The sequence below is a fragment of the Schistocerca cancellata genome, chromosome 4 (assembly GCF_023864275.1).
Source record: "Schistocerca cancellata isolate TAMUIC-IGC-003103 chromosome 4, iqSchCanc2.1, whole genome shotgun sequence".
NCBI classification, from domain to species: domain Eukaryota; kingdom Metazoa; phylum Arthropoda; class Insecta; order Orthoptera; family Acrididae; genus Schistocerca; species Schistocerca cancellata.
This window is the reverse complement of record NC_064629.1, coordinates 103,050,951-104,204,383: the sequence shown is the minus strand read 5'-3', so window position 1 is coordinate 104,204,383 and position 1,153,433 is coordinate 103,050,951. Positions and strand designations below refer to the sequence as shown.

The 1,153,433-nt window shown below is 43.4% G+C and overlaps 1 protein-coding gene and 1 pseudogene across 2 annotated transcripts; one reads left to right on the top strand and one right to left on the bottom strand.

Moving 5' to 3' along the window:
- Nucleotides 1-543,667: 543,667 nt before the first annotated feature.
- LOC126183785 (b(0,+)-type amino acid transporter 1) lies at nt 543,668-1,117,549 on the top strand. Of its 2 annotated transcripts, none has more exons than XM_049926022.1 (12): nt 543,668-543,732; nt 840,995-841,204; nt 843,514-843,615; nt 900,791-901,033; nt 980,370-980,495; nt 997,724-997,868; nt 1,004,515-1,004,638; nt 1,048,467-1,048,570; nt 1,052,644-1,052,740; nt 1,067,513-1,067,662; nt 1,113,187-1,113,355; nt 1,115,988-1,117,549. In XM_049926022.1, exons 1-12 carry the CDS (start codon nt 543,705-543,707, stop codon nt 1,116,050-1,116,052), a joined length of 1,563 nt encoding a protein of 520 aa, XP_049781979.1. In that variant the 5' UTR covers nt 543,668-543,704; the 3' UTR covers nt 1,116,053-1,117,549. The 2 variants fall into 2 exon arrangements, with proteins under 2 accessions (XP_049781979.1, XP_049781978.1); XM_049926021.1 differs by lacking the exon at nt 543,668-543,732 and adding an exon at nt 801,778-801,891.
- On the bottom strand, nt 916,068-916,185 carry LOC126185480 (5S ribosomal RNA; annotated as a pseudogene).
- Nucleotides 1,117,550-1,153,433: the final 35,884 nt, after the last annotated feature.

Below are 1,153,433 nucleotides of genomic sequence, written 5' to 3'. Positions count from 1 at the left end.
AAGACTATGAACAGCCGTTACACCCTGGTTGGACAGGTAGTGTTGAATTTCCTCATCGGACAATCCGTCAAGGGAGCATGTATAAACAACCCCACATGATGAATTTAAAGCGCGGTCCACTTCCACTCTGACAGGGAAGGTGTGTAGCAGTGAAGTACGCAGCAATTTTTGTGCCTGGAGGGCACTGACTGTTTCTAACAACAAGGTGCCATTTCTTAATCTGGAAGAAGACTTTACAGGACCTGCTATTGCATCAACACCTTTCTGAATAATGAAAGGGTTGACCATGGAGAAGTCGTGACCTTCGTCAGACCGAGAAACAACAAGGAACTGTGGCAACAATGGAAGGACTGTCTGTGGCCGAGACTCATTGACCTTATGATTGTGAGCAGACATAGTAGAAGATGAGAAAACCATTGTGAAAGTATCCCCCATGATTACCGGCGTCTCCGATGGCACGCTCCTTCCTTGTGGGGGCCCTCTCTGAGGGCACTCCCGCCTTAGGTGATAGTTCACACCTCAGGTCAGACCGCCTGAGAAATGGACAGAGGGACCAATCGGCACTTTCGGAAGGTATCAGCTCAGGTAATCACCCCTACCTGGGCCTGGCAGTTACCAGGGGGTACGTACGTGTCCTACCTGTCTACCCAGGGCAGGGCATTACGCGTTACCCCGTCACTGGTTAAGCATGGAATTGCATGGGTCGTCTTTCAGACACACACAGGGAGGAAAAATAAAGAAAGGGAAAAATAAAGAAAGGGAAAAATAAAGAAAGGGAAAAATAAAGAAAGGGAAAAATAAAGAAAGGGAAAAATAAAGAAAGGGAAAAATAAAGAAAGGGAAAAATAAAGAAAGGGAAAAATAAAGAAAGGGAAAAATAAAGAAAGGGAAAAATAAAGAAAGGGAAAAATAAAGAAAGGGAAAAATAAAGAAAGGGAAAAATAAAGAAAGGGAAAAATAAAGAAAGGGAAAAATAAAGAAAGGGAAAGGAAAGAAGAGAGGTCTCAAACACCACAGTGGAGATAAGGGTAAAGAGAAGAGATAAGGGTAAAGAGAAGAGATAAGGGTAAAGAGAAGAGATAAGGGTAAAGAGAAGAGATAAGGGTAAAGAGAAGAGATAAGGGTAAAGAGAAGAGATAAGGACAAAGGAAGGACAAAGGAAGGATAAAGGAAGGACAAAGGAAGGACAAAGGAAGGACAAAGGAAGGACAAAGGAAGGACAAAGGAAGGACAAAGACTTGCCAGCAGAGAAAGTGAAGAAGAGAGACTGTGGTAAAGTTTTGAGCGTCCGTCTCCGGACGTAGGCACAAAACATACTCCCAGAGGGGGAGAAAGGGAAGGAAAGAGGCAGAGGTGAGGAAAGAGGGTGAAGATGGGGGATGGGGAAGGATGTGGAAAGGGAAGGTATGCAGCCCGGAAAGGAAGAAAGGCCACATTAGCTCGGGGTCCCGTGCTTGCTACGCACGTATCCACAAAAAGGGTTGTGGACCCCCTGGGGGGAAGAGAGTTTCTTGTTTTAAATTAAGCACCAGTATATGATTGGTCTTTGAGAAATGTTTTGGATCATTTAGCAGGTAATTTAGACTTCAGATACCATTTCAGTTACTAGTGCAAAAGAAGTTGCAAAGTTTGTGAAGTCAGGAAAACAACTGCCATGGGGAATACAATGTGACTGGAATGGAGATGAATAGGATATGAATAAAGGAGTTTATTTGATTAAGTAAGTGGGTAGTGTGCAGAGTAGCACAGAAGAGGAGGAAGTATTGTAATGGCTCAAAGCCCTGAGCTGATTAAATATGTCCTCACCCTGGAAGGAGGCCAGAACCAAACTATTTGCTACTGGTGAAAATCACACTTGCTCTGCCAGTCTCATACATGCTGCCACTACTTTCACTCACCTGAGCGATACGACGTGTGCCTTCCTCCTCAACAGGGCCTGATTGACAAAAAAGAATTTGCATGTTAATATAAAAACTACTTTATCTGCACAAGTAAACCAAACTAGTGATAAACTACGAGTGGTTCAACATGAAATGACAAAGAAGAGAATCAATTGTTTCTCTCTTTTAGAGAGCCTATGGATTAGTGAATAATTGAGCATCTAATCTACTCAATTATCTATGACAATTAATATTACTGACTTCCAGAAAGCCAGAACTTTATTCCAGTTGCAGGCTGGCTATCTGAAGACTGTCAGGGAGAAATAAATGTTTATTGTCATCATTTCAGATAATTATTGATCATATTTTAAAATTTAAAATCCTGTAGTAATCTACTTAGTAAAACATACAGTCTTATGTTACACAGTTAACACTCTGTGGCAAGTTTAACAGTTAGGAACTGTGTGTATGCCTGTGTATGCAGCTTCACTCATTGCAGGCATATACCGACATTATATTCATCCAGTATGACAATGAGCGCACTTAGTGTTTTGCAGAAAAGTTCAATAATTTCAAATTATCATGAATTTTTCTCATGGATACCCCACAGAGAGTAATAGCAAAAATGTTTATCACTTACCACATTTTTGCTGTTTGTGCAGTAAAAATGCCACCTCAAACACATTCAGTGTAACACTCCTTTCTTTACTTATGGATGGGTACAAGTACTGAGGAGAATCAGTTGAGACAGAAAGAAAATCTGATGGGTATAGGAACAGGATGGATTAGGAGACATAATAGGAATGAGGTGGAAGTGGGTGGTGTAGCATCTGGCTGGTGCTTTACAATCCTGCCTTATGCCACACAACAGAGGTATGTCAGTTGCTGGTGTGTTAACAGGCCTGAAACAAACTCGTCCTCAGTGGAGCTGATCTCACTAGTGACAGCCACTGCATGGTTTCCACACTGGAGACATGTGACACTGGACAACTTAACAGTATTTTTCCACTGCACAGCCTTTGTAGGAGAATTTCAGTGGCTCACCAGCCAACCAAAGTTCTAGACTTGACATCAACTATATACTTCAGAGTGCCATGACTATATTAATAAGAATACAGCCCACAATATTGGCATTGCAGGTACAACCTACACTGAAGGTGCCTACAGCAGTGTTTGTCAGTTGTTACAGACAGAGTGCTCAACTGGAAGCTTCAAGAATATTTTTCATATTAGTGGCAATCTTTTTGTGCATCATGGCATTCTCTACCTTGCCTTCACCAAAACATTGTTTCATTTGCTGCATGTTGGCATGTACAATCTGTGCTGCAATGAAACTCTATTCCTCTTCTCTACTCAGGAACATCTCTCTTCTTGTGCTTTTCTCATTACTTTTTGTATCTGGAAACTTTTTACCAGTTTCTTGCGATCTATTAGGTAGCCTTCATCTCTGTGTTCAAGTGCTTCTGCATAGTGTTTGAATGGTTTTGCTCCACGTACAAATGTCTTATGCCACTTCATTCCTTTATCCTGGTGTCTTTCTGCCTGCACCATTCCCCAACATCGTCCCTCGTTACTGATGTCATGGCCTCATTTCTGTATTTTTCTTCCAGGTGTGCGCCTCATGGATGGCACTGCCATCTCGTCCATGGGGATGACAGTTCATACTTTTGGCTGCTGTTACAGTCACAACTGAGCACAAGAACATGGGAATCTAGGACGTCGCCAGAGCAGCTTGCAGTGCTCAGCTTAGCTCATATTAGTGACAACCTTACAGCACATCAGGACTATTTTTATGTTGCTTGCACTATGAAGCTGTTTCACTTGCCCAACATAATCCTGTGCCTTCTGTGTTGCAATGAAGTTCTAACGTTCATGGCTACCCGAGCACATTTCTCTCCTTGTGCATGGATCATCCACATTAGGTGGGACATATGACCACGAGTGTGGGTGGCAGATGGGGCAAGGCAGCTCCCTGCTGGACTCCCTGTAGAGAGGTGAGGCAGAAAGACAAACAGGTTGGTCTGGGATCAAACTGTAGTGAAACTCTTGATGGGAAATATTTTATGGACAAAGGTACTGGCACCAGAGACAAATCTAGTGAACAGAAAATGATACTGTATTATCAGCCATTCTCTCCACATGTATTGACACATGTCGCACGTGCTTCAGTTGTTTCCACTCTACAATGTACTCCCAGCATCTTCATTTCAGAGGTGATCAGCTTTTATTTGTTATAAAGTAGATCACAGAAACCTTATTTCTGCTGACTGGATTCTTCATAACCACCCTACCCTTAATTCAAAAGACAGCTCCATAAATAATTGTAAACAATTTATTCCAAAAAACTACTGAAACATCCAAGACAAAATAAGGAAAAGAAAACAAATGTCTCCAGTACACTATCTCATGAGAAAGAAGAAAAACAATACATCAAAAGAACAGTATCTGTACATTTGTGGTGGCAGATCTCCAACTAGTCACGATTTTGATATGGTTTTCATTAATAAAGACATGCATTAATTTTAGTTACAAGACACAGACATCAGTTTTCTTCAAGAATAAGTTATCAGTGAAAATATATGTCAAATAGTATGTACCTAGCAAATAATGTAACAAAAATAAATAGTATCTACACTGTCTTTTCCACCCACAGTTAAGCAAAAGATAGGAAGCTCCTTCTACAAAACATACTATACTCACTTCTGTACCAACAAAGAAAAAACACATTCTAGCATCACCTGTCAGCTTCTGGGTTCAAATTTTACATAAACTGAACAACAGATCACAGTATGCAATGAAATGGGAAATTCCTATGTTTGTGCAGACTCTGAAACAAACATTTTGGCAGGACCTTTATGTCTGATTGATCACAGAAAGATTAAGGCAGCCGCTGTAAATGTTAGTATCAAGTAACTCATATGGTAGTGCTGAACGTATCAGCTATGGCCATTTATAAACTAGATTCACACCCTAATATTTCATTTAAGTTACTACCCTAATAGGGTGTACATAAATGTTCAGTTTTGAAATACAAATCATCCTCAGCTGCTTCTCCTCACATCATCATTCATTGGAGTCCCACTGTTTGATTAAGCCTCTTCCCTGGCTTCTCCCGGTATTCTGGTCTCAAGCTACAGGCATTGCTGCTTGTAGTCCATGTAGACTGATATCCACTCAATGCCTCGCACCAGACTGTCACCTCGATGTTCCTCCCACTCACCTCTCTAGGATAGGAGCATGTAATTGTCTCATCCTATCTGTCACTCACTCCCTCACTCACTACATGTATCACTCATCTCCACTACCTTCCCACTATGTCTCCAACTCCTGCCTGTTCCCTGTCCATTTGTCTGTTTCCTTTTCCCTCCCAGTAATTTTCAGCACATGTATTTCCACTGCTATATAAGCAAACTTTGTATTTCTGTAAGTCAGTAACTACCTGCCCCAAATCAAAGTTCTCTATATTCAAAGACTTAATTATAGTACAATATATTGTGATTTCTAGATTCTAATTCAATTGTGTATGGTGGACTGACTAAGGGGTTGCAGAAATAACATAGTTCTTATCTATCAACACACTATCCACTCAAAATACCTGGGCACCCTTATGTAACAGGGAACTGAGCACTTTACTTCAATGAGAGGTGGAACTACCATTATAGGAAGTGGCAGGTAATACTGTAAGCAGAATTCATCAGTCAGGGATCTGAGTACACTGAACATGGACTTGTCTTTGCATTCCACCTGAATAATTAGTACAGGGATGCATTTCAGCCCTTCCAAACTTGCAAAAGTCAGCTGTCAGTGATGTGACAGTTAAGTGGAAATGTGAAGGAACAGCCAATGCCAAATGAAGTCCTGGCACGTACAGTATGCTGATGGACAAGTGCTTCTTGCATTGTGGTAGGAAATAGGAAAAACCAGCTTGCTATTAGCTGCTGCAGTCACTCTTCAGTTTTGAAGTGCAGCTAGGAGCCCCCTAAGGAAATGGCTGTGTACAGGGAGTTAGAAAAACTAGTTACTTTGGCTGAGCAGCTTCTGGAAACAACATATTTCTGTTCAACATAAAACCACACTGAGTATAGCATACAAATCTATGACTACTGGGGAGTGGATGAGTGGCAACAAGATTTGGGGTGACAAACAGTGCTATACTCCGTGGCTATCTGATGGAAGAATTTGGATGTGGTGACTACTAAGTGAACATTATCTGCCATTTTCTCTACTGCCAACAATGCAGTGCAGAGCAGGCATTGTAACAATATGCAATTTCTCCTCCTTAACTTGTTCTCCCCTTATTGCACTTCAGGATATGATAAATGCAGAAGGGTAAGTACATATTTGACAGTATTGTGTACTATACACAGCAGAGGAACAGTTCACAGACAATGACTGATTTTATCAGCTCAACAATGGTGCCTCTCATGAATCAGCATTGCTAGGCAAAGGCTTATAACCAGTGGCATTCCTGAAGAATGCTTGCCTACCAATGTTCCAACCTGAAAGCAATGGATCAAATTAGGAATTAGTTATAATGGCATCTTCACTCCATACCCTGTTTCCAATATTTCTACCTTCTCTGGTATCAGCTATCAAGAAAGAATGGGCTGGCATCCACCCACAGAGATTTCGAAATGTCAGAGTGTCCCCAGAAGAGTTTAAAATCTTCATAAAGGAGAACACACAATCTTAATGTCCAATAATAGGTGTCCAGGTACATTTGATTCACTAGTATACAGAGCAGGAATGTAAGCCTCGCACAGTGGGCTCTTACTCTTACGCACCAGGTGACTTTGCTGCACGTATGTCCCCAGTACTGGGTCCAGCCTCTGGTAACTGTAGCTGCTGTGGCTCTGCACTGCCTACTATTGAACATGCAGGGAGGAAAACATCTTAAGTACTTTATGTACTGCTTTAGTGACATGCTCTTAAATTATGGCTGCAATTATGGGCAAATTTACTCTTACTCACCAGGTGACTTTGCTGCAGGTATGTCCCAAGGCCCAGTACTGGGTCCAGCCTCTGGTGTCTGTACCTGTTGTGGCTCTGCACTGCCTACTACTGAACATGCAGGGAGGAAAACATCTTAAGTACTTTATGTACTGCTTTAGTGACATGCTCTTAAATTATGGCTACAATTATGGGCAAATTTACTCTTACTCACCAGGTGACTTTGCTGCAGGTATGTCCCCAGGCCCAGTACTGGGTCCAGCCTCTGGTGTCCGTACCCGTTGTGACTCTACACTGCCTACTATTGAACATGCAGAGAGGAAAACATCTTAAGTACTTTATGTACTGCTTTAGTGACATGCTCTTAAAATATGGCTGCAATTAAAGGTAAATTTGCGTATTTTTTCATGGAAAATGCTGTACTGAGGATATAACCAATCTCATAAGCTGTAGTTATGAAAAGAAATCCACATTCATGGCAGATGGAAAAAAAATTTAAAATAACTTTTGACTGCGTTCACTGGGACACCATGTTCACAGACTGTGCTTGTACGTACTACTCCAGAGGAGAGATGCACATATCAATGACCTCTGATCAATGAATGCCATTTTTAAAGATGTGTTATGTACATATTATGAAAAGAGTAACAGAAAACAACATGTCGAACATAAATGTACAGATATTGTTCATTAGTGTTATTTCTATTTTGTGTGTGGTGACTTACATCGGGGGACAATATGCACCTTCAGCACTGTACAGATATCGCAGCAGCTTTGGGTGAGAAACTATATGCTGTGTAAATAAGTATTCTGTGGTGTCACCACACTGTCCTGTAATGGCATAGGCTGCCAAAGGAGAGTTAGTTCAACAACTGATATATGTTGTGAGACACAGAAGAGGTACCTTCAAAGTTATTGTGAGTCTTTTTTTACTGAATGAAGGTGATATTTTAGTGTAGTTCACGAGTGTGATGATGAAGGGAATAAATAATTTGTTGAGTCAAAAGTGGCATAGTAAGTTATTTATAAAAATGTGATGCATCAAAGACATCAATTTTTATTTTTAAAGTAATTATAACAGAGTTTGAGAAGAAGTATAGAAGATAAGGTACAGAATATAATACATCATTGTATTAAATAGTTACACCTCATGACACCTGACTGCAGTGTTAGGTGACAAATGACATGAAAGGGAAGCTGTGTTGACAGAGGAGTGAGACAAGTGTCAGAGCCCTGCACAACTGAGTAAGCAAGTACAAAATGTGAGATCAGGTGACCGCAGCCTAACGTGATAGGCTGCCCACACCACCTGTCATAGCCATGCACAGAAGTTGTGACTGAGCCTTATATAATTTACAGATATAGTTTAAATCCTTTTGGTCACACATAATATAAACTTACCAGTCAGTACAGTAGGCAAAATGCCAAAGGTGGTGGTGTATGCATTTATCTAAATCCCAAGCTTAAATTTAAGTTAAGATACGAGGCTGAACCATTAATAATAGAAAAGGATTTTGAAGCAGTCACCATTCAGTTATATAGTTTAAAGAAGAAAATAATTGTTGCAGCAATTTACAGATCACCATCTGGAGATACTGAAGTCTTTCTTAAGAATTTGGAAGAAATGCTCAACACTTTCTCAAATGAGAACTCAACCAAAATTCTCTGTGGTGACTAATATTAATCTCTCGGTCCATAGTTCAGTAAAAAACAAGTTTTTAGACATGCTAAAAAGCTTCAACATGTTCCCCCACATATCAGTTCCCACTAGAACATCAGATTTTAGTGAAAGCCTAATACATAACATCTTCTCAAATATGATCACACATGAAGTTGCAGTTACAAATGTGAATATAGGATTATCAGATCATAATGCACTAACCGTTAATCTCACTGCAATGCCCAAGGAGGAGGAAAATAAAAAGGAGTACAAATGATTTATCTCTACTGAAAATTGTAATCAGTTCAAAAATAATTTAAAAAATGCAGTTTGGTCAGAGGTCTTGGCACAAACAAACACAAATGATGCTTACAATACATTTGCTTCCACTTCTATGACATACTTTGAAATGTGTTTCCCAAAAAGGCTTTTAAGTTATAGATCATCTGGATCCAAAGGGACCTGGATTACACCCGGAATTAAAAAGTCAAGTGAAACCATTAAATTACTAAGTTTAAAGTTAAAATGGATTAAATGGCTCTGAGCACTATGCGACTTAACTTCTGAGGTCATCAGTCACCTAGAACTTAGAACCAATTAAACCTAACTAACCTAAGGACATCACACACATCCATGCCCGAGGCAGGATTCGAACCTGTGACTGTAGCGGTCGCTCAGTTCCAGAATGTAGCGCGTAGAACTGCACGGCCACTCCGGCTGGCATTTAAAATTAAAAACATGTCATGTTCAACAGTTTGTTGAGTATGTGAGGACATACAAAAGCCCTTACCGCAAAGTAATAGTGAAAGCTAAATTATTAAGTAATGATAGATTAATAAGGCAGGCTAGGAACAAGTCCAGAATGATATGGAAAATGGTAAAAAAAAATGGGGGTCAAACTAAAGAACAGGAAATCAATCTTAAAAATAATGAAAATATCTCCATAGAAAAAGATGCCATGGCAAACAAAGTAAACAATTATTTTGTAAATATTCCCCTTACTTTAAGTAGTAAATTTAAGCAACAACCAATAGTGATGACTCCAATGGTAAATACCAGCATGATGGCAATCGCAACAGATGAGCATGAAGTTCTAAAAGTCATTAAATGCTTGAAATCCAAAATGTCCTCTGGGTTGGATGATATACCTGTATCAATAATTAAGGAAATTGCTCCATGTGTTGTCAAACCTATAGTGCACATAGCAAACTTGTCCCTTACTGAAGGGATATTTCCAGATAGACTTAAAATCTCTAAAGTGATACCTCTATACAAAAATGGTGACAGACATAAAATAGAAAATTACCAACCTATATCTGTCCTCCCAGCCTTCTCCAAAGTACTTGAGGAATTAATGAAAATCAGGGTTACAAAATATCTAGAAAAACAAACTAATAAATAAGAGTCAACATGGTTTTCGAGCAGGGCACAGTACAGAAACAGCCATATTGGACTACACAACAGAAAAAGTAAGAAATTTGGAGTCAAATAAACAGGTTGTTGGAATTAATCTAGATTTATCCAAAGCCTTCGATACTGTGAACCATGCAATATTACTAGGGAAACTTTAAGCAATAGGCATCAGGGGTACTGTTAAAAATGGTTTGAATCTTATCTGCAAAACAGGTCACAAGTTGTTGAGCTGAGGTCATCCAGCAATCTTCACAATTTTAAACTCATATCTGAACCAAAACAAATTGAAATAGGTGTTCCACAGGGCAGCATTCTGGATGCATTGTTATTTCTAATTTATATCAATGACATACAGGCTCCAGACAGCTCAGCCAAAATTCTACTATTTGCAGATGACACAAGTATCATAATTAGTGATAAAAAGAATCACTGTGTACTACAGCAGAAAAAATGCTCTCATACATACAGTAATGGTTTTATTGAAATAAGCTGAAATTAAATACAAAGAAAACAAACTTTATACAGTATGGAAGCAAGTGTCAAGGGGACAATATGTGCCTTATGCTGGATAGCAAACAAATAAAAAAAGTGTGCACCACATAGTTTCTGGGAATGTGAATTAACCAAGATTTAAACTGGAATGAACACAGTGTATATCTTACTCAGAAACTTAGCTAAGCATGTTTTGCCTCAAGAATAATATCCAAGGTATGTAGCAAGGAATGTATTAGAGTGGTGTACTTTAGTTATTTCCAATCAGTTGCAAGCTATGGCATACGCTTTTGGGGAAAAACCAGGTCAAGACTAAATGAAATTTTTATTATGCAAAAAAGAGCTATTCTTATCATGACACACAGCCCACCACAAACTCACTGTAGACCCATATTCAGACAACTAAAGATACTGACAATACCATTGATATATATTTTTAAATGCCTGGAAATGATCAGTAAAAATAACTGCAATCTCCAAACCAAACTCAAGCTACTATGATCACAATACAAGGCATTGTAAAGACTTCCTCATTCCCTATGTAGCAAAAACTAGAAGTCAGAAACATGTTAGCCACTTAGGAATAAAGTTTTTAAATGCACTTTCATCTCAAATTAAAGAATTGAAAGGCAAAAATAATTTCAAGCATGAAATTAAAAAAAAATGCTTGATGGAAAAATGCTACTACCGAGTAAATGAATATCTGTCTCAGACTGTGGATTGAAACCTGTACTTATTTTTAAAAAATTTAAACTAATTTAATTATGTTTTCAAATTCAGAATTATGGTACTTACAGAAAATCTGTTAAACATCCATAATACGTTTTGTGTATAAGGCGTAATTCATGATCTATAATTGTTTATCATGAGCAGATACTTTTGTTTTTGTGTAATAAGTTCTTGTACACTATTTATGTACTGTGTGTATGTAATTTGTTTTGCTGTTTGTATGTGTTTGTCCATTTATTATGTGTATGTGTTGTTAGGTGTTACATGTAATCAAATGACAAATCCTATATCACATGTGTGATATATTGGATGCTACATAAATAAATAAATAAATAAACAAACAAACATCCAAAGGAACAGACACCACACTTTTATAAATATTCATGCCTGATGTAATATTGGCCTGTCAGTCCAAATGCACTGCAATGTCAGATATCCCACAGGAGTACAGTAGACCTGCAAGCAAACAAGAGTAATATATAGGGTACACTACTGTGGAGATTTGGGTTAGGAAGGAAACAGACTGATACCCAGAGTGCTAAAGAAATTTTCATCTGTCACTATTCAGTTGTTTCAATGTGATATTGCAGTAGAAGTCAAATTTCTTTCATCACGCCTCGATAATGTTTCACTCCAAAGACATTCAATATGTCTATAATGCTTGGCTACATCCAGCAATGTCTTCTCATTTATGTGTAAATAATCTTGCAACATGAGACAGCCAATGCAGTGAGGACTAAGACTGGAATCAATGCATACACATTGAGGAAGTAAATAGGGGGGATCTAATCAGTGAAGTATAGAGTGCATTTTGATTGGTTAGGGATGGAAACATCAAGTCTAGTAGGTACGTATTCCACATATACAGCTTTGCATTATTGTGTTTCCAGTCAGGAACCACTCATTTAAAGTAACACATTTGTGATAAAACCCACACTGACACAGCTCCTTCAAGGATAGTGGAAGTAATAAACAATAGTATAACACAGAAGTGTGTTGCAATGTGTGCCAAAGACACGAGACCTCATAAAGCTGTTTCTGATGAAGGTTGCAAAGAACTAGGCCAATGATTAACACATTTAGGTGCACAGTATAAAGAATTCTGTAGTTCAGATGCCATACTGCATGCCATCTCTTGTGAACTTGGTTTTCTTTACACCTAAATTTCTGGATTTAGGAGCACACGAGTAAATGTTATGAAAATCAAAGGAGAGGAATGCTGTTTAGAACATTTCACTGGACATGTTTCACAATTTTCTTACTGTCTCCAACCAGGATACCAGAACAGTAAAACTTTTTGGAAAACCACAAAAGGATTTTTTGCTTTGTTCTGATCTCTATGTTGTTTGTTATAATTTAAAATTGAAGTAATCACTGAATAAAACAGGATTCTGAGTCTTTTACATTTATTAACCTTCAAAATAAGCTAGGTGTTCCACCAAAATAGCAGCGTTCTCAGTGTTCCATAACAGCCATAAACCACTCTCAACTATAATGATCACACCATTCCCCTCCCCACACTTTCCCATGTGCTGAAATCACAATAATTTGTTTCAAGACAAAATTAACATAAACACTAAAAATCAGGTAATGTGACTCATTTGTGGAACATCTGGAGTGCTTACCATAATCAGGGTCCCTGGGGAGCACACAGAGTATAATTATTTTTTTCAGCTGCTTCACTCGCATTTCCTTCTCATCTATATCATTAATTTGTGAACAGCATGTTTCACAGAGCATTCCTTTTCTGTCAATTGCTACATTCCACATGTGTATAATTTCACCCAGCTTCTGGCTGAGGCTGATTCTGCTGGTACTGGTGAGGGCAGTCATGGGAGTCCCTATAATTCCCACCAGTTCATGGCATAAAAAACAGCTACTCTCCCTGGCTGGTAGATGTTCTTGGAACTGGAAGTAAAAGCAAACACAAACCTGTGTTAAGTATTTGTCAATATTCATTTGTGTTACACTGGACTACAGTACTGCATACCGTAAAAGGAGTACCTGTAACTACTATAACCAGTTATATTTGTGACAGTCTTTTTGTTGTGCCATCTCCAACTCAGCATCTCTGTTATATGGTGAGTAGCAACTTTCCTTTCCAGGGCAACTTGGGGACAATCTACTTAATTTTAGGTGTATGTGCAATGCTGTGCTCTAATATGAAAAGTCACAGTGAACTACTTATCCAATTGTTTGACATGAGCTCTTCTATCCTACTGTGTTTTAATTACTCCATTGAAACTCCACATTTTGGAAGACACAACACAGTCCACCTCCAAGTTTACACTGGAGCAGTAGGTGACTATTTCATTCTCCTTGCAACAAAATTCAACCATATGACACTCATCACTTAAATTACATTTCACATGGAAATCTAGCACATAGTCAGTCAGCTTGAGCATCAATACGAACTGCATAAAAGAACATGTTTGACCTGCTGCTGGAAGGTATGTTGCTGCTCACAGTGTTCATCCTCATACAATAGCCACACTGAAGACAACCTTGGAAGAAAGTGGAACTGTCTCCCACTTTGGAGGTCAGTAAGACAACCCTGCAGTTGTCATATAGGCTAAATCAGTAAATATAAATGAAATATTGAAATCATCTTTAAAAATTCAGTCAATGCCAATGACAAATTGGGACAGGCAGTACAAAGTTTTCATGATCTCAGATGAGAATCAGAATGCAGAAGAGAGACAGGAGGCCAAATGGAGGAGTAAAACAACAAACTGGTAGTGTGAGGGATCTGACAGGAAAACAAGATCTAAACCCTGTCAATGACACTGATTTTATATTATGGTACTTACTGTCTTTCAATGTCCCACCTCTTCACTAAGTTTGAAAAGGAATTTCAATTTCTTGAGTCTTAGTTAGAGAAACAAGACACCATTGAATGAATATATCCAAGTTTAACAACTTATACAAACTAAACGCATTTTTGCAGTAAGAATTAATGGTTTGTGGATTTACTAATGTGCTAGTAATTCAGGTCATCTTTTATTATTCATTAAAAAGACAATATTCAGAATTAAAATCAGTTATATTGCTACAAGTCCAACTGTGATGAAGTAAGATAGATCAGCATAGATCTGCTCGGTTTTCCTGAAAGTCTGTAAGAGGGGTGGCCCAGAAGCAGATGGCTAACAATCTAATGCCATTCAATTGTCACTTACAGTACAATGCTGATTCATAATCTTAGTCGTCAGTGCATGTGTCAAGAGGAACTGTTATGCAGATAATTCAAGGCTGTTCAGCAATACTGTCATTGTTAAAAGGCAAAGGACTGATAAATATTTATTGCAAAATATAACCCAATTTGCTCAATTTTACCACTACAATGTAATAGAACAAATATGTTATTGCAGTTTATGAACTATTTTACTTTTAAATTACCTAAGTATGTCATTTAGCTAAGTACATCTTTCACTTATTTTTCCTTTATTCTTCCCCTAAAAAATGGTTAAAGTAAAAGGATTGTAAGCCATAAGTTATGGCCACAAAGGAGCAAGAAGGTTCTGAAAATACAGATCAAAAGGTGCCAATGGAATTACTTTATTTGATTTACATCAGCTACATTAACTATTTTTGCCCCATTTCCAGGGTTCTGTTATATCAGATTACACAAATCACTTCAGTTTTTCACACTAAGTCATGGACACTTTGAGTTCAACAGTTCCTTATACATGAAGAAACACTGCTTCACTTCTAAAGAACCCAATTGTGCATTTCCTGTCAGCACTCATAAAGGGAGTCCAGTCAAAGCTGCAAAAGGGTTCCACATCTGAAATCTTAATGAAATTCAATTTGAATTTGAATTTGTTTTTAGAAACCCCATCAAGTATATTCTTAACACTTTGATTGTTTTATTTGTTTTATTCTAGGGCACAAGAACAACTAAGGTCATATGTGCCCATGGCAGAGCATCTGAAATCTAAGACAAAAAGGATTTTTTTTTTTTTTTTTTTTTTTTTTTTTTTTTTTTTTTTTTTTTTTTTTTTTTTTTTTTTGTGGTTATAGGGCGCACAACTTCAATGGTCATTAGCGCCCTGACTACTGTAAGAATGCACCGCGAGGCACAAGTTGACAACAACAACTAAAAGGGAAAACACAATAAAAGACAGACTGACAGGCATAGGATTAAAAAACAGCATCATCAAATATCCTTAGAGAGGTTTGTCAAATTGATAAAACGAAGAACACGAGCAGCTGCTCGTGGGTCATCCGCTAAAATGGCATCGAAAGTACTTGGCAGGTTAAGATCTAGACGCAGTGTGTTAAAATCTGGACAGGACATTAAAATGTGTCTAACCGTCAGCAAGTGCCCACATGGGCAGAACGGCGCCGGCGCAGCCGTCAGCAGATGGCGATGGCTGAACCGGCAGTGTCCAATTCTTAACCGGGCCAAAACTACCTCCTCCCGCCGAGAAGGGCGTGAGGAGGACAACCAAGCCACAGGAAGAGGTTTTAAGGCCCGAAGCTTGTTGTCTGTAAGTGCAGCCCAATCGGCATGCCACAGCGATAAAATGCGCCAACAAATGACCCTGCTAAAATCGGCCGAAGGGACACAACAAGAAGCTGTCCGAGGCTGGAGGACCGCAGCCTTGGCCGCGGCATCTGCAGCTTCGTTCCCAGGGATACCGACATGGCCAGGAACCCACATAAAGCTAACCGGAGAACCGACGTCCACCAGCTGCTGAAGAGAGCGTTGGATCCGGTGTATGAAAGGGTGAACCGGGAACGGATCACTGAGGCTCTGGATGGCGCTCAGGGAATCGGAGCAGGTGACATAAGCAGAATGTCGGTGGCGGCAGATGTAAAGAACAGCCTGGTAGAGGGCAAAGAGCTCAGCTGTGAAGACCGAACAATGGCCATGGAGCCGGTATTTGAAACTTTGTGCCCCGACAATAAAGGAACACCCGACCCCGTCATTGGTCTTAGAGCCATCGGTATAAATGAAAGTCATGTTGATGAACTTCGAACGAAGTTCCAAAAAACGGGAGTGGTAGACCGAACCGGGGGTAACCTCTTTTGGGAGCGAGCTGAGGTCAAGGTGAACGCGGACCTGAGCCTGGAGCCAAGGTGGCGTGTGGCTCTCGCCCACTCGAAAGGTTGCAGGGAGTGAAAAATTAAGGTGTTGAAGGAGGCGATGAAAGCGAACTCCAGGGGGTAGCAGGGCAGACACATACAACCCGTATTGACGGTCGAGAGAGTCGTCAAAAAAGTAACGATAAGACGGATGGTCGGGCATTGACAGTAGCCGACAGCCATACCGACAAAGCAGTATATCGCGCCGGTAGGTGAGTGGCAATTCGCCAGCGTCAGCATGAAGGCTCTCTACAGGACTAGTATAAAATGCTCCGATCGCAAGTCGTAAACCCCGATGTTGTATGGAGTTGAGGCGGCGTAAGATGGATGGCCGTGCAGAGGAGTATACGAAGCTCCCATAATCCAGCTTGGAGCGGACGATCGACCGATATAGACGAAGTAGGACGGTTCGATCCGCTCCCCACGACATACCACTGAGAACACGGAGGACATTTAAAGAATGGGTACAACGGGCGGCCAAATATGACACATGTGGAGACCAGCTAAGTTTCCTGTCAAATGTAAGGCCTAAAAATTTGGTTGTCTCCACGATTGGGAGAGCAACGGGACCGAGTCTTAAGGACGGTGGGAGAAACTCTTTGTAGCGCCAGAAGTTAATACAGACTGTCTTCTCGGCAGAAAAACGGAAGCCATTGGCGACACTCCAGGAGTAAAGACAGTCAAGAGAACGCTGAAGACAGCGCTCCAGGACATGTGTACACTGCGCGCTGCAATAGATGGTAAAATCGTCCACAAAAAGGGAGCCTGATACATCAGCTGGGAGGCAATCCATTATTGGATTGATCGCGATGGCGAAGAGACCGACGCACAAAACTGAGCCCTGTGGCACCCCATTCTCCTGGCGAAAGGTGTCGGACAGGACAGAACCCACACATACCCTGAATTGTCGATCCATTAAAAAGGAACGAATAAAAAGAGGGAGGCGACCGCGAAGGCCCCATGTATGCATGGTGCGGAGAATGCCCGCCCTCCAACAGGTGTCGTAAGCCTTCTCCAAATCAAAGAACACAGCCGTGGTCGGGCGCTTCCGCAAGAAGTTATTCATAATGAAGGTCGACAAGGTAACCAGATGGTCAACAGCAGAGCGGCGCCTACGTCGAGACTCGAGCAGCCAAACCAATCGAGAGTTAACCATTCGCTCCATCACTTTACAGACACAGATGGTAAGCGAGATAGGTCGATAACTGGAAGGCAAGTGCTTGTCCTTCCCCGGCTTAGGAATCGGGACAACAATAGACTCACGCCAGCATGCGGGAACATGTCCCTCAATCCAGATGCGATTGTATGTACGAAGAAGAAAATCTTTACCCGCAGGAGAAAGGTTCTTCAGCATCTGAATATGAATAGAATCAGGCCCTGGAGCCGAGGACCATGATCGGCCAAGTGCGTTTTCGAGTTCCCGCATGGTGAATGGGGCATTATAACTTTCACAATTCGAGGAGTGGAAGTTAGGTGGCCTAGCCTCCTCTCCCTGTTTGCGGGGAAGGAAGGCAGGGTGGTAATGAGCGGAGCTCGAAACCTCTGCGAAAAAGCAGCCGAAGGCATTGGAGACAGCCTCAGGGGCCACAAGGACGTCATTCGCGACCTTCAAGCCAGAAACTGGTGAGTGGACCTTAGTGCCAGATAGCCGGCGCAGGCTACCCCAGACAACAGAAGAAGGAGTAAAACTGTTGAAGGTGCTTGTGAAAGCAGCCCAGCTGGCTTTCTTGCTTTCTTTGATAATACGTCGACACTGAGCACGTAATCGTTTATTATTGATACAATTCGCCACTGTAGGGTGGCGTTTAAATGTGCGTAAAGCACGTCGACGAGCACATGAAGTGTCTCTACATGCTGCGGTCCACCAGGGGACCGGTACGCGATGTGGAGAAGAAGTAGGGTGAGGGATGGAATATTCAGCAGCAGCGAGAATGACTTCCATGAGGTGTGCGACCTGACGACCACAGCTTGTGAAGGTTTGATCCTGAAAGCTCACCCTGGAAGAGAAGAGCCCCCAGTCTGCCTTGGAGATGGTCCAACTAGAGGAGCACGGAGAGGGGGTATGCTGCAGGAGATGGATAACACACGGGAAGTGGTTGCTCGAATATGTATCAGCAAGTGCATACCACTCAAACCGGCGTGCAAGTTGGGGAGTACATATAGAGAGGTCTAAATGGGAATGGGTGTGAGATGTGTCCGAAAGAAAAGTAGGGGCGCCAGTATTGAGGCAGACAAGATTGAGCTGGTTGAAAAGTTCTGCTAACAAGGAGCCCCTCGGGCAGGATGCTGGAGAGCCCCAAAGGGGATGGTGGGCATTGAAGTCTCCAGTTAACAAAAATGGTGCAGGTAGCTGAGCAATAAGTTGCATCATGTCTGCCCTGGTAACGGCAGATGACGATGGAGTGTAAACGGTACAAAAGGAAAACGTAAAAGTGGGGAGAGTAATGCGGAAGGCAACTGCCTGCAGGCCGGTGTGCAACGTGATGGGATCATAGTATATATCATCCCGGATCAGCAACATAAGCCCTCCATGAGCTGGGACACCTACCACAGGGGGTAGGTCAAAACGCACAGAAGTGTAGTGTGCCAAGGCAATTTGATCGCATGGGCGTAGCTTCGTTTCCTGGAGGGCTACGACGAGCGGACGGTGCAAGCGGAGCAGCAACTTCAAGTCCTCTCGGTTGGAGCGAATGCTGCGAATATTCCAGTGAATAAGTGCCATCGTAAGAAAAGGAAGATGAAAGTAGGGGTCACCTCGAAGGCCGCTGAGGGCCTGGCTTCGAGCGAGCACTGCCGCCGCTATCAGTAGGCGGACAGTCATCGTCCATTGGGTCTATAGGTTCATTGGCCATCTCGGGAGGATGGCCGGGAGGGGGAGCTTCCTCCGCCGGTGAACGGCCAGATGTTCGGCTACCAGCGGTGCGGCCAGGCGAAATGGATGACGGCCTGGGGCGGCAACCGCTGGGTGGCGCAGGAGAAGAAATGCGCCGTGGCGGAGAAGGAGAACTGTGCTTCCTATGAGCCTTTTTGGAAGGACGTTTGGTGGAAGTACTGGTCGAAGGCTGGGAGGTCGAGGTACATAGGAAGTCTGCACGGGATGGTTCCTTCTTGAAGGCCCGTGCATCTGACTTAGGGGTCTTCGTCTTAGCAGAAGCTGATGAAGGGGCTGGTGTCTGTGGGGTGATGGGAGGAAGAGGAGACGTCGACCGCGCGATCTTAGCACTGGCCGAACGGACGACCGTGGTGCTGAAGGTCAGATCGCATGTCTGGGTTGCTACCTCCCTGGTAGTCCGAGGAGAGGCGAGGACAGTACTGTATTTCCCCGCTGGGAGCAGCGCGGGCTTCCTACTAGCCAATAGCTTGCGAGCAGCCGAGGTGGACACTTTCTCTTTGACCCGAATTTCTTGGATACAGCGTTCTTCCTTATAGACAGGACAGTCGCGGGAGGATGCGGCATGGTCACCCTGACAGTTCACACAATGAGGAGACGGAGGTGGACAGTCACCCTCATGGGCATCCCTGCCACAAGTGACACATTTAGCCGCATTGGAACAAGACTGTCGAGTGTGATTGAAATGCTGACACTGGTGGCAGCGCGTAGGTGTCGGGACATAACAGAAATAACCTCGTAGCCCGCCTTGATGCGCGATGGCAGCTTAACACTATCGAAGGTCAAGAAAAGTGTCCGGGTCGGTACAAGGTCATTGTTGACCTTTTTCATGACCCTATGGACAGCCGTCACGCCCTGCTCAGCGAGGAAAGATTGAATCTCCTCGTCAGTCAATCCGTCATGGGAGCTAGTATAGACTACACCACGAGACGAATTCAAAGTTTGGTGGGCCTCCACCCGGACAGGGAACGTGTACAGGAGTGTGGCCCGAAGCAGTTTTTGTGCCTGAAAGGCACTCTCAGTTGCTAGTAAGAAGGTACCGTTACGCAACCTGGTACAAGATTTGACAGATCCGGCTATGGCATCTACGCCCTTCTGGATAACAAAAGGGTTGACAGAGGAAAAATCCTTTCCATCCTCAGATCGAGAAACGACAAGGAACTGTGGGGCAGGCGGTAGTACTTTTGTCACTGGTGGCTGGTCACGTTTCCGTTTTTGGGCAGAAGTCGAGAGAGATGGAGTAGAATCCATTGCGGAGGAATCCCCCATGATTGCCAGCGTCTCCGATGGCGCGCTCCTTCCTTGTGGGGACCCTCTCAGAGGGCACTCCCGCCTTAGGTGAATGTTTACACCTCAGGTCACACCTCGCGAGAAACAGACGGAGGGACCAATCGGCATGGTCAGAAGGTATCAGCTCAGGCAATCACCCCTCCCCGGGCCTGGCCTTTACCAGGGGGTACGCGCGTGCCTTACATGTCTACCCAGGGCGGGGAATTACGCGTTACCCCGTCACCGGCTACGCGTGCGAACGCGTGGGTTGGCCTTCAGGCACGCACAGGGAGGACGGAAGGAGAGGAAAAAGAGGAGAGGGAGAAAGAGGACAGACTGTCTCAAACGCCGAGGCGGAGACCAGAGAAGGCAAGGAGAATATGGCAATGAGACGGCAAGGAGAAGAAGGCAATGAGAAGGCAAGGAGAAGAAGGCAATGAGAAGGCAAGGAGAAGTCGAGGGAAAGAGTAAGGAAGACAGTGAGGTGGAGAAGAGCAAAGAAAGGAACCAACAAAAGGAAGGAAGAAACGAAAAGTGAAAAACCAAAAAGACCACAATCATAGGTCGTGGAACCGTCCGTCTCTGGATGCAGGCGCTAACTACCCCCGTGAGGGGGATGGACTCCTTTTAGTCACCTCGTACGACAGGCAGGAATACCTCTGGCCTATTCTAATCCCCGGACCCGCAGGGGGGAGACAAAAAGGAGATAAAAGTAAGTGCTCATTAAGTTGAATCTACAGAAGAGAGACAGTTAAAAGTGAAAAATTCCTTGTGGAGAAAGTTGCATAAAATTTCCCATAGAGACAACAGAGATCCTGAACTAAATATTAAATGTCATTTGCTGTATTGCTACGATAGATGAAAGGTAAGACAGGGTCAACTGCCTGTGCAGCTTTTGCAAAAATGGGTAATAACTCAGGCAGCAAACATAAATGAGAAGATAAGTGGTTGAAAAAAGGGAATTCCGCCTGTGCAGCTTTCACTAAAATGGGTAATAACTCAGGCAGCAAACATAAATGAGAAGATAAGTGGTTGAAAAAAAAGGGGATTCTGTCAGGAAATGCCAAACTGTCAAAGGCTGATGACAAGCAGCTGGACTTTCCTGGAGCTTGTTCCCATGAAGGGGGGACCAGTGGTGATGCCCAAGGGTACCACCTGTGGACTGATGGCAACACAGAGATCATCAGACGGTATGGAAGAACTAGCAGGCTGAGGTAGTCTGTTGCCTTGGCAGCAACAAGAGAAGCTGCATTTCTGATCAGACCGAGATGACCAGGTACCCACATAAACATCACAGTAGCTCCATAAAGAGTGAGCAAGTGGAAGTTTTCTTCAACCAGTTGCACTAAGGGATGGACCTTGTGCAGCACACAGAGGATCTGAAGGGATACGAGAGAACTGGAGCAGATGACAATTGAAAAGCCTGCATTGCCAAATGTAATGTGTGGCTTGATACAGAACAAAAAGCTCTGCTGTAAATACTTAGCTGTGTTCTGGAAGCTGGTACCGAAATTTGTCAACGCAAATGACAAAGGCACCCGTGACACCACAATCAGTCTGACGGCCATCAGTGTACACAAATGTACTATTGCTATGTTCCGTGCGAAGGTTGAGAAACTTATGCAATAGATCAAATCTGGATTAGTGTTCTTATGAAGTCTGGAGTGAACACAGGCTGCCGCAAGAAGCCGAGGTTGGTAAAGTGTCAGGTAGCATGTATTTAAGCAGCTGGAGTAATAGCCAAAATGGGAAGTAACAGAAGAAGGATGCACCTAACACTGATGGTGAAAAGAATCATAAAAAAAGAGGGCAGAGGATGGGTAGCCAGGCCTGGCAGACGAACACCATGTGCACCTGTTGAGGAAAACATCACACCAGTCTGACTGTGGTAATTCAGCAGCTTCTGCATTCATACTCTCAATTGGGCTAGCATAAAATGCTTCAGTAGCCAAACAGATGTGATGATGGTGTAAGACGGATGGATCAAAAGAACACCGATAGCCTAGTTTTGAATGGACAAGGGATCTGTAGAACTGGAGGAGGAAGGTCCAATCCACTCCCCAGGAAGTGCTGTTGATGGGACATTGAGGGACAGGGTATAGCAGGCAGCCAAGTAAGATGTGGGAGGACTAAGAAAATTTCCTATCAAGCATGAGCCCCAGGAATTTCACAGTTTCAGCAGACAGAAGCGCAACAGGCTAAAGATGTAAAGACAGTGGAAGAAACCCATTGCACTGCCAGAAATTCATAGAAACAGTTTTGACAGTTGAAAAGCAAAAGCCTTTGTCTTTACTCATGGAGCATTGACAATCAAGACATCACTGAAGACGCTGCTCAATGAGACCAGTCTGTGGGAAAGTGCAATAGATCGAAAAATCATCAATGAAAAGGGAGCCGGATTTTCCCTGCGACATACAGGCCACAACAGTATCAAAGGTGACAGCAAGGAGGACAACACTCAGGATGGATCCCTGAGGCACAGCATTTTCCTGGATAAATGGGTTTGACAAGCCAAAACCCTTATGTACCTTGAAAGGTGTCTTTTAAAAATTCCTGAAGGGAATGGTGCAGGTGGCCTTAGAAGCCCCATGTGTAGAGAGTATGGAGTATACCAGTCCTCCAGCATGTATTTTACATTTTCTCCAGGTCAAAAAATGCAGGTACAGTGTTATTTCCGCAGAAATGACACGGGTTGACAAGGTTATGAGATGGTCAACTGCAGGATGGTGTGTTGGAAATTCACATTGTGCAGTGGTTAGTAGATTTCGAGACCTGAATCACATGTACCAACACCTTGCGAACACGGATGGTGAGAAATGGGGCTAGAACTAGAAGGAAGGTGCTTGTCCTTACAAGGGCTTAGGTGTGGGTATGACAGTGGCTTTACACCAATGTCTGGGAAATGTGCCATCTGTCCAGATGCGTCTGTATACATGACGGAGAAAGTGCTTGCCCACAAGAGAAGAGTGCTGCACCATCAGAACATTAACATTGTCTGGTCTTGAGGCAGCTATCAGGAGGAATTAAGAGCATGATCTAGCTCCCCCATAGTAAAAGTGTCATTTTAGCATTCACAATTCTGAGAAAAGAATGGTATTACGCAAGCCTCCTCCACACCAATGGAGAAGGCGGGGTGAAAAGTGCGTGGAGCTTGAAATCCTCAAAATAGTCGCCCAACGTGTTGGAGATAGCAATAAGGTCCATTATGATATCATCTGCTGTAGTCAGGCAGGAAATTTAAGAATGGATCTTGCTCCCACAGAGCCACTGCAGAGTGGCCCACACAGTGGAAGATGAAATGGAACTGTTAAAAGGACTAGTAAGGCAAATGCACCTAGCTCTTCTGCTTTCCCGAAAAATGCAACGACACTGTGTATGCAACTGTTTATGAAGAGTGTAGCTTCCCATCACTGGATGATTGTTAAAAATGTGGAGAGCACGTCTCCAGGGGCGAATTGCATCACAGCATGCCTCAGTCCACCAAAGGACCAGGACACAGCACGGAAGAGATGAGATGTGAGGACAGCAATGTTCTGCAGCAGTAAGAATAATGTGGGTAGGGTACTCTACCTGGTCATGACAACTGAGGAAATCATGTTTATCTAAGGGCACCGGGGAGGAGTAAAGCCTCCTGAAAGCCTTAAAAACCTGCCATTTGTGTTTACATGTAGGTGGGGTAGGAGTCCACAAATGGAAATGGTAACTTGAGTATGTGTCAAAGAGAACACACCAGTCGAGGAGACTGGCAAGCTGGACAGTGCCAAATGTGAAGTCCAAGTGGGAAGGTGTGTGTGGATTCTGGAAGGAACATGAGTGCCCCAGTGTTAAAGTAGATGCCGTTGAGTAGATTGAGGTGATCAGCTCAAAGGGCACCTATCTGACAGGTCCTGTGAGAGCTCCAAAGGGGATGGTGACAATGTCACTGAGCACAAAAAGGGATGGGGGAGTTGCCAAATAAGCTGGAGGAAGGCTGCCCATGTGACACTAAGTGATGGAGAGATGTAGATGGTACAAAGGAAGGAAAATGCAGGCTGCAACAGCTTGCACCCGGGTGTTCAGAGAGATGGTGTGACTACGAACGTCACCCCGCATGAGCAGCATGACTCCCCATGAGGTAGAATGCCATCCTTGGCCAGGAAGATCAAAGTGGACTGTAAAAACTGGAAGTGGCCAAAGGAATGCAATTTTGTTTCCTAGAGGCAGAGAACAAATTGGCACTGCAATTAAAGAGCAGCCATAATTCCTCCTCATTGGAGGAAAGTCATGTCAGGGTAAGGGCAGGAGGGAAAAAATTAAGGGGGGGGGGGGGGGGGTCACCCAGACAGCTGCCAAGTGCCAGACTTTGAAGAATTACTGCTACACGGCACAGGGGCTGAAGGATTCTCCTTCACGAGCTCCACAGGGGTGTCAGCATTCTCCCTTGCTCTACCTGCAGATTCCAGGGCAGAAACACAGTTGGTGGTGGCCATTTGCCTTTGTTTGGTTTCTTGGATCCTTTGCAGCTGACAGATGGGGAGTTCGATGTTTGTTGGCTGGAGGGACATAGAAGTCTTCGTATGAGTATTCCTTTTATCCTTTCTGGCTTGCTGGTTATCTAGCAGGTGATTTTATTGCTGGAGGTGAAAATTTAATGGCTTTTTGCACAGATGGTGGAGAAAAAGATGGGGATAAACCATGGTGATGAACTTAATGTTGCAAGTCTGCATGCCCATGTCCTTTGTGGAGCAAGGTATACCAGGAATGGTACTGTAAGTTCCAGATGGTAAAATGCAGGCCTGTTGACTAGCCAAGAACATGTGAGCGACAGGATAAGGCACTTTTTCCTTGATCCTGATCCCATGGATGGTCCACTCATTAAGATACATTGGACAATCTCTGGAGGAGACAGCACGGTCAAAATTGCAATTGATACAGTGGAAGGAGGCAGCGGGCAGTATCACATTTGAGCATCCCTACCATAAGTAACATATTTGACCAGGTTTCAATGGGAGATTCAAGTGTGTGTGTGTGTGTGTGTGTGTGTGTGTGTGTGTGTGTGGGCACGTGGGGGGGGAGGGGGGTGCGGCAGGCACACAGCTCTGACTGGACATCACATTGTATAACCCCACTAGATATCAAGTTATGTTTGCAATCGACAAACTATGTGGCTGAGCGTTCCTTAGTGTTTTCCATGTTTGCAGGTCATCCTTACCCTATCCCACACTACTTACCAATGAAAATGTGACATTACTGTCACAAAGACAAATTGAAATGTTGGTTTGTCCATTCTTGAACCATTCCCTAATCTTTCTATTCTCGCACTGTAGCTCACTAAGCAAATTCTGGTCAGTACACTGAGCTTGTTGCTATCTAGGCCTTAACTCTCTTTCATTTTGGTTTCTCAGTTTTCAAGCAATGCTCACCACCAGCATTACATTAAATTCTGCTGAGTAGACAGTTAATTATTCAACATCCTTTCCAAAGAAACTACAATGAAATGTTATACGATAGTGTCAAGACTGTAGTGAAGTAATTTTTTAAAAGTAATTTGACAAAGATGTGTGTAAATGATTTTTTATAGCTTAATACAGTTATGAAGAGCATCCCAGAGGGCACAAACAGTCATCAGTGCATACTGATGACAGCCAACATCTCACTACTGACATGGGAACTATTGCAAGTTCATACACCTACAACCAACTACAAACATTCTTAAAACATGGTGATGTACCCCTCCAAGTGGCTATCTACAGTATTCACCCATAACAACAAATATGGGACTGCTAGCATCAGTGTACTGGCCTCACTGCATTGTAACTGTACACACAGTACAAACGAGGCCACTGCTGTGTTTGGTAGTGTATCAACAGATGGAAGTCATTTAACCCATAACTCAAGAGGTGACTTTTCTGTAACATATGCCACGAGCTCCACAGCTCATGGTATCGCGGCAGCGTTCTCGCTTCCCGAGCATTGGGTCCCAGGTTCGATTCCCGGCGGGGTCAGGGATTTTTCACCTGCCCCGAGATGACTGGTTGTTGTTGTGTCCCCATCATCATCATCATCATCATCATCATCATCCATCCATCCCCATTACTGTTGGAGGAAGGCAATGGCAAACCACCTCCATTAGGACCCTGCCTAGTATGGTCTCCTGCATTGTTCCCTTATGCTCTGTCATGACGCGTGGAAATTTTTTTTCCATTTCATACCACAAGGAGGGGTCTCTGGGAGCCCGATGTTTAAACTGGGATCAAGCCAAAATTGATTTGAAATTTTTAATTTATGCTATATAACATTTATTTTTACAATTATATAAGTGTTGTCTAAATGCTTCTAGTTTATTTTACTGCACTAAACAAAGCCTGCAGCATTTGACTATTCATCACACAAAAGCACATAATTTTGTGTGATTCTTTTAAATAGTACACATAAACAGACTGTTAGAGTACTGAATTTTACATCCTGTGAAATTCTACAATCTCTGTAGCAAATAAATTTACAAATAAAACTAATGTCCAGGGTTTAAAATTGCACATAAAAAGTCCACCTGATAGGGACAAAAAAAACTTTTTCAAATTGAAATTAATTGCTTGGAACAATTTTTTCTTATCACCACTCCGAACACATTTTATTTTAACAGATTAAGTATTTCCTTGAAGAAACAGACATCCTCATTGCAGCTTTCCGGAAGTTCTTCCTCCGAATGATACTCTAGTTCAATAGCAGAACTGTGGTTACTGGCTTATGTAAAATCACTGTCTTCATTTATTTCTTGATCTGTATCACTGACACGTTCCTCCATAGACCAACTAACAATTTCATCAAATTCGGGACACAATCGCACCAACACATTTTGGGCTATACGGCATGTAGTTCATGAGGCATGGCCCAGGAGACTCCAATGCCAAGCAGTAACACATGTCAACAATAAACACAGAAGGCAATAATGCAATCGACAACAAAACATCATAGGCTTGGTAATTTAAGGAGGTTAGGTGGAGTATAGAAGCATTCCACCACAACTGGCCTTTGAGAGAGTTCAAAATTTCCGTTCGCTCTGAGAGACCACACCTAATGAGTTGAGGGTTAATCCTGTGAATATTGTTAACATGCTGTGCGAAAACCTAAGTCAGATTTACACATTCAATTGTGAAGATGTAAGCAGAGTGGAGGGTGGGATGTTATATGATATAATGGAAAAGTATTATGGGTCATTAATTAAACTTCCAGGCTAAGAGGCCATGGTTGAACAGTAGAAATTCTTCCTCCTGATGTTTTATTGCCAACTGCAGGCAACATCATCTGAGATGAGCCATGTCTGTCTACGAGGGTTTGGAGGTCCAGTTTATAGATAGAGGATGCCTCTACTCAGTGTATGCTTTTGCAGTAAAACTCACTCTAACAACATTACTCTCAATCAAAGATAATCTACTGTCACATCATCGGTACAAAGCCAACACCATACCTTATCCAACTTTAAGCCTTCATTTTCGCTAAAATTATTGTGGTGTTTATAAATCTCTATGGCTTTTTCTGTACATACATGCATAATAATGTGATGTCTTAGCTAACACACTCATTTCACTAAATTTTATTTTGTGATCGCCATCTTGAAGAACCATGTTCTGGTAAAGCTGATTTGTTAGTTTGTGTTCTGTTAAGAGCAAATTAACACTTCCTTTTGTTGTTCCAATATAAACCTTTCACAACAACACACAATTTTATACACCCCAGGTGTTGCAATAGGGTGCTGTGCATCTTTCGAAAAAGTTAAACATTCACTAATCTGCTTGGTGGGTCAGAAGAGTGGCCAGAACTTTCCCAATATGCTCCATAATGTTGTAAATAAATGGAAGAAAAAAACAGTGGTGGTTGTTGGATGTTTTTGAACACCTTTCTTCTATAATGGAGTGCTCGATCTCTCTTATCAGTGTATTTGTTATTCTTAAAAGCTGTTGACAAATGATTTAGTTCCTCTCGCAAATAAACTGGCTCTCAGATTTTGTCAGCTCTGTTCACCCAATGTTTTAATGACACCTCTCTTCGGCCTGGGATGACGGTCCGAATCCTTATGGAACTAACGATTGGTACGTGTATCTTTCCTTTATACTTTATGACCTGAAGTCCTATTTGCCTATTTAGTTATTAAAGCATCCCAAAAATTAAGCTGTCCATTACTTTCTGTCTCCACAGTAAATTGTATCTTTGGATTAATACTATTTAAATGCACCAAGAAACAATTCACTTCACCCTGATTACATGACACAAAATGGGACTGAGTGTGTATCATCTATCATCATCGACAGCGGCTAGATTGGGCTCCATAAAGACTGGGACTTTCTATGGGCACTGATTACCATGCAGCTGAGTGCCACACAAACCAATCACCACTACCACCACCACCACCACCACCACCACCCAAAAGTGTTATCCATATACTGATACCATTTCAAAGGACTTATTGGCTCGCTGCAGTGTCTGCTGTTCAAAAATTTAGCTGGACTTAGAGGGCTCCAAATTGCCACTCTTTCAGTTTTCTACTGATATGTGTCATGGACAGTATAAAGGGACACCCTCCTCTAGCATTACTTTTCCTCAAGAGAAGTAGGTGATACCAAAAGATATTTACAAATTTGTAAGAAGGTTAATATTATCTCACTTTTTTTTTAAAGAAGAAAAAGGGTTATATCTGATTTTGTACATGATACATTATATTTCAGGCTAAAATGTATAAAAAGAAATTGTTTTTGTTGTTACAATGTACAGTTAAAATTACCTTTTTTTTTAGAAATATTTGAAATTATGAAATATCCGGTGTACTTAAAATTCCTATTAATAATTGCCCAATCTGATGATATTTATCAAATTTACTTCTGGATTCATTTATAAAATAATGAAAAATTGGTAAAGATCCATTTTTCAAGAAAATTATAAATTATTTGGAATATTTTTAGTACCACAGAATGGAGTAGTAGTGGGCATTGATCAGACATGTTTTTATTTCTGGCAGTAACAATGTAGTTTTCGGTTTTGAAGTGGAAATTGTAAAGACAGTGTGATCTAGAAAAATGTGAGAGAATAAAATTAAGTATTCAGGCAATTCTTTTGGAGTTACCACATCACTTGGAACCATGAGAACCTACGATATCAAAAATTTTAGCTTCAAGAACCAACCCCTAGAAGTGAAGGAATGGAACAACGTTTTAGCTCAACAGATTAGAAGATAATCAGCAGGTTTAATGTAGATCCCTTTTTCCACTGCCTTTTAATACATTGCACCATCCAAAATGCAGCACTACTGTGAATGCAATTCTCAAACATGGGACAAGTTGGTTTACATTTGTAAGCAGCTAGAAATTGCTCTGACTAGTGACAAACGATTGACAGCTGCTGTGAATTGGTGTTGGAAGAGCTCCCAAGAGTGGTGTACCTGTGATATGTCTATCAGAGGTACCTCAAGTACCATGCTCTCCTGTGGACCCTGCCTCCTCAGCAGAAAGTACAGGATCTGTTATTACCCATCCACTCAACTGTGAGTGTTATGTTTATGGCAGTATCTAGGCATACTGTACAGGGTGGGCAGGGACCACAGACAATTCAGAGTGTTGGGCCGATCCCCTAAACCAAGTTTGAGATGCTGTCTTTTAGTTAAACTGAAACTGGCCAATTGTGAATAATGTCACCTGTCGCATGGAAACCTGCCCGTTGTCAGGAGGAGGCAAACACAAAAGGGTAAGGTTCCATTAATCGTCAGCAGTTCAAACATATGGAAAATGCCTCAGGGACATGGCAGTAAGGGACAGCAAAGGATACCAGGTGCACTCAGTGGGCATGCTTGGGGCCTCATTCAACATGTTGAATTCCATTGCAGCACCCATTGAGGGAACAGGGTGCTACCTATTGCAGACTGTGGTACACATTGGATGTGAAGAGAGTGTCAGCTGGGCTCTGAAGTCATTCCTGGATCATTCCAGTGACTGGCAGAAAAGGTTGAGAATACCAGCTTTGTGCGTGTAGTTTCCACGAAGCTCAGAATTTGCAGCATTGTCCCTACAACTGATCGTGGCCCTCTGGTTCTGAGTAGAGTGGAAGGACTGAACCAGAGACTTAGAAAGTTCTACGATAAGCTAGGCTGCGACTTCCTGGACTTGCGCCATAAGGTTGAGAACTGAACGGTCCCCCGAAATAGGATGTGTGTGCTACACATCAGAGGCTGCTACTCGTGTAGCTGACTGAGTGGGTAGCACATAACTGTTTCTTAGATTAGGCAACTCTCCATCCAATGCAGATAATGATAGCTGTGGGAAACACAGAAGTATTAGTGTGAGATCAAAAGAAAAGCCTCCCCACAGGTGAGAGTATTAAAATCCTAATAGTAAACTGCCAGATATTTGCAAAGAAGTGCAAGAGTTAGTAGACCTCATTAAAAGCAGTGAAATGCTCATAATACTAGATACAGAAAGCCAGTCAAAACTTGAAATTGACAGCAGTGAGATTTTATGGCAAAAATTTAAATGTATATCAGAAGGATATCATGATGACAATGATGATGATTGTTTGAGGCAAGAGGCTCTCAGCATCATGGTCATCAGTGCCCTGACAAAAAGTGTTACGGGTGGGGACAGAGGTAGTCCCCACATGTGGAGCAGGTTATAAGGTATTTAAATCTGCCTCCCTTCCCCACCAATTTAGGGATGAGGCCTGAAAGTTCACACAATCTCGCCCTGTTGTAACATTGGAATCAGTACTGGTATGGATGGTGGGCAAATCTCCATTGAGAAAGAGCTACCCTAATATCAGTATGTAGGACACACGTTGCCAAAATATGCTGAGGAGGAAACCACCTGTTAAAGTGCTGTGTCTGATGCAGAGCCTGCTAAGCAGAATCTTGATCCAGTGGTGAGGCTGACATGCCTGTGTGGTTGATTTGAGCAGCTGCACTGGTCTCTAAGCCAATGGTCTAGGGGTAGAGTGTTTGATCAGTAAAAAAAAATTTCATCTATTCTGGGCTCAAAACCTGCCACTTGTGTAGCTGTACAGTAGTGGATTTCTTTTCTTATATATGAGCAATATGTTGCATTTATTTACATTCAGGGTCAACTGCCAGAGTCTGCACAGTTCATCAATTCTCTGCAGGTCATTCTGCAAATTCTTACTATCTTCTGGCATTGCTACTCTGTATAAACAACTGAATCATCTGCAAATAGCCTTAAAGAGCATCCAATACTTTCTACTAGATCATTTATGTATACTGTGAATAGCAATTGCCCTATAATACTTCCTTGTGGCACTTTGGATATTACCTTTACCTCTGTCAATTTAGTTACATTATGAGCGACATGTTGAGTTCTATCTGCAAGAAAGTCTTGAAACCAATCACAGGTCTGGTTGGTTGGTCAGTTTGTTTAAAGGCAGGATAAGGGACCAAACTACCAGGTCATCGGTCCCTTGTTCCTAATAAAACAATGCCACAAGTGTGAGAATAAAATGGACTAAACATATAACACAAAACGGAAAGAAATGAAAAGATACAAGAATGAAGGGAAGGCAACAAACACTAAAAGGAACAGAAGAGGACAAGAAAACAACAGAGAAACTAGAAACAGAAGAGAGTAAAACATGAAAGCAGATCACAGTGGCTGGCAAACCACAATAATAAAGAGGGAAAGCTAGCCACTCTGCTACACCTTGAAAACCTCAAACCTAAAAGCAGTATGGTAAAGGACACAGAGGGACAAAGGACATGCGCTAAAACCTACATAGAAGTATAAAACCCATTCTCACAAATAAAACATGAGACTAAAGATGCTTTGGAGGCATTGTCATCCAACACTGAAGGCTGGGTGCTGGGAAAGTTAAAAGTCTGCTGCAGAGCGGCTAAAAGTGTGTAGTCCAGCAAGAGGTGGACAACTGTCATTTGGGAGCCACAGCGACACTGAGGTAGGTACTTGCACCGGAGTAGGTACCCACATGTTAGCCACGTATGGCCAATGTGGAGCCGGCAGGTGACAACTGATTCCCTGCGAGAGGCCTGCATGGAAGACTTCCACATATTCATAGCCTCCTTAATGACATACAGTTTGTTTTGCGTGCTGTTATGCCATTCCATCTCCCAAAGCTGGAAAACCCTGCAGGTCAGCTTCAGAGATGCCTATCTCCAGAAGCAGTTTGTGCATCGCCTGTTTGGCCAGCCTGTCTGCAAGTTTGTTGCCGGGGATTCTGACATGTCCTGGGGTCCACACAAACACCAAGGAATGGTGGGACGGTTCCAGGGCATAGATGGACTCCCAAATGGACGCTACCAGAGAGTGGAGTGGGTAGCACTGATGGATAGCTTGTAGGCTGCTCATTGAGTCAGTAAACAGGAGAAATTACTCTCCAGGGCATGGGTGGATGTACTCAAGAGCACGAGATATGGCCACCAGCTCTGCAGTGAAAACACTGCAACCAACTGGCAAGGAGTGGTGCTCAACTTGCCCTCCATGAAAATATGTGAAGCCTACGTGACCATCAGCCATTGAGTTGTCAATGTAAACCACTTCAGAGTCTTGGAACACATCAAGAATCGAGAGGAAGTGACAGCAGAGAGTGGCGGGGTTAACGGAGTACTTAGCACCATGCAACAGGTCCAGACAAAGCTGTGTCCGAAGCATACACCCTGGAGGTGCATGTGAATAGACCTCAAGTAGAGGTGGTAAAGGGAAGGACTCCAGTTCAGAGAGAAGGGACCACACGTGAACCACAATCGTTAGGCCCAATCTGGGCCGCCGATGTGGGAGTTTGACTGCCGCAGGTGGTAAAAGGAGATGTTAATCTGGATGCTCAGGTGAACTATGAATGTGTGCTGTGTAACTGAGGGGCAGTTGCGCACGTCTGATCTGCAGTGGAGGGACACCAGCCTCCACCAGTACACTGGTCACAGGACTAGTCCTAAAAGGTCCTAAAAGCTGCTGTCGCTAATTTAACCCCACAGTGGTGCACAGGGTCGAGTAAATGCAATGCTGAATGCGCTACCAAACCATAAACCACACTCCCATAGTCAATTTGGGATTGGACAAGGGCTCTGTAGAACTGCAGTGGCGTACAGCGATCTGCAACCAAATTGCAATGATCAGGCAATGGAGGGCATTGAGGTGCTGCCAGCAGTTCTGCTTAAGCTGATGAAGATGAGGCAGCCAAGTAATCGATCATCGACAACCAGTCCTAGGAATTGATATGTCTCCGCTACAGTGAGTGGATTGTCATTAAGGTAAATTGAGTGTTCCAGATGGGGTACAATGCCAACAGAAGTGCATGACACACGACTTTGCAGCAGGAAACGAAGCCGTGGGATAGAGCCCATGACTGCACTTTGTGGATCGCTCTCTGGAGGGGCTGCTCAGCAACAACAGTGCTGGAGCAGCAGTACAAAATGCCGAAGTCATATGCATACAGAGTACGTGAGATGGAGGGTCTGAGAGCTGCTGCAAGAATGTTAATGGCCACTAAAAATAGAGAGACACTTAATACAGAGCCCTGTGTGATTCCATTCTCGTGGATATGAATGGAACTATGGGAGTCACCAACTTGGACACGGAAAGTATGGAGTTAGAGGAAGTTTGGGATAAAAGTCTGGAGTGGTCCCCGGAGACCCCACTCATGCAATGTGGCAAGGATGTGATGTCACTGAGTCGTGTCGTATGCTTTACGCAAGTCAAAAAAGACGGCAGTCAGGTGTTGTCATCTGGAGAAGACTGTTCGGATGGCAGACTCAATCGACACAAGATTATCAGTGGTAGAGCGACCCTGGTGGAAGCCACCATGACATGGAGCCAGCAAGCCACGTGACTCCAGGATGCAGCCCATCTGCTAACATACCATACGTTACAGCAGCTTAGGAAGAACGTTGGTGAGGGTGATGGTCTTATAGTTACACACATCAAGAGGGTTTTTTACTGGATTTGAGCACCAGAATGATGGTGCTCTCCCACCATTGCCGTGGAAAGACACCATCACACCAGAGATATTTAAGATGACGAGAAGATGTTGCTTGTAGTCAGACGAGAGATGTTTGAACATCTGGCTGTGGATACGATCAGGCATAGGAGTTGTGTCGGGGCAATTTGAAAGGGCACTGAGGAGTTCCCACTCTGTCATTGGGGCGTATAGGATTCAGTGTGGCGTGTAGTGAATGAGAGAACATTCTCTTCCTGCAGTCGCTTGAGTATGTGAAAGGCTGGGGGTAATTCTCCGACGCAGAGGCTCAGGTAAAGCCCTCGGCAAACGCATTTGCGTCTGTACAGAACTTGCTATTTATGGTAACCCAGGGACAGCCTGCTACCTGAAAAGACATTTGATCTTTCCCCAGACTTTGGAAGGTGACATGTGCCACCCAATGGAGACAAATCGCTTCCAACACTCCTTCTCCCATTGTTTGTTATGGTAGCGAACACAGGCACAGAACCGGTTAAAGGCTATGAGGTGCTTCAGGGAAGGGTGTCACTAATGCTGCTGCAAAGCTCGATAACACTCCTTAATTGCTTCAGTGACTTCCGGCGACCACCAAGGGACTACCTCACACCTCAGGCACCCTAAAGAGTGAGGGATCATGTTTTCTGCTACAGAAACAATTGTGCTAGTCACCTGCTCAACCATTACATCGATGTTACCATGTGGGGAAGATTCAGCGGTGACAGCAGAGGTGAAGTTCTGCAGTCCGCCTTGTTCAAAGTCCATCTGGGCAGGCGTCCATGTGCCTGATGATGGAGCAGTGACAGGAAGATCGGGAAGTGTTCACTACCAAACAGGTTGTCATGTGCTTTCCAGTGGATAGATGGGAGAAGTCCTGGGCTGCAAATTGATAAATCAATGGCAGAGTAACTACCATGAGCCACACTGCCTCTTGAGTACTGGGACCGCCACACATTCCAGAGGTCGAATTGCGACAGTGAAGTTTCAACGTCTATGCCTTGGCCAATATGTTTGGTACCACCCCACAAGGGGTTATGGGCGTTAAAATCTCCCAGAAGTAGGAGAAGTTTAGGGAGTTGATCAATCCGTGCAACTAATACATTCAGGGGTACTGTACCATCTAGAGGGAGGTATACATTGCGCACAGTTATTTCCCATGTCTTCCTTATTCTGACAACCACAGCTTCAGCTACAGACCGAGTTTAGGACATAAATGCCAACTCCACCTGATACTCGATTGTAGTCACTATGGTTCATATAATACCCCTTATAGCTGTGGAAGACAGGGATTTGCATTTCTGGGAACCAGGTTTCCTGGAGAGCAATGCAGGTATCAGGTGTAAAGTGTAACAGTTGCCATAGCTCTGCCTCCACTGGAGGATGATATCTTGAGACTGGGAAGGCATGGAACATTCAATGAGGCAGTTTACACCTCAGTCACGCGCTGCCACCGATTTATTGCCTAAGCAGTCTATACCCATTGTGTCTGAGGTTCTGGTGAGATCTAGGTTCTCAGCAGACACCAGAACCTCCACCCCATCCTCAGCTACAGAGCTTGTAGGTAGTGGTGGTTTGGGTGCCACCACAGTTTCCTTGGACTTGGGGGTTTTCCTTTCGGATTTCTCTCGCTGGTCCTTGGGTTTCCCTGGCTGGGAGGACTTCACTGGCTCAGTGACCGGGACTGAGGGTGAGCGTGAAGCCCTACAACCAGCTGCTTTTGGGCTCTTCAGACACTGGCGGGTGTCATCTTTCCCACTAGAAGAAACCTGGGAATGGAGTGTCCCAAGGGACCCCTCCTAGTGATAGAACCCAAAGAAGACTTAACGCTTCTCCAGATTATAAATGGGGACGGAGGTCCCTGATGATTGAGAGGGTGTTGCTCCTAAAGTAGGTGGTGCAGGAGCAACAGAGACGGAAATGCCCCCCACCGTCAAGGGGGCAAGTGTACTCTTCTGGCTCTGAGAGGTGACCTGGGTTGGCGGAGCTGATGGTGCCAAAACTGTTGTAGCGGTTGCCTAAGATGTCATAGGCACAGGATGCAGATGTTCAAATTTTCTATTAGCCTCAGTGTAGTTCAGTCGGTCCAGGGTATTGTACTCCACGATTTTCCTTTCTTTCTGAAGAATCCTGCAGTCAGAGGAGCAAGGCGAATGGTATTCTCTGCAGCCGACACAGATGGGAGGTGGGGCACATGGAGTATTAGGATGTGATGGGCGTCCACAATCTTGGCATGTGACGCTGGAAGTACAGCAGGAACACACATGACCAAACTTACAGCACTTAAAGCACCACATTGGGTGAGGGATATAGAGCTTTACATCACACTGGTACACCATCACCTTGACCTTCTTGAGCAACGTATCACCCTCAAAGGCACTGGTGGCAACCTGATTATCCTTCCAACCCCAGTGGGCACGCCAGATGAAATATACACCTCGCTGCTCTAAATTGGCATGCAGCTCATCGTCTGACTGCAAAAGGTCTCTCTGATACCCTGGACCATATTTAAGCTCTTATGGGGCTCGATGGTTACAGAAACATTCCCCAGCATGTCAGAAGCGAATAACTCCCATGACGGGGCAGAGGACTCTGTTTTGATCAAAACTGACACAGATCTCATTTTCAACAAGCCCTCCACCTCCCTGAATTTGTCCTCTAAACGCTCAACAAAAAACTGAGGCTTCATCGTCATGAAATATTCCTCATCAGCTCTTGAACATACAAGGTACCGGGGCAAATAAGATCTGCTGCCATCCTTAGCCTGATGTTCCTCCCATGGTGTGGCCAGGGAGGAGAATGATTTGGGGTCATACTTCTGTGCATTGAATCGAGTTTGTCATTGCTTAGAGACCAGCCAGAGATGATGGACTACACTTCATCGCATGTCATCTGCCCTGATGCCACCCACTCTGACCAGGGGCCCTCCCCATGGGCACCACCTAGCTGCAGCAAAGGCCACCTGTCAGGGTGGGCATTATTGGGAGTCTTGGTGCCCCAGGGGGCTGGGAATCTACCCCTTGGTATACGTGAGGAGTTAACAGTGTAGGCATCAGCAGAGCAATCCCTCAGTGGTCAAGGGGCTACAACCAACAGGATACTGACGGCCCCACCACTACGGACTGGCTACCGTGCTGGATATCAGGTGCAAAGAAGTCCATGTTCATCATTGACACAGAAATCAACGATGCATAGTGAATTGTGGAAAACGCACCCACGAAGGTGTCCTCACCCACGAGATGGAGAATGGGCAGGACTACAATGCGATGACGAGAAAGTGTGCTGAAGATGTCAATGCATGATGGACAAGATACTCCTTGTAAGGCGCCCTTCCCCAGTTGACTCGCTCTTTGAAAAAATTTTGAAGAATGGAGGTCAAACCCTACAAGGGACCATCGAATAGAGGCTGAAATGAGTGAAACTCCTTTTAGTCACCTCGTATGACAGGCAGGAATACATTGGGCCTATGCTAACCCCCGGACCCACAGCGGGGCCATATCTGTTCTGATACTCCGTAAGCTCGAATTTTTTTCCCCTCCCCCTTCATTAAATGGCAATGCGGCATGCTGTCAAATGCCTTACTGAAGTCAAAGAACATAGCATCAGCCTGAGCGCCATTGTCCACTGCGCTGTGGATCTCGTGGAGGAACAGAGCCAGCCGAGTTTTGCATGTTCTGTGTTTGTGGAATCCATGTTGATTTTCTTCCAAGAAGTCATAATTTTTTAGCATAAAACATGTTCCATAATTCTAAAACAGATTGACATCAATGATATAGGTCTATAAGTATGTGGATCTGTCTTACAGCCTTTCTTAAAAATGGGAATGAGATGCACTTTTTTTCATTTGTTTGGTACTTTTCATTGTTCAAATGATCTATGATGAATTACTGCTAGGAACGGGAGAAAGTTCTTTTGCATAATCTTTATAGAATCTCATAGGTATCTCATCTGGTCCTACAACCTTTCCACTACTAAGCAATTGTAGCCGCTTTTCAATATCGCTATCGATTATCTCAAATCTGCCATTTCGACATTCGCACAATGATTGATAGGAGGGACAGTGTTATGATCTTCCATGGTGAAACAACTTTGGAAGACCAAATTCAGTATTTTGGCCTTCTCTCTGTTATCTTCCGTTTTGGTGCCAGTGTGAGCACAGAGAATAGCAGATGATTTTGACCCACTTACTGATTTTACACATGACCAAAATCTCTTACGGTTTTTACTCAGGTTGGTTGACAACATCTTACTTTTGAAATCATTGAACACTTCTCTCATTGCTCTCCTTACGCTAATTTTTGCTTTGTTCAGCTTTTGTTTGTCAGCTAGGTTTTTACTTCTCTTGAATCTGAGATGAAGTGCTGTTTGTTTACATAGCACTTTTCTAACATGGCTATTAAACCATGGTGGATCTTTCCCATCCCTTAAAACCTAACTCAGAACATACTTGCCTAGGGCATATTGAATGATGCCTTTGAATTTTTTCCATTTGATCTCCATCTCTTCATCCTCATCACCGAATATTTGTTGCAGACTGCCAAGTATCTTGAATTTGTATCCTGTCTGCCTTGCTGAGGAAAAATATCTTCCTACTTTTCTTGATGTTCCTTGTATGACCAGTCATAGATGCTGTCTCAGCCTTGTTGAAGAGGGCGGAGGAGTCGACAGATTTTCAGAACACTCTCTTGTCCTTGGGTACAAAGCTGCTCCTAAAGGTGAAAGAATCAGCAATGATCAATGTCATGAGGATGCAGAAGACAATGTAAACCTCTGTATTAAATACACATAGTGTGTATTCACAGAACATGTGGCCTGTAATTGACATAGTGTCATGATCTCTCCAATGCCAAAATATTCTGGACTAGGCCCCCATTCGGATCTCCAGGATGGGACTGTCAAAGGGGAGGTGACCATGAGAAAAAGACTGAATGATCAATGAAAACATAACATCCTGCATCCCAGGGCATGGAATGTAAGAAGCTTGAATGTGGTAGGGAAGCTAGAAAATCTGAAAAGGAAAATGCAAAGGCTCAATCTACATATAGTAGTGGTCAGCGAAATTAAATGGAAAGACAAGGATTTCTGGTCAGATGAGTATAAGGTAATATAAACAGTGGCAGAGAATCGTATAACAGGTGTAGGATTCATTATGAATAGGACGGTATGTCAGAGAGTGTGTAATAGTGAACAGTTCAGTGATAGGTTTGTTCTTGTCATAATCGACAGCAAATTGACACCAGCAACAATAGTTCTGGTATACGTACTGATGCCACAACCTGAAGATGAAAATACAGACAAAGTGCGTGAGAATGTTGAAAGGGTAATACAGTACATTAAGGGGGATGAAAATAAAATAGTCATCGGGGACTGGAATGAAGTTTTAGGGGATGGAGTAGAAGAAAAGGTTACAGGAGAATATGGGCCTGGGACAAGGAAAGTAAGAGGAGAAAGACTAATTGAGTTCTGTAATAAATTTCACCTAGTAATAGCAAATACTCTGTTCAAGAATCACAAGAAGTGGAGGTCTACTTGGAAAAGGCATGCAGATAAGGAAAGATCTCAAGTAGATTACATCATGGCCATCCAGAGATTCGGAAATCGGATACTGGACTGTAAGGCATACCCAGGAACAGATACAGACTCTGATCACAGTGTATTGGAATAGTGACGAAGAGTAGTCTGAAGTTCAAGAGATTAGTCAGGAAGAATCAATACTCAAAGAAGTGGGATACAGATATACTAAGGGATGATGAAATGCAATTTTAAGTTCTATAAGGCTATAGATAGCACAGCGAGCAGTAGCTCAGTAGGCAATACAGCTGAAGAGGGATGAACATCTCTTAAAAGGGCAATCACAGAAGTTGGAAAGAAAAACAGAGGTACAAAGAAGGTAACTGCGAAGAAACCATGAGTACGGAAGAAATACTTTAGTTGATCGATGAATGAAAGAAGTACAAAAATGTTCAGGGAAACAGGAATATAGAGGTACAAGTCATTGAGGAAGGAAATAAATAGGAACCACAGGGAACCAAGACAAAAAGGCTGCATGGAAATTCTGAATAAATCAAAAAAGAAATGATTGTCATCAGTTGCCTAGACTTGGAGCTATTTAAACCTAACTAACCTAAGGACATCACACACATCCATGCCCAAGGCAGGATTCAAACCTGCGACTGTAGCAGCAGCACGGTTCTGAACTGAAGTGCCTAGAACCGCTTGCCCACAACTGCCGGCAGAAATGATTGTTGGAAGGGCTAGTTCAGCATACAGGAAAGTCACAACAACCTTTGGTGACACAAAAAACAAGGGTGGTAATATGAAGAATGCAATGGGAATTCCACTGTTAAATGCAGAGGTGAGAGCAGATAGGTGGAAAGGGTACATTGAAGGCCTCTATGAGGGGAAAGATTTTTCAGATGTGATAGAAGAAGAACCACGAGTCAATTTAGAAGAGATAGGGGATCCACTAATAGAATCAGAATTTAAGACGGCTTCGGAAGACTTGAGATTAAGTAAGGCATAAGGGACAGATAACATTCCATCAGAATTTCTAAAATCATTGGGAGAAGTGGCAACAAATTGACTGTTCACATTGGTGTCTAGAATGTATGAGTCTGGTGACATACCATCTGACTTTCAGGAAAATATCATCCACTCAATTCAGGAGACTGCAAGAGTTGACAAGTGCAAGAATTATCACACAATCAGCTTAGCAGCTCAGGCACCCATGTTTCTGACAACAATTATACACAGAAGAGTTGAAAATAAAATTGGGGATGTGCTAGATGCCGATCAGTTTATCTTTACAAAAGGTAAAGGCAGCAGAGAGAGGCAATCTTGACATTGCAGTTGATAATGGAAGGAAGACCAAGCAAACATCAAGACACACTCATAGAATTTGTTGACATGCAAAAAGCATTCGACAATGTAAACTGGTCAAGATGTTCGAAATTCTGAGAAAAATAGGGGTAAGCTATAGGGACAGAGGCTAATATACAATATATACAAGAGCCAAGAAAGAATAATAAGAGAGGACGACCAAAAATGAAGTTCTCAGATTAAAAAGGGCGAAAGACAAGATGTAGACTTTCCTCCCTACTGTTCAATCTGTACATCAAAGAAGCAATGATAGAAATAAAAGAATGCTTCAGGAATGAAATCAAAATTCAAGGCAAAAGGATATCAATGATAAGATTCACTGATGACATTGTTATTCTGAGTGAAATTGAAGATGAATTGCATGATAAGCTGAATGGAATGAATAATGTAATGAGTACATAATATGGATTGAGAGTAAATCAAAGAAAGATGAAAGTAATGAAAAGTAGCAGAAATGAGAAGAGTGAAAAACTTAACATCAAGACTGATGGGCATGAAGTAAATGAAGTTAAGGAATTCTGCTACCTAGACAGCAAAATAACCAATTACCAGGGGAGCAAGGAGGAAATCAAAAGCAGACTAGCCCTGTCATAAAGGGCATTTGTGGGTAACAGAAGTCTACTAGTATCAAACATAAGCCTTAATATGAGGAGGAAATTTTTCAGAATGTACATCTGAAACAGTGTTGTATGTCAGTGAAAACGGACTGTGGGAAAACCATAACAGAAGGGAATCAATCAAGCATTTGAGATATGGTGCTGCAGATGAATGTTGAAAATTATGTGGAGTGATAAGGTAAGGAATGAAGAGGTTATGCTTAGAAATGGAGGGGAAAGGAATACATGGGAAACACTAAAAGGAGAAGGGACAGGATAATAAGACATCTGTAAAGACATCAGGGAATGACTTCCATAGTACTAGAGGAAGCTGTAGAGGACAAACCTGTAGAGGAAGACAGAGATTGGAATACATCCAACAAATAATTGAGGACATAGCTTGCAAGTGCTACTTTGAGATGAAGGGGTAGGCACAAAGGAGGAATTTGCGATGGGCTACATAAAACCAGTCAGAAGACAGATGACAAAAGTTTGTTTTGTGTCACATGCAACCATTTAGTCTCCTACTAACACATAATGCATTTGACAGAAAATGAGATTATGGCATGCAACAAAATGGGACACTGATGAACAGCAGCATTCTAACATGAATCCTCAGTGGCTTTTGTTGACCATGTAGTTTCCTTGTATCATAATGTGGCCAGGTACCCAGCAAAGTCTCACTTCCTTGCCACAGTGTTGGCATCACTATAGTGAGTCATGGATGTGTTGAATCAACTGGTCTTCATGATTTCCAGGTACATTTGGTGAAGTGCTTGTAGTAAACTAAGCAAGTCGAAACAGACAAGAAACCTTGTACGGTGATGTCTGTATCCTCTTCAGTGCCATCAGAATATCATTTAACTCTGCATCATAATTTGTGAATTATTCTGGAAGACACACTTTGAAAACCCATTGAGGGAAAACAGCAAAACAACTGAAGACATTCTTTTGCTGTGATCCATCTGTATAAACAATGATAAAACTGTGGTATGTGCTTAAAATGGATGAAACCAAAGTTGGGACACAGATTTTCAGCACCTGTCAAGCCAAATCCAGAGAGACTGAAATGGACTGGTCCAAAGGGCTCCAGTCAATATCAGATTATCCTCGTGGTGGACAGCATCTAACACCTTGAGATAGGAAATATGGACTGATCTATAGACCATGCTGCCGTAAACTAAAAGTGATTGAACAAATGCCGTATAAAACTGCAAGAGGGAGGATCTGTCAAGCCACCCATATTTGTATGCTAAGGCATTTTGAAGTATTCAATGACTGGAATCCCTTTGTTCATATGTCAAAAATGGCTCTGAGCACTATGGGACTCAACTGCTGAGGTCATTAGTCCCCTAGAACTTAGAACTAGTTAAACCTAACTAACCTAAGAACATCATAAACATCCATGCCCGAGGCAGGATTCGAACCTGCGACCATAGCGGTCTTGCGGTTCCAGACTGCAGCGCCTTTAACCGCACGGCCACTTCGGCTGGCGTTCATATGTCTTTCAAGTTAATTTTGAGTCAAATAATAAACCCAAAAAGCGCTCAGTTTCTTGAAAACGTAAAATATTGTCCCTCATTGTGAATACAGGTTGGTTAAAACTTTAAGGACAGTTAAATAGGCATGTTTAGTCTTCTCTGGTGATAATCAAAAACCAGTAGTCCTGGTTCAGGTTTTCAGCTGCATCATCACTGTTGTAAGACCAGAGGAAGAGTAGAAGATTGCAAAGTCATCCACAAACAAAGAGTATTTGACAGTTCTCCTGACTGTGGAGGAAATGCCACTGACAGTGATGGTGAATGGTGTGACAATGAGTACACTGGATGAGATTTTCACTCTGCAGCAGAGTGTGCGTAAGTCATGCTTGGGTAGCTCAGATGGTAGAGCACTTGCACGCGAAAGGAAAAGGTCTCGAGTTCAAGTCTCGGTCTGACACACAGTTTTAATCTGCCAGGAAATTTCACTGAGTATACTGCCTAGCATGACAATTCTCTTTAACATATTAGTCAGCCGAGGCATTTGCAATGTGGTATAAAAAATGCCAGTCCTCAAGAAAGAACTGGATAGGAAGTGGCAGATGTCCATGTAGTCCCCATTCATGAAGTTGGCAAAGGATGTTGTGCCTGCAAAGTTTCATACTTTCTGGAGGTTTAAAAAGTCTCAAACCAAATGGTTTCAGCATAAGAAGGATTCCTGTATTGCTGTCTCCAGTAAATTTGGATTGTCAAGAGTGGAATTGTAGTGCATGAAATAACAGCAGTAGGGGATCAGGTGACCTCACGACACAAGCAACCAGAGGAGGCGGCAGTTGACCATGCGTTCAAGAGTCTTACCCATACCACTTGTAAGGGCAACACCCCAGTAACTGTTAGGGACACTAAGGTCTTTGCCTGGTTTCCAGAATGGAATTAATATTGCCTCCTTCAAATTCATGGAGTAGTGTCCACAAAACCAGATCTGACTAAAACAACAGAGGAGACATCCTTTCAGTTCAGAGCACTGATGACAAAGCCTGGCATAGTGGATCTTATCACATCCTGGAGCTGTGTCTCTGGCTACAGGCAAAGCTAATTCCAGTTGCCACATGGAGAACAGAAGGTTATGGACTTCCTCATTACGTGGCAAGAAATTGAATTTCCTCATCTCTGCAATCCTATGGAACACCTGAAAAACAGGAGCTTGTCTGGATGACTTGGTGACACTAAAAATGTTTTCAGCTAAAACCTGAGCCATGGTTTGTCATGTCGATCAACACCAAATTCCTTGACAAGCCCGTAAGGGGACTGCGCTTGCCTGAAATCCACTTTACTGAGTCCCAAACTTGCACAGTGGAAGTGGACCAATTAATGGAAGTCGAGAATTCCTTCCAGGAAGACCTGTTCTTTTATCACTCACCCCGCATGTGCTCTCACAGATCTGTAGGCATGAAGGTTTCCTGTACTTGGATGGTGTTTGAAGTTCTGCGGAGCTGTTCCTTTGGCCCTGATTGCCAGTCTAGTCTTAATTCCACCAAGGCTCAGGCCATCATCTGTGGTGGCTACTAGACTGGGGGATGGACTCTGCAGCAGCTGATTGTATCTCACAACTGATATGGGCCACTGTGTCCTGTGCACAATCCTTTTGTTCAAAAATATCCTATCAACTATATTGCAACCAATTTGTCCTTTCTATCATCCATCTGCGTGGTCTCCTGTCAGCCACTGTCAGCAGACAGATCCACACTGGGAAGAGGTCACTGGAATGTGAATCTGTAGCCACTTCCCACTGAACTCAGTCTGCAACAGCTGGGGAACAATAACAAAGGTCAATGGCTGAAAAAGACATTGGAGCTGTGGAAAAGTGAGTCATCTGACCCAAGTTCAGAAAGCAGATATTCTCATAACGCATGAATCGCTAGATCATCTGACCCCTGGAGCAGTTGATAGGTGAGCCCTACAACACAATGTGTGCACTTAAGTCCCCCATGAGGAATGGGTGTGGGAGTGCCTGAAGACTTCTGTCAGTATGTTTGCAACCAAATCATCATTAGGAGGAAGGCACAAAGAACACGCTGTGATATTAAAAGGTGTGAGAACTTTCTCAGCAATTACTGCCATGGTCGTGGTAAGAGGGATAGGAGAGGAGGGGTATCTGTTATGAACGAGAACAACCACTCCACCTTTAGCTCTGCCTCCAGTATCATCATCTTTCCTGTAGGGGTGGTAACCTCATAATGCTGATGTGTCTGCGACTTCAAAATGAGTATCTTGTAAGCAGATGCAGAAGTGTTTCTCCTGGACCAGGAGCTGTCATTCTTCCAAACGTGAGCGGTATCGATTTAAATACTACTGCAATGCAGAAGTCCCTGTGGCAGCCATTGTTTAGTGATGGTTGGTATTTTCTTTCTCCTTCAGAGGTGATTTGCTGGAGAGATCAGGGGGAATGTTAGCCAGTTCTCAGCTCTCTGGTTCCTGTGACTGGAAGGCCATATCTTCCAAAGCTTAGTTCCCACCAGAGAGGGAGAGAGATCACCAATCTGAAGGTTTACCTACCACTTTCTTGGACTTTGAATTACTTTTTGAATGACTTTTTTCTTTACAGATGGGTTTGAGGTATGGCTTAGTTCGCTTCTGATGGTGGGTAGTGGTATGTGCCTTAGGTGGTGATGCCCACTGCTGATGGCTTTCGAAGACTTTTGTTTCAACTGGAGTGTTTCCCCCACAGGTTCTCCAATAAGTGCATGAGCTCATACTTTAATCTGTGGTCCAAGATTGTGTAGAGGCATCACACTCACTCAGTGATTGGCGTCTTAAGGGCTCATGTGAAAGAAGTAGCAAGAACATGAGGTTGCGTAGCTTTGAAAGCTTTTATAGCTTCACCATAGGGTATGCATCCATTGACTTTCAACTCCTGAATTTTCCATTCCCTGTTGTAAAACCTTGCACTTCTTGCTCCACACTGGGTGATCCTTGGAGCAGTTCACATATTTTGCAAGAAGTATACAATAATTGCCTGTTTTGTGAGCTGAGCCTCAGCAATGGCCACATGTAGCACTCCCATTACATCCCATTGAGGTACAGCCAAATTCTTCCAATTTTTAGCATCGCTCTGTGTTAGGAACAAATGGACAAACCTTGAGACAGATATAGCCTGCATGGCTATGTTCAGGTAATTCTGGAGTACTAAATGCTAGGATAAATTTTGCAGATTTTTCCAACTTGCCATTGACTCAGCTCACATGGTTCTGCACTTCCATAATGCCCATAATTTTCTGTTCTTTGTGTAGCTCGGTGGGCTCTGCCTTCATTATATTGAAGCAAGTAACAACACCCTCACTAAAGTTAAGGCCTCTAGTGGGTATTCATCTAAGGCCTTACATCCCGAAAGCTTAGATACCTAGGTTGAATTAGCAGTTTCAACTAGAAGTGTTTCTTTACATAGTTATTTTACTCTTTTTTTTGGGACCAAGCAATACCTTTCCTTGCCTTGAGAATATAGAAAGGGAAGGCCTTCTCAAAGGTTCCTCCTGTTCTCCTGATTACAATGAAAGTGTTAGTGCACACTAATGCCCTGTTACTATGATTCAGACTTCTTTTTGGGAGGACTGGCCAACTAAGCTCTCTCTGATGAGTGGGCATAGGTACTATCTGATGGTACACCTGTTCCATAGGGATCCCAGCAGATGCTAGAGAAACAACCGTCAACCCAGGCAGAGCCCTGCATGCCTGAGAAAGCATTATACAACTGCAGGGCAGCAGGCACCCAATAGGTTGCCCATTGGAGACTGTGTTCCTCAACAGTCATTCACCTCACCAGCACATAGCACACCATTTTTTAGAGGTGTGTACCTTCCTGGCAGTCCAGGTGGTGAAGCCAAGGCCCCCATTCTCCAAAACACACAACATTCCAGAGCTGCAATGCAGCATTGTCACTGAAGCATGCCCGGAACTTACAGTAACAGAGGACTGATGGCACTCACCAGTCCCCAGCTCAGGAACTCAGGACTGTCAAGCTTTTTCCCAGCAACCAAAATGTTGAGCCCCAGGAGGAGGAGGAGGAGGAGGAGGAGGAGGAGGAGGAGGTGTATATGTCACAACAGACAAAAACAATCAAATCCACCAAGACAAACTGTGAAGCTGCACGTGGGATTGTTTGGGCAATGCTCAGTATCAGCGATGGGCATAAAATGATAATAGGATCCTTCTATCACCCACCAGACTTATCTGCTGGTGCAACTGAAAACTCCACAGAATACCTCAATTCACTTGTATGCAAGTTCCCTAATCACACTGTAATCATTGGTGGAGACTTTAATGGTCCAATTATTAACTGCAAAAATTACAATTTTGTAAATGGTGGGCATGATAAGACATACTGCAAAACTTCACTAAATGCCTTCTCTGAAAACTACCTAGAACAGATAGTTAGGAACCCTACTCACGATGAAAATACATTGGATCTGCTGACAGCAAACAGACCTGATCTCTCTGAGGATGTTGACAAAGAAACTTATGTCAGTGAACTGATGTGGTTGTAGCAACAATGATTTCCAAAGTACAAAGGACAACTACAACGAGCAGAAAGATATGTTGAGTAAATTAGATAAACATCAGTAGTGTCATATCTCAGGAGGAACTTTAAGCTTTCAGCATGGGTCAGGAGCATCTAGAGGAACTATGGCACAAGTTCAAAAGAATAATTGACCATGCACTGTATAGATATTTACCTAGTAGAACAGTTCAGTTCATAGTGGGAGGACTCTCCATGGTATGCAGCAACTGTAAAGAAACTTCTAAAGAAGCAGACTGCTGCAGAATAGGTGTAAAACAAAACACTGGAGTATAGACAGAGAGATGCTGAATGAACACATTTGGCTCTCAAGAGAGCAATGCATATTACCTTCAATGACTACCATAGCATAATATTGTCAAATGACATTTAAAAAATCCAAAGTAATTCTGCTCATATGTAAAGGCTGTAAGTGGCACTGAAGTTCAGATCCATGTACCATTGAAAAGATGAATTAAATGAACAGTACTTCAAGCCTGATGGAATCCCCACCATATTCTATATTGAATTTGCAGCTGAGTTAGCCCCTATTCTCACTACACTATCATATCTGCCCCGAGCAAAAAATCATGCCCACTAATTGGAGAATGACACAGGTCACACCTGTCTATGAGAAGGGTAGTAGACATGACCCATTGAACTACCATCCAACATCCTTGATGTTAATTTGATGTAGACCCATAGAACATACTCTGACCTCAAACCTTGAACAGAAAAACCTCCTCAATGCCAACCAGCTCGGTTTTCGAAAACACTGATCATGTGTAAACCAACTCACACTTTGCTCACATGACATACTGAAAGCTTTGGATCAAGTCAACTTTTTTTTTATTGGTTTTAGGGCGCAAAGCTGCTATGGTCATTAGCACCCGGTCCGTGACTCAGGAAACAGTAAAAAACCGAAAATGGAAACCAGCAGCAATGGGAACGAAAGTCATAAAATTGGAAAAACTAAAAGCAGAAGGAAGGCTTAAAAATCCACTACAGAAAGGGGTTGGTTGTCCCCAAAAGAAGCTTCAAATGACTGACGTCATTTCACTGGCACTAATAAACTCGAGAACGTGATCAGCCGAGCGCGTGTCATGTGCAAAAATTGACGATATATCGGGCGACAGCTGTAGACGGGCGCATAATGGATTAAAATTGGGGCACTCAATTAAAAGGTGTCTTACCGTCCACAGCTGAGAGCAGTGGGGACAGAGTGGGGGAGGATCGCCGCTTAAAAGATGTCTATGGCTAAAAAGACAGTGCCCTATCCAGAGTCTAGTTAAAATTCCATCCTCCCGACGACGTGTTTAGGAGGAAGAGGTCCAAGCACAAGGAAAAGTTTTCACGTCCCGTAATTTATTATGGGGTAGTGTCGACCAATGTGCGTGCCATAAAAAAACAACACGACAACATAAAAAGCTCCTTAGATTGGTGAAGGGAATCGATTGAATAGCTGGCCGAAGAAGAGAGACTGCAGCCTTGGCTGCTATATCGGCCGCCTCATTTCCACAGATACCAACGTGTCCCAGGAGCCAGTGGAACGCCACCGAGACCCCCCAGGTGGAGCAAGCGCAGACAGTCCTGAATCCGGTGGACCAGAGGGTGCACAGGGTAAAGAGGTTGGAGACTGAGGAGAGAGCTGAGAGAATCTGAGCAGATAACGTACTGTATCCGCTGATGGTGGCGGATGGAGCGGACAGCCTGGAGAACAGCGTAAAGCTCCGCAGTATAAACCGAACACTGGTCGGGAAGCCGAAAGTGATTTGAGGTGTTGCCAACAATATAGGCACTCCCTACACTTAACGATGTTTTCGAGCCATCAATGTAAATAAATGTGGCTTCTGTCATTTGTGCACATAGAGCAGCAAATGCCAGACGATAAACAAGTGAAGGGGTACCATCCTTGGGAAATCGACAAAGGTCACTGAGCAGGCAGATCCGGGGACGGAGCCAAGACGGTGCTGTACCCCAAGTTGTCGAGAAGGTTTTAGGAAAGCGGAAGGAAAGAGAATGGAGCAGTTGACGGAAGCGGACTCTCGGTGGTAGTAGGGAGGAAGGGCGGCCTGCATACCCTACATCAAAGGAGGCGGCGATAAAAATTTCATGGGCTGGATTAGCAGGCATGGAAGACAGATGGCTAGCATAACGACTCAGAAGGACAGCTCGCCAATTGGACAGCAGAGGTTCAGCAGTCTCAGCATAAAGGCTTTCCACAGGGCTGGTGTAAAAAGCTCCAGACACTAAACGTAATCCACAGTGGTGGATAGAGTTGAGACGCCAAAGAATAGGCCGAAGAATAGACGGCCGAGCAGAGGAGTAGACTATGCTTCCATAGTCCAATTTCGAGAGCACTAAGGCGCGATAGAGGCGGAGAAGGACCACTCGGTCCGCTCCCCAGGATGTACCATTCAGGACACGGAGGGTGTTGAGGGATCGCAGACAGCGAGCCGAAAGATAGGAAATGTGGGAGAACCAGCAGTTTTCTGTCAAACATAAGACCTAAGAATTTAGCGACGTCTGAAAATGGAAGGTTGACAGGTCCTAGACGTAAGGAGGGTGGAAGAAACTCCTTACGTCGCCAAAAATTAACACAAATAGTCTTACTGGGAGAAAAACGGAAGCCGGCTTCGATGCTCCAAGAGTGGAGGCGATTGAGACATCCTTGAAGGCGTCGTTCAAGAAGGCTGGTCTGTTCAGAGCTGTAGTAGATCGCAAATTCGTCCACAAAGAGGGAGCCCGAGACATCAGGAAGGAGACAATCCATAATTGGATTTATGGCAATGGCAAACAGTACAACACTCAGCACGGAGCCCTGGGGTACCCCGTTTTTTTGGGAGAAAGTACAGGAGAGAGTAATGTTCACCCGCACCCTAAATGTGCGCTCTGCCATAAATTCGCGAAGAAAAAGGGGCAGCCGACCACAAAAGTCCCAAGAGAACAGTGTGCGGAGGATGCCTGTCCTCCAACAAGTATCGTATGCTCTCTCCAGATCAAAAAATATTGCTACTGTTTGGCGTTTCCGGAGAAAATTGTTCATGATATAAGTGGAGAGAGCAACAAGATGGTCAACGGCAGAACGATGCTTTCGGAATCCGCAATGGGCAGGTGTTAAAAGACTGCGGGATTCCAGCCACCAAGCCAAACGGTAATTCACCATATGCTCCAAAACATTACAGACACTACTCGTGAGAGAAATGGGGAGATAGCTAGAGGGGAGATGTTTGTCCTATCCAGGGTTCGGAACAGGAACAACGATAGCTTCCCGCCATTGTCTGGGAAAAGTTCTGTCGGTCCAAATTCGGTTATAAAGGCGAAGGAGGTAACGCAGACTATGGGTTGATAAATGCAGCAACATTTGGACGTGGATACCATCCGGTCCTGGGGCGGAGGAGCGAGAAGAAGAGAGTGCATGTTGGAGTTCCCGCGTGGAGAAAACAGTATTATAGCTTTCGCGATTTTGAGAGGAGAAAGCAAGATGTCGCGCTTCCGCTGCACGTTTCTTCGGGAGAAACGCTGGCGGGTAATTTGAAGAGCTCGAAATCTCAGCAAAGTGCTGACCCAATGAGTTACAAATTGCAACGGAGTCCACTAATGTATCATGCACGACAGTGAGCCCAGAGACCAGGGAGAAACTAGGCGCGCCTGAGAACTGTCGAAGCCGACTCCAAACTTCCGAGGAGGGAGTGAAGGTCTTAAATGAGCTAATAAAGAATTTCCAGCTTGCCTTCTTGCTATCACGGATGACAAGACGGCATCGCGTATGGAACTGCTTATAGCGGATACAGTTTGCCAAAGTAGGATGGTGGCGGAAAACGCGAAGAGCATGTCGCCGCTCACGTATTGCGTCACGGCATGCCTCGTTCCAACAAGGAACTGGGGGGCGCCGGGACAATTCGGAGGTGCGTGGTATTGAATGTTCCGCAGCTGTAAGAATAACGTCAGTTATATGTGTGACCTCATCGTCCACGCTGGGAAAGCGACGATCATCGAATGTTGCTAGAGACGAAAAAAGTGTCCAATCGGCTTGGGCAAACTTCCTGCATCGCGGGCACATATAGTTCAGTTGAGGCTGCAGTCTAAGGACACATGGAAAGTGGTCACTCGAGTGTGTATCATCAAGGGCAAACCATTCAAAGCACCGAGCTAGCGGAACAGTACCGACCGCAAGGTCCAAATGAGATAAATTTGTCGTGGAAGCAGACAAGAATGTAGGGACCCCTGTGTTGAGGCAAACTAGATCCGTTTGGTGGAAGACGTCTAGCAATAGTGAGCCACGTGGACAAGGATGTGGAGATCCCCAAAGCAGGTGGTGGGCATTGAAGTCCCCAACCAACAAATAGGGGGGGTGGAAGCTGACCAAGAAGATGAAGATCAGCTCGTGCCATTGGTGTGGACGATGGAATGTATAAAGTACAAAGAGAGAACGTGTATCCAGAAAGGGAAATACGGACGGCGACAGCTTGGAAGGAAGTGTTTAAGTGGATTGTGTGATAATGGAGAGTATCATGGAGAAGAATCACGAGTCCTCCATGGGCTGGAGTGCCTTCAACAGAGGGGAGATCATATCGGACAGACTGAAAATGAGTGAGAACAAAGCGGTCATGGGGACGCAGCTTTGTTTCCTGGAGACAGAAGATGACCGGCAAGTAGGATCGTAAGAGGATCGACACCTCATCCCGATTGGCTCGAATGCCGCGGATATTCCGGTGGATAATGGACATAGGGTGAACAGAAAATGGAGGAATGTGACCAAGGTTGCTGTCAATGACTGCTCAGAGCTTGCGACCGACAGCATGGAATGGCATTCAGCCGAAGGCAGAAGGCCCTGATCCATGGGTTGTTCAGGAGCAGCTCCTGCCACCAGCGATTGGCCGGTTGATCGGCCACCAGGAGTGCGCCTCGGCAACACAGAAGATGGCAGAGGGCGATTTCTGCCAGGTGGTGCTGTAGATGGGACACGCCTTGGCGGAGAAGGAGAGGTACTGGGTTTCTTTGTAGCCTTCTTGGAAATATGATGTTTAGAAGGAGGAAGAACCAATGGTTGTGAAGTTGGGGTACGTAAAAAATCTTCACGATTATGTTCTTTCTTCGAAGTCTTGGTGTCTGATTTTTGGGCTCGAGATTTAGCAGAACCCGATGAAGGGTGAGCCATAGAGTGGGCAGGCGAAAGTGGTGACGTTGAACGGGCGATCTTTGCGCTGGCCGATCTGACAACCATGGCACTAAAGGTGAGGTCGCAAGTCTGCGTGGCCGCCTCCTTTGTTGGCCGAGGAGAAGCAAGGACAGTGCTGTATTTTCCTGTCTGAGGCACGGTGGGCTGTCGACTGGCGAATAATTTTCGAGCAGCAAAGGTCGACACCTTTTCCTTCACTCTGATTTCCTGGATGAGCTTTTCGTCCTTAAAAGCGGGGCAATCTCGAGAGGAAGCAGCGTGGTCACCCACACATTTGATGGAGCGAGGGGATGGAGGTGGACAAGCATCCTCAAAGGCATCCTTGCCACACATAACACATTTGGCTGGATCGGAACAGGACTGGCTGGTGTGATTGAACTGCTGACACCGATAGCAACGTGTAGGGTTTGGGACGTAAGGGCGAACGGAAATTATCTCATAGCCTGCTTTGATTTTCGATGGGAGTTGAACTTTGTCAAATGCCAAGAAGATAGTATGGGTTGGACTGATGTTCGTGTCAACCCTTTTCATAACTCTTTGAACAGCCGTTACGCCCTGGTCAGACAGGTAGTGCTGAATTTCTTCGTCAGACATACCCTTGAGGGAGCATGTATAAACGACTCCACACGAGGAATTTAAAGTGCGGTGCGCTTCAACCCGGACAGGGAAGGTGTGGAGCAGTGAAGTACGCAGCAATTTTTGTGCCTGGAGGGCAATGTGTTTCTAACAACAAGGTGCCATTCCGTAATCTGGAACAAGACTTTACAGGACCTGCAACTGCATCGACACCTTTCTGAATAATGAAAGGGTTGACCGTGGAGAAGTCGTGACCTTCGTCAGACCGAGAAACAACAAGGAACTGTGGCAATGATGGGAGAACTGTCTGTGGCTGAGACTCACTGAACTTACGCTTGTGAGCAGACATAGTGGAAGGGGAGGAAACCATTGCGGATGAATCCCCCATGATTACCAGCGTCTCCGAATGCGCGCTCCTCCCTTGTGGGGGCCCTCTCGGAGGGCACTCCCACCTCAGGTGATTGTTCACACCTCAGGTCACACCTCCTGACAAACGGATGGAGGGACCAATCGGCACTTTCAGAAGGTATCAGCTCGGGTAATCACCCCTCCCTGGGCCTGGCTGTTACCAGGGGGTACGTACATGTCCTACCTGTCCACCCAGGGCAGGGAATTACACGTTACCCCGTCACCGGCTACGCACAAAAATGTGTAGGTCGGCCTTCAGACACGCACAGGGAGGAAGAAAGAGAAAGGGAAAAACAAAGAAAGAGAAAGGAAAGAGGAGAGTTCTCAAATGGCACAGCGGAGAAAAGGGTAAAGAGAAGAGGTAAGGAAAAGAGAAGGACAAAGGAAGGATGAAGACATACAAGCAGAGAAGGCGAAGAATGCGTTACATTTACGAGAATCCATCTCCGGACGTAGGCACAAACCATACTCCCAGAGGGTGAGAAAGGGATGGAAAGAGCCAGAGGTGAGGGGGGGAGGGGCGAAGATGGGGGAGAGGGAAGGATGCGGAAAAGGAAGGTATGCAGCCCAGAAAGGAAAGAGGGCCACATTAGCTCGGGGTCCCGTGCTCGCTAGGCACATATCCACAAAAGATTTGTGGACCCCCTGGGCAGGGGGGGGGATCAAGTCAATCATTTAGATGCCATGTTTCTTGATTGTCAAGAAGCATTTGACTCACCTATGCTTATTTTCAAAAGTATGATCATATGGGGTACAAAGTTAAATTTGTGACTGTATTGAGGACTTTTTGGTAGGAATGGCACAGCATGTTACCTTGGATGGAGACTCATCAGATGTAGAAGTAACTTGGGGTGTGCCCCAGGGTAGTGTGTTGGGACCCTGGCTGTTCTTGCTGTATATTAATGACCTCACAGGCAATATTAATAGTAAAACCTGGCTTTTTCCCATAAGATGCAGTTATCTATAATGAAGCACTATCTGAGAGAAGCTGCATAAATATTCAGTCAGATCCGGAAAAGTTTTCAACATGGTGCAGAGATCGACAACTTGCTCTAAATGTTCACAAATGTACAATTTTGCACTTCACAAAACGAGAAAACATAGTATCCTTGGATGACAATATCAATGAGTCAACTAGAATCAGCCAACTTATACAAATACCTTAACACTTTGTTAGGGTACGAAATGGGATGATCAGCGGGTGAAGTAGCTGCTAGACTTCAGTTTATTGGTAGAATACTGGAGACGTGCAATCACTCTACGAAACATACTGCTTACAAATCACTCTTGCAATCAATTCAAGAGTACTGTTCAAGTGTGTGTGACTTATACCAGATGGGACTAACAGGGGATATTGAATGTATACAGAGAATGGCAGCACAAATGGTCACAGGTTGGTTTAATCCATGAGGGAGTGTCAGATACTGAAGGAACTGAAATGGCAGACTTTTGAAGACAAACTACGCTGAGATAGACTATTAACAAAGTTTTGAGAACCAGCTTTAAATGGTTACTCTAGGAATATACTTACAAACATCTATGTACTGTTCGAACAAGGATTGTGAGGATAAGATGACCATAATTATCACATGCTCAGAGGCATTCACACAGTCTTTCTTCTCACATTCCATACATGGATGGAACAGGAAGATACCTTAATAATGGGTAAAATGGGATGTACCCTCTGCCGTGCACCTCACATTGGTTTACAGAATATAGAAAGGGAAACATGACATCAAAACTGAGGGCTCAAAGTTAATGTGTAAGAGTGCAGCTCAACAGAGCTACCATCAATGGATGAATTCTCTATTGTTGGCACATTAAAGCATGTAATACGGAAACTGCTAGATCAGTTGCTCTGTACAATTTTAAGGCTTCTTCACATTTTGTCCACGCAAATCACTATGGTGTGCAGGGCACAACGGGACTGAGGCAACCAGGGAACTAGGGGGTACACTGGCACCCCCAACAAGGAAATAATTAAATAATGAAAAATTAAAATGCGTCTAGAATATACATCATATGTAAACTGTGTACTGTAAAATCCACCTTCCTTCAGGAAATGAATTGCTTTCTTAGCTACTATCTCATAATCCCATGTATTTGGGGTAGTGTGGTAGACAAGTTGATGGCTCATCTCACATCAAGAAGCAGGGCACATTCTACAGAAATATGAGTTGGCATAAGATGATCAGCACAGTTGCATCAAGGGGTGTCCTCTATTAAAAAGGAACCTGTGGGAAACTGTGTAGTGGTCACTATGCAGTCGACAGTAAAATTGCACCTTTCTGAGTGGCCGGGAGTGACATATACCACAGTGGTCCCATCAGTTACTCTCAGCTCGCTGAGGGTTGTTGTAGCCTGCCATTCATATCCTAGGCTTTCAAAATGTTATGTTGCAGCTGAGATCTTAGGTCTCTCTCTCTCCAGTACACATATTCAAGCTTGCCTCTTGTGGTTGCCTCTTTAGCCGATTTCTCAGGTCATTTCACAGAAAACCCACATTGCTCTGTGTCCAGATGAATGTTAGTACTCTTTACCTGTGAAGGTCATCTACTAAGACTTGGATGTTCACTTCTGAAATGTACATGAGGTGATATGTCCTTTGTAAGCAGTTCACGTAGTCCCTAGAAACCAGTTGTCCTTTGTGGTGATTTTTTCAATAAACTGCAGAGCCTGGCCATGATGACCAACTCTCCAGTGTGTACACTGTATGCGTGAGGTAGGAAATACATTCTGCATGTGAAAAACCACAACCAAACCTGCCATTAACTTTCAGTCTGTCCATGTACATGCTCGTCGAATTAGGGTAGTTGTGGGGAACTGAACACTAGTTACCTGAGGGTGGTTGATCTGCATTTTTCTTATGGCCACAAAAGAGATCTACTTTAATCATAAGGCTGGAGACATATCGCAGGAGATGCTGAGAAGGAGTTATGTAAACAGACAAGTAGGGCCCGGTCCTCGCATACAGTTTCCAATGTTATCTAAACTAGTTTAACCATTTTTGGAGGATTCAGAATGAATATGAACAGTTAGTTGTGAAACAGAGTTGACTAATCTAGATGTTTAAGCACGTGCCAAATTTAGATTGAATTCTTCACCAAGAGCTGCTGGCACTTGAGCCTCAATAGTGGGATACCAACTCCCAGCAGTATTTTGTGTATGGGACTCTTCACAGAAAGCACCAGCTGCCAACTGCACACCATTGAAATGGATACCGGTAAGGTCTAACAAACTCAGTATTTATGTGGTATTGACTCACAAGCAACACATCCATTGATCAGGTGGGATAAAACCAAAGCTCTGCAAAATTGTAGGAGAGCTGTGCAGTGGGGGCTCCAGGTAGTGATTCTGAAAAATCTGAGGGTATTGAGTTTCTTTGTGCAATTTGGAGAAATTACTAAGAAACACACAACCATCCACCATACTGAAACATCTGAAGTTCAATCTTCATACAAAGTCAAATATTATGTGGACACAGTGAAGAATTACATACCACAGGCAATGTCAACACAATGAAAAGTGTAACTTTGGAGAACTTTAAATCCTCTTGGGACAAAGCGATTCATAATGTACATAATGTGGGAACTGTTGTGTATCACAGTAAGTGAAACTAAAGATAAAAGTATCATTTATGGATGGCTGAGTTAGAGTAGTGTTGGGTGAGGGACATCAAATATCCTTCTGACTTTCTTAAATGAAGTAAGATGAGGTATATCAGTTCAACATCATGTCTCAGTAGAAAATAATTTCTGTAATGACACAGTAGCAAGATAAGAGATGCGGTTTTGAAAACTTTGATGATGCACCAGTGGATGTTGAAGATAAAACTGATATGCCTGGGAAAAAATGTAGTACATTTTAATACAGCTGATGTTCCATTGCTGGAAAATTTGTAATTTATTTGTGTGAAACATCTGATCACATGCATTGCATTTCGTAGTACAACAAACACAGCAGTATACAATCTATGTTATAAAAGGTACTGAAGTATACACTAAATTGTTTTGCATAATAATATATTAAATTTTAGTGTCTATGGTAGGCTCTAGTAGCATTGCTCAGTGAGCTATGATTTTCAATGCATTTAGAATTTTTGAGTAATTAACAGCTGGGCATTGAAATATTTTGCTCCTTTAGTGTATGGACAATTTGCAATTCTTTTTCAGTCTCTGTCTGCCACATGGTAATTTTCTACTTGTACAGAGTTATGTTCATGAATTTCTGTTTTATGACATGTATATTTCTTGTCTTCTATAGCCAGTACTATTGCTTCAAATACATACATTGAACAGATAGTCATTATTTTAAAATCTATTAATCCCTGAAAGATGTTCTTGCATCTTTCTTACCTAATATTCTCAAAGCTCATTTCTGCAGCTTAAAAACTCTGTCCAAATGATGTATTGAAGACCCACACAACAATACTGAAGCATATGGAAGAAAGGGCTGCATTAAACTGAAATACATTAGGCCTACCCTCATTGTTGGGTGTTGACATATGGAGCTATTCTTCTTGAAACATGTAAGCTGGATATTAGTCTAACAAACACACATTGCCAACTTCTTGTGTCCGTAACTGTTTTCTGTCTACACTTATACCTACAAACTTACACTCACTGCAGATTTTCCCTAACACATTATATCTTGACTATTGGTACAATTTTGGTTTGGGTTGTTTGGGGAAGGAGACCAGACAGCGAGGTCGTCGGTCTCATTGGATTAGGGAAGGATGGGGAAGGAAGTCGGCCGTGCCCTTTCAAAGGAACCATCCTGGCATTTGCCTGGAACGATTTAGGGAAATCACGGAAAACCTAAATCAGGATGGCCGGACGCGGGATTGAACCATCGTCCTCCCGAATGCGAGTCCAGTGTCTAACCAGTACAATTTTCCAAGTCCCCAACATTGAACGAAATTATACTTCTTTTTTGTGAGTTGACTTAAAATGTTATTTTCAAACTCTGACTTTGCCGTATGTATAAAATTTTTTACCTTCATGACAACATTAAACATACAATTTCCCCAATAAATTCTGAACCGTCATCTGCATAAATTTTAATGAAGGTACCAGTTTTGAATTTATTTGGGAACTCACTGGAATAGCGTACATAAAGGAGGGCATCAATTATCAATCCCTCATGATCACAGTATTTAATATTCCTGGCCCTTGATGTGTAGCTTTTTAATATTTCTCCATTATTGTGTGGGATTTTGGTAAACTGTCTTCTGTTTTCTAATATGACGTATGAAGGTGCAAAAGTTTTCCACTGATGCCATCTCTGGCCAGTTTTGACCAGAGTACCTCTTTATCAACCCTATCAAAAGTCTGTGATAGATCTAGGAAAACTCAAGCTCCTTGCATGCCTTCATTGATTTTCTCAAGAAATTTCAGCACAAATTGTAGTGCTGCTGTCATGGCCCTGTGACCACTTGTAAAGCCCTGCTGAAAATCTCTCAGGAGTTTGTGCATATTATACTACTCTAACACATTTCAGAATGATTTTGTTGACTGACTTACTAAAAACAGAAGCTGAAGTGAGTGGTCTGTAATTTTCTACTAACTGTTTATCACCTTTTCTCTAGGGAGGTTTAATGGTGGGTAATTTTAGTCTATCACAGACCATTCCTCCTTTTAAGATGCTATTTACCAGAGCCATCAAATGATATGCTAGATTATATTGGCACTGTGTAAGTAAAAATGGAGAAATTTCATCCCAGCCAGCAGATTTTATGTTTTTACATTCTCTGATGAGCTGCAAAGTGTCCTTGAGTTCAAGTTCATGGAGTTGATCAGGTTTAGATTAGATTAGATTACATTACATTACATTAGATTAATACTAGTTCCATGGATCATTAATATGATATTTCGTAATGATGTGGAACGAGTCAAATTTTCCAATACATGACATAAGTTAATTTAACAACATAATTAAGTTGTTATATCAACTTTTTAATTTTTTTTTAATTTTTATAATTTTTTTCTTTTTTTTTTTTCTTTTTCCTTAATTTATATCTAAAAATTCCTCTACGGAGTAGAAGGAGCTGTCATTCAGAAATTCTTTTAATTTCTTCTTAAATACTTGTTGGTTATCTGTCAGACTTTTGATACTATTTGGTAAGTGACCAAAGACTTTAGTGGCAGTATAATTCACCCCTTTCTGTGCCAAAGTTAGATTTAATCTTTAATAGTGAAAATCATCCTTTCTCCTAGTATTGCAGTTATGCACACTGCTAATACTTTTGAATTTGGTTTGGTTGTTAATAACAAATTTCATAAGAGAGTATATATACTGAGAAGCTACTGTGAATATCCCTAGATCCTTAAATAAATGTCTGCAGGATGATCTTGGGTGGACTTCAGGTATTATTCTGATTACACGCTTTCGTGCAATAAATAGTTTATTCCTCAGTGATGAATTACCCCAAAATATGATGCCATATGCAAGCAATAAGTGAAAATAGGCATAGTAAGATAATTTACTAAGATGTTTGTCACCAAAATTTGCAATGACCCTTATTGCATAAGTAGCTGAACTCAAACATGCAGCAGATCATCAATGTGTTTCTTCCAATTTAATCTCTCATCAATGGACACACCTAAAAATTTGGAATATTCTACCTTAGCTATATGCTTCTGATTAAGGTCTATATTTATTTATGGCATCATACCATTTACTGTACAGAACTGTATGTACTCTGTCTTATCAAAATTCAGTGAGAGTTCGTTTACAAGGAACCACTTAGTAATTTTCTGAAAGACATTATTGACAATTTCATGAGTTAATTCTTGTTTGTCAGGTGTGATTACTATACTTGTATCATCAGCGAAGAGAATAACTGAGTTGACCTCAGTTGAGGCCCATGAGAAAGACAGGCCGCGGCGCAGAGGTCACTAATGTAGGCTTGAGTGCACTCACTCACGTAACTCAGCATACAAACTGTGTTTTTAGACCTGTTAGCTCTCAACTGGGTGTATGTGTACTAACAAGAATTGCATTTTCTACTGGAATCTGCTATTATGAGGTCTCACTTATTACTAGTCGTACAATGAAACAAGATCAGTTCTCATCAAACAGCACAATGGTTTGTTTATAGCATTTAGTCTCTTCTGATTAAGAGTCCTCATTTCATGCAAGATGTAGAGCCTTATGCAACAGATAGTAATTTAGGCATGATTTTAATTTTATTATACCACAGTACCACCATAACAAATTATCAGTAACCTTGTGGACTTACTATCACTGTAGGACTAGTAACAGTAAGACTTCATAGTAGTGACTCCCAGTAGAAGATGCAATTCTTGTTTATACATACACGTCTAGTTACTAGTTAATAGGTGTATAAATGCAGTTTGTGTGCTGAGTTGAGTGAGCTTGGCCTACCGTCGGGATCTACGTGCCATGGCCTCTTTCTCGTGGGCCTCGCCTCGGTGCGATTTCCAACATTTACTTTATCTGCAGTACAGAAGTCAGATTCTGCAATGTGTATGAGGTAATCATTAAACTTATTACTTAGCCCCTCTCAATTGGTGACAATATTGTTATTAGATATCAGTTATTAGATTCTAAAGGTGGTAGGAGTAAAATACAGGGAGCGAAAGGCTATTTACAATTTGTGCAGAAACCACGTGGCAGTTATAAGAGTCGAGGGACATGAAAGGGAAGCAGTGGTTGGGAAGGGAGTGAGACAGGGTTTAGGCTCTCCCCAATGTTATTCAATCTATATATTGATCAAGCAGTAAAGGAAACAAAAGAAAAATTTGGAGTAGGTATTAAAATCCATGGAGAAGAAATAAAAACTGAGGTTCGACGATGGCATTGTAATTCTGTCAGAGACAGCAGAGAACTTGGAAGAGCAGTTGAACAGAATTGACAGTGTCATGAAAGGAGGGTATAAGATGAACATCAACAAAAGCAAATCGAGGACAATGGAATGTAGTCAAATTAAATTGGGTGATGCTGAGGGAATTAGATTAGGAAATGAGAAACGTATAGTAGTAAAGGAGTTTTGCTATTTGGGGAGCAAAATAACTGATGATGGTCAAAGTAGAGAGGATATAAAATGTAGACTTGCAATGGCAAGGAAAGCGTTTCTGAAGAATTGAAATTTGTTAACATTGAGTATAGATTTAAGTGTCAGGAAGTCGTTTCTGAAAGTATTTGTATGGAGTGTAGCCATGTATGGAAATGAAACATGGACGACAAATAGTTTGGACAAGAAGAGAATAGAAGCTTTCGAAATGTGGTGCTACAGAAGAATGCTGAAGATTAGATGGGTAGATCACATAACTAATGATGAAGTATTGAATAGAATAGTGGAGAAGAGGAGTTTGTGGCACAACTTGACCAGAAGAAGGGATCAGTTGGTAGGACATGTTCCAAGGCATCAAGGGATCACAAGTTTAGCATTGGAGGGCAGCGTGGAGGGTAAAAATAGTAGAGGGAGACCAAGAGATGAATACACTAAACAGATTCAGAAGGACGTAAGCTGGAGTATGTGCTGGGAGATGAAGCAGCTTGCACAGGACAGAGTAGCATGGAAAGCTACATCAAACCAGCCTCAGGACTGAAGACCACAACAACAAACAACCATCTCATCCAACAGTTGTGATGTTACACATTTTGACTTTCTAGCATCAGAGATAAATTTGTGCAGTGAGGCAGGAAACACTCTTGTGACTGGATCAGTGGTACTTGAGCTTAGTATCATTGAAGATGATATTAATTCTTTGAAGATAAAAAAGAGTTCAATGATACAGGCACTGTCATTAGTGCAGTGCCACAATGTGAATTTTGAGTGGATATCAAGATCAGTCATAATGTTACAACACTGAATAACAGAGACAAAATGTTTCCACTGTTAACACACCGAGCATTTTTGTGTCAAACTTTGCAAATGAATTGTGTTCATTGTTATATGAAGTATCTGCCAAGAGCTACATCTGTAAATAATGAAAGTTGAAATTAAAATCATTAATTTTTCAGGAGAACAATATTAATTTGTCAACTGTTTGCTGGCCTTTATCATCCCTACTTCATGTTTCCTTTTCTCACACAATATACTGTGAAATTTCAAATGAGCAATGCTTTCTAAATATCATGCTAATTTGTGGACATAAGCTTCTCAGTCTCAAGAAAGTTCATGATATTTGAATTGAGAATATGTCCATGAATTCTGCATCAAACTGATAAGGTTATTGGTCTGTAATTTTTGGATCCATTCTTTCACCCTGTATATATATATACAAGAGTCACCTGTGCTGTTTACATCACTTGGGACTTTGCACTAAGCGAAAAATTCACGACAAATCAAAGCTAAGCTAAGCAAAGTGCCAATTCCATAATATACTCTTTGTAAAACCAAATTGGGATTCAACCTCGACCTGATGACTTCTTTGTTTCCAACCCTTTCAGTTGTTTCTCTACTCTTGGGATGCTTACTACTATGTTATCCATATGGGACATTGTGTGATGATCAAGCAATGGTGGGTTTGTACAATTAATTCTCCTGCATGAATGCTTTCTTCAACAAAAAATTCAAAATTTCAGCTTTTATTTTTCTATTTTAAACTGCCACACTGAACTGGTCAATAAATGACTGCCAAGAAGCTTTAACCGCAGACACTGATTTTACATAGAACCAGTATTTTCTTAGATCTCCTGACATCTTTTTTTGCGACAGTAACTGGTAGTAACTGTACACTTCACACACATATCTTTTCATAGATGCATGAATCTTTCCACTTACCTTTGCTTCAGTATTTTCCTGACCCAGTAGGTCTTTCCCAAACTTAATTCACTTAATAGGCACCTATTTCTCCAGAGCACAACTAGCAATCTGCTTAAACTTCGCTTGTAATACCTCTACAACCATCATAAGGGAAATAAGCGATTTCAATTCACTGCCAAGTGATATACTAACAGCTGCTTACCTGCCATTTCTCCACTGGCCTTCTTGACTGTTTTACACACTGCTACATGGGCAGATTCCCTTTTGTTAAGCAATGAGGTGCACCAAAAGCAGAGTGAAACAGGTGACACCCAAGGTGTCCCACGCGATACACCAGATTGCCTGCTACTGCTACAACCTGAGGCAGCAGTCTGAAAGTGGCTGACCATACACATACATGCATTCAGCTGTTTGCTAGCTGTGGCCAGCTCCACCTGCATCCACACACAGTATGCACCCATCCTACTAGCAAGACTAACTGAAGATGTTAACAGTAACAACTGAAAAATCTAAAATGTAACTTGCTACCTCCCCCCTCCCCCCAACATTTCACCAATCTACACATGGCTTACTGAGCTGTGTACCTGGCTATTGAGAAGAGATGAAAACAGCACTCAAGACGGTCTGAATTAATATTTACAGTTAAAAACATGAGCTTAAACCTCTTAAATAGAAGAAGATGCACAAAACTTAAGAAATATACTACCATTAGGAAAACACTGGAAAACCTGTTATGTTCTCCCTAAATAAATAAAAACCAGTGTTATGACACATACCTCCTTTAGAACTTTCACTTTACAACTGACCCTAAACTTAAAATATTACAAATTTGGATGAGAAAACCACCACAGTGCAGCAAGACTCAGCCCAATGTCCACTGAAGTGACAGGGAGAGTAGTGAGAGTCCTCAAAGTTTTGTCAGTTATGTGAGAGGCAGTTAGGTCACAACAAACAAAATCAGTGATTTAAAAGAAATCTCTGAACATAACTGGGCAACCTGCCATTACTGTTGCATTTTTCTTTCTTACTGTACATTTTCCTGTCACCTCAAAATCAGCAGTATTAGTATCAGTATTTAAGTGTTCAAAAAACATTTGATATGAAAGAATAGCTGAAGTTAAGGTGAAACAGTTTTGGGGACTGGACAATGATAACTGCAGGTGAGTGACAACTTAGTTACCAGTACATGGTTAATTTGTTAAAAAGTAATTTTCCAGTATTTTCAAGTGTAAAAGATAATGTCCATCTGAGATAAAAGTTTCTAATGTGATAAATATTGAACAAAGTGCTTCTTTTAGTAGATAGTGCCCTTCATGGAGGTACTGCTGAGTGTGTATACACAGATTTCATTGATGGAAGTGAAAGTAAATACAATGAAAAAGCAATTTAAAACAACTGAGCATTGGCAGCATCTGTGGAATATTACAAACAGTAGTAACTTGGCAATAACAACATTTTTATGGGTTTCCACTGCTGGATTTGATATCTTCTGAGGTGCAACATTTTCCTTTGGCATTCTATATTAATGAAGAATATAGAGGAAGAATTATCACAAAACTGGAAAACTTTGCCAGAGTTACTTTCTTCTTACAACAGAAGAAAATAATGATTATTTTAAGAACTCTGTTGTTGAGGATACTGTTTCAAGTGGTGCCCAAATCAATGGCTATGGGGCTCACATGCTGACTGAGAAATCATAGTCCATAGAGAGTGGGCAACAGGTTGACTGACACTGTGCCTGAGGACAGCTGGAATTGGGGTCTTGGAAGAAAACAGTGGTCAAATCAACCATTGAACATCAAACAGTACAAAATCCCTACATGAGACTTTTTCAGATTTGATTCAGGTAGCAACATGCACAACAAAATTACTGTAATTCATTAACTGACTAATATCAAGTAGGTACAAATATCCTGATATTTAACATGCTCTCTTGATTTATGTTTCCTTAAACAAAAGTTAATTTTTTATGAAACTGGGATACTGTTTGTGGGTGTCTGCTGTGTAGGGAAGTTCCAGACAGAGAACCCACAAGGACATATTGTGGTGTGTCTCCTCGGGTCTGCCACAATACACTAACTTGTCAATGTATGAGCCAGTGTGAGGAGTGTTCTCTCACTGTAAGATAAAATCAAGAGCGAACCCAGTATGGGCATTCCAATCTGCCTAAAGTAATAACATATTTTCCACAATGGTTGGTAGTGGTTTTTGCATCCATTCTCAAACTATCAAGGGCAGTAGAAGTTTAGCAATCCCTATACCAAACCTTCAGAATTACAAGCTTTCCTTGTTTCTTAAGTCAGTACCAACTATTCTGACATCTATTAATTCACTCTTACCCATTTCCTCAGTAAGTTGGTCAGTGAACTCTTTCCTGGTATACTGATGTGCCTCAGTCACCATTCGATAACATATTTGCAAAGCCAGCCCTTAATTATTTCCCAAGCAATTGCCAGGTTTGTCAAAAGTATTGTTTCTATAATTATTTGTGTTAATTTCATTATTTAAAAAATAATTTGGTCTGACTTTTCTGATAGAAGAAACTGTTAAAAAAGATGGAATTTTTCAATAGATTCAGTTAATTGAATGAGTTAGGTTTTAAATGTCATTTCTATAACAAACATCAAACAAAGTATACTTACAGTATCTATTATTGTGAGGATATATAAAGACCCGATTATTAGTCCTGAGACAATCAGACCATGGCCAATTTTCAAACGAGACACCTATATTGCTTTGATCAACAACAATGCATCAACTTGATCATGAAATTAGTGCAACACAAATAAGCATGTGTTAAAATAATGATAGTGTCTGTTCAATAGTGTCACACATACCATATTATTCTGCAAGAACTGTGTGGTTAGGGTGTAACTGCTCATAGACGTTCAGTGGTAAACTATTGTAGCAGTATGCTGATGTGTGCCTGCAAACTATTAATGAGGATTATCAAAAGTTAACCAATAGCAAACTGGCCATATTAACTGTGTAATATTGGGGGGGGGGGGGGGGGGTTGTGAGTGAACTGTGAAATGCAACTGTGCAACTGTCAGCTACATCATTTACAGTAGTCAGTGTTGAACTTCCATCCCCAATTTTTCAGCGTGTATAACAACGCAATACTTTGACTCCAAGAACTATCAAAGAAGACATAAAGCAGGCAAATGTCAAAATGGGGTAGTGCTGGCTAATAACTTGAAGGTAGCACAATGAGCCACACCAAGACAGGAACTTCTAATTGTCATTGGTTCTGTTGGCTCCAAAGTAAATGTGCTGCATATATTTGGCAGGGACTGTAGTTTGTAGTTACCAATGTACAAAAACACTTACTGAACGCCACTATTAGTTCAGTAGGTGGGTGGGGTATGTAGAAAGGAAATTAATTGATGACATATATTGTGGCTGTTACCAGAGATAATACACTTCTGAAGGGGAACATTTAGTCTCAGATTAAAAAAAATAGAGAAAGGTATACCAGCACACAAAAGGAAGGCCTATTGTAATCACTTGGAGCTCCATGCACATGAAAACTGTGAGTGCCCTGAAAGGAAAACAAGAATGATTGTGGGGCTAACCATATGCTACTGACAAAACTCACAATTACTGCTTCTTTTTCTCCTAATTCTTCTTTTTCTTCTTCCTCTCCTCTCTCACCACCAGTCTCCTCTCTGGCTGGTTGTTGGGCTCCTGATCGCCATGGAAAAAAAATATCATTTTTGAGTTACTGTCAAAATTTAGGCACAAATATATGACAAGTAAAAGACAAACTAAGGATGTCTCATCATGGAATAAAATGGCACTAATTAAACAGTAGAAAAGACAAGTTGGTATATTAACAACATTCTGAAGAAGATAGATTGCTATCCACCATAAAGATGACATGTTGAGCTGCAGACAGGCACAATTTTGTGTGTGTGTGTGTGTGTGTGTGTTTTCTGAAATGCAAGGTGAACTACTGCATGCCATCATTTTACAAGGTGTGGCCTTCTACTAACCTCTGCCTACATAAGAATGGCCTCCAAGCCAGAGATATTGCCCATCTCTGCAGTAGCAGATGAATGGGCAGCTTTGGGATATAAAATGGTGAAGGCAGCAGAAGATCAGTTATGTAACAAGGCAAGGCTTAGTAGAAATCTTTGGAAAACAGAAGAGAACAGAATTTAATTGATAAAAGAAAGGAAATATAAAAAGGCAGCAAATGAAGCATGTAAAAGTGAACACAAACATCTACAAATGATGTGACAGGCAGTACAAAATTGCTAAGGAGAAAGGCTAGAGTTCAAATTTAAGGATTTAGAAGCATATGTCACAAGGCAAAAGATTGGCACTGCCAACACGAAAATCTTGGAAGTAACAGAAGCAGCTGTATGAATATCAAGAACTGAAATAGACAGAAACAAGTAAGTAAAGAAGGTAATACTGCAAGGAGTATAATAGAGGGTCTATACATAGGAGGTGAAGCTGTAAGCAATTTTATGGAATCGGAAGACTATATAGATGAAGATGGGATGGGACATATGACACAGCAGGAGGAATTTGACAGAGCAATGAAGGACCCAAGTCAAAACAACGTCCCTGGAGTACACAACATCCAATCAGAACTACTGATAACCATGGGAGAGCAGCCTCGACAAAATAAAACTATTCCATCTGATGAGCAAGGTGTATGAGACAGGAGAAACACCATCAGACTACAAGAAGAGTGTAATGATTCCATTTTCAAAGAAAGCAGGTACTGACAGGTGAGAGTACCTCATGGCTGCAAAATACTAACACTAATTCTTAGCAGAAGAATGGAAAAGCTGTTAGAATCCAACCCCAGGGAAGGTCTGTTTGGGTTACAGAAAACAACACAAATGACACAGGAATGCTAAATGAAAACACGCAAAGAAAGAGATGGAAAAAATGCTGAGATGGTAGGGAAATTTAAGAACATGAGCAATATTGCGGTAAGTGACACATGATGATGCCCCAGCCCTGCTGCCAACCCATCCCAGTCCCCACACCATAGTATGACTGACAACACCAGTGGAAGAAGAAATGTGGAAAGGTGAAGCAAAATGGCACAAAGAACCAGACAACATGTAGGGGAAAGGGGAGGGAGGAGGGCAGGAATCAACCCCATCCTCACAGCTTTACTGGAGACGAGATACTGGCAGAAGTAAAGCTGTGAGAACAGGGTGTCAGTCATACTTGCGTAGCTCAGACGGTAGAGCACTTTACAGTGAAAGGCAAAGGTCCCAAGTTCGAGTCTCGGTCCAGTGCACAGTTTTAATCTGCCAGGAAGTTTCAAGAAAGGTATTAAATTTGCTAGTTTTTGGAGCCAGTGGCTCCTCCTCCTGGCAGAAGTGTTCAAGAGTAAGGATGTGTTGCGAAGGATAAGGACTAGAAAGAGATTTAGGAAAAGACGCAGAGTACAGAAAAGTCAGCCTGAACCCCAGGTCAGGGGAGGCTTAGCAGACAGAATGAGAAGGAAAGCCTCTTTCCTTCTCATGCCATCTGGTCATTGATCTGGTGGGAGTAAGTGCATGACAAAAGTATTGTGTTGGAGAGGAAGTGAAAGTGAAGAGAGAGAAAGACAAGGCACAGGACAGGGGCAGAGGTGGATGTGTGTCTGGGACAGGAGCTGGTGAAGACTGACATGGAGGATTCTGAGACTGAAAGCAATGACAAGGCAAAACCCTCTACTTATATCAGGGAATCTGATATAGGAGATGAGGGCAGTGATGAGGCGGGAATGCTTGGGAACTCAGATGCCATGGATTATGAAGTGAGGTAATAGCTGAGTATCGCTTTCTTGGCAGAATATTCTGCCACTGTTTAGTCAATCTTGCTCTTTGCTGCAATTCGAGATGGCCCCTGAACAGCTGTTTGGTGATCCAGTTCAGGTTAAACATGATATGGAAGTTACAGCACAGCTGGTATACACTATGATTTTTATGAATGGCCCTGCCTCTGATAATGTAGAACATAACTCTGAAGCTGCCGTAAATTCCTCTAAATGAACTGCAATATGATCAGTCACGTTGTTGCATAAGGCCGGTCTCGCATTTCGTTATTCCAGAGGGGCATGACTGACACTGCTACGGATTGGGACGAAGTACGACAATGACAGACCAGGTTATTTGATATGCCAGTTAAGTGGCAAATTTCCACTGAGAGAGAGAGAGAGAGAGAGAGAGAGAGAGAGAGAGAGAGAGACAGAGAGAGAGACAGAGAGAGAGAGAGAGAGACAGAGAGAGAGACAGAGAGAGAGAGAGAGAGAGAGAGAGAGAGAGAGAGAGAGAGAGACAGAGAGAGAGAGAGAGAGAGAGACAGAGAGAGAGAGAGAGAGAGAGACAGAGACAGAGACAGAGAGAGAGACAGAGACAGAGAGAGAGAGACAGAGACAGAGACAGAGAGAGAGAGAGAGACAGAGACAGAGACAGAGACAGAGACAGAGACAGAGAGAGAGAGAGAGAGAGAGAGACAGAGACAGAGACAGAGAGACAGAGACAGAGACAGAGAGACAGAGAGAGAGAGAGACAGAGAGACAGAGAGACAGAGAGACAGAGAGAGAGAGACAGAGAGACAGAGAGAGAGAGACCTAACTTAGGGTATAGTCAATAGATGTAATCTATAATTCACCAACACACACCACCATTGCTGTAATTAAAAATTAGCCTTGAGCAGTCTAATAAGCCACACTAACAATCTTATTGGTGTACAAATTTTCAGTGGTATAAACTGTGCAAAACATGCTGTGTAAGGAATCAGCAGAGAAGTTCATCATATGATTATACTGAAATGTACTGACATTTATCACAATAGCAGGGGCAATAACTGCAATACAGTAATAAACTTGATAATTTGTCAAACATGAAATATACATGGAAATGTGTTCAGGTGGAGGGGGGAGGGGAAGTGTCAAGGAAGCTAAGAGGAGTGCCTAGTACACAACAGGAAGATTTGGGTTGTAGAACCTCAGCTCGCGTCTTTGAGACAATTTTCACAACTATAGTTTTGACACAAATTCAAATGGCCCACTTGGACCACCAGTCACTCTCACGCATTCATCCCTGCTGAAAGCTTAGCAGTGTCATGCTGACACAGGGAACTGAACACTGGTTCTTAGGTCAGTTTGAGTGCGACAAGAGCTTCCAGCCCCAATATGAGGACAGAAAGCAGCAAAAAGACTTCCCACTGAACTGCCGAAGTTGCCAATGAAAAGCTTTTTTGTGTGTCCAGTTAACAGTAGATATGATGGATCTCCTTTCAGAATGTCTTGTACTTTACTGAAAAATCGATATAGTGAATAAATTTGTTTGACAAGTTAATGAGACCTCTGATTTCTTCCACATTAATCAAAGCTGCTGCTGCTTCTGGACTGAGCCTCTGTCGTAAATATAAGTGAAGACAGTGATTCGAGTCACTGGTGTAATGAGTTATTGTTTGAAAGTTACTTGTAATACAAGTGTCAAGATTACAACCAAAACAAAAATTTGATCTGGAAAGAATCACTGTCTGCTTAGCACTGAAAAGATGAGTGGAATAAGTATGAGGGTGAGTCAAATGAAACCTTCAATATTTTTTAAAATATTATTTACTCTGCAGAAATGGTACAAAGCTGTCTGACTTTTCAACATAATCTCACCCACGCTCAATCCAAGTCCTCCAGCACTTACAAAGCGTATAAATTCTTTTAGAAAAAAATCCTTTGGTAGTCCGCGCAACCAATCATGCACTGCGTGGTGTACCTCTTCATCAGAATGGAACTTCTTTCCTCCCATTGCGTGTTTGAGTGGTCCAAACATATGGAAATCACTTGGTGATGAGGAATGGTGCCATTCCTTGCTGGCTTTCTTCATTTCCAGCTGGTGGAAGCGAACCCAGGTTTTGTCCCCAGTAACGATTCTTGCAAGGAAGCCATCACCTTCTCATTCAAAGGGCTCAAGAAGATCTTCACAAGCATCAACATGTCATTAACTCATTTCAGGAGTCAGTTGCCATGGGACCCATCTTGCAGATACTTTGTAAAACTGGAGCACATCATGCATAATATGGTGTGCTGACCCATGACTAATCTGTAAACATGCTGCATTGTCATTCATCGTCACTTCACTATGGCTTGAACTGGTGCAATGTTTGGTGGAGTCACAACTCATTGTGCATGCCTGACCTGGACGAGGAGCATCTTCCACTGAAGTCACACCATTTGTGAACTTCCTACTTCATTCGAAAACTTGCTGCTGTGACAAACATGCATCCCCTTACTGAACCTTCATTCATCCATGAATTTAAATAGGTTTCACACCTTCACTACGCAAAAACTGAATAAAAGAATGCTGTTCTTCCCTGGTGCGAGTCACAAGTGGGGCGGCCGTTTTTATACTCATACTGTGATGGTATGTGTGCATCTGCACTATGCTGCCACCTACAGGCCATTCTGCACGCTATTGGTAGCACACTTACCAAATTACAGGATAACAGTGCAAAATTTCAATTTGTTATTACATATTTTAGGTTTTAATTTGAGTCACCCTCTTATTAGCTTCAATGGTGTTCATAGATAGCTGAAGTTCAAAGAACTGAACCAAGCTCCAGATCCAGTCAATCCATTGCTGTTCCTATACTGAATTTGCAGGTGATTTAGCCCCTCTTAACTATAATAATATCATCGATACCAGGAAGAGAAAACAGTACTGAGTAGTCCGAGTGTAGGTCGCACCTGTCTATGAGAAGGGTAGAAGAATTTATCCACAAAACTACCATCCTACATCCAAGACACTGATTTGTTGTAGAACATTGAAACACATTCTCAGCTCAGACATAATGAGATAGCCCTAGCAGAATAATATCCATGCCAGCCACATGTATTCTGATAGCAATGCTCATTTGAAAATCAACTCATTTTTCGCATGACATGCTGGAAGCTTTGGATGGAGGCAATGAAGTAGCGACAGTATTTTTTAATTTCCAAAATGAATTTCTGTTAATACCACATTTACACTTGTTATCAAAAGTATGATTGTTAGGGAGCATCAAGCAAAAAATTTGACTGGATTGACTACATATTTTATGGAAGGACATGGTAAGAGTCATCAACAGATGTCGAGGTAAATTTGGGTGTGCCACAGAGAAGTTAATTGCGGATGTTGCTGTTCAGATCTTATATGAATTACCTTGCAAACATTATTACTAGTGTCATAACATCTTTTTCAGGTGATTGATTTAGCTATACACTGAGGCGACAAGAGTCATGGGATACCTCCTAATGCTGCATCAGACCACCTTTTGTGTGGCACAGTACAACATCTCAGCATGGCATGGATTTGACAAGTCACCGGAAATCCCCTGCAGAAATACTGCACCATGCTGCTTCTACAACCATCCATAACTGCAGAAGTGGTGCCACCGCAGGATTTTGTGAACAAACTGACCTCTCAATTATGTCCCATAAATGTTCAGTGGGGTTCACATCAGGCAATGTGGGTAGAAAAATCCTTCATTGGAATTGCCCAGAATGTTCTGACATGGCACAGTGTCATCCATAAAAATTCTTACGTTGTTTGGAAACATGAAGTCCATGAATGGCTGCCAGTAATCTCCAACTAGCCGAACAAAACCATTTCCAGTTCATGATCAGTTCAGTTGGACCACAGAACCCAGTCCGCTATATGTTGACAGCGTCCACACCATTATGGAGCCGCCAACAGGTTACACAGTGCCTTGTTGAGAACTTGGGTCCATGGCTTTGTCGGGTCCATGCCACACACTAATCCTATCATGTGATCTTACCAAAAGAATTCTGGACAGTTTTCCGGTCATATTCTGTCCAAGTGACATAGTCACAAGTGCAGGAGAGGTGCTGCAGGCATTGCTGTGCTGTTAGCAAAGTCACTCTTGTCAGTCATCTGCTTGCATAGTCCAATAACGCCCAATTTCAAGGCACTGTCTTAACAGGTGCATTTGTCATAGATCACAAATAGATTTATGTGGTTATTTCATGCACTATTGCTTGTCTATTAGTACTGACAACTCTACACAAACACCGCTGCTGTGTTGTTGAGTGAAGCCCACTCACCACTGCATTGTCTGTGGTGAGAGAGGATGCCTTAAATTTGCTATTTTGGCATGCTCTTGACACTGTTGGTATTTTAATATTCAATTCCTTATTAATTTCAGAAATGGGTGCTCCATACATCAAATTCTAACTACCCTCCCGTGTTCAAAGTCTTAATTCCCATCACTTTGCCAGAATCATGCTTGATACCACTTCACACGAATGACTTTTGTAAAAATGACAGCTCCACCAATGTACAGGCCTTTTATACCTTGCATATGCAAAACTACTGCCATTTTTATATGTGCTTATCGCTACCCCACAACTCTCGTCACCTCAGTGTAAAGATGTACAGTGTGACACAAGTGACATCAATGTTCAGTTACAGCCTGATAAGATTTAAAACTGGTGCAAAGAATGGCACCTTGTTTTAAACGTTGAGAAATTAAAAACTGTGCACTTCACAAAATGAAAAACTTAGTAATACAATATTATCATATAAAGATGTTGAAGTTCTGTCAGGTTAAAGCTCGCAGCAGACTTCAATTTATTGGTAGTATACTAGGGAAATCCAGTCAGTCTACAAAGGAGATTGCTTGTAAATCACCCATCCTAAAATACTGCTGAAGTGTATGGGACCCATATCAAATAGGACCCAACAGGTGATACTGAACACATACAGAGAAGGGTTGCACAAATGGTCACAGGTTTGTTTGATCCATGGGAGAGCATCACAGAACAGCTAAAAAAATGAGCTAGCACACTCTTTAAGATGGACATGAATTATTCCAAGAAAGCCTGCTGACAAAGTATTAGGAACTGGATACAAATTATGCCACTCAGAACATATTACAACCCCATATATACCACTTCCACAGGAATTCTCAGGAGGTGGTTAGATTAATTACAGCTTGTGTGGAGACATTAAAACAATTATTCTTCTTGCACCCCATACACAAATGGAACAGGGGAAGAAGTCCTAATAACTGGCAGTGAGGCGTACCCCCTGTTATGAACTATATAGTTGTTTGCAGAGTGTAGATGTAGAGAGTAGATAATGTTATTAGATGGGCAGATCCACAAACAGCATGGTGTCAAGTAACCACCAGCAAATATATAGTCTAACACAGGTGGCTTGAGGTAAATGAAGTAATGAATAAATGCCAAACATGAAAGTGAATTCTTACATTCTAGAAAATTCAGAAATTTATTTTCACTTCTAATGACCTGATTTCAGGAATGCAGACAGCTCTAAAAGAAATTCCCAACATAAACCATGAACAACACTTTTGTTTGCTTTTTCCTGGGACAGGAATATGAATTGCCAAGTGGGTGAGAAGTGCCACTTATGTAATGGAGAATCACTTCCCATTTGCTGAGTATGGAAGATCACATTTCACAGAATTATCATAACATAGACATTGCAGTAGCATGTAAACAGCTTACCTGCGCTATCACTTCGTCTTCGCTTTCTACGAGACTCTGATGAGTCGCCATCGCCATCGTCAGATTTTCTTTTCTGAAAGAAAAGAAAGTTCAGCACTTAAATAAATGTAAATCAACAAAATTTGAGTGTAAATCACTATCACAAAGACTGCAATATGTCTACATATATACTCTGCAAACCACTGTAATAAGAATAGAAGAGGGCTCCTCTCACTATACTATTTGTTAGGGTTATGGTTCAAAATGGCTCTGAGCACTATGGGACTCAACATCTTAGGTCATAAGTCCCCTAGAACTTAGAACTACTTAAACCTAACTAACCTAAGGACATCACACACACCCATGCCCGAGGCAGGATTCGAACCTGCGACCGTAGCAGTCCCGCGGTTCCGGACTGCAGCGCCAGTGTTAGGGTTATGGGAGAAGAAGTTTTACAATGGAGATAAAGTCTCAAACAATAGGCATATGTGTAAATATTACATCCTTTACTAGTGCTGGAGCAACCAAAGAGTGTTTGGACAGTATAGAAAGTCTCTTCTTTCACTTGCCTCTATCCTCTCACTCCATTTCCATTTTGTCAACACCACTCACACTGGTTGGGAGAGTTAGTTAAGACCCTTTGACAGATGTGGAAATAGGAAGTGTGTGTCAGCGCATTCCATAGGTCAGCACTGTTAGTTCAAGCAAACATGGGTCAAGCACTAAAAGGGAATCAAGAAATTTATTACCTGCCTGTTGGCAGGGAGGCGCTTCCACAATAATGTCTGCTGAACTCTGGCCCATGAGTTTAAAAAAAGAAAAAAAACCTGTAAGAACATTCAATCATTTGATAAAGTGATGCACTAGATAAATGAAGTATGAAATTTTGGATGGAGACTCATCAACCCAAGTAAGAATAACTTCTGACTTGCACCAGATGACAGTGCTGGAACTCTAGTCATTCTTATTTTATGTTAATGAGCTGACCAGCAGTACTATTGGCAATCCCAGACTTTTCACAAATGATACTTACCAATAATGAATTATTGACACGAAAGATTTGCAGAAATAATCAATCAGATATGAAAAAGAATTCAAAGTGGGGCAAAGATTGACAACTTGATTTGATGGATAGAAAGGTAAAACTCTGGATTTCACAAAATGAATAAAAAAGGTCATACACTTTTACTACGTTAACAATGATTCAAAATTATGAACAGTAAACTAAGACAATAACAATTTTCAGGAAATCAAAATGAAACAGTTTTACAGGGTCCATAACAGGTGGATTACTCCAGTTCATGTGTGTGGCCAAACTTAGATAATTGCTAAAAGTGTGAGGGATCAGACCGTTTGTTCAACTGACTGAACATATACAAAGAAGGATGTCACAGATGGTCACAGGTTTGCTTTACTGATGGGAGCAATAATCCTGAGAAAACAGATACAAATTATTCCACATAAGTCATCTTATGAGAATACAAGAACCAGTATTAGTGAAGAATCTAGAAATATTCTTCAGCCTCATGCATTAGCTCTCTTACAAACTCTGTAGACCAAATTAGGCTATTTACTGTACACATAAAGGCAGTTAATAATCCATTATTCACTCAGTCCATACTCAATTGCAATGAGGAAAAATCCTAACACATGGTGCCTTCCAAAATACCCTCTGCCACACACTTCAGAGTAGTTTGAGGAATATTTATGCCAACACAAATATTTATGCACACACACTTCTCAACTGATATTAGAAGAGAGGAAAAATAAAAGAAAGTACTCGAGTCTCAGGAGATTATATAAAGAAAAATTATTTAAATACAAGACAGAATTAATCCTAAATTTTTCAGCTTATTTTGGTACTAACCATTTCGTCCTATTGCATATGAAATGCTGTAACACTAGAACCATGGCTGGGTCACTCGTGACCCACTTGATAATTCTTTTGTTTGTCACTCTTTTGTATTGTTGCCTAGAGTGTTACATTTCTGTGACTTTTTATGAAATAATGTAATTAGTGATTATACTTCATTTCACATTTTATGGTGAAAACATAAAAGAGAAATATGAAGATGCACCTACAACTGCGGAAGGGTCAGTTCTGACCTGTCCAGTGCAGTCGCTATAACATTCGCATTTTTCATCTAGCTTCATGCCTATTGTTAGTGTGTGTTTGGTCAACAATCGCGAAATTCATTTTTACTTTACTGTTGGCTGTCATTCCAGTTTTCAGCAGGGGATGAGAGGGTGAGAAGTTCTTGTCTGCAGATATTGCGCACCCAGAGCTTTGTACCATGCAATCGGGTTTAGTAGTGCTTTCTGTCTGTGTAGATAGTGCTTGTAACTTACAAATATATTATGGCCAAATTTCTACGCACAGAAGCGGACATTATAAATGCTCTAAATGAGATTTTAAATAATGAATCTGAGGGTGAGCCACTGGAGTCTTTATCTGAGGAAGAATTTCTATCACCAATAGTTCCAGATTCTTCATCAGCAGACAATGTTACTACTGAGAAGGTTCTACTGAATGCTGATGAGAAAGGTATGTTTGTTTATGTGTTTGTTTTATAATAATTTTTGTTTATGTATATGTTGTGTAGACAGTAATTTGAATTGCAACACTTATGTTTATACATTGTTTCCTGTTGAATTTTTACAAGTTATATATTACATTTAGGAAGGTGTTTTTGTTCTAATATTACACAATATATTCAATATTATGTCATGTTCTAATATGTATAACTACTATTACAGGAACAGCTGCCACAAAGACTAAGTCAACTCGAGGAAGTGGATGTCCTGAAGGTCGGTGTGGACAATGAACTGCCCAGGGTTCTGGACTACATCAGTTTCCTTCAGGTAGCGATATTGTAGCACCCAATGGAACAACCTGGAAAGTTGGAGTAATAGGTGACTGTTCAGCTGGAAGATATTGACAACAGAATGTTTTCAAAGATAGGACAGGGCCACCTCCGCATGCAAAATGAAACGTGCGTGAGACCTGTTAGAGTGCACAGCATGTAATGATAATGGACAAAATTTTGAAACACATTGTAAAATGTACAGAAACTGAAGCACCTTGTGTACTGAGCTCAGATGAGTGGACTATAAAAATTGAAGAACTGGAAGCTTTTATAGCTATATTGTACGTCCATGGTGCTATTGGAGCTAAGAACTTAGAACTGGACACATTGTGGTCAGTGAAGTGGGGAAATAATTTTGTGAAATCAACAATGGCTCATGACAGATTCGGAGATATAATGCATTATCTCAGATTTGACATTAGATCCACAAGATCAGAATGACTAAGAGAAGACATGTTTGCTTTGGTAACAGAAATCTGGAATGAGTTCATTGCGGATGCACAGTCTAGCTACATACCGGGTCCATATATAACAATCGCTGAACAGCTTTTTCCTTCAAAGTGCCGTTGCACATTCACACAGTTTATGGCATCAAAACCAGACAAATACGGGCAAAAGTATTGGATGGTGGTACATAAAGACTCAAATATATTTTGAATGCTATCCCTTATATAGGAAAGGATGACACTAGGTGGTGTGATGAGTGTCTTGGTGGCTATGTTGTAAAAAAATTTATGCAATCTTACCTCAAAAAATGAATAAATGTCACATGTGACAATTTTTTCACCTCCTTAGAACTCTCTGAGACACTGAAAGCTAATTCTACGAGTCTTGTGGGCACAATAAATTGATCTCGCAGGGAAATGCCAGTCTGTATCAAGAAGGCAAGAGAACAGTTATAAAGCACAGTATTGTTGAAAAAAGATGATACCACACTTGACTGTTTATCATTGTAAGAGCAACAAGAATGTCCTGATTCTGAGCACTATGCATCCTTATGTGACAATTGAGGATGGTATAAAAAGAAGCCACATACTGTTACGTTTTATAACTGCTCTAAATATGGAGTGGACATGGTCAACCAAATGGCTCACAAATACTCTGTCAAAGCACCATCGAGACGTTGGCCTGTTCACACATTTTACAACTTGCTGGATTTGGCTGGGATTGATCAATTCTCTAAATGAGAAAATATTGAAACGCAGGGATTTCATCCTGCAGCTGGGGGAGGAGCTTGCTGAGAAGTACGCAGCGACTAGAAAGACTAGCATCCCTGTCAGACCTGAAGATATTCCTGACAGACAAAAAACGCAAACACGCTGCCTTGTAAAGTCTAACTATGAAGGAAAGAAATCATTTGTTAAGTGTCACACCTGCAAGAAAACTGTGTGCAACAAATGTACATCAAAAGACTATTATTTGTGTTCATTATGTAACAGTAGCCAGTAAAAACACTCAGCATATACATGTAAGTTTTAAAATATTAATTATAATTTGTGTAAACATGGTTTCTTTTTGTTAACTTCATTCTAAATATCTTAGTGCTTCTAACAATAGATTCATTGGCAGTAACATTAACCCACTGACATAGGGGAAATAAAGGAAAAGATCGCAGGTCATTAGTGACCCAGCTGTGGTTCTTGGTATGTCAAAATATCAGCGGTTCTAGTGTTAAAGAACTTCATTTTTGTTACTGCACAATGGGACTACATACTTTTCACAATAAACACACATAAATTCATTATATTCAGGAAATTTGCATCTCTGCCTTACTTCCAAGTGACATACGTCGTCCTGTCTTATATCCTTTGGTGGCGCATGAGCTGTTCGTACTCTACTGTTATTTACTTGGATGTTTGATCCACTTCATTGCTTGATCTCCCTCATTTTGCTGCAGTGGTACCTATCTGGTATAAGAATTCATCAACCTCCACACAAAATTGCGTCCTGAGACCCAAAGAGCCAACACAGCTGCTGCCTCACCCTGCATTCATGAAAATTACAGAGAGCAGTTTCAGTACTGGGACAAATATACTTTCTTGCCATTGTGTTATGAACTTGCCCTCACCCCTGATGCTGTTAAAGATAGTAAAGCTATGACACCAACAATACCCTGATAGACGTTTAATCACTTGAATGTGGATGTGGTCTGGCGTTAGGGATGTATCAGGGCAGTGGACTAAGACACCGACAAATTCCCACTTGCTGAATGGAGCATTACATGGCTCCAGTGGTGTGTAGTGAAAGATAATTGCTTTTGCTCCATCCACTCTTTCAGGGCACAAATGGCAGGTTGATAATTCTCAGTTGAAGATGTCCGGGCATAAGGATGAGCAGGATGTTCAGCAATGGCATCTGGGTCGGTGCAGACAGTGCCATTCAAGGTAATACGAGGCACATCTGTAGGATTCTGGTATCCGTAGAGACCTCTGATCGTAGCCCAAACCTCAAAGGACAGGTACTTAGTCTGATGGTTTAAAGATTCCATTGCCAGCACACTTATTTCCACCGTTTTATTAGGTGGCAGGTCCGAACATGAAGCTGCTTACAGGCTATAAGGTGCTTTGTTGGAGAGTGCTGCTTAGAGCATTGGAGAGCCAACATACAATTTCTAATGGCCTCTGTGTCTTTTAATGACCACCAAGGTACTGTCTTCTTTTGGGGCAGGTCCACGAACAGGGGATCACCAATTCAGCTGCCAAAGATTGAGTGCAGTCTTATTCTCAGCTGCCTCATCAATATCTCCATGCAGCAGGGAGCCCAGGGTGACCAGAGATGTGAAAGTACTCTGGTCAACACTGTTGAGAGCCCATCTCATCAGAGAAGGGCATCAGGAAGTCGTCACCACATGTCATCGTGGACTCTCTGGGGGATGGATGGATGGATGGATGGGAGAGGACAAGGAATGCAGATACGAAGGTAAATAACCAAGAAAGTTGCACGCACCAAGCTGAAGTTTGTGGGACTACCAGAAATCAGTAGGCAAAGGTCAGGTTGTGGCTGTACACTTTCACTTTCATGGTCTTTGCCATGGCCAATGATTGTAGTTCCACCCCAAAAAGAGTTATGGGCGTTGAAATCCCAAAGACGGTGGGGGAAGCTTAGAAACCAATGATTACAGTATATTCTGATACACTTTACCGTTGGGGGTGGGGGAGGTTAACACTGCAGTAGGTGATATTCTGAAATGCCCTTACTCAAACAGCAAGAACCTCTAAAGGTGCATTAAGAGGATTAAGTTCACTACAAAGAGTGTCCTGAACATATGTGCAAACTCTGCCTGACTCCCTGTCATAGGGAGCAGGAGTCTTATAATGCCCCCGCTATCAATGAAGGGCCAGGGTATGTGTTGGTGGAAACCGCGTCTCCTGAAGGGGAATATGAAAGGCAGGGGAAGTGTTTGAAAGATGTCATAGCTCAGCCTGGAGGTGGAAAAAACTGCTATAGATCCACTGGAGAATAATAATGTTGAAGTACTGTGGGACCGTAAAGCGACCAAGGAGGTGGCTTATGCCTTAGGGTCATGTGCTGCCATAGCTTGAGGGGTTATAGCATCAGTATACACAGGTTCTGGGTTCCACTATATGGTACAAACTGGGCCTCATGGGCCACCAGAATCTCTTCCTTGGTCACAGGAATGGAACAGGTGGGATTTGGTGGTGTCGGGGCTACCAGAATTTTCTTGTTTGAGGACTTTTGATATTTCTTCTTCTTAGTGTTTGCAGACCAGTGGAAACAATGGAAGCCAGTGTCCCATGTCCCAAGGGACCTCTTTCTGGCTAGGCAAGCCAGAGGAACATGACTTGTCTAGCTGGGAGGTGGGGGACCAATGTCCCTGATTAGATTAGATTAGATTAGATTAGATTAGATTTACTTTCATTCCAATTGATCCGTAGTGAGGAGGTCCTCCAGGATGTGGAACATGTCAGAAAAACAACAATACATGACAAATATTTACAACTAAAACAAATAAGCTAATTTACCATTCCACAGGTCCCAAGTGGAATGATCGTCATTTTTTAATGAACACTAAGAGTCATTTTACAAATACTATTGCACTGAATTTAAAATAAAGTTTTTTATTTATTTATAAGGTAAGAAACATGTAATACAACTACTGTAATACTTATTTACAATGAACACATTACTGCACTGAAATGGTGATGGGTGGGAAGTCCATGATTTTCAAGTAGGTGAGGTGGAAGTAGCAGGAGGAGAGTTGCCAACTATGGGTGGGGGCCGGGGGGCAGAGGGGTGGTGGTGGTGGGGGGGGGGGGGTAGGCTTGGTCAAGCAGCCCTGAAGCCCCACTGTAGGAGACGTAGCTGGTGACAGTACTGTTGCCAAAACATGCAAGGTCATGACAGCTGCAGCATATGACATTTATAAGTGTTGGGTGCAAACACTAATACTTTGCCTCTTGATAAGTTAGTTCATCCAGGGTCTCATATTCTTGTCTTTGTTGTCTCTGGAAATTGGTGCATTCTGGTGAGCAGGGAGGAATGGTGCATTCCACAGTTGACACTTTAAGCACTGGATGGTGGAAGGAGGGAGGGGGGGCATACAGTTTCACATCAGATATCGGTATATAATCACCTTGACCTTTTCAGGCAATTAATTGCCCTCACAGGCCAAGATGAAGGCACCTATAGCAACCCATTGTCCTTTGGTCCCCTATGTTCATGATGAACGAAGTGTACACCCCTCACCCCAAACTGGTGCATAGCTCATCAGATTCCAAGAGCAGGTCTTGGCGGAAAATGATGCCCTGAATTATATTTCGACTGTTATGGAGGAGTGACAGTCAGCTGTATGTCACCCAGCATGTTGCAAGCAAGCAGCACCTGTGACTGGGCAGGGGATGCTGTTTTTATCGAAACTGACCCACTATTCATTACAGAGCTGACTGCCACTTACACAAACTTGTCTTGTAAGTTCTTTTTGTGGCCAACAAGGAATCCCCCATCAGTCCTTACGCAAACCATGTGTTGGAGAGAATCTCTCTCTGCTTGTCACTTAGCCTTATGGTTCTCCCCTTCGCACAGCCAAGGAAGGGAACATTTTAGGGTCATATCTCTATGCATGAAGTCAGGCCTTTCATTCACCAGAGACTGCTGGGCTGTATGACCGCCAGTGGAAGATGACTTCATCTACTACATTTGCAGCTCATCTGCTGTGGTGACACCATTCTGAATTGAAACTCTTCCCATGCGCACCACCCAGCCTCACCAATGGCTACCTGGCCAGTAATGCATTGCGAAGGGTGCAAAGATGGAAAGACACAAAATGGGAGCATACACTGCATTGGGTGACTTTCCCTGCATGATCTGCACTTCCGGAGAACTTTGGAAATAGGTGGAAAGTTAAACCCAAGAATGGGGACTATGTTTTTATTTAATTATAAGTTACAGAAAATTTCTGAATTGAAAACTCGATTCCCTTCCATAAACCAGGTCCCAGCAAGGTGTGAACCAAGGAAAACCATCTGGGGAGGCAGAGGGGGGGGGGTGAGGGGGGAATAATGGAAGCATTTATTCGGAAGAGCTGTGAACCCTCTGGGGGTTCAGATCACCAGTACTTCACAGTACTTTCTCAATAGAGAATGCTGCTGTATTTAACTGATTTTTGTGGAACAAACTGTTACTTAACTAAGTCATCAGACAACAATTCAGCTACCCATTGCGTTAAATGAACCAGCAAGCCATCTGATGAAAACCAAGAATAGTCCTCTCTAAATAAAAACTGTGACTCGTCAATGATGCGATTATGGTTACAGGAAGAAAATTTCCTAACCTGCAGAGTACTGGCAATGAATGATCTTATTGGAGGTAGTGTTGTAATGCTCCACAACGAAATAGGTTTCAATAGTTCCACACATCAGATCTAACCACGCATGTCGTATACATTCCACTCGAAACAATAATTCATGATATCACACCACCAGAAATTTTAAAACGGTTTAACACTGACTAAAATTCGTCCGAAACTGGTGCAATATTACGAAATGTCCACTGCCACAATAACGGCAGTTCAGAAATGGTCGACTGAAGGGGATTCAGAAGGTGCAATCACACATTAACATATCGACAAAGTGCAGAGTGATCTACTACACAATCAACAATTCATGTCATCGTGGACACTCTTGGGGATGGATGGATGGATGTATGGGAGAGGACAAGGAATGCAGATACGAAGGTAAATAACCAAGAAAGTTGCACGCACCAAGCTGAAGTTTGTGGGGCACTGCTGACGTTAACCTTGTCTCTGATTAACACTCGCCGTCGAGAACGATGTACTGGGCTCTTTTACTTACGAAGCCTTCGTGCCACTCTCTCATACCTAGGAACCTATTGCACATACTCTGACCTTCGTTAACAGTGTTTGTAGAATCCTGTAGCCTACTCGTTCCTTTCACCACACGTGAGATTATGTACAAAACTGAGGTTGCGTGTGAAAACTTAATTGACGTGAGACATACGAAAAGTCATTCTCTGAATGGATTAGCAAATCTTAGTGTTTATCACCACACACCACCGGGCAAGCTTACAAGGGAAGGTTCCCATCTGAATCTAAATCTGAGACAGATGGCGAACATGACAGAAGGGAACTATGGATATGACTCCCGCTCTGGACCAAGAACTGCCTCACTATAAATAACCAAGCACTTAAGTTTTCATCCTCTTGTTTTCTTGGTAAGTCTCCGAATAAACACCATAAATGTATTTTTGGATTGCGCAGACGTTTGCAGCTTGCTTACACACTAGCGAGCCTTGCTTACTCCAGCCCACAAATCCGCCCCTTTAGAGTAAACAAAGATGTGAACAGCATATGTTTAGAGCCTTCCAGTGTCATCCATGTATGTGAATTATTCTTCTGCTCGATTTGTCAGGTTTCCTCCACACAAGCCATCGACAGTGCACGTCCGCGTGTTAAGTTGAGTCATTTCCAATTCATGCACAGTATTTCGACGACCGACATGATCGTCCCCTCTCAGTGCCACAAGTTTAGTCGTCTCATGTCCTCGCCACCCAGACTCAACCCTAAGAAAATGATCTGGTCGGTCGTCAAAATATCGTAAACAGAACGGGTTGGCCGAATACACAGACACATATCGTTAATTGTCTATATGTAAACGGCGTGCAGCTCCTGAACACGACAAACCTCGAGAGGCTCTCAGGGAGATCGCTTATGAGGGGCAGTGCACGCTAGGAATGGCTCTGTGATGTTACACGGACGCTTTGATTAAACGGATACTTCAGTTATAATAAAAGTTATTTCGAGGCTTAAGAGGTGCAACCGGCCGATTAGCAACGAAGTTATTTCCAAGCCATTATGATTAAGAAAACAACAAATTGGTTCTTCCTTTAGGATGACAGTTCTCATAGCAAAGTAACGAAAAATCGAGGTGTTTTGGTGGATTTGGACCACCACGCATGTGTCTGTGGTAAGAAACTTTATCCAAACCCTTATGGGAATCCATAGCCCTGTTTCTCTTTCACTGTGTGTGGTTGGGGGTGAGGGGGGGGGGTGAGAAGGGGGGGAGGAGGGGAGGGGAGAGATGAGGAGTAAATCTTATAAAATGACACCCATTCGCTCACTCCCACATCACGTTGAGACACACAACCACTCGATCTCACAGGCCTTTCATACAACAGAGCAGGTGAAAGGTGCTACACCTGGGAACAGAAGTAAAACCACAGGAGCTGAACGAAAGGTACGAGGAATGCGTCTGGCTGACCAGTTACAAAAATCGTGGGCGAGGCAATCGCCCAGATAACACGTTAAGAACAGCTCCCTAAATTTTTTGGAGAGAAGTCGAACAGATCTCTGAACCTTAAAACTCTTGCCACATTCGTTTGAATGTTGCTCAAAATAGAGGGCACGTCTGTCAGGAAATTCGCTTCTGCCCTCTGCTCTGAAAGTAACACACAGTCTAATAAAATGTGGTGCACGGTGATCTGTATGCCACAAGCAGCTCATGTCGGAGGGTCCTCTCGCCTGAGCAAGAAGTCATGCGACAGAGCTGTGGCTATGTGTAGACAAGTAAGGAGAACCTCGTCCCGCCTATGTGGATGGAAGGTGGTACAGTGTGGCCACATAGTGGTCTTCACTATGAGCAGCTTGTCAGCTGCCAGTTCCTACCACTCCTCTTTCCGTCGATGCACGACTCTTCACCTCAGCAGTGAGACAATAGCAAGCAAGGGGAATGGCACACGAGACTAACCAAGGACTACAACACGACGACTCCTCGGCTGCTACAGCCGCTCTTTCGTTCCCCACAATAACCGTATGCCCTGGCGCCCAGCAGAGTGTCGCTTCCGTTTGCAGGCTTTGTGGCCAGAGGAAGGCTTTCTGGCCATCCTGGACTGCATTATCAGTTGGATACGGGCATTGTAGAGACTGGAGGCTACTCAGGGGGAGGGGGGGGGGGTTGAAACACATGAGGAATTTAGCAGGCATGGCACATCTCGTCTCCTCCAAGGCCCTAAGGACCATGGAAATTTGCCATCGAATACAGTGAAGTCTGGAGACAACCGAATTTAGAGGACAAACTGTGGGAAAACGGAGGAACAAAAAGAGTCCCTCTGTTTAGCCCCATCCGTGCATGCAGCCCCATAGTTGGAGTGCTCATTTAAAATGTCAGCGAACAGCGTATTAAAACAGAAGCTTGAATTAATCTCTCCTGTACTGCACTAAATCTGGAATTACTCAGAGCCCATGCAGTAACCAGGGTGGGAGTCAGTTAAACCACAGATCTTGAGTCCATACGAACCCCACACCGAGAGACTGCAACAAACATTTTGCACAGATCCCAAATGGCCTCGCTGCCCACAGACGATTAGTAAGGAGGCGTTTCATAGCCAGACAGTATTGGTACAGTATGCATGGGAAGTGGGTGTAGCAAGGGACCTTCACTGCTAATGCAGTGCGAGAAGTTGCCGCCCGATGGTAAGTGGTAGTTCCCCAGCATCTCATCAGCACAGAATGGGTATGGCTCTTGTCCTGTAACTGCACGTAGCCAGCCACAACCCCTCATGGTGGAGATTGTCACCGATTTTCAGGTACAAACGCCTCGCTGACCTGTAAACTGTGCACCAAAGTCAAGTCAGGCCTGCATGTAAGCCCTGTAAAACTAGAGCAGACATATCTCACACGTGCCCCAAAACCTGTGGCTAAGAAAGTTTAAAATGTTTAGTGTCTTCTGGGAACTTGCCTTCAGGTGTGGTAACCACAATAGTGTGGAGTAAAAAATGAGGCATAGAAATTGCACAGGCTTTAAAAGCGAGAATGGTGTTCCACATATGCAATTCAAGTAAATTAAAAATACACACACACACACACACACTATTCTCTGCAGAAAATGTAAAGGTGGTGTTTGCAGCCCGCTCCTAAGCCTTTCTACTTTCACTTGGAACTGACAAGTTGCTGTTGCAATACCGAAGGAGGAACAGAACACTGCAAAATCATTCACAAATAACGAACATTGTATGTCACTCTTTACCACACATATGATACTGTTTATGGATATGGCGAAGATAGTAGCAATTACAACACTGCCTTGAGCGACATCCTCCTACTCGATACTATTCGACAACATGTCACCGACTTGGAACTGAAAAAAGTGCTCTAATGAAAATGACGGCATAAATAAAGGGAGATCACCACAGAAGCCCCATTGGTGGGGCTGCCTTACAATATGGTGTCTCCAAGTCGTGTCGTATATCTTACTGGTAAAGAATGAGGCTATTTGCACAGGAAACCCTGCTGTATAGCGGCCTCTTGCAGGGTCTCGTTGCCGACAGTGGATAGCTATCTCCTGAATCGACACTGAGAGCGACTTACGAGCTGCCTTGTATCTAACACCCAGACCAGACCACCGTTAACCATTCGCTCCAAGGTTTTGCCTATACAGCTCGTTAAGGCGACGCTCCAGTAACCACTGGGAAACGTTTGGTACTTTCCCGGTTTGGGAAGAGGCACCAAAAGTCACTCCTTCCATTTGCTGGAAAAGTTGCTTGTCTGCCTTAACAAATTAGACCACTTCGGAGGACTTTCTTTGACGCTGGTTGCAAGTTTTGCAGCATGCTGTACGGGTTTTGTCGTGACTGGACACGATATCACAAGCTGCTGACAGTGCAGAGTCCAACTCTCTCACGCAAAGTAGGCAATTTTAGACCTCCTAACTGTCAGACCTTATGTCCAACTCAGCGTTTTCCGTGGTGTAGCGGTAACGACAGAATGTTGTATCCCGGCTGACAGTGGCACTAGTCAGCGCTAATTGCTCTGCCATTGTCTGAAAAAAATGTTTCCAGATGATGTCATAGCCCTGCAGGAGTCGCAGCCCGGCAGGAGTCACAGAACAGTTAGCTCTGCCACTAGCACAGACCCAGGCAGCACATTGGAACCGTAATTGTTAACGTAGGAGACACTGTACTTCTTCAGCGGTGAGGCTGAGGACTATCCTGAAGAGCTTGTACCACAACGAATACCTATTGAGTTAAGTAAACTTTCCATTCTTATGAATGAAGAACCCACTTAATCTGTGTGTGCAGTTTGTGTTATTGGAAGAGTATACCAGCCGCCAAACAACATCCTCTCCTTGCTCCTCATTAGTCTAGACGACATGAAAGTCAGACTATTTCCTTCCTGTCTCCATTAGCAGCCAGTTCTTTGACGTCTATTTTTGTTTTTCTTGGGTAGGTTCCGGAGCCACAACCACCAAGATGGTAGACGCAGTGCTGGATGGTGGGCCAGTTCAAACCTTTGGAGGTTCAGGGAGCTCTGCAGCATCGGCACCTGCTGCATTTTCTGGCGTTCTGGGAGGAGGTATGGGCTACGAACTAGCTCCAGCACTCAAGTGCATTGAAAAACACAGCTGGTAGTAGTAGTATTAGCTATAGGGATCTTCGCTCATGTAGCAACATCGGTTTTCCGGATTGGATGCTGAGAACTGAAGTAAAGGAGGCAGTTGCATAGCCTTATAGGTCTTTTTGGCTTCACCATATGGGAGGCACTTTGATGTTTTTATCTTCTGCATCTTCCTTTCTTCAAAGAAGACACTGCAATTCATACTCCAGGCCAGGAGATCCGCAGAGCAATTTACAAACTTCCAAAGAGATGAACAACCGACTCCTTCAACGGCAGTCTTACAGTATTTGCCCCAAGTGGCGTCTCCCTTTCAGGAACAGTAGTTAGTTCCAAGTGCAGGTATTTAAAACGGCGCATTGTGTTCATGAGAAAAAAAATCCACACATCTAGACTAAGGAATACTGCCTTAACATGCTCTGGAAGTTTCGTGTTGTTGATAGTGTAAATGAGTCTGATTGCACTGTATCACCACCCATCCATTCAATTAGGTTTATCACACCAAAAATACCTTCCTGGCTCACCCACTGTGCACTTCATTTTCTATTGCATACTCTACAGGGCATTGAGCTGGATGTCGTTCACTTGTTGGAAACTAGACGTTTCTACCAACAGCGTCCCATTTGGAGAGCGTTTGACAGATTTTAAGTTTCAGCAAAACACACTAAACCTCTTTATACACAGAATAGTGGAACTTTATCAAAGCTACTCTTTGCATTTAACTATTACAAACACATTCAGACAACCAGCATGCATTCTGTTACTGTTAACAGAGCCTGCTGGACTTGCTGGCTGAGCCCTGTTATTAGACTGGGAGTTGGTACCTACGAGTGGTCCATCCATTCCAGTGGAGGAGGAAGAGAAAAATTGGAAGGCTCCATCTCGGTCCCAGGAACAACTAGTTAAATAAAAGTCTATAGATACAGTCCTGTGTGCCTAGGTAGACTTTATACAACTGAGGCGCAGCAGGTCCCTCAAAGGTTGCCCGCTAACGACTATTCCATCTCCACAGCCATGCATCTCTTTGGCACACAGCCCACCTCAAGACTGAGGCGCTATTTATAGAGGTTTTCACCATCCTCATAACGTGTGTGGCCAAGCCAAGATCCCATTACCTGTGATACACCACATTCCACCATCGTGGTGTGAGATGACATTCATCGAGCAGCACTAGTCAAACAGTGCATGCAATCCACAGTTACGAGAATATGTGGACAGTGTAGGTGAAGCACAATTACTCTCCAATCAAACAATATTATTTACTTTGATACATATTTTGAGATTCTGTTAGGGTGTGTTGATGCAAGGATGCTGAGAATGTCAAAATGTGTAATTTACACCTTATAAAATCTCGGATGGGGCAACAATATCAAATAGGATGGATTACAACTCACCACATGGAAGTGATGTTGGGCATCAACCAAGCACATTGTAGGAACACAGGGTTTTTTGAGCTACAGAGCTTAATCCTCCATAAAATGATGAAAGAGAAAAACCATGCACACACACACAGAAGGGTAGTAAGGCCTAAACGTGGAGAACAGCTATTTCAGCTGATGTGGCTGTACACAAGAAATGTGTCATGGGGATGGAGGGCAGTATGAGGAAAGGGTGGGGTAGGATGCTGCAGTGCTGCCTGTGGGAGGAAGCATATATATTGTTGTGACAGGACGGTTGGATGGGGAAGGGGGGGGGAAGGGTTGGGGAGAGTAGCAGAAAAGGTGAAAAAACTGCAGGTGCACTGGGGGGCGACAGAAGGCGTGCGTAGAGCTGGAGTGGGAGCAGGCGTTGGGACAGAAGCAGGTGTAGATGAGGCCCGAGCAGTGACAGCGCAGACCTCGAAACAGTCGAAGCCTAGCACATCAGGTCAGGCAGCCAACTCAAACTGGGCGGTCCAGCTGCCTCTCAGCCAGTCTAGCAGTGGCCATTCACAGTGACAAACTGCTCGTCAGAGGAGATGCTCACATAGAATGCGGACAGTTTATTTCTTTTTGGCGCAGAAACAACCGGGGTCATATTCGCACACGGCAAAACTATTGGGCACGAAGACAGAGAGGTGTTAAAAATGACTAAACGTCATTCCCAATTGACATAATAGAAGACAGTGAAAAACAGGGACGTGGAGAAAGAGCTACTAAAGACACCACACAGAAACGGAGGTCCAAAACTAAAAATTAAATGCCCTTCACGGACAGAAAGTAAGTCGCGATCGACAACCCACGCGTCAATTGCTAAAACGGTCCATAAGTCAGACGGCAAGTGGGAACATAAACGGTTAAGAAATGGACTTTCATCCAGGAAGAAGCGGACAGTTAAAATTTGGGCGCAGAGTAGAAAGTAGTGGGGGAGCGCCACTTATCAAATGATGGTGGCTAAAGAGACAGTGCCCAATACGCAACCGAGTTAAAATGACTTCCTCCAGCCGGGAGAGCCGAGGGGAGGTCGCCCATGCCACTGGGAGAAGCTGAATAATCTTGAGCTTATTCCCTTAAGGAAAGGCCAATGGCGATGCCGAAGGGACACCACCTCCTGACGTACAGCAACACAGTGATCATTGGTGGGAATATAGAAACTAGCGGCCTGAGATAAGAGGACTGCAGCCTTGGCAGCAGCGTCAGTAGCCTCGTTTCCTGGCAGACCGACCTTACCAGGAATCCACATAAACTTCCCAGTGGCTCCAACAGGAGTGATCAAGTAACAGTTTTCCTGAACCCGTTGCACTAAGGGATGGGCGGTGTAAAACGCACAGAGACTTTGAAGGGCGCTGAGTGAGTCTGAGCACGACAATTTAATAGTCTGTGACGATAGATGTGCTGTGTGGCCTGATACAAGGCGAAGAACTCGTCTGTAAATACTGAGCAGTGTGTCGGAAACCGACAACTAAAGACGTGAGTGCCAATGAAGGCACATCTGACCCTACAGTCAGTTTGAGAGCCATCAGTGTACACAAATATACTATCGCGAAATTCCGTGCGAAACCAACGAAACTGAAGGCTATAGAGTAAGGCTGGAGTAGTGTCCTTACTAAGTCAATGAAGGCCAAGGTTAACGAGGGCCACTTCACGAAGCGAAATTGGTGAAGCATTCGCACCCACTCGGGAAGTTGCAGGTAGTTTGAAATTAAGCTGCCGAAGCAAGCGCCGAAAACGGACTCCAGGAGGTAACAGAGAAGCGGTATGTGCCCCGTACTGGCGATCGAAGTAAGCATCGAACGAGGAGGCATAGGATGGGTGGCCACGCACAGCAGACAAACAGCACGCCTGAGGAGAAAGTCATGGCGGTAGGATAGTGGTAGTTCAGCAGCTTCAGCATATAGGCTCTCAATTGGGGTAGTGTAAAAGGCGCCAGTGGGCAAATGGATAACATGATGGTGCATGTGTCCATATGGCGTAAGAGGCTGGACGTGCAGATGCATAAAGCACCCACAGTCTAGTTTCGGATGTAAAATGGATCGGTACAAACGGAGGTTCGATCAGCACGGCATGAGGTACCATTGAGGACACGTAGGACATTGAGGACACGTAGGACATTGAGGAACCACGTAACACGGGCTGCCAAGTAAGACACATGAGAGGACCGAGAGTTTCCTAGCGAGCATGAGCATCATGAATTTCGTAGTTTCAACGAACGGAAGGAAGGAGAAACCATTTGCGCCGCCAGAAATTCATACCGATTGGTTTGTCAGTGGAAAAACGAAAACCATTGTCGGTACTCCAGGAGTACAGACCATCGAGACATGCCATTATAGGGTAAATGGCGATAGCTAATAGGCTGATGCTCAGGAGAGAACCCTGAGGCGCACCGTCTTCCTGGATAAAGGTGTTCTACAAGGCAGAACCCACATGCACCTTAAGAACTCTGCCTTCTCAAAATTCCTGTAGGAAACGGGGCAGGCAGCCACATAAGCGCCACATGTAAAGAGTTCTCCAGCAGGTGTTTTAGCCTTCACCAAATCGAAAAACACGCCCAAAGTCTGGGATTTGCGCAAAAACCATTCATGATACGGGTGGAAAAACTAACGAGATAGTCAACTGCACGACAGCACACACTAAATCCACACTGTGCAGTCGTTAGTAAATAATGACACTCGAGCCGGGCGTGATTCATACGTCACCTTGCAAATACTGTCGGTGGGAGAAATGGGGCGTAAGCTAGAAGGAAGGTTTTTATCCTTACTGGGCTTGGGTGTGAGGGTGACAGTGACTTAATGGCAATGGCCAGGAAATGTGCCCTCTGCCCAGATGCGGTTGTACATGTTAAGTAGGAAATACCTGCCCACAAGAGAGAGGTGCTGCAAGATCAGGCATTAATTTTGCTTGCCGTTCTTCACTGTTGAGTACACTACACTCGTCTTTGTGATATGTATTGTGTCTTTCAATTGAAAACTTACACTAGCCGCTTATTATTCGGCGGCACAGCATACACTGTGAGTTTTCACCAACGGCTACAAAAAAGAATTGCAGTTCCCAGTCATTTTTAAACGACTGAGAACATAGATCTCCTGTCATTTGATTTTTCACAGTATTTGCCATTTCTCAGTACTTCTCTGTTAAGGTTACGGTTACCAGGGGTAAACGAGACTGGGAATGTTGCGCTCTTGCTTGTACCACATTAACAGGGAAGTGGAGCCCCCTCCGTTCATTTAGGACACATGTCTAATAACAGATGTCGCTGTCGCACATGTGCACACATGTGCAGCATTTCCGCACGTCTGCACACTGTGCAGCGTTTGGCGGCCCTGGTATAAAAAGTGCATTATTTGACACAGCACATTACGTAAGCACAGATTGGTCTCTTGTGAATAACGTTCTATTTATAACCGAATTCCCGGACGTTAAGCTGACAGGAGTAAATACAGGGTGTATAAGAGAATAAGAAAAAAGATTCCCGGATTTCTCGGTTAAAATTACTTTCTCCCGGGTGAAAATACACTTTTTCCTTGTTAAGTGACAGGGTACTTTTCCTCGAAACTGTAAAATTTATCAATCCTTTGAAGGTTATGGTTTTATACATCAGTGTAGTACTTCTCGGCCCTTTAGAAAACCACATTCAGTAAAAAAAAAATTGGAAACGTGTACGCTGCATATTTTCGTATTACGTGATGCTCAGTTAATGAATAAACGTGATGCTGCACATAGGGCCTTCAAGCGTAACCCAACTCCCGAGGCGTACGAAGCTTATAGGAAACTCCGAAATAGAACCAAGCAAAGCGTGAGGAATGCCAAAATCAGACATGCCCGCTCTGTCGTATGCGGTATAACAAAACCTGCTGCACTGTGGAAAAAGCTGCGCAGTTTCGGTATAGGGAAGCGAAGATCCGACGCTGTTTATCAAGCGTCTGCAGAAGAATTCAATGATTTCTTCTCAACAGCTATAAACTGCCACGCAGCGACAAATTACCAGCCCCAAGATATCAATCTCTCGAGAGACAAGTTTTACCTAAAACATGTAACTACTGGCACAGTACACAAGGCAATTATGAGAATCTCTTCCGAGGCAGTAGGAAATGATGGAGTGAGCATTGGCATGATTAAGAACGTCGTAGACACTATTACTCCAGTTATCACAGACATCTTCAACCTGTCTCTTGTCAGTAGTACATATCCTACTGAGTGGAAGCAAAGTTTAATTCAACCTATACCCAAGACTGACAACCCTAAGTCGCCAGGTGATTACAGGCCGATCAGCATACTACCTGCAATATCTAAAGCCCTAGAATACATCGTCCATGAACAGCTGACGGATTACCTCAAAACTCATAACATCCACAACAAATATCAGTCAGGCTTTCGAAAGCACCATAGTACAGCAACTGCATTAATCAAAGTAACTGATGACATTAAACATGCTATGGACAGACGTGAAGCTACCATCCTAACACTGCTTGACTTTAGCAAGGCTTTTGATACAGTTGACTTTGATATATTACTAATTAAAATGAAACAGCTGAATTTCTCAAACAGCGCTATACACTGGTTCGACAGCTACCTCAAAAACAGAAGTCAACAAGTCATTTGTGGGTCGGAAAAGTCTTCATGGAAAAACGTGCGCTCTGGAGTTCCCCAAGGCTCCGTCCTTGGTCCATTACTCTTCTCACTGTACATTAACGATATTTCTTCAGTGATTCACTCCTGCAACTACCATCTATATGCCGACGACATCCAACTGTACATAAGTGCAAGCCCCAAGAACATTGCTGACGCAGTAGCGAGTATGAACGCAGATCTTTGCTCTGTTTCTCGATGGGCACAGAATCTAGGTCTGAAACTAAACCCCAAGAAATCCCAGGTCATACTTATATCTCATCCAAAGTTAATCAGTCGGTACTTTCGCGAAACAGTCCCTCAAATACTCCTCAATGGTACCCAACTACCATACCAAAAAACAGTAAAAGACCTTGGAATAATCTTGGATGAACACCTAAACTGGGAAGAACAAACAGTCACAGCTTGCCGGAAATCGCTCTCCTCCCTACATGCAATTCAAAAATTTAGAAAAATATTTCCAACCCATGTTAAACAAAAATTAGTCCAAACACTAGTCTTGCCTAATCTTTACTACTGTGATGTAGTTCAACACGGCACAAATAGTGGAAATTCGAGATGCCTCGAGCTAGTGATGAATGCTTGCGTTAGATACGTATGCAATATACGGTTGTATGATCATATCAGTCCTTCATACTCCCAGCTAGGTTGGATACGCCCACATAAGGCACGCGATCTCCACACGATGTGCTTACTTCAACGATTTCTTAGCCAATGGTGCCCCCAATACTTATCTTCTCACATTAAACACCTATCATCATTCCATAACCGCAATACCAGATCGGATACATCTAGCATCTTGGCTGTACCTTTACATAACACAAAATCTTTCTCTGTGTCATTCTCCATCTCTGCCATACGACTATGGAACGCGCTCCCCTGTGATCTGCGTCTTATCCAGAACCACTTAACATTCAAGAGGGAACTCAAGACTTACATATTAGGGACGGTATAGCCACCATTGTCGTGCCCCTCTCATCTTTTTCTTTCTCCTCTCCATCATAGCTTCGAATTTTACCATTCTATTTCTCCTCCTCTAACTTATCTAACTTTTCTATATCTCTTTCACCCCATTCTATCGTCTTATGTCTCTGCTTGATGAGAATAACTCACAAGCTGCAAGAATATAACGAGAAAATTCCCAACTAGCAATAGGACTGACATTCATAAAAGAAAAAATATGTTCACTTTCCTATAAATAGTCATTACTATTATTATTATTCTTGATTATTATAATTACTTTTTGATTGTTATAATTATCATTGTAGTACTTTTATAATCTCTAATTTTTTCTGTAACATTAATACTGTATAACATGTTATATGTCCTTAATGTTCTGTAGAAACTGAAATTTGTTGAATCTGAGTATGCCTGGTTAGGTGTAAGAGAGGGCCTGAAGGCCCTAATCTTGCCAGGTAAAATAAATGCATAAATAAATAAATAAATAAATAAATAAATAAACTTAAATTCCGCGTGTCACTTTCCGAAGCATTGAAATAAAGATTGCAATGCGCTTTTGTAGCCAGTCATAGCTCATGTCACGTGATCTCGCCAGCCGATGACATCGAATATCGAGCATACGACATGACAGCAATACCACCGTTAAGTAGCGCGTGCACACGGATAGGAATCGTTAATGGTTTAAATTAATATACATATTGTTACTACAAGAAAAGCAGAGTTTTCACATATAATCTTGGTCTCTAAGATTAATAAGCTGCAAGAGAAGCTAAGCTTTCACATATCATTTTGATCTTTTTTGCACACGTTACACTTAGACACATCCCACAAATGTGCCAGTAAAATTTTTAACAAGGACATGACTGATCTTCTGAGCTCGAAATTTTTCAAAATGTTCGTACCAGACTTGATTTTTAAATGAGTCAAACGCTCTGTGATTTAAGGAATTCATCGTAAATTCTCGCACACAGTTCATCTTACATAAAAGAAAATTTACTTTGAAACTAACGCTTTTCAAATAACCATTCGCAATATTTTCCCGTGACCTGTTAGAAATAGGTTAGTCTCAGTAGTTGCCAGAGAGCACCAGATAACAGGCGTCACCGCGCTTGCGCAGCTAGTAGGATTCTGGAAGCTCGTATTTTCGTAGGTGTAAGACATTAAAAGATCTTACATTGTCATAAAAGAAAGAAGACATCAGAGGATACGCAAAGAGCATCGGAATTTCGTGAACCACACTAAAACGCGTAATTTGGCTTGAAGTGCGCATTCGTATGTCCAGATTCGAATGTAAATTTTCTTGGAGTACCAGTAATGTATTATTTCATCTTTGGTTCTTCATTATAACATAATTTCATACGTGCTAGAAGGTGAAAACATGCACTTTTGAAATGCAGCAAACAGTTGAAACCAGCCAGTAGTGTGGAATTAAACAGTTCGTTTCAAATAAATTGACTGCCTCAGCGGAAAAGATTAATAAAAGCCAAATCTCCTTAGCAAAACGACAAAAATAACTTCATTGTTCTGTAAGGCTATTGATGCTTCACTGTCAGAAAGGTGGAAATAAAATAAAATCTGAAACTAATAACATATTTTAGCCTTCCGTACTCATGTCAATGTTTTAATTTAATTCACTTGATAGCTCCCAACCACAGAAATACATTTTGTTTTCACTTGACGTGAGAGCAATAAACGAAGAGAAAACAGCAAAATCACTGAACGTAAACGTCGGTCACGTGAAGATTATCATCTTTCCCACTATAACTGAGACTACGTGCATCAGAAAAAAAAATCGCAATCAATATTGGATGGGATATTTTGTAACCGGGAGAACAAGAACTCTTCAGAATATTGTCATTCTTTATTGCCCATAGCTAATAACTCGCTTTTTTGTGAGATAAAATTAAAAATAGGATACATGAAACCAGTAGAAGAGACAAGCAAGACAGTACACATTTCTTCAGTCCTTAAACGTAGCATTTTTTTCTCTCTAACTTTGTTTCCTTTCTGGGAAAGAATCTTACTTCATCAAAGATCGTCAAATGTTTTGCTACATGAAAAAAGAAATTCTTTGTCTAATACTGAAAAAGCCGTTAATACAAACAGTACCCAAGACTTGTGTGATTTCTCAATCTGATTACGTGTTTTTGTCACTGTCTGCTAGATAAAACAAAATAGGTCTGTCTAATATTGTAGCTATTGTAACAAACACCAAATAAACGAGACAGTTTTGGCACAAATGGTCATTTTTATAACACGAGAAAATATAATTCACGAAGTACCAATATCAAATGCTTATCAGGCTTACTACAAGCAAAAAGCTTTATGTTCGGAAGTAGTTTCACATTTCATTCATACGCTCCAGCTTCCCAAGCATGACATCGAAAGTAGTAGTACGAAACTTTTATATAAAATTGGAATCGTCGCTGCTCGGGAGTAGCCGAGTCGTCTGTGGGCGCTGCAGTCATGCGGCTGGTCACGGCGGAGGTTAGAAACAGTGTGTGTGTGTGTGTGTGTGTGTGTGTGTTTTAACTTATTCTCCGGTTAACTTCACTAACCCTGCCACAATCAACGGTTTAGTTATCCCGCGTTTATTCTCCGGTTAGGCATTATTACGTGTTCATATATAGATGAGCGAGGTTTCTACGGCTGCCGCCCCCTCTCGTATCCCAATCTCCATCGTTCACGGTGTATCCAGTCTCCTTCATTAAGACCTCTCGCACCCATTGCTTCGTTGACGTCGTCTTTCCTACATCTCGCAGGTCTACCGCGCCTTCTTCTTTGATGTGGAGTCCATTACCATACCCGTTTTGGCCGTCTTGTGTCTGGAATACGCTGTAAGTGACCATACCACAGTAGGCGCTTCCTTTCTATGTAGTCTAGGATTGTGCTTTTGACATTCATAACCTCTCTGATCGTATCATTTCTAATATGGTCAAGTCTGGAGTATCCACAACTTCGTCTCCAGAAATCCATCTCGACAGCCAGCAGGCGATCTTTCTGCCTCAGGGTTAGTTCCCACAACTCTGCACCATGTGTTGTGATACTTTCAATAATTGTGCAAGCGTACAATGATCTCTTCTCCTCGAAAGGTAAGAAGCTGATTACTCTAGTCAACAATACGCAGTTCTAGGTAATCCAACGTTTTTAACTGTTACTCGGAGATATATAGTTTGTGGGGGCTTGAACTATTTTGTACCCAGTACTGACTGTAGGGATGAATCAACTTATCGTTGAGGTATGAGTTTGTGGCAATATTGCACTCAACGTGGATTGTGCTGACTGGTAGTATATCTACAGCTCGATCCGATGCGTAAAATTTACTGGCGTCCCACACCAAAACACGATCATTTGCAAAACCTAGCAGTGGACCTATTGAATCTCGGTCTAAAGTCGATCTTAGCACTCTCTGCCCGTATTTGATTTAAGGATATTAATGTTTGCCCGCAGTCAATACCTTTTCCTTACTGTTTTAAGACTTCGTTTAAATCATCAATATCGTAAGCACCAAGTTGTATTTGTAGAATCTCCTTCCAACCGACAATTTCCAGATGCTCTTCGTGATATTTGGAATGCTGTTATGCGCCTCCAGACGAATCAGGACAATACTCCAGTCCCCTGCACTTAAATCGGCGGAAAGTAATTTGCACGTAATGCTGATACTCGCTCTTTTAAAGTCAGAGTTTATGACATTGCATCTAAACCTCAAATGATGGGCGTGCGTGCAGTTATGGCTCTTTCATATGTGTGGATGTTCGCACACCGGCTCTGACAAGGAGAGGAGAAAGCGCGCATTCGACTTCTCACCGTTCGGTCTAAATATAGCGCGCATTCCAGAAGTTCGCTGATGCAGGCGAAGGCTAATTTGCCATGGCTGTGATGAACATAATGCGGAGATACCCGCACAGGTATGTGTTAAAGTCCTGACATCGCCGTATATTGTAGAAAACACGACTTTTGCTGGTGAAGTAACGTTGTGAATCTTCAGGCGGTTGTAGATCCCCAAATGAATCGAAATATTGTACTGTATTTACACTTTTCTTAACATACGCCTCCCAATGGATCCCTGGACCCCCAGCAACATCTAGATTTACAATTCCGCACTCATTAGTCCGCCACATAGTCTTCGGTAATGTATCCCGCATAAAGACGCAACGGAATCCACGAATGTGAAGTTTCTCTTTAACAATATTAATGATACCTTTATTCGTGAGCGCTCGATCAGGTAGGATAACTAACGAACTTTTTTTATTTATGAAGATACCTAGTCCTTTTCTGTATGGTTTCAAGTAGAGACCCTTTCCGATAGCTGCTGCTTCCGTGGCCAGATTATGTCTTCTGGCTTCCTCTAGATGCGCCTGTGCATTCTGTGCGTTTTTGACGTTTTGGCTACGCTGCAGCTCCACCTGTAAGTGAACCTACCGCCACCAGAGCTGCAAAGGTCTGGAACGAGGAACGGAATAATTCCACGTGATGTGTTTGGTAGTGGTAGGACTCTAGGTGGTTTAATTGCAGTCGTCTTCTTCTTCTTCTTCTTCTTCTTCTTCGCTTTCCCCTTCGCCCCCTCCCCCCCCCCCCCCCCCCCCACTTCAACACACGTTTAGCTGCACACATCGAAGTGAGAATACAGTTTTTCAAAGTGCCTGGTTCGTTATTCTTCGCCCCAAAAGCTGTTCGCGCTGCATTCATATTTCGTTTGCAACTCATCACCTGCATGTCGAACTTAATTTTTCCATGCATAGTTTTATCAACTACGAATGCATCAACGCGCTGACCTATTCAGAGAGCTTTTCTTCGCCTTATTTGCTTAGCTCTATCGGCTAATATTCGGTCGGCAACGTGGCGTGCTGGGAGATCTTTATTTGCAGCGAATGCGAGGTCGTGTTCAAGGCAGACTTCGTCTAGTAGGTTAATACCGCTACCACCGCGTGCCAGGCGTTTCTGAAGCTTTGTCTCAGGCCCACAGAAGTTGTACCCCGGAATGTGCAATTCAAAAGGCAATTTTTCAAAAATACCACCTCCACCTCTTATTATGGTGTGCTGCCTATCATGTATGGTACACTACCGAGGAGACAGAGGTCTACGCTCCCTGTTATACACTAACTCGTCAGCGTCAATCGAACTGTTTTCTGATGATGGAAATACTAACCATTTAACTAGCGCTCTATTCCCGCGACGTCTTATCACGCGTTAGATGAGAAATACATCTGCTTCAGAACTCTTCTGCAATTCTTCTGTGTAAAAGCATCCAGCCATTTCTTCACCCTTGCCATCCTTTAAGATGGGTCCTAGGGTTCGTTCTGTGCACTTTGGATACTGTGAATATCTCCGCTCACCAGTTTGGTAAGTACGATTTCTCGAACGCTGTCTTGTATTTTGAAATATGTACTAAGTCGCCTACATTGAACCTCTTTTTGCGCGGGTCCAGCATTTAATGTGGAAATATACTTTGTCCATGGGTGAATTATAGCGAACATCGGTCGGTCTCATTTTTATTGTACTATGTTTGGTTCTATTATACCGCGCAATTATTTGTGGGATGATATCTAGCAACTTGTAAGAACCGCGAAGATTAAAAGGTATTCACATTTGAGCTTTGACCATTCTGTTCACTGTCCACGAAGCTAGCTTTCAGGTGGGTAAACGTCGAATAGTCATGTATCCCGTACCGCTCCATCACAGTCTTGAAATGTTCATTGTAAAACTCACCACCATGATCGGTTTCAAGATTGTCTGGGCATCGATTCCATCCTGTCTGCAGCAAACGCTCAAACACTACAGCAACATCTCTACCGGTTTTAGTTTTGACAGGTAATGCCCATGCGAATTTAGAGTATGTATCAATAACCATTAAAATGTATTTGAATCCATTATTCTCAAGTGAATATTGACTTATGTCTACAAGATTGGCCTGCCACAAGTCATCCAGCCGCTTAATCATAACATGCCTCAGAGGATATGTTTCGCGTGGTGGCTTGTGCAATTCTCGAACTACCGTCTCCATACTTATTAAATAATACCTCTCTCTCTCAAAGCTCAGAGATTATCGAAAAAACCTCATTCGAATGAGCTGTGCTGCCTGCAGCAGCCGAAGCCATCAACAGTCGAAGTCTATTAGTTCATCCGGCTCATCGTAATATATATACTGCGGGAGTTGATTGCTCACGCCTTTATGCTGAAAGTCTAAACCCTCACCAATGCTTTTAGGATGCTCATTCAGTAAAGGTTGTATAATGGCTCTGTATTTAGAGTTTTGCAGGTTTCTCAGTGTTCTGTCAGGAATTTTATACAGCTCAGTCAATTGCAGTATTTCACCATACACTTTGCGATTATTGGTAGAGTATTTTAAGTTTTTTGAGGGCCTTAGGAAGATAAGATTCATTAAGCTAGGTGTTCTTTTAAACTCTGTATCCTTGATGCGTGTCGTGCTATCATATAAACTTACAGTTTGAGCCTAGCATCTACAGTCTCTCCCCACTGACACCAAATGTTCTATCTTACCCGCTCAATACTGGTTGGTGAATTCTGCGATTGAATCATTATCACGCGAAGCCATCTTACTGATAGATTCGGTAACAGGTTTAATCGTTTCTCTTAATGTTTGCTCGCAACCCATATGCCCCATCCTCAGCTAACGTAATTTCTCTGGAACTGCTTTGCGTGGCTGAATGACTTTATGCTTTGTCGACATCTCGGAGCATACTAATCAGAGCTGTGCATATCACGTGGTTTTATATATGCTTTGTCATTCTTCTTCTTCCCTACACCTCCTCCTTCAATAACAACCACATCAGCTTCTATCTTCTCTCCAATTGCGCTAAATCTATTCTCTAGCCTTCCCCTCCTTGCCTTCCCCTCCTTGCCTTCCCCTCCTTGCCTTCCCCTCCTTGCCTTCCCCTCCTTGCCTTCCCCTCCTTGCCTTCCCCGGTCTCCGCCTCAGTGTTTGAGACAGTCAGTCCTCTCTCTCTTCTTTTTCCTCTTCTTCCTTCCTCCCTGTGCGCGCCTGAAGACCAACCCACGCGTTCGCACGCGTAGACGGTGACGGGGTAACGCGTAATTCCCTGCCCTGGGTAGACAAGTAAGGCACGCACGTACCCCCTGGTAAAGGCCTGGTCCAGGGAGGGGTGATTGCCTGAGCTGATACCTTCTGACCATGCCGATTGGTCCCTCCGTCTGTTTCTCGGGAGGTGTGACCTGAGGTGTAAACATTCACCTAAGGCGGGCGCCATCGGAGATGCTGGCAATCATGGGGGATTCCTCCGCAATGGATTTCACTTCTTCCTCTCTCTCGCCTTCTGCCCATAAACGGAAACTTGACCAGCCACCAGTAACAAAAGTACTACCGCCTGCCCCACAGTTCCTCGTAGTTTCTCGATCTGAGGACGGCAAGAATTTTTCCTCTGTCAACCCTTTCGTTATCCAGAAGGGCGTAGATGCCATAGCTGGATCTGTCAAGTCGTGTACCAGGTTGCGTAATGGTACCTTGTTACTAGAAACTGAGAGCGCCTTTCCGGCACAAAAAATTGCTTCGGGCCACACTCCTATACATGTTCCCTGTCCGGGTGGAGGCTAACCGCACTTTGAATTCGTCTCGTGGTGTGGTATATACTCGATCACTCGACGGATTGACTGACGAGGAGACTCAGTCTTTCCTCGCTGAGCAGGGCATGACGGCTGTCCATAGGGTCATGAAAAAGGTCAACAATGACCTTGTACCGACCCGGACACTTTCCTTGACCTTTGATAGTGTTCAGCTGCTGTCGCATATCAAAGCGGGCTATGAGGTTATTTCTGTTGGCCCCTATGTCCCGACACCTACGCGCTGCTACCAGTGTCAGCATTTTAATCACACTCGCCAGTCTTGTTCCAATGCGGCTAAATGTCACTTGTGGCAGGGTTGCCCATGAGGGTGACTGTCCACCTCCATCTCCTCGTTGTGTGAACTGTCAGGGTGACCATGCAGCGTCCTCCCGCGACTGTCCCATCTACAAGGAAGAACGCTGTATCCAAGAAATTCGGGTCAAAGAGAAAGTGTCCACTTCGGCTGCTCGCAAGCTATTTGCTAGTAGGAAGCCCACGCTGCCCCAGCGGGAAATACAGTACTGCCCTCGCCTCTCCACTGACTACCAGGGAGGCGGCGACGCAGACATGCGATCTGACCTTCAGCACCACGGTCGTCCGTTCGGCCAGTGCTAAGATCGCTCGGTCGACGTCTCCTCTTCCTCCCGTCACCCCTCAGACACAAGCACCTTCATCAGCTTCTGCCAAGACGAAGACCCAGAAGTCAGATGCACGGGCCTTCAAGAAGGAACCGTCCCGTGCAGACTTCCTACGTACCTTGAACTCCCAGCCGTCGACCAGTACTTCCACTAAACGACCTTCCAAGAAGGCTCATAGGAAGCACAGTTCTCCTTCTCCGCCACGGCACATTTCTTCTCCTGCGCCACCCAGCGTTTGCTGCCCCAGGCCGTCATCCGTTTCGTCTGGCCGCACCACTGGTAGCCGAATATCTGGCCGTTCACCTGCAGAGGAAGCTCCCCCTCCATCGGCCATCTCGTTAAGACGATGACTGTCCGCCTACTGATAGCGGTGGCAGTGCTCGCTCGAAGCCAGGCCCTCAGCGGCCTTCAAGGTGACCTCTTCTTTCATCTTCCTTTTCTTCTCACGATGGCACTTATTCACTGGAATATTCGCAGCATTCGCTCCACCCGAGACGACTTGAAGTTGCAGCTCCCGCTTGCACCGTCCGCTCGTCGTAGCCCTCCAGGAAACGAAGCTATGCCCATGCTATCAAATTGCCTTGGCACACTACACCGTTGTCCGTTTTGACCTACCCCCTGTGGTAGGTATTCCGGCTCATGGAGGGGTTATGTTGCTGGTCTGGGATGATATTTACTACGATCCCATCACATTGCACACTGGCCTGCAGGCAGCTGCCGTCCGAATTACTCTCCCCACTTTTACATTTTCCATTTCTACCGTTTACACTCCATCGTCGTCTGCCGTTACCAGGGCAGACATGATGCAAATTATTGCTCAGCTACCTGCACCATTTTTGTTAACTGAAGACTTCAATGCCCACCATCCCCTTTGGGGCTCTCCAGCATCCTGCCCAAGGGGCTCCCTGATAGCAGACCTTTTGAACCAGCTCAATCTTGTCTGCCTCAATACTGGCGCCCCCTACTTTTCTTTCGGACATATCTCACACCTATTCCCATGTAGACCTCTCTATATGTACTCCCCAACTTGCATGCCAGTTTGAGTGGTATGCACTTTCTGGTACATATTCGAGCTACCACTTCCTGTCTGTTATCCATCTCCTGCAGCATACCCCCTCTCCGTGCTCAACTAGTTGGAACATCTCCAAAGCAGACTGGGGGCTCTTCTCTTCCAGGGCGACCTTTCAGGATCAGACCTTCACAAGCTGCAATAGTCAGGTCGCACATCTCACGGAAGTCATTCTCTCTGCTGCTGAATATTCCATCCCTCAACTACTTCTTCTCCACGTCACGTACCGGTCCCCTGGTGGACCGCAGCATGTAGAGATGCTTTACGTGCTCGTCGACGTGCTTTATGAACCTTTAAACGCCACCCTACAGTGGCGAATTGTATCAATTATAAACGATTACATGCGCAGTGCCGTCATATTATTAAAGAAAGCAAGAAAGCCAGCTGAGCTGCTTTCACAAGCACCTTCAACAGTTTTACTCCTTCTGTTGTCTGGGGTAGCCTGCGCCGGCTATCTGGCACTAAGGTCCACTCACCAGTTTCTGGCTTGACGGTCGCGAATGACGTCCTTGCGGCCCCTGAGAATGTCTCCAATGCCTTCGGCCGCTTTTTCGCAGAGGTTTCGAGCTCCTCTCATTACCACCCTGCCTTCCTCCCCCGAAAACAGGCAGAGGAGGATAGGCCACCTAACTTCCACTCCTCGAATCATGAAAGATATAATGCCCCTTTCACCATGCGGGAACTCGAAAATGCACTTGTCCGATCACGGTCCTCCGCTCCAGGGCCTGATTCTATTCATATTCAGATGCTGAAGAACATTTCTCCTGCGGGTAAGGGTTTCCTTCTTCATACTTATAATCGCATCTGGATTGAGGGACATGTTCCCGCATGCTGGCGTGAGTCTATTGTTGTACCGATTCCTAAGCCGGGGAAGGACAAGCACTTGCCTTCCAGTTAGCGACAGATCTCGCTTACCAGCTGTCTCTGTAAGGTGATGGAGCGAATGGTTAACTCTCGTTTGGTTTGGCTGCTTGAATCTCGACGCCTACTTACCAATGTACAATGTGGATTTCGTAGGCGCCGGTCTGCTGTTGACCATCTGGTTACCTTGTCGACCTTCATTATGAATAACTTCTTGCGGAAGCGCCCAACCGCGGCTGTGTTCTTTGATTTGGAGAAGGCTTACGACACCTGTTGGAGGGCGGGTATTCTCCGCACCATGCATACATGGGGCCTTTGCGGTCGCCTCCCTCTTTTTATTTGTTCCTTTTTAATGGATCGACAGTTCAGGGTATCTGTGGGTTCTGTCCTGTCAGACACCTTTCGCCAGGAGAATGGGATGCCACAGGGCTCAGTTTTGAGCGTCGCTCTCTTCGCCATAGCGATCAATCCAATAATGGATTGCCTCCCAGCTGATGTATCAGGCTCCCTTTTCGTGGACGATTTTACCATCTATTGCAGCGTGCAGCGTACATGTTTCCTGGAGCGCTGTCTTCAGCGGTCTCTTGACCACATTTACTCCTGGAGTGTCGCCAATGGCTTCCGTTTTTCTGCCGAGAGGACGGTCTGTATTAACTTCTGTTGATAGTTTCTCCCACCGTCCTAACGACTCGGTCCTGTTGCTCTCCCATTCGTGGAGACAACAAAATTTTTAGGTCTTACATTTGACAGGAAACCTAGCTGGTCTCCACATGTCTTATTTGGCTGCCCGTTGTACCCGTTCTCTAAATGTCCGTGTTCTCAGTGGTATGTCGTGGGGAGCGGATCGAACCGTCCTACTTCGCCTATATCGGTCGATTGTCCACTCCAAGCTGGATTATGGGAGCTTCGTATACTCCTCTGCACAGCCGTCAATCTTACACCGCCTCAATTCCATTCAACATCAAGGTTTACGTCTTGGGATCGGAGCGTTTTACACTAGTCCCATCGAGAGTCTTCATGCTGAAGCCGGTGAATTGCCACTCACCTACCGGCGCGATATACTGCTTTGAGGGTATGCCTGTCCGCTACTGTCAGTGCCCAACCACCCGTCTTATCGTTCCTTTTTTGACGACTCTCTCGACCGTCAATACGGGTTGTATGTCTCTGCCCTGCTACCCCCTGGAGTTCGCTTTCGTCGCCTCCTTCAACACCTTGATTTTCACTCCCTGCAACCTTTAGAGTGGGCGAGAGCCCCACACCACCTTGGCTCCAGGCTCAGGTTCGCGTTCACCTTGACCTCAGCTCGCTTCCAAAGGAGGTTACCCCCTGTTCGGTATACCACTCCCATTTTGTCGAACTTCGAAGTTCATTAATATGACCTTCATTTATACAGATGGCTCTAAGACCAATGACGGGGTTGGGTGTTCTTTTATTGTCGGGGCACAAAGTTTCAAATACTGGCTCCATGGCCATTGTTCAGTCTTCACAGCTGAGCTCTTTGCCCTCTACCAGGCTGTTCCTTACATCTGCCGCCACCGACATTCTGCTTATGTCATCTGCTCTGATTCCCCTGAGCGCCATCCAGAGCCTCAGTGATCCGTATCCGGTTCACCCTTTCGTGCACCGGATCCAACGCTCTCTTCAGCAGCTGGTGGACGACGGTTCTCCGGTTAGCTATATGTGGGTTCCTGGCCATGTCGGTATCCCTGGGAACGAAGCTGCAGATGCCGCGGCCAAGGGTGCGGTCCTCCAGCCTCGGACAGCTTCTTGTTGTGTCCCTTCATCAGATTGTAGCAGGGTCATTTGTCGGCGCATTTTATCGCTGTGGCATGCCGATTGGGCTGCACTTACGGACAACAAGCTTCGGGCCTTGAAACCTCTTCCCGCGACTTGGACGTCCTTCTCACGCCCTTCTCGGCGGGAGGAGGTAGTTTTGGCCCGGTTACGAATTGGACACTGCCGGTTTAGCCATCGCCATCTGCTGACGGCTGCGCCGGCGCCGTTCTGCCCATGACGGTCCGCCACATTTTAACGTCCTGTCCGGATTTTAATACACTGCATCTTGATCTTGGCCTGCAATGTACTCTAGATGCCATTTTAGCGGATGACCCAGGAGCATCTGCTCGCGTTCTTCATTTTATCAACTTGACAAACCTGTCTAAGGACATTTGATTATGCTGTTTTTTAATCCTATGCCTGTCAATCTGTCTTTTATCATGTTTTCCATTTTAGTTGCTGTTTTAAACTTGTGCCTCGCGGTGCATTCCTAACATAGTCTGGGCGCTAATGACCATTGAAGTTGTGCGCCCTAAAACCACAAAAAAAAGTCTACCCCATCTAACATTTTCTGCAGTAACTGGTACTTGGGTTTAAGCAGTGTTTCAGAGTAGACGAAAAGGTGCTTGAAGCGGACTCAGTCTATGTGTGTTAAGAGCCATCAAGACATTTGTCTAACCACAGTTGGAAGGACCTACAATTATAGCTCGTATGCTGTTGCGAAGGAGTGCTCCATTCTTCTTCTTCTTCTTCTTCTTCTTCTTCCTCTTCTTCTTCTACTACTACTACTTGGTCTTCTGGTCTTGATCATCACAGGACCAGTCACCAACAACAAAGTCCTTGCAGCAAGTGTGCATCACCCAGCCTGCCATGATACCTATTGTGCTATGTAATGGCGTGCAATAGGCTTTTATATGATAAATAGTGTGTGTGTGTGTGTGTGTGTGTGTGTGTGTGTGTGTGTGTGTGTGTGTGTGTGTGTGTAGCCACTATAGTGCAATCACCTTACCAACTGAACTAAAACGGCTACACGACAGAATGAATTCCACATGGTGTATTTAAAGGGAAGTGTGTCACATACATTAACGTACATAAAGGTGTACTAACGTGCATTAACAATTGTGACATTTTTGTCTAGGGAAATGAAAAAGACAAAGAGAAATTTAATATTATAAATATATTTATTTACTCGAGACATAAAATTATGATCAGCATGGAAAACAATAAGTTCATTCTTTTTCAAATGGTGCAACAGAAGTACAGTATTTCGAAAAGAGTTGTTTCTTATATCCCTCAAATTCGGCGCATGTATCTCATAATGTTATAGACCCATTGAAATAGTTGGGTATCCCATCAGTAAATTTGAGTTCAACATTCACAACACTTATTTGAGGAATAGCACAAGACTTCGGCTCTGCCGTTATACTGGTGCTAAGACAATGGTCTATATCTTCTATGTGAATGCTACATGTCTGAAGCCAGTTAATGATGTTACTGTAAACAGCTTGAACACATGGGCGCCATGTATTTAGTACTAGTTACTGCCATGTCTAGATTGAATAAGTTATCAACAGTCGAGTGCTGCATGAAAATACTATGACCCCCAATACATTTGATATCGTCTCTACTTCGACGATCATGAGTTATTTTGCTCCCCAAATAGCAAAACTCCTTTACTACTTTAAATGTCTCATTTCCTAATGTAATTCCCTCAGCATCACCCGACTTAATTCCACTACATTCCATTACCCTCGTTTTGCTTTTGTTGATGTTCATCTTGTACCCTCCTTTCATGACACTGTCCATTCCGTTCAACTGCTCTTCGAAGTCCTTTGCTGTCTCCGACAGAATTACAATGTCATCGGCAAACCTCAGTTTTTTTTCCTTCTCCATGGATTTTAATACCTACTCCGAAATTTTCTTTTGTTTCCTTCACAGCTTGCTCAATATACAGATTGAATAACATCGGGGATAGGCTACAACCCTGTCTTACTCCCTTCCCAACCACTGCTTCCCTTTCATGCCCCTCGACTCGTATAACTGCCATCTGCATTATCATACTCTTCTATAAATGATGTAGTGAAATGTGGCTAGTCCTCCCTCGAATGTCTACATCCTCCATATTCATCTCGATGATCGAACATGTGACGATGCTTTGACGATGACAAGACAGCAAAGACTGAATGTGCACCGCCAATCAGGTCATCTGAGTGGTGAAACAAAATAAGTCGCCGTCCTTGATGACGGTAGTTGAGTGGGCGTGGCCCAGTTGGCCTTCTTCCCAACAAAATTCCAACTTCCCACCAAAATCCGACATCTTGAATGACGTCCTCTGCTGGTGGCTATGTGACTTAGCCAGTTGGACCTCGTGGCGAACACACCTGCATGATATTGTTGAAGTAATAATAAAGACAAGTCAAGTTTTACTGCCATTATTGTGCTGGAATTTGAGCTTGCCGCCATTTTCTAGGGGATTGGGGGTTAGGTTAGTGGACGTACCCCAAGTGGTCTATTTTCCCGCCATTTTCGTGGTGTGATGCATTATCCTGCTGGAATTTGAATTTCCCACCAATTTTCTTCTGGAGGGTTAGGTTAGTGGAGGTAGCGCAATTGACCTATCTTCCAGCCAAAATTCAAACTTCTCACCAAATTCCGCAATCTTGGATGACGTCATGCGCTGTTGCTAAGTCTAGAGCCGCCATCTTGGATGACGTCATCGCCGTCATTTTGAATAAATTTGCAACAATGGAATGTCGGATAGAACATACCTTGTCCCCCTACTGTTGGTATCCATGTAAATGAGGCAGCCGATATAGCTGGCAATGCTACAGTCTCCATTCCTCGGCCCACTGTTCGCATGGTGCCCTTCACCGATCTGCAGTGTGTCTTATTTCGTCGTGTTGCTCTTTTATGGCACGCACATTGGTCTACACTTCCCGCTAATAAATTGCGGGATGTGAAACCTCTTCTCAGTGCTCAGACATCTTCCTCCCGAACTTGTCATCTGAAGGAGGTAATTTTAACTAGACGCTGGATAGGGCACCGACTTTTTCGCCATTGACATTTTTTAAGTGGCGATGCTCCCCCACTTTATCCCCACTGCTCTCAACTGTGGGTGATGAGACACCTTTTTCTTGAGTGCCCCTATTTTACTCCACTACGAGCCCATCTACATCTGTCGCCTGATATGCCTTCCATTTTAGATGACACGCGCTCAGCTGATCGTGCCTTCGAGTTTATCAGTGTCAATGAGATCACGTCGGTCATTTGAAGCTCTTTTTGGGAAAAACAACCCCCTCTCCTATAGTGGTTTCCTAAGTTTCCCTTTGGTTTTTTAGTTTCCCCTCTTTTTAAGTTCAGCTTTCATTGCTGCAGATTTCCCATTTGGTTTTTGTACCCTTCCCTAAGTCGCAGAATGGGCGCTAATGACCGTAGCAATTTTGCGCCCTAAAACTGTAACAAGATAAACTGTAAAATGAAAAAAACTACTTCCTTAAGACATCGATTCCCTGTGATACATCCACAATATAGTTTCGCAGAGGTGTATGGCATCCACTGTTCATATCCGATCACAGTTTAGAAATTATACTATGCCTGCATCAGTCCCATACAAAATGATCTTTAGTAACGGAGAATACCTCTCACAAGGAAACTGACCAACGCATAGCAACGATGTTCGACATGTGAAATTACAAGACATGCCGTCACTAAATCTGTAAACAGAACATCTGTCAAGCAGATGTATCCATGGGAATTCAGTATCTCACAAACTGTCACTAACATAGAATCAATGTAATTATGAAACTGACGACTCGATTTTATGCCAAAGATGCGGCAGGTTAATGGAGTACCTTGCAAATATCTTCGTTCATCTAGAGGAAAGTGCTGAAACAAGATGGGCATGTTTCGTCGTCGTCGTCATAACCACACACATGAGATGGAACTCCTCTGATGGCAGATCTGCTGTTAACGATCGCGAGTAGATAGTGCTCTAAGCCTCAGACATAACATACAGCTGTATACGAGTCAAACACAGGTTATGCCACACAACTGATGCACCCCAACAGAAGGGGAAAAAATTGTTAAATGATCTGACGCAACATCTTCCTCTCTCTAGAATGCATCTACCATTCAATCATCTACCATTAGATCATACTTCGTTACAAACTCATCTCAACCGGTCATTCCATCCACTTTGTCATCCTTCACAGATGCAAGTAAGTTTAGGCGCAGATAGAAAACTACCAACACAAACAAATCTTCACAAGCATCCCATACTTAGGCACAGTATCACAAAAAGTAGCTAACTTATTAAAAAAATATTAAAATATTTTTCTCCATAAACAGCAAACTTGGATACCACTTACCTCACGCAGGGAACACAAACAAGCCAATAACATAACACAGTGGAATATATAAATTACAATGTAACAGTTGCCCTGCATTTTACATAGGAAAAACTGGAAGAACCTTCCACACACGGTATAAAGAACACACCGACGCCTTTCGACTACACCATTTTGAAAAATCTACAATAACTAACCACATGTATATTAATAAACAGACTTGACGACATCCACAACAGCCTAACTGTACTTCACACAGAACCCAACAGTAAAAAATTTAATCTACTAGAACAGTTAGAAATAATGCTACACAAAGAAAAATGTTCCGAAAACTTGTTGAATTAATAAACAGACTTTAACAGCCACAATTTTTTTTACACCTTCAAAAGTTTATTTTTTCCTGAGAAATCAAATCCATAATAGTACGAACAGCTGACAACCTACAACATGGTGCCAAATAATTATTTTAATAATACCTGTGTACTAATACTATCACGTTATCTTCTGTGAAACAAGAAAATCGATTATATTTATAAGTAGAACATCTGTATGAACGAGAATCTGTGGCATGTTTACGTTCTGCTACTACAATGTGCGAGAAAGTGTGTGACTATGTATATATCCCAGTATGTACTGCAAAATTAAAGACGTACATTGTGTATACCAACTGCACAACAGAAGCAGACATCAGACAATGTTAAACTGTAAGTTATTTTCATATTATTAACGCTGTTAAACTTACATCTAGAATATACCATGTTGTAACAGAAAAATGTAATATCAACAGGCAAACAACTAAAAAACCTTATGTAAATCACTAAAAAGCACCTGAAGATCAGCCTCCAGTGCTCGAAATGCATAGTGCAGTAAATAAACGCAACTTGTGACTGAAGGCGGTTTGTTCTTCATTTTATTAAAGAATTCTTCCAATATGAGATGGCACCCTTGTCATCGATGGTGGATTTCTTCTCCAGTGCGTTGTATGGAAGAATGGTGAAACACTTAAGTTAATGCTAACCAAATACGTTGAATACTTACAGGGTGTTTCAAAAATGACCGGTATATTTGAAGCGGCAATAAAAACTAAACGAGCAGCGATAGAAATACACCGTTTGTTGCAATATGCTTGGGACAACCGTACATTTTCAGGCGGACAATCTTTCGAAATTACAGTAGTTACAATTTTCAACAACAGATGGCGCTGCAAGTGATGTGAAAGATATAGAAGACAACGCAGTCTGTGGGTGCGCCATTCTGTACGTCGTCTTTCTGTTGTAAGCGTGTGCTGTTCACAACGTGCAAGTGTGCTGTAGACAACATGGTTTATTCCTTAGAACAGAGGATTTTTCTGGTGTTGGAATTCCACCACCTAGAACACAGTGTTGTTGCAACAAGACGAAGTTTTCAACGGAGGTTTAATGTAACCAAAGGACCGAAAAGCGATACAATAAAGGATCTGTTTGAAAAATTTCAACGGACTGGGAACGTGACGGATGAACATGCTGGAAAGGTAGGGCGACCGCGTACGGCAACCACAGAGGGCAACGCGCAGCTAGTGCAGCAGGTGATCCAACAGCGGCCTCGGGTTTCCGTTCGCCATGTTGCAGCTACGGCCCAAATGACGCCAACGTCCACGTATCGTCTCATGCGCCAGAGTTTACACCTCTATCCATACAAAATTCAAACGCGGCAACCCCTCAGCACCGCTACCATTGCTGCACGAGAGACATTCGCTAACGATATAGTGCACAGGATTGATGACGGCGATATGCATGTGGGCAGCATTTGGTTTACTGACGAAGCTTATTTATACCTGGACGGCTTCGTCAATAAACAGAACTGGCGCATATGGGGAACCGAAAAGCCCCATGTTGCAGTCCCATCGTCCCTGCATCCTCAAAAAGTACTGGTCTGGGCCGCCATTTCTTCCAAAGGAATCATTGGCCCATTTTTCAGATCCGAAACGATTACTGCATCACGCTATCTGGACATTCTTCGTGAATTTGTGGCGGTACAATCTGCCTTAGACGACACTGCGAACACCTCGTGGTTTATGCAAGATGGTGCAGGGCCACATCGCACGGTCGACGTCTTTAATTTCCTGAATGAATATTTCGATGATTGTGTGATTGCTTTGGGCTATCCGAAACATACAGGAGGCGGCGTGGATTGGCCTCCCTATTCGCCAGACATGAACCCCTGTGACTTCTTTCTGTGGGGACACTTGAAAGACCAGGTGTACCGCCAGAATCCAGAAACAATTGAACAGCTGAAGCAGTACATCTCATCTGCATGTGAAGCCATTCCGCCAGACACGTTGTCAAAGGTTTCGGGTAATTTCATTCAGAGACTACGCCATATTATTGCTACGCATGGTGGATATGTGGAAAATATCGTACTATAGAGTTTTCCAGACCGCAGCGCCATCTGTTGTTGAAAATTGTAACTACTGTAATTTCGAAAGTTTGTCTGCCTGAAAATGTACTGTTGTCCCAAGCATATTGCAACAAACGGTGTATTTCTATCGCTGCTCGTTTAGTTTTTATTGCCGTTTCAAATATACCGGTCATTTTTGAAACACCCTGTAAGAAGACACTACAGCGTAAGTGCGACAGATGTGGTGGTCGATGGCTACCCAGAAGACTTGCCCACCAAGAGAATCAAATATACTAAGCACCTCTGCCGAAGCAAAAGACACACTACTCCTGAGGTCATATTTACCGAGCTAGTGATGGTGACTATGACTCAGGAGCAATTCCTTTCCAGAAATAAAGTACATCTCATTAGCTTGCTTATTTCGAGGCTCAAAGATGAAGGCTTCTCAGTAAGGCAAGCTACTGAAGACGCAGATCACCTAATTGTTGCCACAGTGCTTGAGGTTTCACAGGAGCATGAGAAGGTTGTGGTTGTTGGTGAGGATAAGGACCTTCTCATCATGCTCAATGCCCTAGCCACAACATCAGCAAATATATATTTCTTGAAACCTGGAAGAGGTAAGACCTCATCAAAAGTATTTGATTCTAACAGTTTCAAACCGGCAAAGATCAGGTCACTCATATTTCTTTACCCCATAAGTGGATGTGACACAACTTCAGCACCCTTCGGTCAGGGCAAGAAGAAGGTGGTCAATCTACTGGCCAAAAATAAATGTCTTCTGGAAGATATCAAACCTTTCTTAAAGCATGACACTCAAGCTGAGGCTATTGTCGAAGCTGACCTCCGATTTACGGAGGTATGGCAGGAGAGACTTCAGACAACTTGCGATTCGACCTGTTTTCCAAAGCGATTATGAAATTCAGATTCACCCTAGCATCCCTACCACCAACGTCGGAAGCAGATCGCCAGCATTGCTTGTGGACCTACTTAAAAGTACAAATGTGGATAGGACACCAGATGGATCCGCTCCTCTGGGGATGGCAGGCTTCAGAGTTTGTCTTGGCCTCATTCCTACCTCCAAAGAACCAGCTCCACAGTCTCCTCTCAACAAGACAGTCAAACGTTGACGTATGTGAAATTTGTGTACATACCTACTTTTACCTTCTCATCTCATACATTCACGTAAAATTCTGTAATTACGAAATATAATAATCACTACTTAATTTCAAGGAGTGTCTCTCTCTTCCTGCGTCCTTCATATCAGTTGAATGGGTATCAATATATTATATTGAGGGTTATGAACGGATACCACGTACCCGACAAGACAAATTTCACAGGGGAGCTAAAAAAATAACCTTCAATAAAAATTTTGATTGTTTTGATTTTTTATTTAGAGATAATCACTTATTACTAACAGGTTGTGCATTGTATTGTTTGCATCATTTTATTATAACATGTATTTTTTCCACTTGCAAGTTTTTTGAGTCAGAACTTTCTCTGACATCTGTCAGATACGAGGTCTCAGTTCTTAACCCTCGACATATGAGAAACTTTAATATTTTTCAAATTTTACAAAATTTTAGTATTTTATTCTATTACTATATTACATAAGTACAAGACAATTGGTTGCTATAGTTCTGTGTTTAAAAGACTGTACATAAGAATTACTGAAGAACTACATTTGAAATTGATGAGAAATGGTCCAAATTTAATGAGGAGCAGTACACAAATGGGTGGTTCATTAAATTCACTTTTGGTTTCATCGAATGCCAAATTTCTCTCTCCATATCTTTTTTCTGAACGACATTATTGATAGGTGGGTTAGTTTCTACGATAATACCAAAAAACAGAGGTTAAAACGAAATATTTTTATGAACATGTGAAATTGGTCCAATTTTGAAGAACACTAGTATGGAAACGGGTGGTCCAAGAAATATACGGATGGTCTCGTTCAATGCAGAATTTCATGCCCTACAATTTTTAATTGCACTATGTTTTCGATTTGTGAGTCATTTACGAGATATAATCACGAAACCGAAAAATACCACTTTCTCGGGTACATTTTTGCCCCCCCCGCACTTTTCCACAACTCGGCTGTGGGGGAAAACCTAGGATAATCATACTGGGACACAAACGAAGCCATTAAAACAATAAAATTTTTGTAGCAATTATTTCCGATTGGAATGCTAATTCTACTGGACTAATTGTAAATACTGTTTGTTAGGGTGAGTGTGGCAACGGCGCAGTGCCGTATCACGCGAATGAACGCCACAACAGATAATAACATATGCACTAACCGTCGCATGCAGACGGCCGACAAAGTAACCAAAGTATTGGACATTGATTTACTCCAGGGTATAACTGCTCTCGGAACACAATTCATAGGTTGCAATCACATTCTAGGAAACTGTCGCTGAATAACAATGACAGAAATAATGGACGCAGTATATCGGGACAAAACACGGGGCCTGCGCCTAACTGGACGCCACCCCCGCAAAATCATACCGTAAGCACTTTAGAGGTGTCCCAGGAATGGTCCTCAAGCAACGCTGGTGGGTCATACTAAAACCGCCCACATCGTACTCACTACGACCGTCAGAAAGGGGGGCGAGAGGAACTGATAGACGGCATGAAGAGCAGTGGCAGCTGTTGGGTAAGAGCACAAGAGCACATGAACACCGTACCATTTGACACCTTGCTGATTTATTGGTTATTTTTCTTTGAACGCTTTAAACATAATGTAGATGGGGTAACCCGAAATAAATGACACCTACCGCGCTGCGCTACATTGTTCCCCTGACTCAGTGAAACTGAAACTTTGGATCACGATAACGGGCGCACATTCACGGGCTAAATACATACGGATTTGATAAGCAATGTGCACGGTTCACAGCACTCATCTACAAGTTTACATCAATGCCACCAGGTGACAGCGCACTGCAGCAGTAGTTTGCTTGGCATAAATCCCACTAGGCAGTTGGCACACTGCACAGATACGCCAATTCACCCGCTATATGGTAACATTAGATCGGACATTGGTGTATTTTATAGATATACTGGCAAAAAACTCCTATTTTGTGAGATTCTGAATGAGATACAGTACATTAAGTTCTGGATTTTATCCTACAGTAATCCATTTGAGGCACTCAGAACCATAAAGCACATCATTGTCAATTGTGAGTGTAGAGCATTTATTCAATGCTTCTGAAATTTGTTGACCTTTCGGTGGGTCAGGTTTATCGGCACTGTAGGCCCACATTACATGTATATCTGAACATTCAAGAAAAGCTGTCTCACTGGTTTCTCTGATATTCACTTAAATTTGGGGGTCAAGGACAGTGTGCTTTTGGCCCTCGTGGCTCTCAGCGCCTTATTCGTGTTCTGGTCAAGTGACTTCGTTGGTAGATAGCACTAGTTGAATTTAATAATTTCCGTGAAAGGCAGTGTGTGTTTGGAGTTGGCTGTTTACTGCGCAGGAATCGGCTTTCTTGTGCAGTGTCAACATCAGTTCTGTTGAACCTGTCGTAATGAGCGTACAGCATTGTGAGCCGGGAGTCCCCCATTTGGGGAAGTTCGGCAGCCGAGGGCAAGTACTTACTGCATTCGATGCCCACATTGGGCTAAATGATTGTGACACAAAACCCAGTCCCCAAATGGAGAAAAATCTTCTGCTCCAGCTGGGAATCCAACCTGGGTCCCTTGAACCTGTATTAAACGCTAACAGAAAACAGAATCACCAGGAAAAGGAAGCAGGGCCTCTCAGACGACATTCGTTGTTTGAGAAAGTGAGGAAATCAAATAAGCGTGACTAGAAGCGAACATTCAACAAAGAAGTGTATAATACGTGTAAGCTGTGTGCGTGCATCGTAATAATTCCCGATTATCGGCCTGGAAATCAATTCATTAACTAATACATGAATTGTACATACATGAATTGTACATACATGAATTGTACATACATGAATTGTACATACATGGATTGTACATACATGATCTTGTACATACATGATCTTGTACATACATGATCTTGTACATACATGATCTTGTACATACATGATCTTGTACATACATGATCTTGTACATTTTTCTGAAAAACTAAAAAAGGCGTGAAAACTGCCACTTACACAAATATATGAAATGGAGAGTAGTGAAAGACTAAACATTGTTTCATTCTTGCCATCAACTGCACTAAATAATATACAAAATAACAAAATTCCACATACATAACTTTTTTCAGACAAGTTGAAAATTATTATTATTATTATTATTATTATTATAAACAGCGGCGGAAGTTGTACAAATATCTTGATAAGCATAACTGTTTTACAGTAGATGCTATTAATTTCACACTTGCGTATTTACCTGACTTTAAAAATTTGTGAACACCCAGAACATATACCTATGAGGAAACCTGATGAAAAGTTTTGTATGCTACGATATAAAGAGGATACAGATATTCGAGAAGAACTGTGAGGAGATTTTAAATCATGCATGAAACTTAAAGAACTAGTTTACGTCAATGCCACCAGGTGACAGCGCACTGCAGCAGTAGTTTGCTTGGCATAAATCCCACTAGGCAGTTGGCACACTGCACAGATACACCAATTCACCCGCTATATGGTAACATTAGATCGGACATTGGTGTATTTTATAGATATACTGGCAAAAAACTCCTATTTTGTGAGATTCTGAATGAGATACAGTACATTAAGTTCTGGATTTTATCCTACAGTAATCCATTTGAGGCACTCAGAACCATAAAGCACATCATTGTCAATTGTGAGTGTAGAGCATTTATTCAGTGCTTCTGAAATTTGTTGACCTTTCGGTGGGTCAGGTTTATCGGCACTGTAGGCCCACATTACATGTATATCTGAACATTCAAGAAAAGCTGTCTCACTGGTTTCTCTGATATTCACTTAAATTTGGGGGTCAAGGACAGTGTGCTTTTGGCCCTCGTGGCTCTCAGCGCCTTATTCGTGTTCTGGTCAAGTGACTTCGTTGGTAGATAGCACTAGTTGAATTTAATAATTTCCGTGAAAGGCAGTGTGTGTTTGGAGTTGGCTGTTTACTGCGCAGGAATCGGCTTTCTTGTGCAGTGTCAACATCAGTTCTGTTGAACCTGTCGTAATGAGCGTACAGCATTGTGAGCCGGGAGTCCCCCATTTGGGGAAGTTCGGCAGCCGAGGGCAAGTACTTACTGCATTCGATGCCCACATTGGGCTAAATGATTGTGACACAAAACCCAGTCCCCAAATGGAGAAAAATCTTCTGCTCCAGCTGGGAATCCAACCTGGGTCCCTTGAACCTGTATTAAACGCTAACAGAAAACAGAATCACCAGGAAAAGGAAGCAGGGCCTCTCAGACGACATTCGTTGTTTGAGAAAGTGAGGAAATCAAATAAGCGTGACTAGAAGCGAACATTCAACAAAGAAGTGTATAATACGTGTAAGCTGTGTGCGTGCATCGTAATAATTCCCGATTATCGGCCTGGAAATCAATTCATTAACTAATACATGAATTGTACATACATGAATTGTACATACATGAATTGTACATACATGAATTGTACATACATGAATTGTACATACATGATCTTGTACATACATGATCTTGTACATACATGATCTTGTACATACATGATCTTGTACATACATGAATTGTACATACATGATCTTGTACATACATGATCTTGTACATACATGATCTTGTACATACATGATCTTGTACATTTTTCTGAAAAACTAAAAAAGGCGTGAAAACTGCCACTTACACAAATATATGAAATGGAGAGTAGTGAAAGACTAAACATTGTTTCATTCTTGCCATCAACTGCACTAAATAATATACAAAATAACAAAATTCCACATACATAACTTTTTTCAGACAAGTTGAAAATTATTATTATTATTATTATTATTATTATTATAAACAGCGGCGGAAGTTGTACAAATATCTTGATAAGCATAACTGTTTTACAGTAGATGCTATTAATTTCACACTTGCGTATTTACCTGACTTTAAAAATTTGTGAACACCCAGAACATATACCTATGAGGAAACCTGATGAAAAGTTTCGTATGCTACGATATAAAGAGGATACAGATATTCGAGAAGATCTGTGAGGAGATTTTAAATCGTGCATGAAACTTAAAGAACTAGTTCAGGCAGCCGTGAATGCTGTAGTGGAGAGCATACCCACGACAGTTGTACTGGACAGAGGACCAGGTATTAACGTCCGTGACGTGAAATTTTCAAAAGTTTAACTAGTAAAACTAGTGTACCGATAATGCCATTCCAAAACTGTGTAGTCTCCGGTGCTACTGGTGCCAAGGGACAATTAGTTAGGTGACTGTGGAACGTGAGGTCCGAACAGTAGTATCATCTACATGATAATGTGTGCACATAATTTCCTTAATAGTCATAGTTGAATATTTGCATGGAAGTAAGGCGCTGCACGAATTTCAAAAAAGTTTGCATTGAAAAACAAGAGTCGCTATGACAACGTTCGGTGCATACTACATTATATTATAGCGGTGTATTAAATTTAGCTAACATACTGAATTTTTGTTTAGACTTGGGACTCGGTGTCTGTCATCGATCTCGAAAAAACTGCTCTGACGTATCAATGAAGCCACAGTGTAATATCAACATCATCTCTTATATTTCCTCAACTGTTTGAGATATCGAAATGAGATATTGGCAAATGATAAAACGCAAAGAGACTATTTTTCCTTATGTTTATTATGCAGAACTTCATTTACCGTGTTATTCCACGAACTAGACTTTCTCGAAGAAAGCACATGCTATAGGTTTCGGAACAATATTAGACAGTACACGTTTATATTTATACCGCGGGTGTGCTTTTTCATAAGCTACCGATCTTACTTTTCCTCAGTTCCTTACTTAAACTTCATGAGCCACTGTTTCGGAATTGTCTCTGCACAACATGTTTGTGAGGTGAAACTGTAAACTCTGCTGTGCTCTGGCAAAAGAAGCAAGTTTTAACAGGGCAACAAGTTAAAAGTACAGGTATTATTAAAATTCGGCACTCATGATGCTTCTCTGAAAATTACAAATGGTTAATAAACCAGGCGAAAACCAATTCAGCGGAATTCTTTTTTGATATTAACGAAAGCAGAGGTGGCAGAGCTTTTCGAATGGTCACCATACAAGTGAGGGCTCCACTTAATACTAAACGAAAATTTTGAGCGTACGCTTCAGTTTAGAACGCACTCCCCCTCCAGCGCTCTGAAGTTCCTCTACAGGGCGTGCCCGAAACCACCACCACCACCACCACCACCACTCTCCCCAAACGTGCCCAGCCGTTCGCGCAGCGTTATTCGGCGCGAGCTCAACGTTTCTCACTGTCAAGAATTTGTCAGTTTCCTGTCTGGTAGGCATGGGATTTCTGCGAAGAGGGGACACAAAGATCGACCTTCTGAACGGAACAAGTTGTAAGTTTCTTAAGGAAAACATCATGTCATGGTAGGTATTGCGAAAAAGTGAAGGCCAAAGTCTCAAACTTTAAACTAAGGCTCTGTCCACTAGTGGTGGGCAGTACTGCGTTCATAATGCACTAGAATGTCAGAATACAGGAGATGCCATGGATATTTTATCCCATATTCAAACGAAAATAGGCGAATCAGGGCATTTAACAGAACAACAAAAGGCTGAACTAGCTGATTTGCTGAATAAATATTCAAATGTCTTACCGCATAAGCCTGGTATCAAGGGGTACGAATATCATGCGCAGGTAGTACCTTATCAGATGTATCATAGGCGCAAACTAAGTTGACACCGCGCGCAGTGGCAACTGTAAATGCGAAATGCCTTCAGGTCATTCACACCAGTCATGCGCCGAGTACCAACTTCGTCTGCACATACAGTACTGTCATGTGACGTATTGCTTTCCCTGGGCCTAAGGAGAGGTGGTGCTATTTCTATTGAATTTAGCTTCATATATAGTATTAATAGTTAGGATGGCATTTTGTAGTCAGTCCGGCGAATTTCTCTTCTAAAAATGAAAAAAACTTTTCTAATTTTAAAGCATGATCCTTCGAAGTTAAGTGAACTTCTTGTAATTATAGATAGTAAATATTTCTGTTTAATTCATGACAGTCTCAGACAGATGATCGGCTGTACTAATCTCATGGACTAATGTATATGTGCAAATATATTTGTATAACAACTGATCAAGATTTGGACACAAGCTTTGAAGCACTAGAAGTACGCTTTGTTTCATGGACTAACCACAGTGGCGTGTAAAGCTAGGAATTTTAAATATCTCCTGAACAGTACAATAGTTAATTCAAAATAATTTGGGAAAGTACTAATTTATGATAGATACATGGTATGGGAATGAATATTAAAATGTACACCATAAAATCACACTTTTACTGTAAGCACAACCAGTATGGGTAGGATATACCAGCAAGCAAGAGAAATAAAAATCTTTAGCTATGCAAGCAAGGCACAAATCTGTAATTGTGTATGGCTTACGTTTAGCTTATTTTTACAAACGTAGTTGCTAAGTTTTGGCAGGAGCCAGTAATTATTTTTCTTGTGAATTTTTCTACATAAATAAAGCAAGCACATAGTACTAATAGAAAAATCTAGGATATGAGTTGCTTATTGAATCTTGTCAATCTCGTAGTTACACAAAATTTCTCTTTGTGTGTGTCTGGATGCCCATGTTTGATTCGCGCACGCGGCGGACGTTTTATTTACCCATTTTTTCCTGTGGTAATTTTCGCTTATTGCGTAGACACCGTAATTTCTATGGAAGTAAAGGTCGTATAGCGATGCCATGTACGAAAAGAAAAAAGTTTTTCTTTTATGAAATATATTTCACATGTAAACATCAGGCCACTAAACCAAGTAACTAAGTACATGACCGAATACTATGAGAACATATAAATCTTGTTACATAGCTCCACTGCTAAAATCACAAAAGAGAGATATTAATATACAAATAATTCTAGTGTTGTATTAAGCTTCACCTTGCATGAGAACAAAATACTTGCACAGCAACTATTTGTCAACGTACACAGAAGCTCCTGAGAAAAGAGACACAATGATTCTGTAGATAGTGCAGTTTAAAACCCACTGTGGAACTCAGCACATACTGAAAGGCTACGCAAGCATAAGCAAATAAAACATGTGAAAGCCCATAGTACGTGAATCTGTACTCACCTCTGCTGCGTCGGATTATGGAGGTAATCGGATGAAGTATGCACGAACGCTTTTAACCAAGTGTATCTTCATAAGTGTTCTCGCACCGAACCACAAATAAACGCGTCTGATAAACGTGGTACTAACAAAGCGAACTGATGTCTGCCGTTGTGGTATTCAGTAACAGTGCTTAACAAGTCCACAATTGTCACGTATGGTTGTGCGCGTTGAAAGTACAAAAATTTTAAAGACTGAATAAATAACCTGTGCCCTACAAGAACGCTAAACTACCGTTTGTCGTAGACAGTTTTATAATATGATTCGCTGAGAGCTGAACTATGTGCAACAGGCTAACAGTAGTTCTGTAGTGTAGTGGATGTCATGCGGCGCTCTGACCGCTGACAGTGTTGCCAACAAGGAAACGTGTTTTCACTTTGAAATGAACGAACAGTAGTAACTGCGTATAAACTACATTAAACAACTGACTAGACAAATATGCTAAGCAAAACTCTTTTTCAGTGCCGTATAGTTGATAACAAATGTTTAGTCTCTGTGATGCTACACTTAATTTGTTTATTATAAACGATGCTGAGGTGAAAAGCAGAAGCGCAGCCCGCGACACATCGTGCTAACCTTGGTACCAGCAGCAGGCATTTGTTCATATGAAGCAGTTGGTGTAGCGGCAGAGCCGCAACAGAACAGATGATAGGAGCCGCCGACCGTGTGATGTGAGCTCCGTATCAATTACATAGAGAGTCGTATCAAATGAAATTTACAATTAAGACTTCAACGCTGACTTGTATCACAATAAAGTTTAAGAACTTTACTACAGTTTGTAAACTGTTGAGCCAAAAATAGCTCGGACTTAAAAACAATCAGTACAATAATATTGATAACATAATTAAAGCAAAACAATTTTGTGTGTAATTCTATTACGCAGCGGTTGTAAATATGAAGCAAACTTTATGTTAAACAAAACTGGATGGAAATTTTATCCCTCGCTGAGTTTTTTCCCGTTGGGAGGAATGGAAACAAAGTATAATGCCACCTAAACACAACTATTCACTTTTGCCTCAGTCAAATGTAAATATTGAAAAGTTCTCATCCAATCCTGAAAACTAAGCCTTATAATAATGACAGTTTATTGATCAGTGCGCAAGTAAACTTTATTTGGTTATTATACAACTAAAGCAAATGAGAATATTTCTGAAAATAATTTGCCATCAGAAAATCATACATAACCAATACATTAAAAAAAGAGTAAAATTCTTTTGAAAAATATTTAAACGTACAATTAAGTACTAGCTGGTAACTGATTGAATGCATAAAGTATGTTCTGTTCATCATATAACTTCATTCATTCATTCATTCATTCATTCATTGGGCTTACAACACATAATATATCCTCATTATCTGTGAAAGACGTTTATGCCTTGCCCCCAAAGTGATTTCAAAAACGTATTTATAGAAGTCTATTAATAATGTAATTTATAGTACCGAAAAATGTCTTCTGTTTTTTTTATACAAAGAAATGTTTCGTAATTAAAATCGTTTGGATAGACACTTGGTAAGTGAGCGAAGCGGCAAATGCAAAATACATAGTGACGGTGAAGAAATAAGCGATCGTTACGTACATCTATCCTCGCCTGATGGTGGCGTTTTCTCTGTCGGATTCTACAGAGGGTAAGCATCTGCTCCTGTGGTCCTTTGTATTTAGTTAAACATACGATATTAAGGGAAATGTATGAATCGCGTTTATTTAGAAAAAGCACACCTCTTGAGTCCTGTGATAACAACTAGGATTATGTACGAATATTTCTGTCACTGTTCACAGCCAGTAAATAAAATGTAACTGAAGAATTGTTCGAGGGTAGAACCACCGGATATATTACGTGTCTTTCGTTATTTACTTGAATATCTCCAGGTCGAACCACTCAGAGATCAAACTGCCGATCATTTCTTTTCATTTGTTGCGTGTATCTTTACATAAGAATAGTATTAAGCTGATCGGTCCATTAACGTGGAACAATGACACAGGTTGTCGTTTCAGTGGACTGGTGGTGTTCTGCTTCACGATGTTATTGGACGGTGATGTAAACAGATGCTTAATTTGCATCGGTTATCAGAAATACACTACTGGCCATTAAAATTGCTACACCAAGAAGAAATGCAGATGATAAACGGGTATTCATTGGACAAATATATTATACTAGATCTGACATGTGATTACATTTTCACGCAATTTGGGTGCATAGATCCTGAGAAATCAGTACCTAGAACAACCACCTCTGGCCGTAACAACGGCCTTGATACGCCTGGGCATTGACTCAAACAGAGCTTGGATGGCGTGTACAGGTACAGCTGCCCATGTAGCTTCAACACGATACCACAGTTCATCAAGAGCAGTGACTGGCGTATTGTGGGGAGCCTGTTCCTCGGCCACCATTGACCAGACGTTTTCAACCTGTGAGAGACCTGGAGAATGTTCTGGCCAGGCAGCAGTCGAACATTTTCTGTACCCAGAAACGCCCGTACAGGACCTGCAACAAGCTGTCGTGCATTATAATGCTGAAATGTAGGGTTTCGTAGGGATCGAATGAAGGGTAGAGCCACGGGTGGTAACACATCTGAAATGTAACGTCCACTGTTCAAAGTGCCGTCAATGCGAACAATAGGTGACCGAGGCGTGTAACCAATGGCACCCCATACCATCATGCCGGGTGATACGCCAGTATGGCGACGACGAATACACGCTTGCAATGTGCGTTCACTGCGATGTCGCCAAACACGGATGCGGCCATCATGATGCTGTAAACAGAACCTGGATCCACCCGAAAAAATGACTTTTTGCCATTCGTGCACCCAGGTTCGTCGTTGAGCACACCATCGCAGGCGCTTCTGTCTGTGATGATGCAGCGTCAAGGATAACGGCAGTCATGGTCTCCGAGCTGATAGTCCATGCTGCTGCAAACGTCGTCGAAGTGTTCGTGCAGATGGTTGTTGTCTTGCAAACGTCCCCATCTGTTGACTCACGGATCGATACGTGGCTGCACCATCCGTTACAGGCATGCGGGTAAGCTGCCTGTCATCTCGACTGCTAGTGATACGAGGCCGTAGGGATCCAGCACGGCGTTCTGTATTACCCTCCTGAACCCACCGATTCCATATTCTGCTAACAGCCATTGAATCTCGACCAACGCGAGCAGCAATGTCGCGATACGATAAACCGCAATCGCTACAGGATACAGTCTGATCTTTATCAAAGTCGGAAATGTGATGGTACGCATTTCTCCTCCTGAGACGAGGCATCACAACGTCTCACCAGGCAACGCTGGTTGACTGTTTGTGTATGAGCAATCGGTTGAAAACTTTCCTCATGTCAGCACGTTGTAGGTGTCGCCACCGGCGCTAGCTTTGTGTGAATGCTCTGAAAAGCTAATCATTTGCATATCACAGCATCTGTCGGTTGAATGTCGCGTCTGTAGCATGTCATTTTTGTGGTGTAGCAATTTTAATGGCCAGTAGTGTAATTTCATTTTCTCATATTTTTTGCTTACGTTTGTCGTCTATGGTTTCCTCGCGCCCGACGCGGACGGGTACAACAGCCAATAAGTTTCTTACCGTGACATACTGGGAAAACTATGCTTACCAGTTTTCTCCCTGGATATTCTCATTTACTAAAAATTCAGAGAGATGTGTGGGCTTCGTTACTACTCGGAGGTCGCAAAAGTCAAGGGATACCTCCTAAAATTGTCGGATCTCCTTCCGCCTGACGTAATGCAGCTATTGGATGTGACATGGACTGAACACGATGTTCGAAGTCCCCTGCAGAAATAATTAGCCATGCTGCCTCTATAGACGCCCATAATTGCGGGAGTGTTGCCAGTGCAGGATTTCGTGCACGAACTGATCTGTCTATATGTCCCCTAAATGGGATTAGTGTCAGGCGATCTGGGCAATCGAATCATTCGATCGAATTGTCCAGAATGTTCTTCAAACGAGTCACGAATAGTTGTGGCCCAATAACGTGGCGCATTGTAATCCATAGAAATTTGACCGTTATTTGGGACCTCGAAGTCCGTCAGTGACTGCTGATGATGTGCAAATAGCCAAACATGTCCATTTCCAGCCACTGATAGGTTCAATTGGTCCTGAGGACCCAGTCCGTCCCATGTAAACACAGCCTGCACCGTTACACCAGCTTGCACAACGCCTTGTTGACAACTTGGGTCTGTGGGGCCTGTGCCATAGTCGAATCCTACCATCGGCTCTTATCAACTGAAATTGGGACTCATCCGACCACGACACAGTTGTCCAGTCATTTCGAATCCAACTCAAATGGTCACTAGTCCAGGAGAGGCGCTGCAGGCGATGTTGTGCTGTCAGAAAAGGCACCCGCATCGGTCGTCTGCTGCTGTAAACAATTAACTCCAAATTTCTCCGCTCTGTGTCTAGCGGATACATTCGTCGTACGTCCCACATTGATTTCTGCGCTTATTTCACGCAATGTTGGTTGTCTGTTAGCACTGACAACTGTAAGCAAATAGTGCTGCTCTCTGTCGTTATGTGAAGGCTGTCGCCCATTGCATTGTGCGTGATGAGAGGTAATGCCTGAAATGTGGTATTATCGGCACCCTCTTGACACTGTGGATCGCGGAATATTGAATTTCCTAACACTTTCCGGAATGGATTTCCCAAGCGCCTAGCTCAAATTACGCTTCAGCGTCAGTTAATTCCCGTCGTGTGAGCATTATGAAATTGGAAACATTTTCACATGAATCACCTGGCTACAAGTGACAGCTCCATCGATGCACTGTCCTTTTATACTTCATGTACGAGATACTACATCCACCTCTATATGTTCCTATTGCTATCCATGACTTTTTTTACCTCAGTGTACCTTATCAATGGAAATGCAATACTATGCTTTTCACAGTAGTGTACCCGCATTCCTATTTTCTTATTCGTTACCCCACAGGGGGTCCACAACTCTTTTGTAGATACGTGCGTGGCGAGCACGGGGCCCCGAGCCATTGCAGCCTTCTTTCTCTCCAGGGCTGCATTTCCCCTCCCTTTCCCTCCTTTCCCCCTCCTTTCCCCCTCCCTTCCCCCTCCCTTCCCCCTCCCTTCCCCCTCCCCTCCCCCTCCCTACCCCCTCCCTACCCCCTCCCTTCCCCCTCCCTTCCCCCTCCCTTTCCCCTGCTTGCTCCCTTCCCCTCGCCCTCTCTTCTCCTTCTCTTGGTGTCCTTGCTTATGTTGGCCCCCGCTATCCTCCTGGTTCTTTTGGTTATCCAATTCGGCTTTGTTGCATAATCATCTCCTCCTTTTGGCATTCCTTGGTCTCCTCTGGGGTTTGACCTCCATTACAAAATTTCTCCTCCATAGTGTGAGCCATTTGGGAAGAGCACCTTACCTAGTGTCTCCGACGTGCGCCCTCCTAGTACATTCCACCTTTTCTTTCACGTCGTTGTGTGATACTGGGGTGCATAGCCAGCACGGTAGCCAGCCCGTGTGGTGGGGTCGCTATGTACCCTTTTGGTTGAGCCCCCTGAACACACAGGGATCACACTTCTGATACCTGAGCTGTGACCTCCTCATGCATGCCTTGGAGTGGTTGCTCGTCATCCTGGAGCATCGGAACTCCCAGCAATGGCCATCGTGCCAGACGGCCCTGGCTGTGGCTGGGTGCTCCCCGTGAGGAGAGCCCCTGATCAGAGTGGGCGGACGCTATGCAAATGAAATGCGTACGGGTCCAGAACTCCGGCCGTTCTTCTGCGGCCATCTCTCTGCATGGAACTGATTCCTCAAGTGCTGCTTCTCTTGCCCCTTCGGCCTTCCCTTCCATGGCTACCCCCTGGGAAGAGGGTCAGTCCCGTCGGCTAGGGGCAAAACCTTTCCCCCGTTATCTAGTTTGCACCAGGACTGATGGAGATACTTTCACCAATACCAAACCTTTATTCTTTGTGGAACACATTGAAGACAAGCTTGGCGAAGTGGACTCCCTGAGCAAGATGCGGTCGGGTTCGTTGCCGATAAAAACTGCTTCAGCTGCTGAATCTGCGGCCCTTCGTGCCTGTATCCATCTTGGCACAATTCCTGTGTCCATTACTCCCCACCAGTCTCTAAATATGGTACAAGGTGTGTTTTTTCACAGGGACCTCATCCTTCAAACTGATGAACTTCGGGACAATCTCGGATGGCGGGGTGTTCACTTTGTTTGGCGTGTTCAGAAGGGTCCTAAAGACAATTATATTGATACTGGTGCCTTTATCCTGGCTTTTGAAGGGGATACCCTCCCTGAGAAAGTTAAGATTATGGTCTATCGCTGTGATGTGAAGCTGTACATCCCACCTCCTATAAGGTGTTTTAAGTGCTTGCGTTTTGGACACATGTCTTCCCGCTGTTCACAGGCCCCTCTCTGTGGTGACTGTGGACGTCCACTCCATGAGGTGAGTCCCTGTGTTCCCCCTCCTGCGTGTGTAAATTGTCATGGTAGTCATTCTCCACGTTCACCAGATTGCCCAGTATATAAGAAGGAAAAGAAGATACAGGAGTATAAGTCCCTCGATCGTTTAACCTACACAGAGGCCTGTAAGAAATATACACGACTTCACCTTGTGTCCATGACATCTAGTTACGCCTTGGTTACATCTACAACCCTTCCTCCCCCTTCCTTACCCCCATCGCGGACCCCACTCCTCCCCCCCTCCCCTGTGGCTCCCACACCTCCTCCTATGGGCGCTGCTCTCCCTCCCCAGCCGGAGAAGTGTCCCACTCCTTCGGCGTCTGCCGGTCAAGGGCGCCTCTCCCGGGATGCCCCTTCCCGGCACCTTCCAGGCCAAAAGTCTGCTGCCGCGCGACGACCGCGAGAGCCGCGGTCTGTCGGCCCCCAGGTCGCCCAGTCTCTTTCTGTTCCTGATCTTGCTGCAGCTGGCTCCTTTATGCCACACAGCCCTCCTCGATCTCAGCCTGAAAAGAAGAAGAAACATAAGTCCCGGGACACAGAGCCTCTGGTGTCACCGGAGGCCCCTTCCCCGACTTCACAACCGGATTCTGACCTGTCGTTCATGGATGTCGCCCCCTCCTTGTCGGTGACGGGTGGGGACCCGGCGGTATGACTGGATTTAGCATGTTCAGCCCCCATTTAAACCATTGTTCTGTGGTTCTCCAATGGAATTGTAATGGATACTATCGTCACCTTCCGGAATTGAAATCCCTTCTTTCGTCCTACTCTGCAGCTTGTGTGGTTCTCCAGGAATCTCATTTTACTGATGTTCACTCACCGACCCTCCGTGGGTTCTGTGTTTTCTGTCGAAATCGGGTTGGACCCCTGTGGGCTTCTGGTGGCGTTTGTACGTTGGTCTGTACAGACATTGCTAGCACGTGGATTCCTCTTCAAACTACACTCCTGGAAATGGAAAAAAGAACACATTGACATCGGTGTGTCAGGCCCACCATACTTGCTCCGGACACTGCGAGAGGGCTGTACAAGCAATGATCACACGCACGGCACAGCGGACACACCAGGAACCGCGGTGTTGGCCGTCGAATGGCGCTAGCTGCGCAGCATTTGTGCACCGCCGCCGTCAGTGTCAGCCAGTTTGCCGTGGCATACGGAGCTCCATCGCAGTCTTTAACACTGGTAGCATGCCGCGACAGCGTGGACGTGAACCGTATGTGCAGTTGACGGACTTTGAGCGAGGGCGTATAGTGGGCATGCGGGAGGCCGGGTGGACGTACCGCCGAATTGCTCAACACGTGGGGCGTGAGGTCTCCACAGTACATCGATGTTGTCGCCAGTGGTCGGCGGAAGGTGCACATGCCCGTGGACCTGGGACCGGACCGCAGCGACGCACGGATGCACGCCAAGACCGTAGGATCCTACGCAGTGCCGTAGGGGACCGCACCGCCACTTCCCAGCAAATTAGGGACACTGTTGCTCCTGGGGTATCGGCGAGGACCATTCGCAACCGTCTCCATGAAGCTGGGCTACGGTCCCGCACACCGTTAGGCCGTCTTCCGCTCACGCCCCAACATCGTGCAGCCCGCCTCCAGTGGTGTCGCGACAGGCGTGAATGGAGGGACGAATAGAGACGTGTCGTCCTCAGCGATGAGAGTCGCTTCTGCCTTGGTGCCAATGATGGTCGTATGCGTGTTTGGCGCCGTGCAGGTGAGCGCCACAATCAGGACTGCATACGACCGAGGCACACAGGGCCAACACCCGGAATCATGGTGTGGGGAGCGATCTCCTACACTGGCTGTACACCACTGGTGATCGTCGAGGGGACACTGAATAGTGCACGGTACATCCAAACCGTCATCGAACCCATTGTTCTACCATTCCTAGACCGGCAAGGGAACTTGCTGTTCCAACAGGACAATGCACGTCCGCATGTATCCTGTGCCACCCAACGTGCTCTAGAAGGTGTAAGTCAACTACCCTGGCCAGCAAGATCTCCGGATCTGTACCCCATTGAGCATGTTTGGGACTGGATGAAGCGTCGTCTCACGCGGTCTGCACGCCAGCACGAACGCTGGTCCAACTGAGGCGCCAGGTGGAAATGGCATGGCAAGCCGTTCCACAGGACTACATCCAGCATCTCTACGATCGTCTCCATGGGAGAATAGCCTGCATTGCTGCGAAAGGTGGATATACACTGTACTAGTGCCGACATTGTGCATGCTCTGTTGCCTGTGTCTATGTGCCTGTGGTTCTGTCAGTGTGATCATGTGATGTATCTAACCCCAGGAATGTGTCAATAAAGTTTCCCCTTCCTGGGACAATGAATTCACGGTGTTCTTATTTCAATTTCCAGGAGTGTATATTGGAAGCGGTTGCTGTTAAGGTCCACTTAGACTCTGCGGTCACAGTTTGCAATCTTTATCTCCCTCCTAACAGCACTCTTACACCTGCTGCCTTAACTGCACTTCTTCAGCAACTTCCTCCTCCCTTCCTCCTCCTTGGGGATTTTAATGCTCATCATCCCTTGTGGGGCAGCGCCTTTCCATCTAGACGAGGTCATCTTATAGACCAATTTATTGCAGACCACGACCTGTTCCTTCTTAATGATGGCTCCCCTACTCACTTCAGTGCCGGTCATGGTACCTTTTCTGCCAATGATCTTTGTCTTTCTTCTGCCTCTCTCCTCCCTTCATCCCTTCATTACACTGGTCGCCACACGACGACCTTTGTGATAGTGACCATTTCCCATTGATTATCCCTTCCCACTCCCCGATGGACAGGTTACCTCGTTGGTCTTTCCGACGCGCCGATTGGCCTCTATACACTGCACAGGTCGTGTTTTCTCCCTCTCTTTCGGGTCGTATTGATGACGTCCTACGTGACGTGTCTGAGGCGATTGTTCGCGCTGCTAGCCTTGCTGTCTCGCGCTCATCTGGACCATTTCGTCGCCGGCAAGTCCCATGGTGGAGTACGGTCATTGCCATTGCCATCCATGATAGCCGTTGAGCTTTGCAACACCTTACGAGGCACCCATCCATAGCCAGCCTTACTAACTTTAAACGCCTCCGCGCTAAGGCCCGTTATTTAATCAAACAGAGCAAGCACATATGTTGGGAACGATTCGTTTCTTCCCTTGGTTCTACTGTTCCTCTGTCATGGGTATGGGCTACAATTCGCTCTCTCCAAGGTTGCCATCAGCCGTCCACCCTCCCAGGCCTTCACCTCCCAGATGGCATTTGTACGGACCCATTAGTTCTTGCAGAACATCTTGCGACCCATTTTGCTGTGGCATCTGCGTCGGCCTCCTATCCAGCTGCTTTCCTTCACCAAAAACTGCGGGCTGAAGCTTCCACCTTATGTTTCACCCCTTGTGAATCAGAATCTTACAACGAACCTTTTGCTGAATGGGAATTTATTTCTGCTCTATCTTCTTCTCATGATACGGCCACTGGCCCAGATTCCATTCATAACCAACTGCTTCAACATCTCTGTGCTCCACAACGGCAACATCTTCTTCGGGTGTTTAACCGTATCTGGCTCCAGGATGACTTCCTTGTCAGTGGAGGGATAGCATTGTGGTTCCTGTTCTTAAGCCTGGTAAGAACCCCCTATCTGTTGACAGCTATCGGCCAATTAGTTTGACCAATGTTGTTTGTAAGTTACTTGAACGGATGGTAGCCCGTCGGCTCAATTGGGTCCTCAAATCTCGGGATCTCTTGTCCCTTTACCAGTGTGGCTTTCGAGAGGGACAGTCTCCAATCCATCATTTACTTCGCTTGGAATCCGCAGTTTGGCAGGCTTTTTCCCAGCGCCGCCATTTGGTTGCAGTGTTTTTTGACCTTCGCAAGGCCTATGACACGGCTTGGCGCCATCACATCTTACTTCCCTTCATCAGTGGGGTCTTTGGGGCCCACTCCCGATTTTTATCCGCCAGTTCCTGATACATTGGTCATTCAGAGTTCGGGTTGGTACTGCTTTTAGTTCTCCACAGACCCAGGAGACGGGCATCCCACAGGGTTCTGTCTTGAGTGTCCTTCTTTTCCTCATTGCTATCGATGGACTTGGGGCCTCAGTCGGTCCCTTGGTCGCCCCTGCCCTGTATGTGGATGATTTCTGCGTTTGGGTTAGTTCCTCCTCGATGGCATCTGCAGAACGGCAGCTCCAGGTGGCTATACGGCGTGCCTCTGCATGGACCCTCTCACACGGGTTTCAATTCTCTCCTTTAAAATCGCGGGTGGTCCACTTCTGTCGCCGTACTACGGTCCACCCTGATCCAGAGCTCTATGTCGCTGCACAGCGATTGCCTGTGGTCCCACAGTTTCGTTTCCTTGGTCTTCTTTTCGACAACAGGCTCACTTGGCTGCCCCATATGAGACTCCTGAAGGTAGGATGTTTCCGTAAACTCAATGTCCTTCGCTTCCTTGCCCACTCCTATTGGGGTGCGGACTGTCCCTCCTTCTCCGTCTTTATCATGCTCTAGTTCTGTCTCGCTTGGACTGTGGTTGTCAAGTTTATGGTTCAGCTGCTCCTTCCACACTGCACGTGCTGGATCCAGTCCACCATCGTGGTATCCGTTTGGCCACCGGTGCCTTCCCTACTAGCCCTGTTGATAGTCTCCTGGTTGAAGCTGGGATCCCCCCTCCCCCCACCTTTCTGTTCGGCGGTCCCAGCTTTTGGTGTCTTATGCACTCACTATCCGTTCCTCTCCACTCATCCTTTCTATTCTATCCTGTTCCCAGACCATGGACGTCGCCCACCCGACTCCCGCCCTTGGGCGGGTTTACCGGTTGGGCTCCGCCTTGCGTCTCTTTGCCGTGATTTTCAGCTTCCTTCTTTTTCCTGTCTTCCTCGCTCCCTCCCCTCCACCCCTCCTTGGTTAGTTCCTCGGCCTCAAATTCGGATGGATCTCCACGGAGTTGCGAAAGATTCCATCCCCCCGGTGGTGTTCCGTTCCTTTTTCCGCCAAATTTTATGGGAGTTTCGTGATGTTGTTTTTTACACTGATGGCTCTAAATCTGCTGATCATGTTGGGTATGCCTTCAAGTCCTCTATTGGAACGGAAAATCATCTGCTGCCACTCACATGTGGGGTGTTTACTGCGGAATTAATGGCAATTTCCCAGACCCTTAGCTTTGTTAAACAGTCCCAACACAACCGCGTTTTGTTATGTATGGACTCGATGAGTGGCCTTCTTGCTATTGACCGGTGTTTTTCGCGCCATCCCTTGGTCTCTGCCATCCATGACCATCTCGCTGATATTCACCTTGCTGCTTTTTCCATTGACTTCCTTTGGGTCCCTGGCCCTGTGGGTATCCCGGGTAATGAGCTCGCTGATCATTTGGCTGGGGGAGCAGTCACTTACCCCCCGTTTTCTGTAACGCCTCCTGCAGCGGATTTACGGCTTCACATCAAATCACACTTCGCACAGTCATGGGACAATTCTTGGGAGGCTACTCCCCTGTCTAATAAACTTCGTGCGATTAAGGTGACACCAGGCCCGTGGCATTCTTCCTTTCGCCTCTCCCGAAAGGACTCAACCATACTGTGTCTTCTCCGCATTGGCCATACCAGGCTGATCCATGGTTTTCTTTTGCGTGATGAGCCACCCCCACTTTGTGGTTGTGGAGCCCTCCAGTCAGTAGCCCACATTTTGGTCGAATGCCCCCTTCTTTTGGCTCTGCGTGCTAAGTACAGACTCCCCCTACACTTTACCTTTGATGTTGGCTGACGATTCCTGGATGGTCTCTCTGGTTCTCGGTTTCCTCCGGGAAAGTGGTTCTTATTCTCAGTTTTAAGGTTTTTAATCTCTCTCTGGTGTTGGGGCAGGGCGGTGAGTGTTTGGGTGTCTCCCACTGTAAGCCGTGTTGGGAGATTCCCGATTCACCTCCCTGACCGAGATCCTCTTTTCTTCCCCTTTTACTCTGTTTTTAACTCTTTGTTTTTTAAGGATTAGTTAGTCTCCTTTTCCCATACGTATTTCTACATTCTAGCGGTTGCACCTTTTAAGTCACAGGTGGTCTTGCCTATGCTGCTTCAGCATAGCGTTGGGTTCGTTCTCTTGCCGATTTCCCTCATTTTGTTTTTACCAATGACAACATGTCTGCCCTTTTACTTATTTACCTTTTTCCGTTTTATTGTTCTGACTTTCCTGAGATGTCGCATTAGCGGAATGGAGCATATTTGAAACAAGGGACTGATGACCTTGCTGTTTGGTCCCTTAAACCTCAAACAACCACCCATCTTATTCGTTACTAAACCATTCCTGCATTACCCATATTTGACTTTGTATTTATAACCCTTTATTCGCCGGCCCAGAAGCCCTCATCCTCCTGCCACCAAACCTCTCTAATTTCTGCTATATCTTCAACCTGTCCATTTCCTTTTTTAAATTTTCTAACCTACCTGCCAGATGAAGGGATCTGTTTCCACACTCCGATCCACAGAGAGCTATACAAACCGAAATATGCATCATGGACATTTAATTGAAACTATCTGAACAGCATTACCCGCAATTACCTTAATTTTTATTGCACTCCCATCACTACGACTATTATATTTACTTGATGAGTCAGCAGACGCAATAATCACAATCAAAACAATTGGACGACGATGATACTGAAGATATGAATATTCTTGTTTCTCTTGGAGATGTGAAGTAACAGCTTCGCTAATCTGATGCTCGAGCAACAATAGCTGGCTGCTAAGCGGTAACTGATCAGGATCATAGCCTGGCATCTTGTAATAGCGATAGTGGCGCCTCGTTTTCTTAGTGTGTTCGCTGGCGCCGCTACGTTTGCTCGTGTTGTCTGTCCGTGAGTGGCAGCAGTAGCAGCGCTTATCGATAGCGCTTACTGTGGTACCATCTTTGGAGCAGCCTGTAGTATTTCCGGGCCGTCGTGTGTCGAACAAGAGGAGTTGGACAGAGCAGCAGTGAGGTCCGGACAGCCAGTGCTCGCCCGACCGCTCGCGACACACATCCACTGTCCGGCGGAAGGGTGTGGTCGCGAGAGTGCACGACCACGTCAAGGACCGGATCCAGCGAGGTTTAGTTGAATGGGTCGTGATATTTGAGTAGTGCAACTGTCACGTGTGTGTGTGTGTGTGTGTGTGTGTGTGTGTGTGTGTGTGTGTGTGTGTGTGTGGCCGTCGAAGTGATCTCATGGAAATAAGTTGTCAGTCGATGATTTATACTGGGATCTTTCCTGTGCCTGACTTGAGTGGAGACGACCGTTGGTTGGTCGTTCGGTCGGTCGTCGCAGTGGACGACGTACATTTTTTCTTCCGACCGCTTCTGGCTTATCTGTGTTTGTGCCGACTTCTAATTCGTCCATGTTGTTTCATAGTGACTCGTTTTAGTATTGTGAGTTGTTGTCGTAATTGTTTCCCGGGCTCCATGTGTATCTTGTGGTTTTGAATGAGCAGTTGTTTTAATGCTGTCTACGTACTGGATTTGGTGTGAGTGGGAGGGTGAACGGACATGAGGTCGTTTGGGGGCGCAGCAGCGAGCAGGTCCGTGCAGCGCGAGGGGCAAGCCGGGGTTGCTGGCGGCGTGCTGCCACTGCCGGATCGAGGAGGGGTAGCTGCGAGAGCGACGACTTCGTTGCACACCGAACCCTGGACGTTTGAGTGAAGAGTTAACTGCTAATGCAACCTTGACTATTCTGAGATCTCGACTTTTGCAGGCGGGTTATTGCTTCCAGGGCCGCTGACCCTGGCGCCAACAAGTAAAGTGTTTAGAGGCGGTGAAATATTGCAGCCGTCTTTCTCTATTTATTATTCATCACTGAATTTACTATTATTCTTGTTAGTGAAGTACAACCAGTGGTATTTTCTGCCTTGTGGCCGCTAACGCCCCAGTTACCTGCCCTGGAGGTGGTGTGCCTTTCCTCGTCGTGTTGATGCTGTCCGACACGGCGTGTAGTTTGACAACCTCTTGTATTGTACTGTGTGTGTGTGTGTGGGGGGGGGGGGGGGGGGCGAGGTCTACTACGTCGGTCCTGGTGTTTCCTTCGGCCTTGGGTGCTTTCTGAAGACGTAGTGCTGTCTGTCTCTTCGCCCTTGCCTAAAATTATTCCTTCGTTGTACCGGTGATTGGACGTTAGGCAGACTGGTTAGTCGGTCGGTCGGAGCGTTTGTGCCCCTAGTTTCAGTAGTTTTCGTTGTCATCCTGTTACGTGAGTACAACTCTTGGCTGCCTGTCTCACCCTACCTTACGTTTGATTTACCTTCCCAGGCCCTTGGAACACTTGCTGAGAACCACTTGTCTTGATTCCTTAGATTGTGATGTTTGTTTTAAAGATATTAGTAATTCTCTTATTATTGATATGACCTTCAGCTGAGCAATAATTTCACTTCTTTGGTGATAAGGCCTTCAGCCGTGTTAAAGTAAGTTTTTTAAGCAAATCTGTTTTAAAAGCAAGCTATTTATTTTAAAAGTGCTATTTAGAATTGTTCTTCAGACTTTTAATTCAGGTCTTCAGCCGTTTGTTGTTTGAGGTTTTTGTTGGTGGCCTTCGACGCTAAAATTGTGGATTTTTTTCTATGCTATCATAGTCAATTGTGACTTTAAGAGATTGTTTTAAAATTATAATTTCTTTAATTAAAGTTTACGTATTTGCTGCGCAACCGAGAGTAACTGATTACGGCCCCATCCAGAATCGTAACCTTATCCTGCCCGATCCAGAGAAACGAGCTCTCAAAATCCGCTGAATTTCGATTGCGCCAAAAGTCGCACAAATCTGAAAGCTGTAACTTCAACTAAATACTTAGAGATTGCAATTTCAAATAACCTACATTGGAACGATCACATAGAAAATGTGGATAGAGGCAATCAAAGACTGCTATTTATTGGCTGAAATGGTTCTGAGCACTGTGGGGCTTAACTTCTGAGGTCATCAGTCCCCTAGTACTTAGAACTAATTAAACCTAACTAACCGAAGGACATCACACACATCCATGCCCGAGGCAGGATTCGAACCAGCGACCGTAGAGGTCGCACGGTTCCAGACTATAGCGCCAAGAACCGCTCGGCCACTCCGGCCGGCTGCGATTTATTGGCAGAACACTTAGAAGGTGTAGCAGGTCTACTAAAGCGACTGCTTACACCACACTTCTCCGCCCTATCCTGGAGTACTGCTATGCGGTGTGGTATCCGCATCAGGTGGAACCGACGGATGACATCGAAAAAGTTCAAAGAAGGGCAGCTCATTTTGTATTATCGTGAAATAGAGAAGATAATACCACAGACATTGGAGTGGCAATCATTAAAACATAGGCGTTTTTCGTTGCGCGGTATCTTCTCATGAAATTTTAATCACAAGTTTTTGTTGTGGGTTGGCAGGAGAGCCAACACCGTATTATTAGTGGAAGCCGAAAGGCACGCGTTTTAGCTCACGCAAGCTGGCGTGAGGTCTGGAACAGGACAAGGAAATTAGACTTCAGAAAAACGGACGTTGCTGGTGGAATACTTAACTTTAATCCATTAATGAGGAGCGTCGCTCTTGACTGTACATGATTCAGTATCAATAGTAACTGGTAATGGCGCCTTGCTAGGTCGTAGCAAATGACGTGGCTGAAGGCTATGCTAACTATCGTCTCGGCAAATGAGAGTGTATTTTGTCAGTGAACCATCGCTAGCAAAGTCGGTTGTACAACTGGGGCGAGTGCTAGGAAGTCTCTCTAGACCTGCCGTGTGGCGGCGCTCGGTCTGCAATCACTGATAGTGGCGACACGCGGGTCCGACGTATACTAACGGACCGCGGCCGATTTAGAGGCTACCACCTAGCAAGTGTGGTGTCTGGCGGTGACACCACAGTTTTCTCCTCCAATTGCGAAAAGATTCTGTTGGCACCCACCTACATAGGGAGACATGATCATCACGATATAATAAGAGAAATCAGGGCTCGCACAGAAAAAATTGTGCTCGTTTTTCCCGCTCGCCGTTCGAGAGTGGACCGGTAAAGAGACAGCTTTAAGGAGGTTCATTGAACCCTCTGCCAGGCCCTTTATTATGAATAGCAGAGTAATCCTGTAGATGTAGATGAATATGGCAAAAAATTTAGAAAATAATTCTGATAACGCAACGATAATTCGTGGCTGCATTACTGGTTACGATATAGACCAAATTATACCTTCCTGATAGGTTACGTTTGTCGAAGAGACTTAGGCCATTACCCATTAAAGCTTTCATATAAAGACATGTAGCCCAAAGATCGTCTTGCACTTTGTCTACTGGGGCAGTAATATTCGATTAGATGTTGTTGACCGTGACGTCTTTATTGTTATGATTCATGAGACTGGAATACATCTGATACTTTGAGATGGATGTGTAGATGTTGTAAAAGGGTGTAGTTTTAATACACTATTAATTTCAGTGCGTTTTTATTAATAAAGAATTCTCTGTACTTTCGGCAGGTGCCACGCTGTTAGCCTTATCAAAACATCCTCCTGCGATTGGAGCGCGTCGCTAGTGTGTGTGGGTGGTGTTCAGATATAGCTCCTTAACGGCCGCCTTGGAGCCATAGTCTTCTGACACACAGGTGGAGATGAAAGAAATTTCTTGTCCGTTACTCCTAATGACGCACACAGGTCGCTGAGTCCCCCCAATTTTCCAGCTTTGCGTAGGCCGCTTCAACACTTTCTCTCAACCAGCTTAGAGGTAGCGGCAACACATTCGGAGATGTGACGAATGGCTGCCGCCTTCAGTATTCCCACGGCTGACCACAGGCTCGCAATGGCGACGTGAAACCTCATGGTTCACTGCTGCAGCAGTAGCACCTACATCTACATCTACATTTATACTCCGCAAGCCACCCAACGGTGTGTGGCGGAGGGCACTTTACGTGCCACTGTCATTACCTCCCTTTCCTGTTCCAGTCGCGTATGGTTCGCGGGAAGAACGACTGTCTGAAAGCCTCTGTGCGCGCTCTAATCTCTCTAATTTTACATTCGTGATCTCCTCGGGAGGTATAAGTAGGGGGAAGCAATATATTCGATACCTCATCCAGAAACGCACCCTCTCGAAACCTGGCGAGCAAGCTACACCGCGAAGCAGAGCGCCTCTGTTGCAGAGTCCGCCACTTGAGTTTGTTAAACATCTGCGTAACGCTATCACGGTTACCAAATAACCCTGTGACGAAACGCGCCGCTCTTCTTTGAATCTTCTCTATCTCCTCCGTCAACCCGATCTGGTACGGATCCCACACTGATGAGCAATACTCAAGTATAGGTCGAACGAGTGTTTTGTAAGCCACCTCCTTTGTTGATGGACTACATTTCCTAAGGACTCTCCCAATGAATCTCAACCTGGTACCCGCCTTACCAACAATTAATTTTATATGATCATTCCACTTCAAATCGTTCCGCACGCATACTCCCAGATATTTTACAGAAGTAACTGCTACCAGTGTTTGTTCCGCTATCATATAATCATACAATAAAGGATCCTTCTTTCTATGTATTCGCAATACATTACATTTGTCTATGTTAAGGGTCAGTTGCCACTCCCTGCACCAAGTGCCTATCCGCTGCAGATCTTCCTGCATTTCGCTACAATTTTCTAATGCTGCAACTTCTCTGTATACTACAGCATCATCCGCGAAAAGCCGCATGGAACTTCCGACACTATCTACTAGGTCATTTATATATATTGTGAAAAGCAATGGTCCCATAACACTCCCCTGTGGCACACCAGAGGTTACTTTAACGTCTGTAGACGTCTCTCCGTTGATAACAACATGCTGCGTTCTGTTTGCTAAAAACTCTTCAATCCAGCCACACAGCTGGTCTGATATTCCGTAGGCTCTTACTTTGTTTATCAGGCGACAGTGCGGAACTGTATCGAACGCCTTCCGGAAGTCAAGAAAAATAGCATCTACCTGGGAGCCTGTATCTAATATTTTCTGGGTCTCATGAACAAATAAAGCGAGTTGGGTCTCACACGATCGCTGTTTCCGGAATCCATGTTGATTCCTACATAGTAGATTCTGAGTTTCCAAAAACGACATGATATTCGAGCAAAAAACATGTTCTAAAATTCTACAACAGATCGACGTCAGAGATATAGGTCTATAGTTTTGCGCATCTGCTCGACGACCCTTCTTGAAGACTGGGACTACCTGTGCTCTTTTCCAATCATTTGGAACCTTCCGTTCCTCTAGAGACTTGCGGTACACGGCTGTTAGAAGGGGGGCAAGTTCTTTCGCGTACTCTGTGTAGAATCGAATTGGTATCCCGTCAGGTCCAGTGGACTTTCCTCTGTTGAGTGATTCCAGTTGCTTTTCTATTCCTTGGACATTTATTTCGATGTCAGCCATTTTTTCGTTTGTGCGAGGATTTAGAGAAGGAACTGCAGTGCGGTCTTCCTCTGTGAAACAGCTTTGGAAAAAGGTGTTTAGTATTTCAGCTTTACGCTTGTCATCCTCTGTTTCAATGCCATCATCATCCCGGAGTGTCTGGATATGCTGTTTCGAGCCACTTACTGATTTAACGTAAGACCAGAACTTCCTAGGATTTTCTGTCAAGTAGGTACATAGAATTTTACTTTCGAATTCACCGAACGCTTCACGCATAGCCCTCCTTACGCTAACTTTGACATCGTTTAGCTTCTGTTTGTCTGAGAGGTTTTGGCTGCGTTTAAACTTGCAGTGAAGCTCTCTTTGCTTTCGCAGTAGTTTCCTAACTTTGTTGTTGTACCACGGTGGGTTTTTACCGTCCCTCACAGTTTTACTCGGCACGTACCTGTCTAAAACGCATTTTACGATTGCCTTGAACTTTTTCCATAAACACTCAACATTGTCAGTGTCGGAACAGAAATTTTCGTTTTGATCTGTTAGGTAGTCTGAAATCTGCCTTCTATTACTCTTGCTAAACAGATAAATCTTCCGCCCTTTTTTTATATTCCTATTAACTTCCAAATTCAGGGATGCTGCAACGGCCTTATGATCACTGATTCCCTGTTCTGCACTTACAGAGTCGAAAAGTTCGGGTCTGTTTGTTACCAGTAGGTCCAAGATGTTATCTCCACGAGTCGGTTCTCTGTTTAATTGCTCGAGGTAATTTTCGGATAGTGCACTCAGTATAATGTCACTCGATGCTCTGTCCCTACCACCCGTCCTAAACATCTGAGTGTCCCAGTCTATATCTGGTAAATTGAAATCTCCACCTAAGACTATAACATGCTGAGAAAATTTATGTGAAACGTATTCCAAATTTTCTCTCAGTTGTTCTGCCACTAATGCTGCTGAGTCGGGGGGTCGGTAAAAGGAGCCAATTATTAACCTAGCTCGGTTGTTGAGTGTAACCTCCACCCATAATAATTCACAGGAACTATCCACTTCTACTTCACTACAGGATAAACTACTACTAACAGCGACGAACACTCCACCACCTGCAGAGAGGAACAGCATTTCATCACAAATATGGTGCCGATTGCAGTGTTATCGGGTATGTGCAGCCTGTTCCTACAGAGCTCATTGTGCGTGTGTTGTGCGCTGTTTGAATCCACACAGTCTTTGGAGAATAGTGTTATCGACAAACGGTCCTCAATCTCTGCAACTCTCTAAGCTCGGGATTTATTGTACTGTGATTCTGTGAGTATATGACTTCGCGTACGTAAATAGTTTCTTTTTCCTACACTGTGGTCTTTACTCAGCTTCGTTTGTGTGTGGTGAGGACGCGTTTACTTCGGAGTAGTTCCGCATCTGTTCATGAGTCTTACTTTGACATAGCGATGTAATATTGTGAGAGTTACATGTTTTTACATTCTGTCTGGGAACACGGGAAGATACAGCCCACCGTCAACGTGATTCCAGGACTATATTTTGTCGCTAAATTTTCTCTCGATATACCCGGTATGGTTGACGTGTAGTGAGGTAATACGTCAGCTGCACTGGTCCTGCTCACAACTGGACACTCATGTACTGTCTGCCATTGGGTTCCCCTAAATGGCAGGCAGCACCGCATAACAGCCACGCTACGAGAGAAACAAACCAACAGCTGAAGACATCAGGTAAACACGCCGAAGACTCCAGTTGATTAATAGGAACCTTTCCTTGCAGAGGTCACCGCGACATATCCGGCCACGGATTCCTACGCCGCGTTTCTATTGGCTCCAGCTCACTATATAGGCCCGACCGGTCAAAGGCAGACCAGTCTTCGTCCGCTGCTAACGGCAACCGTTGTAGCAGAGTCTCCGAGAAGATATCACTGAAGCCGCTGTACTGTACTGCAGATCGAAGTACCAGTCGACCGAGAGGAACCACATCTCCGGCTAGATCGACGGAAGTCTACATCTATTGTACAGCCAGCTATTGTATTGTAGAAGAAGTTACGTTCAATAAACTGTTGGAGAATACAACAGTGGCGATGAGTAAGGATTCGACAACCCAAAGAAGATGGAACCACAACAACAAGCACAATCACAACGGCAGCAGCAGAATCTATCAGTGCAGCAGGTACTGAATCAACTTCTTCAACATTTCGCAATACTGCAGCAGCAACTGATTGCTGAAATTCAAAGTCTTCACCACCGACACCGCCAGCGTTCCCAGCATTCGATGAAGACGCTGAAGATTGGGAAACATATGAAAAGAGGATTCGTCAACATTTCCGGATTCATCAGGTATCCCAGGAAAATGATCAGAGAGCCTATTTTCTTTCTTGGAATGTCTCCCGTATGTACGAGGTCCTGACGAAACTCAACCCATGTGATCCTGACAGTCACCGCCATATGTGAGTGTCTCACCTCCTATTATCGCCGCAGATATCACGTCATGGCAGCAAGAGTGGAATTTTACCAGTCGAAAGAAACCCGATCAGACGTACCGACAATGGACTGCTGAACTCAAAGGTCTCTCTCGGAAGTGCAACTTTGTCACCCGCATATCCCGGGAATCTTACGCAGATGACGTGGTCTGGAATCACCTGATCCAAGCGGCCCCAGACGCGGCTTTCTGCCACGACGCCTTAAAGTTGGAGGACCCGTCGCTAGATCAAATCATAGACCTTGCATTCAAGTTGGAAGTTCCCACTGCAGCTGACCACAGATTGGAAACGTGGACCGACGTCGCAGCCGTCCGAGAAGAGACTTCCGACGTCCAGGAGGACATTGCGGCCATATACGCACCTTCACGCCGCACTCCCCAGCGCACCACCCCGGCATCTTCTCAGCGTACGGAAAAGAAAAAAAGAAGGTCGTTCAAGGACGACAACCAGCAGCTCTCACGGGACCAGCAACGCCGCCGCAGGGAACCCCTGTGCTTCCATCATGTCCAGGATGCTATTCCCAGCATGAACAGGAGGATTGTCCTGACCGCTGGGTGACGTGTCGCCGTTGCAGTCGGGACGGGCACCTTGCCTCTGTCTGTCGCTCTGCCACGGCGCCAATCTCCAGGCACTCTGACACCAAGGCGTCCATGGACATCAACCAAGTTGTGTCTTTGGCGTCCCCCAAACTGTATATTGATGTCACCATATTGGGTAAGCCAGTTCGACTGCAGGTCGATACAGGGGCTGCGGTATCCCTGCTCAATTACACTACCTAGACCGTTTTAGGAGCGCCAAGCCTTCGTCCGGCCCCTCGACGCCTCCTTACATACAACAGACAGGAAATGGCCTTGTTGGGGCAGTTCACGACGGTGGTTTCTTACAAATGTCAGTCATACGATTTCTTTTCTGGCAGTCAACATTTCCAATGCTACCGATCTGTTTGGGTTGGATGCTTTCCAAATGTTCGGGTTCAGGATCGATGATCATGTACATCTGGTTTCTTCAGAGCTGCCGTTTCCCAAAGTTGACTCCCTTTGCACCGAATTCCAGGATAGCTTCTCCCCTGGCATTGGGTGCGCCAAGGGGTTTGCAGCAACCCTCCACCTCTGGCCGTCAGCCTGCCCTCCATACTTCCAGGTTAGGCAGGTCCCCGTCGCTCTGCAGCAGCCACTGCACGACGAATTGGACCGTCTGCAAAAGGAAAGGGTGCTACAGCCTGTTCAGTTCAGCCCCTGGGCAACACCTCTCGTCATTGTCCAAAAGCCAGGCAGGTGTCTCCGTCGCTGTGGGGACTTTTCGGCGACCCTCAACCCCCAGCTCCAGGTGGACGACTTTCCGCTCCCTCGGTCTGATCATCTCTTCCATCGATTGGCTGGTGGTCGTTACTTTACCAAAATTGACTCGCTGAGGCGTACCTCCAGGTTCCTTTGGATAAAGCTTCTCAAGCCCTCACTGTTCTGAATATGCCCGCTGGCCTCACGTTTGGCCTGGCTAGCGCCCCGGCCATTTTCCAATGCTTCTTGGAACAACTTCTGCAGGGCATTCCCAGTTGCATTAATTACCTCGACAACATTGTCGTTACGGGCCCTACTGCTGCAGCCCATTTTACCAATTTGCTTCAGCTGTTTCTTTGCCTCTGCCAGGCTGGGCTAAAATGCAATAAGGTGAAGTGTTCCTTCTTTCAACCTTCTATTTCGTATTTAGGACAGGTTATTTCACATAAAGGCATCTCTCCGTCATTTTCCTATGTGGACGCCATACGCCGCCTGCCTCCCCCACGGGACATCCATCAGCTGAAATCCTTCCTTGGAAAAATATCGTATTACCGGAAGTTCCTTCCATCGGCCGCTCAGGTGGCGGCCCCCTTATATCACTTATGCCGCAAAAATGTCCCCTTGAGTTGGTCCCCTGCTTGTGAGACGGACTTTTCCCCCCTCAAACGCCAGTTGCAATCAGCCTCCCACCTGATGCCGTATGATCCGTCTCTGCCATTACTCCTGGCCACGGACACGTCTGATTACGGGCTCAGGGCTGTCCTCTCCCACAAGCTTCTGAATGGGACAGAACGTTCAGTGGCTTTTCTATCCAAGGCCCTAACTGCCACCCAGCTGAAGTACTCTCAGATCGAAAAGGAGGCATTGGCTATCGTATTCGCCTGTTCCAATCTCATGCCTTTTTTATATAACCGGGACTTTCATATTGTCACTGACCACAAGCCCCTCCTCTCCCTGTTTTCCCCGGAGGCCTGGCTTCCTACGAAGACGTCTCAGAGGCTTCAACGATGGGCCCTGTTCCTCTCGCAATTCCGTTACACCTTGCATTTTAAGTCCACCTGCCAGCACGCCAATGTGGATGCTCTTCCACACCTTCCTCTTGGTCCCGACACTGCGTTCGACTCTTCGGATGTCCTCATGTTCCAAGTTGATGAAGCGATCTACGACACCCTGACCGGGTTTCCCATCATGGCCTCCACTGTGGCAATTGCGTCCATGCGTGACCCATTGTTGCACCGCGTCCGCTCCTATGTTCAGCGTGGGTGGCCCAGCAGTTCCCCCACCCGCGACCAGCAGCACCTTCAGTTCTTTTTTCTATCTGCCATCAGCTGTCGGCGGTGGATGGTATCCTATTGTGGGTAGTCCCTACGTCCACGCCGCGTGTGGTCATTCCCCAGCATCTACGGACCGAAGTCTTGCATCTCTTACATCGAGGCCATTGGGGAATCCCTCGCACCGAGGCGTTGGCCCGGCATCACGTCCTTTGGTTCGGGCTTACAAGGGACGTCACTCCTACGGTTGACAATTGCTTCATGTGCGCCCAACAGCTGTCCCGGCCCCCTCAAACGTTCCTCTCTTGGCCTAAGCCGGCGGGTCCCTGGGATCGCATGTATTTGGACTTCGCCGGCCCCTTCCCCCGCTACCAATGGCTCCTCGTCACCGATGCCTTTTCACATTTTCCGTTCGTTATCCGTTGTACCAGCGCCACTTCGGAAGCGACCCTCGCTGCTCTCCAGAAAGTTTTTCCTCGGATGAGTTGCCGCTAACAATTGTTACCGATAACGGCCCTAAATTCCGGAGCCAGGAATTCGCGACGTTTTGTTCTGCCAATGGCGTCCAACAGGTCCTCACTGCGCCCTTTCACCCGCAATCGAACGGCGAGGCCGAACGCCTCGTCCAGACATTTAAGACCCAAATGACAAATTATGCTTCCGCCCACACTTTCGACGAGTCGCGCACGTTGTTCCTCAGTTCCTATCGGTCGACGCCCATCGGCTCCCGTAGTCCAGCGGAACTTTTGCACGGCCGGCAACCTCATACCCTTTTGCACCTCCTCCGGCCTGGACCCAAACGCCAGGTTCCGACTGCACAGGCTCCCTTTGTTCCTGGATCCCTTATCTGGGGGCGAGGTTTCGGCCTGAGAACTGGATGGATTCAGGGGGCGATCGTCCGGCCCCAAGGCCATCAGCTCTTTGACGTCTGCATCGCTGACAAAGTGGTCCGCCGGCACCGCAACCAACTCAGGCGCCGGTATCAGGGTTTCCCGACTGCCTCTTCTTTCCAGCAAACAGCTCCGCCGCCTTTTTCCAGCCGCCCGGATGCGCTCCCTTCCACCCGTGGTCGGCGTGCAGGGCCGCCAGACCCCGTCCAGCAGCAACAGCCGTCGTCTCCACAGCGGCTGCTGGCTCCACCGGCTCCTCCACCGGCCCGACCAGCTGCGCCATCCACCACCGTTGACGATGCCCCCGTGCCCTTGGCACCGCCGCCGCCGGTGTCGCAGCCTAGCCAGCGACGCCCGCGCAGTCCACTTTCCGGGAAGCATCCCGCGGACGTCGGCGAACCTATGCCCGTGGCACCGTCGCGGCCGGCTTCCCCGTATCTTCCGCAACGCAGCTCCGCCCGTCTGTCCCACCGCGCTGCGCCCTACTCTGCAGGGGCGAGTTTTCACCGCCTCCTCCACGAGGCCGCCATGGCCGAGCAGGACGATGTCGCCCTCCTCTCCCCCCCACCCCACCCCCCAGGAAGAGTGGTGTATACTGTCTGCCATCGGGTTCCTCTAAATGGCAGGCAGCACCGCATAACAGCCACACTATGAGGGAAACAAACCAACAGCCGAAGACATCAGGTAAACACGCCAAAGATTCCAGTCGATTAATAGGAACCTTTCCTTGCAGAGGTCACCGCGAGATAGCCAGCCACGGATTCCTGCACTGGATTTCTATTGGCTCCAGCTCACTATATAGGCCCGGCCAGTCGAAGGAAGACCAGTCTTCGCCCACTGCTAATGGCAACCGCTGTAGCAGAGTCTCCGAGAAGGTGTCACCGAAGCCGCTGTACTGCATCGCCGAGCGAAGTACCAGTCGACTGAGAGGAACCACACAGCTATTGTATTGTAGAAGAAGTTACATTCAATAAACTGTTGGAGAATACAACTCATTATATTCATGCACAGATAAATTTTTGTAGAAATGTTTAAATAGCACAATGTACTAGCTGTCCAGCGTGTGTCTTTGTATTTCTATGGATCAGTCAAATAATGTTAGTAGCAATGATCAAACTCTGGTTTTCCGCCGCATATACAAACAATATTGCAGGGTTTACTTTGTTTAGACACCGTAATCACATATCTTCACTCAACATGGGAGTCCACCTGGCTGAAAATGGAGTCACCCATGCAATTTCAGCATAACAACAAACTGGATTGCGAAATTATTTAACATCGACGATGAATTTCACCCTTTTGTAGCATCACCAGATTGTGTAAAAGAACCTATATATGTAATCCATCTGTCATAAAGCCATATAAAATGGAAAATGGACACAACAGTGGCAGTAGCCCACAGAGGTTTTAAAAGAATGATGGTAGGCGGTAGCAGAGCAAGCCTGTTTCTGATTGGTCTAGAGAAAAGGGGTTGGGAAAGGGAGTACTCGGCGCTAAATTTGTTAGCAACATTTATCTGCAAGGGCGTCGGTACATTACGACAGGTTTGCTGTGGCGGACTGTCCTCTCCCCCAGTGACTGAGTGCTATTTGTGGCAGCCACTAGGTCTCTTGCGTGTGCACAGATACGTATTGTTTAAATAACGCAAATTTCTCCACCACACTTGGGGAGACGGTCTGGTGTACTGTTAGGCATACATGCAGTGCTCTCCCATTCGCGACTCTGTGGCCGTGACCGCACAGGGAGTTCGGTACCCTGCTGACATTACCCAGTGAACACAGGGGAGGATATCCTCGTCATCCAGGTGTGTATTTGTAGCGTTCTTTGAATTTACACCGACATGTTCTGATCTGTTTGCTTTTATATTACAGCGGGCAGGAGACATTTCGGCCAAAACTGATACGGCAGCAGTGTGAGCCACCAGGCTGGGGATGACTACACCCCAACGTTCTCAGCAGTTGCTCCGCATGTCCGCGGTCATATTCCAAGCAGCAGTTTCCGCGGCTATCCATCCACAGTTTGCAGTCAAAGGGGTAGGCTACCGTCAGCGAACTGATGTTCGCTGAGGTGGTTTCAGTTATTGGACGGTTGTATCTCTAGGTGCGTATTTGATAGAGCTGTACAGCGTCTGAAACAGTATCTTCCGTTGGAGGCGTCGGTATTTTATTATGTCGTCACACAATATAGTAATGTTTCCAGAATGAGATTTTCACTCTGCAGCGGAGTGTGCGCTGATGTGAAACTTCCTGGCAGATTAAACATCCCCCAGGCTGTGCCCAGCCATGTCTCCGCAATATCCTTTCTTTCAGGAGTGCTAGTTCTGCAAGGTTCGCAGGAGAGCTTCTGTAAAGTTTGGAAGGTAGGAGACGAGGTACTGGCAGAAGTAAAGCTGTGAGTACCGGGCGTGAGTCGTGCTTCGGTAGCTCAGTTGGTAGAGCACTTGCCCGCGAAAGGCAAAGGTCCCGAGTTCGAGTCTCGGTCGGGCACACAGTTTTAATCTGCCAGGAAGTTTCAATATAGTAATGTAGTGGTGGTTTGGAAGGGGTTTGTTTATTGGAGTGTGGTATTTCTTATGTTACATATTTGGTTAGACATCTGTATCACTTATAGAAATTGCTATGACATAATTTCTACCAATACATTAGTTTCTAACACATACACCATGACATCCCAAAAACGCGCACGCGCGCGCACACACACGCTAGTGATGGAGTGGTGACTTAGCAATGATAAATAAATAAGACCTATGCTTCGTTGTGATCGCCTGAGGGCATGAAGACATTGACCCGACGTCGGAACAGTGGGGTGGATCTTGTGTGATTCGACACAATAATTATAATTTAGGGAAGCCCGAAAAAAATTACGAAAATTGACGAAAAATGCGTAAAATTGGGGAAGATACAAAAAATATGGGAAATTAAGAAAAATTGCGGAAGAATGTTATAAATTAGAAACCCTTTCACTAAAGAGTACAACTGACTGGGCTCATCCAGTTCAGCTGTACCTATAGAGAAAGAATTACTATTGATAATCTGGTATTGCTTATAACAAATCTGCACCTCTATCACGTGATGCTCAGACCTCGAGTGTAAAGGGCTATGGGCAGTTCAGCTAGTTATGACAGATGATAATGGGGAAAGGTGCTTGATCCACATTGGTCGATTGGGGCTCCCATTGGCTGAGAGAGGGTCCCTGCCATTTTTGTCACGTGATGACTATAGAGATACGCCGTCTACAGACAAGCTAATAATTACAAATTCAGAAAAATTCCGTAATTTATTGAAGAGAAAGAGTTTCGCAAACTGAGCAAGTCAGTAACGCGTTAGTACACCTCTGGCCGTTATGCGAAGTTATTCAGCGTGGCATGGAACGATAGAGTCCTCCTGAGGAATATCGAGCCAAATTCTTTCCAATTATGCGTTAGATCGTCAAAATACCGAGCTGCTAGGAAGGCGCTGCCCATAATACTCCAAACTTTCTCCACTGGGGAGAGATCTGGTGACCTTGCTGACCCAGGTAGGGTTTGGAAAACACGATACAAGTAACAGAGACTCTACCTGCATGCAGGTCATTTTGCTGAAATGCAAGTACAGAATAGCTTGCCACTAAGGTCAGAAGAAAGGGGAATAGAATACAGGGTTATTACAAATGATTGAAGCGATTTCACAGCTCTACAATAACTTTATTATTTGAGATATTTTCACAATACTTTGCACTCACATACAAAAACTGTTTTTTTAGGTATTCACAAATGTTCGATATGTGCCCCTTTAGTGATTCGGCAGACATCAAGCCGATAATGAAGTTCCTCCCACACTCGGCGCAGCATGTCCCCATCAATGAGTTCGAAAGCATCGTAGATGCGAGCCCGCAGTTCTGGCACGTTTCTTGGTAGAGGAGGTTTAAACACTGAATCTTTCACATAACCCCACAGAAAGAAATCGCATGGGGTTAAGTCGGGAGAGCGTGGAGGCCATGACATGAATTGCTGATCATGATTTCCACCACGACCGAGCCATCGGTTTTCCAATCTTCTGTTTAAGAAATGCCGAACATCATGATGGAAGTGCGGTGGAGCACCATCCTGTTGAAAGATGAAGTCGGCGCTGTCGGTCTCCAGTTGTGGCATGAGCCAATTTTACAGCGTGTCCAGATACACGTCTTCTGTAACGTTTTTTTCGCAGAAGAAAAAGGGGCCGTAAACTTTAAACCGTGAGATTGCACAAAACACGTTAACTTTTCGTGAATTGCGAATTTGCTGCACGAATGCGTGAGCATTCTCTACCGCCCAGATTCGCACATTGTGTCTGTTCACTTCACCATTAAGAAAAAATGTTGCTTCATCACTGAAAACAAATTTTGCACTGAACGCATCCTCTTCCATGAGCTGTTGCAACCGCGCCGAAAATTCAAAGCGTTTGACTTTGTCATCGGGTGTCAGGGCTTGTAGCAATTGTAAACGGTAAGGCTTCTACTTTAGCCTTGTCCGTAAGATTTTCCAAACCGTCGGCTGTGGTACGTTTATCTCCCTGCTTGCTATATTCGTCGACTTCCGCGGGCTACGCGTGAAACTTGCCCGCACGCGTTCAACGGTTTCTTCGCTCACTGCAGGCCGACCCGTTGATTTCCCCTTACAGAGGCATCCAGAAGCTTTAAACTGCGCATACCATCGCCGAATGGAGTTAGCAGTTGGTGGATCTTTGTTGAACTTCGTCCTGAAGTGTCGTTGCACTGTTATGACTGACTGATGTGAGTGCATTTCAAGCACGACATACGCTTTCTCGGCTCCTGTCGCCATTTTGTCTCACTGCGCTCTCGAGCGCTCTGGCGGCAGAAACCTGAAGTGCGGCTTCAGCCGAACAAAACTTTGAGTTTCTCTATGTATCTGTAGTGTGTCGTGACCATATGTCAATGAATGGAGCTACTGTGAATTTATGAAATCGCTTCAATCATTTGTAATAGGCCTGTACAGTCGACGTGCCATTGTGCTGTAAGGGTGTCACAGGTGACAACGAAAGGGCTCCTGCTACGAAATTAAATGTCACCCCAGGCTATCACTGTGTCAGACTGTATGGAGTGTGGAAGACAGGTCGATATACCACTACACTCCAGGGTGTCTCAAGATGTGTACTCGCTGGCCATCGGGACTTAGTTCGAATTGGGACTCCTCACTGAAGACAATTCTACTCCGGTCAGTGAGATTCCAGGCCCGAATGAACAGCGAAGACGTGTCTGACGACGCCCTGGACAGTGATGGGATACCAACTTGACTGCCGCCCGCCACACAGCCTACCTACCAGAAGTGGTGGTCTGGGTGGCATTTCATTTCACTTCATCGCAGAACCCTTTCGGTTGTCAACCGTGACACCCTTACGGCACAGCGGTGCGCCGACCACACTGTGTGCTCTGTTTTGTTCCCCTTCCTGGCATGCCACTCTGGGTTTACATTTCAGCACTATAATGCCCGCCCTCATAGGGCGAGAGTTTCTACGGCCTGTCTTCGCGCCTTCCGAACCGTACATTGGCCAGCAAGGTCGTCAGATGTCTCGTCAGCAGAGAACGTTCACAGCATTACACGCAGGGCCCTCCAACCAGCTCAGGATTTTGACGATCTAACGTGCCAGTGTGACAGAATTTGACACGATGTCCTTCAGGATGACATCTAGAAAGTCTGTCAATCAGTGGCAAGCCGAATAACTGCTTGCATAAGGGCCAGACGTAGACCAACGCATTACTGACTTTCTCAGTTCGTGAAGCTCTTTCTCTTGATTATATTATCCAAGTTTTCTGTAACAGTACTCATTTGTTTGTCTGTACTTGTACGACACATCTGCCGATTTCTGTCCTATTCCGATAACCACTTCGTGATGCGTCTTTTTCTGTCTTATAGTATATATTTTGGATCATAATTTGCACCTTTTGGCTGGTAAAGAAGTACTTTTCCCGTCGATGCCATAAAGGAAAGTTTTCGCCAGTGAAAACCACTCGTCTCCAAAAGTGGAGGGTTGTGTCGCTATTAACAGGAGCAAACGCTGGGCAGGCTTCTCTGTACCAAGTAGACAATGTCTGTTTGAGAACAGTGTTTCTTGCTCTCAGTTCTGCTTTCCTTAGAAGAAGAATGACTGTCCTGCTGGTAACAGTGAAGCTTAAAACTTGCTGAATATGTCGTGCGTTGAAGAATGGAGGGCTAATCACTGAAAGAAAATATCCACCGGTCGTGAGCTGCTGCTCCAGAATGATGTCGCATTTTCAGGTTACCACCCTCTTCCTTTCTTCTAACGCACCTGGCAACCGTCAACCTGCGAATGCACATGGTCACGGTCGTGTTTAGGGGATGAGGTGGGTGGTGCAAACTAGGCAACTGCCCAGGGTGGCAGGGGTAATGGGTACTGCTTTACAATATTTTGGTAATCACTGAAGAAACGATTAAGTGGGGCTCAGTATTGATCTCCAGGAAAAGGAAAAGAAAGTAAGCATTGAAGATATTTTCTCGACGTTCTTATAAAATCCTCAAAGAATTCAGGTAGACAATAAACGCACTCTCCAAGTGAAATTGTAGAAGACTAGGAGGAAACACACTAAAGATGAACACACTACATTTTCACCATACGTAATTGGAAAATGGACTGCCCAGCATTGTCGAGGAACGTTTCACGGTGCTGATACTTTTCTTTCTTTCTTTTTTGTTTTTTGTTTTTTTAAAAAATCTGAAAAATATGGAACTACATTGCTATGAACGGGATAAAACAAAGAGAATGATTCGTTAAAATAAAAACGTATGTTACAAGGAGTTACTACTGTTTTTAACAAACTTTGTACCCGAATTCTGCCTATCCGTCGTGACGACGACGACGACGACGACGACGTCGACGTCGACGTCGACGACGACGACGACGACGACGACGTGAAAGTGTTCAGAAGGGCAGCTTCTTAATGGGCGTGGAACGTATTGCTGAATTTGGATTATTTCTTGCCAGGCATCTGTCACAAAGAAAGATTCTGGGAAGGAAAAAACTCCATACTTGACTTTCACTACATAAGAGGATTTAATAAGGATCATGGGGAAGAGTAGTTGAACAAATAGTGACAGTAATTTTTGCAGCTAAATATTACATTGTTGTTGTTGACCCCAGTCTTCATATTGCGCACAATGATTAGTTAAGCTGTGGTGCTATATCAAATAACTATGGTTAGCAGTAGAACGTATTGCTGAATTGATAGCCGATTCACGACATGGTGGCGAGGAGCTGGCTGACGCGGTACTCCACTTTCTTGACAGATTAGGATTGGACATAAGGAACTGTTGAGATCAATGCACCAAACTTGTCAGGTACTGTTTGGCTATTATTAAAGTGCAGCTGCTCACAGACGTCCAGTGTGGGCTGTAATTGTCATATGGCGGTGGAATTTGATAGATATTCCAATGCGTTAATGCGGAGCCGGTTTACAACGGAAAGGCATTAATTCCAGTTTTACCCATAGGTGCAAATCTGCAAGAAATACGAATAGAAGTGTAGTGGATTAGGAACGGAATGTGGGCAGACGAGGTCAAACAAGTGAGGAAGCCATAATGTTGATCTTATTATTAACTGCTGCTTACACAATTTGTTCAATATGAGCACTGGAGAGGACGAAGAGAGGCTACATCCATAATATAACGTCAACATCAGATGCTCGCAGCAGTCCTGGTGGAATCTAAGCCATGTGTTCCTGTGTAATGGCCTCCTTATTATGTAGAAACCCTATTTTCAACTCGTAAGGGCGTTCTTGTGGATAACCCCCAGAGCAGAAAGTCATACGGATTCAGATCAGGTGATCTTGCAGGCCATGTATCTGGAAAATCTGTGAAAATAACACGTTATTGGAATGTTGCATTAAGCAGATCTTTCACTGGGCGAGCGACATGAGGTTATTCCATCTTGCGTGAAAACAGTGGTTTCCACATGGGTGCGCTCTTCCACAGCAGGAATGACATGCTCTGTCTACCAGCAGGTTTCGATAACGTGCAGACGCCATAGTACACCGGACAGGCCCTCTTGGTGTACTCTCTTGAAAAGAAGAACGGGTCAAGAAACGACACCATCCAGTCACATACGACGAGTGCAGCGGCTCTACGTACACAACACACGTTTTAACATCGCCCCAAATTCAGCAGTTCTGTTTATTCATTGCTCCCTGTAAAGTAAAATGTGCTTCGTCATTCCACTGAATATTGTCTGGCCACATGTCATATCAACTTCGATCTGTGCCAGAAACCCAAGAAAAAATTCAGAACGTTGCTGTGGATCGTGAGGTTTCAGATGCTGCAACTTCTGAATCCTGTATGGGTGTTACTGTGGTTGCTGTCGTTGTGATCTCCAGTTCAGAGGCTGTTTTGATGCAGCTCTCCACGCTTCTCTATCATGTGCAAGCCTCATCATCTCCGAATAACTTCAACCTCCATCCTTCTGAGTCTGTTAAGCGTATTCATCTCTTGGTCTCCCTCTACGATTTTTTGCTCCACGCTTCCCTCCATTACTAAACTGGTGATACCTTGATGCCTCAGAACATGTCCTACCAACCAATCCCTTATTCTAGTCAAGGTGTGCCACAAATTTCTATTCTCGCTAATTCTATTTAATACCTCATCATTAGTTATGTGATCTACCCATCTAATCTTCAGCATTCTTCTGTAGCATCACATTTCGAAAGGTTCTATTCTCTTCTTGTCTAAACTGTTTATCGTCCATGTTTCACTTGCATACATGGCTACACTCTATACAGATACTTTCAGAAACGACTTCCTGACACTTAAATCTATACCCGATTTTAACAAATGTCCCTTCTTCAGAAACGCTTTCCTTGCCAAAGCCAGTCTAAATTTTCATCCTCTCTACTTCGACCATCATCAGTTATTTTGCCCCCCCCCCCCCCCCAAATAGCAAAACTCATCTACTGCTTTGTCTCATTTCCTAATCTAATTCTCTCAGCATCACGTGATTTAATTAGACTACATTCCAGTATCCTCTTTTTACTTCTGTTGAAGTTCATCTTATATCCTCTTTTTCAAGGCACTGTCCATTCCGTTCAGCTGCTCTTCCAAGTCCTTTGCTGTCCCTGACAGAATTACAATGTCGTTGGCAAATCTCAGAGTTTTTGTTTCTTCTCTATGGGTTTTAATTCTTACTTCAAATTTATCTTTTGTTTCTTTCACGCTTGCTGAATATACAGATTCAATAACATCGGTGATAGGTATAACCCTGTGTTGCTTCAGACTTTCCCGACGGACATCATGTATATATGGTTCTCAGGCGAGACGTCGGATGTCATAGTGAAAACGCCACAATATTTCGTCAGCGCAACTGGCCGACATCTTCAGGTGCGACGAACACGCTTCTAAGGCAGGACCAGAGCTCCCTATTTATGCCAGTCTTGGGCAGGAAGTGCGCAGGCGTGGAGGCGCCAAATTCGATGGCCAATAGCGACGATATCAACCGATAGCTGGAAGGACAGCAACGCCACCTACAGGATGAAGAACCAAAGACTTCGACGCACGCGCGGAGGCTGCCGCCGCTGCTCTGCGCTGCCATCGGCCGCCCCAGCGACCTCTGTCGGAAGCCGCAAGCAAAAATGCGCGTCCACGTAGGCGCCTTGATTATCTTCCCGTTGTCAACAGAAAAATTTATGTTGGTGGCGAATCGTCATTCGTCTTATGACCAATAGTACTCCTCTCTGCTCGAAGCGACTTCAATATGGCCAGTGCTGGATCCCAAGCTGTACTAAGCTGAAAGCCCGTGTCTCTGTTTACAAGATTCGTCGAGCTACGTATTTCCACTGCTTCCTTAATAACACTGTCACAGTACGAACTCGTCGATGCGAGAATTTTTGTATGTTGATAATTCATAGAATGGCCTGTACTGAGACAATGCTGGGCCACTGCAGACTTTCCTGGTTGCTCCAGACGAATGTAGCGTCGGTGTTCACGTCTATCTTCTAGAGTGCGACAAGTTTGTCCGATGTGCGGCATGCTACATCTACAAGGAATCTCGTAAACACCGGGTCTTCTTAGGCCAAGGCTGTCCTTAGATGAGCGCAAGAGAGCTCTGAGTTTTGCCGGCGGACGAAAGACACATTTAACGTTATGCCTCTTCAATAATCTTCCTATTTTTGAAGAGAGACCACCGATGTATGGCAAGATGACCATTCCCCTTTTTTCTTCGCCTTGTTCCACTTTTTCACGTTGGGTAACCCGCTTCGGTTGTAAGGCACGGCGAATTTCCCATTCGGAGTATCAATTTTGTTGGAAAGCGGTACGCAGATGGAGTAGCTCATTGGATAAGCTGTCAGAGTCTGATAAGGCTCGTGCTCTGTGGACCAACGTCCTCAGTACGCCACTTCGTTGCGAAGGATGGTGACAGTTGGTGGCCTGTAAGTATAAGTCCGTGTGCGTTGGTTTACGGTACACTGCGTGACCTAATGTGCCATCTTCTTTTCTCCGTACCAACACGTCCAGGAATGGAAGTTCGCCGTTTTTCTCCATCTCCATCGTGAACTTGATGCGGGATGAAGCGAGTTATGATGCTGAAGAAAAACGTTCAACGATACAAAGCCGTGAGGCCAGATAACAAAGGTGTCGTCCACATATCGCCAAAAACACGTAGGTTTCAAATCCGACGTCTGGAGGCCTCTCTCCTCGAAGTCTTCCATGAAAAGATTAGCCACAATGGGTGACAGGGGACTACCCATTGCGACGCCGTCAGTCTGTTCAAAGTATTGTCCATTAAATAAAAAGTAAGTCGAGGTGAGCACATGTTGGAATAAGTCTGAAAGTTCCCCATCCAGCTTCTCGCTAATGAGCAACGACGATTCCTGCAATGGTACTCGAGTAAAAAGTTGTTAACCGGTGCCACCTTCAGAATTTGAAAGAAAGTGTTCCAGTCAATATTGTCAAAAGCTTTCTCTAAGTCTACAAATGCTAGAAACGTAGGTTTCCCTTTCCTTAATCTTTGTTCTAAGAGAAGTCGTAGGGTCAGTATTGCCCCACGTGTTCTAACATTTCTACAGAATCCAAACTGATGCACCCCGAGGTCGGCCTCTACTAGTTTTTCCATTCGTCTGTGAAGAATTCGTGTTAGTATTTTGCAACTGTGACTTATTAAACTGATAGATTGGTAATTTTCACACCTGTCAAAACCTGCTTTCTTTGTGATTGAAATTATTACATTCTTCTTGGAGTCTGAGGGTATTTCGCCTGTCTCTTACATCTTGCTCACTAAATACGAGGGTTGGAACTTTAATAGTGGTGGTGTGGTGGTGTGTTGGGGCTTATGGGCGCTCAACATCGAAGTCATCAGTGCCCTGACACACATTAAAAGGAACGAATGTGGACAGACCTAAGAAAACTAAAGCACACACTCAACTTTAATAGTGGCAAATAGTTATTTATAGTTCGTACAAAATAGATACGTGTTTCAAAGTTTAACTGACCTTGATAGTAGTCACCAGGATTGTGTATAACGCGTTGCCAGCGATGTGGAAGTCTTAGGATACTCTTAGCAGTGCCAGTTGTGTTGACAGTTCGAGCGGCGCGGTCTGTTGCTGAACGAATTTGTAGCAGTTCTGAAGCGAATGCCGTGAAGTGTTTCCTTCAATTTAGAAATCGAGTTGAACTCACAAGGGCTTAAATCAGGGGAGTGCAGTAGGTGGTATAGCACTTAGCAGCCCCATCAGTCAAACAAATCAGTAACATCTTGCACTGTACATGCTTGAGCATTGTCCTGCAGGCAGAAAGTGTCATCGCTTCTGTCTCTAAGCTGGTTGTAGGTTGTGTTCCAAATTGAACAGCATAGTGACAGAAGCGATGACACTTTCTGCCTGCAGGACAATGCTCAAGCATGTACAGTGCAAGATGTTACTGATTTGTTTGACTGATGGGGCTGCTAAGTGCTATACCACCTACTGCACTCCCCTGATTTAAGCCCTTGTGAGTTCAATTCGATTTCTAAATTGAAGGAAACACTTCATGGCATTCGCTTCAGAACTGCTACAAATTCGTCCAGCAATAGACCGATCCGCTCTGTCAACACAACTGGCACTGCTAAGAGTATCCTACGATTTCCACATCGTTGGCAACGGGTTATACACAATGCTGGTGGCTACTTTGAAGGTCAGTAAAACTTAGATACATATTTCAATTTTCTACGAGCTGTAAATAAATAGTTGCCACTATTAAAGTTCCAACCCTTGTAGATGAGTTTTTATCATGGCTGGTCGTCCCCAAGGGGCCTTGTTTCGATTTAGGTCTTTTAGTGCTCTGTCAAATTCTTCACGCAGTATCATATCTCTCATTTCATCTTCATTTACGTCCTCTTTTGTTTCCATAATACTGTCAAGTACACCGCCCCTTTGAAGACCCTCTATATACTCCTTCCTCGTTTATGTTCTCCCTTCTTTGCTTAGGATGGGTTTTCCATCTCAGGAATCATGATAATCATACAGGTGGTTCTTTCCTAAAAAGTCTCCTTAATTTTCCAGTTGGCAGTATCTATCTTACTCGTAGTGATGCATGCTTCTACATGCTTCTTACATTTGTCGTCTAGCCATCCTTGCTTAGCCATGTTGCACTTCCTGTCGATCTCACTTTTGAGACGTTTATATTCCTTTTTGCCTGCTTCATTTACTGAATTTTTGTATTTTATCCTATCGTCAATTAAATTCAATATCTTTGTTATCCAAGAATTTCTACTAGCCCTCGTCCTTTTACCTGGTGCCTTCACTATTCCTTCTTTCAAAGCTACTCATTCTTCTTCCACTGTATTTCTTTTCCCTGTTCTTGTCAATCGCTCACTAATACTCTCTCTGAAACTCTCTATAACCTCTGTCTCGTTCAGTTTATGCTGGTTCCATCTCCGTAAATTCCTACCTTTTTGCAGTTTCTTCAATTTTAATCTACAGTTCAAAACCAATATATTGTGGTCATAGACCACATCTGCCCCTGGAATTGTCTTAAAATTTAAAATCTGGTTCCAGAATCACTGTCGTACCATTTTATAATCTATATGAAATCTTCCAGTGTCTCCAGGCCTCTTCCGTGTATACCACCTTCTTTCATGATTCTTGAACCAAGTGTTAGCTATGATCAAGTTATGCTTTGTGCAAAATTCTGCCAGGCGGCTTCCCCTTTCATTCCTGACCCCCAATCCACATTCACCGACTGCTTTTCCTTCCTTTTCCTACTAACGAATTCCTTTCCCAAATGACCATTAAATTTTCGTCTCCCTTGACTAGTTGAATAATTGCTTTTATCGCATTATACATTTCTTCAGGCTCTTAATCATCTGCAGTGGTAGTTGGCATATAAACTTGTACTGTGGTAGGTGTGGGCTTCATGTTCATCTCGGCTACATTAATAGGTTCACTCTGCTCTTCGTAGTAGCTTATCCGCGTTCCTATTTTTTTATTCATTATTAAACCTACTGCATTACCCCGATTTGATTTTGTATTTATAACCATGTATTCCTCCCCCCATGAAAGATGGATCTTGTCGTTGGTGGGGAGGCTTGCGTGCTTCAACGATACAGATAGCCGTACCGTAGGTGCAACCACAGCGGAGGGGTATCTGTTGAGAGGCCAGACAAACGTGTGGTTCCTGAAAAGGGGCAGCAGCCTTTTCAGTAGTTGCAGGGGCAACAGTCTGGATGACTGACTGATCTGGCCTTGTAACACTAACCAAAATGACCTTGCTGTTCTGGTACTGCGAACGGCTGAAAGCTAGGGGAAGCGACAGCCGTAATTTTTCCCGAGGGCATGCAGCTTTACTGTATGATTAAATGATGGCATCCTCTTGGGTAAAATATTCCGGAGATAAAATAGGCCCCCATTCAGATCTCCGGGCCGGGACTACTCAGGAGGACGTCGTTATCAGGAGAAAGAAAACTGGTGTTCTACGGATCGGAGCGTGGAATGGCAGATCCCTTAATCGGTCAGGTAGGTAAGAAAATCTAAAACGGGAAATGGATTGGTTAAAGTTAGATATAGTGGGAATTAGTGAAGTTCGGTGGCAGGAGGAACGAGACTTTTTGCAAGGTGAACACAGGGTTATAATTACAAAATAAAATAGGGGTAATGCAGGAGTAGGTTTAATAATAAATAAAAAAAATAGGCGTACGGGTAAGCTACTACAAACAGCATAGTGAACGCATTATTGTGTTCAAGATAGACACGAAGCCCACGCCTACTACAGTAGCAAAAGTTTATATGCCAAGTAGCTCTGCAGATGACGAATAAATTGATGAAATGTATGATGAGATAAAAGAAATTATTCAGGTAGTGAAAGGAGACGAAAATTTAATAGTCATGGGTGACTGGAATTAGAGAGTAGGAATAGGGAGAGAAGGAAACATAGTAGGTCAATATGGGTTGGGGGAGAGAAATGAAAGAGAAAGCCGCCTGGTAGAATTTTGTGCAGAGCATAACTCAATCATAGCTAACGCTTGGTTCAAGAATCATGAAAGAAGGTGGTATACATGGAAGAACCCTAGAGTACAAGAAGAATGGGTAGCTCTGAGGGATGAAGTAGTGAAGGCAGCAGAGGATCAAATAGGTAAAAAGACGAGGGCTAGTAGAAATCCTTGGCTAACGGAATAAATATTGAATTTAATTGATGAAAGGAGAAATTATAAAAACGCAGTAAATGAAGCAGGCAAAAGGAATACAAACGTCTCAAAAATGAGATCGACAGGAAGTGCAAAATGGCTAAGCAGGGATGGCTAGAGGACAAATGTAAGGATGTAGAGGCTTATCTCACTAGGGATAACACAGATACTGCCTACCGGAAAATAAGAGACTTTTGTAGAAAGGAGAACCACTTGCATGAATAGCAAGAGCTATGATGGAAACCCAGTTCTAAGCAAAGAAGGGAAAGCGGAAAGGTGGAAGGAGTATATAGAGGGTCTATACAAGGGCGATGTACTTGAGGACAATATCATGGAAATGGAAGAGGATGTAGATGAAGATGAAATGTGAGATATGATACTGCGTGAAGAGTTTGACAGAGCACTGAAAGACCTGAGTCGAAACAAGGCCCCCGGAGTAGACAACATTTCATTAGAACTACTGACAGTCTTGGGAGAGCCAGTCCTGACAAAACTCTACCAATTGGTGAGCAAGATATATGAGACAGGCGAAATACCCTCAGACTTCAAGAAGAATATAATATTTCCAATCCCAAAGAAAGCAGGTGTTGACAGATGTGAAAATTACTGAACTATCAGTTTAATAAGCCACAGCTGCAAAATACTAAAGCGAATTCTTTACAGACGAATGGAAAAACTGATAGAAGCCAACCTCGGGGAAGATCAATTTGGATTCCGTAGAAATGTTGGAACACGTGATTGAATACTGACCCTACGACTTATCTTAGAAGAAAGATTAAGGAAAGACAAACCTACGTTTCTAGCTTTTGTAGACTTAAAGAAAGCTTTTGACAATGTTGATTGGAATACTCTTTCAAATTCTGAAGGTGGCAGGGGTAAAATACAGGGAGCGAAAGGCTATTTACAATTTGTACAGAAAGCAGATGGCAGTTATGAGTCGAGGGGTATGAAAGGGAAGCAGTGGTTGGGAAGGGAGTGAGACAGGGCTGTAGCCTATCCCCGATGTTATTCAGTCTGTATATTGAGCAAGCAATAAAGGACACAAAAGTTCGGAGTAGGTATTAAAATCCATGGAGAAGAAATAAAAACTTTGAGGTTCGCCGATGACATTGTAATTCTGTCAGAGACAGCAAAGGACTTGGAATAGCAGTTGAACGGAGTGGACAATGTCTTGAAAGGAGGGTATAATATGAACATCAACAAAAGCAAAACGAGGATAATGGAATGTAGTCGAATTAAGTCGGGTGATGCTGAGGGAATTAGATTAGGAAATGAGACACTTAAAGTAGTAAAGGAATTTTGGTATTTTGGGAGCAAAATAACTGATGATGGTCGGAGTAGAGAGGATATAAAATGTAGACTGGCAATGGCAACGAAAGAGTTTCTGAAGAAGAGAAATTTGTTAACATCGTGTATAGATTTAAGTGTCAGGAAGTCGTTTCTCAAAGTATTTGTATGGAGTGTAGCCATGTATGGAAGTGAAACGTGGACGATAAATAGTTTAGACAAGAAGAGAATAGAAGCTTTCGAAATGTGGTGCTACAGAAGAATGCTGAAGATTAGATGGGTAGATCACATAACTAATGAGGAGGTATTGAGTAGAATTGGGGAGAAGAGGAGCTTGTGGGACAACTTGACTAGAAGAAGGGATCGGTTGGTAGGACATGTCCTGAGACATCGAGGGATCACCAATTTAGTATTGGAGGGCAGTGGGGTGGGTAAAAATCGTAGAGGGAGACCAAGAGATGAATACACTAAGCAGATTCAGAAGGATGTAGGTTGAAGTAGGTACTGGGAGGTGAAGAAGCTGCACAGGTATGAGTAGCATGGAGAGCTGCATCAAACCAGTCTCAGGACTGAAGACCACAACAACAACCACCACGCTGTATTCACGTGACCAGAAGTCTTGTCCCTCCTGCCACTGAACTTCACTAATCCACAAGATATCTTTTCCAGTCGAAACCCGTTTTTAGTTAGAACCCGTTCTTATTAGTTAAAACTAGTTTTTACTGAGCCACTTCATCAAAACGTGTTTTGCCTAGTTAAAACCATTTTTAACTGAAACTCCCTGTCAGATTAAAACTGTGCCGGACCGAGACTCGAACTCGGGACCATTGCCTTTCGCGGCCAAGTGCTCTACCAACTGAGCTACCCAAGCACGGCTCACGCTCCGTCCTCACAGCTTTACTTCTGCCAGTACCTCGTCTCCTACCTTCCAAACTTTACAAAAGCTCTCCTGCAAGATTTGCAGAAGAGCTTTGTAAAGTTTGGAAGGTAGGAGACGTGAGGACGGGGCGTGAGTCGTGCTTGGGTGACTCAGTTGGTAGAGCACTTGCCTGCGAAAGGCAAAGGTCCCGAGTTCGAGTCTCGGTCCGGCACACAGTTTTAATCTGCCAGGAAGTTTCATATCATCGCACATTCCGCTGCAGAGTGAAAATCTCATTCTTGTTGTATCTGGATTTCGCTTTTGACCAGCAGTAAATTTTAGTTGTAACTAAGGCTTTCAGTATCAACTAGTTTCAACTAGTAAGAACGCTTCCTAACTAGACAGAACTAGTTTTCAGTAAATTTATTTAGAGGCGAATATTAAAATTAAGAGCAACTACGTGTTGATTGCAATAAAAATAGCTTTTTTGTATTGTGCAACGTAATATTTATTGGAATTTTGATCATACATCCAAACACATTCCATGTAGTGAAAACATGAAGGCGCCGACACGAACAGTTCCAGGCGCCAAAACCCCCCCCCCCCCCCCCCCCGCCGAGCAACGCTGCAGCGACCGACAATAGCCCACCACTGGGCGCTTTTCGCCACAACAAACAACACCGTAGAGGGGTTAAGCACGTACAGATCAGTTTGTACGTATTTATCATGGCACATTTAAATGAAGAAAGTCGATGGAAAGAAGGATTTGTGAGAAGGATGTTACAAATTCAAGAACACGGCAAAAGAGGAAACCACTACAATGTTACGACAAAAGAATCTTACGATAAATTAGTGGACGATATTGAAGAAGCACAATCAGATAAGAAAAAGACACAGAAGCAGTACATAAGATTAAATCGATTCAAGGTTATTAATATTTGTGGGACCAACAAGTCAGTGACAAGAAACGAGCCTGTGGAGTACTACATTACGTGTTGAATAAATTTTCGACATTATTGAAGCAGCTCATCAGGCCGTCGGTCATGGAGGTGGAGACAGACTAAACGTTGAAACTTCAAGAAAGTACGCAAACATAAAAGTGGACACGATACACATTTATCTATGTGTGAAACTTGTCAGCGCGAAAGGAGCATTAAGAAAAGGGGGCACATGTCGAAACTTCATTCAGAAATGAAGAGTCGTTGCCAAGTTGATCTGATCGACATGGAGACTCAAGAAGATCGCGGATTCAAGTATATAATGGTGTATCAGGACCACATGACAAAATTTATTTTGTTACGTGCACTGCAAAGCAAAAGGGCAGAGGAAATGGCGCATCATTTAGCAGATACTTTTGACATTTGGTGCTCCTTGTATTTTACACTCTGACAGTGGCACAGAATATGTTAGTTCTGTCATAAACGAGCTGGCTGTATTTTGGCCTGAGTGTAAACTGGTTCACGGACCACAGACGCACAGCCAAAGGCAAGGTTTTGTTGAACGCGCCAACAAAGACACTGAAAAAATATTGGTTTCATGTATGAAAGACAACATTACCACCAACTGGTCAAACGGTCTTCGCTTTGTACAGTTTATGAAAAATCGAACATATTATTCTGGTATCAAACACCTGACATAGCTGTGTTTGGCAGAGAACCACGAGTAGGGCCTACGACTTCGAGTTTGGCTCTAGACGTTATTAAGGAGATAAAAGATGATCTTAAAGAGGATTTAAATAAAATTAATGTGGTAGACGCAGTAAATGAGAGACCTGATGAACTGGAACCCTCACACGACTCAGAGGAGATAGCGGTTATGGTTAGTGGCAATGGACGGGTTACAGCTGCAGCCAGACAAGAAGATGCAGAAGCTTTGCCCAGTACAAGTATACAGTCTCATAACAACAACAACAACAACAACAACAACAACAGCGGCAGCAGCCAAGCAAGAGGATCCAGAAGCCGTAGCTAGTACGAGTGCAGAGCCTCAGATAACTCCAGCTTGTCACGAAGATCCAGAAGCTGAAGCTATTACGAAACGACAATCTCAAATACGAACAACTAGAGAAAACGCTCATGAAAAACCGGACGAAACAGGCCAGAAGGATGAAGATGGCTTCAGATTGAATACACGCCATTGTAGAAATCAGTGACAATATAAATATGTCGATTCCTGTTATCGACAGCGCAAAAGCAGATCTCCCCAATCTCATTGAAGTTGTTCTTCAGAATGATAAACAGCGCTTGCACAAGATTAGAAATAAATATGGGATACTCGACAAATTGTATTGCAGGTATGTATTTCTGAATTGATTTCAATAATCAAGGACAAATGTCAGACATTCATTACTTAATTGATTTAATGCTCTGAAAACGTCGCTGACTATTCAAGTAATTGATTCATATTTTAAGATTGAATACATACATTGTAATATACTTTATATGTATTCAGTACCTAATCGCCTTTCAAACAAACCAATTAAAAGTTCTCTTCCAGATCCGAATTCGACGTGTCCATAGAGAAATTCTAGCTGCTGGAAGACGTGCCACAGACAAAGGTACCATTAAGAACTGCTGTCAAAATGGCAGCCTTAGGATCAGGACAAAAATTTGTTCGCTGTGTGTGTGTGTGTGTGTGTGTGTGTGTGTGTGTGTGTGTGTGTGTAGGCATATATTTCAAAAAGGTGCTATTGTAGGAAAAAAGGAAAACTTTGTAACTCAAAATGTCACGACAGTTTGCCTTACAATAACAAATAATCAAAATTTAATTGTTAAATTTTTTTGGCACGTTTCTCCTTTATTAAGACTGTGGGAACTTCTGTCAAATGTATCAGTAATTTATATACTTTCACTGTATGATTACTTTGTTTCCACTTTCGTAACTAATACTGTTAAAATGGCTCTGTAATTTTCCTTAAAATGTTTCTTCAGTGTGTGGTTATTTTTGTATTGCTGTAGTTAATATTAACGACTTAGATGTATTATCAATATTCTCAATAAATATTGCACAATACAATTTTTTTTTATTTCAACGGAGAAGTAGTTACTTTTAATATTTGCCCCTAAATAAATTTAGTGAAAACTAGTTCTGTCTAGTTAAGAAGCGTTCGTACTAGTTGAAACTAGTTGATACTGATAGCCTTAGTTACATGTAGAATTGACTGCTGATCAAAAGCGAAAGTCATTTAAAAAACTAGTTTTAACTAGGCAAAACGCGGTTTGATGAACTGGCTCAGTATGCACTAGTTTTAACTAGTAAGAACGCGTTCTAAATAAAAACGGGTTTTCACTGTAACATATTTACCTTTAACCTATCCATTTCCCTTTTTAAATTTTTTCACTTGCATGCCTGATTAAAGGATATGACATTCCACGCTCCAATTCGTAGAACGCCAGTTTCCTTTCTCCTGATAACGACATCCTGCTGAGTAGTCCCCGCCCTGAGATCCGAATGGGGGACTGTTCGACTTCTGGAATATTTTACCCAAGAGGACGCCATCATTTAACCATACAGTAAAACTGCATCCCATCGGGAAAAATTACGGCTGTAGTCTCTTGTTTGCAGCCGTTCGCAGTACCAGCACAGAAAGGCCGTTTTGCCTGATGTTACAAGGCCAGATCAGTCAATCATCATGACTGTTGCCCCTGCAACTACTGAAAAGGCTGCTACCCCTCTTCAAGAACCAGACGTTTGTCTGGCCTCTCAACAGATACCCTTTCGTTGTGGCTGCACATACGGTATGGCTATCTGTATCCCCGAGGCACGTAAACATCCGCACCATGTGCAAGGTGTGTGGTTCATGGGAGGGGATTAGAGGGTATAAATATATCGCAAAACTTTCTGTACTGTTGATCATGGGATGGATGATTCTCGTGACACTGCAAATGCACTAGCACTTCCCACAGCACATACTGCGTGGTCAGTTACAGCAACAGCAACGTAACCAGTAACGTCCACTGTATAGGAAGCCTTCTCCTTCCAGATGCCACATCAAGCTCAGCCGTTAGCAGGAGAGCTTCTGTGAATTTTGGAAGGTAGGAGACGAGGTACTGGCGGAATTAAAGTTGTGTGGACGGGCCGTGAGTCGTGCTTGGGTAGCTCAGTCAGTAGAGTACTTGGCCGCGAAAGGCAAAGGTCCCAAGTTCGAGTCTCGGTCCGGCACACAGTTTTAATCTGCCAGGAAGTTGCAACACAGCCGTGTTTTCGAATTTTATTACCATGTTCATTATACCATGTATTGACAACAGGCCTGTCCCCAGACCTTTCCGTCAGCGATACTATCTCAGTGCAACATGCGAGCGGCAGCAAATTTCAATTTCACTCACAGTGCACGTCTCTCGTCTCGATAGCCACACTGTTCACTCACGTTACGGCTTGTCAGATGACAGCGTGGATGTCATACCGTCATACAGTTTACAGCGCCAGATTTGCACCTGGAGGAGAAAACTGAAACTATTTTTCCCGTTTAAATCGGCTTCACATTAACGCATTAACATATCTACAAGTTTAGTTGCCATACGATAATTACAGCCCGCAATGGACCTCCATAAGATATTGCACTTTAATTATAACCACCAAATATTTACCCTGACATGCAAGCTATAATTAAAACTGTCTCTCTCTACACTCGCTATATTCCTTATTCAGCACATATTCTATTTAGTGGGCTAAAGTACAGCAAAATGTTGTAATCATTCCACTTCTTTTTTGAGATTTTCTGATAAATCCATCAACGTTTACCTTGATACCAAAACAATGTAACTGTTCATTGAATACAACAAATGAAACATTTGTTATACCACATAGGTCTCTACTCATTCATTTTCGAACATTACACTGAAATAACTTCACCATGTGCGCTACTGGTAACACGCCAAATATCAAGGCAGTATTTAATCTCTTGCCACACATTCGGCAACACGTTTGGTGTGATTGTTCTAATGGCTTCTCTGATGCGGTGTTGCATTGTCACAATATCAGGAACTGCTGTTTTGTAGACATATCGCCAAAGAAAGAAATCTAAGGGGGTTATGTCAGGTGATGTAGGGAGCCACGGAACTGGGATGTCTCTGGCTATCCACCTGTTGGGGAAGCTTTCATTAAGGAAACCCCGGGCTTCTCGAGCCCAATTATGGGGAGCGCCATCTCGCTGATAGATGATAGTGTCTTGTATATCCCATAGATGGGGTACTGCATAATTCACCAACGTGTCCATGTACACACAACCACATACATTGATTTCAAGGAAGGAGGTGTGGGCGGGTCGCAGTGGCTGCCGTGGCGGCTCGCGTGTTGCGTTGTGGGCCACCAGTGGAGGAACTCGGACACGGACGGGTGTGCAGTACGAGGTACGCGCCCGCCCCCGGCTAGCCGCGCGGGCTAACGCCGTGCTTCCCGAGCGGGAGGGCGTGCCGGTCCCCGGCACGAATCACTCCGGCCGATTCGTGTCACGTCCGGTTTGCTGGCCAGCCTGTGGATGGTTTTTAAGGCGGTTTTCCATCTACCTCGGCGAATTCGTGCTGGTTCCCCCTATTCCGCCTAGTTACACTATGTCGGCGATTGCTACGCGAACACTGTCTCCACGCACACGTACACCATCATTACACTACCAAGCACACATTTGGGGTTCCACTCGCACTCGTCTGGTATGAGACGTTCCTGGGGGTGGGGGGGGGGGGTGTCCACTGGGGGCCGAACCGCACAGTAACTCTGGGTTCTGTGAGGGGCGGTGGCAAGGTTGGTGGACTGCTGTGATGCTGTGGGGTTGTGAACCACTGAGGGTTACGGCGGCAAGAAGCCTCTCCGTCGTTTCTAGGACCCCAGTTAGTACACAATACACGCGGTACACACCCCGTACATATAGTAATAATGATGTTGTCGACACAAGTGTCACGGGACATGTGGACACGACCGAGGATTGAGTGCACTAAACAGTCAGAGTCCACACAGCTGCCCTAGCTGGTCAGCGACGTCGTCGTTCCCACAAGCATTTGTACTCCAGTTACTGCACTTCTTACGCTACACCTCTCAAGTAAGGAATAAAAGTGAGTCACACTCTTTCAGGATTCTGCGACATGCCAAAAGGTAGCAACTTGGCGAATCTTTAGCCAAAAATGAACATTGCTCTTCAAATACACTCGAGAACACTCAGCAGTAAGGTATTTTTTACAAAAACAGGATCGTCTTAATTATATCGGTGGCTCTGCTATGGAATCAGACTTGACAGTGAAACTCAAGTACGCAAAAATCGTAAATTTGTTTGCAAATGACAGAGCAAAAACAAAACTACTCCTTATTCCAGTAATCAGTGTTTTGCATCCTGATACCTTTCTAAATTTAATACAAATTGTTTGTATTGTTTCTGTTTAATTTCAGTAAAAGCACAATTTCAATGTTTACATTAATATTTATTGCGTGAAAGTACATTAATTTCTTGTGTTTGTATTTTTGTAAAAATAACTCTTAAGTTTGCAAGTCAACCTTCAATAAATACCTGTATTTCATATCGGTGGGTGGCTGGATGGGTGGTGGGGGTGAGGCAGCAGAGATATTTTAGCTCAGGGGCGTCTCATGAATCCTAAGTACAGACCTGTCCAGTCACTGATCTACAGCCATTCGAACGGAACTCTAAGAAAATACGTCCACATCTACGCCACCAATCCCCAAATCAGATCTTAAAGTATTACTTGTCACTAACAGTATCTACGATGAAGGCTTGAATATGTCAGCGTGACACCGATCTCCAACCCAGCTATAGATCACCGCAGACCCTATCAATGTAGTAAACACGCCATTCGTATCCTGGGCCATACAAAATCAAACTGCGCGCGGGAAACCCGAGCATTTAATTTTTTCTGTACGAGCCCTGATTTATTTTATCGTGATCATCATTTCTCCCTATGCAGTTGGGTGCCAACAGAATGTTTTCGCAATCGGAGGAGAAAACTGGCGATTGAAATTTCATGAGAAGATCCCGTCGCAACGAAAAACGCCTTTTTTTTTAAAATGATTGCCACTCTAATTCACGTATCATATCTGTGGCACTATCTCATCTATTTCGCGATAATACAAAACGAGCCTCCCTTCCTTTGAACTTTTTCGATGTCATCCGTCGGTCCCACCTGATGCGGATCCCACACCACACAGCAATACTCCAGAATAGGGTGGACATGCGTGGTGTAAGCAATCTCCGTAGTAGACGTGTTGCTCCTTCTAAATGTTCTGCCAAAGAATCGCAGTCTTTGGTTTGCTCTAGCCATAACATTGTCCATGTGATCGTTCCAATTTAGGCTATTTGTAATTGTAATCCCTAAGTACGCACATCAAAAAACTTTTCCATCACCTCTGTTCCGAGAGTTCTGGAACCTGTACAGAAAATTGGAATAGAGGTCAACATAAACATCATTTCCGCCCTTCTTATTGCTCGCAAAAACCACAGGTTGCATGTCGTGCCACCATATAGCGAGACTTTCAGAGGTGGTGGTTCAGACTGCTGTGCACACCGGTACCTCTAATACCCAGTAGCACGTCCTCTTACATTGATGCATGCCTGTAATCGTCTTGGCATACAGCCCCCAAGTTCATCAAGGCATTGTTGCTACAGATTGTCCAACACATCAACGGTGATTTGGTGTAGATCCCTCACAGTGGTTTGAGGGTCACGTGGTCCATAAATAGCTCTTATCAAACTATCCCAGGCATGTTCGATAGGGTACATGTCTGCAGAACATATTGGCCACTCTAGTCGAGCGATGTCGTTATCCTGAAGGAAATCGTTCACAAGATGTGCACGATAGGGGTGCGAATTGTCGTCCATGAAGACAAATGCCTCGTCAATATGCTGTCAATATGGTTGCATTATCGGTCGGAGGATGGCATCCACGTATCGTACAGCTGTTATCACACCTTCCATGACCACCAGCGGCGTACATTAGCCCCACATAATGCCATCCCAAAACTGCAGGGTACCTCCACCTTGCAGCACTCGCTGGACAGTGTGTCTAAGGCGTTCAGCCTGACCGTGTTGCCTCCAAACATGTCTCTGACGATTGTCTGGTTGAAGGCATATGCGACACTCGTCAATGAAGAGAACATTATGCTAATCCTGAGTGATTCATTGGGTATGTCGTTGGGCCCATCTGTATCGCACTGCGTGGTGCCGTGGTTGCAAAGATGGACCTCGGCATGGTCGTCAGTGCATCATGCAGCCTACTGCGCACAGTTTGAGTCATAACACGACGTCCTGTGGCTGCACGAAAAGCATTATTGAACATCGTGGCGTTGCTGTCAGGGTTCCTCCCAGCCATAATCCGTACGTAGCGGTCATCCATTGCAGTAGTAGCCCTTGCGCGGCCTGATCGAGGCATTTCATCGAAAGTTCCTGTCTCTGTGTATCTCCTCCATTCCGAACAACATTGCTTTGGTTCACTCCGAGACGCCTGGACACTCCCATTGTTGAGAGCCCTTTCCAGCACAAAAAGTAACAATGCGGATGCGATCGAACCGCGGTATTGACCATCTAGGCACGGTTGAACTACAGACAACACGAGCTGTGTACGTCCTACCTGGTGGAATGACTGGAACTGATCGGCTGTAGCACCCCCTCTGTCAATTAGGCGCTACTCATGTATGGTTTTTTACATCTTTAGGCGGGTTTAGTGACATCTCTGAATAGTCAAAGGGTCTGTGTCTGTGATACAATATCCACAGTCGATCTATCTTCAGGCGTTATGTTAACTGGGTTGATGCAAAACTTTCTTTGATGTGTGTATTTAGTTGAATTTACAGCATTAAGACTTGTGTGACTTTTCCTGCAATTGAAATTTAGTGGATTTCTTTTAGCACTCATGTGAATAACTTCACACTTTTCTTTATTCAGGGTGAATTGCCGCTTTTCGCGCCATACAGATAACCTAACTACATCATTTTGCAATTCGTTTTCGTCATCTTATGACATTACAAGACGGCAAATGACAGCGTCATCTGCAAATAATGCAATAAGGCTCTTCAGATTTTTCCTGTCGTTAATATAGATCAGGAACAATGGAGGGCCTATAACACTTTTTTTGGGAACGCCGGGTAATAGTTTTGTTTTACTCGATGGCTTTCCGTCTATTACTACGAACTGTGACCTTTCTGACAGGAAATCACGAATCCAGTCGCACAACTGGGCGATATTCCATAGGCATGTAATTCGATTAAGACTCAACATCATACAGGTTCTGCAGTTGAAGCAGATGTGCGTCTCTCAGCGTCCATTCACTTCTATCACCCCAACGTTCTACCGTCCTTATTCTGTACCATTCAATAGAGAAAAATGATAAACTATAAAAGCTCTGCTAACTTCATCCGATAGAGAACTCGATAAAGTTTTTACGGCATCTCCCTCTTCCCATAAATCGAAAACAAATATTGTCTTCCTGCATCGAGCACATGTGGCGACCCTATTAAATATACAAGTTTTGGTCCATTGCACAGACCAGTGTAAACTGTCAACGCCTATACTGTAGGACGACGACCGTATCCCACACACTATGCCACCAGTAGCAAGAGAAACTCTCTGCGACCTTGTGTAATTGTTTGAAAGGTTGTTTTTTTTCTGCTGTAACACATTCTACACTGTCATATATATTGTTTTTTCTGCCATGACTTCAGGGTCTGTGTCAGGTTCAAAACTGACACTAACACGTTCTGATCCATTGCCTCTCACAGAAAACTAGACGTCACACAGTGTAAATTATGTTGTTGTTGCTGCTGCCACAACAACACACATAAGTACTGCGGCAAGGGGGATTCTGGCGTAAAGTACCATTATCCAAGATGGCATCCATGACGTCACCCAACCCCAAGGGTGATTCTGGCGCAAATTACCGTTATCCAAAATGGCGGGAAAGTGCCACGCCCCCTTGCCACTCCCCCCTGCCAAGCTCCCACTGCTGGGAAGTTCAAATTCCATCAGACCAATGCAACTTCTACTAACCTAAGAAAATGGTGGGAAAGATCAGATTAGATTAGATTAGATTAGATTAGATTAGATTAGATTAGATTAATACTAGTTCCATGGATCATGAATACGATATTTCGTAATGATGTGGAACGAGTCGAATTTTCCAGTACATGACATAATTAGGTTAATTTAACAACATACTTAAGTTAATATAACAACTTAATTTTTGTGTTTTTTTGTTTTTCTTTATTTTTTTTATTTTTGTTTTTAATATTTTTTTTAAATTTATATGTAAAAATTCCTCTATGGAGTAGATGGAGTTGTCATTCAGAAATTCTTTTAATTTCTTCTTAAATACTTGTTGGTTATCTGTCAGACTTTTGATACTATTTGGTAAGTGACCAAAGACTTTAGTGCCGGTATAATTCACCCCTTTCTGTGCCAAAGTTAGATTTAATCTTGAATAGTGAAGATCAGACACTTGGGCTACCTCCACTAACCTAGGTCACCTGACTGTCACCTCATCCTATGAACTGGCGCCAAGTTTGAATTTTGGCAGTAAAGAAAGGTCACTTCGGCTATCTCTGCCAACCTAAGAAAATTGTGGGAAACAAAGCTCACCTCCACTAAACTCAGTCACTCAACCAGCACCTCTTCCTAGGGATTCGTGGGGTAAGGTGTGTATTTATTTTAGAACAATTTATTAAGGGATGGAGTATATTTATCACAGTGATGCAGATCACACGCTCTGACATGCCACACACCATAAAGACCTGCAAACTAATCCTAAATAACTCATGTATAATGCTTTGCACATGCACATTCCAATTGTAAACTGTCAAAATAACGCATTCCACTGCATACAGACATGCAAACCACTCGTAAATAATGCAATATATTTACGTACAGAGAGCCAAACAATTCGCAAATTGTCAAAATAATAATCCATATAAAGGACTCTGCAAACATGCTTGGTAATTGTCAATTGTCGAAATCATGCACCAGTCTTTATTTAAACAATTAGAGACAGCACCAACATCCAGTGTGTTCACCAGGAGGTCCGCACTCCAACTGACCTAGCACACAGTACCACCACCAGAGTTCACTGTCGTCCATTCTGTGATGTAATCCAAGATGGTGGGTGGGAAATGATGGGAAAATGACTCTCCCTGTCCTGGATATAAGTCTTTATTTTGCAGACAATATCTCCACCACAGATCTAGACTCCAACTGGCCTAGTACATAATACTGCCACCAGAGGGTGCTGTCATCCGTCCTGTGAAGTAATCCAAGATGGTCTGGAGGAGGAAAATGGCGCGAAAATGACTCAGCCTGCACTGGGCTGCTGGACAGAGTAAGGAAGGAGTAGGAAAAGGACTCAGCCTGCACTGGGCTGCTGGAGAGAGGAAGGAATGTACTTCATTTATTTTGGAACAATTTACTTAGGGAGTATATTTATCACAGATATGAAACACATGTTTGGGGTCATGCTACACAGCCCACAGACCTGTAAACTACTCCTAAATAATGCTCTGCAGACATGCAAACAACTCCTAATTTACCGAAATAATTTCAGTGCAGACATGCAGAGTCCTCCTAAATAATGCAGTATACAGATGTGCAGACACGAAATCAACCCATAAACTACCCAAATAATGCATAGCACAGTCTACAGACCTGCTTGCAAAACAATGCAACAAACGAGCAAAAAATGTATGCAGACACCATCTTGCCACCCCCTGCAGACCGCAAATAAGGCTACTTGCAGCCCTGCAAAGCGACGCGGCCGTCAGCTGCTAAACCACGTACAGATGCTCACACACATTAGGCGGCGACATCCATTTCATACTTGAAACTTGACAAATTCCTCTCCAAATATGTGTTCACCTAGGCACCATTGCTGACGCGATCGGGCAGGACTGAAGGCGCTCAAGAGGCGAGCGCTGTCACAGCCACGAGCCGCCGCCGGATGCAGGTGGAAGTTGTCTCTATTTTCAAGTACACATCCAGTGTTTTACTGACATCACATAACTCCAAGGCACGCTCACGCTGGTCTCGTAAATGAGACGCCTCAAGGCACCAAGTGTCTTTACCGTTGATGACTGAGTAGCATTGCTCCTAGCGTGACGTGAGACGTGTCTAACCGTGCTTAACTGCAAATAGCGCAGAATAACATCGAATACACTCTTCCCAGCGGTCCTAACGTCATACCCCAGTCCATCATGTGTTACTCTTCCTTCTTTCAAGACACACAAACGTTCCCACAGCTATGCAGAGGTTCCTATATCTCAGCACACGGGATGTGAATGAATCAAGCGTAATATTTGGCTCTTATCGAAATTTACTCTCCGATAACTGATGCCGTCAGTATTGAAGCACCGTCCACCTTTTCTTTCTTTCTGCAGGCAGGACTTTCAGTGGTGAAATTATTTTTCACAGACCACTAAATAGCATTTACAGTTAAACCCGGAAAGTTGTCTACAGAGCATCAAATACATACGATACTCACTCTAATATTGGAAGCCAGGAACATACTCACCAGTGTAACCACAGTTAAATATTACAATGGCAGCTACAGTCTGACACCGATTGATGTACAGGTAATGTCTCCTCTTGACAGCTGTGCTTTTGGAAGTAATGTCAATATCTATAGCGTACATAATTTTCCACATAAAAAATCTCTCTCATACCCTCATGGTTATGGATGTGCTAAATCTATACGTCCCTCACTGTCATCCTCTCTAGTCATGCCACAACATAAACCACAGTAACTATGCAATGCAATATATATACATTTTACACAACATAAGCCACAGTAACTTTACAATGCAATATGTATGTTCACACACAGCGCAGTTATCTTTTATATCTGCACAGCACCCAAAAAAATTGTGTGCCTACACTCACACCGGTTCTATGTCACGATGCTCCTCAGTTATAGGGAAGCAGCGTCTACCATTTCTTTCTTTCTACAGATGGACATACAGCCGCAATAAACTATTTTACACTGATCGCCATATTCCACTGACAACTAAACCTCGCAAAGTCCCATACATATCGTCAAATATGGAAAGAATCTTACTCAATTACACTGCTATCCCAATGAGAAAAGGAGCTTGAATATTAGAGCGTGAAACCAATCTCCAACCCAGCAGTATATCACTGTGTACCGTCTTGATGTAGTAAACATACAATTCGTATCCTTCGCCATACAAAATCCATCAGTGGATCTAAGTCACTCTCAGAACAATTGTGCAAAGACTAGCTCATTGCCCCCCTCGGTACAAACGCGTTACTGTTTCTGGTCCAGACCTGTCAGCTTGCTCGCATTGCTACACCCATCTCCAGACTCTGGTATTACAAGAACATATCTAATTTCGCTTGGTTCGCACACAGCAGTATCCTATCGATCGCTCAAGCAACATAATTCCAGAGATATAGATGGGGAATTATTTCTGTACAAACTCGAAACTTTAGCTACGTGGAGCATGTTCTAGACCACTGAGTAACTAAAAACAGACGAAAAATGAGATTTCCGCACGCAAATACCAATCTTGGGGATGTAACAGATTCGAAATCATCCCTATAATTTATAAGATCAACTAAGGTGTTCCTCATGTCTAGAGCAGAGGCAAACATGTCTTTCCCATGCTAGATGCACACCCCACAATCGATCTCCTCTCAATTAAATAAAACCGCAAAATGTGCAGAAGCAGTCAACTGAACAATTTATAAATCATTCATCCTAAGAAATCGGTCACATATGTCTTTAATCCCTCTACTTACAACTAAATGTTAAGATCGCAGTCTCAGTTGAATGACATTCGACAATGAGTGCAGTTTCGGAAATACACCCTTTTGATGGCTATGGCTCTGGAAATAGAATTATCAGTACCATTCTTATGACCCTTTGCTATCACAGTACTAGACGTCAAATCCACACCTTCCTCATGAATGGACATAGTCATTCCTTTGCATATATCAAAAGACAAACACATACTTTATAAGCCTTAGGCTCAAGGTGGACCGATCATGCACCCCCTACTACTAAGTACAATACTTCGTCAATAGGTGATTGCCTATGATACGAAATACTGACCGAAAATCAACGATGGGTGGACATGTCTCTTAGGTTTCTCTTGCGAATGCTACCACTGTGTCTTAGAAAGAGAGACGTTATCGACCAGATGTTAAAAAACTCGATCCCAACAACTACTGTATGTTACTGTCACAAGCGATCTTGGTTCTACAGGTGCACACAAATATCCATGTTAAAAGCTATACCCACTTTACGAATCAAGGTACGACATTACCTCTGAATGAGGTGGGTTTTTTTTTTCCGGACAAATGCCGTGATGGTGATCATAGGAATGTGTATTATCAGACCAACACGTAGCCCATGAACCAAACAAGTGATAAAATTACTGCATTTTGAAAGCGATTCGGCTAAGGAACGTGGTATGTAAGCAGTATTTGCGACTCCCTCCCACCACCCCAGCTAGATAATTCTATGGTATTTATATTGCATTCTGTCTCGAGACCATATCAGAGGTTCCGCTCTATATCCCCTGAGCTATAGACCATGGTTGATTGAGAAGGATCACAAACATTAGTAGATGGTGTGCTAATTGAGGTCATAAGTAAATGTACACTAGCTTCTCAGATATATATAGTTGTGCTACCCGCTAGAAATGATACCCATGATTTGGAATCAGCTCTTTCCATTGAAGCACTTACATATGTTGGATCCTATTGACAATTCCTTTAATCATTACAACCACTACTCAGTCAGATTTCTGGCACTCCCATATCTCGAAATGAGTCACCATTCCTAAACCTACCTGCTTCAGTAAAATTCCAACACATCTCGCAACTGCTCCCATTTCTACAGCCTAGCGCAAGTGATCGTTCCAGTTTAAGTCGGAACTGAGCAGAAGTCGGAGAAAGACATACCCACAAGCTTCTGCAACCCGTGTAGAAACATAACGACCTGAGTTAGTGGAACAGACTGTGTTTTGACCATTCGGTGGAAATGTGTGCAATGTGGTACATCTCCGAACTAGATAGAGATACTACAGACCGAAGCAGATCCGTGTCGATTCAAATCTACCAGCCCAACATGCTACCATCGTTATTATCTACCCAGAAACAGAGAAAAATTAAGAACTATAGAAGCTCCACTAACTTCATCCGATATAGAACTGATCTACTCACCTTTGCTCGTGCAATGACGCAAGGCTGTGGTGGGGCTCCAGCGTGGGGAGGGAGATTTCACAATGCTCCCCAGAATAGTGCAGCATGCAGCCTTCCAAGCATTCCTAACGGTAAACCCCGTCCCTCACCGAATAAAGACACTGCAGAGTCCACTTTAAAGTTTCATCACCTATACTCTAGGTGAATGATCGAATCCCACAGATTATACTAAGTCGCAAAAGACGCTCCCTCTGGTCATGTTTAGTTGTTTCAAACACTGTTTTCCAACACGCTTTTGTACATTGCCAAACATTTTGTTTTTCCGCCACGGCTTCGAAGCCTGTGCCAGATTCTAAACTGACATTAAGAAGTTCTGATCCACAGCCTTTTACAGGAAACTAGACATTGCACAGTGTAAATCATGTTGTTACAGCAGATACCATAACATGCCACACATCGGCTGATTTTAAATAAAAGACAGTTACAACATGAGGACTTAGGAAAAGAGTGTTTGCAGTGTGTAGAGTCTCCAAACTACAGTCAAAAGGTGATTCTCGAGCTCTACATTTAGATTCGTCTCTCACACTGACGGAATAGCTGATAACTCTACATTCCATTTCGACTGATTCCTCATATTGATGACGTGTACGTGATCACTGTTTCGGTGCTATCCACCCCAGATGGTATAGCCCAGCTGGCAAAACTCTCTCTCCATCTCAAACAAGCGATGTCAGTCAATCATTATGTGGTAACCAATAGTGTGCCAGTGGAAAGATGGGATGGAAAAGACAACATCGATGTACTCTAATAATAAGCATCATAGTTGATAGTGTGAACCATTTTAGCAATTTTACAGCAATTTCAACACCAACCAATGATCCGACAGCACATTTCCCAATTTCAGTATCATAGCTAAAGCACCCTTTCTCCAGATTATGAGTATCACAGCAAATGTAGACAGATGACTGTGCAATACGTCCATTCAATGTTAATTCTCGAGCACATACATCATCACAGTATATCAGAAAATGCTCTACATATATCTAACACCCTGAGGATAGTGCACAATTTATGGTGATGTCACAGAGCATTATCGTTGTATTAGGGTAAAATCAGATTGTGAAAGACCCTCTCGCACTGTCGTTGACCAGCCCACCCTGCAGCACTTCTACTGATTTAATCTGCATCCTACCAGAAATAGGTCGCTACATTCCACATCTCAAGAATGAATGGAGCGTACCAAGTCCTCGCCAGGCCAAGTGCACAATATTTCTCGAGACGCACCCATGTCAAGGAGCTTATCACTCCTTATCGATGTATAGTAACAGATTTCCAGAGGTCATGTTGTAATACTACACAGTTAAGAAGAACAAGAAACGAATGATTTTGATCCGCGATGGAGATCCAGATGGATGGAGTTCGATGCATTTTTACCTAAATAAACCAAGCTATCAACTCTAAAGCCAGCCGCAGTGGCCATACGGTTCTAGGAGCTTCAGCCTGGAACCATGCAGCTGCTGCGGTCGCAGGTTCGAATCCTGCCAGGGGCATGGATGTGTGAGATTTCCTTAGGTTAGTTATGTTTAAGTAGTTCTAAGTTCTAGGGGACTGATGACCTCAGATCTTAAATCTTGTAGTGCTTAGAGCCATTTTTATCAACTCTAAACTAATGTGCTAGAGTCTAGTATCGGTTCCTGGAAGGTATCGGTAAGAGAGAACATAAACACATAACTCCTAAGGCTACAACGTTCTGCATTTAAAGTGGGCTATAATAACATTATAGCTTTAGCTATGATACTGAAATTGGGAAATGTGCTGTCAGATCATTGGTTGGTGTTGAAATTGCTGTAAAATTGCTAAAATTATTCACACTATCAACTGTGATGCTTATTATTAGAGTACCTCGCCTGCTTCTCCAGCCTATCAGTAGTATGGAATGTAGTGCTGTTAATACTCCAATGTAAGAAATATATTTCAAGCGGATGACATACATCTTTCTTCCCGGTTTCACTATAATAAACTACCACAATAGACATACAATATAATGCAGCCTCGATGGAAAAAATTGACTGCCTCCCTGATTCCCTTCATTTTGATGTCGACTTTTCTCAGATAATTCTTTTTTCCACATACTTGTTCCCATGTACAAATTGTTCTGTGCGAACCAGAAGAAACCCAAGTACTTCCTCAATTACCCCGCATTTCGGTTTATATTCGGTAAATTTATACCTATTCCCTCGTTATTTTTCGCAATTCTACCGATTTTATGTCAGATCTATCCATGCGATTATGACATAACCTCACAACTGCCAACACCTAGCCCAAATGCACTGATTGGGAGGCGTAATATAGCACTGTACTAGACTACGTACAGTCACCTCCACATTCAGAGTGCGTTTGCTCTGTTTTCTGTATGTCTGTGTAGATTCATGCCTCACAGATGGCCCCCAGGACCCAGCTTCCCCCCCCCCCCCCCGCCCCCTCCCCCCAAGGTTGTGGACCAAACTTCGAACATAGAATACGTGTCCAGACATAACACATGTTTGGTCCCCATGAACTCTATCACAGATGTGATATGTGGTAGATCCACCTCCGAACATAGGTGTGGATGTATATAGTCTGTGACAGATCCACACCCAAACGCAAACTTGGATGTGGTATATTGTGGATCTGCACCAAGACAGCACTTTGTACATTGTGCGTGGCGACTCCACCCTCAAACCCTATCCCGTGCGACGCAAATTGTGGATCCGCATCTCAACATTGCTCTGGATATAATGTGTGGCAGATCCACATTCAAACACTAACTCGGGTCTACTTAGGGTCCTGGGAGCCTTTTGCGAGGCATGCATATACACAGACATACAGAAAACAGAGCAAACGCTCTCCGAATGTGGAGGTGACTGGATACATTCGAGTACAGTGCTATATTACGCCTCCTTATCACTCTAAAAAAAATGTTCAAATGTGTGTGAAATCTTATGAGACTTAACTGCTAAGGTCATCAGTCCCTAAGATTACACACTACTTAACCTAAATTATCCTAAGGACAAACACACACACCCATGCCCAAGGGAGCACTCGAATCTCCGCCAGGACCAGCCGCACAGTCCATGACTGCAATGCCTCAGACCGCTCGACTAATCCCGCGCGGTCTTGATCACTGCATTTGGGCTAGGTGTTGGCAGCTGTGCTACATTTACAAGCAATTTCAAAACGTGGAACCAGAGGTTATGTCATGATCATATGGATAGATCTGACATAAAATCGATAGAAATGCGAAAAATGACGAGGGAATAGGCATAAATTGACCGAATATACACCGAAATTCCCAATTGACCTTCTTCTTCCCACCAAATTTCAAAGTTCCCACCAAAATCCGCTATCTTGGATAACGTCATCACCGCCATATTGGATGACGTCATCGCCGCCATCTTGGATACATCAGCAACAGGTGGGGAGTAGGGTGACGCCTGCCTTGTTCCACTACACACACACACACACACACACACACACACACACACACACACACACGCTGGATGATTTTGAATAAGACAGTCACAACAAAAGAAAACTGAAAGAGTTTTGCAGCATTGTGGATCCTTTCCAAACTGCTGTCCAAACGTGATTGACAGCCTCTACATTTAAAGTCATCTGGCACAGTGACAGAATAGATGATGGCTCAAAGTTCCATTTCGAATGATTCCTCATATTGCAGTCATTTGCGCGATCACTGAGTCTTACCCAGAAGATGTTCCCCTCTACCAAGACACTTTCTCCATCTCAATCAAGTGATGTTAGTCAATTATTATGTGGTAATCAACAGTGTACCAGTGGACAGATTGGATGGAAGAGACACCGCCGATGTACTGTAATAGTAAGCACCACAGTTGATAGTACAAACAATTTTAGCAATTGAATAAAGTCAAAACCGACCAATGCTGCAAAATCATGCTTCCCAGTTTCACTATCATCGCTAAAGCACCCCTCCTCTACTTTGCGAGTACCATTGCGAATGTAGTATGGGTGATCAAAAAGTCAGTATAAATTTGAAAACTTAATAAACCACGGAATAATGTAGATAGGTAAAAATTGACACACATGCTTGGAATGACATGGGGTTTTATTAGAACCACCCCATATTGCTAGTTACGTGAAAGATCTCTAGCGCGCGTTGTTTGGTGGTGATCGTGTACTCAGCCGCCACCTACGTCATGCTTGGCCTCCCAGGTCCCCAGATCTCAGTCCGTGCGATTATTGGCTTTAGGGTTAAATGAAGTCGCTAGTGTATCATGATCGACCGACATCTCTAGGGATGCTGAAAGACAACATCCGACGCCAATGCCTCACAGTAACTCGGGACATGCTTTACAGTGCTGTTCACAACATTATTCCTTGACTACAGCTATTGTTGAGGAATGATGGTGGCATATTGAGCATTTCCTGTAAAGAACATCATCTTTGCTTTGTCTTACTTTGTTATGCTAATTATTGCTATTCTGATCAGATGAAGCGCCATCTGTCGGACATTTTTTTAACTTTTGTATTTTTTTGGTTCTAATAAAACCCATGTAACTCCAAGCATGTGTGCCAATTTGTACCTCTCTATCTACATTTTTCCGTGATTTATTCAGTTTTCAAATTTATACTGACTTTTTGATCACCCTGTAGGTGACTGTGCAGTACTTCCAGTCATTGTTAATTCTTGAATATATATATATAATCAAAGTACACGAGACAGTGGTTTACATGTTTCTAGCACCTCGAGAATAGTGCGTAATTTACGATATTTTTCTGTGCGGATGGGAGTCACAGGATATTCTCGCATTCTTGGGATAGAGACTGAAAAACCCCCTCGCACCGTCTTTGACCAACCCGCCCTGCAGCACCGTCACCGATTTAATCTGCAGCTGAGCAGGAGTAGGCTGTTGCGTTCTGCGTCTTGTGAATGTATGGAGCTTGCCGGGTCCGTAACTGGTGTTCCGCACTCGTCCAAGTGCACAAGATTTCTGCAGATGCTCGCATGTCGCGGACGTTAGCACTCCATGTCGGTGTAGAGTAGTAGATTTGAAAGTGTTCTGATGTAATAGCAGATTGTTAAGAAGAACTAGAAGAAGGTGGCTTGTATGCACGAAAGATCTCCAGACGGATGTAGTTCAAAGAATTTTTATATAACTCAATTACGTTATCAATTCTATTGTTCTAATGTTTGGAATCAGTACCAGGAAGGTACTGGTAAGAGAGAACACGAACAAACGCACTCCTGAGGCATCATGGTTCTGCACTTAAGACCAGCTATAATGTTTGGTTGGTGCAGTTTCCGACTTATTAGTCGCATGGAAGGTAACGCTGTTATCATTCCAATGCAAGAAATCTATTTCCAGCCCATGACATATATGCTTCGTAAGACACTGCAAAATGAAAAAAACTACTTCCTTAAAATATCGATTCCGTGTGATACATGCACAACGTAGCTTTCCAGAGATGTATAAACCGAGCGAGGTGGCGCAGTGGTTAGCACACTGGACTCGCATTCGGGAGGACGACGGTTCAATCCCGTCTCCGGCCATCCTGATTTAGGTTTTCCGTGATTTCCCTAACTCGTTTCAGGCAAATGCCGGGATGGTTCCTTTGAAAGGGCACGGCCGATTTCCTTCCCAATCCTTCCCTAACCCGAGCTTGCGCTCCGTCTCTAATGACTTCGTTGTCGACGGGACGTTAAACACTAACCACCACCACCACCACCAGAGATGTATAGCGTCCATTGTTCATATCCGATCCCAGTTCAGAAATTATACTGTGCTCGTATCAGTCCTTTACGAAATGATTGTTAGTAACGGAGAATAGCTCTTACAAGGAAACATAAACGCATAGCAGCGGCGTCTGACATTTGAAATTACACGTCATGCAGCCACTAGCTCTGGAAACAGGACATCCGTCAAGCAGATGTATACGGAAAGATTGCAGAACCTCACAAATACCTGTCTCTAACTTAGTGTCACTACAGTTACGAAGCCGAAGTCTCGATTTTATACCCAAGATGCGACAGGGGAATGGAGTACGTCAGAGAAATCGTAGTTCGTGTAGAGGTATGTGTCGAAACGGGATGATCACGTTTCATCCCACATGAGATGGAAGTGCTATGATGACCGAGAGGTTCCATATTAACGATTGCAAGTAGACAGTGCTATAAGTCACACACAGAACACGTGGTTGCATATGAGTCGAACGCACGCTGTATCACACGACTGATGCATCCTGTTAGAAAAACGAAAAAATGGTCAGATGACCTGCGGCACCATCTCCCTCCATCTCTAGAATGCATCATCAGTCGGCCATTAAATCGTACCTCGTTACAGCTCCATCTCTTCCGATCACTCCATCCAGTCTCTGACATCTTTTAGTGCCTCTTTAACTGTCTCTTATTTAAAATCATCCAGTTTGTGAGTGTGTGTGTGTGTGAGTGTGTGTGTGTGAGTTTTGCTGTGGGAGTAGCAACATGATTTACACTGTGTGATGTCTAGTTTTCTGTGAGAGGCAATGGATCAGAACATGTTAATGTGTTGTGAGAGTAGCAACATGATTTACACCGTGTGATGTCTAGTTTTCTGTAAGATGCAATGGATCAGAAAGTGTTAATGTCAGTTTGGAACGTGACACAGACTCTGAAGTCGTAGTGCAAAAAACAATATGTCTGATGACCAGTAGTTCAGTGTAACGCTCCTTCAGTCCACGCCTTCTGCAGGTATAATCTGCCTCAGACTCTTTAAGGAACTTATGTACTGGTCCTTGTGTTTTATTATTGTATTATTTATTACAATACCTGGTAATGCCTACATTAAAGGTTTTATGTGTCCAGTCAATAGTTTCGATCGCCTTCTGGAATAAATCTAGCAGTGTAGTGTTCAGTGGATGTTAAGGGTTGTGTTACAAAGTTTACCATCATCTTATTTCACCCATTTGGTGATCAGTTGCTTGTTTTTTTTAATTAACCTTTTCTATTGTGTTTGCTGTTTTACAAAAGGTTTCAAATTTTTTTATATTATTGCCGTTCCTGGCGTGTAAGGCCTTCAGCCGCGATTGTGATCACTTACGTTAAAATTCTAATTTGGTAATTTGGTAATTTGTATTTACGCAGTAAGTCTTTAAAAACTTATTTACTGCCATTCCTGGCGTCTGATGCCTTCTGGTGTGTTTGTGGCGACTTTCCTTTAATATTTCAATACCTGAAATTCGTAAGTTGCAGCGAGTTTTAAACAATTCTCAAATTATTGCCATTTCTGGCGTGTAAAGCTTTCTGCCCAGATCATAGTGGCTTGCTTTTAAAACATTACTTGCTGTATCTGTATTTGATGGTGATTTGCTAAATTGTAACTCACTGAAAACAGTATTATTTACATAGTTGTTTTTTCGTTCATAAGTAACGTGTGGTATTATTATTTATTGTTGAGGCTGGAATTACCGGTTTAAAATAAATTGTGTATAACTGTGAAAGGCAACCAGTAGTGACTGATCACGACCCCGTCCACAATCGTGACCGAATCCTGCCTTCCCCTACCAGGTTTCAACTACAGCTTTGTACACCACCATACCTTTTGTTTTTTCCACCATGACTCTGAGGTGTGTATCAGGTTCTAAACTGACATTAACGTGTTTCGATCCAGTGGCTCTCACAGAAAACTGGGCAGCATACGGTGGAAATCGTATGCTGCTGCGTCCACAACGCACACACTGCATGACTGAAATGAAAGAAAGTCACAACATTAGGAATCTGGAAGAGTTTTGTGGCACTGTGAAGCGTTTCCAAACACCAGCCTGAATGTGAATGATGACCTCTGCATTTAAACTCATGTTTCACAGTGACGGGGTAGCAGATGACTCAGTGTTCCATTTTGACTGCTTACTCATATTGTGGTCATGTACACAACCACTACTTCTGTGCTGGCCTTCCCCGGGAGGTGCTGCCCCTTCACCGAGACTCTTTCCTCATCTGAAACAAATGTTGTCAGTCAATCATTATGTGATAATCGACAGTACACCAGTGGACGGATGGGATGCAAAAGACACCGTCGATGTACTGTAATAAGCGTCACAGTTGAAAGTTTGATCAGTTTATTCAATTTTACTAGTTTTTTTCCGTAATTTTAACGCCGACCAATGACACAGCAGCATGTTTTCCAGTTTCTGTATCATCGCTAAACCGCCCCTCCACTACTTTGTGCTTAGCACTGCGAATGTAGATAGATGACTGTGCAGTACGTCCATTAACTGTTAATTCTCTAATGTACACACTAAAGTATGCCATTCAGCCATTTACATATTTCTAGCACTTAGAGCATACGGCATAACTCACGATTACGATTGCCCCTCTTTCCCCAGGCAGATGGGAGTACAGAGCACTCTTGCATTCCTAGGAAGAAGTTAGAGATTGAAAGACCCCCTCGTATTGTTTTTGAGCAAGTCTCGCTGCAACACTGTCGCTGATTTAATTTCCAGCTGACCAGAAGTAGACCGCTACGTTTCACGTCTCGTGAAGGAACAGAGTCCATAATGATGTTCAGCGAACACTATTCCGAATAAAATTTACTCGTGGCAGCCATTCATGTGCACAAGATCACTCCAGATGAGCGCATGTGTAGTAGGTTAGCACTCCCTACCGGTGAACAGTAGATACGGGAGTGTTGTGGTGATATAACAGATGGTTATGAATAAGAAACGTGTGGTTTATGCAAGATCGGACTCCAGACGAACGTACTTTGAAGCATTACACGTAAATCAACTGCGCTATAGATTCAGAAATATTGTTCTAGTGTCTGAGCTCAGTACCAAGACGAGACTGGTAAGAGGGAAATTATTGTGGAACATAAACACATGCATCCCTAAGGCTACACGGTTCTGCACTTAAAACACACTACAACGCTAGGGCGGTACAGCTTCCGACCTATTAGCCGAGCAGAATGCAACGCTCTTAATATTGCAATGTAAGAAGTATATCCCCAGTGCATGGGATACATTCTCCATGCAGTTTTCTCTACAATAAACTATGTCGACAATCTGTAAAGGGATAAAACGACTACCTTGCACACCAAAGAAAACAGCGATTCTTTGTAACACAAACCCTACATATGTGTCGAGAGGTGTATGACACGTACTGTTTACGAAGTTTACGTTGGGTTACGGTTCGAATAATGATCCTCCACAGCCGACAGACAGCGGCAACCTACGAGGTAATAAACACTAACGTCCGTTGTCAGAGGAGATGTAAGTGCCTTACCACAGTTACCACCGCCACTGGTAAGCTTCCTCTTGCACACAGACTTCATGGTCCGATGTTAGGTTGTATTGCTCATTTGCGGGGTAATATTGCCGTTTGGCCTTGACGTCACGTCTCTAGATGGCCTTGACGTCACGTCTCTAGAATGCCGCCTCTCTTCACTATTAAGATGTGTATATGTAGCATCAATTTAATCTCCTCCTACAGAACACGCAGTCTTATTGATTTTACACAGGATTCTTTTCACGGTATTTGTCTCTAATTTTATGTATTCGCTGTCAATTTCCGAAACTTTATAACCGTGACGGTATAAATTCACGTCGAAATTTGACATTCCAACTATCATTTCATACATCGCCGCTTCCAATTGTGACGTCACATAATAATAGGTATGGATTATTTAACGAAATTTCTCGTCAAAATCATAACACAGATGTTTATGCACGCAAACTACTGAGCTTTGTCGATCTTTTTTTTTTTTTTTTATTTCAAGTAGTTTTAAACTGTGTGGAGCAAACTGTTCAAACACCTATACTAACAATTTAATTAACATTTCCTGTGGCACGTCTTCTGAAGCAACATTTGTGACATGTTCAACATGAGATATTCTGCACTAGATTTAAAAACTCCTGAAGCAGTTCGTGAAAATGCGCCAGGAAGGCCGAGGCAGCTTAGATCCCACGGAGGAATGAAATATTACATCCTAGTTCCTATGTCATCTGGAAAGAAAAACTGCAGCTCTGTCTCTCTCTTTGTGTGCACCGATATTTTTTTAAACTCTATTTCATGTCAGCCTGCTACTGTCTTTGTGAGATCGTCAATTTGTGTGTGTGATAGCAGATACCGCATCTGCCTTGTATCCCCTGCATCACGATCATGTGATCGAGCTTTGATTGTTTATTAACTTGAGCAGATTTCTGTATAGATTGCCTGTCAGATATTCGCCCTGGAAGGGCGCGCGCAGGTACTGGTAGACTGCTTCACGCGTGCAGACCACGTGAGGTGGCTGTGGACGCCGACAGGAGGTGCGCTCAGAACCACTGCACGCCGCCGCCGCCGCCGCCGCCGCCGCTCCTCAGGCTGTCTGTCGCCAGTGTTGAGCGGCCAGGCAGCCGACGCGACGCGGGCCCCGGGGTGAGCGGCTGGGGCAGCGCGCGGGGGTCGCGATGTGCGAGAAACTTCTTCAGGTGTGTTTCAGCGATCTGTGACGGTGTAATTACGCGTTTCCTTACACGATCGGAATGCAAAAAGCGACGGAGTTATTTAAATATTAAAATGTTCAAATGTGTGTGAATTCCTAAGAGACCGAACTACTCAGGACATCGACCCCTAGACTTACACACTGATCAAACTAACTTACGCGAAGAACAACACATGCCCGAGGGAGTACTCGAACTTCCGGCGGGAGTTTAAATATTCTACACACACTGCAATCGATTTCCTGACAAACTGTACTCATACACCACCTTGTACCCCGTAAATTTCTTTAAATAAACAATATTCCACATGCTGTCTAAATTGCTTACACAATATTTCATACATTGCAATAGATCCATCAATATTTACAGGAGGAGGACGGAGGCAAGGAAAATTGAAGGATATCAATTTAAGTAATTAATTAGTCAATCAAATTGGTTCAGTGGTATGGGAATCTATTTGAATAACCTGAAGCAGTTCGTGAATACCGAAAGTGACTCAACTGAACTATTTATCGCCAATTTTTCAATCAATTTAATTGTACTGTATGTTAACCGGGGACCTAGAAACGACGGAGAGGCTCCGTCCCCGCCGCAGCCGCAGTGGTCCACAACCCCACGACGACTACCGCAGTCCACTTCACCCCTCCGCCGTCCTACACCGAACCCAGGGTTACTGTGCGGTTCGGTCCCCCGTGCACGCCCCAGAGAACGTCTCACACTAGACGAGTGTAACCCCTATGTTTGCGTGGTAGAGTAATGGTGGTGTACGCGTACGTGGAGAACTTGATTGCACAGCAATCGCCGACATAGTGCAGCTGAGGCGGAATAAGGGGAACCAGCCCGCATTCGCCGAGGCAGATGGAAAACCGCCTAAAAACCATCCACGGACTGGCCGGTTCACCGGACCTCGACACAAATCCGCCGGGCGGATTGGTACCGGGGACCAGGCGATCCTTCCCGCCCGGAAAGCCGTGCGTTTGACCGCACGGCCAACGGGTCAGGCATCAATTTAATTAATTAGTTAATTAAAATGAAGGGCAAGTATGTCGATGGTGGAATGTAATTCGTGGAAAGAAACCCAGCGCCACTTCTGATATCAAATTATGTTCCATGCGAAGAAGCAGATACGGGCAGTGTGATCACTTCTACATCTGCATGGCTACTCTGCAAGTCACACTTAAGTGCCTGGCAGACAGCTCATTGAACCACGTTCACATTCACTCTCTGTCATTCCCCTCTTGAACAGCTCCCACGGAAAGATATAGCGGTCCGGTTTTTCCTCGCGGATAAGGCATGTAGAACAATTTTACAAGGTTTCCTGTCCCTACTACACTCATTAATCATTTCAATCTCCGAGATAAGTTGCAGTCACCAGGTAATACTAATTTCAGAACGCAGTTGCACAGGAGTAAATTAATAGTAAATTTACTTTCACCAGCTGTTGTGTAATAGATCCCTTGATATGGTGGTAATCACGCCCACGTGACTTTTTTAGGTGAGCATTTTTACTAGGTGAGCATCAGTGATTTATTTCATGATAGTAAGGTTTCATTCAGCCTGACTCATTGTTTTATCCTGCTCATTAGAGATTTCATCTTTGCATACCGAATGTCTAAGAATGAAATTCTGCATTTATATACAAGGCGTCTACATACTGCAACAAGCGATTGTCCTTTCAAATCTCAATTTCGGGGTCACAGGCAGAACAATAGTTACACAATATAAATCTGTGAAGACTGCCTTTGCTAGTTGTCCTCTGTACAAACACGTTATCGTTGTGTTTGGGTAGTAATATTCTGCGCTAATGCCTGATGTAAATAACTACGAAAATCCTTCTTAGTGGATAAACTAGAGCTCATAACAATATATGAACTCATTGAACCTGATCATCATTAAGAAAAAAAAGCATCAGGATACGGTGATATACGAAAAAGTATGCGTGATAAGCTAAAGAATAACATTAAAATTGACTTAATTGGCAATGGAACAGCATCTTCCAAGGAAACCCAAAAGAAATCACTCCAAGTGTTACTGGGTAAAGCTCTTTCAGAGAGATTCGTAAGAGTTATGCAACGCACGACACAACACGATTGTATCAAAATTATGGAAATTGAAATAATACAGAGATTTAGATGACGATACTCCATACCAGCAACCACGTTTAATTTATGTGGCACGAAGAAACTGCACGTATTTCTTGTCAACACACTTTAAAATCTATTACACATCTATAGACTCCATGTTATTTGGAAGTGACCGAAGAGTTTTAGCTGGTACGCAATGAAGTCTACAACGTGAGCTGCATCTGTTACCAAAAAGCAGAGCCTTATTGTAACGCCACAGTCGTATAACTGTTGGAATGGCTACCACTTCACAGATGTCAGAAAACGGCAGTATCGCGATGCAAGAATGGTCACAGGGATTATCCGTATGTCATCGACCAGGGAAAAGGATAAAGAGCAATTTGCGATACTACTAAATACACAGTTTTGACCAGTGACAGAATGATATTGGCATCTTGTCACGTCACCTCTCGTAGTACACTTAGAATTTAAATGCTCTATGCCGTTGTTCGACTTCACATTTTTGCTGAAGTTGAAATAAATCGTTTTGTCTGCGCAATGTGTTAGGAGCAATAGTGTTCTGTGGTAAAAATAAAAATTTGTACCGCTGTGCAGCTTTCTTCGCTGTACTCGATTCGTCTTTTCTGTCTCGTACTAATAATCTACGACTGAAGACCGTATTTGTAACTGATTTTGTCATTCACTTCTTAATATAATTCCTGTAATGAAAACTCCACCTTTCATCGTCAGCCCAAAAGATTGCCAGACATTTGTTGTCGCGTTGAATACGTAGTCTGATGCACAATCGCCTTCCTAATTACATCGCTGGTCGATATACGAGTAGACATACAGTATCTCAGCTCCCACTTTATGCCATTAAACGTCTGTCACGCTTTGAGAATAATGCAATACACAATATATATACCGTCAAATATTTAGTAAGCAGGTCACACAAATTAAAGCAACAAAGTTTTTTAACTGTGTGACGAGCTACCAAGAAGTGCTGAAATGTACAAAACGGACTTAAAAGTTTATCATATGAATTCCAGTTACCAATTAGGTGACCGGAACTTGCATCTGCATCCGAAAACAAACCTTTAGTTTACCAATAGTAACTTTCTATACACATAGTCAAAGAGAAGCATCTACGTTGTGACGACTGCAAATACAGGGTGTCCATTGATCGTGACTGGGCCAAATATTTCACGAAATAAGCGTCAAACGAAAAAACTACGAAGAACGAAACTAGTCTAGCTTGAAGGAGAAAAACAGATGGCGCTATGGTTGGCCCGCTAGATAGCGCTGCCATAGGTCAAACGGATATCAACTGCGCTTTTTAAAATAGGAACCACCATTTTCATTACATATTCGTGTAATATGAAAAGAAATATGAATGTTTTAGTTGGACCACTTTTTCGCTTTGTGATAGATGGCACTGTAATAGCCACAAACGTATAAGTGCGTGGTATCACGTAATATTCAGCCAGTGCGGACGGTATTTGCTTCGTGATACGTTACCCGTCTTAAAATGGACCGTTTACCAATTGCGGAAAAGGTCTATATCGGGTTGATGTATGGCTATTGTGATCAAAATGCCCAACGGGCGTGTGCTATGTATACTGCTCGGTATCCTGGACGACATCACCCAAGTGTCCGGACCGTTCGCCGGATAGTTACGTTATTTAAGGAAACATGTGTTCAGCCACATGTGAAACGTCAACCACGACCTGCAACAAATGTTGATGCCCAAATAGGTGTTTTAGCTGTTGTCGCGGCTAATCTGCACATCAGTAGCAGACAAACTGCGCGAGAATCGGGAATCTCAAAAACATCGGTTTTAAGAATGCTACATCAACATCGATTGCACCCGTACCATATTACTGTGCACCAGGAATTGCATGGCGACGACTTTGAACGTCGTGTTCAGCTCTGTCACTAGGCACAAGAGAAATTACAGGACGAAGACAGATTTTTTGCTCGCCTTCTATTTAGCGACGAAGCGTCATTCACCAACAGCGGTAACGTAAACCGGCATAATATGCACTATTGGGCAACAAAAATCTACGATGGCTGCGACAAGTGGAACATCAGCGACCTTGGCATGTTAATGTATGGTGCGGCATTATGGGAGGAAGGATAATTGGCCACTATTATATCGATGGCAATCTAAATGGTGCAAATGTATGCTGATTTCCTACGTAATGTACCACCGATGTTAGTATAAGATGTTTCACTGCATGACAGAATGCCGATGTACTTCCAACATGATGGACGTCCGGCACATAGCTCGCCTGCGGTTGAAACGCTATTGAATAGCATATTTCATGACAGGTGGATTGGTCGTCGAAGCACCATACCATGTCCCGCACGTTCACCGGATCTGACGTCCCCGGATATCTTTCTGTGGGGAAAGTTGAAGGATATTTGCTATCGTGATCCACCGACAACGCCTGACAACATGCGTCAGCGCATTGTCAATGCATGTGCGAACATTACGGAAGGCGAAGTACTCGCTGTCGAGAGGAATGTCGTTACACGTATTGCCAAGTGCGTTGAGGTTGACGGACATAATTTTGAGGATATATTGCATTAATTTGGTGTTTACAGGTAATCACAATTGATAGGTTCACAAAGGTATGTGTATCACATTTGATCAACAGAAATAAAATGTTCTGTATTTTACTTTAAATAACCTACCTGTTACCAACTATTTATCTACAATTGTGAGCTATATGTTTGTGACTATTACAGCGCCATCTATCACAAAGCGAAAATGTGGTCCAACTAAAACATTCATATTTCTTTACGTACTACACGAATATGTAATAATAATGGGGTTCCTATTTTAAAAAAACGCAGTTTATATCCGTTTTACCTATGGCAGCGCCATCTAGGGGGCCAACCATAGCGCCATCTGGTTCCCCCCTTCAAGCTAGAAAAGTTCCGTTCTTTGTAGTTTTTTCGTTTGTCGCTTATTTCCTGAGATATTTGGCCAGGTCACGATCAATGGACCACCCTGCATATAACTCGTGTTGTAAGAAGAATAACAGGGTGACAGCAAGCCTCTTGGGTCGTACCTGTTGTTGTTGTTGTTGTTGTAGTCTTCAGTCCTGAGACTGGTTTGATGCAGCTCTCCATGCTACTCTATCCTGTGAAAGCTTCTTCATCTCCCAGTACTTACTGCAAACATCCTTCTGAATCTGCTTAGTGTATTCATCTCTTGGCCTCCCTCTACGATTTTTACCCTCCACACTGCCCTGCAATGCTAAATTTGTGATCCCCTGATGCCTCAGAACATGTCCTACCAACCGATCCCTTCTTCTAGTCAGGTTGTGCCACAAGCTCCTCTTCTCCCCAATTCTATTCAAACCTCCTCATTAGTTATGTGATCTACCCATCTAATCTTCAGCATTCTTCTGTAGCACCACATTTCGAAAGCTTCTATTCTCTTCTTGTCCAAACTATTTATCGTCCATGTTTCACTTCCATACATGGCTACATTCCATACAAAAGCTTTCAGAAATGACTTCCTGACACTTAAATCTATACACGATGTTAACAAATTTCTCTTCTTCAGAAACGATTTCCTTGCCATTGCCAGTCTACATTTTATATCCTCTCTACTTCGACCATCATCAGTTATTTTGCTCCCCAAATAGCAAAACTCCTTTACTACTTTAAGTGTCTCATTTCCTAATCTAATTCCCGCAGCATCACCCGACTTAATTCGACTACATTCCATTATCCTCGTTTTGCTTTTGTTGATGTTCATCTTTCACCCTCCTTTCGAGACACCTATTAGCACTGATGTGTCCCGCGCCCCAAAAGGTGGAGCTAAGACATCCTGAAAAACTCACAAGCCCGAAAAGAGTTTTTAAGAGCGGCTCTCGTGCTGTGAGATAAGCTCTATCACTTCAGTGAGTAACATCGACAGCTTCTTCTCGGTGTCGGTGAGCGCACGATTTCGCACCGCCGCTGTTACAGCCTCTGCTGAAGTCGCAGTATTGCTAATCAACGACACACTCCCCTTCCACCGACTGTGCATTGTTGCGAACTTTCCTAGGGATCGTCACCGCAGAAAAATTGTCCCGAGTTATAGAGACCACACCGGAAGCTTTTATTACTGGTGACGTTATGCAGGAGTTTTGTATTCGCGCCTGTTTAGAAATGTATAACACATAAGAAACCAGACTTAATTATGCACGAGGTGCTGATGACATCGGTCCTTAAATTACACGCTATAGACCGATCTGCATCATTAAAGGGAACGTGTTTCTGCATTAAAACTAGTTACAAGTGAACAAAGAAATTAACTAACCGAGTATTTCAAATATTTAAATACCGACAACATTTACCCTCGCATAGAACAGAGGGACAATAGTTAGTAGAAATTGTTGTGGCTGTAAAAAGATCGATTCCCGAAGCATACGCCAACTACCACCGTCATACCTTAGCAAAAGATCTTATCGAGAAACCGAGAAAAATCTGTTCATAAGTAAACTCGCTAAGTGGGTTTAACGCTTCTATCCAGTCACTCGTTGACCAGTTTGGTGGGGCTATAGAAGATAGCATAAGGAAAACCCGAGTTTTAAAATTCGCATCTAGGATATCTTTCAGGCAGGAGAATCGTACAAACATACCGCTGTTTGACCGCCTTGGAGTACGTACTAATGCGCATCCGCGGCTTGGCAAAGTATCTGGAAGAGTTGAAAGCAAATAAGTTGCCAAGTCCGGACGGATTGCCAGTCCGGTTGCACAGAGTACTCTATGCTAATGATTCCTTACTTAGCCTGCATTTATCACGAATCTCTCGCCCAGTGAAGGAAAACAGAGCATGTGTTTCCCGTATATGAGAAGGGTAAAAGAACGGTCCTGCAAAATTACAGATCAATATTCTAGCATCGGTTTTCTGCACAATTCTTGACATATTCCAAGTTCGAATATAATAAATTTGCTTGAGATGGAAAAGCTTGTGTCCACGAATCAGTACGATTTTAAAGTGCTTCGCTCCTGCGAAACTCAGCGTGCCATCTTCTCACGTGACATCCTGCGAACAATGGACGAAGGGCAACAGGCGGATTCGATGTTCCTAGCTTTCCGAAAAGCGTTCGACACGCTGCCCCGCTGCAGACTGTTAACGAAGGAAATAGCATACGGAATACGTTCCCAGAGAGGTGAGTGGCTCGAAGCCTTATAGTGACAGTATCCATTACGTAGTTCTCTGACAGCGGGCGTTCATCAGAGACGGGGATATCATCCGGAGTGTGGTAGGACCGCCGTCACTTTCTGTCTACTTAAACGATCTGGCAGACCGGATGGGCAGCAATCTGTAGCTGTTTGCTCATGACAATGTGGTGTACAGGTACGTGTCGTGGTTGAGTGACTGTGAGTCGACGCAAATGACAGACAGAATTTCCGTTATGTGTGATGATGGCAGCTAGCTCTACATGTAAAGAAATAGAAGTTAATACAGATGAGTAGGAGAAACGAACCCGTAATGTTCGAATACAGCGCTAGTGGTGTGCTGCTTGACAGAGTCACGTCGATTAAAAACCTAACCATAACGTTGCAAAGCAATATGAAAACGAACGAGCGTGTAAGGATGGCATGAAGAAGGCGAATGGCCGACTTCAGTTTATTTGGAGAATTTCAGGAAAGTGTCGTTCGTCTGTAAAGGAGGGCGTATATATGGCTAGTTCAAATGGCTATTAGCACTATGTTACTTAACATCTGCGGTCATCAGTCCCCTAGAACTTAGAACTACCTAAACGTAACTAACCTAAGGACATCACACACATCCATGCCCGAGGCGGGATTCGAACCTGCGACCGCAGTGGTCGCGTGGTTCCAGACTGAAGCACCTAGAACCGCTCGGCCACAGTGGCCGGCATGGCACTAGTCTGACTCATTCTTGAGTACTGCTAGAGTGCTTGGTATTGTCACCAGGTGGGACTGAAGGAAGACATCAAAGCAATTCAGAGGCGGGCTGCTGGGTTTGTTATCAGTGGGTTCAAACAACGCGTAAGTGCACTATGTGATCAAAAGCATCCGCACACCTCCAAAAACATACGATTTTCGTATTAGGTGCATTGCGCTGCCACGTACTGTGCTAAGTACTCCATATCAGCGACCTTAGTAGTCATTAGACATCGTGAGAGAGCAGAATGGGGCGCTCCGCAGAACTGACGTACTTCGAACGTGGTTAGGTGATTGCGTGTCACTTGTGTCATGCCTCTGTACACGAGATTTCTACCCTCCTAAAAATCCCTTGGTCCACTATTCCCGAGGTGATAGTGAAGTGGAAACGTGAAAGGACACGTACAGCACAAAAGCGTACAGGCCGATCTCGTTTGTTGACTGACAGTCCGCCGACAGTTGAAGAGTGTCGTAATGTGTAATACGCAGACAACTATCCAGACCATCACACAGGAATTCCAAACTGCATCAGGATCCACTGCAAGTACTATGACAATTAGGCGGGAGGTGAGAAATCTTGGATTTCATGGTCGAGCGGCTGCTCGTAAGCCACACATCACGCCAGTAAATGCCAAGCGACGGCTCGCTTGGTGTAAGGAGCGTAAACAATGGACGACTGAACAGTGGAAAAACGTTGTGTGGAGTGACGAATCACGGTACACAATGAGGCGATCCGATGACAGGGTGTGGGTATGGCGAATGCCCGGCGAGCGTCATCTGCAAGCGTGTGTAGTGCGAACAGTAAAATTTGGAGACGGTGGTGTTATGGTGTGGTCGTGTTTTTCTGGGGCGGGGGGGGGGGGGGGGGGCGCCTTGCAGACCTTTTTGTCCTACATTGATGTTTTAAGCACCTTCTTGCTTCCCACTGTTGAAGAGCAATTCGGCTATAGAGATTGCATCTTTCAAAACGATGGAGCACCTGCTCATAATGCACGGCATGTCGTGGAGTGGTCACACGACAGTAACATCCCTGTAGCCAGCTGCTGTGGCCGAACGGTTATAGGCGCTACAATCTACAACCACTCGACCGCTACAGTCGCAGGTTCGAATCCTGCCTGGGGCATGGATGTGTGTGACGCCCCTAGGTTAGTTAGGTTTAAGTAGTTCCAAGTTCTAGGGGACTAATGACCTCAGACATTACGTCCCATAGTGCTCAGAGCCATTTGAACCATCCCTATAATGGACTGGCCTGCACAGAGTCCTGACCTGAATCCTAGAGAACACCTTTGGGATATTTTGGAACACATACTTCGTGCCATGCCTCATCGACCAATATTAATACCTCTCCTCAGTGCAGCACTCCGTCAAAAATGGGCTGCCATTCCCCAAGAAACCTTCCAGCACCTGATTGAACGTATGCCTGCGAGAGTGGAAGCTCTCGTTTAGGCTAAGGGTGGGCCAACACCATATTGAATTCCAGCATTACCGACGGAGGGCGCCACGAACTTGTAAGTCATTTTCAGCCATGTGTCCGCATTCTTTAGATCACATAGTGTGTTACGAGAATGATTCGTGGACTCAAATGGGAATCGCTGAAGGCAAGATGGCATTCTTTCTTTCAAGGAACAGTATCGAGAAGGTTTAGAGAAGCGGCATCTGAAGCTGACTGTAGAACGATTCTTCTGCCGCCAACACACATTTCGCGTAAGGGTCACAAAAGTAAGAGAAATGACTGATCGTACAGAGATATGTAGACTATCATTTTTCGCTCGCTCTGTCTGCTAGTAGAACAGGACAGGAAATGAGTAGTAGTGGTACAAGCCATCTCCCGCCACCCACTGTATGGTGGATTACGGAGTATCTATGTACATGCAGGTGTTGATGTAGTATCTACGGGTGCGACGATGGAAGTGTGGTTATCCACAGCTATATTTGTGTATATACAATTTTTTTTCTTTACAAAAGCTATCCCAGAGACAAAAGTCATAACTGAATACTGTTGCACTGGGGGATAGTGACCACAAAGGAAGATCACGATCAAATGCACTTGACAAGGAACGCTGGACAGAAGCAAAGCTAACATTGCATCGACAGTGAGCAACTGTTATAAGACCTCACATGTATTCAGGTCACGTGATTCGTTTCTCGGGGGACGCTGTTGCACACAAGCGATTCCATGCCTCCATGACTACCGCAATGTGTAAAATGGCGACGGAGATCTACAACTTGATTTACTGAGACACTTATTCTGTAGTCGTTCACACCACGTAGGCATTGCAGGGTAACGTTAGGAAACGAAGCTAAAAACGATGAACATAATTAAGAAGTCTATTAATGGTTAGGAGTTGAAAGCCATGCCACTAATATTAGAATAGGAAATTTATCTATGCAATTGCCGTCTCGTGGTGAGATAGTGTTTGTCAAATTAGTACAAGAAAAACATTAGTTAGATACACTGAAGAGCCAAAGAAACTCGTTCACCTGCCTAATATCGTGTAGAGTCCCAGCGGGCGCGCAGAAATGCCGCAACACGACGTGATGTGGACTCGACTAATGTCTGAAGTATTGCCGGAGGTAACTGGCACAATGTAGGGCTATCCATAAATCAGTATGAGTACGAGGCGGAGGAGATCTCTTCTGTTACGGGGTAGAGTTAAGCGCCGGCAAGCCAGTCGGGAACGACAGAGAAGAGACAGCTGTGAGAAGAGATAGCTGTGAGAAGAGGTCAGCTAGTAGCACACTGTCCGACCACTCTCCAGGACGACAACGCTACAGCAGCGGCTCCTATGCGAAGAGGACATAAGCGCCGCGCCCGACTGCTAGCGGCCCAGTTGAAGAGTAGCTTCAAGATTAGCGACTTCTACTGCTGCATCGACACTAGTTACTTTGTTTGTACGATCTATATAACACGAACTTGGGAATTGTTTATACTGAAGAACATTTCTTATTTTGCACGTCGCCCTTTTCTTGCGGCACGTCTGTGTAATTGACAAAGTTTGTATTGTAATCTTTTCTTTTTGTAATAAAACTCATTAATATGATTTGTTTGAACGTTGTCTGGGGATCCGAGAAAGCAGGTTTGCTAGACACACCATATTTGACGACTAAAAAGAGCTAAACTCAGTCCGAACAGGCCACGAAGGCCCAACGGTATCGACCGGGCGCTTTGCCATCCTCGGACAACAGGCGTCGCTCGATGCAGATATGGAGGGGCATGTGGTCAGCACACTGCTCTCCCGGCCGTATGTCAGTTGACGAGACCAGAGCCGCTACGTCTCAATCAAGTACTACTCCTCAGTTTGCCTCACAAGGACTGAGTGCATCCCACTCGCTCTGTCACCCATCCAAGTGTTAGCCCAGCCTGACAGCGCTTAACTTCGGTGATCTGTCTCCCCTGCGGGTCTGGGGGTTAGAATAGGCCCTAGGTATTCCTTCCTGTCGTACGAGGCGACTAAAAGGAGTTTCACATATTTCGGTCTTTATGTGACGGTCCCCTGTATGGTCTGACTTCCATTCTTCAAAATTTTCCCGAAGAGAAAGCCAACTGGGGAAGGGCGCCTTACAAGGTGCATTGTGTCCAATGTGCATTGAGATCTTTAGCCCACTTTCTCGTCGTAGAATTGCAGTCCTGCCCATTCTCCATCTCTTGGGCGAGGACACCTTCCTGTGTGCGTTTTCCACCAGGCACTATGCAGTGCCGATTTCTGGGTCGACGATGACCATGATATCCAGCACAGTAGCCAGTCCATTGTGTTGGGGCCACTATGTACCCTGTTGTCTGCGCCGTTAAATCCCCATGTATGCCAAGGGATAGATGCCCTTCCTCCTGGAGCATCAGGACTCCCGGCAATGACCATCCTGCCAGGTGGCCCTTTCTGTGGCTGGGTGGCGCCTGTGGAGAGGGCCCCTGGGCAGAATGGGTGGCATCAGGGCAGATGACATGCGAAGAAGCATAGTCCATCATCTCTTGCTGGTGGTGAAACACCAGCAGTCTCTAAGTGATCACGATCTCAATTCAATGCACAGAAGTACAACCCCAAATCGTTCCCCTCCCTGGCCACACCATGGGAGGAACGTCAGCCTAAGGACGGCAGCGGATCTTATTCACTGCGGTACCTTGTATGTTCGAGAGGTGATGGGGAATCTTTCATGACGAAGCCTTAGTTTTTTGTTGAGCAGTTAGAGGACAAGTTCGGGAAGGCGGAGGGCTTGTCCAAAATGAGATCTGGGTCAGTCTTGATCAAAACAGCATCCTCCGCCCAGTCACGGGAGTTACACGCTTGTGACAAGCTGGGGGATATTTCTGTAACCATCACGCCCCATAAGAGCTTAAATATGGTCCAGGGTATTATGTTTCACAGAGACCTTCTTTTGAAGTGCGACGATGAGCTGCATGTCAGTTTAGAGTGGCGAGGTGTACATTCCACCCATTATGTCCACTGGGGTCCGAAGGATAATCAGGTTGCCACCGGTGCCTTCATCTTGGCCTTTGAGGGTTGTACATTGCCCGAGAAGGCCAAGGTGATTGTGTACCAGTGTGATGTAAAGCGATACATCCCTCCACCGATGCGGTGCTTTAAGTGCTGGAAGTTCGGCCACACGTCTTCGCGCTGTGCTTCCAGCGTCGCATGCCGAGATTGCGGACGCCCATCCCTTCCCAATACTCCATGTGTCATCTGTGGAGAGCACCATTCACCTTACTCGCCTGACTGCAGGATTCTCCAGAAAGGAAGGAAAAACATGGAGTACAAGACCCTGGAGAGACTGACCTACACTGAGGCTAAGAGAAAATTTGAACGCCTGAATCCTGTGCATATGACATCATCTTACGCCACCGCTGCAACGTTCTGGCACCATCAGCTTCACCAACCTCCCCCTGCGGGTCCGGGGTAAGAATAGGCCCGAGGTATTCCTGCCTGTCGTAAGAGGCAACTAAAAGGAGTTTCAACCGTTTCAGCTTTCCATGTGATGGTCCCCCTTGGGGTTTGACCTCCATTTTTCAAAATTCTACAGAAGTACGAGCCTTTTGGGGAAGGACACCTTACGTGGTGTACCACTGGTCCTCAGTGCGCTAAGACCTTGGCACTCAGCATTGTAACGGCGTTGTAACCATACCCACTATTCCTCCAATTGGGCCTAAACGCCTGATGGGTTGTACAAGTTACGCCCATAGTGCGTCCCCATCAGCACCTACGATCATGATGGACTTTCCATGGCACCCGAAATCCAGCACGGTAGCCAGCCCGTTGTGGTGGGGTCGTCATGTACCCTCTAGGTTGTAGCCCCCTGACAACACAGGAATCGTACTGCCGATACCTGAGCTGCACCCTCCCCACGTCGGCCAAGGAGTAGATGCCCGTCTCCTTGGGGCATCAGGATTCCCGGCAATGGTCATCCTGCCAGGTGGCCCTTGCTGAGGCTGGGTGGCGCCTGTGGGGAGAGCCCCTGGTCGGAGTGGGTGGTATCGGGGGTGGTATCAGGTCGCTCTGCGGCCGAGTCTTTTAAACGGAAAGGTACTGTCTATGGTTCTGGTTCTCCTGCCCTTTCCCCCTTGGCCACTCCCTAGGAGGAAGGACAGGCCCGCCAGCTTGGGGCGAAGTACTTCCCCCGCTATTTGGTCTGTTCTCGAACCGATGGGGGGACGTTCGCCACCTCCAAGCCCATGTTCTTTGTTCAGCACATCGAGGACATCTTCGGGGAAATCGAGGCTCTCAGTAAAATGCGTTCAGGGTCCGTTCTTATAAAGACCACCTCCGCCGCACAGTCGGCGGCGCTCCAGGCGTGCGACCAACTAGGGGACATCCCAGTGTCCATTGTCCCGCATCTGGCACTGAATAGGACGCAAGAGGTTATTTTTCATCGGCACCGCTTGCTGCAATCTGATGAGGAGCTCAGGGCCAACCTGGAGCGCCGAGGCGTGCATTTCGTCCGGCGAGTCCAGCGCGGCCTCAAAGACCGTCGCATCGACACCGGGGCCTTTATCCTCGCCTTCGAGGGGGACGTTCTCCCGGAGAAGGTAAAGGTGATGTGCTACCGGTGCGACGTGTGACCTTACGTCCCGCCTCCTATGCGCTGTTTTCGGTGTTTGCGCTTTGGGCACATGTCGTCATGGTGTGAGGCTGAGCCCCTTTGTGGTGATTGTGGACGTCCTCTTCATGAGGAACATACATGCACCCCACCACCTCGGTGCGTTAGTTGTCCTGGCCTCCACTCGCCTAGATCCTTAGACTGCCCCGCGTATCAGAAGGAGAAGAAGATTCAAGAACTCAAAACTTTGGATCGTCTCTCTTATTCTGAGGCCAGGAAGAAGTATGAACGCCTCCATCCCGTGATGTTGACCACTTTGTTTGCCTCCGTCGTGTCCACTCCTTCCATGGTATCCTCACTCCTATCCTGTCCCCCCTCCACCTCCTCCCCCCATCTGGGGTCTATGCCTCCGCCTCCCAAATCTCTCCCTTCCAAATCCTCCTCCCCCGCGGCCCCCGTCGGGGAGCTCTACAGCGGCATAAGCGGCACCCTTCCCTTGAGTAGCACGTAGCGTTTAAAGGCCTCCATGCCCGTGTTCGCTACCTTGTCAAACAACGGAAGGAGGAGTGTTGGGAGAGATACGTCTCCACCATTGGGTGCCACAAGTCACCTTCCCAAGTCTGGGCAAAGATCAAACGTCTTTTCGGATACCAGGCCCCAACAGCTGTCCCCAGTGTTACAATAAATGGCGTGTTATCTACTGACGCAAACGCGAAAACGTGATTGCCGAGCACTTTGCTCGAGCCTCTGCATCAGAGGACTACCCCACAGACTTTCGCATTCTCAGACAGCGACTGGAAGGGAAAGTCATCTCAATCACTACACGTCACAGTGTATCCTATAACGCCCCATTTACAGAGTGGGAACTCCTCAGTTCTGTTGCACATTTCCCCGACACAGCTCCTGGGCCTGATCGCTTCCAGAGCCAGATGATTAAACATCTCTCATCTGACTATAAGCGACACCTTCTCGTCATCTTCAACCGGATCTGGTGCGATGGCGTATTTCCATCGCAATGGCGGGAGAGCACCATCATTCCGGTGCTCAAACCCGGTAAAAACCCGCTTGATGTGGATATCTATCGGCCCATCAGCCTCACTAACGTTATTTGTAAGCTGCTGGAATGTATGGTATGTCAGCAGTTGGGTTGGGTCCTGGAGTCACGTGGCTTGCTGGCTCCATGTCAGGGCGGCTTTTGCCAGGGTCGCTCTACCACTGATAATCTTGTGTCCATCGAGTCTGCCATCCGAACAGCCTTTTCCAGACGGCATCACCTGATTGCAGTCTTTTTTGGCTTACGTAAAGCATACGACATGACTTGGTGGCGTCATATCCTTGCCGAATTCTATGAGTAGGGTCTCCGGGGACCACTCCCGATTTTTATCCAAAACTTCCTGTCGCTCCGTACTTTCCATGTCCAAGTTGGTGACTCCCATAGTTCCATCCATATCCAGGAGAATGGAGTCCCACAGGGCTCTACATTGAGTGTCTCTCTATTTTTAGTGGCCATTAACGGTCTAGCAGCGGCTGTCGGGCCCACCATCTTGCCTTCTCTGTGTGCAGATAACTTCTGAATTTCATACTGTTGCTCCAATACTGTTGTTGCTGAGCGGCGCCTCCAGGGAGCCATCCAGAAGGCGCAGTCATGGGCTCTAGCCCACGGCTTCGGGTTTTCAGCCGCAAAGTCGTGTGTCATACACTTCTGTCGGTGTCGCACTGTTCATCTGGAACCCACACTTTATCTTAATGACGATCCACTCTGTAGTGGAGACATATCAATTCCTAGGACTGGTTTTCGACGCTCAGTTGACTTGGCTCCCCAATCTTCGTCAGCTTAAGCAGAAATGCTGGCAGCACCTCATTGCTCTCCGTTGCCTGAGCAACACCAATTTTGGCGCAGATCGCTGTACGCTGCTGCAGCTCTACAGAGCCCTTGTCTGATCCCAAATTGACTATGGGAATGTGGTTTATGGTTCTGCAGCGCCTTCAGCATTTCATTTACTCGACCCTGTGCACCACTGCGGGGTTCAATTGGCGACAGGAGCTTTTAGGACGAGTCTGGTGACAAGCGTACTGGTGGAGGCTGGTGACCCTCCACTGCAGATCAGACGTGCGCAACTGCTCGCCAGTTATGCAGCACACATTCATAGTTCCCCTGAGCATTCGACTTACCGTCTCGTTTTCCTGCCCGCAGCAGTCCATCTCCCACATCGACGGCCGAGATTGGGGCTAACGATTGCGGTTCATCTGCAGACCCTTCTCTCCGAACTGGAGTCCTTCCCTTTACCACCTCTACTTGCCGTCCGTTCACGTACGCTTCCATGGAGTACGCCTCGGCCGCAGCTTTGCCTTGACCTTTTGCCTGTCCCTAAGGACTCCGTTAATTCCGCCGCTCTCCGCTGTCACTTCCTCTCGATTCTCGACGTGTTCCGGGGCTCTGAAATGGTTTACACCTACGGCTCAATAGCTGATGGTCACGGAGGCTTCGCATATGTTCATGGAGGACATGTTTTGCAGCACTCCTTGCCAGTTGGCTGCCGTGTTTTCACCGCAGAGCTGGCGGCCATATCTCGTGCTCTTGAGTACATCCGCTCATGCCATGGAGAGTAATTTCTCCTGTGTACTGACTCATTGAGCAGCCTACATGCTATCGACCTGTGCTAACCTCGCCACCCTGTGGTAGCGTCCATTCATGAGGCCATCTATGCCCTGGAACAGTCCCACCATTCTGCGGTGTTTGTGTGGACCCCAGGACACGTCGGAATCCCCGGCAACGAACTTGCCGACAGGCTGGCCAAACAGGTGACACGGAAACCGCTTCTGGAGATAGACATCTCCGAAGCTGACCTGCGTTCTGTCTTACACCGCAGGGTTTTCCGGCTTTGGGAGACGGAATGGCATAACAGCACGCACAAACAACTGTGTGTCATTAAGGAGACAATGAATATGTGGAAGTCTTCCATGCAGGCCTCTCGCAGGGAATCAGTTGTCCTCTGCCGGCTCCGCATTGGCCATACGTGGCTAACGCATGGTTACCTACTCCGTCACGAGGACCCACCTCAGTCTCGCTGTGGCTTCCAAATGACAGTCGTCCGCCTCTTGCTGGACCGCCCACTTTTAGCTACTCTGCGGCAGACTTTTAATTTTCCCAGCATCTTGCCTTCGGGGTTAGGCGACAATGCCTTTACAGCAGCTGTAGTTTACGTTTTATTCGTGAGAGTTGGTTTTATACTTCTGTGTAGGTTTTAGCGCATGTCCTTTGTCCCTCCGTGTCCTCCACCCTAGTGCTTTTAGGGTGGAGGTTTTAATGTGTTGCAGAGTGACTGGCTTTCCCTTTTTATTCACGTGGTTGTCCAGCCACTGTAATCTGCTTTCATGTTTTACTCCCTTCCGTTTCTATCGTCTCTCTCTTGTTTTCTTGTTCTCTTTAGTTCGTTTTAGTATTCGTTGCCTTCCCGTTGTTCTTGTGGCTTTTCCTTTCTTTCCGTTTTGTGTTGTATGTTTCGGCCGTTTCATTCTCACCCTTGTGGCATTGTTTTATTAGGGAAAAGGGACCGATGATCTCGTAGTTTGGTCCCTTCTCTCTTTAAACCTACCAACCAACCAACCATCAGTGATCTGTCGGGAAGGCCGTTGGCATATTTGACGACTACGCTGGATTTAACATTTGGCGACGAGGCGTAAGAAGAACCCAGAGCCTGGCTGCCATGAATTTTCTTTTGTTGTGGGCTTCAGTGTTTTGCTGGCGCCTTAATTCTGCCTTGACTTTTCTTTGCAGGGGTGTGTTTACATGTTTTAGGAGTATCTTGTAGTGTTTTTGCTAATCCGTGTTTTCAGGCGGGCGTTGCAGAAATTTTCTTTGCTTGTGTGCTTCTTTTCCTTGCTTGCATTGTTTGTTTATTGCATTTGTCTATTCTAGTATGAACAATCCACCCCCTGCTCAGGTGCCACAGCTGCAACCGGTAGACAATGCAGACCCAGAAGATCGCCACGCTGCTAAACGTGGTACAGCAGCTACTTACTCACCAGTGAGGCCGCCAATACAATGCAACAGGCAACAACTGTGGCTCCGACGGTCATACCAGCTTTACACCAGTCTAACAAAAAATTCGAGGACTGGCTCGAGTGGTAGCAATAGTTCATAACGTACCAGGTACTGTGAAACTACATTACTTTACGTACATGGTAGGAAGTGCAGTCTTCCGCCTCGTTCAGAATTTGTTCCCTAACGCCACTCCGAGTGAACTTTCCTATGATCAGGCTGAAGATGCGCTAACTAACTATTATGATCAACAAGTGAATGTGGTGGCAGCTAGGTGCCAATTCTTTAATTGCAAGAAAAGGTCAGAACAATCTTATCGCGTTTGCACCTTATGACGAAGAAATGAAAATTCAGATGTGCTTGTCGTGCTTTATATTGAGGTGAAATGCTGCGTGATGTTATCATGTACAATGTAACTTATATCAGAGAACAGGTTTTGAAACAGCCAGACCCATCATTTCAGCACTTAGTACAAATTGTAGGTCAGTACGATTCAGGTGCCGCAGCGGCCGATACATTTGAGCAGCCACCAATTTGTCATCCCTTGCTTACGACCTGCATAGATAGCAACAGCCCCCCTGCACCACCCCGCGTAAACAGTTCCGTACACAGGCGAAGAGAATTAAGTCGTGCACACGGTGCTATTCACGTCACAAACGCCAAGATCTCCCATCCAGGCAAGCACAGCGTTAAGCTTGTGGCAAGCAAGGTTACGTAAATCCGTATGTTTGCCACGGAACAAACAAGAATTCTACTCACTCACAAAAATCTCGTCACAAGGCCCATGTGATCAATGCAAGCATGCTACAGGCTTCAGCAAAACTAGCCAACAAACAGTTTCATCAAAGCTACGCCAGTTCATCAAACTTTTTATTTGCATATTACTGGAAGACGGGTGAAATTTTAGTTGGACACGGGTGCCTCTCTTACATTGCTGAATTGTGTAACACATATGAACTGTTAGGCTCCCCACAACTGTCTAAAACTAGCACGCAACTGACGGCTTAGAATGGAAAAGACATTCCAGTTGTCGGAAAATGTACTTTGCCTGCCATGTATCGCTCGCACACACGAATTGCGACTTTCATTGTGCTACAATCACGCGATTATGAGAATATATTTCGCCTTGATGCGTTTGATTTGTTGGGATTTCAAATTCAGGACAATGTGTTGTCAGTGACTGCACTCAATGCCAAAGACAGTGTAGCTCGCTTGCTGAAAGAGTTCCCTGAAGGTTTAGACAAGTCTGCAAGTTTCGTTGCACATACTAGTAAGAAAGACAATGAGCAGCCGAAATTTTGTCGGTCCAGAACTGTTCCCATTGCATTACGGGATAAAGTCGCTGCTGAACTTAAAGAATTGCAAGACAGCGAAGCTATAGCGCCTGTACAAGCTAGTCGATGGGCAAGTCCATTGGTTTTGTTCCCCAAACCTTCAGCTCGCATTAACCTCTGTGTTGACTGTAGACTTAGTCAACCCACAAACTGTCATTGATATTTATCCATTGCCATGCCCAGAGGATCTCATGGACGAATTAAGTGCTGCTCGCTACTTTTTAAAAATTGATTTGCGCGACGTGTCTTCAAATACCACTAGATGAAGAATCTCAAAAAGTGCGTTCTTATTTCGGTATTTGCCTTTGCCTTTGACAGTGCTTCCGCACCCGCCATTTTCCGACGGTATTTGGAACAGCTGACTGCACAAGTGCCCAACTGTTCAAACTACTTGGACGATATTATCGAAGCAGGTCGTACACGTGAAGATCGTATTGCAAATTTACATGGTTTGTTTCGTTTGTTAGCTGCTCCAGGACCAAATTGTAGACTGGATAAGTGTAGCAGTACCTTGGTGATGTCATAAACAGTCACGGTGTAAATTTTCTACAATCACACTTGTTAGCCATACGTGACCCGTCAGTTCCACGCAATACCACAGAACTGCAGTTAGTCTTAGGAGAAATGAACTATAATATTCGGTTCATACCGAATGCTGCACAAATCGCAGCTCCTTTGCATCGCTTGTGTCGAAAGAACATCCCCCTTTGTTTGGACCTATGAGTGCCAACACGCTTTCCAAAAACTGAAAGAAGCATTGCTCAGTGATCGACGCTTGGTTCACTTTGACTCTGACAAACCAGTTGTGTTGCAAGACGACGCTTCCTCTTACGGAATAGGTGCAGTGCTTTCGCACAGAATTGGTAACAAAGATAGGTCTATTACTTTCGCACCATAAGTGTTGTCCAAGGCTCAGTGTAACTATTCACAAGTAGGGAAAGAGGCATTGGCCATCGTGTATGGCAGAAAATTCTGCTTAGTAACGGATCACAAGCCATTGCAGTTCTTGTTGCATCCAGCGCGAACCGCCCAAAAGCTGCAAAGATAGGCTTCGTTGTTGTCTCAATCCCAGTGCGAGAGTGTGTATCGGACGACAGCTAAACATGGTAATGTGGACGCACTTTCACGTCATCCGATTAGCCCTGACACGGACTTTGACCGGCCCCTCGCTTCAGTCTGGAACCGCGCGACCGCTACGGTCGCAGGCTCGAACACTGCCTCGGGCATGGATGTGTGTGATATTCTTAGGTTAGTTAGGTTTATGTAGTTCAAAGTCTAGGGGACTGATGACCTCACATGTTAAGTCCCAAAGTGCTCAGAGCCATTTGAGCCGGCCCCTCCCGCCGGAGGTTAGAGTCTTCCCTTGGATATAGGATTGTGTGTGTGTGTGTGTGTGTGTGTGTGTGTGTTGTTGTTGTTAGCATAAGTGAGGTTAAGCTAGTTTAAGTAATGCGTAAGTCTAGGGACCGATGAACTCAGCAGTTTGGTCCCTTAGGAATTCACACATTTTAACATCTTTCAACAGACTTTGACGCTTCTGAGCTGCTTGAATCCTTTCCTCTGAACTATAGGAAAATTGCAAAGGTTACGGAAGCTGATTCAGATCTGCACATTTTGCTAAAATACATTCGCACACCTTGCGCTCGCTCATTGCCTAGACCCTAGCATAAACAACTCCGTAGTGCGCCGATACTTTGCTCGTCGGCATAGCCTTGCTATATAGAAAGGAGTGATTCTTGTTCAGAATGGCAGTGGACAGTGACACGCGTTGATCCCAAAGCTTTGCAAAAAGAAGTGTTGCAGTTGCTTCACCAAGGACACTGGGGCATTGTTCGTACGAAACAGCGCGTCGACACTGTGTTTGGCAGGGTGTGGGCACCCAAATAGAACACATGACGTCACAGTATCACACATGTGCGCAAAATCACTCCGCTCAGCCACAAAAATTCTCTGCTTGGCCTAAGTCGCAATCACCATGGCAACGTGGGAACATAGACTTTGCGGGACGTTTTTGAAACACTCTTACAGCAAGTTTCCTTTTGCTGCGGCAATGAACTCGACAAGGTCACGTAGCACAATTCAGGCGTAGCCCTCTATTTTTTGCCTCGAAGGTTTGTCTGAAATGACTGTGTTGAACAACGGCTGTAAGTGAAACGCCTTGTTAAATCCGCAGGAGAGAAAAGGTAGTTGGAATTGTGGAAAGGGGCCAAAAATGAGCGGGTGTCAGTTACACTCTAACACACACAACTTTAGTTGTCCAAACATTACTGTACAAATTTCCGAGGTTAACTATCGACTGAAAATGTCACACAATCTTATGGCTTCAGGGCACAACTTCTTTAATTTTTAAAACGGCTGAAGGCCCAAGATTTAAAAACACAACTACAATAAATTTTCAGTGGCAGAAGGCCCAAACCTTTATGCTTAATATTAAAAGAGGAGGCTGAAGGCCCAAACAATCTAAGACTTAATAAGTAAGGAATTTTAAATTTAACACGGATGGAAGTCCATGATTGAAAAACACAATTCAAAATGCAGAAGACCCATTATTTAAAACCCAACTAAAAGCATACAAACTTAAACCATCGGCTATGAGCCATTAAAATACACAATCAAACACCAATGAGAAAAGTCAGTACAGCCAACGGCACTGAGAAGTTTCCGGGGTCGGTCTGCATTTGATATATTAACGTTCGCTTAGGAGAGACAGGTAGTCGGGGCAACTATATCTGATCCGCCGGTAACCCAACCAAGAGACAGTCAACGGACCCACCGACAAGACGACTTCCTTTCCAACCGACCAGTACACAAGGAACTCCAAAGCCAAAACGTAAAAGGCGTAGCCGCCCACAACCAAGTATGCATAAGCTATCAAAACTACACATACATGTTGGACAGCGACAACACGGTGTGGAAAGGTTCAAATGGCTCTGAGCACTATGGGACTTAACATCTGTGGTCATCAGTCCCCTAGAACTTAGAACTACTTAAACCTAACTAACCTAAGGATATCACACACATCCATGCCCGAGGCAGGATTGTAACCTGCGACCGTAGCAGTCGCGCGGCTCCGTACTGAGCGCCTAGAACCGCGAGACCACCGCGGCGGGCGGAAAGGACACTACCTGAATTTTATGCCAGCGGCCAGGACCGGTAACCGGAACGCTAACGGCCACAAGGCAGAAAATCCGGCTGGTGGACTTGGACTTCAAATAACGAAAATACAATTAAACTCCACCTGATAGTGGCCAAACTTTCACCAACTCGAACATTCGCTGTTGCTCACGTGAATATCCCCAACAGCCAACCATGAAAACCAACGGCACAATGTGAACCGACTGTCTTCGGTAATTAAATAACCACTGAACTTTAATGTCCTGGGTCGGTGAGCCACGAACCTCGTAGCAATCGGAACAGCTCCCACACACTCCGACACTGCGTGTAGACCGCCAGTGGGCCCGGCCCACTGCGCCGCGCGGAGATTTCCTGGCTGATCCACACCAACCGACCGACTGCTCGCACACCAGCACGGAGACAGCACTAAAATAACTGAGCAGTTGAGATCACAAGCTACACACAATTTCACAAAGACTAAGACGAAGATCGCAACCAATGCTAAAAGCAGTGACCGAGCAATGACACGGCCGAACCACAAGTTGAGACACACACCGCCAACCCGTAAGCGACCAGCGAGCAAATACATGTCGTCTGGTAAGACGACCAACCGACGATCAACCGAGATCGTCTCCAGTTCAAGTCATGTGTGCCGGCGACGGTCGGGCGAGTCACGGCTATCCAAGCCTCACTACTGCTCCAATCCGACTGACTTCCGCCGCGTCCCAACTCTACGACTGCCAGGTCCGAACTGCACTGCAGGCGCGTTCCTACTCGCAGCACGACAGACGTGAACCGGGAAGTAATAGCAGACAACAATGATAATGCGGCAGGGCTATATCGGTAAGCGCTGCTGCTGCCGCTCACGGGCAAGCAAAGCAACAACGCAGTGACAAAAGAAATTGAAACTAACATACCGAGGTGGCGGTATTATTAAAAAAAAAAAGAAAGAAAAGAAAAAAAAACAGGATGTAAAATACGAGGTGAAGCGAACACGAGCCGCCCACGGCTCACTCAGTTCACGTCAAATGAATTTGAAACATTCTGTGAACGCAACCCAATGGCATACAGCATCTAACTAGTGCACCGTCCCATCCACAGTCAAACGGCGAAGCGGAACGTTTTGTCAGAACCCTCAAGCAGCAGACTGCTAAGCTTCGCTCCGCACACACTAGGATCAAGCATTGCAACTGTTTCTCGCCTCTTATCGTTCGCATCCACGAGATGGACCATCGCCGGTGGAATCGTGTCACAGCCGCCACCATCGGACATCGCTCTACCTGTTCCACCCTCCTCTGAGCCCGGCGCCGAAGGAAGGTCGCAAGTGCCGTTTCGTGCCGTGTGTTATTGTCTTTTATAGGGTTCTTAGCCGCAGCAGATGGTGGGCGCGAGGCGAGACCCTTCGTCGACTTGGCGCATGCGTGTACCTCATTTCAGGCCCAGACGGATTGCAGCGCCGACATCACAATCAGTTTCGCCACTGTCATGTGTACGGTGATCCTTCCCTGCTTCTTCCCCCAGATTCACGTATCACGAAGACGGCGCGGCCACAGCAGCCGCCAGACGGTGTCATCACGACAACGCGGGACGTCCCCACGGAGACGGAGCCTTCGCCTCCTCCGCCTCGTCTCGTCCTACCGGTGGACCTGGAGCCGCCGGCGCCGCAGCAACCGACGCCTTCTACATCTTGCTATGGGCCTCAGGAGGTGGATGCGTACGCTTCTTGAGGTTTTCCGGGCACGTTTCCACCAGAGCGAAAACCGGGTGGTGAGGTACGGCTGGAGGTGACGTTCCCTGTAGCGACAGCTTCCAGCCCATCAGGACGTCAAGGCGTCCACGCTCCCGACTGGTCGCGGCCCAGTTGAAGAGTTCAAGATTAGCGAGTTCGATAGCAGCATTGACACTAGTTACTTTGCTTGTAAAATCTATGTAACACAGACTTGGGAATCGTTTATACTGAACAACATTGCTTATTTTTCATGTCACCCTTTGCTTGCGACACTTCTGTGAAACTGACAAAGTGTTGTAATCTTTTCCTCTTGTAATAAGACTTATTAATACGATTTCTTTGAATGTTGTCTAGCGATCCGATAATGAAGCTTTCCTAGACACCCATATTTGACGACGAGGTTGGATTTAACATCTTCTGAACAGCACGTTGCAAGGCATCCGAGATATTCTCAGTAATGTACGTGTCTGGGGAGTTTCGCGGCCAGTGGAAGCGTTTAAACTCAGAAGAATGTTCCCGAAGCCACTATGAAGCAATTCTGGACGTGTGGGGTGTCGCATTGTCCTGCTGGAATTGCCCAAGTCCGTCGGAATGCACAATGGACACGAATGGATGCAAGTGATCAGACAGAATGCTTACATATGTGTCACCTGTCGGAGCCGTATCTAGACGTATCAGGGGTCCCATATCACTCCAAGTTCACACGCCCCACACCATTACACACCCTCCACAAGGTTGAACACTCCCTTGCTGACATGCATGGTCGATGGATTCATGAGGTTGTCTCCATATCCGTACATGTCTATCCGCTCGATACAATTTGAAACGAGACTCGTCCGACAAGGCAACATGTTTCCAATCATCAACAGTCCAATGTATATGCTGACGGGCCCTAGCGAGGCGTAAAGTTTTGTGTCGTGCAGTCATCAAGGATAGACGAGTGGGCCTTCGGTTCCAAAAGCCCATTTCAATGATATGGTGACCCGGCATTGAAATTTGCAGCAGTTTGCGGAAGGATTGCACTTCTGTCACGTGGAACGATTCTCTTCAGTCGTCGTTGGTTCCGTTCTTGCGGTATCTTCTTCTGGCCACAGTCATGTCGGAGATTTGATGTTTCATCGGATCCCTGATATTCACGGTACACTCGTGAAATGGTCATACGGGAAAATCACGACTTCATCACTACCTCGGAGAAGCTATGTCCTATCACTCGTACGCCGACTATAACACTACGTTCAAACTCACTTAAACCTAGATAACCTGTCATTGTAGCAGCAGTAACCGATCTAACAATTGTGCCAGACATTTGTTCCCTTATATAGGCGTTGATGACCGCAGCGCAGTATTCTGCCTGTTTATATATCTCTGTATTTGAAGATGCATCCCTATACCAGTTTCTTTGGTACTTCAGTGTACAAAAAACATAAATACACTCTAAGACCGAAAAACGACGCATCACGAAAGATTTATGCAAACTGGTTAAAAATTTATATGTATACACGTATCGACGGACAATGCAAAATTGTAAACTTTAGGGAAAAGCCCAATTTCAGGGCGCAGCTGACACGTACTGTAGACGGGGGACATGTCGGTTCCACGGTATTAGGCCACTGCTAATTTCATTCCACGTACTCAGTTGCACAGTAACATCGATGACACCCGCGTTGACAATGTATGCTGATGTCAGTAAATGAGAGAAGTGCAGGTGGGCTTAACGAAGGCAATTAGAATAATCGGTGAACTTCTCGACGTTTTAATAGGAACAATGCCAGTAATGTGGATAAAATGGAGAGTAATTTTAAGCAGCGCAACCACAAAAAGAGCGCAAGAGACATAAAATGTGTTGGGTTATCCGCTAATGATGTATTGGGCTGAAATGGATATCTCGAAACTAAAAATGGTGTTCCAGCGGTAGTCACAAAATTTGTCTGCAAACGCAAAAGTCCTTTGGTGAAGAGGGCTCGAATTACAGCAGGCAAAAAGCGGAAAAAGTGAGAATCAAAAGATATCCAAACGGGCGAGGTAAATATTGTATGTGACAACGGCAACAGAGTTGTACCTTGCGGGTGAAGAGTGTAGTGTGAAAAAAATTGTGTATAAATAAGGGTCTTTCCATGTGCAGTTGTTAAGATTTTATGTTTTGCATAATGTAATGACGAATTGAATTTGTATGTGATAAAGTAGGGAGGCACAATTTAATACAAGAAGGGAGTATATATTGGTTGTGCAATTCTTGGTGCGCGGAGGTCGGCAGAACAAAATTAATTTCATTATTTGTATAAGAGAGGAATCAACTGTCCTGTTCATAAGACCTACAGATGAAATTTCAAGGGGTGTCTTAAATGTGTTACTTTTACTAGATCTAATTTTCTTGTGATAACTGTTCGCACAAAAACTGGTGTGAAGAGGTCATCAGACATCACTAAAATTTTAATAGTTTGTGAGAGTAGAACATGTAGTAGTGGTAGCAGTAGTAGTAGTAGTAGTAGTAGTAGTAGATATTAGCCAGCGTCACCCCACTCTGAATTGCTGCCAAATTTATTCAAGATGGCGAATCCAAGACGACAGCCATAGCTGTGGCAACGTTGCACTGATGTGACGGGAAATTCAAATTTTGACGGGAAAATAGGACATTTGGGCTATCTGCACTATCCTAACGCACTTTCCCTACCCACCCCCCTCCCCCTCCCCCCTCCCCCTCTCCCCCCTCCCCCTCTCATCCCCTCACCTGCCCTATCTTCCCTGCACCATCTGAAAATTGGCAGGAGGAGGACTCAGTCTGCGCTGGGCTGCTGGATAGCATGGACGTTAGCCTCTATTTTGCATGCATTGTTTATTTAAACAATTTGGGTTGTTACAGACAGTAGCTCCACCCAGTGTGTTCACCATGAGGTCCAGGTCCAATTGACCAAGTTCACAGTATTAACACCAAAGGCCACTGTCGTCCCTCTCCCCTCCCATGACGTAATCAAAGATGGTGGTCTGAGGAAAAATGGTGAGAAAGGACTCACTCTGTGTCTAGCTGCTGGACTGGGAGGATGGACGTAACTGTTTACTGTGTTAAATGGACGAGATGTCTGTGCTGGAGAAGGAGTATTATATTAGCATCTGAGGACTGTGTCGATAGCATTGATATTTGGTGAAGTCAAATACAGACTAAGTTACGCTTCGCAGCTCAAACTGATAAATGCGTGTGCTGTAAATGTAAAGTGTTTGCTAAAAGTCCAGCTGAATCACGAGAGGTGAGATGCTTTCCCACTCTGGCACATGCATCCATGTGAACAACTGAGGAAATGCTGACGATGAGCAGGGATGAATTTAATATGTGTACTACATGCAAGCCCACAGCTGAGGGCAGTATCCATAGCTTTGCCCTATTCCACATGAGCTATAGGTGTTCACCCTGAGGGTTGGAGACCGACTGAACTAGTTCACAACACAACCACCAGAGAGCGGTGTGCCTCCCCCCCCACCCCCCTCCCCCACCCCTCCAACACCACCTCTCCCATGTTGTAGTCCAAGAAAGCGGGCCAGAGAAAAAGGGCAAGAACCAATAGCAACCCTAAATCTGGTTATGTGATAGACTTCAGCCAGTAGGATGGTGGTATCTGGCGACGCCACTGGAGGGGGTATGGGGCAGGCTCAGCAGCTCTGTGACCCCAGCCTCGCTCAGTCAGCCAGCAGCAGCAGCAGCAGCAGCAGCAGCAGAAGAGGAAGAAGATTAAGGTTATCCATTATGGATATTTTAGAACCCATGACCGTTAACTGGACGTAAATATATGAAACTGCACCCAGTCACTTTTTTAATAGTTATTTATTATTGCATGAACCGATTTTTTAACTTTTTCAGGTTCATCTTCAGATGGTTTTCTAGAAGTTACTTCACTATTTCTAGCACAATGCTGGTTGCAGGCTCTGTGACAAGAAGATGGAACACACTTTAAAGTATCGCCATGCATACTGTTTACCTGTCAATATGGATGCAAAATTTTGTTTCTTACTTACTCGGACAGTGTGGTTCGCCTTTTTCGTTAGTGTCCATCTGTTGGCTTCCATTTTGTTGGCCACTTGGTACATCACTTCGCTTACGTTTACACAGTCTGTATTTATTTACACTGTGACAACGAAACTTGGCCAGCATCCAAGTGTTGTTTCTAGCAAAGATCTTGACAGAAAGATATGGAGTAGGTCCATTTTGCTCAGAGATGCAATTTGTTCTTGTTTAAACGTGTTAAGTCGATGTAATGGCAAATATTTAAATCAGACTGGCGATAACATGAGAGCACAATATATATATATATATATACATATATATATATATATATATATATATATATATATATATATATATATACTACAGGAGCAAACTTCAAGTCATCTGATGTCTTACAAGTCCAAGCTTGCAGGGGCGAGCGCCAACATGTCGATCTTTGCGGTGGCCAGAATTGTAGCAACCTCAGCTGCCATCTTGCCGAGACCTGCACCGACATCTGAACCTGCGGCAGCAACAGCCTCCAGAACGTCAGACCCGTAGCGAGCACGTGGGATCCTGTAGCATACGTAGCCCGTTTGCTGGAGCAGGGCAAGGAGCTGTTATTGTCTGTCCCACTCATCGACTTGTGTGATGAGGACGCGCAGTCTCGTCCCAACACATCGAACGCTGCTGGTGGTCCTAAACAACAGCAAGATACAGGACAGTACTGGTCACTGACACACGACACATGCCAGCAGAACATCCCTTTGCTAGTGCCGGCACACAGGGCAGATGCTGTGGATAAGAAGGTATCGATTGTACCCATGCATTTCAGTTCAACATACCGATTAACTCCCAGTGGAACAAAACGTGTAAACGTGGGTATAGAAGCACATCGTTACTGGGCCTTGCATGTGGGAATATAAATCGTAAACGCATCGATAACTTTATTTTTCAGTTCGGCTAGGACGAAATATGTCTTGCAGAGTGCTACATCAATCAGCAAATGACTTATCCAATTCATACCATCCCCGCCCCCTCCACCCCCCCCCCCCCCCGGGACATTCGCCTTAGTAGTGTGACATTGTGACATTATCTGTTACAACAGCGTCACTCTGCACTACGTGTGAAATCGGCTGACAAGTGTGTCTATCTACGGCACGCCTCAGTTATGAAGTTACACGACCTGGATACTGCGCTACCCCTTGCATTGGAGAGCGTGAGTCATTGGTTGTCGAGCCTAGAATCCGCATACAATGATGTAAACTTCCCACGTCTGCATAGTGTACATGGTGATGATTTGGAGCAGTAACTTTGTTTGCACATGAACGCAGAATCAAAACAGAACCTGTACAGGTGCGAAGAAGAAGAAGAAGAAGATAAAGAGTCTGATGATTTTTTTTAATACTGCACCTGATGTACGAAATTTAAATAAATAATGTATGTATATATAATCTCAAACAGTGTTCGTGTTTTATTTCATACCTCTCTCACCATAGTCCAAGTACTACACTTATTAATATCATTATTTTCAATTCTACACCTATATCATGCCCCAAGCCTCTCTTCACCGTCATTGAATGAAAGATGAAGTGACTCTTCACGGGCAAAATAAATAGCGCATTTCTCTACTAGCCAATGTAGCTAAGTTGGTGAAGTGATGCAGCTATAGTGGCTACACATACTATTGCCGGCCTTACAAGTTTATATATGCCAACTACATGTCAGTACCTGACGCAGTATCATGGCAGGGTGGGTGAAACATCATCACCACAAGGACTTTCTCATTGTAGGTCCATCCAAATGTGACAAGGCTTATGTCGTCATGGTGTCGGCCGTGCTGGCCGAGCGGTTCTAGGCGCTTCAGTCCGGAACCACGCGACTGCTATGGTCGCAGGTTCGAATCCTGCCTCGGGCATGGATGTGTGTGTTGGCCTTAGGTTAGTTAGGTTTAAGTAGTTCTAAGTTCTAGGGGATTGATGGCCTCAGATGTTAAGTCCATTTGAACCATCTTATGTCATGACGCTGCTAACACATGTAGATGGAGTCCGATTTGAACATGTTTCCGTATTGTCAAAAACAGTATTTCAGCCCAAGTATGAGCCATTACAGGAGACATCGCGTGGTATAAAAGGTGTTACGTACACGACGTTCAGCGAAAGCAGTGATATCCTCCCACCTGAAAAAGCAAAGTCAAACACTATCTTCGTATTTGACGATGTTCCTGTGGAAAACCAAGAGCAAACTCGAAAATATTTCTGTTGCGGTCGTCATATGGGTGCTGAAATATTTTATATAGGAAAAACATATTCCAGATTCTGGAAACCGTTGGTTAGGGATAATTAGAACCTCATTATTACCTTCAGAAAAGAAAATCTGAATTTAAAACACATTTACCATGCACATGTACGAACTGACATGTTGTTCAATGATTTTCTAAAAATATGTGCAGATTGCTGGAATCATTCACAGTATGGGACGTCGACAGGAGGACGTCGTTATCAGGAGAAAGAAAACTGGCGTTCTACGGATCGGAGCGTGGAATGTCAGATCCCTTAATCGGGCAGGTAGGTTAGAAAATTTAAAAAGGGAAATGGATAGGTTAAAGTTAGATATAGTGGGAATTAGTGAAGTTCGGTGGCAGGAGGAACAAGACTTTTGGTCAGGTGATTACAGGGTTATAAATACAAAATCAAATAGGGGTAATGCAGGAGTAGGTTTAATAATGAATAAAAAAATAGGAGTGCGGGTTAGCTACTACAAACACCATAGTGAACGCATTATTGTGGCCAAGATAGACACAAAGCCCATGCCTACTACAGTAGTACAAGTTTATATGCCAACTACCTCTGCAGATGATGAAGAAATAGATGAAATGTATGACAAGATAAAAGAAATTATTCAGGTAGTGAAGGGAGACGAAAATTTAATAGTCATGGGTGACTGGAATTCGTCAGTAGGAAAAGGGAGAGAAGGAAACATAGTAGGTGAATATGGATTGGGGGGAAGGAATGAAAGAGGAAGCCGCCTTGTAGAATTTTGCACAGAGCATAACTTAATCATAGCCAACACTTGGTTCAAGAATCATAAAAGAAGGTTGTATACCTGGAAGAATCCTGGAGATACTAAAAGGTATCAGATAGATTATATAATGGTAAGACAGAGATTTAGGAACCAGGTTTTAAATTGTAAGACATTTCCTGGGGCAGATGTGGATTCTGACCACAATCTATTGGTTATGAACTGCAGATTGAAACTGAAGAAACTGCAAAAAGGTGGGAATTTAAGGAGATGGGACCTGGATAAACTGAAAGAACCAGAGGTTGTAGAGAGTTTCAGGAAGAGCATAAGGGAACAATTGACAGGAATGGGGGAAAGAAATACAGTAGAAGAAGAATGGGTAGCTCTGAGGGATGAAGTAGTGAAGGCAGCAGAGGATCAAGTAGGTAAAAAGACGAGGGCTAATAGAAATCCTTGGGTAACAGAAGAAATATTGAATTTAATTGATGAAAGGAGAAAATATAAAAATGCACTAAATGAAGCAGGCAAAAAGGAATACAAACGTCTCAAAAATGAGATCGACAGGAAGTGCAAAATGGCTAAGCAGGGATGGCTAGAGGACAAATGTAAGGATGTAGAGGCTTGTCTCACTAGGGGTAAGATAGATACTGCCTACAGGAAAATTAAAGAGACCTTTGGAGAGAAGAGAACCACTTGTATGAATATCAAGAGCTCAGATGGCAACCCAGTTCTAAGCAAAGAAAGAAAGGCAGAAAGGTGGAAGGAGTATATAGAGGGTTTATACAAGGGCGATGTACTTGAGGACAATATTATAGAAATGGAAGAGGATGTAGATGAAGACGAAATGGGAGATAAGATACTGCGTGAAGAGTTTGATAGAGCACTGAAAGACCTGAGTCGAAACAAGGCCCCGGGAGTAGACAACATTCCATTTGAACTACTGATGGCCTCGGGAGAGCCAGTCATGAAAAAACTCTACCATCTGGTGAGCACGATGTATGAGACAGGCGAAATACCCTCAGACTTCAAGAAGAATATAATAATTCCAATCCCAAAGAAAGCAGGAGTTGACAGATGTGAAAATTACCGAACTATCAGTTTAATAAGTCACAGCTGCAAAATACTAACGCGAATTCTTTACAGACGAATGGAAAAACTGGTAGAAGCCGACCTCGGGGAAGATCAGTTTGGATTCCGTAGAAATACTGGAACACGTGAGGCAATACTGACCTTACGACTTATCTTAGAAGAAAGATTAAGAAAAGGCAAACCTACGTTTCTAGCATTTGTAGACTTAGAGAAAGCTTTTGACAATGTTGACTGGAATACTCTCTTTCAAATTCTAAAGGTGGCAGGGGTAAAATACAGGGAGCGAAAGGCTATTTACAATTTGTACAGAAACCAGATGGCAGTTATAAGAGTCGGGGGGCATGAAAGGGAAGCAGTGGTTGGGAAAGGAGTAAGACAGGGTTGTAGCCTCTCCCCGATGTTATTCAATCTGTATATTGAGCAAGTAGTAAAGCAAACAAAAGAAAAATTCGGAATAGGTATTAAAATTCATGGAGAAGAAATAAAAACTTTGAGGTTCGCCGATGACATTGTAATTCTGTCAGAGACAGCAAAGGACTTGGAAGAGCAGTTGAACGGAATGGACAGTGTCTTGAAATGAGGATATACGATGAACATCAACAAAAGCAAAACGAGGATAATGGAATGTAGTCAAATTAAGTCGGGTGATGCTGAGGGAATTAGATTAGGAAATGAGACACTTAAAGTAGTAAAGGAGTTTTGCTATTTAGGGAGTAAAATAACCGATGATGGTCGAAGTAGAGAGGATATAAAATGTAGACTGGCAGTGGCAAGGAAAGCGTTTCTCAAGAAGAGGAATTTGTTAACATCGAGTATAGATTTAAGTGTCAGAAAGTCGTTTCTGAAAGTATTTGTATGGAGTGTAGCCATGTATGGAAGTGAAACATGGACGATAACTAGTTTGGACAAGAAGAGAATAGAAGCTTTCGAAATGTGGTGCTACAGAAGAATGCTGAAGATAAGGTGGGTAGATCACGTAACTAATGAGGAGGTATTGAATAGGATTGGGGAGAAGAGAAGTTTGTGGCACAACTTGACTAGAAGAAGGGATCGGTTGGTAGGACATGTTTTGAGGCATCAAGGGATCACAAATTTAGCATTGGAGGGCAGTGTGGAGGGTAAAAATCGTAGAGGGAGACCAAGAGATGAATACACTAAGCAGATTCAGAAGGATGTAGGTTGCAGTAGATACTGGGAGATGAAGAAGCTTGCACAGGATAGAGTAGCATGGAGAGCTGCATCAAACCAGTCTCAGGACTGAAGACCACAACAACAACAACATGGGTTTGTCGTTATTGATAAAACAAGAAAATTGAATGATGGCTGGTACAAGCGAAACTTCCAAGAGTTTCTGTGTATATAACCTGGTAAGAGAGGTGAGTACATGATTATACGCTGCACCATGGACAAATTCTGGTACACGTCTAGCTCTCAACCCGAGAGGATGGGTGTACGCAGACAGAACACTCGCTTGTACATGGATTCAAGCTATTGGGCATAAAGTTGGAGGTATGAGCAGGGAGCTAGAGACGTATTACCAGACTGTTCTGAGAATGTTCATTGAATTAAATGAGGTAATTAATGAAATCTGTAAGAAAGTAACCGACTTAACTGAAAAGATCGAGGCTATTGAGGGGAAAATAAATGTAGAGGTCTTTGTTGTTGAGAAGGGGAGAAGGCAGATAACAAGAGGAACAAGAGCGGATGTGTAAAGTCTCAGGCTATAGAGACGTCTGAGTAGTATACATCGAGATGTTATCGAAGCAGAAAGTCATTCAAGCGCGGGAAGCCATTCGAGAGAAATTACGGTTATTAAGGTTAGGGCATATGGATCGACAGAAAACACCAAGAGAGGCCTTTAAGCCGTTTACTGTATTTCACAGGCAGCTCTTGGCAAAAACAAAACCACGTGATAACGATGGTGTTGCATTGACGAATTCATTATCCGTCACGTCCCTGGTTAGATAGACAGAACATTTGGCGTTAGCAGGGGAAGACTGCACATGTTGGGCACGCAGCATATACAGGTAACTGATGACACAACACAGATTGGTGATAACAGTTTGCCGGCCGTGGTGGCCAAGCGGTTAAAGGCGCTACAGTCTGGTACCGCGCGGCCGCTACGGTCGCACGTTCGAATCCTGCCTCGGGCATGGATGTGTGTGATGTCCTTAGGTTAGTTAGGTTTAAGTAGTTCTAAGTTCTAGGGGACTGATGACCTTAGAAGTTAAGTCCCATAGTGCTCAGAGCCATTTGAACCATTTGATAACAGTTTGAGAAGACACCTGGGTTTATAAATCTTATTTTCCTAAGACCCACCAAAAAGAACTATAAATTATTCAGTTACTGATAGAGAAATGTACCGAGAAATACTGCATTTGACTGATGTACATAAGATCAGCAAAAATCCTGAGCAACAAGAAATATAAAACCATTATAAAACCAATACCTAATGACGAAAACAAAAACAAGAACAATAACAGTAACGGCGATGGTATTGACATTGTGCATAAAGCAGTGATGCCACAGTATATATATTATGACGACCCCGACGAGAGAATAGATCGACTATGACTACTAATGGCATGAGCTGCTGCAGGTTATACAGCTCATTCGGATGAGGCCGTTTCAACAATTTTATGAGCTTGGAGAGAGAGACATCATCGAATAAGTGTGGAGACAGTAGTTCGAGAACTTCACAAAGCAGCACTCAAAACATGCCCTCGTAAGCATGTTATGATTGAAGGTTTGGGTGACTTACGGCAGGCTGATCTTATATATATCAGTGAATATTCACATAAGATTAATGAATTAAAATATATTTAAATGTTTATTCATACAAACTCCTAACCTGCCTGGGCATTACCTGTTAAAACAAAAACGGGTAGAAATCTCGCGAATGTGTTTGAGTGCTTGCTGCATACAGGGACGAATCGATCCCCAGACAACTTCAAAACCGATCACGGTGGAGAGTTTTACAATAGGTTTTCCAGGACCGTGATGCAGCGGTATGGAATACGTCACAACATTCACCTACCTGAAAGCAAGTATCGTGGAGCGTCTGAAAAGAACAATAAAAGGTCAAATGTGGATGCGTTTTAATCTTCGCGTATCATACAAATGGACAGATACCCTCCAAGAAATAATTGCTCAGTATAATCGAACCAAACATACCACAATAAAAATCAGACATCGATGTTCGTGATGCCGTGGACTATCACATTAAAATGCCGGATTCATGCAAACAGAAATTTAATCTAGATCATTTGTTAAGTATCTCAAAATATAAGAAAGCATTTGAGAAATCATATCTACCGAATTGGTCAACAGAGATATTTACAGTTTGCAAAGTGCAAAGAACGAATCCTAGAACTTACATCTTGAAGGATCGTAAAGGCGAGGAAACTGCAGGTTGCATATACACCGAGGAGTTGCAGAAAAGCTCAGAACCGGATATGTTTCTCGTAGAGAGAGGGGGAAATAGAGCACTAGTCAAATTGCATAGGTTTCCTGCAGCACAAAACAGGTGGATTAATGCTAACGATTTGCACATGCACAGTCCACAACCACCGCAGTAGCGTAACATGCGTGCTATGAGACGCATTATAGGAGGAGTGGTATTCGAGACAAGACAAACTGCCACTAGTATTACACATTCCGGGGTATAGCTACTGTGGACATGCAACAAAGATTCGGAAACGCTTGGCACGAGGTGATAAGTGGGTTAATCTGCTCGACGAAGCGTATATAGAACATGACATTGCATATGTAGCAAATAAAGATATCTCAAGTCATCAAATCGGAGATAGGATTTTAGCAGATAAGGCTAAGGCGATACGGAAAAGAAAGGATATTGGTGTACATCACTGCATTGCAGCATTTGCAGTTTAAGAGTGATGAACTTCAAGCAAGTTATGAATGCTGCACGTTGTGCAGTAAACAAGAAAAAGAAGAAGGGTGAAAGCAGAGCTGTTTGAAGAACTGTATCCTGACAGCGAAGTATGAAGCTAAAACCGCTCTGAAAGGCGCGAGAAGAAGAAGAAGAAGAAGAAGAAGAAGAGAAGGAGGATCCCTTAAAGCGCCTCTGATTCTACCAATACCCAAGACGTCTGGTGTTTTCTTGTTCCTCATCCCCCCACTCTCGGCGGTAGGGTCCCTCGCTGGTGGTGCTGCAACTATTGCTCGAACAGTCAAGAACGCGCAGAACTCCGAAGCGCAGTTAGAAGCGGAAAGAAGACATTACCACTTGATGGAAGCCAGGGCCATCGGGAAAGGACTATACTTGAAATCGTACGGGAAAGGGCTTGATGAATCCATAAATTAAAGAAAAGCCCGTTAGCAGTCCTACAGGATCACAAATGCTGCTCTTCTCAAGTTTGTAAGAAAAAATTCAACATTCCCAGATTCCATGATGTGTTTATGCGGGATACATTACCGAAGACTATGTGGAAAACTGGTGAATGTGCCATTGTAAACTTAGATGTTGCTGAAGGCCCTGGCTCCCACTGGGTGTCACACGTCACGGTAAATGTGGATACATCTACTATTTAGGCTCATTTGGTGACCTGCAACAGCCAGAATAATTACAGCGATACTTCACTCACAGAAGACGAGCGCTCTACAATTATCGGAGCTATCAAGACTTTAATACATACCTCTGTGGACATCTGTGCATTATGTTTCTCTTGACATTTACAAAGAAAAAGAAGCATTCTATATAAGGAAGAGCTTTAAACATTCCTTCATCAGTTGAGGTTGAGATGTAATGTCGTACACTTTGACGTTAAAAGAACGATCATCTGTATTGCGTGCAAATTACTTCCCTCCAGTTGATTTGAGCATTGGTGTTTGAAGTATTGCATTGATTGGACTGGAGCCGTACAACGGTATCCCAAATATCACTGAGACTAACAAGAAACTACATCTGGATATTAATGGTGAAAAAGGCATTGTGGAAATAGAACCGGGCGCATACGATATCGACGATTTAAACCAAGTCTTAAAATAGTCTGGAAAATTTATTGAGCTACATGCAAACATCAATACACTTAAATATGAAATAAGGACTGTAAATGCAACGATTGACTTTAGCCAGAAAGGTTCAATAGGGCTTATGGGGTTTCACAAAATGACATGTTTTGAAGAAAGATCCAAGTAAATATTACAAGTCAGATCAGGCTGTGGATATACTGCCCGTCAGCACAATCGGAGTGTTACGTTGCAACGAACTCCTATCACAACGACCATCTGATTCATATTATTTACGGATTCTTCCCCTGAGCTGCAACGAGGTACAAGACTGTTGAAACTCCTTCCATTGCAATATACCTTCCAGTGACAGTTCAGACACTGGACTATTTGGAGTAGCGTATTGTGAACCAGAATAATCAACTTGTTGACTTTCGTGGCGAGGAAATCATTGTACGATTACATCTAAGCCAAGATCGGCACACAGTACAAATCCACTGCACGCAATCCATCGCACGTCACTTCGGCGCGGAACCGCGGAACACGTGCCAACTACGAGTTTCTTAAATCAGTTGGCTTGAAAACTCGCAATGATGACGTCACTCAGTATAACCAGTTCAGTAGAGAATGATAAGAGAATTATACTTCAGAAATACTTCTCACATGAACCTTACACTTCAACCACATTTAACAAGAATTGTGAAATTAGGATTGTCCTCCAGCACCAAGAAGCGCTGACGCTTCCATGCAAGAGTTTCATATATTTGGAGGGATCATTCAATGAAACCGACGGCGGATACAGTGGGAGTCAAGTTTACACGTAACGCCTCAGCATCCCTGTTTCAAGAGATACGCTATCAACTCAGTTGGTCTGAGATCGACCGTGCACACAATGTGGCATAACATCAACCCTTAAAGCATATGTCTCTACATCAACCACTGATTTCAGTGCTTTAGAAAATGCGGGATGATTCATAGACGATCCGGAGGATAGAGCAGTTGTAGAGTACAAGCGATTTACTGCATGCATTCCTCTACAAATGTTTGTGGGTTACTTTTAGGACATGAGACAGATTGCTATAAATGCTAAACAGGAACTCACTCTGGTGCGGAGTGCGACGGATAATAACTCATACATTAAAGGAGCTCAAGAGGAGAATATGATCACAATTAGCAAGATAATACGGAAAATACCCCACATCAGTGTATCAGACGAGGAGCGTTTGAAGCTTTTAAAAGACCTGAATTCATACATTTCTATCACTAGGATTTCTCTCTTGGGAAGTTTTCGAGTAGCCAGTGTTACCGACTGCAAGCAGACAAACATGGGGTATTAAAACCTGTTCACATCTACAGACGTCTACATTCATCATACTTGATTTTCAGACTGACAAAAGCGGGAATATATCTAATGATTCCACTGCATTCGACAACTGCAAGTTAACTAACGCCAGAGTCTGCGTGAATTCAGAATACTACCCATATGCAGTGTGCGATTTGTGCTTTTACCAGTGGGGGGATGTCTTAGGGGATTACTATAATTATATATGTTACTAGCTTGGACCGTGGCGTTACCCATGGTTAAACAGCTATTTATAAATAGATGTTAATGCCGAAACTCGCTGTTCACGCGTATGCACTATCAGAAAAGCCATCCCTTGTTATATCTTTAAAAGTACATTATAGGTAAAGCTTATTTACAAAATCATCTACATACAGGTATACTGGGGAATTCAAAATTAAAGGCACATTTGTGAAAAGCTGTACTTATTCTGATGATAGAAAAACATGCATTATTTTTCTACGTAACCTCCCTGGACTTCAATGCAGTTTTCCCGACGTTTTACGAGTTTTTTTTTTATTTCATCAGAAAATACGTTTTTCGGTTGCATCGGTGACCAATTTTGCACCGCAGCAATGGCGTCTTCATCACTTTCAAAGCTTCTTCCCTGCAGTGCTTTCCGTTAAGGGTCCAAACATGTGAAAATTGCTTGGAGCCAGGTCTGGACTTTATGGTGGATGTTCCAGCACCTCGAATCTCAACTCTTTTATTGCGTTGGCTGTCCGTTTGGCAGAATGTGGGCGAGCGTTATCTTGCTGCAAGATGACACCTATTCACAGTTTTCCACGACGTTTGGATCTGATTGCAGGTTTTAGTTTCGCACGCAACACATCACATCCACCATACAATACAGACCTGGCTCTAAAGCCTCGTCTACGCTGGGGCGACGTCTTGCAACATTGTGGCATGCTACGGAAATGTGGCGTGCGTCGTCTTGTAGCATGCTACAGCAGGCAACATCTTACGGCGTATGTTGCATGCGGCAGGTTAATTTATACCAAAGCAACAGAATTTGTGCCACACGTGTGTCGGTCTTGCAGTATAATGGATGATAAAGTGATCGCAGCGGCGGCCTACTTGGTACTTGCACATGCAGTTAACAACGGAAATAAAAACCAAAGGAAAAGAAAACGATGTTGGAAGAGGAGAGTATTTAAAGAAGGTCCACGAAATAGTATCCTAAGAACTAGAAGCAGAAGATGGTGCGTTATTTAGTAATTTTACGAGAATGTCGACTGAAGACTTTAATTACTTACTGCAGTTAACTACACCTCTTATTGTAAAGAAAGATAACTGCCAAGACAGTATTTCACCAAGAATTCTATGGGCCATCACATTACGATTTTTAGCCACTGGCGATTTATACAAGTCACTAATGTACTTATTTAAAATATCATATTCCGCTACTTCCCTCATAGTGCCAGAGGTATGTGAAGCTTTTTCATTAGTGATAAAGAATTACATAAAGGTATGCACGCAACATTCAATACTGATTTCATTTAAGTAATGTTTTATTGGCATTCTTAAGCAAATTAAAATGGATATTAAAGAACTGTTAAAAACACTTCTTTCTAAAATCGAATTAATTTCAGCTCTTCTGTTTCTGTTTGAACAAATTCGTCACAATTATTATTGTCCACATATACAATTTCACAGCTAGGTTTAGCAACCAATGTTTCGATGCTCGGAGTTTGCTGTTCATACTCCCCTAAGGGCGCTTTAAAAAGAACATTTGAAAATATGTGCTTGACATATGTGGGAGGTACATGTTCTTCAAGAGATACATTGCCGTCATCTTTTGATACTGTGTCATCAGTCTGAAAAAAATAGGGAAAGTATAGGGAAAGTAATGAGTATGTTTTACTTTTCAGATTCCAAAGGATACTGAAGAATGGCAGAAGGTAGCAAGATTTTTCGAAGTGAAGTGGAATTTCCCTCACTGCATAGGGGCCATACATGGCAAACATGTGCAAATTATGTGTCCTCCGAATACTGGAAATGAAGTGAATACATCAACTACAAAAAAACATTCAGCATTGTCCTTATGGCAATTGTAGACGCAAATTACTGCTTTCAATATGTAAATGTTGGATGTCGCAGGGACAGAAAGAGAGGGAAGGAGGAGATTGACTTAGAGGGGGAGAGAAATTGACCTTAGCGAAGGGGAGAGTGACGGAGGTTGTTTGGAGGTGATAGAGGAGAAAAGCAGATGGACAGAGAGAAGGGCAGAAGAAGATGGGGAGTGGGAAAAGAAGGCGATGGACATAAGGGGAAGGTAGAGACATTCGGGCAATGCAGAGTTTACTTACCTCATTTATAAAATTAATAAATCTTCATATGTGGTTAATTAACAACTTTGTAAATGATTCATGTAATATACGATACTCAAGCTATACTAAAATATGAGATGAATAAAATGTAAAATAAAAATTTTTGTTTTGTTTTGTGCTTAACTTTAACACTCTGAAATTATAAGTGAATGTTAATTTGTTAAATCATCGTATTACGACAAAGCCACAGCAAAGTGTGGCCGGTTCAGCTAGTACTAAAGTGTATAATTGTCATTTTAACTTAAAGAGTTTAGTTGAAGAGACGAGATGAATGAGACTGCTCCTGAAGATTCGAGGGTTTGCCTGTTGGTTTGTCAATGGCACTATGGTGCTGAGAAGCAAGGCTTCTTTTTCTTATCCACCTTGCTGCAAATTTTTCTACATCGAAGCAATGCAGTGGAGGTCCATTTATTGAAATGAGAAGTAGATTTGAAAGTGTCGGAATTTGTAAGTGATTTCTCTGATCAGTCAGTGTTAAATTCATGGCACTAAATCCGCGTTCACATTCAGCCGTAGATATAGGTATAACTTCGACTGCTTTCAAACGTTCCTTCACAGAATTGGGCATGTGTTGAGGATTTTCTCTATAGATTCGAAAATCTTTAACTAGTAACGCACACGTGCATTCACGTAATTTAAAATCCACCTTATTACACAAGCGAGAAATTGACATGTCAACATAAAACACCATCATCTGAAGGCCATGTATCTGAATGTAATACGGCTACACCCGAAAAGAAATCCAAGTCCTCAAAGCGGGTTTTTATATTGTCTACCAAAGACTGAAAAAATTTCTTCCGAAATGTCTGAAATCTGTTATATTCATCACAAGTTGGTTCTTTCATTAATACCCCTTTGAATGTGCGCTTTTCCTCCATCTCTTGTACTATCATCCTAATTCGAGGCGTTTTCAGTGTTTCAAGAGTTCTTATAGCCACGTCAATTTCCTGTTTTGCTTTAAGGACTGAACAAATTCTCTTTTGCATAAAGAATGATAATACTTGCAGAACTTCTAGGGCCTCATAAAGCACAACTAATTCCATTACAAGCAACCACTTTGTGAGATGTTTTAGTAAACCATCAAATTTAGATCTCTCCTGAGTTGATAAGGAACCATCACGTCTCAGTTCTTCAAAAAGATGGACAAGAGAACTGTGACTTTCAAGAAAAGCTCGAACAGCATTAAATGAGGAAGCAACCTAACGTACGCGAAAAATACGGCCCAGTTTTAATAGCTGCGAGGATAATTCTTGTGAAACACTTTGTAGTAGTCTCTGATTTTTGGGACTTCGAAAAAACACAGAATATAAGGAATCTAAAAAAAACCTGTATATGGTATACATGCAGGGATGGCTAGAGGACAAATGTAAGGATGTAGAGGCTTATCTCACTAGGGGTAAGATAGTTACTGCCTACAGGAAAATTAAAGAGACCTTTGGAGATAAGAGAAAGACTTGTATGAACATCAAGAGCTCAGATGGAAACCCAGTTCTAAGCAAAGAAGGGAAAGCAGAAAGGTGGAAGGAGTATATAGAGGGTCTATACAAGGGCGATGTACTTGAGGACAATATTATGGAAATTGAAGAGGATGTAGATGAAGATGAAATGGGAGATACGATACTGCGTGAAGAGTTTGACAGAGCACTGAAAGATCTGAGTCGAAACAAGGCCCCCGGAGTAGACAACATTCCATTGGAACTACTGACGGCCTTGGGAGAGCCAGTCCTGACAAAACTCTACAATCTGGTGAGCAAGATGTATGAAAACGGCGAAATACCCTCAGACTTCAAGAAGAATATAATAATTCCAATTCCAAAGAAAGCAGGTGTTGACAGATGTGAAAATTACCGAACAATCAGGTTAATAAGCCACAGCTGCAAAATACTAACACGAATTCTTTACATACGAATGGAAAAACTAGTAGAAGCCGACCTCGGGGAAGATCAGTTTGGATTCCGTAGAAATACTGGAACACGTGAGGCAATACCGACCTTACGACTTATCTTAGAAGAAAGATTAAGGAAAGGCAAACCTACGATTCTAGCATTTGTAGACTTAGAGAAAGCTTTTGACAATGTTGACTGGAATACTCTCTTTCAAATTCTAAAGGTGGCAGGGGTAAAATACAGGGAGCGAAAGGCTATTTACAATTTGTACAGAAACCAGATGGTAGTTATAAGAGTCGAGGGACATGAAAGGGAAGCAGTGGTTGGGAAGGGAGTAAGACAGGGTTATAGCCTTTCCCCGATGTTATTCAATCTGTATATTGAGCAAGCAGTAAAGGAAACAAAAGAAAAATTCGAAGTAGGTATTAAAATCCATGGAGAAGAAATAAAAACTTTGAGGTTCGCCGATGACATTGTAATTCTGTCAGAGACAGCAAAGGACTTGGAAGAGCAGTTGAACGGAATGGATGGTGTCTTGAAGGGAGGATATAAGATGAACATCAACAAAAGCAAAACGAGGATAATGGATTGTAGTCGAATTAAGTCGGGTGATGTTGAGGGTATTAGATTAGGAAATGAGACACTTAAAGTAGTAAAGGAGTTTTGCTATTTGGGAAGCAAAGTAACTGATGATGGTTGAAGTAGAGAGGATATAAAATGTAGACTGGCAATGGCAAGGAAATCGTTTCTGAAGAAGAGAAATTTGTTGACATCGAGTATAGCTTCAAGTGTCAGGAAGTCATTTCTGAAAGTATTTGTATGGCATGTAGCCATGTATGGAAGTGAAACATGGACGGTTAATAGTTTGGACAAGAAGAGAATAGAAGCTTTCGAATGTGGTGCTACAGAAGAATGCTGAAAATTAGATGGGTAGATCACATAACTAATGAGGAAGTATTGAATAGGATTGGGGAGAAGAGAAGTTTGTGGCACAACTTGACCAGAAGAAGGGGTCGGTTGGTAGGACATGTTCTGAGGCATCAAGGGATCACCAATTTAGTGTTGGAGGGCAGCGTGGAGGGTAAAAATCGTAGGGGGAGACCAAGAGATGAATACACTAAGCAGATTCAGAAGGATGTAGGTTGCAGTAGGTACTGGGAGATGAAGAAGCTCGCACAGGATAGAGTAGCATGGAGAGCTGCATCAAACCAGTCTCGGGACTGAAGACCACAACAACAACAACATGGTATACATCTGCTACATCATTCATAACATCGTGGACAGCTAATTCCATTTTGTGGTTCATACAATGAACGACAGTTAAATCCTTATGTGAATGACTACGCAGTAGAGCGGCTACGCCTTTGTAAGGGGCAAGTATTGTTGAGGCACCATCTGGTGTGATACCTACAAGGTGTTTCTTTATTACATAATTTGTAATGCCATACCTTTCAAGAGCTGCTAACAGTGTGCTGAAAATGCATTCTCCTGTCTCACTTTCTAATTCAACAATGTCAAAAAAATAATTGCAAGCAATTCCCTCAAAGGACAAACGTAAATATATTATTAAACAAGTGTTACTGGAAACCGTTGTACTTTCGTCCATCATGATACTGAAGTTTGTACCCGATTCTACAAGGAAGTGAGCAAGATTCTTTTTCATTTCTTCTCCTACGAACATAATGATATTTCGGCATGCATGGTCAGAATGAAGCATATTACCGACTGATAAACCATTAAGCTTTTGTAGTTCGATTACTGCAGGATACGATTTGAATGATAATTTCTGTTTAGCTATTACATATGCAGATCTGAACAACGAAGCAGTTGCGATTACTTTTTCTTGATGCTGCTTTCCCCACAACTTTGCATTTCAGTGACGCATTTTTGTAAACTTTTCTTCTCTTTTATACTCGTGTTTTCTACGCACTTCATGTGTGATTTACACTTTGCATGATCCCCGATTTTATCATTTATTTTTTTGGCGTTATTAGCAGAAACACCAGCTGAAAACGCGCTATCGATACGCACACGTTCACTGCTTTCCACCTTAAGTTCACAAACTTGTAAACACACTGTGCATATTACTAAGTTTTTGTCATTTACGGGCAGCCACGCATTAGTCTTTTGCCAGTTTTGAAAACGTGATAAGGTAACACAATTTCCTACTATAATTCCAAGAGTACTGTTACTCCCATTCCTACCTTGAGACGTGTCACAGTTTTCAGTCACCGGAGATTCAGTCTCTTCCCCTGTGTTAGCACCATCATTACCGTTTTCTTTTTTACATTCACTGTCTATTTTAACTCTTTTTAGCACCACTGTTAGTATCCTGACTGTCACGGTTTGTACACGTATCAGGTAATGCACTGCTCTTAAGGAAATCAGAAATTTTCCTTTGTTTGAATGACATCCTGAAATTCCGTAGTTCTTACAGGCCCGGACGCACTCAACTCACTAATGAAGCTACTGAAGCGGGAACGTGTGAAGATCGCCGTGTATTTGGCGCACGCGCGGCAAAGAACGAACGGCACCAATTAATTTGGAGTACGCGATGCTGGGGAGCCTGTGTTAAGCTCCACCCACGTGGTTCGCGGCTAGCGAAGTCAGACTGTCCGATCCCGTCTGACCAGTACCGTTGCTCACTTCGCACCACTTTGTGCTTTCGTCCCTGTTAGTCCGCGTCATACCGTTGCCAAAAGGTGGCCTAACGGTAAATGTTCGCACAGGTACCGGGACGGTCGCCACGCTGTGTCAGGGCCCGGGGTGGGAATTTCAGCCCCCCAGCTCACCCAACTCTGCGGTACGACTGCTACGGTATCACTGCCACACTACTTCCCTCGCAAGCTCGCAAGTAAACGGATGACGCATCTTAGACGAAAGCAACAATGACAACATGTTAATGATGATTTAGTTCTAAATGTTTTGAAATGCTTAACTACTACATAACACTTTTTCAAAATTAATAAGCAAACATATTAATATTATTAATAGTAAGACTGTATTAATAGTAAGACCATATGGAAGACTAGAAGCATTTGATTTCTTAATGACTGGGGCCTCTTGTAATTATTTAACCGATTAGCCAAGCCGTCCTAACATCGTTTCTGGCTGACGTTGAACAAATTGTTCTCTTGTTTCCTTTGTCGAGATTCCTAATACAGCTTGAACCATTTTGTGAGTATTTTGGAGGTAGCCTCCGTAGTCTCCACCGGATTGTTACAGAGTCACCTAAAATTAATTTAATTTATCTTTGTATGGCACCAAATAACATTTCACTTAAACCACTTATTTTTTCACATTCATCAATTTCCAAATTTCTCACTTAGTTTTCGGAAAAAAGTAGCTTGAAAGCAGCCTAAAAATGGAAAGGAAGTTTAGATGATTACAAGCTATGTTTAATGCAGGACACGTTTTATTTGCTTCGTGTGTTTAGACAGTTAGTACGTACACAACAGCAGGAAGGAGAAAAGTAACACAAATCGCTGGAGTGCATCCCACTTGTCGGCAATATCATCCGAAAAGTCAGTAGAATCTTGGTCTGATACAATTTCAGATGTGTCTCCCCCACTCCCTATCACAATGATACTGCTTGGTTCATTAAAGGATGATCTAGACCTTCGAAAATAAGCGGTCTACCAAATCCCCTGCCAATCTAGCGAGGAATAGATTCGGGAAATTGTAGGCACCATAAAAAGAGGTTCCGCAAACGTAGACGCCACACTGAATTACGCCAACATATCAAATCAGCTGCCACCGACCATAGTGCATGGTACTAAGAAGTGAGTGTAGACAGTTCATATTTAAAGATGTTGCATTCGTAGTGTACAGAGAAGATGCCGTAATAATAGAGACATTGTCAGCAAACAAAGCGTCACCGAGGTCTTTCAAGGATGTGAAGTGCGTTGGAATTCACTGAGATGATCCTGGCATACCATATAACGATATGGTGATGTCGCGTCTACTATTCAACCACACAGATACCGTTATCTAGGTGAAGGGGTAGGAGAAGATCTCGTGAATGCATCGAATCCTCATGTTTGTTGCTGTTCAAGACTCTTAATTCTACGGGTGCCCTGCTCTCCATTGACTCAAGAAGAAGAAGAAGAAGAAGATGTAAAATTACTTTTAGGCTCGATGAAAAATAAATTATTTTTTACTTTAGAACCTCTGTGTTCTTTTTTCAACCCTGTTCCAGCTTTGACAGTGTTCATTTTTAACCAGATACTACGTCTGTGAGTTTCTTCAAGCACCAGAGATATAATTTTAGACATGAGTGCTGTATGTCTTTGGAAGTGGACACGGTCACATGCCTCCTGCTCCCATAACCCAATTCGGGCTGCACGATAGGGATAATTCCACGCAGCCATTCTGTATATTTTGCTATCATCCATCTTAAACTTGATCTCCTTTATAGCACTCACTCTTCAGCAAAACTAATGTCATTTGTGAACAGAAACCCTTATATATATATATATATATATATATATATATATATATATATATATATATATATATATACAAGGTGTGACACCTAACGTTAACGCTCGATGTATTTCGTAAACCACATCAAATACTGACGAACCGATTCCAAATACCGAACGTGAGGAGAGGGGCTAGTGTAATACAAACCATAGAAAAATGCACGGAAGTATGTTTTTTAACACTAACCTACGTTTTTTTAAATGGAACCACGTTAGTTTTGTTAGCACATCTGAACATATAAACAAATACGTAATCAGTGCCGTTTGTTGCATTGTAAAATGTTAATTACACCCGGAGATATTGTAACCTAAAGTTGACGCTTGAAACATCCGACGTTCAGTTGCGTGTTGTAACAAACACGGGCCACGGTCGGCGAGCAGCATCTGCAGGGACATGTTTACGATGACGACCGTGTTTACGAGTGTGGCCGTAGTGCACTGTTGTGATTTGGTCTAGCTGTCGCAGTGTCCGCATGTAGCGCTTGCTGCTATTGTTATTCTGCATTCGTCTCCGCACGCAGACCAACTGTAGTACACCGTGTTACCAGACGTCTGTGATACTGTAGTGTTGTAGGAACTGTGACCATGGTGTATTCGAACTCTGAAAAGGCGGAGATGATACTCATCTATGGCGAGTGTCGACGAAATGCAGCTGAAGCCTGCAGGGTGTATGCAGAACGGTACCAGGACAGAGAGCATCCAACGTGCCGCACATTGCATAACATCTACCTCCAACTGTATGCAACAGGTATGGTCGTAGCACGCAAACGGGTCCGTAACAGGCCCGTCACAGGAGAAGCGGGTGCAGTTGGTGTGTTAGCTGCTGTTGCCATGAACCCACACATGAGTACACGGGACATTGCGAGAGCCGGTGGACTGAGTCAAAGTAGTGTCATGCGCATACTGCATCGTCACCGCTTTCACACGTTTCATGTGTCGCTACATCAGCAATTACATGGTGATGACTTTAATCATCGAGTGCAATTCTGTCAATGGGCATTAACAGAGAATGCGTTGCAGTTCTACCTGTTTACCGATGAAGCGGGTTTCACAAACCACGGGGCAGTGAATCTACGGAACATGCATTACTGGTCCGTGGACAATCCTCGCTGGCTCAGACAGGTAGAGCGACAGCGACCGTGGACTGTAAATGTATGGTGCGGAATCATTGGCGACCACCTCATTGGTCCTCACTTCATTGCAGGGGCCCAAACAGCTGCAGCATACATCGCGTTTCTACAGAATGACCTGCCAACGTTGCTCGAAAATGTCCCACTGGAAACGCGTCAACGTATGTGGTATCAGCATGATGGTGCACCTGCACATTCCGCAATTAACACTAGGCTGACCCTTGACAGGATGTTCGACGGGCGTTTCATAGGACGTGGAGGACGCATAAATTGGCCAGTCCGTTCTCCTGATCTTACACCTCTGGACTTCTTTCTGTGGGGTACGTTAAAGGAGAATGTGTACCGTGATGTGCCTACAACCCCAGAGGATATGAAACAACGTATTGTGGCAGCCTGCGGCGACATTACACCAGATGTACTGCGGCGTGTACGACATTCATTACGCCAGAGATTGCAATTGTGTGCAGCAAAGGATGGCCACCACATTGAACATCTATTGGCCTGACATGTCGGGACACACTCTATTCCACTCCGTAATTGAAAACGGAAACCACGTGTGTACGTGTACCTCACCCCTCATGGTAATGTACATGTGCGTCAGTGAAAAAGACCAATAAAAAAGTGTTAGCATGTGGACGTAATGTGCTGTTCCAGTCTCTTCTGTACTTAAGGTCCATCACCGTTCCCTTTGGATCCGTACGTAATTCGGTGCTCTCCGATACACACGATCGAACAGCGGAGGAGTGGTACTCAAGCGTCAACTTTAGGTTACAATATCTCCGGATGTAATTAACATTTTACAATGCAACAAACGGCACTGATTACGTATTTGCTTATATGTTCAGATGTGCTAACAAAACTAACGGGGTTCCATTTAAAAAAACGTAGGTTTGTGTTAAAAAACATGCTTCCGTCCATTTTTTTTATGGTTTGTATTAACCAATTACACTAGCCCCTCTCCTCACTTTCGGTCTGTGGAATCGATTCGTCAGTATTTGATGTGGTTTTCGAAATATATCCAGCGGTAATGTTAGGTAACTCACCCTGTATATATATATATATATATATATATATATATATATATATATATATATATATATATATATATATATATAACGCTACAAGGGACAGGATTCATGTAAATACTGACGACAAAGACGTATAGTGACAAATTTTTTTCGTTTATTCAGTTGACACAAATATAACATACTTCTTGAGGTACAATATAATTCTTGAGGCACAATGTAGTTTTTGAGGTACGATATAGTATTCTTGAGGTACAATTTCACTCTTATATTCCAGTTCAGATACTTTTACCTTACATACTACAAAATCAAGAATATTTTTTACAGTTTTTTTTCCAATAACACTGGAATTTTTTTTTAAATCTACGCTAAAAACTAATGTGGAGATACTTGCTTTACTACAACTAAATTCCACAGTCCCAGTAGCGTAGCTTTTACAGTAATTCTGGTCGACTGTGCTCACTTAGAACAGCCCCAATAGTAAAGATTTTTACAATAACAATTCTGATGGACTGTGAGCTACATAGATATATATACACTTAAAAACTATTCTTACTTAGATGGCTAACGGCAGGTGAAAAACCTAAAAAATTATTCCATTTACCAGACGCACATGGTGCTTAGAAATATATGTTAACAGTCTGCACATGCATTGCATATGAACAAATAAATGAATATAAACAAATTTTTTGTGTTTATGGTTTTTAATATTTTGTGTAGGCTTTTTTAACATTTTTCTCTCACACACATGGTGTGCATATAAATACATTTTTCTTTTACTTTTTTTATATTTTTTTCCACACTTGGCCCATGTGTGTATATACACTTGAATCCAGTATACACAAATATTTACACGACACACACACACACACACACACACACACACACACACACACACAAAATTACTTACACTATGAAATAGGGTTCTACTACTGCTCTGCAGACACACTCTCTCTCTCCCTCATTCTCTCACTCTCACTCAATCAGAGTCTACCATCCCTTCTCTTCCTAAACATGAGTAGTGTGTGAGTTTTGGAGAGTTTCAGTCCCCTCGTCACAAATGAGCCTTTTATCATCATAATATGACAGGCCGATTTTAGACTACACCACAGTGTACACCTCATGTGCTCTCGACTGGATACTGGTCTGTCGTACCATATCAGGCAGCTGTAGTGAAGCACCATGAACACCACTGCACAGGCACCGCTTATAGTCTTCGATAGAGAGGACTCTCAATGCCATACGATGTGCATCCTTATCCCACCTCTGGGTGGCACCTTCCAATGGGCTGGCCGGAGTGGCCGAGCAGCTCAAGACGCTACCGTCTGGAGCTGCGAGACCGCTATGGTCACAGGTTCGAATCCTGCCTCGGGCATGGATGTGTGTGAAGTCCTTAGGTTAGTTAGGTTTAAGTAGTTCTAAGTTCTAGGGGACTGATGACCTTAGAAGTTAAGTCCCATAGTGCTCAGAGCCATTTGAACCATTTGGAACTTTCCAGTGCGGGAGTGCATGCATGTTTGATCACAGACCTACAAACTCCACATTTGGCAATCCATTCGCCTCGTCCTTCATAAGGCTGATAACCTTCTTATTCTGTGGGACATCAGTTTTGGGGTGGAGCCTTCTTGTGGAACTCGCTCTAGACAGAGCGGCAAATAGGCGTGTGCATCATGCAAACTAATAGGGTATTTGAGTTCTGCCTCCACCACATGCCTTACATCAGACTCAGCTGCCACACCCCCCATGATTTTTCCACGTAATCCCTTGCATTCGTCTTCGGTCACCCATGATTGCTGCTGGCGTGTCCATATAAGTTAATTATGCCCAGATACATTATGTAACTTGAATCAAGGAATACATTGAACGTGTCACTCATCCGTGAGCTGTTTGCCTTCACGTGCCTATGGACACATTGGCAAAGTCCTCCCATGGATCCCACGCTGAAAGAAAAGAAGTATGTCAGTATTGGTCAATAATTCAACACTGCACTTCGTTTTCTTGAGCACTGCGTCCCAAGATGACCCAGGTGCCGTGTAATAAAAGACGGGATTCAAACAGTATGTGACCATGCATAGACTTCTGAATTTCTCAGAAACTTCTGCAAGAAAGCACACAGTTGTGTCCACGTAAAGTTGTACGTCCTCTCCTAAAGTGGACATTTTGAATTCTTACCAGACTTTTGTGGCAAGCTCATACCTTGCATCCATTATGACGTTGCCTGTAAGATTTCTGGAGAATGCAGTTATGTTGGGTAGTTTGCTTTCATTGAATTTCGCCATGTTATCCACATACTCGTAAGGCAAAACCCCTTCCTAGTCACAAGCTGAAATGTGTCCTGGTCGGGAAATGCAGCTTGAGGCAGAGATTCAATGACTTTCAGGAGTGTTGCCTGAAGAAACGTAGCCTATCAAGGAAGTGGAGCATAATTTTTGGCGTCATTCATTTGGAAGATGAAATGCATTTCTCGATGTTCTCATGTACAAAACTGATCTGATTCTACTCCCAACCACAACCAGACAAGTGCTCAACTAGACAGTGAGCGTCATACCCACTTAAATTATGGAAGACAATGGGTATGTGCCTTGGTAGCTGGTACTTCAAATTGCACACAGAACTGTCAGTGGTATTTATGAGGAGCTCCCACTTTTCTGTCTAACGGCAGCTCACAGATATAGCAGTCAACTGCATTATTATACAAATCATCATTCTCCTCCGATTGGGTCAAGGGGAACGTTGTCGCTGTAAAGCTTATCAACATCCGATGAAAGTCTTTGGAGCTCATTGAGCAGTCAAACCACAGGATTACCCCTGACATAAGATTTGTGGTCGTTAAGACTCGAGTCATAGTATAATATTACTGGTATTTAAAAAAATTTAATATTATGTTAACCACTTTTGCTGCTGGCAATTCTTCTGAAATGCGAAAATAGTGCATAGAAAATTTTTACTTCTTTATGATGGAATTATATTTCGCAAACCAGCATCATATTCCCTAATCAGACCGACAAGAACGTTGACTGAGGGCATTGTTTAAAGGCCAATCACCGATCTCAAAATTATGCAGTTTGTGTAAGTATTGGAGCAAGAGGGACACGAGGACTCTCTGCATTGTTGCCAGATGCATTCAAGATGCCAGCAGTGACGTTATCCAAGATGGTGTCATGTAGACTTGGCAACAGCGCATGGCCTCATCCAAGATGGCAGCCATGACGTCATTCAAGATGACGGATTTGGGCAGGAAGTTTGAATTTTGGTGCCTCGCCCCCCTCCCCAAGAAAAATGGCGGGAAGTTCAAATTCCAACAGGATAATGCACCGCACTACGGTTATCTCTACTAAGGTCAGAAAATCGCGGGAAGATAGCTCACTTGGCCTACCTCCACTAACCTAAGTCACCCTACTGCCACCTCTTCCTATGAACTGGCACCAAGTTTGAATTTTAGCAGTAAACAAAGGTTAATTTGCATATCTCTACTAAGCTAAGAAAATGGTGTGAAAGAAAGGGCACTTGCTGTAACATCAGTCACCTAACCACCACCTACTCCTAAGGAATTGCGGGGAAAGGACTTGCAAATAATTCTTTATTTAATCATTTTCATGCAGACTCTAACTGACATAGTACACAGTACCAGCACCAGAGGGCGCTGTTGTATGTGACGTCATCTGATGATGCGACTATCGTTACTCAAGATGGCGACATACATTGTGGTCACCACGAGGCCTAGTACATATTGACACCATCAGAGAGTGCTACTGTGGAGTTAAAATGAAGTTTCGCAAATGCCACACACACCTACACTTGGAAGGAAATACCATTATCCTCAACCAACCACCACGTCCCCTTACCAACCCATGTTGTTGGGCTAATGTAACGTGTACTAATGTGTACTAAAGTGTACTAATGTGCACTAACTTGTACTAATGTGTCTATGATGGACATAAGTTTTTATTTTGAAAGCATTGACTCCACCACGAGACCTTGGCTCCAACTGACCAAGTACACATTACTGCCACTTGAGGGTACTGTCATCTCTCCTGTGACCTAATCCCAGATGGTGGCCTGTATGGGTAAAATGGTGCTAAAATGACTCAGGTTGAGCTGGGCTGCTGAGGAGACTAAGGAAGCAGCACACTCTATTTATTGTGGAAAATTTTATTTAGCGATGTAATATATTTGTCACACTGACACAAAACACTCGCCCTTACATGCTTGGGGTCAGAGTACACAGTCTGCAGACACGCAAATAACTCCTAATTTTCCCGAATAATTTTAGTACAGACCTGAAAACTGTTGTTAAATAATTCTGCACAGTGATGTGTAGAAACACTCAGTACTCATAAACTGTCCAAATAACGGATATCACAGCCTACAGACCTGCTCACAAATTAATGCAATCAATGTGGGCAGGCACCTCCTGCCACCCCCTGTAAAGTAGAGTGCAGAGGAGATTAGCCGCAACCCTCGCCAAGTGACGCAGCTGACAGCTGTCAAACCACACACAGCTACCCTCAAGCATGAGGTGGCCACATCCCTTACACACTTGACACCTGACAAATTCCTATCCACATACGTGTTCACCTGGACACTGGTGCAGACGCCCCCGGGGCGCGCACAGCCACGAATCGACGCCAGACGCATGTGAAAGTTCCCCATAACGGAACATATGAGGTGCGTTCAGCCATGCGTACCCACGAAATGTCTGTGTGGCGACTCGCCATCTAAAATTTGCTCAATGTTATTCTTATGTCACATGGCTTTATAAAAAATAACAGCTAGGTCGACCTCTCAGCATTTGTATACTGTCCCAGAAACAGTTAACGCTCGCTTTCTTCACATCTCAGCTTGTATGTACAGAAATTCTTGCACTAACAGAACCTGTTCTTGAAAATAATGCCTAATGCACTCTTCCCAGCGCTCCAAACGTGATTCCCTTCTTGCTCTCAACATATGCAAATGTTCTCACCGCTATGTAGAGGTTCCTATATCCCAGTACAAAGGATGTGAACGAATAGAGCATTATGATTCGCTCTTATCGAATTTACCTGTAGAATTACTGATGCCACCGTTATCGAAGCTCCTCAGCCTTTTTTTCCTTCTGCGGCAAGACATTCAGCGGTTATTTTACACAGATCAACATATTACAACGACTACTAAACGTCGCAAAGCGCCATACATATCGCCAAACACGGGAAGACTCTTACTCAATCACTCAATCACACTGCTCCCTCACCGAGGACAGGAGCTTGAATATTAGAACGTGAAACCGACCTACGACCCATCAATATATCACTCCATAGCCTACATAACGTCAAATACGTGAAGAATCCTACTCAATTACTGTGCTCCCCCACCCAGGACAGGAGATTGAATATTCATGCGCAAAACCGAGCTCCAACTCAGCAATATATCACCGTGTACTGTGTCGATGTAGTAAACATACAGTTCATATCCTCTGCCAAACAAAATCATCCCTTTTACATCATAGCACCCTCAGTGGACCAAAGTCACACTCAGAACTGTTCTACAAATTCGCGATCGTTATCCCTCGACACAAATGCGTTACTGTTTCTAATCCGAACCTGCTTCCCTGCTTCCTCACTTTTCTATTCACATCTCCAGACTCGAGGATTACAAGGACATGCCAATTTTCACCATAATATTATACCACCTGGTGATCATCCCTCCGGAATAATGGCTTCTGGTGCTCAGTTTGTCACACTGCAGGTACTGGTGTATGTCCCGTATTAAAGTTTTGGCTCGCTGGCATGTGTATTGGCCCAGCATCGATGGCGATGTTGAGCGCCTTGTCCATGGGTGCACTGTGTGTGCGTATCACCAGGCAAGCAAGTACCCCTCAGTCGTTTACACCCTGGCCTGTGCCTCGCCGGCCCTGGGATCGCATCCGTGTGGACTTTGCGGGCCGTTTTTGGGGTCCATGTGGTTACTCATCGTCGATGCCTACTCCAAACACCCATATGTTGTCCGCATGAGATCCACCACCACGGAGGCCCTGGCCCAGGTTCTTGCCACTGATGGCCGCCCACACATGTCGGTCTCCAAAATGGTCCCCAATTCACGGCGTCCTCCTTCCACGACTTCTGTGAGGCCAATGGTATCAAACATATCCGTAGCCCCCCTTTCCACCCTTCGTCCAATGGCGAGGCAGAGAGGCCAACCATGTCGGCCTTCACCCTGTTTTTGAGAACCTATCGCACTACGCCAATTGACGGATGCAGTCCAGCAGAGCTCCTCCGTGGGCGACAGCCGGGCCCTTGCTCCATTTGCTGCTGCCGCCCTCCTCCCGCCCCCACTCCCGGCCCTCGCAGCGGTATACCCCTGGCACGGCCGTGTGGCCCCGCGAGTACGGGCGCAAGGCAGATTGGACACCCGCCACGGTCGTCGCGGCCCGTGGGGGGCGTGTTAAGTCAGTGCAGACGTCGAAATGGTTGGAGCGCCGCCATCATAATCAGCTCCGCCCTCGTGCTGCCACGGACTCGGGCCGCCGCCTCCTTCCCTACCTCCTTTGGGTGGGTACGGACAGAGACCTCCTGTCACCGTCCCAGCCCCCGGTTGCCGTCTCTCCGCGGGCCTGCCGCCGGCCCTCTCAGCCTCCGGGTGGATCGGCGGCTCCATCCCCTGCCCTGGACTCTGGATCGGCTGTCACGGATACCTCGGGGGTCCCTTCCTCCACGCCAATTGCGGTTGATACGCCCAGTTCCTCTTGCCACTGCCGCCCACCTCGGCACCGTCCGCGGCGTTTCCGCCCCCACGCGCAAGTTTCAGGGGGGAGGGATCTGGCACCGCGCGCCGCGGAATTTGAATCCGCGCCAGACGTCGTGGACGTCGAAGACACGTAGAGGTCTCTGCACCGACGCGCCGTAAGCTGTGGCGGCGCTCGCCTCCTGGCCCGCTTTTAGTGTGAGGGCGCCACAGTGGAACATGTGATTCCAGCGGCCAAAAGCGGGGCCCCCGATAGCGTACTTGCCTTTCGCTGAGCCAGGAAGTCTAATCTCGAGTATGTCTGTTGACACATCGCCTCTTGTTAGGCAGCTTACTGACTTGATCTGTGTACGACTGGACGTGTTTGTTAGGTTTTCTTGTGAATCTGTTGTTCGATCTTATGGTTGTTTGTTCTGTCCTTCGTTGGTCGTGTCCCTCCTCTCCCGTTGTGCTGTTGTCCGCGGGTCACGCCGCGCTTTACGTCATTTCTACCCCGCGACCGTCCCGGTCGCAGTTACAACACCTGCGGTCACCGCAAGGAGCTCTCTTGGGAGTCCAGTAGTTTGTATCCGATGCACCAGTGTTTACTGTAACTCTCGATAACTCCCAGTAAGAACGCGAAAGAGAAATTTCTTCGCAATTGAGGAAAACAAGATCTATTCGGTCTTTTTCCGAAAAGAAAAACTCGGCTGAGTTCGCCGTATTAAACCACTCCTGGAAATCCATATAGTTTGTAGTTGAAACAGCGTGCGTCTGCCTGTGACACTCGAACTATCTCAGTAAGGATGGGACATAGAAATTGTGTCGCGATTAAAAACTACAGGCCACATGCAGGCCTTTCTCAGGGAGACTAACACGGCTACTATCACCCCATGGAGCACTGTTGGGAGTCCAGTAGTTTGTATCCGATGCTCCACTGCCCACTTACTGTAACCCTCGAACACTCCCAGCAAGTGGTCCGCCGCTCGTGGTCTCGCGGTAGCGTTCTCGCTTCCCGAGCACGGGGTCCCGGGTTCGATTCCCGGCGGGGTCAGGGATTTTCACCTGCCTCGAGATGACTGGGTGTTTGTGTTGTCCTCATCATTTCATCATCATCCAGGAAAGTGGCGAAATTGGACTGAGCAAAGATTGGGTAATTGTACGGGCGCTGATAACCACGCAGTTGAGCGCCCCACAAACCAAACATCATCATCACTCCCAGCAAGCACGCGACACAGAAATTTCGCCGCAATGGAAACGACCGTGCTACACGCCTGCTGCACTCGCTGTATTGCACCTCTCCTGGGAGTCCAACAGTTTGTAGCTGATGCAGCACTGCTGCTCACTGTAACCCTCAAACCATCCCAGTAAGCATGCGACATAGAAATTGCGTCGCGATTCAAAACTACAGGCTCCATGCCGACTTTTTCCAAGAGACTAAGGCGGGTGCAGTCACCGCATGGAGCCTCTTTTGGAAGTTCAGTAGTTTGTATCCGACGCACCACTGCCCGTTTACTGCAACCCTCGAACACGGCCAGTAATGATGCGACATAGAAATTGCGTCGCAATTGAAAACAACAGGATGCATGCCGTCTTTTTCCGAAGAGAAAAACGCGGCAGCGATTGCCGTATTGAACCTCTTCTGGGAGTCCAATTGTTTGTAGCTGCTGCATGCACTGCTGCTCACTGTGTATGTAAGCTGTATGAACAAAATATTAGTCACATTAACTAACAGTAAACGCTCAAAAGATGACGTAAATGTATTTTGGAAATGGTTTGTCTTCTGTAATGCTGATACTGCTGGTCACGGTCAGTTTTGCCCAATACTATGTGCTCTGGCCGTGCTGCACCTGCTGCTATCTTCCTGACATTAGAAAATGGCAACAGTGAGCATCTGTAAGTAGTGATTCTATGCATGTTATGCCTCATTGTTTCAGTTTTTGCCGCGCGGTGGCACCATAGTTGGGCCGCAGTAGTCGCGTTTGGAGAGAAGTTTAAAAACGTCCAAGTTGGCAGGCAGTAGCAAATACAAAAGTTAGAAGGAGATTCAAAACAAACCTGCTTCTCGGCGTACTATAATGCAGAAAATTTAGAAGTCAAAGTTTGCAGATGGCAGTAAATTCAAGTAAATTAAAGATTTCAATGTTGGGAAATTTAAAAAGAACTGCTGGGAAATTAAAAAATCCAACTAGCTGAGTTAAGTATTATACCGCAGCACCCCTCCTTTCATTTCCCAACTAACCACAGCGAATTATTGAAAGAATGCATCCTGTCAATGTAGTTTTTAAAATACTCACCCCTCCCCTCTCCCCTCTTCACTTCCACCACACCTCCACCCACCTCTCTGCCCTCCTCTTCTAATCTTCACCAAAGTGCAGTACAGTGCTGCTCATCTCCAGTGCAATATTAAAATACCAAGATGACGAAAACAGAGTAATTATCTGGCTTATACCCTCTCCTCCCTTTCCTCTTTCCAAGCAATGAGAGTGTAATATTAAGAAATAGCCCAGCTGTGATAACGGGAAATTTAAAACACTTTTCCCCTCCCCTTTTTCTGTATTTCCATACAATCATATCACCTTATTAAAAGTCCAAGATGATCTAAGAAGACCAATTGTGTGGTTTATAATCAGAGTCCGTTTCTTCTCAACCACTCATAGTGCAATATTAACAACCCAAGAGGATGAAAATAGACCACCTGTGAGCCTTATACCCCACATCTCCTTCAGTAAAAGCTAGAGTGTACGTTAAACATAATAGTAAACGGGGAACGCTATACGACGACACACTAAACACTAAACGGTAGATGCTAAGTAGTGAACACTAAATGGTAAATACTAAACGCTAAATAGCAAACTTTAAACTCTAAACGGTGAATGCTCAACAGTTGACAGTCGACGTCAACCACCTAATGGTGAAAGCTAAACACCACACACTGAACGCAAAATGGTGAATGCCATAAAGTAAGCTCTGACTGCCTAAAGGTAGTTGATAACAATAAACGCTAAATGTCTAATGGTAATCGCCTAACAGCAATTGATAAACAACAAGAGCCCAATTCTTTATGGTGAATGGTAAATACTACCCACTTAACAGTAAACCATAAATGCTATATGATGAACGCTAAGAGTCTAATGGGAAACGCTAAATGGGAAATGCTAAATGGTAAACACGAGATGCTTAATGGTGAATGCTAATCTCAAGTGCAATATGCAAATATATTACAAATGTCTACGAGAAGTTGTGACGGATAAAGATATTGTTTAGCTGAATCAGTGTATGAAAAGTGAAATATGATTGTCAATCCAAGTAGACCTCCGGTATAATGTTAAAAAGTGATTCCAAGGACTACATTATGCATCATTGACATACAAACATATCTCTGTATTTCTCACATCATTAAGTGCTGTACACTTTACCGTTGTCTCTCTTTGAAAGTAATAATTTCTTTTCTCACACACAACAACATCAAAATTACTTTATTTTTTAATATATTGCAGACGAACAAGGGATGGGAGCATAGTATTTAAACAATTTTAAAATGGTGTCAAATTATAATATTTCCGACGTATGAGTACACTTCCTTCTACTGTCCTCCCTACATACACTCAGCCACAGTTTAGTGTTGAAAGATAAAGATTTTCACCATATCCTTTCAGAGTCCATAATACTCATCATTTCCGTCATAAAAGTGGTGCCATGTTACATTATTTACATATGCAGTTATATCTGTGACATAATATTAATGTGATGTCATTGTTTTTGTATCCCGCTTGGAAGGCGGCGCGTGGCTCTACTCCTTAAAGCTGACAAAGAGGCCGAATGAAAGGAAGCGAGTAGGAGCAGGGGTGGTAAAGTACGTCGGTACTGCAACTAAAGTAAAAGAAGTTTTCACTGGTGCATGAAAATATACAAGTGAATATGTATCTTTGGTACAAATGAGCACGTAGGTGCGAAGCCAAAGTCCGGATAAGAAAATCTCCATAGTAAGCTAAGCTGAACCGATGGTTCTCGGCCGCCTGCTCTTCATGAACTGGGTGAAAGTGGAGCGGCGCTCGAGGAGCTGCACAGCGTCTCCTAGATGGCGCTGTCGTCCGTGTAGATCGTCCGCTCTCGTAGTGCCAACCTACACTGTGGCATCGGAACTGTCGATACCACAAATGTCAAAGTTATACATTGTTTACTTCTCGCTAAAGATCAAAATGTCTCCAAGGCCAAATGTATACATTATATATATATATATATATCTGTGTTAAGTATGTCAAATGCTGCGACCTCTGGTAATCATTTCTCTCTGCCTCCTTCTTGCTCACACATATCTTGGTACTTCATATATCAAACACAACTAGGCTCCTTAAACACACATGTGATCAATAATAAGTTCTGGTTGGTTTTACAGAAGTTGCAATAAATTTTCCATGAAGTTACCCTCTGCACTACACTGTAATTTAATTTCCTCATTAAATCAGTTCTCTTACATAGCTTGTGTGCATCTGTCTCGTCATTAAATATCATCTCTAGATATCTTTTTTTTCTGCAAAACAATATAAATGCTAGACCTCTGAAACATTGTGCTCATCAGCAAGCCACATTACACGTGTTACTTACTGTCAGTTCAGCTCTTCGCCCGCCACTGCCACATAGCGATAGCAACACAGTCCACACTGAGATGCCTCTGCACTTCTCACCTATCCTGATAAGATACAGTCCAGCTGAGAGGCAGAGACAGTCACTAACGTTTAATGGGAACAGTGCATAGAACGAAGAGTGTTGCTCACCGTACTCAATTCATGGATGCGTGTATAAATTTTTGTAGCTATTACCTGACGCAAACACCAGAGATTCAGATCTGGCTCACACTGCGAGTCACAATCAGACTCTAGGGGACACAAGGAGTGCACTGTTGCAGTAGGCAGAGCACTCTTCATAGTACATCTCCACACCGAGCCTTGTCGTAATAAAGAGGTGCAGACAGCATCTAACGGCTCATTCTGTGCGCCTTGAACCGTGTAGCCATAACACGTAAGCTGTATGCTCAGCTACTCCTTGACATCCGAGCACTGAGTGAAATTTCGAATGCAACGCTAACTGAGAATAACTGAGGCAGCATGGCTGGGAAAAATCCACTGACACCTCTAGAGAAAGTGGGAAAACGGTGGTCTCTCCTGGTTGGATGAGGCTATGTCCAGCTTAAATACGAATCTTTCCAAACCAACGGTCTCAGTGCTTATATTCAATATATTCTCATTCATGATTTGTTTTACGTGACACTGAGGTGGCAAAATTCATTGGATACTTCCTAACATTCTGTCGGACGTCCTTTTTCCCAGTGGAATGCAGCCACTCGACGTGGCTTGGACTCAAGTAGTCGCTGGGAGTCGCCTGCTGAAATATATTCATCCGTGCTGCTTCTGTAGGAGCCCATAACTGTGAAAGTGTAGGGCTTCGTGTGCGAACTGACCTCTAGACTATGTCCCATAACTATTCAATGTGATTCACGTCGGGTGATGTGGGTGGCCAAATCATTCGCTCAAATTGTCCATAATGTTCTTCAAACAAGTCACTAACAATTGCGGCCCAGTGACATGTTTGGGAACATGTAGCCATTAATGTCAGAAAATGGTCTCCAAGAAGCCAAACATAACCATTTCCAGTCAATTATCGGTTCAATTCGATCAGAGGACCAAATCGATTCCATGTAAACACAGTCTACACCGTATTGGAGCCACCATCATCTTGCACAGCAGTGCCTTGTTGACAACTTGTATCCGTGGCATCATAGGGTCTCCATGACACACAAAACCTACCGTCAATTCTTACCAACTGAAATCAGGTCTCATCTGACCAGGCTACGGTGTCCCACTGTAGTGTCCTACCAGTATGGCCATGAACACAGGAGAGGCGCTACATGTGCTGTCGTGCTGTTAGCAAGGGAACTCATGTTGGTCGTCTAATGCAAAGCCCATTAATGCCAAGTTCGCGACACTGCACTAACGGATACGTTCGTCGTACGTCCCACACTGATTTCTACAGGTATTTCACTCAGCATTGCTTGTCTGTTAGCACTGACAACTCTACTCAAACGCCGCTGCTCTCGGACGTTAAGTGAAGGCTGTCGGCGACTCCATCGTCTGTGGTGAGAGGTAATGCGACAAGAAACTGTTTGGGATCTTTGAACCCATCATGGTTGACCGTTATGCCAATAAATATTCGATTTTTGAAAACTGAAATCCTGCGAACACATTCTAGACAATAATCTCTGGTATCAATACGCCTTATGTATGGGTTACGCATTATTTATAGTTATATACTTCTTTCTTAGGTCTGATACTAAGAACGGCGGTCATGATGATGATGACGATGTCCAAAAAATTTCAGGAGTTCTTCTGCTATTGCAGCTTCTCATGCTGTTGCTACTCGATAATTAATATAACATTAAATGACGAAACACACATGAGTGATTAGTAATACTGTTAATAGTGAAATACGTATTAAATAAAAATAAAAACAGGTATGAGTTATCAGGATATATAGGTTGTTCAAAAAATGTCGATTACTTCGAGAGGTCGTCGTATTCACCGAAAGAAGAAAACTAAGTCCGATAAACATGGCTCCAGAAATACATACTTTCCGACATAAACACGTTGTTATAGGAAGGGCTGCATGTCGGTTGGTTGCTGATATTAGCACAGTTCTTGTATTGGCACTCCATCAAAACGTCGGCAGGGTATTATGATGTCTTACTCACAGTATCCTACCTACCATTAGGTGGTCCGCTGTCAGTTGTGCGGTTCGAGTCGTGTTGTCGGCTACGCTAGTTTTCGTCGTGTTTCTGTGCCATATTGTACACTACTGTCAACCCTGGTTAGGTATTATGGCGTTTTATCTTCTTCACTTATTGTTTACTGTTACTGTACGTACAAATGGTGTAGTATATTTACATTTTCTCTCTTCCACCACTTCTTACCAACGGAAGCCTACTACTCGACAAATGGAATGGCGGATATGATATTCTGCTATGGTTTAGCAAATGGACGGAGAGTGCGAGCCTGTGCAATCTACGCTAAAAAAAATATAATAATAAAAAATCCATAGTACAGAGTGCTCTCTGATACTCGGTACCCTTGCACATCGGAAGACTCATAGTGGAAGGCGCTGCACAGTACAAACGCCTGATATCCTGTTATGGAGGAATGTGTGCTGTGTTTGGTGAAAAACAAAAAAGCACCATATTATCGGCGTGTGACGATTGACAACAGCAGAAGGCGAGTTTCACTCTCTTATCTGTGGGGTAATTCATGAATAATTGCTATGCTCTTCTCATCTACAGCGTGTTCGGGACCTAAGGCCACAGGATCATCATAGTAGACGGTGGTTCTGTAAATGGCTTTGCAGAAGTGTGCCACAGATCCCCTGTCCACATCCAATATTTTATTTACCAATGAGACACAGTTCGTAAGAGATGGTGTTTTGAATTTTCATAACCATCGCATATGTGCAGATGTAAATCCGCAAGCATTTCAGGAAAGAGTACATTAACACTGATTCTCAAACAATGTATGGGCTCAAATATTTGGCGATAGATTATTGTGCGACCATGAAAGTCAACTGGGGCACATTATCTAGAACCTTTCATTAATGTATTGTCTACCTTGTTGGAAGCTGTACCAGTGCAGTAACGATTATGAGTGTGGTTCATGCATGGTGGCGCACCAACACACTTTAGTCGCAATGAGCACAGACATCTGACGCAGACATTCCAGAACCGCTGGATTGGTCAGGGGAGCCCCACACCATGGCCTGCTTGTCTACCACATCACCACCCCCTAGACGTTTGGTTGTGGGAAAACTTGACGTACGAACATTAGAGTGTCGCATTTTCAATGCATGTGAGTAAGTAGAACAACAACTGGGTGTACTTCAAAGGATGTGTCATTCCTTGCAGAAGGCAGAGGAGTAAACTGTCATGAATGGACACACACACACACACACACACACACACACACACCAAGTGGGACGGTCTTGGGCAGTTCTCTGCCAGGTGTTACCAGCGATCTTCTTGATGTCTTTGTCCCATCTGTCTGGTGGTCTTCCTCTAGGCCTCCGGTGCTCTCTCGGACTCCACTCCAGTACTAGCTTCGTCCACCTGTTGTCTTTTCTTCTTGCGACGTGGCCAGCCCACTGCCATTTCAAGGAACCTACTCTCTCTAAGATGTCATTAACCTTCGTCACAGACCGGATGTCATCTGCCCTTTTCCTGTCCTTTCTTGTATAGCCCAGCATTGATCTCTCCATGGCTCTCTGTGCTGTCCTAAGTTTCCCTTTTGTGAATGAGTTCAGTGTCCATGTCTCGCATCCGTACGTCATCACAGGAAGAATGCATTGATCAAATACTGCTTTCTTCAGATTTACTGGCATTTTTGATCTGAATACTTTTGAATTCTTCCCAAATGCTTGCCAACCAAGCTTGATGCGTCGATAGATTTCTGGTCTTATGTCTCCCTTCATATTTATAATCTGGCCAAGGTAGACATATTCACTGACCTCTTCTAGTAGACTGTCCTTGACTTTCACATCTCCAGCTGGGACCCATTTGTTGGATATATATATATATATATATATATATATATATATATATATATATATATATATACTCCTGAAAATTGAAATAAGAACACCGTGAACCGTGAATTCATTGTCCCAGGAAGGGGAAACTTTATTGACACATTCCTGGGGTCAGATACATCACATGATCACACTGACAGAACCACAGGCACATAGACACAGGCAACAGAGCATGCACAATGTCGGCACTAGTACAGTGTATATCCACCTTTCGCAGCAATGCAGGCTGCTCTTCTCCCATGGAGACGATCGTAGAGATGCTGGATGTAGTCCTGTGGAACGGCTTGCCATGCCATTTCCACCTGGCGCCTCAGTTGGACCAACGTTCGTGCTGGACGTGCAGACCGCGTGAGACGACGTTTCATCCAGTCCCAAACATGCTCAATGGGGGACAGATCCGGAGATCTTGCTGGCCAGGGTAGTTGACTTACACCTTCTAGAGCACGTTGGGTGGCACGGGATACATGCGGACGTGCATTGTCCTGTTGGAACAGCAAGTTCCCTTGCCGGTCTAGGAATGGTAGAACGATGGGTTCGATGACGGTTTGGATGTACCGTGCACTATTCAGTGTCCCCTCGCCGATCACCAGTGGTGTACGGCCAGTGTAGGAGATCGCTCCCCACACCATGATGCTGGGTATTGGCCCTGTGTGCCTCGGTCGTATGCAGTCCTGATTGTGGCGCTCACCTGCACGGCGCCAAACACGCATACGACCATCATTGGCACCAAGGCAGAAGCGACTCTCATCGCTGAAGACGACATGTCTCCATTCGTCCCTCCATTCACGCCTGTCGCGACACCACTGGTGGCGGGCTGCACGATGTTGGGGCGTGAGCGGAAGACGGCCTAACGGTGTGCGGGACCGTAGCCCAGCTTCATGGAGACGGTTGCGAATGGTCCTCGCCGATACCCCAGGAGCAACAGTGTCCCTAATTTGCTGGGAAGTGGCGGTGCGGTCCCCTACGGCACTGCGTAGGATTCTACGGTCTTGGCGTGCATCCGTGCGTCGCTGCGGTCCGGTCCCAGGTCGACGGGCACGTGCACCTTCCGCCGACCACTGGCGACAACATCGATGTACTGTGGAGACCTCACGCCCCACGTGTTGAGCAATTCGGCGGTACGTCCACCCGGCCTCCCGCATGTCCACTATACGCCCTCGCTCAAAGTCCGTCAACTGCACATACGGTTCACGTCCACGCTGTCGCGGCATGCTACCAGTGTTAAAGACTGCGATGGAGCTCCGTATGCCACGGCAAACTGGCTGACACTGACGGCGGCGGTGCACAAATGCTGCGCAGCTAGCGCCATTCGACGGCCAACACCGCGGTTCCTGGTGTGTCCGCTGTGCCGTGCGTGTGATCATTGCTTGTACAGCCCTCTCGCAGTGTCCGGAGCAAGTATGGTGGGTCTGACACACCGGTGTCAATGTGTTCTTTTTTCCATTTCCAGGAGTGTATATAACATCGAAACAGTAGGTAAATTGAAGATTTATTTAAACCCCTTTACCACAGTTTCAACGTTCATAAAAACGTTTTCTTTAGAAGCAAATATTGAGAATGTAAACACGTTAACAGTGAAAACAAACACACACACACCACACACACACACACACACACACACACACACACACACACACACACACAGATATATAATGTCTATGATTAAGTTACACCAGTTCATTTAAAATGGCTCCATCTTTGTAAGTACAATGTTTAAAATGCCTCTAATTCTTCTACTAGATGAAGCCTATAACCTCTACCTCCTTTGTGCAAAATTCTAAGTCTTCTAGTTTCTGTTTAGTGTTTTACAGAAGACTCCTACTGTCATTAACGTAACAGAGAAGTAGCTTGAGCTTGCTTAGGACTAATGGATATATCATTTTCCCCGTCAGTTAAGGCTAGTGGCACTGTGTTTCTTCGTCGTTATGATGTAAATATATTTCTAGAGGTTTGTTGTTCACAGTTTTTCAGCTATGTTATTTTTGTGTGTTATACTCGTTTTACCATCTTCACCACCCTACCACTATCCCTCCCCCCTTCCTATTCCTTTCCACCACTCAACATCTAACTTTCCCACCTTCCCTCTCTTCCCCTCATTACGACCCTGGTCTTTTCGCTATTGCTTCTATTTGCAATATCTCACAGTCTACGTAATTCGTTTTTACCACAGTGACCTTTTTAGATGGTAACTTATTATTTGTTTCCTAAAAACACTCAACAGCCCAAACCATATAAAACATCGCTTTATGTAAGGCAATCGGTTCCGACGGACGTTGCTATCGTTTTCAGGTCTGTGTGAAAGAGCATATACATGGAAAGTGTCTCATAATATGATTTAAGAGACAACATTTGTGATAAACGTTTGAGTTTGGCATTACATAAACGGGAGTGGAACTGTAAATTTACATATCTTAAATTTTTTTGTTTTGAAACGTGCTTATTTTATGTTGCGTGTCACGCGAAGTAGTCATGTTTATAAAAATCAGCACATTATAAAAGGCTTGCCATAACTAAAGTATTTAAAAAAAAGCATAGAGCATCTTTAACAAATGGCCATGTTGCCATTACTTATATATATATATATATATATATAAGTAATGGCAACATGGGCTTTTTTCACTGTTTAGATTACGTCAAGCTTACTTAAATAATGAGCTGCTGTGTTCTGCGTTCATGTGATCTAACAAATATATTAGATCACATGAACGCAGAACACAGCAGCACATTATTTAAGTAAGCTTGACGTAATCTAAACAGTGAAAATCCGCTTGAAACGGTGTATAAGGTACACCTGACCGGTAACATTGCAAAAGATAACATTTGTAAAGCGTCCTACAATCGCTAGGTGACTCTTACATCAGCACCGTGTAATGGACTGTAAATAATATTCTTTTCACATTTAGATTTAACTACTTTAATGAGTGACCTTTACGAATAATAACAGTTACAAAACTGCACTTTACTTACAACTGAATCACATTTTTATTCATATTTTCCAATTCGCATGTTATTACTACTGCATGCATAATAGAAAAATTAAGGTATTTACTTTGCAACAGTTTACTTCATTTTTGTTGTTGTCGCGCATCCATACCGCAAAGCAACAGTCGCGAAAGCGCACAGGTCCATTGCTGCAGGTGATGGTGAGGGAGTAGGGCGAGAGTGGGTTTGGTAGGATAAATCCTGAACAATGATAGAGTAGCACTTGCAGTGCATAGGTTCAGTAAAAACCCTCAAACTACAAAATATGTACAAATCTTTCCAACTAGTTTATTGTGACCTTGAGGTATAATTATTCACATACAGCTATATGTAAAAGCGTAGAATGCTAATATTGTGAGCCTGGTGAGACTAGAAACAACTACAGTTCAAGCATGCCACATAGATAATCGTCCTTTAGATGGACAGAGTTTTTCTTCACAAAAGTTGCTATAGACAGGCGCCAGTCGTATTTTGCTATGTGGGGCTGTGCATACTTAGGTGTTGTACTGCAATGTAGGAAAATGTATATGGATATGTATGACAGAGAAATTATCACATAAACAGCAGTATGTGACCAACCATGACAAAAACTAATAGCACCTGTTATTTATGTTATGCAGGTAGCAACATGGCTGTTTTTCTATTTCTGTGTTTGGAGTACAATATTTCTAAGAATAATGATCTTAGCATAGTGACAACTTGGGGTGCATATCATTTCTGCAGTGGGTAACTGCAGAAGGGTAATTAAAGGTATAACTAAGAAGTGCCATTATATTTGTGCAAAAAGTCTCAAACATTAAAAACATAAGATTACACTCATTAAAGATAAAGAGTCTTGGTAGATCTTTACATTGTGAGAAATGTGGTGTACTCATAATATCAATGTACATATAGTAATATTATGGATACTAGGAGATGTTGTAATCTAACAGGTGACATAGCTTGTCTCCCTATGTGCAGTCAAATTTTCTTTTAATTTTTTTAGAACATGGCAAATTACTGACATAAATATACAATAATAACACCTTACGTTATGGGACCCTTCCTTACATCGCGCTGTTGCAAATGGATGTTACACCACGAGACGTACACAAATTTGAATACAGCGAATACAGAGAACAAAATTGTGCTAATGGAGGTTTGAACACAGTCAAACCCTTGAACACTTAACCACGACGCCGCAGCTATAAATATTCCCTGAATATTGAACTTGTTAAGCTTGGACAGCTCATTGTTTCTACTTCGCTTTTTCTTAACAGTTCAGTATACCTTATTCTTATTCTTATTCTTATTTTCATGCTTGATCTGGGTTCAGATTTTGACAGACTTTTCACTGGACCATCTTATCACTAAAACTGAGGGGGATGTCAGAGGGAGATTCCGTTGTTAGGTGAAGCTAGTACATAGGCTAAAAATTATTTCGATATATCTTGCTTCTCACTGGTTCACACAGTAGTATGATTTTACAGCAATTGTAAATTAGTTACATAGATGACTTCAAGATGTAACATATTTGTAAGGAGAGACCATATCAAAGAAATTCGTGTGAAACTATTACTGAACATAATAGAGCGTTGTAGTGGGTGGTGGACAAAAACCACAATTAACGTTTCAAGGTAAAGGCTAAAAATGTGAAAGTGCAACATATTTTATAGGCGCCAGAAGTATTTAATATTATTTAGATATGTTATATATAGTTTAAGTAGTGTGCAACATACAGCATGCCTGTATTACAGCATAGTTTTAAAAGTCTGTACTTACGTTATGCTATGTTTCTGTGTGCCATGTGACATGAATAAAATAAAAGATAAGGGTTTTTCCAACATATGGAAGATGGTAGAGCAATCATTATCGAAAGTGCTGACGAATATTATCATATAATGTAAAGTCGCTTTCAGGCTAGTCATTTATATCATACTCTGTTACTAATGTCTCAGATAAGAAAAGGCATAAAACTGCTGGTGTTAAAGGGAAGTATTAGAATACATGATAATACAGGATGAAGAAATTGTTATCTACAAATTCGAACTGCTCATTAAGAACATCACTTGCTTGTCTTTTTCCTCGGCTATATACTTGTAATTTTAAAAGAATGTCTAGTTTTCCAGCTTTAGGGGAATAGCGTATCAAAGACACAAAATCTTTTGCATTTACCACATTTTAATTTATAGCCACCTATGCAGTTATACTTATTTCTCATGGTCTTCTATTTTATGCCTAAGTTTGACTCCTAATTTGTTGAGGTGCTGATTTTTATCCACATAACAACTTGCCGTAAGGTCCAATGTAAAGTGAAAACGTTGCACAACAAAAAGAGTTTTAGGTATGTAAATGTACAGTTCAACTTCTGTTTTCTGTAATGCCAAACTAAATCTTTTATGCCAAATATTACGCCACAACTCATGTTATGAAACATATTCCATGTATGTGTGTTTTCTTACAGACCTGAAGATGACAGCAAGTCTGTCGAAACTGGTCGTCGTAAATAAAGAAGTGTTTTATGAGATCTAAGATGTTGAATGCTTTTAGCAAGTATAACAGATCACTCCTTCAGGATTCTCAAAGCAGGAAAATTCAATCAAGTTATGCCCCATCACGCACTGTAGGAAACCTATATATTACAGGATACGAAACAGAAAATAAAGGAGTGTATCGTACACATTATTTTTAACAAGGTATGTACTAAACACAACGTAACGACGAATTAAACAAGAATTTACCTTAAAAGTACGTTTCAGACTGCGGGAAAGGTGAAAAGTAAATTAGAATTAATTTGGGTCAGATTGCTAAAAACAAATCTTTACAAATTCGTCTTCTGACTGAAGAAGTAACTAGAACAGAAAATAGTTTCAAAACCATATTACCGAGAAACAGTTTAAAGGAGTCCCACGAATAATGCAGAATAAAATTAAACAGTTATCTGATCACATTACTGCCACGCATAACAAAAGGTTAGAATGGCATTTACCTACTCTACCAAAGCATTATGATGCTCAAATAGGAACCTTTCCAACATTTGCAAGTAGAAAAGAAATATTAAAGTCAGTAGATTTTACAGACACCGAAAAAATACTTTCAGAGAAAGTTTTTCAACACATATTATAGAATCAATGGCAAAGCAAATGAAAGAATAATAGCTGACAAAAATACCACTGAAACTGTGCTGGATAGAAAAAAGAGGTTATTGCCACATCTATAAAAAGAGCACAACCATTAAATAACGAAAAAATTATAACTCGCTAAAAACACTCGATATTTAATTTTAAAAATAATAAAAAACTAAATGATACCTACATATCCACATACCTCTCAAATAGGAATTATGAGTTATTTAAAGAATAATTATTAACACATTCCGTATGTGAATGGAATGGGAACGAACACTAATAAATGTTGCAATAGGACGTATTCTGTGCCATGCATTTGAAAGTGGTTCACAGACAGATTACAGGTGTGGATTTAGATTGGATAATGTGTGAGAGGTCATATTTGCTTCTTCAAATGAACTGAAAATGTTAATCAAACAATTGAGACAGGATTACGTTTACATTCTACAGGGCAAGATATGTGAGCAAGAAGAGGTTACAGTCATTGCAAGAGATTACGCCGCAGAATTATCAGCCACATGGCTGCAGTGAATGCTGAGTAGGATCACATTACCATCGAATCTATGACACGTGCATTGCCACTTCAATTTTTATGGCGTACTCATTAAAAATATGCTTTGCAGCAATACCTTTTTTAACAAAAGGTTTTGTTTTGGACCATCAAAATCAGTCTGCTTAACTAGGTTTCCCTTCCCACACCAACACACACACACACACACACACACACACACACACACACACAGAGAGAGAGAGAGAGAGAGAGAGAGAGAGAGAGAGAGAGAGACTCCATCTCCGGGAATGGTACAGGGAGACAATTATCGAACTGTATGAAAGAAACGTAAATTAGCTACAAGCTACGGCAGATACACACTTTATTCAACATGTAAACGTCACTACAGGTATTTGGATATACCAGCAGATTATGACATTCGATATGCCTACCATCATTCGCGATGATGTGTCATAGACATATAGCGAGATCCTTCATGACCCACTGAAGTGCCGGAACATCGATGCTATCGACGACCTCCTGAAAGGCTGTTTTCAACTCAGCAATGGTTTTAGGGTTGTTGCTGTACACCTTGTCTTTAATATAGCACCGCAAAAAGGAGTCGCATGTGCTGAAATCCGAAGGATATGGCGGCCAATCGAGGCCCATCGCAGTGGCCTCTGGGTACCCCAGAGGCAGAGCGCGGTCCCCAAGGTGCTCCTCCAGGACATCAGGCGCTCTCCTACTTCGGTGGGGTCGAGTTCCCTCTTGCGTGAATCACATCTCGTCGAAATCATGGTCACTTTATATAATGGGGATGAAATCATCTTCCAAAACCTTCACGTAGCTTTCGGCAGTTACCGCACGATCAAGGAATATCGCACTGACTACTCCGTGACAGGAAATTGCACACCACACAGCCACCCGTTGAGCGTGACGACATTTCTCGATCGCGAAATGCGGATTCTCAGTTCCTCAAATGCGCCAACTTTTGCTTATTGACGAACCCATCCAAATGAAAGTGGGCTTTGTCGCTAACCCAAACCATACAGCGCATACTAATTCCAATCATGCCTCGCTGCCAACCGTGCAGTTTTAACGTCCTAACACAAACAGTTCGGAAGCTATGGCAACGTTATTTGATATCGTGATTAACTGACTGATTAATGCCTCTTAATCACATATTTTTCATGCTGATTCAGGAGGAGGGCGTAAGATAAATGCGGAAAAAATTCGTTAGGTTAGTTTTCATCTGATGCTGAACATTCCTGCTACTAATAAGAATTTATACGCTTTGCTAATCGACTACTTATCGTAATACATGAAAACAGGGGTAACACATTACAAAACAGGAAGAGTCTGAGGAGTGCGGTATGCCATATCGGCATTGGAGAAAGGGCGGGGCCATCCAATAGTGAGCACAGAACATGTTCCCCACAAATTTGGAGCAACGGTGCTGGTTCATCTTAAGGATTGCAAGGTGTATCTGCCATCAAAATTTTCGATCATCAGTCTCACTAAACTATACTTTCTCAACAGTGGTAGACTGTGCATAATATATCGTAGAAGAGACAAAAACACAGGCACAGTCGATTTAGAAAATTTTATTAGGTAATTTTTTGTCAGAAAATATCAGTTTCTATTCACAAAGTACTACTCTCTATAAGACATGTTAATATTAGATCTCTGATAAGAGTGACGTGACTCCTTGCTATATTCACGAGGCTGTCTCACAGAAAAGGTCATTGGTGTGTTAAAAGCCCTTATAGTAGTCACTGAGCACATAAGACAATCGCTTCAGGGGCAGTGGTTTACTGATTCCAAGTGCGGCGCTGTTGTAGAAGAGTACGATGTTACAAACGACAGTAAAGTTTTTGTTCCAGTACAAGTAGCTAGCTGATACCGATATTTAAAATATGTTATTTGTAATGTGCGCAGATTGCACGCAAAATACTATTCAGTACTGTTTCGATTTCGTTAACGTAGATCCAGCAGTGAAATTCTGGATGCCTACTCGAGTTAATTCAAATACGATCTCAGACCGAAAGAAATTGCTGCTTACCATAGACAATACGAAAAAAGTGTGGAAAACGATTAATAATGTGCATGAAATTCCTATATTTCAAAATTATAGATTGTAACAGTTCTCTGAGAAAATTTTTATCTAAAAAAATTCTTAGCTCTTCAGTATATTGTTTGTCTTTCCCTTCCGTCCTCAGTAATCTGTTATTAAATAATAAAGTAATTATGATACAGTATTGTTCCTATCTCTGTCTCTGTCTCTCTCTCTCTGTTTCTCTGTCTCTCACTTTGTGTGTGTGTGTGTGTGTGTGTGTGTGTGTGTGTGTGACAGAGAGAGAGAGAGAGAGAGAGAGAGAGAGAGAGAGAGAGAGAGGGGGGGGGGGGGGGGAGAGATGAGGAGAGAGCCAGTCGGAGAAAGACATGAAATTATTACTTTGCAATAGTGGCAACACAAGAGTATAGCATTTTTTATATAAGAGATACAGATATATGTGTGTACATAAATATGCATAACTTTGATCTTCGAGTCACTTTTTAATATTATTCCAGAGGTGTGTTAATGTACACATACAGCACTGACTTCATAGAAATAATTTAAACACAATTTTTACGCATGATAAATTTCGTAGAGGTCTGTACTTACACTCGGATATTTCAACAGTGTTTAACATTTACCACTAAGCATTTAATGTTCACCATTTAAAGTTCACCATTTATTGTCCATCATTTAGGATTTACTGTTGGGCATTTACCGTTTAGTGTTTACAATTAAGCGTTGTGTGTTTACCGTTAGGTGTTCAAGGTTTACTGTTTACCATACAGCATTTACAATTTAGTGTCTACCATTTAGCAGTCAGAGTTAAGGGTTTAGTATTTACCATCTAGCATTTAGTATGTACCATTAGCATTCAGTGTTCACTGTTTGACGTTTACCACTTAGTATTTATTGCAAAGTTTGTGCTGTGTAGCATTTACTGTTTGCCATAATATGCTTAATGTCTACCGTTTAGCATTTACTGAACGTTGTGTGGGGCATAAAGCATAAAACTCATCTATTTCAATCATTTTGGAATTTTATTACTTCCCTGGGATTGGCAGAAAAACACAAGGAGGTATATTATAAAATACACAATCATTCTGTACGTTAGTTGTGTAATTTGACACAATTTTTGTGCTGGAAATAATGCACATCTTTGACTTCGTAGTAAACAATGAATATTTTTCACGTTCAAGTGTAGGTTCCACAGATTTTACTACATCTCTGGTACAGCATTCAAACACTACACTGATGAGTTAGAAACATGAATAGTATACGCGGGAGGGGGGTTTCAGGCACACAATCGATGTGCTTCCGTCATTACGATTGAGTGGAGATTAGGAGAGGAAGAGGCTTTACTTTTTACTTGATGAATGCATCAGAAATAACGTAATTTGCCACCGTCTTTATAGTACGGTTATTTATTGATAGAGAGGAGGGTCATGCGGTATAAACCACGCAATTGATCTCTTCCCGTCATAACGTACTTTTAATCCTGTGTTATGATTCATTAGAAATATGGACTTGGGAGGATTCGGGGAGAGGATGGGGAGATATTTTTAATTTCCCATTCATGCAAATAGGCTATGTTCTCATACTACACTGTGACGAACTGGAAAGACGAGAGAAATGAGGGGGAGTAAAATACGCACTTGTCTGTTTCCATCACCATAGACTTTTAATATAGTGATCGACATAAAGAGTACTTTGCTCTGAATGGTTGAAGATACGGAGGGGAGGGAAGAGGTGAGGAGGACAGTCTTTCTAAGTTTCCATTAACAGGATGCCTTGATTTAATACTTTCCTACGATTTCTTGGGAAATAAGTTGGGGAAGGGGGGTTGGGGAATGAAGCACAGCCGGGCTGCTCACCACACTCTGGGCCGCACTGTGCTGCAGTGTTAGCGGTCCCGTGTGCCTCAGCCGTGACAGGTGCCGCAAAGCTCATCCGTTCGCAGTGTCAACAATACTGCCCTATAGCTTACTTCTTTAGCACACCGGCTGTGCTCATCGCTACTAACTGACTACGGCTGGGTGAAACTTAAAAACTATATTTCCCACACAAAACTTTTTCGAGGCGCAGCGATACGTAGTTTCATTTCTCCCATTCAGAATTTCGTGATACACAGTCATTGATTAGCTTTGTACATCATTTGGCCCAGCAAGCACTAACCTTTCTACCGAGAGTTCGCAGATCCTGTTATGAGTCCTTAAGAAACGCTATTCGGCCGCTGTGATCGCTAAAATTGCCACAGAAATACTGGGGTAGTTGACTTTGCGTTTTGTGAACGAACGACAAAAGATGGTACATCGTAAATATATAAAAAATTAAACTGTGATGGAACAGGAAGATTATATGATTAAAGGCGACTGTCATTTATTAGCCTTCCACCATATTAAGAATGAATAAAAGCCGCTTATTGATTCCAGCTCCACGATTAAACAGAAAACAACAACCATTAGTGTGATGTACCAGAATTCTAGGTGTCATTCCATCATATACTTTATCTATATTCATGTAGTGAGTCTCGTACGCACATTTACTCAAAGGCTTTTATACCAGTGTATTATTTTACAGTTGGACACTGTCTTTCGTAACATAACGTATGACAAACAAATATTGCGCCGTGTCTTCGCCTAGGTCGTGGTCACCGCGTAAACATAATTGCAGTAGAAACTACAAATGGCATCGTTTATGAGATAAAGAAGACATCAAGAAGCCTTGTTGATTACAGACGGTACGTCAATGGCAATTTGCAAACTTGAAGCGTTTGGTTGGCTGAGTTTAGAAGTTAAACAACAAGTTTATTTCAACCCCTCACCTCGTGCACACACAGTCTGTGGTGGTTCATAATGAAGCTAATAAATTTCTCATACTTGGCGTCTCGGTTGAATACGAGATGTGGTCCTGCAGCAAGGCATACTTATCGCCCCAGGTGACCACATACCAACACGGCAGCGATGTTCCTGCGCTTATGACGGTCCACTAAGCACAGGAAGCAGAGTTACACGTTGTGCGCTGCGGCTTCCTTTCTCCAAAAGTATGATGTGGTTCCGGAAGGCGCCTGAAAGAATCCGGTTTGTGTTGTCCATCACTGAATTACCGAGTGACTTTTTGCACACTACTTGATTTACAGGTAGCCACAATCCACAAAATTCGGTAGCGATCTTTGCCATCAGCATGCTCTAGACAGCGATCTCTATGATATATCAGCGACCCACAGTCCGGCCGCCATGAAAAGGGCAGGTCTGGACCGTGCAGTCCATCCTGTGCTCGACACTTTCTTCGACGGCTGGTAAAAGGTCTGACGTCAGACCTGTCACTTACTGCGCCGCACTGTTTCATCGCCCTCCAGTACAGCACTGCCTTTAATGTACGGTGACCACACGTCCCGTATTTTACGGGATCGTCCCCTCTTTAGCTTGAGAGTCCCTTTGGCGCCACAAAATACATATGGGACGCATGTTGTCCCGTTTTTCATTAACCGTCCCGTACATTTTGAAATACTGTGTTATTACGAAATGAGCAGCATAACCAAATGGAGAACAAATGTGGTCATACCCAAGGGACGAAGAAAATGAACTCCTTGATTAAAATAAACTGGAGGAGGTCTCTCATCTTCAACTTCCTTGCATCTCAACAGGAGTTTCCAGCTCGTTACTGAATTTCTGCTAGCCCTACCTGGCACTAACGCTACTACATAAATGGTGTTCTCGATCGCAAACACTTGACGAACCGGACAAAAGAAGAGGTTTAGTGTGGAAACTGTCAAGAAAATAACTATAAGTAAGACAGTTCCATAAAAACACGGGAGAGCTGCCGGATATCAGTAACGTCCTGCCACGATACTTCGGCACAGAGTCTTCTGGTCATCTTCAGGTGAGTACCACTGTAGTAGTACTACCGAGTACGCGCGGAGTTCCGCTATTTAAAGCCATACTGAGGTGACATTGCGCATGCGCTGCTCAGCGAGCGCGTTCATAACAACTCCGTGCGCTGCGCCTCGCGCCCTCCACGGTGAAAGCTTGGCGTGTCGATATCAGGTCGATTTTCATATTTATGCAGATAACTACGTCGACTGCGAAGTTTCTCTATAACAGGATTCCAGGCAGAGTTTAGCTGATAACCGCTATCTCGATTGATGAGAGTCTCGTTGTCAGACAATCTTATTTCCACAGATTCACTGATAATCGAGCTCCAAAAGTTTGATGTATAAGCCAAAACTTTTGTGTCATTGTAATTCGTGGAATGGTCTGTGGAAGTACAATGTTCGGCTATTGCAGACTTGGTGGTTTAGAGAAGGCGAGTATGCCGTTGGTGTTCCACAATGCGTTCCTGCACAGTTCGTGTTGTTTGCCGCATTCACACGGAATTTTGTAAACACCTGATTTACGCAGACCCTGGTCGTCATTAACGGATCCCACCAGTGATGAAAGTTTGGAAGGAGGGCGAAGATAAATCTCACTTGATACTTTCGCAATATTCTGCCTATCTGTGAAGAAATATTCCCAATAAATGGCAGATAAGCAATCGACCGGAAAGCCTCTGCCTCTTCCTTGTTCCGTCGTTTGTAGGTCTTCATCACTCTGCACGGCTTTAAATAGCGGAGCTCAGCGCGTACTCGCCAGTACTATTACAGTGGTACTCACCTGAAGATGGCCAGAAGACTTTGCGCCGAAATATCGTGGTAGGACGTTACTGATATCCGGCAGTTCTCCCGTGTTTTTATGGAATAATCAGTACGCCGGGAAAGCTTTAAACATCACAGAAGTAAGATACATTTTCAGGATTATTCATGTGCTGATTTTTATAAAATTCTGCTTGAAAATGTATAAAATTCCTGAATGACATACATCATCATCATCATTAGCATCATCGCTTCAGACTGATTATGCCTTTCAGCGTTCAGTTTGGAGCATAACCCCCTTATAAAATTCCTCCATGATCCCCTATTCAGTGCTAACATTGGTGCCTCTTCTGATGTTAAACCTATTACTTCAAAATCATTCTTAACTGAATCCAGGTACCTTCTCCTTGGTCTGCCCCGACTCCTCCTACCCTCTACTGCTGAACCCATGAGTCTCTTGGGTAACCTTGCTTCTCCCATGCGTGTAACATGACCCCACCATCTAAGCCTGTTCGCCCTGACTGCTACATCTATAGAGTTCATTCCCAGTTTTTCTTTGATTTCCTCATTGCGGACACCCTCCTGCCATTGTTCCCATCTACTAGTACCTGCAATCATCCTAGCTACTTTCATAATGACATACATTCTTCTGCAAAATGTAAGAAAGAAACATTTTCAGAAACTATCTACTGAAGATCTTCCAGACCAATTGCGAGGACAAAATAAGTATCCTATGTAGTTAATTTTCTACCCTGGTTAAGGACTTAGTTATATTAAAGTGATATACTGTGTTTACATGTCGCAACAATAAAACAGTAAAGTATTTACTCGATTAGTAATGCAAGGTATTTTGTTCGATGATCTGTGTAGTTGTTCCGTAAACCAAGTAGTTTGACAAAAATCTAATATACGCAAAATGTCCATTCATTTCAGCTTTTAAGCTGTGTCCAATATATTGATTTTGGAAATCTGGTCACCCTGTTTTGATGGTCCATCAGTGTAAGTGAGCGAGGTTGCACAGCGGTTAGCGCGCTGGATTCGGAGTCGGGAGGACGAAAGCCAAAATCTTCGTCTGAGCATCTCTGTGACTTTCCTAAATTACTTAAGACACACGCTGCGATGTTACTTCTGAAAGGCCGTGGCCGGTTTTGTTCCCCTATCCTGACCTAGCACGACCTCGCACCACATCTCTGATGACTCCATTATCGACCGGGCATTAAACACCAATCTTCCTTGCTCGTACGATCATGAGGAAGAGAAATAACAAGTAAACCATTTAAAGTAACATATTTTTATTTCTAGATGAGTCCCTAACATTTGTTAATAGCAAACCGTGATTATGTCCCAGATTAAGAACGTAGCCCAGTTCGACAACCAAATTCATCCACGATAGCAGGACTGTAGTAGAGATAAAATTTTTGAAAACATCATCGGTGAAATCAGCGAACAAAATATAATCGTTGGAATAAATCATAACAGTCTAGATCGCAAGGCACGTTTATTAGAAGGTGACCAGTCTAGATCATCACGTGATCGTCTTCATACCTACAGCCATATTGATGGACAATCTCCTTGTGGAGCAGGAAGCGCTGACTGACGATAGGCAATTGCCGATTGTCGTCATTCAGCGGGTCTTGATCCACACACAGGAATCGTCCATCAATATGGCTGTGGGTCTGAAAATGGTCGTGTGATGATCGAAACTGGACACCTTCTAATAAACGTGCCTGTCACGGTTTATTACGAAGCGCTAGTTATAGCTCTACTGCTGCCGAAACTTCTCATGCGGCATTCGACTACCTCCGTCTCTATGCTCATCTTCAGCCTCCAACATGTGTTTGTGTCCCATTGATAAACTCTGTCCTTTAAGTAGCCACATAGTCAGAAATCACAAGTGTACAAACCTGGTTATCTTGTGGTCACACAATTTGGAACGATCAGCCAATGATTTTGTTTGCTCCAGATGTGTTGCTGTGCAACCGATTGACCTCATGACCAGTGTGAGGTGGAGCTCCACCATCCACCAAAACAGTGGATTCCCAAGCACCTCTCTCTGTAGAGTGGGGATTACATGTTACTTCGTACGTCAGTAACTAGACAGAAATCTGATTTATGCAGAATATAGTAATTTGCTAAGGCTTCTTTTAACTCTTCTTAGTCGTTCACACAATCAGTCGTCTATATCCATAGCGCATTTTTGTTTGAAAGAGCTAGTAAGTTTGAACTATTCAAAAGCTTATAACATACAAATCTGCTGAAATACTAGGATAAAGCCAAGGGTTTTTCAAGTTGCATCTCAATACTTGGATACGGAAAATTGTTGGTGGCATTGATTTTTATCAGTCAGGTGTAATTCCAGTTGAGGTAATAACATCACCAGGAAATTTAATCTTTTCCCTGACAAATTCTGATATTTGTAACTTAGCTGTTACTTCTGCCTTTGAAACTTTGTGTTGTGTCTTTTCGGGTAACTGTGTATCTTCTTCTGCCGTCTGTGTATGGTCAAGTAGTTCAGGATCCAATATTGTGGCCAGTGCAGTTACGATTACTTCTGCGCTTACATGTAAGCCAAGTGGCAACACACACAACTGATAGCTTCTCCAACGTAAATAAAGGCCGTGTGTTTCCTTTATTCTTAGGTTGGTCTTATCTCCTTGTAGGAACTTCGGAAACCAGTACTAGTGACGAATGTAATTCCAAAAAATTGTGTAATTCCTCTTGCAGTATCTGTGTATGATTTTGTACAGGAAAGATAGTTTCGTTAATTGGCCTCATATCCGAAAACAAACGAACATTGCCCTCAGGTTTCGCAACTCTAACAACGGACTCTGTGGTGCAATTGGTGGCTCCGTTATGTACCACACAGCATGTGTTTCATTCCATTACTAGTTGCTGTTTTCTTTGACAATGGAATTGAATATGTACTGTAGCAACAATTCTCTTCCGAATGGACATTGATGCGATATTGGTAAGTGGTTTTGAAACCAGGTCACTCACTAAATATGTGTAAATGTTTCAGCGCTAAGCTTTTGTAACTCAATGCATGAGGCAACAGTGATAGAGTGAATTACTTTATTGACTCCCTGTATCATCAACTTGACCACTGTGTGAAGACGTGGTGCTCTTTTGGGTTTAATTAATTCAACTTTTATCTCTTGGCAGTACTTATGAGGGTTTACTTTTGCCTTTTTCAAGATCTGTTGGATTCTTAGGTTGTCGACGTTCAAATGGCATTTACCCATGGAGAAGGTTATTACCGCGTCTTCGCACGTAAAACGTCTGGGCCCGAAATAAACTTGACTATTAGTCCATATTTGATTAAGAACAGGCATAATATTACTCAATTTCCTAACGTTACTTCTAGTAGTGCCTAGATGCTGAAATACTGTGACTTAACCCCAATAGCATCCAAAAGTCGATAGTTCTTGAGAGGGTTATTACTCAAACTGATGGAGCTAATATTTACCATTGTCCTTGTATCAGCTGCAATATTTCCAACTAGCGCATGTGCAGTAACCAGTCCAATTTCTTTGCTTTGCACATGACTTTTAAAGTGACTGATTACTAATTCTTCCCTGATCTCATTATCGTCCTTATAACGTAGCAGCTTAAGTGTATTTCCTACGATGCCTCCAGAACCAACCCATGGTCTGCATTTGACGGCTTAATGTAACCGTGTCCAGGTTATTGACCCAGTGTCTGAGAAATGTGGTTCGTTTGCACTACAATTATGTTTACAGTCAGATAGTCAGATGTCTATTCCGCCAGTCTCGTTTAACGGTAAATATATGTTCCACCGTTGACTCCTACATCTCATGTGTATCATATTTATCGAGTGTTTAGTGTTGCTCATCAATTCCTGTAGCTGAAATACACCTATAGCTGTTTTCATTGTTGTCTAAGTTATTATGATAATTCAGCCAGTCCCCAGTTCCATATCCATAATAAGCCAGAGAGCATCGAGCGTCACATCGTTTCCTTTTACTATTCCTTGGCGGGCCTGTGTCTGTTTACAGCGAATTTTGCGTATGAGACGGCCCCGACTGTGCCACTCAATGTACTCTGTTGTCTGTGGTGACGCAACTGTGTCTACGATGGCGAAGCTTGTGCCGCACCATCGTCGTGGTGACTGTCCCCTCTTGACTCCTCTTGTATCAGGCCAAGGAAATCCATAAAAGTCGTCCCAGCACCTGGTCTTGTTTATATAATTTTTGGGAATATTTATGGAGTCTGCCCTGTTTGCTGTTAAAGGGCTCTGTGCTAAAGACATTCGTAAGTCTCTCTTGCACAGAAATAGGCAAATACACTCCTGGAAATGGAAAAAAGAACACATTGACACCGGTGTGTCAGACCCACCATACTTGCTCCGGACACTGCGAGAGGGCTGTACAAGCAATGATCACACGCACGGCACAGCGGACACACCAGGAACCGCGGTGTTGGCCGTCGAATGGCGCTAGCTGCGCAGCATTTGTGCACCGCCGCCGTCAGTGTCAGCCAGTTTGCCGTGGCATACGGAGCTCCATCGCAGTCTTTAACACTGGTAGCATGCCGCGACAGCGTGGACGTGAACCGTATGTGCAGTTGATGGACTTTGAGCGAGGGCGTATAGTGGGCATGCGGGAGGCCGGGTGGACGTACCGCCGAATTGCTCACCACGTGGGGCGTGAGGTCTCCACAGTACATCGATGTTGTCGCCAGTGGTCGGCGGAAGGTGCACGTGCCCGTCGACCTGGGACCGGACCGCAGCGACGCACGGATGCACGCCAAGACCGTAGGATCCTACGCGGTGTCGTAGGGGACTGCACCGCCACTTCCCGGCAAATTAGGGACACTGTTGCTCCTGGGGTATCGGCGAGGACCATTCGCAACCGTCTCCATGAAGCTGGGCTACGGTCCCGCACACCGTTAGGCCGTCTTCCACTCACGCCCCAACATCGTGCAGCCCGCCTCCAGTGGTGTCGCGACAGGCGTGAATGGAGGGACGAATGGAGACGTGTCGTCTTCAGCGATGAGAGTCGCTTCTGCCTTGGTGCCAATGATGGTCGTATGCGTGTTTGGCGCCGTGCAGGTGAGCGCCACAATCAGGACTGCATACGACCGAGGCACACAGGGCCAACACCCGGCATCATGGTGTGGGGAGCGATCTCCTACACTGGCCGTACACCACTGGTGATCATCGAGGGGACACTGAATAGTGCACGGTACATCCAAACCGTCATCGAACCCATCGTTCTACCATTCCTAGACCGGCAACGGAACTTGCTGTTCCAACAGGACAATGCACGTCCGCATGTATCCCGTGCCACCCAACGTGCTCTAGAAGGTGTAAGTCAACTACCCTGGCCAGCAAGATCTCCGGATCTGTCCCCCATTGAGCATGTTTGGGACTGGATGAAGCGTCGTCTCACGCGGTCTGCACGTCCAGCACGAACGCTGGTCCAACTGAGGCGCCAGGTGGAAATGGCATGGCAAGCCGTTCCACAGGACTACATCCAGCATCTCTATGATCGTCTCCATGGGAGAATAGCAGCCTGCATTGCTGCGAAAGGTGGATATACACTGTACTAGTGCCGACATTGTGCATGCTCTGTTGCCTGTGTCTATGTGCCTGTGGTTCTGTCAGTGTGATCATGTGGTGTATCTGACCCCAGGAATGTGTCAATAAAGTTTCCCCTTCCTGGGACAATGAATTCACGGTGTTCTTATTTCAATTTCCAGGAGTGTATTTTGCTAGAAGTGCCTGCTCAAACTGAGCATAATCTTGCCAACTGTCAGGTGTTGCTGTGGCCCAAGAGATGTCTTCCTCCAGTATGAAACCTGTAAGGTAATGTATGCTCTGTTTGTTCGTAAATGACCTGGGCAGTACACATTGAAAATCCTTAATCTATACAACATCATAAACACTTTTTCTCAGGAATGAATGTTTGAAACTGCCTATGTTTGATTAAGCCTTCATCCAGTAGGACAGACGATAATTATGGCGTTATCCGCAAACCATACAACACATCGATTGGAGACATACCACTATGATTTAGCTCATGCCCACAAGGCACAAGGCTAGAGCTGCCGTCTGCTCTAGTTCTAATATGCGACAAACTATTTACACATTGCTTGACGTTGGGTATTTCCTGTTGCATTTCTTGGACTTGTGACCTGTAATTCTCTCGCCACTGTGGGAAGTCTCTATCTGCTAAGACCTTTAATTGTTTACTTTCTCAGTTAAGGACCTTGGCTGGACTGCCTCCTTGTGACAATCGCTCATTCACATACTGCCGAACTACGTGTGACAGTTCAGAATCTAAACGTCCATTTAGAAACTTATCTTTGTTTGGATGCCACTCAGAATTACCTTTATCAAAGCTGAGTAGCTGTGATGGTAATTGCAGTTTAACATTATCCTGTTGTTCACTAGTAAATTTTTCTACTTTAAGATTTAACTTACGCACAGATTTACCATTACGTTTGATCTCTTCAGACAATCGTTTCATTTATCAGACAATCACTGATTATATCTTTCAGTGCAGTTACTCCAGCATTCATTTCATTTTGTCAGAACAACATATCGTTTGTTGCAGCGATAAATTTGTAACATCGGTTATCGGGGAATTACACTTAATCTTAATTCTGATACGCCCGCCGATAAATCCACTATTTGTGTAGAAATTTCATTACAAGACTCTTCATGCTTTGTGGAAATTTCGCCGATAATTTAGTGGACAATTGATCACATTTAGTTCATGTGTCAGCAGAAAACTTGGTAGAAATCTCTCCAACATTTTATTACGTATTTTAGATGTCAGTTTAGTTGTTATTTGAAAACATAATTGATCATATATTTCTTTTACCACATCCACTAAACTGGTCGTAGGTTGTGTTCCAAAAACGAACAGCATAGAGACAAAGTGATAACACTTTCTGCAGGACTTGACATCATTTTGCACGACAATGCTAAAGCACATACAGTGAAAGCTGTTACTGATTTGTTTGACTAATGGTGCTGCTAAGTGCTATACCACCTACTGCACTCCCCTGCCTTAAGCCCTCGTAAGTTCAACTCGATTTCTGAACTGAAGGAAACACTTCAAGGCATTCGCTTCAGAACTGCTACAAATTCGTCGGACAACAGACCGCGCCGCTCGAACTGTCAACACAACTGGCACTGCTAAGAGTATCCTACGACTTCCACATCGCTGTCAACGGGTTATATACAACGCTGGTGACCATTTTGAAGGTGAGTAAAACTTTGAAACACGCATCTATTTTGTACGAGTTGTAAACAAATACTTGCCACTATGAAAGTTCCAACCCTCGTATCTATGACGTTTCGCTGCCATATGATAATTACAGTTCACAGTGGGCGTCTGTAGGTAGCTGGACTTTAATTATACACCACCTGTTATTTTTGTCTTCCATTCAATATTTCCAGTGTGAGTCAAAACCATACAATAACACAAAGAAAGTTTCTACAACTTATTATAGTCGTGCTCTGAGGGAACTATTGTAATATAATTAAATTACTTGAATACTTTTGAAGCGATTATTAGTAACACGATTACTTCTTCTTTTATACATAGGCTTTTAATTTTTTTCTTCTTTGTCTCTGCGGTTGGCGATTTATTTACGTGGATTACACTCTGTGTTACAAGTTCGCTGAACTGACCATTAACATTGTTATTCACTTATTTTGCTTCGTACGATGAATTCGAACTAGTATTCCGAAGATTGCAAGCTCCAGCGTACGTGACCGTCTACTTCTAAACAACTATTTTAATCCACTAAACATGTGTAATAATATTCGGAAATATAGGGGTTCTGTACCTACAAGAACAACAATTTCTGCGAAAAGATCACACAGCATGTGCCCCTTTTATTCAGTGCAATGCATATTTTAAAATGTGCCGTTGCTGTGACAGTACGTTCTTTTTCACTCGCTCTTTAAACTTCATTTTAAGTTGGTCTCGGTTAATGAACAGTAATTTATATATTTTGCAATATACTCGAGTGAATAACTGCTGTAGTCGTGCATTTTAATTCTAACGATACGCAACTTCTCATGACAGTGATTCTTTATTTTTTTCTATACTGCTTGTTAAATACTGACACAATAACTGATACACACGTATATGCACTCCTGTACTCACGATGTTAATAGAGTTCATTGAGTACACACTGAGAGGAATGTTACATTAACATGTGGCCAAGTGCAGTTCCATTGCTTATTGCTAAACTAAACTACTGTCCTGTTCTTCTGTGGTGCCATTATTTGTGTGTAGATAAATCATTATTTATGAAGCCTGACGTATTAATAGGTTCGGTTGATTTCATGAAACCATGGTTGTGGGTAATAGAACTGAAGTAATAAATGTGTACTGCGATATTTTATGCTTTCTACATGTGTTCGTTTGCTTTAGTGCAAGAGGAACTTGTAGCTATACTGAGTGGTCAGATGAGAGAAAATAGTATTTCAGGAAAGATACAAGGCTGATGAACTGGCTACTGCTGTAGCCCAGCTGCCTGTCAGTGGTAAGCAGAGCTCGGATAGCCCAGTGCAAGCCAGTGTTTGTGGCTGAGCTGACAGCGTGTTAGGTGGAGCTGGTGGATGCACCTGCTGACCACACAATACATGTAAAACCAAGATTGAGAGATGAATCTATGTTAGAATTATTTAAATTAAGTGTACAATAGGAGTTAGGGGTCATTATGGTAGTGGAAGAACGTGAGAAAGTTGGCACAGAGCCTGTCATGGGCCTTGTTGAAGGGAAACTATTACACAGGCCAACGAAAACGTTTTTTGAAAAACTTCTTTTTACTTTGATAGTTGCTCTTTATAGATTTTTATGAGCTGAATCCAAATATAGCTTTAGTTTTTTTGTATCACCTATAGTTTTCGAGCAATATACTTTTTATTATATAGTATAAAAATTCGAAGTTACATGGTAAATGGGGAAATTTGGTAAAGCCACCTTGCTGACCAAGGAACATGCATATTACTTTTAGATCGCCTGTTATCATCCAACCATGAGCAGAATATCCTGTCTTATTTAGCGCTATTTGTAGGTTTTCATAGCTTTCTTTCATATGTATAGAATCTCCAACAGGTACAGATGCATAAATGTTACCAATGTGTAATAAAACAGACTTTAAACTAGTTTTAGATGAATACAGCCTTCAGTCTTCATTTTTGTATTCAATACCAAACTCATTCATTAAACCGGGAATGTCTGAGCAGTACTCTTAATTCACATTCTTGTTAAAAAAAAATTGGAAAATTGCTGCTCTTTCTATATATACATGTATATGCTGGTTCCAACTGCCAATAAGTTCTTTTCTTTTAATCAAGAGCCAAGCAATACAGCTTTTTCTTTCGTTAAGCACAGATCCCTAACTAAATCGTTAAGCTCGGTCTGAGTGAACAATTTGGGCTGTAGATTTTCTCTACTACAATGGGATTTATCATCACCTGGTACATCTAAATCAGATTGTTCATCAGAAAATACTTCTCGAATGAGATTTTCACTCTGCAGCGGAGTGTACGCTGATATGAAACTTCCTGGCAGATTAAAACTGTGTGCCCGACCGAGACTCGAACTCGGGACCTTTGCCTTTCGCGGGCAAGTGCTCTACCAACTGAGCTACCGAAGCACGACTCACGCCCGGTCTCACAGCTTTACTTCTGCCAGTATCTCGTCTCCTACCTTCCAAACTTTACAGAAGCTCTCCTGCGAACCTTGCAGAACTAGCACTCCTGAAAGAAAGGATATTGCGGAGACATGGCTTAGCCACAGCCTGGGGGATGTTTCCAGAATGAGATTTTCACTCTGCAGCGGAGTGTACGCTGATATGAAACTTCCTGGCAGATTAAAACTGTGTGCCCGACCGAGACTCGAACTCGGGACCTTTGCCTTTCGCGGGCAAGTGCTCTACCAACTGAGCTACCGAAGCACGACTCACGCCCGGTCTCACAGCTTCACTTCTGCCAGTATCTCGTCTCCTACATTCCAAACTTTACAGAAGCTCTCCTGCGAGGTTCGCAAGAGAGCTTCTGTAAAGTTTGGAAGGTAGGAGACGAGATACTGGCAGAAGTGAAGCTGTGAGACCGGGCGTGAGTCGTGCTTCGGTAGCTCAGTTGGTAGAGCACTTGCCCGCGAAAGGCAAAGGTCCCGAGTTCGAGTCTCGGTCGGGCACACAGTTTTAATCTGCCAGGAAGTTTCAGAAAATACTTCTGTTGGAATAGAATTTAAATCATATGGTGGTTCAGGAACTGCCAAATCTGCACCATGCCCTACTTGTTGGATGGCTTACAGAAGGTTAGGGTAGCTTAATATCTTCTTGTTTTTCGAATTATGACCAGTAATATCAACACTGCAAAAGTAGCAATCATCGGAATCATTTCTTTTCCCCCTCGATATCATGGGAACAGCAAATATAAAGGCTTTTTTCTCCTTTTTGAGCCATTTTCTCCGATCTTCAACACACAGATAATATACCTTGTATCGCACCCAAGATTTGTCTTCATCACCAAGTTTATATCCAAAGAATGATAGATAAACTTTTCTCACAAACTCTGTAATGTTTCTTCTCTGTTTTTTAATCAGAATTCACCACAAATATAACAACAACTGTCAGCAGAGCTTTTACATGCGCAATTAGATATTGCACTGAGCACACGTACAGGAAACAGTAAAGTGAGGTTAGGTTGACAGTAAACAAAACACCATCTGTTAACATAAAAATAGAATCGGCCTTTTTTCCCAGAAAATGTTTTTCGGCAGTGTTATCAACGTCATCTAAATACATTACACCTCATTTTTAAATTATTTTAACTATATAAAAGCTGTCAAATTCTTTAAAAAATCGCTTTGCTTTATAAATTTAACTGTAAAATCTGAAGAAATGGTGGGGGATACGGTTTTTTTGTCAGTATCTCCAGGCTTCTTCCATGTATACAACTGACGGGTTTCAGATAGATTATATAATGGTCAGACAGAGATTTACGAACCAGGTTTTAAATTGTAAGGCATTTCCAGGGGCAGATGTGGACTCTGACCACAATCTATTTGTTATGAACTGTAGATTAAAACTGAAGAAACTGAAAAAAGGTGGGAACTTAAGGAGATGGGGCATAGATAAACTGACTAAACCACAGGTTGTACAAAGTTTCAGGGAGAGCATAAGGGAACAATTGACAAGAATGGGGGAAAGAAATACAGTAAAAGAAGAAAGGGTAGCTTTGAGGGATGAAGTAGTGAAGGCAGCAGAGGATCAAGTAGGTAAAAAGACGAGGGCTAGTAGAAACCTTTGGATGACAGAAGAAATATTGAATGTAATTGATCATAGGAGAAAATATAAAAATGCAGTAAATGAAGCAGGCAGAAAGGAATACAAACGACTCAAAAATGAGATCGACAGGAAGTGCAAAACGGCTATGCAGGGATGGCTAGAGGACAAATGTAAGGATGTAGAGGCTTATCTCACTGGGGGTAAGATAGATACTGCCTACAGGAAAACTAAATAGACCTTTGGAGAAAAGAAAACCACTTGTATGAATAGCAAGAGCTCAAACGGAAACCCAGTTCTAAGCAAAGAAGGGAAGGCAGAAAGGTGAAAGGAGTATATAGAGAGTCTATACCAGGGCGATGTACCTGAGGGCAATGTTATAGAAAGGGAAGAGGATGCAGATGAAGATGAAATGGGAGATACGATACTGCGTGAAGAGTTTGATAGAGCACTGAAAGACCTAAGTCGAAACAAGGCCACGGGAATAGACAACATTCCAGTAGAACTACTGACGGCCTTGGGAGAGCCAGTCCTGACAAAACTCGGTTGGTAGGACATGTTCTGAGGCATCAAGGGATCATCAATCTAGTATTGGAGGGCAGCGTGGAGGGTAAAAATCGTACAGGGAGACCAAGAGATGAATACACTAAGCAGATTCAGATGGATGTAGGTTCAAATGGCTAAAAGCACTATGTGACTTAACATCTAAGGTCATCAGTCCCCTAGACTCAGAACTACTTAAACCTAACTAACCTAAGGACATCACACGCATCCATGCCCGAGGCAGGATTCGAACCTGCGACCGTAGCAGCAGCGCGGTTCTTGACTGAAGCGCCTGGAAGGATGTAGGCTCCAGTACATACTGGGAGATGAAGAAGCTTGCACAGGATAGAGTAACATGGAGAGCTGCATCAAAGCAGTCTCAGGACAGAAGACCATAACAACAACAACAACAGTTTCTTTAAGTATCTTATTAAGATTTCCCACCCTAAAAGCATAAGAATAATGTATTTTCAACAAAAAAGGTTTTTCCATCGTTGGCCTGTATTATTAAATAATGAGATAGCAAACTGAAGTTTAAAGAGAAGTTACTTCACACCTACAGTGGTTTTGTGAATGCTGTCCCAATAAAGGATATAAACAACAAAACATGAAATTTTTTTTCCTGATATGTAGCGCATACTTCTTTCTGTTACTGGATAACTATCTCTAATGACCTCAGTATCAATCAGAAGCTAAACAATAGTCTTAGAACATATAGGAACATATAGAATTGATATAGTGTCAAGTGCAAATCTTACTTTGTGGTTGTGTGAAGGTACCATATTTTCTGATGTTAAGGTATCTAGTGTAAAATATCTAGTGTTTTACTTGTGTGCCAGCTAAGTTTCTTTGTCTATCGAGACCGTTCCACGTGTTCTCTTTTCAGTATATTTTCACGTTTCATAGATTTTTTTTATGACTGAGGCATTAGCAAGGTGTCTAGATAATTTCTTCTGTGTGAGTGGTGATATAGCCATGGGCTTGCCACATTGGATCTCGCAGATTAAACAAAGTTAAAAAATGTCAGGCTTGGTTAGTGCTTGGATGCATTATCTTCTGGATATTCCAGGTGCCATCGGATTTGAAAGATTTGCTGTTGCACAGTATGACTATTATTATTATAGTGGAACATGTGATGAGGAATTTAATGTACTTGAGGAGTACTATTGATGAGACAATTTATAGTGCTTTTCTTGATTATGGGGACGAGTGAGGCAGTGTGAAGTGCTCTTACACACGATGATTTAATTAGAGATGTGATTACCATGTCTCACATAGATACATAACACCTTCTTATTCTTGTTTTATTCATTAATGATGTTAATTTTCTGCATGCACTGTGCAGTTTTTTGTTGGAGTGACAGATCTGCATTTGATTAACGTCCATTTTAGTCATATCATTGTTATGAATATTTTGATGTAGTGATATTGGGTTTATCAGAATAATGCATGATATAATGAGATGATACTACTTAGGAATTTTCGTTTGTTTGTTGTGAGTCTGAAACTGTGACGTAGGATTGTGAGTGGATATTATCTATCTAGTGAGGTTCAGTACACGCTGTGCATGATCTAAAGGTGGATTTATGCCAGTTATGTATAGCCTTTACTAGATATTTTACTTGATGATAGTTCCCTTGAAAGAGTAACATCCGTCTTTGATAGAGAGCAATTCGTATGCAGGATAAGTGTGGACACAATCTGATATATTGTGGATATTTACATTTTGCAGACGTTTGTGTTATGGCTTTATGATTCTACTGTGTTCCAAATGACGAGATAGTTCTGTCCTAGTATACTGAAAAGTGAGTTATGATTTGCAATTGTTGTGTCCTGGCCTGTAAAGATGAGTATATGATGTGACAGATGTTTCGATTGTTCGATATTTGAGCCAGAGTGGGTACACTGCGAGCATTAAAGTGAATATAATGTGTAGTGAGGTTACCATCTTAGTGCTCAGCGGCTTATACTGACCGTGTCTGTGATGAGTGTAGAAAGTTCAAGGTCTTTCCTGCCAAGGCAGTGCATATTTTGTCTTTCATGTTATCTGTTGTTTTTTACTCTTGTTCTGCCGTGTCTGTGTTTTTAGATCTATTACTATCGATGGACTTGGTGTGAGAGTTGTTTGAAGAACTTGGCCAGCTGAAAGAAAATATGTATGTCCATATCGTGTAAAAGTAAAATGATTCACTCGGGTTGCTTGAGATATGTCTGTTTGTGTCAAGGGAAGTAATAACTGTGATTAAGATACCGATATGGATTCCGTTTCATTGATGCTTGATTACGTTTTATGATGGTTTCTCCAGACTGTCGTGGTGTTCAAGGCTGTAGTGCCGCGATTTCGCTATGCAACAATGCAAGTCACGTTAATGTCCGAGATTAAGGCTAGTGTAACTTTTGATGCGGTACGTTTTTTCAGCTGCAATAAATCATGTTTGACGTCCAGTTGAATACAGTGATGAAACGCCGTCAACGTTCACCCGCGTCAGCTAATGTTTCTGGTCTTCTTCTGTTGCCGCGCCCTGTTGTTGGTTACTGAGGCTCCGTGTCTCATCTGAACCTCTTTGTCAACCTTCCGCCTCCTTCTGAGGAACACAACTTCTGTCCGCACTAAAATATTCCAGTTGTTCTTGAACTTTTCTCTTTCTTTTACGCGAAATAACTTCACGTGTGTTCCAAGAATTACAAATTCTTGCGATTTATATTTTTAAGTAATTCATTTCACTCGTGCTATTAATAATTACCAATTGTGTGAAAATGTAACGCAGTGTGGAAAGTGCAGCAATTTTAATTTGTTTCCTGTTTCAATCGATGGGAGATTTCCTGGTGGTTTTGAGCGAAACTAGACACTGTAACTAGATACACTGCACAATAGACTTGAACACGTCCATCTTCGCACCCCTTCGCTGTGCTGTACGAGTATAATGCTAAACAAGGAAACACTTTGAAGAAGAATGGTCTCATCTCTTAAAATGCAGCAGACTGTTAATAGCTCTTAATCATAGCAACACAGTTATAGAATTTAATGCAGACGAGTCCCTGTTCACCAATAGTGGTGTAACAATATTTAGCAGGCTGTCCTTTTTTTTTTCAGAACGCTTCCCAGAAAGGTAACAGAATCACAGTACAAGTTGTAATGAAAGACAAGGAGGCAATCAACATCTGCAAATCCAAGGAAACGACGCCGTAAAGTTGACGAGTGGGATTCTGGCTGCGGACCAGGCGACAGAAGTGGCGCGACTCTGACGTTTCTGAGCTGCGGAGAGTCGAACCCAGGAGTATGGCTCAAATGGCTCTGAGCACTATGGGACTTAACATCTGCGGTCATCAGTCCCCTAGAACTTAGAACTACTTAAACGTAACTAACCTAAGGACATCACACAACACCCAGTCATCACGAGGCAGAGAAAATCCCTGGCCCCGCCGGGAATCGAACCCGGGAACCCGGGCGCGGGAAGCGAGATCGCTACCACACGACCACGAGCTGCGGACAACCCATGAGTAGCCGGCAGAGGACAGGAGCTGTCTGCGCCGCCTCCATGGACAGCGCGTGCGAGGCCACTGTCACACCATTAACACCTGTGACGACTGCCACGACAGAAACAACATGTGTATTGCCACTAGCTGTTCCTGCTGACGAGTTAAGACTGCGGCAGCTGCATTCCAAGATATACTGCACAGTGCAGTCACCATTAATAAGACTAAGACTATCTCGTGGGCTGAAAGAACCTCCTGGGACAGGTTGCACAGTGCTACTTGCGGTAGCGATCTGCAAGTGGTTGCCGCTGGCATCTCACTTGGGCTGTAGCTCTCAGACACTGGTTGAGCTGGCGCAAGTCACTCCTCACAAGAAAAACGAGCCCCCCTTACCTGCAAACAGCTGTAGGTAGAATACCACTTGAGAACAATGATAACGTATACGTCCATTTCATCCCTTCCATCAGATATACGAAAGTCACACGTAGCGCGAGAGAGCCTGCGTACACCACTTTGCAGCAGATCCACACCGCCGCGATGGAGAAATGGCGCCACTGCAAGATGTCGCTGTCCCGGTAAGACAATAGAGTGAGTATCCTCTGGTACTGGTGGGTATTTCGAAACAGGTCTGCGGCGACCGCCGTCACCGTGGTGTCGTAGGATGTCATCACATAGGCAACAGACCACACAAAGGTGATGGAATCCTTTCTCACCGCGTTCATTGCTTGCATCCAGTTTATCATAAGCGCTGTTAGTGCCAGGCCCAGTACGAGAACAGCCGCTGCGTACAGTGTACCAGCACGTGTCCTCCGTAGCTCACACATCTCAGTGTCCACTGTGAGCGGCGTCAGCCAGAAAACCCTGCAGATGGCGTGGTATCGTGATACAGATCTTAAGAAGTCCCTTCTATTCGCCATTTCAATATCGGATAGCACTACAGGACACCATCAGTACCTGTGATAAAAGAAAACATGTCCCCAGTTACAATAAGAAAGTTGCTTGCATTACGTAGAGAACAAATCTTAAATTATCAACATAGAAATGATTAACGCACTAAACTCAGCCCAGAGATAGCACATTCACGACAAATGAGTTTTCCTTAACGTATGTTCTCAAAAACCATTACGACAATAATGGAGTAACCACAGGGATGGTCATTATTTTTCGACATGTCAAATAGGTACAAAATATAAACTTGGCGATCCAGTATAATTATCGCTTCCCTACAAACCGCAAATAGTGAAAACTAAGACAATTCGAATCATTCATAAATTGTTGAGTATGAGGAGTAGGTAAGTTCTGTTTGTTTGGCCGTATAAGTTCTTATGTTCTCTTAACAGAACGAATAAGACTGACTTCCCTGTAATATGTTTATTAATTACTACAAGTGCTACTATTGTTTCGTAAAAACCACCCATCAAGCACATTAAAAAATCTACTGTTATGAGTGTCTTTAGTGAGTCTTCGTTACACCAGATACAGAGCCTGAAACATTTAAACAATTCTGAGTAAAGTAAGTAAATAAATGAAAATAAATAAGACAGAAAAGAAGGAAAGTCAAGAGGTAATATTTTATCATAACCGGGAACATTGTCGACGGCGCATTAAATCAGTTCGAGATGGAAGTGGCGATTGCGACTTGAAGGAGTAGTGTCGGCAATCTTCAAGATAAGCCAAGAAAACCTAAATCATGTGGAAAAATCGAAATTCATACTCCATTTCTCTCATATACATGTTTAGCAACTTATATTTGATCTGAAATTTTTGGCCAGTGTGCTTTGGCAATGAAATGGGCTATTTTTGTTATGTTTTCTTGTTAGCGTAATGCTGTCCTTCATTTTGTTTCCATTTACGTGTAGCTTCTTAATATAAATTTTGTTGGCTAACGTTGGATCGTAGCCATAGTTTCCTGCTAATACTTTGCTATTTAAGTTATATCTAGAAAGTTTATTTTACTATGCTGTTCATGCACGATTATAAATATATTATTGTGTGAAATCAAACACTGGAATAACAGCAATGTGGGACGAGTTTATTGCCGCTCACCACATAAAGGAATCATTGAACTGCAGACAGGCACAATGAAAAAACAGCCTAAATACTGGGCTTTAAGACAGTGCTTCTTCAGAGAAAGGAAACAAACACTTATTCCCACAAGAAAAACTCACACAGACCGGGACACTGCCGGTGGGCACTGGAGCCTGACTCATGATAAGTCGGGCTCCAGCGTCCAGAAACAGTGGCCATTTTTATGAGAGTTGTGCTTGAGTGAACGTGTGTGTGTTTTCTATTTCCGAAGAGGAATATTGTTATAAGGCTCAATATTTCAGCTGTCTCTTTAATTGAGCCTCTTAGTGACTCAGCGCCTCCTCATGTGATGAGTATCAATCTATTCTTTCCGTACTGATTATATTTTTGTGTAACTTATTCCATTGTGTGGAACATCTCTATTTACGTTTCTGATCGGTCTTGTAACAGTAGTGTATCATCTACCTATTTGTAAAGGTACCGGATTTTATTAATCCATTTAGGCTGGCTATAAGGGAACTGGTTCTCAGTATGTTGCAGTAAAATATTAGCGAGTATTCCAGCAAGCTAGTTTCCCATTACTAAACCGCATTCTAGTACATATATTTGGTTACTAAACTTGGAATGGTTGTAGGAGAGTTACAGTTTTAGTAAAGTAGTAAAATTCCCCAACAACTACTGCGTTCGACGTACGACGTGTGGGAACCTTCTGTTCGGCAATTTCAATGGTCTCATTAACTATTCAGTTGGTGTATATGTTGATTTTATCTAAAAAAATAGGTTTTAAATCGGATGGGATATCGATATCTGTAATTTGTTGTATCACTCCACTAGAACTATTCACTGTATACTGATTTCCATATGTACAGTCCTGAGCAGGTATATAAGTTACCTATGTTTTAGTCAGAATAAAGAACTACTTTGCAGTTTATTACTGGATTGAAAGGGTTACTCTCTTTATGAATTCTTGGCAGTGACTGCAGTATATTTGCAGATGGGTTCATCATGTTGCAATATGTTTCTTTCTGTTTTGTCAAGCAAATGTTCTTTGCTATTTAGGGATTTTTAATTTGGACAGACATCAAGCAGCTGGATGTCCTTTTGTACAAATCATGTTATTTTGTTGGACACTCGATTCTTTTTATGCAGACTATTTTGAACATGCCTCCTACAGTATTCCCTTCATCAGTTAGTATTACATTGTTAGTGTTTATTTCACAAAAAGTACGATGATTTTCGTATTGAGGAGGTTATAAAACGATATCAAACGCTCATTTGAAATGTCCATGATGAGAATAAACATCAGAACACACCAGAACACGAAGTTGTCATTCCATGGAACAATGCTATAAATTCACTCACTGGGGAGTCTATAAGAAGTGGAATAGCCTTTAGATAACATACATGGGAAAGGTACGAAGAAATGAAAACAATATCCATAGAAGATGTGAACGCCACTGACAGAAACCTATCTCCCTGTTCTCCCTCTTCTCCGCTCATCGGAAGCACACCGTGCCTGGTACACGCGGTGATCGGGGACCACAGCACAGCTACGACACCTGAGGATGGACTCTTAACAGTCCGAAACCGGTCGTATCAAAACAAAGTAATTTGCAACTGAAGCGGTATTTTCAACCTCTGCTATCTTTATTTAGTTTACATCTAAAAACACAAAAACTCTCAGCTAGTGACATAAAACAATGCCTGGTAGTCCCAGCAACTGATGGAAAACGTAGCAAACTAAGTACTTTAGATAAAATACGATGTTTCACACACTTGATAAAACATCCTGTCATTGTTTCCAACGAAGAGACAGTGTTAAACAACAACAAAATCGTCGAAAATTTCACCGATGTTGTTGTAAGTGTCTATTGTCGCAATACATTCTTTTGTATGGTAACAAAAATAATGTAATATATAAACGAATTTGTATAGTCTGAGATCAGTCTAGTTAATCATTACCTTTGGATGTAAGGTACATCAAATTTGACAATTAAACATTAACAAAATCTACAGTGCGTGTCAAAATAATATGAACAATCTTAACTTACCGTTTTTTATTCCATGTTGTTGATACCAACAGATGAAAGGCATTTGAACAGGGAAGAATGGAGATAGCTTAACGAACGTTGTGCAGTCGGCGACAGAAGTGTGACGAAGGTTTGTAGAATGATTTCCATACAGATGGCCGCCAACTCGTTTAACAATTTATCGCATTTACCAGAACGTTTGTATCAACTGGATTAGTGGCAGACAATTATCACAAAACTGTACCGTTGCACGTTGATTTGAGTGCATGAATCATGTTGGTTGTCAGGTTGAGACTCCATATAATGACATCCCTGAGTAAATAACTTCTGTCAAATAGTGTGCACGAACTATGACTCAACTGTATATGCTGAATATCACAGGTATATGCTGAGGTAATAATAGGTAAATTATTGACAAAAGTCTTTCGCATATCCTAAAAGCAGTACACGCAGCTTGTATGTTGAATCATGAAATAACTGATATGGAAAACTATTCACCTGAGGTAAAATTACGCTGTAGCGCAAGTACCCCTGATGATGGGTACATGTCACAATTCTACTCCGCATAGAAATAAATAACAATATAATCTAGAGGATAATTTGTCAGTCAGCCTTATTCTGTCGCCAATCCTTGCCCACTTTGATCTGTTGCATATGTTATATCTGCACATTCCTCCTACCTTTTGAATTCTAACTCTTAACAACTTTTTCCAGTTCCGTTTCAACATCTCCACGTCACAAGGCATAAAGTAATTCCAAAGAGCAACCCATCTTATTGGCTTTAATGTAGCACACTCGTCCCATCAGAAGTGAAGACTCCAGCTCATTCCCTTCCCACAGAAGTGCAGTACTTTGTATATCCTGGTTTTTCACTTTTGCTTTTACCAGTTTCCTACGTGATCGATATTGTTATATGGGTTAAAGTAATGATAGTGACTGCTAGAGACCGGATTCCCTTCCTGACGCCACCGAACCCTGTGGGACAGAGTCTGAGTACCAGATCTGTCTGCCTGTAGTGTACTGATCATGTTTAAATGCGAGAACTTTCTTCCAAACCTTTATGTAGTACTATCTGACGCCGGACAGAAATTACAGCCCAGTATTTACCTAGACGGCTGTGGAAAACCGCGTAAAAGCCACCTCTAGGGTGACTGGCTGACGAGCGCTTGTCGTTAATCCACTAGGGGGATTCGATCTGAGGCAGGTTTACCTCCTCGAATCCCTGAAGTAGTGCATCAACGCGCCCGGATATCTGGGCAGGTTTGTAGCTTCTAGTTACTAACTGCCAGATACCAATCATTACCAGCATAAATATAGCACATTTGTTTTCAAGCAACATTCTTCCCAGTTGTTTCCTTGCCCACAGGTCCCAGCAGTCCCGGGGACTGCGCGAAAATCGACGAATCTTAAGTGCGAAACCCATCCTGTTCGATAGATTTATCGCTTCTGAATTCCATCAGTTTCATGCCCTAAGCAATATTGTGATTAGGTTTGTGAATGTGGGTATGTCATAGAATTTTATGTATTCATTTGGAGGAATAGATTGCACTCTTAATGTTACTGTCCCTGCTTTTAGTTTCAGCGAAGGCTGTTCCGTCTTTCTTATATGCTGAACCAGTCCTTCCGACAATGATTTCGTTTTCGATTTCTTCACATTTTTCGTGCAGCCATTTCGTCTTAGCTTTCCTGCACTTCCTATTTGTTTAATTCCTATTTGTGTTTCTGTATTCCTGAATTTCCCTGAACATTTTTGTACTTCCTTCTTTCATCGATAAACTGATCAGCCGAGTGTTTCTACAGTCACCCACGGTTTTTTCTCAGTTACCTTCTTTGTAGCGTCAGTGTGCTTTCCAACTTCTACAATACCCGTTTTTGGCGACAGCCATTCCTTTTCAACTGAAGTGCCTACTGAACTTTTCGTTATAGTGGTATCTATACTGAGAGAACTTCAAGCGTGTCTCTTTATTCCATAGTTCTTCTGTATCCATCTTCTTTGAGCGTTGATTCTTCTTGACTAGCTTCATTAAACTTCTTCATCACTGCTAAATTGTGATTCGAGTTTATATCTGATCGTGAATATGCCTTTCAATCAAGTATCTGATTTCGGAATCTCTGCCTGCTCATGATGTAATATAACTGAAATTTTGCTGTATCTCCAGGCCTTTTCCAGGTATACCTCCTCCTCTTGTGATTCCTGAACATATTATTCTCTGTTAGTAGCCTTAATTTATCGCAGAACTCAATTAATCTTTCTTCCTCATCCCTATTACCAAGCTCACATTCTGCTATAACCCTTTCTTCTCCTCCTTACCTTACAACCGCATTCTAATACCCCATGGCTATTAGATTTTCATTTCCCTTTACATGCTGACTTACCCGTTCAAAATCCTCAAACACTTTGTGTGGCTCTTTATATTCGGCTTGTGACGTCAGCATGTATTCCTGAGCTGTTGTTGCCGGTGTTGGTTTGTTGTCGATTCTCTTTCCTTGTCAAAGATATCATACAACGAAGGCAATATTCGGAACCATTGATAAGAAAATCCCGTGCTGGATTAAACACAAATATTTAAGTCAGTAGATTGTACGGGCGAATGCATCAACTCGTAGACACGCTCAGCAGCGTATACATTTATAAATGATACACACTGATGAGCCAGGACATTGTGATTACCAACCTACTGTCGATATAAAAACGTCTCAAGAAGACACCAGCGTCAACTGGCTAGGAATGAGTGGTTCAAAAATGGCTCTGAGGACTATGGGACTTAACATCTGTGGTCATCAGTCCCCTAGGACTTAAAACTACTTAAACGTAACTAACTTAAGGACATCACACACATCCACGCCCGAGGCAGGATTCGAACCTGCGACCGTAACGGTCACGCGGTTGCAGACTGAAGCGCCTAGAACCGCACGGCCACACCGGCCGGCGAATGAGTGGTAGTCAGAGACACGCACGGTGCACGTAGTATATGTGGGCGTGCTGTCCGCGTGTGGAGTGGGGAAGCCGCGCGACCTGTGTGAGTTTGACCAAGGGCAGACTGTGATACCCGGCCCGGAGGGTCAGCAGGAGTATTTCGGAAACTCCACGACTTGTCGGACGTTCGAGGAGTGCTGTGGTGGGTGTCTCCAACACGTGGCTGAACCAAAATGAAACCGTGTCGTGAGGGTGGGCGGCCACATCTCATTACGGATGATGGACGTCATAGGCTATGCTGACTTGTAAGACAGGACAGTCGGCGAACTGCAGCGGAAGTAACATCAGACTTTAAAGCTAGGCAGAGTACAAGTGTGTCTGAACACACAGAGAACTGAACAACCCTAACTACGGGCTTCCACAGCCGATGCCCTCGCATGTTCCAATTCCAACACCGCGACATCGGCAGCTACGACTGAAATTGCACGTGGCCGTCGGCACTCGACGTTGGCGCAGTGGCAGAGCGTTGCACGGTCTGATGAATCCCGATACCTTCTTCATCGTGCCGATGAGAAAGCGCGAATCTATCGTCTTCCAGGGGACCACCTCTTTGACACCTGTACTGCAGGACGGCGGTAAGTTGGCGGCGGCTCCGTTACGCGCTGTGGAACATTCTCGTGGGCATCCGTGGATCCAGTGCTGCTGTTGCAAGGCGCCATGACGCGCCAAGGAGCATCGCACACCTCCTCACGAAGATCGTGTTTCCCACCTCCAGTGGCATTTTTAAGTACGATAATGCACCGTGTGACAAGATCAGGAGTGATGCGGAGTGGTTCGCGCGGCGGTTCGGCCTGAGCCGGTGAGGCGCGCGCATCGCTGCCGCTGCGCGCTACGCTTTCTCGGCCGAGGAGAGCTCCAGATTCAGTTCTGTGCTGTGGGTGCCGCGAAAAGCAAACTGTCCGAGTAGGACACGAGTACGGACGGAGGGTAACCTTCTCGGTGATGGAAGCTGTGGAGAGAATACAATTAAAGTCGGTGAACCTCCCCACTGACTTCGGAGCACTGCGGGGCCTACTCAAAAAAGTGTTTGAAAGGCGAGGAGAAAAACTTGACCTGGATGAAATTTACCATCAATCAGTGATAGCAAACGGACGGCTAGCATACGACTGGAACAAAACCTGGCCACATGACCATATACATACTTATTTTCCATGACGACCAGAATAAAAATCGGACAACTCAATACTCATAACAGTCGACTAGTAATGCAGGAGCTCCGGAAGGAAGTAGTGGAGGAGAGATTGGACTTACTCTGTTTACAGGAGCCGTACTCTCTGGCTGGAAAAGTTGCGTTCACTGCCGCAACATGGCAAACTGTTAGCAGTGGGTACATCCCCAGAGCGGCCATTCTGATAACAAACACTGCACTACGTGCAACACCTCTGTCACAGTACTCTAATAGTCACTACAACGTCGTGGAGATACAATCTCCTGCTGGAATTGTCATCATCATTAACATGTACTTTCAGTACGGAGATAGAATTGAACAACACATAGATCATCTAGTGACTGTGGCCACGGCGTTGCGAGGACGAAAAATCATTATAACCGCTGACATAAACGCCAAATCCCCCCTATGGTACAGTGGCACAAGGGATGAAAATGGTGCTAAAGCAGAGGAAATGATAATGGCTCTTCAACTAGTGGTGGCAAACAGACCAGGCAATCCCCCCACCTACGTGGCCGGAGGAGGACAGGGCACCAACATTGACGTGACGTTGGTCACGCCAAATACAGTGAATAGGCTCCAAGAGTCGAGAGTGGTAGATAATGCCACCACTAGTGATCACAATCTAATCATCTTTATTGTAGGAGATAGAGAGTGCGGCTGGGCCATGGGGTGGGAGGTACAAAGAAATTTTAGGAAAACAGACTGGGAACGCCTAGCCAGAGAGTGCGACATTCCTCCGTTACCAGAAGGGGACGCACGACAGGACTTTAACGTGGACGACAGAACCGAGGGACTACAATGGCGATCAAGGCGGCCGTACCAACCAGGAGGAGGGCCGTGGCGGCCACACCGTCACCATGGTCAGCCGAGCTACAAGAACTGCGTCAGTCCGTCAGGAGACTGAGGAAGCACCATCAGCACAGTGTCGTCTGGTGGGAAAACCAAAGATGGCTGCAGTTATACCGGGAGGCAAAAGACAACTTTCAAAAAGAGCTACAGAAGACCAGAATAAATAATTGGGAAAATTTTGTAACCAATCAGCTGGCCCTCGACCCTTGGAGTGTGCCGTACAGATTGGTGAGGGAGAAGATCCGCTCCCCAACGATGATATCAACGCTCAGGCACGGAGACGGGACGACGGAATCCTGGCAGGAAACTGCCGAGGTCCTCCTCCGGTCGCTGTTGCCTGACGACGACAGGAATGACGACACAGAAGAGCAGCGTCAATTACGAAATGAAGACCTTCATAGGTATGTAAATGACGAAGCAGTCCTCCCCTTCTCTGAGGAGGAAGTTGCTGCTCTCATCAAGTCCTTAAAGAAAGGAAAAGCCCCCGGGCCAGACGGCATTGTGGCGGAGGTGGTGCAGTTCTTAGCCCCACAGCTCGTTGCGCCACTTACACATCTCTTTAACGAATGCCTCACGCAAGGCAAATTTCCAAAAATATGGAAAACCGCAAATGTGGTAATTATTAAGAAAGGCCCCGAGAAGGACCCTGCTGAGGCCAAATCCTACAGGCCCATCTGCCTGCTCCTCGAAAAGTTATTAGCGGACAGACTGGCCGCTCACCGCATGCTGCAGGGGATGAGCGGCAGGCAATTCGGTTTTAGGCCGGGGCGATCGGCATCTGATGCAATCGCCCTGGCGGCCGAGGTCTGTGGCGCAGCCCCATGTAAGTATGTTGTTGGCGTCATGGTGGATATCAGTGGCGCCTTCGACAACCTGTGGTGGCCTTCGCTCTTCTCCTGTCTCCGGGAGAACGAGTGCCCAGGGCTGCTATACGGATGTTTGAGGAGCTATTGTGAAAATCGGGAGGTATGGCTATCATCCCCTATCGGGAAATTCCGGAAAACTATCACCAAGGGTTTCCCCCAGGGCTCTGTGTTGGGTCCCCTTTTTTGGGACATCCACATGGAGCCTCTTCTGGATATTCTGCAACAGAGCGAAGAGGTGCTAGAGGTGATAGCCTACGCTGACGACCTCCTCCTGCTGGTCGGCGGCCGAAGTCGCGAGGACATAGAACCAAAAATAGAACGAGCAATAGACAAACTACAACTATGGTGCCGCAACACCAAAATGACTGTCTCACCAACCGAGTCGACTTACTTATTACTCAAAGGACAGTTAATGAGAAACCCGACTGTGAGAATTGACGGTACGCCCGTTCTTCGGAGACGAGAAGCGCGCTACTTGGGAATCATCATCGATGAAAGGTGGAACTTTGCAAGGCACGTAGAAACCGTAACCCAGAAAGCACTACAACTACTAAATAACCTTATTTCCATTGGACATAAGAGATTCCACCTCCCGCCTCATTTAATCAAGCTTTATCATAACAGCATACTGACGTCAATAGTGGGTTATGGCTCGGGAGTCTGGGCTCACAGGCTCACGAGGGTGGTGCCTGCCATGACGGTGAGAAGAGTACAAAGGAACATGATACTAAGGTCCGTGGGAGCATACAGAACATCCCCAGGAGGAGCCCTGTTAATCATAATGGGGCTGTGTCCCCAAGATATAATGATTAGGGAACAGGCTGCATGGTACTGGGCCAAAAAGGACATTATCACCAAGGTAGAGGAAATTATGGGAGCACCTGTCAGGGAAAAAGGGGAGATACGGGGAAGGGGGGTAGATCTATGGCAGGAGATATGGGAGGCAGATGAAACTGCTAGAAGAACCTTTCAGTTCCTACCAGATGTTAAGGAAAGATTGAAAATGAAATACTTCGAGCCAACTCGGGGATTGTTCCACTTTCTCACCGGTCATGGCCCCTATCCGACTTATTTATGTCGGTTTGGGAAAAGGGCGACGCCCGCGTGCGACTGTGACGCACCGGAGGGTACTCCTGACCATGTGGTTTACGAGTGCCCCCTTTTCGATGATGTAGACGGGACATTGAGACAACAACTACCAAGTACGAACACCTATGACCTTCTAAGACAAGAGGAGACCTTTCAGAGACTGAATACGCTAGCAAAAGAGGTATCACAAAAAGTATTGAAAAATTTTTGAGAGACCTTCATGCCTAGATAAATAAAAATCACCGATTGTGACCACTGCCCCAATCCCGTACCGCCTGTTCGTGGATAGGTCGACTTTACAGTTGGAATCCGCCACGTCCAGGACCAGGGGGACTGGGGTGAACCCGAACTAGACAACGCACCGATTATGACGTAGAATAGGAAGTAGATTTAGTTAATTAGAATAGGATAGTAAGTTAGGAACCTGCAGCGATAAATTACCCCTTGCCTGCCCTGTGCCAGGGGCATGCTCATAGGGATTAGCTCTATGAGCAAGGCATCTAAGTAGGTTTATATATTAACACTGGCACAACTGTAACGCTGGAGGCAGTTAATACTAACCTTTCGTAGTAACCAGAAAGTATGCTAACACTAGTTAAATAAGAATTAGTCTGCCTAGTAATAATCATAGTACTGTCTGTAGTCAAGTAAATGTAGAAGCTGCTATTGTAAAGTTAGAAATATAGGACCCACTAATCACCAAGGTGGTGGGTCATTCTTGTATAATAATTATTTTACGAAATAAAGAAATTAAAAAAAACTGTCGTGTGTGTTGTTCTCACAACGCCAGCAAACTGTCGTGTCTTGCGCTCCACAGCACGGGAAAGAAGTACGCGCAGAGGAAACCTGCTGCCACTAGTGGGCCTTCGGTTTTGCGTATCACTGAGTCTGCCGATCAAGCAAGGAGGGCTGCTGCGAGCCGGTTTCGATAACACAATCGCAAGGTTGCGCAACCAGACGAATAAGAAGATGGCGCCGCTCTATGCCGTGACCGTGCAAACGGCGAGGGTGACATCTTCGACTTGCGGAAGCTGCTGGGCGTCCCGGTTACGATGGAGGCTCTCGCGACCGGCATGGACTCCCAGCCCCAGTGCTTCAAGTGCCAGGGTGAGGGTCATGTCGCGAAGTACTGCCGCAATGCGGCGCGATGCGTCAAGTGCTCTGGAGAGCACGACAGCCGCGCCTGCGACCGCGGTAGAGAAGCTTCACCGAGTTGCCCCTTGTGTGGCTGCCCGGCTTTTTCGAGCCACAGTCGCGGTGAGGAGATCGCGGCCGCACCAGCCCGATGATGTTGTGCCAGGTCACCGACGACGCGCCACAGCAGAGGGCTCGAGGCAACGCACTGGGTTGCCGCACCGGACTCCTTTAATTATAACGACCACGGCACTGACACGAAACCTTCTTGCACGATACCCGCCATTACCATAACCTACTGTGTGAACTGTCGCGGTCATCAAGGCATCCGCTACTGCTCTTACTACCCGACCTAACTATCACACTTTTTTCCCTCTGCCCTTCAAACTACTACCCTTCGTTCGACTTTCGACCCAGTCTATCTCCAGATGAGCACCTATAAATGGTTAGCCTTAACCAGACGTACGCAAACATCGCAGTACCTACATCCTGCGACACCTCACTTTAGTGATCACTAACCCTTACGCACAGATGGCGATAGACCTTTTGAGTTGGCCACCATGCCGGTGAGGGCGTGGAGGGGCTCCACCTACACTCCATCAAATATGAAATTGGTGGGTTCCTATGATTTACGCATGACGCCGAATAACCCGCTTTACATTGCCATACCTTGTTGAAGACGAACATGTAAACCATGTAGGTCCTTCTGTCTCGACTGCTGGAAAAGCTTTGACATCCTTGTACATTTTCTTCTTTGTGTCACGTTTCTTCGTCAATACTCACTTACTTAACATTTTTCCATATCCACTGACCTGTAATTTTTTGGTAAGCAACTGTATTTTTTGACATCGAGAAGGCCTACGATACCACTTGGAGGTGTCTCATTCTGGAGCAGCTTCACGAATGGGGTTTTCGTGGTTCTCTTTCTCTTTTTATTCATTGTTTCCTCTCGTGACGATATTTTAGATTCCGAATTGGTGACGTCCTGTCTGACCGCTTTGAGCAGGAGAACGGTGTCCCTCAGGTTGGCGTTTTAAGTGTGACTGTTTTTGCCATAGCTATTAATAACACTACCTCTATAGTGCAAAGTCCTGTCCAGTGGTCCTGGTTTGTGGATGATTTCTCTTTGTTTTGTTCCTCTTCTTCAAGCCTTCCAACGACAATGCATCAGTTGCAACTTACTCTTAGAAGTTTGGATGACTGGGCGCAGAAGAGTGGTTTTAAGTTTTCCACCGAGAAGTCCCTATGTGTTCTTTTTCACCGTTCTCGTTCGATTTTAACCTTCCCTGAGTTGAGGATGAGGGACACTGTCCTTACTTTTAAAGACACGGTGAGACTTCTGGGTCTCATTTTTGACTCAAAGCTTACGTGATTACCTCATCTTAAAGACCTGAAACGACGGTCACATCACGCTTTAAGTACACAGTACATGGGGAGCCGAAAGGACTAGTGTGCTCCAGTTTTACAGGCCGTTTGTGCGATCTCGGCTCGATTATGGGTGCACGGTGCATGGCTCTGCGAGGCCTTCTTACTTAAAGATGTTGGACGTTTGGCAGCATGAAGGGCTTCGGTAGGCCACTGGGGCATTCAGAACTAGTCCCATACCAAGCCTCTGTGCAGAGGCTGGTGAACCGCCACTTCATATGCGGCGACGGCTACTTATGGTGCACCAGGCGTATAAAACTCTGTCCACACCATACACACCTGCATATCATACAATTGCTTAGCTTCCTCTGGCACGGCTATTTCATAACCGGCAACGAGCGACGCAGCCCTATGGGATTCGCGCACAGGATTGCCTCTCTGCGATGGATATGGCTGGTCTTCATGTTTTTTCCTTCGTGGTTAGAGAAACTTTCCCCCTTGGCTCCTCCGGAGACACAGACTTATTTTAGATTTGACTAATTTTAAGAAAGATAGTACACCAGATTTTACATTCCAATCTCAGTTTTTTAACATTTTAGATGCGCATCACGGTTTCACCGTCGTTTACACTGATGGCTACAATCAGGAGAATTTCCTTGGCTGTTCTGTAGTGTTCCCTGGTCATGTTACCCGGATTCGCCTCCCTGATGAATATACTGTTTTCGCAGCGGAGCTCCACGCGATCCTGAAGGCACTGGAGCAGATGAATCGTGTTCGGGGCAATCGATTGCTCCGATTCCCTTAGTGCCTTACAATCATTACAGAATCTGTACCCAACTGAGGAGATGGTCCAGCTGATGTATGACCAACTGTACTTGCTCCAGCGGCGGGGTAAGGAGGTGTCCTACTGCTGGGTGCCTGGTCATGTAGGAATATGGGGCAATGAACAGGGCGATCGGGCTGCCAAGGAGGCCTGCAGAGAGCAGGGTGTGGTCCAGTGTCCTATTCCCTTGCAGTCTGTCATTTCTGGACTCCACAAGAATGGCATGGAGTTGTGGGAGGAAGAATGGCTGGCGGTGACGGCCAATAAATTGCGGTTGGTGAACTCAACAACTCGGCCGTGACGTTCCTCCTGCCGGTTGCTCAGGCGGGAAGAGGTGGCCCTCACGCGTCTTCGGATTGGGCACTGTCCTCTCACACATAGCTTTCTATTACGGAGGGAGGATCCCCCGTTTTGTGATGCTTGTTGTGTGCAGATCTCTGTCCGCCACATTTCAACAGACTGCATTTTATACCGTGATGCAAGGGCAGAAGCACAAGTTGATGGGGATCTGCCCTGTATTTTAGCTAATGATGAGACGTGTGTGTCTATGTTTTTAAAGTTTTGTGATGTGTCTGGACTCTGGCCTAAACTTTTAGGCTGGAGGTTTTATTGTACTGCAAAGTGGCTGGCTCCTCCCTTTTTTCCTTGCGGTCAGCCGGCCACTTCCATCTGCTATATTGTCTTAGCTCCCTCTACCACTTTCGTCTTGTGTTGTCCATGTTTTACTGTTGACGGCATGCTCCGTCCCACGTTTCGATGTGGATAGGCCCATATTTTTCCAACCTTGTTACCTGTGTTTTATCTTCTGTTCTAAGTCTTTTGTTGACACCCGTCTCAATCTGTTAATGAGCGGGCGCTGAAGACCTTGCCGTCGTGCGCCCGTACAACCCTCTTCATCCAACCATCCATGACCGGTTTTTTTGTGTGCAACTATCAACCCTTTTTATATTACAGGAAAAGGTTACTGATGTCAAAGACTTGGCTAAGAATAACAATACTCACTTGTCATGTATCCCTCTCCGCCTTTTAAATGTGCCATGCTAGTGGGTGAACGTTACTGGTACTGATAAAAACTTCTCGAGTTCCAGTCCTGGCGGCTGCGTCGAAATTCCGTGACGTTTCGATGAGTGTCACTCTCATCACCTTCTGGAGAAGTATTGAGATTGCGCAGGTGTCCCAGACACGTCAATATATTAGATTTTACAAAAAAAAACTTAGTTTACACAACAGTCACCGTCTTATCACAAGAAAATGCTCCCTTTTTTGTATAGGAAACTGTGAAGAAACACAAAAGTGAAGTAGATCTTACTGCACATAAAAAAGTGTGGTTTCAGTTGCCTGAGACTGCACTTGTGTGTGAGAGTTGCCTTTGCATGAGTGTGTGTGTGTGTGTGCGTATGTGTGTCTAGTGTTGACGAAGATCTTAATGGCCGAAAGCTTTATTTGTGAGAGTCTTTTTTGTGCCTATCTGTGACTCAGCATCTCCGCTGTACGGTGAGTGGCAGCATTAACTTCTAAAATATTGTTAAAAACAGGTTTGTTTGCCTCGATGCACACTTGTAGCCCGTGTTGACCTCTGCTGCTCAATAATGGCAGCACAGCGTCTCGGCATACCTCGAATCAGCTTTCGAATGAAATCCTGTGGTGTCCCTTGCCACTCCACTAGTAAGGCTCCCTGCCACCGCTGCAGCGGTTCAGGAGGATTTGCACGCGTCCTGACTCTTTCTTCAGTAAATCCCATACGTGTCCTATGGGGTTTACCTTGGGACTACATGCTGGCCACTCTAGAACACTGATATTGTGTCGCCGAAGAAAATTTTGCGCTGCGGCTGCAACATGGTCACGAGCGTTGTCGGGCATTAGAAGAAATCTTTACCCAACATCTTGTGCCGAAGGTTGTACAAAGGATCAAGCATTTCGTTGATATACTTCTCCCCTATTACACGTGTGTTATGCCTCCTGTGGATCATAACCAATTCTGTTCCAGTGTATGCGGTAATTCCTTGCCACAGCTTTATAGAGTACCCTCTAAAATTGACTGCAGCTTCCTTATTACGTTCCTCACGAGATCTCCATACCCCGGTACGAACATCGTTTCCACGGAAGTTCACTCTGCTTTCGTCGCAGAACAGTACTTTACTCCAGCGCATTAACGACCGATGCCTGTGGTCTTCGGAAAAGTGCAGTCTCCATTTTTTATGTAAGTTTATTCTGCCTTCGATACCTAAACTGATTCTCGGTAGTCTATTATGGATTCTTTGGTGTATTTTTCATTGATAGTGGAAGAGCTACAACCAGCAAAGATTACTCTTCTGCAAAAGATCTCGATAGTAACAACAATTTTCTTTTTTTCCTTTTTGATTCGTGTATTATACCTTAGCGGCGGTTGTCTCTCCATAGAAGAGTGGCGTGGAGGGGGGGGGGGGGAAGGGGGGTCGGGGAAGCTGGCTACTTGTCGTAGTGGCGGGGGGCGTAGACCGTATGTGGAGCGAGGGCGAGTGCCCGCAGTGACAGGTGAGCAAGTGGCTGCCTGTGGCAGAGGCAGCCGGTACGCACGTAATGATCAGCTGGTGTCCGCGGCAGCTGCTCGGAGGCGGTGCTGCGAGAAACTCGGGCTGCAGCTGAGGCGCTCACGCGTGGGGCTACTCGGTGCTCCTCGTAGCGGCAGGGAAATCGGAAAAGTGTTGTATGGATGGCCTGCAATGAAAACTGAATGTATGACGAGCACACATTTAATGAATTCCTTATTTCATCATGACAGTGTTTTTACTTCTGCTTTGTGCGCTTTAACTAATCATACGCAATTTATGAAATTGTTTCGTGACTTCTTTGAGTATTCCTAAAAATATAAGAAGAACCCAACGCATGCTACTTTGGCCCTTAATGTCACCCTCATAACCAGAAGGATCCCTTTCAGCCACATTCAGAAATTAAAAATGTCACTAACAAAGATTTATTCTGACAAATACAGGCCCTAAGCTTTTACCTTGCCTCTTGAAAACAATAAAGCAATATTTTCGAAACTAGCAATCAAAAAAGGAGGACGGAAATTTTTTATGATGGGCGTACCCTTACTGGTTTCAAGCTGAAATTTTTTGGATAGTTGACTCGGTATATAACAAGATGTCATCCAGTGATGACATGCGCCACCTGACGGACAGCAGATGTGCTGATAATGGTTTAAACGCCGTCCGCCGACATACAGTGCAGTGACACAGCTACCACAGAGCCATCTGTGTCTACCCTCCGATAGGAAATGCTCACAGCAAGAAGGCTCAGTTTGGTGCGTGAGTATGGAACACGCAGGCAGCTGCGCCACGGAAACGCGCACGTGCTTCCTGCAGCCAAATGGGCGAGTATCAAAGGGGTCAAATTGTGGCATGCCGCGTGGTTGGATGATGCTTTCGGAGAATTTCCACACAGGAGGGGTGTGCTGCGTCAGCTGCGTAACCGTGCCAGTATCAGTGGTCACACGAATATTCTGATACCTGCAGATAAGTTTCTGGATGTCCACATAACAGAGACACCCGTCAAGATCGTCGTGGCAGCAGTGAAAGATCGTACAGCACTTACATTTTGCTTGTGGCAAGAGACCGAGCACACGTTATATAGAACCTTAACATAAGCAGGCAATGAGGATGACGTTACTAATCGCCTGTTTATATACTCAAGGTATAATTGGCAGGCAGAGTGCGGCACAATGTTTTTGCTGAGAATCCACATTTAACAAGGACGGGGATTGTGAACTAGGGGGCCACTCCGTGGTGCGTGTCACGGATGGAACAGCGTTTCTGCACGGGCTGGCTCAGGGCCTGCGTCGTTGGGGCGGCCACATTCCGGAGTCAGTGGCACAGCAGGGGGTGCAGGCCCGCCGGCTGAAAGCCGTCTCTCAGCAGTGCACGTCTGCAGGGGCTCGGGCCGTCGAGTGTCTGCAGGAGGAGTAGTGGGAAGTGAAGCCTGGTGCTGCAAAGCAGCTCCAGCCCAGCCGCAGTCCAGCGGCCACAGCGTAGATTTGGAGAAACTGACAGCCATTGGCTCTTCTGAAAAACTAGGCAGGAGTAGGAGTTTTGCTCGAAATTTCCGCTGAACTGCTACGTCGAGTAGCACGTCATGGCGGAAGGCTGTATGACTCGAAGTACGAAGGGGGCACTCGTTTAGAGGCAAGTTCAGTACAGTTAACACCAGGCCATACTGAGGGACATTTTTAAGGACTTGGGATATTCCTATCAAAATGGCTCTGAGCACTGTGGGACTTAACAGCTGTGGTCATCAGTCCCCTAGAACTTAGAACTACTTAAACCTAACAAACCTAAGGACATCACACACATCCATGCCCGAGGCAGGATTCGAACCTGCGACCGCAGCAGTCGCGCGGTTCCGGACTGAGCGCCTAGAACCGCTAGACCACCGCGGCCGGCGTATTCCTATCAATCGAAAATTTAATTTACTAATGAAAAATCGATTTTGACAATAAATTTTGTACATATATGGCCAAAAATTCGTAATCTTTTTTATTATTTATCATCCCCTTCCAACACCACAACATCGACGTGCAAGACCCGACTGGTGACGTCGGAGGATCACCTGGAAGGTGGAATGACGCAGCTGCTCTTCAGCGATGAAAGCAGATTCTGCCTGCATGCAAGCGATGGTCGTTCGTGCTTACGACACTGACCTGTTGACCTCTGTTTCGTAGAGTGCATTCGTCGAAGACGCACTGGCCTAGTTCGAGGCCCCACGGTCTGGGATGCGATAAGCTACAACTTTCATTCACCTTTTGTTGCTGTGGAGGAGATGCTAATGCAGAGTGTTGTTAACACGTTCTTTCGACGTTCTTGCAATGGGAGGGTGATGTGTTGTTTCAAAAGGAAAGTGCTCGCTAACACACTGTCCGTGAAAGTCGACGTTCTGTGAATGCCGCGCAGCAACTTCCGTGGCCAGCACGATCAGCAGACCTGTCAGCAGCCGAGTACCTGTGCGGTGTGACGTGGCGAGAAGTGACTCGTGCGACTCGTCAACCGACAACTCTCACAGAGCTGCGTGAACAGGTCGACCAGGCGAGGCACGGCGTATCCCAGGACAGTACTCGCCACATGTACGATCGACTGGATGCCAGGGTCAGCGCAACTCTGCCGCCTGTGGACGCCGCACTACGAAGTAATACGGGTGTCACACCAACGGTCGATGCATGGTACCTTAGAACGATTTATGCTTCGTGCTATTGATCTAAAAGTGTAACCATTTTTTGTACTTATATGCACTGTTGCAATAATAAATCGAAAGTGAATTGGAAACCTCTAGAAGGGTGTACTTCTTTTCTGGCAGTGTACTTCAGCCGGCTTTTGACGGAAAGCTATCTGGAGCCAAGGCATAAAGAACATGACATGGGCTTCGTGTTGGATAATATTAGGTTTAATAACTTTCGGTAGTCACTTCCCCTGTGTCACGTAATTTATCCTTTTGAGTTTTTATCAGAATATCAGCACGACAATCTAGAAGTGTCAGATGTATTATATGAAGCAGTAGTGGGCAATGCCAGATGAAATGCTACCTCAGAGTGAGTAGACCTATGGAATGGTCATTAAGAGAAATTATTATAATAATATTCGTTCGAATCTTCATATCTTACACTATTCTCGTTCACTGATATTTACCAAGAAATGAAAAATTATTTACATTAGTAACTGCTAGAAAAAAAGTGCTCTGCATGATTTCTGAGCTGTTGCAATGTCGATGGTCTGCATGAAAAGGGTACATCCTTACCACTTCTCTCTCGTTGTCAATAGCTCCATTTTTTATGTGAACAAACCAGTATTACGCAGTTACACGATGCTTGGGATACAAGAGGGTATTGTGAAAAATAGTGCCTCGTTATTTTTATGTGTAATTTTTAAAGCCCTTTAAATAAAATTTATAACATTTTTATTCTTCATGTGAAAATATTTATTACTCAACTGGCGACGAACACATTTCTCGTGACGAGAGACGAATTCATCGATTCCTTCGCAGTGTTTAACGTTGTTGACAGAGCGACAAATTCACCACTATCAAAGTGAAGTCATCAACAGTGTTTGGAACTAAATGTTTTGGAAACAGACGAAAATCGTGGAGGGAGGGGGGGGGGGCGGATCAAGGTGGGGCAGCATAGATGATGATCAGTGACAGCGAAGGCAACGCGTCGGATTGCTGCAGATGCCGCACGGCTCGTGTGTTCTAGCGTAGTCACGTTGAAGGAGAAGATGCTCCATGTATGGACGACCTCTTCGAATTCGTGCTTTCAGTTTTCTATGGGTCTCGCAGTCCGTTCCAGAGCTAATGGTGGTGCCATTGGAAGTGAATACCAAACGCACCGGAACTTGAACATCCTACAGTACTATGTGTGTGACTTTCCCTCCTGGCAGCATGGCAAGTGATCTTTTGTAGTGGAACTCGATTAATACTCTCTTGTTTTCGGAGTCAAAATGGTGAATGTAGCTTTCGGCAGCTGTCACAATACTGCTAAGGAGCCAATCAGTCTCACGCTCAAAAAGAAATGTTGTGCCAGACCTGGACTTGAGACCGTATTTCCCAGTTTACGCAAGTGCCTTAACTGATTTGGCTATGTGATCGTACAACCAGGGCCGATCTGCATTTCAGGCAATCATCATGCAAACTCGATTACGGGCACTGTTTCTCACACACCGAGACAGTTATATTACACAGCACCACGTCACACAGTACAATTCGGATCACTGTAGCGGCAAAGGCTTGCAGCCATCGTCAGTTAAGGTGGAAACTGGACTGAGTAATATGCAAAGCGTGTAATATCTGAAGCGATAATCAGAACAGAGCAACAAATTTGGTGGCATTGCCTTTTAGCACTCCCTTGTAGTTATTGCTTCCCACCCTGAATCCAACAGCCTTGCCACAGTGGTGTCACGTGTTCCTGTCAGATCACGGAAGCTAAGTGACGTCGGGCTTAGCTAGCACTTGTCTGCACTGGTCTGCCGAGCGCTGCTAGTGTGCAGTCAGCCCTTGTGAGGCCAGTTGACGAGCCGCTTCATTGTGAAGTAGCGCCTCCAGTCACGAAAACTGACAACGGACACGAAAGCGGTGCGTTGACCACATGCCACTCCATATCCGCATCAAGTGATGCCTGTGGGCTGAGAATGACACGGCAGCCGGTTGGTACCGTTGGAGCATCGAGGCCTGTTTAGCCTTTAGTTTAGCTCGCACACTGAAATTAATGCACTCACCTAGAGGTGTGGACGGATGCAATGTAAAGGAGCCCAGTGAGAAGCGAGGCACGCTCCGGGCGGGCAGCGAGGTTCGACGTGACAGAAGCGGTCAGCGGGCTCCCAGCAGCTGGGCTGCGGCATAACGTACCCTGAACCAGTCTTACGAGTCCAGTCGGAATCTGCAGGCTCAGTGTGCCAGGTGTCTGTAGCCCGATCGTGCTACACTGCACCTCGTATTCCACAGACCTTGATGGCGGTGAATACGCGACATGACAGTGACGAACTTAACAAGCGAGTCTGAGGGCGAAGATGGCGACTGGATGTAGTCTGTAAGGTATGCTCGATCATAATGAATCACTTTGGAGAAAACGATTTATTGACACATAGCCAACATGCAATAAGAGTTGTTGTGAAACGCAGCTTGCTTCTTATTCACATGAAGTAATGAGTGTTATCAAGAGGGGCAATCAAATTGATTCCAAATTTTCTGACAACATTATCGATTCCCACTCACGAAAGTCACACTTCGTAATATCTGCTGGAACTTCATCGAGTAATAGAGAAGTAATATCTGGCGTTCCCCAAGGAAGTGTTATTGGCCCTTTTTTGTTTCTGGTCTACGTAAGGGAATTAGGAGACAATCTGAGCAGTCCTCTAAGATTTTTTGCTGATGATGCTATCGTTTACCGTCATATAATGCCATGAAATGATCAAAAGGAATAGCAAAACGATTTACACACGATATTTATATGGTGAAACAACTGACAAGTGACTCGAGTTCATGAAAATTGTGATATCATGCACATGAGCTTTAAAAATATTCGGCTAAGTTCCAGTTAAACGATAAATCACACATGTCTTAAGGCTGTAAACTCAAATAAATACACTCCTGGAAATGGAAAAAAGAACACATTGACACCGGTGTTTCAGACCCACCATACTTGCTCCGGACACTGCGAGAGGGCTGTACAAGCAATGATCACACGCACGGCACAGCGGACACACCAGGAACCGCGGTGTTGGTCGTCGAATGGCGCTAGCTGCGCAGCATTTGTGCACCGCCGCCGTCAGTGTCAGCCAGTTTGCCGTGGCATACGGAGCTCCATCGCAGTCTTTAACACTGGTAGCATACCGCGACAGCGTGGACGTGAACCGTATGTGCAGTTGACGGACTTTGAGCGAGGGCGTATAGTGGGCATGCGGGAGGCCGGGTGGACGTACCGCCGAATTGCTCAACACGTGGGGCGTGAGGTCTCCACAGTACATCGATGTTGTCGCCAGTGGTCGGCGGAAGGTGCACGTGCCCGTCGACCTGGGACCGGACCGCAGCGACGCACGGATGCACGCCAAGACCGTAGGATCCTACGCAGTGCCGTAGGGGACCGCACCGCCACTTCCCAGCAAATTAGGGACACTGTTGCTCCTGGGGTATCGGCGAGGACCATTCGCAACCGTCTCCATGAAGCTGGGCTACGGTCCCGCACACCGTTAGGCCGTCTTCCGCTCACGCCCCAACATCGTGCAGCCCGCCTCCAGTGGTGTCGCGACAGGCGTGAATGGAGGGACGAATGGAGACGTGTCGTCTTCAGCGATGAGACTCGCTTCTGCCTTGGTGCCAATGATGGTCGTATGCGTGTTTGGCGCCGTGCAGGTGAGCGCCACAATCAGGACTGCATACGACCGAGGCACACAGGGCCAACACCCGGCATCATGGTGTGGGGAGCGATCTCCTACACTGGCCGTACACCACTGGTGATCGTCGAGGGGACACTGAATAGTGCACGGTACATCCAAACCGTCATCGAACCCATCGTTCTACCATTCCTAGACCGGCAAGGGAACTTGCTGTTCCAGCAGGACAATGCACGTCCGCATGTATCCCGTGCCACCCAACGTGCTCTAGAAGGTGTAAGTCAACTACCCTGGCCAGCAAGATCTCCGGATCTGTCCCCCATTGAGCATGTTTGGGACTGGATGAAGCGTCGTCTCACGCGGTCTGCAAGTCCAGCACGAACGCTGGTCCAACTGAGGCGCCAGGTGGAAATGGCATGGCAAGCCGTTCCACAGGACTACATCCAGCATCTCTACGATCGTCTCCATGGGAGAATAGCAGCCTGCATTGCTGCGAAAGGTGGATATACACTGTACTAGTGCCGACATTGTGCATGCTCTGTTGCCTGTGTCTATGTGCCTGTGGTTCTGTCAGTGTGATCATGTGATGTATCTGACCCCAGGAATGTGTCAATAAAGTTTCCCCTTCCTGGGACAATGAATTCACGGTGTTCTTATTTCAATTTCCAGGAGTGTACTTTGGAGCTATGAATAACATAAAAGGGAACGATCATGCAGGTAATGTTGTGGAAAAAACAGACCAAGGACTGCGATTCATTGGTAAAACACTTAAAATATAACAGGTAATGTAAGCAGGTGGCGCAGTGGTTAGCACACTTGACTCGCATTCGGGAGGACGACGGTTCAATCCCGCGTCCGGCCATCCTGATTTACGTTTTCCGTCATTTCCCCAAATCGCTCCAGGAAAATTTCGCGACGGTTCCTTTGAAAGGGCACGGCCGACCTCCCAACGCATCCTTCCCTTATCCGATGAGACCAATGACCACGCTGTTTGGCCGCGCCGGATTAGCAGAGCGGTCTAGGGCGCTGCAGTCATGGACTGTGTGGCTGGTCCCGGCGGAGGTTCGAGTCCTCCCTCGGGCAAGGGTGTGTGTGTTTGTCCTTAGGATAATTTACATTAAGTAATGTGTAAGCTTAGGGACTGATGACCTTAGCAGTTAAGTCCCATAAGATTTCACACACATTTGAACATTTTTTGAACCACGCTGTTAGATCTCTTCCCCCAAACAACCAACCCAATCTAAAGCGACTACTTACGCTACAGTTGTCCGCCTCTTCTGGAGCACTGCGGCTTGGTGTAGTATCCACATCAAATACACTACTGGCCATTAAAATTGCTACACCAAGAAGAAATGCAGATGATAAACGGGTATTCATTGGACAAATATATTATACTAGAACTGATATGTGATTACATTTTCATGCAATTTGCGTGCACAGATCCCAGAACAACCACATCTGGCCATAATAACGGCCTTTATACGCCTGGGCATTGAGTCAGACACAGCTTGGATGGCGTGTACAGGTACAGCTGCCCATGCAGCTTCAACACGATACCACAGTTCATCAAGAGTAGTGACTGCCGTATTGTGATGAGCCAGTTGCTCGGCCACCATTGACGAGACGTTTTCAATTGCTGAGAGATCTGGAGAATGTGCTGGCCAGGGCAGCAGTCGAACATTTTCTGTATCCAGAAAGGCCCGTACAGGACCTGTAACATGCGGTCGTGCATTATCCTGCTGAAATGTAGGGTTTCGCAAGGATCGAATGAAGGGTAGAGCCACGGGTCGTAACACATGTGAAATGTAACGTCCACTGTTCAAAGTCCGACAGTGCGAGCAAGCGGTGACCGAGACGTGTAACCAATGGCACCCCATACCATCATGCCGGGTGATATTCCAGTATGGCGATGACGAATACACGCTTCCAATGTGCGTTCAACGCGATGTCGCCAAACTCGGATGCGACCATCATGATGCTGTAAACAGAACTGAAAAAATGACGTTTTGCCATTCGTGCACCCAGGTTCGTCTTTGAGTACACCATCGCAGGCGCTCCTGTCTGTGATGCAGCGTCAAGGGTAGCTGCAGTCATGGTCTCCGAATTGATAGTCCATGCTGCTCTAAACGTCGTCGAACTGTTCGTGCAGATGGTTGTTGTCTTGCAAACGTCCCCATCTGTTGACTCAGGGATAGAGACGTGGCTGCACGATCCGTTACAGCCATGCGGATAAGATGCCTGTCATCTCGACTGCTAGTGATACGAGGCCGTTGGAATCCAGCACGGTGTTCCGTATTACCCTCCTGAACCCACCGATTCCATATTCTGCTAACAGTCATTGGATCTCGACCAACGCGAGCAGCAATGTCGCGATAGGATAAACCGCAATCGCGATAGGCTACAATCCGACCTTTATCAAAGTGGGAAACGTGATGGTACGGATTTCTCCTCCTTACACGAGGCATCACAACAACGGTTCAACAGGCAACGGCGGTCAACTGCTGTTTGTGTATGAGAAATCGGTTGGAAACTTTCCTCATGTCAGCACGTTGTAGGTGTCGCCACCGGCGCCAACCTTGTGTGAATGCTCTGAAAAGCTAATAATTTGCATATCACAGCATCTTCTTTCTGTCGGTTCAATTTCGCGTCCGTAGCACGTCTCTTCGTGGTGTAGCAGCTTTAATGGCCAGTAGTGTAGGATTGAAGGAAGATATCGAAGAAGTTCAAAGAAGGGCAGCTCGTTTCGTATTATCGCCAAATATTGAAGGGAGTGTCACGGATATGACACACGAATTCTGGTGGTGGTCTTTAAAAGAATGGTATCTTTCACTGAGCCAGCACCTTCTCACGACATTTCAATCACCAACTTTCTCCTGTTCTCTGTCACGTAAATTATATGAAGAAATTCCGTTCATTTTATGTGCATGGTGTAGGAAAACGTTATATTTTAAGCCTTTATTTATAAAATATCATTAATGAAATGATTTGTAACATAATAATGAATTACTTATTATTTTCAAATAACAAAATACACATACATAAAAGAGTAAACTAAGAAACAAAGGAAAGAATGTAAAACGTAAAATAACAGTTTAATACATGAAACAAATACAATTAAAATAAATAAAATCACTAATAGAGAATGTTTCGCCATTTTAATGAGGAACATAGAAATTACTCTGTCAGCATGTTGTGTATAGGTTATTTTGCACAAATGGTCTTTCGGATCCAAGCTTTATTATTGAGGGACATATGTCGCTTGAAAGCTTCTTTAATTTAATCCTCTAATAAAAGTTTTCATTTCTCAAAATACATTAATGGTGTTGGTATATTTTGCGAAATGTACAGTTATTACAAAAATCAGTTTCATGAACACTAATTGTATGTGAACTTTTATATGAGGAATATTTCTGTATAAATATTCCACATCACTTTTCGGGATGTGTTTTAGCGCTCGAAAGTGACGCTACACAGAAACAAAAGCAATACAGACTGCATTAATTTGCCTCCTCTACACACACCAAGTTTTATTACGCTCGTTTATTGATACTTGAGAATGTCCCCTTGTCACTGATATGCACAGGCCACATTATATATGTTTTTTTTTTTTCGTATGCATTTCACCTTTATTATCTGCAAGGCATCTTCAGTGGCCTGGAATGTATGTGGATTTACGTTTAAGCTGTTTTGATTTACATTCTGGACATTGTGCATTGAGGTTATAAACAGTTCCAGCACTGAAGTATAAATTTCTGGTTACAAATTCCGTACATGGTAGTCAACATTCATTCTTTCTCCTCTTTTACACCTGTTCTTCTGTTTTCTGCCATACGATATTTCGTTTTCGCAAGCTAGGAAACGAACATCTGTTTACTTGATGTTATGTTTCGAATGCTATTTCCTCCTGTTAAATGTTATTACGAACTGTTGAATACCTCTTTGTGTTATCAGTAGACCATCCCTGTGTCGCAATGCATGCGTTCTTTAACATGGTAGTATGTACTGTTTTAACATGGTTGTATACATTTCGAGTTGGTTGGTTGGTTAGGGGGAATGGGACCAAAAATGGAAGTGATAGGTCCCATTGTATGAAGGAAGGATGGGGAAGAAAGCCGGCCGTGCCCTTTCAGAGGAACCATCCCGACATTTGCTTCAAGCGATCTAGAGAAATTACGGTAAACCTAACCACACCGCCGCCTCGGTCGGTACCATTTAAGGATTTTTATATTTACTATTTCATTTCTTCTAGTAAGTTTAGCAGGCTGTTTGTGTCGATGTGTGTCTAATCCCTTAAACGTTTTTCTTCTCTCCTAAGGCTTTCTGAATATTATGCTGTTCTTGTGTTTGTTGTGGACATTTGCTATACTTATTCTCATATCGCGTTCTAAGTTGGTTGGATAAAGGGTATGGTGTTTTAAGTGTTTCCTCAAGTGGAATATGTAGTTTTATTTTTCCAATTCCTGATGAATTCTTGGTACTGTGTTTTAAAATTCCTGCACTGTCTTGTTTCTGAAGTGCAGATGCACAGATTCTGTGAAATTTATTTTTGTTAACTATTTAGAGGACTGTGGACTCTAGCAAGACAAACGTCCATCAAATTATTGTAGCCCTAGACGTTTCGCGATACAGAATCTGGTTACTTGAGTTAACGTCCAATAGAAGATAGCCTGGTGGAAAAGTACCTGCACGTAGCCACGTCAGATGTTTCGTGCAGCCTTCTTTCTTTGCTCCGGTGGACCGGCGTCCCCGTGGCCACTCCCGTAGGTCCGTTGAACAATCCATCTCCACTGGCAAACTTCAGCCTCAGTCTGACAACAGCCTTCTACAGCCTCTCTTCCGCCACTCTGCTACCAGCAAAATACCTTCTGATTTTTGTTACTGTTAACCTAGCAGCAGTATTATTTTGCCTCCTATGTTTTAGAGTTATGTTTATTTATTTTATTTTTTTATTTTATTTTCTATTTATTCATTTGTTTAGCTTGCTCTGATGACGACTGTCAAGCCCTCTGTTATATTTCGAGTGATATTTATTCACTTATTTTACTGTTATTTTCTATTTTTTAATTTTTTAGGTTGATATGATAGCGACAGTGAAGCCCTCTGTTACACCACACCAGGGTTTCAAGCACGCAGTGCCTTCTCTACATCACAGTCACCTAGTAAATAACAGTTTTAATAAGACAAATAATATTAAGATAATATGAATGTCTGTTGTGGCATTGTGAGGAAGTAGTACTGATAATGAACTAGTAAAGTGAATACTGGCAGCACTTTACTACTGCTACTGCTACTAATCTTCGTAGTAATAATAATAATAATGATAATAATAGTAATAGTAATAATAATAATAATAGTAATGATGGTCAGATAGAGCTATATGACTTCAGAGACCTTCCCAAGCCTCAGGCACGTATGATGTATTCATGTAGACTGAAGCGACAAACGAAAGTTCCAGCCCAAGTCTCCTGCTCGCCAGGCAGACGCGCCAACCGCTGCACTACCCTGGCACAGTGGCTTCGCACATCTGCGCGGGCTACCCAGGCGCACTTCCCTCCTCCGTCCAAACTCCAGCCAATCCACCCCTCAGATCTCACGCTATTGCCCCTAGACACTAACAACAGCACTGCAGAGGCTGTCCGACTGTACTGGAATGTCACCTCAGCATCGAACTAAACCAAGGCATAGGTTCTTCAATCAAATGAAAGTATATGGTTCCAGACACCATTTCAAGTCTCAAACATCTACGGCGTATATATGTAGGCTGAATCTGAAGTGGGCTGAGGCCTGTACGGAATTTTGGAAGCCTGCTAGGATAGTTCATGCAGTCGTGCAATGCCAGTATTCTAGGGTGGCGTAGCAGTTAGCGAATCTGCCTAGTGAGTAAGAGTCTCTGTACGAATCCTGGTCTTAGTACGAATTTTCACTCGTCGCTTCAGTCTGCACGTATAACATCACAATAATAACAGTGGAAGATATTTAACAAACTATAGGTGTGCAAAATATACGTGCTCTGAGATAGTGAGTTCTTAGGAAAGGAAATTTAAGGAGACTGGACCATCGAAGAATACTTGGAAATGAGAGAGATCTGGTTCGAATGAAGTATGTGCAAGAGTAACGTCTGTGTACAGGGACAATAGTAATAATAAGTATTGCTTTTAGATATGTCATTAACTGTCTTCTTAAACTGGAGTTATTGTTCAGTTCTGTAATATGACGTGAGACGTTATTCCAAAGTTGCGTCACTGCTACTAAGAATGACACAAGAAAATGGTCAAACGGTGGAGTGAGATCAAAAGGATTTTGCTCTAATGGGAACGCGTGTTACGGTTACTTTTTTCAAAAAAAAGAGTGTTAAAGCTTAGGAGACTTATGAGGGACAGTGTTCGTTCATATAACGGCAGAGAAAACAAATGGTATGGAAATCTCTGCTCTTGTGAGCATCCAACTGTGTATTTACACATACGATGGTGAAATCTGATCAGGGACTCGAACTTCGACATATAACGAACAGAGGCGTTCATAACCACTTCCAAGATCATAAGATTTCCTGAGAATTCCCTTGCAGTATAATATCGATGTAATCAGTAAATGGAAGTATTTGTGCAGGGCACATGGAAGTTACGGGCTGAGTCCACTTTAGATTTTCATCTATTGCTATCAGACTCTTTGCCGAAGGAGAGAAGCTGATAAGTTCCCATACAGGGTTAAAGATGGTAGCGATTCCCGATATTTCGGGCTAATGAGCCTTGAATGATCTACCAGTACGGCTTGTGTTTTGTTTGGGTTGAGTTTAATCTTATATTCTGCGACCATTTTGATAGTGCGCAGAGATGGATATTGAGATTCCCGATAGCTGTTTTTCAGGTCTATTCGTTTTGCACTTAGATGCAGCTGGAGGTGATCAGCGTACACGTGGTGTTTACAGCAAGACAAAACCAATGACACATCACAGTAAAAAGAGTATACTACCTAATACCGAACTCTGGGGCACACGTGATACAACCTGCCACTTATGGCGCGTTGCTGTCGAGATGTCAGGTGTGAGGGAAACCGTTGCACTGTGCTTGGCGAGATATTTAGGATGCTAAGTTTGACAAGCAAAACGTCAAAGTCGACAGTGTCAAAGGTTTGCTGGACTATAAGAAGAACGTAAGTGTCGCACTGTTAGTGGCTTAACTAGTCCTTGTTTCGAGGCATCTGGGAGACACTTGTTGCTGAGGAGTGGCTGAAGACATGTGTTGTGCCAGTTATTAGCTTCATCATTTGTGCCGTGATGCCATTGTGTCCACTAGATGTTGATCTGATATCTGGGAGAACAACTGTTGTTGAGGAGTGCTTGAAGACATCTGTTAAGTGGCCACTAGTGGGTCAGTTACGTGCTTCATCGTTTGTGTCGTGATACCATCGTGTCCAGTAGTAGCTGATCTGATATACACGATGGCCTATTTGGCAGTATTGAGAGTAACATGCTTTAGAAAGAATTTTTCGTGGCTACAGTAGCTTAGCCGATATGAAGTTAACAATGACACTCTATTTTGTTTGTGGATTAGTTGTGTTTGAGGGTAATGTTAAGTATCGGTTCAGTTCTTCGGTTGGGATATTGTAGTCAGCAGTAGCATTCACTTTTTCTATACCAAAAACGCGCATGTTTTTCGACAGGACAGGACTTCTGCTGCCGGTTAATGTATGTGGATGCGCGAATTTTGCATTTCTCGCACCATGACTGACTCTATTCCGCTTGTAAGCACTATGGCTTTTAGATGTGGGGAGCATTTTGTACACCAGAGGCCCAGCGTCTCTGAGATTCCTGAGCTGCTCTAGTTCTTCAGTTAGCGAAGATGAATGTTAGGTATTGGTTTTCAATGAAACTCATTCCACCATTTCTGGCTATTTTACGCAAAAGACTTCAATACGTCTCATTCCTACCCTGTAGCTACTTGGTGCAATATTAAGTAAGGATATTACTTTGAAAAATAATGACCTCATCACAGTATAATCGTCATAGTATTAAAACTCAGTTTTTACAGTTTCTAACATAGAGTTCAACAAAACCTAACGTTCTAATTACACAGAACGGCCATATGATTAGTGAGACTGAACAGTTCAGATTACTAGACGCTTAGGTAGATATTAATCTATCGTGGAAAGCCGATGTTCGAGATCTTCTTAAAAGACTTAATGCTGGTAGTATTTGAAGTAAGTGACAGTTCGACACGAAAATTGGCTACTTTGCTTATTTTCATTTGCTTATGATGTATAATATTAAGTTTTGGAGTAGCTCTTCTCATTCTCAAAGGGCGTATTTGACTCAGAAACGGGCGGCTCGGGCAATAAGTGGCATATGTTCGAGAACCTATCGTCTACCTCTGTTCATTAGTCTGGATGTTCTGGTATTGGCCTCTCAAGGAATAAATCGGGACAGAGATGAGATACGGCAAAATGTTTTAGATAGGAGTCGTAAGTGGCAAAGAGGTTCATGTATTGCTACAAATTACTGTGACCTGAAAGCGATTTTCTTGGTGGTTTGGAAGTTAACGTGAGTTTTTCAGTAGTGTAACACTAATTTTTGCTTCAGGACTTGAAAAGAGCGAAAAATTTCACGTATAAAATGATACGTTATTCATGGTTAAGGTAAGGTTCAGTTAAGATGAAATAAGCAAATACTTTTTTAATTCTAGTAGCGATTAACTCGGAATAGAGGAGGGATACAGCAAATTACGTTGTTAGATACAGACTGGAAGGGGTGTAAGGCGTCAGGTATCATTACCATAACAATAATTTTAAAGGCAGTTATCGAAGGTTGAGTTTTGTTTCACGGAAACCCCTGTTTGTGTTGTTGCAATTGGAAAGAGCAAACACAGATTTGGTCTTAAGATTTAATTAATAAATTTATTGGTAAAAATAAAGGTATCACAGTGTCTAGGTTTTATTGGGGCATTTGCAAAACAGAACAAGCATAAATAAAACGTAGATCATTGATTTACAAGTCGTTTAATGAGTCCCCTCCTGTCTCATTCGTCGGGATGCTCCTTCCAATTGGTATCGAACGTTATATTTTGCTGTGCCCTTCCTTATTTTATGTGAATAATCTCTACTAGAACAAAAAACATATTTGCTTATTTACCGTCATTGAGCTAGCCATGACCTTGAATAATGTATCATTTTGTGCGTGTAATATGCCGTCTTTTTAAATGTTAAATCAAATGTTAGGGTTCCCATTTAAAGAAAATTACTTTAACGTCCAAGTTAACTTGAAAATCACGTTCTAGGTCAGGGCTATTAGTAGCATTGTGTGACCGTCTTTGCTATTTACAACTTACACCTAAAACAATTTGCTGTATCTCATCTCTATCCCGCATTATTCTCATTTATAGATTAAAATGGTCCACCCAGCATGACTTTTAATCTCATTTCTGTTTAAAAATGGCAGACTCGTCCCAAGAGTTGGCAGTTTTCACTCAGTTAATACCAGGCAGAAAGCCAATCTGCATTTGGATTGTACTGCCTTCACTCTTCTACACAACGGGGTGCAGTATTGTGCAGCGCTACAAATATCCAAAAATCTTAGAAGTAATCCACGCGTTTTCAGATCCAAGCTGAAGAGTTTCCTCATGCGTCACTCCTTTTATTCAGCAGAGAAGTTCCTTGCAAAATTGAACTAATTTCTGTGTTACATTATTGATTACGTTTATATAAACTCATACTCTGTCGTATTTTTGGGATTCACAAACATTTTATTTTCTCTTACACTCCTTTTCTATTGTAATTTCATGAATTGAGGTATTCCATGACCACAGAGATCTTCAAATTTGTCGAACTGAACTAGACGTGTAACATAAATAAATTAAATAGTGTCATACATTTCAAGTACAAGTTAATATAACAAATGATATATTCTATAAAACCGTAGTCATAGCATCACTGTTTTAGCAATACTGCTCTTATTAATTCTTAGAACTAGTGATTCTTCAGAATACTGCCCAGAAAGTCGACAGTATGACAGCACAGGTTATGACGAAGGACAAGGACGTCACCAACATCCGCAGATCCAGCGGAGTGACGCCGTACAGCTGATGAGCGGGACTCTGGCTGCGTGCCAGGCGCCAGAAGCGACGCAGCTCCGCCGCTTCTGTGCTGCTGAGATTCGAAACCAGCAGTAGCCGGCACAGGACAGGACCTGTCTCCGCAGATTCCCTGGACAGCAGCGCGTGCGAGGCCGACGTTACCATTAACACCTGTGACGACTGCCACGATAGAACCAAAATATACACTCCTGGAAATGGAAAAAAGAACACATTGACACCGGTGTGTCAGACCCACCATACTTGCTCCGGACACTGCGAGAGGGCTGTACAAGCAATGATCACACGCACGGCACAGCGGACACACCAGGAACCGCGGTGTTGGCCGTCGAATGGCGCTAGCTGCGCAGCATTTGTGCACCGCCGCCGTCAGTGTCAGCCAGTTTGCCGTGGCATACGGAGCTCCATCGCAGTCTTTAACACTGGTAGCGTGCCGCGACAGCGTGGACGTGAACCGTATGTGCAGTTGACGGACTTTGAGCGAGGGCGTATAGTGGGCATGCGGGAGGCCGGGTGGACGTACCGCCGAATTGCTCAACACGTGGGGCGTGAGGTCTCCACAGTACATCGATGTTGTCGCCAGTGGTCGGCGGAAGGTGCACGTGCCCGTCGACCTGGGACCGGACCGCAGCGACGCACGGATGCACGCCAAGACCGTAGGATCCTACGCAGTGCCGTAGGGGACCGCACCGCCACTTCCCAGCAAATTAGGGACACTGTTGCTCCTGGGGTATCGGCGAGGACCATTCGCAACCGTCTCCATGAAGCTGGGCTACGGTCCCGCACACCGTTAGGCCGTCTTCCGCTCACGCCCCAACATCGTGCAGCCCGCCTCCAGTGGTGTCGCGACAGGCGTGAATGGAGGGACGAATGGAGACGTGTCGTCTTCAGCGATGAGAGTCGCTTCTGCCTTGGTGCCAATGATGGTCGTATGCGTGTTTGGCGCCGTGCAGGTGAGCGCCACAATCAGGACTGCATACGACTGAGGCACACAGGGCCAACACCCGGTATCATGGTGTGGGGAGCGATCTCCTACACTGGCCGTACACCACTGGTGATCGTCGAGGGGACACTGAATAGTGCACGGTACATCCAAACCGTCATCGAACCCATCGTTCTACCATTCCTAGACCGGCAAGGGAACTTGCTGTTCCAACAGGACAATGCACGTCCGCATGTATCCCGTGCCACCCAACGTGCTCTAGAAGGTGTAAGTCAACTACCCTGGCCAGCAAGATCTCCGGATCTGTCCCCCATTGAGCATGTTTGGGACTGGATGAAGCGTCGTCTCACGCGGTCTGCACGTCCAGCACGAACGCTGGTCCAACTGAGGCGCCAGGTGGAAATGGCATGGCAAGCCGTTTCACAGGACTACATCCAGCATCTCTACGATCGTCTCCATGGGAGAATAGCAGCATGCATTGCTGCGAAAGGTGGATATACACTGTACTAGTGCCGACATCGTGCATGCTCTGTTGCCTGTGTCTATGTGCCTGTGGTTCTGTCAGTGTGATCATGTGATGTATCTGACCCCAGGAATGTGTCAATAAAGTTTCCCCTTCCTGGGACAATGAATTCACGGTGTTCTTATTTCAATTTCCAGGAGTGTATATCACGTGTGGCCATCTATCCCGCTCTAATAAAATTATTATAACAACGTTCCAGGAAATGCTGCACAGTGCTGTCACCATGCAAGAAACTAAGAACGGCTCGTGCGCTGACAGAACCTCCTGCGACATGTGGCACAGTGCCGAGTAGACTCTCCTCAGTTTCCGGTACCGACCTACAAGTGGTCGGCGCTGGCTGATCATTTGCTCCGAAGCTCCCAGGCACTGGTTGAGTTGTCGTATGTCACCCCTCACCTGAAGAACAAGTGCCACGTACTTGGAAACAGCAGTTGGTACAATACCATTTGTGAAGAGTATGGGGAGAAGTTCCCAGCTCATGCCGTTCCTCGGACAATCCAATGTAAAAAGAGCAACAATCAGAGCTAGAGACATGGCGTAAACTGCCACATAGGAGGTCTTTACTGCCCCATTGGAGAAACGATGAGAATCCAAGACGCCACCGTCCCGATATGACAACAGTGTGAACATCTTCTGGTACTTGCGGGTGTTTCGAAACAGGTCTGTAGCGACCGCCGTAATCATGGTGACGTAGAGCGCCGCAGCATAGGCAACCAGCCACACAAAGTTTAACGAATCCTTTCTTCTGACGTGCAAAGTTTGCACCCAATACCACACAAGTGTACCGCTGGGTACAGTGTAGCACCACGTGTCCTCCGTAGCTCACACCTCTCAGTGTTCACTGTGAACGGCGTCAGCCCGAAAACCTTGCAGATGGCGTGGTATCGTGCCACAGACCTTAAGAGGTCTCTCCTACTCTCCATTTCAGCATCGGCTAGCACTGCAGGAATCTCCAGTACCTGTGATGGAAGAAAACAGATCTTCAATTATAGAATACTCGATATATAACTGATTAACAGTGTTAACACAGCCATGAGGTAGCATTTACTTGACGCATGTATTTTTCTTAGCACATGTTGCCACAAACCACTATGAGAATAATGGATCATGATTAATAACGCAGCTGTAATCATAACTATAGAACAACGAACGCCGGTATGAAAATATGACCACTTAAATCAAATCAGAAACTCGAATATCCGTATATGCCGCTGGATCTTTTCACAACGCAAATGAATAAAACTGAAGTAAGTCAAATGAGACACAAATTATTGCGTATGAGAGTATGTAATCTTGAGTGTAAGTAGCTATACTCATTCCACACAATTAATAGCACTGACGTTACCATTATACAGTGATCAACTGCGAGAATTATTATTATTCTTTCGTAAAAGTCATCGACTTAGCACTTCCCAACGTTCGGTACAATGAATATCACTGTGGAAGCCTTGATAGATGAGAGAGCCTGAGAGCTCTAAACATTATGAGTAGAGTAAATGAAAGTAAGGAACATAGCAAATAAGGAGACATGAGAAGTCATACACAGTCACGGTCGGGAGCAACACAGACGGCACGCTAAATCTCTTGGAGAACGAAATTGCGGTTGCCTGTTGCAGGAGTAATTTCGACAGTCTTCTAGATAAACTAAAAAAACCTAAATCATCAGGAGAAACGGAAACTCTTGCCCCATTTCTCCTACACACGTGTTCAGAGACTAAAGTACTCCCTCTCGCAATTTACTATCAACTTTGCCGCTTTTCTATTACAATTACACTGCATTTTCTAGTGTGTGCATGCTTGAAATTACGGACGCGGTTTACCTAAATTGAAACAATGTATTACATCGACATCAAATAAGTGAAAACACTCATTTACAGAATTTGGGTAGGTTTGAGAATCATCATCTCTCCACGTAACTCTGTCGTAATGAACGTCATAGAATATTCAGTTGAACTACGTATGTTAATCCCAAGTTGAATAACGCACCTGATTCAGTTATTTGTATTAAACCCTTTCCATCACTTTATTTTCACACACATTTCTACGAATTCTAGCACAATTGGTCTGAGTTCGTAAAAAGTAATAGCATTAACCATACAGCATATTTAGTTAAACTTAAATTAATAACGACACTGCAAACATGAAGGAAGGGAGGGGGGGAACGGACATGGATAGATGCACATGCTGCGGAGTGTGAGGGAGAGGCAACCTTTGGTGACTGTCGTAGATGTTTTTATGTAGAATCCAGAACATTCTATGTTCTCGTTTGCGCATATGAACCAAGCAGCCAAATCAGGATAAATGTTATTATCTTTTGTTCTGTTATTATGTGGCCTAATACCCTTTCATGATATCATACGTCTCACTTACTATTCTAGCGATCTGTATTTTGCGTGACAACTGATACACTGTATTGCAATACTGCTGAGCTGCTTGCCACTAAATCTGATGAATTTCACACGATAACAAGCGTTGCTTTATTTTTAAATGAGAACATCAGCTGAGTAATACAAAAACACCTATGGGCCTCTCACAAAGACCAACAACGAGATAGCTAACTCGTCATGCACATTACAGCCGCAGATTTATCTTCCCACTCAGTGATTTTCGTTGTCATACCACAAATATAAATTTTTATTGTTTTTAATTACAATTTATTCATTTAAATATTGTAGTTCTGTATTGATTTTTTATGTTACGCTGTAAATAAAAAATATTACTGATGACCATTCTTTCATTCCTCAATAAAGGAGAAGAAGAAAGAAAGGAATTTTCCTCTCTCCATTCCAAAACACCACTTTATTTCTTGTAGATGGAATTTCTAAACACAAGGTATTTCCTTCCACATTCAACATTTACAACAACGCTGCTGGAATTTTCAATAAATGTCTCTACGTTTTAAGTCGGTCTTTTCGTTCTAAATATGTCTGGATGATTCCTCATATTTTTGAAACTCTATATTCATTCTAAAATATTTAGCAAACTACCTTTTTCGGCGGCTGTGAGGACTGACAGACATCATATTGTGTCATTTTCTGAGGTTTAGGTGTGAGCAAAATGAAGACAGTTTGATGTCTGTGTGATTCAGATCTTCTGTGAATACTGCTTCGAAATTTCTTCCTCTCTGTCCTGCATATATTTTCTCTAGGCTACCGCATTTTAACTTAGAAACAATGGAATCGGTAAATTTGTGGAATTGTTCTAGTTTGTGAGAAATACGTGGTAGCATTCTGATTTGACACTTATTGGCAAGTTGATTGTATGACGTGCGTTTTTTATTTTATCCCAAAATTTTACCAAATATTTTGTGACATTTACAGAACTTTCGAAAGCACTGCCAAATAGATTGGAGAAGCAAACAGACCACCTGATTGGCGAATACCATGCTGGGTTTCGTAAAGACACGTCGTGCGCTGAACAGATATGGAACCTTGAGATGATACTGCAACACAAACGGAACATTATCATCACCTCCGTCGACTTCAAGAAGGCGTGCGACTCAATAGGCAGAGAAACCCTCTTTAAAATACTGAAAGAATACAGAGTAGATAACCACAATTCAGCAAACACTAACAAACGCGACATCTAAAGTGAAGTTCTGTTGAGAGCTCTCAGAACAATTCGAAGTCAGAAAATGACTCAGGCCTCTCGCCATTGCTGTTCAACATAGTACTGGAGAAAATAGTGGAGGAATGGGAAAAGTAACAGAAAGGAGTCATGTTAGGAAAAGTAAGAGTCAAGTGCCTAGCGTTTGCAGACGATTTAGCCATCGCAACGGTACGAGAGACAGAGACAACAAGAGCCATAGAGGAACTACACGAAATCGAAGCCAAGGCCGGACTACAGGTATCATACCAGAAAAGATAGTTAATGAGCACCCAAAAACACTCATCACGACACACAAAATATGAGACAATACACAGAACAGAAAACTTCAAGTACCTAGGAGAAACAATACAGATTACAGGAAGAAATGACGTATCTAATGAAGAGAGAAGAGCGAAACGAAGACTACAGTTTTACGGACACCTCAGCAGAATGGCATCGCATAGTATAACGAGACGGGTCTTTAACTGGGTTAGCACAAGGAAAAAATGGAAATGTCGTGTGGCTAGGGCCTCCCGTCGGGTAGACCGTTCGCCTGGTGCAGGTCTTTCGATTTGACGCCACTTCGGCGACCTGCGCGTCGATGGGGATGAACTGATGATGATTAGGACAACACAACACCCAGTCCCTAAGCAGAGAAAATTTCCGACCCAGCCGGGAATCGAACCCGGGCCCTTAGGATGGACAGTCTGTCACGATGATCACTTTTTTTTTTTATAAAACCTTTATTAAAAAAAACAATGTTACACATTGCAAATACATACTAAGTTATACATACATGAAGTTATTTAAACAAAACGGTTTGATCATTTCAATTGCGCTGACATTAGGGAAGACAACAGAAGATTGTGTTACTGACTAAATCACCAAAAAGAATTAAATTAAACATAAATACTTGAAAATGTCGGAAAGGAGATATATAATAAAGTTGACTAGCCTTCCAACTACACTTTCTGGACATTAATTGAAACTAAGTATTTGAAGTGATCAGATCTATATAATCAGTCTTTCACTGCAAAAATGAACAGGGCAATGTGCCAGCCATTGAATATTACATTTATCGGATAGAATCTTATGGTTTTAACCAATCGATAAGGAGATTTCTATAAAAACTGTCTATTTCCAAATTTCTAGTATAAGCCAATAATGCACCTTTCATATTTTGTGTTTGGCACTATTAGACACACAATCTCAAAGTCACATAAGTTCTGTACATTAGCTTATAAATTTCAAGAAACTACTCTCTGAAGTAGAGAAAGCACACATCATAAATATACTGTAAAATCTTAAATAGTATCCTTAAGGTAACTACAATACATCACTGTCAACACAGTCTTCTGTTTGTATTAACCAATGCCCATTCTTTCAAATAAAATTTTTAGCATATTACCGAACTTTTTCTTGTGATTCGAATAGCTTCTAATTTTGTGGAACTCACACAGCATGTGTACCTTGAACTCTATGATGCTATCGGATCCTAATTTGTTAAGGACGTAGTTAACAAAATTTCCCAGCAACCAGTACACAGCGTTATTTTTTGCTTCTGGGAAACAGCGTGCTTCAGGCCTGTGTATCAATGACAGCGATATATACTCAGGGGACGTTCTTGTAATCAGAGCTATTTGCTCCCGGATCCACTTCCAACTATTCATGTGACCACTGCAAGTATATCGATGAATTACTGTGTCAACTAGATGGCATTGTTGACATAAATTTGTTTCACAGAGTCCGATTGCGTGCAGTCTTTCATTGGTGCTAACTATGTTGTTAACTGTCTTGTACCATGACGTTTTTATATTAGACGTGAGCACATTAGAACTAATGTTTTTCCAAATCTCAGTCCACTCAATGTTTGGAAACTGTCGTTCTATTTTGTTCCTTCCTTCGCTTTTCTTTCGTTCCCGCATTATGGCTCTCGATGTTAAGTGTCGGGACTGCCTGAGTTCGACACTGACATAACTAAACTCAACATAGAAAATCCTCACGTGCTGTAAGCGACTGTTGATATTCTGCACGTCAATCGGGGGAAGTAGGCTTGGAGGTTTAATGATCTCGAAAAGTTGGCTGGTTATGCTTTCTCGCGAGTCTCTTATTAAATTAACTTGCCTTTTGATAAAAAGAGCAGAGGCTTTATCCGTTATATCAGTTAATCCCAGTCCACCACTTTTAGGATCTAAAGTGGCTACTTTAGCAGGTACTCTGAACACTTCACCTCTCCACAAAAATTTTGTGATTTTGGACATTATTCTCCTCGCTATCATTCTCGGTATTGGAAACAGCTGGGCAGTATAATAAGCCTTAGCAAGGATGCATGAGTTGATATACTGTGTTCTTTGAACTTGGTTCATATATCGAGTTAAATTCTCTACAATGGCTCCTTGCACTTTATCTGCTGCAACTTTCCAATTTAAAGCCGTCATTTTCATAGGGCATGCTGTCAGGGTGATCCCAAGTGTTTTATGTTGTCGGACTAATTTTGCCCACTCGACGCTGATATTATCAAAACCTCTGAGATTTAACATCTTACTTTTTTTTCCGTTTGCATTGGCTCCAGATGCTCTACAGTACGAATCAATCACTGTTGCTAGCGTGGTTACCTCGTCATTATTCCTTATAATGACCCCTATATCGTCAGCATAGGCTCTTATAACTGTTTTGTTTCCTGATAATGTTAAGCCTTTTAATGTAGCATGGACATGTCGGAGGAAAGGTTCCAGCGAAATTGCGAAGAGCGACATGGACAGAGGACTTCCTTGAGGAACACCTCGTTGTATTTGCATCGGCCTGAATTGTTGACAATTCACCGCTATTTTAGCATTTATTCCAGTTGCTATATTCTTAATCAACTGTATAGCCCTATCGTTGAAACCTATTTTCTTCAATGTCTGTAGAAGATATTCATGGTTTACTACATCGAACGTCTTATAAAAATCTAAAAACAATAAAGCACACTTTATGTTTGTTACAGAAGTTATTGCAATGATATCCCTGAATTCCGCTAGATTTTGAAAAATGGTTCTGCCTGGCGCACAGTTCTGATGTTGACTAATAATTTTATCTGCAAGGCATGAAATTCTCTTGTTTATTATTCTAGCTATTAATTTATAATCAGAATTCAGCAGTGAAATTGGACGAAAATTATTTAAATCTTTGTTTCCATTATTTTTTGGCACCAGAACAAGTTTACTCTCCTTAAACTCAGCCGGAATCATTTTACCCTGAATAACCTCATTTACAATGTCCGTGATTTTCGCACCTACTAAGGGCCAGTAACGGATGTAAAACTCTGCTGGCAGACCATCCGGTCCTGGTGATTTTTTTTGGTGGTGAGGCGCACAGAGTCTCATACACGTCTTCTTCACTGACAACCTCGAGAAAATTTTCGTTGTCATCTTCTGTCAGCTGTGGGGCTAGGATGTCAAGGAATTCTTCCAAGGAAGCATCACTACTTTGATGTACAGAATATAGCTCGCAATAATAGCGATAAATCTCGTCCATGATATCCTGCTGGGTTCTGAGAATCGTACCGTGTTTTGTTCTAATTTCTTCAATAAAAGTTCTTCTCCCGTTTTTCGTATGCTTCACTAAATGATATAGGGAAGTAGTTTCATCTGCTGACACCGAATTTGCCTTCGATTTTATTTTCAACCCTTCCATTTGACTTCTCTTGATATTAAGTAACTTGGCTTTGACTTTTTTTATGTCTGCTATCCGAAGTGAGGAACCTGCTGAGACTTGATCATATAGATCTCTCAAAACGGAATAGTAATACTCTATAGTGCATTTCATTTCCCTTGCGCTCTGGGCACTGTATTGAATAAGAACTTTCCTCAACTTTGGCTTTGCCATTTTAACCCACCAGTCAATAGCAGTGGCATATCTACTACGGGCTCGCAGGCATATTGCCCATGTTTCTTTAATCAGATCTTCTAAATCATGATTTACTAACAAGGAAGTGTTCAAATTCCACTGATTCTTGAATCGGCGAACCGGCTGTCTTGTTAGATTTATGCAAGCTAAGACACTTGAATGGTCTGAAAAGTACGTAGGAATGGTTTCTACTTTTGTCACGGAAGTTACAAGATTTTTAGAAATATATAGTCTATCAATCCTGCTACGTGATGTTGCCGTGACATAAGTGAACTCAACTGTGGAGGGGTATTTGATTTCCCATATATCCTTTAATTCTAAACCAGTAACTAATTGCTTTAGTTCATTTGAGAAATTAAAATTAGGTAACTGATCTTTTCGATTTAAAACACAATTAAAATCACCTCCAAGTAATAACTGTCTTGGTGATTTCCTTAACAAGTATATCAAGTCATCTTTGAAGAAACGTGCCCTGTCAGCTCGATGAGAACTTCCTGAAGGGGCGTACAAGTTGATGATAGTCACATCATAGATATTTAGTCCTATTCCCCTTCCGGATTCCAGTCGTTCCACCTCGCTTACTGTAATCCCTTCCCTTACCAAAATAGCTGTTCCAACACTTGTTTCGGGAGACACATTTATGTAACAGACAAAACCGGGAATTACCAAATCCGACATTAGAACTCCTTGTAACAGGGCAATATCAGTCCCGGATTCGTACAAAAATTCCTTAAGGGCCGATAATTTCAAACCGGTCGTGATTTTATTTATGTTTATAGTGGTGACAGAATACGATTGCGTCATTGTGCTGTCACTATGTAGTTGTTTTGTTGAACTAATTTAGTTTACTGTGGTTCAGGGTTCAGTTAAGCTGTAACAGTTTTCTCGGAGGGCTGAACATGGAATAACACTTCAATCAGTTTATTATTTACTGTCCCGTTCTTTTCTACTTCTGATGTTTTCTCTTGTACCGCAAGCAGACTGATTTCCTGGTAAACTTTCTGATTTTTCCTGCAGTGATTCGTGTACGACCGTTTCGGACTGAACATTCTTTGGGCTTGGGTCGCGCCTACTGGATTTTCCCTTCCCTTGGTGACGAGCTACATTCTCATTTGGTTGCGTCGGTATTTTACTTCGCGGCTTATCTGGAGCAGCAGCAGACGCTTTAGCAATTTCGGTTGCCGGCGCCTGCCCTGAGGTGTTGACCGTGATTTCAGTTTGGCCACCACTTCCTCGTTCTTTATTAAGGTCACTCACTTTCTGATCGAGGGAAACAAATGGAGACTGCAGTTTTGCATCCTCTCCCTGAATTTGTTTATTAACAGATAGATTCTGATCTTTGCAATCGGCTACTGCATCTGTTGTTTCTTGCAAATTAATGCTGCTTACACCCCCTTCATTTTCTGGTACCGTATGTGTATTATCTTTCTGTTCATTCGTTTCCATTCGCATTTTGCCTTCAGGTTCCTCTGCCTTCTCATCGCACTGTTTTTGCTTGCGAAGTGAGGGAGTGGGACAATACAGCTCGTCCTCTGAACAACTATCAGTTATCTCCAGAGGTCGTTTTTTCGGTTGCATTTCAGTTTCACGAGTAACGGCAACGGGGTTTCCTTTTGTTGTTAACGGGGGAAATTGACTGTTATCGTGAAGGGAGACATCAGCTTGTCTCGCTGCGTTAACATCCTCAACCAGTTGTTCCGGGCTATTCTTTGGTAACAGATCATTTAAGGTAAGCTTCTGACGCTGTATCAAATTACTTTTAAGCACAACAGTTCGCCGCGGACATTCCTGTCTGAAGTGGCCAGTTTCGTTACATATATGACATGTAGCTTCCTGACCTGTATAAACAATTTGTGCCTTATACCCACAAACAGTTATGTGAGACGGAATATTCATCTTAACGTCCATCTCTACACAGCGGACCCCGTTAAAACACTGCAGTTTAAAGCGAGGCGACCATCTTTCATTTGCAATTGATTTAACGTCTCCGTAGTTCAAAAGAGCTTCCTTAATCTTATCATTTTCAATTTCTATGGGGAGATTCAAGACACGAACGGTTTTGTAATGAATGTCCGCTCTATAGATGGAAACCTTACTTTTATAACCATTTCTATGCACAAAATCTACTTCATAGCCCCACTTTCGTAACACTTCATCAACAGTCGAAGCACTGATTAACTTGACAAAAACACAGTATTTTTCCTGATCCAGTTGCCAGGTATGAACGGTTTCAGAATTTAGACCAATTACCTGTGTAATCCAGTCATCTATTTCCAGGGATGTCGGCTGAACAGGACGGGATTCTTTGTCAAAAGCAAATACCAGAGTATTCTTCCTGAGGTTTGTAGCCATGGTTAATCCAGCGAAGCAATTTCGGTTAAACAACCGAAATTCCAAGTAGCAGCAGCAAGACCAGAAAGAGCGATCTGATCACAAGGAACAGGAACGAACACGGAGATTAACGGACGGACGGCACTCGGCGAAGCACAAGTACAGCGATGTAAACACTGAAGTGCAGCGCAACAGTTAACAGCGGCCACTCGCGAGCGCGGCTGAAACGGAACTTAGAACCCGGGCCCTTAGGATGGACAGTCTGTCACGCTGACCACTCAGCTACCGGGGCGAACTAGCACAAGGAAAAACAACAAATGGATGAATGAAGTAGGAAATGGGATGGAGAAACTCAACATCACACAGGAAACAATACAAAACAAAACACTCCTTAGGAACTTGATCAGAAGAAACAAATTACAAGAGACAGCACACAACAAACTAACAAAATGGACTGAACAGAGACGACAAGAACACAGTCAGGGGATGAACGAACACTAGGCGAACAGGCAAAAAGAGAAGCCGAAGAGAACACAAGACCTAAAATAGCCCGAAGAACGGAAGCAGAAACACAGCATACTAATAAGGGAAATTTGGGCAGAATGTAAAATGTAAAGAGAAAACAATATATATATATATATATATATATATATATATATATATATATATATATTTGCCCACAAAATAGTGATGGCACTACACTTCCCACTCCAATGGTCAGACATAGCTTCTGGGTCCGCATTTGGAAGAGATTTACATCTAAGATTACGACATCGAGTGAATACCATATCACATTTTACAGAAAAAAATCCCATCACAAGAGTATCAGGTGGCTTATACGATACGGTTTAGAGACTGCATTTAACATGATATGGTAACTCATCATATTTCTCCTTAACTACTTTTTTACTTTTTGACTTAACAGGCCATTAGATCTCCTGGAACGCTTATCACATTCTACCTTTATTATCCCGATTTTCTTGTGCCCTTGGCAATTCTCTCACCTTACTACACAGCATGCTCTGGGCGTTCTATCCTAAGCTGAAGGGAACACATTTATGATGAACACTCACACTACAATATTTCTCATGCACTGACCCTCGAGACCCAGGGATCCATTCTACGGGAATGTGTACTACCAGTGGATCACACTTATGGGTGGGTTTACATATAGACAGACCAAGTCTACAAACAGTAGCTTCAGAATCACAACAGCGCCAGATATCTTAAACGCATGGTCGCAGTCACACGTTTTTCCTCTGCCCCATTCTCCTGCACATGTTACATCAGCAGCTCTTCTAAAATCCGTCCTTCTTGCATAGCTGTGAGTCGTTTCGGGAATGGATACGTTCTGAATTCAGTGTGTTACTGAAGGAGGCTGAACTCCGCATCGGAAGATCCTCTAGTGGTTACTCTAGCCGCTACAACTGCGCCTTTCTTACATTCAGCTTGGTTGTCCCCATGAGCATAGCTGGTAGATGGAATATTTTCCCTGTTATGCCATATGCTGAGCTCTGTAATCAGTCCCAAGTCTGGCGGCAGTTACCCTCACACCTTTCGTAGCTCCAAAACTATTGCTCTGATGATAACACGAATGGACTCAGCTGCCCATGTGACATCTGCTGAGGAGCTTCCTACAAGCTCGTCATCACCACCCACGTGTCCCAAATGCAGTCCACTAGTGGTTACAACAGCCATTTTACTCTCACAGCCAATACATCTACCAGCGCTTGTATGATTCCCGTATCGCTATTTACGGCCTCCCCTGATGTCTTTGGATATTCTGTGGTGTCACCGCCAGACACCACACTTGCTAGGTGGTAGCTTAAATCGGCCGCGGTCCATTAGTACATGTCGGACCCGCGTGTCGCCGCCATCAGTACTTGCAGACCTAGCGCCACCACATGGCAGGTCTAGAAAGACGGACTAGCACTCGCCCCAGTTGTACGGACGACATTGCTAGCGACTAGACGTACGAAGCCTTCCTCTCATTTGCCGAGAGACAGTTAGAATAGCCTTCAGCTAAGCACATGACTACGACCTAGCAAGGCGCCATTAGCCTTACCTACTTTGAGAGTTATAGTATAAATGTCTCAAGAAGAACGCTGTATTCATCAGAGAATAAAAGTTAAGTATAAAGCAACTACGTACTTTTCTTGCTACCATTCAATAGTTATCCTGTTCCAGAATTCACGCCCGTCTGCATTACATCGCGTGCCTTTCGGCTACCTCCGAGTGGCGTGGCTCTTGCTTCGCCACAACATATTCCATCACTTCGCTCTGCACCTTCCGTAACATACGCGTATTGCTGAAGAAGTCACGTTCCCAGCGTGTTATCTGCGTGGTGCGCCACTCGACTAATGACGTGCTACCCGCTGGCAATTTCTTCACTGCCTCTACACTCCCGTTGAACTCTTAGAGGTCAGTGGTGTTTTCTATACCGAAAACACTCTTCAAAATTCTCCAACAAGCAAATACGAGTATCTAACCTTTATTTCATCGACATCGCGAATGCTGTACAACTTTGACTGGTTACTGCATGTGTTCCCGTAATCGTTCATAAGATTTCTGTAACTTTTCGCATTCCCCTGAGACTCTACCGAGCACACCTCTGGTCTTGGCTCCTCGTTGAAGACATGAAACACGACCTCCAGGCTCGTCACTTCATTTCTCAGTTCCCAAGCCTTGGTAACAAATCTTAGCGTGCATTGATGGCTGATCACCACCACGTGCTCTCCCCAGCAAAAAGAACTCCCCCCTCCAGGTGCTGACCTTGTGGCGCTTCCATTTCGCTCCGGGCGAAGAGATGCAGTGCGGCCGCGACCGGCACCTCCTCCACCCTCACTGTTGGTGTACAGCTACTTGAGCACAGGGACTACTGTCACCCTGCCCACGCACCTCAGAAGGACCGCTGTCATTGGTCAGCTTTCTCAAGCAAAGTAAATTAAAATCAATCCTTACATTAACCGTTACGCACATAACTCACTCCTTACTTACAATTCATTACAATCCGTCACTCCACTCATAAGACTCTAAGCAATTTTAATAAACGCAAAAAATAGCTAAACTTAATGCAGACAGTACGTTCCGCATGTATCCATCGACGTCCTCATGTCCATACCTCTGCTTCTGCCTTTTCCCAACCGTGACAGAAGTGCTACCCTTTCTCAAATTGCTGCAGATTTCAATGTTGAGGCATCAATAAGTGTCAGCCTGCCATGAAACATCGCCGATATGGGCTTTCGGAGCTGAAAATCGAAACGTGTACTCTTGACAACTGCACGACATAGCTTTAGGCCTCGCCTGGGCCCTTCAATACCGACATTGGACTGTTGATGACTGAAAACATGTTGCATGGTCGGACGAGTCTCGTTTCAAATTGTATCGAGAGGATGGACTTGTATGGGTATGTAGACAACCTCATAAATTCATGAACCCTGCATGTCAGCAGGGGAGTTCTCAAGATGGTGGAGGCTCTGTAATGGTGTGGAGCACGTGCGTTTGGAGTGGTGTGGGACCCCTGATACATCTAGATACGACTCTGAAAGGTGACACGTACGTAAGCATTCTATCTGATCACTGGCATTCATTCATGCCCATGGTGCATTCCGACGGACTTGGGCAAGTCGAGCAGGACAATGTGACATCCCGCACGTCAAAAATTGCTACAGAGTGGCTCCAGGAACACTCTTATAAGTTTAAACAATTCCGTCGGCTACCAAACTCGCCTGAAATTAACATTATTGAGCATATCTGGGAAGCCTTGCAACGTGCTGTTCAGAAGAGATCTCCAACCCATCGTGCTCTTACGGATTTATGGACAGTCCTGCAGGATTCATGGTGTCAGTTCCTTCCAGCACTACTTCAGACATTAGTTGAGTCCACGCCATGTCGTGTTGAGGCACTTCTGCGTGCTCGCGGGAGCCCTACGCGATATTAGCATGGTGTACCAATTTCTTTGGTTCTTCAGTGTAGTATCCATTTTCTGTGTTATTAGCGTATTTTTAAGAATAATGTTGCCCAGCCTGTCATTCACGATACTGATGAGTGCAACAGTCTTCTTTGTTCGAGACGTACAGTTTAAGCTGCCTTTGATAGTTTTTGTTTGGACGCACAGCGAGTAACAGTTGTCTCATAGTATTTATTTATTTTTTGGTCATCAGTCTACTGACTGGTTTGATGCGGCCCGCCACGAATTCCTTTCCTGTGTGCCCGCATCTCGTGGTCGTGCGGTAGCGTTCTCGCTTCCCACGCCCGGGTTCCCGGGTTCGATTCCCGGCGGGGTCAGGGATTTTCTCTGCCTCGTGATGGCTGGGTGTTGTGTGCTGTCCTTAGGTTAGTTAGGTTTAAGTAGTTCTAAGTTCTAGGGGACTGATGACCATAGATGTTAAGTCCCATAGTGCTCAGAGCCATTTGAACCATTTGAACCTTTCCTGTGCTAACCTCTTCGTCTCAGAGTAGCTTTTGCAACCTACGTCCTGAATTATTTGCTTGACGTATTCCAATCTCTGTCTTCCTCTACAGTTTTTGCCCTCTACAGCTCCCTCTAGTACCATGGAAGTCATTCCCTCATGTCTTAGCAGATGTCCTATCATCCTGTCCCTTCTCCTTATCAGTGTTTTCCACATATTCCTTTCCTCTCCGATTCTGCATAGAACCTCCTCATTCCTTACCTTATCAGTCCACCTAATTTTCAACATTCGTCTATAGCACCACATCTCAAATGTTTCGATTCTCTTCTGTTCCGGTTTTCCCACAGTCCATGTTTCACTACCATACAATGCTGTACTCAAGACGTACATCCTCAGAAATTTCTTCCTCTAATTAAGGCCGGTATTTGATATTAGTAGACTTCTCTTGGCCAGAAATGCCTTTTTTGCCATAGCGAGGCTGCTTTTGATGTCCTCCTTGCTCCGTCCGTCGTTGGTTATTTTACTGCCTAGGTAGCAGAATTCCTTAACTTCACTGACTTCGTGACCATCAATCCTGATGTTAAGTTTCTTGCCGTTCTCATTTCTACTACTTCTCATTACCTTCGTCTTTCTCCGATTTACTCTCAAACCATACTGTGTACTCATTAGACTGTTCATTCCGTTCAGCAGATCATTTAATTCTTCTTCACTTTCACTCAGGATAGCAATGTCATCAGCGAATCGTATCATTGTTATCCTTTCACCTTGTATTTTAATTCCACTCCTGAACCTTTCTTTTATTTCCAACATTGATTCCTCGATGTACAGATTGAAGAGTAGGGGCGAAAGGCTACAGCCTTGTCTTACACCCTTCTTAATACGAGCACTTCGTTCTTGATCGTCCACTCTTATTATTCCCTCTTGGTTGTTGTACATATTGTATATGACCCGTCTCTCCCTATAGCTTACCCCTACTTTTTTCAGAATCTCGAACAGCTTGCACCATTTTATATTGTCGAACGCTTTTTCCAGGTCGACAAATCCTATGAAAGTGTCTTGATTTTTCTTTAGCCTTGCTTCCATTATTAGCCGTAACGTCAGAATTGCCTCTCTCGTCCCTTTACTTTTCCTAAAGCCAAACTGATCGTCACCTAGCGCATTCTCAATTTTCTTTTCCATTCTTCTGTATATTATTTTTGTAAGCAGCTTCGATGCATGAGCTGTTAAGCTGATTGTCCGATAATTCTCGCACTTGTCAGCTCTTGCCGTCTTCGGAATTGTGTGGATGATGCTTTTCCGAAAGTCAGATGGTATATCGCCAGACTCATATATTCTACACACCAACGTGAATAGTCGTTTTGTTGCCACTTCCCCCAATGATTTTAGAAATTCTGATGGAATGTTATCTATCCCTTCTGCCTTATTTGACCGTAAGTCCTCCCAAGCTCTTTTAAATTCCGATTCTAATACTGGATCCCCTACCTCTTCTAAATCGACTCCTGTTTCTTCTTCTATCACATCAGACAAATCTTCACCCTCATAGAGGCTCTCAAAGTATTCTTTCCACCTATCTGCTCTCTCCTCTGCATTTAACAGTGGAATTCCCGTTGCACTCTTAATGTTATCACCGTTGCTTTTAATGTCACCAATTGTTTTGACTTTCCTGTATGCTGAGTCTGTCCTTCCGACAATCATATCTTTTTCGATGTCTTCACATTTCTCCTGCAGCCATTTCGTCTTAGCTTCCCTGCACTTCGTATTTACTTCATTCCTCAGCGACTTGTATTTCTGTATTCCTGATTTTCCCGGAACATGTTTGTACTTCCTCCTTTCATCAATCAACTGAAGTATTTCTTCCGTTACCCACGGTTTCTTCGCAGCTACCTTCTTTGTACCTATGTTTTCCTTCCCAACTTCTGTGATGGCCCTTTTTAGAGATGTCCATTCCTCTTCAACTGTACTGCCTACTGCGCTATTCCTTATTGCTGTATCTATAGCGTTAGAGAACTTCAAACGTATCTCGTCATTCCTTAGTACATCCGTATCCCACTTCTTTGCGTATTGATTCTTCCTGACTAATGTCTTGAACTTCAGCCTACTCTTCATCACTACTACATTGTGATCTGAGTCTACATCTGCTCCTGGGTACGCCTTACAATCCAGTATTTGATTTCGGAATCTCTGTCTGACCATGATGTAATCTAATTGAAATCTTCCCGTATCTCCCGGCCTTTTCCTGAGACTCTACCGAGCACACCTCTGGTCTTGGCACCTCGTTGAAGACATGAAACACGACCTCCAGGCTCGTCACTTCATTTCTCAGTTCCCAAGCCTTGATAACAAATCTTAGCGTGCATTGATGGCTGATTACCACCACGTGCTCTCCCTTCTTGAACAGGGTATTCGCTATTACTAGCTGAAACTGGTTGCAGAACTCAATTAGTCCTTCTCCTCTTTCATTCCTTGTCCGAAGCCCATATTCTCCTGTAACCTTTTCTTCTACTCCTTCCCCTACAACTGCATTCCAGTCGCCCATGACTATTAGATTTTCGTCCCCCTTTACATACTGCATTACCCTTTCAATATCCTCATACACCTTCTCTATCTGTTCATCTTCAGCTTGCGACGTCGGCATGTATACCTGAACTATCGTTGTCGGTGTTGGTCTGCTGTCGATTCTGATTAGAACAACCCGGTCACTGAACTGTTCACAGTAACACACCCTTTGCCCTACCTTCCTATTCATAATGAATCCTACACCTGTTATACCATTTTCTGCTGCTGTTGATATTACCCGATACTCATCTGACCAGAAATTCTTGTCTTCCTTCCACTTCACTTCACTGACCCCTACTATATCTAGATTGAGCCTTTGCATTTCCCTTTTCAGATTTTCTAGTTTCCCTACCACGTTCAAGCTTCTGACATTCCACGCCGCGACTCGTAGAACGTTATCCTTTCGTTGATTATTCAATCTTTTTCTCATGGTAACCTCCCCCTTGGCAGTCCCCTCCCGGAGATCCGAATGGGGGGCTATTCCGGAATCTTTTGCCAATGGAGAGATCATCATGACACTTCTTTAATTACAGGCAACATGTCCTGTGGATACACGTTACGCGTCTTTAATGGAGTGGTTTCCATTGCCTTCTGCATCCTCATGTCGTTGATCATTGCTGATTCTTCCGCCTTTAGGGGCAATTTCCCACCCCTAGGACAAGAGAGTGCCCTGAACCTTTATCCGCTCCTCCGCCCACTTTGACAAGGCCGTTGGCAGAATGAGGCTCACTTCTTATGCCGGAAGTCTTCGGCCGCCAATGCTGATTATTTATCAAAATTTAGGCAGTGGCGGGGATCGAACTCGGGACCGAAGACGTTTTGATTATTAATCAAAGACGCTACCCCTAGACCACAGGTACAGTATTTATTATACACAACATCAAGGTAAGCCCTGCTTTTTTTGCACCACATAGTTCTTGATGATTAATGAAATCAGCCGTTGCCCATTTTCTTTACCTTTCAGATCGTAGCACAATGCAAACGATTTAGGTAGCACATCTATACCTATTACAATCAAGTTAAATTTCGGGAATAAATTTCAACATAAAGATGCGTCTGGTTGCTCTATTTCTTAAAATAACATAAAGTACAGTCACTGAACACAACAACTAATAAGGTGAATAAGTTTTGTAAGTGCCGGTTTGATGTAGCAATCATATCCACATACCGAGAAAGGTGACCTGTTATTATTGAAAGAAAACAGGTTCCATATGAAGCCCGCATAAATCATCCTTACACATCCATCCTAATCATCTAAAACTGGTGCGATGTTTCTCGTTTGGCTTATGAGTCAAGTGCGCGTCCTGTGAACTCTGCACACAAGTTTTTCACATACTGATACACATTTCCCTTCCTTTACTTTCACGAGACCTCTCAGCCACCCGTCAGTCTGTCACTCTGCAGCCTCCATGGCCAGAGAGCACCTGATAATGTGCCTCTCTCAGGACTTCCTCGTGTAGCTTAGCTGTCACCACTACCTGTCACCCTGACCTAGTTACCTTGCACAACACACCATCAACATGCTGAGTGGCAGCTGCTGTACAGCATGCGGTCACTGTGAGCATTCTGTGCTGCTTGCCGTTAAGTAAGGTCGGGACTCGTTACGTCAGTGGGAGTCTGCTGGGAGTGAGGAATACGAGAAGGTTGCCAAGAACAGTTGAGACTGTTGACTTTGAAAGCAGGCGGGGTTTCCTCTTTGGGTGCGTGGTGGGTAGCAACATATATAGTAGTCGCTTTTTTTGCCGTCCCCTACACTGTTGATGCAGAGAATAAAGCATTTAAAAGTGATTACAAGTAAAATTTAAATACGTTTGCTAGACCAGGTAAGAACATAACTGATGAAAAGAATTTAATAAGTTACCAAGCTCTAGAACTTAACTGTTTTTATTTTACCTGTGTAAGACGAATGGGATGGCCCGTTGCGACCAATGTCAAACGCAAATATCAGTTTCATGGCAAAGTTATCTCAGCGAGGCCTTGGAGTTCACCAGCATAACATCTGGGTTGTAATTTAACATTGGAAATTTGTTTGTACTGGGTTTAAATACATGCAACGGTGAAGATGTTTTTTCTAATTGTTGTGTCCATTAAAATAAAATATTTTTGTTGCATTGTTTATTTGTTCATTAAGGTTTAAATATTTTTCATGCTGAATTATCATATGTTAAAACAGACTCTATCTTATTCAGAATTTTCAGAGGTTGCATATGGAATGTACTAACCAAATGCTAGAATACTGTGGTTAACTGCAAGGCCAATGTGATGCCAATTATGTATAGTGCTGCGTTCCACGTTATTTAGCTACTATCAGCGTGCTAATTAAGTGGACTAATTGCTGAAGTTCTGCAGAGTGTTGGCTCACTAGGGGTGTTTGGAGGAAAGTTGTTTTTGATAATTTGGAACCCACAGACTAGAGAAATTCAATGACCAGCATTTTTTTAAGGGTACAAGCGATGAACTGATCTTTAGGGGATTCTGTTGAGAGTGCCCGTACGGTAATGACAGCGCTCTGCTTAGAAATATTGAAGAAAAGGCAGTACTTAATATTTCGGAAGGAATGCGCCGAAAACCGGGTCATACACGTTTGATAGTTTAGATAAAATGGTTACGGAGATTGGGAATATGCGATTTAATGACGAAAAGTGGGTTGATTTTCGTGGGAGGAGGGGGGGGGAGAGGGAAAAGGCTACGTACTACAGCCGTTTCTACTGACACAACTGGGTGCAGGACCAGTCCTGGAGTACGTGTTTTGACTGTGGTAAGTTCGGTGATTTCTCTGAGCATTGTGAGCAGTCGCGCCGAGGAAGTGACGCAGCTGAGACGTTTTGAGGTACTTTAGTGGCAACTCGCCTCCGAATGGCTGACGTAAGGTACATGCCGTTGACAGGATGCGTCTTCTTGCTTCAGAACCAGCTTGTGCTTACCTCGATTCCAGCAGTAACGTTTCTTTAATTGATCACGGCCGGTATTGTATGTATCACCACACAGTTAACAGTCCCAAAGCGCAAACCATTTGCAGGAACTAGCATTCCATTTTAGGTGAAGGTGTACTGCAGGCCTAATGGTAAATAGTAAACACTAAACGGTTAACGGTAAACGCTAAAGGCTAAATTGTGAACGCTAGGTGCCTAACAGTAAACGGTATATGGGAAAGGCTAAACGATAAACAATAAATGGTTAAGGGTAAACGCTAAACGGTATGGAAATATGCAAGTATAATTACAGTTGTCTACGAATAGTTATGATGCATAAAAATGTTGCCTAGTTCAATCATTTCTATGAAAAGTCAAAGATGATTGTGTATGCAAACATAATTCAAGCATAATATTAAAAAGTTATTCCAAGGACAAAGTTAAGTATCATTTATATATACACATATCTCTATATTTTTCAAATTTATAAATATCGTACACATGTCGATTGTCTCTTTTGCAAAGTAATAATTTCTTGTCTCACACACAACCGTATCAAAATGGTTTCTTATTTTAATACATTACTGAGGAATAATCAATCAGAGTGTACTATTTAAATGATTTTTTTTAATATGGTGTCAAATTACATTATTTGCAAAGCATACTTCCTTTTTATATAATAAAAATTTCGTGACATCCACTTGATAGTCAAAGGTTTTCATAACATACTTGAGAGTCAGAGATATTCATTATTCCCATCATCAAAATGGTGTCATATTGCGTACACAGACATGTATGTTAAATAATATTAAAGTGCTAACAATCTCAGTTAAGCATAATTTACCTGCTCATACACAAATCTGGCTTAATATTAAATTGACTCCAAGGTCAAAGATATGCGTTAAAGACATGCATAAATGACTGTATTTAAAGTGTCAAATGCTGCGATTTATAGTAATAATTTCTGTTTCCCTCACTCTCTCACCTTCTTGCTCACACATACCTGAGTATTTCATACATTAAGCCCAGTGACGCTCCTTCAGCACACATGCGATCAATAATCAGCTCCGGTCAGTTATCCCAACAGCTGCAATAAATTTTCCATGAAATTATCCTCTGTATGCTCTTGTCATTTAATGTCCTCATTGAATCTGATTTCTCACATGGTTTGTGCGCATCTGTCTCGTCATTATATGTCACATCACAATTTCTTTTATTGCAAAGAAATATAAATACTAGAGCTCTTAAACTTTTCTCATCGGTTACTTTGTGTCAGTTCAGCTTTTCACCTGTCACTGCCAAACAGAGGGAGCAACCCAGCCCAGACTGAGGTACCGCTGCCCCTCTTACCTATACTGATGAGACGCAGCCCAGCTCAGAGACACACACATTCGCTGCTGTCGTATGGGAAAAGACCATAGAGTGAATACTGGTGCACGTCAAATTCAATTCCTCGGCGCGTCTGTAACTTTTTCATGTTATTACTTGGCGTAGGTACCTAGGAACCAGATCTGGCTCGTACTGTGAGTTACAAGAAAATCTGGGGCACGGAAGGAGTGCAGTGTTGCAGAAGGGAACTTTTCCATACCGAGCGGAGCTGTAATCAAGAACTGCAGACGCCATCTAATGGGTCATTCTGCGAGCCTTGCACTACACAGCCATAACCTCGTGAGTTCAGCTGTTCTACGGCGTGGTGGCAGTGACGAAAATTCCGAAGGAATGGCGAGCTCACAATAACTGAGTCAGCACGATTGTGAGAAGTCCACTGACACCTTTGGATAAAGAGGACAAACGAATGCATCGTTGGCTGCGATGACGTTACATCCGGCTTAAATACGACTGTTTCCGAGCTCACAGTCTCAGTGCTTGGTCCTCCTGTCTGCCCCTCTTGTTCTGGAGCAATGTCAGTCTCGCTACTTGCAGTACACAATGAGGTGCCGAAAGTCATGGGGAATCTCCTAATATAGCGTAGGACCTCCTTTTTCTCCAGCGTAGAGCAGTAGCTCGACGTGGCATCTATCCAGCTAGCCATTCGTAGTCCCCTGCAGAAGTATATAAGCAAACAGCCTCTGTAGTCGTCCATTATTGCCAAAGTGTTGTCGATGCAGAAGTTTCTCCACGAACTGATCTCTAGATTATATCCCAAAATGTGCGATTAGTGGCCCAATCATTCCCTCGAATTGTCCAGATTGTTCTTCAAACAAGTCACGAACACTTGTTTCCCCGTGACATGTCGCATTGTCATCCATAAAAGTACCATTGTCGTTTGGGAACATGAAGGCCACCAATAACAGCAAATGGTCTCTGAGTAGCCGAATTTAACCATTTGCAGGCAATGATCGGCTCAGTTGGACCAGAAGACACAGGCAGTCCACTCCATGTAAGTATCGACTACGACGCCATTATGGAGCCAACACAAGCTTGCACAGTGTCTTGTTGACAACTTGTGTACATTGCTTCGTGATATCTGCGCCCACTTGAACAATATCAACAGCTCTTACCACTCAAATCGGGACTCATCTGACCAGGCCACATTTTTACCGTCGTCTAGGGTCCAACCGATATTTTCACGAGCCCAGGAGGGGCGCTGTGGATGACGTCGTCATGTTAGAAGAGTCACTCGCGTCGGATGTCTGCTGCCACAGCCCATTAACACCAAACTTCACTGCTCTGTTCTAACAGATAGCTTCGCCATGTAGTCCACATTGATTTCGACGGTCATTCAACGCATTATTTCTTGTCTGTTATCACTGACAACACTAAGCAAACTTAGCCGCCTCGGTGGTTAAGTGAACGCCTTCAGCAACTGCACTGCCCGTGCTGAGTGTCAATGCCTCAAATCTGGTATTCTCGGGGCACTTTTGACACTGTGGGTCTCGGAATAATGAATTTCCTAACGATTTCCCATGCGTCAAACTCCAACTACCATTCCACATTCTAAACCTGTTAATTCTGAACACTGAGCAATACAATAAATTCTTTGAAAGGAGGTTGCAAACTCAAGTCAAAATCTAAAATTGTATATTCGACACAACTACTTACGGATATGACTTTTCCTCGGAATAAAAACAATACAGGCAGCGTTCGAATATTACTATACAATGATGACAGGAAGTAATGCTAGTCTTTGCGGATGTCTACAGGTTGTTTATGTTACCCAAATGACTTGTATCTATGTTATCAGTACCCAGCGACATTAACAGACAACAAATTTCTTAAAACGGTGTTTTGCAATATGTACTCCGAACTCTGTATTTTCTCTTTTATCTACTGCAATTACCCTATCATAATCTGAATGCTGGATTCGATAGACAGTTGTAAGCACGTCTTTAGTCTATTATCCGAACATGTTTCAACTCACTAAGGAAGAAGTAGTTGTCTGAGGTGTGAGACTGCTCTGTTATTCTGTTATTCTGCGCAACGGACTAATCTGAGATGTACCGTTTACCCTGTGGCTCCTGCAAGATGCAATTTCCACCCCAACACTACTACAGAAGTCAGACAGACGCTCCTAACGTTCGAAAGAGAAATGCCTGAAAAACTTTCAGCAATAAATATCTTCTGGAGTCGTCCGCTGTAAGGAAATGACACAAGAATTCACAAAATTTCTTACGTAACTAGTGGGATACTTGGGTACTGGAGTAGTGCTAGTCAGTTTAAGAAAAACATGAAACTAAAGAAAGTTATTATTTATTTTGCAAAAATTCTGAGAAATCACAATGGCACTTTTAGTTATGAATTGAACAAGTTATATCCTGGTTCTTTTCGGAATGTGAAGTTACCTCTCAAGGATAGGATTCGCTAATGAAATTTCTATACAAAGTTTAAGATGGTTGTTGACTTGACAGAATGGCTGAGAGGCGCGACTTCTCAACTTGAATAATTATCCTTTAGAATGTTGCTAGGTACAGTCGAGGCTGTTGCGTGTGAAATGCAGTGAAGTGTACTGTTGTGGAGGAAATATGGGGCTCGCAATAGCTGTAGCGCACAATACTGTAAGCTGCGATGACTGCTGTCTGCGCCGCTCGCTGCTGACAAATAAGATAACTCTCGTTCTATCTGGACTGACCTTCGCCAATCAAACTCTCCCTATGCCTTGATGAAGTCAAGGATTCCTATTCGCCCCTAGTCTAACTATTGGCATGGTACACCGGTCAGATAACCAGTCCACCGCGATGCCACTCAAAATTCGCTCACAGGCGTTTAACTATAACTCTCTCCATTCACACCCCACAATAAGTGTGTCGGCCAACACAGTGAACAACGCTTAATCGCAAGGACTCAATATAGAGTAGCACCTCGATTCGCTCTCGACAGAGGTGCTCTCCCAGTGAAGTACTGAGGAGAGACTTGTTCCTCGCTCCAAGAGCGACAACGGAACGGCGCCTCTCCAAGCCAGACGTGAAGGGGTATATCTTTCTGTCTCTTCCATTATTCCTTCAGCTCAAGGCGTCAGAAATATCGTCTGCCAATCAGCATTGCTCTTCTAACACGGGAGAATGACGTTTCGTTTAAGTGACCAATCTGGAAACCTGTAGTATTAGCGTTTGGCGTTTGCTGTCTCCCTGTGAAAATCTCTGAAACTGCGTGCTATGTGTAAAGAATGCTTAGGCTGGCCGCTCCCACACAATGTAGCGGAATTTGCTTTTTTAAGCCGAACACAGGGTCATTCCCCCTTTTCACTCGGGCCCACGCTGTCCGCTACACGGGCGGTCACCGGCCAACATAGGTTGGTTCGTCCTCTGAAGGGACCGGCGTCCCGTTGTGCGGTTTCTCTCCCGAACTAAAAGCTTCTGTGACCGTCATGTCTGGAATGTATGTGTGTATGCCAGCCTCGAGTATTTCAACCACGGTGCGCTTGCTTTTTAATTGCATATCGTTTACATGAATTCATACAACATTGACTTTATCTCATCGAGTTTGGGTTCGAATGAAGTGTCTTGGTGTGCAGAATATGATTGTGAGGGCACAATATGTAAACAATGAAGGTCAGGAGATGACAATGTCTTAGAGTTGGCCAAGTTTAACTTATCCGCATATAAAGTATATTTAGAGACACAATGTGCATCTTGTCTTATAGGTTATAATCCTCTTAGAATGGGCATCTTAAATCACGAATTATCATTTGACTGGATGTATGTTTATTTGCTATTACCTTCGCCAGTTTAGTGTGTACTTCTGTGTAAAACCCTAATTTTTATTTATGTTAACGTCCAGTAGAATAACTTCTTTGCGTGCCCAGGCTGAATCATGAACGTTGAAAACCTCCTTTTTTTCAAAAGTCGCACTGAGACACTGCCTGACTACCATTCACTAACATCATCAAAAACCGATAGAGGTGTGCTCTTCGTGTTCGTATTACATTTCCCTAATGTCATCTGTCTTGGGCAGCAGGAGTTTACAGAGTAATGTGACACACATCTTAAATCATCGATTCGGTTCTTGAACTCTGACAATGAAAATCTGGGGACATCCGACAAGAAACTGTTTCGGATCTTTGAACCCATCATGACTGAGTATTATGGCAGTAAGTACTCGATTTTTGAAAGCTGAATTCTCACAAACACATTCTAGAGCACCATCACTGGTTTCCATGCCTCAGTCATTACTTATAGTTGCATAAAGTACTATTTTACTTGATCACAAGCTGAAGACAATGATGGTGATGATAATGATGATGATGATGATGATGATGATGATGATGATGATGCTAGATCAGGTGGACCGTATATTCTGTAATATTAAATGAGGAAACACATTCTTGCTGTAGGTTAGATTTGATGTGTGCAGCATAGTGCGTTCTGTCTACTAGTTTGCTAAAAAAATTATGTTGCCAGTCCACCCCATGCATCCAATATAATTTTAGCTTAATAGTCCACCTTCATCATCATAATCTCATTTTTCATAAGAACTAAAAATTCATCTCATCTGTCTGTCTTATTCTCCTATCCGAATAGTTCTCCCAATCCATCTAGCGGCTGAGAAATAAGTCTAAACAGTGATCAGTAATATTGTTAATAGTAAAATATGTACTAAATAAAAACAAAACATGCATGAGTTATTAGAATGTACATGTGTGTGCGTGTTTCACGATTATATTTTTTGTTTCCACAGCAGCAGGAGCAATGATGACAGGTATGATTAGGGTGTAAAGCTATGATGAAAGCTGCGATGACGGTTGTAGTGGTGGTGGTGGTGGTGATGTCAACGATGGCTCAGCTCCCACTCCAAGCTTCATATTGAGCTTTTCCAAACTTTTATAGTAACCCTCCCTGAATCATCAGATATTCTTTATCTTCTCTACTGCGTCAGCATCACACAGTAACATTCCTGGAAATACCTGTCTCCCATAAACACCAAGTATGAGGAAACAGATTAACCTAAGAAGCTGAGGAATATGATTTTTTTTTTTTTGGAAAGAAAAAAACGAGTGCTGAAAATTGGAAAAACTTATTGCACTCAGCTGCTTCTCACAACCGCAAGCCTCTACAGAAGCTTAAGAGATATTCTGCATTAAAAAAATTTTCGTGTGAGACACACTAAAATTTACTTGTGTTATAGAGAAAAAAATCCTGCACGTAATAGTCATGATGTTTTTTTTTTTTTTTTTCAAGAGATAAGATTACACGCACCTGTTATGTTGTAGGTTGTCATCTGAAGTGAACTCGCTCATTTGCCTCGCTCCACACACCCAGTAGTACAGACTCCAACATATATTTATTTTTTAATTTTTCCGCAGAAATTGGGTGGACTTTTCCGAAACTAATCTTCTCAGACATTAAGACCTTTAAGCCATAATCAATGTTTTGTTAAGTTAGACTTCGGTAGATATTATTTGATTATAGCGTGAATTAATGCCTAGTGTTTTAGAAGCTAGTAAGGGTACTAATCGCAAGTCATTCAAATTATTCCAGTGAACAAAACTGATACGTTGTAGCCATTTGTTGGAGACTCTTTGAACCGCTAACTTCAAGCGCATTTTTGTCCTCTCTCTTACCGATATGTATATCTCACTGTTGATACACGTACTTTATTTAACGCAGGCTTCACGAGCTTAGTGTATTTATAGCTACAATTTGAATGTAATGCTTTGGGACAGCTTTGCTTATGGTCGTTGCTAGACTTGAAGATGTTAAACCTCTAGTGCTGTGTAGCTCGTTTTGGTAGATCTAATTTTGAACAATAAGTTATATAATCCTCTCGCTTTCGAGTAGCCTATATTGTGAATGATTAAATCATCCCCATAGGCATCTACTGGTGACTCGGCAATTATCCACCCACACTCTTGCTGTAGGTTAGATTTGATGTGTGCAGCATAGTGCGTTCTGTCTGTTAGTTTGCTAAAAAAAATTATGTTGCCAGTCCACCCCACGCATCCAATATAATTTTAGCTTAATAGTCCACCTTCATCATCATAATCTCATTTTTCATAAGAACTAAAAATTCATCTCATTTGTCTGTCTTATTCTCCTATCCGAATAGTTCTCCCAATCCATCTAGCGGCTGAGAAATAAGTCTAAACATCTTTTCCAGTACAGTGTCAGCAGCTTTAGGTTGCATTTTAGAAGCGACGCCAGTTTCAAAATCTGAGTTTTAAGTCTTATTTTTCGTTCAGTTGAATTGAAAGACATATTGATAACTGCAGAAACAGGCAAGCTGGGATATGTTGAGATAGGTTTCTGTTAGGACTTACCTCCGACTAGAGAAACGTCCAGGATTCCTCTCTAGAAGCAAAATAAGATGTACTGCTTTAAATAAAAGCGTAGCTGGTTAATACGAATTTTTTAATTGATGTTTATTTACGTTATCACAAGAGGTGGGTGATGGTCTACTCATAAAAAAAGAAGTAGAGTTGATTCCATCCCAGAAATTTCTTGTGCATCAGATGGAAGATTCCAAGAAAAAAGTATGGAGAGCATTCTTCTAAATTTGTTGTCAATCATGGTCTGTTAATACGCATTTTTGAAAAAAAATGATTGTTGTGAAGCTTCAATTTTTAATTGCAAACCACAGGAAATCTTGGTGAGACAATGACTCAAAGAACGAATTTGAAAAAAGTACTTTTGTCCATGACGATAAGCATAACAATACAAATGAGGCGTAGTGTGAGCTATTTGACTCACTTGTTATGATTGTGAGCGAGTAAGAGTGTAAGACAGGTCAGTTGTCTCATACTATTCATTATACACAGCATCAATCCCTATTTTGCAGCACATAGTTGTTGAATGACATATAGCATCCTGGGAAATGGAATTTTCTCATTACTGCCCTAGTGGTATCCATTTTGTATGCTATTAGCGTGTTCTGAAAAATAATATTGCCCAGCCTCTAATTCACGATAGTGACGCGTGCAGCTGTCTTATGTATTTGAGAGAAATAGTGTAAGCTATCTTTGTTAGGTGCTGTTTGGACGTTGAGCGAGTGACAGTTGCCTATTTGCAACTAGGTAAGCCTTACTTTTTCTGCACCACGTAGTTGTTGATGAGTAATGAAATGATTCGTCGCCCACTGACTTTATGTTTCAGATCATAGCACGCTGCAGACGGCAGTAAAACTACTGGAGTAGGATGGTCGACATATTTCTGTTATCAGGGCTAAGCAGCACTTCAAGTGTTGCAAAAAGCGACACTGCTGGACAGTGGACGACTCGAAACGAGTGATCTGGAGTGGTTTACTCTAGCTGTCATCAGTGAAGTACGAAAGTGATTATGGTTTATGGTGTGGGGCTGTTCTTCGTAGTTAGGGCTTGGTCCTGTTATTGCACTTCATAAGACTCTAAATACATAAGGATATGGTGATATTTGACACAACTGTCTGTTACATGCAGGCAAGGACTAGTTCGGAGGAAATGACTGTTTTATCGACACAATAACGCACCTTACTAAAAAGCAACTACTGTGAAATAATGATTTCTGCTCAATAATATTCCTGAAATGGACTGGACTGCCTCGAGACCGATTTGAAACCAATTCAACAAATGTGGAACGAGTTAGAATGCCAAATTCGCTCCAAAGCTAAGCATCCAACATTACTGGTTTCGGTTCTTACAGAAAAATGGGCTGCCATTTCCCCACAGACATTAAGACGTTTCATTGAAAGTCTTCACAGCAGATTAAAGGCCATCATAAAGGCAGAGTATAGACACATAGCAAATTGTCCTAGCATAACGAAATTGTAACGTACAAAAATTTGTATAGAAAACAGAAAAGGTAAAACTTCAAAAATGATGAGTAATATTTTAAAAGGAAAGTGTTTCTCTGTGCTTTTCTACATCCCACAGGCAATAGGTAGATGCCTCTTGAACTCCAAAGATACACAAACAACCATTACGAAAAGTGGGGCTTGTAAGAACATCTGCCGAGAGTGTCACAAATACGTCATAGATACAGAAGTGCTAGAGGGAAAGAGTGCAAATCTCACGCAGTTAGAAATTTTAGAAACTAAGAAATAGGTATGTGTATCCCCACATTTATAGCTGCAACAGGAAACTCAGTTAAATTCGAAGATGCTACTCCAGGCGGGTGCAACAATGAATGTGCGCAACGGAAAACACTGAACGCGAAAACGGAGATTTGGTCCTGTCTGACTACCCCCTGAAGCAAATTTTAGGATCTCTCAATGGTTGCTCTTTAATATATAAATTACATAAATGAATGATTAAGGGAACTAGTAACTACAAAATGATAAATGTTGATTCTGCTTATACATTTATTGTAGATTAAAATCCTCTTTTATATATTACAAATGTTTATATATCAATGTCCAATGGATATAAAGAGACACAAATGGATTTTCTAACTAACATTACTGATCTATTGCCCAAATCTGCCCCTTTTTAGGGCTGCGTGATCTAATGTAAATAATGCGAGATGACTGACATCATCTACGTAACAAACACTAGAAGACAATACTTTCAAAGATGATCTACAGTGGTGTGCAACCTCAGTGGAAATAAAACTTACGTGATCACAGCTGTTTAGCTTTATAGCCCTAATAAGCCGAATCAGTTAGCAATATCACCGTATGTACTGCGTCCAGTGCGACGGAGTGATGGTTCTCGTAGACGTCTGCGACGATGGAAGAACGCCAGCCACAAAATAAAAAAGTCTTTCAAACACTAGGACGGCAGAAGGCGGTCATCTGACTAGTATGATCTAATATTGTCTTCTCCTCTCTGTGTTCTACAGACGAGAAACGCGAGCTTCCAGCCACAAGGACGGAAATCAGATAACGTCTGTACGTGAGTATAGACAGGGGAAGTGCTCTCAATCACTGAACGCTGCGTACTCAACGACGACTCCCTACCCGGAGGCGAAGTACAGAATCGTATAAGTTCGCAACAGTACAGTGCCTAACCGTTTTAACTATAAAATCTTCTGAGAGCAAAGACAGCAAGTCTGTCTGTACCAACAAAAGCTGATACTGCCGAAAGCGAATCATATTCTCGAAACCACGGAATATTCTCCCCCTCTACAGATTCTTTCGAACGCCGACCAACCATATTTTAGTCTTTTGTCGTCCAGCGTGGAAAGTTTGCGAAGAAATACCTATCCCCGTTAATTAGGAATTCATACTATGGTACGCATCTCAGAGTAAAAATCCTCGGAAATAACCCAGCTTGTGTGATTTCCGAGCTAACGCTTCCTTGTTCCTCTCTGCTGCGTCCGAGAATTTCAATTTCTGGTTATCCTTCCGGCCAAGCTACAACACCGCCGCTGTATTTTGCTTCAGCGCTCAGGTGCCCCAACCGTCCGTCATGGGCTACTTCCTGTTTTTAGCAGGACCAACACACCTGTGTGGGCTTTTCCACCCAAGGCCTGGGTTACGCCTGCTGTTTCATTTCCATTTGCGTTTCAACTTCTACTAGGATAGGCATCATTCATTACGCCGTTTTTATAATAAAGACATTCCATCACCTTTCATGCAGTAAGCATTAACAACTATTTACAAGGTGTACGTGGAAATGTCAGTCTTCTTTAAATATTCATATATACGATGTATAACCTATCAAATGATACCTAATTCCGGTTGTAAATCACGGCAAAGTATGTAGATAAGTGCTTGTAAGGAGCGAAATTATAGCCACCTTACACAATCATTTTCCCCTTTTGAAAGATACTGCAACCCCTATATGGAAGAAAAACCTTGGTGCCTTCATTAACATAACAAAATTCCAGTTCTGTATATAGCTCTGCTCCAATACACGTTTAGTCATAGTTACTGTAAATGCTGTCCTAACGAATTTTGTAAATTCATACACAATTTTGTCAAAGTTGTCAAAAGAGATAAGTTTTACAGTGTAAGTTAAAAACTGATATTTTAAAAAGTAGAGATGTTTAAATATTGCCTGGATCACATGTTTGGGATCAATTATGTACTAGAAAATTAGCTTACAACCCGAAACCTAGACCGCACAGTAATAATAAAGTTTGTGAAACAAGGCTGAGAAAAATGGCTCTGAGCACTATGGGACGCAACATCTTAGGTCATAAGTCCCCTCGAACTTAGAACTACTTAAACCTAACTAACCTAAGGACATCATACACACCCATGCCCGAGGCAGGATTCGAACCTGCGACCGTAGCAGTCCCGCGGTTCCGGACTGCAGCGCCAGAACCGCTAGACCGCCGCGGCCGGCCAAGGCTGAGAAAGTGTTTCGTTTAGTTAATACAATATATAAAACAATGTTTCACCAAGAATCAATTAAATTAAAAAAAACACTTTCACCTATTTTACATAATTAATGGATGCCCCTAAACGATTTTGGCAAACGGCAGATCTTTATTGCCTGACGCCGGCGATTGAGCATCTTGAAAACGGCGAGCCGGCCGCGGTGGTCTAGCGGTTCTGGCGCTGCAGTCCGGAACCGCGGGACTGCTACGGTCGCAGGTTCGAATCCTGCCTCGGGCATGGGTGTGTGTGATGTCCTTAGGTTAGTTAGGTTTAAGTAGTTCTAAGTTCTAGGGGACTTATGACCTAAGATGTTGAGTCCCATAGTGCTCAGAGCCATATTTTTTTTTTTTTTTTTTTTAAACGGCGAAGCTGGTCGCGTGTTCGCGTATTTCTGTCGCGAGTGTTTATGGAATGGGTTGAAGGATGGTGAAACCACGAGTAGATGACCAGGGTTTGGACGTCCACACAACGTGAAAGTCGGAGGCTTGCCCGCACTTTAGGCGACGATCTGCAGTAAATCTGACGGCAGAGTACAAATTTTTGGTGCCTCACGTTCTTGCTACACTAGATCGATGTTCGTGTCCGGAAATGCTGTTTTCCAGGCGAACGACTGCTCGCAACATTCACAGCGCCACGGACACAGGACGTTCGTTGGTTGCGGCGGGGGTGGGGGGGGGGGGAGTAATACGTTATGGTAGATGATGTTCACCTGAGCCCCCGAAGGACCTGTAGTAGTAAACAGACGCATCATGACTCCCACCAATACAGAAAAGTGCCTGAAGTACACACTTCACGTGGGTTAAAGCATTTTAACAAACTCCCTGATAACATAAAATGCACCAAGGACATACGGATTTTTAAAGGGGCCCATGCTGTCGTATTTACAGTGTCACTGCTTCAAATTCGGTGATTTTAGTGGTCGGGCAACACTTATGTCCAATCTTGGATATTTTCGGCTAATTTTAAGTTGAGGCATTATAATAACCGAAGTTCCTCTACTGCGAACAGTGCCTATGCCACTGAATGAACGTGGCCACCTAACAAGGTTTCATTGATGATGTCACATACTTCTTTTTTTCATTGTGGTCACAAAGCCTACAAAAAAAACTACGATATTCCCCCCAAAAGCAGTGCAGGTTCTGCAGAATGGTTCACATTTATGAGAAGACTCGATGGGTTATGTCCATATTTATGACTTCTCCATGTGTAAATATGACCTATTGATAATGACTAGTTTAAAAGGAAGCTCATCGGGCCACGTCACATCTTTCCATTCGTCTATAGTCTAGGTTTAATGTCTTTGCACCGTTCAAGCCTTTTCCTTACACTGACCTTGTTTGCAGCAGTTTTTGGCAATACCACCTCCACAGTAAACGTTTTGTTCTTGTATTTCGCCTAACACTGTGTTCTCTACACAAATACCAAGCTCGGCAGTAAGTTTCGTGGTAGTTGGTTAGTTACTTTACGTGACAACAGGACAAGTAGCAAACCCGACGCCAGCCAAAAGTGACGCCAGCCCGACGTGGGTGACACCTCATTCACATGCAAATAATGATCCTTAGAGAGCTGTTTCGGTGTTGGCACCATCTTAGAGAAGTGGTACAGAAATACCATTGTCTGCCCCTACAGTTTTATTTTCCTCTGGCTCTGTCCGCGGATTCATTCAGATGGTCATCAGTAATTGTGTAGCTATCAGATGGACAAACACACTTTGTTTAAAGTGCAGAAATGGAATAGAAAATGGAACCGTTCCAGGGAATATTAAACGTTATTATAAAGGTACTTCTGTAACCAGTGTGTGAGGTTGTGTCGCATGTGACTCAGAAGACCTTTGTTTGAATCGCTGATGTAAGAGAGAGTGGCGAATCTTTTGCAAGACACACACTCACACACACACACACACACGTACACACACACACACACACACACACACACACACACACACACACACACACCCGCGCGCGCGCACACACAATCACAAGAACACAGTGAGAGAGATCGAGAGAGAGAGAGAGAGAGAGAGAGAAAGAGAGAGAGAGAGAGAGAGAGACCAACAAGGCTGAACGAGTGAGAAAATGAGATGCAGCTGATATTGAGGAGATGAGCTAATTTAAAATGGAATAATAAGTTACTGGGGTGAGTGAAATTCATTGGACAAGATAAAAATCTCGCGAACCGTTTAAAGTTAACACTACCAGTCGGATTATTTTCTACCCTAGATATACAGAGTGACTCGGTAATGATGTTATAAACATTCAGAGATGAGTAGAAGGGTAAATGTATCAATTTTGGGTAAGGTCGTTCGTGCGGAAATGACCGAGGTATAAGCGAAAATCGTTGTGACACCTTTGACATTGGACCTCTTACACTGCACGCTTTTTGCTTTCCATATTTTGGGATGACGTAGAAGTGACCAAATCACGAAGAAAATGTTCAGGAAACATGGGCTCTGAATCGTTTACCTTAAGAGCTATGACAACTTGTGTGTTCTCGCTATTGTGAAATACACCTTTTCTGCTGAGGTAGTGATCATATCTCTTAAGGTATGCATTTTAGAGCCAACGTTTACTGGATAATTTCTTTTGTTTTGGTCCATACTACCTTTTTGCAAGATATGAATAGCGAAGAGCCTGCAGTAGATTAGATACACTGCCAGAGATATCACAACGATTTTCGCTTGTAACTTTCAACTCAGTCGTTTCTGGACCAGGTCCCTTACCCCAAATTGATACATCTACGCTGAAAGTTTGTAATATCATCATGCATTCATCCTGTTTAAGTCTTAGCTTGAATGCTGTTATTGGCAGCACACTAACTGGGTCGCCTACATTGATATTTGCTATAGGAAATGGAAGACCAGAATCAGTTAGTGGATTCAGAATTCGCCAGCATAAATAGTATCAGCATATTCGTGCACAGTCGCACTAACCCGACCTATATTCTAAGCTTTGCTCCCAGGAAACAAAATTCACCCAAATAATTCAGGAATTAATTCCATTTTATTTTCCTCAGAATTTCTGTTTGGCCGTGAGGTACCTATAGCGAACTTCTTTTGAACTCAGAAAGAGTTTACACTCTTTCTCACATTCTTAAGACTGAATCTCCTTTATTATTTCAGAATTTCTCGAGTGCTGAAAAAGATTAAATGTTGTAAAATAAGCTAAGGTTCCAAGAGAAACATAATCATAAACGTCATCTGAGGCTTTCCCAGTATATATGCTACTAACAAGGCTCTCTGACGTACTGCCGGAGCCAATCGTCGAAGGTCCACGATATTCCGCGCGAATAACAGTTCCGCTACCCTATCAGTTAGTTCTGGCGGAATGATGTGTCTGCTACATGATGGTAGTACCCGCCGTCCAGAGTACGAGCCTCGCCAGCCCGGCTCCATGCTCTTTGGCTGGGGGGGAGGGGGGGGGGGAATGGAGAGCGGGGGGCATAGTGAGCGGGGGGGGGGGGGGGAGAATATCAGCTACCTTCCATCCGACGTCCCTGTCGCATCATCTCAGTTCGGATGTCCCTTTCTGCTTTGATGGATCTCAGTATTGGCTCCCATGCCTTACTCGAAAGTCCTGGCTACCTCGGATAAATTTTGGGACTCCATTTTCAAAGAAGCGAATGAAATTCCTGTCACTATTATTTCACTCAACAGGAACACAGTTTCCAACTGAGCAAGGAGTGGAACCCAATACTAAGCTCCATCAAAGCAGAACGGGACAGCTGGACGGAAGATGCGACAGGGACAGTGGGTTTGCGAAACGCAGTTCAAATGAGCATAACACATATTACTTCTCAAACGTACGTACAGTGACTGAAGAAAAATTGCTATACCCAAAAGTAATTAATGTAGAATAGTGAAATTTCGGAAATACATTTCTTTAGGTAACATATACAAGTGATTAACATTGCAAGATCACAGATTAATGGAAGGGCTAGATAAGCCATTGCAAATATGAAATTATGGTACATTAATATCCGGTGTACCCGCCGGAAAGTTGAATGCAAGCATGCAAACGTGCATGCATTGTGTTGTAAAGATGCTGGACGTCAGTTTCCGGAATGCTTGTTGGACTAGGTGAGTCAATATGGGGATAGTTAAAGCTGGTTGTAGATGACACTGGAATTGTCGTCTGATGACGTGCTAAAGTGCTCAATTGCAGACAGATCTGAGGATGGATCAGACCATATAGAGCATGTTGGATTACAACAACGGTATGTGCGCGAGCCTTATCCTGTCTGCAGACACCCCCTGGAATGTTGTTCATGAATGGAAGCACGACCGATCAATCCTTCAGGCTGACGGACAAATTTTCAGTGAATTTGCAGGGAATAACCAAGACAGTGTTCCGGCTGCCATAACAAATCGCACCACAGATCATAACTAGCGCCACTCTTATTCGATTGGGATGAAACTAAGGAGACGCCATCTTTCTGATGTAGGAACACGCACACCAACTTTCGTTTACGTCGCACAACTCCTTGGTTTTGCGATTTTTTCCACCATTGTATATAACAGACAAAAAGCTCTCAATGTCTGAAACTGTAGACCAGGTCAACAAATATTTTTTGTGGCTATCACCTGATGTCACAGATAAACCACGTATGTACTGTAATTTCTCGCACGATAGTAGTCGGTCTTGATCACACAACAATTTTGTTGATTACCAGTTTCGACTCTCACAGAAAGTCTCTACGGATGAATATGTACGTATGCCATATAATACTAAGCTTTCGAAGGTCAGCACTTGACAGTAATCTTTTTGATCTACAAATGACTATGAGAATCGAAACCGATAATTAATAAAGGTTTTATTTGCTCAAGGTTGTTACGCTGTAATAAATAAGATACATTAATTATGATAATAGCTACGAATTTTATCAAGGAATACGTAAATGAGAGATCAACACACTTTAAAACTATGCCGTCAACTCAAATTTCAAAATTTTATGTATACTCACATGAAAGGGTGTAAGTGAATGTAAGAATGTGCTTCGTACACAATTTTTATCGGTACCCATGCAATTCAGAATTTTATAGTGGCGAATGACAACAACGTTTCTTCACCCGTGATAAACCCTGCTCCCAAAAATCTACATATTGGAGGTATCGCTAGATATTTCTACAACTAAATACATACACCTGCCCAAAGCGGTCAAAAGACGAGACAACCAGGGATATCACAAATAGGTGACGAGCTAAGCTCAGATTCAGTGGGCAGCTGGAGACACTTATGGCTACGACCACAACGACAGTTTTAAAATTTAACGCTGCCAAGAGATAGAGAGTGGCGAGCATCCCGACTCCACAACGCTTAGGTACATGTGATGCGAGCCAAGAACACGAAGAACACCATGTGCAAAGGCATTATCAAGTCTAAGGAAAAATGTATTAGGTCAAACGACAGTGACAAATAAGAGGAGTGAATAGTATCACTGAGAGGAAGAAGACTATGCATGTGTGTTCTAATGGCATCCAATAGTTTTGGGAGAGAAACAGTTCTTTGACACTCGTAAAGAAGGTACGCTCCACCACTAAACAGGTTTTTGGAGTGAAGTGGCGCATGGTTTATTTGGCCAACTCAGTTTAGAGATTCTGTGGAATCTGCTTAGTCTGATTGTTTGGAAGAAGACAGCTGTTTACGCTAATCTGCCGTTGAAGGACAGTGTTCCATCCTCGTGACACGAAAGAATCTTGCATCATGCTCGACATCTTGCGGAAAAATTTTCCCTCTGCCGCCACCGAATACTACCATACCCCGTTGCCTGTAGAATTCATCATGTTTTGCCGGGGTGGAGATGAAACTGTTCGCTGTGTGCTGTGTCACCTGTAGTATTTAGCATATCCCTAGGATGCTATAATCCCATCTCTGGTGACCAGTAGAGAAGGGAAGCACCCCATAATATGATGTAAATTTATGTTAAGCAAAAGATAGTGTTACGCAAATGGAAACGTCTTACTGAAATCATAATTAATAAGGAGACCCAATCAAGCATGAAACTATAGACACCACACCAAGCACATAGATATGTTAATGACAGAAGGGATCATCTGTCTATAACAGAAATAAGAGGGCACTATAACAGTCAGATTTATTATCGCAAAGCATCAAAATGTGAATTAACCACTTGTGTAACTGAATGAACATTTAGTTATTGGACAAGGGACTGTCATTGTAAAATCTAACCTTAGAACAGGTGGTTGAACATGATAAAAGCAGGTGTATGAGAATAAATCAGGGTTATGACCAATGATTGCAAGAGAGGTTAATAGTTAAAGAAAGAAACGGAAAAGTAAATACAGATATTAGTAAGATCGGCAAAATGCATGATGAAAGCGAGATGTTAAAACTGTCCGATGGGATCCTAAAGAGAGTTATCTAACATCGCGTGCCTACCGAACTGGTGATGCCACATGCGTGCAGCGTGACTGCGGAAAGGTGACGGCGTTAGGAGCGGTGGCTGGAGACGGTGAGTTCATCCTGCCCTCTATACTCATTGCTAAAGTGATGTCATTCTTCTTTAGAACCGCAAGGTTCATTTGGCAACAACCCTTCCCCTTTGGTCGTCGGCCTGGAAGTGTTCTATTCGATAACTGAGTGGCAACTGTACTTGGCTTTCAGTAAGTGTCCTCCAACTTAACACCCTAAAACGTAGGCGTTCTGCCAGAACTGAAACCTCACTGGTCATTAGTAGCAGACATTGTGAGTTCTATCCAACAATAATGTAATCTGGTTGAACAAACCTCAGATCCTAGGTACATCGTTATTATCAACGGAGAGGACTCCAGAAAGCCTCTCCCACCCCATGGTACAATTCTGAAGCTGGCAAACAGGAGAGTTTACACGTAGACACTCACGATATAGCACACTCACTACAGAAAATAACGTTATGAACCAAAGGACACATCTGTCCGAAACGTTTAAACAGAATGTTCATCCCTAGCATAGCGTTCCTCATGCACCTGCGTCTCTGTATATTTGCAACTGGTTTAGAACTTTCTAAAAGCAGTAATCCACGCGCTTTCAAATCGAAACTGAAGAGTTTTCTCATGGGTCACTCCTTCTATTCTGTCGTGGAGCTCCTTGAAAAATTAAGCTGATTCTTGTTATATTGTTGACTGCGTCTACTTAAAGTAATGGCTTGAGTGTTTTCGGGTTCATAAACATTTTATTTTTATCTGTTATTACTTTTATGTTGTAATTTCATGTACTGATATGTTCCATGACCTTGGAGATTTGCTCCTCAATTTGGCCCTACGGAACTTGACATGTAAATAAATAAGTCAATCAATCGATATGTGAATTAACCACTGATGTAGTGGTTACTCAGCCTGCCCTCTATACTCACTGCTAAAGTGGAGTCATTCTTCTTTAGAACCGCAAGGTTCATCTGGCAGCAGCCGGCCGGTGTGGCCGTGCGGTTCTAGGCGCTTCAGTCTGGAACCGCGTGACCGCTACGGTCGCAGGTTCGAATCCTGCCTCGGGCATGGATGTGTGTGATGTTCTTAGGTTAGTTAGGTTTAAGTAGTTCTAAGTTCTAGGGGACTGATGACCACAGATGTTAAGTCCCATAGTGCTCAGAGCCATTTTTGAACCATCTGGCAGCAAACACCTTTTGGTCGTCGGCCTGGAAGTGTTCTATTCGCTAACTCAGTGGCAACTGTACTTGTTGATCGCCTAGCAGCAAGTGTCCTCCGACTTAACACTCTAAAACTTAGGTTTTCTGCCAGAACTGAAACCTCCGTGGTAAGTAGTTGCAGGCATTGTGAGTTCCATCCAGTAATAATGTTGTAATCTGGTTGAAGAAACCCTAGCTCCTAGGTATTTCGTTATCACCAACGGGGAGGACTCCAGAAAACCTCTCCCACCCCACTGTACAATTCTGAAGCTGACAAACAGGAGACTTTACAAGTAGACACGCTCGAAAAAGCACACGCTTTACAGAAAATAACGCCATGGGCCAAAGGGGACATTTGTTCCAAAAGTTAAAACAGACCGTTCATCCCTAGCGTAGCTCCCTGACACAGCGTTTCTCATGAACCTGCGTCTCTGTATAGTTTCAACTGGTTTAGAACTTCCTAAAAGCATTTTCCCAGACGCGAACAGTACTGTTTATTAACAGACAGCAAGTCCTTTCGACATCCTGGAATGTGGGGGTGGGAGCTAAGATATTTCGTTCTCTGCTACCTGCGCTGAAACTCAGCCTATAGCTCTAAGAAGTTTATGGCGCCATTCCCTGTTGCTTTAAGTAACCTCCAACCTCATCAAAGCCAGGTTGGAGGCTTTAAGGTCTGCAGAAAATAACAAGCCCTCAAATAGGAAAGAGAATGAGCAATTAGTTGGGCAGTAACTGGAAGTACTGAATATTGTCAACAGCTATGAAGCAACGTAAGAGTACGACTACATTGAGCAAGGGGATGAGCATGTCATGTGATGAAATATGTTGCTTGAGACATAACAGCAGCACACGTAAAGATCTAAACCCTCTTTCGATATGTTTGCAAATCCCATTTCCCTACAAAAATGGATTCGTGTTCATTGACTTCATTCCACCCAGACAAGTTTTGACAATGCTAACACTGAAATTTTGCCAGTTTGCTAAGACATTCATGAGTAGTGTCGTCTTACAGAATGCAAAATCTATCTTCGTTCTTATTAGTGAATTTTAGCTGGGAAAATAATATTTGAGTGTTTTCAAGACTGTAATTTGATCAATGCATGCAATGGACTGAGTTGAAATTATGTATTAGATCTGTGGCATTTGAAATACGACTGAGACGAGAATCGAAACGCATGCTAAGAAACTGCACAATCTAATTATTAGCACGAATTTCCTGAGTCAGTATCGGTATTCATTATAAATCGTTTGTTGAACACGACAGTAGTTAGTGAGAAAGTCGAACTATCCACGTGCTGCCACGCCATTTCTTCAGCTGCCTACTATAGGGCACTAATGGTTAAATCCATTATGGTGGCAAATGCATGTAGTGGAGAACTGTGCGTTGTTTTTCCTTTGTCGTTTTTACAGTCCGACTCAACATGAAAGAGGGGTGAGGCGGGTAGGCGGCAGTAATCACTCTTCTGCTGAAAATTTAAATGTAAAAATCAAATAAAATGATAAATATTCCTTTAAACCAAGGCCAGCCACGGCGTGCCAAACCGCATGCAAGCCAGATGAGAGGACGAAGGCTAGACCTGTCTCAGCTTTGGACGGTCCTTCTGTTAAGTACCCGGTACAGTGCGACATTGCGTTTAGTATTGCGGTGTGGCATTTATCGGTCGCATAGCTCTCCTGAGTTTGGCAGATTCGCGGTGTCGGCACAGTTTACCCTTCGCTGTTAGTTCGTAGTATGAAGGACGTTGATTGGCGCAGTGGCTTTTTGCACAGAAAGAGACAATCTAATGATGTATCGTCACAAGATTTTAAAATCTAATGGGAGTAAGAGAAGAGAGGGATGAAAATTCTCAATATCTATTACGCAGCTGCATAACTGACAAGTACGGCGAATTCACCATGAAATGACATTACAATGCCATGAAGAAAGAAGCTAGAGCTATAGTTACGAACGAAAGAGCAAAAAACTACAACGATCGAGAGACGAGATTCATTGCTCTGCACGTCAAGGAGCAGTTTGTGCTAAATTTGCTGGCATGAAGCACCTGAAGAAATTGCTGGTACGAACACTAAAATTTTTGAAGTCGCACACATTGTTCCACTCTCAGTTGCAATAGTTTTCGATGGAACTAAACAAAGAGTATGTAGACTTTGTACAGGGTGTCTCATAATACACTGACAATGCTTAGTATGTTGCGCAGGAAGGCAAACTGATCGGTTATCAAGAAGGAACCCATATCCGGCACGGCTCTGACTCTGGGCAACGTCGAAGTCTGAGAACGAACTGTTGTGACAGTTTGTTCCGAATCGTTTTGGTGTCTTAATATGGAAGATATGCAGCCCTTTAGCCATCTGAATGCAGCGGATGGATGAACTAAGCCTAAACAACATTCCTGCGCACATGTTACGTGCCTCCACAAAGACCTTATCCGCATCCTACTGCGGGCCTAGTATGGTCTGCCAGTGCAGTTACGTTGTTAATAGCGGTGCACAGATGTGGAAATGACTGACATGGTTCTTGCATACGGCAATACGGACTGCAGTAGGACAGCTGCTAGAAGATAGTACACGAAACGTTTTACAAACAGACGTATCCCACATCTTTCCACGTTTTCGGACATCGTGAGACGCGTCAGAGAAGCAGGAAATTTGCACGTAGATATTTTGTGCCTCAAATCTGTCGATTGTACAGTAAAGTAGTAGCACTTCTTGCTTGGTACTGACCCCAGTCCACTGCTTGTTCTTTGATAGGGGCGGAAACGCGATGCGGGTGTTCCACGCTCGCCACGAACACTACATTAATGTTCGAAGAGGTCCCAGCCACCAGCACACGGCAGAGGGCACAGGCGCTGAACACGGGTAAAAGTGGTGTGTGGCGTGTTGCCCATGAACACCGGCTGTATCCATACCATCTCCAGAAAGTGCAGGCATTACGGGAGGAGGACTACCCACGATACGTACAGTCTGCCCAGTGGTATTTACAACAATGCGTACTCCAGCCGCAATTGTCGAGCTTTGAGCTATTCACAGAGGGACGCATGTTTACTAGAGACGGAATATTAACACTAGAACCGCAAGATATATATGTTCAGCCTGAAGATGCCTAATTAAGGTGAAACGCGTAGTTGATAAAAAAAAACTAAAATTGCAACCAAGACTGTTTTCAACTAATACTATTAAACACTGGTTTGCTGATTCAAGCCACAGATATATCAGAAAAATTTCTGTTCGAGAGCTCGTTTCAGCGTTACTAATTTTGTATCACTTTCCGAGTTGGATTTCTGAAGCTGGAAAAATTTTCTGCAGTCTTGAGCAGATTCAGTGTGATGTAAACTACAGTTTCCATTTCACCCTTGAAGGTTAGCAAATAACGTACTTTACCCGAAAAGAATCAGACACTTTTGTTCTGACTAAAAGCCTGGGCACTAGATATACAGAAATGGACTACGAGGCTTAATCTTCTGCTAACTTTTTCAACGCAACGTATCTTGCTGTCTCTGAAAATGATGTGTCTCAAATAATGAGTAATTCTCGTATTAACTTTTATTCACTTGGCTTATTGTATCTGGATGTTGTCAAATTCATACAACACTACGTATTTCGAGAATCTCATCTTTATCACGACAACGGATGCCACACATGGCGATCCTGTAAGAACACTCTTCTACTGCATCTTTATGGAAGATCATTTGAAATGTCACTTCATTGAGTACACGTGTGATTTCTTTTTCCATCTTTGTCAGCAGCTGTCTAATTATATTGAAACATCCCCTTAGAAAAATTTATGAATTACTGTGCTGGTAAACCTCTTATGTTATTTGATTTTCAAACAGCTGAGCAAAACTGAACATACTCAGACATTTCTCTCTTTACTTATTCTGATCATCACTAAACTGACGCACAATATTTTTAGCGCAACGCAGTCTGAATTTCAATAATCCTTACAAAAGAATGGCCGTAACTAACAATAACCTATACCTTGCATGAATCACTTACCTCACAAAAATCTTCGTTACTCAAGCTACTGCAATACAGCGAGCCAATACTGCCAGCTAAATAAAAGATTCTAACTACTGAAGGCACTAACTACTGATAGGCATAGTTAGCAAATGAAAGAATTTGATAGAGAACAAACAATGTATTTACCTTAATAGTGTTCAAAAGTAATTTTATATATATATTATTATTATTATTAGCGAATGTCCCCATGGGAGAACGATAAGCAGGTGATTAACATTTCTTAATGTTCTTCTTATTTTCCCAGTATTTCTTCATTGCCTCCCCAAAGGCCTTCTTCCTTTCTTCGGTCCACTTTGGTCGGAAAGGTTTAGATTCCGTCTCTGGAGTAAACTTCCACTTGTCGATTTTTCTTCTGAATGTATCCCGGTCTGATGTGTTTGTTATGTCAATTTTTGCCTTTTTCAAATCCTTCTTAACTTCAGTTACCCAGGGTATTGTTGCCTTAAGTGATGTCATATAGTCCAATAGACGTTTAGTTAACCTGTTTCCAGGTAATCTGTCTATATGTCCATAAAACTTCATCCGCCTCTTCCTGATATCTGCCTCGATGTTTGATATTTTTTCGGTTGTCTCGGTAGTCTGCAGCCTGTATCCATCTTGTGTGTATCGTGGTCCTAGGATTTTTCTAATAATTTTTCTCTCTACTTTCTTAATTTCGTGTAAATCTAATTTTCTATTCAGGGAGAGTGTTTCACTTGCATATGTGACTGTTGGTTTGATGACTGTGTTGTAGTGTCTGATTTTAGTGCCTTTTGATAGACATTTCTTGTTATATATATTTTGAATAAGTCCGAATGCTTTCTTGATTTTCTGTAATCGGTTTTTTTGTGCTATTTTCTCAAGTCCTGTTGGTTCAATAACTTCACCGAGATACTTAAAGTGCTTGACTCTAGTTATTTCACCATACTTTGTTTTTAGTTTCGAAATATCTAATTTTGAGCAGATGAATTCTGTCTTCTCAAAGGAGATTTGCAGGCCAACCTTCTCAGCACATTCTTTAAGTGTCTCAATTTGTTTTACTGCTGTTTCTTCACTGTCAGTTATAATTGCCAAGTCATCTGCAAACGCTAAATAAGGGATGTTCAATTTTCCTTTACCTCTTCCTAGTTCAATTGGCTTCCACAAGCTTTGTTTCCTTAGTGTTACTTCCCACTCTTTCATAACTTTGTCCAAAACTATATTGAATAATAGTGGTGAGATCCCATCTCCTTGTCTTACTCCTGTTTTAATTGAGAATGGTTCCGAAATTTCCCCTCTGAATTTAATTTTTGATTTGGTTTCTGTTAGTGTTTGTTCAATTAGTTTTCGGGTTTTAGTGTCTAGGCCTCGTTCTTCGAGAATGTGACATAGAGACTGTCTGTCTATGGAATCGTATGCCTTTTTGAAATCAACGAATGTGCAGATTATTGGTTTTGACCTGATTGCTTTAATCTTTAAAATAGTTTTAAGGTTGACTATCTGTTCCGGGCATGATCTATTAGGACGAAAGCCTGCTTGGTAGTCTGAAATTGTATGTTCTAGTTGTTCTTGTGCCCTCTTTAGGAGACATGCAGATAGAATTTTGTAGGTAACTGGTAAAAGTGAAATGCCTCTGTAGTTGTTTACGTCTGATCTCTCTCCCTTTTTGTGCAATGGGTGAATTAGTGCACACTTCCACTCCTCTGGGATATTTTCTGTCTGCCAAATTTCTTGGATGATGCTAGTGATCTCTTTTAACGAATTTGGACCAAGGTTTTTCAGTAGTTCAGCTACAATTCCATCTTCTCCCGATGATTTATTGTTTTTGAGTTTTCTAATGTGACTATAAATTTCTTCTTGAGATGGTGGTGGTGAAGTCTCATTCGTGTGTTCTGGTTGTAATCTGGGGAATCTTGTACTTGGTTGTGGGCAATTTAGGAGTTGTGAGAAATATTTAGCTAGTTCTTGGCAATTTTCTTTGTTAGTTAGTGCCAATTTTCCATTCTGTTTCCGGAAGCAGAGATTTTGTGGAGTGTATCCTTTGATTTGATTTGCGAATATTTTATAAAAATCTTGAGTGTTGTGGTTCTTAAAGTTTTCTTCAATTGTGTTTAGTTGTTCATTAAGGTATTTTCTTTTAGTTTGTCTAAGTATTTTAGCTGTTTGTTTTCTCACTTTGAAAAATGTTTGTTGTGTGGTTTCTGATTTGTCACAATTGTAATTTAAAAAGGCTTGTTGTCTCTCTTCTAATGCGTTATCACAATTCGAATTCCACCATGGATGCTTGGATATTTTCTTTAACGGAATCAAATCTCTTGCTTTCTGTATAATTTTCGTTCGGAAATCTTTCCAGTTGTTTGTTGGTTGTTTATCCCATGCTTCCGTAATTTCTGATTCCTTGATATTTTTCAAGTCAAATTTGGGAATTAGTGGTGATTTCCTTTGGCGTTTCCTTTTTGGAGTGAATTTAATTTTAACTCTGGTAAGGTAGTGGTCAGAATCTATATTTGCCCCTCTGCGGACTTGAACGTCGTGTATTTCTTTCTGGAAGTCATAGGAGATCGCAACATGGTCTATTTGAAATTCACCAAGCTGAAGGTTTGGTGATCTCCATGTTTTTTGTTTATTGGGGTCTTTTCGAAGTGATGTTGTCACGATTTTTAGGTTGTTTTGCTGACATAACTCGATGAGTCTCATGCCGTTCTTGTTTGTGAATTTGTGTGCAGGGTAATTACCGACTGTTTTTTTATATTTCCTCTCTTTGCCAATTTGCGCGTTGAAATCCCCTAGAAGAATTTTTACATCCTCCTCTGGAATTTTGGACATTTCAGTTTCGAGTTTTTCCCAAAATTTTTCTGTCTTCTCCGGTTCTTTTTTGTTGGCAATGTTGGTAGGTGCATGAACATTAATAAATGTATGTATTTTGTTGGTGTGCTTGATTCGCATGGTCATTAGTCTGTTACTGATTTGATTTATGTCTATAACAGAGTCAAGGGTGTCCTTATTTACAATAAAAGCCATGCCAAATATTGCAGCTCCTTTGCCAATTTTCTTGTCTGTTTTACTTTTAAAGATACGGTAATTGTTGTAGTCTATTGTTTCTGAATCAGTGAATCTGGTCTCTTGGAGAGCAAGGATTTGAATTTTCTGTTTGTTGAGTTCTGTTGTAAGATTATGAAGTTTGCCTGTCTGAATTAGTGTCTGAATGTTAAAAGTGCCAATAAATGTATGGGACTTTCGTGGACGTTTACTAGAGAACTCCGACTTTCTCTGTCGTACGAGCCCAAGCTCCCCAGAATCCGATAGCTTGGTTGTCGCCACAGGGCGAGTGGATTGGCCACCTGGGGTAATATTAATTTTACTTGTACGAATCATACTGCTTGTAATTAAGTTCCAGCTAATGCTGGGTAGTTAGAACCAGGGATTGTTAGTTCCTGGAGCTTGGTGTTCAGCCGCACCTCACATGGTGAACAGACGCTGGCCAGAGTACCGGTGGTTGCCACACAGACGTGTCTGGGCTTTTCAATATGCTTTATCTTGTTGATAATGCTTGCCTCTTCCGCCAGTTCCGCCGTACCGATGATCTTCATCTCCGTCTTCCCTACCGTTGAGGTCTTCGCCGTATCCCTGGCAAGGGACCCTCACAAGGTACTATATATATATATATATATATATATATATATATATATATATATATATATAAATATATAATTTCGTTTTTCTGACGGACACACGTCCAGATCGTCCGCTCTCAAAACTCTGCCATCTCTCTTCCCACATCCACCACTGCTGGCGGCTCACCTCCAACTGCACAACGCTATGCGCTGTTCACATCCAACTGCCCAACATTACAATAGCAAATATTCCAACAATGAAAACCAGCCACAGACTGCACACAACACAGTCAGTGATTTTCATACAGAGCGCTACGTGGCGTTACCAACAAATAAACCTAAACAGCCTACTTCCAATATCACTATATCGGTTTCGCTGTCGACGAGACTACTAAAGTTATATGGTTCATATGGCTCTGAGCACTACGGGACTTAACATCTGAGGTCATCAGTCCCCTAGAACTTTGAACTACTTAAACCTAACTAACCTAAGGACATCACACACATCCATGCCCGAGGCAGGATTCGAACCTGCGACCGTAGCAGTCACGCGGTTCCGGACTGAAGCGCCAAAAACGGCTCGGCTACTGCGGCCGGCCGACTACTAAAGAAGACATAATTCATCACTACAGGGCGTCCTGAGACCAATGGTCAATATTTACGGTTATGACAGGAACTATTATTCGGAGTTAAAAAGTCTAGTAAACCTGGGCTCTAAAATGCATACCTTAAGAGCTGCGAGCACTTTTGATCTCCTATACTGTGAATCAGATCTCTTCTACTGTAAGCTCTTTGCTGTTCTGATTTTGGGTGGAGGTACTATGGACCGCCGCGCGGGATTAGCCGAGCGGTATAGAGCGCTGCAGTCATGGACTGTGCGGCTGGTCCCGGCGGAGGTTCGAGTCCTCCCTCGGGCATGGGTGTGTGTGGTTGTCCTTAGAATATCTTAGGTTAAGTAGTGTGTAAGCTTAGGGACTGACGACCTTAGCAGCTAAGTCCCATAAGATTTCACACAGATTTGAACATTTTTTTACTATGGACAAAAACAAGAAAAAATTGTCTAGTAAACCTGAGCGATAACGTGCATACCTTAAGAACTACGAGCATTTCTTCAGTAGGTGGGATGTGTTTCACAGTAGCGAAGATTAACAAGTGCTCATAGCTGTTAAGGTATGCACTTTAGAGTCCTTGTTTGCTGGACATTTTTTCTCGTCTTGGTCTATACTACTTTTCGTTTACACCTATTTTTAAAGGCTCTGGAAGGAACAAGAGCAAAACTGTTATCGCAATTAACTGATGAATAATCAATAGATGTAACGTCATTTGCCTTCTAGTCAGTGCGTCGGTCCTACCATACGTAGCCAAGTGTGATTAACATCAGTTTGAAATTAAACTTTTCTCCACTATCCCGCTTGGACTTTGTAACTGCGTCACGCTAAGTGTCCCATCAGCATTATGCAAGAGTTACTTTTAACGAAACGAAGGTCGCATAAGACAGCAATCGGTTTCATGTTCAAATCATATGAAACCTAACTTTTAAAACCTGCAGTACCTCCGAGACTACGAGGAGCGTGTTTGGCGTAAGTAACGCTTTGAAATACGGCCGTTAGAGCTGTACGGTCGCCATACTGTGCATGCTCGCAAACTGTTGACTGTCCACAAACACTATTACGATAGCTTTCGCATGCGTGAATGTTAGTTTATATGTGTTCGAAACTGCTCATCCGACTGAAAATGTCCCCTAATCAAAAATACGCGTTCTTATTCATTTCCGAAATGCAAGAGATGTGAAATTTGCCGAAATTCACCGACAGATTAGTGAAGTGTATGGAGAAAACGTTACGAGGACTGGAATAGTTATAAAATGTTCTAGACCATTTAATTTTTGTCGTGCAACTGTGCACGATGAGAAGTGAGGTGGACGACCGTCGTCATTACTGATGACCTGGCGCAGAAAATCAATAAAAACAAAATCGGAAAGACAGACAGCACACGATTCGATCGTTATCTTATGCTTTCTCTCACTTTCCAAGAGATTTTCAGTATGAAATTATGAGAGAACGCTTACAGTACTGAAAGTTGTGTGCACGCTAGGTTCTAAAAATGCTGACTGTGTTGTACAAAACCAATTGTTTTTCCAGTGCAATGACCTTTCATTGAGGTTCTGTGAAGGGAATAAGTTTTTAAACTGAGTTGTCAGTGGTGGCGAAAAATGGGTTGTTCACATTACAGCGGATTTAAAACAACATGCCTTGGAACGGAGGCAGTTGGCGTTTCCCAAGGAACTAAAGTTCCCGTAAACTATTTCGCCTCGAGGTAGCGCAGTCAATGCAGACATTTACTGTAAGGTCTTAAAGAAATTACGTCGTGCAAAAAAGAAAAGAAAAAAGAGAAAACAACGTGCATGCTCAATAGAGGGATCGTTTTGCCACACGACAAAACCCGTCCTTATGTGGTTTATCGAATTAAAGATCTCATCGCATTATATGGTTGTCAACAGTTTGATCAGTATAGCAATGAGCTAGCACAAAGTCATTATAATTTGTTGTTGCACTTAAAGAGGCGCCTTGCCGCTGACATCAGCGCAAGGAATAGGTTGACGATGTCTAAATGTCAGCATAGGATCGGTTAAACATCCAGGTGGCAGAATTCTAGGAGGAGAGGTTTCAGAAGCTGGTCATACGATACTGTAAGTGCCTTAATATTTGCGGATATTATGTTTAAAAGTAGATTAAAGTCCAGTCTTTCACGTAAAAATGAAGTTGTTGTAAAATTGCTTTTAGTTTATTTCAGAACGGTATTTATTTTAAAAACGTGCTTTGTAGTAATCGAATTTTGAAGAGTGAAGTGCTATTGAATTCATTTCTTTTGGAACTATGATATTAGCAGCAGAAATTTCCGTATTTCCATTTGAAAAATCGAATACGGTACTGATGCCTTTGTAGTTAATATAGCTATGAAATGAGACTATAAGTCATTTACTGATATTTTACAATTAATTTGATTAAGAACAGAATTGTGATCTCTTAAACGTCTCAGAAAATATCTGAGATGAACAGCGTAGCTGAATCAGCTTGTAAAATACTTTACAAAAGTAGTGTAAGATTTTGAATCGCTGCTTCTGCTTAACTAGTATGCGCCAGTAACTACTGAACTGTCTGAGAGATGCATACATCGTAGGTTTTGTTCTGAAGGTCAAATGAGATTTTTAACTCCGAAACGAAATCATCTGTCAGAAGAGTGTTCGTCTTCTTCCGCCAGCATGCTCTGTATAGTCCGATTGACATGTGCCGCTTGGCAAGTTATTTTACTACCCTCCGTCTCGTCACCAGAGGAACGTGTGTTTACTTCAGAGGGTCTGTGTAAATAAACTGTGGGTGCTTTATATTTGTTGTTGACTCCGCGTCTACAGGGTATGTAAACTGTGCTTTCTACCGTGCATTGTGTCACTGTTTATCAAATTTTCACTTTTCCTGCCATCTTGTTTTTCGTGTTCTGGCCGAAAATTTCCCACTTACCAGTTTACAAAGATCATAAGCAACATCTCCCAGCAACATATTCGAAATTATTACTTCAGCCTATATTATTACTTTAATCTAACAAATAGTCAAAGGATAAAACAAAGAACCAGTGTTAACAGCAGAAAGTAATGTAATGACAGTACTTTTATATTAGCAAAGCGTAAAAAGAGTCATCAGTACGTGATACTATGGTATATATTTTTTCTATTAATAATGCAGGTATAATATTATGAAAACTAAAATCAATGTTGTTTCAGTACCATTGTACGTCTGTATTCAACCGATTTCTCAAAAATGGCTCAAATGGCTCTAAGCACTATGGGATGACTGAGGTCATCAGTCCCCTAGACTTAGAACTACTTTAACCTAACTAACCTAAGGACATGACACACATCCATGCCCGAGGCAGGATTCGAACCTGCGACCGTAGCAGCCTCGTGGTTCCGGACTGAAGCGCCTAGAACCGCTCGGCCACCACGGCCGCACAACCGATTTCTCGATCACATCAAAGTGCACAGGCGACATATATCTACAAAAAGGCAATAAAAGTCATTCAGACAGGTACCGTTTTGCAACAGAATACTATAAACCCTAATATTCCTTCCTTTTTTGTTTGTCAGAATACTAGAAAAAGGGAAGAAAGACAGAGGTTCAAAGTCGCGTCGACTACGAAGCCTTTACAGTTGGAGCGCAAAACTCAGAAGAGGCAGGGAATCGCAAGTGTCCGTTTCAATGGAAGCATCCAAGCGTTTGCGTGAAGCGATTTCGAGAACCACAGAAATCCTAAACCTAGATGGCCGAATCGGGACCTGAAGCGATGTCTTAACGAATGCAAGGCGACCATGCAGCAACTTGCTTAGTGAGAGTACTAGAACGTATCGGCGTTCAGAGACGATGACCTCTTAAACATACACTTCTGGAAATGGAAAAAAGAACACATTGACACCGGTGTGTCAGACCCACCATACTTGCTCCGGACACTGCGAGAGGGCTGTACAAGCAATGATCACACGCACGGCACAGCGGACACACCAGGAACCGCGGTGTTGGCCGTCGAATGGCGCTAGCTGCGCAGCATTTGTGCACCGCCGCCGTCAGTGTCAGCCAGTTTGCCGTGGCATACGGAGCTCCATCGCAGTCTTTAACACTGGTAGCATGCCGCGACAGCGTGGACGTGAACCGTATGTGCAGTTGACGGACTTTGAGCGAGGGCGTATAGTGGGCATGCGGGAGGCAGGGTGGACGTACCGCCGAATTGCTCAACACGTGGGGCGTGAGGTCTCCACAGTACATCGATGTTGTCGCCAGTGGTCGGCGGAAGGTGCACGTGCCCGTCGACCTGGGACCGGACCGCAGCGACGCACGGATGCACGCCAAGACCGTAGGATCCTACGCAGTGCCGTAGGGGACCGCACCGCCACTTCCCAGCAAATTAGGGACACTGTTGCTCCTGGGGTATCGGCGAGGACCATTCGCAACCGTCTCCATGAAGCTGGGCTACGGTCCCGCACACCGTTAGGCCGTCTTCCGCTCACGCCCCAACATCGTGCAGCCCGCCTCCAGTGGTGTCGCGACAGGCGTGAATGGAGGGACGAATGGAGACGTGTCGTCTTCAGCGATGAGAGTCGCTTCTGCCTTGGTGCCAATGATGGTCGTATGCGTGTTTGGCGCCGTGCAGGTGAGCGCCACAATCAGGACTGCATACGACCGAGGCACACAGGGCCAACACCCGGCATCATGGTGTGGGGAGCGATCTCCTACACTGGCCGTACACCACTGGTGATCGTCGAGGGGACACTGAATAGTGCACGGTACATCCAAACCGTCATCGAACCCATCGTTCTACCATTCCTAGACCGGCAAGGGAACTTGCTGTTCCGACAGGACAATGCACGTCCGCATGTATCCCGTGCCACCCAACGTGCTCTAGAAGGTGTAAGTCAACTACCCTGGCCAGCAAGATCTCCGGATCTGTCCCCCATTGAGCATGTTTGGGACTGGATGAAGCGTCGTCTCACGCGGTCTGCACGTCCAGCACGAACGCTGGTCCAACTGAGGCGCCAGGTGGAAATGGCATGGCAAGCCGTTCCACAGGACTACATCCAGCATCTCTACGATCGTCTCCATGGGAGAATAGCAGCCTGCATTGCTGCGAAAGGTGGATATAGACTGTACTAGTGCCGACATTGTGCATGCTCTGTTGCCTGTGTCTATGTGCCTGTGGTTCTGTCAGTGTGATCATGTGATGTAACTGACCCCAGGAATGTGTCAATAAAGTTTCCCCTTCCTGGGACAATGAATTCACGGTGTTCTTATTTCAATTTCCAGGAGTGTATGTTAACAAACTAAATGTATTCCCGAAATTTCATTATTCTTCATCAGTTACATTTTGGAACTGCGATTTTTTTTCGGAAATGTTATCTGATGTGGCGTTAGGATCAGTGATTATGATTATGCTGCCAAGGTTCTTGGATTTACGGCGGATCCAGTCGTCGAAGGTCCACGACATTTCGGCGAATATTCATTCCGCCATTATTATAACTTAATCATAGCCAACACTTGGTTCAAGAATCATAAAAGAAGGTTGTATACCTGGAAGAATCCTGGAGATACTAAAAGGTATCAGATAGATTATATAATGGTAAGACAGAGATTTAGGAACCAGGTTTTAAATTGTAAGACATTTCCTGGGGCAGATGTGAATTCTGACCACAATCTATTGGTTATGAACTGCAGATTGAAACTGAAGAAACTGCAAAAAGGTGGGAATTTAAGGAGATGGGACCTGGATAAACTGAAAGAATCAGAGGTTGTAGAGAGTTTCAGGAAGAGCATAAGGGAACAATTGACAGGAATGGGGGAAAGAAAAACAGTAGAAGAAGAATGGGTAGCTCTGAGGGATGAAGTAGTGAAGGCAGCAGAGGATCAAGTGGGTAAAAAGACGAGGGCTAATAGAAATCCTTGGGTAACAGAAGAACTATTGAATTTAATTGATGAAAGGAGAAAATATAAAAATGCAGTAAATGAAGCAGGCAAAAAGGAATACAAACGTCTCAAAAATGATATCGACAGGAAGTGCAAAATGGCTAAGCAGGGATGGCTAGAGGACAAATGTAAGGATGTAGAGGCTTGTCTCACTAGGGGTAAGATAGATACTGCCTACAGGAAAATTAAAGAGACCTTTGGAGAGAAGAGAACCACTTGTATGAATATCAAGAGCTCAGATGGCAACCCAGTTCTAAGCAAAGAAGGGAAGGCAGAAAGGTGGAAGGAGTATATAGAGGGTTTATACAAGGGCGATGTACTTGAGGACAATATTATGGAAATGGAAGAGGATGTAGATGAAGACGAAATGGGAGATAAGATACTGCGTGAAGAGTTTGACAGAGCACTGAAAGACCTGAGTCGAAACAAGGCCCCGGGAGTAGACAACATTCCATTTGAACTACTGATGGCCTCGGGAGAGCCAGTCATGACAAAACTCTACCATCTGGTGAGCACGATGTATGAGACTTCAAGAAGAATATAATAATTCCAATCCCAAAGAAAGCAGGTGTTGACAGATGTGAAAATTACCGAACTATCAGTTTAATAAGTCACAGCTGCAAAATACTAACGCGAATTCTTTACAGACGAATGGAAAAACTGGTAGAAGCCGACCTCGGGGAAGATCAGTTTGGATTCCGTAGAAATGTTGGAACACGTGAGGCAATACTGACCTTACGACTTATCTTAGAAGAAAGATTAAGAAAAGGCAAACCTACGTTTCTAGCATTTGTAGACTTAGAGAAAGCTTTTGACAATGTTAACTGGAATACTCTCTTTCAAATTCTGAAGGTGGCAGGGGTAAAATACAGGGAGCGAAAGGCTATTTACAGTTTGTACAGAAGCCAGATGGCAGTTATAAGAGTCGAGGGGCATGAAAGGGAAGCAGTGGTTGGGAAAGGAGTAAGACAGGGTTGTAGCCTCTCCCCGATGTTATTCAATCTGTATATTGAGCAAGCAGTAAAGGAAACAAAAGAAAAATTCGGAGTAGGTATTAAAATTCATGGAGAAGAAGTAAAAACTTTGAGGTTCGCCGATGACATTGTAATTCTGTCAGAGACAGCAAAGGACTTGGAAGAGCAGTTGAACGGAATGGACAGTGTCTTGAAAGGAGGATATAAGATGAACATCAACAAAAGCAAAACGAGGATAATGGAATGTAGTCAAATTAAGTCGGGTGATGCTGAGGGGATTAGATTAGGAAATGAGACACTTAAAGTAGTAAAGGAGTTTTGCTATTTAGGGAGTAAAATAACCGATGATGGTCGAAGTAGAGAGGATATAAAATGTAGACTGGCAATGGCAAGGAAAGCGTTTCTCAAGAAGAGGAATTTGTTTACATCGAGTATAGATTTAAGTGTCAGGAAGTCATTTCTGAAAGTATTTGTATGGAGTGTAGCCATGTATGGAAGTGAAACATGGACGATAACTAGTTTGGACAAGAAGAGAATAGAAGCTTTCGAAATGTGGTGCTACAGAAGAATGCTGAAGATAAAGTGGGTAGATCACGTAACTAATGAGGAGGTATTGAATAGGATTGTGGAGAAGAGAAGTTTGTGGCACAACTTGACTAGAAGAAGGGATCGGTTGGTAGGACATGTTTTGAGCCATCAAGGGATCACAAATTTAGCATTGGAGGGCAGTGTGGAGGGTAAAAATCGTAGAGGGAGACCAAGAGATGAATACACTAAGCAGATTCAGAAGGATGTAGGTTGCAGTAGGTACTGGGAGATGAAGAAGCTTGCACAGGATAGAGTAGCATGGAGAGCTGCATCAAACCAGTCTCAGGACTGAAGACCACAACAACAACAACATTATTAGGTGGTGCTGACGGAATGATGTGTCTGCTGCATTGGCGGTATTTATACCTACCAATCCATAATTGGAGGGGGCAGGGGCGTGGGCGTACGTGCCGCTGCTGCGGCGCTGGAGAGGAGTCTCAGTTGCCTTGCACCCTCCGTCCCTGTCCCATGTTGTGTCCCACTGTCGCATTCTGCTTGGATTGAACTTAGTATTGACTCCCATGCCTTTCTCAGTTGGAATCCGTGATCCTGTTGACTGAATTAACAGTCACAGGGATTTCAATCGCTTCTTTGAAAATGAAGTGCCTAAATTTATCCGTGGTAGCCAGGGCTTTCGAGCAAGGCATGGGAGCCCATGCTGAGCTCCATCAAAGCAAAACGGGACATCCGGACTGAGATGCGACAGGGACGCCGGGTAGAAGGCAACTGAAACTCTCCATGCGACCCCCCCCCCCCCCCGCCCTCTTCATAGAGCTTGGCGTTGGGCCGGTGAGGCCCGAAATCTGGACGGCAGGCATAAGTACCACCAGCATGCAGCAGACATATCACTCCGTCAGAACCAACTGATGGTGGCGGAACGTTTATCCGCGCCATGTACCGTGGCCCTTCGACGATTGTACGAGGTGCATTCAAGTTCTAAGGCCTCCGATTTTTTTTCTCTGGACTGGAAAGAGATAGAAACATGCGCATTGTTTTAAAATGAGGCCGCGTTCATTGTCAATACGTCCCAGAGATGGCAGCACCGTACGGCAGATGGAATTTTACCGCCAGCGGCGAGAACGAGAACTGTTTTAAATACTTAAAATGGCGACGTTTTCCTTACTTGAACAGTGTGCAATCATTCTTTTTCTGAATTTGCGTGGTGTGAAACCAATTGAAATTCATCGACAGTTGAAGGAGACATGTGGTGATGGAGTTATGGATGTGTCGAAAGTGCGTTCGTGGGTGCGACAGTTTAATGAAGGCAGAACATCGTGTGACAACAAACCGAAACAACCTCGGGCTCGCACAAGCCGGTCTGACGACATGATCGAGAAAGTGGAGAGAATTGTTGTTTTGGGGGATCGCCGAATGACTGTTGAACAGATCGCCTCCAGAGTTGGCATTTCTGTGGGTTCTGTGCACACAATCCTGCATGACGACCTGAAAATGGGAAAAGTGTCATCCAGGTGGGTGCCACGAATGCTGACGGACGACCACATGGCTGCCCGTGTGGCACGTTGCCAAGCAATGTTGATGCGCAACGACAGGATGAATGGGACTTTCTTTTCGTCGGTTGTGACAATGGATGAGACATGGATGCCATTTTTCAATCCAGAAACAAAGCGCCAGTCAGCTCAATGGAAGCACACAGATTCACCGCCACCAAAAAATTTCGGGTAGCCGCCAGTGCTGAAAAAATAATGGTGTCCATGTTCTGAGACAGCGAGGGCGTAATCCTTACCCATTGCGTTCCAAAGGGCACTACGGTAACAGGTGCATCCTACGAAAATGTTTTGAAGAACAAATTCCTTCCTGCACTGCAACAAAAACGTCCGGGAAGGGCTGCGCGTGTGCTGTTTCACCAAGACAACGCACCCGCACATCGAGCTAACGTTACGCAACAGTTTCTTCGTGATAACAACTTTGAAGTGATTCCTCATGCTCCCTACTCACCTGACCTGGCTCCTAGTGACTTTTGGCTTTTTCCAACAATGAAAGACACTCTCCGTGGCCGCACATTCACCAGCCGTGCTGCTATTGCCTCAGCGATTTTCCAGTGGTCAAAACAGACTCCTAAAGAAGCCTTCGCCGCTGCCATGGAATCATGGCGTCAGCATTGTGAAAAATGTGTACGTCTGCAGGGCGATTACGTCGAGACGTAACGCCAGTTTCATCGATTTCGGGTGAGTAGTTAATTAGAAAAAAAATCGGAGGCCTTAGAACTTGAATGCACCTCGTATCCGGCAGTACATCCGAGAGCCTTGGAAGCAGCATATACACCGAAAAAGCCTCAGATGACGATTATGATTATGTTTCTCTTCAAACCATAGCTTATTTTAAAATATTTAATCTTTTTCAGTACTCGAGAAATTCTGAAATAATAAAGTGATGCAGTCTTAAGAATATGAGGAAGTGCGTAAATTCTGTCTGAATTGCAAAAAGTTCAATATTAGTATCTCATGGCCAAGCAGAAATTGCGAAGAAAATAAAATGGAATTAATTGCTCAATTATTTAGGTCAATTTTGTTTCGTGGGGGCAAAGCTTAGAATATAGGTCGGGTTAGTGTCGTTGTTCACGAAGATGCTGGCGAATTCTGAATCCGCTAACTGATTCTGGTCTTCCATTTCGTATACCAAATATCGAATTAGGAGAGCCAATTAGTGCGCTGCAGGTAGCAATATTCAAATTAAGACCAATGCAGGGTGAATGCGTGATGATATTACAAACTTCCAGGGTAAATATATCAATTTGGGATAAGGGGCCTAGTCCAAAAACGACCGAGTTGCAAGTTATAAGCGAACATCGTTGTGATATCTCTGGCGCTGAATCTCATCTGCTGCAGGCTCTTTGCTTTTCATATTTTGAGAGGGGGTAGTATGGGGCAAAACAAACAAAAAAAAGTCCAGTAAACATGGGCTCTAAAATGCATACCTTAAGAGCTATGTGCACTACTTATGTAGAAGAGATGTGTTTCACAATAGCGAGAATGAACAATTTCTCATAGCTCTTAAGGTATACACTTCAGAGCCCATATTTCCTGGACATTTTCTTTGTGTTTAGGTCACTACTACCTCATCCCTAAATATGGGAAGCAAAGAGCCTGCAGTAGAAGAGATCCAATGTCAGAGGTATCACAACAAGTTTTGCTTATACCTCGGTCGTTTCCGCACCAGCGTCCTTACCTCAAACAGATACATTTACCCTTGTTCTCATCTCTGAATGTTTATTATATCATCACAGAGTCACTTTGTATATCTAGGATGGAAGGTAATCAAACTAGTGCTGTGAGCTTTAAACGGTTCGCGAGATTGTTATTTTGTTCAGTGAATTTCACTCATTCCCAATAACTTCTTATTCCATTTTAAATTAGCGCATTTACTCAATATCAGCTGCATCTCGTTTTCGCACTCGTTCAGCCGTCTCTCTCTCTCTCTCTCTGTGTGTGTGTGTGTGTGTGTGTGTGTGTTCTTGTGTTTGTGTGTGTGTGTCTTGTAAACGACTCGCAACTCTCTCTTATATCCGCCAGATGTGTGTGTGTGTGTGTGTGTGTGTGTGTGTGTGTGAGTGAGAGAGAGAGAGAGAGAGAGAGAGAGAGAGAGAGAGAGAGATGGAAGGATTAATAATAATAATACTTACATCTGAATGTGACAGCCTTCTTTTATTCTCTCCAGGAGCAGTGACTGATATCTGCTGCTGCTGATGCATCATGATGTTGACAGACCAAGTAGAAAGCACGAATGTAAAGTGTGTCTCATGATGCTGGGTGCCCCGACGAGTGGAGGTGGGTAGGGGATGGTGTTGTGTGGGACAGGATGGTGCGGATATCCCATCAATAGGATCGCACTGCAAAAGAGCTGAAGCATCTTGGATCACAAATTATTGTAACTGGGATTACACTTTTGGCGGCCATTTTGAGACATAAATAATGTTAATTAAGATGATAGATATGGGTCATAAATTAGATTATGCTGAAAGCATTTTACCATGAATTAGATCCTAAATAAACATTACTAAGAGCACAAGTGAGCAGTTTGTTTACATTAGGTTCGTTAAGAGGACTATGCCAAATGGCCAGTTTGTTTACAAATGGAGTACAATGCCCCAATGTTACAGAAACAGCACTGCTCCCATACACGTGTGTAGTAGTACATTTTAATTTGGTTATTATGGGTTGAGCGTATACTTACATCAATATAATTTATGAATAACTGTTCTATAGACATTACCATTACTGACACGCCAAACACAAATTTATTTCTTAAATCGTCCACCACGCAAATGGCTTCAGTCATTGCGATGCGTTCCTGGAGATGTTTTTAAAAGATCCCTGAAGTGTTGCTAGAGGAGGCCGAAATGCACGCGTTTAATTACACGCTGACTGGCGTGAGGTCTGGAACAGGTCAGAGAATTAAGACTAGCAAAACAAGAGTAACTGGTAGAACACTTAACTTTAATCCACAATTGTAGAACATAGCTCTTGTTACTGTACAGGCTTCACAATATTAATTATCAAATGCTATGGCGCCTTGCTAGGTCGTAGCAAATGACGTAGCTGAAGGCTATGCTAACCATCGTCTCGGCAAATGAGAGCGTATTTGTCAATGTAGCAACGCTAGCAAAGTCGGCTGTCCAACTGGGGCGAGTGCTAGGATCTGTCTCTAGACCTGCCGTGTGGCGGCGCTCGGTCTGCAATCACTGACAGTGGCGACACGCGGGTCCGTCGTATACTAGCGGACCGCGGCCGATTTAAAGGCTACCACCTAGCAAGTGTGGTGTCTGGCGGTGACACCACATTCCTCCCCCGCAAATCGGCGAACGGTTGTGTTATAGGGCTTCCGCCCGCAGTGGGGAGGACCCCATGTTGACGTATGCGACGAAGTGGGGAGCCTAACAACAGGCGAGGCTGTGCCACCCGCACCCGGCCATTCGGTCCGAGGGGAGCTAGGAAACGCCTGAAAACCTAGTCGAGGGTGCACGCCAACATGCGGTGTATGCGCCCGAAGATAGTCAGGAGGGTTCGAAGGGTCGACCTCCATCGAGTCGGAGCACCCGACTGGCGAAGACGACAGATGGTCCGGAGCGGGCAAGAGTTCCATGGCGGTGGACAACTGGTCACGGGAAGCGATCGGCGGCGCGTGACCCAGGGAGGCGCCCGGCGGTTGCAGCGACGCGTCCACTGCGGGCGGCACCGGCGGGAGAACAGGCGGCGGCGCGTCGCCATGGGGCAAAATGGAAGGCAGCGTTGGTAACACCTGGGGCTGAGGCGAGCCAGTAGATGGGTCCCCAGGGCGCTGACCGGACGGCACCCTTGCTGAAAGCAGACGGGGAGCGGCAGATCCCATGCGACGACAGAGGCGCAGCTGATTGAGATGCCGACGCACCTCACCAGAGGCCCCCAAAACCAGTTACATCGCGCGGCCGAGGCAGCGAAGAATGCGCCCTGCGAGCCAACGCCGTGAACCGCGATAGTTGCGATAGTATACAACGTCGCCTGGGGCAAAAGCAGGTGTCTACCGCTGCACGGGAACCTGATGCGGCGGATGTAGCAAAGACATCAAGGTTCGATGAGGGCGACCGTGAAGCAGCTCAGCCGGCGAGCGACCGTCGCGGGGCTGAGAGCGATACGAGGACAAAAAGAGCAATAACGCGTCCTCCCGAGAATGCGACTCTTTCAATTTCAACATCTGTGACTTGAAAGTCCTGACCAAACGTTCAGCGACACCGTTTGACTGTGGCGAAAACGGCGCGGACGTCAGATGTTGAATACCATCGGCCTTGCAGAATGACTGAAATTCTGCGGACATGAATTGTGGGCCATTGTCGGAAACAATAGTCTGTGGTAGACCTTCAATGCAAAAGATAGCGGATAACGCTTGGATGGTGGCAGAAGACGTGTGTAAGACATCCGGACAACAAAAGGAAAATTACTGAATGAATCGACCACAACCAACCATCGAGCATTCCAGAATGGACCAGCAAAATCGATGTGTAAGCGTTGCCAAGGGGAAGTGGCTTTTGGCCATGCCAAGAATTTCCGCGGTGGTGCGGATTGTTGTTCGGCACACGCCATGCAAGAAGAGCACATATTCGTAATCGCAGCATCGATTCCGAACCAAGTGCAGTGCTGACGAGCAAGTTGTTTCGTGCGCACTATACCCCAATGTCCTTGGTGGAGAAGCTTTAAGACAGAGGACTGTAACGAACGTGGGACCACGACCCTGGACTGATCATTATCAGAACGCAACAGCAAAACACCACATCGAACAAAAGGTCTCCCCTTGTGAGCAAAAAATCGGCGAACCAACGGATCCTCGATCCGTGACTTTGACAAGGGCCATTGCGTAGCAACAAAACGCAAAACGGTAGCAAGGACAGGGTCTGCAGCTGTGGCTGTAGCTACACGACGAAAATCAATCGGAAACGATTCGACCACGTCATCGGTTTCCGCATCAATGAACATGCAAGCAAGTTCGGAAGAATCGAATGCTCTATCCTCAGCAACAGGCAAACGGGACAACGCATCGGCGTTTCCGTGCTTAGCAGTGGACCGATACAAGATATCGTAGCAGTACTGCGAGAGGAAAATAGACCAGCGAATGAATTTCTGCGCTGTACGCGGAGGTACAGGCTTGGACGGATGAAAAAGCGATGTCAAAGGTTTGTGGCCTGTGATGATGGTAAAGTGACGACCATACAAGAAATCATGAAACTTTGTAACACCAAATACGAGAGCCAAAGCTTCTTTCTCGATCTGTGAATAATTTCTTTGCGCTGACGAGAGCAATTTGGACGCAAAGGCAAGAGGGCGATCATGCGATCCATCTTTGTGCGCAAGCACAGCACCGGTCCCGAAATCCGATGCATCTACCATCAACAAAAGGGGTTTCTGGGGATCGAAGGGCGTAAGGCAAGTATTGGAAAGCAACGCCGATTTCAACTGGCGAAAGGCGCGTTCGCATTCCGTCGTCCAGACGAACGGAACACCCTTACGGTGTAAGCGATGAAGCGGAGCTGAAATGGAAGAGGCATGGGGGATATATTTGTGGTAATAATTAATTTTTCCCAGCACACTCTGTAGCTGCTTCAAATTCTGCGGCGAAGGCAAGTCTTGTATGGCACGGAGGTGCTCTGGACTGGGATGTATGCCTTGGGCATTGAGTACATGTCCCAGATATGGCAATTCACGAGCAAAAACACACACATTTGTTCTTCCGCAAGCGAAGACCATTTTGTCGCAAGACCTGAAATAATGTTCTGAGATTGGCTAAATGTTCTTCTTCCGTCTTTCCGGAGATCACAATATCGTCCAGATAGTTTGCTGCAGTAGGGACCGACGCGCAAACAGTTTGTAGATATTGCGATCTCCGGAAAGACGGAAGGAGAACATTTAGCCAATCTCAGAACATTATTTGAGGTCTTGCGACAAAATGGTCTTCGCTTGCGGAAGGACAAATGTGTGTTTTTTGCTCGTGAATTGCCATATCTGGGACATGCACTCAATGCCCAAGGCATACATCCCAGTCCAGAGCACCTCCGTGCCATACAAGACTTGCCTTCGCCGCAGAATTTGAAGCAGCTACAGAGTGTGCTGGGAAAAATTAATTATTACCACAAATATATCCCCCATGCCTCTTCCATTTCAGCTCCGCTTCATCGCTTACGCCGTAAGGGTGTTCCGTTCGTCTGGACGACGGAATGCGAACGCGCCTTTCGCCAGTTGAAATCGGCGTTGCTTTCCAATACTTGCCTTACGCCCTTCGATCCCGAGAAACCCCTTTTGTTGATGGTAGATGCATCGGATTTCGGGACCGATGCTGTGCTTGCGCACAAAGATGGATCGCATGATCGCCCTCTTGCCTTTGCGTCCAAATTGCTCTCGTCAGCGCAAAGAAATTATTCACAGATCGAGAAAGAAGCTTTGGCTCTCGTATTTGGTGTTACAAAGTTTCATGATTTCTTGTATGGTCGTCACTTTACCATCATCACAATCCCCTTTAAGTTCTCTATCATTTCTTGAAAAGTTGGCCTCTGCGTTTACCTGCATTTTGGACTGATCTGATCAATTTGTGGAGCTGCCGTGAAAAAAACTTTGTTCTAGAGGTGACCCCACAGATAAAAAATTAGGGGCTGAAACATCAGGTGATCTCGTCTACGATGTCATATAACCGAATTGTGAGAGTAGTCGAGTTGGAAGGTGGCGCCTCAGTGCAGTAATTGAATTACTGGTCGTATGGGCTGTAGTCCCATTTCGTTGAGACCATACCACGTTTAGAAGGCAAGTACCCTGCAGTTGTGGACTAAAGAATTGTTAATATTGGCTACATGTCCTGGAATTGGTACTAACTGGCCAGCCGATGTTGACGTAAGAAAAATATGGCTCTGCGATTACAGTGGATGTCCAATAGCACACCAGACTAGTTTTCATGAATGAGCTGTCAGTTTAAGTTCGAGTAACATCGGAAGATTTTTTTTATTGACAGACCAGTTCAGATGACAGTTTGCCGCATCAGACATCACAAAATTTCTTGGAAACGCATCGTGCTGGTAAGTTCCGTCCAGTAATTATGTGCAGAAACTGCCTTCTCATTTGTTTCTCGGCCTTTACTATTGAGCCACTTGAAGCTTTTAAGGTTGAAACTTTAAATCCTGTTTCACAATCCTCTGCAAAGGCATGCGTGCGTTTTGTAATGTTCTGGAATGGCGACGGACAGATCGCTGTAGGCTTCGTTGCAAAGCTATAGGAATTAGTCGGAAATTTTCCGGCTTCGAAATCTCATTTTAGATCCCTTATGCTTCACACGTTGGAAAGCCGCAAACGTTCTGCACACGACAGATCTCAACTGCATCAGTGCGCACTCAACCTTCCATACTGAACTGAATGGAACTCTATGTGGGTCCGATTAGATATGGTAGATGGCGTAAGCACATCTACATCTTACAAGGGAACCTCCCCATCGCACCCCCCACAGATTTAGCTATAAGTTAGCACAGTGGATAGGCCTTGAAAAACTGAACACAGATCAATCGAGAAAACAGGAAGAAGTTGTGTTGAACTATGAAAAAAATAAGCAAAATATACAAACTAAGTACTCCATGTGCAAGATAGGCAACATCAAGGATAAAGGGAGCTCAGGAGCGCCGTGGTTCCGTTGTTAGCGTGAGCAGCTGCGGAACGAGAGGTCTTTGGTTCAAGTCTTCCCACGAGTGAAAAGTTTACTTTTTTTATTTTCAGACAGTTATTATCTGTCCGTCCGTCCGTCCGATGGATTTGACGGTCTACACACGGAAAAATTTTAAAACGTTAAAAACATATGTTTTGACAGAGCACAGGGAAAACTGTGCGACTGTGAAACTGTTGCACTCATTTGTTGCAGTTTATGTGACAAACTCTTACGTTTTCATCACTTTGTGGGAGGTATTATCACATCCACAAGAAAACCTAAATCGGGCAAGGTAGAAGAATCTTTTTACCCATTCGCCAAGTGTACAAGTTAGGTGGGTCGACAACATATTTCTGTCATGTGACGCACATGCCGTCACCAGTGTCGTATAGAATACATCAGACGTGTTTTCCTGTGGAGGAATCGGTTGACCTATGACCTTGCGACAAATGTTTTCGGTTCCCATTGGCGAGGCACGTCCTTTCGTCTACTAATCGCACGGTTTTGCGATGCGGTTGCAAAACACAGACACTAAACTTATTACAGTGAACAGAGACGTCAATGAAAGAAAATAAAGAAAGTAAACTTTTCACTCGAGGGAAGACTTGAACCAAGGACCTTTCGTTCCGCAGCTGCTCACGCCAACCACGGGACTACGGCGCTCCTGAGCTCAAATCATCTTTGATGTTGCCTATCTTGCACATGGACTACTCAGTTTGTATATTTTGCTTATTTTTTTCGTAGTTCAACACAACTTCTTCCTGTTTTCTCGATTGATCTGTGTTCCGGTTTTCAAGGCTTATCCACTGTGCCAACTTATAACTAAATCTGAGGGGGGTGCGATGGGGAGATTCCCTTGTTAGCAAGGTGGTTAATTGAAAATGTAATATCTGCCGCAGGCCACCCTGTAGTTTGCAGATAAGGATTTTCGGAAAAGGGGGACGTTGTTGTTCTGTCAGTAGCACAGTCGGTAGCAAACTCTCTTTATGTATTTATCTTCTTTGTTTCATTGTCGTACATGGATATTCGCAAAAAGTGTCGCACACTGCCAAATGTAACAAACTTTTTTGATTGATATTCTGCTGCAAATTGTAGGGCAAACTGAATAAACTCCGTGCATCGTCGTGGTTGTAACATGTAGCTGAATTAAAAAAAAAAATCTGTCTGCGAACAACGCTATATTTCTATGGTGCGCATCCGTTTCTTAAGAAAATCAGGAAACTAGTAAGTAAATCTAACAGTATTTTACGTTTTTATATATGATGACGAACTACAGTTTCAAATATTGAAATTTATTTCTGAAAATAAACTTAACTGTAATAGGTATAGATGTACTACCTAAAGCGGAGCGTGGAAATCTCGGGCCGGAAGTCGAACCCGGACTTCTCGCTGATTTCGAGCGATCGTCTGACACTTAGGCTATGCGAGCACGATCCCGAGATCGACCTAAACTTCCAAGTCACATATCTCTCTATTTCTTCTCATAGATTGTTAATTAATTTACCCACACTTGCAAATCTCGTGATTGCCGTGCAGGTTTTAGAACCGAGACAACCAGAAGTCATAGACTATTGCTGTTATTTTTGTCACAGGTCCGGCTTCGCTTGGATGTATTTATATTTGAAGACAAACTTCAGTGTCAAATATTTAGGTAGTACATCTCTACCTGCTGTAGTTAAACTGAATATCAAGAATGAGTTTCAGTAGTTTCAATATTTTAGATTTGTTTAGTAGCATTTTTTGTTTTCCTTCACCACCATTGTGTTTAATTTATATAGCGTATGTAATTTAACTGTGGAAATGAACGCCGCTTGCTGACGTCTATCCATTTGCTACACCACTACATGTCTGTCAATAATTTTGGTTCGAAATATTAGAGAAAGATTCATTCGAAAGATGTAATCGTAAACATTACTAATAACTCGGAACTGCTGCTCGGCAATGTGGCTGTCATCACCGTTTTCCTGGGAAAGACGCCATTGATTAGTCTCTCTAGTTTAGTACTCAGCTCACTGATTATGGTCCCCAGGCGTGTAGCTGACAGTAAACACGTCATAGCGAGACCAGTACAGTAACTCACTGTCTTAGTTGGTTGCGTGTTCCATTGATCAATCGCACGGTACGGTAGCAGTTATGATGTGGAACGTGTCAAGTGCACAACAAATGCACATGTAAAGGAAGACTTTACAATACAGAGTTAAGGATTAATATTTCTATTATTTACCCCATTCCCTTAAATGGCACAAAATGCATATACTATATTCACAGATTTATTCCTATTCAAGAATTCGTCTATGGTATGGAAGGACTATTGCTGTTGTGAAGCTTATGAAGCTAACTGAAAACTGCCATATTGCCCCACATATTTAAAACTTCTACTTCTGCATATACATGGTGAAGAAAAAATGCCGCACTTGGCGGTCGGCATGCGATTCCTCATCTCTATTCAAGACAAAAGTGTATCCAGCAGGTCTGGCCCTGTGGCCGAGCGGTTCTAGGCGCATCAGTCCGGAACCGCGCTGCTGCTACGGTCGCAGGTTCGAATCCTGCCTCGGGCATGGATGTGTGTGATGTCCTTAGGTTAGTTAGGTTTAAGTAGTTCTAAGTTCTAGGGGACTGATGACCTCAGATGTTAAGTCCCATAGTGCTCAGAGCCATTTGAACCATTTTTGTTTCGTTCATAATACAAATAAAGCCAATAGAAAATAATAATGAAACCAGTAACATCGTCTGTATCCAGTGACCTACAAAAAACAATAGGTAGGCTACACTAGATTGCACATAACGCTACGCACAATAATTCCATTCTGTATGCTTGACGTCCAGGAAGTGTATCTCGCAAAACCTAGTCCCACCGATAAGTTTAACAGAAATGCGATTTAAGAAACGAGGCTCTGGCAACGCTGTAATTGCGTGCAGCATGATCAGGAACAGGTAGCTTGAACTTTGCACTCTGCCAGAACTCTGCACTGTGGTTGACACGATTCGCGTTACATCTCATCAGGTAGATACTGCTTATTTGGATTCTGATTTGGATGCATTTTTTGTGAATTTTCAAGGTCCCTTGCCAATAGAGCGGCTTCTCTCTCGGATTGGTACTCAGGTTATGTGTACATATTATGATGGATTCGTTAGTCCAATCCTTCTTGCAAATGCGGCCATCGAGTATATTCCGGTTAGAGTCTGTAATTTTCCAACCAAAGTCGACGATTTATTTCTTGTGGATTCGTTCGAGATATCCGGCGGGAACGCTGGTCTGCTCAACATCGGTTGCAGTGTTACAGTGGTATCCGAACCGTAGAAATGTGTGTTCAAAAGATTATTCCTTCATACCTCAATGTTTACGCTTGCTGGATTCATGTTACATATGCAGGGCAAGAAGGAACCTGCTTCCTTTGTAATGAAAGTGGCCATCTGAGATCCAGTTTTCCGCGCAATCACACGTAATGAGAGCCATGAGCAAAACGTTCAACAAATCTAAAGTAAAATTTTATCTGCCAAGCTGAGAGAAAATTGTAAAACGTTTTAATCTTATGTCATAACAGTAAACGGATCAAGGTAATCGGTACAGACACAGGGTGGCAATAATGGCATCGAAACGGAGAATGACAGATAGCAGGCTGAAAAATTAAGTGTTTCACTAAGGAAGATTGTACTGTGGTTCTTCCTTTCAATTGTCACAGTGACGGCGATATATGTATATTAAAAAAACGGTTAAAATCGCTTAATACATAAAAGGTGACTGAACTTTATGGGAACTTATGATTGTCCATAAAGTATGAGGAGGAAATTGCGCCTCTTCTAGTAGAAGTTTACGGTAGGTTGCTCGAGAAACAAAGCGTTCCAAGCGACTGGAAAAACGCACAGAAAATTCCTGTTTCCAAGAAGGGTTTTCGAACAGAATCACATAACTACAGACCTATATGGCTCAAATAAATCTGTTGTAGAATAATAGAACACGCTTTATGCTCGCATATTACGATCTTCCTGCTGACTGAAAATCTCCTTTGCAAGATCCAACGCGGATTCCGCAAACAACGATCGTGTGAAACCCATTTCAATCTGTTCGCCAACGATAACCAGAATGTATTAAATATAGGCGGCCGGCTTGACGCCGCGTTCATTGACTTACGGAAGGCGTTCTGTAGGGCTCCCCACTGTCACCTAACCCGATTGTATGCAATATCAGATCAGCTTTGTGACTGGATTGAAAAGCTGATAGCAAATGTAACAGGGCTTGTCATTCTTGACAGAGGTAAATAATCAGACGTAGAAGGAACTTCGAGTGTACCCCAGGGGCTGCTGTAGGGCTCTTTCTGTTCCAGATATACATAAATGACTTAGACGATATCGTCAGATGCTCCATTAGACTATTCTTCGATGTGGTTATGTACAGAGAAGTTTTAATGCTAGAAAATTGTATCGAAATGCGGGAAGTGTTACGGGAATTGACTGTTGATCCTCAACATATAAAAATGAAACGTATTGCGCAGAGAAAGATGTCTGATAGTACGAGGCCCGAACAATCCCTGGAAAGAGTCACATCAATACCTGTCCACAAGTATGCATACGGAGCGATTTAAAGCGCAACGGCCACATAGGGCTAAACGTAGGAAAGGCATACGTCAGACTAAGCTTCATTGGAAGAGTCCTCAGAAATTGAAGATAACACACGAATGCGGTATGCCGGCCGCAGTGGTCTAGCGGTTCTAGGCGCTCAGTCCAGAAAAATGGTTCAAATGGCTCTGAGCACTATGCGACTTAACTTCTGAGATCATCAGTCACCTAGAACTTAGAACTAATTAAACCTAACTAACGTAAGGACATCACACACATCCATGCCCGAGGCAGGATTCGAACCTGCGACCGTAGCGGTCGCTCGGCTTCAGACTGCAGCGCCTAGAACCGCACGGCCACTCCGGCCGGCGCTCAGCCCAGAACCGCGCGACTGCTACGGTCGCAGGTTCGAATCCTGCCTCGGGCATCGATGTATGTGATGTCCTTAGGTTAGTTAGGTTTAAGTAGTTCTAAGTTCTAGGGGACTGATGGCCACAGATGTTAAGTCCCATAGTGCTCAGAGCCATTTGAACCATTTGAACGAATGCGGTATCTTACAAAACTCTTATTCGGCCGAAACTTGAGCATTGCTCGCTAGTCTTGGGGCGTCACCAGAATTTATGGCGAAATAGGGGAGAAAGTGTCACGGACATGATAAACGAGTTGCGATGGCCTTAATTAAAACAAAGGCGCTTTGCGATGAGGCGAGTTCTATTCATGAAATTTCAAACACCAACTTTCTCCTCTGGACATGACAATATTTCAATATTTTGTAGTCGCAAACCTACATATGTAAAATTAATGATCGTAGTAATAAAATAAGAGAAATGAGAGCTTGTACAGAAATATTAAGTGTTCATTTTTCCTAAGGGCTGTTAGAAAATGGAACGGTAGAAAAATAATCTAAAAGTGGTTCGAAGAACTCTCTGCCAGGCACTTAAGTGAGAATTGCAGAGTAGTGATGTATATGTAGCTGTAGAATTAATAGACGAAACAGAGAAGATGCAAAGAGCAGCAGCACGTTCTGTGAGAGGTTCGTTTAGTAAGCGCGAAAGCACCACGGAGATAGTTATCCAGTTCCAGTGGCAGGCTCTGAAAGAGAATCGTTCTGCATGATGTTGTTTTTCATTGTTAACATTCCGTGAGCGTATTCTCCTAAAAGAGCTGACTAATGTATTGGTCCCTCCTGCGTATGCGTCACGATAATACCACGAAGCTGACACAAGAGAAATTCGAGTTCACTCAGAGGTTTTTTTTTTTCGGAGGTTTGCCTACAATCGCTTTTCGAGCGCACCATTCGGGATTTGAATAGGAAAGGGGGAGTCAACACCGGTACACTAAGAACCCTCCACCGCACACCGTAAGTTGGCTTGTGGAGTATGGATGTAGCTGCAGAAACACAAAAAATGTGCTCCGCAAAGAGGAACTCGAAGTGTGTTCGCACTGAAACACTACAGCGGTCTTACCTATGGCTGCTTTTAATGTTCTTACAATTATCTTCTGATGCATGGAACACTTATTGTCTAATGCTCCATAGTATATAAATAACGAATTCTCTGTTTGTATCTAACACTGTAATCTAATTTTGAGTGCAAAGGATCTACATTCAAATAATGGGTTAGTATAAATTTCGTAAGTTGAAACCACTGAATGACACTCGTACAATACACAAAACACAACCAGGTAATTAGCTTCCAGAAATTATGAATCATTTGTTGCGTACATGTTAGCCGGCCGTTGTGGCCGAGCGGTCCTAAGCGCTTCAGTCCAGAACCGTGCTGCTACTACGGTCGCAGGTTCGAATCCTGCCTCGGGCATGGATGTGTGTGATCTCCAATCCTGGTGCCTCACAGATCCGAACATTTCGATTCAGTTAGCATACAGGAGGGAATCAGTGACCATAAGAGTTTCTAAGTCTAGGGGACTGATGACCTCAGATGTTAAGTCCCATAGTGCTTAGAGCCATTTGAACCATTTGCGTACATGTTAACTTCTGCGTGATGAATAAGACACATTTCCTATAAGCAGATAAAAAAAAAAAGCTATTCTGTAACATTAGCATCTAAATTAAAAGTTTATACTTTCCGGTTTTACGATTGCAGTGAGAACATAAAAATACGATTACAGGGGACGAGAGGCAGACCAACACACATGTAGACGACATTTCTAAAACTTATATAAACTCCCACAGAACTCGAAAACGGAGGTAACTCTCGAAAAGCTGATGTACTGCGCATTGTGTAGTAACGTTATTACACAGATCATTGTTGACAGAGTTACAGGCTTTCCAATAACATCGTTTATGACGAACAATATTTACATATTTATTGTGAAATACTAGACGAATGTCTACTGATAGCAGAATGTTTTGCTGGCCCTTGAAATTACATATCCCCTTCTCTCACACCACTGTGATTGGTTTAACTACCGAAACGTTCATGCCCTCGTTCAGAACATCACGTTAAGCAAACTGTAATACATACACAAACGTAATTATGTCTGCCTGCTATGTCTGTTGCTTGTTTAGCTATTCGTGACAAACTTGAGAGAATCAACTGATCAGAACACGTGACAAGGAGAGGGATTCGTGAGAGATTGTTCTAAACGTCTTATGTGAACATTACCTTGGCGATAGTTAGAGTATCGACTTGTGAGTGTTATGTTTGGAAATTTGTCGTAAGGTCTTATGGGACCAAACTGCTGAAGTCATCGGCCCCTAAGATTACGCTCTACTTAATCTAACTTAAACTAACTTACGCTGTGGACAACACACACAACCATGTCCGAGGGAGGACTCGAATCTCTGACGGGGAGAGCCGCGTGGACCGTGACAAGCCGCCCAAGACCGAGCGGCTATCCCACGCGGCGAGTGTTATGTGTTTGATCTCCTGGTGACTCATAGATCCGAACATTTCGATTCAGTTAGCATTCAGGAGGGAATCAGTGACCATAAGAGAGTTGCAGTACCAGCAGTGTCAATGAATGGAGGAAAATATTTCTGTTTAGCCTATGTGACAAACACGTGTCAGATTATATTCACAATCAACAGCAGACATTATTCTCTGGAGAATAAAACGTGGAGTATGAGTAGATAAAATTTTAAATACGCATAAGACAGCAATGTGTTGCACAATATTGGAAGGTACGGAAAGCGCCATTGTGGTTAAATAGTTGTTAGGACTTTGCTTTGAAAGCCAAGACAGCTTTACCCAAGATTATAGCTTCACTGACATATAAAAGCTCAATGTGTAAACAGAGCAATGTGAGAAGCGTCCTATGAATACGAAAGTAGAATTTTTTCTAAGTAAGCAAACAGTTCAAAGTCATCTATATAGTCACTCAGTGATGATATGGCACCAAAACTGAGGATGATAGGGAGAAACCTAAATACTGAATCTGATCTTTCGAAAATGTTTCATTGAGCAAGTTCGTCTTGTAGTTAACCCTTGGAGTTGTAGTAAAATTCAGAAATGTCGGATATTGAAACTAACTACGAAACAGAAACTCCTATATAATAGCACAGTACAGAGGTTCAAATGGCTCTGAGCACTATGCGACTTAACTTCTGAGGTAATCAGTCGCCTAGAACTTAGAACTAATTAAACCTAACTAACCTAAGGACATCACACACATCCATACCCGAGGCAGGATTCGAACCTGCGACCGTAGCGGTCACGCGGTTCCAGACTGAAGCGCCTTTAACCGCACGGCCACACCGGCCGGCCGTACAGAGGAAACGACTGGCTGGGTACATGTGACCGAGTCCACATAGACCGTGCAAAATAACTTACTCTCCTGCAGCAGCGATTTATCACATGTAATCTACACGTTACAAGCGCCTGGTAAAAATAACCACTTGTCATTTATATTTTCCAAAAGTTTGGATGGATAGAAACAGAAAAATCTCGCATGTACAGATCAACATAATCACTCATACACTGAAGCAGAAAGGCTATGAATATTCTGGAACACTTCGCAAGCTGGCATCTGAGAGGAGCCCAAGAGGCGTCGTGGCTCTACCACTCCTTGTTTGTGTCACCCTCAGTCTTATCAGTGACTTCATCATCCATATCAGTGACAAGCCATGTCTCTACACCAACCTCAATCGAAGGGAAGTATCAAAAATGAAACAGTCAGTAAAAAAATTAAAGATGGTGGGAAAATCCTGATTGTGCTAGTGGGAAATTTAAAAGTATCCCCTTCTCTTTCCATCCAGTCAAAGGAAAGTATTGGCATGATGGTTCAAATGGCTCTGAGCACTATGGGACTCAACTGCTGTAGTCATAAGTCCCCTAGAACTTAGAACTACTTAAACCTAACTAACCTAAAGACACCACACACATCCATGCCCGAGGCAGGATTCGAACCTGCGACCGTAGCGGTCGCGCGGTTCCAGACTGGAGCGCCCAGAACCGCTCGGCCCTCCGGCCGGCTATTGGCATGAACTGTAAAAATAGCGCCATTATGCCCCCTCCCCCACCTATCCTCAAGCAATGAGAAACTAAAAACTGAGGAACTAGCTCAATTGTGTTTCATGCTCCACTCTTTTCAACCACTCAGAAAATAGTTCTAAAACGAGGCGGAAAAATGGAGTCAGATACACAGTAAAAAGTTACATAATCTATACTTCAAATTCAAAAAAGTGTGCATCAAATAATAATATCAATCAATCAATCATATACAGTAAATTAAAAGAAATAGAACTACCTCAGTTGTGATTAATACCTCTTCCCTCATCTTCCCAACCAATCAGAGTGCAGTATCAAAACAAGGCATACAAATGGGGCCAGATATACAGTAAAAAATTACGTAACCTCAACTCGAAAGTCAAAGATATGCGTTATTTCCATGAAAGTCACATACCTTTCGTAAAATATTAAAACGATACGTGAACATGGTGTCAAGTTACATTACTTCACTGAAAGTAAGAGATATTCATGTAGCTTTAACGAAATATTAAGGTTATGTGAAGATGAAGGATGTACATTATCCACGTAAAAATCATATACACATACACACCTCCGGCGTAATATTAAAACGACTCCAAGTTCAGGATATGCGTTATAGGTATAAAATGGCGTAAACACACTCACACACACACACACACACACACACACACATCTGTATTACATACTTTAAATATTGTATTCTTTAAACTCACATGTTACTTCTCTTATAAACAGTAATGATTTCTTCTCCCGCTCTCTCTTTCAAACGGAGGGCAGGAAGCGAGGGGCAGCCATTGTCCTCAATATTATTCACATCGCATTTCGTCAATATGTCATTAATCCACTTCACTTTCTCCAAGCCCTTCGCGTAAACGTACGACTCAAGTGAAATAACTGTGCGTGTATATCACTCAGTGCAGTCTCCAATGGCACACCAGCTGAGCCCACACTGTGATGGTGGTGACTTTCGATCACTCATTTTGCAGAAGTTACATCCAACTAGTAGTAGGGTGTCGTCTACTGAGAAATGAAATCTCCAGGAGCAACCACGCTACTTCAAGCACGACACAGCATCCCAAATGATCAGTAATCTGGTGGGCATCTTATTGTGCTGATATGTTACTCAAGGTAAGGGCAAAACAGTTCTCCCATGCTTAAGGAGAGAGTTTGATTTTGCATGAGACTGACCATTGCTGCTGCTTTTCTTTTTTTTTTTCAGAATCATGTAGGACGTCTTATTTGACTGTCTGAAAAGCTAAAATAACGTATCTTGCTGTTTCGAGGGCTGTATTGAATTTTGCTTGCCTTGTCCCTGTACTAATTTCTGGTGCAACACATTCAATTAAATCCCTAGGACGAAATGTTAGAGTCATTTCTTAAGATGTTCCGTAATGATATTTGCTCTTGCTCGGACACTCGTAATTGTGGTTTTTCCCAGAAAAATTTTTTCGATCACAATTTTCGATTTGGTATCTGCATTGCCCGAGAAAATATATTTAGTGTCTTCTCTCCTGCTTATCAGTACAGGTTCATTGCGAGAGTTTAAAATAATGTACCTGCAATCCTCTGCCAACCCAGTTACCGTACAGAAACCGAAATGTCCATTATCAGCAACAAATTCCCTTAACTCATCTCTCGTTCCTCAACCAGCATTCTGCAATATGATAGCATCATTTGGCATAAAAGACGCACATCCTTTCATTAGCGTTGCAATTCCTGGATAGGGCACATTATCAATAATTGGGTTATTCGAACGGTACTGAATTTCCGAAAAGACGTGAAGGGCACAATTTTTATTTAAGTCTATGTCACTAGCTTTCTTTAGTCCTGACTCAACGACAGGGTTTCCTTCAATATAAGGGATGGTTACAATTAAACTGTAACTACTTGAGCCAGTGTAGACGGAAAACTATTTACCGTATTGGTACCCAGCTTTACAGGAATCAGTATACGTTACAACTGCAGATAGTCAATATGAGTCTGGACAAGGTAAGCAGATCTTCACTCCTAAAGCGGTTTTATTAAAAGAACAGCAGTCGTGCAGTTGCTCTTCGCGACTATCGACCCATTAAAAGAATACGGAGAAGTCCTCTTTCCCCTCCGGGGCTGCAGGACGTGATTCGGAAGTTCGAATTAACTGGGGATTTGGGAATTGCTCCTGGGAGAGACAGCTAATTGCGCCACAAATTTTTGAAGAAGTTTCTGTTGCCATGGCTGAAAATGCTGGATACAATGTATGATCTTCAAGCAGTGCACGAGCTGTATCACAACAGTTGAACATTCCATTGTCCACCGTTCGAAAACTGCTGCGAACAATTAGGGAATGGTATCCGTACAGACTTCCAAGCTGTCGTGCATGCTGCTAGCCGTCACATTGAGAAACGCTGTCAACCTGGAACCTGAACATGGTACGCAATTAAGAAATGTTACCCTCTCATGTGGAAATTAAAGTGTGTTTCTTTCAATGGTTTAGTCGTTATTTCTCTTCAGTATGTACTTAAAAACATTTCCACAAAGTGTCATTGGCTTACGATCACGCGATTTTCATGGGGGCCGCCTTAAATACTGAATGTTTAATTACAACCACCCGGTATAGCGCGACTCTCGCATGACAGTAGGTAAATGTTTCCTTATTGTATCACAAATGGTTCAAATGGCTCTGAGCACTATGGGATTTAACTTACAACTACTTAAACCTAACTAACCTAAGGCCATGACACACATCCATGCCCGAGGCAGGATTCGAACCTGCGACCGTAGCGGTCGCGCGTTTCCAGACTATAGCGCCTAGAACCGCTCGGTCACTCAGGCCGGCTATTGTATCACAGTCGATACGGAATCGTTGTGAGCGAAAACTGGTTGATCAAATGGTTTATTCTTATAATATTCGAAGCGAAGTAGCGGAGACATCAACACCATTTTTTTTTCTCTGACATTCAGTACGTAACTGCTCAGCTGAGCGGTAACGGTTTGTCTACCGTGCGGTGGGCCCCGGGTTCGATTTCCGGCCGGGTTAGAGATTTTCTCCGCTCGTGGACTGGGTGCTGTGTTGTTATCACCATCATCTCATCAGTACCGCCGACACGCAAGTCACCCAATGTGGCGTCACCTAAAATAAGACTTGTAACTCGGCGGCTGAACTTCCCGGACGGGGCCTCCCGGCCATCAGTGCCATACGATCATTTGAGTACGTAACTATCCTCTTCTTCGTCCTCTCCATCGCCCAGAACAATGTCGAATGAGAGATCTCAGAGAATGGTGGGCGTATTTATAGACTGCGTATCCTAGTGCTGACAGCATCTGTCGATTGTGAGGAATAAAACCACTTTCTTCTTGTTCTTCTTCCTGCTCTTCTTCTTCTTCTTTGTATCCATTTTAATCTCTTCAGACACAAAACGTTGCCTGAATACGATGCCCACGATGTTTCTTTAAGTGAAATCGAACAGTTGTTCTTCTCCGTCGAAATCTACAAGATTTCCATCTTGATCTATAACTGATACACTTAACTCTGAAACGAATCTTACCATGGATAGCATGTAAAACAGCGGATCTGGTGATTCCACTACCCCATATCCAGGCGGTATTGCAGACCAGAACTGATGTGACGTGTGTAGGAGCAGCATTTTGGAATGCACGCCCAGACGTATGTCAGTTAACACATAGCACGTTAATGTTCTGAATATATACTGGATGTTCTGCTTTCTTTAAGGTTTCTTTTTCAATTACAGTTTCCCTGTGGCCCATTACTGAATATATAATTATCATCAAGCTTAAAATCAACATACACGTTACTCCACATCTCGCTTCGTTCGAGAGTTTTATTGTAGCTGATGTTCGGTATGACACTGATCTTTCTTCTTTTATGCTCATCGCATTCTCGGACATTCCTGATTCTCTCAACAGGGCGGAAAAAATGTAGTCGAATTCATAAGTTCCCCGTTTTGAAGTAACTTTGTCCAGAATTTCAACATCACTTATCTGATTATAACAGTGAAAGTTATTGTTTTTAGGTGTAATATTCGACATGGAATTTAAGGTAAATACGTTGCGTAAGGCATTTTCGCACGGATGATAAGTTAAATTTAGCGCAGAGATAAAGGCAACAGCTGTAACTGAGTTTTCAGAAGACAGGCTAAACGCCAGACCATGCTCGATGGCATCCATTGTTGGGGGTTGGGGTGTTTGGGGGGGAGGAGACCATACAGCGAGGTCATCGGTCTCATCGGATTAGGGAAGGATGGGGAGGAAGTCGGCCATGCCCTTTCAAAGGAACCATCCCGGCATTTGCCTGGAGTGATTTAGGGAAATCACGGAAAACTTAAATCAGGATGGCCGGACGCGGGATTGAAGCATCCATTGCGATACTGTCATTATGTACCAAGACACATGTTAATTTATCTAGAGTTCACAACCACTAAACAAATGTGACCACACCTCTTACTTTCAGGAAATTGAAACGTATTGCTGGCCGGTGTGGGCGAGCGGTTCTAGGCGCTACAGTCTGGAACCGCGCGACCGCCACGGTCGCAGGTTCGAATCCTGCCTCGGGCATGGATGTATGTGATGTCTTTAGGTTAGTTAGGTTTAAGTAGCTCTAAGTTCTAGTGGACTGATGACCTCAGCAGTTAAGTCCCATAGTGCTCAGAGCCATTTGAACCATTTTGAAACTTATTGTAGTTATACTTAACTGTATAGCTTTTGAACTACCTTACTATATCTGGAGGAGGCGGTAAATTGCCCAAGCTATTGAAGTAGTATACAATATTATCCTTCTAGTAAGACACCAAATGTTAACCTTATTTACTTTCCGTCTGGAGGTTAGCAATGGCGCTCTCATATGTTAGGCGTTTTGGGCAAAGAATCTCTCAAAAAATGCTTCGAAAATGTGGCGTTTCCAATGTTTAGCATATATTCTAAGCCAATATTAGTAAGCGCTCTTGCTGGCAGACTGTTATAGGACAAGCTTTTTTTAAAAAGAAAAGATACAGACCAAGTCCATTTTCCCTGTTTGGTTCTCAGTATAAGCCCTCCATGAAGCTCTTTGCTTCTACTGTACGGCCATGTCTTTGCAAGTCAGCCAACTGTTTGCGAGCAGCCTTTACATTATTAACGCATGCCGCTCTATCAGCTAGTCCTCCAAGAGCATTGGAACTATAAGCAATGCCCAGCCTGTTTTGGGAATGGGTATTATATACTCTCTGCAGAGTGCTTTCACTTTTGGAGCAATTCGTCCAGCAATTTTGTGAGCTATTTTCACGGCTGTTATGAGACTGTTGCCTGGTTCTAGACTACTATGGGCTGTTTCAAATTTTCTGTTCATTACATCCTCTGCATTCTTCTATTTTATGAACCTTCAACATTGCAGCGCGTCATCTACCGTTGGTTAATATATTAGAAAACTAAAAACCCGCCTCGATTGCGAAAAAAGCACCTAGTGTTAACCCAGGTTTCGACGTAGATAACTACACCTTCTTCAGAGCAACAATAAAACCCACAAGTGCCTAAGAAGATGTGGTGTCACTGTCAGACACCACACTTGCTAGGTGGTAGCTTTAAATCGGCCGCGGTCCATTAGTACATGTCGGACCCGCGTGTCGCCACTGTCAGTGATCGCAGACCGAGCGCCACCACACGGCAGGTCTTGAGAGACGTACTAGCACTCGCCCAGTTGTACGACGACTTTGCTAGCGACTACACTGACGAAGCCTTTCTCTCATTTGCCGAGAGATAGTTAGAATAGCCTTCAGCTAAGTCCATGGCTACGACCTGGCAAGGCGCCATTAACCATTTCTAGAGAGAGCCCCACTTGTATCATCAAGAATGCTGTATACAAATGATGGATTAAAGTTAAATATTCCAGCAGCTACGTACTTTTATTTATAGCATTCATTACGTATCCTGTTTCAGACCTACCGCCCACCTGCCTGAGTTGACGCGTGCATTCCGGCCTCCTCTATAAATTAGTGTACGTTGTGTTGGCTAATCTGCCGACACAACAGAAGATCTTTATCAATGATTAAAAGAACACCATAGCTATACATTTATAAACGAAAAAGAAAAGGAAACACAAACAGTACATATGTACAAAGTCAAAACCACTACTTAACTTAATAGTGTACGCTCCACCTCACACCGGCCTATGTTCGATGGGCCATGATCCGCCATAAACTGCAGCTGCAAATGGTCGCTCACTTACAAGCCCGACCCGCTACCTATGCACATGCGCAAGACAAGGGAAGTTACTTGAATGCGCATGCGCATACGAGAACGAGATAGTTTATACATGGGTCGGGGTTAAATAGCCCATATATTCCCAACGGTGGATTTTTTGATACACGTTGATCCACGGTTGGGAATATATGGGATATTTAGCACCGACCCATGTACAAACTATCTCGTATTCGTATGCGCATGCACATTCAAGTAACTTCCCTTGTCTTGCGCATGTGCATAGGTAGCGGGTCGGGCTTGTAAGTGAGCGACCATTTGTAGCTGCAGTTTATGGCGGATCATGGCCCATCGAACATAGGCCGGTGTGAGGTGGAGCGTACACTATTAAGTTAAGTAGTGGTTTTGACTTTGTACATATGTACTGTTTGTGTTTCCTTTTCTTTTTCGTTTAAAAATGTATAGCTATGGTGTTCTTTTAATCATTGACAAAGGTCTTCTTAGGCACTTGTGGGTTTCATGTTGTTCTGAAGAAGGTGTAGTTATCTACGCCGAAACCTGGGTTAACACTAGGTGCTTTTTCCGCAATCGAGGCGGGTTTTTAGTTTTATAATTCTTCTATTTCTTCTTCTTCTTCATAGCAATATTCATTTTGCAGTTAGCTGTGTTTCTAGTTGTCACTGCTATAGCAGGTAATTTCTCACTGAGTTTAGTACCTTTTGGCTTCACTCTACGCCACTCTCTTTCAGCCAGAATGCGATCTGCTCGTTGTCTGACAAACTGTCTGGGCGCACTGCACAAGCAAAGTCACGTTCATTGCACGCTGCATCTAATGGCTTGACTGCAACGTCACTTCTCCTTAGCAGTTCCATAAGCTAACCCAGCCCACAATATGAGTAGCCAGCTACTCTGTCCAGTCACATTAATGTGACCACCTGTCAAAAGCCTGAATAACCACCTTACCATCTTCTGGAGCGCTGAACGCTGCGAGATGTGCAGGAAGAGAGTGAGTCAGGTTCTAGAAGCTAACGACAGAGATGTGGAGCCATCCGACTCCAGTGGCGCGGTCAATTGTGCTAAGTTCCTCGCTTACAGACCCATGGCGCGAACAACCCCATCGAAGAGCTTCAACTGATTCTCTAGAGGGTTTAAATCCAAGGGATTTGATGGCCAGAGGAGTACCGTAAAACAGTCTTGGTGCTCTGCGAACGACGCGAGTGCGCTGCGAGCTATGTGCTACGTTCACGCTGCTGGTAGATGCCAACATTCCGAGAAGAAACAAAATGCATGTAATGGTCGACACGGTCCCCAAGTGTAGATGCCTAGTTGTGTTGATAGACCGTGCCTTCCAGAATGACAAGATGACCGGGGAAATGCCCTCTGGCCTGTACTCTTCCGACGACTGTTTCACGCTGTACCTGCCAACGGTCATCTATCAGATGGACCATAAAACTCTGATTCATCTGAAAAGTCTACCTGCCGCAACTCAGTGGACGTCTAGATGCGGTATTTGCGTACAAATTCCAGCCTTTGTCGCCGATGAATAGCAGTCATCATGAGTGCATGAACCAGGCGTCTACTGTGGAGGCCCATACGCTGCAACGTTTGTTGAACGGTCGTTGACGAGACACTGTCGGTTCATCTGGCGGTCAGTTGCTCAACAGTTGCACGTATATTCGCCAGTACACATCTCCGCAGTTATCGTTAACCTCTGTCATCTACGGCGCAGATTTTGGATAGCGCCATTTTGCCGTCCGAAGTGTACTTTAACCACGGCGGTATGCGAACAGATTACAAACTTAGCCGTTTTGGAAACGCTTCCTCCCTTGGTCCCAAACCCAATCGACATGCTCTTTTTGATGTCGAATAAATCGTTTCGTTCCCGCATTGCGACAGAGACTACACTGTCTTTCCGCGTCCCATAGTCCTTTATATACCCTCCACTACTAGTGTTGTCACCTGCCGCTTGTGAGTGGTTATTGCACGTTGACATCGAGCATTGGCGTTGGTCACATTAATGTAACGGCCCTATATATGAATTCCTATGTGTAAGCCGTTAACAACTCGATTAAGGATAGATTCATATTGCCTCTTCTCCTTCTCCTTCTTGTACATTGCTCAAATTCCAACTCACGATTGATGTACTAGAATCTATGACATGCTCTTACACTATGTGATCAAAAGTATCCGGACACCTGGTTAAGCGTGGTAGGACGTCATACGGGCCGACTTGAAGCAGGAGAGGCATCACAGAACATTTTAATTTCCAGTGTCCACACTTTTTCAAATAAATTCATAAAACTTCATCAGCATCACAAGGAAGGATTCAGGATTCTCACCCATTGCAGTGGAAGTTCGAAAACATAACAAAATAAATTTTTTTACGTGCGAAATTTCATCGTTCTGTACGATTCAGTTCAGAACTCTGTGCAGACCAGTCCATCGAAGGGATGTTACTGTCGTGTAACCACTCCACCACAGGTCGTGCACTATGAATAGGTGCTCGATCGTGTTGAAGTTGCAATTGCCATCCCCGAATTGCTCTTCAACAGTGGGAAACAAGAAGGTGCTTAAAACATCAATGTAGGCCTGTGCTGTGTTAGTGCCAGGCAAAGCAACAAGAGGTGCAAGGCCCCTCCATGAAAAACACGACCACACCACAACGCCACCGCCTCCGAATTTTACTGTTGGCACTACACACGTGGCAGATGACGTTCACCGTGCATTCGCCATACCCACACCCTACCATCGGATCGCCACATTGTGTACGTGATTCGTCACCCCACACAACGTTTTTCCACAGTCGTCCAATGTTTACGCTCCTTACACCAAGCGAGGCGTTGTTTGGCATTTACCGGCGTGATGTGTGGCGTATGAGCAGTCGCTCGACCACGAAATCCAAGTTTTCTCACCTCCTGCTTAACTGTCGTTGTACTTGCAGTGGATCCTCGTGCATGGAATTTCTGTGTAATGGTCAGGATAGATGTCTGCCTATTACACATTACGACCCTCTTCAGCTGTCGGCGGTCTCTGTCGGTCAGCCGACCAGAGTGGCCGTGCGGTTCTAGGCGCTAAAGTCTAGAACCGAGCGACCGCTACGGTCGCAAGTTCGAATCCTGCCTCGGGCATGGATGTGTGTGATGTCCATAGGTTAGATAGGTTTAATTAGTTCTGAGTTCTAGGCGACTGATGACCTCAGAGGTTAAGTCGCATAGTACTCGGCGCCATTTGAATTTGAATCTGTCAGTCAACAGATGAGGTCGGCCTGTACGCTTTTGTGCTGTACTTGTCCCTTCACGTTTCCACTTCACTATCACATCGGAAACAGTGGACCCAGGGATGTTTAGGAGTGTGGAAATCTCGCGTACAGACGTATGAAACAAGTGACACCCAATCACCTAACAGCCGGCCGCGGTGGTCTCGCGGTTCTAGGCGCTCAGTCCGGAACCGCGTGACTGCTACGGTCGCAGGTTCGAATCCTGCCTCGGGAATGGATGTGTGTGATGTCCTTAGGTTAGTTAGGTTTAAGTAGATCAAAGTTCTAGGGGACTGATGACCACAGATGTTAAGCCCCATAGTGCTCAGAGCCATTTGAACCATCACCTGACTATGTTCGAAGTCCGTGAATTCCGCGGAGCGCCCCATTCTGCTCTCTCACGATGTCCAATGGTTACTGAGGTCGCTTATATGGAGCACCTGGCAGTAGGTGGCAGCACAATGCACCTAATATGAAAAACGTATCTTTTTTGGGGTGTCGGGATACTTTTCGCGTTGGTGTGTAGAATGTATGAGTCTGGCAACATACCATCTGACTTTCGAAAAAGCTTCATCCACCCAAATCCGAAGGCGGCAAGAGCTGGCAAGTGCGAGAATTACGGCACAATCAGACTAACAGCTTATACATACAAGAATAATATACAGAAGAATGGAAAAGAAAATGAGGATGCGTTAGATGACGATCAGTTTGGCTTTAGGAAAGATAAAGGCACGAGAGAGGCAATTCTGACGTTGCGGTTAATAATGGAAGCAAGACTAAAAAAAAATCAAGACACGTTCATAGGATTTGTCGACCTGGAAAGAGCGCTCGAAAATGTGAAATGGTGCAAGACGTTCGAAATTCTGAGAAAAGTGTGCCCAAGCTATAGGGAGCGACGCGTCAATACAATATATACAACAGCCAAGAGGGAATAATAAGAATGGATGACCAAGAACGAAGTGCTCGTATTAAAAAGGCTGTACGACAAGGATGTAGCCTTTCGCCCCTACTGTTCAAGCTGTTCATCGAGGAAGTAATGATGGAAATAAAAGAAAGGTTCAGAAGTGGAATTAAAATTCAAGGTGATAGGATATCAATGATACGATTCATTGATGACATTGCTATTCTGAGTGAAAATGAAGAAGAATTACATGATCTGCTGAACGGAATGAACAGTCTAATGAGTACAGAGTATGGATTGAGAGTAAAACGAAGAACGACGAAGGTAATAAGTAGTGGTAGAAACGAGAACAGCGAGAAACTTAACATCAGGATTGATGGTCACGAAGGAATTCTGCTGCCTAGGCAGTAAAATAACCAATGACGGACGGAGAAAGAAGGACATAAATATCAGACTAGCAATGGCAAAAAGGGCATTCCTGGCCAAGAGAAGTCTATTAATATCAGATATCGGCCTTAATTTGAGGAATAAATTTCTGAGAATGTACGTCTTGAGTACAGCACTGTATGATAGTGAAACATGGACTCTGGGAAAACCGGAACAGAAGAGAATCGAAGCATTTGAGAGGTAGTGCTGCAAACGAATGTTGAAAATTAGGTGGACTGATACGGCAAGGAATGAGGAGATTCTGCGCAGAATCGGAGAGGAAAGTAATATGTGAAAAACAGGAAGGACAGGATGATAGGACATCTGTTAAGACGTGAAGGAATGACTTTCGTAGTACTAGAGGGCAAAAACTTTAGAGGAAGACAGAGATTGGAATGAATCCAGCAAATAATTGAGGACGTAGGTTGCAAGTGCTATTCCGAGATGAAGAGGTTAGCACAGGAGAGAAATTCGTGGCGGGCCGCATCAAATCTGTCTGAAGACTGGTACGACCGAAAAAAAAAGAAGACTTAGAGAAAGCTTTTGACAATGTTGACGGGAATACACTCTTTCAAATTCTGAAGGTGGCAGAAGTAAAATACTGGGTGCGAAAGGCTACTTACAATTTGTACAGAAACCAGATGGCAGTTATCAGAGTCGTGGGGCACGAAATGGAAGTAGTTGTTGAGGAGAGAGCGAGACAGATTTTTAGTATATCCCCAATGTTATTCAATCTGTTTATTGAGCAAGCAGTAAAGGAAACAAAAGAAAAATCTGAAGTAGGAATTAAAGTCCAGGGAGTAGAAATAAAAACTCTTAGGTTTGCCGATGACATTGTAATTCTGTCAGAGACAGCAAAGGACTTGAAAAAGCAGTTGAATGGGTAGTGTCTTGAAAGGAAGATTTAAGATGAACATCAACAAAAGCGAAACGATGGTTAATTCAGATGACGCTAAGAGAATTAGATTAGAAAAAGAGACACTTAAAGCACTGGATGAGTTTTGCCATTTGGAAAGCAAAACACTGATGATGATCGAAGTAGGGAGGAATGTAGACTGGCAATGGCGAGAAAGGCGTTTCTGACGCAGAGAAATTTCTTAACATCGAGTATAGAATGAAGTGTCAGGAAGTCCTTTCTGAAAGTATTTGTGTGGAGTGTAACCATGTAAGGAAGTGAAACTTGGACGATAAACAGTTTAGACAAGAAGAAAAAAAATGATTTTTAATGGCTCTAAGCACTACGGGACTCAACTTCCGAGGTCATTAGTCCCCTAGAACTTAGAACTAGTTAAACCTAAGGACATCACACACATCCATGCCCGAGACAGGATTCGAACCTGCGACCGTAGCGGTCTAGGCACTGCAGACCGTTCCGCACCGGAACCGCACGATCACTTCGGCCGGCACACGAGAAGAGAACAGAAGCTTTCCAAATGTGGTGCTATAGAAGAATGCTGAAGATTTGATGGGTAGACCATGTAACTAATGAGGAATTACTGATTAGAACTGAGGAAAAGAGGAATGTGTAGCACATACTGACTAGAAGAAGGGATCGGTTGGTAGGACACATTCCGAGGTGTCATGGGATCTCCAATTTACTACTGGAGAGAAGCGTGTGTGGTAAAAATCTCAGAGGGAGACCAAGAGATGAATACATTAAGCAGATTCAGAAGGATGTAGGTTGTAATATTTACTCGGAGGTGAAGAGGCTTGCACAGGATTGAGTAGCATGGAGAGCTGTATCAAACCAGTCTTTGGACTGAAGATCACAACGACAACATTAAGGTATCCTCTTCTATTGATCGACACTATGGAGGACAGATTTTATTTACGGCAAATATATATTAAAATTCCGAAACAATTAATTGTGACAATGCTAACGTAATTACTCTGTTCAAACAAGACGAACGTATTTTGATAGATTCAACGATCTTGTTAACCTAGAAATGACTTTTAATGCATCCCTCGAAATGTGTAAACCAGCATGGGGCGAGAATGCATATCATTTTCTGGCTATTAGCGAAAATGACATTTTAAGTAATGGCGATACCTTATTAATTTCGATAACTAAATTTGTATTTGAGATTATGCACTATACATGAGCAGTGGTATACATTGAGACTTTTCTTGTAATTGGTTCAACTGTGATTGAACACTGCTGTTGTCAACATGTCTCTCAGTTCCGATGGACGAAAGATTTATTTTAAAAGTCGAGTGTGTGAGTCTCGACGAAATATTCGCAAGAAACTAGCGCTGCTGCCAAAAAGGCAAGCTGAAGGTGACTGATCAATGTTGTGTTTACCGACTTTTGAGTCACTGTTCAGTATACATACAGTATTTTTACAGAACAATATAAGATAACAAACAATGAAAAAATGTGCAGTAGCTTAAAAAGTAGATGTAGAGCACATTGCAATGTTTACACGACAGCTGCACGGGTAGTTAGAGCCAGTGGATGATTTAGGTCATAAAGATTGATATCTAATAGTGCAAAAAAGAAATGGCTCTGAGCACTATGAGACTTAAATTCTAAGGTCATCAGTCCCCTAGAACTTAGAACTATTTATCCCTAACTAACCTAAGGACATCACACACATCCATTCCCGAGGCAGGATTCTAACCTGCGACCGTAGCGGTCGCGTGGTTCCAGACTGTAGCGCCTAGAACCGATCAGCCATCCCGGCCGGCTCTAATAGTGCAGTACATCGTACTATATTTAGATATTTTAATGTAAGATGCCAGACACTGCATGAGACAGTAGCATGTTTAAAATTATGAAATTGAAATACAGTCCACTTTTACAGATTTCGAATGTAGTTTATCACGAAGCACAAGTAGCAGACCGTCAACATGGTAATGGTACAAATCATATAAAAGCTACATATTTTGGCACACGTTCAGGCTACCTGAAAACTTATTAGTTATTGCCTACACTTGAATGCATGTCTGTGTTTCATTCCGAATAACACCAAAAAATACAATGCTGATGGTCTCGACCATAACCTTGTATATATGTCTAAGACAATTAGAAATATATAATAAGAATAACAAAAGAAGTAAGTATAAAAGCGCAAGTACCATAAGTCCATACAGCGATGTGCAATGTATAGCTGAGGAGAAATAGAAGTATTAACTTACAAACAACCAACATAAGTGAACGACGATCCATGTTGAATATGTACACTAACGTAACAAATATAGCAGTCAAAGAAAGTACAAGTATAATTCTTTTTATAAATGTAATAATTACAGTATTTTCAATTTATAAAACGACAGGATTATACCCTATTCTTATAAAACGAACAGTTATAGTTACGTAGTACATTGTGCTTGAATCGATGTCTATGTTATTATAATGTTGACAGTAGAGCATGATACCAATCATATGTTAACTACAGAATGTAATATCAATCACATAGAACATAGTAGAAACGTAGGGTATGGAGGCAGTTATGAGTACACCACTATAGTTCCATAGATTACAGACAAACACTCAGGATTATATATTGCACAAGACAACACATCTCGAACAGAATGTCCAAAAATTTTAATAGAAGGTCCTATATGTCTGTTGTCTAAAGAACAAGGAACGCTATACAGGGTGTTACAAAAAAGTACGGCCAAACTTTCAGGAAACATTCCTCACACACAAAGAAAGAAAATATGTTATGTGGACGTGTGTCCGGAAACGCTTACTTTCCATGTTAGAGCTCATTTTATTACTTCTCTTCAAATCACATTAATCATGGAATGGAAACGCACAGCAACAGAACGTACCAGCGTGACTTCAAACACTTTGTTACAGGAAATGTTCAAAATGTCCTCCGTTAGCGATGATACATGCATCGACCCTCCGTCGCATGGAATCCCTGATGCGCTGATGCAGCCCTGGAGACTGGCGTATTGTATCACAGCCGTCCAAAATACGAGCACGAAGAGTCTCTACATTTGGTACCGGGGTTGCGTAGACAAGAGCTTTCAAATGCCCCCATAAATGAAAGTCAAGAGGGTTGAGGTCAGGAGAGCGTGGAGGCCATGGAATTGGTCCGCCTCTACCAATCCATCGGTCACCGAATCTGTTATTGAGAAGCGTACGAACACTTCGACTGAAATGTGCAGGAGCTCCATCGTGCATGAACCACATGTTGTGTCGTACTTGTAAAGGCACATGTTCTAGCAGCACAAGTAGAGTATTCCGTATGAAATCATGATAACGTGCTCCAAATGGCTCTGAGCACTATGGGACTTAACATCTGAGGTCATCAGTCCCCTAGAACTCAGAACTACTTAAACCTAACTAACCTAAGGACATCACACACATCCATGCCCGAGGCAGGATTCGAACCTGCGACCGTAGCAGTCGCGCGGTTCCGGACTGCGCGCCTAGAACCGCTAGACCACCGCGGCCGGCATATCGTGCTCCATTGAGCGTAGGTGGAAGAACATGGGGCCCAATCGAAACATCACCAACAATGCCTGCCCAAACGTTCACAGAAAATCTGTGTTGATGACGTGATTGCACAATTGCGTGCGGATTCTCGTCAGCCCACACATGTTGATTGTAAAAATTTACAATTTGATCACGATGGAATGAAGCCTCATCCGTAAAAAGAACATTTGCACTGAAATGAGGATTGACACATTGTTGGATGAACCATTCGCAGAAGTGTACGCGTGGAGGTCAATTAGCTGCTGATAGTGCCTGCACACGCTGTACATGGTACGGAAACAACTGGTTCTCCCGTAGCACTCTCCATACAGTGACATGGTCAACGTTACCTTGTACAGCAGCAACGTCTCTGACGCTGACATTAGGGTTATCGTCAACTGCACGAAGAATTGCCTCGTCCATTGCAGGTGTCCTCGTCGTAATAGGTCTTCCCCAGTCGCGAGTCATAGGCTGGAATGTTCCGTGCTGTATGTGCTGGGAAACGTAACATTACAAGCGTATATAAAATATGGAGCATCGTCATAATTGGTGAAAAGTTTACGATTTACGTAAAGATATTAAGCGTAGAAAATAAATTTATATGAGGTTTATGCTCCGTTTGATGCCTAATGTTATCATTCTTTTTATCGTAAATAAATGACATCAAAAATGGACAAACAATGTTTAATGTTATGTATCAAGCAAGATACATATATAAGTATAGGAAACTTTTGCTCAACAACAGCAAGAAAGCTGCTAGGGGGAGTTATACGAGTTTAGAATTTTCTGAAGAATACTCCTAAATCTTATACTAAGAGCAGAAGTAATTGATTCGTACCTCGATGTTTACGTCATCCATATAAGCTATAATTGTGACGTATCAGTTAGTCGATACGAATGATTATTATAATGTATTTTTATATGATATTTCTAATTGCAATAAAAATATTTAACAGGTTATTGTCGGAATCTTCAGTACTGTTTGAAGTAAAGCATATTGAGCCTTCGGCTGTGCATGTGCTACTCTATTTCTCAACCAGTTTCACTTACAACAAGCATCATCACTGGAGTGCTAGAATTGAAAGAAAACGATCGATATATGTGAAATAAACAGTCAAATAAAATATGGACACTGTATTTATGAATAGGGAATCACTTACAGTACTTACAAAGCTGTACAGTGAAAAATCGAAACGATGTTAACATTAAATAGGGCGTGATCATATGTTCCATACAAATAAATGTCATGATGAAGTGCATCATGATAAGGTGTCCCCAGAGGAACTGTCAATATTCGTGGATACGACAGGAACGATCATTCAGAGCAAAATTGTCTAGTAAACATGAGCTCTGAAATGCATAACGTATGAGCTATGACCACTCCATCTTCAATATTGTGAAACAAATCTCTTCTATTCCAAACACTTTGCTTCCCATATTTTAGGAGGAGGTAGTATGGACCGAAAAAAGAAAAACTTGTCTAATAAACGTGGGCTATAAAATACATACTTGACGAGCAATGTGCACTTTTGCAGTAGAAGACATGTGTTTCACAGCAGCGAAGATTAACAGGTGCTCATAGGTCTTAACAAATGCATTTTAGAGCCCATGTTTACTAGAATATTTGGCTTCGAATGATCTTCCCTGTCATATCGCTGAATATTGATCATTCCTCCTGTGACACCCCACGTACGTGTACATTAATAAAAGTACCTGACATCATTTTTGCTCTTAATAATAATAATATTACGCTGATTAAACATAGACATGTAAATATTCTCTGTAAATAATGCATATCTTTGACTTTCATGAAAATAACAAATATCTTTGACTTTCAATAGGAGGTTACGTAACTTTTTACTGCATATCTGGCATCGTTTTCTCTCACCATTTTAATACTGTGTTCTGATTGGCTGGAGAGGATGGGGACAGAGGAGTGGGTTTTAATACTTCGATGTAATTAGCTGAGGAGAAGGGGGGAGGGAGGATGGGTGCACAGAGCACAACTGGACTAGATACATAGGTATGTATGTGAGCATCATTATCGTTGATATTTACAGAAAAAATGTAACTCGACTCCGTATTTAAATCTCATTTTAACAACTCGCTGTGACTGGCTGGAAGGGAGAGGGAGAGGGCAAGGGACATAAAGCGCAATAGAATTGATTCCACCGTATTGGATTTTTTTGTATGTGACTAGTTGAAATAGGGAGGGAGGATTTAAATTTGCCAGAGTGGCTTGTTACTGATAAGGGTGAAGACTGATAAAAGTGATGGTGTCACTGACTAGGAGTAGTAGAGGTATGATGATTCTAGGGTGCCTCTCAGGTGATAGTCACGTGGTAAGTGTTCCAGAACATACACTACGTTCCTACAATGATATTTTGGTGCACGTCGCTTTGTTTGTCTATGAATTTGGGGGCCGAAAGACAGCGGCGCATAGATTGATGCAGTGTTTTTCTACTTCTGTAATTTTTTCGATATGGTTCCACAATGTTATCTAGTGAACGATGTACAAACTCGTGGAATATTGGTACAGGTTTCCGACTGGATTAAGAACGTCATTGAAATTAGATTCCAATAGGTTATTCTTTAGTAGGCGAAAGGGTCTGGTTTTGAAGTAGCTTGAGCCGTACAAAAATGGTGTCTCGTAGTGTCGTTATTCTTCAGGATACATATTAATTATCTGGTGGGTAACGTTGGAAGTTTCATGAGACTTTTCATGGATCAAGCTGTTGTATATAGGTCAATCTAAACGTCAGAGAATGGTAGTGAAATGCAGGAAGTTTTGTAGATCATCTGCGTTTGCAGCGATTGTCAGCTAACCATCGACGTAAACAGATGTAAGGCATTAGGTATAAATAGGCGGAATAGAAGGCAACTATAAAGTGGAATGTCCGAAGAAAGCTAGCTGTAGGAAATGGAGATGCCAAACTAAGATTCAGTGGAAGAACTCAAGGGAACGTAATACGCCTACAAATGGCGTGCCTTGCAAAACCCTCGTTCGACCGAGTCTTTAAAATTGCTTGTCAGCGTGGTGTACTTGGCAGGTAGGGTTAATACAGGAGAGAGAGATAATGTTGACAAATGTAACACGATTAATTACGAATTATTTAATAAGCTGTAACTTGTGGTTCCTGAAAAGGACCTTCTGACTTCTTGTATGTGCTTTCACCGATGTTTTCGGTAAGTAGTACGTGTACAGACTGAAAAGGAGGGAAGCCAGGACAGATCCTTGAGGTAAACTAAATTATGGTTTACCCCAAGGATCTTTCAGACTGCCCTCCTTTTCAACCTGTACGCATACGACTTACTGGAAACATCTTCAAGGAAATTCTATTATGCTGATGACATTTGTTTGGTGGCCCAGAGCTCCAACTGTTCTAATACTCAAACCATCTTATCCACTGAAATTGAAATGTTGAATGTATACGTGAAGAAATAGTGACGCCAAGTAAATTCTTAGAAAAAAGTTAAATCTGCATTACACCTACGCAACAGAAAGGCAAATCACAAAACAGAAGTTAGATTCACAGGCCAAGTGTTGCCGTACCTCAGTACAAAACAATAACTAGGAATAACATTAGATTGAACTCTACGTTACAAGCAGAATCTTTCAAATATAGATGCTAAAATCAAAATGAGTAACAGCATTATTAAAAAACTTGCTAGTACCACATGGGGAGCTAAACTTATGTTTTAAGATCCACAGCCTTAGCCGTATCATACATACCCTGTTGCTAAATATCGCTGTTCGATCTGAATCAACAGTGCTAACACTAAGACAGACGTGCAACTCAATCAGGAAGTGCGAATAATTACGAGATGTATTAGAAGTACAAACACCCTATGGCTTCCTATTGTCAGCAATATCCCGTCTCCAGCTCCAAGAAGATCAGAAGCTTTAATGAAGGTCTCACGCAACATTCGGAAAAATCCTCACGTCGCCATTCATCGAGATACACTATCTGATCAAAAGTATCCGGACATCTGGCTGAAAACGATTTACAAGTTCGTGGCGCCCTCCATCGGTAATGCTGGAATTCAATATGGTGTTGGCCCACTCTTAACCTTGATGACAGCTTCCACTCTCGCACACGTACTTTCAATCAGGTGCTGGAACGTTTCTTGGGGAATGACAACCCATCCTTCAAGGAGTGCTGCACTGAGGAGAGGTGTCGATGTCGGTCGGTGAGGCCTGGCACGAAGTCGGCATTCCAAAACATCCCAAAGGTGTTCTGTATGGTTCAGGTCAGGACTCTGTGCAGACCAGTCCATTGAAGGGATGTTACTGTCGTGTAACCACTCCACCACAGGTGAATGGGTGCTCGATCGTGTTGGAGGTGCAATTGCCATCCCCGAATTGCTCTTCAACAGTGGGAAGCAAGAAGGTGCTTAAAACCTCAATGTAGGTCTGTGCTGTGATAGTGCCACGCAAAACAACAAGGAGTGCAAGCCCCCTCCATAAAAAACACGGCTACACCATCACACCACCGCCTCCGAATTTTACTGTTGGCACTACACACGCTGGCAGATGACGTTCACCGGGCATTCGCCATACCCACACCCTGCCATCGGATCGCCACATTGTGTACCTGATTCGTCACTCCACACAACATTTTTCCACTGTTCAGTCGTCCAATATGTACGTTCCTTACACCAAACGAGGCGTCGTTTGGCATTTACCGGCATGATGTGTGGTGTATGAGCAGCCGCTCGATCATGAAGCCCAAGTCTTCTCACCTCCCACTCAACTGCCACAGTACTTGCCGTGGATCCTGATGCCGTTTGGAATTCCTGTTTGATGGTCTGGATAGATGACACATTATGACCCTCTTCAGCTGTCGGCGGTCTGTCAGTCAACAGATGAGGTCGGCCTGTACGTTTTTGTGTTGTACGTGTCCCTTCACGTTTCCACTTCGCTATCACATCGGAAAAAGTGGACCTAGGGATGTTTAGGAGTGTGGAAATCTCGCGTACAGACGTATGACACAAGTGACACCCAATCACCTGACCACGTTCGAAGTGCGTGAGTTCCGCGGAGCGCTCCTGTCTTCTCTGTCACGATGTCTAATGACTACTGAGGTCGCTATTATGGAGTACCTAGCAGTAGGTGTCAGTACAATGCACTTAACATGAAAAACGTATGTTTTTGGAGGTGTCCGGATACTTTTGATAACATAGTGTATAGCACAAGCAGAATACCAGCGGTTGGTATCAAAGAAGCAAACGACTTCGTTGCGTCCTCTTTCAGTGTCAACCATTCATGGAAATCCAGTGGGAGCAGTCATCGGTAGTTAACAGACATCTAGTTGAAAATTCCCCCTTGCGGATACGTGGGCTCGATCTTCCCAAACGTCAATGGAGCATCTTGAACCGACTCCGAACCGGGCAAGGCAGATGTGGTTACGTAATGCACAAGTGGGGAGGGGGTAGTTCTGCAGATCGTGACTGTGGTGGCCACTTACAGTGAATCCATCATATCTTTACTGTCCTCTTCGATCGTACCACGCATTCCATATGGCGGTCAATTGGACTAGTAAACTAGACCTGGAGTTGTAAGATTGTGTGAACTTGTGATTGTGCACGTTTATTGGCAAATGTTGCATATATATGTACTTGTCTGCATTATACGATAAATAAAATAAGATCAAGAGCGTGACGGAAATGCTCTTCCAGGTCAGAGCAGCGTTGTGCGACACGTAGACGTTTCTAGTTAAATTTCTGAGAATGCACGTCTCAAGAAGAGTCAAGTCACCTACTACTTCTTCAGACATATAAGTCACGAAATAATTACCACGATAAAATCTGAGTAATTGGGGCTCATATGGAGCTTTTGCGACAGTCTTTCTTCCTGTGTACCATTCCAATTGGAACAGTAATGGGGTATCCGATGTACCCTCCGCCACATACCACAAGGTGACTGGTGAATTGTAGATTCTATTGACATTATGACATAGTTCAGGTTTCTGCCAAAAGCATCTCTCAGCTTCTCCCACTATCAGTCGGCTATTCACTATTAAGAATCGTTTGCGTTGGAACAATTTAATAAATACCACTTTTTCGGCAAATATTGACCAAGGCCTGGATGTAAATCGGGAAAAAGTAACGTGTATTTCAATCCACTGTTTGTTACAGTGTGAATAAAATGTAGATAGAATCCGAACCTTGTGCCGACTCATGACGTTGTTTCAGCAAACTGGTCATGTGAAAATTTCAGTTCTCTCTCAAGTCGCTTAGCGGCTACAAATACTTTACTCCCGACTGATTCCGCATCGTCCCTAAAGTTCGTGCTCCGTCAAGCGACCGGCCGGAAGCCGAAATAGCCCGTTTGAGGGGCATGGCGCAGCATTCGGCTTTGTGCGTTTAACGTTAGCCCTGCCCGTGCGGCTTCCTGCTCTCTTTTACAAAATATCGGACAGTATTCCCTATATTTCGGTAGTTTCCGCCTGTGTCCGAAAGTTGGAAATCAGAGGGCGGAGAGTGAAAGAGCATCTGATGTGAACTGTACCACAAAGTAAAAGTGAAAATGTATTTCGTGTCATAAAAAATTTTCGGTTTAGCTGGGAACACAGAACAATAACGAGAACACGTTCTCGTGTGGTGATCCCAAAGGGTGTACAAAACACGAAGTAGCCTATAGCGGATCATAGTACAAAAACGACCGGGAAATTCTCTGCATTAGGGTACCTCAGAAAACGTCAGCAACGACACTCCACACTGCACGTATTTCGTTATGTACTCTATACTCAAATTATTTCGTTTCTCTTTTGCGCTGCAGATCTGCTAACGACCACGTCTAAGAAGCTAATCCAACTTTAAACTTTCACAAATACCCTACCTCAGTTTTTACTTTCTTGTCTTCAGTTTTTTGCTTATTTGCGCTCGTTTCCATCATATCTTCATATAGAGTCTCAAACCAATTACGTTTTTTTTTACAGAATGTTGTACAGCAGGCAAGAACACATCTTTGGATGTGACCACAAAGTTATCATGTTTTTTCTTATCATGATCTTACATTTTTTACACTAATTTGTTAATTTCCGTATTACTTTTCTGCCTTGGGTCTGTTGCCTATCGTCTTCATCACGATCTTTCCTTTTCTTAGCTCACTTCTTTTTTTTTTTTAAGTTAACACTACGGCTGCTGATGAGCACATGTACTCTGACTGAGTTACTGTCTTGTAATGCCGAATTTTTACACTGACTGTATTAATTTAGGTGCCATCTTATTAAATTTTACGCATTTGCATCTACTTTTTCTACCTTATTACCTCCAATGCTCAATAATGTTTACTAAATCTGGTGTTATGACCACCTTCCATATTCGGTGTAGACAGGATGAGAATATGCTCAGCATGTGACGAGGTTTGTCCTCTGAGTGGCCTACTTTGTAGTGGGCGTTGGAACTTATTGAACATAAACTAAAGAACTACATAAATTAATAAAATTGTCAGTATTGGCTTTTCCCGCCGTCTCATGACGTGGGGCTCCGTTCTAGACAATATGTAAGAGGAATAAAAGAAGATTGGATTTTTAAGTCTGTTCGACATCGAGATCATCACAAATTAGCACAAAAGGACAAGAATGGATGAAAAAATTAGTTATTGCTTATCTCTTGAAACTATTCTGAATCTTGCTTCAAGGAATGTGTATGTAAAATTGGTCAAAAATATTGAAATTTATGTTGCTACCAGACATTTCTGTAGCGTATTATAAATAGTGTCTCCAATTTTAGAGTTTAATTCGTGCTAAGAATTATATAAAAGCCATCTTGTTTAAACCAATGCACAGTGCCACGCCCCTTTTCTACACGATGTAGAGTGTAGATGGCTATAAGTCCACTTACGATGCGACTGATTACGATTTATTAAAGAAATACACACATGGTGGAACAAAAAACCCGAACGAAATCTTTAAGATCTTCATTTTGAGGAGACGCGCAAAGACGACGTTTTGCTCATATGTTCATCTAGTATTGTTATAATTTCCTCGTACGATTCTTGTGTGATGTTCAGTGATGGTAACACTGGAAGAATGAGGACCCTTACGAGACTAGGATTTGATGTAAGTGCTTCTCTGAAAACCTATTGAAGAAGATCGATGACTTGTTTATTGTCGGTTTTGAAATGTCAGTGGAGGATATTGGCAAAAGGGCAAGCCACAAGGATAAAACTGGAAGGAAGGATCTGCATGAAGACCAAAAATACCAAATGTATGGTTATGGCCAACATTAATCAGCGTTAAGGTACTTCTTTCTGGCATAAATGCTAATGAAATCTATTTCCTGCTTTTTCTGCAACTTCCATTTTTCATTATATGAGGAACATTTTCTGCTGAACCACTGCAGGTTGCTACAGACTTCGTAAATACTGTAACACAACTTCCCGTGGTACAGAATTTTTCAAAGGGTATTACTGTAAAATTTATTTAAATTTTTGTGAAATATAAAAATTGCTATGTATCATACACATAACTTTAAAAAATTGTTGCGAAAGTTCTAAGACAAACTGGCACAAAGATTTGTTTACCTAATTACTAAGAATACCCTACCACATTTTGAAACTGGCAAGTGTAGTAACCTTTGAGAAAATGTTCCTCGCGTCAACGTCCCGATCAAATTATGTGACAAAAAATTGAAAAATCGAGATTATAGCCAATAATCTGATGACATGTGCAAAATTTGTTTCAATTATCTCTCAAACAGTGACAGGTACATTAGCTCATATGTACCTGTGTATTTTTCTCGTACGTCCTCCCATTAAGTGGCTTATTGAAACCAAAGAAATGCAAATTAGAGTGGTCAGACTGGGATTCGGTCCCCCCCCCCCCACAACCACCACCCCTACTCCAAAATAAGATAGCATTGACTAAACTGTGACACCGTAACTCAGTATGTTACGCTATGATACAGAATTACTTTCCAATAATTAAGTTCTATTCCTTTGCACGAATGCCGATTTTCATTCAAGTATCACCGTTAGATTGGCTCTAAAGACTGTTTTTTCTTGATTTTCCTATTAAAAAAACAAAGTGGCATCCCATTATTTGAAGACCTTCATCTTAATAGCCTTGAGATTTACCACTACCCAGTCCACTAGTCGCAGTCGATTTATGCTCGTGTGGAGCAACGACCGGTGGAGACGAAAACCAATTGGGACGTCGAGACAACTTTAAAGATACGAGGTAAGCAAACCTCTTACTGGTGCAATTGGGAACTGTTAGATGTGCTGGACCGTCTAGTTGCGAGTTCGCCAACGCAGCCCTTCACATGGAACGATTCGCGAGGATCAACTTGCGCTGTAGCGTGTCCGAAGCAGTAATGTGTCACACCAGGAACACTCCTTATCTCACCCTAATCAATCAATTAGTTAGGAAGGCGTAGGGTCCGCTATTTACATGTTTGAAAACTTCGTTAAAATTGGTGGCAAGAGCAAAGATTCGCTGCAATAATTATTTCGTTTCTTACCACAACCCGAATACTAAGGATTGCTTTTTGTACTCTGTTATTCTTCGTTGATAATGTATTGTCACGAATCCTTCATGCCGTCGTGACGTTAGACATTGTTGCTGTTGATACAGCAAAAAATTGGCGTTCATCGACACACGTGTTTCAGCTAGCAACGCTGCAACACTTCAGTGGTTATTCCACGCGGCTTCTGTCAGAGAAACTGTCGCTCAACCAAATACAGATTATCTTCCGTCAATGGGAGTGGAAATGACAGTGTTACCATTTCGAAAAGGTGATATCATTTGGAACACAGTTGTTTTAATTGTTTTCTGTGTCACTTGTACAGCAACAATATACTGTATTTCTCTGTACATAATTACCTTCTCACAGATCTAGTCAAATATTTGACAGAGAAAGGAACATTTATCACGACGACAACTCTCAGTGATAGAACGGCATTTACGGATATACAAATATAACAGTATCAGCTAATTCAAAGTACTATGTTTCTCGTCATGCAAATGCACTGGCAAAAATTCTGCAGTTAAACAGGCTGAAACGTTACATCCTTTTTTTGCAGTTTGGGAGATTGACCATTTTACCTCATCTGTGTCAAAGAAATTATACCGTCAGATACTGAGCAAATTGCGTAGCTTACTACGAATTAACTTCCTTAAATGGAAATACAAGAAACTGACGCAGATAATTAGTAGTAACTCTCACAGAGAGAACCATTTACCATGATGACATACTTAGGTCCTAAAAGGTCTTTTACTTCAACATACATACTGACACGATCGCGACACACCTGGATGGTATGTTCCACTAACTCAATCAATTCTGCTTAAAAATATCAACAATTTTCGTGCTGTTCGAATATACTAGACGCCAGTGGAACTGAAAAACGAAGAAATACTACTAAGCAAAAATGATATTGTCCAAGCAAAATGACTCAGGAATACGGAAAACTTTTGCGTAAATATTAACAGAGATAGGACGTTCAAAGAGCGTCCTGAACCCTCAGAAGAACTCACATTGGTACCAGGAACACCCTGTATGTACTAACTTCTAGATGAGGTATCAACAATCTCTAATGCTTTCCCCAAATTCATTGTCATTTATCCGGTGACAAATAGCAACATATTAATCCAAAGATGGGAGCTCTGTTATCGGTTGCTACTGTATCATTTTTGTGGTGTTTAACATGACTTTCAACAACATACATATATATTATGTATGAGAAATCTGCCAAAATTACATGATAATTCGGATTTTTGTTCAGGTTTTCTACCGCTGTCTGGTTAAATTGCTTCGCAGGTCAAACAAATCTGACCAATGTTTCACCTTTCTTAGAACAGACTCTCTACGTCCAATGTAACTTAAACGACAGACGCTTAAAAAGCTCAGGCAAAGAATAAAAGCAGACCTACTACAAATAATTGTCGATTTTAGGCAGATTGATGGTGCAGATGCCAATGTTTTGGAAGCCAACTTAAATAGATTTTTTTCTGTATGTGCGCAGAAATGGCGATAGAAACACTAGAAAATCGACAGAGATGCGGCAGTCTCAAATCCTCTCGAATAGACGTGATACCTAATAATAGTGGACAGCGATCTACTGCAGTTTTTCTGGTTATTCCATTTTACAAGGGTACCAGATTATGCATATTTCCTCATCTTCGTCATCGTGATAGTGTTACGTATTCCAATGGCTAGGAGCCCTTCCTTATGCTACAACGTCACTTTAATCTAAAGGGAGGACTGACGTGTAAGTACTGGTTATGGGCGGGACCAAGCGCCCTGATACCCCTTCCATGCTTCTCGGACAACTGCGTGTAGTATATTTAAGATCACGGTGTAACTTGATACAAGTCACATTTTAAGATAATCCCTCACACCCTTCGGCCTTGCCCTTCCCTCGCACCTCCCTTCCCCTTCTGTCTCTAAGCCAATAAGATGACTTTAAAATGGTGTAAAACAAATTCTCCCCCCCCCCCTCCCCTTTTCTCTATAGGCCAATTTGCATGAGTTTCGTCATTTAGGTCTGTATGCTCTAGTGAAAAAATCATCATCAAGAAGCGTCTGCAGAGATCAACCACCCCTTCCAGACAGAACAAAAAGAAGAAGAAGAAGATTGCCACATTCAAAAGTAAGTATTATCCAGCCATCTCTTCCATTATTATTCATTTATTTATATATTCTACGTGCTTATACTTACAATTTTCCTTTTTTTCAAACAGCACAACAACACCCCCCCCCCCCCTCTCCCCGATGCAGTGGTGCGGGAATCAACCCTAGCAGATATGCTGGACCAGGACACACAGGTGTTCGAGTTTCTGTTGTCTACACTACCGCAGCAGTAGCTGATTTATCGGATCAGCCACTCAAGTTTCCAGCGTGTGCACCAAAGCAGCAGCAGCAGCACAGCATAGCAATGGGCTCTGTGATATATAACAAAATTTCCCAGACGTTGGGTTCCCCTTATCACCAACATCGGCACTGCTCGTCCTGTGGTATATGCCGTGGCGCTGCGATACTACGGGTTGTGCAGGTCGTGGTACATAGCGCAGCGTGGTTTGTTTTAATAAAGTTTGTGCCTATCCTAATTTACCCACCCTACGCCATTGGTGGTGGTAACTACTTACAGAATAGATTTAGCGATGTGTTGTGTGTCCATACTTGGATTTTCCACAGTTATTTACATGTCTACCATAATCTTACAGTGTCACAATCTTCTATGGCAGTCTTATAGTGACGTTGTTGTCTTTTAACACACTAGCAAAGCAGGGACAAGCTCCTCGTAGATTTGGCACTTAGCAGCAATTTATTTGTTTAAATAATGCACTGCATACTGTAGACAATTATTTGATTTCTTTTTTTGTAATTTCATGTAACATTGTAGCGTGTACATAAATGTATAAATATGCACGTAGTGCTTTATACAGGGTGAGTCACCTAACATTACTGCTGGATATATTTCGCAAACCACATCAAATACTGACGAATCGATTCCACAGACCGGGTGAGGTACACGTACACACGTGGTTTCCGTTTTAAATTACTGAGTGGAATAGAGTGTGTTCCGACATGTCAGGCCAATAGATGTTCAATGTGGTGGCCATTATTTGCTGCACACAATTGCAATCTCTGGCGTAATGAATGCCGTACACGCCGCAGTACATCTGGTGTAACGTCGCCGCAGGCTGCCACAATACGTTGTTTCATACCCTCTGGGGTTGTAGGCACATCACGGTACACATTCTCCTTTAACGTACCCCACAGAAAGAAGTCCAGAGGTGTAAGATCAGGAGAACGGGCTGGCCAATTTATGCGTCCTCCACGTCCTATGAAACGCCCGTCGAACGTGTACCTCACCCCTCATGGTAATGTACATGTGCGTCAGTGAAAAAGACCAATAATGAGGTTTTAGCATGTGGACGTAATGTGCTGTTCCAGTCTCTTCTGTACCTAAGGTCTATCACCGATCCCTTTGGATCCCTACGTAATTCGGTGCTCTCCGATACATACGATCGAACAGCGGAGTGGTACTCAAGCGTCAACTTTAGGTTACAATATCTCCGGATGTAATTAACATTTTACAATGCAACAAACGGCACTGATTACGTATTTGTTTATATGTTCAGATGTGCTAACAAAACTAACGGGGTTCCATTTAAAACAACGTAGGTTTGTGTTAAAAAACATACTTCCGTGCATTTTTTTATGGTTTGTATTAACCAATTAAACTAGCCCCTCTCCTCACGTTCGGTCTGTGGAATCGATTCGTCAGTATTTGATGTGGTTTACGAAATATATCCAGCGGTAACGTTAGGTGACTCGCCCTGTACATGTCAGGTAGTGTCGATGCCCTATACAACACCATACAACACCTGGTCCAACAGTTATGAGCGTAATATTAATCGAAATTCTTTACAAAGACGGCCTCTGAAGTGTTGTGATGGCTAAGCTTTGTAAGCGCATACCTTACGTTTCCTAAAAACCCGTACACTTACTGAGACCAGCCGAGACGCTCATTCACAGCAAACTGGATTGTGACGCTATCACACATCAAGTTTGACTCCTGAAAGTGAGTGCACTCCTCGGTATTCACCTTGTTATATATTTTCATTGTTCAGAGGTAGTTCCCAACGCAGTCTAACCTAGTAACACAGGATGTTCTTGAACGTTGAACATTTGAGATAATACACACCATTTGTAGTGCGAAAGCATTTTTTATTCATACCAAGAAAGCAGGTGTTGACAGATGTGAAAATTACCGAACTATCAGTTTAATAAGCCACGGCTGCAAAATACTATCACGAATTCTTTACAGACGAATGGGAAAACTGGTAGAAGCCGACTCCGGGGAAGATCAGTTTGGATTCCGTAGAAATGTTGGAACACGTGAGGCAATACTGACCCTACGACTTATCTTAGAAAATAGATTAAGGAAAGGCAAACCAACGTTTCTAGCATTTGTATACTTAGAGAAAGCTTTTGCCAATGTTGACTGGAATACTCTCTTTCAAATTCTGAAGGTGGCAGGGGTAAAATACAGGGAACGAAAGGCTATTTACAATTTGTACAGAAACCAGATGGCAGTTATAAGAGTCGAGGGGCATGAAAGGGAAGCAGTGGTTGGGAAGGGAGTGAGACAGGGTTATAGCCTATCCCCGATGTTATTCAATCTGTATATTGATCAAGCAGTGAAGGAAACAAAAGAAAAATTCGGAGTGGGAATTAAAATCCATGGAGAAGAAATAAAAACTTTGAGGTTCGCCGATGACATTGTAATTCTGTCAAAGACAGCAAAGGACTTGGAAGAGCAGTTAAACGGAATGGACAGTGTCTTTAAAGGAGGGTATAAGATGAACATCAACAAAAGCAAATCGAGGATAATGGAATGTAGCCGAATTAAATCGGATGATGCTGCGGGAACTAGATTAGGAAATGAGACGCTTAAAGTACTAAATGAGTTTTGCTATTTGGGGAGCAAAATAACTGATGATGGTCGAAGTAGAGAGGATATAAAATGTAGACTGGCAATGGCAAGAAAAGCGTTTCTGAAGAACAGAAATTTGTTAACATCGAGTATAGATTTAAGTGTCAGGAAGTCGTTTCTGAAAGTATTTGTATGGAGTGTAGCCTTGTATGGAAGTGAAACGTGGACGATTGGAAAGAAGAGAATAGAAGCTTTCGAAAAGTGGTGTTACAGAAGAATGCTGAAGATTAGATTGGTAGATCACATAATTAATGAGGAGGTATTGAATAGAATTGGAGAGAAGAGGAGTTTGTGGCACAACTTGACTAGAAGAGGGGATCGGTTGGTAGGGTATATTCTGAGACATCAAGGGATCACCAATTTAGTATTGGAGGGCAGCGTGGAGGGTAAAAATCGTAGAGGGAGACCAAGAGATGAATACACTAAACAGATTCAGAAGGATGTAGGTTGCAGTAGGTACTGGGAGATGAAGAAGCTTCCACAGGATAGAGTAGCATGGAGAGCTGCATCAAACCAGACTCAGGACTGAAGACCACAACAACAACAACAACAACCACTGTTATGGAATTTTAGGCATTACAAGTGCTAGAGAGGTGTATTAGGTTACAGAATGACCTTGAAAATGGAGCTTGAACCTGTCAATAACCACTTTGGTTTGCCTACGAATTTTGTAAACCCTATTCGGTGCTTTCACCTGACGCACCTCCATTTCTCGAAACCTGGCGGTGTATACACTCCGATATGTGGTCAGTTACTGGACGAGCCATTACATTTGATCAGCAATTTTTTCACCTTATCACAAACAAATATGGCAGAGACGTTCTTACAAAAATTGATGACGTACTGAAGGATAGAGCAAAATCGGATAAGTCTATCTTTCAATATAATTTCACACGAATGGACTCCACTGCACATGTGAAGATAATTTGAAACACCGGTAGAATATATCTATACTCTTCAAACAAATTGCAATTTTGAACAGAAAAGTACCACACTGAGCACTTTGTGTAATATTTAGGGATTTAAAAATAGCGGACGTACAATAGATGAAGTATACTCAGGCGAGATATACCCAGAAGGAGAAAGTAAACAATGACATTTCTTTTAAATATTTATCTAACGTAACTGGAGTATTCTGGTGGTTTTTACCATGGTTTTCAGCGAAAGCCTGGAAGAGAACGTACACAACAAAGTAAAGAAAGCAAAAATAAGGTTTAAATAATAGTAGAAGTTTGTCAGTCCCTAAAAAGAGTAAAAACATCGTGAAGTATAGTACGTAACACAGTGTGTTATGGACATGTCAGTTATAAACGGCAAATTCACCTTTGTAGCGCTTGAAAGCCAGCTCGCCCGATCATTAAATTTCATTTGTTCTGTAGTTCTCTCGCGTATGCTGTTGTTAACTGCCGCTGTTATCATTAAGGAGTTAAGAGTTGTTACGCGTCTGTAGACCCGCTGCATAACGACGCACTTATAAATGTGGTGACTCAGACCTGAATCAGGACGGATGTGAGTAACGTTGTTTCCAAGAAGTCATTTCGTTTTGAGTAGGCCTGAAAATGCCCTAGACCACAGAAACAAAGAATATCGTCTAATCAGGCTATCTCACTATTTAACTAATGGACTACGAAAAGAAAGAAAAAAATTGATACGGAGGTCGTAAGAAAGTGGGTATGTTTCGACGATCTGATGACCATGTTTCCCTCAGTTCAGCAGTATATTGTGGGACATGCTGGGAGGAACACTGCATTAATATAAAACGAAATTCCACTTGTCTTATGCGAAGAAAATAGAGAGCAGATGTGCAGAGACTTCAGTAATCTGAATATTAGTTGAATTGTATTTATTTCCATTTTATCTCCCTCCGAATAGTAAAAAATATGTCACTCTTAGGCTAATAATATGTAACAACTCTGTGATCCTTGCTAGCCGTTGCAGATTTCCGTGTCATGCATTGCACAAGCGTCTCAATGCTGGACAAGTCAATTTGGAATACTTGTGCTACAATAATTCGCGTAATTTCACGAGAATAAGTGGATGCCATCCCTGATGCTCAGCGCATAGTTCAAAGCTATCACACCGATTTCCAATGGCATTCAGATCCTAATATTATGCGAATCATTTCAAATTAGTTATTGCTTTTGAGTGATCATCCCGTTAAGCTGTCAACTTTTTAACTGGGTTAACGTGATAATTATCATGAAATACAGAGCAGGTAACTCTAAGGTCATCATTCAGATATCTATGTCTAAGTACATACACCGCTAGCTAATGTAGGGCGCAAGGCGGATGGTACATCGAACGAATATTGTCGAATTTCTTCCCTATTCCATATAGCTCTCTCCCAACTTATTCCAACGATCCCTACACGAGACACACAATGGGAGCAGCATAATTCTCACACAGCTTTCTTCTAATAGAGTTCTCTAAATCTACCTTGCACGGTTTTGCAAGATGTAGGGTGTCAGTTACCCTACAGGCCTGGATGGTCCATCTGAGGAACAACCCAAGATCCTGGAAGTCTGGTGTCAGCTTGTTTGTCCGAGTGCTCCAAGTGACGTGCACGTACTCCCAATCATGGCAGCACAGTACAGGCTAATACCTGGGCCTCACCTTCAGATGGCCAGCCGTTGCTGATCGTGCAGCAGAGTACGATGTAAGACTAATGCAGCAACCAGAGTGCTGATTAGGACAATTAGGAATCCTTTACTGGAAAGCGGATCACGAGAAAGGGTTCTGTTCGGCACCTTTTCTCTCACACCTCACCTCACCCCTTCTTTGATGATGTAACAAAGCATTTTTTATATATGTTTTCAGTCTAGTCCAATTTCTCGGTAACACCAATGGAACATTGCAGATCAAATTTACATTTATATAGGTCATTATGATTAATTGTCACCCGACCTCATATGGTTTGCCCTACGAGGTCATGAAGTGCCTGAAGAACTGAAATAATCGACCCGGCTGATCTACTATCATCCAAAAGTCGAGTACTAGCTACTGCTGGTGTACCGAGTGACTTTTCTGTTTCTGTGGGTGTTCGTCAGGGATCTGGTCTTTTTCCCCTTTTCCTCAACATAATATGGATACGGTCACAAGAAATCTACAGAAAGCAGCACCGTGGGCATTACTATATGCGGATGATATTTGGCTGGTGAAGGCACGAACGACCTTCAGCGACAACTCAGAGCACGTAAAAAGAGTCTTAAACAGTCCAGACTAGGCCTCAATATTAAAAAAAAAACTGTCAGCAGACGCAAATACTGTGGGCGCCATCAATACTGACAGTACAGATCTACCTAAGACAAATAGCTTCAAGTGCCATGGCTCAAATACCGATGCCGACTGCTCACTCATTCTGAAATCACAAACAACCTTAGCAATGCATGGTTTAAGTGGCGGACACTGACTGGTGTGTTCTGTGATAAGAAAATCCAGGGCCAACTTAAGCAGAAAATCTGCAATGCGCCCAGTGGTCTTGTACAGTCCCACCGGCGGTTTGAGTCCTCCCTCGGGCATGGGTGTGAGTGTTGTTCTTAGCATAAATTAGTTTAAGTAGTGTGTAAGTCTAGGGACTGAAGACCTCAGCAGACCTTAGGAATTCACACACACACATTCTGGCACGGTGCAGAATATTGGCCGGCAACAAAAGAAGCAGAGCAACGATTTGCTGTGATTGAAAAAATGCTTCAGTAGGTATCTGTCCTGACACTTCATGATCACGTGACCGATAATGAAATTCCTAGGCAGTACGGAATGACACGTATCATTGAGAAGATCCTCAACTTCGAGAACATCAAGACACAATAGCACAAAGTGGGTTTTCGATGAAAGTCGATGTTAAACGTCCTCTCGAGAGGCTGGGACAACGCTGGCTAGATAAGCTCCACATAGACCGCTCCGTACTGACCAAGCACAAGATAGCCCCAAAAGTGCAGACAAAAAGCCAAAAGAGAGGCCCCGCCACATTGCCGGACAAATGCCGAGGAAGAAGGTGATTATGACTACCATTTTAGTGTGTATTTCATTATGCAATGAGTCCGCCGCTCGTGGTCTCGCGGTAGCGTTCTCGCTTCCCGAGCACGGGGTCCCGGGTTCGATTCCCGGCGGGGTCAGGGATTTTCACCTGCCTCGAGATGACTGGGTGTTTGTGTTGTCCTCATCATTTCATCATCATCCAGGAAAGTGGCGAAATTGGACTGAGCAAAAGATTGGGTAATTGTACGGGCGGTGATAACCACGCAGTTGAGCGCCCCACAAACCAAACATCATCATCATTATGCAATGAATCCTAATCTAATTTTACAGTACTTAAAATATTACTATTTTTCATTTCTGTTTGTTTCGACTAATGCCACACTAATATTTCTGTGGCTATGTAACCCCTTTTCAGCTTGCATTCCTATGGCATCTTTTTCGACTCTCAGTCGGGTGTCCCTTTCCTGTCACTGCAAAAGAGCCCTAGACACTCGATATTTGCAATCTACTACAATTATGGCTACTGCTACAAATACTGTGCTCGCCCAGCTAGCCGCGCGGTCTAACGCGCTGCTTCCCGAGCGGGAAGGCGTGCCAGTCCCCGACACGAATCCGCCCGGCGGATTAATGTCGAAGTCCGATGTGCCGGCCAGCCTGTGGATGGCTTTTAAGGAGGTTTTCCAACTTTCACGGCGAATGCGGGCTGGTTCCCTTATCTCGCCTCAGTTACACTATGTTGGCGATTGCTGCGCAAACACTGTCTCCACGTACGCATATACCATAATTACTCTACCACGCAAACATTTGGGGTTACACTCGTCTGGTATGAGACGTTCCCTGGGGGGTCCACTGGGGGCCGAACCGTACAATAACCCTGTGTTCGGTGTCGGGCGGCGACGAGTTGGGTGGATTGCTATGGCCGGTTGTGGGGTTGTGAACCACTGAGGGCTACGGCGAGACACTGCCTCTCCGTCGTTTCTAGGTTCTCGGTTTAATTCACAATACACACTACAAATACTAACAGGCTCTATTCCCACTACTACCATGTTGATTACACAGCAGCAACAATTATTACTAAAATTTGTGCTACTAATATTAATATTAGTACTAATACTGTACTTTTATTACAATAACTTACGATTACGTTTTGGCTGCAGTCTATCAGAGCAGAGTTAAGTAGTATACTGTCTTGTATCTCGTCACTGAAGTACGCGAAAGACACACACCCTTTGCTACCATATGACTGTATTTAGTTTCAATGATTTCTCGGTACATTCTGTACTATATGGAGTTCAGCAATATCTCGCTGCTTACAGCGCACATGGCAACAGATCAGTATACATCACCTACCTTTCTACCGGGAACAACTGTTACTTCTGGACCAAACGACCGCGTATATATTGGACTTCTTTCTTTTTCCCTGGGTTCGACTAGTGGTCTTTATTGTCCTTAATATGGAGCCTGTTGACTATAGCTACTCTTGCTTTTTCGGAAACCACATCGGCTAGAAGATATCAAAATCCTCTTTAAGTCGAATTGTAGCAAAGGATGCAACTCGAGGAACGAAGAGCGGGTAGTAGTGTTCGGGTATAAGAGTAGATGCTGTCTTGACATCAGAGACGGTAGTTTACAAGTGAGGCGTTGTCTAGGAGAGTGGCTACTAGAAACTGCCTACAATGAGCTTACGTAATTACAGTTTGTTGAGGGAAATTTGAAGGCATTCTTCCTCAGTTGCTACTTCAATTATGTTTATCATTTTGCAACTCAATGTGTATTTTGATTTAATCAAATGGTTTTCACTTGTTCATGTTACGCATCATTAGTGGTCTATAAAGTGAAAGATAATCATTTAACTAAACGTAGTTTGTTAAGAGATACGCAATGTTTCCTGGCAGCACATTTGGATTATCTTACAGTTTACAACAACTCTATAATGAGTTGTGAATTGTCACTTATTTTTATGTTTCCTATTCTTTTCGTGTGTCTTTTCGTTCTTGAGCAGGCATTAGATGAACATATTATAGGTTTCAAATTGACTGCACGTCACAAAAATGTATTTCATTGTACACAACCTTTCTTGCTGTGAACTGCATGTAATTTGCTGTATGCTGATTGAGGGATGATTAGAGCTACAGTAGGTAGCAGTGGAGTTTGGTGTCGGGTTGGGGAGGGAGGGTGGGTAGGTAGTGTGGTAGTGAGAGCATTGTAATCTGCCAGCCCATTTTGTTACTGTTAATGCAACGTCAGTGAGATGTGCATGCTCTTTAAGATATTCAACGTGCTTGGCCAGCACGAGTCCCACTGAGAAAGTGTAGGGAAAGGATGGGTCGTAAGATGTCTGGTGTAAGTAACCTGCAAAATCTCATGATTATTTGCGACAACAGGTAGGACGTACCATAATGACGGTGGACACGTGTATGATTGTATAGTACTGCAAGACTACGAGGATAAAGAAGTAGGCTATTCAAGTTATTGAAATTTTTGTCCGTCACGCTTTATCAGTAGGGCCATTAGGAACAAAAGTGGCCCAACAGTTTCAAAAATAAATTTTAATCATTTCTGCTCGACAACACCTTCTGTTTCACAGATGAATTTTTGAATAGATAGTATCTTCGTGTCGTCGGGCTGCGTTTCTTAAATTTTATTGTAGGTTAACATCAAATAAAAGTTCAGTTATGTAAATGGCCAGCATTTCCATGAGAAACCTACTGGAATGTTTCGCAGCATAAAGGGGCATCGTAAATATCATTCATGTAACATGATAATAACTAAGAGGTGTGTGATAGTGTGGTTTTGTTGATGTAAAATGTGTTACTTGCGGATGAGTTTTGTAGCACTCTACGGAACGCGCCTCTTCCTTTCCGTGTTTGCAAATTGTGTCCGGATACTCAACCCGGCAGGGATTGAATATCGTGGGATATCAATAGACACCTCAAACAGTCTATGAAGTGATAGCTAGCGAACCGATCTCGAAATAAAATGGTAGCACAGCCTACTGCGAACAGTGGTTGTCGATTTATTACGCAATGGACTATTTAATACTATGAAAATAATTTTATAATATCCACACCTCCTTCTTACACCATACATTTGATTCTTCTGAAAGTATTCGCCTGGATCCAACAGATTCTTTTGTTGTTTCCAGAAACATCCCCCAGACTGTGGCTAAGCCATGTCTCCGCAATATCCTTTCTTTCAGGAGTGCTAGTTCTGCAAGGCTCGCAGGAGAGCTTCTGTAAAGTTTGGAAGGTAGGAGACGAGATACTGGCAGAAGTAAAGCTGTGAAGACCGGGCGTGAGTCGTGATTCGGTAGCTCAGATGGTAGAGCACTTGCCCGCGAAAGGCAAAGGTCCCGAGTTCGAGTCTCGGTCGGGCACACAGTTTTAATCTGCCAGGATGTTTCATATCAGCGCACACTCCGCTGCAGAGTGAAAATCTCATTCTAAAAAAATTACTAACAATGGTTTGGTAACCACCTAAACCACATAACATAAATTTTGTCTTCCGAAAAAAGAACTCTATTCTTTGCGTGTGTTCAAACTGTTGAGCATGGACTGAAAGGCATATTTGCAATCGCCGTTCGAAATAACGATGAACAGATGTAATTACAGTGGATTCTATGGTAGAGCATGCAATGGCGATTCGACGACACATATCGTCTGGTGTCATAGACAGCATCTTTGAGTGCTTCCCAAAGAAAGAAATCAAGAGGCGTCGAATTGCGGGACATCGCAGGCCATTTCACAACAGAATTTTGTACTACCCAACGTCTAGGAAAGTTCTCGTTCAGTATTTGCGTTGAAACACGAGACGAGTGAGCTGGACAACCGATATGTTGCAGCCACATACACTGTCGAATACCCAGTGGTACCTTTTCTAGAAGAACCGGCGGAATGTTCGTCAGAAAGCGTGCTTGCGAATGTCCATTTAGAGCGCCTGAGCCGGAAGGGGTAACCGCGCCCGAGGCGCCTTGTGACGGATTGCGCGGCTCCCTCCGTCAGAGGTTCGAGGCCGCCCTCGGGCATGGGTGTGTGTGTTGTCCTTAGTGTAAGTTAGTTTAAGTTAGATTAAATAGTGTGTAACCCTAGGGACCGATGACCTCAGCAATTTTATCCCGTAGGAAATAGGAAAAAAAAGAACGCCTGAGATGAAGAAAAGTCCCACAGTGTAATTTTCTATGATGCCGCACCCTTCGTTTTCGCTCTAAGGCCGCAGATGTTGCATCTGACGAAGCCAGTGTGGATTTTCGGCTGCCCAGTAGCACATGTTATGCAAATGTACATTAGAGTGGTTCAAATGGCTCTGAGCACTATGGGACTTAACATCTGAGGTCGTCAGTCCCCTAGACGTAGAACTACTTAAGGGGGGTAGGACGTCAAACGGGCCGTCTTGGAGCAGGAGAGACACCACAGGACATTTTAAGTTCCATTTTCTATACTTTTACGAATAAATTCTTAAAAATTTGTCAGCATGACCAGGAAGGATTAAGGATTCACAATCATAGCAGTGGAAGTTCAAAAAAATAACAAAATAATTTTTTTTACATGTGAACGTTCATCATTTTTTCACTTCTATTGGCTGCGTTTGTTGCTATAGGTACACGTTTCTTCATAAGTAAGAGAGATTCTTTGATGAATTTTGTACAGAATACAAACCATACTTACAGGTGTATGAAACTCTAGAAATTATTTAATTTATGAAAAAATGAATGTCCTGTTACATTTTAAACTTCATGTTTAGAAAAAACTCAAATTTTATTGTTAATTATCTCAATTTTTACCACAGTTTTTAATAGATTTGGAAAATTCTAGAGTTTCATACACCTGTATGTATGGTTTGTATGCTGTGCAAAATTCATCGAAGAATCTCCCTTACTTATGAAGAAAAGTGTACCTATAGTAACAAATGCAGCCAACGGTAAGTGAAAAAAAGGTGAAATACAAATGTAAAAAAATAAATTATTTTCTTATATTTTTGAATTTCCACCACTATAAGTGTAAATCCTAAATCCTTTCAAGTCATTCTGACAAAGTTTTATGAATTTATTTTTAAAAGTATAGACAGTGGAAATTAAAAATTCCTGTGGTGTCTCTCCTGGGTTCGAATCCTGCCTCGGGCATGGATGTGTGTGATGTCCTTAGGTTAGTTAGGTTTAAGTAGTTCTAAGTTCTAGGGGACTGATGACCACAGATGTTAAGTCCCATAGTGCTCAGAGCCATTTGAACCATTTGTCTCTCCTGCTCCAAGTCGTCCCGTTTGACGTCCTACCCCCTTTAAACCTAACTAACCTAAGGACATCACACACAGCCATGCCCGAGGCAGGATTCGAACCTGCGACCGTAGCGGTCGCGCGGTTCCAAACTGAAGCGCCTAGAACCGCTCGGCCACGTCGGCCGGCCTACATTACTGTGGTTAGCAGGCGCTGTTTCGTCGGTAAAGAGCACACGTTGGAAAAACGTAGTGTCGTCTCTCAGTTGCTGAAGGGCAAAGAGACAAAAAGTTCAAAATTACGGTCGTCGAGTGCCTGACGTAGTGGCAGATGACAGGGATGGAAATTCTGTCGATGCAGGATGCGAATGACTCTCGCCTGGCTGATTCCACATTCCTTGGCAATATGTCTCGTATATGCGGATTCATTAGCGTCATAGCCAGAACAGCTTCTTCTTGTCTTCTGTCAGTTTCAGTCTTCTTTCTTGTCCTCTTTTTGACGTTCAAGCAGATTGTACTCACTCGCCTCTTAATAATTCATGAAATTGTCTGGCGCGTCGCACATTGGGGATCCGGGTAGATAGCCCTATAGCGCCGTACTGTTTTTACGGCACTACTTTTACATTCACGATATAGAAGTAATACATCCAACTTCTCCTCATTGGTGAACATGTCTGCACGCAACGAATGTTGAAGCAGAAATGAGCGACCTGTAGTGCAGACAAGTAACCAGGAAAATGTGTTGACAGCGTAGCACGAGAACTCTGCTTGGCGCTGTTTGCAACGTAAATGCCGATTCCGGCCACCATGCTCTCAAATTCTAGGATGTTACTTAATTTTTTTTTTACTACAGGTTGCAACGTCAACATCAACGAACGCTGTATCACTGTAAGTGTCTTCCCAAGAGCTATACAGTTACAAACCTATGCAGTTACAAAAAATATACAGTTGCATTTTAAAATATACTTATTTCAATATCTCCGTTGATACCAGCGCTAAAAACATTATCCAAACAAAATAATACGTGCCCCTCGACGCTATAACATTTGTCATAGACCGCGATTCGATATGTGTAACCTTTCACGAAATAAAAGACGTGTTATGTCTTACGTGAGTCACCCTGTGTAGCTCGCTCCGCGTCACCTAAAAGTATGTGAGACTCATGTTCATATTTAATAACCACATGTTAGCAACATGAGTATAGGCTTACTACACTACTGACCATTAAAATTGCTACACCTCGAAGATGACGTGCTACAGACGCGAAATTTAACCGGCAGTAAGAAGATGCTGTCATATGCAAATGATTAGCTTTTCAGAGCATTCACACAAGGTTGGCGCCGGTGGCGACACCTACAACGTGCTGACATGAGTAAAGTTTTACAACCAATTTCTCATACACAAACAGCAATTGACCGGCGTTTCCTGGTGAAACGTTGTTGTGATGCCTCGTGTAAGGAGGAGAAATGCGTACCATCACGTTTCCGACTTTGATAAAGGTCGGATTGTAGCCTATCGCGATTGCGGTTTATCGTATCGCGACATTGCTACTCGCGTTGGTCGAGATCCAATGACTGTTAGCAGAATATGGAATCGGTAGGTTCAAGAGAGTAATACGGAACGCCGTGCTGGATCCCAACGGCATCGTATCACTAGCAGTCGAGATGACAGGCATCTTATCCGCATGGCTGTAACGGAGCGTACAGCCACCTCTCGATCCCCGAGTCAACAGATGGGGATGTTTGCAAGACAACAACCGTCTGCACGAACAATTCGACGACGTTTGCAGCAGCATGGACTATCAGCTCGGAGACCATGACTGCGGTTACCCTTGACGCTGCATCACAGACAGGAGCGCCTGTGATGGTGTACCGAACGACGAACCTGGGTGCACGAATGGCGAAACGTAATTTTTCCGGATGAATCCAGGTTCTGTTTACAGCATCATGATGGTCGCATCCCTGCTTGGCGACATCGGGGTGAACGCACATTGGAAGCGTGTATTCGTCATTGCCATACTGGCATATCACCTGGTGTGATGTTATGGGGTGCCATTGGTTACACGTCTCGGTCACATCTTGTTCGCATTGACGGTGCTTTGAACAGTGGACGTGAAATTTCAGATGTGTTACGACCCTACATTTCAGCAGGATAATGCACGACCGCATGTCGCAGGACCTGTACGGGCCTTTCTGGATACAGAAAATGTTCGAATGCTGCCCTGGCCAGCACATTCTCCAGATCTCTCACCAATTGAAAACGTCTGGTCAATGGTGGCCGAGCAACTGGCTCGTCACAATATGCCAGTCACTAGTCTTGATGAAGTGTGGTATCGTGTTGAAGCTGCATGGGCAGCTGTACCTGTACACGCCATCCAAGCTCTGTTTGAATCAGTGCCCAGGAGCATCAAGACCGTTATTACGGCCAGAGGTAGTTGTGCTGGGTACTGATTTGTCAGTATCTATGCACCCAAATTGCATGAAAATGTAATCTCATGTCAGTTGTAGTATAATATATTTGTCCAATGAATACCCGTTTATCATCTGCATTTCTTCTTGGTGTAGCAAATTTAATGGTCATTAGTGTATTAGTCTAGGCCAGTGTGGAAAATGGCTTTAAACGTTGTCCTGGTTGATCAGCGTGTGTTTGTAACGACACGGGCTACGCCCACAGGCCAGTACCTTATGTAGGACATAGCAGCCGCCTCTGTCAGCCGCAGTCAATGAACGGCTTTCGCGCGGTACGGAAACGCGACATCTTCCACTCGGTCAGCTCCAGACAGCTGTATTTTAAGTCCCCCGGGGCCAGCCTATCGGCGTCGGACTCCTGGGCTATACTATGATTTACATTCTGTGTCAGACAACGCCGCACCGATGACGCTGTCGCCACCGTAGTGGCCAGACCTCAAATCTCGGATCGCCGTCTGAGCACGCGGCAACTTGAGCAGCTGCTGACACCTTCACGGGTCTACGATGCAGTGATCTCTGCATGTGCTGGGGACAAGGCACAGCCTGCTGTATTTTCGGTGACAAGAGCCGACGTCGAGACCGGCCTGCTACGGCTATGAAACTCGACACCTCCTCTGACTCAGCAGCAGAAGAGGGCCACCACGTGTGCTGCTGCTGACCTGACAGACGCCGAGAGGTGACCACGAGGGGAGATGCCGTGTCAGTGTATTTACTGTGCTCGCCAGGGATCAACACTAGCAGCGCTGAACACTGAATGAATGTAAATAAAAGGCAACAAAGGGTTCCTTGTATCCATGAGCTGCCTTCTACTGCTGCACTCGCATCCCTCTCCGATAGAGACTCCCCGCCCACACGAAACCATACCACACACCCCGTTACATATTCAAACCTAAGAAAGCTGTTGCGATATTGAGACGTCGAATTTTAAATTCGCTGCCGCTTTAGCAGTCAAAGTTGCGGAAATTCTGTTTTTAAGTGTTGGTTATGGTAGAACAAAATTTTATTGTACCTACTGTTCCAAAAATGGTTGAAATGGCTCTGAGCACTATGGGACTTAACATCTGAGGTCATCAGTCCCCTAGAGCTTAGAACTACCTAAATCTAACTAACCTAAGGACATCACACACATCCATGCCCGAGGCAGGATTCGAACCTGCGACCGTAGCGGTTGCGCGGTTCCAGACTGAAGAACCTAGAACCGCTCGGTCACACCGGCCGGCGTACCTACTGTTTCAGTCTCTTTGGGAAACAAATATGTCTGAGCTATTCCGTGATCCTAAGGTTTTACCTAATTTAGGTAATCGAATAATGGATCTTATCTCCTGTTAGGAGATAAGAGCTGGATAATGAAAAGCAATACCCACGAATATTTTGGTTCTGGGCAATAAGATTGTGGAAGTACGATGACGAAAATTCTGACCTAAAGAGTGTTTGTCGAGTAACTCCCTGACGTGAATCTCTCAGTAGTTCGTTAATATGCATTTGGATCCGTGAAAGAAGCTGTCTGGCTTTATCTGAGGGGGGGGGGGGGGGGGGGAGGGAGCTGCTGGCGTTACGTACTGAAATCAGCAGTGGACTGAATCCAAAGAGAAAGACACTGGCTTCTCCGTTACAGCACTGTGTGTGATATGCGCTGTCAGCTTAAAGTCACTGAATTGACAGTCACACCCGAGTATACATTTAGATATGCTGAACATTGTTGGAGAAATAATCATCAAACAGTGGCACTCTAATACGTTGACGCGAAATTTTATTCGTAATGCATGTACTATATCGTGATAAAGCAGGCGATCGCTTTATAATTGTTTTAATTTAAGTCGAACTCTATTAGCTGTGGTATTTCATAGCACGAACGGCTCAAGTTCATTCCAATCATTTCACTGGTAAAATGAGAATGTCAGCACTGAAGTACCGGTTTTTGGTAAGAGGGACATGAAAATATTACATGAAAATTGATGTTTGGGTTCCGTGCATTTACAATTTTGCTCACTCAGAAATGCGTATTTCAGTCAAAATTTTAACGTACCATTAAAATCACTAGTGAACATCTATCCAGTTATGATGTATTTAAAAAGTAATTCCAACAGTTTGGAAGGACAGTTAAATGATCGTTTTATTTACAACATAAACAATACTCGAGAGCTTCGTGAAATTAGATCTGTGTTCACTTTCACAAACAAAACGAAGTTGTAACTTATTAATCAATGTATTTCATCATTAGTCTGGTTTACTGTCCTTCAGTGATTATTAGTTTAATGTATTTTCATCCATTATTCCACTATTTTTTGCGAGAGCATCCGGGGTAGTATTAACCCTTGTACCGATATTTCCGTTGACAACAGTTCAGCCAGTTTCAAGGTGAGTCACGTACCAAAATTTTAAAGAACTTTACACTTTGAAGTAAACACGCATCTGGCAGAGATAACACTGCTGGTAGCAAGAGCGTTAGTCATTGACAAAACTTTACGCCTCTAACAGTAAAACAAAGCACAATAAGAGTCAGCGAATCCACAGTGCTTACGAAGTGTTCCCTTGATTATTACGGAAGGCGTATGTTGGAATGTCCATCAGTAAATACTTAGAACGATATTTCCTTTGAGAGCGCAGACGTGAAATGAGGGGTTTTCATGATTTTCTGAGCTGGCAAACCTCGTCTCGCTTGAGCAGGTTGTCTGCCAATTGTATTTCCATAGTTTCGTTGACCACCGATACGCAGTACCGAGCGAGGTGGCGCGGTGGTTAGACACTGGACTCGCATTCGGGAGGACGACGGTTCAGTCCCGCGTCCGGCCATCCTGATTTAGGTTTTCCGTGATTTCCCTAAATCACTCCAGGCAAATGCCGGGATGGTTCCTCTGAAAGGGCACGGCCGACTTCCTTCCCTAATCCGATGAGACCGATGACCACGCTGTCTGGTCTCCTTCCCCAAACCAACCAACCAACCGAATCCCAGTAGGATGAGGCTGAGGCCAGTAACTTGATTTTCCCGTAGTCTTTCGAACAGCCAGTGGAAATACAATGTTCAGCCAGTGCAGACTTGCTGGGCGAGTGTATCGCCGTATTTCAATGCAATGTTCTTTTAGAGTGCGTATTGTTTGTCTTATATGCCATTTACCACACTCACTAGGAATTTCGTACATACCTGCCTTTCGTAAAAGTAGATCATCATTCACAGATCCTAGAAGATCTGCCTTCTTGGCTGGTGGAAGGAAGATCTCATCCACTTTGTTTCTTCATTATTCTTGCAATTTCTCAAGTAATATTTCCCACATACGGTAGAAAGGCCGTAGACTTTACATCGGTTTCTTCTTGCTCTTCTTTTGTTGATCTTGTATTTTCACATGCTGAGTTCTCTTAATTCGTTTTTTTGTACATCCATTCTTACGGAATATTTCTTCCAAGTGTATCAGTTCAACCTAAGCTGGCACCGCCGGACACTATATGAGCCTTGTGTACTGAAGTTTTAAAGATAGAAAAACAATTAAAATCGCTCAAAAGAGGAAAGGCCGATGGACCTGATGGGATACCAGTTCGATTTTACACAGAGTACGCGAAGGAACTTGCCCCCCTTCTTGCAGCGGTGTACCGTAGGTCTCTAGAAGAGCGTAGCGTTCCAAAGGATTGGAAAAGGGCACAGGTCATCCCCGTTTTCAAGAAGGGACGTCGAACAGATGTGCAGAACTGTAGACCTTTATCTCTAACGTCTATCAGTTGTAGAATTTTGGAACACGTATTATGTTCGATTATAATGACTTTTCTGGAGACTAGAAATCGACTCTGTAGGAATCAGCATGGGTTTCGAAAAAGACGATCGTGTGAAACCCAGCTCGCGCTATTCGTCCACGAGACTTAGAGGGCCATAGACACGGGTTCCCAGGTAGATGCCGTTTTTCTTGACTTCCGCAAGGCGTTAGATACACTTCCCCACAGTCGTTTAATGAACAAAGAAAGAGCATATGGACTATCAGACAAATTGTGTGATTGCATTGAAGAGTTTCTAGGTAACAGAACGCAGCATGTCATTCTCAATGGAGAGAAGTCTTCCGAAGTAAGAGTGATTTCAGGTGTGCCGCAGGGGAGTGTCGTAGGACCGTTGCTATTCACAATATATATAAATGACCTTGTGGATAACAGTGGAAGTTCACTGAGGCCTTCTGTGAATGATGCTGTAGTTTATCGAGAGGTTGTAACAATGGAAAATTGTACTGAAAGGCCGGAGTATCTGCAACGAATTGACACATGGTGAAGGGAATGGCAATTGAATCTCAATGTAGACAAGTGTAATGTGCTGCAAATACATAGAAAGAAAGATCCTTTATTGTTTATCTACAATATAGCAAGTCAGCAACTGGATGCAGTTAATTCCATAAATTATTTGGGAGTAGGCATTAGGAGTGATTTAAAATGGAATGATCATATAAAGTTGATCGTCGGTAAAGCAGATGCCAGACTGAGATTCATTGGAGAGTCCTAAGGAAATGCAATCCGAAAACAAAGGAAGTAGGTTACAGTACGCTTGTTCGCCCACTGCTTGAATACTGCTCAGCAGTGTGGGATCCGTACCAGATAGGATTGAAAGAAGAGAGAGAGAAGATCCAACGGAAAGCAGCGAGCTTTGTTACAGGATCATTTAGTAATCGCGTAAGCGTTACCGAGATGATAGATAAACTCCAGTGGAAGACACTGCAGGCGAGACGCTCAGTAGATCGGTACGGGCTTTTGTTGAAGTTTCGAGAACATACCTTCACCGAGGAGTCAAGCAGTATATTGTTCCCTCCTACGTATATCTCGCGAAGAGACCATGAGGATAAAATCAGAGAGATTAGAGCCCACACAAAGGCATATCGACAATCTTTCGTTCCAGGAACAATACGAGACTGGAATAGAAGGTGGAACCGATAGAGGTACTCAAAGTACCCTCCGCCACACACCTTCAGGTGACTTGCGGAGTATGGATGTCGATGTAGATGTAAGTCATAGTTTGTGAAGGGTGGTGGCAGCTAGACGCCTGCAAGTACAAATCGTTATGGGTGGGATTAGGGTAAACGCGATGTACTAAAAATCCACCTTCCTTTCGCCGTACTGATACAACCATAAATGGTAGACAGACACTAATTTCCCGTTCCACTGTAAATTTGATATTTTCGTGGATGGAGTTTAGACGGTCGAAAAACTAGATCAATTTGTCCTCTTCATTGGGCTGGACTGTGACTGTGTCATCGACATCTCTCCAGAACACTGTCGGTTTTAAAACTGCAGAGTTGAGTGCTTTTTCTTCAGAATTCTCCAGAAATAAGTTAGCTACCATGGGTGAGGGAGGACAACACGTAGCTACACCATCAATCTTTTCAAATCATTGGAGGCACTTAAACTGTAAGTGGAAGTGAGGGCATGATTAAGTAATGCGGTTGTGTCTTCTTCAGCCTTTCTTCTAATCAATGACAGTGAAAACGAAATATCAAACAAAATAAGAGCAAGAAGAAAGAGATGTAAAGTACACGGTCTTTCTACAGCATGTGACAAATATTTCTTCTAAAATTGCAAGAATAATGAAGAAACATAAAGTGGATGAGACCTTCCTTCCAACAGCCAAGACTGCAGATCTTCTGGCTGATCATTGTATTTTCACTGGCAAGTCCATGGATTACGGGAAAGTTAAGATACTGCCCACAGCCTCATTCGGTGATCAACGAAGCTATGGAAATACAATTAGCAGACAACCTGCTCAAGCGAGATGAGTGTTGCCATCTCGACAAATCGTGGAAACCTCTTTTTTCACGTTCGTGCACTCAAAGTAAATATTGTTCTAAGTCTTCACAGACTGCCATTCCAACATATGCCTTCTGTAATAATCAAAGAAATACTTCGTAAGCACTGTGAACTCGCTGACTCAGCGTGGTTAGTTTTACCCTTAGAGGCGTAAAGTTTTGTCAGTTGCTGCTCTTGTTAGAAACAGTGGTATGTCTGACGCAAGCGTCTTTACTCCAGCGTGTAAAGTGCTTTATAAATCTTGGAAGCGATTCAACTTGAAAATGCCTGAAGGGTTGTCAGCCAAAATATCGATACAAGAGGTAATACTACACCGAGTGCACTCCCGAAAAATGATGGAGTATTAGATCCACCGGGAAAACTTCAAGAAACACATATTTCCATCTAGTTCTGCTTCCTTAGGTAAAAACATACAGGATTCTATGTGCATGAATCACACGAGACTGAAATGGCTTTTTTTAGGAATACTGAGCTGACAAAGGGCAATGGATGTCTCGTGTGGGCTTTCAAGTTCAGAAACAAAGTCTTGTTTATACACATACTGATAACTTGACTAACTCTTAGATAAACAGAGTTACGTTGTCGTACATACTGGATTACTTAAGAAACCACGTATCCCATCCACACACTGATACCACTTACGCATTGTTCGAGGACTTGGCGAGCTAGTATCAAATATACCCCTGACATAATCATATACTCTTGTGGAGTAGATTTTTAGTGGTATTATAAAAGATGTCATAGTTTGTAGGAACGACAGAACTTGTAGTCTTGGCAAACTGACGTCACAAGATTCCTTCAATTATACCTGATACAACCTTAAGCATTAAAATACTATTTCATCTATAAATGGTTCAAATGGCTCTGAGCGCTATGGGGCTTAACATCTGTGGTCATCAGTCCCCTAGAACTTAGAACTACTTAAACCTAACTAATCTAAGGACATCACACACATCCATGCCCGAGGCAGGATTCGAACCTGCGACCGTAGCGGAGGCCCGGTTCCAGACTGAAGCGCCTAGAACCGCTCGGCCACTGCGGCTGGCTATTTCATCTATATATTTGTGTTTCTCCAAGTCCTTTGTCACATCATTTAAATAACTATTTCCTTTCGTGAGAAGACAGGTTGCCTGTTGAAGAAACTTCATTTTCTTCCTGTTGTAATCTGCAAAGCTGTAAAGTAATCAGAAGTACACAAGAGGAATATCATGGGATGATATGTAAGTTTGAATGACTCTGACTTCATAAAGCACTAATTGCACTGACCTGTAACAGCAGTGAGTCAGAATGGTATCCTGCCATGCGTCACCACATGTGAGCTGGTCACACTGACAAGTAGCAGGTTAATCAGAAAAACCCACGCACTATATCATGACAGGATCATCCAGTTGTAAGGTTTGTAGTGTCTGGTAGAGAGGGGGGAGGGTGGTTCAACGGATATAAACCTGTCTTACTCAGAAGAAGTAACAACACCTAAAAATAGGGTATATTACAACCAGTACATGAAAGTCGTATGTGTAGCAACAGGAAATATGAAAAATTACATGCAATGGAAAAATAAAATAAGCTTACGTTTCAGATATTAGGTGAAAAGAGAAACGAAGTCAACAATATGAGGTGTTCAAGTTCTAAGGCCTCCGATTTTTTTTCTCCGGACTGGAAAGAGATAGAAACATGCGCATTGTTTTAAAATGAGGCCGCATTCATTGTCAATACGTCCCAGAGATGGTAGCACCGTACGGCAGATGGAATTTTACCGCCAGCGGCGAGAATGAGAACTGTTTTAAATACTTAAAATGGCGACGTTTTCCTTAATTGAACAGCGTGCAATCATTCGTTTTCTGAATTTGCGTGGTGGGAAACCAATTGAAATTCATCGACAGTTGAAGGAGACATGTGGTGATGGAGTTACGGATGTGTCGAAAGTGCGTTCGTGGGTGCGACAGTTTAATGAAGGCAGAACATCGTGTGACAACAAACCGAAACAACCTCGGTCTCGCACAGGCCAGTCTAACGACATGATCGAGAAAGTGGAGAGAACTGTTTTGGGGGATCGCCGAATGACTGTTGAACAGATCGCCTCCATAGTTGGCATTTCTGTGGGTTCTGTGCACACAATCCTGCTTGACGACCTGAAAATGCGAAAAGTGTCATCCAGGTGGGTGCCACGAATGCTGACGGACGACCACATGGCTGTCCGTGTGGCATGTTGCCAAGCAATGTTGACGCGCAACGACAGCATGAATGGGACTTTCTTTTCGTCGGTTGTGACAATGGATGAGACGTGGATGCCATTTTTCAATCCAGGAACAAAGCGCCAGTCAGCTCAATGGAAGCACACAGATTCACCGCCACCAAAAAAAATTTCGGGTAACCGCCAGTGCTGAAAAAAGATGGTGTCCATGTTCTGGGACAGCGAGGGCGTAATCTTTACCCATTGTGTTCCAAAGGGCACTAAGGTAACAGGTGCATCCTACGAAAATGTTTTGAAGAACAAATTCCTTCCTGCACTGCAACAAAAACGTCCGGGAAGGGCTGCGCGTGTGCTGTTTCACCAAGACAACGAACCCGCACATCGAGCTAACGTTACGCAACAGTTTCTTCGTGAAAACAACTTTGAAGTGATTCCTCATGGTCCCTACTCACCTGACCTGGCTCCTAGTGACTTTTGGCTTTTTCCAACAATGAAAGACACTCTCCGTGGCCGCACATTCACCAGCCGTGCTGCTATTGCCTCAGCGATTTTCCAGTGGTCAAAACAGACTCCTAAAGAAGCCTTCGCCGCTGCCGTGGAATTATGGCGTCAGCGTTGTGAAAAATGTGTACGTCTGCAGGGCAATTACGTGTAGAAGTAACGCCAGTTTCATCGATTTCGGGTGAGTAGTTAATTAGAAAAAAAGTCGGAATCCTTAGAACTTGAATGCACCTCTTAAAATCATCCCCATAAATGCTATGGCATACCTATATGGCTTAGTCAACAGTAAAAATTATCCATGTAAACTCTAAGGAAGACGTGCATCATACACTCAAACAGACAACTAACAGGACAGAAGAGACAAGCCAGTAGGAAACTTACCCAGGTGGCGCTCACATAAGAAGCGGTGCCAACCACAAAAGACACCTCATATGTTAATAAAATTACATTAAAACAGCACTACAGAAACGGTAATATAACAAAAATTATAAAAAGCAAACAAACGTATGGAAATAGTGAACAAAACTACGACGCACTTTGAAGTAGGAAATGACAAATTGCGTCTTTGAGAAAAGCAACATCTCGAAACAGAGCGGAAAACCGATCCAGCTGCTACATCAATTTAACAACAGCTCAAAAGGCGTCGAAAAAGTTTCTGTTTTTATGCTGTAATTGATAATTAACAATAAAACCCCTATTATTGAAACGTGCTTAAAAATTGGAAATTCCTCCAGCAAGTCCAATCTAAAACCCTTCTCTTTCCTATGCAAAATAACCGTATCTTCCAATTTTTCCGCCTACGTATGCCACTCTACTTATGACGGGCATCTCATACAATATGCACACACCGCTGTTAAATTGGAAGAAAAGCCTATTTTCTATAGGGAAGAGAAGGGTTGTAGATTGGATTTGCTGGAGGAATATCAAATTTATAAATACCATTTCAATAATGGGGGCTTTATTCTTACTCATCAATTACAGTTTAAAAACAAACTTTATCGACGGGGCCGGTTCTAGGCGTTTCAGTCCGGAACCGCGCTGCTACTACGATCGCAGGTTGGAATCCTGCCTCGGGCATGGAGGTGTGTGATGTCCTTAGGTTAAGTTAGGTTTAAGTAGTTCTAACTCTAGGGGCCCCCCCATGAACCATGGACCTTGCCGTTGGTGGGGAGGATTGCGTGCCTCAGCGATACAGATGGCCGTACCGTAGGTGCAACCACAACGGAGGGGTATCTGTTGAGAGGCCAGACAAACATGTGGTTCCTGAAGAGGGGCAGCAGCCTTTTCAGTAGTTGCAGGGGCAACAGTCTGGATGATTGACTGATCTGGCCTTGTAACATTAACCAAAATGGCCTTGCTGTGCTGGTACTGCGAACGGCTGAAAGAAAGGGGAAACTACAGCCGTAATTTTTCCCGAGGACATGCAGCTCTACTGTATGATTAAATGATGATGGCGTCCTCTTGGGTAAAATATTCCGGAGGTAAAATAGTCCCCCATTCGGATCTCCGGGCGGGGACTACTCAGGAGGACGTCGTTATCAGGAGAAAGAAAACTGGCGTTCTACGGGTCGGAACGTGGAATGTCAGATCCCTTAATCGGGCAGGTAGGTTAGAAAATTTAAAAAGGGAAATGGATAGGTTAAAGTTAGATATAGTGGGAATTAGTGAAGTTCGGTGGCAGGAGGAACAAGACTTTTGGTCAGGTGATTACAGGGTTATAAATACAAAATCAAATAGGGGTAATGCAGGAGTAGGTTTAATAATGAATAAAAAAATAGGAGTGCGGGTTAGCTACTACAAACAGCATAGTGAACGCATTATTGTGGCCAAGATAGACACAAAGCCCATGCCTACTACAGTAGTACAAGTTTATATGCCAACTACCTCTGCAGATGATGAAGCAATATATGAAATGTATGACGAGATAAAAGAAATTATTCAGGTGGTGAAGGGAGACGAAAATTTAATAGTCATGGGTGACTGGAATTCGTCAGTAGGAAAAGGGAGAGAAGGAAACATAGTAGGTGAATATGGATTGGGGGGAAGGAATGAAAGAGGAAGCCGCCTTGTAGAATTTTGCACAGAGCATAACTTAATCATAGCCAACACTTGGTTCAAGAATCATAAAATAAGGTTGTATACCTGGAAGAATCCTGGAGACACTAAAAGGTATCAGATAGATTATATAATGGTAAGACAGAGATTTAGGAACCAAGTTTTAAATTGTAAGACATTTCCTGGGGCAGATGTGGATTCTGACCACAATCTATTGGTTATGAACTGCAGATTGAAACTGAAGAAACTGCAAAAAGGTGGGAATTTAAGGAGATGGGACCTGGATAAACTGAAAGAACCAGAGGTAGTAGAGAGTTTCAGGGAGAGCATAAGGGAACAATTGACAGGAATGGGGGAAAGAAATACAGTAGAAGAAGAATGGGTAGCTCTGAGGGATGAGTAGTGAAGGCAGCAGAGGATCAAGTAGGTAAAAAGACGAGGGCTAATAGAAATCCTTGGGTAACAGAAGAAATATTGAATTTAATTGATGAAAGGAGAAAATATAAAAATGCAGTAAATGAAACAGGCAAAAAGGAATACAAACGTCTCAAAAATGATATCGACAGGAAGTGCAAAATGGCTAAGCAGGGATGGCTAGAGGACAAATGTAAGGATGTAGAGGCTTGTCTCACCAGGGGTAAGATAGATACTGCCTACAGGAAAATTAAAGAGACCTTTGGAGAGAAGAGAACCACTTGTATGAATATCAAGAGCTCAGATGGCAACCCAGTTCTAAGCAAAGAAGGGAAGGCAGAAAGGTGGAAGGAGTATATAGAGGGTTTATACAAGGGCGATGTACTTGAGGACAATATTATGGAAATGGAAGAGGATGTAGATGAAGACGAAATGGGAGATAAGATACTGCGTGAAGAGTTTGACAGAGCACTGAAAGACCTGAGTCGAAACAAGGCCCCGGGAGTAGACAACATTCCATTTGAACTACTGATGGCCTCGGGAGAGCCAGTCATGACAAAACTCTACCATCTAGTGAGCACGATGTATGAGACAGGCGAAATACCCTCAGACTTCAAGAAGAATATAATAATTCCAATCCCAAAGAAAGCAGGTGTTGATTGATGTGAAAATTACCGAACTATCAGTTTAATAAGTCACAAATGCAAAATACTAACGCGAATTCTTTACAGACGAATGGAAAAACTGGTAGAAGCCGACCTCGGGGAAGATAAGTTTGGATTCCGTAGAAATGTTGGAACACGTGAGGCAATACTGACCTTACGACTTATCTTAGAAGAAAGATTAAGAAATGGCAAACCCACGTTTCTAGCATTTGTAGACTTAGAGAAAACTTTTGACAATGTTAACTGGAATACTCTCTTTCAAATTCTGAAGGTGGCAGGGGTAAAATACAGGGGGCGAAAGGCTATTTACAGTTTGTACAGAAACCAGATGGCAGTTATAAGAGTCGAGAGGCATGAAAGGGAAGCAGTGGTTAGGAAAGGAGTAAGACAGGGTTGCAGCCTCTTCCCGATGTTATTCAATCTGTATATTGAGCAAGCAGTAAAGGAAACAAAAGAAAAATTCGGAGTAGGTATTAAAATTCAAGGAGAAGAAGTAAAAACTTTGAGGTTCGCCGTTGACATTGTAATTCTGTCAGAGACAGCAAAGGACTTGGAAGAGCAGTTGAACGGAATGGACAGTGTCTTGAAAGGAGGATATAAGATGAACATCAACAAAAGCAAAACGAGGATAATGGAATGTAGTCAAATTAAGTCGGGTGATGCTGAGGGAATTAGATTAGGAAATGAGACATTTAAAGTAGTAAAGGAGTTTTGCTATTTAGGGAGTAAAATAACCGATGATGGTCGAAGTAGAGAGGATATAAAATGTAGACTGGCAATGGCAAGGAAAGCGTTTCTCAAGAAGAGGAATTTGTTAACATCGAGTATAGGTTTAAGTGTCAGGAAGTCGTTCCTGAAAGGATTTGTATGGAGTGTAGCCATGTATGGAAGTGAAGCATGGACGATAACTAGTTTGGACAAGAAGAGAATAGAAGCTTTCGAAATGTGGTGCTACAGAAGAATGCTGAAGATAAGGTGGGTAGATCACGTAACTAATGAGGAGGTTTTGAATAGGATTGGGGAGAAGAGAAGTTTGTGGCACAACTTGACTAGAAGAAGGGATCGGTTGGTAGGACAAGTTTTGAGGCATCAAGGGATCACAAATTTAGCATTGGAGGGCAGTGTGGAGGGTAAAAATCGTAGAGGGAGACCAAGAGATGAATACACTAAGCAGATTCAGAAGGATGTAGGTTGCAGTAGATACTGGGAGATGAAGAAGCTTGCACAGGATAGAGTAGCATGGAGAGCTGCATCAAACCAGTCTCAGGACTGAAGACCACAACAACAACAACAACAACTCTAGGGGATTGATGACCTCAGATGTTAAGTCCCATAGTGCTTAGAGCCATGTGAACCTTTATCGACGGCTTTCGGCTTGTTCTTAAATTGACATAGCAGCTGCATCGTGTTTCCGCGGTATTTCGAGATGTTACTTTTCTCAAAGACGCAGTTACTGACTGCTGCCATGTCCAAGATTTTAAAGTTTGTGCCTGCTCAGGTGTCTAAGACTACTGACATGTACATGGATATTTCTTTTAAAATTTTAAGACCATGTGTGGCAGTTGATTTTAATAAGCAGTGTATGAACCGTGGTCTTATGTCCGATTATGTAAAATCATATATTAATGTCAGTGTAAAAAGGACTAGCAAATGAAAAAAAATACTAGCACAACAAGTTGTGTCTAGCAGACAGTCAAACTTAATGATGAAGATAAATTGAATGAAGAAAAGTGAAGGTCTTTTTTTTTTAACGAAAGCTTTCAAAGACCATTTTAAATTTCAAATAGTCAACGTCTCGTGTTGGATATATATCCGAAAATGTGATATTACTGACAAACACCAAAAGAAACTACTAAAACTGTTAAAAATTGTCTGTGACTAATAAAGCCTTATGCCTGCTCGTAATCAGCATGGGCACAAATTCTGTGATGGGATAGCAAATAAGACTGATATTAGTTTTACGAAGGAAGAAAAAGATGTTTTAAGTAAAGGTCTTAAATATAAAGTTAATCCGACTTACTGAATCCCAGTGCTATGAAAACCTTGTTGTAGATCTTAAAATTGGTCTAGAAAGTTCCATATCAGAGAAAGTTCAGCAGGCTAGGATCGCGTGTGTGTGTTGTATTACATTGGAAAAAGAATGTTCTTCCAAAGACAGGGCGTTCCCTGTAGAGCAGCCGATAATTAGCAGTGTAAATCAGTAACTTGAGAGCAATGATGCTTTAATAACTAAATCAGACAAAAGGCAGTACTGTAATAGTCGCTCGTAAGAGCCATTATGTACCTAAAACTAATAGATGTCTTTAAGGTAAATAACATAAATCGTAGAGACTGACGCGAACCCGACTACTAGTTTCCAAAATCAAACTAGGAACGGTTTGCAAAATACTAAAAAATTGGTTGGTGAGTTCCGTAAAAAGTGGCTCGTAAATGTGAATCCCGAACCACCAGTTTTGAGGACCCAGTTTAAGGGCTATGAAAATGGACACCAATCTTTCTGATTATCTACAGTTCTAGCAGTACTTGCCGTAAGTTAGCGAGGTTTTCACATACAAACGTATGTGTTTGAAAATGGTTTTTCCATAGAGTTTTTCAGTAGATTTGATGAAAAATTTAAAACTATCACATTTTATCCTCAAGCTAAGCTGGAGCTCTTTGATATCACTAGTTTATATACACTATGTGATCCAAAGTAGCCGGACACCCCAAAAAACGTACGTTTTTCATATTAGGTGCATTCTGCTGCCACCTACTGCGAGGTACTCCATATCAGAGACCGCAGTAGTCATTAGACATTGCGAGAGAGCAGAATGGGGCGCTCCGCGGAACTCACGGACTTCTAACGTGGTCAGGTGATTGGGTGTCACTTGTGTCATACGTCTGTACGCGAGATTTCCACACTCCTAAACATTCCTGGGTCCACTGTTTTCGATGTGATAGTGAAGTGGAAGCGTGAAGGGACACGTACAGCACAAAAACCTACAGGCCGACCTCGTCTGTTGACTGACAGAGACTGCCGACAGCTGAAGAGGGTCGTCATGTGTAATAGGCAGACATCTGACCAGATCACCACACAGGAATTCCAAACTGCATCAGGATCCACTGCAAGTACTATGAAAGTTAGGTGGGAGGTGAAAAAACTTAGATTTCATGGTCGTGCGGCTGCTCATAAGATCTACGTCACGCCGGTAAATGCCAAACGAAGCCTCGCTTGGTGTAAGCAGCGTAAACATTGGACGATTGAACAGTGGAAAACGTTGTGTGGAGTGATGAATCACGGTACATAATGTGGCGATCCGATGGCAGGGTGTAGGTATGCAGAATGCCTGGTGAACGTCATCTGCCGCGTGTGTAGTCCCAACAGTAAAATTCGGAGGCGGTGGTGTTACGGTGTGGTAGTGTTTTTCATGGACCCCTTGTTGTTTTGCGTGGCACTATCACAGCACAGGCCTACAATGATGTTTTAAGTACCTTTTTGTGTCCCACTGTTGAAGAGGAATTCGGGGATGGCGATTGCATCTTTCAACACGATCAAGCACCTGTTCATAATGCACGGCCTGTGACGGAATGGTTACACGACAAAAACATCCCTCTAATGGGCTGGCCTGCACAGAGTCCAGACCTGAATCCTATAGAACGCCTTTGGGATGTTTTGGAACGCCGACTTCGTGCCAGGCCTCACCAACCGACATAGATACCTCTCCTCAGAGCAGCACTCCCTGAAGAATGGGCTGCCATCCTCCAAGAAACCTTCCAGCACCTGATTGAACGTATGCCTGCGAAAGTGGAAGCTGTCATCGGGACTAAGTGTGGGCCAACACCATACTGAATTCCAGCATTACCGATGGAGAGCGCGACGAACTTGTAAGTCATTTTCAGCCAGGTGTCCGGATACTTTTGATCACATAGTGTACCAATGTCCTGGTTGATACTACGTTGGATATTGTTGAAAGTAATTTGCTTCATCACAAAAAGTTAACACATCCTGAAATTACTGAACTTATGCCGTTGTTTCAAATTGTGCTTATGTTTAACAACAAATTATATAGTGTGGTTCCATAACAGGGTGCAAAAATGTAACAGGACATAGAGAATGCTCCACTGAGCAATTTGAGGCAGGGGACCTGGCGTCGGAGAAAGATATATGGAAGTAATCTTGTATACCGCTTTCTCTAGCATTACTGTTTTCTAGCTTATTTAAAACTAACATGTGTACAATTTTACACGTAATATGCTGTTTATTTAAATTTACATTCTTTATTTCCTTTAAGGAAACAAGGACGAGCCTGATTACTAGGAAGTCATGATGCAGGTTTGGTTACTTTACTTGTTCATAAGGTGGCTAGAGGACAAATGTAAAGATGTAGAGGCTTATCTCATTAGTTTACAACAGTTGTAAAGCGCATGCTGGATGCTGGTAAAGTGTCACTGTCAAAGTATAAACTAATATAGTTCGTGTGAAAGTGTTCTGGACATCAAAATCGAGGCAGACAGATACGAAAAAAGCCGCCTATACTGTCGCAAAGCAGCACCCAGCATTATGCTACTGCCAGTAATGATGTAACTTCCCGGATCCTCCCGAAATCATCTGAAGATGAACCTGAAAGGGTTCGAAAACTGGTTCATGTAATAAAGCATTATTATTGAAAAAAGTGACTGGTTGCAGTTGTGTATAACTTATTTACATTTAATATACAGTCACGGTTCTAAAATATCCGTAATGGATAAGCATAATCTGGAAAAACATTTTCTTTTCTATACCGTTTCTACGAAACGTTTTATATAAGATAAGCCGCCCTCTTGCTAAGAGATATGGCTGTAATGTTTCGTTTTCAACGAACAACAGTCTTCAGAATAACTCAATTCACGCCTAAAAGGGTAATGAACCATTTCCTCATTCTGGCATCTATAAAATAAGGTGTAGTGATTGTCCGTATTTCTATATAGGGCAGGCAGGCAGACAGGAAAAACAATTAGATACAAAGAACATTAATTTGGAAGACATGGTTATTTTGCACAGGGAAGAGAAGGGTTTTAGATTGGACCTGCCGGAGGAATTTCAAATTTTTAAGTACAATTTCATAGAGTCTGCTTAGTTTTGGCTAATAGTCCGAAGAAGTGCAAATGATGTTCCCTCTTATCTGTACTCATTAGATCCAGACATGAAAGAATAATTAACTAACTCTCAAGCCAATAACATCAGAACAGCACCGCAAAACATAACCTATTCATAATATTACCACTACAAAGCCCCTTGATATCATGTATCCCAGACTGTATCGCACTAATATACCAGATCACTACCCACTGCAGTCAGAAATCAGCATCTTCTAGAACTGCAGCCGACGACTTACCTTTACCCACCCAAAACCTATCTCCATCCAAAGAAACAAGGTATTTATTGCTAATGATACGCAATAGTAGAATGTAATTAATTTAACTGTTCACGCCATTTCAAAGTACACTACTAGCCATTAAAATTGCTACACCACGAAGATGACGTGCTACAGAGGCGAAATTTAACCGACAGGAAGAAGATGCTGTGATATGCAAATGATTAGCGTTTCAGAGCATTCATACAAGGTTGGCGCCGGTGGCTACAACGTGCTGACATGAGGAAAGTTTCCAACCAATGTCTCATACACAAACAGCAGTTGACCGGCGTTGCCTGGTGAAACGTTGTTGTGATGCCTCGTGTAAGGAGGAGAAATGCGTACCATCACGTTTACGACTTTGGTAAAGGTCGGAATGTAGCCTATCGCGATTGCGGTTTATCGTATCGCGACACTGCTGTTCTCGTTGGTCGAGATCCAATGACTGTTAGCGGAATATGGAATCGGTGATTTCAGGAGGGAAGTACGCAACGCCGTGCTGGATCCTAACGGCCTCGTATCACTAGACGTCGAGATGGCAGGCATCTTATCCGCATGGCTGTAACGGATCGTGGAGCCACGTCTCGATCCCTGAGTCAACAGATGGGGACGTTTGCAAGACAACAACCGTCTGCACGAACAGTTCGACGACGTTTGCAGCAGCATGGACTATCAGCTCGGTGACCATGGCTGCGGTTACCGTTGACGCTGCATCACAGACAGGGGCGCATGCAATGGTGTACTCAACGACGAACCTGGGTGCACGAGTGGCAAAATGTCATTTTTTCGGATGAATCCAGGTTCTGTTCACAGCATCATGATGGTCGCATTCGTGTTTGGCGACATCGCGGTGAACGCACATTGGATGCGTGTATTCGTCATCGCCATACTGGCGTATCAAATGGTTCAAATGCCTCTGAGCACTATGGGACTCAACTTCGAAGGTCATTAGTCCCCTAGAACTTAGAACTAGTTAAACCTAAATAACCTAAGGACATCACACACATACATGCCCGAGGCAGGATTCGAACCTGTGACCGTAGCGGTCTTGTGTTTCCAGACTGCAGCGCCTAGAACCGCACGGCCACTTCGGCCGGCCCTGGCGTATCACCCGGCGTGATGGTATGGGGTGCCATTGGTTACACGTCTCGGTCACCTCTTGTTCGCATTGACGGCACTTCGAACAGTGGTCGTTACATTTCGGATGTGTTACGACCCGTGGCTCTACCCATCATTCGATCCCTGCGAAACCCTACATTTCAGCAGGATAATGCACGACCGCATGTTGCAGGTCATGTACGGGCCTTTCTGGATACAGAAAATGTTCGACTGCTGCCCTGGCCAGCACATTCTTCAGATCTCTCACCAATTGAAAACCTCTGGTCAGTGGTGGCTGAGCAACTGGCCCGTCACAATACGCCAGTCACTACTCTTGATGGAGTGTGGTATCGTGTTGAAGCCGCATGGGCAGCTGTACCTGTACATGCCATCCAAGCTCTGTTTGACTCAATGCCGAGGCGTATCAAGGCCGTTATTACGGCCAGAGGTGGTTGTTTTGGGTACTGATTTCTACGGACCTATGCACCCAAATTGCGTGAAAATGTAATCACATGCCAGTTGTAGTATAATATATTTGTCCAATGAATACCCGTTTATCATCTGCATTTCTTCTTGGCGCAGCAATTTTAATGACCAGTAGTGTATTTATATGACGAATCCGCCGGCAACAAGTGGGCGCAACATGGCAGCATGACAGCATGTAGCTGTGTTAAGTAAAAAAAAGATAAATGTAATGGCTTTGTTTGGAGGAAATAATTCAGAGACAAATGTTATAAATACGTATGTACACTCCTGGAAATGGAAAAAAGAACACATTGACACCGGTGTGTCAGACCCACCATACTTGCTCCGGACACTGCGAGAGGGCTGTACAAGCAATGATCACACGCACGGCACAGCGGACACACCAGGAACCGCGGTGTTGGTCGTCGAATGGCGCTAGCTGCGCAGCATTTGTGCACCGCCGCCGTTAGTATCAGCCAGTTTGCCGTGGCATACGGAGCTCCATCGCAGTCTTTAACACTGGTAGCATGCCGCGACAGCGTGGACGTGAACCGTATGTGCAGTTGACGGACTTTGAGCGAGGGCGTATAGTGGGCATGCGGGAGGCCGGGTGGACGTACCGCCGAATTGCTCAACACGTGGGGCGTGAGGTCTCTACAGTACATCGATGTTGTCGCCAGTGGTCGGCGGAAGGTGCACGTGCCCGTCGACCTGGGACCGGACCGCAGCGACGCACGGATGCACGCCAAGACCGTAGGATCCTACGCAGTGCCGTAGGGGACCGCACCGCCACTTCCCAGCAAATTAGGGACACTGTTGCTCCTGGGGTATCGGCGAGAACCATTCGCAACCGTCCCCATGAAGCTGGGCTACGGTCCCGCACACCGTTAGGCCGTCTTCCGCTCACGCCCCAACATCCTGCAGCCCGCCTCCAGTGGTGTTGCGACAGGCGTGAATGGTGGGACGAATGGAGACGTGTCGTCTTCAGCGATGAGGGTCGCTTCTGCCTTGGTGCCAATGATGGTCGTATGCGTGTTTGGCGCCGTGCAGGTGAGCGCCACAATCGGGACTGCATACGACCGAGGCACACAGGGCCAACACCCGGCATCATGATGTGGGGAGCGATCTCCTACACTGGCCGTACACCACTGGTGATCGTCGAGGGGACACTGAATAGTGCACGGTACATCCAAACCGTCATCGAACCCATCGTTCTACCATTCCTAGACCGGCAAGGGAACTTGCTGTTCCAACAGGACAATGCACGTCCGCATGTATCCCGTGCCACCCAACGTGCTCTAGAAGGTGTAAGTCAACTACCCTGGCCAGCAAGATCTCCGGATCTGTCCCCCATTTGGGACTGGATGAAGCGTCGTCTCACGCGGTCTGCACGTCCAGCACGATCGCTGGTCCAACTGAGGCGCCAGGTGGAAATGGCATGGCAAGCCGTTCCACAGGACTACATCCAGCATCTCTACGATCGTCTCCATGGGAGAATAGCAGCCTGCATTGCTGCGAAAGGTGGATATACACTGTACTAGTGCCGACATTGTGCATGCTCTGTTGCCTGTGTCTATGTGCCTGTGGTTCTGTCAGTGTGATCATGTGATGTATCTGACCCCAGGAATGAGTCAATAAAGTTTCCCCTTCCTGGGACAATGAATTCACGGTGTTCTTATTTCAATTTCCAGGAGTGTATATTGTTTTCAAAAGAACGGAGGTGCTTTATAAAGCCCACATCTAGAGATCAAGGTAATCACTGAGGTATTAAATCTCCAATGCCACTCTTTGGCGATTCCTCTCTAATAGCTGACAATTAATAACTGATATGCATGCAAATATTTTCATTGCTCCTCTCATTTCCGACCACATTCACTCAATAATTACAATAACTAACTTAAATTTAACAGGAAACGTTACTTTATCCGTGTTAGCGGTGGCTGACCTCCGTGGCTGTGGATTGAATTATACACCCAGCGGCCACTTTCTGTGTTGCTTCGTGCCTACGGAGATGCGTTTGAGCTTTCACTCTTCCTCAATTGGCGTAATACATTCATACTTGCTTCAGTAACACGCTTTTATCTGCAGAATTGGAACACTGCAGCTTGAAACACCCCCGTTACATCCTTTATTGGGTTTTGTGTGATTTACCGAAGCTGCCAAACAGTGAATTATTATGAATATATGACCGTGTGCTTAATGGATGAAAGGCCATCGGTTTTTTCTGCTGTGGTTTCGGGGGTACTTCAATAGAGTGTGGCTGTTCTAAGACGGAGTAGTTACTATTGAATGTTTTTCTATTATTAAAGACCACAAAGGTTGCGATATGCACACTGATGTGTATTTTCTATTAACACACAAATTCTGAGTCAGTTGCTACCTTCGCCTTACACTTTTAATTACGGTTATATCTTTTATTGGTTGCTGATTTTAAGTACCTAGTCGCACGCAATGATGATGGTCAACATTCACAACAATCCTCACTGCAATGCATGGTTGTTGCTGGCCGACGCGGTTGACGCGAAACACGTAATTCGGCGCTTGGCACTTTTGGTTTCATATCACTCGCGAATCGGTATTGATGAGGGGACGCACTCATTTGTCACACTCCGGTGAATTTACAATTTACTCCTCACTCGGCACATCCGCCATTGACACCGCACTCAGCTCGACCGTCATTTTTATTTTTGCCAGTCTTTACAGTACTGCTAATCTCACTGCCTCCTGCAGCGCTCGACAATCGACTCCTGTCTACTATCGACCTGAGTGTCGGATAGTAATATCTATGTTCGTGGGATCACAGATCCCTTACAAGCTGCCCCATGGAAAATTAACAATAGTATAATTACGTCGGGAAATCAATGTAAGCTATGTATCTCGTCCCACGCAAAGACTACTGCGCAACGAGAGTGTTAGAAAAGAACACATGTTCCGGTTATCCGCAGACACAGTTCTCCTGCGGTGCGTATAACAAATGCTTCACAGTGCGCGATTGAAATGGCGTTGCAACTGGAAACGCACTCCACAAGTTGAAGCGCGATGGAGAGTACGATTCTTATGGGAAAAACGTGTAAATTGCACACATATCCACCGTGATATTCTGACGGTATATGGACCAAATGCAGTGTCGCTTCCAGCCGTAGAGAAATGGTGCCAGCAATTTTAGCAAGGCCGCAGAGATGTAGGCGATGTTGATCGGGAAGTCCAGATCTCGTACCATGCGATTTTCATCTTTTCGGCAAGCTGAAACAACGTCTTGGAACGGAGGTGGTGAGAAGATTTTACAACGACGAGGACGTTCGCACGACGATTCTCGAATGACTCCGTGACCAAATAGAAGATTTCTGTCGTCGACGAACTGAGGAAATGAAAGATTATAACAACATTCCGACCGTTGTTTACAGAGAGTTGGTGACTATGTTGAAAATCTGTGCTGTATGTGTGTGTCGTGCAGCATTCAGTAAAAGTTACTTGGCATGCGATAGTAATGCGAAAGTTATTGTTTGATATACCCTTGTAATAGTTACATACACTTAGCTTTGTTCTGTAATTTACAGCTCCTTTTTTCATCTGTAGCCAACGGCCTTCCCGCTGAGGTAACACTGGTTCCCATCAGATCACCGAAGTTGAGCGCTGTCGGACTGGATGGGTGACCACCTAGTCTGTCCATAGCTCTTGGCTAGCGGGGTACACTCAGCTCTTGTGAGGCAAACTGACGAGCTATTTGATTGAGAAGTAGCGGCTCCGGTCTCGTAAACTGACATACGGCCGGGAGAGCGGTGTGCTGACCACATGACCCTCCATATCCGCATCCAGTGACGCCCATGCGCTGAGGATGACACGGCGGCCGGTCGATCCCGTTGGGCCTACATGGCCTGTTCTGGCTGAGTTTAGTTTAGTTTTCCAATTGTAGAATGACCTAGCGCGACTCATTACAGTACATACACAGGGCGTTTAGCAATATTTTATCGTACTCAGGATGGTATCAACATTTAGAGACAGCAATATTAACTCTATAAACATAACTGAAAAGGTATAATTTCGGAATTTGAAAGAAATTGTTACTTGACGTTAAATATTATTTCTGATACAAATAAACGCATTAGTCGGCAACGTGGCGAATGATGAGCTGCATCAGTGCGTCAGTTTACCTGAAAGTGTTTGTTCGGGAAAAGAAACTACAAATTACCGTAATAAGGCGAGCGCGATCAACTATTAGTTCAATATAAATGTACAGCTCTGAAAACGTGGTACCTAAATGAATCAACGCAGCTGCAACATTCAGAACGAAGTCGATAATTATGAATATGTAAATGATTTCAGAATTTCTTTGTAGGGAAGGCGCAGCATGTTATCTCGGATGAAGAGCCGTCGATAAATGTTGAAGTAACTTCAGGTGCCCCACAGGGAATTGTTTTGGGACCCTTGCTATTCATGTTGTACGAGTATATTAATGAACTCGCAAACGATATGAACAGGTATCCCTGACTTTGCTCAGAAAATGCCGTTATCTGTGATGAAGTACTAGCTGAAAAAAGATGTAAACATATTCAACCAGGCCTTAATAACGTTTCAAAATGATGGAAAGATTGCCAGTTAGTTTTAAATGATCATAAACGTAAAACTGTGCGCTGCACAAAACGCGGAAACTTTTTATCCTATGACTACAATATCAGTGAGACACAACTGGAATCAATAAACTCATGCAAAAAGCGGGATGTAACACTTTAGAGGGCTATGAAATAGAACGATCACTTAGGCTCAGTCGCAGGTAAAGCAGGTGAAAGATTTCGGTTCATTAATAGGATACCAGGAAAATACAGTCAGTCTACAAAGGAGATTGCATACAGCACACTCGTGCAACTCATCCCAAAATGTAGCTCAAGTGTGTGGGCCCCGCAACAAATGGTACTAACGAGGAATATTGAATGTGTACAAAGAAGGGAAGCACGAATGATGACAGGTTTGTTTGACCGACGAGAGTGCGTCAAACAGATGCTGGAAAAAGAGAACTGGCAGACGCTTCAAAATAAATGGCAACTATCCCGAAAAGGCTACTTACAATGTTTTGAGAACCGCTTTAACTGATGAATCTAGGAATATGCTACAATCTCCAAACGTATCGCTTCCGTAGGGATCACGAGGGTAAATTTAGTCTATTGATAACAAGCACAGAAGCGTTTAAGCAATCATTCTTACCCTGGACTTCACACTTATTTCCAGATATGTAGATGTACACTACTGGCCATTAAAATTGCTACACCACGAAGATGACGCGCAACAGACGCGAAATTTAAGCGACAGGAAGAAGATACTGTGATACGCAAATGATTGGCTTTTCAGAGCATCCGCACAAGGTTGGCGCCGGTTGCGACACCTACAACGTGCTGACATGAGGAAAGTTTCCAACCGATTTCACATACACAAACAGCAGTTGACCGGCGTTGCCTGGTGAAACGTTGTTGTGATGCGTCAGGTAAGGAGGAGAAATGCGTACCATCACGTTTCCGACTTTGATAAAGGTCGGATTGTAGCCTATCGCGATTGCGGATTATCGTATCGCGACATTGCTGTTCGGGTGATCGGGATTCAATGACTGTTAGCAGAATATGGAATCGTTGGTGGGTTCAGGAGGGTAATACGGAACGCCGTGCTGGATCCCAACGGCCTCGTATCGCTAGCAGTCGAGATGACAGGCATCTTATCCGCATGGCTGTAACGGAACGAACAGCCACCATGCGATCCCCGAGTCAACAGATGGGGACGTTTGCAAGACAACAACCATCTGCACGAACAGTTCGACGACGTTTGCAGCAGCATGGACTATCAGCTCGGAGACCATGGTTGTGGTTACCCTTGACGCTGCATCACAGACAGGAGCGCCTGCGATGGTGTACTCAACGACGAACCTGGGTGCACGAATGGTAAAACGTCATTTTTCCGGATGAATCCAGGTTCTGTTTACACCATCACGATGGTCGCATCCGCGTTTGGCGACATCGCGGTGAACGCACATTGGAAGCGTGTATTCGTCATCGCCATACTGGCGTATCACCCGGCGTGATGGTATGGGGTTCCAATGGTTACACGTCCCGGTCACCTCTTGTTCGCATTGACGGCACTTTCAACAGTGGACGTGAAATTTCGGATGTGTTACGACCCGTGGCTCTATCCTTCATTCGATCCATGCGAAACCCTACATTTCAGTAGGATAATGCACGACCGCATGTTGCAGGTCCTGTACGGGCCTCTCCGGATACAGAAAATGTTCGACTTCTGCCCTGGCCAGCACATTCTCCAGATCCCTCACCAATTGAAAACGTGTGGTCAATGGTGGCCGAGCAACTGGCTCGTCACAATACGCCAGTCACTACTCTTGATGAATTGTGGTATCGTGTTGAAGTTGCATGGGCAGCTGTACCTGTACACGCCATCCAAGCTCTGTTTGACTCAATGCCCAGGCGTATCAAGGCCGTTATTAAGGCCAGAGGTGGTTGTTCTGGGTACTGATTTCTCAGGATCTATGCACCCAAATTGCGTGAAAATGTAATCACATGTCAGTTCTAGTATAATATATTTGTCCAATGAATACCCGTTTATCATCTGCATTTCTTCTTGGTGTAGCAATTTTAACGGCCAGTAGTGTAGATGTGTTACGCCTGTTGAAGATGTGTGAAAACTCCAAACGTGTACTGGAATAAATTAGTTGTTGGTTCTACATCTACATTTATACTCCGCAAGCCACCCAACGGTGTGTGGCGGAGGGCACTCTACGTGCCACTGTCATTACCTCCCTTTCCTGTTCCAGTCGCGTATGGTTCGCGGGAAGAACGACTGTCTGAAAGCCTCTGTGCGCGCTCTAATCTCTCTAATTTTACATTCGTGATCTCCTCGGGAGGTATAAGTAGGGGGAAGCAATATATTCGATACCTCATCCAGAAACGCACCCTCTCGAAACCTGGCGAGCAAACTACACCGCGATGCAGAGCGCCTCTCTTGCAGAGTCTGCCACTTGAGTTTGTTAAACATCTCCGTAACGCTATCACGGTTACCAAATAACCCTGTGACGAAACGCGCCGCTCTTCTTTGGATCTTCTCTATCTCCTCCGTCAACCCGATCTGGTACGGATCCCACACTGATGAGCAATACTCAAGTATAGGTCGAACGAGTGTTTTGTAAGCCACCTCCTTTGTTGATGGACTACATTTTCTAAGGACTCTCCCAATGAATCTCAACCTGGTACCCGCCTTACCAACAATTAATTTTATATGATCATTCCACTTCAAATCGTTCCGCACGCATACTCACAGATATTTTACAGAAGTAACTGCTACCAGTGTTTGTTCCGCTATCATATACAATAAAGGATCCTTCTTTCTATGTATTCGCAATACATTACATTTGTCTATGTTAAGGGTCAGTTGCCACTCCCTGCACCAAGTTCCTATCCGCTGCAGATCTTCCTGCATTTCGCTGCAATTTTCTAGTGCTGCAACTTCTCTGTATATTACAGCATCATCCGCGAAAAGCCGCATGGAACTTCCGACACTATCTACTAGGTCGTTTATATATATTGTGAAAAGCAATGGTCCCATAACACTCCCCTGTGGCACGCCAGAGGTTACTTTGTCTGTAGACGTCTCGCCATTGATAACAACATGCTGTGTTCTGTTTGCTAAAAGCTCTTCAATCCAGCCACACAGCTGGTCTGATATTCCGTACGCTCTTACTTTGTTTATCAGGTGACAGTGCGGAACTGTATCGAACGCCTTCCGGAAGTCAAGGAAAATAGCATCTACCTGGGAGCCTGTATCTAATATTTTCTGGGTCTCATGAACAAATAAAGCGAGTTGGGTCTCACACGATCGCTGTTTCCGGAATCCATGTTGATTCCTACATAGTAGATTCTGGGTTTCCAAAAACGACATGATACGCGAGCAAAAAACATGTTCTAAAATTCTACAACAGATCGACGTCAGAGATATAAGTCTACAGTTTTGCGCATCTGCTCGACGACCCTTCTTGAAGACTGGGACTACCTGTGCTCTTTTCCAATCATTTGGAACCTTCCGTTCCTTTAGAGACTTGCGGTAAACGGCTGTTAGAAGGGGGGCAAGTTCTTTCGCGTACTCTGTGTAGAATCGAATTGGTATCCCGTCAGGTCCTGTGGACTTTCCTCTGTTGAGTGATTCCAGTTGCTTTTCTATTCCTTGGACACTTGGATGTCAGCCATTTTTTCGTTTGTGCGAGGATTTAGAGAAGGAACTGCAGTGCGGTCCTCCTCTGTGAAACAGCTTTGGAAAAAGGTGTTTAGTATTTCAGCTTTACGCGTGTCATCCTCTGTTTCAATGCCTTCATCATCCCGGAGTGTCTGGATATGCTGTTTCGATCCACTTACTGATTTAACGTAAGACCAGAACTTCCTAGGATTTTCTGTCAAGTCGGTACATAGAATTTTACTTTCGAATTCACTGAACGCTTCACTCATAGCCCTCCTTACGCTAACTTTGACATCGTTTAGCTTCTGTTTGTCTGAGAGGTTTTGGCTGCGTTTAAACTTTGAGTGAAGCTCTCTTTGCTTTCGCAGTAGTTTGCTAACTTTTTTGTTGTACCACGGTGGGTTTTTCCCGTCCCTCACAGTTTTACTCGGCACGTACATGTGTAAGTAGGCTGTTTATGTTTTCTTTATGTAAGTAGGCTGTTTATGTTTTCTTATTGGCAACGTTACGTAGCGCTCTGTATGAAAATCACTGGCTGTGCTGTGTGCAGTCTGTGGATAGTTAGCATTGTTGTCTGCCATTGTAGTGTTAGGCAGCGGCAGCTGGATGTGAACAGCGCGTAGCGTTGCGCAGTTAGAGGTGAGCCGCCAGCAGTGGTGGATGTGAGGAGAGAGATGGCGGAGTTTTGAAATTACATATATTATGACTTGTGATGATATTAAGGTAAATACATTGTTTGTTCTCTATTAATATCTTTCATTTGCTAACTATCTCTATCAGTAGTTAGTGCCTTCCGTAGTTTGAATCTTTTATTTAGCTGGCAGTAGTGGCGCTCGCTGTATTGCAGTAGTTCGAGTAACGAAGATTTTTGTGAGGTAAGTGATTTCTGAAAGGTATAGTTTAATGTTACTCAGGGCCATTCTTTTGCAGGGATCTTTGATAGTCAGATTGCGTTGCGCTAAAAAAAAATATTGTGTGTCAGTTTAAGCACAGTTTTGTATAAATTGTTCAAAGGGGACGTTTCATATGTCGACCCTTAGCCTAGGATACCTCACTGGAATCTTCTGATTTTTTCTTGTAGTTTGTGTATTTAGTGTAGCTTTTGTTTATTGCTAGCGCGTAATTGTAGAGAGAATCTCCTTTGTAGTTGTAGCCTTTCATTGTTGTACAGTAAAACAGTTGTGGCATGCATATAGATTTGCACCAAGTATTTCGCAGCTACGCTTGCAATTAACTAGATATTATTTTCAGTGCTATGTTAATGTGTTCTCCTATTTTTGCACTTCAAATTGTGCTTTTCTGTGTTATCGTGTGAAATATTGTGACAATAATGGCGTGTGAAAAACGTAACACTAGGCTCCAAACTAAACTGAGAAATAATAGTGACGACGAGCGTAGCTTATCAGCGCCGCCGAGTAATGAATTTACTAATGTTCAAAGTAGTAATTTGGTAACTGTGCACAGGGAAATGGAGCGGGCGTCAAATAATGGTGTAGACAGTGAAACAGGTAGTGAACAGGGAAGCATTATCGATCGATCGGTCGGCAACAGCACGCCTCAGGAATCGGGAATGACAGAACACAATATTGCAAATACTGTAGACTCAGGTTTTGGGTTCTCACCGTTTTTTCAAATGAGTCAAGACACATTTTCCGCTTGTCAAAATGTGAATGTTGCCGGTGCAAATTCACTGCCGAAAAGCACTGAGGAACATGTTTCAGACACCAATGCATTGTTATTACAATTAATACAACAAATGGGACAAACACAGCAAAAGCTTCAAAAGTTAGACACAATGGAACAAAATCTTCAAAAGTTAGACACAATGGAACAAAAGCTTCAAAAGTTAGATTCAGTGGAACATAAGCTTGAACAAACACGTGAAGATTTAACTACTGAGTTACATAACATTGAATCGAAATGTCAAAAAGTCTGTAATGATGTAAAAACACAAATTTGTGAGCATTTTCAACCTATTTTTTCGCGGCATGAAAATGCATTACAGAATCACGAAGCAGCCATAAAAGAACTCCAAACTATTGTTCATGAAAATCATGAGACCTTGTGGGCTAAAATTGACTCAGTTGCATCTACCGATTCGGTTACGCAACTTGCAAAAACTCAGGAAAACTTAAAGGACACAGTAGAAAGACACATGGAGGGAATTAGTTCATTATCAGAGAAAGTAGTTGAACTTTCGGATCAGCTAAATTATTTATCTACGAGGGTAGATGATAATCTGAATGACGCAAAACCGGTAGACTTTAATGACACAGAAGAGAGCGAACAAATTAGGAAACTGAAACAAAATCTGAATCAAATTGATACGCAACATCAAAGAGAAATCCGGGAAGTACAAGATCAGCTGACACAGGTAATACAAGAATTACGTATTTCAGAGGACACTCACGCTCCAATACAGGAAGAGGGACATAGAAATACAGAACAGCCACAAATTAATAACACAGAGCACTTCGGAAATTATGAAAGAAATTGGCAAGGTACACCGAATTTTGAGATGGAACCGCCGAAACGACGTAACAATGACCGACATGCGACTCGCCGACATGATGATTTTGATTATAAGCTGTTCATTACTACACGTAAATTCAAAACGTTTAAGAACTCTGCCAACGACATTCATCCACAAGCGTGGCTCCATCAATTCTCTCATTGTTTTCCTCCCAACTGGTCATTGGAGCACAGGTTAGAATTTATGTGTGGCTACTTGGAGAATGAACCAGCCGTAAGAATGCGATCGGTCATTCACGATTGTCACAGTGAAGGAGAATTTTACCATGTGTTCCTCTCAGCATATTGGTCTCAAGCTACACAAGACCGAGTAAAACATAGCATCATGATGATGAAACACTTTGAACAATCTGAATTTTCCAGTCTTGTCAAATATTTTGAAGACATGTTGCACAAGAATCAGTACCTGTCAAACCCATACAGCCCCTCAGAACTCATCCGCATTTGCTTAATCAAATTACCTGAACATTTACGGCATATTATTTTGGCAGGACGTTGCAAAGACGACATTGAAGCTTTTCAGGGACTCTTACAAGAATTAGAAATTGACACAGACAGTCGCGGGATGCAAAAACAGGAAAACAATCACTACAGGTCACATCCGTCACAATTCCATGACAACAGAAACAATAAATGGCCACGACAAGCCTATTCTTACAACGTAAGTCGTGACCAAAACAGACACCACCCATATGACAACCACTGGCAGAGTAATAGTTACAGGGAAAGATCACCTTTCCGCGGTAATGACTATCACAGAGACAATCAGAGAAACAGACAATATGGGAACCAAAACAATGATTATCAAGGGAGACAGAATAACTTTAGACGCCACGGTCCAGCACGCAGTTACGATTCAGGGAGAAATTCTCCACCACGTGACAGACAAGAAAGAAACTATGTAAACTACCGACAAAACGACAGACGTGAATTTCATCAGAACTGGCGGGTTTCTAACAGAGCTGGGCCATCTGGGCAACGTGAATTTGTAGAAGTTAGGTCTCCAAATCCCAATAACGACGCGCGCCAACAAAGAGACAATAGGCAATGACTCACACCACTGGCAGCCACAATACGTACTTATGAAATTAAACAACGCAGCTGCCGTAGCTAGTAATTACGTAAAAATGGAAGACATTAGGGACATCTTACTCCAGGAACACGACGTAAAACTTAACAACATTGCACATCATGTGATTCACATTACAGTAAATGACGTAAAATTTACGGCAGTACTTGACTCTGGCAGTCCCATTTCAGTAATTAGTGAAACAGCTTTTAGCAAATGCAACAAATCGAACGATTGTCCCACACTTCCGGTACGTAAGATTAAATTACAAGGTGCAATCTTTGGAAAAAGTGTAGATGTACGCCAACAAACCAATTTAGAATTCTTTTGCCAAAGCCACAGCTTTTCTATGAACTTTCTTATTGTTCCATTGTTGTCGACGGAAATTATACTGGGAGTAGACTTTTTGAATGAATACAAAGCAATTTTAAGCTTTCACGATGCTGAAATAAGTTTAGAGAAAGAAGGTAAGTCAATAGCTTTGAAATTTGAAGACTGGCTCTCAAACCATGATGAGGAAATTAATCGGCTTTACGTTCTGTTAGACAACAGTTCGGAATTTGCTACGGAACTAGATACTAACAATCACTCTGGAAGTACTGACAGGGATGTTATCGACGGCATATTTGAAACTAATGAGTTTTGAGATTTTACAAGCACATTCCACAGTTTTTACTCACAAAACAGGAACAATCAAGGGATTTCAATACCAATTTCGTGTTCTGAGCATACTAAATTTTGTGTTAGACCATACGTAATTCCAGCACATTATAGGGACCGTGTTAGAACAGAAATACAATCTATGCTTGACGAGGGCATTATTGAGCCTGCAGTAAGCTCATACAACAATCCGTTACATTTTGTTGAGAAGAAAAATGGATCGATCAGGCTTGTCTTAGATTCGAGACAAATCAATACTATCATTATTCCTGAAACAGACAGGCCGCAGACGATGGAAGAACTTCTTCAAAATTTTAATGGTGTAAAAGTGTTGTCTTCCATTGATCTCAGATCCAGCTTTTATCAGATCGAACTTCATCCAGAATGCAGAAAATACACAGCTTTCCTTTGTTTCGGCGTTTGTTATCAGTTTCGGAAACTTCCTTTTGGTTTGAACATTTCTTTGGCAGCATTCATTCGCGGGTTAAATTCCATATTACCTGAGTTCTTAAAACGTCACATCACCTTATATGTGGACGATATTCTAACAGCAGAAGCTTCATGGGAACAACATAACCGCATCCTCAACAGTTTGTTACGTATTTTTGAAGAATCTGGAATTACAGTTAACTTGGAAAAGTCTGAATTCGGTCGGTCAAAGGTGAAGTTTTTGGGACATATTATTTCTTCTGAAGGCATTCAGCCGGATCCTGAAAAGTTAGAAGCAATCAGAGCCATTCCAGTTCCATCCACAAAAAGACAAGTCCGCAGTTTTCTAGGTCTCGTAAATGTTTACCGTCGTTTTCTGAATATGCAAATTCTAGTTACACCAAAACTTTGTTCTCTCACTGGAAAAAATACTATTTGGAACTGGGACGAACAAGCACAGTTGGAATTCAATTCTTTGAAAGAAGCGTTACTTCACGCGCCAATACTAGCTCATCCAGATCTGTCACAAGATTTCTGCCTTAGCACGGATTCTTCTAAAGTCGGTCTTGGTGCCCACTTATTTCAAGAAGCCATAGAAGATGACATTACTGTTCAGAAAACTATTGCTTTTGCTAGCCGAGTGCTAACAAAGTCTGAAAAAAATTATTCCGTTACTGAATTAGAAGCTTTAGCTATCGTTTGGGCATTTAACAAATTCCGTTTCTTTCTTTCTGGTAAGCACGTAAAAGTATACAGTGATCATCGTGCATTACAATTTCTTATGTCTTCAAAATTAAATCATGACAGGTTAAAACGTTGGGCGTTATTTCTGCAAGAATTCCGCTTCACAATAGTCTACATTCCCGGCAACGAGAACATTGTTGCGGACGCACTGTCACGCGCACCGGCTGGACTTGCGAAAAGTAACACAGAAGGCAACCTCGAGAAAAATTTCAGTATTCTTTACATTCAGAAAGTCGCCTTTGAAAACTTCATCACCACATCTTTAAAGGACATTGCTCATGAACAAGATAAAGATCCGATTTGGAAAGACATCAAAAGTAAATGGCACGAAAAGACACACACTCAGATTCGGCATTATTACCTGGTTAGAAACAACATACTCTTCAAACGCTGCACTGTTGATGACAAGCTATGGGTACTTTGCATTCCAGACGATTTTGTTAATAAGCTCATTTGGTACATTCATTTCAGCTACGCACATTTTGGCCCACGAAAATGTTATCATATTCTTCGAACGACTTGTTATTTTAACAATATGGAAAAGCGAATTCGAAGAGTCTTGTCTATTTGTAAACTTTGTCAAAAGGCGAAACCTTCTACTATCTCACATCGTGCTCCGTTGTTTCCTATTATTCCTTCTAAATTAAAAGAATTTGCTGCTGTTGATCTCTTGGGACCCCTTGTCAGAACATCGAATGGATTTTCGTACGTTCTAGTCGCTGTTGAACTTACTTCAAAATTTGTTTCTTTCACTCCGTTACGTAAAGCCACTGGACGGTCTGTATCCAATGCCTTTGTTAAAAATTTCTTACGTGAAGTTGGCCACGTTGCTAAAGTCATTTCAGATAACGGACCGCAATTCAGATCTGCTGTTTGGTCCCGCATGCTTCGGAATCATAAAATCAAACCTGTTTTTATTTCATTGTACTCACCACATTGTAACCCGTCTGAACGGATTATGAAAGAAATCAATAAGCTTTGCAGACTTTATTGTCACAGAAAGCATCAGCATTGGGACAGATATTTACACTTATTTCAAAACGTGCTGAATGAAATGCCTCATGAAACCACTGCTTTACCACCTACTCTTATACTGAAGAATGTAGAACCTCCGAACAGAATCAGAGAGCTTGTACCTTTCCCGAATACACGTAAACTTCGACACAAAGACATAATTGATTTGGCTCTTAAAAATATAAAATCTGCAGCAGACAAAAGGAGAAAACTACACGGGAAAGCAAATGCAAAGAAATTATGTATTGGTCAGAAAGTTCTCATTAAAGCTCATTCATTGTCACATAAGAAGAAACACTTGAGTCACAAATTCTTTCTAGTTTACAATGGACCTTACAGAATCCGACGTATACCACATGATAATTGCGTTGAAGTTGAAACTCTGCGTACTAGGAAGAGTAAAGGTTTACACCACATTTCACATGTAAAACCATTTATTGACAGATAATCTGCTTTTTAACTTAGTCTTTGCAATTTTCACTTCACGCTACTTGTACAATTTGCCACACTGAGAAACTGTTAACATGCAACAATGTTTGAAGTTAAATATCCAGTCAAGAACCAAGAGAACTTATTTAAACAGAAATTACGACTGCATTGTTGTTGCGAACAGACGACACAGTGTTATTGTGTGTGTACATTCTTGCTTGTTAGTTGCACGATTACGTAACGACTATAAGGCTCACATACTTAGAACATTTACCAGTACTGCTAATGAGATTCTAATGCACCATTTTGGTTTACTTGAAAATACATTCCGGATTTAAAGTACTTTCTGTGAGATAACAGATGAGACAATGGTTAATTTATGTGACAGCTACACGATTTTATCACGACGCTACTAATGAGTGACAATTTACAATGTTGCTTTTGCGGTGTTTCTGTTTTATATCTGCACAGTTTTTCTGAATTCTTCTGGAAAGTAAAACATGTTTTAGTAGTAACTTTTGTGGTGTAGCTACAATGAGACAGCCTTTTCCGTAGCACAACAATACGTTACAGCACAGTAATTTCTTCATCACAACAATAAGCGTAATAACTAAGAAATCTATACGCAAAGCATTTCACTTTAGTTTATCATGAGGTAAGTACATTGACTTCTGCAGAACTGAGCTTTCGGAGGACGATAACTATGACACTTCCACAGAGATTAGCTTACAGCAAGACGCATATTTAGCGCTACAGGACACGTATTTGAGTGATTAATTTTGTACTTAAAACATTTATTTTTACAGATTTTTGAAATACAAAGAAAGTTTTCCGTGATACATTTCATTCCATTGCTGTAATCTGTAACACCTAAGGGTATAATTACATTAAACCTCAGGGGGGTACACGCCTACTTTGTGTACCATGTGTTTGGCAAGCACAAGGAGCCCTAGCTAATATGGTATTTGCTTATACAATTTAACACATCGGTACCATATTTCTCTAACACAAAAATTACACAGCTATCTGATCATTTAACAGAGAAACAAACATCTTTTTACTACGTCAGTGACACATGTTTACGCAATTACAGAGTTGGATTACTTCACACTTAAGAAATTGTATTTTGTCTGTACTTTGTGCACTGTTCATATTTTTTTGGAACCATTGTGATACTAGGAGAGCTTTGAATGATGTATTTGGTATGGGATCATGATTCTTAAAGAACGTTTGAGGTAGATGACACTTTTGACATGAGCAGAGAATTTTTTTAGATTTTGAAATTATTGGAGGAAGCTACGACGTTTTTGAGATTTGACTGAGGTGTTATGGTGTTATTTTTACGATGATGTGTATTATGCTGTTGAGGTATGTTTATGTGAATAAGATGATGCTACCATATATGAGGAATGTGATTACGTGTTTATATATATATGAATAATGAAAGAAGTTAAGGACTCTTTGACTTGTGAAAAAGGATGTTGGAAACCGAGAATCGTACTTTGAGTTATGAAATGTGTGTGTAAATGCGTGAATGTATCACAATGCCGGCGAAAATTTTTTTGGACACTGTTATATTCATAGGATTTTGTTTCTACACACTTGTGACGTAAATTTTCGACCTGTGAAATTTTCATATGAGACTGTCACTGTAGCGGAAACTGGTGTCGTAAATATTTCCATAAGAAAGTTGAGTGACCACCTGCACGTAATGTGTCGTGGGCACACAGCTGTGTCAAACACCTGGAGAACAAGCCATTAGGGTGTGCCTTTCCGGAAGCACAGGTAGAAAAAAAAAGAAAAAAGGCAGACCTTTATCCTCGCCATTGACATTTTTTTAGAGAAAATATTGCAAACGCGACACCCTCATTACTTCCATTAACCTTGCTATTGACATTCCTTTGTAGAAAGCATCGCAAATATTACACGCTCATTACCTGAAAACATATGATTACTCGTACTTTGTGCTAATTATTGAAATGCTTATGAATTGATGGGAAATATTCGTACATCTGCACACCTGATTATGACAAGTGTCTTTCTACGAGAGTTGAGAGCTACTGACTTACGAAATGCCACATGACTATTGAATGATATTTTTATGCTTTGGTTTGCGTAATTGCTTATTTCATTTGATATCTGGTTTCCAGCTGTGTTGCAGCATTGCTTTTATAAAATAAAATGCATTTGCTAATGTGAACACTTTCTGTCAACAGATCTATTAAATAATAATTTTATGATCCACATTCTTTAAAAAAGGAGCACTTGGAAAGGAAAGAACAATAAGAAGGAACTAGTAACAGTAACACATAATTTTCTTTTCAAGTACATGGTAATATTTTTTTTACAATAAGTTGTTGTGGTGCACCACTTTAATTACATAGACGTTAAGATGTGAATAGACATTTCCCTTGTCTGCATTGTTGTTTTTACTGTAATATTTTTTCTGCTTGAGCTAGTCATGTTTAGGTATAAGTTGCTGCTGTTTGCCAGGCATAGTGTTATTGAATTTAACTTTGTATTACTCTGTTAAGCTTTTCTTGTTGCTGCACATTGGCTCATATTAGTTGTAATTTTGCATTTTTTCTGTTAATTTAGATTTACTGTTGCTTGCTTTGCAAATTGGCATTTTTTGTCATTGCTGTTTGTGTTGATTTGTTGTATGCTGCTGCATTGCCTCGTCCCTTAGTTTAGCATCTGAGCTCAGTAGATTTAAGTTAGCTTAAGAGGGGGTAGACTATATAAGAAACTAACTATGATGAATTTATAAGAAATGCATTGAGAAGCTATCAGAATATGGTCTGGCAAAAAAAAAAGGATACTGTACAGTGGAGAAAAACTATTTTTGACAGAGGATGTGAACAGAATATAGAAAGCAGGCTTAGATAGGACTTTTTGGGAATAATGATGAACGAAGGGAGATCTCCATGCAAAATACTGCAGTAAAACAAACCCTGTCCTTTCCTTTTGTGTCATCCCTCTATATGTTTGTGTACCCTTATGTATTTGTGTTTTTCCTGTCTTTATGTGTTTAGCTGATGAGAGCTATGTTGTAGAATTTTTCTAATACTCTGTTATTTACTTTGTAAAGATGCTTAGACATTATTTATTCTGTTTTGTTTTAATGCTCATGTGTGAAGTTGATGTTTCGCAAGTTATTCTGATCTTTTATGTATTTACTTATGTCATAATTCTTGTAACACTGATGTATATGTTTATTTCTATTGTTTTGTAGAGCCTGTATTACTACAAATGTTATCTGTATTGTTATGTTTTTAATGATGTATTTTGTACCTTTGTAATTGTATTCTTACGTCATAAAATTGTAATTGACACCAGTTCATCATATTATTAACTTGTAAGCATTCATTTCACTGCACACTTTTCTGTTGGTCATACTATATGGACACTATGTGAGAAGTTGGGACTGTTAGTGTTTGCACGTGTGTTACTAATTCGGCAAGGGACTGGATAACAGCATTGCTGGTTCTAAGGACAATTCCAAAAACTTTGTGAGTGCACAAGTGGTGGTTATGGACTTGCTCTATTATCTGCAAGACTCTTAAATGGTGATTGTGCACCTGCACAGTCGCAGCAGATGGCTGCTGGCCATCTCTACAAGGACTACAGTGGGTCTGCATCTCTGGTGGCCCACCAATACCACAATCTCTACCAGGACTACAGTGGGTCTGCTCTGTGATGACCTACCTACCAATATTCGTCAGAACTTCGAATGACTCTGCTGTGGGTTTGCTCTGTTGTGGCCCATTACCTGTCAGCATGTCAAGAGTCAGCACTGTCTTTCTGTTGGAAGGACAACACTACTTCTTCAAGACTGCATGGACATCCACTACTTCCGTGTGCATTGTCTTTTACTGCTCAGACTTTGATAAAAGTAACGGCAGTTTTACTGTGGTGAATGATCAGGACTGTCTTTATGGACTGTGAGAAAATTTTAGCTTTTGACCAACATTGTATTAATCAGTGTGTGCATTTGATATCTTTCTTACTGTAATTATGAAAAAAAAATTTTTCAAATCTGTATTGGCCACTGGCCAAAAAAATTTGTAAAATTTTTTGTGGGGAGCATGGGGGCTATGTAAGTAGGCTGTTTATGTTTTCTTTATGTAAGTAGGCTGTTTATGTTTTCTCTATGCAAGTAGGCTGTTTATGTTTTCTTTATGTAAGTTTGCTGTTTATGTTTTCTTATTGGCAACGTTACGTAGCGCTCTGTATGAAAATCACTGGCTGTGCTGTGTGCAGTCTGTGGCTAATTTGCATTGTTGTCTGCCATTGTAGTGTTAGGCAGCGGCAGCTGGATGTGAACAGCGCGTAGCGTTGCGCAGTTAGAGGTGAGCCGCCAGCAGTGGTGGATGTGAGGAGAGAGATGGCGGAGTTTTGAAATTACATATATTATGACTTGTGATGATATTAAGGTAAATACATTGTTTGTTCTCTATTAATATCTTTCATTTGCTAACTATCTCTATCAGTAGTTAGTGCCTTCCGTAGTTTGAATCTTTTATTTAGCTGGCAGTAGTGGCGCTCGCTGTATTGCAGTAGTTCGAGTAACGAAGATTTTTGTGAGGTAAGTGATTTCTGAAAGGTATAGTTTAATGTTACTCAGGGCCATTCTTTTGCAGGGATCTTTGATAGTCAGATTGCGTTGCGCTAAAAAAAAATATTGTGTGTCAGTTTAAGCACAGTTTTGTATAAATTGTTCAAAGGGGACGTTTCACATGTCTAAAACGCATTTTACGATTGCCTTGAACTTTTTCCATAAACACTCAACATTGTCAGTGTCGTATTTCTTCAAGTACAGGGGGTTTACACATATACTTTCGCTACATGGGAGGGCCCCCATGAAAAACGAGTGGTCGTACGACAATGAAAGTTTGTGGAAACATTTTTATGGACATGCGGAAGATAAATAACGAATAAAGTGTGCTTCATCACTCCCCATAATGTTCCGAAGTCACATGTCGTTAACTTCAGCCATTGCAAGAAACGTCAGAGCAAAGTCCACTAAACTGTCTGTATCACCTGCCAAAAGTTGGTGAGTAATGTGAAGTTTGTATAGATACATTTCACAGTTGTTCACAGGACTTTTCGAATGGTGGACCATTGACTGTTTAGCTGTCGTGACACAGCTCCGCACATTGCGTCCAGCATTCTCAGCCATGACAACAGTAACTTCAACAGTTGGTTGTTTGGTTTGGGGGAGGGGACCAAACAGCGAGGTCATTGGTCCCATCGGATTAGGTAAGGAAAGTCGGCTGTGTCCTTTCAAAGGAACAATCCCGGAATCTGCCTGAAGCGAATTAGGGAAATCACGGAAAACCTAAATCAGGATGGCCAGACGCGGGTTTGAACCGTTGTCCTCCCGAACGCGAGTCCAGTGTGCTGACCACCGCGTATCTCGCTCGGTAACTTCAGCAATCTGTGACGCAATTGGTGTAGCCCTCTCTCAGGAGCAGTTCCCAAATCGACAGTTAATTCGAACATTCGAATCATGTCCTTCAACCCGGGTGTTGAACGATGACATCTCCGTATTCCTTTAATGCGTCGGTAACCTATTACTGTTTTGATAAAACTGCTATACGAGTATAGCGATGATCACCTAGTGCAGACCCATGTCGACTGTCTACAACTGTAATTCACACTGATGTTTGTGTTTCAACCCTACGTCGCCGTGACAGTATCGGCGTCTAACCGTAAGTCATGACATTAACACCACTGACAACGCAAATCCTGCAGCAGGCAGTCTGAAAATCGTTCTTTTAAAGTTGGGTAGAACCATTTTGTAAACAATTTCCCGTCTACGCCGGTTCAAGTAGTGAAATATTAATATTATAACCGCCTTGTAAATTAACAGCGATTCTGCCAACATGTCGACTGTGCTAGTAGGCCCAGGAGTCTTTATCTTTCAGCAGAGCTTCTAGTCGTGAAGTTGATTACATGAACATTAGTGTTAACCTCTGGAAGTTGCAGCCCATAGTACTGTTGACGCCCGCCAGCCGATGTTACGGGGTGAATCCCCCCCGGAGGCGGTGCTACGACTCGCGCGTGCGCGTCGTGTCGCGGCTTGCGGGGGGTTGGAGTGGGGGTGGGCGTACAAGACTTTATGTAGCAGCGCGCGCGGCGCAGTCCGAGGAGTGTCATGATCGCAGACAGACGGCTCGCAGACGAGAAACCATGCCTCAGAATGGTCGCAGAAGGCGAAGTAAGTTGCGCTTCCGAGCTGGCGAGTACAGACTCAGAGTATCTTATGACTAGTCTGTGTTTCTTGTACAGCTAAACAAAGTCACATTAATAGCTTCACGAGAGATCTTTACGAGTCTGAGGCCAAACATTCATGATCTTCCGCGATAAAGTCACTTTCTTTTTCGCTCAAGCACATTTCGTTGCAGTCTCAATTCTAGTTTTGTTTTATCTTGAAATTACAAAAACAATGTACGGAAAACGGAAACAGTAAAAGTTCCGAAATTTCCTAACATCACAGAATAATTAATTACATTGTTTCGCGTCTAAGAGGTTTATTTGTTTTGTCTTGCTTTCCCGTACTTTGAATTACCTTGCTATCATAATAGTAACATCACATTTTCTTTCATTGTATCAAGTAACTTGTGATATAATACAGACATACTGATCAGGGAGCGATCAGCAGATTGTAATATTTGAAGAAATACTTCAGAGACAAGATCGCATTTAAGTATTTATTTTGAATTGATGACCGGTTTCAACAGTACTTAGCTGTCATCTTCGGATCTTATTTTTGTTTTCAGAATTATGCCATATATTTTGAAAAATATGCTATCCCAAGATGACAGCAAAGTACTGTTGAAACCGCTCATGAGTTCAAAATAAATATTTAAATACGATCTTGGTTCTGAAGTATTTCTTCAAATAGATAACTTGTGGTTTAGCTGGTTGAAATTTTGAGATCTACCCCGCACACTGCAATTCTGGTTTTTAATTTAAACGTAATAAACGACTTTTGAGTTATGGCTTCGCAACAATATATAAACTGAGAATAATATGTCTGGTGAAATGGAAACTAAAATCTCCTTGTTGCTTCTTTCGATACTAACGTAATTCAATACGTCATTCCTTATGTACGAATGGACTTTAATTCTTTTATGTTTTGAGCGAAGCAATAAAATGACAGCGTAACTTTAACAATTGGTCAGTTGTTTCTTCCTGCTTTGGTATCTCATTTTTGCAGCTAAAAGTTCAGCAATTATGTTTTACTTGAATTGTTTTCAGGGGTATTTATGCAACTATTATAGACTTCTGTTTTCGTGACATAGGAGGTGTAAATATACTTTAAGCAGCATTTCTGTATTTCTTCAACTCATGCGAATGATCCTTCTGTACTTTCCTAATTGTGCAGTATTTTAGTTTCAGGAGTCACATTCTCTTCACTGGATTCATTTAGAATAAAACCATTTGCATCTCTAAAATAACACTGGTTTGAATTTTTCGCATTTGTAAAATAATGAATAGTAAAGAAATGTCATGTTAAGTAACTTTTGAAATCTAAAGCCGACACTTAGGTTATGTTAAATCCTAGTGGGAATACGTGACTCACCTGGAGGATGAAGTTCTTCAGTAGCTTGGAACTTACGCTTGCCGAGTCCACATTTAATGTGTGCCTATCAAAGATCTTTAGGTATGTACTAGTATATCCTGGTGGTACGTGACACATTACTCCGACGTTCCAGGCTTTATAAGAAATAGGAGGCCATCAATGTTCCCTGTCGCTCCTGCCTAGAAAAAAAACTATGTTTATAGTAGCAACCTGTCATGGATGGCGCGATCGTCAAGACAATGGACTCGTATTCGGGAAGATCGAGGTTCAAATCCACTTCCGACCATCCAATTTAGATTTTCCTTGTTTTCTTTAAATATTATCAGCCGATAACCGAAGTGATTTTTTTCAGTAAAACTACGAACGAGTCCTTCTCCGACTGAGCGAATGCTACAACACCAAAGAGCTCGCTGTCGCCTAGATATAATACTATAACTTCTCTTTCTTCCATAGTAACATATTCTTCTACGCTTTCAGGGTGGATCTAAGGACATACATGTTTGCCTGAGAATCGGTCCCCTTGAGACCGCGAAGATAAATGATGACTACTAAGAGCTTGCATATAAATATATGAGTAACAGTTGTTCTCGTGAAGAGAATTGGAAGAAACCGGAATGCGTATTACAATGGGGAGAAACCGTAATGTGTATTACAGTGAAAAGTAACAGGTGCAGTGCACTTCATAGTCATCTGCCGAGTAGAGGTACATAATGTTTTAAGTGCTTTGATAACATCAAACAAAAGACACTATCCATTTCACAGCTACAGTAGTATTGCGCGTAGAGTGAGCAGTACTTTAAACGTAAGCTCACAAAAACAAAGCACGTCTTGGAAACTTCGCGGAACCTTTGCCTGCAGTAGCAAGCACACGAGACGTTATGTGAAAATATTAAACGCGTCGCGAATCATCCAAGTCGATTCAAAGCATTATCCACCACTTTTCTGCGTTCCACCGTCTTTTAATTCTCAGATAAGACTACTTTCGGTACATCATCGAAAAATTCTCTACTAACAACGAACTGTGTCATTAAACTTCTGGACTATCACGCAACGGCTATCTTCAGTTTTCCTTAACCAACTGAGGGAGAAAATAGTAAAACTAAATCTGGATGGCCAGATAGAGACTTAAACTGCTGTTTTTAAGCGGTTTTAGTGTCCAAAATCCCAACTCCAGCCTTATTTAGCCATTGCTTATTTAACGTCTTTCGGATACTTCTAGCACGTACCCAGATAAGGCCGTTTGACCGTGGCGTCTCTACACACAGCCGACAGTCATCCGCGGATTTGAGCACCACGGTAGCCCTCTCTCCTCAGCAACATAATCATTGCTCTTTGCTATCGTCCCGCACTAAAATGTTTTACGAATCTTAAAATGACGAATACTCTACACTTTGAGACACGTTATCATACACTTTAGCGACGGGTATGTTGTGACCGGCACTAGTGACAAGTTAGTGGCCGAGCGGTTGTAGGCGCTTCAGTCTGGAACCGCGGTACCGCTACGGTCGCAGGTTCGAATCCTGCCTCGGGCATGGATGTGTGTGATGTCCTTAGGTTAGTTACGTTTAAGTAGGTCTAAGTTCTAGGGGACTGATGACCTCAGATGTTGAGTCCCATAGTGCTCAGAGCCATTTGAACCACTTGTAACAAGTTAAAACAATGCACCGGACCGAGACTCGTACTTGGGTTCGTGCGTTTCGCAGTCAGTAAGCTACCTAATGCGTCTTTCTAGTACGCCTCAAGAATCGACTTAAAACTTCAATTGGTAGTTAATGACCCTCTGTACCATCTTAGCCGTACAGAGACTCTACCACGATGCTAGCAGCAACCGTGGAAGACAATATACTGGAGAGTTCAAATGGATGATGTTTTTGCTCTTTAGAGAAATATACGCTACACTGGACGTACGTGAAGTCTGATCAAGTCCGTTAGACGTGCTCATATAGTGTAACTGGTAGCGAATTGTCACGCAAATGCTAGGGTTTTGGGTTCGTACCAAAGTTCAGCACACAATACCAACTTTTCCCGAATCTTCACTCTTCATCCTGCTAACTTGTTACAATACATCTTTTAAAGTTAAATAAACTTTCAAGAAGAATAAATTAGATTACCACAAGTGCGCATAGATAAATTTACTTGGAGCACAACACGAAGCAATCTGGCCAGTCGTGGGCCACATCTACGGGTTCCTTCTACAGAGGGCGCGGGTCAAGCTGGTACGAAGGAAAATGAAGTTGAATGCGAATGACAGAAAGCAGTGTAACATCATAGCCTCTTACAGACGTCAAGCAAATCATCAAACGTACTGAGAAAAGATACACACTTTCCACGACTCTTCGTGGTAGTATGAGCAGTGTCTTTGGTTTGCAGACCCACGATGATTTAGCCCAGCCACGAATCCTATAACTAAAAGTGTAATATATGATACTGAGATAACTGAAAATAAACCGTGACTCGAAGTGCGAAAATACTGGATTCACATTCGGAAGTACGGCGGTTCACATCCCGACCAGGCCATCCAAATGTAGGTTTGCTGTGTTTTCTCTCAATTCCGGGATGGTTCCTTTGAAATGGAAATGGCCCCTTTGATTTTTTTTTAAACTCTGACCACTTCACTAACTAGAGAAAATTTCAACAAAAAGAAAACTTATTTCCGAATTCGACACTTCATCCTAAAGCAACAAAGTCAGTGGTTTCGTGCTTTCCATGGTGTTCTATCGCGCATCTCTGACTTTGGATCTATTGTATCTGCTTTTTCATAATCATTCAGACGCTCATCGTTCTTGTTTTCTAGTTAATATCACAGTTTCTGTTTTTTATTTATTTTATGGCCTACAATGGGCCACTTTAGTCAATAATATGAACTAGGTTTCTCCAGTTTTTGTTGACCCAATACTACTACTCCTCGTCCGAAACCATCCTTCCCATTCTTTGTTTGTTAATTTTTATTGATAGTGTTACATATTTGTCCTGAAGTATCTTGAGCTCGTCTGTCTTTCCTTTCATATCCTCCATCGTAATCTGTAATTTGATCATGTCCTCCTTGATATCTACGATCTATCTAATGCCGTCCGCCCCGGTAGCTGAGTGTTCAGCGTGACGGAATGTCATGCCAAGGCGCCTGGGTTCGATTCCCGGCTGGGTCGGAGATTTTCTCCTCTCAGGGACTGGGTGCTGTGTTGTCTTAATCATCATCATCTCATCCTCATCGACACGCAAGTCGCCACAGTGGCGTCAACTCAAAAGGCTTGCACCAGGCGAACGGTCTACCCGGGAGACCCTAGCCACACGACATTTCGTTTCATCTAATGCCGCTCTTACTATTCCATAACTTCTCAATTATTCCCCTGCTAATTCTGTTTTTTGTTGTCTTCATCAAATATCCCAGGAAAGAGATCCGTTTTTTTCTTTGTATTTGTCACTGGTTCTATTCATTTATAAACTGTTTCATTTGAATCTATTCTCCAAACCCGTTTTTTTGATATTTTTATTTATACATGTTCTGACTATCCTTTTTTCTATTTTGAGTAATCTGTCTATTGCTACAGTGTTGGTCGTTTTAAATATAGTTTCGCTAGCATATGTTACTTGCGGCTGTGTGACTATTTTGTAGTGTTTCAGTTTTGTGGCTATTAAGAGGCATTTTTTGCTATATGTGTTCTTGATAACATGATGTTCTTTAACCAATTTGTTTATTCTATTCTGCCATGATGGTTTCTCAATCAGGTTGTGTGTTATTATTTCTCCCAAGTATTTAAACTTCTCAACAATTTTTATGTAGAGTTCTTCAATTCTAATTTTGTTTCCCTATAGAACTTCCATTAGCATTATTTCTGTTTTTTCAAAAGATATTTTAAGGCCAATACTGTGGGCTATTTGCTGTAATTATTGTACTTGTTCTTTTGGTTTCTTGAATGTTGTTGGCGAGAAGAGCGGGGACATCAGCAAATTCTAAGCAGTTCATGTTGTCTTTCTTAGTTCCGATCTGTGTTCCATTCGCTCTTTATGTATTCAAGGGCACAATGAAAAGAAGTGGTGATAGGCCGACTACCTGCCTTAAACCAGTTATTACCGAGAATAATTCAGAAAGTTCCCCTTTGAACTTAATTTTAGAATTTGTATTTGTTAAGGTAAGCTCTATCAGCTTAATTAATTTTGGATGGAGTCCGAAATGTCTCAAAATTTTTAACAGTGCACAGAACCATATGCTTCCTTAAAATCTATAAGTGTAATTGAGAGAGGTTTGTTTCGTTAGCGGTAATAAGCCATGATTAATTTCAGAGTAATTATTTGTTTGGCACAGCTTCTCCAAGATCTGAAGCCTCCTTGGCGTTCCCCCAGTTCCATATCCAGTTGTGACCTATGACCTCAGCAGTTTGGTCCCATAGGACTTACCACCTTGTCCAGTTGTTCCTTGATCCTATTGTGTAAAATCTTGGAAAAAATCTTGTCTGTACAGTCCAAGAGCGAGATTCCTCTATAGTTGTCTGGATCACATTTGTCTTTTTTCTTATAAAGAGGGTTAATAATAGCTGTGGTCCATTCTTCTGGGAATTGTTCTGTTGCCCAAATTTTTTGTAAAATAATGTGTAAAGATATCTGAGCTGTTTTTCCAGCATACTTCCACATTTCCGCAGACACTTGATTTTCCCCACATACTTTGTAGTTTCTCATTTCTGTAATGGATATGAAACTTCCTGGCAGATTAAAACTGTGTGCCAGACCGAGACTCGAACTCGGGACCTTTGCCTTTCGCGGGTAAGTGCTCTACCATCTGAGCTACCCAAGCACGGCTCACGCCCCCTCCTCACAGCTTTACTTCTGCCAGTACCTCGTCTCCCACCTTCCAAACTTCACAGAAGCTCTCCTGTGAACCTTGCGGAACTAGCACTCCTGAAGGAAAGGATATTGCGGAGACATGGCTTAACCACAGCCTGGGGGATGTTTCCAGAATGAAATTTTCACAAAGTTTTAAAATCAGCTATTGAATCTATCACTTTCAAAATGGTCCAAATGGCTCTGAGCACTATGGGACTTAACATCTGTGGTCATCAGTCCCCTAGAACTTAATCTATCACTTTCAAATTTGCTACAAATTCTGTTCCGATTTGTGGGTACTGTTTCATAACTCTTTTTTGTGGGTTGGCAGGAGAGGCAACACCGGGTTACTAGAGGAAGCCGAAAGGCGTTTTATCTCACCCAGGCTGGCGTGAGGTCTGGAACGGGTCAAGGAAATTAGAATTGAGAAAAACGGACGTAGCTGGTGGAATACTTAACTTTAATCCATAACTGGTGAACGTCGCTCTTGACTGTACATTATTCACAATATCAATAGTAACTGAACATGGCGCCTTGCTAGGTCGTAGCAAATGACGTAGCTGAAGGCTATGCTAACTATCGTCTCGGCATATGAGAGCGTATTTTGTCAGTGAACTATCGCTAGCAAAGTCGGTTGTACAACTGGGGCGAGTGCTAGGAAGACACTCTAGACCTGCCGTGTGGCGGCGCTCGGTCTGCAATCACTGATAGTGGCGACGCGCGGGTCCGACGTATACTAACGGACCGCGGCCGATTTAAAGGCTACCACCTAGCAAGTGTGGTGTCTGGCGGTGACACCACACTCTTTGTCCTGGTTTTCCATTATTTCTGTATCCTTGAGATTCAAATGGATCTTCTGTCGTATTTCTCATTTCTTGGAGTCTTGCTATTATGATGTTTTGTCTGTCCAATTCATTTGTCAAGTTTTTGAACTTTCCAGTTTTCAGTAAAGAATTTATGTTGTTTGTTGCAATGTAGTTACCATGTTTATGCTTTATTTTGGCATTATGTGCTTGTTGAGAGTTGTGTGATTTCAAATGCTCTAATTCATTTGAGTCTTCAAGTTGGCTGCCCACCGAATCCGATGTACCCTTCTCCTTCCCTACTGGGTCGGACGGTGGAAATTTTTCTCTAAAAGATCTTTTCATGTTTGACAGTCAGAGGCTATCAACGTCGAGCGGAGCCAGCTTCGTGTTGTAACTATGGTTGTTAGCAGATAGCTGGTCGAATTAGCCCAAAGTTATTAAACTGCTGTACACTTTGAAAATCATTGTGCGTGCGATGTACTTCAATCGTAACGTGAACAAACTTTTCTGGCACCGTTCCGCACTAACAGCACAAGAAGTTATCTTTGGTGATTTAGTTGTGATGGAAGCACAAGGAATCATTCGTGTGGTTACCGGACTGTAACAAGGAAGATGTTTAACCGCTATAATAAGTAATCGACGGAAATGCATGCGTCAGTATTACTTCGAAGAACCTACACTTTGCTCTGACTCGTACAGTTTTCAGAACTGGACGTTCTCAGAAACGACGGCTGTAATCTGTGATGGACTAATTTCAGTTGCACTCGTTCTCATAGTACTTGGTACTAGTGCGGTATTTACCTGAGCTTCATCCAGATATCCCTTCAGATCATCTTCATTTGTTACTTCCAGTAAATTTCTTTTCTAATTTTTCTTGTTTGCAATGTACGATCATTAGTGTGGTGCTTGTGCGTCTGACTGTGTATGGTGGGGAGTAACAGGCAATCGAGGTAACATCCGTGGTTACACGGAAAGACCCATCCTAATATTCGTCAAAAATGTCCTTGAATCAAAATCAGAATTATTGGGTCGATATTTGCTCAAGAGTGCTTAGCCTAGCGATACTTTGCTAGGTATTTTTACGATTTGCTGTAATGACTGCTGTATGATCATTGCATGCAGTAGCCTGAATAATACGAAGTTACGAGTAGCTCGCCTCGATAGCCAATCTCGCTACCGCACGCTTTTATGCCAACACTCGACTCAAAGGTTGCTGGTTGGAATCCTTTCGAATTTTTATTCAACTAGCAGTGAGAAGAGAAGCAGTTGCATACAGTTCCCGTTACTTCCTTTGCGTCGGTGGAAATGAAATGAGCGTTCTGCGTCATTGGCCGGGAGGACCCTTGCGGTGTAGGTCCGGCCGCCTTGGTGCAGGTCTTATTACATTCGACGCCACATTGGACGACCTGTGCGCCGGATGGGGATGAAATGATGATGAAGACAACACAACACCCAGTCCCTCAGCGGAAAAAATCCCCGACCCAGCCGGGAATCGAACCCGAGCCCCTTAGAATGGCAATCCGTCACGCTGACTTCTCAGCTATCGGGGCGGACTTTGTGTCAGTGTACTAGGTTCAATTGCAAACCTCTCCCACATATCCAATAGTGACACCGTCGATGGTGACCCGACTATCGTATGTGACATTAAGCTCGACAGCCCACTTAGTGCTATTCGAGAGGAGTGTGAGCGGGTTGCACCGTGATCTTATTTCCCATCGTCATTAAATACACAAACACGACACTAAATCTCCAAAGGCACTCATCACTGTCACCTACACTCAACACATACACTTACGACACGACACACATTTTGCGAATGAGAGATGACACAGCGCTCTACGACAGAAAACTTCCCCAACTAAGTGGCTGAACTTACCTTCTTCGTCTCTACCTCAGCAGCTTCATTAGAGTTCACTTTAACTTAGTACATCGGTGTAAAAGAGATTTCTGAAACGTATTTTCCTCCGAAATGTTACATATTCACTTACATCATGGGAAAGTTACAGGGAGCGGACAAAAATTTGAAAACACCAAAAGCACACTAAATTACCATGCCTAGTAAGGTGCAGGGAAACCTTTTGCATTAAACCAGCTCCCAGTCGTCTCAGAATGGATAAATACAGGCCTTGTAACGTATTCAAGGTAATCTTATGCCATTATTCCTGCAAAATAGTGGCAAGTTCAGGTGACATTGATGGAGGTGGATAGCGATCGAGCTTGCTTCTCTCCAAATTAGACCACAAAAACTCAATAATATTGAGATCTGTTGACTGTGGTGGCCAGGGAGATGCGACACCTTGCCCCCGTGCTCACATTACCATTCCTGGACGATGCGAGCTGTGTGAACAGCGGCCTTGTCTACTTGTAACAGAGCATCACCTTTCGGGAACAAATATTGTACCATGGGTTGGACCTGATAGCTAGAATGGTCACAATCCTTGGATAGAATCCGACCTTATAGAGTAACCAGGATGCCCATGGAGTGCCACAATATGGCTGCCAATATCAGCACCGAACCGCCACCACGTTTCGCTCTTGACATCAAGGAGTCTGCGTCATAGGCTTGAGACGGCGTACACCAAACATAAACAAGGCCAGAAGTTAGAAGCAATGTGAAACAAGACCCATTCTGCCAAAAAACTTTCTTCCATTGCCCCATAGTCCAAGTATTATGGCTTCGGCACCACGTTGTGGTGTTACGAGAATTTGCATCACTGATGTGTGGTTTTATCATTCCAGTTCGCCCTGCAATTCGCACGTTATGGAGCTCCATTCGTGTTAAAAAAATGGTTCAAATGGCTCTGAGCACTATGGAACTTAACATCTGAGGTTCAAATGGCTCTGAGCACTGTGGGACGTAACATCTATGGTCATCAGTCCCCTAGAACGTAGAACTACTTAAACCTAACTAACCTAAGGACATCACACAACACCCAGTCATCACGAGGCACAGAAAATCCCTGCCCCCGCCGAGAATTGAACCCGGGAACCCGGGCGTGGGAATCGAGAGCGCTACCGCACGACCACGAGCTGCGGACTCCATTCGTGTTGTTTTGGTGCTTGACAGGGTTGACGAGTACGACATTCGGCTACCTTGGTTGCAGAAGCACACCCCATACGAGCACCAAAAATTTCCCAACTTCGAATTCACTCACCTCCGACATAATGTACCCACAGCTATACAGAACATTGTTCTAACCGCGACTGACACTCGCAACGTATTGAGGACACCGCACAGGCACCATTCGCGTTCAAATACAGCAACGCCCCCTTCAGGTTTGTGTAGCGTCTGTATTTATATTCAACATGCACTTCTCACAGTGTTTCCATATTTTTGTTCAAGCACTGTAGACTTCTTAACAGTGTGCAGAATTGCAAACATTGTACGTCAACGCGAACATAAAAACCATACTGTGAGAAACGTGCTGTCTTTGATATTCCGGTCGGATTACAAAATCCACACGAGAAGTATGTCAATCCCACGTGGTATCTTACGTTACTCTTACCATATAAGTGTGTGATTTTCATTGCTTTTCTATTCTTGTGAAGAATTCTATGCGAAGTATATCTAATGTAAATTACACTGAAGAGCCAAAGAAATTGGTACACCTGCCTAATATCGAGCACGCAGAAGTGGCGTAACACGACGTGGCATAGACCCGACTAATGTCTGAAGCAGTGCTGGAGGGAACTGACATCATGAATCCTGCAGGGCTGCCCACAAATCCGTAAGAGAACGAGAGGATGGAGATCGCTTCTGAAAAGCACGTTGCAAGGCATCCCAGATATGCTCAATAATGTTCATGTCTGGAGAGTTTGGTGGCCAGTGGAAGTATTTGAACTCAGAAGAGTATCCTGGACCCACTCTGTAGCAATTCTGGACGTGTGGGGCGTCGCATTGTCTACATCTACATCTACATTTATACTCCGCAAGCCACCCAACGGTGTGTGGCGGAGGGCACTTTACGTGCCACTGTCATTACCTCCCTTTCCTGTTCCAGTCGCGTATGGTTCGCGGGAAGAACGACTGTCTGAAAGCCTCTGTGCGCGCTCTAATCTCTCTAATTTTACATTCGTGATCTCCTCGGGAGGTATAAGTAGGGGGAAGCAATATATTCGATACCTCATCCAGAAACGCACCCTCTCGAAACCTGGCGAGCAAGCTACACCGCGAAGCAGAGCGCCTCTCTTGCAGAGTCCGCCACTTGAGTTTGTTAAACATCTCCGTAACGCTATCACGGTTACCAAATAACCCTGTGACGAAACGCGCCGCTCTTCTTTGAATCTTCTCTATCTCCTCCGTCAACCCGATCTGGTACGGATCCCACACTGATGAGCAATACTCAAGTATAGGTCGAATGAGTGTTTTGTAAGCCACCTCCTTTGTTGATGGACTACATTTTCTAAGGACTCTCCCAATGAATCTCAACCTGGTACCCGCCTTACCAACAATTAATTTTATATGATCATTCCACTTCAAATCGTTCCGCACGCTGCTGGAATTGTCCAAGTCGATGTCGGAATGCACAATGGACATGAATGGATGCAGGTGATCACACTGGATGCTTACGTATATGTCACCTGTCAGAATCGTATCTAGAGGTATCAGGGGTCCCATATCACTCCAACTGCAACATGTAACCAGTCATCAACAGTACAGTGTTGGTGTTGATGGGCGTAAAGCTCTGTGCCGTGCAGTTATCAATGGCATACGAGTGGGCCTTCGACTCCAAAAGCTCAAATCGATGGTGTTTCGCTGAATGGTTCGTACGCTGACACTTGTTGATGGCCCAGCACTGAAATCTGCAGCAATTTACGGAAGGGTTGCGCTTCTGTCACGTTGAACGTTGAACGGATCTTTTTCCGGCCGCAGCGATGTCGGAGATTAGATGTTTTACAGGATTCCTGATATTCACGGTACACTCGTGAAATGGTCGTACGGGAAAATACGTCATCGCTACCTCGAAGACGCTGAGTCCCATCGCGACGATTATAACACCACATTCAAACTCACTTAAATCTTGATAACGTGCCTTTATAGCATCAGTAACCGATCTAGCAATTTCACCAGACACTTGCCGCCTTACATAGATGTTACCGACCGCAGCGCCGTATTCTGTGTGTTGACATAACTCTGTATTTGAATACACATGCCTATACCAGTTTCTTTCGCGCTTCAGTGTATATTCAAGTGCTAAATAAAAAATTGTGACATGCAACAAGAACAATATCCAGTTCTCCTAGTTCCTCATTTGTGCGATATCAGAATCAGGTGTTTCTCAGGTTTAATCATGAACAGTATTTAAGGCGCAATTCATTCACTTACCGTGAGGCAGAACGAAAGTGTGGTCGAAGGAAATATACCTGTCTTACCTTTGCGTTAGACATAAATAAGTCCGCAGTTATTTTTGCTTTGTTAATTTATTCACAATACGTGACAATGCGTTTCGAACGTAATCTCTTCTAAAACTATAATTTAATGTAAGAACTATCGAGATGGGCTGCGTAGTGGGTAACACATTAGATATGAATTCAGAAAGAACAAGGTTCAAATCTATCCATTCAGATATAGTTTGCATGCGGTCTTCCTGAATTGATTAAAACGAGTGTCAGATGGTTTATTTGGGAAGGACGGAGCCCTTTCTCACATTTGTCCTACTCGAGTTAGTGTTCCGTCTGCAGTGAATTCGTCGTGGATGGTTGTTAAACTGTAATTTTCCTTTTCAGACATTTAATTACATCGTCGCATATGACACAGTAATGACGTGTGACAATTTTCATGCCGTTAACTGGCGTTTTAGTTGTACTATATGTAGGATACTTCTCTCCAACTATCACTGCTGTATACTTACGTGAAAGAAGTTGAAGCATTTAGCTCCTTTGTCGTTACGCCCACTCTCAGTCAATAAACTGCACGTCTTACAGAGCAGGCTTCCGCAGCCGGTACTTGAAATTCTCGATGATTTTCATTTTATGGGCATTACGCCGTGTCCTAAGACGTATTTGTTTCGTCTCGTTATGTTGTAGATATTGTCGATGACTATAAAGATATCGTTAGCTGGTTTTTTAACTTACACAAGCTCAGCAAGCCGAATCGTGACATTATCCGACTACTGCCAAAGAGCGCAGAGTCGCTCCCATATCTGTTACGGGACTTGTACTGCATAAGAATTTGTGCCATTTGCTTCATTTAGCACTAAGCCTCAGAACGTGCCTATTATCAGTCCTCCTTTTCTTTGAAAATCAAACAGCATCAACTCTTCTGCAGTACAAGTTCCACAACACACGTCAGCGCGATTTTGCAATCTTTGGCAGCGTCAGATGAAGTTAAAACACCTTCGTTTAAGTTAGATAATCAGCTGACAGCGTCTTTGTATCATATGAGGATATCTAAAGACTCTAGCAGACAAACGTTAGGCAGACAAATATGCCTTACACAACTGCCTAATGCCTATATACCTACGCCTACATCTACATATATACTCCGCAAGCCACCGTACGGTGCGTGGCAGAGGGTACCCTGCACCACTATTTGTCATTTCCTTTCAAAAATGGTTCAAATGACTCTGAGCACTATGGGACTTAACATCTATGGTCATCAGTCCCCTAGAACTTAGAACTACTTAAACCTAACTAACCTAAGGACAGCACACAACACCCAGTCATCATGAGGCAGAGAAAATCCCTGACCCCGCCGGGAATCGAACCCGGGAACCCGGGCGTGGGAAGCGAGAACGCTACCGCACGACCACGAGCTGCGGACCATTTCCTTTTCTGCTCCACTCGTAAATAGAGGGAGGGAAAAACGACTGTCTATATGCCTCCGAATGAGCCCTAATTTCTCGTATTTTATCTTCATGGTTTTTACGCGCAACGTATGTTGGCGGCTGTAGAATCGTTCGGCAGTCAGCATCAAGTGCCGGTTCTCTAAATTTTCTCAACAGTGTTTCTCGAAAAGAACGTCACCTTCCCTCCAGGAATTCCCAGTTGAGTTCCCGAAGCATCTCCGTAACACTTACGTGTTTTTGGAACCTACTAGTAACAGATCTAGGAGCCCGCCTCTGAACTGCTTCGATGTCTTCCTGTCACATTTCCCTGGGGCGCTGCTGACGATACCCCTGCCTCTGATGAACACTCACCGTCGAGGACAACATTTAAGATCTTCGAGCCACTCTCATATCTGTGAACTTATTCCATATGCTCCTATCTTCGTTAACAGCCTGCAATGGGGCACCGTGTCAAATGATTTCCGGAAATCTAGAAATATTTAATCTATCTGTTGCCCTTCATCCATTGTTCTCAATATACACTCCTGGAAATTGAAATAAGAACACCGTGAATTCATTGTCCCAGGGAGGGGAAACTTTATTGACACATTCCTGGGGTCAGATACATCACATGATCACACTGACAGAACCACAGGCACATAGACACAGGCAACAGAGCATGCACAATGTCGGCACTAGTACAGTGTATATCCACCTTTCGCAGCAATGCAGGCTGCTATTCTCCCATGGAGACGATCGTAGAGATGCTGGATGTAGTCCTGTGGAACGGCTTGCCATGCCATTTCCACCTGGCGCCTCAGTTGGACCAGCGTTCGTGCTGGACGTGCAGACCGCGTGAGACGACGCTTCATCCAGTCCCAAACATGCTCAATGGGGGACAGATCCGGAGATCTTGCTGGCCAGGGTAGTTGACTTACACCTTCTAGAGCACGTTGGGTGGCACGGGATACATGCGGACGTGCACTGTCCTGTTGGAACAGCAAGTTCCCTTGCCGGTCTAGGAATGGTAGAACGATGGGTTCGATGACGGTTTGGATGTACCGTGCACTATTCAGTGTCCCCTCGACGATCACCAGTGGTGTACGGCCAGTGTAGGAGATCGCTCCCCACACCATGATGCCGGGTGTTGGCCCTGTGTGCCTCGGTCGTATGCAGTCCTGATTGTGGCGCTCACCTGCACGGCGCCAAACACGCATACGACCATCATTGGCACCAAGGCAGAAGCGACTCTCATCGCTGAAGACGACACGTCTCCATTCGTCCCTCCATTCACGCCTGTCGCGACACCACTGGAGGCGGGCTGCACGATGTTGGGGCGTGAGCGGAAGACGGCCTAACGGTGTGCGGGACCGTAGCCCAGCTTCATGGAGACGGTTGCGAATGGTCCTCGCCGATACCCCAGGAGCAACAGTGTCCCTAATTTGCTGGGAAGTGGCGGTGCGGTCCCCTACGGCACTGCGTAGGATCCTACGGTCTTGGCGTGCATCCGTGCGTCGCTGCGGTCCGGTCCCAGGTCGACGGGCACGTGCACCTTCCGCCGACCACTGGCGACAACATCGATGTACTGTGGAGACCTCACGCCCCACGTGTTGAGCAATTCGGCGGTACGTCCACCCGGCCTCCCGCATGCCCACTATACGCCCTCGCTCAAAGTCCGTCAACTGCACATACGGTTCACGTCCACGCTGTCGCGGCATGCTACCAGTGTTAAAGACTGCGATGGAGCTCCGTATGCCACGGCAAACTGGCTGACACTGACGGCGGCGGTGCACAAATGCTGCGCAGCTAGCGCCATTCGACGGCCAACACCGCGGTTCCTGGTGTGTCCGCTGTGCCGTGCGTGTGATCATTGCTTGTACAGCCCTCTCGCAGTGTCCGGAGCAAGTATGGTGGGTCTGACACACCGGTGTCAATGTGTTCTTTTTTCCATTTCCAGGAGTGTATAATGTGAGTAAAGGGAAAGCTGAGTTTCGCACGAGAGATGCTTTCTAAAACCGTGCTGATTCGTGGACATAAGCTTCTCAGTCTCAAGAAAGTTTATCATATCTGAACTGAGAATATTTTCAAAGATTCTGCAGCAGTCGGAAGTTAGGGATATTGTTCTGTAATTTTGCGGGTCCATTTTTTACCCTTCTTATATATTGGAGTCACGTGCGCCTTTTTCCAGTCACTTGAGACTTCGTGCTGGGCGAGAGATTCACGATAAAAGCAAGCTAGGTAAGGGGCCAGTGCCGTAGAGTACTCTTTGTGAAATCGAACTGGCATTTCATCCGGTACCTGGTGATTTACTTGCTTTCAAATCTTTCAATTGTCTCTCATTGCCAGGTATGCTTATTACTATGTCGTCCATACGGAAGTGTGTCCGATGGTCAAATGACGGTATGTTTGTACGGTTCTCCTGTGTGAACGATTTCTTGAACGTGAAATTTAGAACTTCGGTTTTCGTTTTGCTGTCTTCAACTGCCACACCAGACTGGTCAACAAGGGAGTGAATGGAAGCCTTAGACCAGCTTAGCGATTTTACATACGACCAGAATTTTCTCTGGTTCTCAGCCAGATGTTTTGCTAAGGTGTGACGGTGGTAGCTGTTGTATGCTTCGCGCGTAGATATTTCCACAGACGCAAGAATATCTATTAACCTTCGCTTTACGTCATTTGTGCGTTCCCTTTTGAACCGAGAATGCAACAGTCTGTGCTTCCTCAGCATCCGTTATTAAACCATAGTGGGTCTTTTCCATCCTTTACCCACTAACTAGATACAGAGCTCTCCAGATGACGATTCACAATCTGCTTAACTTTGCCCATAAGTTCTCTACACCCATCTTATTGGAACTAAGTGATGACAATTCACTGTCTAAGGGAGATGTTAATAACTGCTTATCTGCTCTGTCTAGCAGAAACACTCTCCTAGCCTTCTTGACTGACTTATTAACTTTAGTAATCATAGTTGCTAGAAAGTCATCATGATTGCTAATCCCCGTTTCATTACCGACATTGTCGATAAGGTCCGGACTATTTTTAGCTACAAGGTCTAAGATATTTCCATTGCGTGTGGGCTGCCGAATTAGCTGCTCAAGACATAACTAAAATCAGATGTAAATTGGAGCAGCCGGCCGGGGTGGCCGAGCGGTTCTAAGCGCTACAGTCTGGAACCGGGCGACCGCTACGGTCGCAGGTTCGAAACCTGCCTCCGCATGGATGTGTGTGATGTCGTTAGGTTAGTGAGGTTTAAGTAGTTCTGAGTTCTAGGGGACTGATGACCTCAGAAGTTAAGTCCCATAGTGCTCAGAGCCATTTGAACCAAATTGGAGCTTCCGCGCCGTTCTGAATACCGCATGTTTGATTTTTTGAAACTGAATGAAAGCTTCACCGACAATATTCTAAGAAAGTACAAATAAACGTGTTGCACGAGCTTGGAGGAGCCTAGCATTTTCTTGGATGAAATGAAAAATAGCCTAAAAATCTAAATACGTAGCGGTCGACGTAATGCATATGTTAGATTCTAAAGGGGAATCATCGCATGTTCTTGTTATTTAGAAAGCTGTCAGCTTAAGAGAAGAACGGCTCAGTACTAATGTCGATAACAAATTTTATAGGTAGTACCTGCCATTCACTTTGTAGTACACTCTCGCACAAATGGTTTATCCAAGTGATGGATTTGTACGCCATCTGACGGGACATGCTACATACTCAGATTGTCTATATAGAATGCAGGAAAAAGAGGGACCCAGCTGTGACTGCACCAGACCACGTCCTATTGGAATGTCCAGTTTGAGTCCTTGATGGAGGGAGGGAAACAGTAGCGTCAGTATCAGTGCACTTCTATCTACGAAGTAGTGTGTAATGAGCTGTATTTTGGCTTCTTGAATGTGACGAATTACGAGTAAGTCGTCTGGCAGCCAACAGAGAACATGGAGACCAACTTGCACAGGTCACACCAATAGTTAATAGAGGCCGTAGGAGTAATCCACTGAATTACAGGCCCATATCGTTAACGTTGATATGTAGCAGGATTCTGCAACATGTATTGTGTTCGAACATTATGAATTACCTCGAAGAGAACGGTCTATTGACACGCAGCCAACACGGATTGGAAAAACATCGTTTTTGTGAAACACAACTAGCTCTTCACACACACGAAGTGTTGAGTGCTATTGACAAGGGATTTCAAATTGATTCTGTATTTCTAGATTTCCAAAAGGCTTTTGACTCTGTACCACACAAGCAACTTGTAGTGAAATTGCGTGCTTATGGAGTACCGTCTAAGTTATGTAACTGTATTCGTTATTTCCTGCCAGAGATGTCACAGTTCGTAGTAATTAAGAGACAATAATCGAGTAAAACAGAAGTGATATCTTGCGTTCCCTGAGGTAGTGTTATAAGCCCTCCGCTGTTACTTATCTATATAAACGATTTGGGAGACGATGTGATCTTATGTTGATTGCAGATGATGCTGTCGTTTATCGTCTATTATAGTCATTATAATATCAAAATAAATTGCAAAATGATTTAGAAAAGATATCTGTATGGTGCAAAAATTGGCAATTGACCGTAAATAACGAAAAGTATGAGGTCATCTACACGAGTGCTGTAAGGAATCCGTTAAACTTCGGTTACGCGATAAATCAATCAAATCTAAAGGCCGTAAATTCAACTAAATACCTATGAGTTACAATTACTAACAACCTAAATTCGAAAGAACTCATAGAAAATGTTGTGGGGAAGGCAAACCAAAGACCGCGTTTTATTGGCAGGACACTTAGAAGATGCAACATATCTACTAGAGGGACTGCCTACACTACGCTTGTCCGTCCTCTTTTAGAGTACTGCTGCGCGGTGTGGGTTCCTTACCAGACAGGATTAACAGAGTACATCGAGAAAGTCCAAAGAAGGGCAACACGTTTTGTATTATCGCGAAATAAGAGAGACAGTGTCACTGAAATGATATAGGATTTGGGGTGGACATCACTAAAACAAAGGCGTTTATCGTTGCGCGGAATCTTCTCACGAAATTTCAATCACCAGCGTTCTCCTACGAATGCGAAAATATTTTGTTAACGCCGACCTACACAGGGAGAAACTATCATCATAATAAAAAAAGGGAAATCAGAACTCGCAAGAAAAGATATATGTGTTCGTTTTCTCCGCGCGCTATTAGAGACTGGAATAATATAGAATTATTGTGAAGATGGTTCGATGTACCCTCTGCCAGGCAATTCAGTGTGATTTGCAGAGTATCGATGTAGATGCAGATAAACGACTGCGTGCCCAGAATAGGAGGATGTTACGTGCCGTGGAGGAGGGAAATGGCTCGATAACAGGATAAGAATGGAGGGAAAAGCCGTCAGTTTGTCTTCGGATCCGAAGTCGACTTCGAAAGGGAGACTCGATCTGCAGTACCTCACCTACCATACAGCTGCTGAAATGGGAAATAACACAGCACACCGGATCCATGAGGTTCCTAAAGTTAGTGTGAAAATGAAACTGGACATTGAGTACCCGAGTCACTGAAATTATCTAAAATTACTCAAAAATATTTGTACGCCTGTTCCACATATTTGTCGAGTAATGACAAATCTATTTCCTTCTTTCTCATTACTGTTCTTATTTCTATTCCATCTATCACACTTCATATTGTTATTTGTTGTTAGTAATTATTATTAGTTTTTCTTTATTATATTAGGTGAACAATAGAGGTTGTGCAATAATTGGTGCAGGAAGTTGAATTACATTGGGTGAAATATAAGAAAGTACAGATGAGCTTCGTGTCGTCTGGCTCAAACACTGGCTGTAAGCTGAATGGCATTTCCATATCCTCATCCAAAATATCGCTTTATCGGAGGATGATCCACAAAAAAATGTAAGAACTAAGTATAGAAACAATTTCCTTGATAGAAATTGAACTGTGGAATATGCTGTTGGCAAAGCAGCAACTTTACCTTCCGATGACATCAAGTCGTCAAGGACTTCACGTCTGGATTCAACTACAGTCGCCAACAATGCAGTGTGTGTGTCAGGAGACCGTCTTCGTATGAAGTAAGCACGGCTTGAATGCGGTAAACAGGTTACGGTGTGTAGTGGGTCTATGAATCACCAGAAGCGGGCAATTTAATAACTGGATCTGATAGACTATGTTATCGTTGTTGTTGTCTTCAGTCCGAAGACTTGTCTGATGCAGCTCTCGACGCTAATGAACCCTGTAAAACCTCCATCATCTCTGCATAACTACCGCAATCTACTCTACTACTGTCGACATGCCTTCGTATTTCTTTCTCTACAATCTCAACTCCCAACTCCCCCTATCACGTACGCACGCACGCACGCATACACACACACACACACACACACACACACACACACACTCTTCCCTGCAATACCATATTTGCAGATCCTTAATGCCTCAGGATGTGTCGTACCAACCGTTCCCTTCTTTTGGCCAAGTTGCACCATAAATTTCTTTTCTTCTAATTTGCATTTAGTATTTGTGCGTTAGTTATCCGATCTACCTATTTAATTTTCAACATTCTTCAGCCACATTGCATGTCAAAAGATTCTTCTCTTTTCTTCTTGCCTAACATGTTTATCGTCCACGCTTCACTTCAGTACAAGGCTACACTCTAGACAAATACCTTTCGAAAATATTTCCGAAAACCTAAATTTATATTCGATGTTAACAAATTTTTCTTTTTCAGAAAAGCTTTCCGTGTTATTAGGGATAAGCTTCACAGCTATTGTTTCCTTTTCATGTTCTTCGAGGTTTACAATTGCTGCCTGGCTTATACACACGTTGTAGGTAACCTTTCCCTCCCTTTATTTTATCCCCCCTATCTCCAGAATTTCAAAATGAATTCCAGTCAGCCTTATCAAAATTTTCTTCGAATCTACAAATGGTATAAACGTTAGTTTTCCTTTCTTCATTCTATCTTTTAAAATAACACTTAAGATAAGTATTGCCTCGCATGTACATACACTAGTGCGGATTCAAAAATAATTTTCCCTGAAGTCAGCTTCTATGCTTTTCCATTCTGCTGTAATTAATTCGTGCCAATATTTTGCGAGAATGATTTTTTAAATTGATAGACAATTTTCACACATGTCAGCACTTGCCGTCTTTGGTATAGGGATTACTAAATGCCGGCCGAAGTGGCCGTGCGGTTCTAGGCGCTGCAGTCTGGAACCGCGAGACCGCTACGGTCGCAGGTTCGAATCCTGCCTCGGGCATGGATGTGTGTGATGTCCTTAGGTTAGTTAGGTTTAACTAGTTCTAAGTTCTAGGGGACTAATAACCTCAGAAGTTGAGTCCCATAGTGCTCAGAGCCATTTGAACCATTTTGATTACTAAATTTCTGTTGAAGTCTAAGTGTATTTGTAAAACAATAAACTGGTAGCTAAGATCTTAGCTACCAGTTTATTGTTTTACAAGCATTTAGATCGCTCCCACATGAGCACAATGTGCTCCCTACAAAATCTAAGAGTATTTATTTTATCTTATTTATTTTGCATACCAGGTGGGATAGTGTTGTCATGGTATGTTCTCCGAAGGATCTCAGTATGTCTGAAGGAATATCTTCTACTCCAGAGGCCTTGTTTCGACTAAGGTTTTTCAGTGCTTTGTTTGTATCCAAACGATATGTAGTCAGTACCCTTCTCAAAACAAGAAAAAAATTTCACTTAGAACAGCACAAATTTACGTAAGAACGCTGTATTCACAAAAACGTGAGTCGACATAAAAGCTAAAGGGGTTGGACAAAAACAAGGTAACACCGCAGAAAATGCTTGTTTGAATATATATGCAGGTGCTAGCCAAGCCTGCAGATGGCACTGTTGTATTTGAACACGAACGGCGCTTCTGCAATGCCCTCAATTAGTCCATCAATCAAAAAACTTAGGGTAAAAGGACGGGGGGGGGGGGGGGGGGAGTTAGAAGCGCGAGGAAAGGTAGGTCGCCGGATTAAGTTCATGCTCTTCCCTCCTTCATAGGTCTGCAGGCTGAAGGTTGAGTAGGTGATTCCCCATTCTGTCTGCCCCAAAGCAACTACAGGGTGTTTCACAAAGTCATCCGGCGACCTCCACAGAGCGCCTTATTAACCACTGGTAACGCACTGCCAGTCATGCCCGGAGAGTGTTTATTTGCACAAAATGCATTAACACTGCATAGAATGCAGGTATACGTTACTAATATAACACTTACACAGGTAATGCATATGGACAGAATCCACGTAAACCTATGCACGATGTTCTCCACTGCTAAAGTAGAAACTGATTCTTAGTAATCGTGTACGACAGCTGTAGTGGCCTGGGGAAGGCAACTTACCCCACCATGGGTGCCGCTCTCTTTTAAGTTTACAGACAGCTACACATCCACAGCATTTGTGAACTCAAACACACCGAAGTATCTTGAACACAATCACATCCTCCATGCCAGCCAGCATAGTTTTCAGAGGCATCGGGGGGCTAAACCAGACTCGCAGTTTTTTCAAATGGCCTCTTGAATGTTATGGACCAAGGCAGTCAAGTAGATTTATTTCATGACTTCATGAAAGCACTTGACACAGTACAACACCAGCGAATATTGACGAGGGTATCACGTGTGGTACCAAACAAAATATGTGACTAGAATGAGGATTTCTTGGTGGGGAGGATGCACATGTTATATTGTATAGCGAGTCATGCACGGTTATAGAAGCTACTTCAGGTGTGCCTCCGCGAAGTGTTGGAACATTTTCTGCTAATATTGCACATTAATACTCTGCTAAACAACACTAATAGTGACGTCAGACTTTTCGCAGTAGATGCACTTAAATTGCTCGACAAAAACGTGAAGCTCCTAGAAAGGGAGAAACGAAATGAAACTTCACGGGTTGAGAGATCGATTGGTTGAGGGGAGGGGTCCAAACAGCGAGGTCATCAGTCTCATCGGATTAGGGAAGGAAGTCAGCCCTGCCCTTTCAAAGGAATCATCCCAGCATTTGCCTGTGGCGATTTAGGGAAATCACGGAATACCTAAATCAGGATGGCCGAACGCGGGTTTGAACCGTCGTCCTCCCGAATGAGAATCCAGTGTGCTAACCATGGCGGCACCTGGCTGTGTAGCGTTGAGACGGTATTTGATGTTATCTACAGGTGCAGAATGCCTTGAGGAATTTCAGGTAGATTGTACAGCTGAAAGAAGTACTCTGAAAAAAAAAGCAGACGCTTTAAAAGTCAACATTCTCACTTTATTCCAGTGAATGGGGTCACTATCGGGCACGCCCTGGGGTCGTAGAACAGCCAGTGAGGATCACGGCAGATATCGTTAAGTAAGGGAACGAAATCCGAGAACACTCAGTAGAGAGACGTGAAGAAAAGACTTGATGTCGAGTTGACAGTCAGGTCGAGACAGACTGTCCGTCTGTAGCGTGACACTCCAGCCGATCCTCGCAACCTACACGTGATTTTCCCCCCCCATGTCCCCTATTAGCTTCTCTGGTGATGAGTCTAGACTTGTCAGTCAGCGTTTTTGTTAGAACAAACACCCTCTGCTGATGCGATGGTTCTGCTTGGCACGTAGATCACAGTAAATTTATACTGGAAGAGTGTCAGAAAACGCGATGAAAATTGAAGTGGAAGAAAACGTAAAATTAACGAACAAAATTCCCGATATCTCCTAGCCTGCCAAAATAAGCTCCACAGTTATTTTAGTAATTACAATATCGAGTCAAATTTATAAAGAACCTAGCATTATGAGCCCACTTATCAGTATGACGTTACACTTCCTCTGGCCTGGATGCAGGCGATGATTCGGTGAGGAAGGCTACCATAAAACCATTGTATCCTCTCCAGAACAGGTGCGCCCACAACTGTTGTAACTGGTCCTTCAGATCCTGGATACTGCCACTGGGACGAAGATGACGTCCGTACTGGTCTCACATATGTTCTCACGGGGACAGATCTTGGGATCTTGTTGGCCACAGGAGTACCTCTTCATTGCGCAGAGATTTCGTAGAGACACGTCCCGTGGCACCACGATATTGTCACATGAGACGTAACGTATGAGGACGCAGGATGTCTGCAGTTGTGCCATCAGAGTTCCCTCGATGACTATCGGCCGATATCTGAACTCATATCCGAGTGGTCATCTCACCATGACGTCAGGAATAACACCGCTTTGCCTCTCCAAAACATTGAAAGAATGGAGCCTCTCCTAAGGTCATCGGAGTCGGTCAGAACTGTGATTTACCACTGAACCCGATGCGATGCCATTCATCTGCAGTCCATGCTGCCTGATCACGGCATGGGACGGTAATTCCATAGTGAGACTGCTGCTAGTGCTAGTCTCAGAGCAATGGTGCATGATCACTCAGATATTGTAGGGCGCCCGATGGCATGGGCAGATGTGAAGAGGTTATGGTGTGCCTGGTTGTTTGTTTTTTTTTGGGGAAGGAGACCAGACAGCGTGGTCATCGGTCTCATCGGATTAGGGAAGGACGGGAAAGGAAGTCGGCCGTGCCCTTTCAGAGGAACCATCCCAGCATTTGCCTGGAGTGATTTAGGGAAATCACGGAAAACCTAAAGCAGGATGGCCGGACGCGGGATTGAACCGTCGTCCTCCCGAATGCGAGTCCAGTGTCTAACCACTGCGCCACCTCGCTCGGTGTGTGCCTGGTGCGCAACATGGTTATACTCCTTTGTAGTGGTTACATGTGACTGATCGGAATCTTGACGTCGAGTATATTTGCTCTCACGTTTCCATGCCGTCCAATATCGGGCCACTGTCACGTTCGAATGCCCCAAAAATCTGAATACTGTACGATTCGACCAGCCAGCCAGATACATAAATGCGGACGGTATGTCTAACCCGAAAGTTAACGATACTTTTAACGTTTTTTATGTATCTGGAAACAAAACAAGTAAATCGATACTTCTAAAAAAGGCAGGCCTACAATTTTCCAGTTTAACGTTTTTCGATCAGAGATATAGTTTTTCGTATGTGATTGCAGGTTTTTTTCGGCGTATATCGGCTATGAAATCTTCTCGGGTTAGCAGCCGAGTGGCGGCATCGTCTCATCTTCAGGCGAAGGTGATGGATACGGAATCCATTGAAACGTTGCCACAAGACGACGACGCCACTCAGCTGATAACCTGAGAAGACTTAATAGTTTTTCAATTATTTAAGAAGAACGTATTTACCATTTTGCGGATTTTTGGCTATATTCGCCATCTTGAATCGAGTTTCATGAAATAGAAACTATATCTAAAAATTAATTTCCTAAACGCTCATACTTTTTGTTTTCAGGTAATAATTACTGCGATATCTTCTTCATAATGCTTGGAATGGAAGCCCGCTGCTCCCCGCGAGGCAAGTGCCTTAATTACTGCGTCACCTTATTTTGCGTGATTACGTATATGGCGATGGCTTCTGTGTATTCAGTGTCACGGGATCACATAACATTAAAGCAACTGTGCACTGAACTGTTCGATGCGATTCCTCGGTATCAAACGAACGAGGAATAAATGCACACAACCTTGCCGTAACTCTCGGTAAGCACGTTTTATATGCTGGGTGGCAATCACAGGAAGTATCGAATGCTTTTGAGAATTCTAGAACAACGGAATCTATTGGCACACACTTCACTGCCTCGACGGGCTAAGAAATTTTACGGTGTGCGATAATACCAGTGTTTTTTAAACCCTCATTGCAATTTTTATTTCTTCTCGGATCGCGAGGGGAAAAAGACGTATTGTCCCGCAGGTAGTTTCGCGCCGTCACTCTTTAATGAGTATCCTACTGCGCCACCGTTCGCACCAATACCAACGAAGAGCGAATGTGTTCTCTGAATCAGTTACGGGCTATCAAGAAAAGATAGCATGCTGTCGCACTTCTCGCTACTCTTTGTGCTACAGCCACGAAACAGCTGCATGTAGCAATGAAATAGCCACGTGTAAACAATAGCACATATAAACACATTGACGACCCGTAACACGAGTCTCCCCATTTTCTTGTTAACGTGAATTACACGCTCTAGTGCGAACAGCCGTTTTACCGAGAAACTTCAGGTACTTCAGTATGTCCATAGCAATGAAATCTGTTTATTCTAGCGATTCTCTAAGAAACGAAATGCCCGACAGGAAATTACAAAACCACTTCAGAAATCTCTACATCTGCATCTACATTTATACTCCGCAAGCCACCCAACGGTGTGTGGCGGAGGGCACTTTACGTGCCACTGTCATTACCTCTCTTTTCTGTTCCAGTCGTGTATGGTTCGCGGGAAGAACGACTGTCGGAAAGCCTCCGTGCGCGCTCGAATCTCTCTAATTTTACATTCGTGATCTCCTCGGGAGGTATAAGTAGGGGGAAGCAATATATTCGGTACCTCATCCAGAAACGCACCCTCTCGAAACCTGGACAGCAAGCTACACCGCGATGCAGAGCGCCTCTCTTGCAGAGTCTGCCACTTGAGTTTGCTAAACATCTCTGTAACGCTATCACGGTTACCAAATAACCCTGTGACGAAACGCGTCGCTCTTCTTTGGATCTTCTCTATCTCCTCCGTCAACCCGATCTGGTACGGATCCCACATTGATGAGCAATACTCAAGTATAGGTCGAACGAGTGTTTTGTAAGCCACCTCCTTTGTTGATGGACTACATTTTCTAAGACCCTCCCAATGAATCTCAACCTGGTACCCGCCTTACGAACAGTTAATTTTATATGATCATTCCACTTTAAATCGTTCCGTACGCATACTTCCAGATATTTTACAGAAGTAACTGCTACCAGTGTTTGTTCCGCTATCATATAATCATACAATAAAGGATCCTTCTTTCTATGTATTCGCAATACATTACATTTGTCTATGTTAAGGGTCAGTTGCCACTCCCTGCACCAAGTGCCTATCTGCTGCAGATCTTCCTGTATTTCACTACAATTTTCTAATCTCGATGCTAACTACGTATTTTCATCGCCCTTCCAAGAAAAAAAGTAGCGCATAGGAAATAGAGTTCATTCATGGAGCTAAAAAAAGAAAGAAAGTAGTAAAAACACAAAGAAGAAATTAATGTGTCTGTCCATTGTGTAGAAAATTAAACGTAGTGTTCTTCAAATATGCTGTAAGTACGCTCCAATTGATGGGAGAGACGGTCGGTGTAGCGGACATGATTTGCAGTTGGCCCTCAACATAAACAAATATGATGCACTGCGCAGAATAAGACGGATACATACGTTATTGTATAAATACACGAATACCGAATAGTTACTGAAAGCAGTCACATCCATTAAATATCTGGGAGTATGTGCAAGGAGCGATTTAAAGTGGAATGATCGCATAAGACTGACAATGGGAAAGACATATTCCAGAATGAGATTTATTAAAAGAATCCATCCATGAAAAAGATAGCTTATAAATTCCTCGTTCGACTGATACTCGAGTGTAAGTCATCAAACTGGGAGTTTTGCCCGTTTGGAATGAAAAGTACCTGTATTTCGTCACAGGTTCGTTTAATAAGCTCGAAAGTGTCACGGTGCTCGTTCAACTCCAGTGGCAGGTGCTACAAATAGGCGTCGCCCACCACGCCGCGATTAACTGTCACAATTTCTAGAGCGTACGTTCCTAGACTCCTCAACCAGTATATTGCCTCCTCCGACGTATATCTCGAGAGACGGCGACGAAGATAAAATTAGAGAGGTTGGAACTCAGACGGAGACGTACCAGCAACCGCAGTAATTCTTTCCCCCAAAAATATCTGACCTACACTGATCGGACAGAAGGCGAGGGAGGCGCTGGATATAATGTTCGGCCGGCAGCCTATGAAGCGTGTGCGGGGAATTTGTGTCCCTACAATTCTTGTGGAAACGTGTTCCTGACGCAGCACGATTTATTCTCACGGTAGACCGTCGATCGCCCCGTTTGGCGACTGGCGTCATTTCTGCAAACACTTGTGATAGTGCTGTCCGGCGGTTTTCGGTGTTGGATCATTGTCTCTGAGATACTCAAGAACCACCCTACACAGTGCTGACCTCGGGAAACACGAATCCTTGTGTCAATCTCCGATATGCACTGAAACATGCATATTGCACCGATTATCATCCCACGTTCACAGCCGGTTAAGACGCGATGTGCTGTCGTATTCACTACACATCTGTCTGAAATAGATTTATTTATTATGTTGTAACCTGTTACCTATAGTTTAAAAACAGGCTGTTTTCGTTCTTAGAGAAATTATTACTATTAACAGCACTTTTTTCCTATACAATGGAAACTGAGACAATATAAGTTATTACATCCACACTATACTAGTCCACATCACAACAACTTTTTCCACTATTAAGAAAAACTACTCCTACTTTCAAATCTAACTATATCTACCGCTATTATTTCTTTACAAATTTTTCCTCCTATTCGTCACTAATGAACAAAACTAATTGAAAAAGGTTGTAAATGGCGATAACACCACTTCTCGACTGCCGCAATCCACAATACACTCCTTCACTGCCCAGTTCGTAGGGACATCCTGTACCATTCCTTGGGCGCTGTAGAGTCTGCTGTGATTGCATCTGGCTCTTCGGCTGTCTGTCGGCATTCTTTTGGGGACGATTTCCTGTTGCGATGGAGCATCGTTCCAACCAGTGAGGTTCGCAACCACCCCGGTTTCTAGTTCTCTGGATGGCAAGACGCGATTAACCGTTGCGCTTCCTCTCCCGTGTTGTTCTTACAATCGCCATGCATTCACTGTTGGTTGTTCGTCTGCCGGAACTATTGACCTTAGCTGTCGTTGCTGTGTTGTTCTCGAGCTTCTGTCGCAACCTCCCATACTGCAGTAGCCAGCGGTTAAGAACATCGCGTCGCTCCTGTGGTGTACGGTTAGCGTCTTTGAATAGTAAACAAGAATGTCCTCCGTCCCGGGTTCGAAATCCGCCCCAGCTTAAACTTTGGTATATAATCAGCATTGGCGGCGGAAGACTACCGGCATAAGATGTCACACTCATTCTGCCAAGGGCCTTGTCAAAGAGGGCGGAGGCGTGGACAGAGGTTCAGCGCACTCTATTGTCCTTGGGGTGGGAAATTGCCCCTATAGGCGGAAGAATCAGCAATGATCAACGGCATAAGGATGCAGAATTCAATGGAAACCACTGCATTAAAGACACGTAACGTGTATCCACATACATGTGGCCTATAACTGCAAAAGTGTCATGATGATCTCTCCATTGGCAAAAGATTCCGGAGTCCTCGATTCGGATGTTCGGGAGGGGATTGCCAAGGAGGAGATGACCATGAGAAAAAGCATTACTAATCAAAGATAGAATAACCTTCTACGAGTCGTGGCGTGGAATGTCAGAAGCTTGAACGTGGTAGGGAAGCTAGAATATCAGAAGTGAAATGCAAAGGATCAGTATAGATATAGTAGGGGTCTGTGAAGTCAAATGGAAGGAAGGCAGGGATTTCTCATCAGATGAGTACAGGGTAATATCAGCAGCAGCAGAAAATGGTGCATCGGGAGTATCATTCGTTATGAATGAAAAGGTAGGGCAGAGAGTGTGTTACTGTGAACAGTTCAGTGATACGGTAGTACTTATCACAATCGACAGAAAACCAACACAGACAACGATAGTTCAGGTATACATACCGACGTCAAAAGTTGAGGATGAAGAGATCGGAAAAGTATATGAGGATAATGAAAGGGTAATACAAAACGCAAGGGGAGATGAAAATCTAATAGTCATGGGAGACTGGAATGCAGTTCAAATGGTTCAGATGGCTCTGAGCACTATGGGACTCAACTGCTGTGGTCATAAGTCCCCTAGAACTTAGAACTACTTAAATCTAACTAACCTAAGGACAGCACACAACACCCAGCCATCACGAGGCAGAGAAAATCCCTGACCCCGCCGGGAATCGAACCCGGGAACCCGGGCGTGGGAAGTGAGAACGCTACCGCACGACCACGAGATGCGGGCTGGAATGCAGTTGTAGGGGAAGGAGTAGAAGAACGGGTTACAGGAGAATATGGGCCTGGTAAAGGAATGAGAGAGGAGAAAGACTAATTGAGTTCTGTAATAAATTTCAGCTAGTAATAGCGAATACTCCGTTCAAGAATTAAAAGAGGAGGAGGATGCCTAGAAAAGGCCGGGTGGTATCGGAAGATTTCAGTTACATTACATCATGGTCAGACAGAGATTCCGAAATCAGATACTGGATTGTAAGGCTTACGCAGGAGCAGGTTTAGACTCAGATCATAACGTAGTAGTGACGAAGAATAGGCTGAAATTTAAGAGATTATTCAGGAAGAACCAATACGCAAAAAAGTGGGATACAGAAGTACTAAGGAATGACGAGATACTCTTGAAGTTCTCCAAGGCTATAGATACAGCAATAACCAATAGCCCAGTAGGGAGTACAGAGGAATGGACATCTCTAAACAGGGCAATCACAGAAGTTGGAAAGAAAAACATAGGTACAAAGACTGTGGCTGCGAAGAAGCCATGGGTAACAGAAGAAACATTTCATTTGATCGATGAAAGAAGAAAGTACAAAAACGTTCAGGGAAATTTAGAAGTACAGAAATACAAGTCGCTGAGGAATGAAATAAACAGTAAGTGTAGGAAAGCTAAGACGAAATGGCTGCATGAAAAACGTGAAGAAATCGAAAAAGAAATACTTCTCGGAAGGACTGACTCAGCAGATAGGAAAATCAAAATAACCTTCGGTAAAATTAAAAGCAATTGTGATAATACTAAGAGTGCAATGGGAATTCCACTATTAAGTGCAGAGGAGAGAGCGGATAGGTGAAAAGAGTACATTGAAGGCCTCCATGAGGGGGAAGATTTGTCTGACGTAAATTTGAAATTTGTGGTAAGTTCCTATGGGACGAAACTGCTGAGGTCATCGGTCCCTAGGCTTACACACTACTTAATCTAACTTAAACTAGCTTACGCTAAGGACAGCACACATACCCATGCTCGAGGAAGGACTCGAACCTCCGATGGGGGAAGCCGCGCGAACCATGTCAAGACGCGTAAGATCGCTCGGCTACCCCGCGCGGCTTTGTCTGACGTGATAGAAAAAAGAAACAAATGGCGATTAGAAGGGATAGCTGATCCAGTATTAGAATCAGAATTTAAGAGAGCTTTGGAGGACTTACGATCAAATAAGGCAGACGGAATAGATAAAATTCCATCAGAATTTCATTGAGGGAAGTAGCTTAAATGAGAACAGCGAGAAATTTAACATCAGGACTGATGGTCAAAAAAAGTATATGAAGTTAGGAAGTCTATTACCTAGGCAGTAAAATAACCCGTGACGGACTGAGCACGGAGGACATCAAAAGCAGACTAGCACTGGAAGGAAGGGCATTCCTGACCAGGAGAAGTCTACTAATAACAAACAATGGCCTTCATTTGAGGAATAAATTTCTGAGAATGTACGTTTGGAGCACAGGATTTTATGGTACTGAAACATGGACTGTGGGAAAATCGGAACAAAAGAGAATCGAAGCATTTGAGATGTGGTGCTATAGACGAATGTTAAATATTAGGTGGACTGATAAGGTGAGGAACGAGGAGGTTCAGCGCAGAATCGGAGAGGACAGGAGCATGTGGGAAACACGGACACGGAGAAAGGACATGATGATAGGAAATCTAGTAAGACTTCAGGGAATGACTTCCTTGGTACTAGAGGGAGCTGTAGAAGGCAAAAACTGTAGAGGAAGACAGAGATTGGAATACGTTCCGCAATTAATTGATGACGAAGGTTGCAAGTGCCACTCTGGGGTGAAGAGAATGGCACAGGAGAGGAATTCGTGGCAGGCTGCATCAAACCAGTCAAAAGACTGATGACTCAAAAAAAAAAAAAAAAAAAAAAGGCATCAGCAATATTGTCCATGATCTATCATTCTGACTCGCAATGCAGTATCTCCATGACATCTAGTCTCCCGTGTCGATTCAGTTGCTGCTGATCAGTATCAGCAGAGCCTGGATACAGCGGACATTCCTACATAGAATGTTCTCAAAATAGTTCAAATGGCTCTGAGCACTATGGGACTTAACTTCTAAGGTGATCAGTCCCCTAGAACATAGAACTACGTAAACCTAACTAACATAAGGACATCACACACATCCATGCCCGAGGCAGGATTCGAACCTGCGACCGTTCCAGACTGTAGCGCCTTTAACCGCGTGGCCACACCGGCCGGCAATACGTTCTCGTGTGCCTTATTCATCAAAGGCACATTCGAAGGTTTGTCTGCAACCATTTCGATTCCAGGAGGTGTTGTAAGCCACATGGTGCATCGTTCGCAGCTCGTGGTCTAGTGGCAATCGTTGCTGCCTCTTAATCACGGGGTCCCGGGTTCGATTCCCGGCCGGCTCTGGGATTTTTTTCTCCTCTCGGGAACTGGGTGTTTGCCTTGTCCGCATCATTTCATCATCATTCGTGAAAGTGGCGAGACTGGACTGTGTAAAGATTGGGAAAGTGTACGAGCAGCGATAACCGTGCAGTTGAGCGCCCCACATCATCATCACATGGCGCGTCAAGGAGTGTTTGGTCTCTTTATGGATTTAGTTGCCTCATTCCCTATCTCTGATTTATATTTGGGAGAAAACCATATTCAGGCCTGTATTGCTTATTTCTTCAATATGTGCATTATAATGCACTATAATTTTTCGCTCGTCCAAGAAGCTGCATAGATATCTCGTGAAGGACGTTCTTTTTGTGGATCTGTTACATAATTTCAAGATCGGGTTTCTTAAAAGGTTCCCTTTCAATAACATGTACATGGTCTTTTCAGGTGCAACAAAAAATATAACTACCTGTGCATAGAAGGGGGATAATTGCTTTCAGCTGCAAGGGGACATCGAGCGGGATTAGTGGCGATGCGCGAAAGCGTGTACCAGACGGGATTCGAACCCGGAACTCCTCCGTAGTAGGCAGGTGCGGTAACCACTGCGCCATCCGGGACACAGTGTTATCGCGTAGATGAGTATTATCTTATATCGTGTAGATGAGTATTATCTTACAGACCTTCATATAATGTGAGATTTTGTTGCGATTTTTAACAAAATGGAGATGTGTGACTATCTTAAGATCAAACTATGACTTCCATGTGCAAGGACACTACCACGGTAACAGCAGCGTGATTGTAAATTACGATAAGACAGGTGAGAGTGACTATTCATCATGGATGAGCTCCAACTGTAAAGATGTATTACAAATTTGTATGTCTAGTCAAAAGCCCCGGAGCGAACAAAGTTCATGTAACCCCCTTATCGATTTTTTAAAGTGTCCTGATATGCAGCTCGTGGTCGTGCGGTAGCGTTCTCGCTTCCCGCGCCCGGGTTTCCGGGTTCGATTCCCGGCGGGGTCAGGGATTTTCTCTGCCTCGTGATGACTGGGTGTTGTGTGCTGTCCTTAGGTTAGTTAGGTTTAAGTAGTTCTAAGTTCTAGGGGACTGATGACCATAGATGTTAAGTCCCATAGTGCTCAGAGCCATTTGAGCCATTTGTCCTGATATGCGTCTATGATAAACTTTTACATCTTACTCAGCTGAAGGGTATAGTACCGGATGTTTCAAAATGAATATCATGGTTTTGAGTCCTTGTAGAATTTATTACGTTCAACTGACAAACTAAAAAAAAAATGATAGAGCAACTTAGTTTTTCTTACATGTGTCGGTGTGAGCACCATTCGTCACATAGCGCACATCTAGTCGATCGGCGAGGTCTTCCCAAGTCTTGATCATTGTGTCTTGAGTAATTGTTGCAACAATTGCTTAATCCTGTTTCTTAAGTCGGGTAGATCAGCTGGTAGCGGAGGCACGTACACATGATCCTTGATGAACCCTCAAAGGTAAAAGTCGCATGGCATCAGATCATTTGAATGTGGAGACCCTGCGAAACCTGTGTTGCTCGGCACCTTGCGGCAAATCAAGTGGTCGCGTACAACGTCGTTTAACAACTCTGTGGTTCAATTCCTTCCAATACAGGAAAGAGCCATAGTTCTAGAGCATCAAGATAAGAAATACCAGTTACAGTTGCTTCACCGAAAAAGGAAGTCCCATAAGCTTCCCGCCGGGATATGGCAAACACAATAATCAGTTTAGAGGAGTCTCGTTGCAACTGTATCGTCTCATGGGGATTTTCTGACCCCCAGATGTGCACACTAGGTCTGTTCACATTTCCACTTAGGGGTCATGTCGATTCATCGCAGAAGACGACACGATCCAGAAAATCTTCCCTAGTCGCCGTCTTTGCTACTATCACTTTCTAACAGAAGACACAGGAAACAGTACACGTGCAGAGGTATCCAAACAAAACTACTTGAGTTGCTCTTTCATTCAAGGCATTAATTATAATTGTAGTTTGAATGCTATAAATGCTACAAGATCTTAAGACGCTGAGATTCATTTTGAAGCAACTGATATTACTAGACTTGAAGACACGATCGGTAACTTCAGAGTGGACATGTGTTAGGCCCTGTGGAAGACTGTCTAAGGGTATTAACAGTATTTACAGGGTGCACCGCTGCACTTTGTGCCAGTCACTTCCGTATGGTATCAGGCAACGAATAACTTACAGAACAGCTGCTTTGTGGTGTTTAATAGTGTCCTGCAGTTCGTCTAGTGCGCCAAAAGGAATACCAGAAAGCTGACCTGCGTACAAGCAAACCTTCCAGATTGTCGTAACTGAGACAAGATTTTGAAATATATTCTGTCTGCGTTAGTTTCAATTATTGGTCTGTAAACTATGTGGAGGTTGTTAATGCAGACTGCAACAAAAATGATACAACCATTAAACATAAGCCTTATATCAAAGCTGGAGAAACATATTTTTATCACCCTATGGTACTGGTCTCCACAATATCATCAAATGTAGATGTTGGTGAATTAGGATTGATTCCCATGAATAATGTTGCAACATAGGTCTTAAGAGAAAGAATCAATGTATCAACAGACATAAACGATACCACATTACAGAAATTTCTCCTTTTAGCATCCTTCATGTGTTATGTGTACGAAAAAGAAAACTGGAAATGGAAGAGGTTGAAGTCAAAAAACAACAGCTGGAGTATAAAGCGAAAACAACTAACATGAAGGAGGAATATAAATTGCAACTGGAATGAGAAGAAACCATTGCAGCTTTGCGGCACGGCTCAAATATTACCTTGAACACAGTGTATGGGGAAATTTAGATACAAATGGAGAATATAATGCATCAGCATTTACAGTCAGTACTAATGATAAGTTACCATAAGTTGGAGTACTGGTCAAAAATGATGGATTAGAGAGTGTTTATTATGTTAAAGGAAGCACGAAAAACCTGTTTATAAAGCTCCAACCCTGTTTGGATCAGCTTGAAAAGGATGGTTACATTATATCCAAACATTACATTAAAATGTGACGGGCTGGTTGTTGTGGACCTAGAAACAGAGCAGCCCTTTGCAGAGTTTAAAATTTACAAACTAACTACATTTAATGAGCACTCATTTCCAAACGTTTTAAACTTTAAGTTTTATACAGAAATGGCACACTGGCGTGGAGTTGTCAACGTACATCCAGGAAGATGTGGAATGTTTTAAGAATAGTGTAATGCAGGAGATAAGAGGCAAAATTAAAATTACCTAATGATCTCTGCAAATGACTTGCAAGAAGGAACAGAACTAATTTGTTTTCTGATTCGCTACCCTACCAAAAGTCAATATAAAAGTCACGTATTTATGGTGATTACATGCATCTTTTGGATGTTGACATCGCGGAGTGGCTACAAGTAGATAGTTGCAACGCCAGTTCGTAGAGTCATGTGCAATTGTTTGACTCGTCTCTGTGCAAGATGATGTGACGGAGAAAACATAGTACATGGAAACAATAATTCCACTGTAGAGTAATTCTGTTTTTAACGGAAAACAAATTGTCCGTCTCTGTTGACACTGGGGATTACATTAAAAACGCAATGACCAGTGTTTGTTTGTGCTGACTACAGCTACATATCGCAAAAAACAAATTGCAAACATTTGTAGAAAAACCTGAGAAAATGCACCTTGTAACATAGCAACTTATTACGACGCTTTACGCGCTGTCCATGTCTTGCTGTTTAGCAGCAGAGAGAGAGCAGTTCTTTTTGTCTCATACAAGCGCAGCTATCGCCTTGGGCACTACGACTGTGAGGTGACTACCGTGCGTACGATTTCGTTGTGCACACTCGTAATGAATCTAAATGACTAGTATTAAAATCGATTCGAACTTTTTCGTATTCCATATGCAAACTTGTGTTGACAATACAATTACACTGTAAAAATCTTAGTTCGGTATCTTCACTACTTTCCGAGATATAAAATTTTACCTAAAGCGCTTAATAACTTTACTGCTGGTACAAAACTGAGCAAGGAATTATAAAGCATTCGTTTATAATATCAATTGAAACGATAACTAAAAAGATTACTTCATATAAACTGATTTTTACAATATTCTTTGCCTTCATTACAATAGTTGGATGACGTAATAATAACTACTTCAAAAATTATTATGTTTTGTTGAGTGAATGTTGCGGAGAGAATGAGAGAGAGTGTGGAGAGCATATGCAAAGTGTGAATGTTTTATTTTAAAGTGTGAAAGGATGCGCGGGAAACTTCTCGAGCAATCATGAACATGCGACGCACTGTATGTAACGTGTATCCTGGTGTGCATGCTTTTGTATGTAAGTAGTCAAAAGAGAAGTTAAGTATTAGATCAGTTAGTATTTCAAAAGTATTTTAAACCGTTATTTGTTTTATTTACATTAAATTTGGTTTCGTAAATAAAGAATTTCTTTTATAAATTGCTTTGTGTGATTTGTTGGATGACTTAGGCATTACCGCCAGTATTTGAGAGCTGGAGCTGTTCCGATTGGTTGGCTAAATCAACTGCCAGTAGGAGTTAAGCAGTTACCGCGCTTTGTCATACAGTTCTGTGTCTCTAGGAGTCGCTCGTGAACTGTCTTATTGTACAGATCAATGTGGAACCACTGAACGCGAAAATTTTTGTTAAGATGAAAGGATTTTGAAGTTCTGTCGCTTCTGTTACCGACATTTTGAAGCAACTTTAGCTTTTAACATTATAACAGAAGTCTGGAAATTTTAATAGGATTTGTTTGGAAGTTGTTAGTCTGCGAACTTTCTTGTTGTACTTATACTCCCCGTGGCGTGTTTCGTGAACATCTCGGAACACTCGGGCGAGCACTTCTTTCTAAGAAGATCATTGAACGACTCGATGTAGTAACCCGCGAATAGCTGTGGATTAGTGACTGTATGGAACGCTAAAATTATTGGGGTCGTACTGATAAACTTGTGGCTGCTTTCGCGTGGAGAAGTTGTGTTAAATACAATAGTTAAGTAGAAAAATGGTTCGAATGGCTTTGAGCACTACGGGACTTAACATCTGAGGTCATCAGTCTCCTAGAACTTAGAACTACTTAAACCTAACTAACCTAAGGACATCACACACATCCATGCTCGAGGCAGGATTCGAACCTGCGACCGCAGCAGTCAAGCGGTTCCGGACTGAAGCGCCTAGAACCACTCGGCCACAGTGGGTGGATGTTAACTTGCACCAAACAATATTAATTTGAAAGTAAATTAGGACTTGACAGCCATTTACAACACTTTTTGGAGGCAATAGAGCTCAATCGATTGAAATTTATAATTTTTCAGGAAAGTTATTTACAATCCCGAAAGCCAGATAATTTTACGAACGTTCAGATACTGCCTCCAAGCTTGAGTAATGCGGCCTTTGCTTGGAAGGTATTTAGTCGATTTTTCTTCAACGCTGCTTTTTTCGACTGAGCTAGTGCCGATGAACGCAGAGTCAAGGCGCAGGCAACAAGTAGCCTAGGTTCTAGGCGCTTCAGTCTGGAACCGCGTGACCGCTACGGTGGCAGGTTTGAATCCTGCCTCGGGCATGGATGTGTGTGATGTCCTTAGGTTAGTTAGGTTTAAGTAGTTCTAAGTTCTAGGGGACTGATGACCACAGATGTTAAGTCCCATAGTGCTCAGAGCCATGTTTTGAACCAAATAGCCTACTAAGGTAGGTACACTGAATGTTGAGGATGGGAACTTACTCATGCACAAACTGACGACTGTTACGAGGGATTTGCTGAGACAGCAGTAGCATTATTAACAGATGTCCACATACTTTTGATCGGACAGCATATGCAAAATATGAATGCTAAGAGCGAAGAAAATTCGCGCATGTGAATAAATTTTGTAAATAAACTAGCGGTCCGTGAGATGAGAATCTACAATAATGCTCCTGCTGCACTGCAGGCAGAGGCAGAACCTAACCTGTCCCATGTCAGGGTCACATAATCTCGTGACAATGACATTTTGTAGCGGTGCACCAGCGACGAGGCGAGTTACCTGCACGGCTTGTACTGGAGAGCACACGACATCTGGCCATCCCAGCAACGCAAGTGCACACTGCTGCAGTGGCAGGCAGTCTTCGATGTGCCCAGAAGCACTCCAGGGAGGCCTTCGAAACCTTCAAGTTGACCTTAGCGAATTCTATATTATTGGTTCATCCTGTCCCCCGTGAACAGATGACACTTTCTTCGATGCTAGCCAGTCTGTTGAAGTCGCAGCGCCCCAGCAGTGGTCATCTGGAGCTCGGCAGCCACTAGGCTTCTTATCGAAAGGTCTATCTCCACAGCAAAACAATTGGAGTGCATTTGACAGTGAACTGTCTGCTATATATCTCCTTGTCGGAAATTTTTCGACAATACTTGGAGGGTGTGGAGTTCAAAATCTACACAGATCACAAACTCTTAACTTCACTTTTTCAACGGTTTCTGAATTAAATTCGCTATGGTAGGTTCGTTACACGGAATTGATTCCATATCCCGGGGGACCTACAATGCTGTCGCGGACTACTTGTCGCGCAGTTGTGTAGTTTTGACGTGTATAGATTGGGCAGCTGCCGCAACAGACGAACAATCGGACGCATTTCTGCAACAAGGCCGCCTCGATCCTGCAACTAACAGTTTGAAACTTGAATATGGGGAATTACAGGGTTCTCCATGCCACCTGTGGTGCGGCACATCTCGCAGTATGTTGCGACCTCTTATTCGATTTCGTTGGCGATTGGCCGTCTTTGATGTTTTACACGTCTTGTCGCACCCTGGCGTTAACGCTTTGACCAAGTTAGCTGCCTCCAAAGTGGTATGGCCGGGAGTACGGAATGACTGTCAGCACTGGGCACGAAGTTGCCTTCCCCGGCAGAAAAGTGGCCGTCACACGACTTCTCCCGTGGACTCTTTCCCTTCATCTACAGGTCGATTAGTTCACATTTATGTTGACATCGTTGGACCTCTTCCGAATTAGTACTCGTGACAGGTTACAAGCATCTGCGAACTACGAGCTACCATCTCTATAGTAATGGGATAATAGAACGTATGCACCGTACCGTTAAGGTTACACTGGCCTCTCACGGTGGAACACGGACGACTGCCCCACCTATGGTTTTGTTGGGACTACACGGTACGTTAAAAGAGGATATTGACCCCCCTTCATTCCGGTCCATTCGCTGTGATCTCCCGCAACCACAAGACCTTCGACATTGATTCAGTCTCAGCTGACCACCCTAAGCCGGAATTTACCGAAATGCACCAGCCGCCTTGACTCGTGGAATCTCCAGCCAGCATGCCTCAGCCATCCTCCACCCTCCACCCTACGCCCCCAGACCGTTCCTGCAGATATAACAAGTATGTTTTCCCTTAGGTCCGGGAGGCTCTGAGCTTCCGTCGCGACAAGGTCTCTTAAACTTGTGTTCGAGCATAGCTCTGCCAAATGGAGTGGACGGGGTGGCGGGGGAGGGTGGCTAAAGTGGCGTGTGCAACGAGTGAACGAGTGCAGTGATTAACGGCCGAGGGCAGGTCGAAAAGTAGTTAAGAGTATAAATGGTTCAAATGGTTCTGAGCACTATGGGACTTAACTTCTGAGGTCATCAGCCCCCTAGAACTTAGAACTACTTAAACCCTCGTGATGACTGGGTGTTGTGTGATGTCCTTAGGTTAGTTAGGTTTAAGCAGTTCTAAGTTCTAGGGGATTGATGACCATAGATGTTAAGTCCCATAGTGCTCAGAGCCATATGAACCAATTTTGTTCGGTTTCGTTCGTTGTATCTGCTCGGGGCGGACGTCGCAAGACACCCATTTCAGTTCGTCGTTGATCCATTAACTCAGTTTTATTATTACAGAGGGCAGCTAACACTCTGACTGAACACGCTGAGTTACAGTGCCGGCATTACAAGTATACATTACATGTATGTTATGTCTTTTGACTAATCATCACCGCTGGATGGCTAACTGTGTTGTGATGCTTGCTATACAGGGTGGTCCACTGATCGTGACCGGGCCAAATATCTCACGAAATAAGCGCCAAACGAAAAAACTACGAAGAACGAAATTTGTCTAGCCTGAAGGGGGAAATCAGATGGCGCTGCCATAGGTCAAACGCATGTCAACTGCGTTTTTTTTAAATAGGAACCCCCATTTTTGTTACATATTCGTGTAGTACGTAAAGAAATATGAATGTTTTAGTTAGACCACTTTTTTCCATTTGTGATAGATGGCGCTGTAATAGTCGCAAACATATGGCTCACAATTTTAGACGAACAGTTGGTAAAGGTAGGTTTTTTAAATTAAAATACAGAACGTAGGTACATTTGAACATTTTATTTCGGTTGTTCATTTAGTAATCGCGAAAGCGTTACGGAGATGATAAATAAACTCCAGTGGAAGACTCTGCAGGAGAGTCGCTCAGTAGCTCGGTACGGGCTTTTTTCAAAGTTTCGAGAACATACCTTCACCGAAGAGTCAAGCAGTATATTGCTCCCTCCTACGTATATCTCGCGAAGAGACCATGAGGATAAAATCAGAGAGATTAGAGCCCACACAGAGGCATACCAACAATCCTTCTTTCCACGAACAATACGAGACTGGAATAGAAGGGAGAACCGATAGAGGTACTGAAGGTACCCTCCGCCAAACACCGTCAGGTGGCTTGCGGAGTATGGATGTAGATGTAGATGTAGATGCATGTACCTTTGTGAACTAATCATTTCTGAGAACGCATGCTGTTACAGCGTGATTACCTGTAAATACCACATTAATGCAATAAATGCTCAAAGTTATGTCCGTCAACCTCAATGCATTTGGCAATACGTGTAACGACATTCCTCTCAACAGCTAGTTCACCTTCCGTAATGTTCGCACATGCAGTGACAATGCGCTGACGCATGTTGCCAGGCGTTGTCGGTGGATCATGGTAGCAAATATCCTTCAACTTCCCCCACAGAAAGAAATCCGGGGACGTCAGATCCGGTGAACGTACGGGCCATGGTATGGTGTTTCGACGACCAATCCACCTGTCATGAAATATGCTATTCAACATCGCTTCAACCGCACGCGAGCTATGTGCTCGACATCCATCATGTTGGAAGTACATCACCATTCTGTCATGCAGTGAAATATCTTGTAGTAACATCGGTAGAACACTACGTAGGAAATCAGCATACATTGCACACTTTAGATTGCCATCGATAAAATGGGGGCCAATTATCCTTCCTCCCATTATGTCGCACCATGCATTAACCCGCCAAGGTCGCTGATGTTCCCCTTGTCGCAGCCATCGTGAATTTTCCGTTGCCCAATAGTGCATATTATGCCTGTTTACGTTACCGCTGTTGGTGGATGACGCTTCGTCGCTAAATAGAACGCGTGCAAAAAATCTGTCATCGTCCCGTAATTTCTCTTGTGCCCAGTGGCAGAACTGTACTCGACGTTCAAAGTCGTCGCCATGCAATTCCTGGTGCATAGAAATAAGGTACGGGTGCAATAGATGTTGATGTAGCATTCTCAACACCGACGTTTTTGAGATTCCCGATTCTCGCGCAATTTGTCTGCTACTGATGTGCGGATTAGCCGCGACAGCAGCTAAGACACCTACTTGGGCATCATCATTTGTTGCAGGTCGTGGTTGACGTTTCACATGTGGCTGAACACTTCCTGTTTCCTTAAATAATGTAACTATCCGACGAACGATCCGGACACTTGGATGATGTCGTCCAGGATACCGAGCAGCGTACATAGCACATGCCCGTTGGGCGTTTTGATCAAATAGCCATAAATCAATATGATATCGACCTTTTCTGCAATTGGTAAACGGTCTATTTTAAGACGGGTAATGTATCACGAAGCAAATACCGTCCGCACTGGCGGAATGTTACGTAATACCACGTACTTATATGTTTGTGACTATTACAGCGCCATCTATCACAAAGCGAAAAAAGTGGTCCAACTAAAACATTCATATTTCTTTACGTACTACACGAATATGTAATAAAAATGGGGATTCTGTTTTTTTTTTTTAAAAACGCAGTTGATATCCGTTTGATCTATGGCAGCGCCATCTAGCGGGCCAACCATAGCGCCATCTTGTTTCCCCTTCAAGCTAGACGAGTTTCGTTCTTTGTAGTTTTTTCATTTGATGCTTATTTCGTGAGATATTTGGCTCGGTCACTATCAACGGACCACCCTGTATACGTGCTGCTCTTCTATTTAATTAGATTGAACTATGTTAAATAAGGAAGATTTGTTAAAGCGCTCTTTGCGAGTCTCGTCACGCCCCAGTATTATTGATCATAAAAAACACGTTTCTAGCCACGTGGCGTCCACCACCGCACAAAGGATGGACGTCATTATGCCGAAGGTTTGATTCGAGGAAGAAAGTTTACAGCCCGCATTCGAATTATAATGGTCAAGCTCGCTGAAACTGAGAGGAAGAAGAAATAATAAATGGAACTCAAGATTACAAAGAAACGCACGTGGGGCCATCATTCATGAAAGACAACAAGTCCGCTCCACCACTAGAATTGCGTTGCCGTTAATTTCACTCAGTTATCACTCCTCTTAACTAACAACAGTGAATAATTAAGGCAAAAAGGCAGCGCAAATCTTATTCACAGACAGTGTGAAACTACCACATGGATAGATAGTGTGGAAGAAAGGAGTATGAACACAAGATCTTAAGTTGCACGGGAGTGATGATGATGTTTGGTTTGTGGGGCGCTCAACTGCGTGGTTATCAGCGCCCGTACAATTACCCAATCTTTTCTCAGTCCAATTTCGCCACTTTCCTGGATGATGATGAAATGATGAGGACAACACAAACACCCAGTCATCTCGAGGCAGGTGAAAATCCCCGACCCCGCCGGGAATCGAACCCGGGACCCCGTGCTCGGGAAGCGAGAACGCTACCGCGAGACCACGAGCGGCGGACAAATTGCACGGGAGTGTATTGGTCTCCACATGCGAAGAATATACAAAAAGCGCAGTAGATCAGTAACTGAACATGAACGTGCTAATACTTTCAAATCTAACAACAGCCTACCTCGCACAACGCAGCCCGACGTATACTAAGATCATGTTCCAAGGGAAGAACCATACTCACACGTCGGACTCTCCAGGAAGAGTGATCCCCAAAAACCAGCCTCCCTAAAAACTGACGTCCTCTTGGCGCTGTTAGGCTACCCAGTAGAGTGAAAAAGAAAAACCGGGAAAGCTCACAATTTGTGGCATGCTCTTTTACTGGACAAACATGAAGACTGGGATGGATCAGGATTTGCTATATGTTGTTTTACGGGACATCTCTGAAGTTCACACTGAGAGAAAATAAGCGTAAATCTGAAGTTCGGTGTGGCTACTTGTGCGGGAAATAAACTTCTATAATCTACGCCGAAGATTCGAAAACGCATATGCACGCTTCCATATCATGCGACAAAGAAATCAGGACATCGTAATGTAAAACGAAGAGGCTGCTGATCTCAAGTGAAAAATAAAACATTATATTCTCCTCCTTCGCATCGGCATGCATACGAAAGGACTAACGGACGACGGAGTCCAAATCCCCTCCCCAGAGACATGCATGTTTTCCTTATTTTCTATGGCTTTACAGTCGCTCACGTTAAAATAGGAAATTATTAGTACTCTCCGTCTTCAGGCCACGCGTGGCCTACCGGGACCATCCGACCGCCGTGTCATCCTCAGTGGAGGATGCGCATAAGCAGGGACGTGGGGTCGTTATGATGGCATTTTTGACCGAAGCCGCTACTATTCGGTCGCGTAGCTCCTCAATTGGCATCACGAGGCTGAATGCACCCCGAAAAATGGCAACGGTGCATGGCGGCCTGAATGGTCACCCATCCAAGTGCCGACCACGCCCACGCCGACTGCGCTTAACTTCGGTGATCTCACGGGAACCGGTGTATCCACTGCGGCAAGGCCGTTGCCGGAAATTATTAGTTATAATGAATAAATTTTGACTAATGAACACTTACAGTGTCTGTTAGATTGCAACGTTTGGCTGCAGCGAGCACGATGTCTATAAGATGTAGATGCTAAACTGAGTTTTGGCTCCCTACTTGGTATCGGTAAATGTCGATAACTTTCGTGTCGACTTCTTATGTTTACGGCTGCTGCCAACTTCAGCGATTTAACAGCTGTAGCAGTATACTACGACGGCAAACTAGTGTTGTGTGTCAACTGTAAATAGCGTAGCGAGTGTGTTTGAACTTCAACACCTCTACGATATGCTTTCACCTGATCTTGTTGCTTCTGTGTGTAATATATACCATAGCTGCTGATTATTTGGCCACGCGCATGCCTAAAGTTGCATCATTTCATAGCAGACAGACAATATTCCCCCTCTTACGTCCTCCCACAACGTGGCGACAAAGTTCTTCCTCGTGCTTCCTGTGCACTTCACACTCAACGAAGCTAAGCTTAGCATCAACAACTTATACAGACTTCTATCGATATCCATAGAGCGGAACTGCCGCCTTTGAGAGCACTAAAACATGAAATAAAAGAAACATGGCTCTAGTGTCTCACAGTTTCATGGGCTGAGTTTGAAAAATGATATACCTAATACATAAGGTGGACCTGTTTCCAATGAATAAAGCATCCGGTGGCTGTATCCTCGGGTCACTGACCAGTCACTGAATGTGTGTTTGCTTACATGAAGATTAAACGACGAACATAGTCTGCGGAAACTTTAAAAGTTTCGTCACACTGATAGTAAGAAGGGATTTGCAGTACTTAGCGTGACTGAGATTGTGTTGTTTGTCTAGTTCACCAGAAATGACATTTCAGAGTAATTCTTTTTAATTATTTTTTGGGAGAGTGAAATGTTATTAAATAACTGTGTTAATTTAATCACGATAATGTTACATGTCAATAGATGTAGCTTTTGTATCATCAGTCCAATACTAAACGAGGGAGGAGGAGAGTCACCATTTAAATAAATGATACACAATTTGTTTCTAGTGGCCTTTTAAATGAATTAAAAATATAGCTAGTGCTCAACAAGAAAGACCAGTTGGGGGAAACCAAGCCACGGAAGCAACTGAGGACATTACAGAAGAACTAGAAATTCTGAGGTCTGATACTACAAAAACTCTCAGGATTGTTTTTGAGAGTGCAAATGGAATTTATCAACAGCTGGACATCTCAGTCTTGGTTCCTGGGATGGTTAACATCCAAAAGAACAGATCAAACTTCTCCATGCGTGATCCCGAAGAGTACTACCGAGAGGTGGTCTTTATTTCATTTTTAGCTTGTTCCATAACAGAGTTAAAATTGCAGAACACAAGAAAGTGTTCTCTGGATTTTCATCAGTGTTCCAGATTTCAGCCAGTGAAACACTATTTAACAGAACGAGAAGAGTTAATGTAAGAATTGAATTCCACGTTGAAGATACGGTCCGTGGAGTTGAAAATGTTTTTGCTGAATTATGTTTATTGTTGTTGTTGTGGTCTTCAGTCCAGAGACTGGTTTGATGCAGCTCTTCATGCTACTGTATCCTGTGCATGTTTCTTCTTCTCCGAGTAACTACCACAACCTAAATACTTCTGAATCTGCTTAGTGTATTCATCTCTTGGTCCCCCTCTACGATTTTTACCCTCCTCGCTTTCCTCCAGTACTAAAGTAGTGAACCCTTGATGCCTCAGAACGTGTCCTACCAACTGATCCCTTCTTATAGTCAAGCTGTGTCACAAATTCCTCTTCTCCCCAATTCTATTCAGTACCTCCTCATCAGTTCCGTGATCTAGCCATCTAATTTTCAGAATTCTTTTGTAGCACCACATTTCGGAAGCTTCTATTCTCTTCTTGTCTAAACTATTTCTCATCCAAGTTTCACTCCCATACAAGGCTACATTTCACACAAATACTTTCAGAAAAGACTTCCTGACACTTAAATCTTTACTCGATGTTAACAAATTTCTGTTCTTCACAAACGCTTTCCTTGCCATAGCCAGTCTACATTTTATATCCTCTCTACTTCGACCATCATCAGTTATATTGCTCCCCAAATAGCAAAACTCCTTTACTACTTTAAGTGTCTCATTTCCTAATGTAATTCCCTCAGTGTCACCTGATTTAATTCGACTGCATTCCATTATCCTCGTTTTGCTTCTGTTGATGTTCATCTTATATCCTCCTTTCAAGACACTGTCCATTCCGTTCAACTGCACCTCCAGGTCCTTTGCTGTCTCTGACAGAATTACAATGTCGTCAGCAAGCCTCAAAGTTTTTATTTATTCTCCATAGGTTTTAATTTCTACTTCAAATTTTTCTTTTGTTTCCTTTACTGCTTTGTTCAATATACAGATTGAATAACATCGGGGATAGGCTACAACCCTGTCTCACCCCCTTCTCAACCACGGCTTGCCTTTAGTGCCCCTCGTCTCTTATATTGCCATTTGGTTTCTGCACAAATTGTATATAGCCTGTCGCTCCCTGTATTTTACCCCTACCACCTTCAGAATTTGAAAGAGAGTATTACAGTCAACGTCGTCAAAAGTTTTCTCTAAGTCTACAAATGCTAAACTTACGTTTATAGGAAAGACAAGAATTCTAGCCCTTCATCTGCCATGGAACCATTGCAATTATGCAACAATGACATCTATCCAAATATCAACAACCTTGTGAAGATATTGGCCACATTTCCTGAAACTACAGCCACAGCAGAGATGTCATTCACCAATTTAAAGACATTAAGACTTACCTATGAAATTCAACAGTACAGGCAATCTTTGAAGTTTATTGCCTCACATTAAGTAGTATATAACTATTAGATTGTCATTTATTAATATTTACAAGTTCTAAAGGAAACAATGTTTCCTGATGTATAAGTTAAATTAAGTTGATAATTGTGTTTTCTCCTTAAAGGGATTCGCGCTCTAGTCCATTCATCGTTCAGTATCTATTACAGCACTGAAGGTAAACAGAGAGCCTCGCAAAGACATAGAAGGAAAGTGATATGTCGTCACAGGGAATTTACTTGTTATTTCGTGGTGCCTTCGTTTTAGTTTCCATTATTATATACCATGAGTTACTTATTCATCGGTAGAACAAAATACTTGACATAGATATCGTCATTACTTCGCACAGTGTTTCCTATATTCAGTCCTGAAACACCTTTCAGGAACACACATCCTCAGGTTGAGCCCGGCCGGCTAGCCGCGCGGTCTAACGCGCTGCTTCCCGAGAGGGAAGGCGTGCCAGTCTCCGGCACGAATCCGCCGGGCGGATTAGTGCCGAGGTCCGGTGTGCCGGCCAGCCTGTGGATGGTTTTTTAAGGCGGTTTTCCATCTACCTCGGCGAATGCAGTCTGGTTCCCCTCGTTCCGCCTCAGTTACACTGTGTCGGCGATTGTTGCGCAAACACCGTTTCCATGTACGTTTACACCATAATTACTCTACTACGCAAACATTTGCGGTTACACTCGTCTGGTATGAGACGTTCAAGCCTCTCCGTCGTTTCTAGGTCCCCATTTTAATATATAGATACAATACTCAGGGTGACTAACGATTTGCCCCTGTATTCAGACGAGTGCCATGTTTGAAAAGCGCTTTCTTTCCGGATCAGCTACACTGAAAAAAGCATTTGAAGTGGACCGTCGCACAAGAAACTGTTCATAGACGCTAAATATTTGTGATTTACGTCAACGTCATCGGAAAATTTTTACTCCAATGGCTGCATCTCCATTTCTTTGTATCCGTGACGGTAAATAAATAAATGTCGTGTGACTAGGGCCTCCCGTCTGGTAGACCGTTCGTCTGGTGCAAGTCTTTCGATTTGACACCACTTCGGCGACTTGCGCGTCGATGGGGATGAAATGATGATGATTAGGACAACACAACACCCAGTCCCTGAGCGGAGAAAATCTCCAGCCCATCCGGCAATCGAACCCGGGCTCTGAGCACTGACATTCTGTCGCGCTGACCACTCAGCTACCGGGGGCGGACATCTGTTACGGTACAGTTCCGACACTTTACGAGCCGTTTTCAGCACTCGCCGAACTGCTGTGACGCCTACTGAGAAGTACACACGTTGTTGAAAGTGCTCAGAGGCCCGTTCCGGCCGGCCGCGGTGGTCTAGCGGTTCTAGGCGCGCAGTCCGGAACCGCGCGACTGCTACGGTCGCAGGTTCGAATCCTGCCTCGGGCATGGATGTGTGTGATGTCCTTAGGTTAGTTAGGTTTAAGTAGTTCTAAGTTCTAGGGGACTGATGACCACAGATGTTAAGTCCCATAGTGCTCAGAGCCATTTGAAGCTCGTTCCGGTAGCACAGCTTTCCGGGTGTAGTCTTGCCTGTAGAGCGATTAGGAAGAAAATGTGGTCTGCCATCACACTGGCGACCCGCGCGGTGAGTGTACTACGGGTCTCGACTTACACTTACCAACATGATCTGCCACCGGCATATTGGTCGCGGCTCAATTTGGGTTGTACGAAACTGAGATGAAATGTGTTCTGTTTTTGACCCGCTAGGAACTTATTGATTGTCAAGAGCACTCGGTTACGGACGTCCTGTAAACTTCGCTATTGACAAGTTTAAAAGTGATTGTTGTCTTTATTTGTAAAAATGTTTTCTATTCATTACGGATATTATGACAGTGTTTCATGTTAAATTTCGGGGACATTTGAAAGGCAGTAGTTGTACTTTTTTTTTCTAAGCCTATGTGCGATAATCAGTAGCCATCCTTATTCTTAGTGTTTTGACTATTGACTACTTTAGTTGGCCCCGTTTTGACTATACCGTGTTTTTTAACCTTTGGTGATTACTGTTTGAGATTTTTAATTTTTTTATTCATTTTTGAAGGTTATAGCTGTATTGTAACAATGCACCTTATATTATTGTTTTAAAAGGGAAATTCTAAATGGTTCCATAGATCTGATAGTTTATGGTATTTTGACTGTGGCATTATGTGAGGATTAAATTGATAGATTTCTGTATAAGTAATTCTGTTGTGTATTTTCTTTTAACGGCAGTTTTTAGGTCTTATAAGCTGTGTATTGTGTTGTGTGGCTAACTGATGGGGGCGGCTCTTAATTTTGATTTGTCATTAATTAGTTTGTGATTAATAAAAAGTTTCCTGGATGTTGTTGCACACCTCTAAACTCGGCACCACCACTCCTAACTAGCACCATAGTACCACAATTTTCACTCGATGCAACCTGTGCTACAATCAAACATTGAAACAGTTTGTGGTATCATAGATCGACACTGCACTCACTGGCCTCTCACGGTTGGCAAAGGAAACGCACATTTCCGACAGACGCTAATGATGGTTGCACAGGGACTAGGATTGTTGATATTTTAAAAAATATAGGGAATCCGATATATCGATATTTTAAAAGTATTGATGTGTTGGCAAATGTGCCAACACCTTGTAGATAGAGGAGGCCGAAATGCACGCTATAATCTAACGCTGACGGGCGTGAGGTCTGGAACAGGATACGTAATGAATGCTATAAAGAAAAGTACGTAGCTGCTGGGATACTTAACTTTTAATCCATCATTTGTATACAGCGTTCTTGATGATACAAGTGAGACTCCCTCTAGATATGGTTAATGGCGCCTTGCTAGGTCGTAGCCATGGACTTAGCTGAAGGCTATTCTAACTATCTCTCGGCAATTGAGAGAAAGGCTTCCTCAGTGTAGTCGCTAGCAAAGTCGTCGTACAACTGGGGCGGAGTGCTAGTACGTCTCTCTAGACCTGCCGTGTGGTGGCGCTCGGTCTGCAATTACTGACAGTGGCGACACGCGGGTCCGACATGTACTAATGGACCGCGGCCGATTTAAAGCTACCACCTAGCAAGTGTGGTGTCTGGCGGTGACACCACAAGTATCGTTACCAGCTCTCGATATATCGAGAGAGAGGACAGATATATCGATGGAAAGAATATTGACGTTCTGGTCCATAAAAATATCGGCTTCGCCTTATAGATATACTGCCGGTTTTAGAGCTGTATGTGTACGTATTGATTTATTGTTGGATATTCTGTACATCAACAAACTATTAGCCTGGCTATCACCCTTAGAATAAGAATTTAGAGGAAAACGATGCAAGTTCACGCTTGGCGACAACCACTTTGCTAACAATGGTAACTGCATGTAAGTGGCACAATAAAGGTGTGCGACGGGTCTGTCTTTCGGTTTCGCCCGGAACACTTCACGCCGACTTCCCTGGTTTTTTCACGTCTCTCAGTGCCAGCTACCTAACAGCTGCAGTGTCAAAATTGCGTGGTGAAGTCAAACGTTGCAGTTTCTGCTGGTAGCGCCAACCGTCGATTACCTAACATTTCCCCTCACTCTTTTCCGCCCACCGCAAAGCTCAATCTCATTTAGATTTTGTTCATCATTGCATTAAAAATTTGTTTCTTAAAGAAACTGGCGTGCTGTTTATTCACATCAGGAATCCTGTTACCCCATTCACACCGTCACCCCCTAGTGCAATCGGACTTCTTCTTTTGTGTCACATATACTTGCTTCACACATTCAAAGAGAACGACTGGACAAGTTGAAAGTACGAAAAGTAGCAAGACCCCTTCACACAGTGAACGCAAAATTATGTTCTACCAAAATTTCAAGAGAACGACTTCAAACCTGTGCCGAAAATAATGAAAACTATAATATAAAATAAAAATATCGGCACTCGACATTGCCGTGTTGACATGGTATATCGATGTACAGTATGTCGCCCGTAAATGTCAATTTTTTGGGTGAAATATCGATATTTCGATATTTTACCTGCAGCTCTAACAGGGACTTGGGGGATCCAATGATGCGCTCCCGTTAGGAAACGCCTTCAGCGGCTCCGCCTACGAGCGCGCTCTGCCGCTGCAATATAAGATGGCCGGCGGCAGATATACGGCCTAGTCTCAGAAGCAGTCTTCGAAAGTTTTCAGACTGGTTAGCCTCCGAAAGTCTTCAGTGTAGTTAGCCGTCGACAGTTTGCTCGTGCGTTAGCAGTGGGAGCCTCACGCTGCACGACGCTCTTCAATTCGCTTCTTGTTATAGCTGAGCCTTATTGCTGTTTGTTCTTTTAGGAAGTTCCTTCGCAATGCTTGGAGAAAGCAATAAGTCAAGTAAAACTTCTGTTTGCTGTATTTTCGTGATCGGTTGTTACACTACTGGCCAATAAAATTGCTACACCACGAAGATGACGTGCTACAGTCGCGAAATTTAACCGACAGGAAGAAGATGCTGTGATATGCAATTGATAAGCTTTTCAGAGCATTCACACAAGGTTGGGGCCGGTGGCGACACTTACAACGTGCTGACATGAGGAAAGTTTCCAACCGATTTCTCATACACAAACAGCAGTTGACCGGCGTTGCCTGGTGAAACGTTGTTGTGATGCCTCGTGTAAGGAGGTGAAATGCGTACCATCACGTTTCAGACTTTGATAAAGGTCGGATTGTAGCCTATCGCGATTACGGTTTATCGTATCGCGACATTGCTGCTCGCGTTGGGCGAGATCCAATGACTGTTAGCAGAATATGGAATCGGTGGGTTCAGGAGGGTAATACGGAACGCCGTGATAGATCCCAACGGCCTCGTATCATTAGCAGTCGAGATGACAGGCATCTTCTCCTCATGGCTGTAACGGATCGTGCAGCCACGTCTCTATCCCTGAGTCAACAGATGGAGACGTTTGCAAGACAACAACCATCTGCACGAACAGTTCGACGACGTTTGCAACAGCATGGACTATCAGCTCGGAGACTATGGCTGCGGTTACCCTTGGCGCTGCATCACAGACAGGAGCGCCTGCGATGGTGTACTCTACGACGAACCTGGGTGCACGAATCGCAAAACGTCATTTTTTCAGTTCTGTTTACAGCATCATGACGGTCGCATCCGTGTTTGGCGACATCGCGGTAAACGCACATTGGAAGCGTGTATTCGTCATCGCCATACTGGCGTATCACACTGCGTGATGGTATGGGGTGCCATTGGTTACACGTCTCGGTCACCTCTTGTTCGCATTGACGACACTTTGAACAGTGGACGCTACATTTCAGATGTGTTACGACGCGTGGCTCTACCCTTCTTTTTATCCCTGCGAAACACTACATTTCAGCAGGATAATGCACGACCGCAGGTTGCAGATCCTGTACGGGCCTTTCTGGATACAGAAAATGTTCGACTGCTGTCCTGGCCAGCACATTCTCCAGATCTCTGACCAATTGAAAACGTCTGGTCACTGGTGGCCGACCAACTGGCTCGTCACAATACGCCAGTCAGTACTCTTGATGAACTGTGGTATCGTGTTGAAGCTGCATGGGCAGCTGTACCTGTTCACGCCATCCAAGCTCCGTTTGACTCAAGGCGTATCAAGGCCGTTATTACGGCCAGAGGTGGTTGTTCTGGGTACTGATTTCTCAGGATATATGCACCGAAATTGCGTGAAAATGTAATCACATGTCATTTCTAGTATAAGATATTTGTCCAACGAATACCCGTTTATCATCTGCATTTCTTCTTGGTGTAGCAATTTTATTGGCCGGTAGTGTATTTCTGCTCCTGGCCAACTTCCCCATGACAACAGCTGCGGCACTACTCTGTAGTTCACTGGCCCATAGCGTTGTGTACGAAGTAGAAAAAAGTTATCTGACCTCCTGTCGGCATGTGTTCAAGAAACGATAATGTTATGAAACGGAAGCTAAAGACGTGCCCCCTTTCAAGCTTCCATTCTCTTCTTGTCTGAACCACTTATTGGTACGGCGTAAAGTCAAGCTCCGGCACCCTAGTCGGGATCGAAAGAGTAGAGACGACTGTGAGAAGAAGTCAGCCAATCGCACGCTGATCGACCCCTCTCCAGGACGACAACGCGACAGTAGCGACCCCTAGGTGAAGAGGACATAAGCGGCAGTTCTACAGCAGCTTCAAGACTAGCAACATGGATAGAAGCGTCAACTCTAACCAGTAGCTTGTACGTCTATGTAATACGAACTTAGGATTGTTTATACTGAAGAACATTGCTTATTTTGCAAGTCGCCATTAAAACTCATTAATACGATTTATTTGAAAGTTGTCTAGCGACCCGAGAAAGCAGGTTTCCTAGACACCTAATATTTGATGACTTGTCTGGAGTTAACACTTATCAACCTTTCACTTCGGTTCAGCGTTACAGACCAGGTAAATACCTTCACTACGCCGATGTAAACAAATGTCTCGCTTTCAGAAATTATTTACTTGCTCTAGCAAGTCTGCATTTTATATCCTATCTGCTTCTGACATGATCAGTTACTTTACAGTCCACTGCATTACACCCTACTGCAGAGAGTGTCTCATTTCTTACTCTAATTCCCCCATCATCAGCAGATTTATTTCGGCTACTTCCATTAATCCTGTTTTACTTTCGTTGATGCTCATCTTATAAACTCTTTTCAAGGTACCACCCGTTCCGTTAAATTGTTCTTCCAAGTCCTTTTCTGCTTCTGGCAGAGTTAGAATGTGATCAGTAAAACTCAAAGTTTTATTTCTTTTCCCTAAACTCCAAAATTTTCTTTGTTTTACTTTTCTGCTTGTACAGTGACATGGTGAATAACATCTAGTATAGGCTACAGCTCCCTTCTTAACCGCTGTTTCCCTTTCCTATCCTTTGACACTTACAGATGCAGTCTGGTTTCTGTACAAAATTTGTTTAACCTTATTCTCTCTGTACCTCTGTTATTTTCAGAATGTCAAAGAATGTATTCCGTTCAACATTATCAAAAGCTTTTTCTATGTCTACGAGTGTTATAAACCCCGTAAATAATTCGTGTAAGTATCTTGCAATCATGGCTCATGAAACTGATAGTTCAGTAATACTGACACCTGCTTTCATTGGGATTGGAATTATTAAATTCTTCTTCAAGGCGGTGATATACAAATTGAATTTAAAATATTTGAAAAAAAAACCGGTGATATGTTTTGTGAAATGAATTTCCTAGAAGTAACAAATGAAATAGATTAGAGAGATATTTGATGCGCCTAATTTACTGTAGGTGATTTCGAGTATCATCCAAATAGACGTCAGTTGTTTCTGTAATCTATTTTATTACTTACTTGATGACAGTTCATTTCAGAAAACATTTGACCGTTACTTCCATATTTTTTAAAATTTTTAAGTTTGGTTCAGAAAGCATGATATGTATGTGATATATGTAAATATCAATCGGAATTCTATTGTTATGTCTAGATCAAGAGAAAACAGAGAAGTTTCAGTTTACGTTGGAAATTGATAAGTATTTTAGTTTTTAACATGGAAGAAAGAATTCTAATATTTCTAAACCAATGTAACTCTTTATGTGCAAAATAGCTAGGCGCTGAACAGCCAGCAGAAGGTGTTCGTGGAAAAGTCCAGTTATCCCTTAAATCACTAACTAAGTTTTTTTCAATTACTCTTTTTACTATCAAGTAATCAATTTTTTTTTTCAAAACTAGACCTCACGTTGGTTAATTTAGTACCCGATCTATGCATTTATCACTCTTCGTTTGGCTATGAAAATTCGAACAAAAGCGTTCCCTCAATTCACTAATTCAGCTTTTCTTAATTACCCCGATTACTTTCAAGCAGTTGTTCGATTCCCACTTTTCGTCTTTCTTTGAAAATTCGGACAAGGTTCCATTGTGTAAGTTGTAGGAAGTCTTATTTTCGGTCCTTTTAAACATTTGACCAAATGCTGCCGTGCACGTGGTGAAGACGGGACAGTGTCAGTACTTAAAAATTTGGCAACAAACATCTAATACATGAACTGCATGCAGTAATAAGTAGCATTTGGGTAAATGAAGGGATTCCAGAGCACTGGAAACGTTGAATAATATATCTCACAAATAAAAAACGAGAAAAGTTAGCATATGAAAACTATAAAGGCATTTTATTTAGCACAGCCTACAAAGGTATTTTCAGAGGTACTGAGCGACAGGATTAAAAAGTGTGCTGGAAATATCATCGGGAAACACCAATGTGGTTTTCGCCCAATTAGAGGCACTCCCGATCAGTTGTCTGTTATTAGACATTATATGAGTATGATATACAAGGTGATTTTTTTCCACCGTAGACAAACTCTAGAGACTATTTGATGAGGCGATGCGGAACAAAAGAGGTCTAATGAATTTACGTCCGGAAATGCAACGTTTCCATGCTAGAGACCATTTATTCATTCATACATTGTTGGAAAAACTGGTAGAAGCGACTTCGGGAAAGATCAATTTGGATTCCGCAGAAATGTTGGAACACCTGAGACAATGCTGACCCTACGACTTATCTTAGAAAATAGATTAAGGAAAGGCAAACCTACGTTTCTAGCATTTGTAGACTTAGAGAAAGTTTTTGACAACGTTGACTGGAATACTCTCTTTCAAATTCTGAAGGTGGCAGGGGTGAAATACAGGGAACGAAAGGCTATTTACAATTTGTACAGAAACCAGATAGCAATTATAAGAGTCGAGTGACATGAAAGGGAAGCAGTGGTTGGGAAGGGAGTGAGACAGGGTTGTAGCCTATCCCCGATGTTATTCAATCTGTATATTGAGCAAGCAGTAAAGGAAACAAAAGAAAAATTCGGAGTTGAAATTAAAATCCATGCAGAAGAAATAAGAACTTTGAGGTTCGCCGATGACATTGTAGTTCTGTCAGAGACAGCAAAGGACGTGGAAGAGCAGTTGAATGGAATGAACAGTGTCTTGAAAGGAGGATATAAGATGAACATCAACAAAAGCAAAACGTTGATAATGGAATGTAGTCGAATTAAAACGGGTGATGCTGTGGGAATTACATTAGGAAATGAGACGCTTAAAGTAGTAAATGAGTTTTGCTATTTGGGGAGCAAAATAACTGATGATGGTCGAAGTAGAGAGGATATAAAATGTAGACTGGCAATGGCAAGGAAAGCCTTTCTGAAGAAGAGAAATTTGTTAACATCGAGTATAGATTTAAGTGTCAGGAAGCCGTTTCTGAAAGTATTTGTATGGAGTGTAACCATGTATGTAAGTGAAACGTGGACGATAACTAGTTTAGACAAGAAGAGAATAGAAGCTTTCGAAATGTGGTGCTACAGAAGAATGCTGAAGATTAGATCGGTAGATCACATAACTAATGAGGAGGCATTGAACAGAATTGGGGAGAAGAGGAGGTTGTGGCACAACTTGACTAGAAGAAGAGATCGGTTGGTAGGGCATATTCTGAGGCATCAAAGGATCACCAATTTAGTATTGGAGGGCAGCGTGGAGGGTAAAAATCGTATAGGGAGACCAAGAGATGGAAACACTAAACAGATTCAGAAGGATGTAGGTTGCAGTAGGTACTGGGAGATGAAAAAGTTTGCACAGGATAGAGTAGCACTGAGAGCTGCATCAAACCACTCTCTGGACTGAAGACCACAACAACAACAACAACATTGTTACACCGACTGCGATCTAATAAGCGCTGTACCATGCAGAGGCAGTTACAGAATGTGTTGAAAATGGTTTTCATGTGTCTCAACACATGCATGTACTAGCCGTAGCATGTGCTGTCTCACACTTTCATATCGGTCGGGCTGCATTCGAACAGCGTCAAAGGCAGTATGAATACGCTGCTCCAGTGTCTCCATATATGGAATGAGCTCTGCATACACGATTCTGTTGCGATGGCCCCATAACCAGAAATTACGTAGGTTGAGGTCCGGTGAACCAGCAAGCCATGCAACTGGACCCCCTCGTCTGATCCATCGACAAGGGAACATACGATTGAGATACGTCCGGACGTTAACGGCAAAGTGGGCTGGAATACCATCACGTAGCAGCCACATAATCCTCCGAACCATCAATGACACTTTTTCCATTAGGTGAGGCAAAGACACCCGCAAGAAACGCCGATAGTCCCGCCCTGTTAGACGACGCGGAAAGAAGAATGGTCCCAAAATACCGTCACCAATTATCCGGCCCACACATTCCGGCTGTACCGATACTGATGATTTGCTGTCACTATACCATGGGGGTTCTGTATACTGTCCCACAGGTGACTGTTATGGAAGCTGAAGTTACCACTCCGCGTGAAGGTGACCTCATCTGTGAATAGGATGGATGACACACATCCCGGAATAGTGGTTACCTGGTGAAGAAACCAGTGACAAAACTGTGGTGTCACCGCCAGACACCACACTTGCTAGGTGGTAGCTTTAAATCGGCCGCGGTCCATTAGTACATGTCGGACCCGCGTGTCGCCACTGTCAGTAATTGCAGACCGAGCGCCACCACACGGCAGGTCTAGAGAGACGTACTAGGACTCGCCCCAGTTGTACGACGACTTTGCTAGCGACTACACGTACGAAGCCTTTCTCCCATTTGCCGAGAGACAGTTAGAATAGCCTTCAGCTAAGTCCATGGCTACGACCTAGCAAGGCGCCATTAACCATTTCTATAGAGCGTCTCACTTGTATCATCAAGAATGCTGTATACAAATCATGGAGTAAAGTTAAGTATTCATGGAGCTACGTACTTTTCTTTATAGCATTCATTACGTATCCTGTTTCAGACATAAGCAAGCCTGCGTGAGTTGACGCGTGCCCTTTCGGCTTCCTCGCCTTGTGTCTAGACTGTCTTGTCTAGACACAACAAAAACTGTTCCCGATGTGGAAAGTCTGTCGCTAGTAAGCCCTGCACACTCTATAAGTGATAAGGGTAATAACAGTTTTCATGAAGAATGTTCCACACGGTCGTCTGGCTTATCCTGTACTGGCGGACCAACTTCCTGGTACTGACACGGCGGTCGCCTTCCGCAGTGTCAATCACTGTTTCCTCCAAGACTGGTGTCCCAACATTTCGGGTGCGTCCTTCATGATTTCCTGCTTCTTGGAACGACCGTATCTCAGATAAACGGTGAAACACTGTTGCAAAATTGAATGCTGCGGTTGTCGTAGGCGGGGATAGGTCTCTCGATACAACCTTGCTGCCCGCCGCCCGTTGCCATTTGCTTTTCCGAAGGTAAACACCATGTCGGCAAGCTCTCGATTCGAATACGGAACCGTTGCCTACAACGCTGTATCACATTCACTAAAAGGTAAGTCAGCAAGAGAAGTGAATCGGACACAACATTACTAATTACTATGGCAGGAGAGGGCGCTAGGGCATGACCTATGAGGAACAGTACAACCTTCCAGGAGGAAATTATGCATACTGTTAACTGTGGCTGCATGGTACACCGCGTATTAGACCGCAGTCTCTGTAACAAAGTATGATTGAATAAATGATCTCCAGCATGGAAACCATGCATTTCCAGACATAAGATCATTAGACCTATTTTGTTCCGTATCCTCTCATCGATCACTCCCTTCATGTTCGTTTAAATGCGGACGATGAAGCGGCTCTCAGCAACCTCTACAGGTATTCGGAAAAAAAATCTGCGAAAAATGTGTGGATCTCTGAGACAGTCATGAAATACATCAGCTGATACGAGTGAGAGCTATAGCACAATTTATTAAATCACAGAGATTACACTGTTTAGAACGTATGGAGAGGATGACAGATGACATGATGCCTAAAAGAATTATTACAGGGAGATGATATTCTACCAGAAGGAGAGCACAGCCAAGAACAAGACGACTGGAAAATGTGTTGCTTGACCTTAGCGAGATGGAGATCCGAAGATGGAAAAGAAGAGCAAGGAACAGAGATGTGTGAAGGCAAACTGCTGAGCAGACTAAGGCCCAACAAGGGCAGAAGAAGAAGAGGAAGAAAAATAAAAGGCTATGAAGCAGATGAGGCATATCGAAAGAAAGAGTACGCTATATGTTATATGCGAAATTAACATGTCAAAGGTTTATACGTTATGGGGGAGACATTTGTTGACTATATACCTTATGAAAATGCGAAAAGGGATTTATCGGTAATACTTAAACCATTTTAATAAGAGTGCATTGATTTTGTGCGCCGCTTCTTACTGCGAACGAGACGTGGATTCGCCAATTCATCCAGAAACGAAACAACAGTTTAAAGTTGTACGTGGAGGCCGATGGCCGTGCGTCGAGAATGGGGAAGTCGACTTCATTTTCCGGAAAGATTTTATGGACAGCGTGTAGCGGGTGCAATAGGCACTCTACTTCATGATTTCTTTCAGTGTTTAACCGTGACTGGCTTACTTTACTCAGCTCTTCTGGACCAATTGGATAAGTGACATAAGATGCTGGTTCAAAAAAATGAATCATCTTTGATCAGGGCAGTGCGTATGTTGACACAGGCACTTTACCAGTGAGAAAGCTGAGGAATTTGAAGTGCGTATTGTCGGAATGTCCACTCAAGTTCCCAGATATAACACCAACTGACTTCCTCCTATTTACATACGCAAGGAAATTTGTGACTATAAAATGTTTCGAAACTTTACGGCAACTGTGGATGGAGGGTTTGCAAAAGGATGGAAGGAAAGAAGATCTGGGTTTAACGTCCCGTCAACATTGGGGACATCAGAGACAGAGCACAAACTCATATTATATCGAGGATGGGGAAATAAATTGACCGTGTCCTTTCAAATGCCATTTGCCTGGAGCGATTTAGACAAACCGCGGAAAACCTAAATGAAGATGGTCGGACGAGGATTTGAACCATCATGCTCCCGAATGCAAAAATATTTTGCAGAATTTTCTGAATCGCACATCCGGAACAAAGTGTAGTCAGTGTCAAAACATTGGACAAAGTGTATTGATATAAAATGGGGGAATATGTCCGAAGACAAGTGCGTTTTTGACTTAAAAACATTGCCCTATACTGTCATGCCGAGAAGTGGAAGGCTGTACGCCGGTCGGGGTGGCCGAGCGGTTCTACGCGCTACAGCCTGGAACCGAACGACCGCTACGTTTCTTTCCTATTCCACTAACGTGTTACCCGAGGAAAAACAAGAATCTGTTCGCGGGATAATTTACACTACCGGCCATTAAAATTGCTACACCAAGAAGAAATGCAGATAGCGTGGACAGGTACAGCTGCCCATGCATCTTCAACTCGATACCACAGTTCATCAAGAGTACAGACTGGCGTATGTGACGAGCCAGTTGCTCGGCCACCATTGACCAGACGTTTTCAATTGGTGAGAGATCTGGAGAATGTGCTGGCCAGGGCAGCAGTCGAACATTTTCTGTATCCAGAAAGGCCCGTACAGCACCTGCAACTTGCGGTCGTAAATTATCCTGCTGAAATGTAGGGTTTCGCAGGGATCGAATGAAGGGTACAGCCACAGGTCGTAACACATCTGAAATGTTACGTTCACTGTTCAAGGTGCCGTCAATGCGAACAAGAGGTGACCGAGACGTGTAACCAATGGCACCCCATATTATCACGCCGGGTGATATGCCAGTATGGTGATGACGAATACACGCTTCCAATGTGCGTTTACCGCGATGTCGCCAAACACGGAAGCGACATGATGCTGTACACAGAACCTGGATTCATCAGAAAAAATGACATTTTGCCTTTGGTGCACCCAGTTTCGTCGTTGAGTACCCCATCGCAGGCGCTCCTGTCTGTGATGTAGCGTCAAGGGTAACCGCAGCCATGGTCTCCGAGCTGATAGTGCATGCTGTTGCAAACATCGTCGAACTGTTCGTACAGATGATTGTTGTCTTGCAAACGTCCCCATCTGTCGACTCAGGGATCGAGACGTGGCTGCACGATCCGTTACAGCCATGCGGATAAGATGCCTGTCATGTCGACTGCTAGTTATAGGAAGCCGTTGGGATCCAGCACAGCGTTCCGTATTACCCTCCTGAACCCACCGATTCCATATTCTGCTAACAGTCATTGGATCTCGACCAACGCGAGCAGCAATGTCGCTATACGATAATCCGCAATCGCGATAGGCTACAATCCGACCATTATCAAAGTCGGAAACGTGATGGTACGCATTTCTCCTCCTTACACGAAGCATCACAACAACTTTTCACCAGGCAACGCCGGTCAACGGCTGTTTGTGTATGAGAAATCGGTTGGAAACTTTCCTCATGTCAGCACGTTGTAGGCGTCGCCACCGGCGCCAACCTTGTGTGAATGCTCTGAAAAACTAATCATTTGCATATCACAGCATCTTCTTCTTGTCGGTTATATTTCGCGTCTGTAGCACGTCATCTTCGTGGTGTAGCAATTGTAATTGCCAGTAGTGTATATTAGCTTATTCTCATGACCCCTAAGCGTGATAGAGGAGAGTGACAAAGGAATGCTCGCTCATTGTTCTTCGAATACAGATTCCCTGAAGTTACCCAATCGCTTTCGCACAACTACGTCGCCTTTTTTCCAAGGATTCCCATGTAAGTTCTCTGTGTATTTCTGTTACTCTACGTATGGGGCATCCCGACAAGTTACGAGCCACGGCTGTCGCTTAGACAGAGATTTCGTCTTTTCATCTGAACAACAAACTTGCAAACATGGAACTTAGAATTCCTTTCAATAGTGTCATCTTAACTCACAATAAATCTTCGTAACTAGGAGATACTTTGGACGAAACGTTGAGCTATAAGAAACACCTAACAAAGACAGCTGCAGAACTCCGTACAAATAATATTATACAGATGCTGTGCAGCGACACGTGGGGCCCTTAAGCATCTGCAGCTTTCGCTCTGGTTCTTTCAGTAATAGAATACTGTTGCTCATCTGCCTTGATAGCCCCCACACTAAGAAAATAGACACGGTATTCAATCAGACGATGCAAATGATTTTGGGCACTATTAAGAGCACTGTCACATTCTAGCTACCAGTGCTATTATCCATTTCATAATGATTGACCCCTGACTTTGACCTCATATTCTGGACACATTTCGTTACGAATATCGATATGTTATACCTTACCGGACTCCTGGATATGTCTACTTTTATTTAGTGTATGACTACTGCGTCTAATGGGGTGACATACGGGGTGATATTTAAGAGAAACCGTGCTCTTTCTAGTTTTTTTCGGCAAGTGTCAAATTTAAGAACGCATGAAAGTCAGAACGTAATTAGGAGAAAAATTTTCTTTTCCCAGTTAAAAGATAAAATCTTGTTCTATTTACAGGTAGTTTTTCGTTATTTTCTGATTACTCATTTCATCGCTATAATGTCAAAAGCAAGACGCTGCGGTTGAGCACATCGTTGTAGCTATTGCGACGGAGAATGCACTGGTGTTAAGCTCGAAATTTTGTTGGTTACATCATATATCTTTACTAATGAGCACTCCTCGTGTTTGTTAGATAAGAATTTTTAAACAAATTGTGTGAAATATATGGGAGGCTGTGGGGGGGGCTCAACTGTCACACCAACGCGTCGCCACTGTTGTAAGCCCGCATCTCGTGGTCGTGCGGTAGCGTTCTCGCTTCCCACGCCCGGGTTCCCGGGTTCGATTCCCGGCTGGGTCAGGGATTTTCTCTGCCTCGTGATGACTGGGTGTTGTGTGCTGTCCTTAGGTTAGTTAGGTTTAAGTAGTTCTAAGTTCTAGGGGACTTATGACCACAGCAGTTGAGTCCCATAGTGCTCAGAGCCATTTGAACCACTGTTGTAATGCGCCATAAGCGCCTGTTTATCAGTGAAGAACAATAACGTCGTAGTCGCATTCCAATTCAGTATTGCCACGTTCACAGTTTTTGTTGCGAGTAGAGGGAAATAATATGGGAAATTATAAATAATTTTCTCTATATGTAAGCAGCTCACAGTAAATGAACATTTGTATAGCGCATTTCAACAGTCAGTGGAAAAGTCGATTAGCTCGAATTAATTTTACAGTGAAAAACCAGAATGATCGTATGACATTGTTGGCCGGGATACCCCGTCGGGGGAAGTTCGGCCGCCGTGGTGGAAGTCTTATTTCATGTGACGCCACAATGGGTGACTTGCGCTTCGGTGGTGATGAGGACAACACAACACACAGTCCACGGGTGGAGAAAATCACCAACCCGGCCGGGAATCGAACCCGGGCCCGCTGCCTGGTAGGCAAGGACGTTGTCACTCAACTAAGCGGGCGGACGAATTGCAGTAAAGAATGATAACTGAAATAAAGCCTGTCTTAATCTCTCTCGCTCCTGGCTAGGTCTCACTGCTGCTATTACAGTTCGTCTACTTTATCAACAACGATTCTGTTGCGAAGTCAAGACAGTGTGCTCTTCGTGCAGAAGTGCTTTCAATTTCGTGGATATGTCCCACTGAATTCCTCCACACACTTTGGGGAACAGTCTCCACAGCGGAGCGACACAACTGTAAAGCATAATTTATTTTAAAATTCTTATTCTCCTTTGCTATCTTGTTCTTGACAAATACACAAATAAGTTCAATGACGTTCAATTCGCAGTGCTCTACAGACAACGACACAAGTTTAATTTCCTTTCCACTAATAGCAGTATACACTGAAGAGCCAAAGAAACTGGTACAACTGCCTAATATCGTATAGGGACCCCGCGAGCACGTAGAAGTGCCGCAACACGACATGGCATGGACTTGACTAATATCTCAAGTAGTGCTGGAGGGAAATGACACCATGAATCCTGCAGGGCTGTCTATAAATCCGTAAGAGTTCGAGGTGGTGGAAATCTCTACTGAACAGCGCGTTGCATGGCATCCCAGAGATAGTCAGTAATGTTCATTCAATGGATATGAATGGATGCAGGTGATCAGACAGGACGATTACGTACATATCAGCTGTCAGAGTCGTATCTAAACGTATCGGGGGTCCCATATCACTCCAACTGCACACGCCCCACACCATTACCACCTTGAACAGTCCCCTGTTGTCATGCAGATTTGATGGATTCATGAGGTTGTCTCCATACCCACACACATCCATCCATTCGATACAATTTGAAACGAGACTCGTATGATCAGGCAACATGTTTCCAGTCATCAACAGTCCAATGTCTGTGTTGACGGGCACAGGCGAGGCGTAAAGCTTTGTGTTGTCCAGTCATCAAGGGTACAGGAGTGGGCCTTCAGCTCCGAAACCCCATATCGATGAAGTTTCGTGGAATGGTTTGCACGCTCACACTTGTTGATGGCCCAGCATTGAAATTGAGAGAGGACAAGTTACTCTCTCACCAACTTTTCGTATATGGAAAATTATTAAAGATTTTGTTACAACCTGACGCACCTTGGGCAAGACTCTAGAAAGTTAACGGCCTGAGCAGACGTTGATGGAGCCTGGTAGGGCGCTAAAAGCATGAGGTATTTTTATGGTTCTTAGCTGGTAGAAACGGCATGTTCGGAGTTGAAAGCAATTGGCGGCGAGCCCATCCCTTAGTAAATCTTGCCAGACAGGTCCACAGCTGTACAGGGCAGACAGGGCAACCCCTTGTTGGTACAGATCTCCAGCAGAACAATGCCGCGATACCTGCTGTGGCGCCAGCTGAAGCCTGGGCTGGGGGCAATGGTCTGAAGGAACGTGTCTACACAGGGGAGTCATAAACCAGGCATTGTGTGAAGAGTCATGCGTAATAAAAATTCAGAAGTTTTTGTGTTCGCCGATAGTGCAAATAGGCCTATGAACCTCTTCCATCAGCCACTTCGGTTGTATAAGAAACTCTGGCATCTGAGAAATGTTTAGAAACAGAATGTTTACTGCACCTCATAGCTAGAACTAACGAGCTCCAAGGCACAGGCGATTTAGATAAAGATTTTTAAGATTGTATCTGTCCACTTGCTGCTGTGGGAAGCGCCACGACTTCAGAGAAATTCCTCTTACCCCTCTGCGAAAACTTAAAAGGAATCCAGTAATTGGCGGTTTCCTTTTTTTCTAGAGACGCAGGTTTCTTAACCCTTGCCCTGGTTTGACATGAGTTTGTGCTGTCATGTGGGAGGGGAGATTTAGCGGCTCTAGAGCCCTGTGATTGGCACAAGACGGGGTGAAGGCGGTGTCGTTCGTGCACTTTGCAAGAAAACGGAACTTTTTTCTGGAGAGGTGCAAAGCACTCAGATGCAGGACTTTGGTCTGGAAGGAACTTCTAGTCGAGGATCTGACATGTGTGGTTGGTACTTGGGAACTGTCCTGAGACTGACTTTACGTGCGGCTAGTTTAGACTGGGTGAAGTTTTTACTGTACCGACAGTGTGACGTCAAATGTCTCGGACTGCTCGTTTGCCGAGGGCTCTGGTAAAGAGTAAATTGCGATCCGTTTGCCTGATCGGTAGACCGTGAGATTTCTGCATTTCTTTCGTGGCCACGATCGATTCACAGGTGCCGCCTCCACGTCTCACCTCCGCCGCACACATCTCGCCAGCTGCAAGTTACATTGCCGCACGAATCAAACAGGGTAACGTACTGCCGCTCCGGCATTGTCAGGGCGTGCAGATTTCAATCGTCACTTACTCCCAGCTGCACCTATATAGGAAAACTTCAGTAGACTCGATCAATCAAAGTCTGCTCAGCGTCAGATAAATTCAGATTGCGTTATCCACATTTTTAGGGCCAGAGTTAAAACGTCTTTGTCAACCCATCCTTGTCCAGTGTAGTCTTAAACCACCTGTTAGTTGTTTACAGTATTCAATCAATAACTTGTTCAGCATAATTTATGTCTGTTTTCTTTCAGAAAAAAATAAATGTTGTTTGAACAGTAAAATCATGGCACCTTTCTCAGTCAGTTTAAACAGTCTCCACCAATGTTACCTTTCATTGTGGTGCAATGAATACCTCGTGCTTTTAGCGCCCTACCAGGCTCCATCGCCGGCCGAAGTGGCCGTGCTGTTCTAGGCGCTGCAGTCTGGCACCGCGAGACCGCTACGTTCGCAGGTTCGACTCCTGCCTCGGGCATGGATGTGTGTTCTAGGGGACTAATGACCTCAGAAGTTGAGTCCCGTAGTGCTCAGAGCCATTTGAACCAGGCTCCATCAACGTCTGCTCAGGCCGTTAACTTTCTAGAGTCTTTCTCAAGGTGCGTCAGGTTGTAACAAAATCTTTAATAATTTTCCGTATACGAAAAATAGGTGAGAGAGTAACTTGTCCTCTCTCAAAATCTGCAGCAATTTGCGGAAGGGTTGCACTTCTGTCACGTTGAACGATTGTCTTCAGTCATGATTGTCCCCGTTCTTGCAGGATCCTTTTCGGCCACAGCGATGTCGAAGATTTGATGTTTTAACGGATTCCTGATATTCACGATATACTCGTGAAATGGTCGTACGGGAAAATCCCCGTTTCATCCCTATCGCGGAGATACTGTGTCCCATCATTCGTGCGCCGACTATAACGCCACGTTCATACTCACTTAAATCGTGACTACCTGCATTTGCAGCAGCAGTAACGGATCTAAGAACTGTGCCAGGCACTTGATGTCTTATATAGGCGTTTCCGACCAGAGCGCCGTATTCGGACCGTTTACACGTCTCTGTATTTGAATACGCATGCCTAGAGCAGTTTCTTTGGCGCTTCAGTGTACTTTCCAAAAGATATTCCTGTGCCCTGAAGTGCGTTCGCGCGTGTTCCAGTAGCCAGCTTTAGTAAATTCCTCATATGATGTGGCATTAGATGGAAGCTCTACATCATTGCTTTCCATCCATTCAATAACAGAATCGTTTCTTCATTTCGTAGATAGATTTCGTGATACTGAATTTATCATCTTGTGGTATTGAGCCTGATCTACAACAATGGCAGATATGTTTGGTAATTTTTCGAGAACGCCCCTAAACCACTCTTCGTAGTGTCTGACATTCAATTCAGAATGATAATCTTCACTTCCTTTTTGCCCTATAAAACATAAGCCAGCATTTTGCTCGAACCCATCTTCGTTCCCAATATGGCACATTATAATCCTTTTTACAGACCCAGCCGGTGTTTGGGTTCCTCATTTCCAGCCATTCCACTCTTGAACAATTCCTATGATAATCGTACACATTTTCTGATGCATAAGGCACTTTTTTGTTCCTGCCAACTAAATTTTCTGAAATTATTTGCACCACTCCAACTCTCATCAGTGTAGTAAATAGTCCATCCAATATTGCGCAAGTATCTTATTTCCCGCAAGAACACTCTCTTTTTCCTACTACTTGATTGTTTTCCATCAGTACAGGTCTTTTGTTGAACTTTTTGTATCTAAAGCGCAATTGTCGAATTGTTTCACTCATATCAGGAAAATATTTCACTTTAGTCTTCAACTTTTCCAATACAGCTGTCACTTTTTGAAACTGCTTTTCCACATAGAAGTCGTGGATTTTTCTTTTTATGACTCCCTGTGTAAACTAATCTAAAACAAACTTCTGTCGCCTGAAAGAACTCTTTTTGGTGATATAAGACATGAAGTTTCTCCATATTCTCTCGAAATTCGCTTCACTGTACTTTCACTAATACCGAGACTTTCAGACGTTCTCATTACTGGCTATGATACGGAACTGCTCGCGCCCTGTTCTTTTTCGGCCTCAAAGTAAGCACGTGCGCTAGTCACCATGTACTTTTCACAACTCCGTAAGTGATTCATGGTTTCACACAAGTACAAGGCAACTAATTTTGTTACGAGCACTGTCTCACACGAGTACACAACAGCGAATGGAAGCACGATTATTTCCTATTTGCCGGCTTGGGTGGCCGAGCGGTTCTAGGCGCTACAGTCTGGAACCTCGCGACCGCTACGGTCGCAGGTTCGAATCCTGCCTCGGGCATGGATGTGTGTGATGTCCTTAGGTTAGTTAGGTTTAAGTAGCTCTAAGTTCTAGGGACTGATGACCTCAGAAGTTAAGTCCCATAGTGCTGAGAGCCATTTGAACCATTTCCTATTTGACGGGAAGCCTAGAAGTAAACACTGCAACAATGAAGAATGAAGTGGAGATACTGTTCAAAGGTCCGGCACATGTGAGCACAAGGCGCATAGAAACGCAAAATCAAATAAATTAAAGATGTGATATTAGCTCTTTATGCAGATTTAATGCGTCGAAACATAACAGCTGTGAAAGGCAACAACAGAGCTTGCATTTACACTTTTCGTCTATTTTAAATGTATCATCATTAGGCGAATTGCAGTTATCTATGCCCACCATTATTAGGACAAAAGGTCTAATTGGAAAGCAATATCAGTTCTTCTGGAAGTGGAGTATGAAAGTCTCTTTAAACTGTGCAAAGAAAATTTTTCTCCTAATAGCAGTCTGACTTCTATGACCCTTCAAATTTGGTACTCGCCAAAAAATTGTCGAAATGGTCTTAAATATTACCGCGTATGCCGCCCACTTTTCAACTAAAATGTAATATTCATACGCCAAATAAAAGTAGACATTTCCACGATTCCGGCAAGGTATAACATATCGATGTTCGTCATGTGATGCGACCAAAATATGAGCTCAGAGTGAGGGGCCAATCATTATGAAGCTACCTTCACCACATCTGCGATGACAACAAGCACTTCTTATGGAATTTAGAAAAATTCGAAACAATTTACTTTTCATTCGTTCTCTTATTATATAAATATGAAACGACTCCGCTCTAGGAAATCACCATTTGTGGAAGCTATACGCTTAAAAAACAATAAATAGTGGAAGAAAGCTTCTCAAGAAATTCCGATGTATTTGACATGTTCGCTAAGAGCCTACACAGGACAATTTAAAGACTACCTGAATACGGCTGATAGGCCAATCAACACTATATTTGTAACTTACATGTTTCTTTATGAATTTTATTCTTAGTTCATTAATGTGATTGATAATAATGCCATACGATAAATAAATAAATACCGACAAGCGACGATGCTATCAAAGTATTTCTGAATTCGTTCGACGCCTGACGCCATGCCTACTTGACAACGACTTCACACGATGGAACAGTACTCTAAAGCAGGTCGCACTAGCGCTTTGTGTGCAGTTCCCTCTGTAGATGCTTTGCATTTTCGCAGAAACTGTCCGCCGCTCGTGGTCTCGCGGTAGCGTTCTCGCTTCCCGAGCACGGGGTCCCGGGTTCGATTCCCGGCGGGGTCAGGGATTTTCACCTGCCTCGAGATGACTGGGTGTTTGTGTTGTCCTCATCATTTCATCATCATCCAGGACAGTGGCGAAATTGGTCTGAGCAAAGATTGGGTAATTGTACGGGCGCTGATAACCACGCAGTTGAGCGCCCCACAAACCAAACATCATCATCATCATCATCATTCGCAGAACCGCTTCCAGCAAATTTCAATCTTCGTTATAAGTCTACCGATTTTTCATGATCGTCCCGTTTCATACGGCTTCTTAGTGTTTGTTGTGTTGGCAGAAGAGCCAACACCGTGTTACTAGAGGAGGCCGAAATGCACGCGTTTTAGCTCACGCACGCTGGTGTGAGGAGGGAAGGACTATACTGACGTAAGGTCTGGAACATGACAAGGAATTAGAATTCAGAAAGCGGACGTAATTAGTTTGATACTTAACTTTAATCCATTAATGATGAATGTCGCTCTTAACGGTACATGATTCACAATGTTATCTGTTCAGAATAGTAACTGAATATGGCGCCTTGCTAGGTCGTAGCAAATGACGTAGCTGAAGGCTATGCTAAACTGTCGTCTCTGCAAATTAGAGCGTATGTAGACAGTGAACCATCGCTATCAAAGTCGGCTGTACAACTGGAGCGAGTGCTAGGGAGTCTCTCTAGACTAGACCTGCCGTGTGACGGCGCTCGGTCTGCAATCACTGATAGTGGCTACACGCGGGTCCGACGTATACTAACGGACCGCGGCCGATTTAAAGGCTACCACCTAGCAAGTATGGTGTCTGGCGGTGACACCACAATGTTACCCCTATATACTTATACGATTGTCATAGTCAAAATGTTCATCACTAATGTTGGAATCAGATACCATCATCGGGTTCTTTCCCTTTGTTGTAGCCATTATCATACATTTATTCACACAGAGCTGCGATTCCCTTAAAAAAAAAGTGAAAGTTTTGTCCAAGTCTCTCAAAGGTTTTTACGATCGGCAAACGGCGATAATCTCCAGCAGACAACGGCATTGTCAGCTGCTACTGAATCTCTCTGATAAGTAGTTTATGAATACTGTAACATTACAGGTCGTATTACGCTTGCCGGCCAGCGTGGCCGAGCGGTTATAGGCGCTACAGTCTGGAACCGCGCGACCGCTAAGGTCGCAGGCTCGAATCCTGCCTCCGGCATGGATATGTGTGATGTCCTTAGGTTAGATAGGTTTAAGTAGTTCTAAGTTTTAGGGCACTGATGACCTTAGCAGTTAAGTTCCATAGTGCTCAGAGCCATTTGAAGTCTATTACGCTTGATTGGCGCACACCCGATGCTACTTTGTTTTCTGTGGATAGTTCACCGTCTAGTGTAGCGTAGTGTGTTCCATTAGTTAAATATCCCTCGAGTCATTCACATATTCGCGAAGATACGCCATACAGTCGCAATTTAGTTAGTAGTCGACAGTGTGGCACTGTGTGGAACGCCTTTCGCAAATGTGGCAAGAAGGAATAAACCTGTACACCTGCCTCTGTTGTTTACAAGATACAGTGTGCGAATGAAGCAAGCTATGATGCGCACGAATGGTTTTTCCTGTATCGCTGTTGATTCTTTGAGAGACGAAGTTCAGTAGCGTCTGTGAAATTGATACCAGCTCTTACGTAACTTAATTATTTTGTCAGATGTCGCGTCCGTAATTCCGAAGTACGAACGAGGAAATGCAAGTGCGGTCGCGTGCGGTGAATCCCCGGGGCGGCAGCGGCGGGGGCGGTGCGTGCGCAGACGCAGCGGCGCGCAAGCGGAAGGGAAGGGCGGCAGGGAGGGGGTGAGGGGTAAGGGTAGGGGTAGGGGGCGCGGCCCCCGGCCGGCCGCGGCGCAGCGTCAGTCCGAGGAGTGTCATGATCGCAGACAGACGGCTCGCCGACGGGAAGACATGCATCAGAATGACCGCCGCATGCGTGGTGAGTCACCTGCGCGCTGCTCCCCGCTAATATTGCCGAACAAACAGTAGCTGAGCGCATGCCTCCTCTTTACTTCCCTGCCTGACGCAATAGCGACGCGCTCGTCTAAGGTGGGGTGAAGCAGCAGGCTTTGCGTCCGTACCCGAAATGTCACATCAACAAATCCTCTAATTTGATGCAGCAGATAAAACACTGGAAGTTATTTGCTGAATCACTGCTCGGCGTACCTCTTTATTTGAAGTATACGAAAAATATTACGGTAGCGGTCACCTTTCTCACACATCGTAACCTCAGAGCATTTGATCTGACCGTTGGTGAAGAAAAGTAGAAAGGATAGCTTTGCTAACGTAAACATGATACCGTACGAAGAGTCAGTAAAGATTATTACACTTTATGGTATCTTTAGTTAAGTCATTAATATGTGTTGATGACAAATATACTAGTCAGGAAACGATCGACATATGTATCATGCTTAAAATCCTGCGAATTTAGAAAGTGAACGTTGAGCTCTAGCAGTAGTATTCCTGTGTGTAAGAATCGGGAATTTGTTTACACCAGACATTATATCCACTGTCTTACGTTGCAAAATAGTGCGGCAGATAAAACACATTCCCTGCTGTCCTAATGTCTTCAATCTATGGGGCTTAAAAATAATGATTCATATTCCTTCTGATATATTTTGTGGGTGGAACCTCGAAAAGCACACCGATATGAAGCAATACTTCTACTAAAAATATCGGTTTCATTATGTGTCAAAGTGGCATGCCCTTCGCACGTGTTTTTTTCGCACGATGCGATTGTTTCGTATGTAAGTAAGTTTTACTTGCGCACCTCTGCACTGAGGCATTTAACGCCAATTGGCGAGTGTTACCAGACAATTTATCACACACAGACTTTGTCTGTAACTTAGACACTTACTGGCCGAGAAGCAAAATATGGTATGAAGTAATATGATTGTAAAAATTACGAAGTACATTATGTAACCGACAACTAGCAACGTAGTGCATCTGCTTCTGAGAGTCACAGTACTTTTACCTATCTCTTCTTAATCGCCCATTTGATATCCCTGTCATTTGAGACAGCTTAAGGTATTTAAGCTCTAATCAATCTAACCAGAAGATTGGCTTAAATACCACAGTTGACCTGTTTTTCCTCCACAAATTGTTACCAGAGGTAACAGTCGAAATTCATTTCAACTTTCACGAACCTCTCCACAACCCGCAGAGGACTAAACCAAGAACTTCCTAATCTTATGGGCGCAACCACTAAATGCACTCTTACACTGATTTCTTTTTAGTGAACAAGTCAACTAAAGAAACCTGTTCGTAAGATTCTTAAGTTTTGCTTGAGTCTTGATTCGCGGACTAGATCAGCATGAGTGTGGGAAACACCTGAGAAGCTGCATTCAGGCCGACGTCATTTCAGACTTCATAGTGTAGCCCGAATACAACATGTAAATGTGCATACCAACAGTTGGGGCATTGATAACCAAAGAGGCCCGGGTTCGATGCCCGGCTGGGTCGGAGATTTTCTCCGCTCGGGCTCTGACTCTTGTGTAGTCCTTACGCTCCTGTCATCGTAACTGATATTCCACTGCTGAAATGGCTGTAAGGGCACGGTCCGAAAGCCAGTAAATTAAAAAAAAATATCCTTCGGGCAACCATGGTGCACTGAGATGGACATTATTATACAGAATCGTATCCACTCAGAAAATTTATAATGGATACGTAATGGAAGGTATTTTCAATAAGTAGAAAAGCTTACTGTTTATGGTCCATTCGTATATGAAGCAAAGGTGACAGAACAAGAGATTTATGCCATTCAGTCTAACATTCAGATGACGTCAAGCTCGATGGGTAAAGAAGTGGGAAGGAATGGCCACTTGTTTCACGGCTATCTCTCGAACGATCTTCAGGGCCAGATGGTCAAGTATGTCATTCAATCCCGAGTTAGTCTCCCTATGCTCTGCAGCCCTGTAAAGTATACAGGTATATCCTCATACATCCATTAACGAGCCAAAATATTATGACCACCTGTTTAACAGTGTGTTGGTCCAGCTTTTGGAGCGCAATACAGCAGCAGTTCTACGTCGCATGGATTCGAAAAGTCCTTGGTAGGTCCCTGAGGTGAGTTGTGTTGGGCCAAATGCCTAAGCGCAGGTCACGCAATTCCCGTAAGTTACCGGCAGGTGTTTGTATGTGGTATCTGGCGCCCGTTAGCCTCCCAGATATGTTCCGCCCTGCTCAGATCAGGGGAATTTGGTGACCAAGACATCAACGTGAGTTCACTATCACTGAAGCAAGATTCTGGTTGTGACAAGGGTAGTTATCCTGCTGGAATATGCCATCGCTGTCAGGGAAGACTTCAAGCATGAAGGGATGCAGGTGGTCCGCAATAATGTTCACGTAGTCCACAGCTGTTGCGGTGTCTTCGATTCCTATCACACGTCCCACGGAAAGCCAAGCAAACGACCTCTATAGCATAATACTGTTCCCACCAACAGGCGTCTGCGGAGAGCCGCGAGGAGCATGTTTCGCCTGGATGACGGCTTTTGCGGACAAGACCATCGACCTGGTGTGGAAAGTAATGTGAGTCATTAGGCCAGGCGAAACGTTTCAATTGATACACTCTCCAGTCTCGATGATCCTGAGCCCAACGCAGTCGAAACGGACGATATCGTTGGGTCGACATGGGAACACGTTTGGAGCGGAGCGCCATGTTCAAAGGCTCGCATCTCAGTCGAAGCAGGCAAGATGAGCCACTAGGTGGTACGTGAAAAGCAATTGAACGCACCAGATACCTACAAGCAATTTCGAGTTGCAATCAGTATGTGTTTGTAGTATATTTACTAGCGTCCTCTCACAAGTGGCGGCGGGGCAGAAATCTTTAGCTATGCTATACGATTCGCCCGAGAAGGATAGATGTTTCCTATGATGACGAGATCATTAGAGATGAACTCTAGGACATGTGGCCAACAATGATTGAGAAATTCAGCTGTTGGCCCAGATTGTCCCACTCCTCAACGGCGATTCGGCGTAGATCCCTGAGTGGTTGGGGGGGGGGGGGGGTCTCGTCGTCCATAAAGAGCCCTTTTCAATCTATCCCAGGCATGTTCGATAGGGTTCATGTCTGGAGAGCATGTTGGCCACTGTAGTCGAGCCATGCCGTTATCCTGAAGGAAGTCATTCACAAGATATGCGTAATTCGAGTTGTAACACGACGTGCTGTGGCTGCACGAAAAGTATTATTCAACGTGGGAGCGTTGCTGTCAGGGTTTCTGCGAGTCATAATCCGTAGGTAGCGGTCATCCGCTGCAGTAGTAGCCCTTGGGGGACCTGAGCGAGGCATGTCATCGACAGTTATGTCTCTCTGTATCTCCTCCATGTCCGAACAACGTCGCTTTGGTTCACTACGAGACGCCTGGGCACTTCAATTGTTGAGAGCCCATCCTGGCACAAAGTAACAGTGCGGACGCGATCGAACAACGGTATTGACCATCGAGGCATGGTTGAGCTACAGACAACACGAGCCGGGTACCTCCTTCCTGGTGGAATGACTGGAACTGATTGGCTGTCGGAACCCCTCCGTCTAATAGGCGCTGCTCATGCATGGTTGTTTATATCTTTGGTCGGAGTTATCGACATCTCTGAACAGTCAAACTGACTGTGTCTGTGATACAATATCCACAGTCAACGTCTATCTTCAGGAGTTCTGGAAATTGGGGTGTTGCAAAACTTTTTTTGATGTGTGTACTAATAATGGAGACAGTATCGAATAGGCCTTTTTCGATGTGAAATCGGGCCACATTATTTAGGAAAGAAGTTTACCTTCGACTGATGTCATTTCAGATGACTACCATATCATGTGAAATGTTTTACTGAAGACAAGGAAAACCTAAATTCTAATGACTCGACGGAGAATTGAGCCTCGCTCCTCCAGAATACAATTGCAATAACTGGACACCTCTTTGATCTCGAGAAACTGTTGCATACAGTATGTCTGTTCTGTTTAGAAGCTTGGGATTTCTACTGCTAGGTCAGTTCCATTAGCGTGGAAGGCCACGGTTTCCTGACAACAAGAAATGCTTCCCTATAAAGGAAACGTCTCATTTTTCTGAAATTTCTAGGTTGTATAGATTTTCCTTTGTGTTACTTTTATCTGCGGACAAATCTTAGAGATTTTTTTTTCAGTGACATCATGGTCGCCTTTAGTTGTAAAACTATTCAATTATGAAACCCTTTATTGCAAATTCAGCCATGTAACCATTGTCAAATGGGATACTGTAAAACTGTGTTTCAGTGCATGTCGAAACCCTAAAAAAATATCTGACATGTATGTACGTGAGATATTTTTTAAGGCTTCGACATGTGGTGAAGCACAGTTCTGCAGTATCCGAGTTGATTGTGACCGCACGGCCGAAATGAGAATAGTGGGCCTTCTAAACAAATATTTTTACAGCGAAGGGCGACCATTACGTAGCCGGCCAGAGTGGCCGTGCGGTTCTAGGCGCTGCTACAGTCTGGTTCGAATCTTGCCTCGGGCATCGATGTGTATGATGTCCTTAGGTTAGTTAGGTTTAAGTAGCTCTAAGGTCTAGTGGACTGATGACCACAGCAGTTAAGTCCCATAGTGCTCAGAGCCATTCGAATTTGACCATTACGGAATTTCAAAATGTTTACATGACTCGAGACAATCATTCAGACATAAACTACTTCACTAAAGACAAAGTACTCGAAACTGGAAATTTTCAGGAAAGGGAGATGACATGTTTCTACCCGCCAGGGTAGCCGAGCGTGCTAACGCGCTGCTTCCTGGACTCGGGTAGGCGCGCCGGCCCGGATCGAATCCGCCCGGCGCATTAACGACGAGGGCTGGTGTGTCGGCCAGCCTGGATGTGGTTTTTAGGCGGTTTTCCTAGGTGAATATCGGGCTGGACCCCACGTTCCGCCTCAGTTCCACGCGTCACAGATATTTGAAACACGTCCACACTATTTCACGATTTACACTAGGCGCAGACAGTTGGGGTACACTGATTCCGTCCTGGGGGGTACGGGGTGGCGGCAGGAAGGGCATCCAGCCATCCCTAACATTTCCAAATCAGTTGTAACCACGCCGACCCTGCGATAGCTGCGGGATTATGGCTTAAGCGAAAGAAAGAAGATGACATATTTCTAACTGTAAACGCAGGTTAACATAATCCGAACGAATCATGAAACCTACGAAAACAAATATAAATACGGATGGAAGAGAAATTGATTCTCATCTCTCTGTACGCTGTTTGATCAAAAGTATTCTAAATATTGGGGGATTGAGCGCCTGTAGAGACCGAGCCGCTGGAATAAAACGAGGTGGCGAGTGTTGCGTTGTCAGTAGAGAAACATTAACAGCACAGTGGGTCGGTCGGGAGGGCTCACTGACTTGGAACATTAACTACCACTGGATGTCACCTGACTAACAGATCAATCATGGACATTTCAGCAGTTCTAAAGCTGCCCAAGCTAACTGTTGATGATATGGTTGTGAAGTGGATATGCGAAGGAAAACCACAGCTAAACCAAGACCAGACAGGCCTCATATAGGCCTGCTGACAGGGAATGTCAAACACTGTAGAGGGTGGTTGTAAAAAAATCGCATGAAATGATCAGAAGAAAATATTCGTGGATTCCGAAGTGCTTTCAGCAATCCGATTAGCGCGGTAACTGAGCGTAGAGAGTTAAAAAGAATGAGGGACAACGGTCGACCAGCTCCTCATAAGTCACACATTTCTGTAGTCAACATTGAGGAACACTTGAGCAGGTGTAAAGACCGATAACACTGGACACTGGGCGACAGAAAATGAGTGATTTGGAGTGATGAAACATGCTATATTCTGGGGTAATCCGATAGAAGTGGTTTGGCGACGCCTGGAGAATGTTACCTGAGATCATGTGTAGTGTCAACAGTGAGGTTGGGAGGAGGTGGTGTTACGGTATCGGGACGTTTTTCGTGGTTAGGGTGCGACCACGTTACTGCACTTAGCATATAGCTTCATGTGGAAGGACATAAACACATTGTACATTGTGTACAATACTTCGCAGACAATGATTGTATCAGTACGACAATACCCTGTCGTGAAGCAGCATCTGTGCGGCAATGGTTTGTACGTAGTAACATTCCTGAAATGGGATGTCCTGCCCACAGTCCCTACCTGAATTCAATGGAACACGTTTGGGACGAATAAGAAAGTCGACTTAGCTCCAGACCCCAGAGTCCAACATCACAATCCTCTGTGGTTTCTGTTCTTGACAGAAAATTGTCCGCCATTCCTAGCACTGGTATTCAGACACTGAATTTAAAGTGTCCCCAGCAGAGTTCAAATCGTCATAAAGATGAAGTATGCAGACATCCCACATTTCTATCTACTAATATGTGATCTTATACCGTTGATCAGGTAGTGCATTACGACTTCTTTATTGTCCACGGCATTGGACTCACGTTTAGAGAAAGAGCAGAAGATATTAGTTCAGAAAGAGCTCATTATTTGTCAACAATATCGCTTGCCAGACGCTATTACACAAAAGTTAAGTTTATCGAAAGCATCTTAAAAATATGCAATGTAATAAAATGTCAACGTCAGAAATGAATTATTTCAACGAATTAAATTATACATCACGGGCCATTAAAATTGCTACACCACGAAGATGACGTGCTACAGACACGAAATTTAACCGACAGGATGAAGATCCTGCGGCTGGTCCCGGCGGAGATTCGAGTCCTCCCTTGGGCATGGGTGTGTGCGTTTGTCCTTAGGATAATTTAGGTTAAGTAGTGTGTAAGTTTAGGGACTGATGACCTTAGCAGTTACGTCCCATAAGATTTCACACACATTTGAACATGAAGATGCTGTGATATACAAATGATTAGCTTTTCGAAGCATTCACACAAGGTTGGCGCCGGTGGCGACACATACAACGTGCTGACTAGAGGAAAGTTTCCAACCGATTTCTCATACACAAACAGCAGTTGACCGGCGTTGCCTGGTGAAACGTTGTTGTGATGCCTCGTGTAAGGAGGAGAAATGCGTACCATCACGTTTCCGACTTTGATAAAGATCGTATTGTAGCCTATCGCAGTTGCGGTTGATCGTATCGTGACATTGTTGCTCGCGTTGGTCGAGATCCAATGACTGTTAGCAGAATATGGAATCGGTGGGTTCAGGAGGGTAATACGGAACCCCGTGCTGGATCCCAACGGCATCGTATCACTAGCAGTCGAGATGACAGGCATCTTATCCGCATGGCTGTAACGGATCGTGCAGCCACGTCTCGATCCCTGAGTCAACAGATGTGGAAGTTTGCAAGACAACAACCATCTGCACGAACAGTTCGACTACGTTTGCAGCAGCATGGACTATTAGCTCGGAGACCATGGCTGCGGTTACCTCTGACGCTGCATCACAGACAGGAGCGCCTGCGATGGTGTACTCGGCGACGAATCTGGGAGCACGAATGGCAAAACGTCATTTTTTCGGATGAATCCAGGTTATGATTACAGCATCATGATGGTCACATCCGTGTTTGGCGACATCGCGGTGAACGAACATTGGAAGCGTATATTCGTCATCGCCATACTGGCGTATCAGCCGGCGTGGTGGTATGGGGTGCCATTGGTTACACGTCTCGGTCACCTCTTGTTCGCATTGACGGCACTTTGAGCAGTGGACGTTACATTTCAGATGTTTTACGACCCGTGGCTCTACCCTTCATTCGATCCCTGCGAAACCCTACATTTCAGCAGGATAATGCACGACCGCATGTTGCAGATCCTGTATGGGCCTTTCTGGATACAGAAAATGTTCGACTGCTGCCCTGGCCAGCAAATTCTCCAGATCTCTCACCAACTGAAAACGTGTGGTCAATGGTGGCCGAGCAACTGGCTCCTCACAATACGCCAGTCACTCCTCTTTATGAACTGTGGTATCGTGTTGAAGCTGCATGCGCAGTTGTACCTGTACACGCCATCCAAGCTCTGTTTGACTCAATGCCCAGGCGTATCAAGCCCGTTATTACGGCCAGAGGTGGTTATTCTGGGTACTGATTTCTCAGGATCTATGCACCCAAACTGCGTGAAAATGTAATCACATATCAGTTCTGGTATATTTTTCCAATGAATACCCGTTTATCATCTGCATTTCTTCTCGGTGTAGCAATTTTAATGGCCAGTAGTGTAGTTGGCAAAATAGATTTCTGTGAGTCTGATAAATAAGTGAATATATGTTTCTAACCATTTTGTTGTTGCTGACACCTGCATTGCAAGTGCCGGTTTGATGCAGCTCTCCACGCTAGTTTAACCTGTGCAGGCTTCTTCATCTCTGCGTAAATGCTGCAATCTAAATCAGTTTAAACCTACGTACTGTAGGCAGACGTTGGTATTCCTTAGAAGTTTTGTTTTCTACATTACATCCCTTACCAGAAATTTTCTCCCAAATTCACTTGAGTTCTTTCTCATTAGTTTTGCGTTCTTCCCATCTAAATCTAATCTTCAACATTCTCCTGTCACATCAAATTTCAGAACATTCTATTCCCTTCATGTCTGGACTGTTTATCGTCCATTGTTTCACTTCTGTACAAGCGTACGTTTCTGACGAATAACTTAAGAAAATACTTCCTCATACTTAAATTCTACCTTAAATTTCTATCTTTCAGTTACCCTTTTCTTGCTCTAGGAAATCTGTATTTTATCTCTTTTAGGATCACATTTATACTGAAATGTAATGTTCAGTATAAAAAATGGCTCTGAGCACTATGGGACTCAACATCTTAGGTCATAAGTCCCCTAGAACTTAGAACTACTTAAACCTAACTAACCTAAGGACATCACACACACCCATGCCCGAGGCAGGATTCGAACCTGCGACCGTAGCAGTCCCGCGGTTCCGGACTGCAGCGCCAGAACCGCTAGACCACCGCGGCCGGCAATGTTCAGTATAGGTTTCGTGAGATTCTAGTCATTTCATATAGAGTCAGGTTTAAGTCAGAAAGTAAAAGTTAATCAGTATCACTTCAATGAGCGCTGGAGTGTCGCATTACAGTCCTGAGTAATACCCTAATGCAGATGGTTGGCGTTGCCTTGCTGTGGTGTGATGATGGTGTGTCACATGTATATTGCAGTGTGTGGATAACTGTCGCAAATATTTGTTAAATGTAACATTGTTATGAGTAAGTATAGGATGAGGTGTTATTTGTTATTGATGAGAACGGGGTGAAAGCAAAGGCAGGGTGAAATATAGTCGTCACGCAGCCGATGGGGTGCTAGAGATTAACTCCCATCCGAGGACTCGATCGCTACCATTGATGTCATATGCCCCCACTATGAAAGAGTAATTTTGAATTTCAGCCGGCGAATTGGTACACTGTCCGGAGATTAAGAACTGCACGTCCTCGTATCTCATCTCTTTGCCAATCAGATTCCAAGGATGGAAATTCTTCCCCCGGCGGAATGCAACCGGCACTCCCAGATTCGAGTGCACTTGCATGCATTAGTCACTCCTATTAAGGCGGCAGGGGAATAATCAGATTGGTGGAAGAAAAGGGAGCCACTGCCCTATAGAATCGTACAAAATTCTCTAAAACTGCAATCACAGTAACTGTAGTTGATGTGTAAAGAGAACTGAGTCAAAGGCTACCATGTACAATTTAGTTCCTAATGTTTGTTGTCGAGAACAGCCCCGCACTAACAATGTCGCTCCTATCGTAATGCTGTCAGCGTTTCTTATAATCAACAGGGGACGATCTCTCCCTTGGATGAACGAAAGGCATTTCTTATAAACCAGCATTCTGCTACCGGTATTATCTTCAGTTCTTCTCTAGTTCATTGTAAATTCTTAGTCACAATACCCTATTGCGACACATATGTTCAAAATGGTTCAAATGGCTCTGAGCACTATGGGACTTAACATCTTAGGTCATCAGTCCCCTAGAACTTAGAACTACTTAAACCTAACTTACCTAAGGACATCACAGACATCCATGCCCGAGGCAGGATTCGAACCTGCGACCGTAGCGGACGCGCGGTTCCAGACTGTAGCGCCTAGAACCGCTCGGCCACCCTGGCCGGCTGCCCATCATTAAAGTCTGAGTTAAATGGTTCAAAGGGCTCTGAGCACTATGGGACTGAACATCTGTGGTCATCAGTCCCCTAGAACTTAGAACTACTTAAACCTAACTAACCTAAGGACATCACGCACATCCATGCCCGAGGCAGAATTCGAACCTGCAACCGTAGCGGTCACGCGGTTCCAGACTGAAGCGCCTACAACCGCACGGCCACATCGGCCGGCTGAAGTCTGAGTTAGTTCCGCCACAGTTCGCCACCTGTCCTGTTTTACCAGTCTGCCCAGACTAAGACGCCCGACCTCTGCCATGAAGGGTAGCTACCCTATCCCACAACGTATGGACGTGGTTTCACCTTGGTTTCTCCACGCGTTAAAGACACTCATCACAGCATTCCTCGAACATCCGACAAGTCATGTAGTTACCGAAATGCTCGTGCCGAGCCTCCAGCCATCACAATATGCCCTCAATCAAATTCAGATAGACTGCGCGCCTTCCCAATTATATGGACTGACAGCACACTCATTGATACTACGTGCACTTTGCGTGTGTCTGACTAGCAGTCATACCTCGTCAGGTGATGCTGCTATCGCCTGGACAGGTTTATATCGATAGTAGGTCGGTGGTCATGATGATCGGGCTGATCTGTGGCATGCGAACTGTTTGCAGACTTAACCATTTTGTAAATGCTTCCACCCTTGGTCCAAAAGTCATGATCATGCTGTATTGGACGTCAGATAAATCACTCCGTTTTCGAATTACGACAACGACTGCTTTGTTTTCTGCGTCCCCCCGATTCGCTTTAAACACCCTCCACTGCTAGTGCTGCCACGTGCCGTCTGAGTGGTTATTGCACGTTGACGTCGAACATAGGCGGTGGTCACGTTAATCTAACACCACCGTATATAATCGACTCGACAACAAATATGAAGCAAGCGCCATATGATTTCAAATATTATATTATAACGTATACATATGAAAATAGCCTTCTCCATGGAAATCAGGGTGGATTTTAAAACATCAACTAGCTCTATTCGGAAACGACATCCTCAGTTCATGGATATCAGAAACTAGGTTGGTTATATCGTCATGTCTACTCCCTGTCAGGAAAACGCGTTGCAATGGGATATCCAACCGTTTTTTGCTAACATGCAGGACGTACCACGTTATCCTGAGTGGAGAGTTATCTATAGGCACTGAAGTAACATCGGGCTTGCCCCGCGAGAGTCTAATACGACCCTTGCTGTTCCTATTGTACTTTAATGATGTAGTGGATAAAATTATTTACAGCCTTAGTCATTTCACATATGATGCAGCTATCAATGCTAAATCCCATCTAGTAAAAATTGCAGTAATATTCAAATATGTGTCGACATGATATCAGTACGGGAACGCTTAATGATGTAGGGAAATAAAACGCTGAATACCTGACGACATATAAAAGCACGAGATTGTTTCACTACAGGATTAATGAGTCACAAGTGGAGTTAGTTCTGTGACACTAATATTAGGAGGTAACAATATGAAGTGTAAACACGACAAGGCAGTTATCGATCATGTGAACGATAGATCACGATTAATTAGTAGGATACTGGGAAACTGCAGTTTGTTAAGAAGAGATCTGTATACGAAACACTCTTACGGCACGTTTCTAAGTGTATGGGGGACACACAATGTCAGTCTAACAGGGGTATCGAACAAGGGCGTTGAAGATGGCCACAGGTTTGCTTAACTTGGGAGAAAAATGCTGTATAATCTAAAGCGGCACACATTCGATGAAAGACGCAATACATCTAGCGAAAAACTACTTAGAAAACTACGAGAACCATCTCCCATGTCAGAAATTACGAAAAATCGTATCTATCTGGTATATAGGGTGACTATAAAGTAATTATACACACTTCGTGGGTGTAATGTATGCGTCAAAACAAGAGTAAAATGTTAAATTTTGTCTGAAATTACTTTATTTCAGAGTAATGCCGTACAGTAGGGATCACAAGTGCAACACCAACAAAAAAATTAATTCTTCACAGAAAGCAACGACACTGAGGGACCTGAAATTCAACATAACTACGTACTGTACATTTACCCCATAATACAGTATGTTCAAAACGATGTCCATGTAGACAAAGACGGTGATGTGCTCGACGTGTTACCGCTCTCGAAATGTTGCAGACTCCGTTTATTTCATTCTGCACAGTCGCACAACCATTTTCTATTCGCTGCTGTAGTTGTGCAACATTCTCAGTTGCAATACCATACAAGATCTCAATGAGATGGCTCTAAAGGTAGAAGGCCAAGGGGTTAAGATCCGGGGATCTGATGGCCAAGCAACTGTTCCTGCACGACTTACCTCTTATCAGGATAAGCAACATTCAGACATTGAGTACTCTCTTGCCTCCCGACTGAAATGTGCAGGGGCAACGTCGTGCAAAAACCACAAGCTGTTCGTGTGGCGAGTGGGATATCATGAAGCAGACCACACAGTTCATGTTCCAAAAACTGTCGATACACTCTTTAAGTCAGGAGCTGTGGAATAACATGCGGTTCTAGAAACTGATTGTCCACTAAACCGCACCATATGTTCACTGCAAAACGATCTTTATATTCTCGTACTATAGTTATGTGAGGATTCTCATTCGCCCACACGTGCATGTTATGAACGTTCACAATACCCACATGAGTAAAGAGGCACTCATCCGTAATTAGCAACCGACGACCGAACAGCAGCATGGCGCTTGAGTAACTAATGACGTCTAAGATAATCTACAGGTGTCAGCTCCTGTACGTTCTCCAGGCGAAATAGCTGAAATAGGTGGAATTGCACTGATTGAGGAACCCGTACAGTGGCACTCATAGGACGGTACTTATGGTCGAAATTCATATGCCATTTCCAGGATGTTCTCAAACCCACTTCACCCAGTTGAGGCCGACATAACCGTGGTACACCACGAATGCCATATTCGCCTGTCCACAGTTGTGGAAGTTTGGTTTGTTACTCTTCTGTTTGGAAGCATTTACATGTACCGTCACGTCACTACTTAAGCATTGCCTCTGCTGCGTCGGTGCATATCTGCGTATTCACCGTTTGAGCACGCCATTGTATCGTACACAACGACAGAATGGTTGTACAAAGTACTTCTAGTGTCGCTACACTACAACAGCGCCATAAAGTACAACAGACCACACTGAAGTCAAGTAAACAAAGGCATTTCGTGCCAGAATCAACACAGGTGTGTAGGAGGATGTGCAAAACAACATCAGTTGATATGCGAGCGAACGCGAGAGACCAAAAGTTTGTACTGGCCCAGGTTGTAATGCCTACCACAGATGACATTATGCACCATAACTGGGAATTTCAGTCCGCAGCTCGTGGTCGTGCGGTAGCGTTCTCGCTTCCCACGCCCGGGTTCCCGGGTTCGATTCGCGGCGGGGTCAGGGATTTTTCTCTGCCTCGTGATGACTGGGTGTTGTGTGCTGTCCTTAGGTTAGTTAGGTTTAAGTAGTTCTAAGTTCTAGGGGACTGATGAGCATAGATGTTAAGTCCCATAGTGCTCAGAGCCATTTGAACAATTTTTTGGGAATTTCAGACAAAGCTTTATTTAACATGTCACTCTTATTGTGATGCATACATTACACCCACGACGTGTGTACAGTTACCTTTGAATCACCCTGTATATAGCCGTTGAAACTAGGATAAACAATAGCTCGCACGGAGACGTACAAACAGTAATTCTTACTCTGCTCCAACTGGTAATGGAACGTGAGGAAACCTTAGTTTATTGTACAATAAAAAGTACCCTCTGCATCGCTCTTCAGTGATTCACAGAGTATAGCTGTAGATGGAGATCTTAAAAGATCCGTATTTTGGATAGCAGCGCCCAGAATGAGCCTGGGCACGTCATCGTAATACGAAATTTCGACAACAGTCAACACGAACTGATAATACTGAACCGTCATTACCTACAGAACATAGAAAGATTAAATATGGTATTCATGAGAGTAAAATGCCTTTCGCATCACGCATCAGGAGCAGATATGAAAGTGGCATGGATGTTTCTTCCCACAGTACAGTCTACATATACATCTACAGCTACATATTATCTAGCACACAATATGTAGTAACGCAACTGTTGGTTTTGAAATTTGTTCACATCCTGGACTGGCTACTTCGATGTAATTCCCTTCCAACTTCCGACGGGAATTTTGGGTTGTTGCTCACTAGAATCATTACTCATTCCTCTTAGTTCCTCGTCAAAGTAGAGCACTTCTCTGATGATGTCAGTCTCGTCAAGATGGTGTTTCCCCACGCTACGTGGTTCCTGTGGCTTTCAGCGGAAAGGAAACGCCATCAACAGCGTTTTTGTAAGTCATCTGCGGTCCATCTTCAGCAGATGATCTAACGCTCGTCTAGGAAGCAGAATCGGCGAAAAAATCCCCCTTGATAAATGTTACTGAATATGTATATTTCCTGTTCGTGCGTAGGCACTTTCTGTCCCTAAGTAAAACTGTGTTGAAGGACTCGAAAGTCTTGATGTGTTGTAGGTAATTAAATTAGATATATAAATTGCATTCTCTCTCTCTCTCTCTCTCCCTCTCCCCCTCCCTCCCTCACACACACACACACACACACACACACACACTCACATACACACACACAATTAACGCAAATATTGATTGCAAACAAAATGTAAATGTTCCTCATTCTTCCGCTTCCGACAAACAGAAATCAGCTATCCTTAATGGTGATATACGCATACCCAGAATGGTGATAACACGACAAGAGTTGTCTTCAGTTATGTGTCAGTAGTGTCACGTGTTGTCGTGGAGTTCCACTGTATCAGTTTAGTAATTTCGTTATTTTCACAAGGTTACCGTATCGAGAAGACTGCTGTGAAGTGAGTTTAACAAAACTGCGGCCTATTACTTATAGAAATTCTAACAACTCTTAGCGTTCATGACGCGGAAACGAAGATTGTCGCATTTCGCACATGAACGCGTATATACAACATGGGCTGTAAGCGATACTTGGCTAGCGATACTCTGGGCTTCGAATTATTTGGTGGACTGAAACTATGTGTCTCCTCACTTGGTGTCCACGATTGTATAGGAAGTGCAGAAATTTCTGTATTTACAACTATTTACGTTCTTTTGTAAGTTATATCCTAGACAAGCCTTCACCAATCCCTTTATGAGTACAAAGTTATGAAATGAACTGAACGTGAGGCATTGTCGGCCGGAAAGCCCCAGTCGGGGAAGTTCGGCCGCCAAGTGCAAGTGTTATTTCAGTCGACGCCACATTGGGCGACTTGCGTGCTGGTGCTGAGGATGAAATGATGATAAGAACAACACAACACCCAGTTCACGAGCGGAGAAAATCTCTAACCCGGCTGGGAATCGAACCCGGGCCCGCTGCATGAGAGGCAAGCACGTTACCACTCAGCTAAGCAGGCGGACTATAAAGTTATATTTCTACTGCACAGAACTGGTTTCCATAACTCTCAAAGTAATACCATCAGTTTTGGATGCTACACAACACCTTAGCCTATTACAGACACATTTCTATCCAGAATGCTAATATTCTATTGAAAATACAAAGTCCAGACACAGTTATGTGACCATTGCCTATACTCGACGACTCTCGGAGAGGGGGGGGCAGCGGAAAACAATGAAACAGTGCAGTATTTGTCGTAATGTGGAGGAAACGGAGCGAGTTAATTGATGTCCAAAAGCGGCATGATCATTGGCTTTCGGGCGAAAGGTGGAAACATTTCCGAAACGGCTAAGTTTTTAATCTGTTCGTTTGTAGACGTGGTTAAAATATACCCTGCATGACAAAATGGCACTATCCAAAACAGGCGCCGACGCAACTGTGGTGTACCATGGGCCATAGACGACAGGGTGAACGAAGCCTGCGGAGATGCGTGCGGGCGAATAGACTTGCAAATTTTTGGGCAACTGACTGCCCAAATGGACCAAAGTGCTACCAACGGTGCCTCCTCAACGACCCTACAGTGAACGTTGCCACATATCGGCCGCCACAGCACGCGCCTGGTTCATGCCCCCATTCTGACTGCTGTTCATCAGCTACAAATACTCGAAATTGATCCCCAGTATCGCAACTGGACATCAGCTGAATGGCGGCAGGTGGCCTTTCCAGATGAATCACATTTTATGCTCCATCAGACAGACGGCCGTTGTCGTTTGAGGCGCGAAACGTCTGAAAACAAACACCCTGCATGTGTTATGGTCTGTGAAATGTTTTCGTTGCATTCCCTAGATGATATCGTCATTCAGGAAGGCACAGTGGATCAACAAAGGTATGGATATAGCTAGCCTTGGGGACCATGTCCACCCCTACATGTAGTTTGTTTTTCATCGACATGATGGCATCTACCAGCAGGACAATGCAACGTGTCATATGTGGTTCGAAGAGCACAAAGATGAGTTTACCGTACACCCCTGGCCACCAAACTCTCCGGATTTAAACCCAATAGAGAACATGTGGGACCACCTCGATCGGGCTTTTCGCGCCATGGACCTCAACCGAGAAACCTAGCGTAGCGACCACGGCACTGAGCTGGGCGTGGCGGTACCTACCAGAACCTCACTGACTCATCCTGCACATCTCTCAGCGGTCCGCGTTGAAAAAGGTGGTTATTCAGGCTATTGCCAGGTGGTCACACTAATCAGACTTGACGGTGTATTATCTTTAAATTGAAAACGTTTAGTTCTCTAATTAATTTCCATTTATATTACTGTTTCTTTACTGCACTGGATCTAAATGGTTTAAATGGCTCTAAGCACTATGGGACTTAACATCTGAGGTCATCAGTCCCCTAGACTTAGAACTACTCAAGCCTAACTAACCTAAGGACATCACACACATCCAAGTCCGAGGCAGGATTCGAACCTGCAACCGTACCAGCAGCGCGACTCCAGACTAAAGCGCCTATAACCGCTCCGCCACAGCGACCGGCTGCACTGGATCTCTGTACTAATGATAATAATTATAGAAAATGCCATTACATATCCAGATTTTAAAAAAGAGGAAAATTGTAAAACTTTACACTATGAATTACCAAAACGGAAATAATAATAATAAATAAAATAACAGTAACAATGAATATTCAGCATTCGAATTTACTTTATTTTGAGAAGTTTCGGAATACATCTACATTTTCGTGATTACTCTGCTATTCACACCAAAGTGCCTGGCAGAGTGTTCAATAAACCACTTTCAAGCTGTCTACCGTTCCACTCTCGAACGGCTTGCGGGAAAGACGAGAACTTAAATTTTTCTGTGCGAACCCTGATTTCTCTTATTTTATCGTGATGATCATTTCTCCCTATGTAGGTGGGTGCCAACAGAATGTTTTCGCAATCGGAGGAGAAAACTGGTTATTGAAATTTCATGAGAAGATACCCTCGCAACGAAAAACGCCTTTGTTTTAATGATTGCCACTCCATTTCACATATCATGCCTGTGGCACTATCTCCCTTATTTCGCGATAATAACAAAAGAGCTGCCCTTCTTTGAACTTTTTCGCTGTCATCAGTCAGTCCCACCTAATGCGGATCCCACACCGCACAGCAATACTCCAGAATAGGGCGGACAAGCGTGGTGTAAGCAGTCTTTTTAGTAGACCTGTTGCATCTTCTAAGTGTTCTGCCAATGAATCGCAGTCTTTGGTTTGCTCTTCCCACAACATTATTTATGTGCTCGTTCCAATTTAGGTTATTTGTGATTGTAATTCCTAAGTATGTAGTTGAATTTACAGCCTTCACGTTTGTGTTACTTATCGCGTAATCGAAATTTAGCGGATTTCTTTTAGTACTCATGTGAATAACTTCACACTTTTCTTTATACAGGGTCAATTGCCACTTTCCGCATCATACAGATACATTACCTAAATCATTTTGCAATTCGTTTTGGTCATCTGATGACTTTACAAGACGGTAAATGACAGCATCATCTGTAAACAATTTAAGAGGGCTACTCAGATTGTCTCCTATATCGTTAATATAGATTAGGAACAATAGAGGGCCTATAACGCTTCCTTGGGGAACGCCGCATATTACTTCTGTTTTACTTGATGACTTTCCGTCTATTACTACGAACTGTGGAAAATGTAAGAATGTATTTCCCAGAATTAAGAAGGGAGAATAACGACCACAATAATCATTCGAAATTCTGCCGGAGAAAAAATTTCAATCTATTTTTTTTTTTTTTTTTGCAACACAGGGCAAACAGGCTATGGCCTATTGTAATGATCGTGCAACTATCCTGAGCTACATTGCAAAGCTCTCTGCAGAGTCATGTGAGGTGAGTTTGTAGGAGGCTATAGATGATGGACTGTCCATAAGATGAAAGCGTTAACTTCGGCGGTCCTCTACGGGTCATTCAAGTGGAGAGTAATTTTGCCTACTCCTCTACTAGCCTTCTTAGCTTTAGCTCCACATTATTGCTATTGACATAGCACTGTATGCTCCTAAGAGGAGTCCATTTAGCTAGGGCACTGCACTGCAGTGGCGCTGTATACAAAGCTGATTAGGATCGTAATGGTGGAGTAAATTTTCATCTGAATAATTAGTTTTCCACTACCAGGATGTCTGCTATTATCCAGTATCTTTACTTTCTGCTTCGTGGAATGAGGCTGTATGACAAATTTGATATGATAAAATCGTAGATTAGGACATTATACTTGGCAATCCCTGGGTGTCGCTGGAGACTAACACTCTGTGAGCTAACACTGCACTGCACTATCTTTCTTATATTCCAGTAATCATCCATAACAACACAAACACAGCAGTACATTACACAACCCAGTTCACTATCAAAACACAGACATACACTTAAGTGTCGATGATGAAGGAGGAGGACTTTATTTGCATATTGATACACTGACGGAGAAAATTGCAACACCGAGAAGGAGCTGTGCGATATAAACAAAAGTTGGTTGGCATGTTTCTACGAGGGTGATTCAAAAAGTAACAACAAACTACAGGGTGTATCAAAAGTATCTTCAGATTTGGCACACCTATATTTCTGAAACTAATAGACATACACAATGAATTTTGTTTTTTGGTGAGCAGGAAACTCAAATAGTTTTTTTCGTGCCTTTTCATAGGTGTTCAATATGCCCTCCCCCCCCCCCCCCCTTGAGTGCACGGCACATGTCAATGCTATATTCAAATTGTCCCCACACTGCAGCGAGCATGTCTTGAGTTACAGCTTCCACAGCTGCTGTTATGCGATGTCTCAGTTCATTCATTGTTGTTGTACCCCATACTCTCACATTATGACGATTCACCTATCCATTTAAATGGAATGTTGCCTAGTTACCAAACGCTAAGCGTGGAAGAAAACTACCATCCTCCATTTTGTCGAGAACACAATTACAGAGCACCACACGTTGTTGTTTGTCACCTTCACGAAGAGCTTGCAGTAGCTGAATATTGTATGGTTTCATGTGTAAACGTCTACGCAACACACGCCAGACGGACAAAGGGGGCGTGTTGAGCTGTCGAGCTGCACGGCGCACGGCCCGGCGATTTGCTTTACATAAACAATTGTTCATACAATCGTCTTATGCTCTGTACTGTAGGGGGATCCACACCATACCTAGTACGAAAGTCACACTAAACAGTTATTACTCACCCGCACTGCGCAAAACGTGGAACAGAAAACGCCTTCAGTTGTTCCGACACCATTTTTGCTAGAACTGAAGTGGGCACACACTGCTGCTGCTACCTAGCGGGAATCATGTAAAACTCTAGTTTGCTGTTTCCACCAGAATGTTGTTCACACACATATCTCAAATAAAATAATAGTAACGTTTTTTTTTTAAATTGGATGATTCTTTTGTCACACTCTGTATTTTTTGAGAAGCATATATTTCACTTAAAAAGATGTCATTTTTCAACATAACTACCCTCCTTTTCTGTACACTTCTTTCTTATACCGTAGCACCAACTTTTCTAGTGCATTCGAATAAATGGTTTTCAGTCGTTCCCGCAACCAAGAGTGCGCCGCTTCTTTAACCTCATCCTCACTTTCATATCGTATTCCTCTGAGTGCGTCCTCCAGGGGCCCAAACACATGGTAATCTGAAGGAGCGAGATCAGGGCTGTATGGGGGATGCAGTACGGCCTGAAATCTGTCTCCGAATGACGGCAAGAGTTGCAGCTACAGCGTGGGGGCGCGCGTTGTCGTGATGGAGAAGAACGGCTCTGGGCAGAAGTCCTATGCGACGGATCCGTACTGGTAGCTTGAGCTCATTCTCCTGCATCGTGCTGTACCGGGAACTGTTCACTGTTTCGCCGTGCTGCCGATAGTGCTCCAAAATCGGCCGATTCATATCCCTGTCGAGTGTCAAAAGGACCTTTCCGGCGGAGGACTGAGACTTGAATTTTTTCTTGGTTGGAGGTGTGTGTCGGCATTCTGAAGACTGTCTTTTACTGTCTAGTTCATGGTGACGCACTCAGTTTTCGTCTTCTGTGACGATACGTGTCAGAAAGTCATGTTCTTCTGCGGTATATCGCGCCAGAAATAATGTCGCTGCCTCAACACGCATCATGTTTTGTTCACTGGTGAGTACCCTAGGCACCCATCGTGCACACAAAAATAGTACTTGAGAACCTCAATAATACTGGCATGAGCGGATTCACACTGATACTCAGTTTCCTGGCCATGAGCGGATCCACGCTGACACTCAGTTTCCTGGCTAAAGTTTCTACCGAAATACGCCCGTTCTCACGAATCATGCCGTCAGCGCTTCCCACATTCTCGTCAGTAGCGACCGCAGTGGGACGAACAGAGCGTTGCCCATCTGTGATTGACGTACGTCCAGTTTTAAAGGCATCTACCCATCTGTACATTCTTCCCTCACAAATGCAGCTATCACCATACCTTTCCAACATCCTTCTATGGATTTGTCGAAGTTCTACGCCCTCCGACCACAAAAACTAAATGGTTCAAATGGCTCTGAGCACTATGGGACTTAACAGCTGTGGTCATCAGTCCCCTGGAACTTAGAACTACTTAAACCTAACCAACCTAAGGACATCACACACATCCATGCCCGAGGCAGGATTCGAACCTGCGACCGTAGCAGTCGCACGGTTCCGGACTGCGCGCCTAGAACCGCGAGACCATCGCGGCCGGCCCACAAAAACTGCTCGATGTTTTTGTACAGTGCACACAGCTACGGACGCGGCCATTTTGTTTCAACTGCCTTTCCTGTTCAGCTTGTCATTCCATCTGTCAGCATATGACGGAACTTCAATTTCCGAGAGTTACAAATGCCTGTCGTGTTAAGTGCATCTAATCCTGATAGTTTGCTGCTACTTTTCGAATTGTCCTCGTGTTTTTGGAAGATGAAGTCTGTTGAAATTTGACGCCAGTCGGATCAGTGACACTAGTGGCGCGACTATGATACAGATCAGGTTGGCTTTAAATACGCACTGTAACGGACATGGGCGTTTGTCACTTATGAGATTGGACGAGCTGGATGTTCCTTCCGCGATATTGCAGGACAATTTGCCATGAATGCAGTCATTCTACATGACTGCTGGCAACGGTTGTCACGAGGATGTTCGGTCGCAAGAATACCAGGATCCAGAGGGCACGTTCCACTACGGAGAGGGATGACCATCGTGTTCGGCATATGGCTCTGGCGCTTCGTACTGCATCTGGAGCAGCAACACGAGCAGCAGTTGGAACCACAGTGTTACAACGAACTGTCACGCATCAGTTACTTCAAGGACAGCTCCGAACCAGACGCCCTGTAGCGTGCATTACACTGACGCCAAACCACCACAGTTTGCGACTCAGTGGTGTCAAACGGGAGGGCAGTCTGTTGTGTTTTCTGATGAAAGTAGGTTCTGCCTCGGTACCAGTGTTGGTGTTGGTTAGAAAGAGGCCAGACAAGGGCCTGCAACCAACCTTTCCGCGTGCTGGACACACTGGACCTACACGAACAATTTCGTATGACAGCAAGAGCCCTCTCGTGGTTATTCCACTCACCCTGACGGGGAATTTGTATGTCAATCTGGTGATTCGACTTCTTGTGCTGCCGTTCATGAACAGCATTCCACAGGGTGTTTTCCAGCAGGATAACGCTCGCCCACATGCCGCTGTTGTAACCCAACATGCGCTACAGTTGCCTTGGCCTGCTCGATCACTAGATCTGTGTCCAACCTAGCAGGTATGCAACATTATCGAACGACAACTCCAACGTCATCCACAACTAACATTAATGGTCCCTGTATTGACAGACCAAGTACAACAGGCGTGGAGATCTATCCCACAAACTGACATCCGGCACCTATGCGACACAATGCGTGCACGATAGAATCCTTGCAGTCTACAATCTGGCGGTTACACCAGTTATTAATGTACCAGCGTATCACGTTTGCAATGGCTTGCCTCGCGCGTACATTGACCTGTGATCTTGCAACGTTAATCACTAAAATATATTACCTAGACAAAAGCATTCTCGAAATTTCATTACTCTACGTTACTCGTTTCTTGATGTTACAATTTTTTTCCGTCTGTGTACATTCCAACATTCCACGAACACTCACGAAAATGTCTCACAACGATCAAGTTCCAAGAAATAACGGTGCAGGCGTTCAGTTTATTGACGGCGTCTGCTCCCCAAAGTAACGAATAGATACTTCATTTCTTTTTTTTTTTTGCGGAGAATTTAGCGAATCTTTGGGCAACGATAGGGGCCTGCACATACAAAATGGCTTGTGGAATGGAAAAAAAACACTTGTTTTCGAATATGGTACATTTGGTTTAGAGTGCAGCTTCGGTTACATAAACTGACTGGGCTATGTTTTAGATATAGGAAGCGTCAATGTCCATCCTAGTCTGTCTATTCTTGCCATCTCCTCCTGCACTATTGCATATGAAACATCCAGCTTTCCGTAGTCTTTTTACACTACCTGCCGGCCGGAGTGGCCGTGCGGTTCTAGGCGCTACAGTCTGGAACCGCGACATCGCTACGGTCGCAGGTAGCCTCGGGCATGGATATGTGTGATGTCCTTAGGTTAGTTAGGTTTAAGTAGTTCTAAGTTCTAGGGGGACTGATGACCTCAGCAGTTAAGTCCCATAGTGCTCAGAGCCATTTGAACCATTTGGATGGTCGGATGGGGATTTGAACCCCACCCTCTAGAATGCATTCCCAGTTCTGCAAAGACAATGTACCGATTCCTCACCGATATTTGTCCTTCTGAAATAGGGCATGTGGAATTGCCTAAAATAGATGGCGAGTGCGATGGGCGCTCCTTCCTAATTTAGCGATTTTTGTGGTATTAGACAGGAGTTGAAATCGCATGTCGTAGTTACTGACTACCAAAGCATCACACTTGGGTTTTGCCTGCTATACTGCCCAACGTTGCATGCTGCATCGCGATATGGTCTAACACGTTTGCGACCCGGCTATCACTACATACTACAAGTATTTTGTGCTTTCTAGACTGCAAAAGCCTACACAATGACGTGGGTTCCGTAGTGCCAGCACGCAACAGAGGGCGTGGAACTGTAGACGGAGAGTGTTGAAGCCAACGCTGTGATCGAAGTTGCGTTAAGTTCCACTACGGCCAAGTGGACAAAATGACGACACTCCCGTGCAATGGTCACATTGCGTGATCCAGTACCCGCTCATAGTCGCGTTCGATCCTTTATCAACAGGTTCCACATTCACATCGTTGGTGTAGCAGCACACCCTGCGCCAGCCGACATGTTGCGATATGACAAACACATTGCCCGGAGACTAATCATACTGCACCATTCGTATGGCGTCTATCGCAGTAAAATTTCGCCATAACTGTATATTCTGTCTTTGTGAAAATGTGTGTCGACTTGTGCAATGAAAGTTACCTGGTGCTTCACTCTGATAAACTCACAATCGGTTACACTCATACAGTCGAAAGAAATAACGATTAGTTACGAATACAACGGCTTAGTTTTTTGGCAGCATATGTATTCAGAGTACTGGCGTTCATTGCGAGGACAGATAAGCGCGATGGAAAACACTTGCAACTGGCAAATTAAAAGCTGACAAATTAAAAGCTATGTAATGCGGGGCAGTAAATGAATGAAGAAAACAGCTTGTGGCGACAGAATTATACTGTTCTGAGATTAAAATACTACTTAAAAAATCTTTAACCGTTGTTTCACTTTTCAATTACTTCAACCAACGCTGTAATCCTCTATAGTTCTGTTTAATTCGTTTCATTATTGACCTATTTAGAAACTATACTCGCCAGTGTTGTTTGAAACTTTGCGTAATATTTCTTCCGGATTCTATGATGCATAAAACCGATATCGAAGCTTCTTTACGCTAGTTATCTTCTTCATATACCTGTCAATGTTATTTCTAGTACTACTATAATTTTTCTAATTTTTATGATGTTATTGGAGTATTTTTAAAATAAATGTTCACATGTGTGTGAATTACTAAGGGACCAAACTGTTGAGGTCATCAGTCCCTACACTTACACACTACTTACTTTTTCGCTACTAAAAGCGGTTAAGCTACGATAGCATCATTGCCTTGTACGGGAATTCGTTGCTAAAAGATTGCGTACACATACTTCACTAACACACTTACAGGAAATATGCTGTATTGATAATGGTACCGAACGCTGTACTGAAAACTGAAACAAACTTTGATCCTAATTTTAACTTCCATACCTTCGATAAGCTACTGACTAATCAAGACCTAAACAAACTATGCTCTTACACAGGAAATGTATTTTCTGGAGTTGGAGACAATGTTTAGTTCTCATTGATTATGATATTTTCAAAGCTGGTAAGCAAGATATTGTGTCCAGGTACTAGAACAATCCTGGTTTAACTTCGTTAACTGCCTTATCTATTTCACTCCCAGAAATAGCCTTCACATCTATAGCTATACTGTGCAAACCATTGTGAAGTGCACGTCAGAGGGTATTTCCCATTATACCAGTTACGTATTAGAACTTCTTCTCGATCATACTCGGACCGAACGAGGGAAGAATAACTGATCAAACGCTTCTGTGTACGCTATAATAAGTCTAATATTGTGTTTTCGATCCCTATGGGAGCTATACGTAGGGGATTGTATACTCCTCGATTCATCCCTTAATGTTGGTTCTAGACACTTTAATTAGGCTTTGTGTCTGTCGTCAAAGCATTTCAAATGGCTCTAAGCACTATGGGACTTAACATATATGGTCATCAGTCAAAGCATTTCCCAGTTCAGTTCTATAAACATCTTCGTTACTCGCTCCCATGGGTCAAACAAACTTGCTATCATTTGTATCCGTTTATTACCCCTTGTTAGCCTTATTTGCTCGTGTGGCCGAGCGGGTCTAGGCGCTTCAGTCTGGAACCGCGCGACCGCTCCGGTCGCAGGTTCGAATCCTGCCTCGGGCATGGATGTGTGTGATGTCCTTAGGTTAGTTAGGTTTAAGAAGTTCTAAGTTCTAGGGGACTGATGACATCAGATGTTAAGTCCCATAGTCCTCAGAGCCATTTGAACCATTTTTGAACCCAGTTTGCTACAGATTTCACACTCCTGAAAGATGTTCTAGGATAGGTGGCATCAGTGGTTTTGTGTGCAATATCCTTCGTAGACAGAACGCATTTACCTAGTATTCTGTCAATGAGCTGCAATATGCCATTTGCTTTACCTACGACTGCGGCTAGTGATCTTTCCACTTCATATCCCTACAAACTCTTACCCCCTGGTGTTCGTATGAGTTCCGACAGTGGCTCACCGACATTGTAGTTATAAGACGCTACGTCTTTTCGTTTTGTTAAACACACAGTTTTACATATCTGAACACCTGAAGTGAGTTGCCAATTTTTGTACCACTTTGGCATCATATCAAGGTGTGATTGAATATTTGTGCAGTCTTTTTTTCAGACTACGTCATTACAGGTAACTGCGTCAGGTGTAAAAAGTCTGAGGTTACTATTACTGTTGTCTGTAAGCTCATTAATATACAACATGAACAGCAAGGGCCCCGAAAAATCTTCCTGAAGCACACGTGAAGTTACTACTACGTCTGTCGAGGACTCTCCATTCAAGACAACTTGCTTCTTCTTCCCCACAAGAAAGAGTCTGGTCACAAATTTCGATCGATAACCCATATTATCGTAATTTAGACACACTATAAGATCAAAAGTATTCGGACACCCCCAAAAATATACGTTTTTCATTGTTGGTGCATTGTGCTGCCACCTACTGCCAGGTACTCCATACCAGAGACCTCAGTAGTCATTAGACATTGTGAGAGAGCAGAATGGGGCGCTCCGCGAAACTCACGGACTTCGAACGTGGTCAGATGATTGGGTGTCACTTGTGTCATACGCCTGTACGGGAGATTTCCACACTCCTAAACATCCCTAGGTCCACTCTTTCCGATGTGACAGTCAAATGGAAATGTGAAGGGCCACGAACAGCAACAAAGTATAGAGGCCCACCTCGTCTGTTGACTGACAGAGAACGCCGACAGTTAAAGCGGGTTGTAAAGTGTAATAGGCAGACTTCTATCCAGACCACCACACAAGAATTGCTGCCACGTTACAATTCTGTTAACGGTGTAGTAGGTATGAAGATTTATTGGTTAGTATGGTGGCAGTGTCGGTGTACTCGTCTAAGCAACGTCTTGTTCACGAACGAGTCACGGTTACAGTGACTTGTCAGTCGTCTGTATAGCTGCTACGTTACAATTCCCAGGTATGTTCGATAAGGTTTATATCTGGAGAACATGCTGGCCACTCTAGTCGAGCGAAGTCGTTATCCTGAAGGAAGTCATTCACAAGACGTGCACGATGGGGGCGCGAATTGTCGTCCATGAAGACGAATGCCTCGCCAATATGCTGCCGATATGGTTGCACTATCGCTCGGAGGATGGTATTCACGTATCGTACAGCCGTTACGGCGCCTTCCATGACCACCATCGGCGTACATCGGCCCCACATCACGCCACCCCAAAACAGCAGGGAACCTCCACCTTGCTGCACTCCCTGGACAGTGTGTCTAAGGCGCTCACCCCGACCTGGTTGCCTCTAAACACATCTCCAACGATTGTCTGGTTGAAGGCATATGCGACACTCATCGGTGAAGAGAACGTGCTGCGAATCCTGAGCGGTCCATTCGGCATGTTGTTAGGCCCATCTGTACCGCGCTGCGTGGTGTCGTGATTGTAAAGATGGACCTCGCTATGGACGTCGGGAGTGAAGTTGTGCATCATGCAGCCTATTGCGTACAGTTTGAGTCGTGACACAAAGTCGTGTGGCTGCACGAAAAGCATTATTCAAAACGGTGGCGTTGCTGTCAGAGCTCCTCCAAGCCACAATCCGTCGGTAGCGGTCATCCACTGCAGTAGGCATGTCATCGACAGTTCCTGTCTCTCTGTATCTCCTCCATGTCCGAACAACATCGCTTTGGTTCACTCCGAGACGCCTGGACACTTCCCTTGTTGAGAGCCCTTCCTAGCACAAAGTAACAATGTGGACGCGATCGAACCGCGGTACTCACCGTCTAGCCATGGTTGAACTACAGACAACACGAGCCGTGTACCTACTTCCTGGTGGAAAGACTGGAACTGATCGGCTGCCGGATCCCCTCCGTCTAATAGGCGCTGCTTATGCACGGTTGTTTACATCTTTGGGCGGGTTTAGTGGCATCCCTGACCAGTCAAAAGAACTGTCTCTGTGATACAATATCCACAGTCAACGTCTATCTTCAGAAGTTCTGGGAACTGGGGTGATGCAAAACTTTTTTTGATGTGATTTACTGCGAGTACAATAGCGAATGCTGGCTGTAAGGGTGTCTGATGTAACTTCACGTGCGCCTTTTTAGTGGCTCATATGGTCCTGAGTTGTAGTTGACGGGCATTACTGTCCGAGCACTCTTGGAAGGGCTGTTCGTTATCACGCAACTACATTGGCTTAGCCTCTTGCCGGCGCCTGTCGTCCCCTCCTCGCCCCACTCCCGTCCCGGACTTCAAATGATCGAACATGCATGGAAGCCTCTAAATAAAATAACTGCTGGTCAAACAGCGGCCCCACAAATAACTGCTGACTTAAAATGAGCATTTGTTCTGAAATGGGAGATGTTACGTTATGTTTCGCCATTTACGTTCCACATGCCACCGACAGACGACACACGGCCGGGTTTGCTATACGCCTTGTACCCGTATCGCTGCCTCACGTGTCACATTTTTGTCATGGTACTTTTATTGCACAAATTATTGACGTGTTTCGTGTTTTTTCGCGCATCATCAGGACCTTTTAACTTATGGAAAAGACTACAGCTGAGTTCCCTCATTGTGTGCCTTCTGGTCAAAGAACCAGAGCAACCATTCTGATAAATTGTGTTGTGATATCAAATACCAGTGCTAGATCTCTCTGTACTGCTTAATGCTAGCTTGCGAGACGGGCAAGTAATCCACATACAACTTACGTTAAACCCGTGTATATGGCGGTCTGGTACGCCGTCCAGCCGGATTATGCTTTTTTGGCTGTTTACCACACCCGTCTAGTCAGATCTTGGGCTACACTACTGGCCATTAAGATTGCTACACCAAGAAGAAATGCAGATGATAAACGCGTATTCATTGGACAAATATATTATACCAGAACTGACATGTGATTACATTTTCACACAATTTGGGGGATAGATCCTGAGAAATCAGTACACAGAACAACCACATCTAGCCGTAATAACGACTTTGATACGCCTGGGCATTGAGTCAAACAAAGCTTGGATGGTGTGTACAGGTACAGCTGCCCATGCAGCTTCACCGCGATACCACAGTTCATCAAGAGTAGTGACTGGCGTATTGTGACGAGCCAGTTGCTCGGCCACCATTGACCAGACGTTTTCAATTGGTGAGAGATCTGGAGATTGTGCTGACCAGAGCAGCAGCCGAACATTTTCTGTATCCAGAAAGGCCCGTACAGGACCTGCAACATGCGGTCGTGCATTATCCTGCTGTAATGTAGGGTTTCGCAGGGATTGAATGAAGGGTAGAGCCACGGGTCGTAACACATCTGAAATGTAACGTTCACTGTTCAAAGTGCCCTCAATGCGAACAAGAGGTGACCGAGACGTGTAACCAATGGCACCCCATACCATCACGCCAGGGTGATACGCCAGTATGGTGATGACGAACACACGCTTCCGCCGGCCAGTGTGGCCACGCGGTTAAAGGCGCCTCAGTCTGGAACCGCGCGACCGCTACGGTCGCAGGTTCGAATCCTGCCTCGGACATGGATGTGTGTGATGTCCTTAGGTTTGTTAGGTTTAAGTAGTTCTAAGTTCTAGGGGACTGATGACCTCAGATGTTAAGTCCCATTGTGCTCAGAGCCATTTGAACCATTTGAACACACGCTTCCAACGTGCGTCCACCGCGATGTCGCCAAACACGGATACGACCATCATGATGCTGTAAACAGAACCTGGATTCATCCGAAAAAATGTCGATTTGCCATTCGTGCACAAAGATTCGTCGTTGAGTACACCTTCGCAGGCGATCCTGTCTGTGATGCAGCGTCAAGGCTAACCGCAGCCATGGTCTCCGAGCTGATAGTCCATGCTGCTGCAAACGTCGTCGAACTGTTCGTGCAGATGGTTGTTGTCTTGCAAACGTCCCCATCTGTTGACTTAGGGATCGAGACGTGGCTGCACGATCCGTTACAGCCATGCGGATAAGATGCCTGTCATCTCGACTGCTAGTGATACGAGGCCGTTGGGATCCAGCACGACGTTCCGTATTACCCTCCTGAACCCACCGATTCCATATTCTGCTAACAGTCATTGGATCTCGACCAATGCGAGCAGCAATGTCGCGATACGATAAACCGCAATCGTGATAGGCTACAACCCGACCTTTATCAAAGTCGCCGGTCAACTGCTGTGTGTGTGAGAATTTGGTTGGAAACTTTCCTCATGTCTGCTCGTTGTAGGTGCCGCCACCAGCGCCAACCTTATGTGAATGCTCTGAAAAGCTAATCATTTGCATATCACAGCATCTTCTTCCTGTCGGTTAAATTTCGCGTCTGTAGCACGTCATCTTCGTGGTGTAGCAATTTAATGGCCAGTAGTGTATTTTCCCAAATTTGCCCAGCAACTCCACACACGCAGTTCGAACCCAAAAACAAACGAAACAAATCTTCATAATTCATAGAGAGGTGGCGAACATGACACTGTGTTAAGTTAACGTGTCGGTTTGTCTGCAGGATCAATGGGATTCGGTCGCAGAAAATAATCGGCGCTAAATCTGAAGTAGGAGAACCACGAATGCGGGAATAATGGTCCGAAAGAGAGAGATTATAAACCAACGACGCCTGGATAGAATATTCTTAGAGGAAGGCATAGTGTTACTGGAAGCGTTAGTCGCAACCTCAAGGTAGGGCCGCATCGTAGGGAAGTGAGAAGCGATTGCAAAACTGTGCGTCAGTGCTCCTCGCGGCCACATCCCATACGCTAGGATAAGAACGAGCTGGCCGAGGACAAATGTCGATAAAGATCGCTGACTGGCACTCGACCATGAGCGTCCCGCCTATCAGACGAGTACCGGGGCTCGGGCCTCGCCTGGAACAAAGGCACAGCTAGCCATAATGTAACGACGATAACCAGGCTTCCAGTTCAAAGTAGCCAAGGAAAAAAAATAAAACTCTGTTACCAAAACAAGAAAAAATAGCAGATTTAGCCTCACTTTACGATTATACCTACTGGACTTGTGTTAAACATCAGGGTTATGTCAGAGCACTGCAGATAGATTAAGGACCAAAATCATAGACGCAATGTCTGTTTTCCTATGATATACAAATGTATAACCTTTATAAAAACGTGTAGCAAGTGTCTTCAAATAGGGAGAGAGGATATTGAACTAAGTTTAAGCAAAGTGAATCCGTAGTGGTTAATTTGCTGGTATCATATTTCGGAAGAACAGATTTCAATATTCCATTAATAACTGTATTTCTAACACCTGCGGTTTTCATAAACCACTTCGGTGAATCCTCCCACAGCTCATTTAACATTGTGGAAGTGATATAAACCTACGTAATACTTTCACTTCGCGATCTACCATAAAAGTAGCCTTAACGTGACGATCTATGTACGATCCAGTAATGGATATGATTTTCTAGACAGGTACTGCGACGTGCATTTTGATTAATTTTAAAAGTACAGTCATGAATCACTTGACAAACACTACAAAGTCTAAGTTGAAATACTGTATCCAGAAGAAAATAAATAACATTTGTATGGAGAAACCATTATCATTTATATAAATCTACAGGACAGTGACTCCTAATAAGAAAATCGTCCCAATCGATTTGTTTCCCCTAGTTGCTGGGAACAGAGGCAATGAATTCGTCTATTGGCATACAGCCATCTGTTATTTACACCACGTATGATCGTATCTGGGCGTCTTTGACTTGTGCATATGAAGAGATATGTTTTTATATTTATGGAACTATATTAATCATAATTATAAATGGCCTAATCATCTAACGATTTTTGTGAGTATGTCTAGAATCGTTATTCTATTACATGCCATTTTAGATACTTTCTTAATTAAATCACAAAATACCGTTCATTCACTTTATTTATTTATTTTTGCAGTGGCAACGTTGTCGAGCATTGAAAGCTATTTTCAATCGCCTTTGTTGTCTACTTACTTACGTTTGTACATACGAGAGTATCAAATAGTTCCAATGGCTCTGAGCACTAAGGGACTTAACATCTGAGGTCATCAGTCCCCTAGAACTTAGAACTACTTAAACCTGACTAACCTAAGGACATCAAACACATACATGCCCGAAGCAGGATTCGAACTTGCGACCGTAGCAGTGGCGCGGTTCCGGACTGAAGCGCCTAAAACCGTTCGGCCACGGCGGCCGGCACGAGTGTATCTAATGTGATTTTGCTTTATGGAATTCGTATAAGTGATTTGGAATTCAAAAGTGGTTTGGAATCCAAATGGTGCACGTGCGTATATTTTCACAAAGGCCATGAAGTTTTCTTAATAACATTTTTCATTTATCAAACTCGAAAAACTGTTGAAGATATATAGTTTGGTAAGGCAAATTACGTAAGGCAAATTACAAGTTGTTGCCGTGTGTATCAAACAATATATGCTCGCTACTTATTCCTCTTCCAGCAGCTCTGGTCAAATTTTTCATCACCTAAGTTCTCAGACTGCTGAAAGCATCGTTTCGTAACAGCGGATTGGCTTCCAGCTTGTTAGCTTCCTTCGCAATAAGGCTCTGACTAATGGCGTGTGGCTTTCGTAACTTTAGCGTCACAAACTTCATTTCAGTCGAAGTTTACATGAGCATCTCTCTTTACATGGATCACCCTCTGCTGCCGGCAAAGCCAGACAAGGTAGACAGAAATTGTAGTACTTCTCTCGAGGTGAAAGCAAGCACAGGACGACAATGTGTCACTTGACAAAGGCCTCGTAGAAGAATACTTTGAAGTGGATGCGAATGTAAATGACAATGTGGGTGATTGTGGACAATAAGTAGGTTGACAATGTAATAAGATCGGACATCACATGTTTCTAAAGGAAGTATTTTCTTGATGGTGTTATGGACTTACTGTATAAGCCGGTACAATATTATTGATATAATGTACAAAAACTAAAGAGAGTGTTACTTTTTCAATGAAAATAACTCAGCAGCATCGTATATTTGTTTTTAACGATCGGTTTCGGTATCTCAAATTTAATGTGCCATCCGGTAAACAAACTAATAATATGTCAACGATTTCTGCCATTGTTGACATTCTGATTCTAACGTAATGCTCATGCTATGAAATAACTTATCGTATTCTTATACTTCTGTTACTGTAAACTAGAAAAGGACAATTTGTCGGTCATTATGGAGACGACATGTCATAATATCACTATGTGACTTGCCTATGTCTTTTATTTTCTTTTAACCGCTTAGTACAGGAATTTTTGTGTAGGTACTGCACTGATAATGTTCGTACTTGTGACTCATTGTTATAACTTATAAAAACTTTCACCTTGAATTTCTTGCGTTGTACAGGGTGGTCCACTGATAGTGACCAGGCCAAATATCTCACGAAATAAGCATCAAACAAAAAACTACAAAGAATGAAACTCGTCTAGCTTGAAGGGGGAAACCAGATGGCGCTATGTTGGCCCGCTAGATGGCGCTGCCATAGGTCAAACGGATATCAACTGCGTTTTTTTAAATAGGAACACCCATTTTTTATTACATATTCGTGTAGTACGTAAATAAATATGAATGTTTTAGTTTTGACCACTTTTTTCGCTTTGTGTTAGATGGCTCTGTAATAGTCACAAACGTATAAGTACGAGGTATCACGTAACATTTCGCCAATGCGAACGGTATTTGCTTCGTGATAAATTACCCTTGTTAAAATGGACCGTTTACGAATTGCGGAAAAGGTCGATATCGTGTTGATGTATGGCTATTGTGATAAAAATGCCCAACGGTCGTGTGCTATGTATACTGCTCGGTATCGTGGACGACATCATTCAAGTGTCCAGACCGTTCGCCGGATAGGTACATTATTTAAGGAAACAGGAAGTGTTCAGCCACATGTGAAAAGTCAACCACGACCTGCAACAAATTATGATGCCCAAGTAAGTGTTTGAACTGCTGTCGCGACTAATCCGCACATCAGTAGCAGACAAATTGCGCTAGAATCGGGAATCTCAAAAACGTCGGTGTTGAGAATGCTACATCGACATCGATTGCACCCGTACCATATTTCTATGCAGCAGGAACTGCATGGCGACGACTTTGAACGTCGTGTACAGTTCTGTCACTGGGCACAAGAGAAATTACGGGACGATGACAGATTTTTTGCACGCGTTCTATTTAGCGACGAAGCGTCATTCACCAACAGCAGCAACGTAAACCGGCATAATATGCACTATTGGGCAACGGAAAATCCACCATGGCTGCGACATTTGGAACATCAGCGACCTTGGCGGGTTAATGTTTGGTGCGGCATTATGGGAGGAAGGATAGTTGACCCCCATTTTATCGATGGCAATCTAAATGGTGCAATGTATGCTGATTTCCTACGTAATTTTCTACCAATGTTACTACAAGATGTTTCACTGCATGACAGAATGGCGATGTACTTGCAAAATGATGGATATCCGGCACATAGCTCACTTGCGGTTGAAGCGGTACTGAATAGCATAATTCATGACAGGTGGATTGGTCGTCGAAGCACCATACCATGGCCCGCACGTTCACCGGATCTGACGTCCCCGAATTTCTGTCTGAGGGGTAAGTTGAAGGATATTTGCTATCGTGATCCACCGACAACGTCTGACAACATGCGTCAGCGCATTGTCAATGCATGTGCGAACATTATGGAAGGCGAATTACTCGCTGTTGAGAGGAATGTCGTTACACGTATTGCCAAATGCATTGAGGTTGACGGACATCATTTTGAGCATTTATTGCCTTAATGTGGGATTTACAGGTAATCATCCTGTAACAGCATGCGTTCTCAGAAATAAGATCACAAAGGTGCATGTATCACATTGGAACAACCGAAATAAAATGTTCAAACGTACCTACGTTCTGTATTTTAATTTAAAAAACCTGCCTGTTATCAACTGTACGTCTGAAATTGTGAGCCATATGTTTGTGACTGTTACAGCGCCAAAAGTGGTCCAACTAAAACATTGATATTTCTTTAGGTACTATACGAATACGTAATAAAAAATGGGGTTGCTATTTAGAAAAACGCAGTTGACATCCGTTTGACCTATGGCAGCGCCGTCTAGCGAGCCAACCATAGCGCCATCTGGTTTCCGCCTTCAAGCTAGACAAGTTTCGTTCTTTGTAGTTCTTTCGTTTGACGCTTATTTCGTGAGATATTTGGCACGTTCACGATCAATGGACCACCCTGTATAATGTGCACGTTTGCAACAAAATTGGTAATGTTTTGGATTTGTTTAACTGGATACGGAAACCGAATTTGGAGTCAAAAAATATGATACGAGTGATGCTTTTTATTACAATAATTATCTTCAGTCATTGTAAATAGCTCGGTCCCAAGCGCCATCATGTAGAAAGAAAGATATACATAAAATATATTCCTATTATTACCTCGGAATTTTATTTGCTGCATATTACGTTTATGAGAGAAATTTAAATTGAAAATAAAACTCTGTCGTGCAAGCAAATAGAGAGATGTAGAAAAAGTGAGAAAATGAAGACGAAATTCTATTTACGTAGAAAATAACTGTATAACACGAGAAAGAATAGAAATGCATAATGTAAAGTTAATGAACTGTGACAAAGTGTGGAGCTAGACGTCTTTAGGTAAGCGCTTCCCATCTAATATATCTTATTTCCAGGCAACGATTGATCGAAATAGGGGTAAGGATTACAGAAGAAGACGAACAGGTAACCTTGAGAGATGAAATAGTGACGGCAGTAGTGGACCATATAGGGAAAAAGACGAAGCCTAGTAGCAATCCTTGGATAGTGCACCATATATTGAATCTAACTGATGAAAGGAGAGAAGATAAAATTGGGGCAAATGAAGCTCGGAATAGGGAATGCAGACGTCCAAAACATGAGCGTCAGGTAGTGTATAATGACAAAGCTGGAATGGTAGACGAGTAATGTAAGGGTGCAGCATTCATGACTAAGAGAAAGACAGATACCGCCTATGGGAGAATAAAATAGACCTTTGGAGAAAAGAGAAGCAGCTGTACGAGTATAAAGAGCTAATACGGCAAGTTAATACTAAACAAAGACGAGAAAGCTGCAAGGTGGAAGAAACATACAGAGTGGTCAGAAACAGTCTGAAAAGCTTGTAAGGGTGTTGCAGGGTAGGTTGTGCTGAGAAATAATCGTTAAGAACAAAAATTCGATACGTTGCGCGGTTTCAGAGTCAATCAGCATTGAAAGCTGCGCGGTCTCAGGAGTCATGCCACGGTCCGGGCGGCTCCCCCCGTCGGAGGTTCGAGTCCTCCCTCGGGCATGGGTGTATGTGTTGTCTTTAGCGTAAGTTAGTTTAAGTTAGGTTAAGTAGTGTGTAGGCTTAGGGACCTATGACCTCAGCAGTTTGGTCCCTTAAGACTTCACACACATTTGAACATTTAGCATTGAAATTAGCCAATCAGGCCGTTGCGGGAGAAAATTGAAGCAGCCCGCCGTAGATGGTGTCGCCAAATGTGCTCTTTGTATCGGTTGCTAAAGCCGAACAAGAAAGCGATACAAAAACTGGGCTAAGGACGGCAGTAACGATCGAACCCGAGCCAGAGACTGTCCAGTCTCGTGCGCTGTCATTTACGCTATTACTAATTACTAGCTTTTCAGATTGTTTATGAAAATCCTGTATACCAGGTCTATACAAAGAAAATATCCTTGCAGGTAATATAGTAGAAAGAGAAGAGGAACTATATGAATATGAGTTGGGAGATATGATACTAAGAGATTAATTTTTCAGAGCACTGAACGAGCTAAGACGAAACAAGGCCCCTGGAGTAAATAACATTCACTTAGAATTATATTAATCCTTGGTAGAACATACCACGACAAAACTATTCCAGCAAACTCCTTTTCCAAATTTATCCTTGGTTTCCTTACTATTTGCTCAATGTACAGTTTGAATAACGGGGCCAGGCTACGACTCTGTCTCACTCCTTTGTCATCCATTGCTTCCCTTTTATGTCTCTCGACTCTTATAACTGCAGCCTTGATTTCTGTACAAGCTGCAAATAAACTTTCCCTCCGCATATTTTATCCCAGTCACCTACAGAACTTCAAAGAGTCCATTCCAGACAACATTTTCAAACTCTTTCTCTAAATCTACAAATGCTACAAAAGACGCACTGTACGACAGACATAAAATGAACGCCAAGAGAACTGAAAGTCAGACTAGAAAAACTTAAACAGGCAGAAAAGTTTAAACACCTAGGTGACTGGACAGAGCCTAACCTACCAGAGAAGGAAGAGACCGTATCACGCATGAACAAAATGAAAGTGGCATACCAAGTAATAAAAGTCATCTACAATAAGAGATCGATATAGTTAATCACCAAAATGGAGCACTACTGCACTGTTATTCGACCGGAGGCTCTACATACGGCAGACAGTCTTAGAGTGAAAAGAAAAGCTCTAATGTAAATGCTTGAAGTCAAAGTAAGAAAAATTTTGTGTAAAATACTGTGTTCCATTAAAGAAAACAGCGAGTCATGTGAGTCATGGGAGTCACAACCACGGATTATATAAGCCTTGTTGAGAAGGCAGGCGACACGATTCAGAAAAGATAAATTGCCCTTTATGGCCATATGAGACAAATGAGCCCAGGAAGGATATCCGAAAGGATAATAACCAAGGTAAGGAAACCAAAGGAACATGGCCCACAGAAATTGAGAAATACTAACAAGAACTGGAAATTTGTCCTATAGATATCCGGGGGCGCGAGTCACTTAAAGAAAAAAGCTACGAATACGCAAACTAATCCAGGAAAAGCCGAAGCTGAAGATATGGAGGTCGTGGACCCAATAGGGAAAAGAAACACACTGTAAACGAATGCGAGAGCAATGGACAGCAGTCAAAGGTCAGAATTGACAGTTCAACTGACGTTGACCCCACCTGGCCGAAACGAAGAAAGAAAGTAGAAGAATCTGTGGAGGTAACATCCAATTACTATTTAAAATAATATGGCAAGCAGAGTTATCTTTGAATGTCTGGGATTCAAGAGTTGTTTCGAAGAAATATATTGTAGATTTAGCTCAAGTACAAGATGTGCAGATCTAAAAGAAAGTTCTAGCGGAAATCTCAGAGAAAAATTTATTAACTAACTGATCATATGCCTTGTCAGAGATAGTATGAATGCGTTACTTTTACGACATGCAGATTTCAATCATTTGCGTGCTCCTGTTATGTAGTATTTCTGAGTATGTTATAGATTATGGTGTCTCCTGGTGACAGGAGGTCGCTTCGCTGAAGGGCCAATGTGTAACGTTGTAAGTGCGGCCTTCAGCGGGACTCGCTCAGTGAAAGGATTGCATTAGCGCCGACGTCCAATATGAGGCCAGGCTATTTCCGCTGAAGAAACACAACAAGGCACATCGGTTATTAATGTACAAACAAAAACAGAGCTGTCCCCCTTTTTATCACTTGTACGAAACCAGGACACATTCGTGGACCTGCCGGACAGCACACAGTGGAGATGTCATGAAAAATATGACCAGGAATTTGCGCACACGCATACATCTCTTCTGATAGTGTGCGCTTGTGTTTTGGAATTAAAAGCTCACCTTTCAGGCAGTCGCCTGGCTATCTTTGTTTTAACTATGTAAAACTTGAAACGGATGCTGCATGATTTATTTGAATCAAGTCCTTATTACGAAAATGTATCTTTTCACTTAATACAAACTTGTATCCAGTTTCGTAGTAACATCGTTGGGAGCCACGTTCAGAAATACTTTATTTAAGACTTCTTGTTTTGATATCTGTATTGTCACCAATACTCAATGACGTAGTAGTCACTGAGATATAAGCAAACCACTCACGTCGAAAAGAGAGAGAGGAGAGTACCTCAGAAATCTTAGCGTCAAAGATAAAAGATGAATCGACGAGAATTAGATCCGACATTGAAGAAAGGATACAGGATTGTTCAATTTTGGGTACTACGCTGATTAACGTTCGAAGATCTAATAAAAAAGAGAAGAATTTATGCATAATTCTAGGAGCTAGCGAAGCAATTAAAGGATAATAGCAAAAATCAAAGTATTACGTCAAACCAGTGACACATAGTCCTTGGATTACTTAAACGGAACATAATAAAAACGACGCAACTGTTCTTTTATTGATTTTTTATATCAAATGAGAAATTTGCCGCTTTTTGAGACTTTATGTCTTTTATTTTTATGCTAGTAGTGCACAACAAAAAATTTTAGATCACTAGCACAAAAAATAAGACATCAGAATCCCAGAAAATGTTTTTTTGTTGTATGCTTGCACTGTAATTTATGGCAGAAGTCGTACATACACTTGTGTGACTATGCTATGTAAACACTTGCTTAGCCACCCGAGGACATTGCATACGAAATAAATTGTTAGAAAACTGTAGGTCACATGACGGGTTTGATATGAAGATCACAAATATACAAAACTGAAGTGGCATCTTCTTTAATTTTATGCTGTAGCAATTTACTGCAACTTAAGTCTTATCTTTCCGATTTGAAAAAAAATTTTCTTATTGTGAAGCGTTTATAAAGGTATTTCACAACAGTAAACAGGGCTGTTGTTTTCCTAGATGGTAAGGAACGAATGTTTAGAATAAGGAGATCTATGAGTGGCATTCCTACGGCTTTGAACAGTGAAACATACAACTCGTCTAAGGGTCATCTGTAGCTCTGTGCCATGAGAACCGAGGGGGGAAAAGGGGGGGAGGTGATAAATAACGAAGTGTCTTCTGATCTTACACCGTATACAGGGTGAACTCGAACCCCACCGGCAAAATTTTGGAAGTTGTTCAGGCACATTTTCTGAATATTTTGGTATAAGGGACCCGTTGACTCCGGTGGCTCGTTGCAAAGTAGCTGCATTCGTTTGATTTTTTACCTCTGTATATCTTTGCATTCCTACTGCCATGAAAATAAATGCCCAACAGGGAAAATGTCGCCGGTATGCGCTGCATATCGTCTTTGGAAACAATGTTGTTCCATTTAGTCACCGTACCTGCTGCTGTGAACAGCAATGCTCACTCTACTCTTCCCCCTGAATCTTGCTTTCAGTACTGTTCGGTCCTGTCTCGGTTGTTTTCTTCCGGTACTGTTAGTTGTAAATTAATAGTGATGCACAGCATTACTGACAGGTTTGAGATGAAGAGCTGGTCAATATGCTCCTCGAGATGAGTCCACTGAATGCAATGAAAGATCTGCACAACGACCTTTTGGTGAGCTGCAGCTCTGTGACGGCAACCACGTGTTTCTTCTGAAGTTTCTTGCATTAATCTGCATTTTGCGTTGTAAGTTTTGGTGACTGAATATTATAGGCTGTTTCAGTGGTGTGAAGGTATTCTGACGGAAACAAACGTAACTGGTGTAATAAAGCTAATATACGCGCATCAAAAAAATTTTTGCATCACCTAGGTTCCAAGAGTTCCGGAGCCTGTACAGGAAACTGGAATAGAGATCAACATAAACATCATTTCCGCCCTTTTTATTGCTCTTGAAAATCACGCATTGCAAGCTGTAACACCATACAGCGAGACCTTCAGAGGCGGTGGTCCAGATTGCTGTACACAACGGTACCTCTAATATCCAGTAGCACGTGCTCTTGCATTGATGCATACCTGTATTCGTCGTGGCATACTATCCACAAGTTCATCAAGGCATCGGTCCAGATTGTCCCACTCCTTAACGGCGATTCCTCGTAGATCCCTCAGAGTGGTTGGTGGGTCACGTCGTCCATAAACAGCCCTCTTCAATCTATCCCAGGCATGTTAGATATGGTTCATATCTGGAGAACATTCTGGCCACTCCAGTTGAGCGATATCGTTATCCTGAAGGAAGTCATTCGCAAGATGTGCACGATGGGGGCGCGAATTGTCGTCCATGAAGACGGATGCCTCGCCAATATACTGCCGATATGGTTATCGTACAGCCGTTACGGCGCCTTCTATGACTACCAGCGGCATACGTCGGCCCCACATAATGCCACCCTAAAACAGCATGGAACCTCCACCTTGCTACACTTGCTGGACAGTGTGTCTAAGGGGTTCAACCTGACCGGGTTGCCTCGAAACAGGTCTCCGATGATTACCTGGTTGAAGGCATATGCGACACTCATCGGTGAAGAGACGTGATACCAATCCTGAGAGGCCTATTCGGCATGTTCTTGGGCCTATCTGTACCATGCGGCATGGTGTCGTGGTTACAAAGATGGACCTCGGGAGTGAAGTTGCGCATCATGTAGCCTATTGCGCAATAGTTTGGGTCGTAACACTTGGTTGCACGAAAAGCATTATTCAACATGGTGCTGTAGTGTTGGCAGAAGAGCCAACACTGTGTTGCAAGAGGAGGCCGAAATGCACGCGTCAAATCACGCAGGTGGCGCTAGGTCTGAAACAGGATACGTAATGAATGCTATAAAGAAAAGTACGTGGCTGCTGGAATACTTAACTTTAATCCATCATTTGTATGCAGCATTCCTGATGATACAAGTGAGACTCTCTCCAGAAATGGTTAATGGCGCCTTGCTAGGTCGTAGCCATGGACTTAGCTGAAGGCTAACTGTCTCTCGGCAAATGAGAGAAAGGCTTCGTCAGTGTAGTCGCTAGCAAAGTCGTCGTACAACTGGGACGAGTGCTAGTCAGTCTCTCTAGACCTGCCGTGTGGTGGCGCTCGGTCTGCGATCACTGACAGTGGCGACACGCGGCTCCGACACGTACTAATGGACCGCGGCCGATTTAAAGCTACCACCTAGCAAGTGTGGTGTCTGGCAGTGACACCACAGGTGCCGTTGCTGTCAGGGTTCCTCCGAGTCATAATCCGCAGGCGCTGCTCATGCATGGTTGTTTACATCTTTGGACGGGTTTAGTGACATCTCTGAACAGTCAAAGGGACTGTGTCTACGATAACAATATCCATAGCCATCATCTATCTTCAGGAGTTCTGGGAACCGGGGTGATGCAAAACTTTTGTTGATGTGTGTATTACAACTATTTTATCACTCTGTAACGAGCCACCAGAGACCACCATAATACTCAAAAAGTCTCCTTGAACGACTTCCAAAATTTTGTCGGTGGAGTCGGGGTTGACTCTGTACATGTGCTGACAAAGTTAACGGGCATATGACTCCTTCCCTGCGTCTGGGCCGCAGAGCCGTCGAAAAAATTGTAACATGACACTGAGGCCATCTGAACCAGATTTAATTAATTCTGATATTCATATAATAAAGCGACCTCGTTCTTACTAAGATAGCGGTACCTTTAGAACAACGTATCCACAAGATGAAATAACAGCTTGTTGGAATGCAAAGTTGTACTCATTCCTTGCGGTATAACTGCCTGATAGATATCGTATATAATTCTGAGTTCGTTAGACACTGTAACATTCGCCTTCGGTAATGTAGCTATTAATTTCATTTCGAATATGCTCGTGAGCAGATTTTCGCAGTCTATAAAGTGATCGCCGTTGTTATGGTTTGACGTGGGTGATGTTGGGCGTAAAATCAAATTCTTACAAACAAAATGGTTCAAATGGCTCTGAGCACTATGGGACTTAACATATGAGGTCATCAGTCCCCTAGAACGTAGAACTACTTAAACCTAACTAACCTAAGGACATCACACACATTCATGTCCGAGGCAGAATTCGAACCTGCGACCGCAGCGGTCGCGTGGTTCCAGACTGAAGCGTCTAGAACTGCTCGGCCACTCCGGCCGGCTCTTACAAACAGTAGTAACTAATTTATGTTTTGCATATTTACAATTTATTCTTCAAACCCATTTAAAAAAAAAGCTAATATATTGCCGTGACGAGTACAACTCGTGGAATGCCGTGTACAACGCTACAGAAACTGTTCTACATAAGTTGTACCTCTTCACTCACCGACCACACCAAGAACATTACGAAAAAAGAGTAAGATTTACTACTTTTAGGACAAATAAAAAAAAAGACTGAAGCTAGCCTAATCCGGAGTCGAGAGTATAAAGTTACTTCGTCTGACTCAGAGTTTGAGACATTACGTATAAATAGACCTACTATCTTGACAGAGAACTGCACCGCAAGCTGACGTTGAATTTAATCAGTTGTGTCTACGGCGAAGCAGATAAGGCAAGCAATTTGATAAGAAAGCGGAAAGACGGCAGGAAGCACTTGCAGCTACCTGATGATTTAAGCTGCTGTGGTTAGCGCCCTTTTGACGTCAGCGTCTGACGGTGCTGTGATAACCGCTTGAGAGATAACATGCCTGGCGGCAAGGCGCTCTAAGTAAATCCGTTGCGGCACTCCCCTCAGTCTATTCTCGAGAAAGGCTATGCGCTGACACTACATTCATTTCCCCGCTCCTGTCATTTCTACAATCATCGGTGCATACTCCATCTTAGCTAAGAAGAGATGACGAGGGAACCGGACTCGGACTTATTTAAACAACCAAATGGCGCACGCTCTAAGTGACACAGAAAGCACAATAACGTAATTAGGACGGTCCATTGAGAATTCGGACACAGTTCTTTATTAATGGAATCTATCGGAAACATCGCATACATTGCAGTCCTTACTTTATATTCCTATTGTTTCCAGTACACAGGGCTGTATTACAGTCACAACTCTGAAAGAAACGATGTATTTAAATTAAGGTTGAACTTCAGTATAGTTTTCTGGTAGTTCTTCACATATGCGTGAGAAATATACTCAAATACACCATAGTGTTATTTATGTTTGGTCTAAAATATCGCCCGCATCTCGTGGTCGTGCGGTAACGTTCTCGCTTCCCACGCCCGGGTTCCCGGGTTCGATTCCCGGCGGGGTCAGCGATTTTCTCTGCCTCGTGATGGCTGGGTGTTGTGTGCTGTCCTTAGGTTAGTTTGGTTTAAGTAGTTCTAAGTTCTAGGGGACTTATGACCACAGCAGTTGAGTCCCATAGCGCTCAGAGCCATTTGAACCATTTTTGTCTAAAATATCCTGAAGAAGTGCATAAAATACTTCGTCTTACAATGAGGAGAGACGTTTCAACATCCCGGAATTCCACTTTGAGTCATAATAAAAAAATGGTTCAAATGGCCCTGAGCACTATGGGACTTAATTGCTGAGGTCATCAGTCCCCTAGAACTTAGACCTACTTAAACCTAACTAACCTAAGGCCATCACACACATCCATGCCCGAGGCAGGATTCGAACCTGTGACCGTAGCGGTCGCGCAGTTCCGGACTGTAGCGCCTAGAACCGCTCGGCCACTCCGGCCGGCTGAGTCATAATACAAGTTTGTCTTAGAGACATTAGAATACGTTGGAAGCAGGGGAAACCGGTCAACAAAGATAACATATTATTAAGCTCCTTCTCATGCGTGATGACTGTAGCTTTTTCACATTTGCCCTCTCGACTTGATCTTCCTGTTTCCCATAGCGAAACTCAACCTTGAGTTATTCGCGAAGGACTTTCATCATCTTCATTTACGCAGCTACATCACAATATTAGGAGTACATTTCTAACAGTCGGGGAATAATCTTCATTGTCTCAAGAGGTCAACCGAAGGTATTGGGAAGCACTGGCTCATACTAGCTGAGAGCAAGTAGTGTGATATTTCAAACTGGAAACTAGACACTCGGGTCAGAAACTTTCCGGTGTAAGATTTCTTAAACAGTTCCAATGGAAACGAATGTGAGACATGAGCGCAACTATGACTTCAGTATCGTGTTCCTGAGACCATTCGTTCTCCACTCTATAGTGGTGAGTGTGGCACTGCTCTGTAGATAGATATCATGATTTTCAGAGAAGAATGTCAAAGTTTGCATGATCCCCTACGACTGACAAGTGTTATTCATCGTGTAGAGATTTTCCTACTGCCAACAGCGATCTAACATTGTGCCACGGAAGTCCTCTCCACACAAATAAGATGTTACGATCATTCTGAAGCATAACTTCCTGGCGGAATAACCCTGTCTGCTGGATAGTGACTCAAAGCTGGGACTCTTGCGTTTCGCGGACAAGTGATCTACCGCCTGAGCTATCCATGCACCATTCAGACCTACCCTCACAACTTTACTTCTGCCAGTGCCTCATCTCCTACCTTCCAAACTTCGCAGTAGTTCTGCATATCTTTTAATCAGCACGCACCCCACTGCAGAGTGAGAAATCATTGTGGAAACAATGCCCCAGACTGTGGCTAAGCCATGTCTCCGTAATATCCTTCCTTCCAGCACTGTTAGTTCCGCAAGTTTCGCAGGAGAGCTTCTGTGAAGTTTGGAAGGCAGGAGATGAAGTATTGGCAGAAGTAAAGCTGGGAGGGTAGTTCGTAATTCGTGCTTGGTTAGCTCAGTCGGTAGACCACTTACCTATGAAAAGCAAATGTCCCAGCTTCGAGTCCTGGTCAGGCACACAGTTTTAATGTGCCGGGAAGTTGCAAATCAGAGAGCACGCCACTGCAGAGTGAAAATTCATTTTGGAAACACCCTGAATTTGATCATATTTTTCTCGTGGGTGATAGTATCACGCATTTCCACATCTGATAGCATCCATCCATTGTATTCAGCACGAATCGCAAGGAAAAGCCAACATTTTTACACTCCCTCATTGACATTTAACCCCTATCTTTTCTATGGGTTATGAAAATAAAATCGTCCATAATGTCGCGTCCAGTTTATGTACTGTTCGTTGGAGTTAATACTCTCCTCTGGCGTTCGTGGTTATCAGTCATTATGAAACGTGGATACTTTCAAAGAGAAAGAAGTTGTTTCTGCATCTCCCTTTCCCCACCACAAAGTGTACCATAATGGTCACTTCGTGAGATATTTGTGCGAATAAGTTAAATTTTAAATGTTGCACGGCTCTTCTCTGTACATGCTGCCACCAATTTTAAGACAATACTTATCTGTGAGTCACAACGTTTCCCTTTTATCACCTTACACTCTTTTTGAACGATCCTGTAACGAAAAATGTAATCTTTTTTGAATCTTTGCGCTCTTTTCTAATGATATTACCTGATAATGGCACCAGGCTGAATAGCAGTACACAAGAAGCGGTACAACGAGGGTTTTGTAAGCCATCCTCTTCGTGGATAGTTGATGTTTCTCTAGTATTCTACTAATGAATATCAGTATATCCACTGTGGATGACGAACTGCGACTATGATTTAAATTGGCGATTTATCTGCTAGTAAATATGCAACCAGTTCGGTTTTATTAACGTTTCGTCACCGACTACTAAATTTCCGACATTTCCGCCATCAGCATCACCACAGCATCTAGCTACATTTGGTTCAAATGGCTCTGAGCACTATGGGACCTAACTTCTGAGGTCATCAGTCCCCTAGAACTTAGAACTACTTAAACCTAACTAACCTAAGGACATCACACACATCCATGCCCGAGGCAGGATTCGAACCTGCGACTGTAGCAGTCCCGCGGTTCCGGACTGCAGCGCCTAGAACCGCAAGACCACCGCGGCCGGCAGCTACATTTGGTCCGTAGCATAATGTTCTTGTAACGTCTCCATCTGATGATGAGCCTGCAGTGGTTCGAACACATTTATGGTAGAATAAATCGTATCAAAAATCTAAAAAACGACTGGTTGCAAATATCAGTCTGGCATTTGCCTTAGTTACCAGTTTTATGATTTCTTTCTTCCTTAAATCGCTTCTCGGTGCATATTTACAGCCCAGACTATCAATCAGAAAACAACATGAGTCATATTACAGATGCTGTGCTCCTCTGTGGCATTATATTTTGACTTATACTTGTAGAGATGAGCTAACTATTGTTCTATTAGTTTTTTCGATCGGTTTGCCCTTCATTATCATTATATCGTGTGCTTGATTATGTGTATCTACTGGAAATTACACGGTGTCTGTAGCGTCCGGGAATTATACAGGATGGTCAGTAAGAGTCTCAAAATCTAGTAAGGGTGTTGCAGGGTAGGTTATACTGGGAAATAATTGATTAGAAAAAAATTGGACACGTTGCGCCGTTTCTGAGTTAGACAATCAGATCGTTGCGCCCCAAAATTCAAGCAGCTTGCCGGAGCCGGCGTCTCTAAATGTCTTCTTCGTTTAACCCCCCTAAAACCGAAAAAAAGAGCGATCCAAAAATTGGTTATGTGACGGTAGGAAGGATAGAACCCGAGACAAAGGCTGTCCAGTCTCTTGTGCTGTTATCTACGCTATGAGAACAACTGACAGCAGTTCTGTCTGGCGGGCCGCTTGAATATGCGCGCATTATGGCCTGATTGACTAAACTTCAATGCTAATTAACTCGGAAACGTCGCAACGTGTGGAATTGTTTCTTTAAAATTATTGCTCATTACAACCTATCCTAAACACCCTTACCAGCTTTTCAGACTGTTTCTAACCACCCTGTTTATCGGGATAAAGTAATTCTGTTATATGACAAAATAATATTCTAGGTAAAGCTTGTATGGAAAGGAGCGTACTGGGTCTGCAATCAGGCGATTGAACTGCATTACAATGCAGCCTGCACAGCTCGCATCCGCAGCTACTTCTCACTTCCAAATATTCGTTGTAACTATAACTTCGACACAAACTATATTACGCCAGCAGAACATCTTCTACATTATAAAATGTTGAGACTATAAAATATGACGTGGATTCGATATCAGAGAAACTGAAACAGCGGCGATACTTTTTCCGTAACCCTCTTGTACCGAAGTCCGCAGCTCGTGGTCTTGCGGTAGCGTTCTAGCTTCCTGCGCACGTGGTCCCGGGTTCGATTCCTGACGGGGTCAGGGATTTTTCCTGCTTCGAGATGACTGGATGTTGTTGTGTCGTCTTCATCATCCCCATTACGCTCGGAGGAAGGTAATAGCAAACCACCTCCACTATGGACCTTGCCTAGTACAGCGGTGCGGGTCTCCCGCATCGTGCCCTACGCTCCTCGGAGTATGGGACCTCATCATCTTATACCGAAAGTGAACTCCTTATTTGTTGGCTGCTGTGTATTCAGAGGACTGAGATCACTAAGCAATGACATAAGATTCAGGGCGAGAAGAGATATTGTCGAAATAAGACAAAACATCAGCGAGGTGAGCTTTCGTTAGCGGAGATAAGTAACTGAACCGAACTGTGACGTCCTACAACAAAATTTACAGGTTCTGAAATACTCTGCATAGAGTAATTAACAATTAATTCTCAGCAGCATACCTTGATAAGCTGAAGCTCTGAATTGGTCCGTGAGACGTGCTCAGATAACACAATTCGTAGCACAGTGTTCGCATAAAAAGGCGGAGATTCGGTTTCTATGATTTTTATACTTCATTTTCGGAAGTCTGCCAGTATCCGCTCTTTTAAGTGTAACAGTCAATAGTGTCGATCAACGTACGACTAACACTTAGCTTAATTTTGATTTCTTAATTTCGCATAAGGAAGCACTCTACGTTTGCCGCGTGGGATTAGCCGAGCGGTCTAGGTCGCTGCAGTCATGGACTGTGCGGCTGGTCCTGACGGAGGTTCGAGTCCTACCTCGGGCATGGGTGTGTGTGTGTGTGTGTGTGTGTGTGTGTGTGTGTGTGTGTGTGTGTGTGTCCTTAGGATAATTTAGGTTAAGTAGTGTGTAAGCTTAGGGACTGATGACCTTAGTAGATAAGTCCCATAAGATTGCACACACATTTGAACATCCTACGTTTGTAAACAGTGAGGTATTCGTGTGCATTTAATTAAGAGAATTGCGAGGAAGTAAACAAGAGCTCCACCATCTAGTAACTAAATAGTGCAGCTTCTAGCATCAAGCGGTGCTGCCTCGCTTTAGCACACAACTAAGCGGTGCAGCGACAAGACGTTCTATTTACATAGACGGAAGTCCATTTCACCATTTGACTTAGCTCTAGTGGTTTTTGTGCTTCTATAGAACAGTTGTATTTAAAGTCATTAACAGCAGCACTCGAGGCTGGAAAAAGATGTTAATTCTTATTATTTGTCAGTTAATTTATCGGGTGACCAGCCACTTCGCTGGTAATATAAAGTCCTCCTGTTTCACGATGGAGTGGTGGGAATCAGTCGGCCCTTTCTCGTACTTGACAGGAACGATGCTTTCAACCTTCATCTGACAATCTATGTTCACAAAGCTGTAGGATTTCAGTTCTTATTTTGTTAAATGTTGGCTCATCATGTTACGTATAAAATAGGTTTTGAGTACCATAATATTAAATATTATAATATTAACGAAAGAAAGGCATTATTAAAAAAATATTTAGTTACATCAATGAACATCCGCAATGATGTCAGGGACATTTACCTTGATTAAGGTTGCCCATTAATTCCCTAGACAGGACTGTATTCGTGCGGTAGCTTTCTCGCTTCACGCGCCCGAGTTCCCGGGTTCGATTCCCGGCGGGGTCAGGGATTTTCACTGCCTCGTGATGACTGGGTGTTGTGTGATGTCCTTAGGTTAGTTAGGTTTAAGTAGTTCTAAGTTCTAGGGGACTGATGACCATAGATGTTAAGTGCCATAGTGCTCAGAGCCATTTGAACCATTTGAAGGACTGTATTTAGTTCGTTGTTGTAATCACAATTCCCATTCACAAATATGCTGTTATCGGACTCAGATTTCTTCGTCTCGTTGAAATTCGAGGTTTTCTCAAATTAAATATAGAACTTAATCTCTGAATGTGGGCAGCATCATCTTTAAGATCATTACCGAGCACCCCACGTGTTTGAAAGACCGAACGATATGGAGGAGGAGGACAAGATTAGTGTTTAACGTGCCGTCGATAACGAGGTCATTAGAGACGGAGCACAAGCTCGGATTAAGGAAGGATGGAAAAGAAAAGCGGCCGTGCCATTTCGAAGGAACTATCCAAGCATTTGCTTTAAGCGATTTAGGGAAATCACGGAAAACGTAAATCAGGATTGTCAGACGGGGGTTTCGTCCTCACGACTGCGAGTCCAGTGTGCTAACCACTGTACTATCGCGCTAGGTCCGAATGACACGGAATTAAGTTTAACTATTTGGCTAAAAATTATACAAACTGATCAAACCTGGATCTAAATAGTTATCATACGGTGGTTCGGAGCTAGGATAACAATTTTATATCTCTGAGAGTGTTGCTTTACTTTCTCTGTCGGTCTTCATCTATGCATAAATACTGCAGTGTACACTCCATAACAAACTTCCATTACAAACTATTTGAATCTGCGTACTGTAGTGTTGTAATAAAGCCTTGCTCTCCCTTCACGATATTTACCCTCCACTCATTCCCCATTACCAAATCAACGATTCCTTGATGTGTGTATGTCCTATCAATCGGTCCTTTTTTAGTCAAGTTGAAATATTTTTTTCTCCCCAGCGATCCAGTACCTTCTCATTAGTCACCCAATCTCCCTATCTGATCTTCAGCATTCTCCTGTAGCATCAGTTTCGAAAGCTTCTCTTTTGTTCTTATCAGAACTGTTTATTCTCCATGTTTCACTTGCGTAAACGGCTATACGCGATAGATGAGGAAATATTTCCTAAGATCTAAATTACTATTCGATACTTAAAAGTTCTCTTTTCCAGAAACGCTTTTCTTATTATCGTCAGTCTGCATTTTATGTCCTACCCACTTTGGGCATTAGCACTTATTCTTCTGGCCAAATAATAAAACTTATCTACTACTTTTACTACCTCATTTCTTAGTTTAACTCACTCCACATTGTCTAATATAGCTCGCCCCTAAATAATGAGAAGTGTTAGATCATCGCCCGCCAGTATGGACGAGCGGTTCTAGGCGCTACAGTCTGGAACCGCGCGAGCGCTACGGTCGCAGGTTCGAATCCTGCCTCGGGCATGGATGTGTGTAGTGTCCTTACGTTAGTTAGGTTTAAGTAGTTCTATGTTCTAGGGGACTGATGACCTTAGCAGTTAAGTCCCATAGTGCTCAGAGCCATTTGAACCATTTTTTGTTAGATCATCCACATGAGTACTAAAAGCAATCTGTTAAATTAGGGTTACACGATAAATCACACACACAGAACTAATACCTAGGAATTACAATTACGAATAATGTAAATTGGAATGATTAGATACGTAATATTGTGGGGAAGACAAACCAAAGACTGCGTTTTATTGGCAGAACACGCAGTAGATGCCACAGATATACTAAAGAGCTACCTACACTACGCTTATTCGTCCTCTTCTGGAATACTACTGCATTGTATCGGACCCGTACCAGATAGGATTGACGGAACACATCGAATATTTTCAAAAAGGGTAGTTCGTTTTGTGTTATCGCGAAATAGGGGAGAGAGCGTCATGGATATGGTACTAGAGGTGGGGTGACAATCATAAAAACGAAGGCATCTTCCGTTGCGGTGAGAACTCTTTACGAAATTTCAGTCTCCAATGGTCTCCTTCCTATGCGAAAATATTCTGTTGATACCCATGTACAAATGAGGGAATGTTTATTGTAATAAAATAAGAAAAATTAGAGCTCGCACGGAAGGATTTAAGTGTTTGTATTACCCGCGTGCTGTTAGAGGGTGGAAGAGTAGAGAAATATCGTGAAAGTGGTTCACATTTAAATGTCAATTCCAGAGTAGTCATGTAGACGTTGTTGTAGACTACAGTCCATTATCCTCGTTTTACTTTTGTCGAAGCTCCAATGTATGGTGAGAAAATGCTAACAAAATTCAAGTCTTGTCTAATGAAGCATCCAGAAGTCTGTGTCTCGTCTACGACGAGAGAAAAATAAAACACAGTGTTGCCAAATAAGTAGCTGAACGTCCGCTTGGTAGGAAGGGAAAGCGCCGACATTAGGATAGTGCTCGAAATGGTTCAATGACTCTAAGCTCTATGGAACTTAACATATGAGGTCATTAGTCCTCTAGACTTAGAACCACTTAAACCTAACTAACCTAAGGACATCACACACATACATGCTCGAGGCAGGATTCGAACCTGCGACCGTAGCAGCGGCTTGGTTAAGCACTGAAGCGCCTAGAACCGCTCGGTCACAGCGGCCGGCTAGGATAGTGCTAAGGGCCGGCCGGTGTGGCTGTGCGGTTCTAGGCACTTCAGTCTGGAACCGCGTGAGCGCTACGGTCGCAGGTTCGAATCCTACCTCGGTCATGGATGTGTGTGATGTCCTTAGGTTAGTTAGGTTTAAGTAGTTCTAAGTTCTGGGGGACTGATGAACTCATATGTTAAGTCCCATAGTGCTCAGACCCATTTGAACCATTTGATAGTGCTTAGGAAGCAATATGAATACTGTGGCAAGGCACAAGTTCCAGACGTATCGGGGAGCAAAGTCATGTGAGTTTAATGAATATATTTCACTTACGTTGCAGATTTTTTTCTTCCTATCATCAGTGAGGCATCCGCGTAAAATAAATAGCACGTCACAGAATACATACTTTTCCCCTGCACACACGCCCCAGGAATGCCTTTCCTTCATCTAAGCAGGTTGTTTACTTCAGGAATAAAACTAAGTTAAATGCAGAATGTTGCATACTGTTAATGGAGGAAACGCGACCACATTGTCAGTATATTATCAAGCAGTTCAGTAGAGATAATTGTATATGTTCGCGGCGGAGGAATACGTTATTCTTTTGCCGTACATTTGCTGCTACAATAACACCCACGTTAATTACGGCCATATTTGCAACCGTTCTGTAAATTGTGTACGCAGCTACGATACCTAGCAGCGGAAGTCAAATATGCTGCTCTTATTGAACCGGAATATATCACAGTATGGTGTAAACGAGCCATCGTATTTGTTTTCGCTTTGCTGCGTTATATGTGTTATACATGTGCTATCATTTGAGGTAATATTGCTGGCAAATCTCTGTTTCATTTCTTGACTTTATACTTGTATTTGGAAACATTTTGGTAAATATCTGTTGCTGCACAGTACTTGAAATCTGTATTCTCATTTCCATGTATTATTTGTGTTTACTGTGTGTAAATGTACACAGCCCATTTCCAGTGTATTTGTTTTAATTTCTGTACAACGGATCTGAAGAGTGTCCTTTCTTACCAAAATCAGTAATCAACGGATATACAGGATCTCTCTCCTAATGCGTCAGGCGCATTGTCGGCCGGCCGCGGTGGTCTAGCGGTTCTGGCGCTGCAGTCCGGAACCGCGGGACTGCTACGGTCGCAGGTTCGAATCCTGCCTCGGGCATGGGTGTGTGTGGTGTCCTTAGGTTAGGTAGGTTTAAGTAGTTCTAAGTTCTAGGGGACTTATGACCTAAGATGTTGAGTCCCATAGTGCTCAGAGCCATTTGAACCGCATTGTCTCTGGTGTTTCGGCAGATATTTGAAATTTTGTTTTTGCAATGTGTAGCTGGAGTAAGCTCAGACAAATGCTGCTCACCACGTTTTTCATGCGACACTCAGCGTCGATGGAAAGCATCAGGCTGTTTCCCGTTAAAAACAAAATAATTTTTAAAGTGCAATTTTACATGCCCATTCGACACAGCGGTCGCAAATTAGTCTAGTGCGATATTCGTTTTAGCGATGTACGTTAATAGGGGCAGTAAAACTCAAGGAATATCCAGTACTTCACCAGCGACACCACCGCCCTGGCCCGTGCTGACTGCTACCGCTATGCAGAAGCGGGGAGTCCAGTCGCTCCTTTAGTACCCGTTATTCCTCGTACTTTACTGTACCTGTTAATACATATCAATAAAATGAATAGTGCACTAGATTTATCTAGGTGCGCTCTATCGAATGGGTACGTAAAATTCCGATTTAAAAGACATTTTGTTTGTCATGGGAAACAAACCGACACTTTCCCTCGACGCTGAGCGTCGTATAAAGACGTGACGAGCAGGATTCGCTTGGATGACCCATGTTACGCGTTGCAGAAACGAAGTTGCAAAAATCTGACAAAACACCAGAGAAAAGGCGCCTGACGACCCGTAAGAGAGACACCCGTCGTATTTGGAGTCACTGATTGGAAATAAATAGGAAGACTTCTACACATTCCTGGACCGCGGTGTTCTTGAGAGTGTCGTTATGGCAACTCACAGAAATTCTTGGCTGGTATATTGGCTCTCAGTGAATGATGGATTGAAGGAAGGAAGAAAGATAGATGGATAGATTAGGGTTTAACGTCCATTCGACTACGAGGAGGCACCCAGGGGTTAATGAAAATTCACTGTTCGAGTGTAGTTATGTTCGTTGTTGCTCTGTCCCCGTTCAGGAAAAAAATGAGATTAAGGCGTAACGTCCCGTCGTCATCGAAGTTATTAAAGACGGAGCACAAGCTCAGTCTGTTTCGAGGATGGGGAAGATGGCTGAACTCGTATTTGAACCGTCGCCCTCCCGAATACGAGTCCAGTGCGCTAATCACATGCCGCTCGGAATCCCGTTCCGAAGGAATACCTGGTGTCTCATCTAATAGAGCCTGTCTCAGGACCTCACAGAAAAAACCTGGTGAAAGATGGAAGATAAATACAGCCAGCTTGCATTTAATTTTTAATAGAAGCCATTTTTCGTGTGTACGCTGTTTTTTGAATTATTTAATTATTAGTGATCAGTTACTTTCGCCCCATCGGACATTGTCAAGCTAAACTACACAACAACTTATACCAACAGCGTGATATGATGCACTCAGCAGTGTGAAGAAAAAACGTGTGATAACGTCCCTAATGAGTTCATCAAAACTATCGTAGGTAAGGGCTCAACTCTATGACGTTCATATGTAACGTTTGACTTTTTTAAATTTTTACATTTGAGACTTGACGAGTGTGACAACTGAGCACGTACCTACTACGGTTGTACTGAAGTCTTATTAGGGACACCATCGCACGTTGCTTTTTGTCACACTGGTGCTGTGTGTGAGTACATGTCGGTTTTTCGAACTTGAACTGTGTCCTTATGCTGTAACAATTTTCATCAAAGTCGATCAACTCAGTGGCAGTGAGTGAGCAGTTTACTGTAGATGTGATTTTACGCTCCGACGGAGGTCAAATTCGATGGAGATCCTGCGCAGCCTTACGGAAAATGAAACGCGGAAAAGTTTTGAGCGCTATAAAGAACTAGCTGTGTGTGGACTCAAACGGATCACCTGTAATTGAACGTACTGGGTAACTAGACAAATTAGCACCGTTAGCCGCATTTCTTTTGTGTCCAGTCTCGAATACGACATTATCGGACGGACTGTAAGAAGTCATACAATGCCACAGAGTTGAACGACTTCGATGAGACTTGTCACTACAGAAAGACACCGTTCGAGGTCGAAGAGGAACCTTACACTTATCCACAACGAAAAAGAACCCCTTGTAAATGTAGCAGTCTCTCTTCTTTTTTGTCAGACCCTCGTAGCTGACAAATAGCGTAATTTCGACGTTTAATAAAGCCGAGGTAAAGTCGAAGAAAACATTCTGAATAACGATATACCAACAAGTTCTGAAAGGCAAGCTGTGAAATGCCTTCCGGTGTAACGTATTGCGACTTACGTCTAGTTTTGTCGTGGGCCACTTATAACGAATTTGTTATCAATAGGACGTTAACTTGCAAATAAAATACCGAAAGAAGACAATATAACGAATACACAAACAGCTAAAACACGATGAAACAGAATGGCGGGCTGGTATATTAGTGCTAATGCCCCGAACGTGAAAGAACCGCCTCCCTTCTCCACATCAGTGACAGAAATTCTGCGAGCACTCAGCTCCCAAACTCACATCTCCGCAGCAGGCAGTGGAGTTGTCCAGTAGATGGCGGAAGCCAGTGTGTGGGCAAGTTTTGAGAGTGGGTGGTGTAATGGTGATAGCGTTGTGCTGTACGCTCTGAGATGGAGGTAGGGGAGGCCGGCGGCGCCGATTACCGGCATTACTGGAGCGACGCCCGCACTCGCCGCTACTGCGCACCCAGAGTCCGCCCTCGGACACAAGTTTCTGCTTCCTGGTTTCCTCATTTAGAGCCACATGAATTCTAGCACAATGCGTGAACCTTTTACCAAGGACGTAACATGTTTCTCTAGAGAACGTGCTCCCAACAAGAAGAAGAAAGTAAGAAGAAGGATTAGAGTGTAACGCCCCGTCGACAGCGCGCTCAGTGGAGTCGGAGCACAAACTTAGATTACGAAGGGATGGGGAAGGAAACCAGTAGCTCCCTTGTCAAAGGAAGCACCCCGGCAGTTGTCTGGAATGATCTAGAGAAATTACGAAAGTCCTAAATCTGGGTGGCCAGACAGGGGTGTGAACCACTTTCCTCTCTAATATGAATCCTGTACGTTTGCCACAGCGTCACTTCACTTTGTAGGAAGAAAGAGGAAAGAAAATAAGCTGTTCTAATCGATTGTTGTCGATTGCGTTGGTATTGTCAGGTATCAGAACGCTAAAACGAATAACCTGCTGATATTGCCCCCCTTCTAACAGCCGTGTACCGCAAGTCTCTAGAGCAACTGAAGGTTCCAAATGATTGGAAAAGAGCACAGGTAGTCCCAGTCTTCAAGAAGGGTCGTCGAGCAGATGCGCAAAACTATAGGCCTATATCTCTGACGTCGATCTGTTGTAGAATTTTAGAACATGTTTTTTGCTCGAGTATCATGTCGTTTTTGGAAACCCAGAATCTACTATGTAGGAATCAACATGGATTCCGGAAACAGCGATCGTGAGAGACCCAACTCGCTTTATTTGTTCATGAGACCCAGAAAATATTAGATACAGGCTCCCAGGTAGATGCTATTTTCCTTGACTTCCGGAAGGCGTTCGATACAGTTCCGCACTGTCGCCTGATAAACAAAGTAAGAGCCTACGGAATATCAGACCAGCTGTGTGGCTGGATTGAAGAGTTTTTAGCAAACAGAACACAGCATGTTGTTATCAATGGAGAGACGTCTACAGACGTTAAAGTAACCTATGGCGTGCCACAGGGGAGTGTTATGGGACCATTGCTTTTCACAATATATATAAATGACCTAGTAGATAGTGTCGGAAGTCCCATGCGGCTTTTCGCGGATGATGCTGTAATATACAGAGAAGTTGCAGCATTAGAAAATTGTAGCGAAATGCAGGAAGATCTGCAGCGGATAGGCACTTGGTGCAGGGAGTGACAACTGACCCTTAACATAGACAAATGTAATGTTTTACCAATACATAGAAAGAAGGATCCTTTGTTGTATGATTATATGATAGCAGAACAAACACTGGTAGCAGTTACTTCTGTAAAATATCTGGGAGTATGCGTGAGGAACGATTTGAAGTGGAATGATCATATAAAATTAATTGTTGGTAAGGCGGGTACCAGGTTGAGATTCATTGGGAGAGTCCTTAGAAAATGCAGTCCATCAACAAAGGAGGTGGCTTACAAAACACTCGTTCGACCTATACTTGAGCATTGCGCATCAGTGTGGGATCCGTACCAGATCGGGTTGACGGAGGGGATAAAGAAGATCCAAAGAAGAGCGGCGCGTTTCGTCACAGGGTTATTTTGTAACCGTGATAGCGTTACGGAGATGTTTAACAAACTCAAGTGGTAGACTGCAAGAGAGGCGCTCTGCATCGCGGTGTAGCTTGCTATCCAGGTTTCGAGAGGGTGCGTTTCTGGATGAGGTATCGAATATATTGCTTCTCCCCTACCTATACCTTCCGAGGACATCACGAATGTAAAATTAGAGAGCTTAGAGCGCGCACGGAGGCTTTCAGACAGTCGTTCTTCCCTCGAACCATACGAGACTGGAACAGGGAAGAGAGGTAATGACAGTGGCACGTAAAGTGCCCTCCGCCACACACCGTTGGGTGGCTTGCGGAGTATAAATGTAGATGTAGAATGTAGATGTAGATATACATTACTGCGCAGGGAGTTTGCTTGCGACGCGTGGAGAGTCAGACCTGAATAGAACCCGCTCAACGGATTAGTGACCATTGGTCTGGTACGTCGCCCGCACTGAGTGCGGTTTTTAGGTAGTTTTTCTACATCTACATCCATACTCCGCAAGCCACCTGACGGTGTGTGGCGGAGGGCACTTTACGTGCCACTGTCATTACCTCTCTTTCCTGTTCCAGTCTCGTATGGTTCGAGGGAAGAACGACTGTCTGAAAGCCTCCGTGTACCTTGAGTACCTCTATCAGTTCTCCCTTCTATTCCAGTCTCGTATTGTTCGTGGAAAGAAAGATTGTCGGTATGCCTCTGTGTGGGCTCTAATCTTTCTGATTTTATTCGCATGGTCTCTTCGCGAGATATACGTAGGAGGGAGCAATATACTGCTTGACTCTTCGGTGAAGGTATGTTCTCGAAACTTTGACAAAAGCCCGTACCGAGCTACTGAGTAACTCTCTCTCAGTCTTCCACTGGAGTTTATCTATCATCTCCGTAACGCTTTCGCGATTACTAAATGATCCTGTAACGAAGCGCGTTGCTCTCCGTTGGACCTTCTCTATCTCTTCTATCAACCCTATCTGGTACGCATCCCACACTGGTGAGCAGTATTCAAGCAGTGGGCGAACAAGTGTACTGTAAGCCACTTCCTTTGTTTTCGGATTGCATTTCCTTAGGATTCTTCCAATGAATCTCAGTCTGGCATCTGCTTTACCGACGATTAATTTTATATGGTTATTCCATTTTAAATCACTCCTAATGCCTAATCCCAGATAATTTATGGAGTTAATTGCTTCCAGTTGCTGACCTGCTATATTGTAGCTAAATGATAAAGGATCTTTCTTTCTATGTATTCGCAGCACATTACATTTGTCTACATTAAGATTCAATTGCCATTCCCTGCACCATGCGTCAATTCGCTGCAGATCCTCTTGCATTTCAGTACAATTTTCCATTGTTACAACCTCTCGATATACCACAGCATCATCCGCAAAAAGCCTCAGTGAACTTCCGATGTCATCCACAAGGTCATTTATGTATATTGTGAATAGCAACGGTCCTACGACACTCCCCTGCGGCACACCTGAAATCACTCTTACTTCGGAAGACTTCTCTCCATTGAGAATGACATGCTGCGTTCTGTTATCTAGGAACTCCTCAATCCAATCACACAATTGGTCTGATAGCCCATATGCTCTTACTTTGTTCATTAAACGACTGTGGGGAACTGTATCAAACGCCACGGCATCTACCTGGGAACCTGTGTCTATGGCCCTCTGAGTCTCGTGGACGAATAGAGCGAGCTGGGTTTCATACGATCGTCTTTTTCGAAACCCATACTGATTCCTACAGTGTAGATTTATAGTCTCCAGAAAAGTCATTATACTCGAACATACTACGTGTTCCAAAATTCTACAACTTATCGAAGTTTTTCAGCCTCATTTAGGCAAATGCTGGCCTGGCCCCCAATCTCTACCTCAGAAAATACGATAACACATGTAGCAAAGTTGTGCACGCGACTTCCCTCCCTTAGAGTAACCGAGTACTGCATCCGGTCACCATGTAAATTAAAATACAATCTGCCAAATCGTGAAAACTAGCGGACCCGGTGTGCTGAGATACACGCTGGGATGGAAATGAATAAATATTATACTTATATTAATCATAAATTAGATCCTTGTACTGCTCTAAGGAACAGGGAGGGGAAGATTATATACTGAAATCATTTTTGCTAGAGTTTTTACGGTTACATGTTTAAGTGTATCTGGCAACATGTCCTCAGTTCTCTAGTTATGAGCGCTTCTTTCGTCTCTTCATGATAGCCGGTTTACAAGCTTAATTTCGTATTCTCCAAGCCTTGATTTTATTTTTAAAGACACTTGTATGCAGAGTATTTAGTTCTACTGCTCTTTCAGCCTAAAATATTCAATGACCCCTTTGAGTCGTTCACGTTTGCCTTTGAACTCCTAGCCGCGCGGGATTAGCCGAGCGGTCTAATGCGCTGCGTCATGGTCTGTGTGGCTGGTTCTACCGGAGGTTCGAGTCCTCTCTCGGACGTGGGTGTGTGTGTTTCTCCTTAGGATAATTTAGGTTAAGTAGTGTGTAAGCTTAGGGACTGATGACCTTAGCAGTTAAGTCCCATAAGATTTCACACACATTTGAACTTCTTTTGCCGGCCGTGGTGGCCGAGTGGTTCTAGGCGCTACAATCTGGAACCGCGTGACCGCTACGGTCGCAGGTTCGAATCCTGCCACGGGCATGGATGTGTGTGATGTCCTTAGGTTAGTTAGGTTTAAGTAGTTCTAAGTTCTAGGGGACTTATGACCACAGTAGTTGAGTCCCATAGTGCTCAGAGCCATTTGAACCATTTTTTTGAACTCTTAAACTAGCATGACAACCTCTTTTCTCACCAATCGAGATACGTGCTAAACCAGGGCTCCTTTACTTCCTAAGTTGGTAACCTCAGTTAAAATATTTACGTTAAACATCTATTCAGGATAAAGTCGACCCTTGCTGATATCCCATAAGATGTAGAATTAGTTGCGTTTCTCATCTTGGTAGAAGAGCTTTTGAAAGAATAGCGAAATAAATTTCCGTTCATTTATTTGTATACTTACAAAATGTAGTGGTAAGGTAGTTGGGCTGTACATTTTAGTTTACTGCTCCAAAGTAATTTCAATTACACTCAATGTAATACTTTCTTGCTTCAAACCACTCATCAAATTACTAGTTCGAAGTCTCTTCTGGCAGTGATAGACATTCATGGCCCTCCAGTATTTCTCCTAATTTGTAGAAAATTGCTGGCATTCAGTCTCGACTGCGCTTCGGGAAAAAATAAAAAGTTACATGGAACATGATGAATGCTACAGAGATTGAGTGGTCAAAAACTGTAAAGCCTACTGTGGCTAGATACGCAGTACCAATTCCGCCTACTGTTTCTTGAGAGCCGAGTGTCGCACATTTTAACACTCTTTTTACAGTTAAGAACACATCTTGCAATCCGTTCTAACATACAGGAATTTTAGACTGCGGCAGGTACACACTAATCGTAAGTCGTCTGCTTACTTTCTTGCAACATGATTTGATCATTATCGTAATAATTCCAGATTTACTCGTTTGTGAATACGTTACTCACACAGCAGCATGAACCACTTGCTACGCTTTTGAAAATTCTCTTGTGCCAGCTGACAGCGTATGGCATTTGCTTGTGTCTCATGAAGTCAGTTATGCCCAAAAAAGAAAGCTTCGTTTTAATATTTTTTCAACGCTAACAATCGGCTAGAATTATTTTCCGAGGAATTCATCGTCTGTTTGCTATAAAATGATTTCATATTAAACTAAACTAAGTAGTTTTCATGTACGAAGTTTACTGAAGGGTATTAAAACAATTTTATCTGATGATTTAGGTGTTTTGAATTTTCTTACCCGTGCACATACAGTAGTTTACGAAACACAAAAATCATGTTCTCTGGCTTAGCTTACACCCAATGAAAACATCTCCTATTTCCTACCGGAGATCTGTTAGCAGGTTTAACTAATAACTTTTAAAGTTTTCTAACTTGCGTTTGCGTGGGACTGCAGATAAAATTACCACACTCGAGATTGAGACAGCCAATCTGGAAACGAATCGAAAATTTCAGAAAATAAGAAATGTTACGAAATTAATTCCTTGGTCACACGTAATACCCAGTGACGGACTACGAACAGGCTAGCGACGATCTGGACTTCTACCCTGGGAATTTACGACATTAACATGCGTCAGCGGGACTATGAACTGATTTTCTAGGCCCATCATGGGAATGCTTAGATGATTCACTACCACTGTGTCATTTGGCTGACTCAGAAACAAAGCTTTTGACACATCATTTCTGTGGGGTTTATATACGCACTGGCAATTAGCAACGCCAGTTTGGATGGTTGCTTCAGTGGATGAGGATCGTCAGACGTAGCACGTACGGTACGCGAGCAGGTGTTCAGAAGTGGCTCAGTAGAGTGCTGCTAGACTTTTACTAGTGTTCGGAGACATCCTGGTTACTGTTCAGTCCACAGCTGGTGCAGCTCTCCTGGCGAAGAGTAGAGATGGATCAGGAGGAGTTTGGTAAGTCAGCATCTCTTTACTTGTATCTCAGCGCTTTTGTCCTTGATTACGCGAGACTGCTGCTCGAACAACAGTTTAACGGATCTATAGCCGTGCAAGTTTATAAATTGTGTTGGTTAACAACGCAATACGGAAATGAAATTTCAGTATCACACCGTCTTATGGAGAGGCTGTACAGTTTAAGTAGCTTTTTGGAAACGAAATCTACAATAATGTAACCACTGTGAAGAGGAACAAGCTTCACTGGATGTTGAAATCATTCGTCTTGTGCGCTCTTATCTCTTTTTTTTAGTTGACAGAGTTTCCTTGCAGCAATTGAAAGTTATGAAATGTGATGCTAAAGATGCGTTTATTTCGTATAGCAGCTATTATTGGTTTTCTTGCATTCTTCACTTTAGAAGAATTCGCTGAATACGAAGGTTTTCCGGTTCAATATTTGGTACCCGTCAATGTTGCAATTAATTTTAATAATTTTAATGGCCATTAAAAATTTGAGTTCCTCTGATTTATAGCTTTCCCCGTTGTGCCACTGCAAGGTGACCACCGATGACCGATATTTGCTGTTATGCACCCTAATGGATAGGATCGCGATCTGATACCAACAATGATCTTACTTTCTGCAGCCAAAGAAAGTGTGCTTTGTGCGGAAGGCTTAATGAAGATGATCCGTATGTAACGAGGCAAATACTTCTCGACCGCTCATCCCATCTCACAAGAACGAGCGTTTGTAATAAGCGTGTTATTATTTACGTTGGACTGCAATCAGTGTAGGACCGTTTACTACATTAACGAGTCCAGTGTTAATATTTCATTCATTTCCCACAGAACTCACGTTCCTGTGGTCTTTAGTCCGATGATAGGTTTGGTGCAGCCCTTCACGCTACTCTGTCCTGTGCAAGACTCCTCATTTCCAAATAAGTACCGCAACCGAAATCCATTTAAACCTGTTTACTGTACTCGTGTCTTGGTCTTCCTTTGCAATTTTTAACCACCCTTTCCTCCTCTCACCACTTCCATCCAGTACTTAATTGACAGAATGTGTCCAGTCAACCGATTTCTTTTTTTTGGTCAAGCTATACCATAGTTTCCTTTTATTCTCAATTCTACATCTGCATCGTACACCGCAAGCCACCAAACGTGTGTGGCGGAGGGTACCTCTCATAGCACTGACTGATCCCTCATTCCTGTTTCACTCGAGAATGGGGCGTGGGAAGAATGATTGTCGGTAAGCCTGTTCAGTAACTCTTCATTAGTTACGCGTCCTACCCATTTAATCTTCAGCATTCTTCTGTAGCACTACATTTCAAAAGCCTGTTTTCTCCTCTTGCCTGAACTGCTCACTGTCCACGTTTTACTTCAGTAAAAGGCTGCACTCAAGACAAACAGCTTTAGAAAACACTTCCTAACGCTTAAATTTAAGTTCGATGTTAACAAATTCGTCCTCTTGGAAATGATTTTCTGCATTTTGTATCCTCTCTGCTTCGGCATCATAAGTTATTCTACTTCCCAAATAGCAAAACTCGTCTACAACTTTCAGTGTCTCATTTCCTTATCCAATTCCCCAAGCAACGCCTGATTTAATTCGACTATATTCTATTACCCTTATTTTCCTTTTATTAATTTTCATCTTATATCCTTGTTTCAAGACACTGCCCGTTCCGTACAACTGCACTTACAAGTCCTTTGTCGTCTCTGACAGAATTTCAGTGTCATCGGCAAACTGAATTTTTTTTTATTTCTTCTCCCTACTCTTTAATTCCCTTTCCAAATTTCTCCTTTATTTCCATGACAGCTTGCTCAATGTACAGATTGCAAACAGCGCTTATATGCACCGTAATTCACATCAAACATCTAAAAGTCTCAAATAAACACCCGGCTGGTGCAGTGATTGGATATTTTTGGTCAAATGTTTGAGCGGAACAAAAACAAGACCCCCTAGAAATTACACAATGGATTTTTGTTCGAATTTTCATAGCCATAGGACCGAGCTAGGTGGCGTAATGGCTAGCACACTGGACTCGCATTCGGGAGGACGACGGTTCAATCCCGCGTCCGGCCATCCTGACTTAGGTTTTCCGTGATTTCCCTAAATCGCTCCAGGCAAATGCCGGGATGGTTCCTTTGAAAGGGCACGGCCGACTTCCTTCCCCGACCTTCCCTAATCTGATGAGACCGATGACCTCGCTGTCTGGTCTCCTCCCCGAAAACAACCCAACCCAACCCACAGCCATAGGAAGACTGGTAATTAAATAAATGGCGTATCAAATTGACCAGTATGAGGTCTATTTTTGCAAAACATGCTGAACTGCTTGATAGTAATGTAAATCACCAAGATGAACTTAGTGATTTGAGGAAAAATTGAAATAATTCACGAATAGCTGCTGCTAGCTATATAAAAGCAGTGTCAAAAGTTCATCTCTTCAAGGCCTAGTTATTTTGCACATAAAAAATTACATTGTGTAGAAATCTTAGAATTATTTCGTTCATGTTGAAAAAATAAAATAAGTATCCGGTTTTAGATGGAAACAGCTCAGCTTTTCCTAATAATTCCAGGCAACCAATCCCTATTTAAATATAATATACTTCATGATTTCTGAGGAAAACTTTTAAAAAAAATTTAAAAAAGGACGCTCAGATTTTTTGTGGTATGATTTGCCTAAAAGTAAGAACTAAAATGGATTAGAGAAAATTATAGGGCGCCTCATTTACACTGCATGATTTCGAACATCATTCAAAGACGTGTCAAATGTTTCTCTAACCTATTTCGTTTCTTACTCTGAAACAACTCTTTTCACAAAAGTCACACTTTTTCTCTTTCCAAAAATTTTTCATGGAATAAACAGGGTGTTCCATTTACCTTGACACACCAAATAATTTTTGTCCAGAAGGAAAACAAATGTATCAAGCAAATGTTGTTCATTACATTGATGAGTCAAAACATTATGACCACCTGCTTAATAGCTTGTTTGTCCGTCTTTCGATCGAAATACATAATTGATTCTGCATACCAGGGATCCGACAGTTTACTGGTAGGCTTGTGAAGGTATGTGGCATTAGATGTCTACGCACACGTCATGTAATTCACGTAAATAACGGACCGCTGATTTGCGTACATCTACATCCATACTCCGCAAGCCACCTGACGGTGTATGGCGGAGGGTACCTTGAGTACCTCTATCGGCTCTCCCTTCTGTTCCAGTCTCGAATTGTTCGTGGAAAGAAGGATTGTCGGTATGCCTCTGTGTGGGCTCTAATCTCTCTGATTTTATCCTCATGGTCTCTTCGCGAGATATACGTAGGAGGGAGCAATAAACTGCTTGACTCTTCGGTGAAGGTATGTTCTCGAAACTTTGACAAAAGCCCGTACCGAGCTACTGAGCGTCTCTCCTGCCGAGTCTTCCACTGGAGTTTATCTATCATCTCCATAACGCTTTCGCGATTACTAAATAATCCTGTAACGAAGCGCGCTGCTCTTCGTTGGATCTTCTCTATATCTTCTATCAACCCTATCTGGTACGGATTCCACACTGCTGAACAGTATTCAAGCAGTGGGCGAACAAGCGTACTGTAATCTACTTCCTTTGTTTTCGGATTGCATTTCCTTAGGATTCTTCCAATGAATCTCAGTCTGGCATCTGCTTTACCGACGATCAACATTATATGATCATTCCATTTTAAATCACTCCTAATGCGTACTCCCAGATAATTTATGGTATTAACTGCTTCAAGTTGCTGACCTGCTATTTTGTAGCTAAATCATAAAGGATCTATCTTTCTGTGTATTCGCAGCACATTACACTTGTCTACATTGAGGTTCAATTGCCATTCCCTGCACCATGCGTCAATTCGCTGCAGATCCTCCTGCATTTCAGTACAATTTTCCATTGTTACAACCTCTCGATAGACCACAGCATCATCTGCAAAAAGCCTCAGTGAACTTCCGATGTCATTCACCGGGTCATTTATGTATATTGTGAATAGCAACGGTCCTACGACACTCCCCTGCGGCACACCTGAAATCACTCTTACTTCGGAAGACTTCTCTCCATTGAGAATGACATGCTGCGTCCTGTTATCTAGGAACTCCTCAATCCAGTCACACAATTGGTCTGATAGTCCATATGCTCTTACTTTGTTCATTAAACGACTGTGGGGAACTGTATCGAACGCCTTGCGGAAGTTAAGAAACACGGCATCTACCTGTGAACCCGTGTCTATGGCCCTCTGAGTCTCGTGGACGAATAGCGCGAGCTGGGTTTCACATGACCGTCTTTTTCGAAACACATGCTGATTCCTACAGAGTAGATTTCTAGTCTCCAGAAAATTCATTATACTCGAACACAATACGTGTTCCAAAATTCTACAACTGATCGCGATAATGGCGCCCGATAGTGACCCAGATGGGTTGCATAGGATTTACAACAGACGAATTTGGTCGCCGAGACATCCACGTGAGTTCACCATAATGCTCCTTGAACCACTGTAGCACAGTTCCGGCTCCGAGACGCGGACAATTATACTGCTGAAAGTTCACATCACCGTCGGGGAAGACGTATGGCATGAAGGGATGCAGGTGGCTCGCAGCTGTCAGCATGTCTTCGATTATTACCACAGGTTCCATGTAAGCACAGGAGAATGTCTCCCATTGCAAAATAGTACTCTCGTCCGCCTGTGTGCGTGGCGCGCTGCATGTTTCGAACCGCCGTTCACTTCGATGACGGCATTTGTGGAGACGACCATCGAAACAGTGTAGCAAAAATGTGATTCGTCTGAAGAGCCGACACGTTTCCATTGATCGACGGTCGAATACCGATGGCTCGGTGCCCACTGCAATCGTAACTGACAATGTCGTTGGGTCAACATCTGATCTGCTGTGGAACTCCATGTTCAACGATGTACGACGAACGGTGTGCTCTGAAACAGTTGAGCGTGCACCAACATTGTGTTCTTTAGACAGAGATGCCACAGATCATACTTTACACAGCAGACGAGCCTCTGAGCCCCACGTTCTGTGAAGAGTCGTGGATGTCCAACGATTTAGCACCCATTGGTAGTTTCACTGTCCTACCTCTTTCCGTAGATTATATTCGACCTGCTTCACCCTTTTTGAGATATTCGTTGACAGGCTCTGCGTGATAATAACCTGACCTTTGTCAGAGTCACTTATCTCAGTGGATTTCCCCACTTGCAGCCCATATCTTCGCTAGGGTGATCCCCCGTCCGTGTCTGCTCCGTTTACACGCTTTTGTTACCGCTTCACGTACCCGCAACAGCACCAGGAGGCATCTTAAGTTGCGGTGTTCAGTGGTCATAATGTTTTGGCTGATCAGTGTATACCAGGAGGAGATAAACCAGCATGATTGCCTTTCTTGTAACTTTGTTCCCCAGCAAGATATGAATAACAGTGCATCTCTTATAAACAACACCCCTTAATTTTTATTCGGTTAACTGCTTTCCCTCGTCAAGATTTGTTCAAAAGGTATTACAGTGTACCATTCACGTAAACATGACGTTATTGAAAACGTACACGACTGACTTTGAGTAAACAAATGGTAGAACAGGGAAAATACACATTGATAATTCAAGCAACTCTCTGCTATACAAGGTTCGTGTGCGTACAATATACAACGAAGCGAAGGTAGAAAAATTACACATCTATGGACAACTGTTACTATATCAGTCATTGCAACAAGTCGATTGACTGAATGGGCAGTGTGCTTTCCTTGTGTTTACATTTATTTACTGTCAGCTCTTCCTCGGGTGTGTGCTCTAAGTGCTATCACAGGAGAGTAAAAGTCAGTTTTCTGTTACATTTTTAATATCGTCATGCTTACCGGAATGGTGCGCGGTGATACATTTTTTGTACAGATCTTGAGGGGGGGGATGTGGATTAACGAATAAAAAGTACTGAGTGCTATTAAAAAAGACGTACTGCTGTTCAGATCTTTGTAACGAGAAAAGTTGAAAGAGATACAATCATGTTGATTAATACCCTGCTGGTAGCTAAACAACATTTGCACGATACATTTTTGATTTTGGTTACTGGCAAATTGTTGTTTTGGGCGGTCAAGGTTAATGGGAGCACCTATGTTGTTGATACAGACTGACTTACGTTACTAACTATTTTAACTGTATCACAGAAGATATATGTATTTACTTTCTTGCGATAAAATTGTCTTGTGTATACGTTTTTGAAGTGGAATGTTTGCTGACCAGACGCGTTTCGTTTTTTTGACTACAAAGCTAAGTCAGTCTGCAACCACTCGCCCTCTTACTGACCTGTGGTATTGCCTGGATATCTGTAAGACTGCTGTAGAGTCAGTCAAAGAAATTCAAAGTTACCTATACTGCATATCCACGTAGCTGTCAGAATACACTGAGATTACAAAAGTCATGGGACAGTGATAAGCACAGATACAGACGGCGGTAGGATCACGTAAAAAAGATATAAAAGGGCAGTCCATTGGCAAATCTGTCATTCCTAGTCAGGTGGTTTACGTGAAAAGGTTCCCAGAATGACATTTTCTCTCTGCAGCGGAGTGTGCGCCGATATGAAACTTCCTGGAAGATTAAAACTGTGTGTCGGACCGAGACTCGAACTCGGGACCTTTACCTTTTGCGGGCCAGTGCTCTACCAATTGAGCTGCTCAAGCATCACGACCCATCCTCACAGTTTTAATTCCGCCAGTACCTCGTCTCCTACCTTCCAAACTTCGCAGAAGCTCTCCTTCTTACCTTGCAGAACTAGCACTCCTGGAAGAAACGATATTGCGGAGACATGGCCTAGCCACAGCCTAGGGGATGTTTCCAGAATGAAATTTTCACTCTGCACCGGAGTGTGCGCTGATATGAAACTTCCTGGAAAATTAAAACTGTTTCTTATGTGAAGAGGTGTCCGACGTGACTATGGCCGCTCGACGGGAATTAACAGACTTTGGCCGCGTAATGGTAGTTGTAGCGAGATGCACGGGACATTCCATTTCGGAATTCATTAGGGAACTCAATATTCCGAGATCAACAGTGTCAAGAGCGTGCCGAAGATAGCAAATTTCAGGGAATACCTCTCACCAAGGACAACGTAGTGGCCGGTTGCCTTCACTTAACCACCGAGAGCAGCGGCGTTTGCGCAGAGTTGTCAGTGCTGAAAGACAAGCAACACTGCGTGAAATAACCGGAGAAGTCAAGGTTGGACATACGACGAACGTATCCGTTAGGACTGTGCGGCGAAATTTGGCGTTAATGGGCTGTGGCAGCAGCCGACCGACGCTTGTGCCTGCAGCGCCTCTCCTAGGCTCGTGACCAAAGCGGCTGGACCCTAGACGACTGTAAAACCTGATCAGATGAGTCCCGATTTCAGATGGTGAGAGCTAATGGTAGAGTTTGAGTGTGGTGCAGACACCACGAAGCCGTGGACTCAAGTTGCCAACAATGCGCTGTGCGAGCTGGTCGTGGCTCCATTATGATGTTGGTTGTGTTTACATGGAATGAACTGGGTCCTCTGGTCCAACTGAACCGATCATTGGCTGGAAATGGTTCTGGTCGGCTACTTGGAGACCACTTGCAGCCATTCATGGACTTCATGTTTGTGGGTGACAATGCACCATGTTACCAGCCCACAATTATTCGCGACTGGTTTCAAAATCATTCTGGACAATTCGATGGAAAGATGTTGCCACCCAGATCACCCGACATGAATCCCATCGGAAATTTATTGCTGCTAACAGGATTTAGCGAATTACATTAGAAAACAGAAAGCATAGGAAATGCAGGCCTGACTAGAGTATACCCACTTACACGCGCAGTTCTCGGCTATCAAGAAATGGTTCTCGCAGCCGATATCAGAAGTCACGGTCAGTACTCAGAAGTACCTCCTCGACATATGCAGAGTATCGTACAAGTGGTCTCTTAAACACCACTGTCAGTAAAGACAGCATCCTATTGTTGTAAGACCACTCTTCCCCAAACAGATCTCGAATGGATCGAAAAATCAGTGGTTGAAGAATATAGAGGTACTCCTAAACAGTTTGGTACATTTAGAGAAGAATGGGTCAATCAAATTGCACGATGACAGGCTACACGACTCCTGAAGCATCGCTCGATTCGCTTCCTTTTCGACGTGAACATGTGGATTTGCAAGCGTCCTGTACTTATGCTACCATTCAATTCGAAGTGCTCCTCGTCAGACGAGATAACTTCCCCAGCCAATTACTGGATCCCGTAAACCATTCCTTCAAATTATTCGCAATACTGAAGCCTTCGATTCTCGGCGTTCTCTTTCCGATTGTGCCGTAATCTTGGAGCGAACACTCTTTCGACTGTGCAGCCTTCAAAAGCCTGATCAAAAAAGCTAACTTTCGCGTGCATGCGGATCAGATTTTTTCGGTGATAATATCAACTGTTTAAAGACCGTAGAACTGGTAGCTGAACTTGTTATTGTTCGTGATCGGACTGAGTACGAATTATGCACATCGCAAAGAGTACAGTCGGTTTTAAATTTATCCGGAATACGAGAAGTTGTAAGATATGTTAGTGGTAGAGTTCCACACTCATTCGGCCACTGTCGTCGTATCTTTTCGCACTTCCAGTCGCACTTCAACACAGCCCACCGTTGCTCAAAAGGAAATCTCACTCCGACTGCACTTGGTGCATTGTTTCCTACTTTCAGCGAGCAAGTCACTTACGTGCCTTTCGCCGCCGGTTACAAAAAAATAAAAAAATTATTAAGGGAATTTCTGTGAAATGATAAAAACGCAAAACGGTTAACTGCTTATTGAGCAAGAAGACAAAAGGAGAAGAAACTACAGGTTGTAAAGACGTATCTTAAATGGATTTGTGAGACCATCGTGTCTTATAAAGGCGAGAGAACAAAGATGAAAACAAGAAAATAACGAGGTAAAGTCGTTTGCTTTCTGACAAAGTGGCAGTAACTGAAGCCCATATCTCCCGCCACAGTTCTGAGTTCCTTGAGCGTACGCAACTGCATTTAAACGACACGACCCACTAATTCTCCAAATGACTGCTTGTCAACAGCGGCGAGCCATACTTCCTTTACTGGCTGCGCGTAAACTATCTTTCAAATTCTTAAGTTTGTGTGTGATCGTTAAACAGATAACTTTGGTCTTGTTACATGCAAGTGAATTGATGTCACATAAGAAGGCATGTACCTGCAATAATAATGTTATTTTAAAAAATGGTTCAAATGGCTCTGAGCACTATGGGACTTAACAGCTGCGGTCATCAGTCCCCTAGAACTTAGAACTACTTAAACCTAACTAACCTAAGGACATCACACACATCCATGCCCGAGGCAGGATTCGAACCTGCGACCGTAGCAGTCGCGCGGTTCCGGACTGAGCGCCTAGAACCGCGAGACCACCGCGGCCGGCAATAATGTTATTTAAAATGTTAGATTTAGTCTTTTGGAATAAAAGGCCAGCGTTAAGTACAACATCTCATCGACATTGATATCACTAGAGAGGGAACATTAGTTCTTCAGTTGGCAAAAGTGATGCAGGCTTATTTAATTTATTTATTTATTATCATAGTTACAGCCTGTTATCTGAAAAGCTAAAATAGACCATACAGATCACATTTCCTTGGACAGTAATAAATTATGTAGTAACTATTTATTTCTGATACTTATTTTTTAAAGTTCTACTACTACAAAACTACAATAATAGCCTTAACCAGTTACCTAACTACTAATGCTACTGTAAGCACAGCAGAATTTGTTCTCTGTTTGATCACTTATTTTGGTGCATTTAACTCGTAGGTAGTTGTTTCCGCTACTGGATTCCGCTTTACACTCCCCCCATTCAACAGCCATTGTCTGCTGGATTCCTTGAGCGTCGGGCAGCGCGTCAGCAGCGTTTCCACTCTAGCAAGCAATTCCACCCATCACTGTTACGTCTTGAAGTCCACACTTCTATGATCACTTGCACCAACGCAATGTAGATTCATGGGGCAGTATTTCATTCGGTGGTCACCGACCTTAGTTATCTTCTCTCCATCTGTAGAGTATGTTGTCTAGACGGGATTGTAGCATGCTGACTTATGGTTGAATACCTCATGAAATCTTCCTTGGCCTTCCTCGATATTGCGGCTGAAGTATCGTCCAAAATGCGGCAGGTCGACTCGCTCCTTGGCGCTGCTTTGGGATCCAACATCCTTAATACCTGACGTCCATTACCCGCCACATCTTCATAGAGCGCGCAGTTACACAATGTATGTTCTGGTGTGTCCACACTGCCATAGGCACAGCTATCATTCATCTGTCTTCTGGTTTTATGTAGGTACATAGCATACAGGCCATGCCCAGGTGATGTATCAAAGCGCTCAACGGGTTAAGAAATCTCATTTTTAATCTCTCGATGAAGTTAGGGAGAAATTCATATGTTCTCCTGCCCGTGCCTGAAGTGTCCCATTCATTTTGCCTCAGTTGTAATATGCGATCTTTTCTGCCTTTTTCAAACTGGTCTCAGTTCCAAGCACCCTTCGTACTTCCATTTGATTGCCTTTCTTTAATTCATAAAAGGCTCCCCTTTTCTAATTTCCAAGTCCGGCGGGTATATTCTTAAAATTACTAACAAAGCATCTTTTTGGGTAGAGCAGTAGGCGCCCGTTAATCTTAGTAATACTCCTCGTTGAACTCTTCTCACTAATACGTCTAGCTTCACTAACTGCAATCTATGAGCCTATAAGCTCTCACCATATCCTACGACTGGTGCTAAAGTGGGTTGGTGGCATGTTCTGATTGTTTTCAAGGGAAGCCAAAATTGCCTACTGGCAGTTGTTACAATTTTATTCATCACATTTGTACCACTTCCGCCTACTTCCTCTATATGATGTGCAAAGTTACGACGTTCGTTCGGGAATACCCCTAGATATCTCGTTGCTCCGCTTCTCCTAATCGTTACATCATCTAATTTTAATTTAGGGTTTCTTACTACGTTCTCTTTCAGCAGGAGGCACGTTGTTTTGTGAGGCGCTAGTGACAGTTGAACTTCGACACCAGCCCTCAAGTTCGTGGAGCACCGCCTTACATTCGTCTTCTGCAGTTCTTCTAGAAATGGTTCAAATGGCTCTGGGCACTATGGGACTCAACTTCTGAGGTCATTAGTCCCCTAGAACTTAGAACTAGTTAAACCTAACTAACCTAAGGACATTACACACATCCATGCCCGAGGCAGGATTCGAACCTGCGACTGTAGCGGTCTCGCGGTTCCAGACTGCAGCGCCCAGAACCGCACGACCACTTCGGCCGGCGTTCTTCTAGAGTCACCTCGTACAACGAACCGCACGGCACCTGAAAGTGCTACCAGTCCGCTTCCACTGTCATGTAGTATGGCTTCAGTGCTACACTCCAAAACTCTGGATCACACACTGGTCCCTGCGGAGAGCCTTTTGTTATTGTCTTCGTTTTTTTCTTTCCTGGACATGTTAAAGAAGCATGGCACCTTTGGCAATAACCTCTGAGGCAGTTGTGGAGCGCTTCTGGACACTCCAAATCCATAAGGTGACCAAAGAAAGACGGCCACCGTAGGTTATCGAAAGTCCTAGCAATATCAATCATCATCGCTATAGCCTACGTAGACTGAGTATCTCTCGCTAGCAAAATCGCCTTATTTTTTGTCTCTTCAGTTGACTTGGCTTTTCCAAACCCGTACTGGTGAGGGCTCATCCCGTGTAGCAGACTATGACCTTGCAATCTTTTGCATGATAGTTTTTCAGATACCTTGCCGAGAACGTTCAAAACACAAATTGGTCTATAGACTTTGGATATAATTGGATCCTTACCTTCCCCTTTACTAATTATTATCACTTCAGCGTTCTTCCATGGCGCAGGGTCCCTTCCTTGCAACATACATTCGTTGTACAGTTCGCATTAGTAACTATCCAACTGGTCACATAGCGCTTGTGTTACTTCGGCAGGGATCCCGTCCGGCCCTGGAGATTATTTCTTTTCCAGCCTTAAAATTATTTGCCTAGTTTCTTCTTGTGCGAAGGTGTACACAGGTTTATTGTTCCTATAGCCTACCTATAACATCTGTTTCGCCTTCTCCATCGTCAGGAAGCAGTGTTTCCATTAGTAGAGTAGCTGACTGTTCCCTTCTTTCTGCTACCGTCCCATCATTCCTTTTGAGCGTGGGTAAGACTGTTGGTGATCGTATTTTCACGCAGGCTATTTTATATGGTACACCCCACGGATCGCTATCTAAGTTAGCCTCCACGTATTCCTTCCATCGTTCCATTATTGCTATCCATAATTCTTCTTTAAAACGTTCTTTAAAGTACCTGTATCTATGCAACCTTGAGACTCTTTCTTCTTGGATCGTGCAACTCTGATACAGCTTCCTAGCTCTTCTTGTGTCACGTCTTAATTTCTGCAGCATCTCAGTCCATATTGCAAGGTACTCCTTTAGAGTGACCTCCATTGCTCTGTGTATAGCTACTGTCAGTTTTTTCCCTTTAAAAGCTACATTATCAGCCAGCGATTGACTTCCCGGACACTGAATGAGGATATCAACTCCGGTCATTCTGAGGGAACCACGCAGACATGGAACTGAAACGGTGCAGGGAAGCTACTGATAACGTTGAATAGGGCGACCACACGGAGATTTAATCTGTGGTCTGATTCATGCAAGTGCGAGATCTTAGTCATCCTCCTCCCCTCTCGTCAATTTGCAACATGAGAGTAGTAACATACATTTCGAACATTGACACTGCATTCTGAAGCTGATTTTAATTTGTTTGCCTTCCATTTGTTTTTAACTATGGAAACAGAAATTGTATGCCCTTTTAGGTCATCACTTCTGTTATCTTTTAACATATGTTTCTTAGATGCCATATTAGTTTACCGTTGTTTTTATAAGCTTCTATTAAAACGGGAAGCGTGCATGGCGTGTTATTTCCTCAATGCGTACCCAGAGTTCGTCTCCAGTAACTATCGAAGTTAATTTCAGTCATGTAGCTTGTCCTGATCGTGTAGCGTAACAATGGGTGAAGTGAAGGCCTGGACGCGGTCAGGGCAATCGCAGAGTAGCTTGGTTTTCTGCTGACGTGGAGGTTGCCCGTTGTAGACATTTCTTGAGCATGGTTTTAAGCATTAAACGTGCAGTAATTGAGTGTACCAACACACACACACACACACACACACACACACACACACACACACACACCACGAAGGAATTATCAGAATGGGACGGAAATCAGTAGATGTAATGCACATGAGGAAGCAAACAAATGATAAAAATTTCAGAAAAATTGAATGATTTATTCAAGGTAAATAACTTCACAAATTGAGCAAATCAGCAACGCGTTGGTCTATCTCCAACCATTATACAAGCAGTTACTCGGTTGGGAACAGATCGATAGATTTGTCGGGTGGACTTCTGGACTTCTGAGGGATACCGTCCAGTTGGCGCGTTAGATCGTCATAATGCCGACCTGGTTGGAGCTCTCTGTCCATAAGACTCCAAACGTTCTCAGTCTGGGAGAGATCCGGCGACCTTTCTGGCCAAGGTAGGGTTTGGCAAGCACGAAGACAAGCGGTAGAAACTATAATGGATATAATTAACACCTCTAAGAACTTAAAAAGAAGTACAAGACATTTTGCAACGACATGCTCGTATAGTTTAACACACAGTGCGCTAACTTACGAGAGAGGGAGGTGAGCCAGGCTAGGACAGAAGCCAGCTCAAGTGTGGTTTCAGGTGGTTTTCCGCATTCCTTTAGGTAAATTATGAGCTGGTTACCAGTCACCGCCTCAGAAAATACTATACACGAAGAGTTAAAATACGATAACGCACAGGTGAAATTTTACACGATAAATGACGCCCATGGCGATAGGGAGGGCAAATAAAATTAATTTGCCAAATCATGAAAACAGCGCACCCTTACGACGGAAAGAGAAACAAACTTCTTGCAAATTTGCTCTTGGAGGGTAATACTCCAGCCCAGCGTTGAAGCATTTACGCATGATACACCTATCTTAACGTGGTATTTCTTTACCTGACCCCAAATGGCGAGTTTAATCTCTCTAAATAAAAGGAATACACACGGTGCAACAAAATTAAAGGATCAGTTTTCGAAACCCCGTAACTGTCTCCCAATGCAACGCATAAGTTTGAAATTTGGCTCAAGGATACCTACGGCCTTCCTTTGTAATGGGGCAAAAGCGTGGCTCCCTGTGACTTCACTCTCCGGCTCAGCGACGTTTTAAACGACAAACCGTCGACTGGTGTGAAAAGGAGGCCACAGCTCATAAACTTTTGTGAGCTGAAATGTGGGTTAATTAAGTCACATTGGTACCAAAATTCACCACCATTATGTCCAACTCCACTGTTGACATGGAACATAATGGAAAGGTCATCACACCCCCTCTTACCTACATTTCGCCAATTCGTTTTAACACCTCGGCAACGAATGTCAGAACCGCAACACCCAAGGATGAAATCACGCAATTTTCATGTAGGTGGCCGAGAAAAACATTGCAGACACGCCGCCGCTCAAGACCGACCACGGAAATGCCTCGCGAAGTGGCATAAAGTGTGTCAATGAAACCACCCCTTCCTTGGCGCTTTGATTCCCACGCAATTCGCGTTCTAAACCGAAATTTCGCAGTGCGACGAGCAACAGGACTACGTTCTTGACAATCTGGTGCCTTCTGCCGCCCCCTGTACACTTCAAACCCACGCTGTTGACACTGCAGCGCAGTAACCCGGCTGAGCGTGATCTCACCACTTTGGAGTGTAGCGTGACAGCAATTTTTTGTGTCATGCAGGGTCGAACCGCTAGGAACCATTCAAAACCATTCAACAATATTTGAACGTTATCCGAAGCATAAAACTGTTTCTGTGCATTTTCATCCCTCCTTTTTCGCGTCCTCTTGTGGCGTGATCGTGGGAGGTTTCGGCATTGAGACATGTATGAATAGAATGAGGTGTTCCAGCCAGTTCGGCAACACCCTCGTAGCCATTCTTGCACCTTTGTTGAGCACAGTGAAAATATACCTGTCAGAAACTTCAACACCCATTTAGTCTCGTGATTGCTCTAGCGCCTAAATGTAGGCAGACTCCATCTAAGGCCGTCGAAGGGATTACCTACTCGTCAGGCGCTGGAGCAGCCGCTAGGCTAAATCGGAGTCTAAGTTTTTGACAGGTACATTTCTACCGTGCTCAAGAAAGGTGTGTGGGTGCCACCGAGGATGTTGCCGGACAGGATAAACTGGAGGATCATAGAGGGATACTGTGATATTTTATTTACCATGTTTCAGTGTCGTGGAACGAACGGCAAAGGGTCCCTCTAACACCCTCCAGTTCGGCAAGCCCTCGATGCCACCCACGCACAGTTGTTGAGCACATTAGAAATGTACGTTCTGAAATTTCGACACCAAATCAGCCTAGCGGCTGCTCTGACACCTAAGGATTAGACAACCCCTCTGACACCCCTTTGGTGTAATTTGCCTACCATCAGGCTCTAGAGCAAACGCCTGGCTAAACTGAAGTCAAAGTCACTGACAGGTTCATATGTTACGTGCTCAACAAAGTTACGTGGGTGATAGCAGGCATGTTGCCGAACTGTGGCGGGGGGGGGGGGGCGTCTTAGAGGGAATCTTTGCCGTTTTATTGAGATACATGTTAATGTGGCACTCCCAGATGATCACGCCACAGATCAGGAGGCCTGACAAGCATAAGTATCCTTTGCTGCTCCGGATCATGTTCAAATTTCGTTGAATGGTTTTGAACGGACTCTAGGGGTTCCAGTTTGTACACTAGAGCAAATATTGCGGTGGGGCTGCACTTCAAGGGGGGCGGGAGTCACTTTCAATGGGGATGCAGCCCTACAGGGTCCTTAGAGAAGCGCTGAAACGTCAATGTGAGGTGCCATTAGTGTCAAAATCTGTCTGTTGCTCATCACACTGTGAACTGTCGGTTTTGACCGCAAAATATGTGTAAACGAACGGCCCAGAATAAGTGGTCGTTCAATTGACGCCCTTTATACCACCCCCAGTGACCGTTTTGTGTCAATGCTGAGCAGAAGTGTGTCTAAAATGTTTTCTTCTGCCATCCATAGGAAAACTTGATTTCAAAGCTGGATATCGTGGTTCTGACCTACACAGCAGAGACGTCAAAAGAAAGGGCCAAATGTTGGTAAGAAGGGCTCTCTATAACTCCATCTACCTGGCTACTCAGCAAATCACACTTAAGTGCCTGTCAGAAGGTTTATCGAAGCACCTTCACAATGAAACTTCCTGGCAGATTAAAACTGTGTGCCGGACCGAGTTCGAGTCTCGGTCCGGCACACAGTTTCAATCTGCCAGGAAGTTTCATATCAGCGCACACGCCGCTGTAGAGTGAAAATTTCACTCTAGAAACATCCCCCAGGCTGTGGCTAAGCCATGTCTCCGCAATATTCTTTCTTCCAGGAGTGCTAGTTCTGCCAGGTTCGCAGGAGAGCTTCTGTGAACTTTGGAAGGCAGGAGACGAGGTACTGGCGGAATTAAAGCTGTGAGGACGGGGCGTGAGTCGTGCTTGGGTAGCTCAGGTGGTAGGGCACTTGCCCGCGAAAGGCAAAGGTCCCGAGTTCGAGTCTCGGTCCAGAACACAGTTTTAATCTGCCACGAAGTTTTATATCAGTGTACACTCCGCTGTAGAGTGAAAATTTCATTCGAACTTCACAATAATTCTGTTATTCCACTCGTGCGGAAGAAAACGAACATATCTTTCTGTGAGAGCCCTGATTTCCTTTATTTTATTATGATGATCGTTCCTCTCTATTTAGGTTAGCGTCAACAAAATATTTTCGCATTCTGAGGAGAAAGTTTGTGTTGGAATGTAGTGAGAAGATCCCGCCACAACGGTAAAGCCTTTGTTTTAATAAATACCACCTGAAATTCTCCATCATGTCCATGACACTCTCTCCCCTATTTCTAGATAATACAGAAAGTGCTGCCATTCTCTGAACTTTCTCGATGTGCTCCGTTAAACCTGTCTGGTAAGGATGCCACAACGCGCGGCAGTACTCCAAAACAGAACGGACAGGCGTATTGTAGGCAGTCTCTCTAGTAGATCTATTGCATCTTCTAAGTGTCCTGCCAATAAAACGCAATCTTTTGTACGCCTTCCCCACAACATTTTCTACGTGTTCTTTCCACTGAAAGTTGTTCGTAACGTAGTTAATAGGTATTTAGTTGAATTTACGGCCAGTAGATTTAATTAATTGACCGTGTAGTCGAAGTGTGACGGATTCCTTTTAGCACTCATGTGGACGACTTCTCACTTTTCATTATTTAGGGTCAATTGCCAATTTCCGTACCATACAGACATTTTATCTAAGTCGTTTTGCGATTTATTTTGATTTTATAACGACTTTACTAGACGATAAACGACATCTTGATTTGTAAACAACCTAAGACGGCTACTCAGATTACTAAGTCGTTCGTATTGGTAAGGAACAACAGAAGGCCTATAACACTACCTTGAGGAATGCCAAAAATCACATCTGGTTTACTCGATGACTTTCCGTCAATTACTACGAACTGTGACCCAGTCATATAACTGGAACGATATTCCATAAGCACGCAATTTGTTTACAAGCTGCCAGTGAGATACGGTGTCAAAAGCTTCTGGAAATCTAGAAATACGGAATCAATTTGAAATCTTCTGAGGACAGCCCTCAACACTTAGTGTGAGTAAAGAGCTAGTCGAGTTTCACAAGAACGATGTTTTCTAAATGCGTGTTGACTATATGTCAATACACAGTTCTGTTCGAAGTAATTCATAATGTTTGAACACAATATATGTTCCAAAATCCTGATACATATCGACGTTAATGACATGGATTTTAGTGGACAGTCTAGTGTAATTTAGTGGATTACTCCTATTGCCCTTCTCTAATGCTGGTGAGACCTGTGCAGCTTTCCAGTCTTTCAAATTCTGGTATAGTTACTCCGTCTTCTTTGTTGAAGGAATTTCTGAAGGCTGTATTTAGCAACTCTGCCTTAGCAACACTGTCATCGATAGTATTTCCATTGCTATCGGGAAGAAAAGGCATTGATTGTGTCTTGCTGCTAGCACACTTTACATGCGACCAGAATATCTTCGTATTATCTGCTAGATATCGAGATAAAGTTCCGTTATGGAAACTATTAAAAGCATCACGCATTGAAGTCGGGGTTAAATTCTAGCTTCTGTAAGATATCGCAGAACTTGAGGGTTTTACGTTCGTTTAGATGTGGCATACTTTTTTCGTTGCTTTCACGACAGCGTTCTGACCTGTTTTGTTCCACCATGGGGTATCAGTTCCGTCGTTTGTTACATTATTTTGTATAGATCTCTGTGACGTGATTTTTATCGTGACACACGTCCATGGTAGCGTTGGGCAGAACTGTCGTGAAATTTTGTGCGAATGTGACACCACTAACCCACATTACAGCTCATATGAACTTTTGAGCTGGCACCTTTTTTTCGCGTGTGTCGACACTTTGCTGTTTGAAGCTTCGCTGAGACCGAGGGTCACGTCGAAGGAGCTACGCTTTTGCATCATTACAGAGGAAGTTTGTAGGCACTTTTTGCCGAATTTCAAACTTATGCGTCGCAGTGGGAGGCAATTACGGAGTTTCGAAAAAGTGATCCTTTAATTCTGTTGCGTAGTGTATTATTGTGCTTCGTGGACTCACAAAACCAGGTGTTTAAGAGGCTGTGATTGTAATACGCGGAAACTTCATATATTGAGTTCTCAGAATCGAAGAACATGTACAGTTGTGTAAACCAACAATTTGTACTGGGTGGTTATAACTCAACTTCCGCTCTTTGAGCCAGTCTAGACGGAAAACTATTTACCTTATGGGTATTTATTTATTTATTTACATATTTTTTCTTCATAATTACAGCCTTTTATTTAAAAAACTAAAATAGGCCATACAAATGACATTTTCTTGACCAGCAATAAATTTATATATCAGCTATTTATTTCTGGTAATTAATTTTTTTAATACTACAACTACTTCTACTACCACAAAACCACAAGAAAACCGTTAAGCAGTTACGCTACTACTAATACTGCTATACGCACTACAGACTCTGTTCCGTGTTTGTTCAATTATTTTGGGACATTTTACCTGTAGGTGGTTGTTTCTGCTACTGGTTCCGCCCTCATACTACCCTGTCGCAGCCATTGTCTGCTGGATTCCTCGGGCATCGGTAGCACTTCATCAGTTATTCCACTTTAACAAGCGATTCCACCAATCACCGTTACAGCTTAAAGTCCACACTTCCGTGATTACATGTACCACCACAAGGTAGATTCTTGAGAAATTACACTGCTGGACATTCAAATTGCTGCACCACGAAGATGACGTGCTACAGACGCGAAATTTAACCGACAGGAAGAAGATGCTGCGCTATGCAAATGATGAGCTTTTCAGACCATTCACTCAAGGTTGGCGCCGGTGGCGACGCCTACAACGTGCTGACATTAGGAAAGTTTCCAGCCAATTTCTCATACACAAACAGCAGTTGACCGGCGTTGCCTGGTGAAACGTTGTTGTGATGCCTCATGTAAGGAGGAAAAATGCTTACCATCTCGTTTCCGACTTTGATAAAGGTCGAATTGTAGCCTATCGCGATTGCGGTTTATCGTATGGTGACATTGCTGCTCGCGTTGGTCGAGATCCAATGACTGTTAGCAGAATATGGAATCGGTGGGTTCAGGACGGTAATACGGAACGCCGTGCTGGATCCCAACGGCCCCCTATCCCTAGCAGTCGAGATAACAGGCATCTTATCCGCATGGCTGTAACGGATCGTGCAGCCCCGTCTCGATCCCTGAGTCAACAGATGGGGACGTTTGCAAGACAACAACCATCTGCACGAACGCTTCGACGACGTTTGCAAGAGCATGGACTATCAGCTCGGAGACTATGGCTGTGGTTACCCTTGACGCTGGATCACAGACAGGAGCGCCTGCGATGGTGTACTCAACGACAAACCTGGGTGCACGAATGGCAAAACGTAATTTTTTCGGATGAATCCAGGTTCTGTTTACAGCATCATGATGGTCGCATCCGTGTTTGGCGACATAGCGGTGAACGCACATTGGAAGCGTGTATTCGTCATCGCCATATTGACGTATCACCCGGCGTGATGGTATGGGATGCCATTGGTTACACGTCTCGGTCACCTCTTGTTCGTATTGACTGCAACTTGAACAGTGGACGTTACATTTCAGATGTGTTACGACCCGTGGCTATACCCTTCATTCGATCCCTGCGAAACCCTACATTTCAGCAGGATAATGCACGACCGCGTGTTGCAGGTCCTTTACGGGCCTTTCTGGATACAGAAAATGTTCGACTGCTGCCCTGGCCAGCACATTCTCCAGATCTTTCACCAATTGAAAACGTCTGGTCAATGGTGGCCGAGCAACTGGCTCGTCACAATACGCCAGTCACTACTCTTGATGAACTGTGGTATCGTGTTGAAGCTGCATGAGCAGCTGTACCTGTACACGCCATCCAAGCTCTCTTTGACTCAATGCCCAGCCGTGTCAAGGGCGTTATTACGGCTAGATGTGGTTGTTCTGTGTACTGATTTCTCAGGATCTATGCACCCAAATTGCGTGAAAATGTAATCACATGTCAGTTCTAGTATAATATATGTGTCCAATGAAAACGCGTTTATCATCTGCATTTCTTCTTGGTGTAGCAATCTTAATGGCCAGTAGTGTAGCCCAAGATCTGACTAGACGGGTGTGGTAAACAGCCAAAAAAGCCAAAATAGCCTTCAAAAGTCTGTGAGTAGTGTTCCACATTTTATTTCGCTACACCATACCAATGACTCAGTTTTTTTTCTTCGTGGAAATAAGATACGGAACAGTGCTGGTCTCGTGGCTTGGCCGAGCATAAAAGTGGCAGCGTTCTCCTGGATTCGAAGTGTCGGCGCGTATTTATGGGAAAACCTTTTGCGTAACGACTGTATGCTCAGGAAACGGCAGCCAGCTAACCACACAGGGCTAATAGCTCTAACTAGGCTATGGCATTTATCGCGCAGCGGTTAATCATAACAAATTGCTGTGTTAAATTGAGGCTTACGTAGTTGATTTTTAGTTTGCGTTTCATATCTAAGGCTACAGTAGAAGACAGTGAAGCGAGTATTATTCTATGGCACTCTCCTGGTGATATTAGGAAGCTTGAGGTTTTAATTCAGTACGAAACCTAATTTGGATTATAGATATCTTCGGCGCATTGAGGAGCAGAGATGTATGATCATAAATTTGGATTATTTCCAGCAGATTCTTGATTTTGACGATTCATCACAGCGTGTGTGTGTACAGGGCGAGTCACTAACTACTGCCACCTAATAACATCGAAAGTATGACAGGAGCTGAAAAGTTCGTGGGACAAAAATTGCATGGGACAACGGGGGCCATAATATGAAGTTGGTTTTTTGTTGCTAGGTGGGGTCGCTTCAGAAATATGAAGGTCAACTTTGTTTTTTTTTTTTTTTTTAAACGGGGGTGCTATAGTTTGGTACTTATTTTCTGATAGCGGCTATCGAGACGAATCCAATGATGTGTAGCAGTAAGGTATTTTAAGGTCAACGAAGGTCACAAAGGTGGATATTGTTACCTCCTCTTTCGTGATACCATTTTGTTATGTGTATGTGATACCACTGATACTATTCCAGTAGCGTTGTTATGTGTATGTATTGCTTTACATGCTCATTCATTAATCAGACACTGCATTTCGATATCAAATTTCGTTAATACGGAGCAAATTCGTCAGGGGTAACATCTGATGTAAACTATTGTGGTTCATTTTATAACTGAAAAATATTGGTGCCAAACATTACCCAAAATTCTTTCGGTGGCACATACGGCACTGCCATACTTCAACGATTACTTAATTGGAATTATGCAGGGGACCGTTACAACAATTAACAATCGCCATCAAGAGCACTTTTTTTTTAGCTATTGCATTACATTTTAGTTTCAATGTATAAGCGAGGAGGAAGGAGAGGCAGCAGATAACCAGTCTCAAAACAAATTAACGCTTAACGGATCGTAGATTGCGAGGTTATCAGAGATAGTACTCAGAGTGATCAGAATCAGGGAGCTGAATTTCGCTTTGCACAATTGTGTGGCAGTGCACCGAGGTAATTGCAAGTAAGACAAACCAGAATAAGATCAAAATCGTGGTGAAAAGCACTCCCGGGATTTTCTGTAGATGTTGAGGGGAGTAGGCTGCTTCATTCTTTGTGGTTGGAGCTTGGCACAGCAATGAGATGTTTGGTATTCTGCACTGGCCTGCAGCTGTCTTATTAGCAAATGACACTGGCCTGGCTGCACGGCCGCCGATTAACCTCCCCGTCCGCCTGGGCCGAAGCTGTCTCTGTTGAAGACAACGGCAGATGTAATCAAAATTCTGCTTCCTTCTGTCATTTGTTAACAACAGTTTTGAGAAGTATCATGCGATTTTTGACGTTTAACGTACATCTGCGTTGTAACTTAAACGAAACACCTGACTTGTAAATATAAATTATTTGAGCGTTATTGCAAGAATTCGTTACCACACATTGATCTCAAAGACATTTTAACTTGGCGTAGGTTGCATAACCCAGCCTATATGCTGTTTAAATACATGCCCTGTCGTATTCTCATGTGTATTACTGTATTCTGTTTCCAGAATCTTTTATGTGTCAAGAAACCATTATAATACACTTTGATATTCATTTCTCATTGGTCCCTATTCTACGTAGTACTTCAGATTTTAAATGGACTTTATTCATCTACGAAAAATTCAAGAAAAGAAGATACACATTAGGGCTGGCTCCGAACAACTGCGTCTCTAGAACGTGCAGAAGCGTTTTATTGCTAGGGCATATCTGATCGAACAATAAGCAACTGAACTTACATTGTAAGACCATTGTGTTTATTGCAACGTTGCGGCTGGAAGCACTGACGTAAAACACACAGATGGCCATTAAAATTACAACGCCGATAATGATATTCAATAACGAAATTTTACTTATTATGCATATATTGTGTTGCAGGTAGGATATGTGATTAAATTTGTGGGTGATTTGGGAGGATACAAGTACGAAATTTATTTCGCCAATTTTCCACCTCCGACAGAAACAATGGCTCTAACCCAGCTGGGAACTGAGTCGTACTGAGCTTAGTTGGCAGATACGGGTAGGTGCTACTATATTGCTTCAGATCTATGCCAGACTTAGTAAACTGTAACGGCTAGTGAGTGCTGACGTGCCAGCGTCTAGGCAACGCCAAATGCTTTCATTGGGTAAGAGATCTCGAGAAGGCGGTGATCAGTCCAACACCCTGTGGAGTCGAAATTGGAATCAGTCAACTCATACAAGTACTGGGTGTAACAGTTTGCAGTGATATGAGATGGAACGATCATATAGTCTCAGTCGTAGGCAAAGCAGGTGGCAGACGTCGGTTTATTGGTAGACTACTAGGAAAATCCAATCAGTCTACAAAGTAGATTGCTTACAAAACACACGAGTGACCAGTTCTAAAATACTACTCAAAATAAAGCTTACAGGGGATATTGAACGTATGTAAATAAGGGCAGCACAAAAGGTCACAGGCTGGTTTGACCCATGGGTAAGTGTCATGGAGATACTGAAGAAACTGAACTAACAGATGTTTGAAGATAGACGTAAACTAGCCAGAAAAAGCCTATTTGGTTCAAGATCTAACGTTAAATGATGAATCTATAAGGGGCGGTCAAATGAAAACGAGACACATGGGTAAAACGTAAGTAGTCTGTTTGTTATTTCAAAAATATTCGTCATAACTCTTAACATATTTATCCCACTGTGAGAGAAGACGGTCAGCGCCTTCGTGGAAAATGTTTGCGGTTGCCTGCATCACCGTGATTGTACCCAAGTGTGCACCTCTTTGTCCGAAGCGAATCGACGGCAACGAAAGTCCAGAATGAAATTTTCACTTTGCCATGCAGTGTGCGCTGGTTTTGAAACTTCCTGGCATATTAAAACTGTGTGCCGGACCGAGACTCGAACTCGGGACCTTGGCCAACTCCGTGGTGGCCGAGCGGTTCTAGGCGCTACAGTCTGGAACCGCGCGACTGCTACGGTCGCAGGTTCGAATCCTGCCTCGGGCATGGATGTTTGTGATGTTCTTAGGTTAGTTAGGTTTAAGTAGTTCTAAGTTCTAGGAGACTGATGACCTTAGACGTTAAGTCCCATAGTGCTCAGAGCCATTTGAACCATTTTTGAACCTTGGCCAACTGGAAGCAAGGAAATTGGGAGACACGGCTTAGCCACAGCCTGGGGCATGTTTCCAGAATGAAATCTTCACTCTGCAGCGGAGTGTGCGCTGGTTTTGAAACTTCCTCGCAGATTAAAACTGTGTACCGGACCGAGTCTCGGTCCGGCACACAGTTTTAATCTGCCAGGAAGTTTCGGCAACGAAACTGTTTCCTCAGCACTCCAAAAATATGGAAATCGCATAGGGAGAGGTCAGGACTGTATGGAGGATGTGTAAGGTCTTCACAGCGAACTTCTGCGGCGTAATCGAAATAATCTACCAACAAACCACGGGTGCACATTTTGCCAACGTTGTTTCGACTACGCTCCAGATGTTTCGCTGTGAATTCCTGACACATCCTCATGCCAGGTCTGGTCACGGCGTGCCAAACTTCACACGTGCAGTGGATGTGGACCGCGTGCGGGCCAAGGCACGGCGTATCAGTCGGCTTTGCAGGGTCCTACTCGGAAGTATCCGGAACAGTACTAACAGTACTAACTGTCTCATACGATCGAGCAATTTTCAAAATACAAATGAGGTGATAAATGTTTTGAGATACCTCCTAATATCGTGTCGGACCTCTTTTTGCCCCGCGTAGCGCAACAAATCGACGTGGCATCGACTCAAGATTTCGTCGGAACACCCCTGCAGATATATTGAGCTATGCTGCCTCTACAGTCGTCCATAATCGCAAAAGTGTTTCCGGTGCAGGATTTTGTTTACGAACTGATCTCTCGATTATATCCCATAAATATTCGATGGGATTCATGTCGGATGATCTGGGTGGCGAAATTATTCTCTCGAATTGTCTAGAGTTTTCTTCGAACCAATTTTCAAACAACTGTGGCCTTGTCACATGGCGCATTATCATCCATAACATGAAATCTCAGTCAATAATCGGTTCAATTGGACTAGACGACCCTGTTCATTCCATGTAAACAAAGCTCACGCCTTGTTGACAATTTGGTCCACGGCTTTGTAGGGTCCGTTCTACACTCGAGCCCTACCATCAGCTCTTACCAACTGAAATCGGGACTCTTCTCGCCAGTCCACGGTTTTCCAGTCTAGGGTCCAGCCGATACAGTCACGAGGGCAGGAGAGGCGCAGCAGGCGATGTCGTGCTCGCATCGGTCGTCTGCTGCCAAAGCCCATTAACGCCACATTTCGCCACACTGTCCTAACGGCGTACGTCTCACATTGATTTCTGCGGTTATTTCTCTGCTAGCACCGACGCCACTGTTCCCGGTCGCTGAGTGAAGTCCGTCGGCTACTGCGTTTTCCGTGTTGAGAGGTAACGCCTGAAATTTGGTATTCTTGGCACACTCTTGGCACTGTGGATCTCGGAATATTGAACTCCCTGACGACTGCCGAAATGGAATGTCCCATGCGTCTAGCTCCAACTACTATTTCTCGGTCAAAGTCTGTTAATTCCAGTTGTGTACCATAATCACGTCGGAAGACTTTTCACACGAATCACCTGAGTACAAATAACAGCTCCGACAGTTCACTGCTCAATTATACCTTGCGAACGCAATACTGCCGTCATCCGTGTATGTGCATATCGCTATTCCATGACGCTTGTCACTCCAGTGTATGCAATGGTTGTAAAATCTTATTGTCGGCTCAAAGTGGACATATTTGTATATTACACCAATAGCTTCAATTGTGGCACGTTGCTTTCATGGCATTACAGTTTTAATGATAAGCAGTGTACTTTTCTTTGAATGGCAATGATAGTAAACAAAAAAGTCGAATCAATTATTGCCTTCCCGTTTTATTCTTACTTTTGCGAGTTAAAACACAAAGAAAGAGCAATTAAAGAGTCCTTTATGACAGCCTACCGTCTCCCTTTTTCCACAACGATAACAGATTTTTTTCAGCTACAGAACATCATCTTATCAGATGTTGTCGCAGAGGAACAAGTCTGTTTCAACTGCTGTACACTGCGTCCGTTAATTTATTTACTCTGCGACTAATATTGGTCCGAAGATGTTCTGTAACTGAACAAAATCGACTATCATTGTGAAAAATATGCGGCAGTAATTATTAAATATCAAAAAACGTTTTAAATCTATATCCGTATGAAAAAAATTGCTAAATTTTAACTATATATTTACGCATCGTAGCCCGCTGAAAACGTACACATAAAGTTGCTCCAGTTAAGAATTTTCATATTTAATCATTGAATTTTCTCATATCCAGTCTTTAAATACTGCTGACATGACATAAATACCGATCAAAGCGTCTATATTTCAGTATTATGTGAACAGGGCCTGATGTGTAGTGGTAGATATAGCAATTACTACCTACTGTCTAGCAGCATAGGCGACACTCGGCGAGAAGACCGTCCTTTACAAAGTTTCCGAATGGTGTCCTGAAACACCCCACCACATTCTTATTACAATCAAAATTGTAGCTTGAGCAATGTCGGAGCCTCGGCTTGCCATTTCGCCGGGGCTGATAGGTAATAAAGGAATTTTAAGTCTCGTGTCCCTGGCTACAATCAAACATATTCGTATTCATCTTCTAAATGATCCATATGAAGAAATTCCCAGAGGTGCAGCCACAGACAAAAATGTCGAGAATATACACAGCATTGTAGGAGACGACCGGCGATTAAAGCGATTAAAGGTGTATGAAATACCGGCCGCCACAGGCATCTCAAAACGAAGGGTTTAGCATATTACATCTAAAGTATTATTAATCTTTGTGCGAGTGGATGTAGCGTTTGTTTAATGTTAAACAATTGCAGATTCTGGAAAAAAACTATCTGCAGAAGGTTTTGGGCTGATTAAAAACCATCGAACTGATTTTGTAAATCGTTTTGTTTCTGTGGAGGGGACGTCAGTGGCGATTTAATGTGCCGGAATACTCATTGTCAGCGTTTTCTGAACCTATTCCCGAAACTAACTAGCGACTAGCACATAAGTCTTTTGGATCAACTGGATGAAAAATTACGTGAGAGGGGGCACATATTGCGAAAGAAGGAAGAATAATCATCTTTAGTCACGACAACCCAATTGCCCGTAAAAGTTGCTTTACCAGTATAAAAATGGAAGTGTTTTAAGTAGTACTAACTGTTGAAACAGCCATTCTGTTTACAATATTTGTCAGCCTTTAAAATGCAACTATTCCAACAACAGACGTATGTTGCGATGGGAAATGTATAGAGTCGAATAGAGAGGCTATGGCACTTGAAGGTAGATAATTTGCAGAACTTTCAATTTCTCGGATCATCGATGGAAGTATAAACTCGCTGGAAACATGTTGGATGAAGGTTATTGTCAAAAAAGAGGGCTACGTCAAAAAAGTGCTTTTTTTACTGCAATCCTTCTCCGATAGGACGGCAAAGTTTCTTGTCGAACTTTTATTAGGCAGCTGTAATGTCTCAAATTTACATTTTCACTCATCCGCGAGTCAACGTACTCTGTGCTCGATTATGCCCTTATATACAGGGTGTTACGAAAAGGTCCGGCCAAACTTTCAGGAAACATTCCTCACACACAAAGAAAGAAAATATGTTATGTGGACATGTGTCCGGAAACGCTTACTTTCCATGTTAGAGCTCATTTTATTACTTCTCTTCAAATCACATTAATCATGGAATGGAAACACACAGCAACGGAACGTACCAGCGTGACTTCAAACACTTTGTTACAGGAAATGTTCAAAATGTCCTCCGTTGGCGAGGATACATGTATCCACCCTCCGTTAGGTTAGGTTAATGTTGTTTTCACGTCCCGTCGACAACGAGGTCATTAGAGACGGAGCGCAAGCTCGGGTTAGGGAAGGATGAGGAAGGAAATCTGCCGTGCCCTTTCAAAGGAACCATCCCGGCATTTGCCTGAAACGATTTAGGGAAATCACGGAAAACCTAAATCAGGATGGCTGGAGACGGGATTGAACCGTCGTCCTCCCGAATGCGAGTCCAGTGTGCTAACCACTGCGCCACCTCGCTCGGTCACCCTCCGTCGCATGGAATCCCTGATGCGCTGATGCAGCCCTGGAGAATGGCGTATTGTATCACAGACGTCCACAATACGAGCACGAAGAGTACCGGGGTTGCGTAGACAAGAGCTTTCAAATGCCCCAATAAATGAAAGTCAAGAGGGTTGAGGTCAGGAGAGCGTGGAGGCCATGGAATTGGTCCGCCTCTACCAATCCGTCGGTCACCGAATCTGTTGTTGAGAAGCGTACGAACACTTTGACTGAAATGTGCAGGAGCTCCATCGTGCATGAACCACATGTTCTGTCGTACTTGTAAAGGCACATGTTCTAGCAGCACAGGTAGAGTATCCCGTATGAAATCATGATAACGTGCTCCATTGGGCGTCTGTGGAAGAACATGGGGCTCAATCAAGACATCACCAACAATGCCTGCCCAAACGTTCACAGAAAAATCTGTGTTGATGACGTGATTGCACAATTGCGTGCGGATTCTCGGCAGCCCACACATGTTGATTGTGAAAATTTACAATTTGATCACGTTGGAATGAAGCCACATCCGTAAAGAGAACATTTGCACTGAAATGAGGATTGACATATTGTTGGATGAACCATTTGCAGAAGTGTACCCGTGGAGGCCATTCAGCTGCTGATAGTGCCTGCACACGCTGTACATGGTACGGAAACAACTGGTTCTCCCGTAGCACTCTCCATACAGTGACGTGGTCAACGTTACCTTGTACAGCAGCAACTTCTCTGACGCTGACATTAGGGTTATCGTCAACTGCACGAAGAAGTGCCTCGTCCATTGCAGGTGTCCTCGTCGTTATAGGTCTTCCCCAGTCGCGAGTCATAGGCTGGAATGTTCCGCGCTCCCTAAGACGCCGATCAATTACTTCGAACGTCTTCCTATCGGGACACCTTCGTTCTGGAAATCTGTCTCGATACAAACGTACCGCGCCACGGCTATTGCCGCGTGCTAATCCATACATCAAATGGGCATCTGCCAACTCCGCATTTGTAAACATTGCACTGACTGCAAAACCACGTTCGTGATGAACACTAACCTGTTGATGCTACGTACTGATGTGCTTGATGCTAGTACTGTAGAGCAATGAGTCGCATGTCAACACAAGCACCGAAGTCAACATTACCTTCCTTCAATTTGGCCAACTGGCGGTGAATCGAGGAAGTACAGTACATACTGACGAAACTAAAATGAGCTCTAACATGGAAATTAGGCGTTTGCGGACACATGTCCACATAACATATTTTCTTTCTTTGTGTGTGAGGAATGTTTCCTGAAAGTTTGGCCGTACCTTTTTGTAACACCCTGTATATGTTCACGTCTCCTGGTAATCTAACCTGATAGAGATCCAACACACCTCAACGTATTCCAGTATGCAAATTCAAAAGGATTTGTTTCAGCTTTGCCTGAATCAGCAACGAACAAGACACCTAGCTAAATACAGCAGCAAAGGCCGTCCCGTCAAACTGTCCTTCCTCAATTCGCTGTAGCAACTTAAAGCGCTAAACGACCGCTGCTAGCAGGATTATGAAATGCACAGACGTCTTCCACTTCCTCGTAAGGCCATCCCACGAAATGTGTTCTCGTGGAGTATGAAATCATAAAGCCGTCACAGCAGATGTTTCCGCAACTTGTTTCGGTGATGCAACGTGGTGGTCGGGGTGCGACAGGCAAACAGCGCGCTCCTGCAGCTGCGAGGAGCTCTGCCGTTTATCTCAAACATCGCTTGGGCGATGCCATCAGCTAAACTGATACACTGCTTTCACAACTTCCCCAGCTTTCGTAGAATATTCGGAGGTATAAGCGTTCACAGAAGTCGCTATCTGATTACCCACGTTCTGCTAATTTTATCGTTTCATGGTTACTCCTCAAGCCGGAGTGCGATCGGTGTTACGTGCCTCAGATTGTCCACTGTTGTCTATCGCTCATTGTAGCCCGATATGGCATTACAGTAAAAACTGTGGAGGTCTTGGTAATTAAATATCAGTAAATGCCGAGATGTTACCAGAGATAAATTACTTGGCTGTGATGTAGTAAGACTTAACCTACGGGACACATTGTATTTAAAGATAAAGCTCTCATTATCCGAAAGTCTGATCTGAACACCGCAGTACTTTACTACGCACGACCCAGTTCCCTGATTCAGTATGTATTGGTAGACGGCGTCCCATTGTTTAAAGGAATGTTGCGTCCTCATGTTAATGTATTGGGTTCAGACATTGCGTCAGTGTATCGTAAATCATTCGTAAAATCTTGTTATCAGTGCCACACACATTTAGTGTGTGCCGAGTCACTGATCATTTTCTCACGAGGTGATATACGTCGCCGATTGATACGCGATATTTACTATTTTCATGCTGATGTTAAACGCATTCCAAATAACCGTCACTTCCGTACAGTTTCCTTATCATTTTATTTCTCAGAATTTGGCATCGAAAAAGTGCAGTATCGAAATGTTAGTGACATGCAGTTCTTATGCATCTTAGGAATCATGTTCCGTTTGCACAATCACAAACGTGAAACTTCGAACGAGCATCAGATCGTACAGGATCCGTAGGATTTACTGATAGGTGGTTGTTGTAACAAAGCCGTTTCTCGCTCTCTTAAGTGTCGTCTGGTGACTTTCACCTTATGCTTCCGGAAGTATTTTCAGTGTTGTTTCTGTATTACTTTGATAGGAACTACCCAAACAAACGCAGCTCCTCATGTCATTCACGCGGCCTCAATATCAACGGAAAAACGACGTTTCGATTTTCATTACAAATGAAATTTAGTTTTGAGCGTAATTTTTGTATCATTGTGTATATAACAAAGTTTAAACTAATGCGGGCATTCAGATTTAAAAATGCCATTTGACAACTGTAAGAATTCACTAGTCAAGGTATTTATCCAAGTCAGTTCTGAATTCAGTATGTTGTCATTTTTACTTGGGTCTTTTTAGGGTTTAATGTCGCATCAGTATCATGCTCACTAGAAGATAAACAGGTTCACTTTTGGCACTGTTACTGAAATAAGAAATCGAGAACAATTTTTAGGAGCCATATTGGTGTTACCCTGACTGATTTAATAAACTCATGTAGCTTGTAAGTAATGGTATTCAGTGAAGGAATTAAAAGCCTATTACGGATGTATAGTTTTTAGGCAGAATATCTTCACACTGTTACACGTTTCAGTTGCTGCCAGATTACATGCCTTTTCGATTTCGACGAGACAGAAGTGAAGAATTTAAAAGCTTCGTAGATGTCAAGATAAATGCTAGACAAGAATAAATGCTAGACAAGAATAGTACATGAAAATGGAAATGGCCCTGTTCAAGAACTGTTTTAGAAAAATTGCGGAAAAATGAAATCAGGACCCCTGCAAGAGGTTTTGTCTCCACTCCTGCTTAAAACCATTCTAAAATTCCAACTACTGGGTCACAGAGCTTTGTTTCAATTTTGGAAATAAAATGAAACTAGATTCCTTCCTGAGTAGCATCAGGAATCATCGTTGCATAAAATTGGTGAATATGGCGACTTGCGAGAAGATAGTTCAAGTTAAAACAGTGTCTTCCGAGAACCACATGCAGAAACACTGAAAAGCTTTCAGAGTATCCCTTTAGTGTGCAGGTGAAATTGAAGTTTATGGAATATATATAAAAACAAAATTTTGTGTGTTCAGTATCTCATACGGAACACTTAATGAGATTTGACTGGGCTATGGAAAAGAATGTCTTATCGTAGTAATCGTAATTGAATTCGCGTAGAGTATTAGGAAAAAACCTGGAAGTATTCCGTTTGGAAGAGCGGGCTCAGGCTTTGTATTTGATCCTCCAGACTATAAAGGGCAGTACTCTGCTATGCCATAACTCTTTCACTACATGTCAAGTTATATGATCGATCAGGAAACCATGACAACAAAGTGTCCGACTCCTACCACAGTAATGGAGAAGCAGTTGTATCCCATCGCGTCCAGCAGACTTTCAGTTGGTAAGTCATGGAAATGTAATTGCATAACTAATCTCTATAAGAAATAGTTGCGGAAAGATTTAGCAATGAATATCACGCAAGGTAATTGACTTTTGTGTCATAGGTACGTCAAACTCCACTTATTTTCCGATTGAAATATTCACAAAAGACCAGATTCTACTGCATTTCAGCAATTTTGCTGCATAATTTAAGTAAACACGATGAAATCAGCTCCAAAATAAATGCAAATGATGTTTTAAAATAAGGATCGGCTGAAGGAGGTGAGGGATTAAAATTCTCGTTTTCCGCGGCATCCCTACATCACTTGAGTTGTACCCCAGAATGATCCTTACTGAATTATCCTCCGTTCGTAAGGGCCTCGTTGTCGACGCGATACTAAACCGTAACCGAGCGTACTCCTAGATTATTTAAAACTAGGAGGTCGATAGCGTTAACATAAAAAGTAAAGCCGTCTCCAACCCAGTGGCCAGTTGCTTCCGATTGCTTTGAAATGTGTATTGCCTTACACAGGCAGTTACTGGGAGACCTACAGTTGAATGTGGAATCCGATCTATGGTGAAGAATGGCTGTTTCCTACGTATAAAGTACTGCCAGATATGACAGTCATTGTAACAGGAAAAACCAAGGAGACACCATTTCCGATTGGGCGGAGACGCTGTAGTTACGGTCCAGTTTCAAACTTTACATTTCCTCATAGTACAGATGCAAAGGCAATAGAGTTGATGCATCTAATCGGGCCTCCAGCTTCCCAGAAGAACCTTGGTTCTGTCTGAGATATTTGCAGAAGACTGTCAGAGTTGAATTGAAAACGGTTAAACCAAATAATTTTCTTCCATGGCATAACAAGTCGAAATCATTACTCTGAGACTATGAGCTGATGTGTGTGTGTGTCAACGTTACTCTGCACTTTTCTAAGACTCCAAAAATAACTCCGACGTATAATATTACTAAGTTACTCGTCATTCACATATGACGCATGGATTTTTATGTCCCTTATCACTACCTCGTGCCACGTATCGATATTTCTTCGAAGGCGTGGCTTTTAATAGAATTTTAACGGTGCTGTAAAAGCGCGATATCAGACAATGGTTTCTTTTTATATGTATCGTTTTCATACCCCGAACGTGTAGTTCTAATAAAACTTAACCGACGTGAGGTAGACTGAATGGAGCTGAAAAGTACACGTAAGTGCCGCAAGAACAGCGCGATGGAATGTGATGTCTATTTTGTATTTTATGTACATGTATTTCAACTTTATATTCTCGTGCATAAAACCTTGGTTACACCATCTTTGTCGTAAACGGACACGTTCTTAGTCATAAACATCTCATTTTCCGAGAAGCTGAAACCGGACTCACGTCTTTCGCCGTGTGACACAGAGTGGCAGCCTGTCCACAAGGTTCAAAATAGGGTACGCTGCGCTGCTTATTGTCTAATTCTTTCGGGATCTGTTTTTCCAATAATCTACAACGAATGTAATTTTTTGGAAACAGTCTAGAGATTTCTATAAATTTGTCCATCGTCAACATCGTAACACAAACAAAAGCGATATTATTGTCATGACAACAAAATTTTTTATAAATGCCAAGACTGATGATTGTTTATATTTGTTATTAATTCTTAAAACTGGTTTATAAAAGGGACGGTTGGTAGCTCCTGGATCATGAAAAGTAGCTGAAAAGGTTGAGTTAGCGGACATATTATTACATTATTGAATAAATAGGCAATATTTGTTTCCCCACTATGTACACAAACTATCTGAAAACGATTTACTTACACAGTTCCATATACGCAATGTTTAAAACGTTAGATATACGCTACTGGAAAAAAAAAATTAGTACACGTTTTTCGAGCTTTCCAATTCACTCAATATTTATTGTTGTAAAAGTGCATATGGAGTATATGAAGTGATTACATTTACAGATCAACAACACAAGCGGTTTCAGAGGTAGCAGTTTTCGATCCATGCTGAAACACTTACGCGGTGTAGCCACCACAGGTGGCAATGCAGGCGTTGGCTCTGGCATCCAGTTGAGCTTACAGATGGCAAATACTGTCCTGGCATACGTTACGCCACTCCTGTTCGACCTGTTCACGAAGTTCTGTAAAGCCGTCGGCACACTGACCGTGCTGTCGAACGTTAACGTTGAGCGTGCCAAGTTCAACGTGCTGCTGAGCGCTCAGGAATGATGCGACTTGTGCATACGGTACGTGGGCCCCAACGTGGTATACGCGATTGCAACGCTCTCCAGCGGCAGTTGAGGGATGTTTCTAGTTCGTAAATCACACTGTTTACTCAACGGGAGCGCGTAAAATTGGTGTGTGTGATGTCCTTAGGTTAGTTAAGTTTAAGTAGTTCTAAGTTCTAGGGGACTGATGACCTCAGATGTTAAGTCCCATAGTGCTCGGAGCCATTTTTTGAACTCAAATGCCAACTTTAAAAAAGGGTCAGAACGTGTGCCATATGGTGACCCTTTACCCGGTTAAGACTACTTTTAGCCGGTAAGGATGGATTACACTCATCAGAATCAGTAAATATAACATGTTTGCCGCTATTTATAACATCAAGTTATGAAAAGACAGTACCCGACTGTTTTAATGAGAAAAGTGTTAATTGGTACAAAAAAATTAATTGCTGCTTGTAGATAATGCTGTTGATCTGAAATTAACTTTTACTCCATTAGTTCTCGCAATTTCTCACGTGAAGAGAGCATGGTACGACTGGGGATAAATGGTTTCGAAGAGGGGTAGTACCTGAAATTTTTTCGACTTATTTCATCTCCCCGAAGTCTGCTGTATATTTATAATAAAGTATTTTGCATAGGATATTATTGTGCGCTAGCAGTTCCAGCCAGTTTCAAGTATAATCTTCCAATGTTAGTTCAGCAGCTTGTTTCCAAGAGTGATACGCCATTAAATTGACTCATGCTTCTATCTATATACAGTGAGTGAAGCTTGCTGGTCACTGCAAGTTTAATGGATGATTTTATCTGTAAATAGATTGTGTTATTGGGCAATAAAAGAAAATACGAGTATATTCGTCGCGTCACTTAATTTGTCATCATATGCTTCTCTCTCATAAAAATTGTATGTGGTCCATATGATGTATGGAAATGTGTCCAAGAATTAAACTATATTGCACAGGTGTCAATGGTTGTCTTTCTAATAGTGATGAAAGACGAAATGTTATTGTTAACATCTGAGGTTCAAATGGCTCTGAGCACTGTGGGACTTAACTTCTGAGGTCATCAGTCCCCTAGAACTTAGAACTACTTATACCTAACTAACCTAAGGACATCACACATATCCATGCCCGAGGCAGGATTCGAACCTGCGACCGTAGCGGTAGCGCGGTTCGACACTGTAGCGCATAGAACCGCTCGGCCACCCCTGCCGGCTAACATCTGAGGTCATCAGTCCCCTAGAACTTAGAACTATTTAAAATCAAATAACCTAAGGACATCACACACATCCATGCCCGAGGCAGGATTCGAACCTGCGACCGTAGCGGCCGCGCGGTTCCAGACTGTAGCGCCTAGAACCGCTCGGACACATCGGCCGGCAATGTTTTTGTAAACAATGAAGAAGCCTCTGTACTAAGTTGAGAAATGTTATCTCAGCTTTTAACGGACGTAGTGTGCGGTACATCACAGGTCATTATCCGGATGGGTCAACGAAGTCGTTGACGTGCCAGGTCGGTGAAGTAGTATTTTGTGACCGCAGTGGTGGTCAGGTCATACAACCTGGCGCGCATTGATTGGCGCCGGCGACAGACAGCGGCACGCAACCTACCTCAAAAGGCGGCGCGCACACACGGCCGTCGGTCATGCTTCTCACGGAGGGCAGTTTAGTCACAAGCTGATACATTGCAGAAGCTATTAACGTAACACACGTTGCTGCCGATGTTTTCAGCGCATTCAGTCGCAATATTTTTTTCTTTTTTTTTCATTCTCTCCTCTGACGGGAGAACTCCTATTCTCTTGGTTCAGGATACTATCTATATAACGCTATTTTGTCTAGGTTTATTTCTAGATTAGCAGGGTGGGTGTTACTTTTACGTCTCCTAATTCGGGTTCCTCCCCCATGCTTCCTCAACACGAGTCCGTGCTCCGTCTCTAATGACCTTGTCGTCGACAGAGCGCTAATCTTCGTTTTATCGAGACGTGCGGAGGGTTCTGCAAGTTAACGCAGAACAGGGAATCAGCGATCATAAAGCGATTACTGCATCGATGATTTCAGTCGTAAATAGAAATATTAAAAAAGGTAGGAAGATTTTTCTGTTTAGCAAAAGTGACAAAAAGCTGATTTCAGAGTACGCAATGGCTCAACACAAAAGTTTTGTCTCAAGTACAGACAGTGTTCAGGATCAGTGGACAAAGTTCAAAACCATCTTACAATATGTGTTAGATGCGTATGTGCCAAGCAAGATCGTAAGAGATGGTACAACAACCGAGTTAGAAAACTGCTGCGGAAGCAAAGGGAACTTCACAGCAAACATAGACATAGCCAAAACCTTGCAGACAAACAAAAATTACGCAAAGCGAAATGTAGTGTGAGGAGGGCTATGCGGATGGCGTTCAATGAATTCGAAAGTAAAGTTCTATGTACTGACTTGGCAGAAAATCCTAAGAAATTTTGATCTTATGTCAAAGCGGTACGTGGATCAAAACAAAATGTCCAGACATTCTGTGACCAAAATGGTAATGAAACAGAGGATGACAGACTAAAGGCCGGAATACTAAATGTCTTTTTCCAAAGCTGTTTCACAGAGGAAGACTGCACTGTAGTTCCTTCTCTAGATTGTCGCACAGATGACAAAATGGTAGATACCGAAATAGACGACAGAGGGATAGAGAAACAAAATCGCTCAAAAGAGGAAAGGCCGCTGGACCTGATGGGATAACAGTTCGATTTTACACAGAGTACGCGAAGGAACTTGGCCCCCTTCTTGCAGCGGTGTACCGTAGGTCTCTAGAAGAGCGTAGCGTTCCAAAGGATTGGAAAAGGGCACAGGTCATCAGGTCAAGAAGGGACGTCGAACAGATGTGCAGAACTATAGACCTATATCTCTAACGTCGATTAGTTGTAGAATTTTGGAACATATTATGTTCGAATATAATGACTTTTCTGGAGACTAGAAATCTACTCTGTAGGAATCAACATGGGTTTCGAAATAGACGATCGTGTGAAACCCAGCTCGCGCTATTCGTCCACGAGACTCAGAGGGCCATAGACACGGGTTCACAGGTAGATGCCGTGTTTCTTGACTTCCGCAAGGCGTTCGATACAGTTCCCCACAGTCGTTTAATGAACAAAGTAAGAGCATATGGACTATCAGACCAATTGTGTGATTGGATTGAAGAGTTCCTAGATAACAGAACGCAGCATGTCATTCTCAATGGAGAGAAGCCTTCCGAAGTAAGAGTGATTTCAGGTGTGCCGCAGGGGAGTGTCGTAGGACCGTTGCTATTCACAATATACATAAATGACCTTGTGGATGACATCGGAAGTTCACTGAGGCTTTTTGCGGATGATGCTGTGGTATATCGAGAGGTTGTAACAATGGAAAATTGTACTGAAATGCAGGAGGATCTGCAGCGAATTGACGCATGGTGCAGGGAACGGCAATTGAATCTCAATGTAGACAAGTGTAATGTGCTGCGAATACACAGAAAGATAGATCCTTTATCATTTAGCTACAAAATAGCAGGTCAGCAACTGGAAGCAGTTAATACCATAAATTATCTGGGAGTACGCATTAGGAGTGATTTAAAATGGAATTATCATATAATGTTGATCGTCGGTAAAGCAGATGCCAGACTGAGATTCATTGGAAGAATCCTAAGGAAATGCAATCCGAAAACAAAGGAAGTAGGTTACAGTACGCTTGTTCGCCCACTGCTTGAATACTGCTCAGCAGTGTGGGATCCGTACCAGATAGGATTGAAAGAAGAGATAGAGAAGATCCAACGGAAAGCAGCGCGCTTTGTTACAGGATCATTTAGTAATCGCGAAAGCGTTACGGAGATGATAGATAAACTCCAGTGGAAGACTCTGCAGGCGAGACGCTCAGTAGCTCGGTACGGGCTTTTGTTGAAGTTTCGAGAACATACCTTCACCGAGGAGTCAAGCAGTATATTGCTCCCTCCTATGTATATCTCGCGAAGAGACCATGAGGATAAAATCAGAGAGATTAGAGCCCACGCGGAGGCATACCGACAATCTTTCTTTCCACGAACAATACGAGACTGGAATAGAAGGGAGAACCGATGGAGGTACTCAATGCACCCTCCGCCACACACCGTCAGGTGGCTTGCGGATTATGGATGTAGATGTTGATGTAGCTAACTCATTGATGGGTGAACTAGAATTTCTTGAGAATTATTTCTACGAATATGTTCGGTATCTCCATTTGCCATGATTAGTTTCATGTGGCTATTCTACTTTCAGTTCCTCCGTATGCATAACTCCCAGAAATTTAATGGCTGGGACTGTTTCTATTACGTACTTGGAAATAGGGTAATCAAACAATAATGGATTATGCCGCTTAGCTATGCAATACGTTATTTGTTTATGCTGTGCGATAACTGCCAATGCCTGTACCAATGTCTTTTATGTCAATAAAACATAGCTGTTATGGTACTCCACTAATAGTTAAGGCAATACGGAATAGTGTTGTCTTCAAAATGCTTCTTTTCAGAAAACTATACTATCTGCTAAAATATCAACTGCCGTGGTAAGTACAGAACACACGTGGTTTTGAATGGGTATCAGTTATTGGTTTACACAGAAGAAAGCTTTCACGTCCTCAGACGTGTTTGTGTGCGAACGTGCCAAGCGGCATGTACGCTGTGGCTGAGCGACGGAGTGGCTGCTTTATTTGCTGTAGCAATCTGTCTGCTTGTTGTGTGACACTGGTTTAAAGACCTTCACTCACTTCGCGGCTACAGTGACGCAACAGCCTCGTAATAGAGAATTTGTGTATGCTGCGCGAACTGTGTGTAGCGCCGCTGTGTTTGCGCAGGACTACACATAGTGAAAGACATCACACGGCTGCCATACGATACTTTTGTGTAAATGTGTGGGAAACAAGTCAAAGAGAGCGTTTCTAGGATTCTCGTTTCATTACTTCGCGAGCCGTTTCACTGATTCATCACATTCTTTATCGGATAATACATTAGCGGTTACAATGGTAATAGATTAAAAATTAAGCTCGTGAATATCATCGTAAGGTATTTCACGAGCAAATTGTGTACCTCAGGACTTTGTGAAGCGGAAAATTTTTAATAATAAAGTTAATATAAACATACCCCAATTTTGAGTAAATACGGAATTATTGCAGACTGACGTACACTTTCTTTGTAACAGCTCACGCTGGTGGTGCAACAAACTGGTAACATCACTTATCCCTGTTATGAATATTGTGAGACTTCCAGCTTGAACAACGTCCGAGCTTCCTGCGATGTCTGATATTGGTAATCAACTTATCAAGCTTCAATTTAAATTCCATTAATTTAACTTTCACTAATTAATGACATAAGGAAAATTTTACGAAGAAATCTATATTTAGATATGAAGTTCCATAAAAATATGCAACAAGAATTATACTATTATTTGGCTTATTTACTAAAACTTCTCGTAATCAATGAAAAGCACCAGTTTGCTTTTGTTCTACAATATTACTTTTATTGTTAACCGGTTTTCGGCTTACTAGGCCATCTTCAGACATTTACTGAGTATTCTCAACAAAGAAGTTAAATGTTAGCAAACAACATTTGAAGAGAAGTAACACATGTAGACTGAAATAGAAACATACTGTAAGTAACATCTTTGCAATGAAAAAGTAAAAACAGAACAGTACATAAATAACAATGGAGTAGACAGGAAAACCTTTAGCACAAAATAGGAATAGCATGCCTACATAACAGTTTCTATTAATAAACAAACTAATAAAATAAAATTAGTACTAGACAAGGCTGCACGTACATTACGCTTAAAGCGATCGTATATAGTAATAACAGATTTACAATTCATTTACTTCATTATGAATTTTTCCTTAAAAATCGCTTTCACGTGAATCCATACATATCATAAAAGAGGATGTATGTAAGTATGTACGTTCAACATCTCATCCTAAACCACAGGCTCACTTTCAGCCAGATTTGCTACACATATCACTTACTGTCCGGAAAGAACCACTGTGGGGATAAGAACCACCTACCGCTCAAAGGAGTGTTGGTGAAAAAGGAGTGCACATCGCTACGCGCAAATAGACAGATTATTTTCATCAAGTATTTGAGAATGAGAGCAGTTAGTGACTTGCAACCAACTTTACACATAATTTCAAAACTTGACGATACTTTTTCTCCCGGGCACCATACAAAAACTGATGAAAGGAAAAGAGTTTATCGCTAACTACATTTTCACTGTCCCTGCACTAAAACTGGCGCATCGGACATGATCTTTTAAGTTACTGCTTCTATTCTACTTATTCTATATGGAGCAGATTTTGTAGACAGTATTCACATACACTCCTGCAAATTGAAATAAGAACACCGTGAATTCATTGTCCCAGGAAGGGGAAACTTTATTGACACATTCCTGGGGTCAGATACATCACATGATCACACTGACAGAACCACAGGCACATAGACACAGGCAACAAAGCATGCACAATGTCGGCACTAGTACAGTGTATATCCACCTTTCGCAGCAATGCAGGCTGCTATTCTCCCATGGAGACGATCGTAGAGATGCTGGATGTAGTCCTGTGGAACGGCTTGCCATGCCATTTCCACCTGGCACCTCAGTTGGACCAGCGTTCGTGCTGGACGTGCAGACCGCGTGAGACGACGCTTCATCCAGTACCAAACATGCTCAATGGGGGACAGATCCGGAGATCTTGCTGGCCAGGGTAGTTGACTTACACCTTCTAGAGCACGTTGGGTGGCACGGGATACATGCGGACGTGCATTGTCCTGTTGGAACAGCAAGTTCCCTTGCCGGTCTAGGAATGGTAGAACGATGGGTTCGATGACGGTTTGGATGTACCGTGCACTATTCAGTGTCCCCTCGACGATCACCAGTGGTGTACGGCCAGTGTAGGAGATCGCTCCCCACATCATGATGCCGGGTGTTGGCCCGGTGTGCCTCGGTCGTATGCAGTCCTGATTGTGGCGCTCACCTGCACGGCGCCAAACACGCATACGACCATCATTGGCACCAAGGCAGAAGCGACTCTCATCGCTGAAGACGACACGTCTCCATTCGTCCCTCCATTCACGCCTGTCGCGACACCACTGGAGGCGGTCTGCACGATGTTGGGGCGTGAGCGGAAGACGGCCTAACGGTGTGCGGGACCGTAGCCCAGCTTCATGGAGACGGTTGCGAATGGTCCTCGCCGATACCCCAGGAGCAACAGTGTCCCTAATTTGCTGGGAAGTGGCGGTGCGGTCCCCTACGGCACTGCGTAGGATCCTACGGTCTTGGCGTGCATCCGTGCGTCGCTGTGGTCCGGTCCCAGGTCGACGGGCACGTGCACCTTCCGCCGACCACTGGCGACAACATCGATGTACTGTGGAGACCTCACGCCCCACGTGTTGAACAATTCGGCGGTACGTCCACCCGGCCTCCCGCATGCCCACTATACGCCCTCGCTCAAAGTCCGTCAACTGCACATACGGTTCACGTCCACGCTGTCGCGGCAAGCTACCAGTGTTAAAGACTGCGATGGAGCTCCGTATGCCACGGCAAACTGGCTGACACTGACGGCGGCGGTGCACAAATGCTGCGCAGCTAGCGACATTCGACGGCCAACACCGCGGTTCCTGGTGTGTCCGCTGTGTCGTGCGTGTGATCATTGCTTGTACAGCCCTCTCGCAGTGTCCGGAGCAAGTATGGTGGGTCTGACACACCGGTGTCAATGTGTTCTTTTTTCCATTTCCAGGAGTGTATATCACTGAATGTTCTTGCAAAAATGTATCTTTGTACGACACAGGGTTTAGGAGTTACGACGTCATACACCCTGAGATAAGAGAAAAACTGCCGCATCATGCACGGCGTTTTAATTTATTACTTCCTTACTACTAACTCTATTCTCAACACATTTCGTAGACAGTGTCCACACCTACCGTTGGATACGACGCAAGAGATGTGACGTGATGAACTTTGAGCTGCGCGAAAACGGAACTGCAGGGCGAAATTCGCTAGAGATACAGGTGAAGTAGCTGTAGGGAAATATGTGTGAAATATGTTAAATATATAGTGACATGTGCGTACACGAGCAACGCCACGGCCAAAAAGCGCCTTCTAAGCCCTGGATCGATTTCAACCAAACTTGGTACACATGTTGCTTACTATCTGGATATAAATACTGTGGGGATAAGAACCAGCAGACTCCTATTGCGGTGGAGGTGATAACTTGGAGAGAGAGAGAGGGGGAGGAGATGAACAGGGAGAGGGGGAGGAGGAGATCGACAGGGAGAGAGGAGAGGTAAAGAAGGACAGGGATAGGAGAGAGGAGGAGATAGACTTAGAGGGGGATGAGAAGGTGGAGAGAGGGGTGAGGAGCATATGGTCAGAGGAAGGAACGAGGAGGAGAGGAACAGAGACAGTGGAGGAAAATATGGGCAGAGAAAGGGGAAGGGGGTGGACAGAGAGAGTGAGAGGAGGAATCAGACAAAGAAAGGGAAGAGGAGGAGATGGACAGAAAGAAGGGAGAGGAGGAGATTGACAAGAGAGGAGGGAGAAGGAGATGGAGAGCGAGAGGGGGGCGGAGGAGATGGAAGAGGGAGGGGGAGGAGGAGATGGACAGGGAGAGAGGAGAGGAGGAGATGGACAGAGTAAGGAAAGAGGAGGAGATGGACAGTGAGAGGGGGAGGAAGAGATGGACATAGAAGGAGGAAGACGAGATGAACAGAGGACGGGTAAGCAGATGGAGAGAGGAGGGAGAAGTAAATGGACAGAGAAAGGAAGAGGAGGAGAGGGACAGACACAGTGGAGAAAGATATGGACAGAGGTAGTGGGGAGTTCGACAGAGAGAGAGAGATAGGAGGAATTGGCCAAAGAAAGGGAAGAGGAGGAGAGGGATGTAGAGAGAGGAGAGGAGGAAATAGACAGAGATAGGAGGGAGGAAGCGATGGACAGAGAGAGAGAGGAAGGAGGAAATGGCCTTAGAGATGGTGATGAGGAAATAGAGGGGGAAGGAGCAGATGGAGAGAAGCGGAAGGAGCAGATGGACAAAGAGTGGAGAACCAGATGAACAGAGAGAGGATGCAGGAGCAGATGAATAGAGAGAGTAGGCAGGAACAGATTGTCAGAAAGAAGGGCAGGAGGAGATGAACAGGGAGTGGATTATAGAGGAGGTGGGTAGAGAAAGGAGAGAGGAGTAGGTGGACAGGAGAGGGGGAATGAGGAGAGAAACTAATAAAAGATTTGAATAAGTGCATAACCACCAACGCTGGGTAATCAGCTACTTGGGCATAAAAATGACTCGTTATACTTGTAAATACATATGGCTGGCCTGCAAGTACAATGTTGTTCTTTTTCTTTTACTTCTCCTTCCGTCCCGAATCCGTACATGGTCGGCATGGTTAGTAACGGATTTGGCATGGTTAAGTTAAGGGGTGGCTGGATGGCGTTCCTGTCGCCACCCAGTTACCCCTGGGACGGGATAGTGTGCCCCAATTGTCTGTATAGGGAATAATGCTTGTGAAAGTGAGCTCAAGTTTTCTAAATGTTTACGAATCGTAACTGAGGTAGGACGCAGATACCAGCCCGGCTTTCACCTAGTGAGATGTGGAAAACCGCACTAAAATCACATCCAGGCCCTCGTCTTTAATACGCCGGGAGGATTCAATCGGGGACCAGCACACCTCCCCATTCCGGAAGCAGCGTTTCGACACTCACGGCTACTCGGGTGGATGCTGGCATGCAAAGACTCTGCTGGCCATTAAAATTGCAACCCCTTGAAGTTGGTACGCAAGAATCGTCAAATTGGCATGAAGTGACATACCTGCTTCGATATGCAAATGATAGTACTTCAGGACAATCACAAGAAGTAGGTAGGAATAAAACCATATACATTACGAACTTCAGGGAAGATTAAGCAGTGGGTTTCGCATTCAGATTCCGCATTTGAATATTGGTTGTTGGTGAGAACATCGCATTATGCTTCGTGTAAGAAAGAGAAACATCTACAGCACGTGTCGAAATTCGACAGCGGCAATAGTGTGGTCTATCGAGGTCGCTGTCTATGGTTCCTCGATACGGCTGCTCGCGTTGTCGGGATTCTATGACTGCAGTGTGAGTGGGATCGATGGGGTCAGAAAAGACATACTGAACGTCACGAATGATCTCAAAGACTCCAAACGTCTAGCACCAGAAAGGACAGAGATGTTTTTCACTCGGCCAAGAAGGACCGTACAGGCACGTCACATACATTGTTTGCAGCAAGACCGACTATGTCAAGACGTCTGGACCACCACGGACACCTTTTATAGAAAAACATCCCATAATTCAATCTGAAATTATTGCTGTCACGTACGATGAAAATTCAGCTGCACCCTGTCTCTACCATGGTTTGAGTGCGGTTATCAGTGTGTTAGTGCACTGAGATCATGCCTCATGTTGGTGTCCAGACATTTAAATCTTGATTGGACTTTTATTCACTGCAGAAAACCCCATCAATAAACAAACCTGTTAAGTCAAAAAAGTCCATCTTATTGTTCGAATCCCATTTCAGAAAGAATTATCGCGGCGAGTCTTGGACACGGGAAGCAATGGTTCAAATGGCTCTGAGCACTGTGGAACTTAACTTCTGAGGTCATCAGTCCCCTAGAACTTAGAACTACTTAAACGTAACTAACCTAAGGATATCACACACATCCATGCCCGAGGCAGGATTCGAACCTGCGACCGTAGCGGTCGCGCGGTTCCAGACTGCGGCGCCTAGAACCGCTCGGCCGGCTCGGGAAGCTATGCACAAATTACTTCCTTTGGATAGTGTTGCCGAGGATTAGATTTTAACGTACTATCGACATTGTGGTTATTAGAGACAGAACCCGGATGGTTAAGGACTCGAACGTGGCCTTAGTCACCCGAGGTAATTCAGTGAAAGTACGATAGACCTAAATAAGGTCGTTAGTACAACGATTCAACCCTTCTCACACGATCTTACAGTCTCTATCGCTGCGTCCATTCACTGGTTACACGATATGGAAATATTAACTTTGAACAAAATTTTAACGTCAAAGTGTTTTCAAACGAATATATGAATTGTTAGAGCGGTGCGAGACTGAGTCAACTCGACATCTTTTTTCGCGTTAACTATTATATACAGCATTTATTTACGAGAATTGCCGTATTTCTGAAAAATGTGGATGGATCAACACAGGGGCACTTACGCGCTACAGCAAATTAATTAGTACAAATTTCGATGAGTTTAGAAACAAATTTGCCTCAGACTGCAAAAATAGTCTTCAGTTTCTCTTTATTGGATCATGATCGATTTTGGGGCTACGAGCCCCATACTGGTATAGAAGCGTCTCATCTGTTTGGGGTACGTGTTTCCTAGGATCACAGCTTGCTGTGTGTGTATTGTGTATTGAGCCGGGGACCTAGAAACGACAGAGAAGAATGTCAAGTCTCACACGCGAAACTGCTATGATTCCCAGTGGAATAAGTACATGACCATATATGTTGATGTGAACGAATTCGTCACATGAGGTGGGTTGAAAGAAATGAGATCTTTTTTTTGTTTTGTAAAGAATTTTTATTTATTCGTCAACATCTATGTCGTCCCAATCAAAAGACGTATTAGATATTAGTCACTTATGCCAATGCTTTTTCCAATTCCCGAAACACTTCTGGAGGTCGATATTTGTGATAGCCTTTATCTCTCTTAACGATTTGTTTTAAATCTACTCCAGACTTGTAAGACGGCTGTTCTTTAAGATTGTCTTTATTTTTTGCAACTTAAAAAAGTCACTTCGGACATGTCTGGTAAATACTGAGGTCGGAGCATCATTACGGTATCGTTTTTGAAAGGTGCATTAGCCTGATGCAAATCCACGAATTCTTTCTTCCGAAATTCGAGCGTTTTTTTTCGAATTCCTTCATGCAGACGGATTTGAACTTGTAAGCAGTACTCTTTACTGATCGTTCTTCGTTTTAGCAAGAATTCATGGTGCTCGATGTTGTTAAAATTGAAGTACACATTAAGCGTAATCTTTACATTTGAACATTCGACCGCACTTGTAGAGCTTTCTCAGGTCTTGATGATTCAGGGTGCTTCCACTAGGACGGTTGAATCTTAGTTTCGGCGTAATATCAATTCGCCGCTGTTTTTCTTCGAAATTCATCAGTTTTGGAACAAATTTTGCGGTCACACTTTTCACACCCAAAACATCCGAAAAATTTCACCATATTAGCCAGCTGATATAACAACATCAGCGACTTCTGTGATCGTGTTCGGAGAACGTTCATAATAATTTCTTTCACTGTTTCCACGATTTCATCGGCTGATGATTTTCTGGGACGTCCATGGCTTTCGCCGTCTTCAACATCTTCATGAACCTCTTCAGAACGCTTATATCACTCATAAGCACTTGTTAATTAGTGGCTTTGGTGCATCTTGTATGAGTGAAACATGTCTAAACTTGGCTGCGTTTAATTATGTTCTTATAACTAAAGTTAATACAATTTTTTTATTCATTTTTACAAAAGAGGTAATTACAATACAAAACGCATGTAACTTTTTTGACAAATAACAACAGACTAAATATCCTATATGGTTATCACTATATACATAGTTTTCAGACTTTTTACCAACACAACAATGAAAACATCATACGAATAGCGCTAATACAACACGCGGAATTATAAAATTCTTTGCACACATCTCTTGTGTCTTGATGTATCCTATACACGCTGTACCCCGAGAGACCGTCTAGGGAACAACTGCTCATATTCACATTTTGCGAACAGAGAGAATGAATCTGCCTTCTTCGTCCTAAGCGGGAACGGTGGAAAAAATGTTCGACTGTCTCTGAATATCTGCAATGCTTAGTCATCCCATGTAATCACTCCAAGAACCTTCACAGCATGTCACCGTATTGAGGAAATTTGCCAGTCAATTTCCTGACCGCACTCTCTGCGGTAATGTTACAGAGAATTGTGAAAATCTACAAAAGAACTAAGAAACTGCGGTTTTCCTTGTCTTTGTTCCATTACTGAAACTCACCAGTGGTTCATTACGTTTTTACACAATTCCAGTAAGGTGTTACAGCCGTAAATGACAGACAACAAAAGAAATTGTACCAAAATGGGGATGGGGGGGGGGAGGGGCGAATTCTTATAATAAAAAAAATCCTGCTCCTCATCCAGGGTGTGAAGGTCGAAGAGATGTCTAGCGACCGCGTCATGTAGATGCGGTACGGACGGGCATGTGATCATCATACCGATCTCCCGGCCGTTTTGCAGATTTTACAGACCGTGGAGCCGTTACTGCAGGGTCAGGCAGCTCGTCGGTTGATATCACGAGGCTAAAAGCAGCCCGTGCCAGTCCTCCCAGAAAGGAAAAATCGGTAACAGTAACGGGAACCGATCCTAGGTCCTCCGCATGGCAGCCGTCTGCACTGACCGCTCAGTTACGAAGGCGGATGCAAATTCGTACTCTTACGCAAATACTGTCACATATTATTTCTATCTTCGCCCACAAACCTCAGACTGTTGGATTATAGAGTTGGACGGAGCCGCGCGACTGCTACGGTCGCAGGTTCGAATCCTGCCTCGGGCATGGATGTGTGTGATGTCCTTAGGTTAGTTAGGTTTAAGTAGTTCTAAGTTCTAGGTGACTGATGACCATATATGTTAACTCCCATAGTGCTCAGAGCCATTTGAACCATTTTTGATTATAGAGCCTTATCATCTCTTCTCCTTATCTACATCTACACTCTCCAAGTAATCTTATAATACGCGGCAAAGGGTACTTTTGGTTTACCCCTTCCATTCTTGATTCGCGAATGGCGCGTGGCAAGAATGATTGTTCGTAAACCCCCGTATTAGCTCTAATTTTTCGGATTTTCTCGTTGCGGTCATTCCGCGAGAAATACGTGGGAACGTACTCTGTCGGCATCCCAATAGTGCACCTTTTTGTGATGCATAACGCCGCTCTTGTAGCGTCTGCCGCCGGAGTTTGTTGAGCGTCTCCGTAAGGTTCTCCCGCTAACTAAACGACTCCGCGACGAAGCGTATCTCATCTATTAATCAAATCTTCTCAGAGAAATACTCAAGAACCTGTCTGTAAGTCATGTCCTTCGTGGATGAAATACATTTCCTTAGGATCCTCCCAATGAACCTCAGCCTAGTGTCTGCATTTCCTACAACTTGTTTTATGCTGTCATTTAACCTTTGGTCACGGATCGTTACTGGTAGGTATTTTACGATGGTTGCTGTCTGCAGTGATACATTGATCAGCCAGAACATTATGACCACCTACTTAATGGCCAATGTTTTTGAACCTTTGACACGGATACCAGCGGCGACGCCTCGTGGCATGCAAGAAATGAAACCTTGGTAGATCGCTGGAGGGAGTTGGCACCACATCTGCATACACAAGTTACCTAATTCCGTAAAATGCGGGGAGGGTGGCAATGAGCTCTAACGCCACGTTCAATCACACCCCAATTGCGTTCGATTGGATTCAGATCTGGCGAGTTAGGGGGGGGGGAAGGGGGGAAGAACATCAATTGGTACTACCCACTGTGTTCCTCGAAGCGCTCCATCACTCTTCTGGTCTAGTGAGATGGCGCATTGTCTTGTTGAAAAATGCTGCTGCCGTCGGGAAACATGATCGTCATCAAGGGGTGTACGTGGTCTGCAACCAGTGAAGGATAACCCTTGGCCGTCATTATGCCTTGCACGAGCTGAAGTGAACCCATCGATGCCCAACTGGATGTCCCCCCAAGCCACCACTAGCTAGTCTACGTCCCACAGTACAGCTGTTCTTCTGGAAGACGACGGATTCGCGCCCTCCCATCGGCATGATGAAGAAGGTATCAGGAGTCGTCAGACTATGCAACTCCTCGTCACTGCACCAACGTCCAGTGCCGATGGTCACGTGGCCATTTCAATCGCAGTTGCCGATGTCGTGGTATTAACATTGGCACACGCAAGGGTCGTCGGCTGCGGAGGCAGATCGTTAGAAGTGTTTGGTGCACTGTGTGTTCAGACACACTTGTACTCTGCCCAGCATTAAAGTCTGAGATAGTTCTGCCACAGTTCGCCGCCTGTCCTGTTTTACCAGTATGCCCAGCCTACGACGTCCGACATTTGTAATGAGGAGTGGCCGTCCAACCTCACGACGTCTGAACGTGGTTTCTCCTTGGTTTCGCCACTTGTTGAAGACTCTCACCACGGCACTCCTCGAACACCCGACAAGACGTGCAGTTTCGGAAATACTCGTGCCGAGCCTCTGGACCATCACAATCTGCTCCCGGTCAAACTCTGATAGATCGCGCGCCTTGCCAATCTACTCACGGACAACACACTCACTGATGCACCGTGCATGTGTCTGACTAGCAATCATTCCTCGCCAAGTGACGCTACTATCGCCTGTACTGGTTTATATCGATTGTAGGTCGGTGGTCATAATGTTCTTGCTGATCATTGTCACCAATAGTGTAACCCTACAGAACTGGATTTCTGCACCTATTACGCGCAATATACTACATTTATTTCAGGGTCAACTGCTCATCTGCTGTTCTTCCTGCATTTCGCTGTATTCCTCTGGTGTTAGGGAAGGTGGAATAAGTGGCCACTCTAGGGGAAATTGAATTTTTACCGAACTGTGGTAATTATAGAAGCTTTCCGCTTACGTACACGGTAATTCAGCTGCCCCTACCTGTGGGTTTTATGCAACTCGCAGCGCCTTCACATACCACGGGCAAGATTTTCATATTCTCTCACTCGCTGCGTGCAAACTATTACTCCGACAGAAAAAATGAGCGGGACGTTTATGTAGAAAATTTAATGTAGTTAAATTTTGTACTTGGATATGTTTTCGCTGGAACCCATAGTTTTGGAATTACTGAACAAAACGTACAAAAGTGACCTTCAGACGCGTTTTTCTTGAATAACTCGAAAACCGTGGCCTCCAGCGGAAACGTATCCCGGTACAAAATCTTAATTACATTAAATTTCCGACAAAAAGGTCCTGTTCATTTTACCTGTAGGACTAATGGTTTTTGCGTAGCTAACGAGAGAATATGAAAATCACGTGTGTGGTTTTTGAGGGCTTTGCACGTTCCATAAAACCCAGCAGTAGGGGCAGCTGAATCATCATGTATTTCGAATCTTCGTATTATAAGGCATCACACTGAATATCTATACGTAAAAAAATGTACTCGTATAATGAACAGGACCTACATGCATTTTTCTGTAGGCATACATAATGACCACTTTTCCCAATCTAACGGGATAAAGCGGCCAGTGAAGACATACACACTCCGAAAGTGGACAGCAACCCCCTTTCAACTGAATAAACGCCCCCAGAAAACAGTTTGCTGTTCTTGGACTGAATTGTCAACTGTTTTATCGACAACATTTTCTACGTTGATCTTGCGAGAAGCTTGTCCTCTAGCCGTTGAGGTAGGCCTCCTAAGACCAATATTAGGGTGCTGTCTTTGATTGCAGTCTCCAACTGTTTGTTAAAACGATGCGGTATTTGACTCCAGTCTGCCAACTTCAATGCTAATCTCCATATATCGCTTCACAGTAAATCCTTAAAATCACTTTCCCTTTTCAAAAACATAATAAAAAGATTTCTTGTTTTTTATCGAACACAGTCCAGAAGTTTCCCATAGATTTTTTACCCCCTACAGCATCTGTGTTTTTTCCTAGAACACTTCTTTTCAGCGTTTTACGTGGAGCACAAAATTGCTTTGCTTCTGTAGAAGAAAGCAGTTTCTCATTCTTTGCCGCCTCAATCGCACTTCGCTTTGCAGCATGGTCCCACGTTTTCAGCTCTGATTTATAGGTATATTTTCTGGGCCCAACATTACCAAACGGCTGCAGCAGACCGATTTCAATCGCATTTTTGTGTTAGACCAAATATAACAAAACAGAGATAGTTTTTAAATAACGTTAGTAAATTAACTAATTCAAAACCGTCACAATGTGACACAGTTACGGATGATAGCTTTGTATGTAAATAAAATTTAGAATTCGGTCTGTAGTAGTACATATGACGTATGGAAGTAGCTAACTGTTATTAGAGAAAACTGATTAAAAATGAACTATTGGGAAAAGTGGTCACCTTGCCCTCTTCTCGAAATCAGACGCTATGTTGGCGTTAACGGTTGACAGATGAAATGATCAAATCGAAAGAAACAAAAACGAACTGTATTTGTAAGCCAAAATATGTCGTTTAAACACTGAAGTTGTGAAAAAGTGTGCCGTTTAAACAATTATATTGTAAAAAATTCTAGCTGAACTACTTTCCTTTGTCAAACTCACTGATAACACTGACGATATATATTAGCATTAGTTTGACCACTTCCTGGTAGGCAGTAGGACTGTCGAGGGCAAAAAATACGCATGGACGCTTTACCCAGCCTTTCCCTACTACATTTCACAGACAACCATATCATCTGCGAACAGCCTCATGCATCTTCCGGCGTTATCCATTAGATCATTTATATATCTCCTAAACAATAACGGTCCTATCGTACTTCCTTGGCGTACTCCTAAAATACTTGTATATCTTGAGATTATGTTCCGTTAAGAGCGACGTGTTGATTTCTACCTGCAAGGAAGTCCTTAATACACCCACAAGTCTGGTCCGAAGGTAAGTTCTTATTTAGTTCACTGAACGACAGTGCGGGACTTTGTCAGATGCCTTTCTGAAGTCGAGGAACACAGCGACAACCTGTGCGACTTTGTCTTTGTAGTGTTTTTAAATACTTAATAGTGAATGAATACACTATTACCAGAATCAGGTGTGCATCTTAATTCTGCAACAGCTGCACGTCGAACACACAGTCGTGTATTCGGGAGGTCAGAAGTTCAGAACCCCGTCTGGTAATCCAGATTTGGGTTTCCCGTGATTTCCCTAGCTCTCTCAAGGCTAATGCCGAGGTTTCTTTAACCCTTTCACTTCCATTGAGACGTATGAGCTCCACGATAGGTTTTTAGAGAACCTGTGGAAATTTGCTGCATGTCACTGCTAGGTACTAGTGTGGCACTGGTAAAGTGAAGCATATTAATGGTCTGCGCAATTCTTATAATTAGATCTAGCGCCTGTAGGTTGTGATGCCTTCTTATTTCACCGTTAACTCTCCGCTCCGTACTGCCGCATCCAATTAGTTGGCGCCCGCGGATAGGCAACCCAATGAGCAGATTTGTAAAGCGGACTGCTGTCGCGCCTTCCCGGAAAATTCGCGTCAATGAACTGCACGCACGCATTCACGTTTGCCATTACACCAGCGGTGTTCATTCTGAGCCCCGCAATGTGAGTTAAAAACTTCGAGAGATGCTCTATCCACTTATGAGTCTCTGTTTTCAGAGCGTCTTATAGTTTTCATGCAGTTGTTTGAAGTCCCCTGAAGTAATTACGAATAACGCTGTATGTCCCAAGGCAACGGCCTTGCCACAGTGGATACACCGAAATTAAGCGCTGTCGGGCGTGGCCGGCACTTGGATGGGTGACCATCCAGCGCTGTTGCCATTTTTCGGGGTGCACTCAGCCTCGTGATGCCAATTGAGGAGCTACTCGACCGAATAGTAGCGGCTCCGGTCAAAGAAAACTATCATAACGACCGGGAGAGCGGTGTGTTACGGGTGAAATTCTCCTGACTGCCTATCTCTTTTATTTTCACGTAACTGTTCTCGCATGCGTTGTGGCGACTGTTGTGTTAGCGGATCCTTGTTAGATTCTATCCTGTATCGAATTTGAAACACTGAAAGAGATTTAGAGTGCCTTCCCTTGGATAGTCGACATTTTTATTGCGTCCTCACGGTGAACAACTAGTACTGCTGTTGCCAGTCGCATACCAAAAACTTGTTGGAGTATTTCACTTTCCAAACGCATTGTTATCTTTTACTAACAATTATAATTCAGTGAATTATTTGTAGCTTTTATGACATTTACCAGATACATTTTGAGTGAAGGCCAGGATTATCCAACAAAAGGACATCGACACAAAAAGGGACACAAAAATATTTTCATAGTTGCCCAATATCCTCTTGCTGACCACTGACCGCACTTCCGCACTTGGCTATCCCTCTACTCCCTGCCACCTCGTGATAAGGAGAAATACAAAAGATATTAAAACGAATTTGTATCTTTGTTTGCTATACATCAATAAAGATCGTCAAATTAATGGTTTTCTTCATTCATCCCAGTTTAAAGATGAAGCTGAGATAGCGCAGTGGATCCGCATTTTGGTGTCGTGGTATAGATCTCCCATAGTTTCCTTTAAATTTCTTTCTGAAGGTTAAACCCGGGATAGTCACCTTCAGAAGGCCAAAGCCGATTTCCTGCTCCATCATTGTCTAATCATGTACTGATGTGCAAGTAAGATGTTGGGTGTGTGACGTGTCGTGCGCAGACAGAAATGCAGAATACATTGCGGGCTCTCTATAGGACATGCTTCAGCCGTTGCCTATCCTGATAACTGGTAGCTCTTCATTTCGAGACCTAGTTTTTTCTTCAAACCCTTCGTAGAAAACTTTATATACCGGCACTCAGACAATTAGTAGTAGCTTGTTAACGTAATATTTGACAGCTTTGCTTAATGCCTCACCAACTATCATCACTATACCTAAATCAAAATGAAAATCAACGCTAAATGTTCTAAGCGCATCCCGAAGCAGCCGTGCCACGTAGTACAATACACTCCCCTTGGCACTGTACATTGCCCCACCATTTTCCTTCTTAAAATGCATACCACTATAGCTTGTGGTGTCTCTGTTGACCTCTTTTCCGATATTAACATTAGTAATGACGACAATTCATACTGGATATTGCTCAATATCTTATTGCTTAACATAACATTGTCTCTCGATTCAGACTCGCAAGCTTTACATAGCGAAAAACTCTCGGATTTGCTTACCTTTGACAACAGACCAGAGTAGCACGACCACCTTGAGTCAAAACAGTGTTATAAACTGCTGTTTAGGAATTTCCTACTAAACAGCCACTTGTGTGAAGAGCGCAAAATGTTCAATTTTTTTATAAGCAGTTGTTGATAAAAATATTTTTATGTCTGAATTCTAGTACCGCGAATTTCCTTGCCAATTAAAACTGTGCCAACGACCGGTATTCGAACTGAATACTTTTTCCTTTGGCTACATAACTCCACCATCTAAATCGTTGGACATAGGTTCACGCCCCTTATCAACGCTATCATCCGCCGGTATTCGCCAGTATCTGCCTGTCGTTCCGTCAAGCGTTTTCAGCCGAGTTATATTACACTAGGCCGCCCGTAAGGCGAAGATCGGGGTTTTAATCAGTCTGCAAGTCACTTTAATGTAGACTACAGTGCAGATTAAAGGAGTCGGTTCGGCAAAATAAACCTAGGCTCTGTCAAACCCATCTGTTTGTTGTGGGTTGCCAATCCAGAACCTCTCCTGGATGCAGGAGAGGTTATGTGGGATTTAGAAAACAGAAGAGAAGCTGTGGCAGATTGAAATTTTCAAGAAAAGGAAGATTAGGGTTTGACGTCCCGTCGACATCTAGGTCGTTAGAGAAGGAGCACAAGCTGCGTCTGTTGCAAGGATGGGGAAGGAAATCGTCCGTGCCCTTTCGAAGGATATTTAGTTGGAGCGATTTAGCGAAATCGCCGAAAATCTCAGTCTGGAGGTCCGGACGCGGATTTGAATCGTCGTACTTCCGAATGTGAGTCCAGTGCGCATCCAATGCGCCGCTTCACTCTGTCGAATTTTCAGTGAAGTCGTGTCGAGTTCTCCGATGGGCTGGACACCAGAAAGTGGTCAGCGAAAAGAAACACTCTTGGCTCCAGTTCTTATCTAACACACTGACTCAATTTCTAACAAAGTTTAAATGTAAAGGTAGTTAAATGAAATATTTATTTTGCAAATGAAAATCGCGTTTTTAGTTGGCATCTGTGTTTCCTCTCATCTGGTCACGTGCCGGAAGTCACACTACAGCTCTGTTTATGAAAATAAGCATGTTTTAATGTTCCCGACTTTTTTCATCCAACTTTTCATATTGTTTGCCCTTATTGTTGTGATACATTAGTAGCCTTAAAGTAAAAAAAAACGCGAAAGGCGTCTTGGAGAAATGAAATACAGTGCAGCAAGAGAAGGCGATTTTTAGCTACAAAACAAATATTTCTGTGCTTGCTGCGGAGGATGGCCACGCAAAAAGCACATTAGTTAGCTGAAAATTGCGGTTCGAACTGAAATGAAATATCTTGTGTATGTAGCTATTAACAACATCCCAAAAATCGTTTTAGTACATCTCATATGGAAACACTATTCAAATGTGAAAACAGTTCTATTACTCGGTATTTCATAACTCTCTACAAACACGAAGAGTCTACATTGGTGAGGACGCGCGGAGTGGCCGTGCGGTTTGAGGCGTCATGCCACGGACTGCGCGGCATCTCCCGCCGGAGGTTCGAAACGTCCCTCGGGAATGTGTGTGTGTGTGTGTGTGTGTGTGTGTGTGTGTGTGTGTGTGTGTGTGTGTGTGAGTGTGTGTGTGTGTGTGTGTGTGTGTGTGTGTGTGTGTGTGTGTGTGTTGCTCTTAGCATAAGTTAGTTTCAGTAGTGTGTAAGTCTAGGGACCGATGACATCAGCAGTTTGGTTCCTTAGGAATTCACACACACATGTATCTACATTGATGAGCCAAAACATTATGACCACCTGCTTAATAGCTTGTTTTTCCGTCCGTGGACTGAAATACACTGATCCTGCGTATCAGGGATCCGACAGTTTATTGGTAGGTTTGTGGAGGTATGTGGCATTAGATGTCTACGCCCAGATCATATAATTCACGTAAATGGTTGAAATGGCTCTGAGCACTACGGGACTTAACATCTGAGGTCGTCAGTCCCCTAGACTTAAAACTACTGAAACCTAACTAACCTAAGAACACCACACACATCCATGCCCGAAGCAGGATTCCAACCTGCGACCGTAGTAGCAGCCTGGTTCCGGACTGAAGCGCCTAGAACCGCTCGGCCACAACGGCCGGCTTCACGTAAATGACGGGCAGCTATTTGCGGTGGTAGCACCCGATAGCGATCCAGATGGATTCCATAGGATTTACATCTGGTGAATTTGGTGACCGATCGATCAACGTGAGTTCACTACAGTGCTCACCAAACCACAATAGCACGGTTCTGGCTCCGAAACACGGACAGTTACGTTGGTGGAAAGATGAAGGGTTGCAGGTGGCCCGCAGCTGTCAGCGTGTCTTCAGTTGCAACAACAGGTCACATGCAAGCGCAGGGGAATGTCTCTCTTAGCATAATACTGCTCCCGCCAGCTTGAGTTCCTGGCACGCTGCACGTTTCAAACCACCGCTCACCTCATCGGCGGGAATCGTAGAGACAACCGTCGACCTAGTGCAGCAAAAAGTGATTCACCAGAAGAACCTACACATATTCATTCATCGATGGTCGAATCCCGCTGGTCCCGTACCCACTGCAATCGTAATTGACAATGTCGTTGGATGAACATGTGAACATGTAGGGGTGGTCTGCTGCGGAGCTCCATGTTCAACAATGTACGATGAACGGTGTGCTCCGAAACACTTCTGCGTGCACTAGCATTCTGCTGTTTCAGCCGAGATGCCACAGATAACCAACTATCCTACTTTACAGAGCAGACAAGCCTCCGAACCCCACGTTCTGTGAAGAGTCGTGGATGTCCAACCATTTAGCCACCAGTGGTAGTTTTACTGTCCTTCTACCTCTTTCCGTAGATGCTTGCGACAATAGCCCGTGAACATTTGACCAGCTTCGCCGATTTCGAGATAATCATTCGCAGGCTCTACGCAATAATAATCTGCTCCTTGTCCAAGTCGCTTATATCAGTGGATTTTCCCATTTTCAATCCATACCTTCGCTGGGGCGATCTCCAGTCCGTGTCTGCTTCGCTTACATACTTTAGTTACCGCGTCAAGTGCCCACAACGCCACAAAGCATCATGCACCTTCGCTGTGGGCTGGGGTCATAATGTTTCGGCGTATCAGTGTATGTGTGTTAATTTAAACTGAACACACTGGAATACCTTGGAAACTTCACATCGGATCAAAAAATGTTATAATTCCAATTTGTTTGTCTGGGAATTGAACATCCAATGATACTACACCCGACCATCCACCCCACCCCGTGCGTGGTTTGGGGGAGGGGGGGAAACTTTGAAATCTTCCATTTTTTATTCCAAATTACGATTCTACGGTAGAATCTACATAGGTTTGTCTGAACCAGTTTATTCGTTTCGTCACAGATGGCGCTGTAATCGGAAGAAGAGGAATGGGTACAAAATTGTAATTTACGACACACTGCTCGATGGCCCTTGAATATTCATAGGCACGTGGGGCCCCACCTCCATGCTGCGAGGCTAGGATGGGCCTGTATTTCATTACTTCCAATTGGAAACCCATTCGCAACGCTGTATTCCGCCGACATATTGGACAGGGGACTACTCAACGCGCCACTGTGGCCATGGCTCTAGGCGCACACTACTCTGCTTTTCCAAATTACAGTAAGCGTTCAAACGTAGTACCGCCAACTTCAATACCCTTAACGATCCGCTTTTCAAATAATCGTACACAGGACAGAAGCATAACTGCGTGAATGTCAGCACAGGCGTTTCTGATGCGTCGACCATGTCTTCACGGTCTGTTGGCACTTGGTGGTACACCTTATCTTTCTAATATCCCCACAGACAAAAATCCGGCGACGTCAAATCCGGCCCCTGCCGGGGTGGCCGAGCGGTTCTAGGTGCTACAGTCTGGAACCGCGCGACCGCTACGGTCGCAGGTTCTAATCCTGCCTCGGGCATGGATGTGTGTGATGTCCTTAGGTTGGTTAGGTTTAAGTAGTTCTAAGTTCTTGGGGACTGATGACCTCAGAAGTTAAGTCCCATGGTGCTCAGAGCCATTTGAACCACTTGAATCAAATCCGGCGACCTAGCGAACCAATTAATAGGGCCACCTCTGCCGATACACCGACCAATATAAACACGATCTAATACCTCCCGTGCTTCAGTTGCGTAATGCGCTGGGCAACCGTCATGCTGAAACCACATATATTGTCGAACGTCTAGGGCAACATCCTGCAGTAGAGTCAATAGTTCCTGTTCCAAAAACGTTTGATATTTACGTGCATTCAACATACCGTCGAGAAAATATGGACCAATGACTTCGTCCCCTGTAATGCCACACTACACGTTAACCAACCAAGGACGTTGATGGTTAACATGCCGTAGCTAGTGAGAATTGTCTACAGTCCGGTAATCCATACTATGCCGGTTACCGCTACCATAGTTTATGAATGTAGACTGATCGGAAAATAGTACCTTGGCAAAGAACGTGGGGGTCATTTGCATTTGTTGACGTGCCCGTTCGCAAAATACTACCCGGTTATGGAAATCGACGCCACAAAGTTCTTGATGCACTGACACGTGGTATGAATGATACTTATGACGATGTAGTATTGTGACAATACTACCTACAGACATATCGGAATCGTGGTGTAATTGACGGGCGCTTATCAGTACGTTGTGGTGCACTGCCGCTAGTGCACCTATTTCATCAGCTTCACCTGTAACACGTTTGCTTCGTTTCCTTTTGCCGGTCTGTACGCAACCATAAGACATAAAGGCGTTAACAACCTTGTAAAAGAATGAACGAGAACCCGCTTTCTCTGGAAAACTCTCAGCATACAAGGGAACAGCAGCCCCAACATTTCTCCTACAGCCGCGCGGGATTAGCAGAGAGGTCTTGGGCGCTGCAGTCATGGACTGTGCGGCTGGTCCCGGCGGAGGTTCGAGTTCTCCCTCGGGCATGGGTGTATGTGTTTGTCCTTAGGATAATTTAAGTAGTGTGTAAGCTTAGGGACTGATGACCTTAGCAGTTAAGTCCCATAAGATTTCACACACATTTGAACATTTCTCCTACATTCTCCGTAAATCAGGATCATTTCAATTTTTTCTTCTGTCGTTGCAACGTCCACTTGCACGTCTGTTCTCCAAGTGATAGGTAGGACTGCGAGCAATAAAAATGGGTCAAGTATTGTGATATTTAGAGCTGCTATCTGTTATACGTCTGCACGCTACACGAGATCCGGTCGCAGTGTCGTTCGCTAAACGGACACAGTGACGCGTCGGTTAGTTCCCTGTTCGATATATCGGAGGAATACAACGTTGTGAATAGGGTTTCCAATTAGACGTTGTGAAATACTGGCCTGTTCTACCCTCGCAGCGTGGAGGTGGGGTCCCACGTGCCATTGGATGTTCAAGGGCCGTTGAGTAGCATGTCGTAAATTACGATTGTGCACCCACTTCTATTCCTCCGATTACAGCGCCATCTTTGGCGAAACGAAGAAAATTCTTCAGACAAAACCTATTTTGTCGTTGAATCGTAATCTGAAATAAAAAACGGGGGTTCCCATTGAAGATTTCAAGGTTGCTCCACGCCACACACGCACGGGATGGGATGGGGGTTCGAGTGTGACAAACATGTTGGAATTGTAACTTTTTTTTTAATCCGGTATGTAGTTTTCGAGATATTTTAACGTTTTCAGTTAAACTGAACACCATGTGTATAAAGGCAATGTCCTGACTGACTTATTTATCATCACCCAGCCCAAATCGCTAAGGATAGAAACTTTAAATTTGGATAAGGTGTTGATCTTATACTGTAGGCGTCATTTAAGAAAAGATTTTGTGAAATTCCACCGTAAGGGGGTGAAATAGAGGATGAAATATTTTTTGAAAATATGTCGCTATTAAGGTATTTGGTCACTCGATGAGAAATAAAGAAGTACCTGTTATTGCATTCTTGGAAATTTAACTCGTATATGGTGAAATTGTGGGTGAAAGTTTTTTACTAAATCATTATAACAGAACTACTGAAGTGTTTTCAAAGCTACATCTATGGAAACTGAAGTTTGTCTCCTCAGTTACAAATTTAAAAAATTGGGTGTTTCAGAAATTTTGGAAATTCAACCAGTTAGTGAGAGAAAAAGGGGATGAAACGTTTTATGAAAATATTTTTCTACGACAATATTATTAAAGCTAAATCTATGAAAATTTGAATTTCGTTTCTTGAGTGGTAATAAAAAAATTGTTTCATTGTTTTTGGAAATACAAACCCTATGGGCGTGAAATAGGAGATGAAAGTTTTTCTGGAAATATTTCATTATACAAGCATTTTTTAAGCTAAATCAATGAAAATTTGTATTCGGCATCTGTCAGAAGTAAAAGAACCCGCATTTTTCTGTTTTTGGAAATTAAACCTTTCAGGGGGCGAAATAGGGGGTGAAATTTTGTGTGAAAATATTTTATTATGAAGCATTTTTAAAGCTAAATCTTTGAAAACTGGTATTTGGTTTCCCTGTTAGAAATGAAAACAATAAATGTTTCACTATTTCTGGAAATTCAACCCCAAAGGGGGTGAATTAGGGGATGAAAATTATTAAGAAAATATTTCGTTGCGTTATAAAAAATTGTAAAGCAAAATGTATGGAAATTGGTATGTCGCTTCTTGGTTAGATATAAAGAAATAGGTGATAGGGGATGGGAGTTTCTGTGGAACGTAAAAGGCATGCTTAACACAAACATTGAATTCCAACTACCAGATCGCTTTTTGCTCAGAAACATTTCCGAAACAGACAATGCTTCTATGGCATTAATTAGTCTTCAAAGTTTAAAAAATGTTTCAGTTTGTGAACAGCATAAAAATTCGATTGAAAAAAAAATCTGTGCAGTCTATACAGTCTCGGTGAGCAAAGCTGCGGGCACTAAGTTAGTGTAAAACAATTATCATTTCGCATTCACTTGCTGGTATTGGCTGTCATCTATGTGGGCTGCTGAAACGTTGCTTGTCGTCCGTCTGCGGAGCTTCTGCAAGAGCCATCCGGCGCCGGCGCCTGCAGCCAGAATTCCCACAGCCTTTGCGATTTGGGGAGCGCGAGACAAATCACGCTACGTATTGCTCCGCAGATTTATTGCAGGACCCGGATTAGTCTTCAGATAATGGTGAGCAGCCTCGCTGACAGGCTTAAAATGTCTCTACACCTGTGACACTCGTAAGTGCCCTGTATCGATCTAATTACTTTCAGAAAACCCTCAGATTCATCACCAGTTTGCAAAACGAGCACCATAAACCATCAAGAAACCGACACCAATTGGTACGTAGCAGCTCCAGCCAGTCCTCTCCTCTATAAATGAAATAAAGAGTATAAATTCAAAACGGAGGACACACAAAAAATTACACTTCAGGTTCCTACCAGAACAAACGGGAATAACTATCTCATTCGTTAAACAAGACGGCCAGCTAATAGCTCCACGCCCTGCTGTGCGGCCACTAAAACAAAGCACTCGCTTTGAAAATCGGCAAGAGGCCAGGCCTGTTCTCACGTCCACGCACGTGCTAACTCTGCCCAAGCTTTCGGCTCGGGACAGCAACGTTACTGATCACTCACAACCGACTTGCGAAATACACTCCACAACACTAACACCGCCCCCGGGGCACAATACTTGGCTTCTGCTCCTCACTAGAGCCGCCGACACTTCTCGGTTTCTCGAGCTCCAAACGACTCCATAAAATAATTCAACATTTAGCTCTTTCAGCCCAGTCAGCCTCAGCAACGGAATTAAGATATTTCAATCGGCCATATCCTGCTAACGCTAATTCCACTTGTTGTAAGGTCGTGCTTCCTGCCACGTCTTACTCTGACAGTTGCTGCGAAACTCCTGCCGTGCTCGGAAACTCGCTCACCCTCGTGTCAGCCCCGTTGGCACGCATCACAGCGTAGCGAAAGGCTGGAGAAAGGTCAAAATATTATATACTATACTTCTTAGATGTGAAATTCACACGTGCTCGATACCCTTTTTCGTGAATATGTTGTGTCCATTACATGTGCACGTGCTTGGAAGCAGATCACTCTAGAAATTGCACCGCCTACCGTGCTCATGCTCACTGAGGCAATGCACGTAGTAGACGCTACAGCTTTTCCAGCCAGCATTCGGTGATTCTACAGACGCAGCACGAAACGTATCGTCGAAATAAAGGCGTTCAAGTGGTACTTACAGTTTCTGAACGAGCCTCTTCTTCGACCTCCCCATCTCGGAACCGTTCGAGCGCGACAATTATCCGAGTTCCGGGCCGTAACAAGCAGTTTCCATTTCAAGGGGAGGAAGCGGTGAGATTGTTATTAGGGGTCTGCGAGAGCGCGTCTGGCACCGCAGACGGCCGCATCGACCGCGCCCAGCCGTGTCCCACGCCCACGCCCCGCGTTTCCCCCAAAACGAGATCCTGCTTTCACTCTTTCCCGCCTACAGTCACTCAGCACCCTGCCGTCTAAGCAGTCCGGCCGCTAATTGTAATTCCTCTTTGTACCGGGGTATTCACCATCCTGTATGCGGCCCTCACCTCACTTTTCGCCTGTCATTTCTATAATCCGGGAGGTATGTTCCACAAAGACTCTGACCCATTTATATTACATTTGTACTTCGCAAGGCATTTTACGGAATGTGGCGTAGGGTAAATCCGGTGCGGATATCGGATACCTTTTCGCTTTCTTCCCTCCCTCCAGCCACCCCCACCCCTTTCCTGTTCCATTCGCGAATAGTGAGCGGGGAGGATGATTGCCAGTAAATCTTTGTATCAGCTATAACTACTCTGATGTTCTCGTCAAAGTCATTTGAAGAGACATATTGGCAAGACGTAATATGTCGCTCGAATCTTCCTGGAAAGTACGGTCTCGGAATTTCAACAATAACTCTTATAGCATCTGCTACTGGAGTTTCTTGAGTATCTCCATTGCAAAATGGTTCAGCTGGCTCTGAGCACTATGGGACTTAACTTCTGAGGTCATCAGTCCCCTACAACTTAGAACTACTTAAACCTAACTAACGTAAGGACATCACACACATCCATGCCCGAGGCAGGATTCGAACCTGTGACCGTAGCGGTCGCGCGGTTCCAGACTGTAGTGCCTAGAACCGCTCGGCCACCTCGGCCGGCCTATCTCCGTTGCACTCTCGCGCCGTCTAAGCGATCCCGTTAAGAAACGCACCGCTCTTCGTTCCATTTCTTTCTGTCTTTTACTAATTCCTCTTGCTAAGCTTCCCACACTGATGAGCAGCGGTCTTACAACTGTTTTGTGACCCAATTCTTTCGTGAATGAATTACATTTTCTCAAGATTCTTCCAATGTCTCACAACCTGCCATGGATCTCTGCGCCTCATTAGGCGCAATACGTTACATTTATTTACTTTCAGTCTCAACTGAAAGTTTCTACACGACATGTCTATAAAATTGCCATTTTTGATTGATATCAAAGAGTTAATAAGTTAGTATTGTTTAGTATTGTCTCACTGTGATCAGCCACATAATGCTACAACAGGCTAATCGAGAGTTTTAGCGGAGTCACGGGAAATCACTTCTAGAAGTGTCCGGGCAATTCTCTAATTAATAAGAACTCTGTATTCCAGATTCCGGGAGGGGGTGGGGGGGGGGATCCACAATTGGGATCCTGTTATTAAGGAGGCTGTTGAAATAAGAATGAGCGAGAAGAACTTTAACCGTGATTGCGGATATTATCCGAGCGGTGCATGGAAACGAGCGCTCGATGCAGGGAAGCAGCACAGAGATTCCTTGCAGTGTTTACCTTCCCACGGAAGCGGTGGCGCCACCATCGCAGACATTGACGCCGTCTGTGACAGCAGGACGTAATCGCCGACCAATCAGAAGCCGTCCACGGGCCGTACGCGGCCACCACAGCAGCAATGAAGGCAGTCAGTTGCTCCAGACGATGACGATGGAGGCTATCGTCGAAAGCTCGAGATTTTATATCGAATTGACGCGGCACGAAAACCGAGAATGTCTTACATATCAGTGCCGTCGCAAAAGACTTCGTTCTGATAGTCAGTTTGGTACCCCACCGCTGTCAATGGCGTCTTCTAACACGTCTTCGTTGGTCATCGGGTCTCAGTTCGAAGCGGGGCTCATTACTGAAGACAGTTCTACTCCTGTCAATGAGATTGCAGGCTGAAGACGCGTCTGGAGATATCCCAGAGAGAGGTGGGTCATGGCAAGCCATCCTGGACTTACATTTCAACACGATAATGCCCGCCCAAACGTGGAGAGTGTTCCTACGGCTTGTCTTCGTGCCTGCCAAAGCCTAGCTTGGTCAGCAAGGTCGCCGGATCTCTTCCTAATTGAGAACGTTTGGAATACTATGGGCAGGGACCTTGAACCATCTCTGGATTTTGACGATTTAAAGTGTCAAGTCGACAGATTTCGGTATGATATCTCGCAGGATCACATCCAGTAACTCCGTCACTCAATACAATGGCGAATATCTGCTAGCATAAGGGCCAGGGGTGGCCAACACGTTATTGAATTGCTTAATTTGTGAAGCTCTTTCTCTCTCTCTCCGTATCTTTGTGTACTTTCACGAACAGCGTCCTAACATTTAAATTTATTTTCGATATTAAAATTTTTAGAAATACTTTTACTCTGCATTTTGTATCCTCTGTACGTCGGCCATTCCTCTAACAGCCTCGTCAAATTGGCATTTGAAGCAGAAGATGAAACAGTGAAAGACAGATGTTGCTTGATATTGAAGTCTGATCACAGAGTTAGTTAGTTCAAACAACCAGTAAGACAGGAAACTCTGCTGACATGTAGGATCACATAACGACTGTAAGTAGGCTGTTTATGTTTTCTTTATGTAAGTAGGCTGTTTATGCTTTCTTATTGGCAACGTTACGTAGCGCTCTGTATGAAAATCACTGGCTGTGCTGTGTGCAGTCTGTGGCTAGTTTGCATTGTTGTCTGCCATTGTAGTGTTGGGCAGCGGCAGCTGGATGTGAACAGCGCGTAGCGTTGGGCAGTTGGAGGTGAGCCGCCAGCAGTGGTGGATGTGGGGAGAGAGATGGCGGAGTTTGGAAATTTGTAAAAATGGATGTCATGAACATGTATATAATGGTTTTTCAACACTATTAAGGTAAATACATTGTTTGTTCTCTATTAACATCTTTCAATTGCTAACTATGCCTATCAGTAGTTAGTGCCTTCAGTAGTTTGAATCTTTTATTTAGCTGGCAGTAGTGGCGCTCGCTGTATTGCAGTAGCTTGAGTAACGAAGATTTTTGTGAGGTAAGTGATTTGTGAAAGGTACAGGTTAATGTTAGTCAGGGCCATTCCTTTGTAGGGATATCTGAAAGTCAGATTGCGTTGCGCTAAAGAAAATATTGTGTGTCAGTTTAAGCACAGTCGTATATAATTTTTCAAAGGGGAAGTTTCACGACGAGCAGGTGTAGCTGAACACTAGTAGATGATCTGTGCTTTGTATAGGTTCTTTACCAATAACCCTCAGACAGGTACACAAGAATACGAGTTCGGACGCACTCTTTACTGTCATGTTGAGGAGCTAGCATTAGAGCGCAGTATGATTGATGAAATGGAGTCCATGGCGAGGGAATCGGTGTTGCAGTATCTGTTTGCCGACGAACTACCGGAAGCGGAAAGCAAACAAAAGGTTGTATCGAAAAAACTGTCCATGTAAGGAAAGATAAGCACGTATAATTTATCCCAGACTATTGTAACGTTTACAGTAGGTGGCAATTGGGATCACAACACTTCGAGAAACGAGCCACAGCCTCAACAATTCGGACTTCACATCCTTTTTAAAGGACGCTACCAGCACCATTGTGTATTGCTAGGTACTTCTCTCTAATGACGACTGTTCCACCTGAGACACGGCAGTTAATAGCACAGTTAATCATATATAAATATTTTAGTATTTGACGTAAATGCCATAGCCACAAGTATGAAGAGGCATCTAAACATTTTGTACACGTGAACGCATATCACGAACTATTACTTAACAGGCCCGTATGTTCTTTCTCTTCCCTTCCCCTCTTCCGAAAAATGAAGTTGATTATATTATTTTTCAAAGAAACATACTTCGCGAGTTATTATAACAGTGGTCTCAGTTTTCCCCAAGACAGCTATTAATGCGCAGATATCGTTTTCTGAAATAAATAAGATTAAATTTTAACATCAAGTTGACATCGATGTCATTAAACACTAAGCAAAAGATAGCTTTCACAAGAAGAGGGTAGGATCTTTTTTAAAATAGCAGCATTTTACTTAAGTAGTTTACGGAAACGATGGAAGGCGCAACTCGGAATGACCAGACGGGGCTGTAAACCCCGCTTTCCCAGACTATAAAGTCTGTGAGACATCATCTTCAGCTTCTTATTTGCCTTCTTCATGTTATCCCCGGGTGCCGTATTTGTTACATGAATCACTTAGCGCCACTCAATACTGCGAAACAAGTCTATGAACCAAAGTTTCATAGCCTGCACCTGCTTGTGAATATATCCAGCCACGTTGATTCATGCGGTCTGTGCCATCTCACCTCTGAATGACATTTACATAAATGGTTTAATGCGCTGCTCTTTGTATCCTTCCGTATACTCAAATTTTTGTTGTTGAACAACACTACCCCGTAGACGTTTTTTTCTCACTGTAGTCCAGTAGGATAATTCCCATCATCAATAGTAGCATCTGCATTTTCAGTAGTCTGTCAAGTAATATAATGCCATAGGAGTGACTGTTCCTTCCACTGTCTGGTATATTTGAGCTTTCATGGAGACAGTTACAGCCTTCCTCTGAAGTAGCTTCCTGAGCCCAATTTTGTATTCATACTGATACATTTTTCCACGCTAGTAGAGCCAGGACGTTGGGATAATCATTGAGAAGTATAGGAAGTCGTCTTTCGCGACTTCCTTATATCACTTATCATTTTCCGTTACACAAGCGCCGGCCGGCGTGGCCGAGCGGTTCTAGGCTCTACAGTCTGGAACCGCGCGACCACTACGGACGCAGGTTCGACTCCTGCTTCGGGCATGGATGTGTGTGATGTCCTTAGGTTAGTTAGGTTTAAGTAGTTCTAAGTTCTTGGGGACTGATGACCTCAGAAGTTAAGTCCCATAGTGCTCAGAGCCATTTCAACCATTTTGTTACACAAGCCCTTTGCGCATTACCGAACTAGCCAAATCAAAGATGGAGACAAATTTGCTCGTATAGCGTAAAGTGTGGATATGGCTTTTGGGCTATATTCCATAACTGGTTAGAAAAGTGCATGCCTGTTTTCCCATCTACGTCTCAGAAATACAAAGCACGTTTCACAAACAAATTTTGTACACTACACAGTCACGTTAGGTGGGATATCTAGCCGCAGGGGCAAGTGCCAATTCGACGGTGAACAAAGACACAACAGGTGTTTAACCTGCACTAGCCAGCAAACCAGACGACCATTCTTCTGTTTACGCCATCTTAGGTTTATTTAATTGGCGCTATCTAACATACAAAACTCTCCTGAACTTTAGCATAAGAGGAAAATGCAGAGAGAAGAATACTTCTATTATTCCGTGACGGCTATGGGAGACCGCTTTATTTAACAATTACACATCACTTGAAGCTCTATTTACAGCCACAGATCTTTGCATTCTCTCCTCTGTCCATTCTCTGTTCGATTTATATTAGCCCTGGAAACTTTTAAAACTGTCGATCATTGACCTATCTATACTTAACGTGCTACAAAGTAATATAAAAATTGGTTTTGGCAGGCTTTTCTCATCCATCATAAACAGATGTCTGTAAATTTTAATTTTCTTTTCCTAGTTGACTCGCTTAATCTATCACTTTCCTTGTAAAGTTCTCCCATTTTTTGTGATCTATACCATCAGTCCGTAATTTTTGCACCCGTAGTCTCACGGAATATCTTTCTCTCTAATCTGTCGACTTCTCGTAGTCTCTAAATTATCATCGGTCACTATCACACAGACACTCTGTTTAAATAACACTGTTGTAGTGCCTTAATTTAGCTCACTTTGATACGTATTTGCTTTTGTATAAAGTGTGTATCCTGCAATTAGCACTGGCCATCTTTTTTCGCCGCTTGTTTCCGTCATCTCTTTCGCTAGATTTTAGTTGCAAGATTTCCCTGAGATACATAAAAGAGTACAAATACTGTAAATGACTGTCAGAATTTATGTAAAACCAGGAACACGCTATTTGTATAGAGAAGGAGTACTCCCTGCTTCGAACTGAGGAATGTTTAAGCTCCAACATATTTACACTTTCACTGTGAATAGAGTACAATGAGCAACGTAATGCCTCAAAGACGTCTTTTTGACTGTTTAGCAGAGTGCCCGGCCGCCTTGAAGCCGGTCGGCCACAGACCACATCGATGAATGTGCCATTTCAAGGTTTAGGCCACGGTTCTGAGACATAGCAAACTCTCCTCTTAGACCAAAACAAGGTCGACCAAGAAAAACCGTTCAGTACAGCGTGGCCTAAACTGCATGACGAGACGCGATAATATCCTCGGTAAATCACAGTTTGGATTTCACAAAAGTTGCTTAACTGTGAATTCCATTTACACATTCACTCACCAAACTTTATTACATCACAAACAATCACTTCTTGGTATTTTCTGCGACCTATCTAAGGCATTTGGCAGTGTGAATCACAATATTTTCCTAGATAAATAGAGGTTTCGTGCAATTGATGATATAGCCAACCAATGTATAATGTCATATCCACTCGAAAGAATGCAGAAAGCTGTACTTAGTAACTCATCCAGTGTAATCAGGCGAGAGTCTTCTGACTGGGGAGAAATCACGTATGGAATCCCCCAATGCCCAATCTTAGGTCCGCTATTGTTCTTCATACATGTAAATAATCCTCCATCTAACGTAAAACTACCAGAATTTGTTCTTTATGTGGATGACACTAGTATTTTAATTAATCATATCAAACATACACCAACAGAAAAAACGGTAAATTGTGTTCTTAAGAGCATCATTAACAGGTTTTCTGAAAACGGTCTCACTCTCAGTTTCAAAAAGATACAACATATTCAGTTTTTTTACATCCAGACGTACTACAGCAGTGATATGTGTAGCACACGGTGAGGAAATAATAGCTAGCATGGAACTATCAAATTTCTTAGGTGTCCATATGATGAAAATTTAAGCAGGAAAAAACACATTTCGGAACTCTTAAAACAACATAGTTCATACACATTTGCACTTAGCATCATTGCCAGTCTTGGGGGCAGACATATCAGTAGGCTGGCATATTTTGCATATTTTATTTCAATATAGTAAGGAATAATGTTCTGAGAAGATAGAAAGTTTTCATTGCTCAAAAACGTGCTGTAAGAATAACATACACTCCTGGAAATGGAAAAAAGAACACATTGACACCAGTGTGCCAGACCCACCATACTTGCTCCGGACACTGCGAGAGGGCCGTACAAGCAATGATCACACGCACGGCACAGCGGACACACTAGGAACCGCGGTGTTGGCCGTCGAATGGCGCTAGCTGCGCAGCATTTGTGCACCGCCGCCGTCAGTGTCAGCCAGTTTGCCGTGGCATACGGAGCTCCATCGCAGTCTTTAACACTGGTAGCATGCCACGACAGCGTGGACGTGAACCGTATGTGCAGTTGACGGACTTTGAGCGAGGGCGTATAGTGGGCATGCGGGAGGCCGGGTGGACGTACCGCCGAATTGCTCAACACGTGGGGCGTGAGGACTCCACAGTACATCGATGTTGTCGCCAGTGGTCGGCGGAAGGTGCACGTGCACGTCGACCTGGGACCGGACCGCAGCGACGCACGGATGCACGCCAAGACCTACGCAGTGCCGTAGGGGACCGCACCGCCACTTCCCAGCAAATTAGGGACACTGTTGCTCCTGGGGTATCGGCGAGGACCATTCGCAACCGTCTCCATGAAGCTGGGCTACGGTCCCGCACACCGTTAGGCCGTCTTCCGCTCACGCCCCAACATCGTGCAGCCCGCCCCCAGTGGTGTCGCGACAGGCGTGAATGGAGGGACGAATGGAGACGTGTCGTCTTCAGCGATGAGAGTCGCTTCTGCCTTGGTGCCAATGATGGTCGTATGCGTGTTTGGCGCCGTGCAGGTGAGCGCCACAATCAGGACTGCATACGACCGAGGCACACAGGGCCAACACCCGGCATCATGGTGTGGGGAGCGATCTCCTACACTGGCCGTACACCACTGGTGATCGTCGAGGGGACACTGAATAGTGCACGGTACATCCAAACCGTCATCGAACCCATCGTTCTACCATTCCTAGACCGGCAAGGGAACTTGCTGTTCCAACAGGACAATGCACGTCCGCATGCATCCCGTGCCACCCAACGTGCTCTAGAAGGTGTAAGTCAACTACCCTGGCCAGCAAGATCTCCGGATCTGTCCCCCATTGAGCATGTTTGGGACTGGATGAAGCGTCGTCTCACGCGGTCTGCACGTCCAGCACGAACGCTGGTCCAACTGAGGCGCCAGGTGGAAATGGCATGGCAAGCCGTTCCACAGGACTACATCCAGCATCTCTACGATCGTCTCCATGGGAGAATAGCAGCCTGCATTGCTGCGAAAGGTGGATATACACTGTACTAGTGCCGACATTGTGCATGCTCTGTTGCCTGTGTCTATGTGCCTGTGGTTCTGTCAGTGTGATCATGTGATGTATCTGACCCCAGGAATGTGCCAATAAAGTTTCCCCTTCCTGGGACAATGAATTCACGGTGTTCTTATTTCAATTTCCAGGAGTGTATAATGCTCACCCACGATAGTATTAAAGACATCTGTTTAAGGAGTTAGGCATTTCGACCACTGCTTCACAGTATATTCATTCGGTCATGAAGGTTGCTGTATGTAATCCACTGCAATTGAAAAGGAACAATTGTGTGCATAATTATAATACCAGAAGAAAAAATAAAAAAAATGGTTCAAATGTCTCTGAGCACTATGGGACTTAACTTCTTAGGTCATCAGTCCCCTAGAACTTAGAACTACTTAAACCTAACCAACCTAAGGACATCACACACATCCATGCCCGAGACAGGATTCGAACCTGCGACCGTAGCGGTCACGCGGTTCAAGACTGAAGCGCCTAGAACCGCACGGCCACACCGGCCGGCAAGAAAAACTCACATTCATTACTCCACAATAAGGTTCTTTTCAACACAAAAAGATGTGCATAATGCTGCAACCAAAAGTTTTGATCATTTACCCCGTGATATAAAATGTCTGGAAGACAGCAAATTAAAATTTGTAAACGAACTGAAAGTCTTTATCCGGAAAACTCGTCCTATTCCGTAGAACAATTTTTATTATTGTAATGTGTAAATGTGGTTGTAGGAATTACTCATTCATATCTGTATATTATAAAATGGTCAGCATGTAGTCATATTTTCAAATAATTTGCTATTTGAATGCAAAAGACTCGTCCCACTTCTTTATGATTTATTGTACAAAAGATTTATGGAACATGAGACTAACTTACAACAATGCCTTTAATAGAAGTTCAATTTTTCCTTATTCTTGGATGCACAGCCACAAAAAATCAGTTAATAGGTTTCGTGCTTCCTCTGAGGCTGTCTGTCATTTATATAAAATATTTTACTCGTCACTCTTTGGGAATTTAGACCACATAGTTATTATAAAAAGTCTCGTCAATATGATCACATCTGTGTTAATAACAGGTCGTACATGCAATCATAAATAGGAAATGAAAATGTGGAGGCATATCCAGTTCAGTATCGACATAGATTACTATTTCTCGCATTGCGAAACGTAATAAGTGGTTACTCTACACACACACACACACACACACACACACACACACACACACACAAAATAGTTCAAATGGCTCTGAGCACTATAGGACTTAACTTCTGCGGTCATCAGTCCCCTAGAACTTAGAACTAATTAAACCTAACTAACCTAAGGACATCACACACATCCATGCCCGAGGCACACACACACACACACACACACACACACACACACACATACACACACACACGTTAGTAAATGCAATATACCGCACAATACGTTTTCCTGTATGCATGTGAGCTAATTGGCTCAACATTTAGTCCGATACAGGAACAGTAAAAACTTACTGTGCTGCAAATTATATTTAGCAATGTGTGTGAAGAGTATACCATGTTATTTAGTTTGGCAATACGATGTGTAGTTATCTGAGTCGACGATGCCATTGTACATTACTCTACATTTTCATTCATTATTTATGACTGCTTTTATGATCTGTTGTCATCGCATATATTATCATCAATACGTACATTGATGATTCATAACATTATGACGACCTGCTCAATAGCTTGTTCGTTCGTCTCTGGAACGAAACACATCACTGATTCTGCGTATCAGGGATCCGACATTTTGTTGGTACGTTTGTGAAGGTACGTGGCAGAGAACGTCTGTGCACAGCTCATGTAATTCGCATAAATAACGGACCGCTGATTTGCGTATGCGGTGATGGCACCCGATAGCGACGCAGATGGGTTCCATAGGAATTACATCTGGCGAATTTGGTTGCCGAGACATCAACGTGAGTTCACTATTAATGCTCCTTAAAACTCTGTAAAACGATTCTGGCTCCGAGACGCGGACAATTATACTGCTAAAAGATGACATCACCGTCAGGGACATCATCAAGAATGAAGAGATGCAGGTGGTTCGCAACTGTCAGCATGTTTCCAATTCCTACCACAGGTCCCATGCAAGGGCAAGAGAATGTCTCCCATAACATAGTACTGCTCCCAACAGCTTGCGTCCGTGGCACTCTGCACGTTTCGAGCTGCTGTTCATCTCGTTGACGGCGTTTGTGGAGACGACCATCAACTTAGTGTAGTAAAAATGCGATTCAACCGAAGAGCCGACAAGTTTCCATTGATCGACGGTCGAATCCCTATGGCCCCGTGACCACTGCAATCGTAATTGACGATGTCGTTTGGTCAACATGTGGAAGCGTAGGGTTGGTCAGCTGCGAAGCTCCACGTTCAACAATGTACGACGAATGGTGTGCTCCGGAACACTAGTACGTGCCACAGCATTGTTCTCTTTCGGCAGAGATACTACTGGTCACCACTTACCCTACTTTACAGAGCAGACAAGCTTCCAAACCCCATGTTCTGTGAAGAGTAGTGGACGACTAACCATTTAGCGCTTGGTGGTAGTTTCACTGTCATTCTACCTCTTTTCTTAGAAGCTCGCGACCGTGGCACGTGAACATTCGACCGTCTTCGCCGTTTTCGAGATACTCGTTCACAGACTCTACGTAGTATTAATCTGCCCTTTGTCAGACTGGCTTATCTCAATGGATTTCCCCATTTGCAGCCCACATCTTCGCTAGGTTGATCCCCCGTCCGTGTCTACTCCGCTTACATACTTTTGTTATCGCGTCACGTTCCCGCAGAGCCACCAGGTGGCATCCAGCGTTGAGGTGGGCAGTGGTCATAATTTTTTCTCTTATCATCATAAATGACACTCGATAATGACAATGTGGTCGATACTGGCCAACGCTGACGAATAAAACGTTTTTTTTTTTTAAATAACGGGGAGCCTAAGCGGAGCCATAACGTCTTGTAACTGACGCACGACAACTGTCAAAATGTCTAACAGTCTACATCTACATCTACATTTATACTCCGCAAGCCACCAACGGTGTGTGGCGGAGGGCACTTTACGTGCCACTATCATTACCTCCCTTTCCTGTTCCAGTCGCGTATGGTTCGTGGGAAGAACGACTGTGTGAAAGCCTCCGTGCGCGCTCTAATCTCTCTAATTTTACATTCGTGATCTCCTCGGGAGGTATAAGTAGGGGGAAGCAGTATATTCGATACCTCATCCAGAAACGCACTCTTTCGAAACCTGGCGAGCAAGCTACACCGCGACGCAAAGCGCCTCTCTTGCAGAGTCTGCCACTTGAGTTTGTTAAACATCTCCGTAACGCTATCACGGTTAGCAAATAACCCTGTGACGAAACGCGCCGCTCTTCTTTGGATCTTCTCTATCTCCTCCGTCAACCCGATCTGGTACGGATCTCACACTGATGAGCAATACTCAAGTATAGGTCGAACGAGTGTTTTGTAAGCCACCTACTTTGTTGATGGACTACATTTTCTAAGGACTCTCCCAATGAATGTCAACCTGGTACCCGCCTTACCAACAATTAATTTTATATGATCATTCCACTTCAAATCGTTCCGCACGCATACTCCCAGACATTTTACAGATGTAACTGCTACCAGTATTTGTTCCGCTATCATATAATCATACAATAAAGGATCCTTCTTTCTATATATTCGCAATACATTACATTTATCTATGTTAAGGGTCAGTTGCCACTCCCTGCACCAAGTGCCTATCCGCTGCAGATCTTCCTGCATTTCGCTACAATTTTCTAATGCTTCAACTTTTCTGTATATTACAGCATCATCCGCAACAAGCCGCATGGAACTTCCGACACTATCTACTAGGTCATTTATATATATTGTGAAAAGCAATGGTCCCATAACACTCCCCTGTGGCACGCCAGAGGTTACTTTAACGTCTGTAGACGTCTCTCCATTGATAACAACATGCTTTGTTCTGTTTGCTAAAAACTCTTCAATCCAGTCACACAGCTGGTCTGATATTCCGTAGGCTCTTACTTCGTTTATCAGGTGACAGTGCGGAACTGTATCGAACACCTTCCGGAAGTCAAGGAAAATAGCATCTACCTGGTTGCCTGTATCTAATATTTTCTGGGTCTCATGAACAAATAAAGCGAGTTGGGTCTCACACGATCGCTGTTTCCGGAATCCATGTTGATTCCTACATAGTAGATTCTGGGTTTCCAAAAACGACATGATACTCGAGCAAAAAACACGTTCTAAAATTCTACAACAGATCGACGTCAGAGATATAGGTCTATAGTTTTGCGCATCTGCTCGACGACCCTTTTTGAAGACTGGGACTGCCTGTGCTCTTTTCCAATCATTTGGAACCTTCCGTTCCTCTAGAGACTTGCGGTACACGGCTGTTAGAAGGGGGGCAAGTTCTTTCGCGTACTCTGTGTAGAATCGAATTGGTATCCCGTCAGGTCCAGTGGACTTTCCTCTGTTGAGTGATTCCAGTCGTCTCAGGTGTCGCAGTTTCCCGAAAGACGGTGTATCGAAAGCTGAAAGATGATGTTTTGTATTCCAGACATTTTCCGATGCGTGTGTCATCCCCATAGTAGCGTAGAGGCAGGTTTATTTCCTGTGTTATGAGGGACATAGGAGTGGGGCTTGAAATGTAGACACACGTTCTTTACACATGAATCCCACTTCAGCTGCCAGAATTACTTTCGTCACAAATTCGTTTCGAAAGAATGTGGCAGCCAGAACTATCACAAAAACTTCGTGGAAAGAGACAAATACGTTGGTGATGGGGTACTGGTGTAAGGAAGCATCACGTTCTAAGAGCGTACAGAGTTTCACTTGTTCTGTGGTGGTCTGAGGAAACTTATCGCTCGTAGGTAGACAGATGATACTGCAACCACATATGCGACTGCAGTTGTTTCACCCTTCCTCGTTTTGTGCAATAACGTCTGGCTGCAACGAGCAGCTTTACGAATGAATTTCTCGCAATTGTATGTATCTAAACTGTGCATCACAATTGGGATGATTTCGGGAAGCTAACTACCAGACTGTAGTTTCCACCGATGACTCTCCCAGAATAGAGCGTTTTTAGGATAGGAATCGACTTCTAGACGGCGTCTTAAGGATCTTAAAGGGTCCTATGACTTAATCATTCAGCAGTTCGACTCGATCTATTAAAGAATACCACGTATGAGTTAAACTGCTAAATATGGTTCGGATGCATAATTTGAAACACAATAATTCATTAATATGGGTCACGTATGGCAATAACAGCTACAATCTATGATTTTATGATGGACTAGGTAAGGAAACCGGCGTTGCGTAGGTATTTATTTATAACTGTGCTCAAGACTTCGTACACTACTGGCCATTAAAATTGCTACACCACGAAGATGACGTGCGACAGACGCGAAATTTAACCGACAGGACGAAGATGCTGTGATATGCGAATGATTAGCTTTTCGGGGCATTCACACAAGGTTGGCGCCGGTGGCGACACCTACAACGTGCTGACATGAGGAAAGTTTCCAAGCGATTTCTCATACACTAACAGCAGTTGACCGGCGTTGCCTTTCTGGATACAGAAAATGTTCGACTGCTCCCCTGGCCAGCACATTCTCCAGATCTCTCACCAATTGAAAACGTCTGGTCAATGGTGGCCGAGCAACTGGCTCGTCGCAATACGCCAGTCACTACTCTTGATGAACTGTGGTGTCGTGTTGAAGCTGCATGAGCAGCTGTACCTGTACACGCCATCCAAGCTCTGTTTGACTCTACGCCCAGGCGTATCAGGGCCGTTATTACGGCCAGAGGAGGTTGTTCTGGATACTGATTTCTCAGGATCTATGCACCCAAATTGAGTGAAAATGAAATCACATGTCAGTTCTAGTATAATATATTTGTCCAATGAATACCCGTTTATCATCTGCATTTCTTCTTGGTGTAGTAATTTTAATGGCCAGTAGTGTAGATGTGGAATTTATTTTTGTCTTATAAAGCTCCTTTGTATACAATGTTTGCAGTGGTATGATTAGGGACACGAGCGAAGAGATTGTTTGCTTCACTAACACGGGAGAGAGCCATGTATAGTTGAATGTGCGGAAAGCAACTGACACTAAGATCAAAGTCCGCAACATGCAGCGTCTGACCTCCTGCTTTGTTTATGGTCGTGGCTTAATATAAGCGAACCGGGAATTGTACCGGTTTAAAGCAAAATGGTAAATTGTTAGGAAAAAGTGGGATTCGTGGTATAAAAACTTGTTCGCCACCGCCATTTCCAGTATAAGTTCACGCTTCTGTAATGTTACGTAGGAGAGAAGTAACTTTAAGACTCTGTAAGTGAAGGGCTTTGAGGAGTGACATAATGCAGGACGTTCTAAATCACAGTTAAGCCGCGCCTCGCTTTCGGGAGAAGTTTCCAGAGAGTGAGTTAAAGCCAGATGATCTCTAGCCGCAACAAGTCTCGCCTCATCATCTTCATTGGTTTTTTGAGACAGCGTAAGCCGCAGTGTTTTAGTCGTTCTGGTGTATTCAGATAGACTCGACCGCTTTCTCTGCATTTTTATTCACAACAAAACGGAATCAAAATGTAATGAGTAGTCAACCAAATTGCAAAGCAAACATAATATATTAGCTTTTCCTAGCACAGAATATAAACGGAACCTATCGAAAGAAGCAAAGCAATTGTTATGTTTTTAATACACAAAGTGAAATCAGTAAATGAATAAACATCCAAACTACTAAGCTGAGCAGTAGATATTAGATAAAACTTTAAATTTTGACTTTTTTTCATGATCCAATTTTGATGATATAAAGCCTGTATTTTGTCCCAAACCACACTCAAGTTACCTGGAAAACCCCATGAGTATTCGTCTAGTAGTTTTGGATATTAGGGTGTTCAATAAGACAATCAGACAGCTTAATAACACACAAAAATAGTTTGTACGTTGGTAAGAATGTTCCAAATAGTGTGCTGGACACCAAATAAGTAACACCGTCGTACAGAAGTTCAAACACCACAATGGGGACCATGTACAGTTGCCCGTTTTTCATCGTGAGGGTATGAAACCCTTGGAAACTCATCGCAAATGTAGGTTCTTATCATCTTCTTCGGATACTTACAGTTATGCCTCCAGAAAATAGACTACTGGCCATTAAAATTGCTATACCACGAAGATGACGTGCTACAGACCCGAAATTTAATCCACAGGAAGAAGATGCTGTGATATGCAAATGATTAGCTTTTCAGAGCATTCACACAAGATTGGCGCCGGTGGCGACACCTACAACGTGCTGACATGAGGAAAGTTTCCAACCGATTTCTCATACACAAACAGCAGTTGACCGGCTTAGCCTAGTGAAACGTTGTTGTGATGCCTCGTGTAAGGAGGAGAAATGCGTACCATCACGTTTCCGACTTTGATAAAGGTCGGATTGTAGTCTATCGCGATTGCGGTTTATCGTATCGCGACATTGCTGCTCGCGTTGGTCGAGATCCAATGACTGATAGCAGAATATGGAATCGGTGGGTTCAGGAGGGTAATACGGAACGCTGTGCTGGATCCCAACGGCTTCCTATAACTAGCAGTCGACATGACAGGCATCTTATCCGCATGGCTGTAACGGATCGTCCAGCCACGTCTCGATCCCTGAGTCAATAGATGGGGACGTTTGCAAGACAACAACCATCTGCACAAACAGTTCGACGACGTTTGCAACAGCATGGACTGTCAGCTCGGAGACCATGGCTGCGGTTACTCTTGACGCTGCATCACAGACAGGAGCGCCTGCGATGGTGTACTCAACGACGAACCTGGGTGCACGAATGGAAAACATCATTTTTTCGGATGAATCCAGGTTCTGTTTACAGCATCATGATGGTCGCATCCGTGTTTGGCGACATCGCGATGAACGCACATTGGGAGCGTGTATTCGTCATCGCCAATACTGGCGTCTCACCCGGCTGCGGTGGTATGGGGTGCCATTGGTTACACGTCTCGGTCACCTCTTGTTAGCACTAACGGCACTTTGAACAGTGGACGTTACATTTCAGATGTGTTACGACCCGTGGCTCTACACTTCATTCAGCCGGCCGGTGTGGCCGAGCGGTTCTAGGCGCTTCGGTCTTGTACCGCGCGACCGCTACGGTCGCAGGTTCGAATCCTGCCTCAGGCATGGATGTGTGTGATGTCATTAGGTTAGTTAGGTTTAAGTAGTTCTAAGTTCTAGGGGACTGATGACCTCATATGTTAAGTCCCATAGTGCTCAGAGCAATTTTTCTACCCTTCATTCGATCCCTGCGAAACCCTACATTTCAGCAGGATAATGCACGACCGCATGTTGCAGGTCCTGTACGGGCCTTTCTGGATACAGAAAATGTTCGACTGCTGAACTGGCCAGCACATTCTCCAGATCTCTCACCGACTGAAAACGTCTGATCAATGGTGGCCGAGCAACTGGCTCGTCACAATACGCCAGTCACTACTCTTGGTAAACTGTGGTATCCTGTTGAAGTTGCATGGGCAGCTGTACCTGTACACGCCATCCAAGCTCTGTTTGACTCAATGCCCAGGCGCATTGAGGTCGTTATTACGGCCAGAGGTGGTTGTTCTGGGTACTGATTTCTCAGGATCTATGCACCCAAATAGCGTGAAAATGTAATCACATGTCAGTTCTAGTATAATATATTTGTCCAATGAATACCCGTTTATCATCTGCATTTCTTCTTGGTGTAGCAATTCTAATGGCCAGTAGTGTACTAAACCCGCAGTAGCCATCGTGATGAACAATCGTCAAGTGCATTAATCCACATGAAGGACTTTTGAGGCAGGTTGACGAAGTGACGTCTTCCTTGCGACAATCGTCACCGTGGATTGTGTCTGGATCCACTAACATCAGCCAGAAACATAAGGAGCGAGAAAAAAATTTAACATTGTTCCATGCCCAAAAGAAAAAGTTACGAACACATCTGTCAGTGTGGCAGGTTGTGCTGATACCCTTCCGAAAATGAGAAAATATCACCACCGCGGGCTACCACTTAGTGTACCATACTTAAAATACCTAAAAAAAGTCACCTGCGGCCTGCAGTTATAATGTTGAAACACGACAGTGCACCGCCTTATAGACCCAAGTACCAGTTGCTCAATCGCCAGCCTGCCTCGAGTGAGATTACCATGTTTCAACCACTCTAAGAAGCAATAAGTAGCAATAAATTATTTTCTGATGAACAGGTGCACCAACTTGTATGTGAGGAGTTGCACAATCTCCCAGACGATTTTTTCCATGGTAATTAATGAACTTTGTGTGCTGTGACGTATTGGCATTAAGCGTGAGGCATATCTTATGGGAAAAGGATACAACTTGTACAATGTACGAAATAACTCACCCTCATGCGAGCAGAAGTACATGATAATCATTTTTTTACATTTGCCGTTTCTTTGAAACGATTCCTGATCTTAATGGTTACAACTTTCATGCTAAAAGGTAATGGACAGATGCGCACTGACAAACTCTCTGGTAGTAATTAGCTCTAAAGAATAGTTGACTCTAAATTGGACGTGTTTCCCACTAGCTATTCTGAGCACAATGTTACGAGCTCCGGATATTGCGCTGGTACCGAGGCAGCCTGAAGAGTGTATAAACTCTGCGGCAGCCCGCGCTGAGGCGTGCCAGAATTACACGCCAAGTGGACGCCTCGTCTTTCTTCCTCACCGAGAGCCTTGCTTTCAGTTTTAAACGTGGCTTGTATAGGCGCAGAGCATCGTCGCCGAAATGACCGGAGCAGCGAACGTGGCTGTTTAAACAGAAGGCTGGGCAGCTTAATGTGTTGAATCCTGCCTTGAAGTCAGATATGTGGGGTCTAGGAAGCCTGCCTTCTCGGATCGCTAGACAACATTCAAACAAATCGTATTAATGAGTTTTATTACGAAATGAACAATGACAATGCTTAACTTTGACAATAACACAAAAGTGTTGCAAGCAAAGGACGACACGCAAATAAGAAATCTCTTCAGTATATACGATTCCTAATACAAGTGAAGTAATACAGTTGACTCTTCTATTCAGGTCGCTAGTGATGAAGCTTCTGTACAACTGGGGCCAGGGCCAGTCGTGACACGGCGCTTCTGTTCTCTTTGCATAGAGGCCGCTGCCGTGGCATTGTCGTCCTGGAAAGGGGTTGGTCAGCGTCCAATTGGCTGACATCTTCATCGCAGCCCTGTCCGCTCTCTCGCTCCCCACTGGTTCGCAGGCCCTTCACTTTACGCCGTAACATTATGCAAGGAAAGAGAATTTTTTTTGGAAGCTACTATCAGCAAGGTAGCACATTACGGAAAGCACACATTGATAATGCGGTTGCAAGCGAGACTGCATACAAGATCCTTATGCGACACTGTTTCAAGTACTTTTCGGTTGTTAGCGTTCTTTATGAAGTTGCAGTAAAGATGGAGATGGTAGGAATTAAAATGCATAATGCGAGATTTTTGATTGAATGCTTCAGTTAGTGTGAGGGTGTCACCGAGATGTTCAGAAATATTGTATAGAAAACTGTTGAACAAATGCAATGTTCGTTCCACCACGCACTGTTAGGCATTTTTGGAGGGCCACTAAGTGATACAGACAACGATTCTACTGCCTCTATCTTAAATCTCGCCAAATGATCATTAGAACAATGTAAAAGATATTAGGGCACGTTGGAGACAGTCATTTTTTCCCGCACACCATTCGTGAGTAAAAAATAATGGATGACCTACCCTCTGCAAATCATCGTGCAAAGACTTACTGAGTGTACAGCGTTCTTAGAAGTTATTAGCCGAATTACTAAGTATATCTCTCCACCAACACTGAACAGAAGTACATTATCTTACCATCGCCTCAAAGAGAAGTCTGAAGCTTATGCACCAACCGTAAAGCACTCATTGTGAGTCCCACGTGCAAGATGGCAATGTCTAAGCTGTGACTCATTGTTGCCAAGCCTTCTCATGGAACCCCGGTGATGTTCTGCAATAATGTGACTTCCCAACTCTTATAACTTCGTGAGAAGTACAAACATATCACTTTGGTCCTTCATGACATCTCACAGGATGAATTCGTAAGGGAAGATCTGTTGAGTAGAGTGATCATTTGAAGATGATATTTGCCGGCGATGCCCAACTTATCCGTGGACCCCACCCACGTCCATTTACTTCCACGCCAACTATCATATTCCATTGTCACGAGACCATCATTCTTGTCACTAAGCAATGTTATAAAATCTCCAGACTTATTCGTAGTGAGATACGTTTTTAGGAGACGATGAACGGGCCAATGACACTTCATCTAGTGGCAGCACAAAGCACGTTGCTTCGACCTGTCATGTTCGTCCTCAATGACAACATTTGTTTTTCAGGTCATTAAGCTAACTGAACAGTAAGTAATGACACCTCAGATGGATAAGCTGGAACATTATCCACTTTTTTCTTTCTTTTGTTCTAGTTTCACCTCACAGCTGTCTTTTCCATATAATTGGAATGTCGCTTCTTTCTTGCTAATGATACCTTTTGCCTACCAATCGTACTCAGTAATAACCACAGAATTCTCTTTGTTGAAATATTTGGTAGCATTTTGTGTGACGGATATAGTTTATCGGGGTCCACTTCTATACAAATTTCTTCACTGCTGATGTTTCTAAATGCAACGATTAATCCCATTTCCGCACTAACTTTTAGGAGCATTCTGGGAAACTTTCACATGTTAATGCTCTCTCGGCATGTTCATATATTTTTAATGGCAAATACATCCCTTGTCGGACAGAAGTCACAGGATAGACACGACTTCCCAGTTTCCGTGGAACTGCAGCAGCACAGGAAAAAAAGAAAATTCAAATTTCCACATCAATTCACAGACAGCCGCCAGGGTCGGAACCGAATAATATCCGAACATCTCCACCTCAAATATTGTTAATTGTTGCGCACAGCGATCGAAGTCTCTATGACTGAATTTATGTATACATTGCCCAATTACATTATTACTTCCAATTAATTATTAGTATTCAGAGTAAACCGTTGTTTTTTGCTCGTACAGCTACTAGATGGCCGAAAAGTGACTCAGTCCACTGCTGAAAGTACTCCACAGAGCTTCTACACAGAAGGGTGAGGCGGAAGAGTCGCATAGGGACACACATATCCTCCTTTAAGTATGTATCCGGGAAACCTGGAAAACAGGGATATGTTTAGGTGCCTTGATATTAGTCGTTCGGATTTTTACGGATACATATAGCGCAGTGGTAAGGCGTACTTCCCTGCTCAAGGATCTCGTCCTTTGCAGGGAAGAGTATTATCAACTGTAGGAGAACGCGTTCCGCGAGTATGCAGTCACAATCAAACCAGTCGAAAGTGCCTCCCAATCGAATTAAAGTCGTAACCAGACCGCTTAAGAGTGCCCACCCTTTGGATTAAAGGTCTCAATCAAATCGATCAAGAGTGCCTTCCATAGGCATTAATTGTTTGATGGGATGCCGTAAAAAATTTTGCAGATCCTAACGGTACCAGTTCCTCATTGCGTTCTTCCAACAATAACTATGCGTGTTTGTTCTACGATGTTTCAAGTCAAACACGAAGACACCCATCCGCAAAAACGTGACCCATCAGAGGTGGTCAGTAATCACCAACTGACAGCAGTCAAATTTTAACACTATCGCGCAGTATTACGTATTTTCCCTCGATTTGGCCGTCCTTAGGCCCGTGTTAAACTGTGAAAGGTCTCTGGTAAATCTTTTTCTAAAAGCTAGGACCACAGTCCGAAGTCAGTGCTGGTGGTGTGCGATCTTATCGCCGTGGTCGCTTCGCGCGTTGTTGCTGGCGCTAGCTGACAGGAGGAATTTGTAAGTACTGACTTCACAGTCACACGATGGATACAAAAGTACAGGAAGTTTTGCTTAAAGCTTTCCTTTCCGTGTGGACATGAATGTCCAAAAGTGTTCGAAATTAACGGTTGTTTTTAGGATAACAGAAAGATGAATTCGCCAGTTATATTTACGATTTTCTCGGTAATGATGTTTATCCAAAGATAATAGACGAAGAAACTTGCATTAGAATAACGACTTAGACAGATAGTTCCCTGAAACTTCACAATTCTAAACGTGAAGTTGTCAATGTTGCTATCAGCTATGCTGGGGTAGGTCTTCGATCAATTCGAGTACTTTATCTTCCATTGAAAATGAAATTCATAAATATTCGACAGGCTCTGCTGCCCTGCGGCAACGTTATAAAAATAACAGCCGAGAAATGGCACGAATACCAACACTTTAACGTTGAAAATGAAGTCAGGAATGTTGAAATCGATTTAAGGAAACACGTGCCTTCTCTTTTCACGATTCGAGGTTTCAAAGCCCTCGTGGTATACGACGGGCAAACACGGACGTGCGTCATTTGTGGCTCCACAGGAAATCTAAGACGCGGATGCTCGCGTGTCAAACCGCAACGTCAAGACCGACTCAATGAAGCGGGATGAATAACTTAGGCGCAAACGCTAGTAGATGCGCCGCCGCCAGGCGCACAGTTGCTGGTCCCAAGCACAACGGAGCCAGCCGCTCTCGGCGCACGGTAAACACAGCAGGTACGCGCGAGCTCGCTGCCCCTAGCCAAAATACACTACTGGTCCTTAAAATTGTTACACCAAGAATAAATGCAGATGATAAACGGGTATTCAATGGACAAATATATTATACTAGAACTGACATGTGATTACGTTTCCACGCAATTTAGGTGCATAGATCCTGAGAAACCAGTGCCCAGAACAACCACCTCTGGCCGTAATAACGGCCTTAATACGCCTGGGCATTGAGTCAAACAGAGCTTGGATGGCGTGTACACGTACAGTTGCCCATGCAGCTTCAACACGATACCACAGTTCATCAAGAGTTGTGACTGGCGTATTGTGACGAGCCAGTTGCTCGGCCACCATTGACCAGACGTTTTCAATTGGTGAGAGATCTGGAGAATGTGCTGGCCAGGGGAGCAGTCGAACATTTTCTGTATCCAGAAAGGCCCGTACTGGATCTACAACATGCGGTCGTGCATTATCCTGCTCAAATTTGGGTTTCGCAGGAATCGAATGTAGGGTATAGCCACGAGTCGTAACGTAACTGAAATGTAACGTCCACTGTTCAAAGTGCCGTCAATGCGAACAAGAGGTGTCCGAGACGTGTAACCAATGGCACCCCATACCATCACTCCGGGTGATTCGCCAGTATGGCGATGACGAATACACGCTTTAAAATGGTTCAAATGGCTCTGAACACTATGGGACTTAACATCTGAGGTCATCAGTCCCCTAGAACGTAGAACTACTTAAACCTGACTAAACTAAGGACATCACACACATCCATGCCCGAGGCAGGATTCGAATCTGCCACCGTAGCGGTCATGCGGTTCCAGACTGAAGCGCCTAGAACCTCACGGCCACACCGGCCGGCTATACGCTTCAAATGTGCGTTCACCGCGATGTCGCCAAACACGGATGCGACCATCATGACGCTGTGAACAGAACCTTGATTCATCCGAAAAAATGACGTTTTGCCATTCGTGCACCCAGGTTCGTCGTTGAGTACACCATCGCAGGCGCTACTGTCTGTGATGCAGTGTCAAGGGTAACCGCAGCCATGATCTCCGAGTTGATAGTCCCTGCTGCTGCAAACGTCGTCGAACTGTTCGTGCAGAAGGTTGCTGTCTTGCAAACGTCCCCATCTGTTGACTCAGGAATCGAGACGTGACTACACGATCCGTTACAGCCATGCGGATAAGACGCCTGTCACCTGGACTGCTAGTGATACGAGGCCGTTTGGATCCAGCACGGCGTTCCGTATTACTCTCCTGAACCCACCGATTCCATATTCTTTTAACAGTCATTGGACGTCGACCAACGCGAGCAGCAATGTCGCGATACGATATACCGTAATCGCGATTGGCTACAATTCCCTTCCTTACACGAGGCATCACAACAACGTTTCACCAGGCAACGTCGGTCAACTGCTCTTTGTTTATGAGAAATCGGTTGAAAACTTTCAAAAAATGGTTCAAATGGCTCTGAGCACTATGGGACTCAACATCTTAGGTCATAAGCCCCCTAGAACTTAGAACTACTTAAACCTAACTAACCCTAGGACATCACACACACCCATGCCCGAGGCAGGATTCGAACCTGCGACCGTAGCAGTCCCGCGGTTCCGGACTGCAGCGCCAGAACCGCTAGACCACCGCGGCCGGCTGAAAACTTTCCTCATGTCAGCAAGTTATAGGTGTCGGCACCGACGCGAACCTTGTGTGAATGCTCTGAAAAGCTGATCATTTGCATATCACAGCATCTTCTTGCTGTCTGTAGCACGTCATCTTCGTGGTGTAGCAATTTTAATGGCCAGTAGTGTACAAGTCGACGGGCGGACGAGGCCAACAAACAGCAGCTTCAGAATGAAGACTCAGAAGACGGACGTTGATCGTATTGTGAGCAATAGTACCTTTCAGACACTGAGTACTTATGTGACAACAGAGGCACCAGTCCCATCAAGTACAGTCGCCGGCTCCGAAGGGGTGTTGACAACTGACAAAAACCATAATAGCCAGTAGCCTGTGCAATCCAAAGAGACGCGGAAGGAGAGGCTCGATGAAACACAGCCGGCCGGAGTGGCCGTGCGGTTCGAGGCGCTACAGTCTGGAACCGAGCGACCGCTACGGTCGCAGGTTCGAATCCTGCCTCGGGCATGGATGTGTGTGATGTCCTTAGGTTAGTTAGGTTTAATTAGTTCTAAGTTCTAGGCGACTGATGACCTCAGAAGTTAAGTCGCATAGTGCTCAGAGCCATTTGAACCATTTGAACCATTTGATGAAACACAGGAATTAGCGAAGGAACTATGCCGCACAAAGAAAATACGTAAGAAAGACAGCACAGAGGGTTTCAACGTGAAAAATGTCGGTAAAAGATGACACCACACCGGTGACTATGATATTAATATGACCGGGGAAGATAAGAATGGGGGGCCTGAGTGATCCGTCAGTACAGGTCAAGAATAGGCGCCTCACTGCAAGCACGTAAGATAACTACTGTTAATATTAATAAAACTGAATCCGACGTCAAGCTGAAAGGTCTACGGGATTATTTATATGCAAGCTCATGTGTACGAAGCGATGCCTGAAGAGGTGGCCACAAATAAAATCGCTGACATCTCTGGTTACGATGATACCATGAATATCGGACAGGAGTACGGCACAGCAATAGTGCATAAACTGGGTGTGCCATACCAAGCACAATCTATACTCGAAACTGACAGAGGCATTGCGGCAAAAATTCACGACCTGCTCTTAGTAAATATACAATGAATCTGGTATAGGCATGCGTATTCAAATACAGAGACATGTAAACAGGCAGAATACGGCGTTGCGGTCGGCAACATCTACAGTATATAAGACAAGTGTCTGGCGCAACTTCAAAAAATCGTTCAAATGGCTCTAAGCACTATGGGACTTAACATCTGAGGTCATAAGTCCCCTAGACTTAGAACTACTTAAACCTAACGCACCTAACGACATCATACACATCCATGGCCGAGGCAGGATTCGAGCCTGCGACCGTAGCAACGGCGTGGTTCCGGACTGAAGCGCCTAGAACCGCTCGGCTACAGCGGCCGGCCAGGCGCAACTGTTAGATCGGTTACTGCAGCTACAATGGCAGGATAGCAAGATTTAAGTGAGTTTGAACGTGGTATCATAAATGGCGCTCGAGCGATGGGACACAGTATCTCCGAGGTCGTAATGACGGGGGGATTTTCCCGTACGACCATTTCACGAGTGTACCGTGAATATCAGGAATCCGGTAAAACATCAAATCTCCGACATCGCTGCAGCCGGAAAAAGATCCTGTAAGAACGGGACAAACGACGACTGAAGAGGGTCGTTCAACGTGACAGAAGTGCAACCCTTACGCAAATTGCTCCAGATTTAAATGCTGGGCCATAAACAAGTGTCAGACTGCGAACCATTCAACGAAACATCATCGATATGGGCTTTCGGAGCCGAAGGCCCACTGGTGAACCTTTGATTACTACATAACACAAAGCCTTACGCCTCGTCTGGGCACGTCAACATGGAAATTGGACTGTTGATGACTGGAAACATGTTGCCTGGTCGGACGAGTCTAATTTCAAATTGTATCTAGCGGATGGACGGGTACGGGTATGGAGACAACCACATGAATGCTTGGACTCTGCATGTCATCAGAGGACTTTTCAAGCTGGTGGAGGTTCTGTAATGGTGTGGGGCGTGTGCAAAATGGTTCAAATGGCTCTGAGCACTATGGGACTTAACTTCTGAGGCCATCAGTCCCCTAGAACTTAGAACTACTTAAACCTAACTAACCTAAGGACAACACACACATCCATGCCCGAGGCAGGATTCGAACCTGCGACCGTAGCGGTCACGCGGTTCCAGGCTATAGCGCCTAGAACCGCTCGGCCACCCTGGCCGGCGGGCGTGTGCATTTGGGGTGATATGGGACCCCTGATACGTCTAGATACGACTCTGCCAAGTGACACGTACGTAAGCATCCTGTCTGACCACTTGCATACATTTATGTCCATTGTGCATTGGGCAATTCCAACAGGACAATGCGACATCCCACATGTCCAGAATTGCTACGGAGTGGCTCCAGGAACACTCTGCTGAGATTAAACACTTTCGCTGGCCACCAAGCTCCCCAGGCATGAACATCATTCAGCATGTCTGGGATGCCTTGCAACGTGCTTTTCAGAAGAGAGCTCCAACCCGTCGTACTCTTACGGATTCACTGGTAAAACAGTGGGATATGCTGCCACACTAGATGTCACTTCGGTAAGAATCACAGGGTCAGTATGACGGAATTTATGGTGGGTTGGGAATAGAGCAATGAGCAGAAAGATCAATATTGGTACAGTCATATACAATATGAACTGTGACATATATACAGATAGTCCCAAACCTTTAGGGTCAAAATTGTTCCTATGGTAGACGATCTTAACATGAGAACTTTGGAAGAATGGAACTAGTAGTTGGAAATGAATGTTTATCTCCTTATTGTCATAAACAAGTTACGTCTTATAGCGACTTCCCAAGCTCATGGCTACTTTTCAAATTGACGCTCTCATTCTCGGTTACAATGGCGTATAAAAGTTTTCCCACTCTCTCATACGTCGCTGTAGTATGTAGTACAAGGAGACAGACAACTAGGACCCTACTGACCAGTTCTTCTTCAATTTATACTGGAGTTCCAAACACAAACGGCTTCACGTATCCCCAGAGGAAAAAATTGCTATCGTGCTGGTGATTGAAGAGGACCTCTCCCTCGTGTCCAAAAACAAAGATATCTGTTTTTCAGGTGTCCATGGTATTAATGACATTAACATCGAAGTGCACTGGTCAACCGTCGTGTTGGAACCATTCCCTTTTGCGGACAACAGGTGGTAGAGTGTCTAACATCCGTAGCAGCACAGTTCCAATGAACACCAAGGAAAAAAAGTACATTCAAACAAGATGGCTGTCATACGAGTATTAGTTCATCTTCTGCAACGCCAGCCAAGAAACTGATGGGGTGTCCTTGCTGCTAAACTGATACGAGCGTGGCGATTGTATTTTCATCACTCCAAACAGGACTGTCACGACAGCTGAAAACATCGTCACGATTAAAAGAGGCATTTTCTGTGGACAATGTTGGCTTTAGAAAGCACAGCACTGTTGTATTGTCCGCGCGACTGCTACGGTCGCAGGTTCGAATCCTGCCTCGGACATGGATGTGTGTGATGTCCTTAGGTTAGTTAGGTTTAAGTAGTTCTAAGTTCTAGGGGCTGATGACCTCAGATGTTAAGTCCCATAGTGCTCAGAGCCATTTTTGAACTGCTGTGTTGTGCAATAAACAATACGCTAGCCAAAATCAACTCTGGGTTCAAAACTATTTAGTCCCACTGAGTGCACACTTTGTTTATGATAGAGATGCAATTTTTGCTCGACCATTACTCTGAGCGCTGAATTATTCAAACTCTGCATTGTACGGTCAACATGACGGTTCCTTCTCGATGAGTCTTCCTCCACACGAATCACAGCTACCTCCTCAGATACAACTGCGCTACTACTGCGCTACTGTGATAAATTACTTCAAGTTAGAATGACGTCAATTGCAAAACTTTTCACTGGTCATTCGTTGAGCTATGCAATAAGTCCATACTGCTGCTCCATACATTAATTACATGTTTGCAAGTTCCCATTAGGAATAATGCAACATCTCCGACAACCGGCCGTGGATGGTAAAGAGTAGTAAATGCAGCCGAGTTAACGCCAAGAATGACTACGTAGAAGATGATGATGATGATGATGTTTGGTTTGTGGGGCGCTCAACTGCGTGGTTATCAGCGCCCGTACAATTACCCAATCTTTACTCAGTCCAATTTCGCCACTTTCCTGGATGATGATGAAATGATGAGGACAACACAAACACCCAGTCATCTCGAGGCAGGTGAAAATCCCTGACCCCGCCGGGAATCGAACCCGGGACCCCGTGCTCGGGAAGCGAGAACGCTACCGACGTAGAAGGCAGTTGTTTGTTATAAAATATAAGTAGTTCGCAAATACTTACGGTTCAAATCACTGTCTGGCCATCTAGATTTAGGTTTTTCACGGTTTCCCTGAATCGCTAAAGGCCAACGTCGGGATGGTATCTTTAGAAAGGATACGGACGATCGCCTTCCGCATCGTTCCCCGGAACGAGATGGTGCCCTGTCTCTAATGAAATCGTCATCAACAGGACTTTAAACTCTAAACTTTCGTCAAATGCATCGTTTACTGAAGAAGTCTTACCACGCGAAATATTCATTTCATTCATTGGTTACTTATCTCAAAACACTGCTATGGTTTATCGTCTGCAATACTTTGACTTAAAATTATTGAGACAGTGTGTACTCGTATACACACGCAACAATACCGGTTTGCCCTTGCTTTGACGTCTATTTTCGCGTAAAATTGTTTTCGCCATTTTAAGAGAAAGACAAGCACGACAAGTGTTCCCAAAATGAGATTTTCACTCTGCAGCGGAGTGTGCGCTGACAAGTGTTATATAGCAGTGCTCGGCCATATTGTCGCCTTGGCCAGGACCCGCTCCTTTCTTGCACAGGGCGCTGACTGCCCGGGCTTAAGCAGGAGGCCGCGCTGACGTCATAATGCTCTGCGCCGAGCACCGCCTTAGTAATGGCATTTTCACAGCATTCACAGGACCCAGGCGCGCCCCTTGTTTTGCCGTCTTACTTTAAAATTCCGTCTTCTACGGTTCTTTTCCCTAATGTGTCAGTTATACATCAGCCGTTTTCGAAGGTCGGTGACCCGGCAGTAGCACACTATTGCTCTATTCGATGATAAGAAGTTCGCGATTGTATTTTAATGAGTACGAATTAAGTAAGTATAAAATTATGCTGATACATAAAGATGTTCTAGATGAGACGGTGTTAGTAATGGACTTCCCGTGCTGGTGGACGAGTTGACTGGCCGAGTCAAATGGGTGGCTGCTGAAATTTTCAGCATAGGTTGATGGCAGAATAAAACAGCGACCAGGCTTATTGTTTAATGCTGGAAACTTTCGCAAGGCGGCTCTCAGCTCATTCGAGTTAGTTTAGGGCGTTTTAATATGTAATTAAATTTCTGGGATGCCCCAGAAAAGCTAGTAAGTAGAAATTCTGTCTGTATGCAAGTCTTGAACTGACAAAGAAAAATGTTATAAACAACACCTTTTTTACGTTATTTGTACGTTTATTCAGTTTATAAAGTATACGTTATATTCATCTTTGAGCCTTGGGAGCAAGATTGGTTTACCACTCTACTACCTTCAGACCGGTCTAGTGGAGGTGGTTTCAAGGATCTGTCCTTGGCCGGACTGTTAAGTTTCAAATGTGTATGTATATTGTGAGGATGAAATTGACGAGTGCTTTATTTCGAAATTTTGTTGTTTTGAATGATTATGCACTTAAAAGAAATACAGAAGCTGTAACGTGGTGTCATTGCGTACCCCATTCTTCTCGAGGAACACCAGTAGTGCCTCCGGATATTAATGTGCACATCCTATGGATGCATTCAGTGAGCAGTGTTACATGCTATCACTTCGTGAGACAATCCAGAGAGCTTCGTGGTTTATCCCACGACGTTGGTGAAAAGTCCGGTGAGTCTGGGGAAACTAAGGAATAATGAGTTCGGGATGTGCGAATTTCCACTTACGTTGTATTATTTTTCCACATGTGCAAATAAGGTGCTAACAAAACGGATCTTGAATTGTGTGGTTATGTTTTCTAGCTATTTTCCATCGAGTGAGATGGCGCTGGACTTGTATTCAGAACCATCAATCCTCGGTCAACCACCCTACTTTGAGCTTACCGTGGTTTCTCTAAAATTATTTCAGTCTAATGCAGAGATTGTTTCTTGACAAGGTCCGAGCTGATATTAAAGACTTTGGTGAAGTGGTAGGTTTGTAAGTGATGACGAATATCTTCTAGAAGTTCTGCGCAGTAATCGGAGATGTTCTGGAAGTTTGAATGTGTAAATCAGTCGTATCCAAACAATCCTTCAAGTGATCGTCTGGTTCTTAGGAGGCACCGCAGGGCTTTTACTGATATTTACAGGATAAAACCTAAAAGCAATTACAATTAAGTGAAGTGGGCTGACATAGAAAAGTAGATTTATCGGATTCTCGGGAAACGTCTTTCTAAACGTCTGTCGTGGTACTATAGAGGAATTTAATAAGTAGTAGTATACAAAAACGAAGCACGGCGAAGGAATTATGCCGACGGGACAGAAATCGATACATGTGATGTACGAGGTGCATTCAAGTTCTAAGGCCTCCGATTTTTTTCCTCCGGACTGGAAAGAGATAGAAACATGCGCATTGTTTTAAAATGAGGCCGCGTTCATTGTCAATACGTCCCAGAGATGGCAGCACCGTACGACAGATGGAATTTTACCGCCAGCGGCGAGAATGAGAACTGTTTTAAATACTTAAAATGGCGACGTTTTCCTTACTTGAACAGCGTGCAATCATTCGTTTTCTGAATTTGCGTGCTGTGAAACCAATTGAAATTCATCGACAGTTGAAGGAGCCATGTGGTGATGAAGTTATGGATGTGTCAAAAGTGCTTTCGTGGGTGCGACAGTTTAATGAAGGCAGAACGTCGTGTGACAACAAACCGAAACAACCTCGGGCTCGCACAAGCTGGTCTGACGACATGATCGAGAAAGTGGAGAGAATTGTTTTGGGGATCGCCGAATGAGTGTTGAACAGATCGCCTCCAGAGTTGGCATTTCTGTGGGTTCTGTGCACACAATCCTGCATGACGACCTGAAAATGCGAAAAGTGTCATCCAAGTGGGTGCCACGAATGCTGACGGATGACCACATGGCTGCCCGTGTGGCATGTTGCCAAGCAATGTTGACGCACAACGACAGCACGAATGGGACTTTCTTTTCGTCGGTTGTGACAATGGATGAGACGGGGATGCCATTTTTCAATCCAGTAACAAAGCGCCAGTCAGCTCAATGGAAGCACACAGATTCACCGCCACCAAAAAAATTTCTGGTAACCGCCAGTGCTGAAAAAATGATGGTGTCCATGTTCTGTGACAGCGAGGGCGTAATCCTTACCCATTGCGTTCCAAAGGGCACTACGGTAACAGGTGCATCCTACGAAAATGTTTTGAAGAACAAATTCCTTCCTGCACTGCAACAAAAACGTCCGGGAAGCGCTGCGCGTGTGCTGTTTCACCACGACAACGCACCCGCACATCGAGCTAACGTTACGCAACAGTTTCTTCGTGATAACAACTTCGAAGTTATTCCTCATGCTCCCTACTCACCTGACCTGGCTCCTAGTGACTTTTGGCTTTTTCCAACAATTAATGACACTCTCTGTGGCCGCACATTCACCAGCCATGCTGCTATTGCCTCAGCGATTTTCCAGTGGTCAAAACAGACTCCTAAAGAAGCCTTCGCCGCTGCCATGGAATCATGGCGTCAGCGTTGTGAAAAATGTGTACGTCTGCAGGGCGATTACGTCGAGAAGTAACACCAGTTTCATCGATTTCGGGTGAGTAGTTAATTAGAAAAAAAATCGGAGGCCTTAGAACTTGAATGCACCTCGTACATGCACAAACAAATGCTTACAATTTCAGAAAAATTGCATAATTTATTCAAGGGAAAGAGATTCACAAACTGACCAAGTCAATAACTCGTTTTTCCACCTCAGGCCCTTACGCAAGCTTTATTCGGCTAGGCGTTGATTGATAAGAGCTGTTGGATGTCTTCCTGACGGATATAGTGTCAGTTTCTTGGAAAGACGTCCTGGGCTTACATTTCCGCAAGAGAATGCCCGCCCGCAGACGGCTAGAGTTTCTACTGCTTGTGTTCGTGCTGGGCAAACCAAACCTATGTCAGCTCGGGATTTTGACGATCTAACGCGCCAATTCCAATAACTTCTTCCATAAGGGTTAGAGGTGGACTAACGCGTTATTGACTTGATCAGTTTGCGAAACTCTTTCTCTTGAGAAAAGCATTCATTTCTTGTGAAATTGTAATATTTTGTTTTTCTGTACATGTACATCACTTCTACCGATTTCCTTCCAATTGCGTGTGGCTGAAAGGACGGGTGCAAGTCTTTCAATTGCACGCCACTTCGGCGACTATTTAACAAGTTATAAGCTGTTTATGGGTTTGCAGTATTCGTTAGAAGTATAGGATAGTGGTTCCTAATGTTGCACGGGAGAGAAGCGTTCAGAGAAATCAGTGTTGAGAAAAATGGAGACCTTTAAATTATGAATGAGATTCTTCAGAGATACAAAGCAAAAAAAAAAATACACTGATATTATATTAGTGCTGGCTATCTCTTTACTTTTATACACTACAGTGTAACACTGAGATGCCTGTATCATGCTTATGAATTTCTGTAGCAGTCGGTACCCAGCAATGAAGGAGTGCTAGGCTCAACTGTTGTTGACCGGATGTATATAACTCTAATAGCTCGGTTGCTTTGTCTGCACCGGTGTCACTATTCTAAACACGTCATTTAGCCGGTTCATGTTACTAGTAAAGATCCACAGTTGACTAAATAAACATTTGCGCCGAATATTAGAGGTTTATAGTGCCTGCATAAATGTACGCTGAATGCATTTCATGTAAACATATTTTAACTAGCAGCTGCATTCCTCGGAGAAATTTATCGTCGCTTATTTTGACTGTAGGAATGCGCCTGAATGCCTTCGCTACTTAGTAATTCACACGCGACAGCGTCAAGTACGTGATTGATGGTAAGGTCACAGTTACACATTGATTGAGCAAATGCCACTTTATATGAACAGTGCGTCACCTCAGAGTAGTTGGTGTTACAGTTCACTCCCGTTTTACGCCAGTACTCCTCATACAAGAGCAGTGAAGTATGTGCTGAAGTGAAGTTGCCAGACACAGTTACCTTTAACTTCGTTGATTTGCTCAAGGTATATCTTGAGGATCTGTTCGTCTTTAACTAACATAATTAGTGTCGTACACTTACAGATTTTTCATACGGTTGTTGGACAGGTTTATGGAGTAGTTTTTTTTAGGAAAACTGTTTCCACTAGACGACAGTGATGCTGGTCAGTGGTCCCATCGACGTATCCCCAATTACCTCATCAGCGGAAAGTAAATAATTTTGTTTTATCAGCATTTACGAGAATAAAAACAAAGTAATTCACATTTAAAAATTTCAGATAACATAAAGGCTGATTATTAAGTACTGGTATGTACTAATCAAAGAATGGAAAGCTGAAATGTGGAAGAAATACGGAGAGGGGCTCTAATGAACTTGAAGACGGTATTATAGAAAGAGAAGAGGAAGTAGATGAAGCTGTGAGAGGACCCACTGAATGACTTGCCCGATCACCAGATTTGAATCCAATAGATTTAAAATCCATAGCGTATTCAGCTCCTTTACTTAATCTCGATTTTTCACGCTAACAGATCCAAAATATATTTGTCCAAATACGACCCATTCCAGAAATTTCCAACAGAGTAGCACAAAGCGTTGGACGCAGGCTCGGTGTAAACATGGAAGGAGGAGGAGGTAATTTCAAACGCTTTTTGTAAATGTACATCCTTAAATGTATCTATTGTGACAGTAGCAGAACGACTTTTTCTAACGTTTTGATGACGGGAACACATTCCCACATTTATGGACACCAATTTGTAATTTTTCATAACCTGTGTGATGATGATGATGATGATGATGGTACTAGCTGGCCGGTGTGGCCGAGCGGTTCTAGGCGCTACAGTGTGGAACCGCACGACCGCTACGGTCGCAGGTTCGAATCCTGCCTCGGGCATGGATGTATGTGATGTCCTTAGGTTGGTTAGGTTTAAGTAGTTCTAAGTTCTAGGGGACTGATGACCTCAGAAGTTAGGTCCCATAGTGCTCAGAGCCATTTGAACCATTTTTGATAATTGTACTGATAAATATGATTGTGACTTTAAGACGTTCAGCATCCACCATAATGTTGATCGCGACTATTATCTCTGGAACAAGTAACTAACTAAAGTAACCTCACGAAAAAGTGAAAGTAATGGTCATTATTCTTCTGGTACGTTTTAGGGTCAACTTTCATAAAAACATTTCGGGGGTGAGATCACTTTAGAGAAAAGCAAAGGTATTAGTGAAACCAGAGGCAAATACAAATCCTGAAAAAAGTGAAGTACCTAGAAGACATGGATGTAAGTGTAACGTTGTAGATAAAGACACTAGATCGGCGGGTTCGTAAAGGAGAGTTGGGATTCTCCGTGACGAGCAGAGTGGCCACCAAAGTCCATAAGTGTTGTTTGTGTTTCCTGTAGTCATCTGTCCTGGTAGGGTGTGTAAGGCACGTGAACAGCGTCAGGTATTGTGTGATTACTGTGAAGGACACGAAGATATCGCCTACTCGACTTAGAAAGCGAGTCTGGAATGGGCCTCATTGTGGGTGTCCGTGTGTCCAGTTGGTCGAATCCAAATTTCTGGGGCATTAGGATGTGAGAGTGGCCCATTTTGTAATGCATGGGAACGAGAGGGCAGACATAGTCGTCACAAGATTCTGGTCTATCATAACTGACTACGACACCTTCAGATCTGCGCCTACCATCCGAGAACAAGCAATGATCTTCCCGCAACATTGTGTCCCCTACCGCACCACTGGCCAGAGACATGCGGCTACGAGACTAGAGAATTACCGTCCCATGTGTAGTCTGCCGTTAACACCGTAACACAGACAGCTGCGTCTGGAGGGGTGCCGTGACCGGAAATCATGCCGATGAATGGCATCGCACTGTTTTCAGCTACGAATGGCGGGTCTGCTCTACCGCACATGACCATCATTGGCGCGTATGGCGGCGATCTGTTTTCGGAAGGCCCAGGGCTATTACTCCTGGTCTCATAATGTGGGGAGCCAGCGGTATTTCGCTATCGTTCCACGGGTCGGTCTAGAAATATGTTTGATTTCACTACACTCGAAACAGTATATCACCGTCAACCCGACATTGACCAAAGCAGAGCGTCGCCTGCAGATGGATCTCTTTGTACACCATCGTGAGTGGTTAGAGTAGGCCTAGAAAAGCAGAACCACTGCCTACAGAAGGGTCCAGTTGCAGACCGGAAACAATACCCAATACTGACCAAAGCAGAGCAATTGCAGTGGATGGATCTCTTTGTGTACCATCAGGAAAAGGATAGAACAGGCCTGGCAAACCAGTATCCCTACATGCAAAGGAAGGAGAGGAAGGGATAAGGGGAGCTGCTAGGGTGAGTAAGACTGGTTCCTAAGCTGTTTAGTATGTATCCACATGTTGAGGAGAAGACACATGCACTGTTCTTGTAGAAGGTGTCTTTCTGACAGTTGTGTAATGTTATTACAGTGTTTCATCTTCGTTTACAATCAAGTGAATGTTATTACAGTGTTTCATCTTCGTTTACAATCAAGTGTTGCTCGCTTATAAGAGGATTACGTCTCTCTCCTCCTAAGACACTCACAAGAAAAACAAGTCTATCCATACCAGAATGTTTGTTCAGTATTTGTTATCGTGTTATCGTTTGGTCCTGCCAGCATTTTGTTATTGGTGGCGCCTTCTTTTCAGCATAGTGTGTGGAACTTGCTAGCTGAATGTACACTCATATTCAGAAAAAAACGGAAACTTTTGACGACTAACCACCTACCGGTAAAATGTGACTGTGTCTCTCGTTGTCGCTATAAACAGAAGGTAGTGGATCAGTGCGACTTAAGCAGACGTGCAGGATGCCTCACAGATGTATGCGTGAGCCGTACTGTCAAATCAGGTAGTTTGAAAGGGGACTCATTATTCACATGACAGAATGTGATGTATCAATCCGGGAAATTGCTGCTTGTGTAGGACGAAGTGCTTCGCCAATGCAACGGGTGTGTGCAGAATTGTTCACGAAAGGCCCCAGAACACGACGAGATGGGTCAGGTCGCACCAACCAGTCCAGCCCTGGAGAAGATCGACACCTCATCCGAATGGCACTGCAGGACAGATCTGCATCCTCCTCGACCCTGGCGCAACAGTGGTTGGTTGGTTGGTTGGTTTGGGGACGGAGACCAGACAGCGAGGTCATCGGTCTCATCGGATTAGGGAAGGACGGGGAAGGAAGTCGGCCGTGCCCTTTGAAAGGAACCATCCCGGCATTTGCCTGGAGCGATTTAGGGAAATCACGGAAAACCTAAATCAGGATGGCCGGACGCAGGATTGAACCGTCGTCCTCCCGAATGCGAGTCCAGTGTCTAACCACTGCGCCACCTCGCTCGGTCGGCGCAACAGTGAAACAGTATAACACATACTACACTATCAGGGGTGACAATCCGTCGCGATTTACTACGGTATGGGTTATGTGTGCGTCATCCACTTCTCCACCTACCTTTGAGGAATGTGCAGAAACATGCTTGACGGCAGTGGTGTATGAAACGACGTCACTGGGGATAGGAATAGCATCAGATTGTGTTTTGGGACGAATCCAGCGTCTGTTTGTTTGAAAGTGATGGTTTCATTTTGGTTCGCCGCAGACAGGGAGAGCAGCATCACAGAGACTACATTCGCACAAGACATACAGTGCCAACTCAAGGTCTTGTGGCGTGGCCTGCTATTGGGTACAACCAGGGAATACTCTCGAGTATGTCCATAAATGTCCAAGTAGCTGAAAGTAACCATTTACTGTGAACGTTTGGTTCAGATTGACCAGAGGACCCAGTCCATTCCATGTAAACACAACCGACACCATAATGGAGTCACCACCAGCTTGCACAGCGCCTTATTGATAACTAGGGTCCATGGCTTCGCGGAGTCTGCACCACGCTCGGATCCTACCTTCAGATTTTACCAACTGAAATCGGGACTGATCTGATCAGGCTACGGATTTCCAGTCGTCTAGGGTCCAACCGATGAGGTCACGAGCTCAGGAGTGGCGCTGCAGGGGATGTCGTACTGCTAGTAAAGGCACTCACATCGGACGTCTGCTGCCGTAGCCCATTAACGGCAAATTTCGCCACACTGTCTTAACGGCCATAATCACGTCGGAAACCTTTTCACACTGCTGTCTATTAAAATTGCTACACCCGAAGATGACTTGCTACAGACGCGAAATTTAACCGACAGGAAGAAGATGCTGTGATATGCAAATGATTAGCGTTCCAGAGAATTCACACAAGGTTGGCGTCGGTGGCGACACATACAACGTGCTGACTAGAGGAAAGTTTCCAACCGATTTCTCATACACAAACAGCAGTTGACCAGCGTTGCATGGTGAAACGTTGTTGTGATGCCTCGTGTAAGGAGGAGAAATGCGTACCATCAAGTTTACGACTTTGATAAAGGTCGCATTGTAACCTATCTCGATTGCGGTTTATCGTATCGCGACATTGCTGCTCGCGTTGGTAGAGATCCAATGACTGTTAGCAGAATATAGAATCGTTGGGTTCAGGAGGGTAATACGAAACGCCGTGCTGGATCCCAACGGCCTCGTATCACTAGCAGTCGAGATGACAGGCATCTTATGCGCATGGCTGTAACGGATCGTGCAGGCACGTCTCGATCCCTGAGTCAACATATGGGGACGTTTGCAAGACAACAACCATGTGCACGAACAGTTCGACGACGTTTGCAGCAGCATGGACTATTAGCTCGGAGACCGTGGCTGCGGTTACCCTTGACGCTGCGTCACAGACAGGAGCGCCTGCGATGGTGTACTCAACGACGAACCTGGGTGCACGAATGGCAAAACGTCATATTTTCGGATGAATCCAGGTTCTGTTTACAGCATCATGATGGTCGCATCCGTGTTTGGCGACATCGCGGTGAACGCACATGGGAAGCGTGTATGCGTCATCGCCATACTGGCATATCACCCGGAGTGATGGTATGGGGTGCCATTGGTTACACGTCTCGGACACCTCTTGTTCGCACTGACGACACTTTGAACAGTGGACATCATATTTCAGATATGTTACGACCCGTGGCTCTACCCTTCATTCGATCCCTGCGAAACCCTACATTTAAGCAGGATAATGCACGACTGCATGTTGCAGGTCCTGTACGGGCCTTTCTAGATACAGAAAATGTTCGACTGCTGCCCTAGCCAGCACATTCTCCAGATCTCTCACGAATTGAAAACGTCTGGTCAATGGTGGCCGAGCAACTGGCTCGTCACAATACGCCAGTCACTACTCTTGATGAACTGTGGTATCGTGTTGAAGCTGCCCAGGTGTATCACGGCCGTTATTACGGCCAGAGGTGGTTGTTCTGGGTACTGATTTCTCAGTATCTATGCACCCAAATAGCGTGAAAATATAATCACATGTCATTTCTAGTATAATATATTTGTCCAATGAATACCAGTTTATCACCTGCATTTCTTCTTGGTGTAGCAATTTTAATGGCCAGTAGTGTATATACTATTTCTCAACGGTGCTTTTATTTCGGTACACTGTATCTCCCATTGGTGTGACCAGAGCAGTTTTCCAGTCTTTAGGTACGGATCTTTCTGTGAGCTAGTGGTTGTATACAGTTGCTAAATATGGAGCTATTTTATCAGCATACTCTGAGAGGAACCTGACTGGTATACAATCTGGACCGGAGGCCTTGCCTTTATGAAGTGTTTTCAGCTGCTTCGTTATTCTGAAGATATCTACGTCTATGTTTCTCATCTTGGCAGTTGTTCTTGATTGAAATTCAGGAATATTTACTTCGTCTTCTTTGATGAACGAGTTTCGGAAAACCATGAAATAGAATGATTTCTTAATGGCAATAGAAAATATCTTAATGTGTAACAACTCCCATGTAACGTACACTTTTAACGAATCGTAAATGGTCTAAGATATTTCAACAAGATATTAGACAAGTGATAGTTCGCAAGGGGACGAGTATCTTACTGTATTGTTAATAATGTAACTTTTTATCTACAGAGAGCCAGCCGGAGTGGCCGAGCGGTTCTAGGCGCTACAGCCTGGAATCGCGCGACCGCCACGGTCGCAGGTTCGAATCCTGCCTCGGGCATGGATGTGTGTGATGTCCTTAGGTTAGTTAGGTTTAAGTAGTTCTAAGTTCTAGGGGACTGGTGACCTCAGAAGTTAAGTCCCATAGTGCTCAGAGCCATTTGAACCATTTTATCTACAGAGATACTGAGGCATATGTTTTTAAATGTAACACTCTACCTTTATTTTAATAGCATTTGCGAGCTCTGGCTAATAGGACTAAAATGCCACAGCGCTACTGATTTCTGCAGCAAGCTTTTCGCAAAAATACCTGGTGCAAGTCTTTCGATTTGATGCCACTTTGGCGACTTGCGCGTCGATGGGGATGAAATGATGATGATTACTAAAACACAAGACCCAGTCGGAAACCGAACCAGCGCCCTTAGGATTGGCATTCTGTCGCGCTGACCACTCAGCTACCGGGGCCGGACAAGACCTGTGCAGCCACGACAGCATAGTTTCAGTCCCATTATACGGTGCTTATGTGCTACCTAACTGCCAAAGCAGCCTTGCCCCTCAGTCTCAGGCTATGCACACTTACCATCTATTTTTGTGAAAAGTTTCTCTACAAACATTGACAAGCACTAATTGCTGTACTGCTGTTTCAAGACATTTGTAAACACGGTAGAATAAATGCGCATTGTCACTTCCATATCTCTTAAGATTAAACAAATATCACTACAAAGTAAACAGCAAAATACTACTGTGTTGTATTACTGTTCTTTTTGGCACAGCTTGTTTCTTTTTGTGTAACTGTTTATGAAATACTGTTGCAAATCAGATTTAAGTGCCTGGCAGAGGGTTCATCGAACCACCTTCACAATTCTCTATTATTCCAATCTCGTATAGCGCGCGGAAAGAATGAACACCTATATTTTTCTGTAAGAGCTCTGATTTACCTTATTTTATCGTGGCTGTCGTTCCTCCCTATATAGGTCGGTGTCAACAAAATATTTTCGCATTCGGAGGAGAAAGTTGGTGATTGAAATTTCGTGAGAAAATTCAGTCGCAACGAAAAACGACTTTCTTTTAATGATGTCCAACCCAAATCCTCTATCATTTCCGTGACACCCTCTCCCATATTTCGCGATAATACCAAACGTGCTGCATTTCTTTGAACTTTTTCGATGTACTCCGTCAGTGCTATCTTGTAAGGATCCCACACCGCGCAGCAGTATTCTAAAAGAGGACGGACAAGCGTAGTGTAGGCAGTCTCCTTAGTAGGTCTGTTGCATTTTCTAAGTGTCCTGCCAATAAAACGCAGTCTTTGGTTAGCCTTCCCCACAACATTATCTATGTGTTCCTTCTTTCTTGGATAGATTTATCTGGGTAACACATTTTGTGATTTGCAAGATCACACGTTAATGTAAGCACGAGATAAGCTACTGCATAGGTGAAATGCTGGCACATTAATAACCGGTGTAACCGCCAGAATGTTGAATGCAAGCATGCAAACGTGCATGCTTTGTATAGTACAGGTACCGAGTGTCAGTTTGTGGGATGGAGTTTCATGCCTGTTGCACTTAGTCGGTCAATACAGAGACGGATAAAGCTGATTGTGGATGACGCGTAAGTTGTCGTCCGATGATTTCCCATATATGATCGATTGAAGAATGGTCTGGTGATCGAGCAGGCCAAGGCAACATGTTGACACTCTGTACAGCATGTTGTGTCACAACAGTGGTACGTGGACGAGCGTTATCCTGTTGGAAAACACCCCTTGGAATGCGGTTCATGAATGGCAGTACAACAGGTCGAATCGTCAAACAGGCGTACAGAGTTGCAGTCAGGGTGCGTGGGATAACCACGAGAGTGCTCCTGCTATCATAATCGCACCCCAGACCGTAACTCCAGGTATAGGTCCAGTGTGTCTAGCATGCAGACAGGTTGGTTGCAGGCACTCAACTGGCCTTCTCCTAAGCAACAGCCGGCCGGAGTGGCTGTGCGGTTCTGGGCGCTACAGTCTGGAGCCGAGCGACCGCTACGGTCGCAGGTTCGAGTCCTGCCTCGGGCATGGATGTGTGTCATGTCCTTAGGTTAGTTAGGTTTAATTAGTTCTAAGTTCTAGGCGACTGATGACCTCAGAAGTTAAGTCGCATAGTGCTCAGAGCCATTTGAACCATTTTGAAGCCTAACCAACACTCAGCCATCACCGCTACCGATGCAGAACCAGCTTTCATCAAAAAACATAACAGACATCCACCCTGCCCTCCAATGAGCTCTCGCTTGACACCACTAAAGTCACAAATGCCGGTGGTTTGGGGTCAGTTGATGGATGCTACAGGACGCCTGGCTTGGAGCTGTCCTTGAAGTAAGCGATTTGTTACAGTTCGCTGTGTTACTGCGGTGCCAACTGCTGCTCAGATTACTGCTGCAGATGCAGTATGATGCGCCAAAGCCATACGCCGAACACGATCACCTTCCCTCTTGGTAGTGACACGTGGCACAAATGGTTCAAATGGCTCTGAGGACTGTGGGACTTAACTTCTGAGGTCATCAGTCCCCTAGAACTTAGAACTACGTCTACATCTACATGATTACTCTGCAATTCACATTTAAGTGCTTGGCAGAGGGTTCATCGAACCACAATCATACTATCTCTCTACCATTCCACTCCCGAACAGCGCGCGGTAAAAACGAACACCTAAACCTTTCGGTTCGAGCTCTGCTTTCTCTTATTTTATTTTGGTGATCATTCCTACCTATGTAGGTTGGGCTCAACAAAATATTTTCGCATTCGGAAGAGAAAGTTGGTGACTGAAATTTTGTAAATAGATCGTGCCGCGACAAAAACGTCTTTGCTTTAATGACTTCCATCCCAACTCGCGTATCATATCTGCCACACTCTCTCCCCTATTACGTGATAATACAAAACGAGCTCCCCTTTTTTGCACCCTTTCGATGTCCTCCGTCAATCCCACCTGGTAAGGATCTCACACCGCGCAGCAATATTCTAACAGAGGACGAACGAGTGTAGTGTAAGCTGTCTCTTTAGTGGACTTGTTGCATCTTCTAAGTGTCCTGCCAATGAAACGCAACCGTTGGCTCGCCTTCCCCACAATATTATCTATGTGGTCTTTCCAACTGAAGTTGTTCGTAATTTTAACACCCAGGTACTTAGTTGAATTGACAGCCTTGAGAATTGTACTATTTATCGAGTAATCGAATGCCAACGGGTTTCTTTTGGAACTCATGTGGATCACCTCACACTTTTCGTTATTTAGCGTCAACTGCCACCTGCCACACCATACAGCAATCTTTTCTAAATCGCTTTGCAACTGGTACTGGTCTTCGGATGACCTTACTAGACGGTAAATTACAGCATCATCTGCAAACAACCTAAGAGAACTGCTCAGATTGTCACCCAGGTCATTTATATAGATCAGGAACAGCAGAGGTCCCAGGACGCTTCCCTGGGGAACACCTGATATCACTTCAGTTTGACTCGATGATTTGCCGTCTATTACTACGAACTGCGACCTTCCTGACAGGAAATCACGAATCCATGCGCACAACTGAGACGATACCCCATAGGCCCGCAGCTTGATTAGAAGTCGCTTGTGAGGAACGGTGTCAAAAGCTTTCCGGAAATCTAGAAATACGGAATCAACTTGAGATCCCCTGTCGATAGCGGCCATTACTTCGTGCGAATAAAGAGCTGGCTGCGCTGCACAAGAACGATTCTTTCTGAAACCTTGCTGATTGCGTATCAATAGATCGTTCCCTTCGAGGTGATTCATAATGTTTGAATACAGTATATGCTCCAAAACCCTACTGCAAACCGACATCAATGATATAGGTCTGTAGTTCGATGGATTACTCCTACTACCCTTCTTAAACACAGGTGCGACCTGCGCAATTTTTCAATCTGTAGGTACAGTTCTATCGGTGAGCGAGCGGTTGTATATGATTGCTAAGTAGGGAGCTATTGTATCAGCGTAATCTGACAGGAATCTAATCGGTATACAATCTGGACCTGAAGACTTGCCCGTATCAAGCGATTTGAGTTGCTTCGCAACCCCTAAGGTATCTACTTCTAAGAAACTCATGCTAGCAGCTGTTCGTGTTTCAAATTCTGGAATATTCCATTCGTCTTCCCTGGTGAAGGTAACCTAAGGACATCACACACATCCATGCCCGAGGCAGGATTCGAACCTGCGACTGTAGCTGTCGCGCGGTTCCAGACTGGAGCGCCTAGAACCGCTCGGCCACAACGGCCGGCGCCACGTGGGCGTCCGGAGCCTGTTTCTCTTGTCATCGGACATTCTCGTGACCACAGTCATGCACAGTGGCACATTCCTGCCAAGTTTTTCTGCAATATCGCAGAAGAAACATTCAAATCTTTGTAACTCTATTACAGGATCTCGTCCAAACTCAGTGAGGTGTTGATAATGGCATCTTTGTCGCCTTCAACGCATTCTCGTAGAACCACTCACCACTAACATCAACTCACAACGTCCAATCTCAAAGATAACTAACGCTCATGACCGTTACTACGTGTATTTAAAACAAACCTGGTTTTCATCCTTATAGTGGCGGTACTAGTGCCACATTTATGCGACTGGAGCGAAATTTGAACAGACATAACATATCGGATGTAGAAACACGACTACCAACTTCTGTTTATGTCTCACCACTCCTTCTTGGTGTTGTGATTTCTTTCTATCAGTGTGTTAGGTCTGTTCATGCTAGTAGATACACCCTGCGTTTCAAAAAAGAAACGACGCATTAAATGAATGATTGCTTGCGCCGCAGCGCACTCTTCCCGCGAAGAGTCAGTTCCTTACGGATCGACGCCCGCGAGAAGGTAGTAAACTGCCTAAGTGTTGCGTGCCGCTTATTCTGAGTGTTTCGCGTGTTATATGAATAGCATTCCTTCTAAATTCCAGCACCACCCTGATGACAGACCCGAACTGGCGTCGACGGAAAGAAGGCTCTCGAATTAAAATTGTAAGCAGGCTTCGGTGAGCGATCGAATAGCTAAATAACTCCCTGAGTTGCGTGATGTCGGCCAAGGCCACCAAACAGTCTTATTTTTTTCATCCGGCAGTCATACATGTAATTCAGTCTGTCAGAAGAACCGAGAGATTTTTTTTACCAACGGTGTAACTGTAGCACAGTGGCTGTCATGGGAACACGTTTACAACTGCTACGTAAACATCGTTCGCGCTTAACATTTGCTGTAGATCTCGCGAATCCATATCAAGTAAGATAATTTAAATTCGTCTCAATGCTAAATTTTAATCTGAGTAGTATGATGATGCCGTGATGGTGGAAAGGTACCGAGCTCATGTACGCGACGAAGTACTCTTACAAAGCACACATAATAATAATATAGAGCCGGCCGGAGTGGCCGAGCGGTTCTAGGCGCTTCAGTCTGAAACCGCGCGACTGCTACGGTCGCAAGTTCGAATCCTGCCTCGGGCATGGATGTGTGTGATGTCCTTAGGTTAGTTAGGTTTAAGTAGTTCTAAGTTCTAGCGGACTGATGATCTCCGCTGTAAGTCCCATAGTGCTCAGAGCCATTTGAACCGTATTAATATACAAACACGCGCACAAAGGACCATGCTCTTATGTGTTTGTTTTTTCAATAATTCACAGCCATCTCTGGTAATTTATGGCCAGAACAAATCTCTCCGCTGCATCTGTGAGTAGCTGGATGCTTTGCGGGAGTCATCGTCACCAGCATTGGCTCAAAGTACGAGCAATTCTTTCACTTTACTTGCCTTGTGGACACAAGCCGGGTAACAGCCCATTCTGCATAAAGCATTACCATTTTTCTCAAGGTGTATGCAATTCCTGTGGCCACATCGTCATTCAAGTTCAAAACTGTAAGGGAAGGTAAAAAAGAGGACGATTAGTGTCTATCGTCCCGTCGACAACGAGGCCATTAGAGACGTAGCACAAGCTCGAATTGCTTAAAGTACGAGAAATGAAATCGGCCGGATCCTTTCAAAGGAACCATCTCGCCTTTTGTCTTAAGCGAGTTAGGAAAATCACAGAAAAACCTTAATCTGCATGGCTGGACAGGAATTTGAAACATCGTCCTCCCCAATGCGAATCCAGTTTGCTATTTTATTATGTTATTTATTCCATGGACACATGAACTCATTGGTCCATCGTCTTGTTACCTGATATTGATCGCATTTTACCAATTGGTTTTAGATTTATAAAACAGATTATTTTTAAGTTACAGATATGATAGCCTTACAACACCATTAAAATAATGGAAAATGATTATTAAAAATTATGCCTCTAGTAGGAATATAACACTGGACCCTAAAACGGAAGCCCATTGTTTTAAGACATCGTTAGTCAATTTACGTGAATAAACTTCAGAATTTAGAAAAGTGATTAAATAATAGAAAAATTGTAAAAATTAAATACAGTGAGAGTGGGGCAATTTTTCAGTGCTTTTCAAAGTTTTGCGCACTTAAATATGTAATTAATGCTAAAGTTTCAGATGGGATTTCGGTAAAGACTCTCTGTTGGACAATCTCTTTTGATTCTGTCGCTCGACGTAATTCAGATATGAGGGACAGTAAAAAAATTTCTGCGTTGTGAACAGTAACAGAGAGCAAATAAAATACCTGATCTTCTAGCATCGTATTAACAAGATTTATGGAAAGCTGACAGACTGACTTTTAATTAGCTAGAGACTACGTCATGCTTAACACATGGGAAAGAAGAGGAACATCTCAGTCCTTTTATGCTGCTCGCCGCACTTTAGGTTCCTCACAAACTGCGAAACTTCGAGGCGTTTAGCGGTGCTTCAGAAGTTTTAATGGGAACATTACAAGATAGTTAATGACACGAGTTGGATTAAACCTTGATCTCCGAGCATCGATCCTATACTCGATATTTAGAAAGTAATCTGAACTTAGAGTGCGGCACAACTGCATACCAGAGATGCCCTCTTCTGCGTCAAGGATATCGCTGCCAAGGAGCTCCGACAAATAAAACCGTCTGTCGCACACCAGTCGATGTTACCTCTGGACAAAACTAGTTAAGTATTCATTACTATGAAGTGAGACGTGACCTATCACTGTATTTATAGACGATAAGGTATCCTATTCATTGATTAATAATGCAAATAGCTCTAACTAGACTTTCATTTATTTTCTCACTGATCGATTCGTATAATAAATCCTCCATCACAGGGTGGATTTATTTGAATTATGGTGACATAAGGAGTTTGCTACAGGTTGCCTAAAGTATATTACGTACACTATCTGACGGCAGAAGGTGAAAATAAAACTATATATGAACATATTTCCAGAACGTTTTAGTTATATGGTTTTTTACCAATCACGGGTCTCAAACTGATTTTAAGAATCATATTTATATTCTACCTTTTTATGAGCTGACATAAGTAGGAAGCAACTACTAGAACGTAAAAACTCATAATATAATGACACTGTGACGCTGCCAGCAGAGGTGAATCATACACTAAATACACCTGATGATGGTCATAGACCTACGACACTACAATCGAGCGAGAAATGAAAATGTCTGGATACAGTTATTTGTTTATTTCAACTAAAATGTAAGCGTCGTCTGACACTGTTGGCTGCGATTTCCCACAGGGTGGGTTCCGCCAACAGGAAGGGCGTTCTTCTTCCTGGCACGTTGTCTCCTTTTCTTGCGAATATGTGAGACTCGTGTCGTATGTGCATTTGTAGACTTTATGTGAATGTAATGGATGATGATGAGAGAAAGAGAGAGGTTGAAAGCCGGTGCGGGCACCCGGAGGGGGGAGGGGGGGTTCACCGAGCTAAACGTCCCCCGTACATGGACGGATCACCATGAAGAGTGTTACATGCCCTCAGTTCGTGAGGCACTGTGTGAAGGTATGGAATTTAATCCAGGACATAGGCGCAAAGACTGCTTGTTAGGAACCTTGCGCCATAACCTCTCCTTCGTTTGCTGACCAAATGCTGGCAGTAAAAACTTTATCCATCACCAGGACTGGGACCGGCCTACCTCCAAGTCGGCCGCCACCACACAGATTTATGTTAGCGCCCTCTCCTTTTTTGGGGGTCGTGGTGTGGTTGGGGGCCGGGGGCAAAGGAACCTCAAGAAACATGAATATGAATTACACGACATTTTTAATTTTTTCCAAGTGTTCGACAGATTTTTTTTTGTTCCACCACCAACATTTTTACCTTTCTCGTCACAATTTTTTTAACTATTAAGTAGAGTGGTCAGCTTCGAGCCAGAGGAGAGTGGATGGGTGTGGGTCGAAACCCGAGGCTGAGCACGATGCTTCCCCCTTCCCCTCCCTGAATCGCTCCTCTCTTTTTTGGGGAACCAACATTAGACAATACACCCTAACAAGGCGACCAAAAGTCTGTTAAAAAGATGTGGACGTAATGGGGAAAAAATACAAAAATAAACAAAAACAAAAAAGAAAGCAAACAACTGAAAGTAAGGTAAGATGTGTGACGTCGTAGAGAAATAGGGGAGAAGGTCTAGGGGGTACGGTAAGACTTTCAGGCATCCTCCTGCTTGGCATATGGGGCGTGGGGGCAAAGTGAGCGGGGTTTATCATGCGAGGCCTGACGACAGTATCCCCGGCACCACAACCAGGCAAAAGCGCACAAAAGTAGGGTGGAAGCCAAGGAGCCGGCAAGGTCTGGCACAGTGCATAAACGAAAGGGGCGCTTGTCTATGCACCTACCCCGCTGTGGGGTACGATATAGAAATTAGAAATGAAGCGCAGAAAGTCTCAGACGTCAGCAGAGAGGGGGGGGGGGGAGGATTGCTGACCCCTCGGCTATGGGGCCAGTTTCAACTGATATTCTTTAGAGTCACCGTTAGGCCTCACCTAAAATTTTCGAGTTCGAAGTTTCCACTTTCATGGTTCAAATGGCTCTGAGTACTATGGGACTTAACATCTGAGGTCATCGGTCCCCTAGATCTTAGAACTACGTAAATCTAACTAACCTTAGGACATCACACACATCCACGCCCGTGGCAGGATTCGAACCTGCGACCGTAACGGTCGCGCGGTTCCGGACTGAAGCGCCTAGAACCGCTCGGCTACACATACCACTGTTATGGATTCCGGTCTGTATCGTGGCCATCATTTCGTGATACCCGATGAACACCGAAATACAGTATATTACACGTTCGACAGCTCTGCTCTTTTTCCTGGCTACACTTATTGGTGTTCTGAAAATTTTCATCCATAGCATCAAGCGATGTGAAAACAGGAATGAAGTGTGCAATTCGCTCAATACAATTTATGAAGCCATTCTTTTTCACTAAACCGTAACTTAGTATATAAAAGGTATTGCAACGTTTTTTCTAAGAACTAATAGCTAAGGTAAGGATCTGCGGTTACTTCTTGTTAGACAGTGGAAGAGTATACGCTGTCAATGCGTCTATGACTGTATTACCAGGTAGTTTGTAGCATCAAAAACGCCTACTGTCATAGACGCATTGGCCGTGTTAGCTCTTTCATTGTCCTGCGCTTAGCATTGAACTACATCAGATAGTACTTTCTGAACATTGAGTCATAGTCTACAGATGCTGCTGCCGTGCTTCGTTTATATCAAAGTTATTTTCCTAATAAGATATTCAGAGCACCGAAAACTTCCTCAGACTCTGAATGTCAAACACACACTTTGATCAATGATGGCACAAGTTGTAGTGTTTGCTTTTCATGGACATCAGGGTGTAGGGAGCGACTGTAAAATTCTAGTGGCACTTTCTGGTATCGAAGACACACACGGGGGAGACATTTACGATCCGCAAAGGTCAACCATCCACATGACTTATGAAGCGGAGGTGTCATGCGAAATAGCCCGGCCGTGAAGGGCGACATTCATACTGCACCGACCATTTCCTTCGTATCTTAGTTGCACGTGCAGCTCCAGTTTTTTTGTATGTAGAGCACACAAATGTCAGCGTTCGCATCATCACCTGTAAAATCCCCTAGTGCTGCGTAAGTAAATGGAATCCAAAATTGCTTAGCGCCTGTGCAAATAGGTCTACACAATTTCGGCTCCTTCAAGAGTATCGTACGTAGCAGAATAAACGACGGTAAAAGAAAGGTTGTTCACGATCACAGCAATAAGTGAATTTGAAATCTATATACGTCATAATAGAGGGCCATGCCAAACCTAAAAAAGAACAAGATTTGTAAATATGAGCCGACCGAAGTGGCCGTGCGGTTAAAGGCGCTGCTGTCTGGAACCGCAAGACCGCTACGGTCGCAGGTTCGAATCCTGCCTCGGGCATGGCTGTTTGTGATGTCCTTAGGTTAGTTAGGTTTAACTAGTTCTAAGTTCTAGGGGACTAATGACCTCAGCAGTTGAGTCCCATAGTGCTCAGAGCCATTTGAACCATTTGTAAATATGTAAATTTAAAATTAGCTATACTATTGAATATGCTCTGCCATCTTTTAGCGGGCTGGAAAAGTATGACACTGATGACACTCTTTGTTGTCTCGAATTTCGTACTCATTACTAAAAATTGGTATGTGGCAACTTTTCCACTCCAAACCAATGCAAAACTCCACCTTCTGATCCTCAACGGCCAATTGGAACCGACCGATCGCCGTGTCGTCCTCTGCTAATGACGTCATGTGGTGCGGTATGGGGTCAGCACACTGCTCTCCGGCTGTTGTGGGCTTCCTTGACTTTGGAGCCGCTACTTCTAACTCAAGTAGCTCCTCAACTGGCTTCACGAGGATGGGTGCGTTCCATTGCTGTCCTCCCACCAAGAAAAAATTCCTTGGCTCTACAGAGAATCGATCCGTTGTCCTCAGCATAGGAAATTTGTCCACATACCAGTTTATAAATTTGTTTTTGGAAATCTCGATCATACTTTGTAAGAACTTGTATCTACATGATACGCATTATGTTCGATACTAAAATTTTCTAAATGCTTGGGAATATCCACATGACATCCATAGTAATGGTAAATCGAAAACTTACAGTCAGTAGTTGACTCGTGCGTAAAATTCGCACCCTGTCCACATCACTGATAGGTAATATAGCAATAGAGAAATGAGTAAGCCCAAGTATTTATTAATGAAAGGTGTTATATTTTGAATAGTAGTAACAAATATTAGTCTCACTGTAAAAAAATCGATATCATTTTATACAACATGGTTAACTGTAAAACAAACAAACAGCAAAAACAGTATCTATGAGATTAATTTTATTTTTTAAAACTTCTTTTTTTTTACAAAACGTCTTTGAAAACAATGTTAGCAGTTATCAAGTGATCGTTTACTTTTTAGCTGTATGTGTCTGTAGGACAAACGTAACTATCACCGTATCATTTAGAAAAACATGGCTGGATCAGAAGGTGTAAGGTTAATGCGGTGTATGAGCACAGTTTCATCGGAGTCAATGAATTCAGCAGCGGTGATGTACTAAAAAGTGAGTTACCACTAATCTTGCAACATTTGGTAATCCTTAATTAGCTTTAAAATTTCTAATTAAAACAATAATAAATTTTTTTAGAACCAATTGACGTAGTGGTAAACCAGACGTATTGAAAGACTTCAAAAGTTGTTCGGGGTACAGTTGGACGTTATTTATCTCTTCAACTTGGACAGAATCATAACAGAGGTAAACCTTTGCTTCTCCAGGTAACAAGTTGGAAATGACGTATGCTTTGTTGTACAATCATCATTTTCTGGACATAGAGTCGCCTTTGAATAGAACTGAGAAACAGTTTGTTCATTGACTCCAGTGCCACTGAATATGGTGAATAATAAAACCATCGTAATAACAACAACAATGTTTAGTAATTTTGATCTCTTCGTTGAAGTAATCTGTTTCATTTTCTAAATCACCGTTGTCCAATTTAAGTAACTAGTCAGTGAAAACAGGAGTACCATTTTCCCTAATATTTTGAGTCAATTTATGAATTTTAACATGAGACCAAATAGGGCTGATCGCTTAACTGTAATTTCGGCAGTAGCTGTTCAATCGACACGTCTAACGGCGGGTAATACTTAATGGAAATCTCCAGCAGACAGAATTATTTTGCCTCCATGAGTGAGACTATTATTCATGATGTCTCTTAAAAGTCGATCGACAACAAAAGGCACGCCATCGTGAACCACTGAAATCTCGTCCCAAATGATGACATCAAAGTCACTGAGAAGTTGTGCATCCTTGGTGTGAGTGCGAATCGATCATAGTATGTTTTTAAGATGAACAGTGGTAGTTTGAAAATCGAATGTGATGGGCAGCTCCCTAGTAGGAGATTCGCAGCAATACCTGTCCATGCAACTGTTAAAACAACTTTGTTTCCCCTTGTGAAATGCGAAACAAAGTTTTGTAGACAAATGTTTTACCGAAGCCTCCTGGTCGTTCACTGACATAAGAACTGGGAATCTTATTTCTTAGTGAACGTAACACTTCCTCAGCTATTGTCTTCTCTTCTTCATTTAGCATTTCGTAGGCGGTCTTGCCGATCGTACGTCCTTCTTCCGCGTTGTGGGCTTCTGCTGTGTGTTGTGCAACGACTGCAGTAGAGGTATACAGGTTGAATTGTTAGGAAGATTTGCTATATTTAAAAATATTCTGTAACACCATCGTAAAGTCACGCAGTCATGTCCTTTATACACAAATGTTCAACAGATCTGATTGAAGAACAATACTCGAGATTGACATGAGAGCGGTATTGTCTACGGAGAAATATGCAGTATGGTACAATCCACCTATTATCAATGATAAATAATCGAACTTCCATTGTAACGCCGTTTTGCGTCTTCTGTAAGTGGGGTAGCCGTTAACATTTAAATTAGTCCCCTCCTCAAAATCTTCTGGATAATTTTTGATACATTTTTGTTCTTGCATGCATGGACTGCTTAGACTGATAGTATCGCAAGGTTCGTGTCCCACGCATTGATCAATGACTTCAAACAGTTCAGGGTCTGTTTCATTACTTCGAATTTCTACAGAAATTAAAAATTCTACATCTTCAACCAACCGTAATTTATCTTAATTTGACAGACTGAGCAGAATGTGTATATGAGGGACCTCCCTTACGTAATTCAGTAACAGAAAGTACACCCCGTACATGTTTCTTTTTTGACCATGTTTAACCCACCTCTAACACTTTTTTTTGTCATCAGTCTACTGACTGGTTTAATGCGGCCCACCACAAATTCCTTTCCTGTGCTAACCTCTTCATCTCAGAGTAGCACTTGCAACCTACGTCCTCAATTATTTGCTTGACGTATTCCAATCTCTGTCTTCCTCTACAGTTTTTGCCCTCTACAGTTCCCTCTAGTACCATGGAAGTCATTCCCTCATGTCTTAGCAGATGTCTTATTATCCTGTCCCTTCTCCTTATCAGTGTTTTCCACATATTCCTTTCCTCTCCGATTCTGCGTACAACCTCCTCATTCCTTACCTTATCAGTCCACCTAATTTTCAACATTCGTCTATAGCACCACATCTCAAATGCTTCGATTTTCTTCTGTTCCGGTTTTCCCACAGTCCATGTTTCACTACCATACAATGCTGTACTCCAGACGTACATCCTCAGAAATTTCTTCCTCATATTAAGGCCGGTATTTGATATTAGTAGACTTCTCTTGGCCAGAAATGCCTTTTTTGCCATAGCGAGTCTGCTTTTGATGTCCTCCTAGCTCCGTCCGTCATTGGTTATTTTACTGCCTAGGTAGCAGAATTCCTTAACTTCATTGATTTCGTGACCATCAATCCTGATGTTAAGTTTCTCGCTGTTCTCATTTCTACTACTTCTCATTACCTTCGTCTTTCTCCGATTTACTCTCAAACCATACTGTGTACTCATTAGACTGTTCATTCCGTTCAGCAGATCATTTAATTCTTCTTCACTTTCACTCAGGATAGCAATGTCATCAGCGAATCGTATCATTGATATCCTTTCACCTTGTATTTTAATTCCACTCCTGAACCTTTCTTTTATTTCCATCATTGCTTCCTCGATGTACAGATTGAAGAATAGGGGCGAAAGGCTACAGCCTTGTCTTACACCCTTCTTAATACGAGCACTTCGTTCTTGATCGTCCACTCTTATTGTTCCCTCTTGTTTGTTGTACATATCGTATACGACCCGCCTCTCGCTATAGCTTACCCCTTCTTTTTTCAGAATCTCGAACAGCTTGCACCATTTTATATTGTCGAACGCTTTTTCCAGGTCGACAAATCCTATGAAAGTGTCTTGATTTTTCTTTAGCCTTGCTTCCATTATTAGCCGTAACGTCAGAATTGCCTCTCTCGTTTTTTTACGATCATGTAATAACGCTTCCAATTTTAAATGAAAAATCCTAGATCTATGTTCAAGTCTTTCATATGATTTCAATTGACAGGTTATTTCAGTCCACTTGGGGTTGCAAGTAACTGAGAGAAACAGACCAGGCTTTCTTAAGCGGGCAACAACGGTCATTGTATCTTGATACACTGATCAACCAGAATATTATGACGACCTATCTAATTGCTGGTATGTCCACCTTTGGCACGGATAACCAACGCGTCGTGGCATGGAAGGAATGAGGCCTTGGTACGTCACTGGAGGGAGTTGGCACTACATCTGCGCACACAAGTCCTCTAAGTCACATAAATCCCTAGTCACATGCGAGGTGTGTTAGATCTGGCGAGATAGTGGTGGGCTGGGATGGGGGGGGGGGGCACCAACACATCAATTGGAACTCGCCATTGTGCTCCTCGAACCACTCCATCAGACTCGTGGTCTTGTGACATGGCGCGTTATCTTGTTGAAAAATACCACTGCCGCCGGGAAACATATCGACATGAAGTGGAATACGTGGTACGATACTCCTTGGTCGTCTGGATCCTTGCACGAGCTCCACTGGACCTATGGATAAAGTAATGGCGAATTAAAAGTAAAGCAAAGGAAGTTAGAAAAGAAAACGGCATTTATCTGTGATGTACGCTGATGTAATCAACTCTTGTTGATAGAAAGTAAACAATACCAACCGCTGTCATGCATAATAGTGAAATTAGATTGACAATAGAAGGGAACTTCTAAATTCCTTAAATTGAGGTATATGACCGAAATCGTGTGACAGACTACGCTTGCGTGAAGTATCTAAACAACTGCAACAGCTGTCGTGCATGTTAGTTAAACAGATTGTCAATACATAGCACTTCCTACGTTGTTTTTATAAAAATGTTTTCAAAATAAATCATTTAACGAAAACAATGGCTTTAAATTGTATGTATATTTTTCATTAGTGGTGACGAAATCTTGAAAATTACGTCTCAGTCATTAATTTTGATCAACTAATACGCGAGATATGGCGTAACGACAAAAACACCATTGAGAAATAATGCGTACGATGATGACGAGTCTCGAGGTGAAAATTGAAGCGCGTTATGAGGCAGCATCGCTACTCCTTGGCTACGGATGTTGACTTAATGTTGACCTATGAAACAGTGTTAAAAGGTGAGAGTGACTTACACGCCATTTGTTGCACACAAGAGGCTTTGGTAGCTACTGTGATTGGCAATAGACACACAGTCCAATACCCACTGAGTTGTCGTTAACTAGGCAACCTGTTTCACTGTAGTGCTCCGACACAAGTCGGTCTCGAAAACCATACACTGTTGTCAGCAACTAAACAAACGATAATCAGAAGAGCAAATATAACCAGCAGCAGTTCAGAGCAGTGTAGACACAGCACAAACAGAAAACAGCTGGCGCATACACTGCAGGATTAACCACTCTTGGCGTCCGCTATTAATGCTGCAGCATTGGTTCTCCAAATAACCTACTTCCATGCTAGCAGTGCGGCGTATTGCAATTGCAACACTGTTAGTGCCCCTGCATCTACGAGGGAGGTCTGACAAGTCTGGTGAAAAAGCAAGAAAAATTGTTTTTTTGATTAATAACTCACCTTACTTAACGACATAGTGTCCTTTAAGGGACACACACTTGGTACGGGGATACTCCAGCTTTTTCATTTCACCAGAAAAGATAGTTTTTGTCAAACTCTGTAAAATATTCGTTGACTGCAACTATAGCTTGCTCATTTGATGAAAATTGCTTCACAGCAAGCCAAAGATTCAAGTTAGGGCACAGGAAGACGTCACCTGAGGCTACGTCTGGTGAACAGAGTGGATGAGGAACCAATTCAAAGCCCAATGCATGCACTTTCACCATTATTATCGCTGATGTTGGGATGGTGCATTATCCTGGTGAAAGAGCACGTATCTGCGTGCCAACCTTGGTCTTTTTTAAACCAACGCAAGGTTCAAATGACCCAGCAATGAGACACAATACGATCCATTTATGTTTCTGTCTTTTCCCAAGTAATCTATGAGGACTGTTCCTTAAGAATTCCAAAAAACAGTGGGCATCACTTTTCTAGCTCACAAAATGGTGTTTGCCTTCTTCGGTGCACTTTCACCAGTCTTTATCAATTTTTGTGACAGCTGTTTCGACTCTGGTGTGTAGTGATGGATTCTGGTTTCATCAACAGTCACAAATCAGCGCAAAAAAGTCTTTCGTATTGGGATTAAACATCGCCAGACACTGTGTTGAAATTTTGTGCCATATCCGCTTTTGGTCGACTGTGAGCAATTGCAGCACCCACCTTGCACACAGCTTCTTAGTAGCCAATTCTCCGTTCAGAATATTATGCCCTCGCTCATTTGCGATGTCTACAGTCTCAGAAACATAACTAATTTTTATTCGGCGGTCTTGCATTACCATATCATGGATTTTGTCAGTCGTTCTCTTTGTGATGACCTCAACTGGACGGAAGGAGCACGCTTCATCTTCGGTGCTTGTCCAAACACTTTTAAACTCATTAATCCAAAACTACATGGCCTTCAATGATGGTGCGAAGTCCACATAAACTTCATCCAGTTCTGTCTTGATTTGCGCGGCAGTCCAACCCTTCAATTAAAAATGTTTAATAACATCACGAAACTCTGTTTTCTCCATTTTCATTCGCAGCCAACACACTTACCACTCAGATAGCTGTCAACAATAAAATGAAAGATTTTATGGAAATTTACCAGACTTACCAAACCACTCTCGTACATCAATACTCTGCATCGCAGGGAGTACTTCCTACCATTGTATACGGTATATCAGTTTCTTTCCCATCCATCCGCGTATCGATTAAGGGAAGAATGACCGCCTAAACGCGTCTTTGCGCGGAGCAATAAGTCTAATCTTGTTTACTGGAGCGATATGTAGGGGATTTTAGTACGAGGTGCATTCAAGTTCTAAGGCCTCCGATTTTTTTTCTCCGGACTGGAAAGAGATAGAAACATGCGCATTGTTTTAAAATGAGGCCGCGTTCATTGTCAATACGTCCCAGAGATGGCAGCACCGTACGGCAGATGGAATTTTACCGCCAGCGGCGAGAACGAGAACTGTTTTAAATACTTAAAATGGCGACGTTTTCCTTACTTGAACAGCGTGCAGTCATTCGTTTTCTGAATTTGCGTGGTGTGAAACCAATTGAAATTCATCGACAGTTGAAGGAGACATGTGGTGATGGAGTTATGGATGTGTCGAAAGTGCGTTCGTGGGTGCGACAGTTTAATGAAGGCAGAACATCGTGTGACAACAAACCGAAACAACATCGTGCTCGCACAAGCCGGTCTGACGACATGATCGAGAAAGTGGAGAGAATTGTTTTGGGGGATCGCCGTATGACTGTTGAACAGATCGCCTCCAGAGTTGGCATTTCTGTGGGTTCTGTGCACACAATCCTGCATGACGACCTGAAAATGCGAAAAGTGTCATCCAGGTGTGTGCCACGAATGCTGACGGACGACCACATGGCTGCCCGTGTGGCATGTTGCCAAGCAATGTTGACGCGCAACGACAGCACGAATGGGACTTTCTTTTCGTCGGTTGTGACAATGGATGAGACGTGGATGCCATTTTTCAATCTAGAAACAAAGCGCCAGTCAGCTCCATGGAAGCACACAGATTCACCGCCACCAAAAAAATTTCGGGTAACCGCCTGTGCTGAAAAAATAATGGTGTCCATGTTCTGGGACAGCGAGGGCGTAATCCTTACCCATTGCGTTCCAAAGGGCACTACGGTAACAGGTGCATCCTACGAAAATGTTTTGAAGAACAAATTCCTTTCTGCACTGCAACAAAAACGTCCGGGAAGGGCTGCGCGTGTGCTGTTTCACCAAGACAACGCACCCGCACATCGAGCTAACGTTACGCAACAGTTCTTCGTGATAACAACTTTGAAGTGATTCCTCATGCTCCCTACTCACCTGACCTGGCTCCTAGTGACTTTTGGCTTTTTCCAACAATGAAAGACACTCTCCGTTGCCGCACAGTCGCCAGCCGTGCTGCTATTGCCTCAGCGATTTTCCAGTGGTCAAAACAGACTCCTAAAGAAGCCTTCGCCGCTGCCATGGAATCATGGCGTCAGCGTTGTGAAAAATGTGTACGCCTGCAGGGCGATTACGTCGAGAAGTAACGCCAGTTTCATCGATTTCGGGTGAGTAGTTGATTAGAAAAAAAATCGGAGGCCTTAGAACTTGAATGCACCACGTATATTCCTTGATTCCCCAACTAATACTCGTTCTTGCAACATTATGAATAGGCTTTCGCGAGATAGTTGGCGTCTGTCTTCAAGTGTTTGCTAGTATTTCCGTGAGGCTCTTCAGTGCGCCAAACAAACCTGTCGCCATTCGGACTGCCCTACTTTGTATTCATTTACTATCCCCCGCTGATCCTTTTTGGTATGGGTCCCACATACTTAAGCAAACATTCTAGGATGGATCGGAGGAACGTTTTGTAAGCAGCCTTCAATGCTCACGCATTTACCAATTCTCAACGATCTTCCTTTTAACCTCAAGAGACAGACCAAGTTACAATCATTAATACATAATAAGACGAAGGGGTGACGTTCCTAGTACAGGTTTACCGTGGTTTCACTTAATCACTTCATCACGTCATGTGGATGACAAACCAATCCAGGATCTATTATGTCTCCTGCCCGCATTCAACTGACCCAGTTCTCCACTTATAATGATAGTGTTTTCGACAACAATGTCCTTGACATAAATGCTTGGTCCGTGCTTTTTTTAGATTTCTAACGTAAGTGAGCTTAAATAAAATTAGAAGGAAGGTCAGCATTGGCCGTAATTTTGATGGTTTATTAACAGCAAAATCGATTTTCGAACACATAATGATCATCTTCAGTGCTTTAGCGTACAAATTGAAGCTCGTAGGCACTGGTGTCTAGTTATTAGCAGTAACAGAAGCTGTGAAACGATCACAATAATTGAGTTATTGCTGTCTTGACCAGCAGCTTTGCCTCCTCCTACGAAGATACCCTGGGCACCATCTCATTAAGCCATTTCGCCGTTCCCATCCCCTCACAGCTCACAGCAATGATTAGAGCACCTTCGTCTAGATAGATCCTCCTGGACTTACATCCTGGGCTTGCATCCCCCCTCCCGTACAAACTTCCAAAGAGAGCTATCTGAACTAGCTCCTCCTGTTGAGAGGTCATGGCTAGCGGATATCCCTACTGAATAATCACTATCCTAAAAACCGAAACTCCAGTACTACAGCTCTGTTTTCTTATTTCGTGCCACTGCTTTTTGTGGATCCGGTTATCCTGAGCAGGGTAAGTAACAGACTCCTCCCTCGTTCTCTTGTTCCTTGTCTTGGAGACGGAGTTGTCTGTTTACGTCCTTCACTCTGCGACATTTTTTTTTTTTTTTGAGGTCTTGGCCCTCGAAAAAACATTGGATCATTTGGTGCCTTCCATTTACGTTTAGGAAGCCATTTTTGTCCTTATATTTCTTTTAGTTACCTGGGAGGTATATTCCTTTCAGCCCAGAGAACGATTTGGTCTATGTCTGGTCCAACTTCTCAAAAAAAAAAAAAAAAAAAAAGTGTGTGAAATCTTATGGGACTTAACTGCTAAGGTCATCAGTCCCTAAGCTTACACACTACTTAACCTAAATTATCCTAAGGACAAACACACACACACACACACACACACACACACACACACACACACACACATGCCCAAGGGAGGACTCGAACCTCCGCCGGGACCAGCCATACAGTCCATGACTGCAGCGCCTTAGACTGCTCGGCTAATTGCGCGCGGCTCCAACTTCTCAGTGACGTTTTGAAATTCTTGGATTGGTCTATCATCCGATCCAGTTGCAGAAACGGCTACCATCGATTCTAGCACCAATGTCTTCGTATTTTAGCTATTACTGAATCCCTCTGTTTTATAATTGTTTTCCGTGTCCTTCATGTTGATCCCACGAGAACTGCGAATATATCAGGTCAACGTAAGCAGCGCTCCACGCTAGTGTAAGGGTAATTACTCAGAGAGGTCGCCCTGTATCCCTGAGGTTCCATTCACGACACATCTTCCAATGTGCCACACACCCTTCGGCACGGGAAAAGACTATGAAAATGGATGTGAGAAGAGATGGGGCGTTGTGGGACACTCTTCGTCAGGTTCATTCGCTGAGACCAGTCCGGCTTGAGAGGCCCTGCCAATAACTTACCCCAAGGCGTCATAGTCGTCAGCTGCACGCAAACACGCAAACCTCTACACCCGCACGTCAGTGCTACGAAAAGGCAGTATCCCCAGGAGAGGAGATTCTGGATATAGTCCAGGAAAAAGGAGAAGGAGGAGTACACTTTCCAAAGTATTCTGAGTCATATTTCCATTACTCAGTACGTGAATGGACTAGAAGAGAAGGTGGCAAATGTTGTGCGAAGTACCTCCGCCATGCGCTACAAACTGGCTTGGGAATGTATATTATTAGATTTAAATTCAAAGTTCTTAGATCAAATGGTTCAAATGGCTCTGAGCACTATGGGACTTAACATCTATGGTCATCAGTCCCCTAGAACTTAGAACTACTTAAACCTAACTAACCTAAGGACAGCACACAACACCCAGCCATCACGAGGCAGAGAAAATCCATGACCCCGCCGGGAATCGAACCCGGGAACCCGGGCGTGGGAAGCGAGAACGCTACCGCACGACCACGAGATGCGGGCAAAAGTTCTTAGATGTTAACCTTAGGATTAGAGATTTATTGAGAGAATCATTGGTAAATAATACATCAATGGATATGTGCGCACCTTGTAAGTGCAAATATTTCCTGAAATCGAATATAGTAAATATTGTTAAAAAGATTTGTATTTTATTATAAAATAATGATGGAAAACTAATATTCCAGTATGGCTCATGATTTCTACTTGAACATTTGGCACCAAGAGCCGAGTCCGACGTTTTCATTAGTTTCATGTCAACATGCTTCTCACGGCATTAAAAGTGTGCAGATGACTTCTTTTATAAACCCTGCCCTTCGTTTGAGTTCTTTTATTAGTAGGGATACGCAGGCGGCGGGCACAGATAAATTTGACGCACGAGGACAGACTCCCTGCTGGCAAAAAGAATTGACTTCTGTGACGCAGACAGCCGCCTCAGTGTTATCTGCAATCCTGGAAAGGTCTCTTTGAGAAGACGTCGGAGAAGCTGTCGCGCGCAGCTGCCTAGTATTGGACATCTCTTATCCGCAAGACAATGATTTACGCTTGGAAAGGCATTTGAAAAGAGCCTTTACCGCTTCAGATATTTTAGTGACTATCTCAGGAGGCTATTGTCGTAATGCCAGAGAATGATAATGGGGCACGCACTTTAGTCCTGTGGAAAATGGAAATGAGCGTTTGGCGTCATTGGCCGGGAAACCCCTTGCGGGGCAGGTCCGGCAACCTTGGTGCAGGTCTTATTACATTCGACGCCACATTGGGCGACTTGCGCGCCGGATGGGGATGAAATGATGATGAAGACAGCACAACACCCAGTCCCTGAGCGGAGGAAACCCCCGACCCAGCCGGGAATCGAACCCGGGCCCGTAGGACGGCAATCCGTCACGCTGTCCACTCAGATATCGGGGCGGACACTTTAGTACTGTATTTTTCATTTACGACTACTCCTTCTTCGGCAGTAAAAGAGTTTTCGACTGTACTTTGTGTCCTTTCGTCAACTGACTTTCTTCTAAAATACATCCCATGGACTGAGTTCCTAGTGAACTTCATGTCCAAAGGTAGAACCGTCGCGCACATTGCAGTAATGAAGTAGAATACGATGTGAAAAGAAAATACGGCATAGGAAATACCATATCCTTCATCTTACGTACAAGCAAAGTAACATCTACTATTTTTCTGCATCACTGCCTCCAAATCTGAAACATTTATTGTAGATTGGCGCCAAATTTTGAATACCGCCATAGTATAAATTTGTCACCTGTGCTCATAACGGGCTGTTACTGCAACAGCTATCGATGAAGTAATGCTTAAGTTATCATAATTTACTATCATAGCCAATAATATCAACACGTCTCGCTTAAACCAGCATCTGATATAACATTAAAAGGACATCAGTACACAGTATCTCGTCAAATTCCTACGAACAAAAGCGTGCCATAGGATGTCTGTTTACTGCGATTGATGATGATGATGATGTCTTAAACCAAAACGCCTGTACGTTCTATGAAAATAAAAAGCAGTCAAGATGGAAGATTATCTGAAGTATAGCTATTATGATCGCAGCTATTCGGGACTTTAAAAGGTCTGGAGTGGTGAAGAAAATCTTATCAGCATTGATCTTCACCTTTAGATCGAAACACATTTCCCGTCTTCGAACGGGGTACCGGTGCATAAATCACAGGCACAGAAACAAATAAACACGAAATTGAAAACCAACTTATCTCGTTCGATTTAGGAAAGGCCACTGGACTTGATGGAAAGCCTGTTAATTATATACTGAGTATGTTTAATAACTGGGCATAAAACTTCTGTCAGATTAAAACTTCGTGCTTGATCATGACTCGAACCTAGAACCTTTGCCTTTGGTAGGCACGTGCTCTACCGACTATGCCGTCCATGCACGACTCATATCTCGTTATCCCAGTTTCCTTCGCCATTACGTCATCTCCAACCTTCCAAACCTGACAGAAATTCTCCTGCATATCTTGCAGCACTCTTGGGAGAAAGGATGTTGCGGAGACATGGTTTTTCCACAGCCTGGGGGATTGTTTTCGGAATAAGTTTTCAGTCTGCAGCGGGGTGTGTGCTGATTTGATACTTCCTAGCAGGTTACCTCTTACGTGAGCAACGAGAGAGAACTACAAAACGAAACAGAACATACACCAGTGAGCCAAATTAACCACAAAGATATTAACTAGAAGGTAGTCTGGTCTTATTTTCCTGGTGCGACTGTAAGTTCAACGCTGCGCTCGACCACTTACAGATTCTTAAACGATCAGTTTCCTACTGCATCACGGTAACACCGACTGAGACTCACGGGAAACGTCCTGTGAACACTGTGGCTTGACTGGCACAGTGCTGCGGCGAACAGTAGGCTGTTCGAGAATTCTCGGCTTATGGAAGTGGATTAAATTTAAATGTGCATTGCTACTAGCAACAAAGTCTGGAGTTAACGTCAAGAAGATAATGTACATGCATTTCAAGTCGATCCCAGCTTCAAAGACGGGAACAATCAAGTGGTTTATATGTTCTTATATAAACTACATCATCAACGATGAAGATGAATCTGTAATTGAATTCAACAGTACTTCTATATTTACGTATACAGGATGTCTCTCTTAAGAGACATCAGGCGTTTTTTCTCTGGTGCAATTTCTTTTTTGCGTTGTGTACCTGGAGTCATTCCATACAAATAGTGCTCATTAAACAATGTAAGCTTTCACGGCTGGTACTGACATCACTTAAAACTTCCGGGCTAACATGCGGAGATCGGTGTATAAAACTTTATCCCAACGTTTCCTCTCCGACTGCTGGAAACATCTTCAGAGGTAAAATGGCGAACTGCAATCAGAACTCGAGGGAGCGCCGAATATATGGGCATTGTACAGGGCACCACAGTCCATCACGTGACGTCGGCTACGATATTATCTCTAGTAGTGCCAACATTCTCGATTAAAAGTAACCGATCGTCAATCTTACGTTGCAATGTTGACATCCTAACTTTATCTGATTTAACACCACCTTCTTTTCTCCTAAAATTATTACGGTGTTTTAATCGCCTCTCTATACATACGGGCATGATAACGCGATGTTTTCGATGTGACATTCGTCTCAGTGAATTTTAAAAATTGAAATTTGTGGTAAGGTCTTATCGGACCAAACTGCTGAGGTCATCGGTCCGTAAGCCTACACACTACTTAATTTTGCCGGCCGCTGTGGCCGAGCGGTTCTAGGTGCTTCAGTCCGGAACCGCGCTGCTGCTACGGTCGCAGGTTCGAATCCTGCCTCGGGTATGGATGTGAGTGATGTGAGTTAGTTAGGTTTAAGTAGTTCTAAGTCTAGGGGACTCATGACCTCACATGTTAAGTCCCATAGCGCTTCGAACCATTTGAACATAATCTAACTTAAACTAACTTACACTATGGACAACACACACCAATGCCAGAGAGAGGACCCGAACCTCCGACGGGGGCAGCCGCACGCACCGTGACTAGGCGCCTTAAACCGCGTGGCTACCCCGTGCGGCAGTGAATGTGATTTCCTGATCACCCTCTTGGTAAAGATGTTCCGCTAAGGCCGATTTATCCGTATGTTTCAGGCAGCAATTCGTCTTGTGTTGCCGGCCAGCGTGGCCGAGCGGTTCTAGGCGCTAAAGTCTGGAGCCGCGTGACCTCTACGGTCGCAGGTTCGAATCGTGCCTCGGGCATGGATGTGTGTGATGTCCTTAGGGTAGTTAGGTTTAAGTAGTTCTAAGTTCTAGGATACTGATGACCTTAGACGTTAAGTCCCATACTGCTCAGAGCCAATTGAACCTCTAGTGTTGAATCAGACGGGTGTTAACACTTCTCTTTGTGGTACATAGGTGTATATAAACCAAACAACAACTACACGGAATTTTATATACACCCGGTGTAGCCAAGGGATGTCGTGCATCTTTAGCCCATCTGTAATATTCTTTCATCTTATTGGTGGGCCTGAATGTGGTTTCCACACCATAGTTGCTCTACACTTTCCCAATGTGATCTGTAAGGTAATTAATGAAAGGAAGGAAAACTTTCCCTTTGGGTGGCCGTCGTTCCTCGTCGGTCCTGATTCTCTCCCTAGTGTGAAGTACTCGATCTATCGCCTTGTTAGAATAACCATTCTTTTTGAATGTAGACCGTAGATGTTCTGCTCATCCTTCAATAATAGGAAAGTTTTCCTTCCGTTCATCAGTACGATTACAGATGGCATTGGGAGAGTGTTGAACAAGTATGATGTGAAAACTACCTTCAGACCCAACAAGAAGATAAAAGAATGTTTATGATCGACATAAGATGCATGACATTCCTAGCAATTGTGCTCTGTTTTATATACACTTAGGCGCCATAAAGAGAAGTGTTAACATCCGTCTGGTTCAAAACAAGAGGAATGGCCGCCCTAGACATACGGATAAATCGGACGTAGCAGAATATCTTTACCAAGAGGCTCATCCTGAAATAAAATTCACTGAGATGAATATCGTATCGAAAACATCGCATTATATTGCCCGTACGTATAAAGAGGCTATTAAGGTTCACAAACACCGTAATAATTTCAATAGAAAAATGGTTCAATGGCTATGAGCACTATGGGACTTAACATCTGAGGTCATCAGTCCCTTAGACTTAGAACTACTTAAACTTAATTAACTTAAGGACATCACACACATCCATGCCCGAGGCAGGATTCGAACCTGCGACCGTAGCAGCTGTGCGGTGCCAGACTGAAGCACCTAGAACCGCTTGGTCACAAAGTCCGGCAATTTCAATAGAAAAGTGGATGGTGTTAAATTAAATAAAATTTGGATGTCAACATTACAAAGTAAGGATGACGATCGAGAATGTTGGCACTACTAGAGATAATCTCGTAACCGACTTCACGTGATGGACTGTGGTGCCCTCTACAATGCCCATACATTCGGCGCTCCCTCGAATTCTGGTCGCAGACCGCCATTTTACCTCTGAAGATGTTTCTCGCAGCCGGAGAGGAAACGTTAGGAGAAAGTTCTGTACATCGATCACGGCCTATTAGCCCGGACGTTTTAAGTGAGTGCTCATCAAGTCTTTCATGCGACACCCAATACCCAAGGAAAAGCGTCGGTTTGTTTCCCGTTGCAAACAAAATGATTTTTAAAACGGAATTTTACGTATCAGTTCGATAGAGCGCTCCCAGATTAGTCTAGTGCGATATTCGTTTTACCGATATGTATTAAAAGGGACAGTAAAACTCTAAGAATTCCAGCAGCAAGACCACCGCTCTGGAGCGCGCTGACTGCCTCCGCCAAGCACGCAGCGCTACGGACTCTCTGGTGGATTATTGTTTATTCTCTGTTTTTTCCCGTCCCTGTTAATACAAATAGGTAAAACGAATATAGTGCTAGATTAATTTGGGAGTGCTCTGTCAAACGGGCACGTAAAATCCTGATGTAAAAATAATTTTATTTGTAATGAGAAACAAATCGACGATTTCTGTTGACAGTGAGCGTTCCATGAAAGAAATGACGAGCAAGAATTGTTTGGGCTGACTCCAGCTACTCAATTCAAAAACGAAATTGCAAATATGTGCCGAAACACCAGAGACACCAGGCGTACTCCACAAGGCACCTTACAGTGTTGCTGGTGAGCCTCTGTGTGGGCTCGAATCTCTCTCTCTTCATGCGTAGGAGGAACCAATATATTGGCTGACTTTCTAAGAACGTTCACTCTCGAAACATTAACGGTAAACCACAAAAAAAGTGTGTGAAATCGTATGGGACGTAACTGCTAAGGTCATCAGTCCCTAAGCTTACACACTATTTAACCTAAATTATCCTAAGGACAAACACACACACCCATGCTCGAGGGAGGACTCGAACCTCCGCCGGGACCAGCCGCACAGACCATGACTGCAGCGCCCAAGGCCGTTCGGCTAATCCCGCGCGGCGGTAAACCACCGTGATGCAGAACACCTCTCTTTCAGCGGTTGCCACTAGGGTTGGCTGACGCTTTCACGGTTAATAAATAAACCTATAACAAAACGTGCTGCTCTTCTTTGGATCTTCCCTATTTCCTCTCTCTACTAATCCGAACGGATCCCAGACTGACGAGCAGTATTGGTCAAACGAGTTTTTTGGAAGCTACTTCCTTCATTGATGGACTACATTTCCTGAAATGCTTCCAATAAATCTCACTCTGGCATCTGTCTTACCCGCCATTAATTTCATGGAGTCGTTCCACGTATACTCGCTCAGTATGCATACTCCTAGACATTATATGTAAGTAACTGCACCCAGTGATTGTTCTGCAGTCATGTAATTATAAAATAAATGGTTTATGTATTCGCAATACGTTACTTTCTTTTATGTTGAGAGTCAACTGCCACTTCCTTCATCAAACGTCGATCCTCTCCAGGTCTTCCCGGATTTCGCAACAATTTACTAGCATTGCGACTTCTCTGTACACAACATCATCATCCGCGGGAAATCTCACAGAACTTCCGACGTTTTCTACTAGCTCATTTATACGTATTGTGAAAAGTAATGTCCTATAACTCTCCCTTGGTGCACACCCGAAGTTACTTTAAATACTGAAGACTTCTCTCCGTTGAGAATGACGTGCTGTGCTCTGTTTGCTAGAAACTCTTCAATCCAATCGCACTGTTAGTGTGATATTCGTACGCTCGTATTTTGTTCATTAGGTGGCAATGCGGACTGTATCGAACGCCTTCGTGAAGTCAAGGAACACTGCATCTGCCTGGGCGTCCGTATCTCCTGCTTTTCAGGTCCCGTAAACGAAGAGAGCGATCTGGGTTTCACATGATCACTGTTTCCGGAACTCATATTGATCCCTACAGAGGAGATTTTAATCCTTCAGAAATGCCATAATACGTGAGCATAACACATCTTCCAAAATTCTACACCAGGCCGACATCGGAGATATAGGCCTATGGTGTTGTGCGTCTGTTCGACGACTCTCCTTGAAAACGGGAATGACCTGTGCTTTTTTTTCCAATCACCAGGAACGCTTCGCTCCTTCAGAGACCTACAGTCACCGCTGCTAGTAGAGGAGCAAGTTCTTTCGCAAACTATAGACAGAATAGAACTGGTATCCCGTCAAGTCCAGTGGCCGTTCCTCCGTTGCTTTTCTGTCCCTGCACACTTTTCTCGATATCTGTCATTTTGACGTTCATGTGATGATTTAAAGGAGGAAGTGCAGTACGATCTCCCTCTTTGAAATAGTTCTGGAAAAAGAGGTTTAGTATTTCGGCCGTTTCTGTGTCATGCTTCGTTTCAAAACCATTGTGGTCACAGAACGTCTGAACAGAGCGCTTCGACCCATTTACTGATTTAATACAAGACAAAAACTTCTTAGGATTTTCTGGGACTGAATTTTACTTTTGAATTCTTTGTACGCTTCATGCACGGCCCTCCTTACCATAATTTTTTCTGCGTTTGGTTTTCGTTTGTCTGTGAGGCTTTCGCTACGTTAAAATTAGCAGCCAAGCTCTCTTTGCTTTTGTAGCAACTATCTAACACGGTTGTCGAACCACGGAGGAACTTTTCCATCCCTTACAACATTGGTATTGAATTGGGCACCTAAAAACGACGGATGGGCTTCGTCCCCCCATAGCCCTCAGTGATTCACAACCCCATAACAGGCTACAACAGCCCACTCACCCCACACAGGGTTATTGTGCGGTTCGGCCCCCAGTGGACACCCGCCTCCCCCTTCCCCCTTCCCCTCCCTCCCCTCTGGGAACGTCTCACACTAAACGAGTGTACCCCCAAATGTAGAGTACTTATGGTGTACGCGTACGTGGAGACAGTGTTTGCGCAGCAATCGCCGACATAGTGTAACTGAGGCGTAATAAGGGGAACCAGCCGGCATTCGTCGAGGCAGATGGAAAACCGCCTTAAAAACCATCCACAGACTGACCGGCACACCGGACCTCGAGACTAATCCGTCGGGTGGATTCGTGCCGGGGACCGGCACGCCTTCCAACTCGGAAAGCAATGCCCTTGCAACTTTACTCGGCATTTATCAGTCTGTAGCTTATTGTATAATGCTCTTGAACTTTGTCCATTGATGCTCAACACTGTCGGTGCTACAAATGAAATTTTCATGTTGACCTGTCAGGTAATCTGAAATCTGTTTCTCACATCTTCCTACCTTTCTTTATGTTTTTATTTAAAACATTATTGTGATGCTGTAGCGGCCTTCTGATAACTAATTCCCTGTTCTACGCTAACTGAGTCAAAAAGTCGGGTTTGTTTGTCACCAGAAAGGATAAGATGGTAATTTTCGAGTGATGCACAAGATTCCTTGTCCGTACGAACCCCTCCTGATCACTTTAGTCGCCCAGTCTATAGTTGGTAGGTTGAAACCTCCACCTAAAACTATAAGATGGACCGGAAAATTACGCAAAATGTTTTCCATCTTTTCCCAATTATTCCGTCACTACTGCTGCTGAGGCAGAGGGTCTAGCATCCGATGACCATGTTTAACCCACCTCTAACACTTATGTTATCCAATTTATTTCGCATTCTGAATCTGCACTAATTTCACTAGATATTCTCGTATTTGTTATTACTGCATACATGCCTCCACCACTGCAGTACAACTTATCTTTGTGATACATATTCCAGGCAGAATTTAGAATGTCATTGCAGTTTGACATTCGGTTTCAGCGAGCTTTCGGTCCCAAGTAGTATATGGAGATTTTTACCGTTTATAAGCCACGCTAGTTCTGGTACCTTTCCATAGACGCTCCTGCAGTCAAGTGATACTAAATTAACATTTTACTTCTCCGATCTGCTATGACGAATGCTACCCTGTATGGACTCAGAACGCATCTTATTGGGCCTGGGGAGCGATTTCTCTATCCTAACGAACCCACATATTCACGTCATACGTATTCCGCTACCCCAGTAACCGCCTCCTGCGTGTAGTGCACACCTGACCTCTTAAGGGGAGAAATGATAATTAAATCAAGACCATACGCTGCCGACAGGCCTTGATATACATCAACGGAGACGGTTGAAAATGTGTGCCCTGACCAGGACTCGAACCCGGAATCTCCTGCTTACATGGCAGACGCTCTATCCATGTGAGCCACCGAGGGCACAGACGATAGTGGGACTCCAGGGATTTATCCCTTGCACGCTTCCCGTGCGACCCACATTCCCAACTTAATGTCCACACACTACATTCGTAGTGCCCCTGCCTATTACACTCATTACTGGCGGCAGACAATCTTACCGAGTCCCGCAAGAGTTGGGGCAATACGTGTGCATCCGCACAGAAGAGGGAGGTCAATGGCCGGTTAGCCTTAACTAAAAGAAGATGGTATCTGTTCTTTCGGACATGTCCGAAAGAACAAATACTATCGGTGACCATGCAGCGCTCTAGAATGAAATGATAATTAAATCAAGACCCTACGCTGTCGACAGGCGTTGATATACATCAACGGGGACAGTTGAAAATTCTAGAGCGCTGCATGGTAACCAATAGTATCTGTTCTTTCGGAAATGTCCGAAAGAACAGATACCATCTTCATATAATTAAGGCTAACCAGCCATTGACTTTCTTCTTGTGTGCCAATGCACACGTATTGCCCGAACTCTTACAGGACTCGGTAAGATTGTCTGCCGCGAGTAATGTACAGTCGCACTATCCTCTGTTCCCTTGGTGGCTCAGATGGATAGAGCGTCTGCCATGTAAGCAGGAGATCCTGTGTTCGAGTCCCGGTCGGGGCACAGATATTCAACTGTCCCCGTTGATGTATATTAACACCTGTCGACAGCGTAGGGTCTTGATTTAGTTATCATTTCATTCCAGAGCGCTGCATGGTCACCGATAGTATCTGTTCTTTCGGACTTGTCCGAAAGAACAGGTACCATCTTCATACCTGAAGGGGAGTTCTACAATTCTCCACCCGATAGCGGAGGTCGAGAAGTCTGCATCCAAGCTCGTCACAGAGTCGTCAGAGTCTCTCGGTTAATCCTTCCACTCGGCTCCAAACCTGAGGACCGCGATCGGTTCTGGGAATGTTGGAACAAAATAATAGCTCTGCTTCCACCTCACGGCTGAAGCTAGCTGTCTTCACCAAATCAAGCAGCCACCTGTAGGAACCGAGGATGGTCGGCACCCCGGCGGCAGGTTTCATTCGTGCCTATACGAGCCACGATCTGCAGCCAGGCGCACCCAGTGCTGGCAAAGCTTCCTCCACGTCTCGGACGAGAACCCCAGGCAAGCAAGCAGCTTGGATACTGACCTTCTTTCCCAACCTGTCCGCTATTTCCTGAGGGGTTACATCACCCGCCTGACACTGGAGCTCAAAGTGACAAGTAGTCCCTCCCCCTGCACTTGGCTGGAGCTCTCACGAACATCGGCCGCAGTCACAACAGGAAGGGCATCCCCACTGGCTCAAGTGTACACTCAGCGGTGGACAACACCTCAGATCTGTTTTTCAGGCATAAAAAGACAGGCTTGTGGCCACTAGCCACTTTTACCTTCCACCCAGAGATTCGCGACCCTGCTACTGTTCGCCAATCAGCGTCTGTTAAGTGTCGACTCGCCGGGACGTGCGAATCGGAAGCTGCAGTGGCGTCAGACATCCCAGACGACGCTATAGGTCCCACAAGCGCCAAAGCATTCGTCTCAAGTGCCCTAATGCCATCGCATCCCAGGGCAGCAGCCTGAATGAAGCCTGTTGAATATGGGCAACACAGCTTCCACCCATTTAGAGACGATGGTCAACTACCCCTGCATCTGTACACAACCGAAGCTGTCACTGTCCATCCTTAATAAACTTTTGTCTATATGACAAGTAATGTAAAAGTAACCCTAGAAGTCGCTAGGAGCAATCTACGTTGTGCTGCTATATTACCTCTACATTTTAAACTTACGGTGAGTTAGTAAACACTAGTCTATACAGTAAAGTACACAGGTATAATTTACTCTTCGTAGAAGTACGTGAAAACAGAATCGAAACTAAATTACTGTTATAAATCGGAGACTGCTAGCGTTCCAGGCGTGTCCAGCGGCTACAGTGACACGCTTTGTATCGGACGGTCACGAGGTTCAAACTGAATCACGCGCTTCCTGCAATTATGGCAGCGGTAAAATACGCTAGAAATCGGCTCGCACACATAGATAATGTACTAGAATTCGCTTTATCCAAGAATGGGCCAACACTGTCTACAGCAACTGCAAAAAGGAAAAATTGGGCCACTTGTACATTTTTTTTATAAATAGGAGGATATTTCAAAAAGAAAACACCCGAAATCTACGTTTCAGAGGAAGAAGTTTCGAGTTTATATTCAAGTGCAATTTAATTCCTTAGTTTCAAATAAAGTAAAAACATGTTTTTAAATCTTCTACAGTGCCACAAACGAGATAATCACATACCCTTAATAAGAAGAAAGTTTTATTTTAGGGAAGAGATAGAAGTTTTTAGTTAATTTTAAAGCAAAAGAATGAAGTTAATTAAGGAAAAATGCGAATATAGCTAAAGAAAGCTAACCCATGAGTGCATAATCTGGCGAGCGTAAGGGAGAGTGGCGGCCCGAGAAAAATAAATAAAATTTTTAAAAAGTCGGTAGAGCACTTGCCTGCAAGAGGCAAAGGCCCCAGATTTGAGTCCTGGTACGGGATACATTTATAATCTGCCAGGAAATTTCAAACCAACACACACTCCACCGCAGAGTGAAAATTTATTGTGCAAAGTGACTCCTATGGTTGGAAATAGCTACGTGTCGCTCATAGGACAGATGTACAAAACTATAGCTCGACCCCAATCAAGCAATTTGTTGGAATACTATAGAACATATCTTGCGTTGGCGTGTGATAACTTTTTTGGAAACTGAGTAACTCCTCTATACAATTCAACATGTGCTGATCATTTGAAACCTAACTTCCTCTATTTGTTTGTGAGAGAGAAAAAGAACTCAAGTTGATATTGTGTTTCTTAATGAATTACTTTCGATACATTCCCAAACTGTAGTCCACTAAGCAAAATACGGGCTTACGGAATACAGGAACTTGAATGCTACTGGAATCGATGCTACCTAGTAATATAGCAGTACGTCGTTATTAATGGGTAGGCATCGTCAGAAATGGAAGGATCGTCCATCGTTGCTCAAGGTAGCATGATAGTATCGTTACCGTTCACTGAATAAGCTATAAAAGACCTTCTTCAACAGAATCAACCAGAAATTTGCCTTCATCATTTTGGGGACACTACGGAAAACCTAAAAGAGAATTACCGCACACGACCTGACCGCCAGTCCATTCGAATGCGAGTCCAATTCCTTAACAACCGTGCCACCTCGCACGATACGCTAATGTTAATACGAGACGCATTTATAGGCGAGCCTCGTAAAATACAGCAGATGGTCTTAACTGTGATCCTCAATGGGAAACACTGCTGTAACTGACACAGAGGTAGTCGCAGAGCCCGTTAATTAATCTGTATTGTTACGTGTAAATGGGTTGCCCCTAACAAATCTGAAAAGTATGTGAAATATGTGTTACCTAAGAATGAAGCAAACTGTAAATTTCACTAATAGGCGTGTTTGACGTCCGCTTGTAACTTAGGCAATTATTTCAGTTTATTCTTCAGTCTAATAGTTAAAAGGACCAAAGTTGAGCAACCGAGGCGTACGCTGAGGAACTAAGGAGGTGAGACAGTGTCAGCTTCCCACTCATCGATTTCGGTAGATATCGACTTGGGATAGGAGCGGCTTGCGAGACGTGTTCGGCATGCTCTTCGAGAAGTCGCTATAAATGGAAATCGACTACGTGAGTCGTCGATGGAAGAGAGCTCTTCGCGGAAAAGACATAAAATTCTACAACATTCACTCACAAACGCTATCCGGCCACCCAAAATCGTCACCATTTGGGCGTATACTGCTTCTGAACGGGGGAAGATACGTCGGTTTACGGCTGGCTAGACGCTTCTGTGTTGGACTCACTGCTCTCTGAAGGACTGAGCTGTTTTCATAAATAGCGCCAACATCCACATATTTTCGCTTTGTCCGGCAGCAGATCGTGGTAAGATGACAGGCAGTCGTGACGCCTCGGAGGAGAGAATCTATCGACAGCCTCGCGCTGCCGCCTTTTCCGACAACGCGCCTGATATGTCTGACAAAAAGGGACCTATGCTGCTCTCATTATTATGAAACTATGTGTCACACCGTGTTACTGCGCGGTTGTTTCTTGCCCGTGGACTTTGCACTCACCCAGGAGCAAGTTTCAGCTTGTTCGATCAACCCAATACCTACAGAAGAGCATTGTCCTACAGACACGAAATGATGGAGTGCCTTCGCATCCTCCTGGGAAGCGAACTGCAGAAATATTTCGGGACTCGGAACGAGCGAATGCATATGTGATCGGCTTCAAATGGGCATTTATCAGAAGAATTGTATATATTTTATATATACACACATTTTGAACAACAATCGCGTTCATTTCGTGTCAAACATTCCCTGGCAGAACGCAAGAAAATTTCTATTTTCAACTACTCGTTCACTGCGTGTGACCTGATCAATTTTTTGATGTTGTTCCTAAGTAATGACACGAATGAAGGTAGAAAAACAATCGCTAACTAGTACGCTATTGACTTCTCCCTAATCAAAGAATGTGGGGTGTCTAGGAAACCAGCTTTCTCGGATCGCTAGGCAACATTCAAACAAATCGTATTAATGAGTTTTTATTACAAAGTGAACAATGACAATACTTAACTTTGAGAATTACATATATGTGTCGCAAGCAATGGGTGAAAGACAAAATAAGAAATCTCTTCAGTATACACAATTCCTAAGTCGCTACTATACCAGTGCCTAATCTTGATGTTGCTATAGACCAGGGCGCGACCAATCGGGCGCGGCGCTTATGTCCTCTACACATAGAGGCCGCTGCTGTCGCGTTGTCCTCCTGGAAAGGGGCCGGTCAGCGTGCAAATGGCTGACGCCTTGTCACAGCCCACTCCGCTCTATCGTTCCCGAGTGGCGTGACGGCGCTTGACTTTACGCCGTAACATACGCTATGACGAACACTTACTTAGTTTGGCGACCAGTATAATTTACGAGGGTTGGAACTTAAATAGTGGCAACTATTTATTCACAACCGATACAGAAGAGTTACATGTTTGCACCTGTTAATATCCTTCAAAGTAGTAACCAGCGTTGTGTAGAAACCGTTGCCAGCGATGTAGAAGGCGTAGTATACCGTTAGCAGAGCCTGTTCTGTTGATGGTGCGAATGGAGCGGTCTACTGCCTGTCGAATCTCTGGAACAGTACTGAAGCGAATGCCACGAAGTGGTTCCTTCATCTTCGGAATCAGATCAAAGTCACAAGGACTATGGTGGATGGTACAGTACTTCCTAGTCCCATCGACCGAACAGAGCAGCCTCAGCTTGCGTTGTATGTGCCCGCGCATTGTCGTGCAAAATGAAGCGTTGCTTGCACAGAAAGTGTTGCCGCTTCTTTCGCAAAGCTGGTCGCAGGTGATGCTCCAAAAACGAACAGTAATACTGTGCATTAACTGTCTGCCGTGGAGGAACGTAATGCGTTAGGATAACACCATCACAGTCGTACACGAGAATCACCATAACTTTAGACCGCTCCATTCGCACCATCAACAGAACAGTTTCTGCTAACGGTATACTACGCCATCCACATCGCTGGCAACGGGCTCTACACAACGCTAGTGACTATTTTGAAGGACAATAACAGGTGCAAACATGTAACTCTTTTGTATCGGTTGTGAATAAATAGTTGCCTCTATTTAAGTTCCAGCCCTCGTATTTTTGCCAGAAGTTGTATAAACTGAAGGGTCAAACCATTATGACCACTGCCTGCTGCGAGACTGAATGGCTACTGGTAGCGTTTCGAGCGCACAACGCGGTAAGGAAAGTATGTGGGCGGAGCAGAGAGGGTTGAAGAATCATTGTAGCGACGGCAGTGGCCGAAAATGGGGAAAGCGAGTTAACAAACTTAAGACTATTACGGCCCGACGCCTGGGAAAGAGCATCTCGGAAACTGCAAATTGATCGACTGTTCCGTGTTGTGAGAATCTGTGGAAAGTGGTCGAGGAACGCAGAATGCGTGAGTAGGCGACAAGGCGTCGGACGTCCACACCTCCTCACATAAAATGGAGGTAGGGGGTTTGCCCACTCTGTAAGGTAGGGCAGGCGGCAGTCTCTGGCATATCTGGCGACAGAGTACATTGGTGTAGGTACTCGTAAAACTCTTTCGGAGCACTCCGTCCCACGCATCTTGTCGAACGTGGCCCCTACGCGTTCTCGTGTTGACCCAACGACACTTCAATTACGATTACAGTGGGCACAGGAAATCGAATCAGGTGACATACCTGGTTCGATAAATCACGTTAATTGTTACCCCAAGTAGACAGTCATGTCCGGATACGTCACCATCGAAGTGAATAGCTGTTCGAAACGTGCGTCATACCACGGACGCAGACTGCGTGGGGTAGTATTACGCTATGAGGGACGTTCACTCGGGCTTCTGTGGGTCTTGTGGTAGTAATCGAAGCAATCGAGACATCTGTGGAGTACATGAACATTATAACGGACCACCTCCTTCCCTTCGTGCTCGATGCGAAGGCATCTTCCAGCATAATAACTATCGGAATCGCGCAACAGTGGTTTGAGGAGCCTGATAGTGAACTCACGTTGACGTTTTGGCTACCAAACTCGCCCAGTCTGACCCAAATGGAATACATCTGCGAAGCTGCGCGCCCACAAATCATCGGACCTTATTTGCTACAATTGCGTGACCTGTGCGTAAAAATCTTGTGCCATATACCTAGCGAGAACTTGTCCAAATATGCCACGTAGAATCGTTGCTGTGTTGCTTTACAAAGGTGGACCGACACGCCATTAAGCAGGTGGCGTCAATGTTTTGGATCGCCAATGTATATACCTAATGTTGTGACACATGTTTTGGCCGATCGGATTTACATCATTGCACATCATAGCGTGTGACGGTGAGCGATAAATGATAGCCAATACGTTCTAACGATGAAAATTTTTCTTTGGTTATGAAGAGAAAATCTGACACTGCTGTACATCTCAAAAAATTACATATGTTATTGCCTCTTTTATCTTTGAACGAGGGCCATTCGAAAAGTAAGGTCCGATCAGTCGCGAAATGTGAACCACTGTGAAATTCAAAAATGTTTCATTTGAAACAGTTAAGTAGACCTTCCATTTACTTCTCTACATACTCTCCCCTCAGACTTAGACATTTGTTGCAGCGTTGTACCAACTTTTCAGTGCCCTCGTCATAAAAGGCAGCCGCCCGTGCTTTCCGCCAAGTCTCTTCGCTGGTCTATAACTCGTTGTCTGCACCAAAATGTTGTCTTCTTACACAGCGATTCATGTGAGCAGAAACGAAACTCAGTGGGAGTCAGGTTCGGCCTGTATTGTTAGTAATCAAATACTTCTCATCGAAAACGTTGTTGGAGCATCTTTATTGCCCATGCAGAGTGCGGGCGAGAATTGTCATGAAGAAGGATTCGCATGACAGTCATGTTATGTGGGCTGCATAGCTTCATGCGAAATCTCTCACCAGACCCTCGCACTTGGTGGGAGATACTTTTTTTTCTAGCCATCTTTACGTGCTTACTGTGTGCTCAAAACTGAAAACAGCGACGTGACGCGATCTCCGGGCATACTAGAGACACTGCCCAACACATCCGTGCAAAGCTTAATCGGATTTTCAGTGTAGTTTCCATTTCGCGATCGATCGAACCTTATTTTCTGAATGGCCCTCCTATATCTGGATGGTAATAATTTTCCACTGACCACAAACAAAGATTTGAAGTTCGGTACGCCAAACAATTTGTTCGCATGTCAGCAACTCACTACCAGCAAACATGTCTGTTTTGGTCAAATATTTGAGCAGACCGGGAACAAGACTCACTAGGAATTACACGATTAATTTTCGTCCGAATTTTCATACCCAAATGAAGAGTGGGAACAGGTAAAATTGGGGATCATATTGACTATCGCGAGGTCTAGTATTGCAAAGAAAGATTTGTTTGCTCAAAAGTCATCAGGATTATTCAGGAAAACTTAGTGATTTGAGGGAAAATTACTGTCCGAATTTTAATAGCCAAACGGAGAGTCGATAATGCCCAGTGGGGTATCAAACTAATCAGCGTGACGTCTAGTTTTGCCAAAACTAGAAAGAAAAAAATTAATTGCTTCAGAGTAATCAGAGTAATTTAGAAAGAACTTTATTAGTAATTTAAAGGAAAACTGAAACACTGCATGAGCATCTACTGCTGGTTGAAGTGTCGAAAAGTCACATCTCCAAGTCCTAGCTATTTTTCGCATAAAAAGTACGTGAGTGTGAAAATTGTGGAATTCTTTCTTTCATGTTTAAAAAATAAGATAAATATCAAATTAGAGCATAAATGGAAACTTCTGTGCTTTCTCAAGATCTATATGCCCTTAATAATAATTGTTATATTACATCCTGTATTTAAGGCCAGACTTCGGGCTTATCGTCGATTGGTCGTACACTTACTGGCTTACGACAAACATTTCCTGTGTCTCAGACCCGTCATCAAATCCTTGAAATGCAATTTACAGATACATTCAATGCTGCTGAACCTGCAGTGCGTTTCTGACCTACTTCAACTTGTCCAGGGTAAATACTTTAGAAAACTGGGTCAAAGAGGACTCTTGGTGCCATAAAACTGTTAACTTCAGCAAGAGACTACTCAGTGTTCGCGGCAATAGTGCAAAAGTAGGTTGAGCCATTTTGGGGCTAGTGCACTGATTTATTTATTTGACCGGTCACTTTCCCTGTTTCTGATTTACCTTTCTCACTGTTAAACTTATGTTTTCAATACTAATGCAGTTTAAACAGTATTGTCTTGTTGCATAGACTTGCGTATTTGCTTCAGATATCACTATAAACAAGAAACAAGCCAATTACCCTTTTTAAACTAGGGTGGATGAACCTATCAGCGAGGGCAGGACTTTCACGTGTTTTCAATAACCGTGTCACGCAAATACTAACCTACTTCCCCATTTTATCCACAGACGAAGGCTACATAAATTGATAAAATCGACAATAATACGAAATGATACTATCACGATACACAAAGGATATCGCATGTGTCTGTCCTTTTTTAGATTAATTATTTTGCGCTTCGTATGTGACTAACAGCGAAGGGAGAAATAATTTCCGTATTTCTTCTCGCGTTGTAACATACATTGTATATGACGTGAAAGAAAGATGATAAGATGTGGAAAGACGGATTACACGGAATGACGCGTTAGCCACATTCAGCACACCAGTTACAGCTGTGATGAAAGGGTTGCATAGCTGTCAGGCGGAATGGTGCACGAACGCACTCCGCAGTTCATCAGACACCTCACAAAGGAGCGCTGCAGCTGACAAGCGGTAATAGCTCCTGAGTTAGCAAGGGTACTGAATTACTACAGTTTTCGAAATTACGTCAAGTTCAGATTCGTCCTCTCAATACGCAAATGGTTCTGGAAATGACAACTTTCCGCCTTCAACGAAAGGCACACCGTAGTAAGTTACAGCTAAGAGTACACTCGAAACGAGTTTTCACAAACGGATGTGTATCAGAACAACGGTGGAGTCTACAGCAGCGATAAAATTGCGGTTGAAAATCAGCACTGGCACTCAAAAAACGCACCTACAGAACTAAATTTATGTGGTACTAAAATACTCGCAAGGAGTGTACGTACTACCCCAAAATTCATTTTTAATCTTACATTATGCTTATATTAATTTATTGTGAAAGAAATGCAAAGTACGCGATGTATGAAATTTGAAATGATAGAACCAGTGCGATACCAGTAAACCTAATTCAACTGTGTCGATATAATGACTGTTTGTTATGTACTCAGCAACACCGAAATTGGACCATGTACGAATGGAGGAAAGCGCTTCTCACATTTGTCTCCCGCGCAAGGTTATGGAATGATACTTGTCATTATACACTAGCATATCCGCATCGTGATGGTAGCGACGTGGGACAGGCAGGTATTGTCATGGATGAGAGTAAGAGGTTTCACTTCTTTTTTGGTCGTTAGAGGAATATTGTTAACACCCAGAACACATTCGAGTACATTAGATACTGCAAGCACGTGTTGTTCTTTCTGCAGATGCAGCTGATGCAGACAGTCTCTTCGTGGATGGAAATGCTAGTCGATGAAGAGATGCTAGGGGATATAACCTAATTTCTTGATTATCCTCAACCTTGGAATTCTAAGGCGTGACTACTCTTACGTCTCTTATGTTGCCCACACACTTCAGTAGCTTAAGACATTCTAAATCTATTCGTTTTGTGAACTACGAACTCCATTATAATTTGACTGAAAATTTTTCTACCCATCACGATTTATATAATTCGAACGCCATGCTAAGCTTGTTTGCAATTTGAGATTTTAATCGCTTCGTGCTGGTCACCTGTCGAAGTCGCTCTGTAGAGAGGTGTTCTTGTAGCGTTTGTAAAAGGTGGTGAGGCTTGCACACGAACAAGGAAGCCTCGCAGTCCGAATGCGACCTCTTCCTGTTGCTGAAATATGACAGATTTTCAAAGCTGTCTGTTCCACTTATTTCTACTGATCTGCCAATTAGCTAAACCTAGCGACGAAGAAGAAGACGTTCTGTAATGTGATGGATTAAAATTAAATTCAGAAGAAAGATTCTGCACTTCTGCTGATCGAATTTGCAGAAAGATAGAGAAAAGGAGACAATGACAAAGATTTACTGCCGATTAGTCTTTTATATAGAGCTTACTTTATTTAGAAGTCAACGATGTAAGTCAGTTGGGAAAGATCGGTCTCACTGGAAGTTGCTGTTTACAAGGCAGGTTCTCAAAATACCTTTCGTGCAAGCAATCACCAAGAGCGTTTCTTACGACTATATTCAGACACTGCTAAATGCACATGTTTACACTGTAGGCTCTGAGATGTTTCTATTTTTCTTCTTCAATTATTCTCTTGTACATCTGATCTGTAATTTTATAGTAAAATGTTTACTCTGTTCTAGTGTCTGGAGTCAATGTTTTTCGTAAAGTGTTGCAATGACTTTTAACAGTGAATGCTTGAAGACGCATTAGTTATATCTTTAAATGAAACCATATGAGTCCAGAGAACTTTTCAAATCTCAAACATCTATGATGTATACATGGAGAATGAAGTGACGGATGAAAATTTCTACCAAGGCCAGGATTTGAACCTGAGTCTCTTGCTCACTCTGCAGATGGGCTAGCCACTACGCCACACTGGTACAGTAGCTTTGCAAAACTTCACGGACTCCCCTAGTACACCTCTCCTCAATCCAAATTTCCAGTATCTCCTCAGCCCCCAGATTAAAGCACCTATGCCTGGGTTTCACGCAGGATCCTCATTTCGTTCGATGCTGATGTACTGTTCTAATACAATTGGAGAGCCTCTGGAATGCTGTTCGAGGATAGGGGAAATACCAAATGAGATGATGCGTGAATGAGAATCTGCATTGAGGAGGGAGGCGTGATAGCGGAACCTGTGCAGTTGTGCAAAGCCACTGTGCCAGGATGGTATAGTGGTTAGCACCAGACTGCATATATATAATTTATATCTTTGCTTTGGTTTGTTTTTCATAAGTCATCTACGCTTTGATGCTCTTTGACATGTTTAGATCTAGCTGCGTGACACTTTGTAACTGTGATTTCAAATTGGACACACCACCTCTTCTGGAAAAATACGTGTTTGATTCTTTAGATGTTTAACAGTTCAGATGGACACGAATTATCAGGATTTCCCTATTGATTTGTGCTATGACATGCGATTAATATTTGGTCTTTTGTATGTATTTACACTACTGGCCATTAAAATTGCTGCACCACGAAGATGACGTGCTACAGACGCGAAATATAACCGACAGGAAGAAGACGCTGTGATATGCAAATGATTAGCTTTTCAGAGCATTCACACAAGGTTGGCGCCGGTGGCGACACCTACAACGTGCTGACATGAGGAAAGTTTCCAACCGATTTCTCATACACAAACAAAAGTTGACCGGCGTTGCCTGGTGAAACGTTGTTGTGATGTCTCGTGTGAGGAGGAGAAATGCGTACCATCACGTTTCCGACTTTGATAAAGGTCGGATTGTAGCCTATCGCGATTGCGGTTTATCGTATCGCGACATTGCTGCTCGCGTTGGTCGAGATCCAATGACTGATAGCAGAATATGGAATCAGTGGGTTCAGGAGGGTAATACGGAACGCCGTGCTGGATCCCAACGGCCTCGTACCACTAGCAGTCGAGATGACAGGCATCTTAACCGCATGGCTGTAACGGATCGTGCAGCCACGTCCCGATCCCTGAGTCAACAGATGGGGATGTTTGGAAGACAAAAACCTTTTGCACAAACAGTTTGCAGCAGCAGGGGCTATCAGCTCGGAGACCATGGCTGCGGTTACCCTTGACGCTGCATGACAGACAGGAGCGCCTGCGATGGTGTACTCAACGACGAACCTTGATGCACGAATGGCAAAACATCGTTTTTTCGGATGAATCCAGGTTCTTTTTACAGCATCTGGCGACATCGCGGTGAACGCACACTGGAAGCGTGTATTCGTCATCGCCATACTGGCGTATCACCCGGCGTGATGGTATCGGGTGCCATTGCTTATACGTCTCGGTCACCTCTTGTTCGCATTGGCGGCACTTTGAACAGTGGACGTTACATTTCAGATGTGTTACGACCCGTGGCTCTACCCTTCATTCGATCCCTGCGAAACCCTACACTTCAGCAGGATAATGCAAGACCGCATGTCCTGTACGGGCCTTTCTGGATACAGAAAATGTTCGACTGCTGTCCTGGCCAGCACATTATTCAAATCTCTCACCAATTGAAAACGTCTGGTCAATGGTGGCCGAGGAACTGGCCCGTCACAATACGCCAGTCACTACTCTTGATGAACTGTGGTATCGCGTTGAAGCTGCATGGGCAACTGTACCTGTACACGCCATCCAAGCTCTGTTTGACTCAATGCCCAGGCGTATCAAGGCCGTTATTACGGCCAGAGGTGGTTGTTCTGGATATTGATTTCTCAGGAACTATGCACCCAAATTGCGTGAAAATGTAATCACACGTCAGTTCTAGTATAATATATTTGTCCAGTGAATACCCGTTTATCATCTGCATTTCTTCTTGGTGTAGCAATTTTAATGGCCAGTAGTGTATAATTCAATGGACTTTATGCACTTCTAGGTGTTTCATGCTTTGTTTCGATGTATACAGAAACCATGAGTATGGTGTAGACCGGAACCGGTAGTTGTGATAAATGACGCCTAAACAGCTTCGAGTCATGCATTAAAAAAAAAAAAAAGAGCAGGTACTTCGTGTCAAAATTAACATTCCATTTCTTCATTAAAAACATCTGATACGATGTTCATAGTACTTCCTAATGTCGATTTTGCTGATTGTCATTTAGACCCGTTTCGGTAACGGCAACAACTGTCGCATCGCCGTCGTGTATAGAGTCCTAACACCAGAGCACGAGAGCAGAGATAGCGGCAAGATGGCCGGCGCGCACTCATCTGGCTTAGGCTGGTAAGAGGACTAGAGCTGCAGCGCGCTGATTGCGTCTGCCTGGCGGCAATCAGCTACTGCGTCGCAGCTCTGCGCCAGCTTCCTAACGAAACGTGTACTTCAAATCGAAACCACGCAGTTCGGTATACCACGTAAATATTCTGCAAATTAATACTCAATTTTTCATTCGATAGTTCATTGTTACCAACTTTATCGTAATGATAAACGTAAATGTCGTGTGACTAGGGCCTCCCGTTGGGTAGACCGTTCGCCGGGTGCAAGTCTTTCGATTTGACGCCACTTCGGCGACGTGCGCGTCGATGGGGATGAAATGGTGATGATTAAGACAACACAACACTCAGTCCCTGAGCGGAGAAAATCTCCGACCCAGCCGGGAATCGAACCTGGGCCCTTAGGACTGACATTCTGTCGCGCTGACCACTCAGCTACTGGGGGCGGACAGCACTCAGTACGTAATACTGGACGGTGAACGTTCAACTTAACCAGAACTACCATCGTGTGTGCGATAATGAAGAATAGAAACGCTAATGCTCTCAAAATATACAGACTATTTATCATAATGGGTTAAAGCATGCTCACTTTGCTGAGGATGCTGCTGTTTACAAAAAAATTGTTCGATTATACTCTCGATGACAAATCACCACTGTGAAATTTCTAGGAGAGGCCATCCAATGTGGCCTAAAGTGAAATGGCCACACAAAAAAAATTAGAAAAGCAGACGCCAGGCGGAGATTTATTATGAAAGTCTTAACAAAATGTAACTCACGAAAGAAGTGGTTTACAAAATGGTACCTCGAGCGATTCTTGAGTATTTTTAATCAATCTGGGAGCCTTGCCAAGTTGGATTAATAAATAAGGTATGGAAGATCCAACGAAGAGTGGCGTGTTTCGTCACGTGATCGTTTAATTGGCTAGAAATCGTTAAGGACATGCTACAACTACGATGGCAGACGTTAAAGAGAGGCGTTGTACATCATGAAGAGGTTTATTGTTGGAATCAGCGTGTGTTACAAATAGAGCCGAGCAGTTGTCTCGTTCCCTGCCACCGCCTGCCATCATAATATGAGAACCTGAGGATGCTCAAATACTGACCGAAACCAATAATCATTTTTATTCCGGTCGAGTCCGTTTGTAATCTATTTTTAAAGTACTTTTAACCAGATCGCTGTTTCTCCACAAGAAATGTTCAAAAAAATTACTGGTTATTTATCGATTGTTATTTTTAATTTGTAGTTCAGTGTTGCTATTTGAGTTTAGATGTTGTCATTCTGTCATTTTGAAGTAGTGAGTGGAGCTATGAACGCTAGAAAATGGAGTGCCAAGTGGAGAAATCGGAACATTTCTGACATATTCTTCTGTTTGAGTTCGATAGAGGTGTGACAGCAACGGAAGTAGCCAGAAACATTTGCGCCGTGTATGGGGATATTGCAATTGGACAGAGCACGGCAAGAAAATGGTTGTCTCATTTTAAGGATATTAGTAACTCTCCACATTCAGGAAGACCTACGAGGCATGATGAAGATCGTTTAAACGCATTAACCCACACTGATTCACGTCAGCGTACACGAGAACTGAAATGTGATCATTCCACCATCGTGCGACATTTGCAGGCTATGGGGAACATACAGAAATCGTATTCATGCGTACAGCATGCTCTAAGCCAAAACTACAAAAATCAGCGGGTGGTCATACGTGCATTACTGCTTGCTCGTCATCAATTGGCTCATGAAAAACACCGACCATTCCTATCCTGTATCGCTACTGGTGACGAGAAATGGTGTCTTACGCTAATATCAGGGGAAAAATGGATGGTTGAGCCCAAGCGCAACACCCCGTACAAAGACCTGCTCGGAACCAAGAAAGATAATGTTATGCGTCTGGTGGAACAGCGACGGTGTCGTGTACTACGAATTGCTTCTCCGATGTGTAACCATAACTGTTGACATTTATTGCCAACAACTGAGACGTCTTCCAAACGCAATCCAAGAACAATGACAAGGAAGACTGGCGTGCCACAGGCGAGTGTTATGGGACCATTGCTTTTCACAATATATTTAAATGACCTAGTAGATAGTGTCGGAAGTTCCATGCGGCTTTTTGCGGATGATGCTGTAGTATACAGAGAAGTTGCAGCATTAGAAAATTGTAGCAAAATGCAGGAAGATCTGCAGCGGATAGGCACTTGGTGCAGGGAGTGGCAACTGACCCTTAACATAGACAAATGTAATGTATTGCGAATACATAGAAAGATGAATCCTTGATTGTATGATTATATGATAGCGGAACAAACACTGGTAGCAGCTACTTCTGTAAAATATCTGGGAGTATGCGTACGGAACGATTTGAAGTGGAATGATAATGTAAAATTACTTGTTGGTAAGGCGGGTGTCAGGTTGAGATTCATTGGGAGAGTCCTTAGAAAATGTAGTCCATCAACAAAGGAGGTGTATTACAAAACACTCGTTCGACCTATACTTGAGTATTGCTCATCAGTGTGGGATCCGTACCAGGTCGGGTTGACGGAGGAGATAGAGAAGATCCAAAGAAGAGCGACGCGTTTCGTCACAGGGTTATTTGGTAACCGTGATAGCGTTACGGAGATGCTTAGCAAACTCAAGTGGCAGACTCTGCAAGAGAGGCGCTCTGTATCGCGGTGTAGCTTGCTGTCCCGGTTTCGAGAGGGTGCGTTTCTGGATGAGGTATCGAATATATTGCTTCCCCCTACTTATACCTCCCGAGGAGATCATGCATGTAAAATTAGAGAGATTCCAGCGCGCACGGAGGCTTTCTGGCAGTCGTTCTTCCCGCGAACCATACGCGACTGGAACAGGAAAGGGAGGTAATGACAGTGGCACGTAAAGTGCCCTCCGCCACACACCGTTGGGTGGCTTGCGGAGTATAAATGTAGCTGTAGATGTAGAAGTGATGCTACTCGACGATAACGCCCGGCCGCATTCTGCTAGGATGCCAAAAAGACTATACATGCGTTGGGTTGGGAAGTCATTCCGCATCCACCTTACTCACCTGACCATGCACCCCAGATTTTCACCTTCTCCCCTCTATCGAACAACCTTGAAGGCACTTCCTTACTCCAGCGTTGGCAGACTGTTATAAACAGTGAAGGAGAATATCATTGATGACTAAAGTATCTGTTGTGAGTATCTCTTGCGTAATTTACGGAAAAACGCTACGAACTTATGCACCTACGCAAGACAATAAATCTTTTCAGAAAACTGTATGCCTGACGCTGGTGAAACCTACTCCATAATTCTGATGATATAATTGGTGTCTTTATAAAGCACCTCCTGACAGGAGAAATCGAAGGGATTCAGATGAAGCCCTGTATAATTTTAATAGCTGGTTGTGGTCGATACCAAAGCATAAAAGATGGTTAGGAAACTTAAATGGGAATCTTTGGGAGAAAGGTGACACTTTTGTCGCGAAACCTTCTTGAGTAAATTTGGAAAGCAGTTGTTCCAGACAGTTTATGCAACATTTCTGTAGCCTCGATTATGGATCTCACGAAGGGATTGTAAGAATAAGCTAAGAGGGTTCAAAAATGGTTTAAATGGCTCTGAGCACTATGGGACTTAACTTCTGAGGTCATCAGTCCCCTAGAGCTTAGAACTACTTAAACCTAACCAACCTAAGGACATCACACACATCCATGCCCGAGGCAGGATTCGAACCTGCGACCGTAGCGGTCGCGCGGTTCCAGACTGAAGCGCCTAGAACCGCTCAGTCACCACGGCCGGCTAAGCTAAGAGGGATTAGTGCGCGTACAGATAGATAGTTGTTTTGTGTATTTAGCACGTTTCCGGGCTCTCAGCTACAAACGACAATAAGCGCTATGTGACTATGTCCCTAATAACAAAAATTTCCTGTAGAGGTATGTACCATTTTCTATTCAGTACTAAATGACACCAAGAAAAGTCATAATCGTAACTTTTGTTTATTCCTTGGAGATGAGTCATTTAATGTAGATTTTGTGCCTATAAACAGAGGACATGAAACTGCCTTGTATTTGACATTACGTGAAATTAAGTAACAGATGATGATAACATACTACTTACAAACACAAGATCGAATTATTGCAGAGCGGATCGGCTCAAAACAGTCAAGTGACGAAAATTGTTGAATACTTGGACTCTATGGAACCGGAGTGCCGAATGGCGCGGAGTATCGTACGTAACATAAATAAAAATTTCTTGCCGCTGCAAATTGCACCGACGTAACATTTTGATATGAGAACAGCTGGTCTGATTTTAGCACATCTCTATAATATTTCATTTTCTGCCAAGTCGTAACTAGTGTTTTCTTGTTTGAAATACAGGTTTGGAAATCTTTGTGCATACAGGAGTCTAAAGCTCACGATTTAATAAACAAAATATTTACGACACAAATGGTAGTAGATCTTTAATCAGTGTTAAATGTTATGTACGGCGGATGCAATAGTATATTTTAATCGGAAAGGTGGTTTATGGTTGCTGAACAATGATGCTATCCCCTGTTAAAGTCTTAATGGACAAACACATATTAGCGTTTTCGAAGCATACTAATTAATAAATCAAGTACATGATAAGGAAGGTTCTAGTGGAGGGTAGAGGTATTAGAACGCCGTGGACTACTCTGCGTTTTACCCCCACTTCTCTGATAGGTAGGTTGAAATCGGTCCAATGGTTAAGAAAGAGATGTGAAGCACACATACATACATACATGCGTACATCCATTTTTATAATACTGGTATGTACGGATATATAACCTTGACAAACAGACATAGCAGCAGTTAACAGATAACCTTTCCTAATATTGTGTTAAATGCTACTGTGAAATTTACGACATTGTGTTGAATGTGTAACATCTGGCGTCAATGCGTTTAACATTCCCAACGATGGGGACTCAATTCGTCGACTCGTCACAACGCTACGATCACTCCGTTTATTCATCTTTACCCAACCGAGCTATCGAGCAGCTTCTAATTACGTTAATGTTGACGGAATTAGGTGACGATTCTTGAAAATACCATTTGCCACGATAAAAACAGTATCATATGCAGAATGGCTGCATAAACCGCTGACAATAATAGTGTTCAGAGCAGTCAATGTGACAAGAATATAGCGAGACACATTGAACGCAGTTTCGGAATCCAAAGTTGCTAAAACCTCGAGCATTTCAAAGAACAAGCAAAACGATATTTTTAGATAAAAGATGCATATCATTTTGAAAAATTTCTTAAAGAGCTGATCAGTCTTCGCCTTCTCGTTCGCACGTGCTGCGTAGTCCACAGAATCGTCGCTAGATGTCCTTAACTGCACCGGCAAGTACTGCGAAACGAGCGCGCACTTCGCTCTAGCGGCTTTGAATGAGTAACTTGCGCCAGGCCAGTTGCCGCAGTATCACGGTAATTACTCTTCTTTACAGCCCGTCTACGAAGATCTAAAACCAGTAACACGAAAGGATCACTTCGTAACTCCCGTAACAACTACTGTGTGCTTTGTCTTAGGGTCTCAGAGCATTGAATGTTGACAGATCAGGTGCGTGGTCACATGAGGAGCAACAGAGAGAAACACGTAGCAGTTAACTGCTAATTGAGAGTGACTCTGTAAGGTACATTTAGTCTTTGATGACAAAGACGGCTAATTGTCAGTATATAGCGGACTTGAATAAAAAAAGAGGCAAGCACACTACTGTGCATCCATGGCAAGTTTCAGGTCATCTGTTTCCTTTATTAAAGCAGATGTTGTGCTGGATGTTTACGGAAACCTGATTGGTATTCGTCTCGTAGGTTGTTTGTAGTCAGGTACTTTGTTAGCTGGTCTTCGACTATACATTTAGAGGCGTTGAATAGTGCAGGAAGAATGCAAATAGGTCGGTAACCAGAAGGTCCTGCGGTAAAGTCCTTTTTAGGTGGCGGCTGTTTCCAGGCCTCAGGGAAAACACTTGTGGTGAAGCAGTGGTTCAAGACACCTGTCATAGTGGTCAGTAGTGGGTCAATAATAAGCTTCATCATTTGGCTGTGATGCCATCGTGTCCAGTAGATGCTGATCTGACATTTACGATAGCTTTTTTGACGGCATTGCAAGTAACATGCTTTAGATAGAATTTTTCGCGGCTAGAGATCCGTGAACTGATCAATGAGTCCCTGTTTCTCTTTCTGTTAAACTGTGGTTGTAGGTAATGTGAAGTACCGGTTCAGTTCTTCGTCTGGGGCACCATACAGGTTTTTTCATAAGACAGCTGATCTATTTCTGTTGTCGATTAATGTGTGGGCAAGCCGGAGTTTTCCACTCTGTTCTGCTTCAGCTTGTAAGGTATATGATTTTCAGGCGTGAATCGCAGTTTGTATGCCTGATGAGCAGCGTTTCTGAGAGTCATGAGCTGTTTTATTTCTTTAGTTAGCCTAAGCTGCAGGTTTCCTTCTTACTTTTACGGTCTGCGGTGGAGCATATTTGCGTCTAGCTCAGTAAGTTTATAAGCAAATCCATGAAATTTTTCTTTTATATACGAGAAGGGAATGTAATACGTCACCCAAGCTATTTCTTGCACCTCATTCGCAAGTGCGGATACATTGGTGCGTCAAGTCTCGGTATGTAGCCAGTTGTGATTTCTTTCCGGGACGTTCTAGCGAGTATGTCATGAGAATTATGTCATGGGCAGATATGCCAGGTGTAGATATTTGAGAGGTACGAATTACTCTCTCTGGGGATTAGGTTGCAAATACAGGGCTATTACAAATGATTGAAGCGATTTCATAAATTCACTGTAGCTCAATTCATTGACATATGGTCACGACACACTACAGATACGTAGAAAAACTCATAAAGTTTTGTTCGGCTGAAGCCGCACTTCAGGTTTCTGCCGCCAGAGCGCTCGAGAGCGCAGTGAGACAAAATGGCGACAGGAGCCGAGAAAGCGTATGTCGTGCTTGAAATGCACTCACATCAGTCAGTCATAACAGTGCAACGACACTTCAGGACGAAGTTCAACAAAGATCCGCCAACTGCTAACTCCATTCGGCGATGGTATGCGCAGTTTAAAGCTTCTGGATGCCTCTGTAAGGGCAAATCAACGGGTCGGCCTGCAGTGAGCGAAGAAACGGTTGAACGCGTGCGGGCAAGTGTCACGCGTAGCCCGCGGAAGTCGACGAATAAAGCAAGCAGGGAGCTAAACGTAGCATAGCCGACGGTTTGGAAAATCTTACGGAAAAGGCTAAAGCAGAAGCCTTACCGTTTACAATTGCTACAAGCCCTGACACCCGATGAAAAAGTCAAACGCTTTGAATTTTCGGCGCGGTTGCAACAGCTCATGGAAGAGGATGCGTTCAGTGCGAAACTTTTTTTCAGGATGAAGCAACATTTTTTCTTAATGGTGAAGTGAACAGACACAGTGTGCGAATCTGGGCGGTAGAGAATCCTCATGCATTCGTGCAGCAAATTCGCAATTCACCAAAAGTTAACGTGTTTTATGCAATCTCACGGTTTAAAGTTTACGGCCCTTTTTTCTTCTGCAAAAAAAACGTTACAGGACACGTGTATCTGGACATGCTGGAAAATTGGCTCATGCCACAACTAGAGACCGACAGCGCCGACTTCATCTTTCAACAGGATGGTGCTCCACCGCACTTCCATCATGATGTTCAGCATTTCTTAAACAGGAGATTGGAAAAGCGATGGATCGGTCGTGGTGGAGATCATGATCATCAATTCATGTCATGGCCTCCACGCTCTCCCGACTTAACCCCATGCGATTTCTTTCTGTGGGGTTATGTGAAAGTTTCAGTGTTTAAACCTCCTCTACCAAGAAACGTGCCAGAACTGCGAGCTCGCATCAACGATGCTTTCGAACTCATTGATGGGGACATGCTGCGCCGAGTGTGGGAGGAACTTGATTATCGGCTTGATGTCTGCCGAATCACTAAAGGGGCACATATCGAACTTTTGTGAATGCCTAAAAAAACTTTTTGAGTTTTTGTATGTGTGTGCAAAGCATTGTGAAAATATCTCAAATAATAAAGTTATTGTAGAGCTGTATATCTATGGGGGTGCAAACTGAAGTTGCTACACGTTTGAAGAAGAAAGTGTCCGCTTAAATTTCACACTGAAAGGACTATTGTATAGAAAATTTATATTAATGTCGCCAGCTATAATTAAACGTTTCTATGTCGATTCGAGATTTAAAAGAGCAGTTTCGAATCAGACAACGCCACCTACTTCAGGAGGATTTGTGAGGACACGCATCAGGCACTTTCTGTTAAGGAATACGATCTCTATGAACAAATATACCACTTGTTTATCTCCAAGCTGGAATATATGTAGCACAGTAGGTGATAAACCAGAGCGTATGTACACCGCTACTTCACCCACTAGTGTGTCTTAGAAAAATGTAACCATCTAGATTTCCCGAACTTGTGGGAATACTTTGTTTGAGCTAGGTCTCACACAGAAGTATTACTTAGATATATATGTCTTGAAACATATGACGAAACTCATCAAGATGATCGAGCAGAGATTGAACATTTGAGTGTGCGACATGAGGCTTGGTGCTTTCAGGTGCAGAATATGTGCGGATGTCGCCGATGGAGCCCTGAGACTCTGGGTCAGTGCTTGCAAGCGAACAAACCACAAGGAAACGCGCTAACATGGGGGAGCACAGCTTCCAGAAAGTCGGCGGGTTTCTTCACGGAGGAGGGACGTTTCGCGGCCAAGGCCAGTGGGATTTATAGCAGTCGCTAAACAGCCGAGTGATGACAGATAAAGGAAGTCGCTAAACAGAGCTACAATAGTCTCTGCACAACAGCACTGAAAGTAAGATAAATGGAATAAAAAGAGAGTGCATTATTAATGGCGCTAATAATGGTTCAAATGGCTCTGAGCACTATGGGACTCAACATCTGAGGTCATCAGTCCCCTAAAACCTAAAACTGCTTGAACCTAACTAACCTAAGGACATGACACACATCCATGCCCGAGGCAGGATTCGAACCTGCGACCGTAGCGGTTGCGGGTTCCAGACTGAAGTGTCTAGAACCGCTCGACCACACCGGCCGGCCGCTAATAATGAGTAACAACAATAATATGACAGTAAACTGCTAAATAAAAATGAAATTAAGAATAAGTTGGTACAGTATTTCATAAAGTAGATAAGAAACTATACAAATAGGAATTAGTAATGAAGTAAAATAAAAAAAAATTATACATTAGTTAAGTAATGGCTAACTGTAATTTACAATAACAATATAAACACACATACTAGCGGCATACATATTTTTAATGTTCTTAACTCCTAAAGTACAGTCTTTTGAGTTTATTTGTAACGCAAACTGGTCTTTTTCCATTTTCGGTCTTTACCATTATTCTGTAATCATACGTTTTGTAGCCCAAATCTCGAAATCGCGTTGTTCAAAATGTTTAATCTTCCAGATGGGAGATACTCTCGTATAGTCAGACCTAACTTTTCGAGTTTCTTCGTCACTCTGAAGATTTCATATCTTTTCCTGCACGACTGTTACCGGTCTAGGTTTTAGGTTTTGTACACTCCTGGAAATGGAAAAAAGAACACATTGACACCGGTGTGTCAGACCCACCATACTTGCTCCGGACACTGCGAGAGGGCTGTACAAGCAATGATCACACGCACGGCACAGTGGACACACCAGGAACCGCGGTGTTGGCCGTCGAATGGCGCTAGCTGCGCAGCATTTGTGCACCGCCGCCGTCAGTGTCAGCCAGTTTGCCGTGGCATACGTAGCTCCATCGCAGTCTTTAACACTGGTAGCATGCCGCGACAGCGTGGACGTGAACCGTATGTGCAGTTGACGGACTTTGAGCGAGGGCGTATAGTGGGCATGCGGGAGGCCGGGTGGACGTACCGCCGAATTGCTCAACACGTGGGGCGTGAGGTCTCCACAGTACATCGATGTTGTCGCCAGTGGTCGGCGGAAGGTGCACGTGCCCGTCGACCTGGGACCGGACCGCAGCGACGCACGGATGCACGCCAAGACCGTAGGATCCTACGCAGTGCCATAGGGGACCGCACCGCCACTTCCCAGCAAATTAGGGACACTGTTGCTCCTGGGGTATCGGCGAGGACCATTCGCAACCGTCTCCATGAAGCTGGGCTACGGTCCCGCACACCGTTAGGCCGTCTTCCGCTCACGCCCCAACATCGTGCAGCCCGCCTCCAGTGGTGTCGCGACAGGCGTGAATGGAGGGACGAATGGAGACGTGTCGTCTTCAGCGATGAGAGTCGCTTCTGCCTTGGTGCCAATGATGGTCGTATGAGTGTTTGGCGCCGAGCAGGTGAGCGCCACAATCAGGACTGCATACGACAGAGGCACACAGGGCCAACACCCGGCATCATGGTGTGGGGAGCGATCTCCTACACTGGCCGTACACCACTGGTGATCGTCGAGGGGACACTGAATAGTGCACGGTACATCCAAACCGTCATCGAACCCATCGTTCTACCATTCCTAGACCGGCAAGGGAACTTGCTGTTCCAACAGGACAATGCACGTCCGCATGTATCCCGTGCCACCCAACGTGCTCTAGAAGGTGTAAGTCAACTACCCTGGCCAGCAAGATCTCCGGATCTGTCCCCCATTGAGCATGTTTGGGACTGGATGAAGCGTCGTCTCACGCGGTCTGCACGTCCAGCACGAACGCTGGTCCAACTGAGGCGCCAGGTGGAAATGGCATGGCAAGCCGTTCCACAGGACTACATCCAGCATCTCTACGATCGTCTCCATGGGAGAATAGCAGCCTGCATTGCTGCGAAAGGTGGATATACACTGTACTAGTGCCGACATTGTGCATGCTCTGTTGCCTGTGTCTATGTGCCTGTGGTTCTGTCAGTGTGATCATGTGATGTATCTGACCCCAGGAATGTGTCAATAAAGTTTCCCCTTCCTGGGACAATGAATTCACGGTGTACTTATTTCAATTTCCAGGAGTGTAGATGCTGCGTCCTACGTCTCACTCTACGACTGCTGTCAATGTCATTCAGTGTCACCTGCAGGCCTCTCTGAAAAGAATCGTCACTAATTCGTCCTTATTCTCTCTGTTTTACTCTGGAATCGCGAACAGTCTGAGATTATTGCGTCTCTGATATTGTTCAAGTTCGCCAGACTTCTCGACCAGTTCCTGCTCGAACAATCGTGCCCTATGTTTTGGGTTGGCAGGAGAGCCAACACCGGCATACTAGAGGAAGCCGAAAGGCATGCGTTTTAGCTCACGCAGGCTGGCGTGACGTCTGGAACAGGACAAGGAAATTAGACTTTAGAAAAACGGACGTAGCTGGTGGAATACTTAACTTTAATCCATTAATGATGAGCGTCGCTCTTGACTGTACATGATGATGATGATGAGCGTTTGGCGTCATTGGCCGGGAGGCCCCTCGCGGGGCAGGTCCGGCCGCCTTGGCGCAGGTCTTATTACATTCGGCGCCACATTGGGCGACCTGCACGCCGGATGGGGATGAAATGATGATGAACACAACACAACACCCAGTCCCTGAGCGGAGAAAATCTCCGACCCAGCCGGGAATCGAACCCGGGCCCGGAGGACGGCAATCCGTCACGCTGACCACTCAGCTACTGGGGCGGACTTGACTGTACATGACTCAGTATTAATAGTAACTGGTAATGGCGCCTTGCTAGGTCGTAGCAAATGACGTAGCTGAAGGCTATGCTAACTATTGTCTCGGCAAATGAGAGCGTATTTTGTCAGTGAACCATCGCTAGCAAAGTCGGCTGTACAACTGGGGCGAGTGCTAGGAAGTCTCTCTAGACCTGCCGTGTGGCGGCGCTCGGTCTGCAATCACTGATAGTGGCGACACGCGGGTCCGACGTATACTAACGGACCGCGGCCGATTTAAAGGCTACCACCTAGCAAGCGTGGTGTCTGGCGATGACACCACACCCTATCCTCAGGTTCTTTTAAAGATTTGCTCAGAGCACGAATCTCGCTCGCATTCGCCTCCAGAGTTTGCTGTATTTTATCCATCACTGTTCCAGTGGTGGTCTGGACAGCGAGAGCAAGCATGTCCTGTTCTTGTGGAGTGGCACTAACCTCAGCGTCGGCGACCGCGGTGACGTCTGTGATGGCGGGCAATGCGGCCGCAACTCCTGGCCTCAGCGCGACGACAGCGTTCTCGGCGGCTCGGCCGTTGGCGGTCCTCCGCTTTATTCGACGGTTTTCCTTTTAAGAGCGGATTCACGTAAGAAGTACTCTAAATGAGTTGCCAATGTGACACTAGGCACTCGTCACATGAATCGCTAACATACCGAAGAGCCTAACTCCTTAACAACACCGTCACATTTTTCCCATAGGCCCGCATTTCATTTAAAGTCTCTTGTGAGGAATAGAGTTAAAAGCCTTCTGAAAATCTAGGAATACGGAATCAATTTAAGATCCCCTGTCGATGCTGCCCATTACTTTGTACGAATGAAGAGCTAGTTGTGTTCTACAAGAACATTATTTTCTGAATCTGTGTATCAATGGATCGTTTTCTTTGAGGTAATTTCTGATCTTTGTACACGATATACGTTCCAAAGGTATTGTGAACTAGGGCACACAGCAAGGTGAAGGAAAGGGGAATTCGTTATTCGAGCCCCATACACCAAGACGACCACCTCTGGTTCATTCAGCCTGGGGTAGAGCAGCAGGAGGAAGTTGTCTTCTGCACTGTGGATTCAAATGGTTCAAATGGCTCTGAGCACTATGGGACTCAACATCTGAGGTCATCAGTCCCACAGAACTTAGAACTACTTAAACCTGACTAACGTAAGGACATCACACACATCCATGCCCGAGGCAGTATTCGAACCTGCGACCGTAGCAGCAGCACGGTTCCGGACTGAAGCACCTAGAACCGCTTGGCCACAGAGGCCGGTCACTGTGGATTGACTGGCTATTTCAGAAACACGATCATCTCCAGCACAGGCAACGGTCTCTATGAGCTATGAAATGCATCCTCAGTCCATCCTGCTGCGTCACCGTTATTTGCTGAGAAGTATTCCCCCTATCCCTGTCCATTATCACCACCTTCCGTTCATCATGTAGGAGACTATGGATGCAGTCCTCAGCTTAATAAAGTCCTCTCTGTCCAACACCAAGATCTTGTCAGTTGAACACATTTCCCAGCGATTTAAATAATTCATTTAATTAACGTTTAAATAAATAAACAACATATTGCTCGAATTTACTGACCATTTCGTGTCATGAGATTCATTTTTTCACGAGAACTTTTATCTGTCGTCCCACCAGTTTTAAGCTGTTGTGCTTATTTGAATTTCAAGCAGTAAGGCTGTAGGGTAATTGTCAGCACGGTTTTCCCACCAAACCTTAGGAAATAAAACTTAGGAAATTCTTCCAGCAGGGTAATACACATATAAATAGATGAACACTATTCCCAAGACAGTACCTTACATCTCTCCTCTCCAGCAGCACAGCACAGAATGAGTCTTTTTCCCACCAATTCATAGTGGGTGAGGGGAGGGGAAGGGAAGTAGGGCAGGGGGAGGGGGAGGAGTGGGGTTGGTGACATCAGTGTGACGTTCCCCAATCTACCCTCTAGGGAGAGGATGTGGGGGGAACCACCCCCACCCCCCTCCCAGGGAGATCCACCATCTTGAATAAATTAAATTAAGCCTGTACCATCTTTGTCTTTATTCCCCTGTTGTCTCCAGGTTCTACAAACCACAGAAGCTAAATTAATTTTAATATAATGCCCCCCCCCCGCCCCCATCAGAGGTTCGAGTCCTCCCTCGGACACTGAACTTAGATTAAGTAGTGCGTAAGCTTAGGGACTGATGACCTCAGCAGTTTGGTCCCATAAGCCCTTACGACAAATTTCCAATTTCCGTTTAATATAATCATTTGTGTATGAAAAACGCTTAAACATGTGTGGTTTATGTCAGATGGACTGCCAATCTCGTAGTGTGTGAAACATCTTCCGGGCCAGTTTCATTTTCCCCATCTTTTGTAATCACTCTCCCTGCACTTTTGTGTTCATTGACAATCTTTTCTGACGCCACCAAATTTCAAACATTTAGATTTCCGCGTAACTAATAGGAAAATAAACACTCCACGTTAACCAGCGAGCTGAGAAGAGGAAAAGTAAGCTCACACACCTACAAATGAATCGTTAAGCCTTTACAGATGGCGCTGCGATCGAGTCACTTGCTTAATCATGCACGCACTACCTGTACATGAGAATAAGGCAGTAGCGATCAGTGAGACATTTTTGTCTCAAGCGGACATTATACATAACATTGTACATAAACATGGGTAAACGTAAGGACGTTACAGAGTGGCAAAAAGGGCAAACCTGTTTGGCCGTGCACGTGGCCATATGGTGTGTGAAGTTGATGGATTTGTTGGTGTGGACTGTTCACGTTTCTACAAGCAGTGGTGTAACACGCGTGGCCACAAAACACGACGTCAGAATTGTGGTCGTAAAAAGATCTTGACAGAAAGACTGGAGATGCGTTTCACGGCTTGTGAATCAAAATCGCTTCCAAGCCCGACAGGAAATGATGCAGGCAGTGAATGAAGGCCCATCCCAATTCCTTAGCGAGAGAATATTGCGACGGGAACTGCATACAATGAATATTTTGAGCCGATCACCCCGCAAGAGGCCATTGATACCCCTATTTTTCAAGTTGACAAGAGGAAAGTGTATCGATCTGGAAGAGTAGGTGGCTGATTTCCTGGACACCCCCCACCCTATTACGTTTCGACTGCCCTGAAAAATTGCTTTGCTTAAACCCCATAGAAAATGCGTGGGACATGTTGGAACAGCGGATAAAACGCCGACATCAGCGTACCCGCAGCTTCATGGAACTGCGCTTACAAATCCTTAGCCAGTGGCTTAAACTGGATGCGACGTACACGCACAACCGTTTGGACTCACTTACTAACCTAATCCGACCGGTTATGAAGTCCAGGTGCGAAAATACACGGTATTAACTGATGCTTGTAATGATGTTAGGGATAACTAATTTTTTCTCCGGTGAGTTTATTGGACCAAATTAGCTGTGCTTTGCAGCCACTTGTGAAGGCATTGACTGATGGAAGCGACTGACTCGGGTTCGGTGAGAGTAATTTCAACTCCCCTCTCAGTCAGCCCGATTTACGATTTTCATGTTTTTGCTACATAATTTCAGGCGAATGGGTGAAATTTGGCTTTCAAATAGTTTGCAGCTGATTCGCTGCCCAACTATCTTCCACCTGAGCTACTGTTCTTTCCCCAGTTGCCTCGCTGAAAGTGAGACTCGGAGCTATTACGTCTTCCTTTGACTCTGCAGAAAAAATATTTTACTGTATTTATGTTTTCAGAGTTTGATGTATAAGTTCGATGTTGAATGGGTAAAAGGTAAGCAATTTGTAGTTCAAACGTCATGTCAGTGTCGAGATCAGCAGAGGCGGGTTGCCAAGGCTGGACTCTGATGAGTAAATGGCTCTGAGCACTATGGGACTTAACTTCTGAGGTCATCAGTCCCCTAGAACTTAGAACTACTTAAACCTAACTAACTTAAGGACATCACACACATCCAAGCCCGAGGCAGGATTCGAACCTGCGACCGTAGCGGTCGCGCGGTTCCAGACTGTAGGGCCTAGAACCGCTCGGCCACCCCGGCCGGCGACTCTGATGGGTCATATTACCAAGAGAATGATACCAGCGTTTACCTCAAGCAGTTCGTATAAACCTTAGGAAGCCTCACTCAGACCGAGCGGGGTGGCGCAGTGGTTAGACACTGGACTCGCATTCGGGAGGACGACGGTTCAATCCCGCGTCCGGCCATCCTGATTTAGGTTTTCCGTGATTTCCCTATATCGCTCCAGGCAAATGCCGGGATTGTTCCTTTGAAAGGGCACGGCCGACTTCCTTCCCCGTCCTTCCCTAATCCGATGAGACCGATGACCTCGCTGTCTGGTCTCCTTCCCAAAATAACCAACCAAGCCTCACTCAGAATGACTTGATGAAGATTTTAAGCCAGAATACCGTGCTAAATCCGCCTGCGGAGCGCTTCAAAAAATATATTTGCTCGAAAAAATAAATAATGGGTCAGTTTGAAGATGATTCCCGGCGTATAGTCTGGTGTCTGTCATACTTGCCGTTATAAACAGACGTAGTTCATCAAGGAAGTTTATTAAATTATTTTCTTATCGTATATATGTCCTTTTAAGAAAAAACCGTTTCCCGTTATCTTCAAACTTGTATAATGGCACTTAATCTAATGTAAATATGTGCTGCTTCTAAATGAAAACTTTTCCCCAGGAGTAGAATGTGTGCTAAATTAAGACCTAAAAAATGAGAGAGAGGTAGTGAAGTTTAATTTTGAAGCTGAAGTGCCCTTTTATAACTGAGATAAGCCATGGGATGCGATAGTTTAAAGTTTGATTTCGTCTGCTGTTTCCATAGAGTTTTGGTTGGTTGGTTGGTTGGTTGGTTGGTTTGGGGAAGGAGACCAGACAGCGTGGTCATCGGTCTCATCGGATTAAGGAAGGATGGGGAAGGAAGTCGGCCGTGCCCTTTCAGAGGAACCATCCCGGCATTTGCCTGGAGTGATTTAGGGAAATCACGGAAAACCTAAATCAGGATGGCCGGACGCGGGATTGAACCGTCGTCCTTCCGAATGCGAGTCCAGTGTCATAGAGTTTTCATTTTCCACGAAAGTTCATTGATACATATGTCGATACAGATATTTTAAAAGGGGGCTCGTAACAGAGAGAAGCCATTCTTCGATATAGCGCACGATCCACTACAGCCAATTGTAGGCGGTGCCAATCCTGGTAACAAAATATACACTAGTGTTAGTGTTGCGTAACGTCAGAAAACTGGACGGATTTTCGTGAGGAACCCGCTTCGGAAATCGACTACACTGACCTGGTTACCGTTTTCCTGGGTTTTTCTGAAACATCCGGTGGCTGCTGTTTATTTTCCCATACTCATATCGTCACATTTTACGACCTCTCTCCCGAGAGCACATTAAGCAGAAAACGACGATGCGCTTTCATACAGCCATGACTGTCTCAAAGAGAAATGTCATTGCTATCCATTTCTGAAATGAGTAAACTTGTGATACTGTATCCCAGAGGTTAAAATACTTCATTAGTATTCGAGAAGTGGGATATTCAAACCTCTTCCAGTCACCGTGGTTCCCATTTGCAGTGGTTTTCTTAACCGCATTAAGCGAATGCCGGAAGGGTTCGTAGTTTTAAAACAGGGCTACTGCCAAAATCCCTCCTCTACTTGTACAGACAGAGTTTAGATAACAGTCGAGATAATAGGAATGATGATAAGTTCCTTATTTGTTGTGGTCTGCTCTTGATAATGCTGGAGTCTCACTTCGGTCTCCTCTGACCCATTCTCGTGGATAACGGAAAACCTACACGATAATCTTTTTGTGTTCGCAACAGGACTTCGTGCAAACTTTTTATCGACTTCGTGCTTCGATAACATATAACAGCAAGAGCCACTGTGTAATGAATGCTTTTAAGATAAGGCATTGCCGTTCGTGGTGGCCGTGCGGTTCTAGGCGCTTCAGTCCGGAACCGCGAGACTGCTACGGTCGCAGGTTCGAATCCTGCCTCGGGTATGGATGTGTGTGGTGTCCTTAGGTTAGTTAGGTTTAAGTAGTTCTAAGTTCTAGGGGACTGATGACCTCAGATGTTAAGTCCCATAGTGCTCAGAGCCACTTGAACCAAGATAAGGCATTTGGAGCTACGCACTCGTTGTATTTAATTAGATTTAACGAGGTGCCGTGTTTCGATTAAAATTAAACTTCTTCTGAGATAAGGCTTCCCAGTCACTTTTCACGAATAAAGTTTAAAAATCTGTCTCTCTCTCTCTCTCTCTCTCTCTCGCTTGTCCCTTGGCCTCCCCCTCATCGCCTGCATCTAACAACCCTACCACAACAGAGGTCAAAAATTAATTATGATTGTAGTGTTGCTCACGCTGCTAAATATTACATTTTCGGGCAACAACAAAGTTATATTATGTGGCAGGTGTCATTAGAGTACAAGTTATTAAAGTCATTTCTTGAAATAATAGATAAACTAGGCACTCATCTTTTCGCGTTTCCCACGCTGGTCTCGTTGTGAACTCATGGCTCAATCGTCGAAAATCTAGGTAGTGATGACTCCAAGCTCGGATTCAAAGAGACCTAGGTGTTATTTGCGATATTCAAAAGTTTTATAGATGTGTTTCATAAACCATTCTTGAAGATTAAACTTTTGCAAGTTGAAACAATGGTGATGTAAAAAAGTAATCAGCACTCCGAATTTAAGTTACACTTCTTTTTTATTTCTTTTGTTGCAGCATCACTTCACAATATAAAACATACTTGAAAATATCTTCCTCACTGTTATAGTTCAGCCCGCATCTCGTGGTCGTGCGGTAGCGTTCTCGCTTCCCACGCCCGGGTTCCCGGGTTCGATTCCCGGCGGGGTCAGGGATTTTCTCTGCCTCGTGATGGCTGGGTGTTGTGTGCTGTCCTTAGGTTAGTTAGGTTTAAGTAGTTCTAAGTTCTAGGGGACTTATGACCACAGCAGTTGAGTCCCATAGTGCTCAGAGCCATTTGAACCATTTTGTTATAGTTCACATTTCATAAACTGACTACAATTTGCGTCTTTTCAATATGACAACCAAGACTTGACTCTCTAATAACCGCTTACGCGCCCAAAATTCAGAGTTACAAGTACATCAACGATCATAGTGACAAAAGAAAGAATACACATAAGAATAATGTCATTGCAATATAAACATATCGATGTATCAAAGTACCTCTACATTAAAGAAATCAAATCTGAATGTTATCACAGAAATATGTTGACTAATTTACAGAAACACAGTAGAATATTGCTGGTATCGAGTGGTTGAGGTGAGGTGCTGTAATGATTCCGTAATTCAAGTACCATTACAAGCAGTACACGAATATCCATTATTCAGCAACGCATTGATGAGATACTCCAATTCCGAACAGCTTCGGTTCACATGTGTTCCTCGTTCTATCGGCTAACGTTTTTTTTAACACAGCGCTTTTTCCGTGGGTGGTGATATGAATGCCGGTGTGATGGGTGGGTTTTTGGTATGCCGTGTGGCCCAAGTTACTGTCTTCTTTCTTAAGGATGGCACATTCAGGAAACGTAATCTGCCGTTTACCCCCTCATCCACGGTGAACTGAATCTTCGAATTAACGTTACTAACGTATTTTTAAGAATGGCGTAGTTACTCTTTGCCAAGTCTCCACAGCGAAAACGTGAAGTCCACGAAACGGCACTAGATATTCAGTTTTATGGTAGCAGTTCCCCTTCGAATTTTTCCGCGAAGGAATTTGCTACAACCGGGAGTGAGGGTCAACTCATGGACATGCCATCCGTCTGTTCGTAAAACTGGTCGTTCCGTTTCACGTACGTAGTAGGTCAGTATTTAAACAGCTCTGCCATACCAGCAGGAAAAATGCAATGCAGTTGTTCCGGCACGTCATTAAGCGAGACCATAGTACACATTTTACATACCCGCCCGGTCAGCCCTGCGCGTTAAAGCGCCGGTCCCGGACTCAATCTGCCTTTCGTATTAACAACATCCGACTACCCCTTAAATTAAGCGTGCCAAATCCGTTTATAACCATACCGACCCTGCACCGATGCGGTACAAAAGCACACTTTACAGTCTACAAAAAATTTTGAGCCTTACCCAGCTGAGCTACACCTACAATTGGCCAGCTGAGTGACGCCAGCTGCAGGCGCGGGATGCGGCCCTACAGCTAGAGCCCAGTTGCACCCTTCCCGGGTCGATGTTGGCGGCAGCACCCAGGGCTCCTGCAGCCCCGTGGGAATGCCTCCATATCCTACACCACTACTGACCTCATAGCTCAGTCTGAGCTATTGGAACTAAATTCTCTTTCAATTTTCTCCAAATCATTGTCATATTTTCACCAGACAGCCTTATTACGTCGTCCATTCTGTGCTTCGAAGATTGGAAAAGGGTGAGTCAAATGAAAACCTTAAATTTGTAATAACAAACCGAAATTTCGCACCGTTATCCTGTAAGTTGGTAAGCGTGCTACAAACAGCGTGCAAAATGGCCTGTAGGTGGCAGCATAGTGCAGATGCACACATACCGTCGCAGTATCAGTATAAAGATGGCCGACCCACTTGCGACTTGCACCAGGGAAGAACAGCGTTCTGTTATTCGGTTTTTGCGTAGTGAAGGTGTGAAACCTACTGAAATTCATCGACGAATGAAGGTTCAGTACGGTGATGCATGTTTGTCACAGCAGCAAGTCTACGAATGGAGTAGGAAGTTTGCAAATGGTGTGACTTCAGTGGAAGATGCTCATCGTCCAGGTGAGGCACAACGAGTTGTGACTCCACAGAACATTGCAGCAGTTGCAGCCATAGTGAAGGTAAACCCCCAAGTGACACTGAATGACACTGCAGCATGTTTATAGATTAGTCATGGGTCAGCACACCGCATTGTGCATGATGTGCTCCAGTTTCACAAAGTGTCTGCAAGATGGGTGCCACTGCAGCTGACTCCTGAAATGAGAGAACGACGTGTTGATGCTTGTGAAGAACTTCTTCGGCGCTTTGAACAAGAAGGTGATGGCTTCCTTGCAAGAATCGTTGCTGGGGACGAAGCCTGGGTTCACTTCCCCCAACCGGAAACGAAAAGAGCGAGCAAGGAATGGCGCCATTCCTCATCACCCAAACCAAAGAAGTTTCGAACAGAACCATCAGCAGGGAAGGCTATGCTGACTCTCTTTTGGTACGAAAAAGGTGTCATTTTGGAGCATTACATACCTAGAGGGACCATTGTCACCAGTGCATCATACACAGATCTCCTAAAAAATTATCTGCGGCCTGCAATCAAATCAAAGCGACGTGGATTGCTGTCACCAGGTGTCCTTTTGCAACATGACAATCGAAGGCCCCACACTGCCCGTACAACAGTTGCAACCATCACAGACCTGCATTTTGAGTGTCTTCCTCAACTACCATACTCACCAGACCTTTCCGCAAGCGATTTCCATATGTTTGGACCACTCAAAGACGCAGTGGGAGAAAAGAAGTTCGTTCTGATGAAGAGGTACGCCACGCGGTGCATGAGTGGTTGCGCGGACTACCAAAAGAATTTTTTTCTAAAGGAATTTATGCACTTTGTAAGCGCTGGAGGACTTGCATTGAGCGTGGGGGAGATTATGTTGAAAAGTGATACAGCTTTGTAACACTTCTGCACAATAAATAATATTTAAAAAATAAAAAGTGAAACAGCTTTGTAACACTTCTGCACAATAAATAATATTTAAAAAATATTTAAGGTTTTCATTTGACTCACCCTCGTATATTTTCGTCAGTTTTATCAAAGTATTTCTTTTTCCTAACATTTATCCCGCCTACTATGGGGACCGCTTCTCCAGTATTTGGCAAACTTTATCGTGACCATTTCACTTTGTCACCAGATGACTTTCCTGGTACCACAGTCATCAGGGTAACTTAAGGGAAGGTGCAAGCCATCTCTCCGTGAATTATGTAAATTTTTATTCTGTTGAGTTACAGTATTTTAGCTGTTTGCGTAACGTCTTCTCTGAGGCGGAAATTGGGGATCAGCCAAGCATTTTCCTTAACGAGGCTGGGAAACCGCCTAAAAACCACACTGAGCCTGGATGGTGTACCAGCCCACCGTCATACTTCCTAAGTTTTTCCTAATCTGCTCATTTCCATCTCGTCGCGTACAGCGCTCGTTCGCCTCCGGATAAACATTTATCTAGTAGCACTTGGTTCGTAGGAATCACACTTATAAATCGACAATGTAAATAATTTTCTATTCCTAAATCCCAATTTTAGACTCATAATCGTACGCTGATTCTACGAATGCTGCTTCATTTACCTCCCCTATAATCACCCCACCGCTTTGTCTCTCTACAGATAAGGGCAATAATCTTTTACCGTATTACCGACATTTGCCCAACCGTAATAAGGGCTCCTATAGCTTAACATTGAGTGCAAGACACAGGTCACGTTTGCTTTTAAATGTTATTTATTCAAAAACTATAAGTAATGTATTCCAGCGAGTAATCATTCATTTTCAAGTGGCGCACACTTTCATTGATCCAGACAATCGTTCAGCAGCCGTCGATAGATGAGTAGTTATCCAGTCAGTCGAAACTAGTTGTGGCTTCTAAACAAACAACAATAAAAGAAAACGTTACTGTTTTCGGCTGTATAATTATACTTAAAATTGCATTCTACAGTCACGCAGTTAACTGTATGTAATTAATGGATCAAAATTAAGAAACACGCGCCGCTAGCTGTATACATCAATCATAAAGAGTAGACCTTATACGTGTAACTAACCTAAGAGTTTTCCCTACTGTAAATATTACAAAGGCGTCTTAATACAGCCACCCAGGAACCATGAAAAATCAATGAATGTCGCAGCCAGTCAGACTTCAAGCATTAAATTCTTCATTTAGGGTGATTCGCGAAAGGGAGATTTTAAATTGAAACGTTAACTGCGAAACGACTGTCTCCTCTGCCACAGCATTAAATACTAGCGAGTCAGTGTGATACTAGTATATTTACTCGATACGCTTTAAACAATGTATCTGTGAATGCGAGAGCGTATTTGGTACTATTATTATTGTTCTCATCTCTGCTCTATTTTTCGAACACGACGAAGGAAAAACAATCATTGTTTTAATGTCCGTGTACGCTCCCTCCTCTTTTTGTTACCCATATGCCGGAGATATATTTTCGAAACCGGAGAATGTGTCCATTTTGAAAACTGGCTTCTTAAATTTCAGCAGTAGCTTTTCACTGAATGATTTCATATCTTTGCCGGCCGTTGTGGCCGAGCGATTCTAGGCACTTCAGTCTGGAACCGCGCGACCGCTACGGTCGCAGGTTCGAATCCTGCCTCGGGCATGGATGTGTGTGATGTTAGTTAGGTTTAAGTAGTTCTAAGTTTTAGAGAACTGATGACCTCAGATGTTAAGTCCCATAGTGCTCAGAGCCATTTGAACCATGTGATTTCATATCTTTCCCCTACATTTTCCACATTCTATCAGAGAGCACATGGGTCATTATCCTACAGGTTAAGCTGGCAGGTTATTTTGAATTCGTTCATCTTTTTATTGATGCAAAACAAACAGTCTTACATCATGTGCAGCAAAATTTTAAGAGATTTACGACGTATGTATTTTATTTGTTCCCAGAATATTTCCCACGGACTGTCTGTCTCCCTTCTCATATCACTTTGCAGGGATGTCACTGGACGTTTAAATGATGTCACTGCATCTAGAATAGTTTCACTGGTGCGGTTAAAAAAATTATTTCTGATTTCAGTACTGCGGTTAACTGTAGTCGAGTTAACTCTTTCAAGCAATAAAAAGTCACGAATATGATGCGAGAAGGGGCACTTGTTTAACTCAGGGAATTTGCTGTTTCGATGCAAATTTTTACTGTGACTGTAGATTGAAAGCGACGATATTGTTGGCCATCTTTGAGCATCTGTCAAGTAATTAGCGTTTCCCTGAGTTGTCAAGGGAGGGCCGTGCATACCAACTAGCCTGCTATCAGGCAATTGGCGGTGAAGCAGTGGCCTGGGACCTCAGGGTTGGTATTGACCGCACAGGCTCCTTCCAGTGTCCTCGCTCTCCTGGAGGGTCGCAGCTTCTTCCCTGTCACACTCACCATTGACATCATCTAAATCCTGCTAGAAGATTTCAGTTGTGCTTAGAAGAAAGACACTTGTAACGCGTCAGTCAGTTTTTAAATTAGCCGTACGTTGTCACGTCATGTTACGTCTACACGATCACAACCTGATGGTTTGAAATTCCATACTATTTGACAGTCTACATTTGTGCTGCCACAGGAAACAGACCGAGTGTTTAGTATTTAGGCGTTTTAAGAAGGAAGCTATAGATGAGTCGGAAAATGGCTCATAGACTACTGGCCATTAAAATTTCTACACCAAGAAGAAATGCAGATGATAAACGGGTATTCATTGGACAAATATATTATACTAGAACTGACATGTGATTACGTTTTCACACAATTTGGGTGCATAGATCCTGAGAAATCAGTACCCAAAGCAACCACCTCTGGCCGTAATAACATTGACCAGACGTTTTCAATTGGTGAGAGATCTGGAGAATGTGCTGGCCGGGGCAGCAGTCGAACATTTTCTGTATCCAGAAAGGCACGTACAGGACCTGCAACACGCGGTCGTGCATTATCCTGCTGAAATGTAGGGCTTCGCAGGGATCGAATGAAGGGTAGAGCCACGGGTCGTAACACATCTGAAATGTAACGTTCACTGTTCAAAGTGCCGTCAATGCGAACAAGAGGTGTCCGAGACGTGTAACCAATGGCACTCCATACCATCACGCCGGGTGATACGCCGGTATGGCGATGACGAATACACGCCTTCAAGGTGCATTCACCGCGATGTCGCCAGACACGGATGCGACCATTATGATGCTGTAAACAGAACCTGGATTCATCCGAGAAAATGACATTTTGCCACTCGTGCACCCAGATTCGTCGTTGAGTACATCATCGCAGGGGCTCATGTCTGTGATGCAGCGTCAAGGGTAACCGCAGCCATGATATCCGAGCCGATAGCCCCTGCTGCTGCAAACTGTTTGTCCAAAAGGTTTTTGTCTTCCAAACATCTCCATCTGTTGACTCAGGGATCGAGACGTGGCTGCACGATCCGTTACAACCATGCGGTTAAGATGCCTGTCATCTCGACTGCTAGTGGTACGAGGCCGTTGGGATTCAGCACGGCGTTCCGTGTTACCCTCCATGAACCCACCGATTCCATTATTCTGCTAACAGTCATTGGATCTCGACCACGGCGAGCAGCAATGTCGCGATACGATAAACCGCAATCGCGATAGGCTACAATCCGACCTTTATCAAAGTCGGAAACGTGATGGTACGCATTTCTCCTCCTTACACGAGGCATCACAACAACGTTTCACCAGGCAACGCCGGTCAACTGCTGTTTGTGTATGAGAAATCGGTTGGAAACTTTCCTCATGTCAGCACGTTGTAGGTGTCGCCACCGACGCCAACCTTGTATGAATGCTCTGAAAAGCTAAACATTTGCATATCACAGCATCTTCTTCCTGTCGGTTAAATTTCGTCATCTTCGTGGTGTAGCAATTTTAATGGCCAGTATTGTACATCGTGCTACAAGGATTATTGCAATTCCTGACAACAACGAGGCGTAAATGACACTCGGTTCAATTGCTTTATTACGCCATCTCTCAGACAGGATACACGTGGAAACGTACAGAAAGTGAACTATCACAATATTGTGTGCTAGCCGAAGTTAATTAGGATCGGTGAGAAAATATGTGGGATAGAGGATATATAGCGTTGGACGCCTGAGAGGAGGGCAAATTGACAAATTACACTGCACAGAAATTGCGCGTTAAGAAGCTAAAGCTTTAATTCTGGGCTGTAAGTGGCCTAAAAATACTGGTTAAAAATTAATGCCATATCTGCCAGACTGTAAGCCGACAAAAGTGAGAGAACTCGTTGAGATGATTTAACCGCGTTATGGAAAAGGACCCAGCATGGAAATGTGAGCGCGAGGGTAAAATGTGAATGAAACCGATAAAGAACCAGGAGAAGACGAACGATGTAATCCACACAGAGCTCATGGCAGAGCATTTTGGAGACAGACGATAGAGATGAGCCAAGCTTTATAATGAGAAACGGCGCAGAATGAGAGACTTTAGGCGTAATCTGAAAGATGAGCTACTTTATACGATTACTCCACAGAGGTAGTCAATAGCTACGCCATTTGAAATAGAGACCCGTCAAATAAAGTCAAGCTCGATAAGCTTCCACTGCTACATATTTCAAGTGTATGAGAGTGTCTGTCGAGACTCTGCTAGAATTTGTGAAGGATTAATTGTTGGATATGCGTTGGAACACTGTCACCGATTTCGATTGCTTTAACATGTAACTTGAAATTTAAGATTTTTCCAGTGCTGTTAGAAGATTGAATTTTAGTAAGAGACATCTTCTAAACAGATTGAAATTCTTAAATTAATAATTTCCGATATTCGCCTTTTACTTTTAATTCAGACACTGGCGTAAAAGATTTTGTTTAATAAATTTCAGTTTGCTAACAGCAATGAACCGGAAGGTATGTTCCGTTCGATCGTCAAATGGAAATCACAGTGAAAATCCGATGAAGTTTTGCATAGATGTTTTGGACAGTGTCCCTAGTATGCCTATAGATCGCGTCACGTCACCCTTTTCAATTCAGAGCGCACCGTGAGCGCGTAAGGATGCCTGGAAAATAGTGTCTCTCGCCAAATATAAATGCCTGTGAGAGATATCGCCTGTTGTCATGCAGCCCACACAATCTGCATGTCATGCATTTCCTTCTTCATGATGTCGCGTGACTAGGGCCTCCCGTCGGGTAGACCGTTCGCCTGGTGCAAGTCTTTCGATTTGACGCCACTTCGGCGACGTGCACGTCGAGGGTGATGAAATGATAACGATTAGGACAACTCAACACCCAGTCCCTGAGCGGAGAAAATATCCGACCCAGCCGGGAATCGAACCCGGGCCCTTAGGATTGACATTCTGTCGCTCTGACCACTCAGCTACCGTGGCCGGACTTCTTCATGATAATTCCCAGCGGCACACTGCAGGGGCAATGATGACGCTCCTGCAGCGTTTTTGATTGGAAGTGTTTGATCATCCACCGCACAGTCAGGACTTGGCTCCCCCTGATTTTCATTCCTGATCACATGAGCCGCTAGCTATGAAAACAGCATTTGGGCACAGACAACAAGCTGCAGGTCAGAGCAGAGAATTGGCAGAAAGTACTGGAGGTTGACTTCTCTAACAAGAATATTGGAAAGTTGGTACAATGCTATGACAAATTTCTCAGTCGGAGTGGCGACTATGTTCAGACGTCGCTGGAAGGTGTTGCTAACTGTTAAAAACGAAACGTTTTGTGGTATATGTATATATGGGGGCTATTCGGAAAGTAAGGTGCGATCTGTCGCGAAATGAAAACTACAGTGAAAATCAAAAATGTTCCGTTTTTAACAGTTAGCAACACCTTCCAGCTACATCTGAAAATAGTCGCCCCTCCGACTGAGAAATTTGTCATAGCACTGTACCAACTTTCCAATATTCCTAGAACTTAGAACTAAATAAACCTAACTAACCTAGGGACATCACACACATCCATGATCGAGGCAGGGTTCGAACCTTCGACCGTAGCGGTCGCGCGGTTCCAGACTGAAGCGCCTAGAACCGCTCGGCCACACCGGCCGGCGAAATAAAAGAGTTGTGAACTATCCGAATCACAGATATTATATTTGTTGTTATATGTAAACTGTTAGTGTATTCCGTGCATCAAGTTGAAATCGGGCTACAAAACCTTTCTTCTCCCAGCGAGTGTCAGCTAGGGACTGTTAGCACGAAGGAAGCGACTACCAAAGAACATGGTTTTTCAGATGTCACTAGCGGAGCGCCAACAAACATACTATCGGTGATCTACTGCATTTAAGGTGAGTAATGAGGAGGAGGAGGAGATTAGTGTTTAACGTCCCGTCGACAACGAGGTCATTAGAGACGGAGCGCAAGCTCGGGTTAGGGAAGGACGGGGAAGGAAATCGGCCGTGCCCTTTCAAAGGAACCATCCCGGCATTTGCCTGAAAGGATTTAGGGAAATCACGGAAAACCTAAATCAGGATGGCCGGAGACGGGATTGAACCGTCGTCCTCCCGAATACGAGTCCAGTGTGCTAACCACTGCGCCACCCCGCTCGGTGTGAGTAATGACTTTGCCTGTCAACTCTTAAGGTAAAATAGAACAAAAACTTTCTACGCCACACCTTTAACTTCCGAAGCGTTTTTCAAAATGCTTTTCATTACGCAACATACACTTTTGATTCCTACACAACCAGTCCTCGAACCAAAACTGATTTCTTCAGGAAGTTATTCGCACTTACCTTTCTACGCTCTTAGTATGTCTTCTTGGATGGAAAATCGCCTCCCTTTTAACTTGTTTGTCACATATGGAAGGGAAAGGGTAGGCGAGGTGAGGGGGGGGGGGGGGGGCTGTTCCACAATTTTCAACGCAACGACATCCGAGCCGTACCTAGAAGCTGTTGGTCCTGAAAAAATACCGTGGTATGCTTCATCGCCAAACGTCTTGCGCATGTCACGGCACCATTCACAAGTTTTCCCACCTACTATACAGCTGGGACATGCAGCATCCAGGAGAAGCCTCCCATCTATAAAATGGTCTTACAGAGTTCTGTGAACTGCTTTGGTGTGCTCAAATGCGTACCATCGTCTGTTTGGAGACATGTGATGCACCTGTACATCTCATCTGGAATGCTTTCTGACGGCAATGTTCCTTCTCGCGATACGCGAGGCTTGTTATTTTCATCCTGAACCATTTTTACAAGCAGAAGTTCCACGTATTCTATTTCTGCATCTACATACAGGGGTTGGACAAAAATATGTAAACTCCGCGAGAAACGCTTGCTTGAACACTAATGCAAATGATAGTGAAGCGTGCAAGGGGCGCTGTTTTAAAATGGTTCAAATGGCTCTGAGCACTATGGGACTTAACTTCTGAGGTCATCAGTCCCCTAGAACTTAGAACTACTTAAACCTAACTAACCTAAGGACATCACACACATCCATGCCCGAGGCAGGATTCGAACATACGCTGTTTTAACTGATCACGAACACCACTTGATCTGTGCCCTCAATACACTGCAAGTGTTAGTTGTGGTCAGAACAGTGTCCTGCGTAGTTTTGTGTGCATTATGTTGGAGCAAACAAAATTCCAACATGGTCAGTCACTCACGTATCTGAGGACCTAATCTGAATGCACGGACCTTCGTCAACAGTCTGCAGTACGACTCTGTGTCAAAAGTTTTCCGGAAATCTAGGAATACGGACTCTGCTAATCATCCATGGTTCGCAGGATCTCATCCGAGAAAAGGTCAAATTGAGTTTCGTATCTCCGCGAGAGTGTTGTCGTCAGAAATTAAACAACACGAATCCAAATTAGTTTGATCACCATAAAGTAGTGATGCTGCTTGTTCGTACTGCAATAACCGTATTATTTACCGGTTTGTGAATAAAATTAATGAGATACTACTACACATCCTACGAATAATTCGCCTAAATATATTGAAAAGCTTGAAAATACCCTTAGAAAAATTAAGAATGACTGTGCAGGTAAACCTCTTACGTTATTTGATTTTCAAACAGCTGAGCAAAACTGAACGTACTCAAACATTTCTCTCTTTTCTTATTCTGATCAACAGTAAACTGACACACAATATTTTTTTTTAGCGCAACGCAGTCTGACTTTCAATAATCCCTGCAAAAGAATGGCCCTGACTAACAATAACCTATACCTTTCATGAATCACTTACCTCACAAAAATCCTCGTTACTTGAACTACTGCAAATCAGCGTACGCCAATACTGCCAGCTAAATAAAAGATTCTAACTACTGAAGGCACTAACTACTGATAGGCATAGTTAGCAAATGAAAGATTTTGTAGAGAACAAAAAATGTATTTACCTTAATAATGTTCAAAAGTCATCATGACATCAAGTCTTACAAATTTCCTTTTTCTGACGGACACACGTCCAGATCGTCCGCTCTCAAAACTCTGCCATCTCTCCCCACATCCACCACTGCTGGCGGCTCACCTGCAACTGAGCAACGCTATGCGCTGTTCACATCCAGCTGCCCAACACTACAATAGGGAATATTCCAACAATACAAAACCGCCACAGATTGCACACCGCACAGTCAGTGATTTTCATACAGAGCGCTACGTGGCGCTACCAACATAAAAACCTAAACAGCCTGCTTACAAGCTGTCTTAGATAAAAACGTTTTTGTTCATTTCCTTCCGCAATGACACTGAAAAAATTCCTTTGCAAATTCCGGTGCCCAGAAAATATATTCACTTTCCTATGGCCATATTGTATTCGATAGGTTCTGAGGATCGTAAAACTAAGTTATCGTTTCTGAGGCACAGTACGTATTACGAAACAGCCTGACACAGTACCATTTCCCAGCAAGTAGAAACAGAGTAGAAGTGCGAAAAGAACGTAATTGTTACTGACGGTAACGATCTGGCTGACATGAGAAAACTGTTTAAACAATCAAATACGTAACGCAGTGATTTCTGGCAAACCACAGAAGCGTTAATTGAATTTTTTAAATGGCTGTAATGTATCTGTGTCTGTATAGTCAACACAGCTGAGGGACCGTAATGTGTGAGAAGTGGGCAGACATATCACTGTTTACGAGGTGCAACTGAGGCTGCAGTTGTGGCACTGATCCAGATTCAAGTCTCGCAATTTGTACAAGCACATTAACAGCTCTGGCACGTACGAAACACTCTTTCTATAGTCTCCGCCGCTGATATTCATAGTACGACATTTAGATGATTCCTTTCTGGAGTACAGTATTCGGCAAGATGACATGACCAATTTTATCTCTCGGTCTTTAGCGAGTATTCAACGGTAAAGTGAAGATGCGGAATAAGAGGCTGTAAGACATGTTTGTGTATATTTTCAGAAGTTCACCAGTCAAAACATTAGGCACCTGCCCGTCAAAGCTAAATCGAGGCTCTTGGATACGACGTAAAACAATGTAGAGTGGAAGGTAATTGCGTGGGGAGTGAAGATTAGTGTTTAGCGTGTCTACGGAGACCATGTAGCGCAATTTCTGTCTCTTTCGCCGAGTTTAACAAGGGGTGCAATGCCGATATGACGAAGTATCGAATGCTCCAAATTTCATCCGGTGAAGTATGTGGCAAATTTCACATGTGTAATATAGCGACTGGGCTTCAGGTTTACCAGGAATCACAAGCATTTCAGCTCACAAGATATTTGCGCCAGCACTACGGCCGAAAGACAATCAAGTTGGGCCAGAAACGAAAGTATGTGTGCCACAACGCGTGGCTAAGAATGCTTTCTGTGCCAGGTTTGGAATTGTTACAGTACACCTGCACTGGTTCTAAGGACAGCTTCAATACGTATACGCTGTGGAGTACTGTATCTCATGAAGTTCCTAGCAAACAGAATCAGGATGTTATCCATAACAAAGAGAAGTCTTCAGACGTAAAAGTAATTTCGAGCGTATCCCAAGGGAGACCACAGTATTTCACAATTTACACCCTGCGCAAAAAATGTAACTTCTTCGAAACCCCGTAGTTGTCTTCCATTGCGACGCATAAGTTTGAAATTCGGCTTAAAGGTGCCTACAATCTTCTTCCGTAATGATGCAAAAGCGGGGCGCCCTGCGACGCTACCCTCTGGCTCGGCGATGCTTCTAATAGAGAGGTTTCTGCACATGCGAAAAAAGGCCACAGTTCAGAAGTTCACATGAGGAGTAGGGTGGGTTAATGATGTCACATTGGCACCAAATTTCACCACAATTCTGCCTATTGCCACTGTGGACGTGCAACACGATGGAAAAGTTGTCACAACCCATCTTATCCACAATGGAACACTACTTTTGACGTCTTTGCGATGGAGATCAGAATCGCGAATTCAGCGTTGAAATCAAACAGTTCTCTTGTTGGTGGCCGAGGAAAACATTTCAAAAGCACCACCTCTTAGAATCGATATTAAAAGCCCTCAGGAGGTGACAGAACGTCGCCCTGTTGCTCACTGCATTGCGAACTGTCGTTTTCAAACGCGAATTTACACTTACGTGCCTGGCAGAGGGTTCATCGAACCATTTTCATACTACGTCTCTACTATTCCACTCTCGAATGGCGCGTGGGAAAAAGGAACACCTAAAGCTTTCCGTTCGAGCTCTGATTTCTCTTATTTTATTATGATGATCTTTTCTCCCTTCGTAGGTGGGTGTCAACAAAATATTTTCGAATTCGGAAGAGAAAGTTGGCGATTGAAATTTCGTAAATAGATCTCGCCGCAAAGAAAACCGCCTTTGTTTCAGTGACTGCCACCCCAACTCGCGTATCATATCAGTGACACTCCACCCCTATTGCGCGATAACACGAAACGAGCTCCCTTCTTTGCACTTTTTCGATGTCCTCCGTCAATCCTACCTGGTAAGGATCCCATACCGCGCAGCAGTATTCCAGCAGAGGACGGACAAGTGTAATATAGGCTGTCTCTTTAGTGGGTTTGTCGCATCTTCTCAGTGTTCTGCCCACAAAACGCAGTCTTTGTTTCGCCTTCCCCGCAATATTATCTATGTGGTCTTTCCAATTTAAGTTGCTCGTAATTGTAATTCCTAGGTATTTAGTCGAATTGACAGCCCTTAGATTTGTACGATTTATCGTATACCCAAAATTTATCGGATTTCTGTTAGTACCCATGTGCACTTTTCTTTGTTTAGTGCCAATTTCTACTTTTCGCACCATACAGAAATTCTCTCTAGATCATTTTGTAATTGGCATTGATCGTCTGTTGATTTTACTAGACGGTAAATTACAGCGTCATCTGCAAACAATCTAAGGGGGCTGCTCAGATTATCACCTAGTCACTTATGTAAATCACGAACATTTACACAAGACGCGTAGGTTCCCACAAGCGTATTGCTCAACTGTAATTTTTTATTCGCAGTTCTAGTATTCGCCGTGCAGTTACGTATTGGATTTTGCGTACTTCGGCCTTATGACGGTTGTTTAAGCGTTATAAAATAGAGTCACAAATGGAAAAAGTTAAACATTTCCAACGTATTGGCCGGCCGGAGTGGCCGTGCGGTTCTAGGCGCTACAGTCTGGAGCCGAACGACCTGTCGCAGGTTCGAAACCTGCCTCGGGCATGGATGTGTGTGATGTCCTTAGGTTAGTTAGGTTTAAGTAGTTCTAAGTTCTAGGCGACTGATGACCTCAGAGGTTAAGTCGCATAGTGCTGAGAGCCATTTGAACCATTTGAATCCAACGTATTGTTCGTTTTGGGATTAATGGAGTCGTGCAGGAGGCGGAAGCAGCTCGAAACATTTGTATCGTATGTTGGGTAAGTGCTATCGAGCAAATCATGACTGGAAAGGCTTTTTCTGTTTCAAGGAAAATCGTTGTGGCATGAATGGTTTTCCACATTCAGGAAGTCTCGAAAATTGACATATATGAGGAACTGAATTTGCATCCAATAGGCTAGGTACAGAGTTTTGGTGTATTAGTATTGCGTATTATAATTCAAAGTAACAAAACTAAAAGGGGAGACTATTACTAAATTTTTGCTTGAACGTCATCATTTCGCACATTGAAAATTTCTATGCAATATTGTTACTGGTGGCAATTTACGATACCTTTGCGTTAACTTCTTAAGAGAGAATTAATGGATGAACCCTAACAAAACACATGACCGCTGCCCAATGGTAAGTGTTGTGCATTCCGAACTCCTCTGCAGGGGCCTTTTGCTCGTGAAAATGTCTTTTATTAGGTCTCAGCCATTAATTTCTTGTGAAGAAAATAACGTACAGACTTCATAACTTGTCATCAGTAACAATACTGCATAGGAATGTTCAATGAGCGAAATGTGACGTTCAAGCAAAAAGATAGGAATAGTCACCCCTTTGATTTTTGTTGCTTTGAATTAGAATGTGCAGCACTCCTACATCCAAGTAGCCTGCTAAATGCAAATGTCACAGTTCATCGCATATTGTCGAGACTTCCTGAAAGTTGAAGATTATTCATGGCAGAACAATTTTTCTTGAAACAAAACATTTAAAAATCCTTTCCTGACGTGATCTGTTCGATAACACTCGCCCCTCACTTCATAGAAATGTTTCGAGTTGCTTCCAGTACCTGCACTATCCCATTAAAACTAAAGGAAACAATACGCCGCAAATGTTAGACATTTTTCTATTGCGACTCTGTGTTATAACGCTTAAGAAACTGTCATAAGACTGTAGTATGCAAAATACAATACGTAACTGCACGGAAAATAGTAGAGCTTCAAATAAGAAAATGGTAGTTGATAAATACACTCATAGCAACCTACGCGACTTGTGCAGCTGCATAGTGCCCAATCGATTCATCGAAGTTGTTTCGAGCGGAAAATCAAACTGTACTAAAAAGCAATTTTACGCTAACAATGCAAGAGCAGAAACGTGCCGAAGTGCATCGTGCCGCAATCACCTGGTCGCATGGCGGCTGGTGCCAAGGAGCCGGCCGCGAATGGTCAGTGGCCGCTGTAGAGCGAGGAAACTCTCGAGCGTAAATTGTTCTGATCTTGACGCAGCCACAAACTCTTTCGCGGTAATGTTTCTGGGAGGTTTTGCTCTTACTGGCCTGTTAGAAAGTGACTCAAGTTATCTTTGACGTTCCATCGTAGTGATATCATTAACAGATAGCCGAAATGCGGTTTAAACATCTCGAGCACACAACACTTCCGTAAGACACTTCCGCATCCTACAGTGTTGCCAGATGGTGCAGATGGCCGGGTTTAAAATTGGGGGGGAGGGGGGGGCACTTTTATGAGCGCCTTGAGTGAACGACCCGTATTTAGTCTCTTGGGCAGCTGGCTGGCGGCCATGTCTTATGCCTATCAAGGGGACCGCGACTACTCCTCGTCACCGATTTTGTCAAGATTTATGGTATATGCAGGGCTTCGCCAGAAATGAAAGTGACAGAAGTGGGATCTCCAACTGGCCAAACGTACAGAAAAATGTTGTTTTGTAGGGCGGGCAACCACAGCCAATCTTCGACATTTTTTCAAAGAAAATTCCGCACTGGCTGTATGAAAAAATCATTCATACAGCCAGTGCGGAATTTTCTATGAAAAAAAGTATAGAAAAATATCATTTTTGGCGCAGATCGGTGAGATGTCAGCCGTTCTTGTTAAGGCAAGTTTGAGGCAACGGTTAGCGCAGCGGAAAGAGGACAAAATGATAACGGAGGATCGTGGGGTCGAGTCTGTATGTGCAATCTTCTCCTATTTTTTATTTTCAATTTTTAAGTTATTAACACAGCTGTTGTGTACATAGTTCCGCGTAGTCAGCGCGTACACAACTTTCCCACTAGAGCGCGCCCCGCTAAGCACAACAGCGCAGGCGCAGCGCTCGTCCGTCCCCGCACTACGAGATGGCGCTGTCTTAGAGACGGACCAAATTCTGCTTCCGCCAATCCGCGTATTAATATGTAACGCAGCCAATGAGATTGCTGCTAACGAAGAACCTTTTCTCCTTGCGGATCACACTCGCGCAGTGATACCTGAACGCTCGAGGTATTATAACGAGTGTACAGACCTCCGATTAGTCGGCATCAGTCTGCATTAGTCCGTACCAGTCTTCATTTATCTGCATTAGTCTGTAGTCAAGTTTCAGTCTGCGCCTAATAAGATTATCATATTCCTGTACATAGCCATGAAGAGAAATGTATAGACACTTTGTCAAGTATCAGAGATATGTGAGAATAAGATTAACGTACCAAGACCAAAGGAACTTCAGATTGTCAATTATAAACAGTATCCTGAATCAAGTTAAGTAATTTCTGTGCTTTTTATTATTTTAATAAATGTGTGTGAAAAGTAATCAAGTTCTGTTTAAAGTTGGTCACTGTCAATCTGCAACTCTAAGCGTGCAAGTGGCATTTCTATCGTCTGACCTAACGGCAGAAGATAAACACGCCACGATAAGACCACGAGACATATTGATGACACTCGCCTACTTCGTTAGAGCGACAAGTCAAATAATCTGATGGTGTGTGTACCGAAGGTCTTACAATACGCCCCACCACAACAGCAAATACACCGAAATATGTGCAATGTATTGTATTTATTAATATTTTCATCATAAGCATAAAAAGGGAAGGTGAAAGGATTTAGAAATTGCAAATAAATTTCCAAAAAGAGATTGTAAATCAGACACGAGAACGTCGTATACAGGGTGAGTCACTAACTATTGCCACCTAGAATAATTCCGAACGTGTGACAGGAGCTGAAAAGTTTGTGGACAAATGTTGCATGGGACAACGGGGGCAATAATATGTCGTTGGGTTTTGTTGCTAGGTGGGATCGCTTCACAGATATCAAGGTCAATTTTTTTTAATGGGATGCTGTAGTTTGGTACTTATTTTCTGACAGTGTCTATAGAGACGAATCTAATGATATGTAACAGTAAAGTCTTTGATGAGCAACGAAGATCACAAAGGTGGCATGAACGTCCATTTACAGAAGGTGCTCTCAGTGATGACCATTGGTATAAGTGCAGTGCTGCAATCTTCTTATCATGCATTGAGTGATATTCCTTATCACTTTGGCACTTATCGAGGCAAATGCTCAGACAATTCTGTCTCGTATTTCGTGCAAATAGTAAATATTCGCCAAATACTGCGTATCCATCTAATGTGCCATTGGCATATAAACACCATTCGATGGTTTCGCAATACAACACTAATAGGAACGGTTATACTAGTATCGTCAAATCAAGCGAATGTGAATAATGTATTCCTTTGTAGAATAAGTCGATATGCTTCTCATTTACGGAGAATGCCAACGAAATTCAGTGAGAGCTAGAGACTTATACGCTGAAAGGTATCCTCAACGTACTCATCCTACACGTCGTACATTTAAATATATGTATGATAAATTGAGAACAACTGGATCTTTAACGCATCGGAAACATATCCGGCAAAGGAAAGTTACTAACGAGGAAACGGAAATTGGTACTGTTGCCACTGAGGTTCGAGATCCCTGTGTTAGTTCGCGTAAAATCGCAAGGGAATCTGGCATGAGCCAGAGCAGTGTTGTTTGTGTTCTGCATCGCCATAAATATCATCGTTACCATATCAGTCTCCACCAGGAATTAACTGGTACGGATTGTATGTGTTGCATTGAATTCTGCCGATGGGCTCAACTTCAGATTCAGCGAGATGAAACATTTCTTAATTTGATTTTATTTACTGACGAGGCTACATTCACGAACCATGGAAATGTTAATTTGCATAACATGCATTACTGGGCAACTGAAAATCCATGTTGGCTGCGGCAAGTTGCACACCTAAAACCGTGGTTGGTGAATGTATGGTGTGGGATTCTGGAAGACATAATTATGTGCCTCTATTTCAGCGATGGAAATCTTAATGGTAGGAAGTACACCACATTCCTGCAAGAAACATTAGGTCTGTTATTGGAAGAAATACCTTTAGGAGCAAGGAACAGAATGTGGTATCATCACGATGGGTGTCCGGCACATTTTTCGCTGATGGCTAGAAATGAGTGTCAGAGACAATTCCCAAATCGTTAGATAGGACGCGGAGATGTGTCGTGACCGGCTCGTTCGCCAGACTTGCCTCTGGATCTTTTCTTGTCGGGATTCGTAAAAGACATTGTTTATAAAGACATTCCAACTACACCTGAAGTTATGCGAGAGAGAATTGTCAGAGCATGTGCTTCGATAAGTGCCGGTGTGATAAAGAAAACCACTCAATCCATGATAAGAAGATTGCAGCACTGCATTGATACCAGTGGTCGTCACTTAGAACACCTTCTGAAAATGGACGTTCATGCCACCTTTGTGACCTTCGTTGACCTTCAAAGACCTTACTGTTACACATAATTGGACTCGTCTCGATAGCCGCTATCGGAAAATAAGTACCAAACTATTGCATCCCATTAAAAAAAAAGAAAAAACGAAGTTGACCATCATATCTCTGAAGCGACGCCACCTAGCAACAAAAAACCAACGTCGTATTGTGGCTCCCGTTGTCCCATGCAACTTTTGTCCCAAAAACTTTTTAAGCTCCTGTCATACTTTCGGAGCTATTCTTGATGGCATTAGTTTGTGACTCACTCTGTATAAAATTAGATACTTTTATTATTTTACAGTTGATGATTTACACATGCTGTGGTGATGTTTATCGTAACAAGGAAAGTAGTAATTCTATTGGTCTCTTGCATATGTTATGAACGCCGCATTTTTACAATCACATAGTGCTTTCAAAGTTTCTGTGGGAAAACAAACATGGTTTACATTCACAAAAGGTGCTCTCTAATTACACATTGTGACAGAAATCCACACGTAACTCATGACTTCACCAAATATTGGCAATGGAATGTATTTTGACGAAGCCTTATCGGGATGCGAATTCTTTTCGTCCCTCGATGAGATAAGGACAGTTTCCCAGCTTTATGAACAAATTCTTTACGTGGTGATAATAAGACATCGCAGGGTTGCACTAGCAGGTGGATTTGTACGGGGGGAATTACTTTAATACAGCATGATTGCAATTCTTCTTCGTTTTGAAATGTCTCGTCATTTAATTGTCGATTCTTCCCATTGGTCAACTGACAGAAGAAATTTGTTCTGTTGCAGTTAAGGTTTAATCATACCAGTAAAAAATCTTTTGTATAAAAGTCCTTCTAAGTTTCCAGATTTTTGATGAAGTTATGACGACAGTTCTATATTTTCCCTTGAAGTCATACACCACATTTTATTTTGCCTTTCCTTTTCATGTATTTTACGAAAATATTAATAGATACAGTATAATGAGCATTATATCGGTTTATTTGCAGCGTGATTAAAAATCGAAAATTTAAAAAAATTAAAAAAGTTTCCACACAATGACTAAATCCCACGACCCTCGGCTTACCACCCTGCACTCTTATAGCTGCGCCAACAACTGCCTGGAAAGTACTCTAACACAAAATAATCATGCCCCGACCAACACGAGCCAAAAATGCTATTTTTTCCAAACGTTTGACCACCTGAAGCTCCCATCTCTGTCACTTTCATTTCTGACCCAGCCCTGCATATACCGTAAATTTGTTCCAGGAAGGGCCAACAAATATGTTGCTTCCCAGTACGTATATCTGGTGAAAAGGTCATGAAGGTAAATTCACAAAGGAGGCTCAACAATCATCGTTCTTCTCGCGGAACAGTCGTTGTTGGAAAAGGGAAGGGGAGAAGTGACTGTGTTATACAAAGTACCCTCCGCGTATACTGTTACATGACGTAAGAAACTTGAGAAACAGGACACGTATTGACTGGCCCGGACTTAATCTCAATGAAAATCTCTGCGACCGCTTAGAATAGCGTGCCAGACCTGTCCGACTTGCGTGGCTTGCTGTGGCAAGAATGGTTGTAATGATGTCTTCTACACTCAGTAACTTTGCAGTCAACGTTCAGATGCGTTATCAAACGCCGTGGAGTTGTTTGACTTTGTTGGTCAGATGGCGACTATTTTTTCTCTGGTGCTCGTAGTGTAGCTGTCGTGTGTACGTTGTAACGAAAATTTGTAAGAGGTTAAGCTTCTGTAACAAACCTGAGGTGAAACCCAGAGTCTTGGCTTTAACTGTCAGCGATCTGTCTGACAGAGCTATCCAGGCATTCTGCCCGGTTCGGTTCAAGACACTGAAGGATAATGATACTGGCATACTGAAATTTTATTTTAGTAATAAGGCACGCCTGGATAACAGTAAGACGATTGGAAGGATCCTATTTCCGTTTTCAGAGTGGCATACAGTTTTAACCTGCCAGAGAGTTTAAAATAAATTTCTTTATTTTACGTCTATGATCACAAATATTGTGAAATAAGGAAATTTACTCTACATTTTCGGATCATTTTTCCATTCGCGACCATGTCGGAACGTGTGAACAAAAGTTTAAAAACATTACTGCAGCTCGAGATTGCGCCATAGAATATCTGTTTCTTGTTAATAGTGAAATTTTATTAATTTGATGCTTAAATTATTTTTATTGTCTACCTCGAATAATTTGTTGCGTTATTTTTTGATAACTCTCAAATTATGTAACAAAGGGAAAGCTGTCATCAAAACAAAGGTTGGATTGGACACCACAGTTATTTATGATGCATGGTCATAACGTCTCAAATTATACCGTTGCCTTCCTCTGACCTTTGAGCTGAATTAAATAGTCATCTACAGGGACATCTGTTGTTTAAGGTCGTCTCCGAACCAAGTTGCAACTTGGCACCTATCGCATTACTAAAGCACTGATAAAGGTGAATCCTAAGGCCGGCTATGGATCAAACAAGAGACATTGAGGTTCTTAGCCTGGCACTTACTCTCTGAGCATTGTTCTTTACGCCATCAGCGAAATTGCGAAAATTTAAGATTTTCACGCAAATTGTGTATTTCCATTTCCAAATCAAGATTTCTGTTTAGATTATAAAATGTTAATTTTGGTTTGTAATTAGGAAATTACGCCTAGCAAGCACCTTTGAGGAATTGTTATTGACAGCAGGAACACCCCGCAGCCGTGATTATCGAACTGTTGGTTCACTCTGCAGTTCAAGAGGGGAGAGGTCATCGCCTTCGCTACCCCTTTGCGGCAACCTTGCAGCGCTCTACAAACTAGGCTACCGGAAGTTCTCGTCTTTTACACAGGTCGGGGCAAGTAGCCAGACCACCGACTGTGTAACGTCGAGGTTTATCGAAATCTTGTCGTTATAGTCGCGAAAGGCTTAAAAAGAAAGGGAGAAAGGTGTGTCCAGTCAAAGCAAGAGTTCATTCACTCTATGAGTTCTCTCGTCTGCGCGAATTAGTGTGGGTTATAGTAAAGTGATAAGTTTATACTAATAGCGCACATGAAGTTAATGAAATCGTAACGTAATACAGGAACTCGTTGCATATTATCTAGTTCATTTAACTGTCATGAATACCAAGTCAACTGAGACACAGATCAATTCATGAGGGTACGAATATTGATCATCGTACGCTTTCAGTGGTCTTTTCTGCATCTGCACTTAACATACGAGTAGGTATCGCCGTCTTCCGATACATTTTTTACATAAAAAAACAGAGCTGGTCCAAATCCTAGGTAGATAAAAAAGTTACCTCAACCTCACGGAAGAAATACTAGCTCGTTGTTGTACCATCGCTCACTATAAATTTATAACGGTAGCCTGAAACATTTATAACGTACTAGAAGTGTCTACGTTTAAGTTGGACGCAATGTATTCACTGTAAGCCACTGGCAGTGCATAGCGATAGCTGCTTCAGTATTTCATTCGTGTACGGAGGGAGTGGTAAAAATGTCTATAGCCTCCGAACTCGCTTTATTTTTTTTTTTTTATCTCATCCGTACGGTTAAAGAAAATGGCTCTGAGCACTATCGGATTTAACTGCTGAGGTCATCAGTCCCCTAGAACTCAGAACTACTTAAACCTAACTAACTTAAGGACATCACACACATCCATGCTCGAGGCAGGATTCGAACCTGCGACCGTAGCGGTCGCGCGGTTCCAGACTGAAGCGCCTAGAACCGCCCGGCCGGCCCGTATGGTTCTCGTGTGAATCTTGTTCAGTTTTGTATGTAGCCTCCATTGTAGACGCACTACATATTCCTTTAATTCTTCAAGTAAATTGACTGGTAGAGAACAACACGTTATTCTACATTCAAAACTTCCTATATTCACAGTTGTCATACCTCAAGACTGTTCACCTTAAACATGAATGAGTTAGCGGATACTACTGGTTGCAGATTCAGAATTTTCGTAGCAGATATGTTCCTCTATGGAAAGGTGTACTCTGATAAAGAATGTAGTCATATCTTGTTACTCCTTGTGAATGTATCAGCTTGGTGCGAGACTGGCAAATACCTCCAATGTACACAAATATAAAGTTTAGCAGAGACTGGCAACTACCTACTACGTGAAAATGGAACAGGCTTACACTATACAACTAAAAATCAGTCACGTTTCGCAAATACGCTGAAATAGCAATTAACTGGTATAGGAAATGGACTTATGACATAAGCACAGTTGTAAGCATTGGTAACTGCGGGTTTTTATTTGCTAGTAGGATAGTTGTAAAGCGCAGTTTTACCCATAAAAAGAGAGTCCTGAAAGTGCAGATGCCGATTTTATTCCTGGCGTGTAAGCGACGTCAGTGCAGTAACAACAGCAGCAGCTTGAACTAAGAAATGTAAACAACAGTCGTGCATTCGACAAGTAACTGTGTGCAGATAGTGTTAAGTAGTGACGTGCAGCCGTAATGCGTGAACGTTGTTTTCACAAATCTCAATGGAACAACATCTCTAAATCAAGTGTTCAAGAAATTATCTACAATGTTTTGGAGAAAAGTGAGTGTAAATTTTGTCCCGCACGCCCTGACTCCCGAGCAATAACAACGTCATGTGGATACCTGCCGCGACTTGACTGAAATGCAAAATGGGGACAATTCTTTTCTGAAAAAAAAATCACGAATAACGAGTCTCGTCGTTATCAATATGAACCTAACGAAAAACAACGAAGTGCAGAAATTCACACGAAGGGTCGACGCTTTGACGGTATAACCGACGTTCGAGCCAGTGTGACGCGAGAGATGAACAACATTCCAAAGAAGGACTTTCTGAGAGTTTAGTATGACGGTATGAACGTTTTGTGCGTTATACTGAAGTGGGGGAGACTATGTAGAACACCTGTGCATTAAAATCCACTTTTAACTTTTTTCTGTTTTGTATTAATCCAGTGTCGATACTTCTTGGATTGATGGGGTATACAGTCCATCCTGGAATACTATTTAAGTATATGAGGTTTATACCAGAATGAAATGTTTGGTGATAGCGATCGTATACGAAAAAGGAAGGCACGAATGGTCACAGGATTGTTTAACTGACGAGAGAATGTAAGAGAAATGCTGAAAACTTTTCACTGGAAAACTCTCTGATAAAGATGTACAATGTTGTTGTTTTCGTATTTATGATCTTGGTAGGTTGTTTATACCATTCTTGTTAGAATACTGCTGTCAGTGTGCCAAGAGGTTGCGTGGGTGGGGGGTGGGGGGGTGGGGGGGGGGATGTGGTGCGCAACAACACCCTTTTGAGACACGCCCAGAGGCTCTGTGGGATTCATGCTGGATGCATTGGCTTCTGCAAATGCTGAACTGGATGGTTTCATGTTGCTCTTTTGTATGATAGAGGCGTCTCCTATTGTACCGACGTAAATCTATAAAATGGCTCTGAGCACTATGGGACTCAACTGCTGTGGTCATAAGTCCCCTAGAACTTAGAACTACTTAAACCTAACTAACCTAAGGACATCACACACATCCATGCCCGAGGCAGGATTCGAATCTGCGACCGTAGCGGTCGTGCGGTTCCAGACTGTAGCGCCTTTAACCGCTCGACGTTAATCTAAAAGCAAAGCGAAGCTTCTCCTACTGGCCCTGGGGAGGTGGGGGGGGGGGGTGGCTTAAGTAGCAACCGGCAGCCGTGTCATCCACTGCCAATGACGTCAGCCACCGACAAACACCTACACATATGCACCGCGCATGTGATCTTGTGTCTCTGCGTACTCACCTTACTTGTGGATAGTCATACAGATCTGTGCGTCCACGCAAATGTATTCCACCCTACACAACGGCGCAGTCTCGTCCGAAGGCACCCCTTTCAAGGAGATACGACAAGCTCCCAACATGTCTCTGTATCAAGGAATCATGGACTGGTACTAAACTGGTAATCATTCGTAAAGAAAACGGTCCTCAGTCGATCTGCTGTGGATCCATGCTGTAGTAAGCGCCATACAAATGGCGCCACGCCTTCTTCATAAAGCTTACTGAGCTCAGTTCGTGATGATATCGCCCTGCTTATTATCTCAACAAGGACAGACTTTGGTCGGTGAGCAGTTGCGCTCCGATCCTGTGAAGCGCATAACAGCAAATAACTTCTTTGTCCTTGACTGAAACTTTCCCTTGACACACCTGTCTCAAGAAATTGTTACCACGGCGCGTGAAGAGCGGAAGACTAACATTTAACCATCCTTCCACCTCTGAAAGTGAGCTACCTCTCATTTGTTAAATCCTGGGTGCTAGTCAGTGAAAAGGTGGTCCAGAAGGTCCGAAGGGGGGTGAAAGGGCTGTCAGGCAGCTATCAGTCCGCCAGGGAGGTGGACAACACAGGAGGTACTCAGCCAGTGTGTGACTCGGTGTCGCGAGAATGCTGGGTAGCCACATACGAGGTGCATTCAAGTTCTAAGGCCTCCGAATTTTTTTCTCCGGACTGGAAAGAGATAGAAACATGCGCATTGTTTTAAAATGAGGCCGCGTTCATTGTCAATACGTCCCAGAGATGGCAGCACCGTACGGCAGATGGAATTTTACCGCCAGCGGCGAGAATGAGAACTGTTTTAAATACTTAAAATGGCGACGTTTTCCTTACTTGAACAGCGTGCAATCATTCGTTTTCTGAATTTGCGTGGTGTGAAACGAATTGAAATTCATCGACAGTTGAAGGAGACATGTGGTGATGGAGTTATGGATGTGTCGAAAGTGCGTTCGTGGGTGCGACAGTTTAATGAAGGCAGAACATTGTGTGACAACAAACCGAAACAACCTCAGGCTCGCACAAGCCGGTCTGACAACATGATCGAGAAAGTGAGAGAATTGTTTTGGGGGATCGCTGAATGACTGTTGAACAGATCGCCTCCAGAGTTGGCATTTCTGTGGGTTCTGTGCACACAATCCTGCATGACGACCTGAAAATGCGAAAAGTGTCATCCAGGTGGGTGCCACGAATGCTGACGGACGACCACATGGCTGCCCGTGTGGCATGTTGCCGAGCAATATTGACGCGCAATGACAGCATGAATGGGACTTTCTTTTCGTCGGTTGTGACAATGGATGAGACGTGGATGCCATTTTTCAATCCAGAAACAAAGCGCCAGTCAGCTCAATGGAAGCACACAGATTCACCGCCACCAAAAAAATTTCGGGTAACCGCCAGTGCTGCAAAAATGATGGTGTCCATGTTCTGGGACAGCAAGGGCGTAATCCTTACCCATTGCGTTCCAAAGGGCACTATGGTAACAGGTGCATCCTACGAAAATGTTTTGAAGAACAAATTCCTTTCTGCACTGAAACAAAAACGTCCGGGAAGGGCTGCGCGTGTGCTGTTTCACCGAGACAACGCACCCTCACATCGAGCTAACGTTACGCAACAGTTTCTTCGTGATAACAACTTTGAAGTGATTCCTCATGCTCCCTACTCACCTGACCTGGCTCCTAGTGACTTTTGGCTTTTTCCAACGGTGAAAGACCCTCTCCGTGGCCGCACATTCACCAGCCGTGCTGCTATTGCCTCAGCGATTTTGCAGTGGTCAAAACAGACTCCTAAAGAAGCCTTCGCCGCTGCCATGGAATCATGGCGTCAGCGTTGTGAAAAATGTGTACGTCTGCAGGGCGATTACGTCGAGAAGTAACGCCAGTTTCATCGATTTCGGGTGATTAGTTAATTAGAAAAAAAATCGGAGGCCTTAGAACTTGAATGCACCTCGTACAACCTTCTGTTCAGGCAGATGCCTGTAGCTTCTGGACACACCTGTGTTAAAGAATTGTTACCATGACGTGTGGAGAACAGAAGACTAACATTTAACCATTCTCCCACCTCTAAAAGTAACCTACCCCTCATTCGTTAAATCCTGTGTGTTGGTCAGCGAAAAGATGGTCCAGAACGGGCGGAGTAGGTGATTGGTTGCATCTCCGTGTACTGCGAACAGTCTTCATCTTAAAGTTAGAATCTGGCGCTGGGGGCTTAGCCTGGCACCAGCTACACATCTGTATACTGACTGAGAACATCTGAGCGCACTCTGAGAGAGTGTACTACTTACGCGAACCAGGCCAGCTAGTAATTTCCTCTTGCCAGAACTTAAACCTGGAAACCAAATCATGCTGGCACACCCGCTCGTCACCGTGACTTCAGCTGGCCGGCCTTTTCTGGGTCCCCTGTTGTAGCTGAAAGGTGTCTCAACTTCGCTTTTCAGAAGTGATGGCGGGCGTATTTTGCAACTGAATAAGTACTCCTGCAGTATTAATACGTCTTCTTACTTCATAGCGACACCATAATGACGACACCTCTCTAACTGTGACGTCGTTTTGCTACATTGGCCTCCCAGGTGATTCAACGCTCCAAACTACGCCGTGGTGCAACAGTAACAACGTACACATCTTGTGTGTCAGTTGCTTTAATTTTTCCCTAGTTATTAACATTCTATAATTTTTTTTTCAGTAACTGGTGAAAACAGTATATTTAATCTGTTTTAGTGAAATAAGAAACACGAAGCACTTTCTAAAATTGAGATCAATGTCACGGCATATCAACGCTCTACAATGTGCGAGATATTAAGCTGGCGATATCACTTATTATATTATTAAAGAGAATGTTAGTGGGGTGTGTGGGATAATGAACTATCTGCACTGCCAACAAAGTAGTTGATCCCGTTTTATTTGGCATTTAGTAATGAATCCAGCAATGCCATGCGAATCAGAGAAGTAGATAAAATATTGTACTAATCTCAATTTCGTGAGGAGGCGATTTGAAATAGCACCCTCATCACCTGGGTTTAGACTTCTGTAATTCTTTTTGACAGGTGACAGCGTTTATACTTCTTTTGTGGTATCCAGACTGAGCTAATGTTTTACACTGATGTAAGAAAAGCAGGGACTGATACGATACGACCGAGCGAGGTAGCGCAGTGGTTAGCACACCGGACTCGCATTCAGAGGACGACACTTCAAACCCGCGTCCAGCCATCCAGATTTAGGTTTACCGTGATGATCCCTAAATCACTTAAGGCAAATGTCGGGATGGTTCTTTTTAAAGGGCACGGCCGATTTCCTTCTCCATCTTTTCCTAATCCGAACTTGTGCTCCGCCTCTAATGACCTCGCTGTCTACGGGACGTTAAACACTCATTTCCTCTTGTATTGTATTTTATGTTAACCGGGAACCTAGAAACGACGGAGAGGCTCCGTCCCCGCTGCAGCCGCAGTGTTCCACAACCCCACGACGACTATCGCAGTCCACTTCACCACTCTGCCGCCCCACACCGAACCCAGGGTTATTGTGCGGTTAGGACCCCGGTGGACCCCCCAGGGAACGTCTCACACTAGACGAGTGTAACCTCTATGTTTGCGTGGTAGAGTAATGGTGGTGTACGCGTACGTGGAGAACTTGTTTTCGCAGCAATCGCCGACATAGTGTCGCTGAGGCGGAATAAGGGGAACCAGCCCGCATCCACAGACTGGACGGCTCACCGGAAATTTCCTCTTACTCCTTCTCGTCCTCCGATACGATGCATGTTCGGAACCTATCACTTCCAATTTTCATTTTTATTTTTTTATTCGTTTATTCTTTAATTTATTAGCAACTTAGCAACAGAATCATATCAATAGTACTTCCCGTAATGGACCGTATTTTACAATCAAACAGTAAATTTAGAGACTGAGCAGCGCCGGCCGGAGCAGCCGAACAGTTCTACGCGCTACAGTCTGGAACCCCGCGACCGCTACAGTCGCAGGTTCGAATCCTGCCTCGGGCATGGATGTGTGTAATGTCCTTAGGTTAATTAGGTTTAAGTAGTTCTAAGTTCTAGGGGACTGATGACCTCAGAAGTTCCCATAGTGCTCAGAGCCATTTGACTGAGCAGCATATTAAATTAGAGCGTAACGGTTGTGTAACATAGAACATATATTAAATAAGAACGGCAAGTTTAGAAATTAGATCCATACTCCAGGTAGATTCTAACCCACTACATCCCGTGTACGAGCCAACCACGCTACCCCCAGACAACGGAGGCTCATAGTAGGTTTCAATTGCAGTTCTTTTGACACATGACATCAACATTATCGGCCAACGTCCTATGTGCCAGATAATACGCGAAAGCGCATTCCAGTTTCATTAATCGTGAAAGAAACTGTCGTAGCGCCGGCCTCCGCAGTAGAACGACTGTTGTGGATGCACAATTGCACTTGTGAATGCAACAGGCTGATGAGGTGGAGCAGGTGTGCTCCTGTACGCTCCATAAAAGTTTTGTGTACTCATACTGGCCGAGAGGACAGTGACATCAGCCGAGTACGACTCGCGGAACAAAATACATTACTGAAACTTTTTCTGCAACATTATTGGCCCTTGTACTCTGTCGCGCACGACGTCAGCATCTATAAGTGTCTCATTGTTTGATGACCCACAGCCACTCGGCTACTGACTGCGCACCGCGCGCGGTATCCGCGCATGCGCACACGCTCGCGTTCTGGCGCAGGCGTCAGGTGCGCAACACCCTCAATGGCACCGGTGACTGATACTTCCGATGCTTCTTTGTTGATCTGCGGGCAGCCGTGCGAAATGGAAGAGGGGTTAATATACGGGAGGTATCACCTTCTCTGTTGGTCTGTCTGCGATACATCGGAATCGCCCTCCGTTGTAAGCTAAATAGCTCGCCTTCTGTGTGGCAGCCCGCGTCGGTGCACAACTGCGCATGCGCAACAGCCGCGCACTCTTATTGATAGGTGCCAACTAGCGTATTTCGTTTTGAATGTTACTCACAAGGGAACCTGTGGTGTCACCGCCAGACACCACACTTGCTAGGTGGTAGCCTTTAAATCGGCCGCGGTCCGTTAGTATACGTCGGACCCGCGTGTCGCCACTATCAGTGATTGCAGACCGAACGCCGCCACACGGCAGGTCTGGAGAGCCTTCCTAGCACTCGCCCCAGTTGTGCAGCCGACTTTGCTAGCGATGGTTCACTGACAAATTACGCTCTCATTTGCCGAGACGATAGTTAGCATAGCCTTCAGCTACGTCATTTGTTACGACCTATCAAGGCGCCATTACCAGTTACTATTGATGCTGTAAAACATGTACCGTCAAGAGCGATGTTCACCAATTATGGATTAAAGTTAAGTATTCCAGAAGATACGTACGTTTTTTGCTAGTCTCAATTCCTTGTCCTGTTCCAGACCTCACGCCAGCCTGCGTGAGTTTAAACGCGTGCCTTTCGGATTCCTGTCATAGTGGGTTGGCAGTCTTGCCAATCCACAACAGAAAATCCTCATCGCAACCCCCTCAGATTTAGTTGTAAGTTGGCACAGTGGATAGGCCTTGAAAAACTGAACACAGATCAATCGAGAAAAGAGGAAGAAGTTGTGTGGAACTATGAAAAAAATAAGCAAAATATACAAACTGAGTAGTCCATGCGCAAGATAAGCGACATCGAGGAGAATGTGAGCTCAGGAGCGCCGTGGTCCCGTGGTTAGCGTGAGCATCTGCGGTACGAGGTGCAAGTCTTCCCTCGCGTGAAAAGTTTAATTTTTTATTTTCAGACAATTATTATCTGTCCTTCCGTCTGATGCGAGGTAACTGCGCCGTAGTATGTATCCACAAGAAAACCTAAATCGGGCAAGGTAGAAGAATCTTTTTACCCATTCGCCAAGTGTACAAGTTAGGTGGGTCGACAACATATTCCTGTCATGTGACGGACATGCCGTCACTAGTGTCGTATATAATATATCAGACGTGTTTTCCTGTGGAGGAATCGGTTGACCTATGACCTTGCGATCAAATGTTTTCGGTTCCCATTGGAGAGGCACGTCATTTGGTCTACTAATCGCACTGTTTTGCGGTGCGGTCGCAAAACACAGACACTAAACTTATTACAGTGAACAGAGATGTTAATGAACGAACGGACAGATCATAACTTTGCGAAAATAAAGAAAGTAAAATTTTCACTCGAGGGAAGTCTTGAACCAAGGGCCTCTCGTTCCGGAGATGTTCACGTTAACCACGGGATCATGGCACTCCTGAGCTAACATTCTCCTTGTTGTTGCTTATCTTGCACAAGGACTACTCAGTTTGTATATTTTGCTTATTTTTTTCGTAGTTCCACACAACTTCTTCCTCTTTTCTCGATTGATCTGTGTTCAGTTTTTCAAGGCCGATCCACTGTGCGAACTTGGAACTAAATCAGAGGGGGGGGGGGGGGAGGTGCGATGTGGAGGTTGCCTTGTCAGCCGGCCGGGGTGGCTGTGCGGTTCTAGGCTCTACAGTCTGGAACCGCGTGACCGCTACGGTCGCAGGTTCGAATCCTGCCTCGGGCATGGATGTGTGTGATGTCCTTGGGTTAGTTAGGTTTAAGTACAGGGCTATTACAAATGATTGAAGCGATTTCATAAATTCACTGTAGCTCCATTCATTGACATATGGTCACGACACACTACAGATACGTAGAAAAACTCATAAAGTTTTGTTCGGCTGAAGCCGCACTTCAGGTTTCTGCCGCCAGAGCGCTCGAGAGCGCAGTGAGACAAAATGGCGACAGGAGCCGAGAAAGCATATGTCGTGCTTGAAATGCACTCACATCAGTCAGTCATAACAGTGCAACGACACTTCAGGACGAAGTTCAACAAATATCCACCAACTGCTAACTCCATTCGGCGATGGTATGCGCAGTTTAAAGCTTCTGGATGTCTCTGTAAGGGGTTATCAACGGGTCGGCCTGCAGTGAGCGAAGAAACGGTTGAACGCGTGCGGGCAAGTTTCACGCGTAGCCCGCGGAAAATTGGTTCATGCCACAACTGGAGACCGACAGCGCCGACTTCATCTATCAACAGGATGGTGCTGCACCGCACTTCCATCATGATGTTCGGCATTTCTTAAACAGGAGATTGGAAAACCGATGGATCGGTCGTGTTGGAGATCATGATCAGCAATTCATGTCAGGGCCTCCACGCTCTCCCGACTTAACCCCATGCGATCTCTTTCTGTGGGGTTATGTGAAAGATTCAGTGTTTAAACCTCCTCTACCAAGAAACATACCAGAACTGCGAGCTCGCATCAACGATGCTTTCGAACTCATTGATGGGGACATGCTGCGCCGAGTGTGAGAGGAACTTGATTATCGACTTGATGTCTGCCGAATCACTAAAGGAGCACATATCGAAGATTTGTGAATGCCTAAAAAAACTTTTTGAGTTTTTGTATGTGTGTGCAAAGCATTGTGAAAATATGTCAAATAATAAAGTTATTGTAGAGCTGTGAAATCGCTTCAATCATTTGTAATAACCCTGTAGTTCTAAGTTCTAGGGGACTGACGACCTCAGAAGTTAAGTCCCATAGTGCTCAGAGCCATTTGAACCATTTTCTTCCCTTGTCAGAATGCAGACGTTGCGTGCGACGAGATCTGCAGTTTAAACGTAGTGATCGTTGCCCCGCTGCCTGAGCGGCACGCGTTCCGGCTGCTGAAGTCTAGCGTTCGGTGACGACGAGCGGCGGCAAGGCCGACTAGTCTAGACTCGGTCTCCAGACGACGCAAGCCGATGGGGCGAATCCGGCGGGTGGTGCTTCGGTGCATTTTGGAGATAACCGGCGTCGGAAGATGGCGGACGGCTGCACCGAAAGCGGCCGCGGCGCCTTTTAAAGAGGACGTTCTGCGCCGCCGCATACGTGACACGTTAAAGCGGCATGGTGGGGCGCAGAGCTATTCGCGTGCGGCGCTCGCGCGGCCGCAGCAGCAGCAGCCAGTATGAGCCAGGGAGCCGCGAGCGCGGGACATGAGAGGCAAGCTGTGGAACCTGCTGTGTAGCTCCCGGCACGCGGTTTACACAGGTACCTCTCTCTGCCTTTGCATCGTAGCCGCAACAACACATCCGCCTTGCCTCGGGCGCGCCTAACAAAATTTTTTCTTCTTCCATTTATCTGTGAATGGAACACCGCAGGGTGCAAATGAAACTGATGTCGATAACCCTCCCCTGTAACTTAAGCCGTGCCTTTCGTCGAACGGATTTAAAATTTCGAGCACGTATCGTCCGTGTCTTTCGTCCACAATGATAGCAGTGGACTAAAATCTGCTTTAATCTGTCTGTACTTTGCCAACGATTCTGCGTGCACGGCAGACGGGACTTTTCTTAACACGTAAAATGTAGCAAAGGATTGCATCAGAATTTGGAACTTTGCTTAGGTGTAAACTACGTGTTTCGAGCTTTCATTCGTTGTGATGTACAGTAAAGTTAATTTATAATTTGCCTGTGAGCAGAATATAAAGCTATTTTTCCGCCGAGTACTCAGATTTAAAACCACGAAACATTACTCGCTTCAGTCTAACTACAAGCTCAAAACGCACCACCCACATCTAAATAAACGAAAAGAGAACTGTAACTCATTGCTGAATCGATAGAAATTCTGTCTTTTCGCCACATTAATGGACTGAAACCTGTCAATATCTGATCGAATGTCAACTTCAAGTAAATTATTTTACACAAACGGTCACAAATGGGGCATATGATAAGCGAAAGCTATGTTGCGGCTGTTGCTAAAACCAATTGTTTTTCTAACATATATTCACGAATAGTATGCAGAGGACTGTAGAATAACCTTAGTTCCCCAAGTTTATACATTTTTCATACGAATTTTTGAGATGTAATTAATGTAATTCCTAAAGGCTATGATAACATAGTTTGCTAGACATTTGTGTGAACCTCTCAGGCTGTTTATCGTATCTGCTGTTATTCTTCACATATGTTTAGAGCCGGCCACGGTGACCGAGCGGTTCTAGGCGCTACACTCCGGAACCGCGCGACTGCTACGGTCGCAGGTTCGAATCCTGCCTCGGGCATGGATGTGTGTGATATTCTTAGGTTCGTTAGGTTTAAGTATTTCTAGGTTCTAGGGGACTAATGACCTGAGATGTTAAGTCCCATAGTGCTCAGAGCCAATTGAACCATATGTTTAAGAACTCCAGCTGATCCACGTTAGTAATTATTCAACACCCATTAATTATACAAAGCATAGGTTGCAAAACGATTTGCACCTACCATTAATTTGGAACCCACATCGTACGACTAAATTGAAGTTATCATTTCATTTCACTACACACGTTATCGAATGATACTAAGTCCTCAGGTAAAACTGAGAATTAGAATTCTCCTTCATCTGACTCCAACTGCGACTAGATAAATCCAGAATCATTTCAGAATCCACAACAAGTTACTGCAAAAGTTTGTCACATTGTCATTGACAATGTTGATAAACGCCAATAAATATCATTTTTGCTATACTCTCGAGTAAATGTGCTTCTCGTCGTTGTCATTGTTATTGTTGTCTGTATAATGGCCCTCAACATGGCGGTCATTAACTCCGAATTCAGTTTTGCATTGTGTGAATCTGGCTATGTCTACGTATAAGTTCTAAAGGCACAAAGAGGATTCTAACGCCAAGATTGACCGACAGTAATGCCTGAAATACGCTGAAACATTTTTGAGGCGACATAATGTCAACGAGGATCACCTCTAAACAGAGACAAACAGCGAACTCCTGAACTCGAGATCATCACCGCAACCGCCGGGTTATGTCCGCCGGCGGGTGAGGAACGCTCGGCTCAGACAGATAAGACATAAAACGAGTAAATTTTGCGCACATTCTGTCAAGTACCATTAACTGTTAGTATCTGAATAAGTCTCTCGTTGGTAGACGTCACTCCTCTCTAGCTGCGAAAGAATGGCACAGTCTGTGTGGGAATTCACAATTCTGAGAGCCCATGGTGGCAATAAGCATTTCATATGAGTCGTTCTTAAACGCTGAAGTCAAATGAAAAGAAATGCTTGCTTTTATGCAGTCTAGTGAGTCTCAAAATATGTACCCAACGTCAAACTGGTGTTGAAATAATAGACCAAAAAACTGCAAGCTCGAAACGAAATTTCGTAAGATGGAAAACACTCTCATAATACAGCTTACTCAATGGGACATTGAATGTGTTACGATAACAGTTCTAAAGCATGTCTCATACGGAATAGTTCCTTATAAATAACCTGATTACAGCAAATTTACTGTTGTGTCACATATAAAGAGAGAGCCTGGATAAAAGTAAAGGCAGATTCTAATAATTGTTCAGTCTCAGCATCCAGAAATTTAAAGTTAGGCGTTTTGTGATTTCTGCATCCACATAGATACTGGGGCAACGGCCTTGCCGCAGTGGATACACCGATTCTCGTGAGATCACCGAAGTTAAGCGCTGTCGGACGTGGTCGGCACTTGGATGGGTGACCATCCAGGCCGCCATGCGCTGTCGCCATTTTTCGGGGTGCAGTCAGCCTCGTCATGCCAATTGAGGAACTACTCGACCGAATAGTAGCGGCTTCGGTCAAGAATACCGTTATAACGACTGGGAGAGCGGTGTGCTGACCCCACGCCCCTTCTATCCGCATCCTCCACTGAGGATGACTCGGCGGTCGGATGGTCCCGGTAGGCCACTAGTGGCCTGAAGACGGAGTGCTTTTTTTTTTTACATATCTACTCCGCAAGCCATAGTAAGGTGCGTGACGGAGGATATCCTGTACCACTACTTGGCATTTCCTTTGCTGTTCCACTCGCAGACAGAGCGAGGGAAAAACGATTGTCTGTATGCCTCCGTATGAGTCCTAATTTCTAGTATCTTATCTTCGTGATCCCTACGCGAAACGTATGTTGGCAGCAGTAGGATCGCTCTGCAGTCACCTTCAATGCCGGTTCTCTAAATTTTCTCAGTATTGTTCTTCGAAAAGTATGTCACCTTCTTTCCAGGAATTCCCGTTTGAGTTCCCGAAGCACCTCCATAGCATTTGCCTGTTGCTCGAACCTACCGACAACAAATCTAGCAGACTGTCTCTGAATTGCATCGATTTCTTCCTTTAATCCGACCTGGTGCGGATCCAAAGCACACGAGCAGTACTCAAGAATAGGTCATACTAGTGGCCTATATGCGGCCTTCTATACAGATGAACCACACTTTCCTAAAATTCCCCCAATAAACTGAAGTGGACCTTTCGCCTTCCCTACCACTGTTCTTGTGGCGTCGATAGTTATGATGCCGCAACGTAGGTGCACGCTCTCGTAAATTGGCACTACGAGAGAAGACTAACTGTTGTGGATTGGCTAGACAGCCAACCCACTATAAGGAAGCCGAAAGGCACGCGTTTAAGCTCACGCAGGCTGGCGTGAGGTCTGGAACAGGACAAGGAATTGAGACTAGCAAAAAGCGTACGTAGCTTCGGGAATATTTAACTTTAATCCATAATTGGTGAACATCGCTCTTGACGGTACATGTTTTACAGCATCAGTAGTGACTGGTAATGGAGCCTTGCTAGGTCGTAGCAAATGACGTAGCTGAAGGCTATGCTAACTATCGTCTCGGCAAATGAGAGCGTAGTTAGTCAGTGAACCATCGCTAGCAAAGTTGGCTGTACAACTGGGGCGAGTCTAGGAAGTCTCTCTAGACCTGCCGTGTGGCGGCGCTCGGTCTGCAATCACTGATAGTGGCGACACGCGGGTCCGACGTATACTAACGGACCGCGGCCGATTTAAAGGCTACCACCTAGCAAGTGTGGTGTCTGGCGGTGACACCACACTAACTATAGGTGTTCATTCTTCCCATGCGCTATACGAGATTGGAATAATAGAAAATTGTGAAGGTGGTTCGATGAACCCTCTGCCAGGCACTTAAATGTGATTTGCAGAGTATCCATGTAGATGTAGCCGTAGATGTAACTACGCCGACCACAGCGCCCTCTGGCTGACGCTGTGGAGCTCAGGGAGTGCCGTCTTGATTTCTCCCTTTTCATCAAGAGCAGACGGCCCGGAAATATCGCTTCTACTACCGAGTGGGATGGCTTGCTATTGAGACTTTGTATTAGTTACGTTCAGTTAAAGTTCGGACAGCAACGAGTATTTGTTAGTTTTGAGATTATACAGAACAGTCATCCTAACTTCACAGGATTAGACATGGACTACGGCTTCACACCTACGTGCCCATCCTAGCCTAAGTTATGTATGCATTTGATATTTACTTGTTTCTTTGACTCTATGAAAAGTGTTAAAGTTACATACAGTACCGAAGTGCTTCACTTCTCCTGCTCCTACTCGTTTCCTTTACTCTCGGCCTATATTACAGAAGCAGTTCACAGGAGCAGACCCACGCACCGCCTATCCAGGCGGGATACAAAAGTTGTCACATGCTTGTTCCATTTCATATCGCTTTGCAGTGTTACCCCAGATGTTTAAAGGAGGTGACTGCGCCAGGCAGGACACTAGTTATACTGTATCCGAACATTACAGATTTGTTCTTCCAGCTCAACCGCATTAACTTACATTTTTCCACAGTTAGAGCCAACTGCCATTCATCGCATCAACTAGAAATTTTGTCAAAGTCATATTGTGTCATCCTACAGCCACTCACCTTCGACACCTTCCCGTACATCACAGCATCATCGAGAAGCAAGCGCAGATTGCTACCCAACCTGTCCGCCAGACCATTTGTATAAACAGAAAATAATAATGGTCCTATCATACTTCCCTGGGCCACTCCTGACAATAACCTTGTCTCTAATGAACACTCGCCGTCGAGGACAATTGCTAGGTTATACTGCTTACAAAGTCTTCGAAACACTCACATATCTGGGAACCCATTCCGTAAGCTCCTACCTTTATTAGCACTCTACAGTGAGGTACCGTGTCAAATGCTTTTCGAAAATCTAGGAATACGTAATCTGCCTGTTGCCCTTCATCAAATGGTTCATATGGCTCTGAGCACTATGGGACTTAACATCTGAGGTCATCAGTCCCCTATAACTTAGAAGTACTTAAACCTAGCTAACCTAACGACATCACACACACCTATGCCCCCCCTTGTCCGCCGCTCGTGGTCTCGCGGTAGTGTTCTCGCTTCCCGAGCACGGGGTCCCGGGTTCGATTCCCGGCGGGGTCAGGGATTTTCACCTGCCTCGAGATGACTGGGTGTTTGTGTTGTCCTCATCATTTCATCATCATCCAGGAAAGTGGCGAAATTGGACTGAGCAAAGGCTGGGATATTGTACGGGCGCTGATAACCATGCAGTTGAGCGCCTCACAAACCAAACATCATCATCACACCTATGCCCCAGGCAGGATTTGAACCTGCGACCTTAGCAGTCGCGCGATTCCGGACTGAAGCACCTAGAACCGCTCGGCCACAGCGGCCGGCTGCCCTTCATCCACACTTCGCAGTATATCATGCGAGAAAAGGTCAAGCAGAATTTCACGCGAGCCATGCTTTCTAAAAACGTGCTGATTCGTGGACATAAGCTTTTCGGTCTCTACGAAATTTATTACGAGTATATTCGAACTCAGGATGTGTTCTACAGTTCTGCAGAAAACCGATGATAACGATGTTGGTCTGTAATTTTGCGGCTCCGTTCTTTTACCCTTCTCATATACGGGCGTCACCTGCATTTTTTCCAGACGCTTTAGACTTTGCGATGGGTGAGAGATTCGTGATAAACATGAGTTAAGTATGAGGCCAAGACCGCAGAGTACCCTCTGTAAAGCCGAAGTGGAATGCCAACGGGGACAGTTGAAAATCTGTGCCCCTACCGTGAATCGAACCCGGGATCTCCTGCTTACATAGCACACGCTCTATCCATCTCAGCCACCGAGGGCACAGAGGATAGTGCGACTGCATGGATTTATCCCTTGCGCACTCCCCATGAGACCCACATTCCCATCTTAATGTCCACACACTACATTCGTAGTGCCCCTGCCAATAACACTCATTACTCGCGGCAGACAATCTCACCGAGTCCATTAAGAGTTCGGTCAGTACCTGTGTATCCAGCACAGAAGTAGAAGGTCAATGGCCGGTTAGCCTTAACTATATGAAGATGGTATCAGTTCTTCCGGACATGTCCGAAAGAACAGATAATATCTTCATATAATCCCTGATTTGTTTGGGGAATAACATATGTTTAATACCTGTCATTTTTTTCGCTTCGATGTAATTATGTATCAGTTCGTGATAAAGTTAATACTTAGGGATTTTAAATGACATGATTTATTGTTAGCACTATTTCATTAATTAAACGTGTACTTAACGGATTTATTTTTCTAGGTCCTTACTTCAGGCAAGTATAACAGATAACGCTTCTTGATTTGGTATGGACGCTATACTGTTAATCAGTTTCCGAGGTTTTTAGAAAGGTATTCTTTACAGAGGAAGAAACACGATCAAGTTAATGATTGAAAGATTTTCTTTGGGATGTTATGTTGTTGGTTAATTATTCCTTAACCGAAGAGATGCACGCGTCCTTTTAGGAATAAATAAAGTTTGTTGATTAGTTAGTAAGGAGTTCAAAAATTCAGGTGGCTGCAAAGTCGAGACTTCCATTGATCCAGTCTGTCTGCTGCCAGCTTTTCGTTGGCTGTAGTAACACACAGCAAGCTGACGACTGTGCTTCATGCAAATCACTTTGACAAAATCTTGGCGACTTTTCGTATGCCGAAAAAACTTTGTGTTAGCACTCAAGCGATTGGCCAAGAATTCAGATAACTTTCATGTAAATTACTGCAAAGTTGAAGACAGACTGCTCTTCAGATACTATTATTTTATCGCTTGCTTCACACTAAGTGTTTCGAACAATACGAGTCAGTTTTCAGTTATTCAAGTAGCTTGTTCAATCAATACCAAGCTGATTCGCGCATTATGTTCAGAGCAGTATTATTATTTGAATGTTTTAGACAGACATTCCGTTCTTTCATATGTTCATGTGAAATAGTAGCACTCTTTAAAATGTGTGCGAAATCTTATGGTACTTAACTGCTAAGGTCATCTGTCCCTTAGCTTACACACTACTTAACCTAAATTATCCTAAGAAGCCGGCCGGAGTGGTCAAGCGGTTCTAGGCACTACAGTCTGGAACCGCGCGACCGCTACGGTCGCAGGTTCGAATTCTGCCTCGGGCATGGGTGTGTGTGACGTCCTTAGGTTAGTTAGGTTTAAGTCGTTCTAAGTTCTAGGGGACTGATGACCACGGCAGTTGAGTCCCATAGTGCTCAGAGCCATTTGAACCATTTTTTATCCTAAGGATAAACGCACACCCATGCCCGTGGGAGGACTCGAACCTCCACCGGGATCAGCCGCACAGTCCATGATTGCAGCGCCTAAGACCGCTCGGCTAATCCCGCGCGGCAGTAGCACTCTTGACTGGGACTAGTAGAAATGCTGCTATGTTGCGGAAACAGAGGAAGTACGACAAACACACAGAGGAATCGTTTCGATCATTTATACCTGCACGAATATGATGGGCCTGTTGGCATAATGTGCGAACACGCCGATGACGGAAGATTGGCTCAAAAACAGAAAGACGTTACGTGAACTGAAAATACCAATACGTAATTTCGGGTGATGGTGAAGTGGATGACATTAAATGAATTGACCATAGCTAATGTCCACGAATAAAAGCAATTGTAACTTCATCAAGTACTGACTAGTGACGAGTGTAATTGGCCGGCCGCGGTGGTTCAAATGGTTCTGAGCACTATGGGACTTAACATCTGTGGTCATCAGTCCCCTAGAACTTAGAACTACTTAAACCTAACTAACCTAAGGACATCACACACATTGATGCCCGAGGCAGGATTAGAACCTGCGACCGTAGCGGTCACGCGGTTCCAGACTGAAGCGCCTAGAACCGCAAGGCCACACCAGCCGGCTGCCGCGGTGGTCGAGCGGTTCTAGGCTCTTCAGTCCGGAACCACGCGGCTGCTACGATCGCAGGTTCGAATCCTGCCTCTGGCATGGATGTGAGCGATGTCCTTCGGTTGGTTAGGTTTAAGTAGTTCTAAGTCTAGGGGACTGATGACCACAGATGTTAAGTCCCATAGTGCTTAGAGCCATTTAACTTTAACCAGTGTAATTCGTGTCACTTGGAAATTAAAATAAAAAAGTGGCAGCATTCCATCATTGGATGAGATGGGCATTAGAGGAGATCTCAGTGCTCACAATGTTATGACCTAGTGGATATGATTTGCCATTTTCGGTCTTCGACCATTTCCTATCGGTAGTAGAACCAGTGTTCCAATTCCACAGCCGAACGAACTGGAAATGTACACACGTATTACATTTATCAATAGGCGAGTTTCGGCAAGACCCCCAGATAAGTCTGACATCGTCAGACAGTTGTGGAGAACCGTCTGATAGTACGACTGAAGCAGGTGAAACGAAGGTCCTGTGATTGCGCTCGTGCTGCTGGGAGTCGCGCAACTGGCGCGCGTGGCGAAGCGGGCAGCGAAGGGCGTCTGCAGTGCAAGCCGCCTCAGGTTAGGAAAGTCTTTCCAACAACGTGACCGCGGCGCCTCCTCGCCTTGGGCTTTGTTCCAGACCGCTTTTATTTTGGGCCGCGCCAGCTTCACAGATCGCGCTATAGCCATCCACGTTTGCCGCGCGAAGTGTGAAGCCGTCGCCAACACCTATTCGTAAACGGATAATATTTTGCGACAAATGTGGTTGTCTTACGATATGCTATACAATTTACCCTGCGGGATTTGTCTTTAAGAATTGGATCGTTATTTTTTCGGTAGTGCACGCATCCATCAAGGGTTCGTGCCGACTGTTTACTAATTTTATAAGAAAAATTATATGTTACAAGATCTCTTACAGACAACTGGACCAGTTTAAAGATTTGGATATATGTATATTATACGGCATATGAACGTAAGATCTTGTGATCTTATACCAAAATTCGTAATTTTTTAATTTAAGGGGGTGTCCAGGTGTGGTGTGCGTACTGTAAGACCTTCGGTACACACACCATCGGATTATTTGACTTGTCGCTCTCACGAAGTAGGCGAGTGTCAGCAATATGTCTCGTGGTCTTATCGTGGCGTGTTTATCTTCTGCCGTTAGGTCAGACGATAGAAATGCCACTTGCACGCTTAGAGTAGCAGATTGACGGTGACCAACTTTAAACAGAACTTGATTAATTTTCACACACATTTATTAAAATAATAAAAAGCATAGATATTACGTAACTTGATTCTGGATGCTGTTTACAATTGACAATCTGAAGTTCCTTTGGTCTTGGTACGTTCATCTTATTCTCACATATCTCTGATACTTGACAAAGTGTCTATACATTTCTCTTCATGGCTATGCACAGGAATATGATAATCTTATTAGGCGCAGACCGAAACTTGACTATAGACTGGTGGAGACAAATGTAGAATAATGCAGACTCACTAATCGGAGGTCTGTACACTCGTTATAATACCTCGCGCGTTCATGTATCACTGCGCGAGTGTGATCCGCGAGGAGAAAAGGTTCTACGTTAGCATCAATCTCATTGGCTGCGTTACATATTAATACGCGGATCGGCGGAAGCAGAATTTGGTCCGTCTCTATGACAGCGCTATCCCGTAGTGCGGAGACGGACGAGCGCTGCGTCTGCGCTGTTGTGCTTAGCGGGGCGCGCTCTAGTGGGAAAGTTGTGTACGCGCTGACTACGCGGAACTATGTACACATCACCAGGAAAGTCGATTCGGATGGAAAAACCACGCGGGGCTGCCTCTCGGTCTTGGACACCTTGTCACGGTTCGAGCGGCTCCACCCCCCCCCCTCCTCCAACGGAGGTTCGAGTCCTCCCTCGGGCATGGGTGTGTGTGTGTGTGTGTGTGTGTGTGTGTGTGTGTGTGTGTGTGTGTGTGTGTGTGTTGTCCTTAGCGTAAATAAATTGTCTCCATTGTCGGCACACTCATAGTGGTGTACGATTAGTTTTTCTATAAATGCGTCTTATAAATTTGTCACGTATGTCCAACCGACAGCCGACAGTTTCTTTCACTTCGTCATCGTGTTGTGCTGAAGCCCCATCCGGCCATCCAAATTCACGTTTGTCGCGATTAGTCTAAATCTGCTGAGGTAATTGTCTGGATGGCCAATGGAAAAGGACCCAGCCGATTCCCTATCCCAACCTTGTCCTAGCTGAGCTTCCGTTCTATCCATAACAACTTCTTCGCCAACAGGCAGCTTTTCGTCCCCTTTACGGAAACACAGTAGCCGTCGTCGTGAAATGTCTGTTTTTTTTTCTGTCGTAGCATCAACCTTTCCATGAATTTTTCAGGCACTTTTGTTAGTTGCCCTCTTAACTCCTCATGGTGAAGCCGCTGTGCACTGTATACTTCGTAACAACATTAGCGGCTTTCTGTCTTACATCATTCGTGTGCTGAGCGAGAGAAAATTGAGTGTACACGCCCTAATCTCTCGTAGCTTATTCTCATTAACTCTACACAAGACACACGAAGGTGGTGGCTGAATGCTCGTGCAGTTTTCTTGGAATACCGGTTCTCTGGATCTATCCAACAAGGTTTCGTGGGAGCTATGTCATCTTTTTTCCAGCGGTTCTCATTTTAAGTTCCCCGACCATTTCTCTTTCATTTGGGGTACACCATTCTGTTACGATCCTAACAGCGCATCTCTGATTTCGTCCGATGTTAGCTCCCATGCCTACTTGACTATGGTTCCAAAGGCTGGAACAGTACTCCGGCGCTGTCGTTCTGGCGTATTGGGTGCGATTTACTTTGCAGATAAGTTACGCTTACCCAAAAAGCATACAACAAATCTGAGTCTTTCATTTACGTCCTCTAATACTTATTTTCAGCCATAAATCATGGACCTTGCTGTAGTGGGATGGCTTGCGTGTCTCAGCAGTACAGATAACCGTACCGTAGATGTAACCACATCGGAGGGGTATCTGTGGAGAGGCCAGACTGACACATAGTTCCTGAAGATGGCCAGCAGACTTTTCAGAAGTTGCAGCGCAACAGTCTGGATGATTGACTGATCGATCCTTGTGACTTTGGCCTTGCTGTGCTGGTAGTGCGAATGGCTAGAAACAAGAGAAAAATGCAGCCATTATTTTACCAAAGACATGTAGCCCTTCTATATGATGAAATAATGATTGCATCCACTCTGGTATTCCGGAGGTGAAATAGTCCGGCATTTGGATCTCCAGACGGGGACTGCTCAGGACGATGTAGCGGCAATACATGAGTAGGTCCAGTAATGAATAACAAAGTAGGAATGCGAGTAAGCTTCTACGAACAGCATAGTGAACGCATTAATGTAGCCAACATAGATAAGCCAACAGCCACAACAGTAGTACAAGTTTATATACTGACTGGCTCGGAAAATTATGAAGAAATTTAGAGACAGTATGATGAAACCAAAGAAATTACTCAGATAGATAAGGAGAGGAACATTTAATTGTGATGGGGGACTTTAATGCGAAAGAAGGGAAAGTAAGAGAATCCACTGCCCGTTCACCACTACGACGTTGCTTCACTGCTGAAACAGCATGACCTGTTCGAAACACATTCTTACGGCATGACGACCGTTTCACGGAGACCGGTCCCAATCTGCCCCGTTCAAACTTATCCACATGCTGATATTTAGCCTTTTGATGTTGGCGATGCGTAGCGGTACTCGGTGTCGCGATTTCATTTCGTTTGACAACTGTTCGTTGGCTGAAGTGACCTTTTCGATACCACAAGAGGGGCCACTGGTGGAACTTAGAGGCTTGCCATCTCTCTGCAGCCTTAGTCACTTATCGCTCGTAAACTATTCTGCGAATAGTTCGTGTTTGGAATCATTAGGATCACTATTTATGGATGTTGCAATTTGTGTAAAAGTTAGTGTACTTATTTTCTATGCACGCTTTCTTTTTTTCGTTTTTAGGGTGGATAATGACGATTATGGAAAAACTTTAATGAAGGAGAGTTGTTCGATACAGTTTTGTTCCAGTTTGGCGGTTACATTGTCACCGTGGAGTAGTCGCATTGAGAAACTTATTCCTGACGCAAGCAGTGTTGTCCCAGATCGATCTTTCGAGCGATCGTTGTAGCTGTTGCGGCAACAATGTGTTGCGCAGCAATGATGAAGCCGGTATTAATCTTGTTATTGCATTTCGAGAGCTTATCCTTTGTTCTCATTCCACAGACAGGGCGGTATGCGGATGTGGTTGTATAAGGAAAGTGTTTTTGTAGTAACAGCACGAATAATGGAGAGTTGTTGCAAAATCATTTGGCAACAGTGGAATGAATGCGACGGGCCGCAGGCCAAGAAGTGCACCATGAGACAGGGGAGTTATGCGGTGGCGAGTCTAGCGCCTTTCTCACATGTTTTTATCGAAGGATGGTGCGATGCGAGACTCGCTGGCTCGCCACCAATGCCGCAGCTAGAGGGATTGCCAGCAGAAACAGAGCGGAGAAACCTGTTTCTGATCTGTTGTTTCCGAACGTCCCCACAGGCAGCAACCGTAATTTCCCTCGTGTCAGTCCTCGTAATTCAAATGTGTAAATGGTAAAATATTTCACTGGGTTACCCCCGAGGTCCAAACAGTTGACAGCAATACATCACGTTCAATCATTCGCTTTCGTAAAAACTCGTGCTAAAAAAAACAGCTTTTATCCATCATGGATGTTGAACACTGCGACTATGATGAATAAAGGTTTTCAGAAATAACTGTGAGCAGTCGCTTATTAAGGTTGCAGTTATTTTTGAAAACCTTTCAAAGTCTTGCTGCTTCGGTAACAGCGTGTCTGAAGCGTTACTGCTACTTTGGTACTGTTTCTGCAGGTGATAACCACACTCCCCTATGTTCTTACCTCTAAGACTTTCATTCGGGAGTAGCTGAATTCTAACGGCGATTTTGATTTAGCTTTGTGTGGTTTTCCGAAATATTGACATTTTTCTGTGGTACTTCCGTAAGACTCAGTTTGTGGTAATTCTTTTGCCAACTGAGGTAAACTTCCATCTCTCTAACGTTTAGCGTCTCTTCGATAATCTGATTATTATATACGAAGCACTAGCTCATTTTGCAAAAAGTTACTGTACGAGACCCGGGGCCTTGTTGGTTGAACTTAAATGGTTCAAATGGCTCTGAGCACTATGGGATTTAACATCTGAGGTCATCAGTCCCCTAGAACTTAGAACTACTTAAACCTAAGTAACCTAAGGACATCACACACATCCATGTCCGGGGCACGATTCGAACCTGCGACCGTAGCGGTCGCGCGGTTCCAGACTGAAGCGCCTAGAACCGCTCGGCCACAGCGGAAGGCTTGGTTGAACTACCATGCTGTTTGCCTGAAATGAAATATAACTACAACCTCATCCCTAACTAAAATTCACAGTTTTCAACGTATACATTATACAGTTCCAGAGTTCCGCTGACAATAAGCCATATGTCTAAAGTGCTTAGGAATCGACAAAAAATAAATAATAAAACTGAGCACGAGATGGCGAAGCGTGAAGACGCTGGATACGCATGCGGAAACGGAGGTTCACATCCTCGTCCTGCCACCAAGGTTTAGGTCTTCCGTGGCTTAAGAAAATGCCGTGATGGCCCATTTCAATCCCAGCCTGAGCTGGGCCTCCTCATTGTCGACTGGACGTTACGCACTAACCTTCCTTCCTTCATCCTGTAACTATGGTCAAAGTTCGCCTGTGTGCATTGTTTACAGTGCTGCTTCATTTATAGGCGTTTCGTTTCATTTCTGTTATTGTGTTCCACACGAGTTCTCAGTATCGTCCTGCAGCCATAGAAAGAAAGGACATTACGCACCTTCTTAAGTATTTACTCAAAGCGGCGAAAATTGTGGCAGTTGTAAGAGAAATGTCGTGATAAATATAGTGACATAATCCTGGTGGTCAGTTCTCCATCATTGCAGCAGATGCGGAGACAAAAACATACTTTATCAGTTCATGCATGACTATACAAATGAGTAACATGAATTTACCAAAGGAAAATCTAGGTTACATGACGTTGTAAACGGATTCTCCCAACTCAAGCTCTTCTTTCTCTCTCTCCCCTCTCATTCTTTTCTTTCTATGTCCGGCTCTCTCTCTCTCTCTCTCTCTCTCTCTCTCTCTCTCTCTCTCTCTCTCTCCCGTCCCAATCCCTTTCTCCGTAATTTCGCTTCCTTCAGGTTGCCGCACAAAATAATTCACTCTCGCACTTATGTGTTCCGTTATCACACATTCAATGTTAGTTTTTCCGGCCGCATGAACTACCCATCCTAGTTTCCAACAGATGCGGTTACTCGAGTCAACAGTAATTTGTGTCTTGTGTACTTTCGGCTGCAAACTTATTTGTAAAAGTAATACAGGTTTCCAACTTTTTCACTTAGAAGATTACTTCTTCCCACCTCGTCCACGCACTGTTACAGACTAGGAAGTGCCTCAACCGACTTGTTTACTTTTTTTTAATTGGACTGAAGAAATACAGTAACGAATGAGTGTTTTATTAGCTGTCCATGTAAGAATGAATCAAGATTCACTCATTATATATAATGAACCGTTGCTGTAATTTCAGGAATTTGCCAGATCAAAAAGCAGCGGCTGTTTTCCTTCTGAAAGTTATTCTAAAACCGTTTACGAATAATCGCAGACGTTAGTCTTGCAATCAAGGTGCTAATTTACGTATGCTAAAAAACAAAAATGCAGTTCATAATAAAGTGTATACGACTTTACTATGTAGTAAAGAAAATATCCAAGAAACAACATTTATTCCTAAAGAATCACATCAAATATTGAACATTTCATTGTATAGAGATGTAGTGAATAATTTATGTGATTTGACAGGCCTTATATCGATTACGGTCATAAATTACAGTGACTCTATGGGGTTTACATGAATAATTGGAGATATGTGACCCATATGTTTTCAAATTGAAAGGAAATGTCAACAGTGTTTTAGTAATGAATCACTAAACTTTCAAAAACTGTTAATTTTAGACACTGCACGTATGCCTGTAATGCTAGTTCTACTTTAGTGTCTTAAATGTCTATACGCCACACCGGCCCTGGGCAATCCTAACAATGCCAGTTTTTTATAACTTTTGTGTCGTCACTGACATACTACAGCGTGTGAATACATTTTTTGCTTAGAAATAATCATTATTTGGGTCGGACTGAGTCGGAATTGTGTATTGACCCATTAAGATGTGTTCGAGAAAAACCGGTCGAAATTACGACCATCTTGCTGTAGCCGTCCGGGGTGGCCGAGCGGTTCTAGGCGCTACAGTCTAGAACCACGCGACCGCTTCGGTCGCAGGTTCGAATCCTGCTCCGGGCATGGATGTTTGTGGTGTCCTTAGGTTAGTTAGGTTTAAGTAGTTCTAAGTTCTAGGGGACTGATGACCTCTGAAGTTAAGTCCCATAGTGCTCAGAGCCATTTGAACCAAGCCATCTTGCTGTAAGTCTTTCCGCGTTTTCCCTGAATTGCTTCAGTCATCCAGCACAAAACACAGCGTTTGGAACAATTCGTGGCAATGATCTGTAATATATTGAACGCTGAGGCTTTTGATATTGGTCGAAAGCAGTGCGAAAGAGCTGGGGATGATGTAGCACGTTCGTTATTAATTATGCGTACCGGTACTGTTCCATTGTGCTGCACTTTAGACACTTAATTGAAACTCTGTATTTGCGTTTCAATGGTTAGTAAGGGAAGAACTTCCTATTTTGGGAAATATGACTCTGTAAGTACTGCACATGATCATGTCATCCTCGTACATAGTTTCGAGCTACTTTTAGCCAAATAACAGCTTATTTATGAGCTTTCTAATCTGCTGGTAATGGCTGTCTGCTAGACGGCACTGTTTCTTCAGCCACTTGTGTTTCTTCAGTCGTTACATACGTCAACTTTCAACATCGATTGTAGACAAATGCAAAGTTATACAGATAAATTAGCTTGATGAGTGGTAGAGCAGAAACATTTCCGTATTTTCAAACCTGTCTTTCGGGTCTGGCCGTTAGTGCTAGGAGTACATCTTCGTAAATGGATTTCTACGAGGATAATCCCAAAAGTAAGGTCTCCCATTTTTTTATAACTACATAGACCTGTTTATTTCTACAATGGTTTACATCAATTTACAGCTTGAATACTTAGCTATTTTTCGACATAATCACCATTTCTGTCGATGCAGTTCTGTAGACGCTGTGGCAGTTTTTGTATGCCCATGTCATACCAACTCGCCGTCATGTTGTTCAGAAAGTTACGAACCTCTTCTTTCACCTCGTCTTTGGAGCTGAATCGCTTTCCGGCCAAATGTTCTTTTAACCTAGGGAACAAGTGATAGTCACTCTGCTCCAAGTCAGGACTATAGGGTGGGTGGGTGATTATGTTCCACTGAAACTGCTGCAGGAGAGCAACGGTTTGCCGAGCGATGTGTGTGCAAGCGTTGTCATGGAGAATGCGTTCTGAATTGCCCGTTCGAGTTTTTTCAGAGTCTCACAGTACCTGTCAGCGTTAATTGTGGTCCCAGCGATTCAGCTCCGACGACGAGGTGAAAGAAGAGGTTCATAACTTTCTGAACAGTATGGCGGCGAGCTGGTATGACATGGGCATAGAAAAACTGCCACAGCGTCTACAAAAATGCATCGACAGAAATGGTGATTATGTCGAAAAATAGCTAAATGTTCAAGCTGTAAACTGATGTAAGCCACTGTAGAAATAAACAGGACTATGTACTTATAAAAAAAATAGGAGACCTTACTTTTGGGATTACATTCTTTTATGACAGCAGTGGTGTCGAAGAACCTATTTAGCAGTTCGTGTTTCATATCTACCTCTTCATTGTATAATTCTACCTTAATGCAACCCCAGAAACAAAAATATGGCTTTAGATCTAGGGTATCATGATACGTGGAGTTACGATCAACCCATTCAGCAGGTGCCATTCATCGGCGCGAGTCTTCAGAAGAAGAACGGTGAATTTGGAAACAAATACAATTGCTCGTAGCAAATGACGCGACGCCTGTCCTCCAGTTCACGTACTCGTCAACAGTCGTTACCGGAGGCCTATGACGCGAGCGCACTGACTGCAGTTCGGAGAATACCGAGAACCATTTACAGTGACGAAACGCTGCGGGCTAAAAATAGAGCGTTCACGTGAGCTGTGGACCGTGACTCTGAGGCGAGCGCCCAAACCGCCGTTCCAGGTTCTCCGCTTCCGTTCAGACGTCACTCCTGCCTTCGCTCGTCACGAGGGCTTGCGGTTCAAGCTATATGGTTACAAAACGTCCGCGCACAGAATATTCAATTAGAAATACACGGAAATTCTCTCCGTACTGAGTAACAGGAGTTTAGTAATTTCTTGTGTTACATTAGCCCCATTCGTACTATTTTCTCGTCGTTGTATTGATAAATATGTCTGAAAATTATCTGTACATTATTGGCCAAATCAAATATTTAGTTTATTCTTAGCTGTCAAAAAGTTACCACGTGTTGGACAATATCGGCGATTATTTATTGTCCGGAACTGCGCGGCTGCTACGGTCGCAGGTTCGAATCCTGCCTCGGGCATGGATGTGTGTGATGTCCTTAGGTTAGTTAGGTTTAAGTAGTTCTAAGTTCTAGGGGACTGATGACCACAGATGTTAAGTCCCATAGTGCTCAGAGCCATTTGAACTATTTTTTTGATTATTTATTTTCTATGAAAATGAAACGGAGTATTTGTATTAAAGGTTACTGTAAGAACCGAATAAACACATCAAAGTCTTAGACTCTTTAAATATTGCGTTTTTGAGCCTGTCATAAGTATAATGGGGTTTAAAAAAAATGGTTCAAATGGCTCTGAGCACTATGGGACTTCTAAGTTCATCAGTCCCCTAGAACTTAGAACTACTTAAACCTAACTAACCTAAGGCCGGAGGCAGGATTCGTACCTGCGACCGTAGCGGTCGCGCGGTTCCAGACTGTAGCGCCTAGAACCGCTCGGCCACCCCGGACAGCAGAATGGGGTTTACGAGTGATATAAGCGTTACGCAAAGGGTCGTGAAAATGTTTAAGTTCACCGTCCTGGAAGATGCAGCACGCCATCAACCGCTGACACCGTGGCAAAAATTAAAGTAATGATTGTGAACCATAGCCGAATCTCATCAGAGAAGTCTCTGATAATTATGGCATATAAACTGGCTCATGCTGTGAATTTTTTCGTATATTTTGGGTATGAAACACGGCGAATGCAAGTTGTTCACGAGTCGCTGCATGAAGTCAGCAGCGATGCAGAACTACCGAAACATGTCACAACAGGTGATGAGAAGCATAGGTTCACGGATATGACGTAAAAACTAAGGGTCAATTGTCCCAGTGGAAGCACTCTGGACAGCCGGAAAAAGCGCGACAAAGTGCAGTGGTATGCAAAGATTACGCTCACTGTGTTCTTCGGTTTTAAAGACATAGTGCACGAGCTCTCTACGCAAGGTCGAGCGATCAGTAAGGAGTACTATTTACAAGGTCAAAGCAGTTTGCGCGAAGGAAACCGGAAAGGAACCATACGGTGGCGAAACGGTTCGTGGCTGTTGCAACAGGATAATACATTGGCTCACCCTTGGTTACTCGTTCGTGAGTTTTTTGGCCAAAGACAATATTGGTCAGACATGGCCCTATCTGACTTTTTTAGTTCCTAAAAACAGTGAGGACCTTTAAGGTCCATTAATTTACAATAAATCAGATCGAAACGCATTGCTGATAGAGCTAAGAACTAAATCAAAGGTCGAGTTCGGGAACTGTTTGGGGGATTGGAGGAAGACTTGGCATAAGTGTATAAAATCTGATGAGAACTATTTTCAAGGAGATAAAATTAATATAGACGAATAACTAAAAACTTTCTCATTACTGTTTTAATACACCTGGTATTCGTGTACGTTTCCAGTTAAGATTTTACGCTGATCAAGTTGCCGTGATATGTTTAAAGAAGTAAACCGAAATTCTTCTGAAGTCATTTAAGGATATTATGGAGAAACCAAATCGTTACTTATTCTATATGCGCAAAAATGGAGCTCGCAGAAGCTCTCACAATCAGTATAGTAGTAGAGAGAGAGCACGTGCGAAATGAGGTGAGGACCACGGGGAAGGTGTACGAGAACAGAGATAGCACAATACTAATCACGTATTCCGATATCTAGCAATCCAGTGAGGCTAAGAAACATGTGATTCTGGGCTTCCTCGTTTTCACATCTCCATATATTTCCGGTCTCTCAGTCTAACTCGAATAAGAAATTCAGCAGAATGCAAACTCTATATGAAGATGGACCTACGATGTCTCGGACCTCGCATCTTTTTTTTTTTTCGTGTCCTAAGAACTCTCCACCAGATGTCGCTCAGTATTCTTCGCACACCAAATCTCGGATACACTGTCCTTGTCAAGCAGACCCGCCCAGATAGCCGAGCGCGTTAGCACGCCGATTCCGAATTCCGGCCCGTGATCGAATCCACCCGTCGGACTATCGATGAGGACCTGTTTGCTGAACAGCCTGGATATGGATTTAGTCAGCTTCCCACATCCGACTAGGTGAATACATGGCCGCTACCCACATCCCGCCGCAGGTACACAACACACAAACATTTAGAAAACGTCGCACATTTTCACATACTACAACACTTCATTGAGACATTTGGGGAACAAAAATTCCGTCCCGGAGGATGGGAGGAGGGGAGGGGTGGTGGCAGAAAGGGAATCCGGCCAGCCTCTACCATTAACGATCCCAAGTCCGAAAATTAACATGCCAACCCTGTTGAGATACAGGATCTAGGATAGTAGTAAAAGAATTGCTCTATGAAAATATTTCTGGAGATTTTAAATTTTGGACTCTAGAAGGCTTCTCAGTGCTTATCGGGTAACACCAGGAACCTCTATCGAAAATAAACTTAAGGCTTGAAGGCTCGCTGAGAAACCTCTGCAAATGAGCCTGTAAGATACCCTCTTCTCGGTAGTGTCTCTCAGTAGAAGTAGAGCACTCTCAAATCTTCTTACTCTGACGTTCAACACTGAATACGTTACCATAATCAGCGGGCCGCTGTGGCCGAGCGGTGCTAGCTGCTGCTGCTACAGTCGCAGGTTCGAATCCTGCCTCGGGCATGGATGTGTGTAATGTCCTTAGGTTAGTTAGGCCTAAGTAATTCTAAGTCTAGAGGGCTGATGACCTCAGATGTTAAGTCGCATAGTGCTATAGTGCTCAGAGCCATTTGAACCATTTCATTACCATAATCATAATCATAATCAATTTCGGGAGTTCAATGATAGCTGAAGCACCAAAGATGCGCTGGAGTAAATTCCGAAGGTAAACGACAGTTATGATATTGTCGAAAAAAAATCAATATCTAGAACATCAGCTAATATTATGGTTGATGAACAGCATCTTTCATACACGCTAGGTGACAATGATACTAATAACGTTCATTAAACCTGCATTTATGGAAATTTAGTTCTACTAGGCATTTCTTTAAAGGACTGTTATCTCGCTTATCCTGTACGAAATTACAACACACTGAACTTTCTACGCCGGCCAGGGTGGCCGAGCGGTTCTAGGCGCTACAGTCTGGAACCGCGCGACCGCTACGGTCGCAGGTTCGAATCCTGCCTCGGGCATGGATGTGTGTGATGTCCTTAGGTTAGTTAGGTTTAAGTAGTTCTAAGTTCTAGGGGACTGATGACCTCAGAAGTCAAGTACCATAGTGCTCACAGCCATTTGAACCATTTTTTTAACTTTCTACGCTCACTTAAATTTTAAAATTTCCGTTGAAAACTGAATTTTAAAAGATTCTAGCTCTATCTTTTCTGCTACAAACTGCACCGGTCTAATGTGATCCTATGGCCAAGATGACTGCATTTTCTCATACCTTGAATATTTAAACATAATCGTACCATATTCCGATCGTACCACCTTTCGGTATTCTTTTTGTATGCATGAAGTGTCCTGGGAGTGAGTTCCACCAATCGGCTGCGCCAGAGCAGTGTAAAAATGCCGCTTTTGTGATATTGAGGAATGTTCTTAAGATTTTGCAACAGAAATGGAGAAATCATACACACAGTGGCAAACACTGCTGTATAATAGGATGATACCTGTTTTACTCCTGAGATGAATGCTGTGGGAAGGAGAAACTGATCAAACGTGATTGTTTACGCTTTCAGTTGTCGGCTCAACTTCGCAGTCTAATGTTAAGCGGATGATTCAGTTTCATTCCTAATACTTTCGTTTTTAATAAATTAAACTGCTGCACCAGGTGGAAAGACCCCGTGTAGCCGGAACACTCGTCATCGGCGAGAATTCCGAAAGCCCTTGTTTGGGCCTGTAAAATGGCGCAAATGGCTCTGAGCACTATGGAACTTAACTTCTGAGGTCATCAGTCCCCTAGAACTTAGAACTACTTAAACCTAACTAACCTAAGGACATCTCACACTTCCACGCCCGAGGCAGGATTCGAACCTGCGACCGTAGCGGTCACGCGGTTCCAGACTGTAGCGTCTAGAACCGCTCGGCCACCGCCGCCTTCATTGGGCCTGTAAAAAAATATTTTTTTGTAAGTCATTTTAAATATATTTTATATCGGTGTACGTAGGATAATTGAAAAACATTAAGTTCCAAAACAAGATAATGTGAAACAAACGTCATTTTCTACGCCCAAAATGAGACAAAAACGTGCACCGAAAATAAATTTCGGAGATATCGAAAAACGGATATTTACGCTGATAGAGAATTCAATTTAGAATGCCGGCAACAAATTCCAGTCAAAATCGTATCTTCCTTCTCAAATTATGTTTCCCCTCAATTTGAAAAATACGCTTTCGCGAAAAACGCGTTTAACGGTTTTGTAGTGAAATTGAATACCTCTAGTCAGCGATCACTTGACCATACAGCAATCTTTCCAGATCCAAAAGGAGGTCCTCCTCCACGTACTAAGTGACCATGGTGGACCTGTGGCGTCTGTGGCAGCTTCTGTCAACGGCTGCCTGCCCACTCGTTACGCTTCTCGTCCGCTTTTGTGCAGAAGTTGTAACAGGCTGGCCCAATCCCCAGTTAGAGCACATTCATAGCTTCCATCATGCTTGCTAGGCCGTCGATGAAATTACATGTCGACTACTTTTCCCTCTGTGAACGGTTTTCGGAGACACTTTTTCACAGATCACCTTGTAAATCGATAACGGAGTTTCTGGCGAACTTGGGATGAACATTACAAAAAAGAAGATAGCCCAGAGAACATACACTGAACAGCCAGAACATTATGACCACCTACCTGTCCGAGCGGTTCTAGGCGCTTCAGTCTGGAACTGCGCGACCGCTACGGTCGCAGGTTCGAATCCTGCCTCGGGCATGGATGTGTGTGATGTCCTTAGGTTAGTTAGGTATAATTAGTTCTAAGTTCTAGGGGACTGATGACCTGAGATGTTAAGTCCCATAGTGCTCAGAGCCATTTGAAACATTTTGAATCACTTACCTAACAGCCGCACCTTTGGCACAGATAACAGCGGTGACGTCTCGTAGCATGGAAACAATTCGGTCTTGGTAGGTCGCTGGAGGGAGTTGGCACCAATCTGCACGCACAAGCTACCCAATCCGCGTAAATTCCGGGGAGGAAGACGATGAGCTCTAACGTCATGTTCAATCACATCTCAGATGTGTTCGATCGTGTTCACATGTTCTTAGTTGGGGGACCAACACATAAATTGGAACTCGCCGCTGTTTTTCTCGAACCACTCCATCATGCTCCTGGACGTGTGACATGACGAATTATCTTGTTGTGAAATGCCACTGCCATCGCGAAACATTCGGGAGGACGACGGCTCAATCCCTCGTCCGGCCATCCTGATTTAGGTTTTCCGTGATTTCCCTAAATCGCTCCAGGCAAATGCCAGGATGCTTCCTTTCAAAGGGCACAGCCTACTTCCTTCCCCGTCCTTCCCTAATCCGACGAGACCGATGACCTAGCTGTCTGGTCTCCTTCCTCAAACAACCCAACCCAACCCATTGCGAAACATGATCGTCATGAAGGGGTGTACGTGGTCTGCAACCAGTGGACGATATCCTTGGCCGTCATGGTGCCTTGCATGGGCTCCACTGGACCCACGGATGCCCATGTGAATGTTCCCCGCAGCATAATGGGGCCGGCGCCAACTTGTCTCCGTCCCACAGTACAGGTGTCAAGGAGCTGTTTTCCTGGAAGACGGCGGATTCGCGCCCTCCCATTGGCATGATGAAAAAGCTGTCGGGATTCATCAGACCTTGCAACGCTCTGCCACTGTGGCAGAGTCCAGTGTCGATGGTCATATGCTTATTTCAGTCGTAGTTGTCGACGTCGTGGTAACGTTGGTACATGCATGATCGTCGGCTGTGGAGGCCGATTGTTATGGGTGTTCGGTGAACTGTGTGTTCAGATACACTTGTACTCCGACCAGCATTCAAGCCTGCCCTGTTTTACCAGTCTGCCTAGACTACGACGTATGCCCAACCCGACGACGTCTGGACGTGGTTTCACCTTGGTTTCGCCACGTGCTGAAGACACTCACCATATCACTCCTCGCACACCCGACAAGTAGTGCACTGTTCGTACCGAGCCTCTGGGCTATCACAATCTGTTCTCGATCAAACTCAGGTAATGTGTGCGCCTTCCCCATTCCCCACACAGACAGCACGCCCATTGATCCTACAGGCACCGTGTGTTTGTCTGACAAGCAGTCATTCCTTGCCAGGTGACGCTGCTATCGCCTGGATATGTTTATATAGATAGTACGTCGGCGGTCATAATATTCTGGCTAATCAGTGTATTAAACAACAATAAAAAATTCGATTTTGTAAAAGTAAAAAAGGTTTTCACTGAATCTCTATAGATGGGTACGGAGGTGGTGATGTAATGAATTTTCCTGGAAAGTACCTATATCGCGTAACTTGTTTTTAGTGCAGAGAATCTGAAGAGTTTTACCACAAGACTTTTTTAATTTCGTTTACAGAAGTGCTTCAAACCTTTTTATTAACTTAGTAACACATTTTCATCGTATTTGTTTTTCCTAGAATTGATTTACAATATAGCGTGTAATAAAATGCTGCCGAAACTTCAGTATTTTCTAACTTTCGTTTCCATTTCCTAACTAATAAGCAATGTTAAAATTACGAATTGCAACTCATGGTTAGAATGTTGCAGGTGTTCGTATAGTACATTATACGTGCTTGTCGATGACAGTATCATTATGATGCCGTCCCTGAAAAGCTTCGCTACCAAAGTAACAGGGGAGCCAAGGCAACCTTCCAAACCTCTGAAATGTCAAATTAAATAATTAAGTAGACACGACGTTCAGGACGTTACGTTTCCATTAAAAGTTAAACGAAAGTCTCATTTTGTATTTAAAGGTAATTTCAAATGTATCGTCTCCAAGTAACAATTGTAAACGTCCATCAGCGTACTCGAAAGCAGTTTCCGACTTCGTGAAAACCCACGACACGTTCTTGTTCAAGTAATTTGTAGGCGAATATCTTTATTCAATAGATACTGTTATTAGAAACTTCTCTTCACCTCACTGATGAGGCAATGCACGAATTCTGTGTAAGGAACACACAAATCTTCCTTCGGAAGAATGACCAAATATACTGTTTCTATGAAAACCTTACATCTATCCCACCTTACAAGCAGGTCAGCTAGGTAGCAAAAACTCTTTTCCCCTCCTACCCTCTCAGGGCTTCATTTCCCTATATTTATAGCCAAATTCGCTACGACATTATCAGATTTCGGTTTATTCAGTAGCTATTACGGAATTCCTTCATCAACTACGGAGTTCAGTGACATCCTGTCCGGTGAAAGATGTAATCTTTATTAAAATAAAGTAAATAGAAGCAAAAATTATGTAGTGTTATTGGCTGAGTGACTCCAAAATGTACAGTAGTGTGTAACGTAACGCCAAAAGTAACTTTCGCGCTATAGGTCACAGCCAAGTAACATAGTTTGATGAAACTTGGACCATATAGTAAAGAATTCAATTGGTTCAATTGGCTCTGAGCACTATGGGACTCAACTGCTGTGGTCATAAGTCCCCTAGAACTTAGAACTACTTAAACCTAACTAACCTAAGGACAGCACACAACACCCAGCCATCACGAGGCAGAGAAAATCCCTGACCCCGCCGGGAATCGAACCCGGGAACCCGGGCGTGGGAAGCGAGAACGCTACCGCACGACCACGAGATGCGGGCATAGTAAAGAATTGCTACAGTGTAGTACAAGAGATAACTGAAACAAATATGCAATGATACGAATAGAAATGATACTTTCATTTAAAGGCAGTAATCACATTGCAGTTACCGCGATTTATGATGATCACCTGGGGGTTACAAAAGGCGGAACATGGTTCTTAATAGTGTGAGTGATCACGGACGGCAGAGCACGCTCTGCAACGTGCTCTTATGCTGGCCATAAGGTTAAGTTGGTAGGGAGTTCGCCATCTCAATCTGCGCCTATAATCTGCAAATCGCTGTGAAGTGCATGGCAGAGGGTACGTCTCACTGTACCAGTTATAAGGACCTTTCCTTGTTCCATTTACGCATGGGGCGCGGGAAGAATGACTGTTTATAGGCCTCTGCGCACGGTGAATTAGTCTAAACTTGTTCTCTCTCATTTAAAGACAGTTCGTGAAACTTTTCCCTGTTTACCAGACTGCACCGTCTTTTGAGAGAGAAAATACAACTATATATGACACCAAGAGGCCAAGAAAAAGTATGAGTGTCTACATCTTGTACTCATGACAGTGTTGTAGGCTACAGCTTTGACGACGTTGCCATTTCTGCCAACAGTACTTCCCCCTCCCCCCCTTATGCATCCTACAGGGAACCCTTAGGGCCACTCAACCTGATGGTGGGGGAGTCTCCTCCTGCTACTTTTCCACACCCACTTTGGGAGCAATGGCTCTCCACCCACTGGGGGGCATCGATCCCTATCCGCCAGTTGGAAACGCATCACCCTCGCCTGGCTTCTCATAACAGGAAGGGGTCGCTCGGGACCCACCCCTCCAATGTTTCTGCTGGTCTGCAAACGGATACCAGCCAGTGTCTGAAGGAACCACAGGCTGCTGGTCGTAGGACTTCACGTTCTTCTTCATTCCCTGAAACTAATTCGGGGAAGCCCTCCCAGTCAACCAAACACTCTAAGTTAAAGAAAGACAAAGAAAGTCTTCCAAGCCGAAGGAAATTCCGGTGGCCCCCACGCCACTCGATCACACACTGTGTCTGCAGCAGCGATACTGGTGGCCCCTGAGGCTCCATATCGCACCACACAACATCTCTTAGAACTTATGTGTCTTGGTACCATACCCTCTCAACCAGTGGCAGCAGCTGACCCTGGGACATAACCTGCCTCTTTGGCCACACCCTCATTGTTTACTGACAGCAAGATTCTCCAGTGGAATTGTAGCAGTTTATTCAGTACCTGAGCTGCAACATCACTTAAGCTCCTCCCATGCTTTCTGCATCGCCCTTCAGGAAACTTCGTTTCCAGCAATATGGACCCCTGCCTTTGTGGGCTACTAGAGATATTTCAAGAATCATGCCGATTATGATAGGGTGTCAGGTGGAGTTTCCACATATGTTCTGAACAATGTACGTAGTGAACCTTTGCCTCTTGATATAACTTTGGAGGCTAAGGCTGTTTGGATAAGGGCATTTCAGGATTTTACCATCTGTAATGTTTATCTCCCTTTTGAAGGTGGAGGCCAGCCGGAGTGGCCGAGCGGTTCTAGACGCTACAGTCTGGAACCGCGCGACCGCTATGGTCGGGCATGGATGTGTGTGATGGCCTTAGGTTGGTTAGGTTTAAGTAGTTCTAAGTTCTAGGGGACTGATGACCTCAGATGTTAAGTCCCATAGTGCTCAGAGCCATTTGATGATGGAGCACCTCACAACATATTGTCTGCATCGGTTTCTCAGCTCCCCCACCTTTCTTAATTTTGGGCGACTTCAATGCCCATAACCCTTTGTGGGGTGGAACCACAGTAAGCCAGTAAGTACATCGATCCCGACTTCTGTCTCTTGAATAATGAGCTCCCATGCACTTCAGTGTGGCATATGAAACTTATTCAACCACTGAGCTTTCTATCTGCAACCCTGGAAGTCTCCCAACCATCCCCATCCACTGGAGCATCCATGAAGACCTGTGTTGTAGCCACCATTTCGCAGTCTTCCTGTCACTCCCTCAGCGTCACTTCCCTGGGCACTCACTTAGATGGGCTCTCCAAAATGCCGACTGGCATGCTTTCACCTCCACAGTTGTTCATAGCTCCCCACTAAATTGAAGCACTGACGAGGCAGTCCAGAATGCAACAACACCCATTCTATCAGCAGCCAACATTGCGGTCTCCTATTCTTTGGGATCCCCCCTGTTGTACAATAGTACCTTGGTGACCCTCAGAAATCGCATAGGCCATTAGAGATCATAGGCAGGCTTGCGAATGCCCTAAGTGGCCTCCTTCAATCGAGCACCTCACTGCCTTTAAACAGCCCTATGCCCAGGCCCATCACTTAATAAAGCAAGAATGCTGGGAACAGTAAGTTTCAATCATTTGCCCATGTTCATCTCCATTGCAGGTTTGGGGGAAGAGTAGATGAGTCTATGGACACTAGTCCTCTGCAGATATACTTGGTATTTCCTTAAACAATGCTGTCCTCACTGATCTAGCGCCATAGCCAAACAATTTGCTCTGCATTATGTTCAAACCTCGGAGCCTGGGAACTATCAACTTAACTTTCATGTCCTTCAGCAGCGGATTGAGCGATTGCACTAATCTTTCACTACACACCCTATAATGGGCCCTATAATGTTCCATTTAATGAGTGGGAATTCTTCAGTGCCCTAGCCCTTTGCCCTGATACAGCCCCAGGGCCAGACCACATCCACAACCAAATGGTCAAACACCTACCAGTGGACTACTAGTGCCATCTCCTTACCACCTTCAACCATATCTAGACCAAGGGTGAGTCCATCACAGTGGCGGGAAAGCGTCATCGTCCCAGTACTGAAACTGGGTAAACTTGCCCTAGAGACGGACAGCTATCAGCCAGTTAGTCTCATCAATATTCTCTGTAAGTTGCTCAAACACAAGTTGAGCTGGTGGCTGTGTTGGCTCCTTGAGTCTCTGTCCCAAGGTGATTTTCGCCAAGGCTGTTCCACTGCTGACAATATGGTTTGCACGGAGTCTGCCATCTGGACAGCTTTTGACCAACGTCAAGGCCTTATTGCTGTCTTTTTTGATCTACAAAAGGCATATGACAACCCACTGCGACACCACATCCTCACTGCCTTACGTGAGTGGGATCTTTGGGTCCTGCTTCCGATTTTTGTCCAGCTCTTGTTGTCAAGTTGGTGCTTCCCACAGTACCCCCCACAACCAAGAGAATGAAGCCCTGCAGGACACTGTATTAAGTGCCCTCCTCTTTTTAGTGGCCATGAATGGTCTAATAGCAGCTGTGGAGTCTTCAGTATCACCGTCCTTGTATGCCGACGATTTTAGCTTTTGGTATTGGTGCTCTAGTATGAGTGTTGCTGAACGCCTATTGTAGGGCGCCATTCGAAAGGTACATTAATGGACCCTCATCCACAACTTTCACTTTTCCACTGCTAAGACTTGCGTCATACACTTCTGATGCCATTGTACTGTTAATCCACAACCAGAAGTTTACCTCGACGACTAATTATTAAATGTGGTGGAGACTTATAGCTTTTTTGGACTGATCTTCGATGCCCAGATAATGTGGCTTCCCCATCTTCGCCAGCTTCGGCAAGGATGCTGGCTACACCATAATACAAAAATGGTTCAAATGGCTCTGAGCACTATGGGACTCAACTGCTGAGGTCATTAGTCCCCTAGAACTTAGAACTAGTTAAACCTAACTAACCTAAGGACATCACAAACATCCATGCCCGAGTCAGGATTCGAACCTGCGACCGTAGCGGTCTTGCGGTTCCAGACTGCAGCGCCTTTAACCGCACGGCCACTTCGGCCGGCCACCATAATACACTTCGCTCTCTCAGTAACACCAGCTGGGATGCAGACTGCACTACTCTCCTGCAGCTTTACAAAGCCCTGAGCTTGTCCCATCTTGATTATGGGAGTCAGGCATATGGTTCGGCATCACCATCAGCATTGCAGTCACTGGACTCAATAAACCATTGTGGGCTTTGACTGGCAACAGGAGCCTTTTGAACTAGACTGTGAACAGATTACTTGCGGAGGCTAGGGCCCCTCCACTATGGATCAGCCGCTAACAACAGCTACTCATTTATGCTATACACATAGCAGCTCCCCTAAGCATCCAAACTACAGTGCCCTTTTTCCTAGTCAAGAGGACCACCTGCTATAAAGGAGACCGAGAACTGGGGTCACAATTGCAATTCGACTACAGTGTCTCTGCTCCGAATTCCAACTTGTTCCACTGTCATCTCTTGTCATGGAGCAATCGCATATGCCCCCATAGCATTGAACTGAAATATTCAGTTGACTCCATGGTGTTTTGCACTTGTTCCTGGCTGTGCTCAATGCATTTCCAGGTTCGGATGCGATACACACTGATGGCTCAACAGTCAATGGATGAACAGATTTTGCATACACACATGGAAGGTTTAGTGAACTGCGCTCCTTACCGAATGGATGCTGTGTCTTCAATGCTGAATTGGTGGCCATCAAACGAACCTTTAACCATGCTTGTTTCTGTACCAGCAAGATGCTTCTAATCTGCAGCGACTCCCTGAGCAGCGTTCAGGCTATAGATCAGTGCTACCCTCGTCAGCCATTAGTCACAATTATCTGACCTCCATTGATCTCGACGGCTAATAGTCTTTTATTGCACCCATAGACATGTTGGGATCTCAGGGAAAGAATATGCAGACTGCCAGGATGCCGAGTTTGGAAATGGGGCTCCCAGAACAGGACCTTCTGTCGACTCTACACCATCAATTGTTGGATGTCTAGAATTCATAATGGTTCGCCCTGGATCCCCCAAACAAACTGAGGGCGATAAAGGGGACCAAGACCACGCGGCATCCTTCCCTTCGTGCTTTTCGCAGGGAATCCGCTGTTCTCTGTTAGCTATGCATTGGCCACACTTGGCAGACCCACAGCCACATTCTCCAACGTGAGGACATACCTTACATCCTATGTGTTGCCTGCCTGACAGTGCCACATATCCTACTAGACTTCCCAAATTTGGCTGGTTTGCGGTGGTCTCCTAACCTTCCTGACACGCTACCTCTGGTGCTAGCAGACGACGCTAAAGTGTCTGACCTGGTGTTACGGTTTACCCACGAAGGTGGTTTCTTCTCCTCTCTGTGCACTGTGGCCTCATTGACCACCTTGGAGGGGCACCTGTCGCTGACTCTGGCCCAGGGGTCCAATGGAGGCCCTCGCTAGGAGGTCTGGCTTGGCCTCTAACCTTCAAAACCTTTTCATTCACCTTATTCTCTCTGTTTGCCGTTTGTAAGGTTTTATCTTTCCTACACTTTTATCATCTTGTCTGTTTTGATTGTTTTCTTGGGGTAATTGACGGCATGGTGGTGCTGGTGGGATGCAATGGGTGCATCTCTCATTGCATACCACACTCTGGGGACCTCCAACTGTATTCTTGGCAGAGCGGCTAGCCCAGCTTACACCGTCTCAGCCGGCCGGAGTGGCCGTGCGGTTCTAGGCGCTGCAGTCTGGAGCCGAGCGACCGCTACGGTCGCAGGTTCGAATCCTGCCTCGGGCATGGATGTGTGTGATGTCCTTAGGTTAGTTAGGTTTAATTAGTTCTTAGTTCTAGGCGACTGATGACGTCAGAAGTTAAGTCTCATAGTGCTCAGAGCCATTTACACGGTCTCACTCCACTCTTACTTCTCCTTCATTTTATCTCTGTCCTATTATATCTTGCTCACAATCGGGCTTCCTAGGATTTGCCTTTTGTGTCCTCCTTCCAAGGATTATTCCTGGTTCGATACATATAGGAGTAGGGACTGATGACCTCACACTTTGGTCCCTTTAACTCCAACAACAAACCAACCAATCTCTGTTTCTTAAGATGTTTCTTTACAGGCACTGTATACCATAGAGAAACCCTCCCATTATGAACTGTTCTACTGGGTACATATCTATCTAGTGCATGGTCAACTAGTCTTTTACACCTGAGCCATAGTTCTTCTACCTGGTCCTATCCTGAGCTGAAAGTTTCAAGTTCCTCATTGAGTGATGACACTACAACTTCTTTGTCTCTTTTGCTGAACTTATAAATCTCTCTAATTGTTTCATCTGCCCTTTTCACTTTGGTATTCATTGTCGCTATAACTGCCTCATGGTCACCAATACCAGTTTAGATGTGGACATCCTACGGTGATAGAACGTTCTATACATCCACCAGCGTAGTTGACAGTGATGGATGATCGTTAGTGTATGTGCACCTGCTACAGTACATCTTCCCAACGTATCCCACATGTTCGATGGCACTTAAAGTGGGGGGGGAGGGAGGGGGGGGGCGGGAAGGCCGGTTCATTCGCCTAATATCCTCTCGTTCCAAGAGGTCTTGCCCCCGCGACCGTATCTTTATCCCGAGAAAGGCGTACATGACAAAGGGGTACAGCGTCATAATGACGTTGATCAGTCAGAGTACCGTGGTCAAAGATTTAAAGGGCAGTACGCTCATGGAACATTATGGTTTCCCACATCATAACACCTGGACCACCAAAATGATCATGTTCGGCAATATTCCTTGGTGCATTACGTATTTCCACCTCTTGACATATGGGGGTATGTCCAGAATCACTACTTAGATTTAATCTATTCTTGTCCAAGAAGTACGTGCAACCCTACTCGTCGTTTTTCGTGCCATTATGCTATAGGCACCATCGCAAACGGTGCGGCCGGTGTGCGGACGTCAACGGAACATAACGTACGAGTCGTCGGGCAAAGAGACCACCCCCACGCAGCCACCGTGCCAGTGTTCAATGTAAGACTGCTTGCCTTGCAGTCCTGTTTAATGTGGTTGCAACTGCACTCACTGTTTTATGTGGCTCCCTTCTTGCCTGTTGCACAATGTAGCGGCCGTCTCCTGCTGTAGTTGACCGTGTTCGACCACCTCAATAAGGTTTTCAGAAATGACTGCTACCAGTCGGGTTTCGTAGAGGCAAAATCTGTATTTTCCCATTTCCGGTTTCAAGTCGCTTAGCAATTCATTATCAGGCGATACAGTTCTTACAATTCAATCACATCATTGTGGGGGTGGTTATACCTATTCAAAAAAGCAGATAAAAATTCACTTGACGCCTTCCTGAGAGACAATCGCCACTCGTTCCAAATTAATAATATAAGTGTAGACCAGATGTGGCTTGTATCGGCAGCAATTGAGAGATTTATACCAAATAAATTAACAAACGATGGAGCTGATCCTCCTTGGTACGCAAAACAGGTTAGAACACTGTTGCAGAAACAACGAAACAAACATGCCAAATCTAAACAGACGCAAAATCCCCAAGATTGGCGATCTTTTACAGAAGCTCGAAATTTAGAGCATACTTCAATGCGAGATGCTTATAACAGTTTCCACAACGAAACTTTGTCTCGAAACCTGGCAGGGAATCCAAAGAGATTCTGGTCGTATGTGAAGTACGTTAGCGGCAAGAAACAATCAAGGCCTTCTCTACGCGATAGCAATGAAGATACTATCGAAGACAGTGCTGGCAAAGCGGTGTTACTAAACACAACTTTCCTAAATGCCTTCACAAAAGAAGACGAAGTAAATATTCCAGAATTCGAATCGAGAACAGCTGCCAACATGAGTAACGTAGAAGTAAATATCCTCGAAGTAGTGAAGCAACTTAAATCACTTAATTACACGCCCATATCGTTAAAGTCGATAAGCAGCAGGATTTTGGAACATATATTGCGTTCAAACATTAATTACCTCGAAGAAAACTGTCTATTGACGCAAAGTCAACATGGGTTTAGAAAACATCGTTCCTGTGAAACACAACTAGCTCTTTATTCACATGAAGTGCTGAGTGCTATTGACAAGGGATTTCAGATCGATTCCGTATTTCTGGGTTTCCGGAAGGCTTTTGACACTGTACCACACAAGCGGCTCGTGGTGAAATTGCGTGCTTACGGAATGTCGTCTCAATTATGTGACTGGATCTGTGATTTCCTGTCAGAGAGGTCACAGTTCGTTGTAATTGACGGAAAGTCATGGAGTAAAACAGAAGTGATTTCTGCGTTCCCCAAGGTAGTGTTATAGGCCCTTTGCTGTTCCTTATCTATATAAACTATTTGGGAGACAATTTGAGCAGCCGTATTCGGTTGTTTGCAGATGACGCTGTCGTTTATCGACTAGTAAGGTCATCAGAAGATCAAAACAAACTACAAAACGATTTAGAAGAAATATCGGAATGGTGCGAAAAGTGGCAGTTGACCTTAAATAACGAAAAGTGTGGGGTCATCCACATGATTGCTAAAAGGAACGCGTTAAACTTCGGTTACACGATAAATCAGTCTAATCTAAAAGCCGTAAATTCAACTAAATACCTAGGCATTACAATTACGAACAACTTAAATTGGAAGGAACACACAGAAAATGTTGTGGGGAAGGCTAACCAAAGACTGCGTTTCATTGGCAGGACACTTAGAAAATGTAACAGACCTACTAAGGAGGCTGCCTACACTACGCTTGTCCGTCCTCTTTTAGAATACTGCTGCGCAGTGTGGGATCCTTCCCTGATAGGACTGAGGGAGTACATCGAAAAAGTTCAAAGAAAGGCAGCACGTTTTGTATTATAGCGAAATATGGGAGAAGTGTCACAGAAATGATACAGGATTTGGGATGGACATCATTAAAAGAAAGGCGTTTTTCGTTGCGACGGAATCTTCTCACAAAATTCTAATCACCAACTTTCTCCTCCGAATGCGAAAATATTTTGTTGACACCGACTTACTTAGGGAGGAACGATCACAAAGATAAAATAAGGGAAATCAGAGCTCTTACGGAATGATATAGGTGTTCATTCATCCCGCGCGCTATACGAGATTGGAATAATAGAGAATTATGAAGGTGGTTCGATGAACCCTCTGCCAGACACTTAAATGTGATTTGCAGAGTATCCACGGAGAGCTCTGAGTTAGGACACACACGCCAACAAATGTATCGGCCGCTGTCCAGATTACTGGCTTTGCAAAGCAGAGGTGATCGTGTTGTGTACTAAATGGAATTTCCGTACAGTTACTCCTGTTGCTGGGTTCGAATGCAATATGGCAACTTTCATTCTCCTCGGTGTTTCCACGAACGAATACGCGCATAGTTTATCTACATGCAGGACCGGGAAAGGCAACGTGGTGTCACTGCTGTATGCACCTCCCTCTAATGCCGCCTCCAGGGAAGCCGCGGCAGTAGACGACGTGCTGTTAGCGCCTCTTGTTCCAGACTTGGGCGCACTAGTCTTGCTGCAAACAAACTCTCTTCTTGATTCATCGTACTTGATGTCGGCGCACGTTCCTGCACGCCCGAGCGTACAGTGAATCTTCCCACCCGGGCAGTAGTTGCGTGGAGCCACTGAGATCTTCCACGGCGTCGAGTACGTCCCTCCTGAACCCATCGATTTCATATTCGTATGACAGTCGTGGGATCCCGAACAACGCGAGCAGCAATAGCGCCGAACAATTTAACCGTAGTCTCCGTAGTTCACGGTCCTGCTGCTGCCGAATTTCGACATGTGATGATAGACGTGTATGCTTCTTGTAAGAAATAGAATACGTTCCACTCACAAACAAAATTCAAATGAGATTTCACAATGGGAAACAACCGTTGTCGAAAGTTCTTAGAACCGTAGCTAGTATCAGTGCAGATTCCTCAGAATAATGAAACTACATTTTTTTCGTCTCAAGAAGTGTGATGTCTTGTACTGGATGAGGCCAATAAAATGTGACCCAGAGAACAAGAGTTCCACGCCACATAGAACACATTGGAGGAAAGGAAATACAGAACTAACCTGAATACAGCATATTTATTTATTTGTTTACACGTCAAGTTCCGTAGGACCAAATAGAGGAGCAAATCTCCAAGGTCATGGAACGTGTCAGTACATGAACTTACTACATAAAAGTACTAATTGATAAAAATAAATGTTCATGAACCTGAAAAGAAGTCAGTCCATAAGTTTAAGTAAACGCTATCAGCAATGCAATAAGAATCAGGTTAATTTTTCAAGGAACTCCTCGACAGAATAGAAGGAGTGACCCATGAGGAAACTCTTCAGTTTCGATTTGAAAGCGCGTGGATTACTGCTAATATTTTTGAATTCGAGTGGCAGCTTATTGAAAATGGATGCAGCAGTATGCTGCAAACCTTTTTGCACAAGAGTTAAGGAAGTCCGATCCAAATGGAGGTTTGATTTCTGCTGAGTATTAACCGAGTGAAAGCTGCTTATTCTTGGAAATAAACTAATATTGGTAACAAGAAACGACAATAAGGAATATATATATATATATATATATATATATATATATATATATATATATATGAGGCCAGTCAAAATACCCAGACTCGTGAACAGACGTCGACAAGAGGTTCGTGAACTCACACCACTTATTGCCCGAACCGCCCGTTTATGAGCCAAAAATATCCTTCTAGAATGGGAAGCGTTACCCCAAAACATAATACCATACGACGTAAGTGAATGAAAATAAGGAAAGTAGACTAATTTACGTGTCGAAGTATCACTCACTTTTGATACTGTTCGAATAGTGAAAATGGCAGTATTAAGTCTTTGAACAAGATCCTGAACGTGAGCTTTCCACGACAGCTTACTATCCATCTGAACACCTAGAAATTTGAACTGTTCAGTTTCACTAATCATATGCCCGTTCTGTGAGATTAAAACGTCAGGTTTTGTTGAATTGTGTGTTAGAAACTGTAAAAACTGAGTCTTACTGTGATTTAACGTTAGTTTATTTTCTACAAGCCATGAACTGAGGTCATGTACTGCTCTACTTGAAACCGAGTCAATGTTGCACACAACATCCTTTACTACCAAGCTAGTGTCATCAGCAAACGGAAATATTTTAGAGTTACCCATAATACTAGAGGGCATATCATTTATATAAATAAGGAACAGGAGCGGCCCCAACACTGGTCTACATCTACATCTATATCCATACTCCGCAAGCCACCTGACAGTGTGTGGCGGAAGGTACCTTGAGTACCTCTATCGGTTCTCCCTTCTATTCCAGTCTCGTATTGTTCATGGAAAGAACGATTGTCGGTATGCATCTGTGTGGGCTCTAATCTCTCTGATCTTATCCTCATGGTCTCTTCGCGAGATATACGTAGCAGGGAGCAATATACTGCTTGACTCTTCGGTGAAGGTATGTTCTCGAAACTTCAACAAAAGCCCGTACCGAGCTACTGAGCGTCTCTCCTGCAGAGTCTTGCACTGGAGTTTATCTATCATCCCCGCAACGCTTTCGTGATTACTAAATGATCCTGTAACAAAGCGCGCTGCTCTCCGTTGGATCTTCTCTATCTCTTCTATCAAACCTATCTGGTACGGATCCCACACTGCTGAGCAGTATTCAAGCAGTGGGCGAACAAGCGTACTGTAATCTACTTCCTTTGTTTTCGGATTGCATTTCCTTAGGATTCTTCCAATGAATCTCGGTCTGGCAATTGCTTTACCAACGATCAACTTTATATGATCATTCCACTTTAAATCACTCCTAATGCCTACTCCCAGATAATTTATGGAATTAACTGCTTCAAGTTGCTGACCAGCTATATTGTAGCTAAATGATAAGGAATCTATCTTTCTATGTATTCGCAGCACATTACACTTGTCTACATTGAGATTCAATTGCCATTCCCTGCACCATGCGTCAATTCGCTGCAGATCCTCTTGCATTTCAGTACAATTTTCCAATGTTACAACCTCTCGATATACCACAGCATCATCCGTAAAAAGCCTCAGTGAACTTCCGATGTCATCCACAAGATCATTTATGTATATTGTGAACAGCAACGGTCCTACGACACTCCCCTGCGGCACACCTGAAATCACTCTTGCTTCGGAAGACTTCTCTCCATTGAGAATGACATGCTGCGTTCTGTTATCTAGGAACTCTTCAATACAATTACACAATTGGTCTGATAGTCCATATGCCCTTACTTTGTTCGTTAAACGACTGTGGGGAACTGTATCGAACGCCTTGCGGAAGTCAAGAAACACGGCATCTACCTGTGAACTCGTATCTATGGCCCTCTGAGTCTCGTGGACGAATAGCGCGAGCTGGGTTTCACACGACCGTCTTTTTCGAAACCCATACTGATTCCTACAGAGTAGATTTCTAGTCTCCAGAAAAGTCATTATACTCGAACATAATACGTGTTCCAAAATTCTACAACTGATCGACGTTAGAGATATAGGTCTATTGTTCTGTACATCTGTTCGACGTCCCTTCTTGAAAACGGGGATGACCTGTGCCCTTTTCCAATCCTTTGGAACGCTACGCTCTTCTAGAGACCTACGGTACACCGCTGTAAGAAGGGGGGCAAGTTCCTTCGCGTACTCCGTGTAAAATCGAACGCTGGAGCACCCCCCACTTGACAGTACCCCACTCAGATCCCACATCACAGCCGTTATCAAAATTGTGAATAATGCTGACCACCATTCATTTCTCGGCAATTTTGGGCCATGGTCAGCAATTTACGGAAGGCGGATCGAAGCTGGACTGCTGGAATTGTTGCAGTCTCATCCCAAATGTTTCAGCTCTTGAAGGCTATGAGGGTTGTTGCGATACACCTTAGACTTGAGTGCTCCCCACACAGAGTATTAAGTCTTTGAATAAGATCCTGAACGTGGGCTTTCCACAACAGCTTACTATCTATCTGAACACCTAGAAATTTGAACTGTTCAGTTTCACTAATCATATTTTAGAGTTACCCATAATACTATAGGGCATATCATTTACATAAATAAGGAACAGGAGCGGCCCCAAAACTCATCCCTGGAGTACCCCCCACTTGACAGTACCCCACTCAGATCCCACATCACAGCCGTTATCAAAATTGTGAACTCACACCACTTGTTGCCCGAACCGCCCGTTTATGAGCCAAAAATATCCTTCTAGAATGGGAAGAGTTACCCCAAAACATAATACCATACGACATAAGTGAATGAAAATAAGTAAAGTAGACTAATTTACGTGTCGAAGTATCACTCACTTTTGATACCGTTCGAATAGTTGATCGTTGGTAAAGCTGATGCCAGACAGATTCATTGGAAGAATCCTAAGGAAATGCAATCCGAAAACAAAGGAAGTAGATTACAGTACGCTTGTTCGCCCACTGCTTGAATACTGCTCAGCAGTGTGGGATCCGTACCAGATAGGGTTGATAGAGGAGATAGAGAAGATCCAACGGAGAGCAGCGCACTTCGTTACAGGATCATTTAGTAATCGAGAAAGCGTTACGGAGATGATAGATAAACTCCAGTGCAAGACTCTGCAGGAGAGACGCTCAGTAGCTCGGTACGGGCTTTTGTTAAAGTTTCGAGAACATACCTTCACCGAAGAGTCAAGCAGTGTATTGTTCCCTCCTACGTATATCTCGCGAAGAGACCATGAGGATAAAATCAGAGAGATTAGAGCCCACACAGGAGCATACCGACAATCCTTCTTTCCACGGACAATACGAGACTGGAATAGAAGGGAGAACCGATAGAGGTACTCAAGGTACCCTCCGCCACACACCGTCAGGTGGCTTGCGGAGTATGGATGTAGATGCAGATGGAGAAGTAATCGCATACTGATAGATCTGGTGACCTGTGTGGCCAGCTGGGGCAGCAACCAGACTGACCTCTGCTAACAACCCTGTCAAGAGTAAAGATTGTGTAAATGTGCTCCAAGGAACCGGTGTGGATCACGTGGCTGGCGCATACGTGGTGTGCAAGTCACGGGGTGTGGTTATACGCATAGATTCAGGTCCAATCGTATCCACTAATCCGGGGCACTTTTATTTGCCCCATCCTGTACAAATTATTTTACTTAAACATAAAAATGCTTTTGACGAATAGTAGTTACTTGCGAAAACATTGTCATGTTGGTGTTTCTGTTCACAGAGAATAATGTATCCGGCAAAGATGGACTCCAGTTGCGGAACTCAAGCAACGGATCTGCAAGCAACGGTGAAGCGGGCGCGCTGTCCGAACTTTCCGGCACAGGGGGAGACCAGCTGGAGAGGCCGTCGCCAACTGCGAATGACACTGTTCACCTCGAGAGACGGGTGGGACTCTTCAGTGGGGTGGCTTTAATCGTCGGGACTATGATCGGTGAGTCACCTTCTTTTTCCGCTTCTCACCCTTCTATACTAAATAACAGCACAGCGCCTTTTTGCTCAAGAACAAAGACAGTATTAAAAAAACAAACACAGCATCTGAGAAGTGAAATTTTGAATAAATTTCTGACGAGCGTTGTTGTCTCGTAAAACTACTCCTTAGAGAAATTATTTACGGAGAAATTCTCTCTAGAGATTTAGTACGAAATCGAGAATTATTCACGTCGACAGCCTACAAACGAAAATCGGGAACAAATAAAACCATTATACGATATAACAGAAACTGAAAATTATTACGATAATTTTGAGATTATTAAAATAAGTAATCAACAGTAAATGCTATATTCCACAGGACTTAACGATGGTATAGTTAAATTGGCACTTCGTTGAGTCGCCTATCAGAAAAGACATGGTAATCTTACTTGCACCAGGTAATGGTAGTTTTAGCACCTGGTGGCTTAAGTAAATTGCTCTTGTCTACCTACGAAAACAGTGGTACCTTTTACATTTCTGATTTTACATCTGCCGCTTGCTGCATAGTCCCCTTCCAGGATGTCTGTTCTTAACTGCATTAATGGAAAGCAAAGAATAAGACAAGTTACGCTACTGATTAGAAAGTCATCTTGCGTTATATTTATTTTATTCGGTGTTTAAAAATGTGAAATTTATGAAATAAACAAAATTCTAATTAACATTTCTTCTAATAATTCTTAGTCGTTTTAGTTTATAACATGCTTAAAACGATGTTAAACTTGAAAAGTTCTAGGTTTCGTTCTGCAGCTATGAAATACAAACCATAATGGTCGGCAATTTTTAAAATCTTCTTTCTTTTTTTAGAACGCAAACAATGAGCTGAAAAGAAAAGAGCACGCCATTATCGCATCACGCATGACAGAAATTTTAAGATTTTAATTTGACAAATACCTAATACTGGCCTCTACGTACGCTCCTAAACCTACTGGTTCAGATTTTGTAAATTATACTCCTGTTTCGTTCGTTGAAGTCGGCTGCGCTTGATTTTGAGTCACAGCTATATTACATGCGTTCATATGATTCCTTGTAGATCTCCACGTAAACTTTTCATTATTTTAAACGTGTGAAAGTCCTGTAAAAGAAATGTCGTATCTTAACATCGCAAATCACAGGAACGTTTTTGGTAAGATATTAAGATTCGTTAGGGATCACGGAAGCGTCCAGTGAGCAGTTGACATGTTCCCCAGCGTTGCCTATCCAACAGGGGCCTGACGCGTGAGGCTGAATAATGGGTTCGGTTCTAGAAGTGGCTATGATGACGTAACACCAAAATAAACAACTCCACGTCCGCTTTGACATTAATACTGATGAATTATTAACGTCGCTACGTACTTTACCAGTTAGTACGTTCATATGGGTGTTTAATAAAACGTTTAGGGTATCTCGAATACGGTCTTCGTTTAGGTCCAAACAGAAGAGATTTCTTTTAATTAATTTGAATTATTAACCATTTGGAAAGAACGACGAATTTTCCACTTCCCGCGAAAGAAATTGACGGTAGATCCCTTTTCACATCGTCACACACTACATTTTATTTTTTTGTAGGACTTTACTCATGTTGATTAACTTGATGGTGGGTAACGCAGCTAACTGAATTTGCTAAAGTGAAAAATTATCTTCAAACAGCCAGGATTACATCACTTGTTGCGAGATTTGAGAATAAAGGTGATTCTCGAAATTAGTACTATCTTTAAAAAATCGTATATTGGAGGCTGCCTGGGGATGATTTCATCATGTTTCTAATACTTTTTCCTCTTATTGTTTTAGTTCATGCAAGCTGAATGCGTTTTTCCATTTAGTCGGAGATCCGGAAAACTATGTGTAAACGGGACGCAGGAGAAACTGAAACCTTAGTGTAACAAAAGGGCACTGTGCTACGCTTGTTGAAAAATCGATGTAATGGTTATAGATATGCTATCAAACGAGAATAACATATTAGATAATACGTTTCCGTAAAAACGAGAAATTCACTCGAAGTTAATAAAATCCCTAACACGTAACAAATAATTGTTATTTGGCTGTGCTGAACTGAATCACTGTGATGCTACATCTATCAGCCTGACGTGTGCTCTTGCATTCATGAAAACAGTTGAACAGAACAAGCGAAGTTTTTATAACGCCTAACATTTACTTAGACATATATATTCATACAGGTTTAGGTCTTTTGCAGTCATCCCATTTATCAATATACTGTTAATATAAAAAATTATGAAATATTCAGTTTAAAAATTATACAAATAAAAAATAATGAAGTGCTGTATATTTTTTCAGGCTCTGGAATTTTTGTGTCTCCGTCAGGCCTTGTGACTCGTACAGGTTCTGTAGGGATGAGTTTTGTGATATGGGTCTTCTGCGGATTGCTGTCACTTCTAGGTGAGTAACATCTTCATTTGTTGCCTTCTCAAATTCCAGTCAAATTTAATGGTAATTAATAATTGTGGTAAACTATGAGACTCTGTGACGTAGTTTAATCTGAGCATCTCTGTGCGTTGTTTTACGTCACAAACTTTTTTTCTTATTTCTTCAGTAACAATCAATTACTCAAGTTATTTCCACTGGTTATTTGTAATGCTTGTATCAGATTTAAAGAAATTATTGGTTTGTTAAGTGTAAATAACATTTATTAATTGTAAACTCGCAGCAACATAGTACAAACATCAAAAAAAAGTTTTGCATCACCTCGGTTCCGAGAGTTCCGGAACCTGCACAGAAAATTGGAAAAGAGATCAACATAAACATCATTTCCACACTTTTTATTGCTCATGAAAACCACACAATGCATGTTTTACCACCATATAGCGAGACCTTCAGAGGTGGTGGTCCAGATTGCTGTACACATCGGTACCCATAATACCCAGTAGCCCGTCCTCTTGCATTGATGCATGACTGTATTCGTCGTGGCATACTATCCACAAGTTCATCAAGGTGCTGTTGGTCCAGATTGTCCCACTTCTCAAAGGTGATTCGGCGTAGATCCCTCAGAGTGGCTGGTGGGTCACGTCATCCATAAGCAGCCCTTTTCTATCTATCCCAGGCATGTTCGATAGGGTTCATGTCTGGAGAACATGCCGGCCACTCTAGTCGAGTAATTTAGTTATACCGAAGGAAGTCATTCACAAGGTGTGCACGATGGGGGCGCGAATTGTCCTCCATGAAGACGAATTCCTCGCCAATATGCTGCCGATATGGTTGCACTATCGGTCGGAGGATAGCATTCACGTTACGGCGCCTTCCATGCTCACCAGCGGCGTACGTCAGCCCCACACAATGCCACCCCAAAAACAGCAGGGAACCTCCACCTTGCTGCACTCGCTGGACAGTATGTCTAAGGCGTTCAGCCTCACTGAGTTGCCTTCAAACACGTCTCCGACGATTGTCTGGTTCAAGGCATATGCGACTCTCATCGTGAAGAGAACATAATGTCAATCATGAACGGCCATTCGGCATGTTGTAGGGCCAATCTTTACCGCGCTGCATGATGTTGTGTTTGTAAAGATGGAACTCGCCATGGACGTCGGGAGTGAAGTTGCGTATCATGCAGCCTGTTGCGCATAGTTTGAGTCGTAACACGACGTCCTGTGGCTGCACTAAAAGCATAATTCAACATGGTGGCGTTGCTGTCAGGTTTCCTCCGAGCCATAATCCGTGGGTAGCGGTCATCCACTTCAGTAGTAGCCCTTAGGCGGTCTGAGCGAGGCATGTCATCGACAGTTCCTGTCTCTCTGTATCTCCTCCATGTCTGAACAACGTCGCTTTGGTTCACTCCGAGACGCCTGGACACTTTGCTTGTTGAGAGCCCTTACTGGCACAAAGTAACAATTCGGACGCGTCGAACTGCGGTATTGACCGTCTACGCCGGTTGAACTATAGCCAACCCGAGCCGTGTACCTCCTTCCTGGTGCAATGACTGGGACTGATCTTTGACGGACCTCTTCCGTCTAATAGGCGCTGCTCATGCATGGTTGTTTACATCTTTGGGCGGGTTTAGTGACATGTCTGGACAACCAAAGGACTGTGTCTGTGATACAATACCCACAGCCAACGTCTATCTTCAGGAGTTCTGGGAAACGGGATGATGCAAAAGTTTTTTTGATGTGTGTATTTTTAGACTACATTGTTTAATGTACAGAGTGTATCCTCCGCAGTAAGCTATTGTTAACCAAAATAAAACTGTCTGTGTTTGGGTGCCTGCACGTCATCGTGGGATAGTAGGAAGAGCATGCTTCACTAAAATGCCTTTTACGTCTACATCTACATGGTTACTCTGCAATTCACAATTAAGTGTCTGGCAGGGAGTTAATCGGACCAACTTCAGCTGCCTCTCTACCGTTCCACTCTCGAACAGCGCGCGGGAAAATTAACACTTAAATCTTCCCGCGGGAGCTCTGATTTCTCTTATTTTATTACGATGGTCGTTTCTCCCTATGTAGGTGGGCGACAACAAATTTTTTTTCACATTCAGAGGAGAAAGTTGGTGATTGAAATTTCATGAGAAGGCCTTGCCGCATCGAAAAACGCCTTCGTTTCAATGACTGTCACCCTAACTCGTCTATCATATCCGTGGCACTCTCTCTCTTATTCCTCGATAGTAAAAAATGAGCCGCCCTTCTTCGGACTTTTACCATGTCCGCTGTCAGCCATACCTGATGCGGATCACACACCGCACAGCAGTACTCCAGAAGAGGGCGGACAAGCATAGTGTAACTAGTCTCTTTAGTAGACTAAGTGTTTTTCCAATAAATCACAATCTTTGGTTTGATTTCGCCACAGCAATATCGGTGTGATCGTTACGAAATAAGTAATCTGTACTTGTAATCCGTATGTGAGTCTAAAGCCTTTACATTTGTATGCTTCATCGTCTAACTGAAAATTAGCGGATTCCTTTTAGTACCCATGTCGATGACTTCACACTTTTCATTATTTAGAGTCAATTTCCACATTTTGCACTATATAAATATCTTGTCTAAATTATTTTGCAATATGTTTTGATCATCTGTTCACTGTACAAGACGATAAATGACTGCTTCATCTTCAAACAATCTAAAAGGGGTGCTCAGATTCTCCCCTAAATCGTTTATAGAAGTTAGGAATAGCGCAGGGACACTTCCTTGGAGAACGCCAGATATTACTTCTATGACTTCTGTTTTACTCGATGACTTTCTGTCAGTTGTTATGAATTGTGACAGGAAATCACGGCTCCAGTTACATAACTGAGACGATACTCCATAGGCACGCAATTTAATTATAAGTTGCTTGTGAGGAGCGGTGTCAAAAGTCATCTGGAAGTCTAAAAATATGGAATCAATTTGATGTCCCCTGTCGATAGCAACCACTATTTCGTGAGAATAAAGAGGTAGTTTTGTTTCATAGCAAAGTTATTTCCTGAATCCATTTTAGCTGTTTGTCAATAAGCCGTTGTCTTCGAGGCGACTCATAATGTTAGAGGACAGTAGATGTTCCAAAATCCTACTGCAAATCGCCGTTAGTGATCTGGGTCTGTAATTCAGCGGATTACTCCTATTTCCTTTCTTAGGTATTGGTGTGACTATTGCAACTTTCCAGCCATTGCGTACGGATCTTTCTACGAGCGAGCGGCTTTATATGATTGCTAAGCATGGAGCTATTGAATCAGCATACTCCGAAAGGGACCTGACTGGTATACAGTCTGGACCGAAGGCCTTGCCTTTCTTAAGTATTTTAAGTTGCTTCGCTATACCGAGGGCATCACTTCTAAGTTACCCATGTTGGCAGTTCTTGATTCGAATTCTGGAATATCTGTTTGTCTTCTTTTGTGGAGGAATTTCAGAAAACCTTGTTTACTAATTCTGATTTAATGGCGCTGTCATCAATAATATCAATATTGTTATCGCGCAGTGGAAATATTGATTGCGTCTTACCATGTGTGCTTTACGTGTGACAAGAATCTCTTTCGGTTTTCTGCCAGATTTCGAGACAGGTTTTCGTTATGGAGACTATGAAAAGTATCTCGCACTGAAGTTGGTGCGAAGTTTAAAGCTTCTGTAAAACTTCACCAGATTTGGTATTTTGCGTTGTTTTAAATTTGGTATGTTTTTTCCGCTTCTGCAACAGTGTTCTGACCTGTTTTTGTAACATGGGGAATTATTACCATCTCTTATTGATTTATTTGGTATATATCTCTCAACTGGATCTATTCTTTCCGTAGGACGCTCTAGTTTCAAACCTGTAGACCAGTCTCTCGATTCGGTATCATCTATATCCAGCCACCCAGCCGGTGTAATGACACGTAGCATTGTGCTTTCTCATCATCACAGCGAGGGTTACTGACAGTGATCCTACGGGATTTATGCCAAAGGCTTCAGTGGGCTTTAGGCAAAAACCCGCTTACTCTTGGCGTGAGATCTTTTATACACACATAAAAAAGTTTCTGCGTTCATACGCTTACTCTGAAACTGACATCGAACAGAAAATTTAATGCAGTTTGTCCTCACGACATGTAGTGAAATTTTGTGATACATACTCGAGTCGTGCCATTTTACGTATGTTTGTTACATTACGAAATACAGTTTTCCCGATTGTAGTTCTTCACTTCCTCGTTCTCCTTATTTTTCTTCTTCTTCTCTGGTTGATTCCTTATTCTAGATTTCCAGATGGCTTTTGACATCGTTGCTCACAAGCAGCTTCAGATCAAGTTGTGTGCGTTTGGAGTACCGTCTGATTTGTGCGACTAGATTCGTGATTTCCTCTCAGAAAGGCCACAGTTCGTAGTAATTGACGCGAAGTCATATAGAGAAACAGAAGTAATATTTGGCGTTCCCCAAGGAAGTGTTACAGGCCCTCTGCCGTTCGTAATCTATATACACGATTTAGGAGGCAATCTGAGCAGAAATCTTAGATTGTTTGCAGATGAAGGTGTCCTTTACCAACTAGGAAAGTCAACAGAAGATCGAAACAAATTACAAAATGATTTATACAATTTATCTGTACCTGTATAAAAAGTGTAAGGTCCTCTACATAACTAGGACAGAATATTATACCTAGAGAATAGTGGACCTAGGAACACACGATATTTTAGTTCTTCAGTCTAATGACTAATTTTAGAACTGCATGAAGGAACGCTCACTGAAGACCGCCATAAGCACTTTCCGCCATTTTCTACGGTTTTTGTTGTTGTTTGACATGAGGTTGTGTTCTGAGCAGCATTGGTAAATGTTTCGAGTTCTACACGTTTAAGTACTGTATAATACATTAGATTAGATTTACTTTCATCCCAATTGATCCGTAGTGAGGAGGTCGTCCAGGATGTAGAATATCTCAGAAAAACAATAATACATGACAAATATTTACAACTGAAACAAATAAGCTAATGTACCTTCCACAGGTCCCAAGTGGAATGATGAATAATGAACACTACATGAATGAATCATTTTACAAATACTCATTTCTTAAGATCTCATTAATGCTCTGAATTTAAAGTTAAAAAAGGTTTTTTTTAAATTTAGAAGGTAATGAACATACAACAGAACTACTACAATACTTATTTACAATGAACACATTACTGCACTGAAATGGTGCATATATATATATATATATATATATATATATATATATATATATATTGGTTCTACTGAGAAATTCATCAATAGAGTATAGGAGGAGTTGGCCACCAATAAATCCTTTAGGCTTCTATTAAACTGAATTTCATTGGTCGTTAAGCTTTTTATGACTGCTGGCAAGTTATTGAAAATTAAATCTGTTTAGAATATACATGTGATAATTGCAAATGAACTGAGTTTCCTTAATGTCTTAACATTCGCCTAGGCGAAAATAATTTTCGCACTAAGGAGGCCGCCTGCAGAACCATTGAACGACCAATTCATGATAGATTCAATTGGGGATCCTTACCGCCATGGATTAATGCAAGAGACTTGATAGATTCAAAGCCGAAAAGATTCACGGATGCTTCGAGACAGCGTGAAAATTGTTGTAAGGCCTGCAGTGAGAGACGTAAGAACAAGAAAGATGTTATACATCGCGGGAATCCAATTCCAAAAGCCTGTGTCCCATAATGCGTCAAGAAACACATTGCTTCCTCAGCCGTGTTATTTCGCGTAATGATGAAGACTCGGAAACGAGAGAAAATCAGACTCAGGCGGATGGGTACCCACAATCTTCCTTCACGAGTGCTACCTACGAGTGGAATAAATGGCTCTGAGCACTATCGGACTTAACTTCTGAGGTCATCAGTCCCTTAGAACTTAGAACTACTTAAAACTAACTAACCTAAGAACATCACACACATCCATGCCCGAGGCAGGATTCGAACCTGCGAGCGTAGCTGTCGCGCGGTTCCAGACTGTAGCGCCTAGAACCGCTCGGCCACTCTGGCCGGCACGAGTGGAATAGGCAGGGAGGAAACGATATTGGTGCACTATGTACCCTCCGCCACTCGCAAGAGTGCATCTGTTGTGTTGTGTGTTGTGAGACTTTCTGTGGAGCTGTGCCAAGACGGCTGAACCAATGAAGAGCACGGTTTCGTACACAAGGACGGCACGTGGGGGCGCGGGGCCAACGCGGCCCACCTTGACGGAGTATCTTTCCGTTCCCTTGCCGAAGGCAGGCCTGCTCTCAGATCTTTTAGAAACAAGTACAAGGTATTTCACGATGGAGTGGTATAGCCAACTCCAATTTTTTAAGTTCATAAAATAGTAAATCCAGTTTTCTATGGGTGGAAATTTACAGTTCTTTGAATGTAACGGATAAAATAAAATCCTCAACAGTGATAAGTACACACAAGTTATTTACTGAAGCAGTTTATCGAAAGCAAAAAATAATTTCAGCAACAAAATTAATAGTGAAAATGCTGTCAACGACTTGAATGCACTTTTCTGTTTCCTTCGTAACGTTACATGTATGCCCTCTGCACACACAGTGGTTCTCTTTTCTCTCTGCAGATTTCACTTTTCATCCATCCCCATACACAAAGTCGGATGAAATAAGATCCGGTGATCTTGGTGGCTGTTAAAACAGACCATTGCGACGTTATATCTGTAAGGGAATGTTTCCTTTAGACGACGTGTTAGGTGATGGAATGGTGTACATGAGTAACGCGCTTTGAAAGAATATGATAACATATCTGACGGTGGACTAAGAAACCGAAAACCGGTTCATAACGAAGTAATAAATATTATTGTGGAACATTAATACGTTGTATTCAAGATATTAAAATGTGCTCAGTCTTATAGTCAAAGAGCCCTCTTCCAATAATTGTGGTAATTCATTGTAAAGGAAGTCTCCTTGTGTGAAACAATAAGCCCAATTAAACGACCGCCATTCACAATGCACAACATGTTTGCAGAGAAGCAACATCAAAATACATGACCAGTGTCCACAAAGGTACGTGGCGTTCCATCGAAACACAGGAGTGAGTATGGATATTTTTCATGTTATAATTTACGAATATTGCTTAATAGGTGAACAGTGGGAATGCATTTAACAGTCGACAAACGAACACCTTAGATCCACTGAAGAGCTTCACCCACATTTTGCTCACGTGCTCGTTCATGAGAAACGAGTTTGCTCATATTATTTCCGCTAACTTTGCGGAAAATACGAGTAAACATCCTAAACTTCGGTGATCTACAGTTAAGAAACCGCTAACGGTATTTTGTTCTAAACACGTAGCAAGAACGTTTCAAAACCAGATTTACATATTTCAAATGTGTAAAGATGTATGACATTGTTTTAAATACTTGTATTATCAGAACATTAGCTTGAAAGTGCAGTTTCGGGTGATTCATACATAAGAACATAGGACATTCGAAGCTCCTTTAAAAACTGTGGAAGATACTAAGAGAAGTAACAGTTCATTAAACACCAGGATTTGTGGAACGCTGTGCTAGCTCGTCATGCCGGCGACATCCTAGGTCCCGCAAAGATGGAAGAAGAATTATTGAAGTAATTCATTCCAGAGCTAACCACAGTAACATCCACCAAGTTGACCGGTTGCGATTTTGATTCCAGCCTTATGTTCTGAAAGGCTTAGTGTCACATGATACTTTACCCTGTTTTAGAAATGTACATCGGTGTTCGTGACTGATGTGGATTATCGAGCCGAATATAATAACTCTGCGTTAACTCACATACCCTGCAAATCACAATAAAAAGCATGGAAGAAATCACATTTCATTTCACGCTATAGCACGGATTCGTTTCGTTCCATTTGCGGTTGGAGAGTGGGGAGAATGAGGGATTAGCGCATTTATGACCGCTGCTTTTCATCTAATTTTATCTTTATACTCTAGAGTGAAATGATATGTTGCGAACAAAAGTATATTCTTAATATTCTCACTGAAAACCGTCTCTTGAAGTTATATACGTACGTAGGTTCTCTTGCGATTTTATGAGTATCTATTAATACGGCTGTCAGCTAAGATTTATCAGCATTTCTGTAACTGTCTCTCTCTCTAAAAATAAGTAAGGCTATGACTGTTCACGCTGCACTTTGTTGTATACGCCCTATGTCCCTTGATAGTCCAGCCTGATACAAATCTCACATTCATGAGCAATATCCCAGTACAGGCTGCAAAATTCTTTTGTAAGCTCTTCAGTGGATGTGAGGTGCTCCTTTGTCGACGGTTAACTGCATACCTTCTAGAATACTATGTCATCAGCGGAAAGCCTAAGATGACCATTACTGATAACCACTAAGTCCTTAATTTATAACATGAACAGCAATGGCTTCCCGGACGCGCACCCTAAATAACTTCTGCATCCGCAGAAGATTCTCCGTACAGGATAGTGTGCAGCATTTTGTCTGTCAAGACGTTCTCAGTGTCGTCAAAATCCTGATACGATGTTCCGAATGAACGTTCTCTTTGTTTTTCAGCAGTACTAGCACTGGAACAACTATGTCGAAACAAAGCCTTTGGAGTAGACGAAGTTACCTCAGAATTATTGAGATGCTTGGGAGAGCCACCCATGAAAAACTATTCCATCTGGTGTGCAAGATATACGAGACAGGCGATATTCCCTCAGTCGGCAAGAAGAACATCATATTAACTGATTCTTCCGTTGCTTCTTGATAAACAAAAATGAAAAGCACAATATTATTTATATTATACCCATACAATATTGTGTTGTTCATTTATGAGCCTGTCATAATTCAAATTCTGAAGCTGACAGATGCTGGCAGATAAGAATATTACCGACCTACTAGTTTAATAAGCCGTGGTTGCAAAATACTGACAAGAATTATTTACAGAAGAATGGAAAACAGAAGAAGCTGGCCTTGAGGAAGATCAGTTCGGGTACTGGGGAAATTTAGGGCAACGCGAGGCAATACTGACCCTACGACTGGTCTTAAAACATAGGTTATAGAAAGGAAAACAACGTTTACAGCACTTGTAGATTTAGAGAAAGTTTTTTGACAATACACTCTTTGAAATTCTGATGACAGCAGGTGTAAAACACAGCGAAAAATTATTTACAACTTGTAGAGAAAGCAGACTTTAGTTATAAGAGTCGAAGGAAATGAAAGGGAAGCAGTGGTAGAGGAGTGAGTGAGACAGAGCTGTAGCTTGAGCAAGCAGTGAGGGAAGACAAAGAAAAATTTGGAAAAGGAATTAAAGTGCAGGGAGAAGAAATAAAAACTTTGAGGTTGCCTGATGACTTTGTAATTATATCAGGGACAGCAAAGGTCTTGGAATGTGGTCGAATTACATCAGGCTATGCTGAAGGTATTAGGTAAGGAAATGAGTAACTAGAAAAAGTAGGTAAATTTTGCTATTTGTGCAGCAAAATAACTAATTATGCCCGAAGTAGAGAGGATATAAACTGAGGGCTGCCTATAGCAAGAAAATTATTTCTGAAAAAGAAGATTCTGTCAACGTATAATATCAATATAATCGTCAGGAAATATTAACAATATTTCCTGAATGTATTTGTTTGAAAAGTAGCCTTAAGCATAAGTGAAACGTGGACGATAAAGAGAGTAGAAGCTTTAATAATGTAGTGCTACAGAAGAATGCTAAATAATAGGTGCTTAGGTCTAGTATCTAATGAGCCGGCTCTGGATCAAACAGGGGAGAAAAGAAATTTATAGAACAACTTGACTGAGAGAAGGGATCGGTTGATGGGACACATGCTGAGGAATCAAGCAATCGTCAATTTGGTAATGATAATGAAGGGAAGTGTGGGGATAAGAATTGTAGAAAGAGATCAAGGAATGAATCCAGTAAGTAGGTTCAAACACATGTATGTTGTGGTAATTAGAGATGAAGAGAGTTGCACAGTATAGACTAGCGTGGAGAACTGTATTAAACCATTCTTCGAACAACAACAGCAACAGCCGTTGTAGTTGAGTAGTAGGAGCAGTTGTTAGCGGTTTACTGAAATAAAACTGTTTATAGAATTTAGAAATGTGCTCCTATCCAAGTGTTAAATACAGTGTTGTCTTTTTCCCCGAAGACAAAAGAAATCTATACGCAGTCTCTAATTTTTCTTTCAGCAATAAAACTAATAGGTCATTAAATTTTACTCTTTAACCAAATAAATGGCACTTCATTCAACTGAATAATATTGGACTACATCACCGTACTCTTTCTAAGAGATCTTACTTTGCGTGGAATACCGAATGGTGATACAGTCATAGGGAGGGAGATGCAGAGAAATAAACAGAACGTAGGGAGAGACGGGTAGGCAATAATCCCAAGAAACAGGCTGAATCGCAATTCGATCAGCTGCGCTGTTTACTACCAAAGTGAATTATTTCTCGTGAATCACTCAGACTAAGAGCCCAAGCTCTTAGTTAATGGGGTGTTAATGATTTTGCCGCTGCAAAGGTAATCGGACTTGGCCCTGCCGCCCTTGAACTAAATTGAGAGTGTGTTTGAGTGTTGGGTCAGGTAAAAGCACTCTCCATTACAGTTCCATTCTGTAGCTAACTGTTGCACCATTAATGCTGTTACCTCACTGCAAGCAGAACAGTGATTTGATTTACGAAGTGTTCGCACTCAGTTGTCCTCTCTGCCGCTTTCTTCTAACAACGTTCGCTATTTAGAGACCTTGTGCCTGAAAGATTCCACTAACTGTTTCCCTCCTAATATCTTTTTTGTTATACAAAATTGCTGAGTGCATCCCTCGGAACACGCTTCATAGAGAACAATGTTTGGAGACTTGCGCAGTCTTCTGGAGAACAATTAACTATCTGCGTTGAGTTTTTCATGGATACGTCTGTATATCTGAATATCTGTTTTAGAAAGAATGTAATATCAAAACGACAGAAAATATTATATCACACACTCTGAAAAATATCGAATATTTTAACTAATTATGCAAGTCTCAGCAAGGTAACCTTTTTCGAAATTAATGTTTCTGTAATTTTGACGTTCTGCTACTATTCATTGTGCCATTGGGCCAAGAAGAAAATATCGTATTTTGAATAAATAAATTAACTAATTGGTTAAAAAATCTGGTAAGGTTTGTCGCGTTTGAAGATGTATCGTGTATGACACCCGAATGATGCAGCTAGATGCTAGTTTAGACACGATATCTGGGCAGTCTATAACGGACAGCTGTGTACTGAATATGCCACGATGTGTAGAGTTAACCGGCTCTGAACGCAGTGCAGAGGGCATGGGGCCGGCTGGAGTGGCCAAGCGGTTCTAGGCGCTACAGTCTGAAACCAAGCGACCGCTACGGTCGCAGGTTCGAATCCTGCCTCGGGCATGGATGTGTGTGATGTTCTTAGGGTAGTTAGGTTTAAGTAGTTCTAAGTTCTAGGGGACTGATGACCTTAGAAGTTAAATCCCATAGTGCTCAGAGCCATTTGAATCTTTTTTTTTTTTCTTTTTGAGGCATGGCTCAGGAATATCAGAGAGTACACACAAATTCAGGACTACAGTTTTTAGGGTGGTTCTTCAGTATCGTAGAGAATGTATCCACGCCGTAGGAGACGACTAAATGTGCTCGTGGAACGAACGACACACGACCTCCGCAGAGCCAACCCAGGACTAAATGGAGACAGATTACCGCATAGGCTTCAGCAGCCGACGAGCGATTCTTGTTCCTTTACCGACACCTCTACACTGAGCTATGTAACTGTCACAGGCTCGCAATACCGCCACTCGACCACGGAACAGTGGCGGCGTCTCACGGTCCGATCAATTCAGACGATTGGCGCCTTGGTGTGTTACGTTTGCCCCGTGGTGCTTTGCTCCTGCATGTCAACGAGGTTGTTGTGCCCAGACAGGAGGTGACTCAGTTATCATCTGAACTGTGTTCACGTGGACGCAATGAGGCCCCACTGTCTGCCTGCACGGAACGATAAAAGGCGCACTTGTGTGAACACGCTTGCTGACCATTGCATGGGGGCTTAATTAAATTTTATTATGCAAATAATTTTACTGTCTGTCCGGTTACGCAGTCTCGTAACCGGTTGGCCCTGACCAGTATTTGTACGCAATCTGACTGCATAGAACAACAACAAAGAATGAAAGAAAACTTCGTTAACACAATTAATTAATTAAGTCCCCAGCAATTATAAAACCTACAAACCAACAAAACACAAATGTAACTGTTCTGTGTGTGGAAGTGTGATTCGACGTACACATCTGGCATGGTACTTCCTCAATAAGACAAGATATTTTAGATACCATTTAGACTGAATTAATTAAATAAAACTGAAATACTATAATTGCACATAGAAACCACAATACAGTCTGATACAAGAACACGAGGCAGATGCTTGTTGACTGAACCTGTTTCCAAGAGGCATTATTGTTTAAGACATTGAAATAATAAAAAAAGGGATTTTTTTACCTTCATATATATTGACGAAAAGTACACTCTAGTCCATCAAAGCAATATGACAACATCTGAACAAGCACTCTCCATGGGATATTCTCAACAACGACACGCTACTGCAACATCTCCACAAGCACTCTCTACCACCACTTCTCGACAAGAACTCTCCACGACGACTTCACGACAAGCACTTCCTACCACCGCTTCTGAACAACTACTGCCTGTGGAGGCGGCTGAATAATACTCTCTGGCGCAATCTCTGGCGCTGTGACTCAGTGTAGCCACCTTTCACCATCCTCATTCATTTCTAGCATTGGAGTACAGTGATGTAAATGCCAAGTCAGTGCGACATGTCACCGCTCTTTTTCTTGCACGCACTTGGCTCGAGGAATTCTCCTGTGAATTCGTGACCGTGATATGGGCCTCAGATAGCCCGACCGTAACCCAATCTAATCTTTATAGGATGATGTCTATATCCGTGTACGCTCGAGCAACCTAGCACTAAAAACCCGAGAACAGTTTTGGGTGGGACCTCAAAATACGTGGGCCAATACATCTTCAGATCTACACTACTGGCCATTAAAGTTGCTACACCAAGAAGATGACGTGCTACAGACACGAAATTTAACCGACAGGAAGAAGATGTTGTGATATGCAAATGATTAGCTTTTCAGAGCATTCACACAAGGTGGCGACACCTACAACGTGCTGACATGAGGAAAGTTTCCAACCCATTTCTCATACACAAACAGCAGTTGACCGGTGTTGCCTGGTGAAACGCTGTAGTGATGCCTCGTGTAAGGAGGAGAAATGCGTACCATCACGTTTCCGACTTTGATAAAGGACGGATTGTAGCCTATCGCGATTGCAGTTTATCGTATCGCGACATTGCTGCTCGCGTTGCTCGAGATCCAATGACTTTTAACAAAATATGGAATCGGTGGGTTCAGGAAGGTAATACGGAACGCCGTGCTGGAGCCCAACGGCCTCGTATCACTAGCAGTCGATATGACAGGCATCTTATCCGCATGGCCGTAACGGATCGTGCAGCCACGTCTCGATCCCTGAGTCAACAGATGGGGACATTTGCGAGATAACAACCATCTGCATGAACAGTTCGACGACGTTGGCCGCAGCATGGACTATCAGCTCGGAGACCATGGCTGCGGTTACCCTTGACGCTGCATCACAGACAGGAAGGCCTGCTATGGTGTACTCAACGACGAACCTGGGTGCACGAATGGAAAAACGTAATTTTTTCGGATGAATCCAGGTTCTGTTTACAGCATCACGATGGTCGCATCCGTGTTTGGCGACATCGCGGTGAACGCACATTGGAAGCGTGTATTCGTCATCGCCATACTGGCCTATCAACCGGCATGATGGTATGGCGTGCCATTGGTTACACGTCTCGGTCACCTCTTGTTCACACTGACGGCACTTTGAACAGTGGACGTTACATTTCAGATGCGTTTCGACTCGTCGCTCTACCCTCCATTCGATCCCTGCGACACCCTACATTTCAGCAGGATAATGCACGACCGCATGTTGCAGGTCCTGTACGGGCCTTTCTGGATACAGAAAATGTTCGACTGCTGCCCTGGCCAGCACATTCTCCAGATCTCTCATCAATTGAAAACGTCTGGTCAATGGTGGCCGAGCAACTGGCTCGTCACAATACGCCACTCACTACTCTTGATGAACTGTGGTGTCGTGTTGAAGCTGCATCAGCAGCTGTACCTGTACACGCCATCCAAGCTCTGCTTGACTCAATGCCCAGGCGTATCGAGGCCGTTATTACGGCCAGAGGTGGTTGTTCTGGGTACTGATTTCTCAGGATCTATGCACCCAAATTGCGTGAAAATGTAATCACATCTCAGTTCTAGTACAATATATTTGTCCAATGAATACCCGTTTATCATCTGCATTTCTTCTTGGTGTAGCAATTTTAATGGCCAGTAGTGTATTTCAATATTTAGTCTTTAGTGCAGCTTTGTAGTTTCACAGAGGCGAGACTCACAGTTATCGTCATATCCATTGCATTTTCACAACTTCTGGCCACTAAGTGTATAACAACCTTAGAAAAAGGAACGCGAAATTGAAATCTCAGCTATCTTTTACGCTGAGTCCATACATAAGAGACTAGGCGTGAAGCGTGTAATAGTTTCCACAGTCAGTCCTGGCTAAAGATCTAAACAATATTATTGGAAGTTCTGGTGAAATGTAAAGTCAATGAATGGGTCCTAACCTTCAGTTCAATCTCTCGTGCATCAACCTCGTACTGAAACTGAAGACCGCAAATTGAAGGCAGAAACAGTAAATACCGTATTTGAGTGAATTCGTGCGTGCACTACCATGTTTGACCGCCGCAAAGATTCAGGAATTAGGGATACAGCTTTATTCACACACGATACCTTGAAAACGGAAGATCCAGGCGACATGGTAGAGTCCATCTTCCTATATCTGCAAAAGATGTTCCTCACTTAGCCACACCGTCTGCTACTAACCGAGATAGGATTTACAGATCTCAGATGCGTGATAGGCTCGATGAATGTTTCACTAAAAGAACTCATTGCGTTGCACTGAACGGCGAATGTTTATCAGAAACGAAAGAAATGTCGGGTGTGTTCCAAAGAAGCGTAACAGAACGTCTAATTTTCTCAATATACATAAACGAAATATACGATAGGGTCAGCAACACCGTCTGATGTTTCGTGCAGTAAAGTAGCGTCGTTGGCGATTGTGAGGGAATGCAGAAAGGCTTTGACTTTCCACTTCGATTAGTGAACGACAGGTCTCTTTAGATGTGAAAAAAATGCAAGATAATGTCTTCAAAAATGGCTCTGAGCACTATGGGACTTAACGTCTGAGGTCATCAGTCCCCTAGAACTTAGAACTAATTAAACCTCGCTAACCTAAGGACATCACACACAGCCATGCCCGAGGTAGGATTCGAACCTGCGACCGCAGCGGTCGCGCGGTTCCAGACTGAAGCGCCTAGAACCGCTCGGCCACTCCGGCCGGCCAAGATAATACCTATAAAAACAGAAGAACCGTTGGTTTCTCATTACAATATTAGTGACGAATGTGTGGAATATACGGCACATAATTTAAATGTTTAGGGGCAATACTGTTATTGTTGTGACCTTCAGTCCAAAGACTGATTTGATCCAGCCCTCCACGCTACTCTATCCTGTGCAAACCTCTTCATCTCCAAACAACTACTCCAACCCACCTCCACTTGCACCAGCTTCCTGTATTCATCCATTGTTCTCCCTCTACAATTTTCATTCCACACGCTATCCTCCATTGCCGAGCTGACGGTTCCTTCATGCATAAGGACGTGTTCCATTAACCAAGCCATTTAGTCAAGTTTTGCCATACATTTCTTTTCTCTCCAGTTCGATTCAGTAAGTCCTCATTAGTTACGCGACCTACCCGCGTAATCTTCAGCATGCTTCTGTAGTACCACATTTCAAAGGCTTCTGTTCTCTTGCGTCTGAATTCCTTATTGCCTACGTTTCACATCCGCACAAGGCTACATTCCATCTTCAGAAAAGATTTCCTGACACTTAGATTGTATTCGAGGTTAACGAATTTCTCTTCTTCGGAAATGCTTTTCTTGCCATTGCCAACGTACATGTTACATCCACTCTATTTCGGCCGTCGTCAGTTACGCTATAGGGACAATAAAAATAAAATGGGATGAAAACGTAAAATCCATAATAAGTGATTTGTTGGAAGTATTGTGACTAAGTGCGCTGCCGACCGGTGTGGCCGTGCGGTTCTAGGCGCTTCAGTCTGGAACCGCGTGACCGCTACGGTCGCGGGTTCGGATTCTGCCTCGGGCATGGATGTGTGTGATGTCCTTAGGTTAGATAGGTTTAAGTAGTTCTAAGTTCTAAGGGACTGATGACCACAGATGTTAAGTCCCATAGTGCTCAGAGCCATTTGAACCAACTAAGTGCGCTACATCTATAAGGGAAATCGCGTACAAGGCGATTAGTTCTATTGTACTGCTCCATTGTTTCAAGCCATTATGATGTACAACTGACAGAAGAAATAGAAGGGATTCAGAGACGCGCTCCTAGAATCAGGTCACACGTCGCAGGTCGCAGATCTAACATGAAACTGTAACAATACGTTCAGGAAGGCTCTGAAAGAAAGTCAGCTTTTCCTGTATGAGAGGAAAAGTGTACAACAATTCTGCTATCATCCTATAATTTGTTAGAGGTCCTTGCTGTCATCTTTCCTTAGCTCATTACGGTAGAGGGATAGGACAAGAAATCAATAATCCTAGTACGAAGTATCCACCGTCGCGGACTGCAAAGTGGCTCGGGGATCACTTATGTATATGTAGAACGTACACAGAAAATTCGCGTCAAGTTACAAGCACGATTTCTATTTTTGTTTTGTACAGGTCGGTCTATAATTAAGAAGAAAAAGGCCAAGAAACAAACTTGTAGGTATTAACATTCGTCTTAAAAAAGTATGACAGAGAATTACCATTTATTCGCATCTGAAGGTCATACTTTGATTAGACGCTTGAGTAGAGAAACAGGAGGTAAATACCTTGGCTTTATGTGAACAGGTACCTGTTCACTTACTTCAAACATTTTAGGAAAACTACGTAAAATGCAAATGGCGGTTACTGGTCGGAGTTTTTTATAAGATTGAATTCAACTATAGATGTTTTTTGCTACCACATACCGATTCACTTCCCACTGTTGAAAAATCTGCACTATTGCAAAATGACAACTACAACTGCTTACATCTGCAATGAAACATCTGACAAACAACATTACACCTCTGCAGGCTTGTAAATGCTGTCTGTGTTAAATCTGATAAATATGAAGCATCCGTCTTTCAGTAACCTATAGTTCGACTTCGCTGTATTTTTGAAGACTCAAAGAATAAGTCAAAGAGCAGCATTCATATTAACTGCCTGTCGATCTTCATCGAAATTCCTCAGCCACAAGGATATTGGAAGGCATCTCCCACCACATATTTCATGCATGACAGCTACTCTGATGCGGAAAAGCTAAATGTTGCTTTTTGGGGCTCCACACTCATATATGCCAATACTGATCTAGTTTAGTGTCAACAGCACCCAATAATTATTTATGCACTTCAGCAAAGTTTACAGTTTCCATTAGGCTATCTTTTTTCTAATCTATCTGTTAGTGGGAGATAAAGTCCACGAAAAAGTCGATTTCAGACTGAAAATCAATTTAGATGATAAATAATGATATTCTCAGTTGCTTGTGCTGTCATGATAACCCGTGACGTAGTCTAACATCGACAGGTCACTTTATTTCGCACTTCATGTCTTATTTTCTGAAATATAGACCATGCTCTTCGGCTTATTTTAGTGGCTAACTTCTACTCTCGCTGAGGGACGAGTCGTCAGAGTCTATAGAGAAGTTAATTCTCCTACGTTCGAGTCCCATAGTGCTCTGCTCTCCTACGTTCAATGCTTCCAAGAACAAATATTCCTCGTACGCGCGTATTACGGTAAAATATAATGCGTAGTTCGACTTGGGATTTAAACACACCTATTCTTATGTAATCTTCGTACGCAGTCTTCCATGACATGAAATTTATTCCTACGAATTGTAATAGACTTTACCTCAATACTATCCAGTACTACATAGACGACGAACAGTTTCGGCTGACTAAAAACCATCTTCAGATCTAATGGAAAAACGGTAAAACGTCTTTCCGTTTGCGTAAAAACCTCAAAAATATTTTTAAAAGCATATTTTTTAATATTAATAAATTAGATACAGTAAAACAGCGTACCATGCTTTCAGTATAGTCAGTCCTAAGGCATCAAAGAGCGTTAACTATCAGTTCCTCGAAGTTTCTTTGTACGTTTGTCAAAATATCCGAAGTGTGGTCAGAGCACGTATATCGGCATATAAATTCAGAAACAGATTGAGTACTGTAAGTGCCTGCCCGAGACCATCGTCATTTGCCAATTAGTAACGATGTTGTGATGTTTAACAGCGATATCTCAAGCACCAATTATAGTGAAAACTTGCTATATTGTTTTACTGTATTTAATGTTTTAATATTTATGTAACTATATGCTACTAATCTTTCGGAGATTTCTAAGAAAACGGAAAGCAGTTTTTCTGTTTGTTCCGTAGATGTGAATATGGTCGTTAATCAACTGAAACCGGTTATTGACATAGGTTATTATTGAATCGTATTCTAATCAAGACTATTAATATTCGTAACGAATAATGTAGATAGCTGTCTGTTCTTCACCTGAGGATATCAGGTTTTAAACATAAGACTATCTTTAATACCTTTCAAGTAGCTGATACTAGCCAGCCTTTGAAGAAAAGAAGACCGCTAACGGAAAAATTCGAACCAAAAGAGTGTTTTCGAGTTTTTAAAACATGCATAGAAATTCAACAAAGATTTTAAATGTTCTGAAAACATTTAGTACATTAGAGATGACAGACGGACGGAGACAGTACAAGTAACCGAACAGCGTGACTAACGTTTCATAGAACAAGTCGTCGTATTACCAGTTTCTGACACGTTTGTCCGGTATAAAAACTCTGAAACAACATACAAAGGGATTTATTAAAATGTGGTGTCTCGGTAATAATTTTGTAAAGCTTCGCTTCCGGCAGAAGAAATACGCTTTGTGGCTCCACATAGCTGTCAAGCAATTTAGAAAAAAACACAGTTTATGAAATTACGTACAAGAGAGAGTGCAACTTGAACAGGAACAGTAGAAAACGCGGAAAAAGCAATAATTAACACATATTGTAGGGTGTGCATACTGAGAGGAACTCGAACTCGATATCATATATTATAGTGTTGCTTAAAGTCTTACTCTCGGTGACTGTTTTTCTACACCTGATTGTTTATTTCTGTGATCAGAATTTCTAAACATTACTTGACTCCGCATACTTCCAAACATTGATGTCAACGGGATTAATATACAGGGACAGTTTTACATTCAGGAGTAAAACATTAATTACACAATCCCGTCTAGTAGGGGCTTCGCTATACTCAGGTTTTGACAAAATTATTTCATTTAACTTTGCGACCGGTTCCCTTTTCGTCCGCCGCAGCCGTCACTTACCTAAGGGAGGGAAGTCGTATTCACCAGCTCTCTCTGATTTGTATAACTTTTTCTGTGTGTCGTCGTATTTTAACTGTTTGTGTATCGTATTTTCTGAGACGGAAGTTGGGAAACGGCCCAGCATTTGCCTAAACGAGCGTTGGAAACAGCCTAAGAATCTCACGCAGATTGGTCGATGCACCAGTCCCGATCGCTAGCCCGCCATGCGGATTCGATCAAAGCCTTCTAGATACAAGGCCTACGCACAGCGGCCATATTGGCACGAGACGTCACAAGCTGTTGGCCATCTTATCTTTAGTCGGCAGTCCTGTTGACGTGTATGTTGAGTTGAAAGTGTGTGGCACGTGAAACTGATATAGATTTCATACAGTATTTGCCTACAGTTCTTCGAAATTTGGGATACAAGTGTTGCGTTCCCTTTTGCCAGGGAAATTATAAATTCCAAAAAGGCATGAAAGTGCACATGTTTCGATTTCCCAAATGTGTGAAGTTGAGAAATCGCTAGATTGCAGCTATTCCCAGACAGAAATTTGTGTCTACGCATCATTCAAGGCTAAGTAAATGACAAAAAATTTATAGCGTGTTATTTGTTTCCATTGCACCATATTTTCCAATTGTTTTTAAAAGCAGTTACGTATCATGTACCAGCATAATTTGTTTCTTAATTCTTAACCATTGCTGCGAGGTTAATACGAAGCTGGCTGTGAAATGTCTCTCATATTTGCAACTGTTGTCACACAGAATAGTTATATTAATTAGTGTGGCTCGAAAATGTTTAGTATTCCTTATCATTCCTACCAGATTATTGAGTTTCCAGTACTTTTATTTGGAAGAGCTACAGAATGATTTTGTTCAGTTTTACATATACAGCTATTCGGAAATAATTTCAACCTGAGTAAACCAATTTAGAAAATTGTTTTAATGAATTCAGTGTTCGACAGATTAAGCAGTATATAAAGCAGAATTTCGATGTAAGTGCATTGTGATTAAATTAACAGCACTCTGTGACACGAATTTCAGTCAAGGATATAGGAGAAACAATCTTTTCATGTTTAAGGTTCTAAAGTTCTGGAGAAACAGGGAAATAAAACATTTTTTTGGGTTTTTTGATTTATTAAACATTATGTCAGGAGGTGCTCCATTTCGTCGAATGATCTGAGTTTCGTGTGAAGTCAGCAAATTTTGAAGTGGAGAGGAAAATTTGCCAAAATAACCGGGGAAACAAATTCTTAAATTCTGTAGGAGCTCCAGCTGCTTTATTTAAAACCGAACACGTCTGCTTGTTGTTGCATATTGCCGATTTTTTAATGCAAGAATACGTAGCTCCTGAGGTAAAAGACAGAATTTAAAATTACAGTCTGTATTCAAGCCTATAAACGCGTATTTAAGGCAAATCGTCAAAATAATTTTACACCTTTAAATAACATAGGGCAGTTTTGTTCAGTTACTTTACGCAATGATATAAATTTCCATACTTTCATTACAAGGCCACGTAGAAGAGGAAAGCACGAGAATCCCTATGTGGTCTCAGCTCTAAAACTCGTGAAGTTCGTATAGCTGCAGAGTGCTTAACAGGAGCGTTGCGATACAGACCTGGCCATCAGTATGTGACGTCACAAGTGTGCGTGCAGGCCTGTAGTCTAGATAGTGTTGATTCGATCCGGGTCTCGCTCACCTGCCCATCACACAAGCACGTGTTACGCTGTACTAACGGGTATCCTTGTAAAATAATGATGCTAATAGAAAATAATAACAAATTCAAATATAGCACATCTGCACGCACAAGTGCCTAATACCCGTAAATTCCGGGAAAAAGGGGGTTGTGAGTTCTGACGCCACATTGTCACATCCCAGGTGTGATCGATTGGGTTCAGATCTGATGAGTTGGAATGCCAGCACATCAGTTGGAACTCGACACTGTCGTCCTCGAACCACTCCATCACACTCCTGGCCTTGTGACATGGCGCATTATCTTGTTGACAAATGCCAATGCCATCGGGAAACATGATCGTCATGAAGGGGTGTACGTGGTCTCCAACCTGTGTACGATACTCCTTGGCCGTCATGGTGCCTTGCACGAGTTCCACTGGACCCATGGATGCCCACGTGAATCTTGCCAGTAGTATTATGCAGCAGCCGCCAGCTTGTCTCTGTCCAGCAGTACAGTTGCCAAAGTACTGTTCCTCTGGAACACGACTAATTCCCTTGCTTTCGCCACATGTTGAAGACACCCGACAAGCTGTGCAGTTTCGGGAATGCTCGTGCCAAGTCTCTGGGCCATCACAATCTGGCCTCGGTCAAACTCAGATAGATCGCGCGCCTTCCCAATGCACTAACAGGCAGCACGCTGACTGATACTGCACGCACGGTGCATGGGTACGATTAGCTGTCATTCCTCGTCAGGTGACGCTGCTCTCGCTTGAACGGGTTTAGATCGATATTAGGTCGATGGTCATAACGTTCTGGCCGATAAATGTACTTTTTGTTAACAAGTGCACATATACCATATGAAAGAGAGGTATCACGCACAAGAATCGTAGAACATGGAAATAATGACAACTAAATGTCCAGTGAGTTTCAATTGGCCGGCCAGGGTGGCCGAGCGGTTCTAGGCGCTACAGTCTGGAACCGCGCGACCGCTACGGTCGCAGGTTCGGATCCTGCCTCGGGCATGGGTATGTGTGATGCCCTTAGGTTAGTTAGGTTTAAGTAGTTCTAAGTTTTAGGGGACTGATGACCTCAGAAGTTAAGTACCATAGTGCTCAGAGCCAGCCAAGTTTCAATTGAAGCGGACAGAATTTCGGCGCTGAAAACTCCCTCTTTTAAGTGCCTATGTGTGGTGATTTACCATTTAAAGCTCACCAAATTATTTTTTCTGCTCTTCCTGCGGTAACGCCGCCTACTGCCGACCGCTTACAGACCAACTAATCTGCTTATCTGTCACTGGCATACGGACTCACTCCTGAGACTGTTTCTTTGTGTGGACTTTCTTACTGTGTTGTTGAATCTTTTAAATCTACCCAATTTGGTCCAGTACTGGTTCGCGACATACTATTACATACACACATATTTGTTGGATGAATACAATACAATCGTTATGATGCGCTGTGAAAAAGCAGGGTCCGCAGCTCGTGGTGGTGCGGTAGCGTTCTCGCTTCCCATGCCCGGGTTCCCGGGTTCGATTCCCGGCGGGGTCAGGGATTTTCTCTGCCTCGTTATGATTGGGTGTTGTGTGCTGTAGTTAGGTTTAAGTAGTTCTAGGGGACTGATGACCATAGATGTTAAGTCCCATAGTGCTCAGAGCCATTTGAACCATTTTTTTTGAAAAAGCAGGTCACTATGTCTGAGACATTTACAAGAATTGATATTGCATAGGTGGTGCAGTGAAACTTTTTGTAACACCAAGCCGCGCGGGATTAGCCGAGCGGTCTGGGGCGCTGCAGTCATGGACTGTGCGGTTGATCCCGGCGGAGGTTCGAGTCCTTCCTCAGGCATAAGTGTTTGTGTTTGTCATTAGGATAATTTAGGTTAAGTAGTGTGTAAGCTTAGGGACTGATGATCTTAGCAGTTAAGTCCCATAAGATTTCACGCACATTTGAACATTTTGTAACACCAAATAAATACGTATGTACCAAATGTAGTGTGTCTTACGACTTATAATAAGTACATAAATATGACGTAACAAATCGCAATGTATGTATCATATAACCTCTTTCCGAACTACAATTGGAGCCATTCGATAATGTTTCCGGAAAACAGTTGCACAGTGGTGCTTTGTATAGCTGTAGTGAGTCATTCATTGTGTAGCTAGGTTGTCGGAAATCACGTTATTTCATGAGCGATCTGTAGAACTACACCATAGGGCTAGAGCGGCACACGCAAACTTGTAACTATTCAGTTGTGTGTATTTTAGAGTGGATACTACTAACAAGATCTTCTGAAGAACAATGAAAATAATAAATGCGTCTACATGAGATTTATTGTTACACTGGAATTTTTTTTCCTACATTTGTTTCGGTCGTCTTCGTAACATATTTAATGATCATGTTCAAACACAAAATCGTGTTATATGAAAACTTACGCAAGACTTCTTCATGGATATCTAGAACAAACACGAACAACAATTTTGTGTATTGATCTTCACGCACGATGATTCGGTCAGTGAAAGAAGCCGGAAGGAAAAGGAAATATCACATTACTTTGCTTTCGAAGCACAATTATTAATTATTACACTTTAGATAGAGAAAAGCTTTGCATTTTTACTTCCATTGTCGTCTGTGACAGCTACAATTAAACAGAGATACTATGTTCAGCTAAAACCAGCCATTACCCCTAATACATTTCGTATCACAAGTGGTACTTTGTTGATAAGTCCCATTCTAGTTTAACGCAAAACTTTTAAATAGTTAGTAAAATGATGAAAAAATAAAATTAACACATTTTTCTCCTTATTACAGATGTATGCGCAGACTTGATATGAAGTACCAATAATGTTAAGGATACTGGATTCGTAATTTCGATGAATAGGGTTCAAATCCCAGTTAAAATAGCCTAATTTAGCTTTTTGGTGATTCCCTTAAACTTATTCAGGTGCCTGTCGGTCTGTTCCTGCCCGATAAGTCGACATCAGATTCGTTTCCTCTCAGCTACCACCAGAGCTAGAGTCTTGACCGATTTCGATGGGACGTTGACCCTAAAATTTAAAGACAGTAAGAAGTAAGGCTAGTATCGAGCAGTACCGGAAGTACAAACAAATTTTTACGGAAAACACTGGTAATTTCTCTAAAAATTACGAACAAGTGTGCGAATAGAATTTCTGATTGTGTCTGAAAAGCAACAAACACAACAAATTTAAAATTTTGCAAGAGCAGTAACTATCTCACATAATTTATTATATATCTTTCATGCAAAAAAGTACTAATCTTCAATCGAATGCTGTTTATATTCCACTCTCCAGTCGTAGCGAAACTGAGCATGCGTTTCGCCTCTGACAAACATCGCTATCGTCTTATGCAGAACTTAATAAATCATCGGCGGAAAACATGTTGCTTATCATATTATACACTCCTGGAAATTGAAATAAGAACACCGTGAATTCATTGTCCCAGGAAGGGGAAACTTTATTGACACATTCCTGGGGTCACATACATCACATGATCACACTGACAGAACCACAGGCACATAGACACAGGCAACAGAGCATGCACAATGTCGGCACTAGTACAGTGTATATCCACCTTTCGCAGCAATGCAGGCTGCTATTCTCCCATGGAGACGATCGTAGAGATGCTGGATGTAGTCCTGTGGAACGGCTTGCCATGCCATTTCCACCTGGCGCCTCAGTTGGACCAGCGTTCGTGCTGGACGTGCAGACCGCGTGAGACGACGCTTCATCCAGTCCCAAACATGCTCAATGGGGGACAGATCCGGAGATCTTGCTGGCCAGGGTAGTTGACTTACACCTTCTAGAGCACGTTGGGTGGCACGGGATACATGCGGACGTGCATTGTCCTGTTGGAACAGCAAGTTCCCTTGCCGGTCTAGGAATGGTAGAACGATGGGTTCGATGACGGTTTGGATGTACCGTGCACTATTCAGTGTCCCCTCGACGATCACCAGTGGTGTACGGCCAGTGTAGGAGATCGCTCCCCACACCATGATGCCGGGTGTTGGCCCTGTGTGCCTCGGTCGTATGCAATCCTGATTGTGGCGCTCACCTGCACGGCGCCAAACACGCATACGACCATCATTGGCACCAAGGCAGAAGCGACTCTCATCGCTGAAGACGACACGTCTCAATTCGTCCCTCCATTCACGCCTGTCGCGACACCACTGGAGGCGGGCTGCACGATGTTGGGGCGTGAGCGGAAGACGGCCTAACGGTGTGCGGGACCGTAGCCCAGCTTCATGGAGACGGTTGCGAATGGTCCTCGCCGATACCCCAGGAGCAACAGTGTACCTAATTTGCTGGGAAGTGGCGGTGCGGTCCCCTACGGCACTGCGTAGGATCCTACGGTCTTGGCGTGCATCCGTGCGTCGCTGCGGTCCGGTCCCAGGTCGACGGGCACGTGCACCTTCCGCCGACCACTGGCGACAACATCGATGTACTGTGGAGACCTCACGCCCCACGTGTTGAGCAATTCGGCGGTACGTCCACCCGGCCTCCCGCATGCCCACTATACGCCCTCGCTCAAAGTCCGTCAACTGCACATACGGTTCACGTCCACGCTGTCGCGGCAAGCTACCAGTGTTAAAGACTGCGATGGAGCTCCGTATGCCACGGCAAACTGGCTGACACTGACGGCGGCGGTGCACAAATGCTGCGCAGCTAGCGCCATTCGACGGCCAACACCGCGGTTCCTGGTGTGTCCGCTGTGCCGTGCGTGTGATCATTGCTTGTACAGCCCTCTCGCAGTGTCCGGAGCAAGTATGGTGGGTCTGACACACCGGTGTCAATGTGTTCTTTTTTCCATTTCCAGGAGTGTATTTGAACACGAAGTGGTGGTTCAGGAATTTAATTATTTGACGGAAAATACTGTGTGAGGTGGTGCAGTGATAAAACTAGTGATTATTTCATTGGAGGTACCATGTTCGAGACCAATTCAATCACTCTGATTCTGAGTTTACCTTAATTACTATAGACGAATATACCTGAATGATTCCTTCCATGGCTCCACTGCTATCCGTGTTTCGTTAGCGTTTCGTTAGGAATTTGAATTTTAATATGCAAGCTTCTTTGGCGAAACAAAGGTCCTTGAAACCACTGTTTGATATTTCGTATCTCAGTAGTCAATAACATTTATCTGACATACTCCAGAAAATTACAGATTTTAATCACTTTAAGGTGAGTAATTACACATGCTAATGTACTTTTATGTTGTTTCGAAGCTACCCAACAGTGTCGCAGTAGTTACAAAGTGACAATTAATGGAAGTAGCTAATTTCACATAGTTTGTCTTCTTCATCAGTGTGAGACGAAGCTCATGGGGTGGACAAGTCGATAGATCTTGCAGGAGATTGCAAATCAGATCCATTGATCTGGTCATTTCGGAATCGAATAATTCATCTGTGGAAACTCAATGAGTCATAATTTTCTATGGATGTGTAAAGGAACTAATCGAGAGCTTTCCGAAAAAAGAAGCAACAATATAGCGCTTGATACTGATTAGAGTAAACTCCGTAGAAGAGGCCGGAAGTGCTTCTAGCGTGAAAGCCAACGCTGCCGGCTCAGCGCATTTTCCTCCTCCACATAGTACAGCACTAGGTGAAACTGCACTTTTCAATGAGTCAGTCCATTTTCTGCCTCTTTTTGAGAAAAACTTTGACTACAAACGTTTATTGTGACCCTTTGAGAGCTGTAGGGTGTCATTAACATTCCATTTAGAGACTATAGGTTGCTTCAAAATTTCGACAGATAAAAATCTACGAACGTTAATTATACAGTAAAATATTTACTCTGTACTATAGTGTACCGACAACCTCGTTTTGATATCATTGATAGTTTAAGAAATGTTTGGCATGTCTACGTTACCTGGGATTACTGTATATTGCTGAAATTGAGACACCGTAGGGTTATAAGTCAGCGACCTTGATCAAGAAAGACAACAACTTTGGCAATCACGGATTGTTCACACATTCAACGTGTGATGCGTAAGTACGAAGAGAAGCCATGGTAGAATGATTTATAAATTATAGAAGTACTCGTAACATTCGTCAAGAATTTTTCGCTCTTGAATTCCTTTGTTAAGCTACTCATAGTAATCGTCAAGCTCATAGCTGATTACGACGGTACAAATCACTTCATCTATACCACAAAACAATGGAACATCATTACGTGGAGTGACAAATTACGCACCATGTTGTGACTGTTCAGTGACCATCGGTGAATATGATGAATTCATAATGACAGTTAGCTTGTCGGAGTGCTTCATTTCCATTACGCAAAAGCTCTGATTGTGTAGTTTAGCCTTGGGCCACAGCTTTTAATTTCTAACTAGGGAAATTCCCCATCACGCCTCCCCCTCCCGCCTCCCTCAGATTTAGTGGTAAAATGGCCTAGTGGATACCCCGTCAAAAACTGGAAGCAGATCAAGCAAGAAAACAGGAAGAAGGTGTACTAAACTGTGAAAAAAGAAGGAAAATAAAAATAGTGAACGATCCAAGATCAATATGTGCTTTATCGAGTGAAATGGAATAAACGTGACGTCGTGGTCCTGTGGTTATGGCGTTGGACTGCGAAGTGGGGAGATCTGCGTTCAAATCTTCTTTATGCCCAATTTTTTTTCATAAAATTATAAACTTTCCATCCGGCCATTGACGTGTCTGTTCTCCTTCTGTAGTCTTGGCAACAGTCATACTACACATTGACTGGAGAATATGAGTCATGTGGTAAGACTATATTAAATGGTTCAAATGGCTCTGAGCACTATGGTACTTAAACATCTGAGGTCATCACTCCCCTAGAACTTAGAACTACTTAAACCTAACTAACCTAAGGACATCACACACATCCATGCCCGAGGCAGGATTCTAACCTGCTACCGTAACGGTCGCGCGGTTCCAAACTGAAGCGCCTAGAACCGCTCGGCCACATCGGCCGGCAAGAATGTATTACCGTCGCAATTAAATGTGATGAATAGTGAGAGCAGGAAAGATGCCACATGGACTTCTCACACAAATGAAAACCACAAATGAACCGGTGTGAACTGTGTCGCAACAAACGAATTCAAGATTAAAAACTTCCAAAACGGAATGCAAGAGGCATAACGTGTGATACTTATGTAGAACAAATAGGAGGTACGTACGTCTAGACGTCTTAAACATTACACAACGACACAGACACAAATTTGAATACAGCGAACAGACATGTCAATGACCGGACGGAAAGTTCATAATTTTGTGCGAAAAACAGTGGGGCGTGATGGAGATTTGCACCCGGATCTCGTCCTCTGCAGCCTAACACCGTAACCACATGACCACGACGCCACGCCCATTCACTGTCGCTCGATGTTGAACATTTTGATCTTTGGCTTGTTCACTGTTTCTGTTATTCTTCTTTTCCCACAGTTCAGTACCCCTTCTTCCTGTATTTATACTTGATCTGCGTTCAGTTCTTGACGGGCTATTCAGTGGGACCACCTCACCACTAAATCTGAGGGGGATGCGATGGGGAGTTTCCCTTGTAAGGTAGAGCCGGACGACAAAACACTTGAAATATTCACGTCGGCGCTGTAGTGGCTCCTAGCAAGCCTAGACTTACATCTGGAGGATACTACAACATACACACAAAAACATAAGAGCACTTTATTAAAACTTGAACAATCTGAAATACTTAACGTGGGAACAACCCATGTACACAGGAGACAGATGCATTTTTTACTGTCGCTGAACACTATAACTTGTCACTTGACAAAATACAGAACGATTGTTTCATTTCAATGTTCAGTTGACGATTAACTTTGATATATACACTTCTGGACATTAAAAATTGCTACACCAAGAAGAAATGGAGATGATAAACGGGTATTCATTGGACAAATACATTATACTAGAACTGACATGTGATTATATTTTCACGCAATTTGGGTGCATAGATCCTGAGAAATCAGTACCCAGAGCAACTATCTCTGGCCATAATAACGGCCTTGATCCGCCTGGGCATTGAGTCGAACAGAGCTTCGATAGCGTGTAAAGGTACAGCTGCCCATGCAGCATCAACACGATACCACAGTTCATCAAGAGTAGTGACCGGCGTATTGTAACGAGCCAGTTGCTCAGCCACCATTCACCAGACGTTTTGAATTGGTGAGAGATCTGGAGAACGTACTGGCCAGGGCAGCAGTCTAACATTTTCTGTATCCAGAAGGGCCCGTACAGGACCTGCAACATGCGCTCGTGCATTATCCTGCTGAAATATAGGGCTTCACAGGGATCGAATGAAGGGTAGAGCCACGGGTCGTAACACATCTGAAATGTAACGTCCACTGTTCAAAGTGCCGTCAATGCGAACAAGAGGTGACCGAGACGTATAAGCAATGGCACCCCATACCATCACACCGGGTGATACGCCAGTATGGCGATGACGAACACACGCTTCCAATGTGCGTTCACCACGATGTCGCCAAACGCGGATGCGACCATCACGATGCTGTAAAAAGAACCTGGATTCATCCGAAAAAACGATGTTTTGCCATTCGTGCACCCAGGTTCGTCGTTGAGTACACCATCGCAGGCGCTGCTGTCTGTCATGCAGCGTCAAGGGTAACCGCAGCCATGGTCTCCGAGCTGAGAGTCCATGCTGCTGCAAACGTCGTCGAACTGTTCGTGCAGATGGTTGTTGTCTCGCAAACGTCCTCATCTGTTGACTCAGGGATCGAGACGTGGCTGCACGATCCGTTACATCCATGTGGATAAGATGCCTGTCATCTCGACTGCTAGTGATACGAGGCCGTTGGGATCCAGCACGGCGTTCCGTATTACCCTCCTGAACTCACCGATTCCATATTCTGCTTACAGTCATTGGATCTCGACCAACGTGAGCAGCAATGTCGCTATACGATAAACCGCAATCGCCATAGGCTACAATCCGACCTTTATCAAAGTCGGAAACGTGATGGTACGTATTTCTCCTCCTTACACGAGGCATCACAACAACGTTTCACCAGGCAACGCCGGTCAACTGCTGTTTGTGTATGAGAAATCGGTTGGAAACTTTCCTCATGTCAGCACGTTGTAGGTGTCGCCACTGGCTCCAACCTTGTGTGAATGCTCTGAAAAGCTAATCATTAGCGTATCACAGCATCTTCTTCCTGTCTGTAGCACGTCATCTTCGTGATGTAGCAATTTTAATGGCCAGTAGTGTATTTCTGGCACGTAATACAACTCACGCTGCTGGATGTGAAAGTAGACGATGCTGTCGTCGAAAGCAATATTTGCAGAGAGGACTCAGCGACGCTGTTTTCTGACATATGCAATGTTCCAGCGGCGGTGACGTTTGGAACCTCTTCAGAGCGTGTATTCGGCGACGTCTCTCATTCGTCGCTGCGTCAGGCAGTGACTTCCCTTATTTGTTGTTCCGTCGTGAGGTACTAACTTTGACTTGGGACACTGTTCTTCGAACGACGCCACAATTAAACCAGGAACGCCGAACTGTATAAGGCAGTTCCCTCTCCTAACCCCATTCCACCGAGCGGGGTTAAAGACACTAGACTCTTAATTTTGAAGAACAGGATACAAATTATCGTCCAGCTTTCTGTCGTTTGTTTTTCCGTGTACCCTCAAAAACATTTAATCTTTGAACGGGTTAGCACCGATTTTCCAGAACTTGTGCTCCATCTCTAAGGGCCTCTACGTCGACGAAGCGCCCCTTACTTCACTCTACACCACTGGTCGCCGTTTTGCCCCACGAAAGGGACAAAGTACCCATTCAGTATGTTTTAGTAGATATCTGCAGATGGCGACGGATATCAATCTCCGTCATAGTTACTACGTAATTGGCTTAGACAAGCAATTTGTTACCTAGTTGTGGCCCTCGATTACAGTGCCGTCTATTTTTCGCGTGGAACCCGAGTGGGATCTCGTTCGCTGGTTTCTTCTTGGGCCATGCGCTCGTACGGCAATAGTGCAACATGTTAAACTTGAATGTTCATTTCATTTGTCGAAGCACCTATTTACAGCCGTGAAATTACGGTGTAAATGTCTGTCTAGAGTAGCATTAAATGTATTAAATGTAAGACGAATTTAAATTGTTCTTCGTACATGTTCGAGAGCGATAACGGTTGTCTGACTGCAGCTGTAATTGAGTATAAATATATATATAAAAAAAGACAAATTAATAGAAGGTAATACGAAGAGTCAAGAAGATAATAAACGTTTTGTGATATGGAGGAAGTTGGACTGTCGAATCAGAGCCACCACTAGCAGCCAAACTGCTGCGGGGAGAGAAAGAAATTTTACGAGGGGGCAGACTGTTCCCACCCCGCTTCTCTGTCCGCGCGTGCCGCTTTCTTTATGTGGGGTTACTGCTCTAGGAGCAGTTTGCCGCCAGTAAAAGGACTTGAGTTCCAGTTTCAAAGGAAGGCAACGCTCACAAGAGTGTCTGGAGGCCTAGCAGCCGAAACTCGGCCACTCTCGATCGATGGGAGTATTGTCCTCTGAAGGTCAATACAGATGGCTCTCTCTGTTACTTTCTGTGTGCTTCACAAGCTATTAGGGAATATGGTAACTAACGGTTATTTTAAGTTCGCTTTAATAAAAACAAATTACAAAGAATTTGACTGTTCTTTGAGTAAAAGCTAAAGTACTATGGGGCAGTGTTTTATCCACGCAGCCCCGTTCAGCTTTTTCAATTTAGGATTTCCGTGCGTTATATCACTTTTTATGAATCTGAACAGTCCTCTTAAGTAAGACCAACATCTATTTCCTCCCCATCCTTCACCAATTGAACCAGCGGGAGCTCCTATCTAATCTACATCTATACTCCGCAAGCCACCTTACGGTGCGTGGCGGGGATTACTTCTGGTACCATTTCATTTATCCCTCCCCCCTTTCCATTTTCCTTTGCCTAGTGGTCCATAGGAAGAATGATTATCGGTAAAACTCCCGGCTAGCAGGAATTTCTCGGTTTATCTCTCTGTGATCATTTCGTAACACGTATGTGGGAGGATGTAAAATGTTGCCCAACTGTTACCGGAATATACCTTAGCGACATTTTAAACGATCTGGTGAGATTCCCAGACTGATGAACATTATTCAAGAATCGGTCTGACAATAGTTTTGTAGGGAACTATTTTCGTGGATGAATCACATTTTCTTAAGATTCTTCCAATGAAACTCAACATGGCATCTGCTTTTCCTCCTGATGGTTACTCCTAGAAATTTTGTAATAATTACTTTTCCCAGAAATGCCCATACCCATGACGCCCATGTTGAAGCGACGTTAACATCTGAGATTCCTATCTCCCTTACGCATGATCAGTTCATCGTGTAACATTACACATCTGCTTCGTCGACTATTTGATCTATTTGCGTTACCTTTTAACCACCATCATTGTCTTGAGCAATAAATTGTCAGAGACAGTAAGTTAATAACTGAATGACAATATCCAATACCGAAAATATTTTATCAACGTTTGACTAATATAATATCTGGTAGCTTTGAGAGGCCTCCTTTCCTGACGAACATGCAAGATAATAACTTTGTCCGCTTGTAATTAAATATTAAAGAGTACTATTCGGAAGCGAACTGCCGCATTGCGTTTTAGTACACAGTTTACAGTCGTGTGTTTTATAGACACAAGCGTCACGGAACGGGTGAAGAATCTGATAAAGCCCCTTATTTTCGAGCGTTGGCTGCCCACCAGCAGAACAGTTGCGTCCATTGTAACGTAGAATGGTAAATCGCAGCGATGTAATTGATTCCTTTTTGGCTTGCGCAATGACCATATAATAACCGTAACATTTAACTCCAAAAACTCAGCACTCCTCCTAGCGAATATAAGAAGAACAGAAAGTTGCAGTCGTGCTTCTCATCGACACACGAGATGATTTGAGTCGGAGGGAATCCTACGTTAGATAAGAAATCAAGCGTGGCGTTTGAAGAGTCCATCGCGGTATTTCTGAGAAGTGATTTAGACCATGGAATTTCTAAATAACGACAAGGAGATCAGAAGCGAATTTTAGCTTGAAACAGAATTTATTCAGAGGTATTTTGTTGTCACCTAAGTGCTGAAGATTTATCCAATTTCGAGAAAAATCGCTGACGGACGTGGACTGTTAAAACGTTTCGTCTTAAGATGTATGTAAGCTTGAGAAACGCACAGCAGCACACATAAAATTTAGTATACGATGTCATGGTGTTTTATATTAATTTAAGAGTTTAACATACAACGAAGAGCGAGGGGGTGCAGTGGTTAGCATGCTGGACTCACATTCGGGAGGACGAAGGTTCAAACCCGCGTTCGGCCAACCTGATTTAGGTTTTCCGTGAGCTCCCTAAATCGCTTCAGGCAAATTCCGGAATGGTTCCTTTATTCACACAAAGCAATGAGTGCTATCGACAGGGGATCTAAAATTGATTCAATATTTCTAGAACTATAAAAAGGTGACAGCATTCGTCACAAGCCTACTTGCGTACCCACGGAGTATCGTCTCAGTTCGAATCGATTCGTGATTTCCTGCCAGAAAAGTCGCAGTTCGTAGTAACTGACGGAAAGTCATCAAGTAAAACAGAAGAGATATCTAGCGTTCTCCATGGAAGTGTTATAGGCACTTTGCTGTTCCTAACCTATATAAACGATTTAGGAGACAATCTGAGCGACTCTCTTAGATTACTTGCAGATGATGATGTCATTTACTGTCCCTCAAAAAGTCTTCAGATGATCAGAACCAATTGCAGAATGATTTTGGCTAGGTATCTATATGATGCGAAAGGTGGCAATAGACTGTAAATAATGAAAAGTGTGAAGTGATCCACATGAGTACTAAAAGGAATCCGCTAAATTAGTGTTACACTATAAATCACACAAATCTAGAAGCTGTTGATTAGACTAAATAGTTAAGGATTACAATTACGAATAACTTTAACTGGAACGATTACAAAGATAATGTTGTGGGGGAAGCTAATCAGAGACTGCGATTTATTGGCAGAACACTTACAAGATGCAGCAGGTCTGCTAAAGACCCTCCCTACACTACGGAGTATTGCTGCACGGTGTGGGATCCGCATCAGAAAGGTTTTATGGAGGACATCGATAAGGTTCAAAGAACAGGGGCGAGAGTATCACGGATATGATAGGCGAGTTGATGTGGCAATCATTAAAACAAAGAGGTTTTTTTGTCGTGGCAGGGTGTTTTCAAGAAATTTCAATCACCATCTTTCTCCTCCGAATGCGAAAATATTTTGTTGGAACCCACCTATATAGGAAGTAATGATCATTCTAATAAAGTAAGAGAAATCAGGGCTCACGCGGAATGACTTAGGTGTTCGTTTTTCTCGTACGTTTTTCGAGTGGAACGGTAGAGTAGTAGCTTGAAGGTGGTTCGATGCACCCTCTGTCAGGCCTTAGTTGTGAAATGCAGAGTAGTCACTTAGATGGAGATGTGAGGTTTAACGTCACATCAGCAAGGAGCTATCTAACGACTGGCCGAACATGGTGAAGAAAATCAGGCGTGTCCTTTCCAAAGGGTCCATCTAGACATTTTTCCGCAATCAATTTACAGAAACCACAGAAAGCCCAAGTCTGCAGGGTCCGAAGGTGAACTGAACTCTGTGTATGCAAGTCTAGCGACTTAAACAATGCGCATACTTGTTTGGTTTTATTGTTACTGACTGTGTCTGCGATTGTATGGTTGGTTGGTTGCTTGGGGAAAGAGACCAAACAGCGAGGTCATCGGTACTATCGGATTAGGGAAGGATGGGGAAGGAAGTTATTTCAAACCGGCGGTTACCACTGAAGACAATTCTATTCCAGTCAGTGAGCTTCCAAGTCCTGATGACCAGCGAGGACGTGTCTGAGGATACTCCGGACCTCGCTAGGATACCAACGTGACTGTCACCCACTGCGACCCGACAATCAGGAGTAAGGTTCAGGGATCCCATTTCATTTCACAGCAGCACCCTTACAGCACGACGAGCGTTTCTACTGTTCGTCTTCGTGTTTGCCAAACCCTACCTTGACCAGCTAGGTTGCCCGATCTCTCCCCAAATGAGAACATTTGGAGCATTATGGGCAGGGCCTTCCAACCACCTATAGGTTTTGAAGATCTGTTACATCAGTTGGACAGGATCAGGCACGATATCCCAAAGGATGGCATCCAACAACTCTATCGATCAATGCCTGCCGCGTGGGATTAGCCGAGCGGTCTAGGGCGCTGCAGTCATGGACTGTGCGGCTGGTCCCGGCGGAGGTTCGAGTCCTCCCTCGGGCATGGGTGTGTGTGTTTATCTTTAAGATAATTTAGGTTAAGTAGTGTGTAAGCTTAGGGACTGATGACCTTAGCAGTTAAGTCCCTTGAGATTACACACACATTTGAACATTTTGACCAATTCCTAGCCGAATAACTGCTTGCATAATTGCTCACTTTGTGAAGCTCTTTCTCTTGAATAAATCATACAATTTTTCTGGAATTGTTATCATTTGTTTGTACATGTACGTCACATCTACCAATTTCCGTGCCATTCCGATAGTTACTTCGTGGTGCGTAGTTTCTTTTTCTTAGTGTGTATTTTCTTGTAGTAAAGATTTTTGATAAGGGAGAAATGCAATAGTTAATAAACTGACTGATAGCTTTATATGAATTCATGGTATGTATTGCATAACCAAAAGCTGCTACATGAATTCACTACTGACTTTTGATCACAACCTCTCTATGGAGATGTCCAGGAAAGAACTAAAACAAACTAGGTACTTGTTGAACACAAACATTACTTGAATAAGTGCGAAATGAGAGCGATATCGTAAAGAAAGTTCATTAATCCATATCAGAATGAAATAAGTAGTACAGATGACGTTCGGTGAGTCAGTCAGAATTCGGCCACTATATGTATGTTTCTCACTGCCATACTGTAGCAGTAACGAGTACCATACGGAGACCATATAGGACATCAGTAGCTACTTACTTCCTTGGATTACTGATGTGAAGCCGTCATACAATGGTTATTCAAGCAATATTAAATCAATCGTGTTATTATTGCCTCATCATGTTGCGGTCCACTAAGCCTCGTCAAACCTAAAAACAAGGGGCACACGTGCATTGTCAACCCAAACCGTAAAACATCACAAGCCGATGCATCCACCGTTCCCGACATACAGTTACAAATCTTTTAAGCACTTGAAAACGGGATAATGTTGCCCCGAAACGTGTTTTGTCAATAATCACACGACTGACAACTGGGCTGAATCCCCTCTTGGGTAGTTTTCATTCATTTCAAAAAATTTCTGATGCAGTGTTACATATCATACCGCAACGGATTAAACTGATTCCGTCACTATTCTTCTATTATTTTGATATTTTATTAGTTTAATTCCGTTTGCTGCAATCTCTCTGAGTATGAGTAATGCAGACAAAATTTTACTGTTGGAACAGATTTATAAGGCAGGCATTTTAAAAGCAGACACAGAAAGTTTCAGCTATGTGTTGTTTGTGCTACTGTTTTTCATAAACAGTATAGAAACACTGTATCGTGGAAAGCATTGCGTCCTATCGGGTGGGAAACAGAAAGAAATGTTAAGCAGCCTAGAAATATCAGCAGAAATAAGAGTTGTTTTGCGTAATTACGGTCAGAGCTATAAGATACTTCTGTGGACAGTGAGTACAGCTCTGTAAAGAAAAGTACTTATTTCAGAACATTGGTATTTCGTTGTATATTTACGCAGGGAAGAGTATTTTTTTTCGTTTCAAAGGAAATTTAATTTTCCATTTCGTTATCAGAGAAGGAAGATTATGATTTAATCTACCAACGACGACGACGTCGTTAGAAACGGATTATCTTGTTATCGATATGATTCGGTCACCCATTAATTATCTTCGTGAATTTACGTATTCGTGTCACTTGTGATAATCTAACTTTCAACTATATTTGTTTTGACACAAAATATCGGTTTATTATCCGAAAAATGACAGAGTCCTCGTTGGCACAATCAAATTTCATTCGTTACTAACTTCGTTATGCCTCGTAACACAGAGCGATTCCTAAGGGCGAGAACTCGCCCTGAAGACCTACTAGTGGAATGTCAGGCTAACCTTTTCGAGAGGATCTTGTTTCAAGCTGAGCTAGTGACGGCGCACCTTCAGTCAGAGCCTTTTCACAGAACGGGGCTACAGTGAGTCGGTATGCGTCTTCGCAGTCAGGTCTAAAGGTCATAATAGACGATCATAGTATATTTGATTTCGTACTTCGCAACTAAACAGAACCGCTGGGTGCTTCTACCGAACATTTATCGAATTCTCCCCAATTGCACATTATTCATCAGAACTTTCTTACGGTGAGTTTCTTTGTAATCTTTAAATGGATGTACGAGGGTTGGAGCTTTAATAGTAGCAACTATTTATTTACAGCTCGTACAAAATAGATACGTGTTTCAAAGTTTTACTGACCTACAAAGTAGTCACCAGCATTATGTATAACCCGTTGCCAGCGATGTGGAAGTCGTAGGATACTCTTAGCAGTGCCAGTTGTGTTGATAGTTCGAACGGCGCGGTCTATTGCCCGACGAATTTGTAGCAGTTCTGAAGCGAATGCCGTGAACTGTTTTCTTCAGTTTAGAAATCGAGTTGAACTTACGAGGGCTTAAGTCAGGGGAGTACGGTAGGTTGTATAGCACTTAGCAGCCCCATCAGTCAAACAAATCAGTAACAGCTTGCACTTTACGTGCTTAAGCATTGTCCTGCAAAAAGATGGCCAGGTCCTGTAGATTGTATTCCAAAAATGAACAGCATAGAGACAGAAGTGATGACACTGCGTACTGTGTTCTAATGCCCAAAAAGTCTTCGAGCCACACATCCAAGAATGATAATATTTTAGACCTCCTAGCTGCAAAGAGGCCCGATATTATCGCCAATGTCAGTATAGAGACTGGGTTTAGCAATCACGATTTCATGACAGCCACGATGGTTACTGAAGTTCACACATCCATCAAGAAAGCCAGGGGAATTTTTATGATGGAAAATGCAGATAAGCAGTCGTTAGCATCCTCGTTAGAAAATAAATGGGCATCTTTTAGTTGTAATATGATGGACGTGGAGCAATTATGGTCAAAGTTTAAACGGACAAACTTGTTCTGGAGAAGTATGAGTTAAGTAATTGGATTAAGGAAGGAAAAGACCCACCGTTGTTTAATAACAAAATTAGAAATATCGAAGTCATAGTTTCACCTACCGCGCTCACAGTATCTGTGGAAGTAGTGTCACAACGACGCCTTGCGAAAGTTTGTAGCCGGCAATGATCGAAATTTGTGATCTTTCGTTACAATGAAACGTACGTATGGCGTTATTGGCCAGGAGGCCCCACCTGGGGTGTTCGACTGCCTGTTATAAGTCTTTTTACTTCATACCACTTCCGCAACTTGTGCGTCGATGATGATGATGTTTGGTTGGTAGGGTGCTCAACTGCGCGGTCATCAGCGCCCGTACAAAGTTCCCATTTATACACAGTCCAAATTTTTCCCAGTCCAATTTAGTCACTTTCACGAATGATGATGATGAAATGATGAGGACAACGCAAACACCCAGTCCCCGGGTAGAGAAAATCCCCGACCCGTCCGGGAATCGAACCCGGTACCCAGTGATTCAGAGGCAGTAAAACTAGCCACTAGACCAACGCGTCGATGATGATGAAATGATGATAACAAACAACACGCACACGTCGACCCGGCCGGAAATCGAACACAGAGCCTCGTGATCGAGAGTCAGCAACGCTAACCACAAGACCACAAAATGGTTCAAATGGCTCTGAGCACTATGGGACTTAACATCTCAGGTCATCAGTCCCCTAGAACTTGGAACTACTTAAACCTAACTAACCTAAGGACATCACACACATCCATGCCCGAGGCAGGATTCGAACCTGCGACCGTAGCGGTCGCGCTGTTCCAGACTGAAGCGCCTAGAACCGCTCAGCCACCAACGGCCGTCTTACACAAGATCACAAGCTGCTGTCATTGGTTTCAATAACGTCAACGAGTATGAATTTTACACACTTTCAAATATTTGTCTGTTTGCATTCTACCGTCATCAGCAGCTATTTATGGTTCAGACATCTGACATCGATATTTTTCTGACACTGTACAAGTATCCAGATGTTGGATAAGCTGTAGTATTATATTACTGACACACTGGATCTTCTGAGCAATGTTTAAATTGTAGGTATTAAGTTGCGCTGCCTCGTTTGCGTTCTTGACATAAGGTAAAGTACACAGATTCTGCGATTAAAACAAAATCACTGTCTCATGATGCTCTGTGACACTCATAATTGACAACAACGACAGAAGTATCGGAAGCGAATGTCACGTCTTATCATTGACAATCGGATTCGAACACGACAGGAATTCGTGCTGTCAGTCAATGCAGGTCCATTCACGAGTGAACGTTGCGAAGGCAACTGACTGCAATGGAAATTTTTAGTCTGGTGCCTCGCAATAGGCCGTTCCTCACATCAGCACGTAAAGCTTCACGTCTTTGATGGGCAAAACAACACACAATCGGGACCGTAGCTGACTGGAGGCATGTCGTGTGGTGCGAAGCGTAGCTGACCAACTTTTTTCCCAAATGATGCAAGGCGTCGACTAGACCGACGGCTTATGGTGTAGTCAGTGAGGCGTTTAACCCACAGTGTGTGGAGGCTGTAGTTCAGCCGGAGGTAATTCTGTGATGCTTTGCGAGTGTTTTTCGTACCATGACGAACGAACAAGGTGGTGTGCTGGTTCGCAAACTGGACTCCAATCACCGTCCGCCCCTCCAAATTTAGGTTTTCCGTGCTTTCCCTAAATCGCTTCAGGCAAACGCCTGGATGGTTCCTTTGAAAGCGCACGGCCGATTTCCTTCCCTAAGCTGACCTTGTCCTCCGTCTCTAGTGACCTTATTGTCGACTGCACGTTAAATTCTAATCTTTCTTCCTTCCTTTTCGTACCATGACTTGGGCCCACTCGTTCAGCTCACAGCGAACATGAACCAGCGTACTTATTTCATCATTCTTAGTTACCATATGTTGCACTTTCTTTTGCATGGTAATTGAATTAACAATCCGCTGCAGCTGTAAATAGTGTACAAAGATACATTATTTACAACGGTAGCTGATTTTTAGTTCAGTTAACGTGATCCTCAGATGCAGATATTCTTCAAATCAGATTTTGTGATTAAAGATGAGTGTAGTGTAGACACCCCTGTCTTCTTAGATGACAATAGCCTTCTTCATAGTGCCACACTCTTACGTTTGATAAAAAGTCAGGCACCCAGTCACCTACCGACTGGAACGGTGAATCCAGCAGAAAATGTCTGCCTATTTGGAACAGAGGGTGAAAGTAGCAGTCAACACCGTCGCAGATTAGTAGGTCTACAGGATCCAATCAGCTGGATAAGACATACCGGTACTTCGAGAAAATTGTGGACTCTTCTCCTCAACGACTTGAGTAGATAATCAAGATGAGAACGTTTCACGGTATTAGCCTGATTTTTACTGACGGTGAGTAATTTTTTGTTCGGTATGCGTAGCTTTCAACATATCCTGTTAGCACACATTTGGCTGATTTCGTTCGGTGAAACATATAAAAATAAAGCGCACTTGATGACTGATTCTTAGTTAACAAAACTATGTATTTGCTACTTAAGGGTTCGAATTATTTTAATTTGTATTCATTAACAATTTTTTTACACTCTATGCTTAGCGCTGTTGCCAGGAAATCTCCTATGGATTAACGTAATCTGTTACAGCATATCATCTCGTCATCATTTAATAACGTAAACAATTTTTAGAGCTGTATTTCTTCGGATAATTTATTTCTTAGTATGAGCAAGACAACCCGATGTCTGACAATACGTGTGTCAAAAGATCAACAGAAACCAGTTTCATCTGTTAACCAAGTTTCAAGTGTTTAACGCTAAGCAGAAGCTCAATGCGGATGTAAATTTCCGTTATATACACGTTGCTATTCGTTTAAAGCAGCGTTACCTGATCATACCTGTATATTTCAGAGACACAAGCGACATTTTGGCTGTTATGGTGGAGATAGATGGTACTGCTATCAAAATGAACGTAATCGTCTACGCTTCTAAATGCAGGCCGAATCGCTGTATTTTGACCGGTATTATGACGATCACCGACAGAGGAGCTCGCGGTTGGTTATTTCTGTTACGTTGCCAGTCTACAGATTTCTGACGAAAATTCCATCTAAATTTACTCCTCTCTGAAATCTAAGAGACTATTTGAAGCGCCCGTGCCACAGGGACAGCAACTTTTTCTGTAGTTGGCCCTTCGTTCAAATCGTCATATTATCATGCTTCTAGATAGGTGGGCTGTCACATTTACAACACTGAAGTGTTTTATACCCTAAATTGATTGTTTTCATGTACAATCTACGACAGAAAAAAACACGGCGGACCACGAAGGAATTATCCGAATGGGACGGAAATCGGTAGATGTGATGTACATGTAACAGACAAACAAATGATTACAATTACAGAAAAAAATGGTTCAAATTGCTCCGAGCACTATGGGACTTAACTGCTGAGGTCATCAGTCCCCTAGAACTTAGAACTACTTAAACCTAACTAACCTAAGGATATCACACACATCCATGTCCGAGGCAGGATTCGAACCTGCGACCGTAGCGGCCATTATAGAAAAATTTGATGATTTATTCAAGAGAAATAGCTTCACAAACTGAGCAAGTCAATAACACATTGATCCGCCTCTGGCCCTTATGCAAGCAGTTATTCGACTTGGCATTAATTGATAGAGTAGTTGCATGTCTTCCTAGGGATATTGAGCCGAATTCTGTCCAATTGGCACGCTAGATCGTCAAATTCCCGAGCCGTATGGGTGCCGCGTATAACAACCAAAACGGTCCTGCTACAAAAAGGAATTCTAACTGAGATTATCACTCGGACCATATGGCGGCGACAGTCTGGTTGGTATCTCACCGCTGTCCACGGCGTTTCCAGACACTTCTTCGGCATGAAATCTCATTGACTGGAGTAGAACTGTCTTCAGTGATAATTCGGGTTTCGAACTGTGCCATGATGACCAGCAAAGACGTGTCTGGAGACATCCTGGACAGCCGTGGGATACCAACCTGATTGTCGCCCGCCATACTCCCTAGCAACAAGGGGTGAAGGTCTGGGGTGCCATTCCTTTTCATAGCAGGACCCCTTTGGTTGTCATCCGCGACACCCTTACAGCATAGCGATACGTCAACGATATTCTACGCCCCGTTTTGTTACTCTTCACAGTAAGCCAGTCCACCCCCGATAGCTGAGGGGTCAGCGCGACAGAATGTCAATCCTAAGAGCCCGGGTTCGATTCCCGGCTGGGTCGGAGATTTTCTCCGCTCGGGAACTGGGTATTGTGTCGTCCTAATCATCATCATTTCATCCCAATCGACGCGAAAGTCGCCGAAGTGGCGTCAAATCGAAAGACTTGCAACCGGCGAACGGTCTACCCGACGGGCGGCCCTAGTCACGCGACATTTACATTTTATGGTAAGCCATCCTGGGCTTACATTTCAGCAAGATAATGACGCACGCAAACGGCAAGCTTCTACTGCTTATATTCGCGCTTGCCAAAGCCTACCTCGTCCAGCAAAGACGCCAGATGTCACCGCAGTTGAAAACGTTTTGAGGATTATGAGCAGAGCCCTCCAACCAGCTCAGGATTTTGACTATCTAAGACGCCAATTGGACAGAATTTGGCCACGACATCCCTCAGGAGGACGTCCATCAACTCATCAATCAGTGACAAGCCGAATAACTACTTGCATAAGGGCCAGAGATGGACCAACAAGTTATTGTCTTGCTGAATTTGGGAAGCCTTTTCTCTTGAATAAATCACCTAATTTTTCTGAAAACGTAATCATTGGTCTGTATGTACATGTAAATCACATCTACCAATTTCCGTCCCATTAGGGCAATTCTCTCGTGGTGCGTCGGTTTTTGTCTTTTTTTTCCTTAGAGTGTGTATTTCTCAGTTTTGATGATTTTACTGCTAAAATTTTGGTCGTACGTGACTCTATTAATGAAGGGGGAGAGCTTCCGATATAAGACAATCGAAGATCCTGAGGTTTGGTATGCAAACCAAGAAGTCAAATATTTTCGATACGGTGTGCCTACTCAAGAAACCCGCCTAGTTGAAGACATTATAATTACTTTCTGGTTTATACTCACAGTGTTGACCCCGAGCAACTCTATGGAGGGTCGGCCTCGGCGTGCCCAACTGCACGAACGCGAAGTGCGGGCCTTTGCTCAGTCCTTCCCAGGAGTACTCTGTACTGCCAACGTTTCATCATCTACGTTTCTACATCTATATCTATACTCCGCAAGCCACCTGACGGTGTGTAGCTGAGGGTACTTTGAGTACCTCTATCGGTTCTCCCTTCTATTCCAGTCTCGTATTGTTCGTGGAAAGAAGGATTGTCGGTATACCTCTGTGTGGGCTCTAATCTCTCTGATTTTATCATCATGGTCTCTTCGCGAGATATACGTAGGAGGGAGCAATATACTGCTTGACTCCTCGGGGCCGGCCGAAGTGGCCGCGCGGTTCTGGCGCTGCCGTCTGGAACCGCGAGACCGCTACGGTCGCAGGTTCGAATCCTGCCTCGGGCATGGATGTGTGTGATGTCCTTAGGTTAGTTAGGTTTAACTAGTTCTAAGTTCTAGGGGACTAATGACCTCAGCAGTTGAGTCCCATAGTGCTCAGAGCCATTTGAACCATTTGACTCCTCGGTGAAGGTATGTTCTCGAAACTTCAACAAAAGCCTGTACCGAGCTACTGAGCGTCTATTCTGCAGAGTCTTCCACGGGAGTTTATCTATCATCTCCGTAACGCATTCGCGATTACTAAATGATCCTGTAACGAAGCGCGCTGCTCTCAGTTGGAACTTCTTTATCTCTTCTATCAACCCTATCTGGTACGGATCCCACATTGCTGAGCAGTATTCAAGCAGTAGGCGAACAAGCGTACTGTAACCTAGTTCCTTTGTTTTCGGATTGCATTTCCCTATGATTATTCCAATGAATCTCAGTCTGGCATCTGCTTTACCGACGATCAACTTTATATGATCATTCCAGATGGCTCTGAGCACTATGGGACTTAACATCTATGGTCATCAGTCCCCTAGAACTTAGAACTACTTAAACCTAACTAACCTAAGGACAGCACACAACACCCAGCCATCACGAGGCAGAGAAAATCCCTGATCCCGCCGGGAATCGAACCCGGGAACCCGGGCGTGGGAAGCGAGAACGCTACCGCACGACCACGAGATGCGGGCCAATATATGATCATTCCATTTTAAATCACTTCTAATGCGTACTCCCAGATAATTTATGGAATTGCTGACCTGCTATATTGTAGCTAAATGATAAGGGATCTTTCTTTCTATGTATTCGCAGCACATTACATTTGTCTACATTGAGATTCAATTGCCATTCCGTGCACAATGCGTCAATTCGCTGAAGATCCTCCTGCATTTCAGTACAATTTTCCATTGTTACAACCTCTCGATATACCACAGCATCATCCGCAAAAAGCCTCAGTGAACTTCCGATGTCATCCACAAGGTCATTTATGTATATAGTGAATAACAACGGTCTTACGACACTCCCCTGCGGCACACCTGAAATCACTCTTACTTCGGAAGGCTTCTCTCCATTTAGAATGACATGCTGCGTTCTGTCATCTAGGAACTCTTCAATCCAATCACACAATTGGTCTGATAGTCCATATGCTCTTACTTTGTTCATTAAACGACTGTGGGGAACTGTATCGAACGCCTTGCGTAAGTCAAGAAACACGGAATCTATCTGTGAACCCGTGTCTATGGCCCTTTGAGTCTCGTGGACGAATAGCGAGAGCTGGGTTTCACACGATCGTCTTTTTCCAAACCCATGCTGATTCCTACAGAGTATGTTTCTAGTCTCCAGAAAAGTCATTATATTCGAACATAATATGTTCCAAAATTCTACAACTAATCGACGTTAGAGATATATGTCTATAGTTCTGCACACCTGTTCGACGTCCCTTCTTGAAAACGGGGATGACCTGTGCCCTTTTCCAATCCTTTGGAACGCTATACTCTTCTAGAGACCTACGGTACACCGCTGCAAGAAGGGGTCAAGTTCCTTCGCGTACTCTGTGAAAAATCGAACTGGTATCCCACAGGTCCAGCGGCCTTTCCTCTTTTGAGCGATTGTAATTGTTTCTCTATCCCTCTGTCGTCTATTTCGATGTCTACCATTTTGTCATCTGTGCGACAATCTAGAGAAGGAACCACAATCGTGGTGTCAGCGCTGTTTACCATTAGCTGTTTGTTATTGGTACCAAAAAAATGGCTCTGAGCACTACGCGACTTAACTTCTGAGGTCATCAGTCGCTTAGAACTTAGAACTAATTAAACCTAACTAACCTAAGGACATCACACACATCCATGCCCGAGGCAGGATTCGAACCTGCGACCGTAGCGGTTGCTCGGTTCCAGACTGTAACGCCTAGAACCGCACGGCCAGTTCTTGGTACCAAGGAAGTTCCTAGGTTCAGTGTCTGCTTTCACAAAAAGAGGTAGTCTAGAGATCCAACGTCACAAGTTTTAAAAATGAATGATAATGACAGAAAAGACGTGTAAGAGTTCTCAGTATCGCATAATAGATATACAACGACATAATCGACAGGTATCGCAATCTGCTACGGTACGACATTACAGCACAATGTAGAAAGACTTTAAAGACTTAGTTGACGATGAAAGAACAATAAATTACCATAATCGACAGACGGGATTCATTGTTTTGTGCATCAAGAAGCACTTTGTGCTAAATTTGCAGGAATGAGGTATATGATGAAATTTTTAGCACGAATAGTGAATTTTCTGAAGTCGCACGCATTATTCCCTTGTTAGCTGCAACAGTTTTCGATGGAATTGTTCTAAGAGTATGCAGACTTCAAATACTACTGAAAAGTACCTCGGGTAAGTCAAGACGAATGACTAGAACGATTTTTCGATTTAGAACCCGCTATTGTTGAATTTACAACAGACAAAGGAGAACAGGAACGAAAATTAGAACACCTAGAATGGACTGCAGACCTCGGAATTTACGTGACTGTGACTGTCACTGCCCACTGCAAGACATTGCAAGGTGAAAAGTAATGTATTTCTGAGTTTATGGGCATGCATTTAAAAAGAAGATTGCATTCTGGAAAGGACAAATTGTCACAAGAAACACTGTCCATTTCCATAAGCACGCTGAAGAAAACGTGAGGTTTGATTAATTCATTGTGCCTTCAAAGAATTATGAGGATAATTTTCTCATCGTTTTGGGCTCACTGACAATATTACATCTGTTTTCGAGAACATTTCTCATTTCAACTGCAAGCGCCCCTGAGCATGTGTATATGAAACTGCTTGACTTGTGGTGAAATCCCCATTTAAAAGACAACTTATTTTACGTTAAAACTATCTAGAAGTGTTCAGTGTTCTCCTTGGGAAGATTTTCCACGTCTCCACAATAAGGTTGCAAACGTAATAAAATATTTCTATTAGCTTTGTGTGTGAAGGCTTTTTTTCGATTGTAAAACTAAATAAGTCACAGTTAAGTGGCAACCTGAGTGTAAAAATCTGTGAAGTTGTCTGCGTCTGGCCATATGCCGCGAGTTTGTGTCAGATAAAAGTTATACTATGCCTCCAGCGAGCAAAAAATAAATAATCGTGAAAATTTGTTTTGTTTGTGACCTATGTTGTTGAGAAATATTAAATGGTTCAAATGGCTCTGAGCACTATGGGACTTAACATCTATGGTCATCAGTCCCCTAGAACTTGGAACGACTTAAACCTAACTAACCTAAGGACATCACACAACACCTAATCATCACGAGGCAGAGAAAATCCCTGACCCCGCTGGGAATCGAACCCGGGAACACGGGCGCGGGAAGCGAGAACGCTACCGCACGACCACGAGCTGCGGACGAGAAATATTAAATCAAGCCGTATGTAGTGCGACTGCATTGCCACCTAAATGCAGTGCGTTTGCTGTTTCCCCTTCTTCACCCTCCTCACGCTCAGAGAATGTGGTGTGAAGTGGGGGAAGTGTGCAGTGAGACAGCTATGGCACGCAAGCAAGAGCACTGCTCACATGCCAAATTCCTGGGGCTATCCCTTGTGTGTGCTGTAACAAGACTGTCAAGAGATAGAAAGCTTAATATAACACACACTCTCTCTGTGTTTCGATACTGCGCACAAAAGTTAGAACACACATTTTCTAATGTTATTTTCTCCTAAAAATATAACAGTGACCCTGTCCATTACTTCTGACAACTTATAAAAATATAGCTTGACTCACCTAAAATTGTAATGATTCGGTGTCATGAAAGACAATACTATTACAAATAAATAAATACATTTTTAGGAAGCATAGACAGAAAAATCGACTGCCTATGTTCCGCAGATGAGTTTACGATCTTTCCGAATTCCTATATTCATTCACAAAACAAGTCAATGCATTCGAAAATAAAGCGACCAATGAGAGCCTCCATATCTATGAGCAAATGAAGTATATAGCTAATATCTTGCCAGCGTCTGGAGAGTTAGATGTACGAGTAAATGAGGTACAGTCAGGTGGGTAGAAAAGTTCAAGTACCTGCGATCGCCGATAAAACGGAACATCGCTGAGAAATAAACATTGACATCTATGATTGTGAGGATTGACATGGTATACAAGCAGACTGTATGTGTTTACAACACATGACCCATGCCTACCGACAAACTGAGACACTCTCGTGCAGTCAGCCGGCCAGAATCTCTGACACAGCAGAGTGCCTGGCAATGAGTAGTTACCGTCTGGAAGAGAATTTAGAAGTCAAGGAAACAAAACACTGAAAGAAGTTCATAACCTCGATAAGACAGATTGGTGAACGAACTATACTTGGACGTGGTAAAGGTGACACGCACCATGCGGAAATGGAGAACTGATTCTCTGGAATCATTAATTAAATATTAAATAAATATAAATAATGGATAATAATAAACAATAGGTAAATAAGTAATAATTGAGCCCAAATACGCTACCCAAGCAGACATCTGCGTATTTTGTGGAGAAAAGAAACAAGTTCTGTTGCTGATCCTGATGTTGAACGGGATGTTCAAGAATTGGGGACCACAAATTAAGACACCCAGGAACGTGACATTTCCAAAAATAGTTCTGAAAACACAAGCGTTTTCAAGGAATAGACTAAAGAAACAGACGAGGCTCATTGTAAACGAGTACGAGAAGAATGAGTGTAAGTTATAGCTCGAGGAAGAGCTATGGTCCACAGCTAACAAAAAGACAAAAGAATTGTTGCGTTACCCTCTATCTTCTGGTTCCTGGTGTGCGCAGTTATGGTCGTTATTATAGAATGAGGTGTTTCTTCTACCTGCCTATATAAGAAGAAAAAAAATGCATCCTTGTTTCATGACTTGATCTTCAAATTCACTGTTTGTACCGAGAACCGTATACTCGGTTGAATTTCTTTACGATTTTATAAAAATGACATTTAAGGCAGTAGTTATGCGTCATTTTCAGAAAAATTAGTTTGAATCCTGAGGGTGGTTATTCTGTTGCTGGTTTTCTGTTTTTTATCTCACTGAGTGAGTTTTTGTGTTCATGTCTGAGCTTGTGGACACCTTGGGCATACTATAAAGTGTTCTTAGAAGTTTTTTTAGAGTAGGTGTTTGAATAGTGACTTTGTCCATCCTCTGCAAGATGTCTGATTAGTAACTGCATCGTGCAGACATCTATGTGAAGTATAACGTCATCAACGACCACAGATGCCCTCGCTCTTTCATGCATTTTGGAGAGGTCTGAGATTTAGTTCAGCTTATTAATGCACAGTTTGGTGAGCAGTAACAACCTCTCCTACCTGTCATTGTGGCTAAAATTTTCTTCCGCCACCAGAATTTGAGCAGACCAACTCCTATCGAGCGGCACGTCACTAGCTGCGTTTCACCCGCTGTTCCAAGCACGGGAAAACTTGTTTGTTGATAGAGCACCTCGTACAACTGGTAGCATCAAAGGCGGCTCCCGTGACCCTAATATGAACGGCGCAGTAAACAATGGGACCCGTATCAACATCGTGACCTGCCTCCACCAAGGTCACTGGCTGAGCTAAACATCGCACACGTTACTCATTCCAACTGCGAAACAACGAATACATGTTGCTCCGTCTCTACGCTTGCCGCCTTAGGTAATTAGCGAGACCGAAGTTCTATTTTTGAGACATTCAGACCTTTGTGCAGAGACTCCTGGTTCCTACCCAGCTCATTCTACACCGTTCGTCTTTTAGTTTTCCACTCAGTGAGACTCTCAGGTAATTACGGTTCTGTCCCTCGGGGACAGAAAACTTTGGAAGAAATTTACAGTTGATCTTGAAACACTACTGCGTAGCATTCTGTTTATTTACTATGTGTGCCGCATTAGAAGAGAGGTCTGCAATGATACGTCGCGTCCCGGCAGAGATCCTATCAGTAGGTTTGGACGAATGTGACGCAATAAACGTGGACGAAAATGTGGGCTGAGGTCTACTAAGGTACCTTTAACGCAGTGAGAAGCAGAAAGATTCCATCGATGCTTAGCACACGTGATCAGCTGGCACGGTAGCTCAGAGTGTTCGGTCAGAGGGTTAGCAACCCTCTGTAGTAAAAAAAGTGAGTTAACAGATCAACAACGAACTTAAACGGATGTCTTACGACGTCCGCCCTGAGCAGATGCAAAGAACGAAAGCGAACAAAATGAGATTTAAAAAAAAAGTGGGAAGGTGGGAAGCGCGACAGAATGACAATCCCAAGGTCCCGGGTTCGATTCCCGGCTGGGTCGCAGATTTTCTCCGCTCAGGGACTGGGTGTTGTGTAGTCCTAATCATCATAATTTCATCCCCATCGACGCGCAAGTCGCCGAAGTGGCGTCAAAATGAAAGTCTTGCACCCAGCGAACGGTCTACCCGACGGGAGGCCCTAGTCACACGACATTTACATTTATTTACATTTACATGTGATTTTGGAACAGAGAGGAGAAGTTTTTGGCTTCTTAGGAAGTGAATAATGATGCAAACAGTTAAGAATACAGTTTGAAGGCCGGCCGCGGTGGCCGAGCGGTTCTAGGCACTTCAGTCCGGAACCACACGGCTGCTACGGTCGCAGGTTCGAATCCTGACTCGGGCATGGATGTGTTTGATGTCCTTGGGTTATTTAGGTTCAAAAAATGGCTCTGAGCACTATGGGACTTAACTGATGAGATCATCAGTCCCCTAGAACTTAGAACTACTTAAACCTAACTAACCTAAGGACATCACACACATCCATGCCCGAGGCAGGATTCGAACCTGCGACCGTAGCACCTAGGACAGCTCAGCCACCCCGGCCGGCAGGTTATTTAGGTTTAAGTAGTTCTAAGTTTAGGGAACTGAAGACCTCAGGTGTTAAGTCCCATAGTGCTTAGAGCCATTTGAACCATTTGAGCAGATTGAGGCCAAAAAAAAAAATGGTTTAAAATTTCTCTGAGCACTATGGGACTTAAAATCTGTGGTCATCAGTCCCCTAGAACTTAGAACTACTTAAACCTAACTAACCTAAGGACATTACACACATCCATGCCCGAGGCAGGATTCGAACCTGCGACCGTAGCGGTCACGCGGTTCCAGACTGAAGCGCCTAGAACCGCACGGCCACACCGGCCGGCAGTTTGAGGCCAATTTACACTGTCCAGTGACATTAATGGGATCACCTGTCAGAAGTCCTTTTGCAGTACGGACAGCTGCGTAACGTGCAGGAAGAGAGTCAGTGAGTTTCGGGAAGGTACCGACTGGGATGTGGAGCCATGTTGACTCCAGTGCCGTTACCAGCTGCGCTATGTTTCTCGATTGAGATTAAGATGGTTCCACAGATTCTCGATTGGGTTTAAATTCTAGGAGTTGGTGGCCAGGAGTGTAAGATCAACTCGTACTGGTGCTCTGCGAACAACGCATGTACAGTATAAGCTATGTGATATGTATCATTATCCTGCTGTTCGATGCCATCGTGCTGAGGAAAAACAAACTGCATTTAGTGATTGACATGGTCTCGAACAATAGATGCATACTTGTGTTGATCCATTGCGCCTTCCAGAAAGACGATATCATCCAAGTTAAAAAAAAATGTTTCAAATGGCTCTGAGCACTGTGGGACTTAACATCTGAGGTCATCAGCCCCTAGAACCTAGAACTACTTAAACCTAACTAACCTAAGGACATCACACACATCCATGCCCGAGGCAGGATTCGAACCTGCGACCGTAGCAGTCTCGCGGTTCCGGACTGAAGCGCCTAGAACCGCTCGACCACCACGGCCGGCGATCATCCAGGGAATGCCACAAAAGCATTACCCAGACTATAACGCTCTCTCCGCTAGCCTGGACTCTTCAAAAAAAAAATGTTCAAATGTGTGTGAAATCTTATGGGACTTAACTGCTAAGGTCATCAGTCGCTAAGCTTACACACTACTTAACCTAAATTATCCTAAGGACAAACACACTCATCCATGCCCGAGAGAGGACTCGAACCTCCGCCAGGACCAGCCGCACAGTCCATGACTGAAGCGCCCGAGACCGCTCGGCTAATCCCGCCCGGCCTGGACTCTTCCAACGACTGTTGCAGGATATTTGTTTTCACACGTTTCACGCTGTACGCGCCAACGACCAGCTGTGCGAAGGAGTTTCAAACGCGATTTTTCTGAAAAGGCCACCAGTCGCCGCTCAGTCGATGTCCAGTTGCTGTACTGCAGTGTAAATTCCAGCCTTCGTTGCCGATGAGCAGCAGTCGGCACGGGCTCGTGGACCAGGCCCCTGCTGCGGGGGTCCTAACACAGCAACGTTCGCTGCACGGTCGTTGAGAAGACACTGTTGGCAGCGGCCAGTTTCTCAACAGTTGGACACATCTCGGCAGCCATCGTTCAGACCTGTCGTCTATGGCCCGGGATGCACCACAGTCACCTTGGCGCCGGTTTTGGATAGCGCCATTTTGCCATGCGTGGTATACCTCAACAACGGCTGCTCGCAAACAGTTTACAAAGTTAGCCGCTTTGGAAACTCTTCAACCCTTGGCCCGATAGCCAATGATATTTCCCTTCTGGACGTCAAATAGATCGCTGCGTTTCCGCTTTACGACGACGACTGCCTTGTTTGCCGTGTCCCACCGACACGCTCTGTATACCTTCCACTGCTAGTGCTACCACCTGTCGTCTGTGAGTGGTTATTGCACATTGACGTCCAACATAGGCGGTGGTCATATTAATGTGACTGGACCCTGTATTTTACTATAGGTCAACCTTGTTCGTAGACGAGTTTTACAGTGACTTTATATCTTTGCAAATACACACGTCAAAAAAAGTTTTGCATCACCCCGGTTCCCAGAAATCCTGAAAATAGACGTTGACTGTGGATATTGTACGAGGGCATTTCGAAAAGTAAAGATACAATGGCTCGCAGTCCTTAAATAGAACATTTATTTAGGAAACGTCAGTTACATCTTATTAACTGGATTATTTGTTATTATTCGACATAATCACCCCCGTTAGCCAAACATTTGTTAAGTCGGTGCACAAGCTTTTGTATCCCACAGTCATAGAAGGTTGCCGCCTGTTGTCGGAACCACATTTCAACTTCATCATTGATCTCTTCATCGTTGTGGAATGATTTTCCACCAAGATGTGACTTCAGGTAACGGAAGACATGGAAGTCGGTGGGTGCAACGTCAGGGCTGTATGGTGGATGGTCCAATACGTCCCATTTGAATTGTTTGAGTAGTGCTTTGGTTACGAGCGCTGTGTGAGGCCGAGCGTTGTCATGAAGCAAGCGGACTCCACTTGTCAGCATTCCCCTGCGTTTGTTTTGAATTGCCCTTCGAAGAAGTTTCAAAGTCTGGCAATATGCAGCAGCATTAATTGTCGTTCCAGGAGGTATAAATTCCAACAGAAGAATGCCTTCTCTGTCCCAAAAAAACAGAAGCCATGGTTTTCTTCGCTGAAATCGACGTTTTGCATTTCTTGGCTTTTGGTGAATTCGAATGGCGCCATTGCATTAATTGTTGCTTGGAAACAGGTGTATGGTGATAAACCCACGTTTCGTCACCTGTCACAATGTGATCAAGGAACTCTTCACCTGCTTCAGCAAGCCGGCCGGGGTGGTCGTGTGGTTCTAGGCGCTACAGTCTGGAACCGCAGGACCACTGCGGTCGCAGGTTCGAATCCTGCCTCGGGCATGGATGTGTGTGGTGTCCTTAGGTTAGTCAGGTTTAAGTAGTTCTAAGTTCTAGGGGACTGATGACCTCAGAAGTTTAGTCCCATAGTGCTCAGAGCCATTTGAACCATTTTTGAACCTGCTTCAGCATAGCGTGTGAGGAAGTCGAGTGCAAAGCCCATCCTTTTCTTTTTATGTTCTTCCGATAACAGTTTTGGAACCCAGTGCGCACACAATTTCCTGTACCCTAACTTGACAGTCACAACGTCATAAAGAGTTGTCATTGACACGTCTGGTATGATCTGAAGCAATTCTTTCAATGTGAGACGTCTATTCGCACGAATTGCTTCCTCCGTTCTCCGAAGAAGGGCATCAGGGGTCACAGATGGCCGACCTGTTCTTTGTTCGTCATGAACATCGGTCTTACCTTCAGAGAAATGGCGACACCATTTCGTTACATTTTGTCGATTCATAATGTCCCCATAAACAGAAACAATTTCTTTGTGAATATCCGCTGGTCGCTGACCTTTTGCATGAAGAAAACGTATGACGGAGCGCACCGGCGGGTTTCTGAATCGGCGCAGCTATTTTAAACACGACCTACTCCAACCAGAAGCAACGTTCAATTGCCGAACGACCGCGAGGAGAAAGCTAACGGTTCAAAGTTAACACCAGTGTTGCCAACTTGCTCGCCAAAACTCTTCTGTTCCTCTGGCGTACGGTGTATCTTCACTTTCCGAAATACCCTCGTATCACACACACAGTCCCTTTGACTGTTCAGAGATGTCACTAAACCCGCCCAAAGATGTAAGCAACCATGCATGAGCAGCGCCTATTAGACGGAAGAGGCTCGACAACACATCAGTTCCAGTCATTCCACCAGGAAGGAGGTACACGGCTCGTGTTGTCTGTAGTTCAACCATACCTAGACGGTCAATACCGCGGTTCGATCGCGTCCACCTTGTTACTTTGTGTTGGGAAGGACTCTCAACAAGCAAAGTGTCCAGGTGTCTAGGAGTGAACCAAAACGATGTTGGTCGGACATGGAGGAGATACAGAGAGACAGGAACTGTCGATGACATCCCTCGCTCAGGCGGCCCAGTGGCTACTACGGCAGTGAATGACCGCTACCTACGGATTAAGGCTCGGAGGAGCACTGACAGTAACGCCACCATGTTGCATAATGCTTTTCGTGCAGCCGCAGGACGCCGTCTTACGACTCAAACGGTGCTGAATAGCCTACATGGCGAGGTCTGTCTTGCAACCACGATACCATGCAGCGCGGTAGAGACGGGCCCAACAACATGCCGAATGGACCGCTCAGGATTGGCATCACGTTCTCTTCACCGATGGGTGTCGCATATGCCTTCAACCAGACAATCGTCGGAGATGTGTTTGGAAGCAACCCGGTCAGGCTGAACGCCTTAGACACACTATCCAGCGAGTGCAGCAAGGTGGAGGCCCCCTGCTGTTTTGGGGTGGCATTATGTGAGACCGATGTACGCCGGTGGTGGTCATGGAAGGCGCCATAACGGCTGTACGATACGTGAATGCCATTCTCCGACCATATCGGCAGCATACTGGCGAAGCATTCGTCTTCATGGACGAAAATTCACGCCCCTATCGTGCACATCTCGTGAATGACTTCCTTCAGGATAATGACATCGCTCGACTAGAGTGGCCAGCGTGTTCTCCAGACATGAACCCTATCGAACATGCCTGGGATAGATTGAAAAGGCCTGTTTATCGACAACATTACCCACCAACCACTCTGAAGGATCTACGCCCAAACGCCGTTGAGGAGTGGGACAATCCGGACCAACAGTGCCTTGATGAACTTGTGAGTAGTATGCCATGACGAATACAGGCATGCATCAATGCAAGAGGACGTGATACTTGGTATTAGAGGTACCCGTGTGTACAGCAGTCTGAACCACCACCTCTGAAGGTCTCGCTGTGTGGTGGTACAACATGCAACAAGTGGTTTTCATGAGCAATAGAAAGGGCGGAAATCATGTTTATGTTGATCTCTACTCCAATTTTCTGTACAGGTTTCAGGACTCTCGGAACCGAAGTGATGCAAAACTTTTTTGATGTGTGTAAATGAATACGCCCATCCTATATGTCAGTCCTTTGCAGCAACTCCCAGTTCCTGAGTTTCAACTTTCGCTATAAGACTTGAGCACTCTGCTTGCAGCCCGTTCCGACAGTAGAAGACAAGTGTGAAGCAGCCCTTGTTCCTCTCTTTATTCTGGCACGCAGAAGATATCAGCTAATACCCGTTGTTACTACTAGGGACAAACTCTAAAGAACTTGTTCTTTACCAACAAACAGGAACACAAGATAATAACTGTTGGTGGATACTTATCGGAAACTCAGTCCTCCTCCTTCGAGTGTGTATGGAACTGTCACAGGTTTAAGATCTCAAAGTCAATGTGTCGCTCTGTAGTGACTAGTACCGGCGACTCGGCTGTTGCACTGATCCTACTGCTTCCTGGTAATCGCTGTCTCGGCCCCCTGCACTGGCCGTTTGTATAGTGGTTTCTGGGGGATTTTTGTGCAAGTTTCTCCTATAGAGATGTTTTCTCTGTCTCTTCCGAAGGTAACATTCTGGCTGTATGCCAGCGTCTGCAAGTCGCCTTGGTGCGAGGGTGTTGCTCTCGCTTAGCCATTACAGCACCGCAACTCCCTCAGCAGCTTCTCGCTGGCCCTGTTTCTGACGTCCGCCTGACACCATGCCTTGTGTGTTATCTTAAGATTTTATCCTTTCCTTAGAGACGTGCCACTTCAGACATTAGTAAAATTCGATAGCAATGATAAAAAGAACACAGGTGAAATCTAAAAATCGTTTTTTTTTACGTAATGTTTTTTGATTCATTTTCTTTAGGCGTAATTCAGCAATATACCTCCCAATCAAACAAGTATTTTTTTACTGTAGCATGATTTGGTGCCATAATGATGTTCATTCACTCCATATCGTTAAAAACAAGACAACAATATTCTTAGATATTTTACCCGCCAGGTTAGCCGAGTGCGCTAATGCGCTGCTTCCTGGACTCGGGTAGGCGCGCCGGCCTCGGATCGAACCCGTCTGCCGGATTAACGAGGGCCGGTGTGCCGGCCAGCCTGGATGTGGTTTTTAGGCTGTTTTCCACATCGCTCTAGGTGAATACCGGGCTGGCCCCACGTCCCGCCTCAGTTACACGACTCACAGACATTTGACACACATCCGCACTTTTCCATGATTTACACTAGACGCAGACAGATGGGGTTCTCTGAGTCCGTCCTGGGGGGTGTGGGGTGGCAGCATAAAGGGCATCCGGCCACCTCTTCACATTAACATGCCAAATCCGATTTAACCACGCCAACCCCGCGCACAATGCGGGACCAAGGCGCAAGCGATAGATGGGTCTTCTTAGATATTTTATTTATTTATTTCCTTAGAGTGTTCAGTTTGAATTTACTATCCAGCGCATGAGAAATGACGAATCGAACATAGGTGTGAGCAAGTGAACGAAAATTATACAAATGACCGAGCTGAATAGGAAAATTAAATGAATAACCCTCCTATCAGTGTAAGCACTAACTGTTTCATAGAACAGGTTGTGATGTCAACTAGTTTTCTTATAGAGCACTTCCACTCAATTTAAATACGAGAAATGCTTTATGCTGTGTGCTGTTCGAATTATAAGCGAGATGTTGTGTTGTTTGTGGCAGGTGCGCTTGCCTACGCTGAGCTGGGTACCATGAACACCAGCTCTGGGGCAGAGTACGCGTACTTCATGGATGCGTTTGGGCCCATCCCAGCATTCCTGTTCTCTTGGGTGTCAACGCTCGTGCTGAAACCATCGCAGATGGCCATCATCTGCCTCAGTTTCGCTCAGTACGTCGTGGAGGCGTTCGTATATGAGTGTGAACCACCGCAGATGGCTGTCAAGCTCACAGCCATCCTCGCCATACGTAAGTATTTGCGGCAATGTTTGCGTTTTTAAATTATGTCCTAAGAATTTCGAATAAGTGCAAGGTAAAACCTCTTTCAGGTTTCATTGACCTCCTTTTTGTGTCTGTCAGACAGAGTTTATTTTAACAGACAACACTGGATGTAAAACGACAGTGAAGCCGTTGAATCTGTAGGTACCGAATGTGTGGAAATTCTGGGGCGTTTAAGACGAACTGAAGAAGGAGCTACGGCGAGAATACAGTTGACGATGCTTCTCATCTTGAATCTGTATTTTATAAAATATTTAAAGGTGTCCTGTTGTTATAGACATTTTGTCATCACCTACCGGTCAAAGACTGGTGACTAAATTTTCCTCTACCATCAGGATTCGAATCGGCTACCTCGGGGTCTTGAGCGATCACATTATAGTGACGTGTGTTAGTTATCTCATCTACTGCGGACACAGTTAAAATTTCGAACCACTGCGATGATGAAGTAAAGTAATTGATTTCAGCTGGTTAGTATCTCTTAACTGATTCAGTTTGTCTCACGAAATATGAATATCTTACCATATTTGAAGTAAATAAAAAATATCTTTGTCAACTATATTAACTTATTTATAGAATGTACTGATGAGAATATCCACTAGATAGCTAAATTCCCGTATAGGTTAAGTAGGTGTTCCGAGGCAGTTTCAGTGTGAATGACATATTACACATTTCTCCATTTCCTGTTGGACTCTGATTTTATTGGCTCGTTATTTACGTATGACGAGTCTCTTTTCGACAATCTGCCGTTTTCAAGTAGCCCTGAAATATACAAAAATACAGTTTTTTGTGTAAAACTATAAAAAATTAAATTTGGTATTTTACGTTCGTTTTGGTACGTATTTACGTTTTATGCATCACAATATAGTGACTTTTATGTGTCACAATACAATGACTTCAAATGTCTGTGAGTTGGAAAAATTTTATTATTTCACCATATCACAGAACTATTTCGAATTTGAGAAAAAATTACAAACAATTAAATAGAATGCAACGGGCAACTGCATTGCGGGATCAGTTGCTGTCATACATGGGTTGGATAAAAAGTAGTGGTAACACTGCTGTAAGACGAAGGATGTACGTCAAATGGCATTCCCCCCTATCTGTACCTGATAACAGAAGGTGAGCTAAACTACTGTAGCGAGCGGCGACAGCTGTGTTTTTGTCAGTTGCTGTCTGTACTGTGTGAAATTGCGGAAGGCCAATTTGAGCGCCCTAACAGTGTGTTTAGAAAACACGAAGAAAGTGCATTTATCAAGACTGGACTGGCACAAGGTGAGGTGAGAGCGCACAATTATATTTCTTTCTGGCATAGCATCCCATCATCCTCCATGACAACGCACGGGCCACATAGCGAACCCCATGCAGGAGCCCCTGCGTACCTGAGGATGGAAAATAGTGGAATATCCGCCGTAAGAATCCGTGCGACTACGATCAGTCCACCGCAAGAATCTGCGCGATTACGATATGTCGCCAAAATGAAGGAACCGCATCGTGGGATGCGCTAAAAGAGAAGACATCATCCGTGTCGTAGGTCAGTCCCCCCTAGACATCGGCAGAGATGAATGAGCTGACGGTGCACGACGCCTTTAATCTCTGTAGTGGAGGTGATCTGGTTGTGGGGAAGTTATAGTGAGGACATGTAATACGGTCAACGTCTGTCAGTAGAATCTCGTATCAATTATAACCGTGTTGCCAATACTGGTCATACGACCCATGTATTTATTAATACAAAGGCTGTTGGGAGAGTGAGCTCCAATCGGTGGCGAAATGAAAACCACTGTGTTATATTTGCAAAAGTTAGCTACACCTTCGAGCTACTTCTTTACATAGTCGTCGACTTAGACGTCTGTCGTAACGGTATAACATCATTTCCATACCCTTGTCATAGCAGGCAGCTGCCTTTGCTTTTCACCAATTCTCTACACTGGTTTACAGCTCGTTGTCTGTGCCAAAATGTTGTCTTGATAGACAGCGGTCCATGAGAGCAGAGGTGAAACCCGGAAAGCCAATTACAGGCTGTATTGTGGGTGATCAAACACTTCCCATCGCAAACACTGCAGGAGCATCTTCATTGCCTCTGCAGAGGGGGGCCGAGAATTGTCAAGAAAGCAGGGAACGTATGACAGTTATGTTATGTAGGCTACATAATATCAGGTGAAATCTCTGATCAGGCCATCATACTTGGCGAGAGACACTATTTTCTAGGCATCTTTACGTACTCACTGTGCGCTCAGAACTGAAAGGAGCGACGTGACGCGATCGATGGGCATACTAGGGACACTGCCCAATACAACTGTGCAAAGCTTCATCCGATTTTCACTGTGGTTTCCATTTCACACCCGATCGTACCTCATTTTCCGAATAGCCCCGGTACATGAGAAGAAACAGTTTTAGTTTCAAACTGGCTCACTTTAGATATAGCTAGCACAGAATGTGAAAAATGTAAATTAATGCGGATGAGTAGGAAGAACAAATGTGTAATGTTCGGACACAGCACTAGTAGTGTCCTACTTGACACAGTCAAGTAGTTTAAATATCTGGGCCGCCCGCGGTGGCCGTGCGGTTCTAGGCGCTTCAGTCCGGAACCGTGAGACTGCTACGGTCGCAGGTTCGAATCCTGCCTCGGGCATGGATGTGTGTGATGTCCTTCGGTTAGTTAGGTTTAAGTAGTTCTAAGTTCTAGGGGACTGCTGACCTCAGATGTTAAGTCCCATAGTGCTCAGAGCCATTTGAACCATTTTTTTAAATATCTGGACGTAACGCTGAAAAGCGATATGAAATGGAACGAGCAGGTGTGAACTGTGGTAGATAAGGCGAATGGTCGACTTCGGTTTATTGCGAGAATTTTAGGAACGTGTTGTTCACCTGCAAAGAAGACCTCATATAGGAAGCTGGTGCGACCCATTCTTGAGTATTGCTCGAGCGTTTGGGATCCATACCACGTCGGATTAAAGGAAGACATCGAAGCAATTCAGAGGCGGTGTGCTAGATTTGTTACCGGTAGGTTCGAACAACACGTAAGTGTTTCGGAGATACTTTGAGAACTCAAATGTGGATCCCTTGAGGGAAGGTGACGTTCTTTTCGAGAAACACTATTGATAAAGTTTAGAAAAGCGGTATTTGAAACTGACTGCCGAACGATTCTACTGCTGCCAACATGAACTGCACGTAAGGATCACGAAGATAACATACGAGACGTCAATGCTCATACCGGGGACTATAGAAGTCGTTTTTCCCTAGCTCTGTTTACGAGTGGAACAGGAAAGGAAATTCCTAGTAGTGGTACTGTGCAAGAAACCCTCCGCCACGCATCATACTGTGGCTTGCGGAGGATCTATGTAGAAAATTGCCTACTATCACAGATACGTAGGTGACATCCTGTTACTTGTAAATGGTAACGAAAATGACATACAAATGTTCCACCAACAATTATATTCCACCAAAAATTAAACAGCTTACACCCTAGAATAAATTTCGCAATAGAAGTTAAACAAAGCAAGTTAATGAATCTAATAATAAGCAATAAAAACAACCACAATAGATTTGAGGTGCATAGGGAAACTACCACGACAGATATTATCATTAACAACCACTACTGTCACCCATTTTCACATACTCTTTCATTCTTTAAATCAATGCTCAACCATTTGACACTGACGCAACACGCAAAGAAATAGAAAACTTACGATACATAACACAACTGAATCCTTTTAACCCTGCAATAGTACTCAGACTATATGATTATTGCATACAACCAAAAACACAAATCATGCTGACAATAGAAGAAAAAATTACAAAAAAACCTCCTTACCTAACAACAGCATACATTGTCCAAACTTCAGGAAAACTCAATAAAATATTTAAAAAGACGAAAGTGAAAAGCTGTGTCGCACCAATCACACTTTACGAAAGAAACCACAATCAGGAAACCAATAATCCCAAAAATTTGTAAAATCTCATGCAATGTTTGTAACCAATTTTACATTCGAGAAAGAGGTAGGAATTTCTAAATTAGATTTATAGTACTCAGGCGCAATTGTGAAAGTAGTCAGTCAACATCTTACATACACTTATGCAACCACAAACACAGAGCAGAAAAAAACATCAAATACAATGAAAATTCTACATCGTGTACGCAAAGGAACCATAATGATTATCCTGGAAGAACTCGAAATTTGTGTCCATACAGACGCATATCCAGACGAAATTCTTAATGTCCAAACAGAACTATAGCATAAGCATTATTTAGAAAACTTTCAGGACTTCCTACAGAAAAAGGTATATTTCAGTCCCTCACAACACAAAAAATGAATCTGAACAATAAAACACTCAACACAAAATATATATTTGCACAATACATGAAAAATAGAATAATACGATCTTTATATATAACTTAAGAGTATTAGAATGAGTAAGCTTTCATATATAGCTATCGTCACTAAAATTCCACAACTATGAACTGTAAATCCATTGTAAATTTGTATGTGTCAGTGGGGTGGATTATGTTTTCTAACGAAGATGAGTGCAAATAAAAAAGTGCACGCTATACTTGTAGAGCTTTTTCAAACTTCAGCAGCACGGAAACTGAGAAACGATCTCAACAGACACTACATTGTGACACATAAAACGTAAGCATTTATCAAAATAGGCGTAAATTTTTTATAATTTTATAGAAAAAAGTTTATTGCATATTGCAGAAAAACAGGAAAATGGCAAATTGCCGAAAGAAGACTTGTCGTATGTAAACAATGTGCTTATCAAATCAGTGTGCAGCAGATAATGGAAAAAATTTAATCTTTCGTTCACTGACCTAATGCATGCAGTGGGACCATCTGACAAGAACCATTTTCAATGTTATGTAAAATCCCAACAGTGACCATCTCCGAGTTGACAAGTCTCTATTAGAATTTGAAGAAGTGTCATTCACTGGTTTCAATAACTAGCCACCATACTATGTGCCTAGAATTCCCTAAACTGCAGGTGAAACCAAAGTTAGCATGGCAGAATGGGTAATGGCGTACATATACAGGTGTTGCACAAAAATATGGAGAGACAGCGAGAAATGCATGCTTGAAAATAGATGCAGATGCTAGTCAAGCATGTAGTCTGCGCTGTTGTGAGTTAATAGGAAAGTAAGGTCCGATTGGGTGTGAAATGAAACCACAGTGAAAATCAGATGTGTTGGGCAGTGTCTCTAGTATGCCCGTCGATTGCGTCACGTCGCAGTTTTCAGTTCTGAACACACAGTTAGCACGTAAAGATGGCTAGAAAACATTGTCTCACGTCAAGCATGAGAGCGTGGTGAGAGATTTCGCCTGATGTCATGCGACACACATAACATAACTGTCAGGCGTTTCCCTCTTCATGACAATTTTCGGCCGCGCTCTGCAAGGGGCAGTGAAGATGAACCTGCAGCGTTTTCGATGGTAAGTGTTCGATCACCCAAAAGACAGCCTATAATTGGCTTCCCCATGTTTCATTTTTGGTCCCATGAACCGCTGGCTACCAAGACAGCATTTTGGTACAGACATCGAGCTGTAGACCAGCGTAGAGAATTGGATGAAAGCACAGAATGCTGTGACGAGAGTATTGCAAAGTTGGTACAAAGCTACGACAAATGTCTAGATTGTGTAGAGAAGTAGCAAGATGGTGTAGTTAACTGTAGCAAATAAACAATTTTGATTTTCACGGTAGTTTCCATTTTGCGACCGATCCTACCTTACTTTCGAATAGCCCTCGTATTTGACGACGAACAGCACCTGTGCAGTGTCCTCAATTCAATGCAAGTGTCAGTCATGGCCAGAACCGTCTTCTGAGTCGTTGTAATTGCATTTTGTCGAAGGTAACTGGTTTCGAAGGTGCTCGTACGATATGTGCTTTCGTAACCAAGGTAGCCGAAGAGTTTGGTTTTTCAAGGGGCACCTTATCAAAGTTTATGCAGCACACAGGGAAAGCGGAAAAAACATCATCCACTAAGTTACAACGCGGACGAAAATGTGAGTTGAGTGCTTATGACAGACGCTCATTGAAGAGGATAGTGACGAAAAATAAGAGGGTGACAGGTGTGAAAGTTACTGTAAAACGGAATGTCGCAGTCGCGAACCCTGTCAGCACTTAACAATACGAAGGGAGCTCCAGAAGCTGGGAATGCAGGGCGAGTTGGAATACCAAAACCACACATCAGTGACATAAATGCCCCTAAGAGGAAAACGTGACGCCAAAGCCCTGAAACTTCGGCTATGGAGTAATGGAAGACAGTCATTTGGTCGGGTGAGTCTTGTTTCACACTGTTTACAATTTCTGGGCGACTTTATGTCCGTAGAGTGAAATATGGCGGGGTTCGGTGATGATTTGGACAGTCATATCATCGTATTCGATGGGCCATGGTTACGGACAAGAATTATGTGACCAGTTTGGCTGATCAGGCCCATGCCATACGACAATGTTTGTTCAGGACTTTTTTGTAAGAGCGAGGATGAATTGTCGCAACTCCTCTGGCAACCAGTGTTATAATACCTTAATATTATTGAGCCTTTGTGATCTAATTTGGGGAGAATGGCGCGTGATCGCTATCCACCCCCATCATCATTAACTGAACTTGCCGCTATTTTGCCGGAAGAATGATATATATGGCCACACGGAGTGGCCGTGCGGTTTGAGGCGCCATGTCACGGACTGCGCGGCCCCTCCCGACGGAGGTTCGAGTCCGCCCTCGGGCATGGGTGTGTGTGTTGTTCTTAGCATAAGTTAGTTCAAGTAGTTTGTAAGTCTAGGGACCGATGACCTAAGCAGCTTGGTCCCTTAGGAATTCACACACACAAAATGATATACGATTCCTTTGAAAACCATAGAGGGCTTGTATTTACCGATTCCGAAACGACTGGAAGCTATTTTGAATGCCAACAGGTTTCCAACACCGTATTAGGCATGGTAATATGTTGTGTTTTTGGTGTTTTCATATGTTTGTCAACCCCTATAGTTCCACACACAAATACATCTGATTAGTTCACTACCGTCTAACTTCATAAAGTAACTTTAAAACTACTCTAGGACTAGAATTTTACGTTTCTTTGAATTCGTAAAATTCATGACGTACAGTAGAAAAATGTGCTAATATTTGGCTGATATTTTGTTCGAAATGATAGTGATTTATGCAATTATGTTTCCCCGCGAAAATAAACAAATAAATAAATAAACAAATAAATGAAACAAAGAATACTTCTCGAGTTCACCACTGATTGCTACTTTCAATTTTTTTGCTGAAAGGAATCATTTCTGTTTATGTAGGCTCCTACATATAAATTAGTATGAAATAAGTTATTCGAAGTATACTGCCCTCGGAAAATTTTCCTCATCAGCACATTCTATAAATACGTTATTTCAGTTCACATAAACATCTTTTGTTAACTTGATTCAAATTTCGGAAGAAAAATTCGATCAGTTACAGTATACAAACAAAGCTGTAATACTTTGAAAAGACTCAAAGAAATATTAGGAAATCACTAAGAAATTACAGGGTGTTTCAAAAATGACCGGTATATTTGAAACGGCAATAAAAACTAAACGAGCAGCGATAGAAATACACCGTTTGTTGCAATATGCTTGGGACAACAGTACATTTTCAGGCGGACAAACTTTCGAAATTACAGTAGTTACAATTTTCAACAACAGATGGCGCTGCAAGTGATGTGAAAGATATAGAAGACAACGCAGTCTGTGGGTGCGCCATTCTGTACGTCGTCTTTCTGCTGTAAGCGTGTGCTGTTCACAACGTGCAAGTGTGCTGTGGACAACATGGTTTATTCCTTAGAACAGAGGATTTTTCTGGTGTTGGAATTCCACCGCCTAGAACACAGTGTTGTTGCAACAAGACGAAGTTTTCAACGGAGGTTTAATGTAACCAAAGGACCGAAAAGCGATACAATAAAGGATCTGTTTGAAAAATTTCAACGGACTGGGAACGTGACGAATTTGTGGCGGTACAAACTGCCTTAGACGACACTGCGAACACCTCGTGGTTTATGCAAGATGGTTCCCGGCCACATCGCACGGCCGACGTCTTTAATTTCCTGAATGAATATTTCGATGATCGTGTGATTGCTTTGGGCTATCCGAAACATACAGGAGGCGGAGTGGATTGGCCTCCCTATTCGCCAGACATGAACCCCTGTGACTTCTTTCTGTGGGGACACTTGAAAGACCAGGTGTACCGCCAGAATCCAGAAACAATTGAACAGCTGAAACAGTACATCTCATCTTCATGTGAAGCCATTCCACCAGACACGTTGTCAAAGGTTTCGGGTAATTTCATTCAAAGACTACGCCATATTATTGCTACGCACGGTGGATATGTGGAAAATATCGTACTATAGAGTTTCCCAGACCACAGCGCCATCTGTTGTTGACAATTGTAACTACTGTAATTTCGAAAGTTTGTCTGCCTGAAAATGTACTGTTGTCCCAAGCATATTGCAACAAACGTTGTATTTCTATCGCTGCTCGTTTAGTTTTTATTACCGTTTCAAATATACCGGTCAATTTTGAAACACCCTGTAGCAGAGGAAATTGAAAACTCGGGTTTACGTCTAATCCTTGCACAATTAAAACGATAGACAACCACACATATCGCGTCTCCACCACCTACACCTCTCTTTGCTACCTGTCGTCAGTGTGGTATTATAAACAGCATGTTACCAAAGTTGTCATTTTTCTTTAAGTCATCTGTCTGCGGGCTATTTTGACGCTGCGCTCCATTTTGTCCTATCTTCTCATTTCCATGTAACTGCTGCACCTAACATCCTCTACTCTGTTCTGTTTAATGTAGTCTCTGTCCGCCTCCACTATTTTTCCACTACTGCTCCATGCAGCGCTAAGTTCAAATCAAATGGCTCTGAGCACTACGGGACTTAACGTCTAAGGTCATCAGTCCCCTAGACTTAGAAATACTTAAATCTAACTAACCTAAGGACATCACACACATCCATGCCCGAGGCAGCATTCGAACCTGCGACCGTAGCAGCAGCGCGGTTCCGGACTGAAGAGCCTAGAACCGCTCGGCCACAGCGGCCGACCAGCGCTAAGTCATTCATGCTTGGTGGCCGTATCGAATGTCCCAATAACCTGTCTTTTTTCTGATAAGAGCTTTCCATACACATTGTAGGACATCCGATTTAGAAAAATAAATTAATCTTAACCTTTTCTGTCTACGTTTCCTACAGACAGTCACTTCTGTAGTTTATTTCCGAAGCACAACTTTTTAGCGTAAAAACGTCTGTCAGTCTAATTTTTAGAGTTTTATTATGATTCTTTACTAAAATATTCATATATATATGCCGTTCCTCAACACATCACTCTAATTTTATAGATAAATAGCTGAGTACCGGTCGTTGCCCGGATGTGTATTTATTCCAACTTCATCAGTCCATATCCTCCTCCCCCCTGTCTTATCCACGTTCACGCCTACTCTCTCTCTATCTGCTTCTTCCCCTGTCTCTGTCCATCTTCCTCTGTCCCTCTCTCTGTCCATCTGCACCTTCCCCCTCTGTCCACCGCCTACTCACTCCTCTCTCTGTCAATCACCACTACCATTTCTCTGTCCATTTATTCTTCCCCATCTCTCTACCCACCTCCTCCGCCATCTCAGCCTCCCGTCTCTCACAGTTCGTATTCTCCTCGCCCCTCTCTCTGTCCATCTCCTCCTCTTCCCTTTGTCTGTCCATCTCATCCTTTTCCCTCTCTCTGTCCATGTCTCCCTTCCTATCTCTCTGTCCATCCCCTCCACCCCCACACCTGTATCTTCCTTCCCCCTCCCTCTGTCTGTCTATTTCTTCCTCCCCTCTTCACTCTCCACGTTATCACTCCCACCCCACTAGAAAGTTGCTGGTTCTAATTTCCTCCCCTCCCCCAACAGAATTTTTTCCACACAGTAAGTAATTTCCAATCACCAACTTTCTCTTCTGAATGCGAAAATATTTGGTTGACAAAGACCTACATAGGGAGGAACGATCACCACGATAAAATAAGGGAAATAAGAGCTCGTACAGAAAGATATAGGTGTTCATTCTCTCCGCGCGCTATTCGAGATTGGAATAATAGGGAATTGTGAAGGTGGTTCGATGAACCTTCTGCCAGGCACTTGAATGTGATTTGCAGAGTATCCATGTAGATGTAGATGTAGATACGTGTACCAAGTTTGGTTGAAATCGATCTAGGGGTTTAGAAAGAGCTTTTTAGCCGCGCCTTTGCCAGCGTGCGCACATGTCATATATACTTTACATATGTTTAACATATATTTGTATATGTATTTCACCGGTATCTCTTGAGAATTACGATGTGCAATATAGTTTTCACACAGCTCAAACGTTGACGACATCATATATCCTGCGTATGTGTCGTACAATGATAAAATTTTGCTGGTTCATCCGATAGTATATGTGAACGCAGTCTGCAAAGTGCATCGCTAATCAAGTTAGCAGCAAAGAATTAGTAACAAGCGGCTGTTTTACAAAAATGGTTCAAATGGCTCTAAGCACTATGTGACTTAACATCTGAGGTCATCAGTCCCCTAGATTAGAACTACTTAAACCGGACTGAAGCGCCTAGAACCGCTCGGCCACAGCGGTCGGCGGCTGTTTTACAGCATGAACAGTAATTCGTTGCACGATGTGATGCTTTAATTGAATTTCTTAACAAGACGTGATACACCGAAGCATTATCATAATCGAAATGTTCTCTACGTTGAACGCCACTCAGCGTCCAAATCATGAATTTATGTATATAGGTTCTGTCTTGATAATGAATTTTCACTCTGTAGCTTAGCGTGCGCTAATTTGACGCTTCCTGTCTGATTAAATCTGTGTGCGGGACGCCGCTCTAACCTGGGACATTTACCTTTCATGGGCAAGTGCTCTACCGACTGATCTATCCAAGCATGGCTCACGACTCCCCCCCCCCCCCTCCCCCTACTTTGGAAGGTATAAAGGTATTGTCGAAAGTAAAACTGTGAAGGCCGTGCTTGCATAGCTCATTCTGCAGATCATTTGCCCGGGGAAGGCATTTCGAGTCTCGGCACACAGTTTTTGTCTACCAACAAGTTTCAGTTTACCGTTGTGTCCAACAAAGTGCCGTTCCGCAGGTGTAATTCGTGCGTCCACTTAACGTTGATAGCTAATTGGTTGCACAGCTAATTAGGAAACGAAGAAGCTTTGACCCTGTCGTTCCCAAACTTCGATGACTCAAAGTGCCACGGCTTAGCATTTCCGGACAGGGGTTCCCGACAGGTAAATAAATAGTCTCCCTCCTGCACAATGTACTGAGCTTATCGGTGTTCTTCTTATCCAACATGCACTAGCATAAGAGAAACAAAATTTTGTTGATACGGTTTCATTCAGCGTGGCAGCCTTAAAACATTTCAGTTTTCCGTATTGCAAGCCGTATCTACGCACAGCGGCTCGTCTGGGTGTTATCTATTGGTCTAAGGCGTCCGCAAGGAACGGCAGGGAATCTGGAATAGTTTTTATTCATTACAGTATTCTCATTAAGATCTGGGAGTGAATGGATGATGATCAGTTGGCCGAGTTGTAATAAGTTTTATGTGTCACATATAAAATTTATTTCTTATGGTATGACACCTTATCGAAACTGAACAACGCATTTATATAGAAAATGGCAGTCTAAGAGTCTTGTTCCTCCGGACAAATTTCTGCGGACGATCATGTTAGTGGCCTTTACGATTTTGCTGTACTGCGTCACTTGTGCATCGCTTTTACACCGACTGCAGCAGTTTTGCATGGTGGTCATATGCGAACACCGAACAAGTGAAAGCTCTCGTTTGGCGCTCGAAGTTGTCATCGCGATTACGGCCGCGGTATCACGACACGGGGATCTTGGCGGCCTTCCACGAAGGTGCGTGTCGGCAACACAGCTCTCAACCAGTGTGGCTGCGACTGCGGCGGCAGCGTTAATAGAACACACAGACGCGAATAGCCCGGCACGCATTGCGTAACGCGGCCACGCCGGCCGCTGACTGCCCACAACACGCGCCATCAGAATGACACTGGCTCCTGTCTGCAAGGGCCGCCGCATACCCTTGCTCAGCGCGTCTCCCGTAATCTATTTATCGGCGTTACCGGCAGTCGACATTGCTCCATCCCCCTTTATCCCCTTAACCACGACGTTAAGGTGGTGGGGCGCGCGCGTGCGTTTGTTTGTGTGTGTGTGTGTGTGTGTGTGTGTGTGTGTGAGAGAGAGAGAGAGAGAGAGAGAGAGAGAGAGAGAGATTCACCTTCATGGATGGAATATGAGGGGCGTTTCATTAAAATACTGTTATTCGATAATTCGTTGAAGTGTTTCATGTGTGGTATTTAATTTGATTTCGATTTAGAAAACATACAAATTCATCTCTTCGTTAGTCTGACATGGAACTTGGCTTACTCTTCATTGATCAGCCAAAACATTATGACAACTGCCCACCGCGAGCTTTAACGCCGTCTTCGATATGTTACGCATCCGAATTAATTAACACTGAAGGTAGCCAATAATGCCGTTGTGTGCACAAATTGAAGCGGCCCGCCAGGTACAAAAAAAAAAAAATGGTTCAAATGGCTCTGAGCACTATGGGACTTAACATCTGAGGTCATCAGTCCTCTAGAACTTAGAACTACTTAAACCTAGCTGACCTAAGGACATCACACACATCCATGCCCGAGGCAGGATTCGAGCCTGCGACCGTAACGGTCGCGCGGTTCCAGACTGAAGCGCCTAGAACCGCTCGGCCAAACCAGCCGGCCGCCAGATACAACTAGTGGCAGCTGCTCTCATAGTGTAGATGATACCGCACGAGACTGCTCAGCCTTTGGCTCGATTTCGCACCTTACTACTGCCTCATATGTAATTTTTGTATCGCTCACTTGTGCGGTTTTAGGAAACCAGACGAAGAACACGTTTGGCGACACCGTCTCTGGCGAGACGTTTGAGTTTGTGAGCTCAACGGCTGGCTAACTTCAGTGCTAATTAATTCGGATACGGCCCAAAGTAACTAAATTGTTATTAATAATGATTTCCGAGCACGATCTACCGTGCAGCACCCACACAAGCATTTCAGAATATTATTGACAACCCTGTACAAGCGGAGCAGAGACAAGTGGGCATCAGTCTAGCGACGATACGAGCTGCAAATGGGGAAATCAAGTGACATCAGCGAGAGTAGATTTTGAAGGCCTCGCGGCTGGGAACGAACATCTCGGAAACGGTGAAGATGGTCGGATGATCACCTACTGCTACCGTCAACATCTATGAAAAGTGGTTGAACGACAGTGAAGCCCCACGTAGGCGACAAGGATTTGAATGTCCACTCCTCATCATAGAACTTGGAGATCGAAGGTACGCTGATTTGTAAAGCAGGATAGGCGGCGATCTGTGGCAGATTTGACGACGGAATAGAATGCCAGTACAGTCACAAATGTTTAGCGTCAGTTGTTGAATGTGGATCTCCGCAGTAGACCGCTCCTACTTGTTTCCATGTTGACCGAACGACATACCCAGTCAAGTGTGAAAACGCGTTCCCTGGTTGGATGAATCACGTTTCTCGTTACACCAGGTCGGGTAGTTTTCGGATACGCTGTCATCGATGCGAAAGGACACGGGCCGGTGGGGACCGTATTATTCTATGGCAGACATCCATCTATGCTTCTATCGGACCTGTGGTAGAAATCGAAGGCACAGTGACAGCTACGGACTACTTGAACGTTATTGTTCACAGCCTAAACCCCTTCACGCACCGAGCGGGGTGGCGCAGTGGTTAGCACACTGGACTCGCATTCGGGAGGACGACGGTTCAATCCCCCGTCCGGACATCCTGATTTAGGTTTTCCGTGATTTCCCTAAATCGCTTCAGGCAAATGCCGGGATGGTTCCTTTGAAAGGTTCCCCATCCTTCCCTAACCCGATGAGTCCCATGACCTAGCAGTTTGGTCTCCTCCCCCAAATCAACCCATTCTGTCGTTCCCGACGGCGATGGCATCCTCTGTTCCAGTGGTTTGAGAAGTGTGATAGTGAAGTCATGCTGATGTCTCCCCCAACACATTCGCCCAATCTGAACCCTCTGGAACACATCTGGGACGCTGTCTGGTGCCAGCTCCGCGCCTACGAACCACTGCTCCTTAATTCACAGTAAGTGGGTGAGCTGTGCGTAAACATCTGCTCCCACATACCTAACGAGAGCTTTTCGAATCTATGCCACACAGAATCGATGCTGTACTGCGTTCAAAATGTCGACCAACACTCTATTAATCAGGTGTTCGTAATGTTTTGGTTCATAACTCTGGCCTTCATATTAAGTTCATATGGCTCTGAGCACTATAGGACTTAAATTCTAAGGTCATCTGTCCCCTAGAACTTAGAACTACTTAAACCTAACTAACCTTAGGACATCACACACATCCATGCCCGAGGCAGGATTCGAACCTGCGACCGTAGCGGTCGCGCTGTTCCAGACTGTAGCGCCTAGAACCGCTCGGCCGCCCCCGCCCGGCTCATATTAAGTACACACTACTGATTTTTTATGTGATTGTCTCTTGGACCGCCTTACGTACTCAGTATTTCGGTTTACTTTGGTTGCCACAAGCAGATAGCAGAATGAAATTATGTAATTTCGAAATCGATCACGAGAATAAATACAATCAATAAAACAGCTGAGTAGAATGTCCATTAACAATGTACTAATGGAAGTGTGAAACTTCCTCGTCTGTCACAGGCGGCACTGATATCGACGTCTACATCTAGGAGGGCGTGCTAAAAAGTAAACCACTCCGTCTTCAGGCCACAAGTGGCCCATCGGGACCATCCGACCGCCGTGTCCTCCTCAGCTGAAGATGCGGGTAGGAGGGGCGTGTGGTCAACACAGCGCTCTCCCGGTCGTTATGATGGTTTTCTTTGACCGGAGCCGCTACTATTCGGTCGAGTAGCTCCTCAGTTGGCATCACGAGCCTGAGTGCACCCCGAAAAATGCCAACAGCACATGGCGGCCCGGATGGTCACCCATCCAAGTGCCGGCCACGCCCGACAGCGCTTAACTTCGGTGATCTGACGGGAACCGGTGTATCCACTGCGGCAAGGCTGTTGCCACGTGCTGAAAAGTAATGCTTCGGAATTTTTTGTGCGGAAACTCTTACAGCTTTTTAAATAAAACAAACGTTGTCAACATTCTACATCTTTATTCTTCTTCTATGCACACTTATTTCTCAACATAGTCACTCTGGCGATGAACACATTTCACCTAATGAGGGACCGGTTTGTTGTTACCGTCACTATAGAATGTTTGACTTTGTTGAGGGGCCGGCCGGTGTGGCCGAGCTGTTGCAGGCGCTTCAGTCTGGAACTGCGCGACCGCTACGGTCGCAGATTCGAATCCTGCCTCGGGCATGGATGTGTGTTATATCCTTAGGTTAGTTAGGTTTAAGTAGTTCTAAGCTCTAGGGGACTGATGACCTCAGATGTTAAGCTCCATAGTGCTCAGAGCCATTTGAACCATTTTTTTGTTGACGGAGCAACAACCTCACCTATACTTGCTCCACTTCATTGCTATCAAAGTGGAGTCCTCGAAGGTGTTCTGTAAGCTCTGGAAACACATAAAAACGGATGGGGCCGAGTAGGGAGAGTATGGAGGATGATCGCTGACGCTGAGCCCTAGGCGTTCGGTTATTGCAGATGTCCCAGCGCTCGTGTGTAGTCTGGCATTGTCATGCTGAACGAGAGGGTGCTTCACGTGCGGACGAACTCTTTCAATCTGAAACTCGATTACAGCACACTATTTCTCACGCACCGAAATACACTGAGGTAACAAAAGTCGTGGGATAACGACATGCACGGATGCAGATAGCGGTAGTATCGCGTACACAAGATATAAAAGGGCAGTGCGTTGGCGAAGCTGCCATTTGCACTCAGTTGATTCACTTGAGAAGGTGTCCGACGTGATTATGGGCGCAAGAATGGAATTAAGAGACTCTGAAAGCGGAATGGCAGTTGGAGCTGGACGCGTTGAACATTCAGTTTCGTAAATCGTTAGGGAATTCAATATTCCGTGATCCATAGTGTCACGAATGTGCCGAGAATACCATATTTCAGGCATTACCTCTCACCACGAACAACGCAGTGGCCGATGGCCTTCAAATAACGATCGCGAGCACCGGCGTTTGAGTAGAGTTGTCAGTACTAAAAGACAAGCAACATTGCGAGAAATAATCGCAGAAACCAACGTGAGACGTACGATGAAAGTGCTCCAAAATTTGGCGTTGATGGGCTACGACAGCAGTAGAGTGCCTTTGCTAACGGCACGACATTGCCTGCAGCGCCTCTCCTGGGCTCGTGACCATATCGGTTGGAACCTAGGCGACTGGAAAACCGCGGCCTGGTCAGATGAGACTGGATTTCAGTTGGTAAGAGCTGACGGTAGGGTTAGTGTGTGGCGCAGCCCCACGAAGTCGTGGACCCAAGTTGTCAACAAGGCACTGTGGAAGCTGGTGGTTACTCCATAATGGTGTGGCCTGTGTTTACATCGAAGTGAGTGGATCCTCTGGCCCAGCTGAACCGATCATTGAGTGGACATTATTACGTTCGGTTACTTGGAGAACATTTTCAGCGATTCATGTTCCCAGTCATGTCACCAGACCACAACTGTTCGCATTTGGTTTGAAGAGCATTTTCGACAATTCGAGCGAGTGATTTGGCCACCCAGATCGGTCGACATGAATCCCATTGAACATTTGGAAATTTGGAAATGGGACCAAACTACTGAGGTCATCGGTCCCTAAGCTTACACACTACTTAATCTAACTTGAACTAACTTATGCTAAGAACCACACACACACACACACACACACACACACACACACACACACACACATGCCCGAGGGAGGACTCGAACCTCCGGCGAGGGAAGCCGCGCGGACCGTGAGAAGGCGCCTAAGACCGCTCGGCTACCCCGCGCGGCCCATTGAACATTTATGGAACATAATCTAGAGATCAGTTCCTGCACAAAATCCTATACCGTTCGATACAGTTCCGCACTGTCGCCTGATAAACAAAGTAAGAGCCTACGGAATATCAGACCAGCTGTGTGGCTGGATTGAACAGTTTTTAGCAAACAGAACACAGCATGTTGTTATCAATGGAGAGACGTCTACAGACGTTAAAGTAACCTCTGGCGTGCCACAGGGGAGTGTTATGGGACCATTGCTTTTCACAATATATATAAATGACCTAGTAGATAGTGTCGGAAGTTCCATGCGGCATTTCGCGGATGATGCTGTAGTATACAGAGGAGTTGCAGCATTAGAAAATTGTAGCGAAATGCAGGAAGATCTGCAGCGGATAGGCACTTGGTGCAGGGAGTGGCAACTGACCCTTAACATAGACAAATGTAATGTATTGCAAATACATAGAAAGAAGGATCCTTTATTGTAAATGATAGCGGAACAAACACTGGTAGCAGTTACTTCTGTAAAACATCTGGGAGTATGCGTGCGGAACGATTTGAAGTGGAATGATCATATAAAATTAATTGTTGGTAAGGCGGGTACCAGGTTGAGATTCATTGGGAGAGTCTTTAGAAAATGTAGTCCATCAACAAAGGAGGTGGCTTACAAAACACTCATTCGACCTATACTTGAGTATTGCTCGTCAGTGTGGGATCCGTACCAGATCGGGTTGACGGAGGAGATAGAGAAGATCCAAAGAAGAGCGGCGCGTTTCGTCACAGGGTTATTTGGTAAGCGTGATAGCGTTACGGAGATGTTTAACAAACTCAAGTGGCAGACTCTGCAAGAGAGGCGCTCTGCATCGCGGTATAGCTTGCTCGCCAGGTTTCGAGAGGGTGCGTTTCTGGATGAGGTATCGAATATATTGCTTCCCCCTACTTATACCTCCCGAGGAGATCACGAATGTAAAATTAGAGAGATTAGAGCGCGCACGGAGGCTTTCAGACAGTCGTTCTTCCCGCGAACCATACGCGACTGGAACAGGAAAGGGAGGTAATGACAGTGGCACGTAAAGTGCCCTCCGCCACACACCGTTGGGTGGCTTGCGGAGTATAAATGTAGATGTAGATAGATGTAGATGTAGATACCGACAACACTTCCGCAATTATGGTCGGCTTTAGAGGCAGCATTGCTCAGTGTTTCTGTAGGGGTCTTACAACGGCTTGTGGAGTCAATACCGCGTTGAGTTGCTACACTACGCCGGGAAAAAGGAGGTCCGACCCGATATTAGGCAGTATCCCATGCAGGACTTTTGTCACCTCAGTGAAGTTGCCTTACATACCGCCATGTTACAAGCTACAATTCGGAGCCCTCTAGCGGCAGAGCGATGCAAATATATAGACATGAAGAATAAAGTTGTAGAATGTTGTTAACGTCTGCTTTATTCGAAAAGCTTTAAGAGTTTTCACATAAAAGATTCGGAAGCATTAGATTTCATCACATCCTCGTATACACAGGCGGGGACTACTTCCGTCGGAGGCAGGCTGCAGTAGTTATACAGATATGAAGAGACTCGCACTGAGAGCTGCATCAAACCAGTCCACCGGCGCTGTGGCCGAGCGGTTCTAGGCACTTCAGTCCGAAACCGCGCTGCTGCGACGGTCGCAGGTTCGAATCCTGCCTCGGGCATGGATGTGTGTGCTGTCCTTAGGTTAGTTAGGTTTAAGTAGTTGTAAGTCTAGGGGACTGATGACCTCAGCAGTTAAGTCTCATAGTGCTCACAGCCATCTGAACCAAACCAGTCATCTGACGTGTTAGAGAAAAAGTGCGCCTCAGTCTTGGTAGTTCAAATGGCTATGAGCACTATGGGACTTAACATCTGAGGTCATCAGTCCCCTAGAACTTGATACGGAGCATCAAGACACATACAGGAATTAGTGACCACAATGTTGTTGTGGCTAGACTAAGTACAGTAACATCCAAAACAACTAAAAATAAACGAAAAATACATTTACAAAAAAAACACTTAAAAATTCTCTTGACATCTTCCTAAGAGACAGTCTCCACTCCTCCCAATCTGACTATGAAAGCGTAGACTAGACGTGATTTAAATTCATAGAAATAGTATCGACGGCAATTGGGAGATACACACCAAATACAAGATGAGATAAGAGATGTTACTGGTCCCCCATTGTACACAAAACAGGTCAAAATACTATTCCAGAAGCAACGAAAAAGCATGCCAAATTTAAAAGAACGCAAAATCCCCAAGATTGGCAAAGTTTTACACATTCTCGAAATTTAGCTCTAACGTCAACGCGAGATGCTCTTAATTATTTCCACAACGAAACTCTGTCTAGCAATCTGACAGAAAATCAAGAGATTCTAGTCATATGTAAGGTACACCAGTGACAAGACGCAATCAGTACATTCACTGCCCTATAACAATGATTGTTACTGATGACAGCGCCACTAAAGATGAGTTACTAAACACGCTTTTCCGAAATTCCTTCACAAAAGAAGACGAAGTAAATACTCCAGATTCGAAACAAGAAAAGGCAACATGAATGACTTGGAAGTAAATATCCTCGAAGTAGTGAAGCAATTTAAATCAGTTAATAAAAGCAAGTCTGCTGGTCCGGATTGTATACCAATTAGATTCCTTTCAGAGTATGCCGATGCAATAGCTCGATACTTAACAATCATATGCACCTGCTCGCTCGTAGAAACATGCGTACCCAAAGACTGGAAAGCTGCACAAGTCGTCAAGTAAGGAAATAGGAGTAATCCGCTGGATTACAGACCCGTATCACTAACGTCGATTTTCAGTAGGATTTTGTAACGTGTAAGTGCTAGAACACTATTAATCACCTCGACGAAAACAATTTATTGACAAACAGCCAACACGGATTCAGAAAATATCGTTCTTGTAAAAAACAACTAGCTCATTATTTTCACGACCAAATGAGTGCTGTCGACAGCGGGCGTCAAATTGATTCCATACTTTTAGACTTCCAGAAGGCTTTTAACATCGCTCCTCACAAGCTACTTCTAATTAAATAGTGTGCCCATGGAGCATCGCGTCAGTTGTGTGACTGGTTTCTTGATATCCTGTCAGGAAAGTCACAATTCGTAATAACCAACGGAAAGTCATCGAGTAAAACAGAAGTGATATCTGACGTTCTCCAAGGAATTGATACAGGTACTCCGTTGCTCCTGATCCACATAAACGATTTAGGAGATAGTCTGAGCAGTCATCTTAGATTGTTTGCAGATGTGCTGTCATTTACCGTCTTGTAAAGTTATCAGATGATCGAAAGAAATTGCAAAATGATTTAGGCTAGATATCCGTATGGTGAAAAAAGTGGCAGTTAACTCTAAACAATGAAAAGTGTGGAGTCATCCACATGAGCACTAAAAAGAATCCGCTTCATTTTAGGTACACGCTACATCACAGAAATCTAAAGGCAGTAAACACAACTAAATCCTTATGGATTACAATTACGAATAACTTAAATTGGAACGATCACATACCTCATTTTGTGGAGAAAGCAAACCAAAGACTACGACTTATTGGCAGAAAACTTCGAACATATGTCAAGTCTGCTAAAGAGATCACGCTTGTCCGCCCTCTTCTGGAGTATTGTTGTGCGGTGTGGGATCCGCATTAGATAGAACTGACGGAGTACATCGAAAAAGTTCAAAGAAGGGCAGCTCATTTTGTATTATCGCGAAACAGGGGCGAGAGTGTCACGAACATGTTACACGAATTGTGCTGGCAGTCATTAAAAAAGGTATTTTTCGCCACGACGCTACTTTCACATGAAATTTCAATCACCAACTTTCTCCATAGAGCGTGAAATATTTTGCTGGCACTCACCTACATAAGGAGAAAAGATCATGATAATAAAATACGAGAAATCAGAGCTCGCACGGAAAGATTTAAGTATATGTTTTTCCTGCACGCTGTTAGAGAGTGAAAAGGTAGAGAAGTAGCTTAAGGATGGTTCGATGAACTCTCTGCCAGGCACTTAATTATGAATTACAGATAAATCATGTAGGTGTAGATATAAGTCGCAACAGGAGAAATCAGTGCTTATGATATATTTTAGGCATGGAAAAATTCCTTTATATGCCTCCTGTTGAGCAAACGAATTCCGTGAAAAAATAATTCATAATGCTGGATGCTTGAAAGGAAAAGAAATATGGGTGAAATGCGCCAGTGGTTTGCAATATAATTAGGAGGACCAGAAATTAAGGCTGTAAGATATCAACGTATCTGGGCTCTTTTGTATCGTAATTATCTGGATCACTGTTAATATTTAATGTCTACAGTGCGAGTCAGTTCTGTGCCGATCCAAGACGCTGTTTGTTAATGCCTCTATATTATCCGTTTTCCCTTCTACAAGGCATTCGCCATGGTAATTGGGTACCAGCTGATGAGTAAATTCCCCTGGTATCATTAAAAGCAGTCATGCTCGATTTACTTCTCTTCTCATAATGTTAAAGGAAAGTAATGTACGTGACGACTGAGAACACGTGTTCCTTAATCTGATTCTATCAAGACCTGCATCTCTCCCACGTTCCTGACATTGGGCAAGTCACATTGACCTAAATGCGTCGCTGCCAGATTCTTTTCAGCGTTTACAAATCAGGTCACCTTCTTCTAGACATTCGTTTATCTGTCGTCGTCGCTGCAGAAGAACGAGAACGGTTACGTCAGAGGAAGACAGCAGAAACATTGCATTAATACTACATTCGAATATTACAGGAAGTTTCTCCTACCCATCCAGAGAAATGTTTAGTGTAATTGATTACAGCGAAGTCCTCTGACTGTAATGTGGCCACAAAAAGTTGCTGCAAGCTGTATCTAAATTCCTAAAACGGAGGAAAATGATACACTGACAGTGATGCAGAACAAATATTTTTGAGGAAGCGTATTTAAATTCGCGTCTGGCCATCTTGGTTCAAATGGCTCTGAGCACTATGGGACTAAACATCTATGGTCATCAGTCCCCTAGAACTTAGAACTACTTAAACCTAACTAACCTAAGGACATCACACAACACCCAGTCATCACGAGGCAGAGAAAATCCCTGACACCGCCGGGAATCGAACCCGGGAACCCGGGCGTGGGAAGCGAGAACGCTACCGCACGACCACGAGCTGCGGACTGGCCCTCTTCATTTAGCTTTCATAGTTTCCCTGAATTATTTCAGATGAGCACCGGAATATTTCCTGAAACAGTCCAAAGCAGCTTCTTTTTCCACTACCATCTCAAAAAGAGCTCGTATTCCGTCTCTAAAGATCTGCACATCCACGAAATTTCAATTGTAATCGTCCTGCCTGCCCTCTATCCAATCATTAAACGATGTGTGTATCACAGGCACGAAACGTTCTCTCAAGAAGCCCTCTTCGTTTTCTAAACGTGTTTAACAGCAGTGAAATTTTACAAAAACGCACAAACAATGTTTGATAAAATCAGGTAAAAGAAGTGGTTCAAATGGGTCTGAGCACTATGGGACTTAACATCTGAGTTCATCAGTCCCCTATAACTTAGAACTACTTAAACCTAACTAACCTAAGGACATCACACACATCCATGCCCGAGGCAGGATTCGAACCTGCGACCGTAGCGGTCGTGGGGTTCCAGACTGTAGCGCCTTTAACCGCTCGGCCACTCCGGCCGGCGGTACCATGCCAACTGGCAACTTCAGCAACTATCACTTCAGGTGATAACTGCACCCCAGAGCCAGTATGCAGGACATAACGACCCGTTACAACAGTTGTGGGACCAGTTCGTCTCGAGAGATGAGAAAACGGCTTTATGGCACCCTTCCCAGCCGAATCTGTGCGTGCATCCAGGCCAACAGGGGTGCAACGTCATACTGTTAACTGGGTCCATACTGCCAAGTTGTTTGTTGATTTGACTCTGTTTTGTAAACACTGAAATAACATCACATACACTCTCAATATGTAAACTTTCATTTCGATTCCTCCACACATTCTGGGCGTTTCTCTTTTTCTGTCATAGATTTTACGCGGGGCATGCAGAATGTAAGAATACAACAGTTGTCAAAAATCGAAAAATAAATATGTTTTCATTAAACTTTTATATTTGTTAAATGCGGAATGGGAATAGCACCACTGCAGAGATTTTCTTTTCGACTCAGGAGTATAGTGACATACCCACATTTTGTTCCCAGTCAAAATTGAATCGAGAAAGGATTCACCCTCAGTTTGAAAACATTTAAGAAATTCTTGTATATATGCAGGCGAAGCGTTTAATGAAAATTTGTGCTAAGGCTTGGATTCGAACCGAGGTCTCCTGCTTACTTTTTTTATCTCAGTTTGTTCGCTTTCGTTCGTTGTATCTGCAAGGGGCGGACGTCGTAAGACATCCGCTTACGTTCGTTGTTGATAGATTAACTCAGTTTTTTTTTATTACAGAGGGTAGATAACCCTCTGACCGAACACGCTGAGCTACCGTGCCGGCATTACTTAGTACATGCGCTAACCACTATGCCACCACGGCACAGTGGCTTTGGATAACTGCACAGACTACCCTTGCTTGCCTCCCTCCTCGATCCAAATACCCAGTCATGCCTCAGCCAACTTTGTAATCCCTCTAAACTCGAATAGCATTGCAGAGGCTCTCCATCTGCATTAGAATAGCACCTCAGCATCGATCGAATCAGGGGCTCCTGCCTGAAACCCATGCATTTCATTAAAGCACTCATGTCTGGGTTTCAGGCAGGATCTCCCATCTCTTTCGATGCTGAGGTACTGTTCCAATGTCATTGGAGAGCCTCTGCAAAGATATTCGGGTTTAGGGGGAATACCAAGTGGACTTACGCGTGGATTGGAATTTGGATGGAGAAGGAGGGGGGGGGGGATGCTAGGGTAGTCCATGCAGTTATGCAAAGCCCCTTGTGCCAGTGTGATGTAGTGGTTAGCGCATCTGCCTAGTGAGCAAGGGACCCAGTTTCGAACCCCAACCTTGGTGCAAATGTTCATTCGTGGCTGCTTTCTGAATATATACATCATACATGTTTGAGAGAGGGAAAGTTCTCTGGAATCATATAGTTTCTAAATATAGGTTGACTCTTACGTAGAAGATAACAGCAACCAGCCTAATTTTACAATGCTATTTGTTTACTGATTTAAACAGCGCTGTTACCGGTTTCAAATATCACGTGTTAGTCTGCAGACGGTTAGTTCACGTTAACACGTCTTACTTCAGCTTTCACTTTCTGTTTTCCCAAGTGATGAAATTTCCTTGGGGTGGTGGTGCCCTACAGCCAAAACATTTTGTGAGACATCTTTTGGAATGTAATTGTGCCTCACAACGATTTTAAATGTTGTAAACGAGTTATTAAATTAAAGATGTTTTGGTTTCGTACGTTGAAAAATCGACGCCATTACGTTCCAGTGCTGACTGCTTGTGATCATGCAGCTGCGAAGACTGTTTGATGCACTTTTTTATGTATATGGGTACACACAATCTAAAACAACACTCACACATCGAGAAGTTTCACCACATGGAAGTATGTATGCAAAGATGGCGATATAGCAATCATAACAATGCCAAAGACGTAGCCGAGGTGCAGTGACTCCAATCACAGCCTAAGACCCATAAAGAAAATTGTCTTATCAGGCCGACGGTTAACTCTAGGAACAGCCCTTCATATAGGTTACATAAAAACCGTTTGCTCTACTTAATACCCATTATACTTTTGAAAACAAATTCTCCATGAAGAACACATGCTATTTAAACGAATAGCATTGTAAAAAGTGGCTGGTTGCTGTTATCTTCTATGTAAGAGTCACCCTATATTTTGTACACAGCCACAGGCTCAGAGTGTCAGTTTTCGACAAAATACCATATAGTTTCACTTGTTTAAGAAATTCTAGTGCAGTCGACACGCGATTTTGGCGGCTTTCCGGAGTCAATAATTTTGGCAGCTACCGTGTCCGCAACATCTTAAATTCAAGGCCTTCTGACACAATTTCATCCAGAAGATCTCGTAAAACGAGTGGAAAACTTTCTGTAGGGGAGCAAAGAATCACACTGCGATCATTTCGAGCTATTCCTTCTACCTGCTGCACAAGTTCTTCTGAAATGACAGACGGTCTCCCGCATCATGAGTGTCGGTACGGACTTTTAATCCACTTGGTAACATTCTGACAGTTCATCACTTTGGATCCGTAGGTTTCCACAAGTTGTCGACGGATACTGGCCGCCGATTCGTTACGCAAACTGAGGGACAGAATGCCTGAATGAATCTTACACCTGCTGTAGGAAGAACAAACGGAGGGTGTGCTGGGTGAGGTGTTTTGTTGCTGCAACGAAATTTCGTACTGTCTGAGGCGCTCGATCACATCGTTCGACCATTATGAACGCTTCTACACGTCACGGATGTCAACTTTGAAGAAAAATCCCTATGTCTATACACAGCCCTTGTATTATTATTTTCTGGATGTACGTACACTATGTGATCAGAAGTATCCGAACACCTGGCTGAAACTTACTCACAAGTACGTGGCGCCCTCCATCGGTAATGCAGGTATTCAGTATAGTGTTGGCCCACACTTAGCCTTGATGACAGCTTCCACTCTCGCAGGCACACGTTCAATCAGGTGCCGGAAGGTTTCTTGGGAAACGGCAGCCTATTCTTCACGGAGTGCTGCATTGAGGAGAGCGATCGATGTCGGTCCGTGAGGCCTGGCACGAAGTCGGCGTTCCAAAACATCCGAAAAGTGTTCTATAGGATTCAGGTCAGGACTCTGTGCAGGCCAGTCCATTACAGGGATGTTATTGTCGTGTAACCACTCCGCCACAGTCCGTGCATTGTGAACAGGTGCTCGATCGTGTTGAAAGAAGCTATCGCCATCCCCGAGTTGCTCTTCAACAGTGGGAAGCAAGATAGTGCTTGAAACATCAATGTAGGCCTGTGCTGTGATAGTGTCACGCAAAACAACAAGCGGTGCAAGCCCCCTCCATGAAAAACACGACCACAACGCAACACCACTGCCTCCGAATTTTACTGTTGGCACCACACGCTGGCAGATGACGTTCACCGGGCATCCGCCATACCCACACCCTGCCATCGGATCGCCACATTGTGCACCGTGATTCGTCACTCCACGCAACGTTTTTCCACTGTTCAGTTGTCCAATGTTTACCCTTCTTATACCAAGCGAGACGTCGTTTGGCATTTACCGGCGTGATGTGTGGCTTATGAGCAGCCGCTCGACCATGAACTATGGTTTTCTCACGTCCTGCCTAACTGTCATGGTACTTGCACTGAATCCTGAAGTAGTTTGGAATTCCTGTGTGTTGGTATGTATAGATAACTGCCTCTTCAACTGTCGGCGGTCCTTTCAGTCAAAGACGAGGTCGGCCTGTACGCTTTTGTGCTGTACGTGTCCCTTCTCGTTTCCACTTCACTATCACATCGGAAACAGTGGACCTAGGGATATTTAGGAGCGTGGAAATCACGCTTACATACGTATGACACAAGTGACACCCAATCACCTAACAACGTTCGAAGTCCGTGAGTTCCGCGGAGCGCCCCATTCTGCTCTCTCACGATGTCTAATGACTACTAATGTCGTTGATATGGAGTACCTGGCAATAGGTGGCAGCACAATGCTTCTAATATGAAAAACGTATGTTTTTGGGGGGTGTCCGGATACTTTTGATCATATAGTGTATAACTTATATGCTGAGAAAGTGAAGTAATTTCTTCGTACATTTGCTCGAGTATCCCTCTTTGTCGTGTAGTTACCAGTTGTCTAACTTTTACCATCTCATGCAGCGTGTTCCGCTTCGTTATTCTGGGGAAAGCGGAAGAAAAGCTATCAGCAGATGAGTTACATTCCACATCATATCCTTGTATCACGCTTTCAATTCCTTCGCGGAAATGTGGGACGGACGAAAGAGTCTGCAATTTCTGCACCGAAGTTTACAGCGATATATGAGACTGAAATTGCCGCGAGTGGTAGGAGAATAAGCCAGGAGAGCTGGGATGGCGGCAACAGACGAGAAGACGCAAGATGGAAAACACGTGACCGCCGGGGGCAGGGAGCAGGGGGGCCGCCGGAATTGGAGCAATCTGCCCGCCACAGTCGCACTCGCGCCTTCCAATTGGAATTGCAGAGCTGCAAAACACGTTCTGCTGGACGCGTCGAGCTACTGATGCCGGTTCAGCAAATCGTATTCATTGCATCTGTCCTTGTACAAAGTAGTTAAAATCTCTGTGTTGTGCCTGCTCAAAATAAGAATCAGCAGGGTATGCCTCCCTCCAGCAAGACAGTTTTTACCCCATCATGTTTCATCCCAGTTAAGAATCATTCTCGGAATTTTCTCAGTAAACCACTCTTTGGCAGGTGACATCTCTCTTGTAACGTGTGCCAAAGAAGTTGGACGAGCATTTCGTGACGATTTCGCGCCTGTGACGAAACTCTCTGCTCTTTCTTAGATCTATTGTATTTCATCTATCAATTCTCTAAGGTAAAAGTGACACACTGACGAGCTATACTCAAGTATCAATCGAACGAAGGTTTCGTAGACTACTGTCCATGAGTGGACTACACTTTCTCAGATTCTTCCGATGAATCTCAGTGTGGCTTCTGCCTTTATGAGATCGTTTCACTCCATACCCACACTGCCAGATATTTAATGGATGTCACTGCTTCCAGGGACTGTTCAGGAATCGTGTAATCATAAAATAGCAGGGATTTACTCCTAAACATGCGCAATGCGTTACACTGATTAATATTGAGTATCAGCTGCCAATTCTTGCACCAAGCGTAGATCCTATGTAGATCTTCCCGCTTTCACTACAGTTTTCTAGCGTTGTGGCATCTTTATATACAACAGCATCATTCATTAACAGCCTCATTGAACTTACGACCTTACCTGCTAGGTCGTTTGTACACAGATCAACCAGAACTCAACCAACAAACTTTGAGAGATAGTAATATGAACCAAAATAAGAAAAAAATTCTAGTAAACATGGACTCTGAAATGCGCATCTTAGAAATTATGAGCACTTGTTCATCTTCGTTACTGTGAGACACATCTCTTCTACTGAAAGCTCTTTACTTTCCGTATTTGGAAAGGTGCGAGCGTGTAGCAAAACTACAAAAAAGTTCAGTAAACATGGGTTCTAAAATGAAAAGCTTAGGAGCCATGAGTACTTGTTCAACTTCGCTATTGTGTAGCGTACCCCTACTAATAAACAAGTGCTCGTAGTCCTTACCTTAAGGTATGCATTTTAGAGCACGTGTTTACCGGACATATTTTTCTTGATTTAATCCACACTGTCACCTCCTAAAATGTGGAACGCAAAGAGTTTACTATAGAAGAGGCGTGTTTACAGTATCGAAGGTGAACACGAGCTCATAGATCTTAAGGGATGCATGTTACAACCCACGTCTGCTGCACATTTTTTCGTCTTTTACTTCATACTATTATCTCTGAAAGTTTATTGGTGGAGTTCTGGTTCATCCCGTACGAGTATATTGCATACGATAATTGTCCTGTAACACTATCTTGGCGTTCATCCTAAGTTCCTCCAGCGCTGTTCTATTTGATAAGAACTCCAAAAATTTTGTTTCTGGGTCTCGTGGACGAACAGAGTGAGTTGGGTATCAAACGATCATTGTTTGCAGAATTCGTAAATTTCTACAGGAGATTTTTGGCCTGCATGAAAGTCATAATACGCGAGCATGGTTTGTGGACAATACATTTATAATTTGTTTACATAACACTTGCGTATGGTGTGCGTTACCTAGAATAAAGTTTGGGTTTCCCGTGGGTGCCTATACAGATCAGCCACAGTTTTATAAAAAGAAAAAGCCATACGCTATAGGTAACATAAGAGGAACATCCTTATCGGAAATGAAACCTAAATATAAACTTCAGAAAACACATAATAAAGCAAGAGACATTGCCGTATGTCAGCTGCGAGATTTTATATTGCTGTAGAGAAACTGCTAGGCTTACTGGTGGCTATTTTACCGTGTAATATTGCAGCTTTTGTATTATTTTCGATGTGCGTATGTCAGCAAATAATATGTTTTTAGTTCGTGAATAAAAACACTGTTACATGGTGCTTATTGATTAAATTTTGCTGTATTCGTGAGGACAGAACTTCCAATCCTCATCCGAAAAATGCGGTATAGATCTGCCGGAAATAACACCAGGAGAATACCGGGATTGGTTTTAAACAAAGCAACGGCTGATTTCTTTCCCTTCCTGGCAGAATGGAGTTTGTGCTTAGTCTCTAAGACCTGAGAGACCGGCCTCACTTTCGCTTACTCGATCGAGGAGAATACTACACTGGTTTTCAACTCCCTGTTCCTCTTGTCTGCAAATGATTTGATCGGATTTACACAATATTTTTACATATTGCTTATTTGTGATATAAGTTAGACGAAATTAAGTAATTAAAGTTTTCTGCGTTATCCTTAGAGAAAATTAAGGATAGGAGCTGACACTATTTCGGTTCCTACTGCATTATTGCTCGGAAGGATAACAAAGAAATGCTTGCTCATTTGTATATTCGTTGTCTTCGTACAACTCATATCTATACGATCATGTGTGTGAATGTCAGTCGACCACCTCTATAATCGTGACATTCTTCTGTGTACGCTGTTATCTATTGAGTGTATATAAACTGTCGACTTTCTGTACAATGAGAAGAGATCTTTTTGAAGCAATGTATTTCGTGCACTGGCCACTCAGCTTCGCTGGCTATCAACAAGGATCAGTAATGACACATCATCATATATTTTTTCCTCCTATTCCAGTTTCAAGAGTGTGTATTTCCGGGCTGAACACTTTTTTTTCAGTTGGCTTCCCCAACATTTAAGACGCTGCAGGATTTAGCTTTCTAAGGGTCCCATACAGAAGGGCAATGTTCAAGATTTGACCAGAGGGGAGTTTTGCAGCGACGTCCTACGATTATGAATTCTTTCAATGAACCTCTATGTGGAGAAACCCTCACCGTAACTACATTCTAGTGACCATGCAACTTGAAATCGCCAGTTTGGATATCTCTAGGTATTTGAGGTTATGAACGATTTTCAAGGATTGATTGCAGAAGGTGTAATCATACAATATCATATATCGTGTCAGCCTTAGTAGTAAGGGGAAAAGTACAAATACCTGTATCAGTGGGGTGTACACTCTACTAGAAATATGACGAATAGAAGCCGTTCCATCTTGAAGCTAGCATATCTTGGATAATATCACAGACTCTCGCAAGGTAGTCCCATAGCAGGAAATCTTAAGGATTTAGAACATCTAAAAAGTAAATAATATATATTTACGGATGAAGAGAGGTGTTAATGTTTGTTCCACATATAAGAAACGAAATAGCACTCAAGGAAGTGGAATAATTAAAAAATATGGAACATATTCCTTCCACATATACAGTAATAAGTGAAATGGCCCTCGAGGAAGTGGAATAACTAAAAAATATAAAACATATTTTCATTTACAAGTTAATATCAAACATGTAAATATACAGGGGGTGGAGAAAATATGGACACACCAAAAATACAACACATCACTATGGTTAAGACGATGTAGGAAACCCGTTGCCATTCAAACCAGCTTCCAGTCATCTCGGAGTGAATAAATACAGGCGCTTCATGGTTGTAAAGGAAACATTACACCGTTTTTCCTGCAAAATAATGGAAATTTTTGGTAACTGTGACTGTAGTGGCCACGGGAGATGCGACAATTCATTCGCGTGCTCACGAAACCAGTCGTGGACGTTGTGAGCTGTGTAGACATGAGCCCCGTCGTCTTGGAACACAGCATCACCATTAGGGAACAAACGTTGTACCATGGAACTGACCTGATCAGCCAAAATGGTCAGTAATCTGACCTTGCAGGGTAACCGCGGGCCCCATGGAATACCTCAATATGGCTGCCTAAATCATCACCGAACCTCCGCCGGGTTTCATTCTTGGGGCGTAAACTCGGCCAGAAGTTGGGAACAGTGTGAAATAAGGCTCATCCCAACAAATGACTTTCTTCCACTACTCCATAGTCCAGTTTTTTTTATAGCTTCGGCACCACGTTTTACTTTTGCGAGCATTCACATTAATGATGAGTGCTTTTGGAATTCGATCTCGCCCTTAATGGCCTACTTACGGAACACCCTTCGCGTTGGTTTTTCTTCCCCTGACCGTCTCTCACAATCACCCAACACACAATTTCGTCCGCGTTGTGAACTTAACGGATGATCTTTTCTACTTTCCCTGTATGCGATTTAAATCTTCGATACAGTGCCTCTTGAAACACCAAACACTCCTGTTCCCTTGGTTGCCGAAGCACCCACATTACGAGACCCAATAGTTCATTCACGTTGGAATTCAATTAGCTCCAATATAACTCAAAACTAAACAGAACACTGCTCTGACCACAACTGACACTTGCAACGTGTTTAGGAAATTGCACAGGCACCATTCGTGGTCAAATACAACAGCGCAGTCTGCGGATAGCACCTGCATTTATGTTCGAGCATGGATTGTCGTGGTGTTTCCATACTTTTATCCCACTACCGTAATTGCGATAAAGAACATAAAATAATATTACAACGCCTACTTGCGCATATCGTATTAATGCGCTGAAGATGCGCAGCTGTTAGATTTTATGTAAAGTCATATCATATGGTTTTCTGACAATATATACATCAAATGGTTCCACTAAGGATCTCTTCGCTTCTATTACATTGTACTTAATTAGTAGCTAGACTTTTTATGCTTTCTGGTAAGTTACTGAAAATATGTGCTGTTGAATAATGGGCACCTTTCTGGACCAAATATTAGTGTAGATGATTCTTATTTCTAATATTGATTGATTTGTGAACTGAACTGTTGCTTTGAGAAAGAGACAGGCCCACATTGTTTATGACGAACCCCATTAAGGAATAAATGTACTGGGATGGAGTAGTACTTCTTTGTAAAAGCCACAGCAGTGTATTCTTGAATTCTCTCCACAGACAATTTGTATTACACGTTCGTGAACTCGGAGAGCAAACACAAAAGTTTCTTCCGCAGCGGCGGAGAGTTGGTAAAATTTCGCGAGCGCTTACGACACTAGTGACCGCCCAGCGGCGCAGCCAGTCTTAGACAATCAGTCTGAACTGGCCGACGTCCAAACTTTAGATAGAAGACGCTACCTCCAGTAGTTTCAAGAACGAACTTTGCGAGTAGGCAACCCGGAGCTTTGTTGTGCGCTGAGGGACCCAAGTCCCCAGACACAATACTGCGCTGGCCACACGAGGCGTGCAATTTTTACGTTCAATGTAGAGTAATAGAACGCGAAGCAACCCAAAGAATGATAGAAAGAGAGGCATCAGGTCAGTACGTCCGAGTAAATGATTCTGATAGTCGCCCTCGTCTTTTGCTGTCATAGATTCTCTCAACGTGCTTTTTGTACTGCAGGGAGGAGTATCAAATCGTGACTCTTTCTAGCGCGTCTCTTGGAGTGAGGGCTGGTGACGATGGTCCATCTGTCAGGTGGGGTCATTGTGCACGATAGCGGGTATTCGAGAGAGATAGGGCAGGTATCGCCAACGTTCTGTTTCATTCCTTTCACTTCATACACGTCCATAAAAAAATAAATACAATTAGCACTCATCACAGTCATCCACACAGCGTAGACACAGCCAAACCAACAAGTGTTTTCCGAGATGGGGGTCTCAGAACTGGACCTTCGGTCGACTCTACGTCATCAGTTGTTGGATGTCCGGAACTCGGATTGGTTCGCCCTTGACTCCCCAAACAGAGGACAATAAAGGAGATCACGACCATATGGCAGTCTTCCCTTAGCGCTTCTCACAGGGAATCCACTGTCCTTTGTCAGCTGTGCATTGGCCACACTTGACTGATCCACAGCCACATTCTCCGACATGAGGACCCGCCTTACCGCCGATGTGGTGTCCACCTGACGGTGGCCAACATCCTACCAGACTGACCAAATTTGGCTGCTTCGTTGCGATATCTTAAACTTTCTGACACGCTACCTATGGTGTCAGCAGGCAACACCTAAGTGGCTGACCTGGTTTTACATTTCACCCACGAATGCGGTTTCTGTTCCTCTCTGTGGGGTGGGGCACTTTGGCCTCCTTGACCGCTTGAGGGGTTGGAGGGACAACCCTCCCCTGCTCTGATCCAGGGGTCCCACGGCGGCCCTTTCTCGGCAGTCTGGCTTGGCCACAACCCTTCTCATCTTTTTATTCTCCTCTTCTTTTACGTTTGCCATTTTTAACGTTTTATCTCTCCTAAATTTTGACCGTCTTTTCTATGTTGCTCGTTGTCTCGGGGAAACGGACGGTGAGGTGGTGCTGGTGGGAAGCAGAGGGTGTGTCTCCTACCGCATACAGTGCTCCAGCGACCTACAACTGCATTCTGGGCAAAGCAGCTCGCCCACCTTGCCCCTCTCACTCTCCTCCTACTTCTCTTTCATATTATCTCTGAATTGTACCTTGTTTACCATTGGGCTTCCCAGGATTCGCTTTTTGCATCCTCCTAACAGTTATTCCTGGTTCAAAACAAGTAGGATGAAGGGATTGGTGGCCTCGCAGTTTGGTCCCTTTAACTCCAACAACCAACCAACAGAGGTGTGTGTAGGGGTGGCGCTGTGTCATGCTATATTTGAACCAATATACACTACTGGCCATTAAAATTGCTACACCACGAAGATGACGTGCTACAGACGGAAAATTTAACCGACAGGAAGATGATGTTGTGATATGCAAATAATTAGCTTTACCGCGCATTCACACTAGGTTGGCGCCGGTGGCGACACATACAACGTGCTGACATGAGGAAAGTTTCCAACCGATTTCTCATACACAAACAGCAGTTAGCCGGTGTTGCCTGGTGAAACGTTGTTGTGATGCCTCGTGTAAGGAGGAGAAATGCGTACCATCACGTTTCCGACTGTTATAAAGGTCGGATTGTAGCCTATCGCGATTGCGGTTTATCGTAACGTGACATTGTTGCTCGCGTTGGTCGAGATTCAATGACTGTTAGCAGAATATGGAATCGGTGGGTTCAGGAGGGTAATACGGAAGGCCGTGCTTGATCCCAACGGTCTAGTATCACTAGCAGTCGAGATGACAGGCATCTTATCCGCATGGCTGTAACGGATCGTGCAGCCACGTCTCGATCCCTGAGTCAACAAATGGGGACGTTTACAAGACAACAGCCATCTGCACGAACACTTCGACGACGTTTGCAGCAGCATGGACTACCAGGTTGGAGACCATGGCTGCGGTTACTCTTGACGCTGCATCACAGACAGGAGAGCCTGCGACGGTGTACTCAACGACGAACATGGGTGCACGAATGGCAAAACGTCATTTTTTCGGATGAATCCAGTTTCTGTTTGCAGCATCATGATAGTCGCATCCGTGTTTGGCGACATCGCGGTTAACGCACATTGGAAGCGTATATTCGTCATCGCCATACTGGCATATCACCCGGCGTGATGGTATGGGATGCCATTGGTTACACGTCTCGGTCACCTCTTGTTCGGATTGACGGCACTTTGAACAGTGGACGTTACATTTCAGATGTGTTACGACCCGTGGCTCTGCCCTTCACTCTGTCCCTACGAAACCCTACATTTCATCAGGATAATGCACGACCGCATGTTGCAGGTCCTGTACGGGCCTTTCTGGATACAGAAAATGTTCGACTGCTGCCCTGGCCAGCACATTCTCCAGATCTCTCACCAATTGAAAATGTCTGGTCAATGGTGGCCGAGCAACTGGCTCGTCACAATACGCCAGTCACTACTCTTGATGAACTGTGGTATCTTGTTGAAGCTGCGTGGGCAGCTGTACCTGTACACGCCATCCAAGCTCTGTTTGACTCAATGCCCAGGCGTATCAAGGCCGTTATTACGGCCAGTGGTGGTTGTTCTGGGTATTGATTTCTCAGGATGTATGCACCCAAATTGCGTGAAATTGTAATCACATGTCAGTTCTAGTAAAATATATTTGTCCAATGGATACCCGTTTAACATCTGCATTTCTTCTTGGCGTAGCAATTTTAATGGTCAGTAGTGTACAATACGTTGTTCGCATGCATGTGACAAATTAAACGTGAAATAATAAGTAATGGTTGCTAAAGTCTGTATTAGTCTCTTCCATGGAAAAAATATGTAACAGAGCAGCGAATAAAGACGACGCCCTGGGCATACTCCAACATAAATATTTCCAAAACTTACCACTGCGTTTCCAGGACCACACTTTGCTTGGCCAATCTGTGCGGACCTGAACTTCATTGGCAGGAGGGTAGTGTGGAATCATCACTGCATTACTAAAGCATCGCTGCCTTACCGCACTGCCCCTGAAGCTCATAATTTATTTGTTATATAATGAAATAAAAGACACGAAGGTGAAAGAGCTGGAGTCCTAGAGATGAAGACTGATATGTTCTGTACTACACTGATGTTTACAGAATGTCGCCAATTTAGACTGTCAATGCAAGAGGCCTCTGCTTTCCAGATACATATTTCTGTACATAAATCTGTCAGCTTTTAGGCTAAAGAAATTTTCGACCCGACACTGCAGTTTGGTGGACATCTCGTTTATTTGACGACTGGTAAACAAAATACTTTAGTTTGCCGCTAACATTTGCCACATGCCAAAATCATGTTTTACCAATGTCATCTTACTATCAAAGGTTCAGTAAGGTCAGCCACGCAACCAAATTCAGCGTATAACCAGAGGGCTTGGCATCGCTGCAGTAAAATGATATAGGCTACCGTCGAACGTTGTGTTCAGAAGAACAATGTGATGATACTCACACCAAATAATTATGTGATATTTCAGTGGTTAAAGTACTGTATCCTTCTTCCCGTAGCCGGCCGGTGTGGCCGTGCGGTTCTAGGCGCTTCAGTCTGGAACCGCGTGACCGCCACGGTTGCAGGTTCTAATCCTGCCTCGGACATGGATGTGTGTGCTGTCCTTAGGTTATTTAGGTTTAAGTAGTTCTAAGTTCTAGGGGACTCATGACCACAGATGTTAAGTCCCATAGTGCTCAGAGCCATTTGAAACATTTGAACCTTCTTCCCGTAGTTTTCCTAAATCGTTTGAGGTGAGTGCTATTGGCGTTTCCTCTCCACTTCTTTCTCCCATTAAATTAATTAGTACATTTCTAATGCCCTCAAAATTGACCGATTGTTAAACTAGTTTTTCTTGTTTCATTTTCCCCCAAGGCATTTGATTTTCTTGCTTAAAAATAAAGCAGCAATAGGATCGAGCATTGGTTTGGCGATCACAATACTTCATTTTCTAGGCATGGTTGTGCAGGAGGTTGTTTGCTCTTTCCTTCCTGCGACTTGTCAACTGAAGTGGTGATACAGTTATGTTGTTGCGGCCTTCTGTCCAGAGACTGGTCTGATGCTGCTCTCCATGCGAGTGTATCCTGTGCTGGTCTCTTCATCTTACCTCATACAGAACCGTATTTGCATGGTTGTCACTGTGTGTAGTTTTGCGATATATTGATTTCTTTCCTTGTTTTATGGCACTTGATAATAAGATAACGTAGTCCCGAAACATGTTGTGGTAAATATCACGCATTTGACAACTGGTGCGTAACATTCTCAGTACTGGTACGACTGGTATAGGTGTGTATCATTCTTTGTTAAATTCCGTTTATGTTGCGAATATTAGGTAACTACTTCCGCCACGTCAAAGTGCTGGTAACGTCACTAGAGATATCTTATTTTCAGGACTATCACTACTGTGACCCAGTCCTTAGTATGAACAGTAACATCAAGGCTGTTATCTTTGAATGCTTAGGGAGAGTTCTCAGTCGAATGTGCTACCTGTAGCTGTTGCTGTGGTATTTTACAAACCCATGCACTCCCATCGAGCCCTTTACCTGATTCCCCACTGCAAACAATCTGTTTACGTTATTCTATGGTCCAGTGACGAGACTCCGTACACTATATAAGCGGCGTTTTAGATTTATCGATGTGTTTTGTGTGTGTGTGTGTGTGTGTGTGTGTGTGTGTGTGTGTAAGTGTGTGTGTGTGTATTATAGAATATCTACCATATAAATATTCTTTTCGCTAGGACTAGATCAAAATACACCGTAGAATTCCATAGTAAGTGTAGTGATGAATGATTTTTAGTTTCTCAGAATAGCTTTTGTCCGTACTTAACAGCTTCATGAGGTCAAAATCTGTTGTGGATCTGGTCGCTTTTGGAATATGGATATCATGTCGCGTTTCCATGTCATTATGCCTTCGGAAACAGTTACTGTTGAGAGTGCATTAAGGAGGATTGAATTTCTTACCAATTTTCGCACAACAGTGCTAGATATTGATGAGCTCCTGAAAATGATTGATTTTCCGCCACCGTTCCCTCTCTCTCTTACTGTCTCTCTCTCCCTCTCTCTCTCTATCACACACACACACACACACACACACACACAGACACACACACACACACACACACACACACACACAACACTGCCACTGCAGATATTTTTTATGTCATACTTCACGCGGCCGAGAAAAGGACTTCATTCTACACATAACAAGTTATTTCATTTTAATTTGCCCTAATTAGTCTTGGGTACGCTACATAACATATTAGATGAAGTATGAAAAGAGAAACTTTAACTAAAGTGAATGACAAGGGAACAAAATAAAAATAGAAAACAGTCCAGTTCCCTTTTTTTTTAATAAACAACAGGAATTATGATGCTTGTATCACAACCGCATCCGAAGAAAATCTATAACAAATTACAGCGTAAACACGTTATACTTTCTCATAACGCCGAAAGTACAGGTGTATAACAAAATTTCCTTCTCAGAACGTTCTGCGGAGTATTTGTTTTGGTAGCCTAAACACGTCATCTGCATTTATCACCACAGTAGTTCCGCTTAGAGTACTTTTTATGCTGCGTGGCGTAGAAACTGATTCCTGGAGTACTTTTCTGTCGTCCTTTAAACGCTTTCCCGCGTGGGAGGACGTTGACAAAGCACAACTCAGTAAAAATACGCGTGTCTACAACGTCTAAATGGCACCGTTTCGCTTAGAGACTGAGGGATGACGCAATCCCGCCGACCATGTTCGGGGGCTGCTCCTGTTTCTCAGCTTGCACAATCTGTTGTTTGTGGCGCCTTCTGCGTCAATTCGTGGATTCCTACAAGTGATAAAGAGAACATTAAGCGTTAAGTTTTAAAGGAGATTTTTATACGGTGTTCTTACGACAGTATTAAAACGCTAAACGTTCATAATCAATTTTCTGCTTGCTTTGCTTGGATACTTATGTCTACCTCGAATTTGTGGTATCTAATTTGCAACTTCACAACACAAATTGATATAACAAAACGTATTTCTTCGCCTTTGGTAAAGGCGCTAATCGCTACAAATAAAATCTCTTCCGTGTAACAGAAAAGTTGCCATGTCCAATAATGACTTCTCTTGACAACTTTTCTCTACGTAAAGATAGGGAAAAATTTCTAATAGTGTACGATCTAGGGCATGTTACCTAATTTATTTTATACTTTGTGTCATCAGTATAATCTTCGTGTCAAGTTAGGACCTAACCACGGCTAATCCCTGCTTTCTTTCGCCTTTGCATTCTCATGTTAGTGCCCTCTCTAAGGTACTGATATCGAACTTGTTTTCTTGTCTATTTGTTTTCTGTTTAGAACCTAAGTTTGTTCTTACTCTTGTTGTTATGAGTTCCTCGATCTGCACAAAGAGCAAGAAATTAGGGAAACGAAAGAACTCTGGAAGACGAATTAAAGTTCGAGAATAAGAAATGAAACATCGATGTTTGTCGATGATATCGATATTCTGAACAAATGCGGTATAGTATTTTGAAGTTGTGCTGAACGAAATGTATGGTGTTTTGAGGTAATCATAAGCCAAACATCAGTAAAATTAAAAAAAGAGTAATGGAGGGTAGTCTAATTTAGACAGAAAATGCTGAGAAAATTATATTGGCGAATGAGGCGCTAGAAGGAACAGAGCAGGTTTGCTATTTTCGCAGCAAAATAACTGATTATGGCAGAAGTAAAGTGGATACAAACTGCAGAATAGCAAAAAATGCTTTTCTGAAACAGAGGTTTGCTACCATTGACGATAATTTGATGTGTTAGACAGTTTTTTCAGGAATAGTTTGTCTGGAGAGTTGCCTTATATGTAAGTGAAACAGTACAGACAAGAGAAGAACAAAGCTTTACAATTGTGCTGTTATAGAATAATGCTGGGGATTAGACGAGTACATCGAATGACTAACGAGGAGATCTGACTGAAGAAGCGCTTTGGCTCAAATTGATTAAAAGAAGGGCTAGTTGACAGGACACATCCTGAGGCATCAAGGAATAGGGGGAGGGGGGACGGTTAGTACAGTAAGCAGCTCAAATGAATGTCGACATGTAAAAACCTGCACTTCGTACAATAGCACCAAACCAGTCTTCGAACTGCAAACAACGACCAGATACTTCAAGTTTCTTCCCACATCTCCGTCGCTACTTTCCAGAAAGATATGTGGAAGCCAATACATTTTTTATAAAATGTTGAAAGGCTTGAAACACACCCCAAACAATATGGAGCTTCATAAATAGAAAGTGAGGAAGTACTTTCAAAAAGTAATAATGCAGTACCTGTTTTAACTGAACGAATACTGTCGAACTTTTCAGATTATTAATAAAACTTTTTTTCTGACATGCAGGATGTACCTACCACGTTCACGTGCGAAGTAGAACTTGCCGTCTGTTAAATTAATGGGGCAGCTGGAATATGTACAGGAACGCAATGTCTGCAAAGAGGCATTTTCCTTCTTTTTTAAAGTTGTTTACCGATCATCAGGAGGAATATGCTTCGTGTCTAGTGTTTATAGTCTGGAGGTATATAGTGAACGATCTAGGGCATGTTACCTAATTTATTTTATACTTTGTGTCATACTATAATCTTCGCGTCAAGTCAGGACCTAACCACGGCTAATCCCTACTTTCCTTCGCCTTTGCATTCTCATGTTAGTGCCCTCCCTAAGGTACTGACTTGACGCGAAGTCCTTTATGTCTTTTGTGAATCTAAGAATGTCAATATCAATCATAAAAAACTATTAGGTAACTAACGTTTAAATCACCTATCACAGTAGTTTCAAAATACAGACCCTATCATAGACTCTGATTTTTACTTAGATGTTGTTTGACTTCATACCTTATCCCTTCAGACGTCCACGTCGTGCGAATAGTATTTACTTTAACTATCAGCTTTGATTTAGTACGCTCTTAATGCGGTGAAGAAGCACTCTTCTCTCGAAGTTAGTATGATCGGCAAGCCTCCTACAGGAGCACTTAAGCTCATTAGCAAACAGCTGACGGTCTAGAAAGAGGCTTTTCAGATGTAAAACGTGGCGGCCGTCTCTGACGTTGGAAGTTAGTGCCGCCACTTGCCGAGAAACAAAAGGCCCGACGGCGAACGGATCTTGTAACGCTCCATAGGATGGTCTACATTTGACGTCTTACTCCATCCGCCGTGCATGCTTCACAATTAAGAAGTAGTGTGCGTCAGCCACAAGTGGATTCCGCAATAAGTGATCCTGTCATCAGAGACGCTGGGCGGAGTTAACGAGCAGTCAGCCACCGACCACCGAATACAGTGTGAATTCTTCCATGGGACTTAGTCCCGGCGGGGGACATGCCACACTAAGAATGCCGTGAGTTCCTTCACCTGCTCTTCATACGGTCAATTCTGTCCTTGGTTGACCGAACTGCTAAATTGACACGGACGAATTTTACGAACCTAGTGACGTAAACTGAATATTACAGCTTAGCCACAGCGTCTGTGGGGGTTTATTTCTGTGACATACGAAAGAAATTAGGAAGGTAAAAAGAAAAGGTGGCAAGAGAAGGCAAAGAAGAAGGAGAAGGAAGGAAATGGGTTGGAGGGCATCAAAATTGAAAAGTGATGGAGATACATGAAAGAAAACTGCGAGGAGATTAGGACTGGAGTGCGGTGATCGACAGTTCTATGCCGGCCGAGATGGCCGAGCGGTTCTAGGCGCTACAGTCTGGAACCGCGCGACCGCTACGGTCGCAGGTTCGAATCCTGCCTCGGGCATGGATGTGTGTGATGTCCTTAGGTTAGTTAGGTTTAAGTAGTTCTAAGTTCTAGGCGACCGATGACCTCAGAAGTTGTGCTCAGAGCCATTTGAACCATATTTTTTTACAGTTCTGTAATACCCACCTCTCACTCTTTCCAGCTACTAAATGGAGCCACTCCCATTTTGCCAAATGAGTCAACGCAACTAATATGTAAAGAGTACACACGGATGTGACAAAAGTCGTGGGATAGAGATATGCACATATGTAGATGGAGGTAGTTTCGCGTACACAAGATATAAAAGGTCAGTGCATTGGTGTCACTGTCACTTTTTTTCAGGTGATTCATACGAAAAGGTGTCCGACGTAATTATGGCCGCAAGACTGGAATTAACAGACTTTGAACACGGAATGGTAGTTGGACTTAGACGCATGGGACATTCTGTGGTGTCACCGCCAGACACCACACTTGCTAGGTCGTAGCAAATGACATAGCTGAAGGCTAGGCTAACTATCGTCTCGGCAAATGAGAGCGTAATTTGTCAGTGAACCATCGCTAGCAAAGTCGGCTGTACAACTGGGGCGAGTGCTAGGAAGTCTCTCTAGACCTGCCGTGTGGCGGCGCTCGGTCTGCAATCACTGATAGTGGCGACACGCGGGTCCGACGTATACTAACGGACCGCGGCCGATTTAAAGGCTACCACCTAGCAAGTGTGGTGTCTGGCGGTGACACCACATTCTTTCCCCGCAAATCGGCGGGCGGTTGTGGCATAAGGCTTCCGCCCGCCGTGGGGAGGACCCCATGTTGACGTACACCCTGAAGCAGGTTATCAGGCGTTTCCTAGCTCCCCTCGGTCCGAATTGCGGGGTGCCGGTGGCACAGCCTCGCCTGTTGTTAGGCTCCCCACCTCTTCGCATACATCAACATAGGGGTCCTCCCCAAGGCGGGCGGAAGCCTTATGCCACAACCGTCCGCCGATTTGCGGGGGAGGAATGTGGTTGCACCGCCAGACACCACACATTCCATCTCGGAAATCGTTGGGGAATTCAATATTCCGACATCCACAGTGTTAAGTTTGTGCCGAGGACACCACATTTCAGGCATTACCTCTCACCACGGACGATGCAGTGGCCGACGGCTTTCACTTAACGACCGATAGCATCGGCGTTTGCGTAGTCAGTGCTAACAGACAAGCAACACCGTGTGAAATAATCGCAGAAATCAATGTGGGATGTACGCCGAACGTATCTGTTAGGGCAGTGCGGCAATATTTACCGTTAATGGACTATGGAAGGAGACGGCCGCGAGGCATTAGCCGAGCGGTCTCAGGCGCTGCCATCATGGACTGTGCGGTTGGTCCCGGCGGAGGTTCGAGTCCTCCCTCGGGCATGGGTGTTTATGTTTGTACTTAGGATAATTGAGGCTAAGTAGTGTGTAAGCTTAGGGACTGATGACCTTAGCGGTTAAGTCCCATAAGATTTCACACACATTTGAATATTTTGAAGGAGACGACGCGAAAGCCTTTGCTAACAGCACGACATAGCCTGCAGGCCTCTCCTGGGCTCGAGATTCTATCGATCGGATCCTAGACGATTCGAAAATCCTGTTCCGCTCAGATGACTGCCAATTTCAGTTGGTAAGAGCTGCTTGTACTGTTCGAGTGTGGCGTAGACCCCGCGAAGCCATGTACCCAAGTCGCCAACAAAGCACTGTGCAAGCTGGTGGTGGCTCTATAATGGTGTGCGCTGTGTTTACAGGGAACGGTATTGGTCCTCTGGTCCAACTGAAATGATCATCGGCTGGAAATAGTTATGGTCCACTACTTGGAGACCAATTGCCGCCATTCATGTACTTCACGTTCCGAAACATGTCATCGGGCCATAACAGATTGCGATTGGTTTGAAGACCATTCTGGACAATTCAAGTGAATGATTTGGCCACCCAGATCGCCCAACCTGAATCGCGTTCAACATTTATGGCACACAATCGAGAGGTCATTTCGTGCGCAAAATCTTGGACCAGCAATACTTTCGCAATTAAGGGCAGCAATACAGGGAGCATTGCTCAATGTTTCTGCAGGGGACTTCAAACGACTTGTTGAGTCCACGCCACGTCGATCAGCCGCACTACGCCGGGCGAAAAGAGGTTCGTCCCGATATGAGGGCCGAGCGGTTCTAGGCGCTACAGTCTGGAACCGCGCGACCGCTACGGTCGCAGGTTCGAATCCTGCCTCGGGCAGGGATGTTTGTGATGTCCTTAGGTTAGTTAGCTTTAAGTAGTTCTAAGTTCTAGGGGACTGATGACCTCAGAAGTTAAGTTCAAATAAATGTGTGTGAAATCTTATGGGACTTAATTGGTCATCAGTCCCTAAGCTTACACACTACTTAACCTAAATTATCCTAAGGACAAACACACACACCCATGCCCGAGGGAGGACTCGAACCTACGCCAGGACCAGCCAGAAGTTAAGTCCCATACTGCTCAGAGCCATTTCAACCATTTGAACCGATATGAGGAAGTATCCCATGACTTTTGTCACCACAGTGTATGTTGCGTTTGTTGAATCATTTGTGACGGCTTTGAGTTGACCAGTAATGAAACAATGGAAAAGGAATCGCATTATTGGTCAAGTGTTGCGATTTTGAGCTATCTTCTCCATTATTTGAATTGTCTCATACCGAAAATAATAATTGAAATGTGGACCATTTACTTTCTCGTAAGGTCGCCTTGATCTCAGTAAATACATAAACAGGCGAAGCAGCTATGAAGATATGGCGCAGGAAACTTTGCGAGTGGTAAGTGGCTGCGGGTTGCGAGGCCGTAAATACTTAAGTTTCAGTACCTTACTTATTGGTAATACAATCCACCTAACCAGAGTGCATCGGCTTACATAACAAAATAAGAAAATATTATTTGCACCAACAAGCAAAACGTGAGCAGAGCATCTTACATTAAACATCAACGTGACAAGAATCTTCATACTTTAAGTGACTGTTGCTTTAACAATGAAAGGAGAGCACACTGTAAATAAACAAGCCTGCAACTAATTAACTATACAAGCCGGCAAAAAACAATGATAACGAATGCTCTAAAACTCTAGCTGACCACTCCCAGAGACGTCTAAACGCCAAAGAACCTAGCCAACCACTCCCAGATAGAAAACCTGCTAATCTCAACATCAAGAAAATCCCTCCTCCCACATTCGAGAAACTCAAAGAGGTCATAAATCTCAAAAACAACAATGTCTTTGGGGAAGGTGGGATAGTGGCGGAAACGCTGTAATTAGTCGGAGAAAACGCACACAGGCATGCACATACATTAATCCTGGACGTATGGGCTAGCGAGAAATCCCAGTCGAGTGGACCTCAGCCGTTATCCTCCCAGTTCACGAAAACAGCCTCCAACAACTGTAGAGGAACTTCGCTCCTTGCAGTCACGTGCAATATTTTTTCCAAGATCCTCGAACGACGCGTAACGAGACAGCTGAGCAATGAGTTAGGGGAATATCAAGCAAACTTCAGAGCATGGAAACCCTGTACTGAATAAATACGAAACCTCAAGAGCCTCGTCCAATACAGGAAGAAATGAGCATACAGTAGACTTCTAATACGTTTACGATTCTGCGACTGAAACACTTCTCTTTGAAATACTAAGAGAAACTGGACTCGACGAAAAACTCAATAGGTTTCTGCAGGCCACCCTCTGCAACGCCAAACCCAAAGTAGTGTTTCAAGGACAACTCTCAGAGACTGGCCATATCAATACGGGTGTGAGCCGAGGAGATGGTATTTCCAGGAGAAGGACAAGGTCTCTACTAGCGAACACCGGGTTAAGGATGAGGATCAAAGCAAACAACCTAAGGATCCCGTGCATGGTCTTTGCTGATGACCTGAATTTCATGGCAAACGAGATGCAAGAGGCATCCATGCAACTCCACACTGTATTTAACAGCAGATGAAACAGGTCTATTGTTGAACATCGGAAAGACCGAATTCATTACCAATATTAAAGACTCCACTAGAACGATGAGAATTAGTGCTACCAAGCAAATCACCTAAGTCAAAACCGTAAATTACCTTCCAGAATGGATCTCAGATGATCTCACTGAAACTATAGCTCTCGAATAGAGGAAAATCAAATCGATCAAACTAAGAGACCATAACACAGTAGTCAGACCGTCAGTCCTCTGATCAGCAGATTGCCTACACTTAACCTAGAAGACTCAGTAAGAATCCTTGAATTACAAGAAAGGAAATTCCTGCGAATGATAATTGGGCCAAGGATCCTACCTGATGGAAGGCAGTGATACAAACCTAGTTGTGAACTCCAACAACACCAAGGAAATCTCAACAATGCCATCAGAACAAGACGCCTAGCTTTCTATGGCCACCTGTATAGAATGGACCCCCCCCCCCCCCCATTCCCTCCACTGGCAGTCCAATAAGATCTTCAAAGTAGACAACAAGGGTAAAGCCACTGGATTCCTGTGGATCGAGCCAATAGAGGAACACCTTCCAGAACTTCGTATTAGGTAAGACTTAATCGCTAACAGTCATGAGTACCATTTACTGAAACAAAACCTTTCCTAACATCCCACCGAGCGAGGTGCCGCAGTGGTTAGCACACTCTCATTCGGAAGGACGACGGGTCAAACCCGCGTGCGGCCATCCTGATTAAGATTTTCCGTGATTTCCCTAAATCGCTTCAGGAAAATGCCGGGGTGGTTCCTTTGAAAGAGCACGGCACACTTCCTTCCCCATCCTTCCCTAAACCAATGGGACCGATGACCTCGCTGTTTGGCCCCCTCCCCCAAATCAGCCTAACATCCCTTACACGAGTTAAACACAATGAGAGTGGGGAATAGTCCGAGCAACGGAAGATAGAGTTCAGCAGGAAAATGAAGGATTACTATCATCTTAGACGTACTCTCCGATGCTCGCTCGCCAACCCCAAAACCCAGTCACTCCGGGACTAAAACAAGACGGGACGACTCTCCCACCAACTCAAAGCGTTGCCTGCAGCTGCTGCTGCCCGGCCCTTGGCGTTGGTTCCAAGTTGCGCCCGCTTCGCCGTCACACACCAGACTCCTCGGTGGCGCTGTGCTCGGCTGCTTTGATGTATGGCGCGCTCTCCGTCGGGGCGAGAGCACGACTCCCGCCCTGGTGCCAGCTGCCGTGAGGGAGGAACTTTAGCTGTACCGTCAGCCACTAAATCACGGCACACGGATTAAATAAAAAACGGGAAGATGCCGATGGGAGCAAAGTCAAAGTTTGTCCTGCGCTCCTGTCACCTTCTTTACACCACTGTGGGAACCCTAGACATACAATCATCCGACGATGTAGGGTGAAATATGAAACAAACGCGCGCGCGCGCGCACACACACACACACACACACACACACACACACACACACACACGCACGAAGCAGTACTCTAGCATCGATTGTTTTTACACTACCGGCCATTAAAATTGCTACACCAAGAAGAAATGCAGATGATAAACGGGTATTCATTGGACAAAGATATTATACTAGAACTGATATGTGATTACATTTTCACGCAATTTAGGTACATAGATCCTGACAAATCAGTACCCAGAACACCCACCTCTGGCCGTAATAACGGCCTTGATACGCCTGGGCGTATCAAGGTACAGCTGCCCATGCAGCTTCAACACGATACCACAGTTCATCAAGAGTAGTGACTGGCGTATTGTGACGAGCCAGTTGCTCCGCCACCATTGACCAGACGTTTTCAATTGGTGAGAGATCTGGAGAATGTGCTGGCCAGGGCAGCAGTCGAACATTTTCTGTATCCAGAAAGGCCCGTACAGGACCTGCAACATGCGGTCGTGTATTATCCTGCTGAAACGTAGGGTTTCGCAGGGATCGAATGAAGGGTAGAACCACGGGTCGTAACACATCTGAAATGTAACGTCCACTGTTCAAAATGCCGTCAATCCGAACAAGAGGTGACCGAGACGTGTAACCAATGGCACCCCATACAATCACGCCGGGTGATACGCCTGTATGGCGATGACGAATACACGCTTCCAATGTGCGTTAACCGCGATGTCGCCAAACACGGATGCGACCATCATGATGCTGTAAACAGAACCTGGATTCATCCGAAAAATGACGTTTTGTCATTCGTGCACCCAGCTTCGTCGTTGAGTACACCATCGCAGGCGCTCCTGTCTGTGATGCAGGGTCAAGGGTAACCGCAGCCATGGTCTGCGAGCTGATAGTCCATGCTGCTGCAAACGTCGTCGTACTGTTCGTGCAGATGGTTGTTGTCTTGCGAACGTCCCCATCTGTTGACTCAGGGATCGAGACGTGGCTGAACGATCCGTTTCAGCCATGCGGATAAGATGCCTGTCATCTCGACTGCTAATGATACGAGACCGTTGGGATCCAGCACGGCGTTCCGTATTACCGTCCCGAACCCACCGATTCCATATTCTGCTAACAGTCATTAGATCTCGACCAACGCGAGCAGCATTGTCGCGATACGATAAACCGCAATCGCGATAGGCTACTATCAGACCTTTATAATAGTCGGAAACGTGATGGTACGCATTTCTCCTCCTTACACGAGGCATCGCAAGAACGTTTCTCCAGGCAACGCCGGTCAACTGCTGTTTGTGTATGAGAAATCGGTTGGAAACTTTCCTCATGTGAGCACGTTGTAGGTGTCGCCACCGGCCCCAACCTTTTGATAATGTTCTGAAAAGCTAATCATTTGCATATCACAGCATCTTCTTCCTGTCGGTTAAATTTCGCGTCTGTAGCACTTCATCTTCGTGGTGTAGCAATTTTAATGGCCAGTAGTGTAGATTATGTGATTTCAGGGAAGCACTATTCGATGTAAACATACGTGGCGTATTGGAGTAATTAATGGTTTAGTCCCGGAGAGTAATCGCTTTGCTATGTTTTTCCTGGTTCAAGGATTCGTGGCTTGGGTGTTTTGAATCTGATGCCTTTCATTTGTGGCGATCATACTTTGCAGTAGAAATTTGTGACTGGAGAATTAGTTTCTAAAGAAAATTAGTTGTTATGCGCTACAGTCACAATAGGAGTGGTTAATTTCGGGGTCGATGAAGAGAACAGCTGACGAAAAAAAATTGCGAGTACATACAAAGCTAGCTCAAGTATCATATCATCAATCATTTTCAGTAATCTCTTCGCAATTTTGGCCACGTAACCTCAAATTGAGCGGGCATTTACCACCAAAGGTCGAATGAAGCTCTTGTGACGCTGACTAATTACTGTTAAGCTTTAGGACTGGGAAAAGTGGCTTTAGTGTGATGCTGATTGTATGGATGAGACTCTGAACAGTTCCCTATGCACTGAATTATAACATACCATTCGTTGTACTCTCGTTGTTTGCTGTCTCGTAGATCTCTTTCTCCTCCTTCTTATTCTAAAGCCGGATGCGCTACGAACTGGGAAAATCATAATCATGTTACACGAGGTTTCCGATTGACGATCACCATTTCCTGTTGCTGTTAGCTTTCTTACAGAATACTATATCCTACTACTTTTAACTGAGCTATCTGGTTAGCAGTTTAATTAAATCGCGAACCATTTCGCGCCACCAACTGTTTTATACGCAAGCGAATTATCTCAGCGAAGTTCTCGCGACCACCCCGTACAGTCACTCACTACGACCGCTCGCCAGTGACTCTGCTGACCGACTCCTACTGCCCACTGCGTAAAACATAGGGCAAAACACATCCATTGTTGTGGCCACAGATGCAGTTTCACTTTCTCTCACAACTCCCCGATACTATTGCTCCCAAGGCTCCTATGCTCACATCGGTATTCCGACGGGCTGTAACAACAGTAACCTTAAAACGAGATACCAGGCTGTGGTTCTCCATCGGATTTCCTCAACCTGTTGCTGCACTCTTTGAAGAGAGGGAGCGACAGCGTTACCCTGATGGCATTGATAACATGTTAGGTCGTCAGTTGTAAGTGTTATTAACCATTATACACTGAGAGAGAAAATTGTTGCGGTCTGCCTGTCACTGTGCGTAAACTAGAGGTGCAACATAACATAACGCAGCAATTTAAAACCGCACTCATCATTGAAAACCTAACATTTTACTTTTTTCCGAATACGAAACTTCTGGTGGAGGTGTGCTGCTGAGCCTGAAGCCATTATGCATACGGTTTAGATGGAAATCAGTGTGACCCACTTCATCAAACGCTTTGGTTATGTCTAGAAAGACGAAGAGACGATATCAGCTAGCACAGAAGGCTGCTGCGGAGGCTTTGGCTAGCCACTTGCACTGTAGGCGTAGAGACTACTTCTAAGGGAAATCATATCCACATTTCACAACGATTTCTGCTCTGGTTATGTGAAATGGAATATCGTATTTCGTCTAGTGTTATTTATACTGTGTGGCAAAAAAAAAGTGGTGCATTCAGAAGGAGAGGAGGAAACGGAATAAAACGTTACAGGTTAAGAGGGTATGCGATATTATTTCAATAATTACAGTATCAGGTCAAATTTAGAAAGAACTTGGCAGTATAAGTTCACTTGTCAGTATGATGGTGCACCTCCTCCAGCTTGGATGCATAAACTGGTTCGGTTGAGAAGGATGTCATAAGGCAGTTGCATCCTCTCCTGTTGCAAGCTGGCCGACAACCGTTGTAAATTGTCCTTCGTATCCTCGGTACTGGGACTGCAACTGAGTTGGCATCCTAGGAGGTCCAATTCATGTTCTACTGGGGACACATCTGAGGATTTTGCTGGACTTGGGAGTACCCCAGCACCATGCAGACAGTTCATAGACTCACGTGCTATGTGTGGACGAGCATTGTCGTGTTGAAAAATGGCACCCCGACTCTATTCATGAGCGATAACACTTCAGACTTCCCTCAGTCGCTACCAGCAGTGACCTGAAATCGTACCCAATGGTGTGGTCACACATGGTCGACCAGAACGTAGACGACAGGCATTCTGTCCCTCACGTTCCCATGCAGTCCAGTATCAGGTCACTGTCACATCCAAATGCCCCGAAAATGTGGACATTGCACGATTCGAACAGGCGGCATGGAGAGCCACAATGAAGCTCCTTTCAATCTTTCAGGTGCTGATAACGCCGTCTCACGCGAGTACGAGGCATCTCGTTGTCCTTCAGTGATCTGTCAACGTCTGACGCTTTAAGTGCCTTACACACTGAGGTGACAAAAGTCATAGGACAGCTCATAATGTGTCGGAACTCCTTTTGCCCGGTTTAGTGTAGCAATTTAACGTGGCATGGACTCGACAAGTCATTTGAAGTCCCTGCAGAAATATTGAGCAATGCTGCCTCTATGAAACGAAATGAAATGAAATGACCGTATGGCATTGTTGGCCGGGAGGCCCTATGCGGGGAAGTTCGGCCGCCGCATTGCAAGTACTTTTTAGTTGACGTCACTTCGGCGACTTGTGAGTCAATGATGATGAAATGATGATGAAGAACACACAACACCCAGTCATCACGAGGCAGAGAAAATCCATGACCCCGCCGGGAATCGAACCAGGGACCACGTACGCGAGAAGCAAGAACGCTACCGCAACACCACGAGTTGCAACTGCTGCCTCTATAGCCGCCCATAATAGTAAAGTTGTTCCCAGTGCAGGATTCTGTGCATGAACTGTCCTACCGATTACGTCCCATAAATGTTCAATGGGGATCATGTCGAGTGGCCAAATCATTCGCTCGAATTGTCCAAAAAGTTCTTTAATCCACTCGCGAACAATTGTGGCCAGGTGACATGGCGCTTTGTCGTCGTTGAAAATTCCATCGTTGTTCGGGAACATGAAGTCCATCGATGCCTGCTAATGGTCTCATCGGTCCACTTGGACCAGATAACTCAGTCAGTTCTATGTAAACAAAGACCATACCATTATGGAGCCACCATCAGCTTGCACATTCCCTTGTTGACAGCTTTAGGTGTGGTGTCTGCGCCACACTTGAACCCTACCAGCAGCTGTTACCAACTCAAATATACACTCCTGGAAATTGAAATAAGAACACCGTGAATTCATTGTCCCAGGAAGGGGAAACTTTATTGACACATTCCTGGGGTCAGATACATCACATGATCACACTGACAGAACCACAGGCACATAGACACAGGCAACAGAGCATGCACAATGTCGGCACTAGTACAGTGTATATCCACCTTTCGCAGCAATGCAGGCTGCTATTCTCCCATGGAGACGATCGTAGAGATGCTGGATGTAGTCCTGTGGAACGGCTTGCCATGCCATTTCCACCTGGCGCCTCAGTTGGACCAGCGTTCGTGCTGGACGTGCAGACCGCGTGAGACGACGTTTCATCCAGTCCCAAACATGCTCAATGGGGGACAGATCCGGAGATCTTGCTGGCCAGGGTAGTTGACTTACACCTTCTAGAGCACGTTGGGTGGCACGGGATACATGCGGACGTGCATTGTCCTGTTGGAACAGCAAGTTCCCTTGCCGGTCTAGGAATGGTAGAACGATGGGTTCGATGACGGTTTGGATGTACCGTGCACTATTCAGTGTCCCCTCGACGATCACCAGTGGTGTACGGTCAGTGTAGGAGATCGCTCCCCACACCATGATGCCGGGTGTTGGCCCTGTGTGCCTCGGTCGTATGCAGTCCTGATTGTGGCGCTCACCTGCACGCCGCCAAACACGCATACGACCATCATTGGCACCAAGGCAGAAGCGACTCTCATCGCTGAAGACGACACGTCTCCATTCGTCCCTCCATTCACGCCTGTCGCGACACCACTGGAGGCGGGCTGCACGATGTTGGGGCGTGAGCGGAAGACGGCCTAACGGTGTGCGGGACCGTAGCCCAGCTTCATGGAGACGGTTGCGAATGGTCCTCGCCGATACCCCAGAAGCAACAGTGTCCCTAATTTGCTGGGAAGTGGCGGTGCGGTCCCCTACGGCACTGCGTAGGATCCTACAGTCTTGGCGTGCATCCGTGCGTCGCTGCGGTCCGGTCCCAGGTCGACGGGCACGTGCACCTTCCACCGACCACTGGCGACAACATCGATGTACTGTGGAGACCTCACGCCCCACGTGTTGAGCAATTCGGCGGTACGTCCACCCGGCCTCCCGCATGCCCACTATACGCCCTCGCTCAAAGTCCGTCAACTGCACATACGGTTCACTTCCACGCTGTCGCGGCATGCTACCAGTGTTAAAGACTGCGATGGAGCTCCGTATGCCACGGCAAACTGGCTGACACTGACGGCGGCGGTGTACAAATGCTGCGCAGCTAGCGCCATTCGACGGCCAACACCGCGGTTCCTGGTGTGTCCGCTGTGCCGTGCGTGTGATCATTGCTTGTACAGCCCTCTCGCAGTGTCCGGAGCAAGTATGGTGGGTCTGACACACCGGTGTCAATGTGTTCTTTTTTCCATTTCCAGGAGTGTATTTCCGTTGGTCAATTTTATTCCGACGACAGCGACTTGTTGCGTTCTGTCTGCAAGGTCTTGAATCCCGTTACAAATCTGTCCCGATACTCGGTAAACTTGTAGTTTTTTTTTTTACTAAACGACGGAGCGGAACTGTATCAAATGCCTTCCTCAAATCGAGGAACACGACATCAGCCTGAGTGCTGACGTTCTTGAAGCAAATCCAGCATGGTTCGCAGACCTGTCTGTCTATCATTTTTAGGTGATTTCCCTACATCCATTTTCGGGCGTGGAGGGAGCTCAGTAATGTATCTACCTAATAAACATCAGTTCACATTTACATGTGTTGTAAACACGTAATAATTGCAATTATATGCTACAACACTGCAGGACAATATTAAGGACTCCATTACATCGAGTACAGTAATGCTTCCACTCTTTTCGTGCAGTTCGTTCCAACACACCGTACAGAACAGCAGCTGCGCACGTTGTCACGCAATGTTTCATGTACAACGTACTCGAACGAAAGCTCCGAGATTGGCTGATGCGGGCAACAGAAACTGTGACTGCTATCAAACGACGCACGCAAAACTAGTTAGTACATAACACGCTCCATTTTTTAAAGTTATTTCAAACAGTGATGTGTAGCGCTCGATTTGCAAAGAGCTCTAAATATCATAACGGTTGTATATCGACGGATAGAAAGGTCAATGCTCATCCTTACTTATCATTCAGAAATGCAATTTCTGAAATGCCAAAAAAAGGGCAACAAAAATTAGTATATCATGTGAAACTTGCGTGACTACGTTTTTCTTCGAAATATTACTTCTATACAGAATTCTGCGAAACCAGCAAATTTGTTACGGCGCGTTCTTACAACGCCCGATCGAAAGCCATTTCCAGGAAGTTTGAAAGTGTACGACTATAAAAATAATATTGCGTCTTCTTTCAGACTTATGCGGAGAGGGTCTCTCTGTGTAATAGAGACGCTTTTATTTACAGTATCCTATCGTATTGTTACTACCATGCGAGATAGTACAGCAGTCAAAACTGGAGTCATATTCCAAGAGAAGGATTGAAATATCTATCTGTGCATTTTAGTAACTGTTTTTGGTGGTTTTCTAAATCAGGTTGGGTGTAACAGTGTAATTTCCTTACATGAGACTACACAATATTTTTCTCGTTTAAATGTGTGTCAGGAGTAAAAAGTATTCGGAAACTCGCACACTTTAACATTTAATTTTAATCTGATACTTTAAAACACATTCTTTTGCATATTTTTCCGTGAAAATAGTGACAAAATATGCGTCTAAAAATTGACTGATTGTCTTATTCAGCTCCAAGGTAATATATATTAACCACAATAACTTTCGACAACGTTAATGAAGCTACTGGTAAGTTTATCACCGATCCTCATCCCGTGTGATGGTCTGTAGAGAAGACGACTGTAGTCCACACCTACCAGCTGTTTTCATCCGTGTCACCTTTAAATCTACATTTACATACGTACTGCGCAAAGCACCGTACTGTGGATGAGGGAGGGTAACTTTCACCACTACCAGGAATTTTCTTTCCTGGTCCACTCGCAAATGGAGCGAGGGACGAACGACTGCCTATACGACTCCGTATGAGCCATAATTTCTCTTATGTTGTCTTCCCAGTTCTTATGGCAGTAGAATCGTCTTGCAGTCAGCTACAAATGTCAAAATGGTTCAAATGGTTCTGAGCACTATGGGGCTTAACATCTGAGTCCCCTAGAACTTAGAACTACTTAAACCTAACCAACATAAGGACATCACACACGTCCATGCCCGAGGCAGGATTCGAACCTGCGACCGTAGCGATCGCGCGGTTCCAGACTGAGGCGCCTAGAACCGCTCGTTCACACCGGCCGGCTACAAATGTCAGTGCTCTAAATTTTCTCAATAGCGTTTCGGAAAAGAATGTCGTCTTCTTTCCAGGGATTCCCATTTGGCTTCATGAAGCATGTCCGTAACACTCGCATGTTGATCCAACCTACCGATAACGAATGTATAATAGCAGCACGTCTCTGTAATGGTCGCCAGATCGAATTAAAGGAAGACATCGAGGCAATTCAAACACTCGAGCAGTACCCATGAACGGATAGCTCTAGTGTTCTACACGCCGTCTCCTTCATAGATGATCTACACTTCCCTAAAATTCTCCCAATAAACCGAAGCCGAGCATTCGCCTTCCCTTCCACCAAACTTAAGTTTTCGTTCTATTTAATATCGCTTTGCAACGTTACCCCTAGATATTTAATCGACGTGACTGTGTAAGGCAGTTCAGCACCAATACTGTATTCGACCACTACAGGATAGTTTTTCCTAGGTTGTGCGGTAGCGTTCTCGCTTCCCACGCCCGGGTTCCCGGGTTCGATTCCCGGCGGGGTCAGGGATTTTCTCTGCCTCGTGATGACTGGGTGTTGTGTGATGTCCTTAGGTTAGTCAGGTTTAAGTAGTTCTAAGTTCTAGGGGACTGATGACCATAGATGTTAAGTCCCATAGTGCTCAGAGCCATTTGAACCATTTAGTTTTTCCTACTCATATGCGTTAACTTACATTTTTCTTCATTTAGAGCAAACTACCATTCATTACACCAAATACACTGGTGGGAAAAAAAATCTCACCACCAAGGAGGAGTTGTGCGACATAAACGAAAGTTGTTAGGCGTACTTCTACATCTGAAAGATGATGTCTGTTCAGATTTCGCGCCAGTTGCATAAGAGTGGCGCTAGTAGCGCCACTATGAGGGTGCAAATCAGATTTGCTTTAAATACACACTGTAACGGTCGTGAGCGTTAGTTATTTTTTAGATTGGGCGTGATGAGTTGATGTTAGTCATGAATAGTTTTACGGCGACAAATAAGCCATACTCAGCACCTCACTGAGTTCAAACGAGATAGTGTAATAGCGTTACGAGAAGCTCGATGTTCCTTCTGCGATACTGCAGAAAGACTTGGCAGGACTGTAGCCACCGTACATGATTGCTAGCAATGGTAGTCCGGGGAACGTGCGGTCGCAAGAATACCGGGCTCTGGATGGTCACGTGGCACTACCAAGAGGGAAGACCGTCGTGTTCGGCGTATGGCTGTGGCACATCAAACTGGATCTGCAACACCAATCTGAGCCACAGCTGGCGCCATAGTGACTCAAGGAACTGTTGCAAATTGATTACTTCAAGGGCAGCTACGATCCAGGCGCCTTGTATCGTGTATTTCACTAATGAAAGCTGGTTCTGCCTCGGTGTTAGAGGTGGTTGTGTGTTGGTGAAGAGGTCAGTTGAGGCCCTGCAACCAACCTGTATGAGGACTAGACACATTGGACCTACACCTGATATGCTGGAAAAATTATACGTTTAAAGCCGATGGCAGGCATAAAACTTCATCCGAAATTGTACTGAATGCTTTCTAAGAAACTCATTTTGAACAATAAGTTCATGAGACCACTCTAAGTGTAAATTGTTGCGAAAGCATACTTGACCTCTTAGCAACAAATGATCCTGGACAAATAGGTAGTATCATGTTGAATACAGTGGTTAGCGACCACAAGGCAGCTGGTGCTAGACTGAATACTGTAACATTCACAACAATCAAAAACAAAGTATATCTATTTAAAAAAGCTGATAAAAATGCTCTTAACGCCTTTTTAGGAGACAGTCTCCACTCCTTCCGATCTGATCATGTAAGCGTAGAAAAGATGTGGAATGATTTCAAAGAGATAGTATCGAAGGCAATCGAGAGATATATACCACATAAATTAATAAGTGATGTACTGATCCCTCATGGTACACAAAATGGGTCAGATCACTGTTGCAGAAGCAACGAAAAAAACATGCCAAATTTAAAACAACGCAAAATCCCCAAGATTGGCAAAGTTTTGCAGAAGTTCGAAACATAACGCGTCCTTCAATGCGAGATGCTTTTAATAATTTCCACAATGAAACTCTGTCTCGGAATCTGGCAGAAAACCCAAACAGATTCAGGTCACATATAAAGCACACCAGCGGCAAGAGGAAATAACTACCTTCACTGCGAGATAACAACGGTGAAGTCACTGATGACAGTGACACTAAAGCAGTGTTATTAAACACTGTTTTCCGAAACTCCTTCACCAAATAAGACGAAGTAAATATTGCTAAATTCCAGTCAAGAACAACTGCGACGATGAGAAATATACAAGTAGATATCCTCGGTGTAACAAAGCAGCTTAAATCACTTAATAAAGGCAAGGCCTCCGGTCCAGATTGTGTACCAGTCAGGTTCCTCTCAGAGTATGCTGATACAATAGCTCCATATTTAGCAATTATATACAACCGCTCGCTCACAGAAAGATCCGTAACTAAAGACTAGAAAGTTGCTCAAATCACACAAGTACCCAAAAAGGGAAATAGGAGTAATTCACCGAATTACAGGCCGATATCACTAACGTCGATTTTCAGTAAGGTTTTGGAACATATACTTTATTCGAACAGTATTAAGTACCTCGAAGAAAACGATTTATTGACACATAGCCAGCACGGATTCAGAAAATATCGTTCTTGCGAAACACAACTAGCTTTTTACACTCATGAAGTAATTAGTGCTATCGGCAGGGGATGTCAAATTGATTTCATATTTTTATATTTCCAGAAGGCTTTCGACACCGTTCCTCACAACCGTCTTCTAACCAAACTGCGTGCCTATGGAATATCGCCTCAGTTGTGCGACTGGATTCGTGATTTCCCGTCAGAAAGATCACGGTTTGTAGCAATAGACAGAAAGTCATCGAGTAAAACAGAAGTAATATCCGGCGTCCCCCAAGGAAGTGTAATAGGCCTTCTATTGTTCCTGATTTATATTAACGACATAGGAGACAATCTGAGTTGCCCTCTTAGATTATTTGCAGATGATGCTGTCATTTACCGTCTTGTAAAGTCATCAGATGGCCAAAGCGAATTACAAAATGATTTAGATAAGATATCTGTATCGTACGAAAGGTGGCAATTGACCCTGAATAGCCGGTCGAGGTGGCCGAGCGGTTCTAGGCGCTACAGTCTGGAACCGCGGGACCGCTACGGTCGCAGGTTCGAATCCTGCCTCGGGCATGGATGTGTGTGATGTCCTTAGGTTAGTTAGGTTTAAGTAGTTCTAAGTTCTAGGGGACTGATGACCTCAGAAGTTAAGTCCCGTAGTGCTCAGAGCCATTTGAACCATTTTTTTGACCCTGAATAAAGAACAGTGTGAAGTTATTCACCTGATTACTTAAAGGAATCCGCTAAATATCGATTACACGATAAGTCACACAAATCTGAAGGCTGTAAATTCAACTAAATAGTTAGGATTACAATTACAAATATCCTAAATTGGAACGACCACATAGATAATGTTGTGGGCAGAGCAAACCAAAGACTGTGATTCATTAGCAGAACACTTAGAGGGAGCAACCTATCTGTTAAAGAGACTGCTTACACTGCACTTGTCCGCCCTATTCTGGAGTATTGCTGTGCGGTGTGGGATCCGCATCAGGCGGGATTGACGGATAACGTCGAACAAGTTCAAAGAAGGGCGGCTCGATTTGTATTATCGCGAAATAGGAGAGATAGTGCCACAGACATGATACGTGAATTGGAATGGCAATCATTAAAACAAAGGCGTTTTTCGTTGCGGCGGGATCTTCTCATGAAATTTCATTCACCAGTTTTCTCCTCCGATTGCGAAAACATTCTGTTGGCACCCACCTACATAGGGAGACATGATCATCACGTTAAAATAAGAGAAATCAGGGCTCGCACAGAAAAATTTAAGAGCTCGTTTTTCCCGCACGACGTTCGAGAGTGGAACGGCAGAGAGACAGCTTGAAGGTGGTTCATTTAACCCTCTGCCAGACACTTAATTGTGAATAGCAGAGTAATCACGTAGATGTAGAAATAATGGTCTGGGGTGCGACTTCGTATGACAGCAAGAACACTCTCGTGGTTATCCCATTCACCCTGACTGCAAATTTGTACGTCAGTCCGGTGATTCGACATGTGCTATCATTCATGAACAGCATTCAAGAAGGTTATTTTCCACAGGATAACTACAGAGTATTGACATCTTGCCTTGGCCTGCTAGATCACCGCATCTGTCTCCAATAAAGCACATATAGAACATCATCGGACGACAACTACAGCGTCATCCACAACCAACATTAGCCGTCCCTGTATTGACCGACCAAGTGCAACAGGCATGGACCTTCATCCCACAAACTGACATCCGGAACCTGTACAACACAATGCATTCACGTTTGCAGGCTTGCACTCAACATTCTAGCGGTTACACCGGTTATTAATGTGCCACCATTTCACACTTGCAATGGATTATCATGCGGTTACACTAACCTATGATCTTGCAATGTTAATCACTTAAACATGTTACCTAGACAACTGTATCCCCGGAAGTTCATTCTGTCTATCTATCGCTTGGTGACGCAGGGTCGGCCATGGTTAAACGGATTTGGCATGTTAATGCTAAGGGGTGGCCAGATGCCCTTCCTGCCGCCACCCCATAGCCCCCGGGACGGACTTAGTGTACCGCAGCTGTTTGCGTCTAGTGTAAATCGTGAAAGAGCGTGAATGTGTTCCAAATGTCTGCGAGTCGTGTAACTGAGGCGGGACGTGGGGACCAGTCCGGTATTCACCTAGTAAGATGTTGTAAACCCCCTAAAAACCACATCCAGGCTGGCTGGCACACCGGCTGTCATCGTTAATCCGCCGGGCGGATTCGATCCGGGGCCGGCGCGCCTACCCGAGTCCAGGAAGCAGCGCGTTAGCGCTCTCGGCTACCCTGGCGGGTTATCCCCGGAACTTCATTACCCTACATTAATTACTTTTTGCTGCTGCGATTTTTTTCCACCAGTGTAGAAATTCTAAGTCATCCCGTATCCTCTCACAATCGCACAACGACGATACTTCCCGTACATCATCAGCAAACCACCACAGATTGCTACTCATAATATATGTCAGATCATTGTCGTATATAGAGGACAAGAGCGATCCTGCCAAGCTTCCCTGGGGCACTACTGACGATACCCTTCTCTCGCCGTCGAGGGCAACGTCCTGGGTTCTTTTACCTTAAACGTCTTCGAGACACCCACATATCTAGGAACCTATTCCGTATGCTCGGACTTTCGTTAAAAGGCTGCACCGTGTCAAACGCTTTCCGGAAATCTAGGAATATGGAATCTGCCTGTTGTCCGTGGTTCGCAGGATATAATACGAGAAAGAGGAAGCTGAGTTTCGCACGACCGATGTTTTCTAAATCCCTGCTGACTTTCGATATAAGCTTTTCTGCCCCGAGTAAATTTATTATATTCGAACTTAGAATATGCTCAAGAATTCTGAAAAAAATCGATGCTGAGGATATTGGTCTGTAATTTTACTGGTCCGTTGTTTTACCCTTGTTTTATACAAGAGCATCTGCGCTTTTTCCCAGTCGCTTGGGTCATTGCGTTTGGCTTCTGCTCGTCAGTGAGTTGTGCGGCACGAATCTGGAACAGATCGTGCGCTTCTCAGAATCTCAGCAGAACATCGCATTAACACAGCTCTTTCTACCCTCCCTCCCCTAGACATTACTGTCACCGACAGCCTCTCAATTTTTTTGAGGCACTTGTCGCACTTGACCGATGTTATTCCATGTTAGTGTTGCATCAACAAGAGTTCCTTCTTCACACTGAAAGCGTTTTAAGTAGTAGTAAGCACGGTATTTGCTCACGAATTCTGCACCCTACACTTGCATTAATATCGTCGTTTTTTGTAACAAAACATTACTCTTGAGCGTTGCTCCTTAGCACATATCTTCTTATCGGGCATTCGCAGACGTTGTTGTCTCTTACTTCCGTGCTGTTGTTGAGGTAGGAAGTGAGCGCCTTGTTCAAATGGCTCTGAGCACTACGGGACTTAACTGCAGAGGTCATCAGTCCCCTAGAACTTAGAGCTACTTAAACCTAACTAACCTAAGGACATCACACACATCCATGCCCGAGGCAGGATTCGAACCTGCGACTGTAGCCGTCGCGCGGTTCCAGACTGTAGCGCCTAGAACCGCTCGGCCACTCCGGCCGGCCTGAGCGCCTTGTGCCAGGTATGTGTTATCTGCTGATCTGACTGTCCCACAGTGTGGTACTCTCAAACTGAGCCTACATTATTGCAGGAATGCCCCAGCCTGCTGAAATGGTTATTAAATGCTGTTTGGTAGAAGCAGGTAAACCGTGACGAGTAACCCTAGATACAGTGTTGTCGATTTGAAGCTGATATAGTGACTCCATCCCTCCAAAACGTACTGATACCTAGCATGTGAGCATGCCGCCTTTATCTTTATGGATTTGTTATAGGCCAAACTAGAGTGTTCTTCATCCACATTTGTACTGTATAAGCCACCACAAGGTGAAAGGATATCAATGATACGATTCGCTGAAGACATTGTTGTCCTGAGTGAAAGTGAAGAAGAGTTAAATGATATGCTGAACGGAGTGAACAGTCTAATGAGTACACAGTATGGTTTGAGAGTAAATCGGAGAAAGACGAAGGTAATGAGAAGTAGTAGAAATGAGAACAGCGAGAAACTTAACATCAGGATTGATGGTCACGAAGTCAGTGAAGTTAAGGAATTCTGCTACCTAGGCAGTAAAATAACCAATGACGGACGGAGCAAGGAGGACATCAAAAGCAGACTCGCTATGGCAAAAAAGGCATTTCTGGCCAAGAGAAGTCTACTAATATCAAATACCGGCCTTAATTTGAGGAAGAAATTTCTGAGGATGTACGCCTGGAGTACAGCATTGTATGGTAGTGAAACGTGGACTGTGGGAAAACCGGAACAGAAGAGAATCGAAGCATTTGAGATGTGGTGCTATAGACGAATGTTGAAAATTAGGTGGACTGATAAGGTAAGGAATGAGGAGGTTCTACGCAGAATCGGAGAGGAAAGGAATATGTGGAAAACACTGATAAGGAGATGGGACAGGATGATAGGACATCTGCTAAGACATGAGGGAATGACTTCCATGGTACTAGAGGGAGCTGTAGAGGGCAAAAACTGTAGAGGAAGACAGAGATTGGAATATGTCAAGCAAATAATTGAGGACGTAGGTTGCAAGTGCTACTCTGAGATGAAGTTAGCATAGGAAAGGAATTCGTGGCGGGCCGCATCAAACCAGTCAGTAGACTGATGACAAAAAAAAAGCCACCATCATACGGTTTGTAGCAAATGGTACAATGGCCGGCCGGAGTGGCCGAGCGGTTCTAGGCGCTACAGTCTGGAACCGCGCGACCGCTACCGTCGCAGGTTCGAATCCTGCCTCGGGCATGGATGTGTGTGGTGTCCTTAGGTTAGTTAGGTTTAAGTAGTTATAAGTTCTAGGGGACTGATGACCTTAGAAGTTAAGTCCCATAGTGCTCCGAGCCATTTGAACCATTTGACTATGGGAAACTGTAACGTCTTTCTTCTAGCGTCTGCCACTAGCGTTTATTGAGCATGTCAATGATGCCCTCAAGCTGACTACATATTCATAACCTCTAAAGAGCGTTTCTGTGTGAAGCACCTGCTGTTTCTTTTCTTCTTTTCCTTCGCTGACGCCATAGTCCCGCAGCGATCGCAGGGTCGGCGTGGTTACAACGGATTTGGCAAGGTTAGTTTTTAGGGGTGGCCAGATGGCCTTCCTACCGCCACCCCATACCACCAGGGCTGGAATCAGTGTACCCCAGCTGTCTGCATCTAATGTAAATCTTGAAACAGTGCAAATGTGTTTCAAATGTCTGCGTCGCGTGTAACTGAGGCGGAACGTGAGGACCAGCCGGGTATTCACCTAGAGGGATGTGGAAAACCGCCTAAAAACCACTTGCAGGCTGGCCTCGTCGTTAATACGCTGGGTCGGCGCGTCTACCCGAGTCCAGTAAGCAGCGCGTTAGCGCTCTCGGCTACCCAGGCGGGTCCGCGAAGGTCGTCTTGTTATTTAGTAGCAAATTTTTTCGACACAAATTCAGCAGCTCCTCGCCAGAAGTAAATAAACGCGGACACTTTCGATGGCCAGACAGGGATTCCATCCCCACAAATCTTGAATACGAGTACAGTGCAAAATCTCGCTTGGTGCACTGAATGCGATATACCACGACTGTAAAACTTTCGCCAACAAAAAGCTAGAATATATATGAAACTTGCGGTGTTGGCAACTATCCGGTCGGACGCATTTTCCCAGTCTGTTATGACTTCCTTCCACGCTGTGTGGTTCGTTAGTGGATACAGGAGCGAGGAACAGTGGCTGTTCATGAACGGAGAAGTCAGATATTAATTTATTCTATATCTAATATCAACTAGTAAAAGTAATACAATAGCGCAGCGTCAGTTGCTAATAATAGATTTGAATGTAGAAACATATATAGACACAAATGATTTACAGTTGAGTTCAAAATGTTCAAATGCGTGTGAAATCTTATGGTACTTAACTGCTAAGATCATCAGTCCCTAAGCTTACCCACTACTTAGCCTAAATTATCCTAAGGACGAACACACACACATCCATGCCCGAGGGAGGACTCGAACCTCCGCCGGGACCAGCCGCACAGTCCACGACTGCAGCGCCTTAGACAGCTTTTTTTTTTAATCTCATTTTGTTCTATATTGTTCGTTGAAATTGTTCGGACGTCCGATGACACCCGTTTAGGTTCTTCGTTAATCCGTTCACTCAGTTTTTTTTATTACAGAGAGTAGCTAACCCTCTGACCGAAGACGCTGAACGACCGTACCGGCGACTCAGCTAATCCCGCGCGTACAGTTGTGTCTTCAGATCTTTGACTGTTCAGTAAATGACGTGCCCTGCCCGTTACGAAAGTCTGTAAATGTTATAAAATGCCAAACACACGAAAAAAATCTCAGTGCACGAATGTTTAAACTTAAGTATACCCGCCCCTGGAGCTCCTGAGAGGGGATGCTTGCATCTCTTTGGCAGCCTCGTAATCATTCGTGGCAGCGCCCTCGTGCCGTGGTGGCGGCTGTAGGAAACGCGGCGGCGTAACTGGCGGCACGTGTATTTGAAAGTGTGGCCAACCGGACAGAAGCAGATACAGTAAAACTGACGGAAAGCATTTTAACGTAGTCATTTCGATAATTTATCACTAAGCACTCTTAGAACCGAAAACTACACTACTGGCCATTAAAATTACTACACCACGAAGATGACGTGCTACAGACGCGAAATTTAACCGACAGGAAGAAGATGCTGTGATATGCAAATTAGCTTTTCAGAGCACTCACACAAGGTTGGCGTCGGTGGCGACGCCTACTACGTGCTGACACGACGAAAGTTTCCAACTGATTTCGCATACACAAACAGCAGTTGACCGGCGTTGCCTGGTGAAACGTTGTTGTGATGCCTCGTGTAAGGAGGAGAAATGCGTACCATCACGTTTCCGACTTTAATAAAGGTCGGATTGTAGCCTCTCGCGATTGCGGTTTATCGTATCGCGACATTGCTGCTCGCGTTGGTCGAGATCCAATGACTGTTAGCTGAATATGGAATCGGTGGCTTCAGGAGGGTAATACGGAACGCCGTGCTGGATCCCAACGGCCTCGTATCACTAGCAGTTGAGATGACAGGCATCTTATCTGCATGGCTGTAACGGATCGTGCAGCCACGTCTCGATCCCTGAGTCAACAGATGGGGATGTTTGCAAGACAACAACCATCTGCACGAACAGTTCGACGACGTTTGCAGCAGCATGGACTATCAGCTCGCAGACCATGGCTGCGGTTACCCTTGACGCTGCATCACAGACAGGAGCGCCTGCGATGGTGTACTCAGAGACGAACCTGGGTGCACGAATGGCAAAACGTCATTTTTCGGATGAATCCAGGTTCTGTTTACAGCATCATGATGGTCGCATCCATGATTGGCGACATCGCGGTGAACGCACATTGGAAGCGTGTATTCATCATCGCCATTCTAGCGTATCACCAGGCGTGATGGTATGGGGTGCCATTGGTTACACGTCTCGCTCACCTCTTATTCGCATTGACGGCACTTTGAACAGTGGACGTTACATTTCAGATGTGTTACTACCCGTGGCTCTACCCTTCATTCGCTCCCTGCTAGACCCCACATTTCAGCAGGATAATGCACGACCGCATGTTGCAGGTCCTGTACGGGCCTTTCTGGATACAGAAAATGTTCGACTGCTGCCCCATACCAGCACCTTCTCCATATCTCTCACCAATTGAAAACGTCTGGTCAATGGTGGCCGAGCAACTGACTCGTCATAATACGCCATTCACTATTCTTGATGAACTGTGGTACCGTGTTGAAGCTGCATGGGCAGCTGTACCTGTACACGCCATCCAAGCTCTGTTTGATTCAATGCCCAGGCGTATCAAGGCCGTTATTACGGCCGTAGGTGGTTGTTCTGGGTACTGATTTCTCAGGATCTATGCACCCAAATTGCGTGAAAATGTAATCACATGTCAGTTTTAGTACAATATATCTGTGCAATGAATACCCGTTTATCACCTGCATTTCTGCTTGGTGTAGCAATTTTAATGGCCAGTAGTGTAGATAGATGAATGGCTGTTGTAAGTGTCCCAGTATTTCACATGCATGAGAATTAAGTTCAAAAAATGGTTTAAAAGGCTCTAAGCCCTATGGGACTTAACTTCTGAGGTCATCAGTCCCCTAGAACTTAGAACTACTTAAATCTAACTAACCTAAGGACATCACATGCATCCATGCCCGAGGCAGGATTCGAACCTGCGACCGTAGCGGTGGCGCGGTTTCAGACTGTAGCGCCTAGAACCGCTCGGCCTCTCCGGCCGGCGAGAATTAAGTATATTTTCATAGTTATTTCATTTGAACTTTTGTTTTTGGTTTATAATACCTCGTATAGGAAATTTACGTAATTACATTGAAAATTTCCAGTCTACGCACTTTTGAGCATAATGATTCGTGTGGAGACAAGATTTAATGCCAAGACGTATAACTGTTCGAGTTTTTTTATGCTCACTGTATTTCAATTTAGTCGAAGACTAAGAATGCACAAAATAAAGTACGTTGACGTGTAGGTTGACTTTCTAACAGAGATATACGTATTTCTCTGAGTTAGGAAATTCTGCGCTTCTAATTCTACAAAGTACTGAGAGTTTACTACGATCTTTCCGTCGTAGTAAACATGGAATTCTCGTTTCTATTGCACAAATGAATTTGTTGTGTTAGCAAGATCATTTGTATCTAAACAACCTTCAGACTCAAAACGCTAGATACCAAAAAAAAAATTTAGATTTCTGAACACTTAGAAACCAGAAACAAATAACATATCATTGCTGCAAGAAGTCACAATTAGTCTCAAACACGTTAGGTTTGTGACCATATGGCTGCATTTGAATTTACATTGTTGTTTCTCGACACCTTGAATGTTACCCGAAACTACAAGGTCTGTGTGTTAAGGAAAGTTTGTGCTTATTTTAGTAGTACAGAAACCGAAGAGTACCACTGCTTGCAGCATGCATTGTTGAAACTCAAATTATAACAGGTACAGAACTCGCTTTTCTCAATATCGCGCGTAAAGCCTCACACATTTTTATCACTGACCTATACTTACCGGTATGACATTAGACACTTTTCACTTAATTTATGCACTACACTAGCGCAACATACGTCACTGTCACACAGCCACTAACATTTGCCGTGGAATTCAGATTTCAAATGAAAGATGCATCACAGACAGGCCTAATCTAATCTTAATGGAAAAATACTGTGCGGCTGGTACCGGCGGAGGTTTGAGTCCTCCCTCGGGCATGAGTGTGTGTGTTTGTCCTTAGGATAATTTAGGTTAAGTAGTGTGTAAGCTTGGGTCTGACGACCTTAGCAGTTAAGTCCCATAAGATTTCACACACATTTGAACAATTTTTTTTTTAATACTGTCAAAGACATGTCTACATTTGCTTATATGTGTGTAGCAACTACGTATTTCAAAGAGATCCATCGCAGATAAAATAATCAATGAGAAATGAATCATAGTTTTTTTTACAATTTTAAGATGCTCTGTGGGTCGTATTACGTTTTACACTACAAACCACCGACGTCACATTGCGGTAGTGTCTATGAAGCTTGGATAATAGATTGGAGGAATGAAGCGGCGACTTCCTCCTGTGGGACCATCCTCGGAAAATCAATGCAGCTGTTCCCGTGGAGCAGCTAGCCTCTCCAGAGCCGAGCGCAGAACTAGCATCTACTACGGAATAGCTGATGCAGCCCAGCTCATTTATTGAGCTAAAGTTGCTCATCTCAACAGCGAGACACAAATGAGCGAAGTGGCAGACGAAGACTCCGGGCGAGCCGTGGTTATTCAGTCGCGGTCACGACCCTGTCTGTGTGTTTATTGGGGCTCCGGCCACGCGTCCGCTTTTCCGGCAGCTATAAACAAGAGTCCATTGGAACAAAGTGGCAACGGAAGCCTAAGCACACATATGGACTGGCCGCTCGTTGAGCTTTCATCTACTCATGGCAAACGACATAGCGCAGGTTGACACAAGGAATTCGAAGAAGTATGAACCGTTTTAAGGAGTTTTTGTAGGTAGCAAAGACGTTAAACTTAAATTCTATCATTATTAGTAATACCGCTATCAGATCAAAAGTATCCGGAGGCACCTATGTAATGCAGAATTGACCACTAGATGCCACGGGAGGCGGGCTCACCAAAGTAAAAGGAGGCGGGGAGTTTAGTGTTGTCGGCATACTGACCGGTTAGAATCCGGCGTTCACTTGCTCCTTGCTAAGAGTTGTTTCCCGTATCGCGTTGTTCCACCTGCCACGCTGTTGACTTGATCACTCGTCATTATCATCAGCATCAGCATCAGCATCAGCATCAGCATCAGCATCAGCATCAGCATCAGCATCAGCATCAGCATCAGCATCAGCATCAGCATCATCATCATCATCATCATCATCATCATCATCTGCTGCTGCTGCTGCTGCTGCTGCTGCGGTGTGGTAGTCTGGGTTAGACTGCTGGTATGGAATGGCTGGCTCCAGGCCCTTAGGGAAGCCAGGCCCCACCAGAAGGTGGCTAGCTCGCATTCTCCGCGTCCGGCCAAGACTGCCAGGATAAAGCCACACTAGGGAGTCGTCAATCCCGTCCCCACCCTTCCCCCCTCCCGACGGAAACAGAAACAGACATTACGACTGACCACTAAGCAAGATGCTGAATTTGCCAGCCCACGGGAACCTGTTCAACATGATGCTACCAGCCAGTCAGCTAGTCCACACCGTATTTACGACCTGAAGAAACGGGACGTCAGACCACCATTGCCGACCCACCATTACCTATTGCTCAACCTCCGACGTCACAAGACACTAATTCTCACGTAGCAGAGGTCAGCTTCCCTCACATCGATGCCGTTCCTCATGATGCCGACGAATGTGGATTGATTGAGACCGTGGAACAAGGTGTTGATGTCACGACTGATATGCCGGAGCAGGAAACCGCCGACGAAGAAGGTTTTGTTATGGTGCAATGTAAACGTCACCTCAAATGTGGGTCGCCTCCGGGTGACTCGAACCCTCGCAAACGGCGGGTGGTGACTGTAGAAATGTACAGTCGTTGCGAACCTCTTTCGCCGCTGCAGACTCACGCCGACGATTCACCCGTCCCTCAACAGGAAACCCGACTGGCGACCCACAGGAACCTGCAGCGGCTGTTGCTGCGCGCCAGCTGAAGAAAGTGCAGCCAGTTACCATTTACTCTATTGCAGACTACCTTGAATTAAACGAGGCGTTGAAAGGGTCCCCTCAAGGCTGTTTATCAAGGCAACAGGGTCAAGTATCATTTAACTACCTTTACCGACCAATGGAAAGCTTTTCTCCAACACCATCAACTTGATTTCTACACGCACCAGCCGCCAGAAGAAAAGCGATTATAGGTTGTCTTGTAGGGTCTTCTGGCGCAAGTTCCAGTTGACGTCTTGACGAGAGAAATCTCAGGAAAATGTTTTCCTGCAGCTACTGTGTACCAGTATATAAAAAAAATAAAATAAAATAAAAAAAAAATAAACGGGAGAAGCTGTTCCAAGACTCCAGGACTCACGACTCCTTCCCATTTACGATATTATCTGACCGCCAGAGGAAATCAATGACCGAATTTACAATCTGCAATATGTATTTCATACTAGGATGTGGGTTGAAGACTATATACCGAAGGAGAGGCCCCTTCAATGTAAACGTTTGAGCATACAGCGAATTATTGCCACCTTCCACCATGGAATGTGAGGTGTGTCAGTACCACTACCTCGGGACTGCATCCTGCCAGGGACTGAGGAAGAGAAATGCCGTAATTGTGAACAGCACCACCTACTTCTCATATAGGTTGATTTTTTCCACCGTGTACAAACCCTAGCATTAGATCGATGAGTGGATACGGAGCAAAAAAGGTCTAATGAACTTATGTCCGGAAATGCATGGTTTCCATGCTAGAGACCATTTATTCAATCATGCATTGTGGACTCGCATTCGGGAGGACGACGGTTCAATCCCGCGTCCGGTCATCCTGATTTAGGTTTTCCGTGATTTCCCTAAATCACTCCAGGCAAATGCCGGGATGGTTCCTTTGAAAGGGCACGGCCGACTTCCTTCCCCTTCCTTCCCTATTCCTATGAGACCGATGACCTCGCTGTCTGGTCTCCTCCTCCAAAAAAACAAAAAAACAATCATACATTGTTACAGAGACTGCTGTCTCGTACGCGCTGTACCATGCTGTTACAGTTACAGTATGTGTTGAAAATGCTTTCCATGTGCCTCAACGCATGCGTGTACGCGCCGTAGCATGTTCTGTCTCACACCTTCACATCGGCCAGGTTGCATTCGAACAGTGTCTCCACACCTGGAATGGGCTCTGCATACACAAAACTTCTGAGATGGCCCCATAACCAGAAATCGCACGGGTTGAGATCAGGCCATACACCTGCACCTCCTCGTCCTATACATCGACCAGGGAAGACGCGACTGAGATGCGTCCGGACGTTAACGTGAAGTGGGCTTGAGCACCATCATGTAGCAGCCACAGAACCCTTCGAATCATCAATGGCACTTCTTCCAACAGGGGAGACAGTCACCCGCAATAAACGCCGGTAGTTCCGGCCTGTTAGGCGACGTGGAAGGGAGACTGGTCCCAAAATACGGTCGCCAATTATCCCGGCCCACACATTCCTGCTGCACCGATGCTGATGATTCGCTGTCATCATGCCATGGGGGTTCTGCATACTAGCCCACAGATAACTGTTATGTAAGTTGAAGATACCACTCCGCCTAATGGTAGCCTTATCTGTGAACAGGGTGGATGAAGCAAATCCCGGAATCGTGGCTGCATGGTGAAGAAACCAGTGACAAAACTGCTCCCGATGTGGAAAGTTAGTCGCTAGTAAGCCCTGCACACGCTGTAAGTAGATCAGGCTAATAACGTTTATCATGGAGGATGTTCCACACGGTCGTCTGGCTTACTCTGCACTGGCGGGCCAGCTGTCTGGTACTGACACAGCGGTCGCCTTCCACAGTGTTAATCACATTTTCCTCCAAGCCTTGTGTCCGAACAATTTAGGTACGTCCCTCATGATTTCCTGCTTATTGAAACGACCGTGTCTGAGACAAACGGCGAAACACTGTTGCAAACATTGAATGCTGTGATTGTTGTCGGTGGGTATAGGTCTCCTTTGCTGCCCGCCGCCCATTGCCATTTGCCTTTCCATAAGTAAACATCATGACGGCAAGCTCTCGACACGTGTACAGAACCATTGTGTACAACGCTGTGTCGCATCCACTACAAGGTGAGTCAGCAAGAGAAGTAAATCGGGCACAATATTACCAGTTACTATGGCAGGAGAGGGCGCTAGAGCGTGACGTATGAGGAATAGTACCACCCTCTAGGAGGAAACCATGCATACTGTAACTGTGGCTGCGTGGTACAGCGCGCATTAGACGGCAGTCTCTGTAACAAAGTATGATTGAACAAATGGCTTCTAGCATGGAAACCATGCATTTCCTGACACAAGTTCATTAGACATTTTTTGTTCCTTATCGTCTCATCGGTCAGTCCCTAGGGTTTGTACACAGTGGAAAAAATCACCCTGTAAAGGGAGTCCGGCCTACAAAGACTTACTACTAGCCTACTAACGTTGTGCTGTTGCCACTTCACGGACTCCCCAGGATGTCTACCAATTCTCCGACGTCCGTACACAGCTGCTCAGCTCAACTCAGCAGCCTCCGCAACAACCACAACCTCAAGTACACCAGCAGCTACCACGGGTTATCTGTCAGAATAGACTGCCGAAGTATGCACAAGCAGCGAGTTTGGCCATCATCAACAGCCTCAACCCGCCGCCTATTTCACCTCTTTAATGGGACCTCACGCCTGCTCTTGCTGATATTAGGGACCTGATGTACATTCTCCACCAAAAACTTACAAGCGTAATGACCCTCGTTGAAGGTTTTCTCCAGGCGTTTGTCCCTCCGTGACTGGGTTGTTTGGCCAGGATATAACTCACCTTCCTTTTCTTTAATTACACACTATGTGATCAACAGTATCCAGACAGCACCAAAAACATACGTTTTTCATATTAGGTGCATTATGCTGCCACCTACTGCCAGGTTCTCCATATCAGCGACCGCAGTAGTCATTAGACATCGTGAGAGAGCAAAATGGGGCGCTCCGCTGAACTCGCGGACTTCGAACGCGAAAATGGCTCTGAGCACTATGGGACTCAACATCTTAGGTCATCAGTCCCCTAGAACTTAGAAGTACTTAAACCTAACTAACCTAAGGACATCACACACATCTATGCCCGAGGCAGGATTCGAACCTGCGACCGTAGCAGTCCCGCGGTTCCGGACTGCAGCGCCTAGAACCGCACGGCCTTCGAACGCGCTCAGGTGATTGGGTATCACTTGTGTCATAAGTCTGTACGCGAGGTTTCCACACTCATAAACATCCCTAGGTCCACTGTTTCCGATGTGATAGTGAAATAGAAACTTGAAGGGACACGTACAGTACAAAAACGTACTGGCCGACCTCGTCTGTTGACTGACAGATACCGTCGACAGTTGAAAGGGATCCTAATTTGTAATAGGCAGACATCTATCCAGACCATCACACACGAATTCCAAACTGCATCAGGATTCACTGCAAGTACTATGACAGTTAGGCGGGAGGTGAGAAATCTTGGATTTCATGGTCGAGCGGCTGCTCATAAGCCACACATCACACCGGTAAATGCCAAACGACGCCTCGCTTGGTGTAAAGAGCGTAAACATTGGACAAATGAACAGTGGAAAAACGTTGTGTGGAGTGACGAATCACGGTACACCATGTGGCGATCCGATGGCAGGGTGTGGGTATGGCGGAGGCCCGGTGAACGTCATCTACCAGCGTGTGTAGTGCCAACAGTAAAATTCGGTGGTGGTGTTATGGTGTGGCCGTGGTTTTCATGGAGGGGTCTTGCACCCCTTGTAGTTTTTCGTGGCACTATCACAGTACAGGCCTACATTGATGTTTTAAGCACCTTGTTACTTCCCACTGTTGAAGAGCAATTCGGGGATGGCGATTGCATTTTTCAACACGATCGAACACCTGTTCATAACGCACGGCCTGTGGTGGAGTGGTTACACGACAGTAACATTCCTGTAATGGACTGGCCTGAAAGAGTCCCGACCTGAACCCAGTGGATCACCTTTGGTGTGAGTTATAACTTCGACTTCGCTGCAGACCCCAGCGTCCAACATCAGTAAGTTCTCTGGTTTCGGCTCTTGAGGAATAATGGGCTGCAAATTCTGCACCGATGTTTAGACACGTCATTGGAAGTGTCCGCAGTAGTGTTCTAACCGTCACAAAGGCGCAGGGTGGACAAACAGCATATTGATGCCCACTAATAGGTATCCGAATACTTTTAATCAGATAATGTATATGTATCTTTACGTATGGAGTTATAAATTTGTCATTATGGGCCCTTGCCAAATATTATTATGAGGGCCCAAGTGTTCGTGTGGGGTATAACGCCTGCAGCAGAACGGCTGTCACATAATGGATACTCCATGAATCCCTGTTTCAGATACCCATCCAGTTCGCAATTTTTTTTCAACTTAAAAAAATTGTAGCAGGTTTTTGAAGCTGAATTTATCACATCAAGAGACAATGAAATAGTAGTTAACTGAGAGTGTGAAGAACTGGGATTATAGCTAGTTTCTAAGATGTGCGGTTGGTTATCAAAATGACGCAGACACCTATTTTCCACAATACATGACTTTTGTGACGTGGTAATGCTATCCACCCTTGTTTTGCATCAGTCATCTCGTAATTTGGTCTTCTGTACACCAATTAGTGTATTACGTCTTGCTCTGCGCAGATGTCCAGACGTAAGAAGCGTAAAATGCGAAATAAGTCTCACATTCAACTGCTAGAGCGGACTAGCGCTATTCAATGCTATCAGTATGATACGTGGACACAGAGCAACTATGTACGAGGCGTGATACCATAGAGGACTTTGGCGACATATCGTACTGGACTCGCATTCGGGAGGACGATGGTTCAAATCCTCGTCGGGCCATCCAGACTTCTTTTTCCGTGATTTCCCTAAATTACTTAAGAAAAATTTTGAAAGGTTCCTTCGAAATGGCACGGCGGATTTCCTTCCTCAACCTTCCCTATTCTGAGCTTGTGCTCGGTCTATGACGACCACTTTGTTGACGGGACATTAAATTCTGATCTTTGTTATTTCGAGACTTCATTGGCATAGACACGGCAAAAACCCAAATCTCGATTGTCAAATTCGCCAAACGCTAACGATGTTTATCACAAGGAAATGAAAGGATAACGCAACGCAAGTAACGTCAGAACTCTTATTACACTGGTGCGTCCTGTACAAACCGAATATTCACGCGGAAGTCTGATAATCTGTAGATTTCAAATGGTTGAAATGGCTCTCAGCATTATGGGACTTAACTTTTGAGATCATCAGTCCCCTACAACTTAGAACTACTTAAACCTAACTAACCTAAGGACACCACACACATCCATGCCCGAGGCAGGATTCGAACCTGCGACCATAGCGGTCGCGCGGTTCCAGACTGTAGCGCCTAGAACCGCTCGGCCACCTCGGCCGGCATCTGTAGATTTCCGATCATCATTAAGTATGCGTCAGCACGATACAAATGTGAAAAAAACATGATATTTTCGCACCATATTGAGGTATTACCAATATTATTCATGAAGCACAAAAGTAACACTATGACTGGATGGACGGCGGCTGGCTATGGGTTATATGGTGCCATGAGACCCTCTGGACCTTCGTTCAGCATAAGGTCGCAATGAGTGAACATTTTAGGTGACGCAATGAAACCAGTACCACAGATGATCCTCTCTTAATAAGGACGTAGTTTGATAGCACGAATATACCCCAACTTATTCTGCTAATTCTAACCACATATGCTTTGACAGCGTGCGGTCAACTTCCTTGGCCTGCCTAATTCTTCTTCAAAATAATTTTGGAAACAAATTTCGAGCTGTAAGATAAGTTAAATGTGGTACAACATCACATTAATCAAAGTAATTCAATTCTTTCTATTACTTCAAGAAACATATGTACACCCCCTACAAAACGGAGCCGCTGGGCCGGCCGCGGTGGTCTAGCGGTTCTAGGCGCGCAGTCCGGAACCGCGCGACTGCTACGGTCGCAGGTTCGAATCCTGCCTCGGGCATGGATGTGTGTGATGTCCTTAGGTTAGTTAGGTTTAAGTAGTTCTAAGTTCTAGGGGACTGATGACCACATATGTTAAGTCCCATAGTTCTCAGAGCCATTTGGAGCCGCTGGTCCATTGCGTGGTTAAATATTTTTCTAGCTAGCGCGCCTTCTAAGTACCTTATCACTGCCACCTCTCAATTCGAGAAAATAAACTTATGATACGTGTCGTATTAGCTGGAGGACCGAATTTAAAATCTACGGGTAGCTTACAAACAGAAGTAGATTTTTAATATTACCATCAAAAAATGGTTCAAATGGCTCTGAGCACTATGGGACTTTTCTAAGGTCATCAGTCCCCTAGAACTTAGAACTACTTAAACCTAACTAACCTAAGGACATCACACACATCCATGCCCTAGGCAGGATTCGAACCTGCGACCGTAGCGGTCACGCGGTTCCAAATATTACCATCACTTGCAACTCAAAATGTACTTACTGATCACATATTTTGTAAAAATAGAGCTATTAGGAGTCATTGGGTTCTGATTACGCCTTCATATATCCAAACATGCCAAGAAAAATGCACTTTAAAACCTAAAATTTTAAACCAACTGAACATCGGAAGGGAAGTCTGTTCAGGTCGACTGAAACGAAAATCTGTATCGCAGGCAAGTGCCAATTATTCTGGCAACGTCGCTTGGGTCTTAAAAATGCTGCACTCTCTCTCCCTGATTGAAATCTCTTCCATATTTTCGTTCAATTTATCTGACATAACGCGAAAAAAGGAGGGCTCCCAGTTGAAAGTAAGACCACTCTGGGTTGCCAAGTTCCACTAAACTGTCTGATCCCTAAAGAAGAAGCCTTGGCGCAATCGATAACGCATCGTGTAGTGTAGCGTGCACAACAAATAAAACTTAACGTACTATTTTGGCTACGGTAGCTCACGAAGTTCCTTTTTTACTAGAGAACACAGCACAGAAATTTCAGGAGCTCGCCATTCACTTCAGATGACAGATCTTATACGATTAAGTGAAAGGTAAACACACATATTCTTACCTCGCGCATCATTCAGCAAACAAACGGCACATCCATGGCAGCGCAAAAAATACCATATACCATCTGGCCTTAAATTCCGCGAAGGGAAGTACATTAGTAGCAGTCATTAACCAAGAACAAGCTATGCAGAGTATTTATGAGCTCCATTACGGAAATTGTGGGTGGTTATTCCAGAAGAGCGTCAGAAACCGTTCTGCGATGACCCTACTCGATTTAGTTTCCTAATAATATGTGCTTACAGTGTATTTAAACGTTCAACCCAAACGATATTAGCACTGGTAAATTAACGTCGGCAGTTTCTTAAGAGACAAAGTATTTTATTCAATTTAATAAACACAGGCATTCTTTAGGAATACAAGTAGAATGAAGGCAGGAAATACAAAAGAAACAATCGATATAAATATGTTTTGGCTTAGAGTTCAGTTAAAATACAATACTGAGAAACAGGAGACAGCGCATGCACCGGATAAAATTTAGAATCAAGACCGGAATTGTCTGGGTTTAAAAATAAAGCATACGCCGAGGCACTTGCTGGCTGGTTCGTGGTCGTTGCCAATTTTTCTTTACTTTTCATTCGCTATCCGTAAACGTAGAATGGGCTGTTGGAGATGCTCGTGCCGCACAGAGCCACAGTTGGGAATACCTTGAAGTGGGATATCCACTTTTGACATTTATGTTACAACCATGGAAAACCTCCCGAAAACTTAGGTCAAAAACGGAACAATTATTCTGAAACAATATGTTTGAATTATTCGTGTAATAACTTTTCCTCGCCGGATACCATCATTTGTGGTACTTGCTGATTTTACGAGCAGCAGTATATGTAATCATATTTTGACAGCCACGTTATATTATCTGTCACTTAATCGTATAATCTTTATAGGGGGGAGTCATTTGTCGACTGTTCCTTCACGTCATGTGTTACTGAACTGAATGAAATCAGACCGCATCTTAACTTTTTCTGTTGTGTCATATCGTCATCCAATAAAAAGCAGTCTTCGTACTAGTCTGTGCTTTTAAATAATGTAGAAAATTACATGTTGAAAAACATACTCTAAATGTTATTGTGATAGGAAGTAAACAGAGTATAACTATGTTATCCTACCAATTACTCGGTGACATAAGCATATAGAAGTTGGTTCGTTGCATTATTTCCATACAAGACAGATCTTGAAAAAAACGAAATTCATTTTATATGTGTGACAGAGCAGAAGGACAAGTTGACTGCCAGTTTCCGTGCCTCTTAAATAGGAACAGACGAGAGAGTACTTCAAAATATCAATCTCTCTGCATGTAGAAGAGACAACATCCGCAGTGAACTCGTGACTGAGGCAGACGAAAAAAATGTATTAACGAATTAACGTCACTTCAGTGTAAATTTACCGTAATTGAAAGTCATCATATGTTGGTAATGTATGGTGAAAAATGGAATACGCGTAAACAGAGCTATCGAAACGATTTCTTTAAACTCTTACGCCAACTAAATGTGCTAACCATTTAAACCACACTAAATCTGATAACAATTGAAACTACACTAAACGCCAGTTTTGAGTTTCTGTCTGCCGAATTCTGATTTTTCCACGTTAGCCTTCCTCAGTCAAATTAAGCACGCATTCGCGGCCAAAAGAACGTGTATCACTAATTCAAGCGCCAATAATGAAGGTAAAAGCGTCTCTCCTAAAATCATTAGCGTTATTGCGCTTTCTAATGACAGCAATCAAAGCAGGCGTTGTTTCTGTAACAGGTGCTGCTATGGCTGCAGAATTGGCACCTGCCGCCTCAAAATAACCCAACGTACAGTTTCAAACAATAAGATGTGAGACCTCACCATGATACGAGAAATAAGTTTACACGCCAGAAAGGTCTCTGTGTCGGCAGGCGCACCACCTTTGACCACGTGCCAGTGTTAAAGTGCCCCATGTCGAGGTTCTCCAAACAGAATCTTCGGCAGCAGGTGATCAGTTTTCATGATACTCAGCAATCCATCACGAGCAAGTGACGTGATATTGCTAGTTCTTGAAGGAGCAAGCAGTCTTCCACTAGGCGGCATTAGACCGCACACGAACGACGCGAACCCACCGATAACTTGCGCCATACGAAAGACCCTCGTCGGTTAAAGACAGATTTACGATCTTCAGTACGGTTCACATTTTATATAATTCGTTCGTGCCTCCTTTTGAAAGTACTGATATTTAATGTAAGAAGGTCTCGTCCTGGTACAAAGGTAGCATTTATTCAGATTATATCATAATTAACAGCGAAAACTGACGCGGGTGAAAGTATAAGATGATAGAAGCAAAAACGACTCAGTAAACATGGGTCCACAAACAAGCCGTTTGCGAGGTAACTGCCAATATGTGGTTACGAGAATCCAGTTATGTCAGTACGAAATACTGTTTGTCCTAGTTAGTAGGCCGGCCGGAGTGGCCGGGCGGTTCTAGGCGCTACAGTCTGGAGCCGCGCGACCGCTACGGTCGCAGGATCGAATCCTGCCTCGGGCATGGATGTGTGTGATGTCCTTAGATTAGTTAGGTTTAAGTAGGGGACTGATGACCTCAGAAGTTAAGTCCCATAGTGCTCAGAGCCATTTTGAATCCTAGTTAGTAAAACGTATTTTAAATGAAACTTTTCGATTAACTCTTCATATAATTGAACTCAGATTTAACTGGTAGCAGCTCTTACCAAGAAATATAAGCCTGCCTCAGCGCGTAACGTGATACAATGTAATGTACACTCATAGCTATACAGGATAATTTGCTGCCCCTACCAATAGAATTTATGCAACCCACAACGCCTTCGAAAAACACTCGCGAAGTTTTAATATTCTCTCGCTTGCTACGTGCAATCTGTTAGTCCCACGGAAAAAAACGAACAGGAACTTTATGTAGAAAATTTAATGTAGCTAATTTTTTTTATTGGGATATGTTTTAGCTGGAGGCCACAATTTTCAGGTTATTCAAGAAAAATGCGGTTGATTGCCTTTTGCGTAAGTTTCCCTAATAAAACTATGTCCTCTAGCAAAAACATATCCTGCTACAAAATTTAACTACATTAAATTTCCTACAAAAAGATTCTGTTCATTTATTTTTTAGGACTAGCAGTTTGAGCGTAACAAACGAGAGAATAAGCAAATCTTGCACGTGGTATTTGAAGGCGTTGCAAGTTACATAAAATCCGTGAGTAGGGCCAACTGAATTACCCTATATAAGGAAGAGTCCGCCGCGCGGTCTCAGGCGTCCTGTCACGGTTTGCACTGCTCCCCCCGTCGGAGGTTCGAGTCCTCCCTCGGGTATAGGGTATGGGTGTGTTTGTTGTCCTTAGCGTAAGTTAGTTTAAGTTAGATTAAGTAGTGTGTAAGCTTATGGACCGATGACGTCAGCAGTTTGGTCCCATAAGGTCTTACCACAAATTTCCAATTTTTCCAAAGGAGTAGTCCCATGTGTCGTACTCGCTTTTGCATGCAATACTACGCTCGTCCCTGTAATGAGTTTCATTTAAATACCCCCATGTCATTTAGTAAATCTTTAAAAGCCTTTGATGCAGTTCTTCAACTGTACCAAGGAGACTGCTGTACACTTCATTTCTGAGATGACCCCAGACAGAAAAATCCAGAGGATTCTGGTCTGGTGATTCCGGAGGTCAAGGTACAGGTCCTGCTCATCCTTTCATATTCGTCCATGTTGGCGCATTAGGTATCGTCTTACACCAGCAGTAAATTGTGGCGGTGCCACATCATGTACGTACAACATTCCCCAATAACGGATCATGAGCGAAATTTGAGCCCAATTACATGGGGTCTTCATCAACAAGGGTGCACCCAAAATAAATTTGTACTCAACGTTTCAAACTGAAGTCAGTGGCAGGTGGTAACCCTCATCTACATCATTTTTATGCCCTGATAAACATAATTTTGAGAATATTTTACGATAGGATTAATTCCAGTTTCATTTCAAATTAAACAATAAGTAATTTTTCCAGTAATGCTGTATGAGTTGTTGTCTCTTTTCTTTTCCAGTTATCATCGCATATATCAACTGCTACAGCGTGAAGTTGGCAACAGCTGTGCAGAATCTGTTCACCGCTGCCAAGCTGGTTGCAATTTTTGTCATCGTCTGCGGTGGAATGTACAAGTTAGGACATGGTAAGGAACACGTCTCTACTATTCCTTCCAAAAATAAAAAATCGTAAGTAAGTGAAATAGATAAGGAAGATGAAGTAATGGGATTTTCATGTCTGTTTTTGTGCCAAAGAATTTAAACCTATTTGCTAGAGAGTGTCGGAAGCTTTCCTGTACGTGTATCAAAACTGGCTTTTGAATTACTGTATGCAAAATAGGCAGTCCCTTCATGACGACACGCAGTCAGCTAACTCATATACATTCCTCGACATCTATTTAGCTGTGACTTATCTATCATTTATTACCAAATTTGATCGAACAGCTAATTTTTGTCTTTTCTTAGCGTAAGATAAGCAATAATGTACATTTTAGAAAACATCTTAAGAAATTTTACACCTTCATTCGTATGCTTGAAACAATAGCCAAGACTGTTTAGCACAGTAGTTGAGTACATCTATATCTACATCTACATCTACATGGATACTCTGCAAATCACATGTAGGTCAGTATCAACAAAATATTTTCTCATTCGGAGGAGAAAGTTGGTGATTGGAATTTCGTGAGCAGATTCCGTCGCAACGAAAAACGGCTTTCTTTTAGTAATGTACAGCTCAAATCCTGTATCATTTCTGTGCCACTCTCTTCCATATTTCGCGATAATACAAAACGTGCTGCCCTTCTTTGAACTTTTTCGATGTACTCCGTCAGTCCTATCTGGTAAAGATCCCACACCGCGCAGCAGTATTTTAAAATAGGACGGACAAGCGTAGTGTAGACAGTCTCCTTAGTAGATCTGTTACATTTTCTAAGTGTCCTACCAATAAAACTTAATTTTTGGTTAGCGTTCCCCACAACGTGTTCCTTCCAATTTAAGTTGTTCGTAACTGTAATACCTATATATTTAGTTGAATTTATGGCTTTTAGATTAGACTGATTTATCGTGTAACCGAAGTTTAACGAATTCCTTTTAGCAGTCATGTGGATGACTTCACACTTTTCGTTATTTAGGGTCAACTGACAATTTTCGCACCATTCAGATATCTTTTCTAAATCGTTTTGCAATTTGTTTTGATCTTCTGATGACTTTATTAGTCGATAAACGACAGCATCATCTGCAAACAACCTAAGACGGCTGCTCAGATTGTCTCCCAAATCGTCAGCAAAGGGCCTATAACACTACCGTGGGGAACGCCAGAAATCACTTCTATTTTACTCGATTACTTTCTGTCAGTTACTACGAACTGTGACCTCTCTGACAGGAAATCAGAAATCCGGTCACATAACTGAGACGATATTCCATAAGCACCAATTTCACTACAAGCCGCTTGTGTGGTACAGTGCCAAAAGCCTTCCGGAAATCCAGAAATACGGAGTCGATCTGAAATCCCTTGTCAATAGCACTCAGCACTTCATGTGAATAAAGAGGCAGCTGTGTTTCACAGGAACGATGTTTTCTAAACCCATGTTGACTTTGTGCCAATAGACAGTTTTCTTCGAGGTAATTAATGTTTGAACGCAATATATGTTCCAAAATCCTGCTGCTTATCGACGTTAACGATATGGGCGTGTAATTAAGTGATTTAAGTTGCTTCACTACTCCGAGGATATTTACTTCTACGTTACTCATGTTGGCAGCTGTTCTCTATTCGAATTCTGGAATATTTACTTCGTCTTCTTTTGTGAAGGCATTTCGGAAGGTTGTGTTTAGTAGCACTGCTTTGGCAGCACTGTCCTCGATAGTATCTCCATTACTATCGCGCAGAGAAGGCCTTGATTGTTTCTTGCCGCTAACGTACTTCACATACGACTAGAATCTCTTTCGATTCCCTGCCAGGTTTTGAGACAAAGTTTCGTTGTGGAAACTGTTATAAGCATCTCGCATTGAAGTATGCTCTAAATTTCGAGCTTCTGTAAAAAATCGCCAATCTTGGGGATTTTGCGTCTGTTTATATTTTGCATGTTTGTTTCGTTGTTTCTGCAACAGTGTTCTAACCTGTTTTGCGTACCAAGGAGGATCAGCTCCATCGTTTGTTAATTTATTTGGTATAAATCTCTCAATTGCTGCCGATACTATTTCTTTGAATTCAAGCCACATCTGGTGTGCACTTACATTATTAATTTGGAACGAGTGGCGATTGTCTCTCAGGATGGCGTCAACTGAATTTTTATCTGCTTTTTTGAATAGGTATATTTTTCGCTTACTTTTGGAGAATTTTGGGATTACAATATTCAATCTCGCTACGACAACCCTGTGTTCGCTATTCCCTGTATCGATTTTGATGCTCGTTATTAACGCAGGATTAGTTGTTGCTAAGAGGTCAAGTGTGTTTTCACAACCGTTTACTATTCGCGTGGGCTCATCAACTAACTGCTCGAAATAACTTTCAGAGAATGCGTTTAGCACAATTTCGGGTGATATTTTATGCGTACCTCCGGAATTAAACATGTATTTCGTCAACATATCGAGGGTAAATAAAGTCACCTACAACTAATATCGTATGAGTCGGGTACTCGAGTAGATATATCCACTTTGTTGTGTCCAGAAAGTTATACATGAAATATCCATGATCACTCATTTATGTAAATATTCTATGCTACACAAACAGTCACGTAGCACCCCTTCATATTCCTACACAAACTACTTAAGACAGAAGCCGTGAATTATTGTTTCTGTTGAAAGTAAATGTCCAATCAGTTTCTTTTCTAAAAATCGGGAAATTATTGACCAACTCTAGGCTATTGTTTTGAACAACGAAACTGTTATTCACTGCTGACTCCTTATTGCGACATGAATTATGTCAAAACTCGGCAATGACTTGAGTAGTAGTGTGCGAAACTTTCGCAACTGATATAGAATGACGCACGGCGCATAAGATGAGACTGCGAGGAATGTTCTTAAAATTATGGGCTTGTGTAGAGTGATATGGACAAATGTATTTCAAAATATTTATAACACACGAACGTAATGCGGATGATAGCAACTTAGCAACGTTGTTTCGTTGAAATCAGAGAGAGATAAAATTCATGGGAGATAAATCCGTAATATCCAGTGCGTCACACAATCTATGCAGACCGCAAGGAACGACCTTATGCGGAAGTCGCACACACGAGGACAGGGTGAAAGTTGCTAGTCTGTTACAAAGATGGAATTAAATATGAGTAAAATATTCGTGATGTTGGAACTTGTTACGCAGTAAAGTAATTCAAGCGTCAACCTGAGCTGCCGATCAGAGGCAGGGATCCGTGTGACATTGTTCTGGTTGTCTTGTCCGAAAATTACTTTGAGCAGATGGTTAGAGAACCAGCTCGTGAGAGCAACGTCATAGACCTCCTGCCAACAAACAGATTTAAACTTATCGAATTAGTTAACGTAGAGCAAGACAGGTATGTTCCGAGTGGGGTCTTAAGGGATGGGGAAGACCCACGATGGTTTAATAGCCGTGTTACTGCTACGTAAACAAAGAGAAGTTGATTCAAGAGAAGTTAAAATTTAGGTGCGAAACAAAAGCTGAACGAAGCGAAAATCAGCGTAAGGAGAGCAATGAGAAAAGCGTTCAGTGACTTTGAAAGTAAAACTTTGTCAACCTAGACGAGCAAAAACCGTAAGAGGTTTTGATTGTTTGTTAAATCAATAAGTTGCTCAAAATCATCTATTCATTCACTCAGTGACCATACTGGCACCGAAAAGGAAATTAACAGGGAGTAGGCCGAAATACTGAATTCGGCCTTCCGAAATTGTTTCACCGTGGAAGATCGTAACACAGTCCATCCTATCAATCGTCGTACGAAAGTCGAAATGACTGCGGTGAAATATCGAGAGTTACTAGCCAGAGCAACCTTAAGTGGAATGACCACATAAAACAAATAGTGGGAAAAGCAGGTGCCAGACTCAGATTCATATAAAGAATCTTAAGGAACTGAAACTTATCCACGAAGGAAGTTGCTTATATGGCGCTCGTCCGACCGATTCTTGAGTATTGTTCATCTGTCTGGGATCCCTACCAGATAGGACTGATAGAAGAGATAGAGAAGATCCAACGAATAGCAGCGCGTTTCATCACGGGATCGTCCAACCAGCGCGAGAGCCTTACGGAGATGCTCAACAAAGTCCATTAGCAAACGTTATAAGAGAGGCGTTGTGCATCACGGATAGATCTACTATTGAATTCTCGAGAGAGCGCTTTCCGAGGAGAATCGGACAACATGTTACTTCCCCCTACATACGTCTCGCGTGATGACCAGGGGGAGAAAATTCGAGAAATAAGAGCCAATACAGAGGCTTACCGACAGTCATTCTTCCCACGTGCTATTCGCGATTGGAACAGGATTTTAGGCTCAGTTAGTGATACAAAAAGCACCCTCCGCCATACACCATTGGGTGGCTTGCAAAGTGCGACGTAGATGTGGATGTAGATGGAGATCTGCCTTTACACTTGTTTTCGAACTAGTCGTGCTATGCGTCTATGTTCAAACTGAAATGGCATGACGTCAGTTTTTTTGGACGTATTGTTGGCAATAGAAAATCATCCAAAATTGGTGAAAATTAATTAGTAGCCTCCACCTTCGGTAGCTAAGTAGTGACAATAACTTCCAATGTAACCATACTTGTTGCGAATATTATCCACTAGAAGAAAGTTCAGAACTGTAATCACATATGAAAACATTGACAAAATACACAGTGCGGCATCGAGAAATAAGAGCCAGTGCGGAGGCTTACCGACAATCATTCTTCCCACTCGCTATTCGCGAGCGGAACAGGATTGTAGGGCTCAGTTAGTGGTACAAAAAGCACCCTCCGCCATACCCCATTAGGTGTATGAAACAACTGTACCAGCAGCAGTATTTCTCTGAAAAATTAACTACGAGAAACCTTTGTGCAAGATATTGGCCACCTTTGGTGAACACTGACCAACATCAAATTCAAAAACTACTTTTTCAGCTATGTTCGGTCTGACCTGAAAAGAACTTAACTTGTTTTTGCGAGCCGAGCGGTTCTAGGCGCTACAGTCAGGAACTGCGCGACCGCTACGGTCGCAGGTTCGAATCCTGCCTCGGGGCCGGCTGGAGTGGCCGAGCGGTTCTAGGCGCTACGGTCTGGAACCGCACGACCGCTACCGTCGCAGGTTCGAATCCTGCCTCGGGCAGGTTAGTTAGGTTTAACTAGTTCTAAGTTCTAGGGGACTGATGACCACAGCAGTTAAGTCCCATGGTGCTCAGAGCCATTTGAACCATTTGTTTTTGCGAGTATTTGTTGCTGTGTTAGTGAAGCGGTTCGGCCACTGGAGGCCATAAATGAAACAGTAATCGCAGCGGTGCACAGGATGTCCAGGTTTCTTTTAGGATTCAAACGCGATCCTTCTTACTGATTACCTTACAGAAATAGAACAACTACTATGTAAGTCTTCTGGGGCAACTAGACGAAAAAATACGTGATAAGAAGCCTGGATAGTAAAAGTGAAAAAAACGTTTTTCCATCAGGATAATGCACCTGTGCGCAAATGTGCTTTGGCGACTAAAAACTGAAGAATACCAACTATGAATCGTTTTAACACCTACTCTATTCACCGGTTCGACACCCTCTGGCTCCATTTAAACTTACTTCTAAAGAAATTTGTGGCCGATAAACGCCTGGGGTTCCGTAAAGTGGTTATGGCAGTTTTCTATGGTTATTTTATAAATTTTCCAAAATGACAATTCAAAGAGGAAGTATGCTGAATAACGCGTTACTTCATTCCCATACCGAGCTCTTTTCACCTAATCTGTTACGTTTATTATGGTTTGCTGTGAAACTTTTTACGTAAGGAGGAGAGGACGTTGCCAAATATTAAGACAAATACTGCAGGCTTGCCTCAAGTTCCGCTCCGTTACTCCACGTTTACGTGACGAAGCATGTAAAACTGTTCTTTTGCGACAAGAATAAAATGCACTCCATTAAATGATATATCCGTAGGTCGTATAACAGAAATCTATCAGCCTTGTCCAGTGACCAGTGACAGAAATTCCTGTCTCGAGATCGCACAAGCCCAGTACTGGAATAAAAGAAGAGATCTGTTATTAACGGCTAGGGCGCGAGGAGCTGCAGTTCGAAGAGGGGACCCCCGGCTGATATGACGCGCGCTGCAGCCGCGTGACTGGGTCGACGAGAGTTGTAGCGGCCTGTGACGTCAGAGGTGGTCCAGAGATCAATATGAGCGCCAAGCGGCGCGCGCCGGAGTTCGGCAACCCATTCACGGCGGGGCTCCACAACTCCATTGACGCGCCGCAGACCGCGCGTCGCGCCGAGCGACTTCGCCGCTACTTTGGGCCACAAGGAACGCGTGCAGCGCAGCTCCCGCCCTCACGAACAAGTGCTCCACTTTTGTTTGGTTCTCTGGCCCCATGACGTGTTTACAGGTATATTCTCGTCACGCATAGACACGAGGACATTAACAGTACCTTACAGCAAATTTGAAAAATGGCGTGCGTTCAGCACCTGATTCACAAGGACCGGGAAAAATCAGAAATTATAATCTTTTTGTTATTTTCTCACTTTACCCTCCTGCTGCCACTCTGAGATCGCCGACTTACATTAGCGACGTCACACTCCAGTTGTGTTGCTAAATCATCGCAGTTCTTCGACATATAGTAGTATTTGCGTCTCGTCGTGAGCTTCACAGTTACTCAGAGGAATACTGCATCAATTCTTAAGCACTTAACCATTAGATTGAAATGCTCATTCAGAATAAATGATTTCAGATTAGGTATATTGCGTAATGGCATAACTCCATTTAGTCGTTCTGACTCAAGTTTTCTGTCGTTTTCGTCAATCACTTGAGTGCTATTTACTTCCAATGTTAACTTTTGCTCCATCGCTAATGAGCACAAGATCGACCAAACATTAAACAAAACCATTCCTTTCACAGCATGTGTGTGTGTGTGTGTGTGTGTGTGTGTGTGAGAGAGAGAGAGAGAGAGAGAGAGAGAGAGAGAGAGTAGGAGGTGGGTGGGGGGAAACGGGGTTTAGTCACCACTTTAGCAAGACCTTTCTGTTAGTTAAAAAAATACTTCAATTAAACTTAAATTCTGTGCCATATTGCGTACAATTTGAAAAAAACTGAAGGCCGCTATTAGCATTATGTTAGACGCGAATATCTTAACGAATCGTGTATTTCAGTGAAATATAATTTGCTAATTTTTCAAAGTAAAATTATTGAGTATTAATTCGATTTCCTAACGAAAGAAGAAAATTAGAATCGACATTAACACCAAAGACGAAGCATTTTCTCAGGTGTAGAGGAATGGGACAAGGAAGCAGCAGTGACAAATTGAGCGATCATGCCGTTATACCCCTGTGTTGTTCAACAGACCCAAATCTGAAGAGTTGTACAAGGATCTGAAGCCTGCTCCTTCCGAATACGGGTACACTTCCCTTACAATTGCGTCACCTTGCTCGGTTTAGTTATAGTTCTTGTATGGGACCGATCTTAAAAGCACGGGATTCGAAAGTTCACAGTCTGAAATGTGACGAGTAGTCTTCGTGAATGAACACCTAACAATGCCTAGTAATTTGATGGCTTACCCTGACAACTCAATGCGTCACTCTAAAACTAATATGAGGCTGATAACTGCTCCGAGAGCGAGCGATATGCTGTACTGAACGGGCAAGACTATCAACTTAACTCATCGTCGACAACAAGGTCAGCAGACATAGAAAAGTCCTCAAGTGGAGAAGGATGCTACAGGTAATTGCACATAGCCTGTTGGAAAGTCTCGTTGCAGTAATCTCTAACGATTTACAGACATAACAGGAATCAGTACGGCGTATGGCTGGGTAAGAACTCGAACCGAGTAAAGGTCCAACGTCTTTAAACATGTCACTACTTCGATCAGACACCGTAGGTCTTGCATGACATAGCAATTTGTAAATCTCTGATTTCGAAAAATACAGCGACCTACGCCGCGAACTTGATGGAGATGAGCTGCTCTCCAAATCATTTACCTGCTGTCGGCAGCTATGACGTCAACGTCCTCTAACCTGCACTAAACAAGACTGGTGTACCTGTTGTCCACCCACAATCGCACATGTTACTCTCAGAGGCCACTTCACGGTGTCAGGAACTCCTCTCTTTGTTCACAGATTCACAGATAGAACAGGTTGTTCAGTGCTTATATATACAGGGTGAGTCATCTAACGTTACCGCTGGATATACACTCCTGGAAATGGAAAAAAGAACACATTGACACCGGCGTGTCAGACCCACCATACATGCTCCGGACACTGCGAGAGGGCTGTACAAGCAATGATCACACGCACGGCACAGCGGACACACCAGGAACCGCGGTGTTGGCTGTCGAATGGCGCTAGCTGCGCAGCATTTGTGCACCGCCGCCGTCAGTGTCAGCCAGTTTGCCGTGGCATACGGAGCTTCATCGCAGTCTTTAACACTGGTAGCATGCCGCGACAGCGTGGACGTGAACCGTATGTGCAGTTGACGGACTTTGAGCGAGGGCGTATAGTGGGCATGCGGGAGGCCGGGTGGACGTACCGCCGAATTGCTCAACACGTGGGGCGTGAGGTCTCCACAGTACATCGATGTTGTCGCCAGTGGTCAGCGGAAGGTGCACGTGCCCGCCGACCTGGGACCGGACCGCAGCGACGCACGGATGCACGCCAAGACCGTAGGATCCTACGCAGTGCCGTAGGGGACCGCACCGCCACTTCCCAGCAAATTAGGGACACTGTTGCTCCTGGGGTATCGGCGAGGACCATTCGCAACCGTCTCCATGAAGCTGGGCTACGGTCCCGTACACCGTTAGGCCGTCTTCCGCTCACGCCCCAACATCGTGCAGCCCGCCTCCAGTGGTGTCGCGACAGGCGTGAATGGAGGGACGAATGGAGACGTGTCGTCTTCAGCGATGAGAGTCGCTTCTGCCTTGGTGCCAATGATGGTCGTATGCGTGTTTGGCGCCGTGCAGGTGAGCGCCACAATCAGGACTGCATACGACCGAGGCACACAGGGCCAACACCCGGCATCATGGTGTGGGGAGCGATCTCCTACACTGGCCGTACACCACTGGTGATCGTCGAGGGGACACTGAATAGTGCACGGTACATCCAAACCGTCATCGAACCCATCGTTCTACCATTCCTAGACCGGCAAGGGAACTTGCTGTTCCAACAGGACAATGCTCGTCCGCATGTATCCCGTGCCACCCAACGTGCTCTAGAAGGTGTAAGTCAACTACCCTGGCCAGCAAGATCTCCGGATCTGTCCCCCATTGAGCATGTTTGGGACTGGATGAAGCGTCGTCTCACGCGGTCTGCACGTCCAGCACGAACGCTGGTCCAGCTGAGGCGCCAGGTGGAAATGGCATGGCAAGCCGTTCCACAGGACTACATCCAGCATCTCTACGATCGTCTCCATGGGAGAATAGCAGCCTGCATTGCTGCGAAAGGTGGATATACACTGTACTAGTGCCGACATTGTGCATGCTCTGTTGCCTGTGTCTATGTGCCTGTGGTTCTGTCAGTGTGATCATGTGATGTATCTGACCCCAGGAATGTGTCAATAAAGTTTCCCCTTCCTGGGACAATGAATTCACGGTGTTCTTATTTCAATTTCCAGGAGTGTATTTCGTAAACCACATCAAATACTGACGAACCGATTCCACAGACCGAACGTGAGGAGAGGGGCTACTGTAATTGTTTAATACAAACCATACACAAATGCACGGAAGTATGTTTTTTAACACAAACCTACGTTTTTTTAAATGGAACCACGTTAGTTTTGTTAGCACATCTGAACATATAAACAAACACGTAATCAGTGCCGTTTGTTGCATTGTAAAATATTAATTACATCCGGAGATATTGTAACCTAAACTCCTCCGCTGTTCGATCGTGTGTATCGGAGAGCACCGAATTACGTAGGGATCTAAAGGGAACGGTGATGGACCTTAGGTACAGAAGAGACTGGAACAGCACATTACGTCCACATGCTAACACCTTTTTATTGGTCTTTTTCACTGACGCACATGTACATTACCATGAGGGGTGAGGTACACGTACACACGTGGTTTCCGTTTTCAATTACGGAGTGGAATAGAGTGTGTCCCGACATGTCAGGCCAATATATGTTCAATGTGGTGGCCATCATTTGCTGCACACAATTGGAATCTCTGGCGTAACGAATGTCGTACACGCCGCAGTACATCTGGTGTAATGTCGCCGCAGGCTGCCACAATACATTGTTTCATATCCTCTGTGGTTGTAGGCACATCACGGTACACATTCTCCTTTAACGTACCCCACTGACAGAAGTCCAGAGGTGTAAGATCAGGAGAACGGGATGGCCAATTTATGCGTCCTCCACGGCCTATGAAACGCCCGTCGAACATCCTGTCAAGGGTCAGCCTAGAGTTAATTGCGGAATGTGCAGGTGCACCATCATGCTGATACCACATACGTCGACGCGTTTCCAGTGGGACATTTTCGAACAATGTTGGCAGATCATTCTGTAGAAACGCGATGTATGTTGCAGTGCTCTCCGATACACACGATCGAACAGCGGAGGAGTAGTACTGAAGCGTCAACTTTAGGTTACAATATCTCCGGATGTAATTAACATTTTACAATGCAACAAACGGCACTGATTATGTATTTGTTTATATGTTCAGATGTGCTAACAAAACTAACGTGGTTCCATTTAAAAAAACGTAGGTTTGTGTTAAATAACATACTTCCGTACATTTTTGTATGGTTTGTATTAATCAATTACTCTAGCCCCTCTCCTCACTTTCGGTCTGTGGAATCGGTTCGTCAGTATTTGATGTGGTTTGCGAAATATATCCAGCGGTAACGTTAGGTGACTCACCCTGTATATAACACCCTCAGGTTTGAAAAAGGCTCTTGAGAAACGAGCAGTCAGCACAAAGCTCATTATACACCGAAGCACCAAAGAAACTGGTATAGACATACGTATTCAAATACAGGGATATGTAAACAGTTAGAATACTGCGAGCGGTCGGCAACGCCTAAATAAGACAACAAGTGTCTGGCGCAGTTGTTAGATCGGTTACTGCTGCTACAATGGCAGGTTATCAAGATTCAAGTGAGTTTGAACGTGGTGTTATATCTCCGAGGTAGAGATGAAGCTGGGATTTTCTCTTACCACCATTTCACAAGTATACCGTGAATATCAGGAATCCGGTAAAACATCAAATCTCTGACACCGCTCCGGCCGGGAAAAGATCCTGAAAGAACGGAACCAACGGCGACTGAAGAGAATCGTTCAACGTGACAAAAGTGCAACCCTTCCGCAACTTGCTGCAGAATTCAATCCTGGACCATCAACAAGTGTCTGCGTGCGAACCATTCAACGAAACATCATCGAAGGCCCTCTCACGTACCCTTGATGACTGCACGACACAAAGCTTTATGCCTCGCCTGGGCCCACCAAAACCGACATTGGACTGTTGATGACTGGAAACATGTTGCCTGTCCGGACGAGTCGCGTTTCAAATTGGATCAAGCGGATCCATGGATCCTGCATGTCAGCAGCGGAGTGTTCAAGCTGGTGGACGCTCTGTAGTGGTGTGGGGCGTGTACAGTTGGAGTGATATGGGACCCCTGAGACGTCTAGATACGACTCTGACAAGTGACACGTACGTAAGCATCCTACCTGATCACTTGCATCCATTCATGTCCACTGTGCATTTCGACGGACGTGGGCAATTTCAGCAGGACAATGCGACAGCCCACACGTCCAGTTCCTACAGAGTGGCTCCAGGAACACTCTTCTGAGTTTAAACACTTCCGATGGCCACCAAACTCCCCAGACAAGAGCATTATTGATCATATCTGGAATGCCTTGCAACGTGATGTTCAGAAGATATTTCCACCCCTTCGTACTCTTACGGATTTATGGACAGCCCTGCAGGATTCATGGTGTCAGTTCCCTCCAGCACTACTTCAAACATTAGTCGAGTCCATACCACGTCGTGTTACGGCATTTCTGTGTGCTCGCGGGGGCCCTACACGATATTAGGCAGGTGTACCAGTTTCTTTGGTCCTTCAGCGTAAGAATGAGGTCGCACCAGCACTGTAATGTATACAAGTAGGAGAGGTAGGCTGCAACTATTACTAATCAGTAGACAGAGAGTCTTTTCATTGGTTCACACCCATATCTTATGGAGGTGGGGACGGGGGGGGGGGGGGGGGCTGAATCAAAGTATGAACAAACATTGGGAAAAAACAAGCATGTCATGCGTCCCTCAGAAGGTTCTAATAGGGAGGTAATGAGTTGGTAACAACATTCATGAGACATCAGTGAAACATACCTCAGAATGAGGTGAACACATGAGGCACGTTAAGAGAGCAGTATCTTTAGCACAATACTACTTTCTTACACAGAGCCGGATGTCATACGTTTAAATTCGGTGTGTAAATTTATTTACCGTTATAACGTCCCAAAAGAACAAGCTTCTGTCTGATATAAAATCAGCATAATGTTCAACATAACATCCTTTGTAAAATGTAAACTTTCACGGTCGTAAATGTCACAATTAATAAAATGTCTCGGGCTATTATGCTTTTGAAAATTTACTTTGTTATTACAACAATTTGTCATAAATACAGCTCACTGAATTGTTCTTCGACAGGAATGTCGTAGAGATTAGTGTTGATAAGTTGGTGAGCTGTTTAAGTGAATCGGGGTTTTATAAGATTGGTTGCGAGAGAAGCCTCTACAATAATTTTTCAGATTCAGTGCGCCAAATAACTCCAAAATATCAGTAAAATAAATTCATTTTAGGGTGTATCTGTAGTTTTAAGTAGGACAAAATTGTCCATTCCCGGAAAATTCACGGACGCTACTACGACCTGTGTAGACTTGCTTGCTGCGGAGGCACCAGTGAGGGCGGAAATACCCTCCCAAGGGCTCTTTCTGATATACGAGTGAGCTGCAGGGCATTAGCGACTCCTGAGGACGTTAATGCCAAGCGACGGCTACTATACGGTCTCGGGAGCTGCGAGCAAAAGGAGTAAGTCTCATGCCAACGGCTATGCGATGTGTAGTACGAAGTTAGTTCACTGTTCTTCTCTCCCGAAGGACAATGGCGTGTTGTAAGCAAGGACGGCACCTGCTCTGCTATGTATTCCACGTTAGCGATCCAGGGAAGACTACTATCAAGGTTGTAAAACAGGCATCGATAGTTGTCTACTCCTCTCACAAACTTCAGTTTTGGTTACTGAAGAAGTTACTTTATTTAGGCTACTTACGGCAAAGGAGACGCGCATAAAATTTTAATTGCTTCCACAAATATGTTCCCCCTCTCTTTGTTGACCATTTTTAACGTAATGGGCAGTTATAATTAAAGTGCACCGACTCACAGAGGTACAGTGTGGCCTGTAATTGCCGTACGGCAGCGAAATTTGGTGGATATTCTAATGCGTTAATGCGGAACCGATTGACGCTGCAAAAATTAGTTCCAATTTTGGCAAACGGGTGCAAATCTGGCGTTGTGAATGCAAGAAAGACGTACAGAAATGTTTTCATATGTTACGGGTTAGGAAAGGGACGTGGGCAGAGAAGGTCAAACAAATGAGAAAAGCATAATGTTGATTCTGTTAGTAACCACCGCTTACACTGTTTGTTCAATATGAGACCGGAGACATCGACGAGATGCTGCATCCATAAAACGACATGATCGACAATTGCTCGCAGCAGTTGCGGTGGAATCTGAGCAACGTGTTCCTTTGTACTGGCCTTCAGATCGGGTAGAGAGTGAACATGTCTCTGGTAAACGCGTTCCTTAAGATATCCCCAGAGCCAAAACTCACATGTATTCAGATCAGGTGATCGTGCAAGGCCATACACTTGGAAAATCTTTGGAGATAACACGTTTGTGGAAGGTTAGCATTGGGCGAGCGATATGAAATGTTGCCCCTATCTTTCATGAAAACAGTGTTTTCCACACAGTTGCCCTCTTCCAAAGCAGGAACCAAATGCCGTACAAGCAAGTCTTGATAATGTACAGACGTCACGTTACACCTGCCAGAACCTCTCGATATATTCTCTTCAAAAACGAAAGGGCCGACAGTAAATGTGCTTGTGAATCCACGCCACAGTCACGTATGGAGAATGCAATGCATATCACGCGATTTAACAGTTCGCTGCTCCCTGTTGCGCAAAATGTGCCTCGTCGCTCCATATATTGCCCACCCAAACCTCATCAACTTCGATCCGTGTCAGAAACAGAAGAGCAAATTCAGAACGTTGCTGTAAATGCTGAACCGTCTGGATCTCGTACGTGTACCAGTGTAAAACAGACCGAAAAAGTTTCTGAAATTTTGACCATTGAATGGGCAATTCTAGTGACACTGCACGAGCAATAGGACTTAGCACTACCCGGGAGGGAGAGATTGTGGAGAGAGAGGTGGGGGGGTGGGGGGGGGGATGCTACATGGTCAGTTACAGCAACAGTAGTCTGATCAACTTCCACCGCGATCGGACAGCTTCCTCTTCCCGGAGCCACACAAACCTCACCAGTGTTTTCGAATTTCATTGTCGTCTTTTTTAAACCATCTAATGACATCGGGCCTCCCCTAGGACCTTTCGGTCGGCGGTACTCTCTCAACGCAACACTGTAATTGCTGCTGTTCACGTAAAACAGTTTCACCAACAGGCCACGGACTCTCTTCTCGGTAGCCATACTCTTCACTCACGGCTTGTCATGACAGCGTGGATAGCATACCATCATACAGTCTACGGTGCCAGATTTCTCCCTGAAGGTCACAACTGGAAGTAATTTGTTTTCCGCTGGAAATCGGTTCCACATTAACGTATTAGCAATCTACCAAGTTTGGCTGCCATACGTCATATTCCAGAATTTGAAACACTAACAGCTGCTAGCATGAGTTTCTTAGAAGTAGATACCTTAGGGGTTGCGAAGCAACTCAAATCGCTTGATACGGACAAGTCTTCAGGTCCAGATTGTATACCGATTAGGTTCCTTTCAGATTACGCTGATACAATAGCTCCCTACTTAGCAATCATATACAACCGCTCGCTCACCGATAGATCTGTACCTACAGATTGGAAAATTGCGCAGGTCGCACCAGTGTTTAAGAAGGGTAGTAGGAGTAATCCATCGAACTACAGACCTATATCATTGACGTCGGTTTGCAGTAGGGTTTTGGAGCATATACTGTATTCAAACATTATGAATCACCTCGAAGGGAACGATCTATTGATACGTAATCAGCATGGCTTCAGAAAACATCGTTCTTGTGCAACGCAGCTAGCTCTTTATTCGCACGAAGTAATGGCCGCTATCGAAAGGGGATCTCAAGTTGATTCCGTATTTCTAGATTTCCGGAAAGCTTTTGACACCGCTCCTCACAAGCGACTTCTAATCAAGCTGCGGGCCTATGGGGTATCGTCTCAGTTGTGCGACTGGATTCGTGATTTCCTGTCAGGAAGGTCGCAGTTCGTAGTAATAGACGGCAAATCATCGAGTCAAACTGAAGTGATATCAGGTGTTCCCCCGGGAAGCGTCCTGGAACCTCTGCTGTTCCTGATCCATATAAATGACCTGGCTGACAATCTGAGCAGTTCTCTTAGGTTGTTCGCAAATGATGCTGTAATTTACCATCTAGTAAGGTCATCCGAAGACCAGTATCAGTTGCAAAGCGATTTAGAAAAGATTGCTGTATGGTGTGGCAGGTGGCAGTTGGCGCTAAATAACGAAAGGTGTGAGGTGATCCACATGAGTTCCAAAAGAAATCCGTTGGAATTCGATTACTCGATAAATAGTACAATTCTCAAGGCTGTCAATTCAACTAAGTACCTGGGTGTTAAAATTACGAACAACTTCAGTTGGAAAGACCACATAGATAATATTGTGAGGAAAGCGAGCCAAAGGTTGCGTTTCATTGACAGAACACTCAGAAGATGCAACAAGTCCACTAAAGAGACAGCTTACACTACACTCGTTCGTCCTCTGTTAGAATATTGCTGCGCGGTGTGGGATCCTTACCAGGTGGGATTGACGGAGGACATCGAAAGGGTGCAAAAAAAGGGCAGCTCGTTTTGTATTGTCACGTAATAGGGGAGAGAGCGTGGCGGATATGATACGCGAGTTGGGATGGAAGTCATTAAAGCAAAGACGTTTTTCGTCGCGGCGAGATCTATTTACGAAATTTCAGTCACCAACTTTCTCTTTCAAATGCGAAAATATTTTGTTGAGCCCAACCTACATAGGTAGGAATGATCATCAAAATAAAATAAGAGAAATCAAAGCTCGAACAGAAAGGTTTAGGTGTTCGTTTTTCCCGCGCGCTGTTCGGGAGTGGATGGTAGAGAGATAGTATGATTGTGGTTCGATGAACCCTCTGCCAAGCACTTAAATGTGAATTGCAGAGTAATCATGTAGATGTAGATGTAGACTTACAGCCCAGACTATACCTCCGTGGATAGCTGCACTTTAATTATAACTCACTGGACAAAATGGACAAAATAACGATCTACTGCACAAACACTCATCGTTGCCATCCATGAGTCACTGATACATCTTTTGGGACGCTACTCGGGGTAACCTGTGGTGGTACAAGTCGCCTACCTCCCACTTCCTGTAACAAAGAAGGTGATGCAGTACTGTAATCAAAGCTTATCATGGCAATGTAGGTGAACAGGGGGGGGGGGGGGGGCTGTAACAGAATCATAATAAAGGCAAAAGCCTAAATGTGACTCAACTGAAATTTATTCTTCATTTCAAATTTGAAAACAAGCACGAAAATAAATATTAAGCCCTGAAATCGAGAAGAAAGAGTGCGTTAGTATTCAATATCGGGTTTCACATATGATCAAGCCTCAATTAAAAGTAAAAAAATTACAAAATGAAATCAATGTTATGGGTGTGTTTTATTTTTCGAAATGCTGATATATTGAGGGCTACTTATCTTCATCCAGGAACATGACGCAGTGGTTCTCAGTGAGAGGTTATGTACCTTCTTCAAATTTTTAAAACAAATCTTGCACGACATGTAACATATAGATACAGTGAGCTAAATACTGAAGTAAAGCTATAATTTTATGGTAATATTCTCTCTCAGTATGTGGCTGTCATCAAATATGGAGCACACCCTAATTGATCTATCCCAGATGGCAGCACACCATGAATTTACTGTTGATAATGTATCTAAAACCTGACTAAAGATTCTGTTCCGACTGCGCCGCCGGCAGCTCCTGATGACGAGTGAAACGTTGTTGCAGGGAACACTCAGCACCTGGAGAACGCGTTCGATGGAACGACGTCGTCCTTTGGGAACTTAGCGACTGCATTTTATACTGGCCTGTGGGCGTATGATGGCTGGAATAATCTCAACTACGCTACAGAAGAAATCAAAAATCCATCAAGGTAACTACTCTATCATTATTATAACCTACAAAACGGAACGCACACTATTTTCGAGCCCTTTTTTTCTAAAAATCACCACCATTTTTTTTTCCTTCTCTGAGGGATAACAATACGGAAGATTGCATTTAGTATAAGAAGATACTGAAAACTTAGTTTCTCACGAGTAGTTTCTACGCCGGATAATCCTTTTTTCTCAATTCGGAAATTCTTTACGTGTATCACAGGATGAATAGGCATTTTTTGTGTCTATTATATTCCACTGCGCGCCATTGCGGATACTGCAACCTATGTTAACTACTAAAGCTAAATCTTTATTATTGAAAAATCAGTTATAAGGCCAAAAGTCTATAACACTTAGTGTTAACAAGTTATGACCTTAAAAAGATGTCACCTGACATTTAACTGGAATGTGTAAAAAAGTCATGTTTGTTGCAAAAAAGTTTTAATTAGGTCGCAAATGGTTATAAACTTGAACTTGCCCATCAGCTCACCTCGTTTGTCAAAGAATCTGTCAACTTGTTCCTTGGTGAAACCTGCTGCTTGTAATAAACTCGTAAATTCAGCTGTCCTTAATCTTAACACTTCATAAGATAATAGTAAGAGTCTTTACCTGCTTTCACTTTTGTCTTATTGAACCGATGTTTTATTTTCAGCTGCTCTACATATTTGCACGCTAGGTTTATAAACTCATCTTCACTAAAAGTATAAGCTGGCTATCCAAATTCTTAACACATGCGTGCAATACTGTTTCTTGCTCTTCACTGAACTTTCTCGAAAAGAAACTTGTAATTTTCCTAATAGGTTTCGTGACCACTCTTTGTTTTCCCATAAAGCTGTGCATCTATCATCAAATGTACTTCTTGAAACTGAACATTTCTCATTCGCTTCTTTGATGGTTATTTCAAGAAATATAACTTTCCTATGCCTTTCTTCCTGTTATTTTAATCCCATTTGTGTCCTGACGCCTCCTCTTTGTCAGTTAAAGAAAAAATAAAACTTTAGTTTTTGTGCTATCTGTATTGTCCGTTACAACCAGAAACTGCTTTGTCTGATACATCCCGAAATTACGGCTGTGGTAGTTTAACATTCACATTGTTATTACATGAGCTAGACATTTTTACAGCCTAAAATAACGAGAATAATATCAGTTTTATCCAAAGATATAATGAAATGATATTACTTACTTGCAAACGAAACACAACACTACAAAGTTAAGTTCGTTTGCCGAAAAACTCAATAGGAGCGGATAATGGGTTTGTTTAGAAATAACTTCGCTGCTACCAGTCAAGATTTTCTTTTATTTATATAATATACATGACGCCTTTCGGGAAATGATTCCCATTTTCAAGTGTATTTTTCCCTGTGTACTACGCCATTTGTTCATAATGTTTCTTTATGTGAGGTTCTACAGAATTTCGCAGATACACATGAAGTACATTACGAGAAAATGGCATAGTACACAAATAAAAATGCACTGGAAAATGGGAATCATTTCCCGGAGAGCATCGTGTAAAATATAAATAAAAGAAAATTGTGATTGGTAGCAGAAAAAATATTTATAAACAAAGTCATTATTTTCACAGTCGCAGGCTTTCACAACCCATTTCGAGTGGATCAGATCAGGAGCAGATAACCTGTTGCCACCCGGAAACGGACTATTTTATTTATTCAGTATTACGTGAATAATCTGCACTGCATGGCGCAACAGGTGCTGTCCCTAGTGCTAGAGTTAGTAGACAGCTCCTGTTCGATACAACTCGGTATCCGATGCTACCCGACCATCCTCAAAACACACCATATACAGAGGCGGACAAAAGTATTCGGACACTGGCAGTAATCAGAGAAGTAAACCTCAAATGTGTTTTTAACTCAAAACATATATTTTATTCTTTACAAATGCGTAATATATATGTCAGTCTGACCATATGCAGAACAAAAAGTAACAAAACAAGCCTTATATTAAAAAAAAATTTAAATATACAATGGGCCAAATTATTCAGACACTCAGCAGCCAGTATTTGGTAATGCGTCTCTTTCTCTGTATTATAGCCCTCAGTCTTTGTGTCATGAAGAAAACGACCTTTTTCGTTATATCCGAACCGATATTCACCCATTCTTATTCTATCAATGCACGCAAATATGTCAAACTGCTCACATGTCGTTTGCGTAGTCCCGTTTTCAGCTCATTCCAGATTTTTTTCGATGGTATTGAGGTCCGGAGACTGCGGTGGGGTAATGAGGCGATGAGGCGTGTTGTATAGGATCGACTATTTGACAGTTTCCGCCGTATGCTTGGGATCATTGTCTTGTTGGAAATAACAGTCATCTCCAAGATCCAACTCCGCAGCATTTTTCGTGAGATTTTGTTTGAGTATATCGAGATTAACAAATTTGTCCATGGTGCCTTCAATAAAGACAAGCTCTCCAACACCTCTGGAAAACATGCATCCCCACACCATCACGCTGCTGTCTCCATGTTTGATGGTTGCTTGCATGTTTCTGGGCTACCATTCCGTGTTAGCTTAACGCCACACTAATCTGCTGCCATCGACGTGGCTCAAAGTAAATTTGCATTCATCAACCCACAGAATCTTCTCCCAAGACAAGTTCTTCTGCAAAAACCATCCTTTTTTTTGCGTTACACTTACTGACGAACTGTTTGCGCCTTGTCACTCTGGTGTTTTTCCCAGCACTGTTCAGCCATCTGCGCACTGTCCTAACACCAGGGGCCGTTGTCCGCCGGTCGTTTTTCACCATTCGAACTATCTACCTCTTGTCTCTGTTCGTGAGTTTCTGAGGACGCCCCTGTCGTGTATGACTGACGAGAGTTTTTTTTCTTCTTTCCATTCCTGGACTATACTAAATATAGTGTTTCGGCTTCGGTTGACGATCTTGCCTATTTCTGCATTCATGTATGCCAAGAATTAGTAGATACTATATTTGTTCGATGAAAACAATAGAGACTGAGGCTACTTTTTGTAACTCTCAGCCGGCCGGAGTGGCCGTGCGGCTCTAGGCGCTACAGTCTGGAGCCGAGCGACCGCTCCGGTCGCAGGTTCGAATCCTGCCTCGGGCATGGATGTGTGTGATGTCCTTAGGTTAGTTAGGTTTAATTAGTTCTAAGTTCTAGGCGACTGATGACCTCAGAAGTTAGGTCGCATAGTGCTCAGAGCCATCTGAACCATTTTTGAAACTCTCGATATGATATATGGGAGAGTACAAATGTCGGAAGTGCGTGTTAATTGCTATTAATCGTCAATGATAAATTTTCTCTTACCGAAACATAATTTAACAAATATCAGAGCAACATACCACAAAGGTTTCGATAATTTAATTTTGTGAATGAGGATTAGAACACCAAAGGCACTTAATCAAAAAATACACTTTATAAATAACTGTTGTCATATTTAAGTGTAACAGTAGAAAAAATACGTTTTATACATAAGTGCAGCAGTAGTAGTAGCACTTAGTAGCACCAACAACGGTAGTAGTAATAATAGTAGTATAGTAGTAGTGGTACATTTACCTGTTTTATGCCTCTCTATCGATGTGTTTGCAACATGTGAATAACAGAAATTCAATAATAACGTGAATGATACTTCTAGTAGACTAGAAGTGAAAATTTTAAGTCACCTAACAAAAGAAAATTGAAAATTCTTTCCAACTTAAATTAAGATATTCTATTGCAAAATTATGCTTCTGTCATCTTCTTGACCAAAGTAAACAAAATTAAATTAATAACATAATTTACATCTTTGGTGACGGTATCAGGAAAGAGGTACATTATCGACTATTTGATGCTTTCTGATGATATACATGATAACATGTAACCAAAGAGGGAAGTAGGCAACGCCTGGAGAAATGGGGGAACTATCTGAGAGGATGGAGTGAGTGTAAATAGAACAGAAACAGATTTGGCGAAGCTGCAGAGAAACAATGAGGCTACAAATAGAGCGTAGTGGAAATGACCACAATAAGTAAGTTTAGATAGTTCGGTTTACTCGTTCATCAAAGTGAAAAACTGAGAGGGACATAACCAGAGCATTTTCCAGCTATGTAGCAGTAAAAACTGTTAAACGAACTGCACATGATTGTGTTCAGATTAGCAGTGATATACCGCAGAAAATAAGGACATTGACTGAATGCTGCAATGAATGTTGCTTAAACCCAGCCATTTTTACTAGATGGGTTTATCTTTGACTGACATATTTCGAAGACCACTCATTTTCTAACTTCTGTTCTCGTGTTTAATTTTCTTAACTGGCAACCATATTATAAGTGTGAAGTGCATTGCAGTTACGCGGCAGTGAAGACATGAAATGGTACTGCTAACGAAGTTATAAGTTAGAAAGGAAAGGTAAGCTGCATGTTGTGTACACAACAATATAAAACTTTTCTTCACTCAGATGCAAAAACCATCTTGATAGCCTAGATTACATTAGATTAGATTAGTACTTTTTCCATAGATCATGAATACGACACTTCGTAATGATGTGGAACGTTTCAGGTTAATAAAAGGTGTCTATACAAGATATTATATTACACAAAATATTACATGACACTTAATATTTTTAATATTTTTGTGGGGTTTGGCGAAATTACCAACTTACTATATCCAAAAATTCATCTAATAAGTAGAAGGAGTTGCCATTAAGAAATTCTTTTAATTTCCTTTTAAATGTTATATGGCTGTATGTCAGTCTTTTGGTGCTATTAGGTGAGTGACCAAACACTTTTGTGACAGCATAATTTCCCCCTTCTGAGCCAAAGTTAGATTTAACCTTGAGTAGTGAAGATCATCCTTTCTTCTAGTGTTGTAGCCATGTACACTGCTATTACTTTTGAGTTCGTTCGGATTGTTAATAACAAATTTGATAAGTGAATATATATATATATATATATTGTGAGGCTACAGTGAAGATCTCTAGCTCTTTAAATAAGTGTCTGCAGGATGATCTTGGACGAGCTCCAGCAATTATTCTGATTACACGCTTTTGTGCAATGAACACTCTTTTACTCAATGATGAGTTACCCCAGAATATGATGCTATAGGAAAGCAGAGAATGAAAATAGGCGTGGTAAGCTAATTTACTCAGATGTATATCGCCAAAATTTGCAATGACCCTAATAGCATAAGTAGCTGAACTCAAACGTTTCAGCAGATCTTCAGTGTGTTTTTTCCATTTCAACCCCTCATCAGTGCATACACCTAGATATTTTTAATATTCTACCTTAACTACCGATTTCTGATCGAAGTCGATATTTATTAATGGTGTCATTTCATTTACTGTGCGGAACTGTATTTACTGTGTTTTGTCAAAGTTCAATGAGAGCCCATTTGCAGAGAACCACTTAATGATTTTCTGAAAAACATCGTTTACAATTTCACCAGTTAATTCTTGTCTGTTGGGTGTGATAGCTATACTTGTATCGTCGGCAAAAAGTACCAGCTTTGCATCTTCGTGAGTATAGAATGGCAAGTCATTAATATATAGGGTGATCAAAAAGTCAGTATAAATTTGAAAACTTAATAAACCACGGAATAATGTAGATAGAGAGGTAAAAATTGACACACATGCTTGGAATAACATGGGGTTTTATTAGAACAAAAAAAAAAAAAAAGTATTGCGAGACGCGTGAAAGATCTCTTGTGCGCGTCGTTTGGTGATGATAGTGTGCTCAGCCGCCACTTTCGTCATGCTTGGTCTCCCAGGTCCCCAGACCTCAGTCCGTGCGATTATTGGCTTTGGGGTTACCTGAAGTCGCAAGTGTATCATGATCAACCGACATCTCTACGGATGCTGAAAGACAACATCCGATGCCAATGTCTCACCATAACTCCGGACATGCTTTACAGTGCTGTTCACAACATTATTCCTCGACTACAGCTATTGTTGAGGAATGATGGTGGACATATTGAGCATTTCCTGTAAAGAACATCATCTTTGCTTTGTCTTACTTTGTTATGCTAATTATTGCTATTCTGATCAGATGAAGCGCCATCTGTCGAACATTTTTTGAACGTTTGTATTTTTTTTGGTTCTAGTAAAACCCCATGTCATTCCTGGGTGTTTGTGTTGTCCTCATCATTTCATCATCATCCAGGAAATTGGCGAAATTGGACTGAGCAAAGGTTGTGAAATTGTACGGGCGCTGATAACCGCGCTGTTGAGCGCCCCACAAACCAAAACATCAACACCCATGTCATTCCAAGCATGTGTGTCAATTTGTACCTCTCTATCTACATTATTCCGTGATTTATTCAGTTTTCAAATCTGTGCTGACTTTTTGATCACCCGGTATATTAAGAACAGCAGAGGACCCAAGAACGAACCTTGCGGCACCCCATTCTTGCTGTTCCCCAGTTTGAGAAATCACCAGTTTTTTGCGTATTATGTGAACTGCTTATTTCAACTTTCTGCACTCTTCCAGTTAGGTATGATTTAATCCGTTCGAGCGCTGTCCCATTAATACCACAGTACTTGAGCTGATCTAGAAATATTCCATGCGTACCACGAGTTTTTATCAGATTAAAACCCAAAGTCTCTTTACTGTGGAGAATAAATTGCTGTGTGAATGATTGTACTGCGCATAAGAACGAGGCAGAGAGAGGAATAGATGAGGAGGGCGGTTTTGTGCTGCGCAGGGATCTGCCGCTCTCGATCATCATCGCCATCCCGCTGGTGACGTCATGCTACGTGCTCATCAACGTGTCGTACCTGGCCGTCATGTCAGCCGCAGAGATGAGCGAGACGGGAGCCGTCGCAGTGGTGAGTACCAGCACTCGCCGCCTGGCGCTGTCATCGGGCGCTTATTGCTTTCAGCTACGTTCGCCATCACAGAGGCATTTCGCTTTACGTGAAATGTTCTCGCAGTTGCAAACACAAACAACAATCAGCTGTATTATGGAATGACGACAATGAAAATTTGTGCCGGACCGTGACTCTGACGTCGATTTCCCACTTTCCGCGAGCGGTCGGTCACCTTAACCGCTTTGGCCAACTGTGCGCGACTCACGGTCATATCCAAACTTCCATACGTCCCCGTTCCTGTGTCACAACCTGCACTCGTCCACTTTCTGTAATTCCCGTACAAGGGAGGACATTATAACTGAAACTTGCTACCTGGTATTGGCGAATAAATAAGATATTGCAGTGCCTGCGTTGTTAAGAATTCATGCCCTAAGGAAAATTGAAGCGTTCTTCTTAACAACACAAGCAGTTTATACGGTTTTCCATATTCACTGAAGTTGAATTCCCTTAAACTCCAAGTCTAAACCCCTATAACAAAGACATTAAATATAATATACACTACTGGCTATTAAAATTGCTACACCACGAGGTTGACGTGCTACAGACGCGAAATTGAACCGACAGGAAGAAGATGCTGTGATATGCAAATGATTAGCTTTTCAGAGTATTCACACAAGGTTGACGCCGGTGGCGACACCTACAACGTGCTGACATGAGGAAAGTTTCCAACCGATTTCTCATACACAAACAGCAGTTGACACGGCGTTGCCTGGTGAAACGTTATTGTGATGGCTCGCGTAAGGAGGAGATAAAGATCGGATTGTAGCCTATCGCGATTGTGGTTTATCGTATCGCGACAATGGTGCTCGCGTTGGTCGAGATCTAATGACTGTTAGCAGAATATGGAATCGGTGGGTTCAGGAGGGTAATACGGAACTCCGTGATGGATCCCAACGGCCTCGTATCACTAGCAGTCGAGATGACAGGCATCTTATCCGCATGGCTGTAACGGATCGTGCAGCCACGTCTCGATCCCTGAGTCAACAGATGGGGACGTTTGCAAGACAACAACCATCTGCACGAACAGTTCGACGACGTTTGCAGGAGCATGGACTATCAGCTCGGAGACCATGCCTGCAGTTACCCTTGACACTGCATCACAGACAGGAGCGCCTGCGATGGTGTACTCAACGACGAACCTGGGTGCACGAATGCCACAACGACATTTTTCGGATGAATCCAGGTTCTGTTTACAGCATCATGATGGTCGCATCCGTTTTTGGTGACATCGCGGTGAACGCACACTGGAAGCGTGTATTCGTCATCGCCATATTGGCGTATCACCCGGAGTGATGGTATGGGGTGCCATTGGTTACACGTCTCGGTCACCTCTTGTTCGCATTGACGGCACTTTGAACAGTGAACGTTACATTTCAGATGTGTTACTACCCGTGGCTCTAACCTTCATTCGATCCCTGCGAAACCCTACCATTTCAGCAGGATAATGCACGACCGCATGTTGCATGTCCTGTACGGGCCTTTCTGGATACAGAAAATGTTCGACTGCTGCCCTGGCCAGAACATTCTCCAGATATCTCACCAACTGAAAACATCTGGTCAATGGTGGCCGAGCAACTGGCTCGTCACAATACGCCAGTCACCACTCTTGATGAACTGTGGTATCGTGTTGAAGCTGCATGGGCAGCTGTACATGTACACGCCATCCAAGCTCTGTTTGACTCTATGCCCAGTCGTATCAAGGCCGTTATTACGGCCAGAGGTGGTTGTTCTGGGTACTGATTTCTCAGGATCTATGCACCCAAATTGCGTGAAAATGTAATCACATGTCAGTTCGAGTATAATATATTTTTCCAATGAATACCCGTTTATCGTGTGCATTTCTTCTTTATGTAGCAATTTTAATGGCCAGTAGTGTAGTTTTTAGACGAAACTAATACCAAAATAACCATTTTTCCCTATTTGATTCATACTAGTTTCAGTCATTGCTGGATACGAAAATTTCACCTCCCACAACAATCATCCGTACATCAAAAATTAAGATAACACTAATGGAAATTACTATTTTTTTCGCTTATAGGACTTCAAAAAACCTATAACACGTGCAAATAAATACAAATTTTAAAAAATGTGAAAATGTATTTAACACTACACTCCCAAATTCAATATTAAGGACCTTCGATGACTGTCATTAGGAGCAAGTGTGTATTCGACCATTAGCCGGTGTTCTAGTTGACAACATGCAAAACTACCATTCCCGTCTAGAAGGCAACTAAAAAGGTAAAAATGTTATCAAACCGAAGGGTAGTGAACATTACAGTGCTTTATTACTGGATGTGGTATGCCGTTGCCTTCCTCCGACCATCGAACTGATTTAACAAGATGTAGTCCAAATCACTATGCAGATCAGAATTTTCCACGTTAACAAACATTGCTAGATGAGAAGGAAGTGAAATGTGCGGCATAAAAATCCTAGGATTGGCTAGGGATCGAACGCGAGACCTATAGATTGATGGTCTAGCACTCAACCCCTTTTTCTTTTCTTTTTATCCCCTAGACACGGAACTCGTATATCTTAAGTTTCCTGTCACACTTCAAAGCATCTGCTCGAAGCTGAATCAACGTCCTGGAAGTCTTACATGGCGTGTTGTAGCGAACAGCGGTATTCTTTTTACGATAAATTTCTTATGTGCCTTAGAGTTACTACAGTACGTTATAAACGTGACATCTGTGTCTGATATACTAATCTTTCGTTCCAAAGAATCGATTCCTTGAGTTACATCCTACTATTGCTCAAACATGGAATATCAAACTTGTAGTCATTTTTTGCTTTAATTCCATTTGTAAAATATCAGCATGAACGTGACGTCGCTGGAGTATTACACCAGCCAATTCATTAAAATCAAAACAGTACGCTGGAACTTAGGAACTGTGCGCTTTAAGAAGATGGGCACAGCGACATGGCGTCGTTCAGAAGAACATTGGCAACGTTTACCACATTGGAGGCGGTTCATTGCAAAAGTACACGCAGCTGCCTAACGGACCCATATTGCTTCTAGACATGTTAACGCTCTATTCACCACGAAGTATGAAGGTGACACACCATGTAGATCCCACACTGGTTCCAGCAGGTGTACTGCACTGAAAAGCCTCACGTGAACGTCTATAGTGTTCATTTTCACATTTGAAGAGAAACTATCCGTCGTTGCCAGATTACGCTTAGTCTTTAGAACTAATAAGTAAAAGTTAAGTCATATGGCATTGTTAACCGGTATATCTCGAAGGACAGGTTCAGCCGCCTAATTGGAACGGTTTTCCTGTTCTCCTCTGACACTGACACGTTTCCTTCGCGAAGTGTAAGAGGTCGGTGACTTAATGAATGTGTGTGTAGTGTGGTGTTACGTTTAAGTTTGATGAAGATGAGAGAAGTGAGAGGCCGAAACCCGCCGCCGGCACCTAGCCTACTGCTCTCGAATGGCAGCGAGGGGAAAGGAAGTATCACCATCAAAAGTGTCTCACTTGATGAGACACTGTGGGCAGATTTCGAATTTAATCAACGACATTTGCGCAAAGTCTGGAGTCTTTGGCAGTTAATCCGCCTTTAGGATAGTGCAAAGGCAGACTGGGGGATTAACGTGCATTTTCAATGACAGGGTCATCATTAACTTTGTCACATGACCTTACTCCATGCCACGCTGCTAAGTTGTTTCTCATTTAAGCCAGCACATTGACACATTATCTGGCGATCAGGAACTATAAGAAACCAACACGCCATTTACATTTCCTAACGTTAGTCCCGCAGGCCAGATACTAAGTAAACAACTTACTGATCTTCAGTAAGTGTAAGAATCGTTAATTGCGTTTCAAACTCTAATTTCTTCGCAACTTGTCCTCTTTTAAAACAGTTTTTAAATGTGATCCTGTCCTTCACAGAAAAAGACTTAGCGAAAATTCCTAATATACACTCCTGGAAATGGAAAAAAGAACACATTGACACCGGTGTGTCAGACCCACCATACTTGCTCCGGACACTGCGAGAGGGCTGTACAAGCAATGATCACACGCACGGCACAGCGGACACACCAGGAACCGCGGTGTTGGCCGTCGAATGGCGCTAGCTGCGCAGCATTTGTGCACCGCCGCCGTCAGTGTCAGCCAGTCTGCCGTGGCATACGGAGCTCCATCGCAGTCTTTAACACTGGTAGCATGCCGCGACAGCGTGGACGTGAACCGTATGTGCAGTTGACGGACTTTGAGTGAGGGCGTATAGTGGGCATGCGGGAGGCCGGGTGGACGTACCGCCGAATTGCTCAACACGTGGGGCGTGAGGTCTCCACAGTACATCGATGTTGTCGCCAGTGGTCGGCGGAAGGTGCACGTGCCCGTCGACCTGGGACCGGACCGCAGCGACGCACGGATGCACGCCAAGACCGTAGGATCCTACGCAGTGCCGTAGGGGACCGCACCGCCACTTCCCAGCAAATTAGGGACACTGTTGCTCCTGGGGTATCGGTGAGGACCATTCGCAACCGTCTCCATGAAGCTGGGCTACGGTCCCGCACACCGTTAGGCCGTCTTCCGCTCACGCCCCAACATCGTGCAGCCCGCCTCCAGTGGTGTCGCGACAGGCGTGAATGGAGGGACGAATGGTGACGTGTCGTCTTCAGCGATGAGAGTCGCTTCTGCCTTGGTGCCAATGATGGTCGTATGCGTGATTGGCGCCGTGCAGGTGAGCGCCATAATCAGGACTGCATACGACCGAGGCACACAGGGCCAACACCCGGCATCATGGTGTGGGGAGCGACCTCCTACACTGGCCGTACACCACTGGTGATCGTCGAGGGGACACTGAATAGTGCACGGTACATCCAAACCGTCATCGAACCCATCGTTCTACCATTCCTAGACCGGCAAGGGAACTTGCGGTTCCAACAGGACAATGCACGTCCGCATGTATCCCGTGCCACCCAACGTGCTCTAGAAGGTGTAAGACAACTACCCTGGCCAGCAAGATCTCCGGATCTGTCCCCCATTGAGCATGTTTGGGACTGGATGAAGCGTCGTCTCACGCGGTCTGCACGTCCAGCACGAACGCTGGTCCAACTGAGGCGCCAGGTGGAAATGGCATGGCAAGCCGTTCCACAGGACTACATCCAGCATCTCTACGATCGTCTCCATGGGAGAATAGCAGCCTGCATTGCTGCGAAAGGTGGATATACACTGTACTAGTGCCGACATTGTGCATGCTCTGTTGCCCGTGTCTATGTGCCTGTGGTTCTGACAGTGTGATCATGTGATGTATCTGACTCCAGGAATGTGTCAATTAAGTTTCCCCTTCCTGGGACAATGAATTCACGGTGTTCTTATTTCAATTTCCAGGAGTGTATATATTTTACGTTATTTTTATGTACGTTAATTAAGGCTGTCTAAAGTTACCGCGCACATCAAGCTTTATCTATAACTAGCGTTTTACCCGCGGCATCGCTTCCGTACACGAATGTCACTCACAATGCACACATACGTGCCTGAATCTCTGCTGTTTTACACTGAATGACTCGAGAACCAATTTTAAATTTATCCGTGATATTCAGCTACATGGCGTGATCTTTGGTCCGGAAACATGTTGAAAAAAATATTGGCTCTTAGTGCTCATTTTGGCGACGTGACTTAAACACTGTGCAGCACAAATAAAAGACGAATAGCACCATTAAAGAATTACAAGTCAATTAAATACAGGAAATAAATTTCAATAGAGTGTTTCAGAACATTTTTACATATATCACCCCATCTGCATCCCTAAGGTTAGTGGGAGTAAACTACTTTTACACAAAAAATGAGTCATCTATATACCAAATTTTTTTGAAACGATTTTATCAAAATAATCAGGTAACATTCATATCTACCCTCTAATTTACCTACCTGTACCATTTCTCTCTCCCCTCTTAAACCTGCTTTGTCATATCCTGTCATCCTTCCACCTACCTCCTCAAATTGTGGCACTGTCCCATCTGCCACCTCACACCTTATCTCTGCTCCACCTGCCTTCTCACCCTCTTTCCCTCTTCTACCGGCCTCCTCATCCACACTCCTGCTTTCATTTGCCTCCTCACACCACGTTCCTCTTCCATTTGCCACCTCACACCCTGCCCACCATCCACCTGCCTCCCCACACCATGTTGCTCTCCTGTCTGCCTCCTCACTCTCTGCATCCTCACACCCTATCCCTCTTCCTCCTGCCTCCTCACACCCTCTCCGTCTTCTTCCTTTCTCCTCAGACCCTGTCCATCTTCTTCCTTCCTCCTCACACCCTATCCCTCTTCCTCCTGCCTCCTCAGACCCTGTCTGTCTTCTTCCTTCCTCCTCAGACGCTGTCCGTCATCTTCCTTCCTCCTCACACCCTTTCCCTCTTCCACCTGCCTATTCATATCCAGTCCCTGTTCCACCTGCCACGCTGCCCCTCTTCCACCTGCCTCCCAACACCCTGTCACTCTCCCATCTTCCTCCTCACTCTCTGCATACTCACACCCTATCCCTCTTCCACCTGCCTCCTCACACTCTGTCCCTCTTCCACTTGCTTCCTAACACTCTGCCCTGCTTCTTCTTATCTCCTCACACCTTGCCCGTCTTCCACCTGCATCTGCACACCCCATTCCTCTTCCACCTGCTTCCTGCCCTCTTCTTCTTGTCTCCTCACACCTTGCCCCTCTTCCACTTGCATCTGCACACCCTGTTCATCTTCCACCTGCTTCCTCACACCCTGTCCCCCTTATTCTGATCTCCTGCATCCTTGTCCGTTTTTCTGTTTGTCTCCTTACAATTTGTCCCTCTTCTACCTGCCTCTTCACACCCTGCCCATTTTCAACCTGCTTCCTCACATCCTATCCATCTTCCACCTGCCTCCTCATGTACTGTCCGTCTTCCACCTGCCTCCTAACACATTGTCCTGGTTCTACCTGCCTCCTCACTGTTCCTTCACCCCTCTTAGTCTCCATCTCCTCTTCCCACACTGTGTGCATCCTCTATCCTCTCTCTATCCATCTCCTTTATCACCCCATTTTCAGCCCCATGCCCATCCAAATGAGAGGCAGGTGATTCTTACCTCGAGATTGCTTCTTTCCAGACAATAAGTGGTATCTGTACAAAGTTTGGTTGGAATCAGTCCAGTGACTTAGTAGGATACGTGGAATATACACACAGAAAAACATACAAACACCCATACATTTTTGTAATATACTGGCTGGGTACCCAGCATTGCCCAGGTACATATTTATTCCAATTCTATTTGTCTATCTGCTCCTCTCCCTCTCTCTTTCTATCTCCTTCTCCACCTTCTCCATCCATCTCCTCCACCCCCTCTCTGAGTCCATATTCTCCTAACCTCCCTGCTGTCCATCTCCTCTTCACCTTGTTGTCTTTCCTCCTCTCTGTCCATCTTCCCCCCTCCCCCCTTTCTCTCTGTACTTTGTCAACTCCACTCCAGTAGGAGGCTGTTGGCTCTTATCCCCACAGCATTTCTTTCCAGACAGTAAATAGTACGTGTACCAAGTTTGGCTGAAATTGTTCCAGCAGCTTAGGAGGAGTTTTATATATATATATATATATATATATATATATATATATATATATATATATATATATATGCGCACAATTCACTTGTATATCTAGCGAATTTCGCGTCACTGTTTCGTTTCCATGCAGCTTAATGTGTATAATGTCGTATCTCCTGAACTATGAGCTGTAAAAGAATGTAATTTTGCAGGTACATCCTATAGTATATGTGTCTACTATCGGTGAAATGTGTTGCGACTATAGTTAGTACTAAAGAAATAATAAATTAAAGCCTCGTGCATAATGCAACAGGTATTCACGCATCTCATTGTCCCTGACGTCACATCTCCTGAGCCATGTGTCGTACAATGATATATTGTTGCTGGTTCACTCAGCGGTACATGTGAATACTGTCTACAAAATGCGCCACGAAAGCAGTTAGTAGTAAAGAAGTAATAAATTAAAACATCATGCCAGATGTGGCAGCTTTACTGCATGAACAGCGAAAATGTACTAACCGATAAACGTTTCCCCTTTTTTCATTTTTTATGGGTGGTCCGCGAGAAAAAGTTTCGTAAACGATTGACATTATGTGAAAAGTTTGTTGCAAGTCACTAAGTGCTCTTATTCTCAAATACTGGCTGAATGAAGTCTAGGTATTCGCGAGTAGTGGGCTACAATCTTTTTTCGCCCCAAACTCCTACCCCTTTGATAGGTAGATGGTTTTAACCTCCATAGCCATTCTTTCCAAACAAAAGAGATATGTGTACCAAGTTTGGCTGCAATCGGACCAGTAGTTGGAGGTGACGTCGTACATACATACATTTTTATAATATAATATATATATGGATATAGTTATAAATTATAACCTCATATTATCAATACGTTAATTTAAATTGTGCAAGCCTTTGTTCCAACGTATGTGTCAGTTTCCGAAGATACATTTCTTTCATATACTTCAGCCATTCTCGTGAATGTTTGAAGTATGAAATTTCTCACCTAACATACTGTTTAGGGAAGAATTGGCCACTGAAATTAAAATTTAGAAACGGTCTGGTGTTAACGTGTGGTAAAGCATTCGCTGGGTACGTGTATATAGGCCTCGATAACATTGATCAGAGTGTATGTTATTCTGGCACGGAAGGCTACAGCAAACACTGTAAGGACGTGACACAGAAAAATATTCCTGGTAATGAATATTCCTGGAAATGAATATTTTTGTAACTTAAATGTTAGTGTTGGGATTGGAAATCGTGTCACATTTGTTAGCCAATATTTCAGCGTTACACGTTTCGAGAGTAGCTCCCCGCGGCTCCCAAGAGCCTTGTCATTAAATTATACATTCTGTGCTGTGTTTCAGCTGAGTGAAGTCGCTGCATGTATATTCTAGAGCCATTTGTTTATATAGCACTGTTTCAGTTACACTTGACTCCATCTCATTTGTTTCATTTTGGTCTCAGAAACAAAAGTAATTACTGTGGTACGGTAACTGCTAATGAACTCCGCTTGTAGGAACTTCGCAGCAAATGTCATAGGACGCACAATTTGTACCCCAATCCGGTTGCTAGCGAGAGTAACTCGCCGTACACAGGAACGGTTTCAAGTTACACTATGAATCCAAAACTAGCTGGCGGGCGACAACAAAACTGAATAGCGATGGTAAAATTCCAAATAATTTTCAAGCATCAGCTACACAGCTAGTTGCTTGTACAGTGTGGGTGCCCCTTTCTTTAACTGGGCTACTTGTCTGAGTGTTAAATTGCGAAAATCATTGTAATTTTATCAGGCAGCTGACTCCACCCACACTCAGATTGCGTGAGAAGTTAGGTGTTCTATTTCTACCTTGAAATACCGTTTCTGCCATGGGGAGACGCGTGCAATATCAAAACCGTGAAGACTCCACACCCAGTCTGTAAGGTAACGACAAGATGTCAGAGATGGTGTACAAGATTAGACTGGGCAATGATGGTGCGCAATATCAATGAACTGCCACATCTTCCAGGAAAAATGACACTGGTAATTCGTTCGTTCCGTGTTTCGTTCGATATAGTCTACATCTACATGATTACTCTGCTATTCACAATAAAGTGCCTGACAGAGGGTTCAATGAACCACCTTCAAGCTGTCTCTCTATCGTTCCACTCTCGAACGGCACGCAGGAAAAACCAAAACTTAAATTTTTCTGTGCGAGCCCTGATTTCTCTTATTTTATCGTGATGATGATTTCCCCCTATGTGTATAGTGAAGCAAATTTGTCTCCGTATGAATTATGGCCGTATTTCATATTCTCCCGTAGGTGAGGCAAACTCGGCAACCTTTCTCTGTTTCAGTGAAGACAGGTTGCTGGAACGCAACTTGGATCAAGTACATCGAAGACAGCCAGTTCGTTAACCGTACAGACAGCAACAGTGGCCAAGCTAATAACGATTCTTGCAACACATAGTCGGCGAATAGTAGTAAAGTTGCAAAAACGAACATCCACGACAGTTAGGTGGTCTCTAAATCTCTTATTACCATTAATAAGGTATTAGTATAACTCAAAGAGTGCTGCAAATGCGCTTCATTGACCAACAACGTTTGGAAGAGACTGATGTGGTACGATTAGTCCTCTTCCACCTTGTTCCCAACAATGCGTAGGGAATTAACTACGGTGGGCAGGAAAAAAAGATTTCTTACCGCCGCCTCAAATATGGAACGGTGTATAAGTGTCTTCGAGCTAATGCGACCTCACGATTTCAAAATGCAATTACCATCTCAAACAAACAGACCAGTTTAACGCGAGTTACTCAGTCAAAGAGTAACTTCCCAGTTGGTTATTTCAAAACTTATAATCTTTTTAACTTTTAATCACAACGCAAACTATGAAACCTGATACAACAATGATTGTAAGGGCCTGGCATGGTACGATGAATCATACTTTTTTCTGGGCACATGTCTAGTTAATGTTGGACTGCCTAGTACTTACGAGTAAACGACTGTGGTGATCTGGGCTGCCGTTTGTCCTATTGTTTACCTCCAAGGACAAAATAAGGCCGAGCATTTTACTAATATTTTAGGTGAGCAGTTGCATTCTGCTGCAAACATGTTTTTCATCTACAAGTTTCTCACAGTATGACAACACTCCATATTACACTATCCGGGTATGTTTCACGTACATGCAGATGGACTTCACCACCTCCTCCGCCCAGCCATATCGCCCGACTCGAACGTTAGTCAAAGGTTGGGAAATTGTACGGGCGCTGATAACCACGCAGTTGAGCGCCCCACAAACCAAACATCATCATCATCATCGAACGTTAGTGAGTGTTTGAGGTCACATGGAGTCCAGATAATCCAGTTTGTATCGCATTGTTCATCATGATTGATCGGATTACGTACGGCTACGAAGCCTTGAACAACTTTTTTAAGGGATTAGTCCACGAACTGTGTGCAGCCATTGAGAGATTAATTGCAGCTGTACAGTAGGCTAAGAGTTATCTAATTTTCTGTTAATCGCGACTGTTCAGATGTCTCCACTGCATTACTGCGCAGCTTCCGTGGCCATGTAAATTTTCATTAAGCGTTTTCATGTAATCGTGCAGCGTAATATTCAGCGATAATATTGCCAAAGTTTCTTCTTCAGGTGTTTTCCTCTTCGAGATTCTCTTCTCTCAAATAATCGTAAGGAGGAGATGATTCACGATACAGACTCCTGCGACGGCCCCGAAAGTTTAGTACGGTTACTACTGAAGATAATGTATGCCCGCATCTCGTGGTCGTGCGGTAGCGTTCTCGCTTCCCACGCCCGGGTTCCCGGGTTCGATTCCCGGCGGGGTCAGGGATTTTCTCTGCCTCGTGATGGCTGGGTGTTGTGTGCTGTCCTTAGGTTAGTTAGGTTTAAGTAGTTCTAAGTTCTAGGGGACTTATGACCACAGCAGTTGAGTCCCATAGTGCTCAGAGCCATTTGAACCATTTGATAATGTATGCAGATTATCTAACAACTCCATGCCGTACATTTTCATTATTTTGATAAGTTCTGTATGGTGACTATGTTTCACTGATACTTCTTTTGTCTGCATCATCTCAACACTCGGTGCTGTTCCAGACAGCGGTTACAGCTTTTCATTTTCGAAACTCGTGTGACAACCTAGCGAGATGGCGCAGTTGTTAGCACTCTAGGGTTGCATTGATGAAAAGCGGTACTTTATGTCACATTCGTCCATCCAGAATTAGATTATCCATGGTTTTCTTAAATCAATTAAGAAAATTCCCGGATCGTTTCTTTTAAAAGATGATAGGCTATTAACTTCCTTTTCCCTGTCCAATTCGACCTTTTTCCAAATACTAATGGCCTCATCGTCGAAGGACTCTTTCCTTTACGAGCAAAATGTCAGAGCTACTACATGGATTTAATTAATAATGACATACACCATTTTTGAATCCATCTTGTATAATTTTTCTGAGATTCAGATAAATATTCGATTTTGTGTTTTCGTCTTATGGCATAATCAGACCAATGGCATTGCAGCACCCAAATTTTGAGTTCAGAGCCCTTGCGCATAACACAACTGTCTTTAGTTCGTTGATTTTGAGGGTGTATTTCCACATTCGTAAATGTGCTCCAAGAAAGAGCATTTCTCAACTGAGAGCGCGCCATTTTATACCAAGGGGTAAGTGCAAGATTTCGTTTCTCAACTGAGAGCGCGCCATTTTATACCAAGGGGTAAGTGCAAGATTTCGCCGTGGCCGAGGGCCACGACGTCTACGAGACGGGCCAGGAATAGACTACAACAAGATCGTGAGTTAAATTTTATTCAGCTATTCCATTGTGTTCTATATAGACTGCGCTTAGAGCGCGTGCTAATGCCAAGTCATTAAGAAGGGCCGCGGCGCAGCAGCCGGTGTGCATACACTGGCCGCCTCTGGCGCCAGCCCGCAGCTGCCAGCCGCGTCGTTACGTACAAATTTGCGCCTTGAAAAATATGACATTTTTTATTTGCTTGCGTAATCATCACGTTCAACAAAAGAAGTTCGAGAACATCGAGGCTGTTTCGTTCTTCCCGATAGAGGGGGTACACTGATTAGGACGTCAGGATCGTTACAGTCCCAGTCTTCATCAGACCATCCACATTAAGACACAAAGGTATGAAAGCCATTAACTGCCTATGGGCATTGTTTTATATCAATGAGGCAAGTTAAAGAAATGCGGCGGACCATGATTCGAACCCTCGTCTCCTGCTTACTATTCAGATGTACTGACCAATCCGCCATCGGGACTCAGTGGTCACCACCACCGCATGAACTACCCTAGCATGTCTCCTACAGACCCAGATTCTCAGCTTATGTCACACACTACTGTTCTTTCGGACATGTCCGAAAGAAGAGACACCACATGTACTATCCAGATTAGATTTTTCATGCTTTCTCAAAATCCGTTAACACAGATGACGGAATGGTTCTTTGAAAAGAACACAGCCTATTTTAGGCTACTCCGTCTCTAATAAATTCGTCGTCGACGAGATGTCAACAAACTTCCTTTTATTTTACATCGCCCGTATTGCACGCAAATAAAGTTCTAAAACCCACTCATATCAAGCGTTCCATAACGTTTCTTATAGAGGAAGCTACACTACTGGCCATTAAACTTGCTACACCAAGAAGAAATGCAGATGATAAACGGGTATTCATTGGACAAATATATTATACTAGAACTGAATTGTGATTACATTTTCAAGGAATTTGTGTGCATAGATCCTGAGAAATCAGTACCCAGAACAACCACCTCTGGCCGAAATGACGGCCTTCATATGCCTGGGCATTGAGTCAAACAGAGCTTGGATGGCGTGTACATGTACAGCTGCCCATGCAGCTTCAACACGATACCACAGTTCATTAAGAGTAGTGACTGGTATAATGTGACGAGCCAGTTGCTCGGCCACCATTGACCAGACGTTTTCAATTGGTGAGAGATCTGGGAATGTGCTGGCCAGGGCAGCAGTCGAACATTTTCTGTATCCACAAAGGCCCGTACAGGACCTGCAACATGCCGTCGTGCATTATCCTGCTGAAATGTAGGGTTTCGCAGGGATCGAATGAAGGGTAGAGCCACGGGTCGTAACACATCTGAAATGTAACGTCCACTGTTCAAAGTGCCGTCAATGCGAACAAGAGGTGACCGAGACGTGTAACCAATGGCACTCCATACCATCACGCCGGGTGATACGCCAGTATGGCGATGACGAATACACGCTTCTAATGTGCGTTCACCGCGATGTCGCCAAACACGGATGCGACCATCATGATGCTGTAAACAGAATCTGGATTCATCCGAAAAAATTACGTTGTGGCATTCGTGCACTCAGGTTCGTCGTTGAGTACACCATCGCAGGCGCTCCTGTCTGTGATGCAGTGTCAAGGGTAACCGCAGCCATGGTCTCCGAGCTGATAGACCATGCTGCTGCAAACGTCGACGAACTGTTCGTGCAGATGGTTGTTATCTTGCAAACGTCCCCATCTGTTGACTCAGGATCGAGACGTGGCTGCACGATCCGTTACAGCCGTGCGGATAAGATGCGTGTCATCTCGACTGCCAGTGATACGAGGCCGTTGGGATCCAGCACGGCGTTCCGTATTACCCTCCTGTACCCCACCGATTCCATATTCTGCTAACAGTCATTAGATCTCGACCAACGCGAGCAGCAATGTCGCGATACGATAAACCGCAATCGCGATAGGCTACAATCCGACCTTTATCAAAGTCGGAAACGTGATGGTGCGCATTTCTCCTCCTTACACGAGGCATCACAACAACGTTTCAACAGGCAACGCCGGTCAACTGCTGTTTGTGTATGCGAAATCGGTTGGAAACTTACCTCATGTCAGCACGTTGTAGGTGTCGCCACTGGCGCCAACCTTGTGTGAATGCTCTGAAACTAATCATTTGCATATCACAGCATCTTCTTCCAGTCGGTTAAATTTCGCGTCTGTAGCACGTCATCTCCGTGGTGTAGCAACTTTAATGGCCAGTAGTGTACAAACATCAGTCAGATCATTCTTGTCTGCAGAAATCTTGCCTTTAACAACGAGTACATTATCGAATCATCTGCCTTTCCAGCCACGGTTTCTAATACAGTGATGCTCGACCAGTGGCAGCAGACTTGAATATGGAGAATGAAAGAAATTTCATCGCCAGTTTACACTGGTGAAGAGGAGGAGAGCTGTTTCCGATCGCCACAGTATGCGTCGGCCTACATCCACATGCATATCCTGCAGACCACAGTGAAGTGCATGGAAGAGGGTACTTACCATTGCACGACGTATTAGTGTTTATTTCCATTCCGTTCGTGGGTGGACCTCTTTTGTACGCGCTGTAATTAGTCCAGACATAGTCTAATTAGTCTGCCATAGACACAGGTTCCCAGGTAGATGCCGTGTTTCTTGACTTCCGCAAGGCGTTTGATACAGTTCCCCACAGTCGTTTAATGAACACAGTAAGAGCATATGGACTATCAGACCAATTGTGTGATTGTATTGAAGAATTCCTAGATAACAGAACGCAGCATGTCATTGTCATTGGAGAGAAGTCTTCTGAAGTAAGAGAGATTTCAGGTGTGCCACAGGGGAGTGTCGTAGGACCGTTACTATTCATAATATATATATAAATGACCTTGTGGATAACATCGGGAGGTTCACTGAGGCTTTTTGTGAATGATGCTGTAGTATATGATAGGTTGTAATAATGGAAAATTGTACTGAAATGCAGGAGGATCTGCAACGAATTGACGCATGGTGCAGGGAATGACAATTGAATCTCAATGTAGACAAGTGTAATGTGCTGCGAATACATAGAAAGAAAGATCCTTTATCATTTAGCTACAATATAGCAGGTCAGCAACTGGAAGCAGTTAATTCCATTGATTATCTGGGAGTAGGCATTAGGAGTGATTTAAAATGGAATGACCATATAAAATTAATCGTCGGTGACACAGATGCCAGACTGAGATTCATTGGAAGAATCCTAAGGAAATGCAGTCCGAAAACAAAGGAAGTAGGTTACAGTACACTTGTTCGCCCACTGCTTGAATACTGGGATCCTTAGCAGGTAGGGTTGGTAGAAGAGATAGAGAAGATCCAAAGGAGAGCAGCGCGCTCCGTTACAGGATCATTTAGTGATCGCGATAGCGTTACGGAGATGATAGTTGAACTCCAGTGGAAGACTCTGCAAGAGAGACCCTCGGTAGCTCGGTACGGGCTTTTGTTGAAGTTTCGAGAACATACCTTCACCGAGGAGTCAAGCAGTACATTTATCCCTCCTACGTATATCTCGCGAAGAGACCATGAGGATAAAATGAGAGGGATTAGAGGCCACACAGAGGCATACCGACAATCTTTCTGTCCACGAACAATACGAGACTGGAATAGAAGTGAGAACCGATAGAGGTACTCAAGGTACATTCCGCCACACACCGTCAGGTGACTTGCGGAGTATGGATGTAGATGTAGATGTAATCTTCTCTTCACAGTCCCTACAGGAGCGATACTTAAAACCATTTCGTATATTCTTAGATTCCTCACTTAATATTGGTTGTTGACACATCGTAAGTAGACTTTGGCGGAATATTTGGCGTCGGTCTTCTAGCGTCAATCAGTGCAGGCTCTGAACACTTCCTTGACGCTCTCCCGTGAGTCCAGCAAACGTGCTGCCCTTCTTTGTATGCATTCAATATCCTGTCGTAGTCCTATTTGGTATGAATCACACACACATAAGTAAAATTCTAGGATGGGTCGCACCAGTGTTTCGTAAATATCCTCCTCTTCGCCTTGCCACGGTTCGCGCGGCTGACCCCGTCGGAGGTTCGAGTCTTTCCTCGGGCACGGTTATGTGTGTTGTCCTTAGCGTAAGTTAGTTTAAGTTAGATTACGTAGTGTGTAAGCCTAGGGACCGATGACCTCAGCAGGTTGGTCCCATGGGAACTTACCACAAATTTCCAAATTTCCAATATCCTCCTCTTCAGATTGGCTGCATTTTACAATATCCTACAAAACCCAGTACTTCGGATTAAATCGCGAATTTCTCTGCAGTGTCTTAGGGACTTATGGCACGTGACAGTGCTAATGGTGATTCGTTCATCGGATTGGGAATGTAAGTTCCCTTTGGTACTGCTCGAAAGGGTGCAGGTACATTTCACAGTTTTACTATTCTCTTTCTTGGCCAGCCATATTTATGCATTCATGAACACAACATTGTGCTACACAAGTAGGCCGTAAGCCACATGAGCCTTCTTTTTCTTCTTTTTTTTTTTTTTTTTTTACCGCTTGTCCCACCTGGTGGCAGGGACCGCCGTCAAACTGCTGACACACAGGGGCTGTTTTCACCTACAAGTCTAGACTGGTTGGTGCCATGTTTTCAGTTACCAATGTGGACAGGTGTCCATCACCTATAGTACTCTACAGGTATTGCACTCCTACCACAGCTGGCTAGATTATTTCGCACTTAAAAACTGTACGGCGTTGTGCTGTGATGCGCTGTGAACATCCTCAGGTACCGCGCCTGTAGCCCTGGTTGGCTCAGCGACCCTGTCTTGACCCGTGCTCACTCAGTGTAATAATGGTGTCATATCTTTTTTTGGAGTGTTTGGCATGCAGTACCATACGGAAGCACATGAAATGAAATAAAACGAAATGATAGTATGGCATTTATTGGCCGGGATATCACCTACGGGGCTCGGCCACAGTATTGCAAGACTTTTTAATTGACGCCACTTCAGCAACTTGTGTGTCAGTGATGATGAAAATGATTATGAAGGACACACAACACCCTCTACGAGGAGACTGCAAACCAATATATTACTATGAACGTACATTTCACTTAATAACAGCGATGGCAAGACAAATCAGTGCTTGTATGGAAGAATATACTCATTCACCCTTCACTCCACTTACTAGTGGAACAGACCCAAAATCAAAGAATGTTGTACCGACAAAACTGAATTTTGCGTAGAAATCAGCGAATGTAGTACCAAACTCGATCAATTTTCTACCTAAATGAGAGAATTTCTGCTTCAAATCTACTCCCCTACTCTACATGTTCGTCAAAAAATGAAATTTAATTACTCTCTCATCAAACACACGACAGCAACCATGTCACAGATCTTTTACATCTAAGGGCTCCTGCTTCACCACATGATTTACCTTGCACACATTATGTCAGATGTCTCCACAGGATTTCTAAATGGAGACAGCCGACATACACACATCAAATCATTCAATTTTACGTAATTTTTATGCGGAGGTAACGAATATTGAACCTAATCAATGAAATTTGTCTACGCCGGCTTCAGGCCACGAGTGGCCTACCGGGACCATCTGACCGCCGTGTCATTCTCTGTGGAGGATGCGGATAGGAGGGGCGTGGGGTCAGCACAACGCTCTCCCGGTCTTTATGATGGTATTCTTGACCGAAGCCGCTACTATTCGGTCGAGTAGCTCCTCAATTGGCATCACGGGGCTGAGTGCACCCCGAAAAAAGCAACAGCGCATGGCGGCCTGGATGGTCACCCATGCAAGTGCCGACCACGCCCGACAGCGCTTAACTTCGGTGATCGCACAGGAACCGGTGTAGCCACTGCGGCAAGGCCGTTGCCTCAATTAAATTTGTACCTTAACAAATTAATTTAGCATCACACCTGGTCCATACCGTTACACTTTCAGAGCCGTACATAACTGTTATGATCCTAATATCCCATCTCTAATTTCGTTCGACATCTGTTGTCATGCTTACTTCACAAGCACTCCAAAACAACCTCTAGAACTGTTCGTATTAGCAGCTTTTACGCCACTTCCGTTACATTACATGACTTTTCTGAAAACCATTCTAACATACCTAAGATTTTTGTCTGCATCTCCTATACTTCATGTCCGCCCCCGGTAGCTGAGTGGTCAGCGCGACAGAATGTCAGTTCTAAGCGCCCGGGTTCGATTCCCGGCTGGGTCGAAGATTTTCTCCGTTCAGGGACTGGGTGTTGTGTTGTCCTAATTATCATCATTTCGTCCCCATCGGCGCGCACGTCGCGGAAGTGGCGTCAAATTGAAAGACTGGCACCCAGCGAACGGTCTACCCGACATTTACATTTATTTCCTATACTTCATGAAGTCAAAGAGTTATTTCGCTGTAACCATGAAAGGTTCTAATGATTACAAACATAACGGTTTGATATGTTTTACGCAATTTCACATGTTTAGTCGTACCACATCTCTCAAGTACATTATGTTTGCGTATTTAGCTTCTGATATTCCTTACAATTCTCTTGAAGTCTCGGGAATGATGAACAGAGTCACGTATTTTAAAGATGCTTTCGGTTGTAACCAATGCCTATGGCAAGCTATCATCTTCACATTTGTCAGAGGTCGTCGTCAGTTGTACTTACAAAACCGACTGTTATCAGTACGTAGCTCATTGACCAATGCTTGAAAGCAAATTCTTTGCCAGAAAAACGCGGGTACAGGGCAGCAACATTTTGTGTTTCAACTTAACAGTACTAACTTCGCAAACAGAAAAAACGGTTGTGACTCCATTCTTCCTCTCACAATAACTGTCAAGCACATGATCAGAGGAAAGAGCGAATAGTACCAGTAGAATCTAACCAATTCCTGTTACTTACTCAGAATCGCTAAACCTATGAAACTGAATGGTTTGGTTTATGTCCAAATCACCTACAAGAATATCAGATGTGCTGGAGAAGATTCTTTTAGAAGTTTGATACTGCGTTTCACAGTAGGGCATTCCCTACAGTTCATCTATACACAACTGCATCACCCTACACACAAAGCACACAGTTAACGTAGCAGGTAGCAAAAGTGCCATGTCTGCATGTATTACACTACCATCACAATGAATTATATGCACTCACACCTATCCTGATGTTGTGCAGCGAGTTAACTGTCAGACATTTGCATCGCATATTTGCACAGATTTCCTCAATAATTTTTGACAAATGCAGGTGTGATTTCTTCAACAACACTTTTATGCTGGAAGTCTCTTTCGGGCCAAGGTTGCACATAGTCATGATAAAGAGGTCTGCTGTTACGACTTCACTACATTCCACATGCAGGCTTACAATTGTCGGCGCATCTAGCGTGCAGACAAATCAGCTCTACAGCATTTCTTGTTGAGGTATCTGAAATCATATGTTTACACACAACTCGCATAAACTGCAGGTGTATATCTAACATACAATAGCGTCCCATGTGCATTCAGATCACACGAACTTAATGGCTAGCATATCAATGTGGGTGCTCTTCAAACCACTGTAGCACGATTCAGCTTTATACCATGGTCAAATACAAGGGTGTCTGTTCAGAAAAATGAGGTAAGGTAGTTCTTAAAGAAGTGTGGTCGATGTGACTTAGTCTGTAAAGTACTAGTGATTGTTTTTTAGTGCTACATTCACTCGGTATATTCAAATAGTAGGTGCCATGACGAATTCAGTAAGGTGGTGGCAGTAGGTTCATATTATAGATTGAGATAAGTTCCCAACTAGCTGTAGTAGTGGTAGTGTGTTGTGGTCCAGCCCAGGTTTCACGCATCATTAACTATGACCTATTGCTCAAGACACTATGTAAAACATTTACCACGGTTTGACGATAAACCTTTCAGGGCTGAAACAATTAAAGTCTCTGGTTTCCTAAAATAAATAAAATAAGGTATTTCCCGTAGTTACCGTGCTCATCGCAATATTATATTTGCTGTCTTTCCAAACAGTGCAAGACTTAGAGTGTCAGATTTCGATAACACTGGTTTTTGTTCGCTGCTTTTTGATTTATTCTCAGTATTTTTTTTTATCTGTCTCTGGGTTGGTGGGGTGGGATCACGACTGAGATGTAAGGCGGTCATTAAATGGTTGTGGTATATATCTACTACCAACAGCCACACTACGGAACAGTTGTCATATCTGCAGTAGACGTGAACCTTAATGTTTCACCTAAGAAGAAGAAAATAGTTTCAAATACAGGGTAACGAACACTCTCGTCAATAACGAGACAAATATCACGAATCAGACGGGTGAAACCATTAAGCGGGCGAAAAGCTGCTGGGGTATCAACAGTAAAGCTACATAACGCTAGACGCACAAATAAAAGAAGAATAAACGATTACACTGTGAACGCAAACAGTCATTGTGGAGCTAAATTTTGAAAATGAATACATTTCAAAATTTAAAATCTTGATTTAAACGTAATACGGACTACGTGAAAAATGGTCCGGCAATTCTCAGCAATAATATGTACCACCCAGAAATAGTCCATGGCCCACTGTCTCTCTTGCAGATAGTTAGCTCTCTATTCGGCTTGTCATCGATGGCACAGAACAAGATAACGAAAATAAGTGGGGCATCATTCACAGTTACCAGAGATACAAATTACATTTTGTTAGCGTTGCTCAACGTCGGTGTGCGCGCTGGATCTGGTGCCCATCAAATTTAACGACCTTCGTGCTTATTGGCTATAAGAGCTGTCAAAGGCGAATTGGCGCCTTATACAGCGTTGCGCAACAAGTTAATGAGCGTCTGGGTCGAGGCGACTAATGAAAGCTAGCTCTCCACCAGTAGCTACATCAGTCATATGTCTACCGTTTTTCAGACCAAGCTATAGAACACGATATCGTCGTGTAACAATGACTGAAATATTGCCTTGCAGTAGGAGGCGTAACGCTTAATGAAAGGAAGCAGACAACGCATAAGACAATAAGGTGTTTATTGCTTTGTTTTGGAACATATTTTATGTTATCAGATATGAAGTGAGCCAAACCCAGGCGCGAATCCAAAGGGATGGCTGGTGTCATGGGTCCAAACAACATTTTACTAAAAGCGTTTATATATTTTTTACATATACAAATCCCAATTTTATCAGCGAACTTTCGGAAAATACAGTATCGTGGTTACTAAAAACTCTCAAATGGCAATAAATTCAAAAATATTGTAAGCTTCGTTTAACACAGGATACTTTTCAGTTGCATTCTTGAGGATTAGTCCACGTGGATTGTTTTACAGCGTGACTGGCTGAAGCTATTCGCAACAACTACTCTAACAGTTCGTGGAACCGATAACCCTTCTTCAAGTTGAAGAATGTAAGACAGAAGGGAAAGTTGCTCCACTAAGAAAAAACAACATAAAGACTGACTTTCCAGAATGTACGTGGAAACAACAGAAAGATACATGATTCTCTCTAATTACACTACTGGCCGTTAAAATTGTTACACCAAGAAGATTACGTGCTACAGACGCGAAATTTAACCGACAGGAAGAACATGCTGTGATATGCAAATGATTAGCTTTACAGAACATTCACACAAGGTTGGCGCCGGTGGCGACACCTACAACGTGCTGACATGACGAAAGTTTCCATTCGATTTCCCATACACAAACAGCAGTTGACCGGCGTTGCCTGGTGAAACGTTGATGTGATGCCTCGTGTAAGGAGGAGAAGTACGTACCATCACGTTTCCGACTTTGATAAAAGTCGAATTGTAGCCTATCGCGATTGCGCTTTATCGTATCGCGACATTGCTGCTCACGTTTGTCGAGACACAATGACTGTTAGCAGAATATGGAATTGGTGGGTTCAGGAGGGTAATACGGAACGCCATGCTGGATCCCAACGGCCTCGTATCACTAGCAGCCGAGATGACACGCATCTTATCCGCATGACAGTAACGGATCGTGCAAGACAACAACCATCTGCACGAACAGTTCGACGACGTTTGCAGCAGCATGGACTACCAGCTCGGAGACCATGGCTGCGGTTACCCTTGACGCTGCGTCACAGACAGGAGCCCCTGCGATGGTGTGCTCAACGACGAACCTGGGTGCACGAATGGCAAAACGTCCAGGTTCTGTTTAGAGCATCATGATGGTCGCATCCGTGTTTGGCGACATCGCGGTGAACGCACATTGTAAGCATGTATTCGTCATCGCCATACTGGCGTATCACCCGGCGTGATGGTATGGGGTGCCATTGCTTCCACGTTTCGGTCACCTCTTGTTCCCGTTGACGGCACTTTGAACAGTGGACGTTACATTTCAGATGTGTTACGACCCGTGGCTCTACCCTTCATTCGCTCCCTGCGAGACCCTACATTTCAGCAGGATAATGCACGACCGCATGTTGCAGGTCCTGTACGGGCCTTTGTGGATACAGAAAATGTTCAACTGCTGCCCTGGCCAGCACATTCTCCAGATCTGTCACCAATTGAAAACGTCTGGTCAATGGTGGCCGAGCAACTGGCTCGTCACAATACGCCAGTCACTACTCTTAATGAACTATGGTATCGTGTTTAAGCTGCATGGCCAGCTGTACCTGTGCACGCTATTTGACTCAATGTCCAGGCGTATCAAGGCCGTTATTACGGCCAGAGGTGGTTGTTCTGGGTACTGATTTCTCAGGATCTATGCGCCCAAATCGAGTGAAACTGTAATCTCATGTCAGTTCTAGTATAATATATTTGTCCAATGAATCCCCGTTTATCATCTGCATTTCTTCTTAGTGTAGCAATTTTAATGGCCTGTAGTGTATGTTCGCAGTCCTTTGCTCATAAACTTACAGCTAAGTCAAATACTGATAATAATGAGTGCAAACCTAGCTTTTATACCATATAAAGTATGATATTGTCAAAGTTATGAACGTTTGTTGCTATCATTCTCTTCAAATAAATAAGTGATTCAAAAATGGTTCAAATGGCTCTGAGCACTATGGGACTTAACTTCTAAGGTCATCAGTCCCCTAGAACTTAGAACTACTTAAACCTAACTAACCTAAGGACATCACACACATCCATGCCCGAGGCAGGATTCGAACCTGCGACCGGAGCGGTCGCACGGTTCCAGACTGTAGCGCCTTTAACCGCTTGGCCACCTCGGCCGGCTAAGTATGTGACTGAACTACAATTTTTAGAAGTGACGTTGAAGCGACGTACGCTGTAGTAAACCACGAAGGAACTATCTGAGTGAGACAGAAGTCGGAGCTGTGTGATGTCGTCCTGAGAGATATCGTGCCAATTCTGTCCAATTGGCGCGTTAACTTGGCAGAATCCCGAGTTGGATGATCGGCTCTGCCAATAATGCTCCAAACATTCTCATCTGGGAAGAGATCCGGCAAAGGAAGGGTTTCACAACCACGAACACAAGCAGTAGAAACTCTCACCGTGTGCGGGCGGGCATTATCTTGCTGAAATGAAAGCGTAGGATAACTTGCCATGAAGGGCAACAAAATGGTGCGTAGAATATCGTCGCCATCCTATTGTGCTGCAAGGGTGTCGCGGCTCAACCAAAGGGGTCCTATTATGAAAATAAACGGCACCCCAGACCTTCCAAGAGAACTAAGGGATTGAAATCGAAGGAAAGAGACTGGCATGCGTAGCCCATGCAGACGACATCTGTTTACTCTCTAGGTCGGAAGAGGAGCTGGGGCAAATGAGCAAAGCTGCCAGCAAATTTGGGCTGAACATAAACGAAGCCAAGACAGAGTACCTCGTTACGACGCGTGATCATTGTCAGACTGCTGATCATCCACAATCACTGCAGGTTGGGGACCAGTCCTACAAGAGAGTGCAAGAATTCAAATACCTAGGGGCACTTTTCACTGAGAACTCGTCATGTGAAGCAGAGATCAATGCCAGAACACAAGCAGGAAACCGATCTTACCACAGCCTAGCACAACTGCTTCGGTCCACATATCTCTCCAGACAGTTCAAGATTCGACTATACAAAATCCTGATCCAGCCTGTTGTTCTATATGGATGTGAGACACGGAGTATCCGGAAACAGGACTTCCATAAGTTCCTTGTTTTTGAGAGAAAAGTGCTTCGGAAGATCTTCGGTCCGTTTCTGGATGCAGATACAGGGGAATGGAGGATCAGATACTACCAAGAGCTTGAGAAACTATACCAGCAGCCCACCATAGCAGGAACTGTCAAAGCAGACGAATGCAGTGGGCCGGCCATGTGGCCCGGATGGAGGATCACAGATGGCCGCGGAAGTTCCTGGATTTCACACCTACAGGAAAGAGACCGCCAGGGAGACCCAAGAAACGTTGGAGGGATGGACTCCATGAAGATTTAAACCATGTGTCAATAGATGTGAACGGATGGCGGATAGCAGCTATGCACAGAATACAATGGAGGAGGAAACTTGTAGATGTGTGCGGTCCACTAGGCCTGACCACGTAGTAGTAGTAGTACTACTACTACTACCCCAGACCGTCGCTCCTGGTTGTCGGGCAGTATGGCGGGCGACACTCAAATTGGTATCCCACGGCTATCTGGAGTGTCTCCAGACACATCATCGCTGGTCATCGGGCCTGAGTTCGAAGCAGGACAATTCTACTCCAGTCAATGACATTCCAGGCCGAAGACAACTTGACAACGCTGTAACTGCTCGCTTATACACAGCCCACTCCACACGAATGCAGAACTTCACATATTTATAAATGACATTACTTCCAGGTTAACGTATCCTGCCGTAAAGAAAAAGCATAACCTCCAGTTCCCTCTACTTGAAGTGAATCTCATTGTTTTGAACGTCATGTTCGTCTCGCGTGTCCTGAACCGAACGATAAGGGAAGTCGAGTGTCAGCTCTTTTCATATTCGCTACAGCAAGGCCTACGTCACGAGGCGTACGTCACGAAGGTAGTCCTGCGCTCGCTCGCTCAAACCAGCAGACAGATTGCGTTTCTACACCTGTTAACTCGTAATTAGGCGTGTCCGTACAAACGAAAGCTGAATCTTCTACTGGAATCCGCTATTATGGAATCTTACTGTTATTAGACCTATAATGAATGGAAATCCATGGACCTACTTACAATCTATTACGGCTGTACTGGCGAACAATCAAATGAAATCATGCTAAAATGATTATCAGTTACATAAGGCACCACTTCCAGCATGTAATGAGTACTGTTAATCAGAAGAGACTAAATACTATAAACAAGCCGTTATACCATTTATATCGAGGATTGATCGAAAATTAAATTTTGCTGTAGTACTGTTAATCAGTAAGACTTCATAATAGCAGATTTCAGTGGAAGATGCAATTCTCGTTAGTACTTACACGCCCAGCTGCGAGTTAACAGGTTCAGAAACGCATTTTGTCTGCTGAGCTGAGCGAGGGAGCGAGTTCAGGACTACCTTCGCGGCGTACCCGCCGCGGCCTGTCTTTCTCGTGGGCCTCGCGCTACAGCGTGTGACGTCAGACTACCGTCACGTATGCACGAAGTGTTGTGAACTGTAGGTTATTCCCCAAGCGTCAGTTATAGCAAACATGGCAGCCTTCACGGTCCCGATTGTGCTGACTGTGTGTTTCGGTCGAAGAATCAAAGCAGCGCAATTTTTGTACGGAGTACGATAAAGATCCTCACAATAGTCTTTTCATTCATGAATACCATAATTTTTGTTGAAATTGGCTGCTCGGTAAGCCATAAAAGAAATCCTCAGATCGATCGCGTGTGTCAGACGATGTCGTGGAGCAAGTTCGACAAAGTTTTATAACACTCCTACAAAATGAACTGGGAGTGCTTCTCGCGAACTGGGCATGTGTTAAGAAGACATTTGCATCTCAGTCCGTACAAATTAACAATAGCACAAGATCTATTAGACACTGATAGGATTGCTCGGCCGGCCGGAGAGGCCGAGTGGTTCTAGGCGCTACAGTCTGGAACCGCGCGACCACTACGGTCGCAGGTTCGAATCCTGCCTCGGGCACGGATGTGTGTGATGTCCTTAGGTTAGTCAGGTTTAAGTAGTTCTAAGTTCTAGGGGACTCATGACCTCAGAAGTTAAGTCCCATAGTGCTCAGAGCCATTTGAACCATTTGAGGATTGCTCGTATAAACGTTTGTGAGGAAATGTTTCATAATTTGGACAAAGACGAAGATTTTGTTGGTTAAGGGGCAACGTTAATGAACAGTACTGTAGGATCTGGGACAGTGAAAATCTACAACGAATCTTGAAACATCATCGTGATACCACATAAGCTACCGTTTTTTGTGCACTGAGCAAGAGCAAACTTTGTGGTCTTTTCTTTTTCCAAGAGGAAACAATCAACGAAATAGTATACTTCGAGATTTCGTTCACTATCGCTTTCCAGGTAAATGGACTGGTCTAGATGCGTCAGTTGCATGGCCTCCACATTCATCGAACCTGACACCTCTTCGATGTATCAAAGAGACCGTGTTTGCATCACCCTTACCGCCTCTCTAGCAGTACTCAAAGCGAGAATCTTCGCCGCAATAGAACAAGTTACTCGCGACCTGCTGCAACGCCTTTCGCAACATATAAACTTCAGATGGGATATGTCCCACGTAACCAATGGATATCACATTCCACATATATAACTGTAAGCAAAAATCTTTATGTACTTTGCTAAAAATATACGTTAGACATGTTAACTTTATTTTTAAAGTTGATAAGTTAGTTTAAAACCACCCTAAATAAAACGTTTTGATACAGTAATAATAAAATATATTGTTATTACGAATGGACATCTTAACGTCTCTAGCTAGTAAAAGTGATAATGACGGCATGTTATATTTGGAAAAGGGGGGGGAGAGAGATAGAGAGAGAGAGAGAGAGAGAGAGAGAGAGAGAGAGGCAGAAGCAGACGGTGATTCCCTCCTTCAGAACCAGACAACCAGGCACTAAATATGTCCTATCCCAAACCAACGGCCGTAGTTGGCGTTGTCACTCAACTCGGAAGAAGCAAATTTTGGTATTAGACGAATTCTCAACATCCGTATTTCAAGTAAAGGAGAGATGGCGGCTGTAAATTTCTCATTCCCAGAGAGTGCTCTAGTCTCTTCTCTGTGACGTTGTATGGAGTTGGGCCATAGGACAGCGTTTGTGGTCTTCTGTGGGACGGGCACTCAGATTCGTCGTTGTCTTTGGCGCTGTTCGAAAGAAATAGGCTACGAGCTACCACATAATTGGACGCTCTCCGTCATTTTCGTTTTGCAGTCACTACTAACGACACGTAACACTGCGCTTCTTCACCGTTAATCGTTTGCAAAACATGTGTCTTCAGTGTACTCAAACAATCTGTTCGATCAGTAAACCACATTCTGCTCGCATCCACGTTCCTGACGAACGACGGTACGTCCGTTACCCTGGTCATCCCCGATGTGGCATTAAGGCAGCGTTCCCCCAACCGTCTGAGATGCCTCTCCACTTCCGCCGCATACGTACAACACGATGATAGTTCAAAGATGAAATCACACATAACTGAGGCTATAGAGTTTGCAGACAAGCCTCCCTCACCTGAACTTAGTGCGTCGCCGCTGCGGGAATGGATTGGCAGTGGGCCAGTACTCACCCGTACAGTCGATACGGGGTAATTCCAGGACCAATAACAACGATATTAACACATAGGGTGACACAAAAGATAGTATGTTATCTGTATAAAACGGTGAAGCATTGGCAAGCAGCTGACAGGTGTCAACAGTTCAAAGGAAACGCTAAACATCAGATTGCTTTATTAGAAATGGTTCTATTGGAAGTGGCATACTTTCCGTTCCTCCACCATGAGAACTGACGCAATTGTTTTAGGAACTAACACTCTTATAGCCACATTAGCAGTTAACGTTCCATATTCAGGATATACCAAACGCTGGGCGTGTTGGTGAAGGCCAGAGATCTCCCACATCTAGAAACTGTATCCATGTCACATTGAGACTCTCTGATGTAGCGAGCTGCGAGAGCAATTTGTTTATCATACTACATAATGACAAAGGGCATGCCAGGCCCAAACAGCAGGAAGCTGCGCTCCATACCACCTGTCTCTATGGTCTTCAGGAGTACAAGGAGTGGTGAGAAGTCCAGTGTTGTACCAGGAGACTAGAGTAGGCAAAGTTATGGGAGCATCTGACTTGCTTAACGTGCCTGTGCATCCTATATTAAGCTGACTGATGACCATAAATTTTGAAAGGTTCTCCAGGGCGAGAAAGTGGGACTTGACTCGTATTGCGAAGAGCAGGGATAGAGTCACCACCCAACTATGCAGAAAGATTGTTCCTTTTTTTCTTTTTTTTGTGCGTCCCTAAATGAATTTCTCTCCTTTGCCAACCTTTTCATCTCAGAGTATCACTTGCAACCTACAGCCTCGATTATTTGCAGGATATATTCCATTCTATGTCTTTCTCTACAGTTTTTACCCTCTACATCTCCCTCTAGTAGCCAGGAAATTATTCTCTGATGTCTTAACATATGTCCTATCAGTCTGTCCCTTCTCCTTTTCAGTGTTTTCCATGTGTTCCTTTCGTCGCCGAGTCTGTGGAGATCTTCCTCATTCCTTACCTTATAAGTCCACCTAATTTTTAACATTCTTCTATAGCATTACATGTCAAATGTTTCGATTCTCCTCTATTCTGATTTTCCCCCAGTTCATGTTCCTTAACTTCATCTAACTCGTGATCACCAATCCTGATATTAAGTTTCTCGCTGTTTTCATTTCTGCATCTTCTCATTACTTTCATCTTTCTTCGATTTACTCTTGATCTATATTCTGTACTCATTAGACTGTCCATTCCATTCAACAGATCCTGTAATTCTTCTTCACTTTCACTGAGGATAGCAGTGTCATCAGCGAATCTTATCATTGATATTATTTCACCGTGAATTGTAATCCTACTCTTGAAACTTCCTTTTTTTCTGTCGTTGTTTCTTCGACGTATGGATTGAACATTAGATACGAAAGACTACGTCCCTGTCTTACATCCTTTTTTATTCGAGAACTTCGTTTTTGGTCCTCCACTCTTATTGTTCCCTCTTGGTTCTTGTACATATTGTATATTACTCTTTTTTCTCTATAGCTTACTCCTTCAGAATTTCGAACATCTTGCAGCATTTTACATTGCTGAGCACTTTTCCTAGGTAGACAAATCCTATGAACGTGTCTTGATTTTTCTTCAGTCTTACTTCCATTATTAACCTCAACGTGAGAAATGCCTCTCTGCTGCATTTTTCCTTCCTAAAGCCAAAGTGATCGTCATCTAGCAGACCCTTAATTTTATTTCCCATTCGTCTGTATATTATTCTTGTCAGCAACTTAGGCTCATGAACTGTTAAGCTGATAGTGCAATAATTCTCGCACTTGTCGGCTCTTGCAGTCTTTTAAACTGTGTGGATGAAGTTTTTTCCGAAAGTCTGGTGGTATATCGCCAGCCTCACTCATTCCACTCATCAACGTGAAGTCATTTTGTTGCCACTTCCCCCCACTGATTTTAACAATTCCGATGGAATATTATCTATCCCTTCCGCATTATTTGATCTTAAGTCTTCCAAAGCTCTTTCCACAATTTCCCTAAATGACCTCACGTAACTTCTTGGGTGGTTACTTCAACAAAGTTGCGGTCTACCCCGTCCCACACGCATCTCCAACTGAGATAGTGCTTTGTCTACTATTGACATGATGTCGATCGCCCGCTTGTGAAACCAGCACTGACGACAATCGCCTTCTGTTGATGTCATCAGAAGGAAGTCCCTTTCATGACATATATGTCTGCAATATTTTGATGTGTAGACTTGATGCAACTGATGTTCCATCAGTATATAATTACGGTTGACGTTGTCCAATGACCTCTAAATTAATGATCCACACGGACTGATTGTACTGTTCATTTACAAGAGACATAATCAACGTAGATAAATCATGAAATCATGATACGTTTAACGGTTACCAGTTTTTTTTCCAAGAAGGGAGCAAGGAGAGGCCTCCAGAATTTATTTAATGCAGTCCCCAGGTTCCTTACTTCCAGAAGTGTCGGACGTGACATTTAAAGGGCTGAACTCTCAGGCAACTTGCAGGCAGTCCGCTGCCCCAAGAGGGCACCACTTTCTTCCGCGTGATGAACTCTTGAGACTGTCCCGGAGGTGTTGCTGACCCGACACGTGGACGTTGATGAAGTGAGATTCAATAGGAGCAAAAGTTCTCTACTTCTTTTCACGTTGGTCGCAGTTCGTCGACCAGCAAATGCATTTTCACAGAATACTGTGTTTCGATCTGCTTCTCAGATTTAAAATATATATATATTCTTTTCAATTCGACGCAAGTCTTAGGCAGGATAATAATCTTTTTAATACAGTAGATTTTTGAACATAAAAGTAAGCTTTGAAGCTAAAACGTGCTTCACGGGCAAAACGCAACAGTTGGTCTTATCCAACAGTCCTTCCTGTATGTCTCGTTCGGAAAACATAAATTATATATTATAATCGTATTGTCAGTTCAACATATTTCTCTCAGAAAGGAATTTATAACAGATCTCTCCAGATAGCGCTGATCGCCATTTTTATGGAATGTTGTTTCTGCAAATTTCGTGTCACCTATGAACGCCATTGTAATAATCACCGTAAACCTCTTTCGTGTATCTGATCACGTCGGTAGGAGTTCTTTCAATTTAAGAAAAAATCCGTCGTTATTCTTGATTTTTATGGTAATGAATTACGAAGAAATGTTTTTCTTCGTTGTGAAGTCCAACTTTCAATTATATTGAGCTGAGAATTTTCAAGTTTCAGAAGGAGAATAAGAATAGACTTTGAGTAAGGGAACCTACACATCGTCTTTCTATATGACATAAACAAATTGGGATAACTATTCTACAGAATAGTAATACAGGAAGGCGAATCACAAATAGCTCCATCCTATTAAAACAGAAAAATCTCGGTCGCTATGGAGACAGATGTGACGTTATCGTGAAAAAAGCGTATATAGTAAGACGGTAACGTGAATGACCAACACACCGGTGTATGTACTTTAAAATGACATTTAACTAGATCTGATGAATAAAATCAACTTTAGTGAAACCTCATAAATTTCTGAATATATTTTACACATTCGTTCAATCTCTGCTTTCAATAATGTCTTTATACTCTATTGTATTGAGATTCATATACAGTTGAAACTATTCCCGAATAGCTAACTTTGATGAATTTAACTTTACACTCGAACTCCATTTCTCATAAAAGATGTAATTTGTTGTAATATTCTCGCCTGTGCGTGTGTATGACTAGTTAATGCAGTGCTACTCTCAACTTTCTCCCATAATTTTGGATTTTTCCTGGGTTCATTGTTCCACAGTGAGTGAATCTGTCGGTTGTTTCGATTAAACACAGTTTTTATACCTAAGTTAAAGTCGAAAAAGTACAACTGGCAACTGTTGCATCAAGTAAACTGTTGTAGAGATTTTGAAATTCGTGACGTATCTATTAGTTGACAGACCACTGATACTAATTAAGGTGTTCTTGGTGATATCTGCAATAAAATTCTAAATCATTCAGTACCTGCGAAAGTTCGAGATATCCATACTTGCAAAGAAACCTGTCGGAACTTGATACGCCCAGTGACGGTGCTAAACTTTCCGACGTTATTTCCCGTATCCACTGACGTCTCGCTCCGGAAACCCCACGAAAACAATCCACTACTGAAGCGTTACTGGAGATGAAAAATGAACAGTCTACAATAACGAGGTGTTTTAAAGGTCATAGGCCACTGCAATGATTCACCTTAGGCAACCACGTCGAAAACTTGCGTGCTCTGTGCGTGGTTATAAAGTGTGCTCTATTACTGTTTCTAATAGGTTTTATGATTAATTAAATCCCTACGGCCCACAGTGAATGAAACTGAGCCGAGTAATGCCTATATAACGTCCAAAAACTGCCCATTTCCGTATGGGGTAGATTTTGCGTCCAATAACCTCAGATGTTTTACGAATGCAACAATGACCTCTGATGTTTTACCAATGCAACATAAAAATGTTCCCAAAAAACCGATAGAGGTGTTTCATAAATGGATAACGAAATCGTAACAAGTATTCCAATAAGTGAGAACATGTAAAGGAAGTGTTTTACTGTAAGGTCAATATTTGTAATTTTTTCTACTTTTGTAGCGTCATGGGATAGCTCTTAAAGTAAGGAGTACTGATTCCTAGTAAAGAACTGTGACGTTCAAATTAAAATTCAGCTTGAAAACTAATGTGCTATACCCCTATTTACCGTTCAATGAAAATTTCCACAAAAGGGAGTAATATGGCTAGAGCGACTCTGGTGTACCTTGTTTCCATTTGTGACGTCACATGACTGATGCGCTGTTTACGATGTCATAAGCCACGCCCCTTATGTATAACATCACAACGATGACATCACAACCAACGCCCCTTTTTCGATGACGTTATAAAGATGGAGGCGAGGAAATGAAAATTTTTTTAAAAAATGGCAGTCGATGGTAAATTTTCAAAAAACCTGCATGTGTATCACACACACACACACACACACACACACACACACACACACACAAACACACAACAAATGTTTGTCAAATACTGTAGCCTCTCCAGTAAATTTGATGCTTTTATAATTCATTCGTTTTCATACTTAATGCTTATGTCAAGTGCTGTACTGCGTGATCATCAGTAAATATCACCTCTGTCTTCGTAATACAGGAATGGGAAAGGAAAAAACTGAAAAAGTACTCTAGACAAAAATTATTGTAATTTTTTTATACATTGTTCTTACATTCAATGTTTTATACAGTCATTACCTTAGAAATTATGATGGATCATTAAATACCTATCGAAAAGTCTACATCAAGATAATTTGAATATGAGTAAGCAATATGTGAATTCATGTATGAACTACAAATACGGTAGTGACCTCTAATTACAATCTACACTTTACATGAATTATAAAGATATTAACATTGCGTTCACATTAGTTACAATGATAGTAGTGAGCTCAAATTCCAATCAACAATTTACATATTTAACACACATTTTTAAGATATTTACACTGAATTCACATCAGTTATAAAGGTGGTAGCGACCTAAAATTACAATCTACAGTTTACATTTTTCACACACACTTTTCTGGTACTTACGTTGAACTAATATCAGTTATAAAGGTGAGAGTGAGCTCAAATTACGATCAGCAATTGATATATTTCACACGCATTATACGATGATTTTTATACATTAATTATCTGAGCAATTAAAATGGACCTCTAAATTTCTATCGTGGTAATAAGAACATGACTGAGGAGTATGTGAATTCACACATCATTTACAAAAGTGATAATAACATCAAGCTACAATTTACATTTTTACAAGTATTTACATTGCATTCTCATCAGTTACAAAAATGGTAGTAATCTCAAATTAAAACTACAATTAACAATAAAATCAATCATCTTCTTTCGTGCAGTAGTGACCCAACACCACCGTATTTATCTTATGGTTTAGTATCAAACATTTATCACTTTGTGCAGATAAAGCAAATTTATGTTGTCTAATAGTAGAAACAACATGCTGCTTAGATTGAAATTTGTACTGCACGGAAGTTTTTATTGCCCAGTTCAGCACACGTTGTCTGTAATCATTGATGGTTAAGCTATTGCTCTGTGCGTTATCCACCCAGATTCACTTTCGAGAGCATATACTTTTGATTGTAGGCCAACAAATTCTCTAATAGGTTCACCAAACGAACCTCTTTTTTATCCACCAGTATAATATTGTATCTGTTATTTGCAAGGAATCCTGAAATATTGAACCTTATCTACACATCATTCCTGATGTACTCATATATATTTGGAGCTGTAAGATGATAGACTTAGCTATCGGTGTCTGTGTAGCAAAGTTTTACATGATGCACGGGAAACTTGTTTACTATATATCGATAGTGGAAATCGAAAAGAAGCGTTTTCGAAATATCCAAAACGACCATTCCATCTGCAATGGGTTTATCGATGACTGCCTGCTCAGTTCAATGGCCCCATATTGATGATGTCATCGGAAAATGTGAGTGTCATTTGTGAGTTCTCATTGTGACGTCAAACACGTGGGGCATGGCTTGTGACATATGACAAATATAAACCAAGTGTACCAGAGTCACTATAGCCGTGCTACTAAAGGGGCCGCTTAATGAGCAAAAGGCCAAGCATTATCAGCACAGACGAGCTTCACCTCCACTGCCACGTAAATATCGCCTGGCAAACCTCTGAACGATGTCAACATCTTCACATGTAGAATGCTTCACTCCAAACTTTAACAATAATTGTATCAACAGAACCATTTTTTTCAACAACTTTCGAATTTGTTTAAAGAAAGCAGAGTGCTTCGTTGCAAAAAAAGCTGTAGTAACTTCAGAATTTCGGTAAATAAAATGAGAGATACAAATTCTAACTTCACAGCCAAATATTCAGTCTCTTCCGTTATATACCTTGTCGAATGCATTGTTTCGATATGTTGAACCTCCCGTGACAAAACGATTCATTCACAAGAGCAAACTCACCTTCATCGTTATTGTCACAATCACTTGAAAACACTGTCACCTTACGCTTCTTTACAGATCTAATGATGTCACGGTCAGTCGAATCGTCCTCAGAACCATTGAAATAGTAACTCACACAAGTCATTCAGATCTTCAGTCTCACTAGAAATATCTGAATAGCCATTGCCAAAAACTTCAGAAAGTATTTATTTCATTTATTTCCTTCCGTTTTCTGAAAATGGGCATCTCTAGAAGCAAGAGAAACTTCGAAACGAAAACAGTAACTATTGAAATATCAAAATGCTTTATTACGCAAAAAATACATGAAGGCACTCAAGTATGGTACATTTACTACTGGTTTAAATACCTAAGTAGACGAAGTAGTTAAAATATATCACAGCAGACGGCGTCTACAGACAGCGTGTAGAATACAAGAGTTCAAGAGGGTGCGTTTCTGGATGAGGTAGCGAATATATTGCTTCCCCCTACTTATACCTCCCGAGGAGATCAAGAGTGGTAAAATTAGAGAGATTCGAGCGCGCACGGAGGCTTTCCGGCAGTCGTTCTTCCCGCGAACCATGCGCGACTGGAACAGCAAAGGGAGGTAATGACAGTGGCACGTAAAGTGCCCTCCGCCACACACCGTTGGGTGGCTTGCGGAGTATAAATGTAGATGTAGATGTAGATCCGTCTCTAACTTATGGCACGCCAAACAAGAGTAAACTTGGTATCAGTCCACAATGTGTTTAGGGTGTCTAATTTACATAGAATACACTATATAACTGACCATATATCATTTCACAAACTAAAAAGTAAATTACATTTCACTCCAAAGTTGAGCGAACTTATTTACCAAGTTGTGTACTTCAAGCCGCCCTCAAGTCTGCTGGACTTTAGATGAATCTGTCTTTTCGACGAAAGAAACACATCGGCGATATTGCGGCTGTCTTTCTTACCTTTGTTCAGTCTCTCTCTTGGCCATAGAGACACCTCGAAGCGGATAAGTATCCTCTAATTATTACTTTCTGACCTTAACCCAACTGACATCTCAGCAGCCTCTAAAAGAGAGCCGATAAATTACACGTCCGAGACCTTCTAGCCGAGCAAGTTGCAGTAGAGGTGGAACACTGTGCACGAATTTAGAAGGATCTGGGTTCAAACTATCATTACGTATGCTCTTTCGTAGTTCTCGTAAATCACTCAACTTAATTCTAAGAGTACTCCTACCGAAAGGCGATAGGCCCATTACTCGCCCCTGTAATAGGGCGTGATCGTCCCTTAGAAAAGGCCTCAAACCATCCTCGTGCTCAAAACTTTGCCCATTCCAAAGTTGTCACTAGTCTGTAATGGCCAACGACGTCAGGGCATTATACACGAACGCCCTCTTCCTTTTTTCTTCCGCTTGCGCTAGTGTTGCGCCTACACTGACGTAGCTATTTACGCACGTTAAACGGTTGTAAGTTAAAAGTCCTATTCTATAAAAAAAAAAAAGCACAGTTCCAAAGAGGCCAGTTATTAGCTCTGGGAATGACTCTGTGGCAGGTTTCCATTCACAAGCTGACGTCGAGAATATTTCCACCAATATACGAAGGTGCCATGTCCGCAAAAAGACAATCAGTACGGCTTCTGCAGTTGCTCTCCAACTTTTATCCGGTTTCAGCATTTGAAAAACTCTTCCTGCATAGAGAAAATGGTGCATTTTCGGAACGCAAGACAAGTAAAAATGAAAAAAATAAAATGTTCCGAGACCTGTTGCCAAATGAACTGCAAAAACTTGCTAACACCCACGTTTGTAATGCTGATGTAGTTACTAAGCACACGATTCCCTGCATCAGGATCTGAAGCTGTTCCTCGGATTACAAACTCGTTGTTCGCCTTTCCCTGTCAGCGGGACGTTCGTCTCTAACCTTACTTCTTCTTCCGTAATTTTACTTATTCAAAGAGCGCTTGGTGGCGTTTGTCTCTTTCTTCTCCAAAAACCACCTCACGAATTCACTAGCGAGCAAGACAAGATGGCGCAGTGGTAAAACTCTAAATTCGCATTCTGGATGACGGAGGCCTAAATACCCGTCCGGCCATTCAGATTTAGATTTTCCGTGGTTTCCCTAAATGGCTTAAGGCAAACGCCGAAATGGTTCCTTTGAGGACATGCGCGATTTCGTTTCCCTTTACGAGTTTGTGCTCTAATGACGGCGTCATTGACGGAACGTTAAACCCAAATTTTCTTTCGCTGTTGCTTTTCATGAAATCACTGTGTTGTTTCTAGAGTCCTTTTGACCATTCCTTTCAAGTTCTATTTTCTCGTATCTCCACGAACCAGCGTTTAACTGCAACAGATATTTCATGAATTCTTATGTTGTCTTCTACGATGCCTGTAGTTTCCTGTATTGTTGCCAGTTTTTAATCGGGGTTGCGTGTTGGTTTTTAGAAGATCATTATTTCTTTTGGTGGGAGCAGACACCTTGTTTAAGAGTGGTTTGACATTCACTCCTATCCCTAAGTTAAGGGATCTTTGAAGTATACGAAGCACGATAGTTGGCGATAATTCGTGCACTAGAAGGTTCTTGGCAACATTGTTTTATGATACATTGTGATAAGAGTTTAAAATATGACTGAAAACTGGCTTTTGACTCTTTGTGGTGTTCCTCCACCAGTAGTATACGTAAGGTTAATACGGGGCGTGATGCCTCCACATGGCAGTAAGAGATACACAATAGATTTGAATGCTACGGGAAAGCTCGCCTAATTTATCTTGCTGTAACGCCTCTCATTGCTGAACAAGCTCCCTCTAATGGCGGCAGTGTTAGGGCTCCAGTTCTTCGGCCTAGAGCGTCCTGTGTGTATCCAATCGTATTTAAGGCTGAGAAGCGAAGTGACCACTCCAGACTCCTAATGCCCACTCCTAGCACGTATTCGTCCACCTGACCGTCCGTGTGTGGTCGGTCATTATAATCGTTTATATGGAACCCTTATGCACACGCCCCACGAAAATGGTGCACATATCATTGCTGAAAGTCATCCCTGTACTCCTCAGACGTCACAGTACCTTATATAGCTTATGTGGTCCTAACATGACACCGCTCCAGACGAGAAAACTTTATCCGCCAAATTGGACCCTTTTCACAATACTGGAATGTTTGTAACCCACCTCAAAGTCATCGTATATGAACAGACAACGACACTCACGCTCTATGCTAACCGAAAACTCATCCCTGAGTAGAGCATTATCTCATTGGTCCTGGGTGTACTCACGATGGGAAAGAAGCGACACACTTTAGCCCCCACATGTTTCAGCGGAATACATACTGCTGGTTGAGCATACATTTGAGAGGTCTCGTTTATGGCGATTCACAGCCTGGCGGGAGAAGGGAGATCCAGAGTCTGCCTCTTGATCTCTAACCAGCTCAAGAGGGTCTTTATGGTACTGGGCTGTAGTTCGTGGTCGAGTTTGCCCGTACTTTTGATGAACGTTTCTCTTTCCTGGAACCTTCTCCACCGACGTGGAATGACGCTATGGACGACATTTAACTCTGACTCCATCTCGCGTTGACTGTGGCAACTCTGTAATCTGCCACAATTGTCACGTTCAGGTTAAACAATCTCGTACTGGCGTGCCATGTACGTCACGTGCGTCCGTGTTATGTTACTACTATTCAGTCCACACATTGTTGCAAGAGCGCCATCTTCTCTCGTATATCTCGAAGACCCCTCAGATAGACATGATGGATAACCCGCTTTGGGCAGTTTCCTGCTGCCACAGTATTGTAGATGTTGTCACTTTTCCAAGATCATTGGACATTGTCATCTGGCTGTCGATATCCAGTTTGTGATCGCAGAAACAGGTTGCTGGAAGTTCTGTAGGAGCTCTGTAGTCACACGTGCCCTGCTAATGTCGCCATCCTTTGTAAAAATGCTCTTCAAAGCTCAACGATTCATATCACCGAAGACTAGTTTATGTCTACTAGTACTTTTCCCTGATGGCACTCTTCTACTAATTTTGACTGCTGTTGTCACCTTGGAGACTACTACTACCGATACTCCAAAGATATCCTTGCGTACATGCTTCCTCCAACAATTTGGCCTTGTTGAAATACAGAGAGTCTTCACTTCGTATCACCTACATGTGTCAGTTACACGGAAGAATACATAATATGCCATACAGCGTCATTCATTTCAGTAACAAACGATAGTCGTACTCTTATAAAGATCAACGTCATCATCTCACAATAGTGTACGTTCTGGAACATAAGAGGGGTCCGTGCAAAGTCCGAGAGTCGGCACCACCAGCGCGTATCGAGGTCATGTTTAGTTAGTAGCATCTTTGGAAGGAACGTACACCAATTTTCAGCCATATTGGTCTATTTCTTTGTGTTTGGCATTCGTGTGAATCAAGGAAGTCGAGTGATTGTCAAAAATTGGACGAAAAAGAATTTCGTGTGGTGGTTAAACATTACTTTATGAAAGGCAAAACGGCTCAGGAGACTAAAGAGAAGCTTGATAAACGTTACGGTGACTCTGCACCTACGATTAGAACAGTTTATAAGTGGTTTCAAGATTTTCGGGGTGGCAATATGGGCACAAGTGATGCTGAACGTTCTGGATGCCCTGTGGAGGTGACTCCAGAAATCATTGACAAAATCCATGATATGGTGGTGGATAACAGAAGACTTAAAGTGCGTGAGATTGATAGTGCTGTGTGCATCTCGAATGAACGGGTACATAATATTTTGCATAACATTTGTACATGAGAAAGCTATCCGCAAGATGGGTTCCGCGATTGCTCACGCTTGACCAAAAACGGAATAGTGTGAAGCATTGCAAGGATGGTTTGCAGCTGTTCAGGAAGAATCCGCGGGACTTTAAGCGTCGTTTCGTCACTGTGGATGAAACATGGATACAAAGAACAATCTAAACAATGGGTTACCAAGGGAGAATCTGCAGCAAAAAGGCGAAGACCATTCCTTCCATTATGGAGACTGTCTTCTGGGATTTGCAAGGGATAACCCTCTTCAACTATCTAGAAAAGGGTAAAACTATTACAGGTGCATATTATTCATCGTTATTCTACCGTTTGAAAACCGAGCTGCAAGAAAAACGCCGGCGATTGGACCGCAAAAATGTCCTTTTCCATCACGACAATGCACCAGCACACACCTCAACAGCTGTGGTAGCAAAATTAATGAAAATAGGATTCCAACTCGTTTCACATCCCCGCTATTCTCCAGACTTGGCTCCCTTGGACTATTGTTTGTTCCCCATTTGAAGAAATGGCTGGCGGGACAAAGATTTTATTCAAACGAGGATGTGATTGCAGCAACTAATAGCTATTCTGCTGAATTGGACAATTCCTATCATTCGGAAGGGATCGACAAATTAGAACAGCGTTGGACGAAGTATATAAGTCTAAAAGGAGACTATGTCGAAAAATAAAAAAGGTTTACCCCAAACATGTAAGTAGTTTTTATTTTTGCACGAACTTTTCAAACGCCCCTCGCATATTTGCCTTATTCTAATAACTTTTCTCCCCCCCCCCCCTCTCTCTCTCTCTCTCTCTCTCTCTCTGTGTGTGTGTGTGTGTGTGTGTGTGTGTGTGTGTGTGTATGTGTGTGTGTGTGTGTGTGTGTGTCTGCTGTCTGTCTTTCCTTTTTTCTGATAGGTGTTCGCTCGGTTTAGATGCACATTACCTGAACGAAAGTATCCGACACCCCTATGTGACGTAGAACTGGTCACTAGATGCCACAAGAGGCGGACTCGCCAGTATAAAAGGAGGCGGGAAGTGTTGCGTTGTCAGTAGAGAAGCAGTAACAACGGAATGAGTGAGTGGGTCAGGGGAGCTCTGTGACGTCGAACGTGGACTATTCATTCGATGTCACCAGAGTAACAAGTCGATCTGTTCTTCTCAAGCTGCCAAGATCAACTGTAGGTATTGCGATTACAAAGTGGAAACGTGAAGGAGCAACCACGACGAAACCAGGACCAGGCAGATCTCATGTAAGGTTGGACATGGATTGTCGAGCATTGCCAAGGACGGTAGCAAAAAATCGTACGAAGTCAGTAGAAGGAATCACTCGTGAGTTTCATTGTGCTACCAGCAAAGTTACTGTGCTCATGGAGTTACAAAGAACAGAGTACAGTGGTCGAGCAGCTCCATGTGAACATTTCCGTAGTCAGTGCGAGGCGACGCTTGAAGTGTTGTAACGAGCGACGCTACTGGAAAAGAGTAATCTGGAGTGTGAATCACGCTATGCCCTGCGACAGTCCGGGATTTGGATCTGACGAATACCTACAGAACGTTACGTGACGTCATGCGTATTGTCAGCAGTGGAATACGGAGGAGGTGATATTACAGTATGAGGGTGTTTTTCTTTATTTGTGGGAGGATATGAACACAATATACAACATTGTGTATTGTGAGCGGAATAGGTACAGTTTGGAGATGATAACCAAAGACTGCATTTTATAGGCAGGACACTTAGAAAAGGTAACAGATCTACACTACTGGCCATTAAAATTGCTACACAAAGAAGAAATGAAGATGATAAACGGGTATTCATTGGACAAATATATTATACTACAACTGACATGTGATTACATTTTCAGGCAATTTGGGTGTATAGATCCTCAGAAATCAGTACCCAAAACAACCACCTCTGGCCGTAATAATGGCCGTGATACGCCTGGGCATTGAGTCAAACAAAGCTTAGATGGCGTGAACAGGTACAGCTGCCCATGCAGCTTCAACACGATACCACAGTTCAACAAGAGTAGTGACTGGCGTATTGTGACGAGCCAGTTGCTCGGCCACCATTCAAAAAATGGTTCAAATGGCTCTGAGCACTATGGGACTCAACTTCTGAGGTCATTATCCCCTAGAACTTAGAACTAGTTAAACCTAACTAACCTAAGGACATCACAAACATCCATGCCAGAGGCAGGATGCGAACCTGCGACCGTAGCGGTCTTGCGGTTCCAGACTGCAGCGCCTTTAACCGCACGGCCACTTCGGCCGGCTCGGCCACCATTGACCAGACGTTTTCAATTGGTGAGAGATCTGGAGATCGTGCTGGCCAGGGCAGCAGTCGAACATTTTCTATATCCAGAAAGGCCCGTACAGGACCTGCAACATGCGGTCGTGCATTATCCTGCTGAAATGTAGGGTTTCGCAGAGATCGAATGAAGGGTAGAGCCACGGGTCGTAACACATCTGAAATGTAACGTCCACTGTTCAAAGTGCCTTCATTGCGAACAAGAGGTGACCGAGACGTGTAACCAATGGCACCCCATACCATCACGCCGGGTGATACGCCAGTATGGCGATGACGAATACATGCTTCCAATGTGCTTTCACCGCGAAAATGACGTGCTACAGACGCGAAATTTAACCCACAGGAAGAACATGCTGTGATATGCAAATGCTTTTCAGAGCATTCACACAAGGTTCGCGCTCGTGGCGACACCTACAACGTGCTGACATGAGGAAAGTTTCCAACCGATTTCTCATACACAAACAGCAGTTGACCGGCGATGCCTGGTGAAACGTTGTTCTGATGCCTCGTGTAAGGAGGAGAAATACGTACCATCACGTTTCCGACTTTGATAAAGGTCGGATTGTAGCCTATCGCGATTGCGGTTTATCGTATCACGACATTGCTACTCGCGTTGGTCGAGTCCAATGACTGTTAGCAGAATATGGAATCGGTAGGTTCAGGAGGGTAATACGGAACGCGGTGCTGGATCCCAACGGCCTCGTATCACTAACAGTCGAGATGACAGCCATCTTATCCGCATGGCTTAACGGATCGTGCAGCCACGTCTCGATCCCTGAGTCAAAAGATGGGGACGTTTGCAAGACGACAACCATCTGCACGAACAGTTCGACGACGTTTGCAGCACAATGGAGACCATGGCTGTGGTTACCCTTGACGCTGCATCACAGACAGGAGCGCTTGCGATGGTGTACTCAACGACGAACCGAGGTGCACGAATGGAAAAACGTCATTTTTCGGATGAATCCAGATTCCGTTTACAGCGTCATGATGCTCGCATCCGTGTTTGGCGACATCGCGGTGAACGCACATTAGAAGCGTGTGTTCTTCATCGCCATACTGGCGTATCACCCGGCGTGATGGTATGGAGTGCCACTGGTTACACGTCTCGGTCACCTCTTGTTCGCATTGACGGCACTTTGAACAGTGGACGTTACATTTCAGATGTGTTGCGACCCGTAGCTCTACCCTTCATTCGATCCCTGCGAGACCCTACATTTCAGCAGGATAATGCACGACCGCATGTTGCAGGTCCTGTACGGGCCTTTCTGGATACAATAAATGTTCGATTGCTGCCCTGGACAGCACATTCTCCAGGTCTCTCACCAATTGAAAACGTCTGGTCAATGGTGGCCGAGCAACTGGCTCGTCACAATACGCTAGTCACTACTCTTGATGGTCTGTGATATCGTGTTGAAGCTGCATGGACAGCTGTACCTGTACACGCCATTGACTCAATACCCATGCGTATCAAGGCTGTTATTACGGCCAGAGGTGGTTGTTCTGGGTACTGATTTCTCAGGATCCATGCACCAAAATTGCGTGAAAATGTAATCACATGTCAGTTCTAGCATAATATATCTGTCCAATGAATACCCGTTTATCATTTGCATTTCTTCTTGGTGTAGCAATTTTAATGACCAGTAGTGTATGTACCTGAGGATGCGACCAACCATTTGGGCAGATACGTATAGAAATCCGACTGAAAGCCAAATCCAGATTGCTCGCAGTATCGAATCAGCGATAATCCATCCAGTGCAAGAATTCGATTACTTACATTTACTCTCAATTACTGCTAATTTCTGCAACCCAAATTTTCTAAGATTTGCACTTTACGACCAGATCAGCACCTATTGAGGTTGTGTCTCCTGTGATTATCATTTAATGCATGTTATGTAATTTGGCAACTTTTACCCACTACGTATGATTGAGTTGTAAAGACGAAATCATCTGGTTTCAGCTGTTCGGCAACCGCATTCTGGGCCCGATGGCGTGGCTCATGCCGCTCGCAGTCGCCGTGTCAACCTTCGGCTCTGCCAATGGGACGCTGTTCGCAGCTGGCAGGTGAGTTGCGCGTCAGTTCCATCTCCATCAGAGCTCACCACGCAAACGAGGGCTGCAGGAGTACAGCTGAGTCTTCGCAACACAGTTTTTCTCTTCAGACGAAGGCTATCGGGCTTCTCGCAAGGCGGCAGACGCATATTCGGGAAGAAGCGGCGTAAGATTGTCAGACTCGCGGGGCAAAATATTTCTTCGAAGACTTCTTCTCTGATTTTCTCCACGTAATGTGAAAATCTTTTCCATGTTCTGTGTTCGACCGTGGCATAAATTGAAGTTTTTAGTGCCTAGCTCAAACAAACAGTCGATAAACTTCAGGAAACTGTTCCGCGCTCTTGAGTCGGTCCGAATCTGCGTCGCTTGGATGCAAAAAGTATACCCGTAACATGCCAAAAGAAAAGTACGAGAATCGAGCCCTACTTTTCGACACGATACAGTGCGACGCACACTATACATTTGGCTCGCTTTGTAACATTAAAAGATAATTATAGTGTTTCACGATCTGACGAGAGAAGTTGGAGGAAGAAGAAGAATAATTATTTTGTATCTTCCCTTATTATAGCTCCAATACTCAGCACTACGTCACGTATGCGAATAAACTTAACCGTTCGGAGTAGGCAGTTCTTAGAGAGCGATGAAAACAAATACCTGAAATTTCCTACAAAAATCATTTTATTTAGATTGTGCTTTTCTTAGATAATCTTAATACAAGATCACTGTTTCATCTTGTGTCACAATATCTTTCTGTAAAAACCTGAAAACTCATTATTAAAACAGCGAAAGAATATAAGAATAAAAATGTAATCACGAAGCGCTTATTCTTTGTATGCCGATTAAAGGAAGCACATTTCTTCACTCGGTGGACACTAGTCGCACTGGTTTTTTTTTTTTCTCCAGACATAAATGAAATCCTGGAATGCAAAATATTCCAGTGATTGATCAGTTCCGCCAAATTTTAGACGGTAGGAAGGATGACTCAATGCGCCAAATATTATTTTGGCATTATTAAGGTTACGTACACAATTTTTTGTATGCGATCGTTACACATTGCCACATGTCTAGACTTTTTAAATAGAGTCAGTATCCGTTATTCTTATTTCTGAAATAAGAACATAATTATCAGGTTCAAGGAGTACGCTGAACTGCAGGTGTACTCCTATAAAAAAGAAATAAATTCACATCTTAAACGTACTATACGCTAATGCAAAATAAAAATGCTCTTGTGGGTTTTATATCCATGGTTTCGAATATCTTTCGTAGATAAAACGAATTTTGTGATCGTAGGAATAGCCTCATCTTCATGATGAATAGGGTAGGCAAACTCCAGGAATACTACACATACACATGCCGAAGCAAGAAGCCCGATAGTCTTTGCGAACGCGAGTCAGAGTTCCCTCTAACAAGGGTCTGCGACACAATCAACAAACATTTCTTACTACTTTTATAGCTAGCGTCAGTTCGCGACATTAGATAGGATTCGTACAGGACTTTTTACCCGAAAAAGTAGCTACAAATTAAATGCTGACGTTATTCGTCATCCTGTAAACTGGAAAACGTGGTAAGTGGATCATGCAGGAAGTTCGGAAGTTCCCGTTACAAACTTCTAGGACTTGTAGAGGGGCGTGAGTTCATAAATTTTTAATAGGAACCCATGTTCGGAAATGTACCGTTTCCGTTCTACGACTGTTTCGATTCAGATGTGTAACTCACCCAGTTCTGCTTGAGGAATTTAATTAGGCGTCACGCGTTGTAATTAGTAGGTTCCAATTCGAAAGCAAACATAACGAAACATCCGTTTATCACTTAACCACATTTGTCTGTATTAACACTTAAACATTAAGTGTTGCCAAAACAAAAAAGATCCCAGCATACTGTACGCACAGAACGGTACTGATGCATTACAACAGGGACTTGATGTGGTGGCCACCAACGTTGTTACACACGTTGTACGCACCAAGCATGTTCTGGTACACACTCTCCATTCCACCTGGTGCCTCTTGAATTTTTAGTGCAGCGACCAGAACTCGTGCCAGCAGACCTTACTCTGTCTCTTCAGGGGTCTTGCAGCAAGGTAGATGTTAAGTGACATCAGCTGACCATCTAACGTAGTGCGCATCATCCTGTCTATCCTATGGTGTACCAGACAAGCGCCTCTGAGACTTTTCTATTTAGCTCAGCAGACGTGGACGCGTTACATATCAGAACGGAAACGGTACGTTTCCGGACATGGGTTCCTATTCAAAATATTACCTACTCACTCTCCTCTGCAAAAAAAAAAAAAAAATGGTTCAAATGGCTCTGAGCACTATGGGACTCAACTGCTGAGGTCATTAGTCCCCTAGAACTTAGAACTAGTTAAACCTAACTAACCTAAGGACATCACAAACATCCATGGCCGAGGCAGGATTCGAACCTGCGACCGTAGCGGTCTTGCGGTTCCAGACTGCAGCGCCTTTAACCGAACGGCCACTGCGGCCGGCCTCTCCTCTGCAAGTCATAGAAGTCTTAACGGAAATTTCCGCACACCATTTGTAATTTCTTTTGTCATTCCCCTTTAGTGAAGGTCTCGTCACTGTCAAAATAATGAACATCATGGTATAAGAAAAAAGCAGCTGAATAGCATTCTGCTAAATGAAAGTACCATGCTATACGAAATTTTAGCTACTATGGAAACACAGTGTAAGTTTTTCGTTCGGATTTATAGTGCAGGACGTTACACGATTCTTGCAAAACATTTAACAGCAGCCCAGTTAGGTCACACAATATAATCTGCGTATATTAATGCGAGAAACTAAGCAACTACCTTTGAATATTAAGTGAAACGCGGTAGAGGTCCTTAGCTGCGGTTACACCTACTGCATGGTGAGTTATCAGGATGAACTCTTACCTCTGTTGAGCGAACGAAACTTGCGGAAATGTTATCAGCCACCATACGCGTGGAAGAGTAGTCTCTCAAACAGTGTTCGGAGCTCTATACTTCTGCGTGCAGTGCCTCTTCATTTTCGTTTTCAGTTACGTGAGTGTTAAAATCGCCGCTCACTTCACCAACGTTAAAAGAGCTAGATACATGTAACAAACTACTACAGACCCATCGACAGAGACCTCTGCACATTCATTCTGCAGTAGCCCCTTTGCTTCTTCAGTAAATATCCTAAAAGAAAAAGTTGAGTGTTATTGCCCTGAGAACATATCTATAGTGATTAAGCTTAATATTTACTGTTTAATTGTGAATTAATTAATTGCTTTCGATTCTGGATTATATTTTAGAGATGCCGGGGATCGATTTTTTTCTCTTTTTATACATTCAGTTTCTACGTCTCAAGTTGTTTTACTTTATTTTCCTGCAAGTTTTGTAGTGCTCTCTCTTACAGCTCCTAATTCACTTTATTTCGACATCGCCACACTGATAATAATACGGTCGCACTATTCATTCTTTTGCCAGAAGGACAATATTTGCATATAATAATATTTCTGTTCGTGTAGAGAAGGATGTACAGCAGACAGATTCAGCTGTCTTATTTGCAGCTTTAGTCATTACGAAATGATAAAACTCTAATACTTTTGCTTTTCACCAAGTTTTCTGTATAACAGTTAGACGTGTGACTGACTTGTAGCGGTCGCTCAGATTGAACCGGCATTCTTCCTACCGGAGCTTTCCTTATCCTACACACATCAAGTTCAAAAGTTAGTTTTCAACCACGTAGTGTCTTCCATTTTTACGTCTTGTGCATTACCGTTACTATCCTTTCTTAAAACTGCTGTTAGCTTCTCGGGCAAGCCACCTACGTGTTTTTGCAAGAACTGTTTTTGTCTGTTGCCTCAGAGCGTGGTTCCACTGAAAACGGAGGAGCTTGTGCAGCATCGTTGACGGAGCTGATTTTTTTTTTTAATTTCTATTAAATCTGAAAGTGAAATCTGTATTCTCGCTGCTGTAACTCTTTTCTGGCTTTGCACTAGGCAAAGATTTATTTTCAGCAAAATGTTAATAATAATCTTGAAAAATTTGCTGCACTGTCTGTGATGTTAAAATACAAGTAAGTTTTCTTTTGCTTACAAGTTATGATCTGATGCTTGTCTAGGCTGTGTTACGCGGCCAGCAGGGAAGGACACTTGTTCAGCATTTTGTCTTACGTGCACGTGACCAAGTTAACACCGGCTCCCAGCCTCATATTCCATGTAAGTACAAAAACTATTGCACATGTTTTTACTCCTAGCTGAAACCTCAGTGTTGCGAACTGCAACGTCCGAAAGGTTGTTATAAGAATCAGTAGTCAGACTTTCCACAAACGAGTGCACTTAAAAGAATCTACCCTCGAGTCCACGAAAAACTGTAGACGGTATGTCAGTCAAATTCTTCACCTGTTATGTTCGTATTTTAATTTTCGCGACATGCTATAGACTGCAGTTGCCGGTAGTACTAAAGCATTCTCTCGTCTAATTCTGAAAGTAACAGATTTTTCTAGGGCAAAAAAGGAGAAAGGGAAAAAACGTAGGACTGGAAAGTTAATGTCCGTGTAAATCATGTCGTGTTACTGCGTAAACAGTCTAGAGAACTACGTACATGCCGTGTCATTCACAAGCAAAAACTGTACTGCAGTCAGTGCTATTCTCCTACATAATTCCCATTTTCGTTTTGTTCCTCGCAATTCGTTCAACTTCTATTAATTTTTAAGTACAGCTATGGTGAGATTTTTTCACGCGAAAATATGACCGACGCCTCATTGCTAATAGGCAACCAGTGGAGAGGTGACATCCAGTACTTAAAATGGATTCCGTTGTAGTTTGCCGTCTTACTCGAAAATTCACAAAGCCCTCCGGACAATACCTTCACATGCAGGTACTCTGTGGTAAGGCTCGATATTCCCGCGATAAATGTGACCTGTTCTTGAAAAACCGTGTTTTAAGGAATATGGGCATTAATTTGTCTCTCAGCCAGCAGAGGAAGAAGCATGCTGACCGTTAGGAAGTATTGGAGAAAATTACTGGATGAAGAGCCATGGAAACCAAAAATAGTGAGAGTCCAAAGGAGTGCGATCATCGTCAGGTAAGTATTGCCTGGAACTGGGTACAACTTACTTCTGTTAAAATAGAAGAGTTTTAATATATAGGTCAGATATGTAATCCTGGAACTAAAGCATTCTTTTCTGTAATACTTGCAGCTAGCATGAGAAGACGCAGTGGATGCAGTTGCGGGACCCTACCTGCTTTTTACACTTTTTTTACTTTAGCGTAAGACTATAACTTGCTTTTAAGACCTGTAAAAGTGTTTATGTATTTTTTTATCAAATATGCGTTTTAGATTCAGCATTCGCTCGAGAAGAGTAGCCCCTCGCCTATTCAGGTCAGTCCAGTAACCGACAAGCTTATCGTGAGCTTGTGGCTACAATGACTGCGACAAGTGTTGTCTAACTTGGCTCACTTTAGGCAGCTCAGCTCCCAGTTTCATCCAGCCAACCGTCCAAATGTGTCTCCTTGATTTATGTGTTACTTCCGTTAATAAAATCCCACAAATTACAAGAACGGCAAACTACCTTTAGACCTGCTGCTGTAGGAGTCTAAATTTTCTAAATGTTCCTCAGAAAATCGAACGAGACACTCGTGAACGTCAGGAACATGAGTTAAATACTTCCTAATAAAACAAAATTCCATGGAAATGAAATGCGTGTTAGAAGGATTCACAGCTTTCACGGTGGACACGAAATATATCGATAAACTATCAGAGAGTGACCATGGATGTTTGAAGAGAGGGTTTTATGGAGCTATTGATCTCCATTTACTGGTTACCGAGTGATTTGATGGTGTTGTGTTCGACGTGTAATGAGGAAGCAGACATGATTAGCGAACAAGCTTTACTTAGCTTGTAGCTTCCTCCAAGTGTACAAATACATCCAAGTCTAGCTAATATAATAACAACAAGAGCATCGTACGGCGAGGCTCTCTTAACTAACGCACGAGTGATAGTGAAGGGCTACGACTGGTGTGCATCTCCATGGCGACTCCGTTGTGACTGGGCCACGCCTCATTGCAAATGGGCTGTGTGGATGGCGCCTATCATCATATATTCGGCGCTCGTGGGACAGAGCCTCTGGAGATGTGGCTCAGTGGGTGTGCTCCATTGGATTCGTCGGATCCCTTACAACCGCTGTCGGCATCTGAGGGAAACCTGCGTTGCCATTAACAACTGCGGGAAGCCAGTGGGGTGGTATCGATCTATGACAGCACAAAAACAAATGTTGTACGTGAGTCTAAACATGTGGTGCGCATTGGAAATTCATTTTGTGACCAACCGAAAGTGTTTAATAATGCAAATCGATGTATGCGATTGTGGAAATACAAACAAAATTACCAGTATAATTCGCTGGAAGGAAACTGTGAAAGCAAATGTTCCAGACGAAGATTTCATGACAACTCACCAGTAAACCAATGCATCGTATGTTTTGACGAAATCATGAAAGCTGCCTGATGACAAATTGTATAAATTCGAAACTACTAATGAAATTTTGTTAATAAAGTAACCTAAAACCAATTTGTGGCTGGCTGCTGTACCCCACTAAAAATACGAAGGTTGGAACTTTAATAGTGGCAACTATTTATTTACAGCTCGTACAAAATAGATACGTGTTTCAAAGTTTTCCTGACCTTCAAAGTAATCACCAGCATCGTGTATAACCCGTTGCCAGGGATGTGAAAGTCGCGGGACACTCTTAGTAGTGGTAGTTGTGTTGACAGGTCTGGCGGCGCGGTCTATTGCCCGACGAATTTGTAGCAGTTCTGAAGCGAATGCCGAGAAGTGTTTCCTTCAGTTTAGAAATCGAGTTGAAATGTCAACACAACTGGCACTACGACTTCCACATCGCTGGCAACGGGTACGAGCTGTAAATAAAAAGTTGCCACTATTTAAGTTCCAACCCTCGTAGATTTGCATCTTTACACATCTGCAAACCTGTGTAGGGTCAGCTACGAGGGAGACAGGGAATGAAAGAATTTACCTAATTACAATAAAAAAACTTTACTTCGAAATAAAAACAACACAATAAACAAACTAAAGGCAGTATTTTCGAAAGGGCACACGTTTGCACATGTCTGAAATCAAAATCTGCTGCTGTGTAACATTCAGTAACACATTGCTCTCTCTCCCCTCTCCCCCCCCCCCCCCCCTGTACACTGCAACCTGCCTGGATCCTCCTTAGCATTCTGTTCACAATGTGGTCGAGACGTTGCTGTGCAAACGGTGGGTCTTCTGAGATCATCCGATCCCTACAAGCTTTAGCTGGTCCCAGGCACAGTCAATTGGGTTCTTGACAGACGATGCAGCAGTCCATTCCAATCGGTAAAGTCCTACCTCCTGCAATTTATGGGTACAAGTATACTCATTCAGAATCGTCTTGAAAGACGAACCCATCACCACATTGTTGACAGTAGGTTTGGACAATAAGGTGAAAGATCCTCGTCCGATATTGCACAGTTCCCAAATTTCCCTTGTTAGTGGTGAGAGGCACCCGACATTCTTACTTGAAACCAGTCTAAAACATAACTGACAGACCTACCTCCCTACTGAACCAGTGGGACTGAATGCCTGAAAAGTGCATTGTCACCTGTCCGCCTCCACACTCTTCTACAACGATCGTCAGGCGTTAGAGAAATTCTGCAGTCGTCAACGAAGAGAACCGTTTGCCACTGATCTAAATTCCATTCCTTTCTCACTTCTTCATGCATCATAGTGCTAGGAGAAACGGTTGGAATTTCGTCCATAATGGAAGCTTAGAGGCTAAACTGGTCGTGTGGAGATACCTGCGTATTGTCTGGATCAATATAGTCCTCCCACTTGCCTCCAAAATGACAGCACAACGTGCTTCTCAGGGCATGTGAGAGTGACGATACCAAACGGTTACCGCAAGTGTATCTGCTCTTCTAAACAGCATCCCATATGAGCAAATTAGTTCCGTGTTTACTTCCAGTTACTCGTACTTTAGGTACTTGGGCTATGCAGAGCTCTGTTTAAAAAGAGTAACTCAATGTGGTCATAGTGTAGAGTCATGCACATCTGCTTTCATGCCCTGTACCTAATTCACTGCAAATAATAACCTGCAGTCGAGTAATCTATGCGTTGGCTAGAATTGCGAGTTAATGAAATACACAGTAATACAAAATTAAGTTAAATGGATAATTTATTAAAAAGAGTTCTATTGTAACGTCTGTAATTGATGTAAATGACAGAGAGTTATGTTGAATAATGTTTACTCAAGAAAAGACATCTCAAATATACGGGAAGTGGTCCTACGATTTCAGTTAAAATACCAACAGAAAATACCCTTATCAAAAGCAATAAAGCTATGTTGAGAGCGTTATGAGAATGGTAGCAGAATCCTCAAACTAAATAGTCATCAAAGACTTGCAAAAACTAAGAGCATTTCATGATCACAGTACATGAAATATTCACCAGCTGAAAAAAGTTCAGAGTTTAACATGATGATTCACATATTAACACGCACGATACAAAGAATAGTAACTCATAGTCCATCCTCAGGTCCTTAATACAAGTGGAAAAAGTTACATTGGAGCACTTTCAGACCTCTCGTAATATGATGTCCCTTCACAAGTCAAAGTATGATAGCAGACGTTCACTGCCCAGAATCAATCACCTATACAACCGAATCATGCATGTTACTGCAGGCAGATCTGCCTTCTTCAAGAACTCAACGCAAAGTTCCCCAATTGCTCCCTTAAGTTCTTCACTCGAAAAGTTTGTCTCCACTTGACTCCTGCAGTGTCCCACTATTGTCTGCTTTTTCATTGGCTGAAAGTCACCCCATCAAAAACACATCGTTCTTAAATTCTACAGACATTATTTGACTCATCTTGACCACTTCCCAGACTAAACTAATATATTACAGCAAAATTTAAATAAAGAATTGTTATAAATATTCGGTCACACTCAGATCATTCAGAATAATTACAAATAAAGGTTTGTTCATAAATAAGCTAGTATTCTTTGGCAAGTGTACTCACATTAAATGAGAACGAACTGTCATTAAAAGTTGTTTAAACAATTCTTTATGCCTTCCTGACAGAAGTGTCTTTTGGTTATCTTTTCAGTTCTGGCGTCCACTAACATATGCTATTGACCACTTTTAAATTAGTACAGTTTCTTAATCGCACTTGCAATCAACGTTTAAATAAAGTTACTGAGAAAATAATAAACTTTTCATTAAATAACTACACAAGTATGACAATAAGTGTCAGGTATTCACACTGTACTCATTTTCTGTGTAATTGTAGAGAATACAATGTTCTGAAAAACATTTATATATATATATATATATATATATATATATATATATATATATATATATATAGCGTCATAAATCAATAAATATAATAGATAATAATAATAGATTCAGATGAGTTGCTTTCTGGGATGATAGCTATTGTGCAATGCTATCATGTGACATATCATGTTGCTAATTCAAACAGTCTTTGTGAAAATGTTTAGTCCTTGTGAAATATTGACTCAGTAGTTTAAAAAGATATTGAAAATATTGTTGTCATTGGATGTGCCCCATTTTTCCGAGATCGCAAATGTAATCAGATTTGCATTAATATATTAAAATTTGACCGTGAGTTATTGCCGAATCTCAAAGAGCTGTAACTTAGCCCTCTTGAAGATTCTATGACACTCCGAAATTTTTGGTGCATCTCCTGCTCATAGGCCATGCGACCATCAGCCGTCAAAATTGGCCGATTTAGTATTTACCCATTTCCGGTCATGCGTTCCTTGTCTCTGCACCCGCGCTTACTCGAGGTGGCGTCGCGGCCAAGCAAGCAAATTCAGCTCTCCTCAGTACCAGCCCTAGGTGGACGAACAACTCGCCTACATACTCGTAACGTTACACAAAGTAAAGACAAAGTTCGTGACAAGGCTTTCGGCCTGATTGCAGGTACGTGCAGCCTTTCTATTCGCAGCAGCATTAGGAGGACGATGTGTGGCGCGTCTCTCGCCCTGGCCGCATTTTACTCTTGGGACGGCTAACTGAGAGGATCTGGGGCCGTTCTGTAGCCTCTGGAACGAGGAATAACCCCCACACCCTATCCGGAATTGAAGCACCCCAGCTAGGAGGCTAGTACTCTACCTGCTAGACCATCACGGCCACCACCTCGAGAAATGTACGAACCAGTCATCAGCTGGTGTTGTTGGCCACTATGAGGCAGATCTTCAGTGTTTAGTGCCTCATTATATGGGTGAATGATTGAATTATGTCGCTGTGGTGTACTCAAGTTTCCATGCTCAAAATGCTTCTTGCCATAAAGTGACAATGCATGCACCCTCTCACCCTCTGAGCAGACGGGACACTGTAAATAAATCACACAGAGATTTCCTGTGGTGAAAACAGTGTGGAGCCAGGAAAAGCGCTAACTATTCTGTTCATGAGGATGATGCAAAACTTTTTTGAGCATTTTAGTTACGCGATGCGAACCACTGGAGGCAATAGATTTCGTATGTCAACCACTCATAAAAATCCTTAAACGGCATATGGAAGTTTGGTGGCAGAGTTCATATTCACCACCTGTCACATTCCCATAGCACGTGTGCTCGAGCTCGTGCTGTCAGGCAACACACAGCCCAAATAACTACTTACATTTCTGCATAAAACTATTCCAGGAAATCTACGGTAGTCTAAATAGAGTGTCATTAAGAATTAGTTGTTCTGGACGTGCAAAAACGCCGTTTCTGTACCAAGTAGATGAGATTGGAGTAAATTAATCAAGTGAGATTTATTCTCCATCAGAAATAGTTCCGTCACACGCCGTCTCATCAGCAAATGACTGCATACTTTTTCTTAAAAGTAGTGTCTTGCTTCTGGCCTGTATGGTACCTACGTAGAAGAGACATAATTTTCGTAAACTTCTTGCGTGTTAGACACATAAAACATTTTATTCTTCATAAGCCGATTACAATGAATGAAACCAAATCCAAGAAACTCGAAGATCTGAGACATCCAGCGCATGGCGACAGTTTAAACAAGCGGTTGTTCTCAAGGATGGACTGCACATTGGGATCGCAAAGGAAGTATACGTGGAAAAAGCCAATAACAGCATGTGGCAAGTTTTCATTCACTGAAAGTCCTCTGTTACTTGGTGAATCGATTAAATTGCTTCAGACTGATATTCAGTATTGGACAGACACTACCCTCCCAGCTAGCATGGCCAGTCTTCAGTTCGCTCTCCCCGACTGTGTACTGCACGGTATGTAATCTTTACAGCATCCACATTTGATCTTCACATATTGGCGGACATTATTTATTGCGCTGATGGGGTCCAGTGATGAATCACTGCTCTGCTGAGCGTGCTCCTAGGGGCACACGATCGCATTTCGATTTTACGCAGGAAGATCTGCCTACTGAATGGCTAAACCGTCCGTTTACAGGCGCTGCGCAAGAAACGAATGTTTATCTGCGTGTGCGTATGTTATCTGATATCCAGAAGAAATTGAAAATTTCCTTATCCGTCTTTATAGAATTAAGACCGGATGATTCAAAAAGATAGTCATAACTTCACTTTCATATAATTATGTCGCGACCTAGAAGTAAGCGTTGCTATCGGCATAAAAAATGACTTTGTACACTTTAACGGAAAACCACAATTTGAGATTGCAGCCCTTTAGGACATGTAGTTAAGCTTGTTCGCACATTCTTCCCAAAATACTGTTATCAGTGGGCCAGATAACGAAATGACTGACGAGCCAGTCAACATGGCAAGCATCATCATTTGATCACAGAACATGACTCGAGATATCAAGATCTCCTTCCATGAATGCCAGCATATATTCAACGAAATCCATTCTAGTACTACAGTTCGACGATAATGCTTGGACAAGATAGCCACCAAATCAGTCTCTATCATTACCCGCTGTGCCAAACAGAACGATGAAGCAAATTCACCGGTATTACTTCCGAAGCTTGAACTTTTCGCATACTATTCGTGTGAAGTCTCTCAAAGCAGTGATACCTACCTCTTTTACCCTCCACCACATCGTTGTTCCATTATTAACAACTGTCGCACTGTCATCCGCCAACCTCTGTCAGAAATTGTTGACCGTAGTGTCACTCCAAAAGCGAAGAAAAGCGTCGAAACATGTAAACGGGAGATCTTTTCCTAAATTCTATCAGTGGTAGCGACAACTGTGTGTATATCGTTACATAATTATGTTAGATTAAATACAGGAGTATTTAGGTCACTTAAGATCACACAGTATACTATTACGTATTATTGATGTAAAAATTTTGCGACCATCTCGTGCAGTCATTTATATAATCATGTGACACGTTTTCTACACCCAACGAGGCTTCATCCGACAGGCGTAGACGCGGACTTTTCTTAATCTTAAATTTTCGAAAATTTAAGAGTACAATCTTATAACCCTCAATTGATAGTTGGAACCATCACGAACATTTTTTGCAGATGCACAAGTTGTACTTTCCTATAGTCTCAGATACATTCATTTTGGAATAAGTTGTGAGGACTGCGACTATTACTGAGAATGAAAAAATGTGGCCTTCGGACCCAGGATTATATTTTTTCATACCTACAATCTTACCCTATTGCTTTTTTTAACATTTCAGTTTATTTGCACATTGGCCAACCCCACGAATAGACTGAAATCCTCCGCGATTTACTAAATGTGCTACCTTTAGCTTCCACCGAGTCATCTAGCTCACTTATCCAACCATAGGGGGTGGGGGGTGAGTAATACATCACACAGACGAAAAGCTGTCAGAGGTAGAACTATGGGCCATTCACTTAGATTTTAGCAAATAATGTCCCAATTTTCCAGCTTCATACCTCACCAAGTGACCCTGAACGAGTGTAATCACTACACTGACGCTTTTGTGTTACTAAACCAATGTATGTAACTGACATGTAAGAAAACACTAATTCATCTGTAATGTTCTAAGACGCTGTTGGTTCGAGAGCTATTGTTGAAGCCGGCGTACACTCGGTCTCCTCACGTCTTTTCGTTGCAGATACCGCTCCACGAGTATTTCATGTCTTCTTATTTGAGGTCCCTCCTCAAGCATAGCGAGCGTGCTAGAACCAGAATCCTAACGTAATTACGCTACATAATTCCCCACATTCTTACAAGAGGCTGTCGCTAAGGATTCAACGGTCTATTTCATTTCCTCTCTCCCTGATGTGGCAGTCGGTTGACTTTGGAAAAAAATATTGAAATTGCGCAGGGCTACACTGTTTCCATTATCACTGGTTGGCAGTGTCACAGAGTTTCTCAGAATTCCACGAATGAAAATTACCAAAAAATCCTGTCCCGGCGTAGTACAATATTATCAGCAATGGAACATTTATTTCAGGTCTCGCCGAGAGCACAGTGCATTTTCTCAGTTGTGCGACGATGTGGGAATGAATCTGTAGCGCTCTTATCGACGCAGCCATTTTCAAACACTCCTCGTCTGATGTCTGACGCACGGTAAACTAACCTCACATCTGTAGGGGACCGAACTGTGCACTGAAACATTCTAATAACTCAGCATGGTACAGGCGAAAACACAGTCGAACAGCATTATTGAAAACGTTTCATAGGTGTGATACCAATAACGTGTATCTCACAGGTTACGTTATGTTTCATAAGATACTGTGGCATACTCTGTCAGTTCAAAAAGTTTCGAGACTGGATTAATAAGAAACACAGAAACGTAAAGAAGGTGTTTTTAATGCTTCAGGTGTTCTACACAGCCTCCCCGCATTTGAATACTACGTACAGAACGTTCATACAACCATGTAAAACTGTCAGAAAAGTTCTTCTTTCGACGTTATTCAACTCGCACGTCACACTGGCTTGAATGTCGATTATCTTGTCAGAGCATTGACCCGCCATGCAAATTTCTGCCATGATAGGTTCATATTGATAACACCAAATCTCGTCCTATTGATGATTTGTTTCCAGAACGGAATTCTCGGAATTTCGCATTTCAATCAAGTTGAGGCAGGGGTCCACTCGTTGTTTCTGTTCGGAAGACAGAGTCTACAGGACAAACTTGTCACGCACTTTTCTCATCTTCAAAACGTTCTGCTGAATGTCTTGAACATTTGATTTACAGATGTTGCTCCACTGCGATTTGTGACAAAACAACGTTGGCACATTACGGTCGCTCGTCTACGACTTACACTAGGTTTCCCGTGATTTCCCTAATTTGCTTAAGGCTAATACTGAGATGGTTCCTTTGAAAATGGCACAACTTATTTACTCCCCCAATCCTATCTTGGCTCCGTTTCCAATTGTCTCGTCGGCGACGGGACGTTAAACCCTAACCTACCTTCCTTCCTTTTTTAAAAAAAAGAAAAAAAATCCGAAGGATTTTATTAGCTAACACACTAGTGGGAGAATCATATTTTGTCACGATTCTGCGAATGACTCTGTCTGACATGTATTATTCCTACAACCAGTTTTATGTGGTGTATCCACTTTTAAATCTGTCCAGACTCATACTTCTAGGCATCTTGTTATTGTGTCCAGCAAGTTATCCCAAACCGTGCAATAAAAATTTATGGGTCTTTCCGCTTATTTATGCGCGTTACATTTATTTATGCTGCGGTCTCCTGCCTGTCATTGAACCATGCGTCGATCCTCTATAGATATTCCTTCATTTCACTACAGGTTTCTGGCGCTGTGACAGTGTCATCTACCAACAGCCTCATGGAGCTCGCGACGTTGCCCACCAGGTCATTTCTGTATGCAGGGTTTCGACAAAACACCGCGAGAAATGTATGCTTGAATATAAATGCAGAGCCTAGCCACACCTGCAGGTTGCGCTTTTACCTTGTATTTGACCACGAACAGCACCTGTGCAATGGCCTCAATATGTTGCAACCGCCAGTTGTGCTCAGAACAGTGTTCTGTGCATTTGCGGGTGTATTATGTCGCAAACACGTGCATTCGAACGTGGGCAATTTGTTAGCGTTCGTTTCATGGATACTTCCGAAACCAAGGTAGCCCAAGTGTTTGGTGTTTCAAGAGGCACCGTATTGAAGGTTTGTATCGCATACAGGGAAAGCGGAAAAGCAACATCCGTTAAGTCACAACGCGGACGAAAGTGTGTGTTGCGTGACGGTCATTGAAGAGGATTGTTAATAATAAAAAGAGGACGACAGCTGAAAAAGTCAATGCAGAACTGAATGTCGCAGTCACGAACCCTGTCAGCACCAAAACAACACGAAGGGGACTTGATAAGCAGGGAATTGTAGAGTGAGTTGGAACTACAAAGCCACTCACCCGTATCGGGAAAACGTGATGCCAAAGCCATAAAACCTGGACTATGGAGCAATGGAAGAAGGTCATTTGGTCGCATGAGTCTTGTCTCTCACTGTTTACAACTTTTGGCCGAGTTTAAGTCCCAAGACTGAAACTTGGCAGGGATTCGGTGATGATCGGCAGTCACATCGTTGTATTCCATGGACCCCATAGTTACTCTGAAGGGTCGCATTACTGCAACGATTACGTGATGATTTCGACTGATTATGTCCATCACATGGTACAATGTTCGTTCCCCAATTGTGATGCCCGAAGAAGACAAGGCCGCTGTTCACACAGCTCGCTTCGTCCGCGACTGGTTTTGTGAGCACCAGGATGAATTGTCGCATCTTCCCTGGCCACCACAGTCAACATACCTCAACATTATTGAGGCTTTGTGGTCTACTTTGAAGAGAAAGGTGAGTCTTCGCTATGCACCTTTATCATCGTTCCCCTAACAGGCCACTGTTTTGCAGGACGAGTGTTATAAGTTTCCCTTGAAAACCATACAGGACCTGCGTTTATCCATTCCCAAACGACTGGAAGCTGTTTTTAATGCCATTTAGTTTCCTACGCCGTATTATGCATGGTAATGTGTTGTGTTTTTCGTGTTTGCAAATTTTTGGCCAGCCATTGTATAATGAACAGCAAGATCCTAAACCCTCTTTTGGGGTACACGGGAAGCTACTTTCACGTCAGAAGATTTCTCCCCGTTAAAAACGAAGAGTTGAGTTCTAATACGAGGGCAGTTCAATAAGTAATGCAACACATTTTTTTACTGAAACAGGGGTTGTTTTATTCAGCATTGAAATACACCAGGTTATTCCCCAATCTTTTAGCTACACAACACTATTTTTCAACGTAATCTCCATTCAATGCTACGGCCTTACGCCACCTTGAAATGAGGGCCTGTATGCCTGCACGGTACCATTCCACTGGTCGATGTCGGAGCCAACGTCGTACTGCATCAATAACTTCTTCATCATCCGCGTAGTGCCTCCCACGGATTGCGTCCTTCATTGGGCCAAACATATGGAAATCCGACGGTGCGAGATCGGGGCTGTAGGGTGCATGAGGAAGAACAGTCCACTGAAGTTTTGTGAGCTCCTCTCGGGTGCGAAGACTTGTGTGAGGTCTTGCGTTGTCATGAAGAAGGAGAAGTTCGTTCAGATTTTTGTGCCTACGAACACACTGAAGTCGTTTCTTCAATTTCTGAAGAGTAGCACAATACACTTCAGAGTTGATCGTTTGACCATGGGGAAGGACATCGAACAGAATAACCCCTTCAGCGTCCCAGAAGACTGTAACCATGACTTTACCGGCTGAGGGTATGGCTTTAAACTTTTTCTTGGTAGGGGAGTGGGTGTGGCGCCACTCCATTGATTGCCGTTTTGTTTCAGGTTCGAAGTGATGAACCCATGTTTCATCGCCTGTAACAATCTTTGACAAGAAATTGTCACATCAGCCACATGACGAGCAAGCAATTCCGCACAGATGGTTCTCCTTTGCTCTTTATGGTGTTGAATTAGACAACGAGGGACCCAGCGGGAACAAACCTTTGAATATCCCAACTGGTGAACAATTGTGACAGCACTACCAACAGAGATGTCAAGTTGAGTGTGTTCGCACGCTCCGCCATTGCAGGAGTCACAGCTGTGCACGGTTGGCCCGCACGCGGGAGATCAGACAGTCTTGCTTGACCTTGCGGCGATGATGACACACGCTTTGCCCAACGACTCACCGTGTTTTTGTCCACTGCCAGATCACCGTAGACATTCTGCAAGCGCCTATGAATATCTGAGATGCCCTGGTTTTCCGCCAAAAGAAACTCGATCACTGCCCGTTGCTTGCATCGCACATCCGTTACAGACGCCATTTTAACAGCTCCGTACAGCGCTGCCACCTGTCGGAAGTCAATGAAACTATACGAGACGAAGCGGGAATGTTTGAAAATATTCCACAAGAAATTTCCGGTTTTTTCAACCAAAATTGGCCGAGAAAAAAAATGTGTTGCATTACTTATTGAACTGCCCTCGTAAGTTCATAGTCTTAAATCCACAGAGTTCGTCCAGTAGTGCATAAGCACGTATTTTTTTCATTAACGTACAATGTAAGACCATATGGAATTCCTTTCCGTAGTCAGAGAACAGGACATCAACCAGGACGCTTCCTTGTGAGCCTCGTGGCTGAACAGAGCGAGCCCAGTTTCACAAGATCATTGATTGCGGAATAGCCTGAGGTGTAGATTCGTTGCGGTCTAGACCCATCTGGTTACAAATCCATCCGTTCAGGTCACGTAAATATATTATTTTATCCAAGTTTCAGGCCCCTAGTGCCCTTTTTCCGAAGATTATAACTGTCGTATTATTAGCGAACGTCAGAAATAATCAGATGTGTGCAACCTATTACTGTTGTCATGTGGATCATGGCGCCTGTACAAATCTGCTATAAGGAACTACAGTAATATGCTTCATACATCTGCTTATTGACGTTCGCTAGTAAGGTGATAATTATATTCTTCTGAAGAAAGACGCTATGTGCCTGAAACCGGTAAAAGAATAAAATTTCTTTCGCGCAGCTGGTTGTTGATTGTTACAACAAATGTAATAAATATATGTTGATTATTTTCTCCAAATCAGATAAGACTTTCCATCACAACAATGTTAAGTGTGAGGTGCCTTTAAATGCCACACAGTGGCTAGGACAGGATGACTAAGGTTCTCCAGCATTTCCTTCGGCTGCTCATTCTCCCGATTGGAACCCAAATCGTGCTCATCCTAAGTGTGCTCCACCACGCTGTTGCGGAATTCCCTGCAGGCAGGCAGGTATGTAGTTCAACGCGCTACTTAACTATTCCCATAGCGTCTACGTCATGGTCATGACAAAAAGACTCGAATGTACAGATATCAGAATCTGAAACAGATATCCTTAGTCACGGAACTCACACCAGAGACAGAAACTGAAAGCAGTCCTTTGAATCGTGTCTAGTACCTCCCGCAAATTTTTTTTTAAGACAAGGGGTTGAGATCTCACCTTGGGAGACAGGAATTAATTTCTGCGTTTCGCTATCATGTGCGTCTAACAAACCAAATCGACCACCGGCTTCAACAATAATTTCGAACTATCTATTTTCTTTGATAGTCCAGTTTGTTGCTAAGCGTACGTAATGACTGTTGCTTGTTTTTCCTATGAAGTAGTCGTTTGTTGTTAACTTTAGGAATACATTAATTTATTGACATCGAAATTAGACAATTAATACTGTGGTATTTCAGATAGTGTTGAGCCTTTTAGTACAACCCTTGACTAACGCTTACTCGTAAGAAACAGTTCCACTACTATTGGTAAGAGCAATCACAGCCAAAATTCAGCGTTTCAGACACATTGATCTGTGATTATATTGAAAATTTTATAATAGGTGTAGCCCTCGGAGGAGTAGCTCATTTTCTGAACTTATCATGTTTTGCACTGTCACCTCTTTCGGCTTTTCAGATATCACCGAGAGGGAAGTGACAACAATGCTGATTGTCTTTTTTCAGAAACCTTTGCAGTCTTCTGGGCTCTTGGCCGCAGTCCTCGTCTGATACCGACCCACGTAATCTACTATCTTATAAAATATTTTTTCTAACATAGTTTCTTTTTTGTTGCAGTCACTGATTGCCATCGCAATGGTCGCAGCGGGGAACATCGACTCGTTGATAGATTTCTTCAGCTTCACAGCTTGGATATTCTACGGTGGCTCAATGCTGGCTCTGCTAGTAATGCGGAGAACCAAACCAAATGCGCCACGGCCTTACAAGGTCTGTCTCCATTTTGTTTTACAAACGTTGTTTTAAAAATTCCGTCCGTTCTCTTTATTGCAAGAATAACCACTGCCTCATGTCGAGTGCTTCTTTTTCCATTTTTCCTCGTTGATTCCTCTTGAGAATTATCACACTGTTCTTTACACACGAGTAATCGAGAGAGCTGGCGTAATGATTAAAGCAAAGGAATCGCATTCTGCGGGAGCGGCGTTCGAGTCCTCGTCAGCTTATTCAGATTCAAGTTTTCTGTTGTTTCGCTAAATAAATTGTTGAGAATGCCGGGATGGTTTCTTAGAAAAGGGTGCAGCAGACATTTTTTCCCGACCATTTCCAATGCGAACTTGTGTTCTGCCTCATCTTTATTCCTTCGTTAAACATATGCACATACGAGCACTATTACTCTATGTAGACATACACTGATGGCAATGGGAAATGTTACAACATGAACACCTGCATAGAAGTCTACCAAAATGATAATCGTTTTTGTTTCTTTTTTTCATTTCCGTGGGATATGTTGATTAAATATTTACCCTTATGTGAGCTAATCGTCAGTGTTTTCAGGATACAAAAGAGCCATTCCTACAGGTGAATAATGGAGTGAGAACATGATGTATTGCGACCAGGAGAAAGTACACTACTGGCCATTAAAATTGTTACATCAAGAATAAATGCAGATGATAAACTGGTACTCATTGGACAAATATATTATACTAGAACTGACATGTGATTACATTTTCACGCAATTTGGGTGCATAGATCCTGAGAAATCAGTACCCAGAACAACCACCTCTGGCCGTAATAACGGCCTCGATTCGCCTGGGTATTGAGTCAAACAGACCTTGGATAGCGTGTACAGATACAGCTGCCCATGCAGCTTCAACACGATACCACAGTTCATCAAGAGTAGTGACTGGCGTATTGTGACGAGCCAGTTGCTCGGCCACCATTGACCAGACGTTTTCAATTAGTGGGAGATCCGGAGAATGTGCTGGCCAGGGCAGCAGTCGAACATTTTCTGTATCCAGAAAGGCTCGTACAGGACCTGCAACATGCGGTCGTGCATTATCCTGCTGAAATGTAAGGTTTCACAGGGATCGAATGAAGGGTAGAGCCACGTCCACTGTTCAAAGTGCCGTATATGCGAACAAGAGGTGACCGAGACGTGTAACCAATGGCACCCCATACCGACACGTCGGGTGATACGCCAGTATGGCGATGACGAATACACGCTTCCAATGTGCTTTCACCGCGATGTCGCCAAACACGAATGCGACCATCATGATGCTGTAAACAGAACCTGGATTCATCCGAAAAAATGAAGTTTTGCCATTCGTGCACCCAGGTTCGTCGTTGAGTACACCATCGCAGGTGCTCCTGTCTGTGATGCAGCGTCAAGGGTAACCACAGCCATGGTCTCCGAGCTGATAGTCCATGCTGCTGCAAACGTCGTCGAACTGTTCGTGCAGATGGTTGTTGTCTAGCAAACGTCCCCATCTGTTGACTCAGGGATCGAGACGTGGCTGCACGATCCGTTACAGCCATGCAGATAAGATGCCTGTCATCTCGACTGCTAGTGATACGAGGCCGTTGGGATCCAGCACGGCGTTCTTGTTAGCCTCCTGAACCCACCGATTCCATATTCTGCTAACAGTCATTGGATCTCTACCAACGCGAGCAGCAGTGTCGCGATACGATAAACCGCAATCGCGATAGGCTACAATCCGACCTTTATCAAAGTCGGAAACGTGATGGTATGCATTTCTCCTCCTTATACGATGCATCAGAACAACGTTTCACCTGGCAACGCCGGTCAACTGCTGTTTGTGTATGAGAAATCGGTTGGAAACTTTCCTCATGTGAGCACGTTGTAGGTGTCGCCACCGGCGCCAACCTTGTGTGAATGCCCAGAAAAGCTAAACATTTGCATATCACAGCATCTTCTTCCTGTGGGTTAAATTTCGCGTCTGTAGCACGTCATCTTCGTGGTGTAGCAATTTTAATGGCCATTAGTGTACAATCATCCGGTCACGACTGTGGGAGATGGTTCATTTCTAGCTACAACAGATGAAACATTAATTCACGTCATTACACGAATAAATAAGAAGATTTACTTAATTCGAGACAGGTCTTTACCACAAGAGAGCGTAAAATATTTGCAACTGTTATTGACTATGAAGGCATCGCTTGATGCATTCAATCACCAACTATTCTCTTGAAGTACAACATTCAATATTAACACAACTACATGTTCCGCTGAGACTTAGACTAACAATGCTGATTTTTGAAGCAGGTGTCAGACTCTTGCATGCACGACACCATATTGACCTCAGCACTAAGGAGCTGCTATACTGAGAGGGAGAGCATTTCTTCTGCAGTGTCTCTCACTGGTTGTTTCTGATTGCAGCGATCCCTAGCTAATGTATGTGGTATCGATTCGCGTTGCCGACTTCGGTGTACCACTGCGATTTCTGGACGACACCGTGTTACTAGTACGTTTCAGGTGGAGATCGCAGCACAGCATGCCCAGAGGAAGTGCATGTGCGGTTTACTGCGGACTTTGAGAAAGGTCGAATCATTGGCATAGGGAGCACGGGAGCATCGTACCGACAGCTGGCTGCAGTGCAGTGACTTCAGAGCGAATGCTGACAAGTTGCACTCAGGTAAAACGAGTAAGCACGTCTCCTTTCACAAGGATGACATCACGAAAGGATCATTCAGTTGTTCGGCTGGCTCTGACGAATAGGCGGGTGACATCAGCAGAGGTTACAGACGATGTCACAATGAACTGTCAGGAACAGGATACTGGAAGCTGGGTTAAGATCTTTACTGCTTACCACAGACAACAGAGACTTGGGTGGTGCAAAGCCAGAGTAAACTGGAACACTGACTGGCATCCTGCGGTGTTCAGCGACGAGTTCCGCTTCTGTTTGCGGCGGCCAGATCGACGCCACCGTCTCCGCAGACAACAGGGCGGTATTGCACAGCAAGCAGTCCTTCTCGAAACCCATACCTCTCCAACACTTGGGATCGAGGTGTGGGGAGAGACTCGACATGACAAGAAGACTGAATTGGTAGTAGTTGAAGGGAGGCTGAATACTCGCCAGTACAGGGGAGTATTGTCATAACCTTTTTGACCAAGGACCAAATGGCATACTCCAGCAGGATATTGCAAGACCTCACGCAATAGTTCATACTACAAATGTCTAGAAGAATGTACTGATCCTTGACTGGCCTAGTCGGTCCTCTGATATGTCACCCACAAAGTATGTCTGGCATGCAACGGGAAGACTGTACTTTCAAATCTGCTTTCTCCAGCAACTCCAACAATCATCATGACCTGGCTCAGCATCTGTTTCGAGCCTGGCAAGAAATTCCTGAAGATAGCATTCGGACAATTTTAATTAATCGGTTTGTTTCACTTTTGGTGGCCGTCTAGTGATCTTTCATCAGATTAACTGAATCGCTTATTTCTAAAAGAGGACACCAGATGATTTGTAAATTATTTATGAGGAAGAAAAAAGGTTCCACAACCTTCTTTAGCAATTTAATGGCGAATTTCTTTCTGCTCTGTGAAACAGATCATTTTCTGGAATGTTTAAGGCTAATGTTAACTAGTCTTAAAAATATTTGTAGCTGCCATGGTGATTTTTATCACATGGAGTTATCGCCTGAGAGCAATAAATGAGGAAGGAAATATATTTTAAGACACTTATTTAAATTACATAAAAGTAAAAATTTATATTTAATGAATCACACTATTTCGAGTGCAATAAATGTACTGTATATATGTCTGTCTGGGGCGTACTATTATACACAAAAATTACCGTACATAATCATGATCTGAAGTACATTTAAACGATAACCAAATGACATACTGCTTCCACATGTCTTTGAATCTAAACCACTGAAAATGTTTAATATCATCTTTGTAGCCCTAAGTGTTCACAAAAGAGCCCTCAGTTCATAAAAATGAATGCAAAAGATGTTACAAATGGTTCAAATGACTCTGAGCACTATGGGACTTAACATCTGAGGTCATCAGTCCCCTATAACTTAGAACTACTTAAACCTAACTAACCTATGAACATAACACACATCCATGCCCGAGGGAGGATTCGAACCTGCGACCGTAGCGGTCGCATGGTTCCAGACTGAAGGACCTAGAACCGCTCATCCACTGCGACCGGCGATGTTATAAAAATAATAGATTCTAGTCACTTTTCAGTAATCTGCATGCTGCTATTGTAGGTTAAGTCTTCAGCTGATTATAAAAAACTTGATACTGTCTATCTATAATATTCCTCAGTAGTTTCGCAATATCATCTTTCTTCTTATTCTTTATGGGAGCTTTCCAGCACATGCTTCTGTTCCAGGAAGCCCAATGCTCTTATTGGGAAAATATGTCCTGGCTTACATGGACTTAGAGTCCTTCGATATAGGACTTAGCAACTACTTGCTTTTTCTTTTGTGAACAGTACTGGCAGCACAGAAACTAATGGGGAGCAGATGATGTTTTTTCCTCTTTTCTAGTGCCTCTTCTCATTGTTTCAGCTGAGGTGACGTTTTTGTATAAAGGGATCCATCGTGTTTTAAAATTCACTGTTTCGCTTGCTTTTGCCGTATAAACTTTAAGGGAACCAAGGTTGCTGGATTCGGAGATAAGTGAGATATACTGATCTGAAAAACGTACTCTGTCACACATACGTAACTATCTTCGCATGACACGTAAGTCGCGGTCAGACGGTAGATAAGAGTGTGCTCTAATGGGGAAATAGCGGGAAGATTTTGTCAACTCTGCCACTGTCTGTTAAGAACAATAACATTCTTATAACCGTATGATTGCGATTTTGGCCTTTTATGCACTGTTGAACAAGTGGGGTTCTCTTATGGGGACAGAGTACTCAACGTAATTGTATAGAGAGGCGCACATTTCATTAGAACCGTTCTTACTTTGAGTCTCATGGTAACAATAAAACGTAGCCCCATCCGTTATCATGGTGTGTATCTCAAAATTAAAAACCCACGGCATACTAAAAAGTAATCAAGCATACCTTTCTTTCTTTCTTTTCCTTGTTTTTTTTTTCATCAATATATCAAACTCCCAAACTCTGAGCTAACAATCTTTGATGTAACGGTGTTCATGTGTCGTTCATTTGGTCTCAATTTGTTACCATATACTCCTAAATGATGAATTTCCTTTCACATCAGTATAATGACCTTGTCCTTACAGGTGATGCATTTTCTCCGGTAGTTTAATAGTAATAATATGATAGTAATGAATATATGAAACTGCCAGTCTTATTAACATTGTATTAAGCAATTTCTACATTATGTTCTTGTCGAAAGTAATGCCATATAACGGTAACGTGTGGCTACAGTACAGAAGGAATCAATGCGGGGAAAAGTTTGCTGGTCAGAAGAACAGATGGAAGGAAGAAAACAGAAAGCAGAAAGAGATGCGAAAAGCATACTAGTTTACAACATCACAAAGATACTAGTTCCCTATTGGACACAAAGACAGTGGGATATGTCGAGTAGGAAGCTACGGCGACAATAAGAGATTAAGCGTTAATCTCATCTTGAATGCAAAGTGGTTGTGGATAAGACGCAGGTTGCAGGGTAATTTGGCTGAACCACAAGAAGAGAAAGGAAGATTAACATCCAGATATCTACGTATTCGCATTAACGACTAGGAGAACCACTGAAATCCGAAATCTAGAGGGCTCGACGGGAATTTGGGCCCCGCACCTAGCGAATGCGTGTCTGTTGTCTTAGCTACTGTCCGACCTTCCTCTGGTGAATGACAAGAAAAGAAAGATTACCTGTAGCTCTTAGTAATTTTGAATAGGGAAATAACTTATTCGGAAATATACTTTCACTTTGTATCTTGTGTATTTATTTACATAATCATTATTTTGACTCATGTCTTGCAGAATCGAACGGATGTGCGAGCTGCTTTGGCGAGTTCACTTCCCTCAAATGAGAAAGGAACTAGGTACACTTCTCCGATATCCTGCATAAAAAGTAACCTAAAAAACGTAAGATTTTCTCACTGTATGGTGTGAACATCAACATGATCAATGTCAAGATATGAGATATGATACTCCAACATTTCGGGAATTTTGACACGGTATAGTTTTCTTGTCGAAACGTGCTTAATATTGCATTAATAATATCTGTCATATATAAGAATAAGGAATTGCTTTAGATGCCAGGAAGATAAATAAGTGGAAGATAATTTTCATTTCATGAAAAGTGTGGGTACAATTTTTCATGTCAGCTTAGCAACGATCATCATAGTTACATATCAAAAAAATAATAACAAGCACTAGGAACAACAGTTTGAGCGAATCCAAGTTACGAGGGTCGTTCAATAAGTAAGGCCCCACATTTTTTAAAAAGCCATTAATATACATAGACAAACGCCCTAGTTGGTACTTTACATTGATGTTTGTTCTTCAAATTGGTTCAAATGGCTCTGAGCACTATGGGACTTAACATTTGAGGTCATCAGTCCCCTTGAACTTAGAACTACTTAAACCTAACTAACCTAAGGACATCACACACATCCATGCCCGAGGCAGGATTCAAACCTGCGACCGTAGCGGTCGCGCGGTTCCAGACTGAAGCGCCTAGAACCGCTGGGCCACATTGGCCGGCGGTCATCAGTCCCCTAGAACTTAGAACTGCTTAAACCTAACTAACCTAAGGACGCCACACACATCCATGCCCGAGGCAGGATTCGAACCTGCGACCGTAGCGGTCGCGCGGTTCCAGACTGAAGCGCCTAGAACCGCTCGTTGACACCGGCCGGCGATGTTTGTTCTGTCCGCCGGTGAAGTTTCGAACCGTTCTGGCAGATGGCAGAGCCGTAGTACAGTGTCAACATGGCGTCTACATACGATTCACGTTACAAGGAGCGTGCTGTTGTTGAATTCTTGTGTGCAGAAAAAAAAACCGTAGTGAACATCCACAACACGTTTGTGTGCAGTGTATGGCGATGCAGCAGTTGATAGGAGTATAGTTGGGCGATGGGAAAAGAAAGTTAAGGCCTCAGTAAATGCAGAAACAGAGCTCCATGATCAGCCACGCTTGGGGCTGCCTCATCCACCCTACAGTCCGGAGCTGGCACCCTCGGACCAACATGTCTTGGGCCGCTTAAAGATTCTCTGTGGGGAATACACTTTGAAGATGGCGAGAGTTTTAGTCATGCAATGAAAACATGGCTACACCTATAGGACAATAGCGTTTACCAGAAGGGGATACATGCTCTTCCACAGCGTTGGTGTACGGCCATAGAACGTGATGGAGACTACGCAGACAAGGACATGTTGACGTATATTGTCACCAAATTCTGACTCTTGACAATAAATACGTTCTGGAAAAAAAAATGTGGGCCATTACTTATTGAACGACTCTCGTATATACAGCGCCTCATCAAAAGTATCCGAAGACCCATGTGCAACGCGGGATTGACCGCTATGTTTCACGATAGGCTTACCCGGCAGTGTAAAATGAGGTGGGGAGTGTGTTGTCTGTAGAGAATTAGTAAGAGCAGAACGGTCGGTCACCAGAGCTCAGTGGCTTCGAACGTCGTTTAGCCTTTGGATATCACCTGAGTAATAAATACATCAAGGATATTTCAGAGCCCGATTCGTCTGTTGATAACGTGATTATGAAGCGCAAACGTGAAGGGACAACGACAACTAAACTGACACCAGGCAGACCTCATCTATGGACGGACAGGGACCGTCGAGCATTGCGGACAGTTTCCAGAATGCGATTTTCACTCTGCAGCGGAGTGTGCGCTGATATGAAACTTCCTGGCAGATTAAAACTGTGTGCCGGACCGAGACTCGACCTCGGAAACTTTGCCTTTCGCGGGCAAGTGCTCTACCAACTGAGCTACCCAAGTACGACTCACGCCCCGTCCTCACAGCTTTACTTCTGCCAGTATCTCGTCTCCTACCTTCCAACCTTTACAGAAGCTCTCCTGCGAACCTTGCAGAACTAGCACTCCTGAAAGAAAGGATATTGCGGAGACATGGCTTAGCCACAGCCTGGGGGATGTTTCCAGAATGAGATTTTCACTTTTGCAAAGGTCCCGAGTTCGAGTGTCGGTCCGGCACACAGTTTTAATCTGACAGGAAAGTTTCATATCAGCGCACACTCCGCTGCAGAGTGAAAATCTCATTCTGGAAACATCCCCCAGGCTGTGGCTAAGCCATGTCTCCGCAATATCCTTTCTTTCACGAGCACTAGTTCTGCAAGGTTCGCAGGAGAGCTTCTGTAAAGTTTGGAAGGTAGGAGACGAGATACTGGCAGAAGTAAAGCTGTGAGGACGGGGCGTGAGTCGTGCTTGGGTAGCTCAGTTGGTAGAGCACTTGCCCGCGAAAGGCAAAGGTCCCGAGTTCGAGTCTCGGTCCGGCACACACTTTTAATCTGACAGGAAAGTTTCATATCAGCGCACACTCCGCTGCAGAGTGAAAATCTCATTCTGGAAACATCCCCCACGCTGTGGCTAAGCCATGTCTCCGCAATATCCTTTCTTTCACGAGTGCTAGTTCTGCAAGGTTCGCAGGAGAGCTTCTGTAAAGTTTGGAAGGTAGGAGACGAGATACTGGCGGAAGTAAAGCTGTGAGGACGGGGCGTGAGTCGTGCTTGGGTAGCTCAGTTGGTAGTGCACTTGCCGGCGTAAGGCAAAGGTCCCGAGTTCGAGTCTCGGTCCGGCACACAGTTTTAATCTGCCAGGAAGTTTCATTGCGAACAGTGGTTGTAAAAAGTTGCATGAAATCAGCGGAAGGAATCTTTCGTGAATTCCAGAGTGCCACCGGCAGTCCAGTCAGCACAGTGACTGTGCGAAGGGAGTTACAAAGAATGCGGTACACTGGTGAAGTAGCTTCTCATACACCACACGTTCATTTAGTCAGTGCTAAGTGACGCCAGTGGTGGTGTAAAGAGCGACACATTGCGCTGTGAATTGGTTTTATATATGTCGCAGCAAGCCTAGACAACAGTTCAATAGCTGTGACTTCTGGAGGAGGTCGAGTGGAGGCTACAGCATATGCAGAATATTAGTTCACTCTCGGTAAAAGGCTTTAATACAGAATACTTATCTTTAGCAGAAATTCATGTCCATATGAGGGGCGATATACATTTACAATCACAGAACACAATAAGAATTGTTCTTGGACTGAATAATACTGTAATGTAGCGTCGCAACAGTTTTTCTCTTGTACTGAATGACAGCTATGAACATCGGTGTAAAGTTCTGACTACTGACACTAGCTCTTTTCTGGATATGAACTATGATGATGCTGCTATCAGAGGGGGCTATCGAAGAGTGCGGCAGAGTGGCACTCCGCCCTGGCGTAAGTAGACTTCCAGCAGAGGCGCCGTACCGAATATCTTGACGACGCGTCTTCGTTGACGTCTCTCGTTCGTGGCTGCGTCTAGCAGCGACTGTCGTTAAGCCGTCAGCACACGGACCGTACGTCCGAAAGTTAGCGTGCCGAGTTTCTGACGTCATAGCGTGGAATAGCACGTTCGGGAGTCTTTCCGAACGTGCAGAGCAATATCTGGCATCTCAGATATTCTGAGCGTGCGTCTGAGCGTTGACCAATGAGATGGCGCAACGCCACCTACGTCACACGGACGCCGTGTCCCTTCAGTACAGAGTTGTGAGGCGCCATATTGGCATTCATTTCAAGCCTATATGTATATATGCCGTTTCTTAGCACCAGCAAATTGAGAATCACTGGGAAACCCGTTGTTAGTTGTGTGATTCGTTCCAATAAAATAATGAGAAACATCATATTCGTGGCAAAAGAATTATTGTAACTTTGCGTATTATGAGAGTAGGCTATTTGAAGGCGGCGACACACTGAAGATCCACTCAAAATGTATTGTTCTTGGTACAATTTGGTATAATTAAATTTCAATTAGTAACATAATTATCTACGATTAACGTTTTTAGCAAGGGGTAAGATAATATGATTAAGTACACGGAGTGTGTTGTTTGGTTTAGTCTGCTGGCATGGTAGCTCAAACGACGAACTGAAAACGGATGTCTTGCGACATCCGCCCCGAACAGATACAACGAACAAAATGAGATTAATAAAAAATTTTAAAAAAAGCGCTTTCGGTCAGAGAGCTGATTGGCATCTGTAATAAAACACAGTGGGAGGATCAACAAACGAACTTTAACGGATGTCATGTGACGTCCGCAACGACCGAACACAACGATCAGCAACGAACAAAATGAAGGAAGAAATAAAAGTGCAATGAGTAGCGTATTTGTTCGGCAATGAGTTTTTGTTGGGGCGATGGTTCGCGTCTTAACACTTCCAAATCTTTTTCCTAACATTTTGGTTATTATTAGGTTCTGATACTTTATTATTAGTTTAATATAATTATATGCTGTAATATTTGATGTTATGTAAATATAAGTCGACCTTTTTTTGAGGGGTGACTTTGTTCGATTCACTTAATCTACAGGACAGCTTGCGCTACTTGTATAAAGATATTTTGCTCCTTTTCCTTTTATGCTTCGTAATTCACATGTTGCAAAGATTCTGCTACTGGGTAGGAACAGTGATCAAGTAAGACTGATCTTGGGGTTTTACTAAAATGTGGAAATGATGAAATAAGGTTTATCTTATGCGAAGAAGTATTCCAAATTTGTACCGCACTGTTTGTAATGGAACTTTTATAAGCCTGTGTCCTCGTTGATTGGACATGGTACTTTCCTTTTCGTGGACGATGGAGGAAATATGCGTTTTAATAGAGCTAACGTGGGTAAACGTTGAGTAAACAGTGTGATTTACGAACTAGAAACATCCCTCAACTGCCGCTGGTGTGCGTTGCGCGCAAACCACGTTGGGGCCCATGTACCGTATGCACAATTCGCATCGTTCCTGAGCGTTCAGCAGCACGTTGAACTTGGCACGCTCAACGTTAACGTTCGACAGCACGGTCTGTGTGCCGACAGCTTTAGCTTGTGGCTCCGTCGTCAGGTACCAGTTTTAACATGGGACCTCACTCTCGGACGACACAAAATTTGGAGTGATAAATCACGCTATAGCATGTGACAATCTTGCGGAAGGGTTTGAGTTTGGCGAAAGCCTGGAAAACGTTACCTCCCTTCATTTTTAGTGGAAATAATGGAGTACGGAGGAGGTGGTCTTACGATATGAGACTGTTTTCCGTGGTTAGGGTGTCGCCCTCTTACTGCACTTGAGAACACTAAATGCGGGAAGATACGGATACGTTTTACAGCATTGTTTACTACGTACGGTAGAGGAACAGTTCTGAGACGATGACTGTATCAGCATGGCAATGCACGCTGTCGTAAACCAGCACCTGTGAGTCGCTGGTTTGTGAACAACAACATTCGTCGGGCTGCCAGAAGTCCTGACCTGAGCCCAGTAAAATAGATTTGGTATGAGTGAAAACATCGACTTCGCTCCAGACCCCAGCCACTGACATCAGCACTAGAGTGCTGCAACGCTCAATGTTTGACCGGTCACTGCTCGCCTGTTGACAGGGGGACCGAGCCGCTCGTGCCCGGCCCCATACGACTCGACTCGGCCACGTACTCGCCCCATGTCTGTTGTCCGGATTCCGGACACGCGGGTAACCGAGCGTGACCGGTCACCGCTGACGTCTCACCTCGCCTAGCCCCGGCTCGCTGCACTCTGCTGTGCAAATCCAACGCCTCTCTCTCTCTCTCTCTCTCTCTCTCAAACACACACACACACACACACACACACACAATGTATTTATCTTTGTCTCTCTTTCTCTTTTAATACAAAAGTAACGTTTCCAAGAACGGGTACGTAACACAGCTAAATTCATAGAGCACTTTCTTTTATAGTATTTACTCCCGTCTTCTTAACGTCCGGGAATTTTGTTGTAAATAAAACATTGTTCACAAAAGAGACCAATCTGTGCTAATGTAATGTGTTGTAAGCGTCAAATAGTGCACCTGATTATGCGAATCAGTCCACATATCAACTGTCGCATCACATGTTTTATTAATAACTTCCGCAATAACAGAACGCAGTATGCTGTTTCGTATTGCATCAGCTTGTTCTTTGACATGTCTGCTTAAAGTAGAGGGATGTGGCATGACATCTGCCACGTTAACTTCTCCATAATGCGCACCTAGATGTATTAATTCTTGGCCCAGTTCTCTGAAACTTTCACCGGAAACAGCATTAAAAGGTCTCATATCTTTAGCACACTTTGCTGTACTACTATTTTTTATTACTGCCGGTATTCCTGAAGGAGCTGTTTCTTTGTGAGGTTTCTTGCAACTGTGTTTCTTTAAATGAGTAGTTCCCGATTGGAAACACAATAATGTGGAGCAGTTTATGCACGATACGTACCTAGTAGACGCACTGTTTTCGCCTACAACCAACAAAAATGTGCTCCATACTTGGCTTTTTAGACCTTCCCGTCTCTTCAATGTGTAAACATTGGTTTCAATCTTACGTCTTACTGCACTGGCTTCCTCGCACTGCATGATTACAGAGAGAGAGACACACCACAAATGAGAAGCCCGTACTGGCTGCAGTCTCACACGGATAATGACACGGGTAATGTGTTTGAAGTTACGTGCTACGTATTGGGTCACGGCTTCTATGCTCGGTCACTAGAACTAGTGCGGGCAGCCTATCCAGTTAGGGTGTGCTCGCCCCATCTCGTATTTTGTGCTCGCTTACTCGGCCATGCAGGACTCTAATCAGCACTTTCTCTGATTCCGCCTCTCGAGGAAGAGTTGACTGACATTCGTCCACGGACATTCTGACAGCTCACTCAGAGTGTCCCCAATAGAGCTGAAGCCGTCGTAAAGGCGAAGGATGGACACAGTCCATATCGGTGCCCGCTAATAGCTGAGCAGATACTTTTCATCACGTAACATATCAATCCAGAGTCCACCCCCGGTAGCTGAGTGGTGTCGGCACGGTAGCTCAGCGTGTTGGGTCAGAGGGCCGATTGTCCTCTGTAGTAAAAAAAAACTGAGTGAAAGAGTCAACGATCAGCTTGAACAGATGTCATGTGACGTCCGCCCAGACCAAACGAAACGAATTTTAAAAAAAAGTGGTCAGCGAGACAGAATGTCCATCCTAAGGGCCCGTATTCGATTCCCGGCTGGGTCGGAGATTTTCTCCGACAGAGACTGGGTGTTATGTTGTCCTAATCATCATCATTTCATCCCCATCGACGCGCAAGTCGCCGAAGTGGCGTCAAATCGAAAGACTTGCATCCGGCGAGCGGTCTACCCGATGGGAGGCCCTAGTCACACGACATTTACATTTTTATCAATCCAGAGCTGCGAGTGGTGTATGTAGATGAGTCATCAGTACACAGTGTCAACTAGGCACAGCATTACACGTTCCATTTAAATTAAGTAGCCTACAGATATTTTTATTTTACACTGAATAAAATCGAGGACCACATCTGAACAGCGGTTATTATGGCAGACTACAGAATTTTGAGAGATATCGTGTTTTTCGTATTATTACAAATAAGTTGGTGAAAAACTAAAAAATTACGTTCTAAATGGCTCTGAGCACTATGGGACTCAACTGCTGAGGTCATTAGTCCCCTAGAACTTAGAACTAGTTAAACCTAACTAACCTAAGGACATCACAAACATCCATGCCCGAGGCAGGATTCGAACCTGCGACCGTAGCGGTCTTGCGGTTCCAGACTGCAGCGCCTTTAACCGCACGGCCACTTCGGCCGGCTAAAAAATTACGTTCTATAATTTTTACAATTCCTTATCATTGCGGGCGAGTAACAAATTAAATTTTTATAATATCTCCGTTTTTTCATTGAATATACATGCACCATAACATTCTCGAAACGTCCTTGTACATGTTTAAAAGGTGGGCGAACAACCAAAGAAACTCAGACTTGGTGTCTGATGTTTCCTTTCCTTCTGACTCAATAGCTTACATTCGTAGTTGCTCCAAACTGCCGAAAGCATCCCCATAAATGCTTCAGAAATTAATTGAGAGTGATTAATTAATGTGGAAAATTTGTAGGACGGAAAGAGTGGTGCGGAGATACGGAAAGGGGATGGAACACCTGTCTACTGCAACCGACAGCCACCACTCTCACAAACAGAGAAATAAAAGCCGAGCCCTGCGCCATTTGTCATATTCATCTGAAACTTGATGCTGCTGCCAGCAATTCATCTCGCCGAGTAAAACATCTGAAAACAGAAAAAAAGTCTCCCGCTTTTATACGGTACGTTCCTTTTGCGAGACCTGGCCTTCGAATTTCGTGTCCGTTCGGCGCGAAATTCATTACAGACGGTACGTTTTTGTCTGTTTTAGCGGCAGTCCATTTCAAGGGCTATTATAGTGGACTACGTCATGCGACCTGTGAGTGATAAACCTGCATCAGTGTAGCAGCACCAAAACTAGACGGAAGTACAGTGCAGAGGTTTCAGGTTGCGAAACACGTTGGTGAGCCAGAGATCGAATAAAAGCAACAAATTGTCGTCGACTCGTCTCGAATATGGACCAGTCCGAGAGTGATTATTAAATACTACTTATCATTTGTATTAATCTGCCTGTGGCGTTACGGCATGTTACTCTACCTGGGAAGACTACGACAAACCGTGCCGGGTTAAAACACTTGCGCAACAGAAAGACTATAAATCGCAGTTCTGTGGTACGGCAAATAATGGTACCCCTTAGGAAAAGGATACTGTAGGAAGGAATGATAAGAGTTGAACGTCCTGTCGGCAACTAATTCATTAAGGACAGCAAATGCTTGGTGTTCAAGGATGTGGCAGGCAAACCACCGTGATCTTCCAAAGATATCAACCGGACACAATGACAGTGAAAGCTTTAGGGAAACCACAGAAGTCCTACATATGGCTAGACAGGGTCTGAAGCCCGTGTCCCCCAAATTTGCGTTCAATTTTCTAACCACTCAATGAAATCGCTGCAAAGGATGAGATGGACACATTAAACATTCCAGTAGCAACTGAGGGCACACGGCTCACACATCTAGTACTACGTAGTAAGTCATGCTAGCTGTCTGCAGAGAGGGTGACAGTGACAAGTTTTGTTCATAGGATTGCGGTGAAGATGACGATTTGCATCATTTTTCCTAAAACTGGCCATGGGTCCAGACGCGGATCAAGGGTTCGGTTCTCGTTCGCTGATGCCGTTGTGCTAATATGAGTAAGTGCCGTGGCTGAGTGGCTATAGGATGACTTGGACAAAATTTCTATTTGGTATGGTGAATGGGAGCTTGTTACAAACATGGTAAAATAATGCAGGTGAGTAGAAAAACAAAAATGGTTCAAATGGTTTTAAGCACTATGGGACTTAACATCTGAGGTCATCAGTCCCCTAGACTTAGAACTACTTAAACCTAACTAACCTAAGGACATCACACACATCCATGCCCGAGACAGGATTCGAACCTGCGACCGTAACAGCAGCGCGGTTCCGGACTGAAGAGCCTAGTATAAAAACAACCACGTAATGTTCGTAACGAGTATTCATGATGTCCTATTTAACACAGTCACGTCGATTAAATATCTAGGTGTAACGTTGCAAAGTGACATGAAATGGGAGATCACATAAGGTCGATTGTAGGGAAAGCGAATGGTCGACTTGGTGTTATTAGGAGAATTCCATGTAAGTACAGCAAATCTGTAACAGAGAACGCATGCAGAACACTTATGCGACTCATTCTAGAGTACTGCTTAGTGTTTGGGATCCCCACGAGGTCGAATTGAAGGAACACATCGAAGCAATTCAGACGTGTGGTGCCAGATTTCTTATATGCATGTTCGATCACGTGTGAGTATTACGGAAATGTTTCGTGAGAAATCGAATCCCTTATGAGAAGAAGACGTCCTCTTCGCTGAACGCTACTGACATAGTTTAGATAACCGGCGTTTGCGAAAGACTGTAGAATGATTCTGCTGCCACCGAGATACGTTTGACGTAAATCTCGTGAAGAAGACAAGATAAGCGAAATCAGGGCTCGTACGCAAGCATATAGACAAATGTTCTTCCCTCGCTCCATTTGCGATTAGAACAGGAAAGGAAAGGACTAACAGTGATACAATGTACCCTCCGCCATGAGCCGTATGATGTCTTGCGAAGTCTGTATGTAGATGTAAATGTAGAGGCCCATAGGTTGCAGGCGTCACAGTTCCCTAGGAAACACCTGCTGGGTCTTACATTCTCCTAGCATGAGGCTGCACAGGCCAAGAACGCTGGTGGCATCATATCGGTCCCATCCCACATTTACTAGTGGGGAGTAACCCATTGTCTCAATGAGTTGCAGCACTCACCAGTACACTCACTTTATAGGAATTACTCATCGACAGACTGGGACAGGATTTGGCGGAATATTCATCGAAATCTCCTGCCATGAGATCAAAGATTCAGATGGTTCAAATGGCTCTGAGCACTATGGGACTTAACTTCTGAGGTCATCAGTCCCCTAGAACTTAGAACTACTTAAGCCTACCTAACCTAAGGACATCACAGACATCCATGCCCGAGGCAGGATTCGAACCTGCCACCGTAGCGGCGGCGCGGTTCCAGACTGTAGCGCCTAGAACCGCTCGGCCACCCCGACCGGCATCAAAGATTCACTTAGTTGGATTTAATCTACGAGAAAGTTCCAACTACAGAGAAATTACATCAATCTGACACCAGACCCAACCTGCGGGAAGTGTCACTTACAGAATACCCTCACACACAGATTCATTTGTTCTGACCAAAATGCAATTTGGTCGTAAACGAGGAAGAAACTGGCTTTACTTACCAGAACGTGCAACATCACCAAAGATTTGAGTGTTATTTTCCGGTTGGACTAGAACTTGTTCCCAGGAATCACACACCAGTCGTATATTCGGTGTGTGGTTCATTTTACCCACTACTCGATAACCATTGTCTCTCCAGAAATATGAGACTTTCAGTCTTATTTACAACAACAACATTGGAGCTTGCGATAAAGGTGCGGAACAAAATACGTTGAGCGGTTCAAGAAGTTTTTAATTATTTCTCTTGTTCTGCATTGACGATGAATGCAAATTGAAATTCAACGAGAACCGAAGACGCTCTCGGAGTGCTGATAGTCTTTACTGGACCAGAAAGAATACCTTAATCCCAAAGTAGGGACTTTTGTTTCTTTTTCCATTTAAAGCACGAAGAACTTTTATTTCAAGAATTAAGAGTAAAAAAGAGGGTAAAAAAGAAAGAAACAGTGAAGACTGTAGCGTGAGCAGGTAGCCATAGAAGGTATTTTTGGAGAATGACGGGGTGGGCTATAAGGGGAGACGGAAGACCCAATTCTTAAACAAAAAAAGGGGAAAAATGCACACTATTGATCTGAAGGTCTCTGGTTCGATCCCTGGTCAGCTCTAGTGTTTTATGGCCCTTCTTTCACCTCTGGCATTGTTGTTGATGTGAAAAACGCCGATTTGCGCTGTGATTCGGAATCCATGTTACACTGTACGTCTCCCTATAACTTCTAGGAGGAAGGCAGCAGCATAATATCCCAAAAGTAAAGTATTGTGGTGCTCAGAACAACCTTCGTGTTAATGACAGCTTGTAGTGTGGCCCAGGTAGTGACAGGACAACCGACTGGTTTTATCAATTGATCAGTCTGCAGTTTTTTACGTTCAGTAAATTTTTTTAGTCGAGCGAAACAACCGAATGAAACAAGTTTCTGCAGCCACGTCAGCTATGTGAATGTTTCTCACTTATTCTCCGTGCTTGAGTGGCTTCACTTAATGCGAAACAAGCGACTGGACCAAGTCTTCGACGGTTACGTTAGTTAAATGAATGTTTTCACTCAGTCTTCAGGTGGGCGAGTTTGTATTCACATACTTGAAAAATAACATATCTTATTACAGTGAGACGTAAATAAAAAGTATATTACTATAAATGAAGAATTTATTTACTCAAATTTGAATTCTTTGTATTTACGGCTCTATATTTCAGTTTTTGGTTAGTTTTAGAAGTTTAATAACTGTTGTTTCATTGTGGATTCATGTTTAGATAAACGGACAGTTACTTCCGTAATTTTAATTTACTGAAGCTCTGTCTTCCCCTTACCAGTGGTTTGCCCCCATCATCGATGACTCTCTTTCGGTTAGTGGTGAGATGACGTGAAAAGAAAGCATACAGCATACAATTTTTTCATTGTCCGGTGACTTAATCACTCGCTTTTTAAGGATATGCTGCCACTTTTCGAAAGTGTTTCTTGGCGAAAATATTTTGGCCTCATTTGCTAATATTTCTTGAATTGTTACCCACGATTGTGAGGAAACCGCGTTTTAAATCACACTCACAGTCGCCGGCAGAATCGGTAGGAAGACAACAGACTGGTTTTAGTTGAGAAGAAAGAATGAATAATTCAGCCAATATGCAAAACTACAGTTGACTACATCGATTGTTTTCATTTGGTTGCACTCGAAATGAGTGAATCAATAATAATTCGGCGATATGTAAAACTACTACCCACTGAATCGACTGTTTTCATTCACTTGATACCGTAGACAGGCTTCATTCAAAGGAACAAATGAATAATTCAACTGATACGTAAAATTACAACCGACTGGAAGAATTGTTTCTATTCGGTTCCTTCCGTCACTAGTCCCAGGGTGCGCCCCAGGCAAAGAGATGGCAACAATCGCTCTTCGTGCTAACAGTCCAGTGAAATTAAGAAAAGTGAGCCATAAACCTGGGAAAAATTGCTTCAGAAGCGATTGAAGTGGTTTCAACTCAACAAATGTTGCTTTTTAACAAATTCAAAATCAGACAAAATCGGACCATGGACAAGTACCGAAAAATCTGGTTTAAAATGTCGTTAGTTTTTTGAACTATTGATTTCTTAGTTTGATGATTTGTGTAATAATTTCTATAATAAAATTATGCCTTTAAGTGTCAGTATACGAATTTAAACAACATACAAATTACATTACATCCAAATAACAGATTCTATTTAAACAACGTTGCAGTAACTTCTGGAAACATAGAAATAATTTTTATCGTAGGAGGCAGATATGGACACAATCGTTAAGAAGTAAATTCGTGATGTTGGAAAAAAAGGCATATGAATTACTGTCACTGTTTTCAATTACATCGTTGTCGTCACATGCACTGCTCTGGCACTCGCCAGGAGGCTGAAAAAGACAGACCGTTCTGCTTGTATCCACACCGCACTGTTGCTCATGTCGTCTTGTAAGAGCAATGGATCATTTTAAGTAACTACTCTGGCATTAGTGGCATATCAGATAGTGTAGGGTAACATGATTTGTCTGTATCAAACAAACCCCATTAAGCAGCATTGAAAGTGTTGCTTTCGATATCCAGACACTGACTTGGAAGTATGTCTGAACCCTATGGTAACTTCCGCAGGTGGCCAACGTGCAGGTGCGACAAATGATTTAGCTACTCCAACTTTTTCTACTAACATTCGATGACGAAGTGTTTGTAAAGAAACTCCTATCTTTCTGTTATATATTAGTAACGCAGCCTTATGGCCTGCAGATTCACTTTCAAATTGTCAACATCCATTTGAGGAAAATATACACTCCTGGAAATGGAAAAAAGAACACATTGACACCGGTGTGTCAGACCCACCATACTTGCTCCGGACACTGCGAGAGGGCTGTACAAGCAATGATCACACGCACGGCACAGCGGACACACCAGGAACCGCGGTGTTGGCCGTCGAATGGCGCTAGCTGCGCAGCATTTGTGCACCGCCGCCGTCAGTGTCAGCCAGTTTGCCGTGGCATACGGAGCTCCATCGCAGTCTTTAACACTGGTAGCATGCCGCGACAGCGTGGACGTGAACCGTATGTGCAGTTGACGGACTTTGAGCGAGGGCGTATAGTGGGCATGCGGGAGGCCGGGTGGACGTACCTCCGAATTGCTCAACACGTGGGGCGTGAGGTCTCCACAGTACATCGATGTTGTCGCCAGTGGTCGGCGGAAGGTGCACGTGCCCGTCGACCTGGGACCGGACCGCAGCGACGCACGGATGCAAGCGAAGACCGTAGGATCCTACGCAGTGCCGTAGGGGACCGCACCGCCACTTCCAAGCAAATTAGGGACACTGTTGCTCCTGGGGTATCGGCGAGGACCATTCGCAACCGTCTCCATGAAGCTGGGCTACGGTCCCGCACACCGTTAGGCCGTCTTCCGCTCACGCCCCAACATCGTGCAGCCCGCCTCCAGTGGTGTCGCGACAGGCGTGAATGGAGGGACGAATGGAGACGTGTCGTCTTCAGCGATGAGAGTCGCTTCTGCCTTGGTGCCAATGATGGTCGTATGCGTGTTTGGCGCCGTGCAGGTGAGCGCCACAATCAGGACTGCATACGACCGAGGCACACAGGGCCAACACCCGGCATCATGGTGTGGGGAGCGATCTCCTACACTGGCCGTACACCACTGGTGATCGTCGAGGGGACACTGAATAGTGCACGGTACATCCAAACCGTCATCGAACCCATCGTTCTACCATTCCTAGACCGGCAAGGGAACTTGCTGTTCCAACAGGACAATGCACGTCCGCATGTATCCCGTGCCACCCAACGTGCTCTAGAAGGCGTAAGTCAACTACCCTGGCCAGCAAGATCTCCGGATCTGTCCCCCATTGAGCATGTTTGGGACTGGATGAAGCGTCGTCTCACGCGGTCTGCACGTCCAGCACGAACGCTGGTCCAACTGAGGCGCCAGGTGGAAATGGCATGGCAAGCCATTCCACAGGACTACATCCAGCATCTCTACGATCGTCTCCATGGGAGAATAGCAGCCTGCATTGCTGCGAAAGGTGGATATACACTGTACTAGTGCCGACATTGTGCATGCTCTGTTGCCTGTGTCTATGTGCCTGTGGTTCTGTCAGTGTGATCATGTGATGTATCTGACCCCAGGAATGTGTCAATAAAGTTTCCCCTTCCTGGGACAATGAATTCACGGTGTTCTTATTTCAATTTCCAGGAGTGTATTTGCAGTCACTTGTAGCTGTTTATTATTCACTGGTTTTTCCAGTGCTGTGGCTTTTCCAGTCCCAAAGACTCTGGATTTTGTATCACAACCAGTAGAAGCATGTAAAAACGAAATGTTGTTACAAATATCACAGATATTCCAGGAATATCGTACACCGGTTTTATAGATAACCTACTTTTGATGTCATTCCGGAAGTACAATTTAAAACAATTGTTTTTAGTATGGTGGAACAAAACACTTGTGTTTGTATCTGTATCGCCAACAGTGCCGACCGCTATGTTTTGAAATGAAAATGCTGCAAAATTATCAATATGAAAATCTGCATCTCCATCAACATGCTGAACAGTGCATCCTGTTTTTATTAAGGCTTCTCATATAAGCGTAATGAAACGTTGCGTATTAGTATCGTTTGCCGGCCGGGGTGGCCTAGCGGTTCTTGGCGCTACAGTCTGGAACCGCGCAACAGCTACGGTCGCAGGTTCGAATCCTGCCGCGGGCATGGATGTGTGTGATGTCCTTAGGTTAGTTAGGTTTCAGTAGTTCTAAGTTCTAGGGGACTGATGACCTCAGAAGTTAAGTCCCATAGTGCTCAGAGCCATTTATTCGTATCGTTTGCCAAGTTTTCTTTCTTCCCAGAAAACTTCATACAAGGAAGGAAATTTAGTCTTGCTCGTTTTGGACGCGTTTCGCCTTCTGTGAGTCATGCCCTTAATGGAAGGAACACTGTTGTAACTATGGAAGATAACAATACCTATGCTATAATTATGAAATGTGAAGTCTGTATAGGAATTTACTATCTTGAGGAATGTATCAACAGCCTTCCAAAGCACACGGCGAAGCAGGGATCCTCCATCTAAAATGTACTGAACATTAGCTTGAGTTTCTGGAACAACTGTTGGGCACAAATTATCACTCTTTTTCAGTATTTCATTGGTTAAACGAGACTTGACAGCTTTCGTTGCAAGAGTTCGTGATTCAGATGGTGCTGGCGGATAAACACAGAGTTCATAATAGAAGGCTTCTGTTAGATTCACATCACCAAGTGTAGCAACAGTTATCATTCTCTGGAACAACAATTTCTGACCTATGTCAGTCATTTTCTGCTCTTCTAACAGCAGATTCTGATCCCACCGACTTCACTCTGTCGCTTCTTTCAGCATTATAATTGTATACCGGTTTTCCAACCATTTTATTATAATTTCTGTGCAACTGAATGTAACTCCTGTAATAATATTTCTGAGAGATAAGTCACAATCAAATGGGAAGAAAGGTTTCGGCCATTCGCTAACTTCTTGGAAGTCACTGATAACTCTAGATCCCCTGCTCTCCCCATCTTCTTTGTGCTGTTCGCTAGTTTGGAACGAAACGCTGGAGTATTCTTGCATTACGAGGTTGTGAAGACAACACGCAAACACTGATTTAAGCCAAATTGCCTGCTGAATTTCTGTAAGTCCACTTCCAAGTGTCAAACAACTTCCGCTTTTATTAGACGGCATCAGTAATTGTTCTGTTTCAAGGTCACTCCGTAATCTTACCCAGAATCGATCACTTCTTCGAACTGCAAACTGTCCTTTCTGGAAGATTCCCATACAGTTGGATTATTACGTGGCAACTTCAACGTATCGTGTAGGTACATGTATCCAGATTTAAGATAATTGTGGTGACCAGCTGCTGCAACAAGGACAAAGCATTCTTGGATTGTTTCTAAACGTATTTTCCAAGAAAAAGGTCTGTCAGTGGGAATCAGCCTGCTTATAATTTTCTCCACTTCCTGGTATACCAAACATAGCTTACTAATCCCTGATGGTTGTCGCTGCAATTTTTTCTTCTTTAGAGCATTAGCTATCTCACACAGTGTATCCGAAGTCTGCACATTCACCACCGATTCCTTGCCTGACATGATACCGTCATACAAAGTCGAAGAGTCTTCAACACGTCTGTGGCAACTCCCGTCTTCATTACAGGGGAAAACATCACCTATCAACAAAGTAGATACAGCTGCATCAACAAACATACGACCACGAGTAGCCCTGGAACTGGCTTGACCTGTCATCACATGAGTCGGCCGCGGTGGTCTAGCGGTTCTGGCGCTGCAGTCCAGAACCGCGGGACTGCTACGGTCGCATGTTCGAATCCTGCCTCGGGCATGGGTGTGTGTGATGTCCTTAGGTTAGTTAGGTTTAAGTAGTTCTAAGTTCTAGGGGACTTATGACCTAAGATGTTGAGTCCCATAGTGCTCAGAGCCATTTGAACCATTTTGTCATCACATGAAGCACAGCATTGGAACCGTGTATCTCTTCTAACACTCCATATAAACCTGAACCGTTTATTAATGGCCCAATCGAACACAAAAGATTCATGCAGGTATCGAAGGACCCAAGAGTTTATTACTGTGTTCTCACGTTCTTTGTATTCATGAAGCCGGCCACGGTGACCGAGCGGTTCTAGGCGCTGCAGTCCGGAACCGCGCGACTGCTACGGTCGCAAGTTCAAATCCTGCCTCGGGCATGGAAGTAGCTCTAAGTTCTCGGGGACTGAAGACCTCAGATGTTAAGTCCCATAGTGCTCAGAGCCATTTGAACCATTTGTATTCATGAACAATTTTTTATGCTTTCCAATGTAAAAGTTGGCCAAAAGAGACTAAGCATGGAACCTTTTTGTCATGCGCAATGTTATTCAAATATAGCGCTGTTGATAATATGCAAGTCATATCACTTGATGCTGTATTAGTGAATGGAGAGTACCTAATAGATGCCTTTCCAGAGTGTTGCAACATACTGAGGACATTGCACAGGTGCTGTTCGTGGTCAAATACAACAGCGCAACCTGCGGGTGTGTCTAGCCTCTACATTTATATTCAAACATGTATTTCTCACGGTGTTCCCTTATTTTAGTACAACCCGTGTACCTCTGAAAGCCAACGCTACTACTAGCTGAAGTGAGATGTGGAAACTACGAGGGTTGCTCAGAAAGTAATGCACCGCATTTTTTACTTCAACAGTTCTTTATTGAACATAATATGATTTACACACACGAAAGAATGGTATTTTATCTACACACCCTATTGTTCCACGCAGTCTCCATCCCGTTCCGTGGCCTTCCTCCAGCTCGAAACAAGGTCGTTATGCCCTGTCAATACCAATCTTTGTCCTGGTGGCGGAGCCAGTGCTTCTCTGTGTGAATCACCCCCTCGTCGTCATCAAAATGTCTTCCATGAATGGCATCCTTTAATGGCCCAAACAAGTGGAAGTCCGAAGGCTCCCTGCAACATGTCAGGTGTGACAGCCGTGGATGGTCTCCCCGACCGCTGCAAATCCTGGAGCTCCGCCGAACCGCCTTCTGATGACCTCACCCTCCGTGCCCAGCGTCTAAATGTACTTCTGTCGACAGCAGAAGCTCCATAGACTTTGCACAAGCGTTTGTGAATATTCACCACAATTTCTTTCTCTGCATTGAGAAGTGATGGAAACTTGGCGCGCTCGCTCAGGAGAGTTCAAACAATACATAGCATTCGTAGCATTTTTTTCTGCTGATAAAAAAATTTTTGGTGCATTACTTTCTGGACGATCAAGAACGAAGTGCTCGTATTAAGAAGTGTGTAAGACATGGCTGTAGCCTTTCGCCCCTACTCTTCAATCTGTACATCGAGGAAGCAATGATGGAAATAAAAGAAAGGTTCAGGAGTGGAATTAAAATACAAGGTGAAAGGATATCGATGATACGATTCGCTGATGACATTGCTATCCTGAGTGAAAGTGAAGAAGAATTAAATGATCTGCTGAACGGAATGAACAGTCTAATGAGTACACAGTATGGTTTGAGAGTAAATCGGAGAAAGACGAAGGTAATGAGAAGTAGTAGAAATGAGAACAGCGAGAAACTTAACATCAGGATTGATGGTCACGAAGTCAATGAAGTTAAGGAATTCTGCTACCTAGGCAGTAAAATAACCAATGACGGACGGAGCAAGGAGGACATCAAAAGCAGACTCGCTATGGCAAAAAAGGCATTTCTGGCCAAGAGAAGTCTACTAATATCAAATACCGGCCTTAATTTGAGGAAGAAATTTCTGAGGATGTACGTCTGGAGTACAGCATTGTATGGTAGTGAAACATGGACTGTGGGAAAACCGGAACAGAAGAGAATCGAAGCATTTGAGATGTGGTGCTATAGACGAATGTTGAAAATTAGGTGGACTGATAAGGTAAGGAATGAGGAGGTTCTACGCAGAATCGGAGAGGAAAGGAATATGTGGAAAACACTGATAAGGAGAAGGGACAGGATGATAGGACATCTGTTAAGACATGAGGGAATGACTTCCATGGTACTAGAGGGAGCTGTAGAGGAAGCTGTAGAGGAAGACAGAGATTGGAATACGTCAAGCAAATAATTGAGGACGTAGGTTGCAAGTGCTACTCTGAGATGAAGAGGTTAGCACAGGAAAGGAATTCGTGGCGGGCCGCATCAAACCAGTCAGTAGACTGATGACCAAAAAAAAAAAAAAAAAAAAAACTTTCTGGGCAACCCTCTTAAATTGCCGCAAGGTCCTTTGCCAGGACAATGATGTACTAATTGGGCGTCTTCGTGTAAGATAACAGTCCCGGACTGGCTGATGGCGTGTGCTGTTGTTGAATGTCGTTTCCATCCTGGAATCTTCTCCCCAGCTGTGAAATGACGTTCCGGCGACATTCACATTCTAGTTCGTTATACACACACTTTGCTACACCTCTAATCTGACAATGGATGGGCCACGGATAATGTCATCCACATACACTGGTGTCAAAAATTAAACCAATTAACCGCTCTATCCCCTTCCCGTGTCTAATCCACGAGATAATCATACAAACTGTCAACAGATGTCCGTACGATCGCATCCTGCCCGGAAGATGGCATTCCGGTCAACGGGCAAGCACGTCAGTGGTGACGTCAGGGCACCCATTACACGGGGTAGTATTTGTCGGCTAGTCCCACAGCCACAAAAGCAGTGTACACTGTCACAGACGGTGCAGTATGGTACAGAGAAGACGCCTGCCAGACTCTCTGCAGTGGAGAGGTGTAGGAGGAATGGAAGCAGGACAGTAGCAAACTGATGTGGCCCAATGGCTTAAACTGAATCGTTCTGTTGTTTCTCGGATGTGGCGACAGTTTATAGAGACCGAAACTGTATCCCAAAGGTCAGGACAGAACCGACCACGTGTGACATCAGAAAGAGAAGACCGTTATTTGGCCGGCCGGAGTGGCCGAGCGGTTCTAGACGCTATAGTCTGGAACCGCGCGACCGCTACGGTCGCAGGTTCGAATCCTGCCTCGGGCACGGATGTGTCTGATGTCATTAGGTTAGTTAGGTTTAAGTAGTTCTAAGTTCTAGGGGACTGATGACCTCAGAAGTTAAGTCCCATAGTGCTCAGAGCCATGTGAACCATTTTTGACCGTTATTTGGCTGTAACGGTACAACGATACCACCTTACTACTGAAGGCAACTGGCATCTGATCTCACAGCATCCACTAGACGTGTTGTACGAGTCAAATGGTGTACAGAAGGCTTCAGCAGAGTGGCCTTTATTGCGGAGACTTTCTGTATGTGTACCTCTGACGTGTCTTCACAGAAGGGAGCGTCTGGAGCGGAGTCATCAGCATGCCACCTGGGCGGTCGAACAGTGGTCCAATGTTCTTCTCACACATGAGTCCTGATTTAGTCTGGAGAGCGATTATCGGCGGATTTGCCTCTGGAGGGAACGTGGAATACGATTTCCAGATCCAAGCATTGAGGAAAGCGACCGGTATCACCACTCGAACAGCTCTTCACGAAATTGTAAGGGTGAATCGGTAAGATTTAACGGCTGTCGCATATAGTGACCAGATCTTGAGACCTCATGTGCGGTTGTTGCAAGGTGCTGTGGGCCCAGACTCTTAACTGATAATGCTCGACCTCATAGAGCACAGGTAGTTGATGTTTTGTTGGAAACGGAAGATATTGCACGCATGGCATGGCCTGCTCGGTCTTCCGATTTCAATCCCATAGAGCGTGTCTGCGATGTACTGGGGAGAAAGGTTGCATCACGTCAACATTCACCAACCACTCCCCAAGACTTGCAAGCAGCTATGCAGTAAGAATGGGTCTTATTGCCTCAACGTGAGACTGATGACATCATTCACTGCATGTCCAGTCGTTGCCGGGCCTGTGTTGCTGCCAGAGGTGATCACACCCTATACTGAGCACATTAATCATTGCCGGAATATGTGTGCAAATCCGTTAAGTTGGGAAAAAACGATGAACATTTTTGTCTGCCGCTACATATGTTGTAGTTGTTTACGTTCTCTTTACGTACTCTTTACATTGTTTCTACTTTACTATCAGCTGTTTACACTGGGTTATGGCAAAATAAACGAAACCTTCCGTTTGTTGCTTTACTTTTGAACACCTATGTATGTTCGCTATGCTATCCTTCTTTCGTGCTACTCGATTGCTGTGTACCAAACACACGTAAAATATGTTTTCAGAATCATTATACCTAAAATCTCTGTACACTGTTGCAGTACACTGAGGGGTCTCGTACTGACACGTGTCACAGGCGTTTCTGTGTTGTACCACCGCAACTCAGTTTGCATCTAATCGTTAAGGCCCATTTTATCGGTCTGTCTCGAATATCCCTTAACGTAACAACATTAGTGTTTTAAATTTTTCCCAACATTAACATTTAATTCAACAAAGCTGGAGTTATTCTTCGTTAGTAAAAAGGAGTAAGCACTTTAGCGACTGAACGGATAACATTCAATATGTACAGGAACCAATAGCGAACAATAAGAATGGAAGACCAAGAACGGCCGCGCGGTCTCAGGCGTCTTGTCACGGTCCGCGCGGCTTCCCCCGTCGGAGGTTCGAGTCCTCCCTCGGTCATGGGTGTGTGTGTCGTCCTTAGCGTAAGTTAGTTTAAGTTAGATTAAGTAGTGCGTAAGCTTAGGGACCGATGACCTCAGCAGTTTGGTCCCATAAGACCTTACCACAAATTTCCAAGACCAAGAACGAATTGCTCAGATCAAAAAAGGTGTAAGACGGAGATGTAATCTCTTGACATAAGGGTCATAAGGATCGCTGACTCCTTTTCTTGTGATGAGAGCCGCTTTCGAATCCCTTTATGCGCCAGGATTGGTGTCAACACTCATTTCAAAATCGGGAAAATCATGTAATCCACAGCGCAAAGCAAATTGGAGCACACAAAACATTTGGTAGTGGCTATGGCGCAATTGTTTGCTGCAGCTGGCAGTGTTAGTTTAGTCCCGAACTCTGCCGGGATCTTTCGCAATTATAGTTCAAAACACTCCCCACCTAAAACTGCCCGATGTTGTGTCCGCATAATATTTACCTCAAAACTCGAGCACTCGCTACTGAGTACAAAAGGGAAACAAACATGACCTTGACAGACCTCTGTCGAGTGCCGGAGTGTGGCACGTGCTCCGGCTTGCGATCATATTGCGACTTGATACCACACCTCCCTCTTTTTGCTTCTGTCTCTGCAGATCATCTTTAGATGAACAAAACATCCATGCCTTCCCAGGATTCGAACGCGGACCCATCTCAGACGAAAGATCAGAAGCCAATTACTTGGATTACTGTTAATGAAAGTTGTAGAACCTTCAACAGAAAATGGAAACAAGGCATCATTTATTTATTTATTTATTTATTTAATCGCAAGAAAGTGGATGCTAAAAAATATAAGAACAATTTCTCATTCAAAAAGTGTTTCAGTTAAAACAGAAGTGAAATAACACAACGATTATCCAGAGTCCTAGTTGGATGCTTCGTCATGTCTCCTATCAGTACGGCATAATTTATAAATTCGAGGAAAAATTCATTTGCGCCAGAAAATAGCACCACTCCTATATTAGCCTATTTTCTTGCAATTAAATAAAATAAGTAAATGATGCCAAATTAGGTTGCACTGGTTTATTCATTTGAGATCTCGTTTAAAATGTTCAGCACATTCTTCCTCTTTCAGTTATTTTGGGAAATTCAAAAACTGAGGAGAAAAACACAAGAAATTGTGGACATTTGTTGTCCTCAAACAGTTTTAAGGGAACTGAGAACAAAGCATGAAAACTGAGGACTGTCACCAGAAAATTAGGATGTCAGGTCACCTTGGTTTAATGATTAAAAGTATAATGGGAGATTTGCATTGCTGTGCCATTGGATGTTGGTGGTGGTGGTGGAGGAGCAGGGGGGATATCGGGAAGACCGTCTGTAGAAAAATGAGGGGGCGGTCAATTTCAATTCTCGCCTGGGCGACAGAACACCCAACAATGGCCCTGCCCTACTGTCACATATAATATTGCAAAGACTCACTGCCTATACTGAGGACACAATAGGGGACTACCAGAATGGTTTTCGGAAAATAGTTCAACAACAAACAGCACATTTTGCATGAAGACCACCAGTGAAAAAGTACGGGATTACAACAATAATATCCATTACCTGTCAACTGACTGTCAGAAGTAGGCTTGAGTGACAGTGAAACATTATGGAAATCATAGCAGAATACAGAATCCCTAAGTTGCTCATCAGCCTTGTCTAAATATTTATGGAGAAGCCACTGAGAGGGTAACATATTGTGGTTTGTTATCAAACTGATTTGAGAACAAAAATGAACTGAAGCAAGGTGATATGCTATCCCCACTTAGTTTCAACCTTGTCATGGAGAAAGTAGTAAGAGAAACCAAACAAGCAACACATGGAAATATCACATGCAACCAACAAGACACACTCAGCTTTGTAAATGACATAGTTTTAATAGGAAGCAAAAGTGGTGAAATTGAAACACTGTTCAAGAAACTAAATGAAACCACCATGCAAATTGGTTTAAAAATTAATGACAGAAAAACATAATACACTCCTGGAAATTGAAATAAGAACACCGTGAATTCATTGTCCCAGGAAGGGGAAACTTTATTGACACATTCCTGGGGTCAGATACATCACATGATCACACTGACAGAACCACAGGCACATAGACACAGGCAACAGAGCATGCACAATGTCGGCACTAGTACAGTGTATATCCACCTTTCGCAGCAATGCAGGCTGCTATTCTCCCATGGAGACGATCGTAGAGATGCTGGATGTAGTCGTGTGGAACGGCTTGCCATGCCATTTCCACCTGGCGCCTCAGTTGGACCAGCGTTCGTGCTGGACGTGCAGACTGCGTGAGACGACGCTTCATCCAGTCCCAAACATGCTCAATGGGGGACAGATCCGGAGATCTTGCTGGCCAGGGTAGTTGACTTACACCTTCTAGAGCACGTTGGGTGGCACGGGATACATGCGGACGTGCATTGTCCTGTTGGAACAGCAAGTTCCCTTGCCGGTCTAGGAATGGTAGAACGATGGGTTCGATGACGGTTTGGATGTACCGTGCACTATTCAGTGTCCCCTCGACGATCACCAGTGGTGTACGGCCAGTGTAGGAGATCGCTCCCCACACCATGATGCCGGGTGTTGGCCCTGTGTGCCTCGGTCGTATGCAGTCCTGATTGTGGCGCTCACCTGTATGGCGCCAAACACGCATACGACCATCATTGGCACCAAGGCAGAAGCGACTCTCATCGCTGAAGACGACACGTCTCCATTCGTCCCTCCATTCACGCCTGTCGCGACACCACTGGAGGCGGGCTGCACGATGTTGGGGCGTGAGCGGAAGACGGCCTAACGGTGTGCGGGACCGTAGCCCAGCTTCATGGAGACGGTTGCGAATGGTCCTCGCTGATACCCCAGGAGCAACAGTGTCCCTAATTTGCTGGGAAGTGGCGGTGCGGTCCCCTACGGCACTGCGTAGGATCCTACGGTCTTGGCGTGCATCCGTGCGTCGCTGCGGTCCGGTCCCAGGTCGACGGGCACGTGCACCTTCCGCCGACCACTGGCGACAACATCGATGTACTGTGGAGACCTCACGCCCCACGTGTTGAGCAATTCGGCGGTACGTCCACCCGGCCTCCCGCATGTCCACTATACGCCCTCTCTCAAAGTCCGTCAACTGCACATACGGTTCACGTCCACGCTGTCGCGGCATGCTACCAGTGTTAAAGACTGCGATGGAGCTCCGTATGCCATGGCAAACTGGCTGACACTGACGGCGGCGGTGCACAAATGCTGCGCAGCTAGCGCCATTCGACGGCCAACACCGCGGTTCCTGGTGTGTCCGCTGTGCCGTGCATGTGATCATTGCTTGTACAGCCCTCTCGCAGTGTCCGGAGCAAGTATGGTGGGTCTGACACACCGGTGTCAATGTGTTCTTTTTTCCATTTCCAGGAGTGTACATGATCATACAAAGGGAGACCATGACTACAAAACAACATGATGACCTTCATATAGAAAAGTACACTTTCAGCAACACTTGCAGCTTCAGATACCATTGCGTAAATATAAATGTTTACAATAAAAGACATGTCGATACTAGATTAGACTATGGAACACAAACAAAGTTTACTTTCTCCTCCAAACACTTCTATTTTCCAAACACTTCTATCCTCCAAACTCCTGACCAGGAAAACCAAACTGAAACACTACAGCACAATCATCAGGCAAGTGCTGCTGCATGGAGCTGAAATATGGAATATGAGCAAAAGAGAAGAGCACGAACTCTCCATCTTTAAAATGAAGTGCACAGAAAGTTTTTGGACCAACATATGACCAAGAAACACAAAGATGCATTTGAAGATTTAATGAAGATCTAGCTAAGTTATCCAACCAACCCTCTCTAGTGAAGATTCCCAAAGCAAAACATTTGGAAGAAGCAAGTGATGTTGTCAGAATAGATCCTGACCGAATATTCCATCGGATATATGACAGGAAGGTGGACGGCTCAAGACCCCTTGGGTGACCAAGAAGGAGATGGCAAGATGAGATGACATCAGATTGCAGAGTGATTGGTATCAATGGGTGGAAGGAAGCTACATGAGGCAGAAAAAACTGAAGTCAGATAGTAAGAGCTGCATAGGATTGTCATGTTGCAAAGATGTCAATAGAGTGACAGAGTGAGTGAGTGTGAGTGTACAAGATGGGTCTAAAAAATTCGGAGAATAGTCTCAAAAAAAAAAGTTACAAAGAAAATTCTTTTACCAGCCTTCAAAGTAATCAGCATTGGCTACATTGTTGGAAACTGTCAGCAAATGTTTCTTGTGGGATCACTCAAAGCGACATGGTCAAGCTTTGTTGGATATCCACAGCATCTGCAAATGCTTGTGAACAATTGTGCTTACATTGTCTTTGCTTATCTTCAATTCTCCTGCTCTCATTCTCAAAGACAGGCACCGATAATCCACCACACTCATTTGCTGTTGAAGGGCATTATGCGCATTGATCCCAATGTGGTTCATCCTCAACACCGACCTTTCCATCTCTAAACCATACAAACACATGATTTTTACTCGCTGCTTCAACACGATATACTTGCACTAAAATTCCATGAGTCTCTGTCACCATTTTCCCTAACTTGAAGTACAACTTAACATTAACGTGTTATTCTGCTTTGTGGTCCATTTTGTAACAACATGAGTGCAACAGATGCTTGCAGATGTTCGGCAGCTGTATTTATAAGAATGAGAGCAGAAGGGCTGAAGATATGCAAAGACAGTGTAAGCATTATTGTTCACGGACATTTGCAGACATTGCAGATATCCAACAATGCGTGACCTCTGTGCTTCAAACAGTTCCACAAGACGTGTTTGCTGATAGTTTCCAGCATCTTCACAACTGATGTCAGAAGTGTGTTGAAGCAAACGGTGGCTACTTTGGAGACCAGTAATGGTATTTTGTTTGTAACTGCTATTTCCTTTATTTTCTGAGACCATTCACTGAATTTTTGAGATGTGCCTTGTGTAACACTGACCAGATACTAAAACTGCAATGTAGAAACCAACAGCAGAAAATGATCAGCAGACAACAATGACCTCAGAATTTCTAATCATCTGTATGTGGAATATGTTCTGTACTTATTGACACAAAAACCTGCTTGCTCCCCTGCTACTGCCCTGCCCTGCTATTTCTGTTGTATTTTCATGTCTTGCAAAAAGCTTTGGCTAGGATATTGCCTAGGGGTTAATCCACCTGAAATAGACTGGCTTTCTTTATTTGCAATCATTAAGCAGCTTCAGGTATTTGAGCATGAGAGTTTATTGCAGGTGATCATTTTGAAGGTAGATTATAGTTTAATGTTCTGCCAACAGTTAGGTTACTAGAGATGGACCACAAATTCGTATTAGGGATGGATGGGGAAGGAAATCAGCAGTGCCATTTTCAAAGGAACCATCCCATCACTTGCCTTAAGTGATTCAGGGAAATCACAGAAAACCCAAATCTGGATGTCCTGATGAGGATCTGAACTATCGCGCTCCCCCACACTTGCCAGATTTGTTCACAATCTTAGTCACTATAATATTATCATCAGCAAAAGGTAGTTTAGATTTACAAAATTGTTGGCAATAGAAATGCTGTATTTACTTTTTATGCCAACGTTCCGGATTCCACTAATACAAAAATGGGCACAGTTGGAATATTTTGTGACCAATCAATGGCTTTTCAGTGTGACCATCATCAAATACTGTTACAGAAGGCTGCATACTTATATGTAATTGGTTCAGGATGGAGGTGGATTGATTCATACCTTCCTAACATAAAGATGTATTTGGCAGTGCAGAAGATGTCTCAGCATCACCACCTGTGCAATGCTTCAGGGCTCATTTCTGGATCCTCTACTTTTTATTCTTTTTATTAGTGATTGAGTTCTCTGTATAGAGTATTGAAAGTTTGTCATGGTATTACTGATAACTTGATGATATACTAGAAGTGTCAGTGAATAAGGTTTCTACAGATATTGTGAACTGGTTTATCAAAAACAAGTTTTTCTGTCTACCTCATTGAAATAAGTTTTTGAAGTGTATAAGAAGTAGGAATAAAACTGTATGGCCAGCAGATGACATACTTACACATTACATGATACCTGGGTGTACATTGTCAAAATAAACTGAACAGGCCAAGCTATATCCTAGGTCTATGCAAAAGTCTTCTTTTTTCCCCTCAACTTTTGCTTTATGAATTGTTTGGTCATGTAGAAATATGGATACTATTAAATTGTCTTATTTTGCTTACTTTCATGCTATTATGGTATATGGAATCATCTTCTGGGATAATCAGCAACTGGCTAGAAAAATGTCATATGCACGAAAATAAGTCACACATATCATGAGTGCAGTTCATCCTAAATCCAAACAGAAATCTTTAGGGACGCAAAATCTGCACTACTACTGCACCATGTATGTTCCCCTTACATGTTTTATTACGGAAAAAGGAAATCTTTAAATGTAACAGTCTGTATCACACAACATAAGAAGAAAAGAAGGCATCCACTTTGAGCTTACAAATTAAGTATTATGCAGAAGAGAGATTGAATTTAATGGTTGCAAGATTGTTAATGCTCTCCCTTCACAAACTGAGAGTATAGTGGAAGATGAGCATCTGTTTAAAAAACAAAGATATTTTCTGTTGGAAGACCCTTTTAAAACTGTATAGGGTGTACAAAAACTCCACTGACAGACTTCCAGAGGCAGTTCAGGGGTACCTTCTAAGTATTTTGGTACAAGGGACTAGTTACAGAGTTATTATACTTAATCTGCTTTCTTGTGCCAATTAGGTTTGCATCCGTTCTGCACTGAAAAGAGGGCACAACAGTGCAAATGTCAACACTATGCACTGTGTGTATGTTTTCATTCACTCAGGGTACCTGCTGTTGACAACAGTAATGCTCTCTTTGTTATTTCCCTTGAGTTTGTATTCAGCACTGCTCAGTTCTTTCATGTTCTTTACAGATAAGGCCATATTTACAAGAGAGGTCACGTTCATCTGTAGAAATAGCCATGCATAGGATGACAAAAATCCACACACAGAAGTTTGCTGTGAAATTATGGGTTGGTATTATCAACAATTTTGTGCTTGGATATTACCTACTTTTTGATACACTGAAGGAAGCTGTGTACAAAAAATTCCTCCAACATGTCCCCCCACAGTTCGTAGAAGATGTACTGCTAAGAATTCATCAGCATATGTGATTTAAACATTACAGGGCACCAACACAATTTGCACTGATGTCAGGAACCACACTAAGGTACAGTTTGGACAACAATGGATTGGTCACAATGGTTCTGTTCCATGGCCAGCTTGTTCAACTGACATGGCACCAATAGACTACTACTTCTGTGGGCATGTGAAGAGCCTAGTTTATCTGACTCTGGTTGATATTTGCGTGGGCCTGGTTGCTAGGATTATTGCAATCATGGAAGCAGTATGTCAAACTTTTATAATTCTCTAGTATGTAAGACAGTCGATGGTGCATCGCTGTACACTCTGCTGTGGTCAGGGTTGTCAAAATTTTGAACAGTGTCTGTAAGGGAACAGTTCTGCATTTGTTACATGCTGATCATTGATCAAACCTACTGAACACACTGAGGTAAAAGTGTACATGTTTCATTTGAGGATTGTTGCATTACTCTGAGTTGTGTCTTGTATGTTGTATGTTTTGGTTATTGTATGTTACAGACTGCTTCTCTGTTGTGAAAGTATTTTCACAGAAACAAGGATGAGTGTTGTAACAAATCAAAAGAATCAGAACTGCATTGTTATTCTGTAATGAGTCACCAGAGAGCACAGGTCCTTTATACTGAAATACTCAGAAGGTATCATCGAATGTCCCCTGAATGTTTGTCAGGAGAGTCCTGGTTCATCCTGTAAGAGAGTTCCTGATATATAATATATAATATCAATCTACTTGTAACATTTAGATTCATTACCAGATCTTTGTGTGAATACATGTGTGTTTGTCATCATAAGTATACCTCAACATTGTAATTTTTCTGTAAGGCACCTTTTATAATATGCACATAGTTAATTATTTACTTGATTAGTACTGTTCACTTAATCCCATATAATATTGTGTTCTAATAATCACAACAAGCTTGCAAAAGTGACTCATTTCATATCCTGCGATCTAGTCACAAAATGCAGCTAACACAAAATAAACAAACAAATATAAGCACTGTATTTGCGTTTGAGAGGTATATGGTTCACATCGCCATCTGACAATTTAAGTTACATTTTACATGATTGTGCTAGATATCTCAAAGTCAATAACAAGATAGTTCCTCTATAAAGGGACATGAATGATTTCTTGTGCCCTCATTGCATTCCTTTGTCAATAATTAGCTCAACTTGATGAGACGTTAAACCTTAAAATTCCTTTCTTACATTTGGAAGTAACACAGTTCAAATCACAATCCACTTGTGCTGGTTTTGGTTTTCCATGGATTCCTAAATCATTTAAGGCAAATGACAGGAGCTAGAGCTCTGATGAAAATAACACTTATTAAGCAAAGATTCAGGCGCTGGACTTGCCTCCTGGAGGATAGTGATTCAAATCCCCATTCACACATCCATCCAGGTTTAGGTTTTTCCATGGTTTCTCTAAACTGCTTAAGTCAAATATCAGCATAGTTCCTTTGAATAAAGGACACAGATTATTTCCTTTCCCATCCTTCCCTAAACCAAGCTTGTAATCCATATCTGATGGTCTCATTGTCAATGGGATACAAAAATCTAGCAATGGAAAGTCCAGGATGCAGCCCCTCCTACCACAATGATCTCTACCTGTTCAAATTTTGTCAGTCCATAGTCCTCACCAACCTAGTCCTGCAAAATCATATAAATCAGGTCCAAAGCTCCTTGCAGTACCTCTTCTCTACTCATAAAATTCTCCTACTCTACAATCCCAAATTCCTGCAATCCATCACCCATATTCAAACCCTTGCTCTCCAGAAACTAATGCAGCATAAACAATGCCACCTCAAAAAACTCAACAACCTGTTCACGTCATACTCCCAGCTTGGACTACCATTATCTACCATCTCTACAAGAGCCTCCATCAAACCTCCCCTCACAGCCACCAAACCCTGTCTTGCAGAACTATCAGATTTACCACACCCTCAGAGACGCCCTCCCACCACCATACAAAGTCCATAACCTAAACAGACCTGCAACACAGTCATCAACCTGTCCTCCAAAAGCTTCAGTCCCAAAAAAGTATCATTCTTTTCCAAAGGTTTTATCTTTCACCCCACTCCCAAACTGCTGAGCTTGTAAACAACTGCTCCTGATCCCTACAGCAGTAACACTTTCTCGCCACCAACCCTACCAATCAGATTCAATCCAAAACCAACACTGAACTCTACCTGAGTTAGTTTACTCCTCCACCCAACCATAATCCGCCCCCACTGCCTCAAAATCACCCCATTAACTTTTCAGAATTTCCTAACGTCAAACTTTGCCTCACCATCATTCCCCAAATCGATTAACACAGAAACAACCTTACATCTGTAGAAATAAGTGAAATTCACCACCTAAAAACTGACCTCAACCTTACAATCCCATCTGCTGACAAAGGCTCCACCACTTTGCTTTTGAACTGCAGGAATTATCTCAAGGAGTCCCTCCACCAGCTGTCAGATACAGCCACCTACAAACCCTGCCACAGTGGCTCCATCCCAGAAATCCTATGGGATCTCCAGGCCTTCTTCAAATCCTTAATTCAGTCTGAGAACCTCTCCCTTGTGTCTCTCTCCTCCTCACCCCCACCCCTTCCTGCACTCCTACCTTCCACATTCTTCCTAAGGTTCATAAACCCACCACACAGGATGATCCATAGTAGCTGGTGACTGTGCCCCCACAGAGTGAGTATCTGCTCTCAATGATCAACACCTGCCACCTATTAGCCATAACCTATTTTCCTATATAAAAGACAGCAACCATTCCCTCCACTGACTCTCCACAGTTACTTATCCTCTACCATCCAGCACCCTACTCATCACTTTTGATGTCATCTCCCTCTACACTAACATCACCAATGCCCATGGACCAGCCACTATTGAACAGTAGCTTTCCCAATGCCTGACTGACTCCAAACCTACTCACTCCTTCCTGATCATCATGACCAACTATATCCTCAACCACAAATACTTTTCCTTTGAAGGCATCACCTATAGATAAGTCTGTTGATTAGCAAGAGGCACCTACATGGCACCATCCTGTGCCAAATTTTTCATGATTAATCTTGGGGAATCATTCCTAACCACTCAGAATCCTAAACCCTCATCTGGTTCAGATCCATTAATTACATCTGTGTCATTTGGACTAGGGGTGAGGCTGCCCTATCCACATTCCTCTAGAACCTCAATACCTTCTTCAACTGGTCCTCCTTAACCCAAAAAATTGCCTTCCTCTACGTTGACCTCCATCTCAAGGACGGCTACATCTGTATCTACGTTCACACCAAACCTACCAACCCTGAACACCACCACCACTCTGACAGCTGTCATTCATTCCATACCGAGAAGTCACTTCTATACAGCCTATCCACTGTCTAGCCACAAAAGAGGACTCCTCTCATGACTCAGTCCCATCCATGACTGAAGAAACTGAATCATATTCTCTGCCAGAGTTTTGACTGACTACCTGTCATCACGACCTGAAATGAAGAATATCCTCCCCCTTCCATAGTGGTATTCTGCCGCCCACTGAACCCACACTATATCCTTGTCTGTCCCTACTCCACTACTGCTCCAAATCCCTTGTCTTGTTACTTATTTCTGTGCAATAGACCTAGATGAAAGACATGTCCCATACATCCTCCCACTACCACCTGCTTCAGTCCTGTCAAGGCATCCCCTACCCCCTCAGAAGAAGTACCACCTGTGAAAGCAGCCATGTGATTTAACACTAAGTCACAACAACTGTGCACTTTCTATGTGAGCATGACAATTAACAAGCTGTCTGTCCACATGAATGACCCCTGCCAACTGTGGACGAGAGACAGTTGGACTGCCTAGTTGCTGAACATGCTGCCAAGCATGATATGCTTCACTTTAATGATTGCTCCACAGCAAATGCCATCTGGATTATTCCTACCAGCACCAGCTTTTCTGAATTGTGCAGTGGGAGCTCTCCCTACAACATATCCTCTGCCCTTGTAACCTCTTGGCCTAAACCATAACTAGTCTGTGTAGTTCACCTACCTATCTCCTTCCCCCTCCCCACTCCAGTACTGGACGTGCTTCCTGTCCTGCCAATGCACCTTCTTCTCTCATCTCCCTTTATCCCCCTCCCACCCCCACACAGCTTCCTGTTGCTGCATTTAACAGCATTATCCTGTCCTGGCCACATCCCTGCACGCTCCTCCAGGCAACACTAACATCTTTCCCCACCTGTATCCTGCTACCCCTCCCCCTCCCTGCCTCATGCTTCCTCCTCAACACCATCACACATCTCCAACTGCTGCTCTGTCAGACACAGTCGCAGTTGTTCTCTAGCACCCTAAAACAGTGGCCTTGTGTTTGTGTGTTCTGCTTGTGTGAATGTATGTGTTTTCTACTACAGAACAATGTCTTTGCCCAAAAGCTTAACATTTTAGCAGTCTTTTTCATTGTGTCTGTCCGTGACTCAGCACCTCCTCCAGATAGTTGATAGTACAATCTAATATTCCTTTCATTTCTTCCAAAATTCCTACATCAAAAGCTGTGACAAGGTATTAGCACACCAAACTGATAATCAGGACTAGTGGGAGTACAAGTCTCCCAGCCATCCAGTCTATATTTTCCATGGTTTTCATAAAATGATTAAGGTGCACACCATGATGGTTTCTTTGAAAAGGGGACAGCTGATTCCATTCCCCATCCCTGCCCTATCCAAATTTCTAGTCTGTGTCTACCTTGTTGTCAAGGAAATGCTTAACTTCAATCTTCCTTTTCCATGACTCCATCTCAACTATCTACCAAACTACACACATCAAAAAAAGTTTTGCATCACCTTGGTTCTGAGAATTCCAGAACCTGTACAGAAAACTGGAATAGAGATCAACATAAACATCATTTCCACCTTTTTTATTGCTCATGAAAACCACACATTGCATGTTGTACCACCATACAGCGAAACCTTCAGAGGTGGTGGTCCGGATTGCTGTACACATCAGTACATCTAATACCCAGTAGCACGTCCTCTTGCATTGATGCATGCCTGTATTCATTGTGGCATACTATCCACAAGTTCATCAAGACACTGTTGGTCCAGATTGTCCCACTCCTCAATGGCGGTTTGGCATAGAGTAGATGCCTCAGACTGGTTGGTGGGTCACGTCGTCCATAAACAGCCCTTTTCAATCTATCCCAGGCATGTTTGATAGGGTTCATGTCTGGAGAACATGCTGGCCACTCTAGTCAAGCAATGTCATTATCCTGGAGGAAGTCATTCACAAGATGTGCATGATGGGATCATGAATTGTTGTCCATGAAGACAAATGCCTCACCAATACACTGTCAATATGGTTTCATGATCAGTCAGAGGATGGTATTCACATATCGTACAGCCATTACGGTGCCTTCCATGACCACCTGCAGCGTACATCAGCCCCACATAATGCCCCCCCAAAACATCATGGAACCTCCACCTTGCTGCACTTGCTGGACATTGTGTCCAAGGCATTCAGGCAGATAGGGTTGCCTCCAAACACATCTACGACGACTGTCTGGTTGAAGGCATATGCGACACTCATCAGTGAAGAGAACGTGATGCCAATCCTGAGCGGTCCATTCGGCGTGTTGTTGGGCCCATCTATACAGTGCTGCATGGTGTCGTGGTTGCAAAGATGGACCTTGCCATGAATGTTGGGAGTGAAGTTGCACATCATGCAACCTATTGCGCACAGTTGGAGTTGTAACATGACATCCTGTGGCTGCACAAAAAGCATTATTCAACATGCTGTCAGGGTTCCTCCAAGCCATAATGCAGAGGCATGTAATTGACAGTTCCTGTCTCTCTGTATCTCCTCCATGTCCGAACAACATAGCTTTGGTTCACTCCGAGACGCCTGGGCACTTCCCTTGTTGAGAGCCCTTCCTGGCACAAAGTAACAATGAGGATGTGACTGAACCACAGTATTGACTGTCTAGGCATGGTTGAACTACAGACAACATGAGCCGTGTACCTCCTCCCTAGGGCAATGACTGGAACTGATCAGCTGTCAGACCCCCTCCGTCTAATAGGCGCTGTTCATGCATGGTTGCTTACATCTTTGGGTGGGTTTAGTGACATACCTTAACAGTCAAAGGGACTGTGTCTGTGAGAGAATATCCACAGTCAACATCTATCTTCAGGAGTTCTGGGGACCGGGGTGATGCAAAACTTTTTCTTACGTGTGTATAAGGGGCAATCAAAAAGTTTCCATTGGAAGGCTGTACAGTCCAGAATCAGTGTGCCAATCAGGAAGAATCACCATGAGCATTGAGCTGATCATCTCACAGACACACCAGTTTGAAAATACCTGTTTGGTAAAATACTAGGACCTACTGTGTGAAGAAGTCCTTAACTGCCCACTGCACATCCTCATCCACAGGAATTATCAATGCTTGAAGGCTCTTTCCAAGGGACTGAAGGCATGGTAATTGTTTGGGGGGAGATTGGGTCTACGGTGTCTCCCACCTGAGTTGGCATAACTTCTGTATTACAACATCTGCAGTATAAGAACATGCATTATTATGAAGCAGCAGCACACTTGGTGCACACGATTCCACAATGGTAGTTTTTGACAGGGATGTTGCCCGTACATATTCTTCATACTCGGATGGATTTCTACCAGTGCTTGTCCTTCAGCAGCCAATAAAAAATGACAGCGCATTGGTACTGTTAAGATGAATTTGATAATAACATCACTATAGTTCACGCTTCCACAATTACTGCATGTGTCTTGCAAAGGCATGAATGCCACACTAATCCCTTGCCTACATGTCGGTGGTTATATACCCACATCAAAGTTGCACTACATTGCATATACACGGCAGCAATGTTCTCATATCAAAACTTTTTGATCGACCCTTATATAACATTCCCCCCTATGATATTGTACGTTTGGTTTAAAGTTTATTATTGAAATAATGACTGAAGTTTTATGAATTCCTGAACTGTGTAAAATTTTTAATAATAATATTATGGTTTGTATTTATTTTATGCTTCCACAATTTATGTGACATATTAAATCTCAAATAGCTGCCACATCTTTTTTTACCATTTGTTTTGTTCTAGTAGATTCTTTGTAACATTATTTGCCACCTGTGGTGTATCAGCAATAATGTTTAAATCAAACAAATATAAAAAATATTATAATATAATGTTGATTCTCAACTTACTTTATGACTGAGGATGCTAAACCCTGGGTTGGGGAATCGGTACAATGATTTGAGGCACATAAACACCATTAACACCGCAATCCATGAAGGAAAAAACTTTCAAACTGTGTGGGAGGAGCATTTGCAATGCCTGGCAAAAAGAATTCACATCACAAATTCTAACAGCGAAGGAAGACAGGAAAATATTATGTTATTGGAATGAAGTGTGTTGCCCATATGTGGACAAGTAGAAGGATAAGATTCCTAAAAACCTTCTCTCCTCATTACAAGTAAAGATTTTATTGGGAGTAACTTTTGCTAATTAATCTCTCATTTGGCCACCACTACCATATCATACCAGTGTCCATAATGTTGATGCACTGTGAAAATTTTTCTGGGGAAATAAAACTATTTTAATGCTGATAGGTGAATTTAGCCATATTTTTGTTCAAGGTTGTACCAAAACTTTTGTAGTTCCTTTACAGTGATAAATACTTTCACAGTAAGTTATATATAGGGTGTCTCTCCCAAGAGTCACCAAGTTCAGTTTTTCTGGTGTTTCAGCAGATATTTGCTATTTCATTTTTGCATTGCGTAACTGAAGTCAGCCAAACGAATAGTGCTCGCTGATGCCCAGTGTTGATGGAAAGCATCGGTTTGTTTCCAGTTATAAGCAGGATTCTTTTTAAAATGTCCCAGATTATTGACAAGTATTAACAAGGACAGCAAAACTCAAAGAATAACCAGTATTCCAGCAGCAACAACACTTCTCTGGCCTGGGTTGACTGTTACTGCCGACCATGCAGCACTACAGAGTCACTGTTGGATTGCTGTTTATTTTTTGTGGTCTACTGTGTCTGATAAATACATATTGATAAAAAGAATATCAGAGTAGACTAATTTGGGTGTGTACTATCAAATGGGTGTGTAAAATTCCAATTTGTTTGTGACTGGAAACAAACTGACGCTTTCTGTTGACACTGAGCATACCATGAAAGATGTGATGATCAGTCATTGTTTGGGCTGACTCCAGCTACACAATGCAAAAATTAAAATGCAAGTATCTGCAGAAACACCAACAACTAGTCTTAAAATTCTCATTAATGCCATGTACTCTGGCTAAGATCAACTGGTATTCAGTCAGTGATCACAATTACAGCAAGACTGGTCTCTTTCCCTGTAGGTTCATTCAGCCATGTGCTATTGATCAGCAGTGTGGAATTTACCAGAACAGATATTTGTTATTTGAAACCATCTTCATGTCAATTAAAGATTTTGTTGCTGCAAATATAATCATAACTACTACTAAGTTTTCAGTTCATTTTGTATAAAAATAACACATTTTCTAGCTTTCCCTGAAGAACTTATACTTGACCACTCCATCATTTTTTACATCATAATATCAGTGCTAAAGTCCTTTCTTTTCCAAAATTTTGCTCTTCAGAACATGAGGGGTATTAAAATATTGTATACTCAGACCACTATACCACAAATACTGTTGACTGATGAATCTTTTGTACTGAATAGGAATCCACACACACCATCTTCAGGCAAGACATGACTTCATCTTATCGTAATTGCTGGAAGGTTACATGTTGCAGTAGGCTTCTCGCAATCCTTAACTGCAGTTTATTATCTTTTTTTATTATTCAGGCATTTTGTCACTGGTATCTAATCACAGTAGGCATCAGAGAAGCAACAGCATTGTCAGACTGGCACATTGAGCCACAGTGTGTCTGCAAAAAGCTGTCACATCATCTACTTCAGTTCCTTGGATTCTCACACTCTCCTCTTTAGGAAAATACACATTAATATCTGCAAGGTTAGAGTGTTTGCCATATGTCCTTCAGTTATTGCCATCAAATAATGCCTTGAACAGAGGATGGAGCAACAGTAGGTCAGCTGACCAATCAACTCTAGAACAGAACTGCCAAGAGGTTTACTTTAGTTCTTTTTTTCTGTTGCCAAGTGTGGGGTCTTGCCCACTCATTGCTAATTGTTGCCTAAGGGAAGCAGCATCCTCAGAATGCTATACAGCAATTCAAACAAATAACATTAGTGATATTATTTCTAGAAAGCAAATTGACGATACATAACTTTGAGTACTGCAAATGTTGCTAGCGAGAGATGACAGGAAAACAGTAAAGTTCTTGCTACATGCAAAGTCCTAGTAAGCACTTGATACAGATCACAACAATCTGATAGCTTAGCACTAATGTCCGTTGTGGACTGGACTGATCTGAATAGCCGAGGCTAGCAGGAGCGGCACTTATATTCACTTCTTCCAGGTGTCACTCTTGGTGCGGTGCAGTCCAATCCATGCACCATTGGCTGATGTTTCTTCACTGCCTTCTCTGGTCTTGCATACTGCATCTTAGTTCCAGCATTTGTGATTATGCCAGAACACCAAGAATAGCCCAAACCACATATAAGGCAACTGGAGTAGATAGAAATGTCTGCTTTGCTGAAAAACTTCACTTTCTCAGGTGCCTTCAGGACATTATGGAAGGAAGAACTGAAGGAAGTTTGAATTCTGGAACAGTTTAGGGAAATTTGGATCAGGGTGGGTGGGTGGGTAGTAATTTGTACGCACATCCCTGTTCAGCAGGATCAGGTTGAGCTACAGTCACAAGTGCAAGTCTGGAATGAATGCCTTGCAGAAGCAGGCCTATGATACAACATAAAGAGAATGCAGTATCTCACCACAGACCTAAATTACCCATATACCATAAGAGGCAATGTTGTTGACATTCCAATAACAAGGACTCAAAAATTGCTGCTAATGGAAATCTCAGCAAACTGGCTAAAGGCAAAAGTATATCAGTCTGTAATATTACATGCCACTGAGGATGCTTCATAAATAACAGCAGTGAAATGAGTATAGCAAAAAACAAACTGTCTTTCGTTTAGTTGCATAGGTAGAAATCGGTCATATGTTCAGCTGCACTGTGTGGTGCTGAATACTGGCCTATGACAAAAAGAGTGAAACAACAACTTTCTGCCATGGAAACAAATATGTTCAGGTGGAGATCTAGATTAACACTGCACGATCACATCACAAATCATGGAGATATGCCATAACACCAATAGTAGACAAGATGGGAGAAAGCTGTCTATGATGTATGGGCATTTTCTTAAATACATCAGATAAGTTGTCAACCTTTCTCATAGTAACATAGTATTAGTTCCATTAAATGTCACTATAACTTCAAAAATTTGTATTTCTATGAGACACCACTGATGATGGCCTTTTGTTTATTTCAGGTGAACATAATCATTCCATGTCTTGTTTTGGTTATCTCTGTGTACCTGATAATAGCTCCAATAATAGACAAACCACAAATTGAATACTTATATGCAGCTCTCTTCATAGTGGGCAGTCTTATTTTTTATGTGCCCTTTGTGATCAAGCGACATTGGTTCAAGAGGCTTGGTATGTATCATATGTATCATCTGATTTAAGTTAAACATAAATGAAATATTTTTACTCATGTAGGCTTATGTTGTTTATATTTATGTATCATTACAAAAGACTGTTTATTTCCTGGACTTGACAAATATGCATGTATCTCAGACAAACAAAATTCATGGCCAACAACAAGACTGACGCTGAGCCATGATATTCTCAGAATAGACACAAACAGCATTATATATGTACTCAGTACCAAATGTAAGGATGAGTGAAGCCTCACACAGTCAGTATTATTCATCTCTCTAGAGAAGAAATACAATAAAATTAAAGAACAATGTTGCCTTAAATGTAACACATCTCACAGAGTATCAGGCACACACTTTGCTTAGTAGGCAGTAAAACTGGGTATTTAAGGATGATGAACACAAGTTAAGAGATTATGTATGCCACATCTAGAAAATGGCAACAGCATGTAAATTTACATACCAAACTAACAGATCAGTGAATGGAACCACTAATTGAAAATCTTTTGTCACAATACTGCAGTTTGGAGCTGGGACACTTAAATGTTAGTAACATTTAGGTAGGCAATCAAATTATTGGAGAACTCCAAGAATTCAGTATCAAAATTTGATTTCCCTTCACTGGCGATGAAAAATATTTCATTAAATCAAGGAAAGACTTGTGAAAAATTAATGAAGTGGTTCTAAAACATGCTTTGTTGCCATCAGAGGGCTACCAATAGTTCCAAAATATAATAAAATCCTTAGGAAAGACTAAATTGTACAATAGCAGCTAACAGTAACTTCAGAAACTGTTGTTGCTTCTACTGTTCAGTATTCATACTAACAATATTCTTAATGACTGGAGTGATGTTCATAATTGCTTAAAGATCAGGTATCTTAGATACATAGGGACTTCAGAAAGTTAGTTACACATGTCATCCCACACTAAGACCATTGTGCTGTAAGAGTGACACAGTGTCAGATGAGGGTACGTGTGATGAGTGCCCTGCAGACACAGTTCTGCTGTATAACATGTGCATCACAGTGTGCAAATGAAATCAGACATCTGGAAACATACTGCAAAGTTGTAGTACGTGGGGCAGTACAATGCTTGTGGGAAAAACATGTAAATCATACACAGATTGACCATGAAAGTCTGCTGGCATATAGACCAAAAGCAACATCATGTCCAGCTGTAGTGAAATCATGCCAACAATTTGACCAAGGCCACACACAGACACAGGTGATGCTGATACATTATACATTCCAGATCTAGTACCATGTGCTTTCCATCTTCTCAGCAAGCTGAAAGAACATCAGAAAGAAGAGATTTTCCAATGATGGGAAATTCACAAAGAGGTTCTCCAATGGCTCCACAACCAAGGAGCTAGTTTCTATCATCGAGGAATTGAATGATTGGTAGAATGTTCTGACTGTTGTTTAGAGAAATGAGGTGACTATGTTGAAAAATAGTGCCATGTTTCTGTGTCACTTTGAAGAGTAGTTCAGCATTCAATAAAAGTGACTTAGTCTTCCATGGTAATGTACACTTCTTATTGAACTGCACCCAAACTTTTGCAAATCCTTATACCTGATGGCCAAACATGGGAAAATGACCAATGGACTGCAGACACTCTGAGCAAACTGAATTCTCAATGAACGCAGATTGAAAATTTCCATAGGCTGGCCAAAACAAGCAGTATTCAACATTTAATATACTGTTACATGCCAAATATTATCAGACAAAAGCTTCAAACGTTTCCCACCATAGAAGTAGTGAAAGTAAAAAAAAGATTAACAAACAACACTTTCAATATCAAACAATGGGTAGAATCTGGAAAAATAAAGATTAATGAAGCACTGTCACAAAAGAAAGGTAGAAGTGGGGAAAGGACCATCAGCTATGCTGGTGGGATGGAAGGCATGTGTAGTACTGGGGTGGGAGCAGTGAAGGAAATAGGAAGGTAGTGGACAAGGACTGGCACTAGTCCTTCCCCTCCTCCTGATTATCCCCTTCACTGCATCCCCTAGAGTTCTACACATGCCTTCTATTCTGCCAGTGCATCTGCACAGCCATTTCCCCTTCTCTGCTTCTCTCCTCTCCTCTCCTCTCCTCTCCCCTCCCCTCCCCTCCCCCTCCCAGCACAACAACCCCATGCTGCATTTAGCAGTGCTATCCTATCCTGTCCCTATCACATTCCTGCATGCTCCCACAGGCAGTGACAGCACAGTGATAGCACTTTCCCCCACCCATACCCTGATATCCCTCCCCCTCTCTGCCCTATGCCTCTCTGTACACCCACTACCCACCATAGCAAAGATCATGGCTCACTTCAGAACAGTCACAGTCTGATGAATGACATAGTCCAATGACTTAATATAGCTTTTCCATTGTGTCTGTCAGTGGCTCAGTGTCTCATTGATATGTAAAGTATCAATCTTTCCATTTCATATTGTTAAAAAGGAATAATCCATATTATGGTTTGCTTTGTTGACAGTTGCTTATTACTTTTTTCCAAACAACACTTACATACTACTGGAAAAATCTAGCTAGCAAATAAAATTTAATATGTTATTGAAGTTCATATCTTATGACTGTTTTGTTGTTTAAAATTTTTCCACTAATGTTTACTTTATCTACATTCCAGGTTTCATTAATGTGTTCCTACAACTACTACTTGAAGTTGCTCCAACCCAATCCATGTATGAATAGCAGTATCACTGATGGATCTAAGAAGCTTATCAAATGCATGATACAGTAGCAGAATCTCATACTGTTACACAGTAGTCAAAATTCGGACAATGTTAGTTCTCCTTTGTATGATTCAGAAAAGATTAAGATAATAAATCATGAAAAGTCCAAGTATCCTCTGCTGAGCATAGAACAGTGTACTGAAAATCCTGCTATGTGTCAGCTATTATACAGAAATATTATAGGAGGAAATAACATTGTGTTGTATAAGCTAGAACAAGTTAAAGTATTTACAATGTTCTTAATTCATTGTTGGTGTTCCCCTTGCACTAAAAATAAAAAGAATTAATGAAAGTGGTTCAGTGTTACACTTTTAATGTATTTGGCATTAGTTTATCACTTTTAACAGCATTTTATTATGATCATAAAAATGACTAAATTTTTATTTTAAAAAATAGACTTAATTTTTTTGTTCTACTTTTATTAGTCTTATTTTTTTGTCTGGTGCAACCTTCAGAGATGAAACTCAATTTGTAAAAGTTGACAAAACACATTCCAATTAACTCTCTGAGTTTTGTTTAATTTTTTTTTTAATTAAGGACAGATGTTGCTGTACAAAAAACAAAATGTTACAGTTGCTCGTATTTGTGAATATTAAAAAAGAATGGTTGGAATGTAAGAGATAAAACTTTCATCTCTCTGAATTTCAGTGCTGAAAAGATCTGTAGGCTATTGCCTGACAGTTATATGATGACATTTGTTGTGAATTTAGCCTCAGTTTTACAATAATGAGATGTCCGTGCCATATGGATTGTAGCATTTGGTCACAAAGCACTAATATAAGAAATATTTGTTTTGAACATTAAAATTTAAAACAATCCGTAAAATGAGTGGCATAAGAAACCATACCACTTACATTATGAAACAACGAATGTAACTGCCAGAGCAAGACGAAAAGCACATGAGCATTATGCATATCCGAATTGACAAAATTTGAAATACTTGAACATATTATTCAAACCTGGAGCACTAAAGGTATTATGTTAACTTCTCAGTGATATTCCAATGAGAAATATTTTTGTTACATGTCAGTTACATTTTGATAAATTTTATAATTGTATAAGTATATTTTACAGTTGAATAGTAAATATTTTAAGAATAACTATATTGTCCTCCAGGTAAATGGTCTGTTAAATAAATATTTGTTTCAAGATGCTGAAATTAAGCTGAATAATGTGCTGTAAAAAATTAGTTTATTACAGATTGAGGATAAATTGAAAGATGATTTAAAATATTTTCAATAGTTGCAAATTGCCTGAGAATTAATTTGTTTATCAAGTTGGTATTCAAAAATTGACAGGTTCCTTGCCTTGTACACAGTTTTCAGGCAAATATACTTGTGCCAGATGATGTAACATGCATTTTGTGTACATTTTCATTCCCAAGATGAATGGTTGTCTGTTGAAAATGTAATGAACTTAAATGATGACTGAATATAAATTACATTTAGAAAAATAATCAGCTTCGTGATTGAACTTTTTTACAACAATAATATTTTCAGTTTGAACTACTTTTCTAATCAGTGACGTAACCAATATTCATTGTGTTATCATAACTTCATCTGATCATTCTTCACCAGCAATGATATTAACACAGGTAGTGTAATATTACTGAGTGAGTGAGTGTCTGTCTGTCTGTCTGTTTGTTTGATAGAGAGAAAAAAAACTAAGCCAAACATCTTCACAAATGTTTTGGTCAATGCTACACTATTTTCCATTCACCAATTACAAACACAACAGGGGGAAACTTAATCCTCAAGAATGTAGACTTACATTTCTTTCACATTAAAGGTAAGACATCTGAACACACAAACTGATGCCACACGCTGCAACAGGTGACATGTATATCAATTCAGTGAATTAACATAAAAACGAAAGTATCCACAAGAAAACTATGGAAGTAGATAGAATTTTCAACAAATCCATGGGTGATCAAACCTTGAAATGAGAAAAACAAACATGTTCAGATATTTTCATGCCCATGAAAGAAAAAGAGGTCATGTTAACTACATGAAGATTTTTCTTTTAATCTGTCTCGTGCAGAATAGTGTATGAAACAGAAAATTAGATAGTTGATCACATAGATACACAATGACAATGTAATGAACAGAGTGAAACTTTCAGTTTATCATTATTTTATAATGTTCAACAGGTATATTTAAAGGGCCATATTTGAGCAAGATTTATATAGTACAAGTATCAAAATCCAAGCAAAAATATTGTGCACACAGCTCTCTTTTTGAGACAGAAATGAGTGATGATACTATGCAGCAAATCAAAATAAAATTCAGATACGTTTAAGGTAGAATAGTCTTATGAAATAAAATTTTATTTGAAGCTGTCAATCAGCACCTGCGAAGCACCTTTTAAGAAAAGAAATAATCAGTCATCAACTGCACAATCTTTTATTTAATTAATTTCTTGCCTAGTTTCAGCAAGTTAATTTGCATCTTCAGAAGAGCATATAATTAATAATTTTATGCTAATACTTCTATAAATGGTGACAGCTTTTTTTACCTGACAGCTAGAAGGTTTAAAATTTTATTCGTGGCTGTCAATTGGCAGCTGTGAAGTACATGTTAAGAATAGAAATAATCAGTTGTCAGCTGCACAAATTTTCATTAAATTAACTTCTTGATTAGCTTTTGCAAATTAATTTGCCATCTTCAGAATCATTGTTTGATTTAAAACAAACAGCTTCTTTTATATTAATGATGTACTGAAAGCAATTACAATTATTCAAAATATTTGTGTGAGGGCAGATCATTGTTCACCAAACAGAAGATATGTCACATAGGATAAGTCTTACTAACAACCTATACTGCTTTGCTACAAAATTTCATGTGATGTTGCATTGAAAGTCGCTAGTTTTACTACCTGCAAACTTAATCCCAAATCTAAAGTGTCTGGAACAGTGGTTCTATTTTTAGAAGTATTCTGGGACTTTAAGAAAGAGGAAAAGAGGAGGGAGGGATGGGTGGAGGTAGTAAGATTGTGGACGAGAACATGTTTGATGTAGGAGACTTAGTGAAAGATAGAGAGAGATAAAAAGCAAGCAAAGAAGTACTCAATACATAAAGTCAACAAAAATAACCCACAGAGAAGTCTGAGTAAAGTCTGTAATAGTAGAAGAAAGAAAACTCCCAGAAATCGAAAAAAGCAATTGTAATGAAACAAGAGTGTGATAACTTACTAAAATATACTACTAAAATATACATGAAGAGTACAAATAGGAAAATGAAAACAATGGTCTTCCTAATGTCCCTCACATAATCTGCTGCAAATATCAGAATAATGATCAGTTCATTGCCACTTTTTTTGTGATCTGTTGAGATGACTGTCACAAAAAAGTAATGTTAAATGAAGGATATACATTTTGTTTACAAAGTGCACAAACCAGAGGTCCACTACTGAGGATTGTACTGGCATAACAGCTAATTTCATGATTTGGATCACAATTTTATGTAAGTTCTGGTCCCCTACAGAAGAACATTAATTGTAACATTCCATGTCTAGAAAATTTTGCAACAATATGTAGTAGAGTATCTCCACTATTCCCCACTGCAGAAGAATAATGCATGCTATCATGCATATGTGTGTCTCAAGATGTTAAATGTTGTCCTGGCATTTAGTCAGTAGTATGATAACTAGAAGTGAGGTAAGTGACAGGATTCAAATGGTGCAAATCGCTCTGAGCACTATGGGACTTAACATCTATGGTCATCAGTCCCCTAGAACGTAGAACTACTTAAGCCTAACTAACCTAAGGACAGCACACAACACCCAGCCATCACGAGGCAGAGAAAATCCCTGACCCCGCCGGGAATCGAACCCGGGAACCCGGGTGTGGGAAGCGAGAACGCTACCGCAGGACCACGAGATGCGGGCTGACAGGATTAATATAAGGTCAATAATGTGAATATAGTGATTGGATAAAATAAGGTCAGTAATATGATTAGTTACGATATCACACAAGAAACAGCACAAAGGTTTTGCAGAATCCACTGAACATATAAATCAGGCCCATAAGACCAGATTATTTTTGTAGAATTCTACAGCACACTGCAGTTGCAGAAGTCGCACATCATCTTTTTTTCTGTGGAACATGAACTGGCAGATACCATAGTCAGTTAAGTGAGGAATCACTGACAGTGAACACACAATGAAAATGTCACTTTCATACAGTATATCATCATAAAGACTGGTAGCTATGATGTACAGCGCCACATATTTCTTAGAAAACCCATTTTTATTCAGTTATAAAACAGGGCATAATTGTTCCAAAATATTATTTCATATGATGCCATAAACTAAAACTTTTACAAAGCTTAAGCTCCCTTTTATAACAGAATCAGTAGCTGAATATTCTGGATGTGTATCCTAAGAATTGTCAAGTACATTGCTCTGGTACTTCAGCAGCTATTTGTAGTATTTGTTTTTGCAATGTGTAAATGGAATCATCCCAGACAAATTATGCTCTTTATGTTTCATGCAACACCCAGAGTCAACAGAGAATGTCAATTTATTTCTCCTCACAATTCTATGAAGTAGTGTTTTGTATGCTCACTCAACTGAACAAGTTAGTCTAATGCAACATATTTGTTCATAGGCACAGAAAACCACAACATATAAACCATAGCTTAGCAGAAACTGAGACATGCAGCTGCAAGGTAGAAGTAGACAGGGCAGCATGGTGCAAGCTGGCACATGAGACAAGGTAAGCCCTGCAAGGAACACATGGCAAATAAATATTTACAGTTATGACAACTGGGGGCTAGAGTATCATGGAGCTGGCTGTGGCCATTTTATAAAATTCCACAGCACAGCAAAATAAATACATATTTTTTTAATAGTTATGGATATGGAAAATAAAACAAAAGGCTGTGCAGAAACATTGTATTCATAGTGACACTGTCACATGTTGTACTAGTACTGTGGCTATCTGCCTTACCCTCAGTCTTTCTAAAATTCAGTTGATGACAACAACAGACAGTGAATGATCAGAAAACATTTGTTTGCCATGTTCTCCTTGCTGAACTTCCCCCATATCATGTGCCAGCCTGCATCACACTGCCTGTGTGCTACAGCTATGCAGTAGCCCTACTCAGTCATTACCAATCTGCTGGTTGTTCTTCATGTTATGCTGTCCCTTTTAACATACAATGTTCAACACGTAAAACTCAACTTGACAAAACATTTTGTTTGTGGTGAAAATTTCCCTTTTATATTAGGCACCACATAAAACACACAAGAAGTCTGATTTTATCTACAAATTCAAAACAGGAATGCAAATATCTGCCAAAACTCTAGAGAAAAAGACATTTGATGACACTTAATAGGGACACACAATACTTTTATTGTAAATACTTCTTTATTCAGTTTGTCTGAAACACCAGGAATGAAAGATTGTTAAATGAATTCATTATCTATATCCTGTAAAAAATTGCAACTATTTCCCATAAAAAATGATAAAAGTTTAAAAAGAGGAAATGCTGTGGCTTGGAGCAGACTTAAAGCAAGAAAAAATGTTACAGGTATTTATTAGTCACTTTGTAACTTATGGATGATAAAATAGGAAAATTCACTCTGCTCACTGTCTGTCCCCTACTGTCCATGATTATAATTTCTATTTTGTAAATGCTTTGACTTATTTTTTGTTTATCTTCTTTTCAAGTGTATTGATGATTTGTAGAGCTTTTAAATCTCAACTTTACCTATGAAATTATATAATTTCTCCATGATTATTTGTATTGTCCCTCTTAACTCTGAGATACAACTGAAATTTCTCTTTGTGTTACACAGTTTTCTTTCTTTTTCTTCCTTGCCCTTCTTCTTTCTTTATGAAGAAAATTGTAAAACCTTTTAGTTTCCTTTTTAGGGCCACTATTTACGATATAATGCATAAATTACAATCTTTCCATCTCCCACAGGCTATCATATTCTCGTCATGTGTATGGCATACTGATTTTCTGACATATTTTAATTTCAATACCAGAAAGTTTTGTTATACTGTTATTTTAAACTTTCTCCAGTTCCTATTTTCCACACCTTGTCAAGTTAAAAATCAAAGTAATTGATTACATTTCCAATTTATATTAAATAATATGTAAAAAGGAAAAACATAAAAATGAAACTATTTTTAAAAAATTCATTCTGTATAGGTTTCAGTACCAGGCCTTTCCTATCATGTGAAATTGCCTTTTACTGCTAAATGACTACCACTCTCATAGAACAGTAAATATATTGTGCACAATATGTTGACTATAATAATGAAACTGAAAGAAACCTGTGAACTATACTTTCATTTCCGTATATGAATATTGTTATCGTAAAACAATTCTACATTTCCAGAATGCATCTCACTGTGCAGTGGGTGTGGTTTTGAAACTTCTTTGCTTATTACAGCTGTGTGTTGTACCAGGATTTGAATCCAGAACATTGCCCTTTACAGGTGGTAATGCTCTTTCATATTTAAGTATCCAGGCATGATGCACAACCTGCCCTCAGAGTTTCAATTTTATCGCATCTCTCTTCTACTTTCCAAATTTCACGAAAGCTCTCCTGCATACCTTCCAAAACTAACACTCCTAGTAGAAAGGATATCACCGAGAAATGGTTTAGTCAAAGACTAGGGGATTGTTTCCAAAATAAATCTCACTCTGCAATAGAGTACGTGCTGTGTTGAACCTTCCTGATGGGTTAAAACTGTGAGCAAGATATGCCATAGAGCTTCTCTGAAGGTTTTAAAGTAGGAGAGAGGTACTGGCAGAACTGAAGCTGTAAGGACATTTCATGAGTCATGCTGGATACCTGATGTGGTAAAAACATTGCCTGTAAAAGGCAAAGTTTGAGGTTTGAGTCCCAGCCTGGCACAGTTTTAATCCACCAGGAAGTTTCAGATCTACATTTCCTTGTCATGACCTACATAATTCTCCAAAATTAAACATGTCAATGTCACTTGATATGTATCCTTCATAATGGATAAAGCCAAAAAGTCTATATACAAATTAATCTTCAGCTACATGTACAGTATACAAGCCACTTTCTTCATCAGCCAGAGGTACTTTGTCTATCACTGCCACTGCCCCCTTTCTTGTTTGAGTTTTGAATGATAATGTATGGGAAGAAAGACTGTGGGAAAGCCTCTAAGTGAGCTCAAGCCTCTCTGATTTTACCTTAACACTCTCGATATATGTAGGACAAAGTAATATATTGGTTGACTCCTTTAGAAACAAACGTTCTCAGAATTTTAACAGTATACCACACCATGATGTACAGATGCCTTCTCACTAATTAAACAAACCAGTGAATTGCAACAATGCTGTGGGGCATCATTATTAGGCATTGCATGAACTCACCAGCTCTGGTGCCCACATGTCACATTCCTACACTGAGAACCTGCTGCTTCTTCCTCCTGCATTCCTATCTCGCACACCTACTGTCTCTCTCTGTCATCCCTCCCACACTCTGCCTCTTTCCTTTCCTCACCTACTTTGCCACAAGCCCTCATCCCCAGTCTACCTGCTAAAGTGACTGACTCATATATATATATATCGATGTGCCAGCGCTTTCGTTTGGTAAGCGCTGGCACGTCGATAGACACACAAACAAACACAAACATACACACAAAATTCTAGCTTTCGCAACCAATGGTTGCCTCGTCAGGAAAGAGGGAAGGAGAGGGAAAGACAAAAGGATTTGGGTTTTAAGGGAGAGCTTGTGTCTGTATAAGTGTGGATGGATATGTGTGTGTGTGCGAGTGTATACCCGTCCTTTTTTCCCCCTAAGGTAAGTCTTTCCACTCCCGGGATTGGAATGACTCCTTACCCTCTCCCTTAAAACCCAAATCCTTTCGTCTTTCCCTCTCCTTCCCTCTTTCTTGACGAGGCAACCGTTGGTTGCGAAAGCTAGAATTTTGTGTGTATGTTTGTGTTTGTTTTTGTGTCTATCGACGTGCCAGCGCTTTCGTTTGGTAAGTCACATCATCTTTGTTTTTAGATATATTTTTCCCACGTGGAATGTTTCCCTCTATTATATATATATATATATATATATATATATATATATATATATATATATATATATATATATATATATATATATATATATATCTGTGTGTGTGTGGACAAATCAGGAAGTATATTATCACAATTCTCACCAAGAAGGAAACAGAAGGTAAAGTGATAATGAACTCAGAAATAATTGGCTTCTGCTTAAACTTCATACATGTGCAGAAGCAATTTTTAGATTTCAATACAACACAGTATCAAACCAAGCCATAATAGAAAAAATGAAGACCTTTTCATTTAGTTAATTTCTGTAGACCACTACACCAGTAACACGCAAAAAACAGCTATTGAATGCTAGATAAAGACATTTTATCTCTTGGACTACAGGAAGTCATGGATGTCATTGGGCCTTTGCTGATGTATGATTATATTGACAATAAATTTTATGAATGACCAAATGGTTGAGTCATGTATCATGTCTTTCTGTCATAGACCAGGCATACTGTAAACCAAATTCTGTTTTCAAACTTCAAACAAGTCACTAAAACGACTTCTTTCTACAGATATTACCACATCATTCCTCGAAACTACCAGTGAAATAGAATAATTACATAAATTATCTGGAAATTCTCATCAAAATATGAATTCACAGGTGAATGTGAGGTGGACTACATTTTAATTGCTAGATTTGGCTGTTCTCATCAACAAGAGTAAATATAGCTCCACAGTAAACAGCAATGAAACAGCATCAGCTGCAACTATCTACAACAGCTCCTTCCATTCTAAATAAACAAAATAGATCACAACTTTGAATTTAAATACTCCTCAGACAAAAAAGGACACTCAATGAGCACATAACTACAAATAAAGTATATCTGCTAACCACCATATTGGCAAATTAGAAGAAGAAACCAAATATCAATAAAGATACACAGAAAGCCATTCCGTATGCGATAACCAGTAACTTGTTTAGCATTTAATTCACTAGAAAAGGATTAACAAATGAAATACCCAAACGTTTTGTGAATATTGCTATCAGCTTCTACAGCATCAATAAAATACAATAGACATAAGATGGTAGCTGAAACAATGAAACTAACTGGACTCTTAGCTAAATATGGTCAAACTATGAGTCAGAATATAATTCTACAGACTTCATGTGTAGCGTATTATCATTACACCAGAAAATTATTAAATTCGTTATTAAACATGGAGTTACTCATTTCACAACTGGCTCTACTTCAGTGCCACTGTGAACAACTTTCATGTGACCAATATGCTGAATGGGGATAAGAAAACTTGAAGCCACAGTGGATTTAAGATTTTAAATATAGCTTTGACATTACCTTCACTCTCAGCAAAGCAGTTTGGATGAGAAGATAATCATTGCTTGCAATTTTCTTTACCCACAACTCAGCCTTTGTAAGCTGACCTACTTTGCCTCTCTTCGTATTGTTTGTCCAAACTACTAGTAGGACATGAGTGAGTCTAGTTGTAACTCATTACTCTTGCAGTCAAAAACTACCTCGCTTTTATGCAACATGAAGTATACAAATTTGTATTTTTCCACGTCTAGTATTTTTATGATACTGATATATTGTCAAGACATAATTGAACATTACAGCAATTTTTACCAGATAGAATTTCGTCATAGACAACTACAACAACTTTGCAAACCTGGGATCCATACAAGTTATAAAAATGTATGTATGTATAATAGATATGTATGTATGTTCCACGTCTCCTCCTAAACCACTGGACTGATTTCAACTAACCTTTGGACACATATCATATACTATCTGGAAAGAATCACTTTGGGGACAAGAACCACCCACCTACCAAAGGGGTGGGGTGGAAAACCAGTGCAGCCCATGACATGAGATTACCAATACTTTAGTCATCCTGTATTTGAGAATGAGAGCATTTAGAGAATTGCAACAAACTTTACACATAATTTCAAACCCTTGCAAAACTACTTCTTGCTGACAACCACCACAAAACAATGAAAGGAGAAAGGTCTGTTGGTCAGTACACATTCACTGTTTATGCAGTAAAACTGCCCCGTGAAGCATGATATTTTAATTTATTACTTCTTTAGTACTATGTATATTCATGACACATTTTGCAGACACTATTAACATATACCACTGAATGTACCAGAAAAATTACATTCTTGTAGGACACTTAGTTGAGGAGATACACCATAAACACTATAAACATGAGAAACTACTGTATCAGGCAAGATGTTTGAATTTATTACTTTCTTGCTACCAACTCTATTTGCAGTACTTTTTGCAGATAGTATTCACATATGTCACTGAATTTACCTAAAAAATATATCCTTGTACAACACATAGTTCAGGAGATATGGCATCATAAACACTAAGGTGCATGAGAAACTGCTACATCATGCATTAAACTTTAATGTATCACTTCTTTACTATGAACTCTATTCAAAACACATTTCACAGACATTAGCCATATATATCACTGTTTGTACCTGCAAAATTATATGATTGTACAGCACAAAGTTAATGGTATACAATGTCATAAACATTAAACTGTGTGAAAATCAAACTGCAGAGTGAAATTTGCTGGACATACAGGTGAAATGTATGCACAAATATGTGTGAAATATGCTAAATATGTGTGACATATATTTTGTGTGGGTGTATGTGAGTGAATCCATGGGTAAATAGGTCATCCTAAAAAGCCCTGAAATGATTTCAATCAAATTTGGTACACACATAAGTTAAAATCTGGAAAGAAATACTGTAGGGGAAAGAACCACAAGGGGTGAGTGTGATAACATGGAGAGAGAAGGGAGGATAAGGAGATGGACAGACAGTGATGGAGGAGGAAGAGGAGGAGATAATCAAAAATAGAAGGAGGAGATGTGGGAGGGGGCACATGGACAGGAGGAGATGGAGAGAGAAAGGTAAGAGGTGGAGATGGACAGACACATGGGGAGAAAGAGACAGGCAGAGAACTGGGGGAGGAGGAGATGGACAGAGAGAGATGGAGGAGCACATTGACAGCTAGAGAAGGGGGAGAAGGAAATGGACAGAGAGAGGGGGAGTAGGAAATGGACAAAGAGAGGGGCGGGAGGAAATTCACAGAAAATGGGGTATGGAGGAGGTGGAAAGAGAGAAAGAGTGGTGGAGATGAACAGAGGGAGGGGGAAGGAGGAGATGGACTAATAGAAGATTCAAATAAATACATACCCAAGCAGTGCTGGGTACTCAGCTAGTTTCAGTTACTACTCTCTGCTGAATCATTTACAAATATGGTTCTATTACACACCCATAAGGCACACCAGATAATTACTCCAGTATATGTAAATAGTTCTCCGTCCAGCTTAATGTCTTACATTCTGCCTGTCAGAAATTATTTATTCCAGTTGCAAATCTGGCTAGATATTCTACAGGAATATATTTTCTTTAGAAGATATTAGTGTGGTGCTGACTCAGTAGCTTTTCAAAAATCTAGAAACACTAATCAACTTCATTTCCTCTATCCATTGCACTGAGAATACCATATGTGTAACACATGCACTAAATAACCCATGATCAACAGTTTCTGAACTCATGCTGATTTCCATGGAGATGGTTATTTTGGATCCAATATTAATACCAGAAACAGAAGATTATTTATGAAGATCTGCATTAAAACTTCAAACCATTCTCAGAAAGTACAATATAAAACACCCAGACACTAAATCAAGGGCAGTAACTGTAACATAAAGCCTTCCAAGTTTAAATATTTCAGTCAGTAAAAGGCAACAGATGTCATAGATTTGGGTAGCTATATTTCACAATTCTCGAATCAGACAGATATAATGAAGAATTTAACAAAATATAATAAAATAAATGGCATGTTAAAAAGAAACTTTGGTAAACACTTGAGGAAAGAAATACAAATCATCCTTCACAACATCATGGAATGTTGGCAGGTAAATAGTGGGTAAATGAGATTTTGAAATCCCTGAAGTGCTGGAACTTTGAAGAGTAGAGTGAGAAGTGAAGTTATAAGAAAACAATGATACATATGGGAAATGGTACATGATGTACAAACATATGACTTTAAACACCACCAGCATGTTATAAGAATGCAAGAACTTAGACAGCCACATAAAGAGTTCTACCATAAACTTCAAAGGAAAAAAAAGACAGAGAAAGACCACTTAATGCCATACAGATACTTGGTCATTGTAGAATAGGAGCACGTCCAGTATTGCCAATGATATTTTGGACCACGTAAGTCATAATGTTTGAACACAATGTTCTTGTATTCTACTACATATCAACATGAATGAAAAAGAAGATAGTTCTGTGGATCAGTTCAACTTCTTGTTTTATAGATGGCTGTGGTCTGTGCTCTTTTCCAACTTGGGGAACCAGAGGCATACTGACAGAGGAGATCCTGAGTCCTTGGAAGAACTGCCAAAGTTGTATGCCCTCCACCCCCACCCCCTGAAAACTGCTTTTCTGCAGTTTTTTCTACACATACTTAGGAAATTTTGTTATTTGTAAGGTAATTTTAATAAAAATAAAGCATTGTTGAAACATATTATGTAAATGAGCCATATAATTGAAAAATATTACATGCAACAAATATGTATCATTGAAGTAAATAAATTACAAATTGCACAAACTTTCTAAAAAATTATGAATTATTTAGGAATAAAGGAGACCACTTGCTGAAAGGCAGAAGCACTGCATCGTCAATAGGTACACAAACAAAAGGTACAGAGCTTTGCTAGCTTTCAAAATGTACTTCCTTTTTCAGACTTGTAGGAAAAATTGGCGCACACACACACACACACACACACACACACACACACACAAACACTTACCTTAGGTTTACACCAAGAAGGTTACGGGAGTGAAAGAGGTGCTGTAGGAATAACTCCCATCTGCGCAGCTCTGAAAAACTGGTGGTGGGGAGGATCCAGATGGCATGGGTTGTGAAGCAGCCACTGGAATCTTGCAAGTTGTGGTCTGCTGCATCTTGTGCCACTGAGTGGTCCATCTTCTTTATGGCAACAGTTTGGCAGTGGTCATTCATTCTAGTTGACAGATGGTTGATTGTCATACCAATGTAAAACACTGTGCAGTGGTTGGAGCACAGCTGGTATATAAGATAGCTGCTTTCACAGGTGACCCAGCTTCTGATGGTGTAGGATAAGCCTGTGATGGGACTGGAGTAGATGGTGCTGGTAAGGTGGATTGGGCAGGTCTTTCATGTGGATCCTCCACAGGGGTATGATCCCTATGGCAGGGGATTAGGGATGGGAGTAGCATAGGGATGGACTAGGATGTTGTGGAAGTTGAGTGAGTGGGGTTGGAAATATCTTGGGTAGGATGTCGCTCATTTCAGGGCATGGTGATAGATAATCAAAGCTCTGACAAATGACATGGTTCAGTTGTTCCAGTCTGGGGTGCTATTGAGTGAGAAGGAGAGTGCGTCTTTGTGGCTGGTTCTTGGGATGGATGTGAGGATCAGGTGTGTGTGAGGATATGGCACAAGTCATCTGTTTGTGAATTGGGTCTGCAGGGGATTGCCTGTCTGAGAAGACCTTTGCAAGACTTTCAGCACACTGGGTGAGGGAGTTCTCATCACTGCAGATACATCTACCATGGGTGGTTAGAGAGTAAGGGAGGGATTTTTTGCCATGGAAAGGGTGGCAGCTGTCAAAGTTGAGGTATTGTTGGTGACTGGGGGGTTTGATGTGGACAGAAGTGTAGAAAGAGCCATCTGAGAGAAGCAGATCAACATCTAAGAAGATGGCGCAATGGATGGAGAAAGACCAGGTGAAGTGGATGGCAAAGAGGGTGTTGAGGTTGTGGAGGAATGAGGATAAGGTGTCCTGGCCTTGGGTCAAGGCTATGAAGATGACTTCAATCAACCTGAACTGGACCAGGGGTTTGGGATTTTAGGAAGCTAAGAATGTTTCCTCTAGGTGGCTGATGAAGAAATTGGTATAGGACAGTGGCATGTGGGTGATCATGGCTGTGCCACGAATCTTTTTGTATATCTTCCCTTCAAAGGTGAAGTAGTTACAGGTTAGGATGCAGTTGGTTAGGTGTACAAGAAAATGAACTGGTGAGTTTGGAGTCTGTAGGACATTGGGAGAGGTAGTGCTCAGTTGTGTCAAAACCAAGGGCATGAGGGGTGTTGGTGTATAGGGAGGTAGCATCAACAGTGACGAGCAGGAATCTGGGAGATAAGGGTATGGGGAGGGTGGAGACCTGGTGCAGGAAGTGGCTGGTATCTTTCTTCAAAGTGTTGGAGCATCAGGATTTCAATTTGGGTCATGATATTTAGGTAGTGGGGATTGCATAGTAACAGTATTTTTCAGAGGGAGTGTTGGTGGTTAAGGGATGCCTATGCCATGTAGATGAGTTTTTGTACAACCAGGTTTGTGAGGGAAAAGGATTGGCAGAATATGGAAAGATGATGGTCATTGTGGAAGGAGGGGTGGAATCCAGAAATAGGGATTTTTATGGTCATGACATTGGGGGGTGGGGGGGGGGAGGAAATTCCATGGCTTAGGCAGCATTTAAGGAACAGGATATGGGACAGCATTTTGGCTAGGGATAGGGAAAGCTAGCCAAACTCTGTACCTTTTGTTTGTGTACCTACTGATGATGTGGCACTTCTTCTTTCAGTAGGTCATCTCCTTTAGTCTTAAATAATTCATAACTCTTAGCCAGAACTTCTGTACATCTTTCTAAATAATTGAAAGTAAGACAAAATCTATGTCTTATTGTTTATGGCAGCAGTTACTGTGTTTTTGGATTATGTATAGCAAAGAACAGATTTTGTTTGTTCATCATAAATCATTAATGTGCATAAATTATTAATGCAAAACAAAAGAAAAAAGCTAGAATTACATGTTCAGAACACATTCCTTTCCAAGAACTGAGTTTTTAATATAATTTATTTTCTATTTCCTTGCTCTGAGGGAAGTAAACTCATTGATTACAGCACTGACGTCAAATTTAGCAATTTGTTGTATTCTATCAACAAGATAAATGAATTTGACCATCTACTTCACCTACACTCAACCTCTAGTTGTTAATTTGTTGAAACTGTATTGACAAGATGCTTCAGTCACTGGAATTCTCATAAATATCCTCATTGAAAGCCACTACTTCATTAACCTAGCACAGCTGTGCCAATGTTTCTGCTATATTTATCACCACAATCTGGTATACATTTTGCAAATTAGATACAGATCTCTCATTTAAGGCATCCCCAACATTAATCTAAAGTGATATGTAATGGTGTCACATGTGAGACCTGTTTCCCATTTCACGTACTATTTTATCAAGTAGTTTAAAGTGTTCTAGCTTACACAATTTCATTTCAGTCCTTGGTTGGCAAAAATCAGAAAAAATCAAAAGCCTTCCCTCAAATAGCATATTTGCTTCAGTTCCCACTTGCCGACATTTTATATCCTACGATATCTAGTTAAATAGCAGTAAATACTCCATTGTTGAACATGTAGTAACTGTGTAGACAGCAGCTGTTCACACATAATCCCGCATCTGATGCCTGTTTGACAGTAGTTGTTTCTTTATTATGCTACTTGGACAAGACAACACTGTGACAACAGGACATGGTTACAATCTTGGGCTGAGGGAGAGGCATCTTCTCACAGGCAGAAGATAGAAACACAAGGTTTAAGAGAACCCATGTGCATCTCCAGATAATTTTTAAACCTTCTTTCTTTTTTTGTCAGTTTTTGTGCCCTCTCTGTGCCTGCACCCTTGGTGGAGGCCTGTCTTGCCATGGCCTTGGTACAGTCCAGAGGAGTAACATTATTATGTAGTATTTTGCCTAGGCAGGTGCATGTCTTCCAGACAGAGAATTTATTATGCCAGTGTTCCCTGTCTTCAGCTTCTTTCCTAAGTCTGCTGTATCTCCCTCCACCTTTCATGTCTCCAGATGTTGAATTTTTCTTCTTCCTTGTCTTGTAGTTCCTTTCATCTCCCCTTCAATGATGTCATATATGAGCCCTCGTGCCTAAGTATGAGTCTGATGCAGTTGGCCTCCCTCTGAAGTATTATACTCAAAAAAGTCTTCTTCTCTCCTACTCTTTCAAAACTTACCAGGTATTTTTCTCCATTTTTTATGGTTCACGTCTGTGCTCTGTACACTGAAATGCTCTAGATGTAGAACTTCACCAGTTTGTTCCTTAATTCCAAGTTCATCTGCTGGTCAGCAGAGTCCTCTTCTTGTTAAATGTGACTTTACTAATAGTGATTCTTGCTTGAACTTCATTTGTGCAGTGAGCATCCTTTGTCAGTAAGCTTCTCAAGCACTTGAACCACATCACAGTCTCCAGTTCTTGATTGTCTACAGTTATCTTCAAAGGTTTCTCCCATTTTGATATCCACACCACTTTTGATTTCTTGATGTTGATTTCCACACCACATGTGCTTCCACTTTCCACCAACTGGTTCATCATGTGTTACAGTTGTGTTTTATTTCTGGTGAGCACTACTAGGTCATCCGTTTAAAATAACAGTTGTAAATTAGGGTCAAGAGCAGAGTTGATTCAGTGCCAGTTTCCTTATTCTGTATGGAACTTAACAGGGACTCCATCAGACCTTGGAGCCTTTTTGTGTTTTAGTGAGTTAAGTTGGTTTTCAACACCACTGGTACTGATTACTATGTCACACACCTTAGTAGCAGAACAGCTATTGAATGATGGTAAAATTTGTTGATTTTCTATTGTGAATGAATATTTCAAGACAGAATTCAACATGTAGGCTTTTGTTTTGTTATTTCTAATATGGTTTCAGTCTCATCCACAAGTGTCTAGACATTTTTGTGCTGTTACCTAGCTAACAATGTAACCAAACTTTCTTGTGGTTTTGAGATAGATCCTGTTATAATATGGTAGTTATTGGAGGATCACCAATTGCCCTTGTGGTAGCTGAGCATGTTCAAATTAACATCTGCCTGTCTGCAGATTTATGCTACATTCTGCTCCTGTTGTGCAGTGGGCAATATTACTTAAGCAGCTTCACAATATTTTCTGTATATACAGTATATATTTTTCAAGAGCTTTGTTGATTATTTATATGAACTTGAGCCATAGTTTCTTTACAATTTCACTGATTGAATCAAATGTCTGTCTGAGAAACAGGAAATCCAACACATTCATTTCACTGTACATCTAGATGTTTATGCTTACTTTTGTTGCCATTAGTTGTTACAGCCGCACCATGATCACTGATTTCTATCTCTATGTGAAAACTCTCAAGAGTCATGTCAGTTTGCTGCTAACAGCTCTATCTTATTTCCATGAGGATGAGATTCTTCTACATAATTTTCAGAGAAAGCTTTTATAGCTGTTTTACAGGAAGTTCTCTTTCATCTGCCACTTATGAAGTCCTCAATTGCCAGTCAGTACAGGGTAATTAAAATATTGAGCCTGTAATGGTGATCAGGGATTAAACTAGAACTGCAGTTTCAGATGTGAAAATCCCAGTTGTCAATGAACCAATATAACACTACCATAAAAAAATGATAAAATTGAAAATGTAAATGCAACAAAATTTTTGGGTCTATGGGTCCAACAAAATTTAAAATGGGACACACGTATAAACAACTTATCAAAGAAACTCTCAACATTGTGCTATGGACTAAGAATACTAAAATCTACTACAAGTAAATCCACACTAATGCAAGCATACCATGCACAGTTCCACTCATTGCTCCGCTATGGAATCATCTTTTGGGGAAATTCAACTCACAGCACAAATATATTTAAACTACAAAAAAGAGCACTGAGGATAATCTGTGGCCTCAAAAAGCTGGAATCCTGTAAATGTCAATTTATAAAACTTAATGTTCTAAGCATCCCATCCCTATTCATTCAAGAAACAATCCTATTCACCAGGGAATACCTCTCAAGAACAGGCAAATTAATCCAAAACAATGATATACACGCTCATTATACCAGAGGGAAATCTAATATCCATCAAATTTTTTCAAGGACATCATCATACCAAAAATATATAACTCATCTGGGTGTCGTATTACACAATAAAATTCCAGAACAAATAAAAACTGCTCCAGATCCAATATTTAAAAATAAACTAAAGGCATTTCTGACAAAGCACTGTTTCTATTCAGTACAAGAATTCCTGGAAATGAAAAATTATAAAGTTCCTTTGTAAAATACTGTGATTAGAGTAAAACATTCTGTAGGCAAAATAATAACCTAATTTCTACTTTACACAACTATGATTCAGTTTCACTTCCCAAAATTTTTCAACTCGGTTTTGAATGTACAAGTACACATTCTATTAGTATTAAAACTTAATTGTCTGTGAAATCTCAATGTTAATTTCATGTTTAATGTAGTTTTTAAATGACATTGTCCTTCTGCTGTGTTTCCAGTTGACATTTTCACTATTCTGTAATCTCAGTGATTATTTGTGTAAATTTAAAGTACCACTACATTGCCTACATGTTTTTTTAGTTCCCCATGTAAATTGTTTGTATTCTCTGTATGTGAAGTTACTATATTCATCAATGAACAATTTTGTGTACATTTTTTTAAATGATATTTGTTAAAAAAAAATGACTTGTCCTATATCATGTGTACTTTGTACAATATGTGATCCACAGGATAAATAAATAAATACAAATACAAATACAAATACATTTGTGCCATCATTAACCACTCTATTCCTTATAGGGAAGTCTGTTAGGATGCCTTGCAGTTAGAGAACCTTACAGTAGAGGAAGTTGGTGTCTATTTCTGATGGAACGAAATAAATGCAGATTCAAACTATCAGAAATAGAAGCACATGTTCCATACAACAGCAGTACATGCAGTCAACACCATTACCATCTAAAAATTTGATGTTGTAGTGTTACTCAACATTTTTTGATACCTTGAATTGTGCCATACTGATATACAGCCGCAACTAGCATAGCTGTCTCTTGTACCCAGATTGTTTTAGGAGGTACAACTAAACCTACTATGCATACACATTTGCTGTATGCTTATTTTACTACACTGGAGGCTAAGTAGCAGTAGTCAACCACAGGCATAGAAGTAATGCCAATGCAAGTGAACAGTGTAATGGCTACAATGTAGTAGAAAACTGTATACCAGGAAAGCTGTATATGTGTTGCATGTATGGCAACCTCCAGTGCAATTACTAGTTGACACAGCCACAATGCCATCCCTCCTCATAGCATAGAAGCAATGTCAATGCAAGTGAACAGTGTAATGGCTACAATGTAGTAGAAAACTGTATACCATGAAAGCTGTATATTTGTTGCATGTATGGCAACCTCCAGTGCAATTACAAGTTGACACAGCCACAATGCCATCCCTCCTCAATTAATAAATGCTCTGTTGTTTGGAATTTCTACTACCATTGCTTTTTACATCATCATTTCATTAATTGCATTAACAAACTGATTCCAGCCAGGGGTTAGTTCATTGTGCATCCCATCTATAAGCAAGTCAGTTGCTCCATCACATTCATCATTGTAAATAGTTATACATTTGCAGTTACCTTTGGGAATGGTGGCTTCAACCTTTCTAGGTTTGTAATTGTGCACTCTGTCAATATTGTTTCCAGTGGAATCACTTTCCTAACTTTGGGAACAGGGCTTTCAACCTTTCTACATTTTTATTTGAGGACTCTGTAAATATATTTTCCAATCAAATCCTTTTTCAAACTTTGGATTGCCTCTGCCACAAACCTGTGAAATTTTTTTCAACATTATACTGCAGATTACACACGCAACATAATATTTAAACAGGTAGCCCTGCAAATATTGCTATGTTCAACATATATCATTTACATTAAAATCAGCTAATAAGAATTCAAAAGACCTCACCCAGGCAGCAGGCAATGCATCTCATAGTTGTTGAATTAGTTCTTTGCTTATGTAAGAACTTCATATTTACAGTCAATGCACAAAACACCTATTAATTCCACCCTATCCTAGAGCTTGAGAAATTACCAGCAAAACTAGCTGGAGGCAAGTGTTTTTACAAAATAGATTTGGCTGATGCATATTTGTAGCTATCATGCAATGAAACTCTGCAAAATAATTGTGATAAACACAATATTTGGTCCACATCATTATAAATGCCTACCTTTTAGTGTAGCCAGCACAACAGCATTTTCCAGTGATACTGAGAACAGCTCAGGCAATCAGTTCCATCTAGTCCAAAGTACAATAACATTGTCATTTCCATTAATAGGGCCGCACATAAATGTATCACAAATATAAGGATGCTATTCACAAAGTTACAGCAGACCAGCCTAAAATGCAAGTTTCACTAATGTCAATTTGTTAAAATAAACATCAAAATTTTATGTCATACTCTAGCTAAAGAAGGACTAAACCCATGCAATACCAATTTACTGCAAATAAAAACCTACCAGACTCACACAATGTAACAGATACAATAGTTTTACATGGATATGTGTGGATCATTGTGAGACATGCAGGAAGAGAGTCAATGAGGTTCTGGAAGGTACCAGCAGAGATGTGCACCCATGCTAACTCCAGTGCCATGAGCAGCTATGCTAGGTTTCTCACATGAGGATCCATGGCACAGACAGCTCAGTCGAAGTGGTTCTGCAAATTCTTTATTGGGTTTGAATCTGGGGAGGCCATAGGAGTATGGTAAACTCATCCTGGAGATCTTCAAATGATGCATGTTCATTGCAAGCTGTGTGATACATTGCACTGTCTTGCTGGTGGGTACCAGTATGCTGAGGAAAAGCAAACTGCATGTAGGGATGGACATGGTCTCCAAGGATAGATGCATACTTGGCTTGAGTGACTGTACCTTCCAGAATGATGATGTCACCCGGGGAATGCCACAAAATCATTCTCCAGACCATAACATTCCCTCCTCTGCTCTGGACCCTTCCAATGGTTATTGCAGGATGTTTTCTTTCAAACATTTCACATTGATAGAGCATAAAACCTGAGTCATCAGAAAAGGACATCTGTTGCCACTCAGTGGACATCCAGTTATGATACTGGCATGCAAATTCCAGCTTTCATCGCCAATGAACAACAGTTAGCATGTCTGCATCAGCCACGCACCTGGTGGAGAGGCTCATACACAGCAACACTTATGAAGCACTGTTGCTAGCCCCTTGGTTCATCTGGGTGCTCAGTTGCTCAACAATTGCACATCCATTCATTCATAAACAGCTCTGCAGCCATCACTCAGCACTGACATCTAGGGCCCTAGTGCACCACAGTTCTCCCAGCACTGGTTTTGGATAGTGCCATTTTGCTATGTGCAGTATGCTTTAACCATGGCAGCATAAGAACCATTTACAAATTTACCATTTCATAAATGCTTCCATCCTTGGACTGAGGGCCAATGCTAATGCCCATTTGGACATCAGATAAATCACTCAATTTCTGCATTATGACAATGACTGCACTGTTTTCCATGTCCCTAACACACACTTTTTATATGCTCTGCTATTATTGCTGCTGCCTGCCATCTGCGAGTGATTACTGCATGTTGATATTGAACATAGGCAGTGGTCACATTAATATGACTGGACCCTGTAGATGTAGACACAGCCTCACAATGAAATGAAAATGACTGATAGAAAACTTACATTACTGGAAGTTAACATCTGCTGTATCAAAGATTAGCTATTAAAATTTAAACTCTTTTATATGGGGTGTTTCACATATGACACATGTGCAAGCCTTCAAGTGATGCAGCGTGCATACTGGCTAGCTCTGTTGAAAACTGCCACACAACAACTCAGCACATCTTCCCCAAGTTGAGCATAAACTAATATGCAATGTGACTAAATTAAAATTATGTTCACTTACATGAAGTGCTCAAAACGGTGGCCTATTGTGGAAAGAGCAACCTAACAAACTTCTGAACACATTGTTAACCATTAGTTAAACTTTGAATACCACAATTCTTGAAACTGCAAGCTGAATACTGACCCCTAACACTTAGCATGTATACAGAGTCCACAAAGATAAAAACAATGCAGAAGACCAGTCAACTGTCCTACCATCAAAAATACGTTGTAATATTGTCATAAATGCAGTGACAGCATGTGCTCTTGCACAGTCTAGAATTACATAACCATAGGTCTTTTCATTAATTGCTAGCTCTCCAAATGTATGACTCAGAAGTTATCATTTGGAGGAAAAAGATTGGTCCATAATTCATATTATACTAATCGCACACCACACTCTAGTTATCACACTATACAGAGGTTCTCAATATAGTTGATGAGGATTTTTGGAGCATTGATGTCAATTGTTCTACAAGTAAACATACAGCAATATGTGCAACAATATGTCATCAGAAAAAGAGCATTTTGGAATCAATCTCTCCATCACCTATACAACCTGCAACTGTCATAGTGGTATAGGCACTGAGAAACAGCATCTGACTTGGTCAAACGATGCACTGCTGTTACTCTATAATGCTTCAGTTTGTGTTTATGCACAATTCTGTGACCAGATGCTATGGACATGCCAGTATGAAGTATTAAATAGCACTATGACTTTCTCAGTCTTCTTCCCAATGCCACTCGTAATCTTGTTTTCTCAATGAAAACATGAGCACTGTTTTCTACACCTTTTTTCTATAACACAGATCCAGTCCCTCAAAATTTATTTACTGATTTATGTGTAGTTTAATCACTGGGAATGTGTAACAGAGACATTTTTTATTTAGTCAAGCTGACATTCCACAAACAACTCTATTCTTGCATATTTCAATAAAAGAAACACACCCTGTACCTTTATGTATAATATTCTGAATCAAAACTACACACAATAATGGAAAGAGGGAGATAGTCTCAATTGCATAGTAAGCGATACACCAAATACCACACCATCTGAGTAAGGGGCCAGAACGTTATCTGGTGGTCGAAGCCTTCTTGCAGGTGTTTTGGTTCCCATGTAACACCAGATACAGTACTTGCATCATACGTGGAACACCCTGTTAAGTTGAGAACATTGAGGCTATCAAAGGTGCAGAGTGCAGTCATCTTCCAATTGTAGCTCATGTTGGCACTAATGACACCCATTTCTATCATAACAGTTGTAGACTCATTCATAAAAAGTCCATGCACAGTACCCCAGTCAAGCAATATTACTTGGAGGTGACTTTAACATACCGAGTATAGACTGGGACATCTAAAGATTCATTGCAGTTGGTACACACAATCAGTTTTGTGAATTAGTTCTGAACACATTTCAGAAAAACTTCTTGAGCAGCTAGTTAAACAACCCACATGCAATGGAAATATTTCAGACCATGTAGCTGTCACATATGACTTTGTATACAACAATAAAGAGAGGTGGGCTACACAGCGGTGTAGAAACTGTCATCATAGGAAAGCTGAACAGGAGTAGGAACGATTAGCAAATAAGTTAACAGAACAAACAGAAGATTTACTTAACTTGTATTTCTCCAGACAAACAGAGACTCATTACAAATATTGCAGCAAGAGACAGAATCCAGCTATTTCAATGTCAACAATGATGTGAGTCCCAGAAGTAAGCATGGACAGTAAAGTTGGAGTCATGACTGGGCGGTGTCAGCATAGATTAGCTTAACCGAGTGGTTCCGAGCATGAGTGGGCTGAGTGGCTGCCACCAGCTGTCCTATACTGTGGTGACATATGACACTTATAGTCCAGAGCCCCTGGAGGCATAACTCAGTGGGAATGCACCATTGGGTCTGCCAAATCCCACATTATCACTATCAACATCAGATGGAAACTTGCAATTCCATTGCCAACTTGATAAGTTGGTAGGGTGGTATCAATACATGAAAGTCAGCAGAAAGTCATATACTCCTAGCTCACTCATTTGTTACATAGTTTAATTCTTAATTTATTTGCATGTTTTTGGTACTTGCATTGTTTAATTCATAAATTTCGGGCGTATTGTAGTATTTGAGAGTTGTAGCATCGCGTTTTAGTACCTGAATAATGTAAATTCACGTAGTCGTCTGTCTTCTGTTTTTGTTTTGAATGGCCAGTGTCGGTTGGTCACAGCCAGTGTGCTCCCTGCCACCAATGGATAAGCAGCTGCCAGCAGAAAGTCGTATACTCCTAGCTCACTCATTTGTTACATAGTTTAATTCTTAATTTCTTTGCGTGTTTTTGGTACTTGCATTGTTTAATTCATAAATTTCGGGCGTGTTATAGTACTTGAGAGTTGTAGCATCGCGTTTTAGTACCTGAATAGTGTAAATTCGCGTAGTTGTCTGTCTTCTGTTTTTGTTTTGAATGGCCAGTGTCGGTTGGTCACAGCCAGTGTGCTCCCTGCCACCGTTGGATAAGCAGTTGCCAGCAGAAAGTCTTATACTCCTAGCTCACTCATTTGTTACATAGTTTAATTCTTAATTTCTTTGCGTGTTTTTGGTACTTGCATTGTTTAATTCACAATTTCGGGCGTATTATAGTATTTGAGAGTTGTAGCATCGCGTTTAGTACCTGAATAGTGTAAAATCGCGTAGCTTCCTTCCACCACCAAGCAGTGTGTCAGCAGTGCGCAAGTAGCAGCATTACTGCATTTACTAGGCACTCTTGTATTTTAATAACCTTTTAAATTTTGTGTCGATTTGTTTCTGCTCTCTGTAGATTAATTCAGACGTTCTTTGCACAACAGTTTTTAGCATGGATAGGGACTGCAACTGCTGTCTTCGGATGCGGGCTGAGTTGGCATCCCTTCGCTCCCAGCTTCAGGCAGTGTTTGCTTCGGTCACACAGCTTGAGGCTGTTCCCAATGGGCATCACTGTGGGGGTCCGGATGGGGGTTTGTCGGGGACAGCCAGCTCATCCCACGCATCCCCCGATCAGACTACGGCTGTGGCTGCCCGGATACTGCCCAAATTGAGGCTGATCCCTCACCTGTGGTAGAGTGGGAGGTCGTCTCAAGGTGTGGCAGGGGGCGAAAGACATTCCGGAGGGCTGAACGGAAGTTTGTCTGACGAACCAGTTTCAGGCTCTGTCTCCGGCTGATACTGATCTTCAGCCGGAGATGGCTGCTTGTCCTGTTCCAGAGGTTGCCCCTCAGTCTGTAAGATCAGGGCAGTCACAGAGGGTGGGCTTACTGGTAGTTGGGAGCTCCAACATCAGATGCGTAATGGGGCCCCTTAGGGATATGGCAGCAAGAGAAGGGAAGAAAACCAATGTGCACTCCATGTGCATACCGGGGGGAGTCATTTCAGATGTGGAAAGGGTCCTTCCGGATGCCATGAAGGGTACAGGGTGCACCCATCTGCAGGTGGTCGCTCATGTCGGCACCAATGATGTGTGTCGCTATGGATCGGAGGAAATACTCTCTGGCTTCCGGCGGCTATCTGATTTGGTGAAGACTGCCAGTCTCACTAGTGGGATGACAGCAGAGCTCACCATCTGCAGCATCATTGACAGGACTGACTGTGGACCTTTGGTACAGAGCCAAGTGGAGGGTCTGAATCAGAGGCTGAGACGGTTCTGCTACTGTGTGGGCTGCAGATTCCTCGACTTGTGCCCTAGGGTGGTGGGGTTCCAGGTTCTGCTGGACAGGTCAGGAGTCCACTACACGCAGCAAGCGGCTACATGGGTAGCAGGGGTTGTGTGGCGTGGACTGGGTGGTTTTTTAGGTTAGATGACCTCGGGCAAGTACAGAAAGGGCAACAGCCTCAAAGGGTGCGGGGCAAAGTCAGGACATGCGGGGACCAAGCAGCAATCGGTATTGTAATTGTAAACTGTCAAAGCTGCAATGGTAAAGTACTGGAACTTCAAGCGCTGATAGAAAGCACCGAAGCTGAAATCGTTATAGGTACAGAAAGCTGGCTGAAGCCAGAGATAAATTCAGCCGAAATTTTTACAAAGGCACAGACAGTGTTTAGAAAGGATAGATTGCATGCAACCGGTGGTGGCGTGTTTGTCGCTGTTAGTAGTAGTTTATCCTGTAGTGAAGTAGAAGTGGATAGTTCCTGTGAAATATTATGGGTGGAAGTTACACTCAACAACCGAGCTAGGTTAATAATTGGCTCCTTTTACCGACCTCCCGACTCAGCAGCATTAGTGGCAGAACAACTGAGAGAAAATTTGGAATACATTTCACATAAATTTTCTCAGCATATTATAGTCTTAGGTGGAGATTTCAATTTACCAGATATAGACTGGGACACTCAGATGTTTAGGACGGGTGGTAGGGACAGAGCATTGAGTGACATTATACTGAGTGCACTATCCGAAAATTACCTCGAGCAATTAAACAGAGAACCAACTCGTGGAGATAACATCTTGGACCTACTGGTAACAAAGAGACCCAAACTTTTCGACTCTGTAAGCGCAGAACAGGGAATCAGTGATCATAAGGCCATTGCAGCATCCCTGAATATGGAAGTTAATAGGAATATAAAAAAAGGGAGGAAGGTTTATCTGTTTAGCAAGAGTAATAGAAGGCAGATTTCAGACTACCTAACAGATTAAAACGAAAATTTCTGTTCCAACACTGACAATGTTGAGTGTTTATGGCAAAAGTTTAAGGCAATTGTAAAATGTGTTTTAGACAGGTACGTGCCGAGTAAAACTGTGAGGGACAGGAAAAACCCACCGTGGTTCAACAACAAAGTTAGGAAACTACTTCGAAAGCAAAGAGAGCTTCACTCCAAGTTTAAACGCAGCCAAAACCTCTCAGACAAACAGAAGCTAAACGATGTCAAAGTTAGCATAAGGAGGGCTTTGCGTGAAGCGTTCAGTGAATTCGAATGTAAAATTCTATGTACCGACTTGACAGAAAATCCTAGGAAGTTCTGGTCTTACCTTAAATCAGTAAGTGGCTTGAAACAGCATATCCAGACACTCCGGGATGATGATGGCATTGAAACAGAGGATGACACGCGTAAAGCTGAAATACTAAACACCTTTTCCCAAAGCTGTTTCACAGAGGAAGACCGCACTGCAGTTCCTTCTCTAAATCCTCGCACAAACAAAAAAAAAAGCTGACATCGAAATAAGTGTCCAAGGAATAGAAAAGCAACTGGAATCACTCAACAGAGGAAAGTCCAGTGGACCTGACGGGATACCAATTCGATTCTACACAGAGTACACGAAAGAACTTGCCCCCCCTTCTAACAGCCGTGTACTGCAAGTCTCTATAGGAACGGAAGGTTCCAAATGATTGGAAAAGAGCACAGGTAGTCCCAGTCTTCAAGAAGGGTCGTCGAGCAGATGCGCAAAACTATAGACCTATATCTCTGACATCGATCTGTTGTAGAATTTTAGAACATGTTTTTTGCTCGAGTATCATGTCGTTTTTGGAAACCCAGAATCTACTCTGTAGGAATCAACATGGATTCTAGAAACAGCAATCTTGTGAGACCAAACTCGCTTTATTTGTTCATGAGACCCAGAAAATATTAGATACAGGCTCCCAGGTAGATGCTATTTTCCTTGACTTCCAGAAGGTGTTTGATACAGTTCTGAACTGTTGCCTGATAAACAAAGTAAGAGCCTACAGAATATCAGACCAGCTGTGTGGCTGGATTGAAGAGTTTTTAACAAACAGAACACAGCATGTTGTTATCAATGGAGAGACGTCTACAGATGTTAAAGTAACCTCTGGCATGCCACAGGGGAGTGTTATGGGACCATTGCTTTTCACAATATATATAAATGACCTAGTAGATAGTGTCAGAAGTTCCACGCAGCTTTTTGCGGATGATGCTGTAGTATACAGAGAAGTTGCAGCATTAGAAAATTGTAGTGAAATGCAGGAAGATCTGCAGCGGATAGGCACTTGGTGCAGGGAGTGGCAACTGACCCTTAACATAGACAAATGTAATGTATTGGGAATACATAGAAAGAAGGGTCCTTTATTGTATGATTATATGATAGCGGAACAAACACTGTTAGCAGTTACTTCTGTAAAATATCTGGGAGTATGAGTGCGGAATGATTTGAAGTGGAATGATCATATAAAATTAATTGTTGGTAAGGTGGGTACCTGGTTGAGATTCATTGGGAGAGTCCTTAGAAAATGTAGTCCATCAACAAAGGAGGTGGCTTACAAAACACTCGTTCGACCTATACTTGAGTATTGCTCATCAGTGTGGGATGCGTACCAGATCAGGTAGATGGAGGAGATAGAGAAGATCCAAAGAAGAGCAGCGCGTTTCGTCACAGGGTTATTTGGTAACCGTGATAGCATTACGGAGATGTTTAGCAAACTCAAGTGGCAGACTCTGCAAGAGAGGCGCTCTGCATCGCGGTGTAGCTTGCTCGCCAGGTTTCAAGAGGGTGCGTTTCTGGATGAGGTATCGAATATATTGCTTCCCCCTACTTATACCTCCCGAGGAGATCACGAATGTAAAATTAGAGAGATTCGAGTGCGCATGGAGGCTTTCAGACAGTCGTTCTTCCCGCAAACCATACGCGACTGGAACAGAAAAGGGAGGTAATGACAGTGGCACGTAAAGTGCCCTCCACCACACACCATTGGGTGGCTTGCGGAGTATAAATGTAGATGTAGATGTAGATGTAGATATTGAAGTTAATACAACTGTGGCGACTATTGACCAGGTCATGTGTAATATCTTTGTTTTGGCAAGTTCTTTGTGAGCAGTTCTGTGGCTGCATGAAAAAACAGTACACACGTGCACCGAGAATCAAGAATGTATATAACTGTATATGTGTGCTTCAGAGTAATAAAATAGTGCTTATTACATGTGGTATAGTGTACATCATTGGATCCGGCAATCCTACAACGCTAAACCTATACTGGTGACCCCGAATTGGCTTTTATAACTATGTTCCCTAGAATATTACAGTCATTTACAATGATAATTACATGGTTTGTTCTGCTATTACTACACTTATTTAATACATATTAATACACTTTAATTTAGATGATTCCAAAGATGCACAAAATTGTTACTAGGTAAACAACAATTCTGTCAAAAATTTTTGTGACTTTTATGCTGTTTATATGTTAAATATACCTGTTAAATTATGAAGAGGATTTACTGGCAACTTATCTGTTTGGACCCCTTCCTCTAGGCAGAGGTGGATTAAAACACAGTCTGATGGTGATAGACATGTTTTCAAAATTCATTAAGCTTTATGTATTCGAAAAGTCCTTGAACAAAACAGTAATTTCGAAATTGGAAGATATTGCAGTAGGACAAAGGAAAATTTGGGTGGAGAAATAAAAAAGGTCTTCGAATTGTATCATGGATCATTCATTGTGACTCACTGGTCATATCCTAATGCAAATAGACTGCTCTATCCAAAGTCCTGAAAACCAGTAGTTCTTACAAGGAACCCCTTGAGCGTGAGGTAGCAAGTTCAATCTTTACTAAGACTCATTTGAAAGTGTTGTGTTAACAATTATGACAGGAAAATATTAGCTACTAATGACTCACCATGGGCATTAGGAGGGCGACAGAAAATAAGTGACTGTAAGGTGCCAAGATCAGCCTTCTATGGGATGTATGTATTACACTTCACAAAATTGACACTGTTGACATTCAAGAAATGTCCAAAACAAACCATTAACTTGCTCCATGAACACTGAATGAAAAATGATGCACCACAGTGATCACAAAGGTTCTCACCATCAAGATCAATGGGGAACTCCTCGGGAGTTACAAACTGCACGGGATGTTCAACTAGGTATACACTCTTAAAAGAATGCATACAGAATCATATTGGTGTAACAAGATGATGAGAACTGATGGCATATGACAGCATGCAACTGAATGTGAAACAGTCTGTCATGGTGCTTGTGGTGAAACTGGCTATCTTTTAATGTACAGCTGCAGATAGTGTGATAATACGTTTTATAAGCAAGGAAAAAAACAAACATCCAGAGGCTGAATCTGTCCATTGGTTCCAGGTGGTATGAACTGCAATGTTATGCACATTTCAGGAATGATAGTTTCCTCTAAAGGACTATGATTTTTTTTTACACAAACCAGGAATTAAGCAAAAGCAAGTTATTTTGACCAAATGCAGAGCCATGGTTGTAGTCATCTTACAACATTTTCCCACTCTTACTTGCTGCGACGTAAAAATTCCCTTCTGTCCTTGCAAGATCACACACATGAAAAACAATTCTAGGGAGCAGAGCACTCCAACTTCTTGCAGCACAATAAGTAACTTTCTAGCCATTTACCAGCCAGATTAGCAGTTGGCATAATTGTATACGAATGTGTTAAGGCATTGATGTTAGTTGATCTTGGTGCAACTCTCTTGTTACCTCTAATTTCAAGGGTTCGTTTCATAATCATTTCCTCTTCAAATCCCAACTGGTTGGAGTTGAAAACAAATTCCTTACTGGTATAAGTTTGTTTATCTCATCTACAATTATCAGGCCAATTCCACAGTTTGCTGTGCATCATCAAGTTCATGTTTTGTTTTAAATTTTGTTATCTTACATCTTCCAGTTCTGTAGCACTGTTTGAAGATATACAACCATCCACAGCTTCCCTTGAAATCACCATAATCTATGTCACAATTTTATGTGCATAATGCTGTAGGTCACTATCATGCACATCCTGTACACTGTATCATGCATCCTTGAAATGTGCAAATAATAGTTTTTGTAACAAGGGCAACTTGTCCTCCCTTGAATACCCATAGCTTTTCTTATGCACTGCACAGTCAGAAATCTGTTCATAATTATGATCTTTTTTCTTTTCTTTTCTTTTCTTTTCTTTTTCTTTTTTTTTACTGTGCTGAGGATAATTTTCCATGTACGTAATTATGTTTTGTACCCTAGGATTTGTGGCTCCCTGTCTGACATGGCTCAACACCTGTTTCAGTATCACTTTCACTCATTAAGCATGTACCATCATTGTACTCCTCGTGTATGTTGTCCACAAAGTCAAGGGTATACGACGCTACACATTCCACTAACTCATCTTGCAGAAACATTAATATTTCATCTGCCACTTCTTCCTCACTCTGCAAAATTCATTGGGTTCTTTTCTGATGAAATGTCAACTTCAGAAACTGTTATCATAAATATAATGCAATGTTTGCTTTTTTTAAATCATTGCCACTGCTCTGCTTTGTATCAACACCATTAGCACTGATGTAACTTACTCAGTGACTAAGCAGTTCAATTACACTCCATAGCCTCATGCTGTGCTCACCATTGGATACCTCCAGCCCCATTGCCATTAGCAGACAGTATCATGGCTGCATTGTGGACAATAGATGGAGTGCTGAATGCTGTAAACATCATTGGCCTTTTGCAACCTCACATGTAAGGAGTTCCTTGTTAGAAATATAACTGACCTGAAGTTATATATACAAAAAAAAGTGTGTCTGTGACAATCTGGATGATATGTATCTGTATTCAGTTATAGTATCTGATGTTGAATGTATAACAGTTCCATTTGGAATATGATGTTATGTTTGTTATGAATGGATGTCTTTTCTGTCATATCTAGGAATAATATGTTATTGATGATGGTAAGTGTTTCCTTGTTCGGCACATTTTTAATCATGTTACACTAGAGAACAAACTTAAGTGCAACGAGTAATGTACATATGATGAAGGAATTTGTGAAATCAGACTATCATTTATATGCAGATGTATTTATTAAAGAGTATATCATAGTGTAGGTATGATGGGGTGATGATGCCACCACCTGACTGCAGATTATCAGTCGAGTGATGTTTATAAGTAACAGAGTTACTTGTAGTTAATTGTGTTCATTTAGCCAGTCACTTGTATATGATTAAGTGACAGCTGTTTCAGAGCAGTAAATGCTATAGTATAGACAGTCCAGTTCATTTGGGTCTTTGAACTAGAGGTTACAAGTACACTGTAATTAAAGAAAATTGTGTGTGCTAATTCTTGACCGAAGCATTGCAGCCTTGTTACCTTTTACAGATTTCTTTCAACTATTTTTGACTGTGTACAGTTTGGAAAGCAAGGGAAAGGTAGAAGTACTTCGATCATTGGTCATCAGGGGATTAATAGTGCAAATTATCAGCCTGGATTTTGTTTTTGTCTGTTGTAAGGGATTTGGAAGTTTGGCTGGCAAGACAACAAAACAGTCTTGCAGTATAGCACAGTCTGGCTGTATGGGAGTGCATCTAGATGATACTTTACATCCCAGGACTGAGCAGCAGGAAAACAGGAAACAGCAGTAGACTGGACTGGATCTGGTTCAGCAAACAAGAATCAGTTTCTGTATGAAGTGTACCATTGTGTTAAATTGTTATTTAGAATTACTATGATAAACACCTATGAAGAATCTGGTAAACACAACAGAACATTGGTTAAATAAGCCACTATTGCTGCACAAATTGACAATTTAAAAGAGTGTTTATTTTGTGTGTAATGATGAAATAAGTCACATCAAGTGTAAGTGTAATGTTTACTGTATGTACTATGCCTTTTGTTTGTTTTAAACTTTCCCAGAGGAAAACTATGGAATTAAGATTATTTTTATTCAATAATTGATTTGCTGCCTGTCAAAAATCAGGTCTTTTAAAATTTCATATTCACATAGTATATTTTTTCAGGGTCATGATATATTTACTTTAGCTTAAATGAAAATTAATAATTCAGTCATATGTATTGATATATCTTCACAAAGGAAGTACACTGAAGAACAAACACTCTACATAGACAAAGTAGTGGTTACGTTTGTTAAGTGTATACATCTGTTGGTGTAAAATGCTGAAGGTCTGTTTCTGGGAAGGTGATGAGCCTGGTTATAATAACCTGCGTCATTGACACTTCATGGTGAAGACAAGTCTATTGGGGTATTGAGAGGTCACAAGAGGAGTGCCAAGGGGGATCTTGTGCCATGTGGGACAGGGCAGTGAGCTGCCAGGCAGCATGCTTGGAGTGTTTTCCACATTAGAATATCTCTGCTGGTTGCTCAGAGGGGGCTGTGACAACAAGGATGCTACTTGTGCTCATGCCATTCAGCACAGAGCACCAATGAAGTTGAATGCATTTGAGTCAGGTCAGAAGGGAAAGTAGCCAAGTCACACGTATGTGTATTTTGCAAAAGCCATCCTTTGATCTTTGACCACATTCTCGGCCTGCAGGTGTGCTCAGTTGTTGTCAAGTCTCTGAAGGAAGCACTTGAAATATGAATTCACAAGATCCAGATACTCATGTCTCCAATATGCCAATATCAATACATTTGAATGTCTATACATGAGGTGCATATGAGGCCCGAAGATGGCAAATTCAATTGCTGAAACTGGTTGTGAAAATAAAATAATTTCTCAAATCAAATGGCTGTTTGCCAATTTCCCTTGTTAAATATTTGACCAGCTACTGTCCCATGTCCATAATGGATTAATAGATATGCTCTGACAGGGTGGCAGTGGGCCACATGTTTGAAATGCATTACAAAAGAGAATATTGTTTCCACCCTTAAGACAAAACAGGTTACTCTCTTTAGCGGAGCTTTAGCTAAACAAATTGTTACAATATTCACATAATACATTCTAAAGACTACAGGTGTAAGTGTCTTAACTGCACTACATTGAAGCTTGTCTTTGGCAGGAGCAGGTCACACACCGTCTAACTCATGGGATTGGGAACACAGCAAATACTACCAGTTACAATAGTGGCCACTTTGCTGCAAAACTGACAATTAATTGTGACACACTGCACTTTGGTGAGGTTTTTTCCAAGATGTGTGTGTTTAAAAAGACATGAAAAATGATGTCGTCTCTTCAAACAAATGACTTGATCATATGCTTTCCCAGCTCAGACGTAAATCTGGCTGTAAATATTAGTTATTTGGCTACCGTTTGCACATTTGCTAAGTGCTGCAAAAGGGATGGTCTCCAGTGAGTCTGCCTGTCTTCTAACAAACCATTGTGTGTACTGTTAGCCCTGTTAGACAGCAACCACCCATGTAAGGATGTACAGGGGAATAGAACATTAGACTGAATGTTCCTTTCTCTTAATGGTTTTAATCAACTGTCATATATCAGAAATGAATGGCATCATCTACCAGTGAACTGTGGAGAACAACTGTGTAGTTAATTCAGTGACACAATTAACATATGGTAATAAAATAATTTGAGATAACATAATTTTTGTGAGAGATCGGACATAAATATATAGCTTTTGGTATCATTAAAACTAGTATTTAAATGGAATTTAGAATGTAACTTTTGTTTACTTATAGCTTTTATGATTGGTCAGTTAATTCACAATTGAACAGATTTGTATCTCACTGCATTGGACTATGACAAAATGACATGGTGGGAGAGGTACAAAGGCAGTCAGCCAGTAGCAAATGAACTGAAGGATATGGATGGGATACTGAAAGTTTAGCTGGGATCTGATATTGAGAGGACTGGGAGACTTTGGTTGGGGGCTCCAGAAGTTTTTGTGTTTGTTTCTGTTAGAATGAATTCATTCGACACTCAGAAGAGTCGAGATATTTCCATTTTGATTGTATTTGAAGACATGAGTAGGGGACTCCAGAGGGCACAGACATTTCTGTTTTAGAAGGAGCTAAGCCTTATGGAGTTGACTTCTACCCACAGCTCAGAAAAGTGAAAACGTTTTGGTTCTGGCAGGAGTGCACATCAGTCATGGACATGAAAGTGTTGTGATAAATCACTTTTAACAGGAGCAGCATTTCCTGAACTGTATAAGTTTTCGAATTTTGCTTTTCATTGAGAGATGATTTCTGTGTCGTTGAACCATTAGAGTTTTGAGCTTTCACTGGGTTTATTTCATCTTGGAGTACTTATTCCAGCAGCATTACAACCAAGCAGTACTGTTTTGTTGGGAAGTGTGATCTGACTCAGGAACAGTTTTTTTGCAAATTATGAGTGAGACTAAGTTTTCTGGTAAACTGGCTGTTGCTGAATTGACAGTGCCATTGATAAACTATTGCTATTAAACAAACAAGAGAAATTTAAACAAGTTTTTTGTCACTTAATTTTATTTGTGAAATCCAACTCCAGCTACTTAAATTTAATTAGAACACAGCTACCAGGTCTGCTAGAGCATTATAGACTTGAGATCATCATAAAAGGAACTGTTTTACTGTGGTGTGTATTTGGTCTTTAGAGAAAATCTGACGAGTCAGATATCAAGTAAAATCCAACTAAACAATTAAGCTCCCATCCCTAGAATTGCAGTTCTCATCAGGGGGTTGAAGCTCACAAGGCCAAATCCAAAAGCAGGGTCATCAATTAAACATAACACTTGAAATAGAAAGCACGTGTACTATGAAAACTACCATATAGCCAGAAAGAATTGACCTACTGGCTGGAGAGTGTACCTGTTAATACAAACATTCAATATTCAAGAATGCTGGTGTTTATACAAACATCCAATATTCCAGAATACAGAAACATTACAAATAATTTATGGTGATCATGTTTGAACTGAGAATCCACAGCATGTCATCTGCTGATGGTAATCACTACACCATAATGTACACACCACAGCTCACAGCAATATTATTGTTAGTTTCCACACAGATTTGCATATGGTCATCATTTCAGGTGGTGGTTCTGTGAACACTGTATCTGAGGCACTATTGTAAGCAACCAACTTATGCCATTTGACTAGGCAGTAGGTGAGAGGTTATAAATGTGTTATTTATTGGTAGTTGTAATAACAGAAATTGGCTCTTTGCTTCTTAGCATCAAACTGAAAAATGTTTTTATGTATCTATGTCCCTTAAAGAAATTGTGTAATGAACATAGATTAAGCGCTCATGTGCTTGAGGTGTGCTTGCTTGTGCGAATGAATATATGTGTGTGTGTGTGTGTGTGTGTTTTCTTTGGCCTGTGCCCAAAAGCTAATTGTGTAACAGACCTTTTGTTGTGCCTGTCTGCAACTAATTGTTTCTTCTTTGCAGTGATTAGTAACCTGTCCTTTTCTTTGTATTGTTTCTATTCCAACCTGGAGTTTCCATTGTTTCAGAGATTGTGAATTACTTATGTAAAACCATTATGCAGTTGATTTCAGAAACAAGACAAACTGTAAAAATCAGTTTCCTTTCCAACCATGCAAAACTACAACTGCACATGTTCTGGAAATTATCAGCAGTTGAAAACAAAATATTATTATTTGTGTTATGTAATTGAAATAAAGCATTTGACAGAATTCAACATCTTACTAACAAAATTTGAGTGTATGCTGTGCATAACTCCACTTTAGAAGTAATGCCTTCCTATGGAAGACAAATTGTTCAGAAAGATATATGAATTTGCTTTCATTAGAGCTTAGCATTAGTGTTACTATAGGACTATGACCTCAGACCCTTCTTTTTATGGTTGCTATTTCCTCTGCCCCACTACACATCAGTCCATCATCTGTTGATTCAACCTCGCTTTTTCACTTCAAAACATTTCAGCTCTTGGAAAGATAATGCAGCATTCATTTGAGGCAGCATTCAATCAACTCACAGTCAATATATGCCTTTAAAAATACGGACCAAACTTAACAGCATCTGTTAGGCCTGTCGTGGGATACAGAAACTGAAAATTGAAAGTCCATGATGGAATAACAGCAATATGGAAAGGGTAGATTGTTACTCACTATATAGAAGCAGCACTGAGTTGCAAACAGGCAGAATGAAAAAGATTGCTAAAATATCAAAGCTTTCAGACAAAGTTCTTCTTCCAAAGCAGGAAAAACACACACACTCTCTCTCTCTCTCTCTCTCTCTCTCTCTCTCTCTCTCTCTAAGGTCTGACTGTGACTGAGTGTGACATGAAGGCAATCTAGCAGGGTTGGGTAATATGGGTAAGGAAGAAGTGTGGGGCAGGGAGGAGGAGGAATAGCACAGTAGGGATGGGGTCATGTGCTCATGCTACCTGTGGGAGCATGCAGGGACATGGTAGGAACAGGATAGGGCTGCTAGGTGCAGCATTGGGAGGGTGTGCTGGAGGGTGGTGGTGGGGGGGGGGGGGGGGGGGGAGGCAGGCAGAAGAGGGCAGGGGGAAAAGTCAGAGGAGAAAAGTAGGGAAGGGGAAAGGACTATGTAGGTTCACAGACAGGATAGAAGGTTTGTGTTGTACTGTAATGGGCAGAGGATAGGTAGGTGGACAAGGACTAGCAAAGGTTGAGGCCAGGGGGGTTATGGAAATAAAGAATGTGTTGTAGGGAGAATTCCCATCTGTGAAATACAGATTAGCTGGTGTTGGTGGGGAAAATTCAGATTGCACAGACTGTGAAACAGTCATTACAGTGCAGCAGACTGTGCTGGATGGCATATTCAGCAGCTCGGTGCTACAGCTGTCTCTTGGCCACACTTTGGCAGTGGCCAGTCATGCAGACAGACAGCTTGTTAGCTATTATGCCTACTTAGAATGT

What these genes read in the sequence shown, in the direction of transcription:
- LOC126183785 (XM_049926021.1), top strand. Translation starts at nt 801,837, where the DNA reads ATGAGAGGCAAGCTGTGGAACCTGCTGTGTAGCTCCCGGCACGCGGTT. An exon ending in CGGATTGCTGTCACTTCTAG is followed by an intron (nt 843,616 to 900,790) that starts GTGAGTAACATC and finishes TGTTTGTGGCAG; the next exon opens with GTGCGCTTGCCTACGCTGAG. An exon ending in ATGCGCCACGGCCTTACAAG is followed by an intron (nt 1,067,663 to 1,113,186) that starts GTCTGTCTCCAT and finishes TGTTTATTTCAG; the next exon opens with GTGAACATAATCATTCCATG.